The sequence below is a fragment of the Triturus cristatus genome, chromosome 3_1 (assembly GCF_964204655.1).
Source record: "Triturus cristatus chromosome 3_1, aTriCri1.1, whole genome shotgun sequence".
Taxonomy (NCBI): Eukaryota; Metazoa; Chordata; class Amphibia; order Caudata; family Salamandridae; genus Triturus; species Triturus cristatus.
The window spans coordinates 113,227,646-114,188,870 of record NC_140583.1 but is presented as its reverse complement, the minus strand read 5'-3'; the positions used below and the strand labels follow the sequence as shown (position 1 = coordinate 114,188,870).

At 46.7% G+C, this 961,225-nt stretch overlaps 2 protein-coding genes, 2 long non-coding RNA genes and 1 pseudogene across 12 annotated transcripts; 1 reads left to right on the top strand and 4 right to left on the bottom strand.

Annotated features, from left to right (window-relative positions):
• Positions 1-42,916: 42,916 nt before the first annotated feature.
• CAPRIN1 (cell cycle associated protein 1) lies at positions 42,917-588,630 on the bottom strand. Of its 9 annotated transcripts, none has more exons than XM_085643522.1 (18): positions 588,284-588,472; positions 574,482-574,673; positions 482,550-482,612; positions 406,025-406,111; positions 385,084-385,322; positions 368,482-368,564; positions 367,546-367,707; positions 298,266-298,318; positions 298,099-298,188; positions 271,638-271,796; positions 271,439-271,547; positions 237,501-237,562; positions 210,934-211,083; positions 210,588-210,738; positions 195,368-195,562; positions 157,461-157,561; positions 135,381-135,444; positions 42,917-44,001 (listed from the first exon to the last, which is right to left on the bottom strand). In XM_085643522.1, the coding sequence occupies exons 2-18, from the start codon at positions 574,671-574,673 to the stop codon at positions 43,937-43,939; spliced, it is 2,025 nt and encodes a 674-aa protein (XP_085499648.1). In that variant the 5' UTR covers positions 588,284-588,472; the 3' UTR covers positions 42,917-43,936. The 9 variants fall into 9 exon arrangements, with proteins under 9 accessions (XP_085499648.1, XP_085499651.1, XP_085499649.1 ...); XM_085643525.1 differs by having other exon boundaries at positions 195,368-195,559; XM_085643523.1 differs by having other exon boundaries at positions 588,171-588,434.
• Positions 410,952-411,858, bottom strand: LOC146859804 (uncharacterized). The gene is made up of 3 exons (XR_014979054.1): positions 411,801-411,858; positions 411,320-411,386; positions 410,952-411,127 (listed from the first exon to the last, which is right to left on the bottom strand). It is a non-coding gene; the product is annotated as an uncharacterized LOC146859804 (long non-coding RNA).
• Positions 588,631-732,970: 144,340 nt separating the features above from the next.
• Positions 732,971-784,097, bottom strand: LOC146859801 (uncharacterized). Its single transcript, XR_014979053.1, has 5 exons — positions 783,734-784,097; positions 783,245-783,326; positions 782,977-783,165; positions 741,082-741,301; positions 732,971-736,735 (listed from the first exon to the last, which is right to left on the bottom strand). It is a non-coding gene; the product is annotated as an uncharacterized LOC146859801 (long non-coding RNA).
• LOC146859802 (endogenous retrovirus group PABLB member 1 Env polyprotein-like) lies at positions 769,434-771,204 on the bottom strand (annotated as a pseudogene).
• Positions 784,098-788,416: 4,319 nt separating the features above from the next.
• Positions 788,417-808,101, top strand: LOC146859800 (cytochrome P450 26A1-like). The gene is made up of 5 exons (XM_085646114.1): positions 788,417-788,448; positions 790,212-790,521; positions 791,071-791,217; positions 791,569-791,703; positions 807,895-808,101. Exons 1-5 carry the CDS (start codon positions 788,417-788,419, stop codon positions 808,099-808,101), a joined length of 831 nt encoding a protein of 276 aa, XP_085502240.1.
• The last annotated feature ends 153,124 nt before the right edge of the window (positions 808,102-961,225 follow it).

Sequence of the window (961,225 nt, the reverse complement as noted above, 5' to 3'; positions counted from 1 at the left end):
ATCGCACACACGCGAAGACTAGAACGCTACACTACATATCTCCCCCCTTTACAGTCATACCAAAATACACATAAACCATCGACTAGGGATTACTTGCTGTTCGCTGTGTTCCCTTCACCCATCTCGAAGTCCTTGTACTTCACCGGCCTTACAACAGCACTCCCCATGCGGGTTCGCCTCACAGGAGTCATAGACGGGCGCACCTCTATATCTTGGGTGTCCCTGGCTCCCATTCCTTCACTACTCCAGGGAACATCCCCTCCAGGCGAGCTGATAGTGATTCCCGACTGTTCCTCCACTCTCGGATCTCTCCTTTCCTCTACTTCATCTTCTCCTCTTCCTCGGATTACCCCCGGACCCATCTCTCCAGATTGTTCTCTTCTCTTGGTGTCTGTGGGGTTTCCGTTTGTCCGTTATCTTTCGCATTCCACCCCAATATCTTGTTGCATTTGGACATCCTGTCTTGGGACCAGACTTTCCCATAATTTAATAAAGATGCTCGGTTGTAGACTTCTTCTACTTGCTTGGGCGCACTAAACTTGCTGTCACCCTTTCTCCTTAACTGGGCTAGTTTTACTCGCACCCATTTACCTCTCTCCAACTCAGCTTCCTTGACATTCATCTTCCTGTTGTATTTTCTGAGCTTTTTCCAGATTATGTTGAACAACCACAGGAGACCACTTGCTTGTTATTGTGCGCTCCTTCCAGACAATATTGTCTCTCGTGAACGGGTCTCGGCCTCTGAGAATTTGGAAAGGACTGTATCCTGTGCTTGTCGGGGTGATTCTATACGCCCGCCACATGCACATGAGTTCTTTCTCCCAATCCTTTCCTGATCCTATCGCGGATTGTATCGAGCCCATGATGACCCTGTTAAACCTTTCGGCTAGGCCGTTCCCCGCTGGATGGTATATGGAGGTATGTTTGACTTTGATCCCATTCCTCCCCATGAACGCGTTCCATTTATCAGATATGAACTGAGGCCTGTTGTCGCTTAGAAGGGAGCGGGGAATCCCTTCTCGGAGGAATACAGTGGTCAGAAATGTTAATATTTTGTCAGTGTCCATGTCTTCCTGTATGTCCACTTCCGGCCACTTTGAGTACCGGTCCACCATTACAGCCACATATTTCTAGACTCCTTGGTTATCCAATATCGGTCCCAGAATATCAATCGACAAATCTTCCCACGGGTTATTAGGGTTGTCTATTCTTCCCAAGGGAGGACGCATCTTGCTTTGCGACTTGTCCGCTCTCTGGCATTGTTCACACTCCCGCACGTGCCTCTCTACCTGGTTGTCCATCGCTGGCCACCAATACATCTGCTTCGTCCTGAGCTTTGTTTTCACAATGCCTAGGTGTCCTTCATGTATTATGGCTAGTAGATGCAGCACCAACGTGTGGGGCGGAACCACTTTTTCGCTTCTTCGCAGGAATATCCCACGGTCTCCTACCGATAACTCCTCCGTTACTTCGAAGAACTTTCTGAGCGAGGTCCCCATGTGTCTCTTTTCGGGCCAACCCTCCAGGGTGTACTTTTTAACCTCCTTTATGTCCGTGTCCGCCTTGTACGCTTCCTTCCACTACTGTTCGCTTATTACCCCTTCATGGTCCTCTGTGAACGCCACTCTGAGGCCATCCTCCTCCGCATCCCCCGGAGGTTCCTCCATGGCTGCGACACGACTGAGGTAATCGGCTACTTTGTTTCGGGCCCCTGGGATGTGTTCTACATCGTACCTGTAGTCCAGTAATTTCAAGGTCATTTTTGCTATGCGCGGGGTCGCATGGGCATGTCCTGATGATGTGAGGACTTTGAATTAATCAAAGAGAGGGAGTGAAGAGGTACTGGGATAGAACCTACCTCCTATCTGATATGTAATAAACAAAAGTGATTCTACCCTATCTAGAAGTGCAAGAAAGTGATTTTTAAGTATTAATTTTTAATTTATAATTTACGTAATGGTAAGTAAGGCGAATTGGAGTGAAACATGAAATGTCACGGAAAGCACTATGTGTTTTTAAAATACCCCTCACACACTATGAATCCCATAGTGTCATGCTTCATCATGGGGGTCTTCCCGTCCCTCTACGGGGTGGGGCGTGCTACTACCTACGAATACGTGGGAGCACTGTTGTTATGATGATTAGGCTTATGTGTAGTGCAAGGGATGTGAGTGTTAGAATTATGTGTGAGATATAAAGATTAAAAGGACCCTGGCTAGTAGAAAAAACAATTTTATTCTGTTCTCTAGCTGGGAGCATTAAAAATGGGGAAGAAAGTAGGAGATATCACAAGTTAGTGGCTACCTACTGGGTCAACATGTTTCGTAAGCAGTCCCCACTGCTTTACTCATCAGGACCAATAAATAATCCCTTTAACACTGAAGGGAGTTAATATCCAGGTTTATATGCCTATTATTCTGATTTGCCAGACCTTTATAAAAAGTTTTTTTAAGATCTGCGCACAAGGGTACACTGACCCCAGTGAAAATAAGACCAATATGGTATCTGTAAAAAAGGGGAGAAAGCAACAATAATACAAGGTTGTTTCATCGCTGTAGGATATAAACACATCACCATACTTCAAGTTCATCTGGATAAGAATTCAATTAGTATTGTTTTCGTGATATATTTTTCTAAATATATATTTTTCATTCTATATCAGAGTGGGTAAGGTAAATTTTACTCATCACCCAAATTTTTTAGAAAAAACGAAAGAAAAAGGTAGTTAGACACAAAGGACAGACTATACATAACATTGCGACAAACACAAACATATAGGTATTATGCTGTATGGATTCACTGGCTGTATATATATATATATAATACGCGTGATGGCCCACAGTCATTCGCTATATGTAAATATCGTAATATACATACTTTAGTTAGGCGTAATGTTCAGGCTTCATGAGCACACACTGGAGGGGAGGGCGCCTGGTTTAAGTCACTGCAGAATGGTAAATATCGTGTTAGTTAAGGAAAGAGGCGGCCGCCCGAGAAAGGCGAGCCTTCCGACACCCTGACCTAGTTTAAAGACTTGGCCGAGTCTCAACTTACAGTAAGTAGGATCATTCCTCGCTTTCGTATGCCTCCGTGCTTCTCCGTCGATGTAAACACTGGAGTGTGCATCGGTGTTTTTATTGGCAGGGAGCAAGCGAGAAAAGAGACGCGCAACTAGAGCGTGAAGGGCTTTCAAAATGGCCGCCCGAAATGGGCTTATCGAGAAAACAATGCTTTACTTCCTGGTTATGGAACGTGTAGAAATAAAAGTTATGAAAAACTTCATGATGCGGATCAAATAATTAGTACATATGATACATCAATTAAAGCGGAATTAGAATATGCAAAAAAAGGAGAAAAAATGATTATGCACCATGTTGTCACTACAACGTGAAAAAACCCAAAGATTACCGCCAAAATCAGAAATGGAAGAGTAGTTCATGTGTCACTTCCTAATATGAAGGTTTTTAGTTTCCAGGCAGTATCGGTTAATGTTCATTTTATCTTTGCGCTGGGTTACTTCTTCAAATGGGGAGTGAGGCAGTTGTTGACACATCGCAGACGTTATGACAGCAAGCCACGGAGAGCAACCCGATCGTGGGCGGGTCATAAAGCATCAGACGCTAAAATTGTGGAGTAATTGGTCTATGAAGAGAAGTAAAAATGTATATTTACTCATTGCTTGGCTAGAGGAAACCCGTTAATAGGGTCAATAAATCGATAATTAAATAGTCCCCCAGATATTATCTTTCTTGATTGATGAACCACTCATGTATCTGCGAAAAAATCCCTTATGTATCTGCAAAAAGTCATATGGGGGTATGAAAAAATAAAAATAAAATAATATAAAATAGAATTCAGTCATTGGAAATTCCAAATTTAAGGAAGTGTTCATGCATGAGTTCTCTAATTGTAGTTACAACTGACTCCATGGAATATCGTCATTGAGACCTATGATATTGGTCTTAAGGCGATGTACCCATCTTTGCTCTTTTTCAAAAAGGTACTTGTCATTCTGTACTTGTTCAATGACTGTCCATGATATTTCCTCTGGTGTGTGAGCAAAGTCAATAAAGTGTGCTGTCATTTTCGTTGCTCCTTTTTTGCACTTGATGTTGCTTTTATGTTCGCCAATTCTTATTTTTACACATCGCGTGGTCATCCCTATATATTCCAGTTGACATGGACATTTGATCAGATACACAACGTTGTTGCTGTTACAAGTGGTGAATTTTCTCTGCTCCCATTTGGTGCCGTCAAGAAAGGTAATGCTTGTACTCTTGCTGGTAAGAGTGCAGACCTTGCATCTTCCACACGGATGGTGTCCTTGGATTTTGGCCATAGATGTCGATAGGCCTGTAGATTCATTATTGCTTGGTCTTGTGTGGACCAACATGTCACGAATGCTTTTGCCTCTTCTGTGTGCAAAAATGGGTTTAGGGAGGTTGAGTCCTCCACTGTTCAGAATACGCCAATGTTTGTTCACAATTTTGGTGATTTTATTAGAATTGGTGTTACATGTAGTAATGCAGATCTTCTTTGGGTTTTGGTGTAGTGGGTTCCAGAAGGCTTTCTCTGCAGTTATTGCGTGCTCTTTTATATGCTTTCTCAATAATTCGTTTGGGGTACTGTCTTTTAGCTAATTTAGCTTTAAGGTCTTCCGATTGGCTTCTGAAATCTTCAACTTCAGTGCAATTGCGTCGTAGGCGCAAAAATTGTCCATAGGGAAGGTTATCTCGCAGGTGTTTAGGATGGAAACTCTGATATAATAAAAGGCAGTTTTTTGCTGTGGTTTTAAAGTGAGTAGTAGTCACGAGTCTCCCATCTTTTGGTGATATGTTCAGATCAAGAAAGGTCAACTCCTTGTTAGATATTGTACTGGTGAAGTTCAGAAATTCATCTTGGTAGTTGAGCCAGGTCATAAAACGATTGGCGGTGATCTCATCGCCGTCCCAGATGATCAATATGTCATCAATGTATCTTTTCCAGATACTGATGTGGCCCTGGAAGGGATTATTGGGATGTAGAATCCTCGTTGTTTCTAGATGATGCACATAGAGACCAGCTATACTAGGAGCAAAGGTGCTCCCCATGCTGGTCCCGTGCTTCTGAAGGTAGATGGTATCCTCGTATTTAAAGAAATTCTCTCTTAATGCTAGGCTGCAGCATTCCATGATGATGTTTCTAGGTGTTTGATACACCCAGTCAGTGTTGAATAGAACTTCCTCAATTATGTTTAAAGTCTCTGTATGTGGTAAACTGGTATACATTCTTTCAGCGTCACAACTTATTAGCAGTTGATGTTTAGGGTCAAAAGGAAGGTCTTCTAATAGTACAAGGACGTCTTTGGTGTCTCGCAGGTACGTTGATGTTTTTTGAACCATAGGTCTTAAAAATGTATCTGCGAATTTCGAAACTGGTTCTAAAATAGAACCTATACCAGATACGATAGGATGACCTGGAGGGTCTTTTAGTTTTTTATGTATTTTTGGGAGAGTGTATAGATAAGGTGTTCTAGGTGAGTCTTGGATAAGGAAGTCTTCTTTTTTCGTTATCCATCCATGTGCAAGTGCCTCTTCTACCATGCTCATAATCTTAATTTTCACCTTTTCTGTTGGATCATTATCCAGAATTTTGTAATTTCTAGGATCTTGGAGTAGACGTTTGCATTCATTGTCATATTGTTCTTTCGATTGTATGACAATGGCCCCTCCTTTGTCAGCAGGTTTTATCACCAAGTTCCGATTGCCATTGAGTTCTCGTATTGCTTGTTTTTCATTTGTCGTTATATTCTGAAAGACATGATTGGTGGTTGGATGGAGGTTCTCCAAATCATTCATCACAGCCTTCTCAAAAGTAAGCAGTTCTATGGGAAGGGTGATATCCGGTGGGATAAAGGAGGATTTGGGTTTCAAACCGGTGTCTCCCTCTGGTGTTTCTCTTGGTTCTTTGTCTTTAAAAAAGACTTGTAGTTTCAGTCTCCTCATGAATTCTTGTATTTCCTTACATAGCAAGAAACCATCCATATTTGCTGTGGGCACGAAACCTAGTCCTTTTTCCAGGACTGAAACCTGTGCAGCTGTTAGTGGTTCGTCAGTAAGATTAACTACTAGATTCATTTCTTGCTTGTCGATGCCTTCGTCATGCTCCTGGTTGATACTTTCGCCTGTTCTTCTTCTCTCGGTGTCCAATGGACGTTGTTGCCCCTCCGATTCCTTCCTCTGTTTCTTCCTTGGCGTGTTCCTAAAAAAGGAGTTTGGTCAAAATAGGAGTATTCTTGAGGCGGATACTGCCATGGTGGATATGTCCCTTGAGGATGTGGGAATGGGGGTGGTCCGAAGAATTGTGGAGGATACATAGTTGGTCCTTGAAAATTTCCCCATCCTCTTGGTCTTTGTTGATTGGGGCGTCTGTAGTTGTTCCTCATACTGGGATATCTGGGACTTCTCTCATAGTTAGACCCCGAGCTGTTGGAACCGGTATCAGATGAATCATCATCTGTAATCACTTCCTGTTGAGGTTTGTAGTCCTCTTTGATATATGGATATATCCTCTCATGACTGAATTTACTGGTATCTTTTTTCAGTTTGTTGTATTTACTCTGTTTGAGAGTAGCTTCGAAGTCATTCAGCGTTTTGTTGAGTTCCTCTAGATGTTTCCTCAGGCTGCTTGGAGACTCATAACTCTTTAATCGTATTTCTATAGTTTGAATTTCTGTTTTCAATTCTAATGCCAGTCTGCTAGCTGTTTTTATAATTAGAACAATCCAATCTCTAGTGCAATGCCACGATATCTGTGACCAGTCTTTCTTGAACCTCATATCATGTTGGAAGATGTATGGTTCGTTGCGAACGATCAAGCCCTGTGGTGCAGCATTTGCTTTCAGATATTCTGACATGAGTAGACCATGGAGGGCCGTTCTTATTTGGGTGCGTCTTAATTCCTCTAGCTCGTCCCAGTCATTATTGCCAAGTGAGGGTTCTGTAGTGTTTAATCCTTCAAAGGTGCCTAGTGATGACAGGATGTTCTCTATTTCTTCGTCAGTGAATGTCAAGCCTGCATTTTCTGCCATTGTGTATTCTAAAGTAACCGAATGGTATTATAGAGGTGTGGCTGAATATCTGATCTAACTACCAAGTTGTACTCAGAGGAGTATCTAAAGAGATATTGACCAGATAATGGTCAGATATAGGGGAAAACTCCCACAGCTGTACGCTGTCTAAAGACAAAGAATTAATCAAAGAGAGGTAGTGAAGAGGTACTGGAATAGAACCTACCTCTTATCTGATATGTAATAAACAAAAGTGATTCTACCCTATCTAGAAGTGCAAGAAAGTGATTTTTAAGTATTAATTTTTAATTTATAATTTACGTAATGGTAAGTAAGGTGAATTGGAGTGATCCATGAAATGTCACGGAAAGCACTATGTGTTTTTAAAATACCCCTCACACACTATGATTCCCATAGTGTCATGCTTCATCATGGGGGTCTTCCCGTCCCTCTACGGGGCGGGGCGTGCAACTACCTACGAATACGTGGGAGCACTGTTGTTATGATGATTAGGCTTATGTGTAGTGCAAGGGATGTGAGTGTTAGAATTATGTGTGAGATATAAAGATTAAAAGGACCCTGGCTAGTAGAAAAAACAATTTTATTCTGTTCTCTAGCTGGGAGCATTAAAAATGGGGAAGAAAGTAGGAGATATCACAAGTTAGTGGCTACCTACTGGGTCAACATGTTTCGTAAGCAGTCCCCACTGCTTTACTCATCAGGACCAATAAATAATCCCTTTAACACTGAAGGGAGTTAATATCCAGGTTTATATGCCTATTATTCTGATTTGCCAGACCTTTATAAAAAGTTTTTTTAAGATCTGCGCACAAGGGTACACTGACCCCAGTGAAAATAAGACCAATATGGTATCTGTAAAAAAGGGGAGAAAGCAACAATAATACAAGGTTGTTTCATCGCTGTAGGATATAAACACATCACCATACTTCAAGTTCATCTGGATAAGAATTCAATTAGTATTGTTTTCGTGATATATTTTTCTAAATATATATTTTTCATTCTATATCAGAGTGGGTAAGGTAAATTTTACTCATCACCCAAATTTTTTAGAAAAAACGAAAGAAAAAGGTAGTTAGACACAAAGGACAGACTATACATAACATTGCGACAAACACAAACATATAGGTATTATGCTGTATGGATTCACTGGCTGTATATATATATATAATACGCGTGATGGCCCATAGTCATTCGCTATATGTAAATATCATAATATACATACTTTAGTTAGGCGTAATGTTCAGGCTTCATGAGCACACACTGGAGGGGAGGGCGCCTGGTTTAAGTCACTGCAGAATGGTAAATATCGTGTTAGTTAAGGAAAGAGGCGGCCGCCCGAGAAAGGCGAGCCTTCCGACACCCTGACCTAGTTTAAAGACTTGGCCGAGTCTCAACTTACAGTAAGTAGGATCATTCCTTGCTTTCGTATGCCTCCGTGCTGGTCCGTCGATGTAAACACTGGAGTGTGCATCGGTGTTTTTATTGGCAGGGAGCAAGCGAGAAAAGAGACGCGCAACTAGAGCGTGAAGGGCTTCAAAATGGCCGCCCGAAATGGGCTTATCGAGAAAACAATGCTTTACTTCCTGGTTATGGAACGTGTAGAAATAAAAGTTATGAAAAACTTCATGATGCGGATCAAATAATTAGTACATATGATACATCAATTAAAGCGGAATTAGAATATGCAAAAAAAGGAGAAAAAATGATTATGCACCATGTTGTCACTACAACGTGAAAAAACCCAAAGATTACCGCCAAAATCAGAAATGGAAGAGTAGTTCATGTGTCACTTCCTAATATGAAGGTTTTTAGTTTCCAGGCAGTATTGGTTAATGTTCATTTTATCTTTGCGCTGGGTTACTTCTTCAAATGGGGAGTGAGGCAGTTGTTGACACATCGCAGACGTTATGACAGCAAGCCACGGAGAGCAACCCGATCGTGGGCGGATCATAAAGCATCAGACGCTAAAATTGCGGAGTAATTGGTCTATGAAGAGAAGTAAAAATGTATATTTACTCATTGCTTGGCTAGAGGAAACCCTTTTTCGCTTCTTCGCAGGAATATCCCGCGGTCTCCTACCGATAACTCCTCCGTTACTTCGAAGAACTTTCTGAGCGAGGTCCCCATGTGTCTCTTTTCGGGCCAACCCTCCAGGGTGTACTTTTTAACCTCCTTTATGTCCGTGTCCGCCTTGTGCGCTTCCTTCCACTCCTGTTCGCTTATTACCCCTTCATGGTCCTCTGTGAACGCCACTCTGAGGCCATCCTCCTCCGCATCCCCCGGAGGTTCCTCCATGGCTGCGACACGACTGAGGTAGTCGGCTACTTTGTTTCGGGCCCCTGGGATGTGTTCTACATCGTACCTGTAGTCCAGTAATTTCAAGGTCATTTTTGCTATGCGCGGGGTCGCATGGGCATGTCCTGATGATGTGAGGACTTTGACCAGAGGTTTGTGGTCGGTCCTGATCCTGAATCTTGTGTCCCATAAGAATTGTCGGAACTTCTCCATTGTCCATACTGCTGCCAACATTTCCTTTTCTATCACGCTGTACTTTTGTTCTGTGGCCGATAAGGCTCTGGATGCGAAGCTGAGGGTGTTTAGTTCCCCTTCCTTAGTTTCTTGCATCATGACCGCACCTAGACCTCTTTCGCTCGCATCCGTCGTCAACACTGACTTGGCTAGTTGATCATAACCATTCAAGGGGACCGCTGTGCTGATGTCCGTCTTGATCTTCTGGAACTCTCCTTGAGTTTCTTCAGTCCATTTGAAGATTGTTTTATCCCTTAGGAGTTGACGTAGGTGGTGCGTCTTGGTAGCAAAGTGGGGCACGAATTTGCTCTAGAATTCGGCCATGCCTAGGAATGATCTGACTTCTTCCTTGGTCTTCGGGGATGGCGCATCCCATATGGCCTTGATGTTGGATTGTTTGGGTGTGATACCCTGGTCGCTGATCTCATGCCCCAGGTACGTAACTGTCTTCATCCCAAACCGACATTTGTCCCACTCTGCTGTGAGCCCATTGCGTTCCAATACATGTAAGACCGTTGACAGCTTGGCATCATGGTCTGCTTTGCTCCTCCCCATTACCAAGATGTCATCTTGAAAGTATTGGACTCCCTCTACTTCTTTGAAGAGTCTGTGCATGAGTTTCTGGAATACCGCCACTGCGGAAGCTAGCCCGAACGGCATCCTGCGAAATTGGTAGCATCCGAACGGGGTTATGAACGACGTCAGTTTTCTGCTTGTGTGGTGTAGGGCTATCTGGTGGTATGCTGATGTGAGGTCAATGGTCGAGAACCATTTCACTCCTTTGGTCATGGCCAGCATCTCATCTATTCTTGGTAGAGGGAATTTTTCTACTATTTTGTTCTTGTTCAATTCTCTCAAGTCCACCCTTAGACGCACCTTGCCATTCGGTTTCATCGCTACCACCAAAGGGGCCAACCATCCTGCGCTGGAGATCGGTTCTATGATGCCATTTTCCTCTAGTCTGCGTAACTCCAGTTGTACTTTTTCTCTAATTGCCATCGGAATGTTCCTTACTTTGTGACACACCGGTTTTGCTTCCGCTCGGAGTTCTATCTTGTACGTGAACTTCGTTAACTTCCCGACCTTGCCCTCGAACACTGTGGGGAACTCTTCCTTCAGTTCACCTGTTACTGGTCGTTGTTCTTCACTTGTCATCAAGACTTGCGTGATGGCTCCCGGGTTCAGTTGTATTCCTAGGTCTCCCTGGTCGACCCATCCTAGCACCGAAGGGCCTTTCTCTGCTACATACAGCTTGCATGTCGCGGTCCGTTCTTTGAACTCGAACTTCAAACTTCCGAACCCCACCATGGGGATAGGGTCTCCCGTAAATGTGACTGGGCGGATATCCGAAGGTTCCAGGTGCTTCCCTAGGTGGTCTTTGAAGTGTTCCTCCCATACCGTCTTTTGTATTATGGTGTACGGAGATCCAGAATCCACTACCATCTTTATCGGTATTCCTCCTATTACCAAATCACACTGGGGTTTCTTGGGACGGTTGCTGTCTATTCCCAGTATGTGTTCCTCGATGCACAACACTCCATCGTCTTCTTCTTCCTCTTCATCGTCCCCTTCCGTTTCCTGCGTCACAAACTTGACTGCTGTTCTCTTTTGTTTCCTGCGGCACACTTTCTCATAATGTCCTATTATACCACAAAACATGCATTTCGCTCGGAACGCAGGACACCTTTTGTCATAGGCTGGATGAGACAGACTGCCACACCGGTAGCACGTGTTTTTGCCATCATTGCTCAGTTTCTTTGCCGGTGCCGTCTTGGGCATCCATTTTGCCTGGTTTCTCGTGTCTCCCATCGATCCTTTGTTCTTTTCCAGTGGTTCCACTTCGGTGACTTTGTTCACCATGGGTCTGGCCGTTGTTTCTCTTTTCGCCGCTTCCGCGCATCTCTTTGACAACTCCGCCTTCTTCACCATAGCTATCACTTCCTTCAATGTTGCCTCACCATTTACCCACAGCTTGTCCTGGATCGTCGCATTTGTTGTGTGCATTACAATCTGATCCTTTATAAATTCGTTGTGCAGCACTCCAAATTTACACGTGGCCGCTAACTTTCTCAGCGCGGCCACATACTCTTCTACCGACTCTCCCACTGCTTGTTTCCTTTGTTGAAAGTTGTATCAGTCTATGGACGTGCACACTGCGGGTCTATAGTGCTTGTTCAGGTCGTCGATGGCGTGTTGGAACACGTCAACATCTGCCGCTTGACGTGGCGTCGGGACTATGTTCTGGAACACTCTGATGCCTTCTGGGCCTAGATTGGGAAGTAATATCCTCTTCTTTCTCTTACTTGGAAAAGCTTCTCCGTTTTCGTCTTCTAGGGCTTCCAGATAGTTCATAAAGTATTCTCTCCAATCTTCCCTTTTCATCGACGGGTCTCCTGGTTTCGGCAGGAATGGAATGGGTGTCGTGAGTGAGGACGGTTGGGCACACATGTCTACTCTTCCTCCCTGTGCCCCTTCTTCACCCCTTGGGCTACCTGGCGCACTTTGCCTTGTTGTGTGTGGGGGACTCTGTTGCCCCTCTGCTCCACCTCATTGTCTATGCCCTACTTGCTCCGCCAGGGCCTTCGGCTGTCCGTCTGCTTTTGTCGAACAGGGGCACAGGCCTCAGCCCAACCCTGTCGCTGTCTTGGCCTACTGTTTTACTTTATTTGGGCTTTGTCCTTCTAATGCTGTGGCTCTGTCCATTATCCCTAGCTTGGGCTGAGGGTGTGTGTGTCCACTGTACTTCCGCCCTGGTCAGTGCGTTATCTGTTGTATACTTTGTTCCGTGTGCACTGTGCTTTGTGCCTTTTGTATTCCTGCCTTCCCCTCTGCCTCGCTCTCCTTACTGTATGTGCCTGCTTGGTGGTTAGTGCTTCTTCGGATACTGGTTTGCTGCCCACGTGGGTACTTGTTTCAGCCTGGTAGTCGATCTGTGCTCCAAGTCCCAGTCTCGTCGCCAGTTGTAATGTTCTAAATCCCCGCCAGGGGTAATGACTCCAGCACAGGCAATTGCATGTATATACTGTATTTATTTACTTACATTACAATACATTAAGGAGAGCGCCGGGAGACGTCCGATCGGCACCGCGGCTCCGCGCTCTCTGCCGGAATCTAAGATGGCCGCCGCGTCCTATGTCATCGCGCACACGCGAAGACTAGAACGCTACACTACACAGACTTCTATGATTCAGTAATAATGAATTGCGAACCACTTATTTCATTCAATTTGCTTAAGAAGCTGTAAAAAAAACAGGTGCTCTTAATATTTCGGATCTTCTTAAGTTTATTACCTAGAAACGCTGGAATTTATAACTACAGTCACGTTAAAGAGCCAGAAAATCTATCCATTTAAGCAGAGAGGATAGTAGCAACAGATAATCGTAAATGTAATAGAATTTGTAAGTAATATTTTTCAATTATATTAAGGAGAGGGACAGCCCTGTCAAGTTTCCTGGGTACATGTGGGTTGTGGTGCCTCAGGCCAGGTTTTTAATTTTTTTATCTGAAACTTGTAATCTTGTTTATGCCACTTTATAACAGGACTACAAATCCCAGATTTCAAAGAAAAAAACCTTGCTTGGGCCAGCACAGCACTCATGAACCTGGGAAACTTGGCAGCTCTGCAAAGAGGCAAGGATTGTGCATTTGCTTTCTTGCTTTAATTGAATAGAAGCCATGTCACACCCATTCTAAGCAAATATGCATTTATGTAACTTTAAATTATAACAATATTCAACCATTGCAGATGTTTTCTACCAAACATCCCAGATTTCAGTACAGCCATTATGGAGCTGTTGAATTTGTGATGACCAAGTCCCAGATCATATACTCTTTACTGCACTTAAAATGTCAAAGAATGGACTTTGACAATGTAGGGGTACAGTGCTCATGCAACTGTACCCTCACCTGGGGGCTAGTGCACCCTGCTAGAGGGGTGACTTACCTAGGCCCTAGGCAGTGGGTTGCGGCATGGCACACAGGGATGTGTGCCAAGTTGACTCTACACTTTTTTCTGCACCAAACCCGTAGCCTGCAATGGCAGTGTGTGGGTGTTAAGGTGTAGGGCACCTAAGGGTCACACAATAAGTGCTGCAGCCCTTAAAGGCATCCCCTGGTCACAGTGCCTTTGGAAACAATGGTACCTTTTACAAGGGGATTCCTGTGGTCAGAGCTGTGCCAATTGTGGGTACAGGTAAAGTGTTGGTAAAGAACACAGGCCTTGGGAACCTGATTGGCACGGACCCAGGGCACATTAAGTCAAGTTGCCTCAAATGCCAGGCAAAAAGTGGATGGTACCTGTGCAAAAAGGGGCACTTTTCTACCCCGATGATTTGTGCAACCAGAGAGAATGGAAGCCTGTGCTTTGCTGTCTCCAACCCAGCAAAGCAGCTGCGCGTGATGCTTTGGCCGGCTGGCTAAATTGTCATGCGCACTGATAACAGTACATACCACTTCCCGTGGGAGCCTGCTATCCCCTTGGCCCCACACCCAAGACTCTGAGAAACAAAATAAAACAATAATAAGCCCGGGTTTATTGTAGTTTTTTAAAATTTATTTTTTTCCTGCTGGCAGTGGGGGCGACGCTGCTCTGCCATAGCAGAGAAGCCGCCCTGTTCCTAATGCATCATCTATTCCTCCAGAAACTGAATAAGTGAAAGCCAATCAGTTGGCAATATTACCAAACGTTAATTACTCTGTCCAGAATCTGTGCTATCCTAGAACAAAATAAAATAGTTGTTGCACCCCACATTTTGCAAATCTAATATGAGATGATTGGGCTACATACATGTAGGCAGCCACCAGATCTAAAGAACCAGCAAAAAGGATAGTTGCCTTGAAATAACTTTGCAACTAGGAAAATGTTACACTGTAAGCATTTGTTGGTTGTACATAGTGCTGTAGATTCACATACTGTGCATACTCCTGCTATATAGTGTTGTGTCTGGATGTGTGCAAGTTATTTTTCTTCAAAGAAGTCTTTCAAGTCACGAGGTAGTTTGACTCCTCTTCTTGTTGGTAATGTGCATGGACAGACACAATTTCGAGATTGTTTTCACGCACGACGGGTAAGGATGAAGATGGAGGGAAGCGATGTATAGAGAGAGATATCCATGCCAAAGAGAGAGAGAAAATACTAGGAAAGAGTGTTAACTACAACAGCCACAGACATCCAGAAAGGAAGGTGACCATCATTGGCTTGTTGGCGGGCCAGCATATCCACAAAATAGGGTTTTGTGAAGGCGTGTGGTGTGGACCATGTAGCTGCTTTGCAGATGTCAGCTATGGGAATGTTCCCAGGAAAGCCATAGAGGCCTCCTTTTTCTGCATAGAGTGGGCTCTCGACCACGTAGGGCAGAACCTTTGTAGCCGCACCTCAACAGGTGTTGTGTGATTGGGGGGAAGAAGAGGTAAGTAAGAGCCTAGTGGAGCCACCTTTGCCTCTACCGTTAGGTAACCCTGGTAGGACTCCCTATAATAGCTTCTAGGGGAGGGTTTCTGTGACTGTGGGTGCTGAAATGTCATGGAGAGGTGGTATTCGAGTCTCCATGATAGGGTGTGCGGTGAAAGGTCTCTGGATATTTCTTTATGTTTTCCAGCATCTAGTCAAACTGCGGCCCGAACAGGTGTTGGCCGTTGAACGGCATGGTGTACAGGTGTTGCTGGACATTCGCTTGAAGCTGGAAATACGGAACCAAGCATGTCTATGAAGGGGAATATTTGAGTTGACGGCCATGTCTGTGGCGTCAGCGACGTCTAGGGCACACCGAATGGTTGTGTTTGAGATAAGTTTGCCCTCCGATACTATCTTATGCCCTCTTATTTTGTGCTCATCTGGGAGATATTGGAGGAGCTCCTCCATTTCGTCTCAGTGGCATAGCCACAATGGGACAGCAAACCAATCAAATTGCAGATGCGCCAATTAGCTGACCGCTCAGCAACTGTTCTTCCTACTGTATCAATTTATTTACTCTCCTTATCCTGTGGAGGGGTGTCACCGGTGCCCTAATGTAAGAAACTGGCTCTATATATACTGCACCAAAGTAAGGTACAGTGTGTATAGAGTCCAAGAGTCTCCAGAGGTTTGGCAGAGGTTAAAGTTAGATAGAACCTTACTCTCTAAAGTGGTAGCTTGGTCGAGCAGTAAGGCAGTATCAGAGGACAGTGTAAAGCATTTGATGTGCACACTCAGTCAGCAAATGGTCTCACACACTCAAGAACTGAACTCTAGGCCAATTGTTTTGTATAAAATAATATACTGTTGTTTTATTTCTAGAACCAAGCAAGTCTGGTACAGGTAAGCATATAAATAGTTTGCAGTAGTAATTGACTTGTTTGAACACAGTTCAGAATTGCAGTATAACTGGTACTGGTTTTGATTACAGGTTTAAGAAAGCAGTTTTCAACACATTGCAGGTATAGTACATTAAATTGAATGGGATTTTTAAGTAAAATGTAGTTAATTACTTTTCAGATTACTTTTCTAACCACAGGACTGGATCCTAGATTCAGCCCTGGGACATTTCCTGAAAACAGGTGAGTAAATGCGTTTTGGTTAAAGGTATGATTTTTAAGGAATATTATTGTATTTCAAATGTTGACACTTAGAAACTTTTTCACATAGAATCACCAATATTATCCTATGGGAGGAAATTCACTTAGCAGGTAAGTTACTTTTGCGTTACTTTTGTAATCCATTGCTGGACTCCTAGATTCAGCACCGGGATATCTACTTAAAACAGGTAAGTAATTACATTTTTGTAGTATGTACGATTTTTAAAGAATATTCTTGTATTTGAAAAGTTGACACTTGGAAATGTTTTCTCATAGAATCACCAATGTTATCCGATGGGAGGAAATTCACTTAGCAGGGAAGTTATGTTATTGTTACTTTTTCTTACTCAGTGCTGGATCCTGGATTCAGCACTGGGACATTTCCTGAAAACAGTTGAAAGAAATCGTTTTTGTTAAACTTGCGATTTTTAAGGAATATTTGCAGTTTTCTAAAGTCGACACTTAGAAACTTTTTGAGAGAAAAAGTGTCAATGTTATCCTATGAGGAAAAATGAGTTATCGGTTTCAAGGTAAGTAATCGGTCTTTTGAGTTAGGGTTCTGGGGTTAGACTCAGGGGTCTCCCAGGGTCAGTGATGCACTGTTATTTCATTCCCAGTGGCACTAGGGCGGCCAGGTGCAGAGTGTTGAGGCCCAATGTTATCCTATGGTGGATAGGGGAGCTCCGGTTGGTGGCTGCTGGCAAGCAGGCCACAAGGTTGTGGGAGCATAGCTCCTAGGGTTAAGCTCAGGGCACGTGGGGTACCAAGTTAGCACCAAAGGGGCACCCTCAGCGGCACTAGGGCAGCCGGGTGCAGTGTGCAGTTTTGAGGTCGGTGCCCTGATGACTTCAATACAGATTCTGCGGGACAAAGAAACACTGCAGGCTCGGGAACGAAGATCTTCCAGGAGTGACCACCACTTCGAGGGGTACGTTGGGATGTAGAGGGATGGTCAGGCACTACTGGGTTGGGCACACAAGGCCGTGGGACGTCGGGTGCAGGGGTGCCTTTAGACGTCGGATTTTCTAACCCGCTCTGGGCACGGTAGGGGGGGTCTCCTGGATTGAGGCTGCAGGCATCGTCTGGAGGCTTGAGGCAGGTCAGGGGTCACCGGATCTTGGGTCAGTATCGCCGGGGGACCTCCTTGTGGTGTTTGTTCACTCAAACACAGGCCGGGCTCGGCGGGTGCAGAGTGTGCTGGATTTGAGGCCTTTGGCTGGCACCAGAAGCTGCAGTTTAAACACGTCCGGTATTCACGGAAGAAACAGCTTGGAGACTGAATGCAGGCAGGTCCTCCGGGGATTTTGAGGTTGCTGGCCGCTGGACACGCCGGGGTTTTGCAGGAGCAGTTTCGAGGGGAGACAGGTCTGTAAGGCTGGGGTCAAGTCAATGGGCGTCGTCCTCTTGTTAGCTCTGCACAGCTTCTCGTCCTTCTTCTTTTCTTGTGGTTGCTGGATCTGAGGAAGGAAGGTTCAGGGTGCCCCTAAATACTAAATTTAGGGGCGTTACAGGTAGGTAAAGGACAGGGACCAATTGGTCCCTTCCCCGGGTGCGTATGCTGGAGCGGGTAGTACACAATATTTTATTTACCCCCCCCCATTTCTGCATGTTTATATTAATCCGAATAATATATTAATTGTAATATTATTAATCTGTTTGAAGTGATATCTAACCAACTATATTAATGAAAGAATTACACGTGGGATTTGCATTTGCATGGCTAAACTAATTTGTATACTAATATATGTACGCATACTAATGGTAGAAAATTAGAATATTGCATGATATATGTTGCTTTTGTGATATAATTGTAAGTTGCACCAGATGACATCGTTGGGTGAATATGAACGCTTTGAATGTTGCTATCGTGCTAGGTAATCACATACACATAGGTGTATTAGTGAGGGTTTAACATTTTATTAGCCATTTCAATGTTTTAATTACGTTTTGTGTTTGTTTACTTAAGTTGACCGATTTGGGCCTTCGTAAAGATGCCAGACTCCGACATGACGGCCTAGTCACTGATCCACGAGGTTTCGGGTGAAGTGCGCCTGCGCCACAGCCAGCAACAAGTGGCCTCGTCTTGACCTCATGTGAGATGTACCCATCAAGGACGCACTGGGAGAATTGCCAAGTTTGTTAAACAAAAGACTGTCTTTAAAACCGCAAGATTGATGATCTAACAAAAAAGACTATGTGAGAACCTCACCGAACGACCTCAAACCCACCATTCAGGACTTCCTAAAACTGATTTTTGTTACATTTTGACATTAGTTTCATTATAAAAGTTGGTAGACAAGGCGAATTAGGACTCTCCCCTTCTCATTGAACCAGATCTTTTCCTGATTCCTGACGTTATGCTGACGGAGAGGACGGTGACACTGCTGGACAGCTGTTTTCCTAAATTTTTGACAGACTGAATTGCTGCCTGACTTTGATGAATTAAAGACTTTTCACGACTTGATTGACTTAGATTAGGTAAATATGATGTCCGGTGGTTTTTGGTTTATGACCTATTAAAATTGCAATTGATTAGATAAACAAAATTATTATTCTAACAAACAAATGTGTCGGCTGATTTATTTGGAGAAATTAGAATAAGATTAAATGTAGATTAAAGAATTGAGTCACCAAATATCCAATTTCAACTAACTGATCTATCGACTAAATGGAGGGAATATCTCGAGGTTCTGAGTTTAATAAAGGTACTTAATGTATGTTCAAGTAAATTAGGTTCTTTAGGTGAAAAGGTATTCCTTTCATGTCAGCGTTTGGAAAATGTATCTCTCCCGTGAGAACGGATCAATGAAGTGTGAGTGTTGGTGTTATGGGCCCCACCAATGAATGTATTTGAGTGAATATGCTAGTATGATATTTGGTCTGTGATGGAGGGAGGATTTAAAATTCCACGCTCCATCAGTTTTTCTGGTAGCAGAATGATGGTTGTTATTGATTTGGTTTGGTGATTATTGCTTGTACATTGCTTATCGATTATTGATTATTAAATTGGTATTGGTTTATGTATTAACACTCTATGTCGAGTCGCGTCAAGTTTTATGTTGTTTGCACGGCTTCTGGGATGTAGGAAGTCGGAAGTTTGTAACAGTTCCGTAGTAGAGCAGAGGTAAGCACTGTTCTCGGGAAAAGACGGAATTGTTGTTGCCCTGTAGGTACACAGGGAAAACGTGTAACGATTGAAGTTGCACGACGCATTGTCTGGGTTCGATCCGGTGACATCGTCGCGTGTTGCCATTAGAAATATCTTCTGTATGAAAGAAGTGTATGGTAGCGAAGGTCACCTGTGAAGTTTTGGTTTTAGGTACCAGGAATCCAAATGGCACTCCGATAACGCTTATCACTAGAAAGGTAATAGGTGCTCCCTAAGCTTGATAGAAGGGTAAAGTAGAGGGAAGTGCAACTTTATTAATGTATGTTATAATTCTGTAGTAGAACAGACTGTTCGCTGTTCTCGGGAAAGACAGGCTTCTGTGTGAATGTACTACATTTTCTATGTGAAAGTGCGTGAGTATGAAGGCATTCAGGTTAATTGTGAAACACTAGTTTTATTTCTCAGGAGCATTGGGTCTCCAACCAAGTGTCTTGATTCTGGAGAAACGGTTAGCTAATGCTTGTTAGAAGGGTAAGGTAGAGGGCTGTGCTACTTTATCAACGGAAGTAACAATTCCGTAGTAGGGCAGAGGTAAGCGCTGCTCTCGAGAAAGGTCTATTGATATTCCTTGGTTAGTGAAGCGGACAATGGTGGTGTTTTTGTGTTGTTACTAGCAGATTTGTAAATTTGAAACAAAACTTACCGAGTGAATTTTGTAAAGGAGGGGTAGACAGGAGCAGGAGCTGCGGCAGCGGCTGCTGACGTCAGAACGACCGCGCTGGGATTGGCCAGTCAGTTGGAAACGTAGAACGCTCCTGATTGGTGCGTTAGTGTACGCCGCGCTAGAATTGGAGAATTTCAGGTTGATGTAGACGCTCCTGCTTGTTGCGTTAGTGTGAGTCGCACTGGGATTGGAGAATTGCAAAGGTGACATAGACACTCCGGATTGGTGCGTTAGTGTGAGTCGCGCTACAATTGGTCAGAAAAGCGGTACGGTCGAGAGGAGAGACTAGTGATACACGAAAAGACAGAAAAGATGTATTACGATTCACCAGAAAAGGAGAAGAAGTCCTGGTCCGGTAGAATTAAAAAGTGGTTTAAGAAGGACAAACCGATTGTAACTAGGGAAGGACAATTACTTCCTCCACCGAAAACCCCTGCATCCTTTATGGTTGTGAAATATGGATATCACATCTGTATTTGGTTAGACAACTGGGTTAAGTACCCTAAGGATGACGGAGTTTTGGCTTTTCCAGAACATGGTTCATTTAATTTGGCAGTTTTGAGAAATTTAAGTGAGAAAAGGATGAATCTAGAACCGAGACCTAGACCAACACAATTTGAAGCTTTGACAGAATGGGAAGATGAGATGCATGACCGAGAAAGACAGAGACGTGGCAGAAGGTATAGGTACATGTTTGGTAGATCATACGGACATGAGAATCACGATGATCGAATGAGAAGGTGGCGGAATGCAAGTATGACTGAGGGTTTGTTTCCCGTAAGAACTGCAGAAGAAAATGGAGGAAGAAAATGCGCAGGAAAAAGACATAATGTGGAATCGAGAGGGTATGGAATGAATGAATCAGAGGATGATGTTCTTGATGACATGTTCTATAAAAATCCACCCCCATATCGGCCAGAAATATTAACACCAAGTGCACCAATGAAAGAAACTTTACGAATCATAAAATCGGAACCAGAGTTCCAAGATTTATGAAAAAACAATTCCATTAGAGAGGAAGTCAGAAAGTAGAATGAATGGTGAAAATTCAGCAGAACTAGCAAAGACAACCTTAGAATTAACACAGAAAATAAGAGAATTAACAAAAAATCTGGAAGCTGTAACAGTTCCAGTAACGATAGGTCCAGTAATGCCTATTTTCGATAAACATAAAGATAGCGAACATTGTTTAACGGTCCCTTATAAAAGCAATAAACAGGTTGAACAGCCAAAACAGAGTCAAAATAAAAATGCATGGAGACAGACAATAAGTATGATTGAACCAAATGTTTCTAATAACCCATTTATAGGGCAGAATTTTGCAGAAAGACGTATAACAACAATGGAGTCAATTTCAGAAACACAAAAGGATTCAGAACAAGGTAATGTAGAGAAGTCAGTAGGACCATCTACAGAGAAATTAAGTGAATGGTTGAGAAACTTGCAAAGAAAAGATAAAGAATCTCAGTCAATAGATGTGGACAAATTACGAATGGTACTGGAAGAGTTAATAGTAGGAACTATCCCTACGGAGAAGTTAAAAACTTACCAGGATGAGGAGTTGCTATTTCTGTGTAAAAGCATAACTTAGAGAGCAAAAAGTGTCCATGAAAGATTAGAAGAAGTAGCAAATGAAATGGGTATATATATTGAAAAGGTAAAAGCCCTACAGAAACCATATCGAATAGATTTCACTGAAAAGGACATATGAATACCACAGGACGAATGAGTCAGATTAAGGAAATAATTATCTTGTTGAGAAAATGGGGAGATGTGGAAAAATGGAAAAGTAGATGGTATCGAAAACAAGATGATGCCTTGGATAAAACTTTTTCAGCTTTCCATGTTAGAGAAAAGGAGAAAGTAGTAACAGAATATCCTATGAGAGAGATTCCAGGAGGAGGATATGTACATGTCCCATGGACTAGGCAAGATATTTTGTCATTCACAAATGACTTCCCTCGACTACGTGAAAAACCCGTCAAGTGGTATAGACAGGTAGACAGATTTGTGAAATTGTCCAAAGTATTATGGATTGATCTAAACAGCCTGTTTGACATAATAGTACCAACAGATCTATGGACAGAGTGCAAAATAATGATAGATTGGCCAACACAAGAATACCCAAGGGATCCAAAAACAGGGGCTCCAGACCCCGAGGTAATGAAGAAATATGAACAGGTTATTGCCTTTCTGAAGAATAAGGTTCCACCTAAAGAGACAGATTGGGTAAAAATTGATAGAACGCATCAGGAAAGCAAAGAGTCAGTACATGCATATTATGAGAGGCTGAGCTTGGCCTTTAAACAGTTTAGTGGAGATGAAAATCTGAGTGAAAAGGATCTAAGTCATTTTGTATACAGGTTTGTATATGGTCTTCGTGCAGAAATTAGTGAGATGATAAAACAACATACTGTAGACTGGCAGAATAAGAAAATAGACGAAGTATTGAGACTCGCTAAATATTTCAGTGATGAGATTGAAGCTAAACAGCGAAAATTGAAAGAAAAGGCTATGTGGGCACAAGTGAAGTTAGCAGAGACACAGGAAGCTCAATTAGCAGAACAAGCGAATAATACAGGATCAAGACAAAAATTCAGTCCTGGGAAAGGGAAAGGAAATATAGAAGAAGCTAAGAAGAAATTCCCGTGTCATAATTGCGGTAGAATAGGGCATTGGGAATCCGAATGTAAATTTCCCCCAAGTACTAAGGATGAAAATGCATCATTGAATCCACAGGTGCAGAATGAGGTGAGTGGTCAACCGCGCGACAGCAGCAGGTTGTTACCCAACAGAATCAGGTGCCAAAACCGCCTTTTCCACAGACCAAAAACTCCCAGAGGTATAGTAGTGAAACGGGATTCTACAACGGAGAACAGGTAAATAAACGGCCACGCGCTAGCGCTGTTTCGCAGTATTGGCTGCAACGCGATGAGAGTGATTCAGAAGTAAGTTATTGACATGGCCGAAGGGAGGAAGAAGAGTGCGTACTTGGCGCAACTCTAGAAGTAGACCAGTCAGGCCCATTTATAGATGGAAAGATTAATGATGAAAGCATTACTTTCCTAGTTGATACTGGTGCTACTCGATCAACTGTCAGATCAGCTGATGTGAAGAATCTTCCTCTCTCGGATGAAACGATCCAAGTAGTTGGTATATCCAATAGGCAGATTAAAACTTACCTTACAGACCTGGTGAAAGTTAGCATAGGGAAATTTTCTGAAATGCACCGCTTTATCGTGGGCGACACCAGTCCTGTGAATCTGTTAGGTAGAGATTTGCTGTGCAAAATGAACTGCACTATATTTTGTACCCCGGATGGGATAGCATTTAAAACCCCGGATGAAGATGTGCTGTATAAAATGACAATGACAAACAGGGAAAATGAGGTTATTGAAACCTATGCTGTATTTAACCCTGATGAATTACCTTAAGAATTGAAACAGTCTGTAAAAGCAGAAGTTTGGGATTTCACAGGAGAAGATGTGGTATTAATGAGAAATGTAGATCCAGTAAAAAAAACAGTAGAAGAAGGAGTAAGTTATCCAAATGTTCCTCAATATAAATTGACCCCTGAAATAATTGAAGGAGTGACTCCTGTGACTGAAAAAATGATAAAACAAGGTATTTTGAGAGAAATAATGAGTAGTCCATGTAATTCACCAATAATGGGACTGAAAAAGCCTAGTAGGAGGTTCAGGATAGTACAAGATCTGAGAAAGATAAACAAAATTGTTGTATCATGTTGTCCCATTGTACCAAATCCATCTGTGATTTTATATCAGATTCCCCATGATGCAGAATGGTATACAGTAATTGATCTATGCCATGCTTTCTTTTCCATCCCATTGCCCCATGACAGTCAGCAAATTTTTGCATTTCTTTTCGGCGAGCGTATTTTGGCTTGGTGCCGAATTCCACAGGGGTATACAGAAAGCCCCACAATATTTAATCAGCTATTGAAGAAGTCTTTGGAAAGTCTAGAAATGCCCGGAAATTCAGTATTAGTTCAGTACATCGACGACCTTCTTGTGGCGTCGAAAACCTGTGAGGCTTGTGAACTAGACACTATAGCCTTGCTGAACCATTTGGCAGATGGAGGACTTAAAGTGTCACCATCAAAATTACAATTTTGCAAGAAAGAAGTACAATATTTAGGACATCACATTGAAAAAGGACTGAGAAAAATAACGATAGATAGAATCAGGATCATAAAAAGAATGAGTGCACCCATGACCCAAATAGAGGTGAGAATGTTTCTGGGAATGGTTTGATATTGTCGTCAATGGATTAGCAATTTTTCGTTGATTGCAAAACCTTTGGTACGACTGACAAGAAGCGATGTGAAAGATCCCATTGATTTGAACAAAGAAGAATTGGCAGCATTTAAAATATTGAGAGATGGGTTGTGTGAAGCACCTGCATTATGTATGCCTGACTATGAGAAAGAGTTTGAGTTGTACTGCAGTGAGAGAAATGGATGTGCGCTCTCTGTGCTAATACAGAAGGATGGAAAACTGCGGAGACCAATTGCATATTTTTCATCAATGTTGGACCCAGTAGCTGTGGCCCTACCTGGGTGTTTGAAGGCAGTAGCTGCTACATGCCGAAGTTTGGAACAGAGTGAGGGAATTGTGATGGGATATCTTGTGAAAGTGTTTGTACCTCATGATGTGGCAATCCTTTTAATAAGGAGTCGTACTCAGTATATGACACATAGTCGGCTGACATAGTATGAGAAAGTTATACTAGGTGCCACGAATGTAAGTCTTGTGAGATGTTTAAATGTGAATCCTTCAACATTACTGCCTGATGCTGAGAATGTGGAAGTCAGAGATGAAGCAGATCATGATTGTCTGGATGTACTTGATTTTTGTACAAAACCTCGACGTGACATAAGAGATGAACCCTTATCAGAAAGTGATTTTGTTCTGTTTGTGGACGGGTCTTGTTTGAGAACAGATGATGGAGTGTTAAGTGCAGCATATGCGATATGTACGGTTGCAGCAGTAATGGAAGCATCATATCTGAAAGGAGTAAAATCGGCACAAGTAGATGAACTTGTTGCTTTGACTAGAGCATGCAAGATTGGAAAGAGTGTGAAAGTGACTGTGATAACTGACAGCCAGTACAGATTCGGAGTCGTACAAAAGACTGTCTTTAAAACCGCAAGATTGATGATCTAACAAAAAAGACTATGTGAGAACCTCACCGAACGACCTCAAACCCACCATTCAGGACTTCCTAAAACTGATTTTTGTTACATTTTGACATTAGTTTCATTATAAAAGTTGGTAGACAAGGCGAATTAGGACTCTCCCCTTCTCATTGAACCAGATCTTTTCCTGATTCCTGACGTTATGCTGACGGAGAGGACGGTGACACTGCTGGACAGCTGTTTTCCTAAATTTTTGACAGACTGAATTGCTGCCTGACTTTGATGAATTAAAGACTTTTCACGACTTGATTGACTTAGATTAGGTAAATATGATGTGACTTTGGTCAGATTTGGCTGCAGAGAGGATTTTTGACATCAAGTGAAACTCCCATTAAGAATGCTGAAGTGGTTGGAAAATTGCTTGAGGCGATACAGCTGCCTAGGCAATTGGCTGTTGTGAAGTGTGCTGCCCATAGTCAAAGTGGTGATTATATCGCCACTGGCAACAAATACGCTAATGACATGGCCCAATACCGTGCACGAAATCAGAATTCCATTAATCGGGCTAAGGAAAGAGAAGTGATTTCTTGCTCCTTGATGTTTACTAACATTGTGGGAACATGGGAAGAAGTGAGACAATTACAGGAAGAAGCAGGAAATGAAGCAGTGAGTAAAAGCAGGATGTGCACCAAGAGAGAAGGATCATGTGTGGGTCTATCGGGATGGAAGACCAGTAATGCCTGATAGCATGATGTCTGCCATGGCACGGATGTATCATGGTCAGGGACACATAGGGAGAGATGCTATGGTCAGGTCATTTAAACAAACCTGGTACAATGCAAAATTCAGACTTGTAGCAGAAAGTCTTTGTCAAAGATGCCTAATATGTCAGCAATACAATCCTGGAAGAAAGACGGTAGTGAGTCTAGGAACAATAGGTCGGGAAGGAGGGCCTTTTACCAGAATACAAGTGGATTTCATTGAGATGCCTCCCTGTAACAGACTGAGGTATGTTTTGGTTATGGTCTGTCTGTTTTCCAGATGGGTAGAGGCATTCCCAACAAGAAGAAATGATGGGATGACAGTGGCAAAATTACTATTGAGGGAATTTATCCCTAGATTTGGGTTCCCAGTGACAATTGAATCAGACCGAGGAGGACATTTCCATAATGAGATCATAAAATACACCTAACTCAGGGGACAGGGATACATATAGCAGCCCTCATGTAGTGCGGCATCCACAGCGCACGTCCGTGGGATGGGCCCAGACATAAGATAAGGCAGGGACCTTTGACACTCTGAGCCTGTGAGATCCGCTGACCATACTAGCAACAGCTGTACACGGTGGTCCAAGGGCACATGAATACTGTGAATCCGAATGTGCATATATTTGCAATATGTTTAATATAAATGCCAATAAAAAGAATTTTCAAAAAAAATAATGAGATCATAAAACTGATTTGTGAAGCATTGAATGTACAACAAAAACTACATTGTGCCTACCGACCAGAGGCTTCTGGTGTGGTGGAACAGATTAATGGTACTATCAAAAACAGGATAGGGAAAATGTGTTTAGCCACAGGTATGAAATGGCCTGATGTCTTGCCTCTGGTACTCATGACTATTAGATCAATTCCAGATAGAACTACAGGGTTAAGCCCTCATGAAATCATCATGGGACGAGCCATGCGGCACGTGTTTATACCAGTCAACAAGCTGATGACTATAACTGATGACATGGTGTTGGAATACTGTAAAAGCCTGGCTGACGCAGTTCATTCTGTGTTTCATCAGGTTGGAGCGGATGCCACCACCCTTGAAAAGAAGCCAGCCCATGATCTAAGCCCAGGGAACTGGGTGAGAGTAAAAGTACACAGAAGAAGAAACTGTTTGGTTCCAAGGTGGCGAAAACCAAGACAAGTCATCTTGACCACAACAACAGCTGTAAAGTGTGCTGGATTGAAAAACTGGATCCATGCAAGCAATACATTGAGAATTCCAAATCCAGTGGACAGCACGGAAAAAGAGTATTTTGATGAATCAGAATCCAGTACTGAGTCAGATGACGGACAGCCAAAAAAAAAAAAAAACCCTGAAAGGGGGGAAGCAGAACAAAGTCTAACATATGTTCCAAGACGTATTTCCCTGAGAAGAAGGTTACAGATTTCTGATACCAGTTCAGACTCAGAGACCGAACAAGGAGCGAAAAGATCAAGGGAAAAACAAGGGAAAACTAAAGAAAAAGACAGTGAAGAGACAATAAAATAGATTCATGAAGAGGAAGTGCCAGATGAGAGATTGAGAGAAATTCCATCTGAAACAACACATTTAGATGGACAGGTGCCAGATACAGAGAGAGAGGGAAAGATTATTGCGGAAGACCCCCGAGGAGGTGTAGGGAACTCCAACATCCAGTTAGAAACAGGGACAAGTAGTCAGCAGGAAGATTGCGTGTCGGAGATTCGAGGAGGGACAGAAGTAGGGAAAACTAAAGAAGTGGTGGAAAAAGAAACTGTTGAGAGTAAAAAGCAAGTTGAAACAGAGTCAGAGGAAAGCGAAGATGAAATACCTGAAGGTCGAGTTCTAAGAAAGAGAGCTTGGAGAACTGAAAAGAATGAAAAAGGAAGTAGATTGAAAAGAGCAGCAAAAGATGATGTTTGGCCGAATAAAATAAAAAGATTAAGATACCGACTGACAAGAGTAAATTCACCAAGGGCTGAATAGGTGAATGAAGTGACAAGTCAGGTGAAATCAAAAGACAAAGAAACCATTGAAATTAAAGAGAGCAAAAGAACCAGAAAACCTAACAAGAAGTATAAATCACCAGAATGGACGTATGGGGAACTGCCTGAAGTAAAAGAAGAGGCGGATAGCCAAGGAAATCCAGAGGTGGTTGTACCAGAAGTGGTTGAGGAAGACGAAGAATCGGAAATCCTGAGAGTTATCTTGTCCGATATTGGAGAAGAAGCAGATGTTCAGGACATTCTGTATACAGATCACGAAGGAAAAGTGAAAGATGATGAAATGCCAAACTGAATGAGATAAGAAAACAACTGATGGAAAGACAATAAAAATACAGAAAAAGACAAAAACTGGTAGAACCAATTAGGTGCTTAGAGCCTTGGGTTAGAAAACTAGTTGTGAAGTAGAAGAGGCTAAGTCAAAAGACACAGTCCATTTTAGCAAAGACGGCAAACATAGATAGCAGAAAAGGTAGATGTACATTTTTGAAGAGATGGTGTAGATAGCTTAGGTAGTAATTTAGCACGTAGTAAGAGAGAATCTTGGTCAGAAATTGTAGGTGATATTTTTGGAGCATTGATACCGGCAGTGGGAATATTTCTGAATGCAAACAGAATCAGAAGACTTTCAACAGTAGTGGATCGCTTGTCAACAAGCACCGCTGGAGGGTTTTTATTGGTAAACACTGAAATGGTTGCCATGCGTGCTATGGTAATGCAAAATTGACTTGCCCTTGATATATTATTGGCAAAAGAGGGTGGAGTCTGTGGAATGCTGAAAGTTCAACATTGTTGTACTTACATTCCTGACGAAAGTAAAGATTTGAAAATTTATATTAAAAATATTACAGAATTGCATGACAAAATTGCACCACTTGAGGTTGAAGGTGTTTGGGAAAAGATTGGAAGGAAAATATCAGCTATTAAAGATTTCTTAGTAAATTTAGGTAGTACGTTTTAGGTAAGATATTATTTCTATTAACATGTGTGATTTTCATAGTATTAATAATAAGATTAGGGTGTATCTGTCGCAAAAGGAATAAAAACCAGAAAAAGTTAAAAAGAGAAAAGTTAAGGAGAAAAGACATAAAACAAGAAAGAGAATTTGATGAGATAGAATTAGAGGAAGTTAAGGAGAGTATGTACAAATCAGCAAAAAGAGAAGAGACAGGGGAAACTGAATTATGAATAAAAACAAGAAATTCCGTAAAAGAGATACAAAGTTTTGATGGTGTGGTGATATAATCACCAAAGGGGGGATTGCTGGAGCGGGTACTACAAACTTTTGTATACCCCCCCCCCCATTTCTGCATGTTTATATTAATCCGAATAATATATTAATTGTAATATTATTAATCTGTTTGAAGCAATATCTAACCAACTATTTTATTGAAAGAATTACACATGGGATTTACATTTGCATGGCTAAACTAATTTGTATACTAATATATCTACGCATACTAATGGTAGAAAATTAGAATATTGCATGATGTATGTTGCTTTTGTGATGTAATTGTAAGTTGCACCAGATGACATCGTTGGGTGAATATGAACGCTTTGAATTTTGCTATCGTGCTAGATAATCACATACACATAGAGGTATTAGTGAGGGTTTAACATTTTATTAGCCATTTCAATGTTTTAATTACGTTTTGTGTTAGTTTACTTAGGTTGACCGATTTGGGCCTTCGTAAAGATGGCAGACTCCGATATGACGGCCTAGTCACTGTTCCACGAGGTTTCGGGTGAAGTGCGCCTGCGCCACAGCCAGCAACAAGTGGCCTCGTCTTGACCTCATGTGAGATGTACCCATCAAGGACGCACTGGGAGAATTTCCAAGTTTGTTAAACAAAAGACTGTCTTTAAAACCGCAAGAGTGATGATCTAACAAAAAAGACTATGTGAGAACCTCACCGAACGACCCCAAACCCACCAATCAGGACTGCCTAAAACTGATTTTAGTTACATTTTAACGTTAGTTTCATTATAAAAGTTGGTAGACAAAGCGAATTAGGACTCTCCCCTTCTCATTGAACCAGATCTTTTCCTGATTCCTGACGTTATGCTGACGGAGAGGACGGTGACACTGCTGGATAGCTGTTTCACTGAATCTTGACAGACTGAATTGCTGCCCGACTTTGATGAATTAAAGACTTTTCACGACTTGATTGACTTAGAGGACAACTAATAGCCAGATTAGGTAAATATGATGTCCGATGGTTTGGTTTATGACCTATTAAAATTGCGATTGATTAGATAAACAAAATTATTATTCTAACAAACAAATGTGTCAGGTGATTTATTTGGAAAAATTAGAATAAGATTAAATGTAGATAAAAGAATTGAGTCACCAAATATCCAATTTCAACTAACTGATCTATCGACTAAATGGAGGGATCTCAAGGTTCTGAGTTTAATAAAGGTACTTAATCTATGTTCAAGTAAATTAGGTTCTTTAGGTGAAAAGGTATTCCTTTCATGTCAGCGTTTGGAAAATGTATCTCTCCCGTGAGAACAGATCAATGAAGTGTGAGTGTTGGTGTTATTGGCCCCACCAATGAATGTATTTGAATGAATATGATATTTGGTCTGTGACGTAGGGAGGATTTAAAATTCCACGCTGCATCAATCCCCCTATTCTGCCACTCTCCAGTGGGAGGGGGCCAGGAGCCTGTCCCTGGTTGGCTGGGTCCCCCCATCCTCAAGATGGCGGGGACTCGAGGTTGTGCTTCACCTCGCCTCCCCCACCTTAGGGGTGGAGTTGGCAGAGGTGGGCACACCTCTCTTCCTCACTTTGTTTTTCCCGCTGGGTCTCCTGCCCAAAGTGGGGGGTAGAACCAGTGGGGACCAGTTGCTGAGTACAGCAAGTGGTCTGGAGAAGCTCACAAAGGCGGCATGCCTTTGAAGCTTCTCCTTCGTGAACCGTGCCTATCCTGGTGGAGGAGGCTTGGCATCTCGTCCCAGGATGTGCATTGTTTCAGGCCCCCGAGAGCAGCAAGCTCTCGACCCAGGGGTCCAGAAACATGTCTGATGGTGGCAGCCTGCGCAGCCACTCAGTCAGGTCACTGGGAGGTGGTTGAGTTTCAGGGGGCATCTCTAAGATGCCCTCTGTCGTTCATTTTACATTAAATTCCACACTGGCATCAGTGTGGGTTTAAAGTGCTGAGAAGTTTGATACCAAACTTCCCAGTCTTCAGTGCACCCATTATGGAGCAGTGGAGTTTGTAATGACAACCTCCCAGCACCATATACTCTTAATGGCAGCACTGCACTTACAGGGCCCAGGAATGGACCTGGGCAATGTAGGGGTACAGGGCTCATGCACCTGTACCCTCACCACTGGCATAGGGCACCCAGCTAGAGGGTTGACTGATGTATGCCAGGGCAGTGGTTTGTGGGCATGGCACACAGGGATGTGTGCCATGTCGTCTCTTTGTTTTGTTCTGCACCCAGACATTCAGCCTGCAAAAGCAGTGTGTGTGTGCCAGGGTACAGGGCCTCTAAGGGTGGCTCTGTCAGGGCACGATTTCCAGACAAAGGATACCAAACCTCAGGAGCGAAGAATATTCTCCACTCTCCCCTCAGGGCACGACCAGACTCGAAAAGAATCCCGACAACTGATCAACTGCCCCACGGGGAGGTAAGAGACAGTGTAGGACCACCAGGCTTAGAGGAGGAACGGTAGAGATGCAAGGATGTCAGGAGTGAGGTTTCCCTACGGAGAGAGAGAGAGGAAACAGCAGGTAAGTGAAGGGATATTTCAGGAAACACTTGTGTACCTTCCCCCCTCCCGCCAGTTATCTCTCTACTCCTATATTAGCTACCCTTCCCAGGATGTGTGCTCTCTCAGACTCACCAGGGCGTTGTGCTGCAAGTGGTGCCTTTGCATAAGCAGGAGACTGGATTGTACTCGAGGACGAAATATCCCCGACGTAAATGGCAGCAGATCTTGAGCGGGTGTACGCTCTATCCGGCGTAGTCACAGGTGGCACCAAGGTTCTCCTTGTGAGTCTTTCACGCCTCGGGAAGTGCACACCAGGCACTCGACCTTGACAGCGATTTAAATGTTTTCCACACAAGACGCACAGAAAGAAGGGTCCAGTAACGGCCTTGAAGGGAAAATGATGTCGTGTGCAGATAAGTCCTGCCCCCTCTGTGGTTCGTAGAAGGCGGGGGTTCTGAAATCCTAGAGCTGTCTTAAAGCGGCAAGACGGAGGCGGGAGGAAAACGCTGACTGAAATTGGTGGGCGAGACACCTGAATGAGAGCATGCACGCTCCCGGACTCCGGAGAACTCAAATAGGTCACTCGCTGGTCCGCGGGGCCGCGGAGGAACGATAAAGTATGCAAAGGCCTCAGGGACGGGAAAGGTCGCAATAATAATTAGCAGGCAATGGAGAAAACAGGCTCAAAGCAGGAAGGCAGCAACGCGCTACCTGACTAACTTCAACTGCAGGCAAAGTTCCGACACACAGCTGAGGGAGGCGTGGTCCATCCAAAGGAGGGATTGTCAAGCACCTGCATCACGTAGAGTGACGCTATATATCCGCCTCTCTAAACAGGTGATCTCTGCGAGCGCACACAACCTCCTCCCCCTTCCCACTGCCTTCTGGGTTATGTAGTGTTTCTGACTAACCAGGGACCTGGACCGGGTTCTAAGGTGTACCAGGGGCCTGGACCGGGTTCTAAGGTGTACCAGGGGCCAGGGGCCTGGACCGGGTTCTAAGGTGTAACAGTTCCCCCCCCTTAAAGATCTTCCCACTGGTCTGGGTTTGCCGGGGTTCAGTGCGTGGAATCGTCTAACCAGAGTAGGGGCATGTACATGTGCAGCAGGTTCCCACGTTCTGTCGTCAGGGCTATAGCCTACCCAATCGACTAAGTATTGTAGTTTTCCTTGCACCCGTCTAGAGTCTACAATACACCTGACTTCATACTCTTCTTCTCCGTTAATGAGAAGCGGAGGGGGTGGAGGTTCTGTACAAGAGGGCGTTAAATAAGGTTTAAGCAAAGAAGTGTGAAACACCGGGTGGATCTTCATTTCCCCAGGGAGGTCTAACTTCATGGCCACGGGATTGATTACTTGTTTCACCTCATAAGGCCCTATATATCTGGGTTGCAGCTTGCGTGGTCCCGGCATGCTCAGATTCTTTGTGGCTAACCAGACCTGATCGCCTTCTTGATACTCGGGAGCTGGTCTTCTATGTGTCTGCTTGTTTCTTCATTCTGTCTTTAGCTTCAGTGAGTTCATGTATTGCTTGTTTCCAAATCTGTGTTAGCAAAGCATGATGCTCTGCTACTGCAGGGAATTGCGCTACACAAGGGGGGAGAGACAAGGGCAAGAATCTTGGATGATAGCCATAGGGAAAGAAAAAGGGAGATATTTTAGAGGCAGAGTGATTTGTGTTATTGTAGGCAAATTCCGCCAACGGAAGTGCTTGTACCCAATCCCCTGTAACAGTACTTAACAGGCATCTTAGATACTGTTCCAGCATCTGATTGGTGCGTTCCGTTTGCCCATCTGTTTGCGGGTGATATGCAGAAGATAGGCGATGATCTAAGTGAAGAGCTGCACATATGCCCTGCCAGAATTTAGAAATGAATTGGGGGCCCCTGTCTGAAACAATGACCGAGGGCAGTCCATGCAAACGTACCACATGCACGATAAACGTCTCTATTAATTCTTTGTCTGAGGGGAGTTTCTTGAGTGGTATGAAATGTGCCATCTTTGTAAGCATATCTACTACAACGAGTACGGCAGTATAACCCTGGGATCGGGGTAAATCTGTAATAAAATCCATACTGATGGATGACCAAGGGCTTTGGGGAATAGGTAAGGGGTGTAACAACCCTGTGGGAGCACAACGGAGGGATTTCTGTTGAGCGCAAATGGGACTGGCCTTAACAAAGTCATGGATGAACAGAGACATGTTGGGCCACCAAAACCACCTTTTGCACAACTGTAATGTTTTATCACCCCCGGGGTGTCCCGCAAGAGGGAAAGTATGACACCACTGGATTATTTCCTTCTGTAACTCCGTAGAAGGAACATACAGCAATCCCTCATGATAAAATATTTTCGATTTTATTCAAAGGGTCTAGTAACCAGTCTTCTTCATTGAGGGCAGTGGAAGCATTCACAAATTTCTCAATAAAAGGGGTGACTGCTTCTTCTTTTGCTTCCCCAACTGCTACGATCTTGTTGGCGGGTATCAAAGGCACAGGCTCTTCTATGGTGTATTTAGATTCCTTACCTAGGCGAGATAAGGCATCTGCTCTGCCGTGTTTTGCTCCGGGTCTGAAATTTATGACAAAGTCGTACTCACAAAAGAAAGACACCCATTGCATCTGGCGAGGCGTGAGTGCTTTCGCTGATCTGAAAAACTGCAGGTTCTTGTGGTCTGAATATATGGTTATGACATGAGGAGAGCCCAATAACTAGTGCCTCCACTCCTGGAAGGCCAATTTAATCGCTAGAAGTTCTCTCTCCCCGATGGTATAGTTTTGTTCAGCGGGGGCAAGAGTTTTTGAGAAATAGGCTACGGGATGGAGTGTTCCCGTCAAAAGGTCTCTCTGCAATAGTACACCACCCACAGCATATTGAGAAGCATCAGCTTCGACGTAATAGGGTTGGGTTTCATCTGCGTGTCTCAATATCGGGGCTGACACGAATTTGTCTTTCAATGCCTGGAAAGAGCCTTCCGCTTTGTCGTCCCACTTGAACACCACTCCCTTCTTCAATAGTCTGGTAATGGGCATGATGAGATCTGAGAAATGATCTATGAAGCGCCTATAAAAATTGGCGAAGCCAAGGAAGGATTGCACGTCCTTGACGGACGAGGGACTGGCCCACTGTGTAATGGCCGAGATTTTAGCTGGATCCATATTAATGCCTTCAGGGGAAATCACGAATCCTAAGAAGTCTACTTTCTCTACGTGAAAAAGGCATTTCTCCAGTTTGGCAAAGAGATGGTTGTCGTGGAGTATCTGGAGGATCTTCTTCACGTGAGAGACGTGTTCTTGTATGTTCTGTGAATATACCAAGTTATCGTCTATGTAGACAATGACACACACATCAAGGTATTCTCGCAGGATTTCGTTGATAAAAAATTGAAACGCTGCTGGAGCGTTGCAGAGGCCAAACAGCATTACGCAGTACTCGTAGAGTCCAAACTTTGTGCGGAATGCCCTCTTCCATTCATCTCCCTCTTTCACTCGGATGAGATGATACGCGCCTCTCAGGTCAAGTTTAGTGAATATCTTAGCCTTTCGGACTTGGTCCAAAAGACTAGGAATTAAAGGGAGAGGATACTTGTTCTTTATAGTTACTTTGTTAAGGGCTCTGTAGTCCAGGCAGGCTCGCAAACCACCTTCCCGCTTAGGTATAAGGAAAAGCGGGGAAGAGACGGGGGAGGTCGAGTGGCGAATGAAACCCTTTTTTAACATATCCTCCAAATATTCCTGTAGATACTTGCTTTCAGGTTCGGTCGACGCATAGACTCGACTCAAGGGCAAGTCTGCGCCCGGGATTAAGTCAATGCGACAGTCAAATGGTCTATGAGGTGGCAGAGCCACCGCCTTGACCTCGTCAAACAACGCAGCATAGTCTTGATATTCTGCAGGTAAAGCGGTGGTATTGGAATCAGCGAGGGCACAAGTAACAGAGGTTGTGGTGGGTGTGGTATTCAGGTAGCAATGTTGTATGCAATAGGGAGACCTAAGCGTAACTCTCCGCGTTATCCAATCAATGTGAGGGTTGTTTCTGAAGCCAAGGCACTCCGACTATGGCACCGAAATTTGGAGCCGCTATTAAGTCAAACTGGACCATCTCAGTATGTCCGTTATCGCACACCATAACCATTGCTGGGGTTTGATAGGTGATTCTACCTGAAGACAGCTCAGTACCATCCACAGCCTTAACTGTCTCAGGATGGGTCTTGGGTATGAATTCTATTCCTAAGGTCTTAGCTAAAGTAATGTCCAGGAAGTTACCGGTAGCCCCGGAATCCAACATGAGCGACAGTGTGGTCTTATCGGTAGAGGATAAAAACAGCACCACCGATAAGGTTAAGTGCTTGGGCGTAGAAGAGGAGGTATTGGCTAGAAAGTTAGAGACCAAAGAGGTTAGCGGACATGAAGAACTGGTCTCCTGTTTCTCCAAGTCAACTAGTTTTCCGCCTGCACGGATGATCCTATCTTACCCACAACCGACCTAGCACTAGCCTTTGGTTTAACCAAACAGTCTTTGGCATAGTGTCCCCCTTTCCCACAGTACAAGCACAGATCAAGTCTTCTACGCTTCTCTCTTTCCTCTTTACCTATAGGTCCACGGATTCCCCCTATCTGCATAGGCTCTGCTCCCTCTTTCACCTCCTTCCTATCACTACGCGCCACCAGCAAGCGAGGAAAGTCACCTTTAGTACGTTCTCCCTTCCTCTCACTAAGTCTGTGTTCCACCTTGACTACTAGATCAATGAACGAAGGACAGTCTTCAGGTGGGTCCACGATTTGTGAGAGGATATCCTTCAAGTCGTCTCGGAGTCCTCTATAAAACAAGGAAGCCCGTTTTTCTTCGGGCCATTGAGTTTCGGCCACCAGCCGATGGAATGTAGTGATATAAGTCACCAGGTCTTTGGAGCCTTGTTTTCGCCCTAATAGCTCATTATCGCTTGCCTGCATATAGGCATGCCGAGCGAAAAGGCTTTTCATACGATCCTTGAAACGGGCCAAATCATACAGGATGGGGTCGTCATTTTCAATTAGCGGAACTGCCCATAAGGCAGCATTGCCAGATAAATATGATATGATGAACACCACTTTTGCAGCATCGTCCAGGAAAGATGCAGAGCGGCATAGAAACTGCAAATGGCATTGGTTCATGAACATGGCGTATTTCTGACTTTCTCCAGAGAACCTCTCGGGCATAGCCAGGGGAGTTTGAGGAAGAGTAAGGACCGTGACGTTCACCGGCGCCGGAGGAACCCCTGCGGAGGGGTCTGCCACAAGAGAAGGCATTTGAAACCGGGCCGGCTGAATATACGTCTTTTTTTGCTTAACTGAACTGTCTGGGGTACTGGTATTGGGCATTGTTTGGTCTTTTAGAGTGTTCAGTTCTAGGTGTAGACGTATATTCTCATTTTTTACGGATTGGAGCTCTTGTTGTAAGTTGTTGACTACAACTGCCAACTCAGACATAGTGACAACATGGTTAGGGTCAGCCATGGCCCCAGCCATAAATGTCTCATCCTTATCCATCTTCGCTCGAGGGTTTATGAAAAAACGTGGGCTTGACAATCTGTCAGGGCACGATTTCCAGACAAAGGATACCAAACCTCAGGAGCGAAGAATATTCTCCACTCTCCCCTCAGGGCACGACCAGACTCGAAAAGAATCCCGACAACTGATCAACTGCCCCACGGGGAGGTAAGAGACAGCGTAGGACCACCAGGCTTAGAGGAGGAACGGTAGAGATGCAAGGATGTCAGGAGTGAGGTTTCCCTACAGAGAGAGAGAGAGGAAACAGCAGGTAAGTGAAGGGATATTTCAGGAAACACTTGTGTACCTTCCCCCCCTCCCGCCAGTTATCTCTCTACTCCTATATTAGCTACCCTTCCCAGGATGTGTGCTCTCTCAGACTCACCAGGGTGTTGTGCTGCAAGTGGTGCCTTCGCATAAGCAGGAGACTGGATTGTACTCAAGGACGAATTATCCCCGACGTAAATGGCAGCAGATCTTGAGCGGGTGTACGCTCTATCCGGCGTAGTCACAGGTGGCACCAAGGTTCTCCTTGTGAGTCTTTCACGCCTTGGGAAGTGCACACCAGGCACTCGACCTTGACAGCGATTTAAATGTTTTCCACACAAGACGCACAGAAAGAAGGGTCCAGTAACGGCCTTGAAGGGAAAATGATGTCGTGTGCAGATAAGTCCGGCCCCCTCTGTGGTTCGTAGAAGGCGGGGGTTCTGAAATCCTAGAGCTGTCTTAAAGCGGCAAGACGGAGGCGGGAGGAAAAGGCTGACTGAAATTGGTGGGCGAGACACCTGAATGAGAGAATGCACGCTCCCGGACTCTGGAGAATTCAAATAGGTCACTCGCGGGGCCGCGGAGGAACGATAAAGTATGCAAAGGCCTCAGGGACGGGAAAGGTCGCAATAATAATTAGCAGGCAATGGAGAAAACAGGCTCAAAGCAGGAAGGCAGCAACGCGCTACCTGACAAACTTCAACTGCAGGCAAAGTTCCGACACACAGCTGAGGGAGGCGTGGTCCATCCAAAGGAGGGATTGTCAAGCACCTGCCTCACGTAGAGTGACGCTATATATCAGCCTCTCTAATCAGGTGATCTCTGCGAGCGCACACAACCTCCTCCCCCTTCCCACTGCCTTCTGGGTTATGTAGTGTTCTTACTAACCAGGGACCTGAACCGGGTTCTAAGGTGTACCAGGGGCCTGGACCGGGTTCTAAGGTGTACCAGGGGCCAGGGGCCTGGACCGGGTTCTAAGGTGTAACAGGCACAATTGGTGCTGCAGCCCTTAAGAGCCTTCTCTGGTCACAGTGCCCTGGGTACATGGGGTACAATTTCTCAGGGACCTACTTGAGGCCAGAGCTGTCAATTGGGTTTTGTTTTGGGGAAAGAACACAGGCCCTGGGGTCCTGATTGGCAGGGCCCCCAGAGCACATCAAGTTAAAGAGCATCAGTAGTCTGGCAACAAAAAAAAAAAGGAGGGGGGAGTTTACTTCAACAGAAACCCACTTTCTCACACCTGAGAGCTCGCCCGCTTGCAAGAGGTGTGTACTACCAGGGAGCCAGGGACTAGACTTCCTCAAATGTAGATTGGGTCAGTAGGGGACGCTTTGTACTTTGTATCCACCAGGGGAGTGATAATCCTGGATCTGACTGGGTCCTGAAAGATGTCAGGAACTGGACTTAGCATCCCTTAAACATAGGCAAATATTGCTTGGAGCAGTGGGTGGTGGAGTGGGTCTCAAAAAGGAAATCCTCTTCTATGGGATTGACATGCATATCGACCTTATGGTACAAGGCTGTCCTGGCTACCTGCAAAAGGTAAGATGTGGAGTCATGAAGACGGGATGGGTTGGCTGGATACAAGTCAGAATCAGTGTCCCCTGGAGGGTCTACATCTTATGAGTCCCAGGCATCACCATGTGGGGTGTATCTTGAGTATTCCCCCCTGATCCGGTCTTCCCCTGTATCTGAGTGCAGACATCCCTGAGGTGGATATGAGAGGGGGAAAAGCAAACAAAAGATGATGGACAGAGCGCTGAAACTTTTCAGACACTCACCCCCAGTCACAGATCTGGGATGAATCCATCATGGGTCTTAAGCTCACATCAGCCCAGTCTGCCAAATTAGGGTGAACAAAGCAAACACAAGGAACTGATGGATGGAGTGATGTACATTTTCAGAAACTCACCCCCAGTCACAGATCTGGGTTGAATCTATGATCGCTCTTTAGCTCACTTCGCCACCCAGTTCAGACCCAGCCATATGCAAATTAGTCTTGACCCTGTGCCTCATGGGAACAGTCCAGACCTAAAAGTTTCAGCGCTCTGTCCATCATCTCTTTGTGTTTGCTTTGTTCCCCTAAGTATGCAGGGTATTGCCAGACGTGGGTACCTTGCTCACTATACCCTTGTGTTAGTGAGTGCTGTCTAATAAATGGACATTTTATATATACACAGTGCATTTTCTTTTTACCTACACTACACAATCAGATCTGGTAAAACAAGCTGCTTAACACTCCTTCTGGAGAAGCCTGAATGCTGCTCTCCACAACTACCATTTAGAGAGCTTTATATGGTTGTCTAAGACCACTAAAACCACTGTAAGGGTTGTCTGGATTAGTGCAGGGTGCTTCACTTAAATAAGGGCGCACCATATACTAAGCTAGCCTCCTAGAGTAGCATATAGGGTTAATGTGCCGCCTGCAAAGTACAACATGTAGATCACAGATTTTGATTTTATGAAGATAGGTAAAAGGGTTACTACTTTTGACAGATGCTTTTGTTACTTCCACTTCATAAGTTGCAGTCTTAATATTGCACTATGAGCTATGAAACAGCATCAAGGAGCTGTATGCAAACTGCAAATCATGGGGTTAGATCCCTATTGTTTTTCTCAATCTGTTGTTATTCTAAATTTACAAAAAAGGGTTCCTTTAGGTAGTAATAACATCTTGTATGTATAGACAAACCCAATCACTGTGTTACGTTTTAAATCCTTTCTTTGTGGTTTTCTCGACCATCTTGACATTTACTGTCCTCAAGTATGGGCGAGATATGCCTGCTACACCATATAGCCCTCATTGTCTTTCCTGTACATTGATTTAAACTTGTATGATTTTGTGTGTTATGTAAAGCACTCCGACACCCAACACTGGGATGAGTAGCGCTGTAGAACAATTAAATAGAAAATTGTAGGACAGTGGGATCTGCTTTTATAGTTACCCCACTTTTTGCTTGGTGTCAGAATGTTTTGACTAGTCTGATGAGATACCTGCTAATCAGGAACCCAGCCACTGTGCTTCTGCTGTAAATGTACCATGGTAAGTACTTCTGTACATCCACAATTGGCTACTGGTGCACTCTTGTAAGTCTCTAGTATATGGTACTAAGGTTCCCAGGGCATAGGTACACCAGGGGTCTCTCATGGGCTGCAGCATGTATTGTGCCACCCACGAGGGACCATTCAAACTGTAACTACAGGCCTGCCATTGCAGCCTGAGTGAGGTGGTGCTTGCACCTCTCACGGCAGATATAGTTTTCTTATTGCTGAGGTCACTTCACTTAAAACCTATAAAGACACCTCTATGGCAGGCCTCTCAGTGCTGAAGGAAGGGTGCTTGGTTATACATGTGAGGGTGCCCCTGCATGAGTAGGGCACACCTACAAGCCCGTTCTCAATTCTCCAGGCTTTGTAAGTGGTGTCAGCCATTTTAATACATATAGCGGACTTCAGTCATTACGAGATGTCTATCTAGTGGCTGCCCCAAACCCGGTCATGTTTGATATCAAACATACTGGAATCACACCCAAACACCAATTACAGTGTTGGAAGTATGATACCATGTACTGGGGGAGGTCCTTTGGGGTACTCCCCTGTACTACCTGTAACAGCCTTTCAGGGTGTGACAGCAAGCTAGTGCTTCTGCCGACACATCACAATTCTGCCCTCCTGCTGCTGATCCAAGCTTGAGCAGAGGAGGATAGAACAATAGGTTTCCTGTCACAGGGAGGAGTGACCACTCCCAGATAGTGCTTAGTGTATTGGGCTGGTGTGGGGGGCGCGTGCCAGCGCCATTACACTGCTGTGAATGGCAGAGTTGGTGCTCTCCTAGCATACTCCAGTTTGAGCCAGTTCAGGGAGTCCTTGGATCCCGTACTGGCACAAAACTGGACAAAAGATATGTCTCTCTTGGTTCCCAGATTATGTGTGATCCACACTGTGCAACGTTGTATGCACATGTATGATAGAAACACTATGTAATGAACCATGAGGATTCATGGTGTCTATTGCATATATGGTATGTATTAATGCTCTTACTTAAGCACTGCGTCGTCTGCTCTTTCTTGGTATTAAGTGGTACTGTCATTGGCATATATATATTGTAGTATACCAGCAACGGAACCCTTCTCCGTCTGAGTGTTTTTGCATATGCAATCTAAGTGTGATCCGACCATTGGACTGTTGAAGTACTACAATGATTGTTGGTCCACACAGGCTTCTGTAGGGAGGTGACCAATGCGATAGAAGGAGACCCACTGTGGACTCTGTATACATAGCTATTACTGTCCCAGGTTCCTATGAGCATATATGGTTGTCCTTGTATCATAATACATACTGAACACATAGCAGACAAGGGGCAGGTGCTGCTGAACTGTGTCCTGGCTTTGGAAAATTACACTAGGACAAATTCAGCACTTTTCACTGGGTCCAAAATGGCTGCAAACGGGATCCCCCTCATTTCCTGCACTGTCTGTACCCATTAAAAAATCTTAACATCAGCTGCTCCCGCTACTGAACTGCGGCCGGACTGGTACTTGATCCCGAGCATCCACATGGAAATGGGTAAAGAGATTCCTTACACCCCAAACTGCACCATTTACTTCCCTTGCTCTAGGTGGTATCGTGAGGGTATTTGGGGGACTTTTGGATAATTGTTATTGGAAACCCAACAGCTCGGGCTTCAGCGCACTCTCCCGTTTGCAACTAGAGATTATACATGTAGAACACCAGCCATACCGTAGGGTCTCCTGCCCTGAATAAATAGGTCTGACACCTCTGTCTCAAAAACTGAGACTGTGTTTACAAGCACTGTAGTAGCGCAAGACCAGACGTGAAGGTAGCCGACAACTAATGAACCTCGCCCGCTAGGATAACAGGGGCCACAAATTTTAAAATCTTGTGGGATAACGCTATAAAAATGTTTGGGGATCGTATCTTATCCTTTAAGGCGCAAATATCTTTTAGCTTTGACTGTGTAATTGAATTTTTAGCAGTTCTTTCTAGTTACCGGTTACTAAATGTATTTTCCTTTTTGGAAGGTGTGACTGCAGTTAAATAAACCCAGTGGACTTTAAGTTGCATTTACTATACCTCTCCTAAGTCTGGCTATCTATAGAAGCTGAGACTGTAGATCCTACTACTCCTGATGAAGATTTGATTACTTAATGCTAATCCCTCAAGAGACTCCAGGCACATAGGGAGTAAGTTAGTTACCCAGCGGAAGTGGTCCTGGGTCGACTGCTGTGAATACCCCTGACCACCCACGGATTCTTCCTTCCCACCAACTACTCCAGGGTGGGCTTCAAAAAGAAGGATCCACCATGTTCATATTCAACAGAGGAAGCACAGTACTGGGGGCCATGTCTGCATGTCCGTCTTCTGCACACGCTTCAGGTCTCTCTCAAGGCTCTCGTGCTCCAACTCTGTTAAGGTCAGAGGGTTACATCACAAGCCAATCCTCCACCCATGTACAACTTCGGCAATCAACAACAAACCATAACTGCTGCAAGATATCGTTTTTATAAACAGGATTTTATTTGGCTTTTATACCCTTTGATCCATCATTCACTTCTTCTACAAGGGGCTGTATGATGCATGGACGTCAGGCATCATTGTTCAAGGAGAAATAAAAAGAATTGCACGCATTTAGATCCTAGTACAAATATGGCAGGTGTGGAGAAAAGGTACTTGTGAACAGAAAGGTGATTTCAGCGCTGTCAGTTTCCGTTACTACAGGGTAGCCTGGGATGTGAGTTTTTAGTGACAGAATATACAAACAAAAAGGTCAATATTGGTTTTCCTGTCCTTGCAGAAGTTGTCCTAGAAAGATTTATAAGTCCTCCAAAAACAGCTCGATGACGTTCACATTGTACTTGTAAGCGGATGACCACGTGATTCATCCATCACCAAGAGAATGCACCCAATCAGAGCAGTGTTTCTGCTTCCCTAAAAAAGCACATATTAACAGCAACCAGCAATTACATTGATCAGCCTTTATTACAAAAGCGTGTGCCTAGACTGGTGATGGAAGAACGAAATAAACACGTTGGGAAAGGCAAGGTCACTGGGTCTATGAAATGGGCACAGGCTGTTCCTGCAAGGTGCAAATGCGACACTTGGGGTTGTCTAGTTGAATAGGCTCGAATGCTAACTCAGCAACCATATTTCACAAGCCCTTTAAACATGTGATGGCCAATTATCAGCGCCCACAGAGAGTACAGGGCACACTTTCTGCATTGAAGGCCAAGTGCATTTTCAGTGCTTCCTTTCACATCAATTGTTGAGGCTTCCGATTACCCCTGGTGACCAGAATGAACACCACCCAGCTCGGGCTCAGAATGAATGGAGAGGATTTTATCATACAGAATAAAACAACATATCCTTCTGTTTCAGTAAGCAGTTCACAAAAGTAGTCTTAATCAGGGCAATGAGAACAGTCTTTATAATAAACTGTCTGATGGGGAAAGCAAAGGGTCCTTCTGCTGTGGTAGACATTGGCCAAAGTTTTCTTTTCATCTATTGCCATGAGGTCTTTAGTTCACTTGCTGAGCACTCATCAGAGGCATCCCTCGGTTGGGTCTTGGGGGGCCACCACGCCCTGCAAAATAAAACATATGCCTTAGATGAATTTCTTGTTATTGAAGAATAAGCCTGCATCTGTCTTTGGGGGCAATGTTTGTTGTGTACAATTCTTAATGCGTCTCACGTGTGCTAAATGAACCAGGCAGCACATCAAGGATACTTCCGACACAATTAAAGTTGTAGGCATAGTTCAAAACATTTTCATAAATACGTTTCACATTTATAAATGAATTACTATTTTTTTCTACAAATAAGTCATATGTATTATTGCTATTTATAAATATGTGTAGGTAAATGTAATATCAGATATAACAGGCAGGTACAACTGAACTGACAGAGGACTGAGGTATTGCAAACCAGAGAAAGTAGACATCTTTCAGCTTCTCTTTGTGCACATGGGTAGTCTTCCTCTGATACTTTGGCTGAACATGAACTGTCCGTGCTACTGTTTTGTAACAATGAAGGTGATGGAGCAGGTAAAGCAACATTCTGTATACCTCCTCTATTTTTGCATGAAATATTAATTACGTAATCATTCTAAATATTAACTTGTACTAATTGTGTGAAGTAGTATAAATAAACAACAATTGCACCTTAATAAACACGAGATACACATGGGACTAAAATGCTAATTGCATGGCAAATAATTAAATGATTAACTGTGGTACGCAAACTAACTTTAGGATGTGTTGAAATAGAGAATTGCATGATTCATGTTGCTTTTGTGATGGTTTGTGCTTCCAGTGCTGCAGAATGAAGAGTATTATTGCTTTAAATGTTCCTACAAGCTATGAAAATACTAATATATGTTGGAATTAGTGCGGGTTTAAACATAAGTATCTTCATTTCCATATCTTCATTTCCATATATTAATTACTGTTATGTGTGTTTTGCTTAAGTTGGCATTCGGGCCTACTAGTCCGCAGTACTTAAAATGGAGTGGCCACCGTCATGTGAGCGCGATGTCTACTGCGCAGACTCGGATGGCTCTGAAGATCTCTAAGCGACCTCCGACAAGAAACGAGATGTTCCTTGTCAAGAATAGGAACATGGAGGACTGCCAAAATAAGGACTAGTGTGAATGACCGAGGGGACAATGAAATGAAAGACCTGTACAAGAAAGCTTGTATGTTGTTACTTCGGAACTTTTGCCTGTGAAACTACCAAAAAGAATACAATTTAGAAATGTTCTGCCAGGTCTCATGGGAAACAGGCAAACCTGGGAAAATTCAAGAGACTTACAAAATTCAGAGGATTTAGCCAATCAGAACACTTTCTACCCCTAAATTGTTGCGCTTGTCCTAAAAGTAAGGAGGAAAAGAGTATAAAAGAAAGGGATTTAGAAGAGGGGGTGTCGGCTGCTGTTGGTGTGGTGGGTGATTTGCTGGGTTGTTGGTTCGATCGCCCAGTCATTTGGCCGATTTGTGGGGACTGAAGGAGATTTCCTGGATTTACCTGGGTTTTCTTTGATTATAAAAGGACGATTCCATCTGAAGGGATTTGATTTTTACTGTGGGTTGATGGGTTCTTCTGGAGGTGGTCGCCAATGTTCAAATTGAGGTAAATATAAACGTTATGTCAATTTATGTTAAAGATCAAAGATTGGAAATCGCTCAATAGAAATATGATTTGAACTGTAATTCTGAATATGCCAACACAGAATGAACTAATTAGATAAACTAAACTTTGATTAATAAGAAATGAGTTTGTGATTCTTTAATAAGGTATTGAAAGTTAACCGAAAGGTTCTGAAGTTTTAAATGTGTTTTAGCTGGTTCTAAATCACCATCAACCAGTTCAACTAATTGGTCCATTGACCAAGTGGTGGAGTGCCTTGATGTTAAAGTTAGGATTCTATAGGTACAGATGTATATAATGTAAAGGGATTTTTCCCGATAGGTAACAAGGAACCCCCCCCCCACCTGTCCAGCCCTCCTTTTCCTCCTGTGTGCAGACTAGAGTGAGACGGATGTCTGTTGGTGTTATGGGCCCCACCAATGAATGTATGTATGAATGAGCTAGTGTGGTGACGAGTCTGTGACATAGGGAGGATATGTAAATTTGCCCTTTTCCGCTGGAGCAAAGGAAACAGTGAAGTCACTTTTACTGAGATTTTGTTACTCTGGAAAGAAAGCTAGCTCCTCACATAGCTACAGTGATGATGAAAACACTAGCATTGTAGGAATAATCCAGTTTACATTAGGGTAAGGGCAGGGAACCAAGGTACAGTGGAACCTTCACTTTGGAATAACTGCATTGATGTAGCACAAAGGCCACCACAATCTCGGATGAAGGCTACTGATCAAGCTGCGCTTTTGGAAGTACATTTCCGTCCACAATGTCTGCACAAACAACATTGGAATGGATGGATGGATGGATGAATGACGTGCATTACTTTTGTAGGAGAGAATGAAAATTGATACAGTGTGCTTTAAAACTGTTCCTACGAAAATATTTGCAATGATAGTCATTCGTCACTGTTTCAGCCTGGAAGCGCAAGCGCACATGCTTGTAATGTGGACTAGCCAATGTGCTCCAATCACAAAGCAGGAACAGTAGAAGGTATACCTGTGTGCTGTAAATCCTGTAATAAGGTAGATGTGGGACTTCCAAGCAAGTTGGGCTGAGAAGGAATAGAACAGGACTTGGGTGTTAATGCCTGTTGGTTGGAGGAAGGGGTCCTCTCATGCGAGGAGGTTTGAGCAGAGTTATAAAAACTGGCATATGGACAAGGAGAAAACTAGAGACCAGACAGTTTTATATAGGTGTTATTCCTATTTCTCATATAAAAACCTGGAAAAAAAAAACCAAAAATGCTGCTGCATGATTCTCAGGACTCCTAAAAGTCTGTAATCCAAACATTTGCTGCACATGCCCACATGTGATTTGGAAAGGAATTTTCTGTCAATGAAAAGAAGACAACCCACAAGGTATAGCCCATGGCAGGCTCCCAGGCAAAGTTTGAGACAGTAAATGGAAAGTCACTCAGCCAGTTGCGAGAGAACAGGAACACAGAGGCCCGGCACAATATTCATCATTGGCTGCCTATTTTACTTCTAATGCTACCGGCAGTGTTACTACAGTTATGAGAGCGGACGGTACTACCACAAATAATGGCTACGAGACCCCAGTCGGTTCCTCGTACCGCGTAGGAACCTTATAGTAAGTAGTAGTAGTGTTAGCAACAGCATCAGGGATTTGGACTCAGCCCTAACTTTTGAGATCTCTTCCTCGGTGCTTTTGAATAGTAAGCTAAACACGGATTTATTTAATGTATTTTCTTTACGTTTCTTTACAACTTAAACTCTTTCTTCACCTAATGTTCCATCAGCTCTACCACCTCTGGTGTTTACAAACGTATCTTCAACTTTGTCTTTTTACTCCCAGGTCTGTCCCTTGCCTTCAGCCTCTCAGTTCTAGGCACAGCATTCTGTTACTCACAATGTCCTCTGTCTCTCACAGGGGTGAGCCTCGTCTCTGCTCCTGGACGGCCTGTTCCGTTCACAGATCCACCTCTGGAATTTGGCCTCTCTCGGTTACAGGCATCTCGATAGCCTTTGACTTCTTAAAGTTACCCCTTGGTTTCTCTCAGTGATAGACCTCTCCTAGGTCAGACCGAGGCAGAAAATAGACCCAGGCACCAAAATAAAAGTGCCCCCATTAGCCAATCAGATAGCAAAAAAGGGTCCCAAATATGTAAATAGGGCAGTTTCGAACTGTAAAGACATGTATGTGTGTTTCTGTTGTTTCAGGAAATGTTTGTGGTAATATCAAAAGTGAAAACCGGACCACAGAAAAAGGTCCCAAAAACCATCCGGCACGCTGACCTACCAGACCAGCCCCTCAGACACTGCCGGATTGCCCTATACCCCAGTCCGACCCGCACCTCTTCCATGGCTCGCAGAACATGGTCAGTGCAGTAAGCCAGAGTCAGGCCCTGGCCCACTTCTCCCTACATTGTTCCCTATTATATAAGCCTGGATTGTATGTATTACAGCACCTTTATCCAACGCTTAGCAAAAAAAAAGATACAGCAGTATAAAAAAACTTTCAGATCAATAGAAACCAACATATGATTATGAAATGCAATGACGTGGTCTTTCTAGCGTCTTCAATCATGAGCAGAGTTGGTGCAGATCAATATAAGCAAAGGGATGAATCTAAAATGTAATATTAAGAAGAGCTACAAAGCAGAAAGAGCGCAAACGACACTGAGCAGTATCAATGGTTCTGCACCCTGAATCCTCCATGTGCCCTTACTGTGTTGGAAAGCACTGGTGGTGCCCTGTGCCACAATGTTTGTTGCCCCCCCCCCGCGCACCCAATGACCACCTCTGCCATGGATTTTCTCACTAGCACCCTTTAGAAGTGCCCCTAAGTCTCCATAACTACCGTCTCTCAGATTCATTTAGTTTTATAGCACCACTCATACCAGTGTTAGGTGTCAGAGCACTTTACATCACACACACATTGCACTGTGACAATCATATGAGCGTAAATCAGTGTATAAGAAATGTTACAACAGACAGGACTACAAGGTCACATGTCCACGATACTGGTAGGCAAAATAGTTTAAGAGTCCTTATTCTGGAAAAGCACAAATTCAGGATATAAAACGTAACACCATTGTCATGGGTTCTTTCTTCAATAATTGTTTTCTACCCAAATGAACCCTTTTGGCAAGATTAGGATAGTGAAAGACTGAGGAAAAAAAAACATGTAGCTCTAAAATATGCAGATTGCATGTAGCTCTTTGATGACAGTTAATAGCTAAATGTCATATGTAAGGATTTGAGCTTATAAACTACAAGTAAGAAAAGGATCTCTCTTGCAGAAGCAGTAATTCACTGACCCATTTACATTATATGCACATTGTGATCTGCACGGTAATGTTATTAGCAGCAGGCATTTTAACCCTGGGCACTACTTGACAATGAGTCAAAACGTTCACTAGACAAACCGCCTGTCTCTTTCCAGGAAGACGATTAATCACTGGAGTTAGCTTAATATTTTAATTGATGCCAGGAACACGGCCGCAGGTGTTTTAAAAATGTTAAAAAACTCGCAAAAAATGACGCCCTCACCCCAAGTCGGTGCCACCAATCGCACCGCCCTAGAGCCGGCTCTGATGGAAAGCCAGCTCCAGCCTTCCTGGTGCTCCAGAGCAGGGTTGTCACTGGAGCGGCCGGCCTATGACGAGGTCTTGGGAGTTGAAAGTCTGCACTAGGCTATTGTGACCACTAAACCCGCACCTTCTACACCCTGTGTAGTGTCCTACCTGAAATCCTTAATTCCCAGCCACTACATACACATTGATTGGCCAGTCAATCAGGGTTCTGGGCTCGAGACAAAGACCACCTCTCTCCAGACTCAAGAAAACCTTGGTTCTTGGTATGTTACATCTGGAGACAGGAGGACACACTGTGGACCAAAGTCCACTACATCCTATGCTCCCCAGCTACAAACTCACATTGGCATCAGATTCTATTCCTTCCAGTTTGAAGATGCTAGTTTATGAAAATGACATCTTTCAATTATCCCAACTCGTGGCTTCTAACACCTACGCTATCCATGCTCTACATGGCACCATCAGTATCTAATATTGAGAAATGGCTGATTTTCATCAATATGCAGAGTCCCCTCCCCCAACTCCATCCTACGGTGTCGTTCCTGGGCAACATCCAGAGATTAATCACTGCCTTCATTGCAGTTTTTCACCGGATAGTGGCTTTCGCCCCTAATCCCGACCCAACTAAAACAGAGTTTTCCATCTTTTAGTCTGGACATTCCCTCCGCTGGTGTAAAAGCCTGGCTTAAGAACCTCTGCCCTAGTAATCTCAGTCAAAATCTTAGGCCTTCTTTGTAGGGGGAAGACTACACAAGACAAAGATTAAGAAAGAAAGTGTTAAAAGCTTGTTAACTGTGTTATCTTTTCTCAGAAGAAAAATCTGTCACTTAGACTGCAGACTCTATCTTCTCGTGCAAGTTTTTGTCCCCTTCTCAGTTAATTAAGACAATGTCTCTTTTACCAGGCTGTCCAAAACCAAATTAATTGGCCTTCAAGACAGTACTGTGTAATTAAAAAGGGATTTATAATGGTCACCTTTTACTGCATATCTTTCCAAGCATGTACCCTGATTGTTTCTGTTTTCCTTTAAAGTACCTTCTTCTTTCCCTACCATCTGTCTACTTTTTATTCTTGCAGATGTTATAAATATTGTTTTGATATTCTTCCTTTTTGTTACTCCCTATCTCTCCTACCCGCTTTCTTTTTCTTTTGATTTCTCTCTTCTTTCTTCTTCTCTTTCCTATTAAAATTTAAAAAGCTCTTTTCTCTTAGTATAGTTTTATCTCCCAGTTATGGGACTCATTTTGATAATATTAAAATGTAATACTGCTGTTTTTTTTCATTGTGAATTATTTATTCTGTAATGATGTTTTACTTAGTTTACAATTTGCAATAAAGCTCTTTAAACTAAAAATAAGAAAAAAACAAAACACTACTGTTTCTGCATTTTGCCTTGTAACAGAAATAAAGACAGGCTCACTCTAATGCCTCCTTCTTAAGGTCCGCATCGCCTTCAAGATGTACTGCAAACCAGAAACTTTCTACACAAACAGATATGTCTGCCTGATAAAAGAAGCAGTTATTTGCAACACACCTAATGTATGAATATACTCTCTCTTATCCGAACTCATCCCCAATTTTAACATCTTGCTAGAAGTTCGACTGTAGCTATTTTCAGACGCCTCCATTGCACACGTGGCTAGATGAGTCCTCTTAAAATATCTTTAATAAATAAAGGCATTAAGACCACACGCTCTCCTTGGGTACTTAAAGATTCTGCTTTTGCCCAAGGACAGAAGATATGAGAACCAGGACTTTTCTGGCCCATGCAGGGACAGCCAATGTCCTGAAACAGCACCTTCTTAGCCTTACATCGTGAACAATACGCAGAGGGAACAAGGTACCGATAAGGAAGCCCTGGTGCTTGTCAAAAATATGGTCCCGTGGAGTTGTGACGATGCAAAAAAAATTGGGGGGGGGGGGGGTCACTCCCCACTCTTTTTCTCTAAACACAACTGAACGCCACTCCCCCTTACATTAATGATGATGTCAAACATGCAGCGCATGGAGCCCTCCCCCGCGCCATTCTACCCTGATACTTTCTTGATATTCACGGATCCCCCCAACCACTTCAGAGCTCTATTTCTCTGGACTTCGGTGGACTCCAGGTGGGCTCTGAATAACTCCTTCAAGGTAGTGCGCGGCTGAATATGTTAGCACAATACTACTTCCATGCACAGACGGCTCACGTGAGATTACCTGTACATTCTTACCCAGACGTTTTGTCGCATTACCTCTGTCACAGACAGCAGCAGCACGCCGAGAATGACTAGACTCCGTGAGAGCCACAATGTACTGCATTGAATTTCTCTCCACGTGACAAAAGCGACTGGTGGGCGGTGCCCTTATAACAGAGCTGCCATTGGATGATCTGAATGGAGGCGTGGTTCTAATGAGCCATTCAGCTTTCCTACCTCCCCTTATCAAGGGTTCATGGCGGCTACTTCTCCTGTCCTTTGTGTGCTCCGGGCACTAATCCAACTAGACCAGATGGGCTGTTGCTTTCTAGCTAGGTCGGAATGAACTGCAATCCAGGTGGTTGCCGGTGGCTCACGCTTTTGCTAGCCACCCACACATGACTTTTGTTGTTTTAGTTCATGCAGTATGTGGTCTGTGGCTTGGAAACCATGTCTGATTTGCTTCTACAGACCAGTCCCAGGCACCATAGTGCCAGGTTAGGGCAGAAGAATATTACATACGGCTCCTGCAGGGTCAACGTTTGCTAATTAACATTGCCTAAGCTCTTCATCTGGGCTTCGGCACAGCTCTGTGCACCAACCCAAGATCTTGTTAACTTTTCCCTGAAGCCGGGCACGACTGAGGACTCTAGATAAAGACCTGTTGCTGGGTCTAACCTGGGATGGGTGTGTGTGAGAGACAGCAGTTTTGAACACTGATGCTGAACTATTAAGATGTGTTGTTTAGTGCTGAACCTTCTTGTTTAAAGACAACAGATACATGATTAAGGAGGAGAAAGAGGTGACCAGTTACCTCTATGCAGGCTGTCTGAAAAAGTGAGCCAAACTGGTGATAACCAAAGGAAGGACATTTTATGTTAGTGGTAGTACCACGCAAAATGTACTTTGGATTCCAGCCCAATATCAGCATGTGTTATCTCTGGGAACATCGTCAACACCCCCCCACCATCCCCCCACACTTTCCAAATGGTCTCTTCCCAATGTTTGTCTTTTTCCATGCCACCAACTGAAGTACGCCCGGTAGCACGTACACTAGAGTCTTGGGGTAACTAGGCCTCCAAATTCAACAAGAACCACCTTGGCAGAGTGGGTACCCTGGTTCATTCTGTGGATTTGGGTGCTTTTATTTTTGGGATTGGTAGTGTAGATTATCTGTCACCTGGACTCAAACCCAAGGAGCTGTGCAGCCTGTCAGGTCCAGCGACGCAACAAGACAAAGGGTCACAGCGAACAGGTGCATTGTAACGTCCTGTCTCATACATTTGCTCACCTGACACACAATTGTTAACCAGGGATGTCAAGTGTAGGGTTAAGAGAGCCCAAACGAAGCCAGATTTTCAGGGTGACCACGGAGTACTTACATGAGCCTCTTAGATTATAATTGTATGTAAAATGATCTGTTGATATCCAGAAAACCTGCATAGATGCGTCTCTCCTCGACCTACACTGGACACCTCTGTTATAAACAAAACAATAAAAAAGGCTTGAGGCCGAAGAGGCGCCAGCTTTAACCAAAGATGCCTGAATCTGTTTTCGGATGATAACACTGACCCTAAAGCTTTGCTTACATTATGGGCATTATACCACACCATGTAAGTGTTCTCGTAGTAGAGAATGGTTATGCTCTCGGTCCGAGATGGGCTAGAACGTCTGGTGTTTTTATGAGTGTTCATAATTTTGATTGTTCTGCTTTCCTAGGTGCCACTAAAAGACCTACTCTCAGGGCTTTAAGTGGATTGAAAAAACTGAGGGGTCTCCCAAAGGGGCGTGGCTGATGTAATTCGAGCATGGCTTAAAACAGTAAACTAAAAATCTGTGCTTAGGATTCAAGATGGCCGCCCGTGCCGCGTCGGAGATGCCGGTCTGTTTTTCAGCGGTTTACACCCGCTTTAGAGCATGAAAATTGGATGCTTCTGCTGCAGAACACCTGCTGGTCCCAGGACTGTCCCTCAATTTTTTGTTGGAACGTGTGGCTCTGTGAGACGATGTGGGACCTCTACTGTCAGTTTCCAGCCGCCATTTTAAATTTCTTGCCGACTGATTTTTTTTTTCTCCAATATCAGATACTTCTTCAGGTACTTATTTTTTAATTTATTCATCCTTAATCTCAAGGTTGACTAGGATTTTTTCTCAATACTTTAGGTCTTCTCCATTTGCATTGAAAGACTTATTTCATCTATATTTATTGTCTTTATTGGAGGAACTGTAATTACTGGATAGAATTTATTGGCTTTTTACCCTCAGTCTGACTTGTGCGTTTTTTCTGATAAATGGGCAGAAGTAAACTACTGTACTCAAACAAGAGACTTACTCCTGGATTACTTGTGTCGGAGTCTTCTTCCTATGAGCCCCCTGTGGATTGCTTGCATATTCCTGTTAATATGGCACAGTCTAGCTCTTCTAATGTAGTTTCTTCACCCATTGCTACATCCAAACTACAGTCGCCTTCTTCTGCAAAAAAAAAAAAGGCTCAAGCAGGAACCTCCTTCTCCACTGAAGACTGTCCTACCTGTATCTTCGGACAGTGTCTTGGCGGAAATAAGGGCTTTGAGACCATTTGTAGAGGAAACAAATACTTGTCTACAGGTTCTGGACACTAAATAGTTTTCTCTTGATTCCAGAATATCCGTAGTGGAACAACATGTTGGTGATATACAGGACGTCTCTGCAAGAATTCCATCTTTGGAGAAGGCTGTTCTGCTCTTGAGAAAATCTGCTGAGGACCGTGCAAACAGGAACAGACGCAATAACTTTAATTCATATGGTCTTTCTGAGGGCATTAAGGGAGGAGACCCTGTGTTCTTCACTTCATTTCTCCCAAAACTTCTAGACCTACTTGCATCAACGTATTTGATGATCCAAAGGGCGCACAGGCTGGGACCATGCCTATCTTCCTCATCTATGTATGCCTTTAAAGCCCCCTGGTGTGATCCTTTATTTTTATTTTTTTTTATTTACTGACTTTCTACAAGTTCTAAATGCAGCCAAGCTTAAGAAACAGCAATCTTGGTCTGGAGCTAGATTGTTTCTGTCCTAGGACATTTCCACAGAAACTGCCATGCAACAAAATAAATTACTTGAGCTTCGACCAGCCCTGCGTACCTTAGGTGCACATTATGGCTTATTCCATCCCTGCTTGTTCAATGTGACTTTCTAGAACCTTACGTTTACTTTTGAAGAACCGACGGACCTTCGGAAATTCATCCATTCACACAATACAACTTCCATGGAGACTGCTGGTCATTCCTTTACTACTTAACGTTTTATCTGACAATCATTGCTAATTTTCTACTAATCATTACTTTTACTTCCTTTGCAGGTTATCTGATGGATCACTCTTAGTAAACCATCTATTTTTCTTCTAATATTATTACGGACCATCTGATTTACTTCATACTTCAGTCTTCTGCTTGTGTGGCTTTCCGATGTGGTGTGTTTTCCTCCATTCGCCGTGCCGTCTTTAGTGTCTGTTGCCAGTCATTGTTCTTTTTGTATTCCTCAAAAGGTATGTATCGCAGTTGTCAGTTCCCTTTTGACATGTACTGTCCTCTCTCATTGTCTTTTTCTCCTTCTCTCTCTTTCCCACTCTCCTTTTCTGACTTGTTTCTTAATGTTTTCAATATATCTCTTCTTCTCAACCTTCCTTTCTCTACTAGTCTTTTTGTATTCCTTTACTGCTGTTGATCATGTTGCTTTATGTATAGTGTTATTTTCTTACATTCAGAGTTGTTTCCTGTAATTTAAAATGTTTTATTAACCCTCTAAAGAGGCAAATAATTATTTCACACTTAGCCTCCTAAAATCCAGATTTAGTTTTATTACAAAAAACTAATTTGATAGAGAATGAGGCTCTCAAGCTTAAACAAAATTGGGTTGGTTCAGTTCTAGTTTCCCCTACAAACACGAAGAATGGTGTAATTATTTTAGGTCATAAAAAATTGAAATGCTCTGTTATTTCTCAAGACGTAGACTCGGAGGGTAGATGGTTATTGGTTAAACTACTTATTAATATGTCTTTAACCGAATTTAATGTATATGGTCCGACTCAACCGGATTGTATTTTCTGGCCTACTATTACAAATAAGGGTTTCCAACACAAAGATTATTTTTTTTATACTTGGAGGTGATTGTAACCAGGTTATGGACCCCTTTATTGATCGCAAGTCCCAAGTGCACTTTCTTCTTCACAAAACTCATAAAAAATCCATAATACCCTCACACAGACACATCTTGTAGATGCCTGGAGACTATGTAACCCAGATCTAACAGAATTTTCCTTTTTCTCTCCCTCCCATAGTTCCCTGAGCCGATTAGACTACAATTTCCTTTCTAAGTTCTTGGCCCAAAATTTAATTTCTTCTACGATTGAACCCATTGTGATTTCAGATCATGCACCAGTAGTTGTTGATTCTGATCTGCTCAATTCTGAGCCCAAATCTTCTAATTGGAGATTTAACAACTTTCTTCTACAGGATTCAGTTTTTCCTTCCTCCTTCATTTACTAAACTGAAGAATTCTTTTCTTTAGATGAGAATCCTTCTACTTCCCCTGGATTAGTGTGGGATACTTTTAAGGCCACAGCTCGTGGCTTTATTATTGATTTTGTATCCGGGAAAAAGAAACAGTCCCTTAATCAACATAAAAACCTGTTAGCTATCATTAAACACTTAGAACACCAATTTTATACTGCGTCATTGGAGTCCACTTTGCAGAAGCTTGTCTGCACAAAGCTAGATTTTAACAAATTATCTACTGATAATGCCTCCTTTATAATCCTTCGAAGCAGTGCCCGTTATTATGGTGGACAAAACAGAGGTTTTGATAGCTAATTATCTCAAATCCATGAAGGAAAGGGTATTGATAGACTCCATCTAATCATCAGATAGAAAGCATCTCTTCAAAGATCAGGACATTGTAGATGAATTTACGAATTTCTATAAAAAATTATATACTCCAGAAATCCCCACATCTGTCCCTCTTATGGATACCTACCTTAGTAACATTCCCCCAACTTCTTCTGTAGATCTTGATTTCGCTTCCCTGGATTCTGATCTATTGATCCAGGAGATCTCTGGTTCCCTAAGGAAAAATAAATCCCCTGGTCCTAATGGATTTACAGTAGAATTCTACTTGCATTTTTCAAATCTTTTGCTCCCAAAAAAGTTTTAAGTTTTCCTATACTTTTGCACTACCGGCAAGGCGAGTGGTATTTTCCTAGTGACCACTATAAGCAGAGATCCTAAGCTTTGCAAGAATTATCACCCTATTTCCCTTGTGAATGTAGACTATCAAATGTTCGCTAAACTACTGGCATTATGTCTTGAACCTCTTTTACTAAATTTAATTGGTCCGGAGCAGTGTGGTTTTGTGAAGGGCAGATTAACTTCCGATAATTCTTGGTTATTTTTTTAACGTTTTAAATAAAGCCTCTACTCTTTCTCATTCTTTAACTGCGGTGTCTATTGATGCGGAGAAAGCTTTCGATATGGTAGACTGGTATTTTTTATTCAAAGCACTTCGTTGGCATGGCTTTGGTCCTAAATTAATTTCCCTTATCTCTTTACTTTACACAACACGTAGAGCTTCTGTTATAGTTAATGGACTTATTTCACAACTTTTTTCACTTCAACATAGTGTCCAGCAAGGTTGCCCCTATCTCCTCTTCTATACATCTTATCTCTTGAATCCTTCGTATCTCATATCTGCCATAATACTTCTATCTCTGGGTTTCTTTATGGTGATCATCACTTGAAGCTATCTGCTTATGCAGATGATATGTTACTTTTCATATCAAACCCAGAATCTTCTATCCCTACATTATTACAAGAATTCTCAGATTTTTCTGTAATTTCAGGCTATAAAATGAACTCTTACAAGACAGAAATTGTTCCCATTACCAAATTTTGCCTCAAGCAACATTTTGACTTGACAGGATTTCGTTGCAATAGCTCTACAATCAAATACTTCGGTATATGGTTTACTAATTCTATATTGGATTCGGTCAAAATAAATATGAAGGAGGGTCTTGATCGTATCTCCAAACTTCTTTCCTCATCTTGTGGTGAATTTTTTATGGTTTCAAATAACTGTTATTAACTTATACATACCTAACTATATACATGCCATTTATTGTAGTTTTTGGTAGACGGCATAACCCTCTATAAATCCAACTATATGTACATAGGAGCAGCAATGTTGACATGTTCTGATTTACAAATATATGTGGTGTAATATATAGTTATCCCCATATAAAAATGTATCTGCTTATATAAACAGGAGGCATAGCTCAAAGTACAATCGTTGTACTTGTATAATAGCAGCTCTTTTCCATACTGGGCGAAGTATATAGTAAGTCATGTCTGAGTATACTGTTGTGGTGTATTCTTGAGTTCTGAGTATAGTGGTCATGCTGCTTCAAGTATTGAAATGCTAATGGTCTTCTGGTTATGGAATGCTAAATGTTGTGGGAGTCAGGTGTTAAAAAGCTTTTGAGCTGAGAATGGCTAACCTCTGACTACAACTCAACACTTATTAATGGAGAAGCGCTCTTCCGACTAGCTTCTTTCCCCACCAAATGTCTGCCTTCAGTTTTTGTCAATATTCCCCTCACTTTCAAGAGTCATTTAAAGCGCCTGGAAATATGACAGAAGAAAGGTTTGTTCCTGGAAGCCTGGATTCCCACCATGCTGAAGTCATCCTGTGTTCCAATTCACTCTGACCAGTCAGTAGCTATTGGATTTAATGGAGTTATGTGTACTTTTAAATCACAGATCTCACTTAGGAGGCTGCCACAGCGTAAAGAGAACAATGGGTTCTTTGCCGCCTTTTCTGGGTACAATGTGAAGAGACACATTTTACGTTTCTTCCTGCTTTTTAGCACAAAGCTGGTGGTCCTAATATGAAGGGGAAGTATGTTGCAGTCTTCACGAGCCAGGTATGAGAAAGCGTGACTGGCAGCTCTGACTCTTTAGATGCGGGTAACAGTGGAGAGCAAGTGGTATGGAAACTAATGCAGTTGTTCAGGTAAGCAGAGCCTAAATTGTATAGGGCTTTGCAAGTACAAGTGAGTAATTTGCAGTCTGCACATTCGTGTATGGGGAGCCAGTGTAGGATTCTTAGCAGGGGGTGTCGGTAAGCGGAGGGAGGATTTGTGTGAGTAGTAGCTGATGTATTCTGTATGGTCTGGAGCACTTGGTGAGCTAGGTAAGTATTCATGCATAAAGGGCATTTCTGTAGTCTAGCTAGCTGGTGAAGAGTGCTTGGGTGATTGTACAGCAAGTGTACAAAGGAAGTGACCTGAGGATCTTGAGGTCAGACTTGCCACTGATAGATTGTTGGTGACCACGATTTCCTGGTTGCTGGCTTGGCTGAAAGGGCTTAGGGTGGGACCAAGTTCTGACGGCCACCAGACAGAGGACCATGGAGTTGCATCTTTACTGTAGAACACTACCTCCATCTTGTCAGAGTTGAGTTTGAGTCAGTTAGATTTCATCCATGTGGTGACTTCTGAAATGCAGTCAGTGGAATGTGCTTAGGTGTTGGTGCTGTCCTTGGATAGGAAGATAAGTTCTGTCCAATCGGCATATGAGATGATGTTGATTCCGAAGGTTTGCACAATGTTAGCGAAAAGTGCCATGTGGATGTTGAAGAGCAGGGGGCTCAGTAGAACAGCTTGGGGGCTTCAGATGTATAAGGTAGACTGACTTTCTGTGGGCGTTCTGTTAACTGATCAACTGAAGGGCTGTTGCACGAATTCCCGACTTGATTACTTCATTACCTTTTTCAACTATAGCGAGAACCAAAAAATAACTATTTTCCCATTGTTTTGCATAGCAGATTGGTGTTGGTTTGCTACTGTACCTCACCTGAAGTCTAATGTAAGACTACTCCTCTCCTACAAATTTCAATTGCCTTCTCAAAATCCAAAATACATTTGCCACCTTTAGTATAGGGTACCTGTACTGTAATTACAGCAGAGAAGAACAAGTTAATGAACCTACTGTACTGTCCTTTCTGGTACAGATTAGCTGCAGATTCCTCACCTTTTGAATATTCCTCAGGTATCAGAATGGATCTATAAGGTCTTCAGCAGTACTGCTGCGTGTCGGAAGGTGGGGCCTTGCAACTCCTCACCGACGCCATTCCGTTCCAAAAATGACGTGCAGGCCTATATAGGTGATACTCCTACACGCTGTCAGCTGCTTTCGACACTGTCCACACTCCCAGACGCGGAGCCTCAAAGCAAATCGGTAGACTGTATACAGATTACTAGAGTTGTGTTCTTATTAACGGAAAGAGTCTAATGACAGAACAGGGAGGAATCTGCAGCTAGATAGTCTCTATCAGAAAGAGTGTGTCCAAAGGCCCGTAACTTGTGCTGCTGATAGAAACTTCTAGCCACAGATTACCTATCCGGAGGAGAGTCTATAAATGGACTCAAACCAGAAAGTCCTGCATGATCTGAGCTCAAAATGCCCCTGTTGGTGAACCTGACGGTCCAGGCAATAGTGCTACATGAACGCGTGGAGGCATGCCCGTGAATCCGTCTGGCAAATGTCTAGGCGAGGCACTCCGCATGACAATGCAGGGGTGGCAGCTTTGACCCTGGTGAAATGGGCATGCAGCCCTTCTAGAGGCTGCTTTTTAGCCAATTGGTAGTAGATCTTAATTCAGAGTACGATCCAGTGGGAGATGGTTCTCTTACCTTTTTTTGCTGCAGAGAATCCATTAAAGAGATGATTGTCCACACAGTATTACCTGTGTTGAAACATAGAGATACTATGGGGTTCAAGTGATGGAGTTTCTCCTCGTCCTTAGACGAGTGAGTCTGAGCATAAAACTCTAGAAGGGAGATGGTTTGTCCGCCCTGGAACAGCGTCACAACTTTCGGCAGGAAGAATGCCAGAGTCTGCAGAACCAGGTTGTCCGGGAAGTAGGAAGTGTATAGTGGATGGACACAGAGTCTCTAGTTCATTCACATTCCGAATCCAGAGCGTTGAGAAACAGTCTTAATAGTAAGGAGCCATAGAGGACAGTGGGAAGCAGGTTGAACAGGGTGCACATCAGATAAGTGAGGACCAGATTGATATCTCATTGGCCAAAGCTACATGATTGTTTTTGTGGTGGGGTGAATATACCTGGCGGATTTGCACACTTTGCATTGTTTTAAATGGTGATTGTGTTTTTAACTTTGGTATTTAGAATTATCATTGAAAGTAAAGACCACACCACTATTTTTTACTTTTGGACTGACCTCGCGGTGTTTTTCCCGAGGTCAGCAGTCTAGATTTCCTCCCGACTGGCTGTGTACTGGCAGGTATTGTTTGTTATAGACCGCCAGGAACGGTGAGTCTATCTCAGCTGCGGGGACTAATAGACGTCATCTGCAATATGGCCCTTACCCATTCTAATCTGTTTATAATGGGCGATTTTAATTTATGGTGCAATGGAACTCTGGAGGCCTTATCCAGGCCTGTGAGAGTCTGTAATTGCGCCAGTGGATTAGTGAGGCTACCCATAAGGGAGGAAATATATTAGATTTAATCTTCTCTAAGGAACAGGCCTTAGGAGCAGTAGAGATCCTCCCAGTTGGCTGGTCTGATCATCATTTGGTCAAGTTTCAGTTACTTGACCAAAGAGGAGTACGGCCCGCCACTAGAGAGGCTAGGTTGTTTAGGAGTAGAGATTGGAAGGGACTCCTAAAAAAAAAAAAAAAAAAAAAAAGACCAGCTCCTCCTCTGTATTTTCTTTTGGGACCGTTTTTAATAACAAAAGAACAGTGGAAGATAACTATATGAATTTTTGCGATCAGATTGAGAGTCAACTTGCTCAAATCGCCCCTATAAAAAACAGTAAGAAGATAAGCAGGCCGTCTGCCTGCTGGTATAATGACCATCTCAAATCTCTGAAATTGATCTGCCGGCAGGCGGAGAGAAAATGGAGGAAGACTTATTCGGATGAGGCTAAGTCTTCTTGGAAGGCGGTACTTATGGAATATAGGAAGGAAATTGCCCTGGCCAAATCTGAATATTTTGCTAATACTATTTTAAATTCTAAACATAACTCTCGAACAATTTTTAAAATAGTAAAAGACATGACCACCCCTGAGTGCACACAGTCCAAAATTATGCCAACTCAGGCCTTATGTGATAGCCTAGCAACTTTTTTCATGGATAAAATAAGCAATATCATTGATGGACTAAAGACGAATGATCCTCCTATGAAAGATGGATCTATTGTGAAAAGTAATGAATCGAGGGAGCCGGGACAGGGAAAAAGGACAGAGATAGGCCTAACATCTGTTTTGAACCACTATGAGGCATTCTCGGAGGAGACTTTTAATAGAACTGCTGCAAGTGTGTCTTCAGGATCCCCTTTGGATCCTCTTCCACATAAAATCTGGATGGAGCTAGGTTCTGAACTTTTCCCCATTTAGCGTCAGACAGTTCTTTAGCCTCTGGATTAGTTCCAGTGCAGTGGATACCCCACTTTAGAAAAAAACGACTCTGGACCCGACCTGCGCCGCCAACTACAGACCAATCTCTATTCTTTCATACTTGATTAAAATCATTGAACGACTGGTCAGCGGAAGTCTGTCTCAGTTCCTGGAATTCAACCTCAGGCTGGATAATGTTCAGTTTGGTTTCCGACCTGGCCATGGAACTGAGACTGCTCTGGGGACCGTATTAGATGATCTTCGATTGCGGGCGGACAGGGGGCAATCGGGTATTCTCGTTTTGCTTGACCTGTCCGCCGCTTTCGATACGGTCAACCATGATATTTTGCTGACCAGGCTGGAAGAAGTTGGGGTGTCAGGGATGGCTCTAGAGTGGTTCCGTTCCTATCTTTCTGATAGGTGTCAGGCGGTCTCTCTCCCGCCATATCAATCTAAGTTCTCCAATATTCACCATGGCGTCCCACAGGGATCGGCAATAAGCCCTATTCTTTTTAATGTCTATATGCAACCCCTGATTGAAATTATAAAGGCTCATGGAGTGAAATTGGTGAACTACGCCAATGACACCCAAATCTTTTTTTCCCTAGAGGGAAATCAGTCAATTCCTTTGACAGCTTTCCATGATTGCATGCAAGATACTGCATGTTGGCGAAGAGCTAACTCACTTCAGTTTAACTCAGATAAGACTTAAGTTCTATACTGTACTACAGGGAGAGTTCCCCCTCCATTTCCTGGACATTTTTGCCCCCCTCCATCCACGCCTACTGTGGCTCCGGTCAAAGTTGTACGCAATTTGGGAGTTATGCTCGATGCTACTTTGACTTTGGAAACGCATGTAAACAAGGTGGTAGGGAACTGTTTTTCTCTGATTAGAGCTCTGAGGAATTTTCTCCCGGTACTACCAGTGACGGCCAGAGCACTGGTCATTGGCAGTATCATACTCAGTAGATTAGATTATTGTAACACCCTATTGTTGGAGGCCCCTAAATTTTTGTTTGAACGCCTTCAAAGAGTTCAAACTGTGGTGGCTAAACTGGCTCTGATGAAACCACGTCGTTCATTGGGCTCGTTGGCTCTTACAGAGCTCCATTGGCTGCCTTTACTGCAGAGGGTCCAGTTTAAGTCCCTATGCCTGGTCTTTAAGGCCTTACATGGCCTTGGACCTATACCTCTTCAAGAGACCTTTGCATGGTATATACCAACAAGGTATCTCCGTTCTGCCACTGCATGTTTGGTGAAAGTTCCGAAGATTCGGAGAGTCAGGTCAGGAGGTAGGGCCTTCAGCTATGCTGCAGCTAAGCTCTGGAATAGCTTTCCTTTGGAACTTAGACAGTCTCATGATCTTATACAATTCAGAAAGAAGATTAAAACTTGGCTGTTCCCTAGAACATGATGGCCCTGGAACTGTCCCGCTTGCTTTTTTCTCGTTTTTCCCCCAACCATCTGATGACCAGTCATGTAACACAGCGCCAAGGTACCCGTTGGGTGATAGTTGCGCTTTATAAAAACCGTATACAATACAATACAATACAATACATAACAAAGGGGGAAACATGTTGTAGCACTTTCAAAAACTGCATCACAACTAGGGACTTAAACAATGAGGGCTGATCTGGCAACTGTAAAAATTCTGAAAAATAACCCATAACTGCAGAAAGATAAGCCTTGCCGGACATGAAACAGAACAAATAACACAATTTCAGATAACCAGCAGTGGTGGGGGTCAACCTAGAGTGTGCTGCATCAAATTATGATTTTTTCCCAACAGGTATATACAATTCCCGTCAAGGGATGCCTGGCTGCAAAGATGACATTACTCACTTTCAGAGGAAGGTAAAAGGTGATCAGATGTCGTGGCTCAATTTCCAAGCATGAAAATGTTGTTGCGTAGGCCCTGACCTGTTGCTACGACAGCAGGTCCTCCTCCAGGGGAAGCCTGATCACAGGACATACGCTCAAGTCCAGGAGTTCTGGATACCAGAACCTGCGTGCCCAATCCGAAGCCACTGGGATGACTTGGGCCCGTCTGTCCTGATCTTCATGCGAACAAGGGGCAGGAGTGGTATGGGTGGAAAGGCACACAAACATCTCCAGCAGAATGAGCTTCCAAGCGAGAGACTCTTTGGAAACTGAAACGTGCACAATCGCTGACATTGCGCATTCTGTGCTGTGGCAAATAGAAAGATCCAAGGCTCTCCCCAATTGCAGAAGAGATCTTTTATCACCTCTGGGTGTAGCTGACGAACTAGTTACTTACCTTCGGGAATGCCTTATCTAGTAGAGGCGTAATCTAACCGCAGATTCCTTACCTTTGAATTTTCGACCCAGAAGATTTTTCTCAAGAGCAAAACCTGTGCGGGTAGGTGGTGTCGTTCGGCTCCGTGTGATTTCATCGGCATAGTCTGCACCCTAGTGACATCCGTGTCACCTAAATAGGCACCACCTGGGAGCGCTGACATCAGTTGCTTTTCACAACTTTAAAATGCCATGAGCGCATGAGCCATGAACTGCACTGACATTGGTGTGCTTTTGAAATACTAGGGCCCTGAAAAGGATCAGCCCTGACCCTAGACACCTGTCCGCAGTGCAGGGAGGAGGGGTGGACGGTAAGGTATCTGCGGCTACATCATGTTTCTACCAGATAAGGCGCTACAGAATGTCCATCTGATTGAGACATCTAGCCGCAGACTCTTTAACTTCCAATAGATACCCAAACATTGCCATCCCCTGAGGAGGGACTGCAGACAAGTTAAATTACAAAATCCTGCAGAGCAGAGTGCCAAAGAAGCCTTCCCTGCGGACTTGACTGTCAGGGCAGTAATGCTTGGTAAACGTGTGCAGGGATGCCCATGTTGCTGCCTGACAAAAGTCCCGGACAGGAACCCCACATTGCAAGACTGTGGTAGCAGCCTAGGCTCTGGTAGAGTGAGTCCTTAAGACTTCAGGAGGCTGCATTTTGGTCAGACCATAGCAAATTTTGATGCAGAGGACAACCCATCGCAAGATAGTCCTCTTCTGCATAGCACAACCTTTCTTCACTCTAAGGTACCCCACGAAGAGTTGGCTGCCCAACTGAAACTGTTCATTGCGGTCAAGGTAAAACGACAATATTCTTTTTGGGTCCATATGGTGGAGTCGCTTCTCTTCTATGGAGGGATGCAGAGCTGCACAGGAAGTGTGCAAGGTGACAGATTGTCAACATGTTACCACTTTCGGAAGAAAAGAGGCTCTAGTGCGAAGCACCAGTTTGTTAGGGAATATTGTGAGGTGAGAAGGCTTGAATGACAAAGCCTGCAATTCGCTCACCCTCCTGGCAGATGTGATTGCCACTAAAAAGGCTGTTTTGATGGCAAACAGCCGGAGGAGGCAGTCGCGCAGAGGTTAAAATGGCGCACACATCAAGAAGGTGAGAACCATATTTAGGACCCACTGAGGATTAATGAATGGGGAAGGGGGGAAAATACGTACAAGACCTTTGAGAAGGAATATGCTACTTACCAGGATGCATCTGTTCTTGGCATGTAGAGCTGCAGATCTACACACTTTTGCATAGAACGCCATCTGGTGTTGGGCCCGGATGTTTGCAGTTTGTTTTTCCTCTTAGAAAGTCTTTGGAAGTCACGAGGTCGGTGACTCCTCCTTTGGTTCGTATTGCGCATGGGCTTCGGCTCCATTCTCAGATTGTTTTTCGCCAGCAGGGAAAGATGGAGCGTAGTAATAATAGTAAAGAAACCCATGTGTGTTGTATCTAAATAAGATAGACTGGAACGGATACAGGTAGCTGGGGAGGCGGGTGGGCGTGTGTAGATCTGCAGCTCTACATGCCAAGAACAGATGCATACTGGTAAGTAGCATATTCCGTTCTAGACATATGAGCTGCAGATTACACACTTTTGCATAGACTATATAGCAGTACCCAACCCTAGCGGCGACCACCGGTATCCGTTGCAGTGGTTTGGAACGGTGTTTTTAGTACAGCCTGGCCCACACTAGCTTGTTGCTTGGTTTGCACATGTACACAGTAATGTTTTGTGAAAGTGTGCGGTGTTGACCATGTCGCTGCTTTGCAGATATCATCTAATGGTATGTTCCCTAGAAAAGCCATAGAAGCCCCTATCTTCCGTGTAGAGTGGGCTTTAGGGGGAACAGATAGCGTTCGTTTTGCTTTGTGGTAGCAAATCTGTATGCATTTTACAATCCACCTAGCTATCCCTGATTTAGAGATGGGGTTGCCTTTATGTGGTGGAGAGAAAGAGACAAATAGCTGTTTGGTCTTTCTGAAAGCTCGTGTTCTTTGGATATAGTAAAGTAAGGCCCTTTTCACATCTAGTGTGTGTAGAGCCCTTTCTGCAACAGTTTGAGGTTGTGAGAAAAAAAACAGTTAATTCTTCCGATTGGTTCAGATGGAAGGGGGAAATGACTTTGGGTAGGAATTTTGGGTTGGTGCGGAGTACAACCTTGTTCTGATGCATTTGGAGAAAAGGTTCCTGTATAGTGAGTGCTTGTATTTCACTGACCCTTCTAAGGGAAGTGATGGCCACCAGAAAAGCTGTTTTCCATGTGTTCACATTTATGCAAAGGTTCGAAAGGCGGCCCCATTAGCCTTGTGAGAACTATATTTAAGTTCGACACAGGTGAGGGTGGTACTCTGGGTGGAATTACTCTTTTGAGGCCTTCCATGAAGGCTTTGATGGCAGGCACCCTGAAAAGTGATAGGTGCTGTCTGTTCTGTAGGTAAGCAGCAATTGCTGCAAGGTGTAACCGAATGGATGCATAGGCTAGGTTACACCTTTGTAGATGGAGTGCTGTATGGATACATCTAGAGGGTTGATTGTGTTGTTACGGCAGTAAACAACAAATCTTTTCCACTTTGCGGCGTAGCATGCCCTAGTAGTAGGGCGTCTAGCTTCTCTGATAATGTTCATGCAATCAGGGGGAAGGTTAAGGTATACGAATTCTAGGATCTCAGGAGCCAGATCGCATGGTTGAGCTAAGCTGGGTCTGGGTTCGGGTGCCTGATCTCTCCATGGTTCTGGGTTAGGAGGCATGGTGAGAGGTGTAACTTTTGGTGTGGCACTACGGAGAGTTCCAGCAGCGTGGTGTACCACGGTTGTCTGGCCCATGTTGGAGCTACCAGGATGAGCATGAGGGAGTGCTGTTGTAGCTTTCGCACCACTAATGGAATTAGTGGGAGAGGTGGAAAAGCGTACGCAAATTTGCCGGACCAGTTCATCCATATCGCATTGCCTTTGGACAATGGGTGTGGGTATCTGGCGGCAAAGCTTGGGCATTTTTTGTTTTCGTGGGTGGCGAAGAGGTCTATCTGAGGATGCCCCCACTTCTGAAAAGAACGGGTGAAGAACCTGTGGGTGAAGTTCCCATTCGTGGATCTGATGCGTTTGTCTGCTGAGCAGATCCGCCATGGTGGTTTGGACTCCTGGGACATGTTGGGCCAGGAGAAAGATTTTTTGCGGAATTGGCCATCTCCATATGCTCTGTGCTATTTGAGAGAGCTGTGGAGAGTGCGTGCCCCCCTGTTTTTGAATGTAGTACATGGCAGTCATGTTGTCTGTGCGAATGAGGACTGCCTTGCCTGAAATCTGCGTTTGAAAGGATTTTAGAGCTAGAAAGATTGCCAGTAAGTCCAGATGGTTGATGTGGAGTAACTTTTGTTGCGAAGTCCATGTGCCCTGCACTGTGAGGTGTAACAGATGAGCTCCTCAGCCGGAGAGCGATGCGTCTGTTGTTAGAATTATTTGTGGAACCGGGTCCAGGAACGGTCGACCTTTGGAAAGATTTGTGGTGTTCCACCGCTGCAGAGAGCGATGGGTGAGACCGTCTACCAACACCAGATCTATCAGTTGCCCCTGGGCCTGGTTCCACTGGCGTGCTAAGCACTCCTGGAGTGGACGCATCTGGAGTCTTGCGTGAGGCACTATGAAAATGCAAGAGGCCATCATCCCTATCAGTTGCATAAACACTCTTGCTGGGAGAGTGTTGAAGTATGAATTTTTGACGCAAAGCCCGGATGCTTGCAATCCTGGCAGGATTTGGATAGGCTATGGCTTTTGAGGTGTCTATGGTGGTACCGAGGTATTGCTTTGTGTGGGATGGTATCAGCTGGGACTTTTGGTGGTTCACCGTGAAACCTAGCTGGTGCAGTAGTTGGATTGTAGTGGCGGTGTGGTGTACACATTGGTTGTAGGATGTGGCTTTTATTAGCCAGTCGTCCAAATATGGGAAGACGTGAATGTGCTGTCTTCTGAAGTGTGCCGCCACTACTGCTAGGCACTTGGTGAATACCCTTGGTGCTGTTGTGACCCCGAACGGGAGCACTTTGAACTGGTAGTGTTGCCCGTCCACTACAAATCTGAGGTACTTTCTGTGAGCATGGTGCACCGGAATGTGAAAGTATGCGTCTTTCAAGTCCAGTGTGGTGAGAAAGTCGTTCTGGGAGAGGAGCGGAAGAACCTGTTGAAGGGTTACCATGTGAAAATGGTCTGAATGTATGCAAGTGTTTAGAGGCCTGAGATCTAAAATAGGTCGTAGAGTCTCGTCTCTTTTTATCAGAAAGTACAGGGAGTAGACCCCTACATTTTGCTGATTGGTGGGGACTTGTTCTATGGCCTGTTTTTGCAGGAGGGGGATTACCTCCTGTTTTAGTAACGTAGCATGTTCTTGTGACATTGGGCGTTGCCTGGGTGGAATGTTTGGGGGGGGGGTAGATGTTAATTCTAGGCAATACCCTGAACGAATAATTTGGGTCACCCATTTGTCTGAGGTGATGGTCTCCCAGATGTGAAGGAAATTTTGTAGCCTGCCGCTGACCGGAGTGGGATGGTCTGAAGGGAGCAGGGGGAAGTCATTGGGTAGGCGGTGTGGCAGAGCGGGCGGTATTTGTTTTGCCTCTGCCTTTATTTTTATTGCCTCTATAGCCGCCTCTTTGATAACCCCTTGTGAAGGTGGACTGAGGAGGGGATTTGTAGGACGTGGAGGCGCTATCTGAGGAGTAGCCTCTGCCGGTGCCCCGAAAGGAAGAGCGGCGAAAGGAGCGCCTAGGAGGGTGTGACTGTAGGGCTCCCATTGATTTCGCGGTATCTGTGTCTTTCTTCATCTTCACGAGGGGCTCATCTACCTTTGGACCAAATAAATGTTGTTGATCAAATGGGTTGTGTAATATGGAGGCTTGTACCTCAGGTTTAAAGCCTGAAACTCTTAGCCAAGCGTGGCGACGGAGGAGGACACTAGTGTTGATGGCCCTGTCTGCCGCGTCTAGGGCACAGCGTATAGAGGTATTAGTTATGGTTTTTCCCTCTTGAATCAATTCATTAGCCCTATTTTTGTACTTTTCTGGGAGATGGTGCATGATGGTTTCTAGCTCATCATAATGCGCTCTGTCGTATCTGGCCAATAGCGCTTGAGTGTTGGCGATACGCCATATATTGGCAGCCTGTGACGCAGTGTGTTTTCCTGACGCGTCCAGGAGCTTGGACTCTTTGTCAGGTGGTGGTGCTTCGCCTGACGCCTGGGAATTTGATCTCTTCCTAACCGTGGATACCACTAGGGAATCCAGAGGTGCTGGTCCTTTAATGTAGGCAGGATCTGTGGGAGCGGCTTTATATTTTTTCTCTATGCGTGGGTTTAGGACCCTAGGCCTGACTGGGTCTTTAAAAACCTCCGGCGCATGTTTAATTACCCCTTTGAGCATAGGTAGTATAGCAGTAGACCTATGTGCAGTATCGAAGGTGTCTAGGAGGAAATCTTCCTCTACTGGGTCAGTATGTAGCTCTACCCCGTGATAATGTGCCGCCCTCTGGAGTAGGTGGTGAAAACCTAACGAGTCTTCTGGTGGGGATGGCCTGGATGGATAAAGGTCATCTTGTGGGACATCTGGGATGTCTGGATTGTTATAATCATCCCATGGGTCTGGGGATCCAGTAGGGGTGGGGTCTTGTGGCACATCTGCTGGGTCGTAGTATGGGTCCCCCTGATCATCATGGTCTGGAGCCGGGGTCGGAGAGCGATGAGGCAGGGGTGGAGAAGGTGGAGGGGGCGGAGGTGGAGAGGGTGGAGAAGGCACTCTGAAAGGGGAGGTAGCACAGTCCTTCCTCTTTGGAGGTGGAGGTGGAGCTGGTTTGTCCAAATGTCTCTTTTTTGAAGACATTGCCAAATGTCCATTTTTTGGATCCTTGGTAAGTGTCTTTTGCAAAGGATCCGGTGTGAATAGTTCTAGCGACACTGGTTGTTTGGTCGGCGCCGACGTTTTCGGGGCCGACGGCTTTTTAGGCTTGTCTGTGCCGTGCTTTTTTGGAACCTCCGATTTTTTGTTCGGTGCCGAGACAGGCTTCGGCACAGGAGTGTCGGTGCCGAGGGCCTTATGATGTTTGGTCGGCACCGAGAGGCCGGGTTTCGACACCGAGGGCTTTGGTGCGGAGCTCGGTGCGGAGGTAGAGGCCGATCTCTTCTTCGGTGCCGAAGGGTGTTTTTCGGCACCGCTGGCAGGCTGGCTCGAGCGCCGAGCCGCCGGAAGGCCATTAGGCTTCTTCACCGGGCCCGAAGGTGGGGTGATTGATCTTGCCTAGGCTCGGAGGCGAAGGCGTGACCGAAGCCTTTTTGGGTGTCGGCTCGGGTGTGGGAGGGGGTATAGTACTCACGACCCTCTGCGCCGGGATGATGTCCTCCATATCTGAGTCGTCGGCTTCGGAAGCACTGACGAGGTCGTCTTCTCCTTCGGTGTGCTGCTGTTCCGGAGCTTCGACGTCATCCCCGAAGATGTCGACTGGAGCGGAGGTCGAGGAGTGCGCCATGTTGCGTCTGGCCCTTCGATCTCGAATAGTCTTTTTCGATCTAAAAGACTTGCAGGCGGGACAGTCTCGAGCCTCGTGTTCAGGGGAGAGGCAGAGGTTGCACACCTCATGAAGATCGGTGTGGGGGAATTTGGACCCACATCGAGGGCACTTCTTGAAGGGAGTTCTTTCCATCAGCCGAAACCGGAGGCGGGATAGGCCCGAAGGCCGCCGTCGACGACAGGAATCGAGGTAGTGTCGAAGAGAAGGTGATTAAGAAGATTTATATCTGAAGAATACCGATGAACGAGGATTTTGCGTCGATCGCTGAACTAGAAAAGTTCGGAACCGGAGCGCAAAGTATTACATCCGAGCCCGATGGCGGTAAAAAACAATCTGAGGATGGAGCCGAAGCCCATGCGCAATACGAACCAAAGGAGGAGTCACCGACCTCATGACTTCCAAAGACTTTCCAAGAGGAAAAACAAACTGCAAACATCCGGGCCCAACACCAGATGGCGATCTATGCAAAAGTGTGTAATCTGCAGCTCATATGCCTCGAACATATATTTACAATTGGGGATTTAAATAATGAGGGTTAGTCTGGCAGCAATAAGAAGGCAGACAGAGCCGAAAGGTACCCCTTCTGAGTGCCCAGAGCAGAGCTCTGCTGGGCGAGGGTCAAAATAAAAAGCAAAACATCCGAAATGGAAGCAGAAAGATAATCAATAGCCTTTTCTGTACAATATAATACAAATCTGTTCCATCAGCAGACGTACAGGCTTGGTGGAAGGATGCCTGTCTCCCAAAATAACATTACAAACTTTGGGAGGAAGTTTGAATGCTAACAACTGTCGTCGGAGAAGGTGTAGGATTGACAGGTTTGTGTAGAGGAGCTTCCCCTGCTGCTGCAACAGAAGATAGTCCTGAGGGGGCAGCATGATCGGAGGATCGATGCTCAATTGGAGAAACTTGGGATACCAGACTCTCATTGTCCAGTTCGGAACCACAAGAATGACTTGAGCTCGGTTGCTCTAGATGTTTTTGAGAACTCTGGGCAGGAGTGGAATGGGCGGAAAGGCGTACAGGAGGCATGAGCTCGAAACGAAAAGCGTCTCAGAGCGAGAGCCACCATGGTAACTCCAGCACACAAAACTGCTGCTATTGCGCGTTCTCGACAGAGGCGAACAGATCTAACCAAGTCTCTACCCACTGCTGAAAGAGACGTTACGCCACCGCCAGAGGGAGACATCATTCGTGATTTGCTAGGCATCGACAGCTGAGTTTGTCCACTCTGGAATTCAGCGAACCTGCCAGGTGTTGAACCACCAGGGATTTATAATGATGTACCTGCCAAGTGCAGAAACGTAGAGCTTCTTGACAAAGGGTCCACAAACCCACTTCGCCCTTTTTGTTGCAGTACCACAGCGTTGGTATTGTCTGTGAACACTTGTATCAGCATTCTCAGGAAGGAAGGAAGGCTTTCAATGCTAAACTAATCGCTCGGAACTCCAGCACGTTGATGTGGAGTCTGGATTCTGCCGGAGACCAGAGTCCTCTGATCACCACCTCTCCCAGAAGGCTGCCCCATCCCAGGAGTGACTCATCTGTCACTACTGTGAGATCTGGTTGGGGAAGGGTAAAGGGACTGCATCTGACCCAATAGCAGGTTGTCAGCCACTACTGCAGGTCTTGTGCGGTTCCCCCTGAGATGGGAACCATGTCGGAGATGTTCTTTTGATGCTGTGCCCACTGACACTTCAGGTTCCATTACAGAGAGCCCTCATATACCATCTGGCATGTGTCACTAGCAGGATACAGGAGGCCATGAGGAGGTCAGTTTCGCCAAAATCCAGGGTAGAGTCTGAGGCATCGTTATCATAGAATGATTTCCCACATGGGAGAATAGGCCCGACACTGCACTGTGTTCAGAACAGCTCCAATAAAAGGGCGCATCTGAGAGGGCACCAGGTGTGACTCCGGCACGTTGATAGTGAACCCAGTGAATGCAGGTCTGCTGTAGTCTTGAGTTGGGAGATGACTGCCTCAGGCAAGCCCGCCTTCAACAGACAGTTGTCGAGATAGGGGAAGACTGGCAACCGTGATATGCGCAGATGAACTGCGACCACTGCGAGGGGCAATAGTACAGCCAACGGGGGGCACGGTGAACTGAAGATGCTCATGACCTACCGTAAACCGCACATAGTGCCGATGAGCAGGCAGGACAGGGATGTAAAAGTAGGTGCCTTGGAAGTCCAGCTCTACCACCCAGTTTCCTGGTTCCAGGGAATTCATGACCTGAGCTAGTGGGGGAATCAAACTGTTGAGGGCTCGTAGATCTAGGATAGGGCGAAGACCCATGTCCTTTTTCTGGACCATAAAGTAGCAGGACTAGTAACCAGAGGCAACTTCTTGCGCTGGAACCCTCTCTATGGCTCCCTTGGCCAAGAGAGTCTTGGCTTCCTCCTGAAGCAAAGTCAGATGATCTTCTGTCAGCCAGTCGTAAGATGGAGGCAAGTAGGTAGGATAGTCTAGAAGGAGAGTAGCCCCTTCGGACTATCTGGAGGACCCACCTGTCCGATGTGATGTTCTGCCAGCGGTGGAGCTGTTGCCTGATCCTGCCACCAACTGGTCTCCCATTATCTAGACTAGGAGGGTTTGGAGGGTAAGGTGGCGGAAGGGGGTAGGGATCTGACCGTATCCCTGGCTTCCCAAGGTTCGGAACAAGTCTCAGCCAGGCAGAGGTTGCTGAATTTGCATAGCCTTGTTGCTGGGGTACGGCTGGCATGGCTGACAGCACCTTCTGTGGCCACTGAGTGCCCCAAGCTGTTCACCGTAGACCCCGAGTCCACAAAGCACTCCGGCGCCATGTCTGCCTTGTCTCAGAAGAGACGAGGGCCATCAAAGGGCATGTCTTTGAGCGAGACTTAAACATCCCCTGAAAAGACAGATGTTCTCGACCAGGGGTGGTATCGAACAGCCACTGTTGATGTAATTGTTCAGCCCAGCAAGTCGGTAGTGTCGAGATCACAACGAAAGGTGAACTTTGCTGGATCGCTCTCTTCTAAAAACGCATAGGAGAGGACAGACCAGGCCTCCTCCAGGACCTGTGGCAGCACTTGTGCAACCCTTTCACACAGTGAGGGGAATAACGTCTCCATAAACATATGGTGTTTATCAACCGCAATTTGAGGCTGGTGAAAGACAACATTTCCCTACCCCAACTGTCCAGCCTCTGGGATTCCCTGTCCGGGGGAGCGGAAGGGAACACACCCAGGGAGGTGGAGGCTTGGACCACCATGGTCTCTGGGGTAGGGTGGGTAGTTACTATGTTACTATGTTACTGGGTACTTATAGAGCGCGCGGCTACTCCCAAGAGTGTCCCGGCGCTAAGGATAAAGAACCAGTGACAGAACCAAACAGGACGCCCGAGGCCGCTGAACTATTGTGCAAACAGCCAAGCTTTTAAACTGCGTCTGAAACTGAGGAGATCCTGCGCCTGACGCAAGGCTGGAGGCAAGTTATTCCAGAGCCGAGAGGCCACCACCTGAAATGACCGTCCACCCAACCGAGAGCGGGAGAACCTTGGGATCTGAGAGAGTAGCAGATTAGAAGACCTCAAACTTCTAGATGGAACATAGTGCTGGCACCTGTTTCTCAGATATATGCCCCAATATTGTGGAAGACCTTATAAGCCAGCACCCAGGCCTTAAAATGTACCCTCTTGCGTACTGAAAGCCAATGCAAGGACTTCAGGTGATGAGTCATGTGAGTCCTGAGGTCCACCATAAGTATGGCTCTAGCCGCTACATTTTGTACCACCTGAAGGCGGCTAATAATATAATCCAGAAGGCCGACGTAAAGAACGTTTACATAATCAAGACGTGACAGAATCAGAGCTTGTACTGCTGTTTTCCTGTGGGAAACTGGGAGTAACGTGAGGAAATTACGCAGCATTTTCAGTAGGCCAAAACATGTGCCAGCCACAGCCTGAACCTGGGATTTCATGGACATATCTGTGTCCAATTTTACCCCAAGATTCTTGACAGTTGTGGCTGAGGTAGCAGGGGGAGACATGTTCTGCAGCCACCAGTCACGCCACTCTTTCCCCGGATTGTGACCGAAGAAAATAATTTCTTATTTCTCCGAGTTGCATAGTAGTTGATTCTGTTTAAACCACTCAAATACTGCTGACAAGCAGAGGTTTATCTCGTTCCCATTAAGGGCCTAATCCTTACCACATGTGAACAACAATTGTGTATCGTCGGCGTAAGAAATGATTTTAGCGCCATAGTGTTCTGCCAATGGCGCCATAAACACATTAAACAAAGTGGGGCTTAAAATAGATCCCTGTGGGACACCTACATTCAGAGGCGGGATAGGGGCCGCAAAAGGGGGTGACCAAACTGTTTGCTGACGATTCTCAAGATAAGATCTGAACCACTGCAGGACCGTGCCCCCATTACCACATCCTTGGAGTCTACCCAAAAGGAGTTCATGGGGCACGGTATCAAAAGCTGCAGACAGGTCCAACAGTATCAAAACTGCCTTCCCTCCTTTATCAAGTGTGGCCTTAATGGATTCAGATATTTCCAAAAGGGCTGCTTCCGTGCTAAAATTAGGTTGGAAACCAGACTGGCTTGGATTTAAAACACAGTTGGTCTCAACAAACTCCGCAACAACCTTATGTACAAATTTCTCCAAGGCTTTGGAGAAAAAAGGCAGCAACGAAATCGGCCTATAGTTGCTGGCTACAGAAGGGTCGGCGGAGGATTTTTTCAAAAGCGTAAGAATTTTCCCATGCTTCCAACTATCGGGCATCACTCCTTCAGACAGAGAGAGGTTGAAAACCTTGTTGACGGCCGGGTTCATCACCTCTGCAACCAATGCGAGAATTTTCGCAGGGCAGGGGTCTGAGGGTGAGCCTGATTTCAGTGATCTCATTATCTTTAGTGAGTCGTCCAACGTGATTGGAGGAAAATGCAGAAGGGATCCACTGGCGTTGGGTAAAACAGGAGGGGGGTTATCAAGAATAGCTGCTGTGGCTGCGGTTACTTTCCCCAATTAAGCTTGTATGGTAGTGCTTTTTGTATAGAAATAGTGTGCAATGCTGGTCGTCCATTCATTCGTGGGAATAAAAAGATTTTTTGTTGCACATGGGGCAGAGAAATTTGACAATTTTAAATAGTTCCTTACTTTTATTGTCTGCTTTCTCTATTTTTAAGGTAGTGAGAAAGTTTGGGTTGCCCAGAGCAGGGCGGTGGGCAATTGTCCTATTCACAGAAGCCCCTGAGCTGGGGTTGGACCAGGTTCCCAGTAGGACATCCATTAAGGCCTTGTTAAAGGGCAGCAAGGGTTCCGAAGAGGAGACACCTGCTCCCCGACCTCTGTCAAGATATTATTCTTGACCGCCATGGACGGGAGCTGTAGGTCCAGGACCTCAGCTGCCCTTTGCCCCACCATAGCATACGATGCTCACTCCTGCATTGCCACGGTAGGAGGAGAAAGCAGGCCAGAATCTGGAGAGGTCCAGTCTGCAGGCCTCACCCAATTCGACATACCAGTCCCTTTCTTGAGAAAACTGGTCTTGTAAAGTGCCAGCAAACCCTCAAAAATGTCTTCCATTCCTAGCCTTTCAGAATAAGGCTGAGGAAATGACCTAGGACCTGTAGGTTCTTTCGGCGCCTGGATCCGAGTCGATCAGGCTCTGGGTCATCGGGAATCGGAATGGGTCTGGCACAGGCGTTGTCAGGAGTCTCTGTGTCGGGGGCTGGAGCAAGTCGCAAAGGCATGACCGGCGTCGGTCCAGATCAATTGCTGGATCCATGAGGAGGAAGGGGATGGGGATCATCAGCACCAGAGCCACAGCGTGGTACCGGATGGAGCCCCCTCTGACCACGTGGGTTCCAAGGGCGCATCGGTGAGGTCTAGCCATTCAAATGAGGCGCATGGCCTCATACAATTCTCGTAGATGGGTGGGGGCAGCTTCGGCTCCTGGAAAATCAGGGAGGGGTGTAGTTGACACAGGCACAGGTTACGAAGAACAAGGCCTAGAGTGCCGAGACTCCTCTGTCGTGTCAGCGGACAGAATAGGAGAAGTCGAAGCATGCTTTGACTTTTCCTACTTCAGCTGAAGAGGACTTGAGACTGCTGGAGTGGTGCCCAGACCAGACCTCAGAGGAGTCGTACGACACGCTGCTGACTGGGCTGCAAACAGCTTTAAGAAAAGCTCCCTCAAAGCCTTCAGAGCCATGGCTCGGAAATCAGAGCACGACTAAGTCGTGGTCCTGCTCTAGGCATCACAAGAGAGATGAGGTGCGGGTCCATATCCAACATAGCACGGTGACAGGCGCCGCATGGCTTGAAGCCAGAAGTCTTCCTAGACATGATGAAAAACCTATTGCACCAAAAAGGGGTCAGCAAAATGTTGAAAAATAGTGTCACAAATTGACAGAGGTAGCTCTCTTCGTGGATCAACGCTCGACTGTCAAGGAAAGAAAAGAACTGACGTCAGTGTGCTGGGTTGGTGCCTATATAGGTGACACAGATGTCACTACGGCCAGACACCCCCGTCACGTGGAGCCAAATGAGGCCACATACTGGCTCGCAGAGGTATTTCTCTAAGAAAAATCTTTCCGATCAAGTCATACGACTGGAAAATCTAAGGGTAACGAATCTGCAGCTAAATGTCTATCAGATATTCGTGATCCGCCAGATGTTGATAAGTGAGCTTGTCTGACCTGGCACTTAATGATCCTGCCATGGAGTTCCCCACCAAAAAAACTGACGTGATCCATCCATTTCCAGAGGCACAACGTTTTTAGTCACAGGGCCCACTACCCCACCCTGCCCTGTTTGTTGTAGTAAAACATGGTGGTGTCTGTGAGAACCTGTACTCAGGGGCGGCTTGTCCATTAGGGCGTAGGACCGCTACACCCCACTGCTTTCTTGCAGTGCGAGAAGCAGCAATATAAAATGGTACTTTAAATACAATTTTATGTTTCTGCTTCTGGCGCTGCGAGAATGCAGAAGGCAGGGTATGCCTGGTTGAGGACGGGTGGGAGGGTATGCTTGATTGGGGGTGGCCAGGTTAGGGAGGAGTGGCTTGCCCACTGTTGTGGGCCCTGTTTGTTCACCCCTTTGGGGCCGACCAAACCAGTCATACGCACTCTACATCTGCATGCAGCCTACATAGAGAAAATGGCCTCCCTACAGGCGCCTGGCTGGGCGCTGTCCCCACCAATCACAATGCTGCCATTGCAGCCTTGTGATTGGCTTAGAGGAGAGGAGGGAGGATGCCTGTGCCTGTTTCTGGAAAGCAGCAGAAAAACGCCAAACGTGGGAGCCGGATACGAGCGGAGGCGGTACAGGACCCGGTTAGGTACGCTATTAAAAACCTTTTTTAAACACTCACCCGCGCGACCCGCCCGCCTCACCAGTGAGTCATGTGAGCCGCGACTGCCTGTACTAGACTCCTCTTGATGGACAGAAGGAAGTCTTTCAACGCCAAGCAGATGGCTGTCACCTCCAGAAAGTTGATGTGGAGCCCGGAATCTGCTGAGAGCAGAGACCTCTGATCTTCACCTCTCACAGATGACCGCCACAACCCAAAAGCTACTCATTTGTTACCACGGTCAGCTCTGGGTGGGGAACAAAGAAGGGTTTGCACTGACACATCCCCGGCCCAGCAACCACCACCACAGATCTTTCGCAGTCTCCTCCAAAATCTGAATGTGATCGGAGAAAAGGTCCCCTTAATGTTGGGCCCACTAGCACATTCAGATCCCAATGCAGAGCTTGTATTTGCCACCTGGTTTGCTCAACCGGCATGATATAGGATGCCATCAGTGCCAGCAGCCTCCGAGATTACCACACTCAAATCCAGGGCAGAGGCAGCAAGATCTTCCTGGAGAAGAGGAGTGTCTGAAGAGGAGTGACACTTTGGTAAATTAACAGTGATTTCCAACAATGAGTGGGGTACCTGCAGTCTGAAGGTGGCTGACTATTGCCTGTGGCGATCCCGCCTTCAACAGTCAGTCGTCGAGGTAGGGGAGGACTGGGACCTCTTCCCTCTGAAGGTGAGCTGCCACCACCACCTACACATTCATGAACATCATAAAGGTGCTGGTGGGACTACACGGGAGCACAGCAAACTAAAAATGCTTCTCTCCCACCACGAACCACAGGTAGCACTCGTAGGCCAGCAGGATGTGAATATGGAAATAAACGTCCTGCAGGTTCAATGCTAACACCCTTTCTCCAGGGTCAAGGGCAGTCAAGAACTCTGCCAGGGTGAGCATCTTACATTTCTCCTTCCAGAGGAAGCAGTTGAGGGAGCAGGTCTAGAATAGGCCAAATACCTCATTTTATTGGCACCAGAAATGAGCGGGAACTACGCCCTACTTCTGGCACCGGCACCTCTCAATAGGCCCAATTGCCAAAAGGGCTTAAACTTCCTGCTGCAAAATGGAGAGATGCTCCTCTGTCAGTCGTTGAGGAGGCAGTGGAAGATCAGCAGGAAAGGACAAGGCATTCCCTTCATACAATATATGGGATCCACCTGTCCGACATGTTTGCTTGCCAGTCTGTTAAGAATCAAAGGATTCTGCCTCCGACCCGGTGACTGTGGTCATGCAAAGGGACGCTAAAGAGGTTTGGCAGGTGGGGCTGTTGGTAGGCTTGGCAGGACCCTGACCTTGACTGCTAGGGTGATAGGCCCAGAGAATGAGCGGTAGCCCTGCGTCTTAAAGTGCTCAAGAGCAGAATCAGCTTTTTCCACCGAACAGGTGAATCCCATAAAAGGGTGTAGGAAACTAGGTTTTTGTTGCAGTACCCTTCTCCACCCTTCTTGACACAACTTTGACTGAAGTGTAGTGGGTCCTTGCTAACCATGTTCCCAGTACCAGTGTTCTTCCCTATAATCTGTACAATTATTCCCCCAATAGGCACAATCTTTAGCAGCCTCTGTAAGTTCCTAGTAAATGGTGTCCTGGTACTGAGGTACTAATGAGGGTCCCCAAGGGCTGAAGCACAAATTGTGCCACCCTAAAGGACCCCTCACCAAGCACATGCAAGACTGCAGACAAAAGTGAAAATACAACATGTAGCACATCTCTGTGTGCCATGTCCCTAACACTTCATGTAATATTTATAAGTCACCCCTACAGCAGGCCTAACAGCCCTAAGACAGGGTGCTGAATATTACATATGATGTCAAACCTACATGAGCAGATATGCTCCTGTGCTGGTCAGTCCTAATAATGACAGTACAAGTGAGTAACAAAGACATTTTAGAACATGTGCTGGACACTGGTAAAAACGAGTTCCCCAGCTACATGATGGCTTCACTGAAAATATGGATGTTTGGTATTAAACATCTCGAATTGGTAAACCCACACTGATACCAGTGTTGGATTTACCAATACCTGCACCCAGAAGGCATCTTAGAGGTGCCTCCTGAAAACTTGCCAACCTCTGGTGTGCTTGCTGATTGGTTTTTGCGAGCCTGCCACCCAAGACGTTGATCTGACCTCATATGGGGAGAGCCTTTACTCTCAGGAGACCCAGAACAGAAGCCGGTCTGGGAGAGTATAACCACCACCTTCCACAGGATGACCTGCTGATTATCCTACTAGGGCTTGCGAGCTTCGAAGAAGCTGCTGCCTTTGGAATGCGAATCTGGCTCACAGGAGAGGAAGCTACCCCCCCCCCCCCGTCCAGAGCCCCCTTGGCACCTGGACAGGTAGGAAATTAGCTCCAGGCTAGTACCACCCCTAAGGTGGACTACTGTGATTTTTCATAAGTAGCCATTTTTGTGATAGCAGACTTAGGAATTCTGGGAGAGGGCTATGCAGACTGGACGTGGACACGCTTGATGCCCCGAAACCGATCCCAGGATGTTTGCTTTGTGGTCCACGGAGGTGGCTTGGCAGTTCGGGCATGACTGTTCCCATGGGGCACAGGGTCAAGGCTGATTTGCATATGGCTGGGTCCAAACTGGAATGGCGGTTCAAGCAAATTAACAAGGGATTAAACCCAGATCGGTGACTGGGGGCGAATGTTTGACAATGTTCAACATTCCTTCTATCAACATTTTTTGTTGCATTTTCACCCTGAGTGGGAAGGGTATGCCCAGATGTGGGTCTCATGCTCGCTACGCCACCGGTTTCAAGCTAGGTTGGCTGATGAGAGGTGATGCCCCAAAAATGGTCCTCGGATGCTTGTTTTCCAGCCCAGGGAGGACCTGGCCTGCAGTTCGGGCTGGACTGTTCCCATGGGGTATAGGATCAAGGCTGGTTTGCATATGGCTGGGTCCAAACTGGAATGGCTTTGCGAGTAAAATAACGATTGATTAAACCCAGATTTGTGACTGGGGTGAATGACAATGTTCAACATTCCGTCCATCATCTTTTTGTGGTGAAAGAAAAGCAGGCCCAGAGCAGGGAAATGACGTCTGGCAACTTGCCTATTGACTGGGGGAGGCCAGAGGAAAATTTGGCCCAGCTCTACAATAAGGTACCCGTCAAGTGCCTCATTAAAGGGAAGAGGCTCAGAAAAGATTTGCCTAGGTTGGAGAACCTCTGTTAATACATGTTTTTACCTCCGAGGTAGGGAGTTGCAGGTACTTTGGTCGCCCTATGCATTACCATCGCGTCGGAAGCAGACTCTTCAGTGGCCAGTCCAACAGGAGAAAAAAGCAGTCTATGGGGACGTATCGAGGCCACTAGAAAATCCTTGCACCAATTGTCATCTTTGCAGAACTGAGCGAACACATCACTCAAATTCATTATTAGAACACTCGCCAAAGAGGTGAATGCTGTCTAGACTGCAGGGACAGTGGCACCTCAAGCGGATTTAGTCAACAATGTCAGCCGATGTCGAATTGGCATCCAAAAAGGCAATGAGGGCCACTTCTTCAGGTGGTAAAGCCAGCCTTTATGTATTATGCCAACGACTGGTTTGGGTTGTGGCGCTTGCAGCAGAGTCGGAACAAGAGCCAGAGGCAAGGTAAGAGTGGAGGGTCCGTTTAGATGACACCAGTGGGTGCAGAAGTATAACCCACTGGTGTTATCCAAGGTAGAAGCCCTCTTGGCTCCTTGAGGCCTGAAGGCACATCAAGGGGAGTTGACAAGGATCCAAGGAGCTTTAGCAGGGTCGTGCAGAATGCTTCGATCTGACGTGGCGGGGAGGACAGCTCCAGAAACTCAGGTTGTGCCAGAGCCAGTTGCGGAATTGGCTCCGAAGTAAGCCATCATTAGGAGTGAGATTGAGATGGGTGGCGCCGCAACTGCCCCTGTTCTGATGAAGCGTGTGGCAAGAGAGAGCGGAATTCTACTTCAACGACTTGTGTTTTTTTTACTCTTTCCTGATGACTTGGAGTGTGTGGAAGACCAACCTCTGAAGCAGCTTCAATGACTCAGGAAACGGGGTCGGGAGCTAAGTTTGGATGCGGGACGAGACTTGGAATGATCCTGTTCCAGTCTTCTTATGCTTGGCGATAGTGTTTTGCTCCCTTTTCCCCGATAGTGCAATAAACATTCATAATAATAAGCACTCCATCGGACTATTGACAATTTTAAATTTCTATTGTCCTTTTCTAATTAATCTTGATTTTCACTTGGTCGCCAATTTAAAAATTCCTAGATTTCACACACTTGTGTGTTGTACTCAAAATACGCTTTTAGCTGCTTCGCCTTGACATGTTCTTCAATTTACTTTTGACATTATGTACAATTGAAAGTGGAAGCTACTCGTTTTATCAACTGAAGGTAAACAAGTGTATACGGATTAGGACTTCTAAGAGCTTGGAAAGGATATATCCTTGTAGTAAAGTGGCATAAGCTGATAGAGTGTCTTGAACTGCAGTCTCAAAATGTAAACTTGTAATAGGCTAGCTAGCCTAACAGTTTCACCTATCAAGCTGTTAGCTGTCTGCAAGGTCATTCCCTTGGGGATGTTAAAGACTAGTATGTTTGTGCTCAATTCCTGTTGCTTTAGGGAATTTCAACAGAACATCAGATGTGAATTGCACACCATTGTCAGTGATCAGAGTTTTACGAGGCTTTTCACATGAGAATTGCCAAAATGCAATTATTGTTTTGGGAATTGTGATCAACCATTTCTATACACTTAGATAGGTAATCCTCCAATACTATGGCATATTTATTTAAAAACTAGAGACAGGACCTAAAATGTCCATAGCTAGCTTATTCAATACAATCTCTGGTAACTCTTCCACAAGGGGGGGTACGTTCTGACAGTCAGATGTTTAGCTGCCCCTTTACACATTTCACATCCCTTAACCTTCTGTTCTACTTCAAAATTCCATTTCAGCCACCAATATGTCTCATGCTACCTCTTGTTATACAAATTAATCCCAAATACCCAAAACTAGGCGAATAAAAAAATGACACTAGCAAACATCTGTAAAACCCCTGTAAGGTTTCTCTCCTTAGGCCAACCATGAATTACAAAATGAAAAATGTATGCAATACATCATTAGATACTTCATTCAACCATTTATCTGAGAAAATGCAAGATTGATCAATGAAATCAATGGAGGCGATTAATAATGTTTCCTCAACAGGAACCTTGTTAATACATCCCTGTTGTTGGTCCTGATTAAAGGGGCAAATGAGGGTCATCTTGGTATTTTTAAGACCAAAGCGAGATTGCAAGTTGGTTTTTTGGTGACTGGGTTTCGACTTTTAAATTAGTAGTTTGTGAGTACGTGGAATATGGTAAAAGCCAACGATTCTGAGGTTGCCTGAGAAACCTTGGGAAGATCTCATAAAAAGGCCCACTCATGAGCGCACAGTGCCACTATGTGTCACTGTACTCATGAACATATACTCTAGGTGGCATGAAATAAAAATCACGAAGAATATAGAAACTGTTGGGAAATATCAGATTTTTTGTAGAGAGTGACTTCCAAACTCATTACTGACCGATAATTGATCCAATCAGAATCCAAGGAAATAGAAGCATTTTGGCAGAAGAGAGGATATCTCATAACAATCTATATTGTATCACCCTGAAGCAAAATGCTATGAGGAAGCCCACCACTTACCTCTTCACACTACTACAGGACGTATGCCTTTTGAGTTGCTCAGTGGCAGATTAATACTATGTTGTGCTCAGCATGGATGGGGAGCAAGGGTATTGGTGAAACTCCAACTGATATTAAGAGGAGGAGTCAAGAGGTTTAATGTAGATTAGCACATAATAAGTGGTATAATATATATAAGGGTACACAAAAAACTTGTGTCCAACTGGGTGATGTGGTTAGAGTCATAAGACCTATAAACAGGAATAACAAGTGGAGGTATTCTGAAGTACGTGTAAAAGTGCTTAGAAATGCTATAACCACCGAAGATTCTTCAACCAGGCACATGAATAAAGTAGTTTTGGTAACATCTGGGGAATCTTTTGACGAAAAGATAAGTAGTGAATGGTTAAGTAGTCACGTAGTAATAAAGTCAACAAGAAAGGCAGTACCTCCTGCATATTAACATTACATATAATGTTAGATTACATCACCCGCTTTTTTATTGTTTCATTCCTCATCTCAAATTATGGGTCATTTTACAACAATGTTTAGTTTATTTGGCACCGTTTTAACTTTAATACTTGCACATTTTCTGTTTACATTTCAAGAGGGAGGAGTGTAGTATTCCCCCTACATGAATATTACTGAGCATATGCACTCAGGTGGTCAGAAACAAACCCAGCTTGGGCAGAGTGTGTTCACATCCCCTCCCACAGGATGACCTGCAGATTAGCATTACAAGGCAGGGGAGCTTCAAAGAGCCCACCATCTTTGGTATGTGAATTTGGCTACTCTCACAGGAGATGAAGCTAGTCAGGTCAGTGTGCCCAACCACAAAATAGTACCACCTCTAAGGTGGTCTACCTAAAGTTAGCCATCTTGGTTATAGCAAACCTAGGAATTCGGGGATGGAGTTTTACCTATTTTCCACAGGAAGTGGTCATATTAGGGGTTGTAGTGACCCCAGGGGTAGGGATCCCATAGGCTACTACCCTACACTCCCCTAAATTCAGTATTTAAGGGAGCCCCTAGCAGAAAGGCAGATCCTGCTGATCTACGTAGAAGTAAGACAATGAAGGGCCACAAAAGCAAAGACTGACGAAGAAGCACCTGACCTGGACCCAGGCCTACCAGCTGGTCTGCTGTTCCCATTGAATATGTGCCAAAGACATCTCTTTCTGCAGCTGTCTGGCCTCCCAAAGCCTGGGAGGACTACCTGCCTTTAACAAAGACCCAGGACTCCCGTGGGCCAGCAGAGCTGCTCTCCTACAGGCACCTCAGGAAGCACAGTGAGGACTTCAGACCTTCCAAAATCGGCCGCTGCCAAGCATCACTGCACCAGAGGCACTCCCAGTCTGAGTTGAAGTGGACCAATCCCTCAAGAGAGAGAGTCCACCTTGGCTTCACCCCTCACGAACTCTCAGATGTCACCTGCAGACTGTGTGCGCAGGCCCCCTCAAACGAGAGTGTTCCTGGATGAAGAAACCAGATACCTCAAAGACTCTGCACCCGGCCCAAGAGGACCACCGGTATCCCCACGTTCCCTAGAATCGCAAGACTTGAACCCACTGGTTGCGTCAACCCGACTGGCCCCCCATTCAAAACCTGCAGTTTCTTTTCCCACAAACCGATTAACATTGACTAACAATGGGCACCCACCGCTGTATTCCCCCGGCCGCCCTAGTGCTGCTGGAGGTGACCTGCTGGCACTGCCTTGGATCTTGCCCCTTACCTTAAGTTCAGGAGATTGGTCTCACAGAACAAGTTACTTACCTTCGGTAACAATGTATCTGTAAGAGACATATATTAGATTCCTTACCTTACCTCAGACTGGATCCGGAAAGTTTTTCGTCAGCAGTACTCCTGCATGTCGAAAGGTGGCATCGGTCGACTTCGCGGGCGTCGTGGTCGCCTGGATGACGTCGCGGTAGCTACTTAGACATCGCCCTCGCGCGCTGTCAGTTTTGTACATGACTTTCCAGAAGCGTGGAGCCATGCAAGACACTGACCACTGGTGTACAAAACTAGGGCCCTGAAAGGGAGTCCTTCATCCTGGAAAACAGTTCGCAGAACGGGGAGGATGGGTGGGGCGGTAAGGAATCTATAACTAATCTTTGTCTCTTATAGATATATTGTTACCGAAGGTAAGTAACTTGCTCATCTGAAAGAGACAATTAGTTATAGATTCCTTACCTTAGAATAGATATCCCAGCAATACCAACCCTGGAGGTAGGTCTGCGAACCAAGTTCACACCAGAAAGTCCTGCAGAACAGAACGGCTAACGAAGCCGCCTCTCCGGACCTGGCTGTCTAGGTTGTAGTGTCTTGTCAACATGTGCAGCGATGCCCACGTAGCTGCCTGAAAGATGTCATAAAGGAGGACTCCACATCCCCAAGCAGTGGTAGCTGCGGTCGCCCAGATGGAATGGGCGCCTAACCCCACTGGAGGCTCCTTCTTCACCAAGGAATAACATGCTTAATGCACAAAAAGTCCCATCTAGAAATGGTCCGTTTGTGTACGGCACCCACGTAGCCAACAAAGAGCTGGTCATCCGCCCGGAATTGCTTTGTGCGATCCAAATAAATTAAAAGCGCACGTTTTGGATCCAGACGGTGGAGCCTCTATTCTTCTTTGGAAAGATGTGGAGGCGGAAAGAAGATGGGCAAAGTGATGGTCTGTCCAATGTGAAAAGAAGTAATCACTTTGGGAAGAAATGAAGGACGAGTTCGGAGGACAACCTTGTCTGGATGAACAGCCAGAAAAGGAAGTTTAGAAGAAAAAGTTTGGAGCTCACTCACCCTGCGCAGAGGTGATGGCCATAAGAAAGGCTTTTTTTTTTAATTCAGAAGCCTGAGGGGACAGTCATGTAGTGGCTCAAAGGGAGCGCACTTAAGATACATAAGAACCAAGTTCAAGTCCCACTGGGGCATTACGAAGGGAACAGGAGGAAAAAGATGAGTAATACCCTTAAAGAAGCGATTTACAACAGGGGACTTGAAAAGAGAAGGCTGATCAGGAAGCCTAAGAAAGGCTGAAATAGCCGAGAGGTAGCCCTTAAGAGTGCCCAGAGCAGAACCCTACTGGGCCAAAGAAAGGAGGTGCAGAAAGGGGATCCACAGCCTTTGCTGCTCACCATGCCACAAATGTGTTCCATCTGCAGACGTATACCGTCTCAGTGGAGAGACACCTGGTTGCCAAGATAACATCACAGACTTCGGGAGGAAGGTCGAAAGCTGTCAACTGTCACCGCTCAATCTCCACGCAAGGAGGTGGAGGCTAGACAGGTTCTGGTGGAGGACCATCCCCTGCAGCTGCAAAAGAAGATCCTCCCGAAAAGGCAGTTAGATCGGAGGATCGATGGCCATGTGTAACAGCTCAGGATACCAGACTCTTCGTGCCCAATCTAGAGCCACAAGGATGACTTGGGCCCGGTTGCGCTGGATCTGCTTCAGCACTCTTCACTCGCTGCTTCCGCCTTGAGTGATCGCTCCCCTCGCTGCTCCTCACAGCGTGGTATCGTATTGCTGCATTGTAACCAAGTTGTGATATCTGCATAGCTCCATTTTTAGTAAGCTTCGTAATTTCATAGCGCTATTATCCCACAGCGCTTACATTGCTTTGATTGCATTGTTGTGTGTGATTTCCCCCGGCGCCCTGCTCTGACCTCCCCTCCATTTTGATCCTGCTGTTGTTGTGTTCCCCTGAGCCCGCCACGCCTCCCAGCTGAGCCGCCCTCCCACAAGCACCCAAAAGCATTCCCCAAACCTCGCAGCGCTGTGATTCACTCGCTGCTTCCGCCTTGAGTGATCGCTCCCCTCGCTGCTCCTCACAGCGTGGTATCGTATTGCTGCATTGTAACCAAGTTGTGATATCTGCATAGCTCCATTTTTAGTAAGCTTCGTAATTTCATAGCGCTATTATCCCACAGCGCTTACATTGCTTTGATTGCATTGTTGTGTGTGATTTCCCCCGGCGCCCTGCTCTGACCTCCCCTCCATTTTGATCCTGCTGTTGTTGTGTTCCCCTGAGCCCGCCACGCCTCCCAGCTGAGCCGCCCTCCCACAAGCACCCAAAAGCATTCCCCAAACCTCGCAGCGCTGTGATTCACTCGCTGCTTCCGCCTTGAGTGATCGCTCCCCTCGCTGCTCCTCACAGCGTGGTATCGTATTGCTGCATTGTAACCAAGTTGTGATATCTGCATAGCTCCATTTTTAGTAAGCTTCGTAATTTCATAGCGCTATCATCCCACAGCGCTTACATTGCTTTGATTGCATTGTTGTGTGTGATTTCCCCCGGCGCCCTGCTCTGACCTCCCCTCCATTTTGATCCTGCTGTTGTTGTGTTCCCCTGAGCCCGCCACGCCTCCCAGCTGAGCCGCCCTCCCACAAGCACCCAAAAGCATTCCCCAAACCTCGCAGCGCTGTGATTCACTCGCTGCTTCCGCCTTGAGTGATCGCTCCCCTCGCTGCTCCTCACAGCGTGGTATCGTATTGCTGCATTGTAACCAAGTTGTGATATCTGCAGAGCTCCATTTTTAGTAAGCTTCGTAATTTCATAGCGCTATTATCCCACAGCGCTTACATTGCTTTGATTGCATTGTTGTGTGTGATTTCCCCCGGCGCCCTGCTCTGACCTCCCCTCCATTTTGATCCTGCTGTTGTTGTGTTCCCCTGAGCCCGCCACGCCTCCCAGCTGAGGCGCCCTCCCACAAGCACCCAAAAGCATTCCCCAAACCTCGCAGCGCTGTGATTCACTCGCTGCTTCCGCCTTGAGTGATCGCTCCCCTCGCTGCTCCTCACAGCGTGGTATCGTATTGCTGCATTGTAACCAAGTTGTGATATCTGCATAGCTCCATTTTTAGTAAGCTTCGTAATTTCATAGCGCTATTATCCCACAGCGCTTACATTGCTTTGATTGCATTGTTGTGTGTGATTTCCCCCGGCGCCCTGCTCTGACCTCCCCTCCATTTTGATCCTGCTGTTGTTGTGTTCCCCTGAGCCCGCCACGCCTCCCAGCTGAGCCGCCCTCGCCCCTCCCCCTCCGCTATCCATATATGACAGTAGTTCCCGCGTGCAGCGCCCACGCGCAGCGCCCGCGCCCAACCCGCGCCGAAGGTGCGCCAAAGGTAAGCCCGTCTACGCCCGTCCGCGCCTGGACCGCGCCCAGCGCCAGACCCCCTGCCCCTCGCGCTGCGCTGCCCTCCCGCATCACCTACGATGCCGCCACCCTCCTAGCCCTCAACCCCGGTCACGCCCCCAACTGCGTCCAAGCCGCTCCTGGACACACTCATGGACCTTTCTCCTGCTACTCCTGCAAATTCAGCGGCACCGACAACATCTCTGCTACGTCCACACCACAGATTCCCGACCCCAACCACCTACAATGCATCCTTCTCAACACCCGATCGGTCCATAGGCATGCCATTGACCTATGGAATCTACTAGACACCATTTCCCCGGACATCGCCTTCCTTACGGAAACATGGATGAATGCTTCCTCCGCACCAGACATCACCATTGCCATCCCTGAAGACTATAAGATCACCCGCAAAGACCGTACCAGCCACACAGGAGGAGGAATCGCCATCGTCCACAAGAAATCTATCCGCATCTCAACCAGCTCTGACGTCAATCTCGCCAACTCCGAACATCTTCACTTCCAGATCCACATCGACCCCAAAACAACACTCAGAGGCACTCTCCTCTACAGACCACCAGGACCCCGCGCAAAATTCAGTGAAGACATCACGGACTTCATCACCCCACACGTGCTCCCCTCCAAAGATTACATCCTTCTGGGAGACCTCAACTTTCACCTTGAAAAGACCAACGACCACAACACCTCCACCCTTGTGGACAACCTCGCCAACCTCGGACTTAAACAACTAGTCACTTCCCCCACCCACATCGCAGGTCACACACTCGACCCCATCTTCACATCCAGCAATCATATCTCCTTCTGCCACACTACGGATCTCCTCTGGACCGACCACAGCTGCGTTCACTTCATCTACAACAAGCCGAAACCCATCATCCACTCCCAACCTACCCTGCAAAGAAACTGGAACAAAATCACCACGGACCAAATCTCCGCATCGCTCCTTCGAAACTCCCCAGCCCTCTCTTCTAACGCCAACGAAGCCGCCGCCAACCTCACCCTATGGTTATCCAACACCGCCGACACCTTAGCTCCACTGAAAAAACGTCAAAGCAAACCTGGCAGCAAGAAAGCCTCATGGTTCAACGATGATCTCAAGAAGTCCAAGAAACTCTGCCGCTCCCTTGAAAAGGCCTGGAAAAAAGACCCAACCACCAGCACCAAGGACGCCTTCAAAAGCGCCACCCGCACCCACCACCAACTGATCCGAAAAGCCAAGAAAACAGCTTTCAAGGATCGACTTGACAACAACGCTCACAACAGCAAGGAACTTTTCAACATCGTCAAGGAATTTTCCAATCCCTCGGCCAACTCCAACGACATCACCCCCTCTCAAACCCTCTGCGACTCCATAGCCTCTTTTTTCCACAACAAGATTGCAGACATCCACAACAGCTTTGACAACCAACCCGGAAACCAACCCACCCTACCATCTGCTGACCACCTTCCCCCCGTGAACACCCTTAACGCTTGGAACCCAATCTCCACTGAGGACACCATCCGCCTGATGAATTCCATCCACTCAGGATCCCCCACAGACCCATGCCCTCACCACATCTTCAACAAAGCAGACTCCGTCATAGCACCGCACCTCCGAGACGTCATCAACTGCTCCTTCAACTCCGCTACCTTCCCAGAAGACTGGAAACACGCCGAACTCACTGCCCTTCTGAAAAAACCAACAGCGGACCCCACCGAACTCAAAAATTACCGCCCCATCTCGCTTCTTCCATTCCCGGCCAAAGTCATCGAGAAAGCCGTCAACAACCAGCTCGCCGCTTTCCTCGAAGCCAACAAATCCCTCGACTCCTCACAGTCCGGCTTCCGAGCCAAACACAGCACTGAGACCGCCCTCATCGCAGCAACAGACGACATTCGAACTCTACTGGACAACGGAGACACAGTCGCCCTCATCCTCCTCGACCTCTCTGCAGCATTCGATACAGTCTGCCACAGCACCCTTCTACAACGCCTCAATAACATCGGAATCCAAGGAAAAGCACTTGAATGGATCACCTCGTTCCTCACCGGAAGAACCCAGAGAGTCCGCCTTCCTCCATTCAAGTCCGAGGCCTCTGAAGTCATCTGCGGCGTCCCTCAAGGATCCTCACTCAGTCCCACCCTCTTCAACGTATACATGAGCCCCCTCGCGGCCATCGCACGCCGACACAACCTCAACATCATCTCCTACGCGGACGACACTCAACTAATCCTTTCTCTCACCAATGACCCTAGCACCGCCAAAACTAACCTACACGAAGGAATGAAAGAAGTTGCCGAATGGATGAAACAAAGCCGTCTGAAACTGAACTCAGACAAAACTGAAGTCCTCATCTTAGGTACATCCCCCTCTGCATGGGACGATTCCTGGTGGCCTGAAGCCCTCGGAAAAGCACCCATCCCGACAGACCACGCACGGAACCTAGGCGTCATCCTGGATTCTTCACTCTCAATGAACAGACAAGTCAGCGCCGTATCCTCTTCCTGCTTCAACATTCTTCGCATGCTCAGAAAAACATTTCGCTGGATCCCCCTCGAAACAAGGAAAACAGTTACCCACGCTCTAGTCACGAGCCGACTGGACTACGGAAACACCCTCTACGCGGGTACTACCGCAAAGCTCCAGAAGAAACTCCAACGAATCCAAAACGCATCAGCCAGGCTCATATTAGACATCCCTCGCAACGAACACATCTCTGATCACCTTAAAGACCTCCACTGGCTACCCGTCAATAAGAGGATCACCTTCCGACTGCTTACCCACGCACACAAATCACTCTACGACATCGGACCAGATTGCCTCAACTCTCGACTGTCCTTCTACACCCCCTCCCGCCAACTACGATCTTCCAGCCAAGCCCTCGCCACTATACCTCGCATCAACAAGACCACCATGGGAGGCAGATCCTTTGCATACCTGGCTGCTAAAACATGGAACTCACTCCCCGCCTACCTTCGCCTCACCCAGAACCACCTAGCGTTCAGAAAGCAGCTTAAAACGTGGATATTTGACAAATAATCCTCCTCCCCTTCCTAAGCGCCTTGAAACCCTCTGGGTACGTAGTGCGCTATACAAATTTTATGACTTGACTTGACTCTGGGCAGAAGTGGTTAGGCGGAGAGGCGTATAGACGACCGCAACTCCACTCGCGACGAAAAGCGTCACTTAGCGAGTGCCACCTTGGAAATTCCAACATGCAGAATTGCTAATATTGTGTGTTCTCTTCGGTGGCGATTAGATCTAATCAAGGCTCTCCCCACTGCCGAAAAGAGACCTTGCACCACCTACGAGTGAAGACACTATCATGCACCTGCAGCTGAGTTTGTCCGCTGTTCAGTGAACCTGCCTGGTGTTGAACAACCAGGGACATGCCCTGATATTCCAGCCATGTCCAAAGTCTGGAGGTGGCACACAGCCTGGGCGAGCCTGCCTTCAACAGCCAGTCGTCGAGATAGGGGAAGAGTGGAACCCCTGATTTGCGCAGATGAGTTGAGTCCACCGCCATCACTTTTGTGAACACCCAAGGGGCGCTGGTTAAGGTAAAAAGGGGGCACGGTGAACTGAAAGTGCTCATGGCCTACCGTGAACCACAGGTAACGCCGGTGGGCCGGCTGGAAGGGGATGTGAAAGTAAGCGTCCTGCAAGTCCAACGCTACAATCCACTCTCCAGGGTCGAGGGCAGACAGGACCTGAGCTAGCGTCAACATTTTGAACTTCTGCTAGGTTGACGTTCCTCAGATCCATGATAGGACACAGGCCTTTGTCCTTTCTGGGCACCAGGAAACAGTGGGAATAGCAACCACGATCTACTTCTGGGGCAGGAACTCGCTCGATGGCGCCCTTGGCCAAGAGAGCCATGAATTCCTGTTGGAGAAGGGCCAGAGGATCCTCCGACATGTGATGGTACTGAGGTGACATGGCGGGGGGAGGGGGAATGGGGGAGTATCGAAGGGGAGGGAGTAGCCCATTCGGACTATCTGCAAAACCCACCTGTCAGACGTGATGGTGCACCAGTGGGGGAGGTGATGGCGAATCCTACCGCCCACTGGCAATTGGTGGCCCTGGAAGGTCAAACTAGGAGGGGTTGGAGCCTGCTGCAGAGGGGGCAGTGGTGGACTGGCCCGCTCGCTGGCCCCAGAACCACGACAGTGGTTCCCACGTTCCCGGCTGCGCAGTGGCTCAACAGCTTGCGCTGGCCTGTGGTCTGGCCTGGGTGTAAAGTGGTGGGGCACCCCTTCCATAGCCACGAAAGGGGCGAAAAGCAGACTGCGCAGGGGGAGTGGTGGAGAGGCCCAAGGACTTGGCCATAGCCTGTGAGTCCTTGAAACACTAGTGTGTGGTCTGCCTTGTCGCTGAACAGGCGACGGCAATTAAAGGGCATATCCATAAGGGTAGCTTGGACATCTCTAAAAAAAGCCAGTCAACCTCAGCCAGGCGTAGCGTCGAAGAGCTACCATGTTGAAATCATCCTACCTCGCGAGTCGGCGGTGTCCAGTCTACAGCATATGGTAAACTTCGCTGCATCTCTCCCTTTGGCAACTGCACGGGAGAGCACGGCCCAGGCCTCCTCAGGACACTGGGGTAGCACCTGCACCACCATATCCCACACTGAGTGGGTATAACGGCCCAACAGACATTCTGTGTTTACTGACAGCAGTCCCAAATTGGAGGAAGAAAACATCTTCCCAAGATGGTCCAGCTTTTTGGATTCCCTATCAGGTGGTGCGTTAGGGAATGCGACTTCGGATGTGGAGGCTTGGACCACCAAGCTCTCAGGGGTGGGGTGTTGGGAGAGGAAAGTGGGGTCGCTCGGGGCAGAGCAGTGGCGTCGGAAGTTCATCTTATCCACAGAAGCCCCAGTGTTGGGACTGGACCAGGTGCCCAAAAGGATGTCGGTGAGGGCTTCATTGAACCGCAGCAAGGACTCCTAAGAGCTCGCTGCCGGCTGAAGCACCTCTGCCAAGGTCTGGTGAGGTATCCAGACCACTGGCTTTATCTCAGTTCCTCTCTCCAGTCCGGTTCATAACCCAACTGGTCAGTCAAAGGCTCTCCAGACCCCTCTCAGTCCTCCTCACCCATCTGTGGTTGCCAATCTAGCCGAAAAGAACCAGGTAAGAACAGGGGCACAAAAGTACCCGTCGGTGCCGGATTCGGCTTCGGTCCGGCTCCGTGTCCACATCAGGGTGGAGGCCAGGATCGCCGCCGGCTGTGGACAAAACCAGCGTCAGTGGTGGACGTGGTGCTGGTGGTATCGGCACTGGGGGAGGTGTAATCAGATCGCCCGGCGCCGATCCGGATCCAGGCCTGGATCCAAGGGGACCCTGCGGTGCCGGGGGCCACCGGCATCGAAGGCCAAGGGCCCTCATCCCAGTCTGCAGGGTCCGAAGACGCGCCGGCGGTGTCGGGCTGCCCAAAGATGGCATGCATCGCTTCGTAGAAGGTGCGAAGCTAGGCAGTGGTCGCTCCAGGCCCCGGGAAGGGAGGGAAACTCGTAGTCGACCCTTCAGCATCCACACGCGGAGCTGCGGGAGGGGTACCACCCGCATCCCTTGTCGCATCGGCCGATTGACGGGGAGAAGTCGAAGAGCAACGATGCTTCTTCGACGACTTCTTGTGCTTCGACTTACATGAGGAGTGCAAAGACTTTGATGAAGACTGGTGGTGGTGGCTCCGCGATCGGTCCCTCGACCTCCCACACGACCTGGACCTGAGTGGCACGGAACAGTCTGCTGGGCCTTGAGAAGCTTTCGGGACCGCTCCCGCAAAGACTTCGGATTCATGGTCCGGCAGTCGGAGCACGACTCGGGGTCATGGTCGCACTCCAGGCAAAACAGGCACACACAGTACAGATCCGTCACTGACATCAGCCAGCTACAGGAACCGCAAGTCTTGAAACCGGGCATCCCTGACGTGCACCAGGAGTCGAAGACTCAAACGACGTCGACAAAAAGTGACTGGAGGTACCGCTCTCTCCGGATCATCCCGGTGACCACGACAGCAACAACGAACGCACGTCTAACGACCCCACCTTTTGACGCACAGGGGTACTGCTAACGAAAAACTTTGTGGATCCAGTCTGAGGTAAAGAATCTATAACTAATTGTCTCTTTTAGATATTCACTGTACTATAACCTGAATGTTTACTTTATTTTCCTCCCATAGGATAACATTGCAGCTTCAGAAAGATGCACGGTCGACTTTTTAAACACAAAAGTATTTTGCTTGAAAAACGTACGTGCCAGATTGTATTGATTCTGGAGCTAAATATGCGTGTTATTTTTATAAATTGGCATAGATTTCCTTATTGAGTTGTGTGCCTAATTTATTGACTATAATGTGTATTTGCAGATGACGAACACTCCTCTCTGATAAGCTTAAGGGTGCTTGACGACACTAAACCCTAGAAGAGCACCTTGGGATTGCTAGAGCAAGCCCTGTTCACTTTTTTAGGAATACCTTGACTTTATTTTCATAGATTACCTCTTTTTGATATACTATATAAAAAACAGCTTACTACAACATAGTAAAGCAGTTTAGCACCTGGAGGTCACATATCAGCCAGAATGTTCCATCCATGTTGTTTGGGTATTAGAAAGTATACAGAATATACGTCTTGCCCTTGCTTGTGTTTTGGAACTGGTTCTATCACTCACTTTTGAAGCAATGTCTGTACTACTAGCAACAGACCCATTAGCCAGATATTAGCTCTTCACAGATGTGGTCTCATTTGTTTCCAGGGTTTGGGGGGGGGGAGATCATTGTTGTGAGGTGGGGGACCCTTACCTTGGGCTCCTCTGACTTAAACGCACCGGTTGCTCTGGTAGCCTCCTTTTGAGTAGGTGTTTCGAGTTAGTCCAACCTGGACGCAGATGTGTGTCTACAGATTTTGCCCTAGCTCCTACTGGCTACCAAAACTCTGACCTGCCACTCTGGGTTTGGAGTACCCCCATCACCCTTGCTATGCCTCAGGGTGGAAGTCTGAGACACTTAGTCAGACATGTATCTGAAGAAGGATGCTTGTGTTGGTTTCCGTTGACAGTGTCAGTCACGGTCGGACGCATTTCATGTTCGTATTTGAGATCATTTCTTTCTTCTTGTATTGTATTGTATATCGATTTGTAAAGCGCGATTGCTGCCCCATGGGCGTCCAAGCGCTGAGGATGTAGACAGAGTTGGGAGGTACGGCAGAAGTTTAGGACAGGTTGGACCTAGCAAACAGAAGGGTCTTTAATTGTTTGCGGAAAGATTGCAAGTTGGGGTTGCATCTGAGTTGAAGAGGGAGTGAGTTCCACAGTTTTGAGGCATTCAGAGTGAACATTCTGCCTCCAGTTCTAGCTCTATTAACTTTTGGAACCTCGGCCAAAAAGGCTTCGGGGGAGCGTAGATTCCTGCTTGGGTGATAGCGGGTGACTAGATTGTCATTTATTGCTGGACCTGTTTTCCAGAAGGCATGATGTGAAATACATAGTGCCTTAAAAGCCACTTGCTGCTTCACCGGCAGCCAGTGTAGACTTTTTAGTCCAGGTCTGGCTGACTGCATACGTGGAATGTTAAGCAGGGTACGGGCTGCGCAGTTCTGCACAACCTGTAACTTCCGTAGAGTCAGTTCTGGGGCTCCCACGTAGAGGGTGTTATTGAAATCCAACCTGTACTGCCACCTGTTTGGCCTCCATTGGTAAAAGAGGCAGAACTTTTCTGAGTGTTCTGAGCAGGCCGAAACATGTGGCAGATAATTTGGTGGCCTGGTAAGTAAATGTAAAATGTTTGTCTAACCAAATTCCCAGGCTCTTTACGTTCTCTTTGGGGATAGGGGGGGTACCCAGACATGAGGGCCATAAGGAGGTAAATGGTACTGGTGATGCTGGGCCCAAGAGCATGAGCTCAGTCTTGTCTCCATTGAGTTTTAAGGAGGAGGCTGTCATCCAACCTTTAACCTCCTCCAGACATTTCATCAAGCCTGATGAGTTTTGCCTGATGTCCTCCTGCGTCAATGAAACCACTAGCTGGGTATCGTCCGCATATGATATGATCTTAATACCATGCGGTTCGACGATCCCAGCGAGCGGTTTCATGTATATGTTGAACAACGCAGGGCTCAAGGAGGAACCCTGCGGAACCCCACAGCTCAGTGATTTGCTGACTGACACTGTGTCCCCGTCAAAGATCTGGAACGATCTGTCAGTCAAAAAAGAGTCAAACCACCTTAGTGCATTGCCTGTTACCCCGATGTCAAGGAGACGGTTCAGTAAGGTGGTATACCTGACCGTATCAAAGGCAGCACTTAGGTCAAGGAGGATCACTGCCACTGATCCTCCTTGATCCAGTATCCTCCGTGACTCTTCAGTGACTGCCAGCAGCGCAGTCTCGGTTCCGTGCCTGGGTCTGAAGCCTGTCTGAGTCCTATCTAGTAGTAGGTTGTTCTCTAGGAACTGAATCAGCTGGGTGTTTATGTATTTTTCCAGGATCTTACTTGCCCAGGGGAGCAATGAAATGGGGCGATAGTTGGCGTGGTCTTCTGGGTCAAGATTTGGTTTTTTTAACAGTGCCCGTACCATGGCTCTTTTCCAAACGGTGGGCATAATACAAGATGAGATCGAGGAATTTAATAGTTCGAGAATTACGGGAAAAGTGGTTAGACTTGTCCGCAACATAATCTCCGGTGGAGCTGGATCGCGTGGAGAGCCGGATTTGACTTGCCGAGCCAGCATGTTCAGGGTGTCGAGGTCTAGAGGTGGGAAATGTTCTAAAGTTGGTTGGCCTGGGAGGATGGGATTTGTCGGGGATGCTTCCTCCGCACCTCCAGAATTTGAGGTTGCTGTCGAGAAAGAGGAATAAATCCGAGAAACTTTATCGTGGAAAAATTCCGCTAGCTCATTGCACTGATCTTGCGTTTTTGGCAGAGATGTAGGTGTATTTAATCTGGTGCATTTTTTAACCAGGTGAAAAATTTCCCTAGGTTTGGACTTGGCTTCCATGATTTTGTCTGCAAAATAGGCAGCCTGGGCCTCCCTTACCCCGTCTCTATAGGCCTTGATTGCTTCCTTATATTGCAACTTTTTCTCCGGTAGGGAATCTAGACGCCATGCTCGCTCTCGTTTCCTACATAGGCGTTTTTGTTCCCTTAGGGTGTCTGAGAACCAGGGTGCTGATTTCTGCAGTCTTTTTGATGTGACTTTCCGACAGGGAAGAATAGTCTCCAGTGAGTTTGTAATCCAGCCCTCATAATCCTTGTTCGCCAAGTTAGGGTCTGTATGGAGGGATGGGCGGGTGGATTCTAAGTTCCTGCACCACACTTCCACAGGAAGTTTAGGCCAGTTCCTCATAGATTTTACTTGGGGGGCAGGCGTGGAGGGTTTGCTGGTGACCCAGGTCAGCGGGATTAAAAAGTGATCGGACCAGGGGAGGGAGATGGGATGATCCACCATCAACTGGCAACAGTTGCTAAAAATTGGGTCGAGTAAGTTGCCTTTTTCATGGGTAGGGGCTGTGACCCGCTGAATTAGCTGTAGGGCTGCCAGATCGTCAGTTAGTTCCCTAGCAATATGGTCTATGGAAGAATTAAAATGAAAATTGAGATCTCCCAGCATAGTATAATTAGCTAGAGCCATGGCTCGTTTAGCTATGATGTCGGGAAGAGATTTATGGAACAGTTTAGCCGGCTCTGGGGGACGGTATATTAGAGTGCCAGAGAAGGAGCTGTTAGCGGTAAATTCGATGCTAAAAGCTAGGCTCTCGCATTCAGGGATGGTTTCGGTCATAATGCGGCACTGGTACTGGTCTTTCAGAATAATAGCCAGACCTCCTCCTCTACCCTCTGTCCGGTCCAGTCTATGGATTTGAAAACCAGGGGGTAAGGCAGAGATGATGTGTGGCTCTGAATGGGGGGTGAGCCAGGTTTCTGTCAAAAAGACGGCGTCCGGCTTGCGCTCCTCAAGTAGTAGAGCAATTTGTGTACTATGTCTCGGGAGTGATCTACAATTTAATAAATACATATGGTATTCCTGCGTCGTGGGTAGTACTGTGGTGTTATAAAAGGAGTGTTTACATCCAAGGCAATGGGGGGGAAGGTTGGCTGGTGCATAGATGTGTGCGCAGTGGACAGCCGCCCTAGCCCCAATGTTGTAGATGTCTAATGAACTGTATGTCCTGACCTGTGATATATGGGGGCCAGGGATTGTGGCCCCTGGTCCCGGTTGGGCGCGGACGGGCGCAGACGGGCTTGCCTTTCGCGCGCCGCCGGCGTGCCCGCTGCGCGTTCGCCACGCCAGTGTTTTTGACCCCAGTGCCCCGGAAGTGGTGGGGGAGGGGGAGGAGTCAAGCCCGAGGTCCACCCTCCGTTCGATCGGCACTTGCCGCGACGGACCGGGGTGCAGGGCAGCTCCAGGTGACAACAGGTAAGTGAATTTAAAATATTTTTAAAATGCAGTTGTGAGCGAAAAACATACAACAATAGCGTCCTACGAACCGCAACTCAGTCGTACTAGCAGTACTCTTCTTGGACTACCTCCTTTGAGATAGTCCTCTGGTAGGTGTTTAGCCAGCTGGTCCATTCCATTTCCTGTCAATGGTAACTATTGTATCTGAAAAACCGGCCTACTGAATGTCTACACTTGCTAGCAGCTTCAATTTACCTACTTTCTTTTTCAGGAGTAAGGGCGTACCCAGAGCTTGCCGCAAAAACTGTTTTTATGACTGTATGGACTAGCATGCAATCTGGTGACAAAATGCGTGTAATGTACAAGGAATATTCTTGCACTGCCTTACAAGTCTTCGCCACTTTTGGAATGACGGCCCTGGTTTTCACAGGTGATTAGTGAAGTTTTCTGCTGAACACCCCAATCATCCTCTTAAGCGCCAATAAGAACTGCACAAAAGATTCCCTTTTAAAGAGTACCTTCAAGAAAGTGGTCTTACTCCACCAAATGCAATGTCACATGGCGGTGGTTAGCTGCCCTTTGGATGACTGTGTGATAAGTAGTAATGTTGGTGGGGAGGACTTTAATGTATAGGGCCCAAATGGGTCTTTCTCTAGTAACAACATTGTAGTCCTACCAAGGCTTACTTCAACACCTCGGGTGACAGTTTCCTTATAACAGTCTGGAAGATCCATTGTACATTTATAATCAGATTCTGGTTGAGCAGACTGATGGGGACAGACTGCGGGTGACTGAAGAGGTGGTTGCCTACTCTCTATGGACCTGTGTGCGTTTATAACAGGCAAGGCCTTAAACTCTTTCCACATAGCCTCTTCAAACATGAACCTTTCCTTTGATTGGGGTTACAGGTGTTGCAGCCACTGGGAGGAGCACTAAAACATGTTCTGTGACTGGGTCAATGTAAATCATCCTCTACTTATCAGGCTGCTCCTGCTGCACCTCGCATGGCATAGACCCACTCAGAATTGAGGTTGGTTTCAAAGACCACTTTATTGTAGACCTCTGTTCCTAGGCAGGCATGTCAGTATTTTTATGCCAAGATGAGGTCTTGATGCCGAGGCATGATAGGCTGGTGTTGAAGCTTCTCTGGAGCAGAGATGCATTTAAGGGAGAGATGTCTCAGAAACAGTGCAAGATTAACCATTGGGGTCTTTTCTGCACAGCTTGGGACTAGAAACATGTCTGATATGTGCGCAGGAGGAGAGGCTCTGTGAAAGGGGGAACTCCTGAGGAAAGATCTTCGGAAGGTGTGTATGGTAGAATCCTAGAAGTCTGTGTCCTGGGTGTGGCTTCAGTGAGAGCCTTGAGTTCTGAGTTGTCTAAGGAAAGATTGGAGATTCTTCGCTCCCTGGCTTTTTAAGATACCGAAGGGCCTCCATCTTCACAATCTGAGAAAGTCCCCCTGAAGTCTACGATGTGCTGGCCATAACAAAAGCTGCACAAAACATTTTCACTGGCCCTGGCCACAATATCTCATGGTCCAGTTAGATTCAATAGGGTCAACACAGTGTAATGTCTTGAAAGAAAGCCATTTCAGTGTCTGGATTTGAAAAATAGCAAAAACGTACAGAGCAACCCATAGCACTAACAAGTAAAAGTTACTTACTTTTGGTAATGCTCTTCCTGGTGGATACTCTAAGTACCCGCAGGCGCCAGACTGGATCAGGAAAACTTTCATAGCAGCGCTCTCATGCACTGCTAGATGGCACCATGTAGAATTTGTTCCACCAAGGAAGTGAAGAAAGAGGTTTACAGGAAGTATATAACGTGTTCTTCTGATGGATACTTCCAATCGCAGATTCCTCACCTTTAGAATAGATACTAAAGCAATACCTCTCAAAATAGAGGGTTAATGGGGCAGACCCAGGACCAAACATCTTGCAGGACCCTGCGGGTGAAATGTCCTTACTACTGGTCCTCGATATCAAGGCAGTAGTGTTTCATGAACATGTGCACCCTACCTTACGTTGCTCCGGTGCCAACACAGTTTTAGCCCTAGTGGAATGGACCCTCAGACCGTATGGGAGGTTGCCATCAGGCCAATGCGCAGAAGATCTTACTGCAGAGAACTATCCAACCACACAGTACAATTCTGAAAGCCTTTTCAATTTGTGCCTGAAAGAAGCAACAAAAATCTGTTTGGCCTCCTGATAGTCTTGGGCACTATTGATAAGGAATATGATACTTACCAGTATGCATCTGTTCTTGGCATGTAGAGCTGCAGATCAACACACTGTGCATAGATCGCCATCTGGTGTTGGGCCCGGATGTTTGCACTTGTTTTCGTCCTGGAAAGTCTTTGGAAGTCAAGAGATAGGTGACTCCTCCTTTGGATCATAGTGCGCATGGGCATCGGCTCCATCCTCAGATTGTTTTTCGCCAGTAGGGAAATGATGGAGCTTAGTAAGAAACAGGAAAGATGCCCATGTGTGGTGTATCTAAGTAAGATATTACTGGAACAGATAAAGGTAGCCGGGGAGGCGGGTGGGCGTGTGTAGATCTGCAGCTCTACATGCCAAGAACAGATGCATACTGGTAAGCAGCATATTCCGTTCGAGGCACATGAGCTGCAGATTACACTGTGCATAGATTGTAAAGCAGTATCCACTCCTAGCGGCGACCACCAGTATCTGTTGCAGTAGTTTGAAATAGTGTTTTGAATACAGCCTGGCCCACACTAGCCTGTTGTTTAGTTTGCACTTCAACACAATAGTGTTTTGTGAATGTGTGCGATGTAGCGCATGTAGCTGCTCTGCAGATATCATCTAAAGGAATGTTTCCTAAAAATGCCATTGAAGCCCCTATCTTTCGTGTAGAGTGGGCTTTAGGAGGAACAGATATTGTACGTTTTGCTTTATGGTAACAAATCTGTATGCATTTGACAATCTACCTAGCTATCCCAGATTTTGATATGGGATTGCCTTTGTATGGTGGTGAGAAAGACACGAATAGTTGTTTGGTCTTACGAAAGGGTTTTGTTCTCTCTATGTAGTATAGTAGTGTTCTTTTGACATCTTAGGTGTGAAGAGCTCTTTCTGCGACAGTTTGTGGCTGCGAGAAGAACACAGGCAGCTCTACAGATTGGTGAGGTGGAAGGGAGAAATGACTTTAGGGAGAAATTTAGGATTAGTTCAGAGAACAACTTTATTAAGATGCATTTGGAGAAAGGGTTCTTGAATGTTTAGTGCTTGTAGTTCACTAACTCTTCGTAGAGAAGTAATGGCTACAAGGAAAGCAGTTTTCCATGTTAAGAATTGTAGCTCACATTTATGTAGACGTTCAAATGGAGGCCCCATTAGTCTTGTGAGAACGATGTTTAAATTCCACACAGGGTAAGATGGTACTCTGGGGGGAATTATTCTCTTGAGTCCCTTCATAAAGGTCTTTATGGCAGGTACTCTGAAAAGTGAGAGATGCTGTCTGTTTTGTAGATATGCTGCTATGGCAGCAAGATGCAATCTGATAGAGGTATAGGCTAGGTTGCATCTTTGGAGGTGTAGTAAGTAGCCTATGATGTGTTGGATAGACACATCTAGGGGATTAGTGTCGTTGTTATGGCAGTATACTACAAATCTTTTGCACTTGGCTGCATAGCATGCTCTAGTGGTAGGCTGTCTAGCTTCTTTGATGACGTTCATACAGTCAGGAGGGAGGTTAAGGTAACCCAATTCTAAGATTTCAGGAGCCAGATCGCTAGGTTGAGCTGAGCTGGGTCTGGGTGTTGGATCTCTCCATGGTTCAGGGTTAAGAGACGTGGAGAGAGGTGTCGTTTTTGGTGCGTAACTACTGAGAGTTCCAGCAGTGTGGTGTACCATGGCTGTCTGGCCCAAGTTAGAGCAACTAGGACGAGCGTTAATGAGTGTTGCTGAAGTTTGCGCACCACTAGCGGAATGAGTGGGAGAGGCTGAAAAGCGTATGCAAATCTGCCGGACCAGTTCATCCATATCGCATTGCCTTTGGACAATGAGTAAGGATACCTGGCGGCGAAGTTTGGGCATTTGGCGTTTTCTTGGGTGGCGAAGAGGTCTATCTATGGTTGCCCCCAAATGTGAAAAAACGGTTGAAGAACTTGTGGATGAAGTTCCCACTTGAGGCTTTGTTGTGTTTGACGGCTCAAGAGATCGGCTATTGTGTTTTGGACTCATGGGACATGTTGGGCTAGGAGAAAAATGTTCTGAGGTATAGCCCACCTCCATATGCTCTGTGCAAGTTGAGAGAGCTGCAGATAGTTTGTCCCGCCTGGTTTTTGGATATAATACATGGCTGTCATGTCGGTGCGGACTAAGACAGTCTAGCCTGATATTTGTTTTTTAAATGCTTTTACGGCTAGGAATATGGCTAGTAACTCCAAGTGGTTGATGTGGATTAACTTTTTTGAGGTGTCCACCTGCCCTGCATGGTGTGATGTAGTAGGTGAGCTCCCCAGCCGGAGAGCGATGGGTCCGCTGTCATGACTATTTGAGGAACTGGCTCAAGGAACGGTCGCCTTTTGTTAAGGTTCTTGGTGTTCCACCACTGCAGAGAGTGATGGGAAGGACCGTCTACCAACACCAGATCTGTTAGCTGGCCTTCAGCCTGGTTTAATTGGCTTGCTAAGCACTCTTGGAGAGGACGCATCTGGAGTGGCACTATGAATATGCAAGAGGCCATCATCCCTATGAGTTGCATGAACACTCGAGCTGGAAGAGAGTGTTACGGTTGGAAACTGGTGAGAAGAGCTTGGATGCTCACTATCCTGGCAGGACTGGGCTAGGCGAGCGCTTTTGAGGTGTCTATTGTGGCACCGAGGTATTGTTGCGTGTGGAACGGTTGCAGCTGGAACTTGGAGTGATTTATTGTGAACCCCAGGTTGTGAAGTTGTTGAAAAGTGGCGTCAGTGTGTTGTACACACTGATTGTACGATTTGGCTTTTATAAGCCAGTCGTCTAGATATGGGAAGACATGTATGTGTTGTCTTCTTAGATGTGCTGCCACTACTGCTAGGCACTTGGTGAACACTCTTGGTGCTCTGGTGACTCCGAATGGGAGTACTTTGAATTGATAGTGCTGACCGTCCACTACGAATCTGAGATATTTTCTGTGAGCGCTGTGAATGGGAAAATAGGCATCCTTGAGGTCTAGAGTAGCAAGGAAGTCGCCCTGGGAAAGCAGAGGGAGGACCTGCAGAAGTGTGACCATGTGGAAGTGGTCTGAATGTATGCATCGGTTTAGGGGTCTGAGGTCTAAAATAGGCCTTTGAGATGCGTCCTTTTTTGGTATGAGGAAATAGAGGGAGTAGACTCCCTTGTTTTGTTGGTGCAGGGGAACTGGTTCTATTGCACTTTTTGTAGGAGGGAGATTACCTCCTGCTTTAACAGTAACAGATGTTCTTGTGACATTGGACAGTGTTTGGGTGGTATGTTTGGGGGGGTAGATGTTAGTTCGAGACAGTAGCCTGATTGAATGATTTCGTGGACCCACCTGTCTGAAGTGATGTTTACCCAGGCAGGGAGAAATTGGTGGAGTCTTCCCTCGACTGGAGTGGTATAGTCGGGGGGAAGTCATGGGGTAGGTGTGGAGGCAGAGCAGGAGTTGTTGTTTTTGCCTCTGCCTTTGCTGTTATTCCCCCTGTATCCACCCCTTTGGTATCCTCTAGTAAAGGTGGATTGTGCGGGAGCTTTGTATGAGGTGGAGGGGCTATCAGAGGAGTAGCCTCGATGGGTGCTTCTAAAGGATGAGCGACGAAAGGACCGTCTGGGAGCTTGCGATTGCAAGGCTCCCATAGATTTGGCGGTGTCTCTATCCTTCTTCATTTTTTCGAGGGATACGTCTACATTGGGTCCAAATAGGTGTTGCTCATCAAAAGGCTGATTGAGTATAGAACTCTACTTTGGGTTTAAAACCTGATATACGTAACCAGGCATGCTTGTGCAAAAGGACACTGGTGTTGATTGCCCTTGAGGCGGTATCTGCTGCATCTAGGGCACAGCGAATGGAGGAGTTAGTGATGGTCTTACCCTCTTGGATTAGTTCACTGGCCCTGTTTTTATATTTGTCAGGGAGGTGCTGCATTATGGGCTCAAGTTCGTCATAATGTGTCCTGTCATACCTGGCGAGGAGCGCTTGGGTGTTAGCAATGCGCCAAATATTTGCTGCCTGTGACGCTGTGCGTTTGCCAGAGGCGTCTAGGAGTTTTGATTCCTTGTCTGGTGGCGGTGCGTCACTTGACGTCTGGGAATTTGCCCTCTTCCTGGCATTAGAGACTACTAGGGAGTCTGGTGGTGCGGGGCCCTTAATGTATACTGGGTCAGTAGGGGCAGCTTTATATTTCTTTTCTATTCTTGGGTTGATGACCCGAGCCCTGACGGGGTCTTTAAAGATCTCTGGTGCGTGCTTAATGACCCCCTTAAGCATGGGCAGTGTTGAGGAGGACCTTTGTGTGGTATCAAAGGTGTCCATAAGAAAATCCTTCTCTACTGGGTCTGTATGCAGGGCCACCCCGTGGTATTGGGCAGCTCTTTGAAGGAGCTGGTTGAATCAGATATTGTCCTCTGGGGGAGAAGGCCTGGAGGGATAAATATCTTGTGGGGTGTAAGGGACATCTGGGACACTGTAATCATCCCAGGGGTCAGGGGAGCCAGTAGGAGTAGGGTCCCCAAGAGGTTGATCGTCTGCACCTCCCCCTGCATCATCTGAGGTGTTATCATCATCTTTTGGGGTAGGTGATGGTGTGGGAGAGTGGTGTGGTGGGGGAGAAGGAGGAGGAAGAAGAGAAGGAATCCTTAATGGAGAGGTGGCAAAGTCTCTCTTCTTTGGTGCCGGTGCAGGCATGTCCAGTGGTCTTTTTTTGATGCGGAGCATTAAATGACCTGTCTTAGGATCCTTCATTAGAGTCTTTGGGTAGGATCTGGTCGAAACAGTTAATCTGTGGGAGACAGATCCTTCGGAGCCGAGGGGTTCGGTGCCGTATGTTTTTTGGGTGTTGACGCGGTAGCAGTTCTAGGCTTGAAACAGTGTAGTTTTGAAGTGTCTTTTTCAGTTGGAACCGGTTGCTGTTTTTTCGGTTCCGAGGTCTTCGGCTTGGAAGTATCGGGGCCTTTCGGCGGGCGTTTTTTAGTCAGCTCCGAGGGTGTGGTCGGTGCCGAAGAACTGGTGCTAGCCTTCGACGCCGAGTGCTTCGATGTGGGAGCAGCGGCCGGCGTAGATGAGGTCGATTACGCCTTTTTCTTCAGTGCCGGATGTTGCTTTTCGGTACCGATGGTAGGCTGACTCGAGCCCGAGTCGCTTAAAGGTTTACTGGGCTTCTTTACCAGGCCCGAAGGCGGGGCATGGGAAGCAGTGTCTCAGCGTGCACCTGGGTCCGAAGGTGGAGGTGGTACTGAAGTCTTTTTTGACTGTGCCGAGGGGGTCGACGTCTGTACTCACGGCCCTTTGAGCTGGAGTGATGTCCTCGCCGTTGGAATCATCTGCTTCGGAGGCGCTGATGATGGCTTCCTCGACCCTGATCCGGAACATCTAGGCCCTCTTGAAAGATGTCGTCGGGGATCGAAGATGACGAGCGCAACATTGTCCTTCGAGCTAGTCAGTCCCGGGTGGTCTTTTTGGAGCGGAAGGAGGCACAAGCTGGACAGTCTCTGGCCTCGTGCTCCGGTGAGAGGCAGAGGTTGCACACCTCATGTAGGTCGGTGTGGAGAAACTTCGACCCACATCGAGGACACTTTTTAAATGGCGTCCTTTCCATGAGCCGGAGATGAGGCCCGGGTAGGCCCGAAGGCCTTTGTCGACGACTGGAAGCGAAGACTTCGAAGTTGAAGGGTCGCGTGTGGCTTGAAACGCAATCGAAAACAATTCCGTTGAGATGGGAAGGATTGCGCGTCAAAAGAGAAAACCGTTAACGGTTCCGAACTGGAAGGCAAGAACACATCCGAGCCCGATGGCGGGAAAAAACAATCTGAGGATGGAGCCGATACCCATGCACACTATGATCCAAAGGAGGAGTCACATACCTTGTGACTTCCAAAGACTTTCCAGGACAAAAACAAGTGCAAACATCCGGGCCCAAAACCAGATGGCGATCGATGCACAGTGTGTAATCTGCAGCTCATATGCCTCGAACAAAAGCATTTTGGGTTCTTCTGTGGTCCAACTTATAAATCCTCTCCTGTTTCAAGGGTGAGGCCAGGCAAAGAATGTTTCAAGACTGACCAATGTGGAAAGACAAGTTTAAGTTGTCGCAATGAGGATGTCAGAAAATACGTGTAACTGTGTATCGGCCCGAAGTACACAGGAGTTATCATGAGAATAAAGCATAGCCAAAAGATCTAGCAAGGGCTCCATCCTTTGTCAGAAGATGCCCTGTGCCGCTAGTGTTCTGTCATGTGCTGCCAACTGAGCTTGTGTGCCCTGTAGTTAAGGGATCCCTAAGGGAGGTACATAATCCGGGATATTCCCTGATGCTCCCACTAAATCGCAGAGGCAAAGAACCCATTCCCCTTTGCTTATTGCAGTGCCCAGACACCCTTCAAAATCCAACCAAAGTAGGGCTAAAACCGGTATCCCCGAACTCCGAAGAGGTGTAGTGACCAACACCATCCATTTTGTGAACATCAGAGGGGCATATGCTGAAGGGGAGCGTGGCAAACTGAAAATGCTCCTGGCCTACCTTGAACTGCAGATAATGTCTGTGGGACAGAACAGTTATATGAAAATACACACCCTGCAGGTGCAGGCTACCATCCAGTCGCTTGGGTCCAGGGCAGCCACAAAAAGCTACAACATGAACATTTTGATTGGTCTTTCCGCAGGAAGGCATTCAAAAGGCAAAGATACAAGATGAGCCAGAGCCCCCTCCACCCTACTTTTGATACATGGAAAAAGTGAGATTAAAGCTTGCACCTTCTGCATTAGAATAGACAGGTGCTTCTCTGAGAGCCGGTCAAGTGTGGGGGGTAGGTGCCGTAGGGTAGAAAGAAATGTTTGGGAATAACCATGCTGAACAAGAGGACTCATCTGTCAGATGTGATGGACCGCCACATTAGGAAAGTATTAAAGTCGGCCTCATGCAGGGTGGTTATGCACCACTAAAAGCAAGCTAAAGGGGCTTGGAGGTGGCTGCTGCAGGGGTGGAAGACTGAGGACTAATGCGCAGGACGCCCTGTGGGCAGTCTGCCACACTCAAGTCTTCAGCCACAAAAGCACTGAGATGACTGCAGTGGAGGCAAAGGAGAATGGCGTTGCCTGCACACCAGCTCCCTGTAGTAGCCTTGGCATATCCCTGGACTGGTGAGGAATTTATCTGGGAGGGGTCGGAAAACCTATAGAGCTTGCAGTGACCCTACTTTCCTTGAAGCATTCTAAGCTATGCTTAATTTGAACCAGTGGGTGGAATCAGCACTTATTTTGGGGGGCTGGCACTTTTCTTCATCAGAAATTACAGAGCGCAGAGGAAAAAGTGACAAAGAGAAAGATGGAAAAATTGCCATAAAGAGAAAGCAGGATTTTGAGAGAGTGAAATAAAGGGTCAGAGAGTGTCTAGTAGTGTATTAAAGAGTTATTAGATGGAGTCAAGGTAACGCAGCCTTGGCGTAGGGAGTACTGACATTTAATGGCACCGGCCGTGGCCTTCTATGCAGAGCTGTGGGACACCAGCAGTAATTATTTTACAAACTATGCACTGGTTCTAAGACTGAATCAGCCTTTTCACTGAATAAAAGTGAGCTATTAAAAAGAATATCCATAAGGTAGGCCATACCTTTCTAGTAAAATCTGTCAATACATCCACGTGAGAAAGTGCCATCTTTCTTGCATGGTATGCCCCCACTTTTTGCTGAATTGCTGAATGTACTTTGACTGAGTGTGCCATGGACTCCTGCCAATCAGGTGCCCAGGGCCAATGTTCCTTCCCTAAAAACCTAAAACCCAAATTGGCAAACCCTGGCCACATGTCAGCCCCTGGTAAATGGTACCCTAGGTACCCAGGGCCTTGTTACCAGGGAAGGCTTCGAAGGGCTGCAACACTCATTGTGCCACCCTTAGAGGCTCTGTACCCTAACACACACACACACACACACACACTGTCCTTGCAGGCTAAGTGTCTGGGTACAGGACAAAACAAAGGGTCGACATGGCACACATCCCTGTGTAAAAACAACAATTGATGGACAGAATGCAGAACAATGTCATACATTCACCCCAGTACAGAGATCTGGGCCTAAATCCATCGTTTTTTTGCTCACCATGCCATTCCAGTTTGAACCCAGCCATATGCAAATCAGTCTTGACCCTGTGCCCCATGGGAACAGTCCAGCCCGAACTGCCAAGCCAGGTCCTCCCTGGACTGGAAACAAGCATCCTAGGACCGGTTTCGGGCTTTCAGCCCTCGTCAGCCAGGATAGCTTGATTCCAGTGGCATGGAGAGCAAGGGACTCACGTCTGAGCATACCCTTCCCACTCGGGGTGACAATTGCAAAAACAACAATTGATGGACAGAATGCAGAACAATGTCATACATTCACCCCAGTACAGAGATCTGGGCCTAAATCCATCGTTTTTTTGCTCACCATGCCATTCCAGTTTGAACCCAGCCATATGCAAATCAGTCTTGACCCTGTGCCCCATGGGAACAGTCCAGCCCGAACTGCCAAGCCAGGTCCTCCCTGGACTGGAAACAAGCATCCTAGGACCGGTTTCGGGCTTTCAGCCCTCGTCAGCCAGGATAGCTTGATTCCAGTGGCATGGAGAGCAAGGGACTCACGTCTGAGCATACCCTTCCCACTCGGGGTGACAATTGCAAAAACAACAATTGATGGACAGAATGCAGAACAATGTCATACATTCACCCCAGTACAGAGATCTGGGCCTAAATCCATCGTTTTTTTGCTCACCATGCCATTCCAGTTTGAACCCAGCCATATGCAAATCAGTCTTGACCCTGTGCCCCATGGGAATAGTCCAGCCCGAACTGCCAAGCCAGGTCCTCCCTGGACTGGAAACAAGCATCCTAGGACCGGTTTCGGGCTTTCAGCCCTCGTCAGCCAGGATAGCTTGATTCCAGTGGCATGGAGAGCAAGGGACTCACGTCTGAGCATACCCTTCCCACTCGGGGTGACAATTGCAAAAACAACAATTGATGGACAGAATGCAGAACAATGTCATACATTCACCCCAGTACAGAGATCTGGGCCTAAATCCATCGTTTTTTTGCTCACCATGCCATTCCAGTTTGAACCCAGCCATATGCAAATCAGTCTTGACCCTGTGCCCCATGGGAACAGTCCAGCCCGAACTGCCAAGCCAGGTCCTCCCTGGACTGGAAACAAGCATCCTAGGACCGGTTTCGGGCTTTCAGCCCTCGTCAGCCAGGATAGCTTGATTCCAGTGGCATGGAGAGCAAGGGACTCACGTCTGAGCATACCCTTCCCACTCGGGGTGACAATTGCAAAAACAACAATTGATGGACAGAATGCAGAACAATGTCATACATTCACCCCAGTACAGAGATCTGGGCCTAAATCCATCGTTTTTTTGCTCACCATGCCATTCCAGTTTGAACCCAGCCATATGCAAATCAGTCTTGACCCTGTGCCCCATGGGAACAGTCCAGCCCGAACTGCCAAGCCAGGTCCTCCCTGGACTGGAAACAAGCATCCTAGGACCGGTTTCGGGCTTTCAGCCCTCGTCAGCCAGGATAGCTTGATTCCAGTGGCATGGAGAGCAAGGGACTCACGTCTGAGCATACCCTTCCCACTCGGGGTGACAATTGCAAAAACAACAATTGATGGACAGAATGCAGAACAATGTCATACATTCACCCCAGTACAGAGATCTGGGCCTAAATCCATCGTTTTTTTGCTCACCATGCCATTCCAGTTTGAACCCAGCCATATGCAAATCAGTCTTGACCCTGTGCCCCATGGGAATAGTCCAGCCCGAACTGCCAAGCCAGGTCCTCCCTGGACTGGAAACAAGCATCCTAGGACCGGTTTCGGGCTTTCAGCCCTCGTCAGCCAGGATAGCTTGATTCCAGTGGCATGGAGAGCAAGGGACTCACGTCTGAGCATACCCTTCCCACTCGGGGTGACAATTGCAAAAACAACAATTGATGGACAGAATGCAGAACAATGTCATACATTCACCCCAGTACAGAGATCTGGGCCTAAATCCATCGTTTTTTTGCTCACCATGCCATTCCAGTTTGAACCCAGCCATATGCAAATCAGTCTTGACCCTGTGCCAGACGTGGGACCCGTGCTCACTACGCCACTGGAGTCAAGCTATCCTGGCTGATGACGGCTGATAGCCAGAAACCGGTCCTAGGATGCTTGATTCCGGTCCAGGGAAGACATGGCTTGGCAGTTCGGGCTGGACTGTTCCCATGAGGCACACGGTCAAGACTGATTTGCATATGGCCATGTCTAAACTGGGGTGGTGTAGTGGGCAAAAGAACGATGGATTTAACCCAGATCTCTTGACTGGGGGAGAATGTATGCATGGTCAGCATTCCGTCCATCATTTGTTTGTTGTAACACATCCCTGTGTGCCATGCCCACCACCTACACTGCCCTGGAATACATCTGCCACCCCTCTAGCTGGGTGCCCTATGCCAGTGGTGTGGGCACAGGAGCAGGAGCCCTGTGCCCACACAGGTCCATTCCTGGGCACTGTAAGTGCAGTGCTGCCATTTAAGAGTACATGGTGCTGAGAGATCGTCAAACACGAACTCCAAAGCACCATAATGGCAACACTGAAGACTAAGAAGTTTGGTATCAAACTTCTCAGCACATTAAACCTGCACTGATACCAGTGTGGGATTTAATGTACCAAGCACCCCAGAGGGCATCTTAGAGATGCCCCCTGAAACATAACCTACAATCCACGTCTGGTCTGAGAGGCTGTCTAGGCTGCCACACAGCAGACATGTTGCTGGACCCCTGGTTAGGAGACCCCTGCTCTCCTGGGCCAGCAACAATGCACATCCTGGGCGAGGTGCTAAATCTCCTCCCCCAGGATGGGCAGGGGGAAGCTTCAAAGGCATACCGCCTCTGTGAGCTTCCCCAGGCCACTGCAACCCCCCACTCTGGCAGGAAGCTTGGCCGGAAACCCCAAATAAGGACAGGGGATGTGCCAGCCTGCCAACCCCACCCCTCAGGTGGGGGAGGCGAGGTGAAGCACATCTCCGGGCTCTCGCCATCTTGAAGATGGGGAGCCCTGCCCAATCAGGACTAGGCTACTGCCCCCCTCCCACAGGAGAGAGGCAGGATAGGGGGTGTACCCACCCCAGGACAGGGACCCATCGGTCCCTGCCCTTCACCTACCTGTAAACGCCCCTAAATCTAGTATTTAGGGGCACCCTGAACCTTCCTTCCCCAGATTCCGAAATCCAATGAAGAGCTAGAAGAAAGAAGACCTGCCCTGCAGCTGCTAAGAAGAGGAAGGCACCAACTGCTTTGGCCCTAGCCCTACCGGCCTATCGACACTCGAACCTGCTCATGCTCCAACCCGGCATCTCGTGGCTAGCAACCTCACAAACCCCGGAGGACCCGACTACCTTTTAGCTCCAAGCCCCTGGGACTCCCATGAGTAGAGGCTCTACTCAAAATCTACTTCTAATTCCTGGCATCTGCCCGGAACCGCAAACCATTCACACTCTGCACCCGCCAAGCCTGGCCTGTGCCGGAGTGAACAAAGACCACGAGGACGACCCCATGGCGACTGTGACCCCGAGTCCGGCGCCCAAGGACTTCCCTCGACGCTCCTGAAGAAGCCTGCAGCCTCAGAACCAGGTGCCCCCCCAACCGCGATCAACAGAGGGTAAGATTTCCCGACACCAAAAGGCACCTCTGCACCTGGCGCCCCGCGGCCCCCTGTGCCAAATCCCGGGGTACCTACCTATCCTCCAACTACCAAACTTACCTCTCGAAGTGGTGGTGGCACCTGAAGAACCTTCGTCCCCGAGCTTGCAGTCTTTTTCTAAACCGGAGCTTTCCCATTGAAATCAATTGAGCGCCCGAAGGTTCAAAAGCACCCTGCACCCAGCCCCTGCCGTTTGAGCGGGGCTTCTCCTTCCTCGTCCTCATTGAGCGCCATCTTGGGGGTAGCAGAGAGACACTTTAGGCACCATATTGGTGAGCACAATAGTGCTCAGGGATACGACGGACGCCTATTTTAGTCAGGGAAATACAAGCGCGCAGCGGGCGCGGCGATGGCGCGCCAGAGGCAAGCCCGTCTGCGCCCGTCCGCGCTCCGGACGTGCTCGGCGTGGTACATGCCGCCCGTTTAACCAGCGAGGCACGCCGCATTTTTACTAGAGAACAGCTCTTGGATATAGGTAATAGTATAGACACTACTATCGATCCTAAGGCTGTACACATCGGTACCACTGTGGGAAAAAGAGGTACTATAACACCCAGTAGCTTAATCTGCGGGCTGATTAATAGCAGGTCGTTAGTAAAACACCACACGGAAATTGCTCTGCTGATTGACAATATGAAGCTCGACGCCCTGTTTCTCACGGAAACCTGGATCAGAGCAGAGTCTATTGTAGAGATAGGCCTCGCCTGCCCTGAAGGTTTCAAAATTTTACATAACCCAAGGAAAGGAAAGGAGGCGGAGGGGTGGGAGTGATATTTAGGGAAGAATTTAAATTCACTCTCCTACAGGTGGACGAGGTTGACGGGATTGAACTGATGGGATTCTCGCTGCAGGAAGCCAAGGGAAATCTCTTTTCAGGTTTGATCTGTTACCGTCCTCCAGGGAGTACCACTATGTATCAGTCCTTCCTGGATACCATTGCCAACCTATCCCTAACACACTCTAATCTAATTATTCTGGGCGATTTCAACTTGTGGGAGAATGCAAATATGGGTAACTATTTGAGAGATTTGAAATGCACCTGTACTAACTTTAATCTCCAACAATTAGTTACCTCCCCGACCCATCAGGTAGGGCACATTCTCGACCTCTTGTTTGCAAATGAGCTGGAAGTTGAGATATTAAACATTGTACCTCAAAATTGGACAGATCATTACCTAATTCATTTTAAAATGTTGCTAGCTGGCCGACGGGACCAAGTTAAAACTTCTGCGACTTCCCGGAGGGATAGAAATTGGGCTAAATTGGCCAGGACCGGTGCCCTCCTGATACCACCTACAGGGAACCCCTTCCGTGCATTTAGCACAGTGGAGGAAAACTACACTACCTATAAGGAGTTCATTACGGATGTCCTGGATCAATTAATCCCACTGAGGAAAATAAAAACCAGAAACAAAATCTCTGCGCCCTGGAACAATGATGAACTGAAACAGTTACGCCTCTTGTGCAAGAAGGCTGAAAGGAAATGGAGGAAGGGGTACTTGGAGGAGGATAAGTTAGTGCTAAAGACGGCACAGACCAAGTATAAGATGCTCATCCTAGAAAGTAAAGCCAACTTCTACGCCAAAACTATTGTACAAGCAACAAATGGAACCAGAGAACTCTTTAAGATCGTCCGAGACCTCTCGGCTCCAACCTGCTTGGAAAATAAAGTGTCGGCTTCACATAAGTTATGTGATGAGATCGCTAACCACTTTGAGGAAAAAGTGGCAAAGATCGTTGGCTCCTTTAAGGATAAAGAAGCTGCCAATCAGGCCCATGGGTTAGAGGTAACTGAAGGTGTCCCGGGTCAGCAATGCACCTTGGATAGGTTTCCTACCGTTTCAGACCTTATCTTTAATTCTACGGTGCAAAGCATATCTTCGGGTTCACCACTCGACCCCCTGCCTCAGAAGGTGTGGAGATCATATGGCTGCCTGACCTTTCCCTGGCTACAGCAGATATGTAACCACTCTCTGGAAGAAAGTATAGTCCCAAAGGGCTGGAAGCAGGCGGTGGTGTCACCCTTGATTAAGAAACCCTCTTTGGACCCGACCAACACGGCCAACTTTCGGCCAATCTCCCTCCTTCCTTTTCCAATTAAAATTTTGGAAAGGGTTGTGAGCAGATCGCTTTCAGATTACTTGGAAGAACATCATTTGTTGGATAGGGACCAGTTTGGCTTCCGGCCCGGACATGGGACAGAGTCAGCCCTGACAACTATGATGGATAACCTACGGATGCGGGCCGACAACGGGAGCACCGTGGTTTTGGTGCTCCTGGAGATGTCGGCCGCATTCGACACAGTGAGTCATCCAATTCTGCTTGAGAGACTGGAGGGCATTGGGTTAAAGGGACGGGCACTGCAGTGGCTTCGATCCTATCTGACAGGGAGACAGCAGATGGTAACCTTGGGATCATTTATATCTAGAACATCTTCCATAGCCCACGGAGTACCGCAGGGCTCCAGTATCAGCCCCATTCTTTTCAACATTTATCTACAACCACTTTTTTCTATTATTAAAGCATTTGGGGTCGAACTGGTCAACTATGCGGATGACACGCAATTGGCTTTCTCCATGGAGGGTAAACAGGCTGTCCCCATGGAACGATTCCACGAGTGCATGCGTCTGACCACAAACTGGCTGCAGAGAAATTCCTTGCAGTTCAATGGAGGGAAGACCGAGGTACTGTATTATTCACCAGCAAGGTTGCTTCTACATTCACCGGTGGAGTTCAGGCTTGCCCCAGAGGAGGACTCGCTGACCCCGGCTAAGACAATACGCAATCTGGGGGTCCTTATAGATAATAACTTCCAAATGGAATCTCAGGCAGGCAAGACAGCCAGTGTGTGCTTTGGGCTACTGCTCCTGTTGCACCGGATGTTACCAATTCTACCGAAAGAGATGCGTTGCCTGGTTGTGAGCAGCACAGTGTTGAGTAGGATGGACTATTGTAACTCTCTGTATTTGGGGGCCCCTCAATACATCCTCCAGGGGCTGCAAAGAGTTCAATCGGCTGCGGCTAAATTAGTGCGACACCGCAGACGTGTCTCATCCTCTACTCAGGCTCTGAGAGAGCTTCACTGGCTGCCAATCAGAGAAAGGGTCCTTTTTAAATCCCTCTGTTTAATACCCAGACGCCCGAGTGGCCCTGGCAGTGCAACCTCTACACCTATCTACTTCCCCACTTGCCCTGAGTAAGTGACCAGGAGCCCAGCTCCCACAGCCACGTGGCCTGCTAGTTAGCAGCCACCAACCAAGGCCCCCCCTACCTCTCATAGGATAACATTGAGCCTAACTCTCTCTGCACCCGGCAGCCCCTATGCCGCTGAGGGTGAACCAACTGTACCTACCTGACCATGGGAGACGCCCGAGTCTATGCCCAGGACCTAAACTCTGCCAGTCGAGTACTTGCCTTTAAACCGATAACTCAATTTTCTCCATAGGGTAACATTGACTGTTTTTTCCTGAAATTTCTTCTAAGTGTGGAGTTTTCAAAACTTAAAATATTCACCAAAAATCAGCCGAGTAACGAAAACGAAAATACTCACCTGCTATGAGGTGAGCTCCCAGTGCTGGATCTTGGTGCCCAGCACTGACTCTGAAAAATACTTACAACTGTACTTACCAGTAACCCAATTTTCTCCCGTAGGAAATCATTGACTGTTTTTCAGTGAAACTTATTCTAAGTGTCAATTTCTGCAAACTTTAAATATTCTTTAAAAATCGTATAACTTCTGAAAACGTAATTACTTACCTGTTTTGATAAAGGTCCCAGTACTGAGTCTAGGCACCCAGTACTGGATTACAAAAGTAACAAGAACATACTATACCTGCAACTTGAATTTTCTGCCATAGGGAATCATTGACTGTTTTCTATGAAATATAGTCTGTCAACTTTTAAAATAGCAAAATTTTGTCTAAACATCATAACAGTAATTAAGTCGACTTTTATCACTGGATTCCACGTACTGACCCAGGACTGAATCTAGGATCCAGTCCTGGAATTCCAAAAGTAATCCTAAAAGGAATCTGTTGCAAATAACTTGAAACTTCCATTGAACTCAATGCATTATTGTGTTTAAAATTGTGTTGCCTATTGCAACCACTTGTAACTTTTTACAAAAGTCAATTGCATATTGCAAAAGTATTTATATAAAGCATCTCATTCTGAGAAAGTATATTTTAATACCTAATGTTGGTTCTAAAATAAAACGAGCATATATATTTTATATATAAACCATTGGCATAGAGTTCAGTTATTGAGAGTGTGAGACCATTTGCTGACTGAGTGTGTACAACAAATGCTTCACACTGTCCTCTGATACTGCCTTACTGCTCGACCAAGCTACCACTTTAGAGAGTAAGGTTATATCTAACTTTAGCATCTGCCAAACCTCTGGGGACTGTGGACTCTTGTACACCCTGTACCTATTTGGGAACAGTATATAGAGAGCCACTTTCTCAGAATCCACACATAGTGACTGAACACCACACTGGAGCCAACCGCTGATCCCAGACTATCAGTAGCACAAATCACGTATTTGGCATGCAACAGTGGCGTTTATATCTGGCTCTGAGACTTCTGGGGGAAGAACAAAGCCTATGCAGAGCCACGTAACGCTACCTAGTGGCACATGAGAGCACAGCTATCAAATGTTTCTGAATGCAGTCTGGCTCCTGGCGAATATTCAAAGGTTAAAAATTTGCAAATCGAAGTATCAATTACAAATGCCTTCTTTAAAATATATATAGTAAGTCTTTTGGAAAACCAACCATCAGACTTATTAATGCAAAGCCTGTCCATGTGCTGTTTATAAATGGCATAACTCTTGTTAGTAAATATAAACCCTGTGTACCATAAAAAATTGAATGTGAAAAAGCAGAGAATTAAAGTGCCGTCTAATTGGAAAGGAATATGCTACTTACCAGTAAGCATCTGTTCTTGGCATGTAGAGTTGCAGATCTACACACTATGCATAGATCGCCATCTGGTGTTGGTCCCAGATGTTTGCACTTGTTTTTGTCCTGGAAAGTCTTTTGAAGTCAAGAGATAGGTGACTCCTCCTTTGGATCATAGTGCGCATGGGCATCGGCTCCATCCTCAGATTGTTTTTCGCCAGCAGGGAAATGATGGAGCTTTGTAAGAAACAGGAAAGATGCCCATGTATGCTGTATCTAAATAAGATAATACTGGAACAGATAAAGGTAGCCAGGGAGGCGGGTGGGCGTGTGTAGATCTGCAGCTCTGCATGCCAAGAACAGATGCATACTGGTAAGTAGCATATTCCGTTCGAGGCATATGAGCTGCAGATTACACACTGTGTATAGATTGTATAGCAGTATCCCCTCCTAGCGGCAACGACCAGTATCTGCTGCAGTAGTTTGAAATAGTGTTTTGAGTACAGCCTGGCCCACACTATTTTGTTGTTTAGTTTGCACATCTACACAATAGTGTTTTGTGAATGTGTGCGGTGTAGACCATGTAGCTGCTCTGCAGATATCATCTAAGGGAATGTTCCCTAAAAATGCCATTGAAGCCCCTATCTTTCGTGTAGAGTGGGCTTTAGGAGTAACAGATAATGTACGTTTTGCTTTGTGGTAGCATATTTGACAATCCACCTAGCTATCCCCGATTGTGATATGGGGTTGCCCTTGTGTGGTAGTGAGGAAGACACGAAAAGTTGTTTGGTCTTACGAAAGGGTTGTGGTCTCTCGATGTAGTAAAGCAATGCTCTTTTGACATCTAAGGTATGAATAGCTTTTTCTGCAACTGTTTGTGGCTGTGAGAAGAATACGGCCAGCTCCACAGATTGATTGAAGTGGAAGGGAGAAATGACTTTAGGAAGGAACGAATAGTTTACCTGTCGGTGTAGTTTTGCAGCTTGAAGATCTTTCTGGATTCACTATGCTGTGCATTATTCCGCGATCTTGTGGTTGGGTCGCGGCGACGACCCACCATTTGGTGCACCTCCCGTGACGTCGTCGTGCTTCCTGCGGAAGTCCCACCTTTGGGGCGCCATCTTCGGTTTCTTTTTTTTTTTTAACCCTAGGCGATTGATTAATCCTTATTCTTCATTTTTCTGTACGTTTTCATTCCTTCCGATTTTCTCCATTTTACCCCCTCTTCCTCCAGCCTCATCTTCCTGGCGGAGGTGGGTGGGTTCGCTAGTGAATCCAGAAAGATCTTCAAGCTGCAAAACTACACCGACAGGTAAGAAACTATTCATTTTGCAGCGTGAATCTTTCTGGATTCACTATGCTGTGCATAGACTTTGTAGCGGTTTTCCTAAGTTTGTGGTGGCTGGGTGGTAGATGAGCGTTGGTCGTTGAAAATGTGTTGAAGCACCTTCTGTCCGACCTGTGCTTCCTTGTTCATCTGAATGTCCACGCAGTAGTGTTTTGTGAACGTGTGCACGGATGCCCAAGTTGCCGCTAGACATATGTCCTGAATGGGCGTGCTCGCCAGGAAGGCAATGGTGGCCCCCATCTTCCTTGTGGAGTGAGCCTGAGCTCCCTCCGCTAGCTCCTGTCCAGCTTGTTTGTGGCAGAATTGAATAGTGAGTGCAATCCATCTAGCGATGGTGCCCTTAGTCACAGGTCTACCCATGAAGCTAGTAGCAAAGGACACAAACAACTGCTTTGATTTCCCGAGTTCCTTTGTTCTCTCAATGTAGTGCATCACCGCTCTTCTAGCGTCGAAGGTGTGCAGGGCCCTTTCTGCGTTTGAAGTTGGGTTTTGGAAGAAACTCGGTATCTGGATACTCTGGTTATGTGGAACGCCGACACCACCTTGGGCATGAAGTGTGGGTCTTTTCTCAGGACTATCCTGTCCTTGTGAATCTGAATGTAGGGTTCCTGTAGCGTTAGCGCTTGAAGCTCGCTCACCCTGCGTAGTGAGGTTATGGCCACCAGAAAGGCCGTTTTCATCGTCAACATTTGCAGCGTGGCCTTGTGAATAGGTTCAAACGGTGCCTTCATGAGCTCCGTCAGTACCACGTTGAGGTTCCATGCCGGCGGCGGCAACCGTTTAGGAGGGGCAATTCTTTTGGCTCCTTCCACGAATCTCCTCACAACCTGCGAAGTGAAGAAACTTCCACCCTTCTCACCTCTGGTGCAGGCTACGATCGCTGCTAGGTGTACCCTTAGGGAGCTCGAGCAGAGGTTACTCTTTAGGTGTGTGAGGTACCTCAGTACGGTTGAGTCTCTAGTCATTCTGTTTTGCAGGCCCTTCTTCCTGCACCACACAGTAAATCTCTTCCATTTTGCGCTGTAGCATTTTCGTGTAGTTGGTTTCCTTGCCTCCCGCAGCACCCGCATAGTGCTAGGAGGGCAATTTAAGGTGAACGAACTCTAGGTCCTCAGGAGCCATGCCGACAGGTTGAGGCTCTCTGGTTCCGGATGTAGGACCTCTCCGTTTTGCATGGAGAGCAGGTCCCTTCTTCTGTCGAGCCTGTGGGGATTGCCCTGTGCCATTTCTTGAATTTGTGAGAACCATGTCTGCCTTGCCCACTGCGGAGCCACTAGGACCAGAGTCATGTTGCTGGTTCTGAACTTCTCGAGCACTCGTGCAACAGGGGTATCGGTGGAAAGGCGTAGGCAAATGTCCTCGACCAGCTTATCCATAGGGCATTTCCTTGGGATTGCTGATCTGGTTGCCTGGACGCGAAGCTTTGGCATTTTGCATTTTGGCGTGTTGCAAACCGGTCTATTGTGGGAGTTCCCCATCTCTGGAAAATCTTCTCCGTTTCCTGGCAATTGAGCTCCCACTCGTGTGATGCCGAGGTCTGCCTGCTTAGCCAGTCTGCCTCCACATTGTCCTTCCCTGGAAGGTGAATTGCCAGTAGATCTATCCTGAGAGGTATGGTCCATCTCCAAATCTCCTGTGCCAGAGGGGAGAGAGGGAACGACTGTGTCCCCCCCTGCTTGTTGATGTAGAACATTGCCGTGGTGTTGTCTGTTTGAACCAACACCCTCTGGTTGTACAGGTGCCTCTGGAATGCCTTCAGGGCTAGCAGGATGGTTTTCAATTCGAGGTAATTGATATGGCGTACCGCATCTGCTGGAGCCCACAGACCCCTCACTCTGAGGTTGTCCATGTGCGCTCCCCATCCCTTCTGCGATGCGTCCGTGGTAATGGTCATTGTTGGGTTTGGTGGTGTCAGGCTTCTCCCTGCTGTCATGTTGTCTCTGTTCCACCAAGTCCTCTCCTCCTGCACTGCGTGCGTAACAACCACTAGATCCTCCCAACTTCCGTTTGCTTGTGACCATTGCTGTTGTAGCCATTCCTGGAATGGTCTCATGTGCAGGCGTACATTCGGCACCAGCTGGATACACGGCGCCATCATCCCCATCATCTTGCTCACTGACCTCACTGTCAGAGCTCGCCGCTTCCGGTAGAGCCGCGTCTCCTTCAGTAGGGCATCTGTCCTCCTGTCGCTGGGCACCACTGTGCTGTTCAGGGAGTTGATCTTTGCCCCCAGGAAAATCTTCACCTGCTCCGGTTCCAGTGATGACTTCCCCCAGTGAATCGAGAACCCCAGGTTCGTCAGAGTGTCTGTTACGCGTTTTGCGTGTCTCTCGCACTTCTCGCGTGAGTTTGCCTTGACCAGCCAGTCGTCTAAGTAGGGGTAGACATGGATTCCCTGCCTTCGTAGCTGGGCCGCGACCGCCGACAGGCATTTTGTAAAGACCCTTGGCGCCGATTTTAATCCGAAGGCCAGGGTTGTGAACTGGTAGTGTTCCTGGTCGATGTTGAACCTTAGAAGGCCCTTGTGTCTTCTGTTTATTGGGATGTGCAGGTAGGCATCCTTGAGGTCCACGGTGACCATGAAGTCCCCGTCTCTTATTTGGGGCAGTACCTCCTGCAGCGAAGTCATTTTAAACTTCTGCGTTCTGATGAACTTGTTTAGGTAACGCAGGTCCAGGATGGGTCTGAGGTTTCCGTCTACTTTCGGGACCACGAAGTAGTTTGACTAGACCCCCTTGTTGCGTTCTCTAAACGGCACAGCCTCTATGGCTCTCTTTTCTAGAAGTTTCCGTGTTTCTTCTCTGAGTACGGCCAGTTCTTGAGCCGATCTCTGCTTTCCCTTTGGTCTTCTGTTTGGAGGTCTTTTCTCCAAATCCACGCAGTATCCGTACTGCATGACATTCAGTATCCACTTGTCTGTGGTTATACGCCGCCACTCCTGAAGGTAGAACCTCAGTCTTCCGCCTACTGGTGTTGTATGCTCGTAGGCTTTCGAATCTTCTCTCTCCCCTGTTACTGTACTGCGCCTCACCCTTGGGGGCATGTCGAGGGTAGGCGTCCTCTTGCGTGCTGAGTCACTTTGATGAGGGCTGGTCACCCCCTCTCCTCCTCTGGCCACGTCCGTTCCCTCTCCCGCGAAAGGACTGGCCCCGGGGTTGGTACTGCCAGTTTTGCTTCTGTTGACCTTGTTGTCCGTGACCCTCACCCTGCTGACCCTGCTGGAACGTCTGGTGCGACGCCCCCTGCTGGCCTCCTCCCCTACCGTAAGGTCTCCTTGAGGGATTGCCTCGCCTCATTCCCCTCAGCTGTAGGGCCCCCATGGACCTCGCTGTTTCGTTTTCTTTTTTCAGCTGGGTGAGTTTCTCGTCTACTGTTGCTCCGAACAGTGTCTCTCCGTTGAAGGGGGTGCTAAGGATGTTGTTCTGCACCTCTGGTTTGAATCCCGAGATTCTTACCCATGCATGCCTTCTCTCGGTGACCCCTATGGCCATTAGTCTTGCTGAAGTCTCTGCCCCGTCCAACGCTGTCTTTATACAAGAGTTGGCGATGTTTTTACCTTCGTCTACCAGGTGCGAGGCTCTCTGGCGGTATTCCTCGGGGAGGTGCTTTACTAGCTCCCCCATCTCGTCCCAGTGCTGGTACTGGTGCCTATTGAGAAGTGCATTGTTATTCGCCATGCGCCAGTGCATTGTGGCGTTCCTCTCGACCTTTCTTCCTGTGAGGTCTATCCTCCTGCTTTCTTTATCAGGTGGTGGCCCCGAAGTTGCTGGTACGTTGGCCCTTCTCCTGGCAGTGGAAGCTATGATGGAGTCGGCGGTGATGCTACCCTTGATGTAAGGGGGGTCCAGAGAAGAGTGCTTATACTTCTTCTCCGTCCTGGGCGTGATCGAACGGCAAGTCGCTGGTTCCTTGAAGGCTTCCCTCCCCTGATTCATCACACTTTGCAGCATGGGGAGGAATTGGCTCCTCGTCTGGATGGGGAGCAGTGTCTCGAGGAGGAAGTCGGCTTTCGGCCTCTCTTCGTCGAGTTTGACGCCGAGGGCTGTCGCTGCACTCCTGACCACCATGTTGTACACCCCGATGTCGTCGGGTGGCGAAGGCCTCGAAGGGTACGTGTCTACGGGCTCCTCCGGGTTTTCGGTGTCGAGATCCTGCCATTCGATGTCGTGACTGGTAGATGGCGCCGAGCTGTAGAACGACTGCTGGTCTTCTTCCTCGGCTTCGCCTTCATAATATGTCTCGTCTTCCTCTTCGAGATCTCTTGTCAGGCCCTCAGTGTCGAATTCGTCCTCAATTTCGACGACGTTCGTCAGTGGAGCCGTTGGAATCTTGAATTCCTTCATCTTGGCATCGAACTCCTTCTTCCTTTGAAGGATGTTATCCATTTCGGCCTCGAGCCGCCTCTTCTTTTTCTCCATCTCGGAGATGCTTTCGGCGGTGACCGCGGGTCTTTTCGACGGAACTTGCGTCGACGTCGACCGCTCTTTCTGCGTCGAGCGTCCCATCTCATGGGTCGACTTCGACGATCCTTGCCTCTCGTTGTCTTTCGGCACCAGGGAGTCCTTTTCGAAGGATCCGCTCGGCCTCTTGTCCATGGTTCCCCCCTTGGTCGTCGAACTTTTCGGCGCCGGGTCTCCCTTCGTGGACTTAGACTCTGATTTTCTCGAGTCACCCTCTGGTTTTCGAGGTATTTTCTGTTTTGAGCTCGACGATTCTCTTACCTCGTCTTCATTTTTCTTGTCGGTCTCTACGACCGTGAAGCTTTCGGGTCCCTCGGCGACGTTGTCCTCATCGTCCGTGGATAGGCCCAGATTGTAGAGCCACGGGGCCTTACCCTTGCCATCCATGCTGGCGTTGGCTCTTCTCTGCCGATCTCTCACTCGGAGCGTCTTCGGTGCGAAGGCTGAGCAGGCGTTGCAGTCCTTATTCTGATGGTCGACCGGTAGGCAGAGGTTGCAGACCGGATGCTGGTCCTTCTGCGCGAATTTGTGGTGGCAGTTAGGGCAGAACTTGAATGGCGTCTTGTCCATTGCGCTCAGGGCCTCTGAGTGCGCATTCTCCAAGGGCGTCAAAGAAAAGGGCGCAAAACTTCCTTTCTTCGCGCTCCTGATGTAATCTATTCCTTTTCCTGCGATATCTTCGTAGTAGTTATCGACGAAACTCGCTTTTCTTTCTTCTTCCTTCGATTGTAATTCTGGAGCTTCCCGATGACGATCCAGACCCAAAGGCGGAAAAAAGAATCTGAAGATGGCGCCCCAAAGGTGGGACTTCCGCAGGAAGCACGACGACGTCACGGGAGGTGCACCAAATGGTGGGTCGTCGCCGCGACCCAACCACAAGATCGCGGAATAATGCACAGCATAGTGAATCCAGAAAGATTCACGCTGCAAAATTTAGGATTAGTTCGGAGAACAACCTTATTATGATGCATCTGCAGAAAGGGTTCCTGAATGGTTAGTGCTTGTAGTTCGCTAACTCTTCGTAAAGTAGTAATGGCTACTAGGAAAGCAACTTTCCATGTTAAGAATTGTAGCTCACATTTATGTAGAGGTTCAAATGGAGGACCCATTAGTCTTGTGAGAACGAGGTTTAAATTCCACACAGGTGAAGGTAGAACTCTGGGGGGAATTATTCTTTTGGGGCCCTCCATAAAGGCTTTTATGGCAGGTACTCTGAAAAGTGATAGATGTTGTCTATTTTGTAGATATGCTGCTATGGCAGCAAGATGCAGTCTAATTGACGTGTAAGCTAAGTTGCATCTTTGGAGGTGTAGTAAATAGCCGAGGATGTGTTGGATAGACGCATCTAGGGGATCGGTATTGTTGTTATGACAATATATTACAAAACGTGACCGTCTAGCTTCTTTAATGACGTTCATACAGTCAGGGGAAAGGTTAGGGTAACCAAATTCTACGACCTCAGGAGCCAGATCGCAAGGTTGAGCTGAGCTGGGTCTGATCTCTCCATGGTTCTGGGTTAAGAGGCGTGGAGAGAGGTGTAACTTCTGATGCGGAACTACGGAGAGTTCCAGCAGTGTGGTGTACCTCACGTCTGGCCAAAGTTGGAGCAATCAGTATGAGAGTTAAGGAATGTTGCTGTAGTTTGGGCACCACTAGTGGAATGAGTGGAAGAGGCGGAAAAGCGTATGCAAATCTGCCTGACCAGTTCATCCAAATCGCAGCGCCTTTGGACAATGGGTGTGGATATCTGGCGGCGAAGGTTGGGCATTTGGCGTTTTCGTGGGTGGAGAAGAGGTCTATCTGTGGTTGCCCCCACATTTGAAAAAACAGTTGAAGAACTTGCGGATGAAGTTCCAACTCGTGGATCAGTTGTGTTTGACGGCTCAACAGATCGGCTATGGTGTTTTGGACTCCTGGGACGTGTTGGGCTAGGAGAAAAATGTTCTGATGTATAGCCCACCTCCATATGTTCTGTGCTAGCTGAGAGTGTGTCCGGCCTTGTTTTTGTATGTAGTACATGGCTGTCATGTTATCCGTGCAGACTAAGACAGTCTTGCCTGATGTTTGTTTTTGAAATGCTTTTAAGGCTGGAATATGGCTAGTAACTCCAGGTAGTAACTCCAGGTGGTTGATTTGGAGTAACTTTTGTTGAGGTGTCCACCTGCCCTGCATGGTGTGATGTAGTAGGGGAGCTCCCCAGCCGGAGAGCGATGCGTCCGTTGTCATAACTATTTGAGGAAGCGGCTCTAGCAACGGTCGTCCTCTGGAAAGGTTCTTGGTGTTCCACCACTGCAGAGAGCGATGAGTACGACCGTCTACCAGCACCAGATCTGTTAACTGACCTTGAGCCTGGTTCCATTGGCATGCTAAGCACTCTTGGAAAGGACGCATCTGGTGTCTTGCATGAGGCACTATGAATATGCAAGAGGTCATCATCCCCATGAGTTGCATGAACACTCGAGCTGGAAGAGTGTGTTGCAGTTGGAATATGGTGAGAAGAGCCTGCATGCTTGCTATCCTGGCGGGACTGGGATAGGCTAACGCTTTTGAGGTGTCTATTGTGGCACCGAGGTATTGTGTGTGGAATGGTTGCAGATGGGACTTGGTGTGGTTTACTGTAAACCCCAGGTCGTGGAGTAGTTGGATAGTGGCGTGAGTGTGTTGTACACTGGTTGTATGAGCTGGCTTTTATGAGCCAGTCGTCCAGATATGGGAAGACGTGAATGTGCTGTCTTCTTAGGTGTGCTGCGACCACCGCTAGGCACTTGGTAAACACTTGTGGTGCTGTTGTGACTCCAAATGGGAGTACTTTGAATTGATAGTGGTGACCGTCCACTACGAATCTGAGATACTTTCTGTGAGCGGCGTGAATGGGAATGTGGAAATAAGCGTCCTTGAGGTCTAGGTTAGCAAGGAAGTCGCCCTGTGAAAGCAGAGGAGGGACCTGTTGGAGTGGGATCATGTGGAAATGGTCTGAGTGTATGTATAGGTTTAGGGGTCTGAGGTCTAGAATAGGCCTTAGGAGAGCCGTCCTTCTTTGGTATGAGAAAATACAGTAAACTCCCTTGTTTTGTTGGTGCAGGGGAACTGGTTCTATTGCACATTTTTGTAGGAGGGAGATTACCTCCTGCTTTAGCAGTAACAAATGTTCTTGTGACATTGGACACTGTTTGGGTAGTATGTTTGGGTGGGTAGATGTTTGTTCGAGACAGTAACCTGATTGAATAATCTGTTGCACCCACCTGTCTGAGGTGATGTTGGTCCAGACAGGAAGGATTTGCTGGAGTCTTACCCCGACTGGAGTGGAATGGTCTGGGGGAAGTGGAGGGAAGTCATTGGGTGGGGATGGAGGCAGAGCGGGAGTTGTTGGTTTTGCCTCTGCCTTTGTTGTTGTTCCCCCTGTAACCACCTCTTTGGTAACCTCTAGTAAAGGTGGATTGGGTGGGAGCCTTGTAAGAAGTGGAGGGGCTATCCGAGGAGTAGCCTCTGGGGGTGCTCCTGAAGGATGAGCGACGAAAAGGAACGTCTGGGAGCTTGCGACTGCAAGGCTCCCATAGATTTAGCTGTCGGTATCCTTCATTTTTTCAAGGGATACGTCAACATTAGGGCCAAATAGGTGTTGCTCATCGAATGGTTGATTGAGAATGGAACTCTGGACTTCAGGTTTGAAACCTGAAATGCGTAGCTAGGCATGCCTATGCAGAAGGACATTGGTGTTTATTGCCCTTGAGGCGGTATCTGCTACATCTAAGGCACAACGGATGGAGGTGTTAGTAATGGTTTTACCTTCTTGTATGAGTTCATTGGCCCTATTTTTATACCGGTCTGTGAGGTGCTGCATTATGGACTCAAGCTCATCATAATGTGCCCGGTCATACCTAGCTAACAGGGCTTGAGTATTGGCAATGCGCCATGTTTGCCGCCTGTGACGCCGTTCGTTTGCCAGAGGCGTCCAGGAGTTTAGACTCCTTATCTGGTGGTGGTGCATCACCTGATTGGGAATTTTCTCTTTTTCTCGCATTGGAGACTACAAGGGAGTCTAGTGGTGCGGGGCCTTTAATGTTGGCTGGATTAGTAGGTTCGGCCTTATACTTTTTTCGATCCTAGGATTGATGACTCGAGCCCTGACCAGGTCTTTAAAGACCTTTGGTGCATGCTTAATGACCCCCTTAAGCATGGGTAAAATTTAGGTGGACTTTTGTGTGGTGTCAAAAGTGTCCATGAGAAAATCTTCCTCCACGGGGTCTGTGTGTAGGTCAACCCCGTGGTACTGGGTAGCACTGTGGAGGAGCTGATTAAAGCAGATAGTGTCCTCTGGGGGAGGAGGGGGAAAGGCCTGGAGGTATAGATGTCCTCTTGTGGGATGTACGGGACGTCTGGGATGCTATAATCATCCCAGGGGTCTGGGAAGCCAGTAGGACTAGGGTCCCCTAGTTGTTGATCGTCCGCACTCCCCCTGCACCATCCGAGGTGTCATCATCATCATCCTCAACTGGAGTAGGGGATCGTGTTGGAGAGGGATCCTTAATGGAGAGGTAGCAAAATCTCTCTTTTTAGGTGGTGGAGCCGGTGCAGGCGTATCTAGTGGTCGCTTCTTGAAGCTAAGCATCAAGTGGCCAGTCTTAGGATCCTTTACAAGAGTTTTTTGGGTAGGATCTGGGCAAAACAGTTATTCTGTGGGAGGCAGATCCTTCGGTGCTGATGGTGTTGGTTTCGTAGGCTTTTTCGGCGCAGACTCGGTAGCGGTTCTGGGTTTGGAACCGTGCGGTTTTGCAGTGTTTGGCCGATGGAACCCGTTTCCTCGAACTTTTTCGGCTTCGAAGCATGGGAGTCGGGCCCTTTGTTGGCAGTTTTTTGGTCGGCTCAGAGTGTGTTGTCGGTGTCGAGGAGCCGGTGCCAGTCTTCGACGCAGAGTGCTTGGATGTCGAAGCAGCGGTCGCCGTGGATGAGAAATAGGACGGCTTCTTTTTCGGTGCCTGTGGATGTTTTTTGGCACCGAGGGTAGGCTGACTCGAGCCCGAATCACCTGAAGGCTTAGTAGGCTTCTTTACCGGGCCCGGAGGCGGGGCATGGGAAGCAGTCTCTCGGTGTGCACCTGGGCCGAAGGTGAAGGTGTGACCGAAGCCTTTTTAGATGGTGTCGAGGGGGGGTTGGGGTAGGGGTCGACGTCTGTACTCACGACCCTCTGTGCTGGAGTGATGTCCTCGACGTCAGTCATCAGCTTCAGAGGCACTGACGAGGCCTTCTTCGACCCGCCCCTGCTCTGGCACATCGACGCCCTCTTGGAAGATGTCGTCGGAGATCGATGACAACGAGCGAGCCATGGTTCTTCTAGCTCGTTGGTCTCGAATCGTCTTCTTGGAGCGGAAAGAGGCGCAAGCTGGACAGTCTCTGGCCTCATGTTCCGGTGAGAGGCAGAGGTTGCACACCTCATGCAGATCGATGTGGGGAAACTTCGACACACAACGAGGACACTTTTTGAATGGCGTCCTTTCCATGAGCCAGATCATAAGGCCCAGGTAGGCCAGAAGGTCTTCGTCGTCGACCGGAATCGAAGACTTCGAAGTTTTTGAGAGTCGCGTGGATTGGGAAAATGTGATCGAGACAATATCGTTGAAAAGGGAAGGATTGCGCGTCAAAAGAAAAAAAACGGTAACGGTTCCGAACTGGAGCGTGAGAAACACATCCGAGCCCGATGGCGGAAAAAAACAATCTGAGGATGGAGCTGATGCCCATGCGCACTATGATCCAAAGGAGAAGTCACCTACGTGACTTCCAAGTTTGACTTTCCAGGACAAAAACAAGTGCAAACATCCGGGCCCAACACCAGATGGCGATCTATGCATAGTGTGTAATCTGCAGCTCATATGCCTCGAAGATGCATTTCACTTTAAAAGCAACAAACATTTCATCTATATGCTGCCAACATAAGCTTTTTCTCAGACTGGAATGGTAAAAAAGGCAGTTAAACCTGTAGGACAATAAGGGTCTCAGACAAAAGAAAAGATACTTTGATACTGTAACAAACTGGAAGATTCAATGAGAATAAAATGGAGTATATCCTGTACCCATGAGGAGCTTCTATTCTGTTGCTATCTTTGACACTAAGCAGGTTCTTTGTCAAGCACTCTAGGAGCCTTAAAATGTTTCAGAATCATATAGATTTAGGAGGTTACCTAAGGGTTAGTACTTAAGGAAATAGCAACAGAAAGCAAGAAATATTAGGTACATAAAGCCCGTGGAAAGGTGACAGACTAGCTCCCCTAATTTCAGGCACACAAAAACACGTTTGTGAAAACTAATACTGCATTACATGAAGAAACGTAAGCCAGGTTACACAGAATTCTCAGAGAATGGGAAAATGCAACTACTGCACGCATTCTTTAAAAATACACATCGAAATACCTGAAAAACTCCCATATATGGAGAAACACCAACTAGCTCTTGACTGATTAATTGGCATGTAGAGGTGATCAACCACATCACCATGGCTTAACTGTTGCAATTCAAGAGTGAATGCAATTAAGTGGTTGTCCTCACTTGGTTCATTGCTAGGCTTCCCCCAACACTACTTGCACCTCAGTTGAACCAGCAGTCACTAATCGCGGTCATCTAGTCTACATGAGCACGAGACAAGCAGCAGGCTTCTGCAACTTTAACTGACGGCATTTAAAGGTCCCATTGACCATAGGCAAGGTGAGTCCAACTAAAACTAAGGACCACATGAACCCCTTATTGGGATATCATCTTCGCTAACTCACCACCACCTTTTCTTTGCAGCCGTTGGCAGAACAAGGGTACTGCTAATTACTGTTTAACTGTCAGAGGTGCCGCTTACTTAACTAAAAAATAAAATGTTATTGTCACACCCGTATGGTACAACCCAGTGCAGCCACTTATCTATCTGTTTGTTAGAAATGTAATTTATTTTACTCCATTTATGGGCAACTCTGGAAGCTGCACTCTTCATCCAGTCTACTCTGGGAACTAGCCGCAGATTGGGTGGTCGTTTCGAGGGCAGACATGTCACCATCGCGGGGCAACTATGGAACTGCCAGAGGAAACCCCGATAAGGAACTACACTTGTGGTCTGGGCTTCAGTCACTTAGCAATCATGAGGAGGTGATGGCCATAATGGTCTACAAGGGGACTATCCAGAGACAGACTGTCAGACTCTAGAGCGAGGCATTGGTTAAAGCCCACAATAGATCATTACATCTAAATAAAATACTCTGCTGCTGGAGAGCTTGGCCAAAGCACAAGATTCTACTCATACTCTTGGCGGCTGGTATTTGGGAAATGTTGATGACACTAAGAAAACAAAGAGCTGGTGGGACAAGACCAGTGTGCAGACTGTATTCATAGCAGGTTTGGATCAATAATACATGTGTATGTAAAATCAGCCTTTGCTGTGTGCCTTGATATCATATGAGCCATTGTACTAAGCAGCAAGGTAACCCGTTGACGAACTCCCTTATAAATATACTGGGCTGCCGTTGTCACCTGGTGCAGATTCTACCGCTGCCCTGCAATAGTTGGCTAGGGCATGGCATAGGAGGAGGATTTGGCCATTCAATGCAGGCACAAAATAAGGGCTTCGCTAGTAACCATACTTTTAGAGGATGCATTGGCTGTAAAAGAGTCCATTTTGAATGGGCTGGCAGCAGTGCAAGCCCATTTCAAGCTAGGGTTAAAGGAGCACCTATGGGTAAGTTGAGGACCATCTAATTCGAGGGGAAGCACCTCATCGCAGCAGCGACCATGCTCAGTGGTTAAGGTCCTGGAGTACAAAGCACAGCTCTGGATCCAGTTTTTTAACTAAAAAGGGCTTTCTTAGCAAAGGCTGGTGCAAACCTATTTAAGTGCTGTAACTGGGATAAAGTATCTTTCACAGACTATCTCTGGATGTTGGGCACCATGGGGATTTTTATCTAGCCTTAAACCCCTCAAAAAGCAGAGAGGATTATAATTTACTAATTAAGACTCTTCTGAAGATCTGGTTGCGGACAAAAATGCTGCTGCAGTTCGCCCTTCAGTACCGATAAAGATGGTTAGCTATTCCAACCTTACCATCTATGGGAAGGTGATATAGCACGTGTTGCAGTTGAAATAAGTCGACCCTGATGATTTCAACAAGTGTCATCTCCATTTTAGGATGGAGTGAATCACCTCTGGTATGACGTACATCACGGGAGTAACATGCTGGCAAGACTGCTTCACCAAACTCTTGGCAGCTGCAGTGAGCCGCAATTCAGTTGAACAATTCAAAGGTATGAATTTAATTTCTCATGAAATCCACCTTAAGAGAATACTTCAGCATGGCCAGAACTTCTTTGAGTCAGCATTTATCATGGACATGGAAAAATTGGCCTTGACTGGACAGTGTTCCTTTGGCCTCTTGCATGAATGCTTTATTTCCTGGACAAAGATCCAAGTTTTTTGGATAGTTTCCAATCCTGGCAACACAGCAATAGACTTTCTTTAGTGGTTGGATCACAAAAGGACAGAACGGCAAAAACATATTTTGAATTGCATGGGGCAGATTTGTCAAGTAGATGACCGCATTTACGGCTGAGAACATGATGGGGGAAAAATTCCATGGGTGACAAGTGTTCCTGGGAGGAAACTACTCTACCACAATTGCTTTTATCTGCATTTGGGGTACCTTGCAATCAAATGTGTAAGCAAAAGATCGGGAATGATGACATTCTCTTTTATATGGAAAATGTTTCAACAGAGCAAAATTAATAACGCCAAGTTAATAATTTGAACAGAAATTGGAATTCTGACATCATTAACTGGATTGACTGAATTCAGTGCTGGCACCACTCTCCGGTTTTGTCCACTGTGGTGGCAGATTGGAGTTCCAGGTATTTCTGTAATGAGAGCAGTTGGCTAGAGGTGAGCTTTACTGTGATTAAAGGGAAGACATGGTCCTTAGATCAGCAAACTGATTTGTGACGGCTGAATTTCTTTTGGATTTTTTTTTAGAAAGAAGCCAGATCCTCTAGCTAAGGAGACCAGAATAAAGACTGCTCCTTGGCTGCTGGCCCGGACTGCAGTTTACTGGACATCACAAGTGAGTTTTCAGGCAGCTTTGGAACTTTCCTCTGATTTGCTTATCCTAATCCCTCGGGTCCCACATATTATGCATTATTCAATGGAATAACTTCCGCCTTTGGTTAATGATGAGGCAGACTGTTGACCTGGAGAGGTCTCAGTCTAGATGGGTTGTCAAAGGATTTGAAATAAATGTCCTTGTTCCTAAAGTATTCCTAACTACAAATAACTATGAAGAGGTATAGGCCTACTTGGCCAACTTGTAAATGCTATTTCCTGCAGAGTACCAAGGTCAGTGGATGCTAGCACATAGGCAATTTTAGATGGGCATAGTATCCTATGATTCATACTTTCAGAACATCTTAAAGGAAAAATATTGTATGTATGATGTTGACAAGGTCCTTGGGTTATTGGAGGAGTGACCCAATAATGGTGGCCTCACCAGAAAAGCCTTACCTGGAACACAGGGGATGTTTGCCTAGTTTCTTGTAAATGGGTCTCAATTATGAGGGCTTTAGATCCAACTGCCAAATCATTCACGCAAGGAGGCGTGTTGTGTTCCAAGTCTACAAGAGAAGGAAGTTGCATCTTACTTTTATTCATCTGTAGTGTTCAGAACACACCAAACCATCAGCTCAGTGTGTGAGGGGGGACAAGGACTCTACAATACAACTGAGATAGGATTGTATGGGCCTGATTTTCATTCTTTTGAGAAACCTTTTGCTCCCGTTTCAACCTCAGCCTTGGTAGGTGGGTCAGACTGCAGGTACAAGAAATATCTGCACTTTCTTTTGGTGCTCATCTATGGGGTGATGGCATTCAAAGCTTTCCTACAGGGTGTAACTAGAAGAAATATCTTTTGTGCAATATCATTAGTTGTAATCGTATGTATTTAGGAGTCAGCTATTGTTTCGTCGCGTCAGTTTTTCAAACTGATGTTATTGCAGCTCATAGCCTTTTATCACTGCATGCTCGCACATTGGGTGTCTGCATTTCAGGTACAGATACAAAGTAAAGGAATTCCCTTGCATTCTGATGTTCTGCTTGCGAATCTAGCCATCTGCTAAGAAGAATGTGGCGGTGAGGCACAGAAGATGCCCTACAATGAAGGACTGTACTGTTGGTTAATCTGGTGACCCGTTTTGTTTAACATTTAAAATTCTTGATGCTGACAGTTCTCTATAGGAAAACCTCAAACTCACTGAATATAACCCTGGTGTTCTTTTAATTAAGTTTTTGTTTTTAAATGAAGATGTCAGACGAAAAACAAGTTCCTTTGACTGACACTTTTTAGGATGCAACGTGATGTTCTACAGATTGTGGGCCATTACCAACTGAACTATTTAACTATATTAATTATTGAACTATGCTTATATTTGCACTATGTACATATTGTATCTTTGTGACAAGCTTTTTATCCTAATTTGTATCTCTTCTTAAACTATCAAGAGCCTGTATAGGAAGTATTTTAATCTGCAGTACCTTTTATTCTGATTATTGCCATGCAAGACCTATGTGCTTTTTTCTTTTATGGTACTGTAAAACCGAAATAAAGACTTTTGATGATGAACTGAACTATTTGATTGACATACTTGAGCGTTTTATTCAGTCAGCAATGTGGCTTTGCAGTACAAAGTTATCTTCCCTAAGAGATACACGTTACTCAGCCACATTTGATTAAAAAATAAATAAATGCAGAACACTCCAAGCTATTGCTTTATTTTGCTACAAATGTTACACTTATAAGAGGAAAATAAACCTGGAGAGAAACAGTAAACTTGGAGGAAGAAGCGTAAAATCATAGTTTAGATTCAGGAATGGGAAAGGTGATGTTACAATAGTGGTCTTTAAAATGAGTTATGTTAGAAATATCCAACGACTTCCCTGAACTTTTAAATTCACAAACATGCTTTCTGGTTATATGGAACTGATGCACAATAGCAGTAGAGCATCCTATGAGCACCATTATCTCTGCCTTTTCACAGGCTCAAGTACCTGAAATAAGAAGACAGAAAGGCAGAAGCAAACACAAGTAGACTAAAAAACAAAGCTTTGCAACAGGCTGCAGGTAACGCAACACATCTTTATTGAAACTCAGGAAGCAACATCAATATACAAATTTTGAAATAACGGGAGCTTTAAAAAGGCAGAAAAGGAAAGATACAGCTTTCAAAATGCTAGTAAATCTCATCTGCAAAAAAGTGTTTGTACTCCCAGGCGGGACAGCAGCGGCGGCAGCACTGAGATGGTATTAAAATGTCACATAATATAAATTAAAAGAATTTCAAGTTTTCAGGACTGCATCTTAATTTAGTAGAAAGGCAATTTCACAATCCTGAAAAATGTTTTCTGCTGAGCTTTTGGGTGAAAATTACTGGTCTCCTTAAAAAAAAATATGCAGGATTAGTCGATTTGAGAGCCAACTAGAAGGAAGAACTCCAACAGAAAAGTTCTGGGCAAACTGTCTTGGATGGATGCCTAGTTCATAGTCGTAAGTAACAAGTGTTCTTTACAATCCTTAACCCTCTAGGGCAGGTTAGAGTCTCCTGGTGAGCAGAATTAGGTACGCATCACTTGAGCATTACCTCGCGGTGCACCTCGAGGTCCAGCCTGTCCAGAACCACGTTTAAAATTTGGTTGATACCCATCCTACAGGGAAAAAACACAAAAAACAAATAGTCAAGTATACACAAGAAAAACACATTTGGCTACTTCAAGAGTGAAAAGATTAGTTATTGGAAAGGTATTTTTAATATGAAGTAGTCTTCACAAAGCAGGAGACTACTGAGCGACCGCTTGGAGCCCAGATTCAGACAACACAATCAATGTTTGACCTACCTCTATGACAGTCCAGAAACTAGACCAAAAGGCCAGGAACCCTTTAACTCCAAGGGAACAGCCTCTAAAGACTGTCTCAGACTTGGTTGTCTATTGCTTTTAATTATTAATCAAACGGTCAATTAGCTTCATAGACACTATTAATCTTCAGAAACCCAAAAAGAGCCGGTTGACAGATATATTTAATTAACTATTAGGAACTAGCCTCCAAATACTGACCTGAATTTATATAAAACCTGTCTGCAAAGAATAATAAGATGTTTGGAGTAATTTAAAAGTAAGCAGGAAAAAGAAAACGGATTAAAAGCATGCAACAGTTTTTAAACCAGAGGCCAATGATCTATAGTTAAGTACGGTAAAGGATGATGTAAACACGTTATTCATTCTAAAAGAAAAAGTAGACATTTTAATGTCAACATTATTTCCGTCAGTAGGTGGACTCAAGTAAGGCAGGACACACGGAAAAAGAGTGGAAGAAAAGGAAGCAGTGGAGGGAGTTCAACCATGTAACACAGTAAATGGTTAAACACTGCAGGAAAATGTGTGCGATAGTAACAAGTTAGATACGTTCTATTTCCACTTAATACAGCTACTGGAACAAAATGGCACATAAGCGGATGTATGGATTACAAAGGAAGCTGAAAATGCGAATTTTTCAACTGAACTATTGTAAAGTCCAGTCTGGAACCCAAGCTTTTGGCGAATGATAGTGTATAACAATACGTGTTTCCACTTCTGCCAAATGTTCCAAATAATTTTTCTCCATTTAAAAAAACAAAACTTTGGGACTATTTCCTATACTGCCCTACATTTTGTGAATTACCTCGAATGTCAACTGTGGTTTCAAAGCAATAGACTGTTCACATAATGGGAGGCAACCAAAGGAGAAAAATACTTCACAAGGTACCGGCCAATAAATCCTACAGACATTATATGGATCACGCCCTGTTCCAAACTGAGTGATATGTAAACAAATCTGGCACTAAATACATCAGGATCAAAACTCCGCACCCCAACACCACCATCTTTGGAGCTCATTATGAAACTGTTTTGAAAGTAGTTGCAATGAAGACAGAATATGTAGTATGTACAAAGGATCCTTCACCTTGCTTCAGTTATCACCTTAAGTATGGTTTCAAATGGAAGGCATTAGCATGAATAACTCGATTCTCAGCATTCCCACTTGTGCTATGCCACACAAGTGAAACAAAAGTGGTTGTCTACTGCTGCCACATCGAACAAATTACTTACTGTAGGTAACTCTCTTTCCAGTGGATATTCTAACTGCAGATGCCTCACATAGTGAATATTTCCCAGGCACACTTGATAGATGATGTCCTACACCTCTGCGCCAATATCGTTCCACTTCAAATGTGACATGCATAACAGCACATAAGTGCCACTCAAGCATGATTATGTGCGCAGATCTCTAGTCTAGGCCCCTTTTTAAGATTTTAAGAGCCACAGAACAGGGAGGGAGAAAGGTTTATGAGGAATCAGTGGATAGATTACATACCAGAAGAACAAGTTACTTACCTCCGGTAACGATATATCTGTGAGAAACATTAGTAGTGATAGGTTTTCGTCAGCAGTACCCCTGCGCATCGGTAGGTGGCGTCGTGCGGCTCTGTGTCCGTCGTTGGCTTCATGGTCGCCGAGATGACGCCGCGGGCGCTACTTAGACACCACCCACATGCGCGGACGTCAGTTCTTTACACGACTTTCTGCGCCAGGAACGCAGAGCCATGTAAGATACTGACCACTGGTGCATTAAAACTAGGGCCCTGAAAGGGATGACCTTAGCCCTAGAAATCAGTTCGAAGAATGGGAAGGATGGGTGGGGCGGTAAGGAATCTATCACTGCTAATGTTTCTTACAGATATATTGTTACCGAAGGTAAGTACCTTGCTCATCTGAAAGAAACTCATAGTGATAGATTACTTACCTTAGAATAGATACCCCAGCAATACCAATCCCGGTGGTGGGTCTGCGAACCAAGACCAGGAAGTCCAGGAGAACTACCAAAGAAGCCATCTCTCCGTACTTGGCTGTCCAGGCAATAATGCTTAGTAAAAGTGTGCAGCGAGGCCCACGTGGCTGCCTGACTGTTGTCTTGCAGGGGAACACCATGTCCCAATTCCGTAGTGGCTGCAGTTGCTCTAGTCGAATGAGCACGCAGCCCCACCGAAGGCTCTTTTTTAGCCAGGCTTTGATACACAAGATGACCCAGCGGGAGATAGTCCTCTTGTGTTTCGCCCGACCTTTCTTGGTGCCAACATAGCCAACAAAGAGTTGGTCATCTACCCGGAACTGTTGTGTGCATTTTGGATCCATACGGTGGAGCCTCTATTCCTCTCTGGAACGATGCGGCGGCAGAAAGAAGGTGGGCATGGTAATAGTCTGCCCAATGTGAGAGACCGTAACAACTTTTAGCAAAAAGGAAGGACTGGGCCTGAGCACAACCATGTCTTGACAGAAAGGAATATGCTACTTACCAGTATGCATCTGTTCTTGGCATGTAGAGCTGCAGTTCTACACACTTTTGCATAGATCGCCATCTGGTGTTGGGCCCGGATGTTTGCAGTTTGTTTTTCCTCTTGGAAAGTCTTTGGAAGTCACGAGGTCGGTGACTCCTCCCTTGGATCGTATTGCGCATGGGCTTCGGCTCCATCCTCACATTGTTTGGAGCGTAGTAATAACAGTGAAGAAACCCATGTGTGTTGTATCTAAATAAGATAGACTGGAACAGATACAGGTAGCCGGGGAGGCGGGTGGGCGTGTGTAGATCTGCAGCTCTACATGCCAAGAACAGATGCATACTGGTAAGTAACATATTCCGTTCGAGGCATATGAGCTGCAGATTACACACTTTTGCATAGACTATATAGCAGTTCCCAACCCTAGCGGCGACCACCGGTCTCTGTTGCAGTGGTTTGAAATAGTGTTTTTAGTACAGCCTGGCCCACACTAGCTTGTTGCTTGGTTTGCACATCTACACAGTAATGTTTAGTGAAAGTGTGCGGTGTTGACCATGTAGCTGCTTTGCAGATATCATCTAATGGGATGTTCCCTGGAAAAGCCATAGAAGCCCCTATCGTTCTTGTAGAGTGGGCTTTAGGGGGAACAGATAGCGTGCATTTTGCTTTGTGGTAGCAAATTTGTATGCATTTTACAATCCACCTAGCTATCCCTGATTTAGAGATGGGGTTGCCTTTATGTGGTGGAGAGAAGGAGACAAACAGTTGTTTTGTCTTTCTGAAAGGTTGTGTTCTCTGGATATAGTAAAGTAAGGCCCTTTTAACATCCAGTGTGTGTAGAGCCCTTTCTGCAACAGTTTGAGGTTGCGAGAAAAAATCGGTAATTCTACCGATTGGTTTAGATTAAAGGGTGAAATGACTTTGGGTAGGAATTTTGGGTTGGTACGGAGGACAACCTTGTTCGGGTGCATTTGGAGAAAAGGTTCTTGTATAGTAATTTAATTGTGGGTTTATATAGCGCTAGAATCGACTCCCGGAGGAGTATCTCCGCGCTTCGACCGCTGGGGAACCCGTCCTGGCTCACCCTGAGATGGTCCCTAATGGGTAACTCTAAGGTGCGACCAAGCATCCCCGGTGGTCTGGGGGGGCCCGTTGTGAAGATGAGGCAAGCTAATGCCCAGAGTTGCCGAGTGTGGTCCCTGACTGGTGTAGGCACCGAGGCGAGAATTATCGAGCCCGCTGACCCTGGTCCACGACCCTGCCGCGTCGGGAATCGAACCCTGGTCCCGGGCCATCCTCTGCTTACGGGTCTGCCACCTCTAACCAGTGAGCCACACCACTCCAGTAAGTGCTTGTATCTCACTGACCCTTCTAAGGGAAGTGATGGCTACAAGGAAAGCTGTTTTCCATGTGAGAAATTGCAGATCCCATTTATGCAAAGGTTCGAAAGGCGGTCCCATTAGCTATGTGAGAACTATATTTAAGTTCCACACAGGTGAGGGTGGTACTCTGGGGGGAATTATCCGTTTGAGGCCTTCCATGAAGGCTTTAATGGTAGGCACTCTGAAAAGTGATAGGTGCTGTCTGTTTTGTAGGTAAGCGGCAATTGCTGCGAGGTGTGGCCGAATGGATGTATATGCTAGGTCACACCTTTGTAGATGGAGTAAGTAGCATATGATGTGCTGTATAGATGCGTCTAGAGGGTTGATTGTGTTGTTATGGCAATAAACAACAAATCTTTTCCACTTGACAGTGTAGCAGGCTCTAGTGGTAGGGCGTCTAGCTTCTCTGATGATGTTCATACAGTCGGGGGGAAGGTTAAGGTATCCGAATTCTAGGATCTCAGGAGCCAGATCGCAAGATTGAGCTGAGCTGGGTCCGGGTGTCTGATCTCTCCATGGTTCTGGGTTAGGAGGCATGGTGAGAGGTGTAACTTTTGGTGTGGCACTACTGACAGTTCCAGCAGCGTGGTGTACCACGGTTGTCTGGCCCATGTTGGAGCTACTAGAATCAGTGTGAGGGAGTGCTGCTGTAGCTTTCGCACCACTAATGGAATTAGTGGGAGAGGTGGAAAGGCGTATGCAAATTTGCCTGACCAGTTCATCCATATCGCATTGCCTTTGGACAATGGGTGTGGGTATCTGGCGGCGAAGCTTGGGAATTTTTTGTTTTCGTGGGTGGCGAATAGGTCTATCTGTGGATGCCCCCACATCTGAAAGAACGGGTGAAGAACCTGCGGGTGAAGTTCCCACTCGTGGATCTGCTGCGTCTGTCTGCTGAGCAGATCTGCCATGGTGTTTTCGACTCCTGGGACATGTTGGGCTAGGAGAAAGATTTTGTGTGGAATTGCCCATCTCCATATGCTCTGTGCTAGTTGAGAGAGCTGTGGAGAGTGTGTGCCGCCTTGTTTTTGAATGTAGTACATGGCCGTCATGTTGTCTGTGCGAATAAGGACTGCCTTGCCTGAAATCTGTGTCTGAAAGAATTTTAGGGCTAGAAAGATTGTCAGTAACTCCAGATGGTTGATATGGAGTAACTTTTGTTGCAGCGTCCATGTGCCCTGCACTGTGAGGTGTAGTAGATGAGCTCCCCAGCCGGAGAGCGATGCGTCTGTTAGGATTATTTGTGGAACCGGGTCCAGGAACGGTCGACCTCTGGAAAGATTTGTGGTGTTCCACCACTGCAGAGAGCGATGGGTGCGACCGTCTACCAACACCAGATCCGTCAGTTGCCCCTGGGCCTGGTTCCATTGGCGCGCTAAGCACTCTTGGAGTGGACGCATCTGGAGTCTTGCATGAGGCACTATGAAAATGCAAGATGATGATGATGAATTGGCTTTTATAAAGCGCAACTTACACTCCATGGAGCATCTTGGCGCTAGAAACATCACGTGTCATAGGTGAGAAGGGAGGGAGAGTTGTCCGAAAACATAAAGGAAAGTGGAGAAGTACTTAATACAGAGAGGGTGAGTGATAATAAATTAAATTAACGCTAGACATAGTGTGTCAGTGGCCTTAAAAATCCATGATGATGGCCAAGAGGCCATCATCCCTATCAGTTGCATAAACACTCTTGCTGGGAGAGAGTGTTGAGGTATGAATCTTGGACGCAAAGCCTGAATGCTTGCAATCCTGGCATGATTGGGGTAGGCTATGGCTTTTGAGGTGTCTATGGTGGCACCGAGGTATTGCTTTGTGTGAGATGGTATTAGCTGGGACTTTTGGTGGTTCACTGTGAAGCCTAGCTGGTGAAGTAGTTGGATTGTAGTGGCGGTGTGATGTACACATTGGTTGTAGGACGTGGCTTTTATTAGCCAGTCGTCCAAATATGGGAAGACGTGAATGTGCTGTCTTCTGAGGTGTGCCGCCACTACGGCTAGGCACTTAGTGAATACCCTTGGTGCTGTTGTGACCCCGAATGGGAGCACTTTGAACTGGTAGTGTTGCCCGTCCACTACAAATCTGAGGTACTTTCTGTGAGCATGGTGTACCGGAATGTGAAAGTATGCGTCTTTCAAGTCCAGTGTGGTGAGAAAGTCGTTTTGGGAGAGGAGCGGCAGTACCTGCTGAAGTGTTACCATGTGAAAATGGTACAAATGTATGTATGCGTTTAGAGGCCGGAGATCTAAGATAGGTCGTAGAGTCTCGTCTCTTTTTGGTATCAGAAAATATAGGGAGTAGACCCCTAAATTTTGCTGATTGGCAGGGACTTGTTCTATCGCTTGTTTTTGTAGGAGGGAGATTATTTCCTGTTTTAGTAACGTGGAATGTTCTTGTGACATTGGGCGTTGCCTGGGTGGAATGTTGGGGGGGTAGATGTCAATTCTAGGCAGTACCCTGAACAAATAATTTGGGTCACCCATCTGTCTGATGTGATGGACTCCCAGACGTGAAGGAAATTTTGTAGCCTGCCCCCGACCGGAGTGGGATGGTCTGGAGGGAGCAGGGGGAAGTCATTGGGTAGGCGGTGTGGCAGAGCGGACGGTATTTGTTTTGCCTCTGCCTTTATTGTTATTGCCTCTATAGCCGCCTCTTTGATAACCCCTTGTGAAGGTGGATTGAGCAGGGGATTTGTAGGAAGTGGACGCGCTATCTGAGGAGTAGCCTCTGCCCGTGCCCCGAAAGGAAGAGCGGTGAAAGGAGCACCTAGGAGGGTGTGACTGCAGGGCTCCCATAGATTTCGCTGTGTCTGTGTCCTTCTTCATCTTCTCGAGGGCCTGATCTTTGACCGAATAGATGTTCTTGATCAAATGGATGATTTAATATGGAGGCTTGTACCTCAGGCTTAAAGCCTGAAACTCTCAGCCAAGCATGGCGACGGAGGAGGACGCTAGTGTTAATGGCCCTGGAGGCTGTGTCTGCTGCGTCTAAGGCACAGCGTATAGAGGTGTTAGTTATGGTCTTACCCTCTTGAATTAATTCATTGGCCCTATTTCTGTATTTTTCTGGGAGATGGTGCATGATGGTTTCTAGTTCATCATAATGCGCTCTGTCGTATCTGGCCAATAGCGCTTGAGTGTTGGCGATACGCCATATATTGGCTGCCTGTGACGCAGTGCGCTTTTCTGACGCGTCCAGTAGCTTTAACTCTTTGTCAGGTGGTGGTGCTTCGCCTGACGCCTGGGAGTTTGACCTCTTCCGTGCAGTGGATACCACTAGGGAATCCAGTGGCGCTGGCCCTTTGATGTAGGCAGGATCTGGGGGCAGCTTTATACTTGTTCTCTATGCGTGGGTTAATGACCCTAGCCCTGACTGGGTCTTTAAAAACCTCTGGCGCATGTTTTATTACCCCTTTCAGCATAGGTAGTATGGAAGTAGACCTATGTGCGGTATCAAAGGTGGCGAGGATGAAATCTTCCTCTACCGGGTCAGTGTGTAGCTCTACCCCGTGATAATGTGCCGCCCTCTGAAGTAGGTGGTGAAAACCTAATGAGTCTTCTGGTTGAGATGGCCTGGATGGATAAAGGTCATCTTGTGGGACATCCGGAATGTCTGGATTATTATAATTGTCCCATGGGTCTGGGGATCCAGTAGGGGTGGGGTCTTGTGGCACATCTGCTGGGTCGTAGTATGGGTCCCCCTGATCATCATGGTCTGGAGACTGGGTCGGAGAGCGATGAGGCAGGGGTGGAGAAGGCGGAGGGGGCGGAGGTGGAGAGGGTGGTAGAGGTGGGGAAGGCACTCTGAAAGGGGAGGTAGCACAGTCTTTCCTCTTTGGAGGTGGAGGCGGAGCTGGTTTGTCCAAATTTCTCCTTTTAGAAAAAAGTGCCAAATGTCCAGTTTTTGGATCCTTGGTAAGTGTCTTTTGCAAAGGTTCCGGTGTAAACAGTTCTTGAGACAATGGTTGTTCGGTCGGCGCCGAAGACTTCGGGGCCGATTGCTTTTTAGGCTTGTCCGTGCCGTGCTTTTTGGAACCTCCGATTTTTTGGTCGGCGCAGAGGCAGGCTTCGGCGCGGGAGTGTCGGTGCCGAGGGCCTTATGATGTTTGGTCGGTACCGAGAGGCTGGGTTTCGACACCGAGGGCTTTGGTGCGGAGGTCGGTGTCGAGGTAGAGGCCGGTCTCTTTTTCGGTGCCGAAGTGTGTTTATCGACACCGCTGGCAGGCTGGCTCGAGCCCGAGCCGCCGGAAGGCTTATTAGGCTTCTTAACCGGGCCCAAAGGTGGGGTGTTCGAAGCAGTGTCTTTGGTCTTGCCTAGGCCCGGAGGCGAAGGCGTGACCGTAGCCTTTTTGGGTGTCGGCGCGGGTGTGGGAGGGGGTATTTTACTCACGACCCTCTGCGCCGGGGTGATGTCCTCCACATCCGGGTCGTCGGCTTCGGAAGCACTGACAAGGTCCTCTTCGGTGTGCTGCTGTCCCGGAGCTTCGACGTCGTCCCCAAAGAGGTCGACTGGAACGGAGGTCGAGGAGTGCGCCATGTTTCGTCTGGCCCTTCGATCTCGAATAGTCTTTTTGGATCTGAAAGACTTGCAGGCGAGCCTCGTGTTCCGGGGAGAGGCGGAGATTGCACACCTCATGAAGATCGGTGTGGGGGAATTTGGACCCACATCGAGGGCACTTCTTGAATGGAGTTCTTTCCATCAGCCGGGACCGGAGCTTGGATAGGCCCGAAGGCCGCCGTCGACGCCTGGAATCGAAGGTGTGTCGAAGAGAAGGTGATTGAGGCGATCAGGATCTGAACAATACCGCAATGAACGAGGATTCCGCTTCGATCGTCGAACTGGAAAAGTTTGGAACCGGAGCGCGAAGTATTACATCCGAGCCCGATGGCGGAAAAAACCAATATGAGGATGGAGCCAAAGCCCATGCGCAATACGATCCAAGGGAGGAGTCACCGACCTCGTGACTACAAAGACTTTTCAAGAGGAAAAACAAACTGCAAACATCCGGGCCCAACACCAGATGGCAATCTATGCAAAAGTGTGTAATCTGCAGCTCATATGCCTCGAACAAAAGGCTTACAAGAAAGAGCCTGGAGCTCCCTCACTCGCCTAGCGGAGGTGATGGCAACCAGGAAGGCAGTCTTCAAGGTCAAGAGACGAAGAGGACAGTTGTGAAGGGGCTCGAAAGGAGCACACTTGAGATGAGAACCAGATTCAAGTCCCACTGTGGCATCACAAACTGAATAGGAGGGGAAAGGTGTGTAATGCCTTTGAGAAATCTATTTACAACAGGGGACTTGAAAAGAGAGGGCTGATCAGGGTTTGAGAAAGGCCGAAATGGCAGAAAGATAACCTGTGATAGTGCACAGAGCAGAGCCCTGCCGGGCTAAAGAAGGAACAAATGGACCTTGGAAAGAGGGGCAGAAAGGGGATCCAAAGCCTTTGCTGTGCACCATGCCACAAACTTGTTCCACCTGCAGGCGTGTACCACTTTAGTGGAGGGACGCCTGGCTGCCAGAATGACATCACAAACGTCAGGAGGCAAGTCGAAAGGAATCAACTGCCGCCTCTCAATCTCCATGCAAAGAGGTGGAGGCTGGACAAGTTATGGCGGAGGACAGTCCCCTGCTGCTGCGACAGAAGATCCTCCCGAAGAGGCAGTCTGATAGGAGGATCGTAGCTCAGGATACCATACTCTTCGAGCCCATTCCGGGGCCACAAGTAGGACTTGTGCCCGGTCGCGCCTGATCTTCTTCAGCACTCTGGGCAGAAGTGGTATGGGCGGAAAGGCATACAACTGACCGCAACTCCACTCGCGACAAAAAGCGTCGCCAAGCGAGTGCCGCCTTGGAATTCCAACGTGCAGAACTGATGATATTGCACGTTCTCTTCGGTAGCGAATATATATAATCATGGATCTCTCCACTGCTGAAAGAAACCTTGCACCACCTTAGAGTGAAGACGCCATTCGTGATCCATCATGCACCTGCGGCGTAGTTTGTCGGCCCTGGCGTTCAGAGAACCTGCCAGGCGTTGAACCACCAGGAAAACATCCTGATGTTCTAGCCATGTCCACATGCGCAGAGCCTCCTGAAAGAGGGTCCACGACCCCACCCCGCCTTGCTTGTTGCAGTACCACATGGCGGTGGTGTTGTTTGAACACCTGCACTACTCTCCCCTTGACAGAGGGAAGGAATGCCTTCAGTGCGAGTCAGATCACCCGAAGCTCCAGAAGGTTGATATGGAGCTTGGACTCTGCCAGAGACCAGAGGCCTCTGATCTCCGCCTCTATTATGTGGCTGCCCCATCCCAGGAGGAACGCATCAGTCACCGCTGTAAACTCCGGTAGGGGAAGGGAGAGGGATCTGCCGTCAACCTAATGCCGGTCTGTGAACCACCACTGCAACTGTCGTGCAGTGCCCTCCAAGATCTGGACGTGATCGGACAGGTTCCCCTGATGCTGCGCCCACTGGAACTTCAGGTCCCACGGCAGAGCCCGCATATGCCATCTGGCATGATCGAGCAGCAGGATGCAGGAGTCCATGAGGCCCAGCAGCCTCAGGGTCGCTCTGACCGATAAACCCAGGACAAGGGCTGAAAGATCGGAATCAGAGGCCGAATATCCCAGACTCGCTGTTCGGGAGGATAGACCTGAAACTGAGCAATGTCCAGAACCACTCCGATGAAGAGGAGTTTCTGAGAGGGAATCAGGTGCAACTTCGGCACGTTGATGGAGAACCCCAGCAAATGCAGGAGGTCGGCCGTAGTCTGGAGGTGGGAGACGACTGTCTGGGGCGAGCCTGCCTTCAACAACCAGTCGAGATAGGGGAAAACAAACCCCTGATCTGCGCAAATGAGTTGCGACCACCGCCATCACTTTCGTGAACATCCGAGGGGCGCTGGTAATGCCAAAAGGGAGTACGGTGACCTGAAAGTGCTGGTGGCCTACCGTGAACCGCAGTTAACGCCGGTTGGCCTGCAGGACTGGGATGTGAAAAAAGGCATCCTGCAAGTCTAGCACTACCATCCAGTCTTGTGGATCAAGAGCAGACAAGACCTGAGCCAAAGTGAGCATCTTGAACTTCTCTTTGCGGAGGAAGCGATTGATGTTCTGGAGGTCTAAGATAGGACGCAGTCCCATCTTTTTCTTGAGGTACCAGAAAGTAGTGGGAATAGCAACAATGACCTACTTCTGGCGTTGGAACGCGCTTGATGGCGCCCTGAGGGCTGCAACTTCCAGCTGAAGAAGCACTAAGTGATCCCCCGACATGCGGTGGTACCGAGGTGGCATGGCTGGAGGGGTAGTTTCGAAGTGGAGGGAGTAGTCTCTATGGACTATCTCTAAATCCCACCTGTCGATGTGATGGTGCGCCAGTGAGGGAGGTGATGGTGAAGCCTGCCGCCCACTGTTTTTTGATGGGCCTGAAAGTTTGGACTAGGAAGGTTTGGAGGCAGTGGTGGTCAGGGTGGAGGTGGACTGACCCGCCCGCTGGCCCCTTGGTCCGTCACAGCAGAACCAGCGTCCGCGCTTGGATTGTTGCTGCGCAGGCTTGTGGCTCTGTTGCAAACACTGCGGGGTGCCCCTTCCAGTGCCACGAAGGGAGCAAAAAGCAGAAGGCGGAGGAGGGCGGACTGCAGAGCGTCCCAAAGACTTGGCCGTAGCCCGTGAGTCCTTAAACCGCTCCAATGTGCTGTCTGCTTTGTCGCCGAAGAGGCGACGGCCACCAAAAGGCATGTCCATAAGTATCCTTTGGACATTCCCCAAAAACCCAGTTGTCCTCAACCAGACGTGGCGTCTGAACGCCACCATCGTTGCAATCGATCTGCCCAGTGAGTCGGCGGTGTCTAGGCCACAACGAATCATGAACTTCGCTGCGTCTCTCCCCTCTGCAACAGCCTGGGAGAGAGCTGTCTGGGCCTCCACCGGACACTGAGGCAGCACTTATGCCACCGTATCCCACAGTCTGTGGGAATAACGGCCCAAGAGGCATGCGGTGTTCACGGACCGCAGAGCAGAACTGCGGGACGAAAATATCTTCTTCCCGAACTGATCCAGTTTCTTGGATTCCCTATCCAGTGATTCGGGATGGAAGGCGGTCTGGGAAGCAGTGGCTTGGACAACCAAGCTCTCAGGGGTGGGGTGTTAGGAGAGGAAAATGGGGTCACCCGGAGCCGGGCGATGGCGCCGGGACACGTTTCTATCCACAGGAGCCCCTGTGGTGGGCCTGGATCAGGTGCCCAAAAGACGGCCATAGTAGGGAGCACGAGGTGTAGGGCCTCAGCCGCCCTATCCAACACTACAACATAACTAGCACCATCCTCTGTAGCCACGGTAGGAGGAGACAGCATGCCAAGGTCTGGTGAGGTAGCCAGACCATTGGCATCCCCCACAACTCCTCTGCCCAGTCCTGTTCATACTCTCAATCAGCTGCGAGAGGGTCCTCAGACACCTCCAAGTTTTCCCCTTCCTCCTCAGGCTGGTTTCTAGGCCTAAAATAAGGAGCAGGGACATGGGAGCTAGAAATCCCTGCGCAGCGTCGTGAACGGCATCGATCGACGCCGGGCCGACACCGCGTCCACTTCGGGGCTGAAACCGGAGTCGACGTCGTCCCGAGGAGCGAGCGACGTCAGAAGTGGTGCTGGTGTGTCGGTGGAGGTGTTATAAGGTCAACCAGCGTCGACCAAGATCCAGGCCTGGATTCAGGGGGGTCCTGCGTTGCTGAGGCCGAAGCTGACAGACGTCAGAGCCACCGGCGATGAAAGGCGAGAACCCCCAGTCGGGACCAGACGGCCCGAAAAGGCGAGCCATGGCCGACGGGAAGTGCTGTATTTGGGCCAGAGTCGCAGACACAGGAAGGGAGGGTAGGCCGGCGGCAACTGCACAGGCTCTGCCTGAGCTGCGGCGGTGTCACCACCCGCACCCTCAGCCGCATCGCACGACCAACGAGGAGAAGTCGGAGAACGATGACGCTTCTTTGACTTCTTGTGCATCACCTTATTTGAACCAGAGTGCGAAGACTTGGATCCCGAAGATCGATGGTGAGGACTCCGCGCACGGTCCCTCGACCTCCCACGGGACAGGGACCCCGAACGGCGCAGAACCGACTGCCGGGCCTCCAGCAGCTTTTTGGACCGCTCCGGCAAAGACTTCGGTGCCATGGCCCGGCAGTCGGGGCTTGACTTGGGATCATGGTCGCGCCCCAGGCAGAAAAGACGCACACGGTGCGGGTCCGTCACCTACATCATACGGTGACAGTCCTCGCAGAACTTAAAACCGGGCATCCTAACTGCACCAGGAGTCGAATTCTTGATGAAAAATAGAGACAAAAAGGCCTCAAAAAGTCAGTCACAAATTGACTGGGGGATTCCTGCTCTTCCCGGATCTGCGCTAGCTGGCGTGGAAAAAGAAAATCTGGCGTCAGCGCGTGAGGGTGGTGTCTAAGTAGCGCCCACGACGTCATCTCGGCGACCACGACGCTAACGTTGGACGCAGAGTCGCACAACGCCACCTACCGATGCGCAGGGGTACTGCGGACGAAAACTTTCCGGATCCAGTCTGATGCCTGGGGGTAATTCTAAGGTAAGGAATCATCACTATGTGTTTCTTTCGGATAGAGCGTTACTGCAGGCACGTAACTTACTCTGATGGATACTCCCAACTGCAGATTCCTCGCCTTATGAACAGACACCATACCTGTGCCTCCCCAGGTGGTGGGCCTTTGCGCACTGGCTCAAACCAAAAACAAAAAGTCCTGCAGAATCAAGCAGGCAAAATGTCCCTCTTGACACACCGGACTGTCAGAGGAGTGGACTCTTGTAGCTGCCTGGCGTACGTCCAGGACAGGTACTCCACATGGTAGTGTAGTGGTAACAGCTTTAGCTCAAGTGGAATTAGCCTGCAAGTCTCCTAGAGGCTGCTGCTTCAGTGCATAGCAGATCTTTGTACATAAAACAATCCCATTGGGAAATATTCTTTTGCTCGGAAAAACCTATGGGATCACGCACCCGATGCACCTATGTGATCATACACGTAATGTGCTATGGTGAGATCAGTATCAAAGCTTACTGCACTTTTGGAGTCTCTTCCTCCTTATAGAGAAGTGTGCCAAATAATAGTGGGAGTGAACACTTCCATAGAAGGGAAGCTTGTGTCCTTAAAACCAATTTATCTGGGAACAATGTAATATAAGGTGGGTCCACAGAGCCTGCAGCTCACTCACGCCTTGCTTATGTCATGGTGTGAAAGAAAGACCAGTTTCAAAGACAGGAATATTAATAGACCAGAGTGCAGCGGCTCAAAAGGAGTGCAAATCAAAAAAGTGAGAACTAAGTTAAAGTTCCACTGTGGCATCTAAAAGGGTGATGGAGGAAACAAATGTTACAAACGTTTAAAAAATCCCATCACAGTGGATGATTGAAATAAAGAGGCTTATCGGGCAACTGCAAAAACCCCGGTAGAGCAAATAAAGCCTTCAACAGTGCCCAACAAAACCTCACACAACTTGGACTGCAATGTGGCCAATTTGTCAGCTGCCACACCAGGTCACAAATTTATCCTAACAGCTGACATACATCGATTTTGCCGATAAGAGGACAACAATGACATCAGGCGAAAGGTTGAAAGAGGTCATTTGCCACATTTCAAGCTAACTGCATGGAGATGTAAACTGTGCAGGCCTGGGTACAGTAACCTGCTGCTGCGACAAAGTCCTGCAAAAGCAGTAGCTTGATTGGAGGACTAAGGCTCATGCCCAGGAGCTCTGGGTACCACATTGCCCAGGCCTAACTCACTACCACAAGGGTGACTTGGGACTTGTTGCTCCTGATCTTTAGCACTCTAGGGAGGCGAGGCACCAGCAGGAAGGCCTACAGGAGTCACAAACTCCACTCTAGATGGAATGCGCCTCTGAGACAAGAGCCACCATGGAAACTCGAACATACAAAAGTGCGGACATTGAATGTTCTCTGTAATGTCAAAAAGATAGAGCCAGGGTTCTCATTTATGAAAGTTGTTCTGTGTCACCTTGAGGTGCAAGTACCAATCGTGAGGTGCTAAGCATCGGTGACTAAATTAATCCGCCCTGGCGTTTCAAGATCCCGCCAGATTGTTCACCACCAGAGGAATTACCTAGCAGCCCAGCCAATCCCAGAGGCACAGCGCCTCCCGACACTGGTTCCAATACCCCACCCCATACTGCTTGTTGCAGTACCGCATGGGAGTGGTGTTGTCCATGAGCATCTGCACCAAACTTCCACTGATAGTGGGAAGGAATGCCTTTAGCACCCAAGGAATCACTCCAAACTACAACAAAATGTGGAGGTGAATATCCAACAGAGACCAGTGCTCTCTGATCTTCACCTCTCCCAGATTGTCTCTCCAACTCAGAAGCAATGCACTGCCAACTGAAAATGCCTCAGGCTCACTGAACTATAGGTAGTGCGTTCCAACCACTCAGAAGGTGGTGGAAGGTGTGCCTGGGTGGAGTGAAATTGGAGGGCGTAGGCCTGAAGTACAACTTGGAGAACCAACTTGTCTATAGTGATAACTTGCCATCCCCTGGAGGAAATACTGGATACTGGATCCAAAGTGCGGCTGTGTGCCAGCCAAGAGACAAAGCAATGATGTGGTTGTAAACACAGGAGGGTGGGGGACGGAGCCTCACGTTTTTGAGTCATGGGCATTATGTTTGTGAACTGTGGCCTCTGCCACCTGCTGGTCTGGTGGAGGGGCTAGGGCAATGGCAAAATTAAAAGCCCTGATTCCAAATTGCAGGAGGAATTGTCTTGTTTGGACACAAAACCCAAGGAACATGTTGTGACCATACTTCCTTTAAGCTGTTACAGGGCTGAATTTGCTTTGTTGCCACAAATGCAATAACCATCAAATGGCAGGTCTACTAAAGATGCTTGGACTTCCCCAGAGAAGCACGTAGACCCCATCCAAACATGGCATCGTAATGCCACACTTGTACCCATCACCCAACAGAGGCAGTCAGACATATGCAAGCCAAAGTGGAATCCAAATTTATCTGCATTGCAGCTTTCCTGGATTTGCGGAACTGCCGGTAAAGACGTCGGCCACCATGTCCCATAGGGCATGGGAGTAGGAGCCTAGAAAACAGCTTGCAATCACTGGGTGTTGAGCAAGACTCCTAGAGGTATAAATAAGCTTGCCAACAGTTTCTAATCATTGAATCGCAATAAAGTTGTGTTGTAGGGCAGGGGTACAGAAAAACTTAAGTAGAGGACGCATGCACAACCAATCTCTGGTGCAGGATGTTGTGTAGGAAAGGCTAGTTTGCCTGGTGCTGGACAAGGACAGGGAAAAACCTCCCTATTAGCTGGTGGTGCCAAACACTTTCAGCCAAGTGCCCAAAAGGGTATCCGTGAGGGCCTTATTACATTGCAATAGAGATTCTATAGGTGCTTAACCAGGCTGGAGTACCCCTGTCAGGACTGTAGTCTACAACTACATAGCTGGAGGTTGTAGGTCTAATACTTTTGCCACCCTTTGCATAATGAGGTATACATAAAGTTAAGGATTGTTATGGGGAAGTGTCCCCACCAGACTTATGGAATTAAGTTTAGCCATTGATAATTACCCCAGGCTACATCCCAGACCATCTTTATTTTGTGCACTATGCCACCTCAGTTTGGACCAAGCCATATGCAAATCAGTCCTTGACCCTGTTCCAATTAGAACAGTACAGCCCGAATTGCCAAACCAGGTCCTCCCTAAACCTAAAGACAAGCAACCCAGGACTGGTGTCACCCTGAACAGCTTGGTTCCAGTGAGAGTGTGCATGGAACCCACATACCTGGCTGATGAGCCATAAATACCCTATAAATGTGCCCAAAGTAAAGCCTTGACAGGATGCAAACAACATAACTTTGCCTTGAGAGGGTCAATCTGACGTGTGCCGCACCAAACCACAAATTGGTCTCAACATTAGGTTATACTGGGGGATACCAGACTGCCTAAATAACATCAACCAGCTCCAGTGGAAGGTCAAAGGTGCTAGGCTGTCGGCGCTCAATCTCCAGGCATGAAGGTGGAGATTGCAAAAACCTTGGTGCAGAACCCTGCACTGTTGCAAACTCTCATGGAGGGGCAGCCTGATTGGAGGACAGATGTGCAAGCCCAGGAGTTCAAAATACCATTCTCTCCATGCCCAATCCAGGGATGCTAGTATGACTTTGGCCCGATCAGTCCTGATCTTCAGAACACAGAGCGAGAGAGGTTTCAGAGGGAAGGCATAAAGGAGTACCAAGGTTCACTCTAGGCAGAACTTGTTTCCTAGCAAGAGACTTTTGGGAAACGCCAACATACAGAAGTGCTGCCATTGCACATTCTCGGCAGTGGCGAATACATAGAGCCATAGTTCTCTCCATGCGTGAAAGAGAACTTACGCCACCTGCTAAACTGTCACTCGTCATCTTCTACATGTTGATGGCCGCGTTTGTCTGCCCGGGAATTCAAAACTATCAGGTGGTTCAGCACTTGGAAGCTCTCATGGTGGTCAGCCCTTTTCAGAGGCACAGTGCTCCCCTGACAAAGCACAAGCTGGACAGAGTGGAGTTCTGTCTGTACGCACCTGTACCTGCCTCCCCTTGATGGAAGGAAGGAAGGCTTTAAACACCAAGTGGGTGGCCTGCAGCTCCAGAAGGTTCATATAGAGCTTGGCCTCCAAGCTCCATTTTTCCCAGACTGCTAACCCAGAAGGGACACACTTGTCACCACTGTCACTCTGGGTGCGGTAGGGAGAGGTAGTCTGCCAAGCCCCAACCAAGAACCATCACTGCAGATCTTTCACAGTTTCCTCTGAAATCTGGAGGTGGTCTTGATGTTGGGCCCACTGAGACTTAAATTCCAACAGCAGAGCCCACATTTGCCACCAAGCACTCTTGAAAAGCAGGATGCCGGAGAACATCTCAACCAGTAGCCTCAGAGTGGACCTCACTGAAACCCGGGACGGAGTCTTTGGGTTCACTGAATGTCCTGGACTCTCCTTTCCAAGGGAAAGCATGAAACTGAATGGTGATCAGAATAGCTCTGATGAAGAGGCTGTCCCAGGAGTCAAACGATGCGACTGGAACAATGACAAACAGCAAGCATGGCAGGAGTTTCGCTGTAGTCTGGAGGTGGTTGACTATTGCCTTGGGTGATTTTGCCTTCAACAGTTAAGTCGTCGAGGTCGGGGAAGACTAGGACCCCTGACCTCCAACGGTGTGCTGCTACCACTGCCATCACTTCTGTGAACACCTGAGGGGCGCTGGTGAGAACAAAGGGATCGCAGGGAACTGAAAATGCTTGTGGCCCACCAAAACCCGCAGTAGAGCAGATGGGTCTGCAGGACAAGTAACTAGAACAAGCATTGGCATAACCAATAGGTCTCGCCTTTGGGACCTTATAAGTATTAAATTATGCAGCACAATATCCTCGGTGCAACAACATCAACTGTTGCATGAGTAAACGCTTATAAGGTCCCAGAGGCGAGACCTATTACCAATGCTGGTTTGTTTTGGCTTCGGTCCTGACAGAATTATTATTATTTTTTTTTAAATTGCAGACCAGAAGTGTAGATCCCTTTCTGTTTTTTTTCCTGAATAACATCACATTGGCAGAAAAAGTTATTCATTTAGCATGTTTACGACTATCAACCTACAGGAGCTACACTAGTCTTCCTAGATGTGGTTCACACTCTAACCATTCTGGGTTGTAAGGAAAGCATTAAGTTTAGACAACCATGAAAGGGAGGAGGCATGACTGGATGTGGAGCAAGGTGGCGCCTTGTATAACGGAGGCAGGGCAACATCGGAAATAGTATTGGCTGCTGAGTGGCAAAATCTGCAATTTTACAAGAGACTCGATTTGGAAGAGGTCTTAACCTCTTCCCATCATACTCGATGCCCTTTCCCCTCCCCCACCACACAACATCACCCGACCACACTGGAATTGCAAACGTGGACTTCGTGGTTGAAGACTGACCTGGCATGGATCTGATAACTATGTCAGACTGCTATCTTAAGCACCATGGTGAAGCTTAGCTGGTACTGAAAACAGAGGCCGGCGGGTGAGCCAGGCACCCAATGGGGTCTACTGCTAGATGGCGTCTGGCACGTCATGAAGACCGGGGTTATTAGCAGCACACTTGGTGCCCAGACAGGGAAAGTTTGTGGCTAAAGAGGGACACAAAGAAGATAAGAGATTCCTTTGCTGACCGAAAGGCTCAGACACCATAGATCTCTATGTGATGGAAGCTTTTGGAGATAGGGGCACATTTGTAAAGGCTAATCATGGTAACTGCCCAATAGATGACAACAGTATTCCATTGTCATGTCCGAGAATTGTTGACATTTACTCCTGTGGATCAGACTACTTAGTTTATGGCTCTGAAGTGCCAGAACTGGCCTTAGTGGAGCTGGAGCCCACCCCCTGGGTGTTCTGGCAGCCATCCACAGAACCAGAGCAACAGAGCAACATTAGTGCACAAAATGCACTCCGTGAATATTGACTTCAGTCTTCCAGTTAGAGTTCTGAGGAAAATCTCGGAGAGTGTGTCGGCCAACAGAGCACAGTCTGAGGAAAGAGATCACTGAGGTGGAACATAAGAAGAAACTAGTGTCCCGCTCGACTGGCGCCACTCGTTTATTGGCAAAGCGCGCTGCTCAGGCAAGACATACAAAGGCATCCTGCAGATCCAACGGCAGCATCTAGTCTCTAAAGTTGAGGGCAGACATAACCTGGGCATTTTAATTGTTTCTTCAGGTGGAAGCGATTGATGACACATAGGTCTAAAATAGGACGAAGGCCTCTTTTGTCCTCTGGCACCAGAAAGTAGCAGGAACAACAACTATGATCTATTTCTGTAGAAGGCCCGCTCTCGATAATTGCTTTGGCCATAAGAGCTTGTACTCCCTGCCAAAAGACAGATAAAAGGTCCTCTGTCAGTTGCTCTGGAAATTGTGGTAGGTGCGATGGAGGCAATGAAAGGCAAGGTATACACGTGCCGGACACTCTGCAGGACGCTTCTGTCTGATGTGGGTTCCTGCAAACTCAGCAAGAATCATCAGATGCTGCCTACAACTGGGTGGCTGTGCTCCACCAAGGGAATGCTAATAGAGTTTGGCAGGTGGGGTCGCGGGGTTAGGGGAGAGGTGGATTGGGGGTTGGAAGGGGATTGAGTGGATCGCTGACCCTGGTTGCGGGGGTGATAGGTGTCACAGCCACAATACTTCCAGGCATCTTGCTGAGGCTGAATTGGCAGAAAAGTAAAAGGAACACTAGGACTGACGAGGTTGAGCAGTTGACCCACCCTGATGGTCAGGTTGGTGGAAGAAAATACCCTCTTCCCGAAGATCTCCACTCATTTCGGCTACTGGGGGGAGAGTTGTAAAGGTATTCAGGTTTGTCTGACTTGTAGACTCTGGCACCACAAACCTTTCAGTGAAGGGGTACTGTGATGAAAATGCAATGTTGCCCGGAGCGTGGTAGTGGCATCTTACAATCTGGTGTTTTTCCAGATGAGAGCAAGGTTTGGGCCATTCCCCCAAAAGAGTATCTGTAATTGACTCATTGAAGGGCAAGAGAGGCTTAGTAGAGGGGTGCTTTGGCTGGAGCACTTCCATTAAGACATTGGTTTTGATATTCAAGGTGGCAAACTGGAGGTCAAGAACTTCGGCTGCCCTATGCATTACCATGGTGTAAGTAGGGCTCTTCTCAGTGGAAGGACGGTGGTAGTGGTGGAAGTTGTGGTGGTGAGGGAGTCCCGGGTTCAAGGGGAAGCATCCAGGCCACCGACCTTTTGAAGGTCTTCATCCCAATTTTCCTGTTAGATGGTTACCCAATTTCAACCGCATCCTAATTGATTGAATCCGTGCATAATATGGAAGGCAACATATGAGTCATTCCTTGTGGAGGTGGCAAGTCAAGTGGAGGAGAGGCATGTTAATTAAAGTCAAAAGCGGCACCAGTTGAGGTGGTGGCAGTGCAAACTAAGAATCCAACATCATTCTCCTCTTACAGCATCGATGGAGTTGGCTTTGGCATTTGAATTCCAGGAACCAGTGTGGCACCGGATTTGTTACAGGAGCTAGAGAAGGACCAGTAGTTGATTTGGAGGGTCCAACTGATGCTGAAGGCCAAACTGCCAGCGGTACTCCAGATGTAGGACCTCTCGACAACTTGGGCATGTAGGCACACCACAGGGAGCAGATAGGGATCCTAAGAGTTAGAGCATGGCCTTTTGGAACTCTTTGATCTGCCTAAGTATCATAGATGGCCCTCAATCTCTGGTAGTGCCTTGACAAATAGTAGCGAGATCGGCTCCAGCGATCGATTGACTTTGAAAGCGAGATCGAGGCATCATAACGCCCTCTCGCCTTCCAAGGAGTATTGAGTGGCAGGAAGGGGCAGACTCCAGCTTAGATTTTATGTTCTTTTTTTCTTTGGCTTACCCAAAGACTTTGGGTGTGACGACTGACTTTGGAAACTCTTAATGAACTTCAGAAAAAATTAGAATGCCATATTATCCATTAAAGCCCCCTCCCCTGTCACTCATACAACCTCAAGCCTAAAGAAACATTCCGTTCCAGGTTAAAATCTCTGGTTGAAAGTGGGTCTTCTGATACTGTGGATGGCAAAACAATGTGAGGAATCTTTGTACTGGTGAATTGTGTTTTTCTAGGCTGGATCAGAAGGTATTTTGAAACTCACACTTCAACTTGCAAACTTACCCACCCAACAGCTGATGGCAAGAACGTGTGATCTACAGAAGCACATACTACAAAAACGTATTTGAAAAAAATTAACCTGAGAATCGGACATCAATTCGACTATCTTGGACCTTTTCTAAAACACCGAAGATATATTACACAGAATAACTACATAGATAAGAAACTTTTCACATGAGCAATGAAGCAGTTACACATGTTCCCAGCCCCAATCATATTTATGAACACCACCCCTTACCCGTTGATAGTTGTTGGAGTAGTCACGAGGAGCGTTAAATTGGGGCTGGGTGTAACCACTGTTTGGAGTGTTTGAAAATGTAGGACGATAATCATATCCACCTAAAAAATATATATACACATAGATTACCGAAACGCACACATCCAACACACGTGAAGCTAACACAGTTGCATTGCTAGCATGGAGGTGAAGTATGTCAACACATTACATTGAAATTCTCTATATGGTGATTTGCATCCAAGACAGTTAATTGACAGAGCAACTCAAACAGCGAGGTGAATCTGGGGGAAAAAAATTAGAGTTCAAGCACAAAATTTGTAACTGTTGAGAAGGACAAAGCAAACTCCTTTTAATATGGCCCATTCCTTCTCTAGTAATCATGCCACAAGATTCCAACTACATGCTTTATGCCTGCCAGCAGTTCAACAGCAAACTTCTGGATAGATTACATGTTATCACTAAGGGAAGGTCATTTCCATAGTGGCATCATAAGCCTTTTCCATTTTAGGATATGAAAATAGAGTTGATTATGCACTTTTGGTTAATAATTAACAGTTCAATGTTAACCAGTTCACAGGTTCTGAGTCCCGTTTGTTACAACAGTCTAGAATTCTGGGTTAACCATCATCCACAGTGAAAAGTGAATTCAGTTCACAAACCTGTAATGGAGTCAGCAAGTCTAAGCCGCATTGTTAATGAAGATCCGGCATAAGTGTAAACGATTCTATGGTAACGCTGAAATTAAAGCTTTTAAGATGAAATCCGTACATGCAATTGTGATACTGACCCAACTGTAAAGCATGTATGCCAACGTACAGACTTGTTCCAAGCTTGAACAGTTTTCCTGACCTCTAAGTGTTACTATGTGTTTTTTGACTATGTTATGTTAATAGAGTCTATATAGGTGTAAAGTTAGGTTGTGTTCAGATATTATGATTCATATTTTTTTTAAAACAATTGTAAGATTGTGTTTTTAAATAGGTGCAATGAAATCATGTGAGCAATAGGAGAGACTACTTATTAACTGTGTCCTGATGAAGGTGGCCGTATAAACTGTTTGTTACCACGAAACGCGTCAACGCTTTGTGTGTTGAGTTATACCCATGGAACTTTCGTGGTCCCACTTAACTATTGAATAGTGGACATCTATACGTTTGATTCTTGTTGGGATAACCACTTTATGGTGTTTTTAATGTCTCAAATCTCATTTGTCTCTCAGTTTTTAAACATTGTTTTTATTTGCTGTATAAAATTGTTTTATGCGTTTGTAATTCTGAATTTCATCTACCAATGAGTTCTTATATACGAGGATGAATTATCAAAAATAAAAAATATTTCATTATAAAAATAAGAATTTTTTTGCACTTATAATTTATAGGTTCTTTTTATGTATTTTTGCAATTGTTTTCTTGATTCATATATGTGTGTGATCAATGTGAAGTACTGAAGTGGCTGTATGAGTGAATTTTGTGGAATAATTTTCCTAAATCTGATCCAAGAAAATGTGTTTTGAGCATTACCTGCGGTACCCTGTCTCTTGGATAGTGGGGGTCACTTCCTTTTTTCTCTACAACTATCTATAGAATTCTGGGTTAACCATAATCCACAGTGAAAAGTGAATTCAGTTCACAAACCTGTAATGAAGTCAGCAAGTCTAAGCCGCATTGTTAATGAAGATCCGGCATAAATGTAAACGATTCTATGGTAACACTGAAATTCAAGCTTTTAAGATGAAATCTGGACAAGCAATTGTGATACTGATCCAACTGCAAAGCATGTATGCCAACGTATAGACTTGTTCTAAACTTGAACAGTTTTCCTGACCTCGAAGTGTTACAATGTGAGAGCAGCTATTGCCAACAATTAACAGTTTTCCCATGAGGAAAGGAAAATGCTACTTACCCACTAAGCATCTGTTCTTGGCATGTAGAGCTGTAGATTCACAGGCTTTGCATACTCCTGCCATCTAACGTTGGGTCCGGATGTTTGCAAGTTGTTTTTCTTCAAAGAAGTCTTTCCTGTCACAAGGTAGGTGACGCCTCCTTTCGGTGATAGTGTGCATGGGCATCAACTCCCGCAGAGGGTGAGAACGGAGTTAGTAAGCGTAGAATAGAGATGTCCATGCGTATGTATCCAAGTAAGATAATACTGCAACAGGTACAGGTACCCGGGGAGGCAGGTGGGCACATGTGAATCTATAGCTCTACATGCCAAGAACAGAGGCTTATTGGGTAAGTAGTATTTTCAGTTCGAGGCATGTGAGCTGTTGATCACATGCTATGCATATTCTATACAGCAGTAATCAGTCAAAGCGGTGGCTAACCTTTAGCTGTTGCAGTCGTTTGAAAAAGTGTACGAAGAACTTCCTGGCCTACTACATTAGCTTCTTGTCTGGCTAACGCATCTATACAATAGTGTTTTATAAATATGTGTGGTGTAGACCATGTTGCAGCTTTACAGATGTCAGCTATAGGGATGTTTCCTAAAAAAGCCATAGAAGCCCCTAGTTTGCGGGTGGAATGCGCTCTAGGTGGAAATGGTAAAGCCCTTTTTGCTTTTGCATAGCAAGTCTGAATACCAAACTATCCACCGTGCAATACCTGATTTTGAAATGGGATTGGCTTTCTGTGGTGGAACAAAAGCAGCAAAGTTGTTTAGTGTTATGAAAAGGTTTGGTCCATTTTATGTTATTTAACAGTGCTCGTTTTAGATCCAAAGCGTGTAGAGCTTGTTCTGCCACTGAATCTGGTTGAGGGAACAATACAGGTAACAGATTGGTTGATGTGAAAGGCAGATACCACTTGGGTAAGAATTTTGGGTTAGTGAGGAGAACCACTTTGTTTTGGTGGACTTGGAAAAATGGTTCTTGTATGGTTAATGCCTGAAGCTCACTCACTCTCCTGAGTGAAGTAATAGCAGTGAGGGAAGTAACTTTCCAATTGAGAAATTGTAGTTCGCATTTGTGCAATGGCTTAAAGGGTGGACCCATTAGTCTGGTAAGTACAATATTAAGGTTCCACACTGGGGCAGGTGGAGTCTTGATGGAATAACTCGAGTCCCTCCATAAAAGTTTTGATAACAGGTACTCTGAAAAGGGGTAGACGCTGTCTATTTTGCAGCGAGATGCAAGCGTATGGATGTGTATGCTACACCGGTTTGCTGTAAATGAAGCAAATAAATAATGTTCTGAACAAAAGCAACTTAAGGGTTGATGTGGTGGTTGTTACAATATATAACAAACCGCTTCCATTTTGCTGCATAGCAAGGTCGTGAGGAAGACCTTCTGGCCTCTTTAATGATATTCATACAGTCTGGTAGAAGATTCAGATAACCAAACTCTACGATTTCAGGTGCCATATCGCAAAGTTGAGATGTATGGGATCTGGATGTCATATGTCTGCATGGCTCTGCATGAGGAGACTGGATGTGAGATGTAGTTTTGGATGAGGAACTACTGAGAGTTCCAACAGGGTAGTGAACCAGGGTTGACGGGCACATGTAAGAGCTACCAGGATTAGCCTGAGGGATGTTTGCCTGAGCTTCCAAACCACTAGTGCAGTGGTTCCCAAACCTTTTCGACCCGCAGCTCCCTTGACCCATTGGCCATTGCCAGTGGTTCCCCACTATTACTTTTTTTTGGAGGGTAGGAGGATGCAAGCCCGGCCTTGGGAAATAATTGTGAAGAAGCTGATGAAGGTATTATAATCATATACGCACGGTGTTTCATATTACTAAGGCGGCACCTTTAATAAAATATTCAGTTTGTTTGCCGCAAGGGAAGTACGGGTTGTGTTACCTTTACCTCTTCCCTTGCCGTTATTGCCAAGAAATACTCCTCTAAAATAACCTCTTGAATAGGGCGATTGATTGTTGCCTTTGTATAAAGTAGAGGTGCGGTCTGTGAAGATCTTCTTTGAGCCCCCCCCCCTATAGAAGGAGTGGTGAAAGGAACCCTTATTGGATGTGGTCTGCAAAGCTACCATGGATTTTCCGACATCTGTGTCCTTCATTTTTTCCAGAGAAGTGTCTACCACAGGCCCAAATAGGTGTTCCTTATCAAAGGGTAGGTTTAAAATAGAGGCCTGGACTTCAGCTTTAAACCCTGAAATTCTGAGCCAGGCATGCCTTCTTAAAAGAACACTGGTGTTAACAGCGCGAGCAGGTGTGTCAGATGCATCAGAAGCGCACCTAATGGAAGTGTTAGAAATACGATTTCCTTCCTGAATTAAGTCATGCAGCTTACTTTTGTGTTCATCTGGCAAGAACTGGAGCAATTGTTCCAATTCGTCGAAGTGAGCCTGATCATATCTCGCTAAAAGAACCTGAGTGTTGGCAATACGCCAATGATTGGCTGCCTGAGCAGGTACTCTTTTGCCTGAGGCATCAAGGAGTTTGGATTCTTTGTCAGGAGGAGGGGCATCTCCCTTTGTTTGTGAATTTGCCCTTTTGCGAGCGTTAGAAACCACTAGGGAGTCTAAGAGAACTTGACCCTTGATGTAGACGGGTATGTAGGTGCAGGTTTATATTACCTATCTACCCTTGGGGTTAAAATTCTTGCACGCATCAGGTCCTTAAAAATATCGTCTGCGTATTTAAGCATACTCTTAAGCATGGGCAGTAACTCAGTTGCTCTTTGAGAAGAACTTGAAGTCTCAAAGAGAAAATCCTCTCCAAGAGCCTCTTTGTGAAGTTGAACTCCGTGATATTGAGCAGCCCTATTTATCAACTCTATGTACCCTACATCGTCGTCAGGCAGTGAGGGTTTTGAAGGGTATAGATCTTGGTCTTTATTAGAGCTAGGATCGGTATTGTAATCAGTCCATGGATCAGGAATTATGTCATCTGGGGCATTCCCATCATCCTGGAGGTTAGGAGACTGTGGTGGTGGTGAATTTGTAGGTGTAATTAGCAAATTTGGGTCAAGTGGAGGAGGAGGTGTAAGAGGAGGAGAAGGATTAGTACCCACATTTTTCTTTTTAAGGGGAATGCGGATAGCTTCTTCCATTTCTGGCTTGCGTTTAACTGTCAATTTTGAATGAATATGTCCAGTTTTGGGATTAATAACAAGTTCTTTTTGTTTCGGGTCCGTGTTGGAAGGCGGGACGTCAAAACCAAGCTCCTTGAATGGAGAAGGAGCTGTTTGGTCTCTCGGTGCCAGAATTTTCAGTGCCGAAGGTTTCGGTGCCGAGATGTTTGGGTGCGAAGATTTAGGTACGGTGTCGAAAGGATAGTCACGAGGAAGTTTTTGGATTTTGGCGCCGAAGGTTTCGTTTCGGTGCCCGAGCCGGAAGGCTTTGGTGTGGGTTTAGGTGCTGAGCCCGAAGGCGGGTTATTCGAAACGTGATCGCGGTGCAGACCTTGGCCCGAAGGCAGATGCGGAACTGGAGCATTTTTCTTGGGCATAGTTTGGGGCAGGGGAGTATCTTTACTTACGGGAAGCTGACCCTGTGGAACCCCTTCTTCCATGTCGGAATCGGCTTCGGACATGGAGATGTGTTCTTCCTCGGTTCCTTGTGCGTCAGACGTCATGGTCTGAATCTTCTCTGAAGCGATCCAGAGCGGAGCCGCTATGATGTTAATGTATTTCGGGATGTCAAGCCAGATGGGCACGGAGCGTCTTCTTGGATCGAAAAGATTGGCACATGTCGCAGTCCTGTTCGTCGTGTTCTGGGGACAGACACAAATTGCACACTTCGTGCAAGTCGGTGCGTGGATACTTGCACGGCACCCGGGACATAATTTAAATGGGGTCCATTCCATCGACTGCAAGCTGACCTGACGCGGCTAGGCCAAACGGCCTTCCATGGAGTTTCCGTTCGAAGATTTGTCAATATGATATGCGGAGAATGGGAAACACGATCGAATAACAATACCGTCGAGGGTAGTGGATTACGTACCAAGGGGAACCCGAGAAACGGTGTCAATTAGGAGCACTGCAATTCAAGTCTGAACGAGATGGCTGAAAAAAACAATCTAACAATGGAGTTTACAGCTCACAAGCCTCAAACACCTATTTCTTAGAATTCCTTTAGCAGCATTTCATTGAAACCTTATGTCAATCATAACACAAAAAGAATGTTCAGCAATAGTTCCAATCAGAACCTACCACAGAACCCAACAAACCGAAACCATGCTGCTCCAAAATCACAGCTGGGTAAAAAGTATTAAATATGCAATTGACTTCATAATATATGCTACGTTATCAGCAGCTGCACAGAAAGCGTAGGATTGTTTATTTGGGTTGGACATGTATCCAACTCAAAGGATGACGCCGCCACCTACTAGATGTCAAATTAATTAACAAAAATAAACTTGTGCTTAATTCCGGTGTAGGAAGCTGGCTATGTATATAGTATCACCACTAGGTGGCTATACTGTGAGTTCAGGGGTTCTCCAAAAGTGTACAGGATTCAATGTAAAACCCAAAGAACAAGTTACTTACCTTCGGTAACGATGTATCTGTAAGAAACATTAGTTAGTTAGATTCCTCACTTTAGAATATCCCAGGCGTCAGACTGGATCCGGAAGATTTTTCGTCAGCAATACCCCTTGCGCGTCGCTAGGCGTCGTCTGCGGCTCCGCGTCCGTCGTCGGCGTCGTGCGCCGGAATGACGTCGGAGTACTTGGACGCCGCCCTTGCGCGCCGACGTCAGTTCTTGTACATATCCTTCCGCGCCAGGAACGCAGAGCCATGCAAGAGACCGACACTGGTGCCCAAAAATTCTAGGGCCCTGAAAGGGATAGCCTTAACCCTAGATGTCAGTTCGCAGAACGGGGAGGATGGGTGGGTCGGTGAGGAATCTAACTAACGAAAAGTTTCTTACCTGTCGGTGTAGTTTTGCAGCTTGAAGATCTTTCTGGATTCACTATGCTGTGCATTATTCCGCGATCTTGTGGTTGGGTCCGGATTCGTAGTCTTTTCTTTGTTTTTTTTTTTTTTTTTTTGTAGCCCAGGTGGGCGTCGACGTCCACCATTTGGTGCACCTCCCGTGACGTCGTCGTGCTTCCTGCGGAAGTCCCACCTTTGGGGCGCCATCTTCGGGTTCTTTTTTCCCTGTTTTTTTTTTTTTTAACCCTAGGCGATTGATTAATCCTTTTGTCCATATTTCTGTACGTATCCACCTATTTGATCCTATCCATTTCACCCCCTCTTCCTCCAGCCTCATCTTCCTGGCGGAGGTGGGTGGGTTCGCTAGTGAATCCAGAAAGATCTTCAAGCTGCAAAACTACACCGACAGGTAAGAAACTTTTCGTTTTGCAGCGTGAATCTTTCTGGATTCACTATGCTGTGCATAGACTTTGTAGCGGTTTTCCTATTTTTGTGGTGGCTGGGTGGAAGATGATCGCTGGTCGTTGAAAATGTGTTGTAGCACCTTCTGTCCGACCTGTGCTTCCTTATTCATTTGAATGTCCACGCAGTAGTGCTTTGTGAACGTGTGCACAGATGCCCAAGTTGCTGCGAGACAAATGTCTTGGATGGGCGTGTTTGCCAGGAAGGCAACTGTGGCCCCCTTCTTCCTTGTGGAGTGAGCTTGTGGCCCCTCCGTTAGCTCCTGTCCAGCCTGTTTGTGACAGAATTGAATAGTGAGGGCAATCCACCTAGCGATGGTGCCCTTGGTCACTGGTCTACCCATGAAGCTAGTAGCAAAGGACACAAACAGCTGTTTCGACTTCCTGAGTTCCTTGGTTCTTTCAATGTAGTGCATCACCGCTCTTCTGGCATCGAGGGTGTGCAGGGCCTTTTCTGCGTTTGTAGTCGGGTTTTGGAAGAAACTCGGTATCTGGATACTCTGATTCATGTGGAACGCCGACACCACCTTGGGCATGAAGTGTGGGTCCGTCCTCAGGACTACCCTGTGCTTGTGAATTTGAATGTAGGGCTCATGTAGCGTTAGTGCTTGGAGCTCGCTCACTCTGCGTAGTGATGTTATGGCCACTAGAAAGGCAGTCTTCATCGTCAACATTTGTAGATTGGCCTTGTGAATGGGTTCAAACGGCGCCTTCATGAGCTCCGTCAGAACCACGTTTAAATTCCATGCCGGCGGCGGCAACCTTTTCGGGGGTGCCATTCTTTTGGCTCCCTCCATGAATCTCTTCACCACCTGCGAGCTGAAGAAACTTCCACCCTTCTCACCTCTGGTGTAGGCAACGATCGCTGCTAGGTGCACCCTTAGGGAGCTCGAGCAGAGGTTACTCTTTAGAAGGTGTGTGAGGTACCTCAGCACAGTTGAGTCTCTTGTCATTCTGTTGTGCAGGCCCTTCTTCCTGCACCACACCGTGAATCTCTTCCACTTTGCGCTGTAGCACTTTCTTGTAGTAGGTTTCCTTGCCTCCCGCAGCACTCGCATAGTGCTCTGAGGTAACCTTAGGTGTGCGAACTCTAGGTCTTCAGGAGCCATGCTGCTAGTTTGAGGGTCTCTGGCTCTGGGTGCAGGACCTCCCCGTTTTGCATTGAGAGCAGGTCTTTTCTTCTCTCGAACTTGTACGGATTGCCTTGCGCCATTTCTTGAATCTGTGAGAACCATGTCTGCCTCGCCCACTGTGGGGCCACCAGGATCAGAGTCATGTTGCTGGTTCTGCACTTGTCGAGCACTCTGTGCAACAGGGGTATCGGTGGAAAGGCGTATGCAAATGTCCTCGACCAGCTTATCCATAGGGCATTTCCCTTGGATTGCTGATCTGGTTGCCTGGACGCGAAGCTTTGGCATTTTGCATTGTGGCGTGTTGCAAAAAGGTCTATTGTGGGAGTCCCCCATCTCCGGAAGAGTTTCTCCGTTTCCTGGCCATTGAGCTCCCACTCGTGTGATGCTGAGGTCTGCCTGCTTAGCCAGTCTGCCTCCACATTGTCCTTCCCCAGTAGGTGAATTGCCAGCAGATCTATCCTGAGAGGTATGGCCCATCTCCAAATCTCCTGAGCTAGGGATGAGAGGGGAAACGACTGTGTCCCCCCTTGTTTGTTGATGTAGAACATCGCCGTGGTGTTGTCTGTCTGTACCAACACCCTCTGCCCGCACAGGTGTCTCTGGAATGCCTTCAGGGCTAGCAGTATCGTTTTCAACTCGAGGTAGTTGATGTGGCGGACCGCGTCTGCCGGAGCCCATAGACCCCTCACTCTGAGGTTGTCCATGTGCGCTCCCCATCCCATCTGCGATGCGTCCGTGGTAATGGTCACTGTTGGGCTTGGTGGTGTCAGGCTTCTCCCTGTTGTTATGTTGTCTCTGTTCCACCAAGTTATCTCCTCCTGCACTGCGTGCGTAACAACCACTAGATCCTCCCAACTTCCGTTTGCTTGTGACCATTGCTGCTGCAGCCATTCCTGGAATGGTCTCATGTGCAGGCGTACATTCGGCACCAGCTGGATACAGGACGCCATCATCCCCATCATCTTGCTCACCGCCCTCACTGTCAGAGCTCGCCCCTTCTGGTAGAGCTGCGTCTCCTTCAGTAGGGCATCTGTCCTCCTGTCGCTGGGCACTACTGTATTGTTGAGGGAGTTGATCTGTGCCCCCAGGAAAATCTTTACCTGTTCCGGTTCCAGCGATGATTTTCCCCAGTGGATGGAAAATCCCAGATTTGTGAGGGTGTCCGTTACGAGTTTTGCGTGCCTCTCGCACTTCTCGCGTGAGTTTGCCTTGACCAGCCAGTCGTCCAAGTATGGGTATACGTGTATGCCCTGCTTTCGTAGGTGTGCCGCTACCGCCGACAGGCATTTTGTAAAGACCCTTGGCGCTGATTTTAATCCGAAGGCCAGGGTTGTGAACTGGTAGTGTTCCTGTTCGATGTTGAATCTTAGAAGCCCCTTGTGCCTTCTGTTTATTGGGATGTGAAGGTAGGCATCCTTGAGGTCCACGGTGACCATGAAGTCCCCTTCTCTTATCTGTGGCAGTACCTCCTGCAGTGAAGTCATTTTGAACCTTTGCGTTCTTATGAACTTGTTTAGGTAACGGAGGTCCAGTATGGGCCTGAGGTCTCCGTCTACCTTCGGAACCACGAAGTAGTTTGAGTAGACCCCTTTGTTGCGTTCCCCGAACGGCACTGCCTCTATGGCTCCCTTTTGTAGGAGTTTCCGCGTTTCCTCTCTGAGTATTGCCAGTTCTTGGGCAGATCTCTGTCTTCCTTTCGGTTTCCTGTTTGGAGGTCTTTTCTCCAAGTCTACGCAGTATCCGTACTGCACGATGTGCCGTATCCACTTGTCTGTGGTTATGCGCCGCCACTCCTGAAGGTAGAACCTCAGCCTTCCGCCTACTGGTGACGTATGCTCGTAGGCTCTTGAATCTTCTCTTCCCCCTGATGACACTTTTCTGCGCCTCACCCTTGGGGACTTGACGAGGGTAGGCGTCTTCTTGCGTGCTGAGTCACTTCGAGGAGGGCTGATCGCCCCCTCTCCTCCTTTGGCCCCGTCCGTTCCCTCTCCCGCGAAAGGACTGGCCCCGAGGTTGATATTGCCAGCTTTGCTTCTGCTGACCTTGACCGTGACCTTCGCCCTGCTGACCTTGTTGGAACGCCTGGTGCGATGTCCCTTGTTGGCTTGCACCCCTACCGTAGGGTCTCCTCGAGGGATTACCTCGTCTCATTCCCCTCAGCTGTAGGGCCCCCATGGACCTCGCTGTCTCGTTTTCCTTCTTGAGCTGGGTGAGCTTTTCGTCCACCGTTGCTCCGAACAGTGTCTCTCCGTTGAAGGGGGTGCCAAGGATGTTGTTCTGCACTTCCGATTTGAATCCCGAGATTCTTAGCCATGCATGCCTCCTCTCTGTGACCCCTATGGCCATGAGTCTTGCTGAAGTCTCTGCCCCATCCAACGCTGTCTTTATACAGGAGTTGGCGATGTTCTTTCCTTCATCCACCAGGTGAGAGGCTCTCTGGCGGTATTCTTCGGGGAGGTGCTTTACAAGCTCCCCCATCTCATCCCAGTGTTGGTATTGGTGTCTATTGAGGAGTGCATTCGAATTCGCCATGCGCCAGTGCATTGCGGCGTTCCTCTCGACCTTTCTGCCTGTGAGGTCGATCCTCCTGCTCTCTTTATCCGGAGGTGGGCCCGAAGTTGCTGGAACGTTGGCCCTTCTCCTGGCCGTGGAGGCTATGATGGAGTCTGCTGTGACGCTACCCTTGATGTAAGGTGGGTCCAGGGAGGAGTGCTTATATTTCTTCTCCGTCCTGGGTGTGATTGACCTGCAGGTGGCAGGCTCCTTGAAGGCTTCTCTCCCCTGGTTCATCACGCTTTGTAGCATGGGGAGGAACTGACTCCTAGTCTGGATGGGGAGCAGTGTTTCGACGAGAAAATCGGCTTTCGGCCTCTCCTCGTCGAGTTTGACGCCGAAGGCCAGTGCTGCGCTCTTCACCACCATATTGTATACCCCGATGTCGTCGGGTGGCGAAGGCCTCGAGGGGTACGTGTCCACGGGCTCCTCCGGGTTTTCGGTGTCGAGATCGTGCCATTCGACGTCGTTGCTGGTAGATGCCGCCGATTCGAAGAACGACTGTTGGTCTTCTTCCTCGGCTTCTTCCTCATAATAGGGCTCCTCCTCTTCTTCGAGATCCCTTGTCAGCCCTTCGGCGTCGAACTCCTCTTCGACCTCGACGACGTCCGCCGATGAAACCGTTGGAATCTTGAATTCCTTCATCCTGGCGTCGAACTCCTTCTTCCTTTGAAGGATGTTCTCCATTTCGGCCTCGAGCCGCCTCTTCTTTTTCTCCATTTCGGAGATGCTTTCGGCGTCGACCGCGGGTCTTTTCGATGAAACTTGCGTCGACGTCGAACGTTCTTTCTGCGTCGGTCGTCCCGTTTCATGGGATGATTTCGACGACCCTTGCCTTTCGGCGTCTTTCTGCACCTGGGAGTCCTTTTGTAAGGATCCGCTGGGCCTTTTGTCCGAAGTTCCCCCCTTGGACGTCGAAGTTTTCGGCGCCGGGGCTCCCTTCGTGGACTTTGACTCAGTTTTTCTCGAGTCACCCTCGTGTTGTCGAGGTACTTTTTGTTTTGCGCTCGACGATTCTCTTACCTCGTCTTCTTTTTTCTTGTCGGTCTCTACGACCGTGAAGTTTTCGGCTGTCTCGGCGACGTTGTCCTCGTCGTCTGAGGAGAGGCCCAGAGCGTAGAGCGTCGGGGGCTTCCCCTTTCCGTCCATGTTGGCGTTGGCCCTTCTCTGCCGCTCTCTCACCCTGAGTGTCTTCGGCGCGAAGGCTGAGCAGGCGTTGCAGTCGATACTCTGGTGATCGACCGGTAGGCAGAGGTTGCAGACCGGATGCTGGTCTCTCTGCGCGAACTTGTGGTGGCAGTTTGGGCAGAACTTGAATGGCGTCTTGTCCATTTCGCTCAGGGTCTCTGAGCGTGCATTCTCCAGGGCTGTCGAAGAAAAAGGCTCGCTGGTCCTCTTTCTTAGCGCTCCTGATGAAATCTGTTCAATTCCTGATGTCTTCTCTTGATTCTATCGATGAAACTCGCTTTTCTTCTTTCTTCCTCCGAGTGAATTTCTGGAGCTTCCCGATGTCGATCCAGACCCAACGGCGGAAAAAAGAATCTGAAGATGGCGCCCCAAAGGTGGGACTTCCGCAGGAAGCACGACGACGTCACGGGAGGTGCACCAAATGGTGGACGTCGACGCCCACCTGGGCTACAAAAAAAAAAAAAAAAAAACAAAGAAAAGACTACGAATCCGGACCCAACCACAAGATCGCGGAATAATGCACAGCATAGTGAATCCAGAAAGATTCACGCTGCAAAACTAATGTTTCTTACAGATACATCGTTACCGAAGGTAAGTAACTTGTTCATCTGAAAGAAACACGTTAGTTAGATTCCTCACCTTAGAATAGATACCCAAGCAATACCAACCCCGGTGGTGGGTCTGCGAACCAAGATCACACCAGAAAGTCCTGGAGGACAGAACGGCCAAAGAAGCCATCCCTCCGGACTTGGCTGTCTAGGCAATAATGCCTGGCAAACGTGTGCAGTGAAGCCCACGTTGCCGCCTGACAGATGTCCTGCAAAGGGACTCCCCGTCCCAAAGCAGTAGTAGCCGCTGTGGCCCGAGTAGAATGGGCGCGCAGCCCAACAGGCGGTTCCTTTTTTGCCAAGGAATAACAGATTTTTATACACAAAACGACCCACCGGGAGATGGTCCGTTTGTGTACAGCTTTTCCCTTCTTTGCACACACGTAGCAAACGAAAAGCTGGTCGTCCACTCGGAACTGTTTAGTGCGGTCCAAATAAAAGTAGAGCGCACGTTTTGGGTCCAGACGGTGGAGCCGCTCTTCCTCTTTGGAAGGATGCGGAAATAAGGTGGGCAAGGTGACAGATTGCCCAAGATGAAAGGGGGTCACCACTTTCGGTAGAAAGGAAGGACGAGGCCGAAGGACAACCTTGTCCGGATGAACAGATAGAAAAGGAGGCTTGGACGATAGAGCCTGGAGCTCACTCACCCGTCTAGCCGAGGTGATGGCTACCAGAAAACAGTCTTAAGAGTTAGAAGACGAAGAGGACAATTGTGAAGAGGCTCAAAGGGAGCGCACATCAGGAATGTTAAGAGAAGATTCAAGTCCCACTGAGGCATTACGAAAGGGACAGGAGGGAACGTGTGAGTAATGCCTTTAAGAAAGCGTGACACTACAGGGGACTTAAAAAGAGAGGGCTGATTTGGAAGCCGTAAGAAGGCAGAGAGAGCAGCAAGATAACCTTTCAAGGTGCCCAGGGCAGAGCCCTGCCCGGCCAAAGAAAGAAGAACGAGGAGAACCTCAGAAAGAGGGGCGGAGAGGGGATCCACAGCCTTTGCTGTGCACCATGCCACAAATTTGTTCCACCGGCAGGCGTATACCGTCTTTGTGGAGGGACGCCTGGCTGCCAGAATGATATCACAGACTTCAGGAGGCAAGCCAAATGGCATCAACTGCCGCTGCTCAATCTCCACGCATGGAGGTGGAGGCTGGACAGGTTCGGGTGGAGGACCGTCCCCTGCTGCTGCGACAGAAGATCCTCCCGAAGGGGCAGACGTATCGGGAGGATGGGTCAACATACTGAGTAGCTCAGGATACCTGTACCTTCGTGCCCAATCCGGAGCCACCAAGATGAGTTGGGCCAGGTCGCGCTTGATCTTCTTCAGCACTCTGGGCAGAAGTGGTATAGGCGGAAAGGCGTACAACAGACCGCAACTCCACTCGCGACGAAAAGCGTCGCCAAGCGAGTGCTGCCTTGGAAATTCCAACGCGCAGAACTGCCGACATTGCGCGTTCTCGTCGGCTGCGAATAGATCTAACCAAGGCTCTCCCCACTGCTGAAAGAGACCTTGCGCCACCTCGGAGTTCAGACGCCATTCGTGATCCATCATGCACCGGCGGCTGAGTTCGTCTGCTCTGGCGTTCAGAGAGCCCGCCAGATGTTGAACCACCAGGGTGACGCCCTGGTGTTCCAGCCATGTCCAGAGGCGCAGAGCCTCCTGACAAAGGGTCCACGACCCCACCCACCCTGTTTGTTGCAATACCACATGGCGGTGGTGTTGTCCGTGAACACCTGCACGACACTTCCCCGGACAGAGGGAAGGAAGGCTTTCAGTGCAAGTCGGATCGCTCGCAGCTCCAACAAGTTGATGTGGAGGCGAGACTGCGCCGGAGACCAGAGGCCTCTGATCTCCGCCTCTCCCATATGGCCACCCCATCCCAGGAGGGACGCATCCGTCACTACGACATGCTCCGGTAGGGGTAGGGAGAGGCTCTTGCCCGTGACCCAATCGCGGTCCGTGAGCCACCACTGCAACTGCTGTGCAGTGCCCTCCGAGATCAAGACATGGTCGGACAGGTTGCCGTGATGCTGGGCCCACTGAAACTTCAGGTCCCACTGCAGAGCCCGCATGCGCCGCCTGGCGTGATGCACTAGTAGGATGCAGGAGGCCATCAGCCCCAGAAGCCGCAACACTAGCCTGACCGAAACCCAGGATAGAGGCCGAAAGATGGGAATCAGGGCCTGTATATCCCGGACCCGCTGCTCCGGTGGATGGACCCGGAACTGCGCCGAATCGAGAACCGCTCCGATGAAGAGGAGCTTCTGAGAGGGGCTCAGGTGTGACTTCGGCACGTAAATGGAAAACCCCAGCAAATGCAGGAGATCCGCCGTAGTCTGGAGGTGGGAGACGACTGCCTGGGGCGAGCCCGCCTTTAACAACCAGTCGTCGAGATAGGGGAAGACTGGAACCCCTGATCTGCGCAGATGAGCTGCGACCACCGCCATCACTTTCGTGAATACCCGAGGGGCACTGGTAAGGCCGAAGGGGAGCACGGTGAACTGAAAGTGCTCCTGACCCACCGTGAACCGCAGGTAACGCCGGTGGGCCGGCAGGACGGGGACGTGGAAATATGCGTCCTGCAAGTCCAACGCTACCATCAAGTCTCCAGGGTCTAGGGCAGCTAGAACCTGAGCCAAAGTCAACATTTTGAACCGTTTCTTCCGGAGGAAGGCATTGACGTTCCGGAGGTCCAAGATAGGGCGTAGGCCCCCTTTGCCCTTCTTGGGAACCAGAAAGTAGTGGGAATAACAACCACGACCTACTTCTGGGCTCGGAACGCGCTCGACGGCCCCCTTGGCCAAGAGGGCCGAAACTTCCTCGTGGAGAAGATTCAAATGATCCCCCGAGATACGGTGGTGCTGCGGTGGCATGGCTGGAGGGGTCGTCTCGAAGGGGAGGGAGTAGCCCCTTCGGACGATTTGCAGCACCCACCTGTCCGACGTGATGGAACGCCAGTGGAGTAGGTGATGGCGAACTCTGCCGCCCACTGGCGTGGAATGGGCCTGAAAGCTCGGACTAGGAAGGCTTGAGGCGGATGCTGCCGGGGTGGATGTGGACTGACCGCGTCGTCCTCCGGTACCGCCTCGGCGGAAACCACGTCCGCGATCGCGTGCAGGCTGGTTCTGCGGCCGGTGGCTAGGCGGACGTGAGGAGGTGCCCCTTCCTTGGCCACGAAAGGAGCGAAAAGCGGAAGTTTGTGGCCGCGGGGCCGAGAGGCCCAAGGACGTGGCCGTAGCCCGGGAGTCCTTGAAGCGAGCCAGCGCACTGTCCGCTTTCTCACCAAAAAGGCGAGCGCCATCAATAGGCATGTCCATGAGTGTGCTCTGGACATCCCCGGAAAAGGACGTGGACCGCAGCCAGGCGTGACGTCGAAGCGCCACCGTGGTAGAAATCGCCCTACCCAGCGAGTCCGTAGTGTCGAGTCCACATCGGATTGCATGGCGCGCTGCATCTCTCCCATCGGCCAGGGCCGAGGAAAGCCGCGCCTGGGCCTCCTCCGGGCACAGTGGCAGCACGTCCTCCACCGCATCCCACAGAGAGTGGGAATAACGATCCAAGAGACAGGCGGTGTTCAAAGACCGCAGGCCCAAACTGAGCGAAGAGAACAGCTTCTTACCAAACTGTTCCAGTCTCTTGGAATCCCGGTCCGGAGGAGCGGACGGGAAGGAGGATTGGGAGGTAGAGGCCTGGATAACCAGACTCTCGGGGGTGGGGTGTTGGGACAGAAAACTGGGGTCGCCCGGAGCAGGGCGGTGGCGCCTGGCAACGTTCCTATCCACAGGAGGGACTGTGGAGGGCTTGGACCAGGTGCCCTGCAGAACGTCAGTGAGGGCCTCATTGAATGGCAGCAGAGGCTCAGTGGAGCATGCGGCAGACTGAAGCACCTCAGTGAGGATGTTAGTCCTCACAGCCACGGCAGGCAGCTCAAGCCCAAGGGCTTCGGCCGCCTTGCGCAGCACCACAGAAAAAGCTGCACCCTCCTCCGAAGCCACAGTCGGAGGAGAGATGAATCCAGTGTCTGGAGAGGTATCCAACCCACTGGCCTCCCCCAGTTCATCTGCCCAGTCCTGTGCATGTTGGCTCTGAAGGGCCATAGGGTCATCAGACCCCTCCCAGTCGCCCCCGTCATCCGATTCCTGGTAAACAGGAGGAATGATCGGAGCCGGTCGATAGACAATATGTGTCTCTAGCGGCGTCGGATGCGTCAGGCGGCGCCGCATCGGCGTCGGGACCGGACAGGGGCTGAACCGGGGATCGACATCGGCCGGCGTCGGGGGTGGTATCGGTGTCGGTGGAGGAGGCGTAACGAGGTCGACCGGGGCCCAGGCTCGGGCCCCTCGGGGACCTGCGGCGTCTGGGCCGGAGCCTCCAACGGCGCCGGGGCCAGAGCCGCTGGCATGCGAGGTCGCCCAGTCGAATCAGTGGGGCCCGAAGGCGCGCCAGCGGGCGTCGACGGCGGGGCCAGGCTCCTCATGGCCGAGAGGAAGGCACTGACCTCCGCCGGCGTCGCGTCAGTCCCAGGGACCGTCGGGTATGGGGACTTGCGCGGCGCCTGCGGCTCCTGCGGAACCGCGGGGGTGGTACCACCCGGACCCTCGGCCGAGTCGCGCGACCGGCGAGGGGAGTCCGAAGAGCGGTGTCGCTTCTTGGACTTCTTGGAGTGCCTCGACTTACCCGAAGACTTCGAGCCAGACGAGTGACGATGTCGAGTGCGGCTCCGCGTGGCGAAGCTCGAGAAGCTTCCATGACCGCTCCCGCCTAGCTTTCGAGGTCTGGGCCATACAATCGGAGCACGACGCCGCGTCATGGTCGAGGCCCAAGCAGTACAGGCACCGGCGGTGATGATCGGTCACCGACATCAGTCGGTGACAGTCGTCGCAGGCCTTGAAACCAGGCATCCTACCGGCACCAGACTCGAGAATTGACCAAAAAGAGTCAAAAAACGTTAGTCAAAAATTGACTAAAGGGGTAGCTCTCCCGGATATGCGCTTACTGGCGCGGAAAAAAGAAGAACTGACGTCAGCATTTATTGCAGAACACTGACCAATAATGGACACATGACTCAAGGAGGAGATCCACATCAATTTTAGAAAAATATAATGTGTATTTTATTTTAAGACCAAGATCTTCCCAATAAGCTAAGTAAGTTTTTACATATAAATACTTCTTACTTTGGAATATCAGCACGTTGAAACCTTTCAGAACAGTTCAATGTTAACCTATGGGGAAAACAATATTGCGGTTCAACAGATAAGTAATACTAACGATTCCAGTCTTCGAGACCAAAGGTCAGCAAGGGCCAAGGGTCACGCGAGTACTGTGAGAAAGTGCCATCTTTTTTCCATGGTATGCCCCCACTTTTTGCTAAATTGCTGAATGTACTTTGACTGAGTGTGCCCTGGACTCCTGCCAATCAGCCTTGGTTTCTTCCCTAAAAACCACAAACCAAAATTAGCAAACTCTGGCCACATGTCAGTTACTGGTAAATGGTACCCAGGGCCTTGTGACCAGGAAAGGCCTCTAAGGGCTGCAGCACTTATTGTGCCACCCTTAGAGGCCCTGTACCATAACGCAAACACTGTCCTTGCAGGCTGTGTCTGGGTACAAGACAAAACAAAGTCGACATGGCACACATCTGTGTGCCATGCCTACAACCTACGCTGCCCTGGCATACATCAGCCACCCCTCTAGCTGGGTGCCCTATGCCAGTGGTGTGGGCACAGGAGCATGAGCCCTGTGCCACTACAGTACCCAGGTCCATTCCTGGGCACTGTAAGTGCAGTGCTGCCATTTAAGAGTATATGGTGCTGAGAGCTCGTTAAACACGAACTCCACTGCACCATAATGGCAACACTGAAGACAGAGAAGTTTGGTATCAAACTTCTCAGCACATTAAACCCGCACTGATGCCAGTGTGGGATTTAATGTACAAGGCACTACAGAGGGCATCTTAGAAATGCCCCCTGAAACCTAACCTACAATCCACGTCTGGTCTGGGAGGCTGCCACACAGAAGACATGTTGCTGGACCCCTGGGTAGGTGAGCCCCCGCTCTCCTGGGCCTGCAACAATGCACATCCTGGGCGAGGTGCTAGGCCTCCTCCCCCAGGATGAACAGGGGGAAGCTTCAAAGGCATGTCGCCTCTGTGAGCTTCCCCAGCCCACTTGCTGTACCCAGCAAACTGGCCCCGCCGGTTCTAACCCTCACTCTGGTGGGAAGACTGGCCGGAAACCCCAAATAAGGACAGGGGATGTGCCAGCCTGCCAACCCCACCCCTCAGATGGGGGAGGCGAGGTGAAGCACATCTCCGGGCACTCGCCATCTAGAAGATGGGAGGACCAGCCCAATCAGGACTAGGCGATTGCCCCCTCCCACAGGAGAGTGGCAGGATAGGGGGTGTACCCACCCCAGGGCAGGGACCCATTGGTCCCTGCCCTTTACCTACCTGTAATGCCCCTAAATCTAGTATTTAGGGGCACCCTTAACCTTCCTTACTTAGATTCCAGATTCCGAAAAGCAAAGAAGAACAAGAAGAAAGAAGACCTGCCGTGCAGCTGCTAAGAAGAGGAAGACACCAACTGCTTTGGCCCCAGCCCTACTGGCCTGTCGACCATCGAACCTGCTCCTGCTGAGTCCTGCCACCTCTTGTGGCCAGCAACCTCACAAACCCTGGAGGACCTGGCTACCTTGTGACTCTGAGCACCTGGGACTCCTTTGAGCAGTGGCTCTGCTCAAAACCAGCTTGTTAGAACAATATTAAGGTTCCACACTGGGGAAGGTGGTAACCTTGGAGGAATAATTCTTTTAAGACCCTCCATAAATGCTTTAATGGCTGGTACCTTAAAGAGGGACAGGTGTTGTCTATTTTGCAAGTAGGCAGCTAATGCCGCTAGGTGTAGACGTATAGAGGAATACGCTAAATTGCATCTTTGCAAGTGTAGTAAATAGCAAATGATGTTTTGGATGGAAGCATCCAGTGGTTGTATGTTATTGTTAGTGCAGTAAATGGCAAATCTTTTCCATTTTTCAGCATTGCATGCCCTAGTAGTAGGTCTTCTGGCTTCTTTTATGATATTCATACAGTCTGGAGGACGGTTGAGGTACCAGAACTCTAAGACTTCAGGAGCCAGATTGCCAAGTTCAGTGTTTGAGGATCTGGGTGTCTGATTTCTCCATGGTTCTGGGTTAATAGATCCGGGGAGAGATGTAGTTTTTGATGTGGAACTAGCGATAGTTCCAGAAGTGTGGTGAACCAGGGTTGACGTGCCCAAGTGGGAGCTACTAGGATGAGTGTTAGCGACTGTTGTTTCAGTTTTGCGTACCACAAATGGAATGAGTGGGAGAGGCGAAAAAGGCGTACGCAAATCTGCCTGACCAGTTCATCCATATTGCATTGCCCTTTGACCGTGGGTGTGGGAACCTGGCGGCGAAGGTTGGGCATTTTGCGTTTTCTTGTGTGGCGAACAGGTCTATGTCTGGTTGTCCCCACTTTTGGAAGAATGGGAGTAGGACTTTGGGGTGTAATTCCCATTCGTGTATTTGCTGTGTGTGGCGACTTAGGAGGTCAGCCACCTGGTTCTGAACCCCTGGGAGGTGTTCTGCTAGCAGGTAGATGTTTTGGGGAATAGCCCGTCTCCAGATTTGTTGTGCAAGTTGGGACAGTTGTAGAGAATGTGTCCCCCCTGCTTCTGTATGTAATACATTGTGGTCATGTTGTCCGTGCGGATGAGGACAGTTCTGTTTTTTAGATGCACTTGGAAGGATTTCAGTGCTAGGAACACCGCCAGAAGTTCTAGGTGATTGATATGGAGCTGTTTTTGTTGAGTGGTCCACCTGCCCTGAGTGGTGTGTTTAAAGAGGCGGGCTCCCCACCCTTTGAGAGATGCGTCGGTTGTCAGCACAACTTGTGGAAGAGGCTCTAAGAACGGCCGCCCTTTGGACAGGTTGATGGTGTTCCACCACTTCAGTCAACGAAGTGAGCGGCTGTCCACCAACACCAGATCGGTAAGTTGTCCGTGGGCCTGGTTCCACTGTTGGACTAGACATTCCTGTAAGGGACGCATTTGAAGGCGTGCGTGGGGTACTATGGAGATGCATGACGCCATCATGCCTAAGAGTTGCATGAACACTCTTGCTGGAAGAGAGTGTTGTGTTTGAAATATTTTGATGAGATTTTGTATGTTGGCTATCCTGGCTGTCCTGGGATAAGCTATGGCCTTGGATGTATCTATGGTGGCTCCCAGGTATTGATGTACGTGGGAGGGCTGTAGTTGAGATTTTGGATAGTTGATGGTAAATCCCAAGTTGTGTAGGGTTTGAATAGTGCGGTGAGTGTGGAGAACGCATCTGTCTAGAGTATTGACTTGTATGAGCCAATCGTCCAGATAGGGGAAGACATGGATTTGTTGTCTCCTGGGATATGCTGCCACAACTGCTAAGCATTTGGTGAACACCCTGGGTGCGGTTGTTACTCCGAATGGGAGAACTGTAAACTGATAGTGCTGACCGTCTACCACGAATCGTAGATACTTCCTGTGAGCGGGATGCACAGGGATGGGAAAATATGCGTCCTTGAGGTCTAATGTGGCAAGGAAGTCGCCTTGTTGAAGTAATGGAAGGACCTGTTGGAGAATGATCATGTGGAAATGATCCGATTGTATGTACTGGTTTAGTAGTCTGAGGTCTAGTATGGGTCTTAAGGTCTTGTCCTTTTTAGGAATGAGGAAGTATAGAGAATATACTCCTGTGCCCTGATGTTGTAATGGAACAGGTTCTATTGCGTGTTTTTGAAGCAAAGACCGAATTTCTTGTTTGAGGAGCGTGAGGTGGTGAGACGTCATGGGACGGTGCTTGGGTGGTATGTTTGGGGGGGTGTTTATGAGTTCGAGGCAGTAGCCAGACTGGATAATTTGTCTTACCCACCTGTCTGTTGTGATGGAATTCCAGACAGGTAGGAACTGTTGAAGTCTTCCCCCGACCGGAGTGGAATGGTCTGGGGGGAGTGGTGGCAAGTCACTGTTTAGTGGCTGGAGAGGTGCGGGTGTTGTTGTTGCCCCGTCCTCGGCCTTTAGTATTGTTTCCCCTGTAACCTCCTCTAAAATATCCTTTGTTAGGGGATGTTTGACCTGATGTTTTGAAGGTGGAAGAGGTGTCTGTTCCCACATTTTTGGAAGCCCCTCTATAAAAGGAGCGACGAAAGGAGCCTCTGGGTTGAGTAGACTGCAATGCTCCCATTGATTTGGCAGTCTCATTATCTTTCTTCATTTTTTCTAATGCAGTGTCTACTGCGGGTCCGAATAGTTGCTCCTGATTAAAGGGTTGAGCAAGAATGGTGGTTTGTACTTCCGGCTTACAGCCGAAAATGCGTAGCCTTGCGTGGCGTCTAAGCAATACGCTTGTGTTGACTGCCCTAGAGGTGGTGTCCGCTGCGTCTAATGCACATTTGATGGAGGCATTTGATATTAGTTTACCCTCTTGGATGAGGTCATTGGCCTGTAATTTGTATTGATCAGGCAGGTGTTGCAAAAGGTCCTCTAGTTGATCATATTGAGCCCTATCATAGCGAGCCAATAGGGCTTGTGTATTGGCAATACGCCAGTAGTTAGCCGCTTGTGCGGCAACCCGTTTGCCGGAAGCCTCCAAGAGTTTAGACTCTTTGTCTGGGGGCGGCGTGTCTCCGGTTGTTTGGGAGTTCGCCCGTTTTCTGGCATTTGACACGACTAGAGAGTCTAAGGGGAGTTGCGTTTTGATGTACGCAGGATCTTGTGGCGCCGGTCTGTATTTTTTTTCGATCCGGGGGTTGAGAACCCTGGCCCTAACAGGGTCTTTAAAAACCTCAGTGGCGTGCTTTATCACTCCCTTAATCATGGGTAGAATGTGAACTGTCTTTTGCGACTGCTCAAAGGTGTAGAGGAGAAAATCTTCCTCAGGTGTGTCGGTGTGCATAGTGACGCCATGAAACAGTGCCGCCCTGTTTATAAGCTGACCAAACCCTAAATGGTCATCAGGAGGGGAGGGTTTTGAGGGGTATGGAGTGGGATCAGGTATATGGTAAGCCCAGTCATCTACTGGTGCTGTGTCCAGGAGTGTAAAGGGATCAGTAGGATCAGTGGGATCATTAAAGAAATCTGGGTCTCCCCCTAAATCATCATCATCCTGTGGAGGTGGTGTGTGAGAAGGAAATGGTAGAGGTGGGGGTGGGAGGGATGGGATAGGAGGTAATGTAGGAGAGGAAGGACGTATGGGTGAAGTGACACAGTCCTTCTTTGGAGGAGCTGGAGGAGGTGTTGTGTCCAGCTTCCTTTTCTTGTACGGCACCGCTGTGACATGTCCGGTTTTGCGTTGGATCTGGCCGAAAAAGTTCCTCAGTGTCCGAAGGTGGCTTTGGCGCAGACTTTTTTGGTTCCGATCTGGATTTTGTAAGATCGGCAGGTTCTTTGTGGCCTTTTTTTGGCACAAAGGATGTTTTTGGTGCCGAAGAACTTTTCGGTTCCGGTGGATTTTGCGGTTCCGGTGGATTTTTTGGTGCCGAAGGAACTTTCGGTGCCGACAAGCCTTTCGGTGCCGGTGGAGACCTCGGCGCCGAAGAACGTTTTGGTGCCGGTGGAGACGTCTGTGCCGAGTGACGTTTTCGGAGCCGATGGAGATTTCGGCCTCGGAGCCTGCTTCGGTGCCGAAGGTATTATAGGCACAATAAAATGAGGTTTGCTCGAGCCCGAGCCACCTGCAGGCTTAGCCGGGGCCGGGGCTTCTGAAGATGATTTTGGATCGCGACTGGGCCCAGCTGGCAGAGTCTTGACCAATGTCTTTTTTGGTGGGATTGGGGTAGGGGAGCTGGTACTCACAGGCTGCCCCGGATCAGAATCGTCGGCCTCGGACACGATCTGGAGGTCTTCGGAGTCGTCGTCAGGGACATCCTGTGCAAAGATGTCTTCTGGTTCCAGAACCGGTTTGGCCATGATATGGCGTCGAGCTCTTCGGTCCCGGATAGTTCTCTTCGAACGGAATGCGGCGCAGGCTGGACAGCTGGATTCGTTGTGGTCTGGTGAGAGGCACAAATTACAGACCTCGTGGTGATCACTATGAGGAAACTTTGCTCCACATTGGGGGCATTTTTTAAAGGGTGTCCTTTCCATCAACCGCGTCCGGATCCGGTCCGATGGGATTTTGACGTCGAGTTATACATTTTTGAGAGTTGTTGTGATTGCTAGAAGTTTTCTGCTGGAGCGGAAAAAAGTTCATCCGAACCCAATGGCGGAAAAAAACAATCTGAGGATGGAGTGGATGCCCATGCGCACTGTTGTCCAAAGGAGGAGTCACCTATCTTGTGACCAAAGACTTCTTCCGAAGACAACAACAACCTGCAATCATCCGAGCCCAACACCAGATGGCGATCTTATCCTTAGGGTGTGATCTGCAGCTCATATGCCTCGAACAGTGCCCTCTTTCTGCATGGTTTCCACCACTTTTTGATAAACTGCTGATGTGCTTTGACTGAGTGTGTACTCGGATCCTGCCAATCAGGTACCCAGGGCCTATTTTCTGTCCCTAAAACTGCATTGAACACCAAACCCGATTGGCATCTCTGGCCACAGGTCAGTCCCTGGTAAATGGCCTGGTAAATGGTACCACAGTTACCCAGGGCACTGTGACCAGGAACGCCTCTAAGGGCTGCAAAACTTATTGTGCCACCCTTAGAGGTCCTGTATCTTTACACTCACATTGTTTTTGCAGACTGCGTGTTTTGGTACATAACAAAGTGAATAGTTGACATGGCACACATCCCTGTGTGTCATGCCTGCAACCCACTGCCCTGGCATAGATCAGCCACCCTTCTAGCTGGGCACACTATACCAGTGGTGAGGGTATAGGTGCATGAGCCCTGTACCCCTACAGTGTATAAGTCCATTCTTAGACATTGTAATTGCAGTGCTGCCATTAAGAGTATATGGTGCTGGTAGTTAGTCATTACAAACTCCACAGTACCATAATGGCTGCACTGAAAACAGAAAAGTTTGGTATCAAACTTCTCAGCACATTAAACCCACTGATGCCAGTGTGGGATTTAAGGAAAAATGCACACAGAAGGCATCTTAGAGATGCCCCCTGAAAAACGACCTACCACTAGTGTCAAGGCTGAGTGGCTGCTTTCAGCTGCCACCCCCAGACATGTTTCTGGACTCCTGGGTCGAGAGCCTGCTGCTCTCGGGGGCCTGAAACAATGCACATGCTGTGAGGAGGTGCCAAGCCTCCCCCCCAGGATTGGCAGGGTCCACGAAAGGGAAGCTACAATGGCTTGCCGCCTTTGTGAGCTTCCCCAGGCCTTTTGCCGCTTTCAGCAACTGGCCCCCACTGGTTCTGAGCCCCACTTTGGGTTGGAAAACCGCTGGGAAAACCATAAGAGGAAGGGAGGTGTTCCCACCTCTGCCAACTTGCTCCCTCAGGTGGGGAAGGCGAGGTAAAGTACAACTATCAGTCCGTGCCATCTTGCAGATGGGGGACCCAGCAAACCAGGGGGAGTCTTATGCCCCCCTCCCACTGGAACGTGGCATAATAGGGGGTGCACCCACCCCAGGAAAGGACCCATTGGTCCCAACCTTTTAACTACCTGTAACGTCCCATAATCTGGTATTTAGGGGCACCCCTGAAGCTTGCTTTAGCAGACAAGAAAACAGAAGAAATAAAGAAGAGGGACCGAACAGCCGTGCCGTAGCAAACAAGAGGAGGACGTCAATGATTTGGGCCCAGCCCTACCAGCCTGTCCCTATCTCGAACCTGCAGAAGGGAAACTTCGGTGTGTCCTGCATCCAGCAGCCACACGAAACCTCGAGGACCTGCCCTCAAAAGAAAAGACTGTCTTCCGTGAACACCAGATTTGTTCATCAACAGACTCCAGGTCCAGCAAAGTCCACGAGTCAGCACTACTCGGCACTCGACGCCCATGGCCAGAGTTCGAGTAGCCCAATACCAAGAGGTGGACTCCCTGGCGATCCTTAACCGAGCTCCGGCGACCCTTGACCTGTCTCAAGCCTCCAGCGGACGCCTGCAGCCTCAAACCAGATGGTCCTCCCAACCACGACCAGCAGCTGGTAAGAAGATCCGACTCTTAAAGGCACCCCTGCACCGACGCCCCACGGCATTGGGTGGCCCTACCAACGATGCCTAACATCCCAACTTACCTCTCCAAGTGGTGGTCGCACCCACCCAGAAGACCTGCGTACCCGAACCTGCAGTGTATTTGCAAACTGGAGACCTCCCATTGAAAGCTACAGGGCGCCCGATGCCAAAACAGCACTCTGCCGCCCCAGTGCCGCTGAAGGTGCACCTTTTCCGCTGGCTTGATACCCCATTTGCCCTGAGCAACCAAGTGGCCTGCTCGTAAGCAGCCATCAACCGGAGGCACCGTATTACCCGTTGGATAACATTCGGCCTCAGCACTCAGCACCCGGCTGCCCTAGTGCAGCTGAGGGTGTAACGAATAGTTTCTTACCTGTCGGTGTAGTTTTGCAGCTTGAAGATCTTTCTGGATTCACTATGCTGTGCATTATTCCGCGATCTTGTGGTTGGGTCCGGATTCGTAGTCTTTTTCTTTTTTTTTGTTTGTAGCCCAGGTGGGCGTCGACGTCCCACCATTTGGTGTACCTCTCGTGACGTCGGCGTGCTTCCTGCGGAAGTCCCACCTTGGGTGCGCCATCTTCGGGTTCTTTTTTCCCTTGTTTCTTTTGTCTTCTCTTTTTTTTTTTTTTTAACCCCAGGCGGTTTTAGTCTTGTTTATTCTCCAAGTCTCTTTTCAGTATTTTATTCTTCTCAACCTCACTTGTTATTCCACCTTGCTCTCCTGCCTCATCTTTCTGGCGGAGGTGGGTGGGTCCGCTAGTGAATCCAGAAAGATCTTCAAGCTGCAAAACTACACCGACAGGTAAGAAACTATTCGTTTTGCAGCGTGAATCTTTCTGGATTCACTATGCTGTGCATAGACTTTGTAGCGGTTTGCTATTTTTGTGGCGGCTGGGTGGAAGATGAGCGTTGGTCGTTGAATATATGTTGGAGCACCTTCTGTCCTACTTGTGCTTCCTTGTTCATCTGTATGTCCACGCAGTAGTGCTTAGTGAACGTGTGCACTGAAGCCCAGGTTGCCGCCAGGCATATGTCCTGGATGGGCGTGTTTGCCAGAAAGGCAATTGTTGCCCCCTTCTTCCTTGTGGAGTGTGCCTGTGCCCCCTCCGATAGTTCTTGTCCTGCCTGCCTGTGGCAGAATTGTATTGTTAGCGCGATCCATCGTGCGATGGTGCCCTTGGTCACTGGTCTACCCAGGAAACTGGTAGCGAATGACACGAAAAACTGTTTTGTTTTCCTATGTTCCTTAGTTCTCTCTATGTAGTGCATCACCGCCCTTCTGGCGTCGAGAGTGTGAAGTGCCCTCTCTGCGCCCGTTGTCGAGTTTTGGAAGAAACTTGGTATTTGAATGGTCTGATTCATATGGAAAGCGGACACCACCTTTGGCATGAAGTGTGGGTCCGTCCTCATGACGACTCTGTCCTTGTGGATCTGTATGTAGGGCTCCTGTAGTGTTAACGCCTGCAGTTCGCTTACCCTGCGTAGCGATGTTATTGCTACCAGGAAGGCTGTTTTCATGCTCAGCATTTGTAGTGAGGCTTTGAGTATGGGCTCAAAGGGCGCCTTCATGAGTTCAGTCAGGACTAAATTGAGGTTCCATGCCAGCGGCGGCATTCTTTTCGGTGGTGCTAATCTTTTTGCTCCCTCGAGGAATCTCATTACTACCCGAGAGGTAAAGAAACTTCCTCCCGTCTCCCCTCGTGTGTATGCTACAATCGCCGCTAGGTGTACCCTTAGTGACGACGAGCATAGATTTTGCACCAAATAGTAAACTTTTTCCATTTCTCTCCATAGCATTTCCGTGTCGTTGGCCTCCTAGCCTCACGCAGCACTCGCATAGTGCTTCGAGGTAGCTTAAGGTGTGCGAACTCTAGGTCCTCAGGAGCCAAGCCGCTAGACTGAGGCTCTCTGGCTCTGGGTGTAGAACCTCTCCGTTCTGCATGGAGAGTAAGTCTTTGATTTTTCTGAATTTGTGTGGAGGGCCCTCTGCCATCTCCACTATCTGAGAGTACCACGTTTGTCTTGCCCACCGTGGTGCTACTAGGATGAGCGTCATGTTGCTTGTCCTGCATTTGTTGAGTACCCTGTGCATCAGTGGTATTGGTGGAAAAGCGTAGGCAAATGTTTGTGACCAGCTTATCCATAGGGCATTCCCCTGGGATTGTTTTTCTGGTTGTCTGGATGCGAAGTTTTGGCATTTTGCATTCTGGCGTGTTGCAAATAGGTCTATTGTAGGTTTCCCCCACCTTCTGAATCGTTTTTGCGTTTCCCATCCATTGAGCTCCCACTCGTGGGATGCCGAAGTCTGCCTGCTGAGCCAGTCCGCTTCCACATTGTCCTTTCCTGGAAGGTGTATGGCCAGCAGGTCTATTTTCAGTGGGATTGCCCATCTCCAGATCTCCTGAGCCAGTTTGGATAGAGGGAACGATTGCGTTCCTCCCTGCTTGTTGATGTAGAACATCGTCGTAGTATTGTCTGTTTGTATCAACACTCTCTGGTTGTACAGCTGCCTCTGGAAAGCCTTCAGGGCTAGCAGTACGGTCTTCAATTCCAGGTAGTTGATGTGTTTGACCGAATCCGTTGGGAGTCCACAGACCTCTCACTCTGAGCTTGTTCATGTGTGCACCCCATCCCCTCTGGGATGCGTCTGTGGTGATGGTCACAGTTGGGTTTGGAGGTGTCAAGGGTTTCCCTGTTGTGATGTTTTCCCTGTTCCACCAGGTTATCTCTTCCTGCACTGCGTGCGTTACAACCACTAGATCCTCCCAACTTCCGTTTGCTTGTGACCATTGTTGTTGCAGCCATTCTTGGAATGGTCTCATGTGTAGGCGTACATTGGGGACTAGGTGTATGCATGACGCCATCATCCCCATGATCTTGCTCGCCGTTCTCACTGTCAGAGCTCGCCCCTTCTGGTAGAGACGTGTCTCCTTCAGCAGGGCTTCTGTTCTCCTGTTGCTTGGCATGACTGTGTTGTTTATGGTGTTGATCTGTGCCCCCAGGAAGATCTTCACCTGTTCTGGTTCCATTGATGATTTCCCCTAGTGAATCGAGAACCCTAGACTTGTTAGTGTATTTGTCACTATTTCTGCGTGTTCCTCGCACTTGTCGCGAGTACTTGCTTTGATGAGCCAGTCGTCCAGGTAAGGGTATACATGGATCCCTTCCCTCCGAAGGTATGCTGCTACCGCTGCCAGGCATTTTGTGAAACACCCTTGGCGCGGACTTGAGGCCGAATGCCAGGGTTGTGAATTGGTAGTGATCCTCGTTGATGGTGAACCTTACCAGGTTCTTGTGTCGACCGTTCATCGGGATGTGCAGGTAGGCATCTTTGAGATCCACCGTGGACATGAAGTCTCCTCCTCGTAACTGGGGCAGCACTTCTTGCAGCGATGTCATTTTGAATCTCTGAGTTTTTATGAATCTGTTTAGGAACCGTAGATCCAGGATGGGTCTTAGTGTTTCGTCCACCTTTGGGACCAGGAAGTAGTTTGAGTACACTCCCTTGTTCCTTTCTCTGTATGGCACCGGTTCTATGGCCTTCTTTTGGAGCAGTTGCAGAGTCTCCTTTTTGAGTTGAGCAAGGTCCTGCCCGGAGCGTTGCCTTCTTTTTGGTTTCTTGTCTGGAGGCCTTTTCTCTAGCTCTATACAGTACCCGTACTGTATGACGTTCAGAATCCATTTGTCTGATGTTATTTTTTGCCATTGTTGAAGGTAAAGTTTTAGTCTTCCGCCTACTGGTGTTGCATGCTCGTAGGCGTTTGGTTTGTGAACCCCCCTTACTGTGTTCACTATGCGCTTCACCCCCTGGGGTATCCTGAGGGTGAGCTTCTTTTCTCAATGGAAGTCACTTTGAGGAGGGTTGGTCTCCCCCTCTTCTTCTCTGTCCACGTCCGTTTCCCCTCCCGCGAAAGGACTGGCCCCGAGGTTGGTACTGCCAGTTCTGCTTCTGCTGGCCCTGCTGGCTGTGACCTTCACCCTGCTGTCCTGTCTGGTGTGACGTACCCGGCCGGTTTCCTCCCCTTCCGAAGGGTCTCCGGGCTGTGGTGCCTCTTCGCATCCCTCTGAATTGCAGGGCCCCCATGGACCTAGCCGTTTCATTCTCCTTCTTCAGCTGGGAGAGTTTTTCGTCCACCGTGGCACCGAACAGCGTCTCACCGTTGAATGGTGTGTTCAGCATGTTTTTCTGGACCTCCTGTTTGAAGTCAGAAATTCGGAGCCAGGCTTGCCTCCTCTCTGTGATACCAATAGCCATCAGCCTGCTAGATGTCTCTGCCCCATCCAATGCTGTCATAATACATGCGTTAGAAATGTTTTTGCCTTCCTCAACCAGATGGGAAGCGCTCTGTCTGTACTGCTCTGGGAGATGCTTAATTAGGTCTCCCATCTCGTCCCAGTGATGGTGCTGGTAAATGTAAATGTAAATTGATACTTGTATAGCGCACTACACACCCACAAGGGTCTCAAGGCGCTTGTACGAATACCGCTGTGGAACCCATACTGGCTTTCCCTGTGAGGTGTCCATTCCTGGGCACCCCCAAGGTGGAGGCCAGGCATCCTTAGCGTTGTGGGGGCCGTTGTGGAGATTAAGCAAGCTATTGCCCAGAGTTGCAGAGTGGGACTCCATGATTGGAATAGGCACCGAGGCGAGAATTGTCAGGTCTGTGGAATTTTGAGCCCAAGACCCGCCGAGGCGGGGAATTGAACCCTGGTCCCGGGCCAGACCTCTGCATCAGGGTCTGCCGCTCTAACCATTGAGCCACACTTCTCCGTCCATTGAGCCACACTTCTCCGTCCTGTGCCTGTTCAGAAGGGCATTAGAGTTGGCCATGCGCCAGTGCATGGCCGCATTTCTCTCCACCTTCCTCCCGGTGAGGTCCATTCTTCTGCTCTCCTTGTCGGGAGGCGGCCCTGAGGTAGCCGGCACATTGGCCCTCTTCCTGGCCGTGGAAGCAATGATGGAGTCAGCTGTGACTGATCCCTTGATATATGGAGGATCCTGTGAAGAGTGCTTTATCTTCTTTTCAGTTCTTGGAGTGATGGATCTGCAAGTTCCGGGCTCCTTGAATGCCTCCTTCCCTTGGTTCATCACGCTTTGGAGCATGGGGAGGAACTGGCTCCTAGTCTGGATGGGGAGCAGTGTTTCCAGTAGAAAGTCTGCTTTCTGCTTGTCCTCGTCCAATTTCACCCCAAAGGCCGCTGCTGCGCTCCTGACGACCATGTTGTATGCTCGGGACTTTCGGCGTCGAGGTCTTGCCATTCCATCTCCTGAGTCGTCGACGGCGCCGAGCCGTAGATTGACTGCTGCTCGTCTTCTTCTCCCTCATAGTAGGCTTCCTCCTCCTCCTCTTCAGGATCTCTCGACAGATCTTCGGTGTCGAAGTCCTCCTGTTCCTCAACCTCGACTACCTCGGTCGGCGGCCTTACTGGGATCTTGTACTGTCTCATTTTTTCGTCGAACTCCTTCTTCCTCAGAAGGATACTCTTCATCTTCGCCTCGAGCCTTCTCTTTTTCTTCTCCATTTCGGAGGCGGGATCGGCGTCGAGCGCTGGTCTCTTCGACGGAGCTTGCGTCGACGCGGCCTTTTCCTTCGTCGTCGGGCGGCTCACCTCGAGGCCCTGCTTCGACGAACCCTGCTTTTCTGCGGGCTTCGGCACCTGGGAGTCCTTATCGAAGGATCCGCCGGGCCTTTTGTCCTTGGATCCACTTGCGGTCGTCGAAATTTTCGGCACCGGTGTTCCTTTCGAGGACTTTGACTCTGTTTTTCGAGAGTCACTCTCAGGTTTTCGGGGCTTTCGTACTCGAAGAGTCTCCTACCTTGTCAGGCGTTTTCTTATCGGTCTCTGCAACCGTGAAGACGTTGGGTCCTTCAGCGATGTTGTCCTCATCGTCGGTGGTGAGGCCCAGCTCGTACAGCGACGGGGCCTTACCCTTGCCTTCCATGTTGAAGTTGGCTCTTCTCTGCCTTTCTCTCACTCGGAGCGTCTTCGGCGTGAATACGGCGCAGGCGTTGCAATCCTTGCTCACATGGTCGATCGGCAGGCAAGGGTTGCAGACTGGATGCTGATCCTTCTGCGCGTATTTGTGGTGGCAATTACGGCAGAATTTGAATGGTGTCTTGTCCATTGCGCTCAGAGTCTCTGAGTGCGCGTTTTCCAATGGGCGTCGAAGTTTCCGTGGCACTCCACCTTCTTCGTCGTCCCAGCTGTATGTTCTTCTTCTCTGTAGTCTTGTATACTTTCTCCTTCGATGAAACTCGCGTATTTATCTTTTCCTTCATTCAACACTGGAGCTTCTCGATGACGATCCAGACCCAACGGCGGAAAAAAGAATCTGAAGATGGCGCACCCAAGGTGGGACTTCCACTGGAAGCGCGCCGACGTCACGAGAGGTAGACCAAATGGTGGTATGTCGACGCCCATCTGGGCTACAAAAAAAAAAAAAAAGAAAGACTACGAATCCGGACCCAACCACAAGATCGCGGAATAATGCACAGCATAGTGAATCCAGAAAGATTCACGCTGCAAAACTAGAGTGCATCCTTAACCCCGGGGGACCCCTGAGTCTACCCCCAGAATTGCAACTCCCACAACCGAATACTTAACTGTGAACGGATAACCTATATTCCTCCATAGGATAACATTGACTGTTTTTCTGTGAAAAGTTTAGAGTTGGAAAATCTACAAAAGGCTCTAACACTAACAAAATAACCAAAAGGTTTTACTAACCAGTTTACAGGAAATGTCCCAGTGCAGTATCCAAGTACACTGCACTGTGTAAGAAAAGTAATCTGTAAAGTTATCTACTGACCTACTGAAAAGCCAATACAAAGTATATGTACAATATTTCAAAACATTGCATTACTAGTAGTTCTACTGTAATCAAACCAAAAGTATATATAAAACTGCAATAACAAACTGTTTACAAACTGTATTTATCTCCTACCTGTGCCAGGCTTGCTTAGTTCTAGGAAATAAAATAACTAAAAGAATATTTTTATACAAAACCAATTGGTCTGAAGTTCAGTCGGAGTGTGTGATATCATTGGCTGATTGAGTGTGTACAATAAATGCTTAACACTACCCTCTGATACAGCCTTACTGCTCGACCGCACTACCACAAATAGAGAGTAAGGTGCTATCTACTTTTACCTCTGCCTAACTTTGGGGTTCCACTGGACTCTGTGCACACTATACCTCACTTATAGTATATATAGTATATACAGAGCCAGCTTCCCTGGTGGCAACAGATTTCCACTTTAAAGGAATCTTGTAATGAGTGTCCTTATCTGGAAGTTTGAGTTTTTGAGGTAGTTTAGTGTGTATACGACCTGTACCAAGGTTAATATAGAGTTCTTTTTGAGTTCAATGCTTTTTTGGTGGGACAACTTCTGAATTCGGATTGGACGAGGCATGTTTTGTTTTCGGCGTCAGTGCAGACATGTGATGCTCTTTGGAAACAGAAGATTTTGGTTCCGAAGGCTGTTTCGCTATCAGTGTGGAAAGTGTTGGCTCCGAGCTGGATTTCTGCTTGGATCTGGATGGTTTTGGATCCGAAGAGGACTTTTGGTGCGTAGGTACAGAGCCAGAAAGCTTGACAGTGTGTTTCGGAGCAGAGCCTGGAGGCAGGGCGTCTGAAACATCGTCTTACTGCCAACCTTGGCCAGATGGCATAGTGTAAGAAAGTGGCTCTGTATATACTGTTCCCAAATCGGGACAGTGTGCACAGAGTCCACACTCCCCAGAGGTTTGGCAGAGGCTAAAGTTAGATATAACCTTACTCTCTAAAGTGGTAGCTTGGTCGAGCAGTAAGGCAGTATCAGAGGACAGTGTATAGCATTTGTTGTACACACTCAGTCAGCAAATGGTCTCACACACTCAAGAACTGAACTCTAGGCCAATGGTTTGTATATAAAAATATATAGTTGTTTTATTTTAGAACCAACAATAGGTATCAAAATATACTTTCTCAGAATGAGATAATTTAGATACTTTCAATAGGTAATAGACTTTTGAATACAGTAGTTATAGTTGTTGCAATGGGCAACACAATTTCAAACAATTATACATTGAGCTCAATGGGAATTTTTAAGTAAATGCAATTAGTTACTTTTTGGATTACTTTTCTTACCACAGGACTGGATCCTAGATTCAGTCCTGGGACAGTTCCTTGAAACAGGTGAGTAAAAACGTTTTGGTAACAGGTATGATTTTTAAGCAATATTATGGTATTTTAAAAGTTGACACTTAGAAACTTTTTCACATAGAATCACCAATGTTATCCTATGGGAGGAAATTCACTTAGCAGGTAAGTAAGGGTTATCGTTACTTTTTCTTACTCAGTGTTGGATCCTGGATCCAGTACTGGTGCATCTCCTGTAAACAGTTGGAAGAAATCGATTTTGTTATACAGGCGATTTTTAATGAATATTTGTAAGTTTCAGAAATCGACACTTAGAAGAATTTTTGGTAAAAAACAGGCAATGTTATCCTATGGAGGAAAAACAAGTTAGCGGTAAGTACAGTTGTAATTACTTTTCATGGTCAGTGCTGTGCACCAAGATCCAGCACTGGGATCTCTCTTGATAACAGGTGAGTAATTTCGTTTTCGTTATTCGGCTGATTTTAGGTGAATATTTTGAAGTTTCTAAACTCAACACTTCGAAGAATTTCCAAGTGAAACTAGTCAATGTTACCCTATGGAAGAAAAGTGAGTTATCGGCTTTTGGGTATGTACTCGACTGGCAGAGTAAAGGTTCTGGGCATAGACTTGGGGGTCTCCCAGGGTCAGGTAAGTACAGTAGTTACACCCTCAGCGGCACAGGGGCAGCCGGGTGCAGAGAGAGTTAGGCCCAATGTTATCCTAAGGCAGGCAGGGGGTCTTTGGTTGGTGGCTGTTGGCCATCAGGCCACACGGCTGTGGGAGCTGGGCTCCTGGTCACTTGCTCAGGGCAATTGGGGAAGTAGATTAGGATAGAGGTTGCACTCCCAGGGGCACTCGGGCGGCTGGGTGCAGGGTGCTTTTGAGCCGTCGGGCGCTCAATGGATTTCAATGGAGAAGCTTAGAGACGAACAAAGGCTGCAAGCTCGGGGACGAAGATTCTTCAGGTGCCACCACCACCACTTCGAGAGGTAAGTTGGGTAGTTGGAGGATAGGTAGGTACCCCGGGATTGGGCACAGGGGGCCGCAGGGCGCCTTTTGGTGTCGGGAAATCTTACCCTCTGTTGATCTTGGTTGGGGGGCACCTGGTTCTGAGGCTGCAGGCTTCTTCAGGAGTGTTGAGGGGGGTTCTTGGGTGCCGGACTCAGGGTCAGTCGCCGTGGGGTCATCCTCGTGGTCTTTGTTCACTCCGGCACAGGCCAGACTTGGCGGGTGCAGAGTGTGAAGGGTTCGCGGTTCTGGGCTGCTGCCAGGGATTAGAAGTAGATTTTGAGTAGAGCCTCTACTCATGGGAGTCCCAGGGGTTTAGAGTCAAAAGGTAGCCAGGTCCTCCGGGGTTTGTGAGGTTGCTGGCCATAAGAGATGCCGGGTTGGAGCAGGAGCAAGTTCGAGGGTCGACAGGCCGGTAGGGCTGGGGCCAAAGCAGTTGGTGTCTTCCTCTTCTTAGCAGCTGCAGGGCAGGTCTTCTTTCTCTTAGCTCTTCTTCGGATTTCGGAATCTGGGGAAGGAAGGTTCAGGGTGCCCCTAAATACTAGATTTAGGGGCGTTACAGGTGGTGAAGGGCAGGGACCAATGGGTCCCTGTCCTGGGGTGGGTACACCCCCTATCCTGCCTCTCTCCTGTGGGAGGGGGGCAGTAGCCTAGTCCTGATTGGGCAGGGCTTCCCATCTACAAGATGGCGAGAGCCCGGAGATGTGCTTCACCTCGCCTCCCCCACCTGAGGGGTGGGGTTGGCAGGCTGGCACATCCCCTGTCCTTATTTGGGGTTTCCGGCCAAGCTTCCCGCCAGAGTGGGGGGTTGCAGTGGCCTGGGGAAGCTCACAGAGGAGGCATGCCTTTGAAGCTTCCCCCTGCCAATCCTGGGGCCAAGCAGGGGCTCTCCCACCCAGGGGTCCAGCAACAAGTCTGCTGTGTGGCAGCCTAGGCAGCCTCAGAACAGACGTGGATTGTGGTTAGGTTTTAGGGGCATCTCTAAGATGCCCTCTGGGGTGCTTGGTACATTAAATCCCACACTGGCATCAGTGTGGGTTTAATGTGCTGAGAAGTTTGATACCAAACTTCTAAGTCTTCAGTGTTGCCATTATGGCGCTGTGGAGTTCGTGTTTGACGAGCTCTCAGCACCATGTACTCTTAAATGGCAGCAGCACTGCACTTACAGGGCCCAGGAATGGACCTGGGTACTGCAGGGGCACAGGGCTCCTGTGCCCACACCACTGGCATAGGGCACCCAACTAGAGGTGTGGCTGATGTATGCCATGGCAGTGTAGGTGGTGGGCATGGCACACAGGGATGTGTGCCATGCCGACTCTTTGTTTTGTCTTGTACCCAGACAATCAGCCTGTAAGGGCAGTGTGTGTTTAAGGGTACAGGGCCTCTTAAGGGTGGCACAATGAGTGCTGCAGCCCTTGGAGGCCTTCCCTGGTCACAAGGCCCTGGGTACCTAGGGTACCATTTACCAGGGGCTAACATGTGGCCAGGGTTTGCCAATTTGGGTTTTGTGTTTTAGGGAAGGAACATAGGCCCTGGGCACCTGATTGGCAGGAGTCCAGGGCACACTCAGTCAAAGTACATTCAGCAAAAAGTGGGGGCATACCATGCAAGTAAGATGGTTCTTTCTCACACTAAATATATCAAGATACTTACTATTTGTATAAATTGGTGTGGATCTCCTTTTTCAGTCATGTCTCATTTATTGAACACTGTGTGTATTTTCAGATATCTTGCACCCCTCCGTGCTTAGTCTAAGGCTGCTCAACCCCACTACCCCCTAACAGAGCACTCTTGGATTGCCATAGAATGTCCTGTCCACACATAAGGGAACCACTGGACTCTTTACACAGTATATCAGATTTTTTTTATATATCACGTAGAAGAAAGCCAGCTTTCTACAGTCCTGATGTAAACCAGGTTGGCTGCGGCAGCCTTATTTCTGTTGGACCTGCGGGGTAATAGGACTGACCTTGTCCGTTTCACAAAAATTGACCGAGCTGCTCTTCACCAAACTTCTTGATCTCTTGGTTTTTACAAGGAAATCATTTTCCTCCTCCATCACTTGGAGCTTAGCCCTGTGGTATTGTGCCACCCACTGTATAACTGCAAGGTAGGCATGGGTGGCATTTGGCTCTGCAGGCCTTGACCGGGTAGGGCTCAATGTTATCACTGCAACTGCTATGACAGCCCTACCAAGGGTCATACCACATACCCATATGTGACTGAGGTGGTGTGTGTGAAAGTTCTAGGGGTAGGAGATTGTGGTATGCGACTAATACCCTTGTCCCTGAGCAACCTATAGTTTAGAAAAGACTGCAGCTCCTTCAAAACCTGTTCATTAAAGGAGATCTTCCTCAATTTAGGAATGTGTAGTTAGTAATGTAGGGGCTAGCCCCTAAAGTACCAAGATTTTCTGTTCAGCTAATAGTGATTGAAAGCAGTAAATTTGCAAATGTAAATTGTTTGCTAGGGAAGGACCCTAAACGTGAATGAAAAACTGAACAAATTGTCACTTTAAAGATAAAGACAACAACTTGTAGAGAAATGTGTACTAAGTTCAGGTTCTGAAATATGAGAAACTAAAAGCGAGACTGATTTAAACAAGGCCCTTAGGTTAAGCGAAATATTGGGGTACACAATTACAATAGGGTGGTCTACTCTGAAGCACAGTATTCACCCTGGAAAATCAGCGAAGACTGGGAGGCACCTCCTAAAAAACTATCTTACTCAAAGTATTTTAAAACCCTGAACATGCTATTTTATCATACTGTAAAGAGTTTGGAGATTAGAAATCAAACTCTGGAGTGGACTTAATAACTATGAAGTGATGGATACATCAGAATGTAGGTAATCAACTGAACTTTTACCTCTGAAGCCGTTGGATGGTCCCCTGTAGCCATTGATTATACCACGTGGATTGCGCACACCACCACGAGAGACTCCTCGGCTGTTATAGTATGGCTGATTGTTGCGTGGGAAACCAGTGTTCTGTTGCTGAGGCTGCTGGTGGTTACCCGTCACCTGATGGGACTGGTCTGGTGAAGAATGGTATGCACCAACTACTGCAACAGAAAACAACTTACATTTCATTCCACAGGAAACAATGTGAGAATGTAGTTACATATTTTATCATTTCACTAAACCATTAGTTTCTTGTAAGGGGTTCTCTTGAAAGAGTGTTCCACATGTTGGTGCCTAGGGCTTTGTAAAATACACTCACTGTAACTAGTTATGACTTAATCTTTGTACAGGGTTTAATATTGCTAGCTTCCAGGGCTGTACTATAATGAAGATGGGGGACCTAAAAGAATGTCCACTTGGGGTTTCTTCTTATTACTTCTAAGTGCCCTGTTGGTGTGTTCATGTCATTTGCTTGTCACATCCACAAACACTATTTTAAAGTAATTTATCAAAGCAAAAGACGTTTGAGCATTCTTGATAACTTTTTTCTTCCATATTTGCTGTGAACCTGCTTTCCTGCATACATGCTCCCTCAACATCTGCAGATAGTCCAGTTCTGACTCATTAAAGTATTACCCTTTTGGCATCCTGTGAATTGAGGTTTTATTCAAAGCAGAAGTTATGCAAGTATACATTTGTAACGGATCAAATAATATTGGAGGACATTATGAATTTAAAGCCTTAGAATCACAGGGGCTGACTTCAGGCAGCACATCACCACCCTTGACTTGCAAATACACTTCATAATCCATAGACCCACCTACTGACTAATATCACACATGCTGTGGCAAAATCTGGCAAGCCTACATCTGTTTAGATGGCATTAACTGCAAGTGGTCGCTTTGCAATGTCAACAGCAGACTTGACTAATGGAGTCATATCAGTGCTGCCCATTTCTCCGCTTATATGTAATAAACAGACACTGCAAAAGTATGGGATTCATAAAACAACATACATTTACCATAACAGTTTAAAAAAAGGAAATAGTTACGGCAAGCAAGGCTCATGCATAATATTGGCATGTTTTTTAAAATTCAAAATTGGATCCGAGTGTTCACTTTGAAAAGTGGTCAAAGTTTGGTATGCCATCAATGATGTGGACCTCATATGGAGCATCTGCATGATTTGGTAACTGAGGAGACATGCGAACGATAAGTCATTAAAACTTCCGATGCATGTCATAGACATGGAGGCTTAAAGCTTCTGTCTGATTTAGGATTTTTGGTTGTTGGATGTGAATTTTAATGGCAGTTAGGACGGAATTTGTACAGAGTGTTTTAATGGATCTTGAAATATCCACCCTGGAAAGAAGCCATCCTGGTCAGCAGAAAGCAAAGTGGAAGCGCAGGACGAATTCTTCGCTGTGAAACGGATCAAAGGATCTGGAATATATAGTCACAGTGAAGGGAGAATCACTGGAGGCATACACTGGCAGGCAGCAACAGCCCGAAGAACTATGCGGATGGATCTGTAACTCAATAACCTGTGCTAGGCACTGGCAGTAAAGAAGGGCACCTGCGCATGGGTGATGCCAGGGCAGAGTCTATGAAGGTTAATATCCCCTGTGCCAGAACAAGCTAGAACCACAAAACAGCAGGTAAATTAATGAGAAAAAGCGCCCCATTCGGTGATGCGAGACAATGAAGCTCCGGTTCAAAAGACGTCATCCAAGATCAAAAGAAACAAGAAAGACGGACAGAAAATATCAAAAGCTAAAAGGGGCCCGCAGGACTTCGTGTACATACTTGAACTTAGTTTTTAGTTTCCCAATATGCAGCCTCAACAGTCAGCATATTTATATGTGTCATGCCATGCGTGGTCAATACCTTCACAAGTGTGTCTTCTCACCTGAGGATTTTGGCTACACTTATTATAGTCGACAGATTAATTCCTGCTTAAAATTTTGTTTTACTTCGATTTGTTGTTGGTATCCATTGTTCGTATGTAGAGTGATATACAATTACATTGCCTTTTCAGCCATGCTAAAATGTATATAAACCTAAAGGTATTTTATCTTCAAGCTACAAAGACACCTTCAATGTTCGATTTCACCCTCGTCACCATATGACCCATAAAATTATGGTCGGGTCAAAACTCCGTAGACATGAAGGAAAATAAAGACGTGGTGCATACTGATAAATACAGAGTGCAGAATTTGAACTAGTTGGCAATAAACAATTGAACGCTGCAATTCTATTTTTAAAGAATGTATTCTTTTTCTCTTTGGTCACATTTTGAGCTATGTATGTTTTTTTTTTTTTTTTTTTTTTTTTTTAATCACTGGCACAGTTTTTTCGCCTTTCATACCGAGCGGCACTGTGAGAAATGGGATTCCTATTCTGTCTCTGTTAACTGTTTACAAATCATTTAAAAATCCTAAATACTTTTCAGCTGATCGGTTACATGAATAGAATTCTTCCATTTTGCAATTCGCTGATTCGATTTTTGAAGTGATCCAAACGTGGAGTGCCAACACTGCGCTGTGTCCTGGGAACCATAGAAATGGTAGATCAGAACAACCCAGCAACGCTGATGAAACAAGACCTCTGACCTCTGGTGCCCTTTTACTGCTAGGCCAGAAAAGGCTCTTCCTCGACAATCGGCCGCATGATGGCCTTGGGAACGAGAAAGCACGACGAGCTGCTCCTGGACTCTGCCAGCGCAAGGATTCGTTTCAATAGCACTCTTGAGAGTATTTGTACTTCCTCTTCCATTCATTTTTTCCATAATCATTTTGATTTACACTCGAAGGGCGTAATTAGTTTCCCTTTACTGAATCAAGTGAATCCTTTGGGTTCATTAATTTCCAGACCAAGAATTCAACCAATTGCGTCTCACTTTTACTTTACAGGACGTTTTGACTCCTTCCTGTTGAGGAACCCCAACTCCCTTATTACCTGCACTCTTTTGGCCCTTCCATGGACACCATCAACACATGACTTTAGGATCCACTCCAGCCACCCCCCTTTTTCCACACTCGAGAGCACCCGTGCTCAATCCTCTGTCCAGCCGTCGTACTGGGGGTTTATGTGTGCCTGTGTGCCAGCCCTGCATCCAGTCATTCAGGGTAGGAGTGCCTCTCCCTTTCCCACAGTGCTCTGCGCTGTTCCCAGCATTGCAGACCTCATGGACTCGAGTCATTTATTTGTATCTGTAGACACACATCACTCCCTCATGTTTGTTGCACTGTATGATAACTTTTCAGAGGCGTAATTGTCAATAACTGCGTGATGGCGTAATGAAATGTTCGGTAGGGTGGGATGCGACTCGAGTAGTTTTCTTGCTGGACAATGAATAGGCCTCACTTGTCTGAGGGGACGTCCTCCCAGTGAGGAAGCAATAACCTGATTCTGTCCCCTACAAGTATTGTGTGTACGGGGGAATGGATGTCCAGTCACTGTTTGGAGGATGAGGCGCGCTTTCCAGAGGCAGCATCTCGACCCCTGCCTCTACAGCGGCCTTGTGTTTGAAACGGGTCCTGAGCAGAGGCCGAGCTCTCGGTGCGAGCCGGGTCGGGGCTTGAAGGTTCGCGTTCAAGGGACTAGGCCCAGCGAACAAAGGGGCTACACTGGCAGCACTTGGAGCACTGCTCACCCTCTGGCTGCTGATAGAGGAACGATGGCCCTGCTCGTTTCCCCTCCCACGCTATAGTGCTGACCTTTGATGTCACCGCTCTTTTTTTTTTTGATAAACAAGTTTTATTGTTTTAAACAGCACAATAACAAAAACAGTCTGGTATTCCGAATCAGTACTACACAGCACTACATTAGGAAGCACCCCCCGCTCCCCCCCGCCCCCAGAGTCCTCCCCCCAGCCCCTGAACCGCCCCATTAAGGTATGTTGCCTAGCCATTTCCCCCAAACCTTTCGGTATTTCTTGGGGCATCCTCGTGCCCGATAGAGAGTCCGTTCCTGCGCCGCGCACCAGTCCACCCCAGCGCCCCACTTGTCCACACTTGGCGGCAGCGGCTGCTTCCACGCCGCAGCAATGTCGCGCTTGGCCACCATCAAGGCCGTCATGAGAAACAGCTGCTCTGAGCGCGTGCCATCTAAGCCATCTGTGATGCCCAGCAGCGAGTGTCTCGGATCATGTGGCACCTCCCACCCCAGGACCTCCGTAAGTTCGGTCTCAATACCTCTCCAGAACCCCTCCAGGGCCGGGCAGGACCACACCATATGCAGGAAGTCTGCCGGGTCGGAACCACAGCGGGAGCAGGCCGCATCCCCGGAGAGGCCCGCACGGTGAAGGCGAGCCGGTGTGAGGTATGCCGCGTGGAGATAGTAAATTTGGATGAGTCGTAGCTTAGCGGAGGCCGTCACCAAGCGGGGGGCCATAAGGGCGTCCCGCCAGTCGGCCTCGTCCAGGGGACCCACCCATCCCTCCCAGCGCTCCTTAAGACCCGCGAGGGATGTAGGGGTGCAGTTAATGAGGGAGCGGTAGATCCTGGAAATGCCCCCCCTCCCCAGGTTGCCCAGCAGGACCTGAGCCTCCGGAGGGCTGTGATCCGGCAGCCGGACGTCCAATGGTGTGTAGGTGCGTATGGCGTGGCGCAGCTGGAGGTACCGGTAAAATTGGGAGGAGTGAAGGGAAAAACGCGCTTGCAGCTCCGAAAAGGAACACATCCGCCCTCCCCGCCAGACGTCCCCCAGCTGGGAAATGCCGATAAGATCCCATGATTTGAAGCCTTCCAGCTTTGTGACCTCCCGCAGCCACGTCCCGTGCCACAGGGGAGTGACCCGTGTCAACCGTCCCGTCCATCGGGTGAGGCGGAGCGCCGCTCTCCAGGACAGGAACACAGCCCTGGTGATGTCCGGGCAAGAAGCAGGGATGGGGGCGCCGTACAGGCGGTCTTGGATGTCGGAGAAGCCCAAGCCGTTAAGTTCCACCCTGTAGGCCGGATCGGACCAACCCCCTCCAAACCAGTCGTGAATGACCAGGAGGCGGGTGGCCATGTAGTAGAGGTAGAGATCAGACATGCCCAGGCCCCCGTCAAAGGTGGGAATGCGGCACGTCGACAGAGCCAGCCGTCGCCTCCCCTCGCCCCAGAGAAATCTCGTCACCATCCCGTCGAGCTCGCGGAACCACGGGCGCGGAAAGGAGAGGGGGGTGTTTTGCAAAACATACAGAAACCGGGGAAGGATCATCATTTTGTAGAGAGCGACCCTTCCCAGCGGGTTGAGGGGCAGCCGCTGCCACCGCGCCAGATCGACCTTGGCTCTCTTGACCAGGGGGGAGACGTTGAGCGCCCAACTTAGCTCCGGGAGGAGGGAGACCCAGATGCCCAGGTACTGAAATGATAAGCGACGCAGAGGGATGGTCTCCTGCCAGTCAAAGCATTCCCTGGAGGGGTGCAACGGCACCAGAACCGACTTCCGCGGGTTGAGGGAGAGACCCGACGCCTGGCCGAAGCGGCGCAGAATGGATAGTGCGCGTGGTCCGGAGCGCGCCGGGTCCCCCAGGTAGAGTAGGACATCGTCCGCATAGAGGGCGATTTTGTCGGCTGCCAGGCCGGGCCATTCCCACCCCCGAAGGAGGGGATCAGATCTAATCAAGGCAGCCAGAGGTTCCATCGCCAGAGCGAAGAGAAGGGGCGACAATGGGCAACCCTGCCTCGTCCCCCGGCCAATCCGGAAGGGCCTTGACAACGCACCATTGACCAGCACCCTGGCACGGGGCCGGGCATAGAGGACTCGCACCATCCCCATGAACCGGGGGCCGAAGCCCATGTGGGACAGGACGTCGAAGAGATAGGTCCACCCCACCGAATCGAAAGCCTTTTCGAAGTCAACGAGGAGTAGAGCGAGGTACGGGGTCAGTCGATGGTGATGGGCCAGAGCCACATGGAGACGGCGCAGACAGTGGCGCGTGCCCCGAGCGGGCATGAAGCCACATTGATCCGGGTGGACCAAGGTGGACAACATGGGCTTAAGTCGTTGGGCCAGGACCGCCGCGTAGAGTTTCACATCAGTGTTGATGAGTGAAATTGGGCGGTAGGCCGCTCTATCAGTGGGCGGCGGCGTGGATTTGGGCAAAACCACAATCGTGGCCAGGTCGGATTCCAAGGGGAAAGAACCCTTCTCCAGCGCCTCCGCATAGTGAGCTCTCAGCCGCGGGACCAGGGTGTCCCTGTAGGCCGCAAAGAATTCCTGGGGAAAACCGTCCGGTCCCGGCGTCTTCCCCGTTGACGTACGCCCGATAGCCTCCCCGATCTCCTCGACGGAGATGGGCGCCTCCAGGCCCTCCATTTCGTCCGGCCGAAGCCTGGCCAGGCAGGTGCTCCCGGCCGCGAGCAGGGCGTCCAGAGAAAGGTCCGGCGCACGCGCTCGGTAGAGCTGGGAATAGAATTGGGCAAATGCCTCTGACATCGCCACGGCGGAGGACTGGAGCACCCCCGAAGAGTCGGCAATCGCCGGAATGATGCGCGATGCCCTGGGGTAAGTGGCCAGGCGGTGCAACAGTGCGCCGTTCTTGTCACCCCAGCCGTACACCCTCGCCACCGAGGACTGCCAAAGAAGCTTGGCCGCCTCAAGGGACCGCTGACAAATCTCCTGACGAAGGAGCCGCAACTGTCGGTCCACCGCCGGGTCGTCATGCTCGGAGAGCGACCGCTCCAGCCGCAACGCCCGGGCCTCGCAAGCAGTGAGCTGCTGCAGCTGTGTCTGGCGGTGCCGCACCACCTGTGCCTTGGCCGCCCCCCTGATGGTTGCCTTGCAGGCCTCCCAAAGGGTGCCTGCCGACGAGACAGAACCCTCATTGGCACCATAGTAATGAGCGAGTTCAGTGCCAACCGCCTCGCGCACTGTCTTGTCCTGGAGGAACCAGGCGTTGAACCTCCACACCGGCCTGGCCATGTGAGGCGGGGGGCCCAGACCCAGGAGGACTGGTGAGTGGTCCGAGATGCCCCTGGGAAGGATGCGGACATCCTGGACGCTTCCGCACTCGGTGGGGGGGACAAAAATCATATCAATACGAGCGTGAGAGTGGTGAGCGGCTGAAGTGTGGGTGTATTGACGGTCGTGAGGATGCCAAAGCCTCCAGGCGTCGCAAAGGCCTTGGGCCTCCGCCCAACCCGCCAGCTGTCTCGCTCGCGCAGCGCGGGAGTCCGAAATCGGTCCCGACGAATCCAGCTGTGGGGCCAAGACCGCATTGAAGTCGCCCCCAAGCACGACAGCGCCCACGGGGAGAGATTCTAACAACGAGGCGGCGTGGGATAAGGCCTGCGACAGTCCCGAGGGAGGCACATAGAGTGAAAGGAAGCTGACCGGGCGACCCTCCAGCGTACCACAAATGGCAATCCCGATACCCAGGGGCGCGCGGGCCACCCTCTGAAGGACAAAGGGGAAGGAACGGCGCAGCAGGACCGCCACCCCGCGGGAGCCACGGGAGAACCCCGAGTGCCACACCCGGTCGTAGCCATAGCGCGCCAAGAAAGGACATTTTTCCCCGAGGAGATGGGTCTCTTGAAGGAGGAGGACGTCGGCCCCAACGCGCTGAGCATACTTAAGGACCGCCGTGCGCTTAAGCCTATCCAGCAGGCCGTTCACATTCCAGGACAGGACGTGCAGCTGTGCCCTAGGGGTTACGTCAGCCATGGATACAACGGGTGCATCGGGACACTGCAGGGACGGAGCCACCCCAGGGGCCTCGGGAGGACATCATGTCGCATTGACGCGCAGGGAGGAAAGGAGGATCGCCCAGGACCCGCGGGGAAGGCTGGGGGCAGGCAACAGGGAACCAGGGGTGCCCGGCCGGGAGCGAGCGGCAGTAGACCGTGGGCAGGAGCCAGCGCGGAGCGCTGCAATGACGCCCGTGGGAGGAAGCCAAGGGGCGCCAGGACGGGAGCGGGCAGCAACAGGCCGTGTGTGTGGGCAAGCGCGGGGCTTTGCAGTAACGCTTGCGGGAAGCTGCGATGCGGCGCACCCAGGGAAGACCAGACATGAACGAAAAGGACCACCCCCCCTCGGAGGAATATCCAACAAAACAGCCAACAAAACCCACCCCATAACCCCCAACCCCCCACCCTACACTTCGAGAACTGAAGCATCTGTCGCCCTAACTTCAACAACTATTACAAAAGCCCCAAGCGAACGCTCGGGTGTCAAGAGCGTGGTGGACCCCTCCAGAAGTACGGATGCAAGTGTTCCGGCCCAGACTACTATTCATGAGCGGAAGTCCGCTGAGTCCAGGGCCATGGCGGCGGCCCCAGCCGCGGGACCGGGCCACCAGAGCTGCTGCCAAGATAGAAGACCACCCCAAGTCAAATGACCGGGCTGCGGGAGAGATCAGAAAGGTCCACAGGCGCGATGAGGGGGGTCGGGGACGGGTCCGGCGGGCGCGGCGACCGGCTCCGGAGGCCCCCAGCCGCCTGAGAAGATGTCCCGGATGAGGCAGACGAGTCCCTCGGCATCCTGCCCGACCCGCTCATGGACCGATGCCCCGCCGACAACCCCCCCCTGGGCCGCCGGGACTGTGTGCGTCTTCCACGGCGTGGGCGAGGAGGCCTGGTTGTGTCCAGGTCCGTAGGCCTCCGGGCCGGGGACGCTCGCCCGGATTGGCGCAGGGGTCGCTCCTCAGTGAGCCAAGTCCAGGCCGCTCGAGGAGTATCGAAAAACAAGGTTTTATCCTGGAAGACCACACGGAGGCGGGCCGGGAATTGAAGTTGGTATCGAAGACCCAAGGAGCGCATCTTACGTTTCACCTCCAGGTATGATCGGCGTTGCTCTTGAACCTCCCGGGTGTAGTCGGGGAAAACCATGATGGTATGGTTATTAAAGGACAAAGGAGACTGTGCCCGCGCCTCCTTCAGGATAGCATCCCTGTCCCTGAAGTTGAGGATCCGCAGGATGAAGGGGCGCGGTGGGGCCCCCACCGGAGGCTTGGCGGCCAGCGACCGGTGCGCTCTTTCCACCACGAACCAGGTGGACAGGCTGGCCGCTGGCATCCAGGACTTAAACCATTTCTCAAGAAAGTCATCGGTGCGGCCAGATTCCACTCCCTCCGGAAAGCCCACCAGGCGGAGGTTGTTGCGGCGGGCCCGGTTTTCGGCATCCTCTGCCCGCCGATGCAGTTCCTTGGAGTGGGTCGTGAGCTCCCGGACCTGATCCTGGAGCTGCCGGATGTCGTCCTCCGCGGTCGAAATGCGGGACTCCGTCTCGGTGATGCGGGCCGTGGCATTGCGAAGATCCTGTCGGAGGAGCGCCACGTCCACCTTCACCTCCCCGACCATCCCCTCCAAGGACGTGCGGGAGGCGGTGATGGCCTGCAAAATGGCGGCAAGGTCCGTGCCGGGAGTCGGCGCCGCCTCCCCTCCAGCCCCCGGGGGCTCAGAGGTCGTGAAGCGATCAATCCTGGTCTGGTGGGGCGCGGCTGCCGACTTGGCACCCCTGTCCTTGCCCATGACTGCCCTCGGGGCGCGCGAGTCGGCACCCAGGCGCTGCGTGGTTCACCGTCTCAATGTCCCGACAGCCGGCCGGTGCGGATTCGAGGGGCAGGGGTGGTGTCTCAGATGCAGGGCCCGTGTCCAATCAAGCCCCCACAGCGGGCCCCCAGGCTCACTCCGGCGGCGCTCCCCCTCACGAGATTCAGCCAAACCCCCCCAAGGAGGGGGAAGGAAATAGGGGCCCTCTCCGCCCCGCAGAGGCCGACTCCCACAGGTGGCGACGGGGGAAGGGAGCGCAGGGATCCTCGTGTGGCGATGGGCCCCGCCGCCAACCACCTATGCCGGTACCTGTCGTGGGCCCTCCTCAAGGTCTCCGCCTGGGCGCAGTCTGTGCCAGTTCACGGCCGCCACAAGGAAGGAATCCAGGCCTGGCCCCACGAGGCCGCTCGCGCCAGTGCGCGCCTTTCTTCGCAGATCAGCGGTGTCTCTGGGTCCCCGCAGGTCTCAGGTGTCCCGCGGGCACCGCATGCACCCCTCCAGCCCGGGATCAGGATTCGGCAGCTCCAGGTGGGACCGGGACCTTCCTCCGCGGGTCCCGCACTGTAGGATCGGTCGCCGCCAGCCACACGGCCCGTGCCTCCCTTGGGCGCCGCGGCCTCGCGTAGTCCCCAGCGCCGGCCGCAGACACAGCCAGCTGCGTCCCCTGCGGCCGCTCAGCGACCGTCGGCAGAACTCGGGCCAGGGAGCAAAGAAACGGCCCAAAATGACACCGAGTGTAGTGCCCCAGTCCCGCAGCAGATAGGGACCTCTGGGGCGCTGCTAGGCCAGCGGAGCACGGATCAGTCCGGATGCGAGGGGTCGAGCATCGGGAGCCTCACGTAAGTGCGGCCATCTTGCGGTGCGCCACCTAGCGCTCCCCGATGTCACCGCTCTTGAAAAGGGGTGTGGGGGCTCTGCTCTTAACCACTGGGACGCCGAATACATAGTAAGCTTCTTCGATCTTCGGAAACGGCTGCCATTTAATCAGGATCTTGGAGCAGCCTTATGTGATGTCAAGAGTTATTCTAAAAAACAAAAAAGTAGCTGCGAGAAACAATACTACCAGGATAATCGAAAAATAACGGCCCGAGGGAGTCTTTACCCTGGTGAGGAGCACAAGATCAGGGGCGTAGGAGACACTAAAATTCTGGGGGGGACAGGGACAACCTTGTGCACTTTCCAGTGACCCTATACAAATCACCGCCCGTTAAACAAATACAATCGCATACTTTCGAAGTGAAATATTGAGAAAAGCAGGCATGTAGTCACAGTTTGCATGTATGCTTTATTGTTATTTACATTCATATAGTAATGAGACCAAATGTTTAAAAAAAACATATATATGAATCTTGCATCTTAATGCAAAAAGCAAACAAAGGCCGCTGACTTAGGGTGGGGGCGTCGTGTTTGCAAGTGCATTACGGTTTGAAAAGTACCTGCTGCAGCATTCCTGGTCTCCAGCAATTTTCAGGCAACAATAAAAATGTGAAGATAACTTTGGTGATTAATGTTCATTTTTTGAGAGAGATCGAAGGCTTGTCTAGTGAAAGTTTTAATTCAATAGGTCAGTGAGTTACTGCTTTTGTCTGAGATATTCATTTGGTATTAGAAGTTTATAAGTTAAAATCCTAACATTGAACAGTGAGCTATTAATAGTCATCAAAGAGCTGCATAAAAACTTCAATGTATAGATTAGAACGTTATGATTTTTCCCCAGTCTTTCCCTATCCTAATGTTGGAAAATGGGTTCATTAGGATAGAAATCAATTCTGATTATTGAAGAGAACCCCCCAACCATGGTGTTATGTTTTACATTCTGAGTTTGTGTTTCTCTAGTGTTGCAAAGCCGCCCTGGGCACTCCCCAACTTTTTGCTGACTGGTACTGGTGGTACCTGACTGACTGACCCTGGCCTCTGCCTAAACAGCCAGTGCTATTCTGAAAGAGGCACTTAAAAATACAGTGAAAACACCAACATACACTAGGGTGCACAATGGGTTAGGGTACCCCTACGATTGGCATGACCTCTCCTATATGGCCCTAGTACATAATAGGGCAGGGGGATTAGAACTACTTTTAAGTCCCTAGAATATAATAAGGCATGGCAGTTTAGAGGCCAGCAGCCCTTTCTGCGCTTGCGTGTGTGCACTGCTGAAGCCTGAGGTCAGTTTAAAAGTAGCCCTGTGTTATAGGGCTGCTTTTAAAATGCAAATTGTGCCCAAACTCTACTTTTGGGTTTGGGGAACTTACAAATTGATCAACTACAATGTTGGGGCAAAATTAAGTGGAAAAATGTTTTCCACTTAACTATGGCTGTATCATATTTGCCACATAATACGTAATCTGCTGCATAATCTAACGATTTCCTCCAAAACAATTTTGTAGCTCAAACGGATCCCAAATTACTAAAAGAAATGTGACTTGTGTTGCTGTGAAGTTTAGGGCCCTTTGCAAAGGTTAGTAAAGAAAACAATTCCTAAGAAAACAATTGGTCCCAGACACTCCTAATGACACTCAAATTAATACCTGTAGGAGAGTGTAGTATGCAATCAATTCATACAACCAAAAATGTATAATGTAAAGGCACATTCAACAGGGAAATCTCATAGATAAGAGGCCAACCAAAGACAATTAAATTGCAAACATCAATTTATTTCCCGCTGAATCATATTCATAAAATGCAAACTTAGGGGCTGACTACGATGGCAGGCGGACTTCAGTACCACCGCCATCGAACCGGGGAATGGGACCGCTGGCCTTCAAGGTGGAGGCCCCACTATAGGCATTACAATGCGACTGCCACTACAGTGTTCGCAGTGCCTATTTTTTACATTGCAGCAGGTGCTGCTGGCTGCATCATCCGCCGCAAAGTAAAAAAAAAAAGGAACATGTTAAATATATCGGTGCCTGCCACATGGTGCAGTGATATGTTGTGGGGCATCATAGATGCCCCCCAGGATCCATGTCTGAGGGCCAGGGGTAAAGGGGCCTGCTACGGGCCCCCAATGTCCCTTTCGCCAGCATTTCCATGGCAGGTGAACCCCCATTGATAAGCTGGAGGGTAAGGGACATCGTAATCCCTGCTGCGGTGCATGGTAGGCACCACCAGCATTGTAGGAGCCACGAGCCCCTCCACCACACCGGCGGCCTCAAGAAGCCCGTTGGGTGCGTGGTGGTTGGTCTTTCCGACCGCCGGGTAACCACCCGCCATTGTAATATGGCGGGCTGTGATGCAGTCACCAATGGCGGTGGGACCGCCACCGACGGGGTGACGTGGCGGTCCCACTGCCATTATAATCACCCCCTAAGTCTGGTGTGCATGCAAATCCTACATTGCCAACCCCTGGCAAGTTGCACTGCTAGTGCTGGAAAAAGGCCAATGGAGGTACCAATGGGTGAGGTGGACTGGCCTCAAGGGTCTTGTGACCTCAGTGACGGATTCACGGTCGATCTAGGTTGTGCTTCTTCATATGCCTGCCCGTAAGACTGGAAGTGAACTGCAGTATGGATTGTGGTGGCCAGGTCCACCTGCGGGTACTAAGACACCTGGGCTTCTAAGGTCTATCGGGCCTTCTAAGGTGTAGCATCGGAATAAGCTCGGTCAGGAGTGTGGTATGGTGAACTGGTCAGGAGTGTGGTATGGTGAACTGGTCATGAAGGTCTGAACATGGTTCTCCAGTTCCAAATTCAGCAGCTCTGGCCAGAGTGCCACATTCTCTCCCACACTGAACACCATACTGCCCCACTGAGAGAAACTCGCACTGCCTTCAGCACAACTCAATTGTGCTGCGACTAAATTCAAATTATGCACTAGACAACAGTAAAATGCTGCCTGAAAAAAAATGAATAACACCCTGGAAAAAGCAAACACTCATAGGGAATGCAAGAATAAGCAAAGCATGTGAACTGTAATCAGAAAAAAACATGGTTACCTTAACGGTTTTAAACTCATTATTCAGAAATCAGTAAGTGATTTTGCCTGAAAAGTTCAAGACATGGCTACAGGACCAGGAAGGGACCCCTTTCAATGTCCATTGCTTATATCCTTTCAAAATGTATGCAGTTTGGTTTAAAAAAGACCACATTCCCAAACACACAGCCGCATTTTATAAGCTAAAATAATTAAAAAGTTGAAAACGATCATATTAAACGTTTCCACTCTACCCATCAACCAGGTATTGCAGTCCCTTTAGGAATGGCGCACTTACCCACCCTGGGAAAACAATGTTGTTCAAAGAAAGAAGATAAAAAGAAAGTAGCGCTTTCACTGGCAAACTCTGTAAAGTGGCGCTAATGTGTGTGGGTGTAAATAACAGTCTGGCCTGTCTGCTGTCCACTCTGTATTGGTTAATTTAGGTACTTAACTATTTTTTGTCTCCATTCCGAGGTTTTTCTTTTCAATAGAAAACGGTCAGAAAATAAGGACATTTACAGCCAAAGTGTTCAGCCTTTTTTGGATCAATTTCACAGGGGAACAAATAAAGAAAAGGAGAGGCAAGAGAGAGTACCTTAAAAGCTGCCTCTTGAAATCAGCACGTAAGCAGGAGCGAGACAGAGACAGAAAGTGATGGAGGAATAAAGAGAGGAGGGCAGCCGCCAGAGGCAGATCAGGAGTAGTGGACATGGTCCTTGCCATGAAGGAAAAGAGACAGCGTTTATTTTTTCTCCGTTCTCTGCCCTTCCCAGAACGGCTGAGCCTTCCTGCAGCAGAACAAAAGGCAGAGGGCGGGTGGCCTCTGACTCCAGGCAGGTCAAGTGCAGGGCCATTAGGTAGCGCTTTCGTGTGCTAATGGCCCTGCGATAACAGAAGGGAGAGGGGAAATTCCTTTGTCCCCTCGCCCCCCCCACCCTTGTCCCCCCACTCCAAAATCTGGTGGGGGGGGGTATATCCCCCGCGTCCCCCACACTTCCTACGCCCATGCACAAGATACAGGCTAAATCATTATTTGAAGTAAAATAATTTGCCAACATTCACACTCACCGCTAGATGGCGGGGGAATGAAATGTTGGAAAAGAGGTTGCAAAGTTTAAGAGTGAGAAATCTGTATTTTGGGAACAAGCATTGCTCCAACATCCCATGAGCAGCACAGCTAGCATTAGTGGCCAGGGGATTACACATGGGGCACTCTGTAAAAGTAACAAGATGTGTCAGTGAACAAGAGCGTTTGTGTACATGCTGAGCCAATTTTTTATTGTGATAAATGTTAATTTTAAAACGTTGCCTTTGTATACCAATGTTTGTACTAACACTGCTTTTCTTTTGAGTCGATGGTGATACTTTCGAATATATTCGTAGCAAATTTACAAAACATTTTTATATTGATTTTATCCACGTTTTCAAGCATACATGTTCGAATGAGCCAGACATTTGCAATCATTTTTTAGTTAAATTGTACATACATCAAGAAAGGATGCGGAATCGTCAAAAGAAGAAAATAGAGATTAATAAAAGTGGAAAAAAGGAGAACAAAAAATGAACCTACCAATCACTTCTGAGGGTGGCAGGAGATATTCAAGGGGATGCTCACAAGATAGCTTTCCTCCACATGAGAGCGGTGAGAATGTTTTGTTTGATTTTGAAGTTGAGAATGTTTCTTTTAACGTCTCAAATCACCCGTCTTTTTACCGTGACCCTTCAACCTGAATCTAAATAGGATCTTTCTTCCAGTATTTCACAAGCCCCCAATCATGTAACACACAAATCCCTACCTGTTTGGAGCTGTTCTTGCTGAAGTTCCGACTGTTCTACTTGAAGAGGCTGGTTGGAGAATGTCTGGTTGTAATTGGCTTGGTACTGTGCTTGTGGTTTCAGATTTTCAGGCTCACTCGCAGGAGGAACAGGAGCATTCATATTGAATACCTATGAATCCCAAGCACATATATATTAATGTAAACTATGTGTGGGTCACTCTTGTGGTGACTTTTGCACACACAAAAAAGTAAACCGGGCAATCATAATACTCTAGGTTTCATTTTTAGTTTTATGGTTTACTACTCAATTTATAGAACTAACAGAAAAAAGCTAAGAAGTGTTCATGAAAGTCTGGCCACTTACTGTTTGCATGGACTGGAATGGGGCTGCATTCACATTGATGCCACTGCTGTGCAGTGGTTTGCTTGAACCAGCCTGGAACACCTGTGGCTGAGTTGCAGCAGGAAGCACGGAAGGCGTCGCCGTCTGGTCTGGACTTAAAGATAGTGCTGCCTAAAGAGAAATTCAAAAGGCAGGTGAGGAGGATAAAGGTGCAAAAAAATGAAGCCACATAAAAATGATTTCATTTAAATGTATGTGAATCAGAAGTCACTCAAAAGTACACAGACAAAAACTGATGTGCCCTGACATAAGAAATCTGAATAAACTAAGGAAACTACCAATACACCAGATGACGTTTAGGCAAAAAAAAAGTACTCTTCAAAATTCTCAACAGATCAAAAGGCATGGTTTCTTACCTGTAATCCTACTTCTGTCACAGGGGAATCTCCATTGAAAAAATTAGCACTGAATAGTACCCCCACGGACGGGGATCCTGGCGCACTTCTTTACAATATATCTTCTCAAGTGTAGATGTTTCCCTTTCTTCATTAAGGTCTGGAGAGACACTTAAGACAGTAATGTTTTGCAGTCTATAGGAAGGGTATATTGGCCAACTGCTTCAGATTGCATTTGAAAAAGGGTAATATAGACGTAAAAAGTAAGAAAATTAACTGGAGTTGCATTATTTAAATATGTAAATCTATTTCAAAACCCCTTTTTCAAAAGGAAAAAGATGGCGGGGATAATAGGCCCTTTAGGCATTAACTGTGTAGATATGCAAAGAGGCAGTGCCTTTAAGGGCTCACAGTCAAACAGTATCCCACCATGCCCAGTAGGTGCCAGTTGCATGTAGAGAAGGTGAAAGTTCATTAATCGGATCTGTCTCTTCAACCGGGAAGGAGGGCAGGTAGCCTATGATTTCAGCGGAGATTTCCTGGAGAGGGAACTAGGATTACAGGTAACAAAAAACTCCTCTCTCAGGGGATCTCCATTGATAATCAAGCACTGAAAAGAGTAGCAAGCCCATCCCTACAACTGCGATGGAAAAGAAGAGACGACCCCTAGACCAGATTCAGCAAACAGATTGCTCATAGGCCTGTCCTACTTGAGCATCTGTTCTAGCATACGAGTCCAAACAATAGTGTTTGGTAAAAGTGTCAACACATCTCCACATAGCTGCTTTACATACTACAGCGATGGGGATAGTTCTCATTAAAGCAGCTGTAGCCACTTTCCCTCTAGTGGAATGCTTTAGTTGTACCAGATAGAACCGTATTTGCTTTCTGGTAGCATAACAGGATGCAAGACACAATCCATCAGGATATAGATTGTTTAGATGTGGATAAACCAGTACGGACCGGGCCATAGTTTACAGACAATTGATAAGACTTGGGGATATCCTTTATTTGTTTTGATAACATTTTAAAGTTCGCCTGACAGCAAGAGAATGAAGTGTGGTTCCAGCTGGAGTGAAAGGGTGATGAAAGAAAGTAGGCAAAGAAATGTCTGATTAATACGGAAATCCAAAACAACTTTTGGCATGAATTTTGAACGATCCTCACAACCACCTTACTACTATGACACACTGTATATGGTTCGTGAAAACATAAAGCCTGAATCTCACTAACCTTATGTGCTGTTGTGATATCTACATATGATGTGATGGAAGCAGCTTTCCATGAAAGATGCTGCAACGAGGTTTTATGGATGAGTTCAAAAGCAGCCTGCATGAGACATGAAGGCAATAAGTTCAATTCTCAGAGAGAAGAGGGTCGACAGATTGGAGTTTTTAAAATTTTTTCTTTCAAACCCTCCAAGAAGTCTTTAATAACAGCAATTTTGAAGAAAAGAGGTTTGTGAAGAACATTTTCTATAAGCAGTAATGGCCGCCAAATTATCTTTAACCAAAGAGAATTGTAAGCATGTTTTGGCCAAATAAAGTAAATATGGAAAAATAGTTTCTTCTTGGCACTTCTTTGGATCAAAGTTCCTGCTAGAACACAAAATTCAAAATCTCTTCCATTTGAAAGAATAAGCTGTACGTGTTGATGGGCGCTTAGCCTCTTTGAAAATCTTCATGCATTCTACTGAATGGTTCAAATATATTGAACTAGCTCAGGAGCCATGCTGCCAAACAAAGAGGAGATTCGAATGAACCATCTGACCTGTGAATTTCACATGGTGGTCCGGTCTGCACAGAAACCTAATGCGTGGACACTCAGACAGTAGAAGGTGGTCAGCGAACCACCATTAGCTGTATAACAATTCCGCTCACAGGCGCATAGTGAGGACTTGCCAATGCCCGGCCGCGTGGCTCTTGGGGGAGAGTGGACTGTGACCTCCGACCGGACGGTGAGCATAGCAACAAAGCCAGCAACAAAGCCATGAGGTCCTGCATGAGACAGATGGGAGCAGACCGGCACGGGCATCAAGGGGAGGGTGAAAGGAGAATGAAGGTGGCCTAGCGCTGAAGAACTAGAAACCCATACAAGGAAATCAGAGATTAGTAACCGAGAGGTTAACAGCAATATAAAGTCACCCCCAACAGAAATAGGAGTCGAAGACCAGATCGGGAGGTGACTATAACCGCTATTAAATGACTCGAGCCCTGATGGTCACACCACAAACTTAGTCGATCCGGACGCCCAGGCAACACTTTGACCCCATACGAGCCGATTCTACGCCACCGAAGAAGACCCAACTGAAACGTGTGTGACTTGAGACTGTATAAAGAGGCCTGGGGGCAGAGATGCAGTGTGGGGGAGCCCAGATGCGACGTGCCTGACCTAAAAATGGCAGCCGCCGCCGTTTCTTATTGCAACATGTAGGCGCTGTGAAAGAATGGTCTCAACCAGTGGAACCCCAGACCACCGCCTGAAATGTCTTGGGCAACCGGTGAAACCAAAAGACTGGCTCAGAAACACTAAGAACCTTGACATCGAGAAGCTGACAGCTCGCTGCGAGAGCGTCCTTCACACCTTCCCCCTAATCCTTTTATGGTCTACGACCTCACAGAGCACTAAAATTAGACTATGACTAACATCTTGGATGATCTGGCCCTGTTGAAGCTCAAAAGGTCCCAAATCAAAGACAAATACCCCTGGTTCTGCGGACCCCTCCATAGCGAAAGGAGAGCTCTCCAACTGAAAGAAATAAACTGGAGACAGCACCCCTCAGCTTCCCTTCTCAAACTTCTACGCCAGGCCAGATATACCTACAAGAATATCCTCTTGTCCAAAAAGGAGTCCTTCAAATCAGAACTCGGAAATGCCAATAACAGGCCCCACAAACTCTTCAAAATAGTCAAACTTCAATCAAACAAACTAGCGAAGTCATCAAAAGAAACAACTAAATCCCTAATAACCTGCGATTAATTATTCTCCTTTTTCCCAACCAAAATCAACTCGCTATGTAACTAACTCTGCCACCGCAAACTGCCCTTCCCCTTCTATTGGAGCCCTACTCCCCTCTCGTCCCCTCCAAACAACACCCAAAAACCAGGGTCACTGGTCCAACTTCGAACTTTAGGACGACCAGTCCATCTCTAAAATTCTAGCCTCCTTCGAACCGAACACCCACTTCAACTACCCTCTACACTGCCAACTGCTTGACTGCGACCTCCCCACTTATCGTTCCGATTTGGATTACAATTAATGCTTCCCTTCTTTAAGGGTCAATACCAGACTCCCTAAAAACCCGGGCAAGTAATACCCATCCTAAAAAAACCCTCTCTGAACCCGGAAATTCCAGACAGCTTCAGACCTATTTCGAATATTCCTCTTCTTGCGAAAGTGCTGGAGAAATGTGTGCAGCTATAACTAAGCCATCACATCGCTGATTTCAATCAACTTGATAATTTCCAATCAGACTTCAGGCCTGGGCATAGCACTCAAACCACTATTCTTCACATCGTAGACGATGCTCTCCTAGCCCTTGACCAAGGCAAAACCTGTCTTTTGAGCCTCCTGGATCTCTCCTCAGCTTTCCACACAGTCAAACATAAGAAATTAAATGGTTACTGTGAGAAAGTGGCTCTGTATATACTGTTCCTTAATAGGTACAGGGTGTACAGAGTCCACAGACCCCCAGGGTTTAACAGAGGTTAAAGTTAGATATAACCTTACTCTCTAAAGTGGTAGCTTGGTCGAGCAGTAAGGCAGTATCAGAGGACAGTGTAAAGCATTTGTTGTACACAGTCAGCAAATGGTGCCACACACTCAATAACTGAACTCTAGGCCAATGGTTTATATATAAAAAATATATGCTTGTTTTATTTTAGAACCTACACTTGGATTTAAAATATACTTTCTCGACAGGAGAAGTTTCATATAAATACTTTTGTATATACAATAGACTTTAGTAAACAGTTACAAGTGGTTGCAGTAGGCAACTCTAGTTCTAAACACAACAATACATTGAGCTCAGTGGTAAATTCAAGTTATTTGCAACAGATTACTTTTTAGATTACTTTTGTAATTCCAGGACTGGATCCTAGATTCAGTCCTGGGTCAGTTCTCAGAATTAAGTGATGAAAGTCGACTTAAGTACTGTAATGATTTTTAACTAATATTTAGCTATTTTAAAAGTTGACACTTAGAAAATATTTCAAAGAAAACAGTCAATGATTCCCTATGGAAGAAAATTCAAGTTGCAGGTACAGTATGTTCTCGTTACTTTTGTAATCCAGTACTGGGTGCCTAGACTTAGTACTGGGACCTTTATCCAAAACAGATAAGTAATTATGTTTTCAGATATTATAAGATTTTTGAAGAATATTTAAAGATTACAGAAATCGACACTTAGAAGAAATTTCACAGAAAAACAGTCAATGGTTTCCTAAGGAAGAAAATTGGGTTAAGGGTAAGTACAGTTGTAAGTATTTTTCAGAGTCAGTGCTGGGCACCAAGATCCAGCACTCGGAGCTCACCTAAGAGCAGGTGAGTAATTTCGTTTTCGTTACTCGGCTGATTTTTGGTGAATATTTTAAGATTTGAAAAGTCCACACTTAAATTTCAGGAAAAAGCCATTCAATGTTACCCTATGAGGAAAATAGAGTTAGCGGTTTAAGGGTAAGTACTCGACTGGCAGAGTTGAGGTTCTGGGCATAGACTCAGGGGTCCCCCAGGGTCAGGTAGGTACAGTTGGTTCACCCTCAGCGACTCTAGGGCGGCCGGGTGCAGAGAGAGTTAGGCCCAATGTTATCCTATGAGGGATAGGGGGGCCTTGGTTGGTGGCTGCTGACTGGCAAGCCACGCGGCTGTGGGAGCTGGGCTCCTGGTCACCTACTCAGGGCAAGTGGGGAAGTAGGTAGGTGTAGAGTTTTCACTGCCAGGGCCACTTGGGCGGCTGGGTGCAGACTGCTTTTGAGCCTTCGGGCGCTCAATTGATTTCAATGGGAAGTCTCCGGTTTAGAAAAAAGCTGCAAGCTCGGGGACGAGGACTCTTCAGGTACTACCACCACTTTGAGAGGTAAGTTGGGTAGTTGGAGGTTAGGTAGGTACCCCGGGATTGGGCACAGGGGGCCGCAGGGTGCCGTGTGCATGGGTGCCTTTTGGTGTCGGGAAATCTTACCCTCTGTTGATCGCGGTAGGGGGGGCACCTTGTTCTGAGGCTGCAGGCTTCTTCAGGAGTGTCGAGGGAGGTCCTTGGGTGCCGGACTCGGGGTCACAGTCGCCGTGGGGTCGTCCTCGAGGGGTCTTTGTCCACTCCGGCACTGGCCAGGCTTGGCTGGTGCAGAGTGTGCTGGGTTTGCGGTTCCGGGTTGCTGCCAGGGATTAGAGGTAGGTTTTGAGTAGAGCCTCTACTCATGGGAGTCCCAGGGGTTTAGAGTCAAAAGGTAGCCAGGTCCTCCGGGGTTTGTGAGGTTGCTGGCCATAAGAGATGCCGGGTTGGAGCAGGAGCAAGTTCGAGGGTCGACAGGCCGGTAGGGCTGGGGCCAAAGCAGTTGGTGTCTTCCTCTTCTTAGCAGCTGCAGGGCAGGTCTTCTTTCTCCTAGCTCTTCTTCGGATTTCGGAATCTGGAATCTGGGGAAGGAAGGTTCAGGGTGCCCCTAAATACTAGATTTAGGGGCGTTACAGGTGGTGAAGGGCAGGGACCAATGGGTCCCTGTCCTGGGTTGGGTACACCCCCTATCCTGCCTCTCTCCTGTGGGAGGGGGGCAGTAGCCTAGTCCTGATTGGGCAGGGCTTCCCATCTACAAGATGGCGAGAGCCCGGAGATGTGCTTCACCTCGCCTCCCCCACCTGAGGGGTGGGGTTGGCAGGCTGGCACATCCCCTGTCCTTATTTGGGGTTTCCGGCCAAAGCTTCCTGCCAGAGTGGGGGGTTGCAGTGGCCTGGGGAAGCTCACAGAGGCGGCATGCCTTTGAAACTTCCCCCTGCCCATCCTGGGGGAGGAGATTTAGCACCTCGCCCAGGATGTGCATTGTTGCAGGCCCAGGAGAGCAGGGGCTCTCCTACCCAGGGGTCCAGCAACATGTCTGCTGGGTGGCAGCCTCAGGGCAGACGTGGATTGTAGGTTAGGTCTAAGGGGGCACCTCTAAGATGCCCTCTGGGGTTCTGGGTACATTAAATCCCACACTGGCATCAGTGTGGGTTTAATGTGCTGAGAAGTTTGATACCAAACTTCAGTCTTCAGTGTTGCCATTATGGTGCTGTGGAGTTCGTGTTTGACAAGCTCCCAGCACCATGTACTCTTAAATGGCACCACTGCACTTACAGGGCCCAGGAATGGACCTGGGTACTGTAGAGGCACAGAGCTCATGCTCCTGTGCCCACACCACTGGCATAGGGCACCCAGCTAGAGGGGTGGCTGATGTATGCCAGGGCAGTGTAGGTTGTGGGCATGGCACACAGGGATGTGTGCCATGTCGACTCTCTGTTTTGTCTTGCACCCAGACACTCAGCCTGCAAGAGCAGTGTGTGTGTTAGGGTACAGGGCCTCTAAGGGTGGCACAATGAGTGCTGCAGCCCTTAGAGGCCTTCCCTGGTCACAAGGCCCTGGGTACCTAGGGTACCATTTACCAGGGGCTGACATGTGGCCAGGGTTTGCCAATTTGGGTTGGAGGTTTTGGTTTAGTGAAGGAACATAGGCCCTGGGCACCTGACTGGAAAGAGCCCAGGGCACACTCAGTCAAAGTACATTCAGCAAAAAGTGGGGGCATACCATGCAAGAAAGATGGCACTTTCTCACAATAATGCACAGCATAGTGAATCCAGAAAGCTTCACGCTGCAAAATTTGTCTTACCCACTTGTCTGTGGCGATGGAAGTCCAGACAGGTAGGAACTGTGAAAGTCTCTCTCCGACCGGGGTGGAGTGGTCTGGAGGGAGTGGAGGGAAGTCGCTGCTTATTAGTGGGGGAGGTGTGAGTGCTGTTACCTTAGCCTCTCCCTTTGTTATTTCCCCTGTATCCGCCTCTAAAATATCCTCTGTTGGGGGATGTTTGCGTTGTGTTTTTGTAGGAAGAAGATGCGGTGTCTGCTCCGATGTTTTTGGATGCTCCTCTATAGAAGGAGCGACGAAAAGAACCACGTGTGGATGGAGACTCTAATGCTCCCATGGATTTAGCAGTCTCCATGTCCTTTAGCATTTTTTCTAGAGTGGTGTCTACAGTCAGTCCAAAAAGTTGTTCTTCATTGAACGGCTGATTGAGGATAGTTGTTTGTACATCCTGTTTGAAGCCAGAGATGCGTAACCAGACATGTCGTCTGAGTAACACGCTAGTGTTAATGGACCTAGAGGAGGTGTCAGCTGCGTCAAGGACACACTTGATTGATGCATTGGTTATTGATTTGCCCTGGTGAATTAAATAATTTGCCTTGGTCTTATATTGATCAGGTAAATGTTGCAATAGGGTTTCGCCAGTGATTAGCTGCTTGGGCAGCAGCTCTCTTGCCGGAAGCATCTAACAAGTTAGACTCTTAATCCGGAGGTGGCGCCTCACTGGAGGTTTGAGAGTTGGCCCGTTTCCTAGCATTAGTTACCACTAGTGAATCTAAAGTCAGTTGAACCTTGATGTAGGTGGGATCATTGGGAGCGGGTTTATATTTTTTGTCAATCCTGGGATTGAGAATTCTAGCCCCAACAGGGTCTTTGAATAGGTCTTAAGTATGTTTAATGACACCCTTTAACATTGACAGGGTTTGTACAGTCTTTTGTGACTGTTCAAAGGTGACTAGAAGAAAGTCCTCGTCTGCAGGGTCAGAATGCATCTGAACACCATGGTAGAGAGCAGCTCTATTTACAAGCTGACCAAAGCCAATATTGTCATCTGGGGGAGATGGCCTTGTTGGATATGCATGGGGATCAGGGAGGTCTGGAGGATCTACTGGGTCATCATAATCGTCCCAATCGTCCTGTGGTACGTCTGTCGTCATCAGGGTCAGTGAAAGTGTCACTGTTGCCTTCCCCATCCCCTAAATCATCATCATCCTGTGGTGGTGGTGAGTTTGGTGGAAGTATAGGAGAATGTGGAGGAGAGACAGTCTTAGGAGGAAGAACAGGAGAAGATGGTGGTATAGGTGAAGTGGCACATTCCTTTCTCTTCACAGGCACTACAGGAATGCCTGGTGTGTCCAGTTTCCTCGTCTTGTGTGGAACAGCAGCCAGATGTCCTGTTTTGGGGTCTAGGTGGAGAGTTTTTTTTTTCAGATCGATAGGATCCGGTCGAAAAAGTTCTTCCTCTTCGGTAACCGCTTTTGGTGCCGATTTCTTCGGGTCCGATCAAGGGTTGGATTTCTGCTCCGAGACCCTGGGAGGTGGTTTGGGGTCCTTCGGCTTGGCTGTGGAGGCGGATATCTTTTTTGGTTCCAAATGTTTTGGTTTCGGATCCAATGTCTTTTCTTTCGGCGTCGAGGTGCTCAGTGCTGATGTCTTTTAGGGAGTAGGCTGCACGCCCGGCTTCGGTGCCGATGGTACCTGCGGAACACTGAAATGCGGTTTGCTTGGTCTCGTGCTACCGGAAGGCTTGTCCCTTATCTTCGGAGCTGGGCCCGGGGGCGGGGCTTCTGAAGATTGGTTTCGGTCGCGACTGGGGCCAACAGGTGAAGTCTTGACCAGGGCCTTCTTTTTTTCGGGTGGAATTGCGGTAGGGGCAATTGTACTCACTCATCGACCAGGAGTGATGTGGTCGTCTGAGTTGTCTGCTTCGGACACGATTTCCAGGTCCTCAGAATCCTCCTCCGGGACATCGGGTCTTCATCGAAGATGTCCGCCGGTACCGGAGCTGCTCGCTGCGCCATGATGTGTCATCGGGCCCAGTGTTCACGGATGGCCTTTTTAGATCTAAAAGAGGCGCAGGCTTGGCAATTCTTCTCGTCGTGCTCTGGCGAGACACACAGGTTACAGACCTTGTGGTGGTCACTGTGGAAATTTAGCTCCACACTGGGGGCATTTTTTAAATGGAGTCCTTTCCATGAGCTGTAGGCCTGAACGGCGTCGATAGGCCCAGCGGCCCGGGTCGACGACAGGAATCGAGTAGTTGAGGTGCGCCTCGAAGATCACACGATCGAAAACAATACCGTTGAGTTTTAGATAGTTTGCACGTCGAAAAGGTTTGGAGAATATGGTGCCGAACCGGAGCGCAGAAGTTACATCCGAACCTGCTGGCGGAAAAAAATTATCTGAGGATGGAGTCGATGCCGATGCGCACTATCGTCCAAGGGAGGAGTCCCTTATCTCGTGACTACAATAGACTCTTCCAAGACAACAACAAGGTGCAAGCATTCGAGCCCAACACCAGATGGCGATCTATGCACAGTGTACAATCTGTAGCTCATTTGCCTCGAACACTGTATTTAGGGGGCGTTTTAGGGGTCTTGAGGTCAGTAGCCAGTGGGCTACTGACCTTAGGGTGACTACACCCTTAGTGTGCTCACCCCCCATGGGGGAGTGAGCACATTCCCTAATTCTGATTGGGGAGTGCCTGCTATCAGCAAGGTGGAGTTGGACACGCCTTCTGGGCTGGCTAGTTTTTCCCATCTGTCTTCCCGCCGAAAAGGAGGGGAGACAGGAAGGGGGGCTGCTCCTGCTAGCATGAGAGGCTGGGTGTCGCATTACAAAGGTTGCAAGGCCTTGGAAGCTCCCCTGCCACAGATGGCTCTTCCTGGCCTGGAGGAGGTGTGAACACCTCCGCTCAGGAAAGGCTTTGTTTCTGGGCTCAGGGAGCGAAGGCTCCCACCATAGGGGTCCAGAAACCTGTCTTGTGGTGGCAGGCTTATGTGTACCAGTCAGGCAGGGGGCATCTCTAAGATGCCCTCTGTGTACATTTTTTATTAAATCCCACACTGGCATTAGTGTGGGTTTAATGTGCTGAGAAGTTGGATACCAATCTTCTCAGTTTTCAGTGTAGCCACTGTGGTGCTATGGAGTTCATAATGACAAGCTCCCAGTACCATATACTCTTAATGGCAGCATTGCACTTACAATGCCTAAGAATGGACTTGGACATTGTAGGGGTACAGGGCTCATGCGCCTGTACCCTCACCACTGGTATAGGGCACCCAGCTAGAGGGGTGACTGATCTATGCCAGGGCAGTGGGTTATAGGCATGGCACACAGGGATGTGTGCCATGTCGACTTCACGGTGTTCTGCACCAAAACACTCAGCCCCTGGTAAATGGTAACACAGGTACCCAGGGACGGCCTCTGCAGCACCTATTGTGCCACCCTTAGAGGCCCTGTACCTTTACACACACACTGCCTTTGCGTGTTTTAGTGCAGAACAAAGTAAAGAGCACGCAAGCTATGTAACTGTGTACAAATAACCAAAACGCATTTACTTACCTGTTTACAGGAAAGGTCCCAGTGCAGTATCCAGGTATACTACACTGTGTAAGAAAAGTAATCTGCTAAGTAATTTACATGACATCCCATTGAAAAGTCATTATGAAGTATATGTACAATATTTCAAGGCATTGCATTTCCAGTAACCAAAGTATAAATACACAACAGCATTCAAACTGTATTGTTAGCGAAAAGTATAAATCACTTACCTGTGCCAGGCTTTCATGGTTCTATTTTTATACAACGCAAATTTTTACATAAAGCAAATTGGTCTAAGTTCAGTCTTTGAGTGTGTGCAATCATTTGCTGATTGAGCGTGTAAAATAGATACTTAACACTACCCTTTGATAAAGCCTTACTGCTCGCCCACACTACCACAAATAGAGAGTAAGGTGCCATCTACTTTTACCTCTGCCTACCTTTGGAGTTCCACTGGACTCTGCACACTATACCTCATTTTGGTATACTAAATACAGAGCCAGCTTCCTACAAATATACATTACATAATGCAAAGGAAAAACACTTCTAATAATAGAGGCTTACCTTATTCCTTATTGGAATAGAGGACGTAGGACTGCCTGTCCCACTTTTGCTTCACTATAATTGCCATATCCAGGCAATAATTATTTAATTTTTTTTGCGTTTTATGTAGCGTGAACTAGACCCGAGACAATCGGGTATCGGAGCGCTTTACATGAGCACCAGTTTCGTTACAGAAGGACACATTAATTTTTGTTAAGCACGGGGAGATTAAGTGATTTGTCCTGAATCACAGGATGTTGAGTGTCATTGCCGAGACTCAAACCCGGTTCCCCAGTTTTGAGGGCCATATCCTCAATAATGTCGCATGAAAGTATGAGCAATCAACCATGTAGCGCCACGGCAAATCTTGTCCAGTGGAACACCAGCGAAGAGAGCAGCAGAAGAGGAAACTGCTCTTGTAGAATGTGCCCAGGTCTTGGTTGTAAGCAGTTTACCCGCCTTAGTATGACAGAGTTTAATAGTAGCAGCGATCCATCGTTCTTTGTGACAGCAGAACCCAGTCTTTGAGGCCCATAAGATGCTTGCAGTTGATCTGTTCTGCGCAGCTGCTTTGTTCTTTGCAAGTATAACTTAAAGCATCGTTTGACATCCAAAGAGTGGAGAGATTTCTCCGCCTATGAGGAAGAATGCAAGAAAAAAGTGTGCAGAATAACGGGCTCATTAAGGTGAAACAGAGATGGAACCTTCGAGAGTTTGTTGTCAACATAACAATTCTCTGTGAAGCGTAGGTAAGGCTCTTTTATGGTGAAGACTTGAATTTCACTTACTCTCCTAGCAGAAGTAAGCGCGAGAAGCAGAGCCACTTTCCATGTGAGAAACTGGAGCTCAATTTTGTGAATTAACTAAAACAGTGGTTTCATTAATTTAGACAGGACTACATTAAGGCGCCATTCTTGTGGAGGAGGGCCTGAATAATCCCTTCAAGAACTGTTGATGATGCGAGAAGAGCAGAGAGAAGAGACGTTGCACGTGAGTCTATCAAGAGGGGGCCGCGAGGTGAACCCTTACTGAAGCATACGCCATCACCTGATTTTGCCAGAGATGAGAGAAGAGGGTGAATGTCACTCCGAAGGCACCAAGAACAAAAACGTTTCCCTTTTAGTCTGTACGTTCTAGTAGTAGACTCGGCTCTTGATTTGGACAATATGTCTCTACAGTCTTGAGGGATGATTAAATCTTTGAACTCAATAAACTTAGGTTCCAGGCATGCAATTGAAGAGAGGCTGGGTGTGGATGCAGGATCTGCCCTTTATCGTTAGAGTGGTTGACACTGGAAGGCGATAAGGTTTGGATTGTGACAAGCAGGAGTAGCTCCATGAACTAACGCTGGCGGGGCCACGTGGAGCAATGAGGATGAGCTGGCACGTCTCCCGTTTCATTTTCATTACTACTCTGGAAATGAGAGGGCATGGGGGAAAGTGTAAGCAATCCTGACCATCTTATCGAAAACGCATTCCCCCATGACCCTCTCGGAGGTTTCCTGCTGGTGAAGAACCGTCATTTTTGGTTCACCTGAGACGCACATGGGTCCAAGTTGGGTGTTCCCCACTTCCGGAAGATGGAATCTAGAACCAGCTGGTTAAGTTCCTACTCGTAATTGTTTGACATAACCTGCTCAAGGTGTCTGCCAGATTGTATTTAGGTCTCGCCTGAACCAGCGCGCATGCGTTGCCCAACGAGGCTTAAGTAAGGGCTTTTAAATTCTAAACACACGCTTGTACGTGTGCTTTCTTTTTTTATCACCCGCAATTGGCCTTTGCATGCGTCTTTCTAAGAAAGACAGCACGCAATTGGTCCAAAGAGGGTGATTGTCCCGCCTTTTGTTCCCTGGCCTAGGGTGCTCGTGTGAGAAAGTGGCTCTGTATATACTGTTCCCTAATAGGTACAGGGTGTACAGAGTCCACAGTCCCCCAGAGGCTGATAGAGGTCAAAGTTAGGTATGACCTTACCCTCAAAAAGTGGTAGCTTGGTCGAGCAGTAAGGCAGTACCAGAGGACAGTGTAAAGCATTTATTGTACACACTCAGTCAGCAAATGGTTTCACACACTCAATAACTGAACTCTAGGCCAATGATTTGTATATATAAAATATATGCTTGTTTTATTTTTAGAACCACAAAGGGGGTAAAAATATACTTTCTCAGAATGAGAGGTAGAATATAAATACTTTTGTTTCAAGCAATAAATTTGTGTAAACAGTCACAGTTGGTTGCAATAAACAATCCTATTTCCTAAACATACAATGCATTGAGCTCAATGGTAAATTCAGGTTATTTGTAATAAATTACTTTTTAGATTACTTTTGGAATTCCAGGTCTGGGTCCTAGAACCAGCCTGGGGTCAGTATTCAGAATCAAGTGATGAAAGTCGACTTAATAACTGTAATGATTTTTAAATAATATTTAGCTATTTCAAAAGTTAGCACTTAGAAAATATTTCACAGAAAACATTCAATGGATCTCTATGGCAAGAAATTCAAATTGCAGGTAGAGTACTTTATCGTTACTTTAGTAATCCAGGACTGGGTGCCTAGACCCAGGACTGGGGTCCTTATCAAAAGCAGGTAAGTAATTTCGTTTGCAGAAATGGTACGATTTTAAAAGAATATTTCAAATTTGCAAAAGTAGACACTTAGAAGAAATTTCACAGAAAAGCAGACAATGGTTTCCTATGGGAGAAAAATGAGTTGGAAGTAAGTATAGTTGTGAACACTTTTCAGAGTCAGGTCTGGGCACCAAGATCCAGCACTGGGAGCTCACCTAGGAGCAGGTGAGTAAATTCGTTTTTGTCACTTGGCTGATTTTTGGTGAATTTATGCAGTTTTGAAAAGTTCACACTTAGAAGATTTTTGAAGAAAAAGCCAGTCAATGTTACCCTATGAGGAAAATGAAGTTAGCGGTTTAAGGGTAAGTACTCGACTGGTAGTGTTGAAATTCCGGGCATGGACTCAGGGGTCCCCCAGTGTCAGGTAGGTACAGTTGGTTCACCCTCAGCGGTTTCAGGACGGCCGGGTGCAGAGAGAGTTGGGCCCAATGTTATCCTATGAGGGATAGGGGGGCCTTGGTTGGTGGCTGCTGTCTGGCAAGCCACGCGGCTGTGGGAGCTGGGCTCCTGGTCACTTACTCAGGGCAAGTGGGGAAGTAGGTTAGTGTAGAGAGGGCACTGCCAGGGCCACTCGGGCGGCTGGGTGCAGGGTGCTTTTGAGCCTTAGGGCGCTCAATGGAAATCAATGGGAATGTTCCGGTTTGGAAAGAGGCTGCAGGCTCGGGGACGAGGATGTTTCAGGTGCCACCACCACTTCGAGAGGTAAGTTGGGTAGTTGTAGGTTAGGTGGGTACCCCGGGATTGGGCACAGGGGGTCGCAGGGCGCCGGGTGCAGGGGTGCCTTTTGACGTCGGGAATCTTACCCTCTGGTTGATCGCGGCTGGGGTGGCACTTGGTTCTGAGGCTGCAGGCTTCTTCCGGGATGTCGAGGGGGGTCCTTGGGTGCCGGACTCTGGGTCACAGTCGCCGTGGGGTCGTCCTCTGGGTCTTTGTCCACTCCGGCACTGGCCAGGCTTGGCTGGTGCAGAGTGTGTTGGGTCCGCGGTCCCGGGCTGGTGCCAGGGATAGCAAGTAGGTTTCTTGAGTAGAGCCTCTACTCGTGGGAGTCCCAGGGGCTTAGAGCTAAAAGGTAGCCAGGTCCTCCGGGGTTGGTGAGGTTGCTGGCCACGTGGGATGCCGCGCTGGTGCAGGTTCGAGAGTCGACAGGCCGGTAGGGCTGGGGCCAAAGCAGTTGGTGTCTTCTCCTCTTTTTAGCAGCTGCATGGCAGGTCTTTGTTCTTCTTGCTCTTCTTGTCGTTTTTCTATCTGGAATCTGAGGAAGGAAGGTTCAGGGGGCCCCTAAATACTAGATTTAGGGGCGTTACAGGTAGGTGAAGGCCAGGGACCAATGGGTCCTTGTCCTGGGGTGGATACACCCCCTATCCTGCCTCTCTCCTGTGGGAGGGGGGCAGTAGCCTAATCCTGATAGGGTAGGGCCTCCCATCTTCAAGATGGCGAGAGCCCGGAGATGTGCTTCACCTCGCCTCCCCCACCTGAGGGGTGGGGTGGGCAGGCTGGCACATCCCCTGTCCTTGTATGGGGTTTCCGGCCAAGCTTCCCGCCAGAGTGGGGGGTTGCAGTGGCCTGGGGAAACTCCAACTGGCGGCATGCCTTTGAAGCTTCCCTTTGCTCATCCTGGGGGAGGAGATTTCTCACCTCACCCAGGATGTGCATTGTTGCAGGCCCGGGAGAGCAGGGGCTCTCCCACCCAGGGGTCCAGCAACGTGTCTGCTGTGTGGCAGCCTGGGCAGCCTCAGAGCAGACGTGGATTGCAAGTTAGCTGTAAGGGGGCATCTTCTAAGATGCCCTCTGGGGTGCTTAGTACATTAAATCCTACACTGGCATCAGTGTGGGTTCAATGTGCTGAGAAGTTTGATACCAAACTTCCCAGGCTTCAGTGTTGCCAATATGGTGCTGTGGAGCTCGTGTTTGACAAGCTCTCAGCACCATGTATTCTTAAATGACAGCACTGCACTTACAGTGCCCAGGAATGGACCCGGGTACTGTAGGGGCACAGGGCTCCTGCTCCTGTGCCCACACCATAGGCGTAATGCACCCAGCTAGAGGGGTGGCTGACTTATGCCTTGGCAGTGTAGGTGATGGGCATGGTACACAGTGATGTGTGCCATGTCGACTCTTTGTTTTGTCCTGCACCCAGACACTCAGCCTGCAAGGGCAGTGTGTGTGTGTGTGTAAGGGTACAGGGTCTCTGAGGGTGGCACAATGAGTGCTGCAGCCCTTAGAGGCCTTCCCTGGTCACAAGGCCCTGGGTACCTAGGGTACCATTTACTAGGGGCTGACATGTGGCTAGGGTTTGCCAATTTGGAGTTTGTGTGGTTTAAGGAAGGAACATAGGCCCTGGGCACCTGATTGGCAGGAACCCAGGGTACACTCAATCGAAGTACATTCAGCAATTTAGCAAAAAGTGGGGGCATACCATGCAAGAAAGATGGCACTTTCTCACAGCTCGGGAGCGAGCATTAATGCCACCTGTTTCCAATTATCGCGTTCGCATTAATTGGAAACAGATGGCGCGATGGCGGTCAGCGCTGGTTTTTCGCCTGAAGCGGCGGGCACAAGCGCGCACACCACTCCCAGGCTTGTATCTCCTTTCATCCTTCCTGTTCTCCCTCTTCTCTGCATCTTAGTCTCTGTCAGTCTCCCTTTCGCTTAGTCTATAATTTTCCTTCCTCTGATCTTTCTCTGACCCTTCTACATCCCTTCACACATCACAGTGTTTCTTCTTTCCTTTCGTTGCATCTCCCACTCCCTCCTCTTTCTCCTGGCCATAGCTACGTAGCGCTCTTTTCCTTCACTTTCCTTTCGCAGCTTTCTCATCACTCCTCGTCTGATTCTCTTTCATAGCTCACTCGTCCACCTCTTTTCGTTCTCCCCGTCTCTCCAACCCTTCCATGATTCATTCTTTCTTCTTGCCCACCTAGTCTCACTCTTCTCTTTCCTTGCATATCTCTGACTCTCTTTTACGTTTCCCTCTCACACATCGCTTCGTCAGTGGTAGTATGCGCTTTGTAAATACAATTACAATATTCAGCCGCTCTTTCCTTTGTATAAAATCACTTTGCTCGCTTTCGTCTCTCCCCTTCTTCATCATCTCCGCTACCATATTTCTTGCAAGCTTCATGTTCGCCCTTCCTCTTTATTATTATTGGTGTCCCTATTTCTTGTTCTCCCCTTTTTCCACCCTTGAGCTCACACGTTTTTTCCCTCCACTGTCCCTTCTCTACCCTTCTCACTTTCCATCTTCCCTCTTGCCCATCTTCATTTTTGCTTTTACATTATCCTCCTCTTGCTGTACTTTCACTCCTGCTGCTCATCTTTTTTTTGTTCTCTCTCGTCTACAGCTCTTCCTTTCATTCTGCCCCATATTTTACACATCGTCCCTCCTTTCTTATCTCTTGTTTCTCTCCCTCTATCTCTTTTTTCTCCCACTCGTTTTAGCCAGACTTTCCCTCATTTCAATTTTCACTTTCTTCTCCCCATTTTCTGCCTGAAGCCAAGGTTAACAGGACTGTGTGAATTCATGAAAACCAATGAAACAATAGTAGTAAGGACATGAAATAACTACAAGGAGTCTACTTGTTTGTCTACAGTCTGTGTCACCCAATGGGCGCTGCGCACGAGCCCTATTAAACCTCATTGTATCTTGAAAACGAAAGGACATCAAAGGAAAGCACATTCTTGTGTATGCACTCTTGCTCTTCGTCTTGGTTGGAAATGTATATTTCACAAAAGTCCACCTCATATTTGTAGACTGCTCTGTAAATAAACACACGCCTACCCTCAGATGCGCAGGTCCAACTAAAAGCATGAACTACGGAACCTCTTTTGCAATTTAAATTAGCTTTTAAGGGATAATAGCTAGAACATGGTCTAATTTGATTTCTATACGGTTGGCCCATTTTGGGGGATCGCCACAATGACATGTACTCATCCAGTACATATTATTATTGTTGTGAGGCTGCCTTTTGTATAGCGCTTACTGCCAGGGCCTCAGCGCTTTCCTAATCTGAGTGCCATATGTCCCGCCCTTTCATGTAGAATCCCCATTTAGAAAGCATTGGCATAGCCAATAGGTCTTGCCTTTGGGACCTTATAAGTGTTTAGCCATGCAACAGTTGATGTTGTTGCACCAAGGATATTGTGCTGGATAACTAAACATTTATAAGGTCCCGAAGGCGAGACCTATTGGCTATGCCAATGCTTTTTTAACCCGTCGGTGGGGCGCTTTAGGGATTGTCCACGAGGATAGCACGCTATACCGGGAGGGGGAGGAGGTGTTACAAGACTGTTGCCCCCGCTTTAATCCTATGCGGTTAGTATTATGGGGCAACGAGGAAGTGTGATATTAGACACATTTTAATTACGTTTTGAGGCTGGCAGCTCTGATTCACCGAGAAGGGCCCTTTTATTATGCTGGTGGTGACCCTTTGATGTTGGAGGGTGATGTCCTGTGTTTTCTGTAGCAGGGGGTCTTCCATGCTGTAATCTTATGGGTCTGCAGAGGGGCCGTGTCCCAGGAGTTGATAAAGAGTTCGGGGGTGTCAGATGCGCCGGGATGGCCTGCGGTCAGTGCTCCTTTACATAATTTGCCTTATGATACACGAAGGGCTACGTTATCATTCTTTTTGTCATTAGGGGATATCAGTGCACAGTATGTGACTATTCGGGACCTGTAGAGTGGACGGCGTCAAGTCTTCCAGTGACCTGTAGTTTGTGGCAGACAACTTTGCTGTCGGCAGATCTGTCTGGTTGAGACAGAGTGGTTATTTAACTCACTTTGTGTGTAGCCTGTGTGTCATTAGTTGCCAGCAGTGTTCTACAGTGTTCTACATACCTCACTACTCGTATGTCTGTCCATTTGTTATGAGAGCAGGTAATAGGCAAGTTTGTTGTCTAAAGGTGCAGCTTTGTGTCTAAAGGGATGATAGATCTTGCTGGGGTCAGTCAGTTGCCAGACTTTCATGTCCTGATTAACTTCCCATCTCTACCGGCCTTTCTGGGGCACTAGTCTGTTTGGCGATCGCCAGATTTCCTAGAGGATGTGGACTAACGGCCAGAGCTGCCGACTTTGGAGGTGGGGGAACAAGGTTCGAGTCTCGGCGGTGGCTGTAAGTCCTGTGATTCTGGGCAAATCGCGTAATCTCCCCGTGCATACCAAAAACGAATGTGTCCTTTTGCAATGGATCGAGTTCCCGCTATATAAAACTAAATAAAACAGGCACATAACGTGGCGAGAAGTGGTTGCCTCATTCTCAGTGGACCACGTTGAAACACATCCATAGGGATTCTAAAATATGGCTGAGCGCTTGCTTGGTAGTGTCAGTCTTTCACATTTAGAAGACAGGATATTTTTTGCAATTAGTGGGAACATAGTACCCACTGCTGTTTGATTGCAATTAGATGTACTTTTAAAAATAGGCCTTACAATTGTTGCTCTCAAGTGTAGTTACTGTAACCCCAGGTCCCGCCTCACGTCCTAAGATATGATGGCAGACTTATGAAGAATGTCTTTGAAAACAGCACCACTTGCAGCGCAATCAGTTGTTCGGTAAAAGTTTTAATCAACTCCGTTGTGTTTGGCATGTGGATGTAAAAGATTTCAGTTGTAATGCTCCCACTCTAAATTGGAAGCACAACTTCCTGTCCAGTGGCACAGTGATTAGAGTCCCAAAAATGCTTAAAAGTATAAGAAGACAAGAAATCAAAAAACTCCAGCGACAAAGTGGAACTACCAGCTTTTTGGATGTCATTGGACATTACACCTAACCAGTAGTGTTTTATCAGAGATTCCTTTGATGGAATATGGCCACCATGTGGTGATTCCCAAAAGTCTTTCATACCTTCATAATGCAGTGCTGTGTCTAAAAGCGGTTGACAGATTGGCTGCAGAGGAAAGCCTCATGCTCCTGATGTGTTTTTTTTCATTACATACCTCTGATGCAGACACCGAAGACAGATTCAGCTCCCGCGCTCATACAGCCAAAATGCGAGACCTATTGGCTATGCCAATGCTTGTTTATTCCTGCGAGATGCTCTGCCGTGATGGTTATGTGATGCTGTAGTGTCCATTCCAAGATGCTTTGAGCTTCTAAAGATAGGTTTGGCGATCTCGTTCCTCCCTGCTTTTGTAGATAATGCATGCAGGTGGTATTGTCTGTATGAATGAGGACTGAGGATGCTCTTATCCTTGGGAGCAACGACTGGAGGGCTAGAAAGATCGCTCTCAGTTCCAGAAAATTGGTACGAGTTTTGGATAAAGAGACTCCATTTGCCGCTTACTTGGAGGTCTTTGAGATGCGCTCCCCATTCTTCCAAAGATGTATCTGTAGTCAGAACAAACCCCGGAAGAGGAGAGAGGAATGACAGTCCCAGAGAGAATGCTGGTGGACTGCATCCAATGAAGTTTGGACGTCGAAGTTTTCGGCGCCGGGGCTCCCTTCGTGGACCTTGACTCTGTTTTCTTCGAGTCCCCCTCGTGTTTGAGGTGTTTTTTGATTTGCGCTCGACGATTCTCTTACCTCGTCTTCTTTTTTCTTGTCGGTCTCTACGACCGTGAAGTTTTCGGCTGTCTCGGCGACGTTGTCCTCGTCGTCCGTGTCGAGGCCCAGCTCGTAGAGTGTCGGGGGTTTCCCTTTGCCATCCATGTTGGCGTTGGCTCTTCTCTGCCTCTCTCTCACCCTGAGTGTCTTCGGCGCGAAGGCTGAGCAGGCGTTGCAGTCGATACTCTGGTGATCCACCGGTAGGCAGAGGTTGCAGACCGGATGCTGGTCTTTCTGCGCGAACTTGTGGCGGCAGTTTGGGCAGAACTTGAATGGCGTCTTGTCCATTTCGCTCAGGGTCTCTGAGCGTGCATTCTCCAAGGCTGTCGAAGAAAAAGCTCGCTGGTCCTCTTTCTTCGCGCTCCTGATGAAATATGTTCTATTCCTGATGTCTTCTATCGATGAAACTCGCTTTTCTTCCTTCTTCCTCCGAGTGAATTTCTGGAGCTTCCCGATGTCGATCCAGACCCAACGGCGGAAAAAAGAATCTGAAGATGGCGCCCCAAAGGTGGGACTTCCGCAGGAAGCACGACGACGTCACGGGAGGTGCACCAAATGGTGGACGTCGACGCCCACCTGGGCTACAAAAAAAAAAAAAAAAAAAAACAAAGAAAAGACTACGAATCCGGACCCAACCACAAGATCGCGGAATAATGCACAGCATAGTGAATCCAGAAAGATTCACGCTGCAAAACGTTGAATAATCCTGTCACTAGAAGCCATTGAATGTCCAACTGCTCCCGAAAAGGTCTCATCCTTAGACGTGTGCAAGGCACCATGAGAATGGCGGAAGACATCGTGCAGAGAAAGGATTTGAGGAGACGGACAGAGGTGTACTCTCTTTTGTAGAGATTGAGAGCCAGAGATAGGATGGTGTTCTGTCTTTCTGTTGATAAGAATGCCTCGTTTTGGAGGGTATCCAATGTTGCTCCAAGAAACGTGATCCAATGAGAAGGAGTTATAACGGATTTTTGAAGATGGACTGCCAGACCCAGAAAGCGGAAGAGCTGTAAGCAGAAGGAGATGGCTTCTAAGGCCTGATAAAGAGTAGGAGTTTTGACTAAACAATCGTTGTGACATGGGAACATCTGTAGGCCTTTTAAACGTAGGTATGCTGCCACAGGAGCAAGGCACTTGGTGAAAACCTGAGGAGCTGAACGAAGGCCAAAGGGAAGCACCTTGAATTGATAATGCGCACCTGCCACAGAGAAACGGAGAAATTTTCGATGTTTGGGATGAATAGGGATATTAGAAATAAGCGTCTTCCAAATCTAGGCTTGCCAGGAAATCCAAATGCTGTAAGTTCTCCTAAAGAGTTACCATGCGAAAGGATTTCTTCTGTATGTATTTGTTGAGTTTACTTAGGTCTAGAATGGGAAACCATTCTCCCAAATGTTTCTTCTTTACCAGGAAAAAACGGGAGTAGAAGCCTCTTCCTCTCTGAGAACGTGGTACATATTCTATTGCTCCCTTTTAAAGCATTAGCAATGCCTCCTTCTTAAGCAATTGAAGATGAGGTGGTATTGATTTTTGAGGCGGATGAGGAGGTGATGTTAAGGCAAACTCTAGGGTATGGACATATTTTATTATAGCCAGGACCCATTTTTGTGATTTTCTGCCATTGGTATTTGCAACGAGAAAGGGGAATTTTCCATCGTGAAGTAAACAAGAGAAGAGTGCAGGCTGTGAGACCTAGTCACTACTTTCTGACAATCTCTGGATTAAGGTTGTTGTTTCTGCCTAGGTTGTCTAGAGTAAGCAGCTTGTGGTGGCCCACGGTATTGCTGCTGATACTGTTAAGAAGGTCAAAAAAGGTGCAAGTCTGTGGCTGTATCTCTGGTAACCACCTCAAAAAAAGAATAAGTCCCTCTGCCACGTGCTCCACAAAAGTGGGTATTTCTATATTGAAGCGTTCCCAAAGCCTTAGCTGTATCTGTCCGTGTTGATGGTTTGTAAAGCGTCATCAAAATGTTTTGCCGAATAGTGTCTCATCATCAAATGGCATGTCCAAAACTTTGCTTTGCACCACAAGGTGGTACATTGTTGCCTTCAGCCAACCCGGACGCCTGAGGACAGCCGTTCCAGCGAGCTGACGAAAAGCCAAGGAAGCCACGTCCATAAAACGTCAATTTCTGATGCAGACCTTTCTCCTTCTAGCAGGATCTTTCTTGCTTCTAATCTGTTATCCTCCGGAACAAGATCAATGAAATGGGCGCTGTCAGACTACATCTGGCCATCGTATCTAGCTAAAATCGTTAGTGTTAGCAGCGCGAACTGTAATACCTGGGGTGGCTGTATATCTTTTACCAATGTTATTGAGGCGCCTTCCCTCCTTATCAGGCAGTGCAGTAATGGGCGCTAAGGAGTTTCTTGATCTCATTTGGACGGCTTGTGAGATAACGGAATCCGGCTTAGGATGTCCAACCAGACAAGCTGGAACATCATCAGGAGCTTTATAATTTTTGTCAATACTGGGCATACCGGGATAACTGTGGCGGGTGTCTTCATTACTTCATTACTTTGACACCTTCCTCCCAGATGTGATCTACAATGGGTATAGATCTGACAGCCTTTCTCAATAGATCCTTGAAATCAGAAAAAACAGTCAGATTGCTTGACTGTCAAAGACAACTGAAAACGTAAAGCTGCTCTTTCTATTAGTGCATGGAAGCCGCCAATATCTTCTGGTGGAGACTACAGTTTGAGGAGAAGGAGAAGCAGGTGCTGATATAACAATCCTCCCATTCATCACCTATTTGCCCATCTTTTTGAGGTTGACTATCCTCAATTTCTCCGTCATCAGACGTGTCTGGATGTTGTGGCAAAACAGTATCTCTCGCAGGGGAAGGCAAAGGCTCAGTGGTACGTGGAGAAGTGGCAGCCAGTGGTAGCGGTGGAGGTAAAGTTGCTGTAGGAAAACGTGTGCGGTAATCATGCAGCAAGTGTTGAAAGTCCTGAACCAGAGCCACAGGAAGATAGAGCATAGGCTCATTAACAGGCTCCATGTATTGATTTTTTGCATGAGGAGGGTGATATTCTTGCTGACAGTAAACTTCATATTCATCATCTTGAAATTTTTCATAAAAAGCTGAGAGGGACTGTGAGCAGGGCCAAACATCCCATTATCGTCAGATTCCTCTATAAAGGTTGAAGGTGGCAAAGGTGAAACTATTGGGGGATTTTGCAAAAATGCATCGTCTGTGTCGACAAGAATGTCAACAGATACACAGGTGAGTTGTAACGTTGACGGGCGCTTATGACCAGGCGTGGGATAGAGCGTCGACAGTAGTGGAGTCTGCGAGGACATGACAGGAACAGATGAAGAGCCATAAGTATTGTCGACTAGGCCGTCGACGGAACTACCATCGTCAACGAGGATGCTGAAGAGAAGGTTGCTGTCATCCGAGTCGAGGTAGTCGGCAGAGTTGAAGCCATCGTAGTAACTGAAAGTGTCAGCAGCAGGGTCAACGTATCCACTGCAGACAATGTAGATTTTTTCGAAGATGAGTAGGTTAAACATGCCCAGAAGGTGATTTTTGTGTCAACAGTGACCCAGATGTGAACGTCGTCGGCGACATAAGCCTTCTTGAGACTGTTATTTTCATAGAATGTTCTATGATTGTTTTTCCTTTTTATGGCTTTTCTCCTCCGTAGGAAATAAATGCTTTCCTGTTAGTGAGGTGCCTGCATCTTCCAGACGATACGTATTTGAAGTCTTTCTTGGATACCTCGGGAGATACAAGAGGTCTTTCTCTCCTTTTGTTTAAGCCTTTGAAACCAGACAAATAATCTACCCTCTCTATCTGAGGGTTTTGGTTGAAAAAGTCCTACAAATTTTGTAGTCTTACCTTATGTTGAGGGTTAAGGCAGTAGATACAGTTAATGTGGATCCTCAGCATGCAGCCTCTTACTGCATGATCCACACGGCCAGAAGAGACCTTTCTTTGAAGAATCATACATATTGAGAAGAAATCTGTAATTCTGAAGAGAAAGCTGAGCAAAGCTCAGGGAGACTCATGTGGTAGAAAATCTGAGGAACCTAGCCTCTCTTGGGATTGTAATAGAGGGTCCTGTTGTCTGATTGGCTGTTGCTTAAGTTTGCTTCTTTTTAATAAGGAAAATGGATAGGCTATTGCAGTGACTGTTCATTGCATTGTAGCCTATTGTAGTACAATCTGATTTACTGTGGGACTCCAAATACGACGACGGGGATGATTCAAGCATGTAAATCTACGAAAGATCCAATACTGGAGAACTAATTTTTATATACATTTTGATACAAATTTTAAAGCAAGTACTTTTTAAAATATGGAGTATCACAGGTAAGTAAAATGTTCACTTAAATGCATCATTATGTGTAATGCTTTCCTATGGGAGAAAAAGACATACAGCATACAGTTTCCGGGGGTCCCCTTTAGGACTGTGGCAGGAAGAAAATGTCTATAGTACCACCAGCAGTTAGTCTTTACCTGCCCTGGGTAGACCAGATACAGAGATACTGGTCGGATTGGTAGCCTTAAACGTTACACCAAATGAGATTAGATTTGGACCTAAAAACAGGCTGCAAAGAGTGACTTTGGGACAAGTCCGGGAGCTCCCAACAGGGGACTAGGTTCACAAGGGTCCTAAACGCAAGGCAGTGCAGTCAGTTCTCGGGAACCAGGGCCGCTTATTGCAGAAGTGTTAGGTAGGCTGGGCTGGTGTGTCGCAGGTCTCTATGGTTGACGGTTGAGGATGCAAAAATCAGGACAGCTGGGAGTAAGAAAGTGCTCCTTTTTTTGCATAGCTACCCCTCCCTTTTTGCCTAATGTTGACGTACTTTGACTGAGTGTGCCCTGGGTTCCTGCCCTACCCAGGGCCTATGTTCTTTCGCTAAACTGTTTAGTTTCAAAATCCAATTGGCAACTCTCTGGCCACATGCAAGTCCCTTGTAAAAGGTACCATAGGGACCAAGGGCATTGTGTAGGAAGCTGGCTCTATATATACCATACCAAAGTAAGGTATAGTGTGCAGAGAGTGAGTCCAGTGAAACCCCAAAAGGTAGGCAGATGTAAAAGTAGATAATACCTTACTATCTAATTGTGGTCGTGTGGGCGAGCATTAAGGCTTTATCAGAGGGTAGTTGTAGGAAGCTGGCTCTGTATATACACTATACCAAAATGAGTTATAGTGTGCGCAGAGTTCAGTGGAACCACAAAAGGTAGGCAGAGGTAAAAGTAGATAGCACCTTACTCTCTATTTGTGGTAGTGTGGGTGAGCAGTAAGGCTTTATCAGAGATCTTGCTCTCCAAACGGGGGAAAAAACTGAACTTGTAGGGCAAATACCAGCATAAGGTTTGATAGGATATAGAAGTAGCTGGCTCCTTAAAAAGCAGTGTATGTTAATGTTTACATTACATACAATCTGTGCTCTTTCTGGATATTTAGAGCCACAGAGGCAGAGTTGGCTGCCCACTTTGCATAACTTAATCGCTCGTACAATCAAAAATAAAAAAGAATTAAGTGGGCAGACTCCCAGTGGGCAAGTACGAGTGATTCTTTTTGGAGTGCCTTAGAATTTTTTCAAAAAGTATGCATGACCTATAACAATTGAAGGGAAGTGGTAAGCTTTTCTACTTTGATGCAGGAGTGACTATATTTTAGGAGGCTGGTCAACACCAGGTTTAACCATTTGAAGAAAAAACTAAATTTATCTTCCAAGTAGTCTATAAATTACCTTACACTGGACAATTCGACAGCCAGACTCTTCCCAAAAAAAAACTACACATAACCATACATCTAAGCGTAAGCATTGGTAATCTCATTTTCAAGATATTTTACAATCCAAGGTATAGTACCAGACCCTGGCGATAACTACATTGTTCCAACTGTTCTGAGCAGTCTTGTAGGATTACAAGGATTATACCGAAAGGTTTTGCTATTCAGCCCTCTAAAGGGTGACAAAGATTGGTAAGTTGCATCTTTCAATAGCACCTTACATATTCAATTTCCTTAGACGATTTACTGTCTCTAGACTAATTTCACTTCTGCCTTGTGGGAACCAGTGCTTTCAATCTGTACCAATGAATGGAGTCAGCGAAAAACAATTGTAACTTCAAAATAGTAATGCTTGGCTTGTACCTGTGTAGTCTCGGGTTGCAATGGAACTTGGTTAGGCTGCGGAAGTCTGGATTCGGCATGCACTGAAAATGAAGTAATTGGACATTTCAATTCCAAATTATAATACAAGTTTAATTAAAACATTTGATGATGATGTAACATCAAAAGGTCTTTGTGCAGTCAGTTCACACTGATTGTAGTGCTGCATTATCTTTGAACAAATAGTAAGCCAACTTACTATACAAGCTTTAAGGAACAAAATCTCTGCCTTGGTCAGAAAGGAAAACATGAATTGCCTGGAACATGCTCTTTTGAGTGTGCAGTGTAGTGTAGTATATGCACTTGCTGCCATCCAGCCTTGGGTTTAGTGTACTGCAGGGTTTGCAGTGCAGTTTATGCACTTGGATTTAGTGAAGGAAGCGCTGGCAATCCATGTAGTGGACCACAAAGAAGTACACTGTGTAGAGTCCAGGAGAACCTTATCGGTTCATAGGGGTTGGCTTTAATGATCTCAAGGTGCTATATTTTGTGGTAGTGTGATCAAGCAGATCAGGCCGGTCTCAGTGCTGTAGTTATCAGAGGGAAGTGCTGAGCATTTGTTGTACACACAGTCAATAAATGAGGAACTACTGGAACAGATACAGGTTCCGGGGAGGCGGGTGGGCGTGTACAATTCTGCAGCTCTACATGCCAAGAACAGATGCATACTGGTAAGTAGCATTTTCCGTTTGAGGCATACGAGCTGCAGATTGTACACTGTGCAGAGACTGTACAGCAGTGTCTCCCCTAGCGATGATCACCTGTATCTGTTGCAGTGGTTTGAAAAAGTGTTTTAAGAACAGCTTGGCCTACAGAAGCCTGTTGCTTAGCCTGCACGTCAACACAATAGTGTTTGGTGAAGGTGTGTGGTGTAGACCATGATGCTGCTTTACAGATGTCATTTAAGGGAATGTTCCTTAAGAATGCCATGGAAGCCCCTAGTTTGCATGTTGAGTGTGCCCTAGGGGGAATTGTTAATGTACATTTAGCCGTTTGGTAGCATATTTGAATGCATTTGACTATCCACCTAGTGATCTCAGCTTTGGAGATGGGGTTACCTTTATGAGGTGGTGAGAAGGATACAAACAGTTGTTTTGTCTTTCTAAAGGGCTTAATCTTGTCAATGTAATAACGTAGGGCCCTTTTGACGTCCAGTGTGTGAAGAGCTCTCTCTGCTAGAGTGTCCGGGTTTTGGAAAAACACTGGTAACTCCACTGATTGGTTAAGGTGAAAAGCAGAGATTACTTTTGGAAGGAATTTTGGATTTGTTCTAAGAACCACCTTGTTACGATGTATTTGTAAGAAAGGTTCTTGTATGGTTAAAGCCTGGATCTCACTTTCCCTCCTGAGAGAGGTAATTGCGTCATAGAAAGCTACTTTCCATGTGAGGAAATGCAGTTCACATTTGTGTAGAGGTTCAAATGGGGGACCTATGAGCCTGGTAAGAACAATGTTTAAATTCCACACTGGAGAGGGTGGCAGTCTGGGGGGGAATTATCCTTTTAAGCCCCTCCAAAAAGGCTTTAACCCCTTCAGCTCGGCGCGGATTTCCGCGCCACGCTGAAGATTCCGTGCGCGGGCGGGGCCATGACGGAACAGTTCCGTCATAAGCACAGCCCAACCGACGTGCATGACGGAACCGTTCCGTCAAGCGCGTCGAAGGGGTTAACTGGAGGTACTCTAAATAGTGACAAGTTTTGTCTGTTTTGTAAATAAGCGGCAAGTGCTGCTAGATGTAATTTTATGGATGAATATGCTAGATTACACCTTTGTAAGTGTAGCAGATCGCAAATGATGTCCTGGATTGAGGCATCCAGCGAATCGATTTTATTGTTATTGCAGTACATGACGAATCTTTTCCATTTTGCTGCATAGCAAGCTCTAGTAGGACGGCGTCTGGCTTCTTTAGTGATGTTCATACAGACCGGTGGGAGGTTAAGGTAACCGATCTCTAGGACTTCAGGAGCCAGATAGCTAGATTCAGTTGTTCTGGATCGGGGTGCCTTATCTCTCCATGGTTCTGCATTAGCAACGTTGGGGAGAGACGTAGTTTTTGGTGTGGAACTACTGAAAGTTCCAGGAGTGTTGTGAACCACGGTTGCCGTGCCCATGTGGGAGCTACTGGGATTATCTTGACAGACTTGTCTGAGCTTGCGTACTACTAGGGGAATCAGTGGGAGTGGCGGAAAAGCGTACGCAAATCTGCCTGACCAGTTCATCCATATTGCATTGTCTTTGGACAACGGGTGTGGAAACATGTCGGCGAAGGTTGGGTATTTTGCATTTGCTTGTGTGACAAACAGATCTATGTCTGGTTGACCCCACATTTGGAAAAATGGTTGAAGAGCTTGGGGATGAAGTTCCAATTCGTGTATCTGCTGGGTGTGTCAACTTAGCAGATACGCAATCTGATTGTGAACTCCTGGAAGGTGTTCTGCTAGAAGGTATACGTTTTGTGGAATGGCCCATCTCCATATGCTTTGCGCCTGTTGAGAGAGCTGCAAAGAATGTGTGCCTCCTTGTTTTTGTATGTAATACATAGCTGTCATATAGTCCATCTGGACTAGGACAGTCTTGTGGTGTAGATGTACTTGGAATGATTTTAATGCTAGAAATATTGCCTGTAATTCCAGGTGATTGATTTGGAGCACCTTTTGTTGAGTGGTCCACTTGCATTGAATTGTGTGATTTAGGAGATGGGCTCCCAAGCCGGTGAGTGATGCGTCTGCTGTTAGCACTATCTGTAAAACTGGCTCTAGGAACGACCTCCCTTTGGAAAGGTTTTGTGTGTCCCACAACTGCAGAGAGCGATGTGTGCGGCTGTCCACCAACACCAGATCTGTAAGTTGTCCTTGAGCCTGGTTCCACTGATGTGCTAGGCATTCTTGTAAGGGGCGCATCTTAAGTCTTGCATGAGGTATGATGAAAATGCAAGAGGCCATCATTCCTATGAGTTGCATGAATACCCTTGCTGGGAGGGAATGCTGTGGCTGAAATTTGATGATTAGGGTTTGTATCCTGGCGATCCTGGCTGGATTGGGATATGTCAGAACTTTGGAGGTGTTTAATGTGGCTCCTAGATACTGATGTATGTGGGAGGGCTGAAGATGTGACTTGGTGTAATTTACTGTGAATCCCAAGTTGTGTAGTAGCTGGATTTGATTTGGTTTGATGAGTGTGATAAACACACTGGTTGAATGACTTGGATTTATCAGTCAGTCGTCGAGGTATGGAAAGACATGGATTTGTTGTGTTCAAGTGTGCTGCTACTACTACTGCAAGGCTCTTTGTGAACACCCTGGGTGCGGTGGTCACCCTGAATGGAAGGACTTTGAACTGATAGTGTTGTCCGTCCACTATGAATCTTAGGTATTTCCTGTGAGTCGAGTGTATGGGAATGTGGAAGTAGGCGCCCTTGAGATCTAGTGTGGCAAGGAAGTCGCCTTGTTGAAGTAGTGGGAGGACCTGTTGAAGAGAGATCATGTGAAAATTATCTGACTGTATGTAGTGATTGAGAGGTCTGAGGTCGAGTATTGGCCTTAGGGTGACGTCCTTTTTGGGGATTAGGAAGTACAGTGAGTAAACCCCTGGTTCCTTGATGCTGTAAGGGAACTAGTTCTATTGCTTGCTTTTGAAGCAGTGAAAGAACATCCTGTTTTAAGAGCGTGAGATGTTCTGTGGACATTGTACGCTGTTTGGGTGGTATGGTGTGTGGGGTTGCTGTAAGTTCCAGTCAGTAACCATACTGGATAATTTGTTGTACCCACTTGTCTGTAGTGATGGAAGTCCAGAAAGGTAGGAACTTTGATAGTCTCCCTCCGATCGGGGTGGAATTTTCTGGAGGGAGTGGAGGGAAGTCACTGCTTATTAGAGGGGGAGGTGCGAGTGTTGTTGGTACCTCGGCCTCTACCTTTGTTGTTATTTCCCCTGTATCCGCCTCTAAAATATCCCCTGTTGGGGGATGTTTGGGTGGTGTTTTTGTAGGAAGAAGAGGCAGTGTCTGCTCCGATGTTTTTGGATGCTCCTCTATAGAAGGAGCGACAAAAGGAAGACCTAGAGGCGGTGTCAGCTGCGTCAAGGGCACACTTGATTGATGCATTAGTTATTAATTTGCCCTCCTGAATTAAATCATTGTCCTTGCGTGAGAAAGTGGCTCTGTATATACTGTTCCCTAATAGGTACAGGGTGTACAGAGTCCACAGTCCCCAAGGGTTTGACAGAGGCTAAAGTTAGATATAAACTTACTCTCTAAAGTGGTAGCTGGGTCGAGCAGTAAGGCAGTATCAGAGGACAGTGTATAGCATTTGTTGTACACACTCAGTCAGCAAATGGTCTCACTCAATAACTGAACTCTAGGCCAATGGTTTATATATAAAACAATATATGCTTGTCTTATTTTAGAACCAACACTTGGCATTAAAATATAATTTCTCAGAATGTGATGCTTTATATAAATACTTTTGCAATATGCAATTGACTTTTGTAAACAGTTACAAGTGGTTGCAATAGGCAACACTATTTTAAACAGAACAATGCTTTGAGCTCAATGGAATTTCAAGTTATTTGCAACAGATTACTTTTAGGATTACTTTTGGAATTCCAGGACTGGATCCTAGATTCAGTCCTGGGTCAGTACTTAGAATCAAGTGATGAAAGTCGACTTAATTACTGTGATGATTTTTAAACAATATTTAGCTATTTTAAAAGTTGACACTTAAAAAATATTTCAAAGAAAACAGTCCATGATTCCCTATGGAAGAAAATTCAAGTTGAAGGTACAGTATGTTCTCGTTACTTTTGTAATCCAGGACTGGGTACCTAGACTCAGTACTTGACCTTTATCCAAAACAGGTAAGTAATTACGTTTTCAGATATTATACGATTTTTAAAGAATATTTAAAGATTGCAGAAATTGACACTTAGAAGAAATTTTACAGAAAAACAGTCAATGATTTCCTATGGGAGAAAATTGGGTTACTGGTAAGTACAGTTGTAAGTATTTTTCAGAGTCAGTGCTGGGCACCAAGATCCAGCACTGGGAGCTCACCTAAGAGCAGGTGAGTATTTTCGTTTTCGTTACTCAGCTGATTTTTGGTGAATATTTTAAGATTTGAAAAGTCCACACTTAGAAGAAATTTCAGGAAAAAGCCAGTCAATGTTACCCTATGAATAAAGGAATATGCTACTTACCAGTATGCATCTGTTCTTGGCATGTAGAGCTGCAGATCTACACACTTTTGCATAGATCGCCATCTGGTGTTGGGCAGTTTGTTTTTCCTCTTGGAAAGTCTTTTGAAGTCACTAGGTCGGTGACTCCTCCTTTGGATGGTATTGCGCATGGGCTTCGGCTCCATCCTCAGATTATTTTTCGCCAGCAGGGAAAGATGGAGCGTAGTAATAACAGTGAAGAAACCCAAGTGTGTATCTAAATAAGATAAACATGAACAGATACAGGTAGCCGGGGAGGCGGGTGGGCGTGTGTAGATCTGCAGCTCTACATGCCAAGAACAGATGCATACTGGTAAGTAGCATATTCCGTTCGAGGCATATGAGCTGCAGATTACACACTTTTGCATAGACTATATAGCAGTTCCCAACCTTAGCGGCGACCACCGGTATCTGTTGCAGTGGTTTGAAATAATGTTTTGAGTACAGCCTGGCCCACACTAGCTTGTTGCTTAGTTTGCACATCTACACAATAGTGTTTAGTGAAAGTGTGCGGTGTTGACCATGTAGCTGCTTTGCAGATATCATCTAATGAGATGTTCCCTAAAAATGCCATGGAAGCCCCTATCTTTCGTGTAGAATGGGCTTTAGGGGGAACGGATAGCATTCGTTTTGCTTTGTGGTAGCAAATCTGAATGCATTTTACAATCCACCTAGCTATCCCTGATTTTGAGATGGGGTTGCCCTTGTGTGGTGGAGAGAAAGAGACAAACAGTTGTTTGGTCTTGCGGAAAGGTTGTGTTCTCTTGATGTAGTAGAGTAAGGCTCGTTTGACATCTAGTGTGTGCAGAGCCCTTTCTGCAACGGTCTGTGGTTGCGAGAAAAATACTGGTAGTTCTACAGATTGGTTTAGGTGAAAAGGGGAAATGACTTTAGGTAGGAATTTTGGGTTGGTACGGAGAACAACCTTGTTATGGTGCATCTGAAGAAAAGGTTTTTGTATGGTAAGTGCTTGTATCTCACTGACTCTTCTGAGGGAAGTGATGGCTACAAGGAAAGCTGTTTTCCATGTTAGGAATTGTAGTTCGCATTTGTGTAAAGGTTCGAAGGGAGGCCCCATTAGTCTTGTGAGAACAATATTTGAGTTCCACACAGGTGAGGGTGGTACTCTGGGGGGAATTATTCTTTTTAGGCCTTCCATGAAGGCTTTAATGGCAGGCACTCTAAAGAGTGAAAGATGTTGCCTGTTTTGTAAGTAAGCTGCAATTGCTGCGAGGTGTAGTCAAATGGACGTATAGGCTAGATTACACCTTTGTAGGTGGAGTACGTAGCCTATGATGTGTTGAATAGACACGTCCAGGGGATTGATGCTGTTGTTATGGCAATAAACAACAAATCGTTTCCACTTGGCAGCGTAACACGCTCTAGTGGTAGGTCGTCTAGCTTCTCTGATGACGTTCATACAGTCAGGGGGAAGATTTAGGTACCCAAACTCTAGGATTTCAGGAGCCAGATCGCAAGGTTGAGCTGAGCTGGGTCCGGGTGTCTGATCTCTCCATGGTTCTGGGTTAGGAGGCATGGTGAGAGGTGTAGTACTACAGAGAGTTGCAGCAGCGTGGTGTACCACGGTTGTCTGGCCCACGTTGGCGCTACTAGGATTAGTGTGAGGGAGTGTTGTTGTAGTTTGCGCACCACTAATGGAATGAGTGGGAGAGGCGGAAAAGCGTACGCAAATTTGCCTGACCAGTTCATCCATATCGCATTTCCTTTGGACAATGGGTGTGGGTATCTGGCGGCGAAGCTTGGGCATTTTGTGTTCTCGTGGGTGGCGAAGAGGTCTATCTGTGGATGCCCCCACATTTGAAAGAACGGATGAAGAACCTGTGGGTGAAGTTCCCACTCGTGTATTTGTTGTGTCTGTCTGTTGATCAGATCTGCCACGGTGTTTTGGACTCCTGGGACATGTTGAGCTAGGAGAAAGATTTTGTGGGGAATTGCCCATCTCCATATGCTCTGTGCTAATTGAGAGAGCTGTGGAGAGTGTGTGCCGCCTTGTTTTTGTATATAATACATGGCCGTCATGTTGTCTGTGCGAATGAGGACTGCCTTGCCTGAAATCTGTATTTGAAAAGATTTTAGGGCTAGAAAGATTGCTAGTCACTCCAGATGGTTGATATGGAGTAATTTTTGTTGAGGCGTCCATGTGCCCTGCACGGTGAGAGGTAATAGGTGAGCTCCCCAGCCAGAGAGCGATGTGTCCGTGGTTAGTATTATCTGGGGAACCAGGTCCAGGAATGGTCGACCTTTGGAAAGGTTTGTGGTGTTCCACCACTGCAGAGAGCGATGGGTGCGACCGTCTACCAACACCAGATCAGTCAGTTGACCTTGGGCCTGGTTCAACTGGTGCGCTAAGCACTCTTGAAGGGGACGGATCTGGAGTCTTGCGTGGGGCACTATGAAAATGCAAGAGGCCATCATCCCTATTAGTTGCATAAACACTCGTGCTGGAAGAGAGTGTTGAAGTATGAATTTTTGTCTCAAAGCCTGAATGCTTGCAATCCTGGCCGGATTGGGGTAGGCTATCGCTTTTGAGGTGTCTATGGTGGCACCGAGGTATTGTTTTATGTGGGATGGTTGTAGCTGTGACTTTTGGTGGTTCACCGTGAAGCCTAGTTGGTGCAGTAGTTCGATTGTGGTGGAGGTGTGTTGTTCACACTGATTGTATGAAGTGGCTTTTATCAGCCAATCGTCTAGGTATGGGAAGACGTGAATGTGCTGTCTTCTCAAGTGTGCCGCCACTACTGCCAGGCACTTGGTGAATACCCGTGGTGCTGTTGTGACTCCGAACAGGAGCTCTTTGAATTGGTAGTGTTGTCCGTCCACTACAAATCTGAGGTACTTTCTGTGAGCCTGGTGCACTGGAATGTGGAAGTATGCGTCTTTCAAGTCCAGAGTGGTGAGGAAGTCGTTTTGGGAGAGGAGCGGAAGTACCTGCTGAAGCGTTACCATATGAAAATGGTCTAAGTGTATGTATGTTTTTAGGGGCCGGAGATCTAGAATAGGTCGTAGAGTCTCGTCCCTTTTTGGTATGAGAAAATATAGGGAGTAGACCCCCATATTGTGTTGATTGACAGGAACGTGTTCTATTGCCTGTTTTTGTAGGAGGGAGATTACCTCCTGCTTTAGTAATTTTGAATGTTCTTGTGACATTGGGCGTTGCCTGGGTGGAATGTTTGGGGGGGTAGATGTTAGTTCTAGGCAGTAGCCTGACCAAATTATTTGGGTCACCCATTTGTCCGAGGTGATGGTCTCCCAGACATGAAGGAAATTTTGGAGTCTGCCCCCGACCGGAGTGGAATGATCTGGGGGGATCGGGGGAAAGTCATTGTGTAGTAGGTGTGGCAGAACGGGCGTTGTTTTTTTTGCCTCTGCCCTTGTTGTTGTTACCCCTGTAGCCGCCTCTTTGGTAACCTTTTGTAAAGGTGGTCTGAGTAGGGGATTTGTATGATGTGGACGCTGTGTCTGAGTAGTAACCTCTGGATGTACTCCGAAAGGAGGAGCGGCGAAAGGAGCGTGTGGGTGAGACTGTAAGGCCCCATTGGATTTTGCGGTATCCGTGTCTTTTTTCATTTTTTCTAAGGCCTCATCCACCTTTGGCCCAAATAGATGTTCCTGGTCAAAGGGATGGTTAAGGATGGAGGCTTGTACTTCTGGTTTAAAGCATGGCGACGGAGAAGGACGCTGGTGTTGATGGCCCTGGAGGCTGTGTCTGCTGCATCTAGGGCACAACGTATGGAGGTATTTGTGATTGTTTTACCCTCTTGAATTAACTTGTTGGCACTAGCTTTATATTTTTCAGGGAGATGGTGCATTATGCTTTCCAATTCGTCATAATGAGCCCTGTCATATCTGGCCAACAGTGCCTGAGTGTTTGCTATATGCCATATGTTGGGCGCCTGGAATGCTGTGCGTTTGCCTGATGCATCTAGTAGTTTTGATTCCTTGTCAGGTGGTGGTGCATCACCTGACGCTTGTGAATTTGCCCTTTTACGTGCCGTAGATACTACTAAAGAATCTAGTGCCGCTGGTCCTCTGATGTAAGAGGGATTTGAGGGACCAGGTTTGTATTTTTTTTCAATACGTGGGTTAATGACCCTGGCTCTAACTGGGTCCTTAAAAACTTCTGCCCCATGCTTTACCACCCCTTTGAGCATGGGCAGTATGGAGGTGGACCCATGTGAGGTATCAAATGTGTCTAGGAGGAAATCTTCCTCCACGGGGTCAGTATGCAAGTCCACCCCGTGATGATGTGCCGCCCTTTGTAGAAGATGGTTGAACCCTAATGAATCTTCTGGCGGAGATGGTCTAGAAGGGTAAATATCGTCTTGTGGGACTTTGGAGATATCTGGAATATTGTAATCGTCCCATGGATCTGGGGATCCTGTAGGGGTGGGGTCCTGTGGCACATCCCCTGTATCATGATATGGGTCCCCCTGAGCATCATCGTCTGGAGACGGGGTAGGAGAACAAAGAGGTGGGGAAGGAGGAAGAGGTGGAGGGGGAGGGGAAGGTATTCTGAATGGAGAGGTAGCAGAGTCCTTCCTCTTTGGAGGTGGAGGTGGAGCAGGCTTCTCCAAATGTCTCTCTTTGGTAGAGAGTGTCAAATGTCCAGTTTTTGGATTCTTGGTGAGAGCTTTTTGCAAGGGATCCGGTGTAAATAGCTCTGGTGAGGTAATTTGGTCCGTCTGCGCCGAAGGCGTTGGGGCCGATGTGTTTTTAGGTTTTTCTGTGCCGGTTTGTTGCTTAGAACCCGGCTTGGGACCCTCAGGTCTCTTGGTCGGCGCCAAGATGGGCTTCGGCTTGGAAGTGTCGGTGGCCTTGTGTGGTTTGGTCGGTACCGAAGATGGCGTCGGTAAAGACTTTCCAAGAGGAAAAACAAACTGCAAACATCCGGGCCCAACAACAGATGGCGATCTATGCAAAAGTGTGTAATCTGCAGCTCATATGCCTCGAACATAGAGTTATCGGTTTAAAGGTAAGTACTCGACTGGCAGAGTTGAGGTTCTGGGCATAGACTCAGGGGTCCCCCAGGGTCAGGTAGGTACAGTTGGTTCACCCTCAGCGACTCTAGGGCGGCCGGGTGCAGAGAGCGAGTTAGGCCCAATGTTATCCTATGAGGAATAGGGGGGGCTTGGTTGGCGGCTGTGGGAGCTGGGATCCTAGTCACTTACTCAGGGCAAGTGGGGAAGTAGGTAGGTGTAGAGGTTGCACTGCCAGGGCCACTCGGGCGGCGGGGTGCAGGGTGCTTTTGAGCCTTTGGACGCGCAATTGATTTCAATGGGAAATCTCTGGTTTAGAAAAAGACCAAGCTCGGGGACGAGGATTCTTCAGGTGCCACCACCACTTCGAGAGGTAAGTTGGGTAGTTGGAGGATAGGTAGGTACCTCGGGATTGGGCACAGGGGGCCGCGGGGCATCGCGCGCAGGAGTACCTTTTGGTGTTGGGAAATCTTACCCTCTGTTGATCACGGTAGGGGGGGCACCTTGTTCTGAGGCTGCAGGCTTCTTCAGGAGTGTCGAGGGAGGTCCTTGGGTGCCGCTGGGCACCGGGGTGCCTTTTGGTGTCGGGAAATCGGGGTCACAGTCGCCGTGGGGTCGTCCTTGTGGTCTTTGTTCACTCCGGCACTGGCCAGGCTTGGCTGGTGCAGAGTATGCTGGGTTCGCGGTTCCGGGCGGCTGCCAGGGATTAGAAGTAGGTTTTGAGTAGAGCCTCTACTTATGGGAGTTCCAGGGGCTTAGAGCCAAAAGGTAGCCAGGTCCTCCGGGGTTTGTGAGGTTGCTGGCCACAAGAGATGCCGGGTGGGAGCAGGAGCAGGTTCGAGGGTCAACAGGCCGGTAGGGCTGGGGCCAAAGCAGTTGGTGTCTTCCTCTTCTTAGCAGCTGCAGGGCAGGTCTTCTTTCTTCTTGCTCTTCTTTGTATTTCGGAATCTGGAATCTGGGGAAGGAAGGTTCAGGGTGCCCCTAAATACTAGATTTAGGGGCGTTACAGGTAGGTGACTGGCAGGGACCAATGGGTCCCTGTCCTGAGGTGGGTACACCCCCTATCCTGCCTCACTCCTGTGGGAGGGGGGCAGTAGCCTAGCCCTGATAGGGTAGGGCTCCCCATCTTCAAGATGGTGAGAGCCCGGGGATGTGCTTCACCTCGCCTGCCCCACCTGAGGGGTGGGCTTGGCAGGCTGGCACATCCCCTGTCCTTATTTGGGGTTTCCGGCCAAGCTTCCCACCAGAGTGGGGGGTTGCAGTGGCCTGGGGAAGCTCACAGAGGCGGCATGCTTTTGAAGCTTCCCCCTGCCCATCCTGGGGGAGGAGATTTAGCACCTCGCCCAGGATGTGCATTGTTGCAGGCCCAGGAGAGCAGGGGCTCTTCCACCCAGGGGGTCCAGCAACATGTGTGCTGTGTGGCAGCCTAAGAGCAGACGTGGATTGTAGGTTAGGTTTAAGGGGGCATCTCTAAGATGCCCTCTGGGATGCTTGGTACATTAAATCCCACACTGGCATCAGTGTGGGTTTAATGTGCTGAGAAGTTTGATACCAAACTTCTCTGTCTTCAGTGTTGCCATTATGGTGCTGTGGAGTTCGTGTTTGACTAGCTCTCAGCACCATGTACTCTTAAATGGCAGCACTGCACTTACTGTGCTCAGGAATGGACCTGGGTACTGTAGGGGCACAGGGCTCCTGCTCCTGTGCCCACACCATTGGCATAAGGCACCCAGCTAGAGGGGTGGCTGATGTATGCCATGGCAGTGTAGGTGATGGGCATGGCACACAGGGATGTGTGCCATGTCGACTTTGTTTTGTCTTGCACCCAGACACCCAGCCTGCAAAGGCAGTGTGTGTGTGTGTGTGTGTAAGGGTACAGGGCCTCTAAGGGTGGCACAAGGAGTGCTGCAGCCCTTAGAGGCCTTCCCTGGTCACAAGGCCCTGGGTAGCATTTACCAGGGGCTGACATGTGGCCAGGGTTTGCCAATTTGGGTTTTGTGTGTTTTAGGGAAGGAACATAGGCCCTGGGCTCCTGTTTGGCAGGAGTCCAGGGCACACTCAATCTAAGTACATTCAGCAAAAAGTGGAGGCATACCATGCAAGAAAGAAAGAAAGATGGCACTCACACAACCCCCCCCCCCCCAAACGAAAGTTGATGAGACTAACCTTGCCCTATGGAGTCTTCATTGTCTAAGTGGAAGAACCTGGAAAGTCCATCTGCATTGGCATGGGCAGTCCCTGGTCTGTGTTCCACTTCAAAGTCCATTCCCTGTAGGGGGATGGACCATCTTAGTAGTTTTGGATTTTCCCCTTTCATCTGCATTAGCCATCTGAGAGGTCTGTGGTCAGTTTGAACCAGGAAGTGAGTACCAAACAAGTATGGCCTCAACTTCTTCAGGGACCAAACCACAGCAAAGGCCTCCCCTCAATGGCACTCCAACGCTGCTCTCTGGGGAGTAGCCTCCTGCTTATGAAAGAAACAGGTTGGTCTTGGCCTTCATCATTGGTCTGGGATAGGACCGCTCCTATCCCTAGCTCAGAGGCATCAGTCTGCACTATGAACTGCTTGGCATAATCTGGTGCTTTTAGAATTGGTGTTGAGCACATTGCTTCTTTTCGGGTGTAAAAAGCCTTTTGGCAACCAACTGTCCAGTTAACCTTCTTGGGCATCTTCTTGGAGGTGAGTTCTGTGAGGGAGGTCACAATGGACCCATACCCCTTCACAAACCTCCTGTAGTACCCAGTCAAGCCAAGGAATGCCCTGACTTGGGTCTGGGTTGTTGGAGCTACCCAGTCCATGATGGCCTGGATCTTGGGTTGTAAGGGTTATACCTGGCCTCCACCTACAAGGTGGCCCAAGTACACCACAGAGCCCTGACCTATCTGGCATTTGGATGCCTTGATAGTGAGACCTGCATTTTGCAGAGCCTCTAAAACGTTTCCAAGGTGGATCAGGTGATCCTGCCAGGTGGAGACAGCAATATCATCAAGATAAGCTGCACTAAAGGACTCCAGCCCAGCCAGGACATGGTTCACCAGCCTCTGGAAAGTGGCAGGAGCATTCTTTAACCCAAAGGGCATCACAGTAAACTGATAATCAGGGGTGGAGAATGCGGTCTTTTCATTTGCTCCTGGGGCCATGCCAATCTGCCAGTACCCTGCAGTTAAGTCAAAGGTATTGAGGAATTGGGCACCCCTAATTTATCTATCAGCTCATCTGCTCTTGAGATAGGGTGAGCATCTGTCTTGGTGACAGAGTTGAGCCCTCTATAGTCCACACAGAACCTCATCTCTCTCTTTTCACCTTGTTGATGAGGTTTGGGGACCAGAACCACTGGGCTGGCCCAGGGGCTCTCAGAGGGTTCAATGACCCCTAACTCCAGCATCTTGCTGACCTCAGCTTTGATGCTTTCCTTAACTTGGTCTGACTGTCAATAGATTTTGTTTTTGACAGGTGCACTGTCACCAGTGTCCACATCATGGGTACACCAGGTTGTCAGACCAGTGGTCAGGGAAAAGAGGCTAGCATACTGTAGGAAGGTGGATATCTGACTATGGTTACCCCCAACTTTTTGCCTAGTGTCTAGCTGGTTTTTCGACTTAGTTGGCCTGAGATCCTGCCATTCAGGGTCTCAGGCTGTCTGCTCTCTCTGTAAAATGTACTCCATGTACCCTAGGTACATACACAATTGGTAAGGATCACCTTATTGGGCCCTGTACAGTGTACCCTAGGTACCCAGGGCATAGGTGTACCCTAGGCCTCCCAGGGGCTGCAGCATGTATTATGCCACCCCTGGTCTGGCCTTCCAATCAGACACAACTGGCTGATCACTCAGCTGGGGCAAGGTCGTGTAATCACCCCTTGCTTAGGTATAGTATGCCTATATCTACCCTTATATATAGACACATGTGTACCTATCAGTCACTCCTATGGCAGGCCTTAACAATCCTGGAGGCAGAGTGCTTGGTAACATGTGAGATGGTGCTCTAGCATGAGCTGAGCCTGTCTGCAGCTTTCGGAACCAAGTCCTTATAGCTGTTCTATGATATAGCCTACCATATACTCTTAAAGTGCCTTATAATCTTAAACGGTTATGGTAACTATGGTTTGGCTTTATCAAAACATGTCGTGTAAGGTGTCTAACACTTTGGAATAATACCCCCATACCATTTCTGGTGATGAGGATATTATCCCTCCCTTCTAGAGGGAGAGACATGTTAAAATCCTACTTTGCTGTTTAACTCTAACAAAGCCTCAGCATCACAAAATGGATGCTGCTGCCACAGACACAAGTCTGACCTCCTGCTGCTGGGAGTGATCCCAGCCAGGGAGGCCTGGACAATAGGTTTCCTGCTTGGGGAGGTGCTAGCACCTCCCCAGACAGCCTTTAGTGTATTGGGGCAGGGTGGGCTGAAAGGAATGAGACATGCCTGGGGCACACAAGGTGTTCCTTGCATAGTCCAGTTCAAACCGGCGCTGGGGCACTCCAGCCCCAGCTCTGGCACGAAGCTGGACAAAGGGAAGTGGGTGTAACCACCCCCTCCCAGGTCCCACCCATAAGGCGTGACCTAGCAGGTATCCCAGCCCCCCAGATTAGTATAAGAGTGGGAGTTGGGCCTCAAGACTTTAGATTATCCTGAACCTGCAAAACTGAACAGAAACTCTGGACCTTCGACATTCGACGAAAGAAGAAGACTGAAGAATCTCCCTTGTAGCCAAGGAGTGGCTACCCTGTGCAAACAGGCACCATCAAGAGACTACCCTTTGCTTTGCCCACGTTCTACGAGGAACCGACTGCAGAGCCTGACCAGAGCCTTGACTTCCAGACTTCTCCGACCCTGATCCACATCTACAGCAGAGCTGAGATCGGTGGAGGCGACGAGCGACGTGGGACCGGCTACCTGGAAAAAGTGGCTAGTAACTTAAAGCGCAGCTTCTGAGGTACCCTCGAAGTTGTGCACCGGGGATTGAGAAGCCCCAACCCCAAGCACCATCTGCACCGAAGATCAGCCCCCCACACTCCACGAGTCCTGCGTGGGGCCCTTCAGCATTTTTTTCTGCTTGCCGCGTCTGTCCGGTTGCTTGCCCGCTGGCTAGTGGCCTTTGTGACGACGCACCCTGAAATCTTCTGCGCTGGTTTGGCTCCTCCAGACTGGCTCCCGCTTCTCTGCAAAGAAGAAGCACCCCAGACCTTCCTGGTCTGCACCAGAAGCAAGTCCTTCGTTCTTCGTGGGTTCCGCTTGCCAAGGCTTGGTGAGTCCTAGTCCAACTTCGACGCCGCCGACAGCAAGAGCCTTCGTGGGACAGCTCGCCTCCTGGTCCTGGTCGTCCTCGACACTTCCTGGTCCTCCTGGCTGCAGCGACAAGCTTCACCTTCACCTGCAATCTTCACGACATCGCCTGGTTCCTTCCTGGTTCCACGTGGTCACTGGCTAGTGACCTTGACTCTGTCCCTTCTGCTTGCAGGTTTCCTCTCTTCTTGATCCCAGCCTTGGGATCCACCGGACACTCTTCACTGACTGCCTGTCAGCATCTTTCTTCAGGCATCCATAGGAGTCGACGACGAAAACGACGCATCTTCACCCCTATGCACCCGCAGCCTGTGGGCTAGGTAACTTGGGTACTCCGGTGCTCATCAGGATAGTGACTATCCTAGTGTCTAGTTTTCAAGTCTCAACTTCCTAGCTACTCCGGAAGTGTCCTAAATCTACCGTTTTCTAAACTGTACTATTGCTATTGACTTTTACGCATAACGCGTGAGTGTTTCCACTCTGCACACGAATCCCGTGGGCCTCCCACCTCCTAACTAACGCTAGTGTAGTGTAGCCCCAGCGATTCCCTAGGCCTAGGCCTATTCTCTTTCCGTGACAGTGGTTCTTATACCACTTACTTAGTATATGGTTTGCGTGGCCCCTAGGGCCTAACTGTATTACTTACCTGTGTGACTTAATGTATACTTAAATAAGACTGTGTTGTACTTACCTCTAATCTCATAAAGAGTGCTGAGGGTTTGACTATAACAAATACACTTTATTTTATATATATATCTGTTGTGGTGTCCTTTCATTTGGTATTCAAGGGATTATATATGGTATCACAGCTGGCTTCACATGCCATTCAGAGTTTAGCCTAAGACTGCTCTTGTCCATGCTACCACTAGGATAGCTGGTCTATAAGGTTGACTTTACAACCAATCACCATAAGGGTATTTGGACTGATATAAGGTGTACACTAGAACTAGTGACATCATACATCAGGCCAACTTCTCACACATACTGTTGCAAGACTTGCTTGCAGTCAGTCTGCTGTTGGGCAGAGAGGGTGTCTGAGAAAATCACACCATCTACTGACCCATCTTTTGGGCTGTAGGATAGGAGGTCAGAGAGAGGTTCACTCTCTACTTCCTGTTCCTCATCAGTCACCATCAGCATGGTGATGTCAGCCCTGTCATTGTAGAGCTTAAGGCGGTTCACATGGATGACCCTTTTGGGTGTCCAGCTAGTGCCCAGGTCAACTAAATAGGTGACCTCACTCTTTCTTTCTAGGATAGGGTAAGGGCCACTCCATTTATCTTGGAGAGCCCTTGGTGCCACTGGCTCCAAAACCCACACCTGTTGCCCAGGTTGAAATTCAACCAGTGCAGCATTTTGGTCATACCAGTGCTTCTGGAGCTCCTGGCTGGCCTCAAGGTTCTTGGATGCTTTTTCCATGTACTCAGCCATTCTGGACCTTAGGCCAAGCACATAGTCCACTATGTCTTGTTTGGGCTCTTGAAGGTCTTCTAAATTAGAGAACATTGGATCAAGGAGGTGTCCTTTGACATGTGTTGCTTGTAGAATTTTTTGAGGCATTTGGAAGGCCGCGAGATCCCTAGCTAATTCGACTGCATTTACTGCTCCCAAATGTGCCTAATCTTGGCAATCCCGAAAATGGCAGTGATGGCTTGGTGGTAATTCAATTGCAGGACTTCAGTTATTCTGATCTTGCTCATAACACGAAACTTGGATTGATGTCAGGAAATTTTTAATGTAAAATCCAATGCGTTTGTTTTTCCATGCACAGATCTATGCCTGGAAAACACCACATTAGGAAAAATAGGAGTAGAATTTGAGGGTGGAGTTCCCATTCATAGATCTGTTTGTGAGAAAGTGGCTCTGTATATACTGTTCCCAAATAGGTACAGTGTGTACAGCGTCCACAGTCCCCAGAAGTTTGGCAGAGGCTAAAGTTAGATATAACCTTACTCTCTAAAGTGGTAACTTGGTCGAGCAGTAAGGCAGTATCAGAGGACAGTGTAAAGCATTTGTTACACACACTCAGTCAGCAAATGGTCTCACACACTCAATAAGAACAATAGTTACTTACCTGTAATCTGTGGTTCTCCAGTATTGGTGTCTTTCATAGATTCACATGCCTGAATCATTACCCGTCGTCGAAGTGGGAGTCCCACGGTACATAAAAAAGCAATAATTATGCATATAATAACCAAAAAACCTTGGTAACACAAAACCAGGAAGTAAAGTAGCCCTAAGCTACAAGAAAAAACTTCCACACTTATGACTATCATAGTCATTATGTACAGTCCAAACTGCAGACAATCAGGCGACAGCACCCACCAGAATGTTCTCCTCAGAGGCTCAGGCTCTCAGATTTTCTCGCACAGGAGTGAACCAAAGTAGAACGGCCTAAATAGCCTCTGAGAGGAGGTGGGCGGGTTGCATGTGAATCTATGAAAGAGACCAATACTGGTGAACCACAGATTACAGGTAAGTAACTATTGTTCTTCTCCAGTATTTAGGGTGTCTTTCATAGATTCACATGCCTGAATCAGAGTAAGTAGCAGTACAGAACATAATGCTCATAAGACGCTCCTTTGTACCATAGTAAATACACATCACCATAATGTTATAATCATACATAAATACATCTGTGTTCAACATATGCAGAACAATTTCAAGACATAGAAACGGTGTGGAATAAGCGTCTTATAGAAAAGAGCATAGTGGAGGAGGGAGAACAGAGGCTCACCTTATTTGAAAAGATTGCGGAGAACAGCTTGTCCGACTGATGCATCTGCATCGCTTGAGGCCTCCAAACAGTAGTGCTTGGTAAAAGTGTGTCTGTTGGACCAGGTTGCCGCTCTACAGATCTGATGAAGAGGCACACCGGCAAAGAGAGCGGTAGCTGAAGAAATTGCTCTCGTATAGTGCTCTCTTGGGGTTGCCTACAAAGGTCTTCCCGCCTGTTCATGGCAGAAACAAATTGCAGCAGAAATCCAACGAGCTATGGTTGGTTTGGAGACAGAATGTCCTTGACATAATCTACCATAGGCCACAAACAGCTGGTCTGATTTACGTATTGTTGCTGTCCGTTGTAAATAGAACTTGAGACATCTTCTGATGTCAAGGGAATGCAAGGCCCTTTCCGCAGCTGTCAGCGGATTTGGGAAGAATGTCTTTAAAATTATTGGTTCATTAAGGTGGAAGTCCGCAGGAACTTTTGGCATGAAGCTGGGATTAGTGCGTAGCACTACTGATTTCGAGGTAAACTGAAGAAAAGGTGGATTAATAGTGAACGCTTGAAGGTCACAGACTCTTCTTGTTGATGTCAGAGCCAATAGCAAAGAAACTTTCCAAGAAAGGAAGGAGTAGTTTCTTTTCTGTAACTCCAGTTCTGTAGTAGGGGTATCTCTGTTATAGTCATAATCTAGTGAATGAATAGTCCCGCCCATGTGCGTGGACCCCGGAGCAATAAAAATAATCTCTAAAAGGTGACAAATCATGCAGACCTGCATACACCTTTAAGAGAGAATTTAATTTAAAGACAGATAATGCAGCCTATACCCACAGGCTACACTGTCCAGTACTTCAACTAGAATTCCACCAACATCCACAAACAGCACTGCCTGTCTAGTTTTCCTCCACATAGGAAAAAACCCTGCCTCTACCAGCAAAAGCCTCTGGAATGATAGAGAGGAAGGAGTGGACAGACAAGCCCCATAGGCTGCCATTATGTGGCTTGGAACAGGATACTGTGCCTTTAAGAAAACTTTCCAGTTTTCCAGAACTTTCCCCAGTATCCCAGAATGCCCAGCAGGTCCCATTTACTTTCAGTTCTTTTTGAGGGCGTAGCACGCCAGACCTGTAGCATTCTACATATGAATAAGTATCTCTCCACCGGGGAGGAGGGCGGGCGCTTATGACTATAACAGAGATACCCCTACTACAGAACTGGAGTTACAGAAAAGAAACTACTTCTTCTGTAGTAGGGGATCTCTGTGTATAGTCATAATCTAGTGAATAGAATGGCAAGCCCATCCCCACACAACAAAAGCGGTGGAGAACACACAAGACACTACCACTACTGTGCGAACAAATTTCGCAGCGAAGCCTGCCCAACCTGAGCATCTGCCCTGGCATCCGTGTCCAGACAGTAATGCGCAGCAAAGGTATGGACCGACTTCCAAGTGGCCGCCTTGCAGATTTCCGCAATCGGAACATTACGCAGCAAAGCCGTCGTGGCAGCTTTGCCCCTGGTGGAATGAGCCTTAGGTTTACCCCCTAAGGTCTTATTAGCCTTTTGATAACACAATTGTATGCAGGACACAATCCACCGAGAAATGGACTGCTTAGAGGTCGCAAGACCAGTCCTGACAGCCATAATTAACAAACAATTGGTCAGACCTACGAATATCCTTGGTCTTATCCAGATAAAATTTCAACACCCTCCGAACATCCAGGGAATGGAGAGACCTTTCCGCTGGCGAAGAGGGATTCTGAAAGAACGTAGGTAAAGTTATGGTCTGGTTGACATGAAAATCAGAGATAACCTTAGGAAGAAATTTAGGGTGAGTACGCATCACAACCTTAGCAGCATGAAATACAGTACAAGGTTCTTGACAACATAATGCCTGAAGTTCACTCACCCTGCGGGCCGATGTAATGGCCACTGGGAACGCCGCCTTCCAGGATAGGTGCTGCAATGAAGCCTTGTGAATGGGTTCAAAAGGTTCCTTCATAAGTCTGGACAGCACCACATTCAAGTCCCAGGAAGGCGAGGGAAGTCTGACGGGAGGAAACACTTTCTTCAAGCCTTCCAAAAAATCCTTGACCACAGGGATCTGAAAGAAGGAAGTCTGTGAAGGGCATTTCCTGTAAGCAGACAAAGCAGCCAGATGAACCTTAATGGAATGGAAATTAAGGCCAGACTGCGCCAGATGTAAAAGGTATGGAAGGATGACATCTTCCTTACATGTTGTCGGATCAAAGTTCTTGGACTTACACCAGATACAGAACCTCTTCCACTTGTAAGCATAGGATGTTCTAGTGGAAGGTCGCTTAGACTCCTTCAGAATGTCCATACAATCGTCTGGTAGATTCAGATGGCCATATTGCACTATTTCAGGAGCCATGCCGCCAAACTCAAAGATGAGAGGTTGGGGTGCACCATCCGCCCCCCGAACTTCGTGAGAAGGTCCGGCCTGCACGGCAACCGCATGTGAGGAAGGATAGACCGGTGAAGAAGGTCCGTGAACCACCACTGCCTGGGCCACTCCGGGGAGATCAGGATCATCCGCGCCCTGGACTGGGACAGCTTGATGAGCACCGCCGGAATCAGGGGAATGGGTGGAAAAGCGTACAGAAAGCTGTTCGACCAATCGATCCATATCGCATTCCCCAGCGTCCCCCGCTGGTAGTACCTGGATGCGAAGTCTCGGCATTTGCTGTTTTCGGCGGTGGCGAACAGATCTACGTCTGGAGTCCCCCACCTTGCGAAGACTTCTCCTAGTACTTCGTCGTTTATGACCCATTCGTGGTTTTCCTGAATCAGCCTGCTCAAGGCGTCCGCCTGAGCATTCTGAACTCCTGGCAGATGCGTGGCCGTAATCGTCAGTCCTCTGGCCAGCAGCCAGTGCCAGATCGCCTGCGCCTCCTGCGACAGAGTGCGCGATCTCGACCCCCCCTGCTTGTTGAGATAATACATCGTGGTTGTATTGTCCGTCTGTATCAGCAGCGAGTTGGTCTGGAAGGACGGAAGGAAGGCCTTCAGTGCCAGGAAGACAGATCTGAGTTCCAGGAAATTGATGTGGTACGTCGATTCCAAAGCAGACCACTTTCCCTGAATCTGCAAGTCCCCGGAATGCGCTCCCCAGCCCTGGAGAGACGCATCCGTCACGACACTCGTCGTGGGAATGTCCTTGTGGAAGGGAACCCCCTTGAGGAGGTTTTCCGCCGAACACCACCACTTCAGAGACTGAAGAGCATGCAGCGACAGACGTATCTTGTCGTCCCAAGAGCCTGTCCTCTGATCCCACTGATCCTCCAAACACTCCTGCAGTGGTCTCATGTGTAGCCGAGCGTGAGGCGTGAGGAAGATACAGGAGGCCATCGATCCCAGTAGAGAAGACACCTTCCTCACGGTCGTCAATGGAGCAGTCCTGAGGTCCTGAGCCTTCCGAAGGAGTGATAACCGTCTCTCCTCCGAAGGAGACACGCTTGCTGACCGCGTATCGATGGAGGCCCCCAGGTACTGTATGCACTGGACCGGAGTCGTGACCGACTTGGACATGTTGACGTGTAACCCCAGCTTGTGCAAGAGCTCGCACGTCCATCGGAAGTGTTCTTGCGCTTCCGCGAAGGATGATGCCTTGATCAGCCAGTCGTCCAGATACGGGTAGACAAACACCTTGTTCCTCCGCAGGTGTGCCGCCACCACCGCCATGCACTTCGAAAAGGTCCTGGGCGCAGATTTTAGCCCGAATGGCAGTACTGTGTATTGATAGTGATTGGCGCCGACTTGGAATCGCAGGAACTTCCTGTGCTTCCTCGCTATGGGCACATGGAAGTACGCATCCTGTAGATCTATGGCACAGAGCCAGTCTCCCCGTTGCAGCTGAGGGTAAATCTGGTGCAACGAAAGCATGCGGAACTTCTCTCTGCGAATCCATTTGTTTGCCTGCCGCAAATCCAGAATGGGCCTGAACTCGTTCTTGTCCTTCTTGCGAACGAGGAAGAACCGAGAGTACAGACCTCTTCCCCTTTGAGACAGAGGTACCTCTTCTACCGCCTTTTTTCTCAACAAGAGGTCTGCCTCCGCCTGGAGCTCTCTCAGCTGGAATCGAGAGCTGACCGGCGGAATCGTTGGAGGCAGGCTGGTAAACCGAAGACTGTATCCATTGCAAACAATATTCAGCACCCACTTGTCCGGAGTAATTTTTCTCCACTCTGCCGGAAAAAATTGAATGCTTCCCCCCACTGGAGTGGGTAACGGTTGAGGGGGAAGTAGCCGCTCAGGGCCGAGACCCGGCCGGGCCCTTGGTCGTGGTAGTAGCCTGCTGGCCTCCTCTACCCCTCTGGCGCTTCTGGAAGGGCTTGCGGAACTGCTGCTGTTGCTGCTGCGGTCCCGAGCCCTGCCCACGCCCTCTGCCCGAAGACCCGAACCTCCTCTGGAACGGGCGCTTCTTCTTTTCGGCCTTTTCCAACCCGACGGCCGTCAGGGTTTCCGCCTCCGCCTTCATGCGGGCCATCTCATCGTCCGCATGCTTCCCGAACAGGGTTTCCCCCGAGAAGGGCAGGTTGGCCACACTTTGCTGCGCTTCTGGCTTGAGGGACGTCAGGCGCAACCACGAATGACGCCGCTGGTGGACGCCATGACAGTAGGCGTGGGCGGCCAATAAGGACACATCCGCCGCTGCGCTGATCACTTGATTAGAAACCAGCATGCCTTCGCGCACCGTCTCCAAGAAGTCCTCCTTCTTGTCCCGTGGCAGTAGGTCCGCATATTGCTGCAGGGACTCCCACAGGGCCCGATCGTAACGGCCCAACAAATCCCCTGCACTCGCCGCCTTCATGGTGGTGGCGGCGGTCCCACACACCTTCCTGTCCGCAGAATCCAGCCAGCGGCTTTCTTTGTCAGGCGGAACCGTGGATGACGGGGCGGTCGCATGTTGTTTTCTTGCCGCCGTCACGATCACCGAATCCGGCTTCGGGTCCACTCTCAAAAAGGAAGGATCCGACTCCGGGGCCCTATACTTTTTCATGAGCCTGGAGGGAGCGGCCTTCGTCGTCGCGGGAGTGAGGAACAGCTCCAACGCGGGTTCCACCAGTCCTGGTACAAGAGGCAGTAGGGGACGAGACAGGTGTTTCTTATGAAGTGTCTCGAATATCACAGACGTCGTGGGTGTTGGAACCGTCACTGTGATACCCAACTTTGCAGCCCCTCGCAACAGCACCTCTTGGAAAGAGACCAAGTCGTCCACCGGAGACACCCTAGTCCCCGGGGAGTCCGACAGCGTCGGGGAAAGGTCCCTGTCCGAGGAGCGCGTGTGCGACCTGGACCTATACCTCCTACGGCGTCGTCTTGAGTCCGACGAGGACCGTCCACGGCTCCGTGACCTTCTCCTCCTGTGAGAGCGGGAGCGCGACCTCTTCGGCTTCGGCCTGTCCGCCGGTCTAGGCGACTGCGGGCATCGTGGCTTGGGGGTCCCCTGCGGCGGAGTCGGGTACCTTGGAAGGGAAACCGACCGCGGGGGAACCGGCGGCGGTCCCACAGGAGTGCGTGGAAGCGGCTGAGGTGGGGGTGGTGGAGGCAGCGTCCGCGGCGGAGGTGGCGGTGGCGGAGGTGGCGGTGGTGGAGGTGGCGGCGGTGGAGGTGGCGGCGACGGAGGCATCCGAGGAGGCGTATACACCACAGAGTACACCGATCCCGGTGACTCCCTCTTCCTCGATGTCGATCTTCTCCTCGACGTCGATCTTCTCCTCGACGTCGATCTTCTCCTCGACGTCGATCTTCTCCTCGACGTCGATCTTCGCCTCGACGTCGATCTTCGCCTCGACGGCGACCTCCGCCTCGACGGCGACCTCCGCCTCGACGGCGACCTCCGCCTCGACGGCGACCTCCGCCTCGACGGCGACCTCCGCCTCGACGGCGACCTCCGCCTCGACGGCGACCTCCGCCTCGACGGCGACCTCCGCCTCGACGGCGACCTCCCTCCGCCTCGACGGCGACCTCCCTCCGCCTCGACGGCGACCTCCCTCCGCCTCGACGGCGACCTCCCTCCGCCTCGACGGCGACCTCGACGGCGACCTCCGCCTCGACGGCGACCTCGACGGCGACCTCCGCCTCGACGGCGACCTTCGCCTCGACGGCGACCTTCGCCTCGACGGAGACCTCGAGCGTCTCGACGTCGATCTTTCTTCATCGACGGCGAACGGCGATCCCTCGACGGCGAATGCCGATGCCGGGTCCGATCTCGACGCCGACCGCTGGACGGGGCTGACGACGGTGTCGTCGCCGACGACGCCGGCCTATTCAGGTCCCTCGACGGCGATAGTCGACGCCGCTTGGGAGACGGCGAACAGACGGTGGTCATCCTCCTCGACGTCGCCGCCCTCGACGGGGAGTGGGAGCGCTTACTGGTCTTCCTGCCCCTGGGGAGCCCCCCAGGGGCCTCAGTATGGGCCAAATCAGCCCCTCCAGACCCACCTGATGCCTTCAGTCTTCTCTCCTCCAGAACTTGAAGCCTGATTTTCATTCTGTCCCTCAGGGTCCTGGCTGAGAACGAGTGGCAGATGGTACAGCTTTCAGGCACGTGGGACTGGGGAAGGCAACCTATGCACACCTCGTGTGGATCAGTTTTAGCCTTCTTTCGACCACATTCCGGGCACTTGTCGAACAAGCCAGGCATGTTGACAGTACCAGCTACTAACACTAGCAAAAAGTTACAAAAAATTGCCAAAATCTCCAATAAACCCTTGAAAAGGGGAGAGCTCAATGCTCCAGGGTCCTGCTAGCAGGAGCCGGAAAAAAGAAATGAAAGTAAATGGGACCTGCTGGGCATTCTGGGATACTGGGGAAAGTTCTGGAAAACTGGAAAGTTTTCTTAAAGGCACAGTATCCTGTTCCAAGCCACATATTGGCAGCCTATGGAGCTTGTCTGTCCACTCCTTCCTCTCTATCATTCCAGAGGCTTTTGCTGGTAGAGGCAGGGTTTTTTTCCTATGTGGAGGAAAACTAGACAGGCAGTGCTGTTTGTGGATCTTGGTGGAATTCTAGTTAAAGTACTGGACAGTGTAGCCTGTGGGTATAGGCTGCATTATCTGTCTTTAAATTAAATTCTCTCTTAAAGGTGTATGCAGGTCTGCATGATTTGTCACCTTTTAGAGATTATTTTTATTGCTCCGGGGTCCACGCACATGGGCGGGACTATTCATTCACTAGATTATGACTATACACAGAGATCCCCTACTACAGAACTTTAAATCCACTTTATGAATAGGTTTGAAGGGGTGCCGCATAAGTTGTGTAAGCACTACATTAAGATGCCATGATGGAGGTGGACGTCGAATAGGGGGAACCATCCGAAACAATCCCATGAAGAATTGCTGAATGACTATTTGAATAAAGAGAATTAGATCCATCCTGCCGAAACCTTGAAATCGCCGCCAAGAACACTTTCAAAGTAGAATGGGAGAGGCCCGATCTCGCCAAATGAAGAAAACTGTAAAATGTGTTCTGGTTTTGCATGAATCAGGTGTATATTGACAGATTGACACCACATGCAAAATCTCTTCCATTTTAGCTTGTATGTTTTAATAGTAGCAGCTGCTCGAGCATTAGCTAAAACTTCCTGACAGTCCGCAGGAATATTTAGGTGTGCGAATTAAAGGTGTTGAGGAGCCATGCCGCTAATCTCAAAGATGCTGGGTCCCGGTGACAGATTCATCCGTTCTGGATGGACAGAAGGTTCGGTATTGGTTAAAACTGAAGTGGATCGCACTCCGAGAGGAGAAGTTCGGTGAACCAGTATTGGCGAGGCCATGTGGAAGCAATGAGCATCATGCGGCAAGGATGTTCCTTGATCTTGTGGAGAACTCGTGGAACCAACGGAATCGGAGGAAAGGCGTAGGCATATATCTGCGACCAGTTCATCGAAAACGCATTCCCGCGTGAGTCGTTATGAGGAACCCAACTTGCAAAAGACTCTCGAAAGACTCTGTTTAAGGTTGGTTGATGTAGCTCCCACTCGTGATTGGCTATTGTTGACCTGCTGAGGGAATCCACTAGAACATTGGCGACTCCTGGAACATGAATGGCTGATCTTGTGACGAATCGCCCAGTCCCAAATCTCTTGAGCTTGTTGAGATAGTAGGGCTGACTTCGTCCCTCCCTGCTTGTTCAAGTAATGCATACTTGTAGTATTGTCCGTTCGAATTAGTACCGAAGCTCCCCGAATGATGGTTCGAAAAGACTTCTGAGCCAAGAAAATGGATCGCAACTCTAGAAGGTTGATATGCCACTTCTTTTGCTGGAAGTTCCATTTGCCGTTGACCATCATCCCTTGAAGGTGCGCCCCCCCATCCCTCGAGGGAAGCATCTGTGGTTATAGTGAAATCCGGCAGTTCGACCAGGAATGCACATCCTCCCTTACGTTCTTTATTTGATTCCACCAATGAAAGGCTTCTCGCATCAGAGGAGTGATGCGAACGATGTCGTCGAAAGACCCCGAAATCTATAACCATTGAAGGTTGAGTTCTTCTTGCAATGGTCTCCTTCTGTAACGGCAGTTGGGTATCAGAGGGATGCAGGAAGAAATCATCCCTAGGAAAGACTTGTACAAATGGACTGAAACGCACTCTTTTAATAGCAATAAGCGAGCTAGTTTGCAGATCTTGAGTTGTCTTTCTTTTGAGACGAAGGCCTGAGTCAGCCGAGTGTCCAGTGTGGCTCCCAGAAAGGTCTTTTTCTGTGATGGAGTCAGATGTGATTTTTCGAAATTTATGGAGAGACAAAGAGATTGGAACAGTAACAGACACTTCTGAACATGTGCGTTTGTGGTTTGAAAAGAATTCGCCTTGATAAGGCAGTCGTCCAAGTATGGAAAAATGTGAATTCCTTGCAGATGAAGGTGTGCGGTCACCGGTGCTAGGACCTTTGTAAATACACGGGGTGCTGATCGTAGACCAAACGGAAGGACTCTGAATTGAAAGTCTCTACCAGCCACTCTGAACCGTAAACATTTTCTGTGTCTGGGTAGGATTGGTACATGAAAATAAGCATCTTGGAGGTCGAGGGTGGCCATGTGATCCCCCGCCGAAAGCAATTGAAGGATTTCTTGAAGTGTTAACATTCGGAAAGATAACTTTTTCAGGTATTTGTTGAGGGAGCGAAGGTTGAGAAAGGGGCACCATTCTCCCGACTTTTTTAGAATCAGGAAAAATCTTGAATACAATCCTGTTCCTCTTTGTAAAGGAGGGACCTTTTCGATTGCGCCTTTTCGAATCATCAGCTTTATTTGGGAAAAAAGCTCCTAGAGATGAGCAGGAGGTGGTCCTTTGGGAGGAGAGTCTGGGGGAATCTTTATGAACTACAAATATTCTTTAAAAATCGTACCAACTCTGAAAACGTAATTGCTTACCTGTTTTAGATTGAGGTCCCTGTACTGAGCCTAGAAGCCCAATACTGGATTACAAAAGTAACAAGAACATACCATACCTGTAATTTTCTCCCATAGGGAATCACTGACTGGATTTCTATGAAATTTCTTCTAAGTGTCAACTTTTAAAATAGCAAAATATTGCCTAAAAATCACAACAGTAACTAAGTCGACTTTACTCACTTGTTTCCAAGAACTACCCCAGGACTGAATCTAGAATCCAGTCCTGGGGTTAGAAAAGTAATCCTGAAAGTAATCTATTGCAAATAACTTAAAACTTCCATTGAGCTCAATGTATTATTGTGTTTGAAATTGTGTTGCCTATTGCAACAATCTGTAACTATCTACAAAAGTCAATTCCATATTGCAAAAGTATTCAACTAAGGTCTCTCATCCTGAGAAAGTATATTTTAATACCTATTGTTGGTTCTAAAATAAAACCGACATTTATTTATATAAACCATTGGCCTAGAGTTCAGTTATTGAGTGTGTGAGACCATTTGCTGACTGAGTGTGCACAACAAATGCTTTACACTGTCCTCCTGATACTGCCTTACTGCTCAACTAATTTACCACTTTAGACAGTAAGGTTATATCTAACTTTAGCCTCTGCCAAACCTCTGGGGACTGTGGACTCTGTACACACTGTACCTATTTGGGGAACAGTATATACAGAGCCACTTTCTCTCAGAGTTGCCTCTGCAAACCATTGTTTCCTCTAAACCCTCCTCTAAAATGACCTCTTGATGAGGGCGATTGGTTGTTGCCCTTGTAAGAGGAGGGATTTTCTGTGGGAAATATTTTGGAGCCTCCCCTGTAAAAGGAGCGCCGAAAGGAGCCCCTATTCACAGTTAACTGCAAAGCCGCCATGGAATTTGCGACCTCAGTGTCTTTCTTCATCTTTTCCAGTAAGGTGTCAACTGCTGGACCACAGATGTGTTCCTTGTCAAATGGCTGGTTGAGAATAGAGGCCTATACCTCAGATTTGAACCCTGAAACTCTCAACCATGCAGGTCTGCATAGTAGTAAGCTGGTGTTTATCTCGCGCGCTACTGTGTCTAGGGCGTACTTGGAGGTATAGGTGATTAGTTTGCCCTCCTGGATAAGATAATTTGCCTTAGATTTATGGTCCTCAGGTAGAAATTGAATACTTTTTTTTAACTCATCGTAATGAGCCCCATCATATGTGGCCAACAAAGCCTGAGCATTGGCAATGCGCCAGTGATTAGCTGTTTGTGAGGTTACCCTTTTGCCAGAGGCATCAATTAACTTGGACTCCTTGTCAGGAGGAAGGGACTCACCTGTGGTCTGTGAGTTAGCTCTCCTACGAGCATTAGAAAGCACAAGAGAGTCTAAGGGCAGCTGACCCTTGATGCAGACCCGCTCAGTAGGAGCTGGTTTATATTTCTTTTCAACCCTGGGCGTGATGACTCTTGCCCTTACAGGTTCTTTGAAAACCTCATCTGCATTTTTAAGCATCCCCTTAAGCATTGGCAGTGTGTGGGTAGTTTTTTTTTTTTCTAGAGAAACTAAGGGTCTCAAACAAGAAGTCCTTCTCTAAAACCTCCTTATATAGTTCTACCCGATGGTAATGAGCAGCTCTGTTAAGAAGCTCAATGTAGCCTATATTGGCGTCAGGTGGTGATGGCCTGGACCGGAATAGGTCAGGGTCAGTATCTGTGTGTGGGTCAGCGTTATATTCCTCCCATGGGTTAACATCTTGTGTCCTATCCTCATCCCCAGCCCCTTCATCCTGTGGGCCAGGTGATGGTGGTGGTGGTGATGTATGAGTGGATGTGATAAGTAATTGAGGATTAGTAGGTGAAGGAGGTAGAACATAAAAGGTTTGTACCCACATTCCTTTTCTTCAGGGCCATGTGGTGCTCATCTTGTTCGTTAAGTTTCCTTTTTTTCAGGCAGTATGGCATGAATATGTCCAGTATCTGGGTTAATAACCAGTTTTTTCAGTTTCTGACCGGAAGGTGGAATTTCGGCCCGAGGCTCTTTTGGCAGAGTCTTTATATCTTTACTTGTTGGTTCCGGTGCCAAACGTTTTGGCTCCGAACTCTTCGGTATCAAAGATTTAGTCTTCAACAAAGATGGAACATGAACCAGGACATGCTTGGATTTCAGCGCCAAGGATTTCGGTTCAGCACCAGTATAGGGCCGACTCAGTCCAGAGCCAGAAGGCTTCTCTTTGTGGTTCAATGCTGGGCCCGCGGGCGGGGTGCTCAAAACTTTTCTAGGTGCGACCTTGGCCTGCAGGCAGAGGAAGGACCAGAGCCTTTTTTTGTCTTGTGTTGTTGGGGCAAGGGGGTTTCTGTACTCACGGTATGCTGACCTGGTGTAACTTGCTCCTCTTCTATGTCGGAGTCGGCTACAGACAGGAGATGTGTTCTTATTCCTCAGCTCCTTGAGCTTGTATGTCTTCTCGGTCGGAATCTTTGCCGAGGATGTCAGATAGGGAATCTCGTGCATCTTGGGACGTCGAGCCAGATTCTCACGAAGCGTCTTATATGATTTAAACGATCGGCATGCGTCGCAGTCTTTTTCGTCGTGTTCCGGGGACAAACAGAGGTTGCACACTTCGTGCAGGTCGGTGCCTGGAAACTTAGCGCAATACCCGGGACAGAGCTTGAATGGAGTCCGTTCCATCGACTGCTAGCGAGCCCGGCGCGGGAGGCTCAACGGCCCTCCATGAGTTTTCCGATCGAAGACCTTTGAGTTGAAACGATACGAGAAGAATGGGAAACACGATCTGCAACAGAAACCCAGCTCCCTACAGACACTTTTCGGATTTTTTTTTAATCTATGCATTATATAACCCAACATAATAATATTCATGTACCGGAGGTGGGGGGGGGGGGGGGGGGGGGGGGGGGGTGTGTGTGGGGAGGGTTGGGTAATAAGCAGCAAGACATTTGCTGAGATTTACATATAGTCCTGCAACTGTATCGAGGTCTTTAGCCTTGATTATAACTGATGGGATATCAAACAACATTCTGGCATTGTTGTGCATTTGTTCGAGTGTTATTCCTTAGATTTCTTCCTTTTGAGAGATTAAGCACCAGGCTACTGGAAAAATGATCACGAGGTCCATATTTCTGTTTTTATGATCTCTGACCACAGTCATATACAGCTCTGAGTCCTGAGGATTTATTGTTGGAGACCTTGCCCAACACACTTATGCATATGTCTGACTTTGCTGTTTTGGCATTCTCAAAACTCAGCCTCTTACCAAAATAGAAGCATGAACCGCCTAATTCTGACAGCAGACTGTTTAGGTTTTAGTTTTCACAAAGGCTAAAACTGTGCTTTTACGATAACTAAGCAAGCACATCTTAAAAACCCAGTGCACAACGAAGGAGCACTTTCCATTACATGGGCATAAAGAAAGCTATACTGCCTAATTCTAATATCAATACCTGTAAAATCTCTGTGTGCCAGTTGCATTTCAGGGCAGTGTTATCTGAGATTTCTTGACAATCTACTGTTTTGCTCCTCTTGACTGAAGTAAATAAAGAGAACAGGTGAGATAAAAGAATGGTCCAACAAAGGCTTCTTACGAATCCAATGGCCATGACTAACATCAAAATGTGTTAGAAAAGTACACTCTATGGCCTCCAGCTCAATAAGACTTAGACATATCGGTGCCCCATGACACAAGGAACCCAGCGACCACGGAATATAACGCAGGACTTGACCTGGTCCCCTGCGTCCTTCTGGAATTTGGGTATTTGAGTGTTCCACTCCTTGGAAGACCTTTGGGAGGGTAATCTGGGATCGCCCCTAGATCCTCTAAGTCCTGCATCCCCTTTTAGCAATCTCTGAAGCTGCCCATTATGGCAAGGATCTTGTTGTCAAAAGATGGTTATGCTACTGAGACTATTATATTTTATCATCAATCTACCGGTCAAGGTATTGGGTTCCTGGTATGGGCAGTTGGACACTTAGGGAATTGATATGCGATGGTGGTCACCACAGGGTTTCACTGGAAATCCTCCAGCACCCCCTGGATGAGAGGGGCTTAGGAGATTCCGATTTTGAGCTGTATTTGTTAGCGGCACAGCTGCAGAGGGTTACTCAGTGGCTTGACCAAGCCCATCAGGAGGAATGGGCTTAATGGGGATGTCAAGACATCAGGGACTCTAGCTGGCAAAGCTGCTCTGTCCGGTGGTAGAGAATCTCTAGCCGTACTACTGGCAGTTGCCTTGAAATGTTGGGGACTGTTTACAGAGGCCAAGATGAACCGGAGATACATACAGTGCTATAACTGCTGGTGTCCATGGGTACCACATGCCATAGGGAGAAACGTTTCTACAAGTCATTATTGGAAATGGTTCAGAAGCCACTGGTGGCACTTTGAGGTCGATGGGAGGTAATATGTGTGCAAGAGCTCACAGACTCAGTGGTGCGGGATCCTGGCATACCCCAAGTGGGTTTCCAGGAAGATGAGGCTGAAATACACCCAATTTAACTACGCCTGCATGACCTATTTGACACCCCACACACTTCAGGTCATTTATGGAGGGAAGCCGCAGGCCTGCCCGAGATGTGCATGCCTAGACACAGATTTCGGCCACATGATCTGGAGCTGCCCCATCTGTGACTGTTCTGGGAGACAGGGATACGTACCCACAATGGAATCCTGGGACGCACCCTTGCCTGCGTTTTGGAAACTTGTCTACTGGGGTTGTCTCCTAGAGACTGGACCCAGAAAGTGGGCTACAAGTTCTTAGATCTGGCCCTGGCCTAGTGATAAATAGCAATGGTGTGGAAGTCTGTGGTGGGTCCAGCACCTGTGACCTGGGTGAAATATTACGGTTTGGGTTAGAGCAGAGGGGAGAGCGCTAAATCAGGGAAGAGGTCCTAGGCACGCGGAGGGGCCCCTTCGTGAGTTATAGGTGCAAATACTAGAGTCTTGGGAACACCCAGTTGGGGATACAGAAAAAGACACAGAGGGGCAAGACAAACCAAGTGATGGAGTTGAAGGTGACTCCTCTGGGGGATACGGATAAGGATGGTAACATACACTAAGAGTTGGGTGACTATTTCTCTCGGTGGTGGCACAGTTCCTCCTCAGATTGCAGACCTGTTCAATGCCCATAGGCGCCACCCCCGGCCATTGTGGGAACTAACGTGGAGCACTGTGATTTATTTAACACTCTGGTGCTGTTCAATGATCTGTTACGGAGTGTATTTTAGGATTGTTATGTGGTCATTTAATATCCTCCTCTTACAAGAGAAGTTCCCTACAATGCAACTGCATAAGTAACACATTTTTGTATTAGCTTTGCATACCGATAGTAAGGCTTGTTCATCTGTTTCCAGTATACAGATATGTCTTCATTTTCATGTGGGTTGGAAAAGTCAATAGGTTTTGCCTTTGCGATTTGTTGGCTTCGCCAAAAGGTTTCAGCTATGCTCTACATCATCCCTGCAGCACGGCTAATAAACAAAATTAAAACCTATGTAGGCGGCTGCATCATTTTAAAGGTGCGTGCATCAAGAATAGAATGTGATGCAGGTGAGGGATAGGATCTAGGTGGGGAAAAAGCAGCCCCGGACATAATTGCAAAGAGCAGGCGAGAGCAATAGAGGTGCCCAGGTTGGGGAGACAAGGGGTAGGGACACGGAGAGCATGTGTAGTGAATAATACTGAGACAGCAACGTGTTGGAAGGGAATGGGCAAGAGCGCAACATGGAGTTAAAGTGCATGAGAGAATGGCTCTTAGGGCGAGTATGCAGAAAGTGACAGTTTTAATGTTATGAAAAGAAATGTGCCGGGAGATGTGTTAAACACATGCAAATCTTGTTCTGAAAAGCAGACACTTGTGGCAAGATAAAAGGAGCCAATCAGGAGAAATGGCAAAGAGGCTACACCCCACAGGAGTGACAGAATGGTTGGAAGAGCTAAAACAAAAATCCGGAAGAGAAATCGAGAGAATAAGTGCCAAAACAATAAGTCAATGTAAATAAATAGGTGGTGCTGCTTTAGAGATGTCCTCAATAAGTCTTTCACAACTAGATAGTGGTGCTGTCTGGCAGGTTTCGACCTATAATAGACTACATCAACCACAGATACCCACTAGTTGTCAGCATGGGTTTATCGTGTAAATGTTATCATTGTGTTATAAGCCTAATCCGCTCTAATCATAGAAGATCAAACTGCCCACATGCTACAATCAAACATCAATAGATCATTGTGAGCAAGGGAAATATCAAGGTATGTACATATTTGGGATCAAAAAGGTACACATTAAGGGCTTCAAGTACTTACCTGGAGGGCAGACCATTTGTGTTAAATCCATACTTTGTGAGGGGTTCATTGGTTGGGCAGACACAATAGCTGGGTCGATGTTCTGATTCTCAAACTCCAACATGGAATCCTGCAATGACATTGAAATGACAGGACCTGCATCAAGATCAAGTAGATACCAATTGTTAAAACGTTAATTGCAGTTAAACAAAAAACCCACCTGCATAAAGTTATAAGGACCCTGCATTTGTGCCATAAGGTCTTGTACTCGTTGCTTTCTTACTACTGGATCTGGCTGGACCACCGGACATAGTGTGAGAGTTTCAGGAATCGAAGGAGAAGTAGCTTGCGGCTGTTGTTGCTGAAGCGAGTTAATAACCTTGATGAGAGAAGGGACTATAAGTAGATGGACACGGACTCAAACATGTCAAATTCTCAGGAACTGTAAGAGATTTCTAGGCACTTATACAAGACTCTTAATCTTTGAAGTCAAACAAGTTACTTCCCAGTAATATGATGCTATAGATGCTATGGGACTGCAGGCGACTAAGTACTTTAAGACTAAAAAAAAAGTAAAGCTCTTTACAAACATAGGCGACAACCCCACTCCCAAGCTCTGCTACTTTAAATTTCCAAAGGCCTTTAAAAGTTTTAATAACAGGCAACATGATACCACCATTCCGTTTGAAAATATCAGCACCATAAGCCTCCCAACATTATGATAGAAGATTAAAAGCAGTTTCAAACTTTCCTGCCCTAAGGTCCCCAAATTTGCTTTGCACGTGATGACGTATAGAGTGAACATTCCAGAAATGTGACGCTCTGAAAAATGCAAAGCCAGAACCCCCGTGACCTCACGGTAATCCATCAAGTGCATTCCTGGGATGTGACCTGATCACTGGCCAGGATTACGTAGCTGAACACGAGTGGTCCACTCAAAGCTCGTCAGCATTGCGGAACGTTCTGCTATTCTCAATCTTGTTCAAAAGATGCATCTTGTATTCATGATTTAAAAAAAGTTAAATCGGTACTGCAGCTTTGGTATCTTTGATCATTTCAAAATGTTTTAACTACTACACTTAGTCAGGCTGGGAATCTCATTGGTAAATGCTAAACAGTGGAAATATACTGTTAGACCCGGCTTCCTGGGCACCAAAGCACTCAGGGATTACTGCGCTCCAATCGCATCAACTGGAGTGTTCCCCACTGGTGTCCTGAGGCCTTAGTACTAGTGGACCCAGAACTGGATAACCAAGTACTCCTCTCCATCAGTTGACTCTCTCAGGGTAGTGAGACAGTGCAGTTCAAGGAGGTGAGGTGGGGTTAGAGATTCAGAAAACAGTGCACACCGTACTACCAGTTGATAAAATCAATGTTCAGTCAGTGCTTTACTTTTTATAAAAGAAAAGTACTTTAATACACACAAGATAATTATACTACACATAAAACTAGGATAAACAGTGAAAACCAGATGTCTCTACAACCCTCTGGGCCAGAGTTCGGACCCCAAACAGTATTATAGCGCCTAGACGCCAAGCACTATAAAAACACAGTGCTTTCATTTGCTAGAGCATGGATACCAATCTTTGGATTGAAAGGTTATAGCTTCAGCACATGATGTGGAGTCACGATCTTGATCAGCCCCATAACCCCCACCCAAAGAAACAGAAGTGCCCTCCCATCCTGAGCGAGGACACTGCTCCAGTGGTGTCAGGGATCCGACCACAGGTGCCTGATGTCTTGGCACAGTTTACTGGAGTCCCACTACTCCAATAGCCCCATGGCAAGCTGTAGGAGGGTAGTGGCTCGACTGAGTGCCAGTTCACCCTGATACCCCCAGGGATCTCAAAAAGAAAGGTGGGGGCCAGTTTCACTGCTTGCACAGGCTCCCACAGGGGAGGAGTTTAGAGGGGATTTGATCTCACCTTCAAGGACTAGAATCAAGACACCCCCCCCCTCTCTGTCTCTCTTGATGTGCCACAAGCTTCCTTTCCACACCAACTCCCTTGCTCTGCTGTAAGCTTCCTTTCCACACCTTGAGCAGCTGTCTGCAATTTCCTTTTTCAAAAGTGCACGCTCCACAAGTCTCACAGAAACAGCTGGTCTTCTCCGATGCTGCTGGTGCCCTGGATTCTCATTGTACTCTTGGCAGCAGACTCCATCCGTCAGACAAACCGAATAGTTTACCTGTCGGTGTAGTTTTGCAGCTTGAAGATCTTTCTGGATTCAATATGCTGTGCATTATTCCGCGATCTGGTGGTTGGGTCCGGATTCGTAGTCTTTCTTTTTTTTTTTGTAGCCCGGGTGGGCGTCGACGTCCCACCATTTGGTGTACCTCTCGTGACGTCGGCGTGCTTCCTGCGGAAGTCCCACCTCTGGGGCGCCATCTTCGGGTTATTTTTTCCCTTCCTTTCTCTCTTTTTTTTTTTTTAACCCTAGGCGTTAATTAACTTCCTTATATATCCTTTGTTTTCTCTTGTTATTTCAGTCTTTGTCCTTCCACCCTTTTTCCTCCTGCCTCATCTTCCTGGCGGAGGTGGGTGGGTTCGCTAGTGAATCCAAAAAGATCTTCAAGCTGCAAAACTACACCGACAGGTAAGAAACTATTCGTTTTGCAGCGTGAATCTTTCTGGATTCACTATGCTGTGCATAGATTTTGTAGCGGTTTGTTATCTCTGTGGCGGCTGGGTGGAAGATGAGCGTTGTTCGTTGAATATATGTTGAAGCACCTTCTGTCCTACTTGTGCTTCCTTGTTCATCTGTATATTCACGCAGTAGTGCTTGGTGAACGTGTTCACTGAAGCCCATGTTGCCGCCAGGCAAATGTCTTGAATGGGTGTATTTGCCAGAAAGGCAATTGTGGCTCCCTTCTTCCTTGTGGAGTGGGACCGTGGCCCCTCGGACAGTTCTTGGCCCCCCTGTTTGTGGCAGAATTGTATTGTTAGCGCAATCCATCGTGCGATGGTGCTTTTTGTCACTAGTCTACCCAGGAAGCTCGTTGAACAAGTTACTTACCTTCGGTAACGATGTATCTGTAAGAAACATTAGTTAGTTAGATTCCTCACCTTAGAATATCCCCAGGCGTCAGACTGGATCCGGAAGATTTTTCGTCAGCAATACCCCTTGCGCGTCGCTAGGCGTCGTCTGCGGCTCCGCGTCCGTCGTCGTGCGCCGGAATAACATCGTCGGAGTACTTAGACGCCGCCCTCGCGCGCTGACGTCAGTTCATGTACATAGCTTTCCGCGCCAGGAACGCAGAGCCATGCAAGAGACCGACACTGGTGCCAAAAAATTCTAGGGCCCTGAAAGGGATAGCCTTAACCCTAGATGTCAGTTCGCAGAAAGGGGAGGATGGGTGGGTCGGTGAGGAATCTAACTAACTAATGTTTCTTACAGATACATCGTTACCGAAGGTAAGTAACTTGTTCATCTGAAAGAAACACGTTAGTTAGATTCCTCACCTTAGAATAGATACCCAAGCAATACCAACCCCGGTGGTGGGTCTGCGAACCAAGATCACACCAGAAAGTCCTGGAGGACAGAACGGCCAAAGAAGCCATCCCTCCGGACTTGGCTGTCTAGGCAATAGTGCCTGGCAAATGTGTGCAGCGAAGCCCACGTCGCCGCATGACAGATGTCCTGCAAAGGGACTCCCCGTCCCAAAGCAGTAGTAGCCGCTGTGGCCCGAGTAGAATGGGCTCGCAGCCCAACAGGAGGGTCCTTTTTCACCAAGGAATAACAGATTTTTATACACAAAACGACCCACCGGGAGATGGTCCGTTTGTGCACAGCTTTTCCCTTCTTTGCACCCACTTACCCAACGAAAAGCTGGTCGTCCACTCGGAACTGTTTTGTGCGGTCCAAATAAAAGGAGAGCGCACGTTTTGGGTCCAGACGGTGGAGCCGCTCTTCCTCTTTGGAAGGCTGCGGAGGCGGAAAGAAGGTGGGCAATGTGACAGATTGCCCAAGATGAAAGGGGGTCACCACTTTCGGTAGAAAGGAAGGACGAGGCCGAAGGACAACCTTGTCCGGATGAACAGATAGAAAAGGAGGCTTGGACGATAGAGCCTGGAGCTCACTCACCCGTCTAGCCGAGGTGATGGCTACCAGGAAAGCAGTCTTAAGAGTTAGAAGACGAAGAGGACAATTGTGAAGAGGCTCAAAGGGAGCGCACATCAGGAATGTTAAGACAAGATTCAAGTCCCACTGAGGCATTACGAAAGGGACAGGAGGGAACGTGTGAGTAATGCCTTTAAGAAAGCGTGACACTACAGGGGACTTGAAAAGAGAGGGCTGATCAGGAAGCCGTAAGAAGGCAGAGAGGGCAGCAAGATAACCTTTCAAGGTGCCCAGGGCAGAGCCCTGCCGGGCCAAAGAAAGAAGAAAGAGGAGAACCTCAGAAAGAGGGGCGGAAAGGGGATCCACAGCCTTTGCTGTGCACCATGCCACAAATATTTTCCACCGGCAGGCGTATACCGTCTTTGTGGAGGGACGCCTGGCTGCCAGAATGATATCACAGACTTCAGGAGGCAAGTCAAATGGCACCAACTGCCGCCGCTCCATCTCCACGCATGGAGGTGGAGGCTGGACAGGTTCGGGTGGAGGACCGTCCCCTGCTGCTGCGACAGAAGAGCCTCCCGAAGGGGCAGACGTATCGGAGGATCGGTCAACATACTGAGTAGCTCGGGATACCAGTACCTTCGTGCCCAATCCGGAGCCACCAAGATGACTTGGGCCCGGTTGCGCCTGATCTTCTTCAGCACTCTGGGCAGAAGTGGTATAGGCGGAAAGGCGTACAACAGACCGCAACTCCACTCGCGACGAAAAGCGTTGCCGAGCGAGTGCCGCCTTGGAAATTCCAACGCGCAGATCTGCTGACATTGCGCGTTCTCGTCGGTGGCGAATAGATCTAACCAAGGCTCTCCCCACTGCTGAAAGAGACCTTGCGCCAGCTCGGAGTTCAGACGCCATTCGTGATCCATCATGCACCGGCGGCTGAGTTCATCTGCTCTGGCGTTCAGAGAGCCCGCCAGATGTTGAACCACCAGGGTGACGCCCTGGTGTTCCAGCCATGTCCAGAGGCGCAGAGCCTCCTGACAAAGGGTCCACGACCCCACCCACCCGGTTTGTTGCAATACCACATGGCGGTGGTGTTGTCCGTGAACACCTGCATGACACTTCCCCGGACAGAGGGAAGGAAGGCTTTCAGTGCAAGTCGGATCGCTGTCAGCTCCAACAAGTTGATGTGGAAGCGAGACTCCGCCGGAGACCAGAGGCCTCTGATCTCCGCCTCTCCAATATGGCCACCCCATCCGAGGAGGGACGAATCCGTCACTACGACATGCTCCGGTAGGGGTAGGGAGAGGCTCTTGCCCGTGACCCAATCGCGGTCCGTGAGCCATCACTGCAACTGCTGTGCAGTGCCCTCCGAGATCAAGACATGGTCGGACAGGTTGCCGTGATGCTGGGCCCACTGAAACTTCAGGTCCCACTGCAGAGCCCGCATGCGCCGCCAGGCGTGATGCACTAGTAGGATGCAGGAGGCCATCAGCTCCAGAAGCCGCAACACTAGCCTGACCGAAACTCAGGATAGAGGCCGAAAGATGGGAATCAGGGCCTGTATATCCCGGACCCGCTGCTCCGGTGGATGGACCCGGAACTGCGCCGAATCGAGAACCGCTCCGATGAAGAGGAGCTTCTGAGAGGGGCTCAGGTGTGACTTCGGCACGTTGATGGAAAACCCCAGCAAATGCAGGAGATCCGCCGTAGTCTGGAGGTGGGAGACGACTGCCTGGGGCGAGCCCGCCTTCAACAACCAGTCGTCGAGATAGGGGAAGACTGGAACCCCTGATCTGCGCAGATGAGCTGCGACCACCGCCATCACTTTCGTGAACACCCGAGGGGCACTGGTAAGGCCGAAGGGGAGCACGGTGAACTGAAAGTGCTCCTGACCCACCGTGAACCGCAGCTAACGCCGGTGGGCCGGCAGGACGGGGATGTGGAAATATGCGTCCTGCAAGTCCAACGCTACCATCCAGTCTCCAGGGTCGAGGGCAGCCAGGACCTGAGCCAAAGTTAACATTTTGAACCGTTCCTTCCGGAGGAAGGCATTGACGTTCCGCAGGTCCAAGATAGGGCGTAGGCCCCCTTTGCCCTTCTTGGGAACCAGAAAGTAGTGGGAGTAACAACCACGACCTACTTCTGGGCTCGGAACGCGCTCGACGGCCCCCTTGGCCAAGAGGGCCGTAACTTCCTCGTGGAGAAGATTCAAATGATCCCCCGAGATACGGTGGTGCTGCGGTGGCATGGCTGGAGGGGTCGTCTCGAAGGGGAGGGAGTAGCCCCTTCGGACGATTTGCAGCACCCACCTGTCCGAAGTGATGGAACGCCAGTGGAGCAGGTGATGGCGAACTCTGCCGCCCACTGGCGTGGAATGGCCCTGAAAGCTCGGACTAGGAAGGCTTTGAGGGGGATGCTGCCGGGGTGGATGTGGACTGACCGCGTCGTCCTCCAGTACCGCCTCGGCGGAAACCACGTCCGCGACCGCGGGCAGGCTGGTTCTGCGGCCGGTGGCTAGGCGGACGTGAGGAGGTGCCCCTCCCTTGGCCACGAAAGGAGCGAAAAGCGTAAGTTTGTGGCCACGAGGCCGAGAGGCCCAAGGACGTGGCCGTAGCCCGGGAGTCCTTGAAGCGAGCCAGCGCACTGTCCGCTTTCTCACCAAAAATGCGAGCGCCATCAAAAGGCATGTCCATGAGGGTGCTCTGGACATCCCCTGAAAAAGACGTGGACCGCAGCCAGGCGTGACGTCGAAGCGCCACCGTGGTAGAAATCGCCCTACCTAGCGAGTCCGTAGTGTCTAGTCCACATCGGATTGCATGGCGCGCTGCATCTCTCCCATTGGCCAGGGCCGAGGAAAGCCGCGCCCGGGCATCCTCCGGGCACAGTGGCAGCACGTCCTCCACCGCATCCCACAGAGAGTGGGAATAACGGTCCAAGAGACAGGCGGTGTTCAAAGACCGCAGGCCCAAACTGAGCGAGGAGAACAGCTTCTTACCAAACTGTTCCAGTCTCTTGGAATCCCGGTCCGGAGGAGCGGACGGGAAGGAGGATTGGGAGGCAGAGGCCTGGATAACCAGACTCTCGGGGGTGGGGTGTTGGGACAGAAAACTGGAGCAGGGCGGTGGCGCCTGGCAACGTTCCTATCCACAGGAGGGACTGTGGAGGGCTTGGACCAGGTGCCCTGCAGAACGTCAGTGAGGGCCTCATTGAATGGCAGCAGAGGCTCAGTGGAGCATGCGGCAGACTGAAGCACCTCAGTGAGGATGTTAGTCCTCACAGCCACGGCAGGCAGCTCAAGCCCAAGGGCTTCGGCCACCTTGCGCAGCACCACAGAAAAAGCTGCACCCTCCTCCGAAGCCACAGTCGGAGGAGAGTTGAATCCAGTGTCCGGTGAGGTATTCAAACCACTGGCCTCCCCCAGTTCATCTGCCCAGTCCTGTGCAAGTTGGCCCTGAAAGGCCATAGGGTCGTCAGACCCCTCCCATTCGCCCCCGCCATCCGATTCCTGGTAAACAGGAGGAATGATCGGAGCCGGTCGATAGACAATATGTGTCTCTAGCGGCGTCGGGTGGCACCGCATCGGCGTCGGGACCGGACAGGGGCTGAACCGGGGATCGACGTCGACCGGAGCCGGCGTCGGGGGTGGTATCGGTGCCGGCGTCGGGGGTGGTATCGGTGACGGCGCCGGCGGAGGAGGCGTAATGAGGTCGACCGGCGTCGACGGGGACCCAGGCTCGGGGACCTGCGGCGTCGGGGCCGGAGCATCCAACGGCGCCGGGGCCGGAGCCGCCGGCACGCGAGGTCGCCCAGTCGAGTCCGCTAAGCCCGAAGGCGCGCCAGCAGGCGTTGACGGCGGGGCCAGGCTACTCATGGCCGAGAGGAAGGCACTGACCTCCGCCGGCGTCGCGTCAGTCCCACGGACCGTCGGGTATGGGGACTTGCGCGGCGGGCGAGGGAGTCCGAAGAGCGGTGTCGCCTCTTGGACTTCTTGGAGTGCGAAGACTTCGAGCCAGATGAGTGACGATGTCGAGTGCGGCTCCGCGACCGATCCTTGGACCTCCTCCTGGACCGGGATCGAGAGCAGCGCGGAGCCGACTGGCTAAGCTCGAGAAGCTTGCGGGACCGCTCCCGCCTAGCTTTCGAGGTCAGGGCCATACAATCGGAGCACGACGCCGCGTCGTGGTCGAGGCCCAAGCAGTACAGGCACCGGCGGTGATGATCGGTCACCGACATCAGGTGACAGTCGTCGCAGGCCTTGAAACCAGGCATCCTACCGGCACCAGAGTCGAGAAGTGACCAAAAAGAGTTGAAAAAGTTAGTCAAAAAGTCACTAAAGGGGTAGCTCTCCCGGATCGGCGCTTACTGGCGCGGAAAAAAGAAGAACCGACGTCAGCGCGCGAGGGCGGCGTCTAAGTACTCCGACGACGTCATTCCTGCGCACAACGCCGACGACGGACGCGGAGCCGCAGACGACGCCTAGCGACGCGCAAGGGGTATTGCTGACGAAAAATCTTCCGGATCCAGTCTGATGCCTGGGGATATTCTAAGGTGAGGAATCTAACTAACGTGTTTCTTTCAAATGCAAATGATACAAAAAACTGTTTGGTTTTCCTGTGTTCTTTTGTCCTCTCGATGTAGTGCATCACCGCCCTTCTAGCGTCTAGAGTGTGCAGTGCCCTTTCTGCGCTTGTTGCTGGGTCCTGAAAGAAACCTGGTATTTGAATTGTTTGATTTAAATGGAATGCTGACACCACCTTTGGCATGAAGTGTGGGTCCGTTCTCATTACGACCCTGTCCTTGTGTATCTGGATGTTGGGCTCTTGCTGCGTTAGCGCTTGCAACTCGCTTACTCTGCGCAGTGAGGTTATTGCCACCAGAAAGGCTGTCTTCGTTGTTAGCATTTGGAGGGAGGCCTTGTGAATGGGCTCAAAGCGCGCTTTCATAAGTTCGGTCAGGACAATGTTCAGGTTCCATGCCGGAGGCGGCATTCTCTTTGGTGGCGCTATTCTTTTTGCCCCTTCCAGGAATCTCTTTACTACCCGTGACGTAAAGAAGCTTCCTCCTGTCTCACCTCGTGTGTAAGCTACGATCGCTGCCAGGTGTACCCTCAGCGACGACTAGCAAAGTTTCTCCTTCAGAAGGTGTGTGAGGTATCTAGACACCGTTGATTCCCTTGTCATTTTATCTTGCAGTTTATTTTTGCTGCATCACATTGTAAACCTTTTCCACTTTTCCCCATAACATTTCCGTGTTGTTGGTCTCCTTGCCTCCCGCAGCACTCGCATAGTGCTTGGAGGTAGTTTAAGGTGTGCAAACTCTATGTCTTCAGGAGCCAAGCTGCCAGTCCGAGGCTCTCTGGCTCTGGGTGTAGAACCTCTCTGTTCTGCATGGAGAGCAAGTCCTTTCTTTTTGCGAATTTGTGAGGAGGTCCCTGTGCCATTTCCACTATTTGTGAGTACCATGTCTGTCTTGCCCACTGTGGTGCCACCAGGATCATTATCATGTTGCTGGTCTTGCACTTGTTGAGTACCCTGTGTATCAGTGGTATTGGTGGAAAGGCGTAAGCAAATGTCCTTGACCAACTTATCCATAGGGCATTCCCCTGGGATTGTTTTTCTGGTTGTCTGGATGCGAAGTGTCGGCATTTTGCATTCAGGCGTGTTACAAACAGGTCTATTGTCGGTGTACCCCACCTTTTGAATAGCCTTTGCGTTTCCTGTCCATTGAGCTCCCACTTGTGGGATGTCGAGGTCTGCCTGCTGAGCCAATCGGCTTCCACATTGTCTTTTCCTGGTAGGTGTATAGCCAGCAGGTCTATTTTGAGTGGGATGGCCCATCTCCAAATCTCTTGTGCCAGAGTTGAAAGGGGGAACGATTGTGTCCCTCCCTGCTTGTTGATGTAGAACATTGTGGTAGTATTGTCCGTCTGTATCAACACCTTTTGGTTGTATAGCTGCCTCTGGAAGGCCTTCAGGGCTAGCAGTACGGTCTTCAACTCCAGGTAGTTGATGTGTCTGACTGCATCTGCTGGAGTCCACAGACCCCTCACTCTGAGCTTGTTCATGTGCGCTCCCCATCCTATCTGGGATGCGTCTATGGTAATGGTCACAGTTGGGCTTGGTGGTGTCAAGGGCTTTCCCATCGTTATGTTCTCCCTGTTCCAACATGCTATCTCCTCTTGCACTGCGTGCGTAACAACCACTAGATCCTCCCAACTTCCGTTCGCTTGTGACCATTGTTGTTGCAGCCATTCCTGGAATGGTCTCATGTGAAGCCGTACATTGGGGACTAGGTGAATGCATGACGCCATCATGCCCATGATCTTGCTCGCTGTTCTCACTTTCAGAACTCGCCCCTTCTGGTAGAAACGAGTCTCCTTCAGCAGGGCTACCATTCTCCTGTCGCTGGGCATGACTGTTTTGTCTAAGGTGTTGATCTGCGCTCCCAGGAAGATCTTCACCTGCTCTGGTTGCATTGATGATTTCCCCCAGTGTATCGAGAACCCCAGGCTTGTTAGTGTTCTTGTCACCCGCTATGCGTACTCCTCGCACTTGTCACGAGTACTTGCTTTGATTAGCCAGTCGTCTAGGTAAGGTTACACATAAATCCCTTCCCTCCTTAGGTACGCTGCCACTGCTGCAAGGCATTTTGTGAAAACCCTTAGTGCGGACTTTAGACCGAATGCCAGGGTTGTGAATAGGTAATGGTCCTGGTTGATGTTGAACCTTAACAGGTTTTTGTGGCGCCTGTTCATCGGGATGTGCAGGTAGGCATCTTTGAGATCCACGGTGGACATGAAGTCTCCGCCTTGTATTTGGGGTAGCACTTCTTGTAGCGATGTCATTTTGAATTTTTGCGTCTTTATGAATTTGTTTAGGAATCGTAGATCCAGGATGGGTCTTAGTGTTTCGTCCACCTTTGGGACTAGGAAGTAGTTTGAATACACTCCCTTGTTCCTTTCTCTGCATGGCACTGGTTCTATGGCCTCCTTTTGGAGTAGTTGTTGCGCCTCTTCCCTGAGTTGAGCAAGCTCTTGACCAGAGCATTCTCTTCTCTTTGGTTTCCTGTTTGGAGGCCTTCTCTCCAACTCTATGCAGTATCCGTGCTGTATGACGTTGAGTATCCATTTGTCTGAGGTTATTTCTTGCCATCGTTGAAGGTAAAGCCCCAGTCTTCCGCCTACCGGTGTTGTATGCTCGTAGGCGCTTGTTTTGTGTACCCCCCTTACTGTGCTTATCTTGCGCTTCACCCCTCGGGGTATGCTGGGGGCGAGCGTCTCTTTGAGTGCAAAGTCACTTAGATGAGGGTTGGTCTCCCCCTCTTCTTCTTTGACCACGTCCGATTCCCCTCCCGCGAAAGGACTGGCCTCGAGGCTGGTACTGCCAGTTCTGCTTCTGCTGACCTTGTTGGCTGTGACTGTCACACTGCTGTCCTTGCTGGAATGCTTGGTGTGACGTACCCTGCTGGTTACCTCCCCTTACGTAGGGTCTCCGAGCTGGGGTGCCTCTTCTCATCCCTCTGAATTGCAGGGCCCCCATGGACCTTGCTGTCTCATTTTCCTTCTTCAGTTGGGAGAGCTTCTCGTCCACCGGTGCCCCGAACAACGTTTCGCCGTTGAAAGGGGTGTTTAGTATGTTGTTCTGGACCTCTTGTTTGAATCCAGAAATTCTGAGCCAGGCCTGCCTCCTTTCAGTGATCCCTATGGCCATTAGTCTGCTCAAAGTCTCAGCCCCGTCCAATGCAGTCTTAATGCATGAGTTGGCGATATTCTCCCCCTCCTCCACTAGATGGGAAGCCCTTTGTCAGTACTCTTCTGGGAGATGCTTGATTAGTTCCCCCCCATCTCATCCCAATGCTGGTACTGGTGCCTGTTCAGTAGCGCATTAGAGTTTGCCATGCGCAAGTGCATTGTGGCGTTTCTTTCAACCTTCCGTCTAGTGAGGTCCATCCTTCTGCTCTCCTTATCAGGAGGTGGTCCCGAGGTCGCCGGCACATTGGCTCTTCTGGCCGTGGAGGCAATGATGGAGTCGGCAGTGACCGATCCCTTGATGTAAGGAGGATCCTGCGAGGAGTGCTTGTACTTCTTTTCCGTTCTGGGCGTGATGGACCAGCATGCTGCTGGGTCCTTAAACGCCTCCTTCCCTTGGTTCATCACGCTTTGGAGCATGGGGAGGAACTGGCTCCTCGTCTGGATGGGGAGCAGAGTCTCGAGTAGGAAATCTGCTTTCGGCTTCTCCTCGTCCAATTTCACCCCAAAAGCTGCTGCAGCGCTCTTGACAACCATGTTGTATGCCCCGATGTCGTCTGGCGGCGAAGGCCTCGAAGGATAAGTCTCCACGGGCTCTTCGGTGTCGATGTCCTGCCATTCCAGCTCTTGAGTCGTCTATGGCGCCGAGCCGTAGAACGACTGCTGATCCTCTTCTTCATCTTCTCCCTCATAGTAGGGGCCTTCTTCCTCCTCTTACGGATCCTTCGACAGCTCTTCGGCATCGAATTCTTCCTGTTCCTCGATCTCGACGACCTCCATCGACGGGACCGTTGGGATTTTGAATTTCTTCATTTTTTCGTCGAACTCCTTCTTCCTCTGAATGATGCTCTCTATCTCCGCCTCGAGCCTTCTCTTTTTCTTCTCCATTTCAGAGACGTGTTCGGCGTCGACCGCAGGTCTCTTCGGCGGAGCTTGCGTCGACGCGGCCTTGTCTTTTGTCGCCGAGCGCCCCACCTTGTGGGCCTGCTTCGACGAACTCTGCCTTTCGGCAGCCTTCGGCACATGGGAGTCCTTCTCGAAGGATCCGCTGGGCCTTCTGTCCTTGGATCCACTCGCAGTCGTCGAAATTTTCGGCACCGGTGTTCCCTTTGAGGACTTTGACTCTGGTTTTCGAGAGTCACTTTCAGATTTTTGGGGCCCTTTCGGGGGTTTCGTACTCGACGTGTCTCTTACCTCGTCAGGTGTTTTCTAATCAGTCTCAGCAACCGTGAAGACATCAGGTCTTTCGGCGATGTTGTCGTCCTCGTCGGTGGAGAGGCCCAGATCGTACAGCGACGGGGCCTTACCCTTGCCTTCCATGTTGAAGTTGGCTCTCCTCTGTCTTTCTCTCACCCGGAGTGTCTTCGGCGTGAATGCGGAACAGGCGTTGCAGTCCTTGCTCTCGTGGTCGATCGGCAGGCAAAGGTTGCAGACTGGATGTTGGTACTTCTGTGCGTACTTGTGGTGGCAGTTATGGCAGAATTTAAATGGTGTCTTGTCCATTGCACTCAGAGTCCCTGAATGCGCATTTTCCTATGGGCGTCGAAGAATTTCGAGGATCCCCATCTTCTTCGGCGTCCCGGCTTTAATTCCTTCCACTCTGTAGTCTTCTGTAAATTCTCCTTCGATGAAACTCGCGTATTTTCCTTCTTCCTTCGTTTAAAACTCTGGAGCTTCTCGATGACGATCCAGACCCAACGGCGGAAAAAAGAATCTGAAGATGGCGCCCCAAAGGTGGGACTTCCGCAGGAAGCACGCAGACGTCACGAGAGGTACACCAAATGGTGGGACGTAGACGCCCACCTGGGCTACAAAAAACCCCCCAAAAAAACAAAATAAAGACTACGTATCCGGACCCAAACATCAGATCGCGGAATAATGAATCCAGAAAGATTCACGCTGCAAAACTTCCTTAAGTTCCAGACGCAGTAAGCAAGTGTCTTATCTCCAGCCTTCACACTGCGGGTCGCGGCTGGCTACCTTCGGAGGGACCTGGTTTGGCCGCCTCTTCAGTCCTAAAACTAATCTTGAACAACAGCTGACCACTCAGGCCAGACTTTTATCACCTCTGACTGAAAGGCTCATCCAACCAGAGGGTCTGCTACCTTTTCATTCTGAATACACCTCCAATCAAAAACCATTCATGGCATGTTCAATACATGGCCAAAGCATGCACAGATGACCTATAGTCTTCCCTGGTACCAGCCTATGCAATTCCCTAAAGAGGAATTTTAATTAACTCCAGACCAGGAGGCACTGATCAGTGGGGGAGGGTCCTCTTGGAGTTAGAGCAGCTAAATCCAGCTGTGAGTCTACCCCAGCCCACCAGGCCTCTCCAAGGAAATGGGGAGGGGCACGGGGGGAGCTGGGTTGTCCAGCAGAAAAGCTCACATTCCTCACACTGGCTCAACTCACCATTCTTTCCCAGGACACCCATGAGCTCTCAAACACACGTCAGGCAGACAAAGGCAACAGGACCACAGGCATGGCAGACTGCATAGACTTGGTCGGGAGGGTGGCTAGTAACAAACGTTCCCCCCTTGAAGGATGACTCTCATAAAATTAAATTAGAATCCCACGAATCTCTCAAGAACAAAACTGTTTCGTGGTTAAATAAACAGTGTGGTTTTCCAGTGCATATGGCACATCAGATTTCAACCACTAAAAGAGTCTCATGGATAGGGCATTCTCGCAAGAACACAAAGGGGGATTGCGTTATAATAAATGTTAGGGATCCTTCCTTAGTCAACAATATCCTATTAAAAGCTACTGCGCTCCCCCACACTGACCAGGGTATTACTGTCCGACCGTTGGGTTATTTTTATAGGCAACTGACAAATCCACCCGTTAGTGACCCAACGGAGGGTAGAGCATGTTCCCTTGATGAACAATTTTCTCATGGTGTCGTTATATCCAACCGATTTCAAGCGTTGATCAATTTAGACTCAAATGATTGACTTCACGATGATTGGGTTTCCTCTATATCCACTAGGGAAGTTTCAACTCCGATACCTGAGGCGGACCAGGGTCTAAGTGGAATTGAGTTAAGTATGAGTTCTGAGGGCACCCTACATGTTATGACAAGAGTGAGGAATGTTAATATTGATAATGTGGATAGCATAGCTGTGGTTCCATTACAGCCTGCAGGCACAAGTGTCCTTAGTTGGAATATAGCCGGCCTTAATAGTAAAATGCATGATCCCCTATGGAGGGACTGTTTATTAGGCCATGAAATCATTGGGCTACAAGAAACTTGGGACACTGAAAGCACCTTTTTGTTAGATGGGTGTTCTGCCTTTTGGTCACCTGCGGTGGTATCTTGCCGGGGGAGGGCTAAGGGCGGACTCCTCACTCTTATTTCATTGTCACTTGAGGGTAAATACAGTAAAGTGGAGTCAGGTTCGCCTCATTGTTTAGCAGTGGAAATTCAATCCAATTCAAAAGGGAATTGGCTTATTGTTAATTTTTACAATTCGTTCACTAAAAGTACACCAAATGAACATTTGCTCAGTCTATATGATTTCTTGCAAATGTATAATGAAAATAACAAGAATCCTTACTCGGTTATAGTGCTTGGTGATTTTAATGTTCATCATTGTTTTAGCAACTGTTTTGTATGGGACAGTTTAGGTCCTTCACACCAAGGAAATATACACTTCGAACACACACCACAGGGCTTGTATCTAGAAGAGCTTCTTGCTGGTAATGCTCTGGTTCACCCCGTTAACCACTTAAATGATATCCCAACGTATAAAGGAACTGGCTTGGGCTCCACCATAGACTACATTTTTGTTAGTACAACCCTAGCAGATAATGTAAATTGGTATAAGGTTAATTGGTCTACTTATAGTGATCATAATCCTGTTCAGATAATTTTGTCTGATGATCTTAGGAAAAAAGAATCTGACAATCCGACTGTCAGAATCACGGACATAAGGCCAACTGACCAAACACGTCGCCTGAAATGGTGTCAAGTGGTCCCAAAGGACTTTAATGAGAACTTGTTGGGAACGGTGGGGGAAGAAATGCATACGTGTTTGCAAGATGGGATCTTTGGTGAAGTGGTCCTGTCTGCCTATGGCAAAATTTGTTCACAGGTAAATAGTGACCTTAAAAAAGTTTGTAAGGCCAAACCCATGAATGGGGAGAAATGGTTTGATCACAGCTGCTCATTAGCCCAACGGAAGTTAATGAGAGCTCTGAAAGCTGTCCCACCAGACAGAGCAGAAATCGCTGTATTCAGGAAAGCCTATAAAAAGGCCCAGAATAAGCGTAAAAATGAAATTAGGGAAGAGGCTTGGAACGAACTTTTATCCCTTGATGTCATTAAAAATAGTGCCAAATTTTGGTCTATCGTAAACAAGCCTTTTTTTAACGGTAAAAGTAATAATGAGCTTGATTGCGGTATCCAAGAAGATAAGTGGTTTAGCCACTTCAAACAGGTGTATGATGGAGATGGTTCTAGGGTAACGCCTATTTTGAATTCTGAGAATTATACTCTATCCTTTACGGAATTAGAGGTTACACATGCCATCATGCAAATGACAAGCAATAAGGCCCCGGGACCTGATGGTGTCCCGGCTGACCTTTTTAAATCAGACATAAAAATTTGGTCTAAAATTCTTTTTAACGTTTTCGTTAACGCATGTCAACTGGGCCTACCGTCGACTTGGGCGAAATCTGTCATTGTACCGATTTTTAAAAAAGGTGATAGAGGCGACCCGAGCTGTTACCGTCCAATCTCCTTAATAGACGCATCTGTGAAAGTACTGGGGAGGGTCGTCCTTGTCCAATTGACTGATTGGCTAGAGGAAACAGGAACACTCTCCAGGATTCAGTACGGATTTAGAAAAGGGATGGGCACCACAGACCAATGCCTAAATTTACATCTTTTAATAGGCAAATACACGGTGGCCAAAAAGGGAACCTTGTTGGTAGCCTTTATGGATTTGTCATCGGCCTTTGACCGTGTAAATAGGTCAAAACTATGGTCCCTGCTCCTTTCCTGGAGTGGACAAAAACATCGTCTACTTCTTAGCTGATCTACACAGGGATTTATCGGCCACAGTACGGTATGATCAATCGGGCAATTGCACAAAAGACATACCCATATCAAATGGAGTTAGACAGGGGTGCATTTTGGCACCCCTGCTTTTCACTCTTTATATAAATGAATTAGAAAATGCCTTAATCACCTCAAGTAATGATATTCCCCGTGCAGGAAAGTGTTTAATCCCTGCACTTTTATATGCCGATGACGCCGCCTTACTTGCAAGAACGGGAGTGGGCCTTCAGTTACTGCTAGACTCATTTGAGGGCTTTATGAAGGCCCTGGATTTAACTGTCAATTTTGCTAAGTCGCACGTCATGGTTATTGGTCCAAAATCTGCTAAGTCCATAACGTTTAAATGTGGGGGTCACCAATTATCTAGGGTATCTTCATTTCCTTATCTAGGCGTTCTTTTTGACGACCAAGGTTCCTGGGTAACCCAAATTACAGCAAAAAAGATTGTTTTATCTAGAGCTACTGTGGGCGTTCTGGGGTTTGCCAGAAAGCTAGGTGCCAGACCAATGAGGGCCCTTATTCAAGTTTATAAAGCTAAATGCCTCTCTCTGGCATTGTATGGAGCTGAGATATGGGGCTACAAAAATGTTAAAAGTATTCAGATTATTGAGGATAGGTTTCTAAAAAACATCCTCTCAGTCCCGATCTCAACTGCTAATTATAATGTCCATCAGGAACTTGGAATCGGCTTTGTAGAAGATAGCATCGCTCTGGCCCCATTACTGAAATGGATTAGAACCTGGCTTAACCCAGACCTACAGTTAAATCATACAATCATGAAAGACTGTACATTGCTAAACTTTGGGTCCCGAATACCTTGGCTGAAATATATTCAGAACCTGGCCATAAAGCTAGGAAGGCCTGAATTATATCAGTCCCCAGAGGCCCTTGTAAAGGGTGACAATAAATGGTGTAAAGAAACATTTATGTACATATCTACCATGGATAGGGAAGGGAACGAGCTGGTTAAGAGCACCGTCAGGGCTCACCAACTCTGTAAAACTATACCATCCATGGAACCATACTTAGGCTATGTCACAAATGCAAATCATCGTTTCCTACTGACTAGATTTAGACTAAACCAATCACACAACTTGTTTGGAGACAGGAAAGGTTGGAAAAGGGCTGTGGATCTTGGCCCTTGTGCCTGTGACAATTTTTCCCCACAGGACATGACACATATATTCTTCTTCTGTGAGCACTTTATTGACATAAGGAAACGCTTTTTATTCCCTATATTAAGAAATAAAGGCTTTGTTCAGGTGAGACCTGCTCTTCTCTATCTTCAGATGTTAAATAATGTTTGGGAAACCTTTAACATTGCGAATTTTTTGTCCGTTGTAATTCGCTGTCTGAGGAAATGAACTGTATCCCTTTTAATGTTTTTAAACTGTATACATTGCTTTATTTTATTAATCTGTATCAATGTGTTTTAGCTGTAATGAATTCTGTATTTTTAAAGTTATTTATTGTAGTATGCTTTTATGGTTTGCACTTAAACCGAATAAAGACTTGACTGACTGGGTGGCTAGTAACTCACCCCTCCTGACTATAGATTTATAGCTGCCCCCACTGTCAGTCTACCACAGCCTGGGTAGAGAGGGCAGTAGCCACTCTCTGAAAAATAGGGGTGCACTAGGCATGCCCCTCGACCTCAGAGCCAAGCTCTAGGGTCTCAATCCATGTAAACTGGGAGACCCTCAGTGGACATGTATGATTGTCATGCTCACTGAGGGAGGGATCTAGAAACCATCCAGTAGCTTTTGAGTGACTTGCCTGGAGATTAGCATAAGGCAGGGGAAGCACTCTCTACAGAGACATGCAGGAGACTTCCTGTCCCAACATATACTCTCTTAATACTGATTCTGCTTTACACCCCGAGTAGGGTACCCACCTCGTTATGTGATCCGCACACTGGATCAAATAACAGTGAAGTGGCTCTGCACTCCAGTTTCCAATGCGCAGGTTTATTAAGCTAACAGTGCAATTCTACTAGAGTTTCATAAAGAATGAGGTGCAAGAGCTGCATAAAAATAAATTAAAGAAATTGAAGCTGGTCTGCAATCTAGCTCGTCCTTCCAGTTTGTTACAGGCGACCTTCTTCCACAGCTTTGAATCCTTCATAGATTCAAATGTTTGAATTAAGCAGCCAATGTATAGCCTGGTATGATATGCGATGGTCACTGCTTGGATTACAGATGCTCCCAATCACAATTCCTTCTTTTGGTAGTAGGACACCGTGAGGTAAGATCCATGACAGAATGTTAGTATATTAAACAACTTGATCTCCATATTTTCAGTAAAATATCCCACTTTCTAATGGGAGAGTAACATTCTAAAGAGCCACAATGCAAAGCATATCTTGTTCTTGGGATTCAACTCTTATTCAGACTGTGAGAAGTTGGCCTGGTATATGCTGTCCACTAGTTATAGTGGGCACCTTGTACCAGTCCAAACAACCCATATTGATGAATAGGTTTAAGACGACCTTTATTGAAAGCTATCCTAGTGGTAGCTATGGAGAGCAGCCTTCAGTCTAAGTCTTGAAGGAGTGTAAAGCAGCTTGGTTCACCAGATTATAATCTCTTGAATAACTAAATGAAAGGAGAACCACACATGGTATATATATATATATATATATATATATATATATATATTCTAAACACTCTCTACTAACCTCTTGATGAAGTTAGAGAACAGGGTACACAATAATACAGTTAAACAGTAAATAGCACAATATATAATGGGCTTCAGGTGGAGACCAGACCATATATTAAGAAAGTGATATAAGAACCATGACTTGACCAGACATAGTGCCTAGAGCATGTAGAATCGCTTAGACCCCAAGGAACCACCTAAGGTAGTGACACAAGGGACCCACAGGGGACGTGCGCAGCTTGAGAACACAGCCGTGAGCCCCGTACAATTCAATGGGCAAGTCGCGGTTGGAATTTTAAAGAATAAGGACACTTAGGAGAGGACTTTGAGCAAACCCTTTCAGACTTAAAGGGTTCTAGGGCCCACACCCACGGGAGCACCGGAGTACTCATGTTACCTCACCCAGGGAAGCCGGGTGTATAGGTGTCAAATGGTGTCAGGAATTGTCGATTTCATTGGCGATGTGCTGCAAAGTGCTGCTGCTGTGGAAAGGAGAAGTGTCCGGTGTGATCCAAACCTGGATCGAAGCTGTGAAGAACCTGAAAGCAGAAGGGACAGAGTCTGGGTCACTTGCCAGTGACCAGGGGGGGCACGACAGTCGAATACCCACCGATGTCGGGTGGTTCCGGTGCGAAGAGGTGAAGCTTGACTCCACAGTCACAGGGACCAGGAGGTGCCGACGACTACCACATTCCGAATGCGAGCTGTCCCACGAATGATGTTGGGGGGGGGGGGGGGGGGGGGGGGAGGAAGGGGGTGCTGAAGTTTACGGATTGGAGACCAACAAGCCTTAGCAACAGGAACCCACGCGATGAGAGAAAAATGGCGATGAAAGGTCAGGGCACGTCTGGAGCAACCAGGGAAGCCCGTTGAAAGTCAAAGTACCCTTCTCAGGGACCCAAAAGTCCACGGACAAGGGATCGCGAAGGGACCTCAAAAGGAATCACTAGATACCAGCCCACGGATCACTCGAGGATTGTAGGCCAGCAATCTTCGGTGGAATTACTGCTCGGGGTCTGGACTACAAGTAGCCCAAATCACAGCCTCAGGGATCGGCAAGAAGCATATGCTGCTGCAAATGGTCGCAGTGTCCAGGGGTTCGGGTTGCATCCCCAAGAGAGCTTTGGATCTCAAATTTGCCGAGAGCACGGATCTGCCTCAGGGAAGGTTGGAACCCCTACTCCTGTGTTGCAAAATCGTTGGTGACCTTCGGGAGCAGCGTCGATGCTAACCAGACAGATGTGTCTTTGTTGCCCTGCCTTGCAGAGGAGTAACTCCTTTACTCCAAGGGAGATTCTTCGGTCATCCAACGTCATGTAGATAGTAGAAGTTCTGGGATTCTGTAGCAGAGTTTCGTCCAGGTAAATCTAAAGTCTTGTAGTGAGGGGTTCCTACTTTATACCCAAGGAAGGGGTGGGCCAAACTCTGGGGACCCATCTATGGGAGGGTCATGACAGAGGGGTGGCTACACCCATGTCCTTTGTCCAGTTTCGCACCAGAGCAGGCGCGGAGTGCCCCTGCAACCGGTTTGAGCTGGACTATGTACAGGGACACCAAATGTGCCCCCAGTGCAGACATCAAAGCACTCTTGGAGTGCACCCTCCCAGCCCCAATACACTAAAGCCTGTCTGGGAGGTGGTTACACCTCCCTGTAACAGGAAACCTATTGATCAGGCAGCCCCTGCCAGAGTTTCGTCTAGCAGCAGGAGGTCAGTCTCGTGTCTGTAGCTGGCAGCATCCATTTTGTGATGCCAGGGTCTGTGAAGCTGGTACCGGGTGTAGCGGTGAAGTCATGGTTCTCCCTCTAGTAGGGTGGAATCATACCTCCCACACCAGTTACTGGTGTGGGGGTATGATTCCAAGGTGATTGACACCAAACACGACATGTTTCCATGCAGCCATTCCAAAGTTAGCATTTACTGCAAGGTTATAATGCACTTAAGAGTATATGGTTTGGCTGCATCACAAACAACCCCGGAATAAAGGTTTCGAAGGCTGCAAAGGGGCTCTGCTCATGCATGGGCACTCTCTCACATAAAACCCAGCACCCTGCTTTAAGGATTGATAAGGCCTGCCATAGGGGTGACTGATCGGTTTATATGTGCAGTAATAGGGAGAGATATAGGGAACCTATATCTCAGTAAGGGGTGCATACACCACCTTACACAGGCTACTGTAGCAGACCTGTTGTGTCATTTTAAATGGCTTCCCAGGGGTGGCACAATACATGCTGCAGCCCCTGGTAGGCCTCTGGGGTACCTATGCCCTGGGTACATAGTATACCATATACTAGGGACTTATAAGGGTACCTCAGAATCCAATCTGGAGTGTACCTAAAGTACATGCAATCAATTTAGAGAGGAAGCAGCGAGGCTGGGGCCCTGAATAGCAGGGTCCCAGCCAGACTAAAGTCGAAAAACAGAGAAACATCAGCAAAAAGTGGGGGTAACCACGAGAAGCAGATCCTACTCACCTACACAGACAATGAGTGAGGTTTATTGCCATTGCTGAAGAAAGTCAATAGTTAGCTACAACACCTGAAGTCTCCAGTCTCATGTCTTTACAATTTAAAATGCTGTTACACATCCAGCGAGTGAGGAAATCAGCAACTAATCTTGCAGAAATTACTGCTAAGAAGAGCAGGGTTCCATGACGTACTGAATGATTTGGGTATAGGTTCAAACATAAAGGCCCTTAGCAGTAGCATCAAGATCCTGATCAGCGTTCAACTCAAAGAAGGGAGGATAATTTGCTTTTCTGGGAAGGACAGGTACAGACATTTTATGAACTCATCTGCCAGGTGTCCCCAGGTATCTAGATGTCCTTAGGGGATGCCCAATGATTAAAGAATACTGAAAGCTTTACTGTGTTAGATGAGGCAAGTCAGGCAATGTGTTATGGGAAAACAGTTAGTTAGTAAAGCCTTTTCAATTTGTGCATTATGTTCTTTTTAAATAATTTGTCTTCCAGTGGGTTTAAAAATCCACAGTGGAAGTATACAGTAGAAAAGATTTTACATGAGTTAACTGATCATGTTGCATAATTTGGACATGTGAGCACACATTCAGGACAAACTGTATTGGGTTTCCATGACAATGTTTCAAAGTTCTATGTACTAATATTACCAAACCAATACAGAGGCTACCGGTATAACTTTGACAGTATTCCATAGTAATCTTGGATAGCACCTGGAGATCAAAGGAATAGACAAGAACATACTAATATGTATTGTGCCAAGATATAAGTAGTCACCTTTCCTAATGTACAAGGGCACATGGAACAAACTCCCATTCCTTTTTCCAAAATGTTGCCAACTAGTCTCCTATATTTATTTTCCATCAGGGGAAAATATAGCTGAGGTTCTCCCTCATACATCTGATTCATGGCAGCTTGTTTCCCCAGTATCCTTAGCGGGTCAACCCATTTTTTTCTGTGTTTTTTACATTTTAGTCCAGACATGTTTCACTGGTGAAATATTGATATTTGGCCGAGTGACACAGGGAACAGATTTGTTCAGATTCAAAGACAGGGTTCCTGTTGGCCTTTGCTGTTAGAACAGGGTGGTCCTGTCTGTTTAGATCATACCTAAGCATTTGACTCAAGGAAGAGGCACAACACCTGAAGATTGAATTTTTACGTGAAGAACTCTTACTTAGATGTATCAATAGAAATGTGTTTCCTGCAGATCTAGTGTCACCTGGTTCGGTTTCCGTTCTTTCCAGCAAGTTAGAGCATTTTCTGGGACTACTCTATAATTCAACACTGTCCTGAGACTGGTCTCCACAGAGCATCCAGTTCATCTTTAGAGATTATGAAACAATTTGAAATTGCGGACTTCACTTCTTGGTCCTTTAAGAATATTACAGAAGGAAAGACTTTCTCTGAACAATTTGGAATTATTGTAAATTCATAATAGAATTTGGTCCTCCGTAGTACCTTCACATTAGTATTTGCAGTAATAGTTTTCAGGGGCTTTTGGTAGCTTCACTCTTAATAGTAAACCAAGGGAATTATTGCTTATACAGATTTTGGAGCAGATTGGGACTATTAGTTCCTTCCATAGAAAAGTATTGCACTGTTAACCTCTTTGAAATGTTCTAGGCTCATATATTAACTCTGACATCAGGACGCTTTTTTTCTCCCTGACAAATACATAGTAATTTCAAGTTGTGCAGACAAAACAAATGACGGCAATATTGTAAATTGTACCTTGATCACCGGGAACAGTTTAATGCCTTCCCACTAAGAATTGTACAGGGGCAAGAGAAAGAGGACATGTACTGAACTTACATGTCCTCTTTGTAAATGAGAACTACATGATTTCAGCCAGGTTACATTTATCAGGTACTAAATTGTCAGTGAATACAGTTTTTATGTCCCCTTGTTACTAGGCATGGAATTTTTAAAGTAAATTAGGTGCAGTCTTTCATTTTGTCACCTCAGAACAAAGTTACAAGTCGTAACATTTTTTTTTTTTGTAGTTTCTTAAAATTATACTTTTAAAATTGAAAGATGTTTAATACCTCTGATCATCTTACTGTCCTATTTTCTCCTCTCATTCAAGGAGCTTTTGTTCTCTATTCTATGTTATGACAATTTTATTTCATTTTAATTTTGATTATGTTACAGGGATTTACGGTGTGCTTCTTCGGGACTTAGGGTCGTAGAGAGCTAAAGTCTAAAATACCACCATCACATACTTGTTACCTGCCCTGGGGCGGCTGGGTGCAGAGGTGCTGGTCGGGTTGGTAGCTGTGTGCGCTACATCGGTGGAAAGGAGGGGGTAACCTAAAAACAGAATGCAGAGGGGGACAAGGCTGGGGGCTCGTGTTAAAAGGTTACTGGGGACAAGGGGGCACAGCCAGTTGGTCGGTGCAAGGGTGCCGATTAGAAAGGTCATCTGGGCATTGTGAGTACTAGGGTTTTGCAGTTGTCAGTCTAGGCTGGATGAGGGTATAAAATCAGGACTGCTGGGTCACTCTGGAAGTGGGTCTGTGCGGTGCAGACGTCCCTCAACGTATGCGAAGTCTGAGTGTGTGTTAGACTCTTGGTATCTTTACTGCAAGGGGTCCACTATGCCGGGTATCAGTCCTGTATGGCTCTGGTAGGACCTGGTGTCCTCTAACTTGGCAGGGAGAGAGATCTGATTTGACCCGAGGTCGCCTTCCTGGGGGTCTGCTGTGTCATGCTGACCATGGAGTGGCAATTTGGTAGACCGGATGTTTCGGTGCCTGCGAACTACACGGGAGTAGCTCCTCTACTCCAAGGGAGATTGCTTGCCAATTTGTGAAGGGCTGGCAGTCTCCCGGGGTTCTTGGAAGCTTATAAGCTTCAGAACGAGTCACTGGCCACAATAGTCAAAACTGGGTGCAAGCGGGCAGGTTTTGGTGACAAAGTCCACATCAGTCTTCAATTCTCTTTTCTCGCGGCTCTTCTTTGTCATCGCTTCTTGATCCGCTGAATCCAACTTCCTGGTGTAAGGGGTGCCACCTAAATACGCAATTTAGGGGCATTACAGGGAGTGACAGGAAGTAGAAAATGAACTACTTAACTTAAGGGTGTTGGTAGGAAGATGGCTCTGTATATTACCAAAATGGGGTATTAGTGTGCACAGAGTCCAGTGGAACCCCAAAGGTAGGCAGAGGTAAAAGCAGATAGCACCTTACTCTCTATTTGAGGTAGTGTGGGCAAGCAGTAAGGCTTTATCAGAGGGTAGTTTTGAGCATTTGTTGTACCCACTCAGGTAAGAAATGATGTCACCCACTCAAAGACTGAACTCAGACCAATTTGTTTGCATTAAAAATACTATTTAGGTATTTTATTTCTAGAACCAAGCAAAGTGCAGGTAAGTTAAATAATACTTTGCTAAATCGTATACAGTGATTTACAGTTGAATGCAGGTTCAAATGCAGTTGGTTAAATTACAGGTAAGTCAACAGTTTTCAGTTACTTTACAGATTACTGTGCATGTTACTTTTAGATGACTTTTGATAATCAGTGGGATATGCCTAGATATCACACTAAGACATTTCCTAGACAAAAAAGTAATTCACTTTTAGTACATTTGCAGTTTTTCAAGTTTGCATAAAAACCAACTCCACACTTGGAAGAATTTTCAAAGAAGAGCAGTCAATGCAATCCTATGGGAGGAAATGAAGTTATCTGTTTACAGGTAAATACTTGTTTGTGGGAGTTGGTATTCTGAGGTTAAAACCAGGGTTCCCCCATGGTCGAGTATCCACTCTCAAAGCACACTCAGCAGCATTAGGGCCACCAGGTGCAGTGCTGAGGCCCAATGTAAGCCAATGGGGGATAGGGGGCTTCCGGTTGGTGGCTGCTCACGAGCAGGTTAGAAGGTTATGGGAGCAAAGCTCCGGGACTTAAGCTCTGGGCAAAGGGGGATCCAGTGTAGCCCACAAGGTGTACCCACAGCGGTACAGGGGCAGCCGGGTGCAGGGTGTTGTCAATTGGCGCCAAGCTAATAGTTGTCACTGGCTGGCACCCCTTCTGAGACACTCTCCTGCTCCTTGGGGCCATCAGCCACACCACAGGGAGTCAGGATGGAGGTCCGTCAAAAACAGGTCAGCACCACATGGGAGGCCACTATCAGTCAGTGGCAGCAAAAGCCTAAACATGAGAAGGCTCCACACAGAAGCTTGTGCAGATGCTGAAACTGGTACCTCACCATGTCCAACTTAAAATCAGACACAAACACTTTGAAACCGTACCGCTGACAACAAGACCTTGTTCTTGAAGGGCAAATGCGCTTGGGAAGTGAACAGCCCCAACTTCCCCAGGTGACTCTTGGAGGAGCTCTGCCTTCAAGATTTGCCTTTAAAAGTGAAGCCAGAGCAGGACCAGTCAAAGACCCAAAAATACCGTTGCAACTCCTGGATTTAGATATGTACATTTTACTTTCTTACTTGTAATCAAATGCAATTTGTGGAAATTTAAAAAAACTAAATTAAAACAGTTAGCTAGACATTTGCCCCGAGTGCTATCTAATGTGTTGTTCTGCGGCAGAATTTCTAACTCTTGATACATAGTAGGCTTATTCTTGACACTCAATATAAGGCCCGAAACCTTGGGTACAGTTTTCACGCAATAGATGAGAATTGTCCTTAAACACAAGATATACATTGTAATATGTACCTCAACTGTTTCTACCGTCCACTCATCCATCTGCTCCTTTTCACTACTGCTGCTGAACTGTGTTTCGGTCATGAATTGTCTATTTACAAACTGTAAAATAGGAATGAAAGATAAGTGAAAAGCAGCCACAATACAAACAATTAACATGTTCCAAGGATGACCCATACCTCTGTAGACTCTACTTCACTTTGTTCTGTGTATTCTTCCACTGCCTCAGGTTCTAAGTAAACAAAATAAAAATAAAAACACTGAATGTACTGCAATGTACTTAACTAGCCAAGACATCTCAAGTTGAACAACTGCGCTGGTGACTGTTTTGCTTGAATCCTGGGAGGCACCAATAAAAGTAAAATAGAACTTCATTGTGAGCACCTTTTATCAAAACACAAATCCTCAAGGCACCGACCAGCCTGAAATCTTATAGTGAGGCACTCTCCCACTGCAGAGACAACCTCTTCAGTGGTAACTGAGCCAACATAAAAAAGCAAAAATGGTTACTTACCCGTAGCAGTAGTGTTGTGCAAACTTGAAGAATTTCCTGGATTCATATGCTGTGCATTATTCCGCCATCTAGTGGTTGGGACAGAACTCTCCTTTTGTAGTCTTCTCATTTTGATGATGTTGGGCACCGGTTGCTGCCATCATTTGGTGCTTAATACATTCTTCTGATATCAGATGCCCGCCCTGGAAACCTCTGTATGTGGTCGCCAGCTTCAGATTCTTTTTCAAGCAATAGTTTATCTACTGTAGCTCACATAGGCTTCCCTTGGTCTTGTATGCTGTGCTGGTCCTGGTCTCCTCTTGTTTCCTGGGCAGAGAGATTGGTCGCATTTGAATCCAGAGAACTCAAGCTGCAAAACTACTCCTAGCGATAAGTAACTATTTCGTTTTGCAGGGTGAGTCTTTTCTGGATTGAAATGTGCATCTCAAGCGTGTTTTCGATTACTGCAGTAGGTGGGTTTGAAAAGTGATTGAGCTGACAAACCAGTGTTTTAGTACTCTATGTCCCACTAGTGATTCTCTGTTCAATTGGACGTCTATGCAGTACTACTTTGTGGATGTGAGGACTGATGACCATGAGGCTGCCATTCATATGCCATTTAACTGAACTTTTGCTAGGAAGGCCAAGGTTGCTCCCTTCTTTGTCGAATGTCCTTTTGCCTTTGTTTCCAGTTGCATTCCGGCCCTCGTGACATTTGGATAGTCTGGGCTATCCACCTTGGTATGGTGATCTTAGTGAATGGCACTCCTTTGTTTTTCCTCTGCAAAGGATACAATGAACTGTTTCCCCTTCCTGATTGGCTTGTTCACTCTAGGTAGTAGTACATTATTGTACTACGCACATCCAGTGTATACACGGCTCTTTCAGCTGGGGTTTTTTGGTTCCTGGAAGAAGCTAGGTATTTGGATTGCTTGCTTTATGTGAAAATGTGATATGACCTTCGGTCTGGGTTAGTTTTCATAACTACCCAATCCTTGTGTATTTGCATGTATGGTTACTGGGTAGTAAGCAATGCCATCCCAAATAGGAAGGCTGTTTTTGGTGTGAAATGTTAGTGCTGTCCAGTGGAGTGGCTCAAAGGAGTCCTTCATGGGTTGTATTAGCACAACCTTTAGGTTCCACATAGATGACGGTGCGCACCTTGGTGGGGCTATTCTCTTGGCCAACTGTAGGAACACTTTGACCCCTGGTGGAAACGTGTGCCTGTGTGGCCACTTGTGAAGCCCACTAGAGTTGCCAATTTTAGCACAGTGTAAGTCAGTTTAGTGTCTAGTATGTACAACACATGACTGTGCTGTCCTGTGCCCTGCTTTGGAAGAGGCTCGATTTCCGCCCCCACCTTATTCACTTCATCCACTTGGTTATGTTACGTTTCTTTGTAGAGGACCTTCTTGCCTTCCTTAGGATTTCCATGGCACTATCTTGGCAGCCCAAGTGTCTGAATTATAGGTCCTCAGGAGCTATGCTCCCAGACGCTGGTCCCGGTTGAGTGGAAAACACTTCAATCTTGCATGGATAGTAGGTTGTGCAACATTAATCTCTTCATGTTGTTCTGTGCCATTTCTATTAGCTCGTAAAACCATGTTCAGCTTGCCCCTTGGGGGGCACGGAGAATTAGGGACATCCGCAACTGTTTGCAGTTGTTTATCACTGGTGACAATAGGGTGATGGGGGTTGGAGGAGGGAAGCTTTTACAAATTTCCCTGACTGGTCTATAAACAGTGTATTCCTCATGAGTTGTGGTATTGGCGTCTGGAAGCGAAGAGTCAGCATTTTATGATGTTACAAACAGGTCTATCTCAGGTGGGCCCAACTCTGGAAAACCAGGTGTATTGCTGCTTTAGGGTCATCTGCCTTTGAATCACCCACTTCAACATTTCTTGCACTAGTTCTGATATACTGAAGGACTTCGTTCCCCCTTGCTTGCTGGTGTAGAACATCATTGTGTGGTCAGTCTGTAATTGTATCAATTTTCCTCATATTTACTTCTGAAATACTTTTAAGGCCAGGAACACTGCCTTTAGTTCCAGGACGTGTGTGCTGTATTGCTTCTTCTAGCTTACAGACTCCCTCTCTCCCCCCCCTCCCCAATGTTAAGCCTCCCTGTGTGTGCTCCCCATCCAGTGTGAGAGGAGTCCATCGTGGTTTTCATCGGAATTGGTGCTATCAAGGGTATTCCCACTGTTGTTATGTTCTCGGTTACACCATGCCATTTCTTCCTGTACTCTCTGCATGACAACCACTAGATCCTCCCAACTCCCCGTTGCCTGTGACCATTGGTTCTGGATCTATTCCTGGGTGGTCTCATGCGTAGCTTCCTATGAGATTAGAGGGATGCAGGAAGCTATCATGACCAGAATTTTCCCCCTGGCCTCACTGTCAGAGACTGACCCTTGCACTAGTAGTGAGCTTATTGCATGATCGCTATTACTCTTGTCACAGGGTAACGCTCTTGCTTATGTTGTATTGTTTCTTGCTCATAAGATGACAATTTCTCTTTCTAGTGTAGGTTATGATTTTTCTGTGTATATAGAGAAACACAGTATGTGGAGTGTTTCCAACACTGTTTCGATGCGGTCTGCGTACTTGGCCAAGGAGTTTGCCTTTACCAGCTTGTCGTATAGGTTGGGGTACATAATTAGTCCCTTTTTTTCATGTGTGCCGCTATGCATTTTGTGAACACTATAGGTTCTGATTTTGTTCCGAATGTAGTACTCTGAATTAGCAGAGTTTTGTTGATTATGAAGCATAGTAACTTAGTGTTTGCATTTAATTGGGATATGTAAGTAGGCTTCTCTCAGGTCTATAGTAGTCATGTAGTTTGCTTCTATGGAGATACGGAATAACTGCAACATTGTCATCTTGAATTCTTGCCTGTTTATGAACCTGTTTAAGAAGCAGAGGTCTAATATTGGTCTTGATGATTAGTTCAGTTTTGCAACCGAGGAAGTATGTTGAGTAGTTACCTTGGTTGACCGCCTTTGGGGGTACTCTTTCTCTTGCCCGTTTCTGCAACAGCTTTGATCTACAGTCGTAGATATGATGTTTCCACTTTGTGTCCTTTCTTTTGGTCCTCCACCTTAGGGGATGTTTTATTAGTTCAATGCAATATACATGCTGGATGATGTTGAATATCAATTTGCCCGATGTGATCTCCCTCTGGTCCTGCAGAAAGGCTCCTATTTCTCCCTCATAGGTGTGTGCGGTGGGGTGGGGGTGACTGGCTGTGAGTCCCTTGTTTGGGGGTTAGAGGGGGGGGGGGGCTGTTCCTCTGGAAGCATTTGCTGGATTTATTCTGGCCTCCTTCCACAAGAGAGATTGCCCTCTTCTGATACTGCTCTGGCAGGTGTTTCAGCAGTTCCCAATTCTGATGAGCATATCTATTGAGCAGGGCAGTGGAGTGCTGCATCATTGACTAATAGCTCCCCTTTCAAACTTGCCCCCTACCATTTCCATTCTCTTACTCCCCTAATCAGGGGGATGGCATTGGCATGTTATCTATTTTCCTTGAGTATCCACAATGATGAGTCTGCTGTTGCATTGTTAAATATATACATAAGCAGACACACATACAGGTCACTTGAGGAGTGCTTCCATTTCTTTTCTACTCTGGGTGTTACCGACTTGCCGGTCGCAGGTTCTTTAAAGGCATCTCTCTCCCCTAGCCAAAATGCTAGGGAGCATTGGTAGATCCTAGCAGTTGCTTTGTGAGGAGAGGAGTGTTCAAAGTAGGAAGCATGGCTTTTCTTCCTCTAGCTGGACCCCATATCGGTTGAATGCGGTCTTCACAGTCAATGTCATCCAACGACCAAGGCCTTGACGGATACTCCATCTTCTGGTGAGTCAGCATCAAGTTCTTGCCATTATTCTTCCATGTCTTCGGTTTTGTGAAACAGATCCTGGGAATCTGGGTTCTCTTTGTAGAATAGCTCCTGTTATTAGTCTTCTTGGGGTTCTGGGGTTAGTAGTCGTTCAAAGTCCACAGTGTCCCTCTCCCCCTGGGTCTTTGCCATCGAACATTTTGATGCAAAATGGAACTCCAAGGAAAGCATCAAAATCCTTTTCTTCTCTCAAGGATCACAACCATCTCTGCCTCGATCTGCCTCTTTTTTGCTTTACTGCAAGCACCCACTCATTGGCTTTGAATTCACACAGCGGCCTACTGTTCAGCATCATCGTATCGGCTGCTGGTGTTTCATTGGGCGTTTTCTTTGTCCTCTCGACCTTGGTCATCCTTCAACGCTGGTGCCTTTTCAAACAATCAACTTCCTCCGGGCGTCCTTGGTATGTGATCCAAGGGGTACTTTTGACTTCAACTTTTGTTTGGTCTGCAGACGTTTTGGTGTCTAGGCATCTTTTGTTGCTTTGGAATCAAATTTTCTCTGATTGCCTGTCCATAACTTTTTATTTTAGCATTACCTGTTTGAGCTTTCTTCTGTGCTTCTTGCGCTGTAACTCAACATCGATAGTTGCTATTTTTGAATCCATATCCTCTGTTTTGGCCCCTTCGGCAATGTTATCTTCTTCCTCGCTCAACCTGCCAAGGTCTTTTAATGAAAGACTTTTTTTCTATGCCTGCATGTGGTAATGTGACTGCCTCCGTTTCTCCCTGGTTCTTAGCATCTAAGGCTAGAAACCCCGCGCACACCTTGCATCCCTCAGTGTTGTAGTCTCTTGGTGGGCACAGGTAGCACCTGGTGACTTCCCCTCTGTGCAAACGTGATGGCACACTGGGCAGAACCTAAAGGGTGAGTTCTCCATCTACCCCCAGTGCAGGGTGCCCCTTTACTACGCATTCTCTGACCTTCCCCCTTCAGGTGCCCAAAGTGCCCTATCTACTTTGTTCATCGGTGGATCACTCAGTGAATCTTTTTCCTGTGGTGGTGTTTTAACTGAAACTTCACTTTTCCTACAACAACCCATCGCTTTCTTTCCTCTTTGCATTGAGAGAGCCTTTTGCAGTGCTTTTACACGCAATGATGGGAAAAAGAATCTGAAGACTGCGTCCACTTACAGGGGCTTCCGGGTGGGCATTGACGAAAGTAGAAGGATAGAGTAGGCACCAAATGGCGGCAACAGTTGCTGCCCATCAAAAAAATGTACAGCATGTGAATCCAGAAGAGATTAATGCTGCAAAACTACTATGTATACCGTGCCGTCTTCCTACATTACTTCCCACACCTAGGTTAAGGTCTTGCAATCTGCTACAATATAACTTATAATGTTTAAAAACTGCTAATATTCAAGTAGATGCAAAGGCAGGGCATGTGAATGGATGGTTCTACCTCAAACTACTTTGATTTTGCAACACTTTTCCTGTGTAGGAATTAGCAGCTGCTTCAAGGTACTCCTAAAAGAAGAGACTAAAATTAGCTGGAGTGTGCTGTAGGAAGCTGGCTCTGTATATACTACACCAAATTGAGGTATAGTGTGCACAGAGTCCAGTGGAACCCCAAAGGTAGGCAGAGGTAAAAGTAGATAGCACCTTACTCTTGATTTGTGGTAGTGTGGGGGTGTGCAGTAAGGCTTTATCAGAGGTTAGTGTTAAGCATTTGTTGTACACACTCAATCAGCACGTCACACACTCAAAGACTGAAATAAGACCAATTTGTTTGTATCAAAAATATTAAGTTTATTTATTTCTAGACCCACGCCAAGCCTGGTGCAGGTAAGTGAAATTATACTTTGCAAAATCGTAAGCAGTGATTTACAGTTAAACACAGGTTCAAATGTAGTTGGTTGAATTACAGGTAAGTCACCAGTCAAAATTACTTTTCAGTTACTTTACAAATTATTGTGCCTGTCACTTTTTACATTACTTTTGCTAATCAGTGTGATATGCCTAGAAATCACATTGAGGCAATTCCTAGACAAAAGCTAAGTAATTCAGTCTTTCAACATATCCAGTTTTTCAATGTTTCATACAAACCAACTCCACACTTAAAAGAATTTAAGGAGAAGGCGTCATTGCAATTCTATGGAAAAAAATGAAGTTAACGGTTTACAGGTAAGCACTTATTTGCGGGAGTTGTTATTCTGGGGTTACAAACAGGGCTCCTCCAGGGTCAAGGATGCACTCTCAAAGTACCCTTAGCGGCACTAGGGCGGCAGAGTGCTGAGGAACCAATGTTATCCAATGGGGGACAGGGTGCCTCAAGTTGGTAGCTTATCACGAACAGGCCACAAGGGTGTTAGGCTCAGGGCATAGGGGGATCAGAGTTGGCACACGAGGTGCACCTGCAGGGGCGCTGGGTGCAGGGTGCTGTTTTGGCATTGGGTGGCCTGTTTTCAACGGGAGTTGCAACATTTGGATTTTGGCTGAAGGCTCGGTCCCGGAAGGCTTCCGGGAGGAATCAACTGGGCAAGTAAGTTAGAGGGCTTGGGGACATAGATGCATTTCGTGTTCTCTTATCCAGGGCCCAGGACGGCTGAATGCATGGGTGTCTTTTGAGGTCGGATTTCACCTTACCAGGCCACTTATTGGTCGGGGGTGAGGGGGGTCTGTGCATAGGCTGCAGGCGACATCGGGGAGTCCTGGAGGGGTCCCTCTGCGATGGACTCAGGCTCTGGAGTAGTGGGAGATGTCGCTGGGACTGGTGGGCCACACGGATTCGGGCTGTAGGCATCGGGTGCAGTGGTGGTTCCAGGCGTCTGGTTTCTTTGTCCTCAGCAGACTCAGAGGCTGTCTTGGGATTCCTTTTGAACAGAGCTGCTGTTCACAGGAGATCCGGTCTTTGTTGAAAGCAGTCAGTCCTTCCAGGGGTTCTGGAGTTGCTGGCTGCAGGACAAGGCAACTTTTCACACATGATCTCTGGAAACTGCAGATGTCAATTCTCTGCAGTCTCCTCTGCTGGTCGTCATCTTTTGTCTTTTTTGTTCGTAAGTTGCGGGAACCTGTCTTGGTTCAGGCCTGCCCCCTAAATAGTGTATTCAGGGGATGTTTTAGGGGTCTCGAGGTCAGTAACCAATGAGCTACTGACCTTAGGGTGACTACACCCTTGATGTGCTTACCCAGCGTGGGGGTGTGAACACAATTCCTAATCCTAATTGGACAGTGCCTGCCATCTGATAGGGGGCACTGAAGAGTGGGCTTCACCTCGCCTCCCCCACCAGAGAGGTGTGGTTGGCAGAGGTGGGCACACCTTCAGGGCTGGCTAATTTTTCCCGCCTGTCTTCCCGCCGAAAAGGAGGGGAGACAGGAAGGGGGCCTGCTCCTGATAGCAGGAGAGGCTGTGGTCGTGTTACAAAGGCAGCAAGGCCTTTGAAGCTCCTCTGCCATAGATGGGTCTTCCTGGCCTAGGGGAGGTGCGACCACCTCAGTCCAGGAAAGGCTTTGTTTCTAGGCTCGGGAGCGAAGGCTCCCACCCCAGGAGTCCAGACACATGTCTTGTGGTGGCAGGCTGGTGTGTACCAGTCAGGGAACCCACCAGAGAGTGGTCGTTTTTCAGGGGGCATCTCCAAGATGTCTTCTAAGTGCATTTTTCATTAAATCCCACACTAGCATCAGTGTGGGTTTAATGTGCGGAGAAGTTTAATACCAAACTTCCCAGTTTTCAGCAAAGCCATTATGGTGATCTGGAGTTCGCATTGACAAACCTTCAGGATCATAAACTCTTAATGGCATTACTGCTCTTACAATGTCTAAGAATAGGTCTAGACACTGTAGGGTTAGAGGGCTCATGCACCTGTACCCTCACCACTGGTATAGTGCACTGTCACGGTGTGACCCCGGAACCAGGGACGACCGAGCTAACAGACTAGTGGTCTGTGCCCCGTTACCATTCCCCCTCTTCTTTCCCGACAGGATAAATGGGACCAGAGCCCAGAAACAAAACTAATCTTCCCCCTTAGACGCAATCCAACAGAGTCCAACATCCTCAGCTCCCAAGAAAAAGCGTCATGGAAAACAACAAGTTAAAAACGACCTCACAACGGAGCCTGGTTATGCAGGTCCTTCCCAAATAACATCTACATCGTATTTGGCAGGCAACACGAGTAAAATTAGCGTAATTGGCGAGAAGCCCCGGCAGGGAGAAGAAGCCAGTAATGCGCAGCTAGCGCCAAAACAATTGGAGAGCAGAACAACCGAAATACTTGAGGAGGATATAAACACAGGAAACAACATCGGGCCAAACCCCTTGAGTGTTACCATTATGGGAAACAAACGTAAATGTATGCTATCTCTTGGGGCCTTCCCCCTCGGTCCAAAAAGGTTATTAAAGACCGGATCGACGCAAACAACCAACGGTAAATCTGTGGAGAGGACGGACGGACAAGAGCAACAATCCGCTCTTAGGAGTGGTAATAAACTGGCAACTTCTGACGCTCTCCCCCAAAGACCAGCTTCTTTAAAACATCTTAACGTCTCTCAAGACTACTGAGAGGCGTTTGAATCCAAGCTGTCATTTGTGCCTGATTATCCAACAAAGGGGCACCAAGATATTCTAAATCGAGGCAATCTGCTAAAACTGTTTAAGGAAATAGCAGAGCTCAAAGAGATTACTACCCAAGATCTAGTATCCGTGGAATTCCAAACTGAGTGCCCACAATATGGACATTGAAGAATCTGCAACAATATGGGCTTCAAAGGACCTGGCTTACAAGATTTATTCCGCAAGAACTCAGTTTGGTGTATGGGGTATTATCTTGTTGCAGCACAAGCGTCCAAGATATCCCTACCCCCTACTAGAAAAATCTCACAACTCAAAAAAAGGTACAGGTGAGAAGGAAAGACAAATTACTTGCTTACGTGGAGCAAGAGGTCAAACGCCGACAATTACAACAACAGGACATAGCGTCACATCCCCAGAAGGCAAACAATGTATCAGTCAGCAATCAGCAGCTCAGTCGGACTGGTCATGGTTGCCTAGGATCCTGAATAATCAAAATTCCTAACATTGAGTATAACAACTCTAACCGTGTGCAAAGGCAGAAACAAAACCCTAAGAAAACAATGCCACAAAGTATTTCATTCTGTTCCTGGAATGTTCATGGTTTTCATGACATGGCTCTTGAGAATGACACACTCACCTTTTTTCAGCAACAAGATGTAATCCTGATCCAGGAATCATGGAAACTCTCTCCCTCGCCAATCGCAGGGTTCCAAGAACACCATATTTTGGCAGAAAGATTATCACCCTTCGGGCATCCACGAGGAGGACTGTCAACTTACGTAACCCAAAAATACAACTGGGTAACAGAAGAGCTGGACGTGGGTCTTTCATGGGCACAAGTGACTAAAATTACCAATCACTCATCAACAGGAAACAAGAATTGGCAACTATTGGTGTTTAACATCTATATCAACCCGGAGAGGAAAACCCAGAAGGAGAAACTTGTAAATGTATTATCTTTGATAAAAGTATTAGAGATCTTATGCACAATGCCCGATGTTTATTTCAGGAGATTTTAACAGCAATCTCCTAGGAGAAAAACAGGTAGTAAAAATCAATAAAGTAGTATGCGACCTGGGAGACTTAGGTTTACTAATACTGAATGGAAAAAGAAGGGGCGACATTCCGGCAGGCATCACTTACTTGAGCGGTAAAGTCCACTCAATAATTGATTTCACAATAATAAGCAGGGTCCTATCTTCAAGCATAGAATCATTCCAAATAGTCAAGCGTTTGGAAAGTGACCATTTCCCTCAAATAACTAAAATTAATATCTCTCTCACTGCACTGCAAACTCTGCCGTCCTTACTACAACATGCCGAGAAGTTCAATCTAAAGAAATTAAAATGGCGTGGGGGAGGCCTGGAAAGTATATTGGTCACTGTAAAACAACACATGTCCAATTCAAGCACCCAGTTCGACGAAGTATGTATAAAGAACTGGGAACATCTGATTCAGGTCCTCTTGCACAAATTCCCAGCAGCATCAGGGAATTCGGGATGGTTTAAGGCAAGGAAGGAGCCATGGTTCAATCTGGACCTAAGAGAAAAAAAGAGAAGTGTTGCACGGGAGGTCCGAGCAGCTGCTCATAGAAAAAAAATGGGAACCGGCATAAACAACTGCAAACTAAAAGAAGCAAGGAGTATGTACAGGAAGTCACTAAGGGTTGCAAAGAGAACGTACAAGGAAACCATTTGGATTAAGCTAGTGAGCGCAGGAAAACGGCCGAATAGCAGGGATTTTTGGGGAATCATTAATGACCTAAACAAAGGAGTAAGCCTTCAGCAAGAAGCAAGGGTAGGAGAGGATTCCTGGTCCCACCATGTGCAATCTCTGTATGGAAACACAGTTTCAAACAATACCAATAGGCAGCGGGGGAGAGAGTTGGAAAACGGGAAAAACACAAAAAACGAAATTCCGGCGTTTAAAGACAAAGAGTACCAGGAAGAAGTAAATGTGATCACGGAAACTCCTCTAACCTCTAAAAAACAACTGAGGGGTATAATAACAAGACCGAAGACAGAAGGAGCCGCAGGTCCAAACGGGCTGCCAAATATGCTCTTTAAAACCGATCCGGATTTCTGGGCAGAGTTCTTAACTCCCCTCTTCAACTATATATATTCTCAAAACAAAGTCCCCGCATCTTGGCTAGGGAATATCATCCACCCCATTTTCAAACAGGGAGACCGTCGCAACCCCGCTAATTACAGGCTGATATCCCTAATAGACGTTGAAGCCAAGCTCTATGCCTCCTGCATCCTAACTAAGCTACAAGATTGGATAGAAGAGACTAATATTATCCCTAAGTTTAAAACAGGGTTCAGGAAAGGAATGGGCACCATCACAAACCTGGCCTGTCTGTCACTTTTAATGGAAAAAGCACTAACTGAGGGTTCGAGACTATACGCTTGCTTTATTGATACAAGGTCAGCATTCGACCGGGTATGCAGAGAGCGCCTATGGGCAAAGTTGATAACCTGGGGATTCCCGAAACCCATGTTAAACGCCATAGCCACCCTGTATAACAACACATAGGTAAGAGTCAAGTTAGGCAACGGTGGCAGTATCACCTCAAGGATTCTGACGTATAAAGGTTTAAAGCAAGGCTGTGTGCTGGCCCCAAGCCTCTTTAACCTTTTTCTCTCGGACGTCAGTAAAGTTTTGGTTGCAGCAGAATGTCATCTGCCGAGATTGGCCAACGATCCAATCAATTTTTTACAATAAGCTGATGACATAGTAGTATGGAGCAAAACACCAATCGGTCTACAAAGAGCAATCAAACTAGCGGAATATTTAAAACAGGAAAAGCTGAAACTAAACAAAGGTAAAACAAAGGTTGTCCGACTCGTGGAATCAAGTAAACTCAACTTTAAATGGATGGCAAACGGAGAAACGGTAGAAGAACAACCATCATATAAATATCTGGGTATTTTAATAGAGCAAGGACTGAAACATAAGGAGCAAAAAGCAGTAATAAAAGCAAAAGCCCAGTCATTAATCTTTGCCTAACGGTTACTGAAATCCAAATTGGACTGTCGCAATTACATCCATCTATTGAAGGTCATGGCCACGCAAATATTGCCCACCTTGTCCTATGGGCTGGTTACCTGGCAAGGCAAGGAGGCTGATTTATTAGACACAAAACGTAAATATAAACTGGCCCTCAAAGAATACCGTAGGAAAATAATTGAGCATAAAAACGTTACCTGGAGGAGAAAATTAATAGAGCGCATGGCTCGGCCAGGGAAATTTTTAACACAGTGAAGACTTTCACAGATCCCTTGGCTCTTAAACAGTGTCTTCCAGTCTCTCAGGCCCTTTGCTCCCGCCTCTCTGACTTCTTTGAAGACAAGATCGCGAAGATCTATGACACCTTCCCCAAGAATAATGATCTAGGGAGTGATACGCCTTTACCTTACCGCATCGAGTCTTCTTCCACCTTTTCAGACTTTGAGGCAATCTCACTGGAACACTCACTGATGGAACTGTCTAGATGCCGCTCCGGCTCACCACTTGACCCTTGGCCAGCCAAGCAATATAAATTATTGGCCTCTTTTCTTAATCCCTTCCTCAACTACATCTGGAATGACTCGCTCAAAACCGGAATTTTCCTGGAGTCTTGGAAACATGCCCAACTGGTCCCGATTTTAAAGAAAGCTAATACAGATCCTAATGAGCCGGTGAACTATCGACCCATTTCTCTGCTCCCAGCCCCTGCCAAGGTCCTTGAAAAGCTAGCGCAGCAACAACTGGCAGGTTTTCTTGAATCCCACGGCCTACTTCATGAATCCCAACATGGTTTTAGAAAGTGCCATAGCACTGAGTCTGCCCTTATAGAAATGGCCGACTCTGTGCGGTGGAAACTGGATGGGGGTTCCAGAGCGGTGCTGGTGCTGGTGCAGCATTCGACACTGTCTCTCACCCCATCCTGATTGACCGTCTTCGGTCGAAGGGCATTCAGGGGAAGGCCCTGGAGTGGCTGACCTCTTTTTGTCTAATCGCACCCAAGCAGTCTATACTCACCCTTTTACCTCTGTTAGCCGTACCCTGAAATGGGGTGTCCCTCAAGGCTCGGCTTTGAGCCCACTATTGTTCAATGTCTATTTTTCTCCTCTGGCTGAACTCATTGTTAGGTCGGGCATCATAGCTACTTCCTATGCAGATGATATTCAGCTGCTTTTCTCCTATGAGAGTGCCACGCAGACTACTTTTGATCCTCTGAAGGATTGTCTGCGGGACATTTCAAAATGGATGGACCATAACTGCCTCCGCATGAATGCGGCGAAAACGGAGGTTCTCTTTTTCCATCAACCCTCCCCTCTTGATGCAACTCTCTAGTGGCCACAGGAACTTAGCCTTCCCCCTGTCCCTAAGGACTCTGTAAAAAATCTAGGGGTCAAGTGGGACTCAAATCTTTCTTTTAGCAACCAAATACAGACCGTTTCAGCCGCTTGTTTTTCCAAGATCAGGATGATTAGGAAATTCATCACCCATCTCCCTAGTGACACCAGGAAAACCATAGTCCAGGCATTGATTACATTTCACCTGGACTATGCGAACGGCCTGTATTTAGGGTTGCCCGCGGGCCTCCTACATCGCCTCCAGACAGTCCAGAATGCGGCTGTTCGTCTGGTCTGCGGGGTTTCCCTACGCACCCATATTTCGCCAAATCGCAGAGCATTACATTGGCTACCAATGCATCAAAGAGCTGCATTCAAAGCCATGACCTTAGCCCATCGAGCAACTGAGGGTAGGGGATCGGCCTACCTCTCTGTTAGTATCCGTCCTTACTGTAACTCTCGGAACCTCCGTTCCAACTCCCAACATCTGCTTTCCATACCAAGATTCAGGAAAGCACGTTCTGGAGGTAAAACCTTCCAGGTCTGTGCCACAACTCTCTGGAACGAACTCCCGATCGCAATTAGGATGATCCAGGAAGAATTACCCTACCGTAAGGCACTAAAAACTTTTCTCTGTTGTTAACCCCCCCAGGACTATCACTCTGCTTTCACTCAGAAGCGCCGGGACACCCCGTTGGGGTAGCTGCGCGCTATATAAAATACACAAAATAAAATAAATGCAGACTAAAATCTATAAAACAGTTTTTAATCTGCCAAAATCTGCCTACCCATCGCAGATACGGCTAGAATTTGGCCTGCAAAATCAAAACTTCCGGAGCATGAGCGGCTTTGTGAAGCTTTGTAATAAATTTCGTTCTGCAAATCAGGAGTCCTTGGACCATCTATGCTGGGAAGAAATTATGCACTAGATGGACAATAAAAGCTTGAGTGCCTGGGGAAAGCACCTGCAAAATTGCTTGATTGAACTCGATCTAGAATCATCTTGGGAAACAAGGATGGATAAAGCCGGTTTAAGTAGCTTAATTAACAAGGCAGCCAAATTCTTCATGGAAGATAAAAATTCATTGGCCAAACGTAGGCATGTGTGGACAGTTATAGCATCTTATAAATCACTAAAACCTCAAGCTTACCTATCCTCTCATTTCAGCGGGTTCCTAAAGAAATGCTATACGGACTATCGGATGGGCCATCACATGTCAAAAGACCTACTCCCCTCCTGGAAACAGAGCTACCAAACAGAAAATTGCCGTTTATGCGGTTACAAAACTGAATCTCTACCTCACATTTTTTGTGTATGCCCAGCAGTATTGGATTTGAGACGACGGTATTTAAAGCAAATTTTTAATGTCCTAAAAATTTGTACTTGTAGACAAGCAGTAACAAGTTGGCTGGGAGGATCCTCCATTATCCTGGCATGCAGGGGAATCAAATGTTTGGGGGCAGTAAGGATTCGCCTGAAGCAGCTTGAGCAGGAAGACCGTAACATCGGAACCCTTAGGAAAAAGTAACAAAGAAAACAAAACGTGTAAATAGATAACTCAGATTTTACAGAGAAATAATGCCCCATGCTTGAATCAAATTTTTACAATTTTATCAATCAAGTTTTATGGGTCTTTGGTGACAATGATTAGATGTTTCATGGTTGTTAACTTTTATATACTTTTATCTATACATGTGGTATTGTGATAATTTTAACAAATTATACAATAAAACTTTGATTATGATTATGAAACAAAACCCTGAATGTCAGGGTGCTGAGATGGTTCCTCTCCCCGCAGCCCTTTTCCTTCACTGTGAAACATAAAAAAGGGACCAGTAATGGGAGTGCGGACTTTCTCTCACGAGTATTTCCTCTCCCCCGACTGGGAGAATCCTAGGGGGGAGGAGTGTCACGATGTGACCCCGGAAGCTGGGACGACCGAGCTAACAACCGACTGGTGGTCTGCGCCCCCTGTTACCACTCCCCCTCTTCTTTCCCGACAGGATAAATGGGAGCAGAGCTCCTTTAAGAAAACCGAAGTGGATGAACCCGAAATAGAGACCTGCCCCTTTAACTGCGACGAGATCCACGCAAGGACCGCCTCCGTTCTACACATCAGCTCCCAAGCTCCAATAAGTAGTTGGAAGATCCAGGAAGAGAGGAAGGAGACTTCCAGACTCAAGGAGAAAGACGCAAGAGAGACCGACACGGAGACCAGAAACCCGAGGATCACAACAGCAGGATGAGCATCGCTGCGACGAAGAGGGGGTGGACGACCCGAACCTGCCAGGAGACCAACGTTTCCATGCTGCGCCCAGCCATGCTTCAGGAGAAGCGTAGCTCTCAAAGGTACAGAAAAGGATTGCGGGGCGGGTCGGACACGGGGAAAGACCGGCGAGTAGAGGAGTTTCTTATCTCACCCTCTATCCTCCCGCTCCTTGTTTCCCCTACTCCTTGAGCACCCTCACCTTGTATATAGCACCGAGAACCAAAACGGGTGGTCCCTCACTCATTTCCCCCTCATACAGCGTTACGCGATACTGATCCCTGTTCCTTTCTTCAAGAGACATTATTTTGCGACATAACTCTGGCTTCTCTTAGAAGGAGACGAACCCGGTCAATAAAACCTTCTTTATCCCATCATAGTCTCCACCTCAAACCTTCCCCACGCCCACATGCACCCAGCTAGAGGGGTGGCTGACCTATACCAGGGCAGTGGGTTGTAGGCATGGCACACACGGATGTGTGCCATGTCGACTATTCACTTTGTTCTGCACCAAAATAGGCAGCGTGAAATGGCAGTGAGTGTGTGTAAAGGTACTGGGCCTCAAAGGATGGCACAATAAGTGCTGCAGCCCTTAGAGGCCTTCCCTGGCCAAAGTGCCCTTGGTACCCATGGTACCTTTTACAAGGGGCTGACATGTGACCAGTGAGGTGCTAACTAGGGGTACACGGTCCAGTTTTGGGAAAGAACACAGGCCCTGGGAACCTGACTGGCAGGGACCTAGGGCACAGCACGTCAAGTCAAAGTGCATCAGTAGTCTGGCAAAAACAGAAACCCAGCTTCTTACAATTGCCCATAGACTGATGAAGGAAAGTTACAAAGAGGGCACCCAAGGAGTGTTTTCACTGTGGAACCTTCTACAGGATAGGCAAGTCCACTGATGAGCAAACACCCAAGAGAGATGAAAAACCTGTGACACTTTGGAAAAATAAAGCCTATTAGTAACTTATGTAAATAAAAAAAAAGAAAGAAAAAAAAAAATGATATGAGCTTGAAGTCTTGCATTTAGAACTGAAAGCAAAAAGGATGAGGGGTGGTCTTAAAGGTTACCCAAAAGCAGCTCATGTGAATTTGCACATTTACTCGAAATTGGTCAAGAACTGAGATAAACCCTCGGCAGACGGAATGCATAGAAGGAACGAGTTCAATAGAATTCCTAAGAAACAAGTCTTCTTATACCAGACTATTGATCTATTGGAACACTTTTTTTTAACTAATGCAAATGCAGCAGTGATATTTTAACATTGATCAAGATACATTTTTGTACATCCATAAATAAAGAATCAAAGTACACATTTTATAAACACAAGGGTCTATAATCATTGAAATATTCAATAGCAAACAGTCAATCTGCATTCTGACGAATATCGAAAATAGCATTACCACAATATGAAAACTGCCACATATAACCAGCAACCATCTGATGGAACCTGCTATTCGCAACCTGCTACCCTTCTTCCCAATTCTGCCAAATTTTCCTAAACCTCTGTTCAGATCCCACTCTTTGTGCATACAAATCCTTGTGATATTTGACCTTAAACATTTAGGTACACCACTGGGCAATAGTTGAAATTACTGCCAATTTTCAGTCTGTGAGCAACAGTAACCTAGCCACTAAAGTAGCTGTAAAGAAGAACTAGGTCAGGCCAGTGGAAACATTAGAGCACTTTAGAATGCCAAATAGGGCTCTAACCAGCTAGAGGGTGATTTGTTTGCCCCATCAAAGTTCCGATTACAGCAAACATTTTGGTCCAATAAGAAAACAACCTGGAACAGATAATCATATGTTGCCAGTCACCAACCTCAGACCCACATCTGAAACATGCCAAAGAAACCCTGCCGTACATCTTTTAAATCTTATCTGGCATATAGTAAATCATTCATTTACAGTAAAAAGCCATTCTTTTCAAACAGCTTTAATATTTCAGATTGTAGAAATGCCATTGAGCAAAAATATTTTACAACCTGTCGTGGAGGTGACCTTGCTCATTTGGTCAGAAAATACTGTCAGACCGAGGTTCGAGTGAAATTTTATACTAGTTTCCAACTTCTGCTAAGCTGGGGAATAAAAAACAGGCCAGACAAACTTTTACAGATGATGCATTTGTGTCAAACGAATAGCCAGAAAAAAATGTTTTATTTGGGTATAGCTAAAGAAAAGCGTACGGCTGAGAAAGGAGTTATTTCTAATTAATGTCGGCCTTGAAATGATTTATTTTTTTTAATAGCCAGTCATTAATCCGCCGGCAATCCAGGATAGGCCAGCGACGAAGTATAGACCGATCAAGTCATAAACCCAACCCAGGAAAATAAACAAGTTTTCTTTGAGGGTGCAGTGGAGGAAGTTTATAGTTTCTCAGATTAAATTAAAACGATTAACGAAAATTCAAGAGGTTTTATACCTCATTCTCTTTGGTAATCTGGGAATCTATAAGAAGGAAAATATCAATGCATTGAACAGGTTGTTCAAATAGTAATTATCGTCGCTAGTCAACCTTTTGAATGCACACGTCAGCCAATTTAAAAGAGCCACTTGATATAAGTTTTTAGACACGGGAGTGCCAAGCCACCCTTCATATGTTAATTGAACAGTCGGTAATTTTGTCAATGGTTTCTTTCTTGGTCAAACGAAGGCGCAAATTTCTATTTCAACACCTTCTAAAAGGATTGTTGAATTTTGATTAGTACATTAGTAAAAACAAACAGCAATAACATTCATATTTATGAACGAGACCTGCCCTATGATCATCAAGAGAATCTTCTGCCATTAAGAAACCATGTACTTTGTCGAGTGTGGAAGCATAATTAAGAGTGAATAAATCAAATTTTGGTATAACCTAATGCCTAAATATCGTATGGGGCATTCTGATTGATACGCTGCATGCATAGTAGCAGGAAGAATATTGGAAGTAAAATTGAATAATAGAGCTTCAGATTTTGACTGATTAATCTATCCGCCGATCGCAATGAATTCTGAAATGTTACCATCAGCACACAGAATATTCATTTTATCTGCAGCTGGATACAAGACCATTATCAGCAGCATATAATCTGTGCTTTGGTGTTCCAATAACGGGAGGGCCAATGCTTTGGTCTTGGTGAATGACGCAGGATAATGTTTCGATGAAAATAGCAAAGGGAAGACCTAAGGCACACTTGACAGGGGCCTCGTCTCAATCTCCCCAGCTGAAATATTATTGACAATTATCTTGGCCTTAGAGTCAGAATACAATGTTTTAAAAAACTGAGTAAAGCGAGGTGGAATACCGAACTTCTAAAGGATTGCAAATAAAACTTCCCATTCCACTACATCAAAAGCTTTTTTCCGAATCTAGCATTATCGCTGCAGCCTTGATATTCTGATTTGAACAAAAATCTATTGCTTGAGTCAAAAGGTTTGTGTTGGAGGACATATTGCCTCAGGGAGAAACATATATATATATATATATATATATATATATATAACACCGACTGGGCTGCTGAAGACAGCCTGTTAGCAATGATACTAGTGAACAGCTGCTAATCATCATTATGGAGCCTTGTGGTGGTATGAGTTGCCGTCAATTTTATTTTTTTAAGAAACTGACCACAACAGACTCAGTAAAAGTGCTGGATATAGGGCACCCAAATAGAATCAGATTTAAAAGGCGAACCAAAAAGCGAGCCCATTGCGTAGGAAGATTATACTAACCTGGTTTAGACCCCTTTGTGCCTCAGCTCTTTTCTGCATAACATCGGTCAACGAACCCCTGTGAGCCGTGAAGAAGCAGTTTGGTAGTCACTCTATTATCCCTGCATCGGCAAGTTAATAGGAGTGGTGGGCCTTAGAATGGATTCACTGCAACTGAAGGAGCTGGTTGCCAGATGCCGTACACTAGATACACCTGACTAGAGTAAGACCCTTCTGCCTAAAACATTACAGGAAACACCCTTTTGGGCTCTTTGGGTCCCCTACAGGTAGTACGTCTCTAGATACATTGAGACTAGTAGCTGTTGAAATCTACAAGGGGAGCGCGAAGGGGGTCATTCGATTTGTTTGTTGGGAATTGGACAGCGAGACAGCAAAGCACGAGGCCGGAAAGAGATATCAGCCCGAGGGTGTTCATTAGGTTCCCTTACGAGAGGATAGGGGGGGGGGGGGGGGGGGGGGGAGGGTGTTTTAGAAGCGGTGTGTGTAGCACAGAAGCGGCTTTCGGCCCTCTTGTGAAGCTTCAGCGTCCTCCCCCTTTCAGCCCCAATCTTGAAGAAGGTATCATAGTCGCTGCTTTCGGCACTCAATGAAATGACTGAAGCGAGTCTTCCAAGACTTTTCAACGAGAACGCGCATGTCCGGCAAAATTGTAAAGGGAAGCAAGAGTCTGACTCAGCCTGCATCCTTCCAAATGCACGGGGCACGGACCATTGGAGAAGAACAATTGTTACTTACCTGTAAACAGGTGGTTCTCCAGTATTGGTGTCTTTCATAGATTCACATGCTTGAATATTCCCCGTCGTCGGAGTGGGAGTCCCACGGTAAATAAAATAGCAATATATATATATATATAGAAAAATATATACATAAGTAATCATATAATTAGTGCATATAGGTGTAAAACACACAGTGTACCCATAAGAGAAAACTCCATAGGAATACAATGGAGAGAGACAAAAGACCTTTGTAGTCTATCTCTGTCATTATGTAAGTCCGAACTCCAGCCAATCAGGCGTCAGCCCCTCTCTAGAACCTTCTCCTCAGAGCTTCTCACCTCAGATTTTCGTAGCACAAGAGTGACTGTAAAGTGCATGAGGAGAAGAGAGCCTCTGAAGGGAGGAGGGAGGGTCGCATGTGAATCTATGAAAGACACCAATACTGGAGAACCACCTGTTTACAGGTAAGTAACAATTGTTCTTCTCCAGTATTAGGGTGTCTTTCATAGATTCACATGCTTGAATATAGAATAGCTAGCAGTAACAATCACCATTGTTTCCATGCCAAAATAGATTCAACATATATAGATAATCAATCTTCTTATGCATAAAAACAGTATTGAACAACTGTAACATTGTAAATGCATAATATATATGGAAACAATATGGAGGTGGGAGGAAGAGGCTCACCTTACTTAAAAAGATTGCGCAGCACTGCCTGTCCCACTGCAGCATCCTCCTCGCTTAAAGTTGCCAAGCAGTAGTGCTTAGTAAACGTGTGTCTGGTCGACCACGTAGCTGCTCTGCAGATGTGTTGCAAAGATACTCCAGCAAATAAGGCAGTAGATGATGATACTGCCCTAGTGGAGTGTGCCCTCACTGGAGACTGCAGAGGTTTATTTGCCCTTTGGTGGCAGAAGACAATAGCTGCCGAGATCCAGCGTGCAATCGTTGGTTTAGTAACCTGACGTCCCTTATGACAGCGTCCATATGCTATAAAAAGTTGATCTGATTTCCTGAAAGAAGCTGTCTTACTGATGTAGAACTTAAGACACCGCTTGACGTCCAAAGAATGTAGTCTTTGTTCTGCAGGTGTGTGAGGATTGGCAAAAAATGTCTTTAATATTACTGGCTCATTAATGTGAAAGTCAGTAGGCACCTTGGGTAGAAATGATGGATTGGTGCGTAACACTACAGCATCCGGTTTGAACTGCAGGAACGGAGGTTTGATGGTAAAAGCATGGATGTCACTGACACGACGAGAAGACGTTAGTGCCAGAAGTAGAGCTACTTTCCAAGTGAGATATTTTAGGTCGGCCTTGTGAATGGGCTCGAACGGAGGTCTCATCAATTGTGCTAACACAACGTTGAGGTGCCACAAAGGAGGAGGACGCCGAACTGGCGGAAATTTCCGGAATAGACCCTTAAAGAATTGGCGGATTATTCTAGAGGAACAAAGGGAACTTGATCCATCTTGCCGGAAACGTGAAATGGCTGCTAGAAAAACCCTTAGGGTTGCATGCGACAGTCCAGAACTGGCTAGGTGCAAGAAGAATGGTAGCAATTGTTCTGCCGTGGAATGTATCGGATGGACTCCGTTAGCAGCACACCAATGGCAGAAACGTTTCCATTTAAACTTGTACGTCCTGATTGTAGAAGGTGCTCTTGCCTGGGCCAAAATATCCCTACAATCCTGCGGGATGTCTAGGTGGGCGAACTCATGGTGTTCAGGTTCCAGGCTGATAAGCTCAGTGAGGAGGGATTTGGATGACAAATTCTCCCTTCGCTCATTGTGAGCAGATCCGTCCGATGTTGCAGGAGGATTGGTTGGCATTGGGACAGGAGGAGCAGTTCTGAGAACCACGCTTGCCGTGGCCAGCGCGGGGCTATTAGGATCAGGTGGCAAGGTTGTCTCCTCATCTTCCAAAGAACCCGAGGTATGAGGGGTATTGGAGGAAAGGCGTACGCAAATAGATTGCACCAGTTTATCAAAAGGGCATTCCCTTGAGATTCCTTGTGGGGATGCCAGCTTGCGTAATTTCGGCATTTCCGGTTCTCCGGCGTAGCAAAGAGATCCAGTTGCGGACGGCCCCATAGTTGGAATATCCTCTCTAGAGTGGGTTGGTGTAACTCCCACTCGTGGGTCGACGAGGAGGACCTGCTCAGGGAATCCGCTAGGACATTGGATACTCCTGGCAGGTGTACTGCCGTAAGCAAGATCTGATGACTGAGAGACCAGTCCCAAATTCTTTGAGCTAACCTGGAGAGACTTGGGGATTTTGTTCCGCCCTGTTTGTTGACATAGTGCATACAGGTTGTGTTGTCTGTCTGTATTAGCACTGACTCTCCTTGGAGCAAAGGCAGAAATGATTTTAGAGCCAGAAAAATCGCCATGAGCTCCAACTTGTTGATGTGCCAAGATCTTTGATGTGTGGACCATCTTCCCTTCACAGAGAGATCCTCCAAATGTGCGCCCCATCCTTCCAATGAGGCGTCTGTTGTGAGTGTTCTGTCCGGTGGCAACGACAGAAAGGACATGCCTTCCGTCAAGTTGGCTGGAATTGCCCACCATGCGAGTGCTGACTTTATCTGATCTGTGACACATATCATGTCGTGGAAAGATCCCGTTACCTGACGCCACTGAGCATCCAGAGCTTCCTGAATAGGACGTGTCCTCAGCCGGCAATGAGGGATCAAGGCAATGGATGATGACGCCATTCCCAGAAATGATTTTAATAGTCTCACAGAAACTGACTCTCTTGATCTGATCAGAGCCACCAGTCGCAGCATCTTTTTGAGACGCTCCTGGGAGAGGAATGCCTTTGCTGACACAGTCTCCAGAGTTGCGCCCAGGAAATCTCTTTGCTGGTACGGATGAAGTTGGGATTTTTCCACATTTACGGATAGGCCTAAAGAGCGAAGCACGTTCTGGCACAGAAGAGTGTGTTGTCGCAGGTGAGTGCTTGACTGAGATTTCAGGAGAAAATCGTCCAGGTATGGAAATATTTGTACTCCCTGGAGGCGCAAATACGCTATTACTGGAGCCAGTACCTTCGTGAACACTCGAGGGGCCGAGCGCAGGCCAAATGGTAACACTTTGAATTGGTAATCGTGTTGACCCACTCGAAAACGCAGGAACTTTCGATGCCGCTGTAAAATAGGGATATGAAAATAGGCATCCTGGAGATCTATCGTCGCCAGAAAATCTTCCTGCAAGAGTAAGCGCAAGATGTCTACCAGCGTCATCATACGGAAGGATTGGCTCTTTATATACTTGTTTAGTGCTCTTAGATCGAGGATGGGCCTCCACTCTCCGTTCTTCTTTGTGATCAAAAAGAACCGGGAATAAAAACCTTTTCCCTTCTGAGACACTGGTACCAGTTCTATAGCGCCTTTTTGCCTTAAAAGTCGTACTTGATGCAACAGTTCTTTCATGTGAGCTGGTGGCGGCCCGGAGGGTGGAGTGGGAGGAGGGAATTTGGTGAATTCTAAGGCGTGTCCCTTCTTCACAATGTCCAAAACCCAACGGTCCTTTGAGATGGAGGACCATTGGGAAAAGAACAGAGAGATTCGACCTCCAACCTTGTCCGTCCGGTAAGAGTCACTGTCTCTTTGATGCGGTTCCTCTGTATGAAGATTTTCCTCTATATGACTTGGAGGTTTGCTGCCGTGATGTTTGCTGTTGCTGTCCATAAGAGTAACGGTTGGACCCTTGATTGTAAGGTTTGTATTGTTTATTGTCTCTTCGAAAACTTGAGGAGGTGCCGCGTCCGCGTGCACCACGAAAATTACTCCGCTGAAATTGAAGGCTTCCTAGTGATCTAGCTGTTTCAGTGTCTTTCTTTATGGACTGTAGAGCTTCATCGACATGGCTCCCAAATAAAGACTCTCCGTCATATGCCATGTTTAGGATCATGGACTGAACCTCCTGACGAAAGGATGTAGATTTTAACCATCCTTGCCTACGCAGAACAGCCGCTCCGGCAAGCTGACGGAAACCCATGCAGGCGATGTCTACTGCACAATCGATTATTTCCGCCGATGCCGCTTCTCCCTCTTGGAGCAACTTCATTGCCTCCACTTTAGATGGCTCTGGTAACTCCTGAACCACATCCGAGATATCAGCCCAAACTTGTCTGTCATATCTTCCCAGGATGGCCAAGGCATTAGCTGCTCTAACCACCGTAGAGGCCATAGAAGAGAATTTACGCCCTATGGCATCCATCCGACGTCCGTCACGATCCGGAGGTGAGGTGATAGAAGATGCCAGATTTTTCGCCTTACGTTGCGCTGCCTGCGTAACGACCGACTCAGGTTTAGCCTGACCCGTGAGGCATGCTGGGGTTCCTATTGGTGCCTTATATTTCTTTTCTAATCGAGGCACCTGAGCTGGCAAGGTATTTGGTGTCTGCATTAACTTCTTGCCCTCTTCCCAAATAAACTCAACTATGGGAATAGCATGAGTCTGTTTGTAAGGTTGATTCTTGAAATCATAAAGGAAGCAATCTTCCTCCCTGCGCTCCGTTGTTAACTTAAAACGGTGTGATGCCCTTTCCATCAGTTGGTGAAAGTTGGCTATGTCCACTGGAGGTGAATCCCCTGTTACTATCTGTGAGGGGGATGGTGTTTGTGCCTGGTAATTGTCCCACTCCGCCATATCATCATCATTGTCATCTACATCCCCATCATCATCTGGGATTTCACCCTCTTCTGTGTCCTGAGGGCCTTCCTCTACAGGCTCATAATGAGGCAACAATCTTTCCGGAACCTGTCGTGGCGGTACAGGCGGCATCTGAGGAGCAGGATCTACAATAGGTACCGGTGGAACAACTGCTGGAATCACCGGGGTTGACGGAATCTCTGAACGTTGAGGGGATAGAGGGAACCGTTGGTTGTAGTCGTCCAACATGCGTTGGAGATTAGTAATGAGCGACAAAGGAAGGGTCGCCGTTCTATGCTTCGGAGGGGCCTGGTGTATATATACCGGATCCTCATCCTCACTACTGACATCCTGGCACTTAATAACTAAGTCGGATGGACTTTGTGCCGTTCCGAAAGACTCCGGTAACCCTTCGGACTCCTGATCCGAATCCGTAGCGAATAATGGTGAGGGAGGCTGTGCATCTCCCACAGGAATATTATGTTCCTGGCTATCCGGGCCCACAGTAGGAGGTAACGGTGTCCAAGAAACTCCAGCTAAAGATGAAACCGATGCTGAAGCTAGCTGAGGCTGTTGTTCCCTTCTTGTTTTCTGGGTAGACGCAACACCTCTTATTTGTACCCTTACGAATGTCTGTGGAGATGTACTCGTCGATGGAGCCGTCGTCGACGGAATGATGGTCGAAGGAATTATCGTCGACGAAGTCTGTGGTAACAAAATTGCCGTCGTCGGAATCGCCGTCGACGGAGCCGTCGTCGACGGGGCCACCGTCGACGGAGCCACCGTCGACGGAGCCACCGTCGACGGAGCCGCTGCCGACGGAGCCGTCGTCGAGGTCTTCGTAGATAAGGTTTTCGTCGACGGAACCACCGTCGACAGTGTCGTCGACGGGATCTTCTTTTTCTTCGCCGACGGAGCGGGCGTCGACGAGCTCGACGACGTCTTCGTCGACGGCACAGTCTTCGTCGACGGACCCTTTGCCTTCTTCGTCGACGTCGAAGTAATGGGCACAATAGAAGTCACCGCCCTCGAAGAACTGATGGTAATCGTCGACGAGGATAACGTCGACATAACGCTCGTCGACGACGAAGCAGCTGACGTCGTCGTCGGGGTCACCGTCGACGAGGTAGAAACAGCAGATCTCGTCGTCGGGAGCATCGTCGACGAGGCTGACAATTTTTTCCCAGATGAAGTAGACGCCTCAGCTGCCTGAGAACAGTGTCCCTTAGGCGACAAAGCAGTAGGTGAGACCACAGAGGTGGCAGTTGTCAGAGGCAAAGCCAGCTTCCTCTTCTTCAGGAAAGGAGATGGTAACTCCTGCACACTACTGCGCTTAGAGGCTGGTTGGGAACGACCAGAAAAGAGACTTTCCACATCAGAGAGTGGGTTATCCTTGTCCTTCAGTCTCTGTAGCCATATTAGCAGGCGGCCCTCTCTGTCCTTTAGAGTTTTTGTAGAAAAAGTTCTACAAAATTTACATTTTGCCACCTCATGGTCAGGATATAAACAGTAAATGCACTTACTGTGTGGGTCCTCAGAGAACAAACGCAGCTTTCCACATGAAGCACATGGTCTGAACAAAGATTTCTTACTAGAAGACATCCTTACTGACAAAAACTGAGCAGAGCTCAGGGAGACTCCCTGTCACACGACGTGCGGTAGAAAATCTGAGGTGAGAAGCTCTGAGGAGAAGGTTCTAGAGAGGGGCTGACGCCTGATTGGCTGGAGTTCGGACTTACATAATGACAGAGATAGACTACAAAGGTCTTTTGTCTCTCTCCATTGTATTCCTATGGAGTTTTCTCTTATGGGTACACTGTGTGTTTTACACCTATATGCACTAATTATATGATTACTTATGTATATATTTTTCTATATATATATATATATTGCTATTTTATTTACCGTGGGACTCCCACTCCGACGACGGGGAATATTCAAGCATGTGAATCTATGAAAGACACCCTAATACTGGAGAAGTACAGCAGACTAGCTCTCCAGGCAGGCCGCAGCAGAAGATGATCCATCAGGAGGTGATGGTATCAAATCACCAGTTGAGCCCTGGGGGAGGTTCCAGTGGATCAGAACAGTCTTTCTTCTCAGCAGAGCTGTCCCCTGTTCCGCCTATTCTTGGAAATTGAGGACAGGCTTCAGCCACAAGAAATATTCCAGTACTATCCTAATTTGGAAACCCCCCCGCCCCCCTCTACAATTTAGACAATCTACCTTCTTCTAAAGGAACACCAGCGTATCCCTTGTTTTTTGATCACGGGTCCTGGGGCATCGAGAACTTAGCTCATGGACTGATGGAATGCCACATTACGAATTTGGCATGTCCCTTCTAGCATCACAAATCCTCAGATATCATTTGGTAATTTCCTTGAGAAAAGCAGGATCAAGAGGGAGGACTCTCCAAACTGACCAGCGCACGTCCAGCCTGGGGGGGGGGGGGGGGGGGGGGGGGGGAAATCACCACCAGCTTCTTCAGCATCCCTAACTCATACACCACCAATTGAAGAGATGCTAAGCCAGACTCTAAGGATTCAAGAAATAATTATGACAGACTTAAAAAACATAAGCAGAATTGGTGGAACTCGAACTGAAGCTTGATGCGGAAAACCGATCTCGCCATTCAAATGTACAATTTGTAGGCATTACAGAGGCCTGTGAACATGAGTAGTTACCAAGATAATTTTCAGACCTCATCTACAAGCAAGTGTACCTCGAAATGGCAGAGTAAGGTATGGCTTTAACAATCACTCAGGAGCACAGTGTTCCTGCAGTCCAATCCACCCATGCCAAATACCCATGAACCATTTTGGTAAATTTCGGCAACTTCAGGACTAAAGAGTACATTCTGTCACACACCATCAAGCGTAAATCATATTCCACCTCAATTTGTTTTTCAGAATCTTCTCAGACATGTCAATAATAGTAGAACAGCGCTGCAGAGACTTTCTAGGACTGGTCAACAATTTCAAGAGACATGGGGTGCTTGTCAGCATTATTTAGCAGTCAAAGCAAAAAATTATGAGAATGGGTGCACATTATCTTCCTGGAAATCCTTCACCATATGAATATCCTCCAACTACTAGACTGAATCCCAACAGCTTTCCACCAGCAATAGCGGTCAAGTATTACCACACTACTCCCACCATGGCTCCATCCTATCAAAATGGATGCCATCAGATTGAATATGACACTATCTGCTGTGCTGGAGTCAGTACATTGCATGAAGATGGAAAAAGCAGCGAAATACACAGTAGGTATTACAACTAAGCCTTGTTGAGCAAGGGAAAGCACAAAGCACAGCACTTCACATCAGAAACCAGCCACACTTACTAGCAATCCATACTTCCAGTGACTAACGGGTGTCTCCAGCTGACACTGGTCAATCTCTACATGTGCTGGTAAAGCGCTTGAAAATTGGGTTGGAGGACCAGACCATTCAGATCTATTCTTTGGAGAGAAATATTCTACTCACCAGTGACACTTAAAAATCATTATTTGACCTAGTTGTGGTTGAAAGTGCCAAGAAATGTATTCGACACATGGTCTAAAAATAAATCACTGTCAGTTGAAGTAATGAATAGTGGGTGTGGTCTAAAAGGATTTGAGCAACACTCCCAGACATAGATGGGATCAAAGTCTTCAGAGTAAAGTGGACTTCTTGGAACTCCAGCACATTACTGTTGTTTTAAAGGTCTTGTGCCACAATTTCCTCTCCCAGACGAGTGCTTCAAGCACCTGTAACAATGGATACTAGCAACTGAAGGAATGAATGGACAACCCTCTGTGAGGTTTGAGCGATACGTCCGCCAGTGAAACAAAATGGATTATCGCCACATTAGCAGAGATGTGTTCTGATACTGGTGCTAGATCTTCTAATCCACAACTAACGAAGGGCCATCAGTTGCCATCAAAGATACAATCCCAACAGGATGCAAAAGGTCATGATGCCCAGCAGGTGGAGGATATTCAGAACAGGCATCTGGAAATAAAACTTCTGGATCATCTCAAATTTCGGCAATTTCGGAGGATGAAAAGATTACAGGTACATGGTGACCAAAAACACACCAATGAAGATTTGCCTTTTAGCTGGAATGATGTGGGTCTTTGAAGTAAAGAGACACTCCAACCATGGAGAAGAGCCATGGTGTGCTGTAGATGGTCTGACCAGAGCAAGGTAAACCGTCTTCAGCAGCTTGTCGCCCAAGCACAGAAAAACCATGGACTTTAACTCATGAGTGAAGCCAATTAACATGGCCTAGCAGCTTGAAAAAGACTTGCAGCTCAGTCACTAGACCAAACGAAAGTACTGTAAATGAAATTTCGATGTGCTAGAACAACATCTGAGGTAACATCTGTGAGCAGGAAGAATTGGCAGATGGATATAGGCATTTTTGAGATCTTGGGAAGCCACCGATCTTGTAGATTGAGGGCCAGAAGCATCAACATTTTGAACTGGTCTTGTTGAATTAGAAGGTTTAGGAGCATGGGGTCCAAATAGGCCTGTACCTCTAATCTGATATTGGGTGGGGAGGAGTTTTGGTAGGTGAAAGGGCACTTTGCAATATCTATAGAGGTAATTCCCCAAAACAGCATGACCATTAGATTCCTGCTAGCCTTCAGATGTGCAGGAGTCTCAAGCCCAGAGGCCGTGGTCAGACCCCAGACAGCATGCATATGTCAGTGAAGGTGGCAGGGGGATGGGGTGCTTGGGTACGATGCAGAAAACATAGCTGATACCAGCCTGCACCATTTTTTATAGTCTGGCGTTATTACATCCTTAGTGAACACGGAAGGCTTGGGTCTGTGCGCTATCTGGACTAGACCACTCTTAAATTTTGCTAACAAACACAGTGTCCAGATAGGCCATTTTTTAATTACTCATACGAGACTTCAGTGCTTTGTTCTAAAGCCTGTGTGTTTTTTATTTCACTTTTTATACTTTTTTCAAACAAGATTAAACTATTATTCTCAAGTCTTTGGTCGGGCCACACACATTTATCACAAACCTATTTACATATTCAAAACAATATATAGTATTGTAACACCACAAAATGCATAATAAAAATCCCAGTGCAATACTTAGAACATTAGATAAACAATACAGATAACCAGTCCGTAATTTTACAAATACACCTGGCGGACACTCAAATATAGTCCCAAAGGCTCCTGCCTTTTGTCCTGCATATGTGTAACGCTCAGGGAGAACTTGATTCAAAGGGTGTTATCTATAGGGGGACAAAAAGATATATAAATTCCCTCAAGGCACACCCAGCTATTAGTCCCATGAGCACAACCCAACGCGTTTCAAACCCTATACTGCTTGAGGGTTCTCCTCAGGACTCAGACTTGGTGAACTAAAGTTAAAGCTAAAGAATGTGTGTGTTTAGTACTTTCACTCACCCTCACCCAACCCCCTATGTATATTAAAAGAATTTTGTTTTGACCTACTTTATTTCTACTACTGAAGGGGCTGTTTCCTTGTTACACCATTTTACTCCAATGCTCACTGCTGTATTGAAATAAGACATTATTATACTCTAGAGCAGAGCACTTTTAGCCAGTAGTCATAGATAATTTAAAGGAGACATATAACATGTACCTTACTCTTTCTTTTTGTGTCTGGTGCCTGATTTCTTTTGAACGCTCTGTCTGCCGTAGGATCTCGTTCCTAAAAAGCAAGAAATTACACTTACGTCAGAGGCATGTAGATTCAAACGCTATCTTTTTGGCAGCTGTTCTCTTTCAGTTGCACTTGAGAGCTTATCCACGCATGTTTCTCTAAACACATTTTGAGCACAGAGGGGTCCCAGCATTTAGCAGCGCGCGGTTGGTTTGCAGTTGAAAACTTTCATAGTTGCTGCGTGCTACAGTCTCCAGTCACTTGCCTTTGAAATGGGTGTCATTCAGCGCACTGGTCCTTGCTCGTTCTGCTTCAACAGCCCGATTTCAGTTAAGACTGTTTTTGAAAATTGCCAAAGCATTTTCAAAAAGCCTGGAGTGGATTTCAAAGCAAGCAACTTGATACATTGCATTCTGGGTATCGTAGTTTGCAAAGTTGAAAATTCTATTCAGCGTCTTACAACCTTGCTAATTCGGACAATTCATTAAGCCCTCTTATTGCAGTGTCAAATTTCATAATCAGAAATGCTTCCCTTTGGGTGAGCAGTATGTCATAGTCACTTCTTAATTTTTATTTAATTGAACTTAGAACTGTCCATTTGAACTCATTCTCAGAGTGGTTGTTTGCAATGAAATGATTCACCATCGGTGCTGTTAAAACCTTATTCTTTAGTCTGGAACAATGTTGTATGATCATTTGTCACACTTCCAGACTGGTTTTGCCAATATACATCATTTCGCACAGGCAAAAGATCACATACTACATTTCAGGTCTTACAGTAGGTGAAAGCATTATGGCGCCAATGTCTTTGACAATCACTGAAAATGTTGGCTTCTATTGTAGTGTTGCACACAGAGCAACTACCGCATTTGTGGTGCCCTTGACTGGTTGCAGTTTGAGCATCGACCTCAATGTGTCGCGTCTTTGAGGGGGAGAAGAGGTACGCATCACTTGCAGGCCAATACTCCGATTATTTTTTAGTGCGAATAGCGGTCGGCCTACACCAGATATCGAACCTTCAATCAGATGGCAGTTCATGATTATTTTCTTGACAGGCTGAGTGTGGGGGCCAAAGGTGGTAACGCATACAATGCGATCCATTGGTGGTTTGATTTGTTTCGTAAGATGATGTTCTCGGGGTATGAACCAGGCTCGTTTCATCGACTGTTTAAGATGTTTTTTGGTGTATCCTGTCTCCATTAATTTCTTAGTCGGCGCATCTGTATGTAGTTCAAAATTCTCAAGTCTAGTGCAGTTGCGCAAAATGCGTAAATACTGGCCGAATGGCATATTATTCTTCAGATTCCTTGGGTGGTAGCTTCTGAAATGCAATGCATTGTTTTTGTCAGTTTGTTTGGTATGCAGCGTCATGATCAATCCACGGTTTGATGTTTTTACTTCAACGTCCAAGAATGGCATACTCATTTTGCTTAGTGACAAGCTGAATTTAATATCAGGACTGTGGTTGTTCAGCCAGACATGAAATTCTTTTAAAGATGTTTCTGTACCTTTCCATATACACCAGACGTCATCAACATATCTGTACCACTGTACAATCTGATCAGTGTATGAGTTACTATAGATAAATCAATGTTCATAATGGTCCATGTATAGTATCGCCATTTGTGGCGCAAAGGCACAGTCCATGGCTGACTCTTCCTTGTAGGAAGAAGTCTCCGTTGAACTGGAAAAAGTTTTTTCGCAAGGCCACAGAGGCCAGGCTCAAAATGAATTCCGTAGGAACTCGATGGGGTCTTGGGCGTTGTTCCAGATAGAATTCCATTGCTTCTAGAGCAAACTTTGAGCAATTTGGCTGTGCAATGATGACACAGCCATTGTAACTATGATGTGCACATTTGGATCAAAGGTAAATCCTTCGACTTTATTGATAAAGTCCCTTATGTCCCGAAGATAGGATGGGACTTCCAAGATGAATGGCTTCAGGAACACGTCCACATATTTTGACAGAGGCTCGAGAATCAAATCACACCCTGACACAATAGGTCGATTTTGGACGTTCTTATACACTTTCGGTAAGAAATACAATAAAGGTGTTTGTGGGTATTTGTTTGTTTAGATACTCTGCTTCCTTAGGTACCAAGATGCCTTCATCCGTGCGTTTTGTCACTAATCCTGAGATTTCATACTCCATCTCCTTCGTCGGATCCTGTACAATGCTTCTATACCATACTGGATTGTGTACATGATTTTTTCCTTCCGTCAAATAGGACTACTTTGCCAAGAGGACCACCACGCCACCTTTATTCGGTGGTCTTATAATGGCCTCTTTCTGGTTCTTTAAGGACATGATAGCTTTCTTATGTTCGAATGAGATGTTTTTCTTGATATAAACTCTTTTGGTTTCTAGAACCTTTAATGATGACAGTACTGCATGCTCAAAAGTGATAACACCCTTGGGGATGCTGTGAGTGGTGGGACAGAAAGACTACTTATTCCGTAATCCGGACCCCTCAGAAGTAGTGGTATCCTCTCTATCTCTAAAAAAAAAAAGACTCTCAATCGTATCTTTCTAAACAATTGCAAGACCTCCATCTTCACTTTAGTGAAATCTGGTTTTACCCCTGGGACAAAGGTTTAAGTCCCAATTCAAGTACCTCTGCTTGTTCCTTAGTTAAGGTGATATCTGACAGACTGATGGCTGATTTGCTTATGTCTTGTAGTACTGTCTGCGTGTCCTCATCTCAGTTCTCCCTGAGCGTTACACACAGGCAGGACAAAAGGCAGTAGCCTTTGGGACTATATTTGAGTGTCCGCCAGGTGTATTTGTAAAATTAAGGACTACTTATCTGTATTGTTTATCTAATGTTATAAGTATTACACTGATTTTTATAATACATTTTGTGGTGTTACGATACTATATATTGTTTTGAATGTGTAAATGTTTGTGAAACATTTGTGTGGCCAGACAAAAGAAAAAAGCTATAAAAAGAAGTGAAATAAACACACAGGCTTTAGAACAAAGCACTGAAGTCTCATATGAGTAATTAAAAAACGACCTAAGTTATTACATCCTTGGCACCATACAGCTGTAGTCGCATCTGCCAGCAGCTGTAAAGCTTTTAGAATCCAGCCGGAAGGATATTTAAGAGGTGAGAATTATGCAGCAAAAAGTACCCATCAGAATGATCAACTTCTCAAGAATGCTGCCACCAGACAGGTTCTGGGATTAAAATGGACACATCCATATCAACCGTTCATTCAATGGCCTATACTGAATCCCTCAAAACCCTTTTAATCTTGCACAGTGTAAATCACACCACTTGACCCATTTTTCTCCAATGCAATTTCAAACTCTGCACAGAAAGGAGAGGGTACCTTTACCAATCATCCCTCCTTCAAGTATCCATCATGCTGTGCAACACCGCACAAAAGAAAGTAAATGCCTTTATTGTATATGGTTAATTAAAACTATTACAAAATTCCTTTTTAAAAACTCAGATTCAATAAAATCAAACGAAAGAAATACAAAAAGATTTAAAATGTACAAACTTTTAAGGTTTAAATCATCTTGGTCTAATTACCCTTAGATGGCGTACTCCTGCATTCTCAGCTAGTAGTGAGAGCCATCTGTGTGCAAGCTTCTTCCAGCTTGTTGTCTACCAAGGTTAAAAATTTCACTCGCTTCATGTTTAAGGAATTTTTCTTTTGTGCGCCTCGAGTACCCCAGGCTGAAGTACATTTGTGGGCTAAGTGTTTTATAGCAGTTGATGGGCATCCATGCAGGTCTCCGTTTTGCAAAGGCAGCTTTGTCGTTTAGTAGCGAGAGGTCCTGATGGTCCTTCGTACTGCTTTTTTTTTTTTTTAAGTGGTGGGTGGTTGATGTATCCCAAAGATGGGTGAACCCTGTAGTGGTAAGGCTACTTTTTAGATAGTTATGCTGTAAATCCTTCAAAAGTAGATGGTTTAAGGAATTGAGTGGTGCAGCTCTAATTTTGAGCCATTAAGTTAGGCAAGGCCCTTGTCTTGCTAGATGTTGATTGGTGAGCCTAAATTCCAGTCTAATCTGCGCTGCAGAGGCATACGTTGGTATGCTAAAAAGAATCCTGTAAGCTCTGATGATAGTGCTGTCTACAGTTTGAGTCTCTTCCTCTCAGAGCTTTGCTTCCACACAAGATGGTCGGTAAATTTAATGCTTGAGCGACCTGAAGTAGAGGAGAGAACCTGGGGCCTGTCAGCCAAGTTTATAATTGTTTCAGACATGTTGCGAAGGCCAAACCTTTCCTTCTGATTGATTCAAGCAGACTGAACAACTGCCCACCATTATCGATGTTTATGCCTAATATATGTAGTTTGTGACATTCTGAATTTCTTTGTTCCGCAGATGCCAAGCACGGGATCCTTTTAAGTTTCTTTTTATAGACATGGTTTTAGTTTTGTCAAAATTTACTTCCATGAGTTTTCTATGGTGTAGCTCTGTGCGTTCAGGTGGTTCTGCAGCCCTACTAGCATGTGGGTAATCAGGACCATGTCTGCCGCATATAGGATACTAGACGAGGGCTTGCCGCCTATTCTTGGAGTGTGACCATTGCATAGATTTAAGGCTTGCATCAAATCTGCCACATACAATTTGAATAGTGTGGTGCAAACACACAACCCTGTTTGGGACCATTAGTTGTCGGAATACGCCTCGAAAGGTGTGTGCCATTGCCCAGTTTTACCTGGACCCAGGATCCAGTATGTAGTTCTATTTGCATGTCTAAAAGTGGTTTTGGGATGTTCCAGCCTGCCAGTTTTTTCCACAGCCCTGCCCGATCTATATTTTCAAATGTAAGTTAGAAATCTATGAAACAGAAATGCAATGCCTGTTCGGTTGACCTGGCCCTGTCGATAAGAAGTGACATTGTTTAGATGTTGGAAGTAGTTCTGCTTTTTTATGCAGAAACCGGTCTGGTTCGATGGAATAATTCCTTTATCATCGGCCCACTCTTGAAGCTCAGCTAGTAGGGTACCAGCAGAATATTTTGCTTCGATATCGAGCAAGGCGATAAGACGGTAATTTTTCGGAGAAGCTTTGTTGCCTGATTTATAGATTGGTGAAATGACAGAGCCCTTTCGTGAAGCTGGCCAGTTTGCCTGATTTGGTAGCAGATTGGATCTAACGTAGCTGCCCAAAAGGTTGCATCTTGTTTAAAGAGGTAAAGAATGATCAGAAACCACCCTAAAAATCATAATGAAAAAGAAAAACATAGCTTTCCCAAAATATTAAAAACCAAAAAACCAGATGAGATCCCCACATCAAATGGAACATAGGCACAGTGTTTATCTAGTTTCCCAGTGGGTTAGGTGAACAACTGCAAAAGAGGATTAGAAAATAAATGGAGAGATCAGATTCTGTCGAACAACTCTATACAAATATTCTAACTGTGGTCTTCATAGACACATCGACAACTCCATAAAAAACACCAATGCATATATGCCAAGCTCCTTTATGCATGGCTGCAACTAACACTCAATTCACACACATATGCACCTGAAGTTCCATGCAACACTCCTCTCCTACTTCCATCCCTCATGCACAGCAAGTGTTCTCAGCCATAGGACATCTTACAACTGACTATTTCTATCTTGCACCCGAAGAGCACCTAAGAAAAGCAGATAGGGGGGTAAAAAATCCAAGCACATTCATGTTTTTGTCAGGGTCGCAAAGCTACTTAATCGAGGAACAGCTTTAGCCCAAGCAGGAAATTATATAATTACAAATACAGTACAGCCATCTGACCTCAACTAACACACTGACAACACCTCAATTCTGACACTCAAAGCAACCAACCTCATCCAATAATGAGCACACATCTCAACGAACCAGATCAAGACTGTTGATGTAAATGCCCTAAAACCATTCCAGAAAAGTCACCCACAGACCTTCGAAAAATGCTGCAATGCCATTTTAACTGCAGTTTCGAGCTATGCAATAAACAGGCCAACACTCATTACTTAGCTTATGGACAAGGTTTAGTTGGGGGATGTAGGTAGCTGTTACATAGTACTCCAGACTCTTCAAGAGTCTTGGGAATTAGCCACTGAGAGTGGCAAGATGAAAACAAGTTACTTACCTGTAACTTTGGTTCTCCAGTATTGAAAACTTTTATAGATTCCCATGCTTGTATCATTCCCCGTCGTCGGAATGGGAGTCCCCTGTATACATAAAATAGCAATAAAAACCATTACCAAACAGAACCTAGGCCCAGGCCTATTCTTGTTTTGCAACCTATCCATCTCTTTTTGTAAAAGAGACCCAAAAAAATTACCAACCAATCAGATTAGCCTCACCCCTAGAACCCTATTGAGAGAAGATCAGAACCTCAGATTTTCGTAGTCGTTGTGTAACCAACCACTGAAGATGGATAAAGCTGAGCTTTCCCAGGGGAGGCGGGTGGGTCTCATGGGAATCTATGAAAGTTTCCAATACTGGAGAACCAAAGTTACAGGTAAGTAACTTATTTTCTTAATCCAGTATTGGAACTTTCGTAGATTCCCATGCTTGTATCAGGGTAGCTAGCAGTTATCAGCATATTCTTTGGAACCATGACCAATATCACACTAGGGACAAAGTCTAGGTATATACACCATAAAAAACCTTTGCAATGGTTTAGAACATAATTAGAAGGTTTAGAACCCATAAACACATGAGGTGCAAAAGAATGTGCAAGAGCTGATAAAACAGTAATATCGAAGGAGGGATGAAAGGGAAAGTTCACCACTACTGAAAGAGGTTCCTCAGGACTGCCTGGCCGACTGCTCTATCACTCTGCGTCACAGAATCCAGGCAGTAATGCCTTGTAATCGTAAGCGTACTGCTCCAAGTCCCTGCATGGCAGATCTCCCGGATAGGAACACTAGCAAAAGAGAGCTGTAGAAGAAGACATCGCCCTCTGGAAGGAGCCAGGACTCGACCTTCCAAGGGCTTGCCTGCTGCCTTGTGACAATATTGGATATCATCGGTGATACAATGCGCGATCCCCTGTTCTGTGGAAATATGGATTTTTCTGGTCAGTTATGTCCCCTATCTTGGACCCCAACGGTTCTATGTGCATGTTACAAGTACATGTATGTTCCCTCCAGTTCCAGTTATGAAGACGCAAATACATGTGCGTCCACCGTTAACATGTCCTCTGTCAGATCCGCCATGAATAGGCTGGATATTCCATTCCTAAGTATGAAAGGCCACCGGCTTTATATGGTTCACTTATGCCATTCTACAGTCCAGGCAAGTAGGCCCTGATTCTGTCATCAAACTCTTCTTGCCTTCTGCCTCTGAAAGCTCCAGTCTGAGCCTGCAACTGTGACCATGAATTTTGCCTCATTCTCTGCGCGGCTCACGAAGCCTGACATCAGCCTGCTGCCTGCCAAAAACTGTATTTCACCTTCGAAATTATCTGCTCCGTTCCCTGCCCGATGCATTCCTGTCTAGTAGTTTAAGTAAACATTCTTCCAGCTACCGAGCAAAGGCCCGGCTTCTCTGTCTTTATGAAAGTAATTCATAGCCCTATTGCTATGGAAGATTTCCGCCCTCGCATCTAGTGTAGACACTTAGACGCTTGTACACGCACTAATGGTCAGTATAGTCAGTATAGAATAAGATTCTACTCGAAGAGACCTCCCTTTGTGGATATCATAGTTCTTTAAACATAGGATGTTAGATATGATTTGGGATTAGGTTGACTTGACCCCCCAGACTTCTTGTCTCCACATGTAGAGCTAAATGTCAAGTCCCCTTCACCCCCTAGTTGCACGTCAATCACACGTCATGCTGCTGCGCGCGCATCTATGCCAAGTATAATCTTATAGATCCACCTATATATGACATCATAACCAATTATGTTCCTTTTTACTCCTCATTACGCCTATTTTCGGTTACGCATGTGAATCGTCATCTTCCTTATCAATTGTTACGCCTACCGCATTCGCTTCATTGTAATGTATGTTCTATAAAAGTCATTTCTTGTCAATAATGTATGTACTTCACTTCCTGAACCTTCGTGGTGACGGAACTTGGAGCAACCGATTATAATCGATCATTGGAATAAAGCCCATTCCGAACCTCTAATACCACGGATTCTGCCTCTTATTTACTGAGCTGTTTTATTATGTTTCTGTACCAAATTAAGTCCCGGTAATTAAATTATTTACCACATGAATGGCGCCCGAATAGGGACACTTTCTCATCTCACGCGCCGGCGGTGAGTTGCAGGCCCGGTCTCCTGCCACAGCTGGACGGACAATAACGCGTACCAGCAGGATTTCCTGTATCTCCCTCCGGTCAAGCGGGGGCGACTGAGGCTGCGATCAACACCCAGACGAGGCGGTGAGAAGTGCGAAGTATCCCGACCAGAGCCTAGCTGAGAGAGCAAGATCCGAGGTATACAGAGGCCCACCAGTTTCCGAAGTCCCAAGTCGAGTCCAGTCTCCGCAGTGTTCGAGTCGAGTCCAGTTCGGTTCAAGTTCAGTTCAGTTTCCGAGGCCTTCCGTTTTCGAGCTACCCGGTGAGTACCATTACTGGGGAGGCTTTCTGACGTGCACATAGTTTGTGCCGGTCAAGACGGGTTTGGGTACACAAATCCGGTCTGCACTGTTTCAGCAGTGTATCTGTACTGTTTAGCAGTATATCAAGTATATAATTCAGAATGATTCAGTTAATGTCGAGTATTATGTTTAGTGATTTAAGTTTTCCTTAGATCGTCATCATTATTGATTGTTCAAGTAAATGTTAAATGTTAAATGTTTTAAGTACGTTCTGCATATTGTGGTGTGAATGACTGTTCATTATCGTGTTTACTGTATTAAGTTTGTTTTAAATCAAGTATCAGATCAGTTCTCAATATGCCGCTCTTTTCAAAATTAAGACAGATCACAACAAGAAAAGGGGTACTCGAAGAAGCCGTTCCTATTCCTCCTAGGGACACTCCAGGGTACTTCATGTATCATAAACATGGCTTAGACGCTATATTATTTCTTGATTTATGGGTAGACTACACCAAGGAATTACCAGAAAGTCAGAGGTGGCCCGCAGCGGGGACCTGGGATGCAGAGTGCATCATGAAAGTCGAGGAAGAGTTATGGAAAAGGAAAGTCAGACAGTCACAGAAAGATGCCGTTGAGTTATGGCGTAAAGAATCTCATAGACGTACAGAAAAAGCACTCCGACAGGAAGAGAAGAATAAAGAGAGTTCAAATAAAGTTCGAGAAAATCTATTAATTGAAGAAGGTATCCGAGTGAAATCAGAACAAGTAGACAGACAAAGAAATGCCCTTATGAATGGTATGTATCCCCTTCTGGCCGAAGGATTACCTAAGGCTACTCCAGAGATACCAAAAGACTTGCCAACCCCATTGTTTCCAATAAAGGTACATCCTAAGGGGCATCCTAGAACCGCAGAAGATGTTTTTCTTTCCTCATATTTAGATGACGCAGCTCCCGAGTATGCTAATTCCGCCCCACATAGACCGCCTGCCAGGGAGGTTCAACGCCAAGATCCAGTACCCGTATCCCTACAGCAACAAGTTCCGGCAAGCACATCTGTTTCTACATCTGTTCCTACAGCTACTTCTATAGCTGTGTCCACACCTATAGTTGCTGTATCACGTTCAACGAATCCTTTCACACCCGATACCCCAGACGGGGCTACCGGAGGTGCTACCAATATTTTTTCTACGCCACCCAGAATAAATAAACTTACTTTTCAAGAGTCAGCACATTCACGTACACCCAAACTCATAAATGCCCGTACGCTTAAGGAACTTCTTGTAGATTGTAGATATGACCCTGTGCCCGGCAAAGAGGACGAAATGATCATGGCATCATTGCGTATCAGGCGAGCCGCAGTATATTTAGTGAAGTTACCAGGAATGACTGCGCATCTAGATAATATATATCATTTTGTTCAAACAGGGCGAGATTCTGAAAGTATTAACAGAGCTATGGAATACCAGAAAGTGGAGATACAGGGGGAACTGTTACGTTTCCTCATAAATTGTGTGATCAGAAATCAAGACCGACCGGGGGTAGACCCGGAAGCAATGCAAATTCTTACCAGATGGAGTCAGAATATATCAGAAGGAAGACATGATAAGCAGAATTGTATAATAGCCATGTGTCGAAAGATCCGTAAAGAAATAGAACGCCTACACGAAGAAAGATTAGCGGTAGACCAGTTCGAACAAAGCGAGGAAGAAGGATCAGGACTGCCCACAGGACAGTCAGACACCATAGCCTATGTAGGTAGAGGAAGAGCTTGTAATAGTAATAGATGTCTTATTGACCCGATACGTCCGATATGTCCAGATAATAACAGGAATTTCCAAATACCTATAATTAATATAAGGTCTAACGAGCATTCGTTCCAAGCCGCCGACAAATTACTCCGAGAACGAAGGGGTTATCATTTTCTCGATTCTTTATGGATGAACAAGATTTAGCTAGGTCAGCTGTCCATTGGGTGGACAGTCCCGGAAAATATAGTGATGATACAGTAGCACGCACATTTTTGAATCTCACCCCAGATGAACAGCGTTTAGCTGGGATTTATATGATTCAACAACTCCTTATACTATATCAGAGTCAGCATTAGGACCCTGGTCCCTTACCTGACATATTGACTGAATTGCTCATGAATAGATGGAGAGGTTCAGGTACTAAATTAATTAAAGAAATTCTAGAATCAAGAAAGCAGTATATTCTTTTTGTATGTTCAGAACATGTCTCACTACCCATTAAGGAAAGAACCACGTATTACATGGACAGACAGAATCCTTTACGAGAAGTACACCCAATAAAGGGCGAGGACAATGAGTTTAAACGCGTATTTGTATACACGCCCATATCGAAAATAGAATTGTTAGAAATGAAGAAAGTGGTACCCAGTCATGACAAAGATCCAGCGGGTTTTCACCGAGAAATTAAAGACATGTTACTCATGGGAGAGTATACCTATCCCGACATTATGACAATATTAAAGGTATTAATGCCTGCTGGCATTTATGAGAAACTCAGGGAAAAAGAGTGGGAGGTAGGAGACCAAAAGATAGAATGGTCAGTATTAGAAGCAGAAGAAAAGGCCCGAACTGCAGGAGCAGGACTCGGGGATAGAACTAAAGCACTCCCAGGTTTATTAGTACAGGTACTGCCACGTTTATTAACTACGAAAAAAGAAGATTGGGGTACAATTTCAGCCTGTAAACAGAAGCAAGATGAAGACACTAGTGATTACTATGCCCGATTTGAAAAATGTTTTGGTATAAATAGTGGCATAAAAGCAAGTAGCGAATCATACCCACATCTGTTTGTAACAAAATTAGTAGAAAATGCCCTGCCCCAAGTAAAGAATAGAGTATTAAAATTCGAGAGTACCTGGCAAGGTAACACTCCATCACAAATGTTACAAATGTTACAGTACCATCACAATAGAATTAGAGAGGAACAAGAACATGAACACAGACGCATGAAAGACACGAAAATGAAAATGCTAGTTTCTCAGACAGTTCCAGCTGAAGGACATAAAAAGGGTACGACACATTCCAGTGATTCAACAGGACCTGTAAAAGGGACATGCAACTATTGTAAAAAGCCAGGTCATTACGTACACGATTGTCCAGTTTTGAAACATAATATCGCCATAGGTAATACAAAAGAAAGACCACGGCCACCTAGACAGGATCAGAATGAACAAGGAGCCCCGCAGCACGCACAGTCCATGCCAGCTCCACCACAGTCTGTACAGTTTGTGCCAGCTGCACCAGCGCTGCCCGTTGCTGCCACACAAACCACGACACGACAACTGTACCAGACCGCACAGTACGACTATCCTGATTACCAACGATACGCATGAACCAGCCTAGAGAGGGAAGTTGACTTACCCCTTATCGAGATCCCTGTAGATCAAGAAGGACCTTATGTACATAGTGAATTATTAGGCCAAGACAGAAAATTTTTACTCGATACAGGGGCAAGTCGAACAACCATAAAACGTAGTGAAGTTCCAGGGGCACCCCTCTCAGGCTCTCAGAATATTTCCCTTGGTTTTTCAGGAAAACCTATTGTTAATGAAGTGTCACAACCTCTTCCACTTACGATAGGACCTTTGACCCGAACTACAGATTTATTGCTTACTAAATCATGTCCAGAAAATCTGTTAGGAATAAAAACACTGAAAGCTCTAGGAGCTATAATATGTTGTTCTCCGGAAGGAGTAAGATTGTTTTTACGTGATTTTAAAGGTCACTATGTGTCTAGAGACATGGATCCCCGACTGCAGACTTTACCTGCACATCTATGGGCACAAGGCCCTACTGATGTTGGTTGCATGAATATTACACCATATCGAGTCACACTAAAGGCAGGAGTGGTACTACCACGAATGCGACAATACAAGTTACCACCAGATGCTGTAGTGGCTTTACTACAAATCATTGACGAGCTCATTGCCCAAGGAGTAGTTGTGGAAACAGACTCCAATGTATGTAATTCACCGATAATTCCGATTCTTAAACGAACAGATCCAAAGGCCCCGCCAGTATATCGATTGGTTATTGATCTGCGCGAATTAAACAAATGCATTGTGCCACAATTTCCTGTGGTCCCAGATATCTCGTCATTACTGACAGCTATTGATTCCGAAGCAACATTCTTTACTGTAATTGATCTCAAGAATGCCTTTTTCAGCGTCCCAATAGATCCGGAAAGCCAATATTTGTTCGGATTTAGTTTAAATGGACGTAGCTTTAAATTCTCACGCGCACCTCAAGGATTTACAGAAAGCCCCAGCATCTATAGCCAAGCACTGAAACGAGAACTCGACAGTATCCACATGCCAGTTAACACTGCTCTGCTTCAATATGTCGATGATCTGCTGATCACCGCGAGAAGCGAACCCGAATGTGAGAAAGCATCACTGACAGTTTTACAATTTCTAGCCGAAAAGGGACACAAGGTGTCCCCTTCTAAGCTGCAATTCTGTGTCCAGCGAGTTGTTTATCTTGGACACTCGCTGTCCAAGGAGGGAAGGCAGCTTACACCCGACCGCATTCAGTTAATAGCTAACATGCCAATACCCAAGACACAAAAGGAGGTACGGGCTTTCATAGGCCTCACTTCATATTGTAGGCAGTGGATCCCTCAGTATGCATTTCTAGCAAAACCACTCATTCAGTTGACAACACAGGAGGCAGCCACATCGACTGTTCTCCCTTGGACTCAGGAACATACACAAGCTTTTGAAAGCCTAAAGAAAGCTTTATGTCAAGCACCTGTTTTAGCAACACCATGTTACAGTAAACAGTTTACACTTTTCGTTACAGAACGCGAAGGTACTGCCTTGTCAGTACTCACACAGGAACAAGCAGGAGCACACAAACCATGTGCTTTTTTTTCTAGTACATTAGATCCAGTAGCTCAGGCTTTGCCTGCATGCCTAAAATCAGTGGCAGCGACAGCTTTAGCAATCAGACAAAGCGATGCCATAGTGTTAGGACATCCATTGACAGTTCAAGTACCACATGCAGTAGAGGTTCTTGTAAATAGAACGCAAACACAACACTTGACTATAGCGCGACTTACAGGGTACGAACTTACATTGTTCCAGCCACATATAGAAATCAGACGCTGTAACACATTGAATCCTGCCACACTTTTGCCAGTAATCGGAACAGACCCACTAGCCCATGACTGTATTGAAGTTATTACTATAACGACGAAACCCAGACAAGACTTAACCGATGTCCCATTGTCAGATCCAGACCTGACATTGTATGTAGATGGTTCATGCATGAGAACAAATACAGGAGAGTTAGTGGCTGCTTACGCAGTCACAACAGATACTGAAGTCATTGAAACAAATCGTATAAATACTTTGTCAGCTCAAGCCGCAGAGCTCATCGCTCTGACACAAGCCTGTATTCAAGCCACAAATAAAAAAGTCAACATATACACTGATTCACGTTATGCATTCGGAGTTGTACATGACTTCGGCGTGCTGTGGCGAGAGAGAGGTTATTTAACTTCCCACGGTGCCCACATTCAGCACGGACCCCTCATTCATGCCTTATTAGATGCAATACATCTACCCACTGCAATATCAATTATGAAATGTAAGGCTCATACGAAAGTTACGGATATCATTTCTCAAGGCAATGATCTAGCCGACAGAACAGCTAAACAGACTGCTCAAACTCAAACCTCCGACATGACAAAGACAATAGTCCCGATGCCGACACATTGTATGACAGTTAAAGATCCTACTCTTGACGTAATTGACATACAGACACATGCTACACCAGACGAAATAAAGAAATGGACTGAATTAGGAGGGATCCAAACGGACCAAGGATGGATGATGAAGGAAAAGTCTGTGTGGTTCCTTCCTGATTCAATGGTCCAAGTTATAATTAACACTATACATAGTCCAGCACATCTAGGAGAAAAAGCTATGCTAGACAGCATTCAACACATTTGGTTCAATAAACATTTGCGAGCAGCAGCCAAACAAAAAGTTCGTACCTGTATGATCTGTTGCCAGTTCAACCCAGGAAAAAGCGTTCCCGTGGAACAGGGTGGATTCCATCCTCCTGATCACCCTTTTGAAGTACTCCAGATGGATTATATCCAGATGGAACGATGTCGAGGATTCAAATATGTTCTCGTAGTTGTCTGTGCTCTTTCCCGTTGGACGGAGGCATACCCGTTTTCAGATTACACTGCCCCGACTACTGCCAAACAGTTGGTTCGAGAATTCTTCCCACGATACGGTTTACCACGTGTTGTTCACTCAGATAACGGCCAGCCGTTCTCATCCGAATTAATGAAACGTTTCACTTTTGTTAGGTTATCAGTGGAAATTCCACTGTGTCCGACACCCCGAGGCAGCAGGTCTCGTAGAAAGACATAATCAGACCCTGAAAATTAGATTGTCCAAAATATGCAGGGAGAAAGGTGTCGACTGGGTAGTAGCACTACCAGTTGCACTCTTTTACACGAGAATGGTAGCACACTCTCGAACAGGGCTATCCCCGTATGAAGTGATCTTCGGCAGACCACCAAATATGTGGGGGACGCCTATACCACGCAAAATAACTGATATTGACTGTAATATGCTGACAGATTACTTGGCTTCCTTGATGTCTGCACTACAATCTTGTCGTTCACAGGTAGCTGCAGCCTTTCCCGACAACACTGAGGTGAAACCCCTTGACGTAGTTCCGGGGGACCTCGTTCTTGTGAGGAATTTCGACCGAAAGACTCAGCTGGAGCCCAGGTGGAAATCACCCAAATTGGTCCTGCTCACCACAAGGACAGCCGTGAAGATCGAAGGCAGAAAAGGATGGGTGCATTCAAGTCATATCAAGAAATTTCATGGACTTCCTTCGGATGTGAATAGCCCACCTCGTGTGTCTTCACCCATTGACTCAAAACTACCTTTGGCTGAGGCCAACAGTCAGGAACTTTATAAAATAAAACTCAGGCCTAGACCGTCGGACGATTTGATTGTTTAAGTCCTCTCCAAGGTGAAGCGGTTGAATCTGCCTCCGACATGTATCCCTTAGACCTGAATCATGGAACATCGCGAAAAATGTTGAAACGACAGGCGTACTGTAAATCACTGCGTAGCCATTGCATAATGACGTTATTAATTTTGTTTTTCTTAAGTCTTTTAATAATTACTGCAAGTATATTGTTGCACATATATTACCCTATTGCCAGAAATGTTTACAATGTTACTGCTGAACATTCTTTTAGTGAATTACCTCCGCTTGAGTTGTCTTATAGATTTGCGCTGCGCAATAACACTTTTATTAGTATGTTACATCATTCCCATCAGGTTAGCAATGCTACAAATTGTTGGATATGTGGCCGACTCCCTCCCTATCAGAATTTTAAAGGAATTTTACCTCTCTTTCCATACCCGTTCACACACAACGGCTCCTGTGGAGCATGGTTTAGTTTAATTAATTCTCTAGATTCGAATTCTGCAGTTTATCAAGATAACTGGGTATGGGGAAATTTGAACTTAGTTTTGCTTAAGGTCTGCTACCCTAACGAGGAGGGACTTCCCCAGAGAACAGGAACTGATCTAGAAAATGAAGTGTATGGATTAGGTAATTTCACGCTTAATCTTATGATCCTAAATGTCGAATCCGAAGCTACTCCAATTTTGCCCGCTATGTCAATATTTCCAGTAAAGGGTGAACTATGTGTAAGGAAAAATGGTTCCATACATATGGGCCATAGTAAATGCACGACTGTAGTAGAGTTTAGTGATCAAGGCAAGTCCACATTTAGAGCTTCCCGCCATTCCTATTTCATATGTGGTCAGACGGCATATGTACGTTTGCCTCTAGACTGGGATGGTACTTGCTATATTGGATTCCTTTTGCCACCTGTTTTTTTAGCTCCTCCTGATTATCACAGAAATATTCATTTAGTAAATAGTAGAGTAAGGAGAGATCTCCCGATAGTCGATTACACTGAAACAGCATGGGAAAAATACACAGATTTCAATAAAGGTCTCTTTCCCTATATAGGTACTGTTACTAATAGTAAGCTGATACGTAGATTAACTAGAACCCTTGAAGCAGTAGTGAATGAAACTATTTCCGCTTTAGGCAATTTAACAGAAGAGCAGTCTGCTATGCGGATTGTTGTGCTTCAAAATCGTCTTGTCCTTGACGTCATCCTGGCTGATAGGGGCGGAGCTTGTAGGGTCATCGGATCAAGCTGTTGCATTTTCATACCAGAAAATTCGCCATCTGTATATAAGGCCATAACTCGCCTTCATAAGATTGTAAGCCAGATACACCAGAACCCAGGTCCGGTTGGTTTTGGAGTGTATTATCTACCTTTGGATGGAAGGTCCTATCTTTCCTAGGTATTGGCCTTCTCATACTATTCAGTTGCTGTCTATGTCTACAATGTGGACCAGCGATCTGTGGTCTGTGTGCCACATCGTGTATTCCACCACCAAGATTTCATTCGTCACGGAAGAAGAAAGAAGAACAAATGATGTTATATGAACAGATCAATGGATTAATGAAGATTGATATCTCTTGACGGGCAAGTAGGGGACAAGGAGGGAATGTGGAAATATGGATTTTTCTGGTCAGTTATGTCCCCTATCTTGGACCCCAACGGTTCTATGTGCATGTTACAAGTACATGTATGTTCCCTCCAGTTCCAGTTATGAAGACGCAAATACATGTGCGTCCACCGTTAACATGTCCTCTGTCAGATCCGCCATGAATAGGCTGGATATTCCATTCCTAAGTATGAAAGGCCACCGGCTTTATATGGTTCACTTATGCCATTCTACAGTCCAGGCAAGTAGGCCCTGATTCTGTCATCAAACTCTTCTTGCCTTCTGCCTCTGAAAGCTCCAGTCTGAGCCTGCAACTGTGACCATGAATTTTGCCTCATTCTCTGCGCGGCTCACGAAGCCTGACATCAGCCTGCTGCCTGCCAAAAACTGTATTTCACCTTCGAAATTATCTGCTCCGTTCCCTGCCCGATGCATTCCTGTCTAGTAGTTTAAGTAAACATTCTTCCAGCTACCGAGCAAAGGCCCGGCTTCTCTGTCTTTATGAAAGTAATTCATAGCCCTATTGCTATGGAAGATTTCCGCCCTCGCATCTAGTGTAGACACTTAGACGCTTGTACACGCACTAATGGTCAGTATAGTCAGTATAGAATAAGATTCTACTCGAAGAGACCTCCCTTTGTGGATATCATAGTTCTTTAAACATAGGATGTTAGATATGATTTGGGATTAGGTTGACTTGACCCCCCAGACTTCTTGTCTCCACATGTAGAGCTAAATGTCAAGTCCCCTTCACCCCCTAGTTGCACGTCAATCACACGTCATGCTGCTGCGCGCGCATCTATGCCAAGTATAATCTTATAGATCCACCTATATATGACATCATAACCAATTATGTTCCTTTTTACTCCTCATTACGCCTATTTTCGGTTACGCATGTGAATCGTCATCTTCCTTATCAATTGTTACGCCTACCGCATTCGCTTCATTGTAATGTATGTTCTATAAAAGTCATTTCTTGTCAATAATGTATGTACTTCACTTCCTGAACCTTCGTGGTGACGGAACTTGGAGCAACCGATTATAATCGATCATTGGAATAAAGCCCATTCCGAACCTCTAATACCACGGATTCTGCCTCTTATTTACTGAGCTGTTTTATTATGTTTCTGTACCAAATTAAGTCCCGGTAATTAAATTATTTACCACAGTTCGGAAAAGGGGAAACGCTTTACAAGGATCCCTAAAAGACACAAATATTTGAGAAGACTTCCTGAAGTCTTTAGTTCCTTGAAGATAGAATTTTAAGCACCTCTGAATGTCCAGAGAGTGAAATGCTTTCTCTGCTGGTGTAGCCGGTTGAGGGAAATGAGTCTTAAGAATCACAGGGTTATTCAAATGAAAGCCCGAAGGAACTTTAGGAATGAATTTTAAGTTAGTACGTAGAACCAATGTTCCTGTTTTGAACTGCAGAAGAGTTCCTGAATGGTGAGAGCCTGCATCTCTCCCACACGCCTCGCAGAAGTCAAAGCTAGAAGAAACGCTAACTTCCTGGAGAGGAATTTTAATTCTGCTTTGTGAATAGACTCGAAAGAAGGCTTCATAAGCTGGGCAAGAACCAAGTTCAGATGCCAAAGAGGAGGAGGAGGAGGCTTGACCGGAGAGAAAACTCTGAAAAGTCCTCTGAGAAACTGTTTAACTATCCTTGCAGACCAGAAGGAAGGGCCTGAAAACGCGAGGCTGAAGCGAGAAATTGCAGCCAGGTGCACTTTGATGGAATAGTGAGCTAGTCCCGATTTTGCTAATGATAGAAAGTATGAAAGAACCTCATGTGGCTCCGAGTCAAAAGGATGGAGACCATTGTGTTGACACTAGATATCAAAACACTTCCATCTCAATCTGTAAGTCTTATTAGTACTTGGGGCTCTTGCCGGAGAAAGTATCGGTTTACATTCTGCTGAGAGATTCAGACACAGAAATTCTGGCTGCTCCGGAGCCATGCCGAGAGCCGAAGAGACTCAGGATCCGGATGCCAGACTTGGCAATGGGACATAGTCAGCAGCGAAAGAATCAGCTGAAAAGGCAGAGGAAGGTCTTGGGAGAGAAGGTGAAGTTCTGTGAACCAACACGGTCAGGGCCACGCAGGGCTTTCAGAATCATCCTGCACGGTTCTGCTCTGAGCTTCCTGAGAAGCCTGGGGATCAAAGGAATGGGAGGAAAAGCGTAAACAAATGCGCCTGACCAGGCCATCGAAAACACAATCCCAAAGGATACCGGATGGTGAATCCTGCTTGCATAGAACCGGTCTTTCTTGTTCTCCGGAGTGGCAAAGAGATCTATGGAAGGTGTGCCCCATCTGTGAAAAAACTCTGAAGAGTGCAGTCGACCAGTTCCCACTCGTGACTGACAGACTTCAGCCTGTTGAGTGTCCGTGTTGAGGACACCTGGAAGACGCTCCACCAAAGTGATATTTCTAGTTAAATTGATCACTCCCAGATCAATTGGGCTTCCTGCGACAACCGTTGCGATCTGGTGCCGCCTTCTTTGTTTATATAATTCATGGCTGTCGTGTTGTCCATTCTTATAAGAACTGTCGACCATTATATTCGTGGAAGAAAGGCTTGCAAGGCTAGGCGAATCGCTCTAAGCTCCAGGAGATTGATATGCAACAGACTATGTTGAGGCTAGCACCGGCCGCTTACATGAAGATCATATAACACCAATCCCCCGCCTTCGAGAGAGGCATCTGTAGTTATGACGTGTGGCGCCGGGGCTAGCTTGAAAGATCGACCTGGTCGTCGAAGGACCCATCGATCTGGCGCCATTGAAAGTCTAGCTCCTCTTGGAGTGGACGCATTCTTAATCTGTAGTGAGGAGTCAGGATTATGCAAGAGGAGATGGAACCCAGAAGGGACTTGTAGAGGTGAACTGAAAGTGACCTTTTTAACAATCAGGAAGCCATAGACATTAGCTTCTCTTGCCTCTCCAATGTCTGGAAAGCCTTATTTACGGAAGTGCTTAGAATGGCGCCCAGTAATCTGTCTGTCCTTGACGGACGGAGAAAAGACTTCTGTTCGTTGACTGTTTGGCCGAAATTGGCAAACCGGCATGTACACGTTAGGACGGCTTCCTGAAGCTTTTGTTTCCGCAGAAAGGCTGCTACCGGAGCCAACATGCTTGTGAAGAACCTTGGAGCAAAACACAGTCCAAAGGGAAGAACCCTGAATTGAAAAAGGCTCTTGGCTACTGTGAAGCGAAGAAACCTCCTGTGAGCTGGGTGAATGGGTACATGAAAGTAAGCTTCATCTAGATCTAGAGTGGCCATGAAATCCTTGAGTTGAGAAGACGCAGGATGTCTTGTAGAGAAACCATCCGAAAGGATTGTTTGATGAGATAGGTGTTTAGCTCCCTCAGATGTAGTATAGGGCGCCACTTTTCCAACGTCTTCCGGATCAGGAGAAACCGGGAGTAAGACCCCTTTCCTTTTTAAGAGATAGGGACTGGTTCTATAGCTCCCTTGAGGAGCATGGGATGGACCTCTAACCGTAGCAGACGGAGATGTTTCAATACCTTGACACGAGGGGCTTCGGATGGTGGTTGTTGAACAAACTCCAGGGTATGGCAGTTTTAAATGATGTTTAATACCCAATAGTCTGATGTTATTTGCTGTCAATTGTGGAGGAAATATGCAACTCTGCTTCCCACTGATGACACAGGAGGAGAGAGGGCAGTAGTCCGAGCCAGTAAGCCGCTATTGGCGCTTAGAGTTGCCTCTGCCCTGGTGACCTTGTCTCCCTCTGATGTTCGAGCGAGAGGAATTGTGACTGTGAACCGTACGAGGAGTACCGTTATTGTTGGTACTTCCCCCTATATGAAGAGTCACCTCTTCACCTCGCTCCTCTGAATGGAAAATTGCGGTACTGCAGAGTCCCTAAGGATTTTGCTGTTTCTGTATCCTTCTTAATGTCATGGAGCGCATCAACTATGTGTTTTCCACACAGCGCTTTTCCATCAAAGGGCTCATCTAAAACCCTATTCTGTACTTCCGGGCGGAACCAAGTGGCCCACAACCAGTCCTGTCTGCGAAGGCAGCCGCTCCGGCCAAGAACCGAAAAACAGTTGTTGCAATATCCATTATACAATCGACGACCTCTGCTGATGTCCACTCTCCTTCCTGGAGAATCTTTTCAGCTTCTTTGTTCCGGCAACTGATCGAGGTATGGGGACAAGTCGCACCACATCTGGCGAACGTATTTCCCAAATACAGCCAAAGAAATAGCTGCTCCGACCAACAGGCTGGACATAGAGGAAAAACTTTTGCCTACATTATCTAAACGCCTGCCCTCTTTATCTGGAGGAGTAATCAGGGGAGCTGAAGGATTCGTAGATTTCCTTTGAGCGGCCTGTGAAATGACAGAGACTGGTATTGGCTGACTGGTCCAACAGGCTGGGCTATCTTCCGGAGCCTTATATTTATTCTCTAGCCGAGGTACAACTGACTGGATTGACCGTGGTCTTACTGCCAAATATGGTCCACAATCGGAATGGACCGGACCGACCTTTGATACGGTTCTTTAAAATCATAAAGGAGGCACTGCGATTCCACCATGGTCCTGGGCAGGACGAATCTCTTGGCCCTCTCCCTTAAATTATGAAAAACCCCTATATCCACAGGGGGGAGGGGATCAACAGGTGCCAGAGCAGGAGAAGCTGCATCTGGAATGACAGTCATTCCACTCCACATATGGATCCTGGGTTGCGACCTTGCCTTGGTCTTCTTCAGAGGTGTCATCCTGAACGGGAAGCACAACTAGCGGTATATCCTGCGCTTCCAACAGTAGGCTCTACTGCAAATCAATATCTGTAAACACAGAGCATAGCTTCTAAGTCTGTTAATAAAGAGGAGGGAATTTGGACCATCTCCTAATGATAGTCTCGTTGGTATTGAGAGGGAGGACCATACTGCTCTCATACTCCCCTTCGGAATCAGTCTTCTGGCATTTGACATGTAGCTGAGAAGGTCTGTCCACATAACCAAAAGCTCCCTTCTCCTCATCAGATTCCTCTTCATCAAGAAGAAGTGCAGGAGGCAAAGGGGTCACCTCTGGCGTGATTTAATGGTTCTAGATCGAAATTAATTATTTTATTTATTTTTTCCACTGTCGACGATGGGACAGTCGACGACAAAGAAAGAACCATCGACACATAAATCACCTTCGTCAACGCTGCCGTCGACGCACCACTCGTCAACGATGTCATTGTCGTCGTCGTCTTCGTCGACGTAGATGTTGTTGGCATCGTTACAATCTTAGTCGACACCATCGTCGACTATACCAATACCACCGGCATTGAAGTCGTCGACAGAGCCCTGTGTTAGCACCGGTGACGAAGAAATAACAGTCGACGAGCTAGTCGATGGGGTGATAGAAAATGAAGACTGTACATTAGGCTTTCTCTTTGACAGACTCAATGACACCGTCGTCACTGAGAGGGTCTTTTTGAAGAGTTTACCTCAGAGGGTAACGATGTCTATTTTGAAGGTTTTAGAAGCCTCAGGAGACTACTTTGGAGGCACAGACTTTGATTTCCTCTCCAGACTCACTGCTTTAGATAGTCCTTCTCTCTCCTTTACACGTTAGTGAGGAGATTCGACAGGACTAAAGCCCTCAGACCTATCAGATCTATTTCAAGGCCTTACCAGGGCGTTTCTCAGAGGGTGAAGGAGAAGCTCTACCCCTCTTCATATACCTTCTGGAGGACGCAGAAGATGACTCACGGCTATCACTAGACACTGGCTCCCTCTGAAGTTAGGTCAGAAGACACCCCTCACGATTCCGCCAAGTCGTGTTAGAAAAAGTGCAGCATAACTCACCGCCTCCAGGCTCCTGTCTGGGTACAGACAATCAATACAGCCCTTGTTCAATATATATAATCTCTTCTTAGCACATGCCTTAAAAGGGCCTCCTTCTCTTTATGACATCCTGGAATTGTAGAAGCCAAAACTGTTGAAAAGTTGAAAAAACAATTTGTAGAAAGAAAACTGAGCAGAGCTCAGTGGAGACTCCCTTGCACAACATGCAGTAGAACATCTGAGGTTCTGAGTTTCTCTCAGGAGGGTTCTAGGGGGTGAGGCTAATCTGATTGGTTGGCCATTTTTTTTGGTCTCTTTTACAAAAAAAGAGATGGATAGGTTGCAAAAGAAGAATAGGCCTGGGCCTAAGTTCTGTTTGGTAATGGTTTTTATTGCTATTTTATGCATACCAGGGACTACCATTCTGACGACGGGGGAATGATACAAGCATGGGAATCTATGAAAGTTCCAATACTGGAGCAAGAAATTAATACCGCTTGGCCTTTTTGCACTTCCATTTTGACTTAAAGGAAGACTCGGACCTAGATTACAAAGCAATGGGCTAGAAGCCTGAAACAATTGCTACTCACATCGCCAAAAGAGTCACACAAATCACCTCCATTTCTAAAATCAGTATCTCTGGCCCATTTAAAAAACACATAGGTTTCCTTCAAACCCATTTTTTTTCTTTTTTTTTTTCCATTGAATAGATTTTAAACCATATGCACAGAAGCAGTCCGTATCCAATGAATAATCCTAAACTGCAGCTAAGGTGTTGGATTTGGGCATCAAGTGTTTTTGTAAAACCAACAAGCACTAAATACTCCAGCGACCAGAACAGTCTGGTGGATGAAATTATAAATGACGTTAGTAAACAGGTCATCAGGACAAAATGTTTTAGATGAAACCACCTTTAGGTAGTACTATTTTTTGATTTATTATTTCAACAAGCATTTTCTTTATGGAAACAATGAGCGATCAACACAAATGGCCATTCGTTGAATTTTCTCCGCTTTTCAAAAATATATAGGTTTCTGGGTTTACCCATTCACACCTGGTACTGCTGGACTTTCTAACATCACCTTTTGTGTGTTTGATATAATGCCGTAAGCGGTCAAGAGGATGCCCAAATGTGGGTCCTTTGCTTACTGCACCACTGTAACCAAGCTATCCTGAATGAAGAGGCCAAATGTTTGCGTTCAGGGAGGGCCTGGCCTGGCAGTTCAGACTGGACTGTTTCTACTGGAGCAGGGTCAAGACTTATTTGCATATGTCTGGCTCCAGACTGGGTTGCATGGAGGGCTGGAACACTAGCATGCGATTACCAGTGGTTAGACTACTTGCAAGCATTCCTTGCATCACCTTTTGTATGATATTACACCCATGACACCGTAGGTCTGTTTATTCTATTTGAGGCTTCAGACACCTTTTAAATGTAGAGAACACCACAGTTATTTAACACGGGATTATACTTACAGGTTAACATCAGCTGTTCAGACAAGCAAAGATTAGAGATAACCAATATCACCTAGCAGATTTAAGTTAGCTGAATCATGGTTAAGAGGCAGGAGTAGGGTTGAATCTCAGACTGCCAGTACACTTCTTTCCATAAGGAAGCCTATGGCACCACGAAATGCATCACTAGCCAAGACAAACTGGCTAAAGATAACAAATGTTTACCAATTACGATCAAACTTTTTTTTCTTACTTCAGGTCATCAAATGTCTTTTTTATATGAATAAATAACTGGTGCAGTGTAAACCAATTAGTTTGTCCTATAGTCTGGTGATGGATGAAGGTCTTAAAAGGTCTTCATGACAGAAAAGAATTAACATTTGTAAGAAAGAGCCCTCTTTTTGGCATGGTTGCCCCCACTTTTTGCCAAACTGCTGATGTACTTTGAGTGTGCCCTGGGTTCCTGCGCAAACAGGTACCCCGGGCCTATGTTCTTTCCCTTTACTGCATTAAAAACAAAACCTAATTGGCACTCTTCGGCCACAGGTCAGTCCCTTGTAATTGGTACCATAGGTACCAAGGGCACTGTGACCCGGGAAGGCCTCTAAGGGCTGCAGCACTTATTGTGCCACCCATAGAGGCCCTGTACCTTTATACACACACACTGCCCTTGCAGGCTGCGTGTGTTGGTGCATAACCAAGTGAAGTCGACATGGCACACATCATTGTGTGCCATGCCTACAACCAACTGCCCTGGCATAGGTCATCCACCCCTCTAGCTGGGTGCACTATACCAGTGATGAGGGTAAAGGTGTATGAGCTCTGTTCCCCTACAGTGTTTAAGCCAATTCTTAGACATTGTAAGTGCAAGTAATACCATTAAGAGTATATAGTGCTGGAGGTTTGTCATTACGAACTCCACAGTATCATAATGGCTTTACTGAAAGCTGGGAAGCACATTAAGCACATTAAGCCCACACTGTTGCCAGTGTGGGATTTAATGAAAAATGTACACAGAGGGTAACTTGGAGATGTCCCCTGAAAAACGACCCAACACTAGTTTCCTTGCTGAGTGGCTGCTCGCTAGCTGACACCACCAGACATGTTCCTGGACCCCTGGGTCAAGAGCCTGCTGCTCCTGGGTTTCTGAAAAAATGCACATCCCGGGACAAGTTGTCAGGCCTCCGCCCCCAGGATGGGCAGGGTCCACGAGGGGAAACGTCAAAGGCTTGCCGACTTTGTGAGCTACCCCAGCCATTTGCTGCTTCCAGCAACTGGCCCCCACCGGTTCTGACCCCTACTTTGGGCAGGAGAATCGGCAGGAAACCAAGTGAGGTGTGCCCATCTTTGCGAATCCCACCTCTCAGGTGGGGAAGCACAACTCAGTCCCCGCCATCTTGTTATGTTATCATATCTTGTAGAGCGCAACAGCTGCCCCAGCAAGGGGGCGTCCCGGTGCTAATGCAGGAAAGACAGACAACAAGAAGCCTGCCAACAAAAACTAGGAGACGGGGAAAAGATGGGTTTTAATGGCCTTTCTAAATGCCACATAGTCAAGGCCACAGATCTGCGCAGGGAGTGCGTTCCAGAGGATGGCGGCTTTATACCGAAAGGAGCGGACACCCAACCGAACTCTACAGGGTCGGGGAATCACGACCAGATGCAGGCCCTGTGAGCGGAGGCATCAGGAGGGGGCATAAGGTAGCAGGTGGTCAGCCAAAATGGGAGGTGAGGCCAGTTTCAAAACCTTAAAGGCGATACACAAGGCCTTGAATTCAATGCGTCTGGCTACTGGTAGCCAGAGCAGGCAGCGGATAACATTGGACACAGAGCAGAATTTGCGTAAACCTAGCAGTGCTCTAGCAGCTGCATTCTGTTCTTTGCAGCCTCAGGACCTCCGCTTTGTTGGATCGTAAATAGAGGGAGCAGGCATAGTCTAGTCTAGACCGAACCGTCGCCTGAATGATGACCTGACGGGTAGAGGCGTCAAAAAGGCCCAACAGGGGTCTAAGCCCCCGAAGGAGACCAAAACATGTACCGGCCATTTTTTTCGTTTGGACTTGATAATTTAAGGAAGAGTCCAGCCAAACCCCAAGATTTTTTACCACCTGTTTAGGGGAAGGGGGATTACCGAGACTGGTTGGCCACCAAAGATCACTCCACCGACCATGGTCCCTACCCACTAAAACACCTCAGTTTTGTTAGAATTCAGTTGGAGGCAGTTGTTGTTCATCCAATCGGCCACTGCCGCAAGGTCGCCCTGAAGCTTGATGGCGTCCTGCTCAGTGTTGTTAGAGAGTGCCACCACCAACTGAGTATCGTCCGCATAGGAGACCATGGTCAAGCCCCTACTGCCGGCAACTGCTGCTAGAGGCTGAACATAGATATTGAACAGTAAGGGACTAAGGGAGGAGCCCTGAGGCACCCCTTGTTTGACTTGATGTTCGCCAGAGGCAAACGGGGGGGGGGGGGGATCTGAGTCAATGACCGAGAATGACCTCATGAAGAAATGAGCCCAGCCACTCCAAAGCCAGACCTGGAATTCCAGCCTCTGGAAGGCGTCTCAGCATTATGTCATGCGAAACAGTGTCGAACGCGGCGCTCAGATCTAACAAAATCAGCACCGTCGTCCGACCCTCGTCAACATCTTGCAGATGGGGGACACAGTCAACCAGAGAGGCATATGCCCCCCTCCCATTGGAGGGTGGCATAATAGGGGTGTACCCACCCCAAAGAAGGTACCCATTGGTCCCAACCTTTCCTTACCTGTAATGCCCTAAATCTAGTATTTAGGGGCAACCCTGAACCTTGCCTACTCATACAGAAACAGACCAGAAGAAAAGATCAAGGACTAAAGAAGCCGTTCTGAACCTAAAAAGGAGCACGCCCACTGACTTGGCCCCAACCCTACCGGCCTGTCCTCACCTTCGAACCTGCTCCATCAAAATCCTGGTGTTCGTCACTCAGCAGCCTCGAGAACCCCGAGTACCTGCCCTGCCTTTTAAACTAAAGACTTTTTCTCTTGTGAGCACTGGATTTGCTCACCCACAGACTCTGGCCAAAACAGCGAGTCAGCACCACTCTGCACCCGTCGCCCCGGCCCGAGTTAGAGTGGCCCAACACCACGAGGTGGTCTCTCTGACCTGAGATCTGGCGATCACAACCTGCCTCGAATCTCCAAGAGACACCTGCAGTCTCTTTCTGGAGGATCCCTGACCGGAGCCAGTAAGAAAAACCAATGCCTAAAGACACCCATGCACCAGACTTCCCACTGCCTTGGGTGGCCCAACCAACTGTGTCCCATTATCCCAACTTACCTCTCCAACCTGCGTTCACCTCCAGAAGATCTTCATCCCCGAGCCTGCAGTCTCTGTTGCAACCGGAGATTCCCCATTGAAAACAGGGCACACAACGCCAAAACAGCACCCTGCACCCAGCAGCCCCTGCGGGTGTACTATGGGTGCTAATTTGGATCCTGCTTTGCCCTGAGTTTTCCACCAGGAGCTTTGCTCTCACAACCTTGTCGCCTGGTCGTGAGCAGCCACCAACCGGAGGCCCCCTGTCCCCCCAGTGGATAACATTGGGCCTCAGCACTCTGCACCCAAACGCCCTAGTGCCATGAGGGTGTTACAAGAGTGCTTCCTGTACCCTGGTTCTAACCCCAGAATACAAACTCCCACAAACAAATACTTACCTGCAAACCGTTAACTTAATTTCCTTCGATAGGAATACATTGACTGTTTTTCCTTGAAAATTGTTTTAAGTGTGGAGTTGGTTTTTATGAAACACTGAAAAACTGCAAATGTACAAAAACGCATAGTTCACCTGTCGGTATAGTTTTGCAACTTGAAGACTTTCTGGATTCACTATGCTGTGCATTATTCCGCCATCTAGTGGTTGGGTCTGGAATTGTAGTATTTCTTCTCTTTTTTTTTTTTCGGGGCCCAGGTGGGCGTCGACATACCACCATTTGGTGTCCTTCGTGACGTCGACGGGCTCCGGAAGCTCCCACCTTTGGTCGCCATCTTCGGATTTTTTGTTTTTTTGCTAGTTCTTCTCATTTAATCCTTGTAAAGTCTTTCACCTTTTGCCCCCCTTTATCCTCCTGTCATCTTTTTAGCGGAGGAGGGTGGGTTCGCTAGTGAATCCAGAAAGTCTTCAAGCTGCAAAACTACACCGACCGGTAAGAAACTTTACGTTTTGCAGCGTGAATCTTTCTGGATTCACTATGCTGTGCATCGACTTTGTAGCGGTTTGTCCTTATAGTGGTGGTTGGGTGGAAGAGGAGCATTGGTTACTGAAAATGTGTTGCAAGACCGTCTCCTTGCATATAGCCAGAGTCCTCTGTGCACATGGAATCACCGTGCTCTGTATGGTGTTGATCTCTGCTCCTAAGAATCAATCTCTTCAGTTGTTCTGGTTCTATGGACGTCTTCTCCCAATGGATCGAAAACCCCAGTTGGGCAAGCGTCTGTGTCACTATCTCTATGTGCCTCTTGCACCTGTGGTATGAGCTTGCTTTTACCAGCCAGTCGTCGAGGTATGGGTATACATGTATCCCCTCCTCCTTAAGTGTGTTGCTACAGCCGCCAGACATTTTGTGAAGACTCTTGGTGCTGATTTTAGTCTAAAAGCTAGCACTGTGAACTGGTAGTGATTTGCGTCTAGGGCTGACTTTAAACATGTATTAGCCATGTTCATCCCCTCTTCTACCAGATGGCTTGCCCTTCTCTGGTATTGTTCTGGTACGTGCTTGAGGAGTTCTCCCACTTCTTCCCAGTGCTGGTATGCGTGTCTGTTGATGAGTGCATTGGAGTTGGCGATGCGCCATTGTATAGCTGCAATCCTTTCCATCTTCCTACCTATCATGTCCATCCTCTTGCTTTCTTTGTCTGGTGGTGGGCCAGAGTTTGTGGGTATATTTGCTCTTTTCTGAGCCGTGGATGTAATGATGGAGTCGGCTGGAACTGACCCTCTGTTGTACATGGGGTCCTTCAAAGAATGTTTATTTCTCTCCCCGTGGAGTCACTGCTCTACACATGGCAGACTCTTTGAATGCCTCCTTCCTGTCCATGCTCCCAAGTGTTCTGGACCAGGGGAACTGGCTTTTAGTCTGGGAAGGCAACAAGGTCTCCAAGACGAAGCAAGACTGGGGTTTCTCTTCCTCTAACTGCACTCCATACGTGTTAGCAGCCCTTATGATGACTTGATTGTAGATCCCTATGTCGTCCGGCGGCGAAGGCCTCGACGGATACGATTCTACGCCCTCTTCTGGTGATTTGGCATCGAGATCTTCCCACGGCAAGTCGTGAGTCTCCAAAGAAGTCGACTCTTGGTAAGTCTCATCTTCTTCCACTTCGCCTGTCCCGTAGTACTGGTCATCTTCCTGTTCCACTCCAGGTTCAGGTGTGTTGGGCGCTTGGAAGTCCTCAACGCTTCCTTCTGTTTCGGGCGTAGTCTTCGACGGTATGCTGTAGAATTTTAGCTTTTCGTCGAAGTCTTTCTTGCGTTGCAAGATGTTAGCCATTTCGTCCTCGAGCCTCTTTCTTTTCTTTGCCGCGTGATCGGCTTCGAGGGCCTCGACCTTCCTCTTCGCGGTTGTCGACGTCAAAACCGGTCTCAGGCCTTCGCCTTTCGACGTCGAGGTCTCTTTTTCGTGGTTGTTCTTCGGCGCCTTTCCCTTGTCTTGGAATTTCGCCATCTGGGGGTCCTTCTCAGAGGATCCGACGGTCTGCTTGTCCCTGGATGCAGTAGTCGATGTCTAGTGCTTCGACTGCCCTGCTCCTTTCGAGGACTTTGGATCGCTTTTGCGAGTATCAGTGGAGTGTTTAGGGTTCGACGACAATAACCTCCTTTGACGTTTTCTTTTCGACCTAGACGTCTTCTGGTCCTTCTGCTACGTTGTCTTCCTCTCCACTGGAGAGTCCCAAATCTCGTAGCGATGGGGGCGTCCCCTGCCCCTGCATGTTGTAGTTTCTTCTTCTCTGTCTCTCCCTTACTCTGAGGGTCTTCGGGGTGAACGCTGCACAGGCGTTGCAGTCCTCGCTTCGATGGTCGAGCGGCAAGCAGAGATTGCAAACCGGGTGTTGGTTCTTTTGCGCGTACTTGTGGTGGCAGTTTGCGCAGAATTTGAACGGAGTCTTGTCCATCACCGCGCCCAGGGAGCCCCCTGAATGCACATTCACCTTCGAAAATCGTCGAATTCTTCGATGTTCTCTGAACTGTTGTCGAGCTTCTTCTTTGCTTGATCTCCGGTGTCTTCCCCGGTGATATATTCCAATATTCTTCTCTCTTTCATCGATTCTTCTCCCCAAAGTTCTTGGAGCTCCTTCCTGTTAATCCAGACCCAACGGCGGAAAAAAGAATCTGAAGATGGCGACCAAAGGTGGGAGCTTCCGGAGGAAGCGCGTCGACGTCACGAAGGACACCAAATGGTGGTATGTCGACGCTCAACTGGGCAACGAAAAAAGAATATACTACAATTCCAGACCCAACCACTAGATGGCGGAATAATGCACAGCATAGTGAATCCATAAAGATTCACGCTGCAAAACTGATTTACTTACCTTTTCTCTAGGAAATGTCCTACTGTGATATCTAGGCATACCACATTGAATAGAAAAAGTAACTTAAAAAGTAAAAGTAATCTGAAAAGTAACTGAAAAGTAATTTTGTAAACATTGACTTTCCTGTAATTCAATCAACTGATTTTGAACCAGCATTAAACTGTAAAACATTGCACAATATTTTGCAAGGCATTTATTTCACTTACCTGCACCAGGCTTGGCGGTGAAATAAAATAACTTAATATTTATATACAAACAAATTGGTCTGAGTGTGTGACATCATTTGCTGCCCGAGTGTGTACAACAAATGCTTAACACTACCCTCTGATAAAGCCTTATTGCTCGCCCACACTACCACAAATAGAGAGTAAGGTGCTATCTACTTTTACCTCTTCCTACCTCTGGGGTTCCACTGGGATGTGCACACTATACCTCATTGTGGTGTAGTATATGCAGTGCCAGCTTCCTACAGCATTCCAACCTATAAATGGGGTTTGGATTGTTAGCCAACGGATTGAGCCAACGCACAAGTTACCTCCTTGTGTACCAATATATCTGTAAGAGACATTAGTTAGTGATAGATTCCTTACCTTAGAATATCCCCAGGCATCAGACTGGATCTTGAAAGTTTTCGTCAGCAGTACCCCTGCGCGTCGGTAGGCGTCATCATACGGCTCCACGCATGTCGCTGGCACCGTAGTCGCCGAGATGACGTCGCTGGAGCTACTAAGAGGCACCCACGCGCACAGACGTCAGTTCTGTACATGACTTTCTGCGCCAGAAATGCAGAGCCATGCAAGATACTGACCACTGGTGCATTGAAACTAGGGCCCTGAAAGGGTTGACCTTAACCCTAGAAATCAGTTCACAGAACGAGGAGGATGGGTGGGACGGTAAGGAATGTATCACTAACTAATGTCTTACAGATATATCGTTACACAAGTAACTTGTGCATCTGAAAGAGACACGTTAGTGATAGATTCCTTACCTTAGAATAGATACCCCAGCAATACCAACCCCAGTGGTGAGTCTGCGAACAAAGATCACATCAAAAAGTCACGGAGAACAGAACAGCCAAAGAAGCCGTCTCTCCGGACTCGACTTTCATGGAAATAATGCTTAGTAAAAGTGTGCAGCGAGGTCCACGTTGCTGCCTGACAGATGTCTTGCAGGGGGACACCATGTCCCAATGCAGTAGTAGCTGCTATCGCCCTGGTAGACTGGGCGCGCAACTCCATCGGAGGTTCCTTTCTAGCCAGAAAATAACAGGCTTTGATACACAAGACGGCCCAGCGACAGATAGTCCTCTCGTGTACAGCCTGGCCTTTCTTGGTTCCCACGTACCCAACAGAGAGCTGGTCATCCACCCGGAACTGTTGTGCGATTTAAGTAAAATGAAAGCGCACGTTTTGGGTCCAGACAGTGGAGCCTCTCCCTCTCTGGAAGGGTGCGGAAAGAAAGTGGGCAAGGTGATAGTTTGTCCAATGTGAAAAGCAGTGACAACTTTTGGCAAGAAGGAAGGACGAGTGCGAAGCACAGCTTTGTCCGGATGAACAGACAGAAAAGGAGGCTTACAGAAAAGGAGGCTTACAGGAAAGACTGGAGCTCACTTGCGCGCCTAGCGGAGGTGATGGCAACCAGGAAAACATTCTTCAAAGTTAGTAAACTAAGAGGACAGTTGTGAAGCGGGTCAAAGGGAGCACACATCAAATAAGTAAGAACCAGATTCAAGTCCCACTGTGGCATCACAAACGGAATAGGAGGGAAAAGGCGAGTAATGCCTTTGAGAAAGAGCCTGAGAAAGGCTGAGATTGCAGAAAGGTTGCCCTTGATAGTGCCCAGAGCAGAGCCCTGCCGGGCCAGAGAAAGAAGGAACGAAAGGACCTCTGAAAGAGGGACAAAAAAAGGGATCCACAGCCTTTGCTGTGCACCATGCGACACATTTTTTCCACCTGCAGGCGTATACCGATTTAGTGAAGGGACGCTTGGCTGCCAGAATAACACCACAGAGTTCAGGAGGCAAGTCAAATGGAATCAACTGTCGCTGCTCAATCTCCACGCATGTAGGTGGAGGGTGGACCGGTTCGGGTGAAGGACTGTCCCCTGCTGCTGCGACAGAAGGATCCCCACGAAGAGGCAGTCGGATCAGGGGATCCATGCTCATACTGAGTAGCTCGGGATACCAAACTCTTCGAGCCCAGTCCGGGGCCACAAGAATGACTTGTGCCTGGTCGCACCTGATCTTCTTCAGCACTCTGGGTAGAAGTGGTATAGGCGGAAAGGCGTACAATAGACCGCAACCCCACTTGCGACGAAAAGTGTCGCAGAGCGAGTGCCGCCTTGGAAATTTAAACGCGAGGAACCACTGATACTGCACGTTTTCGGTGGCAAATAGATCTAACCAAGTCTCTACCCACTGTTGAACGAGACCTTGCACCACCTCTGAGTGAAGAAACCATTCGTGATCCATTATGCACCGACGGCTGAGTTTGCCCACCCTGGCGTTCAAGGAACCTGCCAGGTGTTGAACCATCAAGAAAATGCCCTGACGTTCCAGTCATGTCCAGAGGCGCAGAGCCTCCTGATACAGGGTCCACGACCCCACCCCGCCTTGTTTGTTACAATACCACATGGCGGTGGTGTTGTTTGTGAACACCTACACCACTTCCCCCTTGACGGAGGGAAGAAATGCCTTCAGTGCAAGAAGGATCGCCCGAAGCTCCAAAAGATGGATATGGAGCCGGGACTCCACCGGAGACCAGAAGCCTCTGATCTCCGCCTCTCCCATGTGGCCGCCCCATCCCAGGAGGGACACATCCGTCACCACTGTGTGCTCCGGTTGGGGAAGGGAGAGGGATCTGCCGCTGACCCAATGCTGATTCGTGAGCCACCACTGCAATTGTTGTGCAGTGCCCTCCGAGATCTGGACGTAGTCGGACAGGTTCCCCTGATACTGCGCCCACTGAAACTTCAGGTCCCACTGCAGAGCCTGCATATGCCATCTGGCATGGTTGGTAAGCAAGATGCAGGAGGCCATGAGGCCCAGCAGCCTCAAGGTCGTCCTGACCGAAACCCAGGCCAAGGGCTGAAAGAAAGATCGGATTCATAGTTCGAATGTCCCGGACTCGCTGTTCGGGAGGACAGACCCGAAACTGCGCCGTGTCCAGAACTGCTCCGATGAAGAGGAGCTTCTGAGAGGGAATCCGGTGCGACTTCGGCACGTTGATGGAGAACCCCAGCAAATGCAGGAGATCGGCCGTAGTCTAGAGATGGGAGACGACTGTTTGGGGCGAGCACACCTTCAACAACCAGTTGAGATAGGCGGAAGACAAACCCCCTGATCTGCGCAGATGAGCTGCGACCACCGCCATCATTTTATTGAACACCCGAGGGGTACTGGTAAGGCCAAAAGGGAGCACGGTGAACTGAAAGTGCTCGTGGCCTACCGTGAACCGCAGGTAAAGCCCAAGGTCCGGCAGGACAGGGATATGAAAATAAGCGTCCTGCAAATCCAACGCTACATCCAGTCTTGCGGGTCTAGGGCAGACAAGACCGGAGCAAGTGTGAGCATCTTGAACTTCTCCTTCCGGTGGAAGCAACTGACGTTCCGAAGGTATAAGATAGGACACCGGCCCTTGTCCTTCTTTGGAACCAGGAAGAAGTGGGAGCAACCACCATAACCTACTTCTGGCGTCGGAACGCGCTCTATGGCCCCCTTGGCCAAGAGGGCTGTAACTTCCTGCTGGAAAAGTGTTAAGTGATCCCCCGACATGTGGTGGTACTGTGGTGGCATGGCTGGATGGGTAGTCTCGAAGGTGAGGTAGTAGCCTCTTCGGACAAGCTGCAGAACCCACCTGTCCGATGTGATGGTGCGCCATTGGTGGAGGTGATGGCGAATCCTCCACCCACTGAAATCTGGTGGGCCTAAATCTCCGGACTAGGAAGGTTGAGGCAGTGGCTGCAGGGGGGGGGGTGGTGGGTTGACCTACACGCTGGCCGCGTGACCCGTCTCTGCGGGTCCCACGTCCGTGGCTGCGCTGAGAGTTGCTGCGCAGGCCTGTGGCTCTGAAACGAATGTGCCTGGGCGCCCAGCGGGGCCGGACGGTTTGAAGACCCGTGCCATAGCTGACACAAACTCCTGCAGCTGGGCCAGAGCGGCCGATGGACCTGAAAAAGGGGGGTAGACCATCGGCAAATGCGCACGCACCGCCGGAGCCGCAGTGGCGGTGCCACCTGCACCCTTAGCTGCAGCGTGACACCAGCAAGGGGAAGGCGACAACGCTTCTTCGACTTCTTGTGCTTCGCTTTACCTGACTCCCAGTGCAAAGACTTCGAATGATGGTGATGGCTCCGTGGCCCGTCCCTCGACCTCCCACGGGACCGGGACCTTGAAGGGCGCGGAACCGACTCCCGGGCCTCCAGCCACTTTAGAGACCGCTCCCGCAAAGTTTTCAGAGCAATGGCCCAGCAGTGGGGGGGCGAATGAGTCGTGGTCGTGCCCCAGGCAATAGAGACACTCACGGTGCGGGTCTGTCATCGACATCGTGCGGGGACAGGCCGTGCAGGACTTAAAACCGGGCATCCCTATGCACCTGTAGAATGAAATATGTCTTGAAAACAGAGACAAAAAGTCCCAAAAACTCAGTCAAAAAGTGACTGGGGGTACCGCTCTCCCGATCTGTGCTTGCTGGCGTGTAAAAAGAAAGAAGTTACGTCAGCGCGCGTGGGCACGTCCAAGTAGCTCCAGCGACGTAATCTCGGCGACTAAGACGCCAGCAACGTAATGTGAAGCTGTACGACGACGCCTAACAACGCGCAGGGGTACTGCTGACGGAAAACTTTCTGGATCCAGTCTGACGCCTGGTGATATTCGAAGGTAAGGATTCTATCACTAACGTGTCTCTTTCAGATTTAGCATATAAAAGCAAATACTCTTGCAGAAATATCCACAATACAAGAAAAACAGTATATGCAGAGGCTGAATAGACTTGTCTACATTAGATGGATACAATAGTCTTATTAAGCTTCAAATCACATCTTGGGTTCCAAATTGTTCCCTTCCCAGGATCTTTTTTCCACCAGTGGTAGAGAAGCTGGTCTTGCGGCTTCTGGCTGGTTGCACAGTTTGATCAGTTTACCATCTACCCGTTTGTCTGTCCTCCACCTCTGAAACAAATACCTACAACTCATTTTATTATGGTTTTCAGCATCTTCATCAGGTTAGATAACTCTGATAATTTGCACATTCTCATGGTAGATCGCAACGACATCTTGCCATGCTGCACAGCCTTATGCTGGTTTAGTACTGTGTTACACATTATCAACCAAGTCCACATAGTAATTCAATGGGAGACCTTTATCTGCTTTTTTGCAGGCCAAGGATCAGACCCACTCAAGCTCACCAGTGTACACATAGGTCCCTGAAAGGTTCCCCGTAAAGCAGTATTCAAAGAAAGCTTGTCTCAGTTAATAGTTTTGTTTTTCCCGGCATGCTTCCGATGCTCCAAAACCACCAATTTCTAAAGTTCTTATGGATTTCAGGACTAAACACTAATTTAAAAACACCAGTGCAATGTATGTATGTATACCACGACTAGTTTTAACCCACTGTCACATTGCTTGGTCATTTAGGGATGCCCTTTTATAAAACAAACTCTAGTGTGGACGCGAAACCTTTTCTAATTGCTCGTATTTTAATGGCTAAACAAGGACTTTATCCGTTCTGGAATTGAGCAAGGGCCTCCACAGAGAATTTCCACTGCGAAGTCCTTTTGTGCCTGGATGAACTGAAAGCATATGATCTAATCTAGGTCGTATTAACATTCAATCCAATCCAAAGGACAGCTGGCTTTTAAAGTAATACTACTAAAAACATTACCTGATACACACTCATGACACAAATTCTATGACCAGCCAGATATGGTAGTATAATAAAATATCCTGTTTTAAGTCCACCATAGTTAGACTGACAAGGGTTGTGGTCATAGAGCTTCCTATGAAAAATCACTATAAACAAAATAAGCTCAAATACATTTTCTGGATATTTGTTTGAAGGTCTATCAATATTTTCAGTTGTTTTTGGATGGTTGGTGCAACTTAATGGTATAGAGTGCAGATCTTCATGCAATAATTTCTACCTGTACAACAGAAATTTCCTCACTCAATCATAAACTGTTAAAACTAAGAACGAGTACTGCCCCTGAACCAAAGTGCACAAGCAGGCACAGCTTGGACAACCTGGAAAGCCAGGCCACTAACAATATATTCACAGCCTTTTCTGCAGATCGAATGTTAATCAAGGTAAAGATTGAGATGTACCACCAGTCATCTTGAGAACATTAACTGTTGATTACGCAGCAGTGAATTTTGGCGAAAGGCTTAAGTGATCAAATGAGCCAGAATTAAATTTAAAGTAGAATTACCTTTATTTAAATGCAGGGTTTCAAATCATACTTTATAACTGTAAATGTACTTGAACTACACAAGCACATGCACATTATCTACAAAATAAACGAACCAAGCGAACATTGCCAATACATTTGCAACTATTTAATCATTTATTTCAGCATAACTGTTTGAATCTGGGTAAAATGTACACTACATAAAGTCAATTGTGGATAACTAAAGAAAAATATATAAAAAAATGATTAAGTAATGCATTACAACAGCTAAAAAGAATACATTTATTTCTTTGTGTTGGGCCACTTGACAAAAAATGTACCAAAAATTGCAGAGTTTCTAAGTCTCCAAAGTGTGAGAGGGTATTTAAAAAACCTGGGAGCTAAGCAGAACAGGAAGGGAAATTAAACAGAAGACTATATTTGTACACCACAACGGCACAATTCAAAACAGGGTAGATACGTGCATATGGATCTTACATTTTCAAAGTAAAATGTTTGTGTAAGCAAAGATCAACAGAAAAGGTGCCAACAATATGTGTTTAATGAATGGCTACACATTGATCATTTGCTTGTGCTGTCAATTTTAGATTAATGCATCCTTTACCATAGCCTACAAAATGATAGTACTGTGCAGTTGGCAAATCATTCACCTCCCACCTTTTCAGTACAATGTGGGAAACTAATTTCAAAAGTTTTGGTCTTCCCAATTTATGGCCTCGCTCCATTTCAAGTCGCTCCCAATCGGTTTCTGTCCCGGTTTTCATATTACAGACCAGGTTACCATTTAATTTAAGACATTCTTCTAGGATCATCTATCACACGTCAAGGTCCCACCCAAAGCTCATTTCACATTCCACTTTACAACAGTCCTGTGTTCTACAAAGAAAATCTACACTTAACCGTATAGATTAGAGAAAGGCTGTGATATTAAAAGGTTTTGTTATTTTTCTTTCCATGCATGTGGGGTGTGTAAATGTGCACGAGAAAAGCCTGGAAGAAGTGAGCTGAGTCCCAGTTGCCTAAAATGAATCTTTCCACCATAATCAGGGTACGCATTTGTACTAGGACTGTACAATTATAATGTTCTAAATGCTGTAACATCACTACTTTGCCATAATTTGGATGTCATTGTATTCTAGTCGGACATTACTTAACATGTTTACAAGACCCCAATCAAATTTGCCATCATAGCATACGAGAGGTGTTTCAAGCTTCCTTTAGTGATTATGGCACCATTAATTTGCTTGAAACATTCGTTCAGTACAGTCAAGAACACAATCCGTTTGCAGATACAATCATTTTGAATGCAGTACAAGGTCTTAGATTGACTTTATCTGGGCCCTAATAAAACATTACACTCAAAGGCCTGTAAGCCTTACATAACACCATCAACAACCACGTAAATGCTAGTCGCAGACTAGTCGCATCCGAAGAATTAATGCAAATGTTATCCTTATAGATTAAAAGCTAAATATCGAGGCTATGAAGAGAAACAGTGTTTGTTTAAGATAAGCATATAAAGTAAACTAACACTAAGGAGGAAGAGTGTGCATGGAAAGAGAAATAGTATGTTTTAGGAGCAGAATACCAGGGTACAGAGTGCCACGAAATACAAAACCCCATTTCTGTGCTGGGTAAACAAAATCGACATACTTGAATAGTTAAAGGCAAGGACTGTGTTTAGCAAATCTAAACAAAGTTTTTGCTTGGGTCAACGCAGCACCTCGATGCACTACAACATTATTCTCATTGGAGGAGGAAAAGTTATACCAGCGTAATGCAACTGAACTCCAACATGTGTAGAACACAAAGATATTTTCAGATTGTGAATTAATCAGGAAATGTGTGCCTGCTCGACTGGCGGGATGCTCCAAGCACCATACAAATAGCATAACCAAAATGTTTTTAGCTACCCGGCTCCGCTGCTGTTGCTGCTGCTTCTTCTTCTTGTGGTTCTTCCTCAGGAACAGGGGTTGCCTCTTCTTCCTCACACAAACCATTCTGGTGACTGGTATTTGAACTGTCAAAGTAGCCACTCTGGAAAACTCTCTCAATTATTTCTTTAAGGGTTTTATCTGGAAAAGGACGTAAACATGCATTAGATTGACATATTTCAGTTTGTATCAAAAAAATTAAAAAGATTGGGAGGTATCAATTTTTATGTTATACAGCAAGGAGCCATCAAACCATTTATGCATGGCTAGTCTACCATCACTCTGAAAGGCCAAATGTTCATATATTCAAAGTGACATTTCCAGAACTCAAAAACAATTCTTCCAGAGGACCAACATTTTCTGTTCACTTTGAAATGGTGCATGATAAAGAATACAGTGAGCATTTAATGCACCAGTGACTTTGAAAACATACGAAGCCGTTAGTGAACTCCATATACAATGTAGGGGCACATTTTAGTCAGACAGACTCTAAAATGCTGACCTACTCCATAAAAAGTTCGCAGAACTGAATATCTAGAAGTAGGCAACAATAAGCCACAGACAATTACATGCTTTGTCTGACAGTAGTCAAATTACATTTTCTACGGCGTTATCTAAAAGTAGACTCCCATCATCTAGACTGCACCAACAAAACCATTTTAACAGACAGCAATCAAATACTGCTGAATTAGAAAATACTGGCAAAGGGCCGGGGTGAAGTGCTGAGTAAGCTACTGTTTGCAATTCCACTACTGCCAAATGCAGCACAGAACTGCAGAGAGAAATTCAGTTACTGTACAGCTGTGTCAAAGATAAATCAGCTGCCAATCCTAATTAAGTAAGCACAAATGAAAACAGTCAATGAATCAACCAAACATAGCCTTTTAAGAGTAGTGCCAAGCGGTTTACACTTACAAGTTGTTCCACAAACTGGCTTCTCTCTAGCTTCCAGAAGATCCCACAGATGAATAGTCGCTTGATCATACTGTTCATTTAACCTGAAAGTTAAAAAATAAATCAGCCAATGTTCCTATCAAAATAAATGCTCATCCAAGAATAACCTCAAGGGCAACAACGCAATTGAGTTAAACGATGAAGGTCATACCTTCCCACAAAAATAGAGAGGGGAGAAAAGATGCACAGCCAATGTAAGCGTCATTTATGAAGTAAAGGCCAACGACCACAATCAGCTACACAATACTCGATTAAAGTTTACACTTCAGTAATAGGAAACATCTGTGAGCCTAGAATCCCCATTTACAATTGCCCAACATGCAGAGAATTACACTGGGCACCAGATTCTACCTACACATTACGCTCACCCGCACATCAAGCATCGTTACACACACAGCATCGTAAGGCTCCCACCCGATTCAGTAACACCCATTACAGCCCTCTGAAAATACAAACCTTTCTAGCTTTCCCATCTGAAAGTTAGATTTTAATAAATGCACACATGGGGGTCGGGACGTGGGGTTATGCTTTGCTTTTACTACTGCAAAAAGAACAATTGATGGACAGAATGCAGAACAAGGTCATACATTCACCCCAGTACAGAGATCTGGGCCTAAATCCATCGTTTTTTTTACTCACCATGCCATTCCAGTTTGGACCCAGCCATATGCAAATCAGTCTGGACCCTGCACCCAATGGGAACACTCCAGCCCGAACTGCCAGGCAAGATCCTCCCTGGACTGGAAACAAGCATCCTAGGACCAGTTTCGGGTTTTCAGCTTTTATTACTGGCATAAAAATAGCAGCCTCACAGAACTGCACTTTTCTTTTTCTAAGGAGTTTTATATAGCGTGAACCTGACCCAAAGGTTTCGAGTATCAGAGCTCTTTACATGAGCACCAGTTTCGTTACACACGGACACATTCATTTTTGTTAGGCACGGGGAGATTATGTGATTTGCCCAGAATCACAAGATGTTCAGAGTCATTGTCGAGACCCGAACCCGGTTCCCCAGATTCGAGATCAACCGCCCTAGCAGTTAGGCCAACTCCTCTCTCCTATAATGAGCAGCAAAAAAAAAACTATAAGTCGGATGTTAAAATCTAACCAGCCACCATCAACTTGGTCCATATCCTATACCCTATGCTGCCAAAGTGGCCTATGCCTGATTCATCTGCTGATCGACATTGATTTAAGGAATGGTAGACTGGTTATGGCTACTAAATCCTTTCTAACCAAGTGAGAACCAACACACTCAATATGCATCTGATCAGACACTAGCTAGGTGAGAGAAATGGCTTGATAGAACCTGGAAGACCTAAACCTTTCAGCCCCCATCTAGGCTTAACGCTCCCAATATTCTATTTTGGTAATACCTAAAACCTCTAAGTCAAGGACTATCTGGGAAACAAATCTGAATGACACCACATTTAAGATGTGCAATTCAAAGTCAACAAATTCATGGGATGTGGGCTTTCCCCATCTACATTATTGCCCTCACATCGGAGGCTCTTCCTTAAGAATTTACTAAATACTATCCAATTTCACAGCATGTTTGTGTGATCATTTCAGAAATCTCAGCGGCAATGCTAAACCCCACAAATGTAAAATATGTGGTGCCAGAGACACTAACAAACACATTTCCATCAACAGAACAATTAAAGGATGTTTACAATCTAAAGGATGTTTACTAATGAAAATATCCCATTGGGAGTGGACCAGTAGTCCTTTAATTATGACAATTTAGGCTAATTATACCCTTGCCCACAGGACCAAAACAAAACTCCCTACAAACAAGATCATTACTTCCAAGTAGACATACAGCGAGCAATGTCCATGACTGATCAGCACAGAACGCAATAGATTATGAAATTCCTAGACCTTCCATCCTCTCATGAACTCCACCAGCCAGCATTGATAATTCATCCTGCTTGATCATGGAATGTAGTAGGCCCTTTAGAGTCATCAGAATCTTTAGAGATCAAGTAAGAACTGGGGAAGTTCTTGAAAGGATTATGTTACTTACTGTAAGAAAGTGGCTCTGTATATACTGGACCAAAGTAAGGTACAGTGTGCACAGAGTCCACAGTCCCCAGAGGTTTGGCAGAGGCTAAAGTTGGATATAACCTTACTCTCTAAAGTGGTAGTTTGGTCGAGCAGTAAGGCTGTATCAGGGGGCAGTGTAAAGCATTTGTTGTACACTCTCAGTCAGCAAATGGTCATACACACTCAAGAACTGAACTCTAGGCCAATTGTTTTATATCAAAAGATATAGTGGTTTTATTTCAGAACCAACAAGGTATCAAAATATACTTTCTCAGAATGAATTACTTTAGTTAAATACTTTTCAAATAGGCAATAGACTTTTTGATTACAATAGCTACAGTTGTTGCAAAAAAGCGATACCAAAGGAGATGATGGACAGAGCATTTGAGCCAATCAAACACTCACCCCCAGTCAACTGATCTGGGTTTAATCCATCACCGTTCTTTAGCCCACTCTGCCACCCCAGTTCAGACATGGCCATATGCAAATCAGTCTGACCCTGTGCCTCATGGGAACAGTCCAGCCCGAACTGCCAAGCCATGTCTTCTCTGGACCGGAAACAAACATCCTGGGACCGGTTTCGGGTTCATTTTTCTGTCCATCCACTGTTTTTGCATTGGTCACCCCGAGTGGGAAGAGTATGCCCGGACGTGGGTCCCGTGCTCTCCATGCCACTGGAATCAAGCTATCCTGGCTGAAGAGGGGTGAAACCCCGAAACCGGTCCTAGGATGCTTGTTTCCAGTCCAGGGAGGACCTGGCTTGGCAGTTCGGGCTAGACTGTTCCCATGAGGCACAGGGTCAAGACTGATTTGCATATGGCTGGGTTCAAACTGGAACGGCATGGTGAGCAAATAAACGATGGATTTAGGCCCAGATCTCTGTACTGGGGTGAATGTATGACATTGTTCTGCATTCTGTCCATCAACAGTTTTTACAGTTGTTGCAATAGGCAAAACAATTTCAAACAATGCAACATTGAGCTGAATGGGAATTTCTAGTTAAATGCAATTAATTACTTTGTAGATTACTTTTCTAACCACAGGACTGGATCCTAGATTCAGTCCTGGGACATGCACTGTAAACAGTTAAGTAAAAGCGTTTTGGTTACAATAGTGATTTCTAAGGAATATTATTGAATTTTAAAAGTTGACACTTAGAAACTTTTCTAGGTAAAATTACCAATGTTATCCTATGGAAGGAAATTCAGTTTGCAGGTAAAGTAGGTTTGCGTTACTTTTGTAATCCAGTGCTGGGCTCCTAGGTTCCGCACTGGGAAATTATCTAAAACAGGCAAGTAATTACGTTATCGTTGGCACGATTTTGAAAGAATATTTGTAAGTTTCAAAAATCGACACTTAGAAACTTTCAGCAAAAAGCAGGCAATGATATCCTATGGAAGGAAATTCAAGTTTACTAATAAGTACGGTTAAAATTATTTTTTAGGGTCAGTACTGGGCTAAAAGATGCAGCACTGAGGTCTCTCCTGATAACAGGTGAGTAAGTCGGAATTCGTTGTTCAGCTGATTTTAGATGAATATTTTAAAGTTCCAAAACTCCACACTTAAAAGAATTTCCAAGTGAAACCAGTCAATGTCAGCCTATTGAAGAAAAGTGAGTCATCGGATTTTAGGTAAGTACTCGACTGGCAGAGTTAAGGTTCTGGGCATAGAATCAGGGGTCTCCCAGGGTCAGGTAGGTACAGTTGTTACAACCTCAGCGGCACAGGAGCAGCCGGGTGCAGAGGTAGTTAGGCCCAATGTTATCCAATGAGAGGCAGGGGGCCTTCGGTTGGTGGCTGCTGGCAAGCAGGTCACGCGGCTGTGGGAGCTGGGCTCCTGGTCACTTGCTCAGGACAAATGGGGAAGTAGATTAGGACAAAGGTTGCACTGCCAGGGACACTCGGGCGGCTGGGTGCGGGGTGCTTTTGAGCCGTCTGGCCCTTAATGTTATTCAATGGAGCTCTTGGAAAGTGAACAAAGGCTGCAGGCTCGGGACGGAGGATCTTCTTGAGCGAACAACACTTCGAGGGGTAAGTTGGGATCTTGGAGGATAGGTAGGCACCCAGGAGTTGGGCACAGGGGGCCGTGGGGAGCGGGGTGCAGGGGTGTCTTTTGAGGTCAGGAAATCTTACCCCCTGCTGGTCGCGGTTGTAGGGGTCCCTTGTCCGGAGGCTGCAGGCGTCGTCAGGGTAGTCGAGAAGGGTCCTTGGGCACTGGATTCCAGGTCAGAATCGCCGGTGGGGACGTCCTCGGGGTCTTTGTTCACTCAGGCACAGGCTGGGCTCGGCGGGTGCAGAGTGGGTTGGATTCGCGGTTCCTGGCTGGCCCCAGGGGTATTGTTGTTTGAGCAGAACGACTGCTCATGGGAGTTCCAGTCTTGGTAGATTCACAAGGCAGTCAGGTCCTCCGGGGGTTTTAAGGTTGCTGACCACAGAAAGAGCCGAGGTTTTCTCAGGAGCAGGTTCCCCCAGCCTGTGGGGCTGGGGGAAAGTCAGTGGGTGTCATCCTCTTCTTAGCAGCTGCACAGCAGGTCTTCTTTCTTGATCTTCTTGCTTTTTTCGGTATCGGGAACTGAGGAAGGAAGGATCAGGGTGCCCCTAAATATTAAATTTAGGGGCGTTACAGGTCAGGGAAAGGCAGGGACCAAAAGGTCCCTGTCCTGGGGTGAGTCACCCCCTATCCTGCTCCTCTCCTGTGGGAGGGGGGCAGGAGCCTATCTTGATTAAGCAGGGTTCCCCATCCTCAAGATGGCCGGAGCCCGGAGTTGTGCTTCACCTTGCCTCTCCCACCTGAGGGGGAGAGTTGGCACAGGCTGGCACACCCCCTTTCCTCACGTAGGGTTTCCCGCCAGAGTGGGGGGGGGGGGGTCAGAACCGGTGGGGGCCAGTTGCTGAGTACAGCAAGTGGCCTGGAGATGCTCACAAAGGCGGCATGCCTTTGAAGCTTCCCCCTGCCCATCCTGGGGAAGGACACCTAGCACCTCGCCCAGGATGTGTATTGTTGCAGGCCCAGGAGAGCGGGGGCTCTCCACCCAGGGGTCCAGCAACATGCCTGCTGTGTGGCAGCCTAGGCAGCCTCTCAGACAAAACGTGGATTGTAGGTTAGGTTTCAGGGGGCATCTCTAAGATGCCCTCTGTAGTGCATTTTACATTAAATCCCACTCTGGCATCAGTGCGGGTTTAATGTGCTGAGAAGAAAACAAGTTACTTACCTGTAACTTGTGTTCCCCAGTATTGGTAACTTTCATAGATTCTCATGCTTTGTATCATTCCCTGTCGTCGGAATGGGAGCCTCGGTAACAAAAATATATATATATACATATATATCACCATAGAAACAAAAGAGAAAAATAGGCCTAGGCCTCATCTCATTTTGTAGTATATCACCCTCTTTGTGTAAAAGAGCCCAAACTTTTGCCAGGACCAATCAGCACAACCTCACCCTCTGGAACCTTCCTGAGAGAGCTCAGAGCCTCAGATTTTCGTAGCCGTTGTGTCAACAGCCACTACCTTAGTAAACCGACAGAGCTTTCCCAGGGGAGGTGGGTGGGCGCATGAGAATCTATGAAAGTTACCAATACTGGGGAACCAAAGTTACAGGTAAGTAACTTGTTTTCTTACCCCAGTATTGGAACTTTCATAGATTCTCATGCTTTGTATCAGAATAGCAAGCAGTAGATCACGACAAGCACATTTCGGTAAATACATGGCTTTACAAAATCATCTCAGTGTACATGATAAAACAAGCATTACTGAAAACAAATGTGCTTACCAGGATGGAGGGATTGTAGGGAAAGCTCACCTCTCATTGAAAAAGATTCCGGAGGACTGCTTGACCAACAGCAGCGTCAGCTCGTCCCACCGATTCCAGGCAGTAGTGCTTCGTGAAGGTGTGTACACTGCTCCACGTTGCTGCCCTGCAAATGTCCTTAATCGCCACTCCAGCAAAGAGCCACTGAAGACGCCATCGCTCTCGTAGAATGCGCCCGGGCCTTCTTATCCAAAGGTTTGCCCGCAGCCTGATGACAGTACTGAATTGCACTGGAGATCCAGCGGGAAACGCCACTCTTGGCAAGCGGCAACCCCTTCCGTGGTGCACTGTAGGCAATAAATAGTTGAGTAGACTTTCTGAAAGAGCGTGTGCGCTCCAGATAGAATTTCAGGCATCTTTGGACATCCAAAGAATGCAATGTTCGTTCCGCTTGAGTGGAAGGACGCGGAAAAAAGGAGTTCAAAATTAAGGGTTCATTCAAATGAAACTCCGAAGGCACCTTCGGGATGAATTTAGGGTTGGTTCTTAAAATCATGACATCCCTCTTGAACTGTAGAAAAGGCTTCACTATAGAGAGAGCCTGGAGTTCACTAACTCTCCTAGCCGAAGTCAATGCTAGGAGAAGGGCTAGTTTCCAAGATAGGAACTTCAAGTCCGCTTTGTGAATCGGCTCAAAAGGCGCTTTCATCAGTTGAGCCAGTACTAGGTTAGGCTGCCAGATAGGCGGAGGTGGCCGGACCGGAGGATACATCCGAAATAACCCCTTAAGGAACTGCTTAACAATCCTTGCGGACCATAGAGATGGCCCGATGTCTTCCGTCGAAAGCGGGATATGGCAGCCAGATGTACCTTGATCGAAGAGTGCGCCAGACCTGATTTAGCCAGAGACAGGATGTAAGGCAAAATCTGATGTGGCAGGGATTTGTAAGGATGGAGTTTATTCCTCTGGCACCAAAGGCAAAATCTCTTCCATTTTGCCCTGTAGGTCTTATTAGTGCTTGGTGCCCGCGCCTGAGATAGAACATCCCTGCATTCCTTAGACAGATTCAGATGGCGGAATTCTCTGTGCTCAGGAGCCACGCTGACAAGTGAAGTGACTCCGGATCCGGATGGAGGACTTGCCCCTGATTTCGCGATAATAGAGATGGAATTAGTGGCAAGCGAATCGGGGGATCCTGGGAGAGAAGTAGGAGTTCCGAGTACCAGAACTGCCGCGCCCATGCTGGAGCAATGAGGATCATCTTGCATGGTTCCGCCCTGACCTTCCTGAGAACTCGAGGAATGAGGGGAATCGGAGGAAAGGCGTAACAAAATGCGCCGAACCAAGCAATCGAAAGGGCATTCCCCAGAGACCCTCGCTGGGGAACCCTGCTTGCGTAAAACCGGCACTTGGCGTTCTCCGGGGTCGCAAAGAGGTCTATGGTCGGAGTACCCCATCTCTTGAACACTGCCTCCAGCGTGGCCTGATCCAACTCCCACTCGTGTGTCCCCTTCGTCTGCCGACTTAGAGCATCCGCTGTGATGTTGAGACACCCCGCTAGGTGCTCGGCTCGCAAAGTGATCCCGTGAGAGATCGCAAAATCCCAGATCACCTGAGCTTCTTTGGACAGCGTCCGCGATCTTGTTCCCCCTTGCTTGTTGATATAGTGCATGGCCGTCGTGTTGTCTGTCCGGACCAGCACTGCACGGTTCTGAAGTCTGGGAAGGAACGCCAGCAAGGCTAAGTGAATGGCCCTCAGCTCCAAAAGATTGATGTGGTGCAGTCTGTCTGCTGGACTCCAGTGACCGCTGACCTGAAGCTCCTGGAGGACAGCTCCCCACCCTTCTAGGGAAGCATCCGTGGTCACCACCATAGGAGAAGGAGGGATTCGGAACGTTAATCCTCCTGCGATGTTCTCCTTCACCCGCCACCATTCGCAGGCTGTGCGCATGGCAGGCGTTATCCACACTCTGTCGTTGAACGATCCTTCTGCCTGGCGCCACTGTTTGTCCAACTCCTCCTGTAGAGGACGCATATGAAGCCTGCAATGCGGTATCAAAGGTATGCAGGATGAGATTGATCCGAGCAAGGACTTGTACTGTCAAACCGACACATGTCTCTTGTGCAGCATTTGACGAGCGGAAGTGGTCAGTTTGCCCTGACGCTCCTCTGACGGACGAGCCGTGCATCGTCTCGTGTCCAGAATCGCCCCAAGGAACTTCCGTGACCTGGAGGGTATCAGTTCCGACTTGGACACATTGAGCTGAAGACCCAAATGGGCGAACAATCTTATGCAAGTTGACACAGCCTGAGACGTTGCCCTGAACGACGGAGCCTTGATGAGCCAGTCGTCCAAGTACGGGAACACTTCCAAGGACTGCTTCCTCAGAAAAGCAGCGACTGGTGCCAGCATCTTCGTGAAAATGCGGGGTGCCGACCGAAGGCCAAACGGGAGCACCTTGAACTGGAAATGGCTCTTGCCTACTGTGAAGCGTAGATATTGCCTGTGAGCTGGGTGGATCGGAACATGAAAGTAAGCATCCTCTAAATCCAGGGATGCCAAAAAATCTCCCGGATTGAGTAGTCGTAGAATATCCTGGAGAGTGACCATCCTGAAAGAGAGCTTGATGAGATAGGTGTTGAGCTCCCCGAGGTCTAGTATAGGACGCCATGTATCCTCCGTCTTCCGAACCAGGAAGAACCTGGAATAAAACCCTTTGCCCCTTTGTGAGAGCGGCACGGGCTCTATCGCCCCCTTGATGAAAAGCTGGTGGGCTTCGAGATTTAATAGTCGGAGATGTTTCGCTGCACGGGCGTCTGGAGCTCTTGTTGGAGGAAGATCTTGGAACTACAACGTATGGCCACTCTGAACTATATTCAAGACCCACCGGTCTGATGTTAAACGCACCCAGCTGTCCAGACAAAAAGATATCCTGCCCCCGACCGGTGCTTGTGGTAGGGGAGAACAGTAGCCAGAGCCAGGAGGCCGCTATTGCCTCTTGGCGTTGTCTCGTCCCTGACGATTCTGACGTCCTCTCTGGGACTGCCGAGAGAAAGACGCCGACTGTCCTTGGCGCTGGCTGGAATATTGACCTTTATAGGACTGTCCTGATTGCGTGGAATATTGTCATTGGTTTCCTCTGTAGTTAGAAAACCCCCGACCACGTGCCCCTCTGAATGGCACTTTGCGATAGTTCAAAGATCCTAAGGACTTAGCTGTGTCGGTGTCCTTTTTAATGCTTTGGAGGGCGTCGTCCACATGCTTACCAAAAAGCATCTCTCCGTCAAAGGGGAGGTCCAAGATCTTATTCTGGACCTCCTGGCGAAACCAGGTCGCTTTCAACCAGCCTTGACGGCGCAAGACGGCTGACCCTGCCAAAGCCCTGAAAGCAGTTGAAGCAATGTCCATCGCACAGTCGATGACTTCCGAAGAGCATCTTTCTCCCTCCATCAGCACCTGTCTGGCTTCCTCTTGACTAGAGTCTGGTAGCTGGTCCAGGAATGGCTCCATATCACACCACATCTGGCGGTCGTATCTACCCAGAATAGCCAGAGAATTAGCCGCACGCACCAACAAGCTGGCCATGGTGGAGAATCTTTTACCCACATTGTCCAGTCTTCTGCCTTCTTTATCTGGAGGCGTGGTTAATGGAGTGGACGGATTTTTTGACTTACTTTGTGCGGCTTGTGAAATAACGGAATCCGGCTTCGGTTGACCTAGAAGACACGCAGGACTGTCCCTCGTCGTCTTCGTCCGTATCTGCATCTTGTGCGTCTCCATCAGCAGGTTCCGTACCTGAAGGTGGGGGAACCACTAAGGGCACCACCGGTGAAATGGCACGAGGTATCTCTCTTGGTAGAGGTGGCAAGTCCATTGGCATGTCACGTGACACTACCAATGTAGAAGGACGCACTGGAGTGCGATCCGGCAACGTCGGAAAACGAGATTTATAGTCTTGCAGCATCTGTTGCAAATCCGACACTAAAGCCACTGGCAAAGCAATCAAGTCCTGCCTCAGAGAGCGGGGGTGTAATCCCTGTGTCAAGCTTTGGTGCCCCTCCTGCACCTCTGGACCATAAAACTCCTCCGTATCTGTGTCCTGCTGTTTGACATTCAGGTCTGAAGGGCTGTATGCGTCCCCAAACTGCCCATCCTCCTCATCCTCCTTCGAGTCCTCGAGAAGCATGGATGGTGGCAAAGGCGTGACCCGCCTAGGGGAAGTCATGTCCGGTTTAATCAATCTTTGGGTGGCAAATTCCGAATTTTGTCGTCGTCGGCGGTCCCGTCGACGGAGTCGATGGCAAAGGGATTATCAACGTCGACGAACTCGACGACGACATCGTCGACTGAAGGACAACTGTCGTCGACGGAGCTGAAATCATCGTCGACGATGAGGCCGTCGACAGTCCTGTAATCGTCGTCGACGGAGCAGTCGTCGACGGAGCAGTCGTCGACGGAGCAGTAGTCGCCGGAGCAGTCGTCGACGGAGCTTTCTTCTTCGTCGACGGAGTATGTTTCATCGTCGGCGGAGCACCCGTCGACGGTCTCGTCGACGAACTTGTAGTCATCAACATGGACGAACTCGTCGTCGTCGTGGTCTTAGTCGTCGACACCGCTGCCGAAGACGACGAAGTAGATATCGTCGACGGTCTCGTCGACGACCCCATGGAAACAGACTTAACTGAGGAGATCGTCGTCGACGTACCTGCTTTCGCCTGCGTCGACGGACGCGGTTTCTTTCCTGGAACTGACTGAGGAGTTTCTGTAGCACGTTTTTTTACAGGTTTCTCCTTCTGGGACGGAGGGGATGATGTTAGAAACCTCCTTCTTGTCCTTAGGGGCTATGTCCACAGTAGCCCGTCCCTGCCTCTCCTTTACACTGTCGTGAGGAGATTTTTTGGGACCAGCCTCCTCAGACCTGTCAGAGATCCCGTGAGGGGCTTTGAGAGGGACCTTGAGAGGGGGTTCCACAGAAGTGGAGGGAGATGACCTACCCCTCTTCTTCGATCTCCTGGAGGAGGTGCCAGAGATTGATTCCTCCTCATCCGAAGAGAGGACCTCCGTCCTGGTCTTTAGCTTCTGCAGCCACGTCAGCAAGCGCCCCTCTCTGTCTCTCAAGGTCTTGGTCGAGAAGGTCCGACAAATTTTACAGTCTGTGACCTTGTGTTCCGGGTACAGGCAGTAAATGCAGTTTTCATGTTTGTCTTCCACAAACAATCTCTTCTTCCCACAAGAGGCACAAGCTCTAAATAAAGCTTTCTTCTCCTTTTCTGACATTGTCACAAAAGATGGCAATAAAGATATCCAAAAGTTGAATTCTGAGAAAAACTGAGCAGAGCTCAGTGGAGACTCCCTAGCACAACGTGCGGTAGAAAAATCTGAGGCTCTGAGCTCTCTCAGGAAGGTTCCAGAGGGTGAGGCTGTGCTGATTGGTCCTGGCAAAAGTTTGGGCTCTTTTACACAAAGAGGGTGATATACTACAAAATGAGATGAGGCCTAGGCCTATTTTTCTCTTTTGTTTCTATGGTGATACATATGTATATATATATATATTTTTGTTACCGAGGCTCCCATTCCGACGACGGGGAATGATACAAAGCATGAGAATCTATGAAAGTTCCAATACTGGGGTAAGTTTGATATCAAACTTGTCATTCTTCAGTGTAGCCATTATGGTGCTGTGGAGTTCGTAATGACAACCTCCCAGAACCATATACTCTTAATGGCATCACTGCACTTACAGTGCCCAGGAAGGGCCCTGGGTACTGTAGGGGCACAGGGCTCATGCACCTGTGCCCATACCACTGGCATATGGCACCCAGCTAGAGGGGTGGCTGATGTATGCCAGGGCAGTGGGTTTGTGGGCATGTCACACAGGGATGTGTGCCATGTCGACTCTTTGTTTAGTTCTGCACCAGGACACTCAGCCTGCAAAGGCAGTGTGTGTGTGTCAGGGTACAGGGACCCTAAGGGTGGCACAATAAGTCACAATGTCCTGGGTACCTACGGTACCCTTTACCAGGGGCTGACTTGTGGCCAGAGATGCCAATTGGGTTTAGGCTTTAGTAAAGTTTTTAGGGCAGGAACACAGGCCCTGGGTACCTGATTGGCAGGGACCCAGGGCACACCAAGGAAAAGTGCATCAGGTATCAGGCACAAAGTGGGGGGGTTACTGCAACAGAAACCCACTTCCTTACACTTACCCAATAAACATCTGCTCTTGGCATGTACATCTGTAGATTCACATGCTTTCCATACTCCTGCCATCTAGTGTTGGGTCCGGATGTTTGCAAGTTGTTTTTCTTCGAGGACAGCTTTCCAGTCACAAGGTAAGGTGACTCCTTCATTCGGCGATAGTGCGCATGGGCATCAACTGCATTGTTAGATTGTTTTCCCACAAGAGAGTGAGAATGGAGTAAGTGAGTGTAGTAATAGTTGTCAATGTGTATATAATGCAAATAAAGAGAACTGCACAACTACAGGTGCCCGAGGACGTGGGTGGGCGCAAGTTAATTTACAGTTCTATATGCCAAGAACAGATGCTTACTTGATAAGTAACAATCCATTCGATGGGCATGGGTGCTGCAGACACACATGCTTTGCTTAGACTATATAGCAGCATTCTCCCAAAGCGGTGGCTAACCAGTAGAGGTTACAGTTGTCTGGAAAGTAAAATGGTATTTACCACAGTAAGAATCTGTTCTTGGCATATAGAGCTGTAGATTCATATGCTTTAGCATAGATCACCATCTGGTGTTGGGTCCAGATAATTGCACGTTATTTTTCTTCTAAAAAGTCTTTCCAGTCACGGGGTAGGTGACTCCTCCTTTTGGTGATAGTGCGCAGGGCACCGTCTCCGTTCCCAGAATTTTTCCCAAAAGGGTGATGAGGGAGTTAGTAAGAGTAGTAAAGAGATGTGTGAGAAAGTGCCATCTTTCTTGCATGGTATGCCCTCACTTTTATCTGAATTGCAGATGCACTTTGACTGAGTGTGCCCTGGGCTCCTGCCAATCAGGTACCCAGGGCCTATTTTCCGTCCCTAAACTTGTGTTGAAACCTAAACCCAATTGGCATCTCTGGCCACATGTCAGCCCCTGGTAAATGGTACACTAAGTACCCAGGGCCTTGTGACCAGAGAAGGCCCCTAAGGACTGCAGCACTTCTTGTGCCACCCTTAGAGGCCCTGTACCCTGACACACACACACTGCCCTTGCAGGCTGAGTGTCTGGGTGCAGAACAAAACAGAGAGTCGACATGGCACACATCCCTGTGTGCCATGCCCACAACACACACTGCCCTGGCATACATCAGCCACCCCCCTAGCTGGGTGCCCTATGCCAGAGGTGTGGGTACAGGTGCCCGAGCCCTGTGCCCCTACAGTACCCAGGTCCATTCCTGGGCACTAAGTGTAGTGAAGCCATTTAGAGTATATGGTGCTGGGAGGTCGTCAACACGAACTCCACAGCACCATGATGGCAACACTGAAGACTGAGAAGTTTGGTATCAAACTTCTCAGCACATTATACCCGCACTGATGCCTACCGGCCTATCAACGCTCGAGCCTGCTCCTGCTAAATCCCGGCATCTCCCGTGGCCAGCAACCTCACAAACCCCAGAGGACCTGGCTACCTAAGCATCTGGGACTCCCACGAGCAGTGGTACTGCTCAAAGCAAGTAACTGATTCCTGGCATCAGCCAGGAACCGCGAACACTGCGCACGCCAAGCCTGGCCAGCGCTGGAGTGGACAAAGACCACGAGGACGTCCCCTCGGCAATTGTGACCCCGAATCCAGCACCAAAAGACCCATTGACGCTCCTTACGATGCCTGCAGCCTCAGAACCAGGGACCCCCCCCCAACCGCGATCAACAGAGGGTAAGAATTCCCGACACCAAAAGGCACCCCTGCACCCGGTGCCCTGCGGCCCCCTGTGCCCAACTCCTGGGTACCTACCTATCCTCCAACTACCCAACTTACCTCTCGAAGTGGTGGTTGCACCTGAAGAATCTTCGTCCCCGAGCTTGCAGCCTTTGTGCGTTCTTGAGCTTCTCCATTGCAATCCATTGAGCGCCCGACGGCTCAAAAGCACCCTGCAACCAGCCACCCGAGTGGCCCTGGCAGCGCAACTTCTACTCTTATCTACTTCCCCATTTGCCCTGAGCAAGTGCCCAGGTGCCCAGCTCCCACAGCCACGTGGCCTCCTAGCCAGCAGCCACCAACCAAGGGCCCCTGCCTTCCATAGGATAACATTGGGCCTACCTCACTCTGCACCCGGCTGCCCCTGTGACGCTGAGGGTGTAACAACTGTACTTATCTGACCCTGGGATACCCCCGAGTCTATGCCCACAACCTTAACTCTGCCAGTCGAGTACTTACCCAAAAGCCGATAACTCACTTTTCTTCCATAGGGTAACATAGAAGAATTTCTAAAGGAAACCAGTCAAAGTGTGGAGTTTCTAAACTTTAAAACATTCACCAAAAATCAATCGAGTAACGAAATCGAAAATACTCACCTGCTATTAGGAGAGATCCCAGTGCTGGATCTTGGTGCCCAGCACTGACCCTGAAAAGTAATTACAACCATACCTACCGCTAACTCAATTTTCTTCCATAGGAAACCATTGACTGTTTTTCTGCGAAATTTCTTCTAAGTATCAATTTTTGCAAACTACAAACATTCTTTAAAAATCGTACCAACTGTGAAAACGTAATTACTTGCCAGTTTTAGATAGATGTCCCAGTACTGAGCCTAGGAGCCCAGCACTTGATTACAAAAGTAACGAGAACATACTTTACCTGCAACTTGAATTTCCTTCAATAGGATAACATTGCCGGGTTTTTGCTGAAAAAGATTCTAAGAGTCGATTTTGCAAACTTACAAATATTCGTTAAAAATCGCATGTATAACCAACACTGAGCTAGAAAAAGTAACAATAGCCCCACTTACGGGCTTGTTACAAATGTAAACCTTATACAAATGTCTTCAGTCAAGTAATACTCCATTTCTTGAGGAGGTGGAATATATAAGGATGGCACTCCAGTACTAAGGACACACGTCAAAGGCTGTATTGCAAGGGCCATCAGAGCCTGCTAGTGCAGATTCAAGGAAAAGAAGTTGGCTTAACCATGTGACAAAGCTTAATCAAAGAGGTACTACTAAGCTTTGAGGGGAGAATTCCTAGTTGCATAAGCAGATTATAGTCAACTCAGACAAGCTGGAAGGGCAGATGTAGACATGTCTAAATTATTTCACATGGGTGGGGTATTTGATCGGTTGGGCAAACCACAGTTCATGCAAAGCAGCAGAGAAGAAAATATGTAACCATGGGCGTAGCACAGTGCAAAACTGCGTAGCGGGCATGTTTTGCTTGCTCGCGGTCCTCAACGTCAAGTTAGTGACCGCAAGCGAGCAAAATGACATCCCAGGAGACTTTTTCCTCGTTCGCAATCAGTAACATCAAGTTGCCGATCGCGAGCGTGGAAAATAAACCTACCAGCGAGATTCTCAAAGCAGGGAGGTCAGGTTTCTCATTGCGAGTGGTTGCGTATCCTCGCGATGAGAAACTACCAGTCCGCGTTGAAAAAACTGCCGCTCGAGTACAAATCTACTCGAGCGGCAGAAACGACCGCTTGCACTGCGCAAGATGCCGTTTGCAATGATTGCACTGTGCGGACAAGCATCTGGCACTGTGCAATCAGTGCGAACAGTTTTCCCTACCGCAATACGCAGCTCGCGTAGTGCGAAGTGCACTTCGCGTAGCATAGCACTACTATGCAAACTACGCACAGGGTTAAAAATATGTTGTCATTGGAAAAGTGTACTTAAGACTAATATTTCCCAAAATATAAATGGAGGGATAGCAGAAAGTAAGATTATATATCCGGTTTTCATGCAAAACCAAGGCAGTAGAATTTTTACACTGTGGATGATCGATTAGACCATGCTAACACTGGGTGAAAGGTTAATGTTAAATGTTAGAAATTCCAATGGTGTTCAATAAATAGCAGTTGAATTGACCTGGCAGGGGACGTGCAGTACCCTTATTTAATATTGTTGCAGTAGGTGTTATGAATCCGTGGACAATATAAATTTTTTTTAGGGTAATCAAATAATCATGTTAGATCCCTGTGTAGGTGTGGTGCTCAATGCATGCTTTCATCTTCCAAAGGTATACTGTACCCCGCAGTAAACTACCTGTTCTTTGATACAGTACTCCACTACGCAACAAGAACTGCACAACCAGGAAGGAGAAGGAGAAGCAGCACATGGGAGGAAGGCATACATATAAGTCAGTGTTATCAGCATAGTAGTGTATGTGAGCCATAAACTGAAGAGGACTGCTTGTGTGATCAGAGATCGGAATGCTTGAAACTGGAACAAAACCAATGTACTGTTGATCTACAAACTATTGAGGTGATCTGCTGTGGAGGTAGAGTGTGTAGTGCAATGATGAGTGGCTGGTTAGTCTTGGAAGGAGATGGATAATGATGCAGCCCCCAGCCCACTGGAAGCAGAATAAAGCAAAGCTTGCTCAATTATCTCCAGACAACAGTTTAGGTTTACTGGCCTATAATTAACTGATCAAGGTTCCCATTCCGACAATGGGTAAGGATTAAAACAATCAACGGAGTTCTGAAACTAAATTGAAACCACACACCAATTAAGTCTGAAGGGAAGGACCACAGAACCCATCTGCATTCATTTGTTGCAGTGTAGAGATTAAGCACAGCTTAAAAGGCAGACCAGTTCAGTATTGATAACATACCTTCGATGTGGATCTCTTTCTGGCTCAACTAGCTTATAGAAATCATCCAGCAAAGATAGTTCCTCTTCGCTCAAAACAGGAACTCCACTTAATCCTTGCTTCAATTCTGTACGTACTTCATCATCCCCCAACTTATCCAAAATGAACTGCAGTTCCAGTACAGTTTTTAAGCGCTTTTGTTCCAGTTCTTCCCTCATAAGCTGATCTCTGCGTGCTGCTTTCTTGATAGATTTCTGTATCTGTTGCGATGGAAAAGAGCAAAAGAAAGTGGTCATTAACTTGCCTGCAACGAAGAACAGTGAAGTGTGCTATACATAACTAAGAAACTGAAATTAAAGTTTCAGCAAATGCTGCAACACATTTTATTGTTCTGTGGTACACTTTTGAGGACTACAAGTCTACGTATATATGCCATGCAAAGAAACCAAGGATCTAAATTCTCCATTACACTCGACAATGTATTATGTGTTTTAATTTCTTTCCACCACTTCTGTAATAACTACAATGAGTTTCGGCATAATAGAAAGAATAGAAGAGAACACAGTCAGAACTTGTAAGAAGCTGGTTTTCTGTTGCACTCTATTGATGCACTTTGACTTGATGTTCCCTGGGTCCATGCCAATCAAGTTCCCAGGACCTGTGTTCTCTCTCAAAACTGTACCTTGCAACCCCAATTGGCACATCTCTGGCCACATGTAAAAAGGTATCAAGGGCACTGTAGCCAGGGAAGAACTAGGCCTCAAAGGGCTGCATGATTGATCGTGCCACCCTTAGAGGAGAGATATAGATATATATGGAAAATGCTACTTACCAGTATGCATCTGTTCTTGGCATGTAGAGCTGCAGAATTATATACTTGTGCATAGATCGCCATCTGGTGTTGGGCTCGGATGTTTGCACTCCGTCTTTGTATTGGAAGAAGTTCTTTGTAGTCAAGAGATAGGGGACTCCTCCCTAGGACGATAGTGCGCATGGGCATCGACTCAATCTAGAGATTGTTTTTCGCTATGAAGGGTGATCGTGGAGTTTGTGAGAAACAGAAAAATGCCCATGTGTGCTGTATCTAAAAAAGTTAGCACAGCAACAGATAAAGGTACCCGGGGAGGCGGGTGGGTGTATAGAAGGAACGCGTTACTTACCTGTAACTGCGGTTATCCAGTATTGGTATCTTTCATAGATTCACATGCCTGAATCATTCCCCGTCGTCGGGAATGGGAGTCGCCGGTAAATAACAAAGTAATGTCCAGAAGACATAAGACAGCCATAGGCCTCAGAGGCCTTAGCTTAGTAAGCTATCCACGTCCTTATGTAAAAAGGACCAAATTTTGGCCAGAGCCAATCAGCTAACACCACCCTCTAGAACCTTCCTGGTAGGAGCTCTAGTCCCTCAGATTTTCGTGAGCACAGTGCTAAGCAGCTGTATACTGAGAGATCCGAGAGAGCCCTTCCAGGGGAGGCGGGTGGGTTGCATGTGAATCTATGAAAGATACCAATACTGGATAACCGCAGTTACAGGTAAGTAACGCGTTCCTTATCCAGTATTAGGGTATCTTTCATAGATTCACATGCCTGAATCAGAGTAGCAAGCAGTGAAAAAAGCACATTTCGAAAGATATGGATAACATACAGGTATTAGATAACCACATCTATCTGAGATAAATAACAGTACTACTGTAAAGCAATGAATAAGTAATGCATACATTATAGTGCGAAATGTGCATAAACTCAGGATGGTGGGATGAAAGAAAGGGCTCACCTCTATTTAAAAAGATGACGTAGTACCGCTTGGCCCACTGACGCATCCTTCATGATCTCCGCATCCAGGCAGTAATGCTTGGTGAAGGTATGCGGCGTCTTCCATGTGGCCGCTCTACAAATATCCACAATGGGCACCCCAGCAAAAAGAGCCATGGAAGTAGACATGGCCCTTGTGGAGTGGGCACGGACCGTTGTTCTCAACGGACGTCCTGCCTGTTGGTGACAGAAAGAAATGGCCGAAGAAATCCAGCGGGAAATGCTCTGTTTTGTGAGCGGAAGCCCTCTTCGAGGTCTGCTGTAGGCTATGAATAGCTGATTTGATTTACGAAAAGATTTCGTTCTCTCAATGTAAAATTTCAAGCAACGCTGAATGTCTAGTGAATGTAGAGTTCGTTCCGCCACGGTTTGTGGATTTGGGAAGAATGATTGTAAAACAATAGGTTCGTTGAGGTGGAAGTGAGATGGAACCTTGGGAATGAAAGCTGGATTTGTGCGGAGAAGGACTCTATCCTTTTTGAATTGCAGGAATGGGTCCTGGATAGAGAATGCTTGGAGCTCTCCCACTCGCCTTGCCGAGGTGAGAGCTAGTAGAAGTGCCACCTTCCAGGAAACAAATTTAAGGTCAGCTCTGTGGATGGGCTCAAACGGGTGCTTCATTAATTGAGCTAGAACTATGTTAAGGTGCCAGGCCGGTGGAACAGGCTTTACTGGAGGGAATGTGCGAAACAGTCCTTTCATGAATTGCTTTATGAGTCTATGAGACCATAAAGAGGGGCCGGAAGAAGATCTTCTGAAACGTGAGATTGCAGCTAGGTGAACTTTAATGGAGGCATGAGCAAGACCAGATTCTGCCAGATGTAAAAGGTAGGGTAAGACTTGTTCTGGGGTGGAAGAGAAAGGATGCAACTTATTCGTCTTACACCAGATACAGAATCTTTTCCACTTGAGTGAGTAGGTCTTGTTGGTACTATCTGCTCGAGCCCGAGCTAGAATTCGTCTGCAGTCTGGAGGAATGTCTAGGCCCCGAAACTCTCTGAACTCAGGAGCCAAGCTGATAACCTGAGAGAGGCTAGATCCGGATGTTGAATCTGCTGATCGCTGAGCGTCAGAAGAGATGGAAACGTTTTCAGCCTGATCGGAGGTTCCTGGGAGAGGAGGTGAAGTTCCGAGAACCAGTGTTGGCGTGGCCAAGCTGGGGCTATCAATATCAAAGTGCAAGGTTCCGCCTTCATCTTCCGTAATACCCTGGGGATCAGGGGAAATGGCGGAAAGGCGTATGCGAAGACGTTGCACCATGCTATCGAAAAGGCATTCCCCAGGGATCCTGGTTGGGGATGCCAGCTTGCAAAGTATTGGCATTTGGCGTTGCGTTGGGTGGCGAATAGGTCCAGCTGAGGTGTGCCCCATTGGGCGAAGATATTGTTGAGGACCTGCTGATCCAGCTCCCACTCGTGGCACGCTGCCTGTCTCCTGCTTAGATAATCTGCCAACACATTGTGGGTGCCTGGAACATAATCTGCTCGGAGAGAGATGTTGTGGCGGAGCAGCCAGTTCCAGATTTTCTGCGATTCGCGCGAAAGTGTCAGTGAACGAGTCCCTCCCTGCTTGTTCAGGTAGTGCATTGTCGTGGTGTTGTCTGTCCGGACAAGCACTACTGAGTTCTTTATCCTCGGGAGGAAAGCCACTAGAGCTAGGTAGACTGCTCGGAGCTCTAAAAGGTTGATATGAAGCATTTTCTCCGAAAGGGACCACTTTCCGCTTATCTGTAGCTCCTGAAGGAAAGCTCCCCAGCCTTCCAAGGAGGCGTCCGTGGTGATTATATGAGGAGTAGCAGGAAGCAAGAAAGGCAAGCCTTGCGAAAGGTTCTTGGGGCGAACCCACCATTGCAGAGCCTGTTTGATCGCCGGGGTTACTTGGATGACGTCGTCGAAAGACCCTGTACACTGGATCCACTGGTTCGACAGAGCCTCTTGTAGGGGTCGCATCCGTAAGCGGCAATGTGGGATTAATAGAATGCAGGAGGACATCATCCCGAGGAGGGATTTGAAGAGGCGCACCGAGAGTGTCTTTCTTGTCATTACCTGGAGTGCCAGAGATTGAAGTTTGTCCTGGCGTTCCTGTGACGGGAATGCTTTCCTGTGGATGGTGTCTAGTGTGGCTCCCAAAAATTGCATGCATTGGGATGGTTGCAGGACAGATTTGTCGTGGTTGAGAGTGAGCCCCAGTGACTCGAAGAGTGTCAGACAAGCGTTGGAAGATCTTATCACGCCTTCTTGTGATGGGGACTTGATAAGCCAGTCGTCTAAATACGGGAAGACTTGGTGGTGGGAACGGCGTAGGTACGCCGCCACTGGTGCTAGGCATTTGGTGAAAATGCGTGGCGCCGATTTGAGCCCAAAAGGCAGAACCCGAAACTGGTAATGCCTGCCCGCCACCATGAAACGCAGGAACTTCTTGTGGTTGCGGTGTATTGGGACATGAAAATAGGCGTCCTGAAGGTCCACCGACACCATGTAGTCGTTTGCGTTGAGTAAATGCAAAACCTCCTGTATGGTAATCATTCGAAACGACTGTTTTTTCAGAAATTTGTTGAGATTTCTGAGGTCCAATATGGGTCTCCATTTTTTCTCTTTCTTTCGGATGAGAAAGAAATGGGAGTAGAACCCTCTCCCTCGTTGGCTTAGGGGAACTTTCTCTATAGCTCCCTTTAGAAGCATAATCTTTATTTCTTGGAGTAATGGGCGCAGGTTTTTGTGAGCCCTTTGGCGGGGAGGAGTTTGAGGAGGAATTTGTATGAATTCCAGGGAATGGCCGAATTGTATTAATTGGAGGACCCATCGGTCCGTAGTTATCGTTTGCCAATTTTTGAGAAAATGGGAGATTTTTCCGCCAATCTTGTAGGATGGAGACAAGTTTGTGACCGGCTGCATCTGGAAGTCATTGCCGCCGCGCGGCACCCTTTTGTCTTCCTCCTCTGTTACGAAAGGAAGTTTTGTGGTAAGACGACTGTTGTCGCTGCTGAGATTGTGGACGGTACTGCTGGGAAGAGGAGAAAGAGGAACGCTGTTGAAAGTCTCCTCTGGAGGAAGTCTGACCTCTTCCTCTGGACCCACGAAAGGAAGGGTTCCGAGATTGCAGAGACCCCAGGGCTCTGGCAGTATCTGTATCTTTTTTGATACCTTGCAATGCCTCGTCAATAAGAGGACCGAATAGAAGCTGGCCATCATAAGGCATGTCCAGGACTTTTGTCTGGACCTCCGGCCTGAAAGAAGTTGCCTTGAGCCAACCCTGGCGCCGGAGAACAGCCGCACCAGCCAGCTGTCTAAAACCTGTGGAAGCAATATCCATTGCACAGTCTATCAGTTCCGTGGCAGATCGTTCACCCTCCAACAGAATCTTCCTTGCCTCTTCTTTTAAGTCAGAAGGCAAATCCGCTAGATATGGGGCAATGTCCGCCCACATTTGTCGGTTGTACCGTCCCAATAGTGCAGTAGCGTTGGAGGCACGCACTGTCAAGGCTGACATAGAGGAGAAACGTTTCCCTATGTTATCCATACGTCGCCCTTCTTTATCCGGCGGAGCTGTCAACAGCGCAGCTGGGTTGTTTGCCCTCCTCTGCGCAGCCTGAGTGATAACCGAGTCCGGCTTTGGATGGCCTGTAAGACAAACCGGAGCCGTGTCCGGAGCTTTATATTTCTTGTCCAGGCGTGGTAGAACCGGTGGCACTGATGAAGGGTTCTGCATTATCTTTATGCCCTGGTCCCAAATATAATCAATTATCGGAATTGCTCGGACGGACTTCTTGAAGGGTTCCTTAAAGTCATATAAGAAACAGTCTTGTTGATGCGAAGGCATCGGGATCTGGAAGCGCTGGGCCGCTCTTTCAATGATGTTGTGGAAACCGCCGATGTCGTCGGGCGGTGAGTCGGCTGTGGTAGGGACAGGCGAAACAGGAGCCGGAAGGATGTAATCGTCCCATTCATCTTGTTGGGATTGGACGTCCTGGAGTTCTCCTTCCTCAGGTTCCTCCTCCTCCTCCTCCTCCTCCTCGTCCGTGGTGGGCCGAGGCGGAGGTGCCGTCTTCTCCAAAAGCAGTGGAGGCGGTCGTGGCCGTGGAGTGGAAGGCCCCGCAGGCATCGGTGGAGGTGCCGGAGTCGGAAAACGCTGCTTATAGTCCGTTATTAAGAGCTGAAGGTCTGTGACCAAGGCTGCCGGTAGACACACCATGGAAGGTGGAGGCGGCATGTATTCTTGATGAGGAACCTCCTCATAGTCCTGGGGATTGTCTTCGAAATCCGAGACATCCTGGTACTTTACATGAAGCTGTGATGGACTAGTCGCCGCAGGAAAGAGACTAGCGTCATCCGAATCCTCCTCTTCAAAGAGGCGAGTGGGAGGCAAGGTTGAGACCTTACTGGGCGAAGTGAGGGCCGGAGTTAATGCCCGCTTGGTTATTTGTACATGCACAAATGTACCTTGGTCGTCCGTGTCCATACCCCTCAAGGGGCTTGATGGTATAGCTGTAACCGACGTTACAGGTATCAATGCAGTCGACGAGATCGTCGTCGGGGTCGTCGTCAACGACGAGGATGATGAAGACGGTCTCCTCGTCGACGATGACGTCGACGATGACGGCGTCGACGGTGATATTCTCGTCGACGGTGTCCTCGTCGACGGTGTCCTCGTCGTCGGTGTCCTCGTCGTCGGTGTCCTCGTCGTCGGTGTCCTCGTCGACGATGTTGTCGTCGACGACGATGATGTTGATGAAGCTCTCGTTGACGGTGTCGTCGTCGACCCTTCCGTCGGCAGCTTACTCGACGACGACTTTTTTATGGCTAACGTCGACGGAATTGTCTTGCCTGCCGTCGACGATGGAGTTGTCGTCGTCGAGGACATGGAATGGGATGTCATCGTCGATAGAGTCGTCGTCGACGATGTAACTGAAATCGCTGTTGAAGGAGACTTTCTCGTCGACGCTACTGTCGACATTGTCGTCGACGAGGTGGCAATAGGCTTTTTGAAGGTGTGGGGCATCACCTTAGGAGACAAGCTCCCTGGAACAGGCGAATCCTGGACCTCTGAAGACTTTTTCTGCGTCTTCTTTTGAGGTGGCTGCGACGAAGGGCCCGGCGATGCCACCCTTGGTCTTTTAGATGAGGAGTGAGACGCAACTGAGGAACTCTCACTCTCCTCAGAGGACACCACATCCTTGTCCTTTAGCCTTTGCAGCCAGATTAAAAGGCGCCCCTCTCGGTCTTTCAAGGTCTTAGAAGAGAAAGTCCGACATACCTTGCAGTCCTTAGAACTATGACTGGGATAGAGGCAATACAAGCAGTCCTTGTGTTGGTCGTCGATATGTAGCCTCTTCTTTCCGCAAGAGGCGCAGGGCCTGAATAAACCCTTCTTAGGTGTATCAGCCATGCTGAAAATCCAGAAAGTTGTGAAGAAATACTGTCAAATCCAAAGAAATGAGCAGAGCTCAGTGGAGACTCCCTTAGCACGACGTGCGGTAGAAAATCTGAGGGACTAGAGCTCCTACCAGGAAGGTTCTAGAGGGTGGTGTTAGCTGATTGGCTCTGGCCAAAATTTGGTCCTTTTTACATAAGGACGTGGATAGCTTACTAAGCTAAGGCCTCTGAGGCCTATGGCTGTCTTATGTCTTCTGGACATTACTTTGTTATTTACCGGCGACTCCCATTCCCGACGACGGGGAATGATTCAGGCATGTGAATCTATGAAAGATACCCTAATACTGGATAATTCTGCAGCTCTACATGCTAAAAACAGATGCCTACTGGTAAGTAGCATTTTCCGTTCAAGGCTTATGCGCTGCAAAATATATACTTGTGCATAGACTGTACAGCAGTACTCACCCTAGCGGTGGCCACCGGTAACTGTTGCAGTGGTTTGAAAAAGTGCCTTTAGTACAGCCTGGCCCACACTAGCCTGTTTAGCCTGCACATCTACACAATAGTAGTTTGTGAAAGTGTGCAGTGTAGAGCATGTTGCTGCCTTACAAATGTCATCTATGGGAATGTTCCCTAAGAATGCCATAGAAGCCCCTAGTTTGCGTGTGGAATGCGCTCTAGGGGGAATGGATAATGTATGCTTTGCTTTTTGGTAGCATATCTGGATGCATTTAAAGATCCACCTGGCAATTTCAGCTTTTGATATAGGATTGCCTTTGAGTGGTGGTGAGAAAGTTTAGACTTCCTGAAAGTTTTGTCCTTTCAATGTAATCTCTTTTGATCTCAAGCGTATGAGCAGCCTGTTCTGCTACGGAGTCTGGTTGAGGAAAAAAAGACTGGTAGTTCCACAGACTGGTTAAGGTGGAAAGGAGAAACTACTTTTGGTAAGAATTTAGCATGGCTTCTTCAGTTCCAATTCTCTTCTACTGGTCGTTTCTTGTCTGAGGAGGCAAGGTATGGGGGTTAAAAACTAGATTTAGGGGTGTTTCAGCCAAGTAAAGGTTGGGACCAATGGGTCACTTCCTTTGGGTGGGTACACCCCCTATTATGCAAACCTCCAGTGGGAGGGGGGCATATGCCTCTCTTTGGTTGGCTGGGTCCCCCCCATCTGCAAGATGGTGGGGACTGAGAGTTGTCCTACACATCGCCTCCCCTACCTGAGAGGTGGGGTTGGCAAAGGTGGGCACACCTCCCTTCCTCACTTCTTTTTCCCTCCGATTCTCCCACCCAAAGTGGGGTTCAGAACTCCTGGGGGCCAGTTGCTGAAGACAGCAAATGGCTGGGGTAGCTCACAAAGGCGGGAAGCCTTTGAAGCTTCCCCTTCGTGGATCCTGCCCATTCTGGGGGAGAAGGCTTGGCACCTCATCCCAGGATGTGCATTGTTTCAGACCACAGAGAACAGTAGGATCTCGACCCAGGGGTCCAGAAGCAGGTCTGCTGGTGGCAGCTGGCGAGCAGCCACTCAGCCAGGACACTAGTGTTAGGTCTTTTTTGAGGGGGCATCTCTTAGATGTCCTCTGAGTGCATTTTTCATTAAATTCCACATTGGCATCAGTGTGGGTTTAATGTGCTGAGAAGTTTGATATCAAGCTTCCCAGTTTTCAATAAAGCCATTATGGTGCTGTGGAGTTTGTAGTGACAAACTCCCAGCACCATATACTCTTAATGGCATTACTTGCACTAACAATGTCTAAGAATTGGCTTAGACACTGTAGAGGTAGAGGGCGCATGCACCTGTACCCTCACCACTGGTATAGTGCACCCAGCTAGAGGGGTGGCTTACCACTGCTAAGACAGTGGGTTGTAGGCATTGCACACAGATCTGTGCCATGACGACTCTTCACTTTGTTCTGCACCAAAAACACGAGAGAGAGAACGAGAACGAGAACGAGAGAGAGAGAGAACGAGAACGAGAACGAGAACGAGAACGAGAACGAGAACGAGAACGAGAACGAGAACGAGAACGAGAACGAGAACGAGAACGAGAACGAGAACGAGAGAGAGAGAGAGAGAGAGAGAGCGTGTGTATGTATGTATAAAGGTACAGGGCCTCTAAAAGTGTCAAAATAAGTGCTGCAGCCCTTAGAGGCCCTTCCTGGTTACAGTGTCCTTGGAACCCATTGCCCCTTTACAAGGGACAGGTATGTGGCAAGAGAGTTTCCAATTGGGGTTACAAGGTACAGTTTTGGGAAAGAACACAGGCCCTGGGTACCTGATTGGCAGGGACCCATGGCACATCAAGTCAAAGTGCATCAGTAGTCTGGCAAAAAGTGTGGGTGGGGGGGCGGGGGGGTTACTGCAACAGAAACCCAGCTTCCTACATGTACCATTTGCAGAATTTGTCTTTCTATTGACCACTGGCAAATGTGGTAAGCTAGTCTGGGCATTAAAAATGAAACTGGTCCCCTTCACTTCAAACTCTACTTGTTTAGGTAAGACAGTTGGGTTCATAAGAATTCTCCCCCCCCCCCCCCCCCCCACCCCAAAAAATCAGACCCTGGAAGGACTTCTGGGCTACAAATTTTGGTTTTGAGTTTAAGGTAGGTGACAATCGCTAGCCTCTTGGTCGGGCCATTGCCCTCTTATTTTCAGTTGTTCAATGTATGCCCCCATTCTATCGGTGAACCATATGTTACAATGGTTTGTCATAGAAGTAAATTGAAATGCCTTCCCCTTCATATTTTTTGTGCTTCACCGCTTTAGTTATTTCCTATCGTTTGGGATAACCACTAGATACTCCCATTAGCCTTTCGTTTGTGACAACTAACTATTGAACAATTATTGCGGGGATCTTGTGTAACCGTGTGTTTGGGGGACAAATGGATACACGAGATAATCAAACATCACAATTACAACACTGATTTAGTCGGAGACAGATACCGGTACTAAAGGGGAGCATGTCCATACAATGCTTTTACTCTTTGCAGAGTTGGGTATGCTTCTGCTTTTCAAAACCCACAAAAAATGTTTACGTTTTAGGAAGGATATTTCTTTTCCAATTTACCAAAACGCCCAATTGGTGAAAAGGGTAGACAATCTTCGTCAGGCTGTCTCACACTGTTATCTCAAACCTTTGTATCATGATGGACCTTAATTCCAGTATTGGTCTAGGAGGGTTAAATCTTGCTTTGGGATACGAAAAAATACACAGTACACCCCAGCGTAATGTTCTTCTTGGGGTACAATTTCTATTGCTACCATCAATAGTTCTTACATTTCTCCTAATAGCACCTCCTTTTGTTATTCCTTTAGGTTTTAAGTTTTGGACATCTTGTCGGAGGGGTTTATAAGAACTGTGTTCAATACTGGTGGTTTATTAAATTTTGCACCTATTTGTCAGTGGTTGTGATTTCCAATTGCTGTGGAAGTCGTTTATACTCTTAACCACTGGTGTTGAATGTGTGAAGGAATGTGGGGTCCGAGTAAGTCATTTGGTAGAATGAGAGGACGCTCCTCAAGAGTTCAGCCTCTTGATTTGCCTCTAGCACTGAAAATACTTGTGCTCTGTAGGAATCTGAATCTGTATAGGATATTGCCACTAGGTGATAATACTATGCACAGAGTCTAGGGGTTCTCGAAAAGTGTACAGGGAGGGCGTTCCATATCTTGGCAGCGAGGTGGGAGAATAATGAACGGCTGCCGGTGGTCGCTCGTTGGATGCGGGGGACGGTGGCGAGGGCAGCGGAGCAAAGCTGGCGGTCGGGGTGTAGAAGGTGAGTCGCTCGTTGAGGTAGGTTGGTCCGGTCTTGTGGAGTGCTTTGTAAGCATGGGTGAGGAGCTTGAAGGTGATCCTCTTGTTGAAGAAGAGCCAGTGCAAGTCTCTCATGTGGGGTGTGATGTGGCAGGGGATGTCGAGGATGAGGCATGCAGAGGTGTTCTGTATGCGTTGTAGTCGTTTATGGAGTTTGGCCGAGGTTCCCGCGTAGAGGGCGTTGCCGTAGTCCAGTCTACTGCTGAGGGCCTGGGTGACCGTCCTCCTAGTTACGGTGGGGATCCATCTGTAGATCTTGCGGAGCAGGAGGAGGGTGTTGAAGCAGGAGGAAGAGATGGCGTTGACTTGCTGGGTCATTGACAGCGATGAGTCCAGGATGAACCCCAGGAATGATCAATAATGGGCTCATGACTCAAAAAGGAGATCCAGACCAATTTTATAAAATTATACTTTGTACGCTATTTTAAGACCCAGGTCTCTGTAAAAAAGTAAGTACGTTTTTAATTAAAAATACTTTTCACTTTAAATAAATAAAATCTACACTTAGAAACTTTCATACTGTCCAATGTTATCCGGTGAGGAATACAATATTGCGGTTAAACAGGTACGAATCGAACTTACAATTCCAGTCTTTGAAGCCAGAAAAGTGAGCCAGGGCTGGAGGTGAGGTAAGTACTAAGACTGCCGCACCAGCGGCACAGGGGCGTCCGGTGTAGAGGTAAAAATCACAGTTGGGCCCAATTCTTTCCAATGAAGACAGGGGGGTGCATCGAGCCACACTGCTTGCAGGTGTAGATCTGTTGTAGGGGCAAAGCTTTGGGGATTAGGTTAAGCGTGTGGGGATGGCAGGGAGCCAAAGCTGCACCAAACGTACACCATCAGCGGCACAGGGACAGCCGGGTGCAGGGTACACATTCAACGTCGGATGCCCAATGCTTTTCAAAGAGGATCTTGTTGACGGTAAAAAGGCTGCAGGCGAGGCATCAAAGGTTGCAGGAGAATGACCAGCAACGCAGAAGTAAGTAGGGATGCAGGGGGTTGTAGGGGCACAGTCTGTTCAGCTCACCAAGACCCAGGGGCTTTGGGTGCAGGAGTGCCTTTGGATGTCAGTCTTCTTACCGGAGCCTCTGGATTCACACTGTAGGCGCCGATGTGTAGTGGACAGCAAACGCAGGACACTAGGTCAGGATCGCCGGGGAGACTTCACTGCACGGGTGAGCCACTCAGACTTGGTCCGCGGCCGTTGGGTGCAGAGTGGGCTGGGGACACGGATCCAGAGTCTTTGAAATCGGGTACTTCTAGAAAGGTCTGCTGTCCTCAGGAGAATGGAGTCTTTATTGAAGGAAACAATCCTCCCAGGGGTTTTGGAGGTTACTGCTGCAAGACAGGTCGAAGATGGAGACACACAGTTGGGGCTGGGGGCAAGTGTCTTCTGCTGCAGGGAGTCATCTCTCTCCTTAGGTTGTCGTAGATCCGAGGTCCAGGTCTGGGGAAGCCACCTATATACAAAATTTAGGAGGCGTTTTAAGAGTAGCAGGTAGGGCCATAAGGCTACTCGCCGGGGGAGACTACACCCTTTATCATGCCACCCACTTATGGGAGAGGGCAAAGACCTAGCCCCAACTGGAGGGGTCCCAACTTCTTCAAGATGGCCGGGGCTGAAAGTTGTGCTTCACCTTGCTTTCCCCCATCCCCCCACTTTAGGGGTGAGGTTGGCAAAAGTGGGCAACCAGTGTAAGGTAAACCAGGGGCAGCCATCTGCTGGTAGCAGGAGAGGCCGGGACGCATTACAAAGGTGGCATGCCTTTGATGCTTCGATCTTCAAGCACATCTGGGGGGGAGGGGGTGGGGGATTATCGGGGCATCTCACTTCTGCCCAAGATGTGCATCTTTTCTAGTCCCATACAGCAGAGACTCTCTACCAGGGGTCAGAAACTGGTCTGGTGGTGGCTGGCTGTCTACAGCTGGTCAGAAACCACACCAGGGTTGGAAGGGATTCAGGGGGCACCTCTCAGGTGCACTCTGGGTAAATTGTACAATAAATCCCACACTGGCCTCAGTGGGGATTTTATTTAAAGAAGTAGTTTGGTACCAAACACTCCGGTATTCAGTAAAGCCATCATGGTGCTGTGGAACTTGAGTTGTTGAGTTCTGAGCCCATGTGCTCTATGGCTTTACTGGCACTAGCAGGTAGTGTGAGCTGGCATATTAACCAGGCAGGGTGCCATGCAGATTGTCGTTTTCTCCCTCACCGGGGCATGCAGGCTCCATAGGCAGTGGCAATGTCCCAGTGAGAGGAGGAGGGGGCCCAAGGGACCATCTTCAGCTTTCAAGCCCTAGGTACCCAGGGTGCCATTTACTAGGGACTTACAGGAGGCAGAAGTACCAACTGTGGGGTTTGTTTTAGGAAAGGAGTACAGGGGACCTGGATGACAGGTCATTTGAAACCACATCATAACCAGGCAAACGTGGAGGGTAAACTATGCAAATGAGGCACTTTTTCACATGCTCCATTTGTACTGTTTTGCCAGACCAAAGTGTAGCCTTGTAGGATGTTCTTATGATGGCAATTAAAGTAGCTCTTCATTGGCCTCTGTGATGGCCCCTCTAAGGCAAGATCTAAACGTCTGTAAATCCCCCCCATTGCCTTAGCAGTTTTATTCAGCTTTTGCATACTTCCAAGCTGTTGTCCATCTTCTTTCTTTGGCCCCTTTATGGCTAGGAGACTACTATTGTTGCTGCATAGATTCCTCATAACGTACTTTTTTTTTTTTAATCACTATTAGCTCTATCGTCACTCTTTTTCTTCAAGGGAGTGTGTTGCTCCTTCGAACTCTATTAAACTAAAGTCGAGCAGGCTCCTTTTGGCAACTCATTACCAGTGAGCAATAAATTAAAACAGGTAGGAAGGGAAATTAACATGGCTATTTGATTCTTTTTGTTAAGGGCTTATGTTTTTTCCACAGTTTTCTCACTCAGGAGGTCGGAGGTTTAACAGGCAAATTGGATGCATTGACAGCAATAGTGGTCTTTTGAATTGGGGTACTGCAGGCTTATTGCCCTTTCTGTGTTGAGAACATTTGAACTCCTGCTAAATAACCAAGGTCTGCTCACCCTGGTGTTTGGCCAGAGCTTCCAAAAGTCCTCTTCAGAGAAATCCATCTTCTATGGAGTACACTCTTCCTCTGCTTAAAACTCAGAATAGCCAAATATTCTGCCCAGGGCGTTAGAAATACCTTCTGTCTATGAATCAAGAGTCTTTGGTTGAAAGAGCTAACAAGAGTAGCACTAGGACTTATGGCTCCTTGGTAGACAGACCATTCATGCTGTAAGTTCACTGTAAACGGCAAACTTCCTATGGCAATTTGGGCGGAACTTGAAAACTGTATGCTCTACGATGTTTAGTAATCTCAAGGACGCCTCCAATTACTATTAGCATTTTTCTACCAAGTCAAAGACATCCCTTCCAGCCCCCTCCAACCCACAATACAGTCAGCCCATCAACCCCCTCCCCCCCAAAAAAAATACTGAGATCTGAGGTTAGCTCCAGTTTTTGGTTACCGGTCTGAGTTTTGCACCTCAGAACTCAACGGGGGGAGGGGGAGGAAAACTGAAATGGTAGTCACGTACTGGGGCATTGTGAGATTATGGTTGAATTCATAACCAGTATCCACTAATTTAGTCACCCATCAAGCATAGAAAAAAGTTAACACTATAAAAAGGAAAATGCTACTTACCAGTATGCATCTGTTCTTGGCATGTAGAGCTGTAGATCCACACACTGTGCATAGACCGCCATCTGGTGTTGGGCCCGGATGTTTGCACTTTGTTGTTGTCCTGGAAAGTCTTTGGAAGTCACAGGACAGGTGGCTCCTCCTTTGGACAATAATGCGCATGGGCATCGACTCCATCGTCCGATTGTTTTTTCGCCAAGAAGGGAAATGGAGTTTTTTTTTTGTTTTTTTTTTAAACGTTTTTATAGGCATTTTCTAGAATTTAGTACATCCCATCAGTATTGGTGGCATTGACATAAAAAGATATATCACATACATGTTACTCCTTGAGATGAGGACGAATATCTGTGTGGTCTATAGCCTCTCGTACAGTCTCAGATTGGTGATAGTTCTAAGGAGCAAGTAGGGCGGCAGTATCAGCATTCATGCAAGGCTGCCTATGTTGTGTGTTGGGATGTGAGACGTGCTCTCTCTTAGCACTATATCGTAAGGGTTGTTACGTGCCAGTATTAACATGAACTTAAACAAACCCGGTAGACAGAACTGGGATACGCTATCTTGTATTGCGTCATTTGGTGGTAGCCGCCTGATTGTTGCAGTATGATATGGTGACTAGGTAGGCATGCGCAGGTGAGAGGGGGGGGGGGGGGTTTAGAAAAGAGTGTCAGGGTCGCCCTTGTGCGGAGTGCAGCTAGGGCCTGCACATGGCTGCCAGTTGTGACACGCCGGGCATCTGAGAGGTACCTTGAGCTGCCGCAGGGGTCATGTGTGCCATGGGAGAGCTGGTAGTTTGAGACTCCGGCGTCCCCAGAGTTTCCTGCGTAAAGGAATGGAGCATCATAGCCCATGGCATGGAAATTGGATGCTTGCGAGTTCCCTCAACCTCCTCTGTACGTAGGACTTCCTCTTCTGCTGTGCACCCCTTCTTGACAGCTCCCACCCATGCAGCTAAAGGGGGGGGCCCCCGGTGAAGAAGGGAAATTATGAAGTTTTGTAAGAAATAGAAATAGATGTCCATGTATGTTGTGTCTAAAAAAGATAATACTGGGACAGATAAAGGTAGCCGGGGAGGTGGGTGGGCGTGTGTGGATCTACATGCCAAGAACATATGCATACTGGTAAGTAGCATTTTCCGTTCAAGGCATATGAGCTGTGGATCACACACTGTGCATAGCTTGAATAGCAGTACTCTTCTTTAGCGGTGACCACCAGTATCTGTTGCAGTATTTTGAAATAGTGTTTTGAGGTCAGCTTGGCCCACACTAGCTTGTTTTGCCTGCACATCTACACAATAGTGTTTTGTAAATGTGTGCGGTGTAGACCATGTAGCTGCTTTGCAGAGGTCATCTAGGGGAATGTTCCCTAAGAAAGCCATTGAAGCCCCTATCTTGCGGGTAGAGTGGGCTTTAGGGGGAATAGATAGTGTACGTTTTGCTTTGTCATAGCAAATTTGTGTACATTTGACAATCCACCTTGCAATGCCAGATTTTGATATGGAATTGCCTTTATGTGGTGGGAAGGATACAAAAAGTGGTTTTGTTTTACGAGAGGGTTTTGTTCTGTCTATGTAGTAAAGGAGTGCTCTCTTTACGAGTATGAAGAGCTCTTTCTGCTATTGTTTGCGGTTGCAAGATCAACTCTGGAAACTCAACAGATTGGTTCAGATGGAAGGGAGAAATAACTTTAGGAGGGAATTTGGGATTTGTTCGGAGAACAACTTTGTTATGATGGAGTTGTAAAAATGGTTCTTGAATGGTTAGTGCCTGTAGCTCACTGACTCTTCTAAGAGATGTAATGGCCACAAGGAAAGCAACTTTCCATGTGAGGAATTGTAGTTCTCATTTATGCAGAGGTTCGAATGGAGGACCCATTAATCTTGAGGACGAGGTTTAGATTCCACGCTGGGCAATGAGGTACCCGGGAGGAATTATTCTTTTGAGGCCTTCCATGAATGCCTTAATGGCAGGCACCCTGAACAGTGACAGGTGCTTTCTACTTTGTAGGTAAGCTGCAATGGCAGCGAAATGTAACCTAATTGATGTGTATGCTAGATTACATCTCTGAAGATACAGTAGATAACATATGATGTGCTGAGTGGAGGCATCTAGAGGGTTGATGAGGTTATTGTTACAGTATATAACATATCTTTTCCACTTGGGGCGCCTAGTTTCCTTGATAACGTTCATGCAATCAGGGGGAAGATTGAGATAACTAAAAACTCTAGGACTTCAAGAGCCAGATCGCTAGGTTGAGCAGTGCTGGATCTGGGTGTCTGATCTCTCCATGGGTCTGTGTTAAGAGCTGTGGGGAGAGACACAATTTTTGGTACAGGACTACTGATAGTTCCAGCAATGTTGTGTACCAGGGTTGTCTGGCCCACGTTGGAGCAACTAGGATCAGTGTGAGCAACTGTTGTTGCAGCTTGCAAATCTGCCTGACCAATTCATCCATATCGCATTGCCTTTGGACAATGGGTGTGGATATCTGGCGGCGAAGCTTGGGCATTTTGTGTTTGAATGTGTGGCGAAGAGATCTATCTCTGGCTGCCCCCACATTTGGAAGAACGGTTGGAGAACCTGTGGATGAAGTTCCCACTCGTGAATCTGTTGTGTCTGACATGTGATTTTGAATTCCTGGGAGATGTTGAGCTAATAGGAAAATGTTCTGAGGAATGGCCCATCTCCATATGCTCTGTGCTAATTGAGAGAGATGGAGAGTCTCCCCCCCCCCCCCCCTTCCCCATTTTTGTAAATGGTACATTACTGTCATTGTCCGTGCAGACTAAGACAGCTTTGCCTAGTATGTGTTTCTGAAATGATTTTAGTGCTAGAAAAATTGCTAGCAAGTCTAAGTGGTTGATGTGGAGTAGCTTTTGCTGAGGTGTCCATGAGCCCTGAATGGTGTGATGAAGTAGATGAGCTCCCCAGCGGGTGAGTGATGCGTCTGCTGTTAGCACAGTCTGTGGAACTGGCTCTATGAACGGTCGCCCTTTGGAAAGGTTTTGGGTGTTCCACCACTGCAGAGAGCGATGTGTGCGGCCGTCCACCAACACCACATCTGTCAGCTGACCTTGAGCTTGGTTCCACTGACATGCTTAGCATTCTTGTAAAGGGCACATGTGGAGTCTTGCATGAGGTACTATGAATATGCAAGAGGCCATCATCCCTATGAGTTGCATGAACACTCAAGCTGGAAGTTAGTGCTGTGGTTGGAATCTTGCTATAAGAGCTTGCATGTGTACTATCCTGGTTGGACTGGGATATGCAAATCTTTTTGGCGGTGTCTATTGTGGCACCCAGATATTGTGGGATGTGGGATGGTTGGAGGTGAGACTTTGCGAGGTTGATGGTAAACCCCAAGTCGTGAAGTAGTTGTATTTTGGCGTGTGTGTGTGATTTACACACTGGATATGTGACTTGGCTTTTATGAGCCAGTCGTCCAAATATGGGAAGACATGAATCTGTTGTCTTCTTAAGTGGGCTGCCACCACTGCCAGGCATTTTGTGAAGACCCTGGCTGCTGTGGTGACTCCGAACGGAAGGACCTTGAACTGGAAATGCTGGCTGTCTACCACAAACCAAAGGTATTTCCTGTGAGCAGGGTGAATGGGAATGTGGAAGTAGAAGTCCTTGAGATCTAACGTGGCAAGGAAGTTGCCCTGTTTGAGTAACAGGAGGACCTGCTGAAGAGTGACCATATGGAAATGGTCTGTTTGTATGTAGGGGTTTAATGGTCTGAGGTCCAAGATGGGTCTCAGGGTTCCGTCCTTCTTTGGAATGAGGAAATACAGGGAATAAACCCCTGTGTTTTGGTGATGAAGGGGACCTGGTTCTATGGCATGTTTTTGTAGGAGGGACTTGAAGTGAGCTCCAGGCAATAACCGGATTGGATGATTTGTCTCACCCACCTGTCTGTGCCTGGGATGCTGTGTCTGCAGCATCGAGAGCACAACGAATGGAGGTATTTGTTATGACCTTACCTTCCTGGATGAGATCATTAACTCGTGTCTTGTACTGACCTGGAAGGTGTTGTAGTAGGGTCTCTAGCTCGTCGTAGTGTGCCCTATCATATCTTGCAAGCAAATCCTGTGTGTTGGCAATCCTACAAATTAGCTGTTTGGGACGCTGTTCTTTTACTCGACGCGTCCAGCAGTTTTGACTTTATCAGGAGGTGGGGCATCTCCTGTGGTTTGCGAATTGGCCCTTTTTCTGGCGTTGGAGACCACTAAGGAATCTAAGGGTATTTGCCATTTAATATAAACAGGGTCAGATGGGGCAGCTTTGTACTTTTTTCCCACCCTGGGGTTAATGACTCTGGCCCTTACAGGATCCTTAAACACTTCAGGAGCGTGTTTGATTACACCTTTTAACATGGGAAGAATGGCACTGGACCTTTGGGATGGTTCGAAAGTGCCCATGAGGAAATCTTCCTCTATAGGGTCTGTTTGTAGGTTTATCCTGTGATATTCTGCTGCCCTGTGTATAAATTGATTGAACACTATAGTGTACTCAGGAGGGGATGGCCTAGATGGATAGATGTCGTCCTGATGTTTGTCTGGGACATCTGGTGTGTCCCAGGCCAGGGTGGTTCCCCTTAAGGGTGATCATCTCCCATGTCGTCCGAGGCATCATCATCATCATCTGGAAGTGGAGAAGGTGGTGAGGGTGGTGAATATGGGATAGGAGAGTGGTGTGGAGGGGGAGGAGGAGAAGGAATCTTTAAGGGAGAAATAGCAAGGTCTCTCTTTTTCAAAGGAAGTGGAGCTGGTACAGGTTTGTCCATTTTCCGTTTCTTTGAAGGGCTAAGTATGAGTTGACCTGTTTTAGGGTCCTTTTGAAGTGTTTTTTAAGTTGGATCCGGTTGAAAAAGCTCCTCCACTGACGTGTGTTCTTTCAGTGCCGACTTTTTGGAGTCAGATTTGTGAGTCAGGGGTTTTGGAGCAGTTTTGTGCTCTTTAGGCATGGAATCGGGAATTTTCTTTGATTCCGATGGTGGTTTTGATAGGCTGTTTTTTCGGTTCTGATGGTCTTTTCGGATCCGGACGCCGTGCTCTGAAGGCTGAGAACCCAAGGGTTTTGGAGCCGGGTGTTTGCTCGGTGCCGAAGATTTTTTCAGAGCCGGGGCGTCAGTGCCAATAGATTTCGGCGCAGTAGGAGTCGATGCGGAGGTAGGCGTTGGCGCGGAGGAAGGTATTAGTTTCTTTTTCGGTGCCGGGGACGGGGTTTCAGCACCGACTGTAGGCTGGCTTGATCTCGAGTGGCCTGAAGGCTGGCTCGATCCCGAATGGCCTGAAGGCTTTTGCATTGGCTTCTTTGTCGAGTCCGAAGGCGGGGCGTGAGAAGTTTTGTCCCGGTGTGCACCTAGGCCCGAAAGATTGAACGAAGCCTTTTTGGGAAGTGGGGGTGGAGAGAGGGGGGGGGGTGGAGGGGGGGGGTCGACCTCAATACTTACGACCCGCTGCCCTGGAGTGAGATCTTCGACGGAGTCGTCGGCTTCGGAGCTGATGGTGCTGTGTTGGATCTGCTCCTGCACATTGATGCCTTCCTGGAAGATGTCGTCGGGAATGGATGCCGATGATCGAGCCATTGTTCTTCGAGCTCGACAGTCCCGGATCGTCTTTTTGGAGGGGAAAGAGGCAGAAGCTGGACAGTCTTTGGCCTCGTGGTCGGGTGAAAGGCAGAGGTTACACATCTCATGAAGGTCTGCGTGTGGAAACTTGGATCCACATTTAGGACACTTTTTAAAAGGAGTCCTTTCCATGAGCCAATGGCGCAGGTAGGCCCGTAGGCCTGCGTCGACGACCGGAATCGAAGATTTGAAAGTCTGGAGAGATGCGCGTCGAAGGGGGAACACGATCAAAACAATACCGAGGTATGGGGGAGGTTTTCGCGTCGAAAAGATGATCGGTAATGACACCAAACTGTAGCGCGATGAACACATCCGAGCCCGATGGCGGAAAAAAACCAAATCAGGCGATGGAGTCGATGCCCAAAGACTTTCCAGGACAACAACTAAGTGCAAACACACGGGCTCAACACCAGATGGCGATCTATGCACAGTGTGTGATCTACAGCTCATATGCCTCGAACAAACTTATTCCCCAATCCACAAAAGCATGTGAATTTGTAATACACTTCACGCTTTAAAATAAGTTTAAATAAGTACTTTGCTGAAAACATGTGATTCAGTTAAACAAGACACCAGGTTGATTATCAAATTCGTACTCCTTGCTTCAAAGCAGATACATATTTAGCCACAATTCAACTTACATCTTGGCTCAGTGACATAAAGTTGCGTTGTAGTTCACGAGCAAATTCCATGTTGCTCACCACTTCCTGGTGCTTCGACAGGGCATCCTGCAGATAACAAATAGTTGCAAACTAAGCCAGATATAACAATGGAAGAAAACACAGAATTAAGCCTACTACTGGATTACTGCAGGCCTTCGCGCACATACTTTAGAAAATGGGCATACATCACCATTACGTGTCCATTAATAGTTTGATGCATATGAAAGTCAAGTATAGTTAAACATTCCTCAAAGGAGTGACAGAGGTGGGAGTATTAAGAAGAATTTAAAAATCTTATTGAGCTGCTGCTTCACTCTCCAGTATCACAATGATAGGCTGCCCCTACTTTTGCACAACCCCCCTCCCCCCCACCCCCCAATATAATATATTTTATTTATTTTTTCAGATTTATGTAGCGCTGGCTAGACCCATAGGTATCAGAGCGCTTTACATGAGGTTTCACATTTTAAAAAAGTTACAGGTTACACATTGTTATAAACATTACATCCGTTACAAGTTACATCTGTTGGTTAATGGCGTGTAGAATGGAAGGGGGGCAATGTAAAAGCTAACAAGGAGGGAGATATGGCAGAGACGAAGGAAAGTCTGTCTTAAGTCTGGCTGGGTAGGTGAGGGCCGAAGGAGAAAGCCACAGCCCATCTCCTCTATAGCTAACAAGGTAGCTCCACCGGGCATCAGTCAGAATGCTAGGTCTCCACTGTAGGTGGCAAGAGTCAAAGATTTAGTGTCATGATGGGTGAGCCGGATTGGGGGGGAAATGCTCAGGGTTTGGTAGATGTCCACTCCAGGTGTTGACGAATTCATATCCACTATACAGCATGGCCATCGCCCACCGCTACTCATCTCACCTGCTAACCTGCAACTGGAGACTCACCCCTCGGGGTACGGCCTCATCAATTTGTTGGGCTTGAGTCAATACTGCACCAGGAGCCATCTTCGGGTCAGGTAGGCTAGGGCGTTCCCTACAGCCTTTTCTGCAGTGAAAGTCGGCTTCCAAAGGGGTTAAACCACCCCTAGTCCCCGCTGGTGTAGCCTCAACGGACCACAACATGGAGCCTAGGGAAGTGAATAAATGGCCTTATGAACAGAGAAAGGCCTTTCTTTTCATCAATGGGGTAACTCTGAAGGGACCAAAAAGTTGAGGGCATTAGAAAACGTAACATGAGGCCATCCTGGGGGGTTCGAATTCCTCACCAGCCGATTATGGTGTTTTGCGGGAGGAATGGGGGAAAATCCACGGAATGGTCGGGGGCAGCAGAGAGGAAAAGCACCTCACCCAGGTCTCAATGTGGGATCACATCGTTCTCGTCGTACGCCATCTTGAAGATAGAAGACTGGCAGATCGTCGGCATTTTAGGGATACGACTGCTGGCGAAAAATTGTTGGATCAAGAGACATCCTTAGGACCCGGTGCTCGGACGTCAGCACAGCAGGAGTAGGAGGCTGCTAGTTGTAAAAGTAAAGAAGCGGCAGCCAAATCATGAGAAAGGATGGGACAGAGGTCAAAAAGGTGGAGGGACCCGGGATTAGTGCTGCCGGTGACTGTGTAGAGGCAGGGCCCAGAACCATTCCCAGTGCTCTGGCGGCTGACACGTTGCAGAGACGAGGGAGGCACGTCTAACTAGTCAGCCAGAGTATGCGGTGGGGGGAGCGATTCTGGATCTGGAGCTCCGGAAGCGGCTCAGGAACCGGCTCAGGAACCGGGAGGCTTCCTACAGCGGTGGCAGCACAGGACCTGAAGGCTTCCTACAGCGGAAGCAAAGCGAGGTTGGCAATAGCAGGCGATACGTGATTGAGGGGCTCTTCGAGGTGGCCTGAAGACCAACGTTGACATTGGCAGTCCCACCAGTGGATTAGTGTTGCCGGAGGCTGTGCGGTGGCAGGGTCCAGATCGATATCCAGAGCTCCTGCATGGATGCATATGATGCAATGAAGCGGATTCGTGACTGGAGTGCAGTGTGACGTGGTGAGCCAGCGCAAACGCCTGCACTGGCAGGCATCTTACAGCAGCATCTTCCGTTGTAAATACAGATAGGCTACTAATTAAGTGCTGTATTTACCTGAAGGTGTAGTCGTTTGGTCTTGTACAGCAGGCAATAAGATTTATAGAAGAACACTAGCTCCTCAAGATCGCTTGGCATTCCCAACAGTGTATCCAGCTCATCAAAGGTGATGATGCTGGAAGTGGCCCTGTTGCGCCTTGACTGAACAGCAGTTTCTTGATACTAGTTTTCTGGAGTCTGCAAGAATGTAAACATGTGGAGCAGACGCAGGAAGCTTGCATTCATATAGTGTTCATCTAGGTAGTCTGGTAAAAGTGGTAACTCTGCTTCATTTTTCTGGTATGCAGCCTCCAAAATTTACATGGGGCACCTTCTTGCAGCGACAGTGTGAATGTGACAGTAGTCTTAACTGGTACCATCTTACTATTGGGTACCGTTAGAATCCTCCATCCGAGTCAGGAGGCCTAACTGTGGATCAGAATCTACATAGTAAATGACCTGCTCCATAATTAGGGCTCCCAGTTTTTTAGGTCTCGCCTAGGCAGCGCTTGCACGGTCTGTTCGGGACATGCTGAATTTAGGTATGGAGTTGAAGCTCTGCCCACTCTCCGCCCATATTTTTCATTGGCTTGTGTCATTGTCCTTTGTAAATGTTGGCTTCTGATTTGTTAATAGGCTTATTAGTCCCTCCCTAATAACTCTGTCTTCTGTTACCTCCCATGAAGACTGGCCATCTTACTGGTGTCCTTACTCAGACGCTTACATTAGCACTTTAGAGAACTATTTACTTAGTGTACACTGCACTCAAGGGACGCAAGCTTCAGTAATGGCTGCTGCTTCCGAACAGACTTTCTTGGTTTCCTACTCAGACGCATTCCAAGGGCGACTGTTCGTGCACTCCCATGTTTTGTTAAGTAGCAGGCTTGTTTTTTCATGGCAGCCGCTATGCACGAGCAGCAACGCGCACGCTGCTTCTGTTTATCCAAACTATTCCCCAATATCGCATTTCTTTATTGGGGGCGTGGCATGCTTGTATACGTCAGTCATCGGGTGTGGTGTTCAATTAAGAACGGATCAGAACGGCAACTCTCACAATATTTGGATTTGTTAAATGAAAGTCCGAGTCTAGAACAACAGTTTTATGGGGAATGATGGAATGTACGTATGTGCCAAGAATTTGTTACATGCTGGAATGGAATGGTATAATTTAGAGAGAACCTCTTACAACATGCAACTACTTTATGGAGGGCGCGGATCTGCAGCTCAGGGTCTGCAGCCACTGGGACGAGTACATCTGCCGCCGGTAGGCGAAAAAGCTTCTAGAGCTCTGTCCTGCTTCACAGCCTCCCGTGACACAGAAGGCATGTGCGCCTGTCAGGAAGGGGTGGGGCTGGCACTGTCACAGGGCGAGATGAGAGAAGCGTGCGTCACTTTTCTTCCCAAGGACAAGGCAAGGAGGAGGAGGAGGAGGAAGACCCAGAGACCACTGCTTCCCAGCCTAGTCACAAAAACGGAACCTAGGTCAGGTGCGACGGAGTGGAAGCAGATGGCCTAGATATCAGTGCAGCAGGTGCAGTAGTACCGAGGGTACAGGGGTACCAGTTTACTGTCCTTTGAATTTATTTACTTACATTACGCATTGTGGGAGATGTATTCCAGGTTCTCCTTAAACGAACTAATAGAGTAAACTTTACAGATGACAGTGGTGGTGTAGAAGGAAAATCTGGAAAGCAAAATAGTGTACTCCAATGACTTGGAGATATCTAGTAACCTTAACCATGGTACTGGGGTAAACCTACCAAGTGTTTTATGCTTATGTGTACCCTGATGCATTGGCCCATGTTTTTTGCTTTGTGTTCTAAGATCTGCAATATTGTTAATACCATTCTCAATAACGAGGACTAAAAGTACCAGAATGAAGAGAAAAGAAACTGGCCTGGGGTAGGAAAGGCGCGCGTGGACCTGGGAAGCATAGAAGCTATGCGAAAAATTAATTGCGCCCCAATTAGGACAGTGTTCTATACCAAATGTGATGTTAGACAACATACATTTGCCCGGTTGCTGCTAGGCCCCTTTACTCTAGGTCATCCGTCAGTAGTATTAAAAATCTGAGCAATAAGTTGTACATTTGGCCTCTTGATTAAATTGCTTTATCAGAGGCCCTCTGAGACTGCAATTCCCAGAAGGTATTGTGTGGTCTGAATGAAAGTGTAGCACTGTAAACGTGGTGCCCGGACGACGTGAGGTGACAACCCATACACTTCAAGGTTTGGAAAAGAAGAGGTGATTTAGAAACAAGCTCGTGGGAAAATTAATTTCAACCTTATTTACGTTGAGGTGAAGTACCATCTAAGCGAAAAAAAAGGCTAAAATAAAGTCAATTTTCACTCATTCATTGAGGTCTCTATAGGCTATGTGACTTTTGCCTTGTTTTCCTATAGTAGAGGGCTGGACCTCACGAAACGTGAGCTTGCCATGCAGGGGTTTTGCTTTAATTAGTAAGACAAAAAGGGTACAGAGTTCCTCAGGTCAGTTAAGAACAAATAGTGATTTCAGCAAAACGTTTCGTCTGTCATGAAAAAGGGGGGGGGGGGGGGGAGACCCTTTAGTTGGAACTAGGGCCCTCACACACCCAGCAAGCTAGGTGTCATGCTTCATCATTTGAGCCTGCCCCTCGTCAGGTCGGCGCTGCAATTCCTGACGGGCTCCCAATATTGGGGCTCTTTGGCGGGGATCTTCTGTTCCTGCCGAAGGGTGCTGTGGGGGTAAGGGGCCCTAGAATGTGTAGATGTGGTGTACGGATAAAATAGGTACTGTTAGTCCACAGGAAATGTGTTTAATAAAGTGGTAAACAGCCTAGTTAAAAAGAAAATGAGGTGGGGATAGCTACTAGTGATTATGATGCTAGTTGTGTATGCCCTACTCTCAGAAGGATCAACATGTTTCTTGCCCTTTAAGCCAGTAATTGGTCACGGCAATTCGTCAGGATCAGGAAAACATAAACTATCTACAACAAGGTATGTGTGTTTTACATACCCGAAAGGTGCTCAGGAGTCACCTATGGAAACATTGGAGACAGAAAACACATGACAAAACTGTAAAGATAAACAATACATACATAACAACTTCAGCTGAAATCGAGAGTCTCATAGGGTGAAGCTCTCAGGGTGAGTACTGGAAGGTCTCGAAGGACAGAATAAATCAAAAGACAGGACTGGGGGCGGAGACAGAGCGGAGGTTGTAAACTCACCTCTTGCGTTAGCAAGGCAATCTTGCAGCAGTCTCCGGCGGGTAAAAAAGGACTCCTAACGTGGGTCCTGAAGTAAAAAACCGGGAGGAGCAATTAGGAAACCAGGGATGGACGAAATTAAAAGTGACATGGTCAGCCCGGCAATCCATGCGGTAAGAGCAGTGTCGGAGGGTAATGACAGCCTTGAATATCAAAAGATGCTAACATGAGCGATTAGGTGTGCAGCCATGGTGACCATCATGCTCAGGGGCCAGGGTGTATCGCCGCCCAAAAGTAGTCAATGAGGTCAGTAACGGGTTGCCACGAGAGACTCAAGAGCAAAGTAGGGGGCGACCGCCATCGCCCCTGGTAGAGGATGGGTCAGAGCAGGACGTACTCGCTCAAGCTGCCAATGAAGTCATGGAGGCGTCACGAATCCCCCTTTGAAAATACTCAAACTCACCTTATGGAAGACGGCTTGGATGAACCCTGATGCACTCACCTGCGTCAAACGACGCGTGGGATGGAAGACCTACCCCTACCGCCGGACCTGGGATGGGTTCCGAACGGAGTCGGTGTTCGCCAGATAAGGATATCGGGAGGTGTGGAATGTGTCACATGACTAAGGTAATCACAAGCCCATTGGTCGGGGAGTGTAAAGCGGGTCAGCCATGTTGGAACAGGTAGAGAGAGCAACCATCCATATCCGGTATGACTCAGGAAGTGATACTCAGTGGGTTGGTGTGCTCACAGGGATTGGTTACCAGAGCGGTTGTATCAATCCCATTGGTTGGGGATAGAGGGGCGGCCATGTTAGAGCAGGTGGTGTGGGGAAACTATCGGCATCCGGTCTGAATCAGGAAATGATTCTTCGTGGGTTGATTTACTCACAGAGTTGGTTGCCATGGCGATATAATTAAAGACAGGCAACGGGTAGGTGGCCAGACTAAATGCCACGGGTAACACATGGGAATGTGGAAAAATAATAAAAATAATAAAAGCGGTAGTGATGGGGTTCGCGGGGGCCGTGATGAAGTATCAAAGTCCCACAAAATTGTACGGGGATGTAACCCGTGAATGGGGGTCTAAAAACAGAGCGGCAACCATCCGCATCGGGGACCGGCACATAAAAACACACAGAGGGAGGCACATAAAAAGAAATAGGATACCAATATAGTGTATCTATTTTTAAAGCAGTGGAAAAGAGATCTAGATGGTTCGTGATCTGTTAAAAAGGTGTATTTTCAGAGAACATCACTGCTAAGGATTAAGGATCCGCATCCAAGTTAACAGGTATGGCCAAGGTGGTCGTGGGTGTAACAAGGACACGTAGTGAATTCCGGAAGGGTCACAGGTCCTACCAAGGAGCATGTTTACCTAATGAGTGTGGACCATGGGATGTCGTCGTTAAGACCAGTCAGGTGTGAAGATATTCTAAGGACCCATCTTTGCTCAAGTTTAAACAATGCATTTTGGGACATCTGAGGGTGTGCTTCTAGGACCAACCAGTTGATGGAATCTGTCTGGTGTTGCATCGTTTTAAAATGGGTGTAGAGTTTGGTGGTCACTTTCTGACATCGAATGTTACTCTTATGTTCCATAATCCTGGTCTTTACCATGCGGGTTGTCATGCCTACGTATACCAAATCACACGGACACCTGATCATATATATGCAGTTCTTAGTGTTGCAATTCGTGTGTCTATTTAGTGTCCAGTGGAAGTTATTCGTAAAAGTTATGTCCTTGTAGGTGTTAGTCAGTTTGCACACTACACATGAACCGCATGGGAAATGGCCCTTTACCGGTGGAAGCTCCCATATCGTCCTTTGTGGACCAATGGTGTGCAGTCTAGGTCTAGTGTGGACAAGTAGATCTTTGATGTTTTGTGTGCGTCTGTAGGCAAATCTGGGTTTGGGTATGCTAAGATTCCCTTTATCTAGAATACCCCAGTTGTTCAAAATGATCTTTCTGATCCTGCTTGAATCAGATGTAAAAGACGTGACACAGGTCAGAACATCGGTATCGGGTTTGGTGTGTGTTACCAGTAGTGTCTCCCGTGGGTTGTTCCTGGCCCTTTTCATAGAATTACCGACACATCTAGGTGGATAACCCCTAGCCCGCAGATTTGATGCTAATAACTTGGCTTCTGAGTTATAGTCTGTTAGCTGAGTGCAATTACGTCTGATGCGTAGGAATTGCCCAACGGGCAGGTTGTCCCTCAATGCTTTGGGGTGGTGGCTATCATAACGTAAAAGACTATTGCGGTCAGTGGGTTTCTTGTACAGTGTGGTGGTTAGGGTGCCTTCAGAAAGAGTGATGTTCAGGTCCAGGAATGGTACCGAATGTTCTGATATAGTGTGGGAGAACTTCAGGAACTCATTCTGCTCATTAATCCACTGAATGAAATTCATACACTCAGTATGTGTGCCATGCCAAAAGACGAGTATATCGTCTATAAACCGTTTCCAAACAAAGATGGTGTCATGGAAAGGGTTAGATGTACCAGAGATCACATTCTTCTCAAAATCAGCCATATAGAGGCACGCTACACTGGGAGCAAAGGTACTACCCATAGATGTGCCTTGGCTCTGGTGGTATAGTTGTTTGTTAAATTCAAAAAAGTTTTCAGTGAGAGCCAAGGTAGCACAGTCAATGATAAAGGTGACTGGTGTGGGTGATGACCAGTCTAGTGCCCGTAGTGTTGACTCAATAACAGCCAGAGAGGCCCTCTGGGGGATGTTGGTGTAGAGGGCCTCCACATCCAAGGTCAGAAGATAGTTAATGGGACTAGTGTCTGGAAAGTCATCAATGATTTTGAGGACATCAGTGGTGTCCTTGATGAATGAGGGTATGTCACGTACCAATGGTTGCAAAAAGTGATCACAAAATTTTGACAGAGGTTCGAGGAGCGAGCCAATGCCGGATACAATCGGTCGTCCTGGGACCGGAGTCGTGCCCTTATGTATTTTCGGGAGGGTATAGAAAAAGGGGATCCTAGGTTCCCGAGTTATCAGGAAATCTGCCTCTTTGTGGGTAATCCAGCCATTGGCTTCTGCTTCATAGACCATAGTGCAGATGGTGGTCTTGAGACGAGGAGTTGGGTCAGACGCTATGGGAGTATAATATCTCTCATTTGTGAGTTGGCGTCTGCATTCAATCTCGTAGTCTGTTGTAGACTGGATTACGATCGCACCGCCCTTGTCCGCCTGTTTAATAGTAATCGTGGAGTCCTCAGAGAGGTTTTTCAAGAGCAGGGTTTCATGCCCAGTCAAATTATGGTAAGGCGCCTCCCTGTGGGGTGAATTTAGCTCTTTCAACACCGCTTTCTCAAATGTAAGAATCTCCACAGGAACCATGTTATTTTGTGGAGTGAATGTGGAGGGGTTTCTTAATCCAGAATCTATAACCTCGTTGTGAGGTTGGTCCTGAAAGAAGGCTTTGAGGCGTATCTTCCGAAAAAGACTGTGGATTTCGCAGTGATCCCTGAATCGGTCTACCCTTGGGGTGGGTACAAAACCAAGGCCTTTCTGTAGTAGTGATTTCTCAGGAGCAGTGAGGACCCTATGTGAGAGGTTCACTACTAGTTCCTCTTGTCCCTCGTTCTGCTCCTGGTGTCCATGCCGCTGGTCGGTGGTTCTTGCCAGTGGACCTGTTTCTGTGCGCCTCTTCTGTTGCGCCCTCTTCCTCTGCCCCAGCCTCTTCCTAAAAAAGGCTGGCTGTTACCATTGAAAAACTGGGGGGGGCAATGTTGGTATTGAGGAAACTGCCAGTATGGTAGTGGTGGGAGAGGACCTTGGAACATAGGGGGGCCCTGGAAGGGAGGGCCATTGTAGGGTCGATTATTCAGTTGATTTTTTCTCGAGTTATTACTCCCCCAGCTATTAGTGCTAGAATTACTATCACTGGAGTCTCTCCTATCTGAGGTCTCGTCAGAGGAGTAGCTCGTTTTATCAGAGGTGTAATCGGCCTTCAGGTATGGGTAGACCCTTTCCTTATCAAATTTCTGTATGTCTTTTTGAAAATTTTGTTATTTTCTGTTTCATCAGGTAGTCTTTATTGTCAGAAATCTCGGCGTTGATCTCGGCCAGCCTGGTTTTGTAGGCTGTTAGCTGTATAGTTGTTTTTAGGGCCCCTTCCGCAATTTGAACCCTCACGAGGATGGCGTCTGCCAATCTCTTTGCGGTATTAATGATCAAGACCAGCCAGTCCCTGGTGCATTTCCATGACACCAGGGACCACTCCTTCTTGAAAGTGGCATCCTCTAGAAACAGTCTAGGAAAGTTATTGACAATGAGGCCTGTGGGTGCGATGTTAGCCCGCAGGTACTCTGTCATAAGTGCCCCATGTAGGGTGATCTTAAGCCATTCCCTCTTCAGGTGTGTCAATGCTGTCCAGTCATCCGACTGTGAACTTGTTGCCGCGCTGCCATCGGCCCCTAATAATGATGGAGTCCTATCTAAAATGTCAGTTACAACATCATCGCCGAAACTCAAACCCTGATGGAAGTCCATGGTTGGTTAGTGAGGTCTCGCGAATGATGCGTAGTAGTAGAGGTGAAGGGAATTAAATAAAACCCACAGAAGTGGTATGGGCCAGCACTGAACACCAATAGTTGTGATCTGCTGGTAGCCTCAAAATCCCACGGGAGTAAGCCCGTGCAAATATGTCAACAAAAGGAGGGATAGATGGGTAAGTTTAACGAGGTCCAGTGTACATACCCAAGCGACTAGTAAGACAAAAAGGGTACAGAGTTCCTCAGGTCAGTTAAGAACAAATAGTGATTTCAGCAAAAAGTTTCGTCTGTCATGAAAAAGGGGGGGGGGGGGGGGGGGGGGAGAACCTTTAGTTGGAACTAGGGCCCTCACACACCCAGCAAGCTAGGTGTCATGCTTCATCATTTGAGCCTGCCCCTCGTCAGGTCGGCGCTGCAATTCCTGACGGGCTCCCAATATTGGGGCTCTTTGGCGGGGATCTTCTGTTCCTGCCGAAGGGTGCTGTGGGGGTAAGGGGCCCTAGAATGTGTAGATGTGGTGTACGGATAAAATAGGTACTGTTAGTCCACAGGAAATGTGTTTAATAAAGTGGTAAACAGCCTAGTTAAAAAGAAAATGAGGTGGGGATAGCTACTAGTGATTATGATGCTAGTTGTGTATGCCCTACTCTCAGAAGGATCAACATGTTTCTTGCCCTTTAAGCCAGTAATTGGTCACGGCAATTCGTCAGGATCAGGAAAACAAACTATCTACAACAAGGTATGTGTGTTTTACATACCCGAAAGGTGCTCAGGAGTCACCTATGGAAACATTGGAGACAGAAAACACATGACAAAACTGTAAAGATAAACAATACATACATGTTTATCTTTACAGTTTTGTCATGTGTTTTCTGTCTCCAATGTTTCCATAGGTGACTCCTTCTGAGAGTAGGGCATACACAACTAGCATCATAATCACTAGTAGCTATCCCCACCTCATTTTCTTTTTAACTAGGCTGTTTACCACTTTATTAAACACATTTCCTGTGGACTAACAGTACCTATTTTATCCGTACACCACATCTACACATTCTAGGGCCCCTTACCCCCACAGCACCCTTCGGCAGGAACAGAAGATCCCCGCCAAAGAGCCCCAATATTGGGAGCCCGTCAGGAATTGCAGCGCCGACCTGACGAGGGGCAGGCTCAAATGATGAAGCATGACACCTAGCTTGCTGGGTGTGTGAGGGCCCTAGTTCCAACTAAAGGGTCTCCCCCCCCCTTTTTCATGACAGACGAAACTTTTTGCTGAAATCACTATTTGTTCTTAACTGACCTGAGGAACTCTGTACCCTTTTTGTCTTACTAGTCGCTTGGGTATGTACACTGGACCTCGTTAAACTTACCCATCTATCCCTCCTTTTGTTGACAGTTTTGCTTTAATTGCCATATTTTTGTTATGGGGAAGGCTTGTTAATTCAGGAAGTCCCCCCCCCCCCCGCCAGTTTTTTTTGCGTATTTTTATTGAGAAGTACATGTCAGTTTATAAACAATATATTAAAAAAAGGAGAACAAACAGTAAATCAAATTACGGTCACAATAAAATTAATAAAAGATAATACAGATATCAAAAGTTACAAAATCTGAGATACTTATAAAACCTGGAAAGGAATAAATAGGAAAGGTGGACTAGAGAGGAGATGCTGTATATAGTATACACTATGCAGTGAACCATGTATTATAGATGGTTTGAGGATACTGGCGATATTATGCTACAAATATATTTCAAGTGGAAATATTCCTACTAACCCAACAATTTCCAATAGGTGAACAGTAAGTCCTAATTCAAATAACAGCTTTAATGGCTAAAGCATCAACAGTCCTAATGATAACAGCATAAAAATATATAATAATGGTAATGAATTAAACAGGAGATGAAAAAGGAAGTGATTCTCTTATTGTAGTTCCTAATTAGAAGGAAAAATCTGAAATATTACCAGAAATAGAATACGTATTCGCTAGAAAAGGATTCCAAATTTGGATGAAAGTTCCAACATTGTCCTGCAATCTATAAATGAGTTTTCAATATTTCAATATGTCATTCATCATGTGTAGGACATTGTGGTGTTCACCAATGTCTTACTATACAAATTGTTCCTACGGTGAGTGTAATAGCTATCAATCGTCTTGTATGGTTGGTTTGATTTGGGAGCTCAATAACATCATGTAATATAACAAATCTTTCTGTTAAAGGAATGGACACTTTCATAGCTTGGTGTAGAGAGGCAGTTATGGAAGACCAATATTCCTTCAAAATTGGACATCAGAATGAAATATGCAGTATATCACAATCCTCCTGTAGGCACCTCTAACAGATAGATTGGTGTAGTAAACCTGCTGTCTTGAGCTTTTGTGGTGACCAGTACCAGGTCTGAAGAATTTTGAAGAATAACAAAATGGTTACTTACCAGTAGGAGTAGTTCTGCAGCTTGAACAATGTTCTCGATTCACATGATGTGCATTATTCTGCCATCTAGTGGTTGGGTCCGTAATAGGCGTTTTTCTTAATGGTTTTGGGCATTGGCGACCACCATTTAGTGCCAGGTACGTCCCCTGTGTGAAGTCAACGGTGCCTTGGCGGTCGTTGTGTGTGGTAGCCATCTTTGGATTCTTATTTCTGTCTCTGTCTCTGTCTATAGTCTTTATATGGTTCTTATATTTCTACCCCACCTGTTTGTATTCCTCATAGAGGAGGTTGGGTGGGTCACATGTGAATCCAGAAAATTCTTCAAGCTGCAAAACTACTCTCGCTGGTACACAACTATTTCGTTTTGCAGCTTGAATACGTTTCTGGATTCACATGCTGTGCATTGGATTATGTAACTGTTTCTTTAATCTTAGGGAGGCTGTGGTGAGAGGAAGTTTATGTGAACAGGCGTTGAAGTACTTTCTGTCTAATTTGCACTTCCTTATTCATTTGTATGTCCACACAATAATGCTTGGTGAATGTGTGTGGTGATGCCCATGTAGCTGCTGCACCTAGTCTCTATGGGCACATTGGTCATAAAAGCTAGAGCAGCTCCTTTCTTTCCAGTGGAGTGAGCTGTTGGTCACACTGTTAATTCTTTGTTTGCGGTGGTATAGCATAGTTTTATGGTTTGGACTATCCATTGTGCGATTGTTGCGTTTGTGACTGACGCTCCTGTGATTGGAAGCGAATAGGTAAACAACTGTTTGGTCTTGCAGGATTTGTTCAGTTTTTGGTAGATAATACAGTAGTGCTCTCCTTAACTCCAGGGTATGGAGGCTTTTTTCTCCTTTTGTTGGTGGGTTTTTTAAGAAAATTGGAAGGAGAATAGTTTGATCTAAGTGATATTTGGATATCACCTTTGGTAGGAATTGTGGATTTGTATTTAAAATAACCTAGTCCTTGTGGATCTGCATGTATGGCTCCTGTATGGTTAACACCTGTAACTCACTTACTCTTCGTAAATAAGTAATGGCAATGAGAAAGTTCTGTTTTTAACGTGATGTGTTTGAGTTCTGCTTTATGAATGGGCTCAAAGGGTTTTGTCATTAGTTGCGCGACCACTGTATTTAGACTCCACATGGGGACTGCTTCTGTTCTAGGTAGTGCAATTCTTTTGGATCCTGCTAGGAATCTTTTTAGGACGGGTCTTTTGCAGAAACATTTGCATGTTTTTCCCCCTGTGAAGGCCATGATGGCAGCGAGGAGTAACTTTATGCCTGAGTAGTTGATAAGGATGTCTAAGAGAAGAGTTTGATATATGATCACCGTTTGATAGTTTGATTGTTGGCTGTGCACAAAGTGGTGTATCGCTTCTATTTAGCAACATAGCATTTTCTTGTAGTTTTTCTTGCCTCTTAAAACTTCCATTGTTCGTGGAGGTAGGTGGAGGTGACTGAATTCTACGTATTCAGCAGCTTAGTGTAGTTTCGCTGGTTCTGGGTGAAAGATTTTGCCCTGTTGAATTGTCACCATGTCCTTGTCTGCCCAGATCTGGATTATTTGTCCCTTGGGCATTTTGAGCAGTGTTGAGTACCATGTCTGTCTCGGGCATTGTGGGGCAATGCGAATCAGATTTGTTCCCAATTGTCTTGCTTTTTCTAGTTCTCTTTGGATTAGGGGTATTGGTGGAAAGGCGCATGCAAATATCCCTGGCTAATTTAGTGACCAAAGCAAAAACCAAAGGAAATGATGGACGGAGTGTTGAACATTGCAAGCACTCACCCCCAGTCAACTGATCTGGGTTTAATCCATCACCGTTCTTTTGCCCACTCTGCCACCCCAGTTCAGACATGGCCATATGCAAATCAGTCTGACCCTGTGCCTCATAGGAACAGTCCAGCCCGAACTGCCAAGCCATGTCTTCCCTGGACCGGAAACAAGCTTCCTGGGACCGGTTTCTAGCATTTCAGCCGTCTTCAGCCAGGCTTGCTTGAATCCACTGCCCCTGCATGTTGTAGTTTGCCCTTCTTTGTCTCTCTCTTTTACTCTGAGGGTCTTCAGGGTGAATGCCGCGCAGGCATTGCAGTCGTTGCTTCGATGGTCAGATTCCAAACTGGGTGTTGATCCTTCTGCACGTACTTGTGGTGGCAGCTGGCGCAGAATTTAAAAGGTGTTTAATTCATAACCGCGACAAGAGAGGCCCATGTGTGCGCATTCTCCGAAGGAACGTCAACGTTTTTCTCCTCTTTCGTCGTCCCCGCTATTTGACTCGTAGTCCGGTATGTTCTAAGGTGATTTTCCAATTTTCCTGTTTTCACATGGATTCTTCTCTCCAAGTTGTGGAGCTCCTTCACGGACGATCCAGATCCAACGGCGGGAAAAAAGAATCTGAAGATGGCGACCAAAGGTGGGAGCTTCTGGGGGAAGCGCGTCGACGTCACGAAGAGGCGCCAAATGCTGGTATGTCGACGCCCACCTGGGCCACGATAAAATAAAAAAAGAAATACAACAATTCCAGACCCAACGACTAGATGGCGGAATAATGCTCAGCATAGTGAATACAGAAAGATTCACATAGCAAAACTTCTGTTTATCTTTGGTAGGTTTGTAGGTGGTGTTTTTACAGTTCTATGCAGTATCCGTATCTTACCAAATTTAAAATCCATTTGTCTGTTGATTTTTATCCACTGTTGTTGGTATTAAGATATGTCCTCCCACTAGTGGTGTAGGAGTCAATTAGAGCCATTTCCTCTTACTCTTGAGGTCTGGCCTCTGCCTCCGTCAATTCCTTCGAAAGGACTGCTTGAGCTGTTGCTGCCAACTTTGGTATCCGGTTTGTTGGCTTGTCTGTTGGCCATTCCCCTGGCTTTGTTGTTGGTGTGACATTTGCTGACCCTGCACAAATGCTACTCTTCCTGTGAGTTTTCTGCTGCTACATCCACCTCTGTTGAAGGTTCCTCTTTGCTGCAGGGCTCCCATTGCTCTTGCAGTTCATTATTCTTTTTGATTTGTTGGAGTGATTCGTCCACCTCCTTACCAAATAGCACTTCCCCTGTGAATGTCCTGTTAATGATGGAAGTTTAAACGTACTGCTTAAATCCTGAAATTCTAGGCCAGGCATGCCTCAAGGGTGGTGCCCGTGCACATCTGCCTGCTGGCAGGGTCTGCTGCATCTAGTGCAGATTTAAGGCATGTGTTGGCGATGTTCTTGTGTTCCTGAATAATAGATTTACTTCTTTTCCTGTCTTCCTCTGGAAGATTGTTGAGTTCTTCGATCTGATCCAATTGCTGGTGTCCATATCGGTTTAGTATGGCATTAGAGTTTGCGATGCGCCACTGCATCGCTGCCTCCTTTTCCATCTTCCTGCCCACCATGTCCATCCGTTTGCTTTACTTTTCTGGGGGTGGTCCACTGTTAGAGATGATATTTGAATATCACTCGTTACTTGCATGCGTTTAGTACGCATGCCATTACAACGCGGTCGTTAGTACGACCGCGTTGTTAATTCGCATACCTTTACTACGCAATTCGGAACAACGAATTGCAGTAGGGGGCGCTGGATGTTGGAATAGTATAATTTACTATTCCAACTCCAGTCTATGCGGACACTGGGGAAGGTGTTGGATTTTAAATCCAACACCTTCTCCCCCCTAACGCAAGTCGCTGTTCCGACTTGCGTAGTGAAGGTATACGAACTAACAACGCGGTCGTACTAACATCCGCGTTGTAATGGCATGCGAAGAATCGCATGCAAAGTAAACGCTGTTTACCATGATATTTGCCCTTCTCCTGGCTGTGAATACGATGATCCAGTAAGGTACAGTGTTTCCTAGAATAGATCTTTAGCGTCCTTGGAGGAGGCTTTGTACTTTCTCAACCCTAGGTTTTACCCCCTTGCTTGATGCAGGTTTTTTAAAGCTTTCTTTGTCTTGGTCTAGAATGAATGGCAGCAATGGCAAGTTCTAAGTCCTGTTGTTGGCTGGGGCTAATGTTTCTAGAAGGAAACATGCGTCACCCTTCTGTTCGAGGGGGACTCTCAAAGTGTCTGCAGCCCTTTTCACCAGTTGTTTATAGAAGGCTATATCATCTGGTGGTGATGCCTTAGAGGGATAGCAGCAAATTTCCTCTTCAGGACTTTGTGTCGAGGTCATTCCATGTGTACTCGAAATTCTCCGAGGCATCCTCCTCTTCAGGAGCACCTGTGAATTCCTCAAGATCTTCCTCTCGAGGTTCGGGGGGCGATTCGAAAATCTCCTTTTCCTCCCCTTTGGCGTCTTCCACCCATTCAGCATCAACTTTGTCTGTTTCGGTGCTGGGACTTTTGGAATTTGAAAGTCTTTCAGCGAAGCGTTGAACTCTTTCGTCTTCTAGAGGAGTTGCCATTTCAGCTTCTAGTTGTGGTATTTTCTTTTTGACCGAGAGGGCTCTCTCGGCGTTGGAGGCAGGAGACTCTTATTTGCGCTTGCCTCTGCTTGCGACGACCTTGCGCTGACCTTCGGAGTTTCGTGGTCACCTCTCGTCTACGGCGCCTTGTGCGATTTTCCCTCGACGGTTCCTTTGGTAGTGTCCCGTGGGGCTCTTTTGACCCCCGCTGGCCTACGATCGCCTTTTTCTTCAGCATCGGGGCTGCCTTAGGCTGCGCTCTGCTGTCATGGCCCTTCAGTTCCGACGGATGTGTATGGTGTCTTACCTTATTGGACTTCTTCCCTGTATTGATCGTTTTCTTGGGGGCATGTGGTTTTTCCGAGTTTCTTTCTAGAATTTCAATGTCCAAAATTATGCAGAAGTTGCATAAAAACTCTGGCTAGTAATGTTTGATTGGGTCGAAATTGTAGTACTGTGGACTGAACAACATGAATCCTATCTACATTGGCAGAGGCTAGAGCTTTGAAAGTGTTGAGGGAAGCTCCCAGATAAGACTGCACTTGTGCAGGGCACAGATGAGAACTTTGTGCATGGATTGTGAAACCCAACTGATGAAGTAAGTGTACTGTTGCCTGAGGGTGTAGTATACAGTTCTGGTAAGTGCCCGCCTTGATAAGCCAGTCGTCTAGGTAAGGGAAGACATATATACATTGCCTCCTGAGAGGAGCGGCTACTACTGCAAGACATTTGGTGAACACTCTGGGGGCAGTGGCAATGCCAAATGGAAGTACCTTGAACTAATAATGTTTGCCTGCTATCACAAATGTGAGGTATGTGCAATGTGCCGGATGAATTGGAATGTTAAAGTAGGTCTTTTAGATCTAGAGTAGACAAAGTCGCCCTGCTGTAAAGGTGGAAGTACTTATTGAAGAGTCACCATGTGAAAGTGCTCTGACAGTATGTATTTGTTTAACTCCGAGGTCTACAATAGGTCTTAATGAGCCATCCTTTTTGGGAATCCGGCTGTAAAGAGAATAAACCCCGGACACTTGGTACTGAAGTGGGACTGGTTCTATAGCCCCTTTGAGTAATAGAGATTGCACATCTTGTTGAAGCAAGTGCTGGTGGTCTGGTGATAATTTGTGATATCGCGGTGGAATGTTTGGAGGATTGTTGGTAAGCTCCAGGCAATAATCATGTTGGATAATTCCAAGCACCTATTTGTCGGTAGTTATGGATTACCAAATGGGGAGAAAGTCTTGAAGTCTTCCTTCGACAGGTGTGGAATAGTTGGAGGGAAGTGTGGGGCAGTCATTGTTGATTTGGGGAAGGGGAATTGCGAGGTGTAGCGTTTTCATCTCTACCCCTGTGACTATTTGCTCTATAACCTCCTCTGAAAAATCCTTTTGTAAAAGTTGATTGGAAATTACCCTTGTAGGAGGAAGTGTGTTGGTCTGTCCCCGTGGACTTGGACCCTCCCATGTAAAAGAAGCGTCAAAAGGAATCTCTATTTGAGGGAGATTGAAGCGCTCATCAATTTAGCTACATCCGTGTCTTTTTTTTTTTTTTGAACGCTTGATCAAATTCGGGGCCAAAAATATGTTTGTCGAAAGGTATGTTGAGAATGGATTGTTGGACTGCAGGTTTGAACCCTGAAATTCGTAGCCAGACATGTCTTCGGCGTATGATGCTAGTATTCACTTCTCTAGCTGCAGTGTCAGCTGCATCTAGAGCGCACCTAATAAAAGTGTTGGAAATTAGTTTACCTTCTTGAACTAAATCCTGAGCTTTCGCCCTATGCTGATCTGGAAGAAACTGTAGTAATTGTTCCATTTTGTCCAAGGAGATCTTGGGTATTAGCAATATGCTAATGATTAGCTGCTAGTGCAGCTATACGTTTGCCAGAAGCCTCAATAAGCTTGGACTCTTTATCTGGGGGAGGAGCATCCCCAGATGCTTGAGAATTATCTCGCTTTCGAGCATTAGACACTACTAAAGATTAAAGTGGTAACTGACCTTTAATAAAAATAGGATCTGTTGGGGGAAGATTTGTATTTTTTAATCCAGTCTAGGAGTGAGGATTCTAGCATGTACAAGATCTTTAAAAATGTCTTGTGTGCCTCAACATACCCAGGCAGTGTGATCGTAGAGTGTCAAAGAGAGAGTCTTCCTTTAAGGATTCTCTTTGGAGCTCTACCCCATGGTATTGTGCGGCTCTAACAATAAGCTCTTGATCTGATAAATTGTCATTAGGTGGAGATGACCTGGCAGGGTAAAGATCTGGGCCTGTATCCTGTGAAGGATCAGCTGTATAATCTGTCCAGTGAAGGATCAGCTGTATAATCTGTCCAAGGATCTACTGGTAACTGTAATCATCATCACTATCACCTGCATCTGGGTGTGGTAGAGGAGACTGATGAGGTGTAATGTGTAAAGGATCAAGCTTTGGGGGAGAAGGAGGAAGAGGAGATGGTAGTGTATGGAAAGAAATAGTACCCACATTTTCTTCTTCAATGGAATTTTATAAGGGCTGTCATCAGGAAGCTTATGCTCAGAGGGCGCTTTAGTGTGAAAATGCCCTGTGTCAGGATGAATACAGAGATCTTTCTGTTTCAGATCCGACTCAAGTGGTACAGCACCTATGTTTGGATCCGGCTGCCTTACGGGCATTGGTTTATTTTTCGGCACCAAAGGTTTCGGAGCGGAGCTGGAATGTCCTTCAGGCACTTAAGATTTCAGATCCGAGGAATGTTTCTTCTGTTTCAGCGGTTACGGCTCTGAACCAATTTTATGCTTCGAACACAAAGGTTTCGGCTCGGAAGTGGGTTTTAGCCGACTCGATCCCTTGCCGGAAGGCTTATCAGAGTGTTTCGGTGCTGAGCCGGAAGGTAGAGCTTCAGAAAACTATTCTCGGTGCAGACCTTGGCCTAGAGGCAGAGGTGGCACCGAAGCATTAGATTTTTTGAGGGACGGTGGTGGGTGAAGGGGGTCTTCCGTACTCACGTTACCTTGTCCCTGCGGCACATCGGCGTCCTCGATGACAATCTACAACTCTGATTCAGAGGCAGACACAGCGGAGGCTTGTTCTTCTTCGGCCGCTGGGACCTCCTCTTGCCCGGAGTCTTCGCTAAAGAGATCCCGTGTGTCGTCTAACTGCTGCCACTGCATCTCTTGACATCAAGGCTGACTATCATGGAGAGTTTTCTTCGATCTGAAGAATTGGCATGTGTCGCAGTTTTGTTCTTTGTGCTCTGGAGACAAGCACAAGTTACACAGCTGATGCATGTCCATACGCGGATATTTCGCGTGGCACAGGGGGCAGAATTTGAATGAGTCGGCCCCATCAACCAGGAGCTTGACCTACATGGATAGGCCAGAAGGCCACCTGCAAATCTCCCAATCGAAATGGAGATTTTTTGATGAACTAGTTGAACCGCGGAGAAAGGGAAACTGGTTGGAAAACAATACCGTCTGAGGAACGATTCCGAAACAGAGTGCAGCAATACACGTCCGAACCCAATGGCAGAAAAAAAAAAAAACTAACAATGGAGTCTATGACCATGCGCACTACCATCTAAAGGGGGAGTCACCTTACCTCATGACTGGAAAGACTTCTTCGAAGAAAAACAACTTGCAAACATGCGGACCCAAGACTAGATGGCAGTAGTATGCAAAGCATGTGATCTACAGCTCACAAGGCTCGAACAATTGGTTTCTGGCTCAAACGTTGCAAATGTTATAAAAATGAGGACTCTAGGACTTACAGTGAAAACTCCTTCACAAAAGGTTGACTAGTCGCCTTTCTGTTGCAACAGTGTTAACGCGTAAAAATTGCAATACAAACACAAAATGTGTTCCATTATGCAGTATAATCTGTGTTTTATTGGTGCATAAATTAGTTAAACCTGCCGTATAGTTTGTTTTTTCGCCTGCTACACAATATCAGTGCCACTCGACCTAGGGTAGGTTAAGCAAGCCCACTTTTTGAATGTTTAACCTTCCACTGTCCACCACCCACAGGCCGCTTGTCCTTCCACTCCATCTTCCGTTGTTCTTATGAGTTCATTTACCACCATGGCAGAGAGGTTTTAACAGCAGTACCGTGGTGATTGAAAAAAGGTGGCAGAGCAACTTGTGGTGTGGAACTGTTAATTATTTGTGCTTTTTTTAATTGATAAATTTGGATTATCTTTGTATAAAGTGCTTTTAAAACCTCACTGTTGGTGGTCTTCCAACCTAGAAAAAGAATATCAAGCTATGCAGAGAGATTTTTTACATACATTACATTCCTTATAAATATTTCATAAGATGTAAAATGTTGGTGTCAATATCTAAGACCAAATTTATTATCCCAATGGGTTGATTTACAGTATTGATCTGATCACTGAGTGTTACAAACAGCAGCTGACATGCGTTCCACCCAGAGGCAGGTTGGCCAGGGAGCACTTTCAGGTTTTACGCAGTCACTGGTGGTAGGGAGGTATTATATGTGTATCAGTCAACAGGTTACTTTTCAGGTCAGCTGGTCATTAGTCATGTCTGGCGTGTGCCATGCCGCCTCACATGGTAGATGGCAGCAGTACCGGTCAGGTGCTTAGTGGACCCTGGTGTGCAGCATCATGACATTATCCAGTACCTACAGTTTTTAGTCCAGTGCTTTCAGACCTGCCAAAGCACACAATCTCATTGCTTTACATTTAGAGTCTCAGAAGAAGTCTGCATACCCAGCTGGTGAGTTTCTCTTACTGCAGGCACAACATGCTTTTCTGCGTGCCATGCGTGCTTTCACTTTCTGAGCAGCCATGGACAATGGCGGCTGCTTCTTTGAATAGGTCTCACTATTACAAGTTTGAGCTACTGGCATTGTATGACAACGCCTTTTATTTATGTGGCAAGTAGCAAAAATAGATCAAAGGCATTGTCATTTACAATGCCAATAGCTTAAACTCTCGCAAATGCGAGACCTATTGCATTGCTAATTTTTAAATGACCGTCTGCATGTATCCATATTTATTTTTTTGCCATCTTATTGGTATTTATCCATATTTATGTTGTGCTTTGAGAATAAATTGAGTCGTAAAATTGTATGTTTCTTCATTTATTTAACTCTTACATGTGCACCTATGTGGATGCCGGTCGCGTTTTAGCAAATTAAGCAGTCCCATACACACACTACACCCATAGGTACTTTATACTACAAATTTTTATTAATATATGCCTGTATTTAAGGAAATCTCATCCTGTTTTTTTAACTCCCCATGCTATCTATCTGCTTAGGTTTTGCCAGGAGTTAATGAAATACGGCATGGGGATTCACCTAAGAAATAATTTTCAGTATTCTTCCGCTTTTTAAATTAATACAGAAAGGTAACACATTGGTTTCCGTCTGTATTTATCTGGAAAATAAATCTGGAAAAAAGGAAAACCGGGAGCCATATTGATAAGGTGAAGGAATGTTACCGTAAGACATACATTATGGTGATACAATTTAGTACATAATTACAAACATATTTAGAATGGATATTAAGATCTAAGCAGTGGTAGTCACTTCTTAGAGACTAAACAAAGGCTGGGCATGACAGAGGACTTAGTTAAATTAGATGGATAACTATTGGATTAGGACAATGGCTAACATCAAGAACAAAGATTTGATTAACTATAAAATGGATTAATACTGCCCATTTTGAATGGTAGCACCCTGAATTGGTAGTGGTCTTTGTTGACAATAAGCCTTAGATATTTCTTGTGCTTCATAGGAAATGTGTAGGTAGGCGTCCTAGAGGTCTATGGTTGTCATGTAGTCCATTTCACGCAGACGCAGGATGGCCTCTTGCAGTGTGGTCATTTTTAATTGTTGCGTTTTAATAAACTGGTTTAGATAGCGGAGGTCCAGGATTGATCAAGACTTGTCCAATTTTGGGATGATTGAAGTATGTGACTAGCATTCTTGATTGATTTCTTCTATGGGCACTCTATCGCTTGCTTTTCTTTTTTCTTGCCACAGGCTGAGTCTTACCGCAGGCAGAGTCGCTCTTCTTCAAGGCATGATTTGTTTTTGGCCTGGCCTCCAGTGGGCTCTATGAGTTTTATAGAGCAACCGTGCTGGATAACGTGGAGATTCCATTTGTCGGAGGTGGCCTTTCTCCATTTGTGGAGGAAGGCCTGTATTCGCCCCCACCCGCTCCCCCAACTAGTGTTATGTGCTGGGGCGTAGGGTAGGTGGAGTCACTTGGACAAGCAGGTGCTGCACTGGCTGGAATTGCCACTGTTGACACTTGCAGCAAAGGTGTTCTGATAAGATGGATGCCTTGGTGTGACTGTAGAAGAATTCTCGACCTGTGTGTCATCTGATTTGGTTTGTTACCCTTCTGGGCTGACCCCAGAACTGGAGCCACCTCATGGCCTTGGCTGTGTCATTGTGCTTTATCTGCTGAAGAGTGTCGCTAACATCCGTTCCAAACAGGGTCTTCTGTGAAGGGGGTATTTATGATGATAGTCTAAACCGGATTTCAACATCCAAACTTCTGCAGCCAGGAGTGCATCCTCATGGATGTTCCTGCGACCATCTGCCTGCTGGCCGTGTCTGCCACCTCCAAGGCAGATTTTAAACAAGTTATGTTATTATTTATCCCTCTTCAAGCAGAAGAGAGGTTTTAAAAGGTCCGACTTCTTCCCAGTAATTGTGTGCTTAGATGTTAAGGAGTACATTTGAGTTTGCGATCCTCCACTGTGACGCAGCCCCTCTTTCGACCTTTCTGCCTACTATTTCCACTCTGGCTCTCCTTTTATGAAGATGTTTTGGGGGATGGAGTGGAAGGCCAATGGATGTTGGACACAATGAAGAGTCTTCCCATGAATTCCTCTTGATTTATGTGGAGACTTAAAGATGGTTTCCTCAATTTTTGGCGTGACTGCCTTGCATAATGCTGGTTGCCCAAAAGCTTCCCTCCCCTTATCCAAGATGCTTGGCAGCATGAGGAGGTATTGGTTCTTGCTCTGGGTTGGTAGTGTCTTTCTAGGAGGAAACAGGCGTGTCCTCTCCTCTTCCAGCTGTACCTTGTACCTGTCTGCTGCTCTTTATGACTGCATTGTACATGCAATGTCATCAGGAGGAGATGGCCACGATGGGTAGGAGTAAACTAGTTCCTCCTCGAAGTCTGCTTCAAGGTCCTACCACTGCTTGCATCCTGAAGATCCCTCGGTCCTTAGTGTTGTCCTTCTCATAGGGAACAAATTCTTGTTCCTCTTCTTGTGTCTCGGGAGCTGCGGGGGTAGGAGTATGGAAGGAGTTGAGCTCACCGTGTTCTTCTACCTACCTGTAGAAACTACTTTTTTGTAGTACTGCCACTATTTCTCCCTCAAGCGGCATTTGCTTCTTCTTGATTGAGGGTTTGTTCTTCAGTGTTGGTCTTCAATGACCTTTTCTTCAAGTAGGCACATACACCAATTCCTTGGTAATGATTCTTATGCACCATAACTTTTCTCACTGCCCTAAAAACTTCAGTTGCTGCTTGCAGATCTAAAACCAAAAAAAGAATCTGAAGATAGCTAACACACAGTCTACCAGGCAGCATGTCACACGTCATTGGAGGATGGACAAAAGGAAGACAAAAAAAAAGAATTCCAAAACAAACCACTAGATGGCGGAATAATACACAGAATATGAATCTAGAATAGGAGTCATTATGAACAAACACTGGCATAGCCAATAGGTCTCGCCTTTGGGACCTTCTAAGCCTTTAGCCATGCAGCACATTATCCTGGGTACTGTGCCACCAGGGATTGAAGAGCTATACAATTACTACACACTGGGTCATGCAGTCTGATTCAGGAATATATATTTGCATCAGGGAACGTTTATGGACACGAAGCAGCCAGGGCCAAATCACTTTTTTTTTTTTTTAAGTGCATTAGCGCGGTGTGCATCAGAATCCTTTTTTGATAATTATTTTTAGTCATGCTGGCCAAAATACAACCCTGTATGCCACGTTATCACAAGTCAAAACTGTGACTAGACAAATCACAGCCTTTACATCAAGTGCATTAACCACTAGTTATTGATGTCATTGTAATTACTGCCTAAAAAATATTGCGCTTACAAATATTTCTGCAAGCAAGCCATTCTGTTTTCACCTCCGCCTGTCATACAAAGACAGCCCATACCAGCTTGGCCCCAGGTGCGACGGCACAGGTCGCATCGACCTAACCGAAAGCTAGCACCGAATACTAAAGAGTTCTATTACCATTGTGCTGAAACATCTTACACTAGTTTTCATATCCAGTACCCAAGAAATTGATGTAACGAAATTTAGCTTTCCAACTTCTTTTCGCCAAAATACACCATAATGCGTCCAGATAATCGGTCATACTTTGGCAATACTGCCACTTACTGATTACCAATGCATGTACCTCATGCCAGACTGTACTGAACCATCAGAACCAAAGTGAAAGTTTGGCAGTCAGTTTTTGTTCGTGCGACGAATGGCCAAACCTCTCATTAAATCATTAAAGGAGTAGAGACTGATGACTACAGCACAACAGGAAATGGCAGGACATCCTACAGAATGCAATAGGTATCTAGAAAAGGACCGAAGGAAAGTGACCTGGAGAAAGGTAAAGTGCGACAGGGCAGTAAAGTGTCCCTTTTAAAAAGCGAAGCATGGCATAGTTTCGGGGAGACATTGCAATGGGCGGGAAGGGTGCAGGAGGCAGGTGGAGGAGCAGTCAGTAAGCTGGTAAGGTGTGCCTCTGCACCGCTTGAGGTTAACAGCTGCGTAGAAGGTGGCTCGAGGGCACATAGAAGTCACGGCAGACCATTTAATTACGGTTTTTAAAGTATTGCGACCCTATAAAAAGTAATGCGTAGTTCTTCCTCTGTTTTTTCCACTTTTAAACACTGTGCAATGTTGGGCTGATTACTTTTCATACATTCCCTCCCATTTAGTAGCTGCTAAAATGCGGATCGCTTAGAAATAAATGGAGACAAGCACGCAAAAAAAAAAAGTACGTTTTGAAACGTGAATCTTTTCTGGATTCACATACTATGCATAGATTTAGCAGCAGTTTGTTACTACTGGCGATTCGGTTGAAGATTAGCATGGATTTGAAACCCATGCTGCACAACCTTTTGTCCTACTGGAGCCTTCTTGTTCATCTGAATATCTTCACAATAGTGATTTGTAAACATGTGCACGGATGACCATGCTCCTGACATGCAAATGTCTTATAACACTGTATTTGCTAAAAAGGCAATGGTTGCCACCTTTTTTTCTTGTTGAATGCACTTTTGGGTCTTTTGTAATGTCTCTCCTGCATTCTTGTGGCACAACTGAAACGCTTGAGCAATTCATCTTGCAACTGTGCTTTTGGTAACTGGTCTACCTAGAAAACTATTAGCAAATGATACCAAGAGCTGTTTTCCTCTCAGCCTTTGTTCTTTCAATGTACTACATTACATACTCTGATATTAGACGTGCAGTAATGTCCTTTCTGCATGAGTTAATGGTTTTTGAAAGAAACTGGATATCTGTACGCTTTGGTTCATGTGGAACTGATAGATCACCTTTGGAATTAATTGCAGATCGGTTCCCATGGTAATAATGTCTAAAGGGAATTTAAAATAAGGTTTGAGTAAGGCGAGTGCTTGTAATTCACTAACTCTGCATAGCATGCTGAGGCCACTAAAAAGGCAGTCATTAGTGCGAACATTTGTAATGTAGCCTTGTGTAACCGTTCAATTGGAGCATTCATCAATTGTGTGAGCACAATAATTAAATTTCATGAGGGTGTGGTTATCTTGCGATTCTTTTGCTCCTTCTAGGAACCGCTTAATGACTGGTGGTGTGAAGAAACTCTTCAATGTGACCCCTAGTGTACGCCACTATTGCTGCTAAATGAACCTTCAAGGATGCACAAGTCAATTGTCAGTCAAGAAGATGTGTTTAATACCGCGGTACGATTTTATCTTTTGTGATATTTTTCAATAATCCTTCTTTTAGACACCATGGTGAGTATCTTTTCCATTCCTTTATAACATTTTCTAGTAGTCAGTCTTCTTGCTTCTCTTAAGATCGCCATTGTTTTTTCGGGTAAATGTAGGTGCCTCAATTCTAAGTCATCAGGAGCCATGCTGCCCCGCTTAAAGACTGTAGTTCTGGATGAAGCACCCCTCCTTCTTGCATCAATAACAGATCTGATCTGTTTGGCGATTTGTGAATTATTCCCAGAGTTAGTTCTATTCGTTCTGAGAACCGAGTTTTTTTTCCCCGCCCACTGTGGTGCAATTGGTATCGGTATCATGCTGCTGATTTTGCATTTGTTGATCACCTTGTGAAGTAGTAGTATCTGGGGGGAGATCTTACACATTTCCCCAACTAATTCATCCACAGTGCATTCCCCATTGAAATAATGTCTGCATGCAAAGTTTAGGCATTACACGTTCAGAGATGTTGAATACAGATCTCTGGTGTTCCGCATTTCTGAAAGATTTTTGTGAGTACCGTTTGGTTTAGTTCCGATTTGTGAGACTAGGAGACTTGTCTGCACAGTCAGTTTGCTTCAACATTGTCATTCCCTGGCAGGTGACCATTAACATCTCCATTTTCCTTTGAAGAACCCAATTCTACATCTCTTTTGCTAGTCTGCCGTCAGAGACTGTGTCCCACCCTGTTTATGTAAAACATTTCCTCTGACTGCTCCTCCGGAGGTTGAGGACTTAAGGGGCGGCTCGATGTTTGATGCTTTTCTCCCCTTGCTACGTTGTTGTGGAGCTCTTAGTAGGGATTCAATATTATTTTAAACTTTCGGCAAAGTCCTGTTTCTTTTACAAAAGTCTAACCTTTTCGGCCTCGAGCCTTCTTCTCATTCTCTCTATGTCTGATGCTTGTTTTCCGGTGTCAAGAACTTCTGGTTTTCTCCTAGTCGAAAAGTCTTATGAAAACGATGCTGTTGGCAAACTGTTTCTTCAATTTTGACTGCTCCCAGTTGTAGGAAAGTGCCCCTTTTTGCATGGATAGCCCCCACTTTTTTGCCTGATGTTAATGCTCCTTGACTAAGTGTGCCTTGGATTCCTGCTAACCAGGGTCTATGTTCTTTCCCTAAAACTGTACCTTCGTACCCCCAAATTGGCACCTCTGGCCACATTCAAGTCCCTTATAAAAGGGGTACTGTGGGTACCAAGGGCACTGTGAAGCCACTGAATTTTGTATTTAGGGGCAACCCGTACCTTGCTGCCTTAGACCAGCAAAAAGGACCGACTAGCTGTACCAAAGGGAGAGGAGGACACCAACTGCCTTGGCACCTGCCCTATATGCCTGTCCCAACCTCGACCTCCTCCAGCAGAATCCCGGCGTGTCCTGCAGCCATCAGCCCCCTAGAAACCAGAGGACCTGCTCTACCTTCCCTACCAAGACCCCCTCTTACGTGACCACCAGACTTGCTCAAAAATCAGTCTGGCTCCGTCCAAATCCGCAAGTCTGCACCACACTGCACCAAACACGCACGTGATCCCTGACCCAACTCAAGTCTCCTGAAGACGCCTGCTACCTCTATCTGGAGGGTCCCCCCCTACCACAATCGGAGCTGGTAAGGAAATCCAATGCCTAAAGACATCCCTGCACCCAACGCCCCACAGCCTTGGGTGGCCCAACCAACGGTGTCCAGGCATCCCCACTGCATCCCTAATTCTCTCCAACCAGTGGTTGCCTCCAGAAAGTCTCCGCGCCAGAGACTGTAATCTTTGTTCCGACCTGAGACCTTCCATTGGAAAAAGGGCACCAGACGCCAAACCAGCCCCCTGTTTTCAGTCGCCCCTTTGCCGCTGTGGGTGCACCTTGTGTGCTAACTTGGATCCCCCTTCGCCCTGAGGGTAACCCTTGGAGCTGTGCTCCCTCAACCCTGTGGACTGCCCGACATCAGCCACCAACCGATAGCCCCATAGGCTAACATTGGGCCTCAGCACTCTGCACCCAGCCGTCCAAGTGCAGCTGAGGTTGCTCTATAAGTGCATCCTTGACTATGGAGGAACGCTTGTTCTAACCCAAGAAAGAAAACAATTTACTTACCTGTAACTTTGGTTCTCCAGCATTGGAAACCTTCATAAATTGCCATGCTTGAATCATTCCCAGTCGTCGAGATGGGAGTCCCCCGGTATACATAAAATAGCAATAGAAACCATTACAAAAGCAGAAACAAGGCCTAGGCCCATTCTAGTTTTGTAACATATCCACCTTTTTGTAAAAGAGACCAAAAATAAAAAAAATATGAACCACCAATCAGATTAGCCTCACCCTGTAGAACCTTCCTGAGAGAACCTCAGATTTTCGTAGCCGTAGTGTAAAAGAATAACAAACTGCTGAAGCTTGAGCTTTTCCAGGGGAGGAGGGTGAGTCGCATGTAAATCTATGAAAGTTTCCAATACCGGAGAACCAAAGTTACAGGTAAGTAACTTCTTTTCTTACTCCAAAATTGGAACTTTCATAGATTCCCATGCTTGAATCAGAGTAGCTAGCAGTTATGAGCGCATTTTTTGAACTGTGATTCCTTATTCCATCAATATAAACATTAACCTCAAAGTCAACGGAAAATAAACACATTTATATACATAAGGAAACCAATGAAGAGACAACTAAATATACTTCAAAAATGTGCAATGAGGATAAGTAGAGAAAGCAGGAGGAGGGTAGAAAGGGAAAGCTCACCACTCAATGAAAGAGGTTCCTTAGGACTGCCTGGCCCACTGCAGTGTCACTCTGCGCTGGAGAACCTAGGCAGTAATGTTTTGTAAACGTATGGGTACTGCTTCAGGTTGCTGCCCTGCAGACCTCCCAGATAGGATAGCATAGACAGCTGTCGAAGAAGAGATCGCCCTAGTGGAACGAGCACGGACCCGACCCTCAAGGGGCCTGCCCACTGCTCTGTGACAATATTGAATAGCGCTGGTAATCCAACGAGCAATCCCCTGCTTGGCAAGTGGGGAAAACCTTAGGTGGGGGGGAGGGGGGCGCTGAAGATAAAAATAGTTGAGATGACTTCCTGAAGTCCTTTGTACGTTGGAAATAGAACTTTAAGCACCTCCGAATGTCCAGGGAGTGGAGTGCCTTTTCTGCCGGATTAGAAGGCTAAGGGAAAAAACTTGAGTATGAACTGCTCATTCAAATGAAAGTCCGAAGGCACTTTCAGCATGAACTTTGGGTTAGTACGGAGTATCACTGTCCCTTTTTTAAATTGGAGAAAAGGTTACTCAATAGTGAGAGCCTGCAATTCACTTAATCTCCTAGCCGAACTCAAGGCCAGCAGAAGTGCCATTTTCCAGGAGAGGAATTTCAAATCTGCGCGGTGAACCGGTTCAAAGGGATGCTTCATGAGCTGAGTGAGAACCAAGTCAAGGTGCCAAAGAGGAGGCGGCGGCTTGACTGGAGGGAAGACTCTGAAAAGGCCCTTGAGAAACTGCTTGATTTTCCTTGCTGACTAGGAGGGAAGGACCAGAAGTTGTGAGTCTGAAGCGAGAAATGGCGGCAAGATGAACTTTGACGGATGAGTGAGCCAGCCCAGATTTTGCTAATAAAAGAATGTAAGGAAGAACTTCATGTGGTTTAGAAGAAAGAGGATGGATACCCTAAATGCAGATACGCTTCCACTTTAACTGGTATGTCTTGTTCGTACGTGGGGCTCATGCTTGAGAAAGCACATCCCTACATTCTGCTGAAAGGGTCAAACCAAGAAACATATGGTGCTCAGGAAGCCGTGCCAACAACTGCAGGGATTGAGGATCCAGGTGCCAGACCTGGCCCTGGGACATTGTCAGCAGCGAAGGAATCGGCTGCAACGAAAGAGGGGGGCCAGGGAGAGGAGATGCAGCTCTGTGAACCAAAACTGTCACAGCCACGCAGGAGCTATCAAGATCATCTTGCATGGCTCCACCTTGAGCTAACTGAGAATCCTGGGAATCAGCAGAATGGGGGGAAAAGCGTAAACAAATGCGCCTGACCAGGCCATCGAAAGCGCATTCCTCAATGATCCTGGATGGTGAAGACTGCTTGCGTAAAATCGGCATTTCTTGTTCTCCGGAGTGGCAAAGAGGTCTATGGAGGGCCTGCTCCATAGGTGAAAAACCGGTTCCAGAGTGGACTGGTCCAGTTCCCATTCGTGGCTGACTGATTTCACTCTGCTCAGCATGTCCGCCGTCTCATTGAGAACGCCTGGAAGGTGCTCCACTCTGAGCGATATTCCTATTCCCAAATCCCCTGGGCTTCCTGCGACAAAAGACGAGACCTGGTGCCGCCTTCATTGTTTATGTAATGCATGGCCATAGTATTATCTGTACGTACTAGAACTGCACACTGCTGTATCCTTGGAAGAAAGGCCTGCAAGGCCAGACGAATCGCACTGAGCTCCTGAAGATTGATATGTAGATGACTATGTTGGGGTTAGCCAACGGCCGCTTAAACGACGGTCTTGCAAGACCACTCCCCAGCCCTCCAGCAAGGAGTTTGTAGTTATTATTTGAGGAGCTGGGGTGATCCTGAAAGATAGACCCTGAGAAATATTGTCCACGTTTGTCCACCATGATGCGGCGTCCCTCATGTCCACGGTGACGGAGACCTGGTCTTTAAAGGATCTGTCGACTTGGCGCCACTTCAAGTCTAGCTCCTCCTGGAGAGGGAGCAACCTGCAGTGAGGAACGAATAGTTTACCAGTCGGTGTAGTTTTGCAGCTTGAAGACTTTCTGGCTTCACTATGCTGTGTATTATTCCGCGGTCTAGTAGTTGGGTCCAGAATGGTAGTGTTTTTTCTCTCTCTTTTTTATAGATGGCCCAGGTGGGTGTCGACGTCCCACCATTTGGTGTCCTCCCGTGACGTCGGCGTGCTTCCTCTGGAAGCTTCCACCTTTGGGCGCCATCTTCGGATTCTTTTTTCTTGTGCTATTGTTGTTCATCCTCTTCTTTATCAAAGTCTTTTTCCATTTTTTTGGTTTTTTTTTTTAATCCCCCTTCCTCCCGTCTCATCTTTCTGGCAGAGGTGAGTGGGTTCGCTAGTGAATCCAGAAAGTCTTCCAGCTGAAAAACTACACTAACTGGTAAGAAACTATTCGTTTTGTAGCGTGAATCTTTCTGGATTCACTATGCTTTGTAGCGGTTTGCTAAGTTTGTAGCGGCTGGGTGGAAGAGGAGCGTTGGTTGTTGAATATATGCTGAATCCCTTTTTGTCCCGCTTGTGCTTCCTTGTTCCTCTGTATATCTACGTAGTAGTGCTTAGTGAACGTGTGCACGGAGGCCCATGTTGCCGCCAGGCAAATGTCTTGGATCGGTGTGTTTGCCAGGAAGGCTATTGTGGTTCCCTTTTTTCTGGTAGAGTGGGCTTGTGCCGCTCCTTGTAGTTCTTGGCCTGCCTGCTTGTGGCAGAATTGTATAGTCTCTGCGATCCATCGTACGATGGTGCCTTTTGTTACCGTTCTTCCCAAGAAATTGCTTGCGAAAGACACAAAGAATTGCTTTGTTTAACTACAATTTTTAGTTCTCTCAATGTAATGCATCACTGCCATTCTAGCGTCCAGAGTGTGCAGTGCCCTTTCTGCGCTTGTGGATGGTTTCTGGAAGAAACTTGGTAACTGCACGGTCTGGCTTAAGTGGAACCTTGACACCACCTTTGGCATAAAGTGTGGGTCTGTTCTACCACTCTGTCATTATGAATTTGAATGTAGGATTCTTGTAGCGTTAGCGCTTGAAGTTCGCTTACCCTGCGTAGCGAGGTGATTGCTACCAGAAAAGCTGTCTTTATGGTGAGCATATGTAGCGAGGCCTTGTGAATGGGTTCGAAGGGCGCCTTCATAAGTTGCATGAGAACCACATTGAGGTTCCATGCCGGTGGTGGTACACTTTTTTGGGGGGAGGGGGGTTATGTATGGCCCCTTCCAGGAATCTTTTACCATCTGGGATGTAAAGAAGTTTTTCCCCCGTTTCTACTCTTGTATAGACTACTATTGCTGCTAGGTGTACCCTTAGCGAGGTGTAGCTTAGGTTGCTCTTTAGCAAGTGTGTTAAATATCCTAGCACTGTTGATTCCCTAGTTCTGTAGCTTTTCCTTGAAGCACCATTGGGTGAACCTTTTTCATTTTGCTACGTAACACTTCCGTGTAGTAGGTCTTCTTGCCTCCCGCAGCACCGCCAGCGTGCTCTCTGGGAGTTTTAGGTGTGTGAAAGCTAAGTCTTCAGGAGCCAAGCTTCTAGGCTGAGGCTCTCTGGTTCTGGGTGGAGCACTTTTCCGTTTTCCATTGAGAGCAGGTCTCTTTTTTTTTGGGAACTTGTGTGGTGGCCCCTGCGCCATCTCCACTATCTGTGAGAACCAGGACTGCCTGGCCCACTGTGGTGCTACCAGTATCAGTATCATGTTGCTTGTTCTGCATTTGCTGAGCACCTTGTGTATCAGCAGTATCGGGGGAAAAACGTGGGCAAATGTCTTCGACCTGCTTATCCATAGTACATTTCCTTGGGATTGCTGCCCTGGCTGGATGTGAAGTCTTAGCATTTTGCATTTCGGTGTCTTGCAAACAGCTCTATTCGTGGGGTCCCCCACCTCTTGAATAGCTTTTGCGTTTCCTGTGTATTGAGCTCCCACTCGTGGGATGCTGATATCAGTCTGCTGAGTCTGTCTGCTTTCACATTTTCCTTCCCTGGTAGATGTATCGCCAGGAGTTCTATTTGTAGTGGGATGGCCCACATCCAAGTCTCCTGCGCTAGGCTTGATAGCCCCACAGATTGTGTACCTCCCTGCTTGATGTAGAACATTATTGTGGTGTTGTCGGTTTGTATCAACACTCTCTGCCCGTACAGTGGTCTCTGGAAAGCTTTTAGGGCAAGGAACACGGTCTTTAGCTCCAGGTAGTTGATGTGTCTTATCGCATCGGTTTGTGTCCACAAACCCCTCACTTTGAGCTGGTTTATGTGTGCTCCCCATCCCATTTGGGATGCGTCTGTTGTGATGGTCACTGTTGGAGTTGGTGGTGTAAATAGTTTCCCCTAGGTTACGTTCTTTTTGTTCCACCATGTGATCTCCTCTTGCACTGCTTGCGTTACAACCACTAGATCCTCCCAACTCCCTGTTGCCTGTGACTATTGCTGATGTAGCCATTTCTGCAATGGTCTCATGTGGAGTCGGATATTGGGGACTAGATGAATGCAGGACGCCATCATCCCCATGAGTTTGCTCACTGTCATCACAGTCGGAGGTTGATCCTTCCGGTATGGACGTGTATCCTTCAGCAGTGTGAAGGTTCTCTTCTCGCTGGGGAACACCCTGCCCTGAATGGTGTTGATCTGTGAGCCCAGGAAGATCTTCACCTGTTCTGGTTCTATCGAGGACTTTCCCCAGTGTATCGAAAATCCTAGTTCTCTCAGCGTGTGCGTGACTCGCTGAGCATGAATGAATGAAAATTTGTAATCGCGCAACTAAGCCCGAAGGCATCAAGGCGCCTAACCAAAGAAAGTTCATAAGAAGACTGATCAAAACTAAGGGTAGGCCCTAGCAAATAGCCACGTCTTAAGGGCCTTCCTGAAGGCTTGCATGGAGGGAAGAGATTTAATTTCCGCCGGCAGAGTGTTCCACAGCTTAGGGGCTAAAGATGAAAAAGCTCTGCCGCCCCACTTAGCTTTACGAACTCGGGGGACTGATAGCAAAGATTTGTTGGCCGAACGAAGATTTCTAGAAGGTGTATAAGGGGCCAACAAGTCCCTTAAGCCTCCAGACCTGTTAGTGGCCAGAGCCCCATAGATCAGACTCAAGGACTTAAAAGAAATCCTGGCCTCAATTGAGGGCCAATGCAAGGACCTTCTGGCAGCCTGAGCAGAGGCCCGTTTGGGCAAGTCCAATACAAACTTGCACGCAGCATTCTGCACCATTTGTAATCTTGTTAGCAGGCCCTTGTTAATGCCTAAGTAGAGGGCATGTAGTTTGCATTGGTTGTAGAGGGCATGTAGTTTGCATTGGTTGTAGAAATTCGACTTTACCAACCAGTCGTCTAGGTAGGGCTATACATTAATTCCCTGTCTTCGCAAGTGCGTCGCTACCGCAGCTAAGCATTTTGTGAAGACCCTTGGTGTGGATTTTAGTCCAAAGGCTAGGGCCGTGAACTGGTAGTGCGCTTTGTTGATGGCAAATCTCAGTAGATGTTTGCCACGCAGCTGATCCTCTCCCTCACCAGAGACCCCGACACCGCCAGAACCAGCCTCCACGAAGGGATGAAAGACGTCACCGAGTGGATGAAGAACAGCCGCCTGAAACTGAACTCAGACAAGACGGAAGTCCTCATCCTGGGACCATCACCCTCCGCCTGGGACGACTCCTGGTGGCCCCCAGCCCTGGGCACCGCCCCCAAGCCAACAGACCACGCACGCAACCTGGGCTTCATCCTGGACTCCTCCCTCTCGATGACCAGACAAGTCAACGCCGTCTCCTCTTCATGCTTTCACACCCTCCGCATGCTCCGCAAGATCTTCCGATGGATCCCGACCGAAACCAGGGAGACGGTCACCCAGGCCCTCGTCAACAGCCGACTGGACTACGGAAACACCCTCTACGCCGGAACCACCGACAAGCTACAGAAAAGACTCCAACGCATCCAGAATGCCTCCGCCCGATTCATCCTGGACATCCCCCGACGCAGCCACATCTCCGGCCACCTGAGGGACCTGCACTGGCTCCCCGTCAAGAGGATCACCTTCAGGCTCCTCACCCACAAGTCTCTTCACGACCTGGGCCCCAAGTACCTCAACGACCGCCTGACCTTCCACACGCCCACCCGCCAGCTACGGTCTGCTAGCCTCGCCCTCGCCGCCGTACCACGCATCCGAAGAGCCACCGCCGGAGGCAGATCCTTCTCCTACCTGGCGGCCAAGACATGGAACTCCCTCCCCATCCACCTTCGGCTGACCCCAGGACTACCTCGCCTTCAGGAGACAACTCAAGACCTGGCTGTTCGAGCAGTAGCGGACCCCTTCCCCCAAGCACCTTGAGACCCGTCCGGGTGAGTAGCGCGCTATACAAGTGTTTGATTGATTGTTTTCGGTTCATGGGAATGTGTAGGTAGGCATCCTTGAGGTCTGTAGTGGACATAAAATCCCCGTCCCTTATTTGTGGTATAACTTCTTGTAGGGACGTCATTTTGAATTTTGGAGTTTTTATGTATTGGTTTACGAACCGTAGGTCCAGGATGGGTCTTAACGTTTCGTCCACTTTTGGGACGAAATGAGGAAGTAGTTGGAGTACACTCCCTAATTTCTTTCCTTGGACGGCACTGTTTCTATTGCCTCCTTGTGGAGGAGTTCTTGTGCTTCCTGCAGGAGGAGCGCGAGCTCTTTTGCTGTGCGCGTGTTGTTGGTTGGCCTCCTGTTTGGTGGCTTTTTTTCCCAGTTCTATACAGTATCCGAACTGTATGATGTTCAGTATCCATTTGTCTGTTATTTTCTTCCACTCCTGGAAGAAGTGTCTTGGTCTGCCTCCTACCGGTGTTACATGTTCGCTGTTTTCTCCTTTGTGTGTGTCTAATTGTTTTGAGCCTTTTGTTGTGCTAACACCGTAGAGATGTGTGGGTGGGCACGTTCGATACAGCAGTCACTTTGAGGTGGGCTGCTGCACCCCCTCTTCTCGTTTGCCCACGTCCGTTCGGTCGCCCCCGAAAGGACTGGCCCCTAGGTTGGTTCTGCCAGTTTTGCTGCTGCTGACCTTGCTGCGCCTGGTTGTTACCCTGATAAGTCTGCTGGAAAGTCTGGTGCAACGTTCCCGGCTGGTTTCCTCCTCTGCCGTTCGGTCTCCTTGAGGGGGTGCCCCTTCTCATCCCTCTGAACTGCAGTGCTCCCATAGACCTCGCAGTTTCATTATCCTTTTTTAGCTGTGTCAGCTTCTCGTCCACTGGTGTGCCGAACAGTTGTTCCCCATTGAAGGCTGGGTTTAGAATATTGTTCTGGACCTCCGGTTTGAAACCTGAAACCCTTAGCCAGGCATGCCTCCTCTGTCACTCCAATCATCATGAGCCTGCTGGATGTGTCTGCCGCATCCAGGGCCGATTTCAGGCAGGTGTTGGACATGTTCTTGCCTTCCTCCACCAGGTGTGTTGCCCTCTGCTGGTATTGTTCTAGGCGATGTTTGAGCAGCTGTCCGACCTCTTCCCAGTGTTGGTACCCATGTCTGTTTATTAGAGCCCTGGAGTTCGCAATGCGCAAGTGAATTGCTGCGTTCCTCTCTATTTTCCTCCCTGTGAGGTCAATCCTCTTACTCTCCTTGTCTGGAGGTGGCCCTGAGTTTGTGGGAATGTTGGCCCTCTTTCTGGCTGTCACCGTTATAATGGAGTCAGTCAGTACGGATCCCTGGATATAGGCCGGATCCTTCGAGGAATGTTTATATTTCCTCTGTTCTCTGGGTGACCGACCTGCAGGTTGCTGGCTCCTTGAAAGCTTCCCTGCCCTGGTCCAGTACTCGTGGAAGCACGGGTAGGAATTAGCTCCTGGTTTGAGTGAGGAGCAGAGTCTCTAAGAGGAAGCAGGCTTTTGGTTTTTATTCCTCCAATTTAACCCCATATATTGCTGCAGCATTCTTGATGACCATGTTGTAGATGCCAATGTCGTCTGGCGGCGAAGGCCTCGACGGATATGATTCTACGGCTTCTTCTGGGCTTTCGGCGTCGAGGTCCTGCCAATCCAGGTCCTGCGCCTCCAAGGAAGTCGATTCCAAGTTTGTTAGTTGATCTTCCTCGCCTTCTCCCTCGTAATAATACAGGTCCTCTTCGTCCTGCTGCTCTGCTGGTTCTGGAGTTTTCGGCGGCGAACTCCTCTTCGACAACCGTCAAGGGCTTCAAAGGGATGGTGTATCTGCTCATCCGTTATTCGAAAACCTTTTTCCTCTGGAGGATACTGTCCATTTCGGCCTCAAGCCTTCTTTTCTTACTCTCCATTTCGGCCGCCTGTTCAGCATCGAGAGTTTCGGCGCTTCTCTTCGATGTTGTTGACGTCGAAGTCGCCTTCGGCGTCGAGCGTGCCTTTTCGGGGGCATGTTTCAACGACCTAGGCTTCTCTTAAGCTTTCGCCGGCTGGGAGTCCTTTTCGAAGGATCAGCTGGGCTGTTTGTCCGTGGACGCAGCTGTGGCTGTCGATTGCTTCGACGCCAGTGCTCCTTTTGAGGACTTTGGCTCTGTTTTACAGAGTCTGTCGGGGTTTTAGGGGTCAACAGGTCTCTTACCACCTTTGGCCTTGCATGGCGTAGTTCGCGCTCCTCTGTCTTTCCCTAACTGAGGGTCTTGGGGGGTGAATGCCGAGCAGGCGTTGCAATGCTTGCTTTCGTGGTCGATTGGCAGGCAGAGATTGCAGACCAGGTGCTGGTCCTTTTGTGCATATTTGTTGTGGCAGTTACGGCAAAATTTGGATGGACTTGTAGAGACACACTAAAAGAGACTGTCTTTAACAGCAGACGGGCAATGTCCATCAGCTTTTCTGGTCTCTCCAGGGTCGGAAAGGCTTTGAGGGACGTGTTTAGAATGGCTCCTAGGAATCGAGCTGTCCTGGATGGATAGAGATGTCTTTCCTGTGTTGAGAGTGAGACCGAGACTGTCGAAAAGGCGTGTGCACGCCACAACCGATTCCTCTGCCGTGTGCTTGGTAGGAGCCTTTATCAACCAGTCGTCCAAGTAAGGGAAAACCTGAAACTGTTTTCGCAGAAAAGTTGCCACAGGAGCTAATACCTTTGTAAAGATCCATGGAGCAGACCAGAGTCCAAAAGGCAGGACTTTGAACTGAAAGTGGCTCTTGGCTACTGTGAAGCGCAGAAACCTCCTGTTGGCTGGATGAATGGGTACATAAAAGTATGCGCCCTCTAGATCTAATGTGGCCATATAATCCCCCGAGTTGAGAAGACGAAGGATGTCCTGTAGACAAACCATCTGAAAAGATGGATTGATGAGATTGGTGTTGAGCTCCCTCAGATCTAAAATAGGGAGCCACTGTTCTAAAGTCTTCTGGACCAGGTAGAACCGGGAGTAGAAACCCTCTACCCGCTGAGGTAGAGGAACCAGCTCTATTGCTTGTTTGAGGAGCATTTGATGGGCTTCCAACCGTAGAAGACGGAGATGTTTTGACGTAGTGGCGCGAGGGGGTTGGAAGGTGGTGCATGGATAAATTCCAGAGAATGGCCGCACTAAATGATTTTTAGCACCCAACGGTCCAATGTTATCTGCTGCCAGTTGTGGAGGTAATTTGAAATTCTGCCTCCCACTGATGTTACAGGAGGAGAAGGACAGTAGTAAGAGCCAGCAAGCCGCTATTGACGCTTGGAAGAGTCCCTCCCCTGGCGCCCTCTTCTTCCTCTTGTTCGATCTAGAGAAAGAGGATTGATTTTGCCTCTGGTTGTAATTCGGCCGGTAAGATTGAGAGTTTGCTCCATATGAGGAAAACCGTTATTTCTGGTATCCTCTGGCTCCACGTAAGGGGACCTTGCGGTACTGCAGAGTCCCTAAGGATTTTGCGGTTTCCCTGTCTTTCTTAATGTCCTGGAGCGCATCATCAATGTGTTTCCCAAAGAGCACCTCCCCATCAAAGGGAAGATCCAAGATCTTGTTTTGGACCTCGGGAGAGAACGAATAGTTTACCTGTCGGTGTAGTTTTGCAGCTTGAAGATCTTTCTGGATTGACTATGCTGTGCATTATTCCGCGATCTGGTGGTTGGGTCCGGATTCGTAGTCTTTCTTTTTTTTTTTTTGTAGCCCAGGTGGGCGTCGACATCCCACCATTTGGTGCACCTTTCGTGATGTCGTCGTGCTTCCTACGGAAGTCCCAACTTTGGGGCGCCATCTTCGGGCTCTTTTTTCCTCTCTCTTTTTTTTTTTAACCCTAGGCGTTCTCTTAATTTTCCTTTTCCAATTTCCTTTAGTATTTCAATTATTCTGTTCTTCCTTGTCCTTCCACCTCTTTCTCCATCCTCATCTTCCTGGCGGAGGTGGGTGGGTTCGCTAGTGAATCTAGAAAGATCTTCAAGCTGCAAAACTACACCGACAGGTAAGAAACTTTGTTTTGCAGCGTGAATCTTTCTGGATTTACTATGCTGTGCATAAGACTTTGTAGCGGTTTGTTATCTTTGTGGCGGCTGGGTGGTAGATTAGTGTTGGCTGTTGAATATGTGTTGAAGCACCTTCTGTCCTACTTGTGCTTCCTTGTTCATCTGTATGTCCACGCAATAGTGCTTAGTGAACGTGTGCACTGAAGCCCATGTTGCCGCCAGGCATATGTCTTGAATGGGCGTATTTGCCATAAAGGCAATAGTTGCTCCCTTCTTCCTTGTGGAGTGGGCTCGTGGCCCATCCGATAGCTCCTGCCCTGCCTGTTTGTGGCAGAATTGTATGGTCAGTGCGATCCATTGTGCAATGGTGGCTTTTGTCACGGGTCTACCCAGGAATAGTTGCAAAGGAGACAAAGAGTTGCTTGGTCTTCCTGTGCTCTTTGGTCCTCTCAATGTAGTGCATCACTGCCCTTCTAGCGTCTAGAGTGTGCAGTGCCCTTTCTGCGCTTGTTGTGGGGTTTTGAAAGAAACTCGGTATCTGAATTGTCTGGTTCATATGGAATGCCGACACCACCTTAGGCATGAAGTGTGGGTCCGTTCTTAGAACCACCCTATCCTTGTGTATCTGGATTTAGGGCTCTTGCAGTGTCAGTGCTTGCAGCTCGCTCACTCTGCGCAGCGAGGTTATCGCTACCAGGAAGGCTGTTTTCATTGTCAGCATTTGCAGCGTGGCCTTGTAGATGGGCTCAAATGGCGCCTTCATAAGCTCGGTTAGGACCACGTTGAGGTTCCAGGCCAGCGGCAGCATCCTCTTTGGTGGCGCAATTCTTTTCGCCCCCTCCAGGAACCTCTTTACTACCTGTGACGTAAAGAGACTTCCTCCTCTCTCCCCTCATGTGTAAGCTACGATTGCCGCTAGGTGTACCCTTAGGGAGGATGAGCATAGATTAGTTTTTAGTAGGTGTGTGAGATATCTAAGCACCATTGACTCTGTTGTCATTTTATTCAGTAGTTTATTTCTGCTGCACCATATTGTGAACCTTTTCCATTTCTCCCCATAGCATTTTCGTGTTGTAGGTCTCCTTGCCTCCCGCAGCACTCGCATAGTGCTTGGAGGTAGGTTCAGGTGCGCAAACTCCAAGTCATCAGGAGCCATGCCGCCAGGCTGAGGCTCTCTGGCTCTGGATGCAGGATTTCTCCGTTCTGCATAGAGAGCAGGTCCTTTCTTGTTGTGAATTTGTGAGGAGTGCCTTGTGCCATTTCCACTATTTGAGAGAACCAGGTCTGCCTTGCCCACTGTGGTGCCACTAGGATCAGTGTCATGTTGCTGGTCCTGCACTTGTCGAGCACCCTGTGTAACAGCGGTATCGGTGGAAAAGCGTAGGCAAATGTCTTTGACCAACTTATCCATAGGGCATTCTCTTGCGATTGCTGTTCTGGTTGTCTGGATGCGAAGTTTTGGCATTTTGCATTCAGGCGTGTTGCAAACAGGTCTATTGTCGGTGTTCCCCACCTTTGGAATAGCCTCTGCGTTTCCTGTCCATTGAGCTCCCACTCGTGGGATGCCGAAGTCTGTCTGCTGAGCCAGTCTGCCTCCACATTGTCCTTCCCTGGTAGGTGTATGGCCAGCAGGTCTATCTTGAGTGGGATGGCCCATCTCCAAATCTCCTGTGCCAGAGTGGAAAGGGGGAACGATTGTGTCCCTCCCTGCTTGTTGATATAGAACATGGTAGTAGTATTGTCCGTCTGTATCAACACTTTCTGGTTGTATAGCTGCTTCTGGAAGGCCTTCAGGGCTAGCAGGACAGTCTTCAATTCCAGGTAATTGATGTGATGTGGCTGACCGCATCTGCCGGAGTCCACAGACCCCTCACCCTGAGTTTGTTCATGTGTGCTCCCCATCCTATTTGTGATGTGTCCGTGGTGATGGTCACAGTTGGGTTTGGTGGTATCAAGGTCTTTCCTGTAGTTAAGTTCTCCCTCTTCCACCATGCTATCTCCTCCTGCACTGCGTGCGTAACAACCACTAGATCCTCCCAACTCCCGCTTGCTTGTGACCATTGCTGTTGCAGCCATTCTTGGAATGGTCTCATGTGAAGCCGTACATTGGGGACTAGGTGGATGCAGGACACCATCATCCCCATGATCTTGCTCACTGTTCTCACTGTCAGAACTCGCCCCTTCTGGTAGAGACGCGTCTCGTTCAGCAGGGCTATTGTTCTTCTGTCGCTGGGCATGACCGTTCCGTCTATGGTGTTGATCTTCGCCCCCTAGGAAGATCTTCACCTGTTCTGGTTCCATCGATGTGTATCGAGAACCCCAGGTTTGTTAGTGTTCTTGTCACCCGTTCTGCGTGCTCCTCGCACTTGTCGCGAGTGCTTGCTTTGATTAGTCAGTCGTCTAGGTAAGGATACACATGAATCCCTTCCCTTCGAAGGTACGCTGCTACTGCTGCCAGGCATTTTGTGAAAACCCTTGAGGCGGACTTTAGACCGAATGCCAGGGTTGTAAACTGATAATGATCCTGGTTGATGTTGAATCTTTACAGGTTTTTGTGTCGTCTGTTCATTGGGATGTGCAGGTAGGCATCTTTGAGATCCACGGTGGACATGAAGTCTCCGCCTCGCATTTGGGGTAGCACTTCTTGTAGTGATGTCATCTTGAATTTTTGCGTCTTTATGAATTTGTTTAGGAATCGTAGATCGAGGATCTCTCTTTCTCTGCATGGCACTGGTTCTATGGCCCTCTTTTTCAGTAGTTGAAGTGTCTCCTCCCTGAGTTGAGCGAGCTCTTGACCCGAGCGCTGTCTTCTCTTTGGTTTCTTGTTTGGAGGCCTTTTCTCTAACTCTATGCAGTATCCGTGTTGTATGACGTTGAGAACACATTTGTCGGAGGTTATTTGTTGCCATTGTTGCAGGTAGAGGCCCAGTCTTCGCCTACCGGTGTTGCATGTTCGTAGGCGCTTGTTTTGTGTAACCCCCTTGGTGTTCTTACATTGCGCTTCACCCTTTGGGGTATTCTGGGGGTGAGCGTCCTTCTGCGTGTGTAGTCACTTAGATGAGGGTTGGTCTCCCCCTCTCCTCCTTTGGCCACGTCAGTTTCCCCTCCCGCGAAAGGACTGGCCTCGAGGCTGGTACTGCCAGTTCTGCTTCTGCTGTCCCTGCTGGCTGTGACGGTCACCCTGCTGCCCTTGCTGGAATGTCTGGTGCGACGTACCCTGCTGGCTTCCTCCCCTTCCGTAGGGTCTCCGATTTGGGGTGCATCTTCGCATCCCTCTGAATTGCAGGGCCCCCATGGATCTTGCAGTCTCATTTTCCTTTTTCAGTTGGGTGAGCTTCTCGTCCACAGTTTGCCCGAACAGCGTTTCACCGTTGAAAGGGGTGTTCAGTATGTTATTCTGGACTTCCTGCTTGAATCCAGAAACTCTGAGCCAAGCCTGTCTCCTTTCAGTGATCCCTATGGCCATCAGTCTGCTCGAAGTTTCCGCCCCGTCCAATGCAGTCTTGATGCATGAGTTGGCGATATTCTTCCCTTCCTCCACTAGATGGGAAGCCCTTTGACGGTACTCTTCTGGGAGATGCTTGACTAGTTCCCCCATCTCATCCCAGTGCTGGTACTGGTGTCTGTTCAGTAGCGCGTTGGAGTTTGCCATGCGCCAGTGCATTGCGGAGTTTCTTTCTACCTTCCTTCCAGTGAGGTCCATCCTTCTGCTCTCCTTATCAGGAGGTGGGCCTGAGGTCGCCGGCACATTGGCTCTTTTCCTGGCCGTGGAAGCAATGATGGAGTCGGCAGTGACCGATCCCCTTGATGTAAGGAGGATCCTGCGAGGAGTGCTTGTACTTCTTTTCCGTTCTGGGTTTGATGGACCGGCATGTTCCCGGGTCCTTAAATGCCTCCTTCCCTTGGTTCATCACGCTTTGGAGCATGGGGAGGAACTGGCTCCTCGTCTGGATGGGCAGCAGAGTTTCGAGTAGAAAGTCTGCTTTCGGCTTCTCCTCGTCCAATTTCACACCAAAGGCTGCTGCAGCACTCTTGACGACCATGTTGTAAGCCCCGATGTTGTCTGGCGGCGAAGGCCTCGAAGGATACGAGTCCACGGGCTCTTCGGGGTTTACGGTGTCGATGTCCTGCCATTCCAGCTCCTGAGTAGTCGGCGGCGCTGAGCCGTAGAACGACTGCTGATCCTCTTCATCATCTTCTCCCTCATAGTAGGGGCCTTCTTCCTCCACTTCAGGACCTCTCGACTGCTCTTCGGCGTCGAAATCTCCCTGTTCCTCGATCTCAACGGCATCCGTCGACGGGACCGTTGGGATTTTGAATTGTTTCATTCTTTCGTCGAACTCCTTCCTCTGAAGGATGCTCTCCATCTCCGCCTCGAGCCTTCTCTTTTTCTTTTCCATGCTTGAGATGTGCTCGGCGTCGACCGCAGGTCTCTTCGACGGAGCTTGCGTCGACGCGGCCTTGCCTTTCGTCGCCGTACGTCCAACCTCGTGGGTCTGTTTCGGCGAACTCTGTCTCTCGGCGGTCTTCGGCACCTGGGAGTCCTTCTAGAAGGATCCGCTCGGCCTTCTGTCCTTTGAACCACTGGCGGACGTCGAAATTTTCGGCGCCGGTGTTTCCTTGGAGGACTTGGACTCATTTTTTCGAGAGTCACCTTCCGATTTTCGGGGCCCTTTTGGTGGTTTTGTACTCGACGTGTCTCTTACCTAGTCAGGCGTTTTCTTATCGGTCTCTGCGACCGTGAAGACATCAGGTCCCTCGGCGATGTTGTCTTAATAGTCGGTGGAGAGGCCCAGATCGTTCAGTGACGGGGCCTTACCCTTGCCTTCCATGCTGAAGTTGGCTCTCCTCTGACGTTCTCTCACCCGGAGAGTCTTCGGCGCGAAAGCGGAACAGGCGTTGCAGTCCTTGCTCTTGTGCTCGAACGGCAGGCAAAGGATGAAGACTGGATGTTGGTCCTTCTGCGCGTACTTGTGGTGGCAGTTAGGGCAGAACTTAAATGGTGTCTTGTCCATTGCGCTCAGAGCCTCTGAGTGCACATTTTCCTATGTGCGTCGAAGAATTGAGGATCCCCTCCTTCGTCGTGCCGGCTGTAATACCTTCCTCTCTGTAGTCTTCTAAAAGTTCTCCTTCGATGAAACTTGCGTATTTTCCTTCTTCCTTCGTCTAAAACTCTGGAGCTGCTCGATGACGATCCAGAACCAACGGCGGAAAAAAGAATCTGAAGATGGCACCCCAAAGGTGGGACTTCCGCAGAAAGCACGACGACGCCACGAGAGGGACACCAAATGGTGGGACGTTGACGCCCACCTGGGCTACAAACAAAAAAAACAAAAAAAAAACAAAAGAAAGACTACGAATCCGGACCCAACCACCAGATCGCGGAATAATGCACAGCATAGTGAACCCAGAAAGATTCACGCTGCAAAACCATGTAGCCCGCAGCCAGCCTTGACGCCGAAGGACAACAGGGGCCACAGGGAGCGGAATGCAGTCGTTGCAATGTACACTACACAGTCAATGACTTCAGCAGACGTTACCTCTCCCTCCTGAAGAATCTTCTTCGCTTCTTTTTTCTCATCTTCCGGCAATTGGTCCAGATAGGGGGAAGGGTCGCACCACATCTGGCGATCATAGCGACCAATAGCGTTCACAGCTCTGACCAACAGGCTTCACATGGAGGAAAATCTCTTCCCCGCGTTATCGAGGCGTCTGCCCTCTTTATCTGGAGGTGTCATGAGGCGAGCAGAAGGATTTCTAGACATTATTTGAGCAGCCAGAGAGATCACAGAGTACGGTTTAGGCTGGCTGACCAAGCAGGCCGGGCTATCGTCTGGAGCCTTATATTTCTTCTCAAGGCAAGGCAGTACTGCAACTACCGTAGCTAGATTCCGCATTACTTTCAATCCCTCATCCCAAATGTGGCCAACAATAGTAATAGAGCGAACTGCTTTCTTGTAAGGCTCCTTGAAGTCATAAAAGGGAGCATTCAGACTGCACCATGAGCATGGGCGGTTTAAACCTCTAAGCGGCCCTCTCCATCAAATTATGGAAACCCCCTATGTCTGCGGGGGGAGAATCAAAAGGCTCTGGCGAAGGAGAAGCCGGATCAGGAGTGAGTCATCCCACTCAGCATCTGGATCTGGTATTGTGACGTTGCCCTGGTCCTCATCAGAGGTGTCATCCTGAATGAGAGGCACGATAGGTGGTGCATCCTGGGCCACGGGCATTGGCTGAGGTGGTGGCAACTGAGTAGCAGGTCGAGCAGGAGGAACAGCTGTAACGGGCACCACAACTGGAGTCTGTGACGCGAATCTCCTCAAAGCATAGACTGCGAGTCCGCCAGTACGGAGGAAGGCATCGAGACCCTCTCCTGTTGGTAGTCTTCGTGATAATCAGAGGAAGGATCATATTGCTGTTCCTCCACGTATACCCCATCAGAGTCCATGTCCTGACACATGACGTGTAATTAAGAAGAGCTAACCGCATAGCCAAATGGTCCATCATCCTCTTCAGATCCCTCTTCTTCGAGGAGTGCAGGAGGTAGAGGAGTCACCCTCCTGAGAACCGTCGACGAAGAAATGGACATCGTCGACTGAGCCGTCTTCGAGACAGTCATCACAGCCGTCGTCGACGTGGTAGCAGTCATCACCACTGTCGTCGACATCCTTGTCGACGACGATACAGCCACAACCGGCGTCAAAGTAGTCGACGCGGAACCCTCAAGCGTCAGCGCCGGAGACGCAGACACCACCGTCAGAGTTGAAGGAGAAGACTTGGACTGTATCCTTGATTTCGTCAACGGAGTCGTAGACAGCGTCGTAGACGAGTGGACTTTCTTCACAGATTTTACCTCAGAAGAAAGAGAAGAGGGCTTTTTGAAAGTTTTTGGAGGCCCTGGAGGAGAAGATGTAGGAACAGAGCTGGATTTCCTCCCAGATACCACTCCTGCTGATCGTCTTGACACACGCGCCAGAGGATCCGGTTATTTTCCACAGTATCTTGCCCTGAAAAAGCCCATGTTTGGGCGAAACGCGTTGGCTGGGTGTATCATATGAAGTGCAACAGAGAATAAAAGACCAGAAAACATTCATGTGCTAATGCTTTTTATTGGTGTATTGCTGTAATATCCAATTACATGTGTCTATTTATTGCCTCTCATCCAAACCAGTTTACATAGTTATATTTGCGATCTACAAGCAGCAGATCATTTGAGGTGGGCAATATCGCATACGGTTTGTGACTAGTCCTGGTGGTGCAGTCCTCTATGACCCGGCTGCTTTTAAATTCTTTTTCTTCAGAGCTCATTGGAGACTCCCTTGCACAACGTGGGGTAGAAAATCTGAGGTTCTCTCAGGAAGGTTCTACAGGGTGAGGCTAATCTGATTGGTTGTTCATTGCTTTTGGGTGTCTTTTACAAAAAGAGGTGGATATTTTACAAAACTAGAATGGGCCTAGGCCTGGTTTCTTCTTTTGTAATGGTCTCTATTGCTATTTTATGTATACCAGGGACTCCCATCTCGACCAGAAGGAATGATCCAAGCATGGGAATCTATGAAAGTTCCAATACTAGAGTAACTCAACCCTCAAGACAGTTTACTTACCTGCAAACCGATAACCACATTTTCGTCGAAGGATTGCATTGACTGTTTTCCTCTGAAAAACCTCAAAGTGTTGAGTTGTGTTTGTATGAAAACCCAAGTAACAGTAATACAAAAGTGTTTTACCTACCTTGTCTAAGAAATGTCCCAGCGTGATACCTAGGCATATCATGCAGAGTGGAAAAATTAATCTAAAAAGTAATCCCATAGTAATCCAAAATTTAAACAGTTTTTAGACATCGTATCAACCTGTAACAAAGTCAATTTTATTCAGCTTGCATAGCCTGATCATTCAGTCTGTGAAAGTACAGCTTTACTTACCTGTACCAAGTCCTGCTTGGTTCTAAAAATAAAATACAACAAAAGTATTTTCATGCAAACAATTAGTCTGTGTTCAGTCTTTGAGTGTGTGCGATCGTTTCTTGGCTAAGGGTGTGTAAAACAAATGCTTAGCACTACCTTCTGATAAATCCTTACTGCTCGGCCACACTACCACAAATTGAGAGTAAGGCATTATCTACTTTTACCTCCGTAAGCCTTTGAGGATCCACTGGAAAGAACACACTATATCTTACTCTAGTATAGTATATACAGAGCCAGCTTCCTACACGTTTCTGTATCGAGAGTCTTTTCCTTGACAATCTTTAGGAGGTCTTGAATTATGAGTGACTTTACCACTGCGGTGTCCTTTTCGAAGCATCCAAATGTAGTCTTCTTTCACTGGACCCACTGCGGCCGTCTAGTGCTTCAACCATAAGGTTCTCTGTTATGTTACAGGTTTTATATAGCGCACAGCTGCCCCAGCAAAGGGATGTCCCTGCGCTGACAGGCGGATGTTATGAGGCTAACAGAAAGCAGGCCTAACACTAAGGGAAAATGTGTTTTAATAGCCTTGCGGAATGCCAGATAGTTGTCAACTCAACGGATGTGCACAGGAAGAGAGTTACACAGTTTTGCAGTCAGGGAGCGGAAGGAGCGTCCTCCCACACGCACCTTCCTCACCTGAAGGACAACCACCAAATGCTGGCCCATAGATCGTAATAGGCAAGTAGGTGTACAGGGTAAAATCAAGTCCGCAATGATATCTGGGGAGGAGAAGTTCATGATTTTGAGGGCAATGCATAGGGACTTGTACTCGATGCGGCTAGCCACCGGCAGCCAATGTAGTCTGCTCTTAGAGTCAATTTTTCAGGAGTTAGGTTCTTTGAGGACGATGGTTCTCTTACTACTTGAAAAGTCTTCTTGTGTCTACACATCCATGACTTGGATGTCGGTCTCTGCCTTTCCTTCTGGTCCTTCGGCAACATTCTTCCCCTGGTCGCTTTAGAGGCCCTATTCTCGTAGAGACAGTAATGAATGTTGACCCTCCATGTTGCAGAGGGCTCTTCTCAGTCACCTTCAGAGTCTTTGTGGTGAACACTGCGCACGCGTTGTAGTCCTCACTTCAGTGGTCTACCGGCAGGCAGAGGTAGCAGACCGGCTGTTGATCCTTCTGGGCAAACTTGTGATGGGAATTTTTACAGAATTGGAACAGCATTTCCTACATCAACACATACAGGGAGCCCGCGGTCTGTGCATTTGCTGGATTCATGGAAGATGGACCTCCCGTCTTCCAACACGGTTCCCCGATAACTGAGGTTTACTCGTCTCCAGTCAACTTCTGATGGTTATTTTTCTGATTTTCAAAAAATCTCTTCTTATTGTTGGAGCTCCTTCAGCATACGTCCAGAACCAACTGCGGGAACAATATCTGAAGATGGCAAACAAAGGTGGAGCTTCCAGAGGAAGCATGACGTCACTAGGGAGACACCAAATGGAGGTACATCGATGCCCAACAATAAAAGTAGAAGGACAAAAAGTTTAGGAGAATTTCAGACCCAACCACTAGTAGAATAATGCACAGCATGTGAATCCAGAAAAGTCATGCTGCAAAACGAATATGCTACTTACCAGTATGCATCTGTTCTTGGCATGTAGGGCTGCTGACATTCATATCTGTGCATAGATCGCCGCCTAGTGTTGGGTCCGGATGATTGCATATTGTTGTCCTGGTTGAGTCTTCGAAGTATCACGAGATAGGTGGCTCCTCCCCTGGACTACAGTGCGCATGGGCATCCTCTCCATCCTCAGATTGTTTTTCGCCATTGTGGCAGTGATGGAGTAGATACAGTAAGTGATGACCATGCTATACAGTAATACTGAGTGCTGCAGCCGCTACAGGCGCCGGCGAGGAGGGTGGGCGATATGAATGTCAGCAGCCATACATGCCAAGAACAGATGCATACTGGTAAGTAGCATATTCGGTTCGAGGCATGTGGGCTGCTGAATTCATATCTGTGCATAGATTATATAGCAGTCCCTCCATTAGCGGCGGCTGCCCGTGTCAGCTGCAGCAGTCTGAAAAAGGGTCTTGAGAACAGCCTGTCCTACAGCTGCCTGCTGTTTTGAATGTACATCTACACAGTAGTGTTTAGTAAATGTATGTATAGTGGACCATGTGGCTGCTCTACATATTTCCTCTAAAGGAATGTTCCCTAGGAAAGCCATGGACGCCCCTAACTTTTGTATTGAGTGGGCTCTTGGGGGAATCGTTAATGTGCGTTTAGCTTTTTCATAGCAAATTTGAATACATTTAACGATCCATCTGGCTATCCCTGCTTTGGAAATGGCGTTGCCCTTGTGTTGTGGAGAAAAGGCAACGAACAGTTGTTTTGTTTTCCTAAAATCCTTTGTTCTGTCTATATAGTACATGAGGGCCCTCTTTACATCTAGTGTATGGAGCATTCTCTCTGCGACATTTTCTGGATTTGGAAAGAAAACAGGCAGTTCAATAGTCGGATTCATGTGGAACTGCGATATGACTTTAGGCATGAATGTGGGGTTGGTACGTAGTACAACTCTGTTTGCGTGAACCTGTATGAATGGCTCTTGGATGGTTAGTGCCTGGAGTTCACTAACTCTTCTCAACGAAGTGATTGCCACTAAGAAAGCTACTTTCCAGGTGAGGAATTGAATCTCACATGAATGTAGAGGTTCAAAAGGTGGACCCATCAATCTGGTGAGGACCACATTCAGGTTCCACACCGGTGCTGGTGGGTGTGTTGGAGGAATCACTCTTTTGAGTCCCTCCAAGAAGACTTTGATGGCAGGCACTCTGAATAAAGAGAGGTGCTGCCTGTTCTGAAGATAGGCTGCTATTGCGGTTAGATGTATACGGATGGAGCTGTATGCCAGATTGCATCAGTATAAGTGTAACAGGTAACAGATGATGTTCTGAATGGATGCATCCAGCGGATTAATGTCATTGTTTTTACAGTAAATGACAAATCTTTTCCATTTAGCCGCATAGCAGGCTCTGGTGGTGGGTCTCCTGGCCTCCTTGATGATGTTCATACATTCAGATCGCCAGGTTCAGCTGTTGCGGATCTGGGTGCTGAATTTCGCCATCGTTCTGTGTTAAAAGTTTGGGTGTTAGCCACAGTCGTCGAGGCGGTACCACGGAAAGTTCTAGTAACGTGGTGTACCATGGCTGGCGTGCCCACATTGGAGCAACCAGGATGAGTGTCATTGAGTGTTGCCTTAGTTTGCGTGCCACTAGCGGTATTAATGGCGCTGGGGGAAAAGCGTACGCAAATCTGCCTGACCAGTTCATCCATATCGCATTGCCCTGCGACTGTGGGTGCGGGAACCTGGCGGCAAAGCTGTGGCATTTTGCGTTTTCCCTTGTGGCGAATAGGTCTATCTCTGGATGACCCCACCGCTGGAAGTAAGGTTGGAGTACTGAGGGATGTAGCTCCCACTCGTGCATTTGGTGGCTGTGTCTGCTGAGCAGATCCGACATTTGGTTGTCCTTGCCCGGGAGGTGTTCTGCCATGAGGAACATGTTCCTTTGAATGGCCCACCTCCACATGCTCTGAGCCAGATGAGACAACTGTGGAGAGTGTGTTCCTCCCTGCATCTGTATGTAGTACATGGCAGTCATGTTGTCCGTCCGGATCAACACGACTTTGTTGCACAGTGTACTTTGAATACCTTCATTGCTAGAAAGATTGCCATCAGTTCCAGAAGGTTGATGTGCATCTTCTGTTGCTGTGTCGTCCATAGTCCCTGCACTGTGTAATTGAGTACATGAGCTCCCCATCCCTGGAGACACGTCCGCCGTCAGTATTATCTGTGGAACAGGCTCTTGGAACGGTCGGCCCTTGCAAAGGTTTCGTGGATTCCACCAATGTAGAGAGTTGTGTGCCCGACCGCTCACCAACACTAGGTCTTTCAACTGTCCTTGAGTCTGATTCCATTGACGTGCCAAGCACTCCTGAAGCGGGCGCATATGTAGTCTCGCGTGCAGGACTATGAAGATGCAGGAGGCTATCATGCCTATCAACTTCATGAACACTCGCGCTGGAAGGGAGTGTTGAGGTCTGAACTTTTTTATCAGCAGCTGCGTGCTGTTAATCCTTACTAAATTTGGCTGAGCTTTGGCCGCCAGAGTGTCTATGGTTGCGCCCAGGTACTGCCGTACGTGGGCGGGCTGAAGATGTGACTTTGGATAATTTAGTGAGCATCCCAGACTGTGAAGAAGGTGTATGGTGTGGGATACGTGGCTGGCACACTGCTGGGCTGACTTTGCCTGAACAAGCCAGTCATCCAGGTAAGGGAAGACGTGAATGTGCTATCTCCTTAAGTGTGCAGCCACTGTCGCTAGGCACTTGGTAAAGACTCTGGGCGCCGTTGTTACTCCGAAAGGGAGTACTTTGAACTGATAATGCTGATCCTGAAGAGTGAACCCGAGATATTTTCTGTGTGACGGGTGTATGGGTATGTGGAAATACGCATCCTTCAAATCCAGTGTTGCTAGGAAGTCTCCCTGACTGAGTAACGGCAGAACCTGCTGGAGGGTGAGCATATGAAAATGCTCTGACAGAAAGTATTGGTTGAGAGGTGTCAGGTCCAGTATAGGTCTGAGAGACCCGTCCTTTTTTGGGGATCAAGAAGTACAGAGAGTACACCCCTGACCCTCGTTGTTCTACGGGCACGAGCTCTATGGCTCCTTTTTGCAGCATACTTAGTACTTCCTGCTGCAATAATGTTAAGTGCTCTGCGGACATAGGACGGTGTCTTGGTGGTATGTTGGGTGGATTGGATGTTAATTCCAGACAATAACCGTACTGGACAATTTCTCTGACTCACCTGTCTGTGGTGATGGATCTCCAGACTGGCAGGAACTGTTGGAGTCTCCCCCCGACCGGTGTTATGTGGTCGGGGGGCAGTGACAAGACGTCACTGTTTGTTATTGGCGGCGGACCTGGTGTTGTTGTGTCCTCGCCCTCTACCTTTGGTGCTGGATCCACGATATCCACCCCTATTGTTCTTATTATAGGTACTCTGGGTACCTCCTTTATTGTACTGCTGCTGGGACCCCTGACCTCTAGCTGCTCCTCTATTCCCGGGGCGACGAAATGAGCCACTCCGAAACTGCGGCGACTGTAGAGCCCTCATAGATTTCGCAGTTTGTGTCCTTTTATTCTTTTCTAGTGTATTGTCGACCTCGGGACCAAATAAAAAGTCTGGGTTGACTGGTTGATTCAAGATATTATTTTGAAGTTCAGGTTTGAAACCTGATATTCTCAGCCATGCGTGCCTCCTCAACATCACACTAGTGTTGATTGCCCTTGCTGCAGTGTCAGCTGCATCTAGTGCGCATTTGATGGACGCATTTGTAATGAGTTGTCCCTCTCTGATGAGGAGCTCTGCTCCATCTTTGTATTCATCTGGTAGGTGTTCTAGCAGTGTTTCTAGGGTATCGTAATGTGACCAGTCGTATCTGGCCAGGAGAGCCTGAGTGTTGGCAATGCGCCAGATGTTTGCTGCTTGTGCTGCTATCCTTTTTCCTGATGTTTCCAGCACTTTGGACTCCTTGTCCGGAGGAGGAGCATCACCGGTAGTTTGCGAGTTAGCTCTCTTGAGAGCATTAGAAACTACCATGGAGTCCAAGGGTAATTGACCCTTAATGTACATTGGGTCTCCTGGGGCTGGTTTGTATTTTTTCTGTATTCTCGGGTTCAATACCCGTGCTCTGGTTGGCTCCTTAAAGATGTCTTTAGCATGTTTAATAGCCCCTTTTAACGTTGGTAAAGTCTTGACCGTTCTTTCTGACGTGGAGAACGTGTCCACCAAAAAATCCTCCTCCACAGAGTCAGAATGAAGTTCCACTCCATGATTGGCAGCCGCTCTTTCAATGAGGGCGTTGAAAGCAGCAGTATCTTCAGGGGGAGATGGTTTTATATTATAAAGATGAGTGTCAGGAGCATTTTGTGGGTCTCCTGGGTCAGTAGGGTCTCCCCATGCTTGATCCTGGTCTTGCTGTTGGTCATCAGGGTCATTATCCACAGGATAAGTGTTATCCTCAGTATAGCCCTCTCCTGTATCCGCCTCCGAGTGTGTGGGAGAGAAGGATGGTGGTTCCTGATCATATGTGTGGTAAGGTTCCACAAGCACAGGTGTCGAACCTGACGCATTTTCCTTTTTAGAGGAATTTTGTAGGAGTCCAAAGCCTTTTCTGGAACAATTCGCCGCTTGCGGAACAGCAGTCTACCAGTGTCGACGTCGATAAACTGGTCCCGTGAGTCTTCGACATCAGTTCGTTCTGTGGACACTGTTCTTGGTTGTTCGGTACTCTTCCTAAGTTCCAACATCTTCGGTGCCCCCGGTGGTGGCAATCCAAACTTGATCGGTGCCGAGTGAGCCTTGGCGGCTTTGTTCGGTTCGGGACCCGTTTTCGGTTCGAGAGTGTCCCGTTCCCTGATGCGCTTTAGGGACTCCGACACCTGTTACAAAGTGAATGCCGACGGTGCGTTTGATCCGACAGGCTCTTTGGAGACAGGCCTCGACACGGTCTCCGGTTTCTTTCCAGTTTTCGGGGCTTCAATCCGAAGTTTGGGATCGACGCCTTGTGGATCCGGTAGTTTGGCAGTCTCGGCACTCCTCGGTGTCGATGTAGTCGGATCGACCACCTTGACCTTGGTCGTTGGTGCCCCAACCTTCGGTGCCATAGGCCTCTGCGTCTTCTCGGGACCGAGGGCCTTCTTCTGTTTCTCGGTGCTGAAGTCCTGTCTTGGTTTCTCGGTACCGAAGTCCTTCTTTGTTCGTTCGGCTCCGATGTCCTTCTTTTGTGTCGACGGATTGGAGGGTTTCGATGCCTTCGATCCGACCTGAACCAGTTGCATTTTCGGTTTCGATTTGACCGGTGCTGGTTTTGGTTTCGATTTCACGGAATCGACTCCAGTCTTTTTCGATAATTCTGGCTCCTTTGAAATGTTCGAAGCCGGGCCTTCAGGCGGGGCTGTAGAACGATCTGACCGATCTTGGGTAAGGCCCGCAGGCGATCCCTCGACCTGAGCCTTATCAAGACTATCTCCCTCGGCCTCCGCATCGACGGATCGGCCTAGCTCCTCGCCTGAGCTATCTTCCTCGGCCCCAAGGGCCTCATCGTCGTCTCCTACCTAGTCGACGACTTCTTAGTCCTCGAAGATCTCCTCATCTTCGTCGTCATATTGGGATTCAACCTTTGACGCTGTTGACTTCTTCATCCTCGGTGCTGAAGATGTTAACCGGGTTAGGTGCGGATTGTTTGGCCTCCAATCTAGCCGCTAGTCTATTCCGAAGGGTCTTTTTTGCCCGGAACCGGGCGCAGGCCATACACCTGGTCTCATCATGATCCGGTGATAAACATTTGTTACACACCGGATGGACATTAACGTGTGGATATTTTGCGTGACAGAGGACATCTCTTGAAGGGAGTCCTCGATTCCATCTTCGAACGTCGAGCGATGGTCGGACCGAAACTCGGTCCGAGAAGGGTGAAGGAGTTCGAGAACAAGTAGAAATAATTTATCGATACCGAACGCAAACAATACCGACGATATCTAAAGGCTTTTGGCCTTAAATAAAGTTTTCCTAACTAGAGCTAAGATAAGCACATCCGAACCCAATGGTGGAAAAAAACAATCTGAGGATGGAGAGGATGCCCATGCGCACTGTAGTCCAGGGGAGGAGCCACCTATCTCGTGATACTTCGAAGACTCTTCCAGGACAACAATATGCAATCATCCGGACCCAACACTAGGCGGCGATCTATGCACAGATATGAATTCAGCAGCCCACATGCCTCGAACCTGGTTATTCGGATGTACAATTCTTACTGCAGATTCCCCAACCTTTGAGCAGAAACCAAAAAGAATACCATAAAAAAGGTGCAAAGTCTAAGCAGTGAATTTCATGGCAGGAAATCCTGCAGGACTGAGTGGCCAAAATGGCACACTGCAAACCCAGAGTCAAGGGAGCAATTCCTGATCAAGGTGTAGTCATATGCCTAAGTAGTAGTCTCACAGACGTCCAGTACCGAAACATCACTGACTAAACCCATATTGAGTCTTGAAAAAGGTGCAACATGGCTGGAGCTTCGGTGGTTCATTTTTATATACATCACTTTCCACATGCTGGAGGTCCCATTTTGTACTACTCTTTCCTTTTCAGCACCTGCAAACTCAAACGTTGGTCATCAACCTGGTCTGATCAAAATAAAAGGTAAGGCTTTCATGTCCAGCCAGAGAAGCTCTTCTGTATACAAGGGTGTGGTGGAGAGTAGAAAATGGGTAGCATGATGGACTGCCCCACATGGAAGGTTGTCCTCTTCAGCAAAAAGGACGTTCATATCTGAAGCACCAGCTTGCCTGAAAAGACAGTGGTATATCGTGTGTGGCTACATTGACAGCGTCTCCAGATAACCAACGCAGCACATGAAAGTAACTGCAATGAAGAAGACAATCCTAAGGGTCAGCAATCTAAAAGAACAGCTCTTTATCGGCTTGAATGATGTGGACATGTAGGTAAGAAACAAATTAATTCCAGTTTCAGTATTATAAAAAGCGTAGAAGGAAATACACATGCAAGCCATTTCAGAAAAGGAATCCCAACATGTGAATTTTACGAGCAGGATTGATGAAGCAACTAAGAAAGCCAACAGAGCTAACAATCAATATAGCCAAAATTACATCCACGGGTAGGTCAAATCAACAGTTTTAACTCCATCTCCACGCGCGTAGGCTGTGGATGTTCAGATGAAGGGCCCTACCCAATTTTTAGGACAGCAGGTCCTCCCAAAAAGTTTGAGTGGAGAACAGATTCAGCAGCTTAGAGAACCAGACCCTCCAAGAAGTAATCAGCCAGCAAGATAATCTGGACGCAGTGCTTACTGAAATCATTCAGCAGTAGGGACTGATACACATAGGAGGCCAAAGTGCCACATTAGACTACATAGGTCTCCGAAGGGAATCCAGAGGCTAACGTACCGCAGGACGTCAACTTCGGGTGGGATCAGGACCTGCAGGAACTCACAATGTGAAGAGAAAAGATCTGCTACCTGGTACTCCTGATGGTCTTTAGATGCACCATGGAGCATTTATCGTAAGACTTTGAAATATGCCTGCACGTTGGACACCACATACAAACATCATTTAGATGAGCTTCACACTCCTACAAGCGAGGCATCAATGGAAATACTAGCCTGTGGCTGAAGCAAAAAGAACAATTGATGGATGGAATGTTGAAACAATGTCAAACATTCACCCACAGGACAGAGATCTGGGCCTAAATCAATCAATTTTTGCTCAACATGCCTTTCCAGTTTAGAACCAGCCATATGAATATCAGTCTTGACACTGCTCCCCATGAGAACAGTTCAGCCTGAACTGCCAGGCCAGGTCCTCCCTGGACAGGAAAAAAAGCATCCTGGGACACATTTCGGGTTATCACCTCATATCAGCTAGGCTAGCTTGACTGATGTAGAGTACAGGACCTGGTCTGGCAATTCCGGCTTAACTGTTCCCATGGGGAGCAAGTTCAAGACTGATTTGCATATGGCTGAATCTAAACTGGAGCGGCGTTCAGTAAAACAAAGGATTAAACGTGTGTGTGGGAGGGGGGGGGGGGGGGAGAGAAAGCTTGATTGGTTCATGCAGCCTGTGGCCTAAGGTCCCAATAACACCCGTCCATTGACAAATTTTCATTTTTGCAGTACTGAACCCTGGGCTCCACCAACACTAGATCTTCCCACTTCTAATGGACAAGCCGAAACAGGCACTCCAGTGACAGGTGCAGGTCAGGATATGGAACTATGGCTACGCAGGAGACGATCATCCGGATTAATTTAATTCATTACCTGCTGAACTGGATAGGCTTTGCCTCTTACAGAATTGCTCTCAACAAGGGCTAAATTTGTTGAATACAGAGGTCACTCTTAGGCATTTATATGAATATGAATCTGAACCCGTGTAGGAGAGTCACTGGTACTATGCATTCCAGGAGGGTTTAAAAAAAAAAAAAAAAAAAAAAAAAAACTTTGCTCTCTTTAAAACCACTTACTAATTTCTGCACCAGCACAAGACGTTAGGAGTGTGCACCGCATATAATCTACAGCAGCACATGAAATAAATCCTTCTGTGTTGGCCTCCGGTCTTGGGGGTTAACACAACACAGAACTGTAGAATGAAGTAATTATTTTCTGGAATCAGTGAACACCATAAGTGCGATTACCCACTGCATCAGGCCCACTTAAAAACAGGAGAGAGCTATCTACTTTAGAGGTTCACATAGCCATCATCAAACCAACCTGCTAGCCCCAAGTGACTAGCTTATTCAGTGGCATCTAGGATTACAGCACCTGTGAACAATACTGTAACAACCGTCTGGTATATGCAGGTCAGCAATTACCTTCAGATCCAAAGAGCGGTTACTTTGTGATTACCTACTGTGTATGGTTTTATGAAATAGTCGTGGAACTCAGAACAGCGAAGTGGCCTCACACCAGAACGCTTAAGTGACTCTGGACAAGTACCATGCTTTATTTTTGTTCATGAACCGACTACGCGAGGTAAAGCAAAACATAGGCTGTTAGCAGAGAGCACTACAAAGAAAGTTTGGAAAAATAGCACTTCAGTAGGAATGACAGTAAAAACAGTTTGTTAAGTGTCCAAAACGACTAACGCATCAGATAAAGCAGGAAGCAAGCACAGGGCTCTCTTTAAAGGTACAGCATTTTTTGTAGAAACTCAAACTGTACAGACGTTGATTGGGTCATTCAAAGTGCATGTACAACAGTGATGAAAGTACAGTGAAATTTGACATTTGTTCAGAGTTTATTAAACTCTTGGTACTTCAGAAAAAGCTACATTTCAATGACTTGGTGGGGGGGGGGAATTTTAGATTAGGAGGACTGTTAAAAGCAAGAGTTACACTGAAGGCGTATGAATATTTGTTACATTTTATAGATCAGTCACAAGGTCTCTTAGGTCTAAGTCTAGCTGTGAAGGACAGTTCAATACAGGCACTCAAGAAATGTATACTTTTTTTTTAAACTCTATTCATAATTTGTAAGAGAGAGTCAATATAACAGTTAGGACAATCAGAAGGGTTACCTGTAATGGGAATGTATGTCAGATAACAGAACGCATGTTGATTACAATACAGTTTTACAATCAAGACATACATTTCGGCAGCATTGGGTATCAAAAGGAAGATGGTCAGAGAAGCGTATGAGCAAACAATGTACAGTAACATAATGGGGATAATACGGAAGTGCGGTCTAGTGCAGATATACATATCGTGGGTCCGTGTCGGTGCAGTGCAGATGTTCCATTACACCTGTTAAGTAGGAGCGGGTACTGCCCGCTGTGGGGATGGAATTGTCTCCGCCAAGGGACCCGTCTCTGAAGGCGAAGCCAATTTGTAAAGGGTGCCCAGATGTCCTTGGGGCAGGATGCAGTAGGCATGAGGTCCCAGTAGTTTGCGAGTTGCTCCTGACAATATGCCAAATCCTGTATCCAAGCTTTCACTCACGGACCCACCGGGGACCCCCAGTGAATAGCCAGACGGCGCCGGGCAAGTACTATTAGCATTGCGGTTAAGCGGCGGTGTTCTAGTCTATTTGGCGCCACATAGCCCAATAACATAACCACTGGAGAGCAATCGAGTGGCTGGCCAGTAACTGCCTGAATCGTGTCTGACACCCCCCCCCGCTCCCCCCCCCCCCCCCGCTCCCACTTCCAGCAACTTGAGGTGGCTCGGAGTATCAATTTAAATAGTTGTAGTGGAGTATGGTAGTATCGGTGGAGAATTAAAAGTGAATTAGCCTCAATTTATGATTTGGGGAAAGGGGTCTCATTTGCGCGCACCGATAGCTGATCTAGGAGGTCCAATCACCACTGTCTGAGCACCCCCAGATTTGCCCACGGCGTGTATGAGGGCGTGTAAGTATAAAGTCTGGTGACCAGTTTCTTCAATGATGGTGAAGTAAGCAGATTCTCTAATAAGTGCAATGTAGGGGGGACTGGAAAAGTGGTATACAATTGACTTGCAGGCAGCTTTGAGCTGATGGACTAACAACCGCTCCAAAAATGGTGCAGACCCACCCCTCCATGTGTTCGGTTGTCTTATCCAGGAAAGTATTGTTTGGATAAAGGTCTCCCATTGTTGTGTGTCCCATATCCTGTGCCCTAGCTATGGCGCCCTTATACTGCAGGAAAGGAAAATGTGGGTGCTGTGCAATCGATATGGTGGGTGCGTGGAGCAGGGGCACTTTGGCCAGTCGTTTTAAACCCTCCCAGGCACATCTCACAGTTTTGACAGTATTAATTTCGCTAGGAGTCCTGCGGTAGGGATGATATAAGGCCATATGTAATGGGATCGGATTCGCAATCTCTCTCTCGGTCGCAACATGGGGTTGAAAAGGAACAGGGTAGACCCAGTGGTGCAGGAATTGGGCCTGTGCGCTTATGGCGTACAATTCGAAATCTGGGGCACCCAATCCGCCCCTATTCAGTGGTCGCGTCAGTAGGTCCCAGCTCACCCTGGGTTGACCACCAGCCCAGACCATCAAGATCACCGCAGAGCATAGCTGTGTGAAGGCCTGTGTAAGGAGCAGAGGAATATTCACAAATAAATATAAAAATTTGGGGAGAACAATCATCTTTAGGATGGCTATTCTGCCAGCCAGCGACAGGGCAGACCAGAACCTCATTCGATCTGTGAACCCGTTGGGCAGTTTCCCAAAATTGAGGTTCCAGGGAAGTTGCATATCTCTACAAAGCCATATACCCAAATACTTTACTGATTCTTCTGCCCACATCAGTGGGAAGTCTAGGGCTTGATCTCATGGAGCATCCGTTAATGGCGGAATGGAAGATTTCCTCCAGGTAATGGCGATTCTAGATAGGCGTCCAAAGCGGAGCAACTCCTCAACAGTGGATTAAGGTTTATCAGGTCGTCTGACGTATAAGTTGATGTCGTTAGCATACAGAGATATCGAAAAGTTTCTTACCTGTCGGTGTAGTTTTGCAGCTTGAAGATCTTTCTGGATTCACTATGCTGTGCATTATTCCGCGATCTTGTGGTTGGGTCCGGATTCGTAGTCTTTTCTTTGTTTTTTTTTTTTTTTTTTTGTAGCCCAGGTGGGCGTCGACGTCCACCATTTGGTGCACCTCCCGTGACGTCGTCGTGCTTCCTGCGGAAGTCCCACCTTTGGGGCGCCATCTTCGGGTTCTTTTTTCCCTGTTTTCTTTTTTTTTTTTTTTTTTTTTTTTAACCCTAGGCGATTGATTAATCCTTTTGTCCATATTTCTGTACGTATCCACCTATTTGATCCTATCCATTTCACCCCCTCTTCCTCCAGCCTCATCTTCCTGGCGGAGGTGGGTGGGTTCGCTAGTGAATCCAGAAAGATCTTCAAGCTGCAAAACTACACCGACAGGTAAGAAACTTTTCGTTTTGCAGCGTGAATCTTTCTGGATTCACTATGCTGTGCATAGACTTTGTAGCGGTTTTCCTATTTTTGTGGTGGCTGGGTGGAAGATGATCGCTGGTCGTTGAAAATGTGTTGTAGCACCTTCTGTCCGACCTGTGCTTCCTTATTCATTTGAATGTCCACGCAGTAGTGCTTTGTGAACGTGTGCACAGATGCCCAAGTTGCTGCGAGACAAATGTCTTGGATGGGCGTGTTTGCCAGGAAGGCAACTGTGGCCCCCTTCTTCCTTGTGGAGTGAGCTTGTGGCCCCTCCGTTAGCTCCTGTCCAGCCTGTTTGTGACAGAATTGAATAGTGAGGGCAATCCACCTAGCGATGGTGCCCTTGGTCACTGGTCTACCCATGAAGCTAGTAGCAAAGGACACAAACAGCTGCTTCGACTTCCTGAGTTCCTTGGTTCTTTCAATGTAGTGCATCACCGCTCTTCTGGCATCGAGGGTGTGCAGGGCCTTTTCTGCGTTTGTAGTCGGGTTTTGGAAGAAACTCGGTATCTGGATACTCTGATTCATGTGGAACGCCGACACCACCTTGGGCATGAAGTGTGGGTCCGTCCTCAGGACTACCCTGTCCTTGTGAATTTGAATGTAGGGCTCCTGTAGCGTTAGTGCTTGGAGCTCGCTCACTCTGCGTAGTGATGTTATGGCCACTAGGAAGGCAGTCTTCATCGTCAACATTTGTAGATTGGCCTTGTGAATGGGTTCAAACGGCGCCTTCATGAGCTCCGTCAGAACCACGTTTAAATTCCATGCCGGCGGCGGCAACCTTTTCGGGGGTGCCATTCTTTTGGCTCCCTCCATGAATCTCTTCACCACCTGCGAGCTGAAGAAACTTCCACCCTTCTCACCTCTGGTGTAGGCAACGATCGCTGCTAGGTGCACCCTTAGGGAGCTGGAGCAGAGGTTACTCTTTAGAAGGTGTGTGAGGTACCTCAGCACAGTTGAGTCTCTTGTCATTCTGTTGTGCAGGCCCTTCTTCCTGCACCACACCGTGAATCTCTTCCACTTTGCGCTGTAGCACTTTCTTGTAGTAGGTTTCCTTGCCTCCCGCAGCACTCGCATAGTGCTCTGAGGTAACCTTAGGTGTGCGAACTCTAGGTCTTCAGGAGCCATGCTGCTAGGTTGAGGGTCTCTGGCTCTGGGTGCAGGACCTCCCCGTTTTGCATTGAGAGCAGGTCTTTTCTTCTCTCGAACTTGTACGGATTGCCTTGCGCCATTTCTTGAATCTGTGAGAACCATGTCTGCCTCGCCCACTGTGGGGCCACCAGGATCAGAGTCATGTTGCTGGTTCTGCACTTGTCGAGCACTCTGTGCAACAGGGGTATCGGTGGAAAGGCGTAGGCAAATGTCCTCGACCAGCTTATCCATAGGGCATTTCCCTTGGATTGCTGATCTGGTTGCCTGGACGCGAAGCTTTGGCATTTTGCATTGTGGCGTGTTGCAAAAAGGTCTATTGTGGGTGTCCCCCATCTCCGGAAGAGTTTCTCCGTTTCCTGGCCATTGAGCTCCCACTCGTGTGATGCTGAGGTCTGCCTGCTTAGCCAGTCTGCCTCCACATTGTCCTTCCCCGGTAGGTGAATTGCCAGCAGATCTATCCTGAGAGGTATGGCCCATCTCCAAATCTCCTGAGCTAGGGATGAGAGGGGAAACGACTGTGTCCCCCCTTGTTTGTTGATGTGGCGGACCGCGTCTGCCGGAGCCCATAGACCCCTCACTCTGAGGTTGTCCATGTGCGCTCCCCATCCCATCTGCGATGCGTCCGTGGTAATGGTCACTGTTGGGCTTGGTGGTGTCAGGCTTCTCCCTGTTGTTATGTTGTCTCTGTTCCACCAAGTTATCTCCTCCTGCACTGCGTGCGTAACAACCACTAGATCCTCCCAACTTCCGTTTGCTTGTGACCATTGCTGCTGCAGCCATTCCTGGAATGGTCTCATGTGCAGGCGTACATTCGGCACCAGCTGGATACAGGACGCCATCATCCCCATCATCTTGCTCACCGCCCTCACTGTCAGAGCTCGCCCCTTCTGGTAGAGCTGCGTCTCCTTCAGTAGGGCATCTGTCCTCCTGTCGCTGGGCACTACTGTATTGTTGAGGGAGTTGATCTGTGCCCCCAGGAAAATCTTTACCTGTTCCGGTTCCAGCGATGATTTTCCCCAGTGGATGGAAAATCCCAGATTTGTGAGGGTGTCCGTTACGCGTTTTGCGTGCCTCTCGCACTTCTCGCGTGAGTTTGCCTTGACCAGCCAGTCGTCCAAGTATGGGTATACGTGTATGCCCTGCTTTCGTAGGTGTGCCGCTACCGCCGACAGGCATTTTGTAAAGACCCTTGGCGCTGATTTTAATCCGAAGGCCAGGGTTGTGAACTGGTAGTGTTCCTGTTCGATGTTGAATCTTAGAAGGCCCTTGTGCCTTCTGTTTATTGGGATGTGAAGGTAGGCATCCTTGAGGTCCACGGTGACCATGAAGTCCCCTTCTCTTATCTGTGGCAGTACCTCCTGCAGTGAAGTCATTTTGAACCTTTGCGTTCTTATGAACTTGTTTAGGTAACGGAGGTCCAGTATGGGCCTGAGGTCTCCGTCTACCTTCGGAACCACGAAGTAGTTTGAGTAGACCCCTTTGTTGCGTTCCCCGAACGGCACTGCCTCTATGGCTCCCTTTTGTAGGAGTTTCCGCGTTTCCTCTCTGAGTATTGCCAGTTCTTGGGCAGATCTCTGTCTTCCTTTCGGTTTCCTGTTTGGAGGTCTTTTCTCCAAGTCTACGCAGTATCCGTACTGCACGATGTTCCGTATCCACTTGTCTGTGGTTATGCGCCGCCACTCCTGAAGGTAGAACCTCAGCCTTCCGCCTACTGGTGACGTATGCTCGTAGGCTCTTGAATCTTCTCTTCCCCCTGATGACACTTTTCTGCGCCTCACCCTTGGGGACTTGACGAGGGTAGGCGTCTTCTTGCGTGCTGAGTCACTTCGAGGAGGGCTGATCGCCCCCTCTCCTCCTTTGGCCACGTCCGTTCCCTCTCCCGCGAAAGGACTGGCCCCGAGGTTGATATTGCCAGCTTTGCTTCTGCTGACCTTGACCGTGGCCTTCGCCCTGCTGACCTTGTTGGAACGCCTGGTGCGATGTCCCTTGTTGGCTTGCACCCCTACCGTAGGGTCTCCTCGAGGGATTACCTCGTCTCATTCCCCTCAGCTGTAGGGCCCCCATGGACCTCGCTGTCTCGTTTTCCTTCTTGAGCTGGGTGAGCTTTTCGTCCACCGTTGCTCCGAACAGTGTCTCTCCGTTGAAGGGGGTGCCAAGGATGTTGTTCTGCACTTCCGGTTTGAATCCCGAGATTCTTAGCCATGCATGCCTCCTCTCTGTGACCCCTATGGCCATGAGTCTTGCTGAAGTCTCTGCCCCATCCAACGCCGTCTTTATACAGGAGTTGGCGATGTTCTTTCCTTCATCCACCAGGTGAGAGGCTCTCTGGCGGTATTCTTCGGGGAGGTGCTTTACAAGCTCCCCCATCTCATCCCAGTGTTGGTATTGGTGTCTATTGAGGAGTGCATTCGAATTCGCCATGCGCCAGTGCATTGCGGCGTTCCTCTCGACCTTTCTGCCTTTGAGGTCGATCCTCCTGCTCTCTTTATCCGGAGGTGGGCCCGAAGTTGCTGGAACGTTGGCCCTTCTCCTGGCCGTGGAGGCTATGATGGAGTCTGCTGTGACGCTACCCTTGATGTAAGGTGGGTCCAGGGAGGAGTGCTTATATTTCTTCTCCGTCCTGGGTGTGATTGACCTGCAGGTGGCAGGCTCCTTGAAGGCTTCTCTCCCCTGGTTCATCACGCTTTGTAGCATGGGGAGGAACTGACTCCTAGTCTGGATGGGGAGCAGTGTTTCGACGAGAAAATCGGCTTTCGGCCTCTCCTCGTCGAGTTTGACGCCGAAGGCCAGTGCTGCGCTCTTCACCACCATATTGTATACCCCGATGTCGTCGGGTGGCGAAGGCCTCGAGGGGTACGTGTCCACGGGCTCCTCCGGGTTTTCGGTGTCGAGATCGTGCCATTCGACGTCGTTGCTGGTAGATGCCGCCGATTCGAAGAACGACTGTTGGTCTTCTTCCTCGGCTTCTTCCTCATAATAGGGCTCCTCCTCTTCTTCGAGATCCCTTGTCAGCCCTTCGGCGTCGAACTCCTCTTCGACCTCGACGACGTCCGCCGATGAAACCGTTGGAATCTTGAATTCCTTCATCCTGGCGTCGAACTCCTTCTTCCTTTGAAGGATGTTCTCCATTTCGGCCTCGAGCCGCCTCTTCTTTTTCTCCATTTCGGAGATGCTTTCGGCGTCGACCGCGGGTCTTTTCGATGAAACTTGCGTCGACGTCGAACGTTCTTTCTGCGTCGATCGGCCCGTTTCATGGGATGATTTCGACGACCCTTGCCTTTCGGCGTCTTTCTGCACCTGGGAGTCCTTTTGTAAGGATCCGCTGGGCCTTTTGTCCGAAGTTCCCCCCTTGGACGTCGAAGTTTTCGGCGCCGGGGCTCCCTTCGTGGACTTTGACTCAGTTTTTCTCGAGTCACCCTCGTGTTGTCGAGGTACTTTTTGTTTTGCGCTCGACGATTCTCTTACCTCGTCTTCTTTTTTCTTGTCGGTCTCTACGACCGTGAAGTTTTCGGCTGTCTCGGCGACGTTGTCCTCGTCGTCTGAGGAGAGGCCCAGAGCGTAGAGCGTCGGGGGCTTCCCCTTGCCGTCCATGTTGGCGTTGGCCCTTCTCTGCCGCTCTCTCACCCTGAGTGTCTTCGGCGCGAAGGCTGAGCAGGCGTTGCAGTCGATACTCTGGTGATCGACCGGTAGGCAGAGGTTGCAGACCGGATGCTGGTCTCTCTGCGCGAACTTGTGGTGGCAGTTTGGGCAGAACTTGAATGGCGTCTTGTCCATTTCGCTCAGGGTCTCTGAGCGTGCATTCTCCAGGGCTGTCGAAGAAAAAGGCTCGCTGGTCCTCTTTCTTAGCGCTCCTGATGAAATCTGTTCAATTCCTGATGTCTTCTCTTGATTCTATCGATGAAACTCGCTTTTCTTCCTTCTTCCTCCGAGTGAATTTCTGGAGCTTCCCGATGTCGATCCAGACCCAACGGCGGAAAAAAGAATCTGAAGATGGCGCCCCAAAGGTGGGACTTCCGCAGGAAGCACGACGACGTCACGGGAGGTGCACCAAATGGTGGACGTCGACGCCCACCTGGGCTACAAAAAAAAAAAAAAAAAAACAAAGAAAAGACTACGAATCCGGACCCAACCACAAGATCGCGGAATAATGCACAGCATAGTGAATCCAGAAAGATTCACGCTGCAAAAGGTGAGATTACGGTCAGTGATGACCAAAGCCAGTGCTTGATGATGTGGACGGATCCAGGCTGCCAGTGGCTCCATTGCAATAGCAAATAGGAGGGGAGAAAGAGGGCATCCCTGTCACGTACCGCGGGATATTGGGAAAGCGTCAGAGTTGAGCCCATTCACAAGGAGGCGAGTAGGGGGCCTTGTGTAAAGCAGCATAATTAATTTAATAAAATTAGGGCTAAATTCTAGTCGGGGCAGTACAGTAAAGAGGTATGGCCATTCTAAGGAATCAAATGCCTTATAGTTGCGTCTAAAAAAACAGCAACGGTTGGGAGCTTGGGATGGATTTTCTGGAGGACTGAAAGGAATATGCTACTTACCAGCATGCATCTGTTCTTGGCATGTAGAGCTGCAGATCTACACACTATGCATAGATCACCATCTGGTATTGGGCCCGGATGTTTGCGCCTGTTTTTGTCCTGGAAAGTCTTTGGAAGTCACGAGGTATGCGACTTCTCCTTAGGATGCTAGTGGACATGGGCATCGGCTCCATCCTCAGATTGTTTTTCGCCAGCAGGGAAATTATGGAGCTTGGAAAGAAACAGGAAATATGCCCATGTATGGTGTATCTAAATAAGATCTTACTGGAACAGATCTGCACCTCTATATGCCAAGAACAGATGCATACTGGTAAGTAGCATATTCCGTTCGAGGAATAGGAGCTGATGGTTACATACTATGCATAGATTGTATAGCAGTACCCCTCCTTAGCGGTGACCACCAGTATCTGTTGCAGTAGTTTGAAATAGTGTTTGGAGTGCAGCCTGGCCCACACTAGCTTGTTGTTTTGTTTGCACATCTACACAATAGTGTTTTGTGAATGTGTGCGGTGTAGACCATGTAGCTGCTCTGCAGATGTCATCTAAGGGAATGTTCCCTAAAAATGTCATGGGAGCCCCTATCGTTAGTGTAGAGTGGGCTTTAGGAGGCACAGAAAGTAAGTTTTGCTTTGTGGTAGCAAATTTGTATAGATTTAATAATCCATCTAGCTATCCCCGATTTTGATATGGGGTTACCTTTGTATGGTGGTGAGAAAGACACAAAAAGTTGTTTTGTCTTACGAAAGGGTTGTGTTCTCTCGATGTAATATAGCAATGCTCTTAACATCTAAAGTATGAAGAGCTCTTTCTACGACCGTCTGTGGTTGCGAGAAAAATACGGGCAACTCTACAGACTGATTGAGGTGGAAGGGAGAAATGACTTTAGGAAGGAATTTGGGATTTGTTCGGAGAACAACCTTATTATGATGGATTTGCAGAAAAGGTTCCTGAATAGTTGGTGCTTGTAGCTCACCAACTAGCCGTAGTGAGGTATTGGCCACTAGGAAAGCAACGTTCCACGTTAGGAATTGAAGCTCACATTTATGTAGAGGTTCAAAGGGAGGACCCATGAGACGTGTGAGAACGATGTTCAAATTCCACACAGGTGAAGGTGGTTCTCTGGGAGGAATTATTCTTTTGAGGCCTTCCATAAAGGCTTTTGTAGCAGGTACTCTGAAAAGTGATAGATGCTGTCTATTTTGTAGATATGCCGCTATGGCAGCAAGATGTAGCCTAATAGACGTATAGGCTAAGTTGCATCTTTGGAGGTGTAGTAAGTAACCTATGATGTGTTGGATAGACACATCAAGGGGACTGATGTTATTATGGCAATACATCATAAAACGTTTCCACTTGGCTGCATAGCAGGCTCTAGTGGTGGGACGTCTAGCTTATTTAATGTTATGTTAGATTTATTTCCATAGCGCACGACTCACCCTGGGGCATCTCGGCACTGCCTAGAAACAGTATCCTGAGGATTGGAAGGACCAGAGCGAATCAAAGGAGACACTTAGAACAAAAGGGCTTTCAACTGTTTCCTAAGGATACAGTAGCTAGAAATTTTGCGGAGGGCCAAGCGGAAGCTTATTCCAATATCTTGGTGCAAGATATGAGAATGCTCTGCCCCCTGTACGAGTCAGGCGAATTCGGGGAACCTTGAGAAAGCCTAGTGTGCTAGATCTTAGGTTTCTGCAAGGTGAGTATTGTATGAGGTTTTTTTTGCAAGTAGAGGGGACCTCTGCCCTTCAGAGCGTTAAAAGTTAAGCAGCAGATTTTGAAAAAATATTTTTTTTTTACTGGAAGCCAGTGCAGTTCCCTGAGCAAAGGAGTCGAGGGAGAGCCTGCAGGACGATTTAGAATCATTCTGGCTGCAGTATTTTTTATTACTTGTAATTTAGCTAGCAAGGTCTCTCCCACTTCGACCAGCAGAGCATTTCCATAGTCCAAACGACTGACTACCATTGCCTGAACTAAAGTTCTACGATAGATGGTAGGCATATAGGGGAGAATTCTTCGAAGCAAACGTAGAAGGTAGTAACAGGAACTGGAAGTGGCAGCAATGTGGTCTTTCATGGTCATTGCCTGGTCCAACAGATTGTTTGGGAACAGGAGCTGTTCCCAGTTGAGGGCCAACAGTCATCCAACCAGATATCGGAGGCTTTCCCCATAAGCAGGACCTCAGTTTTGCTGGGATTCAGTTGAAGATAGTTTTCCGTCATCCAACTGGAAATTGCGAGCATGCCAATAGCGAAACGAGTTATCTGTATCTGGGTTTGAGCCAATGGTAAACATAAGCTGCGTGTCATCAGCGTATGAGATTATCTCAAATCCTAGTTCAACTATTTTTGCTCAATGATTTTCATACAGTCAAAGGGAAGGTTAAGGTAACCAAATTCTAAGACCTCAGGGGCCAGATCGCAAGGTTGAGCTGAGTCCAGGTGTCTGATCTCTCCATGGTTCTGGGTGAAGAGGTGTGGTGAGAGGTGTACTTTTTGGTGCGGAACTACAGACAGTTGCAGCAATGTGGTGTACCACGGTTGTCTGGCCCAAGTTGGAGCAACTAGAATGAGAGTCAGTGAATGTTGCTGTAGTTTGCGCACCACCAGTGGAATGAGTGGGAGAGGCGGAAAAGCGTATGCAAATCTGTCTGACCAGTTCATCCATATCGCATTGCCTTTGGACAATGGGTGTGGGTATCTGGCGGCAAAGCTTGGGCATTTGGCGTTTGTGGGTGGTGAAGAGGTCTATCTGTGGTTGCCCCCACATTTGAAAGAACGGTTGAAGAACCTGCGGATGAAGTTCCCACTCGTGAATCTTTTGCGTTTGACAACTTAACAGATCTGCAATGGTGTTTTGGACTCCTGGGACATGTTGGGCTAGGAGAAAAATATTTTGAGGTATAGCCCATCTTCATATGCTCTATGCTAGCTGGGAGAGCTGCAGAGAGTTCCCGCCTTGTTTTTGGATGTAGTACATGGCTGTCCTGTTGTCCGTGCGGACTAAGACAGCGCTGCCTGATATTTGCCTTTGGAATGCTTTTAAGGCTAGGAATATGGCTAGTAACTCCAGGTGGTTGATGTGGAGTAACTTTTGTTGAGGTGTCCACCTGCCCTGCATGGTGTGATGTAGTAGGTGAGCTCCCCAGCCAGAGAGCGATGCGTCCGCTGTCATGACTATCTGAGGAACTGGCTCTAGGAACGGTCACCCGTTGGAAAGGTTCTTGGTGTTCCACCACTGCAGAGAGCGATGAGTATGACCGTCTATCAACACCAGATCTGTTAGCGGACCGTGAGCCTGGTTCCATTGGCGTGCTAAGCACTCTTGTAGAGGACGCATCTGGAGTCTTGCGTGAGGCACAATAAATATGCAAGAGGCCATCATCCCTATTAGTTGCATGAACACTCGAGCTGGAAGAGTGTTGCGGCTGAAACTTGGTGAGGAGAGCCTGCATGCATGCTATCCTGGCTGGACTGGGATAGGCTAGCGCTGTTGAGGTGTCTATTGTGGCACCGAGGTATTGTATGTGGGACGGTTGCAGATGGGACTTGGTGTGGTTTACTCCAGGCGGTGAAGTAGTTGGATAGTGGCGTGAGTGTGTTGTACACACTGGTTGTATGAGCTGGCTTTTATGAGCCAGTCGTCGAGATATGGGAAGACATGAATGTGTTGACTTAAGTGGGCTGCCACAACTGCTAGGCACTTGGTGAATACCCGTGGTGCTGTTGTGACTCCGAATGGGAGTACTTTGAATTGATAGTGGTGCCCGTCCACAACAAATTTGAGATACTTCCTGTGAGCCGCGTGAATGGGAATATGAAAGTAGGCGTCATTCAGATCTAGGATATCAAGGAAGTCGCCCTGTGAAAGAAGCGGAAGGACCTGCTGAAGTGTGACCATGTGGAAATGGTCTGACTGAATGTATAGGTTTAGGGGTCTGAGGTCTAGAATAGGTCCCAGAGAGCCGTCCTTCTTTGGTATGAGAAAATACGGGGAGTAAACTCCTGTGTTTTGCTGGTGCAGGGGAACGATTTCTATTGCATCTTTTTGTAGTAGGGAGATTACCTCGTGCTTTAGCAGTGACAAATGTTCGTGTGACATTGGACGCTGCTTGGGTGGAATGTTTGGGGGTAGAGGTAAGTTCGAGACAGTAACCGGATTGAATTATTTGTTGCACCCACCTGTCTGATGTGACGGTGGTCCAGACAGGAAGGAACTGTTGTAGTCTTCCCCCGACTGGAGTGGAATGGTCTGGGGGAAGTGGAGGGAAGTCATTGGGTAGGGGTGGAGGCAGAGCGGGTGTTGTTGGCTTTGCCTCTGCCTTTGTTATTGTTGCCCCTGTAGCCTCCTCTCTGGTAACCTCTGGTGAAGGTGGACTGGGTGGGAGCTTTTTAAGAAGTGGAGGGACTATCTGAGGAGTAGCCTCTTGGGGTGCTTTTGTAGGATGAGCGACGAAAGGAACATCTGGGAGCTTGAGACTTCAAGGCTCCCATAGACTTTGCTGTGTCCGTATCCTTTTTCATTTTTTCAAGAGATAGGTCTACGTTAGGGCCAAATAGGTGTTCCTGATCAAATGGTTGGTTGAGGATGGAACTTTGGACTTCAGGTTTAAAACCTGAAATGCGCAACCATGCATGCCTAAGCAAAAGGACACTTGTGTTTAATGCCCTTGAAGGGGCATCTGCTACGTCTAGGGCACAACGGATGGAGGTGTTGGTGATAACCTTACCCTCTTGTATGGGTTCATTGGCCCTATTTTTGTATCTCTCTGGGAGGTGCTGCATTAGGGACTCAAGTTGATCATAATGTTCCCCATCATATCTAGCTAATAGCGCCTGAGTGTTGGCGATGCGCCAGATGTTTGCTGCCTGCGACACGTTTCTCTTGCCAGAGGCGTTCAAGAGTTTAGACTCCTTATCTGGTGGTGGGGCGTCACCTGATATCTGAGAATTGGCTCTCTTTCTAGCATTGGAGACTACAAGGGAGTCTAGTGGTGCGGGCCCTTAATGTAAGCTGGGTCAGTAGAGGCAGCCTTCTACTTTCTCGATCCTGGGGTTAATGACTCGAGACCCAACAGGCTCTTTGAAGACTTCTGGGGCATGCTTGATGACCCCTATAAGCATGGGTAGAATGGAGGTGGATTTTTGTGTGGTATCAAAAGTGTCCATAAGGAAATCCTCCTCCACTGGATCGGTGTGTAGTTCAACCCTGTGGTAGTGGGCAGCTCTATGGACAAGCTAGTTAAAGCCCATGGTGTCCGAGGGGGAGGTGGTACATTAGGGACATCTGGGGTGTTCTAGTCATCCCAGGGTTCTGGGGAAGCAGGTGGACTAGGGTCCCCTAGTGGCTGATCGTCCTCGCCCCCCCCCACCCTATGTCATCAGAGGTGGTATCGTCTTCATCTACTCGAGTAGGGGATGGTGTAGGTGAGCGGCGTGGTGGGGGAGGAAGAGGGGAAGGAGGAGAAGGGATCCTCAGAGGAGAGGTGGCAATGTCCCTCTCTTTAGGTGGTTGAGCCGGTGCAGGCATATCCAGTGGTCTTTTCTTGGAGCTAAGAGTCAAGTGACCAGTTTTAGGATCCTTTATAAGAGTTTTTTGAGCTGGATCTGGTTTAAACAGTTCTTCTGTAGGAGGCAGATCCCTCAGCGCAGACCATTTCGGTTCCGGAGGTTTTTTCGGTGCCGACTTAGTAGCGGTTCTGTGCTCTTTTGGTTTCGAACCATGGGTTTTTACAGTCTCTGTGACCGTTGGAACCGGTTTCTTTGGTTCTGAGGCATTTTACGGCTACGCAGCATGCGAGTCCTTTCGAGGTAGTTTTTTGCTCGGCTCAGTGTTTCGGTGTCGAGGAGCCGGTGCTGGTCTTCGATGCCGAGTGCTTAGATGTGGAAGCAGCGGTCGGAGTGGATGAGGAGGACGGCTTCTTTCTCGGTGCCGGTGAGTGTGTTTCGGCACAGAGGGTAGGCTGACTCGAGCCAGAGTCGCCTGAAGGCTTAGTAGGCTTCATTGCCGGGCCCGAGGGCGGGGCATTGGAAGCGGTCTCTCGGTGTACACCTGGGCCCGAAGGTGGAGGTGTGACCAAAGCCTTTTAGATGGTATAGAAAGGAGGGGGGGGGGGGGGGGGGGGGGGCGGGGGCTCAGGTCGACGTCTCTACTTACGACCCGCTGTGCCGGAGTGATGTCCTCGACGTCATCTGCTTCAGAGGCGCTGACGAGTCCTTCTTCGACCCGCTCCTGCTCGTCGACGCCCTCCTGGAAGATGTCGTCGGGGATGGATGCCGATGAGCAGGCCATGGTTCTTTGAGCCTGTCGGTCCCAAATGGTCTTCTTGGAGCGGAAAGAGGCACAAGCTAGACAGTCTCGGGCCTCGTGCTCCGGTGACAGGCAGAGGTTGCACACCTCATGCAGATCGGTGTGGGGAAACTTCGACCCACATTGAGGACACTTCTTGAACGGCGTCCTTTCCATGAGCCAGAAGAAAAGGCCCAGGTAGGCCCGAAGGCCTTCATCGACGACGAGAATTGAAGACTTCGAAGCTGTTGAGTCTCGCGTCGATTGGAAAACGCGAGACAATACCGTCGAAAAGGGTGAAGGATTGCACGTCGAAAGTGTCCATGACTTAACATTTGCTGTGAGTAACCAATAGTCCAAACGAGACCAGGCATGGTGGTAGGAGATTATGCAAGTACCTTCACTTAGGAGTGAATTAAGTGTACGCCAAGCATCTAGCAGCCCATGTTCCAGAATTATAGTGTTCAGTAGTTGCGTGACGTTAAGGTGTGGGTTGCAGGCGACGTTATCAAGTACTGCATTGTAGTCTTTCCCCCCTCCCAACCCCTAATCCCAAATATACAGTAGATAACATGCTAGTAACAATAAATTGCTTCTCTTAGAAATATTGTTACCGTGCCAACTCCAAGCGCCCTTCATGTCCTGTAAGAGTAACATAAACCAATGATTGCCATCTCTTAGTATGTGAACACTATCTCCCACCCCCACCCACTACAACCTCCCAACCAGGTCGAGAATGTGTGACGTCCCCCCACCCTTGAAGCCCCTCAAAAACCCATGTTAAATGCAAACTCATGAGAGATCTCCCTGTGGGGACTAGGAACAGCAGCAAACCTCTGTGGCCAGGCTAAGAAGATCACAAAAAAAGAAGAACAAACCTACGCATCTTGGGTGTAGGAAGAAAGTTAGCTTGATTGATATTGAGATCATGGACACATTGCTTAGCACGTTACATCAATTGACTGCTAATGCATTTAAGTATAGATAATAAACATTCAGTTTAGCCATCATAAAGCAGCAGAGAGATGGTATTCGTAGCAGTGAGTACAGCACAGTGGGAACATGCAAGTTTAATCATTATCACTTGGATCGGTGACGTGTCCTTATTTCGTGGAGAATTGTGCTGAGATGGACTTGAACAGATGTGTTTTGCGAACTTCAGTACTGATTTAGCATCTGTGAAGTAGTGCGCTTGTCCATCGTGCGTAATCTTCAATTTAGCTGGATAGAGCATCACATACGGAATCGAAGAGGACTGCAGGATACGTTTCGACGGAAGAAATTCTCTGCGTGCGGCTTGCACAGTGGGGGTGTAGTCTGGGGAAAAGGAGAAGGTATTACCCTGATAAGTGATGGGACTCTTCGCTCTAGCCTCCTTTAGTATTGCGTCTCTGTCTGCATAATTGATTAAGCACGCTATTATTGGTCGTGGTGGGGCACCAGGCACCGGTCTTGGTCCCAGCGATCGATGAACTCGCTCAACGGTCATATGGGTGAGAGGACCTAGCCAAACAGTTCTTGCAGGAGATTGGGGATATAAGTTTCCGTTTTCAAGATGGCCATCGACTCTGGCAAGCCAAGGAGTCTAAGGTTGTTTCGGCTCTGATGACTGACTTTCAGGACTCTCTCCATATTTAAGAGCTGCGATTTGGACTCAGAGTGATTCCTGTGTGTTCGAAAGTTTGTTTTCGAGGATGTCTTGGCAGGTTTCAGGAGTGTCAACTGTTTTTTTTAACTGCATCCAAACTGGATGTCAGAGTCAATCTTCCCATCTATAGTTTTTAAGCTTGATCGCATTTCGAGCAGTATAAAACGTTAAGTCTCTGCGCCAAATGGGCCTCCGACATCACAGCCCTGCCTCAGACACAAGAGGGTAAAGATGTAGCGGGTGAAGTGATCCCTGCGTGACCCCCTTAAGTTCGGGCCTCCCACATGGCCCAGTCGACCAGTGCCCTGGCACCGCCAGTAGCCTCCGGGAGGGTAGCAGCAGGCCGCGGAGTGAGGCAGGGAGGGTCCCCGCCGAGTCGCGCAGCACCTGAGTCTTCCCAGATGTCAGAAACACAGGAGGACCGGCACCACTTACGGCCCGCCGCATCACCACACCCCCCGCTGCAGACCCGCCCACTCACTGCCCCAAGTAAGAGGCCGGCAGGGCCCATGTCCGTGACCGCCAGTCCGCACCGTAGCCCCGCCGCCCGGAAGGCAAATGATGCCAGCCAGGGGCAGACCCAGTAGCGCAGGCCCGGCTCTCAACCAAACAGGAGACGTAGGTCTCCCCACCTACCTCAGGAGCGTGGCAGTCCGCTGTCTCGTCATCACCCAACGGGGCCAGCAGGCAAATCGGGTCAGCGTCCCGTACCAGTAGACTTCACCACACACGGATGGCATCAGGTTCAGGTCGCCGTCACACCCCCAGTCTCCAGGTGTCTCGGCGCCTCTTGTTCAGGCAGCTCCGATGAACGGCTGTCAGGTTCGCCTGTGGCACCTCTTAGGCAGGTCCCCGCAGTAGGGCTCGCCGCAGGATCTCGGTCATCTGAGCCACACAGCAGCCTGCGGTCTTTCATGTGAGTAGCGGCTCGGTCTCGAGAAGGCCCCCCAAGTACCAGGCCCGGTCTGCCGTCTCACCCCCAGCCTCCGGGTGTCTCGGCGAGCCCTTGGCAGGCAGCTCTGAGTACCAGCAGTCAGGACTGCCAGTGGCGCCATGTAGGCAGTCTCCCACCGCAGAGCCCACCGAAGTGCCTCGGCTGTCTGAGCTACGCAGCAGCCACAAGGCAGATGGCGGCCATTTTCAGCATTGACCCCGGTCTCAGCTCTGCTGCGGCAGTTAGACAACTTCCCAGCGTCAGAAGAAGTTAGAACTCCTTCCACACCATCATGACCCGATGCGCCAGCGATTTAAGAAGGTTAGAGTAGGTTTGAACAAGGGTATTTGTAGGATCTACAAGCCTGGCCTGCAGAGCCCCTTCAACAGGCAGCCATCTTGCAGTGCGTCGTAGCCACGCCACCCCACCCCCAGAAATATAATACTTGAAGAAATAAAATAATTGGGAAGGAAATCAGATTGATCCAATGCAGGTATGAAAAATACAGTAGAAACAAGAAAACATGAGGGCAATGAATATATCGCCAGCTAATGGCCCAATATGAAGCAATTTCAAAGCAATTTAAGTGATTATGGGTTCCAGAAAAACACCAATGGAAAGGATTACTGGGTAAAGGTGTAATGACTAAACATGGAAAAAATATAATTTAAGGAAAGCAAGGAAAAACCACGCAGACTCATCTCTATTAAGTAAAGGAAATGAGCAGGTCTATTTGCAGCAAACGATAGTCCATATCTAAATTAGCTTTTTTTAGCTAGTGACGACTGGAATAAAGTAGTCTTTCGGGTCAGGCACATACTATATGGACAGGAAAGCCCCATGTCCCATAGATATCCTAATAAAATATTAATTCAAACCATCGATTCACTTTTCACATACCAGCTGGTCTTGGTTTAGGCGTTCTCCTTTGTTCTTTCTTTCTTGGTAATCATCAAGCTTGCCCTAAAGACAAAAACACAACTTTACACAATTACTAAACCAATTAGTCAATAACACCAAATACATTTGAGGTTTTCTGCTCAGATATCCCACGGAACACTGAATCACTGTTCAGATTTGAACAAACATTTTGAACTAATGCTGCTCGTAGTTTATATATAAAAAATAAATTTAAAAAAGCACATCACATCATTGTCCTTGAAGGAATTGTAGCTTTCAGTTAACCACAGAATTATTTTTTTATTTTAAAAAGGTGGAATGTTGCTCAGGTAAACGTTACCAAAAAGTAGGAGGGGGCCCCTCACCCATTCAAGGTTACCAAAAGAATAGGCTTTGCAATAGAAGGGTTATTCGGAAGGTACCAGTTAATACTTACAATTACCATCTCCTGTGAGACCACAGAATTGAATCCCCTGCACACTTTGATCCTCTGACACTTGTAAGATGTACTTCACTATACTACATCAGACCACTAGACAGTATTGATTTTCAAAAACATTTCTTTAGTTTAGGTTCGTACGGTAAGCACAACTGATAAGGCACTGCATTAATTCACTTTTGCAGATTGGTTATATTCATGCAAGGGGAAAAGCCATTCCGCTCAGAGGTTAAAACACAAAGTTGAGCCAGTAAACATTTTAAGTGCAAACTCCCATTTAGTAAATCTCATGTTTAAAACAGATGCTCTGCTTCCCAAGTACCTGAAGATTCATATACGAACATCTGCAGCTGAATGATCTTAAGTGAGGCTGGTGAGGTGTAGCATTCAGAGAAAAATGGACCAATAGTCCATATCTTACCTTGCTAGCATCTGTAGTTTAGTCCGTTTGTACAACCAACACTGCAAAACCAATACAGCTGGGTGTATTGTGCTAAAGACCAAAAAGTCAGCATTGCCAATTTAAAACACGACAAATCTAATAAACGACTATATTGAAGGCCTCTGTTCATCATAGTCCTGTTAGTATGTGAAATGAAGGTCGGATATATGGAGGATGCTTTGGAAACTTGAACCCTCATACTATGCAATGCAAGTAGACACTGAGGCAGGAAAAGGTACCAAACCCCCAACAGCATTTGGAGAGATTTTCCACTTGGCTGAGATATGTTGTGGTTGTCGTAAGCTTAAGCCAATGGCTGTTAGAACTTAGGTTTTTTTTATATATATAAAAAAGCAATGGTTGAAGGGGTTGTAAGTATTCGGGAGCTGTAATAAATAGAACTGGTTTGTCAAATTTATATCTTGAAATTCCAAGTGCAGGAAATTTCGAATGTCCCATTTGAAAGTCACAGCATGCATTCAACCAAACAAAACATCCAACTTATTATTATTTTTTTTTAACAAATTTTAATAAATGTTTATCAGCATCGACAAAAGCCAACAACGCTGTATTGTGTCGCCCCTCCGATCATTGTATATACCCTGGTTATGTTCGAATGTAGTCACTGCCCTCAATCCCTATCCGTGTTTATTCTGCCTGCGTCAAACCTATATACAACGTGTTATCCCTATAAAGCACTTGGATACCCTAACTGGTCACGTTTGCGCTCTATAAAACCTTAAATAAATAAAAGTAATTGGTTGGGGAGAGGCATATAGCTCAGACGTGGCATCACAGTAGGATAAATCTTTTAGCCATGCTGTCTTTGTGGGGGGAAGCAGAAGTTCCCCAACCTAGTGAGATTTGTCTCTTGACAAGTAGTAACGCAATAGCAGTGAAGCGTCGTATTCCCAATGGCACTGGCTTAACATACCCCAATAAGGCCATTTGCGGGACCAGTGCAAGGGTCTGGCCAATCATTACAGTTAATTGTGGAATACACGTCACTCCCGAAAGATTTTACCACCCCACATGCCCAGGTCAGGTGAAAAAAAACAGCATGATCCACATAAGCACCGTCTGGCTGTCTCTGAATATGTACTGTGCCCCATATCGTATTGTTTCTTACCGGTCGGTGTAGTTTTGCAGCTTGAAGACTTTCTGGATTCACTATGCTGGGTATTATTCTGCCATCTTGTTGTTGGGTCGGGAATTGTACTATTTTCTCTTTTTTTTTTCGTGGCGCAGGTAGGCGGCGACGTCCCCACCATTTGGTGTCCTTCGTGACGTCGGCGCTTCCTGCGGAAGCTCCCACCTTTGGTCGCCATCTTACGATTCTTTTTTCTGGTCTTGTTTTAATCTGGTTTTCCCTGTGACTTTGTAAAGTCTTGTTCCTTTTAAGTCCCTTTCCTTCGGTCTCATCTTTCTGGCAGAGGAGGGTGGGTTCGCTAGTGAATCCAGAAAGTCTTCAAGCTGCAAAACTACACAGACAGGTAGGAAACTATACGTTTTGCAGCGTGAATCTTTCTGGATTCACTATGCTGTGCACAGACTTTGTAGCGGTTTGTCCTTACTGTGGTGGCTGGGTGGAAGATGAGCACTGGTTACTAAATATGTGTTGTAAGACCTTCTGTCCCACTTGCGCTTCTTTGTTCATCTGGATATCCACACAGTAGTGCTTAGTGAACGTATGCACTGAAGACCATGTTGCCGCTTGGCAAATGTCTTGGATAGGTGTGCTCGCTAGAAACTCAATTGTTGCTCCTTTCTTCCTTGTTGAGCGAGCTTGAGCTGCTCCTTGTAACTGTTGTCCTGCCTGCTTGTGGCAGAGCTGGATTGTCTGCGCAATCCATCGTGCAATAGTATTCTTGGTGACTGGTCGTCCCAGAAAACTGCTTGCAAAGGAGACCAAGAACTGTTTTGTTTTCCTGCACTCCTTCGTCTTCTCTATATAGTGCATTACAGCCCTTCTGGTGTCTAGTGTGTGTGTAGAGCCCTTTCTGTTCTTGTGGTCAGTTTTTGGAAAAAACTTGGTATTTGGATTGTTTGATTAATATGGAACCGAGACACCACCTTTGGCATGAAGTGTGGGTCCGTCCTTATTACAATCCTGTCCTTGTGTATTTGTAAGTAGGGCTCTTGGAGTGTCAGAGCTTGCAACTCACTTACTCTTCGTAGTGACGTGATAGCCACTAAGAAGGCAGTCTTTAGTGTGAGCATGCGCAGTGTAGCCTTGTAAATAGGTTCAAAGGGTGCCTTCTTCAATTTATTTAGCACTACGTGGAGGTTACATGCTGGTGCTGGCATCCTCTTTGGGGGTGGGGGGAAAAGGGGGGGGGGGTAGAGTTCTCCTCGCCCCTTCCAAGAATCTTTTTACCACTTGAGAGGTGAAGAAACATTTCCCTCTTTCTCCTCTTGTGTAGGCTACTACCGCAGCCAAGTGCACCCTAAGGGATGTGTAGCTTAATCCACTTTGTAGCAGGTGCATTAAGTACCTTAGTACTGTTGATTCCCTTGTGACCTTTCGTTGTAGTTTCTCCTTGATGCACCATTGGGAGAACCCTTTTCCATGTTGCTATGTAGCACTTTCTCGTGGTAGGCCTCCTTGCCTCCCTGAGTACTGCCATAGTACTTGCTGGTAGTTTTAGGTGCGCAAATTCTAGGTCTTCAGGAGCCATGCTGCTAGGCTGAGACCCTCTGGTTCTGGGTGAAGCACCCTTCCGTTCTGCATGGTTAACAGGTCCTTTCTTCGTGGGAACCTGTATGCTGGTTCTTGTGCCATTTCCACAATCTGTGAGAACTAGGATTGTCTGGCCCACTGAGGTGCTATCAGTATTAGTGTCATGTTGCTGATTCTGCATTTGCTGAGTACCCTGTGTATCAGTGGTATCGGGGAAAAAGCGTATGCAAATGTCTTTGACCAACTTATCCATAGCGCATTCCCTTGGGACCGATGGTCTGGTTGTCTGGATGCAAACTGTTGATATTTTGCATTCTGGTGTGTTGCAAATAGGTCTATTTGCGGAGTACCCCATTTCTGGAAAAGCTTCTCTATTTCCTGCTGGTTGAGCTACCATTCGTGTGATACAGACATCTGTCTGCTGAGTCGGTCTGCTTCCACATTGTCCTTCCCTGGGAGATGTATTGCTAGTAGGTCTATTTTTAGTGGGATGGCCCATCTCCATATTTCCTGTGCTAGCCCGGATAGTGCCACAGATAGTGTTCCTCCTTGTTTGTCGATGTAGAACATGGTGGCTGTGTTGTCATTTTGGGCCAACACCCTGTTACCGTACAGCTCTTTCTGAAATGCTTTTAATGCTAGGAACACAGTCTTTAGCTCCAGGTAGTTGATGTGTCTGACCGCATCTTGCTGCGACCATAGACCCCTCACCTTGAGCTTGCTCATCTGTGCGCCCCACCCCAGCTGGGAGGCGTCCGTTGTGATGGTCACTGTTGGAGCTGGTTGTGTGAATGGCTTCCCCTGTGATGTTTTTCTTTTTCCACCACGCTATTTCCTGATTCACTGCGTGTGTGACAACCACAAGATCTTCCCAACTCCCTGTGACCATTGCTGCTGGATCCATTCCTGGAATGGTTTCATGTGTAGTCGAATATTTGGGACTAGGTGGATGCATGATGCCATCATTCCCATCAGCTTGCTTGCCGTCCTCGCTGTCAGAACTTGCCCCTTGCGGTAATACTGCGTTTCCTTCAGTAATGCCAATGTTCTCTTCCTGCTGGGGAACATGGCCTTTATGGTGTTGATCTATGCCCCAAAGAATATCTTGATTTGTTCTGGTTCGGTTGACGATTTCTCCCAATGGATCGAGAAACACAGTCTTGTCAGGGTTAGTATGACCTGCTGGATTTGCAGTTTGCATTGGCTGTACGAACTTGCCTTTACTAGCCAGTCGTCGAGATAGGGGTATACGTGTATTCCTGGTCTTCGAAGGTGTGCTGCGACAGCTGCTAGGCATTTTGTAAAAACCCTTGGTGCGGATTTCAGGCTGAATGCCAGTACTGTGACCTGGTAGTGGCTTTGGTTGATCACAAACCTTAGCAGGCGCCTGTGTTTGTGGTTGATGGGGATGTGCAAGTATGCGTCCTTTAAATCTATAGTAGACATGAAGTCCCCTTGTTATATTTGTGGATTTACCTCTTGTAGGGAAGTCATCTTGAACCTTTGAGTTCTTCTGAATTTGTTCAGGAACCGTAAATCTAGGTTAGGTCTTAGTGTTTCGTCCTCCTTTGGCACCAGGAAATAAGTTGAGTAAATCCCTTTGTTCCTTTGGTTTTTTGGTACCACCTATATTGCCTCCTTGCTAAGCAGATCCTGCGCCTCTAGCTGCAAGAGCGAGAGCTCCTTTGCTGAATGTGTCTTGCTTCTTGGTTTTCTATTCGGAGGCTGTTTTTCTAACTGTACAGTATCCGTATTGTATGATGTTTTGCATCCATTTGTCCGATGTGACCTTCCTCCATTCCTGGATGAAATCTCCTATTCTTCCCTCTACCGGTGTTGAGTGTTCGAGGTACTGCTTGTCGTGGAACGATCGGCTGCAGTTCTTCCTTATGTCCTTCCGCCCTCCCCGAGGTGTTGCTAGGGTGGGGGCCTGTTCCATATTGGAGTCACTTGGTGGAGGGCTGCTGGCCTCCTCTTCGTTCTTGTCCTCTTCCGTTCCCACGCCCTCGAAAGGACTGTCCCCGGGGCTGGTACTGCTAGTTCTGCTGCTGCCCCTGCTGCTGCTGGCCTTGGTAGCTTTGCTGGGACATTTGGTGCAATGTGCTAGGCACGTTGCCGCCTCTACCACCCGGTCTTCTCGTGGGTGTGTCTCTTCTCATTCCTCTGAACTGCAACGCTCCCATGGACCTTGCTGTTTCGTTGTCCTTCTTGAGCTGCGTCAACTTGCCGTCCACTGGTGTGCCGAATAGTTGCTCTCCATTAAAGGGTGTATTTAAGATGTTACTTTGTACATCTGGCTTGAATCCCGAAATTCGGAGCCATGCATGTCTTCTCTCAGTCACTCCTATCATCATTCGCCTGCTCGATATTTCTGCAGCATCCAATAACAATTTCAGGCATGTGTTCGCCATGTTCTTTCATTCTTCTACCAGATGAGCTGCCCTTTGTTGGTACTGGTCTGGTAGATGCTTTAGGAGCTGCCCCACTCCATCCCAGTGTTGGTATGTGTGCCTGTTGATTAGGGCATTGGAATTTGCGAAGCGCAAATGTATTGCCGCATTTCTCAACACCTTTCTCCCCGTGAGATCCATCCTCCTGCTTTTCTTGTCTGGAGGTGGTCCGGCATTTGTGGGAACATAAGCCCTCTTCCTAGCCGTTTCTGCAATTATGGTGTCGGCTGGCACTGACCCTTGGATGTATGCAGGGTCCTTTGAAGAATATTTGTACTTCTCCGTCCTTGGTATCACAGCTTTGCATACAGCTGGCTCCTTAAACGGCCTCTCTTCCCTGGTCCAGCACACTAGAGAGCATGGGCAGGAACTACTGGCTCCTAGTCTGTTGAGGCAGTAGTTTCCAAGAGGAAACATGCCTTGGGCTTCTCCTCCTCCATAAGTCTGTGCAGCCTTCTGCACGACCAGGTTATAGATCCCTATGTTGTCGGGCGGCGAGGGCCTCGAAGGGTAAGTGTTTACACCTTCTTCCGGTGATTCTGCGTCAAGGTCTTGCCATTCCACGTCTTGTGCCTCTGAGGACGTCGAGTCCAGGCAGGATTGCAGATCTTCATCACCCTCTCCCTCGAAATAGAAGTAGTCTTCTTCCAGTTCCTCGACGGGTTCGTTTTTTTTTTGGGCGGTTCCGCGTCTTCATCGTTCTTTTCGACTTCGACCGCGGGATTCAGCGGGATGGTGTATTGGCTCATCTTCTCGTCGAAGTCCTTTTTCCACTGTAGGATGCTCACCATTTAGGCCTCGAGCCTCCTCTTCCTCTCCATCTCGGCAGCATGTTCGGCGTTGTGGGTTGGAGTGCTTCTCTTCGGGGATGTCGGCCCTTCTTACCTTGCCGCCGAGGTGTCCTTCTCAAGGGCAGCCTTCGACGTCTGAGGGTTTTTGCCGATTGAGAGTCCTTTTCGAAGGATCCGCTCGGTTGACTGTCCCTGGAGACTGTTGCATTAGTCGAGTGTTTCGGCAACAGAGCTCCTTTTGAGGACTTCGCTTCACCTCTACGAGTGTCGCTCTTAGCTTTTGCTTCACTCTTTCGAGTGTCGCTTGAATGTTTAGGGGGTCGACGACTCCCTTCCCTCCTTCAACGTCTTCTTATGGACCTCGACGACCGGGCAGTCCTCTGGTCCTTCGGCGATGTAGTCCTCTTCTCCACTGGAGAGGCTCAAGTCTCGTAGCGTTGGAGGTGGCCCCTGCATGTTGTGGTTCGCCCTTCTCTGCCTCTCCCTTACTCCAAGGGACTTGGGTGTAAACGCCAAGCAGGCGCTGCAGTCTTCGCTTCTGTGGTCGAGCGGCAGGTATAGGTTGCAGACTGGATGCTGATCCTGCTGGGCGTACTTGTGGTGGCAATTGGTGCAAAACTTGAATGGTGTTTTGTCCATCCCCACGCTCAAGGAGCCCCCTGCAAGTGCATTCTCCGAACGCCGAGGTTTTGCTCGTTAAAACTTCTCCCTCGTCGCTCCGTTATGTTATGTTATGTTAAATTGGATTTGTTGAGCGCTTAATACCGAAAAGGTCTCTAAGCGCTGTAGAGGAAGAGTAGCATAGAAACCCAGCAGTTCACTTGATCGCTAAATTAAGCCCCAGGCTTCCACAAACAGAATGGTTTTCAGTTGTTTCCTAAAAGGGAGGAGGCGATCTTCAGCTCGAAGTTGACTGGGAAGCTTGTTCCAGAGAGTGGGAATTACGGAGGAGAATGCTCTCCCTCCTTTGGAGACATAGTTGAAGCTGGGACAGTATAGCAGACTCCCTGTGGAGGACCTGAGTACACGTCCAGGTACGTATTTTGTGAGGCGCTGTTTGATGTAGGAGGGAGCTTGGCCATAGATGGCTTTATGGGCGATGCACAGGCCCTTGAATTTAGCCCTTTGTTTCACCGGAAGCCAGTGAAGGCGTTGGAGGAGAGTCGAGGCTGGAGTGTGTCTCGGTAATTTGAAAATGAGCCTGGCGGCATCATTCATTGCTATCTGCAGTCTTCTAACCAAGAAGTCAGGAAGGCCAATGTACAGGGAGTTGGCGTAATCGAGCCGGGCCAAGATAATGGCTGAAACAATGGTTCTCATGGTAGAAAATGAGAGAATGGGGGACAGTCTCCTTAGCAGTCGGAGAAGTCCCACACAGGTGCCAAAGACCGTGGGAACTTGGTTGGCCAGGGTGAGCTTGTCATCTATTTTGATGCCCAGGCTTTTGACTACCGGGATCGGGACAGGGGCTCACCCAGCTCCTGGGGCCAGTACCGGGAGTTCCACGGATTGTGGTCATCTGATAGTGCCAGGACTTCGGTTTTATCAGGGTTGATTTTCAATGAATTTGCCATCATCCAGTTAACCGTAAAGCTTAGAATCTCTTTTGCTCTGGCTTGTGCATGGGGGGAGTTCTCGATGTGGAGAATGAGCTGTGTGTCATCTGCATAATTAAAAATCTGGCAGTCCATATCCGATAAGGTCTTGATTAAAAGACTGAGGTATACGTTGAACAGAAGAGGTGAGAGTGCAGACCCTTGCGGGACTCCACAGGTAATAGGGCCTTTCTCTGAGACCCACTCGCCCATCTGGATTCTTTGGGTGCGATCTGTCAGAAAGGAGGCGACCCATTGTAGGGCAGGTCCCACCACTCCCAGTGAGCGTAATCTTTCCAGCAGAGTGACATGGTTGACCGTGTCGAAAGCTGCCGACAGGTCAAGAAGGATCAATACGCAAGGCTTCTTCTTGTCAGCATTTAATCTAATGTCGTCGAGAACCGATAGCATTACCAGTTCGGTGCTATGGTGTGCCCGAAAGCCTGCTTGCCTATCCCCCAGGAGATGGTGATCTTCAAAGAATCTAGAAAGATTCTGCCGCACGTGCTGTTCGAGTATTTTGGCGAGGAAGGGGAGTTGGGAAATGGGGCGGTAGTTCTTCATATTGGATATATCAGCGCCAGGTTTTTTTAGGAGGGGGGTAATTCTAGCTTCCTTGAAGCTGTTAGGAACCGTCCCTAAGCATAGGGAGGCGTTGAGAAGGGCCAGGATGTCATGCTCGATTTCTGGGAATGCAAGATTAAAAATCCTAGGCGGGCAGGGGTCGGCTGGAGACCCAGATTTGGTCTTTTTGGCCAGGTCTTGGAGGGCCTCTATTCCCAAGAGTGGGAAGGAGGAAAGGGGCTCGGCCATCCTGACCTGTGAGTCATCCACTACCTTGGGTAAAGGTGTGCAGGGGGAAGTGCCGATCTCCATCAGGATGTCCTGAATTTTCTTTGAAAAGTATGTGAGGAAGTTATTACATTGTTCCTTGCTGGGTGGGGTGGTCTGTGATTGTTTTTGACTTAGTTCCTTCAGGATTCTAAACGTTTCTTTTTGTTTATTTGGGGCAGACAGGATTCTGTTTTCATAGAAAATTGCCTTGCTACGTAGCAGTGCTTTTTTATATGAGGCTAGTTCTCTTCTGTAGTCTGCCAGTGCCTGAGGGTTATAGTGTTTCCGCCATAGTCGTTCATGCTGGCGTAGGACTCGTTTGGAAGTCCTAAGTTCTTCCGAGAACCTGATCTGTAGTCCGGTTTAGTTGAACTTGTTTCTTCGTCAATTTTCTCGATTTTGCTTGATTCCTCTTCCAAAACTCTGGAACTGTTCGGCAACGATCCAGACCCAACAACGGAAAAAAAGAATATGAAGATGGCAGCCAAAGGTGGGAGCTTCCGCAGGAAGCGTGCCGACGTCACAAAGGACACCAAATGGTGGGACATCGCCGCCCACCTGAGCCAAAAAAAAGAGAACATACTAAGATTCCGGACCCAACCACAAGATGGCGGAATAATGCATAGCATAGTGAATCCAGAAAGATTCACGCTGCAAAACTTGCTTTACGTGTAGGATGCTTTTAAAACTAATCACCAGCCACAGTTATTCAACAAATCGACAGAATATACTACTCCAATTATCCATACACTGTCTGAATACCGGGCATGGATTATTTTATGAATGGGACAGGGTAGAATGCCTCACAAGGCTAGAAAAGGTAGGACTGGCGTAGGCAAACGTCAGGACTTGGAACATGGTGATGGCGAGAAAGATGAATCGACAAATGATAGTGGGAGCTCACAAGCAAGTTGTTCCGATTACATATATAAACAAAGTTTTATTTTTTATTTGACAAACTTATTTTTTGTTGCTGTTCCCTTCCTCTGCCCATACTTGTATCAAATCTGCTTTTATATATCAATTTACAGTTGCTTGGCAGTGGTGAAAAAAGGCCCCAGTATAAAGGAGGACAAATGCATTGGGAAGAAGTTTGCCAAATAGACCAGAATCCTAGTGCTGGTGGCTGCCTACACACCATGTCTAAAAGCCTGCCCTCCCAGACGAGATATCACGCAGCGCACTGATGCGAGGCCCCACCATATTTCAGCAAAAACATGAAACAAGCTCAGTTACCTGGCAGTAGCACCAGCGGGCCGAAAATTGGTGCATCTTCTCTCCCTAGAGCACTGAAGAGTTAAATGGTGTGCGCTTCAAACAAATATGAAAGCACAAAAGCTAGCCAGTATAAGCATGTGCAGATCAGCTCAGAGTACAGGCATTATGAGCAACGATCCCTTGACTGTAACCCTCAAGTATTACTTTAATCATTTGCACAAACTTCTGAAATCTGCAATCCCCCCCCCCCCCCCCCCCCCCCCCCCCCCCCCCCAAAAAAACTAGTAATATATGCGTGCAGCACTGCAAACACCCTAGAGTGGGTCACCGCCAGTTTCCATAATCGAGTTTGGATGCATTTTGGAGGGAAAAAAAACATTAACTACGATTAGAAATGAATGCATCAAGTTTAGTTCGGGACGAAAAGGGTAAAAGGTAAAGCACAACTGACCCGTCTCTTTAATCTGAATTGATGTGTCACTTTAAAACGTTACCATTCCCCAGAACATTGTTTTTTTCTTAAAGTGCATTGGTCAAAATCTTTGGTTAAAAGTTATGTGGTTTGAATAGCGAAGTCGTATCTCGTCTTTCAATTTTTGTCGTAAATCTGGCTGAGAGGCAGGGAGGGAAAGGGGGGGGGGTCGATGGATCTGTACATTAATATGTGCACTGAAAGAAGAAAGGGAGAAGGTGAGGCACCCCTCGAGTATAATAGCTTACCTGCTGTCACACCGGTTCTAGTTTGTATTTTATGTACTTATGCGTTATGTTATTAGAGGGGAGATTTGAGGTCTTGGCAGCAGGGGTCCTGTTCATCACCCTGCCCTTCAATCTTCAAAAAGATATTGGTGGTGCAGCTTAGGTTGTTCTGAACTCTTGCCCATATAAAAGTAGTTAAAGTATAGCAGAAGTTTAATTTTAATTAGGACAATGCTCATACCGTACAACTAATCGCTTCTGGAGACTAAAAAGGTGTTATGTACCAACCGGCTCACTGTTGATCATTTCATTACAGTTATAAGAATGAGAGCTCAAGTGAGATCTGCAGGGTCTCAATCCTGGGCAATCCTCATTATACATAAACCTATCTTCCCCATCATGTGCATAACTGATCTAACTTACCAGCAGTGGAACTCGAGACCTACAAGGTACATCCGAGTCTCCGCAACAAACCTCTACGATTCAAGCCAACAGATTACACACAGTGAACTGCTGCAGATAAAATACCCGCTGGGAGTAGTGTATGATTAGGAACTAACATTTGATGAACACATGCCCATATGGGCATCTTCCCACACTGAACGTTAAGACCAGCTGACACACTTGGCCAATACAGCTTTTACTCCAGTTCAGGTTGAAGAAACTAGTGCTACACAGGTGGAGAACATCCAATACTTTACTCATTAACACCGTATGAAGCATGTTAAAAAAGGTACCGCTGTTTGCCCTTCTATACATTGTGTGGAATGGATGAGCCAGTTTCGCAAGGACGATAAGATTTACGTCAAGATTCCAAAAGGTATTTGATTTCAATGCATGGCGCTACTTCAACCTTACAGGTCCTGCGTCAACTGAATTATTGCTCGTGGCCCACGATAAGGGTGCGACATGAGATGCTTAGTAGCTCCGCTCACTCATTCTTGTTACGCTCCTTATAAATAAGGCTCTATTTACGCACCTGTGAGAGGTTGGATTTTAAACCACATGCTTCAGGCCACAACGTTAGTTTTGTAGGCCGTGCCTCTAAAGAGACCTAGGATGTCAGAAGACAACCCCCTGCCTCCCTCCCCCCAAAGAGTCGCTGCCCAAGTTCCCCTTTCCATCGTGCTACAAGTACTGCTCAAAGGTCACTTCACATTGCGTAGTTTAGTTTTTTGTCTCTTTAAAGTTTTCAAAATGAAGCATTTTACACACCAATAGCAATTCAGGAATAATCTTTCACTGAGTGAATCAACTTTGGACAATATCTTGAAGAAGCGATTATTACATTGTTAAACATAGTACTACACAAATCCCCAGTAACATTGCGTCAAAGCGAATATGTGCCATGCCCCGGGATGAAGGGGGTACGACGTACAACTTCCTAGTTAGGAGGAAGAAACTGCTTATAAAATTCTCCCCATCTCTTCGACTGTCACTCAACGAAACTCTGAGAAGCGAAACGTTTATCTAAAGTACACAAATCTAATTCAGTTACAGCACAAGTGACAGCTTTGATTTCCCTTCAGAACTTACCCAACTATTTATGTGGGTAAACACAAAGTAAGTGGGAAAATAGGCATGATGGAGCGCAGAGCAGGCGACTAGTAAAAGGCAGTCTCTTCGCACCAGTGGGGCTGGAACAACTTTGAGCGGGGTTGCTGCCAACACTTACATCATCCAACTCAGGGACTGTGAACAATCGAACCATCTCACAAAGAGGAGCAGTAAATGAGCTGCGCCAGTTCAGCAAGAGGGGGTAGAATGTGGTACGCAGCGGTAGTGCATTTAGGAGCACACTGTCACAGATTCATCACTAAAGCATGGAGTGCTAATGCGGTGTCCTTTAGGGACAGAGCATTCTTGATTGAAAAGACCACAAACTTGGACACTTTACTGATAAGACTATAGTGTGTGAACACGACAATGTGCAGCAATCGGGACTCATTCCTTTATACATTCTGACCCTCTTAAAGAGGTTTCTTTTCACACTTAAGAAATAGAAAAACGTGCTTAGTTTGCGCTTTAACTGCGAATATATTTGGAAATATTTGTACAGTCCATTACAGGCATTTGAAAAATTGTGTTAGAAAACAAATGCTACTCTAACTCCTTGTACTCCTGCAAGTTTCAATGATACAGAAGCAGTGGCTGGGTGAAGGTGCACACTCCAATTGGGTTAATAGCTGTCCATTAACAATACGAACATTTGTCTTTGGTGCTTCAGGAGGAAGGAGAGCCACCTAGTCTCCCACAAAACAGAAGATCCGAGGCTTCTCATTACACAATTTCTTGAATGAGCTCCAAGCACTCAATAGTACAATAACAAATGTGATTTCGGTAGTTAATGTCCAATGTCTTTTATTCAGACATAAGTTCTTATTCCTCTATTATTTCATCAGTACAAAATTCTTGGTCGACAGCAACTTCAAGCCAAGCCAACACGCGTTTCGTCCGTTTAGTTACAACTGGATTTCATTAGGGCTCATAACAATTGTCATTAGGTCCTATATTCTATTATCGAGGTAAGTCCGAATCCAAGGCAGTTACGACATGGCTACAAAGAGAAGGCTTCTGGCCATGCACACACAGCAAAGTGTGTAAAATCGCGACACACAAACGAGAAATTAACATCAGAAATGGCACCAAATGGAAAATCAAACAACATCTCACATGTAAAAGTAACTATGTAATTTACATGGTAGAGTGTCCATGCAAGTAGCGATACATCGTAAGCACAATCTTCGAAGTAAAGAAGAGAATTCTCGAACACATCAGAGCCACAAATCATAAATATCGCACAAATGCCATAGCAAAACACATGGAAACACATCATGATGGCAAATGGGAATCCTTAAAATACTGGGCTGAAGAAAAAATCCCACTAACAGAGAGAGGTGGAGATCGCAAGAAAATTCTACGACAAAGAGAATCAAAACATATACTCATTCAGAACCTTAAATCCGAGGGGTCTCAACCAAAATGAAGAACTTTATGTACACCTCTAAGAAACCATGCATGGACAGAAGTATTAATCATCTCTTAACAAATCAAATACTCACCGGAAAGTTGAGAAAACAATGAGATAAAATTAAGCAATACGAGCTGCGAATAATGAACCATTATTAAAAATGGATGAAAAAAGCTGAAAATCTACAAAAAATAAATAAATAAGCTCAGTAGAGAGCAATTAATATCAAAAGGACACAAAGCATAAATTGCCATATAAAGGACAAAATGAACATGTTTTAAATCACACAGAAAAGAGCAGACTTCTCAGTAATAAAACTTGTAGTCAGCAAGTTTTGTAAAGAACGAAACTACACCATCCACAATGCACTAAAAAGGAAACAGGAAGTAACTGTGTTAATTGAAATAAAAGATCCCCTTTTCCATGTGATAAACATCCCGTGATCAAGCCTTATGCGAAGGCGAAATGCGTTGGGCATGGCAAAACCTTGGAAATAAAACCGCAATAATTTCTGTGTACAAGTGAGCGCGTTTCCCATTCTTTGCCGCGAGGCATAACAGATTTTCATTTTCTACCGGAGTGGCCGTGCCGGATCGAACGCACGAGGGGGGGTGGGGGGTCTGTGTGTGTGTCCGTAATCCTCTGCTGATGAAGTCAGATATTACATCACGGATGACATATGTGTCTTTATGAAAAATAAATATTTGTAATATATGTATAGCTAAAGATTAATGGAAGAAGACATGGGTAAATAAGTGTCTAAATACAGTGATGTAATATCTGACGTCATCAGCAGAGGATTGCGGTCGCGTGAGTTATAGTTGCCTGCACTAACTATAACGGGGGAATTTCATTGGTTTTTTACGAGTGAAATGTCCAGCTAACTATAACATGTGTGAAACCTATGGTTTTTTAAGTGTATTTGCAAGGTTTTTTTAATGCTAATTCCTAACTATAACGTGTGTGAAACCTATGGTTTTTTCAGTGAATATATATATATATATATATATATATATATATATATATATATATATATATAGTATTCCGTAGAACAACTGCAATTGTGACTCCACCACCGTCACAGCATACACGGACCATAGAGGAGTGCTGAATTATTATATATGCGAAAATAAATTAAACAACACCTACCCCCGAAAAACGTTTTCACTCCCACTGTGGTCTGTAGTACTTTTTTCAACCTTTTCATATGTGGGAAGAGATGGGAGACGAGTCGGTGAACTGCTTCCCGGCCCAGTACATTCACAGAAAAATTGGGGGAAAAAAAAAACTCTCCTCCTTATCCAAACCTAGAAATAAAATAAGTTGGTATAACCAGAGAGGCTCTGATTAGGGCTCTGGTGCAAAGAGAATGCCGCCTTACACAATTTTATTTTTCACTTGAAGCGTTGATTTCTTAAGCATCCGGCCCCTTGCACAAGTAGATGGTTTATAAAAGACCATACCCCTACATCGACTGGAGACTGCAAGGACTTGTTTTGCACGCAGATCTAGAAGCCATCTCTGTTGAATTGGGTCTAGTTGTGGAGATCTCATTTGGTGTGAGGTGCCGAGGTCGGAAGTCACCAGTACTGTTTTCTAACCTCTGGTAACTTTTGCAGATCGAGGGTAGCCTTGCTCCTATTGTGTATTGAGCTGTGGCAACCTGCTTCCCCCCACTAGCACACAAAGGGACACACTTCTGGAAATGATAGACAATGGCTTAAACTGGTAATGGACAGGGCCCTAGCATTAAGCCACTGGCGTGCCTCATATCTAATAGGAGCATAGTTTAGTACACTGCCTCTTTCAATGAAGTTGCACAGAGCCATTTCACTAAAAAGGGGGTGGTCCGGATTCTAGGGAGAAGAGGATATGTAAAATGCATACTCAGAGAAAAGGCCAACTTTGCTAATCTGAGTACATTAAATAAAACAGAAAATAAATAAAAACTCCTGTGCAGTAGGAATATACGGCGACCAGCAGGATGTGATGCTATGGGGCAATTACTTTGTTTAAAAAGCACCTGCAGAGCAACATCCTTCACAGAAGGAGACACAAACCGACTGATGTTAAACTTCACCAGGAACAGACTGCACACACCTTAAAGTCAAAACAATGTTCGTTGGAGTTTGTGAGAACACCATGCCATCCTTACACCATGCCATCCTTACACAATCAGTGTATACTTCATACCAGGCCAGCCTAAAAAATGTACAAAGAAGCCTCTTGGCTGACAATTTATCTGACAACTATCGACGTACTAAACGCTAAGATATGTAGACATACGCTATATAGTTCGCATAGCACACCATACCCATCCTGAGGAGACCTCGAAGTGATGCTAAGCTGAACCAAGATTCCAACTGCAGCGAGATAAAAACTGAACTATCCAGTTCAGAAAATCACAGAGGAGTGTTGCGTTGTATGCAGTTAATTAATAACAGCAGCAGAACTGACAACTTGCCTGTATACACTGAATGTGGTCCGGTCTCTTCCTGTTTTACACGGATCCAATCCCATTAGCTACAGAAATTATGCACATCTTGACACCACATGGACAGAAACAGAAGTGCCCATTTGCAGGGCAAGTATAAGTGGAACTTCATCTTAGCTTTCTGTTCTTCGACCCATTTTCTTGAAACAAGTTTCTCTCAAATTGCATCACTACGCAAACATTCATGAAAAAGTCTCTCTCTACCGTTTGCTAGAGTTAGATTTCAATGTATTGGCGAGATTTGGACATAGTTGTGGATGCTATTGGTTGTAATCTTAAATGTACACACGCAGCCTAAACTTCAAATATACAGTAATTAAGAGGAAATTTTAACTGGATACCTGGGAAAAGGGGGTTGGGGAGGGGTGCAGTGCCTGTGTGCTGTATTCCAAGTTCCTTGTGGAGAAATAAGCTGGCCTCACACTATTCAATCAGACTATGGTCCCAAAAGCATTTCGCAGGTCCAGTGCTCTTACTCCTTTCGCATATGTACAAAGTTTGTGCCTTTTATATGCCATCAGGGTACTCCGCAGTCTAGAGAGGCTAGTTTGAAGCTCACACTGATCCAAAGTCAAGGTGGCAAGATAGCAAACAGCCTGGCCTGTGCTGGTGTGGGTATCGTTTACCTTTCAGTGTATTCCATGATGGGGAGCTGTTGTACAACGTCCACCCAGTTATGCGGTAAAAGCGCATTTCAATGTAGAGACTACTCTCAACTAAAACGGGCATCATCAGTCACACTGTACACATTATCATTGAAGGTAACGTTACAGAACTAAAATGAGTACATGCTAAATATGGCACATTAAGTAGAGAAAGGGCACATTTACACGTTATAAAAGGCATCCAAAAAGCACCACTGAACATGCACAGTCCTTCAACACATCCACAGTGATCAGAGTGGCCCCAGAGCAAGAGCAGTGCTGCAAGGCACCTGCCTCAAGTTAAAACATGCCGGACACAAACCCTAGCTGCAGATAGGCCAATCCGACATATGCATGGTTTCAAACCTGAACCGTGGGCATCAGCTCGGAGCGTTCTGCAGAAGGATTTAAATGGCCACAAATGTAAATGGTGTCTCACTGCTTTTTAGATCTCACTAACGGACAAGCTTTCCCAGTATTCTATGGACCATACAAGCACTTAGATTAGGCTTTGGGTCTGCCCGTTGCACATCATGGGTTTACTTTTTAGTCAACCTAATGCTTGCTTCTTGTTCTCAGCATGCCTTCCTTAGCTGCGCTGACCAACTATTGTTTAAGGGGCTTTAGGTCAGCCCCTTGCACTTGACTGGATGGCTCTCATGACCCCGATTCTTATTCATTGGATTACCTACTTGCTTTTCCTGCGTTTTTTCTTTAGAATGTTTAGATTAGATGCCTTGTGCTCTTCCACTGTACATATGAACTACTTTCTAATTTTATCCCCACGCCCCTTCCCTCCCCCGTAGGAAGCTGGCTCTGTAAATTCTATACCAAAATGCGGTATAGTGTGCACAGACTCCAGTGGAACCTCAAAGGTAGGCAGAGGTAAAAGTAGATAGCACCTTACTCTTTTTGTGTTAGTGTGGAAGAGCAGTAAGGTTTTATCAGAGGGTAGTTGTTGGAAAGTGGATTATTAGTAGGGGAAAATGTATATCTGCCACTGGCAACGAGGACACTAACACAGTATACGGCTCAGAATAGGTCTTAGAAAATTATTCCTTTGCTCAACCCTTGGTAGCTTGGCTGCGAGCAGGCACGCTTAACTACAAAGACAGGTATGTAAAGCATTTATAAACACCAATTCCGTAATTAAGACAATGCATGATAGAAAGCAAACACCAAATTATAAAAATCAGAAATATTTTTATCATTAAAATGACACCATAACAAAAATCTAATGTTGAGAACCAAAGATATGAATTTTCAATGAAATAGAAATTTCTAGCACATAGAAACCTATAGTGCCTTATCAGGACATCTGGTCGCAATAGACCAGGTCAAAGTTTCAGGCCAACCGTGATGGAGCCCTGCTCGGCTACCACTCGCGGAAGGTCTCAGTCACAGTTTTTACCTTCGGAGTTAGAAACTTTTCTGGAGCTTTTCTTCGCGGAGTCCCTTGATGCTCTTCACCAGGCCGGATTCGGTGAGGGTTCGCCGGGGTCAAACACTGGCTCAGTTAGCTGATACCGGGTGTACCGGTGCTGTCATGTCTCTTCCTCTAGAAGGGTAGGATTATTCTCCCACACCAGTTACTGGTGTGGGGCTATGATTCCAAGGTGTTTGACACCAAACACAACATGTTTCAGTGCAGCCATCCCAAAGTTAGCATTTACCGTTGGTTATAATGCACTTAAGTGTATATGGTTTGGCTGCATCACAAACAACCCCGGAATAAAGGTTCCGAAGGCTGCAGAGGGGGCTCTGCTCATACATGGGCACCCTCTCACATAAAACCCAGCACCCTGCCTTCAGGATTAGTAATGCCTGCCATAGGGGTGACTGATGGGAATCTTGGATTCTAATTTGACAACAAATTGTCTTGCAAGGCTCAAATAAATAAGATCACCTCTGCGTGCTTTGGTAAGCTTCGCATGATCTGTAAAATTCTCCCTTTTCTGCCCGTTGACGCATGCAGGACCATTATTCATGCCCTTATAACATCACACCTGGACTATGTGAACAGCCTGTATGTTGGAGCATCAGCCTATTTGGTCAAACGTCTGCAGATTGTACAAAATGCGGCAGCAAGGATGATACTTAACATCCCTTATCGTCACTCAATTTCTCCTCACTTGAAAAAGTTACACTGGCTGCCAGTGACTAGCCGCATACAGTTCAAATCCATGATCCTGGAATTTAGAGCAATGAAGGGTCAAGGGCCTGCTTATCTCAGAGCTAGACTTAAGCATGCCCAGGCCAATCGATCACTTAGATAGAATCATCTCTGCCTCTTACGTACTCCCCGATTTCGTCGCTCCAGAATGGGGGGGCAGAGCCTTCACAGTTATCATCGCTCAATCATGGAACAGCCTGCTATTGTCTCTTCGTATGACTGAATCTGAATGCCTATTTCAACGTAATGTAAAAACCTGGCTGTTTTCCAACCCGTAGCCGCTCAGAGACACTTACAATTGCCTACCGTCCGTAGCGCCGGGACACCCCCGTTGGGGGTAGCTGTTCGCTATATAAGCTTCTAAATAAATATCTGCAGTGATATGAAGAGATAGTGAACCTATATCTCAGTAAGGGGTGCTTACACCACCTTACACAGGCTGTAGTAGCATTCCTGTGGTGTCATTTTGGAAGGCTTCCCAGGGGTGGCATAATACATGCTGCAGCCCCTGGTAGGCCTCTGGAGTACCTATGCCCTGGGTACATAGTATACCATATACTAGGGACTTATAAGGGTACCCCAGAATCCAATCTGGAGTGTACCTAAAGTACTGGTAATCAATTTAAGGGAGAAAGCAGATAGTCTGGCTGGGATCCTGCTATTACGGACCCCAGCCTAAGTCAAAAACCAGCAAAACACCAGGAAGAAAGTGGGGGCGACCATGTAGTCAGATTCCACCTTCCTACAGGTAGGTCATGACAATCACAGGGGTACCACAACCCATAGTGTAACCTAGTGTATGTAGGAGTTCTTAATGTTTTCTAAGTGTGTTCAGTATAGCACTGGCCCCGAGTCTGGTTAGGCAGAGCCTAGGGTTAGTCAGAGTCAGTTACCACCAGTAAGCAAAAAGTTAGGGGGGGGGCACAGGATGTCTTTGCACCAGTCGTGTAAAGCATTGGTTGTACACACTCAGGCAGCAAATAATGTCACACACTCAAAAACGGAACTCAGACCAATTTGCCTAAAAATATTATTACGGTATTTATTTTTAGAACCAAGCCAGGCCTGGTGCAGGTAAGTGGAATAATACTTTGCAAAATACTATGCAATGTTTTAGAGTTGAATTCAGGTTCAAATGCAGTGGGTTTAATTAAAGGTAAGTCAATATGCCGAAGAGGGACGTGGCTTGGTAGGCATTGATGTGACGCATTGGAGCTCCGGAATACCAAGGCCACAGATTCGAGAACTGCCGGAGTGGACCTGAGGTGCTGGCCGGCAGGTGACAGGAGCAAAAAGCAGAGCACTACAAAGAGGGCCCTGCTGCCATTGTGATCTTGGAGCTGCCCCACCCCCCGGCCTCGCCTGGGAGGCAATTGGCTCTAGAGAACAACGTGTGCCTCCGGAAAAGGCAATCGAAGGCCACGAGGAAAACACTGTGCTGCTCACATCAGACAGACAAAGCGAGGTGAGCGGCTGACTGGAGAGAGAAGAGACGGGCCCTGGTGAGTGGTACTGGAACTGGTGGAGCCACCACAGGGAGGTGTATATTGCCCTAATATTGAGGAATACATGAAGGACAGTGGGCAAGGAGTATACAGGGAAGCGCTGGATGCTCCCCCCACCTGCCTGGAGAAAGGCCTAATAAGATCCGGCCTATCAGGAACACACACGTAAAGGACGTTAACAGGCAACAGTAAAGAGCCTTTATGGGAATGCTACATGGACAGAGGCGACTAGACAAATGGGGATAAGAGAGGAGACTATGCCCTGCAGAAAGATCTCCTTGAGACACGCCGGCAAGCTCGTATAGACAGCCAGTGTGGGCGGTGGACGGCCGGCAGTGAGACTGAAATTCCTGAACTTTCCCCTGCTCGCCTCCCGTCTACCTACTATTGACATGCTGGTGGCTATAAAATTCTATGGTGATTGCCTGCATAACTGAATAATAACAACCAGACCCCAGCCAAGAGTACCGTGCTTGCTGTAGGAGCTGGTGCTAGGCCCAACATTACAGAGATTACAGGAGATGGAGCCCACCTACTAGCAGTGAGTTGACAAAGTAATCCTGAGCAAAGGAACTTCCGAGCATTAAGGTGGACAACACAAAGGGGCACTCTGGAAAAGACGAGCGAAGACGGTGGTGCTGAGAACTAGTAAGTGGAGCCTGGAGGACTGCTGAGAACAGAAACTCACCTGCTGCTGGGAAATAAAAAGTTCCAGAAACATGGGCAAGCCTCGGATTAAACCAGGATGTGCACAAGAGGAAAGCAAGACGTAACAGGTTTCCATGGGCCAGGGAGCAGATGAGCATAGGACCTCAGACCAGGCATTTCATGTACACCTGGACAAGATTCTTGCCACTATAGCAGACACCAAAGTGACACTACAAGATATCGGAGCAGTGTCAGTGGGCCTGGGATTATTGCAGGTAGATCATAAACTGGTGGACAGAAAGAAGGAAGTCGAGCAGGGAATGTAAGTTATACAACTGGAGCTTAATGCTCTGTCGCGCAAGTTGGAAAAGCAGACGTGAAAGGTGATAACCCTGGAAAAACTCAGGACGCCGAAGGGCGCAACAATATACGTGCGGTGGGAATTCCAGAGGGCCTGGAAGGCGTGGACATGGTTTCATGTCCTTTAGGTTATAGTCATCAAGTACATACCGATTACATACATTGTGTCCCACCTACACAACATAACGGTCCTAAACACAGGTGACCTTGACCTAATAGCTTACTTCTGTCTCTTCGACAACCAGGCTGTTGTGTTTCGATTTAGATGCCCTTACATAGGTTTCCCTGAATCATGTCCTTATATAGGTACAATTTGCATCGCCCTTATTTAGGCATAGAATCCAAGTCCTTATTTAGGCATTAGCCTTACAATCCAAATACAGGCATGGTCACCTACATCCGTCCATCCCACATCACAAAGAGTTTTTAGAAACCAGACCCTTAAGCCGTCGGGACTTTCCAGCGCTAGGATTGATTTCTCCAAGAACTCATCTATTATGCATGAACTACTATTCCTTAGGGGTTTGTTCATCCATGACTTGTTCCTCTGCCCGACTTTACATCAATGCTAGCATTCCTAAACACCTTTCAGGTATAAATATTAACCCTGGGCGTAGTTCGCGTAGTAGCGCTACGCGTAGCTACGCAAAGTGCCCTTCGCACTAAGATAAGCATAGCACAACGCGAACTGCATAGTATGCGGTTAGTGATGATTGCACAGTGCGGACAAGCAACCGGCACTGTGCAATCATTGTAAACAGCATCTTGCACAGTGCAAGCGGTCATTTTCTGCCGCTCTAGTAGATTTTTACTCGAGCGGCAGCTTTCTCAACGCGGACTGGTAGTTTCTCATCGCGAGCGGCCGCGAGCATACGCGACCACTCGCAATGAGAAACCTGACCTCTCCGTGTTGAGAATCTCGCCGGGATGTGATTTTGCTCGCTCGCGGTCGCTAACTTGACGTTGAGGACCACGAGCGAGCAAAAAATGCGAACTACGCTACGCGATTTTGTACGGTGCTGCGGGCAATTTGCGTAGCACGAAGTAGCACAAACTTCGCGGACTTAGCGTAGTTGTCCGCCAAGCGTTAATAAATATACCTTTCCTTACCATGGCAAACTACGGCACTGACCAGACGCTGTCATCCCTGCTCGCAGAGAATCCAGCTTCCAGTGTTCTGACTCCCTTCGCGGCGTGTTGGAGTTTGAGACCCGGAAAGAGATTCCCACCTCTCTCATTCTAAAGTTATGGAGCTGACTAGAACCTAGAGGGACTCTTTGCATACAAAACTTCGTATATACCATACTATAGAAAACAGCACCTACTTTTACCTCGCACTACACTTAGGTTAGGTACACTGGGGTAGAACTATTTAGAAGCATCAGACGAGTACTCACTTGTTAGCCTTTGTCATTTATGTATGTATGTATGTATGTATGTATATATGAATATATGTTATAGCTAAAGGACAACGCTATTGCAGTATTTTTTCTTACTGCTTACGCTGTGCGTATTATATCTGGCTTACTCTCTAATGATTGTAACAGCTCATATCTCTTACACGAGAAACAAGACTGTTCAATGAATCCTTTTATTGAAACGCCCGTCTATCTATTTTCTGTGTAACTCTGGAAAAACTAAGCATGCACGATTGATGGAGTGAAAACTGTTCCTATTGTTTCCACGATTTTGAGATGCGTTTCGATTCTAAGGGAAACAAAGTTGTCATGTTTATGCGGTTGTCAGAAACTAATCCCTTCTTGTTCATTCGAGAAGTTTCTAGTGACCTCAGAGTTAGCTGGCACACAAAGAAGGAATATGCTACTTACCAGTATGCATCTGTTCTTGGCATGTAGAGCTGCAGATCTATACACTGTGCATAGATCGCCATCTGGTGTTGGGCCCGGATGTTTGCAGTTTGTTTTTCCTCTTGGAAAGTCTTTGGAAGTCACGAGGTTGGGGACTCCTCCTTTGGTTCGTATTGCGCATGGGCTTCGGCTCCATCCTCAGATTGTTTTTCGCCAGCAGGGAAAGATGGAGCGTAGTAGTAACAGTAAAGAAACCCATGTGTGTTGTATCTAAATAAGATAAACTAGAACGGATACAGGTAGCCGGGGAGGCGGGTGGGCGTGTATAGATCTACAGCTCTACATGCAAAGAACAGATGCATACTGGTAAGTAGCATATTCCGTTCGAGGCATATGAGCTGCAGATTATACACTGTGCATAGATTATATAGCAGTACCCAACCCTAGCGGCGACCACCGGCATCCGTTGCAGTTGTTTAGAACAGTGTTTTTAGTACAGCCTGGCCCACACTAGCTTGTTGCTTGGTTTGCACATGTACACAGTAATGTTTTGTGAAAGTGTGCGGTGTTGACCATGTCGCTGCTTTGCAGATATCATCTAATGGTATGTTCCCTAGAAAAGCCATAGAAGCCCCTATCTTCCGTGTAGAGTGGGCTTTAGGGGGGAACAGATAGCGTTCGTTTTGCTTTGTGGTAGCAAATCTGTATGCACTTTACAATCCACCTAGCTATCCCTGATTTAGAAATAGGGTTGCCTTTATGTGGTGGAGAGAAAGACAAATAGCTGTTTGGTTTTTCTGAAAGGTTGTGTTCTTTGGATGTAGTAAAGTAAGGCCCTTTTAACATCCAGTGTGTGTAAAGCCCTTTCCGCAACGGTTTGAGGTTGTGAGAAAAAGACTGGTAATTCTACCGACTGGTTTAGATGGAATGGAGAAATGACTTTGGGTAGGAATTTTGGGTTGGTGCGGAGTACAACCTTGTTCTGGTGCATTTGGAGAAAAGGTTCCTGTATAGTGAGTGCTTGTATTTCACTAACCCTTCTGAGGGAAGTGATAGCCACTAGAAAAGCTGTTTTCCATGTGAGAAATTGCTGCTCACATTTATGTAATGGTTCGAAAGGGGGTCCCATTAACCTTGTGAGAACTATATTCAAGTTCCAGACAGGTGAAGGTGGTACCCTGGGTGGAATTACTCTTTTGAGGCCTTCCATAAAGGCCTTGATAGCAGGCACCCTGAAAAGTGACAGGTGCTGCCCGTTCTGTAAATAAGCAGCAATTGCTGCAAGGTGCAACCAAATGGAAGTATATGCTAGGTTACACCTTTGTAGATGGAGCAAGTAACATATAATGTGCTGTATGGACACATTTAAAGGATTGATTGTGTTGTTGTGGCAGTAAACAACAAATCTTTTCCACTTTGCAGCATAGCATGCCCTAGTAGTAGGGCGTCTAGCTTCCCTGATAATATTCATGCAATCAGGGGGAAGGTTAAGGTATCCGAATTCTAGGACCTCAGGAGCCAGATCGCACGGTTGAGCGGAGATGGGTCCGGGTGCCTGATCTCTTCATGGTTCTGGGTTAGGAGGCATGGTGAGAGGTGCAGCTTTTGGTGTGGTACTACAGAGAGTTCCAGCAGTGTGGTGTACCACGATTGTCTGGCCCACGTTGGAGCTACTAGGATTAGTGTTAGGGAATGCTGTTGCAGCTTTCGCACCACTAATGGAATTAGTGGGAGAGGTGGAAAAGCGTATGCAAATTTGTTTGACCAGTACATCCATATCGCATTGCCTTTGGAAAAATGGGTGTGGGTATCTGGCGGCGAAGCTTGGGCATTTTTTGTTTTCGTGGGTGGCGAAGAGGTCTATCTGAGGATGCCCCCACATCTGAAAGAACGGGTGAAGAACCTGTGGGTGAAGTTCCCATTCGTGGATCTGCTGCGTTTGTCTGCTGAGCAGATCTGCCACGGTTTTTTGGACTCCTGGGACGTGTTGGGCCAGGAGAAAGATTTTTTGTGGAATTGCCCATCTCTATATGCTCTGTGCTAATTGAGAGAGCTGTGGAGTGTGTGTGCCCCCGTTTTTGAATGTAGTACATGGCAGTCATGTTGTCTGTGCGAATAAGGACTGCTTTGCCTGAAATCTGCGTCTGGAAGGATTTTAGGGCGAGGAAAATTGCCAGTAACTCCAGATGGTTGATGTGGAGTAACTTCTGTTGCGGCGTCCATGTGCCCTGTACTGCGAGATGTAACAGATGAGCTCCCCAGCCGGAGAGCGATGCGTCTGTTAGGATTATTTGTGGAACCGGGTCCAGGAACGATCGACCTCTGGAAAGGTTTGTGGTGTTCCACCACTGCAGAGAGCGATGGGTGCGACCGTCTACCAACACCAGATCTGTCAGTTGCCCCTGGGCCTGGTTCCACTGGCGCGCTAAGCACTCTTGGACTGGACGCATCTGGAGTCTTGCATGGGGCACTATGAAAATGCAAGAGGCCATCATCCCTATCAGTTGCATAAACACTCTTGCTGGGAGAGAGTGTTGAAATATGAATTTTTGACGCAGAGCCTGTATGTTTGCAATCCTGGCAGAATTGGGATAGGCTATGGCTTTTGAGGTGTCTATGGTAGCACCGAGGTATTGTTTTGTGTGTGATGATACCAGGTGGAACATTTGATGGTTCACTGTGAACCCTAGCTGGTGAAGCAGTTGGATTGTAGAGGCCGTGTGTTGCACACATTGTTCGTAGGACGTGGCTTTTATTAGCCAGTCATCCAAGTAGGGGAAGACGTGAATGTGCTGTCTTCTGAGGTGTGCAGCCACTACTGCTAGGCACTTGGTGAATACCCTTGGTGCTGTTGTTACCCTGAATGGGAGCACCTTGAACTGGTAGTGTTGCCCGTCCACCACAAATCTGAGGTACTTTCTGTGAGCCTGGTGTACTGGGATGTGAAAGTATGCGTCTTTCAAGTCCAGAGTGGTGAGGAAGTCGTTCTGGGAGAGGAGTGGAAGAACCTGTTGAAGGGTTACCATGTGAAAATGGTCTGAATGTATGCAAGTATTTAGAGGTCTGAGATCTAGTACAGGGAGTAGACCCCTACATTTTGTTGATTTATGGGAACCTGCTCTATGGCTTGTTTTTGCAGGAGGGACATCACCTCCTGTTTTAGTAACGTAGTATGTTCTTGACATAGGGCGTTGCCTGGGTGGAATGTTGGGGGGGGGGGGGGGGGGGGGGGGGTAGATGTTAATTCTAGGCAATACCCTGAACGAATAATTTGGGTCACCCATCTGTCTGAGGTGATGGTCTCCCAGACGTGAAGGAAATGTTGTATTCTGCCCCCGACCGGAGTGGAATAGTCTGGAGGGAGCGGGGGAAAGTCATTGGGTAGGAGGTGTGGCAGAGCGGGCGGTATTTGTCTTGCCTCTGCCTTTATTATTGCCTCTGTATCCACCTCTTTGATAACCCTCTGTGAAGGTAGATTGAGGAGGGGATTTGTAGGACGTGGAAGCACTATCCGAGGAGTAGCCTCTGCCTGTGCCCCGAAAGGAAGAGCGGCGAAAAGAGCGCCTAGGAGTGTGTGACTGTAGGGCTCCCATGGATTTCGCCGTGTCAGTATCTTTTTTCATCTTCGAGGGCTTCATCAACTTTTGAGCCAAATAGATGATCTTGGTCAAATGGGTGGTTCAATATAGAGGCTTGTACCTCAGGTTTAAACCCTGAAACTCTGAGCCAGGCATGGCGACGGAGAAGGACACTGGTGTTTATGGCCCTGGAGGCTGTAGCTGCTGCATCTAGGGCACAGCGTATAGAGGCATTAGTTGTTCTTCCCTCTTGGATCAATTCATTAGCCCTATTGCTGTATTTTTCAGGGAGATGGTGCATGATGGTCTCTAACTCATCATAATGCGCCCTTTCGTATCTGGCCAACAGCGCTTGCGTGTTGGCGATACGCCATATGTTGGCGTTTGTGACGCAGTGCGCTTCCCCGACGCGTCTAGGAGCTTGGACTCTGTCAGGTGGTGGTGCTTCGCCTGACGCCTGAGAATTTGAGCGCTTTCTAGCTGTAGATATCACTAGGGAATCCAATGGTGCAGGACCTTTAATGTATGAAGGGTCTGTGGGGGCGGCTTTGTATTTTCTCTCTATACGGGGGTTGAGGACCCTGGCCCTGACTGGGTCTTTAAATACCTCCGGTGCATGTTTAATTACTCCCTTTAACATAGGTAGGATGGCAGTAGACCTATGTGCATTGTCGAAGGTGTCTAGGAGAAAAATCTTCCTCCACTGGGTCAGTATGTAACTCCACCCTGTGGTAGTGTGCCGCCCTTTGTAATAGGTGGTGAACGGAATATGCTACTTACCAGTATGCATCTGTTCTTGGCATGTAGAGCTGTAGATCTATACACGCCCACCCGCCTCCCCGGCTACCTGTATCCGTTCCAGTCTGATCTTATTTAGATACAATACACATGGGTTTCTTTACTGTTACTACTACGCTCCATCTTTCCCTGCTGGCGAAAAACAATCTGAGGATGAAGCCGAAGCCCATGCGCAATACGAACCAAAGGAGGAGTCACCGACCTCGTGACTTCCAAAGACTTTCCAAGAGGAAAAACAAACTGCAAACATCCGGGCCCAACACCAGATGGCGATCCATGCACAGTGTATAATCTGCAGCTCATATGCCTCGAACATTAAGTTTAATGTACTCGATAGGAGCATACTGACCTTAGTCCTATGCAAAAACTATAGTGTATATTATTCCAATGCGCAGAGCCTATAAGGGAAATAGGAACTACACTACAAGGCTCTCGGTATCCTAACTTAATCCCTGTACCCGACGTACATAAACATGTCCCCAGGCGCGGTAGATTTATTCTGTATATAGGTCACCACTTTTTTAATCCTTGGCCAACAGCTAGCTGTGCATGATCAAGTTTGTTTAGAAAAGGATTAGCAGTGGATAAGTCAATGTTTTCAAAACACATTAATTCTAGAAAAACCCCGAAGTGACCACTTTAGTATCAAAGACCCTCACTCTCCCTTACAAAGGCAGAGGAGAATTCCTTAAAGGCTGGACCAAGGCTCTGCAGGCTGATCCTTTGACAGGCAGAGATCTGACATCCCTTACTGAGTGCCATCCTCATCACAGAGCAGGGGTCCTTCGTTCAGAACCATCAGGTGAGGGATTAGCACTTCCCCCGGGAATTCTTGTCTCCATTAGGACCTATCCTAGCACTTACACATATATGCTTCACCTACACATCTAGGCTAGGCAAAGTTAGGTAGGCTACGCATCGTAGGAGGACATAAATGCTTTTGTTTTACATACTGTTTTTATTCATCTTATTAGCACTATGGTAGAAATGTATCTACTGCTTACGATATCAGTACTAGCGATTATATTGGTCTGCGCCTGTCTTGATTGTCGCAGCTACCATGTTTCATACTTGACTGACGCTTGACTAATGAATAATTATTGAAACCGTCCCAATCACCATTCTATGTATTCTGAGAAAAGAGAGCACGAGCGACTGAGCAAAAGATACCGTATTGTTTCCACGATACCCGAGGCATCAGGGTTTTCATGTTCAGTGGTTGCCAGAAACTACCCACCACTCTGTATACTACAGGGGGGTGGTACTGGCACCGTACAGCTAGCTGGTGGAACTGCTGACTCATCCTGTGGGGGTGTCCAGAGTCTGTCTGCACACCAAGTCCTCAGTTAGGGCCATCCAAAACACGCAGGTCCGGGGGGGGGGGGGGGGGGGGGGGGGGGGCGTCCTAAGAACTACACATGGCGCCGCCTACGTTGGTTTGGTACTTATAGTAACAGTAAAACCTGAGTAGTTCAGCTGTGCTTTCTCAGACAATCCTACTTGCATTTTCCAGAAACGTGGGAAGGTTAATCCCCTTCAGCTGAGCAGGCGCACCCTGTATATTGGCTGAATGTTTTAAACAAGTTAGCAAGGACTAAAAGTTCCATATTTTGCTAAACCCTACCTCCTAAACCTTTACTTTCTTATCCTTTCAAATTGACTAAACCTGCGAGTAGCAGTGGATGTGCGGAAGGAGACAAATTTGTCAACACTCTTAAGATTACAGAAAACTGCCGACAGGCATGAACTCTGAAATTATTAGAACATGGATTACCTGCAACAGGGGGCCATGTTACCTTCGCCATCGAGGAACACGAGGTGTTCGGATCAGAGGTATTCTATTGCTGGGTAAAATTCCCACCTGCAGATCCACATACACTTATTCCACTTCAAGCAGTAGCAGAAATGTTGACACAACAAACGGAGAAAGACAGCTAAAGGAAAAATCAGAACACAGAGCAATAGACTCAGATACAGGGGACTCGGCCAGAACTCCCGGACGCACCACCACACACTGCAGATAACATTTAACCAAGCCTCGGGGGATGAGTGTTTGAGAGCCGAAATGGGCATGAACGAAGATGGTGACTTGCCTGATTGAATTTAAATTCTGGCGCTTGCAGGTAGGCTGGATATCAGTGGATAAAGACTGTTAGTGGACACCGACTGCAGCACATGGGATGTGAGAGAGGGGGCACCCGCCACATGATGGGTTGCAGCCCCGGTCAGGGATCATTGAGGCCAGCTGCAAAGGAGCTATGAGTAGTTACCTCCTAGCACGCACCAGACTAGATAGCCCTCTCTGGTTTTTTAGAGCGGACCGTCTTGTTGTAATGTTTTTTAGGTTTCAAAGGCTTGGGTGGACAGCCATTGAGAAGCTGCCCTGGGGTGAGGGAGTTACTTGGTTGGACGTTCCCAGGTTCTGGTCCCAAACATGGTCTGAAATAGTAATGGGGGGAAAGGCAAGATGGCGTCTGCTCGGCCGGGTGTGTGAGCTGACTGCTCCCAGGTGCTCACCACCACCACTCATTAATACATGGCACCCTGAATGAAACAGAGGAAGGGAAGGAACTCGGAACTTACTGGACGGCTCCTCGTTTGTATGAACCCCCGTGGCATGCGGATCTTGGCGGCGGCAGCGGCTTCTGTGGGGCTGCAGCGACTTCACGGCTGCTGGTGGGGTCCTGCTTGGACCCGGCATCTGTGTTGCTCCGCTGCACTCGCGGGCTACAGCGGCCGGAGAGTTGAGGACTCGTCAGCTCCAACCATGCCTCCCAAAACCGCAAAGGGGAAGACCCGCCCTCCGGTGGCAACGGGGGTACTGGAACTGGGGGACTGAAGGCTGAGATCTATGTTGAGAGTGCTGCGAATAGAGGCAAAACTGCCAGAAAGGAATCCACCATGAGGAAGGAGGGAAAGACTGGAGTACCCAGGTAAGCGCACTGTCCCGTTATTGTTCTCAGCCTCTGCTGGCAAAGACAAGGGGAAAGACATTCAGCCGCCACAGGGCGCCTCAACTGCTTCCACATTGGGATGCCGGGACTCTAATTGCACTGTTGAAGTTGGTGGAAACGGGCAAGAAGACACCCCATATGATGGGGTTTCACAGCACTGTAGGGCCCCCATTGATATTAGGGGCGGCCCAAGTGACTGATCTAGGTCAAGAGCCTAATATCAACCCTCAGGATTTCCCTGCCACATTGCAGGATTTAAATGAGGATACTCTTGCGCAAAACGGCATGGCCCCAGAAAGTGATATTTCTAGTTTGAAATCTTCACTGAAGGAGATAGAATCAGGAGATTATTTCTACTCACTTTCCGACCATTCAAACTCCTCTAGTGATTATCTTGACTCTATACTTATGGCCTCAGCCATGGCTGCTGCGCAGGAGAATGGTGGCAGTGATCTCAGCAGTACGCATTTGGAGGATACTGGTGATATATCTGATGGGAGCCCTCTGACAGTTAAAAAAATAAGATTGGTTCTAGAGCTGGTGTTATGCAAATAGGCAGTGGTCAGGGTAACAATGCCTTACAGTGGGATTATTCATGCTCGACTGATTTAAGCAGGGATAATGTGGGCAACCCAGGGACCGCTGTGGAAACTCCACTACATACTCCGGATGAGGTAGCAGTAACTTTGATCTACCAGACTAGGATGACACATAGGGAGGAGGAACGGGTCAAAAATCAGAGTAGAAGGGCTCATATAAAAAACTGCAGAACTGCCATGCTAGCTGAACGATCGGTGTTTATCAGGTGGGGATGCCCCCGTAAATGGGGTAAAGTATGGGGGCATGGAATAAATTCAGAGAAAACATATGCGATCCACCACCGGCGCAGGAGGCTGAAACCTCAGACACAGACTGATGATAGAGATTATGGGGCGGGCATATGGGGCGTTGATATCAGAGATGGAAAATTGCATAGAAGTGATTTCGAGGGGCTGGATGAAATGCCATGTGCTGTACTGCGCTGTGCTATGGAAAAACTGTATACTCAAATATTATTCTGTACTGTTTAAAGAAAATAAAAACGTATTTAAAAAAAAATTAAAAACTTAAAACAAAACTTCAGAACTCTGTGCGACTGATATCTAAAACTTGTACAGAGTTTACAGCGAGGTTTAAGGAAGCAGAAGCCCGATTCTCATCTCTTGAAGATGAACTCGTAGCACAGAAGGCCTTGACCGAGTCGTTGCGGTCCCTAAAAGACGACACGCAATGGAAACTCGCGGATATAAAAAATCGTTCTCGCAGGAACAATCTCAGAGTTATGCAAATCCCTGAGGGGGTTGAAGGGCAGGGTCCTAGAAAATTCATCATCGATTTGTTCACCGAAGCATTCCCTGAACGAAAAAACTGGGACTGGCAGAGGGAGATAGAAAGAGCGCATAGTTTCCCCTTTGCTCTTCGCCCTAGATTTGGTCAAACCACAGATAAACCCAGAGTTATGTTGATTTCTCTTAACAGCTTTCTGGCTCGGGAAGAGGTGTACAGGTTGGCTCGTCCTGATAAAAAAAAGGCAGGGAAGGGGCTGGAGTTTTGTGTTAGGCCTGACTTTTGTCATACAACGTTGGAATGCCGTTGGCACTTGCGCCAGCTGATAGTACTGTTTCAGGCTAAAGGGGCTGAAGTCTTCTTGCTTAACCCTGCTAAGCTCAAAGTGATTTTTAAGGAACAAACACGATTTTTTACCTCTGAAATTTCAGCGAAGGAGTTGTTACAATCTCTGTAAACACTGGGATGGCCCTTTGTATTCAGTGGAAAAATTCCTACTTAGGGTATAAACATGTATAATGACTATCCGAGTGGCAATTCTGTTTTCTTGTTGTCTCTGCTCCTTTTTTTTCCCCCCCCCTTTCTCTTTTCTCCTTCTTTGGTTTTCTTTTTGTATACTTTTTTGGGTATACGCATTATCTCAACCCATTTGAGATATGGGTTATATGTGTTATACTGATGAGCTTGTTCTTACAGTACGTTTTTGTTTGCTATGATAGTGACTGAGTCATGGGGTGAGGGGTTTGTGGTGGTGGTGATTATTCGGGTGGTGGGAGCTTGTCATCACAGGACTATTGGTCTTGTGGAAGGGTAGGGGTAGCGGGGGTGGGGTGTGGTGGAGCTCAGGGGTGTAGGGGGCTCAGGAGGGTGTGGGGGGTATAGTTGGGGTAAAATAAGAAAAATAATCCACAGCATCAGTAAGTTTGAGTTTTATAGATCCAATGTCTTTTCATAGAGAATTGAGTATCGGTTTGCCCCCCTACCTATGCAATACCTAGATTTGGGTTTCGAATTGGTTCCTTAAATGTATGTGGCCTAAACAATTACAATAAAAGACAAAGGGTTGCTGCTGAACTTCGGGTGATCCAGCCCGGTGTGGTTTGCTTACAAGAAACACATGTACCGTGGGGGGAGGCGGAAAATGCTTTTGGAAACGGGCTTCGTGCTTTTAGCCGCCTCACAGCAATCTATAATGACCCGAAGGGGGAGGGGTGGCAGTTCTAGCTAAACCTGCCATCTAAACTTCAGGACGGGTTTTAGCAGACAAACTAGGAAGCTGGGTGATTGTGGAATGCTCGGTTGGGGAAACTAAGTGCACGCTATGCATTGTTTATGGCTCTTTATTTGATGAGGTTATGATTTTTGGAGCAATTAAATGTGGAGCTAGCACTCTGGCTCACCCCTCTTTTGTATGGGGATTTTAACATCAATTTGATTAATAAAGAACTTCAACACAGTATACAAAAATATAAAGGAAACCCAGGGTCTTCAAGGCATTATATCATTTATTGTTAGATCACGGTTTGGTGGATGTCCGGGATACTCTGGGCACGCCTGATCCTGGGTTTACGTTCTATTCCCACCCTCATTAGAAGCTAGTACGCTTGGACTATTTTTTGTCCCCTAAAATACGTGTATTCCCAAGAATTACCTCTGATCACGCACCGGTAGTTCTGGATAACCCCGCATTGGGATCCGGTGTAGTCCCAAGAAATGTTACTTTTGATCAGAAACTTCTTCTTGATAAGATCTTTATAGACCATATGAAGAGGTGGATTAAGGACTTTCTTCAACACAGCCGGCATTCTACATCTGTGGGGGTATTGTGCGACTCTTTTACAGCCTGTTTCAGAGGAGAGGTTCTGAGTTATGGATTGTACCAACAAAAAAAAATCTAAACTCGTAGTACAGGAATATATATATATATATATATATATATATATATATATATATATATATATATATATATATATATATATATTCACTGAAAAAACCATAGGTTTCACACACGTTATAGTTAGGAATTAGCATTTAAAAAACCTTGCAAATTCACTTAAAAAACCATAGGTTTCACACATGTTATAGTTAGGTGGATATTTCACTCGTAAAAAACCAATGAAATTCCCCCATTATAGTTACTTCAGATAAGTATAACTCACGCGACCGCAATCCACTGCTCATGCCGTCACATATTACATCACTCATGACATGGTCAGTGGCATCACTCATGACATCACTGATGACATCATCCTTGTGATAGAGTGGCGGTCGCGCGAGTTATAGTTATCTGAACTAACTATAACGGGGGAATTTCATTGGTTTTTTACGAGTGACATATCCACCTAACTAGAACATGTATGAAACCTATGGTTTTTTAAGTGAATTTGCAAGGTTTTTTAAATGCCAAGTTATGTATGTATTATTTTTTATATATTTATTTTACAATAAACTAAGTATTACATTTTTTTTTTCTTTTTGTTTTTTTTTATTTTCTGCCTTCGGGGTCCTTCAGGGACCCCCTGACAAAGGCTAGGGGGTCAGGAACTCTCTACCCTGCCTCCTTTTCACGTTCGCCACCTTCTTTTCACTCTCGCACTGAAAACAAACAAAATGGCGGCCGACACTTCCTGATTTCGACCGATTCGAACGTTGACTAACATGTAACCACCAATCAGAATTACGCTCGCGCACGTTAGGGTGCTCGCACGGTGCGTGGCTATAGATAAGTCTATGCTTTTAAATGCTATTTTCTCACGAACTACTGAACAGATTGACACCAGACCTGCAAAAGGCACTTCCCTGACCTGAGGACTACCTCGCTGCCAAATTTCAAGTAATTCTGTTCAGCCGTTCGGGCTGTACCTTCGACTAAAGGTCCTATGGAAAAATGCAAAGGGAAAATGAGTTTTGGGACCCCCCCTTTTTTCCTCGGCCCCCGCTTGACGAATCACCCCGAGACTTTCAGGGTAGGAGCTGAGCGGAGCGCCACATTAGTTTTGAAACTTTCGCGAGGATTCGTCAACCGGCGCCAAAGTTATTCAAAATAGAATTTTCAGATTTCCTATGGAAACACGGTCCTAACTATAACTATCTACTGGCGACCGCAAGTAGATAATCTATATATACACATATACACACACACACATACATACATACACACACACACACACACACACATACACACAGAAAAAAAAAAACATAGGTTTCAGGAGCGTTCCAGTTAGCTGGACTTTTCACTCGTAAACAACCATTGAAATTCCCCTGTTATAGTTAGTTCAGCTAACTATAACTCGCACGCCCGCAATGCACTGCTGATGACGTCACATATTACTTCACTCATGACATGGTCAGTGACATCACTCATGACATCACCGATGATATCACTGATGACATCATCCAGTGAATGTGTGTTTTTCTGAAAATTACATATGTTTTATATATGTATATCTCAAGGTCGATTGAAGAATAAATGGGTATATAAGTGTCTAAATGGATGATTTGTTTTTGAAAAATTGATTGTATAACTGACTGATTAAGTGTATCTTAGTGAATACATGGCTTAGTGAGAAATGTTTAAATACGTAAATATCTGTATCAGTCTCTCACTTTGTGTATAAGTGGCTGCATGGGTTGGTGAGTAGCTACATGAGTGTCTATATAGGTTATTAGTTGGTTTTTTGAGTATCAGTAGTAGTGTCTGTATGGTTCCGTGGGGGGTATTACGTAGTGCATAGGGGCATGAATGAGTGACTCACTGTTTGTATGTGTTGAAGACAGCATGTGTGCAGGACTGTATGGGTGGATGAGTTTGTGCATGGGTGTGTTAGTGAGTAAATGACTGTCTCAATAGTGTCTTTATGAGTAACTACATACGTTTTAAACTAGTATATGTGACTATTGGTGTATATAAGTGAGTATATGTGAGAGTGAGAGATTGAAGGAGTTCCTGTATGAATAAGTATGTGTTCCTATAAGTGATTGTTTAAAAGACTAAGTATGTGTAAGTTTCCGTAGAAGCAAGTGTGGTGGTGTGTGTATAACTGTATATGCAAATAAATGGATGTTTGATTCTTTATTAGCATGAGTGACTATGTGTGTGAGTAACTATGGATGAGTGGCGTTGTGTAACAGGATGTATAGGTGTATGAGTACATGTGTGAGTGACTGTATAGGACGGTTGGTGAATGAGTGTATGTGGATCTTAGAATTACTGAATAGGTTGTTGTAACTGGTATTGGTATGTCCACTGTTTTGAAAATTTTAGTTTCTATTTTTTTTTTTTTTCCCCCCAAGACCTTTATTGCAGATTGACACATTACACAGCTTCCAGCCTACAACCCCTCGGGCCGGCCGCGGAGAATGTACACTGCCTTCAGTCGTAAATCACACAGCCCTGTGCCGTCAACCCGGGGGTACGGCGGCGGTGGTAGAGGGTACAAGCGTCTCACTGTGCACAGATGGATAATGGAGGACTCGCTTTCCTCATTTTAAACCATAAAACATAAGCATAATGCCAAAGTGTCGCAAAGGTGCCTAACAGTCAAACTCCCCGCCCCCCCACCCCCCTCCTCCCCCCAACGCTAACAAAACAAGGTCATCACGTTCAGCACCATAGATTGCCTCTGTACCGGTGGTGCGACCTCCGTAGCACACTCTTGAGCACCCGGGGCCACCTTACGGTGGGGTTAACAGATCTCCTGCGCCCTCCTGCCCGACGGGAGGAGGCTCGCAGATGCCCCCCCTGAAATCATTCCAATTGGACCACACTTCAATCCACTTCCGGGGGCACCCTCTCGCTATATACACAGTCTTTTCCTGCAGCATACACCAGTCCATGTCGCTGTGCCAATCCGACAGTTTGGGCGGGAGAGGACTGCCCCATAGCCTGGCAATGTTCCTCTTTGCCACCATTTGTCCGAGCGTCACCCAGAGCCTCCCTTTCGGTGACAGGTCCGTAGGTTCCCATATATTGAGGAGGCACCTCTTGGCCTCCGGGCGAATTCCCACCTCCCATACCTCCTCCATACAATGCACCACCCTTCTCCAGTACCGCGGAATCTTAGGGCAATCCCACAACACGTGAAAGAAGGTACCCGTTCCACCACATCCCCTCCTACAGCGCACGGAGTCCGCCCTCCCCATCATGTGCAGCCTAGTGCAGGAGATATACACTCTATGCAAGATCTTAAGTTGGATAAATCGTAGCCGGGCTGATATCGCGACCTCGCGGGGGGAAGCCAGAGCGTATAGCCACTCTTCGTCGTCTATCTCCAACCCATCAGCGGCCCATTTCTCTCTAAGGGGTAGGAGCATGTCAGGGGGGTTGTTGATCAGCTTTTTGTAAATGAGTGATATGGCGTGTTCCGTGAGGTGCCCATCCAGTAACCTATCTTCTAGCGGGGAGGTTTGCGGTAACTTGGTCTCCGGTGGGATATTAGCCTGCAGGGAGTGTCGCACCTGTAAGTATCGAAAGTATTCGGTGGGCGCCAGCTCATATGTGTCTCGCATTTGGGTGAACGTACGAATCCCCGTAGGACCCAGGATATCCTTGATTTGGGAGATACCGATCAGGTCCCAGTTGCGGAACCCCTTGGTACGTCCCAGGTTGCCTAATTTGTCGGAGTCCCAAAGTGGCGTGGACTCCTGCCCATCCGAGCTTCCTCTGGGCAATGTGCCATATCTGTACCGAGTGAAGTGTGGGTCCGGTGAGGCGGCGTATGCCCCGTCTGGAGTAGAGTGCTAGCTCATAGTTTCCCCCGGGAAGCAACCATCTGTCCATGCCATAGGCGGGATCATTCCCATCTCCGTATGTACCCTGGTTTATCGCGGATAGGTGGGCTGCCCAGTAGTATTTTCGGATGTCAGGGAGGGCTATACCGCCGTCGTACCACCCCAATGTGAGTTTGGTCAAGGAGATTCGGGGTGACCAGGCCCAAAGGAGGTCGCGCAGCGCGGCCTCGATCGACACAAAGTAGCCGTTGGGGACTAGGTCTGGATAGTTCTGTAGTGCATATAGAAACCGTGGTAGCGCTAGCATCTTAAATAGGGCCGCCCAGCCCAGGAGAGACAGTGGCAGGTGCTGCCAGGACTTAGCCTCTCTCTGGAGCCGCACCAATGGCGGCTTGAGGTTGCGCTCGTATGACAGAGCCTTGTTAGTGGTGATGTACACTCCCAGGTACGTAAACCCGTCTTCTGCCACATTGATAGGGCAGGTGTCCGGGAGCCGCGGAGGTTCTCCCCGCAAGACATAAAGGTGCGATTTGGCCCAGTTGACCCGGAAGCCCGAGTTACGACCGAAACTCGCAAGTATGTGGAGCGCCACAATTATCGACCTGCGCGGCTCACTCAGGTACAGGAGTATGTCATCGGCATAGAGGGAGATTCTATCCTCCCACCCCTCCGCCCAAGATATACCTTTTAGGTCGACAGCCTGCCTTATCCAGGCCACGAGTGGTTCGAGGGAGAGGGCGAAAAGGAGGGGAGAGAGGGGGCAGGCCTGCCTGGTCCCTCTTTCAAGCGTGAAAACAGCGGACAGCTTGTTGTTCACCAGCACTCGTGCCAGGGGCTTAGCATATAGTAAACGCACCCACGCTATAAAGTGAGGTCCGAAGCCCAGTTTGCGCAGGACGGCGAACATATACGCCCATTCTAAGGTGTCGAAGGCCATGGTGGCGTCCAAGGAAACCACCACTGCGTCCTCCTGTAATCTGTGGCGTTGCCCCAGCACGCCGTTTAGCCTTCTAATGTTGAGGGCCGTGTTACGGTGTGGCATGAACCCCGACTGGTCCGGGTGGACCAACGAGGGAAGCACCGATCGGAGCCTATTGGCCAGCGTCTTCGCCAGTATTTTGGGCTCCGCGTTCAGGAGCGAAATTGGCCTGTATGACGCACAGGAATCTCTGGGTTTCCCTTCTTTCGGTATTGCCACTATGGTCACCATACGCTGGTCACGGGGCAACACCCCTCTCTTCCTACTATGCTCGAACATGTGTTTCAGATGCTTGCTAATGGCGTCCGGCTGGAGCTTGTAGAGCTCAATTGGGAGGCCGTTGGGACCGAGCGCCTTACCAGGGCGCAATTCCCCTATTGCCTGCTGAAGTTCAGCCTCAGTGTGTGGGCTGTCCATAGCCTCCCGATCTTGATCCGTTAGGGAAGGCATGCTAATGTCCCTTAGGAGGTCCATGGAGTCCTCCTCCGGCCGGTCCGACCCACGCCGGTAGACCTGCTTGTAGTGTCTCGCGAACTGTTCCACTATTTCCCGAGGCTCAGTTACTACAATCCCGCCCTCGGTACGTATTTCTGGCACCACCTTACTGGCTTGTTTTTTTTTTCGGCAGCCAGGCAATAAGTTTCCCAGCTTTGTCGCCCTGGTCGTATATTCTACCTAGCTTGTGGCGGGCCACAGTCTGGGCCTCTTGGGTAACCATTTCTTTATATTCCGCCGCCTTCAGCTGCAGCTTGTGCCTGACCTCCCTGTCCCCTGCCTCCGGTGCCTCCCTCTCCAGGACCTCCAATTCCGCCTCTAGTGTGGCGACCTGCCCGCACCGCTCCCGCCGTCTGGCCGATATGGCCGAAAGCGTCTCTCCCCTAATCACGGGCTTAAATGCCTCCCACAAGGTGACGGGGGATTTTACCGAGCCAAGATTGTCTTCGAAGTAGCGAGAGATTGAGTGGGATATATGTTTTTTGGTGTCCTCGTGTTTCAAGTGCCATGCGTTTATTGGTGCTATGCAACCCTCCCGTTTATTCCCAAATGTGATGTGCGTGTGGACTGGCGAGTGGTCCGAAATGCCTATAGGCAGAAGCGCCGCCTCCAGTACTGTCATGTCTTGTTGCAGCAGAGTAAGGATATAGTCTAATCACGAGAAGGAGTGGTGCGACCCCGAAAAGGTAAATTGGCTGTCCGTTGGGTGGAGCAGGCGCAATACGTCCGTGAGCCCAAAGGCCTCAAGAAAGTCCGCCAACCACTCCTGCCCCTGGGGCAGGTCTCTGGGGGGCCGCCTATCCCGGGTGCCTGACACAACTGCGTTGAAATCCCCTCCCAGGCCCTCCCAGGTTTGTCAGGCCCTCTATTGAGGGCCTGACAAACATTCCCCAGCATGTGCGTTTCTTGCAGTAGCACTACATCCGGCTGGTGCCGCTTAAGGAATTGCAGGACTATGCTGCGCTTCAGTCTATCCCCTAGTCCGTTGACATTCCAGCTGAGGACCTTCAAACTTTTTTCCCATCTCCTAGCCATAACTGTAGCTCGTGAGGGTGCCTCGTCCCACCACCCAGGTAATACGGCTTACTATGTGACAACCTATTCCGTGTGACCATAGAATTTCCCAAACTCCCCACCCCTCCCTGGTTCCCACCCCGCACATGCTTGTAGGGCTGAGAGTCAAAGGACTAGCAACCCCTGTGTGCCACTCACTCCCCCCCCCCCCGTCTGTCCCCAACATCCCTGCCCCCCCGTGCCACAACAAACCCCCCCTCCCTGCCCCCTGCTCCGTGGGTTTTGAACTACCCACCACCCCAATTAGCAGAGCGCCTGTCGCCCAACCCTGCCCCGGTGGAGCCCACCGAGGTACCCTACGTGGGAAGTTCGTGGGCCAGCCCCCTCCTGACCGCCCGTCCGTGGTGCCCAGTTCGTTCAGCCCTCAGGCCAGCAGTGCATCATCTAACAGTGAGCCTGGCTCAAAGGATTTGGGCAGGCCCTCACCCTGCCCCCCGGAGCAGTAAGATTAACAGTCAAGAACTTTCATACGTTACTGTCCGACGGCTTCTTGTCAAGCTCCAGTGGCCTCATCGCGCTGCCTTATCGCGCTGCGTCGTCTCTGGGTGAGTCCCAGCGGGGACTGTTCGATCGTGAACGCCAGGACCTCTGGCTCTGCTCACCACCTTCCATGCGCCCTGCCGTTGATCCCGGGGAGGGGTGCCCCGAGCCACGCCAGTGTGCACCGTCCCGCCGGGGGGCCTCTGCCGTTGCGGCCGCGTCCAGCCACCCCTGCACTGCCGCCGGCGAGGTGAAGAAGAGGGATTTACCGTCGGCGATGATCTTCAGTTTGGCGGGAAAGAACATCATGTACCGAAGCCCACGCTCTCGCAGTGCCGCCTTGACCCCTTGAAAGGAGCGCCTTTCCTGTTGGACCTGGAGCGTGAAGTCCGGGAAGAAGCGAACCGTGGCCCCCTCGTAGTGTAGGTCGCCGTGTTGTCTAGCCGCCTGGAGAATTGCGTCGCGGTAGTTCAGCACTTTAGCAATAATTGTTCGTGGTAGGGCCCTTGGTTTGGGTTTAGGGATCGGGCCCCTATGACTTCGCTCGATCGTGAAGAGCTTGGAGAGCCTTTTGGGTTTCAGGTGGCGGAGAATCAAGTCCTCCAGAAAGAGCTCCACACTGTCCCCTTCGAGTCCCTCTGTCACACCCACCACGCGTATGTTGCTCCTCCTGGCCCTACCTTCCTGGTCTTCGAGCCGTAGGGCCATCAGCCGTTGTTGGTGCACAAGCTCATTGACCCTGCCCTCGAGCCGTTTTTCGGATTCCTGCAGGGCTTTTATGTCCATTTCGTTGGTTTTGGACCGGTCCGTGGTTTTCCCCAAGTCGGCCCGGAGCAGGTTCACCTCTATAGTGATTTTGTCCATTTTCGTCTCCAGGTTCGTCCCAAGGGTTTGGATCGCAGCCATTATAGACGTCAGGGAGGGTTCCGCCTGCCCCGCGGCCTCCTTCGCGGCCCCTCCGGCCCTAGTTTCTATTTTTGAATGTGTGTATCAAAGGTTATATTAGGGGGAGAGAAGGTCTGCCACTATCAAAAGGATGATGTCATCAGTGTTGTCATTAGTGATGTCATTTGAGAGGTCATCAGTGATGTCATGAGTGATATCACTGACCATGTCATGAGTGATGTAATATGTGACATCAACAGCAGTGCATTGCGGGCGAGTTATAGTTAGCTGAACTAACTATAACGGGGGAATTTCAATGGTTTTGTACGAGTGAAAAGTCCAGCTAACTATAACGCCCCTGAAACCTATGTTTTTTTCAGTGAATTTCTAAGCTTTTTAAATGCTAATTTCTAACTACGCCTACAGAGATAGTACATGTGAAGAGAGAAGAAAAAACGCACAGAAAGAAAAAAAAGAAATGCAGAAAGAAGCAACAGAAGTCCTCAAAGACAAAGAAAAGTGCAGGAAGAAGGATAACGTGCAGAAAGAACAAACAGAAGAGCAGAAAGAAGCCTTGTTGCAAAATCATCCTGTATCCTCAACTTTTTCAGATGGGTACTGGTGGTAACTGAGTCTGACTAACCAGTCCTAGAGCCAGTGCTATGTTAAAAGACACTCAGAATACAGTGAAAACACCTACATACACTAGGGAACACTATGTGTTGGGGTCCCCCTGTGATTAGCATGACCTCCTCTGTAAGCCCCTAGTATATAATAGGACAGGGGATTAAAACTACCTCTTAAAACCCGCCACAGGGCGTGTTTGCACACATCACCTCAGGCCCCGTCCCCTCTATTCCCCACTGTGTAAACACGCCCTGTGGCCGTTTAAGTTGGGAGATTAAGTCCCCTTGAATCCTGAGGGTCCCTAGGGTCAAACTAGCCCACTAGGTACCTCCAGTAAGCGCCACAGAGCTGCATGCATAGAGGTGTAAAAAGGGGCGTGGCCTCAGAACACCTGTCTGGAACGCAGCTCCCTGGCGCATACTGGAGATACCTATTGGGCTAGTTGGCCCTCACGGACCCTCAGTATTGAAGGGGAATTAATTCCCCAACTCACAACTGGCCAGGGGGCGCGTTTGCAGAGTGCTGCAAGGAGGGGGCGTGGCCTCCGGAGCGATACCAGTCTTATATTTATTTTTTTAAGAAGGAGGGCTGTGTGGCCCCCCTTCTTTTTCTAATTTATTGGCCCTGGGGACCCGATCCCCCAGGGCCTGCACCCTAATTTTTTTTGTTGAAAAAAATTCATTTGGCCCTCCCAAGGCCTTAATCGGCCCCAGGGACCCCAAGCCCCGGGGCCAGCCTTTGTTTTTTATTATTTAAAAAAATATATATATTTATAGAAACACCTAGGACATGCTGGACAAACCGTATGTACCTATCACCATGACGATTTGCATGATATTCATTAAAAGGCGACTATGCATACAATGAATCCACGTGGAATGTATTTACACCGCTAGTGAAGATCTGACGTGTCTGACGCCCTACCGTGCCTAATCCCGGCGCCCCCGCCGGTGGGTACTCTCCAAGTAGACACCCTTGTCGTTTATTTATACAAACATGGGTAGCTATTGACGGGCACATTTAATACACACGCACACCAAGCCATTCAAAGGGGATTCGACAAAAATTCAACCAACTATGCAAGAAACCCCCCTCACGGTTAATAAAACACACATCCACCGCCGGATGTGTAATACTTTTTATTTTACTCTGGCAAGTAGACAAACCTCACTTGAGAGTCACAGCATGCTCCTGGCGGAGCCCAATGCTGTGTTACACCCACCAGTGCACGCCGAGTGCCACACACCTCTGTGTTGTATTCCACCAGCTAGTAAGTATGCTATGACTCTCTAGCCCATGTGCACTGTAACACCACCCCGTGAATATGTCACGCCACACCTGCCTTCGCACGGGTTATATTGCCCTATCTAACGTGCCTTCCTCGATGCCTATGTTATAACGCACAGCGCTATGCCATACATATTACAATCTGGGATCCATATCTTTGTCACAGTGCATATGCAACGTTTCACACCCCAGCCCATATTTTATATTACAACTTTAGAGACTAGTTCAGTTACACAACACTGCCCTGTGCATATTACACTCCATGGCGCATATCGCATAGCACGCGCTTGTGCCTGTGCTATCTTGCGCTCTCCAATGAATCTTTCATTGCGCACAATGTATTGCATATTATATTTCACGCCCCGGTTCATCTTATATCACACTTTTTGGTGCATAGATTATACCATATACTAGATCTACTTTTCATTTTCAATCGTGCTCTCAGGACTATGTTCTATATAACACTGAGTCCACCTACCCTTTTCACAGGGATTACATTTTGTGATGGGGGGGTGGAGGGTCAGGGGGTATTTCTGCCAAGTGAGCCCGGAGTCACAGTCTCAAACGTCCTCTTCTTCCTGAATAAAAGTGAGATTATGCTGCATACTTGTTCATATTTTAAGTAGTTCGCACAGACACACATTTTAAAAACAATAAAGTTCCTAATACCCACCTTCTCTGAACACTTAGCTTGCTTCCCCATCCACCTCCTCCCTATCCTCTTTTGTCTGAATCCATGGACTAGCCTCCTCCCTCCTGCCATGCATGGTCTGATGTGCTGCCACTGCCCTCCATTTAGCATGATGTACCAGTCCACTCCTCCTGCCCTCCATTGCCAAATTCTATAGCTCATCATTGACCTCCTGCTTAGCCTCTGTGCTTAGCTTGCTGCCCCTAATCTCCTTCCTCCTGTCCTCCATGGTCCATTTTACTGCCACACCCTTCTGCCCTCCCTGGTCTGTTGTGCTGCAACTGCTCCTCCTGCCTGCCCCGCGCGGTCTGTTGTGAGGCCCCTTCCCCTGAACTCTCTTCTCAGTGCCCAGGTCCTGACCCTCCCTTCTATCCTCCATGGTCCTTTGTGCATGCCCCTGCACCCTCCTTCTTGCCCATCATAGCCATTGTGCTGCCACTAACCCTCCCTCTTGCCATGCATGGTCTTCTGTGCTGCCATGGCCCCTCCCACCTTCCCTGTGTGGTCAGCTAGATGCCCCTGACCCTCTCCCTCCTTCCCTCCATGGTCTGCGTGTATGCCATCATAGTCTCATTGTTGCTCTCCAAGGTGTGCCTTGTTTCTAGTGCCCATCCTGCCTGACCTCCATAGTCATCTTGCTGCTCCTGCCCTGCCCCCTTGCTCCCAGTCCTCTGTTTCCATGTGCAGACCCCTATTCCCTCCCTCCTGGCTTGTCTGTTCCATTGTAATGCCCTTGATCCATCCCTCCTGCCATTTATGGTTGTTATGCTGCAGCTTTCTCTCCTGTCTGTCCATTATGGTCAGCTAGCTACCATTGCCTCTTTCCCATCTGTTCTCTGTTGTCCATGTGCATGGTTCTGTCCCCACCCTATTGCTTTCTATGGATTGTTGTGCTGCACTCCCGTCCCGCATGCCCTGTGTGGTGTATTGTGCTGCTGCAAACCCTGATGCCTGCCCTGTAGGGTCGGTTTGGTGCACCTCTCCAGGTCCCTCCTGTCCTCTGTTATCAGAGTCCATGTCCCTACCCCAATTCCTACTGCCTACCATGATCCAATGTACCATACTTGCGAACATTTTGAACTTGGTAAGAGGGAGATTTTGAAAAACTGGGGTATTGATTTTCCCCTTTGAGTTACATTGAAAAAGAGGAGATTGTAGACAGGAGACAGATCAAATAAAGCCCATTTGAGCTTAAAAAACATTGGACGTTTCCTGGCTGAAACGGGTCTGTTGGCATGTATGGTTGTACTACCACTGCCTCTTCCTTCTGCCCACAATGGTCTATTATATTGCCACAGCCTCTCTTGCCAGTCCTGTATTGTTGGTTTGTTGCCCCTGCCCCCCTTTCCACTGCCCTCCATAGTCTGTTGTGCTGCCACTGCCCTTCCTGCCTGCCCAGTGTGGTCAAATTGTTGCCTCTGCACTCTCCTACCTGCCTTCAATTTTCAGAGTCCGTGCCCCTGGCCTCTGCCTCTCAACAGTATCCCAATGAACAACTAGATTGCTAACATTCTATATTTATAACAAAAGCGTGGAACACCTGATATCATCTTGATGTAATCAAAACTGTAATACCTAGAGTATTTGCTTTAGAAATTACATATATGAGAGGGTCTTATTTGCATCAAAATTATGGTTAGTGCTCTAAAAAACTGAAATGAGGACATATTTTCTGAGTTTTCAAATAGCGACAAAGAACTTTTAAATTATTTGTAATCTTTATGTTTTTTTATCCAGTTGACCACTTGATTAAATGTTGCACCTAGGGGAGAGGATGTGGTGTTACTTCCAGAGCTGCAGACTGTGCAACTGGGGAACCAGGTTGGAGTTTCAGCTTCAGCTCCACATTCTGTGATTCTGGTCAAATCACTTAATCTCCCCATATCTACAACCAAAATGAATTTGATCTTGTGTGATGTGACCAATGCTCATGTAAAGCACTCCAATACCTGACAAGTCTGCACTATATAAAACTGCAAATACATAAAAAAATTAGTGTTTTGCACACTTCTGTCATTGGGCTACATCTGGGTGATATTTGTGCTGCATTTGGGCTCTTTTGTCTCTGGTGGCCATCTTGGGAGATTTATTTGTTATGAAGTTTCCTCATTTCCTCATTTACTGCAGTCTCCTCAGTGGGAATACTTTCAGTTGTTTACTTTGATTCCATCAAGAAGGCATTCAGATGTGTCACACATTTACCATAAATTCAGAATGTTAGCACTCTAGTTGCTTATTAGATCACTATAGTAAAGCTACTGCTCACCAGGGAAGTCAACATAATAAGTATCAACTCATTCACAGATGAGTTGATACTTAACTGAAAACATAAAGAATAAATTGTTGTATCTAAAATTGTAATCCTTTGTTTAATATTGATTATTCAATTGATGCCTAAATGCTGTGGTTTTTGATTTATTTTGATTGAAATTAATTGTTTCCCTATGGAACCATTGTTTGTATTATGTTGATGAGGCCCAGGTTCCTTGGGTTATAGGGTTACCCCTGTTTCTCTAAATTTTTTTTTCCCCACCAGGGAAGTCTGCTGCTGGTATTGAAAGTGCATGTTTCAGTCTGCATGTCAGAATTTTTTTATGAAATAGAAGAGGATTTGAGAAGTCACTCAAAATGTGCCCTAATTTTTCCTTTCTGCAGCACTAAATCATACTTTCTATGGCAAAATGAAACCCCTCATTTTGTTCCTTTGTAAATTAAATGTTTTAAGAGTTACCACTTTATTCCAATCAAGATGGCTTCAGGTGTGCAATACGTTTGTCATAAGTAGGACTGTTAGCGCTCTAGTTGTTCTTTAGAACACTCTGGGAAGCTGCAGTAGAACACAAAGGAATCAACTGACAGTCTCTGCCCTTGTTGGATGTACATGTTTTACTGAGAATGTCAGACTTCATTCTCACATGACTGTGAAAGATAATGTGAATTTACAGAAAATATGCTCTCAGTTTAGCTTATAGATCACCTTCCAAACCTCTGTGGGAAAAGCATGAGAAAATAGTTCTCTCTCAAACATGATTCATGATATCCCAGCAGAAGGCTTTTTCACATGGTAAAATCACCTTAGAACACACCACAATTCCTAAAATGAGTATGGTACCATCAACAAAATGATTTATAATGTAACTAAAGTCTTAAAACCTTCTATTAACTGCAATGCTTTTTAATGAGGTGCTATCATGTAGATTGGTCCCAAGATGGCTGCCAACACTTCTTGGATGATGTACTAACAGCCAATCAGATCTCACGATGAGATGTGTGGTTAGGCTCCGCCCAGATATATCTATCTTTTTAACTCTAATTTTCTCAGGAACTACTTAACGGATTTACACCATTTAAGCAAAAGGCACGAGTCTGAACTGAGGACTACCTCTTTGCCAAATTTGGTGTAATTCCGTTCAGCAGTTCGGGCTGTAGCTGCGTCAACAGGTCCTATGGGAAAATGCATGGGGAAGACGCGTTTTGGGACCCCCCCCTTTTTTCTCGGCCCCCGCTTGACGAATCACCGTGATATTTTCAGGATAGGAGCGGACCGGAGCTGGCCAAAAATTTGGAAAATTTCGCGAAGATTCGTCAATTGGTGCCAACGTTATTTCAAATAGAATGTTGCGGATTTCCTATGGAATCTAGGTCCTAACTATAACTACCTACTGGCAGTTGCCAGTAGATAGTTATAGTTAGGACCTAGTTTCCATAGGAAAAGCGTTTTTTTGTTTTCCCAATAACTGTGGCGCCGATTGACGAATCTTCGCGAAATTTTCAAAACTCGTGGGGCGCTCCGGCCAGCTCCTATCGTGAACATTTTGGGGTGATTCAGCAAGCGGGGGCCAAGAAAAAAGTGGAGTACAGCTAGAATTGCTGAACGGAATTACACCAAATTTGGGTAAAAGGTAGCCCTTGGTACAGAAAGAGACTTTTTTTAAATGGATAAATCAGTTTAGTAGTTGCTGAGAAAATCAAAAAAATAAAAATATCGATATATAGAGGCACGGTGGATCCACGCACCCGGTCGATCATGAGCTGCATTCTAATTGGCTGTCAACACTTCAAACCAGGAAGTGTTGGCAGCCATCTTGTGCTTCGGTAGAACCGAGGCACAAGAAGAGAGAAAAAGAAACGCGCAGATCAAGAAAAGGGGGCAGGGTGGAAACACCCTGACCCCAAGGCCTACTCAGGGGGTCCCACAAGGACCCCCAAAAGCATTTTATTTATTTTTTTAATATAGGATCAGCCAAATTTGCACTGGCTGTGCAAATCCGGCCGAGAAAAAAAAAAATTACATTGAAGGCCCCGGGTGGGCTCTTAGCATAGCACTGGTTCTAGGCCTGGTTAGTCAGTCAGTCACCACCAGTACCCGTCTGAAAAAGTTATGGGCACAGGATGATTTTGCAACAAGGCCTCTTTCTGCCCCACTGTTGGTTTCTTCTGCACGTCTTGCTTCTTCTTGCACTTTTCTTCGTCTTTGTGGACTTCTGTTGCTTCTTTCTGCATTTCTTTTGCTTCTGTGTATTTTTTCTTCTTTCTTCACATGTCCTACCTCTGTAGGCATAGTTAGGAACTAGCATTTGAAAAACCTTAGAAAATCACTGAAAAAACCATAGGTTTCAGGGGCTTAATAGTTAGTTGGACATTTCACTCGTACAGAACCAGAGAAATTCCCGCGTTATATTTAGTTCAGCTAACTATAACTCGCGCCCCCGCAATGCACTGCTGACGACATCACATATTACATCACTCATGACATGGTCAGTGACATCACTGATGACATCATCCATGTGATAATTTGATGCATCTTCTCACACCCTAATAGAACCTTTGATACACCCACTCTAAATTACAGACCATTCTGAAAACTATAGACATTCCAACACCAAAAACGACATACACACTCACTGATTCTTAGGTTTACGCACACATCCACTCACTCACCTGTACAGTCACTCATACTTATGGTCACTGAGTACAGGACTATCATATACACTCATATACCTTTATAGACACTCCCACACCTCCACTGATCCATAGAGGTACTCACACACCTAGTCAGTCATGCAAATAATTAATCACACTGCCATTTACTCACCTATACAGTTATACACACACAACTCAATTACTCATACAAATACTAGCACATTCTTAGGCTCTTATACAATCACTGATACAAGCACACACTCATCCATACAGCCACTCTCAGACACTCACTTATAGCCATTTATGTACTCCAACACACATATATACTGCTTTTCACATATGTAGTTACTCACACTACCACTGAATGTGAGAAAGTGCCCTCTTTCTTGCATGGTATGCCCCCACTTTTTGCTGAATTGCGTATGTACTTTGAGTGTGCCCCGGGCTCCTGCCGATCAGGTACCCAGGGCCTGTGTTTCTTCACTAAAACTGCATTGAAGCCTAAACCCAATTGGCATCTCTGGCCACGTCAGCCCCTGGTAAATGGTACCATAGGTACCCAGGGCACTGTGACTAGAGAAGGTCCCTAAGGGCTGAAGAACTTATTGTGCCACCCTTAGAGGCCCTGTACCCTGACACACACAGACACACACACACTGCCTTTGCAGGCTGAGTGTCTGGGTGCAGAACAAAACAAAGAGACGACATGGCACCCATCCCGGTGTGCTATGCCCACAAACCACTGCCCTGGCATACATCAGTCACCCCTCAAGCTGGGTGCCCTATGCCAGTGGTGAGGGTACAGGTGCATGAGCCCTGTACCCCTACAGTGCCCAGGTCCATTCCTGGGCCCTGTAAGTGCAGTGTTGCCATTAAGAGTATATGGTGCTGGGAGGTCGTCATTACGAACTCCACAGCAGCATGATGGCTGCACTGATGACTGGGAAGTTTGGTATCAAACTTCTCAGCACATTAAATCCACACTGATGCCAGTGTGGGATTTAATGTAAAATGCACAACAGAGGGCATCTCAGAGATGCCCCCTGAAAATAACCCACGACCAGCGTCCTGACTGAGAGGCTGCCACACAGTAGACCTGTTGCTGGACCCCTGGGTCGAGAGCCATTAGCTCTGGTAGGCCTGCAACAATGCACTTCCTGGGACGAGGTGCTAGGCCTCCTTCCCCAGAATGGGCAGGGGAAGCTTCAAAGTCATGCCGCCTTTGTGAGCTTCCCCAGACCACTTGCTGTACTCAGCAACTGGCCCCCACCGGTTCTGACCCCCACTCTGGCATGAAGATCGACAGGAAAACCAAAGTGAGGAAAGGGGGTGTGCCAGCCTCTGCCAACCCCACCCATCAGGTGGGGGAGGCGAGGTGAGGTGAAGCACAACTCCGGGCTCTCGCCATCTTGAGAATGGGGAGCCCTACCCAATCAGGACTAGGCTCCTCCCCCCCGCCACTGGAGTGTGGCAGGATAGGGGGTGTACCCACCCCAGGGAAGGGACCTATTGGTCCCTGACCTTTACCTACCTGTAACGCCCCTAAATTTTGTATTTAGGGGCACCCTGAACCTTTCTTCCTCAGATCCCGAAACTACAAAGAAGAACAAAAAGAAAGAAGACCTGCCATGCAACTGCTAACAAGAGGACGACACCAACTGACTTGGCCCCAGTCCTACCGGCCTGGCGACCCTCGAACCGGCTTCTGCTAATCCCCGGCGTCTCCAGTGGTCAGCAGCCTCAAAAACCCCGGAGGACCCGACTGCCTTGCTCATCTAAAAAGACTGGGACTCCCACGAGCAGTGGTTCTGCTCAAACAGCAACAACCCCTGGTGCCAGCCAGGAACTGCGAATCCAGCACACACTGCACCCGCCGAGCCCGGCCTGAGTGAACAAAGACCACAAGGACGCCTCCTCCTCCTCCCCCCTCCCCCCCCCCTCCTGACGACTGTGACCAAGAATCCAGCACCTAAGGACCCTCCTCAACGTTCCTGACGATGCCTGCAGCCTCAACACCAGGGACCCCTCCAACCGCGATCAGCAGAGGGTAAGATTTACCGACACCAAAAGACACCCCTGCACTCGGCGCCCCATGGCCCCCTGTGCCAAACTTCTGGGTGTCTACCAAACCTACAGCTTCCCAACTTACCTCTGTAAGTGGTGGTCGCACCTGAAGAATCTCCGTCCCGAGCCTGCAGCCTTTGTTCGTCTTGCAGCTTACTCATTGAAACCCATTGGGCACCCGACGGCCCAAAAGCATACTGCACCCAGCCGCCCGAGCACCACTGAAAGTGCAGCATCTGTTCTATCCTACTTCCCCACTTGCCCGGTGTAAGTGACCAGGAACTCCGCAGCCGCGTTGCCTGCCTGCTAGCAGCCACCAACCAGTGGCTCCCTGCCCACCATAGGCTAACATTGGGCCTACTCACTCTGCACCCGGCTGCCCCTGTGCCGCTGAGGGAGTAACAACTGTACCAACCTGAACCTGGGAAACCCCGGAGTCTTGCCCCAAGACCTTAACTCTGCCAGTCGAGTACTTACCTGAAAGCTGATAACTTGCATTTTCTCCATTGGGTAACATGGACTGGTTTTCACTTGGAAATTCTTCCAATTGTTGAGTTTAGAAACTTTAAAATAATCACTAAAAATCATCCGATCAACTAAAACAAAATTACTCATTTGTTACCAGGAGAGATCCTAATGCTGGACGTAAGTGCCCAGCAATGATCAGAAAAAGTAATTACAACTGTGATTTTCCGATAACCAAACTTTCCTCCATAGGATAACATTGCCTGGTTTTTGCGAGATATTTTAAGTGACGATTTTTGCAAATTACAAATATTCCTTAAAAATCGCCTGTATAACAAAAACGATTTCCTTCAACTGTTTTCAGGAAATGCACCAGGGCAGATTTCAAGATCCAGCCCTGAGTAAGAAAAACGTACGCAAAGTAAATGTTATTGCAGTTTGCTTAAAATTCCCATTGAGCTCAATGTTATTGTGTTAGGATTGTGTTGCATATTGCAACTCCTGTATCTATTGTATTCCAAAGTCTACTGCTCATTGAAAGCATACAATTGTAGCATCTCATTCTGAGAAAGTATTTTTATACCAACCTGTGGTTCTAAAATAAACTATATATTTTTAATATACAGAACAATTGGCCTAGAGTTCAGATCTTGAGTGTGTGAGACCATTTGCTGACTGAGTGTGTACATCAAATACTTTACACTGTCCTCTGATATTGCCTTACTGCTCGACCAAGCTACCACTTTAGAGAGTAAGGTTCTATCTAACTTTAACCTCTGGCGACTGTTGGACTCTGTACACACTGTACCTTACTTTGGTACAGTATGTACAGTCACTTTCTTACACTGAGATATACATTCACTCACTAACACACCCATACACACATTCACCCACCCATACAGTCCGTCACAGAGGCACTCTTGAAACCATGCACCCAATGATTCACTCACTCACACCTCTATGCACAGTCACACACACCCCACCCACACAAACATTCAGGCACCCATACAGATACTCAGACAACCAATCAATAACCCATATAGACACTCATGCAGCTGTTCATAAACCCATGCAGCCGCTTACACACCAACATACAGACGGATACAGACATTCACACAGTTTAGTCACTAACCCATGCATTCAGTAAGATACATTTAATCACTCACTTATAGTCCGTCACACACGTACTAAATCATCCATTCAGACACTTATACACCCACTCATTCTTCAGCCTTTCCCTACATATATTAAACATATTTAAACTTTAACAGAAACACACAGTCACTGGATGAGGTCATCAGTGTTGTCATTTGAGATTATCAGTGATGTCACTTACAATGTCATGAGTGATGTAATATGTGATGTTATCAGCAGTGCATTGCGGGGGCGCAAGTTATAGTTAGATGAACTAACTATAACGGGGGAATTTCTCTAGTTTTGTACGAGTGAACTGTCCAAATAACTAGAACACCCCTGAAACCTATGTTTTTTTCCGTGAATATAGATATATCGAACTTAAGATCGCCAAGGAAAAGCTATCACAGGGGATTCAGCTTAAGCTCAATATTACTGAATCACTAACGTGGATGGCCAGATATAAGGCAAAGATTAACTCATCCTGGAGCATGGAAATAGCAGCTAAATAGATGGTGCATAAAAGGGATTGTTACGAGTATGGGGAGGCTATAGGACAGTGTTTAGCTCAAAGGCTACGCGCTAAGGAGGCTGCTTATCGAATAACTGGCATGAAGAATGCTCTTGGTGATATGGTATTTGATCCCCAAGAGATCCTCCAGATTTTTAATAAATTCTACGAAGATCTATACTCTGGAAAGGAACAGAGGCAGCATGATAGAAACCTGTACCTTCAGCATTTAGTGGAGCAGGTCGATCCGGAGCAGGCTGAGCTTCTGGACTGCCCTATTACTATGGATGAGCTAGAGCTAGCTATAAATGGTATGACAACTGGCAAGGAAGCAGGCCCAGATAAGCTCCCGGCGGAGGTGTACATGGCCTTCTTTCAGGTTCTTAAAATAGATATGCTAGCCGTCTTTTAAGCAGCTCAAATGGGACTGGCTCCACAATCGTGGGATGTGGCCAATATTGTCATTTTCAGGAAAAAGGATAAACCATCAGATTTGCCAGGGTCGTAAATTGCGATGGTAAAATTTATGCTAAAATATTGGCAAATAGGCTGGCTAAAATCATCTCTTCCTTGGTCTACCCCAAACAACATGTATTCATCCCTGGCAGGGGGACGGTGAGCCATATTAGAAGAATTGTCACTTTATTTGAGGTGGCTCAGGTTGAATCTCGGGACTGATTTTACTTGATGCCAAGAAGGCTTTCAATAATGTGGCCTGGGACTTCTTATGGGGGTTCATGCAGTGGATGGGGTTTGGTCAGGGTTCATCCAGGCAATATATTGTTCACCAAAGGACAGGATATGCTCTATGGGTTTTCTATCTGATCCTATAAAGATCTCTAAACGCACACAACAGGGGTGCCCCTGTTCCCCCATGCTGTTTGCGCTTTATATAAATCCTTTTTTAACCATCCTGGATAAAAGCACACGGATAGAACCTTTGTGTTCGGGAAGATAGTTTGTGCATTCTGGCATATGCCGATGATATAGCCATTGTAACTTCGGATCCTGCTACGGCTTTGCCAGAGACTGAGCAGCTGGCCCATGAGTTTGGAGAAGTCTCAGGATACAAGTTAAATATATCAAAAACTCAGATCTTGTGTACAAACCATATTATGGCTAACGATCCTAGAGTGGTCAAGGAGGTTACGTATTTGGGAATCAAGATCTGAGTGTGTTTGAGAGAATTGGGGCGACATAAGTAGTGTTAAACAATCACTAGAAAGATGGGGCTGTTTATACTTGTCCTTGGTTGGTAGAGCTCATGTCCCGAAAATTAATATTGCTTCCCAAGGTCCTCTATTTTTTTTTTTTATATAAGTACCTCTGAAGGTTTCCTGTGGTTAATTACAGCATCTACACGCAATGCGAAATGTTTATGGGCACCGAGGAAACCACGGAGAGCTTTCCGTTTTATGACCCTTCCAAGAGAGAGGGGCGGTGAGTCGGTTACCAATTTCACACTGTATTATTACGCGTGTCTTATCTAATATGCGGATATTATTGACAGGAGAAGAAGTGAGTAACCCTGCGGAGGTCCCTTCAATTTATCAGATGGAACTGGGTGGCAAGGTCAAGAACTGCTTGTTCAAGAAATTGGATGGGAGCTATTATAAAAGAACATGCTTTAAAATTTTGGGGGCCGTCTTTAAGGTCTGAACCAGGGTTCATAAAGATTTACAAATCGCAGATATAAACTTTTATAAACCTACTTTGGCCACAGGTATCCTCCAGTTGATTTTCTGGGATTATGTTGCAAATAGCTGGAGACGCAAGGGCATTACAAAAATAGGGGATTTTTATGAAGCAGAGGGGGTTGTATTGGTCTTTTTCAGATTTAGCCGATAAATATGGTCTTCCTAAGAACCAGTTCTTTACATTTTTACAGATTCATGATTTCTTACGCAAGCACCCTACCCTGATGATACCGTATAAATTAATTGAGGCCATTCCAATCCTCCTAGCTCTGAGATTGGATGATTTGGACAAGCATAACCGTAATTGGGCACTTAAATTAGGAGAGCCTACTGTCTCTTTAGAGACGGCGATTGCTAATGTGGGGGAAATTTGTTTTTCAGCGAATTTAAAAGCCCAGTGTTATAAAACTATATTTGATCTCTACCACACCCAGGCTAAGATGTTGAAATGGGGGCGGGGATATGAGGATAAATGTTTTCGGTGTGGTAGAGACAATGCTGACATTCTTCATATTTTTTATGCTTGTATTACATTGGCACCTTTAATAGAATGTATTGAGAAATTTGACAGCGGTAACTGGGGTTGCAACCAAAATTTCTGCCTCCATGATGCTACTTGGAATTGGTGAAGATATGGAGCAAGGGAGACCTATGTATAAATTCCGGTATTTGCTCTTTATCGCTACTGCAGTAGCACGGTTATGTTTAGCATCCTCTGCTTGGAAACACTGGACCGGAAAGATGGGAAGACTTAGAGGGGCCGGTGACTGAGATGGAAATCAAGGCTGCAATTAAAGAAATGGCAAAAGGGAAGGCACCGGGTCCAAACGGCATTCCGGTGAAATTCTATTTGATGTATGCACAGACATTGGCACCAAAACTGGAGGCAAGGTGCACCAAAACTGGAGGCAATGTACTCCAAAACCTGGAGAGAGGGGAATTGCCCTCCTCAACTAGAGATGCGCTTGAGGTCCCACTTCCTACGGTCAAGACAGCAACCCAAAGAACGTCTGATTATAGACCTTTATCGATGCTAAATGTTGATTTTAAAATTCTGAGGAAAATCTTAGCGGTTAGACTCTTGCCATTTATTATCAGTTTGATCCATAAGGACCAAAATGGGTTTGTACCAACTTGATCCACATTGGGGAATTTTCAAAGGGTTTTTCACGTCATGAACCACCCAGATAGGAATTATTACCCAGAAGTCCTTATTATGTTGGTAGATTTAGAGAAGGCGTTCGGTGAGGTGGGATTTTCTAGAAGCCTCCATGGAAAAGATAGGGCAGGGAGAATGGTGGATTAGGTGGGTGAAAATATTGTACACATCCTACTGCAAGGGTCAAATCAAATGGAGTGGTGTCGGAAGCGCATTAGATAGAGGTACTAAACCGGGATGTCCACTGTCACCGTTGCGGTTGAAATAGAACCACTTGCCGTCGCCTTTAGGCAACGCCCACTATCTGGGAATACGCCTAGGGAATGCTTTACATGTAATATTTCTTTATGCGGATGATTTACTATTATACCTGAGAGATGGTGGTCAGGGAGCAGAGCAGGCACTAGCCGTTATGGAACTTACGCGAGCTTGGCGGGACTTAAGCCAAGACACTTGCCTTCCCATTCATTATTGGGTGTACGTCCCCAGTGGACCTTCCTATGGGTCTGACTTGGCCCCATGCTCATTCAGATACCTAGGCATTAAAATATTTTATACACTGGCAAACCTGAGGGAGGGCAACCTGAACCTGGTTTTGAGGTCCCTAAAAACCTGTGTGCAGTTTTGGCGTTTACTTAAGCTACCTTTGATGGCTCGCATAGCTCTTTCAAAAGTGATTATGCTTCCCAGGTTACTATACTACTTGCAGGGGACAGTTACGCCAACGTGGTTCGCAGACCTAAATCAAACACTTCGCAAACTGATATGGGACGGAGGGCAGAACAGACTATCTCTGAAGATATTACAACCAGCACCAGAGGGAGGACTAGGTGCACCAGACTTCAAACTATACTACTTGGCAGTCCAACTCCAGTACTACTTGGCAGTCCAACTCCAGTACTACTTGGCAGTCCTACTCCAGGCAGTCCTAGCCCAATTGGTGGATGGTATAAATTTAGAATTACTGGAAGAGGAGGGGTGGAAAAACAGCCAAAGTTGGTTAGTGGCTAAGATGCTGCAGCCAGCGGCGCAGGTTCACAAATCTAATGTGCTTCTACAGGCGACCCTATATTATTGGAAGAGATGCCGCCATCGTACGAAGGCGGACCACCCCTATGCCACGGAGATACCACTAATGGGGATCCCATATTGAGACCCTATCACCCTATACACGAGACGTCAGCTCGCAGATTGGTCAACAGATAGAATAACCACTGTAGGAGACCGCTTACTTATGGGGGCATTAATACCCATATAGGACCTTATGACACAAACTGATCTCCCACATAGGCAATTTCTGACATATTCTCGGACCAATGCAGTTTGGGGACTTATGCCAGAATATCTCAAAGGAATCACAAACGCATGGGGTACTTCAGACAATTTTAACCATAGGGGCGGCCAGGCACTTGATTAAATGGCTGTACAGGTCGCTATTAGACACGGTCAAGAAACCATTGGACCGTACTCCTAAGAAATGGGATGAGATTGGGAGAACGTTGACTGACAAGGAATGTAAGAGTATTAAAAGGCCGCAGAGAGGTATCCAGAAATTCTCACTTTAAAGCAATACAGTTTAATTACGTGCACATGGTATACCAGACACCGACTGAACATAATAGGGGGCGACGTGACACAGGGTTGACAGATGCGGAGTGAAGGATGTGGGGTTTGCTCACATGACCTGGGAGTGCACAAATCTGAGATAATTCTGGGAGAAGGTATTGGATATGATAAAGAAAATACTGGCAAGCACCCTGTCTAACTCAATAGAAGGTAGCCTATTAGGCTTGTTTTCCAGACCAAAAGCCCCAAAAGTAGGCAACAAACTCATTGACCTAGCATTGATCCTGGCAATGAGACAAATAGCCCAGCACGGGAAATCACGCACGGTCCTGCATATAGAGACTTGGGAGAATAGTGGTGACACTTGGGTCAAGGCAGAACAGAGAGCGTTACTACAGGAAGATGCAAGGGGGATCCGAAAGCGCCCACTGGCAGAGCTATGGACAGAGATACTGAGGGAGTGGGAGACAAGACATGAACCTGATGCAGAAGACGGAGAAGGTGAGGTATTAGATCAACTAGAGTAATACTGGGTCAACAGGATCAAATGACGAGCAGGACAGAACTGATAATAGGGAGTAAACCATAACGGAGTTGATGCCCTCTTGCGCTGGATTGGCCTCCCCTCACAAGCGCCCCCCATGCGCCCCTAAAGATACCCTAACACATACTTTCAAACTGGACCAGACCATATCCCCCGAGATACATATATAGGACGAAACATGGTGAGACGACACTGAGAGGCACCACAAAAATGGTTAATAGCATTTACTAGATGTGATACGTTTCATGTAATTAAATACATATCTATGCAGACTTTTACGAGTAACTCCCTTGAGTAAACATGAATAAGTACAGACTCCCGGTGTACATGAATTTGTCTTTTAGCCACACTGTTGTTTATGGTGAATAATTGACCCATGTGAAAACGTAATTAATATAATGCATTTGTCATTGGAAACACTATATACACCATGTGACTGTCTGTACTCGTAAACAAAGTTGTTCTTGTTAAAGTACTGAAAAAAATGCTAATATATATTTAAAAAAGTAAATGTCGAAATAATTTTTCATTTAAGTTTGATTACTTTGTATGTTACTTTTAAGATTACTTTTTCTACTCTGTGTGATATGTCTAGATATCACACTGGGATATTTCCTAGAGAAAGGGTATGTAAAAATCAGTTTTTGTACATATGCAGTTTTTCAGGGTTTCATTACAAACCAACTCCACACTTGGAAGAATTCTCATGGAAAACAGTCAGAGCGATAATATGGGAGGAAATTGAGTTATCGGTTTGCAGGCGAGTACAAGTTTGTGAGAGTTGGTATTCCAGGGTTAGAACAAGGGTGCTCCCATGGTTGAGGATGCACACTCAAAGCACCTTCAGCGGCACTAGGGCGGCCGGGTGCAGAGTGTTGAGGCCCAATGTTATCCAATGGGGTATTGGGGGCCCTCCGGTTGGTGGCTGCTCACGAGCAGGCCACAAGATTGTGGGAGCAAACCTCCTGGTGTTCGGCTCAGGGCAAAGGGGGATCCGAGTTAGCACACCAGCACTAACCCTTTTACAAAACAATCCATCCAAGAATTCTCTTACGCAGCCTCTCCGTTCCCTCCAACACATTTCACACGATAAATTTATTGACCTGGTCTAAGCAAGAAGGCTTGCTGGCAGCCCTTCTGAACAGTGTCCACCGCAAACGTTTGAGACAAATCTACTAACAACCTCTGCTGCCACTCCAGTGAGAAGAATCATCAATGATTCCTTAACTACCGGAATATTTCCACAAGAACAAAAAAATGTTACATACAAGCCCTCTTCTGAAGAAAGCAAACTTGGATCTGCTTCAACCTGACAACTACAGACCCATTACAAATGGACCTTTCCTGGGAAACCGGATAGAAAGAGCAGCGTTCACCCAGATGTCACAATTCATTGAAGAGAATGGCATTCTTTCTGACTTCCAAATAGGATTCGGTCTGGGAAGTGACACAGAATCTGCCCTCCCTGCCATCTGAGATGACCTAAAGAACACAGTTGACAGCAACGAGGTTGCTGTGCTACTCCTCTTGGACCTCTACGCTGCCTTTGACATGGTTGACTATGACACTCTGATACAAAGACTCTACGTAGCCGGCATAGAGGGGACTGCTCTAGACTAGATTGCGTCCTACCTTCGAAACCGAACTAAAGTCATCCATACCCCACCTTTTTCGTCCAAACCATAATCCACAAAAGCAGGGTCCCTCAAGTATCTATTATCTCCCCATGCTTTTCAACATTTACATGAAGTCATTACTGGTACTGATCAATCAATTTCACCTTGCATGCTACAACTATGCAGATGACACACAAATAGTCCTTTAACTGGAATGCCCCAAATACATTGGAAAATCACCAATTTTCAGTTGTCTCAGAGCCGTGGATGAATGGATGACTTGGAGCCATCTCAAATTGAAGGCTTCCAAAACGGAAATACTCATGGGTGGCGATTGGAAACATTATGACCCACTTGCCGCCTGGCCGGATGAACTGAGATCACCGCCTAAAGTATCGAAGGAAGTAAGAAACCTTGGAATGACCATTGATTCCAAGCTATTGATGAATGCCCAAGTGGACAAATGAGCAAGATCAAGCTTTATTACTATAAAACTCTGTGACTAATCTTCCCCCATTTCCACACAAGGTCGAGGCTACCATCTCCCTTGTTCTGCTTAAACTCGATTACGCCAATAGCCTAAACCACGGATCACCTTTAACGACCATGAAAAAACGACAACGGATTCAGAACTCGGCTGCCAGACTACTCTTGCATATTAAACCATGAGACCACATCTTACCTGCCTAGAAAGCCCTGCATTAGTTACCGGGTACCAGAAGATCCACATTCAAGCTGCTTTGTATCACCCACAAAGCGATACATGGAATGGGACCGCTCTTCATCAGGAATATAATCACCAAACACATTCAACAAAGGAATCTCTGCTCTAGAGTGGCACCGCGCCTCAAAATCCCAAGATACAAGTAAAAAAAACATGGGTGGCACATCTTTCTCTGTTCATGCAGCCAAACTATGGAACTCTTTACCCCCTGCCCCTCCACCCCCCCAAATATATGATCCACTGACAACCACCTTATCTTCAGAGAACTACTCAAGAATTGGCTCTTCCCATCATAAGCACCATACACAAACAGAAATATACAGCATATCCCTCTGTATCGAAGCAGGTCTTTGTACTATAGAAATATACCTATATACGTGTATTGCTTTGTATATGTAGAATAATAATTTTTGGGAAATAGATTTTTAGTACAACCCTTGAAAACCAGAGTTTATCTAATGCATCTTTAAACTACATATACTTCCTTCCTTTATGAATCTATATACCTTCCATGTACTTGGATCTATATATTTATTACTTTTCTCCTAAAAAAAGCATATTCAATGCATCACCCTATTCCTCTATCAATATCTTTAATCTACATATACTTACCTCCTTTATGCATCTATATACTATCCATGTACTTACGGATCTATAGATTTATTACTTTCTTCTAATTCAGCATATCCAATGCACCAACCTATTTCTCACCCTGTAACTCTCTCAATCTATCTTCTACCTCAACTCTGACTAATCTCAATCTTCTTTCTACTACTCTTTCCAAAGCACTACCCCATTTCTGACCCTATACCTCTATCAATATATCCTCTACTTCCACTCTTTCATCTCAAATAGACTATGATTCCCAAAATAAACCTTTCTAGACTGTCCCCTACTCTACCCCTCCTTGCATCAACTGACACCTTTTTTTACTATACAGATCCCCCAAAACAAGCCTTTCTAAACTCTTCCCTCTGATTCTTCCCCTCCACATCCCAAGCCTCCTCCTATGACCTCCAAAACAAACAAAACAAAAAAAAAGTCTAAATCCTTCCCTCTATACCTCCACTACCCGTTACAATCAAAAGGACAGACTAACATGTCCACTTCTCAAATTCATATTTCACTATAACTCACCACTAATCCTTTATGGCTTCCGGAGTAGCATGCTACTTGCCAAAAAAGCGCTTCAACACCCCATCAGGGTTAACAAGCGCTATATAAATGCAAACCTTTTTCCCTCTATCCTTCCGCTATCGTTTGAATCCAAATAACTGATAAACCTATCCACCACTCAAATTACTTTCATACTTTACTATACTAATTCAACACTAATCCTTTATTTATGGGTTCTGGAGAGTGCTACTTGCCAAAAAAAGCTTTTTGATGACTCGTCAGGGGTAGTAAGTGCTATATAAATGCAATTACAATACGATACAAGGTGCACCCGCAGTGATGGCAGGGTGCAGTTTTGCCTTAGAGTGCCCTGTTTTCAATGGGAGTTGCCGGTTTTGGATTTTGGGTGCAGGCTCGGTCTAGGAAGACTTCTGGTAGGAACCAACAGCTGCCAGGTAAGTTGGAGGGCTCTGGGGCCTAGGTGCACCTCGGTTTCTCTTCTCCAGTGCACAGGCCGGCTAGATGCAGAGGGGTCTGAGTCCTGATTTCACCTAACCGGGACACTCACGGTGTGTGTGTGTGGGGGGAGATTCTCCACGAAGAGGCTGCAGGCAACGGCGGGCTGCCCTGGAGGGGTCAACCCACGGTGTACTCTGACCTGGGGGACCTCACTGTGACCAGTGAGTCACTCGAACTCGGGCCGTAGGCAAAAGGTGCAGTGGTGGTTCCAGGTGTCGGGTTCCTTTGTCCACAGCAGGCTCAGAGTCTGTTTTTGGAGTTTCTTTTGAACAGAGCTGCTGTTCACAGGAGCTGTGGCCTTTTTTGAAGGCAGTCAATCTTCCCAGGGTTCTGAAGGTCGCTGGCTGAAGGACAAGGCATTTTTTGGCACAGGATCTCTGGAAACTGCAGACAGCCCGTTAGGGCTGGGGCCAAGTCAGTTCTTCTCTGCAGTCTCTTCTGCTGGGCGTCTTCTTTCGCCCTTCTTGGGTTGCGGAAATCTCTTCTTGGTATAGGGTTGCCACCTAAATACTGTATTTAGGGGGCGTTTTAGGGATCTTGAGGTCAGTAGTCAATGGGCTACTGACCTTAGGATGACTATACCCTTTATGTGCTCACCCCACGTGTGGGAGTGAGCACACTCCCTAATCCTGATTGGAGAGTGCACTGAAGAGTGGGCTTCACCTTGCCTTCCCCACCTGAGGGGTGGGGTTGGCAGAGGTGGCCACACCTTCTAGGCTGTGCTAATTTTTTCCGCCTGTCTTCCCGCGGAAAAAGAGGGGAGACAGGAAGGGGGGCCTGCTACTGATAGCAGGAGAGGCTGGTGGTAGCATTACCAAGGCTGCAAGGCCTTAGCAGCTCCCCTGCCACAGTTGGCTCTTCCTGGCCTTGGGGAGGTGTGATCACCTCGGCCCAGGAAAGGCTTTGTTTGTGGGCTCAGGTAGGGAAGGCTCCCACCGCAGGGAACAGAAAGAAGTCTTGTGGTTGCAGGCTCATGTGTACCAGTCAGGGAACCCATCAGAGGCTGGTCGTTTTTCAGGGAGCATCCCTAAGATGCCTTCTGAGTGCATTTTACATTAAATCCCACACTGGTATCAATGTGGGTTTAATGTGCCGAGAAGTTTGATACCAAACTTCCCAGTTTTCAGTAAAGCCATTATGGTGGTGGGGAGTTTGTAATGATAAACTCCCAGCACCATATACACTTAATGGCAATACTGCACTTACAATGTCTAATTGTTCTAGACATTGTAGGGGTACAGGGCTCATGCACCTGTACCCTCAACACTGGTATAGGGCATCCAGTTAGCGGGTGGCTGACCTATGCCAGGACAGTGGGTTGTAGGTATGGCACACAGGGATGTGTGCGATGTCGACTCTTCACTTTGATCTGCACCAAACATGCAAAGGGGGGGGGTGGAGTGTGTGTAGAAAGAAAAAAAAAAAATATATATATATATATATATATATATATATATATATATATATATATATATATATATATATATATATATATATATATAAATAAATAAATAAATAAATGGTACAGGGCCTCTAAGGGTGGCACAATAAGTGCTGCAGCCCTTCAAGGCCTTCCCTGGCCACAGTGCCCTTTTTTCCCATGGTACTTTTTATAAGGGTATGACATGTGGCCAGAGAGGTGCCAATTGGAAGTACAGTTTTAGGAAACAACAAAGGCCCTGGGAACCCGATTGACAGGGACCCAGGGCAATCAAGCCAAAGTGCATCAGTAGTCTGGCAAAAAGTGGAGGGTTACTGCAACAGAAACCTAGCTTCCTACACACCACCCTCCGCTCCCGTCCCCCCCCCCCCCCCAGTCCTCAAACTGCTTTTCAAGTCCTTTGACTTTACTAAAATTGTGAATATTATACCTAAAGGGGTTAGCATGGTTTACAATGATGTTGATCCATCGCATGCCATTACAACGACTGCGTTGTTACATCGTATACCATTACAACGCAAGTCGTTACAACGACTTGCTGTAGGTGGCAGAAGGTGTTGGATTTTAAATCCAACATCTTCCCTACTGTTGCACAAACTGGAGTTGGAATAGTAGTCCAAAATCCAGTACCCCCCTACAGCAAGTTGTTGTAATGGAATACGGCATAACAATGTGGCCGTTGTAATGACCGCATTGTAATGGCATGCGTTGTAAACGTATCCGTTGAAACTTGGCCTATTCTTACAAAGGCTTTCACCCAGCTTCTTTCATCCATTGGTCTGTTATTGTGTAATTAATACCATATTCAAGATATTTGCACACTGCCAATAGGGACAGTAAGAAATGTGGCAGAAAGGGTAATTTTGTTCACATGTGTAGAGCGCGAAACAAAAAGGGTGGTCATCAGTGTCTGATGGGAAAGGGGGAGAGGACAATGATAGACCCATTGTAGGACACTCAATTGAGTGAGTAAAAAAAAAAAGGCAAGAAAAGAAGATTGAAAGTGCCTTATGATTGAGAGAGGGGGGAAAAAGTGGACATGATGGTGTCATATACATTATTTGAGTGGATTTGTTTGAAGGGTGAGGCCAAACAGATATCAGTAGGTATAAAGCAAGTCCAATAGATGCAATTCGATATAGGTAGTTAGACATAAGGAAAATTACTGGTGGGGCACATGTGGTACCTTAAGAAGGCATCTCCATCAGTCTGGGTACAACAGTGATATACAGGTCAATCTTAAGATCTCTTCAAGTAATCAAAGGAATGCAACAACATCAAAAGTTTTAGTACATTGAAGGGGATCAGTAGACCAAACAGTTATGAAGAAGGGTTCACAACCATGAAGACAAACTAACCAACAGTCTAAAAGGAGTTGGAACCCATTTTGAAAGAAACCACTCAGAAAGAACATAGTACCTGTTCAAATGCCCGATTGGTTTTAACAATTAGTAATCACCAAAACGAAGGATGGAAAAAGAATACTAGCATACGAATCAAAATATGTTGGACAGCTTCCCTTACAAAACAGATAAAATGGTGTTACCGTATCAGAAATAATCCTCAAGGCGGGACTTCAGAAGTGCTCCACAAGTTTCATCATAAATCCTAAGCTTGGACTTCCTTCATAACCACCAAAAAGGTCTTACAATACACACAACTGCCATTCAGTCTTTCATCCACAGCAACCGTGTTCAAACGTATTTTAGAAAGTGGGAACTTTTTTTTTTTTTTTCAGATGACATTCTGATGCTTGGGAGGACAACTGATTATCTAAAACTATTTCTAAATGTGGTTATGTTAAATTGTGAAAAAGCAGGAACGACGTTCTGAAAACACAAGTGCAAATTCACAGAAGTGGTGGAGTATTTAAAGTACACCAGATCAGCGGAATAGGAGGGGAGGGGGATCCCTCTCAAAGCGGGCTTTTATCTCTCAATGGTGCGGGCAAGACAGTTGCCTCTGCATCCTGATCTTTGTTGAGCTCCAAAAGAAACTGTGTGGTCATTGAGGTGGAAGCATACGAGGTTTCATGGGGAAACATATTTCAGGACAAATTTGATGTATGTAGAGTAAACTTAAACACCAAAAATTAGTTACAAAATATGAGGAAATGGAAGTTCTGATTTTCAGACCCAACAACTCCCCCAGGGACACCACCTTGTGGCCCACTGAACTAGGAACCACACAGACTGGGTTAAAAACTTGGGCATCATCCTGGACACTAAACGCTCTACGAGACTCCAAATCAACGCCACCACATCAGCCTGATGCTCAGAAAAATCTTCAAATGGCTCCCCCTGCACACAGGCCTTGATCACTAGCAGGTTAGACAACAGCAATGAGGACTAAGGACCAAGGACTAACTGCCCACCTTACACACAAGCTCCAGACTATCTAAAACGCCACTGCAAGACTTATTCTCAACCTATCCCGCTGCACACATATCTCGCCTCACCTTGGCGGAACTCCACTGGCTACCCACCCAGAAGCACTGCCACTTCAAGATACTCACCATCACCAATGAAGCGCTACATCAGAATTAACCCACCTACCTCAGCCGCCAACTGCACTTCCAGGTAACCCGCAACCTCCGATCGGCTTCGCACAGATTCCCTGCATCCGCAGAAGCAGGGCAGAAAGACGCTAATTCTCCTACATAGGAGCGAAGACCCGGAATGCCCTCCCCCAGGACATCAAAACAGCCACCATGCTCACAACATTCCTGTTACCAATGGTTCATATCCTTAGTTGTATGCGTAGATTCTGTAGTGCCATACAACAATCAACTGCTGTAGGAAAGATCCCTTTTTTGATATGGTCACCCCCAGTTTTTGCCCGGTATTCAATGCAACTTGGACTAGAAGTGCACTGGGTTCCTGCAAACCAGGTCCACAATCCAGATCTCTTTTCCAAAACTGTAGAATTCTTTCCACAATTGGCAATACCTTCAGATCCCCTTGTAAGTCCCTAGTCCCCCTAAAACCTAGGACAAGGAGGCTAAAGAGGGTCTCTAAGGGCTGCAGCATGTTGTGTGCCACCCTAAGGAACCATCCCCGCCCCCAAAAGTATCTCCCTGGTCCCCCAGAACACTATAGTTTGAAGTAGACATGTTTTGCATTGGATGAGGTGAAGGTTGTGGGTGGCCAAGATGATTAAATGGGGAAGAACACTAGAACAGGTTTGAGAAAGCACGTCTGAGCAATGGGGAATGGTTAGAGCAATAGCACCTCAGCCCAATTTTTTCACCTATAACAAATATCTGGATATTCATTTTCCACCTACTCTCCGCTGTTGGTTGCTGAGCAAGCTGTAGCTCTACTACTTTCATAGACTTACACCAAAGAGGCATATAGAGCTCAGTCCTGGAGTACACCTCACATGCTGCGAATGCCCAACCTTATCTTTCTCGTCCATTGTGGGTCCAATACACAAACTGCCATCTAGGCCGCACGTTCCAGGCACTCAAAGTCAGAAGATGGGATCTACAGAAGGCATGAGGATATCAAAAGCAGACTGCTCTTGAAGCCACTTCCACGTTTGCAACCTCTAATTTTCCATTGAAAATTGTAGATAGGACCCATTCAGGATGAAAGTAATTTGGTTTAGATGCTCATCCTTCTGTCAATTCCACAGCATGTGAGGCTCTTAAAGACTACAGAATTGCTCCAACACATTTCCAAATATTTCCCACAGCAGATGTGGAAATAACCTGTGATCACCAGGCAGAAGCAAAGTTTTGATGAGGCCATTTCCTAACATGTTGAAACGTTGATCGCTAACTGTAAATCTTGCTTCCAAGAGGTTACATATCCAGAGATTACATTACACAAGTTAAAAATGAACAAATGCAGCTTGCAAGACGACAGCACAAAACAGGTGGGATGGCTCAGATAACACATTTTTTCATTTGATATGGGCAGGCGAATAAACAGGGCTGCAAGGAAGGTGAACACATGCACCACATTAGAACCGCGCAGAATGTACTGTTACCAATTGAATTAGTTTACCTACCATTATCAATCTCACATCCTAAAGTTTGAGCAATAGCATTGGATTATAAACATGGCAAAGCAACGCACAGGATAGTCCTCTTTGGGGTAGGAATAGTCAGAGCTACAGCATAGCAACATTTCGTTGAAGTGTTTGAAGTATAAGAAGCAGCTCAGAGATGGTCAGTGGCAAGACAAAGCTAACAAAAATGAATAAGTGCCACCTATGGTCACTGCCCATGTTGCGATTAAGGAATAGGCCTGGATACAATGTAAGTAATAGGCAGTTCTACCACTCGTCCCAATCTGTGCTTTGCAAAAGAGGTTCACTGCACACTACACCCAAGCAGAAAAAGCGTCACCTTTAACTCTAAAGAGACCCATGAATAAAGTCTGCCTGTGGCTACCACCCTCCAATCATATCCAGCTACTCTCCGAAAATTAGGTTACGGAACCTGATGGGTTTACATGTTTCTTGTATTTATTTCCCTTAAAACTTTATTTCTTGAAACAATACACTTAAAATTCCATTGCATCGATCAATAATTTATGGCTGTAAACGTGGTACTGTAGCATTTGTATTCCTCTGCTGTTTTAATTCTTTATTTGTATTCATCTCGTGTATATTTAGCACTTTATATGAAGATATCTGATTAACGATCATTTGTTTAAATTTGAAAAATGTAATAAAGAATTGATTTTTAAAAAAACACGGAAGCTAAATCGGACTCGCACCATAGTCGTATTCAAGTAGGCCTGTTAAAAATCACTCTAATACAACCAGAAACGAAGCAAATAAGATAACCCAAGTACACCAAAACAAGGAACAGACCTGCTTCTCACTTGAAATCGGAGCCTTTGCTAGTAGTGGACCAAAGAGGTTTTCCCAACACTTCTTGTGGCCAAATCTCCCCTGTACATTTTATAACAAAAAAGAAATCGCACAAGCAGACAGCTTGATAGTGTAACAAAGAACTTCAAGAGCACCAGAGTTCAGAAGTGTCCTAGATCCACAAACCACCAGCTACAGCATTAGTCCTGAATAGGAGGTCTCTTAATCGGGGTGCAGGAATTCTCATCTAAAAGTTCCCTCAGAGTCCAGGCACAAACTGCACTGCTGAATTTGAGTTATTTGAGTTACAACCGTTGCACAGTATACCTGCCCCTCATCATAATCAATAGAAAAATATGCTTAAAAAACATTCATACGTATTATGCCAAGTCAATGATAATGTATTGTTCCTAGGTTATCTCGCCTCCCTGCTTCCACTACACCTACGTCTTCTGGTCCATACTTATTCACCACATTTGAACGACCATAGTTTCCCTAATGTCTACTCCATCACCCTCTGCAGACTTTCCCCTTCACAAAACTGAATTACCAATAGCTTGTTTTCCTCACTTCATATCGGTGACTTCACAAGGTTAGCCATTTCATCCCCTCCCCCAACCGAATCGCTTTCAATCTATTATTACCGGTACATTGTTTTGCACTCCTCATTTAAACATGCCCACTTGAGCTCCAATATGAATTCAAAGTAAACCTCCCCTTTATCCGGGCAAGCTTACTCTCCCCTCCACTTCGCTGCTAAACATCTTATTGCCTTTCCTTGTTCCTGGAAATTCTCATAATGTAGTCTCGGTGCCCCAGTATAATCACTCTGAAAAACATACCTTACTTACTCATACCTCCAATTTTGCTACTCTTGGCCTCTTTCAAACCCGCAAAACGTCACTACCTACCCTGCTTAATTCAGAAACCCCTTTCCAAATCACCTTTTCTACGAAATTACAAAAAAAACTACTTACTATGCATGTCAACTCCTCTACTGTATCCTCCTAAATGCAAGCTTAGTTAACAAGAAACTGTTTGGACAGCTAAACTCTAATCTCAGATTAAATCCAGACTTGCTATTCAATGAAATGTTGCTAAGTGATCTGACATAAGGTCATATATCCGACCGTTAATTACGGCTCTGCATATCTTCGCCTAACCTATACTTCCTCCGTTTCTTACTTTATATACCACTAGCCATATAACCATGCATGGTGTACAGCTCTCCATAACTAAATGCCTGCTTACAAACCTCAATTACGATCATTCGGTCAATCGACTGATAAAAACGAAAAGGTCTAGAAAGTACAGCACATGCTCGGTTTAGGCAAGACCTGAAAACGAGAGCAACATATGCTATTCACAGCTCTGGACCACTCTAACTCAAAATGACATTTTTACACAAACTAGGGCTCTTTGATCTATATAATCACACTTTACTTTAAACAAAAAAAAATTGTAATCTCTCATAAGCAGCAACTTCATTTTCAGGACTTATGGAACCGTAGCCGTATTAAAAAAAAATACACACATTAAAACGTCCCATCTTAAAATATGGATAGCATTAAACCTGGATTATTCCCAAGCTGATTGTTCACTCCGAAATACAATTTAGGGTGTTCACAACTGACTGGGGAGCAGACCGGCATTGGGAAGGTTTCACAACTTATAACTTTGTTTTTATTTAACTTGATTTCTGGGCAAATGCCCCAAGAAGATGGATTTTTAGAATAGAAATTTAGATTTTGTGCAGCTTTACTCTACAAAGGGATTAGAGAGTGTATGTAATCTAGATCTTGCCTTTTTCCTTCCATGATGGCAGTGAGCGCTTTGTTCCTCTCTTGTGTAAGAGGAGGAAAGTTTCCAATTCGATTTGCCTCGCTGCAGTTTGCAAGCATGAATGGCATTTTCAGCAGTCTACTGTTGAACTGTGAGATAATTGCAGGAGTCCACCCAGTACTGAAGAGTTTACTTTAGGAAATGCCTTCTTTAAGTGTATTCCTGAAAATGATTTGTCTTTTCTATCAGACACAACAACTTTAGTGCAAAACTAATATGCTATAAAACTCGGCCTGTAGCCCCTGGTTTAGACCAATGTTTAGATGCCAACAAAATCAACTGTCTGTGGTTATCTTCAACCAGCCCCTCATAACTTCAGAACGGAGTAGGATCCTGTGACCTAACATAAGCCACATACCTTGCAGCTTCTACATGTGTTGGACAGCTCGGTCGCACGAATCCCTGACAGCCAACATCCCGCTATTCTTCACTATGAACCAGCAGTGACAACTTGGGATTTAACATGTGTGGGGAGATTAAGGTAAGCAGAAGTCCCCAGGCTGACGTAACAGTATTTGACTATTTTGTATCTCTGAGAGGTGTCAAAATGGCTGGCTCTGCTACACTGTCATTATTGTTAGTGTCCACTCAGCTCACTGGACTAGTATCCTCTGGAAAGTTCTAGTCCTGCCAAAAATTAGCTCACCATTGTTTGTAAACGAGGGAGATTTTCGTGGCCTGATAAAAATGCTAGGACATAAAATACTCAAAGGTGGAAAAAAAACAAAAGTGTAGCAGGTAATCTGAACTGGGACTGCCCCCACTGACAATTAAATTTAATGATCATGTAGGGGTTTGAACTCTTTACTCAATCCAAATGACAAAGTAATGATTTAGAAATCGGCAGTGCCTCTTAGAAAGGTAAAGAGTCTGGAACCTTTGAAAGAGTGTTACCTAATCACTTTCTTCCTTGTGCTGCGAAGGACCACAGTAACTTTATGAATGCAAACATGAAGTATTATGTTATTATTATTACTGTTATTTGTGGAGCGCACAGCTACCTCCAACGGAGGTGTCCCGGCGGTAGCAGCATGACCAGAGGTGTAGTTAGGGCGCTAGAAAGTGCCAAGTCCGGTCGAACAGCCATGTTTTCAGGGTTTTCCTGAAAACACGTTCTGATGAGGACTTCCGCAGATGTTCCGGTATAGAGTTCCATAACATGGTTGTTCTTACCGAGAAGGCCCTGCCACCAATCCTAGATTTCTTAAAGTGAGGAATTACCAGTAGCTCCTGAAGATTTGAACGAAGTGCCCTAATTTGGTGGCATTTCTGGAGTCTTTTCTTAAGGTACATTGGACCCGAGATGCTCTATAGGCCAGGGTTAGTGCCTTAAACTCTATCCGCCTTTTTACCGGTAGCCAATGTAGGCTCTGGAGATGCGGAGTAATGTGATGGCGAAAAGGGACATTCCTAACGAGTCTTGCTGCCGCATTTTGTATGATCTGCAACTTTCTGATAAGATACTCCGGCAGACCAAGATACAGACTGTTTGCATAGTCCAGCTGAGAGATGACCAATGCATGGACTACTGACTTTCTACAGTTAATCGGCATTAGCTTCCAAAAACATGCGGAGGAGACCTGGCCTATCTGGGATTTGCCTGACAGGTTGGCATCGAATTTAAATCCCAGATTTCTGGCTGAAGTTGCCGGCACCGGGGGAGGGTTCAGTTCAGAAGGCCACCAAAGTTCTGACCTAGGGGGGGGATGGTTGGTTAAAAAAGAGTATCTCCGTTTTATCTGCATTTAATTTCATACAGTTATCAGTCATCCAAGAAGCCACTTTCAGTAGACCTCTCTTGAAGTTAATGAATGCCGCCTCTGAGTGTTCCCTAAAGGAAAACACAAGCTGAGTATCATCAGCGTAGGAGATAACCTTTACCCCTAGTTGTTCAATTATAGGGGCCAGAGGGGCCAAATAAACATTAAAAAGGGAGGGACTCAGGGCTGAGCCTTGCGGAACTCCAGAGATCAAAGGGCTAGAAGAGGACACATAGGGGCGGAGGAGCACTCTCTGGGATCGTCCCTCCAAAAAGGAGCGGTACCATTTCAAGGTGGTTCCGATAACTCCCAGTGAGGAGAGTCTTTCTAAAAGGATCTGGTGCGACACCGTATCAAATGCTGCAGATAAATCCAGCAGCACTAGCATCGCACAGTTACCTTGGTCCACCGTCTCCCTTACTGTCTCTGCCACTTCTAGCAAGGCCGTCTCGGTACTGCAGCCCGATCTGAAACCAGATTGTGAATCATGAAGAAGTTATAGGGACTCCAAGAATTCGGCCAGCTGTATTTAAACTTCCTTCTCCAGTACTTTAGCTGGCACTGGAAGAAGAGAGATCGGCCTGAAATTCTTTAAATCTGCTGGGTCTACATCTTCTTTCTTCAGGATTGGCTGGACAAACGCAGTTTTCCACTTAGTAGGATGAGTGCCTATTTTCAAATATTCCATATAGAGTTAAAGTAAGGGGTTCAGCCAAGGGGCAAGGATTTAAAAAAAACTTAGGAGGACAGGGGTCGGCTGGGGAACCCGACTTAACTTTGCACAGCTCCAACAGAGAGATACCTGGGCTCAAAGGACAGAACTCCGACCAGCACTCCACATGCTGAACTGTCGGAGAAGTCTCAACCGATGGCCGCGGAGTAGTTGTTTTAAGGAAAGTGGCATAAATGGTTTGAATTTTTGTCTGAAAAAAAGTAGCAAGATCTTCACATAAGCTCACTGAAGGAGCAATCGTACTTTTTAAGACTTGTGGTTTTAAAAAGCCCTTCACAATCTTGAAAACTTCTCTGGATAAATTGTCAGAAGCCTTTATTTGATATGCGAAGTATTCCTTCGGGGCATTTCATTTTAATTTGTGGAATCTTTTTAGTGCCGTTCTGTATGTGCCTTTAGCCTCGGCGTCATACTTTTTCCGCCATAGCGCTCTATACGTTTGCAGAGGCTTTTCTCCTGACGGAGTTTTAACGAAAACCAGGGAACTGTAGGTTTCTTTCTAGCCGATTTCACAGTGTTCAAGGGGGCTACTTTATCTAGAGCTGTAGTAATCCAATTATCAAAGGCCGATATATCTTGATCGGGATCTCCCGTGGGTAGAGGGAGCGTTTTCTGTAGTTCTAAACCCATGGACTCAGGTAGAACCTTCCTCCAATTTCTTCTGGCTTCAGACTCTAAACTAGGCTGACTGATCTTTATCAGACCTGTTAGAGTAAAGGGGACCAGTAGGTGGTCCGTCCAGGTCAATGGTAGGGGGTCCATTGCCTTGAGGGTGAGATCATTCGAAAAGATCAAATCTAGTATGTGACTAGCTACATGAGTAGGGCCAGACACCCTCTGAGTCAAGTTTAATCCTATAAGAGTATCGGCCAGTTGTAGGGCCGAAGGGCAGTTCACTTTGTCCATATGGACATTGAAGTCCCCAAGAATTAGAAAGTTAGAATATGTTCAAAGTTATCATTCGCTAAGCAAGTTTAGTAAGTTGTGCTATACATTTCTGAAGTGTGTAGTTAATAATTTGAGCTATGACTGTACGACTCTTAGGGGATGGGTGAGAGGGAGCTGTAGAAGATAGTTTCTTTAAAAAGGAAGATAACCACCAAAGACAGGACTGCTACTGCAGCTGAAATTCTAAATGCAGCCTTTGCGATATGAAAAAAAGAACCTTTAGGATAACCAGGCCCTTATTCAAACAGCCAGGTCTTGAGGGCGAACTTGAAATCCGGAAGTGAGGTGATGGCCTAGAGTTGCGTGTGGAGGCCGTTCCAGGTTTGTGCTGCGATGTGAGAAAGGGCGTACTCCACCTCTGCTTCGGTAGAAGGGAGAAGTATGGGCAAGTGAGATGGCGGTAAAGCATAGTCTTCGATGTTTGGTGGAAGTTCAGGCAGTGGTTAATGTAGGCGGGTCCTTGGTTGTGTCGAGACTTGTGTGCATGGGTCAGCAGCTTGAACTGGCATCTCTTCTTTATGTGGAGTCAGTGGAGTTGCCTGAGGTGGGGTGTGATGTGGGTTCATCAGGGAAGGGCATGGATGAGCCTGGCTGCGGCATTGTGTGTGGTCTAAAATCTCTCTAGGTGTCCAGCGATTCCTACAGAGGGCGTTGCCATAGTCCAGTTAGGCTGGTTATGAGGGCCAGTGCCACGGTGTGTCTTGTGTGTAAGGGTAGTCACTTGAGCTAACGTAGCATGCACTGAGTGAGGTAGCAGGGGTTGGAGACTGCGCTGATCTGCGATTTTATGGTGAGCTTGTCATCAATGAGGATACTGAGGTTTCTGGAATGGTCGGAGGGAGAGGGCGCAGATCTCAAGTCTCATGGCCACCAAGTGTTATTCCATGCATTGCTGCTGTTGACGAAGATCAGTCTGGTCTGTGTTCAGCTGAAGGAAGTTGTTCTTCATCCAGTCGCCGACGCTGGTCATGCATCTGTGGTGGTTGGTTCTTGTGGTGGTAGGATCATCAGTGAGTGGAAGGACGAGTTGGGCGTCGTCTATGTATTAAATTATGTTGAGACCGTGGGGTCGGATTATGTTAGCTAGCAGGGTCATAAATGCGTTGAAGAGCGTGGGACTGACGGATGAGCCCTGGGGAACACCACAGGTGATCCTCTTGGGTTTGAAGGTGAGAGCTGGATCCTCTTGGTCCAAAAAAGTTATAGCACTTTATAATTTGACTTGCATTTATTTATTTGTGGGTTTATATAGCGCTAGAATCGACTCCAGCTGGAGTATCTCTGCGCTTTCTGGAGCCGGTAGAAACAGAGGAATAATAGGAGCTAGATCTCGTTTCTGAACAACACAGTCTTCAGGAGTTTCCTGAAAGTGAGATGTTCTTTGCACTGTCTCAGATGAAGAGGAAGTCTGTTCCATAGGGTAGGGCCTACGATAGATAGCGCTTTACTACCGTGTCTAGATTTCTTTGCACGGGGAGTCACCAGAAGAAGACAGTTACTGGACCTAAGTGAACGACTTGGAACATAAGGAACAAATTTGTTCTGAAGATAAATAGGCCCTTGTCCATTTAAACATTTATGGATCAAGCAGCATATCTTGAACTTAGATCTCTGGCGAATGGAAAGCCAGTGCAGTTTCTCCAGAAGAGGTTTGGACGCAGTTCTTGGAGGAACATTAAGGACAAGACGAGCCGCGGTGTTTTTAATGACCTGAAGCTTGGCCAGCACATTTTCGTTGGCAGAAAGCAACAGGCCATTGCAGTAGTCAATACGACTCAGAACCAATGTCTGGACCAGAGTTCTTCTAAAAGAGTCCGGTAGTAAGGGAAAGACTCTGCGTACATAAAGCTGCTTGGATGTCACTCACACCACATGCATAGCAATCCCTTACTTTTTCTTTATGAGGGGTTCCCAGTTGAGGAACCAATATTCAGATCGGACTATTCTTTGTTAAACTTCTCCCCAAGTGTCCCTCGTGAGCTAGGTTAAGCATTTGCTCTTTCGCTCTAGAGAGTGGAACGAGTTTCGCAGCTATGAAAACCAAATCCTCACTAATATTCAATTCAATACAAAAACCTCCACTTTTCTCCTTTACCATGGTGAACACATCTTCAGACATGGCTCTTTCCTACTCCTCTTTGATGAAGGCTGAAACAGCTAATGCCAATACAGATACCTCTTAGTCCAGGTTTACATTGTTTAGGTTTATAGGCATCCTTGGAAGTAAATCAGTTGCTTTATTCCTCTCCCATTGAACATAACCCATTTTATACTAGAGACCCATTCTAGGAGTGTTTTTTCAAAATCGTACGCGGAAAACACGGAGACCAAAGGCTTATCATCAGTTCTCGATCAAATGGTAATTCCCCCAAAGGTAAAACATGTAATGACTGGCTGCACAATAGCGAGCGAAGGCCTCTTTTTCAATCTAGTAGTTCTTTTCACTGTCACAAAGGGTTCCAGAAGCAAGCGCTTTGATCTTTTCAGAACCCTCACACATTTGAGAAAGTGGCACCGAGCCCTTTGTTGTTTGCATCAGTGGCAAGAAAAGTTATATTTCTGGTATCCAATTTACCCATGCTAGAAGCATTGATAATGGAATCTTATATTTTCAAATGACAACATTTGATCTGAATTCCACTCAAACTATACTTTTGCATAATAGGTCTTTCTCATAGGCTGCACTAAGTCCATACATTCTTTACAAACTTGGACATATATTCTGCTAACCCAAAAAAAAAGATTCAACTTCCTCCTTTTTTAGAGGGAGAAGGGGCATCATTTGCAGCTCAATGAGGCTTATTTTAGGTTTAATATCTTGAAGGTTTAATATCTTAACAGGAAATGGTATGCACCAAGTAATCGGAGGCAACTCCAATCTGGCACTGGTTTATCTTTATAGTAAGACCAGCATCACAGTCTAAGAACATAACATCACGCTCCTGCGAGCCATATATCAAAATGTCATCTACGAAACACATGACCTTACTTAGACCTTTTAGAATGTGCTGCAGTATCCTCTGGAATGCTGTGGTGGCCGAAGCCAATCTAAACCGCATTCTTAAGAACATGTATGTGCCAAAAGGGGTGGTGAATGAGGTCAAAAGGTTGTGATTCCGGGTGCAGTGCTACCTGGTAGTATACACTAACACACTTAGCCTCATGGATTAGGTTGAACATCTCATTTATCCTCCGCAGTGGAGCCTGTCCATCTAGTTCCTGGCATTTAGATCTCTTAAAAATCGATGCACAAATTAATGCCCTCACTCCTATTCTGGTGTGCAAGAATGGTGGGGGTAAGGGTGGGGGCGGACCATTCTGCACACTCAAACTTTTTATTATCCCAAGTTTAATACGTTTGTCGTGGATCTCTCTTTATTAAAGGAACTGATCTTGTTTTGTGTACCACAGGCCTTGCAGATTTATTTTTGTTTCATTTTATGCACAACTCCCTTGAATAAACAGATCTGGTCAGAAAACACTTCTGGGTATTTATCATAAATGTCCTTTCGTGCCATGGACTTGTCCACCAATAACACCTGTTCATGATTGTTAGGGTCCAATTTGATTCATAGGTCCTTTTAATTGTGCCATCCCAATAAATTAGGTTCTCCTTTAGTGACATACTTTACCCACAGTGTGTCTGTCTTTGAAAGGGATTTGCATTATAACCATCCCCTGAATGGGATGCTTATTGTATGCCCCCAGGCCCACTATCTGGAGGTTCCAGGACATAACCTTTATTTCCCATTTTGTCATGAAAAGTCTTAACATCACTAAAAGTGTACGGGGGAAATGAATCTGCAAATAGAGATTCTTATCCCATCTAACAACACCTCACACATGGGATACAACACTGACTTCTGATTCATCTCCACTGATTTGGAAAATATACTGCTCTTTATTAGAACACTTCTCTTGTTCGGAATCTTCCACCATATGTACCTTACTTCGCCCTTCTTTGCACACTTTATCAAAATGTCTCCTTCCATTACATTTCCTACAGAGGGCACCTCTTGCTGTACATTAATGATTATTAGCCAGGTTATTATATCCACACCTATAACACTTAGTTTGCGGTCTCTTAACATTGGTTTGTTGAATTAAATTATCTACCTTTATACTTCACAATTAGTTTTCAATGCATCACCTGGCAATTTCAGCTCTTTCACAGATACAGCTATGCGTTTAATACTCTTAGCAACGTCGACTGCCTCAGTTAACAAGTGGTTAAGAGATTAATTTTTCTTATACATTTAGGTCATTAGTGCATCTCATCAGTTGATTCCCTGATCAAGGAGACTGACGGTTTCAAGTTTGCATTTAGCCGACAACCCCTTCAACACAGCCATATAGGTTGCTACTTTCGCACTTTTCTCTTGCACTCTATTAAAGAATTTATATCTTTCTTAAACAACATTTGTGGATTATTTAAAGAACACTCTAGCTAATCTAATGTAGTCTAGAAAGCATCTTACTTCTCATTTTCATAAGCCCAACCTGAATCTTGTTCTAGAACAGACTTCATGTATCTCAAACACACGATGTCCCAATCACAGAGGCAACCATAGGGAAGCGCTGAAATAACAGTGAATCACTGGGAGTACAGAACAGGTTACTCGACGCCTGCAGGACATACGTGCCTTCGATTAAACTAGCAAAAACAAGAAGATGATGGACATAGTGCTGAAACCTTTCAACCACTCACCCCAGTCAAGAGATCTGGGTTGAATTAGTCATTCTTTAGCTCACTATGCCACCCTAGTTTGGACCCAGCCATATGCAAATCAGTCTTGACCCTGCTCCTCAAATAGTTTAAATTTCTCCGTCCATCTTGTTGCGTTTGGGATCTTCTGTGATTAAGTTAGTACGGGACTCAAGGCACACCTGGCTGAGTCTTTCTGAGGGAGGTACAGGAACACACAAGAAGGGCATGTATCTGTGTATTCTTCGGTGCCGTCAGGAAATGTCTGACAAGAGTACTTCATCCGCCACACTGGGCCTGGTTGCAGATGGCACATATCGTAACATGCATGGAGGAGGGCACGTCTTTAAATATGCTCAGCACTGTCAGGAGACTCCTGACAGAAATACCCAGTCTTTCCACAGCCACACAGGAACAGGATATAGAGATCCTATGTGGAACTCTGTGCAGCCAAGCAGGAACTGGAAGCAGCCATCAGGTCCTCTTTGATGATCACAAAGCTTGTGGCAGACGGCAAACTCCACGCTGTCTCGCACAGACCACTCATATGGACGATCGATGACCTGAAAAGGGTCAGCTAGCACGGTCCAGAACTAGACGCTGAGGTCAGACGGTGCTTCACAGAACGATCACTTCACACAGCAGCGCTCACAAAGACAAAAAAGTAGGACGGTGTGCAAGATGAATGAATAGGGGTGGAGAGGTTTGCTGTCCCCTACACAATGTATCCTATTCTCGCTGCCATTTATTGAAGATAAAACGTATCGCTTGATTTAATAGCCTTTATTAATTATGCTGAACAACATCACCAGCTTGCCTCTACAACGCTCCTCCTGGCAAGGACTGGTATTACTCACATAACATTCTAACATCAACTCCCTGTCCAAAATTCAATTTAGAATCTACCAAAGGGAAAATGGTGGGTGTTATGAAGATAGAAGGGGAAAAAGGGGAAAACATGAGTAAAAAGGAAAGTACCAATGCAGGATTACAACACAAATGCCACATTAAATACAATGGAAGTGCATTATTAATGCCCTCTCGCCCCCAGAAGCCGGGCTGCTACTGTTATCCTCACCCAGATACACTTCCGACTGCTGCTGAAAAAACAGGAAGAAAGTCATGCCACCAGTGTCAGCAGGTGCCGCTATCACAATCTGCAGTGGATTAATTTTTCCAAAGATGGATACAGTGTCTAAACAATGATGCCGCCAGACACTGAGTGGGCTGGTGAGTAGTGTGTTTGGTAAACATATGCCAGAACCTGTGTGCCCCCGCTACCCCACCCAACTAACCGACTCCTATTCCTACTTCCCCTTGTGGGAAGTAAGTTGCATATTGTTGTAGCCAACGCTGGTTTTCCTCCAAGAACTGTCATTTCTCCATCTCAGTCGGCAGTGTATATGTTGTACTATGCTAGTTTATCCAGCATGCAACTATGGTGCTCTCCTGTATATGCGCCAATAAGTCATGTCATTAAAATTCTCACATCGGGTAAAAATCCATCAGTAAAAGCAAAAAAACATATTTACAATTTAAATATTCATATCCATTTAAAGTAGAGCAAGACAAGAACAAAATCTAATCTAAAAATGTAATTTGTTCTCAAAGAAATCACTGAACCTGATAAACACTGGTTAAGACATGCAGTTCAAATTAAAATGTGTATTCTCATACCAAACTGATTCTAAATATGGAAGTGCTGTATAGTCGTCCTGCCTGATGGAGAGAGCCAGCAGTTCCAGTCAAGCTTACTGTACTTCACATGCACCCTGTGGTCCAAAACGCAGGGGATAAGATGGGCATGGGTTGGGGACCCAGGGAAAGCAGCAGCTATAAAGTGTTGCGGATCAACTGATCTAAGGTTATAGGCAACACAGTGAGCATCTGCAAGCAATTAGGGATCCTGAAGAAGGAGGCGAGACTCCAAACTTTAACTAGTGTTTGGTGCCTACGGCAAACACAACCAGATCTCACGTGTGCGCAAGCGATCCATCGGTTAGGGCAAGGGGTGTATAACAGCAGCCTGAGTGCTTAGAGAAAGATTCTCAAAAGTAAATGAACATGTCTTTATTGCTGCGCTACTGCCGCACTGTGTACTTGTATGGAGTTAATTCATGCCCGGCCACTGCTCTGTCAAAACTTGCTTCATGTGTGGCGAGAAGCGCTACACTAAGTAGTTTCGAGATGGTGTCATATGCGACTGTGTTGTGATGTGTATTGTTGGAAATTCCAAAAATAAAGTTTTTAAAAAAAAATAAAAAATGTACAAACTGGATCTACCCAATCTTTGGGAATCCTCATTAGACAAAGCAGAGGCTCAAGGCTCACAATTGGAGAAAGAGATCTCCACTTAGGAACAATTGCTACAGTACTAATTTAATACCAATATTCAGCCATCAACAAGTAAAGTGTTTATTTTCTTGTCTTAGAAATCAACAAAAACAGGATGTTAGCTGGTTAAGACCAAACATAGGTGGAAAAGCAAAACATCTTCGATATCAGTCTTCTCACCCTGTAAAAACAGTAACACGTACACAAGCATTCGCACACCTCATCTAGTCCGTCACCTGCCATCCCACACATGTAATCCTATAACCACATATGCGGCAGTCCAAAATATTCCACGCCTACTTTGAGTAAGCGGAATTAATTCATTATTTTCTATTTTGTTCCAGTGACGTGAAGAGATTAAATGTCAGGATACAAGAGCCTCGCACACTTAGGTTGCTTGCTTCGTGAATGGGCTTGGCTCCACTCTAGGAGGGTAGTGCAATGAACAGCAGGCCCCTTGTGTGGGCAATTTAATGGAGTGTTTTTGTTTTGCTTTTTATACCCAGTTTGAGTGCAGTGAAGATAGTCAAATAATTTGTGGATCAGAGAACTAATGTTCAATTAGTCCTTGTGCTTAAGAACACTACATGATTTAATCAATTAGCTATACGTTTTCTAAAAACAATTTTAACACATATTGTTGCCATAGACTACTTCTTACTGCGATCACTTTCATTTTATAAAGATACTGGGAGAAGGAAAAGACCGTTTAAATTTTCCGGTTGAAAAATCAGCTGTAATTATGCTCTGGCCTGCCTTTAATCCAAGCTGTTTGAACTCAAACATAATATATTATAGTTGAGCAGCTATGTAATTTCTTTATTACTGGCGACAAGAAACAACACAAGTAATAAGGCAATCAGAAGACTGCTTTTATGAAAGTGATGTCAGGCATCGAAATGTACGATTGACATATACAAACACACATCAAAATCACCCAAAAAAAAAGTTAAAGTGCAATACTGGTTATGAAAGACACCCACAACATTAAAAAAACACATTGAAATTCGCCAGTTCTCATCAATGTAAGAAATTGGTTTGGATTATTGGAGGGGAGGGGGTGGCGGGTAGGGGGGGGGAGGGAACGGCGAGTGCCAAATAAGGGATAATCATAACCGCAGTCAGGATAAACTGTTAAAGTCACTAAATTAATCTGAGCTCACACTTGGTAGCTATGTGAGAATAGGGAGGATTCATTTAGAGCAATGTGTAACGTAACTTATGGAGTACCAAAGCAGTTATAAAGTCAACATGTCAAACAATATAATTCCCGAACTTAATTATAAAAACAGGAGTAGAATTTAATGAACAAAAAGAATAAAGCTTCTATAATAGTCAATGGTTGAAGATGATCGGTACCTAGGCAGAATTTGAAGCGACAGAGCATGGGTCGAATACACCAACCAGGTTCACCATGGTCAAAGATTTTACCTGCCGACTTAGCCCTTAAGTTGCAATATAATATAGTAGTACACTTCCATAGCCCTCTCAGAACAGGAACTTGCAGAATCAAAGGATTGCAAGCAGAGGTCACTAGTCATATTCGTACTTCCAGTAAAAAGCCTCTTTGCAGCCTGTTGTCAACCTGTAGCCTCAAGGGAGGTTCGCCCTAATGACCCTTGGAGTCGGCTTCTTTGTTCTGGGAAAAAGAGGGCACAAGCCCAGTCCTTCATGGCTCCTCTCAAGAGATAGCAAGTCCAATCCTCTTCTGATCTTCAATAGGTGCAGAAAGTGTTCTGATGTAAGTGCCTGAAGGTGCTTCATATATATGCCTGGAACAAGATAGAGTGTGGGGAGACTCCTGGGCATACCACAACCAATGAGGTTAAGAGTTCCCAGGGTCAACATTACCCATGTTTTCAGTAGTGCTTATTTGCCCCACTACATCCATCCTTAAAGGCCTACTGATTTTTATTAACTTCTTGCATAATAAATCAAGCCTGCTTCTTTGGTTTTAATTTTGCATAAAACATCAGTCCTATCATCCAACATAACAATCCCAAATGAACCAAACAGGGCTATAATCTTCATTGTTGGTTTATCAACAACTCAGTCATACATCAGTTGCATGGCATTACAGTCAGAAAAACAAAACAATCCCTTTTAAAGGGTCCAACATGGATTTAACAGTTCAAATATTTTATCTTAGCGGTTTATCAAAGGGCTTAATCAATACCAAAACACATTACTTATTACAGTAGTCTGGGATCAAGAAAAATTAAGAAAAGAGAAACTGTATACAGTATGACAGTCCACACTTAAAGACCTTATAGTTTTACCAAATAGTATTTTACAATGAATTGGTGAAACCTAATGCTTGCCATATTTTTTCCTAATACACTTACCAGACCTATGGCACCGGACAAACTTTCCTAAAAACCGATTGGAGACTGCAGCCTTAATAGTTAGCTTGGCACTACTACCTCAAGCCAAAAGAATTGGGTATAAGCTTCGACACAAGGTAACCTTCAAGCTTACATTCAGAAAATTAGAGACAAAATTACAGCAGACACAAAAATACTACTCCTTAAATAGGTTAACAAGATGTAAGTGCAAATATCCCACCTTCAGGGTTTGTTACAAGGGGGTGAACAACCCCATGCCTTCTATAGGCTATTACAAAGTACACTAATCCATCCTTAAATGCTGTAAACTCTTCCATATGGTTTTCAAAGTCAGAGCTCCTGGTTTTGGTGTAAATTAGCATAACACAATGTTTAAACCTATGGCATCTGACATAACTTTCGATAACCATATCAAGCCTATAGTATAGGCCATCACTGGGTTGCTACCAAAACCACCTCAGGCCCTATTCTGCAAAGGATTTACGACAAGGCAACTATTGTATACAGTCACATTTACAAACGAACAAAATCAAAGTTGGCAAATCAAGAAACTCTTGTTAAGACGTTACAGGAAGAATTAAACATGGTGCAAGTCTTCTACCTGGGTGTTGTAACGGGGAGTAACCAACACTAAACACCCTTGCCTACTACGGTAATGAGAGAAATTTCCTGTAACAAAATACCTCACTACATGCCTTAAAACAGTATTACCAACCCACCCTTAAAGGTCTTTGAGCCGGAACACAAGCTTTTCACAAGAAAAGAAGCTTACAGCATTTGTTACTGTTCATAATAAACCGATCAGCTCTGTAGCTTTGTTCAATAACGTGTCACCATAAGCTTCCCTAAAAGACAAACATGCAATACATGTACTCTGTCAGAGGAAGCGCACTTCTACCTCATCAAAATCTGCACATACGAGTATCAACATTTAGGTGGAGCAAAAAAAAAAAAAAAAGGCCATCTCGGAACACATCCTCAAAGTTCTTTTTTGAGTGTTAGCATTAGGAACAATAGCTGCACTGCCAAACCAGACTTAAGAATAGTAAAATCCTAAAACTCAAAGGTGTATTGCCGTCACCGCACAAGATACCATTTATTGCTTTCAAGAATATTGAGAACTCCTTCTTACCAGTCAGGTAGCAGCTAAAATATTAAGAAGCCTGCAGAACACTCTGCGAATAGGTCAGGGTCATCAGTACAATTTTTGTTATATATGAACTCCTCATGCTGGGCACCCAATTTTGTTTTAAGAGTGAACATCACACCCAGCTACGCAAGTTGTGATAAAAGATTTACTTCACAGAAATCTGATTGATTGCCCTCAGGGCAAGGTGGAAATCTATACCAAACCTGCACCTTTATCTAGGAAGCCAAAGCAAGGGATCCAACACCAAAGGAAATTCTATTAACTTCACTTTGGCATTAAGCCAGAAATGGTTGCTGCTGCTACTAGCTTGTAAAGAACTTCATTCAAATAGTGCATAATACGAGTGTGCTAAGTTTCAACTGACTAGTAACGTAGTTAAGCCACTAATGTGAATGAGGGAATTTTATGTTTATGGTGGGAATTTACACAATGTCAAGCAAACCCCAGTTAGCAATTGGCAAAAACCTTTATTCATACAGATTTTGATTTCCTTTCTTTTGCATGGAGTACGTCCACTCAGTCCCTCTTGGCGTTCCTTTCACATCAAAGGCTGTTTAAAGTCTCTTGTGCGTCAGTGAAGTGCTGGATCCTCTCTTAAGACCCATTTAATTTCCACACCGCACTCATGCGCCTGAATGACTTATGCCCTTTACGGGATTCTTCATCTCCGTCTGGCCTCACCACCTGGTTGATGACTTGCACACAATGGCATCCCTCCACCTATTTTTTTTTTGTTCCCCTTCATGATTTCGAGTCACTTATCGAAGTTCCTCTCGTCAATGATTTCCCCTGCAGAACAGGATCAAATTCCACTGCAGTAATCACATTAACAACTGAGTTTTCATGATGGTGAACCCGTTCAACAGTCTAGTTAGGAATGTTGATAAAGAGTGCAGAACAAAAATGATACCTACACTGAAAATAATAAAAAGGTTAGACGATCATTTATATTCCACTATGCAAACGGTTTAATTACTAAGCAAATTATCTTAAACAAAGACACATTCTACATCTGTAAATGAATATGTTGAAACAGGACATCATGCTAGTATTTGGTAGAGCTGAGCTTTGATTATAAAAAAAATAATAATAAATTTAATTAAAAGCTGTACTGCGACATTACCTGATCAGTCTACTTGTATCAAAATTTGCCACGTGCAAGGATTTATTAGAACATAAGCAGACCCCATCAATGTCACTCCTCGCCAGCTGACTAAGAATGTTGTCACGCAAGAACAGGCAGCTTAGATCGCTAGGTAATAAAAGAATTGACCAGACTAGAAAGAATTGGAAGACGATCAGGGGTAGTCATGAGAAGCAGGAGAAGAGAAGGAGCATAGCATGCGATCTACATTAGAACCATTACGAGGTGATCCTTAACAAAACTAGGAATACTTAAAAGGCATAATAAAAAAGAAGTGTAGCAAAGGTAGCATGGGATATGCAAGTGCACAATAGAAAATCCGTTTTAGGAACAACTGTCCCGTCAGCAAGATGCAACACCGACTGTCCATCGAGATCGGCAATACCTTCCCTAACTCTGCCAGATGATTTTTTCCTGAGGTCAACATCCTGAGAATTCTTCCTTTCCAACCTCATTTTATAATTCTTGCACATTACAACTCCTCCCACACCTGTCCAATTTCACATTATTCGTTACTTCGACCATCTATAAAGACTGAGAATTTAGGGGAGTTCACCAAATTACACTTCCAATCATTTGACAGCTACAACATCATTTACCCATCTGGACTATTTCTTATAGAATTCGTGCAGTTCCACATATTCGACTTAAATCCCTTCACCACTGGATTCCTGTTCACTAGGTCTAGTTCTTTATTAACAAGCCAGTCTGGTGACAGCAAGTCCACCCTTTGGGGGATTGACAGAGAGATACTTAACGTTTTTTTAGTGACGCAGTAAGCATAGTATTTTTTTTTCTTTTTTATTATTGAGTGGCTACACAAAAGAAAACAATTACATAATACACTCCAATAAGTCCTATGTGGTAAAATAAAATCTTGGTGCAATATCGATAAAGTGCTAGACAGATTGGGCCCAAACAGATAATGGATGCATAAATACAATGATAAAATACTAGTGCCATGGGCCAACAGTGCTAACTGTTGCAGGATTGAGAATAAAATACAAAATCGTAAAAGTGCTATAGGCATGGTGCCAAAAAACAAACAAAAACGCTAGAAGTGGAAACCAAGAATATAGTAACAGCATCAACATTGATTGAAAACTACATCAATAAAGTGCAATAGGCATAAAGTGCTAACAATGCCAGATCAGGCATTAACATTATTTTTTTTTTTTTAAAGCCAGTAGTAAGGTGCCATTTTTCAAAGAGATTGAATTTCCTTCAGTTCACCAACTGCTTCCAAAATAGGTTAAATGTGGAACACTTTCAGAATATAAATATTCATGACTATTTAATCTATATTGTTAACAAATCCTGACCAGATGACTACAAATCTACGACGTGACCCAATTCGTTTGGCATATGCTTCTTCTCACATATGTCTTGGCCATGTTCGCTTGCCATTGCTGAATCAACAGTGACTTTTCGGATTTCCAATTTTGTAAAATTAGACACCTGGCCACTGCTATCGCTAATGAGCAAAAGTATTGTTGATATTTTGACAAATGTTGAACCTCAATTGAACAACCAAAAAGTTAGTTTGATAGTGGGCATAATATAATTTGTAGCAGCTTGGTTAATCCTATGAAACGCATCTACCCAAAATTGATGTAAGACGAAGCAATAGAAAAAAAAAACATGATTCCATGACTATCTTGGAGTCCCCACATCAAAAACAAAACTCAGCGGAGGTCGGAAAGATCTTATTCAATCTTTTAGGTGTAAACTAAGTTAGCCATCTTAATTAATATGCCATTCTTTTATAATTGGCAGCTCTGAGCGCTTTATGGTCTGCTACGCATAGAAGCTGCCATTCTTTTTTGCTAACACTACAGCCAGTTTGTTTTAATAATTTAGGAAAGAAGCTGTCAAGCCCTTTCTGTTTTCCCAGCTCAGATAGGCAATCATACCAATTACCGACTCCTAAGCCTTGAACATTGAGGTGGTTTAAGATGTTTAAAACTGCATCATCAGTAACCACAATTTGTTTTTAAACAACTAGAAATTTGATTAAAACTATATGCCAAGGTAGGATAACTATCACCCAACGGCTGGAATAAGATCTCACTAGTGATCAAATTGGAACTACTATAATAAAAAAATGTTTTTTTAAATTAGCCAGACATTCAAAGCCCGCCTCCTTCCATAATTGCAAAGTCCCCCGAGAAAGCTTGAAGCCGAACTCCTGACACTCACTAATTCTCGAATATAAACGATACCTAAGAATTCTAATTTTTTTTTTTTCTTTTAAATAAACAAGTTGAATATGACAAGCTAAATCAGATAAAGTCTTATATCTCGACTTCTTGGGAAATTTCAGGGAGCGAAGAAAGACTGGTAATTGAATTGCACTCTCTTCCATCATAATTTTTAACAAAAAATGTTCCAGTTTAGATGCTACCAATGCAGGGGTGTGGAATTTAATAAAAATATCTACTTGTCCATGGGGCAGGTTGGTTCATAAATCTATTTGTCCTGTAACAAAATCCACTTGTCCCTTTGGTGCCATGTAGAGCAGCGACAAATTATGGCAGCAATCTCATTATATCAGAGCTTTGATATAGCATCTCCGATTATGCAAGGTCACATACCAGAGTAGTGTTTGAATACTTGCAATCTCTTATGTGGACACGTTTCCGCAGATCTACATACTGGGGCTGAAGGTAATGGTAAGCAATAGTTCCAGGGTTAGAATGCCCTTTTGAATCTGCAAACCTACTAACTTACATGTTTTAAGGGTTTTCATCAACTCTTCTCTAATGTTTTCCCATACTGAAAAATGTTGGAAACTTACTCCTAAAATTAAGGAGGGCGAACAATTCTTTTAGCATCTTGACCAAATCCACAGGCAGGCCATACTTGGTCAATATAAAAAACAAGGCCTGCCAGTCAACTAGGTCAAATGCCTTCTCTGCATCAAGCATTAAAATCGCGGCTTTGACCTTGTTGACTGACAAGTAATCAACTGCATGTGTCAAGAAATGTGTATTAGAGCACATGGATCTATGACGAATAAAACCTGTGTTCCGTATGGACCACCTGCTGTGCAACCGGAGTCAACATTGTTGCCCATATTTTCATAAAAATGTTATAGTCTATATTTAGAAGACTTAAGGATCTATATGAACCAGTAACTGTAGGATCCTTATCTTTCTTAAGAAAAGCCCATAACACTTCTTGAACTTAACAGTGACGAGGAATCCCATTAACCTGATCAATTCATTTAGCTCATGAGATATTCGGCCCAGCGTAGTATAAAGCCCTTAGATATTTCACAACATTTCTTGCAAAACAAGGTCATGTCTTCCAAAATAGACTGTACAGTTATGTGAAACCCGTTCTTCTGGAACACCGGCATTCATGATTTTTTTCTTTTTAAATCCGCTACTACAATTTATCAGAGCTCTAGTGGTAGCTTCAGACAAATATAACTACAACTCTTCCTACGTTAAGCTTAGCACATAAATGAACTTGCTGTTTACTCCTAAACCAACAACGCACCTTACCCATAGGCTCACATGGACTAGATCAGGCTTCTCCAATGAGTAGCTTGTGAACTACTGGTAGCTCTCCTATGCCCAGCCTACTAAATTAGAAGATTCTGCTTGGCTGAATATATGCAGACCAAAGTTCAGGTTGTGTTCGAGACAATGTATGCATTTTCAAAACTCAAACAGATGTTCAAAAGCTAACATCCGAGGGATTATCTGTGGCGTTTGGGATACTTCTTACTAATATTATTACCTTCATGTCAGGGGAATTGCAACTATAGCTGTTATGCATTACCCAGGCAGAGGCCTCCCAAGTTGACAAACGCCTGTTTACATTACTGTTGGCAGCCCTGTCTGATGTACAGAGATGATCACAGGGGCATATGGTGGTCACTGTGTAATTCTGTCTGATGTGGCCACTGTTACAACAGTCATAATATTAATAGCTGGGGGTGAGCTGAACATCAGCACCTCTTATTACAGCAAAAGTTGGATACTCCTGGACTAGACAGAACATTGTAACAATCCAATTTAGAACAGCGGAAGGGATTAAAGTGAATTGGAAGACGCTGTGGGATGGTAAAGAGGGGAGAAAAGTACAACTCGGTAATTACAATTCGCAATTCTCTAGGGACCCTCAAAAGAAGCCTTACCGTACCCACTGGCAGCATTTGCTTTAAAAACAACTTATCAAGACCTCAAGAGCTTCAAAAGCTGCCCAAGGATTGTCGAGGCACTAAGAGGTTTAAGGACTTTATGGACTGATAACTCACCATTCAGCTAAAAAGGCAGATTTTTCCTGAAACCAGCAAATTTACATATGTTTTATTCACATATGTATGCTGCAGAAGTTTATACAATTAAACCAAGATAATATATCCAAGCAAAGCCATGGCAGGGTTGTCAAGAGATGAGTAAAGTAAGGGACAGAATTAACTGAAGAGGGACGCTGGAGAGCGAAGAGATATTAAACGAGTGCAAGCATGGTTGGTGCATATTTACTAATAAGACGCATAACAATCAAGATGGCCGTTTGAGAAATAAGAGGACATAGTGCTAACTGCCCAGTGCTTTATTGTGAAACGCACCACAAGAAAAGCCAAATTACAAGTGGGAGAGTTGGAATGAGGACCATGCAGGAGGGAGGTTGACAGTGAGCTGGAGACAGGACGTGAGGAGGTATGGTAAATTGGAAGTGGAGGGGTGAAGATTAAGGGAAGAGCTGCATGAGGGACAGAGTAATGCAGACTAGATATATGCAGGAGAACGAGTGAAAGAAGCAATGAAGAGCAGCAGACTAATAAGTTGCCTATGCACGAGGGATATAGAGTGAAGGGAGCATGAGAAGTGATTAAGAGCGCACAAGTGGGGAGACGAGTTGGCTTAACGACTAGGGCGCTCGACCTCGGACCTGGGTTCGAGTCTCGCGAATGACGCCGAACATCCTGTGCAAATCACTTAATCTCCCCGTGCTTAACAAAAAAAAAAAAAAAGGAATGCGTGTCCTCATGTAACGTAACTGGTGCTATGTAAAGCGCTCTGATACCCGATTGGATTCGGGTCAAGTTCGCGCTACATAAAACTCTGCAAAAAAAAAAAAAAAAAAAAAAAATACAAAAGTAGGAGGGCTCAGAATGAAATTAAATGAACTTGTAACGGGCAAACAATTGCCCATAGGCGTCATGGCACTGGTACCAGTTAGTCTTGGGTAGAAACAGAGGCAGAAAAAAGGTACAGGCGCCGAGCACTTTATTAAAGAGTAAAAAGCCATGTTTTAAGGCCTTAAAAAAAAAAAAAAAGGAATGTGAGGTTGATGACTAGAGATGGAATAAGTAAGAATTCCAGAGCCTGGATGCAGCTACCCAGAATCTCTCCAACATCAGATGGGGAGGAAAAGGGCCCATTCGAGGCAGCAGACTAATGTTTAAGAAATGCACAGGAGGATAGGTCAGGCTGACTAAGACGCCCAGGCACCACAATAAACATGCACTTAACATAAGCTTTATGCTCACAACGCTATTAGGAATCTTCAGCTTCACGTACATAACAGGCTAGGTTTCCTAAAATAATATATTAAGGATTAACCAAGTTCAGCCTTTTGGCTGTATCGATGAGAACGGCCTCTGGAGAGTATTCTTCAGGAGCTTTTAAAGCCAAGTCAGTGTACTTTCTTTGGCTTCAATTTATCCCAGTGTAAAGGTTAATAAACGTACCCCTCGGTACTAGCCCACTCAGCGCTCATGCAAGAGTTACTGAGTGCATTTTAGGGTAACCTCGGCTTAACATGCAAGTAGCCAGAGCATACAAGTTTTTTTGCTTCCAAAGGAGAGAATGTTCTTACAAGACATTGGTTCCTAGTGATATACAGACTATGGATCCAAGTTCTACAGACTCTTGGTAAGCAATTTCAAAATAAACACTTGCCATGAAACAGCCATTGTTAACTATTTTAATGGAATAAAGCCGTCCCTGGATTTCTGAAACTGTAGTGAAAAAGTGCAAGGAAGTACAACAACTACCTTTTTCTTTTCAAGGTTGCGTAGCTTCTTGTCTATGACTCCCAGAATCTGCTTCATGGCCTCTGTCTGGACGCCGACTGTGCCACAGGGCAGCTGCCCCAGCACAGGCTGCTGAGCCAGAGATGAACAGCATGCTGCAGCCTCACCAGACCCCGGCACAGCGGCCTTTGTGCTGCCTGTGACAGATGGCATCTAAAAAGAGGGGGGAAAAAGACATTATACGAAGGTAGATCTATCAGCATGAGGATTACTTTTCAGGCCCAAGTAAATAAATGCCACTTCTCCACATTCCCCCTCCCCCAAATGTGGTTAACGGAATACAACAGAACACAAACTACACACTTTTCCCAGTATATCAGATTAAGCATACCAGGTTACTATGAGATTCTTTGAAAGTGAGACTACATAAAAGCCTTGGTTTCATTTAATTGGTCCAATAAAGAGCCAATTCAATTAAAAAGAACACAATATTGATACAGCAGCACAAATACACAAGGCAGATAAATATACAAAACTAGATCCATGTATCTCCAAGCATATTGCACTTCAAATACATATAGTGAATCAATGTGCAGTACAAATATCACCAACATCAAGCTTTGCTTTGTCAAACTTGTATGAGATATGACATTTGAAGAGGCCTTCATGTCACACACACACTTTTCCCAAAATTAGCTTAACACTACAAGTCAGTTGGTAGGTCACATGCCTCAACTACTCCAACTATGAACGCATCTCAAAATATTAACAGAAGATGGGAAAATTGAATCAACCTTAAAAATAAAAAAGTACAAAAGTCTCAAGGACCACTTTTAAGAAACCGGTAGAGTGAACAAAAATAAGTGAGCACTACCTGCAACCTAAGATAGAAAACAGCATTAGGAATATTCATAAGCTTCAATAAACATCAAGCATAACCTGTGCCTAACACCACTCAAAGGAAGCCAAAAACAGCAAGCTACCTACATTCGGTAATTTTCTGGGGGATACTCCATCTAACTGCAGATTCCTTCCCTTCAAACTATTTCCCAAGCACCAGACTGAATTCAGAAACTTTGTTGCAGTGCTCCTGCACAACATTAGATTGAGCTGTGCAGCTCTCGTTGCTTTGGCTTCATTTAGCCATTGAAGTGAGAACAGAGCCACATAAGCACCACACCTGCACATAGACTTTAGTGCTCAAATCTGTCCACCACAGACAAGGAGTACAAGGCAATTGTCTGTACCAGTCTACAGATCTTGAATTTGGGATCTCTTCCGATAGTTAAGAGACCATTCCACAGAACAGGTAGGTAGGAGGGTAGTAAAGAATCTAATGAGCATCCACAGAAAGAGCATTATCAAAAGGTAGCTTGCTCCTCTGATGGATACTTCCAACTACAGTTGACCTACTTTTAGGATAGATACCAAAGCAGTACCTACTGAAGGTGTAGGGTCTGTAGAGTTGGCTCAGACCATTATATCTAGCAGGACCAAACAGAAAACACCCTTCCCATCGGACCTGGCTGTCAAGGGAGTAGCACTTCCTAAACGTGTGTGCACAGACACCCATGTCGCAGCCTGGCATGCGTCATGGATAGACACTCCAAAATCCAATGCAGTGGTGGCAGCCATAGCTTTGGTGGAATGGGGTCTTAGACCTCCAGGGGCTGCTTTTTTGAGAATGCATAGGTCTGTCCGCCTCAATATAGTCCTTTTGTACATAGCCTTCCCATTCACCCCAGAGAACCGCACAAAAAGCAGATATCCTCACTCAACTGTACTTGGTGCAATTGATGTAAAAGTTTAAAGCTCTCTTGGAGATCCAACAGATGGAAGCTTCTTCTCAGTTAGAGGCATGAGGAGGAGCAGACAATGCCAGGAGAGTCAGACTGTCCAACACGGAAAGAAGTTACCACTTTTGGCAAGAAGGCCGTCTGAGTGCCCAGTACCAATCTGCGTGGTATTTAATAAACCGTATCACCATTAAAACAAGGGCAGTTGGTCCAGCAAATTTACTTTTAATAATTACCAAAGCTAGGCCTTGCTGGGCCAAAGACCACACAATCTGTTTGGTTTGATCACGGGCTGCGCCCCAGATCCAGCATAGATGACACTATAGATGGACAGCTGTCAGCAAGGATGACATACTCAACTTTAGGTAGATCAAAGGCAGTCAACTAACTGTCTGCGCTCAATATCTGCACATGAAGGTGCACGTTGCGTATTATCCAGTGCAGAACCCTGTGCTGGTGCTGTGACAGAAGATCCTTTTGAAGTCGAAGCCTGATCAGAAGACAGATGCTAATACTCAGAAGTTCAAGGAACGACATTATCCTGGCCCAATCCTGACCCACTAAGATGACTGAGTTCTTAAGATCAACAAGTGAACCTGAGTCTGAAAAGCATACCAAAGACCAGTGTTTAACTTCAGCCATAGTACATCTCCCAGTGACAATTTTTGTAGCAACTCAAAACTTTGAAACTGTGTGTGTGACTTCAGCATAAAGATCAAACCGACCCCCCCCCACCCCCACACCCAAGGCTACAAAATGCCCTCTGCCACTTCAGGATGCAGATGACATTTATGATCTGCAAGTCATTGCCTGCTGGGCTCTTCCACCCTAGCGTTCAAAGATACCACCAGGCGGTAAGCATCAAAGACATGAATGGACATTCCTGCCTCACGTCGCATAGAGCCTAGAGTGACGGGGCCTAGGACCTTAGTTCGCCCCGCTTGTTGCAGTACCACATGGCAATAGTATGAGAACTTGCACCAGCATACCTGGGTGGACTATAGGAAGACATTCAGTGCCAGGTTAAAGGCCTGCAAAAGACTGATATAAAGCTGTGTCTCTACCTATGATACCCACATCTGCCAGATCACTATTCCAATCCAGCAATAACACAGTCATTACTATCAGCTCTGCGTGGAGAAGGGAGAGCGAGCTTCCACTAGTCCAACTGTAGTTGAGCAAACACCACTCCATAATTCAATTACAATTCCTCTGAAATCTGGATGGCATCCCCAAAAAAATAAACTCATGGTCCTAGGTCGACTGAGACTTCAGACTCCCACATATGTCCCCTTGTGTAACTGACAAGCAGGAGGCGAAGAGGCCAAAAAGCATCAAAGCTACTCTCTTTAAGATCTAGGAATAAGACTAACATCAGATCTTGGCCAAAATGTATTAAACTTGTTGTACTGGTGAGAAAAAAAAACCTCTGCCAACATGTCCAAGACAGCAACTATAAAAAAGTCTCCAAAAAAAAATAAAAATAAAAAAATAAAAATAGTCAGGTATAACTTTGGCTCACTGATCGAGAACCCCCCAACAATGTGAGGAGGTTCATCATTGGATATAAGTGGCCCTCAACGGACTCTGGCGAGTATGCCTTTGACAGCCAGTCATCAGGGAGAGGGAAAACTAGTATCGCCAACCTCCAAAGAGGAGGGCTGTCATCACTTTTGTTACTGCCAGAGGGGCACTAGTGAGGCCGAAGGGGGGCACAGCAAACTGAAAATGCTGGTGGCCAATTTTGAGCCTCAGGTAATGTCCAGGAGGCTGCATGGTGGGTATATGAAAATACTTGTCCTGCAGGTGGAAAGCCACCATCCAGTCACTCTGATACAGGACAGATAGAATCAGGGTCAGAGTTAGCATTTTGAATGTGTCCTTCCACAGGAAGGCATTCAGAGCACAAAGATTTAAGACAGCCCAAACCCCTTCATTCTTCTTTAGCACAAAGAAATAGCAAGAATACCAACCCAACCCCCATTCAGAGTCTGATTCCCTCAAAAAGCATCTCTGGAAAGTAGTGAGGAAGTAAATCATCCAACTCAGTTTATCCATGGTGGCAAGCTGTGCTCCGAATCTGAGCCAGACAATAGAGCCTCCGAGTACGCCTCCTTGGGGAGGAGGCAAAGGATCACAACCAGGTGGTAGAAGAGCGGGTGTGCCGCAGCTGGTTAAGAGCACGACCTTTGTCAGGGTTGAGAAAGCTAGCTCGGGGTCAAACAGCAGAGTCGCCACGGGAACCACCCTCTGCACCTGTGGTGTTGATGCAGAGAAGGTTCCAGTACAGGTTTTGGAGCCAGAGTGAGAGTCTGTACCAGAGTCAGGTCGGAGACTGGTTCCAGGGGCTCAGTCTACACCGAGGATGGGATTGGTGAACTGGATTGGCGGCCCCTGTGAATCCTTGAGTACCACATGGAGCTAGAGAAGTGCCAAATGTGTGTAGCATGGCCTCCAAAAAATGTCTCGTCCTGCTGTGGCGGTGACAATGGCCTAAGGCATTGGGACCAACAGAAGAACCAGCTCCTCAATTTGGGTCCAGTAGAGAGACTAAGAGGCACCACGAAGCCCTTGCGACCTCTTTAGGTAGAGACTGGCAGGATAGGGAAAACCCCGCTTCGCCTTAGGTTTCCCCTTAGACTAATAGGCCACATCAACCACTCCTCACAAGAATAGCCGCTGGAGTGGGCCCACACCCTCGAGTTGGTCTGATAGCAGGGCTTGCGCAATGTGTGCGACTTCTTTCTGTGTTCAGCAACATTAAACTTCACGGTCCTGGATCACTGTCAGGTGCACTAAATGCATGACTTGGAGTATTGCCCCAAACACCAAATGTACACCTCGTGCGGCGCATATTTTAAAGATGAGTAATCTCTGGTTAGTAGTATCCATCAGAATCAAAGTAATCTTCCTACACTCGCAAATATGAAAAAAACATCAAGAAATTTTTTTTTGACTATACACAACAAATCTCTTCACTTACTATATAAAATCAATAACATTGGCTGAGAACGACTAACACGGTGCAAAAAGTCCTTCGTCAGATGATGCCAAAGTAAATAAAAGTATCACTATCAAAGGAGAGAGAACTAGGTAGCTAGTCTGTATCCCCGGGGTTTATATGTGAGGTCAAAAAGGACTAGCCCATTTGTGAATTTACATAGACTCAAGACTGTAAGGCAGGGTACAAACCATTTTGTTTGTTCAAGAAGCCGATGATGAAGCATGCCACCAACTAGGGTGGTGGGTGAGGGCTTCATGAACAAACAAAATGGTTTGTACCCTGCCTTACAGTCTTGAGTCTATGTAAATTCACAAATAGGCTAGTCCTTTTTGATCTCACAAAGTAAATAAAAGCCCTTCAATAACTAGGAAGGAAGCAGACAAATCATGAAATCAGATATAAAATGTATTCTAACATGTCAGGATTAACTGACAAGTCTGTAGAAATGTTTCTATTAAATTCAGACAATCCAGTTCATCCTTCTGTAACAAACAAGAAATGTAAAGATATAACCCTTAGCAGCAACAGAAGAGACATACTTATAGCCATGCCTTATTTCCCAAATTCCACAACAGCAAAACAGTGAAAGAACTGAAAAGCAGGTATGCTTCCGCATTTCTTTTAATGAGGATACAAAAAGAATATAAAACTAGGCATACGAAACAACTTTGGGGTTATAAAAAAAAAAAAAAGTTACAAGATAGCTCAGACTAAAAAGCATATAGATAATGAAGAGAACCCCTTCAGTGATACTGACTAGGGTACAGCAATAGTTAAAATATAGGATGGCTATTATTTTACAGGCACACAAGATCACTCATTTAACATTGTTTCCACAAAAAATTAAGTAGGAAGGCCTCCAACAGATTACCTGTGTGTAACAAATCCATGAAAATTAAAAACGCAATGACCCAAACACCACAATGATTTAACAACTGAAGGTGAAAAAATACATCAAAAACATGGAGGACAAACTCAAGAAGGTCTCATACATAAAATAAAAAACCAAACACTGTCTATCCTACTGTATGAAAAAAATAAATCTCCAAGAAGGACTTTTACATTCAACTACACAAGTGTAAACATAAAAAGGAGATAGATTTATACCCCACCCACCTCAACTTACATACACAAATATATAGTAATACAAATAGAAAAGCCTGGAAGACTTCTAAAGACAAGATGCAGGTCATACCACTTTCGCCCAAAAAAAAAAAAAAAAAAAAAAAACACTCTGGAATCACTGTCCAACTACACTGGGCCACTATTCAGTCGTACTATATTCACTGTCTAGCCCGTGCCTTAATGGAACTAGAACTCTGAAAGACAATCGAATTAATGCACTACCTAGAGATCAAATACACAGACTACAGTCGATAGCCGAAGTCACACCACCTGTGCATAGAAAGAAAACTGAATTTGAAAGACACCTTTGGCAAAACTCAGATGCTGAAAAAATACAAATGAAGCAATGTACGGCCACCTTCTTAATAAACCTTTCCTTGTCAAAGATAAGCAGGTAAGCTCAATCGTAGGTGGTAAATTAGATAGGACGCCAAAGCGTAGAGGCGACAAATTATATACTACTCCCACTTTTGTGTGCACTGCGTCGTCTCCATGCGATCAAATGATTTCCAGCCATCATTTAGCCCTTCTGAAGTTACGCACACCAGATATCCTAATCGGCATTCGCTACAGAAGGCTTCCGGTAAAGTACAGTAAGCGCTGCACGAGACTACTCTAGTATGGTCGATTCCGCTTAAGACCTTACAACGACAAAGTAAACTGAATATTCTACTGTTACAATAGCCCTTCAACTGAAGGATGGAGGAAATGGTGCCTGACGCTACCTTCAAATGACGCAGGAGAGCTTGAGCGCATTCGCTATCACGCGCTAGTAAACATCATAACACATCTTCCTCTCTTGAATGCTTAAACGACATTACAAGTCCTACGCAATATAGAGTATAACTGTACAATGTTAATCACAAACAAAATCATGACAACGTTTTGGTGTGTTGATAGTTCTGCCAAACCTGCCCTTAGCTCTATGAGGGTCACATACACATTCTGTGTCTGAGTGGTTATCATTACGAGTTCTACCAACCCTTCCACTGTGGCACTGACCGTCAGATGTAACTTCAGAGTCAGAATGTGAATCGCCTCCGCAACTCCGATTGAGCATCGGTGTGCGAGGACTCACATCCACAAACTGGTCCGACGTGTGACAATCAGAGGAGTGCCCGATGTGTGATCTTGTGCCAACCCGTTACTTGACATAGGTAGATGGTCTTTCGTGGCTTCACCATAATCAACCCACAAGTCTTTGCTTATTCTATCACTATGAAATCGATTTGTTTGTTTGGCTTCATGATGACATCTGGCTAACCTATTCATATGCCAGACTTTGCCATCATTGAGTCTTGCAGCATTGTTGTAAAGTTTGCAGATTCAAAGGGGGGCGGTGAATCGGCTTTCTCCCTTCCTGACTTTCCTTTCAAGGTGAACTTTCACAAGATCACCAATTTTAAATGAGTGTTCCTTCACTCCATGTTTTGAGTCATACCAATCTTTATAACACCTTTGAGCCTTGACAATGTTTTTTCTTATAGTTTCTGGTGACCATTCCAATTGTTTTGAAGCTGGCATCCAACCCAAGTCTTTGCTTAAGGGTTGTCTGCTTCTCATGAGGACAAAAAGGTGCTGCACCGGTACTGGCACATGGGGAAAACCTGAAGGCCCAAATAAGTTTGAATATTTCTTCTTCTTCCCAATTGAGGTTGGCATTCCTCGATAATTGTATGTGTCCTTCCAAGACACGATTGAAACGTTCGATGAGACCATTGCCCTCCGGATGGTAGAGTGAGGTGGTGTGGTGGGTGATGCAGTTCCTTTCAAGAAAGGATTTCAACGCTACGGAGGTGAATTGGGGACCATTATCGGTGAGCACACATTTGGGTAAACCTTCGCTCACGAACAGCTGGTCCAGAAAGAAAATGACTGTAGAGCTGTCAACGCCGGAGACAATTTCTATATCGGGCCACTTTGAGAAATGGTCCATGGCCACCAGCAAGTACTTGGTTTCACCATCATATCCTTCAATGGGTCCGGCAAGGTCTAATCCTATTCTTTCCCATGCCATCGCGGGGGGTGTGATGGGAAAGAGGGGAACCCTGGACGTCTTGAGGGTCTTGTCTGAATCACCGCATTATACACAGTTTCTTATCAAGACCTCAGTCTGTTTGTCAATGCCAGGCCACCAATAGTTGGTTCAGACTCTTTGCTTAGTTTTTGAGATGCCCAGGTGACCTATGTGACACAAATTGAGAATTATGATCCTCAGAGTGATGGGGGCAATGGCTTTCCCCATTCTGTACAGCACACCATTCTCCAAGCTCAGTTCATCTTTTATTTCCCAAAACGCTTTGGCATTCTCATTGACGTGACGTTTCTCAGGCCAAGAGGAGTTGACATACTTGCAAATGTTCTGAAGTGTTGAATCCCTAGCCATATGTCGTTCCCACTCCTCCGCCGATATTCCTTCACAGTCAGAGTTGAATAGTAGTGCAACTTTTTCAGCCTCAACGTGGTCGTCTTGACTTTCAGTGTGTGGTAGAGGCAGCCTGCTTAAGAAATCAGCTACTTTGTTCTTAACACCAGGCCAGTATTCTGCTGAGTAGTTGTAATCCAATAACTTGATCGACATTTTACTTAATCGTGGGGAAGCGTTTTGCAAACCAGAAGCAGACAGAATCTTGATTAATGGTTTGTGATCCGTGCGAAGGTGTACGTTATATCCCCACACGTAGGCTCTTAAGTAATTGAACGCCCAGGTACAGGCCAGCATCTCGCGTTCAATCACGGAATACTTTTCTTCAGCAGGGGTGAGCGATCTGGATGCAAAGGCTACAACCCATTCATTGTGCTCATTGTCCTTCTGCGCAAGTACGGCGCCCCGTCCTTTGTTGCTTGCGTCAGTCAAAAAAAATTTGCCCTTCGAGTCAAAACCTTTGAGAAACGGTGCATTACTGATTTCTTTTTCTTGATGGCGTCAAAGGTGCTCAGGCAATCTGGGGACCACTCAAATTTGGTTCTATTTTTAAGTAGTTGTCTTAGATTGTACGTCTTTTCTGAAAAATTCCTAATGAATCTGGAGTAATACTCAGTTAAGCCAAGGAAGGCTCTCACATCTTCCTTGCTAGAAGGAAAGGGAGCATTGAGGATGGCATCCACTAGGCCTTGTTTGGGTTTAATACCTTCTTGGCTAATCGTGTGGCCTAAGTATGTCACTTTGTTTTGGGATAGTTTAAATTTGTCTAACTCAACTGTTAGCCCATGCGGCGAGAATCATGTTCCGATTGGGTGCTACCCATGACCAAGATATCGTCTTGGAAAAACCTCACACCGTCAACGCCCTCAAAGATAGAAGTCATCCTTTGGAAAAGCGCTGCAGCCGAATCCAAACCAAACGGTACCCTGGTGAAGCGGTAGCATCCAAAAGGTGTAATAAATGTGGTGTAATTCTTGCTATCCACATGTAGGGGTATCTGGTGATACGCAGATTTTAAATCTATGATAGAGAACACAACCATATCATTGGTGGCATTGAACATTTCACAGATGCGAGGCAAGGGGTATTGGTCAACTATAATGTTCTTATTGAGGTCTAGGCAAAGTCTGAGTTTCCCATTGGGGCGTTTAACGACAACCAAGGGAGAAACCCACTCAGCAGATTCCACTCTTTCAATTATACCATCATGGACCTATCTGTTCAATTCCCGTTGGACGTCGCCTCTGACAGAAACAGGAAGATGTCTTACTTTGTGCATGCATGGGACTGCCGAGTCTTTTAGTTCAATTTTGTGTTGAAAACTGTTTAGGAAAGTCATTGTGCACACTGTTTGTACAACTCATCAACGGACAAAAAAGGGTCAGCACTATTGGGGTTGAGGATGATGCCAAGGTCAGCTTGATCGCTCCATCCCAAAACCGAAGGTCCTCTTTTGGCAACAAAGAGTTTGCAGAGTGCTTTCCTGTCCTTGAATTCAAACTCAAGTTCACGGGTCCCTAAGAACTCTATGTTGTCACCTGCATAACTCCTGGCAACAACATTAGATTTTTCAAGAGTAGTTCCAATTCTGTCTATAAACTATCGTTTCCAAACGTTGTCATTAATAATTGTGAAAGGGGATCCGGAATCAGCCATTATATTCATCGATACACCACCCAATTTTATTTCACACATGGGTTTTCTCCTCTTGGAGGGAGTAAGTTCAAGTGTGTCGTACTCTATGGAAAATACATAACTGATGTCATCAGAATCAGAATAATCAGAATTCTCTGACTTTGAGTCGTTCTCCTCTTGTATGTGTTTCACAGGTTTGCTGAGTCTAGACGACCTTTTATTGCATGCCTTCGCGATGACCTGTTAACCCACAGGACGTGCACTTTTGATGTCTAGCCGGACATTTAATGAAGTCTGCCAAGTGGGAAGGAGACCCACAGCGATAACACTTGCGTTCCGTGTGCAACTTCTCATCCTTGGATATATGTATGTGATGGTCACTTTTCTTGCGAAGATCACGAGTAAACCCTTTAGATTTTACTTTGCCAGCATTGGAAGATTTGATTGCTTTTACTATGTTCGTCCAGGACTGCTTTGGCACATCGACCTGTAAGCTCTGCTTTCTTAACTAAAGCGACTACTTCCTTCAGAGGAGATTCACCATTTACCCAAAGTTTGTCTTGAATGTTTGGGTTGCTAGCGTGCATAACTATTTGATCACGTATAAACTCTTCTTGTAGTTGACCAAATCTGCATGTTAAGGCTAGGTTGTTCAAAGCCGAGACATATTCATCAATGCTCTCATCTTTTCCTGGTTTCCTTCTTGAGAATTTATAACAGTCCACAGCGACACACTATAGGGGAAAAATGAGCATCTAAATCATCTAACGCTTGCTGGAAAACATCATCCCCTTCTCTAACTTTTTTCTCCATGCCATTGTAAGTTTTTATGCCACCAGGACCCAAACAATACAAAAGTACTTTTTTTTTTTCCTTCGCAGAAGTGAAATCCTCATCCTCCACCGTCTCTATGTAATTACAAAAATCCTCTTTCCATTCTTTCCACGACATACACGGTGCCCCTTTGAGGGGAAGAAAGGCTTGAGGTTGAGCTAGGTTCAAGGAACTTAACGCACACATGATGTACACTGATGGACATAAGAATTACACACGCAAATATTGAAGATAAGATCCTTTGTGCGCGTGTCACAGAAGAATTTAATTACGACCTGAAGGCGTGACAGGTAACAAATAAATGACTGCAGAAGTGCTTTAAAGTTATTGTAATGTTGGCGTATCACTTCTAATTATGCTGCACATATTGAAAGTTGCCACTGAAACTGTGCAAAAGTTAGTTTATGTACGTTGAAATGGTGTGCACATCACCGTAAATGTGCCGGGATGGAAATCAAACACATGAGACTCAAAGCAGTTCGCTTAAAATGGTGCCTGACGCTACCTTCAAATGACGCAGGAGGCAAGCGTAGAGGCATGCGAAGGCTCCCTAACAGGACGGAACAGCTGCGCCCGGAGATGAGGGTTAACAAGGCAGTTCACGCTGAAAAGCTGTCATGTAGAAGGCGGGGCACGCAGCGTCAATCTGAAGGGGCGGATTAGTTCGAGGCGCGGGGTGAGAGAAAGGACAGCTCCTACCTACCTTGAGCCAGCAGAAAAACCACGGAACAGGCTGAGGCACCTCTGGCAGGAGGATACAACCGGTGAGTCATCCGTGATGAAAGCAGGTCAGGATACTGTTGAAGCTGGATCCAGTAGGGTAGATTCTTGAAATTCAATGCGGTGAAATCAGAATACACCGAAGCATCCGCGGCGGGGCTGTTCGTTGTGAGCGAGTTCGCTCGTCGCCACTTGTAGGAACGAAGCTGAAACGTTTCGTAAGTAGAAGCTTTATTCAAAACAGCCCCACACAGGTGCGGGAAGAAAGTCTTTTCGTCAGCTAAAGATCGTTGACAGTTGGGGACAGAGAACACCAGGGCATGTGGAATGTTGTGGCAACCAATGGGAGGGAAGGAGAACTGTGATGCTCTCGCGCAGGAGAGCTTGAGCGCATTCGCTATCACGCGCTAGTAAACATCATAACAAAGGAGCAGCTGGGAACGCTGTAGATCTCAAATTACAGTAAGTATCCACCGTACAATAATGAATGTGCTAATAAAGCGGATTTATATCGACTCAGACCAGTAAAACATCTTGGTATACATAAACACTAGAACTTTCTACTAACTTCCACTGTAAGGGAATTCTTAAAAGCACTTGTTTTGGGAATGGAAGATGCAATGCTTGGTCAGGGTTTTTTTTTTTTTATTACAATAATACAAGTCAAACAACACTCAGAGTATGCTTGAAAGAGAAAATTGGGTGGGGGGGGGGTCGCGTTTCCTGTGTTGAACTAAAGAGGATTTAAAAAAAGTCTTCGTCAATTGGTACTCACTTCCATCAGAGCTGCACTAGGAAGGGAGCAGTCAGACAAAAAACAAGTTTCACTTTCAGTTCGCCACTAAATTGGAAATAAAACTGAATTTCTAGACTAGGCTGCCAAAAGTGGATTGGTGAACTAGGATCTCTTGCTTTTGCATCCAGTGTAGTGAACAGACGTTTCAAAGTTTTCACATCATATGTGGCCTGAAGCATGCGAGCCAAGTGCCTCTCTAAAATAACACTGTGCTAAAATCAGAAAAGCTGACGCTAACCTAACTCCGATTACTACGATAGGGTCCATACTCAAACGGGCCTTCGGAAAATGAAGAGGACATCCGGATTAATAACTTGCCCGTACCGATGGAGGAAACTTATTACTTTATAGTATTACTACAGAACGTATATACTGCATGCTCACCATTTGACAAATTAGAGGTGTGACGCCCACACTAATACCAGGCGTAGAGTTGACAGGCAGCGTGCACTGCGAACCCCGGGGGGAGGGGAGCCGTTCCATGTACTAGACGAGAAGACAAACTGCATATAATGTTAAGACAACGAGACAATGTGCTTTCTGCCTTCGAGATTAAAATCAATGCGGCGTTTTTCAGAGGCTGCAAGGTGTATTTGAAGTTAGAGACGCTTCTAGACAACAGATGCGCTACAAAACATAGTAAACATTATAAACGAGATATTGCGTCACGACTCTGCGGATCTACCGTAGCACTGGACTACAAACTCTAAGCATTAGTAGCAAATGGCATACACTTCTACGCAATTTGCTGCACAATGCTCGGTTTGTGCAATGTTATCGAAACTACCTGCAAGGCTTTAAAGTATTGAAACAGATCTGCAACAGTTTGAAAGGCAAACTCCCAACTGCATGTAGCGCCTATACAGAAAAGAAGCAGCCTTTTGAATTGAACTATTCATCTCCTACACATGCACCGAGTGCTGACAAGCTAAAAAGAAACACGCCCCTTCCACTTTGCACAGTAGATAGGGTGGAATGGCTGTCACGTCATACCACTTGCCATAAACAAAACATTCAGGGCAGAAAAAACAAGGCCTGTGCACCGCAAAGATTCAAGTAGAAAATCATCTACATGTCACAGACCCCCTGAAAAACGGACTCAGTGGACGACGTCACACTGCACCCTGTCTGCATACATTGAACTCGGGCTGTGAAGTCACATCGTGGCTACTGTCACCTTCAACAACCCAAGAGCGCAGCGCAAACCCCTCAGCGCATACCCAGCCTGCACACAGACCAGGGACGCGTATGACGCCATACCCAGCAACGCTGGCAGACCATAAACAAAAGACAAGGCCCGTGACGTCACATCAGCCGGACTGCACAGGGACAGGGACCCGAGGTCAGGTCCTCCTGCAGGGACACAGGGACGTACCGAGAGGGGGCTGGGCCGCCTGCAGCACTGATCCGCCCCAGACAACAGAAAGTGAACCGAACACCCGTTCCCCACACCAGCACAAAAGCTGCGCACGCCCCGGAACCCCGTACCTTGGTGCGAGTAGGGTGCGGATCCAGGGGGAAGGAGGGGGGTCTGTCTAATGGTGTCTTTGTGTTGGGGGGGGGAAGGGGGTAACTAATTGGACGAGACGCAGCCGCTCCGCCCCGCTGCTGCCGCACCGAGCGAATGAGAGCGACAGACAGGAACTAGGGGGATTTACAGATCCAATGGGGCCTCCCGGTAGGGCTGCCCAGTGCGACTGCCAGAGTTGGGAGACGGCGTCAGGCACGGGCTGTAGATCATGGGTCCACCGCGGCGCCGAGGCGCAGTGCCTTGAAGTGCAGTGGAGGTGGAGAAAAAAACCTCACCGCACGAGGTCAGTCTAACTGCGATCGCTATTTGTAGGGGTCTTTCAGGCGACATATGCGAAGACCTACACGGCCCAGCGGAGGCAGGCGGCCATGAAACACAACGGTCTGCCACACTTTGAGGACCCCAAACGTGAGACGAAATCGGCCATGAAAAGAAGAGGAGGTGCTGAGGGTATAGAAAGGGAAGAGGGGCAACAGGTGTTCTTTCCGGGGGCACTCTATTAATGCGGCAACTGAGTGGAATCCATTTTGGATGGGTATATTTACTTTTCCTTCTACTCCAGCTGCACTCGTTATCCCGATCGAACGTGGACGTTTGCAGGGAAAAAAGCTGATAGTGCGGCCACTTTATAACTGTTGGCGTGCCACTTTCTTTAGATGATTCTTTATTCATCATTCATAGTTCAAAATAATTTAGGGCGTTATCTGATACACGTAAAAAAAATGCAATGCCTTAAAACTGAAATTAATCGAACCTCTTCATGATCAATGTACACACCTATTAACTTTGTTAAATATTCCTATATATTATATTTCAAGAAAACAGCTACCCTGTTGTTTTATGTTATGACCACTACATGCACATAGCTGCCAAGGTTTCAGATAGCTATGTGTGACATTAAAATAATTTCAGTGCAATTATGAGTGACATTTCAACTACTATGAGTGACATTTTCTTGCGAGCAAAATCAAGCAATGTAGACGAGGGAAACATAAATATCAGAATTTACACCCATTTGAGCAACAAGAAACTCCAAGAAGGTTTTGAAACTGCTGCAAAGCACCAGAAATGGTCTCTCTGTCCACGTGGGACTCCGCCCATCAGGAAGGATATGCGAGGGCCCAACATGAACATGCAGCCACGGGTCGTATAGGGCGTGCTACCGGGGTGGTGACGTAGGGCGGGAGAGGGGCAGGGTGGGGGTTGTAAAATGCGGCATACGGCCGATTTCAGGTAAGTAAAAAAAATAAAATAAAACAAAATTTCGTTGCGCGCGCTGCATTGCCAAATGCGTAATGTAAATGCTACTAGTGGGCCTGCAGCCCTTATTGTACCACCCACACAAGTAGCCCTAAAAAGAGACCTCAGGCCTGCCACTGCAGTGCCTGCGCGCAGTTTGTTAACTGCCTTGCTGTCCTGACAAGTGCACCCACTTGCCAGGCCTTACCCTTCCCCTTTAATGCACATCAGACACCCCTATAGTAGGCCCAAGGTACCCCTCTGGGCAGGGTGCAGTGTATGTGACAGGTAGGACATGTACTGAGGTGTGTACAATGTCCTGACAGTGAAATACTGCCAAATTTGTTTTTCACTGTTGCAAGGCTATCTTGCTCATGGGACAGAATGGTGAATGCTGTGTCACGTTTCCAGTGTATTTTCCCATAGGCATAAGGTGAAGAGATGGAGTTTAGTGTGCCTGAACTCAGAATTTAATAACACATCTTTTTGAGAAGATGGTTTTTAAATTGTGTGTTTAGAAACCATGCTTTTAGAAGTGGCTGGTTTCTTATCCTAACCATCCTGCATGCCTCTGCCTGATTGTGTATTAACTGTCTGGGTTTGGATGTGACAGGGTCTGGGAAGTGTCCTGACACCAGGAAGGAGTAGGTGAGACAACAACAGGCTGGCCTGCATTTGGTGTAGTAGCCCCTTTGATGCGAAGAGGGCTGTGCTGCTGCCACAAAAGAATGGCTCCACCTCCTGCGGAGTGTCTGAGGCCCAGAACCTGACTATCAAAGAAAGAAGGTGTGCACTGGCAGGAAGACACCCAGGTTTGGACCGGGCTCAGAGCCCCCTGAACACAAAGAATTCAAAGGCATTTAAGGGTATAAATGTGAGAGCTGAACCCCCTGAACTCAAGACTGAACTCAAGCCTGAAAAAGGATAGAAACTACTTTGTGATCAAGAGGAACCTCTGCCAAGGAAGAACAGCTGAATAGAAGGACTGCCCTTGCTGTGTGTTCTGGGGCTGGCCTGCAGTTTGCTGATTTGATTAAGGAGAGGACAAGGGACGTTGCTGTGTGCTGTGTCCCCCTGCTTGAAAGGACTTTGCTGTGTCCTGAATTAACTTGTCTCCAAGGGCCCAGAGGAGCTGGCTCCCTGTTGTGGAAACTCAGGAACATAAAAGTTTCCAGCTGTGTCTCAGTGACGCTGTGTGCGTGTGCTGTTTGCAGCCTGAGACCTTCATGAGAATTGCCCTGTGACCGCGTGGCCCGGAGCAGTCTTGCGCTCTGTTTCGATCGACAGCGTGACCGGAAGTGCTGTGATTGTTATCGCCATCGGCCCAGACCGTCGTCCCAATGGGGAGCCGTGAGAAATCACCGCCGGCGGCCCAAGCCTGCCTTTGCCAAGGAGAGACCTGTGAACCTTCACCATCGTGGGTCCGAGGTCCTTTGCACAAGATCAACAGAGTCGCGCCGGGAGCCGATCAGCTGCGATGCCGTCGCCTTGTAGCTCGACTCTCACTGTGACGAGCAGCCGCCGCTAACCTGATCCCGCACAGCGTGACGCCCAAGCCGCGAGGAGAGGTGAGAGAGACTGCACCCTCCCAGGTAACGCTCAGCGAGCGTGCGTGTGTCGCCGCCTAGGGCAGAGTGCGTGCTGCAAGAGACCACTCTCGGCCTTTCCCATCTTTGCAGCGCGAGCCTCCGCTCAAGTCAGTATCGTGGCCCGTACTCGCTGAGGAGTGGGAGTACCGGGGTCAGATTTTGGAGCTGCACTTTGTTTCCTTCGTAACAGTATTGGGGGCATATTTTGGCAGTCGCTGACAGCAAGTCAGCTAAGAGTGGAATAGAAATCTTCATTAGCACCGCGATCGGTGCCGAACTGCATTATTACTTGCTTTTACGATCTACATTAGTACATGCAATATGGACTGGATTATTACTTGTTTTACGATACACATTAGTACTTGCATTAAGGACTGTCTTATTTCTACATTACAAACTACATAGCATTGCATTAGGACTGCATTAATCCTCTCATTAATACCGCAAGAACCCACAAGTGATTGTTGGCCTAATAACCGGCCCAGTGAAGTATTACGAATACGCATATGCTGGATATTTTTATCGTTTGGTCTCATCGTATTTATTCTTGATAAGGATACAGCTATTTTCCTAAATAAGTTTGGTGTCCATTTGTGGTGTTATCACTGTATTACTGGGAGTGTAGTTGCAAATACTTAACACATTGCCTTGGAGATAAACCGGACTGCTCGTGCAAAGCTACCGGAGGGTGAGCTGGGGTTATCTAAGAGGGGGTCACCCCCTTTCCCTGACGAGAAGCAAGAGTTCCTATTTGGACTAAGGTACATACAGCAGCCAACTAGAGACCCCCAGTTCTAACATTGGTGGCAGCAGTGGGATTTGAACTTGTATTTGCAACTGACTCACAGTGATTGGTGTACATCACTAGTTTTAGCGTAGACCAGGACGCAACCACATATTGTGTTTGTTAGACCTGGCATCTTTGGCGTGGTTTCCCCTGACTTTTTGCCTCTACCTCCTGTATTTTTGACGCTGTGCAGGATTTCGTTTTTGCTGGTTGAGATGCTTTGGGCACTTTGCCACTGCTGATCAGTGTCAAAGTGCAAGTGCTCCCTAGGTAAATTGTTATGTTGATTGGTTATCCATGATTGGTATATTTGTTTCACCTGTTAGCCCCTAGTAAAGTGCACTGAGTGTGCCAGGGCTGGTGATTCAAATGCTACCAGTGGGTCTGCAGCACTGATTGTGCCACCCACAGGAGTAGCCCTAAAATGGTGTCACAGGCCTGCCACTGCAGTGCCTGGGTGCAGTTGCTAACTGCCATGCTGACCTGACCAGTGTTCACACTGGCCAGGGCTAACCCTTCCCTTTCTGTACACATTGGACACCCCTATGGAAGGCCCTAGGTACCCCCCTGGGCAGGGTGCAGTGTATGTGAAATGTAGAGAATGTATTGGTGTAGGTGACATGCTCTGGTAGCGAATTACAGCCATTTTCGTTTTTCACTATTGAAAGTCTATCTTGCCCATAGGCTATAATGGGGAATGCTAAGTATAATGTTTACCTGCATATCTTCCCATAGGAGCAAGATAGAAAATTAAAGTCTGGTATCCCTGAACTCAGAATTTGATAACACATCTTTTAGGAAAGATGGTTTTTAAATCCTGTGTGTGAAAACAGCACTTTTAGAAAGTGGCTGTTTCCTTTTCCTTTCTGTGTGCCTTGGCCTGTTTGTGAATTGACTGTCTGGTTTGTGAGTGACAGGGACAGGGGTGGCTCCCAGAGGCTGAATGAGTCAGCCCAGGGCTGAATAGGGAAATTCCCCTGTAGATGGGTGGGAGGAGTAGCACCTGGGCCTGAATATGGTTGTGCCTGCCTTCCACAATGCGGGCTCCACCCCCTGCTGGGCAGCTGATGACCCTGCCCCTCTCTTTCAAAGGAAAGAAGAAACCAAGTAAACAGAGTGCTCCAGGACTGGCCAGAACTGGTTCTGACTAGGCCAAGGCCCCTCTGCCTTCAAAGGACAAAGGATTTTGGGGTATAAGTATTGGGACCCAGAATACAGAACATTAGATCATCCTGGAATCAAGAAGGAACCTCTGCCAAGGAGAAAGCTGGAAGACTGAAGAAGAAGGACTGACCTGCTCTAAGGCTGACCTGCAGTTGCTTTGCTGCCAAGGAGAGGGGAAGGACTTTGCTGTGTGCTGTATCCCCTGGCTTGAAGGAATCTCCAAGGGCCTGAGTAGAGCTGGCCTCCTGTTAAGAAGTCCCAGGAACAAAAGGACTTCACCCCCAGCTTCCCCCTGAATTCTGCTGTGTGAGTTCTGCCCTTCCTAGAGTGCTTGATCCAATTGTGGGTCCTCTGGAAGTGGTGCCTGCCGTTGGGAAGCTGACTAAGAGAAAAGAAGTAAAAGATCTGCAACTTTTTCACGCACCGCCGGCTTAGCTAGAAAATTTCCGGCACCGCAAAGATCGTCACAGCGCCTGTCGCCGCTGCAACGTCAACGCCGCGTTCATCTTCGGAGCGCATCGCCCCCGGAGCGGGAAGATTCCCCTCGCTGCGAGTATCGTCGCAGAGCCTGCCGCCGCTGAGTCAGATCGTCGCACCGCTCATTAGCGGGCCGCATTTCGTCGCTGCGAACATCGTCGCAGAGCCATCGAAGATCGTCGCACCGCTCATTAGCGGGCCGTATTTCATCCCTGTGAACATCTTCGCAGAAACATCGAAGATCGTCGCATCGTGCCTTTGCAAGTAAATTTCTACCGGAGAAGCTACACCATGGAATCCATACAAGTAACGCCTCACTCCCCATACAGGCCGGATTTGTCGCACACGCCCGCTGCATGCAGCTGGGTTGTCGCATCGCCTCCCCAGGGTCTCAGGACTGACGCTGTTGCTTGTTTTTTGATGCCTGAGCGCCGCTAGGAACTTTAATCGCATCACCAGGTACTGTTGGCTAAAATCGACGCTAATGTGGATTATTTTGTCGCTAAGCTAAGAACTCTTTTGAAACCATATTCTTGAACTGTGTATGTTGGATTTTTGTCGTTTTGGTCTTGTGTAGTTTATATAAAAGTACTTTATTTATCTACACTGGTGTGGAGTCCATTTGTGGTGTTTTCACTGTGTTACTGTGAGTGTTGGTACAAATACTTTACACATTGCCTTTGATAAGCCTGTCTGCTCGTGCCAAGCTACCAAGGGGGTGAGCAGGGGTTATCTAAAGAGTGTATCCCCCTTACCCTGACTAGGAGTAAGGGTCCCTATTTGGACAGTGGTACCTACCTCTGCCAACTGGAGACCCCCAGATCTAACAGTGTTTTTGATTGTTGGTTCTATTTTTGAGCGACTTTAAGCCACACGTTATGTCTCAAAGGAGTCAAGTAGGCAGTGAGGCTGTAGCATTGGAATTCAACATTGAGGCATTGCTTACCTACAAAGTTGATCAATTGAGGCAATTCTGCAGAGCTTTGGGATGTCCCATGAAAAGTAGCGCCAAGAAGGAGGAGCTGCAAATGGCTTTAAGGGCCTGGTTGGAAGTCAAAGAGGCTCAGGAGACAGGTGATGCTGAGGTGAATGAGGATGACCTAGAGAATGGGTTTGGTCCACAGGATTTGCCAGTAGTAGGACCAGCCTCAGGGGCTGGGAGTAACCATTCAGGGAGGAGCTTTTCCCCAGAGGAGCAAAGGAAAACCAAAGGGTCAGAGAGCATGAGTTAGAGGTTTTAAAACTTAAGGCACAAGCAGAGGAGAAGAAGCTGCTCATTGAAGTTGAAAAGCAAGCAGAGGAGTGCAAGAACGTTCTTGCCTTGGAAGAGAAGAGGATTCTCTTAGCTCATGAGTTAAGCATGACATAACTGGACAGTAAGGCTAAACAGGTGGAGTCCAGTTCGAATGGTGGCAGCGCACAGCCAGTGCCAGCGGGTAAGGTGTACATTCCCAAAGACTTAGAGCGAGATTACCAAAGGGGTGATGATATTTATGCGTGGTTCACGGCATAGGAGATCGCACTGAGGATGAATGATGTGCCTGAGAAGCATTGGGGGCGGGCCTATGAAAACACTCTGAGGCTTCTAGGAAGGATATTCTACCACCTTTATAGAGGGCGGGAACCCTGACCTACGCCAACATGAAGGAGGCTTTATGCCTCAGGTATGGGCTCACTCTTGAACAGAACTGCCAGAAATTCAGGAACTTCAAGAAACTGGAATCCAGTACTTGGGTGGAGTTTGTGAATGCATAATCGCGTGCACTGGATAGCTGGATGAAGGGCAGCAAGGTAACTGATTTTAAGGGCTTATGCAATTTAATTAGTTGGGAGCACTTGAGTATTCTGTGTGTTCCAGAGCTGCGCCAGCATCTTCTAGACAGTAAGCTGACTGATCCCGGTAAGCTTGCTAAGGAGGCATACCGCTGGACCAGCACCAGGGTCCACAAGGGTATTGGGGATACCACTGGCCAAAGGTGTACAGGGTCCCCAGCAGAGGGTGAGGGAGGACAAGGGTAACCACAAGGAGTTCTCTAAAGGGCCCCAAAGTAGTTCCCAGGTAAAGGAATCCCAGTCCCCCAAGGCTAAGAGGTCCTGGCCCCCTAAGGGCAAGCAGGACCACAGAGATCCTCCTACTTCTTATTTTTGTTAAGAGGTGGGTCACATTCCCCCTAAACGCTCCAAGAAACCACCTGCACCCACTGGTGCTCCAACACCGGGTTTAATGAGTGTAGCATTGGGGGAGGAATTGAGTCCTTGGGATGGGAAGGAGCAAGCAGTTATGACCCTGGTCTCATTAGGAGATCAAGAGATGGTCCAAGAAGCCTCTCTGCCTGAGAACACTAAGAAGTACAGGCAGTGGGTGACCATCAATGGAAGGAGGGTGGCGGCTCTGAGAGACACAGGAGCCAGTGTGACATCTGTCAGGTGTCCGTGAGTGTCTGAGGAGCACGTAATTCCCTCACCCTGTAATTGCCGCAGATAACTCTGTGCGCCCAAGGTGGCGCTAGTTCCCTTTGAGTGAGAGGGGGTCGCAGGTTCCTTGAAGGTCGTTGTAAGTCCGTCCATGCCTGTAGACTGTCTTCTAGGGAATGACCTGCAGAGTTCCCCCTGGAAGGGGCATTTGGAGATGTTGGGTCTGCCTGAGTGGGCTTGTGTGACCACTCGGTCTATGGCAGCCAGTAAGGGTGTTCAAGAGGACCTGGGGCCTAGAACAGTGGACCAGGTGCCTGCCTTAAAAAGAGGAGGCAGGGGGCGTGGGAAACCGGACCCCTAAAGTTCGAACGGTCCAGGAGGAGGCAAACCTTGAGGAGGATACCCTGGAGCCTACGGGAGAGCAAGTAGCTGAACTGGGTGACCTACCTGAGGTGACCCAATGGCAGCAGGAGGGAGGGCCCTCCAGGGAGGAATTCTGTGAGGAGCAGAAAAAGTACCCCTCTCTTGTAGGTTTGCGGCAACAGGCAGCAAACCAGGCAGCAGGTGATCATTCCGGGTCACATTTGATTTACTGGGAGAATGCTCTCCTATATAGTGAGCCTAAGGTTGCTGAGCCTGGGTCAGCCCGTGTGCTGGTGGTACCCCAGAGTTTTAGAGCCTTCCTACTAGGGTTAGCTCATGATGTACCTTTAGCAGGACATTTAGCAAGATTTTGAGAGGCTTGTCACCCACTTCTACTGGCCTCAAATGCGCACCAGTTCTGCTAATCATTACAGGACCTGTCAGACTTGCCAGGCAAGTGGTAGGAGTGGGAGGAAGCGCAAGGCTCCTCTCCAACCTTTCCCTGTAGTCAGCACCCCCTTTGAGAGGGTGGGCATTGAGATTGTGGGGCCTCTGGGTCCCAAGACAGCAATGGGCAACAGGTTCATCCTGGTCTTGGTGGACCATGCCATCTGGTACCTGGAAGCCATCCCTCTCCGGACGGTAACAGCCCCACGTGGTGGATGGGGATTTTCTTCCACCTGGGGTTCCCCAGAGAGGTGGTGTCAGACCGGGGTACTAATTCCATATCTAGGTATATGAAATCTCTGTGGAAGGAGTGCGGTGTCACCTATAAGTTCACCACGCCTTACCACCCCCAAGGTAACAGGCTGGTTAAGAGATTTAACCGGACCCTGAAGGGCATGATTATGGGTCTTGAGGAACCCATGAGGCATAAGTGAGATGTCCTCTTACCATGCCTGCTGTTTGCTTACAGAGAGGTTCCACAGAAGTCCTTAGGGTTCAATCCCTTTGAGCTACTGTATGGTCACCCTGTAGGAGGACCCTTGAGTTTGGTGAAGGAGGGCTGGGGGAAGGCTCCTAGTAAACCTCCCCAGGATGTATATAGCTGCATGCTGGCCTTCAGGAATCAAACTAGGTGTTTCAAGCAACTCGCTCAGGAGAATCTGGAAGCCAGCCAGGAAGAAATGAAACAGTGGTACAACCGGAATGCCACTCTGGTCGAGCTTCAACCTGGGCAAAAAGTGTGGGTGATGGCACCAGTGGAACCCTGCGCGCTCGAGCATAAATGGACTGGGCCTTATGAGTTGGTGGAACGCAGGAGGGAAGTGACCTGCCTGGTTGACTTACAGTCTCCTAGGAACCCTCGGAGGGTCCTCCATGTTGTTAAATGGTAGCGGCAGTTTCAGTCGATAACCTTTCAAGTATTGCCCGGCGGTAATCGCCTCTTATACCATTCGATGATTAACCAACAAAAGAGGCAGGCGCCGGAGACTGGAAGGCAGGAAACAAAGTTTTATTCCGTCGGAGCAGAACACATCAGATCGGACAGCAAGGTATCGTCTCGAGGTGCTCTAACCACATCTCTGAGGCCTGGCCTCTTATACACAGGTTTATTGCTTTATTACATGTTACACATTCTTGTTGAGACTTTGATGTACGGAAAGACATCCTTGGAATCCCCACTCCAAGCTCGTTCCCACACATATCTACAGTGGAAGTCCCCACCCCACCCACAGTAGGAGATGGCTATCACACAGCTGGACATTCCGCCAATTCCCGGGTGTGTGTGCGACTGGTCGGGTCTCAGGGGGTGGGGGGCCTTGATCTACTGTAATCTCTTTGATGTGGGGTGTTTCCCTTACAGTAGGGGCAATAAACTGCATCCGCAGGGCTAGGTGATGGCCTGGGATCGGTTCGGACAATCGGGCGCAGAGGAAGGGGGTTATCAAAAGGATGTATGACCATGTATGGGATGAAAGGAGGTGTTGGTCAGGCGCGGGATGTGGTTCCATGGTAGGGTCGCGCAGAAGGAGAGAGTTTATGGCCCATGTATGAGAGAGCGGGGGTGGTCAGCGCGCGGGGGGATGTTCGCAGCGCCAGAGGGACGCGCTGGCGATCAGCAATGAGGTCATGGTGCCTAAAATGGCCGTCGCGCGTTTTCTGCGTGTGGCGCTTGGGGAGAGACAAGATGGCGCAGATAATGTTTAGTTACGAACAAAATTTCCACAGTCCTCCCTTTTAACATATCTCGCCAGCTTGTTTAGTTCGGATCTATCCCCATAATACCACGAACTTCTACCTCTTATAAAGCTTTCATATATTCTGCTTCAAAGTTCAGAGTCTTAGGGCGGACAGGAATAATCTGACACAATTGTACATAATTACATGTAGTTGATGTGATAGACGAGGAGGTAGCGCATACAAAATTACATCAGCTGCGTCATATGTCAGACCCGGAAATAGGAGGAGGGAAGCTCGCTTGAACACAAACATGATACCGTAAAGTAAAAAAAAATGTTCTGGCAAAACAAGGAATATTACGTACATTACTTAAGGCCTAGACTTCGTGTGGATCAAACTAGACAGCATAGTCATGTGCACGGCTGGTGTTATACAAGTGTCATTATACAAAGTTAATGTTTCTTAACTGTCAGTGTACAGTTGGAAGTGACCGATGTAATATCATGAAAACTCGATTGGAAGATAGTCAATACGAAAGCGGTTGGGAGAGGAATTCAACTCAACATGAGTTACAGCCAGGGAAGGGAGTTCTTCTTTCCAGTGTCCTATTATAGCGAGCCATCACTGGTAAGCTCTCATTGTTCTTCTTCTTTCGTTGGCACTGATGAGCACCGGCGGTGGAGCTAAGGTCCAGCTCAAATCCAAGTTTTCACGTAGCAGGGTGTGACCATTCGTTGCTCTCGGATCACAGTCCTGTTCCTTAACTCATCTTATCATAGGTACCTTGAGACGGGGTACCCGCATTTCGTTCTTCTTTTGTCAAGTCAAATTCAAAATCCCATATGAAAGAGGGGGGGGGGGAATAGGGGCGTGCTTTGGGAGGCCGAGGGAAGAGGGGGTGGAGTGGGATCGGATCAAAAAGCGGACCAAGGAGAGCAGAATCTTTTAGCACTGAGCCCATCAATCGGGCTCGACGGGCTGGGACTTCAGGCACGAGCTGATCAGTGAGCAGGGGGCTTCGGGATAGCCCTTCTTTCTATCGCTTTCCATGCTGAGAATGGTGCCTCGTCCCGCATCTTTTTGCTCCGTGGCTCCTCCTTGGTCGAGGCCATAGATGTTCCATGATCCGCAGCCAGACTGTGCGTCACGTCCGACCCCTCTCCTCCGATGACCGCATGTTATCTTTGAATGAGTACAAGAAACAAAATCTTAGAGAACTGGTAGGGAAGACGTTTACACACTTCATTCTCTCTCCCAACCCCAAGTAGTGGGGGAAACGTTTATCGGTCACTCTATGGTGGATGTCTATTAACTCTTATGCCGGTGTACGCTACTAACTCATTAATCATTGCTGTGGTGCAGGTTTTCGAGTGTTCCTGCAAATTTCCATCACCAGGTCTGCTAGGTGTTGATTCCTGTATCTTATAAACGTAGCAAGAAGTCTGACATCTATCAACTTCCTGGTCTATCAAAATTCGAACCGGCTTCTCCGGCAGAGACTCGTCTTTCTAACGCAAGCCCTGCTGATTCATATTTTTCTCCAGGGACTGCTAAGTTTATGAAAAAGTGCGAGGTGCTACTGTCATGGGCTCACAAATATCTGTTTCGGGGAGGAACACGCGCTAAACATTTTTCTTGCTGGAGACAATAGTTAACCTTTATCAGTTCTAGGCGATGTATCTTTAAAAACAAGGTCATCAGCTGTATTGCTTAAAATATAACTAGGACTATTCTGGAGGGACGGGGTGTTTAGGCGCTCTATTTCTGTGCAATGGGCAGGGCGATTCTGAATGATGGAGGTGGAGTCGTTAGAGCCCTAAAACAACAAAAACCACTGACATATAGTTCCCGTTATAAGGGTCAGATTGGGAGACATCAGTCATCTTACCTGTCCTTTCTTTCTCAGCCAATTAAGTTCCATCATTTACAGAAAGGAGAGGTAGTAGTGTGGCAAAATACGGTCGCTTTGCTTCTGTCAATTTGTTCGAACACTGTCGTGTTTAGGCCAATTATACATATACCGAGGAGGTACAGTGTTGTCATCTAATCAAAGGAGGGCAAGGGAGCCTTCAGCGAGGGAGAGAGAGAGAGAGAGAGAGAGAGAGAGAGAGAGAGAGAGAGAGAGAGAGAGAGAGAGATAGAGAGAGACAGAGAGACGTGCGCATCAAGTAGGCTATTGGGTACACGTACGACATAAAACGAGAGAGAGAGAGAGAGAGAGACAAACGTGTACGATAATAGGCCACTTGGTGTACACACAACATAGAGCAGCACGGGTCAGTTTTTCGTACAAAAACACAAGCTGGGGGAAAACATAAATTCAACGTTCACGTACACACAAATAACGGATAGGGTGTAACAGTACATACATCAAGCACAGCATGTTTCTGGTGTAAGTCACCCTCCAATTTACTAGCTTCCGGGAGAGGGAGAGTCGTTTCTTCAAACGAGGAGTTACCATATTCGGGCTTATTTTCCCATCCCCTTGATCGATAGACAAGTATTTCAGTCATACAAAGACGTTCTCTCCAGCGACCCAGGCATATGCAATACATACACATTCATACCGTTCAATCAGGGCACATACGCACAGTCATACCATACAGTTTTTCACGTTCCCAGTGATGGTCTGCATTCCACGCACCATCTCACAGCGCATGTCTATGTCTTTCCCTACATGGAGCACGGTGCGGTCTATGTCCACTCCATTCTTCAGTCGGAACTCCGATGTAACCTACAGAGAAGAAAAGAAAGGGGGGGGCGGGGCAGCATTCAAAGCACATCAGCGCGCATAAACACGAAAAAGTTCTACTTACCACGTACCAGACTAGCTGCAGGAACGTACAATACCACAGATCTTGACTATCCTTTTCGCATTTTTCTTTCTGTGTACTATATCCTTCTTTTCTACTCTACCAAAATTTCTTCATTTTTATTTTTCCCTAAATTCGAGTTCCCTCTTCGTGCATTTGTTTCTCAATTAGCCGTATATTATTGGACAAAATACCATACCTTACATGGATACAAATTTTCATCAATCCAAAATTCAGGCAAAGGGTCTGCATTATCTGTCTTCTATTGTTTGGGAAAGACGGCCGTTATTTAAAACCTTACCAACCTAGATGATTGTTATGACGCTGATTCCATAATTCTTTCGAAAACCCTTTATTGTGAAAATGTCAGTATACAAATACGGGCCTACAACCGTATAGGCCGGCCACGGTGCAAGAGGCGTCGAGAATCATGAGCAATACTACCTTAATGCGAAAATAAAAATAATCAATAATGAGAAGACCAGCATCAATAAGGTTGTCCGCATGTCCATTCAGTACCCTCCCTGTCCCCCGCCCGCCATGTGCAAGAAGACCGTATACATATCCCTTAACATCAATGCCAAGTAACCTGGAACGCCATAAGGAGTTGTAGGCCCCTCCTACATCGGCGCCATTTTGGGGCGAGGTCGGGTGGGTCCAGTGTACAGTCTAGATGTTTCCACTAGCTAACGGTCGGACCAGAATCCCTTTCGGCAGTCCAAAAATTTCCATTAATGCCAACAGAAAGAACAGACAGCATGAATCGTGACTCGAAGGTGGGGAAAGCAAAGTTGTTTCCTACCGGATCATGCTGAGGTTCCACCAGAACTGCTTCGGGTTGGTAGATTACAGTGTCTCCTGGTAATTCAAACAGAAACTGGCGTCAGCATGAGGGCACCACCATCTTGCAGCGACGCCGTGGTCCTTTCGGAGAGTGGGACAGCAGGCGTGTCTCTCCTCCGATACCCTGAATCAGTCTCTCTCACGGCACCAAACGGGGACAAGGTGGCTGCCGCCCGGGGCAAAGGCAAGTTAATGTGGAATGATCGAGCGATAGTGGCGGTTGCCCCCACCGGAAGTCCGCGGTAGTCGAGGGCCAATGACTCCCGTAGAATCTGCAAAGCTGAGAGGACGTCTTCCAGGGTGGGGCCCACGCCCGAGCAGGCAAGTTTCCGAGTTCCGAGGTAGCCCAGAGCCATCTTAGTGGACCAGGCCCGAATCCGAAGAGCCGGCCGCCATTTTTGAGACTCCCGTGGCAGCAGCAGTTCTCCACCACGGCCACCAGAGTGGGTCCCCCGACCAACCAACTGCGGGGGCCCACTTCTTGGGTGGAACGTCAAGGGAAAACTTGGTGCAGAAAGGAACTTCCGCCCAGGTGGTCGTCCGGCAGGTGAAACGTTTAATGGCTGCCCTGCTGCAGCTGGCTGGTGAGTGAAGCGTCAAGGGGTGCCCTACTGCAACTGGTGAGCCTCCACCTGGAGAGGCGGGGGAGGCCCGTTCGCGTCGCCTCCCCCCCCAGGGCACCCCACGCCGTCTTTCGGTGCTGTATTGTAGGACGGCCAGGCCGGCACTACAGCTTGCTGGACACCACCTCGATGCCGTCCGGGTATCGGCGCATCGTGTTGCCTCCGGCCTCTTCGCACAACGGACCGTCACTGATGCCGTCTCACAGGCGGATGGATTTTGTAGGCCCTTTTTATAGCCCAAAGCCGACTAAGAGACAGCAATGTTGCCACTTCGAAGAAGGAGGGGCGGGGACTGTGTTACGCGGACGGTGAATGCTTTGGGGGTGGATGTTGCAGCAGGCTGCCATGTAAATAGTTGTGTTTTAACGTGTTTTACCCTGTTGAAGTGTTGCATATACCTACAAGTTATTAAAGCGTTTTTAATCATACTATTTTGTTGGAGTGTGGCATATATATGTTGGGAGGGAGCGTATGGAGGGGGCATATAGGCGATCGGAGGACCTAATAGTAATTCGTCATTCACTCGTTGCTTGGAAGGTAACTCAGGGTAGAGCGTAGAGGGGGTCCTAACAGGGCACTGGCCTGACGTTTCAGATTCTTGTTTTTGTTTAGCTTCCTTTCTCTCCTTTATTTCTTCCTCTAACTTTCTAGCGACAAGGTGAGCTCCCTTTCGTAGTTCTTTTTCTGCCTTTACTTCTTCTCTCTTTTTCTGTTGCGTTGTTTCTTTGCGCCACATGCCGAAACTGTCGAGCATAGTGGGCGTCGTTTTATTGCTACGTAGAGCTATTTCTAGCGTTTCTATTTTATGGTCATCAAAGGATCCCATCAGTGGCCACTGACTTTCGGAGTCCTTCTTTGTATATTTATGCCATAGTTTGCTATAAGCTACAGCGACTAGTCCATATTTAGTAAACATGTCCTTATTAGGGGTGCCTTCCAGTGGAGCCGGATGGTTCATCTCTAATAAGCGGTCCGGGCAGAACCAACTACCAATCAGTGGGGAGAAGATAGGCATGACGGGTTACAACGGGGACAAAAGTCTGCACTACCTATCTTTTCACTGCTTGCAAAGACTAGACAGAATATCTCTATTCCACGTTATTTGTAAGCAGAGAATACCTCCAAAGAACCAATATCGAACAACCAGTGTTCGGACAATCAATCAATCAATGGTGAGAAAGAGATAGGCACGACGGGTTACAACGGGGGACAAAAGTCCGCGTTACCTACCCTTCACTATCTGCAAAGACTAGACAGAATATTTCTATTCTACGTTATTTGCAAACAGAGAATATCTCAAAAAGCACTATTCGTCAAAAACAATCAATGTTTGGACAATCAATCAGTGGGGAGAATAATAGGCACGACGGGTTACAAAGGGGGACAAAAGTCCGCGTTACCTACCCTTCACTATCTGCAAAGGGAGAGAGAGTATTTCTACTCTTCCCCGTTTGTAGGCAGCGAATATCTCAAAAAGAACAATCAAATAAGCAATACTAGTATTTTCAATCAATCAATCAATCGTTTCGCAATTTGTCGCGTTACACGACCTTACCCGGACCGCATGGACAGTTTCTCGTCTTCCGCCTCCAGCGCCCGATCGTCCTCTACTCTCCGTATTTGCCACGGCACTCCTGATGGTTCCCAGTCAGGACCGTAGATCACTCGAGAGAGGTCTGCTCGGAACCAGTGAAGTTCGGATGATTGGCTGCCAGACGAGGGTCTATCGGGCAGGAGCTCTTCCCGATCGTTGCAGTCGTTCACTCTGTCGTTGGGACCTCTCTCATTGGATCCACGTGTCGCTGATGGGCCCCACGTTTGGGACGCCAATTGTTAAATGGTAGCGGCAGTTTCAGTCGATAACCTTTCAAGTATTGCCCGGCGGTAATCGCCTCTTATACCATTCGATGATTAACCAACAAAAGAGGCAGGCGGCGGAGACTGGAAGGCAGGAAACAAAGTTTTATTCCGTCGGAGCAGAACACATCAGATCGGACAGCAAGGTATCGTCTCGAGGTGCTCTAACCACATCTCTGAGGCCTGGCCTCTTATACACAGGTTTATTGCTTTATTACATGTTACACATTCTTGTTGAGACTTTGATGTACGGAAAGACATCCTTGGAATCCCCACTACAAGCTCGTTCCCACACATATCTACAGTGGAAGTCCCCACCCCACCCACAGTAGAGAGATGGCTATCACACAGCTGGACATTCCGCCAATTCCCGGGGGTGTGTGCGACTGGTCGGGTCTCAGGGGGTGGGGGGCCTTGATCTACTGTAATCCCTTTGATGTGGGGTGTTTCCCTTACAGTAGGGGCAATAAACTGCATCCGCAGGGCTAGGTGATGGCCTGGGATCGGTTCGGACAATCGGGCGCAGAGGAAGGGGGTTATCAAAAGGATGTATGACCATGTATGGGATGAAAGGAGGTGTTGGTCAGGCGCGGGATGTGGTTCCATGGCAGGGTCGCGCAGAAGGAGAGAGTTTATGGCCCATGTATGAGAGAGCGGGGGTGGTCAGCGCGCGGGGGGATGTTCGCAGCGCCAGAGGGACGCGCTGGCGATCGGCAATGAGGTCATGGTGCCTAAAATGGCCGTCGCGCGTTTTCTGCGTGTGGCGCTTGGGGAGAGACAAGATGGCGCAGATAATGTTCAGTTATGAACTAAATTTCCACAATGTGAACCTCCTCAAATCCCACTTTGAGAGGTCTGATGTGACCATGCTCTTGGCCACAGATGATGGGACGGAAGAGGAGAGTGAACCTCTTCCTGACCTCTAGTCAGCCAGAGTAAAGAATGGGTCAGCGGATGTCCCTGATCCCAGAACAGCGGAGGAACTGTCGCTAGGTGTTGGGTCAGTTTGCCTCCCTGTTCCCCCTGACCCCAGGAGTTACCCATTGGTGCGTCCATGATGTGGACACTGGAGATAGCCTGCCTGTAAAACAAACATTTTACAGAGTAGCTGATAAGGTCAGGGCCAGCATCAAAGAGTAGGTTTCCAAGATGCTGGCGCTAGAGGTAATTGACCCATCCAGCAGCCCCTGGGCTAGCCCAGTGGTCCTTGTACCAAAAGCTGCTGCGCCTGGTACCACACCAGAACTCTGGTTCTGTGTGGATTACCGTGGGCTCAATGCGATTACCATGACTGACGCTCACCCCATTCCCAGAGCTGATGAGCTCGTGAATCGGCTGGGAGCTGCCCGGTATCTCAGTACATTTGACGTGACGTCTGGGTACTGGCAGATTGCCTTGACCAAGGGGGCCAAAAAGTGGTCAGCTCTCTCAACGCCAGAGGGGCACTTCCAAATCAGGGTTATGCCCTTTGGGTTGAAGAACACCCCTGCCACCTTCTAGAGCAGAGCTTTCCAAAGTATGTGTCGCGACACGTTACTGTGTCGCCTGACCTTCGTGGGTGTGTCGCGCAACAGGAGCCTTGGCCCTCGCAGTGAGGGCTTGAAGGCAGGGGCGCAACGGAATTGAGCTCAAAGAGCTGTCTGTGTGTGCGCGCGCCCAGGCTGAGACAGCTTCCCACACACACAGACAGCTTTGAGATTATCGCAGCCGCACCCGGGTACTTCACAGGTCTTTACAAGACCATTAACGAGGCTTTGTTTTTTTTTTTCACCCCTCCATCTCCACATGGCGAAAGGGACAAATCCTTTGTTTGTCACCGGTAACCTTTGCCGACTGTCCTGCTGTGTGGATATTTCCTTTTCTATGCAGTGCAGGAGAAAAGAAGTTTGTTTATTCCTGTCACCTTTCCCGACCCCTGCAGCAGTTTATCACACCAGGCTGTGACACAGTTTGACTAATAAAGTAGGTAGGAGAATTTGTCACTATTTGTTTTTCGATTTAAAATGTGCACAGGACCAGCAGGACACATACTTTGTGCGTGCTTCATTTAAACAATTTTTTTATCATTATCATGACCGATGCAGGATAAAATAAGACAACACAACATGCCCAGATAACGCTGGTGATTAATGATCCTGCTGGAGGGCAATCGTTTGTCTGTCCGTAGTTTTTAAATGCAGATCAACTGTATTTTATGTGGAAGCTCAGTGGGTTACTGCCTTTGTCACAGAGATCCTTGTGCTACTTGCAGTTCAGAAGTTACAATCCTAACATAGGACAGTGACCAATGAACTGTCACCAAAGAGCTGCATACAAACATGAATGGTGTAGTTAGAACTTCGCTTATTTTTGTTTTGTGATATAGTTAGAACTTCCTCAGTCTTTCATTATTCTAATGTTGCTGAAATGAGTATGTTTGGGCAGATATACATTTTTATCAGTAAAGCTGACCCCCATGTAATACTCTTTAAATCCTAAAGTTGTTTCCCCACACCAAACCCTCTTAAAATATATTGCCCACCAGTATGTATGACGTGATTCATACACCTTGTAATCCTCATTGGCTTATGTGACATTCCCTGTAGACTGATTTACATACTTGTATGACTCATTGTCTCTGTATAATGTGTGCGTGGTGTAAAGTACTGACACACACTACACTGACATGAGTAGCGCTGTACAACAAATGAAATGCATATGAGAGAGGGGCTACGTAAAGATGAGGGGCACTGTTGGAGGGTGGCAGCGAGGGAATCTGAGGAGGAGGTGGTGGTGGGAGGGGCTATGGAGCAATGAGGGGCACTGTTGGAGGGCGGCAGTGAGGGAATCCGAGGAAGAGGTCATGGGGTGGAGGGGGGGAGCTAGGGAGAGACGAGGAGCACTGGTGGAGGGTGGTAGAGAGGGAGTCTGAGGAGGAGGTCATGAGGGGGAGGGGCTACAGAGAGATGAGGGGCACTGGTGGAGGGTGACAGTGAGGGAATCCGAGGAGGAGGTCACGAGGGGGAGGGGCTATGGGGAGATCAGGGGCACTTGTGGAGTGTGGCAGTGAGGGAATCCGAGGAAGAGGTCAATAGGGGGGCAACTATCAATTATTTAACAAATCCTCTCAATTATCTCACAGCTTTAATGACTGCCGCTGAAAACAAAAACTAAAAATCAATATTAGTCACTGCCAGTAGCACAAGAAACCAAACATGAAAGTTATATGTTTGTTTAGCAGGTCTATCGTAAGTACATTTGAGCTCATTACAATATTTAACAAATTAGATTTTGCTTCGGGGTTGTGCAAAAAAATTATGCAACCCCGATGCAAAATCAGGGCCTTAACATGTATTTATTTTTTTAAATCCTGCCACAAAGAAACTGGCAACAAGGAGAAATGCGGCAGTAAATCTGTTCTACTCAACTGGTTGCAAAGTCTGTATTTTAAAATATCATGGGGTTAAGGCACCTGTGGCAGAGATCTTTGTGTGCTCAGTAAAGCTCAGGGAATAATATTAATGGTAAAATAACTATTTGCTGGAGAGGTTTGTGTTTTGTCTAGTCCCAGTTTTGGATCAAAGTAGCATTGAGGGTTAATAGGTCTCCTGGAAAGCACACTATGTAACGCGCAGATGACAGATTTTTATTGTATGTAAATGGGCAAGTGAGTTAGCGCTTTGAACACAGAGATCCTTTTGTTACTTGCAGTTCATACATTGTAATTCTTCTAATATAGCACAGTGAGCCAAGAAGGACATGTGGCTCCTACACCTTGTAACTCTCCCCATCTTATGTAACATTCCCTTGATTTACACACATCATTTATTGTCAATGTATAATGTGTATGTATAAAGCACTCTGACACTACAATGGGATTAGTAGCACTATAGCGCTGTAAAAGAAACAAAACAAAATAGTGGCATTTAAATTGTTTGTGTAAATACTGGGACAGACTAACAAATCTGACATTCCTACACACATGCATATCTCTTATATAAAAGGACTGAACAAAGTCAAAAGCATGCCTGCCTCTTGTGTGATGTGATGTGATAAGCTATGTGCCTTTGTTTCTCCTCCATTTCATTTAGATGTGAGGCTCCTGATAGCTCCCAGCCTGGATACTCCAAGAAAAGGAGACCTGATGGCCCCTTAACTTCGACCTTTGTTATAGGCCCAGCTGGAATCTGATAAGCCCCTTCCCCGTCTGTACATTGCTGCTTGGAACAAAAGCAAACAATGTGCAGGCACTGTTGAATGTGTCCCGGTGTCTAAAAATTGCACCAAGACAAGTTTACCATATTTCTGTGGGGCCCAATCTCATAGCAGGGTAGACTGCGATCACCCTGTGAAAAGAGTGGATAGACTCAGTCTACCCTCAACTTGTGCCCGGTCTACTACATAGTGCCAAGAGATGCATGTGCATCTCTTGACGCTATGTAGCAGCTATTGCTCATTTTAGTAATGATGAAGTTCACCTGTGTGCCCTAATACTGAAAAGCGAGGGCAAGAGATCTTTGCAGTGTAAGTTAGTAGATAGGTACATAGTACATTTCCTTTACAACGAACCATGAAGCGGTGTTTAGGAAATTATTAATATGCTAGTTAAAACAGATGCATTTAGAAAACTGAGGCCCAAGCTCCTTACTAGCAGGAAGGCCATTTATTTTCTTGATCTGTGCGTAAGTGGATGAGCTCAAAGGGGTAAGTACACATCACTTATCATTTTGCTGGCTCGGTGAGTGAGGTGAATAATAAAGCCGATCTACAAAGAAAACGAATCAACAGGGTTGGGGCGGGCGGGAGGAGATGGAGTGAGTGAAAACACCAGCACTCGTGTGGAGTGCTCAAAGACAAAGAAAATAGTAGCTCCTATAACGGGAGTAGTGGAAGGACGCAAGCACTTGGTCCATGTTCAGGGGGAGGGTCAAACACAGGAAGAAGCATGACGCTTTTATGCTATGGACTAACGGGAACGACGGATATGAGAGCACGATGGAGCAAACAAGTGGTAAGGCAATGGGCGGGCTGAAGCCCACAGATTGAAAACATGCTGTTCGAGACAGCATATGCGCAGCCTAGATGGGACCTAAAAAAAAAAGGACAGAATATGACAAACAAGGCCAACATGCTTAAAGTTGATTATTATATAATAGCTCACCAGCAACTTAATATTTGGCCCAATACAGGAAATAGGTTTTCTTTTGATAACGTGGCGAAACAAAAACTCCACAACCCAACCGACAGTTGATCTAATGTACTGCCTTGTTTTTTTTAACTGGGAATTATTCTAATTTGATTCACATGTTTCTTTTTAGTATTTAAGAAGGAAGAAACGTTTGCCAAAACCAACACTCCATATGCTGTGGGGTGCCCTTTTTGTGCTGTAAATCACTGGGGCATGTGTCGATGTGTGCATGATTATATTCTTGTTTCAGGCACAAACCTAACCTTACTCCCTGTTTTGCCAGTCACTGTCTTTGTTAAAAACAGATTCACAATTGCTTTATTAAACCTTCTTGCTTTCTCCAATTTGATTGAAAATGCACCATTTGCCCACTATTTTTAAACCCCCCCGAACACCTCTGTGGTGATTCCGGCTCACTCGCTACGCTCGCTCGCATTACCGTGTCACTAAAGCAGGAATGTCAAAACAGTGTGTCACCAGCATGAAAAGTTTGGAAACCTGTGTTCTAGAGACTGGTTAACCAGGTGCTGTGTGGGCTGGAGGAATTCAGCGCCGCCTACCTGGATGACATTGCTGTGTTCAGCTCCAGTTGGGAGGAACATTTGCAACACCTCTGTGAAGTGTTGAAGGCCCTGTAGAGGGCAGGTCTCACTATCAAGGCAAGTAAGTGCCAGATAGGGCAGGGTTCTGTGGTGTACTTAGAACACCAGGTAGGGAGCAGCCAGGTGGCACCCCTATAGGCAAAAATTGAAACCATTCTGGCTTGGGAACCCTCCAAGAACCAAACAGAGGTAAGAGCCTTTTTAGGACACACAGGGTATTACAGACGGCTTGTGAAGTGGTATGGCACCATTGTTGCCCCCTTGACAGAACTGACTTCAAAGAAACAGCCCAAGAAGGTGATCTGGACTGATGCCTGCCAGACCACTTTTGATGCCCTGAAAACTGCCATGTTCTCGGCGCCCATGCTCAAGGCGCCTGATTTCTCCGAAGAGTTTGTGGTGCAAAAATATGCTTCAGACCTTGGTGTGGGAGCAGTACTCTCACAAATGAACGACGAGGGTTTGGACCAACCGATAGCTTTCATTAGCAGGAGGCTACTTCCCAGGGAATAGAGTTGGAGTGCAATTGAAAGAGAGGCTTTTGCTGTGGTCTGGGCACTGAAGAAGCTGAGGCCCTACTTGTTTGGGACTCACTTCCTGGTACAGACAGACCACAGGCCCCTTAAATGGTTGATCCAGATGAGGGGTGAGAACCCAAAACTATTGAGGTGGTCCATCTCCCTACAGGTAATGGACTTTACGGTGGAACACTGCCCTGGAACAGAACATGCCAATGCTGATGGTCTGCCTTTCCCATCTTTGCGGCGCGAGCCTCCGCTCAAGTCAGTATCGCAGCCCATACTTGCTGAGGAGTGGCAGTACCGGGGTCGGATTATGGAGCTGCACTTTGTTTTATTCGTAACAGTATTGGGGGCATATTTTGGCAGTCGCTGACCACGATTCAGCTAAGAGTGGCATAGAGCTCTTCATTAGCACGACGATCGGTGCCGAACTCCATTATTACTTGCTTTTACGATCCGCATTAGTACTTGCAATACGGACTGCATTATTACTTATTTTTGGGTCCGCATTAGTACTTGCATTAAGGACTGTCTTATTTATACATTACGAACTGCATTACGAACTGCATAGCATTGCATTAGGACTGCATTAGACCATCGTGAACTGCTCATTAATACCGCAAGAACCTACAAGTGATTGTTGGCCTAATAACCGGCCCAGTGAAATATTACGAATACGCATATGCTGGATATTTTTATCGTTTGGTCTCATCGTATTTCTTCTTGATAAAGATACCGCTATTTTCCTAAATTAGTGTGGTGTCCATTTGTGGTGTTATCACTGGGTTACTGATAGTGTGGTTGCAATTACTTTTCACAATGCGTTGGAGATAAGCCAGGCTGCTCGTGCCAAGCTACCGAAGGGTGAGCAGGGGTTATCTAAGAAGGTGTCCTCCCCTTTTCCTGACTAGAAGCAAGGGTCCCTATTTGGACTAAGGTACCTACCTCAGCCAACTAGAGACCCCCAGTTCTAACACCAGTCATTGTGCTCCCTCTTTAAATTGGTTATGGTGAGTACCTTGGTACATTCCTATTTGGCTACCGGGACACCCCTGTAAGTCCCTAGTATATGGTACTGAAGTACCTAGGGCATGGGTACTCCAGGCATCCGCTATAGGCTGCAGCATGTATCCTGCCACTCATGAGGGACCCTCCAAACTCTGACTACGGGCCTGCCATTGCAGCCTGTGTGAGTTGGTGCTTGCACCTCTCACTAAAGATATGTTTCCTTATATCTTACATCTCTGCGCTTGAAACGTATAAGTCACCCCTCTAACAGGCCTTTCGGACCCAAAGGCGGTTCACAGTTTGAGGGTGGCTCTGCATGAGTAGACCACCCTTACAAACCCAAGAGTCCATTCTCCAGACTTTTTAAGTGAATCAGTCATTACGATAGAGAGGCCATGCGTCATTACACGATGACCATCTCTAAACTGGCTGGAACGAACCTGGGCATGTTTGGTATCAAACATGGAGAAATCATACCCCAACACAGTATCCGGTATTGGAGGTATGATTCCATCCATGGCATGGAACCCCCTGGGAAGCCCTCCATGCTCCCGGGACCGATCTTACAGAGCCTGACAGCAACCTAGGGCTGAGGCCGTCAACAGAGATGATTCTGCCCTTCTGCTGCTGGGCCAAGCCCAAACAGGGTGTCAGAACTCAGCTAACACACGTTGAAGGGAGTATGTCACTCAATGTAATCACTCACCAAGCCTTACGTAGGCTGAGAAATGGTGTAGCCAGAGTTAGATGCAGAAGTTGGAGAAATCCCAAGATGGCCACCAGAAGGACAGGGCAAAGCACTGTTTAGCATTTTAGTGTTTTAAATTATTGCAAGCCAGTGTTAGAACTTTAGCAGCTGAGGGGTTTGGAATCCTTGCACTTCATCTGAGGTACTTGGAAATAAAGGAAGTTCTGTTTATTTTTGGTGCTCTAGTTAGCTAAGGTAGCGTTTGTCAAATTCTGTTTGTCGTATTAGTGTTGTGACGCCATTTTGGAATTAGGCATTTGAGGTTTTAAGGTCCTGTGCGAATTTACTTGAGCATATTTAATTTTGGGCACACTTCTTATAGGCATTGTTTCCTCAGAGTGTTTTGATGTGTGTACTCTTTCCGCATATGTCGTAGAGTCAGTGCCCTTTTGTTAGTACATTGCGAGAAGGGAGCAGCATGCGCATGAGAGGAACTCTACTCTTTCTGGTGTCTCTTTAATGCGCATGCTTCTAACGCTCTAAACTTGAATACAAATACTGGAGCGTCTTTGGATACTGCTAGCATTATCGGAGTGCATATGCCGAATTCTCCTTCTGACTTGTAGCGCATTAGCATTATTGGAGCGCGCATGTTGGATTGATTCTCCCTCTGGCTTATTGCGCATTGATAAAATTCCTCAGTGAATTCACAGAAAAGGTAAAGAAACAAATTTACATCTAGTTACATCGCGTTTCCCTTCAGTACTGTTCATATTGTTCCTTGGAGGGATTTCCTATAGAACTGTGAACTATTTAAGCATACATTTCTTCGTTATTGAGCATTACCTCATTCTTTCCTGTCAGGTTTTATTGATAGGTTAGATGGTCTTTCTTGTGAGGAATACTTTCTCATTTACACAATAGTTCTTAAGGTGTATGGTGCAAACTAATATTAACATACTTACCTGTCAGCATTGTACCTGCTGACCTCCTTCCTCATTACCATTCACCAAGAAGAGTTTGCTGAAAAGAAAAAGAGAGAACATACATTATTGAAGAATAGTTTATCTTCACACAGCAGAAACTAAATTCAATGCAAAGAGGGGCAATAGCTACAAACATTTTGGGTAAGAGTTTAAAGAGGATAAGTAGTAGTAGATTCAGTTTTGCTGTAATCGTAACATTGAATCAAGACTGTGATATAATAAAGTTTTCACTTACAGTTAAACTCATTCAGAAGATTACACTATTCATGAAGTGGAGCCAGAAGGAAGAGTAGATGTCTCTTCTTTGTCCCCTACCCCTTTCCCCCTTTTAATTTCTTCAGCCATTTGTAGTTTACAGGTTCTGGCTGGGAAATTGAATAGGGGAGTTGGGATCTAGCGTCAGTCTGTTCCTGTGCAATATCAATGGTATTGATCTGACAAAGTGAAGTGCCATGTTGTTTTTTGCACCTAAGCAGAATGGCAGAAGGACTAGACCTTAAAAGATTAGGAGAGATGTTAGAAGGGATACAAAAAGAAATAATGGCGGTCAGGGAAGAGAATAAAATTTTTAGGCAGGATTTAGTAAATTCTAGAAGCGAGACTTCAGAATTAGCAATTAAAATGAATAGTCTAGTCACTGAGTCTAAATTTAAGTTTCCTACATCCTCAGAAGAATTTGTTAGTGACCCTACTAATCCCCAAACTAAAGTTACCACACAAGTAATCCATTCCTTATCACCAGTAATTCCTTAGGCACCACCAGAAAGATTTACTGGAGACCCCTAAAAGGCAGAGATATTTTGGACACAATGTACTTTACATTGTGCTGGCAAGCAGTCTTCCCCGACGCACAATCACGAGTAGCGTTCATACTATCTTATCTCAGTGGTGACGCAGCTGCTTGGTCTATGCCTTTAGTTACTAGGAATGATCCTATGCCCTATGACCTAGATGTATTCATGAAAGAATTTCACAGAATGTTTGATAGACGCAGAGTTTCGCAAGCTACGGACAACGAGTTGCTTGAACTCAGGCAAGGGAATCGAGAATTAATAGCTTATTTGGCTCAATTTAACAAACTGGTGGTGGAGACAAACTGGCCGTAGGACAAACGAACAGCAGTATTTTATTAAGGATTAAGAGAAGAGTTGAAAGATGCTCTTGCTCAAATGCCCAATCGGCCTACAGAAATTTCAGCTCTTATAGATTTAGTGTTGGAGATAGACTTCCGCCAGAATGAGCGAAAAGGAGAGGAGAGAAGAGATTTTCGCCCTAGCATTCCACGTTACGATTGTGCTAAATCCGAAGTGCCCAGAATGGTTGAAGGTCAGCATGGTGCTGAGCCTATGCAGATTGGAACGATTTGAGGTCTACTATCAAAGGAGGAAAAGGTAAAACAAAGATTAAACAAGCAGTATATATTGTGGAGTTGGAGGTCATTTTGTCCCAAACTGTCTAAAAATGCCAAAGGAAAACTGGCAGCACCACCAGTAGGCGGAGTTGGACTGGTGGATGCAAATTTGGATTAAACTCCTAAGGACCACACATTGGCGAATACTTTGCAACCCTCCTCGCCTCATTTGATTATGCACATGACATCAAGGTTCAGAGAAATTTGCTTGAAAGGAATCACAGTAATGGTTGATTCAGGAGCCACAAGCAATTTTTGTGATTTAAGATGCGCAGAGAAAATTGGTGTAAAGGCTCTTAAGAAAGACAAGAGTGAAGCAGTCAGGGCAGTGGATGGCACCAATTTATCTTCGGGACCAATAGTGAGTCACATAGAGCCAGTGGAGTTGGAGTCTGTAGATGGTCATTGTGAGAAATTACAGTTCAACTTGATAGATGCTCCGCAATTTTAATTGATTTTTTGGATTGCCATGGCTCACTAAGCATAATCTCACAACCAATTGGAGTTCTAGAACAATCACCATGGATTCGAAGTTTTGCAAGGAGAATTGTTATCAACACTCAAAGGAGGATTGAAGGTTAACCCCAGCCACTCATCTTTGTGAAAGTGGAGCGACTGTATGCATCATACACACTGTAGAGCTGCCAACTGAATATGTGGAGTACAAAGATGTATTTTGTGAGAAGGAAGCAGAAAGACTTCCACCTCACAGGACATACGATTGCAAAATTGAGCTGGAGCCAGGAGCCAATTTGCCCTGTAGTCGCATCTATGCTTTGACAGAGAAAGAAAACCGGCACCTAAAGGATTATATACAGAAATATCTGGAAAATTGATTTATCCAGCCCTCCCAATTCCCTGTCTCTTCACCACTTTTTTTTATCCCCAAGAAGGAGGGCGAGTTGAGAATGTGTATCGATTACAGAGCGATAAACTGAATCACAGTAAAGAATCGATACTCCTTGTCATTAATATCAGTCCTTCTGGATCAAGTCAAAGGTTCAAAAATATATACTAAATTGGATCTTCGAGGGGCCTATCACCTTGTTCGAATCCAGGAAGGAGACAAATGGAAGACAGCCTTCACGACTAAATTTGGGCTGTTCGAATACCAAGTTATGCCCTATGGCCTCTGCAATGCTCCGGCTGCCTTCCAACACTTCATCAATGATGTCCTGAAGGAGTATATAGACCAGTGTGCCATTGTGTATATAGATGACATCTTGATCTTCTCGGATAGTGAGGAAGTACATGAAGGGAATGTGAAGGGAGTCTTACAGAAATTAAGAGAAAAAAGTCTCTTTGTGAAACTGGAAAAGTGCGCTTTTGGAGTAACTTCAGTAGAGTTTCTGGGCTTTGTTGTATCTCCTGAAGGAATAACTATGGACAAACTCAAGGTCGATGCAGTCGTAGACTGGAAAACACCACAGACAGTCAAGGAGGTGCAAAGCTTCATCGGGTTTGCAAATTTCCATAGGAGATTTATTCAAGAATTCTCTAAGAAACTGGTTCCCATCACAAGATTACTTAGGAAAGGAGTCCCTTTTGAATGGTCCAAGGAGGCAGAGGAAGCATTTGTACTCCTGAAAAAGGCTTTCACTACTACACCCATTCTGTTGCATCCTGACCCATCAGAACCGTTCTACGTGGAAACAGATGCCTCAAATTTAGCTTAGGGAGGAGTATTATCACAGAGACATAGGAGGACAGGCCAACTCCACCCTGTTGCCTTTCGATACTGACACCAGCAGAGGTTAATTATAGCATAACCGAAAAAAAATTGCTAGCCATTAAAGATGCTTTCAAAGAATGGAGGCATTATTTACTTGGGGCAAAACATATGGTCACCGTCTACACAGACCATCGAAACATCAAATTTTATAAATCTGCACGAACACTAACCCCACGTCAACTCCGGTGGTCTTTGTACTTTGCTGATTACGATTTCATAATCACTTACTGCCTAGGAGCAAATAATGGTAAGGCAGATGCCTTATGAAGAATCGGCACTGCAGAAATCCCAGAAAAAATAGAAGACCAAAAAATCATAGAAGAAGGAAAAGTTATCAGGGCTGTCCTCAAGAGTGCCCTAGAAGAGACGGTGCAAAAGGACATGAATGAAAGAGAAATGAAAGTGTCGCAGCCTGGAATCCTCGGAGTCGTACGTTGCTTTTATGGTCCACCTCTCGACACCACCACGGTCTGGTTTATGTTCACAGACTCCATGGAGTGGTCAAGCGGGGGAAGGGAAGGATGGGGACAGCGGGGAGGGAGACCTGTGAACAAGAGTACAAACACTCAGATATAAGGAACTCACATAAACAATCTATATACCATGTCAACACTTATACCGGGAAGGCACCTATGGCATATGAGGTATACCTGCAAAGGAAGAAAAGACTTCTGCTTGTTTCGCCAGCAGTCTGAATTAGCAGTTTTCAATCGTATCTAAAAACAAGAATCACATTTTGTTTAGCAAGAGCGGTCCCACCCCTAACGTCTCATGACCCCCTCAAAGACGTATCAACACCTACCCCAGGAGGCTGGGAGCTGGACTGTACAGGGGTGCAGGGCTGACAGAGACGCACGTTCCCCTGTAGTTAAATAACAGGGGGATGAGGGATTACTTCATAAATCATAACATTCACTGGGCACTGCTATGTCACACCACACGCCACTCCGGGCGTTAATTCACAATTGAAATGATAAATGTCAACACACCAAGGTCTGATACTTCTCACACCTTTAAGACTTCAGCACTTTTGTGTCTTTAGTTTGCCAGCAATCACAAGTTCCTATGCCAGCAAATCACAAGTTCCTACGTTGTACAGATTAACGCGTTCTCGTGTTGGTCAATCACAGTAGTTGCTCTTGGAGGGTTTACCCTTCCCTGTATTTGTAGTACATAACCCAATAGAATGTTGGTTGCATGTGACACGCGGGGCAGACGCCACTGCGCGGTGTCCTATTCTTATCCGGGGAAGGATTCCCCAGCCGGGGCTTCCCAGAAGTAAACAAGAGACAATTCCTCCCGCAAGAATCCTGACATGGATTCCGCCAACGGGAGAGTTTATGCGTCACCAGGAATATTGCCGCTTCCACTGTGAAGCACTGCCACACTAGAACATGAAAGACAACGAGATATGGTGCTACCGTACCCTTACCGGACCTTCGGCAGCGAGTGCTCCTCAGCGTCTGGAGTAACCGGCACCTACACGAAGTGTTCAGCCCCGGAAATACCTTTCCTCTCGCGTCGCGCTGACGTCATCGACGCGCCTCGGCAGGGGCTCATGGGAATTGTAGTCCTGAAGCTTGTCGCGCCGTGAATCTCCTGCTTTGCCTCCTCAGTGTCTTCCGATGTGGCTCCTGACATGAAAGAATGGGCAACCCAGATGCCCACCCGGGAAATTCGAGACAATTTGCCCTTTCAAGAAGGAGCACTTTTCCTACCCACAGTCAAATTGCAGAAGAAGGCCATGATCATGTATTGGCCGGACATAAAGGAATCCAAAAGACTGTAGAATTGATCAAACGAAGATTTTGGTGGCCCGAATATGACTAGTGATATTAATCAGTATGTGGCTCCAAAGGTATTGTTACAACCATTGCCCAATCCACCCCATCCTTGGCATACAGTAACTTTAGATCTATTAGTTGACTTGCCTTTAAGCCAGGGTTACAATATTATATTGGTTTCTGTGGATGCATGCATGAAAATGGCTCATTTTGGTCCATTAAAAAGAGTACCCTCAGCTAAAGAGTTAGCACATACCTTTAGTCAAAATATTGTACGAATACATGGAATTCCGAAGGTTTTAGTTTCTGATGGAGGGTCATAGTTTTTTTTTTTAAACAGATTTTATTCGTCAAGTAGCACATATGAGGCAGAGCTCTGCACCCCAGAATAGTCTGCAGAAGAAACGTATAGCATCATGACTTTGACTGTTTACATGAGCAAGTAAGAAGAAATGAAGAGCAATACAAATGAAAAACCAACAAAATAACCTTAACCCCACAACCCACCCCCCATCGCACTAACTTCCACCCCAGAGCAGCACATTAATAGAAAAAAGCAGCTTCTGTGAAAAGTATAATCCGTCATTTCACATGTGAGAATGTCTTGCGTCAACAAAATAGAGAGTTAAGCCGGGTCGAGGGACCCTGCCGTAGAGACAAGTTCTAACTCCAAGCCTCGATAGTCCGCCCATCGCTTTCAGATTTTAAAATGTTTGAGCAGGCACTCTCTGGCCATAAAAATGGGAATCTCCAGGCCCATGCAGAAGTCCAGATCGTTCTTCCATGCGGACACTGAGGGCGCTACCGGTGCCTTCCAAGCCCTAGCAATATCTCTTTTAGCAAGAGTAAATCCCAACAGCAGAAGGTGGCGTTTGTATATGTTGCCCCTAACCCCGTCCATAACGTGTAGGAGTACAAGCTTCAGCGAGCAGGGAAGGTCCCGACCCAACACCCCTGAGAGACAGGCCATAACTCCCCTCCAGAAACGTGCCAAAGCAGAGCAGTGCCAGACTGTATGTAGCAGGGTACCCTCCTCCCGCTCACATCGGAGACACACAGGGAAGGCCACCAAGCCTGCCCTCCACAGCCTAACCCTGGTAAAGTATACCCGATGAAGGTACTTGAACTGAATAAGGCGTAAACTCACGGCTATGGCAGCCCTCTGTGGGGAGGCCAAGGCCTCCGTCCAGTCCTCCTCCTCCAGTGGGCCCACATCACCTTCCCAGGCCTCTCTGAGTTTCTGCACCGTGGGGGAGCTATACGTAACCAGGGATTGGTAAAAGTTTGAGATTTTGTGGTCATGGAGATCTCCCGTGTACACCTTCATATGGAAATCTTTCTGTAGATTTTGAAAGGACTTCAGGACCGACCCCCCCATTATATCACCCAGGGTAGAAATACCAATACTATCCCAGCCATGAAACCCATGTAAAGTAGCCAATTGTGGCAGTCGCCCATTGTGCCAGAGGGGAGTCTCCCGCGTCAACCTATTCCCCCAGCCCATCCCCGTAGAGCCTGCCCGAACAGAGGAAGCCCAGGAGCTGAGACCCGCCGCATCCCCAAGAACCCAGAGAGTGGGCTTTCGAGGGTTCATGTATAAACCAGATGACTCCCCGAAAACCTGCCTGATGCGAAGCAGCCTCGGCGCCGTTCTGTCTAAGTTGGTGAGAAAGAATAGCAAATCGTCGGCGTACAAAGAAATACGGTCTGACAGTCCGTGCGCCCATTCAAAGCCCGTCACTTGTGCGTCGATCTGCACCCAGGCAGCCAAGGTTCCATACCTAATACGAACAAGTAGGGAGACAAGGGGCAACCCTGCCTGGTGCCTCGGCCAATGGCAAATGAGGAGGTATAGAGACAGCTACACGCACTGACACGGTGAGGTCGGTATAGAGCAATTTCAGGTAGGACAGGAAGCGAGGTCCAATATTCGGCCTACGTAAGAGCTCAAATAAATATACCCAGCTGAGGGAGTCGAATGCCCTATCCATGTCTGCCAGTAACAACGCTGCTCGTTCTTCCGACCCATGACCAGCCGCAAGAGCAACGTGCGCTCAACGAATATTATGATGAGTCGCCCGCTGGGGCATAAAACCGTCCTGGTCGGGATGTACCAGGGAGGTGATATGAGACCGAGGGCGGTTGGCCAAAGCCTTGGCCAGAATCTTGGCCTCCATGTTCAGTTGTGCTGGTCAGGAGGTCTACCAGGCTTGTGGAACACTACCACTTCCGCGTGTCTCCAATCCCAAGGCAGACATCCCCGCTCCCTGGCCTCCTCCACTAACCCGCGGTAATGGGGCCCTAGCTGCAAAAAATATTGTTTAAAATATTCACATGGAAAGCCATTTGGCCCTGGGGCCTTACCAGTATGCAGGTCACCCAAGGCAGCACCCAGCTCCTCCTCTGTGTGGGGAAGATCTATCTCTGCACTCAGCTCGTCAGATAGGGCCTTAGACGGGAGGTCATCCAGGAAACGGCCTATCACATCTTCGTGCAAACACTCTCTGGGGGCATCTAACTGGGCATAATACGTAGCGAAGCTCTCAGCGATAGTATAGGAATCCGTAAGGGACACCCCATCTGGGCCCACAATACCAGGGATGGCTTGAGGGTACAGTATCCCCTGACACAGCCTGTGGAGCAGCTTGCTAGACTTATCTCCCCACTGGTAGACCCTTCTATGGGTCGCTAACCAAGCCTGGCGGGCCTCGTCCATCAGGAGGTCTGCATAGCCCTGTTGTACCTGCAGAAATTGTCGACGGACCTGGCTGCCCCCACCATCCCTACTGCGGCTCTCCAGCTCGATAATCTTGGCCTCAGATTGTACAAGAGACTCCCTATGCGCTCTGTGGGCTGCCGCACAGAAGGAAATGTCCACACCTGGTATTGTGGGCTTCATTGCTTCCCACAGAGGATCAGCCCCATCCACCGAACCTATGTTAAGTGTCAGGTATTGATCAATAGCACCCTCCAAATGCTCCCTGTAGTCAATTTTCTGCAGGTTCCATGCCGAAAGGTGCCACCGAAAGGGTTGTCACGCCCGACCTGCCTGTAAAGTGAGGGCCACTGGCGAGTGGTCTGATCGCCCCCCTAGAAGGATATCCACCTCCACCACCCTGCCTACCGCCACCCTTGGGACAAATAAATACTCAAGGCGGGAATAGGAATTGTGAACTGCCGAGAGGTACGTGTATCCCTGAGCTGTCTCGTGTAGTCGATGCCAAGGGTCCACCCAATCGAGCCCCATCAACAGAGAGAGCAGTTTGTTGGATTGGCTGACATCCATAGACCCCCCAGGCCTCTAGCGATCTCCAACCACATCCATTACGCCATTCCAATCCCCCCCAACTACGGACAGACTATCTGGTATATCCGCCCACAGGGTCATGAGTCTCTCTACCAGACCCCAGGAGAGTGGTGGGGGGTGTAGACACACCCCTGTACAATAGTCTCTTCACCCACAGTACCCTGGACAAACAAATACCTGCCCTGAGTGTCCGCCCATGTCTTGACATATGTGTAGGGAACCCGGCGATGAATCAAGATAGCAACCCCCCGAGACCCTCTTACGTACCCCGAGTGGAACACCTGGACGTAGCCAAAGCGCTGAAAGCAGAGTGCCTTCGTCCGCATTAGGTGCGTTTCTTGTACCAAGAGAATGTCTGCATGAGCCCGTTTAGCCTGCTTGAGTATAGCCCCACATTTAATTTTGTCCAGCACCCCCCTTGCGTTCCAGCTTACGATCCAAAGAGTCCCAGAGGGATCCCATTGGCTACTTGACGGAGCTGCCATGAGATGCCCTGATGCAAATCATTGGTGCATGGAAAAGTGCCCGGTGTGTGCCTGTTAACTCTAGGTTAGTGTAGAACAATGCGATCAGAGGACAAAAACCACAACATCCCAACAACCCACCCCCCCATACATCAAGAATAATGTAGTACCTGTCACAGTGGGTGTGGCCGGCAGACCCCAACAGGAGGTCCCTCCCCTCACCCATCAATGGATCCCCTACTTACAGCCCATTGTCAGCTGGCCCTCTCCCTGTCAGAAAAGGTCCAACAGAGATTCTGGCCCTCATACGTGCTTCTCCGGTCAAGGCGAGGGCATCAAGGACCCATGAGATTGCGGCCAACTACATCAGTTAGGCCAACGATGTGTGTTGCTGAGGGGCTTACCCAGCACGACTGAGATCGACGTCTGGACCTGTAGCGTCTATTCCCCTTTGACTTCAATTTGGGCTGCTTCCGAGCCGCCTCACTGGGCAAAGGGTCAGATTCCCTCCGGGGCGGCGTGTGAGGATGAAGTTGCACCATCTCGTCTGTCCAATGAAAGACCTCCTCCAGCGAGTCAAAGAAGTGGGTCTGGGACTGATACACCACCCACAACCTGGCCGGGAAAGCATAGGGAAGCTTGAGATCTCGAAGATGAGCTTTGGCCTCTAAGAATGATTGCCTCCGTTGCTGGACCAGCTTCGTATAGTCGGGAAATATCAGGATGCGGGCATTATCAAACAGCGTTGGTTCCTTGGCCCTAGCCTGTTTCAGGATAACATCACGATCATGATAATTCAGCAGTTTTGCAATGAGCGGCCTAGGGCGGGCCCCAGGCAGAGGCTTCTGCATCAGGGCCTGGTGGGCGCATTCCACCATGAAACATCGGGACAGGGACTACAGGGGGAGCCATCTCTCCAGCCACTGAGTAAGGAACCGCTCCATGTCTCACCCCCTCACAACCCTCCAGAAAACCAACAACGCGGAGATCGGTGCACTGTGCCCTACCCTCTGCATCCTCCTCTCATGACACCAGTCCTCATTGGGTAATCTCCAGCGAGGTCACTCGCTTCTGCAGGGTGATGACCACATCCTCCTCCCCAGATATTCTCGTCTCAGTCTCTGTGATAAGCGCCACCGCGTTTGAGCAGGTCTTGCCGCAGTAGCATGACGTCGGAGCCGACCACTCCAATTTTAGCATCTAGGGCATCTCTAGATTGCGTGATAGCAGCCATGAGGGCGGCATTGTCCGGCATGTCTCCATGAGCCCCCCACAGACACCGTCGCAAAGGCTCCAGGGCCTGTAAATTTGTCCAGCGTGCTTTGTTTGGCCGAGCCCCCTCCTGCTTTGTCCCTCGTCATGGCAGACGTCGAGCCCCCCGGCTCCCAGGATATCCTCACACCAGCACCGTGTAAGTCTGCCAGGAGACCACGAGTCTCTCAATGCGTTGAAGAGGGGGAGTAAGCGAGCACCCCTATGTCCGTAACCCACCTCAACACCAGAGTCCAGGGATTATTCGAGCCGAATGAAGGCAGCAGGAATATGAGGTCGCAGCCCGAGCAGCTCGATCTGACCGCCGAACACAGGACCGTCAGCAATGGGGGAGGGAGGGGTCAGGGAGCCCAGCTCAACTTTTGCAGCAACCGCCAGTATGGCCCACCACTGGGGCGGGTCCGTGCCCCGCTGGGGGCCGCTGCGCCAATCCCCTGGACCGCCACACACCCTCAAGCAGTGCTCTTGCTGCCACTGCCAGCAGGTAAACTGGGATGGGGGCCCACAGGCTCTGTCCCGCCCCCTCGATGACCTGCACCCAGTGGCACAATGTCTCCACAGCGGCCAAGGTTTACCGCCAGTCACACAGTGATGGACTTGTGCGGCCCGATAGGCCACCAACGCGAATGTGCAGCGCTGTAGAGGCGAGGGTGAACAGAGGGCCTTCTGTCGCCGCTCCAGCCCAGGTCCACCACCGATGTTCCTTTGAAGAGCTCGCGCAGCCCGACTGGCCTCTGATGTGAGTTCACTGTGCAGTGCGGGGGAGAGTGGGCAGAGGGCCTCCCACCAGGCGCCGGGGAGCAAGAATGGCCGTAAGCACCGCTCCAGCCCAGGGACGAAGAAGCACCCACCGGCTGCCAGTCACAGCCGCACACCCGCATGGCACCACCCACAACCCGATACGGCCGCCGACAAACAGGCCTCACCTCTTTGGGAGAGAGGAGGGAAGGAGACGACCACTCGCCTGGGGGCAGATGTTGGACCTCGGATGCTCCCCTCCGCTCCGAGATCCCCATGCCGCGAGGGTATCCCACGAGCCCTCCGACTTCAACTCCACTCCCCGCTGGGGACCTCTGGCGTGGTCCCTCCAGCCCCCATGCCAGGCGATAAAGATCCGCCGTCACAGGCCGCACTTCAGGCCGTCGCCGTCACATCACTCGAGTCAGCGATCCAGGGTCAACACGGGGTTTGAAGCACAGACCCCGCTCATGCATCACCCGGGACACGGTTAAAGCACAAAAGCAGACTGGAGAGGCAGGATAATGTCAGGATATTAGCCAAGGCTGGACGGAGCTCGCCTAGCACACGTCCGCCATCACGGCTTGCTAGGCCACGCCCCAGGGGTCACAGTTTTTATCACATTTCTGGAAGGCATTCACCAAAAAACCTAAACATAGAAATCAGATACACCACAAGTTACCACCCGGAAACTGATGGCCAAACAGAGAGAGCTAACCAAGATCTTGAACAATATCTGAGATTGAATTTAAATCAGGAAGAGGTTTGGCCAGATTATCTTTGGGCAGCTGAGTTTGCACACAATAACGCTAAGAATTCTTTCACAGGTTATTCTCCATTTTGCTTATATTCAGGCAGAAATCCCAATCTTTCGGTAAATATACAAGAAGCAGAAGTTCCAGCAGTTGCACATCTAGTTAAACATTTAACTAACATACACAGGTCAGCAGTAGAGAATTTAGTGAAAGCTAAAAAGAATTACAAATTTCATGCAGACAAAAAGAGGCGTAAAAACTCGATTTTCGGGAAGGAGACAGGGTTTGGTTAAGCTAAAAAAATATGAGACTAAAAGGGAATAGAAAATGCCAACCAAGATTTATAGGGCCCTATGAATTTGAGAACAATTAAGTACAGTGACTTACAAGTTAAAAATACCTGAAACGTTAAAGATACATCCAACCTTTCACGTTTCCTTGTTAAAAAAGGTTACGGAAGGCTTGAGAACCATTTTACCCCCACAGCCAATTCAAACTAAAGAGGGAAAAGAATTTCAGATAAAACAAATATTAGATTCCAAAGAGAAGAAAGGACTTTTATACTACTTGATTGATTGGCAGGGTTATGGCCCAGAAGAGAGGTCTTGGGAATTAGCCTCAGACATTCATGGTCCCCAGTTGGTCAAATCTTTTCATAAGAGGTTTCCAGACAAACCTGGTTTGGGAAAGCCATCCTTGCAGAGGGGTATTGTCAGAACTCCGCTAACACGCATTAAAGGAAGTATGTCACTCAATGTAATCACTCACCAAGCCTTACGTAGGGTGAGAAATGGTGTAGCCAGAGTTAGATGCAGAAGTTGGGGAATCCCCAAGATGGCCGCCAGAAGGTGTTTTATATTATTGGAAGCCAGTGTTAGAACTTTGGCAGCTGAGGGGTTTGGAATCCTTGCACTTCACCTGAGGTACTTAGAGGTAAAGGAAGTTCTGTATTTTTTCGGTGCGCTAGTCAGCTAAGGTAGAGTTTGTCGAATTCTGTTTGTCGTATTAGTGTTGCAATGCGATTTTAGTATTAGGCATTTGAGGTTTTAAGGTCCTGTGCAAATTTACTTGAGCATATTTAATTTTGGGCACACTTCTTATAGGCATTGTTTCCTCAGAGTGTTTTGATGTGTGCACTCTTTCCGCATATGTCGTAGAGTCAGTGCCCGTGTGTTATTACATTGTGAGAAGGGTTGAGCGTGCGCATGAGGGAACCGCTACTCTTTCTGGTGTCTCTTTAATGCACATGTGTAAGAATATGTGTCTATATATACTGCACCAAAGTGAGGTACAGTGTGTATAGAGTCCAAGAGACTCCAGAGGTTTTGGCAGAGGTTAAAGTTAGATAGAACCTTACTCTCTAAAGTGGTAGCTTGGTCGAACAGTAAGGCAGTATCAGAGGACAGTGTAAAGCATTTGATGTACACAATCAGTCAGCAAATGGTCTCACACACTAAAGAACTGAACTCTAGGCCAATTGTTTTGTATAAAAAGATATACTGTTGTTTTATTTGTAGAACCAAGCAAGCCTGGTACAGGTAAGCATATAAGTACTTTGCAGTAGTAATTGACTTGTTTGAACACAGTTTAGAATTGCCGTATAACTGGTACTGGTTTTGATTACAGGTTTAAGAAAGCAGTTTGCAACACATTGCAGGTACAGTACATTCAATTGAATGGGCTTTTTAAGTAAAATGCAGTTAATTACTTTTCAGATTACTTTTCTAACTACAGGGCTGGATCCTATATTCAGACCCGGGACATTTCCTGAAAACAGGTGAGTTAAGGAAAATTATTGTTTTTCAAAAGTTGACACAGAAACATTTTCACGTAGAATCACCAATGTTATCCTATGGGAAGGAATTCACTTACCAAGTAAGTTAGGTTATTGTTACTTTTTCTTACTCAGTGCTGGATCCTGGATTCAGCACTGGAACATTTCCTGAAAACAGTTGAGAAAATGCGTTTTGGTTAATTGGCTGATATTTAGGGAATATTTGCAGTTTTCAAAAGTCGACACTTAAAAATTTTGAGAGAAAAAGTGTCAATGTTATCCAATGAGGAAAAATGAATTATGGGTTTCAAGGTAATTAATCAGTCTTTGGAGTTAGGGTTCTGGGGTTAGACTCAGGGGTCTCCCAGGGTCAGTAATGCACTGTTGTTGCACCTTCAGAGTGTTGAGGCCCAATGTTATCTTATGGGGGATAGGGGGACTCCAGTTGGTGGCTGCTGGCTAGCAGGCCACAGGGTTGTGGGAGCAAAGCTCCTAGGATTAAGCTCAGGGCAAGTTGGGGACCAAGTTAGCACCAAAGGGGCATCCTCAGCGGCGCTAGGGCAGCTGGGTGCAGGGTGCAGTTTTGAGGTCAGGTGCCCCGTTGAATTCAATGGAGATTCTCCGGGACAAAGAAACACTGCAGGCTCGGGAACGAAGATCTTCCAGGAGTGACCACGACTTCGAGGAGTAAATTGGGATGTAGAGGGATGGTTAGGCACCACTGGGTTGGGCACACAAGGCAGTGAGGCGATAGGTGCAGGGGTGCCTTTGGACGTCGGACTTTCTTACCCGCTCTGGTCGCGGTAGGGGGGGGTCTCCTGGAGAGAGGCAGTAGGCGTCGTCTGGAGGCCTGAGGCAGGTCAGGGGTCGCCGGATCTCGGGTCAGGATCGCCGGGGGGACCTCCACGTGGTGTTTGTTCACTCAAACACAGGTAGGGCTCGGCGGGTGCCGAGTGTGCTGGATTCGCTGTTTCTTGCTGGCACCAGAAGCTGCAGTTCAAACATGTCCGGTGTTCACGGGAGATGCAGCTTGGAAAGTGAATGCAGGCAGGTCCTCCGGGGTTTTTGAGGTTGCTGGCCGCTGGACACGCCGGGGTTTTGCAGGAGCAGGTTCGAGGGTAGACAGGCCTGTAGGGCTGGGGCCAAGTCAGTGGGCGTTGTCCTCTTGTTAGCTCTGCACGGCTTCTCGTCCTTCTTCTTTTCTTGTGGTTGCTGGATCTGAGGAAGAAAGGTTCAGGGTGCCCCTAAATACTAAATTTAGGGGTGTTACAGGTAGGTAAAGGGCAGGGACCAATGGGTCCCTTCACTGGGGTGGGTACACCCCCTATTCTGCCACTCTCCAGTGGGAGGGGGGCAGGAGCCTGTTCCTGGTTGGCTGGGTCCCCCCATCCTCAAGATGGCGTTGACTCGAGGTTGTGCTTCACCTCGCCTCCCCCACCTTAGGGGTGGAGTTGGTAGAGGTGGGCACACGACTCTTCCTCACTTTGGTTTTTCCCGCCGGGTCTCGCGCCCAAAGGGGGGGCAGAACCAGTGGGGACCAGTTGCTGAGTACAGCAATTGGTCTGGAGAGGCTCACAAAAGCGGCATGCCTTTGAAGCTTCTCCTTCGTAAACCCTGCCCATCCTGGAGGAGGAGGCTTGGCACCTCGTCCCAGGATGTGCATTGTTTCAGGCTCCCAAGAGCAGCAAGCTCTCGACCCAGAGGTCCAGAAACATGTCTGGTGGTGGCAGCCTGCACAGCCACTCAGTCAGGTCACTGGTAGTTGGTCGTTTTTCAGGGGGCATCTCTAAGATGCCCTCTGTGGTGCATTTTACATTAAATCCCACACTGGCATCAGTGTGGGTTTAATGTGCTGAGAAGTTTGATACCAAACTTCCCAGTCTTCAGTGCAGCCATTATGGTGCTGTGGAGTTCGTAATGACAACCTCCCAGCACCATATACTCTTAATGGCAGCACTGCACTTACAGGGCCCAGGAATGGACCTGGGTACTGTAGGGGTACAGGGCTCATGCACCTGTACCCTCATCACTGGCATAGGGCACCCGGCTAGAGGGGTGACTGATGTATGCCAGGGCAGTGGTTTGTGGGCATGGCACACAGGGATGTGTGCCATGTCGTCTCTTTGTTTTGTTCTGCACCCAGACACTCAGCCTTTCGGTGTGTGTGTGTCAGGGTACAGGGCCTCTAAGGGTGGCACAATAAGTGCTGCAGTCCTTAGGGCCCTTCTCTAGTCACAGTGCCCTGGGTACCTATGGTACCATTTACCAGGGGGTGACATGTGGCCAGAGATGCCAATTGGGTTTAGGCTTCAATGCAGTTTTAGGGAAGAAACACAGGCCCTGGGAACCTGATTGGCAGGAGCCCAGGGCACACTCAGTCAAAGCACATCAGCAATTCAGCAAAAAGTGGGGGCATACCATGCAAGAAAGAGGGCACTTTCTCAAACAACCCCCCCTCCCCCAAAACGAAAGATGATGAGACTAACCTTGTCTAAGTGGAAGAACCTGGAAAGTCCATCTGCATTGGCATGGGCAGTCCCAGGTCCCTGTCGGGAGATGGACCACCTCAACAGTTTAGGATTTTCTCCTTTCATTTGCATTAGCCATCTGAGAGGTCTGTGTTCAGTTTGAACTAGGAAGTGAGTACCAAACAAGTATGGCCTCAACTTCTTCAGGGACCAAACCACAGCAAAGGCCTCCCTCTCAATGGCACACCAACGCTGCTCCCTGGGGAGAAGCCTTCTGCTTATAAAAGCAACAGGTTGGTCTTGGACTTCATCATTGGTCTGGGATAGGACCGCTCTTATCCCTAGCTCAGAGCCATCAGTCTGCACTATGAAATGCTTGGCATAATCTGGAGCTTTTAGAATTGGTGCTGAGCACATTGCTTCTTTCAGAGTGTCAAAAGCCTTTTGGCAACTAACTGTCCAGTTAACCTTCTTGGGCATTTTCTTGGAGGTGAGTTCTGTGAGGGGAGTCACAATGGACCCATATCCCTTCACAAACCTCCTGTAGTACCCAGTCAAGCCAAGGAATGCCCTTACTTGGGTCTGGGTTGTTGGAGCAGCCCAGTCAAGGATGGCCTGGATCTTGGGCTGTAAGGGTTGTAACTGGCCTCCACCAACAAGGTGGCCCAAGTACACCACAGTGCCCTGCCCTATCTGGCATTTGGATGCCTTGATAGTTAGGCCTGCAGTTTGCAGGGCTTTTAAAACCTTCCCAAGGTGGATCAGGTGATCCTGCCAGGTGGAATTAAAGACAGCAATATCATCAAGATAAGCTGCAATAAAGGACTCCAACCCACCAAGGACTTGATTCACCAACCTCTGGAAGGTGGCAGGGGCATTCTTTAAACCAAAGGGCATAACAGTGAACTGATAGTACCCATCAGGTGTGGAGAATGCTATTTTCTCTTTTGCTCCTGGGGCCATGCCAATTTGCCAGTACCCTGCAGTTAAGTCAAAGGTACTGAGAAATGTGGCTGCCCCAAATATGTCTATCAACTCATCTGCTCTTGGAGTAGGGTGAGCATCTGTCTTGGTGACAGAGTTGAGTCATCTATAGTCCACACAGAACCTCATTTCTCTCTTTCCACCCTGTGCATGAGGTTTGGGGGCCAGAACCACTGGGCTGGCCCAGGGGTTCTCAGAGGGTTCAATAACCCCTAACTCCAGCATCTTGCTGACTTCAGCTCTGATGCCTTCCTTGACTTGGTCTGACTGTCGATAGATCTTGTTTTTGACAGGTGTACTGTCACCAGTGTCCACCTCATGGGTACACCAGTTTGTCAGAACATGGGTCAGGGAAAAGAGCTTAGCATACTGTTGCAAGACGTGCTCGCAGTCAGTCTGATGTTGGGCAGAGAGGGTGTCTGAAAAGACAACTCCATCTACTAACCCATCTTATGAGCTGTAGGAGAGGAAATCAGGGAGAGGTTCACTCTCTGCTTCCTGTTCCTCATCAGTCACCATCAGCATGGTGATGCCAGCATAGTGATGCCATTGTAGAGCTTGAGGCGGTTCACATGGATAACCTTTTTGGGTGTCAAGCTTGTGCCCAGGTCAACCAAGTAGGTGACCTCACTCTTTTTCTCTAGGACAGGGTAAGGACCACTCCATCTATCTTGGAGTGCCCTTGGTGCCACTGGCTCCAAAACCCACACCTGTTGCCCAGGTTGAAATTCAACCAGTGCAGCTTTTTGGTCATACCAGTGCTTCTGAAGCTCCTGGCTGGCCTCAAGATTCTTGGATGCCTTTTCCATGTACTCAGCCATTCTGGACCTTAGGCCGAGCACATAGTCCACAATATCTTGTTTGCGTTCTTGGAGAGGCCTCTCCCAGCCCTCCTTTACAAGACAAAGTAGTCCCCTCACAGGGTGGCCAAACAGAAGTTAAAAGGGTGAGAAACCTACTCCCTTCTGTGGCACTTCTCTGTAAGCGAAAAGCAGACATGGTAAGAGGACATCCCACCTCCTTTTGAGTTTCTCAGGGAGCCCCATAATCATGCCTTTCAATGTCCTGTTAAATCTCTCAACAAGGCCATTGGTTTGTGGATGATAGGGTGTAGTAAACTTGTACTGCATTCTACATTCCTTCCACATGTGTTTCAGGTAAGCAGACATAAAGTTCGAACCTCTGTCTGAAACCACCTCCTTAGGAAACCCTACCCTGGTAAAGACACCAATGAGGGTCTTGGCTACTGCAGGAGCTGTAGTAGTCCTAAGTGGAACTGTCTCAGGGTACATAGTAGCATGATCCACTACCACTAGAATGAATTTGTTCCCTGAGGCTGTGGGAGGCTCAAGTGGACCCACTATGTCCACACCTACCCTTTCAAAGGGAACCCCCATCACAGACAGTGGTATCAGGGGGGCCTTTGGGTGGCCACCTGTCTTGCCACTGGCTTGACAGGTAACACAGGAGCTGACAAACTCCTTCACCTTTTGGGGCATCAGGGTCCAGTAAAAGTGGGTAACTAGCCTTTCCCAAGTTTTGGTTTGACCCAGATGTCCAGCTAGGGGGATGTCATGAGCCAAAGTTAGGAGGAACTCCCTTTACTTCGGTGGCACTACCACTCTCCTGGTGGCCCCAGGATTGGGGTCTCTTGCCTCAGCGTACAGTAATCCCTCTTCCCAATAAACTCTGTGGGTGCCACTGACATCTCCCTTTGCTTCTGAAACAGCTTGCTGTCTCAGGCTTTCAAGAGTGGGATAGTCCTGCTGACCCTGGCACAGCTCTTCCCTAGAGGGTCCACCTGGGCCCAAGAGTTCAACCTTGTAAGCGTCAAGCTCCATAGGCTCAGGTCCCTCTGGGGTGTCCAATGCCTCTTGCTGAGGAGAGGGGTCCTGATCTTGTTGCTGAACAGAAGCTGGTTCCTCAGTCTTCTTACCTTTTCTCTTGGTAGGTTGGGCCATTTTACACACACCAATTCAGGGATATCCAGCATTGCTGCATGGGTTTTTAGTTCAACCTCAGCCCAGGCGGAGGTTTCCAGGTCATTGCCAAGCAGACATGCAGCTGGTTGCTTTGGAGAGACTACTACCTGTTTCAGGCCAGTAACCTTTCCCCCCCCCCCAAGTCTAATGTCACCATAGCCATTGCATGATTAGTGGTAACACTGTCAGCATTGGTGACTGGGTATGTATGCCCAATCAAATATTGCTCAGGGGAAACCAGTGTGTCTTTCACCATAGTGACACTGGCACCTGTATCCCTCAGAGCCTCTATCCTAGTTCCATTGATCCAAGGGTACTGTAAGTATTTCTTTAAGTTGGGTGGCCACACAGCTACAGTGGCAAACTCAACTTCCCCCTCTGAAACTAGAACTGCTTCAGTGTGCATCCTGATTTGCTCTGGGCACACTGTTGATCCCATCTGTAGACTTGTTCCCCCAGGAGTAGCTGTACTTGTTGAACTAAGGGCCTTGTTGTGAGGTAAAGATTTGTCTACAGTTAAGTGTCCCAACTTCTTACAGTTGTTACACCAGGCCTTTGAAGGATCAACGTTCTTCCCCCTATAGGGCTTTGGCACATAGAGAGTAGGTTTTTGGGGCCCTGTGGAAGACTCAGACTTTTTATCTTGGGGATTCTCACCACGTTTCCCCTGGGGAGGTTTTGTAACCACCTTCTTCTGGTCACCCCCAGTGGTTGTCCTTGTCACCCTAGTCTTGACCCAGTGGTCTGCCTTCTTTCCCAATACTTGGGGAGAAATTTGACCTAGGTCTACCAAATGCTGATGTAACTTTTCATTTGTGCAATTACTTAATATATGTTCCTTCATAAACAAATTGTAAAGTCCAGTAAAGTCATGTACATTGTGTCCAGTTAACCAACCATCCAGTGTCTTTACTGAGTAGTCTACAAAATCAATCCAGGACTGGTTCTGAGTTTTGTGAGCCCCCCTGAATCTAATTCTTTACTCCTCAGTGGTGAGTCCAAATCCCTCAATCAGAGTTTTCTTCATGAGATCATACGACCCTGCATCTGGCCCAGAGAGGGTCAGAAGCCTGTCTCTGCAGTTACCAGAGAACAGTTCCCACAGGAGTGCCCCCCAGAGAATTTTCTTCACCTTCCTGATTTCACAAGCCCTCTCAAAGGCTGTGAACCATTTTGTGATGTCATCACCCTCCACAAATTTAGGGCCAATCTCTTTGGGGATTTTAGGATCAGAAGATTCCCCCCTGTCCTTGTTTTTAGTATTGCTGCCACCATTGATGGGTGCTAAACCCATCTCCTTTCTTTCTTTTTCTAGAGCCAGGAGTCTGGACTCTAGATCCAATCTTTTGGCCAGCCTTGCTAAAATGCTGTCCTCTTCATTGAGGCTGTCCTCAATGCTCTCACTGGTACCTGTACCACCTGTGTGGTCTCTAGGTCCCCAGGGGTTGAATCTTGGAGTTAAGGGTCTGGGGACCCTTTCCTCCCTAGGGAATATTGGGGGTGGGCTACCAGCCCTGTCCCCCTCATCCCTGTCCTCATCTGACTGGTCATCACCATTCTCAGGTGGGTGGGCCTGGGCATACTCAGCCAGGAGCTCCAGGAGCCCTTGTTTGGTTGGATGCAGGCACATGGGTATCTTTTTTATTTTACATAAGGACCTTACCTCCTTGAAAGACAAGTGAAGGTAAGGGGTGAGGCCGAGCTCCTCAACCATGTCCTGTATGATATCTTGGTTACCTTCACTAATAGCTGGGTTCCGTTTTTGAGACATTCTAACAAAAGTTCTAATCGTTCTACCCTTGACTATAGTGACTTTTATTTTCTAAAATTCTAAAAGGACTTAAGCAAGGCCCTAACAAGACTTCTAGTAGTTTGGAAAAAATGCCAATTTGTAAAAATAAGAATTCTAAAGGCAATTTAAGATTTCCGTCGTGTGATCAGATGGTAACCAAGTGGTCCAACAAATGCAAGTTTGTATACCACCGCTGATCCACCAATGTAAGAAACTGGCTCTATATATACTGCACCAAAGTGAGTTACAGTGTGCATAGAATCCAAGAGTGTCCAGAGGTTTGGCAGAGGTTAAAGTTAGATAGAACCTTACTCTCTAAAGTGGTTGCTTGGTCGAGCAGTAAGGCAGTATCAGAGGACAGTGTAAAGCATTTGCTGTACAAACTCAGTCAGCAGGTCTCACACACTCAAGAACTGAACTCTAAGCCAATTGTTATGTATAAAAAAATATAATGTTGTTTTATTTCTAGAACCAATCAAGCCTGGTACAGGTAAGCATATAAGTACTTTGCAGTAGTAATTGACTTGTTTGAACACAGTTTAGAATTGCAGTATAACTGGTACTGGTTTTGATTACAGGTTTAAGAAAGCAGTTTGCAACACATTGCTGGTATAATACATTCAATTGAATGGGCTTTTTAAGTAAAATGCAGTTAATTACTTTTCAGATTACTTTTCTAACCACAGGACTGGATCCTAGATTCAGCCCTGGGACATTTCCTGAAAACAGGTGAGTCAATGCGTTTTGGTTAAAGGTAGGATTTTTAAGGAATATTACTGTATTTCAAAAGTTGACACTTAAAAAAAAAATGGCAATGTTATCCTATGAGGAAAAATTAGTTATCGGTTTCAAAAATTAGTTATCGGTTTCAAGGTAAGTAATCGGTCTTTGGAGTTAGGGTTCTGGGGTTAGAGTCAGGGGTCTCCCAGGGTAAGTGATGCACTGTTGTTGCACCTTCAGCAGCATTCGCGCGGCCGTGTGCCGAGTGTTGAGGCCCAATGTTATCCTATGGGGGATAGGGGGACTCTGGTTGGTGGCTGCTGGCAAGCAGGCCACAGGGTTGTGGGAGCAAAGCTCCTAGGATTTATCTCAGGGCAAGTTGGGGACCAAGTTAGCACCAAAGGGGCACCCTCAGTGGTGCTAGGACAGCCGGGTGCAGGGTGCAGTTTTGAGGTCGGGTGCCCTGTTGAATTCAATGGAGATTCTCCGGGACAAAGAAACACTGCAGGCTCGGGGACGAAGATCTTCCAGGAGTGACCACCACTTCGAGGGGTAAGTTGGGATGTAGAGGGATGGTTAGGCACCACTGGGTTGGGCACACAAGGCAGTGGGGCGACGGGTGCAGGGGTGCCGTGGGACGTCGGATTTTCTTACCCGCTCTGGTCGCGGTAGGGGGGGAGTCTCCTGGAGTGAGGCTGCAGGCGTCATCTGGAGGCTTGAGGCAGGTCAGGGGTCACCGGATCTCGGGTCAGGATCGCCTGGGGGACCTCCTCGTGGTGTTTTTTCACTTAAACACAGGCCGGGCTCGGCGGGTGCAGAGTGTGCTGGATTTGTGGTTTCTGGCTGGCACCAGAAGCTGCAGTTCAAACACGACCGGTGTTCACGGGAGAAGCAGCTGGGAAAGTAAATGCAGGCAGGTCCTCCGGGGTTTTTGAGGTTGATGGCCGCTGGACACGCCGGGGTTTTGCAGGAGCAGGTTCGAGGGTAGACAGGCCTGTAGGTCTGGGGCCAAGGAAGTGGGCGTCGTCCTCTTGTTAGCTGTGCACGGCTTCTCGTCCTTCTTCTTTTCTTGTGGTTGCTGGAACTGAGGAAGGAAGGTTCAGGGTGCCCCTAAATACTAAATTAAGGGGTGTTACAGGCAGGTAAAGGGCAGGGACCATTGGGTCCCTTCCCTGGGGTGGGTACACCCCCTATTCTGCTACTCTCCAGTGGGAGGGGGGCAGGAGTCTGTTCCAGGTTGGCTGGGTCCACCATCATCAATATGGCGGGGACTCGAGGTTGTGCTTCACCTCGTCTCCCCTACCTTAGGGGTGGAGTTGGCAGAGGTGGGAACACATCTCTTCCTCACTTTGTTTTTCCCGCCGGGTCTCCTCCCCAAAGGGGGGGCAGAACCAGTGGGGACCAGTTACTGAGTACAGCAAGTGGTCTGGAGAGGCTCACAAAGGCGGCATGCCTTTGAAGAATCTTCTTCGTGAACCCTGCCCATCCTGGGGGAGGAGGCTTGGCACCTCGTCCCAGGATGTGTATTGTTTCAGGCACCCGAGGCAGCAAGCTCTCGACCCAGGGGTCCAGAAACATGTCTGGTGGTGGCAGCCTGCGCAGCCACTCAGTCAGGTCACTGGTAGTTGGTCGTTTTTCAGGGGGCATCTCTAATATGCCCTCTGTGGTGCATTTTACATTACATACCACACTGGCATCACTGTGGGTTTAATATGCTGAGAAGTTTGATACTAAACTTCCCAGTCTGCAGTGCAGCCATTATGGTGCTGTGGAGTTCATAATGACAACCTCCCAGCACCATATACTCTTAATGGCAGCACTGCACTTACAGGGCCCAGGAATGGACCTGGGCACTATAGGGGTACAGGGCTCATGCACCTGTACCCTCACCACTGGCATAGGGCACCCGGCTAGGGGGGCGACTGATGTATGCCAGGGCAGTGGTTTGTGGGCATGGCACCCAGGGATGTGTGCCATGTCGTCTCTTTGTTTTATTCTGCACCCAGACACTCAGCCTGCAAAGGCAGTGTGTGTGTGTGTCAGGGTACAGAGCCTCTAAGGGTGGCACAAAAAGCGCTGCAGTCCTTAGGGCCCTTCTCTAGTCACAGTGCCCTGGGTACCTATGGTACCATTTACCAGGGGGTGACATGTGGCCAGAGATGCCAATTGGGTTTAGGCTGCAATGCAGTTTTAGGGAAGGAACACAGGCCCTGGGTACCTGATTGGCAGGAGCCCAGGGCACACTCAGTCAAAGCACATGAGCAATTCAGCAAAAAGTGGGGACATACCATGCAAGAAAGAGGGCCCTTTCTCACAGCATGCTTCTAACGCTCTAAACTTGAAAAGAAATACTAGAGCGTCTGAGGCTGCTAGCATTATCGGAGTGCACATGTCGGATTGATTCTCCTTCTGACTTGTAGCATATTAGCATTATCGGAGCGCTCATGTCAGATTGATACTTCTTCTGGCTTGTTGAGCATTGATAAAATTCCTCCGTGAATTCACAGATAAGGTAAAGAAACAAATTTACATCTAGTTACATTGCGTTTCCCTTCATTACTGTTCATATAGTTCCTTGGAGGGATTTGCTATAGAACTGTGAGCATACATTTCTTCGTTATTGAGCATTAACTAATTCTTTCCTGTCAGGTTTTATTGTTAGGTTAGACGGTTTTTCTTGTGAGGAATGCTTTCTCATTTACACAATAGTTCTTAGGGTGTATGGTGCAAACTAATATTAATATACTTACCTTTCAGCATTGTACCCGCTGAGCTCCTTCCTCATTAACATTCACCAAGAAGAGTTTGCTGAAAAGAAAAAGAGAGAACATACATTATTGAAGAATAGTTTATCTTCACACAGCAGAACTCAATTCAATATGAAGATGGGCAATAGCTACAAACATTTTGGGTGTGTTTAAAGAGGAAAAGTAGTAGTAGATTAAGTTTTGCTGTAATCTTAACATTGAATTTAGACTATGATATAATAAGGTTTTCCCTTACAGTTAAACTCACTCAGAAGAATACACTATTCATGGAGTGGAGCCAGAAGAAGGCATAGCTGTCCCCTACCCCTTTCCCCCTTTTAGTTTCTTCAGCCATATGTAGTTTAAAGCTACTGGCTGGGAAATTCTATAGGGGAGTTCGGATCTAGCGTCAGTCTGCTCCTGTGCAATATCAATATGGTATTGATCTGACAAAGTGAAGTGCCCACGTTGTTTTTTGCACCAGAATGTCAGAAGGACTAGACCTTAAAAGATTAGGAGAGATATTAGAAGGGATACAAAAAGAAATAATGGCGGTCAGGGAAGAGAATAAAGATTTGAGGAAGGATTAGTAAATTCTAGAAGAGAGACTTCAGAATTAGCAATTAGAATGAATAGTCTAGTCACTGAATCTAAATTTAAGTTTCCTACATCCTCAGAAGAATTTGTTAGTGACCCTACTAATCCCCAGACTAAAGTTACCACACATGTAATCCATTCCATATCTCCAGTAATTCCTTTGGCACCACCAGAAAGATTTTCTGGAGACCCCCAAAGGGCACAGATATATTGGACACAATCAGGCCCATGCATCAAAAGAAAAACCGGTCGCAAACGGGCAGATTCTCAGAATCTGCCCCTTTGCGACTGGTATTTTTGCATTTGGGATGCAGCATCCCAAATGCAAAAATTGCAATTTAAGTAATCTCTAAATTGCGATTACTTAAATTGCGATTGCATTTAAGGAATCTCAAATTGAGATTCCCTAAATGTAATGCATTAAAGTAAAAAAATTAGCGATTTCGCTAATAGGGTGCGCAAATTACCATGAAGTTGAACTTCATGGTAATTTGCAAAACCTTTGAAAAAAGCACTTTTGTGTCATTTTCAAAGTTTCATGTTGCACACACACATGCCATTAGGGCATGTGTGTAAGCAACATATGTGCACAGGTCAATTCCAGGGGTGCAACAGGGGTCCTTTTGACACCCTTGCACCCTGAAATTACATGCGCAATTTGCGAGTAGCTATTGGTACTCGCAAATTGCGCTTGCAATTTCCCATTCTTTCCTATGGGCCTGCAGGCCCATAGGAATGAATGGGAAGCCATTCCTTATTTGTGACTCGCAATTTGCGAGTCGCAAATAAGGAATGTGTAGGAATCGCTATTATTATAGCGATTCCTACATGTATAGGATTTTACGAGTCCTTAATTGCGAATACTTAATATTCGCAATTAAGGACTCGCAAAATCCTAGCTTGATGCATGTGCCAAATAGTACTTTACATGTTATGTGCCAGGCAGCAGTCTTCCCGACGCACAATCACGAGTAGCGTTCATACTATCTTATCTCAGTGGTGAAGCAGCTGCTTTGTCTATGCCTTTGGTTACTAGGAATGATCCCATGCTTTATGACCTAGATGAATTCAAGAGAGAATTTCACAGAATATTTGATAGACGAAGAGTTTCGCAAGCTATGGACAACAAGTTGCTTGAACTCAGGCAAGGGAATCGAGAATTAATAGCTTATTTGGATCAATTTAACACTGGGGAAGATAGGACAATATGTTTTCTGTCACAGGGAGGTGTGACCACCTCCTAGACAGCATTTAATGCATTAAGCCTGGGAGGGGGCGCTTGCTAGCTCCACATAGTCTGCTAGAAGGTCATATTTGGATCCCTCCTTGCATACTCCAGTTCAACCGAGCTCAGGTAGTCGTTGGCTCCCGTCTGAGAGCGAAACTGGACAAAGGGCATGGGAGTATCCTCCCCTCTGTCCTGCCCCTCCTCTAGGAGGGACCCCTGAAACATCTCAACCCTCTCCTAAGGGTACTTAAGGGCTTACCTATGGATTGGACCCTAGATTTGTTGTGGGATGCAATTCAGCTTCAACTCCTTTTCATCTTTGACCGTCTGGACATCCTGGCCGAGTCATGCGGACTGTGCTGGACTGATCGCATCGTCCTTTGCTTTGGGACCGAGACTACAACTGAGTAGACTCTGTCTGCTCCAGACCTCGACATCCTGCAAACCTGCTGCACCATCAGTGTCCTTGCTCCATACAGGTTCCGTCCTGGGTCTGTGGAAATCTAAAGACATGCAAAGGAATCTCCCTTGTAGCGAAGGAGTCACTCCCCTCAAGCCGCAGGCCCCGCAACACAGTTGACCGGCCTGCCGAACCTGGTCTCCAATGGATTCCAATAGGCTCAGTAATACAGGAGGTGGTTCTGCATTCTCTCGTCCTTAGTTGTCATCTCTTAGAGTTGAGGCCAGCATCCCTCGTTGAGCGCCCTGCATCCGAACCCCTATGCACCGCATTGCTGCATCACTTCATGACACGGTAACCGCATCAGTTACCATGACCGACTCATGCAACCAGAGTTGGACGCATCGAAAGGTTCTGTCGAAGAGTCTGTCCCCTCTATAACTGATGTGTACCGATGCGGTAAGTGGGTCGGACATATGTTGTCTTCAGCATCACGGTGGCCTAGGTAGAGCAACCGATTCAGTGTACCCGTACTTGAAGCCTCTTTTGCAACTGATCTGTCTTCATTGAACTCGAGTGGCCTTCGTCTGCCGTGCCTCCAGGACGTCTCGGAGTGGCATAGACTCTGTTCCCTCTGCTTTCAGGTACTTTTTAACACAAACTCGTGCCCGGGTTCCAACAGACTCTATCATCCTTCTGCAACAGCGGTCTCATCCTGAAGTCTCCAATTGTGCTTGACAGTGGTTGTAGGTATCCTGAGTACATGGGTATCCATGGGTGAGGTGGCTCCTCAACCTTCTGTCTTCCGCGTGTGGGTCTGGGTTTCTTTACCACCTTGTTATGATAGTCCCCCACTGGTCACATCACCCACCAAAATAGCAAAAGACCAGGGTAGTCGGAGAGAGAAGTTTCTTTTTCCTGAGAGGTGGCATCTTCTGCCCAGCCTGTTAGAGACCACGGCCGAGTGAGCCCCTAACAACTGTGAAAACATGGTATATATAGTCCACAGTGTTACAGTGTAAAAATGCATGGGCACATTTCCAACTTGTTAGAACCTCCTACATGAGTCCTTGGGCACAGGCAAGAGGAAAGGAATGTGCAGACATCATCATGTCTATGTGAGGAATGTACAGAATTGGCATGACCTCGTCTTTCAGTGAAGAACAAGAACAAAGGGCACCCTACTCACTAGGAACCGGGTTAAGTCAATTGTAACAGAAACAGTGGTTCCAGTGGAAAATAAGACAAAACAATAATGATAGTTGTATGCACAATCACAATCAACAAATGGGTTATGGTGATGTCAGAGAGAAAGAAGACCTCGCAGACTTTTGCTGGTATAGACATTAATTCTTTCATAGAAATTACAAGATTCAGATTTATATACACAGAAATAAGAAAACAATGATACTTTAAATTAAATTTAAAGTGAACCACTTCAACAGCTCTGATTATTGTACACAGCAGATGGTATTATTATAAAGTCACTTATGGTCGCCTTTAAAATTGTGGGAACCAAGTTGTACACGTCACATTTTTTAGTTTCACAGTTTGTTTTATGGTTCCATTTCACTTGGGGACAAAAAAGTATCATTGTTTTCTTTTTTCTGTGTATATAAATCTGAATCTCGTAATTTCTATAAAAGAATTAATGTCTATACAAGCAAAAGTCTGCAAGGTCTTCTTTCTCTCTGACATCACCATAACCCATTTTTTGATTGCGATTGTGCATACAACTATCATTATTGTTTAGTCTTATTTTCCACAGGAAACACTATTTCTGTTACACTCGTCCTTGAGTGAGGCGCCTGAAATCTTGTGTCACGTGATTACAAAACAGCAACTTAGCTGTTTATAGAATTACAACTTGTAGGTTGATAGTGCAAAGGAAATGGCATAAAGTAATACAATGTACATGACGAATTACAACTTGTAGGTTGATAGTGCAAAGGAAATGGCGTAAAGTAATACAATGTACATGATGCTTATTTTAAGGCAGCAAGATTGCAGCTATGCGAAAACATAAAACACAATTTTGAATTCCCACAGATCTTCCTCTTGAGCATTGCTAAAGGCTGCGAACAAGTAGAAGCAGAACAGAAGACATCGTTATAGGAGAAACTACACTTTAGATGATAGGGAAGAAGCTCTGGGAGATATATAAAAGACACAGGACACATACTCAAGATATTGGGAGACATTGGCTGGGAACCAGGAATGATTATGGTGACACTGGACGTAGTGTCACTATATACGAGTATTAGAAATGAACTGGGTCTCAAGGCATTGAGTCACTTTCTAGCCAAAACATCGTCCAGCCTATGGGAGCACACACAAAGGCTGTTAGCAATGACCGAAATAATCTTGCAAAACAATTTCTTTTTATTTAAGGATGACTGGTTCAGGCAAACACAAGGAGTGGCCCTGGACTCCAGATTTTCGCCTGCTTATGCGAACCTCTTTATGGGGTGGCTTGAGGAGGTGGTGATCTGGGGCCCAGGTGGCTGTCACTGTATGGAACATATACTATACTGGGGTCGTTAAATTGATGACTGTTTTATGATCTGGATAGGCCCACAGTCAGAGTTACAAAAATTCTCTGAATACTTAAATGACAATGCTGCTAATATTCGTTTCACGACAAACTGTAGCTCAACTGAAGTGGTGTTTCTTGACTTAACGCTGTATATTAAGGATGCACAAATATACAGTAAAATGTACCGCAAGCTAACATCTTGGAACTCCATCCTGCATGCGGAAAGCTCGCATCCTCGTCATCAAATTAGAGCCATCCCCGGAGGGGAGATAATTAGAGCTAGGAGGGACTGTAGTGAAGACACACATTTCATGTCTTGTATATAAGATATGGAGAGAAGATTTACCCAGAGGGGTTATTCAAGACATGACGTACTTAAGGCCAAAGAGAAAGCAGTGGGGACTAAACGTGCCAATACTGTCAGGATTTAGTCTAGGCGCCTGCCTGGACTACGACTCCCATGCTTCCGGGGGTTTTTAACTACATTTCCCAGCAGCCCCGGGCGCCGGAAGGATATAGCGAGGGAAAACCGGCAGGGGAGTGTTCGTGATTCAGCTTGGCGGGAGACGCTGAGGTTTGTTCCTGGGTGTTCCGGAGACTGCGTGAGACGCGTCGCGACCGGAGGAGAGGGACAGGCTCCCGAGTCAGAATCGAGGAGTCGTCGTGTTATACGAGACCAGTAGAGGTTTTGGAGAAGGAGCGGAAGCTCGGGCAGGTACCAGGGAAGTCGGCGGACTGCCGGTGATTAAACGGTTGGGACGGGGGTCCTTGCTATTTGGATTATCAGGAGAGCTGCAAGGGGCGGAGTGCTGGGGGACAGCCTCCTCATTGCCGTTCCGAAGGTTCTTGATACTATTGGGGCGGATTTTGGAATATACCACGGACGGCGGCAGTTAAAGCCTACGCCCTCCAGGGTTGAAGGAATATGGAGTAAGGAAACGTGCTTATTAGATACATTGGAGGATATGACGCAATATGCTCCGAAAGTAGCGAGACTTTATCTATGACATATTTGTGACACAAAACAAGATTGTATATAGAGTGGTGTGTTGAAGGGAACAAACCAGGAGGTGACCCAGGATAAGACGTTCCCCGAGTATTTCCACAGTCAGGGGGGGTACGTGAATCACATTGGTTGCATAGTAATCAGGAGGAGGGCAAGGAGCGCTACAGCCTTTAACCAATGCTCTTATGTTCTGTAGGGGAAGGAAGGCACCACGAAGGGGACACTGTGATAAAGCCGTCAGGCAGAGATAGCTCAGGTGATTGTCATTGCAGTAGCGAGAATGAATGAGAGTAGGACACTAACTATTTAGTAACCTGTGTGTTTTGTTTTTCAGCTTCCCTTCCCTGCTGCCCCTTCCTTTCCCTCCCTGGGTTTTTTCCCCGTATTGGGGTTTTTCCCTCGCCATATCAGTCGCATTCCCTGTACGTATTCAACCATCAGGGTGTGTGGCCGGTCCGGAGGTGGAGCTTATCACTGCGTATGGATCCTGCAGATTGAAACCTGACAAATACGCTTAAAGTGAATTATACCACAAAACGATCGCATACACAGATAAGATTGGTAACGGACTACACACACCTGAGTCATGTTTTGCGCAAGAGTCTATGCAAACACTGGAATATTCCAAGGGCGGACAAAAGTCTAGAGGGATGTATCACCACAACACCACAAGTCACATATCGGAGAGGCAGGAAACTAGGGTCCATGCTTAGCCCTAACTATCATACATTAGCGAAAAAGGAACAATGGCTAACATAGCTGTCCAAAGGGTTCAACAAATGTGGGATTTGTGGAATGTGCAGATGGGCACAGGATAAAACCAGAGAATTCAGCATTATTGCAAAAGATTCATATACAATACTTACCAATATTAACTGCAATACGAAATTTGTTGTCTATCTCATTTGTTGCAAGCGTAACAAAATTTATGTAGGCAGCACAATAAGACCCCTTAAAATACGGAGCAGTGAACATTGGAGAGCTATAAAACAAAATGATGTGCAATATCCGATTGCAAAACATGTAAACAGTTGATAGAAACAAGGAAGTAATACAACTTTTACTTTCTTGGGTATTGAACATATTGCATAAGATCCGAGGGGTGGCAACCGTGAACTTAAACTGTGCAGGCATGAAGCTAAATGGATAATGCGCCTGAAGGCGGTTGAAGACAGATTAAATTTCGATCAAGAATTGAATATATTTTTTGGGCAACAGATAACTTTCATTACTGCAAGAATTCATGGGCTATTCCTGAAGTTTAGACAGTTAGAACCGACTTCACGGCATAGGGGTAGGAATAGAGTGGAAGGCAGAATAACTGGTAAGGAATGTCACAATTCTAGATCATCAATTCATGAAAGAAGAGCTATGTGGCATTATTTACTAATAGAGGTGGAAAAATGGATAAGAAAAAATAGATTGTATCAGTTAATTTTTGGCAATACTATAATTTAGTGGTAATACGATTATAAGATAATATTCCTTTGTTAGTTTGGGGTCAATTTTTAAATGATTTCTTTTTTTTAAGTGGATGCTTCTATATTATAACAAATAAAAAAACTATATTCCCTTGGATCCAACTCTCGATCAATACAATACAATCAACCACACACTATGTAAAATTTAATACCCAAACTGCAATTATAAACCACACCATAAGTTAAAAAAGCACATAGATTTATTCCATATACATCATGAACAGTTATCAATACACATGTTTAAAAAGACAGCAAGAACTGTCTCTAATTCATAAAAACAATGTTAATAAAAAATCAAAATAAACAGAGATAAAAACCAAGTGACAAATTAAAAATCATCAGTAAAGCATTAATTCGACTGAATCTATATCGCAGTCATTTCATGTGAAATCTTTTTTTTTTACGCAATAGTTCCTCGAATTTAATATCACTAAGGTGTCGACGAGTTTCGGTGTGCATGCTAATATAGCACCACCTTCATCAAGGCTTCTCGTAATAATTGTCTCTTTTCGAAGAGTAGCACATAAACATGTGTGCCTATGTCAAACAAATATAAAACACATTACATGTATTAGATGTTATATGTATATGTATGTATGTTGTCTCACCCTATCTATCATAATTATAAATCACATAGTATTATTATTGTCTAATGCAAAACATTTTATTACAACATCAAAAATACATCAGAAAAACTAATTACATTATAAAATATTTATAAAATATTTATAATTACAGTTGGGTTTAGCACACCACTCATTCCATCCTTCAAATTTAAATATTTTTTGCGTCCAAAAGAGATGTGAAACACAGAACTATTATGTGTATCATATTGAAATATCTCACACGTCAGGGTCTCACTACTCTGTTCTGATAGAGAGTCCTCCGGATGCCTCAATCTATTTAATGTCAATATTTACATTACATATCATTGAAAGGATTACAGGTAGCGAAAGAGGTGGGGATATCAATGTTAAGAGAAAAAATCGAGACCAGTGGTATATATCCATACTTCAACAACACAAAAATAATCAGAGGTCTTATAGAGAAGAGATATATCTCTAAAACAGGTGTCTACTGCAACAGTGTATAGTTAGAAATGAAAAGGAAAAGGTTTTCTAGAAGGAGAAGTTAACCTTCATCGTCTCTGGATACCCATCAATCGTCAATGTGATCATTATCATCATTTGGGTTATCCAAACAACCTCCAGTTGTCCTCTTGATCATAGAGGAATGCCAGGTTAATTATGACCTCTTTTTAGATCATTCATAGAGAGAACAGAAGTGGAGAACGTAATCTGCTCTTTTGTGAAGTCAACACTGGGGTTGCGGGAACATACCTCTCCTAGGATCACCAGGGATAGATATAGAGATGGGAAGCAGGGACCCCTACTTGGTTACCTGCTCGTAAGGTGTTCAGGTGTTGGGGAGGTCATCCGCTATGTCCGTGCAGTCTAGCGGATCACCATAGGAGAGCGCTCCTGCGCTGCGTGCTGGAAACCAGTAATGGCGACTCTGTGCCGTCGCACGAGTTGCCCAAAGCAAGGTGAAAGCGCCACTGTGCTCCTTGAAAGAAAACAAAGTAATGGCGACTCCGTGCCGTCGCACGAGTTGCCCAAAGCAAGGTGAAGGCGCCACTGCGCTCTTTGAAAGGAAACAAAGTAATGGCGGTTCCGTGCCGTCGCACGAACAGCCTAAGCAAATAGAAAGCGCTCCTGCGCTGCGGGGAAGGGGCAAGGCACTATTGGAAGGAAAATGAAGTAATGGCAGTTTCGTGCCGTCGCACGTACTGCCTGTGCAAGGTAAAGCGCCACTGCGCTGTGCCAAGGTAAAGCGCCACTGCGCTGTGCAAAGGTAAAGCGCCACTGCGCTGTGCAAAGGTAAAGCGCCACTGTGCTACTTGAGAACAAGGTGATGGCGGTTCCGTGCCATCACACGAACTGCCTAGGCAAGGGAAGCGCTCCTGCGCTGCTGAAAACTGGCGAGGCAATGGTGACTCCGTGCATTTGCACGAGTCGAAGGGAGGAGTCTTTAGGCGCCCTTGCGCGATCCGGACCGATTGTCCGGTTGCTGATAGAGCCTTTGCTACGCTCCTGCGTACCGGCGAAGCTCTGTGGCTGAATCCGAAGCGCCGTGTCTAAGGATCCCTGCCGTGATAAGCAGTTGCCGCCGGAAGTGACGGCCGGCTGGCCGGTGGCGTCAGCTACGCGCCGTTGGAAGACTAGACCGTAACCTGTCAGGAGGAGTCACGTCGCGAGAGAAGACTGCCCTGCTTCCGCGCTGCTGGCGAGAGGCGCCAGGGAACATGACAGCACCCACCCCTAAAGCAGACCAACCCGTCGGTCACAGAGGGACAACAGGACGAGGTTTCTGTGGGTGTCGGGCATGAAAGGCTCTGACTAAGGAAGGGGCATTGCGTACGTGAGAAAGGGGTTCCCAGGACCGTTCTTCCGGGCCGTACCCTTTCCAATCCACTTGGTAAAAGAGTTTCCCCTAGTCCTACGGGAATCAAGAATGGCCCGGACCTCGTATTCCACGTGGTCATCCACGGGAACCGGAGGAGGGGGCACCGCCTTAGAGCTGTCAGGATGGGCAGGACGCAGGAGGGAAACGTGAAAGACGGGGTGGATTTTCAAGTGAGAAGGTAGGGAGAGTCTCATGGATACAGGGTTGATGACACAGGCTTCCATTCGTAAAAGCGAGCAGACTTCCCTCCAGAATCTGGACACGAATTGGGTACCTCTGTCTGTTATCAACACTGACGGAATACCATGTAGCCGTACCACGTTCTGCATGAACAGGGCTGCTAATTCCGCTGCTGATGGCAGATGTGTTAAGGGAACGAAATGCGCCATTTTCGTCAGGTGGTCGACGATAGTGAGAATGGTAGTGTTTCCTGTGGAGGTCTTGGGGAGGTCTACCACGAAGTCCATTGAGACAGTGTGCCATGGACAAGGGGGAACCGGAATGGGGTGTAACAACCCCACTGTGGGTTCTGAGGGCGTTTTTCCTTGAGTACAGATAGCACAGCGGGCGATGTAGGCTTGTGTGTCACGATTGAGGGTTGGCCACCAAAAATGTCTCTGCAGTAGTTCCCTGGTTTTCTGGTATCCTGGATGATCGGCTAGGGGGTGGTCGTGGCACATGACCAGTGCTTGTTGTTGATAAGAGGGCAATGGTAAATAATATCGCCCGTCCTTGAACAGGTATCCGTTGTTTTCTGTGAGTCCTTGGATGTCTCCGGCCCATACGTCCCTGGTTTTGTGTTGTAACTCCTGGTGGAGTTGCGTCAAGAAATCGGAGGACGTCACTGCTCCCTGGAAGCATCGGACGGGAATAACGGGTACTGGTTCTGTGGGAGGCGTCTGGTCTTCATTTTCCTCTAAGCGTGACAAGGCGTCGGCTTTGGCGTTCTCCTTTCCGGGTCTGTATGTGATCTGGAAGTCGTAGTCGTTAAAAAAGAGTGTCCAGCGTAATTGTCTTGCCGTCAATGCTCTGGCTGAACGAAGGAACTTTAGATTCCTGTGATCGTGAAGATGGTCACCGTATGTTTAGCGTCTTTGAGGTAGTGTCGCCAGTCCTCAAATGCTGCTTTGATGGCCAAGAGTTCCTTATCTCCAATGGAGTAGTTGCATTCAGCGGGTTGTAACTTCCTGGAGTAATATACTACTGGGTGAAGCATTTTGGTCTTATTGTCTGTCTGAGACAATACTCCCCCTAGGGCGTTCTGCGAGGCATCGGCCTCCACGATGAAGGGGCGTGTAGGGTCAGGATGTTTCAGGATTGGCGCCGAGGTGAATCTGGTTTTCAATTCTTGGAATGCGTGTTCTGCTTTGGTGTTCCATGCGAAATGCACCCCTTTGCGCAGGAGACAGGTGATGGGGGTGAAAATCCGGGAAAAACCCTCGATGAAGCGGCGATAATAATTCGCGAACCCTAGGAACCTCTGGACTTGTTTCACGGAGTTCGGGGATGGCCACGTCAAAATGGCGTTGACTTTTCTGGAATCCATTTGAACCCCTCTTGGTGTTAGAATGTGTCCCAAGAATTCCACCGTTGTGGTGTGGAACACGCTCTTCTCTAGTTTCACGTACAGCCCGTTTTGTTGCAATCGTTGGAGAACGGCTCGTACATGTTGGATATGTTCCTCAATGTTCGCGGAGTAGAGTAGTATATCATCGATATATACGATGCAGAAGCGGTCGATGAAGTCCCGCAACCCCTCATCGATGAAGTACTGAAATGCGGCTGGGGCATTGCAGAGTCCGAAGGGCATGACGCGGTACTCGAATTACCCGTACCGTGTCCGGAAGGCGGTTTTCCATTCATCGCCCTCCCGGACTCTGACTAGATGGTAGGCCCCTCGCAAATCTAGCTTGGTATATATGGCCGCGTCTTTCACTTGGTCCAGTAAGTCAGGAATTAAAGGTAGCGGATACCTGTTCTTAATGGTTATGGCGTTCATCGCCCTAAAGTCAATGCATGTGCGTAGATCACCCTCCTTCTTTGCCACAAAGAAGAGAGGGGAGGAGACCGGTGATTTAGAGTGCCGGATGAACCCGTTCTGAAGGTATTGTGTGAGGTAGGTGCGGAGATGGTCGTTCTCTTTCTCCGTGAGAGAGTAAACCCTACTACAAGGGAGCGTGGATCCCGGGATCAGGTCAATTCTACAGTCGAAGTGGCGATGTGGAGGCAGGGTATTGGCTCCTTGTTCGTCGAAAACCCGGGCTAGGTCCTGGTATTCGTGGGGTATAGCTTCCTGTGTGACCAAGCCCATGCCGTCTCTGGGTAGGGTACAGGCTTGGACCTCTCTAATCACGGTTTTCCCCTCTGTGGGGTAGCAGGATTGGGCGCAAAAACTAGAGTCCAATATCGTTTTGCCAGTAGTCCAATTAATCAGGGGGTTATGCTATACCAGCCAGGGGATGCCTAATATCAGCCTAAACTGAGGAGCATCGATGATATCGAAGGCGATGGTCTCGGTATGCTGATTTTCCATCACCATCCGTAGGTCTTCGGTTTGGTATCGGATAGGTCCTGAGGTTAAGTCCGTACCGTCTACTGCCTTCACTATTTCAGGTCTCTTTTTGGCTCTTTTCGGTATGCCCAGACCCGTCATGTAACGGGCATCGATGAAGTTCCCGGTTGCTCCGGAGTCAATTAAGGCTATGACACGCCAGGAGGATCCTGTAGAAGACTGTAAGAGCACCGGCACGCCCATATGGTGGTGGTTGGCGCAGGTGTTCGAGGTCTGCTTCTTCTCGGTTTGTAGTCCCAATAGACAGACCCCATTGTCTACTGGGAGGTCCCGTTTCCCGTTCTTTCTTCTTTGGTGATTGATAGAGCAGAAGGGGTCCTCTCCTTGAACTGGCGTGGCTTAGCCGGACAATCACGCACAAAATGACCGTTCTTGCCACAATACAGGCATAGGTTCTGTTTCCGTCTCTTTTCTTTTTCTTCTTTAGGCAAGGGAGCACGAACACCTCCGATCTGCATGGGCTCGGGCGTTTCGCAGGATTTTGGGGTGTCCCTGTATACCGGGAGTCGGGTCTCGCCTCCTTTGGATCTTTCGGTTTTCCGCTCTTGTAGACGATATTTTTTCTGAGAGATGAGGTCCTTTAGCTCCTCCCGGAGGCCCCTATAGAACACCGATACTTGTTTTGCTTCTGGCCAGTGAGCCTCCACTACCAACCGATTGAAGGTGGTAATGTAGTGCAATAAGTCAGTGTTGCCCTGTTTTAAATTAAGCAGTTCGTTATCCGCGGCTTGCACGAACGTATGGCGGGCGAACATTCGTCTCATGGTCTCCTTAAACACTGGGAAGTTGTATAGCAAAGGCTCGTCGTTCTCTACCAAGGGAATGGACCACTGAGCGGCGTCACCTCCTAAATAGGAGAGAACAAAGGCGACCTTTGAGGCATCATCCGGAAATGCAGTCGCTCTGGCCATGAAGTGGAGGTGGCACTGGTTGAGGAATATGCTGTACTTCGTACTATCGCCGTAAAAACGTTCTGGTGCGGCCAACTGTGCCATGGGTTGGGCTAGAACTTGCACAGGGGAAGGAGTAGTCGAGGGAGTGGATGCCGGACCCCACGGGTTAAACAAGGGGGGTCTCAATGTTCCTATTGGTCGAGGTTGTTGTACCGGGGGCGCACCCCAGGTTCCTGCGTGCCCTGCCCCCATCTGTCCTTGTAAAGCAGTGACATCGTTTCTCAGGCTCCGATTCTCAGCTTGGATGCTGGTTAACATTGCTGCTATGTCCTGCAACGTGACTGCGGGGCTCTCCATGTCGTCCGGGTAGGATGATAAGCTTGGGCTTCGGATTCTGTCAGATCCCCACAATTCTTACCTCGTGTTTATGGAGGGATCCCACAGGGACGACACGGGCAACCCCCGCCTGTGCCCTTCTGTTGCTGGAAGGAGCGAATATACTAGCCAGGGCAAGGAGGGTACCGGGGGAGGTTGCCAGGAAAGGAGGTGAGAGCGGGATAGTGGTTGGCGTGATGGGGCACCCTTCGTGGCTCCGAGGTGTGTGGAAGACCTGCTGGGGCGTGATCAGGACGCTCAATAGAATTCGCAGCTATCTGTCACTTCAAGCTCGCAAGCAGATTGCAGTCGCCCTTGTTGGCTCCAGGTTGGATTATTGCAACTCTCTTTACATGGAAGCCAACAAGGGCCTTATACATCGACTGCAAATCGTGCAGAATGCTGCTGCACGTTTTGTCCTGGATCTCTCCAGGTCTTCTTCTGCTACTGCTGCGAGGAGAGACCTTCATTGGTTGCCTATTCAGCACAGAATTAACTTTAAAATTCTGTGTCTGACATACAGAGCAATGGAGGATGAATCTAAAGGCGCCATCAGCTCCTTGCTTACTCGTTACTGCCCTTCAAGAAGTCTGCGTTCTTCAGGGCTGCTTCAACTTGTTGTCCCTCGTTTTAAGCTCGCCAGATGGGGAGCCAGGGCTTTCTCAGTTGTTGCGCCACAACTTTGGAACAGCCTGCCGATAGAGCTGAAGACTCTGCCTTCTTTAGCTCTGTTTAAAAAGGCCCTAAAAACCTGGTGCTTCTCTAGAGCTTACACAGGTTGAGCTGCAGGAGCTTTGTTATGAGCTGGATTTGGAATTAGGCGCCTTGACGCCCATTGGGCTATGTTTGCGCATGACAAGATCCCTTTTATTATTATTTTATTATTATTAAGTCCACGCTACCTAAAGGCAAGAGAGGAGACAGGGTTAACTAAAGCACTGGGGTAGCGGGAACATACCTCTCCTAGGATCACCAGGGATAGATATAGAGATGGGAAGCAGGGACCCCTACTTGGTTACCTGCTCGTAAGGTGTTCAGGTGTTGGGGAGGTCATCCGCTATGTCCGTGCAGTCTAGCGGATCACCATAGGAGAGCGCTCCTGCGCTGCGTGCTGGAATCCAGTAATGGCGACTCTGTGCCGTCGCACGAGTTGCCCAAAGCAAGGTGAAAGCGCCACTGTGCTCCTTGAAAGAAAACAAAGTAATGGCGACTCCGTGCCGTCGCACGAGTTGCCCAAAGCAAGGTGAAGGCGCCACTGCGCTCTTTGAAAGGAAACAAAGTAATGGCGGTTCCGTGCCGTCGCACGAACAGCCTAAGCAAATAGAAAGCGCTCCTGCGCTGCGGGGAAGGGGCAAGGCACTATTGGAAGGAAAATGAAGTAATGGCAGTTTCGTGCCGTCGCACGTACTGCCTGTGCAAGGTAAAGCGCCACTGCGCTGTGCCAAGGTAAAGCGCCACTGCGCTGTGCAAAGGTAAAGCGCCACTGCGCTGTGCGAAGGTAAAGCGCCACTGCGCTACTTGAGAACAAGGTGATGGCGGTTCCGTGCCATCACACGAACTGCCTAGGCAAGGGAAGCGCTCCTGCGCTGCTGAAAACTGGCGAGGCAATGGTGACTCCGTGCATTTGCACGAGTCGAAGGGAGGAGTCTTTAGGCGCCCTTGCGCGATCCGGACCGATTGTCCGGTTGCTGATAGAGCCTTTGCTACGCTCCTGCGTACCGGCGAAGCTCTGTGGCTGAATCCGAAGCGCCGTGTCTAAGGATCCCTGCCGTGATAAGCAGTTGCCGCCGGAAGTGACGGCCGGCTGGCCGGTGGCGTCAGCTACGCGCCGTTGGAAGACTAGACCGTAACCTGTCAGGAGGAGTCACGTCGCGAGAGAAGACTGCCCTGCTTCCGCGCTGCTGGCGAGAGGCGCCAGGGAACATGACAGCACCCACCCCTAAAGCAGACAAACCCGTCGGTCACAGAGGGACAACAGGACGAGGTTTCTGTGGGTGTCGGGCATGAAAGGCTCTGACTAAGGAAGGGGCATTGCGTACGTGAGAAAGGGGTTCCCAGGACCGTTCTTCCGGGCCGTACCCTTTCCAATCCACTTGGTAAAAGAGTTTCCCCTAGTCCTACGGGAATCAAGAATGGCCCGGACCTCGTATTCCACGTGGTCATCCACGGGAACCGGAGGAGGGGGCACCGCCTTAGAGCTGTCAGGATGGGCAGGACGCAGGAGGGAAACGTGAAAGATGGGGTGGATTTTCAAGTGAGAAGGTAGGGAGAGTCTCATGGATACAGGGTTGATGACACAGGCTTCCATTCGTAAAAGCGAGCAGACTTCCCTCCAGAATCTGGACACGAATTGGGTACCTCTGTCTGTTATCAACACTGACGGAATACCATGTAGCCGTACCACGTTCTGCATGAACAGGGCTGCTAATTCCGCTGCTGATGGCAGATGTGTTAAGGGAACGAAATGCGCCATTTTCGTCAGGTGGTCGACGATAGTGAGAATGGTAGTGTTTCCTGTGGAGGTCTTGGGGAGGTCTACCACGAAGTCCATTGAGACAGTGTGCCATGGACAAGGGGGAACCGGAATGGGGTGTAACAACCCCACTGTGGGTTCTGAGGGCGTTTTTCCTTGAGTACAGATAGCACAGCGGGCGATGTAGGCTTGTGTGTCACGATTGAGGGTTGGCCACCAAAAATGTCTCTGCAGTAGTTCCCTGGTTTTCTGGTATCCTGGATGATCGGCTAGGGGGTGGTCGTGGCACATGACCAGTGCTTGTTGTTGATAAGAGGGCAATGGTAAATAATATCGCCCGTCCTTGAACAGGTATCCGTTGTTTTCTGTGAGTCCTTGGATGTCTCCGGCCCATACGTCCCTGGTTTTGTGTTGTAACTCCTGGTGGAGTTGCGTCAAGAAATCGGAGGACGTCACTGCTCCCTGGAAGCATCGGACGGGAATAACGGGTACTGGTTCTGTGGGAGGCGTCTGGTCTTCATTTTCCTCTAAGCGTGACAAGGCGTCGGCTTTGGCGTTCTCCTTTCCGGGTCTGTATGTGATCTGGAAGTCGTAGTCGTTAAAAAAGAGTGTCCAGCGTAATTGTCTTGCCGTCAATGCTCTGGCTGAACGAAGGAACTTTAGATTCCTGTGATCGTGAAGATGGTCACCGTATGTTTAGCGTCTTTGAGGTAGTGTCGCCAGTCCTCAAATGCTGCTTTGATGGCCAAGAGTTCCTTATCTCCAATGGAGTAGTTGCATTCAGCGGGTTGTAACTTCCTGGAGTAATATACTACTGGGTGAAGCATTTTGGTCTTATTGTCTGTCTGAGACAATACTCCCCCTAGGGCGTTCTGCGAGGCATCGGCCTCCACGATGAAGGGGCGTGTAGGGTCAGGATGTTTCAGGATTGGCGCCGAGGTGAATCTGGTTTTCAATTCTTGGAATACGTGTTCTGCTTTGGTGTTCCATGCGAAATGCACCCCTTTGCGCAGGAGACAGGTGATGGGGGTGAAAATCCGGGAAAAACCCTCGATGAAGCGGCGATAATAATTCGCGAACCCTAGGAACCTCTGGACTTGTTTCACGGAGTTCGGGGATGGCCACGTCAAAATGGCGTTGACTTTTCTGGAATCCATTTGAACCCCTCTTGGTGTTAGAATGTGTCCCAAGAATTCCACCGTTGTGGTGTGGAACACGCTCTTCTCTAGTTTCACGTACAGCCCGTTTTGTTGCAATCGTTGGAGAACGGCTCGTACATGTTGGATATGTTCCTCAATGTTCGCGGAGTAGAGTAGTATATCATCGATATATACGATGCAGAAGCGGTCGATGAAGTCCCGCAACCCCTCATCGATGAAGTACTGAAATGCGGCTGGGGCATTGCAGAGTCCGAAGGGCATGACGCGGTACTCGAATAACCCGTACCGTGTCCGGAAGGCGGTTTTCCATTCATCGCCCTCCCGGACTCTGACTAGATGGTAGGCCCCTCGCAAATCTAGCTTGGTATATATGGCCGCGTCTTTCACTTGGTCCAGTAAGTCAGGAATTAAAGGTAGCGGATACCTGTTCTTAATGGTTATGGCGTTCATCGCCCTAAAGTCAATGCATGTGCGTAGATCACCCTCCTTCTTTGCCACAAAGAAGAGAGGGGAGGAGACCGGTGATTTAGAGTGCCGGATGAACCCGTTCTGAAGGTATTGTGTGAGGTAGGTGCGGAGATGGTCGTTCTCTTTCTCCGTGAGAGAGTAAACCCTACTACAAGGGAGCGTGGATCCCGGGATCAGGTCAATTCTACAGTCGAAGTGGCGATGTGGAGGCAGGGTATTGGCTCCTTGTTCGTCGAAAACCCGGGCTAGGTCCTGGTATTCGTGGGGTATAGCTTCCTGTGTGACCAAGCCCATGCCGTCTCTGGGTAGGGTACAGGCTTGGACCTCTCTAATCACGGTTTTCCCCTCTGTGGGGTAGCAGGATTGGGCGCAAAAACTAGAGTCCAATATCGTTTTGCCAGTAGTCCAATTAATCAGGGGGTTATGCTATACCAGCCAGGGGAGGCCTAATATCAGCCTAAACTGAGGAGCATCGATGATATCGAAGGCGATGGTCTCGGTATGCTGATTTTCCATCACCATCCGTAGGTCTTCGGTTTGGTATCGGATAGGTCCTGAGGTTAAGTCCGTACCGTCTACTGCCTTCACTATTTCAGGTCTCTTTTTGGCTCTTTTCGGTATGCCCAGACCCGTCATGTAACGGGCATCGATGAAGTTCCCGGTTGCTCCGGAGTCAATTAAGGCTATGACACGCCAGGAGGATCCTGTAGAAGACTGTAAGAGCACCGGCACGCCCATATGGTGGTGGTTGGCGCAGGTGTTCGAGGTCTGCTTCTTCTCGGTTTGTAGTCCCAATAGACAGACCCCATTGTCTACTGGGAGGTCCCGTTTCCCGTTCTTTCTTCTTTGGTGATTGATAGAGCAGAAGGGGTCCTCTCCTTGAACTGGCGTGGCTTAGCCGGACAATCACGCACAAAATGACCGTTCTTGCCACAATACAGGCATAGGTTCTGTTTCCGTCTCTTTTCTTTTTCTTCTTTAGGCAAGGGAGCACGAACACCTCCGATCTGCATGGGCTCGGGCGTTTCGCAGGATTTTGGGGTGTCCCTGTATACCGGGAGTCGGGTCTCGCCTCCTTTGGATCTTTCGGTTTTCCGCTCTTGTAGACGATAGTTTTTCTGAGAGATGAGGTCCTTTAGCTCCTCCCGGAGGCCCCTATAGAACACCGATACTTGTTTTGCTTCTGGCCAGTGAGCCTCCACTACCAACCGATTGAAGGTGGTAATGTAGTGCAATAAGTCAGTGTTGCCCTGTTTTAAATTAAGCAGTTCGTTATCCGCGGCTTGCACGAACGTATGGCGGGCGAACATTCGTCTCATGGTCTCCTTAAACACTGGGAAGTTGTATAGCAAAGGCTCGTCGTTCTCTACCAAGGGAATGGACCACTGAGCGGCGTCACCTCCTAAATAGGAGAGAACAAAGGCGACCTTTGAGGCATCATCCGGAAATGCAGTCGCTCTGGCCATGAAGTGGAGGTGGCACTGGTTGAGGAATATGCTGTACTTCGTACTATCGCCGTAAAAACGTTCTGGTGCGGCCAACTGTGCCATGGGTTGGGCTAGAACTTGCACAGGGGAAGGAGTAGTCGAGGGAGTGGATGCCGGACCCCACGGGTTAAACAAGGGGGGTCTCAATGTTCCTATTGGTCGAGGTTGTTGTACCGGGGGCGCACCCCAGGTTCCTGCGTGCCCTGCCCCCATCTGTCCTTGTAAAGCAGTGACATCGTTTCTCAGGCTCCGATTCTCAGCTTGGATGCTGGTTAACATTGCTGCTATGTCCTGCAACGTGACTGCGGGGCTCTCCATGTCGTCCGGGTAGGATGATAAGCTTGGGCTTCGGATTCTGTCAGATCCCCACAATTCTTACCTCGTGTTTATGGAGGGATCCCACAGGGACGACACGGGCAACCCCCGCCTGTGCCCTTCTGTTGCTGGAAGGAGCGAATATACTAGCCAGGGCAAGGAGGGTACCGGGGGAGGTTGCCAGGAAAGGAGGTGAGAGCGGGATAGTGGTTGGCGTGATGGGGCACCCTTCGTGGCTCCGAGGTGTGTGGAAGTCCACGCTACCTAAAGGCAAGAGAGGAGACAGGGTTAACTAAAGCACTGGGGTAGCGGGAACATACCTCTCCTAGGATCACCAGGGATAGATATAGAGATGGGAAGCAGGGACCCCTACTTGGTTACCTGCTCGTAAGGTGTTCAGGTGTTGGGGAGGTCATCCGCTATGTCCGTGCAGTCTAGCGGATCACCATAGGAGAGCGCTCCTGCGCTGCGTGCTGGAAACCAGTAATGGCCGTCGCACGAGTTGCCCAAAGCAAGGTGAAAGCGCCACTGTGCTCCTTGAAAGAAAACAAAGTAATGGCAACTCCGTGCCGTCGCACGAGTTGCCCAAAGCAAGGTGAAGGCGCCACTGCGCTCTTTGAAGGGAAACAAAGTAATGGCGGTTCCGTGCCGTCGCACGAACAGCCTAAGCAAATAGAAAGCGCTCCTGCGCTGCGGGGAAGGGGCAAGGCACTATTGGAAGGAAAATGAAGTAATGGCAGTTCCGTGCCGTCGCACGTACTGCCTGTGCAAGGTAAAGCGCCACTGCGCTGTGCCAAGGTAAAGCGCCACTGCGCTGTGCAAAGGTAAAGCGCCACTGCGCTGTGCAAAGGTAAAGCGCCACTGCGCTACTTGAGAACAAGGTGATGGCGGTTCCGTGCCATCACACGAACTGCCTAGGCAAGGGAAGCGCTCCTGCGCTGCTGAAAACTGGCGAGGCAATGGTGACTCCGTGCATTTGCACGAGTCGAAGGGAGGAGTCTTTAGGCGCCCTTGCGCGGTCCGGACCGATTGTCCGGTTGCTGATAGAGCCTTCGCTACGCTCCTGCGTACCGGCGAAGCTCTGTGGTTGAATCCGAAGCGCCGTGTCTAAGGATCCCTGCCGTGATAAGCAGTTGCCGCCGGAAGTGATGGCCGGCTGGCCGGTGGCGTCAGCTACGCGCCGTTGGAAGACTAGACCGTAACCTGTCAGGACGAGTCACATCGCGAGAGAAGACTGCCCTGCTTCCGGGCTGCTGGCGAGAGGCGCCAGGGAACATGACACCCTTATTGGTGCGATTGCAGTAGCTGAATACAGTTTTTTTCACAATCGATTTGGTCCTGAAGAAAGCCGAGGACAGTTTGTCCAGCAGGCTGAAACATGTCGCACGTGATTCCACACACTTGATGTAAAGTGCTTCTCTCTTGCGAATCCTGTTTTATTCACTCATTTTGTTTGCACTGCACTTCTTTATCCTAGATATTTACTCTAGATGTTGACTTCACAAAAGAGCAGATTACGTTCTCCGCTTCTGTTCTTCTTTCTTTCCTCCCTGTTCTCTCTATGAATGATCCAAAAAGAGGTCATAATTAACCTGGCATTCCTCTATGATTAAGAGGACAACTGGAGGTTGTTTGGATAACCCAAATGATGATAATGATCACATTGACGATTGATGGGTATCCAGAGACGATGAAGGTTAACTTCTCCTTCTAGAAAACCTTTTCCTTTTCATTTCTAACTATACACTGTTGCAGTAGACACCTGTTTTAGAGATATATCTCTTCTCTATAAGACCTCGGATAATTTTTGTGTTGTTGATTCATTGGATAGGGGAATTAATCCGGCATGGTCTCTAAATTCCCTTAGACCCCCCTTTTGTGTGAAATATCCATACTTGACACAATTAGGACTGGCTTGAACTCTAAGGAGGACTGGTTGAAACTGATAGGCTAGTCAGAATTTTCTATTTTCTATATCTATATTTACCATTATTGGTGGACTTTTTATGAGGTAGATATCTCCGTGGGTTACTTAATTAAATTGTTTTTGCAGGCTTGTTATCATTATAGTCATTTAGGAATTAACCTATATGATTCGTCGGTGTTAATATACTTATTAACCTATGACAACACAGCATTGCCACTACATAGTGATTGCCTTCCCCTCTCTTAATATACTGTGCCAAAAAGAAGGGGTGTATAACTTTACATGGTGATATCCGACACGCATTAAATCTGTGGATGTCGTACCGGCCGGCATACCATGTGTTCGCAGCGAGAAAGACTCACATGTATATTGAGGCTTTGGCTTAAATATGGTGCTTGCAGTATTATATTCACACTAGAACGGAGGAGACATTATTATTCTGAAAGTCTAGTTTATCTCCTTTGGAATTTATTTTCAAGTTAAATAACAATAGCACAAAAAGGCCAAAAAAGGAGAATAAAAAATGTTTTTTTTAAAAGAATTAAATATATGAGGATAGCTTGACGTTGCTTGTAGTATTTCATCCAACTCCATTAGAAATGGGCTGCATCATGAAGAGACTTGTTTAACATAGGGGGCCGTAATGATGAGGTCACAGGTCAGGCGCCATTAACCTACAGGTGAAGCACATTACACATTCAAGCGGGTAGTTAAACTTCGCTCTGTTTTGGCTTTAGAACTTTCTGATTGTGGAGCGGCGTCGGATGTTTACAATTTATGAGGAGTTACCCGTATCTAAGGTAAGCACATAGGGGCTGGTAGTTTAGAATTCCGGGTATTACGATATAGTCATTTTCGTCACTTTCGGTGAATTCCCGCTTCTATCTGTTTGTCTCCTATTAACTTACAGCGAGACACGAGCATCCCAGTTTCACTAGGAACACATCCCTTAAGTATTTTTAGTGAGCAAATTTAAAAAAGAAGTACACAAGAGGATTATTAATACATGCTTATTAAGGTATGTTAAATCAATTTAAAAGTACCGCTTTTTTGTGCAAGGATCCGATTTTTTAAAAACAATTTATATACAGGACTCAGTTTGTAGCGTTTTGAAGCCCGTTTGGGCCCCGGTTTTTAATGATATATATTTTCTCTAGATTCAATAAGGAACCTGTTCACTTCACCAATTTGATGTGAGCTTTTGATGTTGTTGAACACGGGATTCCCCATTCACAAGTGGTGAAGTTATTGTGGAATTCGCACTTCGATTTATCAGGTGCGGTCATCATGTTATTCTATCCACAACAAGGGTAGTGTATAGAGACTTGGAATCTAATTGGCTTTATGTGGTTGTTGTTCCTATTTAGATGTCATATACCTATAAGAGCCTCAAAGGGAGAAACGATTTTTGACGGACAACATTCTCTGCTTCCTTAGATTCGCTTCCTAAGGTAGGCAGTGAGAGATATATATCTTGCTTTTTTACTTGTAGCAATTAGATCTGCACCATCATAATATGTCGAGGCCACAGAGGCTATATTATTATGATTTTTGAAAAATATATCTATCCTGGCAACACTAGCAGCATATATATAGCCTTTGTAATGTAAATATTGACATTAAATAGATTGAGGCAGCCGGAGGACTCTCTATCAGAACAGAGTAGTGAGACCCTGACGTGTGAGATATTTCAATATAATACAAATAATAGTTCTGCGTTTCAGATCTCTTTTGGACGCAAAAATTATTTAAATTTGAAGGATAGAATGAGTGGTGTGATACATGGTCTCTTGCTAAACCCAACTGTAATTATAAATATTTTATACATATTTTATAATGTCATTAGTTTTTCTGATGTATTTTTGATGTTATAATAAAATGTTTTGCAATAGGCAATAATAATACTATGTGATTTATAATTACGATAGATATACATACATATACATATAAGATCTAATACATGTAATGTGTTTTATATTTGTTTGACATAGGCACACGTGTTTATGTGCTACTCTTCGAAAAGAGACAGTTATTACGAGAAGTCCTGATGAAGGTGGTGCTAAATTAGCATGCACAACGAAACGCGTTGACGCCTTTGTGATATTAAATTCGAGGAACTATTGCGTCAAAAAATAATTTTCAAATGAAATGACAGCTATATAGATTCAGTCGAATTAATGCTTTACTGATGATTTTTAATTTGTCACTTGTTTTTTGTCTCTGTTTATTTTGATTTTTTATTAACATTGTTTTTATGAATTAGGGACAGTTCTTGCTGTCTTTTTAAACATATGTATTGATAACTGTTCATGATGTATATGGAATAAATCTATGTGCTTTTTTAACTTATGGTGCGGTTTATAATTGCAGTTTGGGTATTCATTTTTACATAGTGTGTGGTTGATTGTATTGTATTGATCGAGAGTTGGATCCAAGGGAATATAGTTTTTTTATTTGTTACAAAATTTTGGCACCCTGTCCCTTGGATAGTTGTGGTCTCCCTTTACTTCAAATTAGAGGCTTCTATATTAACCACTCTTAAGAATTGCAACAGAATAGGTTCTGTTTCAAAATGTCAAGATGGCATGTTATATTTCCTTAGCTGGATGTTGTAGTCCTGCCTTAATGTTTAGCCCGGAAACAAATTAACACATTATTATGCCTGCATCCGTGTTTTAAATATTTTATTAAAGATAATACTCGTTCGATAGTTTGAGGTGAGTGTATAATTATTTCCCTTCATTTAGTTGAGGCTTCTTTAGTAATCACGCTTAAAAATAGAAATAGAATGGTTTCCGCTTTACTATTTCAAGATGGCGCGCGATGTTTCCTTAGCTGGACGCTTTTGTCCTGCTTTAATGTTTAGCCAGGAAACGCAATAACAAGAAGCATTGCGGTCGAGCCCGGGACCTGTATTCTATGTCAGGACCGGAGGCTCCGATTATGCTTCTCATTCTTTGCTTTATTCTACACAGCAGCCAATAAAAAAACACCTTTTTTATTACAAACTACAAATCCCATGAATCCAATGTGTCATGATACCATAGAGACTATAACCATATAAGGTCCCGTCGAGGCAGACACCTCCTCTTTCTTTGCTGCTCCACAGCCAGTTAGGTGCCTCTCCCTTACTGCTTTCTTATGTGGGTGGTGTATGGGTTGGATGCGCACTGTATACGATACATAGCTTATATCTGTAGCGCGCTTACTGTGATAATTATATGCTGTATTCGCGCTTGCTGTGATAATTATATGCTGTATTGTTGAGATTTTCGCTCCGCTAGAGCGTTTGGCTATTTATTCCCTGACGCGCTGGTTTTTTCAACGTTATTCCCCTTCTTACCCCGCTGCTCGTGAGAGCGCTCGCGTCGGTGCTGCTTCGCTGGGAGCGCTTCGGCCTCCCCGGCCAGGCGCTCTGCGCCCGCGGCCTGATTCTGTGTGGAGCGGGAGTACCTGGGGCCTGAGGACGGCGCGTCTCTACTCGCGCACGTCCTCTTTCTCACTTCACGGGCGGCCATCTCCGCGCATGCGCGGCGGCCATTTTCCGATCGCGGTCCGATCGGAGTGATTGTCGGAGCGGGAAACGCTCGTTTTTCGAATTTCAAAGCCCGTATTTTGTGCCCCGACTGACGCCCAGGAACAATTAAACATCGGGCTATACAATTGTTGCATAGGCTCTGCCGAGAGAGGTAGCAGGCCCTCCCTCCACTGTTCTAATTAAGTTTTGGTGGCATTTTTGTGCCTGGCCTGCTTGGGGTTTGTTCCTCTCCCCCTGATATACTCCTCCCATCGCACCATAGCTGTGCTATAAGGCATACGGGTTACCATCACCATGGCTGAATACACTTATGAGGAGGAGTATTATAAGTCGGAACCTGCGAGTTCCTTTGAGCAAGAGCTCGTTGAAGCCTTGGATGCTGGGGTGCAGCATTCTGTCAGCTCAGCGCTGGTAAGGGCGATTGCGCCCCTGAAACGGCATTTAAATGATTACGCACGATAGCAGGGATGGCTTCCGGCTGCAAGTACCCACCCCAAGCCAACTAGTAAGAAGGCTTCTAACCCCCACGCTGAGGACTTAGCGCGGCTTTCCATAGCCCTTGCGAATGATCACACTTATTTGGCGCGCTCGGACCAGAATGAGTCTTCTCATGAAGACAAAGGGGATTCCGCGACAGACGTGGAATCCGATCTAGAGGAATGCGCGCAGCCTGCTAAAAAGACCAGGAAGGAGCATCATACTGAGCCCATGGCACCGCCTAGACACCTGACTTTCGACCCGTCAGACATCAGCCACCCCAATTCTACGGCATGGACCCCCTTGCAGGAAGTGGCGGATTACCTTCAGTCAAACCTCAGGCGCCCTTTTGAAAAGGACGTAAGAGCCCGCCTTAGGTCTGAGTGCCCCAGGCCTGACCTGGCAGCCCGTGTGGCGGAAACTCCAGAGGTGGACCCGACCATGATGACCTATCTTAAGAAATATTCTAAAGATCCGAAAAAAGGCATTGACTGCGCTTGGCGCTCATGTCAAGATAAACTTCTAGATTTGTCGGGTCCATTGGCAAAAATTCTGGAGTTGGGCCTCCAAGCGAAGGACTCAGGGTCCCCGATCGATCCCGATGAACTCATTGGTTGGGCGCAGCGTGCGGTGTGCTTGTTGGGCAATGCCAACTGCGCCATGTCGAGTGAAAGGCGCAGATCGATCCTCCTCAAGCTCGACCCGAAATTGGCGGAATTGTCTTCCTCGGAGGCGGGTCCAGTAGCCCAGGGTCTCCTTTTCGGACAACCCTTTCTGAAAGAGCTCACTAAATTCGTGGCTACTTTCAGTGGCCTGGATAAAGCGCAGGAGTCGCTGCGACGAGCCTTCCGTCCGGTTTTCGCCAGGGCCGGACGAAATCGCGGGCGGTCGTCCGGCCGAGGTCATCCCCAAGGCGCCCAGCGTGGTCAACACCACAACAGAGGAGGCTACCAAGAGAATTCTACCCCTCCAGACGAGCACGGAACCGTTTCTGCAGAGGCAGGTTCGGTGGCAACCAAGGAAACCACCAGGAGTCAGGATCTGCAGGTGAGACTTATCCTTTGTTCGGAGGTACAGTTGGGGGGTCGCATTCAATTTTTTCTGCAGGCCTGGCAAACGCTCTCGCAGGATCCCTGGATCCTGGAAACAGTTCAAGGTTACAAACTGGAGATGTACAACACTCCCGTCCAGCATTCCCCTCCCCATCCCATCCTTTTTTCCCAACTCGATCAGAGTTTTATCGCAGGAGAAATACACTCTCTTTTACAGAAAGGGGCGATTGTCGAGTCTCGACCTCACTCCCACGGTTTCCTCAGCAACGTGTTCTTGGTCGAGAAAAAAGGGGGCGGGAACAGGTTGGTGCTGAACCTCAAAGAGTTCAATGGATGGATCGTGTATCGCCATTTCAAAATGGAAGGCGTTCATCTTCTGCGCGATCTGCTGCAGGAGGGCGATTGGATGGTCCGTCTGGACCTGAAAGACGCTTACCTAGCCATACCCATTTACGCCCCTCACCGCCGGTTTCTTCAATTTCTGTGGCAAGGCGTCTGTTACGAGTACACTGTTCTTCCTTTCGGACTTTCGTCAGCACCATGGTGCTTCACGAAACTCCTTCGTCCAGTCATGGAGTCACTGCGTTCGCGCGGAGTGAGGCTGATCGTCTATCTGGACGACGTCATTATCATGGCGCAATGTCCGCGTCTAGTGATGACTCATCTGGAGTGGTCCATTCTTCTCCTCCAAAATCTGGGTTTCATTGTGAATTCTCAGAAATCAGTTCTGGTACCCACGCAATCTATAGAGTTTCTGGGCTTTCAGGTGGATTCTCATACCTGCCAGCTTCTCCTTCCCGCCCCCAAGATCAAAACGATCAAGAGAGAATTGAGATCGATCATGAACAAGCAGATTGTGTCCTTACGGTCCATAGCCCGGGTTGTGGGCTTGTTGGCCTCCTCGATTCAGGCCATATTTCCGGGACCCCTTCACTACCGAGCTCTCCAAAGATTAAAGATTCAACATCTCCGCAAAGGCCTCAGCTATACCGATCAGATCCCTCTTTCAGAGGAAGCGAGGTGGGAAATGTTGTGGTGGCTCGACCACATGGAATCATGGAATGGCAGGGCCATTTTCGGGTTCAATCCAGAGGTAGTGATAGAGTCGGACGCCAGCAGTTGGGGCTGGGGAGCCCGCTGCGGTCCGATCTCGACGGGGGGTCGTTGGTCGCCGGAAGAACTCTCCCTTCACATCAATTGTCTGGAGTTGCTGGCGGGCGCGTTCGCAATTCGTAGCCTCTCTCCACAGACGATGAACTGCTGCATTCTTCTAAGAATGGACAACATATCGGCAGTCCGGTACGTGAACAAGCTCGGGGGTACTCGATCTCGCATCCTAGCGGAGATTGCCAAGGATTTTTGGCATTATTGCCTTCAGTACAATCTGTCAGTAGTAGCGGAGTACCTTCCGGGCCGGAAGCACGAGGTGGCCGACTGGCATTCCCGGTATCTCCGGGATTACAGCGATTGGCGCTTGCATCCTCGAGTCTTTCGGATGCTGAACCTCCTATGGGGTCCCTGTCAGTTGGACCTGTTCGCGTCACGGCTGAACAAGCAACTTCAGGATTTCTACAGCTGGCGTCCGGATCCGGAGGCACTAGCCTCGGATGCCTTTCTTCAGACCTGGCCACCAGTCCTTTGTTATGCCTTCCCGCCGTTTGTCATGATCCCCAGGGTCCTGGCCCAAGCCAGACGCCAGCGGACGGAGATGGTGCTGATAACACCCTTGTGGAGAGCTCAGGCTTGGTTTCCGATTGTTCTGGAAATGTCCTGTGCAACACCAGTTCTCCTGCCTCAGAGATGGAACCTCTTGCTAGATCCTCTCAAGGCTCCTCATCCGTTAGTGATCTCAGGCCAACTACCTCTAGTGGCGTGGCGAGTTTCAGGGACAGATGGAAGGTCCCAGGCCTTTCGGCAGACGCTTCCAACTTCATCCAGCAGGCATGGTCAGATAATACCCATAAGCGGTATTCATCAGCATGGAAAAGATGGTGTAGCTGGTGTGTTCAACGGGACGTCGATCCCACTACAGCTAATGTCTCCATGGTCATGAATTTCCTTGCTTCTCTGGCGTCATCTGGTTTTGCATATAGGACAGTAAACAATTTTAGATCTGCTATTTCCGCTGGGCATGCTCCTTTGGAGGGTAAGCCAATCGGGGAACATCCTCTGGTGTGTAAACTGCTTAGGGGTATCTGGATGGTCAAGCCCCCGTGTTCAAAATACTCTTTTTTGTGGGATGTGACGTGGTCCTCCGTTTTTTGGAATCTTGGCCACAGAATGAGCTCCTGTCACGGAAACAACTTTCCGCCAAACTGGCGATGCTATTATGTTTGGTCTCGTACAAGAGAGTTTCTGATATCAGAGCTTTAGATCTAGCGGGGCGTAAGTTCGCCCCAGAAGGGGTGACTTTCTCTATCTCCAGACGTACCAAAACCAATTCCACTTCAGTGACTTATCCGGCTTTTCCGGATAATCCCAAATTATGTGTGGTGCTATGTGTCAAAGCGTACGAGGTGAGTACAGCTAGCTTCCGTTCTGATATGCAGGGTCCGCTGTTCATTGCATTGCAAAAGCCTTTTCGCCCAGTGTCATCAGCTACTTTGGCGCGTTGGGTGCGTTGGCTCATGAATGAAGCAGGCATTAATGTGTCTCAGTTTGGTGCACATTCTGTGCGGGGCGCCATGGCGTCTAAGTCTTTTTCCTTGGGGGTGACCCTATCCGACATCATGAACACTGCGGATTGGTCTCATGAGTCTACTTTTAAATCATTTTATTATAAACCTATAGTGGATATCGCATCAGTGGTGGTGGCTGGGCTTTAAACAAGCATAATCGGAGCCTCCGGTCCTGACATAGAATTTTAAATTTGCGAACATTCGTGACAAGAATTTTCAATTCTATTAAGGACAACGGAGGCGAGGATTATCCCACCCGGAGTTTGTGTCTCTTGTGATGTATATAAATCAGTTAATGATGATTTTGGATTGCATTGTATTGCCTTCTTTATCCTCTATGTTCCCCCCCCCCCGTTTTATGTCTGAACAGTTATACCTGTCAAATTAGAACATGGTTTGGGAGATTACCGTTATTACGGAACCTTTATCTTTGTTTCAGATTCCAGTGGCAAGTGAGGATCGCTTGCGGTCCAAGGAGTTCGTTGGGCATGGTTGCCCCTTCTAGATGTGGAGCTCGCTCACCTGTTGTGATCATGTGGGGTTCATCCCGCGGAGCCGCAGTTCAAGTGTTACTTCCGGATGTTTGAGCTTGCAGAGACAATGGTTCAGGATCGCAGTTCAAGAAGGACTATTTGGTTTCAAGTTACGGCCTTAACAGTTAATGGTCACGCAAAGAAAGAGGAGGTGTCTGCCTCGACGGGACCTTATATGGTTATAGTCTCTATGGTATCATGACACATTGGATTCATGGGATTTGTAGTTTGTAATAAAAAAGGTGTTTTTTTATTGGCTGCTGTGTAGAATAAAGCAAAGAATGAGAAGCATAATCCTCGCCTCCGTTGTCCTTAATAGAATTGAAAATTCTTGTCACGAATGTTCGCAAATTTTTAATTCAGGCCGAGGACACGCTACACGCTGGGAGCTGGATAAATTCATGGTATGAGGCAAATAGCATATGCACTATCTGTCAATCTACAGTGTATTAGGATCTGTTTGTAGCGAAACATAGCAAAGTTAATTGTTTTAATCTCTTTAAAACCCGGTAGGCACTACGAACCGGGATTGTGAGGAAAGGACTAGCGTCTCCATAAAACTGTGGATATATTTGAGAAGAAGGATGCGTAGGAGTACCTAATACGGTGCTTTTACTTGTGGGTGAGTCCTTTTAAAAATAGAATCCCCAAATTTGAAAATTAGAACCCTTAACAGAACAGGATTTATAAAGTTGAGGATTAGCTTCAAATACTATCATTTTTTGTTTATCTAGATACCACAGTTGGAAATTCAGACCCTACTAATATAAAATATACAGATCGATTTACGATACATAACAGGCTGGATCAATCCTCTATATTCGTACACGAAAATAGGAGGTAAGCGATAATTAAGCATAAGCATTTGATATTGCAATTTTGGTTTGAAAGTTACTCAGGTTGGATACTGATAGTATGCGTATATTTTTGCGCTCTCTAGATATAATAGGATCCCGTGTGATTAGCACCCAAAGTGTAGAAGGTATTGTCTGCATTATTGTTTTATTTGCATGTTGGGTTGTCTCAGGTGGACTATTACACTTGCAAATACAAGGGTGCACTAGTTGTGAAATCTTGAGTGAATAGGTTTATCAATACATGTTTGGTGGCAAAGCAATGAGACAGATGTTGGCCTGGCTATGATGGGTAGCCATTATTATTATTTGTGATATGTTAAGAAAAATGTAAAACGAATGCTATGATCTAATAAGCTTGGAGTAATATTTTGAAAGAAGGTTATTTCATCAACTGTTAGCATCTTAAAGAATTTTTTCTTTAAATAATGATAGGTGGTGGTTTATAATGTCATAATTGATCATTTATACATCTCTGTTCGTGTCTTTGCACTGGATGCATGGAGTGATGAATATGGAGTTTAAATCCTTATCTATATAGCACAACACAGTTATTTTTGGTATATGGTAGCCCTGAGGAAGTCGTAAGGGACACACTCCAGCTGCGACGAAACACGTTGGCGCAAGGCTATAAAGAAATAAAAGAACAAAATGAAGAACAAGAATTAGAGCATCATTTTTTTGCTCACAAGATAACTACGAACTGCAGTTTTGATTGTGTTATGCGCGTGCCTTGAATTTGGTCTATTGATGTTTTAATCTTTTGATTGATAATTGGGAGGAGCAGGGTGAAGCTCCCCCTGAAGAACACCACACAAATTATGTCTATTAGATACCAAGTGGTGTACTCCATGTACTGCACCAGAAAACTCGTACACCCACAACAGTAGGAGCTCTGGGAGGTGACCCTGAAAATATGACGGCCTGTCAGTGAGAACACTTTCATCAATCATCATCAAACCAGGTACCTCATCTTGCTGCATTAACATCTTATTGGTATTTTTGATAGAAATGTGGAGTGGGCAACAGGCAGAAAAACATAAGGAGCAGCACGTAGGCAAACATTGCATACATAAACAGCAGGCTTATATTAAACCACCTATAACTGCAGCAATTAAGAGCAATTTCCAACCCCATGTTAACAGAATGTCCCAGAATCAACCCAACTATATCCAGGCACCCTGGTCTTGGCGAATCTCATCTGAAATCCGGTGTAGGCTTTCTATGGCAGCATAAACATCTGGAGCATTGTTAGGTATATATATATATATATATATACAACATGACCCTACATACTCCACCCGATCTGCAAGTATAATGTCTAAATCCATTCTGTTCTGAAGGGTCATTAGACGGTCGGCCTGAATTTCTGCTGCGATGTTAGCTAAGGCCCTTGTTGTCTTATTAATCACTGCGTCTACCACCCTTGTTAACTTGCGGACCTGGACACTATTTATCATTGGCCCCCAGAGTGGTACCAAACCCTTCATTGCATCAAGAAACTGCTGGAGGGTGGTGTAGGAGAGTAGGATCTGCCTCTTATGTTGCCCCCACTTTTTTCTGATGTTAACACTGGTTTCTGGCTATAGTCTGTCTGGGATCCTGCTAATCAGGGCCCCAGCCTCTCTGTTCTCTCTAAACAACATGGAGTGCATATTAGGTGCACTAGTGATTGGATACTGTGGTACCTTATGAGCCCCTAGTGTATGGTACCTTAGGTACCAAGGGCATAGGTACTTCACAGGCCTACCAGGGGCTGAAGCATGTATTATGCCACCCCTGGGAAGGAGACTAAATCTGACACCACAGGCCTGCTACTGCAGCCTGGGTGAGGTAGTGTTAGCACTCCTCACTGAGATATAGGTTCCCTAAATCTCTCCCTGCACACACATATAAACCTATCAGTCACCCCTAAGGAAGGCCCTATCAATCCTGAGGGCAGGGTGCTTGGTTTCCATGTGAGGGGGTGCCTTTGCCTGAGCAGGGCCCCTCTGCAGCTCTCCGAGTCCATTCTCTGATGCTGTTTGTGAATGCGGTCAAACCATATACTCTTAAGTGCATTATAACCTTGCGGTAAATGCTAACTTTGGGATGGCTGCATCAAAACATGTCGTGTTTGGTGTCAAACGCTTTGGAATCATCCCCCACACCAGTAACTGGTGTGGGAGTATGATCCCACCCTTCTAGAGGGATAGACATGTACCCACTGTGGAAACACGGTAGAATCCTGAAGAGCCCTGGCATCACAAAATGGATGCCAACAGTCACAGACACTGGGATGCCCTCCTGCTGCTGACCGAAACTCGCAGTGGAGGAGGCCCAACAATAGGTATCCTGTCACAGGGAGGTGTGACCACCTCCCAGACAGGGTTTAGTGTATTGGGGCTGGGTGGGTGCACTCCTAGAGTGCTTTGAAGTCCTGCACTGGGGGAGCAGTAGGCTTCTCTGTGCATACACCAGTTCAAACCAGCTCAGGGGCTACCTGCCCCTGCTTTGGCACGAAACTGGACAAAGGGAAGTGGGTGTAGCCACCCACTCCCCTGACCCTCCCATAGGTGGGGCCATAGAGCTAGTCCCTCCCTTCCTTCTAGTATAAGTTAGGGAACCCTTGCCATTGCAAACTAGATATCGCTGGACGACGCTCTGAAGAAGAATCCTGGACCTTCGACGTTCCACTACCTCTGGAAGATGGAAGAATCTCCCTTGGAGTCAAGGAGTGACTCCCCTGCTTGGCAGGCACAAAATCTTGCACTCAACGGTCGCAAACTTTCCCACTCCCGCCGGAGTCTGTAGTCACTGCAGCCCAGGAAGAGGATTTCCTGACTTCTCCAAGGCCATCGTGAGTCTCCAGCGATGCTGAGGCAAGTGGACCCCACGAGTGACGAGGAACCGCAATACCTGGGTACCGTGCACTACCGAGTGCAACCCCTTCATGACGTTCTATGAACTTGGGTATTGGACCACGTGTGGTCCAAGCCTCCAGCAGGATTCCCTCCGAAGATCAGAGGCCTACCTCGTCCAGATTGACCGTGGGCTTCTGGTGACTGAATCCTCCCAGGCGTCTTTGCGATCCCTTTCTGGTTGGCTTGTGGATCCCCTGAAGACTATTCTACAGTTCCAAAGGGCTCCCCTGGTTGCTCCAGGCCTGCCCTGACTTACCCTCGCTGAGTGAGTCCCTCAGACCTTGCTGGTCTGCACCGCTGACTTTTTATCCTTTCCACGAGACTTGCTGTTACCAAGGCTTGTTGGCTCCAATCTGGTCACAGACACCACAGTAAGCTGCAGACTTCGTGGGACACGCCAAATCCAGCTCCTGGTTGTCGTCGACGCCTCCTGGAGTTCGTGGCTGAAGAGTCAAAACACCCATGGATCACCTGAAATCACCCGACTACTGTGGGCATCCAGCTTCCTTGCCCCGGATCACTGCCAAGTGACTTTGAACACTGTCCCCTCTGCTTTCAGGTCTTCCTTCTTCTGAATCCAGCCTTGGATTCCACCGGGCACTTCTCCTGTCTTCACAAGAAGCAAGTCTTCTTTGCCTCCCACTGAAAACAACGCCTCGACCCGACACCAAAAAACACCTATGCACCCGGCTTCCCTGGGTGAGGTAACTCCAGCACTAAGGTGCTCCTGTGGGTGTTGGTTAGAACTACTTACCCTGTAAGTGACTTGCTTGTAGACTCTCCCGAAGTATCCTTAAACTCTTAATTTCCAATGGCGACTTGCTCCATTGAAGTCAATAGGGATCCGCGGCTGTGTTCTCACACTGCATGCGTCTCCCATGGGTCCTTTACTTACCTGCCTTGGGTGGTTTAGTGAGGCACCCGGCGCTTCTGAAGGCCCTAGGCCTTGTCCCCTCGCAAGTCGTTATTCCTAAGTCTCTTTTTTAGTATATGGTCTGGTACGCCCCTAGGGCCCCAGCCATATTTATGCTTAACTTGTTGTGAAATGTTGATTTGTGCATATGTTCCTGACTTCTAATCTCATAAAGAGATTAGCAGAGAGTTGTTAGTAATAAATACATATATATTTGATATATATACCTGTGTGGTGTCCTTTCATTTAGTAATTCAAGAGATTATAAGGTAAAACAAGCTGCTTTACATTCCTCTAAAGACTTAGCCTGAAGGCTGCTCTCCACAGCTACCACTAGGATAGCTTTCTTGAAAGGTTGTCTTAAACCTATCTACCAAAAGAGTCGAATTGTACTGGTGCAAGGTGTCCACTTTAACTAGTTAACAGCATATACCAGGCCAACTTCTCACAGGTGATTTCTGTCTGATCAACTTCTTTCTGTCGTACTACTCTTTTATAACAGGAAAAGTTTACTCCTCTCTTCTGTAACAAATACTTTTTATGATAATTAGGGGGCGCAATATAAGTTAGGGGAAGGAGGAATGCTATGTACCAAACACCTGACCACCCTTTAGGAAGCCACACATAAGCTTTATCCCCAAATACAAAGTAGGTATTGGGTGAAGAGATGAAGGGTGGTGTTATAGTGGTGTTAAGAGGTTTGATCTGCTTACATTTACTAGTCCCCAAATATCTTTATCCCTTCATTGCCACACAAAGAGGAGCTTGAAGTGAAAATACATTTAGCGGGCTCACCCTATCCTTTGTTATGTTTCTTTTCTTAAACACCGTCATGTTGTATCTGTAAATTTCCTGTTCCTCTAAGATAGTCCCATTTAATATTGTGCCATTCCAACAAAGGGTAGGATTGAGGCCAGCAGTGGTACTATTGGAGGGGTGTACTTGTCAGGTGGGATCGAAAAGGTGAAGAAATGAGCATATCAAATAAATAGCACCTTTGTCCCCCCTAGAATAGGCTGCAATGTTATTAGTAACATAGAAGTCCCAAAGCATTTCCCACTATCTGGTACAAGATCCTTGCTGAGAGAATAGATGAGGGATTAAGGGGACACCATGCTGTGCTGAATGGGGAAGCAATTCACACGCCCAACAAACAGTAATGTTAGACCCTAGCTGACTAAAGTCTGAATGAACGTATTATTCCCTAATAGACTCTATGGGCAGCTTTATGAGGAGGAAGAGTGAAATGATACTGCTCTTGTGGGGTTGGGGTAGGCTTAGAGTATGTACAGGAAACTTTTCTTCTATAAACCAAGAAACACCAAAAATCACTATGACCACAATTAGCAATATGAAGACAAGGGTACATTTTTCCTTCTCTGACTACATCCGTCTAGGAGGGGCAGGTAATAGCACCTGAGCTTCAGCATTCTGGGCCCTATCAAATTGGTGGAGTTCCATTGTTCATTGAATTACTCAGTATTTCACAGTGTCCTTTTTGTTTTCTAAGTGCGCTGAACCAGTTAGTCCATTAAAGTTGGCGCTCTTGAGCCCCGCGGTGGAGTTCTCTCAGTCTTGGGCTCTTCTGAATCCCTCGTAGATACAGTTGATGTACTCCAGGTTATATGCTTTCCCTAACTATTGTTCAAAGCCCTTGTATTTTTCAGGGCTTCGAGTTTTAGCGTGATGTACCTGGAACTGTCTGATCTGGAAATTGCAATAACTCATCGTCGATGTTCAAAGGGACGTGATTTTGAATTTCAGCCAGTTCCCTGTTTTCAGCCTCTTTTTTTGTTATTCCATCACTGAAAGGGACATACTCTGGTACATGCTCGTACTCAACGTCAGCCCTCCTTTACCCCCTGATCGTAGGGCAATTGCAAGGAAACTCTTTTATGTTGCCCTCCTTTACCCCCTGATCGTAGGGCAATTGCAAGGAAACTCTTTTACAGTGGGAGGCTATAATCCAATTTCTTTTTCCTTCCACCTGAACAGCGGTCTGTGTCACACGAAGAACCTGAAAGGGCCCTTTCCATCTGGGCTAGAGGCTGCTTTTCCGCTGGAAATTCTTTGTGTCAGGATCCAGTCACCGGGTTTGATGCAGTGGCCTGGACCATCAGGTGTTTTTGGAACACTGGCCCTAACCTATTTGTGGAGCAAAGGCAAAGTCTTGGTCAATTGTTCATAATAATCAACGAACAATGGATACTACAATTCAGACATTTTTCATTGGTCTTGGAACACCCCAGACATTAGCTGGGCGGCCCATTATCACCTCATAAGGTGAGAGGCCTATGCGTGTGTGTGGGGTGGTACGTATTGACAACAACGCTAGGGGTAAGGGCTCTGGCCATTTCAGTCCAGTACTGGCACACATCTTTGCTCACTTATTTTTCAATGTTTCATTGTACCTTTCAACAAGCCCTGCTGACTGGGGGTGATTGGCTGCATGACATTTCTGTTTGATGGCCAGACCAGTACACACTATCTCCATCACTTCAGATGCAAAATGACTTCCATTGTCACTTCAAACCAAACAGGGCATCCCATATATTGGGAAATACTCTTTTAATAACATTTTAGCTGTGGTGTGTGTTGTGTTATTTTTGGTCAGATAAGCTTCAATCCATTTACTAAATCTACATACTACACCAAAGACATACTTCAAATTGTTACATCTTTCCATCGCTATATAATACATCTGTAGGATTTCAAAGGGAATGAAGGGGGGTGCAATGTGACCTGTTGGGGCAGGGGTGCCTCGCCCTACATTGTGCTGGGCACAAACCATGCATCTTTGCACTAGGGATGTAGCTGCCTTAGAAATGTTGTCATTTCTCCATACATGTTGTAATACCTTTCGTATACCTTGGACGCTAATGTGAGCGGGACCATGAGCCATGGTCACAACAATAGGAACATAAGCATTTGGAAGCAACCATCTCTGTCTATCTGATAGATCTACCCAACAACCTTCATCATCTACTCACCCAATTTGCTTCCACAATTCCTTTTCCTCCTGGGAAACTTCTGTCTGTATATCTCTTACTGCATCTAGTGTGTCTTCACAAACCCCAGCCTCTGGTACCCATCTGGCATCACCAGCCATGTACATATGGCCACCATGATCTCTAGCTGTGTGTTTGGCTACTTCATCAGCAAAAGCATTACCACGGCCAACATCATCTACTACTTTCTTGTGTGCGCTACATTTAACAATGGCTATTTTCTCAGTAAGAGTAACTGCATCTAACAATTCTAATACTAATTTGCCATGTATAATCTTTGAACCATGAGATGTTACAAATCCTCTATCTGCCCATAGTCTTCCAAAAGTGTGAGCCACTCCAAATGCATATTGGGAACCGGTGTAAACATTTACTTGATGTCCTTCACTCAATTGGCAGGTCCTAATCAAGGCAAAGAGGTCCGCAGCCTGTGCAGAATTTTGAGATATATTTTTAGTCTCTACTACTTCCTACAGGGTGGTACTTGCATAGGCAGCTGTCGTGGAACCATCAGGTAATTTAAAACATGAACTATGTACAAACAGCATTACCTCTGGGTCAGATAGGGGAATATCCGTCAAGTCTACCCGTCCCTTCGTTTCTTCCTCTGTTCTAAACAAACAGTCGTGATCCACACTGTCCACCTCATCCGAGGGGACGGGTATTAATGTACCAGGGTACAGAACATTACATATTTTCAGGACAATATTGGGACTCATAAGATTCAATTCATAACCTGTTAATCGTGCAGCAGTAAGGTGTTGTGTTTGTGTTTTATTCAGGAGTACATCCACTGCATGTGGGACCATGGCAGTCAACATTTTGCCAAATACCAAGCCTTGACTGTTTTATTGCTGCTGCTGCTGAAGCAACGCTGCGCAAGCAACTTGGCAAAGCTCTAGCTAGAGGATCCAGAGTTGAGAAAAAATAAGCGCAAGGCCTGTTTTTCCCTCCGTAATCCTGGGTCAACATTCCCAACGTGCATTTCTCTTGCTCATGCACAGACAGAGTGAAGTCTTTATTGTAATCAGGCGTGCCCAAAACAGGTGCATCACATACAGATTGTTTCAATTCTACAAATGCTGTTTGACATTCCTCTGTCCATGGGACTGGGTCTTGAAAATCTTTTCGGGTGAGAGCAATCAAAGGTTTAGCTAACAATCACTCTACACAGGAATCCCAGCCAAACACCTACGACGACTACAACGCATCCAAAACGCCTCCGCCCGACTGATCGTCAACGTCCCCCCCCCGCAGCCACATCACCCCCCACCTGAGAGACCTACACTGGCTCCCCGTCGACAAGAGGATCACCTTCAAGCTCCTCACCCATGCACACAAAGCACTCCACAACGCCGGACCAGCCTACCTGAACAGCTGACTCAGCTTTCACACCCCCACCCGCCAGCTCCGCTCTGCCAGCCTCGCCCTCGCTGCCGTCCCCCGCATCCAATGAACGACCTCCGGCGGCAGATCCTTCTCCTACCTCGCCGCCAAGACCTGGAACACCCTCCCTACCCACCTACGGCGGACCCAAGACCTATTCGCCTTCAGAAGACTCCTCAAGACCTGGCTCTTTGACCAGTAGCGGCACCCCCCTCCCCTCAGCGCCTTGAGACCCTCACGGGTAAGTAGCGCGCTTTACAAGTACTCTGATTGATTGATTGATTGATTGATTGATGAGAAGTTAGGGATCCATTGCCTTCAAAGGGATGTTCAACACAAGAACCCTCTAATTTCAGATTGTGTAGCTGGGCGTTTCATATTGTAAATAACTGTAATCTTTGAGAATGCAGCCGTTTACTCTCCTTAGACAGGAGGTGACCTAAATTGGTGACTTCCTGGCAACAATATTGCAGTTTAGACAGTGATACTTTATGGCCTCTAGAAGAGAGGAACGCCAACAAGGCTACTGCGTCCTGTTTGCATTACTCAAGTGTATCAGATGCTATGAGCAAATCATCAATATATTGGACTAAAGCACTTGAGGCAGGGGGTGTAAATTTATCTAACTGTTTCTTTAAAGCTTGACTGTAGATACTAGGGCTTTCAGTATATCCCTGAGGAACCCATCTAAATGTAAAACTCTCGCCAGCTTGGGTAAATGAGAAAAGGTACTGGCTTTCTTGAGCTATAGGAATGCTAAAAAATGCATTTTTGAGAAAAACAACAGAAAAATATTTAGCCGATGGAGGAATCATAGTAAATATAGCATTCATATCTGGAACTATAGGGAACTGCGGTATTACAATATTGTTCACTGCGTGTAACTCAACTACTAATCTATAGGTATCAGGTGCTTTATTGGAGCTCTTTTTTACTACAGGATAGGACTTATACAAGGGCTTCCTGTTATTTCAGTGACAATAGCAGCGTGGACAAGGGCTGATTCTACCTGTTTAAGTCCCTCTTCTTCCTTTGATATTTTGTACTGTGGAATACGAGTTAACCTAGCATTAGGTTTAACTTGAATGCAGATGGGGTTAATATTCATGTGTCCTACGTCATTGTCGCCCTTAGCCCAAAGTGAATTATCCAGGGCGGCAAATTCAGGAGGCTAGTCAGACATTGTGACAAAATAATTAGGGGTAACATGTTGTTTCTCCATTGTAATATATACACCATCAGGGGAGCAATATATGGTGGCATGTAATCTTTTCCACATATTTAGTCCTATCAAATCCTCCCTCCAGCCAGATGTGAGCATGAAAGGAGAGTTGATAGTAATAGGACCAATAGTAATATCCATGGGTTTAGAGACAGGTCTCACTACAGGGAATCCAGAGAATCCTACTGAAACAATCTTGTGCCCGGAAAAAGGAGCCCTGGGAACTGCGTCATGTTTAACAGAAGTGCGTGCGGCACCTGTATCAACAAGGACCTGCTGTTCCTTTCCATCCAGGAGTACCCATACAGATGGACCATTCTGGTCCACTGATATTGTGACGGTAGTTCCCCTCAGTCCATGGCTGTCTCAGTAATCATAATCATCCTGGGTGAAATCATCATCGTAATATTGACATCGCTGACCTTTATTGAAAATATTTGCTTGGGATCCAGGCCTTTGTCCCTGTCCATTGTTTTGAAAACCCCCTTGCCCTCTTCCATTGTGTTCCAACCTATTATTTCCTTCACTTAACAGGGGGCATTAAGCGCAACAGTGGCCTCCTTTTTGCAGTAGGCACACTGGTTAGGGGACAGAGATGCTCTGTTTTTTTGTCCAATCTGTACCTGACCCCTACCTCTACCTCTACCCTGGAGGCCACCCCGTCCTGTGGACTGGCAGACTTGCTGAACCAATGCCTTTGTTTTTAAATCCTTCAGTTTCTTACTTTCCTTGACCTCTTCATCTTTCCTCCACATTTCATAATATTGCGCCATTAGTAATATTCCCCCAGGCTTTTTAGACTGCCAAGCACTTTCGCCTTTTATCAATTTTGCTCTGATACTTTCATCTAAATTACTGACAAATCGATCAGCAAAGAGTCGCTGACCTGCCTCAGTGGACATATCTTGACCACTGAAGTCAGTAAAAATCGTCTCAAAACGAGTAAAGAAATCGGACACTTCTTCATCATTTTTCTGCACACAAGTAGCAAGTTTGTCCCAATTTATTGAATGGGGAGGAATTTGCTGTTGCAACTTAGTAATTATCTTAGCAGGCAAGGCTTGAATCAGCTCATGAGGAGCATCACCAGGTTTGCGGTTACGATCATGTCCTTCAAGCACATCCCAATCAGCGCCAAAATGTTGGGCATCATTAATCTGCCCAATACTGTTCCACATATTGTCAGGCAACATGATGGAAAAGAACTTGTCCACATCAGCCAATTTCATAATTGTGACGGATGTGGTCAATTTCAATTCTTTATAAAATCCAGTAGGATTTTCCTAGGATCAGGCAAATTTCTTTTAATGGCACAGAGTTAATCTTTCTTCCAAGGGGAGTAAACAAACTGTCTCCTGATGGGTGTTGTTTCCTCACCAGTAGCATTGCGTACGGCAGGTATGGGTGCTATTTCCATCATGGGAAATGCAAAGTCCTGTTTGTCTGTGTGGGTAGGGGCAAGCATTTCAGCTGCACCAGGTTTTCTCAGCCTTGTTATTATAGGGCTACCAATATCATGGGAAGGGCACATTCGACAAGGGGTGATGGGGACCATCTGTCTACTTTCTCTATTTTTTTTTTTTTTTTTTTTTTAATAAAATTTTTATTTTGCAAAATCCAAAAAAAAAGGATGGTACAGAGAAAAGATATTCAAGGCGCCCATCCCTCCCCCCTCCCCCCACTCTGTGTATCTACTGAATCAAAGGCACTGAAGAAAAGGGAAAACATAATTAAATGGCGTTTATAAAAGTCGGGAAAAGAAGAAAGGAAGAAGTGAAATAAAAAATAAAAAAGAAGGTAATGAAAGGTAGTCCAGACATCAGAAAGGAGAGAAGCAAGAAAAAAGTGTGACAGCATAGGAAAAAAGGAACAAGCATGGAAAGAAAAGAAAAGAAAAACAGGCCGGGTCAGCCCGGCTGTTCTAACCACGATGTCAGTTTTCCCCACACATCCAGGCCCTTCTTCCGGCTTTTGCGCCCTTTCCTAGCGTAAACTGCTTTTTCTAGGTGGTATGTAGCGACTAGTCTGGCCAGCCACTGAGAAAATGGTGGAGGATCAGTATCTAACCATGCGGAAGCAACACAGATCCTCCAGACTGCCATTGCAATGAAGGTTAGGCCCACGCTTTTGATCCTGATGTTTTCAGATTGAGTCCCCAGCAGGATGACTGTTGGGGTTAGTACAGTAGTCTGGGAGGTGACTTCCCCTAGAAATTCCTGTATTTTACGAAGGGTTGAGACAAGTTTAGGACAGGTTGCAAAAATGTGGATTGAGTCGACACCAAACTCAGAACACCGGGGGCATAAAGTCCCTTTGCCAGCTCCCCACTTAGCAATCTTGTTGGGGGTAATGTACAGAAAAAAAATAGTTTTAAAGTGTTGTGCCTGTAGTTTGGCTGAAAGCAAAATATTTTGGGATAATACTAATGAGTTAAAAAATATACTAGATGAAGAATCGAGTTTGGTGTGCCATTTATCTGCTATCTTTTGTAGGTCGTCTGGGGTTTGTCTATTTAGTATATTGTACAAAAGACCTATCCGAGGGGCCGTGGCGTCGCGTAATTTGTTGAGAAGATCTACTTCCGTGAATCCTGCCTTACCCCCAGCCTTTCTGCAGAGGAAGTTAGAGATAGAAAAATATTTGAAAACATCTTGATTTTTCAGACTGTATTTAAGTTGCAGGTTTGCGAATGATTTGACTCCCTCGCTGGAAATGAGATCCCCCAGTTTCGTGATACCTGCCCTGTGCCAGTCTAAGAAGTAGGACCTGCTAAAAATGGCGGGAAGATTACAATTTGTCATAATGGGAGAGTAATAGTTGAATCTTCCCAGCCCAAATATTCTGCGGATATTACGAAAAACCTTGTATGAGTTCATAAGGGTCTTGAATCTCACACGTTTGTAATATCCGAAAGAGGTCTCTCGGAGGAGGCAGCCCCAGTGGTCTTCACCGAGTAAAAGTTTAAATGGTGAAGAGAGACCAAATGTGGCTTCTGGGGGGGGTTCTCTCACCAGCTCAGAACTATATTGCATCACTGCAGCCCAGTAGTAGAGCATAATGTTAGGGAAGGCCCACCCACCCCGCTCTCTAGGAAGAGATAGCTGCTTTAGAGCCCTCCTTGGTTGTGAATAGGCCCAAATAAATTGCGTAAAGATTTGCTGAAATTTCTGTAGATTAGCTTTGCTAAATTCCAGAGGTACGGTACGGAAAAAGTAAAGAAGTTTAGGGAAGTATGTCATCTTAATGACGTTGCATCTTCCAACGAGGGTCAAATGGAGGTTATCAATCTTTTTAAGGGCCTTCTTGGTTTCTACAGCGAGAGTAGTTAAGTTATCTGCTACGATTTCATCAATACTAGCAGATATAGAAACCCCCAAGTATTTAGCTTTTGGCACCACCCTTGCGTCAGTCCAGGTAATTTCTTTATTTATAATTATTTGGGTTTTATTTTTGTTCAAGGCATAGCCCGAGATTTTCCCAAATTTTTGTGCCTCTAGCTCTAATGCAATTATGGTGTTTTCAGGATCAGGGGATGTTATGGCCAGGTCATCTGCGTAAGCCAAAATTTTGGTGTTAATGCCCTGGGTGCTGATTGCTAAGATGGCGGGATTCCTTTCAATTTGTTTAATGAATGGGTCTAGGTATAAGGCAAATAACAGCGGGGAACAGGGACAGCCCTGTCTTGTTCCCCGGGAGATGTTAAATTGATCAGTAAGTCGCCCATTAATGGAGACACATGCCTTTGGTTGTAGATATAATGCCTGTACCGCCTGAGTGAGTCTCGTCCCAAAACCCATCCTGCCCATGACAGCCCACAGAAACCGCCAGGAGACCCGATCAAATGCTTTTTCCGCGTCTAGTAGTGTTAAAGACATCGGGTCTCCTGCTGCCTGCGCTGCGTCAAACAGGGTAATGGCTCTCCTGACATGTTCTGTGGTGCCTTTTTTAGGAATAAAACCATGTTGCCACTCAGAAACTAAGGACTCGATAACAGACGAGATTCTGGATGCCAATATTTTAGAGAAGGCTTTAGAGTCACAATTAATAAGGGTGATGGGTCTGTAAGAACTCATCTCCAGTGGGGGCTTATCCTTTTTGAGGAATATAGAGATTCTAGCATTGGACCAAGAAGCAGGAGGGGAAGCCCCATTAAAGATAGACCTAACTACATCGGTGAATATAGTTTTGATTTGAGGGGCGAAGATCTTGTAGAACTCTACAGGAATACCATCCATTCCTGCAGCTTTCCCATCTGGTAAACTAGATAAAGCTTCCAAGATTTCGTCCCAGGTTGGAGTAAGTTCTAGTAGTTCAGTGTTATCAGGGGTGAGCTGTCTAAGATCTATCTCGCTTAGGTAGCTGGCTATCTCGCTTTCGAGTGGGCCAGCCACACTACAGTTCTCCTCAGTGTATAAGTCGGAGTAGAATTCCTGAAATCCCTTCAGTATTTCGTTAGGATCATTGGTCTCGTTCCCTGTGGTTAGTTTAATTGTGTGTATCTCAATGCTTGTAGATTGTTGCCTGGATTGGACGGCTAGATGATGCCCGATGCGATCACTGCACTCGTAATTTTTTTCCCGCTGTGCTGCCCACTTAGCTGCAGTTTTTTCCGCAAATACTGCCCCTATATCTGCTTTAGCGAGGACTACTTCTTTTTGGGCATTTTCGGTATCTTGTCCTGACTTAACCAATAGGACCAAGCTTGTTTCTGCTCTTCTTAATTTCTCCTGTAAATCATTAATTACCAGCTTCTCCTTCCTATTTCTCCTTGCTGAGAAACTCAAAGTTTCGCCCCGGACCCCCGCCTTTAGTGTGTCCCAGACAGTCATTATGGAAGCGGTTCCGACGTTTATTTCCAGAAATTCTTGGATCCAACCTTGCATATGAGCCCTATAGTCAAGATTTTGTAGCAGGGCTTTCTCGAAGCTCCATCTAGGTGCCTCCTTCCACTTCCCTAATCCCTTAATATTTACTATAAGGGGGTTATGATCTGACATAAATCGAGGTGCAATGTCTATGGTACAGTTGCTAAGGAGTGAAGATGAAACAAAGAAGTAGTCTAATCTAACAAAAGTGCTATGTGGGGCCGAAAAGAAGGTATAGCCAGGTTGTGTGGGATTTAAACTGGCCCAGACATCACTCAATCCGTGGGTCTGAGCAAGGTTCATTAGTGCTTGATATACTCGGGGTTTTCTGCCTTTATATCTCCATTTATTATCAAATTTCCAGTCAGAGGGCAGATGTATGTTGAGGTCACCACATAGGATGACAGGAGTAGGCCAGTGGGCCAGCTCCCCTGAGACCATGTTAATAATCCCTGGGTCATCTACATTGCTGCCATACAGTGAGCAGAGGGTAAAAGGAAGGTTAAAGGTAAGGTGGCATTCAGCTATCACCCATCGGCCCAGCGGATCTGATTTAACCCGGGGATTGCTAAGAGAAAGTCTTCTATCCGCCAAAATGCCTACCCCTTTTGTCTTGACACCCTGTGTAGTAGCCCCAATAACTTTAAACCCTAATGTATCTAACAAGTGCTTCTGTGAACACTCTATGTGGGTCTCTTGAAGGCAGATTAAATTGCCCCCTAATGAACGTAAGCCTTGAGCAACATTTTGCCTTTTAAAAGTATCATTCAAACCGCAAATGTTAGCAGAGACAAGCCTGAGTGAATCTATCCTAGCCATCTAAATGTTAAGAATAAAACATTCTCTTTGCCCAATATCTTCCCAAGTGAGTACAAAAATATGTATGTGCCAAAAAGTGCCCTTGATTCTTCTGTGCCTTTTCTAGTGCCCCTCCCCCCCCCACCCTGCCCACCCCCCCCCCCCACCCTGCCCACCCCCCCCCCCCCCTTCATCTGAGCAATCAGGAATAACCTGAATGATGATAGTCAGTCATGAGGCCCGGCTGTCAGCCACGCCATAAGAAAAACCAAATTAAGCTTTTTCAATCGGCTAGTAGCCCCCTTGCTCTCCTTTGAAAAATAAAACAAACAGCGATGCAAATAATCAGAAAGAAAAAGAAAAAAGAAACCCAGGAGGGTTGCCCATTATGTCAGGTTTGAAGATTCACATAATGCTGCCGTGATATGACCATAAACCAGGTTTGCATATTTATAGAGAGTAAGAATAAGAGTAGAGAGAGAATAACAGGGGCAGAAGAAGATTAACTTTTCATCTAAGATTCTTCCTAGATTTTAGCTCGTTCAGGTATTCTCCAGCTTTAACTTCAGAAAGGAAAACTTTGGTCCCCCCATTAACAATTACTTTAAGTCTAGCCGGGTTCATTAAATATACTTCGGCCCCTAGCTGCTGAAACGGAGAGATCAGTTGTCTCAGACGCCATCTTCGCTCTACTGTCTGATGGCAGAAGTCAGGTTTAGCGAAGAATGTTATACCATTGGCCCCTTTCTTGGAGTTGGGGCGAGCCTGGTCGTATATTAACTGTCTAAGAAGAAAATTGCCAAAGTAAACCAGGAATACCCTTGGCTGTCCTCCAGTGGTGTTGCCGCGGCCGTGTTGCTGTCTCTGATTGAAGGGAAAGCGGTGCGCCCTCTGGACCTCGCGATCCCAATCCCAGCCCTGTTGGTCAGGGAAAGAGTCCTGCAAAAGTTTCACAATGAAGCGTCTCGGGTCGTCCCCTTCCTTCCCTTCCGGAATGCCAAGCAGACGAAGGTTATTCCTGCGCTGGCGATTTTCCTGGTCCTCCATCTTAGCCATTAGGTCTACCAGGCAGGCACTGTTGGATTCGCTCTGTTGTTTAATTGCCACGGCTTCGGTTTCCAAGTGCTCGGTACGTGCCTCCACCATGGAGACGCGGTCACTGATGTCAGTGCAGGTTTTATTCAGCCTTCTTATTCCTCCCTGAAGTTTCTTAGAAGCACTTTTGGCCGCGCGGTTATCGGCCCGGACCTCCTCCTGAAACTCTTTGATGGAAGCTAGGATAGAGGCGAGGGATGGCTCAGCTGGGTCTGCCGGCAGGTTTTTGGTAGATCCCCACTGTGTAGTATTGGGGTCATCATCGTCCAGAGGGTAAGACATTTGGGAGTCTGAGTAGTCCCATTTCAGCTGGCTACGCCGCTTGTTCTTACTTCTAGGTTTCTTTGGTCGCTGAACCGTGCCAGTGTCCTGGATTGAGGCTTCGCTGTCCCCTTCACTTGTGTTGGACCCATCCTCGCCTGAGGAGGTGGGTGTGCTATCGGAGACAGAATAGAAATGCTCAGGTCCTACTTCTGGGGTCCAGGGAGCTTGTGCGCCGAGAGGAGCCTCTAAGTGCTGAATAAAGTTGGCTATACCCGACATCTGTGTTTCAGGCGCTTTGAGAAGGGTATCGATCTTTGAGTCGCTGCCAGGTTCCTGCGCAAGAAGAGGCAGAGTTGGTAGAGCTTGTTGCATGGACGCCCCTTTTAGGGGGTTAATAGAGGGTACACAGAGAGAGATGCCCAAGTTTGCAGCCTGGTCTGGTAGTGCCACAGAGGTACCATTGGTACCATTGGTGCTAATGTCGCTGTCAGTGCTTAGAATTTCCTTAAGTCCGTTTTCTGCCAAGGCAGTCTCTTGGTTAGCCGCTAAGCAGGCCTCTTGCTGTGAGCTAGATGCAGATGCTGGTGTAGTCAGCATAGTTAGTGAGACCGTTGTGATGCTCTCAGTGACACTCTCGGTGGGGCTTACAAGAGACTTGGAAGTACCGCCTGAGGACTGGGCTCTGGCTCCCAAAAACAATTTTGCAAATGGGGGCTGCATAGGTGTTAAATCTTTTGCAACTTGGGAGTTTTTAGCGTCTTTAGGCAGCCCGCCCCCCCCCCCCCAGCTCTGCCCAGCAGTATTTTGCTGCCACTAACCTCTTGCTTGGGTTTAAAAGTTGCTTCTGCAGATGCTGTATTCCTGCGATCTCTGGCCTCGAGAGTGGAAGCTGTCTTCGTTTTACCACCCTTCTTGGCTCCCCGGGTGCTCATGTTGAAATTATGAGACTTGCTGAAAGCAGGAGCCAAAGGTGCAGTAAGTAATGAGGTCCAGGTCAAGGCCGCGCTAAAGCACCGCTCTAGCAGAGGCAGGGCCGGAGGCAGGAAATCCGATGTACAAATAAATAACCAAAAGGAGGCCTTAATTCTTCCTTCCTTAGGAATACCGCGTCCATATAATTGCTGCGGAGATTCGTAGCTTCTTGATGACAGCCTCAGCGTTCTCAGCGTTCTCTGTGTTCTGCGAACTGGCATCGCATCGCGGGGACGCAGGGCGGCTAGCCGATCATCTACGCGTCCAGCGTGAGCAGCCGAACAGCGCGAGCACTCACACTGACTTCATCTTGCTCCACCCACGTTTCATCCCAATGTATGTCTACTTTCTCTAATTAAATAGTGAATTCTATTCCTACCTTTGACTATCAGTGATGCATGAAGAGAAATCTCAGGAGTTGATATCATTTTGGAACTGGAGTCGCACCACAGCTTGTTCACCCATGGCGGTATTATCTCATCAGAAGAATTCTGATGCAACCGCTGAAGTGCTCCCAAAAGAAATTCCAAAATCATATTTTGCCCATACTGGGCAAACTGCCCAATTGTTTCCTGCATTTCAGGAAAGGATACTACATCATCCTTCATCCAATTTTCATACATTGTTCTCACTACATCTCTTTCTGGTTGCCCTTTGGACCCAAGATGTCGTTCCGTTTCTGTGATATTGGTGTCTGAGACAGGGGAAGTGCCAATAGGAGGGGCAGGGACGTTGGCATTCACTGTAGTGGGAGCATAGGGTGGTGGTAGAGCAGTCGGTCTACTGTCAAGCAAACATTCCAAAACCACATCCTCCTGAGACTGTAACTTTAAGTTTTTTAAGTCTTGGGTGGGATAACATTTATTAATTTTCAAAGTAGTTTCTCTATCTTGCTCATCTCAAGCGGACATGGTCTTTGTAAGGTCTAATTCTCTAGCCTTGTCAGTAACACTTTTCTAATTTGTCTTATTTCTATCATTCTGTTCCCGTATAAGCGTTGTCTTGTCTCCCGGTCCCATTTATTAAAAGTATCAAACATGGCCTGCCTGGCTTTTTTCTGAAACAAACATTGCTGCAAATATTCAAATTTTTGAGGATCAAAGGAACCATTCTTAGGCCATTGTAAATTTTCATTGACTTTCGTCCATTTATGCCAAATATGAGAGAACAAAACAGCCTCATACCCAAATTTTGTCATCAGTCCCATGCAGGACTATTTTCACCCGGCGTTGTTTGTCTCCGTTCCAAGAAGGACTGAGAACAACAACATCCAAAACATTTACTGAATTTGCTAAATCTTGGCATCATGTAATTCTATACAAATAGTCTTCAACCAAAATCAAACAAACAAGCAAATCATTAATAAGCCTCGAGGACTTACAAGTTTCAAAGAGTGCAGACCTGTTTTGAATGTGGCTTCTCACCAATAAGCCACACCCAATCCCTGCACTCCCACCTGGGAGGCAAATATACCACTGCACCTTTGAATAATATACACTTTTAAGCATGTCTTACCACCCCTGGCACAGCAAGACTTTAACATAAAACAAACAGCACCTTTTGAAAATGGGTTTTATTTAACAAAATTCAAAGACGCTATCACTTTTAGAATAAGGCTTGGGGTTTATGACATAATGCTCTCTAAACAAAGGCTATCTCAGATACCAAATGCATAAGATTCAAATATATGTAGCAAATTTATAATCTAAAGGCATGAATCAATAACTGAGCAAACTATAATACTGATTAACAAGCAATAACTGATATGTGATAAGATACACTGGACGTGCTGCAAGAGATCAGAAATATATATATATATATATATATATATATATATATATATATATACACATATATATGTATATATATATGTGTATATATATATATATATATATATATATATATATATATATATATATATATATATATATATTCACAGTAGAGGATCACTCTGGATGTGCACCTCCCACACCACAAAGCAAACACCTCAAATGATCAAAGAACCACACAACTAAATACATCACCTAGTGCATACTCTGCCCACTTCTGACTGGGGGAATCACAGCCGGGGATCAGAGCTCAGCAGGCCAGGGTTAAATCCGAGATAGACACGTATGCCCTCGCTCGGAATCCAAACTCCCAGTTTCTCAGCCTGAAACTCTCAGCTTTAAACACACTAGAAGATTCGTGAAAGACCTCCCCCCGCCGCCAGAGGAATTTTACCAGAACTGGCCAAGTTCCAAGCAAGCATCTCCATGGCAGTAAGCAGCTCTCAAGTCTCTTCCTCCATTCGCACTTCTTCCAGCCTCTGTCTTGACGAAGCTCTCACAAAGCCTTCCAGAGTACATTTAAACAAATCAATCGCTCAGGAAAACAGTAAGACCTTGAATGTGAATAACCCAAACAACTTGCAAGCACTGCTGTGCACGTAGCAGCAAGGCAGAGTCAGACATGAGGCCCTGTCAAAGGCAATAGTCAGCACCTATAATTCTCATCCACACAACTTACAAGCACCACTGTGCACACAGAAAAGTTTGAAGCAATGTAAAGTCAGAAAGCAGGATGACATGAGGCCATGTCAAAGAAAGACAGCAAGATTACAGGATAGAAGAGAAGCAGATATATGCAGGACCATCCTACATTAAGGCTAGGGTAAAATAACACACTAAAATCAGTTAAAATGGTGGCAGTCGGAGGTCATCATAGGGTGCCAGACAGCAAGAGTGGCTCTTTCACTACAAGACCCAAACAAACTTAGTTACTTATAAACATACTCTAGTCGGAACAATCTCACCTGATAAGATTGATCGGTGTTCTCTGTCCGACCCCCCACAATCAAGACGAATGCGTCACCTCATCACTAACACTTAGGCACATACATTATTTTATAGACAAGTAAGTTCTACTGAACTTACAGATTGCTTGTTAAGGGCCTAGCACACCCCTTCTCCAATCTTAGGTAGTTTAGTTTCCACTAGGTTAGATAGGTGCAACACCACACTAAACCTAGTATGTCTTTAGTAGAAGAAGCCAGTGGTTCTCTGCCTTCTAGATACAATGGCTTCACTTTTAAGGAACTGAGAGCCATGTGTTCCACTAGGAAACTAAATACAGGGAAAGGCCCTAGCACTCAATGCCTCTTAGAGGTGTTACTGCAGTGTGACCTACAGAAAGATTGTGGGTCAGAGGAGCAGATCCAAGTGGGTGGGCAAGGGACAGAAGAAGGGTCAGGTGGGAACCCCCTCTGTGACCTAGATTCTGACCCTAACCAGTAAGAGTCTAATGACTACCCCCTGGAGAACTCAGATCCCTCAGAGGATAGTGCAGATGGCACAGAGGGTGTCCCTAGAAGTAGGCCCTGCTTTAGTCTCCCTGGAAGGGTTCAGGTCAGACAAATGAGGATTAGTTCCCCCTCTACAGAATCCATTGCCTCTGAAACTTTTGTAGGAACAACCACCTCCAACACGAAGAATGACTCCATAGATGGGGAATCCCAAAGGATCCGCCTAGAGAAACTGAGACTCAGGCTCAGGAAGGATCAGTTGGCCCTTGATAAGGAGGCTTTAGAAGTACAGAAGGCTAGGAAAAATTGGGACTAGACTCCCATGGTGGCAGCCCGAGTGTCCCTAGGATCATGGAACCCTCCTTTGACACTAGGAACCTGAGCAGGACAGTCCCTCCTTACCAAGAGGGGGATGACATCCATAAATGGATCACTGCCTTAAAGAGGGCCTTATAAAGTACAGAAGGTCCCTCAAGGGCAGTGAGCAGCTATCCTGTAGCTCTCCTTTGCTAGCAAAGGAAGGTACAAGCTCTGCTCTGTTAGAGAAGAGAATGCTGACAATTACACTGTCTTGAAGACTGCTCTCATAGATGGGGTTGGCTTAACCACTGAACAATACAGGATTAAGTTCAGAGATACCCAGACAGCAGGTTCTCGTGAATGGGTTGATTTTGTAGATGATGCTATAAAGGCTCTGGAGGGTTGACTTCATAACATAACATGTGTATTTGTAAAGTGCACGTTCACCCCAGCAACGGGGCATCTTGGCGCTGAATAACAGATTTATATTGTTACCCAACTCAATGGTACTCATTTTATCGACCACAAATGGATGAAAGGCTGAGTGGACCCGCCGGGATTTGAACCTGTGACCATGAGGTCGAACACAGGCCCCTGCAGTGGGTGCATTAGTCCACTGAGCCACCAGGCCCATGTCACCTTCATGGAAGCAAGGTACAGGACTATGAGGGATTGTATAATTTGATTATGAGGGAGCACATCCTTACTAACTGTCAAAATCAACTTTGTATCAGTAGCTGGCGGAGTCTGATATGACCTCGCCCCAAGAATGGGTCCACACCAGGGTTAAGCAGAAAAACACTGGTGGAGGTGACCAGGAGACGCAGGATTCTGTAAATCTCAAGATAAGGGTGAGGACAAAAATAAAGACAAGAAAGAGTCTTCTCAAGGCCCCCCAAAATCTGCATCTGAGGGTGAGTCCCAAACCCCCAAGAAAGGTGAAAAGAAACCTTGGTGCTTCATTTGTAAGGTAAAGACCCATTGGACAAGGGATGCTGATTGTCCAAAGGCCAAGGAAACTCCCCCCTAAGGCACCTGCTCCCCCCTGGCACCAGTACAAGTGGTTCTACAGCAACCGAGGGATTAGTGGGGTTAACCTTGGGTTCTTAGATGGGTTCTGACTTAGTCAGAACCACAGTTCAGGCTGTTCTAGTATGTGATGGTGGCATAGACCTTGCCACCCTACTGGTAAGTCCCACTAATTTGGGCAAGTACAGACAACAGCCTTTCATCAATGGAAAAGAAGTCATGGTTTATAGGGATACAGGGTCCAGTGTCACTTTGGTGACAGATAAACTTGTGTCCCCTCAACAGATCATACTAGGACAGATGCACCAAGTCACCAACACTAGCAATGTCAGGACTTACCATTCCTTGACAGTTGCGAACCTCAGCTGGGGAGGGGTAACTAGCCCTAAGAGGGTTGTGGTATCTCCAGACCTACCTGTAGATTGTCTGCTGAGTAATGATCTAGAAACCTCAGCCTGGGCTGAAGTAAAGTTCAGGACTCATGCAGAGATTATGGTCATCTCTGCCAGTGCCCTTGCTGTCACCAGGGCTCAGGCCAAACAGCTCAGCACTGAAAAGGCACTGGGTCCTGGAAAAATGGACCAGGTGCCTCCCAAGAGAAGGAGCAAGAACGGTAAGGCTTTATCCTCCTCACAAGCGCCTAGTGAATATCAGCCTCCCGAGGGAGATGATCTCAGCCCTTGTGAAGGTACTGTCCCAGAGGAACGTGGGCATGCCCAGACATATTTCTTGGAGGTAGGGGGCCTTTCAGGGCAGACTCGAGTTTGGAACAGCAGACATGCCCCTCTCTTGAACCCCTCAGGCAGCAAGCTGATGCGGAGGAAGCAGGGAATATCAGTGGGTCCCATAGAATCTATTTGGAAGATGGGCTTCTGTTCTCTGAAGGTAGAGACACCAAGTTTGGTGCCACCAGGAGGTTGGTGATACCCCAGAGGTTTCCTCCTCTCCCTAGCACATGATAGTCCTCTTTCAGGACACTTCGGGAAAAGCAAGACTTGGGACAGGCTTGTCCCTTACTTTCACTGGCCCCATATGTCTGAGAACACTGAGGGGTTTTATTGCTCCTGTGTCACCCGAGAAGTCAGTGGTAAGTCAGGTGGCACTACAAAGGCCCCCTTAATTCCATTTCCAGGGGTAGGGATTGACATTGTCGGTCCATTGAACCCTCCAACAGCCTCTGGCACAGTTACATCTTAGTGGTGGGGGACCATGCCACTAGGTACCAAGAAGCTATTCCCCTTAGAACCACTACAGTTCCTGTAGTGGCCAGGGCCCTCCTTGGAAACTTTTCCAAGGTGGGCTTTTCAAAGGAGGTCTTAACAGACAGAGGTACAAACTTCATGTCTAGTAACATCACTGCCATGTGGAAAGAATGTGGAATAAACTACAAGTTTACCACACCCTATCATCCACAGTGTACTGGGCTTGTTGAAAGGTTTAACAAGACCCAAAGGGTGTGATCATGGGCCTCCCAGAAAAGCTTAGCCAAAAATGGGATGTCCTACTACCCTGCCTTCTCTTTGCCAACAGAGAGGCCCATCAGAAGGGGGCTACAGCCCTTGTGAACGTCCGTTTGGGCATCCAGTTAGAGGTACCTTTTGTCTGGTGAAGGAGGGATGGGAGTTACCTTTCAAACCTCTCAAACAGGACATAGTGAACTATGTACTTGGTCTGTGGTCCCGCATGGCTAAGTACATGAAGAAGGCAAGCAAAAACATAGATGCCAGCCAAGGACTTCACAAAGCTTGGCATGATCAAAAGGCTGTCCTGACTGTTTTCCAGCCAGGTCAAAAGGTGTGGGTATTGGAGCCTGTGGCCCCAGCAGCTCTGCAGGACAAATGAAGTAGACCCCACACCATACTTAAACAAATGGGTGAGGTCACCTACTTGGTAGATCTTGGCACTCCCAGAAGTCCCCACAGGGTACTTCATGTGAACAGGCTTAAACCTTTTGTTGACACGGCTGACATGGGCTTGCTTGTGGAAACTGATGAGGGACAGGAGGAAGAATGTGACCCTCTCACTGATCTCTTCTCTCAGAACCCTGATGCTGGTATCAGTTGATGGAGTGGCCTTGGCAGGCAGCTTCACTGATTAGCAGTAGATTGATTGCAGGAAGGTCCTCAATCAATACAGGCATATGTTTTCTCTGACACACAGGCAGCCTGACCATGTCAGAGATTGCATCAGGACAGTAGTCCAAAAGATGCTGGAGTTGGGAGTGATTGAACCCTCAGATAGCCCTTGGGCTAGCCCAGTAGTCCTAGTACCTAAACCACACATTGAGGGTGGAAACAGAGAGATGAGGTTTTGTGTAGATTACAGGGGACTCAATGCAGTCACTAGGACTGATGCTCACCCAATTCCTAATGGCACATGAGCTTATTGATAATTTGGCCTCTGCCAAGTTTCTACGTACATTTTACCTATCTGCTGTCTATTGGCAAATCAGACCAGCTGAAGATGCCAAACCAAAAACTGCATTTTCAACCCCTAGTGGGCATTATCAATTTATTGTGATGCCCTTTGGTTTGAAGAATGCACCTGACACATTCCAAAGCAAGGTGAACAAAGTTCTCACAGGTCTGGAAGCCTATAGTGCAGCATATCTAGATGATATAGCTGTCTTTAGCTCCACCTGGGAGGATCACCTGGTCCACCTGAAGAATATTTTATTGGTTCTGCCGAAAGCTGGCCTCACTATCAAGGTTACTAAGTGCCAGATAGGGCAGAGTAAGATTGTGTACTTGGGCCACCTGGTAGGTGTAGGCCAGGTCCAACCACTACAGAGTAAAATCCAGACCATAATGGAACGGGTTGCTCCAACTACCCAGACTCAGGTCAGAGCTTTCTTGGGCCTGACTGGGTATTATAGGAGATTTGTAAAAGGATATGGGTCTATAGTGACTCTCTTGAATGATCTCACCTCTAAGAAAATGCCCAAGAAAGTTCAGTGGACAGTTAGCTGTCAGAGGGCATTTGATGACCGCAGGCAGGCCATTTGCACTGCTCCTATTCTGCAAAGTCCTGACTACTCTAAAACATTAATTGTCCAAACAGAGGCATCAGAGTTAGGGGTAGGGGCTGTGTTGTCACAACTTAATACAGAAGGCCAGGATCAACCAGTAGCTTTTATCAACAGAAGGTTGACCCCCAGAGAGAAACGTTGGTCAGCTATAGAGCTGGAGGCCTTTGCCGTGGTTTGGGTACTGAAGAAGTTGAGGCCATATTTGTTTGGCACTCACTCCATTGTTCAGACAGACCATAAGCCCCTCTTATGGCTTAAACAGATGAAGGGTGAAAACCCCAAACTTTCGAGGTAGTCCATTTCCCTACAGGGGATGGACTATACAGTGGAACTTAGACCTGGAGTAACCATGCCAATGCAGATGGACTCTCCAGATATTTCCACTTAGAAAATGAAGACTCAACTGGACAAGGTTAGTCTCAAATCCTTATGTTTGGGGGGGTTGTGTAGGAAAGTAGGATCTGCTTTTATGGTTACCACCACTTTGTGCCTGGTGCTAAGCTGTTACTGACTAGTCTGACTGGGATCCTGCTAATCAGGAACCCAGTCTATCTACTTTCTCCCTTAAATTGGTATGTTCAATACTTAGGTACATCCCAGATTGGACACTGGGGTACCCTTATCAGTTCTTATTATCTCTTACTAAGGTACCCAGGGCATAGGTACCCCAGAGGTCCCTCATGGGCTGAAGCATGCATTATTCCATCCATGGGAGACCATTCAAAATGGAACTGCAAGCCTGACATTGCAGCCTGTGTAAGTTGGAGCTAGCACCACTTACTAAAGATATAGGTTTCCTATATCTAGGGTCACTACACTTAAAACCTATACGCCACCCCTATAGCAGGCCTTATCAATCCTGAAGGCAGGTTGTTTGGTTCTAAATGAGAGGATCCCTCTGCATGAGCAGGACACCCCTACAGCCTACGGAACCCATTCTCCAGGGTTTTCAGTGAAGCAGCCATATACTATATAGAGGAGCACCGCTATAAGATTGCATTCTGGTGAAACAAGCTGCTTTACACTCCTTCTGGACTAAGCCTGAAGGCTGCTCTCCACAGCTACCACTTAGAGAGCGTCCAAGGTTATCTAAATCACCAAAAGGGTTGTTTGGACTGGTGCTAGGTGCCCACTTAGATTAGTGGACATCATATACCAGGCCATCTTCTCACAAACCTGGGTGCAGGTACATTGACACACATATCAGAGATGAAGTTTCTAAACTTAGATCATATGTAAGGGAAAGTATGCAATTTATCAATGATATTGAGGACACTCTGTTAGAAATGGGGTCTTTAGTTGGCAGTAGTAGGTACCTTTGTTCAAATAGGGACCCTTGCTTCTAGTCAGGATAAGGGAGATACACACTTTAGATAACCCTTGCTCACCCCCTTGGTAGCTTGGCACGAGCAGACAGGCTTATCCCAAAGGCAATGTGTAAATCATTTGTACCAACACTCACAGTAACACAGTGAAAACACTACAAAAGGACACCACACCAGTTAAAAAAATATAGTATCTCTATCTAAACTAAACAAGACCAAAACAACAAAAATCAAACATACACAGTTAAAAATATGACTTTCAAAAGGTTTCAAGAACTTGTACCATAGAAAACTATGGATGCGTGCTTTTTGCCAAAGTACCTGTAGATGCGCCAAAGTTCCAAAAGCCAAACAGCAGCAGAGTCAGAAAACAAAGAAGAAGGGTTGTGCAGAATCCAGTCTGTATGGGGTGTGATGTGTCGATTCTTCATGATGGTTCCAGGCTGATGGTGATGCGTCGGACGAACTTGCCACACAGGTACGATGCGTGTAAATCCAAGGGTGTGTCTACGATTGATGTGGCGGTGTTAAGCAGTGTTAAGCGGTGCTGCGTCGGTCCTCTTCAGCCGCAACCCCTCAATGCATCAATTCTTGCAGTGGCAACAGGCGGTGCGGCGGTTTCCGCAGCAGCGCGGCGATACGTGGAACTTCTTCTCACGCTGTGGAAATGTGTGTGGGGAAAACAGCCAAAAGAAGAGTGATGCGTCAATTTCTGTAGTTCTTTGTGTCTCTTCTTTCTTCCAGCAACCAAAGAGAAGCAACAACCTCCAGAGGCCCCAAACTGGTACAGGCACCTCTTGGCAGGTCAGAACTCACAGCAGCAGAGCTCAAGGGAGCTGGGGGTGAAGTCTTTGTGTCCCTGAGGCTTCAGGCCCTTGGAGATCTCCTTCAAGAAGGAGACACAGCACATATCAAAGTCCTTCTCCTTTCCTTGATAGAACACACGGCAAGGGCAGTACTGCTCCTTAGTCTCTCCAGCTATTCTCCTTGGCAGAGGTTACTCTTGAATTCCAGGAATGATCTAAAGTCTGGGGTTTTGGGTTTAATACTTATACCCCAAAATGTATTTGTTCTCTTTGTGCAGGGGGCTCTGAGTCCAGTTCAAACCAGTTCTGCCTTCACTGGTGCAGCACGACCACAGGAGGGGGAGACAGCATTGTGCAAGGGAGACAGGCTCCATTCAGGTGCAAGGTAAGTCTCCTCCCACCACTCTATATGCAGCCAGGGTCTATTCATCTCAGGGCTGAGTCATCCAGGAAGGGCCAGGAACACCTAACCCCCCGCCCCAGAGGCTGTCTACAGGGAATGCACATCCTCGGTCTCTGTCATACTGAAACAGACAGCCAATCCACAAACAGGCAGAGGCATACAGGATGGTTGAACAACAAATTAGGCACTTCTAAAAGTGCTATTTTCAAACACACAATTTAAAAACCATCTTTACTAAAATATGTGTTATTAAATCCTGAGTTCAGGGATACCAAACTCAATTTTTCTATCTTATCACTATGAGAAGATATGCTTGTAAAATGTTATAAAGCATTCCCCTTTCAGTCCTATGGGGCAAGATAGCCTTTCAATAGTGAGAAACAAAATTGGTAGTATTTCACTATCAGGACATGCTATACACACCAGTACATGTCCTACCTTTCATATACACTGCACCCTGTCCAGGGGGTACCTCGGGCCTACCATATGGGTGTCCTATGTGCAAGAAAAGGGAATGGTAAGGCCTGGCAAGTGGAAGCACTTACCAAGTCGACATAGCAGTTAACAAACTGTGCGCAGGCAGGCCTGAGACATCTTTTCAGGGCTACTGATGTGGGTGGCACAACCAGTAATTCAGGCCCTTTAGTAGCATTTGATTTACCAGCCGTAGCACAATCAGTGCACTTTGCTTGGGACCTACTGATAAAAGAAAATATGCCAATCAGGTAGAACTAATCACAATACCAATTTACACAGGAAGCACTTGCACTTTACACTGATCAGCAGTGGCAAAGTGCCCAAATCATCTAAGCCAGCAAAAACGAAATCCAGCACTGCATCAAAAAGGCAGGGGGTAGAAGTGAAAAGTCAGGGGAAACCACGCCAGGGATGCCAGGTCTAACACACACACCATTTGAGCACAATCTGGATATTTTAGTGACTCTAGATGTGGAGTCACTTTACACTAATATACCACAGAATGAAGCGATTGAGGTGATCCGCCAGGTACTTGCATCCACAGACAAAGATGTTGGCGCATGGAGATTTGTTACCCCACTCATGGACAAGGCACTCAAACAGAACTATTTCATGTTAAGGAATGGTTCTTTCTTCTGAAGAAGGAAGTAGCCATGGGCGCCTGCTTCGTGCCGAATGTAGCAAATCTCTTTGTGGGCAAATTTGAGCAGGATACCATATATCACCCAAATAATCCATTCAAAGAAAATATCAGGGAATAGAAGGGATATATTGATGACATATGTATGATTTGGCACGGTAATGAAAATGACCTGAACAGATTTATATATCAGATCAACTCACAAGGTGAGGATTTGAAATTCACAGCTAAATACAGTCATACAGAAGTGAGTTATTTAGACCTTCTGGTCAGACACAATGGGGGATTTTTATACACCACGCTGTTTAACCCCTTCACCGTGGGGGTAATTCCCCAGTGGCGCTATGGGGGGCGTTACAGCGGCGCTGTGCTCGTGACGAGTCCAGCTCGTCGTGAGGCACAGTGGAGCTGTGCTCATGACGAGCTGGGCTCGTCATGACTCCGCCCACTGATTGATTCTCCCGCACAGGAGGGGAATCAATTACGCGTAGTAGTGGCGCGACCGTTTTGACAAGCCCAGATCGTCATGAGCACAGCTCCACTGGGCCTCATGACGAGCTGGGCTCGTCATGAGCATGCAAGTGGTTAAAAAACCGACAGACACCAATGCATTACTGAAATATAACAGCCATCACCGCATATCACTTAGAAATAATCTGCCTTATGGCCAATTTTTGCGTCTAAGGAGATCATGTAAATTGAAAGAAGATTTCTTTAGAGAGGCTGAGTTACTTATGAATAAACTACTAGCGAAGGGTATCCCACGAAAATAGTCAAAAGAGCAATGAAAAAGACTTAGGGGCTCATAATGATGGCGGGCGGACATCAGTCCGCCCCCCATCGTAGCGGTCCTGGGACCGCCTGCCAGACATGCGGCGGTCCCACCACTGCAATTAGGATGCGCCGGCCAACATTGTGGGCGGTGCTGCTGGCTGCAGCACAGTCCACAATGTTAAAGGTGCGTGCACCGCATTTCCCTGCACCAGGTGGCAGGCACCACGCAGTGCCTGCCACTTGGTGCATGGAAATGCAGGGGGGTACCATGGGTACACACCAGTGCAGCGACACCAACCCCACAAGGGGGACCCGCGGTGGGCCCCTAAACCAAATCCCCGCCAGCCTTTCCATGGCGGCCATGCCCCATGGAAAGGCCTTTCCAATACCCACATCCTAATATGGCGGATGGTGCCTGCTAGGCACCGCCACCATATTAGTGGCCCTGCTCCGTCTGCCAGCCAATCGGTGCGATTGCCTCCTGCGGAAAAGCTGTGGACAGACTTTGCGCTCGCTGCGATGCCCACGGCTTTCCTAATTTGGTGGTGGGTAATGAGCTTGATGATGGCGGAAGGACCGCCACCACCGTCCTTCCGCCATCATAATGACCCCCTTGGTTCTGTCCCAGAGAAGCATTCCTTACACCTAAATCGAGATAAGCCAGTTAGAAAATAGTAATGGTCAGCAATCACCCTCCAGCAACGATATTCAGAAAATCATTTGCAATAATTGGCCATTAGTAAATCAGGTGTGGAAAGAGCTACCACTGTTTGCATTTAAACACAATAGAAGTATTAGGGATCATGTGGTCAGAGCATATAGAGATCTCCGAAGAATGACAATATTCGGGCGCAATGGGGTCTACCAACATTAGTTGAATTATATAAAGATAATAATGCCTCGGCATGAATACAGTGTACAATAGGATGAAGGGATAGTTCAATTATCCCTTCCTAAAAATCTTATTCTTTGTGAAAAAAATCTATACTACATTTAAATCAAAAGTCAAAAGCAATCCAACAAAGTGTATATACTGATTTGTGTAAAGCAGATTTTTTTTGTGTTTATTATACACTTTACATAGTATGTATAATTATCTATTCGTCTTTTTTAGTATGTCTTTTTTGATATACATATATACAAACATTTATATCACAAACACTTTATGTATAATATTTACATCTTACACCTTTCTCCTTGCCCTACTAATCAATAAGGATGCTCCCAATAATATTTCACACAAGCATTCCTTTATACCAAAGATCACTCTTCTAAAGAAACTCAGAGGTCTATTACTTCAACCTCAACCTTATTGAGTATTCATTACTTATTTGACCATATTTTAAATTCATACGAGTGTCTTCAATTTAACTGTCGACGCGTTTCAGCCTTAATATTCTCAGGCCTCTTCAGGACTAGGGCAGTTGAATGTGTAATTTTTCAAAATTCAACCTAAAAATCAAATACACCTTTTAATCCATATATACAATATATCTACTCTTATTTACATATATACACACATAGGAACATCAGACTCAAAAAGTCTCAAAAGGATTCTATTCCATTATAATTTCTGAAGTGGCGAACAACAAAGAAATAACTAACAAAACACACCCAAATGTGTATTTAAAAACCTCTTTAATCGTGCTATACATCGCAAGGAAAGTGAAGTGTATCTAGAAAAGCCTCTACCAACACCAATTGTTCTTAATCTCTTATCAAAAAACTTGGCTCCATAAAACTCAAAAAATGCCAATAATATATACCAATTCTCAGCGGTTTCTATCGGACTGTATGGATTCCTCTTTCTTTTGTCCTATATCTAGAAGTGCTAAAAACCGCAAACCAAAAGCACTATATTAGCCATAATATTTATCACTCAGGATTGGTCAATCTCCTCACTTACTAGTGCAGGACGGTATATTTCTACCACCGCAGCATCTTTACAACTTTTCTTTCCGGAGTTCTTTAGGGCCAATTCTCATTAACTTCACTCTCCACTTTACCCCTACAGCGGAAACATAGAGTAATTAGTCTAAATGTTTACTTTCGTTTTTAGTATATATATTCTTCGTGACTAATCCGTCGCAATTCATACCTTCTGTTTGTAAAATCTCCAATAAGTGTCTCATTTCGTCCTCAATACCACTCTCTCCACTTGTATAACGGGCAAATTCATTTTGACATCACCACTAGGCGGGAAAAATCAAAAAAGGAATCAAATCTAAATATTTTCCTCTCGTATTCAAATACCTTCCTTCTGACCTACTATACAGCGTATCGTACCTTCTTTATCTGTACTATTCGGACTCGTCTCACTCCGTCGTTAAACCGCGTACTCTACACAAGAGAAATCACATGACGCGGAAGGATGTCTAAATACGGAAGCGGGAGCCCTCGACACTAAAGAGGGACTTGCTTTTTGTAATGAAAAATGAGGAAAGACTAAAGAAAGGACTACAAAAGCAAGAGAGACTAGGACAGACTCCCGGTTTCTTTATGGCCAATTACTCTATCCGAAAACCATATTCATAATTACTAAATATTTCCACAGGTGGTTACAAAGGAATTTCTATAGGGCCCATTGCTCTAACAAAAAACCGCGCTCACGATTACTATATATCTCCCACAAGTAATTGCAAACAAGTGAATATATTAAAAACAATTAATTACAGCGTATCGTACCTTCAGTATCTCTACTATCCGGGCTCGTCTCATTCCGTCGTTAAACTGCGGACTCTACACAAGAGAAATCATGTGAAGAGGAATGACGTCTAAATATGGAAGCGGGAGCCCTCGTTACTAAAGAAGGACCTGGTTTTTGTAATGAAAAACGAGGAAAGACTAAAGGAATTTCTATAGGGCCCATTGCTCTAACAAAAAAACAGGCTCACGATTACCATATATCTCCCACAAGTAATTGCAAACAAGTGAATATATTAAAAACACTCAACCTAATACATAGAAAACCAGTGCATGTGATTCAAACACCTTATAACCCACTATTGTGTCGCCACTCCTTACAATTTTACCATCTATTGTACTTTTATATAAACAATTGACTGGTATATAGAATGATCTCATTCTGTATATATACATATCACATAGCACCCAATCTGATCTGGCGGTAAACGTATTATTACAGAAGTGCCCAAATTTCATCTTTATCATTGAGGCCCATTGTAGCAGTATGGTATTTTTCAATTAATCTGGCCTCTAATCTGTTAAGCTTGATTTGCAATTCTTCTCTTCGCACATTTCCGATCACACACAGAACCGACCACTTTATGTCGTTTTCAGAATGGTTATAATTTTGAAAATGATGGACTAAAGGAGCCCCCTGGACTTTACATTTAATCCTTGATTTATGTGGTAAAATGCGTTTTTTTACGACTTGTGTCGTTTGGCCTATGTAATATTTATTGCATGGGCATTTAACGCAATATACTGCGTTCTTAGAATTGCAGTTGGAAAACACTTTTTGATAATGTATCTGACAACTAATATTCAACTGTTTAGAATCTTCTGTTAAACTACATGCCAAACAATTTTGACATCGAAAATGGCCCACCACTGGTGGTAGACTTAGTAGGTTTCTCAGATCTGTTTTTGATGACTCAATATGTCTGGCTGCTCTCACAAGTTGTTGTCAAATATTTTTTCCTTTTTTAAAAGCAAAAAGTGGTGTAGAAATTCAATTAATTTCCAATTATTTTGGATAATTTTCTTAACTCTGTTAGCTTTTGGATCGTATGTGAGTACACATGTCACAGGAATATTCTTATTGTGTTGTGTAGGGATCAATAAAGTTTCTCTAGGTGTGTACCATGCTCTTTTAAGTGCACCTTTCACCAATTACTTTGGGTATCCACGGGCTATCAGTTTGTTCTTAAGTTTCTCAGCATTAGAGAAGTAGTCATCTTTGTTGGTACAGTTCCTCCTCACACGAAGGAACTGCCCATATGGCAAATTTTCTTCCAACGTACGCGGGTGACTACTAGCAAAATGTAAAAGGGTGTTCCGGTCCGTAGGTGTTGTGTATAAACTAACCCCTAACTGGTCTTTTTCCTGTTGGATAAATACATCTAGAACATTTATCTTTGTATGATCCCTAGACATGGTAAAGTTAAATTCTACAGTTCTTGAATTTAACCAATTATGGAAGTCAGTAAATTGTATTTCTTCTCCATCCCAAATCATAAATATGTTGTCTATATAGCGACACCAAAACCCCACCTGAGTTTTAAATGGGTTGGTGTCGCTATATATCCATTTCTTTTCGAATTCTGCCATAACCAGATTTGCTATTTCTGGTGAGAAACTACAGCCCATTGCTAATCCTGAAACTTGTAAGTACAGACTTTCCTTAAAATTAAAAAAGTTGTGCTTTAAACCCAGGGTAGCTATTGATATTATAAACTCAGTAGGGACTTGATGAGGGCGATCTCATTGATCTAATGTATATTTCATTACTGCTAATGACTCATCTTGGGGTATGTTAGTGTACAGTGATTCGATATTGAACGATACCAAGAATTGTTTTTCCATATCGTAAGGTAACCCTTCAACCTATAATTATCAAGCCGGCAGATAAAGGGGGAGGATTTGTCCTTTGGGACACAAATAAATACGACCAGGAGGTTATACGGCAGTTGTCTAATCCCTTACATTACAGATTACTAGAGACCAACCCGACACCTGAACTGAAATCAGAGATCTTAGAGATTACCAAAGAAGGGCTAGAAGAAGTTTGGCTATGCCAAAATGAATTTGATTTTCTTAACAGTGATAAAACCAAAGTACCTAATATATATGTTTTACCAAAGGTACATAAGTCTATGACTAATCCACCAGACCGGCCTATAGTGTCTGCATGTGGGTCAATTTTAGAGCCACTAGCAAAATGCATCGACACCTTTTTAATTCCCTTGGTAAAAGACACACAGTCTTATGTTAGAGACACAATGGATTTGATATCGAAGGTTGAAGGGTTACCTTACGATATGGAAAAACAATTCTTGGTATCGTTCGATATAGAATAACTGTACACTAACATACCCCAAGATGAGGCATTAGCAGTAATGAAATATACATTAGATCAACGAGATCGTCCTCATCAAGTCCCTACTGAGTTTATAATATTATTAGATACCCTGAGTTTAAAGAACAACTTTTTTAATTTTAAGGAAAGTCTGTACTTACAAGTGTCAGGAGTAGCAATGGGCTGCAGTTTCTCACCAGAAATAGCAAATCTGGTTATGGCAGAATTCGAAAAGAAATGGATATATAGCGACACCAACCCATTTAAAACTCAGGTGGGGTTTTGGTGTCGCTATATAGATGACATATTTATGATTTGGGATGGAGAAGTAATACAATTGACTGACTTCCATAATTGGTTAAATTCAAGAACTGTAGAGTTTAACTTGACCATTTCTAGGGATCGTACAAAGATACATTTTCTAGATGTATTTATCCAACAGGAAAAAGACCAGTTAGGGGCTAGTTTATATACAAAAACTACGGACCGGAACACCCTTTTACATATTGCTTGTAGTCACCCGTGTACGTTGAAAGAAAATTTGCCATATGGGCAGTTCCTTCGCGTGAGGAGGAACTGTACCAACAAAGATGACTACTTCTCTAATGCTGAGAAACTTAAGAACAAACTGATAGCCCGTGGATAACCAAAGAAATTGGTGAAAGGTGCACTTAAAAGAGCATGGTACACACCTATTAAAGATCAATCCAGACAAGACCGAGGTATTGGTGATTCCTTCTACCGCCTCACCCTGGAGTGACCTCTATTGGCCAGCTGAGTTGGGCCCTGCTCCAAAACCAAGCATGAACGTAAAGAGTTTGGACATCAAACTGGATTGCGACTTGTCAATGGCCAGTCAAATTTCATCTGTGGTGGGGAGCTGTACAAACATCATCCGACAGCTACGAAAGTTAACCCCGGTCCTCTCCCAGTCAATGATGCGCTCAATTGTAGCAGCAACTGTCATCTCAAGGATAGACTACGGAAACGCTCTCTACCTTGGCCTACCCAAAACTCTTACTAACAGGCTGCAGGTCGTGATGAATGATGCTGCACGACTAATTTTTAGACTCCAGACTCTCAGCTTTTGGTCTGCCCCCGTTACAAACTTGTAACTAAGGGAGGAAGAGCCTTCTCTGTATTAGTCCCTCAGCTATGGAACACACTGCCTGAGGTGATGCGCAGGGAGGGGAATCTTCTGCGATTTAGAAGGACGCTAAAAACATTGCTGTTTAAAAGAACCCTGGGAGTAAATTAGATCAAAAAGTGCCTCTCATTCTGTGTTTGCCGAGTTTGTTGTCTGTCACCATCGATTTCCGCGCGCCTAGAGACCTGTAGGTGATTGGGCGCGATATAAATCCAAAATAACAATAACAATAACACCTAGAAAAACTTTGTTGATCCCTAAACAACATGATAAGAATATTCCTTTGACATGTGTACTCACATACGATCCAAAAGCTAACAGAGTTAAGAAAATTATCCAAATAAATTGGAAATTAATTAAACCCATAGGAATTTCTAAACCGCTTTTTGCTTTTAAAAAAGGAAAAAATATTCGACAACAACTTGTGAGAGCAGCCAGACATATTGAGTCATCAAAAAAAGATCTGAGAAACCTACTAAGTCTACCACCAGTGGTGGGCCATTTTCGATGTCAAAATTGTTTGGCATGTAGTTTAACAGAAGATTCTAAACAGTTGAATATTAATGGTCAGATACATTATCAAAAAGTGTTTTCCAACTGCAATTCTGAGAACGCAGTATATTGCGTTAAATGCCCATGCAATAAATATTACATAGGCCAAACGACACAAGTCGTAAAAAAACGCATTTTACAACATAAATCAAGGATTAAATGTAAAGACCCGTGGGCTCCTTTAGTCCATCATTTTCAAAATTATAACCATTCTGAAAACGACATAAAGTGGTCGGTTCTGTGTGTGATCGGAAATGTGCGAAGAGAAGAACTGCAAATCAAATTTAACAGATTAGAGGCCAGATTAATTGAAAAATACCATACCGCTACAATGGGCCTCAATGATAAAGATGACATTTGGGCACTTCTGCAATAATACGTTTACCACCAGATCAGAATGGATGCAATGTGATATGTATATATACAGAATGAGATAATTCTGTATACACCAGTCAATTGTTTATATAAAAGTACAATAGATGGTGAGATTGTAAGGAGTGGCGACACAATAGTGGGTTATAAGGTGTTTGAATCACATACACTGGTTTTCTATGTATTAGGTTGAGTGTTTTTAATATATTCACTTGTTTGCAATTACTTGTGGGAGATATATGGTAATCGTGAGCCCGGTTTTTTGTTAGAGCAATGGGCCCTATAGAAATTCCTTTAGTCTTTCCTCGTTTTTCATTACAAAAACCAGGTCCCTCTTTAGTGTCGAGGGCTCCCGCTTCCATATTTAGACGTCATTCCTCTTCACATGATTTCTCTTGTGTAGAGTACGCAGTTTAACGACGGAGTGAGACGAGTCCGGATAGTAGAGTTACTGAAGGTACGATACGCTGTATAGTAGGTCAGAAGGAAGATATTTGAATACGAGAGGAAAATATTTAGATTTGTTTCCTTTTTTGATTTTTCCTGCCTAGTGGTGATGTCAAAATGAATTTGCCCATTATACAAGTGGAGAGAGCGGTATTGAGGACGAATTGAGACACTGATTGGAGATTTTACAAACAGAAGGTAGGAACTGCGATGCATTAGTCACGAAGAATATATATACTAAAAACGAAAAGAAACAGTTAGACTAATTACTCTATGTTTCCGCTGTAGGGGTAAAGTGGAGAGTGAAGTTAATGCGAATTGGCCCTAAAGAACTCCGGAAAGAAAAGTTGTAAAGATGCTGTGGTGGTAGAAATATACTGCCCTACACTAGTAAGTGAGTAGATTGACCAATCCTTGTGGGGTCACTGAGTGATAAATATTATGGCTAATATAGTACTTTTGGTTTGCGGTTTTTAGCACTTCAAGATACAGGACAAAAGAAAGAGGAATCCATACAGTCCGATAGAAACCGCTGAGAATTGGTATATATTATTGGCATTTTTTGAGTTTTGTGGAGCCAAGTTTTTTGATAAGAGATTAAGAACGAGTGTTGTTGGTAGAGGCTTTTCTAGATACACTTCACTTTCCTTGCGATGTATAGCATGATTAAAGAGGTTTTTAAATACACATTTGGGTGTGTTTTGTTAATTATTTCTTTGTTGTTCGCCACTCCAGAAATTATAATGGAACAGAATCCTTTTGAGACTTTTTGAGTCTGATGTTCCTATGTGTGTATATATGTAAATAAGAGTAGATATATTGTATATATTAATTAAAAGGTGTATTTGATTTTTAGGTTGAATTTTGAAAAATTACACATTCAACTGCCCTAGTCCTGAAGAGGCCTGAGAATATTGAGGCTGAAACGCGTCGACAGTTAAATTGAAGACACTCGTATGAATTTAAAATATGGTCAAATAAGTAATGAATACTCAATAAGGTTGAGGTTGAAGTAATAGACCTCTGAGTTTCTTTAGAAGAGTGATCTTTGGTATGAAGGAATGCTTTTGTGAAATATTCTTGGGAGCATCCTTATTGATTAGTAGGGCAAGGAGAAAGGTGTAAGATGTAAATATTATACATAAAGTGTTTGTGATATAAATGTTTGTATATATGTATATCAAAAAAGATATACTAAAAAGGACGAATAGATAATTATACAAACTATGTAAAGTGTATAATAAACACGAAAAAAATCGGCTTTACACAAATCAGTATATACTCTTTGTTGGAGTGCTTTTGACTTTTGATTTAAATGTAGTGTAGATTTTTTCACAAAGAATAAGATTTTTAGGAAGGGATAATTGAACTATCCCTTCATCCTATGTACATTGTATTCATCTCGAGGCATTATTATTTTTATATAATTCTGTTTATTTACCCAGATGCCAGAGGGTTATGTGAGTTAATCCCCTTTTATTGAAGAGGTACCAACATTAGTTGAACATCACAGATGTGGTGGCTGCGTAGCTTAAGCATTCACCAATAACACCAAAACTTTGGACACTAATGACAAAAAGTTTATTATGAAATCAATTTCAAACTGTAATACTAAAAATGTAATTTATGTGATAAAATGTCCTTGTATGAAGTTATATGTGGAACAGATATCACAGATGGTTAAGCAACATATATATCCAAACATCGTAGCAGAATCAGATGCAAGGTAGAAGGGGCACCCCTCCTCTGGCATTATCAAGAACTGCAACACATGGAGAATGACTTGTATTGGCAGGTGGTGGAAATAGTCACGATGGACAACAGAGGAGGAACCATCAGCGACATACTGAACCACAGAGAATGTAAATGGATGGATTTACTCAAGAGTACACATACTGGGCTGAACGATGTAGATGAACTGAGACGACTTTCCATTCTCCCTGTACAATACCAGTAACCATTTTAAAGACTGCATTCGGATAAGTACAATTATCTTGTGTGTCATCACTTAAAAGACGTATCTTACAGTATTCAGATGATAATATAGACTAAAGAATGCAATTGTTTTGGTGTGAGTACGGTTGCGTTTTCTCTCTATGTTAGGAATACAATTGATATGCAGAACCGGTTAGGTGTACAATTTTATGGTGGATGTTTGTAACACTAATATACCCACTTGGCATTGGGGGTTGAGCTCACCAGAACGTTGAGATTTTGGAGACAATTCACATTAGGAACTGGGATAGATTTAATCCATCACCCCACCTTCAGTATCATGTAGTCATGAGCTGATAGGAAGTGTTCCTGGGCTTTAGAACTCTGATACATACTTAGACGGCAGTGCTAGACTGCCCCAATATGGCGTCCGAGGTTAGCATTCTAGCCGCGGAGGACACGAGATAAATGGATACATGTCTACTTCCTGCTTATTCCGGACAGACCACTCGTCACTTACGGTCAATGCAGATGGATAGATGCACATCACGCTCCTTGCCACTTGGTAAGTGGATTGGTAGCCTCAAAGTAATATTTAGCGTATGCATTAATAATTTATGGTTGGTACATTGAAGTGTGAAATATGTGATTGCAGATCTATATCAAAGACGCCGGCTTGGAGTCCGCAAGCTAGGACCTGACTATATGGTTAATTAAAGAAATGACCCAGCACACAGAGATACTCATGAGTCTCCTGGTGCAGAAGACTGCACATTCTTTTATTGAGTTAGTCTCATGAATAAGGTTTGTAATATTGTTAGATCTGGGGGTCTCTAGTTGGTACCTTTGACCAAATAGGGACCCTTGCTTCTAAGTCAGGGAAAGGGGATTACACTCCTGGATAACCCCTGCTCACCCCCTTGGTAGTTTGGCACGAGCAGAAAGGCTTATCTCAGAGGCAGTGTGTTAAGCATTTGTGAACACATACAGTAATACAGAGAAAACACCACAGATGGACACCACACAGATTTTATAAAAATAAGTATTCTTTATATAGACTTAACACAAGACCACAAACTACAAAAATCCACAATACTGTACTCAATATAGACTTAAAGATGGTAGAAGTAACTTAGTTCAAGTTGATGATAACTGCGACACGTTTCTCACAAATGTACCTGGATGCGTAATGCAAAACAATAAAAAAAGGTTCGCAGGGAGGATGATGCGTCGGTTCCTTGCTTCGGGGGAGACGCCCTTGATGCGACAATGTGAAGATGATGTGTGCACGCCTGGCAGGCGTGCAGCGAACTCTGTTACTTTGGTGCCGGGACAGGCCCTGCGATACGCTTCTCCGATGATGCGACGGCGACCTCTGTGGTGGCGACACGCTTCTCCGGTGATGCGTCGGTAAACAGCTTTGACGAAGGCACGCTTCTCTGGTGATGCGGCGGCGACCTCTGTGGGGGTGACACGCTTCTCCGGCGATGCGACGGTAACAGCTGCGACTGTGACATGCTTCTTCTTGTTGAGTCGCGCTTCCAGCTTCCTGCGACACACAGGCTTTTGCAGATAGAATCCCCAGCAAGGGAATTCAGAGGGGAGCTGGTGGTGAAGTCTTGTGTCCCTGAGATTTCAGCAGGAGGCAAGCACAAGTTCAATCCCTTGGAGAAATATTCTGCAAGATGATGAAAGTTCTTTAAAAGTTCCTTCTCCTCTCCTTGGCAATGAAGACACCACTACAGGCCAACCAAGCAACACAGCACACTGGCAGGGGGGCAGACAACTCCTACAGCTTCCTTGATTTTTCTCCTTGGCAGATGTTTGTCTTGTTGTTCCAGAAGTGATCTAAAGTCCTGGGGTCTGGGCCCCAATATTTATACTGCAAAATCCTTTGTCCTCTGAAGGCAGAGGGTCTTGTACCTAGTTCAAACATTCTGCCAGTGTACACCTTCTTCCTTTGTCAGTGTGGGCCAGGGTCCTCAGACACATAACAGGATGTGGAGCCAGCATTGTGGAAGGCAGGCACAGCCCTATTCAGACCCAGGTGCTACTCCTCCCACCACTCTACATGCAGATAGGCCTATTCAGCCCTGTGTTGACTCATCCTATCTCCTGGTGCCTCCCAGCCCCTGTCACGCACACAACCAGACATGCTATACACAACCTAGCAGAGGCAGGCTGGATGGTTAGGTAAGAAAATACTTACTTTCTAAAAGTGGTATTTTCAAACACAGAATGTTAAAACCAACTTCACTAAAATATGTATTTTATCATTCTGAGTTCAGGCATACTAAACTCGAATTTCCACTGTGGTCCCTGGGTCAGTTAGGATTATATGATGTTATTATCAAACTGCTCATTCTGGCCTATGGGGACTGGTAGCCTTGCAATAGTGAAAAACGAAAATGGCTGTAATTCACTATCAGGACATGTCACACACAGAAGGGCATGTCCTACCTTATACTTACAATGCACCCTGCCCTTGGGCCTACCTTAGGGGAGTCTGATATGAAGAAAAGGGAAGTGTTAGGGACTGGTAAGTGGGTGCACTTACCCAGTCAGTATGGCAGCACTAGACTGCACACAGGCCCTGCAATAGCAGGCCTGAGACACACTTTACAGGCTGCTTCTGTGGGTGGCACAACCAGTGCTGCAAGCCCACCAGCAGCATTTGATTTACAGGCCCTGGGCACACATGGTGCACTATACTAAGGTCTGACAAGTAAATCAAATAAGCCAATCATGGAGTCACCAATCAATACATCAATTTAACATAGGGAATACTTGCACTGTGGCACTGAATAGCAGTGGCACAGTGCCCAAAGCATCTAAACCAGCAAAACATATTAAAAACAGAGGAGGCAATCAGTAAAAAATGGAAGGGAGACTCACGCCAATGGTACCAGGTCTAACACGTTTCCCCTCCAGCTGAAATGTGGGGAAAACTACCCTTCCCCTTGGGAGTTCTCTTCAATAAGGCGGAAACATCTGTACAGACCATTAGCATTGGCGTGTTCTGTACCAGGGCGGTGTTCCAGTGTAAAGTCGATCCCCCGTAGGTAAATGGACCACCTCAGCAACTTTGGGTTCTCACCCCTCATCGGCATTAACCATCTGAGGGGCCTGTGGTCTGTCTGAACCCAGAAGTGAGTCCCAAACAGGTATGGTCTCAACTTCTTCAGTGCCCAGACTGCAGCAAATACCTCACGCTCAATTGCACTCCACCTCTGTTCCCGTGGAAGTAACCTCCTACTGATGAAGGTTACTGTTAGACCTGGCACCATTGGCGTGGGTCTCCCTTCCATTTTTCGCTGTTATCTCCTCTGTTTTTGCTGGTATAAGATGCTCTGGGTGCTGTGCCACTGCCATTCAGTGCCACAGCGCGAATGCTCCCTGTGTAAATATGACATGTGAATTGGTATGTCCATGATTGGCTTATTTGGTTTACCTGTTAGTCCCTAGTAGCGTGGCCTGTGTGTGCCCAGGGCTGGTAAACCAAATGTCGCTGGTGGGCCTGCAGCACTGGTTTGCGCCACCCACAAAAGTAGCTTGTAATGTGTGTCTCAGACCTGCCACTGCAGAGTCTGCGTGCAGTCCAGAACTGACATCTTGGCTGTGAAGTGCACCCACTTCCCAGCCCCTGAACCTTACCTTGGCATCGTGTGAGTCACCCCTATGGTAGGGTGCATTGTATGTGTAAGGAAGGACATGCTCTGATGTGTGTAGCATGTCCTGGTAGTGAATTACACCCAATTTCATTTTTCACTACTGTAAGGCTACCTGTTCTCCATAGGGCAGAATGTGCAGTTTGACTATTACATTCTATAGTCCTAACTGACCCAAAGAACGTGGTAGAAAAACAAATGTAGTATGCCTGAGCTCAGAATATCAAAATACATCTTTTAGTAAAGTTTATTTTTATATTCTGTGTTTGAAAATACCACTTTTAGAAAGTAGGTATTTTCTTGCCTAAGCCTTCCAGTGTGCTCTGCTGTTATGTGTATTGGCTGTCTGGTTTTGGAGGGACAGGGCAGGCTGAGTCAGACCGGGGTTGAATAGTGAGATCTGCATCGGAGTATGGGGAGGGGTAGCTCCTTGACCTGAATAGGGCTGTGCCTGGCAAGGTGAATGCTGGCTCCACCTCCCACTGTGCATCTGATGGCAGACCCCCTCTTTCTGAAAGGAAGGATGCAGCCTGGTAAACAAAGTGCTCCAGGGCTGGGCAGAACTGGTTCTGGCTGGGTTCAGTGACTTGTAGCTTCTGAGAACAAAGACTTTTGGGGTATAAATATCTGTGCTGAAACCCCTACAATTTGTATTGCTCCTGGACAACAAGAGGAACCTCTGTCCGTGTAACTGAAGGAATCTGCAGGAGGTGACTGTCCTTGTGCTTGTGTGCTGTTTCTTGGATTGGCCTGCAGTGGTTACTACTGGACTTGGAAGAAGAGGAAGAGAACTTTTTATTTCAACTTGCTAAAGCAATCACCCAAGGGCTAGAAGAGAGCTAGCCTCCTGCTGGAGTCTCAGGCACATCAGACTCCACCACAAGCCTCCTGTTTCCTCCCAGCGAGGATTTCTATCTGCAGGTGAGGCTCCTATGAGTTCCAGGGCCTCTAGTTCTACTACAGAGAAGAGAGTGCTGAAAATCGCCGCTGACGCCCGTTTGCGAGCCGCCGCAGCTGAAAGCGCACGGAAAATCATCACGCTGCTGCTGCTGAGGGCTCGCTACCGGAAATCATCGCATCGCACGTTTGCGGCCTGCCAAAAGCTCTCTAACCCGAAGGTCATTGCATCGCACGGTTGCGGGCTGCCAACTGCTCGCTAACCCAAAGATTATCACATTGCATATTTGCGGGCATCCAAGTGCTCGCTAACCAAAGATCATCGCATCGAGTACATCGCTTTACGACATCGCAGCGCGGATGCCGGGCGTCCGCCATTTTTATCGCACCGCACCCGGATCTTAGCTCCCTCGCGGAGCGCCATTTCTTCTCATCGCAACAGGGTCGCACACACAACAGGATCGGCGCATCATCCTCCCTTGCGGCAAGGATTTCAACGCATCGCCGGCTTAGCGTGGAGAAGTTTGATGCTTTGTCCCACACGCTTCTGCAGATCAGCACATCATCCTCCCTTGCGGCAAGGATTCAATGCATCACTGGCCTCGCGTGAGGAAAATCGTCACTACAGCTCCTTTGCGACATTTTGGTTGTTTTGCTACAGAATCCAAGTACTTTGTAAGTAAAAGGGTCACAGAGACCACTGCTTTGAATTGAACTCCTCTTTGCACACTTTGAACTATTTTTGCAGCATTTCAAGAGTAACCCTATTTTTCTAGTATTGTGGCTTTTTACCGTTATTGGTCTCTACATATAAAGATACTTATTTTATATAACTACTTGTGTGGTGTCCCTTTGTAGTGTTCTTCACTGTGTTACTGTGTATGGTCATAAATGCTTCACACGCTGCCTCTGAGATAAGCCTAACTGCTCGTGCTACGTTACCACAGGGTTGAGCAGGGGTTGGTTCAGTGACTAAATATCAAGGGACACAATATAGAATTCACAAAATATCTACACCAAAATATAGAAGTACAGAATATCGACTCCCTATCTACAAACAGGTAAGTACTAAAATATCGATTCCAAAATAAAGAATGTTAAAATATAGTTAGCCAAAATATCGAATTTTTTAAATGTATTAAAAATAATATAAAATTAATTAAATATTAAAAACAAAATTAAATAAAACATACATAATCTAATATAAAAAAGCCTAAAATGTAAACATAATAAAAAAAAATGTAAAAAAAGTAGAGATTTTGTTGGATAGTGAGAGCGTAAAAATTACTATTCCCACTCCAGTAATTACAACAGTAGGGAAAACGTTGGATAGCGTAGGGGTAAAAATTACTATTCCCACTCCAAAGAGTGCAACAGTAGGGAATGCGTTGGATAGCGGGAAGGTAAAAATTACTATTCCCACTTGAGTGAGTGCAACAGTAGGGAAAGCGTTGGATAGCGTAGGGGTAAAAATTACTATTCCCACTCCAGTGAGTGCAATAGTAGGGAAAACGTTGGATAGCGTAGGGGTAAACATTACTATTCCCAGTCCAAAGAGTGCAACAGTAGGGAAAGCATTGAATAGCGGGAGAGTAAAAATTACTATTCCCACTCCAGAGAGTGCAACAGTAGGGAAATCGTTGGATAGCAGGAAGGGAAAAATTACTATTCCCACGCCAGTGACTTCAACAGTAGGGAAAGCATTGGATAGCGTAGGGGTAAAAATTACTATTCCCACTCCAGAGAGTGCAACAGTATGGAAAGCATTGTATAACAGGAAGAGAAAGATTACGATTCCCACTCCAATGAGTGCAACAGTAGAGAAAGCGTTGGATAGCGTAGGGATAAAAATTACTATTCCTACTCCAGTAGGTGCAACAGTAGGAAAACGTTGGATAGCGTAGGAGTAAAAATTACTATTCCCACTCCAAAGTGTGCAACAGTAGGCAAAGCGTTGGATAGCGAAGGGGTAAACATTACTATTCCCACTCCAGACGGTGCAACAGTAGGGAAAACGTTGGATAGTGTAGGTGGAAAAATTACTATTCCCACTCCAAAGAGTGTAGGGAAAGCTTTGTATAGCGGGAGGGTAAAAATTACTATTCCCACTCGAATGAGTGCAACAGTAGGGAAAGCGTTGGATAGCGGGAGAGTAAAAATTATTATTCCCACTCCAGTGAGTGCAACAGTAGGGAAAGCGTTGGATAGCGGTAGGGTAAAAGTTACTATTCCCACTCCAGAGAGTGCAACAGTAGGGAAAGCATTGGATAGCGGGAAGGTAAAAATTACTATTCTCACTCCAGTGAGTGCAACAGTAGGGAAAGTGATGGATAGCGGGAGGGTAAAAATTACTATTCCCACTCCAGTGACTGCAACAGTAGGGAAAGAGTTGGATAGCGGGAGAGTAAAAAATACTATTCCCACTCCAGAGAGTGCAACAGGAGGGAAAGCGTTGGATAGTGTAGGGGGAAAAATTACTATTCCCACTCCAAAGAGTGTAACAGTAGGGAAAGCGTTGGATAGCGGGAGGGTAAAAATTACTATTCCCACTCCAGTGAGTGCAACAGTAGGAAAAGCGTTGGATAGCGGGAGAGTAAAAATTATTATTCCCACTCCAGTGAGTGCAACAGTAGGAAAAGCGTTGGATAGCGGGAGGGTAAAAGTTACTATTCCCACTCCAGAGAGTGCAACAGTAGGAAAAGCATTGGATAGCGGGAAGGTAAAAATTACTATTCTCACTCCAGTGAGTGCAACAGTAAGGAAAGTGTTGGATAACGGGAGGGTAAAAATTACTATTCCCACTCCAGTGACTGCAACAGTAGGGAAAGAGTTGCATAGCGGGAGAGTAAAAAATACTATTCCCACTCCTGAGAGTGCAATAGTAGGGAAAAAGTTGGATAGCGTAGGGGTAAAAATTACTATTCCCACTCCAAAGAGTGCAATAGTAGGAAAAGCATTGGATAGTGGGAGGGTAAAAATTACTATTCCCACTCCAGAGAGTGCAACAGTAGGGAAAGTGTTGGATAGTGTAGGTGGAAAAATTACTATTCCCACTCCAAAGACTGTAAAAGTAGGAAAAGCGTTGGATAGCGGGAGGGTAAAAATTACTATTCCCACTCCACACAGTGCAACAGTAGGGAAAGCATTGGATAGCTGGAAGTTAAAAATTACTATTCTCACTCCAGTGAGTGTAACAGTAGGGAAAGTGTTGGATAGCAGGAGGGTAAAAATTACTATTCCCACTCCAGTGACTGCAAAAGTAGGGAAAGAGTTGGATCGAGGGAGGGTAAAAAAACTATTCCCACTCCTGATAGTGCAACAGTAGGGAAAGTAATGCTTTAACTTTAAAATAAGATTACATTAATTATCAATACCAATAAAAAGTTAATTAAAATTAATTAAAATTATAAAAAATTAATTACCATTGGTAAAAAAATAATTACCAATTAATAAAAAGTAATTACAATTAATAATTAATTATCAATTGATTATCAATACACATAAATAAAAAAAAATATTTACTTTATTACAATTAATTTACTTCCCACCCATTTCCCCTATAAACCCACAACCCACTCACAATACTAAAAAATACAATTAACATTATCAATTAATCAATTAATAAAAATTATTTAGCAATTAATAAAAATTAATTAGCAATTCATACAAATTAATTACCCATTAACACAAATTAATTAATAATTAATTATTAATTATCAATTAATTATCAATACACATAAATTAAATAATTAATATTTACTTTATTACAATAAAATTACTTCCCACCCAATTCCCCTATAAACCCACAACCCACTCCCAATAATAAAAAATACAATTAACATTATAATCAATGAATCAATTAATAAAAATTATTTAGCAATTAATAAGCAATTCATACAAATTAATTACCCTTTAAGACAAATGAATTACCAATTAATAATTACATTTCAATTAATTATCAATACACATAAATAAATAAATAAATATTTACTTTATTACAATTAAATTACTTCCCACCCAATTCCCCTATAATTAGGGGTGGGCGACAATTTCCGTTCCGCTCCCGGAAATTGCGACAATTCGACATTTCCGCGTTCCGACCGGAACGCGGAAATGCCGAATTGTCGCAATTTCCGGGAGGGAACGGAAATTGTTGCCTGGCCAAGCACTTGCAGATATAAATAAAGCAGGTGCCCGAGTTGAAGCTCAAATTCAGTAACGCATTCATCGGCACAATACATTCGGGAGCTAGGTCGAGGCTGGGCAGGTGTGCTGTTCTCCCCATATCGACCGTCAAAAACTAGCTGTGGTGACGGTCCTTACCTGTCGCGCAATCCCCGTGTAGTTCCTGACACCAGCTGCTCTGATCGGTCTCTGGCCCGCGGCGTCACTGGCCCACGGGCGGCATGTGAACTGCATGGAAGCCCCGCCCCACACACCAGCGGTGGGCAACATCTTCCGCCCTTTCCCCCACTACGATGGACAGCTGACTCGAGGGACCCGCAACCTGTAGCGGGCGGCAGCGGCAGGCCGGAAGCACCAATTTCCGCGATCACGGAAATATCGCGTGATCGCGGAAATTGCTTGCATTCTCGCGAGAATTGGCGGAAGTGCCTTCCGCCAATTCCGCCCACCCCCCACAACCCGCTGCTAATAATCAAAATTACAATTAACATAATTATCAATTAATCAATTAATATAAATTAATTATCAATTAATAAAAATGAATGACCAATTAATAATTAATTGTCAATCAATTAATTATCATAACATATAAATATAATTAATATTTAATTTACCATAATTAAATTACTTCCCACCCTATTCCCCTATAAACCCACAACCCGCTACGGAAATAAATTACGCAAAAATTAAATTACATAACATTCATTAGTTTAAAAAAATTAAACATACATTACAAAAATAATACATAATTTTAACACATATACTACCATACATAACACAATTTTTTTTTCGATATTATGGGAATTCTATATTATTACATTCTATATTATGGAAATCGATATTTCGTACCCCAATTTCGATATTCTGACCTATCTATATTTTGATTTTCGATATTCTGTCCATTCTATATTTTGGATTCGATATTCTGTTCATTCTATATTTTGGAATCGATATTTAGGTCGCTCACCGCAGGGGTTATCAAAGGGTGTAGTCCGTTTACTCTGACTTAGGAAGAAGGGTCCCTACTTGGACAGTGGCCAGCCATTGCCAACTAGAGACCCCCATTTCTAACAGTTACAGGTTGGTCTAGGCCCTCCTCATTAATCGGTGGTAGAACAGCCCCCACACCATGCTCTGAAGCTTCTGTTTGGACAATTAATTCCTTTGAGAAGTTGGGCGCCTGAAGCACGGGTGCTGTGCACATGGCAGTCTTCAGGGTGTCAAAAGCCTTCTGACAGGTGTCAGTCCAATTCACTTTCTTGGGCTGCTTCCTGTAAGTCAGCTCAGTCAAGGGTGCAACAATGTTGCCATACCCCTTGACCAACCTCCTGTAGTACCCCATGAGTCCTAAAAAGGCTCTCACCTGTGTCTGAGTCATAGGGGGTTCCCATGCCAGGATGGCATCAATCTTGGGTTGTAGGGGCGCCACCTGGCTGCTCCCTGGTGCCCCAAGTACACCATGGAACCCTGCCCGATCTGGCACTTACTCACCTTGATCGTGAGGCCTGACTTTCGCAGTGTCATCAACACTTTCCAGAGGTTGCGCAGATGTTCTTCCCAACTGGTGCTGAACACTGCGATGTCATCCAGGTAGGTGGCGCTGAAATCCTCCAGTCCAGCCAACACCTGGTTGGCCAACCTCTGAAAGGTGGCAGGGGCATTCTTCATCCCAAAGGGCATAACCCGTAATTTGTAGTGCTGCCCATCTGGTGTGGAGAATGCTGACCTCTCTTTGGCCCCATCAGTCAAGGCGATCTGCCAGTACACAGACGTCAAATCAAATGTGCTGACGTACCGTGTAGCCCCTAATCGATCAATGAGCTCATCGGCTCTGGGGATGGGGTGCGCGTCAGTCCTGGGGACTGAATTGAGTCCTTGGTAGTCCACACAGAACCTGAGTTCAGGCGCAGCAGCCTTTGGGACCAAAACCACTGGGCTGGCCCAAGGACCGTAAGAGGACTCAATCACCCCTAAGGCAAACATCTTGGAGACCTCCTCCTTGATGTGAGCTCTGACTCTGTCAGTCACTCTGTAAGCCTTGTGATTCACAGGAGGACTGTCCCCAGTGTCCACATCATGGATGCACCACTCAGGGGTCAGTGTGACAGAGAGGTTGACACCATCCACTGACCCATCTTGGTCTGTTGCAGACAGGAGGTCAGGAAGAGGCACAGTCTCCTCCTCCATTCCATCATCTGTCGCTCGGAGCATGCCCACTTCGGACCTTTCTAAGTGGGGCTTCAGGCGGTTAACAAACATGACCCGCAAAGGGTTTGTAGGAGATCGCAAGTTCACCAGGTAGGTGACATCACTCTTACGCTCCACCACCTCAAATGGTCCGGTCCACCTGTCCTGGAGCGCACAAGGCTCTACAGGGGCCATGACCCAAACTTTCTGTCCAGGTTGAAGCTCAATCAGAGTGGCATTCTGATCGTACCACCGCTTAATCTCCTCCTGGCTGGCTTCCAGATTCGCCTGAGCGAGTTGTCTGAATCGCCTAGTCTGGTTCCCGAAGGCCAGCATGTAACTGTAAACATCCTGGGGAGGTTTCCAGGTTGCACCCAGCCTTCCTTTACCAGACTCAAAGGTCCTCTTACCGGGTGTCCATACAACAGTTCAAAGGGACTGATCCCTAGGGACTTCTGTGGCACCTCATGGTAAGCAAAAAGAAGGCTTGGCAAGAGGACGTCCCACTTACGCCTCATAGGTTCTTTAAGACGCATAATCATGCCTTTAAGGGTCCGGTTGAATCTCTCAACCAGCCCATTACCGTGGGGGGGGGTAAGGAGTGGTGAACTTGTACGTAACACCACACTCCTGCCACAGGGACTTCATATAATTAGATATGAAGTTTGAACCACGGTCTGACACTACCTCCCTGGGGAACCCCACACGGGAGAAAATCCCCATCAGTGCACGTCCCACCACGGGGGCCGTCAGTGTCCTAAGCGGGATGGCTACCGGGTAGCATGGTCCACCAAGACCAGGATAAACCTGTTGCCCATGGCTGTCTTGGGATCCAGTGGCCCCACAATGTCAATACCCACCCGTTCACAGGGGGTACTGACTACAGGGAAAGGTTGGGGAGGGGCCTATTGCTTCCTTCCACTTTTCCCACTTGCCTGGCAAGTTTGACAAGCCCTACAATGAGTGTCTGAACTCTTCCTCATCTGGGGACAATACAAGTGGGTGTCAAGCCTTTCAAAGGTCTTATCCTGCCTCAGATGTCCAGCTAAAGGAACATCATGAGCCAAACCCAGTAGGAAGGCTCTGAAGCACTGGGGTACCACCAGCACACGGGCTGACCCAGGCTGAGCAACCTTAGGCTCGCTATACAGGAGGTCGTTCTCCCAGTAGATCCAATGTGATCCCGACTGATCACCTGCTGCCTGGTTTGTGGCCTGTTGCCGCAAACCCATAAGAGAAGTGCCTCTCCTCTGCACAAAATTCCTCCCTGGAGGGTCCTCCTTCTTGCTGCCAATGGGTCAGCTCAGGCAGGTCCCCCAGTTCAGCGACTTGCTCCCCTGTAGGTTCTGGGCATCCCCCTCAAGGTCTGCCTCCTCCTGGACCGTGGGAACAATGGGGGCTGGTTTCCTGTGCACCCTACCTCTTCTCTTTAAGGCAGGTACCTGGGCCATACTTTCAGGCTCCAGGATCTCTTGAACACCCCTACTGGCTGCCATAGACTGAGTGCTCACACACGCCCACTCAGGCAGACCCAACATCTCCAAATGAGACCTCCTCTCCACCTTAGCCCAAGGGGAGTTCTCCAAATCATTGCCCAACAGACAGTCCACAGGCATGGCTGGCCTCACAACAGCTTGAAGAGTATCGGAGACCCCCCCCCACTCAAAGGGAACTTGAACTACCTCACACTGTAGTTGTTTGTGGCAACTACAGGGAAGAAGGCATGTAGAATAACCTGCTCTTTGGACACCAGCCGGCAATTGACAGCTGTCACACTAGCCCCAGTGTCTCTTAGAGCTTCCACCCTATGGCGGTTGATGATCACCCACTGCCTGTATTTCTTAGTGTTGTCAGGCAGCTGGGTCTTAGGGACCATCTCAAATTCTCCTAAAGAGACAAGGGACTTTTCTGCAGGACCCCACCCACCTTGGGCACCTATCTCCTCCCCTCCCAGGTCTCCACTCGCCATCTGACGGGGTGGTGCACGTAGTGGTGCTTTGGAATCCTTCATGGGACACTGGGCATCATACCAAGGGAGGCCCACTTGACCACACGAAAAGCACTTGTAGGGGTCCCTCTGAACAGGTTTACCTGTCAGGGCCTCTTGCTTCTTCTCAGGGGGAGGGTGGGAACCTTGGTTCCCTTGGAAATTACTTCGGGGCACTTTCTGGAACTCCCTCTGTTTACCATTGTCCCCCCCACTCCTCTGCTGGGGACCCTGCCCACCTTTGGTGGTGTCTCCCACATGACCCTTGTGGGCCCTGGTACTGACCCAGCGGTCTGCCTCCTCAGCAAGCTTCCTAGGGTTAGTTATCTTGCTATCAATAAGGTGCTGGCGTAGCTCTGGAAAACAACTAACAGACAAGTCCTCCTATGCAAACAAATCATAGAGCGCTTCAAAAGTATCCACTTTGCTACCCTTCACCCAACGATCCATAGCTCTGAAAAAGAAAGATGCATATTCTACCCAAGTGATTGTCTCCAGCTTCTTACAATTCCTGAACCGCCGTCTATAGAGTTCTGGGGTCAAACCATACCTTGTAATTAGGGCTTCCTTCATGTGGTTATAAGACATCCTATTCTCACTGGGTAGGTCTAGCAAAGTATCCCTCCCTTCACTCACCAAGCGCTCCCCAATCCTTCTCAGGGACCCGGTGGGCCAACATTGCTATCTCATTGGCTGCAAACCACTGCCCAATATCTTCATGCTTATGGAAATCTTTGATGACATCCTTGGGGATATATACCATGCTTTCTGAAGGCACAGATGGTGCGCTGCCACCAGAGGGATTAATCTCTAATCCCTTTGCCTTGATTTCTAATTCCCTCAACATTCTCTCATGCTCCATTCTCTTTTTCTCACTCTCTAAGGACAACCTGTTATTCTCTAGTTCCCTCTGACCCTCCATCTTGAGCTTAGCCATCTCCATTCTGTTCACCCTAGCTCTCTTCCGGTCTTCCAGCTCTCTGGGGGACAGGTCTTTGGAAGAGATGCGACTGCCAGCTGGAAACACTGGCTTATCCACCCCCCATCTGCATCTGTAGAAATCTGAAATAATTACTGTTAGCATAAGCTGAAGCCATCTTAGTTATGGCATCCATTTTGCTGGCTTTGTAATTCTCCCATCCTCTGCTGCTCGTCTTTTTCCCTGCCTGTGCTGTCTATTTTAGTTGACTTCTTGACTCAGCTAAAAGCATTATGCATGCTAAAGAGTTTGTAGCTGCCAGAACACCTGGTCTCAGACTCAACTGTGAATCTCTTAGTGCTGCCATAAGCACTCCTGCTCCCCCTCCCACTTTGCTGACTAATTGATTTCCCATCTGCCCATGTTTGTCGGTAACTATTCCTGTGTAGGCCTGTATCTTCTATTTGTATCAACATGCTTACCAGTGCAGAAAAAGCTGTATATAAGGCCTGTGTTCTGTGACTTCAATGTACTACATCAGGCAGCACTTGAGAGTGCTGTGTGGATGTAGTCCCACTCATGAGTGATTAATAATCTCTATTTTGTTGGTCTAAGGACCCATGGACAGAGAAGGGTGACCCCTGCACTGGTGTGCTCATTGAAAAGCACATTTGCATAGCTGGCGCCTGATACGTGGGGCCTCATCGGAGACGCGGCCGTCCAAAGGAGTTGTCTTGACCGAATAGTGGAATATTGCTGAGACGTCCTGCATGAGGAGACCCTTCTCTTTGTAGCCAAAGTGATTTCTCCGGATTTCTCAATTTGACCCTCCAGGTGTTCGCCGGTCCCGACTGAGGTATCCTTTGGCGTTATTTTTGCAGTGACCATTAGGTCGACCAAGAGCTTGGCAGTTGGAGACTTTGGTTTGGTAAGGTCGCTGAAGTGGCACTCTTGATTTGCTTGGCCAAGATTCTGGTTTTGTTTGTTTGATTTATCCTTTGCAAAAGATAAAGGCAGGTAATGTGGAGATTTTTCTCTACTTTTGAATATTTTGGAGACGTAATATTTTACAAAAACTTGGTAGCATGCCTGTTCCTAGCACACTCCGTAGGTTGTGTTGGTGTCTTGGTGGTACTAAAATGGATTTATAAAGAAGTCAGCCGGCTCCCCCAGAGGGGACACCTAATAGGCATATGTACATTAAATACGGTATTTCTTCCATAATGTATAGTACACTGTGGAACAAATATACGAAAAAGGATCCTAAACTACGATGGACAGTGAATGGGTTATTTGATTTTTAAAAGATTCAGTATGTAGAGCAGTGTTTGTTTAAGCATAAGAGTCGACAAGATATGTTTGATTGTGTACTAATGTGGGAGAAAGAAGTGCAAGAAAGAGTGAGGAAAGAAGAAGCTGTAGCAGAAAAAGAACAGCGAAAAATGATATATCAAAAAGCGTTAAAATTAAAAAATAAAGAGATGAAATCAATAAAAGAAACAGAGGAAAGGGAGCATCGTTTAGAGGTAACTGGCCAGTACCCTGTTAGGTGCCCCATTTATCCCATACTTAATAAACCTCAGGATGATTCCATCTTGTTAGATCGACTTCCGCCCCGTATAAATTTCCCTCTGCCCCAGAGGATGAAGAACATTTTTCTTCTGATGATAAAGACTTAGATAAAGCAAGATGGGCGGCAGACTCGTTCTACTTTGACTGTTGATGAAAAAGCCACTATCAGATCTGCTGCTCGCAAAGAAGCTCGTGGGATTACTTCTGCCTCAGATCTTGTAGCAATGGTTCAGCAGTGGAAGGATTTAGAGCAGTTGTATTTTGCAGAGAAGTTTACCTGGGAGGTAATACTTGGTTTTAGAAACGTTTCTAAAAACTTAGAGCCCACTGATATCAATTCTGATTATAAACAATTAAGTGATGGAACATTTCTTTTTTCAAATATACCTGATTTAATTAGGCGAGTAGTTAAATTAAGACATAATACACTACGTTTAAAAGCGGAGCAAAAATCAGCTAGTAAAGTTAAAACTGCACAAACAGTTCAGACCCCAGTGTAAAAAGAAGACGTTTTGGGGACAAATATTGAACCTAGTGATACTGTGGTTACTGTAAAACCGATGCATGAAGCTGTGCCTTTGTATTGTTCCTCCGATGGATGCGGGAACAAGTACTGATAAAGATTAAGATGATGCAACGGGATATTTTGTCTATAATTGGGTCTATACTCCTTAGAGTAGAGCAGATGTTATGGCTCTTAAAGCTGCTTTGCCCGATCCGCAGAAAAATCCGGCAGCTTTCTATGAAGAAGTGGAAGGAGCCATTAGCTTCTGCACTATGACCTTGCCAGATATTGATATGTTTTTTTGGACTTATTTTGTCCGCTGATATGTGGAGAACAATTCGGAAAATAGATGATAATGTAGCATATGGTAATACTTGGATGCATTTAGAAGAAATAGATGCAGCTAGAGAGCCTGCGCAGAAACCACAACAGGAGATATTAGATCTTCCCAAAGCTATTGTAACTAAGTAAAAAGCTATCATACCCCCTAAGAAAATAGATTGGACAACGTTAGTGTCTTGTAAACAGAAAGCAGATGAGTCCGTTTCTGATTTCTTTACACGATTTGAAGAGACATTTCATGACTTTAGTGGGCAGTCATTGACAAATGACACGGGTAATCATCTGTTCGTTGACAAATTTGTCTCTAACATGTTGCCAGAAATAGCTAGTCGCCTAAAGGCCAGCGAGAGTTCATGGACTACGTCTTCCCCAGTTTCCCTTTTGACTATGGCCCAGTAATACGAGCTTCAGGAATTGGAAGCAAAAGGCAAAGAGGATAAGAGGGTAAAGGAGTTTAAAACGAAAGTTATGTTGGCTCAAGTATATGGTCCACCATTCAGAGGTGGTGGTAGAGGCGGATGTGCAGTACATACCCCTGGTATACCCCTTTCTCTCGATCAACTTTGTCTTCTGATCAGTGTGCTTATTGTAAAGAGATTGGACATTGGCGTTTGGAGTGCCCCCTTTTGCGAGGTCAGCAGTATCAACGGGGTAGAGGAAGTATGAGAGGACGCCCAGGGAATTCAGGAAATAGGGGAGGAATAGGAAATAGTGCCAGGTTTTAGGCAGTTGAGCACTGGCCAAATTATTCTAATACTTTTGACAGACTGCATCAATATCAAATGTCAGATTATTCGGCTGATTGTCTTCGGGATTCTGATTAAGCATAGGAATATCTAGGATGGGGTAAGGAACTGGTTGAGGTCCCAGTAGATTCAGAAAGGTCTCTATGTTGACGCAACAGTCTTGGGTTCTACTGATCGGTTTCTGGATGATAAAGGTGCTACTCATAGTGCTCTATCTGAAAAATTGGTTCCTAGGGCTCCCCTGTCTGGGGCAATGATAACATCGATAGGCTTCAATTGGACACCTACATCTAGCCCACTGTCCCAGCCACTTGCATTTAGTCTTGATAAATTCACTGCAACATGTCAATTTTTGCTTCCCCCTACCACGCCAGATAACATTGTGGGTATCGATATGCTCCAAAATTTTCGTGCTACAATACGTTGTTCCCCAGAAGGTGTGCGTGTTATTTTAAATGATAACTATCCAATGGTTTAGAGGTCTTGTCTCATTAAAGAAGATATTGCTTTGGCATCGTTACCTAGTACTTTATGGGCTACATCAGATACTGGTGTGGGACAAATGGTTAATCCACCAGTGCATATTCAAGTGAAGGAAGGTGCTTCAGTTCCTCGATTGCTCCAATATAAAATATCTTGGGAAGGCGAACAAGCATTGACGCACATTGTTCAGGATTTGATCACGGTGGGGGTTGTGGAAGAAGTCCCTTATAACATTTGTAATAGCCCTCTTCTTCCTATTTTGAAAAGAGACACTGATACTAAAATTTACAGATTAATTATTGGTTTACGAGAAGTTAATAAAATTGTAGTGCCCCAATACCTGGTAGTCTCTGACATCACAACACTCCTTACTATGGTTCCTCCTACTGCCACAACATTTAGTGTCATTGATTTAAAGAATGCATTTTTTTCAATACCTATTCACCCTGATAGCCGTTATTTATTCGGCTTCACTTTGAATAATAGATCATACAGATTGTGTGAAGCTCCACAAGGGTATACAGAGAGTCCTAGCATTTATAGTCAGGCATTGAGAAGGCAGCTTGATTCTTTTCCTGTTCTGACAGGGGTGGCTCTTATTCAATCTGTGAACGACATCTTGCTGGCTGCCGATACCCCTGAACAGTGTAAAAAAGGAACACTATCATTATTGTCATTTCTTGCCTCTCATCGTCACAAAGTCTCTCGGAAGAAATTGCAATTTTGTAGACAGCAGGTTAACTATTTAGGTCACCTCCTGTCTAAGGAGGGACGTGCATTCACACCAGACCGCATTCAGACCATTTTAGACGCATGTATGTCATTACATCGCATACTAATACCACGCGTGCCATTACAACGCGGGTATTACTACTTGATGTCAATGACATCGCATGCCATTACATCGAAAACTTTTACCACGAGAATGCCTTTACCACGCGTGCCATTACAACGCAAAGGCATGTGTGGTAAAGCTATACTCGTGGTAAAAGTATGCAAGGTGACAACCCTACACCTACACAACACACTACTCCCACCCCTACACTACCCCTAACCCTAAAACACTACTACACTACCCACACTACTCCCACCCCTACACTACCCTAAAAGAATACTACACTACAACACTACCCCCACCCCTACACTACCCTAAAACACTACTACACCACAACACTACCCACACTACTCCCACCCCTACACTACCCTAAACCCTAAAACACTACTACACTATAACACTACCCACACTACTCCCACCCCTACACTACCCTAAACCCTAAAACACTACTACACTACCCACACTACTTCCACCCCTACACTACCCTAAACTCTAAAACACTACTACACTAGCCAACCTAGAACCCCCCTACACTACCCTAAAACACTACTACACTACCCACACTACTCCCACCCCTACACTACACTACCCTACCCTAAACCCCTACCCCCACCCCAAGCACAATCAGCCTTACCTCTTTCCTCGTGGTTTCAGCGTCGCCGTCTCTGCTCCCGGTTCCTGCGTCGTCAGAGGTCCACGTCGTTGTGAGGAAACAGCCTCAGTTTCCTCACAACTACGTGGATAGCCATTACATCGCATGCGTTGTAAAAGCGCATGCGATGTAATGGTATGCGTGGTTTTTACCACGCGTTGTAACATCGCATGCTTTGTAACGCGTGCGAGGTAATTGCAACGCATGGTAAAAACCGCGTTGAAATGGCTGTTCCCCATTTTAGACACACCTGTGCCCCGTACTGAGAAGGACGTCCGTGAATTGATTGGCCTTACTTCTTTCTGTAGGCAGTGGATCCCTAGCTTTTCATACATTATTAAACCCTTGTTGGCCCTTTTGACTAAAGACACTCTGATGCCTCTTCCATGGACTACTGAATGCCAGAATGCCTTCCAACAGCTACGTCAAGAGCTTTGTTCTGCACCAGTATTAGGAACTCCAGACTACACTAAGACTTTCACACTCTATGTACACGAGAGGGAAGGTTGTGCCCTCTCGGTTTTAACACAGACTGCCTGAAGTTTCCTGATGGTACTACATCTGGTGCTTAAGCAATTACAACACTTCAGACAGTAGTTGAGACGGCTCGCATTCCACAGAAGTCAGCTCAAGCAGCAGAGTTGATAGCACTGACAAGAGTATGTGAGCTTAGTACAGATTTGCTTGTTAACATTTACACTGATAACCGATACACCTTTGGAGTGGCTCATGATTTTTGGGCAACTCTGGAAAGAAAGAGGCTTTCTTACTTCACATGGGACACAAATAGTGCATGGGGAATTAGTACATAATCTCCTTACTGCCTTGACCTATCCTAAGAAAGTAGCAATTGTTAAATGGAGTGCACACAAGAAAGTGACCGATAAAATAGGAGCAGGCAATGCCTTTGCGGATTACACAGCTCGGGAGACCGCAATACAGTGAAGTACCACATCTATGTATGTAGTCAAATCACAGGCTGAACGTTGGGATGATACCAGGCAAGAGGTGCTGGACATGCAACAATCTGCCTCTGTTGATGAATTAAACCAGTGGTCCAAGGAGGGAGCATTGGATGATGAGGGCTGTTGGAGGAATAAAGAAATGACCAAATGGAAGTTACCTACAGCCTATTTACACCCTATGATTCATATGGCACATAGGCCGGCACATGTTGGAGCATATTAAATAGCAAAGCAAATTATGCAAGTTTGGGATCATCCAGAGATTGTGGGTACGGCTAAGAAAATAGTCCAGTCCTGTCTGATCTGTCTCCAGTATAATCCTGGAAAAGGAACACAAACTCCAACAGGAGGGTTTGCAATACCTACTGCACCTTTTGAGGTCCTGCAAATGGATTACATCCAGCTTGAGCGCTGTAGCAACCTGAAGTATGTCTTGGTCGTGGTTTGTGCCGTTAGTAAATGGGTGGAGGCATACGCTACAAAAGATAATACAGCTCTTACTACAGCAAAGATGCTCCTAAAGGAGTTCTTTCCCCGATTCGGCATTTGCCGAGTTTTGTGGAGTGACAACAGACCCCATTTCATTGGGCAAGTTGTTGAGTATCTCATGAAAGGGTTGGGAATTAAGCAGAAGTTTCATGCTGCTTTTCGCCCACAATCAGCAGGACTAGTGGAACGTTACAATTCTACCCTGAAATACAGGCTTCCACATCTTTGAAATGGCCTGATACACTGCCTTTAGCATTGCTATTCATTAGCTCAATACCACAAACACGATCTGGCCTTACACCGTATGAGTTGGTCTTCGGAAGGCCAATGAATACTTGGGGTATTCCTAAGCTACGCCCTATACATGATGTACCCTATGTACTGATGATTGACTATTTGTCTCAGTTGACTGACAGTTTGTCTTCTATTTATCAACAGGTTCCGGAGACTCTTCCAGACAGGTCGCAAGGTGAGGGCCACTGCTTCCCCCTGGTGACTTTGTAGTCGTAAAGTCATTCCAGAGGACCAGCTCCCTAGCACCCAGATGGCGAGGCCCTGAGCAGGTGCTGCTGGCTACCAGGACTGCAGTTGGAGTGACGAACCGGAAGAACTGGGTCTATGCGACACACTGTCGTAAAGTGTTGCAAGACCTAGTGAGCCCAGCTGCGTTGGCAGATCACCGCGATATCCTGGTCACTGAGAAAGGACAAGCCACGTCAACTGAAGGATCTAAGGAAGTCTTCCCGGACCACACGATTCCTGGTACATCTCAATATCAGCTGCGACCCAGGAAGAATGGCACTTCGTTGCTGAGAAAGACTGTTTGAGCCACTGTCCTGGGTGGTTAAAGACTGACTACAAAGGGGGGTAGTCTATTAGTGACAACTCGTCTCAACGTTACTGAAGAAACCAACGCCTGCCCCGACCTTAGGGCACCATATGTTTTGTTGTTTGTTGATTAAATAAATATGCATAAGGAGAAGAAACCAACTGCTGCAAGAGTTTGTAGCAAAAGAACAATGAGTGCTACTGGACTTACCTTGACTGTTGTTACTGTTGCTATAATAACATGGATTGTAGAGGAAGTAGCTCCTGTCCGAAATCTACTGACTGATACTACTCCTGTCCCCATTGAACATCATTACTTTACTCTTCCTTATCATGAGCAGAAGCACAAAATAGCCACTGAAATCCACCAGCATTCAGGGACTTTGACTGGATGGCTATGGAACATGTTTACTGTATGGGGTTGGAAACTATCGTCAGCCCTATGTATTAATTTTTGCTATTCTTTTTACTTGTCGCCTATGGATTCAATGTGGCCCAATGCTCTGTTCCCTATGTATTTCTACTTGTACCTCATGTATACCAAATAAACAAAATGTCACAAATGTAAATGCTCGCTTGGCAATGGACCAAGAAATTACTGAATTAATGCAGATAGATGTGCACGATATTTTCCGTACTCCCTCAAAAGCATAGGAAGATGTCTTCAGCATATGGTTAAAGGGTCGTCTGTGGAAATCTGAAATAATTACTATTAGCATAAGCTGAAGCCATCTTAGTTATGGCATCCATTTTGTTGGCTTTGTAATTCTCCCATCCTCTGCTGCTCGTCTTTTTCCCTGCATGTGCTGTCTATTTTAGTTGACTTCCTGACTCAGCTAAATGCAATATGCATGCTAAAGAGTTTGTAGCTGCCAGAACATCTAGTCTCAGACTCAACTGTCAATCTCTTAGTGCTGCCATAAGTGATTTCCCATCTGCCCATGTTTGTCGGTAACTATTCCTGTGTAGGCCTGTATCTTCTCTTTGTATCCACATTCTTACCAGTGCAGAAAAAGCTGTATATAAGGCCTGTGTTCTGTGACTTCAATGTACTTCCTCAGGCAGCACTTCAGAGTGCTGTGTGGACGTAGTCTCACTCATAAGTGATTAATAAACTTGTTATTTGAATTCCAGCTTCAGTGCCAATCTGTATTTTGTTGGTCTAATGACCCGTGGATAGAGAAGGGTGACTCCTGTACCAGTGTGCTCACTGAAAAGCACATTTCCACACATCCCCAACTGGCTCCACCACCAGTTCACCACCAGGGGCATTTCTTGCTTCTACCCAGGCCCGAAACGCCTTTTGGTAGTCATCCTTTTTGGAAATGCCTTGGGTAGCAACTTTACATTTTCTGCAGAGATTCTTGAGCTGTTTCAAATTGTAGGTTTCCAACCTGTCTTCCTCAAAATCTAGATCCATAGATGCAACAGATGGTGGTCGGCTCATGACAGTAAGAATTGGCAGTTCTCAGGGAAAATAACAGTCCAAGGAAAAAAACAATTCTACCAAAAAGTATGTGGTCGCGTTTGGTCTGCACTCCCTAGTAGTGTACATCAATTACTGTATATGAGTCACAAATGCAAGTCCAAATCCTCACCGCTGCCCACCAATGTTAGAACTGGGGGTCTCTAGTTGGCAGAGGTAGGTACCTTTGACAAAATAGGGACTCTGGCTTCTAAGTCAGGGAAAGGGGATTAAACTCCTGGATAACCCCTGCTCACCCCCTTGATAGATTGGCACGAGCAGACAGGCTTATCTCAGAGGCAGTGTGTTAAGCATTTGTGAACACATACAGTAATACAGTGAAAACACTACAGATGGACACCATACAGGTTTTATAAAAATAAGTATTCTTTATAGAGACTTAACACAAGACCACAAATGACAAAAATCCAGAAGTAACTTAGTTGATGATAAATGCGACACGTTTCCCACAAAAGTACCTGGATGCGTAACGCAAAAACAAACAAACGGTTCGCAGGGAGGATTATGCGTCGGTTCCTTGCTTCAGGGGAGACGATGCGTCGCGCCTCAATCCTTGCGCAGAGTAGGGGATGCGTTTTGGTCCTTACCGGAGAGGAGGTGATGCATTGATTCTCGTACTGCGTTCCGGTTACGATGCGGCAAGGATGGCGCCGCGATGCGGCAATCCGGTGTGATGCGATAAGATGGCGCCCTTGATGCGACAATGAGAAGACGATGCGTGCATGCCCAGCGGCCATTCGGCGAACTCTGTAACTTTGGAGCCGCGACAGGCCCTGCGACACACTTCTCCGATGATGCGACGGCGACCTCAGCGGTGGAGACTCGCTTCTCCGGTGATGCGTGGGTAAACAGCTTTGACGAAGCCACGCTTCTCCGGCGATGCGACGGCAACAGCTGCGACTGCGACACACTTCTTCTTTTTGAGCCGCGCTTCCAGCTCCCAGTGACACGCAGGCTTTTGCGGATAGAATCTCCAGCAAGGGAATTCAGAGGGGAGCTGGTGGTGAAGACTTTTGTCCCTGAGACTTCAGCAGGAGGCAAGCACAAGTTCAATCCCTTGGAGAAATATTCTGCAAGATGATGAAAGTTCTTTAAAAGTTCCTTCTCCTCTCCTTGGCAATGAAGACACCACTGCAGGCCAACCCAGCAACACAGCACACTGGCAGGGGGGCAGTCCAACTTCTACAGCTTCCTTGATTCTTCTCCTTGAGAGAGATTCTTCTTGTTGTTCCAGAAGTGATCTAAAGTCCTGGGGTCTGGGACCCAATATTTATACTGCAAAATCATTTGTCCTCTGAAGGCAGAGGGTCCTGTACCTAGTTCAAACCAGTTCAGGGTGCATTCTGCCAGTGCACGCCTTCTTCCTTTGTCAGTGTGGGCCAGGGTCCTCAGACACACCACAGGAGGTGGAGCCAGCATTGTGGAAGGCAGGCACAGCCCTATTCAGACCAAGGTGCTACTCCTCCCACCACTCTACATGCAGATAGGTCTATTCAGCCCTGTGCTGACTCACCCTGTCTCCTGGCACCTCCCAGCCCCTGTCACTCACAAAACCAGACATATAATACACAAGCTAGCAGAGGCAGAGTGGATGGTTAGGTAAGAAAATACCTACTTTCTAAAAGTGGTATTTTCAAACACAGAATGTTAAAACCAACTTCACTAAAAGATTTACTTTTATCATTCTGAGATTAGGAATACTAAACTCGAATTTCTACCATGTTCCATGGGTCAGTTAGAATTATAAGATGTTATAATCAAACTGCCTTGCAATAGTGAAAAACTAAAATGGCTGTAATTCACAATCAGGACATGCCACACACACCAGGGCATGTCCTACCTTATACTTACAATGCACCCTGCCCTTGGGCCTACCTTAGGGGTGTCTGATGTGAAGAAAAGGGAAGGTTTAGGGACTGGTTAGTGGGTGCACTTACCCAGTCAGCACGGCAGTACTAGACTGCACACAGGCCCTGCATGGAGTCACTTATCAATACATCAATTTAACATAGGGAGCACTTGCACTGTGGCACTGAATCGCAGTGGCACAGTGCCCAAAGCATCTAAACCAGCAAAACATATCAAAAACAGAGGAGGCAATCAGTAAAAAATGGGAGGGAGACTCACGCCAATGGTACCAGGTTTAACAAATATGCTAACAACATTGATACATGAGGGGCACAGGATGCTTAGATAACTATGTCATTGGCACTCCCCTCGCATGGTGTGATTCATGTAGCCTGGAACATGAATGAATGTTAACGTTGCATGAGCACAGAGAACCTGCTTAGGGTAACATAAACAAGTCATACTTGACAAATTACAGAATGAAGTAGTCCGACTATGCCGTATGGAAAACATCTGAATGGGTAATGGTGAATATTGACTAAACGCATGATGGGCACATAATTACTTGCAAGACGACGATACGCGCACCTCATAAAGGATTAGTAGTTGACATTATCGCCCTGAGTCAGTGTGCATGCCATGATTAACATCAGTGACATTACTTTTTTTATGTTCAAACATTGATACACTATATGCTTGACTTTTGCAGAACATACTCATAGGCAGATTGCTTCATGCTTTTTTGTTGGTGAGATTGTAATCACGATTTAAGAGTGGTGGTTGGCTCGGATGAGTTTAAACCACACATATTGGACTGTGGATGATGACCACTCAGTTTCGGTAAGTCAGAGTAGCGTGAAGCCATTTCTTGATTTTAAATACCTTAAACATTTATTGTATATATATTGATGACTGGCTTTGGTTTCTGTCCTCCCAATTTTTGCAGGGAATAAGTCAGACGATAATTGTCCTGGAAGACCCCGAGACTAACAGGGATTGAAACGTCGATATTTGCTTCACTTGGTTGCTTCAATTATTAATTAGGTGACATGCTGTGATGTGATAAGCGCATGTTGTTTGTTAGCTATACATAGAACCAGTGAACTTTTTTTTTGTGTCTTATGTGTATATATTGTAAATGTTCTTCACACTAGACCACTGCATCACCTACACTTATGTTATTAACTATATTATCACCTGCATATGAAATGAAATTTGTTTTGATAAAGGATACAGAAAAATAACCATAGAAACTATTGTCAGCATTGTTTGACCAATTTATTTCACCTTCTTTTTGGATTAAAAAACACCAAAGTGTGTAGGTACCACTTGGAATTTATGAGTTAATGCATTGAATGAGAGTTTCCCCAAATGGAGGGTAAAGAGTTGCTCATTATTTTGAAAAGAGTCCCACGGTGGACGCTGTTTGCATGTAAACACCTACGTAAGTGAGCATCATATACCAAGCCAGCCTCTCACACAGCAGCACTGGAGGGGTAAGAGCTTCAAACTGCTTACAGTGGCTGCCCTTACTTCCCAGGCAGCTTCCTCTGTTAATGGTGCTCTATGCTGGCTTCCGCTGCAGGCAGTCCCACCGTGGCTGTCTTGATGGCTGAAGTAATGGTGCACCGCTTTCCTCCAGTCGCCAGCCAGGGTGGGGGTGTGGTAAACCACCACTAGGAGCACTGCAGTTGCTTTAGGAGGAGGATGCAGTTGCTTGCTGGATGCTTAGGGCCCTGCAGGGTACTGAAGACACAGAGGGAATCCTTCTGTGTTGGTGGCTCTTTGCAGCCTCCTTTTTACAGGCCACAGAAGGCAGGGCTTGGTCTTTTTTCTCTGTACCCATATTTATGCAGCAGTAACCGGGGTTGGGTGCGGCAGAGTGAGTGTTAAGTGGCGCTGTGAGGCGGCCATTACACATTTACTGACACTGCGGATCGTTCCACTGGTTCAAGCTCGTGTGTTTGTGTTATCCTGAGGTGAGGTTGCGGAGGTAGCCCTGCGGCTACTCTTCACTGACTTGTGGCGGCTTCCCTAATGCCACAGGTTGCCTCACTGCTGGCGTGCAGTCTACATTATCTCCTTTTGATCAGGACGTCCATGTTTGTGTTGAGAGACATTTCTGGTGGCGCTGCAGTTATTCTTTTTGCCTGCGGAAGTCCTCTCAACACTGCGAGCTATGCTGCAGGGACGTGCGCAGCACCTCTCCATCCTGCTGACATCAAGATTAGGTAACTGCGGCTCAGCAGGCTCGTGCCTTATGCCATCTCAGTTCTGCTTCCTGCAAGTGGTGCCATTCGTGCAGGTTGCGGCAAAGCTGTTCAGCGTTTTTCTCAACTTCGAACGGGGTAGTCCCTAGCTGTGCCGCATAGCTGTCCTTCTTTGACAGGTTGCGCTTTGCATGAACAGACCAGGTGGCGAAAATCTGCAGGATCCCTTAGACTCGACACTGTTGGGTTCTCTGGGTGGCCATCTTGGTGGCAGTCGCTGGGTGTGCCTTCTGCTCAGGCTACTCATTCCCCCTTGAGGAACACCGAAACAGCTGCCAGCATACAAGCAGAGCAGACCCTCTCGTCGCCATTGCAGAGTTTTGGGCCCGAGGCCCACATGCTACTAAAATGATGGATAGGCACACAGTAAGTATGCTTGGTTAACTGGCTACGAGCACGTGCATTCGGGCCATTTTATAAACAGGCCCACGTCACTTGTGATGCCTGTGTTTGATGGGTGTGGGGTGTGAGTGAGGCCAGCCCCCAAGGGAGCGGCTGGTATAACTAATGCCTGCTGAGAACTTAGACCGTGTCCAGCAGGACACTACAATGTTTAGGGGTGTGGGGAATTTGCAGAATGTGCGATACAGTCATTTGGCGCTATATTTTAGCAAGGAGTGCGTGAGGATGTATTTTGTGCCAACAGAAGTGTAAAATATAAGTGCTGGAAACAGCAGGTACTCATGTGCTGGTCATTCACATTATTCCCATGGGCCCAGGTAAAAGTTTAGTAACAAGTGACATAAATATGTGACATGGCATAATGACATAGCTTTGGGAATTTTCTGTAACAGGCATAACGTGAAATTAATGAAATTACACAGGATTATACCATCAGAACGTCAATTGTACCCAGGCCTATTTTTCAGGTGGAATGATTGTGTCAATTTCTTATGTTTTCTCTGAGTATACACCCAAATTACAAGAATGCAGATAATATTGCCTTTTTATTAGCGATCAGGGAGTGTTGCAGAGGCAAAAATATATTTTAGCCTGGGTGCAAAATCCCTTGTACCATAACTAGGTATTTGGGTCCAAAACTAGGGTGATCAGATGTCCTGGTTATTGAGACTGTACTAATTTTCAATCATGTGACCTGGACTCTCAAGAGACTGGTCGGATGCATGAATGTTCCGGTTTTGACCATAGTTGGTGCTTGGAAGCAGTCTTGTGATTGTTAGCCAATATTTAGCCAGGTGATGAGATGCCGGTGGGCCTCAGTTTGTCCCAAAGGCTACAAATTGCCTCCTAATCTTCAAATCTAGGACTATCCACCTGCTTTTATTGGCATGCTGCAGGCAACATCTAGGGCTGGGTCACCTTGGTCTCTGATCACCTATGGTCCTCCAAGGTGCAAGCTTTGCAGTGATGAGTGTGCTGTCAAAGCTGTGGTAGTGGACCTGCCTGTATCTACTACCAGTGCTGCGAAATACCCACTTCACCCACAGGAGTGCCATACTGACCATGAGTGACCTCCTCATCATATAGCCTTATTCGGTCCATCGCCACCTAGTCTAATCACTGGTGGCCCTTACAGTAAGTTGCCAGAAGCAGGCAGCATTGACACAGTGGAAATATACAGATGGTGTCTGCATGTCCGTGCACCTGTGGTATAGTAGGAACACACAGAAAAAGTTCCATCACTGTCAGGCTGCACTCTACAGTGATGAAGAACGGTAGCAGCACGCCCAGTGCCTTTAAGCTGTACTGCTTAAATGTATTGTATTTGTGAGGTGATAGGTTCTGCCTATCAAATCTGACCTGGGTAGGCCTCATACTGTTAGTGTACACTCATAGGTAAAGACAGTGTGGTTTACTCTCTTGTCTGCAGCGGACCTCTCTCATACACCTATGGCTAAGAGTGCCTTAGAGTGTAGTTTTGTTTCCCTATGGCCTACAAAGACCAGTGAAGTATTGAACAGAGGTGGAATCTGTATGCCAAACCCAAATATGAGAGTTCCAAGGAGATCACTGTACAGCTTATGGGTCATCCAGGATTGTCATATTTCTGTGGCTCAGCTCAGGATCAGAGCCCTCGTCTTTTGTCACGCTGCTGTACCAAGTTAATTACATTTCTTTCCAGAAGCAGGAACAAAGGTCTCCCCACAAAAATGGAAATAAAAGCAGTGCTTTGCTCAGCTCCTGAGGAGGAAAGGGATGGAGATGATGGATCTGCATCGGTCAATCAGCTGTTACACTGTACCAGGAAATGGCCAGCCCAAGCCCCCTGAACAAAGAAGAGAGCTCAGAACTCTTGAGCCAACACAGGAGTGGGCTCCCTTTGAAGATTTGGTCGAGAAGGCCCTGGCAGTGATGTCTGCAAAGGGTGGAGCTGAGGCCCCAGAGGAGATGTAACCGGTGACGCCATTTTTAAAGGTCCCAGTAGGTTATGCGGGAGGGTTGGGACAGGGGCGGAGAGGTGATATTACACCCCAGGATAGGTCAGAGTTGCCTTGCATCTGGAACTGTGGTTCGTCCTCATGCTAAGCCATAGCATAAGTTGTTGATGTGCTGTCAGATCGTATGTATTGTTGATGAGTTTCACTTTTCTGTGGAATGAGGAATAGGTGAGACTGGTAGGGGGTTGATGTAGAGTATGATTGCTTTGAAAAGTGTTCTGCTTCTGTTGGTGGCTTTGCTTTGGCTGTTGTGATATGCTGTCTGTGGGTTACGAAGAGGGAGTTCGGGATCATAAGGTAATCAAGAGTTCTGTTTTTCTCCCACATTCTTTCCTGTCCGCAGGTGGATCACTTATGGATGCTATGAGTCCATCATGCCGGGCTTCATCCTTGTACTGGACCTGCCAGCATTAGGCCACTTTCAAAACATTACATGAACTACGTCCCATCTAAAAAAAAAAAAGACAAGCCGATGCATTATCCACACTCCACTATCTAGATTTATCCCGGACACTTCGATAATTGCATAAGAAAAATAGGATATCGAACTCTTGACCATTATTTTTCCTACGGGCACCTCCATATTTTGGACTTAGCTGGAATTGTACCACCCATGTCTTAAAAGCAAGAGTCTGACCCACGCAATTTTTCAACATATATATTGACCTTACCTTGATGGCTTCCTGATGAAGGCATTATGCCGAAACACACATAGAACATCACAGCCCTTTCGAATTATGTCTTATGGTTATAATAAGCATATCATTTGGCATAATTAATAATTGTTGATATTGTGCTTAATTTTATATTCTCAAATATCTAAACATTTTTTGTATTTTTCTATTTTCATATTATATTGACATTGAGAATGAAGAGGAATGAAAGCTTGAATGGATGAGTGTGAGTAAGTCTGATGAATGTTTCTACTATTCCTTAAGTTTGAATACAATTCTATATCATTGTTTATTGATTAAATATATTTTCCTATTTTTGTTACAATAAGAATAATTAGTTGTGCTATGTTTTGTACCCATAATTGTCCTGGATAATCAGTTGTGTTGTGCTTTGTGCCCACATTTTGTTTGTATAATCATTTGCCCAAGATTTACTTTGAAACTTATTGTTATTATCCCTGCTCTTGGCAAACTACCTTGTTGCGGGGGACCCCTCCTTTTTCAAAATAATGGTGAATCGTTTAGTGTCAGCAAGATCTTCAATCTACCAGCATTCTGAAGACTTTGGCTTGCATGTGCATGTTTTAATTGGGGCATAGATGTTCACATAGTATTTCAAACACTTGTTGAAGTTATTTAGAAGGGTGTAGGCATTAGATGTGGAAATGATAAGGGTGAGAGCTAAGTTCAAGCATTATAATATTGATGTGTGAGATGTGAAGTTAGGTTTAGTTGATTCTCCAAACGGAAAAGAGATAAGCAGTCAGTGACGTCTTCTTTTTCTTTATTAGATTCTCCTATTTTTAGAGCAAGGTAAGTATTACCAACACCTAACCAATGCTTCAAACTGCAGTACATCAAAGTTATAGCGTGGAATAAGGGCCTGATTTAGATTTTGGTGGATTGGGTCCCGATGTTGCTTTTTTGAGGCCTTCACAACCGCGGTTGTGAAGGCCTCAAAAAAGCAACATCGGGACCCAATCCACCAAAATCTAAATCAGGCCCTTATTCCACACTATAACTTTGATGTACTGCAGTTTGAAGCCAATTATGATGTGCATTTCTGCCGAGGCAACTGTGGCTGGAACAGCTCCTAAATCGAGTTAGCGAAATGGAACAAAAAGAGGTGAAAATCAAAAAAATGTCGGGGTCACACTTCTGTTTCCATCTTGAACCTCATTGTACAGGTCCTCCCTGTACTGTTACTACAGGAACATGATGCTCAATCACCCCATTTTCGCTGGACTCTGTGGCTGTACATTCAACAGTTTGTGTATGTTGTTGGTGTGCAATGTATTATGTTACAAAAGAAGTGCATTACACATGGCATACATGCACATATTGACAGATTCACAACATATATGTGTAATGAGATAAGAATGAGTAGTACTTACTTGTCTCCACACGCCCCTGGCCTTACTCCATCAGGTCTCTGCCTCCAGCACAATGGGAACATCTAAATTGTCTTGGCACTATCCCGCCTGCCTGACAGCGACACAGAGTACTGTCAGCCAGATGAGAAGACCGCCGGTGTGACACAACACAGTCTGTTGATGTCACATCAAAATGCAGTGGCCGGAGTGCCGTCAGCTAGACGGAGTACTTGGAACCGCAACCTCGGCGGGTTGACAGTAGTCCCACCTAGATCTATATTGGGCCCTAAGCCTCTCTTTTCTTACAATCCTGACTGCTTCTTCTGTTTCTCTTTCCAAGTGCTAGAGATTTGGCGGCAGCAGGATGGACCCTCAAGAGAATAAAGGGTAGGTATCAGTGGGAGAAAAACAAAAAGAGATTTAAAAAACCTCTTCTTCCGGACATCTCTGCTCATGTATCTGGCTTTTATCAAGTCTTCTTTTACAGACTGTCTAGCCCTTTTTTAATCTTTGTCTCAATCTATACTTTCCTTTTACTCGGCATCTTGCTTATGTCTCTAAATATTTCTGCCTTACATTCTTAATTTCTTTCTAACTAAGGGGCATATTAACAAGGGCCGGCGATAAATATCGCAAAGCCCGCTTGCATATTTATCGCCTGCTATCTCTGGAATTTTTTGCCCTGTTAGCACGTTATTAACAACGCGCATCGCCGAGGCGATAAAAATTCCAGAGATAGTGTGGATATCGCCGTTTTCCATAGTGGAAAACGGCGATATACTAGATGATAGGGCCTGTGGTCTTAGCCACAGAATCCACCCCCATGTTAAGTATGCCTTAGTCAGGAATTTAACAGACGTTAAATTCCTGCGTTAAGGCATACTTAACGCTATTTTAAAAAAAACGCTACCCTTCCTTGTTACGATCGTGATATTTTCCCTGGTTGGTTTCACAGCCACGCCTACTTTGCATCTCATTAGCGATGCAAAGTTAGGCGTGCTGGAAAAGGGCGCTAAGTCAGCAAGAAACGCGATAAGGTGATGAAATTATCACTGCTTTTCGCGCAAAAATGGACTCAAAAACGGCGATAATTTCATATCGGCGCCTTGTTAATATGCCCCTAATTATTTTCTCCTTTTCCCCGCTTTTTAAAATTCGTGGCACTTATTATGGCCCGCATGAGATGTTTTTTTCAGTTAAGAATTGTTAGTGTTACATTATTACAACCCACTTTTTGCACCCATTGTACCTTTCTCCTGGCTGACACACATGGGGTTTGTATCAAAAGAAAATAGTGCCCACATGTTGCATGTCATTCCAATGGGTACATGAATGAATTGTTTACTCTAACCTGTTTAAAATCAATTTTATTCTACCAATGTTGATATCAATCCAATGAATCTCAAATGTGCCATATACTTGTAAATATTTTGTATGACCACTGCTGTTCATTGTGTTGTGTCAACTTTCTAGTTCTGATATGTGCCCACGCATACTTCTGTCTCGCTTCAAGGCAATGATAACATTTGATATTGAAAATATTTTGATGGCACCACGTATGAGTATTAAACGCAATCAAACTATGTATCATATCCTTCTGTAGGGCTGAAACATGCATGAAAAGTAAAAATATTCTCGAAAAATTTCTAAATATCACTTAGTTATCACAATAATTTACATTAAGTTATTACAAGACAGCTAACTGTGAATTCTTTCATGCATTTATTTTTGTCTCTTTAGAACAGCGTATAAAAGGACATCAAAAATCTATTTCATCATTGCTGAGTGCCGTCGGACCCTACCTCTCATCATTATTTTTGCAGTTCATTTTTCTAAATACCCATATACTATTATTTGTCCATTCATTAAATATTATTTGACACATTCCAGCCATTTTAACTCATTTTTTCATTCAAAATGTTTCACTTTCCATTAACACATATTGTAGCCATTTCTCCCCTCATCTTTTTCATTGAAAGTATGTTTTCACCTCCTTTAGTATGCATGAAATACAAGTAGCCTATTATTATGTCAATCTACCAACCCCATGGCTACAGTGATACTGCATGTTTGGATTTCAGTGGGCTCCATTATTTATTTGATGCACTGAAATATGTGCGTGTAATCTGTGACACCATCAGCAACTGTGTTCTTTCTTATCCTGCTCCTCTTTGCTTTGCATGTAGGGACGCGTAGTCGCAGTGATAGGGACTTCTGATAATCTTAATGATGTTACGATTTGGTATAATCACAACTCAATAGTTGTCGTTTTCTGAATCGTAATGATAAATAAAAACTCTAGTTAGCATACCTTGAGGATTTCTATCAGACTTAACAGTGCACATTACTACAACCAAATTCCAATTTGTCAACTCACAATGTATGTTCAAAACATCTTTCCCACTCATTAGAAAGTTTATTAAAAGTTACAAACCTTCCATATGACTGTTGAGAAACTCATGTCAGCCAAGGCGCGCAATACTATTTTCTTACGTACAATGTTCATGTAATAGCTCTTCGGTGTTGGCCATTTTTTAAAATAAAACCACTAAAATTAGCACAAGTAATTTATTACGATAGCCCAAAACTCATGGGGATTGCCCTTTTCGGTATGCTTGTACATCCCTACCTCATTCCATCAGAGTTCCTTTTGTAGGGAACTAGCAGGCAAAGGGAGAAGAGAAAAAACCTGAAAAAAACCCCAATAAAAACAAAAGCATTTCTCCTGCTTACTCCCTCATCACCCACCTGTGTTGCAAAGACCCTCCCTGGGACTATGGTGGGACCAGGACACGAACAGGTGGTACCTCGGTGCTTGTTTCTTCATCCGGAGTAAGCTTGTCTGGGTGACTCTCCTTCCAATGTTCCTCCTTGCTTTCGGGCTTTTACGTTCTTTCATCTGGTGACTGTACTGGCATTCTTCTTTTTTATTCCTGCTGTTCACCCTTGTCGCACTCTCTTTGTGTTCCTGTAAGAAATTGGGTTACTGGTTTAGTGGATAAAAACCCTACACGAGTAACTACCACAATTCTTGCCAGGGCGAAACACAAGCAAACGCCATATGCTCAACACTCTGATGGGTTGGCACAAAAGCAGTCAGGCTTACCTCAGAGGCAGTGTGTAAAGTATTACACAGCATACTCCTCCTCGTGCAAATACACCGCATTCGAAGAGCAAGTCTGGAGGAAGCTCTTTTTCTTACACCACTACCAAATCCTGGAGTGACTTTCACACCACATCAAGACCTCCACATCCCTTCACGAATTTCGCAAGAAACTGAAGACCTGGCTTTTCGACTAGGAGCCTGATCGGCCTACTCATCTACTTAAGTTCCAGGATACCCCTCGGGTAATAAGCGCTCTTTTCAAATCTCCATAACATAACATAATAAAGTGGAAACACGCAGAAGAAAAATCCCACACCAATTTGCAAAAGTAAAGTTTAATGAATAGTTTGATACCAAAACGACAAAAATCCAATCAGTAGAACCAGAGATATGCAAATTTAAACATTTAGGTAAAACTAGTGCCTAGAAGCACAAAGCACCTACTACGATTATATGGTCATGCCATACCGGCAGAGTCCGAGGTTCAGACAAATGCGATGGAGTGCGGGCCGTTTACCGGGACCAAGTTAGACCCCCTGTGCAAAGTTTGTTAACGCCTAGTTTGCAGAGTGTGTGAGATCCAGCGTTGAGGATGCGTTGCACAGTAGCAGTTCCGGTGAGCTGCAATGCGAGGTCCTGCGTCGAAGATACTTTGTGGAATGGCCATTCCGAGGAGCTGCGGGGTCCTGTGTCCGGGATGCATCATGAAGTAGTGGTTATGATGTGTAGCTGCAAGTAGATGCATCGCACTGAGAAAGTCTCATCTGTGACCACTTCCAGGGGTCCAGGACTGGGGTGCCACCACTTGGGGGGCAGAGTTCATAGCAGGTAGAGTCCAGGCAGAGTCCAGGCACAGGGGTCAAGGTGGTTGGAGCCTTTTCTATCCCAGAGGCTTTGATCAGGCGGCCAGCCAACAAGACCTTGGAGTCACCCTAGTGGTCCTGGGTTCAAGGTGCAGGTCCAGTCTTTCTCAGAGCGGCAGCAGGGTAGCAGAGTAGCAGTCCTTGTAGCAGAGCAGAACATCAGTCCTTCTTCAGAGTCTGCCACAATTCCAGAACTGTACTGAAGACTTGGGTCGGTAAGGTAGTGCCACTCAGGAACGAGATCATTTCTCCCTTTGATGTTACGGTCAGTTATGTCGCACTGTCTATGGCAGTTGTGCAGTGGCTATACTGAAATATAGTGTTGTTTCTCACAGACAGGCTTCTGGTATTTAGTAATACTGAGCCAGGTAACTTGTCCTGAAGAGACCCTCTCACTTAGAAGGGGTCAAACCGTCGACACACATCTCTGTTGGTTCTCTGATGGTTGTTGATCCCCACTGTGCGAGGTTACATGCTCAGGCATATTTGTAAAACATGGCATACGCACCAAGGATGATTTATGATGCATTTCTGTATATATTGTAATGCTTACACACACACTCAAGCACTGTGCAGTCTGCACTTCTTCTAAATTCGCACAGTTTTGGGCATCTGTATTTGAGGAGAATACACTACAGCAGCAGAAACCTCTCCAGCCTCATTGTCTGTTTGCAACCCAAATGAGAACCTTCCAATAGTTTGCTTCAATAATACATTTGATGTGGGTTTCCTCTGATTTACACAAAGAGGATTCTAGTAGATTCCAAAGAGTCCCATGGTGGACCCTGTTCATATAACATATCCTGACCCTAGTCCCCTTGGGCATAGAGGGTTGTGTAGGAAAGTGACACTTTTTGCATGGTTGCCCCCACCCCTCTTTTTGCCTGATGTTGATGCTCCTTGACTAAGTGTGACCTGGCATCCTGCTAACCAGGTACCCAGGCCCTATGTTCGTTCCCTAATACTGGACTTTTGCAACCACAATTGGCACCTCTCTGGCCACATTTAAGTCCCTTGCAAAATGTACCATGGGTACGAAGGGCACTGTGACCAGGGAAGGCCTCTAAGGACTGCAGCACCTATTGTGCCACCCTTAGAGAGCCTGTACCATAACACACACACACACACACACTGCCCTTGCAGGCTGCGTATTTTGGTGCAGAGAAAAGTGAAGAGTCGACATGGCACACATACCTGTGTGCCATGCCAACAACCCACTGCCTATGGTATGGGTAAGACACCTCTCTAGCTCGATGCACTAAACCACTAGTGAGGGTACAGGTGTATGAGCCCTGTACCCCTACAGTGTCTAAGTCCTTTCTTAGATATTGTAAATGCAGTAAAGGTATGAAGAGCATATGGTTGTGTAGTTTGTCATTACGAACTCCACAGGACCATAATGGATGTACTGAATTCTGAGAAGTTTGGTATCAAACATCTCAGCCCATTAAACCCACACTGATGCCTGCGTGAGATTTAATGCCAAATGCACTAAGAGGGCATCTTAGAGATGCCCCCTAAAAACAACCTAGCTCTAGTGTGCTGGCAGAGTGGTTGCTTGCCAGCTGCCACCCTTAAACATATTTCTGGACCCCTGGGTCGAGGAGCCTTCCGCTCTCGCGGTCCTGAAACAATGCATATACTGGGCAGAGGTGCCAAGCCTCCTCCATCAGGATGGGCAGGATCCTCGATTGGGAAGCGTCAAAGGCTTGCAACCTTTGTGAGCTGACCCAGCCATTTGCTGCTCTCAGCAACTGACCCCCACCGGTTCTATCCCCCCACTTTGGGAGGGAGAATCGGCAGAAAAACCAAGATAAGAGGAGAGGTGTTCCCACCTTTGCCAACTCCACCACTGAGGTGGGGGAGGCAAGGCACAACTCTCTGTCTTCGCCATCTTGAAGGGGGGGGACCCAGCCTACCAGAGAAGCTTATGCCCCCTCCCACTGGAGGGTTACATAATAGGGGGTGTACCCACCCCAAGGAAGTGACCCAATTTTCCCAATCTGTACCTACCTGGCACTCCTCTAAATTTAGTATTTAGGGGCAACCCCGAACCTTGTCTCCACAGACCAGCAAGAAGAAGAAGGACCGTAGAGCGTGCTGAAGGAAGAAGAGGAGGAGGAGGACACCAACTGCCTTGGCCTCAGCCTGGGGAATTAGTCCGAAGACGGCTTCTTCGGACTAATTCCCCAGCAACATACCAACGCGGCAGATTGACTCTCCCGACCCTGATCAATTCCAGGTTCCAAAATGTAATACCCTGAAGAAGGGCGGAATCAATGATACATTTATACTATGAATGCAATAGAATGAAACCATTCTAATCAACAAAACTAAGAAAAGAAACTAACAATATGAAATAAAGCGAAAAAACTATTGAAAATATTTGTATGAAACTTTATTGAAAGATAACTAAAGGAGTGCAAAGTTGGGGATGTTACTCCCAAGGGAAATAACGCACATCTGATCATTATTTTTACCCTCGTGCTCGGAAGGGTTACCAACTCTGCACCCATCATCCTGATAAACTTCGAATAAATTTGATTAGAAGTATACACCAAGGAGTGCGAAGTTTCCCCATTCCAATTGGATCCACACCCCGCACCAGAAAGGCCAGATCGGGAGGCCACTCCTTCTCCTTCCTCACAGCTAGAGCCTGGAAAGCCCTTCCGCTTCACCTCAGACAGACAACATCGCTCCCCATCTTTGCGAGAAACCACAAATCCTTGGTCTTCGACAGACCCCCTCTTAGATGGACTGAAACCTGCACCCCGCCCCCCAGCGCCTTGAGACCCTTACGGGTGAGTAGTCGCACTTAAACACCTGATTGATTGACTTGCTCAAGAACCAGTCACTGGCTCCGGCCGAATCTGCGAGTCTGCCCCACTCTGCAACATGCCCACGGCCTGAGTTCGAGTGGCTCATCACCACAAGGAGGTCCCCCCAGCAATCTTGAGCCCTGGTGATTCCTGACCTACCTCAAGCCTCCCAACGATGCCTGCAGCCTCTATCTGGCGTGTCCCCCCGACCGCGACCAGAGCTGGTAAGGAAACCTGACGCCTCAATACACCCCAAGCACCGGATGCTCCACGGCCTTGGGTGGCCCAACCAACGGTGTCCAGGCAACCCCCAGCATCCCAATTTACCTCTCCAAACAGTGGTCGCCTCCAGGAAGCCTCCCAACCTGAGCCTGCAGTGATTCTTCCGACTGGAGATCTTACATTGAACCCAACAGGGCAGCCGACGCTAAACCAGCACCATGCACCCGTCCACCGCTGTGGGTGCACCTTGTGTGCTAACCTGGATCTCCCTTGCTCCCTCAACCCTGTGGTTGCCTGAGAGTAGCCGCCAACCTACGGCGACCTAGCCCTATAGGCTAACACTGGGCCTCAGTACTCTGCACCCGCCCGACCTAGCGCCGATGAGGATGTTTTTTGAGTGCATCCTTGACCCTCGGGGAACCCTTGGTCTAATCACAGAAACTCAACCCCAAAGATCGATTGCTTACATGCAAACAGATAACCTAATTTTTCTCCATAGGATTTCATTGACTGTTTTCCTCTGAAAAAGTTCAAAGTGTGGAGTTGAGATTGTATGGAAACCTAAGCAACTGTGTTTTTATGAAAAACTGTTTTACTTACCTTTGTCTAGGAAATGTCCCAGTGTGATATATAGGCATATCACACGGAGTAGAAAAAGGAATCTAAAAAATACTATAAAGAGTAATCTGAAAAGTAATCATAACAAAATTAGAAGTATCTATTGTTTTTAAATATTCTACACACCTGTAACAAAGTCATTTTCACCCAGCTTGCTTGTTTTGATCAACCTGCCTTGAAAAGTACAATTTTACTCACCTGTACAAAATCCTGCTTGGTTCTAAAAATAAATTACAACTATAGAAATGCTTTTGATACAAACAATTGGCCTGAGTTCAGTCTTTGAGTGTGTGACATCATTTCTTGCCTGAGTGTGTACAATAAATGCTTAACACTACCCTCTAATAAAGCCTTACTGCTCGCCCACACTACCACAAATACCCCAAATAGAGAGTAGGGTATTATCTACCTGTAAGCATTTATGGATCTACTGGACTCTGTGCACACTATACCCAACTTTGGTATATACAGAGCCAGCTTCCTATAGGTTGTCCTTGTGAAACTATCCATATAATTCAGGCCCATGAATAGCATTTCATTTAAAGGCCCTCGATACATGTAGTACCACTTCACTAGGGACTTACAAGTACATTTTATGTGGCTGTTGGGTGTAAGCCAATTTCACCATGTTTAAAGGAGAGAGCACAAGCCTTTGGTACTGTGAGCAGTGGTCAAGTGTGCAGAGTCCTAAAGCCAACAAAAATAAATTCAGCAAAAACAGGAAAAGTAAGGCAACATGTTTGGGAAGGTTGAGGATCTGGCCTTTTAAGTATGTTGCTTGTCTGACTTGCTGTACCACATTCAGTGTGTCAATAAGGTTGAGGAGTGTGTCTCATGTTTTTTGTGCTAGTGCTTACTGGGAGGTTCAAGTTCCCAAGAAGGTTGTGTGGTCATGTTGGAAGGACTAGGTAACGGGGATATCTAAGAATTCATCGGTAAAGTTCTATTGCTGCTGGAAGGCTTATAGATGGGGTGGGATGTGGCATTCTGGGTTTAGAGAGTGAGAAGTGGAATGTCATCAGCTTCATGGAGTTGAGTGTTACTTTCTTGCCTACGGTTCCGGTCTAGTTGAACCTTTGGATGAGAATGAGAGCTCCTCCTTCCTTATGAGTGATGTTCACACAATGGAGGCTGTAGCCTATGGAAACAAGCATTTACAATGCAATAGTCTCAGCATTGTTAAAGTTAGAGCTATTGGCATTGCTCATGACATTTTTGTTTTTAAAACATTTAAAGAAATGGCATTGTTATTTACAATGTCAATAGCTTAATCACTCTCAAATGCGAGACATATTGCATTTGCACCCACACAGAGCCACACACACAGAGACTCCCGCACGCACACAGAGCCACCCACACACACACAGCCATCTGCGCTCCCTCAGCCGGCTTGTGAGTGTAACGTCCCATGTGCTTGTGCTGGCTTCACTAGGATAAGCTAGTCCCCATTGTTTGGTTTGCTGCGCGTGTTAATGACAGCTTTGCGGTAATTGTTCATTGTATGTAAGACAGCAAGCCAATCTGAGCTGTCAGTCTAAGGAACAGGGCCTGGATGCTCGCGTTGGCCCCTATACTATGGACATCTTATCGTGTAACTATATAGCAAGCTGCTTCCGTGCGCATTCGCATCATCGTCTTTATGAAGTCTGCAAAGGGAGATGTTGAATTTGTTTATGCAACTGAATGAAAGGCTGCAGTGGGTTCAGAGCTCGTATATAAAGAGGTGTACATATTTTCTATTAGCTGTGTTGTGGGGCTTTTTCTGCGTCTGTCCAGCGATAAACTGATCGCCGCACTCCCATGTCAATTCCTTGTAATGCTAGGAGTCTCCTTCACGTGCTCTTTGAAATGACGCGGTGAAACGCCCGCCATGTTGTTTTACTGAAGGATGGGGTGTAATATCTAAAACCACGAGGCCAGCCAAGCAGTGTGGCTAGAAACCTCCTTGTGACGCCAGCTCGGGTGCTTGAGCGGCACAACTTTTGGCAGTTTTTCACTCGGAAGACTTTTGGAGATATGTGACCGGGTCGCCTCTGTTCAAATCACTGTCGCTATGTAACCCACGCCCCCTTTTTACTGTCCTGTACTGTATGGGGGAGAGAGGGGAGCTGCACGTAGCGGACTTTCCTGCATACCACGCTTCTGCCATTTCTAATCTCTATAAACCAATTTACTGTATCCTGCAAGCGTTTCAACGTTGGTGATTGCCAGGAAGTACGTAGCACATCGGGGGCTTGATGGCAAGCAGTGTGTGCCAGTGGTATTTAGCCGGCAGATAGACCCATAATTAAAGCATGAGTTATTTAACTCTAATGGTGTTTTTAGTGCTTTGTGTAGTTTTCCTAGTGACTGTTGTCTGTGTGAGTGATATCATGATTATTGTGCAGTTATCACTCGAATTCCCAATACCCATTTGCAGTAGCCTTCACGACAGCACTATCATTCGAGCTTTCTCATTATTTTTTATCATTTTCTTCACTTCTCTTCTTTCTCACTCACTGTACATTTGGCTTTCACGTTTTAAATTTTCCCCTTAAAAAAATGCTTTCCCCTTTTTTTGTCTCCTTACCGATCCTTAATACCCTCGGCATTAACACTTCCGCATTTCGAACAACTAACAACATGGCGCTCGTTCATTCCTTTCATACTTGCATTCATTCATGCTCCAGCCTTCCAAGAATTTTTTGAGTCCGTCTTCTTTGACGACACTTCTTTACCAAGCGCGTCTTCCGAGGCATCACCAAATCTGATGCAGACCCGGTCCTTACCGCACACAAACCCGGCAGGTATGAATTTTTTTCACGATGACTATTTTCATATGCACGGTTGCATACCGGCAGTAATTTAGCGATTTACTCTTGGGTGTTTCGTATATACGCTGCTCACGAATTATCACACAGGGTATGTTTCCATTCCTGGTTAAATTCACTTCGTGGCACAACCGGTACCACTTTCTGAAACAAACGGCCTCATATCCGACACCAACGGCTTCACTGGTAATGGTAAATTTAAAGAGTTCTTTCCATATGTGCCTTACAGCATGTTATATATTTTTTCGGCACCCCTTGCACTGTACACTTTATAGCGTTTTTTATAACGACACGCCACACACGCTCCACAGCGCGTTATATGTCTTCTGGCACCTTCGGCTTCACACATTCATTGTGTCTCTCTAACGGCATGTAGAGGGCTCACCTTCTTGATCTTATTTGTGACCTTTTGGACTCGAGATTGAACAGAATTCAACATCGATGGGATTACCTACCAGAATAGTTGCACAATAAGACCAATGTTTTTTGATCATCTTGATACATTTCTTTTGTTGGTATATTTCGCACGCTTTAGTACCACCAGGCACCATTTGTACTAACCTATTTAGGCATTTACATACAATGTTTTTTGTTTGACATGGTCCCTCATTGTGACACCTAGCTTTATTTTCGTTGTTTAGATTCCCCTGATGAAGGGTCCAGTGTGCCTGAAATGCATTGGGATCACGCTTAAAAGCGGTGATCACGCTTAAAAGCTACTCAACAGCTTTTGGATGACGTTTTTTCTTCATTCACCCTATGGAATACCAATAAAGTTTTGTTCCAAACTTTGAAACAAGGCAGTATCAAATTTATTGTTTTAACTTTTTCAACATTCCATATTCGCCAAATGCGAAGATCCAACGTAGCGCCCGGAGGGACGTTGTCTAATGGCAGACAACGCATGATGGATTCTTCATTATACACACTCCTTGGGTTCAGAGAGTGATACCTCTGTGGCACACGACAACTGTTCAACTCTTGGGTACACTTCGGTTAGTGCACGTCCAAGTTTTCAGTGAAGCCTGGGCAGTCATCAGTGAAATGATGAGCGAGGGGGCGGAGGGACGGAAAGGCTCTCTCATGGATGGGCTTCACCAGACGGCGAGCCATCCGCAGAAAGGCGGGACCGTCCAAGTTGGAGGGACCGTGTTTAGACCGAGGAGCACCGAGAGCAGGGGGAGTGGTGGACGGGGATGACGCCATGAACACCACCGCCTTTCTCCGAGGTCAAGCAGAAATGCCTCGGAGAAACGCAGTGGCATTTTCGGATTGGGGGGCGTGTTTTCCTTTCTCTCCTCTTCCCATTGGTTGGAATGTTTACATTCCAGAGGAGAGAAAGAAAGTAAAAAACACGCCCCTGAATCCGAAAAAGACGGGGCTTAAACGGACGGACGCCCCTCTCCTCCAATGGCTGGCCTCTGTTTAGGAAGCCAGCCAATGGAGAAGAGGGGCGGGTTCAAGCTCCGTACCAAAAAACATTAAATCTCACGAGCGAGACTGCGCAAGCGCAGCCTTCGCTAGCCGAGACCTAAAAAGGTTGTTTAGGATGTGCAAGGATGTGGAGGTGAACCATGTTTCTGTGATGAAGACTGTTTGTGGTAGGTGATGATGTCTGTAATTTAGCAATATCTGGGAAGTTAAGTACTGCGTTAATGAGCATGAGTTAGAATGTGTGTTCTGTAGTTTCATAGTGTGGGCTAGTTAGTGGGTCGTGTTCGAGATTGAGTCTATGTGTTATTTGAATTCTATGTGTTTTGTGAATGCTATGTGAGTGTTTGAGTCGTATACATTGGCATCTCCAACCAACTCATACAAAGACTCCTAACCATCCAGAACATCTCCACAAGACTCATCCTAGACATCCACCGAAGCATGCACATCACTCCATATATCACTGAACTCCACTAGCTACTCATCCAGAAATGCTGCAAATACAAGCTTCTCATCCACGCATACAAAGCTCTCTATAACGTAGGATCATCTTACCTTAGCGACTGACTCCTACTCTATGGGACACAGTTGGAAAGCCGGGTAACATGGCGGCTGGCTAATTAGCGGGCCATTGCTACTCACCACTCCAGAGTAATCAGATCCTCTGAGCCGTGCTGAGGAAAACTTCTTGGGTCCCCGCACGACTTGACTCTCCCGTGAGTACCACAGGTTTCCACCAAGGGGAAGGGGGGGAGGGGGTTAGAAAACCTCCAGAAATCTTCTGAAACTGCACTGCTACAGCACTCACGCACCGCGGGCAGTGTGCCACCAGGTCGCAGGCAACTGTGTCAGCGCAAGCCAATACAAGTGCCTATCCCCAAGGCTCCTCATCTTTACCACCCTATGTGCCCTAAAAGGACACCTTTGTCAGGCGGGAAGGACAAAGGACAGGGAAAATCTCTGCAGTATGCCAGTAGGGCATCCAAAAAAGTGGACAGGATTGGAGCAATGCTGCCCGCAGAGGGGAAGCCACAAGATATTTCACGATACTCTCTAAGGAATTCTCGTGTAGAATTTGGTACCGGGCTATCCAAGGTGGAGGGTTCTGGTGGGTCTCCCCCAACAATTTTACCTGTACCCACTGCACAGCCCCGAACTAATGTAGCGACCCCGCTTGTGAAGGATCCTCTCCCTGAGCGTGTATATAGAAAAAAGAGTGGAGGGAAGTTGGTGCACACAATAGATCCCTTGTGTAGGAAAGCCCAAATTACTCCTTTGCGAACATTTTTTAAGGTGCAAGGAAAGGAGGAAAATACACTTCCTAGTGAGACTAGTGAGGCTAGAGGGTCTCCACTTATCTAACCATTTTCAAGCTCTGGTGGAAGATGCAATACTCCTCGAAACCACAGCTGAAACAGATATAGGGGTAACTGTACCAGCAACAGAGGAAGACACCAACAGCGCAGGATATGGGAGACCTACTGCGCACACACTTTCAGAAGAGATCAGAACTAGGTTTACACTATCTGAGGCAAACCAAGCTGTCAGGAATCAGGTCACTGCGACATGCAGAAGACTTTATAAGAGACCTAGAATCTTTGTAAAACCTTCCTTGTGCAACCTGTGGTTGAATGTCTAGAAGAGTTGTACGTTTTAAGATGGCCGCTTGGTTTTCCATTTACGCGGCATTGGGTCTATGGGAGTCTAAGTTATCGCGAGACTTTAGGTGCCGAGTCGCGAGTCGGCGCGCGAATCTGCGCACTTCAATTTGTATGAGGAGACGAGTGGTTGTTCTGAGAGAATCTCGTAAGTTCGCTGCCGTGGGAAGTAATTCTCCCATGTCAGGCTTCTAGAGTTATCCTGCAGTGTTACGTCCAGTCAGTCGGACGTTTTGGCTTCCATAGTTGCCACTTCAGGAAGGGTGTCGGAGTTACCTTCTATGTGGTAAGATACGGCTGTATCCAGTTGTTGGACTTCAGCTCTTCATCCTCGACCCTTTCAGAGTTCCTTCAGCTCAGAAGAATACTGAGAAGTCTTCGGTGAGGACACCATTTCCAGCATCACAAGTAAGACTGTTCCGGTATCAGGATTGCCGTTCATCATTTGACTGTGACTACAATGAAAAGTTGAACCCCAGTGTCCTAGCGCTTTTCCTGTTCTCTCCTACCTATTTTTCCTTCCTTGTTCCCTTTTGCGCGCATCAAAAGAACCAGTAGCAGTGAACATCTCCTTCATTACTCTTTATGAGGAACTGAGCTGTCTGCAGGGATAAAGTCAATTTGCCTTCAACTGACTAACTGCTCACCAAGTCATATTCTACAATAGCCTACTGGCATATAGCAGGTGGGAATTGTGAGGTAAAATTAGTCATTGATGTGGGGAGGGAAAGGCAATGTGTTAACCCCAGATATCTTCCCTTGTGTGTATTAGGAGTCTTCAGTCCCAATACAAACTGAGGCTACTGAGTGAAAGAAGAGAAGCAAGACTCCATCAGAACCTGGTAGGGTAAAGAAAAGGGTTTAGAACAAGTCCTACAGTGAACGGAAATATATATTTATGTTTAAGTGTTACCAAGGTGTTATCTCCTGTGTGCATTAGGTGAACTCCAATTCCAGCCAATAGAATAACCAAACGAAGACTTGGCAGGCAGGCGGAGGAAGTCCAGGAGTAGTCGGAGTGTCTCTTCTCTGTCCAATTCCCCTTTCCCCCTTCCTGGAACAGCTGCCTGAGTTGCAGTGGGTTCTGGGGAGTGGGCGTTGGGAACTCTCATCGTTCTGTCTCCGTGAAGAAGTTGGGAACTTGACACAAGCAAAAATGTATGACGTCTGTGAGAGTTTAGAAAACAAGCTCAAGGGCCTCTCAGAAAGAATAGGGAGTCTAGAGGTAGCATTGGAGACAGTGCGAAAGGAAACAGCAGGGAACAGCAGAGAAATCTTGAATCTCAAGGCTAGTGAAAAACTACTTCAGGAAAAGTTAGAGGTACTAGAAAACCACTCCAGGAGAAACAACTTAAGAATCCTTAATATCCCTGAGGGAAGAGAAGGGGGGAACCTAAAAGAGTTTGTAATAATTTTGATAAAAGAAGTTATACCAACTGCCAGGACACTACATTTACATCAGGACATGCAACGAGTGCTTAGGGATCCATTCAGGAAGAACCCCAACATAGTTAAGTACAGGAAGGTCCTGGTAAATTTCAGTACCTATCTGACAAAAGAAATGACGGAGGCACTAAAGACATGTACATTTACTAAAGAGGAGTGGTCCTACTGCATTCGCTCAGACATAGCTAGGGAGACACAAAATTGACAGTGGAAACTTGGCAAACATATACAGGAGCTCAGATCATTAGGTGCCACACCCAACTGAAATTCCCTGCCACTTTAAGGATAATGTGGAATAACAAGATGTTCAACATAAAAGACCCAGCTGAAGTTTTGAACTTTCTCAATAAAATGAAAGCGTAAGGTTAGGCTCGGGAGCATAGCAAGGTAATGACTTATATTAATTCGGAGAGGTGAGGACAAAGGGCATGATGGAAGCCCAGTTTGGTTAAAGGGAGGGTTCCTCGGGGAGGGGAGGGTTAAACATGATCACACTAATGTAAATATCACATTGGGTGGGGAGCAGCGAGAACAAAAATAAATAAATAAGGTCTTTATGTGTGGCAACTACGTCGAGACTGAGGGGCTCAAAGAAAGAGTGGGCCCCTCAAACTAGCCAACTCTAATAATACCCGTAGTCTGAGGGTACTAAGTTGGAACGTAAATGGGTTAAGGGTGCCGGCCAGAAGAAGGAGAATTCTTTTTTTAAAACAATCAAATAGCGATATATTTATGCTTCAAGAGATGCATCTTCGGCAGGCAGAGCGGGAAGAAATTATCAAGGGCCAGAGATGAATCAACCAGTTTGCATGTACAAATCTAAACTGTAACGTGAAGGGAGTGCAATCTTAATAAAAAATACAGCTCATACCAAATTAATAGAGGTCATTGCAGACCTCAAGGGGAGATGGCTGATAGCCATTGTAAACATCAAATATTCTCCGATTACTTATTATGAACCAAATGTAGATTATCCATTTCCCGGCAGGATCTTTTTCAATTACTCCTAGATAATGAGAACATTATTATAATGGCTGGTGATTTGAACGCACTACTTAATCCTGTTCTAGATAAATCCTCTCCTCGGCCAACGGGTAATACACCAAAAATGAGTAATGCTATACAGAATTTAATTAAGAATATGGGGTTGAGGGATCCCTAGAGACACAAGGAGGGCAGCAACAAAAGTTACACATACCACAACAAGAAATATGGTCATGCTTCCCGCATAGATCATTTTTTGATCGATATCAGGTTAAGCAATAAGGTTGCTACAAATACTCACCAACCAGAGCACCTATCAGACAAGTCTGCAGTAAGACTTCAGTTAACTCTAGTTTGTGATACACCTACTCCTAAGTGGACTCTAGATAGATCTCTATTAGAAGATCAGAAGATAATAATGAGCCTGAAACAAGACAACCTAGAGTTCTTTGATGTAAATAAGACTTCTGCCCATCCGGGTATAATTTGGGACAGGTCTAAGGCTTTCTTGTGTGGGAGATTGATAGGCTATGCTGCACACAGGGAAAGGGAAGCTAACCAAAAAATAACGGAGCAAGAGAGGGTAATAGCCGCCGGGCACATAGACCTAAACAAAGCGGTTGGCCCTGGAGAGGTTATTAGAATCCAGAAACAAATAATTGAAGCCAAAACATAACTCACAGAACACTTAGACGAGGTTTTACAACAAAAATGGAATGCTAGCCAACTTGCACATTATGATTATGGGGAAGGCTGTGAAAAGTTATTGGCTTGAAAGGCAAGAGGGGCTCTGATAATAAACACAATTAATGTTGTAGAAGTGGAAGAAACAGGGGAAAGGTGCCAGAATAATGAAGAGATTGGGAGGGCCTTCACTTCCTTGTTTCAGAACCTGTACAGGGAAAATTATCTTGCGACGGACTCCCAGATTAATAGTTGGCTTAGACTTGACTCATTTCCAAAACTCGCACAAGATAAAGAGCAATATATTAATAAGGAAATAAGCTCTGAGGAAGTTCTTTAAGCTATTAAGCATTTAAAGAGGGGGAAGGCACCAGGCCCAGATGGTATCCCATCTGAGATATATAATGCCCAAGCGGAGGAAATAGCCCCAGAATTGACCTCCCTATTTATTCTTATGCATGTGAACAAAGCCCCTATACCTGATACGTGGAATGACGCCACAATCACCTTAATCCTAAAACCAAATAAAAACTTTAAAAAATGCAATAGTATGGGGCGATTTCATTTCTTAACAAAGATTACAAGTTGTTCACAAATATTCTGGCCAAAATATTGGGTGGAGTCTTGGTCAATACCTCCCAAAAGGGGTTCATCATGAATAGACATCTACATGAGCTTGTACATGATCTGGTCTGTGCAATGGAGCTGCCACTGTCAAACAACTCCCCTTAGCTATTATGATGGTAGACGCTGTTAAGGCATTTGACAGGGTGAGCTGGCCCTATCTATATGAAGTTCTAAGACTTAACGGGGTAGGCAACAACTTCCAATACGTAATTCAAAATATATACAGATCTCCAAAGGTAAGGATTCTGGTCAATGGCGCTCTTACACCTGTAATAGAAATAGGTAGAGGCACCCTAGCTCCATTATTGTTCAACTTACACATCAAACCCCTAGCCAGGAGAATCAGGCAGGAACAGCGAATATCACCATTCCAGTACCAAGAATGGACTAAAAAAGAGGCCCTCTATGCAGACGACCTAATGATTTACACACAAGACCTCATAGGTGCCTACCCATCATCGGCAGAATTAACCTTATCATAATGACACTCCTCCCAAAATGTACGTTTTTGTTTAATGCGTTACCTCAGCATTTTGAGACTAAGTGGATGAGGAAGGTACAGGGTGAGTGGAACAGCTTTATTTGGGCCAGCAAGGGCATCAGAATAGCCTGGAAAAAGCTGTGCAAAAAAAACAACTGATGGTGAGTGGCCTTTCCAGACTTCCAAAGTCTGTTGGGCTTTCCGATTATTGTTTTTTAGAGCACTGTTAACAAATAACTTCCAATTGGGGCGGCCTCGTTTTGGCGCTCTTACTAAAGACATGGCAAAGCAGAGTAGTCACTTTCTCTTTAAATTCGGTCACTCCAAATATTTCAAAAAGGTGTGACTTAGGGTCTTGATCGTGGCATGTAAGCTGTGGATACATGTCAGGAGAATCCTTGAAATCTCCTATTATTGTCAATTGGCTCCAATTTGGAAGCTCCCTGGAACTCCGTCATGCTTATTGTATTCACTGGCTACCACACTAATCAAGGCTGGGATAGAAAAATGGGGGCAGCTGTTGGGGTAAGTGAATGCCATCTGATGGTACCTCCTCGTTCAAGAAACAAACAATATGCTTACAAGGTTTAAGTATCTGCAACTAACAAGTTGAGCTTGTGACCAACCAGGTGTAGGCTTCTCCATGGAGTGGGTGGAAAACATCTGCGAAACCAATGCACAAAGGAAAGAAGTCTCAACCTGGTATTGGATGCTGATCCATGCAGAAGACGGCCCTAACACTCTGCTAGAAGAAAGATGGAAGGAAGTTCTACCTGCAGCTGATATACCATCTCTGTGGCAAGAATCAATGGCTACTCTTTGGTCTTTTGTTAGATATGCTCCGTTATAAAAGAACCATCTGTTTACTTCCCATAGGGTGTACTGGTCCCCTTTGAAACTGTCCAAAATAGGAGAGAAAATTAAGCGCTGCCCGTAGTGCAATGAGGAAAAAGCAGATGATGTTCATATGTTCTGGCAATGCCCCACAATTCAAACCTCCTGGCAGGACGCAAGTAATGATTTTGACTATCCTGGTGGAAAGAAGAATAGAGGTAAGCCTACCACTGATCAGATTTGGTGCTTTAGAAGAGGATGATTTTATGATAAGAGATAGGAAGCAGTAAGAACAACTCTTATTCACTTTAATAATCATAGCGCGCAGGGACATTTGTATTAAGTGGGTCTCATGTATACTACCCTCCTGTGCAGAGTGGTTAAAATCAGCTAAACTCATTGGTAGACTAGACTGCTTAAGTGGGTCACCAAAAAGAGTCAAGGCCTGGAAGCCACTAGCTGCATTTACGTCTGAATTAACCACATAACAGCGACATAAAGGTCCAAGGATTAAGACACTGGCTTCCAGAGAGAGCTTGGGACAGTGATACCATTACCTCTCACAATGGAGCAGGAAGGTACATCAGGAGAAAAGCTGGCCAACAGCTTGTGGGCTTGGGGCACCAGAACCGTATAACACCTGATCATATACTTTTGCAAGTTGTCACATATGAGGACCAAAAAAAAAACCAACAAAAACTCTATGAACCTTCCAGACAGCTATGCTCCACCTCTCTCTCCCGCGCACGAAATCTCTGCATATGAAGAAGGAAGATAGGAGGACGCACGTTGTCCTTCATCGCCCTCAAAAGCTGGAATTAACTCCCTGTGCACATCAGGACTGCCACTCCACTCCTCAAGTTCTGCAAGAAGCTGGAGACCTGGCTGTTCAACTAGGAGCACCGCCAGACCTACGCTCCTACTCCAACACCTGGGTACACTCACGGGTGATAAGCTGCGTTATACAAATCTACATAACATAACAGTTAGGTCTTGGTGTGAATTTGGGGGATGATATATCTTACATTGTAAGTTTCTGTGAAATGGGTGTTACGGCCCAAGGCTCTTTCTGGCTCTAACACACCCAAACAAGTTATGCCCTTGTCTTGTGTGTATGCCCTTTGCTAGGGGCACCAGCCAAAGGAACACTCTGAAGTGTTGACGGCGTTAGTGAGAAGGCAGGTAGTGATATCACTTCCTGTGCATATGGATGATGGGAAATTAAGTGATGTCACTTTCTACGGAGATGAATGGTGGGGAATCATGTCCCCTTGTCTGATTCTTCTTTTAAAGATGATTTTGGCAGGTAACCAGTGATGTCATTTCCTTTACAGATGGATGATGGCAAATTAAGTCCTCTTGCCTGGCTTTCAAGATGGTTTGGGGGGATACAAGTTATGTCACTTCCTTTGTAAACAGATGATCGGAAATGCAGTGATGTAACTTTCTGTAGGAGTATATGATATTTAATGCAGTGATCTTGCCTGGCTGCTACTTTTAAAGACAGTTTTGATTGGAAACCTGTCCTGTCACGACCCGTGCAGGTGGATGATGGGAAATGCAGTGATGTCATTCCTGTGGATATGAATGATGTAGATGACTTTCTTTAACTTGTCCTCTGTCCTCTGTTGTTCAGACAGTAACTTTACAAGCACCTTACTATCAGGACACGTGGAAGTCCGTGAAACTTTTAAGAGTTTGCTTACATCCACATAGTATTTATAATTATATAGGACCCAGAGGGTTTCATCATGCCATCCCTGTTTATCTTTTGATTCCCAGATATGCAGAGACAATGACTCTCTTTAGTAATAGAATATCACCAATTGCCTATGAGAAATTGCCTACAGGTTGCTTTAATTTACCGTAAAAGCGGACTCCATGTAGTATCAATTCTGATATTTTACTTTTAGCACTATACACATGTTATGCACGGTCTGTTCTGTAATCTTGCTTTCTGATCTTTGCAGCCCCACTTTCATTCATGACACTACTATGCGAGAATTTGCAAATGCCTAGCTGTATCATTTTTAAGTTCCTTTTTCGTTCTGCTCAGAAAGTGCTGCCACCCCGCCCCCGTAATCTGACTTGTGGTTTCTATCACGTGTACTCTCATTTGAGGCAACTTATGAAAGAAACTTCTAGATGTACTCCACTCGTAGATGTTAGCTTTATCTCCCTTGAAATAGAGGTGACATGCTGCGCTTTATGCAGCAATATTGCACTTAGCTGAATAAACATATGCACACCATATATACTCGTAGAAGCAGTCCATCCCATCTCCGACACCCATATATTAAAAAATACATCAAAAGAATACACAGAAATGTAAACTCGCAGAAGCTTGTAGTATTTGATGCTTATGTATATTTAAAAATGACAAAACATCCAAACTAATTCCCAGTGGTGGCTGGCACAGATGGCCGGTCGGGGTGGCAGAGGCGAGGGAGGATACACAGGAGAAGTGGGTGTAAATTAAAAGAAAAAGAAAACTTACCTTGTTGCCGCTTCCTCGCCGCATCTCTCCTCGTAGTCCCTCGATTGAGCTGGAACAGGCAGCACATCCAGGATCCCAGGCAGCCAATCACAATGCTGCAATGCAGCGTTGTGGTTGGTCTGAGTGCCATGGTTCGCTGCTCAGACGCCGACTGGGAGCCTGGGTATCTACTCCACGTAGGCTGTAATGGAGAACATGCGAACGTGCGCATGACTGTTTGGCCGTCCGAGACGGCCCCCTGCTCCTGTCGTGAGAACAGCCCAGCCCTGCAAAGTTGCCAGACATCAGGACAAAATAAAAGGATAATAACACAAGATATTTTCATTTTATTTTTCCTTAACTTTACTGCTGAAAAGTAGTGGGGCGATGCTCCTCTGCCTTAGCGGATGAGCCGCCACTGCTAAATGCTAATGAGTTATTAATAGGGAGTGAAATAAGGTATAATGTAAATGAACAACTACTCATAACTACTTGAAGAAAAAAGTGATGGCTGCCACAACTGGCAAGGTAGTTGCGAGCAGGAAAATAAAGCAGTAGTCCCCATTTTCAGGAATAAAAGTCCCTGTGTATCCAGTCATTTGGATTTATTGCATTTCTGAAAATCACCCCGAATTGCAGGTTTATTTCAGAAATACACAAATATTTTAAGAGCACTTTCATCAACAGGATCCCCATTGTGGTGACAGTGCTCCCATGGGGTGATCTGCAATGATCTGCCTGACTGGCAGGGGCTCAGATCCCAATTGAGGTGTCACTAGCATAGGGAACAGTCTGAGATTTCCAGAATGAGAGGGTGCTCATTGTTTGTTCCCAGACCCAATAGAGGGCTAGATGAAACTATCCAAGAATATGCTGCTTTGTACTAGATGTAAAGTGAGCCACTGGTTGGCCAGTATGGGGTGTCTGATGTTCAGCTACTTTGTGAGACTGTAACAGGGGTGCACATGCAGCAGGAGTGTTGCTATCTCTCTTCTTTTTCCATTCTTTATTACCCTTTCAGCGTACACATCCCTTTTGAACCGGTTTGGCTTATTAAGCAACTAGTTCTGTGCTTGTACCGCCTAATGGAGAGTTGTGTGCTGTCAGTTGTTCATTGTCAGAGAATATATTCTAAGAGCCTTGTTTCCTGCAAAACAGGGAGAAATCAACATTAGTATTTTATTAACTTGTATCTATGTATTTGCAGTTTTATATAGTACAGATTAGAGCCAGATGGGTACCAGACACTTTACATCGGATCAGTTGCAACACAGAAGCAATTAAGGTGTGTTATATTACAGTTACAAAGGATTTAATCTAGTTCAGTGATTCTTAATTTGTGGTCTAGGCACCCACAGGGGTCTACAAATCCAAATCAGGGGGTCCATGACTGCTAAGATAATTAAATAATATTATTTAAGTATGTATAAACAAAGAAGCAAATGTAAAATTGAAACATTTAAAATGTTCCATAAATGTGAAGGAATTTGGAATAGCAGGCTAAAGATGTATTTGATGTCCTCAGATTCATTCATTAGAGGAGTGCAAATGCATCAATCAGAATAAAGTATGGATAATGGGTGGCCTCAGTTGAATGTTAAAAAGCCCCAATCAAAAGCCCCAATCCTTCTCATTACAATGAACATTAAGATTTTTATATTTGTTTGTTAATTAAAAAAAATATTTCATCATTTGTGTATTTGGTTGATGAATGCCTATTACTGTATTTTAGTGTATGGTTTTGAGGTTCACATCATCAAAATTGCTTGCGCATGGGTCCCCTGCTTCCAGTAATGTTTATTGGCGCCCTGAGACCAATAGTGATTTACTCCCTGGATACTAGTAATGCTTAAGTAGGAGGCCACAGGAAATGTTAAGAACCACTGATCTAGATGGACATTTCAAGATCTTATTTCTTGGCTAAAACGTGGGTCGAAAAACTGTAGGTTACAGGTGTTTACCGTGGAGTTGGTACCAACTCTGTCAGTCTCACCTGCAACCTAAGAGTTCAGGATAGAGGGTGATTCAGGCCAGGTCAGGTAGAGGCACATGCCCCACGCCTTTGTAGATCTAGGCTGTCTTGTGACATGTTTTCTTAATAAGTCCCCATGCCTTCCTTAATAACTGTTGGCAAATGTATGGACCAAACAATTAAATGGTTACAATCACTCGCGTACAAAAATCCAATACTATTCCCTTGCATGCAGTACTGCTGCTAAAAAAAGACTCACAGTTTTGATGACCCACAGTGTAAACTAACTCAAAAGTGGAAGTTACCTTTCTGAATCAGGACCCTTGAGTTTATTGGATTTTGTTTTGCTAAATTTCAATTGAAAAAAAATATCGGTGGCGGTATTTGTATTTGTATGAATTAAAAGAGTGCGACCAAGTTATTGACATAGAATGTTAGTAATGGGAGGTTCTCTTATGTCATGTTAACTGAACGATCGGATGTTTGAAGTGATTTATAGCAAACACGGACCACCACATTAGGTGGTATACAAATGATGGGAAGGGGGTTCGAAGTGGTTCAAGGTAAAGAAACCTTTGAACGATTATAACGGAACAGCAAGATGCCGATGGCTTACGGTAAGAGTGGTTTTCTAAAATGGTATATGGGTGGAAGATGGTAGAGTTGGAGCCTGGAAAGGGCTTTATTTTACCACATGATCAATAGGGTGATAAATGATAGGGGTAGAGAGACTGAGAATCAGACTGTTTTCATACACATAAGTGTTGATCAAGTTGAATGTTTTCATGGATTTAAGTGTTGATAAACTTGAAGCATATAGGATTTCAGGTGGTGGAGATGGAATCATATTTGTGCAGAGATTTCTAAATGTGCAAGGAACTTGCAGAAATAATTATCTGTGCAGGCTCCATTGTATTTTATCACTAATTTGGAGAGGGTAGGTAAAATGCTGGCTGGTTGTCTGAGCGCTGTGGTCAGTACATCACACCCAGGAAACGTGGAGAATTGCAGTCATGTTTCCAAGCAAGTAATCCCAGGAGCGGCCCATGCAGGTAAGAGCAGTGGGGCGGGGTAGGGGGAGGGGGTACGACAGATGATGACGAGGGAAAATTAAATAAATAATTGATTTTCCCTCATCGTTGTCTGAAGAATTCAACCTCCCGCCCACCGCTCTTACCTACACGGGCCGCTCCTGGGTAATCTTCCCACTACCACATCCTATGAAGAGGTAAAGAAAGCCACCTCAGAGCACTTAGTCCTAGTTGAAGAAATATATCTAGTGTAGTAAAGAGGCAGGAGGTGTAACTCAGGAGAGAGTCTTCAAGCCTTTTATAATAGGAGTAGTTTGGGAAATAAATTGTTACAAACTGGTGGCAAGTCAGTCAAAGGTATTAGGGATACAATAATTTGAGGGATAGTTCATTTAGGCCTTGCCCATCCAAACCTGATGAAGCAACAAACTTAGAGCCTGAAGACAGGGTACTACATCACAAATGTGGCGCATTACCTGTCCGTCAGAACCCTCAGTCTGCCTAATCAGTCAAGAGTAGGACAGACTATCAGTTTTCTGACAGCTGTACCCTTGCTGGCTCCGCCTTCCACAAACTGACTCTGACAGCCTATATGAAAGTAGGATCTGCTTTTATGATTACCCCCACTTTTTACCTGGTGGTAAGCTGTTATTGACGAGTCTGACTGAGATCCTCCTAATCAGGACCCCAGTCTATCTGCTTTCTCCTTTAAATTGTTAAGTTCAGTACTTAGGTGCATCCCAGATTGGATACTGGGGTACCCTTATCAGTCCCTAGTATATTGTACTTTGTTGGTGCTCCCCCTGGACACCGAACCCTCACCACTCGACATCCAACGTGGGACAGCTCGTGCATGGCTTCTGGTCTTCCTCAGCATTGCTTGTCCTCATAGCTGCGGAGTCAAGGTCCTCGACAACTCTTCTGCAACTCCCAACGTTGGTGGGTATTCATCTTCCAGATCTTCTAATCACTCCTGAGTGACAGACTCTGTCCCCTCAGCTTGCAGGAACCTCTCAACTAGAATCCACCTTTGGATTCTATCGGACACTTTCTCCTTCTTCAGCAGCGGCACTCTCCTGAAGTTCACCATTGGGTTCGACAGCAGTTTCCAACACCACTTCACACCTATGCACCCGGCTTCCCTGGTGTAGGTAACGTGGGTACTAGGGTATCCACGGGTGGGGTGGCTCTCCAACCTTTTGTGTTCCATAGGGTTTCTTCAAGGTCCACTGGGAAGGGTCCTTAATCTTTAAAATTCCAACCGCGACTTACACGTTGATTCGTACGGAGCACGCTGTTGTATTCCCACACTGCACACGCTCTCAGGGGGGTTCCTACTCACACACCATGGGTGGTTCCATGGGTCCCCAGCACTTCTACATCCTCTCGATGTTGTCTTGACCCGAGTCGTGGTTCTTATACCACCTTCTAAGTAAATGGTTTGGTCCCCCCCCTTGGGTCCACTGTGTATTTCGTGCTATTTACTTGATTTCTATGTAAAGTATTGTGTGCATTGTGCATATCTCTTGGTAGGAGATATTTGTATTTGTTAGAGAGTATTGTATAATAAATGCATATTATATATATATATATATATATATATATATATATATATATATATATATATATATATATATATATATATATATACACACCTTGGGTGGTTCTTTTTCACTTAATCTATACATAAAAGATTGCATTCTGGTAAAATAAGCTGCTTTACACTCCTTTTGGACTGAGACTGAAGGCTGCTCTCCACATCTACTTCTTAGAGAGATTTCAAAGGTTATCTAAGACCTCTTAAATTACCATAAGGGTTGTCTGGACTGGTGCAAGTTGCCCACTTACATTAGTGGACATCATATACAAGGCCAGCCTCTCACACAGCCCAATTGAGTATGGTGCATCAGAATAAGGGCATCAGAACACTCAGTATCTGAAATCTCTCCTACATATAATTCTTTCAGTTCACCAGACATGCATAGTCCAACCAGGGTCATGAAACTGTTATCCTTATAACCGGTCTGTAGTCTGCCTATATTGTCCACTTTATTTTATCTTCATCTTTCCCAATTACCCTTTCATTCCACCTGACAGTTTTTTAAAAATATTCCTAAAACCCACCAGGTGATGTCTCGTAGCAGCAGCCAGGAAGTGGAACATGATTCTAGTCTCTTTATGTTTCAACCCTTTCACCCTATTATTTTCATAAATCTCTGAAGACTTCTTTTTACCAGGTCATTCTAACCCGTGTTCCCTTTATTAATCATCCTCATAAGGTTTATGCTGCATCCCTAAGAAACTTCAGTGTACAAATGGTTTAGAAATAATAAATAAAATAATATAACAGATAGATCTCAGGACATTCCCAGATATACCATATTGATCTTAGGTGGAATATCCACAAATGTGCCCATGACCCTCTCTATGGCCTACAAACAGAAATCAATTAGAAACTGGTGGGAAAAAAAAGAGATGCAAGAACTGTGAAAATTACTTCCTGAACTTTTTTAGAAAATCCAGGCATTACTACTTTTAGTAAAGCTTAGGATAATTACTAACCTTTCCTAGTAGGATGACAGAGACCTAATTGCATTCACAAAGAAAGAATAGCACTAGTGCAAAAGGAAATTAAAATGATGCTTCAAATTGATTTAATAGTATGGTCGAAGAATGAATGCAATTCACCAATAGTATTGGTGCCAAAGACTGGTAGCAAAATTAGGTTTTGTATTGACTCAGGAAGGCATTAGTAGTACCACAAATACAGTATGCAGCTGTATAGCTGTATGGCATTGTGGTATACAGTGAAGATTGCTTCTACCATCTTTGACATTCAGATAAACTCTTTAAATCGTTGACTCAAGTCGACCTCCATGCTAATACATGAAAGACAATTGTGGCAGCAGGGCTAGTGAAACATTTGGGATACCCGTTAGGAAATTGGCATATCCAACTTCAGATGGAAAAAACAAAGACTATCCAAAAAATAACATTTGCTGACATTAAACAGCTTTATATTATTCTTTCCTTAGTTTAATCGACTACTAATGAGCGTGTGAGATATGGAATTTAATTGTGTTAAGGTAAGAAAATGCTCGATTATTCTTAAGGAGTCAAGAAAAAATGGGTGAATTAATTGTGTATATGAGGAGAGCGATAAGGTATTGTCCAGGATGAATCTCAAAAAATGTACTTCAGGTGAGAAGGTTGAAGAGAAACCATCATGGTTTAACTCATTGAAGGTTAGGACGAATTTGCCTTTGTGTTTCACTTTTATTATAGTCACACTTACCAAAGTACATGGCTTTGTATTTTTGCATAGTTTATCAAAATCTTTTTGTTAATACAACAGTAATCCATCAATCCTGTAAGAAGACTTTGCAGGCTCACAGGTGTTTGGCTGATTAATATCATATCATCTGGATAAAAGAGGGCTGGTATGTAGGTGTTGAAAACGTTTAGAATGATGGCATTAACCTTCAGGACTACTGACAATAGGTTAGATGTTGTAATTTAAATGAACTTCCTCGTTCTTCTTTTCAAGTGGTGGGTACCTTGTTAGTGTAGCCTTTCTCATTTCCAAGATGGTTGTATGGCCTAGTTTTGGTCGTAGGCAATTCCCATCAGGATTTCTTGGTTTATTAATTTTGTACAGGAGAAGAGATCTAGGAAAAGTCCTGAACATGCTTACTATATCTATCAACTAATAATATAACAGAGGATTTCCTCTATCCATTTTGAGGAGAATAAATCAGGACAGTTGCAATGCTCTACTAGCAGGTTAAAGCATCACTGAGGCAGTAATTTGAGGTGACTACGTCTAACAAGACACGAGATACAGGAAACAAGTTCAATCTAGTTTCCCAATTTATCTACTCTTACTTTATGCCCCACTGTCTCCCTCTGCCTAACATATCCTACAGTTTTTTTCTCCAAAGGTCAATGTGTTCAGATATGTTCTTTGTAAAGACCCCTAGATGTACTTGTTAGGAGGTAAATAGCCCTGATGCTCACAGGTCTTGTACGTGCTGTGTAAAATAAATAAGCCAAATAAAAATAAGATGCTATTCATCACAACCCCCAGGGCATGAGTTGAAACCCCTTTGAATGAGTGAAATTATCTTTCATCTATATTTGGAAGGCTCTAAAACCTTGGCCAGCTACAGAATAACACATATAGCAATATGTCTATATGGCAGAGGAATTGTGTTTTGCTCCGGATCATACGAACCAGCCATTAAGGTTGATTTCTTCAGGCCTCCTGCCTTTGTAATTCTTGGGGAACCTGAGTTGGACTGTTCTCCCTCTTCACACAGGACCTTTCCCCTGTCTTGAGTGTCTGGCACATCTCCTGGACCCAGGGACATCTTCAGCAGCACCCACAGGACCCAAAGCAGAGTTACCTTCCTTGCTGCACCATCCAGGTCCCAAAGCCTCCTTTGGCCAATTGCACAGCACCTGGATCAGTCGACATTAGTAGCCTCCTTCTTCTGGAGATCACAATCCTGGAGGGCCACTTCACAGAGAATACAGGGGAATCATCCAAGGTTCATCCCAGCAGGTCTATCCCTCTACCGTCCCACTGACACTAGAGAAAAAAGTGCCAGTCCCCAGGTGCCTACTGAAATCAGAACTTCTTGATTCCACCTCTGCAGAAGTCAGGGGTCTTATCTCTTCCAGCTCAGCATTTTTCTGGTGTTGCTTACCCCAGAACCAGAGATTTCTCAAAGTCTCTTCCATATGTTTTTTTTTTTAAGTGTGGGTGGAAAGTTTCACAAACTTGGCACCTTTGTCCAATTTTAGATTGGCACATTACACTCCACCTCTGCACCAACCCTCCTATACAGCATTTTGGGAATTTCAGAGATGGTATTGTTAAGTAATCTACTGAAAGATTTTCTCTGAGAGCCCAAGCCCTGTCCCAACTGCTACATCTGCCTGGTCTCTTCCCTGTAAAGGTTTGAAGGTCTGTCCCTTAAATGACTGGCTACAGAGATCTGGCTATCCTCCTCTGTTTCTGTGGGGTTCAGCCTGCCCAGACAAGGTGCACTGTTGGAAGAAATGACAGCATGCAGATTCTGCCCCCAGCCTCTCCTCTCCCAGGAGCCGGCCTAATTACTGTCTGATGACCGTACTGTGGAGCATGGGCAGCACTGAGAGAAGATGCTGATGCCACACGTCTATTTGTTTTCTCATGATCAGTGCCAGTAGAACCCAAAGCAGGCAGAAGACCATAAGTACACCACCTGCATGCCATTGTAGGACTCCTGAAAATTACAGGAATGAAGTAAGAAGGTGCTTAGGATTCGTATGCCTCTTCTATTGATTGTGCTGACTGTGACCCACTGCACCAGGCACCCTGTCGGCTTCCCTCTGCAAGCCGCCTACAGGGGGAAGCATGATTCCCTTTGAAATGGAGACCGGGGTGCTGCCTCCAGTGAAAAGGCAAAGCTGCAGCGTAAAACTTCCAGTCTGCCTTTCACAGATGCACGGTTTCCAGTGCAGGTGCAGCATCACATCTGCAGTGGAGACAGCACATTTCCTGTATTGCCGCACGCTGTCCTGTTCTGTGCCCAAGAGTGCTCTGCGGCACAAAGTGGGACAGTGTGCCATAGCCGTTATATGGCCCTAGGTGCCTTCTGGTCCTTAATTGCTACAAGTGCCACACGTGGAACTGGAGAACAAGGTTCAGTTCCCATCCTTGGCTCAACATCCTGTGATCTTGGGTAACTCACTCAATCTTCCCATGCTAAAACTGTGTCATGCAATCTGGTGCTCATGTAAAGTGCTATAATGCCCTTGGTCCAAGTTCACACTACATAAAACAATCCTCAGCGTTGCACCTGTTCACAATGTTGAGGACCAACACTGCATGTGGTATTCTCGTAGCTCTTATAATGAGGGCCTACAACACAATGCCGGCATTAGCTTAAATGTACTAGCCCATCGTCAACAGCTCAATCTAAGTAAGAATTATAGAAAGGTGTCTGTCAGGCAGCCCTGAGCTCACCTTGGAATGATCTGGGCCTCGTGAACTCTGATGGTTCTGTCTTCAGCCCGGCAACACGATGGCACTCACAAGGCAACTCCTTGTAGACGAAGGCAAGCTTCAGCGTATAGACCAGCCGGAAGCCTTTCATGCCCTAGAGCATACTGATGCATTGCTTGAAAAGAGTGATCGATATATCCACTGAGGCTAACAATGGAGTCCCTCACGGGCCTGCACCTGCAGCACGTGCTGCCCCTGTTCAAAGCAGAGGGATTTAACGACCTGTTGCAGGTGCAAAGCTGAACCAGGGCATTGTTTTATTTATCATGCTGCTTCTACTAGGTGAGAGGTGTTGGCAGGAGTGGTCCTTTGTCATTGTATATACACGCCATGAAGGATCTCTGGTAAATGAAGACAGACTCTTCTTGGGTGCAGGTAAGTGAAGTTTAATCCTTTGAGACAGTGCGGACACCCGACCAGCTCAGCCAGGAAACCCGCCCGCTTCCAGGTTGAAGAACTGGGCCTTTAAGGGCCTGGCGGCGCAGAGTACGCCTGAAATCTCCGAGTTCACCTGCCTTGTTGTACAGAGACACGGAATACTCTGTTAGCGTAGAAAACCAAATTTATTAGCTGCAGCTACGCACAGTTATCCTAGAAGTACATCAGTGGTAGGTTCTCAGGAGACTGCCACTTTACTCCGTGGCTCACAGTCTTTTATAACCATATACACCCAAAGGAAAAAAAAAACACTCCCCATGCACCAAATATTAGCCAATAGGAAAACATTCAAAACAAGGCACCATGTAACCAGGACGTCCCCCTTGAGTCGTGTTCTTGCCTAACCCCAGAAGTCAATCAATGACAGCACCTAATGGCAGGACGTGTTTGTGTGCTTCAAAGGACAACTTGCAAAATAGGATAATGCAGGGAAAGAATACCGAAGGCCAACAGATAGTTGGGACAAGGATTAGTCAGTCTAGACAAAGATTAGTCAGTTCGGCTAGTTCCTGGAATTGGCTCCACAACAAGGAAGGGGGGGTTATTTGACCCGTAGCAGTACAAAGGGCAGAAACACTTAGTTTGCCGAGCTGCCTGAGTGAGGGCAACACAAAATGGCGACGGAATACAAAATGGAGTTGAAATTAAATTACCTCAGACCCTCCTTTTGCCATTACGCAGGCAAAACACACAGACTCACGTTAATCTGAGTCAATGTCAATAGCCATGAGGTCGTCAAGCTGTTGCTGCAACATCATTTTCATATTTTCTGCTTTCTGTGAGACAGGCCTTGGAACACACATGATGGCACAAAGGCCGCAGATAGCAGGACCACATTGTAGACAGAGGCAACATGAGAAGAGAATGGCCAAAATCATTCCAATGAAAGTCAGTACTTTCCCTCCCCATGTGGACAGTAATCCCCAAAACCATCCTGTCAAAGACCAATCTCCTTCGTCCTGGTGAATGGACTCAGCGATCAGATGCAATTTAGAGATGGCCTGGTATACTGTAGGGGCGTTGTCAGGTATGTAAATGCAACAGCTGGATCCAACCAATTTACATACTCCACCACGGTCCGCAAGAATGATATCTAAAACCATCCTGTTTTGTAATGTCATAAGGCAGTCCGGCTGAAGCTCGGCTGTGAGGTTACTCAGTGCCCCTACGGTTTCATCTATCGTTGCCACAACAACTCAAGTGAGGTGCCTTATGTTTCTGCTATTGGCCATAGGGCCCCAAAATGGGAGGAATCCTTTGAAAAAGTCGCCTCCCTCTTGTCCTGCTGTATCTTCTGAATTAATGACGCCCCTACTGTACCTATTTCTGTGATGTCCCGAAGGGGCAGTATATGTCGGAGGAAGGAGAAAAGCCACGTAACATGACCCTAGTTGGTAACCATGTATAGGCCCTGTCATGGCAAACGAAATACGTTCCCTGAGATGGCACCAACGGTGGAGAAGTCTGAGATGCATAGGTATATGAATGTGCACAAGAGCTCGTTCCCAATTGGGCCTTAGTATTCTGACCATTTCCTTGGAGACACAGGTGGCCTCGGTGGGGTACAGTCCATATGGGCGGGGATCTCTTTTGTCTGGCCCTATCTGTAAGGCTAGTAACGTAACGGGTCACGTTCCAGCCAATGTATGCCCGTCGTTCGTCGGCGGGGAACTTAATAATTTTACTATAATATTTGGTCATAGCCAATATTCCCTTTACCAGAGGGTCATGACTAACGTCAACCCCACCCCCATATGGACCAACAGGGTGCCGGGGTTGGTTCTCGTAAGCATTAGAGAACATAGACACATAAGCCCAAGCAGAACCCTCCAGGGAAAAATGTAAAACTAAATATGGCATCCCTTTATCCGTAGTATGGGGCAAGAGTCCACAAACCCAACAATCGGTGGTATTGACCACCAATTGATGCTGGTGCAACAATTGAATGAATGAATTATTGAAATATTCCATTCTCCTACTTTGCTCATGTTCTGGTAGTGTACGTAACTGGTGCGGGGAGGCAGTGGTGCGAAAAGACACGGGATGGGAGGTAGATGTAGGTGTCTGCTGCATAATATAAGTAACCCAACCCACACAAGCTAATATAATACATAAAAAGATTAAAATACATAACGTTATACCACATCTATTATACAATAATTTGCAATATTTCTTCTTCATTTCATCCTTATCATTTTTCCTTAATATAGTAGAATGCATCCTCTAAATGTTGCTCGTGGCAGTCTTCCTTTTTCACTCAGCTGTGATGATCAGTCGTCCTATGACACTGCAAGTCCTGCAGGCCTATTGCCACTACTCAGGTCACAAACTAAGACTCTTACCACGACCCTGCAACCTAATTGGATGGTCAGTATCACTGAAAAGCGTAATCAAAAGGAAAATTCTCAATTGTTTCTAGCCACTCTAGGCCTCAAATTGTATCTTGTTTTATTCAGTACAGTCTGGTCCTGAAAAAGGGTCTCCGGATTAGTCGTGTTCATCCTGAGATATGGTGGTACAGCGTCCTGCAGAACGTCATCATCCTCTTTCTCAGATCGAGTCCAATCTAGGTGTGCATTGCTAAAAGGTATGAATCGGGGGACCCTTTCACCTTCAAAATCGCCAATACCTTCACGGACCCACTGGTCATAAGGCAACGGCAAGGATACTTTCTTACAATGCACACCATGGATCCAAGTTTTCTTTGCGACCACCTTCACAGCTGTGCGTGTTGTCAATAATACTTGACGAGGCTCTTTCCAGTGAGGTTCCAAGTTCTTTGATCTTTGATCTTTAAAAATTCTTCACACACACCCAATCTCCGGGTTGTATGGTATGACCAGGATCAGTAGAAGCCTGAGGCAAAGCGTCTTGTACCTGTTGATGAAGGACACGCAATTTAGTGGTGAGGTCATGCAAATAATCGGTCAACATTGGATGCTCTATCTCGGAATACTTCTTTGGCCTTGGGACTACCCAGACATTTGCTGGGCGTCCAAACACAACCTCGTAGAGACTGAGTCCCATACCGGAATGAACAGTTGTTCGAGTAGACAAAAGAGCCAAGGGTAAAGCATCGGGCCAGGCAAGACCCGTGCTGGCCTGTATCTTCGCAAGCTTGAGCTTAAGAGTACCATTATAGCATTCCACCAAACCTGCTGACTGAGGGTGATTTGCTGCATGAAATTTCTGTCTGATACCAAGACCTGCAAACACTTTCTGCATTATCTGACCCACTAATTCACTTCCATTGTCACTCCAGACAATTCGAGGCAAGCCGAACCTCGGGAAAAACTCCTTTAAAAGGACTTTAGCCATAGACAGAGCAGTATTATCCTTTATGGGGTAGGCCTCTATCCATCTAGAAAAGGCACACACCACCACAAGGACATACTTCAGATTATTACATCGCTCCATGTGAATGTAATCTATTTGCAACACCTCAAAAAGGTACGTTGGAGGGGCAAAATAGCCTGCTGGGGTTGGTGTTCCCTTCCCTGGATTGTGCATCAAGCAAACAATACAGTGCTTAACCAGATTATCTGCGCATTTAGGGATCCCCACATTCTGCCATACAGGGGCCAGAAGTTTGAAATCCCTTTAGCACTTAAGTGGGCTGGACCATGTGCCATAGTAACTACTGGAAGTACATAGGCGTCTGGTAACAGCCAGCGCTGATGTTCCGACAATTCTGTCCAACACCCTGTCGCGTCCAACATTCCTGTACCCTCTCTCCACTTACTCAGTTCTTTCTCTGTAGCCTCTACCTGGATCATTTTTACACTTTCTATTGTGTCCTCACACATCACTCCTTGTCTGACCCATCTAGCAGGGCCCACAACATACATGTGACTTGTAACGTCTCTGGCTGTCTCTTTCGCTGTCTGGTCTGCAAAAGCATTTCCTCGACCAACATCATCAGTGATCCTCTTATGCGCACTACACTTAACAATTGCTATCTGAGTGGGCAAGGTAAGTGATTCGAGAAGGTCATTTACCAACTGACCATGCTGTATCTTAGTGCCGTGGGAGGTGAGAAATCCTCTTTCCCTCCACAGGCGACCAAAACTGTGGGCCACTCCAAACGCATACTGGCTATCAGTGAACACATTCACTCTCTTTCCTTCAGCCAACACACAAGCTCTAGTCAGAGCTATCAATTCAGCTGCCTGGGCTGAATTGTGCCTATTGCGTGCTGTTTCCACAATTGTGTACAAAGTAGTGACTGCATAGGCCGAAGTTGTCTCACCATTGAGGAGCTTGAAACAAGAACCATCCACCCATAGGATCCCATCCGGGTCCAGGAGTGGAGTGTCCTTTAGATCCACTCTACCTTTTGTCTCCTCCTCTGTGCGGAGGAAACAATCATGCTGCGCCCGAGTACCTGTTTCTACTGGGATCGGTAACAGTGTGGCTGGGTTTAGGGTATTGCATCGTTTAATATGTACATGGCTGGCCAAGAGCGTCAGCTCGTACCCTGACAAGCGGGCGCTCGTAAGGTGCGGAGTCTTTGTTCTATTTAGGAGAGTATCTACTGCATGCGGCACCATGACAATAAGAGTATTATTCAGTACCAATCCAGCAGACTGGCGAATGGAAACTGCTGCTGCTGCTGTGGCTTTCAGACAACTGGGTAACGCCTTGGCCACTGGGTCTAGTATTGCCGAAAAAATAGGCACATGGGCGCTGCTTGTCTCCAAATGGTTGCGTTAAAACTGACAATGCGCAATCTTCTCTATCATGAACGTAGAGTGTGAAAGGCTTACTGTAATCAGGAGTACCTAACACAGGAGCAGAGCACAAGGAAGTACGTAAATCAGTAAAACTTTTCTGACATTCCGCAGTCCAAGGGAGAGGTTGGGGTGTATCTTTGAGAGTGAGTGCCAACAGAGGTTTCGCTATCAAAGAAAAATTTGGAATCCACTGTCTACAATAAGAGGTAATGCCCAAAAAGGCACGCACCTCCCTTTGTGTACATGGTACAGACATTTGAGCAATTGCTTGGATACGTTCTGGGGTCAATCGCCGTCCCTCCTTCGACAAGAGATGACCTAGATAGGTAACCTCTTGGCGACAATATTGCAATTTAGAGGGTGAAACCTTGTGATGAAGGTCAGACAAGTGACGTAACAGTGAAATAGTAACCGGTTTACAAGTGTCCTCAGAATCAGCCGCAACCAACAGGTCATCTACGTATTGAATAAGGGTGGCACCTGGGGGCAAAGAGAAAGCATCAAGCTGCGTTTTCAAAGCTTGACTGTAAATGGAGGGACTCTCGCAATAGCCTTGAGGAGCACGCTTGAACCGGAAACTCCGGCCTCCTAAAGAGAAGCTGAAAATATCCCTACTTTCCTCAGCAATAGGAATGCTGAAGAAAGCATTCTTAAGGTCGATAACAGAAAACTAAGCAGGTATCATTGTCAATAGGGCAGTGATATCTGGGACGACAGGAAATTGGGGTACAACAATCTTGTTGAACTCCCAGAGGGCAATCACAAAACGATAAACAGGTGGCTGGGAAGAGTCAGTGCGTTTAAGAACAGGTAAAACAGGACTATTGCATACATTTCCCCTTGTTTCTTCAATCACGCCTTTCTGAACCAAATCATAAATAATAGCCAATAGAGCTCTTTCACCATCACTGGAAATCTTGTACTGGGGAATGCGGGGTAACTTAACATTGGATTTGAGGGTGACGATGTAGGGCGGAATCCGCAGAAGACCAACATCATTGGGACCTGTAGCCAAGAGGGTTGCAGGAAGGGAGCGCAATTCAGGGGGGGAGTTGGTCTTTAGACAAATATGCCGGGGAAATCAATTTCTTACCTAAAGTGAGGTGTACACCAGAAGGGGAACAATGCAATGTCGCGTACAGTCTTTTTAACAAGTCCAAACCTAACAAAGTTTCACCACAACCAGTTGTCAAAATAAGCGGAGCCTCCAAATCATAAGGACCTATTGAGATGGGTAGAGGACAAGAAACTGGGTTATGAACTGGGGCGCCAGAAAATCCTACAGAAACATTTGTTAAGCCAGACAAAGGTGCCCCAGGGAGTTTAGAGTGGATGATAGAACTTTTTGTTGCACCAGTGTCCAATAGAAATGGCTCTGAAACACCTAGTGCAACGACTTTAACATAAGGCCTATTTTGGTCCACTGGAACTGATATGACTCCCTCACTTAGTCTATGGCTGTCCTAGCTAGAATGAAAACCCCGACTCTCATCCTCAGTATAATAATCATCATTGTAATAATGGGCAGACTGAGCTTTCTGCTGATCAAAATAATTCATGGAGTTCTGAGGGGGAAAGGAACGCTGGTCTTGAGATGATGTACCTCGCCCCCTACCCCTGGGTGTGGACTGGTAGCCACCTCGGCCTCGCGGCCCATGCATGCCACCAGCACGCTGCAACAAAACCGAGCAACTATTTTTGAAGTGACCTTCCTCCTTACAATAAGCGCATTGATTTGGGCCCAGTGGGGGCCGAGGAACAAAGGGCTCAGGTTTTTGCAACAGCTTCTGGAATTGGGAAGGCGGCTGGAACTGACGCTGAGCAGGGCGAGGGGGATAAGCCTGTTGCAAAAGAACTTTTGTTTTTAATTCCTTAGTCTTTTTATCAAGTTTGTCCTTTTCCTCTTTATCCCTATTTTCAGAATACTGAGCAGTAGCCAATATCTGGGCAGAAGAGGTAACGGCCCACGCACTTTCGGAATCCTTCAGTTTATTGGAAAGTTCAGGGAGCAAATTGAACACAAATGTATCTACAAATAATCGTTGGCCACCTTCCGTGCTCATATCCTGACCACTGTGATCAAGAAACGTCTCCTCAAATCGAGTAAAAAAGTCGGAAACGCTTTCATCTTTCTTTTGCTTACAAGCAGCTAACTTATCCCAATTAACTCGCAGAGCGGGCATCATAGTTTTCATCAAGACAATAATCCTAGCGGGAAGGTCTGCAATCAAAGCATCAGGTTTAGCACCACCCACTTGGAGTCCATCTGCGGCAAGTATAACAGCCCAATCACCCCCCAATTCTTGGGCATGGTCCTCTTTCCAAATTCTAGCCCACAATGGTTGTGGACCACATTTCCCATCAGCATGTCTATATCGGCTAAATTCATAATGCATGCATAAACAGTCTGGGACAGTTCTTTGTAATAACCAGCAGGATGTTTACGGGGGTCTGGTAAGGATTGTTTAAGGGCCAGAACCTCAGATCTTTTCCAAGGAACATGTACCCATACACGTTGAAAGTGAGCGGGTATACCAGGATTAGCGCCCTGGGGTGCAACCGCTTCTCTCCACACCGGAGGAACCTCTCTCATATGATAGTGTTTTAGTTTCCTTTTAACAGAAGGATCTAGTTCAGGCAGAGACCGGTAAGTGAACATTGTTCTAAAGGTGACAAGTGTCCTTACAGCATCCTCAACCTCAGCACCCACAATTATCCCTTTGTCAAAGTCAGCCTGAACATCTAGCAGACCCTGGGGGCTGATCTTAAACCCATATCCTCCCACTCTTGACCAAGAATGACACACATGGTATCAAAAACATGTCGTTGTGTGGGCGCATCCCATTGCTGAAAAGTGTCCATGATATCTTGTATAACATACTGGGGGCCATCCATGATCTACTTACGGGCGAGGAGATCTAACGCATCACGTTCTAGGGGACCTGGGAGCTGACTACGGGTCTGCCTATTAGGAAGAACAGGAGTCATGTTTAACGACCCAAAGAAAGGGGACAAAAGGCCAGAAACAGTGTCAACCATCCGTTTACGAATTGAGGGGGAATTCGACATAAGAACAGGGGACAAGGTATTAGGCGGGGGTGACAGGTATAAAGGGGGTCGAAGGCAAAGGAGTCTGAGGCAAAGGAGGTGGCGGGTTTGGCATTACCAGAAGGGGCTGTGGTGGAGGTGCAAGGACCGGTTGGGGAACAACAGGTAGTTGAGCGAGCGGCAATAGTAGGGGTGCATTGGCACCCTGTGCATATGGCGGGGGTAATTTCAACAGGTGGGACATTAAAGGATCCTTTTCGGGGTCAACATCCTTGTCTGGAGGGAAAGTGGGCAACACCGGATAACACTTATCTACTGCCATACAATGTTGTCTATCTAAAACCTCAATTGTATAATCATTCTCATTGTCTTTAAACTGCTGGGCAGCCTGTATAACAGTCATGCCCTTTTCCTTCCTATCTTTTTTTGCTCGTTTTATTTCTTTCTGTTTGGCTTCCTTGCGCCAAAGGCGAAAAGAGTCAAACATAGCCGGCCAGGCTTTTCTTTTAAACAATGTAGCTTCCAAATTATCTAATATATCAGCCTCAAAACTACCATTTTGTGGCCACCGCAAAACGCCATCTTTTCTCGTATAGCAGACACATACTTCATTAAAGGTGATGGGGCTCACACCATGTTTAGAGCTCATAGGTGGGAGTTCCAGCCGGAGGAATTGGACAAAAGTCCTCCAGTCGGGAATCCCTATCATCACAACAACAACAACACCACCACCACTTTCTAAACTTACTGAAACCAGGCATCGTTATTTCACTGGCCTCTTTACAAACATCAAGGAGTTAATCAACCAACACAGCACAAATGTACTCACCCCTCGGCTTCGGCTTTTGCAAGAGCCGAATCAAAAAACAAAGAAGTGGGAGCTACCCACTATTACTTAACCAAATGTTCTCTCACGCCAACAGAGGTCCGTCTAACGTCTCGCAATACCAGTCATCACCAAAGGGTGCCAAGTCAGGGCAACGGTCAGGGCAGCAGTCAAAGCAGCCAATGGAAAGGAGAAGCCACGCTGCAAAGACCTTCGGTCCACTTGCGACATGCAGGGGTCGATCACGTGGTGCGCTTCCTCTGGAATTTCCTTGCTGGGCTCCTCACGACCCTCGGGCTCGACCGCTACCTCTGAAGCCGCCCCACGTTGGGCACCAGTAGAAGAACCGGGGCTTTAAGGGCCTGGCGGCGCAGGGCACACCTGAAATCTCCGAGTTCACCTGCCTTGTTGTACAGAGCCACGGAATACTCCGTTAGCGTAGAAAACCAAATTTATTAGCTGCAGCTATGCACAGTTATCCTAGAAGTACATCAGTGGTAGGTTCTCAGGAGACTGCCACTTTACTCCGTGGCTCACAGTCTTTTATAACCATATACACCCAAATGAAAAAAAAAAACCACTTCCCATGCACCAAATATTAGCCAATAGGAAAACATCCAAAACAAGGCACCATGTAACCAGGACGTCCCCCTGGAGTCGTGTTCTTGCCCAACCCCATAAGTCAATCAATGACAGCACCTATAGGTCAATCAGTAATGGCAGGACGTGTTTGTGTGCTTCAAAGGACGACTTGCAAAATAGGATAATGCAGGGAAAGAATACCGAAGGCCAACAGATAGTTGGGACAAGGATTAGTCAGTCTAGACAAAGATTAGTCAGTTCGGCTAGTTCCTGGAATTGGCTTCACAACAAGGAAGGGGGGTTTATTTGACCCGTAGCAGTACAAAGGGCAGAAACACTTCGTTTGCCGAGCTGCCTGAGTGAGGGCAACACAAAATGGCGACGGAATACAAAATGGAGTCGAAATTAAATTACCTCAAGCCGCCCATGCCACGAGCCCGGCAGCCAGAGGCAAGCTGTCCTAAAGCCACAATTAAAACACAACAATCTCATTCAGGGGTGTAGATTCAGGGGGGTGTTGGAGGTGTTACACCCCCTAATAAATGGGTTTTATGATAAATAGTTGGGTGCCGGGCCTATCAGTCGGGTCATGATGAGGTGTCCGATGGATTTCACAAGGAATTTTACACACACAGACAAAAAAACACATACAAAATCTGAAGCTCACCCGCTCACCCCCCTACCTCCCCAGTGTTATGGAACCAAGCTACAACCACCCCTAATCTCATTATTTGAGGTATTTTTTCACGCTCTATGCGTCAGTGAAGTATTGCTATCAGCCCATAAGCAGTGGGTGCTCACATCTGAATACTATTTCTGCCCTCTTCCCCAGTGGACTCTTTATCTCCAGTTTGCTTGGCAGAAAAAATGCAGCAAATCGCACATTTTTTTTTCTATTCACAAATGTGCCAAGTTGTTCCTTGACGTGACTCTCGGCCATTTCGGACTATTCAGTATTTGTGGCGATCTTCGGCCAAGAACTAGAAACTTCTCTCCTGGTATAGGAGGGCCGTGACCATTGAAACAGCATCGAAATACAACTACTTAGGGATTTGGTTTTCAGAGACCTCCAAACCCTCGATCCATTTAGGCTTTGCTAAATAAGTAATCCACAGCCTGTACATCTGGGCTCGCCTGCCTCAACAAGAAATTAACAAGCATTTACAATGCAATAGTCTCGGCATTGTTAAAGTTAGAGCTATTGGCATTGCTCATGACATTATTTTTGTTTATCAGGGCTCTAAAAATCTTTTAATTTCTACCAGACCTGCAGGTCTAGAAGCCTACAAAATCTACTGGACCTAACCAAAATGCACTTGACCTCTGTCTGTGAAAGCAAGCAATTGTGACAAGTTAACAAGATTTAAAGGCATTTTTACTTCTCATTTACTTTGTGAGCAATAAAGATGCCTTTAAATCTTGCTCTCTTGTCACATTTGCTCTGCTTTCAGAGACAGAGGTCAGAAGCCAGCGAGATATTTTTAGGTCCTACTCGCCCTTTCTGGCGAGTAGGACCTAAAAATATCTCGCTCTAATTAAATCTGGCTCGCAAATGCGAGCGGGCGAGTGGATTTTTCGAGCCCTGTTTATGTTTTTAAAACATTTAAAGAAGCGGCATTGTTATTTACAATATCAATAGCTTAGATCGCTCTCAAATGCAAGACCTATTGCATTTGCACCCACACACAGAGCCACACACAAAGCCACCCACACACACAGAGCCACCCACACAGAGCCACTCACATAGAGCAACCCACACACAAATAGAGCCACCCACAGAGCCACCTACACGCACACACACAGTAGCCCACTGACATATTTACATTATGTACACTTTGTGATCTGCATGGTACATGTTCTTTGCTGCAGGCACATTAACCCTATGTGCTACCTTTCCAGGAGTCAAAACTTCCACTAGACAAAACTCCGATCTCTCTCTAGGAAGAACATTAAACACCAGAGTCATCATGACATTTTTATTGTTGCTGAAAATTGCTGGATGCCAGGAAGTAGGCAGCAAGCGCTTTTAAAACCTTAATTTACTTGCAAACATAATGTCTCCACCCAAAGTCAGCGCCCGGTCACACCAGTTTCACTGCCCTAGAGCTAGCCCTTCTCAAGGGTCCTGTGACAGAGTCACTGTTGTTCTTGGCTGTGCTGCTTCACAGGCCTGCTAGCAAGACTGGAGGTGAACTTCAGTATGGATTGTGGTGGACAAACCTTGAAGGTTAACCCAGACTTGCCAGTGCTAGGGTCCACCTGCTGGTACTAAAACACCAGCGCTTCTAAGGTCTTGCGAAGCCGTCTAAGGTCTAGCATGGGATTGTGCTCGCCCAGGAGAATCGTCTGGTGGACTGGTTATTAAGGCTGAACCTTGTTCCCCAGTTCCAAATTCAGAAGCTCTGGCCATAATGCAACATCGTCTCCCCCACTGAACACCATACTGTCCCACTGAGAAAAACTCACACTGCCTTCCAACTACAACCCAATTGCTGCCGGCTATAAACACCTGGATGAGGCTCAATTTAAATGACGCAATAGACAAGAGCAATATGCGGCCTGCAAAAAAAAGTAACATCATCCTGGAATAAGCAAACGCTCATAGGGGAATGCAAAATTTAGCAAACCATGTGAAATGCAAGCAGGAACAGCGTTGTTTCCTTAACGCTTTTACACTCACTATTCAGAAATCAGTGAGTGCTTTTGCCTGAAAGGGGCCTTGAATGGTCCCATTTCAATGTCCATTGCTGATATCCTTACAAAACGTTATCAGTATGGTAAAAAGACCACATCCCTGGACGCAGAGCCGTAGTACACATTTTGTTTTCCAATCCACACTTTGCAGTACCTCCAGGATTGGTGCACTAGTTGCAAGTCCCGGGAAAACAAAGACAAGAAATAAAAAATTGCGCTTCACTGGCAAACTCTGTAAAAGTGGCACTAATTTGTTTGGGTGTGAATAAAATCAATCTGGCCAGTTTGCTACCACTGTCTTACTTGATTTAGTTATTTTTCATATTTTTAACCTTTTATTCCAGATGCTGCACCTTAGAATTAAAATACGACATTTCCAGCAAAAATGATTTTCTTTTTTTGGATCCATTTCACAGGGGAGCAAATAAAAGAAAGTAGAGGAAAGAGAAGAACCCCATCTTGAAGTCAAGGTTTTCAGTAAGAGAAGAACTGCTAGACAGAAAGAGAGGGAAGAATGAAAGAGTGGGGGGGGGAGGGCAGCTGAAGCGGCAGAGCAGAAGCGGACACTGTATTTTCTTCTCCAAGTAAGAAGGAAAAGACAGAGTCCTGTTTCTACTCTGCCGCCCGTGAACCACGGATTTTAAGGTCAGGATTCGTGGCATAGCTTTGATTTGTATGAACAAAACACATGGCAAATTATCATACCTTTAGAGGGCTGGCAACTTAAGACCCGAGGCCTCAGTCTCCAGCACTTTAATTGAAGTTTCATCAGGTCGCCGACAAGACAGTTTAAGTTTTGTTTACATTGGAATCTTGTAATTTTTTATAAAAGAAGAAAGCACCACTGAGAAATTCAGTGGGACAGGCTTTATTTACGGACGTGTTTTAAGTATAGTTGTATTTTGTAAGATTCTGAGTGGTTGTAACATTGTGTGGGAGACACGGCTGCTCTCTTTCTATGACTTTATCACGGCGAGGAGCATGTCCGAGCTACACAGGTGAATTCAAGCATTCTTTCTAAATAGGTGACATTAAATGCTCATCGGTGGAATAAAGTGTCACTCAACGCCACTCATCACCTATTGAAATGTCACACATGCCCGTACGAAAATTATGAAGTTGTCACACATGGGCAACCTGAAAACCTGGCAGCTGTGAAAGATTCTCCAGAGAGTGCCAATCCCCGGGCGTGGGCACCAATGACTCGCACACCAAGGACCCCAAGCAGACGCCCCACCAGCGCCATGGGGCCCAGAAGACCTTAGCCCTTGGCAACAAGCTCCCCTCCCCCTGCTATCAGGCGCCAGACCCAGGCAGTTCAGGCCACCACCTCCATTACAAGAAAGTGAAAATGCTCCCCACTGCCAACGCCGAGCGCCAGGAAACGCTGAGCTTTAAGATCAGCCTTGCAGCAAGGAAGAGGCGACCCGGCGTCCCGCTCCGTTCGCGCACAAAATGGCCGAACCTTCCGAGGTTAAAAAAAACCCCAAAAACACGCCCACCACGTGTAAAAGGGCAGGGAGTAAAAAAAAAAAAAGAGAGAAGAGGAAAGACGCGAAAAAACACGCCCCCGAATCCGAAAAAGACGGGGCTTCTTTCGAGAGACAAAGCTCTTCTCCAATGGCTGACCAGCATTTAAGAGGCCAGCCAATGGAGAAGAGGGGCAGGTTCAAGCCCCACTACTACAAAACGCTAAATCTCGCAAGTGAGACTGCGCAAGCGCAGCCTTCGCTAGCCGAGACCTAAAAAGCGCCTCTGTTGCTCCATTCCTGAAAGTTATAAAATTCTGTCTCCTCTCAGCCCTAACACTACGGCAACAGGCTTTTCCTGGAGCCTACGCTCGGAGTCTAGAACAAGAGCAGTTTTATGGTCTGAAGAAAGCATTTTAACAGCCCAGGCATCCTTGTAGGCCTGCCAAACCTGTGAGGCGGACATCCTGAAATACTATATAGGTATACTTAAATTGCAAGCAACTCACTTAAGCCCTGGGAATCCATGGCATTGTTAACTACAGAAGGCAATTACAGCTTTCAAAATCATAACACATGCATTAACATCAGACACCATCTCTTTCCCGACCTGGAAGAAGGTAATTAACCATCAGCTGCGCTCAGCCTCATTTCAGCAGGACATCGCTTTCCTAAAGTCCTCAGACATTCTAGTCCCTCCGAATATCTCTTAACTGGCAGGGAAAAACAGCCTTACCTCTCAGAAGCCATCAATAGCCGAGTATGTAGAGACATTATGTGTAACGTTGACAGGAATCCCGGAATCCAGGCGGTGCACAAAGGGGTCCACCTCTTGACATCCCCAAATCTGACCTAGTATGTACAGAGTATTGAGGCGATCAAGCAAATGATGGGACTAGGGTAGGAACAGTGGGGAACGGGGCACCTGCGAACAGAAAACTCAAAATTATTATAGTTCTATAATACGGTCTACTCTCAGTAAGTCTCACTAATGAGACTAGTACCTGATAACTAGAACCAAGTAGTCGGTGTGTTCCTCTCTACCATCCAGTACGGATTCTGCTCTACTCTGGAAAAATCAAATACCTACAACGACAAAGTATAGGCAATTTTATATTCTCCATTTTAATTTTTTCCCAGTCTGGTGATATTAACCAAGCATAAATCATAGGTACCCTTCTTACATTCCCATCAAAAAGGTAGAAAAGAAAACATGAAAGAAGTAGAAATCCTCTTCTACTAATTAGATGAACTGAATGTCAATAATCAGCTGTTTGAACATTTGATCCATAGATGCACAAAAGTTCAAGCATTTAAATGCCCTTAGTCAAAAAGAAACCAATATGAATTCTTGATTCCAGTTTCCATGATCCACTGTAAACAAATGCTCTCCCATAGAATTTGGAATGAGATAAAAACTAATACCACCGTTAGTGCAAAGAAAAAGTCAAGTCTTTGGCTCTGAACCCTATTAAAGCCACTCGAAATTGTACCTCATGAAATGCGGGTCACAGAGAAAGGAGGGTTCCAGACTCCAATCCAGTAATGTTTGTAACTCGAGCTCGAGCCACAACAGGAATCCAGGACGCCTCTGAGAACTCCTCGTGTCACCAATTCCAGAACTACACCCAGTACTCGGAACACGCTTACTCAGCGTGCACGGCGAGACCACAGTCCGCTATTTCAGCTCCTCGCATTTGTTCCAAACGGCTCTCTCTGATAGAGCCTGCAGACCGCCGTCTGCGGAAGCAGAATGACGCCGGAGATTCGGAAGCCTCAAATCCGACGACTCACTTCCCTGAACAAGGAAGTCCAAAACATACAAGGACACGAACTCACCAAGCAATGCAGCCGTACTTCTCCTTACTCCGAAAATATTCAAGAATTACGCACACCGCTAGCGTGCGCCACCTGCCTAAAGTACTCCTAAGCCACACCCCGATGGAAGCCTTCTGGGAGTTGTAGTGTATAACCAAGAACTCCCGTTTTTATGGACCGTAATGTAGGCGCATAATTTCAGTGCCTGACATTATGCACATGCGACTCCTTGGTCTACCAATAGCGGACTTCAATCCAGCACGGGTCAGACTTGGAAAGGAGGGGGCATGCTGACTATGTAATTTCAAGCGGGAATCATGGCAAAATCTGAGGCTGCCCCTCTCTTGATGCCAGGAGAAGGTCCTTACTGACATGGGCGTAGGAAGTGTGGGGGATGCGGGGGATATATCCCCCCCAGATTTTGGAGTGGGGGGACACGGGGACAAGGGTGGGGGGGACGAGGGGACAAAGGAATTTCCCCTCTCCCTTCTGTTATCGCAGGGCCATTAGCACGCGAAAGCGCTACCTAATGGCCCTGCACTTGACCTGCCTGGAGTCAGAGGCCACCCGCCCTCTGCCTTTTGTTATGCTGCAGGAAGGCTCAGCCCTTCTGGGAAGGGCAGAGAACGGAGAAAAGAAAAAATAAACGCTGTCTCTTTTCCTTCATGGCAAGGACCGTGTCCACTACTCCTGATCTGCCTCTGGCGGCTGCCCTTCTCTCTTTATTCCTCCATCTCTTTCTGTCTCTGTCTCGCTCCTGCTTACGTGCTGATTTCAAGAGGCAGCTCTTAAGGTACTCTCTCTTGCCTCTCCTTTTCTTTATTTGTTCCCCTGTGAAATTGATCCAAAAAAGGCTGAACACTTTGGCTGTAAATGTCCTCATTTTCTGACCGTTTTCTATTGAAAAGAAAAACCTCGGAATGGAGAGAAAAAATAGTTAAATACCTAAGTAAAGCAATACAGAGTGGGCAGCAGACAGGCCAGACTGTTATTTACACCCACACACATTAGCGCCACTTTACAGAGTTTGCCAGTGAAAGCGCTACTTTCTTTTTATCTTCTTTCTTTGAACAACATTGTTTTCCCAGGGTGGGTAAGTGCGCCATTCCTAAAGGGACTGCAATACCTGGTTGATGGGTAGAGTGGAAACGTTTAATATGATCGTTTTCAACTTTTTAATTATTTTAGCTTATAAAATGCGGCTCTGTGTTTGGGGATGTGGTCTTTTTTAAACCAAACTGCATACATTTTGAAAGGATATAAGCAATGGACATTAAAAGGGGTCCCTTCCTGGTCCTGTAGCCATGTCTTGAACTTTTCAGGCAAAATCACTTACTGATTTCTGAATAATGAGTTTAAAATCGTTAAGGTAACCATGTTTTTTTCTGATTACAGTTCACATACTTTGCTTATTCTTGCATTCCCTATGAGTGTTTGCTTTTTCCAGGGTGTTATTCATTTTTTTTCAGGCAGCATTTTACTGTTGTCTAGTGCATAATTTGAATTTAGTCGCAGCACAATTGAGTTGTGCTGAAGGCAGTGCGAGTTTCTCTCAGTGGGGCAGTATGGTGTTCGGTGTGGGAGAGAATTTGGCACTCTGGCCAGAACTGCTGAATTTGGAACTGGAGAACCATGTTCAGAACTTCATGACCAGTTCACCATACCACACTCCTGACAGACCTTATTCCTATGCTACACCTTAGAAGGCCTGTTAGACCTTAGAAGCCCAGGTGTCTTAGCACCCGCAGGTGGACCTGTCCACCACAATCCATACTGCAGTTCACTTCCAGTCTTACGGGCAGGCATATGAAGAAGCACATCCTAGATCGACAGTGAATCTGTCACTGAGGTCACAAGACCCTTGAGGCCAGTCCACCTCACCCATTGGTACCCCCATTGGCCTTTTTCCAGTGCAACTTGCCAGGGGTTGGCAATGTAGGATTTGCATGCACACCAAACTTAGGGGGTGATTATAATAGCAGTGGGACCGCCACGTCACCCCGTTGGTGGCGGTCCCACCGCCATTGGTGACTGCATCACAGCCCGCCATATTACAATGGAAAGACCAACCACCACGCACCAGACGGGCTTCTTGGGCCCGCCGGTGTGGTGGAGGGCCTCGTGGTTCCTACAATGCTGGTGGTGCCTACCATGCACCGCAGCAGGGATTACGATGTCCCTTACCTGCCAGCTTATCAATGGCGGTTCACCTGCCATGGAAATGCTGGCAAAAGGGACATTGGGGGCCCGTAGCAGGCCCCTTTACCCCTGGCCCTCAGACATGGGTCCTGGGGGGCATCTATGATGCCCCACAACATATCACTGCACCATGTGGCAGGCACCGATATATTTAACAGGTTCCTTTTTTTTTTACTTTGCGGCGGATGATGCAGCCAGCAGCACCTGCTGCAATGTAAAAGATAGGCACTGCGAACACCGTAGTGGCAGTCGCATTGTAATGCCTATCGTGGGGCCTCCACCTTGAAGGCCAGCGGTCCCATTCCCCGATTCGATGGCGGTGGTACTGAAGTCCGCCTGCCATCGTAGTCAGCCCCTAAGTTTGCATTTTATGAATATGATTCAGCGGGAAATAAATTGATGTTTGCAATTTAATTGGCTTTGGTTGGCCTCTTATCTATGAGATTTCCCTGTTGAATGTGCCCTTACATTATACATTTTCGGTTGTATGAATTGTTTGCATACTACACTCTCCTACAGGTATTAATTTGAGTGTCATCAGGAGTGTCTGGGACCAATTGTTTTCTTAGGAATTGTTTTCTTTACTAACCTTTGCAAAGGGCCCTAAACTTCACAGCAACACAAGTCACATTTCTTTTAGTAATTTGGGATCCGTTTGAGCTACAAAATAGTTTTGGAGGAAATCGTTAGATTATGCAGCAGATGATGTATTATGTGGCAAATATGATACAGCCATAGTTAAGTGGAAAACATTTTTCCACCTAATTTTGCCCCAACATTGTAGTTGATCAATTTGTAAGTTCCCCAAACCCAAAAGTCGAGTTTGGGCACAATTTGCATTTTAAAAGCAGCCCTATAACACAGGGCTACTTTTAAACTGACCTCAGGCTTCAGCAGTGCACACATGCAAGCGCAGAAAGGGCTGCTGGCCTCTAAACTGCCATGCCCTATTATATTCTAGGGACTTAAAAGTAGTTCTAATCCCCCAGCCCTATTATGTACTAGGGCCTTATAGGAGAGGTCATGCCAATCATAGGGGTACCCTAACCCATAGTGCACCCTAGTGTATGTAGGTGTTTTCACTGTATTTTTAAGTGCCTCTTTCAGAATAGCACTGTCTGTTTAGACAGAGGCCAGGGTCAGTCAGTCAGGTACCACCAGTACCAGTCAGCAAAAAGTTGGGGAGTGCCCAGGGCGGCTTTGCAACACTAGAGAAACACAAACTCAGAATGTAAAACATAACACCATGGTTGGGGGGTTCTCTTCAATAATCAGAATTGATTTCTATCCTAATGAACCCATTTTCCAACATTAGGATAGGGAAAGACTGGGGAAAAATCATAATGTTCTAATCTATACATTGAAGTTTTTATGCAGCTCTTTGATGACGGTTAATAGCTCACTGTTCAATGTTAGGATTTTAACTTATAAACTTTAAATACCAAAAGAATATCTCAGACAAAAGCAGTAACTCACTGACCTATTGAATTAAAACTTTCACTAGACAAGCCTTCGATCTCTCTCAAAAAAAGAACATTAATCACCAAAGTTATCTTCACATTTTTATTGTTGCCTGAAAATTGCTGGAGACCAGGAATGCAGCAGCAGGTACTTTTCAAACCCTAATGCACTTGCAAACACGACGCCCCCACCCTAAGTCAGCGGCCTTTGTTTGCTTTGTGCATTAAGATGCAAGATTCATATATATGTTTTTTTAAAAACATTTGGTCTCATTACTATATGAATGTAAATAATAATAAAGCATACATGCAAACTGTGACTACATGCCTGCTTTTCTCAATATTTCACTTCGAAAGTATGCAATTGTATTTGTTTAACGGGCAGTGATTTGTATAGGGTCACTGGAAAGTGCACAAGGTTGTCCCTGTCCCCCCCAGAATTTTAGTGTCTCCTACGCCCCTGCTTACTGAAATCAATTTTCTTGATGTAGGGGGCCCGCACTTGTCAGGAGAACTCTCGATAATCTTCTCCTAATTGGACACAAGATCTTTATTAAGTTGTGGCAAATTTTGTGAAAGAGCTTAGAGCTCACCACCGACCTGACTACTGCATTCTGAAACTCAGAAAAGTCTAATCACATGGCAAGTGGTCTTCAGGCGATACTGAACACCTCTTTTTAGGTTGAGCCTGGGCAGCGCATGCGCTGCCCTGTGAGGCATGCTGCATTCAGGTAGGGACTTGAAGCTCCATCCACTCTCCGCCCATAGTTGTTATTGGCTGTAACTACACTATTTGGCTGTAACTACATTATTTTCTTTGGAGTTGGATGATGTGTGATGATATAAATTCCATTTAAAAATAAAAGACCTGAACTTGAAGTGAACATTTCTACGACCTTTTTCTACTTCTCTGGACTACAGAATTGGACTGTTAAATCTTGAATTTATATGGGACGCTCCTTCTTGAACATTGTAAATTTGTGACTTGTGTCAATGTCCTTCGTAAATGCTGGCTTCTGATTCGTTAATAGGCTTGCTAGTCCCTCCTTAGTACTGCCTTTTCTTCATTTGTAACCTCCCATCAGGACTGGCCCTTTTACTTCTGTTGTTACACAGTATGTCTTATTTAGTCTGTAAGCACAATTTTCTTTAATGAGTTTCTCCTACTGCAGGCACTACATTCTTTCCTGCAACATGCAGCGCGCCATGCGCACTTTCACTTTCCAAGCAGCCCCGTACAATGGCAGCTGCTTCTTTGAAATAAAATAGGTCTCGCATACGCAAGCGTTTGAACTGTTGGCATTGTTAATGACAATGCCTTTTATTTATGTGTTAATTATCAAAACAGATACATGAAAGGTATTGTCATTTACAATTCCAATACCTTAAACTCTTGCAAATGCAAGAGCTATTGCATTGCAAATGCTTGTTTCCTTTTACTCGCTAGACCGAGGCCACTATCCAGCACCACTGCACTTTAATCAGTCTGGCCACTGGGGTTACAGCTCCATTTGCAGGTAATGACAAGATTATTTTCTTGCACACACACAAAAAGCACTTTTTTCTCAACTGTTTTAACAGGCTGAAACTATGGAGAAAAAAACTATTGGGCCACAGCAGCTACTGCCCACAGCAATTCTTTGTTCAATATATTTGCACATGTTTTGCAGACAAGAAATGTATGGTCGTAAGTTAGCTATTTTAGACTGCCATCTGCATTAATCCTGTCGTTAAGGTAATGTCAATTACCTACTCAGCATTAGGCGTACTGTAGTTTCAGGAGATCCCCTTTTACCATATCCATCCTGTCTGGGGTAAACCTCTGGAAAAGAATAACTGTGTTTTTGTGTTTTTTATTTTAATACTAAATACACATTCATATTAACACTGCATTGTGTTTTAGCGTATGGTCTTTTTATGATATGGTCTATTTATTATGTACCGAACGATTCTAATGATTTTAATTAATCAACTCAGACCATTCAGTGAGCAGAAAGTTGCATTTTAGGGCTCATAGTTTTGCTTTTAATACTGTAATTATGATTTCAGAATCGGCAAAGTAGAAAGAGATGACGGCTAGTGACTCAGAATTGACTAAAGGTGTCATACATGACATGGAGCCTCTTATTATCTATGTTTTCATATTTTACAAAGTGCTCTAGTCCTTTTTAGGTCGAGGGACCGTCCGGTCTGCCGAAGGCAGAACCGGAAGTCCGGAGATCTTATGTTTCTTAGAGTGGCTATTTAGCCCGCCTCTCTTTTTGCCTCTCCTCCATTGGATGGCTTCCTAAACGGAGGCCAGCCATTGGAGGAGAGAGCCTTCCCTCCAAATAGGCTCCGTCTTTTTCAGATTCGGGGGCGTGTTCCGTGCTCTTCTTTCCACTTTTTAGCCACGCCCTTTTTTAGGCGTGTTTTTCTCTCCTCCAGCCAATGGCAAGAGGAGAGAAAAAGAAACACGCCCCCGAATCTGAAACCGCCGCTGCGTTTCTCCGAGGCATTTCTGCTTCGCCTCGGAGAAAGGCGGCGGTGTTCATGGCGTCCTCTCACGGGAGGCGCTCCAGCACTACATCCCGGTGATCGAGGAGGAGGTGCGCGGCTCCCTAGCGCAGTGGCTGTCCGGCGGGGCCTGCGTGCTTGTCTACCCCGAGGTGAAGCGCCTCATGTTCCGCATCGCCAGGAGGATCCTGCTGGCCTTCGAGCCGCACCAGACCGAGAACGAGCAGCAGCTGGTGCACACCTTCGAGGAGATGATCCACAATCTCTTCTCGCTGCCCATCGACGTGCCCTTCAGCGGCCTCTACCGAGTAACGAGGACTCCTGGCAGTGCGGACTGGCGGTGTGAAACGGGTGCACCAGAGTGGGCTGGCCGGTGGTGTTGGGTCGAAGTCAATCACACGTTAAAAGTTCATTTCGGACGGCTCTTGCCCAACTCGTGAGTGACCTTTCCCCAGCCCTAACTGTACTTTGAGTTTACACCTTATCGTAAAATATTTTCCTAGACAGCCCGTCTTTTCTAATGGGCACTACCTAAATTGGAGAGGCACTTGTGTGGCATTCAAAGTCAGGGCCCTAGTGTATATATAAGGCGCTCACTATGACCTGCTTGTAGCTCGTGTACGTAGGGGGTGGTCCCGGCTGCCATGGCGCCGCAGCAGGCTCTTTATCGACTGAGCTATCCCACTGCTGGAAGTGGTGGAATGCGACCTGCGCCTCAAGAGTGAAGCGCGGGTAGCCTCGGGCTTCCCTCACAGTACTCTCCTGAGCCGGCCATGGGTGGTGCGTGGGGATGGTTGAGAACTCGCTGTGTTATTAAAATCCCATATATATCTAAGTAAAACTTGTCTTCTCTTCAGGGTCTAAAGGCTCGTAATGTGATCCATGCCAAAATCGAAGAGAACATAAAGGCGAAGATGGCCAAAAACTCGAACTGCCAGTACAAGGACGCCCTGCAGCTGCTGATCGAGCACACGCAGAGGAACAGCGAGCAGCTGAACATGCAGGTAAGGTACCAAGAGGCGAGGGCGCGCGCACAGGGCGCTCTGCAGCAGGACGCACCGGGGTGACCAGTGCATGCATTATTCGGGAGCAAAGTCCATGTAGCCACATCCAGGCGTAGCTACTGGGAAGCAGCATTTGCCGTTATTTACATATGTTCACTTTATTGCTAAGTGCGCGTAGTTGTCCCTGGGCGCCTGCATGGTTTTCCTGCTGTCCTTGCTTCTCTAGTCCCCCGGTACACAGCACGACCCTCTGTAGTGGGAACATGTCGCTAAAGTCAGACACCTTCTGAGTGTGCTTCGGTTCAGTGGCCCTTGGGCGCTTACCAATTCCCTTCTGGTTTCCACAAATAGGAACTGAAGGAATCCGCCACTGAGCTCCTATTTGGAGGCCACGAGACCACGGCTAGCGCCGCCACCTCCCTCATGACCTTCCGGGCGCTTCATTCGGAGGTTCTACACAAAGTTTGCAAGGAACTGCAGATCAAGGTATGCAGGGACATTTTGTGTAGTGTTACGAGGCTACGTCACAATATTGTGTTTGTTCACTCTTATGGTGCGGGTGGGGTAGGGGCACACATTTATGCCTCACTGTAGTCGGTGTTAAGCACACTTTTACAGAAACCGTACAGAATAATGCATCGGCGCCTGCTAAATAAATATGTCTCAAGCAGACCCTTACTAGCTTTGTATACCATTGTTAAATGGTAGCGGCAGTTTCAGTCGATAACCCTTCAAGTATTGCCCGGCGGAAATCGCCTCTCATACCATTCGATAATTTACCAATGAAAGAGGCAGGCGCCGGAGACTGGAAGGCAGGAAACAAAGTTTTTATTCCGTCGGAGCAGAACACATCAGATCAGACAGCAAGGTATCGTCACGAGGTGCTCTAACTGCATCTCTGAGGCCTGGCCTCTTATACACAGGTTTATGACTTTATTGCAGGGTTATCATACATGGCACATTCTTGAGATTGTTTTGGAACATGAAAGAACATCCTCGGAATCCCCACTTCGAGCTCGCTCCCACACATATCTACAGTGGAAGTCCCCACCCCATCCACAGTAGGAGATGGCTATCACACAGCTGGACATTCCGCCAATTCCCGGGGGTATGTGCGACCGGCCGGGTCTCAGGGGGTAGGGGCTTTGATCTACTGTAATCCCTTTGATGTGGGGTGTTTCCCTTACAGTAGGGGTAATAAACTGCATCCGCAGGGCTAGGTGATGGCCTGGGATCGGTTCGGACAATGGGGCGCAGAGGAAGGGGGTTATCAAAAGAGATGCATGACCATGTATGGGATGTCGGTCAGGCGTGGGATGTGGTTCTATGGCAGGGTCGCGCAGAAGGAGAGGGTTTATGGCCCGTGTATGAGAGAGCGGGGGTGGCCGGCGCGTGGGGGATGCTTGCAGCGCCAGGGGGACGCGCTGGCGATCGGCAATGAGCAGGGAGAGACCAGGGTGCCTAAAATGGCTGCCGTGCGCTTTCCTGTGTGTCGCGCTGGGGAGAGACAAGATGGCGCAGATAATGTTCAGTTCGCAAGCTAAATTTCCACAGTCCTCCCTTTTAACATGTCTCGCCAGCTTGTCTAGTTTGGATCTACCCCCATAATACTACGAACTTCCATCTCATACAGAGCTTTCATTCGTTCCGCTTCAAAGTTCAAAGTCTTAGGGCAGATGCAGTTCATAAAAAGCGAGCATAAAGGTGGCAGACACTGAATCCCCAAGCAGCATCCACATAGTATCACAATTGGTATTAGGATAAATGAGAACAGCCTCCATCCCCAATTTCTAATAGTGTCCCAAAACCAACTCCCCAGTGACCATTCTTCTTGCTCCTGATGAACCTCTGCGGAAAGTCTGTGGAGGTGTTCAATTGCTTTGTAGACTGAGGGTGAGTTATCCGGTACGTAGGTACAACAGCTGGACCCAATGATGCAACATGCTCCTCCACGATCAGCCAGAACCACATCTAGAACGGGGCGGTTCTGAAGGGCCACTAGGCGGACGGCCTGGAGCTCGGCGGTGTTGTTGGCGAGGGCGCCAGCCGTAATGTTCAACGCCGTTTCGACTGCCTGGGTTAAGTGGCGGATGGCACGGCTGTTTGCCATTGGACCCCAAAGTGGAACAAGACCTTTTACTGCGTCCATGAACTGTGCTCCGGTGGAGTCGGCTTGCACAATGTCTTTGGTACGTTTCTGTCGGTGATGGTTTGTTGGATCCACATATGTCGGAGGAAGGACAAAGGCGATGTAGCAGGTGCCTCCCCAACCTTTCGGAAGCCAGGTGTAGGCCTTAGTACCACAGACGAAGTACATATTCGGGGAGGCAACAAAGGAGGGTGGATCAACTGAGTCCAATGTTCGGGTGATGAGGCAGGAGCTGTGGCCCACCAGCTGCGCCCCCAGGCCTTCGAGGCACACAAATCCAGTGATGTTGATGACGGACAGGGCCACTGTTAGGGTGGCGGCCGTCCGTTTCCGGAGGTAAGAGAAGGTGGGTCTGGCTGGGTTGTTGAACACTTGCATTTCAACTCGTTCTTTGGCAGGGATGTCCATATGAAAGGAAGTGTTTGATATCAGAGGGCAGAAGGGGGCAGAAGTTCTTCCAGTTTTGTTCAGCCAGAACCCATGGTAGAAGTGTGACATGGTTCTGCCGGAAGTGGCATTGTCCTTGTAGCTTTCTTGCAGGAGGATTAGCCAGGCGAGGCAGGAACCATGGACAGAAAAAGGTGAAGGGATGAAAGGGATAGAGTGTCCAGTAGCATGTGGTAGCAATCCACAGATCCAGCAATTAGTGACGTTGGCGGCAAGATTGTGTTGGTGGAGCAGCTGCACAAAAGAGTTATTCCAGAACTCCTTACGCCTTTCTCGGAGTTGGGGTGAAAGTGAGATCAGATGGTGTTCTTTCATGGTGGTAGGTTGAACGGTGGTCAGCAATGTCTTATGAGCGGGTGTGCTCTCCTCCATGATCCAGAAGGTGACCATGAGGAGAAGGCAAAAGAGAAGGGTAATGAAAAGTGTAATAGTCTTTGAGCTGTGCATTCTGTCAGTCTTTGGGTTTCTGTAGTGGATCTTCGGACATCCGGTTGCTTCCATCATCTTCATGTCGGGCGCTTCCATCACCTTCAAGAGACTCAGTAGCGGGCAGAACCACAGACTTTGTTTAGTTTCTCTCCTGGTGGCCTTTGAGGTGACTAGGCTACCGCTCTGAGATTTTCCACTTAGTTTGTGGTCTGCTTAGCCGAAGTTCTCTCCTTTCGTCGCAAGTTATACCCTTCCTTGGATGGCACGGTGGGATCGGGATGTTTCACTAGCTCAAGTGTCTCCGTATCTGGGCGGCGGTTCAGGGATGGTCGGTCTCTGTCCAGAAGTTCTTCTTGGGCGGTGATGTTGTCCGAGGTCGTCAGGGTCGGTGATACCTTCTTGCAGTGGTGTGCATGCAGCCAATTGCGTTTCCCCTCCACTCGAAGAGCTGTTCGGGTGGTGATTAGGACTTGCAGGGGGCCCGTCCACCGGGGCTCCAGACTCTTGGTGCGCTGGAAGTTACGCACTAAGACAAAGTCGCCGGGTTGGATGTCGTGCCCGGGGCCCCTGGAAACATCGGGAATAGCTTGCAGCACCTGCTGATGGATAACAGACAACGTTTTAGTTAGGTTATACAAATAGTCAGACATGAGGACGTCCGGGACGTCGTGGATGGAAGTTGGTTTTGGTGCAGTCCAAAGGTTCATGGGCCGCCCAAAAACGACCTCGTAGGGGGTTAAGTGGTGTTTAGTGGGGGTGGAACGCATTGATAGCAATGCTAGCGGGAGAGCGTCTGGCCATTTCAGTCCTGTGGTGGCAACTATTTTTGCTATCTTAAGCTTCAATGTGGCATTATGTCGCTCAACCAGGCCTGCAGATTGGGGATGGAAGACCGCGTGGAATTTCTGTTTCACACCCAGCCCCTTAAGGATGAGTTGGATAACCTCGGCTACAAAGTGGGGGCCATTATCGCTCCACAAAATTCGACAAAGGCCGTATCGGGGGAAGAATTCTTTCAGTAGTACTTTTGCAGTTGTCATAGCGGTGTTGTCGTGGGTTGGGTAGGCCTCCACCCACTTGCTGAAGGCAAACACAACGACAAGTACGTACTTAAAACCTTGGCACCTTTCTAACTGGACATAGTCCATTTGTAGGACTTCAAAGGGGTGATTGGGAACCCCAAACCCTCCCCGGGGTACAGCAGTTCCTTTCCCAGGGTTGTGTTGGAGGCATACTAGGCATTGTTGGACCAGACGTTTGGCTGAGTCTGGGATTTTGTCGTTGTGCCAGACTTTGGAGATGAGTTCGTTCATGGGGGCAGACCCTATGTGTGCGGGGGAGTGTGCCATGGTCAGCATGGGGATCAAGTATGAGTCAGGTAGCAACCATTTGTTCGAGTCTTTAGTTCGCCAGCAACCGTCATCGTCCTTCAATCCCACCCGGGCCCATTCAGTTAATTTGTGTGGTGTGCTGGCTAGTTGGATATCCCTAATTGTTTCCCTAGCATCCTTCCATTTCTCAGTTTGTGACCTGGTCACGTACATACGGGTCGTGGACCTATTCTCGGCTGTGGTTCGGGCAGTAATGTCAGCTAGTGCATTTCCCTGTCCTATAATGTCTGTCACCTTCTTGTGCGCCTGGCATTTGATCACGGCCAGCCGTGTGGGGAGGAGGACTGCTTCGGTCAGGGCAGAGACTAGATCTCCATGCAGGATGGGTGTGCCGTGGGAAGTCAAGAATCCCCTCTCTTTCCATAAGAGCCCAAAGTGGTGAACTACCCCGAAGGCGTACTGACTGTCTGTGTAAATGTTTGCGGTTGTCCCTGCTGCCAGGATGCATGCTCGTGTGAGGGCAATTAGTTCCGCCACCTGTGCGGATCGCTGTGTGATGCGGGCTGTCTCAACAACTGTTCGGGCTGTGGTGACTGCATAGGCAGCTGAGGTGGTGCCATCGGGGAGCTTGATACATGAGCCATCCACCCACAGTTCTCCGTCAGGGTCCGGGAAGGCAGTATCCCGGAGGTCAACCCTACTCTTGGTCTGTTCGTCGGTGAGGGTCACGCAGTCATGTATAGGGGACGCATTGGGGTCAGCGTCAGGGAGAGGTAGTAGAGTTGCTGGATTCAGAGTGGTGCATCGCTTCAATGTGATGTGGGGTGCAAGCAGAGTTAGTTCGTAACCAGTCAGTCGTGCGCTAGTCAGGTGTTGGGTCTTGGTTTGGTTTAGGAGGGTGTCAACCGCATGGGGTACCAATACTGTGAGTGGGTTCGAGAGCACGATCCCCTCACTTTGCCGGATAGAGACAGCAGCGGCGGCTACTGCTCGAAGGCAGGCGGGCAAAGCTCTGGCTACAGGGTCAAGAGTGGCAGAGAAGTAGGCACAAGGGCGTTGTTTAGGGCCTATGGACTGGGTTAGAACAGACAACGCACATCTCTCCCTTTCGTGGGTGTAGAGGGAGAAAGGTTTAGTGTAGTCTGGGGTTCCTAGGACTGGGGCCGAGCAGAGGGCGTCTCGTAATTCTTTGAAGGAGGATTGGCATTCGGATGTCCAGGGGAGGGGGAAGGGGACATCTTTAGCCAGCAGGGAAAGCAGAGGTTTTACGATAAGACTGAAGTTTGGCAACCATTGTCGACAAAAGGAGGTGAGGCCTACTAGGGACCTTACTTGCTTCTGAGTTTTGGGAACAGGGGTTTCTAGGATGGTCTGAATTCGGTCAGGGGTAAGTTTTCTCCCGTCTTTGGATAGTAGGTGGCCTAGATATGTTACTTGGGGTTGGCAGAATTGCAATTTCTTCCTGGAGACCTTGTGACCGTTCTCCGCAAGGAAGTGGAGGAGGTGAATGGTGGCTGTGACGGCAAGTGGAGTGGTGTCGGCCGCCAAAAGAATGTCATCGACGTACTGTATTAACACCACTCCATCGGGTAGTTGGACTGCATCTAGTTGCCTCTTGAGGGCTTGGCTATAAATGCTGGGACTCTCAGTGTAGCCTTGGGGTGCCCTACAGAATCTGTACGAACGGGCTTTTAAGGTGAAGCCGAACAGGTAGCGGCTGTCTGGGTGGATGGGGATGGAAAAGAATGCGTTCTTGAGATCAATAACGGTAAAAGTGGTGGCAGTGGACGGAATCAGGGTGAGGATGGTGGTGATGTCTGAGACCACGGGGTACTGAGGTATGACTACTTTGTTAACTTCTCGCAAGTCGACAATAAAGCGGTATGCTTTCTCATCTCCCTCGCCTTGCTTTTTTACAATGGGTAGGATAGGGCTGTTGCAAACATTACTGACTACTTCTTCTACCACTCCTGCATCGACTAGGGACTCGATGATTTCCACCAATGCCTTCTCGCTTTCGGGCGATATCCGATACTGTGGGAGTTTTGGGAGCACTGTATCCGGTCGGACGGTTATGTGTACTGGGTCGATCACCATGCGCCCTACATCTGAGTCGGTTTTAGCCCATAGATGTGAAGGTAACGTGTCGAGTGGGGACAGGTCAGCATCGGTTATAGAGAGCATACGCCGTGTGTGACGTGGTCTGAATGGATCGGGGTTATCGTGCAGGATGACTCGAACTCCGTCTGGGGAGCATCTGATGGTAGCCCGAAAATGTTTTAGCAAATCAAGTCCCATAATAGCATCGGGGGTGTTGGAGGAGAGTAGAAAGGTCGTGTCAGTGACGTTATCTTATAAGTCAAAGGAGATTGGTGCTGATAAGGGGTTAGTGGAGGGCGTTCCATCGAAGCCTATTGAGGTTACATGTGAGCCAGACAAGGGTGCCCTAGGAATCAGTCGTTTAGATAACGCACTACGTGTCGCCCCAGTATCTACCAGGAATGGAGACTTGGTGCCCAAGACCTTCGCAGTGACGTAAGGACCTTGCTGGTCAACACGGAGTTCGACTGGATCCCTCCCTTGTCCCTGGCGGTCCTATGCGAAGTCATGGGTGCTTTCGTAGTCGGACTGCTGACACTGGTTTTGTCGGGGGCGATCAAAAGTGTTTGGTCTGCCTGGCCTGTCGTTGATGGCGTTGTTCGTGTTCCCTCGTCCCTGTCCTCTATTTCTGGGGTCATATGCTGTGTCTCTGGGGTCCCTATTTTTGTTCAATTCCAGAAGGACCGGGCACTGGGATTTCCAGTGTCCGAACCCTCTACAGAACGCACATTGGTTCCCATCTAAGTCTCTCCGTCCGTTGTAGGGTGCAGGTGTGTGGTCTCTAGGGGGTAGCTTTCTAGGGGCGGTTGGTTGGTAATTCCCTTTCGGGGGTTCCCTTCCTATGGTCACCCCTTGCAACTGTGCTATCATTACCCTCTCCTTCAGTTCCTTTTTCTTTCTCTCGGACGCCCTATCGTTCTCATTCTTTTGGTTTTCGTAGTATTGGGCCATCTGGAGGATTGCTGCAGGTTTAGAGGCTGCCCAACTACTCTCGCTGGTCTGTAGCTTCTGGGAGACTTCTTGTGACAGACCCTTCACATAATTCTGGACAAAGAGGTGATGTCCGGTTGCAGTGGTCATGTCCTGGCCACTAGAATCGGAAAACACAGTCTTGAATCGAGAGAAGTATTCAGACACATCCTCCTGGGGTTTCTGGCGACAAGCCATCACTATCGACCAGTCTACCTTCCTTTCTGGGATTAGAGTCTTCAATTTCTGTACAATCTTGTCTGGGAGCTCCAATATGGCTTTCGAGGGTTTCTGTCCCGGTTCTCGCTGTTTATCTATGGTATCGAGCTGTACCCAGGTATATCCGAACGGTTCAGCGTGGTCAACTTTCCGGATTTGCTTCCACACATCAGCCGGCAGACATAATCCGAAGAACAAATCGATATCTGCTAAAGTCATTATTGTTGAGCCTAAGGCTGTACCTAGTTCGGTGTAGAAGGCAGTCGGGTTCTTTCTTAAGTCGGGTAGAGTTTTTCGAAAGGTCAAAATATCTTGTCGGTCCCATGGCTGGTAGACCCAATTATATACAACCCTTCCCTTCGCATCTTGGTGGTTGATGTCGTCATGAGTTCCCTGACCTCGTGGGGGGACCCAATAGGGGGCAGCCTCTTTGATGGGCATCATGGTATCAGTCCTTCCTTTCTGGGGCTTAGTTGCTACGGGGGTCTCTGCTTTAGTGGCCTGTCTGTGTTCTTTAAGGTGTCGATAGACCTCGAGTGTACGAGTGAAGAGGTTCGTCACATCGCCCTCTCCTTCTTCCCCAATGTCTACCTTCCTATATAGGGCCGCTAAGCCTTCGTGACCTTTATCGTGGTACCTATCCTCATATGTATTCAGGGCGTGATAACAGAGTCGCACGACAAAGTGTTGTCTGCGGCTGTCGGCATATGAGTTATACACGTCTGTTATATACTCCTCACTTTCCTTTCGCTCCACCAGTGTCCATACTATCTTGTCGATTCCTGCTCGTTCCTCCCTTGTTAGTCGATTCATTCTGGTGGGATCTTTCTTTCTCATCTCAGGGTCATCCAACGTTATTGCCGACGTTGTGTTCAGTACAAGAGGCTCGGCCGGCGCGGAGGCCGTGAGGACCGAGGCCCCTGTACTGCTTTCGCTTGTGTTTAGGGGTTGTGGGTGTTGCACTACCGATTGGGAGGGTGCGTATGGAGGGGGCATGTAAATGATCGGGGGACCTAATAGTAATTCATCATTCGTCCGTTGCTTAGAGGACAACTCAGGGTAGAGCATAGAGGGGGTCCTAACAGCGTACTGGCCTGATGTTTTTCGGGCTCCTGTCTTAGTTTTGTTTCCCTTCTCTCCTTTATCTCTTCCTCTAACTTTCTAGCGGCAAGGTGAGCTGCCTTTCGTAATTCCTTTTCTGCTTTTACCTCTTCCCTCTTTTTCCGTTGCGTTGCTTCTTTGCGCCACATGCCGATACTGTCAAGCATAGTAGGCGTCGTTTTATTGCTACGCAGAGCTATTTCTAGCATTTCTATCTTATGGTCGTCGAAGGATCCCATCAGTGGCCACTGACTCTCGGGGTCCTTCCTTGTATATTTATGCAGTGTTAGAAGTGGGGGGGAACGGAAGGGCACGGCGTGCCCCTACTTTTAAATATTATGCTAGTCCGTTCCCCTACTTCTTGATTTAAAAAAAGCGTCCCGGGACTGCCCTAATTCAGGCCCGGTTCTAGTAAGGGCTTGAAGGCAGGCGCGAAATGCCATGGGGCTCAAAGTGCTTCAAAGCCCGGGCGCGCACACACAGACAGTTTCAGAGATTATCGCAGCCGTACCTGAGTACTTCACAGGTCTTTAAAAGACCATTTACATGTTAACAAGGCTTTGTTTATTTTTTCACCCCTTCATCTCCAACAGGGGCATGGCGAAAGGCGACAAATCCTTTCTTTGGCCGCGGTAACCTTTGCCTACTGTCCTGCTGCGTGGATATTCTTTTTCTATGCAGCGCAGGAGAAAAGAAGTTTGTTTATTTTGATTCACCTTTCCCAACCCCTGCAGCTGCTCATCACTTCAGGCTGCGACACTAAGATTGACTAATGGAGTAGGTAGGAGAATGTGTCACTGTTTGTTTTTCTTTTTAAATTCTGCACAGGCGCAGCAGGACATGTACTTTGTGTGTGGTTCATTTAATCCGTTTTTATCGTTATCATGGCTGATGCAGAACAACAATAGGACAATAAAAAAATGCCCAGATAACGCTGGGTATTAATGATCCTGCTGGAGAGCAATCATTTCTCTGTTAGTAGTTAAGTGCAGATGAACTGTATTTTATGTGGAAGCTCAGTGGGTTACTGTCATTGTGACAGAGATCCTTGTGTTACGTGCAGTTCAGAAGTTACAATCCTAACATAGGACAGTGACCAATGAACTGTCATCAAAGAGCTGCATGCAAACCTGAATGATATAGTTAGAACTTCGCGTTTTTTGTTTTGTGATTTAGTTAGAACTTCCCCAGTCTTTCATTATTCTAATGTTGCTAAAATGAGTATCTTTGGGCAGATATACATTTTTATCAGTAAAGCCAACCCCTAACCACTGGAGTACTCTTTAAATCCTGAGTTTGTGCTTCTCCAGACCAAACCCTCTTAAAATAACTGCCCACCAGTATGGATGACATGTGATTCATACACCTTGTAATCCTCATTGGCTTATGTGACATTCCCTGTAGGCTGATTTACATACTTGTATGATTCGTTGTCTCTGTATAATGTGTGCGTGGTGAAAAGTACTGACACACACTACACTTATATGAGTAGCGCTACACAACAAATGAAATGCATATGAGAGAGGGGCTACATAAAGATGAGGGGCACTGTTGGAGGGTGGCAGTGAGGGAATCCGAGGAGGAGGTAGTGGGAGTGGCTATGGAGCGATGAGGGGCACTGTTGGAGGGTGGCAGTGAGGGAATCCGAGGAAGAGGTCATGGGGGGGAGGGGGGAGCTAGGGAGAGATGAGGGGCACTGCTGGAGGATGGTAGTGAGGGATTCTGAGGAGAAGGTCATGAGGGGAGGGGCTACAGCGAAATGAGGGGCACTGGTGGAGGGTGGCAGTGAGGGAATCCGAGGAGGAGGTCATGAGGGGGAGGGGCTATGGGGAGATGAGGAGCACTTGTGGCCTATGGCAGTGATTATTGGTGTTGCGCCAAAAAAGACTTTCGCATCAGCGCTAAAGCCGGCCTTGTCATGGCCTAAAGCCGGCCTTGTCATGGCCTTTCTGTTTTGGTTATTTAATTAGCAGTCGGGTCATAAGGGCTACTGTGGAACATACTTTAAAGTATGTGCTAATTATATTTACTGCTATATTCAATGTTTTAAGTTTGAAGGTGATTTTACTAATGTTTTTACCGGGAAAAATGAAAGTGGAGCCCGATGGTGCCTGATATGGGGCTGGGGCCCAAGGTCAGCTGTGAGATAAGGTGCACTGGAGAGGAGTAGTGGATAATCAAGCCTGTAAGGGAGTGCGTTGCGGAGTCTGAGGTCAGGTGGAGGTAGCAATGAAGAGGGATCCTCCATGAAGGCTCGAACAGAGGGAGCCCAAGTAGTGTCACTTGCCTGATACTACCACCTCAGAAACCTCCTCTTCCCATCAAAGGAAAATTACATAGAAAAAACAGTTTTTGAGAGTGATAATATTTAGAAAGAGATTTGGAAAAGAGTGCGATTTACTGGGCCTTGTAAGACTAAGAAGAGATAAAGGAGGGCCCGGAGGATTTGCAGTCTGGGTGTTGCTACTCCCAAGATAATTTTGAAAAAAAAACTATAGGGTCAAATACTGCATTTTATTTTCAACACCCCATTTTTACACAAATTCTCTCAAAAGTCATTACTGTGCCAGGACAACATCCCCAGGAGTTGACCACATTTGTTTTCAAGATGCACAATATGTTCCTCCCATAAGTAAATATTTACCTCCACTTTGCCAAGGCCTGTGTTTTGTCCTGCTTGCTCACATGTTATCTCACTCAGGCTCACTACCCCCATTATTCATTCTCATTTACTTTCCCTTTTACTCAAAATTGCTCACTTGCACTCACTCTTCAACATTCGGTATCAAATTCTCACTCACTCAGTCTCACCACTTTTTCCTACTCTGATTACCTCATTCTAACTTACAGTTTCACTTACTCTACGTGACTCCTTCTCACTCACTTTCTCTCACTTTCATCGACATACACTCTTTCACTCATGCTCAGTTACATTCAGGCACTCAATCATTCACACCCACATTTACTTACTCGCACTCATTCTTCTTTGCAGGACACTTGAATACATATGTGCTATACTATGTTTGAGCAGCTAGCTGGCTGACATGAATAAGAATTATTTATTTATTTATCTCACTTGTAAAGCGCACTTTCACCTAACAGGCATCCTGGTGCTGACAATCAAGAGTGCACAATTTGTGGATAAGAAGGAGCCCTTGTGGGTTTCCGTGAGTCAGATCAGATTCTCTTGAAGAGTTCCTTTGTCTCTGAGCCCTGCTTAACACATGTGTACAGGAGGAGCCCTATATTCATGTCCTCAATGTTTGAGACAAAAAATACTCATTGATTTCTGAACAAGAGTAAAAGCGTTAAGGTAACATGTCGTTCCTGCTTATATTTTGCATGCTTTACATAATCCTGCATTCCCTATGAGTATTTGCTTTTCCCAGAATGTTCTTACTTTTTTTCAGGCACTGCCTAATTTGAAATGAGTCCCATCCAGGTGCTTATAATGGGGCAGAATTGGGTTGTAGGTGAAGACAGTGCGAGTTTCACTCAGTGGGGCAGAAGGGTGCTCGGTGGGGATAGGATGAGGCATTATGGCCAGAGCTACCAAATTTGGAACTGGGGAACCTGGTTCAGCCTTCATGCCTTGTCCATCAGACCACTCCTGAGGGAGCACCCATGATAGACTTTAGAAGGCCCCACTAGACCGTAGAAGCCCTGGTCTCTTAGCACCAGCAGGTGAACCCTACCGGCGGCCAGTTGGGTAAACTTGAAGCCCTGTCCACCACAATTCATACCCAGGTTCACCACCAGTCTTGCGGGCAGGTCTACAAAGCAGCACACCCTAGAGCAGCAGTGGCTTTGTCACGCAGTAGTTTTCCTGCAATAATAAAAGTCTCCCACACAACCCCCACGGTTTTTGACGCATTCATAGATTTACAAGGACTTGTAATCCTGGGAATGCGGCAAAATCTTGCGCTGCCCCAGAGGAGGCATAACTAGGAGAAATATCTATTTCTCCTTGCTTTTTCCTCTTTCAAACTGTGCTTTATTCTGCAGCCCACATAGAAGGATGAAAAAGCCTCTCAAGATTGTTTAAAAACAATCTTGCATGCAAAGGCGGCACCCTTGCACCATGGGGCAAGTGTGCCTGCGTTGAAGCTAGGCTGTCGAAATGGCGCCAGTGCAGGAGGAAAAGACCGGAATGCACCATATTGGATAAATACGGCACATTCCCACCCTTTCCCTGTGACGCAGGGCAGCGCAGCAAAGTAACTTGCTGTGCTGCCCTGCGCCACCATTCCCATAAATATGTCCCTAAGCTCACAAATAGTAAATTGACCACACTAATTATGTGTGTAAGAGCATGTATTGATAAACACAATGAGCCACTGACCTTTTTCTTGGAACTTGTTGAGTTGCCAAGCACAGCAGCAGATCTAATCTTAGATGCCTTACTTGCATGCTTAGAGACACGGTTTTACTGATGAGTATTTAAAAAGTCATTTGGTTCAGCTTGTAACAGATGGTGCTTCCAATATGATAGGTAGGAAATCTGGTGTGGCAACTCTTCTGAAACTGAAATATCCACAGTTGAGTGTATGGCACTGTGCTAACCACAAGCTGGAGCTTGCTGTGGGTGATGTTTGTAAAGAAGTCGCAGGCATTAATCAGCTCAAATTTTTTGGGGATAAACTATATACCACCTACCATGCCTCTCCGAAAAATCAGAGAGAGCTTGGGGAATGTGCTCTGGAGGTAGAAGTAAGACTTCTGTCAATTGGAAAGGTGCTAGATGTACGTTGGGTGTCCTCAAGTGAAAGATCTGTGAGAGCTGTTTGGAATAACTACAAAGGACTTATTAAACATTTCATGGAATCTTCCGAAGACTCAACGAAGAGTGACATTGAGCAGAGGAAATATGCTGGTTTAAACCGTTTATTAACCTCCCTGGTGTTTGTTGAAAATATGGGCATTTTATATGATGCTCTCACAGAATTGGGTGACCTATCCAGAAGGCTGCAGCGGCGTGATATGACCATATATGAGGCCGATCGTTCAATACAGATGCAGATTTTAGTGTTTGAATCAATGGCTGATGCACCTGGGCCCTTTGTTTGCTACAACTGCATTAGATGCTGCTGAACGGATGCAGTTTGCTGGTGTAGGACTGCAACAGAACAAAGGCTGTGTTAGCATCAATAGGGCACAGTTCTTTAGGAGCTTAGCAAATAACCTGAGAAAAAGGATGACAATGTCTAATGCATCAAATGTTTCTAGATGCACAACCACAAACAATGATGAAATAGAATACAAAGAGTTAGTACATAGAATGAAACTCCTACAACCAGTTTATTGGCCAGATCCAGTAGACATCTTATACGGTGAGGGAGAATTACAAAACCTTTGTAGCAGGTTGCATGTATTTGATACCAGGCAGTACATCCTTGGTTTCAGAGAGTACAAACAAAATAAAAATTGCATCTCTGAAAGCCTGAAACCATTAATGCACATTATAAACACCTTTTGTACCTCAACTGCTGAATGTGAACGGGGCTTTAGTGTAATGAATGATGTGCTCACACCACTGCGGAACAGAATATCAATCAATCGTCTGTCTTCTACAATGTTCATAAATATCGTGGGGCCACCTGTCATAGAATTTAAACCTGAATTTTATGTTCAGAAATGGTTAGAAAAAGGGAGGAGAAGTGCAGATGAAAGAAACTGCATGGCTCGGAGACAAATGGCTTATGATTCCACTTATAAGCGTATTTGGAATATTCTGTGATTGGAAACATGTCCCACATTGTAAATGAATTAAATATAAACAACTTATATATTAAACCTCAAATAAACATGTTTATTGATTCTTTGAATTAAATAACGTTATAAGCTGTAACTGGTCAGTGAAATGCCAAACGTTCAAAAATTGGTATGTTTTGCTATTTCTAGCCACACCTCTGACTCCGCCCACTAATCCAATCCTTGGGTTATTCCCGCCCCCTGAGTCTCCGCCCACAGTTCCCCTACTTTTTTTTCCCCACTTCGACCACTGTATTTATGCCATAGCTTGCTATAAGCTACGGCGACTAGTCCATATTTAGTGAACATGTCCTTATTAGGGGTGCCTTCCAGTGGAGCCGGATGGTCCACCTCTAATAAGCGGTCCGGGCAGAACCAACTACCAATCAGTGGGGAGAAGATAGGCATGACGGGTTTCAACGGGGACAAAAGTCAGCACTAACTATCTTTTCACTGCTTGCAAAGACTAGACAGAATATCTCTATTCCTCGTTATTTGTAAGCAGAGAATACCGCCAAAGAACCAATATCGAACAACTAGTGTTCGGACAATCAATCAATCAATCAATCAATGGGGAGATAAAGATAGGCACGACGGGTTTCAACGGGGACAAAAGTCTGCGTTACCTACCCTTCACTATTTGCAAAGACTAGACAGAATATTTCTATTCTACGTTATTTGCAAACAGAGAATATCTCAAAGAGCACTATTCTTCAAAACAATCAATGTTCGGACAATCAATCAGTGGGGAGATAAAGATAGGCATGACGGGTTACAACGGGGACAAAAGTCTGCGTTACCTACCCTTCACTATCTGCAAAGGGAGAGAGAGAGAGAATTTCTACTCCTCCCCGTTTGTAGACAGCGAATATCTCAAAGAGAACAATCAATGAGCAATACTAGTATTTCAGATAATCAATCAATTATTTCGCAATTTGTCGTGTTTCACGACCTTACCCGGACCACGTGGACAGTTTCTCGTCTTCCGCCTCCAGCGCCCGATCGTCCTCTACTTTCCGTATTTGCCGCGGCACTCCTGATGGTTCCCAGTCAGGACCGTAGATCACTCGAGAGAGGTCTGCTCGGAACCAGTGAAGTTCGGATGATCGGCTGCCAGACGAGGGTCTATTGGGCAGGAGCTCTCCCGATCGTTGCAGTCGTTCACTCTGTCGTCGGGACCTCTCCCACTGGATCCATGTGTCGCTGATGGGCCCCACGTTTGGGACGCCAATTGTTAAATGGTAGCGGCAGTTTCAGTCGATAACCCTTCAAGTATTGCCCGGCGGAAATCGCCTCTCATACCATTCGATAATTTACCAATGAAAGAGGCAGGCACCGGAGACTGGAAGGCAGGAAACAAAGTTTTTATTCCGTCGGAGCAGAACACATCAGATCAGACAGCAAGGTATCGTCACGAGGTGCTCTAACTGCATCTCTGAGGCCTGGCCTCTTATACACAGGTTTATGACTTTATTGCAGGGTTATCATACATGGCACATTCTTGAGATTGTTTTGGAACATGAAAGAACATCCTCGGAATCCCCACTTCGAGCTCGCTCCCACACATATCTACAGTGGAAGTCCCCACCCCATCCACAGTAGGAGATGGCTATCACACAGCTGGACATTCCGCCAATTCCCGGGGGTGTGTGCGACCGGCCGGGTCTCAGGGGGTAGGGGCTTTGATCTACTGTAATCCCTTTGATGTGGGGTGTTTCCCTTACAGTAGGGGTAATAAACTGCATCCGCAGGGCTAGGTGATGGCCTGGGATCGGTTCGGACAATGGGGCGCAGAGGAAGGGGGTTATCAAAAGAGATGCATGACCATGTATGGGATGTCGGTCAGGCGTGGGATGTGGTTCTATGGCAGGGTCGCGCAGAAGGAGAGGGTTTATGGCCCGTGTATGAGAGAGCGGGGGTGGCCGGCGCGTGGGGGATGCTTGCAGCGCCAGGGGGACGCGCTGGCGATCGGCAATGAGCAGGGAGAGACCAGGGTGCCTAAAATGGCTGCCGTGCGCTTTCCTGTGTGTCGCGCTGGGGAGAGACAAGATGGCGCAGATAATGTTCAGTTCGCAAGCTAAATTTCCACACCATAGGCCTTGTTTTCGCCAAGCCACCCCTCGCAGCACGTATAGCCTGTTTGACGGGCCGACATAGTCACCCCTCGCTGTTTTTTCGCAGGATTTACTGTGCAGTGGCGGCCAGGAGAGCAGACCCCTCACATTGGAGGCCCTGGAGCAACTCAAGTACACGGGCTGCGTCATCAAGGAAAACCCTGCGGCTCAGACCCCCTGTCCTAGGGGCGTTCAGGGTGGCCCTCAAGACGTTCGAGCTGAATGTAAGTTGCGTTTTTCCATATTTGCACTCGCTGTCATGGCAGGCTCCTAGTGCTGGAGCAGAGTTTTCGGTTGAAAATTTATCGAGTTTTAAGCTCCAGTTTTGTCTATATGTTATGATTAAAATTACTAATTTGTAATCACTAAATAATAGTTTGTTTTGTTAAAAGTCTAAATTAATCAACATTACTAATACGAGAAACTACACGTGGGATGCATATATGTTGCTTAATAATAATGTACAATTTACTTAAATGAGTATCGCAAAAGTGCTATTTGTTTCGAGTTTACGCTTTTAAAATAACGTGTGCTAATGCTTCTTTGTGTTGCAGACGGCTAGGTAATTACATACACATAAGGGTATTAGTGGGTATTAACACTGTTTAATCGTTATGATGTGGTAACGTTGTTTTGTGTTTCTTTTAATTAAGATGGTCCGTTTTGGCCTAAACAAAGATGGCTGCTATTTACAGCCTGCACTCGAGTGATTGAATTTTGACGAGAGGCCTTGCTGAACATGGTTGAAAGTCACCTGACCACAGCCTTTGCCTGAATTAAAAGATTCCGTGAGGACAGCAGCTCTGGGCATGAATCCAATTGTCCTTGGAGAAGGAATAAGCCACAATGAACAATGATAGATCTGCGGTGGCTCTGCTATGGTACCGAGGAAGAGCAATCATAAAAGTATCCTTGCAAACTCGAGTTTCCTTCTTCTGTGTTTTTATTTTTGTGATTTTTCCTGAGCGGAGGTTTTCTGAATGTTGCAACATCCTTTCCTGCTCGCTCTGCTCAGCGGCTCAACGGATATTCAAAGTTTGTTTGTAACTTTTATTTTGTTATTTTCATTGGCAGCTCGAGAGACTTTACTGAGAGACCTGTCCTGACCCATTTAGCTAGAATAGGTAACTATGAGAATAATGATTTTGCTATTGATTGACTTTCATTTGAACTATTTTAGATAAACAACCATTTGTTTGAATTTCAGTGTCGGGTGGTTATTTCTTTGTCATTTATTGAGTTACAAATGTATTTCCTATGTTTAAAATCATGACTCAGGACAATGTCTTTATGGTCGCATTGACCTCGTTTAGATGCAGATTGGTTTAGGTTTCTCTCCTATATTCGGTGTGGATAGAGTAATAGTATGAATTTCAGTGTGATGGGCCCTAGCGTATGATGAGTGTATGTGCGTGTGACTGTGGATTTACTCTGTCCGTGGAAGTAGGGAGATTTTATATGCGCTGATCTGCAGCAGTTTCCTGGTAGCAGTATGATGGTTTGATTATTGTCTTGATCTGATTAGATTGCTTGTACATAGGCTTTTGATTCCTTGATTTATTGATTGATGTTGGTATATCTACTAATACTATATGTTAAAGTCGTCGTGTTGAGGTTTATGTAGTGCTTCTGGAACTTGGGAGCTGGTGACGGTTCCGTAGTAGGGCAGAGGGAAGTGAGTGCTGCTCTCGGGAAAGACGGGATTGTTGGAATTACCTGTACGTATGCAGGAAAAACGTGTGACAATTGAAGTTGCGCGTCACATTGTCTGGGTTTGGAATCAGTGACATCGTCGTGTGTTACTATTAGAGATATATTTTCGGTATAAAAGGAGTGTATATGGTAGCGAAGGTTATCTGTGAAACTCTGGTCTTAAGTCCCAGGGATCCGTAAGGTTCGCCGTTAAAGCTTATCTCTGGAGAAGTAATAGGTATTCTCTGAGCTTGTCTGAAGGACTAGGCAGAGGTAAGCGCTGCTTGGTTAACATGTGTTATAATTCTGTAGTGGGACAGACTGTTCGCTGTTCTTGGGAAAGGCAGGATTCTGTGTGCATGTGCTATATTTTCTGGTGTGAAAGTGCGTGAATGTATGAGCATTTAGTTGATTGTAAGACTCTTTGGAGCAGTCCTAGAGGAAACAGTTAATGGATGCATGTTAGAAGGGCAGAGTAGAGGGATGTGCTACTGTGTCAACGAAAGTAATAATTCCGTGGTAGAGCAGAGGTAAGCGCTGTTCTAGAGAGAAGCGGGATTTTTGTGAGAAAGGAATTTCTTTATTATTCTGTGGTTAGTGGAGCAGACAATGGAGATGTTTATATGTTGTAACTAATAGATTTTGTGGAATCTGAAATGAAGTCTACTGAGAAGGCTTTGTAAAGGAGGGGTAGACGAGTGACAGGAGACAGAGCAGAAGTGACTGCAGCGACTGCTGACGTCATACAGACCGCGCTCTGATTGGGTAGTGGATCGGAAGAGTGCTCGCGCTGGGATTGGTGCGTTAGTGTGAGCCGCGCAGGGATTGGACAGAAGATCGTACAGTTGCGGAAGGGACTAGAGAATATTGGTAAACGTTAAAATGTATTACCAACCTGAGGAAAAGAAGAAGAAATCCTTGTTCGGTAAAATTAAAAGGTGGTTCGACAAGGATAAAAACATAATAACTAGAGAGGGTGAATTGCTACCTCCAACGAGAACTTCTGCATCCTTCATGGTTGCGAAATATGGGTATCATACCTGTATTTGCTTAGATAACTGGGCTAAGTACACTAAGGAAGACGGTGTTTTAGCGTTCCCGGAACATGGTTCATTTAATCTGGCCGTGTTGAGAAATTTACGGGAAAAGATGATGTGTCTAGAGCCTAGACCAAGGCCGACACAGTTCGAGGCGTTGGTGGAATGGGAAGATGAGGTGCATGAGCGAGAAAAGCAGAGGAGTGGAGGCAACTATAGGTACATGTTCGGGAGGAAATATGATCGTGAAACTCATCATGATCGAATGAGGAGATGGCGAGATGCTAGTATGTCAGAGGGATTATATCCTATGAGGACAGTTGACGAGAGGGAAGAGAGGAAGGGTACAGAAAAGGTGCCTAATGCAGAAGTGAGAAGGTATGGGGCTAATGATTATGAGGATGAGGTTTTGGATGACATGATTTACAAGAGACCACCTCCATATAGACCAGAACCAGAAGAGAGCACGCCAGTTGCTACTCCAGTAAGAGATACTTTGCGAATTGTGAAAACTGAAGTTGTGACACCTGATTTGAAAAGTGGTAGCTCTTTCATGGAAAGGGAGAGAGAGAGAGAGCGAGAGAGAGAGAATCGAGTCAGTGATGAGAAAACAAGAGAATTAGCCAGAACCACATCTGAACTGACTGAGAAAATAAGAGAGCTGACGAAAAATCTTGAAGCTGTTACAGTACCTGTAACCATAGGTCCGGTTGTGCCTATTTTTGATAAGCAAAGAATGGGTGAAAATGGTTTGACAGTTCCTTATGTTGGAAATGGTTTGGTTGGTACTTGTTCTTTGGAGGAATCAGAAATGAGGACGGGAGGAAATAATTTGAGACAGTCGAGACATGACACATGTAGTGGAGGATTAGATGTGCAGCCTAATTCAGGATTGGATACTGGTTGTTTGGGAGGAACGATTTTGGAACCACAGAGGATGACAGAACAAGTGGGTGTAGTGAAAAAGTCTACTGAAATAACGGCTGAAGATTTGAATGATTGGTTGAAAGTTCTTCAAAAGAAGGATAAAGATTCACAGGCAATTGATGTAGCCAGGTTGCGCATAGAATTGGAAGAGCTTATTGCAGGAACAATTCCTACAGATATACTGAAAAACCATCATAAAGGACAGTTGTTATTTATGTGTAATAGCATTACCTGGAGGGCTAAGAGTACACATGACAGGTTGAGAGCAATAGCGAGTGAACAAGGAGTTGACATGGATAAGGTGAAAGCTTTGCAGAAGCCTTACAGGGTGGATTTCTCCGACAAAGATATTGAGAATCTAAATGGTGCTGGCAGAACAGGACAGATTAAGGAAATGATTGCCTTATTGCGAAAATGGGGTGATGTGGAAAAGTGGAAGGATAGGTGGTATAAGAAAAGGGAAGATTCAGTGGACAGGACTTACTCAGCTTTTCCCATGAGAGAAAAAGAGAAAACAGTGGATGCTTATCCTATGAGAGAGATTCCTGGAGGAGGATATGTACATGTCCCATGGACTAGACAGGATATTTTGTCATTTACGAATGATTTCCCTCGACTGAGAGAAAAGCCCGTCAAGTGGTATAGGCAGGTAGACAGGTTTGTGAAATTGTCAAAAGTGCTGTGGATTGACCTGAATAGTCTGTTTGATATAATTGTTCCAGCAGACTTGTGGGCAGAGTGTAAAATAGTTGTAGATTGGCCTGCTAAGGAGTATCCAAGAGATCCAAAAACAGGAGCACCAGATCCAGAGGTTATGAAGAAATACGATCAGGTAATTGTGTTCCTGAAAAATAAGGTACCCCCGAAAGAGACAGACTGGGTTAAGATAGATCGAACACATCAGGAAGCGAAAGAATCAGTTCATGCTTTTTACGAAAGGCTGATACTGGCTTTTAAACAGTTCAGTGGAGATGAACACCTGGGTGACAAGGATTTGAGTCATTTTGTATACAGATTTGTATATGGCCTGAGACCTGAAATCAGTGAAAGAATACGTGAGCACAGTTGATTGGCAGAGTAAAAAGATTGATGAAATCTTGAGACATGCAAAGTACTTCAGTGATGAGATTGAAGCAAAACAGAGAAAGCTGAAAGAAAAGGCAATGTGGGCACAGGTGAAAGTTGCTGAGAGACAAGAAGCACAGTTGGTGGAACAGGCGAATAATCCAGGAAACAGACCCAGATATGCGGGGAAAGGAAAGGGGAATTTAGAGGAGGCAAAGAAAAAGTTCCCTTGTCACAACTGTGGACAATTGGGGCATTGGAGATCCGAGTGTACCAATCCACCATTAGTGAGTAATGAGAATAAAACCTTAAATCAACAGGTGCAGAACGAGGGGTGTAATCATCATCAGCAACAGCAGAAGGTTGTCAGACAGCAGAGTCAAGAGCCAAAACCGCCCTTGCCGCAGAATAGAGGGTCCCAAAAGTATAACCAGGACTCGGGATTCTACAATGATGAGCAGGTAAACAAACCGAGACGTTCTAACCCGGTACAGCAGTACTGGTTAAAGAATGAGGGGAGTGAGTCTGAAGGGGATTATTGACGGTGCCGAAGAGAGGAGAAAGAGTGCATACTTGGTGCAACTCTAGAAATAGACCAGGCAGGACCATTTGTGGATGGAAAAATAAATGGGGAGAGTGTTACTTTTTTGGTAGACACGAGCGACGAGATCAACTGTCAGGTCAGCAGATATTAGAAATCTTCCTCTCTCGGACGAAGCAATCCAAGTAGTTGGTGTGGCCAATACACAGATTAAGACTCGTCTTACCGAACCAGTAAGGGTAAGAATAGGGAAATTCTCAGACATGCACAGATTTGTAGTCTGTGACACTAGTCCAGTGAACTTGTTAGGTAGGGACCTATTGTGCAAGATGAATTGTACAATTTTCTGTACTCCGGATGGAATAGCTTTTGAGACACCAGATGAGGATGTTTTGTACCGGATGACTCTAGATAATAGAGAGAGTGAGATTGTTGGTACATATGCAGTGTTTAACCCAGATGATTTGCCTCAGGAGTTGAGACACACAGTGAAAACAGCAGTTTGGGATTTTACTGGAGAAGATGTGGGATTGATGAATAATGTAGATCCAGTGAAGATTTCAGTGAAAGAGGGGATTGTTTATCCTAATATCCCACAGTACAGATTGACAATAGAGATAATTGAGGGAATTACTCCTATAATTGACAAAATGATTCAACAGGGTGTTTTGAGAGAGTTACTAAGCAGCCCGTGTAATTCACCGATAATGGGGTTGAAGAAACCTAATGGAAAATTCAGGATTGTACAAGATTTGAGTAAAGTTAACAAAATTGTGGTGGCATGTTGTCCCATTGTGCCAAATCCTTCAGTGATTTTGTATCAGATTCCTCATGATGCTGAGTGGTACACGGTAATTGATTTGTGTCATGCTTTCTTTTCAATTCCATTGCATCATGACAGCCAGCCGATTTTTGCATTTCGGTTTAGCCAGCGTATTTTAGCATGGTGTCGTATCCCACAGGGGTATACAGAGAGTCCATCGATATTCAATCAGTTATTGAAGAAATCATTGGAGAGTTTGATCATGCCTGAAAGCTCAGTACTAGTGCAGTACATCGATGACCTACTGGTGGCATCGAAGACGCGTGAAGCTTGTGAAGTAGATACCATAGCTTTACTGAATCATCTGGCAGATGGAGGGTTAAAGGTATCTCCAGCCAAATTGCAATTTTGCAAGAAAGAGGTGCATTATCTTGGACACAATATTGAAAAAGGTCTGAGAAAAGTGACCGATGACAGGATCAACATTATCAGAGGAATGAGAGCCCCAATGACCCAGAGAGAGGTGAGGATGTTTCTGGGGATGGTGGGTTATTGTCATCAGTGGATAAGTAATTTCTCCCTGATAGCAAAACCACTGATTAAATTGACTAAAAGTGAGGTGAGAGACCCATTGCAACTGAATGGAGAACAAATGGCAGCATTTGAAGAGTTAAAGAGCAGAATGTGTGAAGCCCCTGCTTTGGGAATGCCAGACTATGAGAAAGAGTTTGAGTTGTACTGCAGTTAGAGAAATGGTTGTGCACTTTCAGTGTTGATTCAGAAACATGGACAATTGAGGAGGCCGATTGCGTACTTCTCATCGACACTTGATCCCGTAGCTGTGGGTTTGCCAGGTTGCCTAAAAGCAGTAGCTGCTACATGCAGAAGCCTGGAACAGAGTGAGGGCATAATAATGGGATATCCTGTAAGGGTATTCGTACCTCATGATGTGGCAATTCTTTTGACAAGAAGCAGGACTCAGTACATGTCACATAGTCGGTTGACTAAATATGAGAAAATTATTCTGGGAGCATCAAATGTGACTCTTGAGAGATGTGTGAATGTGAATCCAGCAACGTTGTTACCAGATGCTGAGAATGTGAATGTGGGAGATGATGTTGATCATGATTGTTTGGATGTGCTTGATTACTGCACAAAACCTAGACCAGACATAAGAGATTTGCCGTTGCCTGAGAGTGATCATGTGCTGTTTGTGGATGGATCATGCCTGAGAACTGATGATGGTGTGCTGAGTGCAGCATATGCAGTGTGCAAGGTTTCAGAAGTTATGGAAGCTTCGCCTTTGAAAGGAGTAAGATCTGCTCAAGTGGCTGAATTGGTGGCATTGACAAAAGCTTGCAAAATTGGGAAAAATCTGAGAGTGGCTGTGATGACTGATAGTCAGTACGGATTTGGAGTCGTTCATGATTTTGGCCAGCTTTGGCTACAGAGAGGTTTCTTGACGTCGAGTGGAACTCCAATAAAGAATGCTGAAGTGATTGGAAAGTTGCTTGAGGCGATACAGCTGCCTAAAGAATTAGCAGTTGTGAAGTGTGCTGCTCATGGACAAGGAGATGATTTTGTTACTCTTGGTAATCGTTTTGCCAATGACATAGCACAGTATTGTGCAAAGAACAATCATTCGATTAATAGGGCACGAGAGAGGGAAATGTCTTTTTGTTCTGTGATGTTTACTAATGTCCTAGAAACGTGGGATGAAGTGAAACAGTTGCAGGATGAGGCAGGAGATGAGGAAATGAGAGATTGGATTAAGGCAGGTTGTGCCCCAAGAGAGACAGATCATGTTTGGATCTATAGAGATGGTAGACCAGTCATGCCCAATTCCATGCTGTCGACAATGGCAAGAATGTATCATGGCCAGGGACATCTGGGGAGGGATGCAATGATTAGGTCATTCAAGCAAACCTGGTACAATGCAAAGTTCAGGTTGATTGCAGAGAGCATCTGTCAGAGATGTTTGATTTGTCAGCAGTTCAATACTGGAAAGAAAACAGTGGTGAGTCTAGGAACAATAGGCAGAGAAGGAGGTCCTTTTACCAGAATGCAAATAGATTTCATTGAAATGCCTCAAGTAAACAAATTGAGGTATGTTCTAGTGGTAGTCTGTTTGTTCTCAAGATGGGTGGAGGCCTATCCGACTAGGAGAAATGATGGAATAACAGATGCAAAGTTACTGTTAAGAGAGTTGATTCCTAGGTACGGGTTCCCAGTGACAATTGAGTCTGACAGAGGTGGACACTTCTACAATGAGCTCATGGGTTTAATTTGTGAAGCATTGAGCATACAGCAGAAGCTACATTGTGCATACAGACCAGAGGCTTCTGGCGTCGTTGAACAGATGAATGGCACAATAAAAAACCGAATTGGTAAGATGTGTTTAGCCACTGGAATGAAATGGCCTGATGTCTTGCCTTTAGTGCTGATGACTATTAGGTCTACTCTGGATAGAACAACAGGTTTGAGTCCGCACAAGATATTAATGGGACATGCGATGAGACATGCATTTGTGCCTGTCAACAAGTTGATGACAATAACTGATGACATGATTTTGGATTTCTGTAAAGGCCTGGCTGACGCAGTTCATTCTGTGTTTCACCAGGTTGGAGAAGACGCTACCACACTTGAGAAGAAGCAAGCCCATGATCTGAGTCCAGGAGACTGGGTGAGGATTAAAGTACACAGAAGAAGAAATTGCTTGGTTCCAAGGTGGGGAAGGCCAAGACAAGTTATTCTGACTACGACAACTGCAGTAAAGTGTGCCGGTGTGAAAAACTGGGTGCATGCTAGTCATACTCTGAGAGTTCCAAATCTAAAAGATGGGACTGGTAAAGAGTATTTTGAAGAGTCAGATTCTAGTGATGATGCAGAAACTGAACCAGTGAGAAAGAGAAAGAATCCTGAAAGGGCTGAAGGAGAAAGAGAGTCAGGTGATTCTTTTTTCTTTCCAAGAGAGGCTTCAAGAGAAACATTGAGAGTCTCAGAGGAGAGATCGGAGTCTGTAAGAGTGCCTGAAGTTCCAACGAGCAGTGGTGAAGAAAGAGGTGAAAGGAGCAGTTCCACAGAGACTACTCCTGAATCAGATGAGGAGGTTGAAAATCCACTTGAGATTACACCTGAAGAAGCAGGGTCAGAAGAAGATAGAGAGGGACAGGTTGCGGAAGACCCCCGAGGAGGTGTAGGGAACATTCCTGATAAGTTAGGTGAAGGGACAAGTAGACAGCAAGAAGATTGCGTGTCGGAGACCCGAGGAGGGACAGAAATAGGTAAATCTCAATCAGTGGTGGAAAAGACTGTGGAGCGAAAGAAAACTGCTGAAGAACAAGAGGTAAATGAGACAGAATCAGATGAGAGTGAAAATGAGAAATCAGAGGGTCGAGTTCTGAGAAAGAGAACTTGGATCGGAGAAAGAAATAATAAAGAGGTGAGACCAAAGAGGGTTGTAAGAGGAGATCTTTGGCCTAACAGGATAAAGAGACTGAGGTACAGACTGACACAAGCAAATTCATCGAAAGCTGAACAGGTGAACGAGGTGTCGAGTCAGAATCAAGCAAAAGGTAAAAAACAAAAGATCACAAAAGAACCAGAGGAGATCAAGAGAATAAGAAAACCTAACCAGAAGTATAGGTCACCGGAATGGACGTACGTGGCACTGTCTGAAGGTGAAGAGGCAGAAAGTCAAGGAAATCCAGAGGGGACTGTACGAGAAGTGGTTGAGGAGAAAACTGTAGGGATCCTGAAAGTTATCTTGACTGACATTGGAGAAGAGTCGGATGCTCAGGATGTTGTTGAAGATCTGATACAATTTGATGTTGCTAAAGAAGAAGTGAAAAGTGATGACAATCCAAATTGAGTGAACTAAAGGAGTCACTTGGAAAAAAGTGAAAAGAAGAAAATCTGAAATTAGCTGTTTGAAATAAACTAGTGTTCTAGAAATTCAGTAGTGGAGTAGAAGAGGCTAAGTCAAAAGACACTGCTAAAGTAGTAAAATGGCTAACACAGAAAATAATCAAAGTAGATGTGCCTTCTTAAAAAGATGGTGTAGAATGTGCTGCTGCTGTACTGGATTATTAATGCTATTATGGGGTGTACTAGCTTTACTAGTTACTTTTAGAGTTACAATAGACACTTTTGGAATACATACTGAGAATGTGACTAATGTAGAGAAGAGTTCACAGAAAGTAGTTCCAACTAGAAGTAGTAATATTTACATACATAAAGATAGGTCAATTAATGATTTTTCTAGCAATGTTTTTTCAAAGTTGTTGTACGAATACGTAAAGACAATGGAAGTTAGGGATTGCTACGTTTGTATGCAATTACCTGCATCCGTTTCTGAAGGTGTTACTTATCACCATTTACCAGCTACGTATGGAATTTCATGTAGTGTACTAAGTAGTGTTTTTTATTTGTTAGGGAAAATAGATTATGAGATGTCTAACAAAGATAATATTTTTGGGCAATTGCCTATGAATAAAAAGCTGAATCCAGCTAAAGAAGTTAACATTTTTGGTGAGATTTTTATTGAGAAGGAAGAATTAACATTAGATTACATTTTTAGAAACAATTTAACTTGCAGTTTGAAAGAAGAGGAGAAGGCTTTCCTAAACATGGTAGAGGAAAGGAGAATGAACATGCATGAAAAGGCAGGGAAATATAAAGTGAGTGAGACAATTTGGGATATTGAGATGGGAAAGGAATTGAGGAAGGGAGCTAGTCCAACTTTAGCTTTAGATGCACCAGAGAAGGGTAAACTATGTATTACCAGAAAGAAATCCCAATATGATAGGTATTTTGTTGGGACTAGTGAGTGTCATGATACATACTTCATTGCAACAGGATGGGGTTTTAAAGGTGGAGAAGATCCAGTTTTCCCAGGAGTGTGTGGTAAATTTAAATTACCTAGACTTAATTTATGCGGTAAAATTCAATAAGAATAACTCAGTAAAAATAAGAGGCAGAATCCGTGGTATTTGAGGTTATAAAAGGGAATTTATTCCTTACAAAGGAATTATGGTTCGAACCAGGCAATCGGGTTCCGTCACCACGAAGGTTCAGGAAGGAATCAGCAATACATTATTGACAGGTTATCATATTTATAGTAAAATGCATTACAGTAAAGACATATGCAGAAGGCGTTACAGCTGAGAAGAGAGATAAGAATACACATACGTAATGAAAAAGGTGTTACAATAGGCGTGCATAAAGGCGTATACTAGAAACGTCATAATGATGATGACACAAGTGGGTGGATCCATAAGAGAATCCTGCAAAGTCAGCAGAAATACATAGCAAAGATGCGCGCGCAGCCGCATGACGTGTGATTGACGTGTAACTAGAGGGTGAAGGGGACTTGACATTTAGCCCTACATGAGGAGACAGAAGTCTGGGATGTCAGGACAACCTAATCCCAAATCGTATCTAATATCTTGTGTTTAAGGAACTATTTTATCTGGAAGGAAAGGTCTTTTCGGACAGAGCCTATTCTATACTGACTGCTAGTGCGTGTACAAGCGTCTAAGTGTCTACACGAGATGCGAGGGGGCATGGGCCTACCATGACAACAGAAGTCATGAATTACTTGCACGGAGACAGTAAGGCCGGGCCCTTTGCTCTGCAGCTGGAGGGATGTTTACCTAAGCTACTAGACAGGAATGCATTTCTCGAGGAGCGGAGCAGATAACTTGAAGGCTGAATACAGTTTTGGCAGGCAACAGGCCGGGCTAGGCACCGTTAGCCGCGCAGGAAGTAAGACAAAGTTCATGGATACAGATACAGGTCCAGGCTGGAGCATTCAGAGGCAGAAGCAGAAAAAGCTCGATGGCAGAATTCAGGGCCTACCTTGCCAGAGCTGGAAAACGTGAAAAGTATACCATATAAAGACGGTGGCAAGGCATACTTAGGAACGGAATATCTGACCCATTCATGGCAGATCTGAAAGAGGACATATTAACGTTGGACACAATTGTATTTGCGTCTTCATAGCTTGAAGTGGAGGGAACATACATGTACTTGTAGCATGTACATGGAGCCGTTGGGGTCTAGATAGGGGACACAATTGATCATAAAAATTCATATTTCCTCATTCCCTCCTTGTCCCCTACGGACCCTTCATGAAATATCGATCTTCAGGAATCCATCAATCTGTTCATGTAACATCATTTGCTCTTCTTTCTTCTTCCGTGATTTTGAATGAAAACTTGAACGTGGAATACACGATGTGGCACACAGGCCGCAAATCGCTGGTCCACATTGTAGACACAGGCAACAACTGAATACTATGAGAAGGCCAATACCTAGGAAGGATAGGACTTTCCATCCCCAGGCTGACAACACGCTCCAGAACCAACCGGACCATGTCCAGGTGCCTGGATTCTGATGTATCTGGTTTGCAATCTTGTGAAGACGAGTTATGGCTTTATATACGGATGGCGCGTTTTCTGGAATGAAAACACAGCAACTTGATCCGATGACCCTACAGGCTCCGCCCCTATCTGCTAGGATGACGTCAAGGACAAGACGATTTTGGAGAACAACAATCCGCATTGCAGACTGCTCCTCTGTTAAGTTGCCTAGGGCAGAGGTAGTTTCATTCACTACTGCTTCAAGGGTTCTGGTTAATCTACGTATCAGTTTACTGTTTGAGACAACACCTATGTAAGGAAAGAGACCTTTATTGAAGTCTGTATATTGTTCCCATGCTGTTTCAGTGTAGTCAACAATCGGTATATCTCTCTGGGGTCTATGGTGTACTAGATTGGTATTTCTATGATAATCAGGAGGGGCTAGGAAAACTGGTGGCAGAAGGAATGCAATGTAACAGGTACCATCCCAATCTAGAGGTAGGCGTATATATGCGGTATGACCACATATGAAGTAGGAATGACGGGAAGCTCTAAATGTAGACTTGCCTTTATCACTGAATTTGATCACAGTAGTACATTTACTATGACCCAGGTGTACTGAACCATTCTTTCTTACACAGAATTCACATTTGACTGGTAATACTGACATAGCAGGCAAGACTAGTGCAGCTTCAGATTCAACATTCAGAATCATGAGGTTAAGTGTAAAATTACCTAATCCATATACTTCATTTTCTAGATCAGTTCCTGTTCTTTTGGGAAGTCCCTCCTTGTTAGGATAACAGGCTTTAAGCAAAATTAAGTTCAGGTTTCCCCATACCCAGTTGCTCTGGTAAACTACAGTGTTTGAATCTAAAGAGTTAATCAAACTAAACCATGCTCCACAGGAACCATTGTGGGTGAACGGGTACGGAAAGAGAGGCAGAACTCCTTTGTATTTCTGATAGGGAGGAAGTCGGCCACATATCCAACAATTTGTAACATTGCTGGTCTGATGGAAATGGTGTAACATACTAATGAATGTGTTGTTGCGCAGCGCAAATCTATAGGACAACTCATGTGGAGGTAGTTCACTAAAAGAATGTTCGGCAGTAACATTGTAAGCAGAATGAGCACGCTTGAAAATAGGATAGTACATGTGCAACAGTATACTTGCAGCAATAATAAAAAGACTTAGAAAAAACATAATCAACAATGTCACTATACAGTGACTATGAAGTGATTTACAGTATGCATGTTTCTTGAGCTGTTTCTGTCTATTTCTCTCTCTAATTCGGTCTAGAGGATACATGTCAGAGACTTAATTCAACCGATTCACCTTGGAGAGGACTTAAACAATCGAATTGTCTGACTTACTAGACCTTAGTTTCAGTTTATAGTCTTGAGATTCGGTCTTTTCAACCAGGGGGAGTTTTGAATCAGTCTGTGGAAGGGGGCAGGGCTGAGAGTTCAAATCAGATGGTAGTCCATGAAATTTCTTGATATGGCTCGAGTGTAACCAACCCTTGCGACCCTCGACCTTCACTGCTGTCCTCGTGGTTAGAAGTACCAGCTTTGGCGTTTGCCAGCGCGGCTCCAACGGGCTCCTCCTGTCGAAGTTTCTTATGAAGACCAAGTCTCCAGGAACCACTTCATGGGGCTTCACCTCGGTGTTGTCGGGAAAGGCTGCAGCTACCTGTGAACGGCAAGATTGTAGTGCAGACATCAAGGAAGCAAGGTAATCTGTCAGCATATTACAATCAACATCAGTGATTTTACGAGGTATAGGCGTCCCCCACATATTTGGTGGCCTAACGAAGACCACCTCGTACGGGGATAGCCCTGTGCGAGAATGTGCTACCATTCTCATGTAAAAGAGTGCAACTGGTAAGGCTACTATCCAGTCGACACCTTTCTCTCTACAGATTTTAGAAAGTCGTATTTTCAGGGTCTGATTATGACGTTCCACGAGACCTGCTGCCTCGGGATGTCGGACACAGTGGAATTTCCATTGATAGCCTAACAAGAGTGAAATGTGTTTCATTAGCTCGGATGAGAACGGCTGGCCATTATCTGAGTACACGATACGGGGCAAACCATACCGTGGGAAGAATTCACGAACTAACTGTTTGGCAGTAGTCGGGGCAGTGTAATCTGAGACGGGATATGCCTCTGTCCAACGGGAAAGAGCGCATACAACTACGAGGACATATTTGAATCCTCGACATCGTTCCATCTGGATATAATCCATCTGGAGGATTTCAAAAGGATGATCGGGAGGTTGAAATCCACCCTGCTCTACAGGTACGCCTTTACCTGGATTGAACTGACAACAAATCATACAAGTTCGGACTTTCTGTTTGGCTGCAGCTCGTAAGTGTTTGTTGAACCAAATGTGTTGAATACTGTCTAACATAGCTTTTTCTCCTAGATGTGCTGGACTATGTATTGTGTTAATGATAACTTGAACCATTGAGTCGGGGAGAAACCATATAGATTTTCCCTTCGTCATCCATCCCTGATCTGTTTGGATCCCTCCTAATTCAGTCCATTTCTTTATTTCCTCTGGTGTAGCATGTGTCTGTATGTCAATTACATCAAGGGCGGGATCCCTAACTGTCATGCAGTGTGTCGGCGTCGGAACTATTGTCTTTGTCAAGTCAGTTGCATAATTCCTATTCTGTGCTGTTTGCTTAGCTGTTCGGTCTGCTAGGTCGTTACCCTGGGAAATAATATCGGTGACTTTTGTATGGGCCTTACACTTCATGATAGATATTGAAGTAGGTAGATGAATTGCATCTAACAGAGCTTGAATGAGGGGACCGTGTTGAATGTTGGCACCGTGAGAAGTCAAATAACCTCTCTCTCGCCAAAGGACTCCGAAGTCGTGTCCAACTCCGAATGCATAACGTGAATCTGTGTATATGTTAACTTTTCTATTTTTGGCTTGAATACAGGCTTGTGTCAGAGCAATGAGTTCTGCTGCTTGAGCTGATAATGTGTCAATACAATTTGTTTCTATGACTTCGGTGTCTGTCGTGACTGCATAAGCGGCCACTAACTCTCCTGTACTTGTTCTCATACATGAACCATCCACATAAAGTGTCAGGTCTGGGTCTGGTAATGGGACATCTGTCAAGTCTTGTCTGGGTTTCGTCGTAATAGTAATGACTTCGATGCAATCATGTGCCAGTGGGTCTGTTCCACTTAATGGCAAAAGTGTGGCAGGATTTAATGTACTACAACGTCTGATTTCTATGTGTGGCTGAAACAATGTTAGTTCGTAACCTGTCAGTCGTGCTATAGTCAAGTGTTGTGTATGTGTTCGGTTCAAGAGAACCTCTACTGCATGTGGTACTTGTACTGTCAATTGATGTCCTAATACTATGGAATCGCTTTGTCTGATCGCTAGAGCTGTTGCTGCAACTGATTTCAGGCACGCAGGAAGAGCCTGAGCTACGGGATCTAATGTGCTAGAAAAGTAAGCACATGGCTTGTGTGATCCTGCTTGTTCCTGAGTGAGTACTGACAAAGCAGTACCTTCACGTTCTGTAACAAAGAGTGTAAAAGGCTTACTGTAACATGGTGTCGCTAAAACAGGTGCTTGGCATAAAGCTTTCTTTAAGTCTTCAAAAACTTGTGTATGTTCTGGAGTCCAAGGGAGGACAGTCGATGTCGCTGCCTCCTGGGTTGTCAACTGAATGAGTGGTTTTGCTAGAAATGCATATTGGGGAATCCACTGCCTACAGTACGAAGTGAGGCCTATGAAGGCCCGTACCTCCTTTTGTGTCTTGGGTGGTGGCATGTTTACAATTAACTGGACGCGGTCAGGTGTGAGCTGTCTCCCCCCCCTTGGACAGCAAGTGCCCTAGGTACACAACTTGCTGGGCACAGAATTGCAGCTTCGAAGGGGACACCTTGTGCCCTTTGTCGGCCAGAAAATGTAAAACCGTCAGTGATGCTTTTTCAGATTCGGGTTCGCTTCGGGCGGTGATCAGTAGATCATCGACATACTGAAGCAGTGCAGTGTTGACTGGCATGTGGATACTGTCAAGTTGTCTTTTCAGTGCTTGGCTGTAGATGCTAGGACTTTCTGTAAATCCTTGAGGTGAGCGTGCGAATTTAAAGCTTCGTCCATTTAAACTAAATCCGAACAAATATTGGCTTTCCGGATCGATTGGGACGCTAAAGAAGGCGTTCTTGAGGTCAATTACAGTAAAGAACGTTGCTTCTGAATCAATAGCTGTCAGTAATGAAGAGATATCTGGGACCACGGGATATTGTGGTACAATGCATTTATTCAATTCGCGCAGATCAATAACTAATCGATATACTGGGGGTGCTTTTGGATCAGTACGTTTAAGAATCGGAATGATCGGAGAATTACATACATTGGAGTCGGTTTCTACAACCACTCCTTGTGCAATGAGCTCGTCAACGATTTGCAGTAAAGCCACTATAGCATCTGGAGGTAACTTGTATTGTCGCATTCGTGGTAATACCACTCCTGCTTTGAGTGTGACTCGATATGGTGTGATGTGCATACAACCTACATCAGTGGGGCCTTTTGCCCATAAATGTGCAGGTAGATTCTGTAACCGGTGATCCATGTCTCTTGACACGTAGTGACCTTTAAAGTCACGCAAAAATAGTCGTACTCCGTCCGGAGAACAACATATTATAGCTCCTAGAGCTTTCAATGTTTTTATACCTAACAAGTTTTCTGGGCATGATTTTGTAAGCAATAGATCTGTAGTCCGTGTCAATGGACCAACTGTAAATGCAAGCGGTTGTGATACTTCGTTAATAGTAGGCTTTCCTGAAAAACCAAGGGAAATATTTTGTGAGCCTGAGAGGGGTGCCCCTGGGACTTCGTTGTGACTTATAGTTGTTCTGCTTGCCCCTGTATCAAGTAAAAACTTTCTGTCTTTCCCTAATACTTGACTCTGTACATAAGGACCCTCTTGATCTACAGGAACCTCAATAAGGGGTAAGCCAACTTCCCTCTCTAGGCTATTTCATGTGTAGCGCTGATAATCTGGATAGTCATTTTGTGCATACTGGTACATCTGTTGCGTCGTTAACAGGTGGTGTGCGTGGCTGCGCACCATTAGCATATTCGGGGGCTGTATCATCTAAATAGGAAGAAAGGAAAATGTCCTTTGCGGTCTTGGGATGCACTTTAATCGGGAGTAATGGAGGTGGCAGATCTTTTGGTACCTCCAGGGTGGCCTTAGGCAAACCCTCGGCCAGAAGAGGATACATACCATTCATAAGAGTGTTTCGTTGTCTGTCTACTTGTTCTGTTTTTACTCGGATACCTTCGTCAATTAATATGTTTTCTTGGGCTCTTTCTGAATCTTCCCTACTTTTCTCTTCTTTTCTGAGCGCTTTCTCTGTGCGTCTATGCGATTCTTTACGCCATAGTTCAATGGCATCTTTCTGTGACTGTCTGGCTTTCTTTTTCCATAATACTTCTTCTACTCTCATGATGCAATCTGCATCCCATGTTCCAGTAGCGGGCCATCTCTGACTCTCTGCTAAATCCTTGGTGTAGTCCACCCATAGATCAAGATATAATACGGCATCTAGGCCATGTTTATAGTACATAAAGTACCCTGGAGTGTCCCTAGGTGAAATGGGAACAGCTTCCTCGAGTATCCCTTTTCTAGTTTTTATCTGTCTTAATTTTGAAAATAACGGCATCTTAAACCTTGCTACTTGATTCTTACTCGGACTTGAACACAATTAATACAATAAACACAATAATGAATTTCGAACAATCACTCATACCACGACATTTAAAACATATCACAAACTTTTTAGAAACGAACAATAATAATTAGAATAAAACTAGTTAACGGCATAATACTAAATATACTGTATGTACTGCTAAACAGTACAGATACACTGCTAAAACAGTGCAGACCAGGTCTGTGTACCCAAACCCGTCTTGACCGGCACAAACTAATGTGCACGTCTAGATGCGTCCCCAGCAACGGTACTCACCGGGAAGCACGGAACGGAAGGCCTCGGAAGTCTGGACTGGACTAAACCAAACTGGACTGGACTCGACTCGTGACTTAGATATTTCGGAAACTTCGGAATCTGGTGGGCCTCTATATACCTCGGATCTTGCTCTCTCAGCTAGGCTCTGGTCGGGATTCTCCGCACTCCTCACCGCCTCGTCTGGGTGTTGATCGCAGCCTCAGTCGCCCCCGTTGGCCTGAGGGAGATACAGGAAATCCTGCGGGTACGCGTAATTGTCCGTCCGGCTGTGGCAGGAGACCGGGTCTGCAACGCACCTCCGGCGCGTGGGGTGTGAGAGGTGTCCCTGTTCGGGCGCCAATTATGTGGTAAATTTAAATTACCTAGACTTAATTTATGCGGTAAAATTCAATAAGAATAACTCAGTAAAAATAAGAGGCAGAATCCGTGGTATTTGAGGTTATAAAAGGGAATTTATTCCTTACAAACGAATTATGGTTCGAACCAGGCAATCGGGTTCCGTCACCACGAAGGTTCAGGAAGGAATCAGCAATACATAATTGACAGGTTATCATATTTATAGTAAAATGCATTACAGTAAAGACATATGCAGAAGGCGTTACAGCTGAGAAGAGAGATAAGAATACACATACGTAATGAAAAAGGCGTTACAATAGGCGTGCATAAAGGCGTATACTAGAAACGTCATTATGATGATGACACAAGTGGGTGGATCCATAAGAGAATCCTGCAAAGTCAGCAGAAATACATAGCAAAGATGCGCGCGCAGCCGCATGACGTGTGATTGACGTGTAACTAGAGGGTGAAGGGGACTTGACATTTAGCCCTACATGAGGAGACAGAAGTCTGGGATGTCAGGACAACCTAATCCCAAATCGTATCTAATATCTTGTGTTTAAGGAACTATTTTATCTGGAAGGAAAGGTCTTTTCGGACAGGGCCTATTCTATACTGACTGCTAGTGCGTGTACAAGCGTCTAAGTGTCTACACGAGATGCGAGGGGGCATGGGCCTACCATGACAACAGAAGTCATGAATTACTTGCACGGAGACAGTAAGGCCGGGCCCTTTGCTCTGCAGCTGGAGGGATGTTTACCTAAGCTACTAGACAGGAATGCATTTCTCGAGGAGCGGAGCAGATAACTTGAAGGCTGAATACAGTTTTGGCAGGCAACAGGCCGGGCTAGGCACCGTTAGCCGCGCAGGAAGTAAGACAAAGTTCATGGATACAGATACAGGTCCAGGCTGGAGCATTCAGAGGCAGAAGCAGGAAAAGCTCGATGGCAGAATTCAGGGCCTACCTTGCCAGAGCTGGAAAACGTGAAAAGTATACCATATAAAGACGGTGGCAAGGCATACTTAGGAACGGAATATCTGACCCATTCATGGCAGATCTGAAAGAGGACATATTAACGTTGGACACAATTGTATTTGCGTCTTCATAGCTTGAAGTGGAGGGAACATACATGTACTTGTAGCATGTACATGGAGCCGTTGGGGTCTAGATAGGGGACACAATTGATCATAAAAATTCATATTTCCTCAAGTGTATTATGTTTGTGGGAACAAGGCTTATTACAAGTTGCCTGACCATTGGTATGGCACGTGTTATGTGGGCCTGGTCTTTCCAAAGATTTTTCATATAGATAGGATAGAAGATGTAGAACACATTAATTTACTAACACGTTTTAAGAGAGAAACTTGGTCAGAAATCGTGGGTGATATTTTTGGAGCTTTAATTCCAGCAGTGGGAATTTCTTTAAATGCATATGGAATTCGGAAACTGTCAACAGTGGTGGATCGCTTATCGACAAGTACCGCTGGAGGGTTTATTTTGGTAAATACGGAGATGATTGCCGTACGTGCCTTGTCTATGCAAAATCGACTTGCCCTTGATATTCTATTGGCAAAGGAGGGTGGAGTTTGTGGAATGCTGAAAGTTCAACATTGTTGCACTTACATTCCTGATGAAAGCAAAGACCTAAAGGTCTATATCAAAAATATTACTGATTTGCATGAAGAATTAGTACCACTGGAAGCTGAAAGTATTTGGACTAAAATAGCTAATAAGATAGTTGCTGTTAAGAGTTTTATTGCTAAGATAGGTAGTACCATTATTGGCAAAATATTGTTTCCATTGACATGTGTAATTGTTGCTTTATTGATACTAAGATTGGGGTGTTTGTGTTGTAAAAACAGGGGAGGGAAAAAGAGAATAATTAGAGGAAATACTGAAAAGAAACGAGAGAGGTCAAAGAGAGATCCACAAGAAATAGAATTAGAAGAATTGAGGGAGAGTGTTTACTTGGAGTCGAAGAGGGATGATGTGAGAGAGTCTGGTGTTTAATGTTGTGTCATAAAAGAAAAGACATTTTCAATTTCTCCTAAAAATTGGGACAACATTTTTTTTTTGGGTTGGTGTGACGGGGCAGGGGCGGCAGAGACGACAAACAAGAGAATGCAGGGTGGTCGAGCACTTTATTCTCAACCGGGTACAGGGCTTCTCCCAATAATGTTCGGTACAAGGATGGTCTGTCTCCGGCTCTTCAGTCTTTGGACTGTCTGGTTGACACTCAGGGCGACACGCTCCTATTCGCTCTTCAGGTCCGCTGCTGTTGACTCCCCGGTCTGGTTCCCTCCATGTCTTCCCTCCGTCGTATAGGACAAAAGAGACGAAAGTACTGGTTAGGTCGGGGATCTCGTGCGCCGGGACACAAGTAGGGCCGGGAGTGAGGGAAACCAAGTGCTTGTAGTGCTCTCACTCTCTCGTGACTGTGAGGGGAGGTGCACGTGTGAGGGGGATACTAGGGCAGGGTACTGGATGCGGTCTTGGTGTTACGGGTCTGGGTTTATCAATGGTGGTGAGGTGGCTTTCCCCAACCAACCCGCTACCCTTCCACGTACCTGCTCGAGCCACGCTCCTCCCCTGGGAACGTGGCCGGGCGCTTCGTGGTAACGTTGGCCTCCTGGCTTGTCGGTGTCGTCTTCGTCCGGTCTCCCTTCCTCCGTACTGCTTCCTCCGCTTCTCCCCTCTCGAATCGTCCTCCTTCTCCGCACTGAATCTCCTTCCGCCTCCTGGGAAACGCCGTCCGTCGTCTTCCGGAATCCTACCGCTTTTGTGTATCCTAGCAACGTGACGTCATCGGTGGGAGTGGTCTCGTCAGTCTGAAAGGCGAAGTTAAAGGAGCCCTGTCCACTTTCCACGGGCCAGTCCTGCGTATAATAGGGATATGTCTCCTCCAGTGGTCCTGTCACTTCGGGTTGCTGCAGGGGGAGAGAAGGGGTCAACGAGGCATCTGGTGTGCAACATTTCTGATTATAGGAGGGCGGTCCTACAGTATCGAACGCCCTGTCACACTCCTCCCTCCCTGGATTCTCCCGTTCGGGGAGAGGGAAGACCCTCGAGAGAAAATCAGCGTTACCATTATCCCTGCCCTTCCTATGTCTGATGGTGAAGGCGTACGGCTGCAAGGTGAGGAACCATCGTAGGATTCTGGGGTTTTGGCTCCTATTTTTATACATCCATTGCAGGGGCGCGTGGTCAGTATATAGGATAAATGGTTTACCTTCCAGGTAATATTGAAGCTTCTCTATGGCCCATTTTATGGCCAGGCACTCTCTCTCAATAGTTGGGTACTTGGCCTCCCTCGGGAACAGTTTTCGGCTTACAAATAGAATGGGGTGTTCTAGCCCATCCCCCCCCTCCTGAGACAACACCGCTCCTATGCCCATGTCCGAGGCGTCGGTGGCTAAGATAAAGGGCTTGGAGAAGTTCGGGGATAACAACACCGGCTGGTTTGTGATGGTATCTTTCAAATCTGAGAAAGCGCGTAGGGCACTAGGACTGGGCTGTAGGAATTCCCTTTGGTTACTCCCCTTGCGTAGCAGGTCTGTAAGAGGGGCAGCAGTGTCTGCAAAGTTGGGGATGAACCTCCGATAGTACCCGATAAGGCCTAGGAACGCCCTCAGATCTCTTTTATTGCCAGGAAAGGGGGTAGCCTGTATAGCTCGGACTTTGGAGGTTTGTGGGGTGATAGAGCCCTCACCTAACACAAAGCCGAGGTAATTGACCTTCGTAAACGCCGCTCTGGACTTCTTGGCGTTTATGTGCAGTCCAGCTTCTTGCAGGGCGGTGAGGATCGTTTTTAGATGCCCCAAATGTTCTTCCCAAGTGTCGCTGTATATGACGATGTCGTCCAAGTAAGCTGAGCTGAATGACGGGAAGGGTTGTAGGATCGCATTCATAAGCCTTTGAAAAGTGGCTGGGGCCCCATGAAGGCCAAACGGTAGCACGGTGAACTCGAATAATCCTTCGTCCGTGATGAAGGCCGTTTTCTTCCTATCGGTTTCCCTGAGGGGCACCTGCCAATATCCCTTTGTCAGGTCTAGCGTTGTGATAAAGGCGGCTTCTCCGAGTCTTTCAATCAACTCGTCTACGCGCGGTATGGGGTAGGCGTCGAACGTAGAGATGGCATTTAGGGCTCGAAAGTCCATGCAGAAACGCCGAGAACCGTCGGGTTTAGGCACCATGACAATCGACGAGGCACAGTCACTATTCGAGGGCCGAATCACCCCAAGGTTCAACATCTCTCTGACCTCCTTTTTGATGGCCTCTCTCCGAGCGGCTGGTATGCGGTACGGTTTCAGCTTTACCTTCTGTCCCGTCGGGGTCTCAATGTGATGTTCCACTAACGATGTTCTCCCGGGTCTATTTGAAAAGATCTCTTGAAAGGGACGGAGAACATCGCGTAACTGTTGCTGGCGGACTCGTGGAAGTTCTTCACTTATGACCAGTTCGTTCAGGGTGGAGGGTTCCTTTTGGGGTTGAGGTAGGAGCAAGTGGGCACTTGTTGGGGGGGGCCCTATCCACTTCTTCAATAAGTTTATATGGTATGTTTGGGTTTTTGATGGTGAAAGACGTAATCGGTAGGTGGTATCTCCGATCGTACCAACCACTTCGTAAGGTCCCTTCCACTCATTCCGTTCTTTGCTGGCGCAGGCCGGGAGCATGATCAAAGCCCAATCGCCGACCGCTAAGGTCCGGAGTTTTTTTCCTTTGTCATAGCATCGTTTTTGCTTCTGTCTTTGCATCTCCAAATTGGTATAGGCCAAGCTCCTTAGTTTACCTATTTTGGACCGGAGTTGTTGTGTGTAGTCAAGGAGGGCCCTTTGTTCTTGTTCGCCTTCCATCTCCCACGCATCCTTGGTCATTTCCAGCAGGGATCTCGGATGTCTGCCATAAAGGAGTTCGAAGGCTGAACATCCCAGACTGCTCTGTTTCTGAGCTCTCAAGACGTAGAGGGCTAATGGGAGGAGGCGATCCCACTCGGGTCCTTCAGCCGACAGCATCTTCTTTAGGGTGGTTTTCAGAGACTGGTTATACCTCTCGACGAGACCGTCCGTCTGCGGGTGGTACACCGACGTCCGCAGATGTTTTATATCCAAGGTTTTACAGACCTCCTGCATCAATTTTGAAGTGAACGGGGTACCTTGGTCTGTTAAAATCTCCTTCGGAAATCCGACCCTGGAGCATAGCTCAATCAACCTTTCGGCTATGTTAGCTGTTGTGGGGGCTCTTAGGGGAAAAGCCTCGATAAATCTGGTGGCGTAATCAACAAGCACCAGCGCATACATGTTGCCTTTAGATGAACGGGGTAGCGGTCCGATTAAATCCATGCCAATTCTATCGAAGGGTCGTCCTACGATTGGTAATGGAACCAGCGGTGCTGCTGGGGGGCGATGTAGGTTCCTTCTCTGGCATATTTCACACTTCGTGCAATAGTCCTTCACCTGTTTATAAATCCCGGGCCAGTAAAAATACCGTAGTATACTGTCTGTGGTTTTCTCGGTCCCACTGTGTCCGGCTGTGAGATGGGTGTGGGCGAAGAAGAGAACCTGGTCTCGGAAAGAGAGAGGCACCACTAACTGAGGGTCCCCTCCCTCCACCCCCTCCCGGTATAGGAGATCCTTGGTTATGAGGAATCTAGGATATCTCGGTGTGTCTAGGCTCTGTGACATATGTGCACTTTCCCAAGCATTTAATAAAGTGGAGTCATTGGCTTGTGCAAAACGAAAACTGCGGTCCGTGACCCATGGCTCGGGAGAGATAAGGGTTGTTACTATCCTAGGAGCTGTTGTAGTGGTTACTGATCTATGAAAGAGGGCCAAGAACTCCGGATTATCCACCCCCAAAATCACTTCCTCCGGCAGGGAGTCAACCACCCCAACCCTTACTGTGCCCGGGTTTTTTTCATGGGGTTTTATTGTGACCTGAGCAAGTGGGTAAGGCTTAACGTCCCCATGGACGCATTTTATGTGTACCAGAACGTCCCGGACATATTGGTTTGGACGTATCAGTTTTTTCTGGACCACCGACTGTCGGCATCCCGAATCTAAGAGGGCTTTTACAGTTTTACCGTTCAGAGACACACTCACATAAAACGAGGGACCTGTTTCAGCCGCATACATTATGGTCTTAGGGAGATACCCAACCTCCATGGGCTCCTCAGTCGCTCGTTTCTTGGGACACAGGCGGGCTATGTGGCCCCACTCTCCACATTCGAAGCACTGGGGGCCTCGGAGTGGTGTTCCCTCAACTCTTAGGGGCCTAGGTTTCGGGTTGTCTGGTACTGGTTTCTTTCTCTCGGTCTTGACGGGAGTCTGTATCTTTGTCCCCTTCTCGTAGTCCCACCCTGTGACCTTAGGTTGTGCACGAGCATAATTCGCAGCCATTTCAATGGCTTGCTCCAAGGACAACCCCTGGTGTTGTTTGAGCCACCTCTGAGAGGCGTACGGCAAGGCCTCCATGAACTGTTCTAAGTATATCTTGGTCATTACTTCCTCCGTCGTGCTGGTGGCCGGTCGTAGCCACTTGTCCGCAGCGAACTTCAATCGGAAGAACAAAGTTTTGGGGTTCTCGCCTGGTATACCCCTGTCTTTCCTGAAGCGGAGTCTGTATGCCTCTCCATCGAGCCCTAAATGGTCCAAGATGACCTTTTTTATGGTTGGGTAGGGCGTGGTGCCCATGGGGTTGGCCACCTGATATGCAAATTGCGCCTCCCCTGACAGGAGCGGCGCCAAAAAGAAGGGCCACTTGTCCTCCGGCCATCCCATCGCTCTGGCAGCCCTCTCAAAGTTCATCAAGAACATGTCCGGGTCCTCCCCCGGCGTATATTTCTGTAAGGCCAGTCCTGAGGGGTGAGGAGCGGGAAGGGGTCGCGCCTCCGGGGTTGTTTGTACTATTGCGACCGGAGGACTTTTCTGCAGACTCTCCATGTGGGCCGCGATAGTATTTTGGAAAAGGTCCCGGTCGGCTTGGGCTGACGTCATCTGCCTCTGTACTGCCCATTCTAACTTTTCCTGTCCTTTTACGAGATGCTGGATGAGGGCGTCCATCTTGTCGTACAGATGGACTGGATCCCACTTCTGACACCAGTGTGACGGGGCAGGGGCGGCAGAGACGACAAACAAGAGAATGCAGGGTGGTCGAGCACTTTATTCTCAACCGGGTACAGGGCTTCTCCCAATAATGTTCGGTACAAGGATGGTCTGTCTCCGGCTCTTCAGTCTTTGGACTGTCTGGTTGACACTCAGGGCGACACGCTCCTATTCGCTCTTCAGGTCCGCTGCTGTTGACTCCCCGGTCTGGTTCCCTCCGTGTCTTCCCTCCGTCGTATAGGACAAAAGAGACGAAAGTACTGGTTAGGTCGGGGATCTCGTGCGCCGGGACACAAGTAGGGCCGGGAGTGAGGGAAACCAAGTGCTTGTAGTGCTCTCACTCTCTCGTGACTGTGAGGGGAGGTGCACGTGTGAGGGGGATACTAGGGCAGGGTACTGGATGCGGTCTCGGTGTTACGGGTCTGGGTTTATCAATGGTGGTGAGGTGGCTTTCCCCAACCAACCCGCTACCCTTCCACGTACCTGCTCGAGCCACGCTCCTCCCCTGGGAACGTGGCCGGGCGCTTCGTGGTAATGTTGGCCTCCTGGCTTGTCGGTGTCGTCTTCGTCCGGTCTCCCTTCCTCCGTACTGCTTCCTCCGCTTCTCCCCTCTCGAATCGTCCTCCTTCTCCGCACTGAATCTCCTTCCGCCTCCTGGGAAACGCCGTCCGTCGTCTTCCGGAATCATACCGCTTTTGTGTATCCTAGCAACGTGACGTCATCGGTGGGAGTGGTCTCGTCAGTCTGAAAGGCGAAGTTAAAGGAGCCCTGTCCACTTTCCACGGGCCAGTCCTGCGTATAATAGGGATATGTCTCCTCCAGTGGTCCTGTCACTTCGGGTTGCTGCAGGGGGAGAGAAGGGGTCAACGAGGCATCTGGTGTGCAACATTTCTGATTATAGGAGGGCGGTCCTACAGTATCGAACGCCCTGTCACAGTTGGTTTTTGTGGTGATAATATATCACCAAATGGGGGATTGCTGGAGCAGAGTTTTCTGTTGAAAATTTATTGAGTTTTAAGCTCCAGTTTTGTCTATATGTTATGATTAAAATTACTAATTTGTAATCACTAAATAATAGTTTGTTTTGTTAAAAGTCTAAATTAATCAACATTACTAATAAGAGAAACTACACGTGGGATGCATATATGTTGCTTAATAATAATGTGCAATTTACTTAAATGAGTATCGCAAAAGTGCTATTTGTTTCGAGTTTACGCTTTTAAAATAACGTGTGCTAATGCTTCTTTGTGTTGCAGACGGCTAGGTAATTACATACACATAAGGGTATTAGTGGGAATTAACACTGTTTAATCATTATGATGTGGTAACGTTGTTTTGTGTTTCTTTTAATTAAGATGGTCCGTTTTGGCCTAAACAAAGATGGCTGCTATTTACAGCCTGCACTCGAGTGATTGAATTTTGACGAGAGGCCTTGCTGAACATGGTTGAAAGTCACCTGACCACAGCCTCTGCCTGAATTAAAAGTTTCCGTGAGGACAGCAGCTCTGGGCATGAATCCAATTGTCCTTGGAGAAGGAGTAAGCCACAATGAACAATGATAGATCTGCGGTGGCTCTGCTATGGTACCGAGGAAAAGCAATCATAAAAGTATTGCTTGCAAACTCGAGTTTCCTTCTTCTGTGTTTTTATTTTTGTGATTTTTCCTGAGCGGAGGTTTTCTGAATGTTGCAACATCCTTTCCTGCTCGCTCTGCTCAGCGGCTCAACGGATATTCAAAGTTTGTTTGTAACTTTTATTTTGTCATTTTTGTTATAAATATGCTAGACTAGAGAGGGTCCGTGTTCATTGCGTTCATTGCATTTATCGTGTTCTTTGCGGTCATTGCGTTTGGACTTCTTCCTGAACCTATGCTGAGGACGGCAGCTCGAGAGACTTTACTGAGAGACCTGTCCTGACCCATTTAGCTAGAATAGGTAACTATGAGAATAATGATTTTGCTATTGATTGACTTTCATTTGAACTATTTTAGATAAACAACCATTTGTTTGAATTCCAGTGTCGGGTGGTTATTTCTTTGTCATTTATTGAGTTACAAATGTATTTCCTATGTTTAAAATCATGACTCAGGACAATGTCTTTATGGTCGCATTGACCTTGTTTAGATGCAGATTGGTTTAGGTTTCTCTCCTATATTCGGTGTGGATAGAGTAATAGTATGAATATCAGTGTGATGGGCCCTAGCGTATGATGAGTGTATGTGCGTGTGACTGTGGATTTACCCTGTCCGTGGAAGTAGGGAGATTTTATATGCGCTGATCTGCAGCACTAGCAGGGGTGTTCAAAAGCAATAGTGCACCCCCAGCACAGAATAAACGCGTTTTAGTACAAGCACGTGAATGGGCGTCTTTGTAGCAGCTGCAAGGTTCTTTTTAGTACTTGCCTTCCAATTGTATGTGTGTAAGGTTAACCCAGCACGTGGGATGAGTCACAAAGCCTCCACACGTGCACATCAGCGTGCGCAGTCCAAAACATGCACAATGGCCCGTGCACTTCCAATTCTTGGGGCTTATGCACAGGCCCCTTCTGCCGCCGGTACGTCACTGTTTCCCACTTTAAAAGTGACGCGCAAGGGGCTTGTAAATAATCCCACTTGTATTTTAAAAATACAAGCTGTCGTGGACACTCTTAAAAATGCCTGCAGGAGCAAGCTACACTTTCTGTAGCACCCACCTTGAGAATACCGCTACGGGCGCAGTGCTGCATGCCATGACGTTCTTTTACCAACCCGATGTCTGCTGGGAGTTGTAGTCCTGGTTCACTTCAGTCGATGCAGTCTAATGTACACACCTGAACATAATGATTTGGAAAGGAGCCCCAGGACTGGTATCACATATGCAAAAAAAAAGCTAATGCCAATAGAAATGACAATGCCATTTATTTAGGGATACAAAAATAATAAAAAAAATAATGAGCAATACCAATAGCTCTACCTATAATATTGCCGAGACCATTGCATTGTAAATGCTTGTTAAGAAACTGTTCCTTTTTCATACCAAACTGAAGGTAAGCTTGGCTCACATATTATTGAAAATTAACTCATTTAATTATATCATCAAAACCAGCACTTACAATGCCAAGCATTTTGGTTTTTGTGTCATGAAACCTGTTATGCTTCACTAACACACAACACAGGTGCAACATTGTACAAACGCGCTTTGGTGAACACAAGTCTGTGTTCCACAATTGAGCAACATGAAGTTAAGAGGCGCCTTTGACGAGTTGACGAGGTCAGAAAAGAAAGCGCTGTCTATGCTGTTCAGATAAATGGAGGGAGGATTTCAAGATGAAACAAGAATCTTCAGTTGTGTAAAAAAAAATACAAATCAAGGCTTGCCGCCATATACAAACTCCTGAACTTAGTGTTGATTTTTGTGGTTTCCCATAAGCAGCTGCGGCCTTTTCGGTCGAAGTTATTTGTGCTAATTCAGCTACCTGTTAGATAGCAATGCTGAAGTGAAGCACTCGTGCCAACCTCTTGGCAAAGCTATTGAATGCGCCCACTTCGGACTCTGTGCGGTCCCAGCGTCTGTGCAGTACCTGTTCAAGACGCTGAGGCCGGGGCGCCTTTTTGATGAGCACCCCTCGCTGGAATTGTTTGTTACTAGTAAGCTATGTAGTACCGCCATTTTAGTCCATAAGATGGCAGCAACCTCTCAAGTTTGCTGTGAGGCGTAGTCTTCTATCTACAGAGGCTGCACCATGATTTTATTGTAAGTGAGAGCAGTCCTAGTTAAAGCAAGAGACGAAGAGAGAATCGAGCAAACCTCTTTTCACAAACATTCACTTCTCCCAAGAGCAAGCCACCGTCTCAAGCAGAATGTGTTCTCTGTTTTCTTCTTTCCGCCCCGAAGTTATTTCCTACTCGAGTTACTATTGCAGTCACTGCTTAATTTGAGCCGGTGGTTGCTGGTGGTGTCCAACTGCCCTCATCTTTGGGAATCGGCTCATATTTTTCTCACCCAGAGAAAGGGAGAAAAATCCGCCTAAGGGGGAACGAAGGAGGAAGAGAAAGACGGATTAAACAGTAGCAAAGAGAGAAGGTAGGGATGGGAAAGAAACTAGACGAGTGAGATAAAGAGGCAGGGAGTGTTTGGTGGTGAAAGAAAGAGGCTTGAGACCTGGCTTTCGGCGCCCAACAGGGTGGGCCGCGTGCATCTGAGCCAAATGCTGAGCCCTGGCAATTTTGTCTTTTACAAATTAGGCACAGCCTGCAGTTGTGTTGATTTTGTTTATTGGGCGCAAACAGCCAAACTTAATTTCTTTTTCTGCACAGATTAGTACTGGAATTGGAAGAAATGTATTCAGGGAACACATAAATTGGGAGTCCAGCAGATGTGGCAGCAGAAAGAGAATGGGGTCATGACAGCGGCGTCATAAAAGGCAGTCTGACAGTCAGCATATATGTTTTTTTAAACTCTGTTGCAAAGAAATTGACAACAAGGACAGACATGACTGTACATCTAAGCTGGTTTACCTAATTGATAACAAGGAGGCTGTGTTTTAAAATATCTCTTGTGGTTAAGGCACCGGCTGCAGAGATCTTTGTGTGCCCAGCAGTTTTCAGGGGATAATAATAAGGGCAAGATCGCGCTGGTGGTTAATTCGATTTCTAAGTAGATCGGTATTTATCCAGATACAGGTTTGACTCATAAAGTAGAATTGAGAGTTAATGCGCCTGCTGCAAAGCATATTGTGCAGCATGCTGAGCGCTGATTTATTTTATGTAGATAGGGAAGTGGTTACTACTTTTGACTCAGATATCCTTCTGTTACTTGCAGTTCATAAGTCACAATATTTCTAATATAGCACAGTGATCTGCTTGCACAGTGCCAGGCATAGGTTTAGAACCTTATTATTTTTAATCTCAATCTACCTTTACTCAAAGGGTTCCTTTGGTTAGCAATAACGTCTTATTAGTTTAGACAACCCCTACCACTGCATTGCATTTTAATTCCTCACTTTATGTTTCTCCTGACCATACACTCTTCACATATGCTTATCAGTATAGACAGGTTGTCACTTCTCCACCTTGTAACCCCCTTTATCTTATTATATATTTCTTATGCATTAATTTACACATACATATGATTTTTTGCCTCTGTTTAATGTGTGTGTCTGATGCAGTAGCGGCCGGCACGGATAGGGGGTGGTGAGCCGGGTAAGCAGATCTTAAAAAAATGAAAAAAACGTACCTTACCGCCACGTCTCCCCGTTGTCTCTCCTCACGCCGGGAATGGAACAGGAAGCAGGCAGGCTCCCCTGACCACTCGCAACGCTGCAATGCAGTATTGTGATTGGTCTGAGTGCCGTGGTTCAGGGTTCAGTCAGGGACTGGGGCGTGGTCATATGCTCCACGCAGGTTGTAATGCAGCCTGCATGGAGAAGATGCAAAGTGCACATGAGTGTTTGGCCGGCCCAATAGGGCCAGACAAACGATCATTGCACAGTTAGGAGAGTGCTAACACTCCTCCCCTGCCCTGCTTTGTGAGCAGAGTAGTCCCACCCCATCACGCAAAGCTGCCGCAGCAGGGAAACATAAAGTAATAATAACATTATATTATTATATTTTATTTTTCCTTTCTTTCACTGCTTCACAGCAGTGGGGCGTGGGTGAAGGAAACCACGGGTACGGCGCAGCGTCAATGCGTCTGTTCAAAGAAAATTTGGAGGAAGGGCTGGTCCCCGATCCACTGCGACGGTCAGGGGGGGAGGTAGTACTGTAGTATGGAAGAAAGTACAGATGCTGGAGTCAATCCAGGGGCAGGGTAAGAGCCGAGATCAATGCCGGGCCGCCACGTTTGTGTGCGGTGTCAGCCGGTGTCTCTGGAGACCCGATCCTGCTCTCCGCGCTATCTAACACTCCGTTGGTGGCCGTTAGACACAGCCCCTTCTCCAAATTGTCTTTGAACAGACGCCTTGACGCTGCGCCGTACCCGTGGTTTCCATCACCCACGCCGGGGCTCCGGTCACTTTGGGGAAGTTGTTCCCAGACCTGACCTCGCATAGACGCCGTCCACGCTGCGCCCTATCTGCAATTTTCACTACGCCTACTGGTAACCTGATTCATCCCTGGACTCACCAGACTGCCGCTCGCAGCTTACTCCTCTTGACCTGCAGCACCTTTAAATTTTGGCAATTTGGTCCTGATGATGGTCCTGATTTAATAGGACCGAAACGCCGTCGACCTACCTACCAGCGCAACTCACGGTGCCCCTTCAGCTTTGGTTCTTTGAATCTAAAAACGTGTTCTATCATTGTAAATAATCATTCTTGTTGAACCATTGATCCCTGTACATAATTTTTGTCACTTTGTCACTTTGCGCCTTCTGCTGTTTCTTTCTCACTTGTCACTTGCGCCGTCACCTTTATGTCACAAGTACAACGTGCACCAAGTTCCGTTTTGGGTTGTGTTAGACCTGGCATCTTTGGCGTGGTTACCCCTGTCTTTTTGCCTCTACCACCTGTATTTTTGATGCTATGCTGGATTTCGTTTTTGCTGGTTTAGATGCTTTGGGCACTTTGCCACTGCTGATCAGTGTCAAAGTGCAAGTGCTCCCTTGGTAAATTGTTGTATTGATTGGTTATCCATGATTGGTATATTTGTTTCACCTGTTAGCCCCTAGTAAAGTGCACTGCGTGTGCCAGGGCTGGTGATTCAAATGCTACTAGTGGGCTGCAGCACTGATTGTGCCTCCCACAAGAGTAGCGCTAAAATGATGTCTTAGGCCTGCTTGCAGTGCCTATGTGCAGTCCAGGACTGCCATGTCGACCTGGCCAGTGCACCCACTGACCAGGCCTTATCCTTCCCTTTCTGTACATGTCAGGCATCCCTATGGTGGCCCTAGGTACCCCCCTGGGCTGGGTGCAGTGTATCTGAAAGGTAGGGCATGTACTGAGGTGTGTAGCATGCCCTGGTAGTGAATTACAGCCATTTTCGTTTTTCACTGCTGAGAGGCTATCTTGCCCATAGGATAGAATGGGGAAGGCTGTTTACATGCCTATCTTCCCATAAGGGCAAGATAGAAAATCCAAGTTTGGTATCTCTGTGTTCAGAATTTAATTATACATCTTTTTAGCAAGATGGTTTTTAAATTCACTGTGTGAGAATAGCACTTTTTAGAAAGTAGCTATTCTCCTGTTTAACCTTCCTGTGTGCCTGTGTGCTGGTTGGCTGACTGGTGTCATGTGATGGGCTAGGTGGCTCCAGGAGCCTGGGTGAGTCAGCAGCAGGGTGAATAGGGAGATCTGCTTTAGATGGGTGGGAGGAGTAGTCCCTGGGTTTGAATAGGGCTGCCCCTGCCAGCACAAAGCTGGCTCCACCCCCTGCTGGCCAGGCTGAGGACTCTGCCTCCGCTGGCACAAAGAAGGCTCCACCTCCTGCTGAGCGTCTAACGACCCTGCCCCTCACTCTGAAAGGAACCAGGTGCTCCAGAGCAGAGCACACCCAGGAACCGGTTTGAGCAGGGGAATCCCCCCACTGAAACACAGAGAGACAAAGACTTGGAGGGGTATAAGAAGTGGACCCCAGACACCTAAACTTTAGATCACTTTGGAACTAAGAAGAAACCTCTGCCAAGGAGAAAGCTGAAAAGGACTGAAGAGGAGAAGACTGCCTGCTTGCTGTTTTGCTTTGCTGCCAAGGAGAGGGGAAGGACTTTGCTGTGTCCCCTTCTTTTGATTCTGATCTCCAAGGGCCTGAGAAGAGCTGGCTCCCTGTTAAGAAGTCCCAGGAACAAAAGGACTTTACCACCAGCTCCCCTGGAACTCTGCTGAAGGAGTTCTGACCTGCCTTGGAGTGCTTGCCCAGTCTTGGGGCCTCAGGAGGTCGTTTTGCTGTATTTGGGAGCTGGGAAGCAGAAGCGTGAGAAAAGAGTAACTGGTACCCAACGCATCATCCGATTGCGTGTCGCAAGAACGAGAGTGCGAGGAAAATTTCATCGCGGCACCATCGCAACACGCAGGATCCCCGCATCGCCGAGTGCGTCGAGCATCGACCCGGTGCGACAAGATTCCTGACGCTGCGAGGGTCGTCGCAGAACCAGTTTGCGGGCCGCACCACTGCCGGTGCGTGAAAGTATCCAGTCGCTGCGTGCGGCGACGCAGATTCCCGTTCCGTGGCGCATCGAGAGTTGCGGCGCCGGAAGACAACGCTGCGCCACGCATCGCACCACATCGAAGAGTGTCGCATCGAACCTGTGCGTGAAGCTTCCCCCTAAGAAACCTACGCAACGAAAGCCAAAGTCATCGCATCCTCCCCCTACAGATCGGAGCCGGCGCATCCACCTCTGCTGCGTGAAGCAGGGCTGCTGCAAAGCCTCCACAGGATCTCAGGAGTATCGCATCGCCTTTGCCATCTTCCTTGTTATAGCTTTTGGGAACCTTATCGCAACTACAGGTACTGTTGGGCACGAAAGTGTCGCATTTTGTGCATTGAGAGTCGCATTGTGCAGGACACTGATTTTGACATCCTGGAGTACTTTCTGCAAACTCTTGAACTATTTTTAAAGTAACCTTTTTAATTGTATGTTGGTTTTTCTGTAGTATTTGGTCTTGTGAAGTTTTTAGTAAAGATACCTTATTTTTCTAAAACTGGTGTGGAGTAAATCTGTGGTGTTTTCACTGTGTTACTGTGAGTGTTGGTACAAATACTTTACACATTGCCTTTGATAGCCGAGACTGCTCAGGCCAAGCTACCTAGAGGGTGAGCAGGGGTTATCTTAACAGTGCATCCCCCTTTCCCTGACTAGAAGCAAGGGTCCGTACTTGGACAGTGGTACCTACCCTGCCAACTAGAGACCCCCAGATCTAACATTGGTGGCAGCGGTGGGATTGAACTTGTATTTGTACTTGACCCACAGTAATTGGTGTACATCACTAGAAGTGCAGACCAATACACAACCACATACTGTATTATTTTTGATACTATTTTTGAGTAACTCTTCAAAAGCATCATGTCTCAGGTGGCAACAAGTGAGAGTGTAGAATTGGAGTTTTCCATTGCAGATTTGTATTCATACAAAGTTGAAGATCTCAAGCAATTCTGCAGAGACCGTGGTTGCTCTTTTAAAAACGGAGCTAGAAAGGATGTGCTACAAAGAGTCCTGAAGGCCTGGTGGGAGGCCCAAGAGGAAAGTGATGCAAATGAAGAGGATGGTTTTGTTCCCCAAGATCTGCCAGTAGGCAGAACAGTCTCAAGGGTTGGCAGCTCCCATTCCAGTAGGGGGCTCACTCCAGAGGAGTTGGAGGAGAATCAAAGGGTGAGAAACCATGAATTGGAAATTATGAAAATGAAGATGAAGCAATCAGAAGTAGACAAGGCGGCGGAGGAGAGCAAGAATGCCCGTGCCTTGGAGGAGAAGAAATTGCTTCTGGCTCATGAAGTGAGCATGAGAGAACTGGACATCAAGGCCAAGCAGGGGGAGTCTGGTTCAAATGGTGGCAGCGCACAGCCAGTGCAGGGGGGTAAAGTATATATCCCCAAGGATTTAGTGCAGAATTACAATAGGAGTGAAGATATCTATGCCTGGTTTACATCGTATGAAATAGCATTGAGAATGAATGGTGTGCCTGAACAGCATTGGGGGCGGGCCTGTGGAAACATTTTGAGGCTTCTGGGAGGAGTGCTCTAGAGCCCTTAGAATTAGCAGGTACCATGACCTATCCCAATATGAAGGAGGCCCTATGTCTCAGGTATGGACTTACTCCAGAGCAGTATAGACTGCAGTTTAGGAACTCCAAGAAGAAAGAGTCTGAGACTTGGATGGAGTGTGTGAATCTGTACTCGCGGGCACTGGAAGGTTGGATGAAGGGCAGCAAGGTAACTGATTATAAGGGGTTGTTACATTTAATTAGTTGGGAGCACTTGAGTAGTCTATGTGTTCCAGAGCTGCACCAGCATCTTTTAGACAGCAAGCTGACGGACCCCATTGAGCTTGCTAAGGAGGCGGACCGCTGGACCAGTACCAGGGTCCACAGAGGAATTATGGGTACCATTGCCAAAGGTGGGCAGGGTCCCCAGCAGAAGAGTGGGGGGGACAAGAGTAACCAAAAGGAGTTCTCACAAGGGCCCCAAAACAGTTCCCAGGGTAACCAGTCCCAGCCCCCCAAGTCAAAACCCAAACCAACCTGGCCCCCTAAGGGCAGGTCGGATAACAAGGGTCCCATTAGGTGTTATCACTGTCAGGAATTGGGTCACAAAGCTCCTGTGTGTCCCAAGAAATCCCAGGCACCCTCTGGTGTTCCAACCCCGGGTATAGCTAGTGTAGCTTTTGGTGGGGATTTAATTTCTAGCGATTTGGAGGGATTAGCAGTTATGTCCCTTGTCACTTTAGGAGACACAGAGATGGTCCAGGAAACCCCTGTCCCTGATAACACTAAGAAGTACAGGCAGTGGGTGACCATCAATGGGAGGAGGGTGGAGGCTCTCAGGGACACTGGAGCCAGTGTGACTACGGTCAGGTGTCAGTGGGGCCCTGAGGAGCTGATCATTCCAGACGTACTTCACCCAGTAGTGTCAGCTGACAACTCTGTGCGCCTTTGCAAGGTGGCACATGTTCCCTTTGAGTGGGGGGGGGTCTCAGGTCCTCTCAGAGTTGTTGTGAGTCCATCCATGCCAGTAGACTGTCTGCTAGGTAATGACCTGGAGAGTTCCCCGTGGAAGGAGGTGGAACGCCAGGCTCATTTGGAGATGTTGGGTTTGCCTGAGTGGGTCTGTGTGACCACTCGGTCCATGGCAGCCAGACAGGGTTGTGAAGCAGACCTGGAGCCTGTAACAGTGGCCCAGGTCCCTGCCAGAAAGAGGAAGGGCAAGGGGCGTGGTGCGTCCACCCCCGCTGTTCCCACGGTCCAGGAAGGAGCAGAACCTGAAGGGGATGCCCTGGAGCCTACAGGGGAACAGGTAGCTGAGCTGGGAGACATACCTGAGCTGACCCATTGGCAGCAAGAGGGTGGTCCCTCCAGAGAGGAGTTCTGCCGTGCGCAGAAGACATGCCCTACTCTTGAAGGTCTGCGGCACCAGGCTGCAGACCAGGCAGCAGGTGCTGATCCGAAGAACTTCTTTCTCTACTGGGAGAATGACTTGTTGTACAGTGAGCCTAGGTTTGCTGAGCCCAGTGGATCACGTACCCTGGTGGTACCCGCAGGGTTCAGAGACTTCCTACTGGGTCTGGCTCACGACGTGCCTCTTGCAGGACATCTCAGGCAGGACAAGACCCGACAAAGGCTTGCCACCCACTTTTACTGGCCCGGGATGAAGACGGACGTCGCTTTCTTTTGTAAATCATGCCAGACTTGCCAGGCAAGCGGCAAGGCTGGAGGAAAATGCAAAGGCCCTCTCCAGCCTTTTCCTGTAGTGAGCACCCCTTTCGAGCGGGTGGGGATAGATATTGTGGGGCCACTGGACCCCAGGACAGCCTTAGGCACCAGGTTCATCCTGGTCCTGGTGGATCATGCCACCCGGTACCCGGAGGCTATCCCTCTCAGGACAACCACAGCCCCGGTGGTGGGCCGTGCGTTGATGGGGATCTTTTTCCGTGTGGGTTTCCCCAAAGAGGTGGTATCTGACCGGGGTACCAACTTCATCTCCAGGTATATGAAGTCTCTGTGAGAGGAGTGTGGGGTAACTTATAAGTTCACCACTCCTTACCACCCTCAAGGAAATGGGTTGGTTGAAAGGTTCAACCGGACCCTGAAGGGCATGATTATGGGGCTGACAGAGCCCATGAGACGGAAGTGGGACGTCTTTTTGCCATGCCTATTATTTGCCTACAGGGAGGTACCACAAAAGTCTCTAGGGTTCAGTCCCTTTGAGCTTTTGTACGGGCACCCTGTTAGAGGACCTCTCAGTCTGGTGAAGGAGGGTTGGGAGAAATCCCCTGGGAAAACCCCCCAGGATGTGTTCAGCTATGTGCTGGCCATCCCCAACCAGACGCAGCGCTTCCGGGCCCTCGCTCAGGTGAACCTGGAAGCCAGCCAGGATGAGATGAAGAGGTGGTATGACCAGCATACCACTCTGGCGGAATTTCAACCTGGGCAGATGGTGTGGGTGATGGCGCCAGTGGAGCCTTGCGCGCTCCAAGACAAGTGGACTGGGCCATATGAGGTGGTGGAGCGCAAGAGTGAAGTGACCTACCTGGTCAACTTGCGGTCTCCCAGGAACCCCATGAGGGTCCTACATGTGAACCGCCTCAAACCCCATTTTGAGAGGTCTGAAATAACCATGCTACTTGCTACAGATGCAGGGATGGAGGAGGATAGCGATCCTCTTCCTGACCTCCTGGAAGCTAAGGAGCAAGATGGGTCAGTGGATGGAGTGGTCCTCTCGCCCACCCTGACCCCAGAACAGCAGAGGGACTGTCGCTATGTGCTGGGTCAGTTTGCATCTCTGTTCTCCCTGACCCCCGGTATCACCAACTGGTGTGTCCATGACGTGGACACGGGAGATAGCATGCCTGTGAAACAGAAGTTTTACCGGGTGGCTGACAAGGTCAGGGCCAGCATCAAGAAGGAGGTTTCTAAGATGTTGGAGCTAGGGGTGATTGTGCCCTCCAGCAGCCCCTGGGCTAGCCCAGTGGTACTTGTACCGAAAGCTGCTGCGCCAGGTGACACTCCAGAACTTAGGTTTTGTGTGGACTACCGTGGGCTCAATGCGGTCACGAAGACTGACGCACACCCCATCCACAGAGCTGATGAGCTCGTGGATCGGTTGGGAGCTGACAACTACCTCAGTACGTTTGATTTAACTTCTGGGTACTGGCAGATTGCCTTAACTGATGGGGCCAAGGAGAGGTCTGCGTTTTCAACGCCAGAGGGGCACTTCCAGTTCCGTGTCATGCCCTTTGGGTTGAAGAACGCCCTTGCCACATTCCAGAGACTGGTCAACCAGGTATTGTCCGGGCTGGAGCAATTCAGCGCCGCATATCTGGATGACATTGCTGTGTTCAGCTCCACTTGGGAAGAACACTTGCAACACCTCTGCGCAGTGTTGAAGGCTCTGCACAGTGCAGGCCTCACTATCAAGGCCAGTAAGTGCCAGATAGGGCAGGGTTCGGTGGTGTATTTGGGACACCAGGTAGGAAGCGGCCAGGTGGCGCCCCTACAAGCCAAGATAGATACCATCCGGGCCTGGGAACCCCCCAAGACCCAGACAGCGGTGAGAGCCTTCTTAGGACTTACCGGGTACTATCACCGTTTTTTCAAGGGGTATGGCACCATTGTTGCTCCCTTGACAGAACTAACTTCCAAGAAGTTACCGAAGAAAGTGATTTGGACCAGTGCCTGCTAAGAAGCTTTTGATGCCCTGAAGGAGGCCATGTGTACAGCACCTGTACTCAAGGCGCCTGACTTCTCCAAGGAATTCATAGTGCAGACAGACGCTTCTGAGCATGGAGTGGGAGCGGTGCTCTCACAACTAAATGATGAGGACTTGGACCAACCTGTAGCTTTCATTAGTAGGAGGCTACTTCCCAGGGAACAGAGGTGGAGTGTGATCGAAAGGGAAGCTTTTGCTGTGGTCTGGGCGCTGAAGAAGCTGAGACCCTACTTGTTTGGGACTCACTTCCGGGTTCAGACGGACCACAGGCCCTTCAGATGGTTGATGCAGATGAGGGGTGAGAATCCTAAGCTGTTGAGGTGGTCCATTTCCCTACAGGGGATGGACTTTACGGTGGAACACCGCCCCGGTACAGAACACGCCAACACTGATGGTCTGTCCAGGTTTTTCCGCCTTAGCGATGAGAACTCCCAAGAGGGTGGGTAGTTCTCCCCACTTTCAGCTGGAGGGGACACGTGTTAGACCTGGCATCTTTGGCGTGGTTACCCCTGACTTTTTGCCTCTACCTCCTGTATTTTTGATGCTATGCTGGATTTCGTTTTTGCTGGTTTAGATGCTTTGGGCACTTTGCCACTGCTGATCAGTGTCAAAGTGCAAGTACTCCCTTGGTAAATTGTTGTATTGATTGGTTATCCATGATTGGTATATTTGTTTCACCTGTTAGCCCCTAGTAAAGTGCACTGCGTGTGCCAGGGCTGGTGATTCAAATGCTACTAGTGGGCTGCAGCACTGATTGTGCCACCCACAGGAGTAGCGCTAAAATGATGTCTTAGGCCTGCTTGCAGTGCCTATGTGCAGTCCAGGACTGCCATGTCGACCTGGCCAGTGCACCCACTGACCAGGCCTTATCCTTCCCTTTCTGTACATGTCAGGCATCCCTATGGTGGCCCTAGGTACCCTCCTGGGGTGGGTGCAGTGTATCTGAAAGGTAGGGCATGTACTGAGGTGTGTAGCATGCCCTGGTAGTGAATTACAGCCATTTTCGTTTTTCACTGCTGAGAGGCTATCTTGCCCATAGGATAGAATGGGGAAGGCTGTTTACATGCCTATCTTCCCATAAGGGCAAGATAGAAAATCCAAGTTTGGTATCTCTGTGTTCAGAATTTAATTATACATCTTTTTAGCAAGATGGTTTTTAAATTCACTGTGTGAGAATAGAACTTTTTAGAAAGTAGCTATTCTCCTGTTTAACCTTCCTGTGTGCCTGTGTGCTGGTTGGCTGACTGGTGTCATGTAATGGGCTAGGTGGCTCCAGGAGCCTGGATGAGTCAGCAGCAGGGTGAATAGGGAGATCTGCTTTAGATGGGTGGGAGGAGTAGTCCCTGGGTTTGAATAGGGCTGCCCCTGCCAGCACAAAGCTGGCTCCACCCCCTGCTGGCCAGGCTGAGGACTCTGCCTCTGCTGGCACAAAGAAGGCTCCACCTCCTGCTGAGCGTCTAACGACCCTGCCCCTCACTCTGAAAGGAACCAGGTGCTCCAGAGCAGAGCACACCCAGGAACCGGTTTGAGCAGGGGAATCCCCCCACTGAAACACAGAGAGACAAAGACTTGGAGGGGTATAAGAAGAGGACCCCAGACACCTAAACTTTAGATCACTTTGGAACTAAGAAGAAACCTCTGCCAAGGAGAAAGCTGAAAAGGACTGAAGAGGAGAAGACTGCCTGCTTGCTGTTTTGCTTTGCTGCCAAGGAGAGGGGAAGGACTTTGCTGTGTCCCCTTCTTTTGATTCTGATCTCCAAGGGCCTGAGAAGAGCTGGCTCCCTGTTAAGAAGTCCCAGGAACAAAAGGACTTCACCACCAGCTCCCCTGGAACTCTGCTGAGAGAGTTCTGACCTGCCTTGGAGTGCTTGCCCAGTCTTGGGGACTCAGGAGGTCGTTTTGCTGTGTTTGGAAGCTGGGAAGCAGAAGCGTGAGAAAAGAGTAACTGGTACCCAATGCATCATCCGATTGCGTGTCGCAAGAACGAGAGTGCGAGGAAAATTTCATCGCGGCACCATCGCAACACGCAGGGTCCCCGCATCACCGAGTGCGTCGAGCATCGTCCCGGTGCGAGAAGATTCCTGACGCTGCGAGGGTCGTCGCAGAACCAGTTTGCGGGCCGCACCACTGCCGGTGCGTGAAAGTATCCAGTCGCTGCGTGCGTCGACGCAGAGTCCCGTTCCGTGGCGCATCGAGAGTTGCGGCGCCGGAAGACAACGCTGCGCCATGCATCGCACCACATCGAAGAGTGTCGCATCGAACCTGTGCGTGAAGCTTCCCCCTAAGAAACCTACGCAATGAAAGCCAAAGTCATCGCATCCTCCCCCTACAGATCGGAGCCGGCGCATCCACCTCTGCTGCGTGAAGCAGGGCTGCTGCAAAGCCTCCACAGGATCTCAGGAGTATCGCATCACCTTTGCCATCTTCCTTGTTATAGCTTTTGGGAACCTTATCGCAACTACAGGTACTGTTGGGCACGAAAGTGTCGCATTTTGTGCATTGAGAGTCGTATTGTGCAGGACACTGATTTTGACATCCTGGAGTACTTTCTGCAAACTCTTGAACTATTTTTAAAGTAACCTTTTTAATTGTATGTTGGTTTTTCTGTAGTATTTGGTCTTGTGAAGTTTTTAGTAAAGATACCTTATTTTTCTAAAACTGGTGTAGAGTAAATCTGTGGTGTTTTCACTGTGTTACTGTGAGTGGTGGTACAAATACTTTACACATTGCCTTTGATAGCCTAGACTGCTCAGGCCAAGCTACTTAGAGGGTGAGCAGGGTTTATCTTAACAGTGTATCCCCCTTTCCCTGACTAGAAGCAAGGGTCCCTACTTGGACAGTGGTACCTACCCTGCCAACTAGAGACCCCCAGATCTAACAGGTTGCTTTTGCAATTTATGCTCACAGTGCTGATATAACTGTTCTGTATAAACTGCGATTTCAAATATATAAGATTCCATGAGCACTTTTGAACAAACTACCAGGAGTCTCCCTCTTTCCTTTTTGTAATGTCGTGTACATACATATGTATCTGCCTTCCTCATTAAATCCGGGAGAGACATTGTCGCTAACTTATGCTTTATTGACAGCACTTTCATTGTGACTGCGGGATATTCAGTAAGCTGTTATTATTATTGGTGTTCTCCAACTTGAATGACAGCAGTTGGGTTCGGAAATACTTTTTCTTGCCCCTGGTACACTCTCTTGGGTATAAACAACAAATGTTAGAAATATGAAAACGGCTGACCAATTTAAAAAGTGTTTACTGCTCAAAAGCAGTGTCTTCATAACGCACGGCGCTGTAGCCTGACTTGAGGCAGAAGAGACATCACGTTTCTAATTTGCACTCTAAAGCTTTTTAAAGATGTAACAACGCCCTCTGCAGCTGGCCCTGCATTTTTTACGATATACCAAGCTTTCTTAGGCAAGGCCTTTTCTCTGCAAACATTTTACATTCAGCCCAGTCTACCCTGCATGCAGCCCTGCGAGGGCATTGGATTGAGTGATGTTTTTTTAATGGAGGGTCCAGTGACTCTGGTCGCTGCAAGGGAGGGAGGGGCTGGGTAGAGTTCCTATGGGGGTTGTGATGGCACTTCTGCCTTTTTTGGGGTTGCTTGCTGCGACTAGGTATATCAAAGTGTGCCCTTGTTTCAGTATGTCTATGCGGCCCTCTTGCTAGGGCCTCCCTTGTTTTCCCCAGGTCACGATTGCTGCCTCTTATTAAGTTACCATTACTGGATGGGAGATTGTTGCAACCAATTAAGCGCCGATGCCAGAGACATTTTAAGGCATGGACAAAGCGGGCTGTAGCCCAGGGCTCCAGTATTTCAGGTGGCCCCCTGAAAGAACCAGCTTTGTTCTGTGGAGTCTTGCTTGCCCTGATTGCTTTGAATGATTCTTAAACAGATTGTTTTAAATACCATTTTTTTTTGCTTTATTTTCACTGTGGGTGATATGTGTGTCTATTACATTTTGTAGAGAAATTTGTATTTGTTTCATGCAACATCCATGAAATAGTTTCTTGTGGATCAAATAATGACCTCGCATATGGGAAATGGGAGTGTGTCACAGAGATTATTTGCAATGAAATTAGCGAACATCTGCTGTGTTACAATATTGAAAATACACAGCACTGTCCTTGAATATTACATGTAACACATTTAGAATCTGGAGAAGTGAGCCTGTGCGCTGTCAGTGACTTGGCCAAGGAGGGCATGAAAGAGGTGAATTAGGATGTCCCTGGTGCCGCCATCTGCGAATATGATGTCCCCAATTACCACGTGTGCTGGCATGTCTAGGGGCCCATGGAAAAGACATTTTATGTACAAAGTTCAGCAAAAAAGCAAATTATAGCAAAGCTTCAGAATGTTTAAACTCTGCATAAGTGTTCTGAGGTTAAATGAAATGCTACAGGCACTGTACATCAGTTCTCTATGTATTACAAGTGTGCTCACATCACATTCCCTCAATGTGAAATATTACCTTAGGGAAAGAGCATCATGATGCAGAAACGAACCCTGCATCTACAGATGTACTTCATCCACACATCTCTTAGTAAGAATATATACCATAACATTGCATGCGTTTACAACGCATGCGATTACAACGTGGCCATTACAGAGACTGCCTTGTTACATAGCAGTACATTACAACTCAAGTCGTTACAGTGACTTGCTCTAGATGGCGCGCTGGACTTAGGAATAGTATAATTTACTATTCCAACTCCAGTGAGTGCAACAGTAGGGAAGGTGTTGGAATAGTAAATTATACTATTCCTTAGTTTAGAGCGCCATCTAGAGCAAGTCGTTGTAATGACTTGCATTGTAATGTACTGCGATGTAACAACGTGGTCGTTGTAACGACCACGTTGTAAAGGTCACACGATGTAATGACCTCTTTGTTAAGGTTGTTTCCCCTTAGGAAATAAAGGTTAATGAATTCTGCATTGCCCAAAATTCACAGAATTCAGAGTTGGTTAAACCCACAAAGCATTTTTCAAATGTGAGCTTGAGGTTTGTGGGTGTGTAACATGGGGAGTGAGCAGTCTGCCATTTATTTTAATATGTGCTACACTACTCTAACATGTGAGAGACATTGGTAGTATTCAGAAGTACCATACACTATTGTTTGCACTAACTTCTTCTTTCGTAGACTGCCTAATGTCAAAAAAGCAAATTTTCTTGCTTCATATCATCAAGAATGGTACAACCAGATGAGCAGCGTGACAAGGCCTAAATTATAATCAAATGCATGTTTTAAAAAAAAGTATTTATCATTCAGATGAGAGGTAATAATTTCCATCTGCTATGTTATTTACCAGAAAACTCATAAGAAATAAGTTGAATTAACTTGGGCACTCCTGCAGGGAGTAACAGAATGTAAATAATGTTAGCCCAGCACAGTGTCTTAGAATCCTGAAGTCAAGTGGGTGGTAATGATGGAACACAACACTGCCTGGCTTCCTTAAATTTGAAATACACTCCAGCTATTTTTCTCAGCAGTTGGCATTAATGATGACAATCAGTTCTGTAGAGCTGCTGAGACAGTTTCAAGTTATTGTCCATCAATTTAAATTCTAATTCAGGCCCTACATAGTTGTTCTTTGTTCTTCATTGATAGGCAGTTCTAGAGACAACAGGACCGCTCCGTTCTGATTGCTGTCTCAGTTAAATAATCTGCTCTTGACAATGTTACAAATGGCATAGTGTTATATGTTAAGAGTGTTTCCCACTTCCTCATTAGAGCTTTGAGCAAGACAATATACAGGCATTTCATTAAAGTTTGGAGGTTTTCAATCAAAATGTACCCGATTTTTGGCCAGTGGGGCAAAGTGGAAGTTGGTGGGCTGGGTGGATAGAGGGACCCCTTAAGTTTTGTTACGCCACTGCTGCAGGGTCCGCGTTCTGGTTGGCCGCCGGCCCCAACAGCCTGGACCTCTCAACCCTTGATGCTTAATCATCACCCTATGGAGCTGTTCCATGGTGTCAGCCATGTTCATGATATAAAATGTAGAACAGAGAAGACCAAAAAGTAGCGATTCAGGGAAACCCGTGTCTGATGTCTGGGTGACTGGGCCAATTCCCCAACAAACTCCAATTTAAACATCCCTCCTGGGGGTGGCTTCCACTCTGTATTAGAGGAACCTGACCCTTTCCAAGAATTCAGCAGTTTGTGCCTTCAGTGAAGTAACTTCAAGTAAAAGCTCGGTGACACAGGTTTTAGTGTTTTACATCCTGCCACCTAGTTTCAGCTGGTCCGCTCGCACCAGTGAGATGCCCAGATCCATTGAATCAATCTTTGCCTCGAGGGCCACCTTCGAGTCCATGACTGCTTTCAACACTGTGCCCAAGGTGGTGCTATCTGTAGGACCCGCTGCCACATCCCGCTGAGGATCCAGCTTATACAAAGAGTGAGCTGGTGAGGCCGAAGTGTGCCATCCTTATGTCCTTTAGGCCTCCCTATCGCAACATTCAGTAGGAGCTGTGCTCCTAGGAGAGTGCAGCCACTTACACCACAAATGGAGGTAGCAGCTCCAGGGGTGATACCCCACCTGGACACTCCAGTGCCTGGAGAGTGCAGCCGGGGGTAATTAACTACACTACTCTATCTGGGCAACAGCAATTTGGGCATGAGCACATCACTCATCTCATCAAGGCCTCAGATAGGGTGGATAAGCCATAGTTAGATGTTTGGTCTGATGACTGGGCTCCAGCCGCCCTCAAGCGTGCACTTCAGGGTAAGTCACTTACTGCTCCCATTGTTATACACGGGTGATGAGACCTTGCTGTGCTTGTTCCCAGTGACACCAGGGACCACAGTGTTTATGTCTGCCACCACTGTGACGGTGGACTGTTGCTCAACGGTGGCTGCTCCATATGGGTGAAATAGTATCGCCCCCCTTGCCTGCAGGTGCAACCAAAGTGAAAAATAAAATGATAATAAACTGGGTTTATTGCCATTTTAGTTTTACCTCTGGCAGCCCGAGCCACGAGGGCAGGGCCGGGCTATTGCTACATATTGGCAGCAGAGAAGAGTGGTGACAGCAGTTTAAAGTGTGCATGTCACTTTGGCTGGCTGTTTTGCGATGGTCAGCCTGACATTCGCACTTTAAACCTCTCCAACCTGAGCTATCTAAGACAGCTGGGTGGCGAGCAGCCACAGGTCCCCAGTGCCTGAAGGAATGTCAAGGCAGCCTGCTCCAGCCAATCCTGGTGCTGGTCTCATGCTGCTTAATATTATCAGCTGCATGAGAAAAGCTGGAACTGCTGAAGATAACACTGTGGACAAGGATGCGTGGGTAAGTAAACATTTATATTTTTATTATTCTTTACTTTTTTGACCCACTGACAGACACTGTCAGAAACTTGCACTGCTTTCAGCCTTAAGTCCAGAGATCTCTGTTGTGGCTCGTTATAAGCACTGTTTGTAACAAGCCAAGATTGAGAGCTCTGGTACTGAGACTAAAGGCATTGCAGGTGTCTCTCAATGAGTGTTTGCTCGCCTCACCATTTACTATTGTTGCCAGCCGCTACTGCTGTCGCTGTTCGCACCCACACCTACAGATCAGCTGGAAAGGGGTAAGCAAAAGTAGGGGAAAGCAATCTACACCCTCATCAGAGGCTAGTCCCGCTCAGGATGTGCAAATGGGAAGGTGTCCGCTACCACACAGGTACTGTCCAGGGGTTCCCTTTGGCAGTCTCAATCCACAGGGCACCGGGTATTCTAGACAGTTCATATCCACCCTGTTGTTATGGGCAGTGCTCTACGTGCTGTCTCTCATGTCAGCACTCCGAGGCAGTTCTCTGATGCAGGCAGTCATCTCTCCTCTATGGTACCCTGCGTTGTAGCCTCCATGCAGGAGCCACACTTCCTGTGGCCAGCGAAGCTCCCCAACAGCTACTTCAACGTGACTCCAGGTCCGGTCACTATAAAATCAGGAGGCAGGCCCCATCTTAAAGAGTGAGTGCTGTGCTTGGTCTCGGTGCAGAGAATGAATATCGAATCGCAAATATCGAGTTGCACAACTATCGAGTTGCAAACATCATGGGTCAGAAATATCGACAGCAAGAATATCGTGGTCAAGAATATCGACTTAAGGTAAGTAATATTGATTTTAAAAATATCATAGTGTTCAATATCGTTTGCAAAAATATGGTTGTTAAAAATATGGTTTGTTTATTAATGTTATGTATTTTAGTATATATTTTATCTGTATCTGTTGTATGTTTTTTGTATAAGAATTTTTTGTAATTTTCAAAATATGTGTTTCATTTTTAGCAGTTATTAAAAAAAATTCATTTTAATTTTTCGTTTTTAGTTCTGTAGTGGGTTGTGGGCTTATAGGGGAATAGCGTGGTAAGTAATTTAATTATATTAACTATATTGACTATTTTTTACTTATTAAGATTTGTTTCATAGTGATGTTACAGTGTCAAATGTGTCAAGTAATTTAGTAATTAATAATTGGTTGTTAATTAATTTAAATGAACTATTCGGTAATTATTTATGGTAATTGTGTAATTGATTTTTAGGTATGTGTTGTGGTGTTTATACGTGTTAAGGGTGGGAAGTCGTTTATTTTTAATTGATGAATTAATAATTGAATGTTAATTCATTTTAATTAATTAATTGGAAATTAATTATGGTAATTGTGTAATTAATTTTAGGTGTGTGTTGTGGTGTTGATAGGTGTTAAGGGTGGGAAGAAATTTATTTTTAATTGGCGAATTAATAATTGGATGTTAATTAATTTTAATTAATGAATTGGTAATTCATTATGGTAATTGTGGAATTAATTTTAGGTGTGTGTTTTGGTGTTTATAGGAGTAAAGGGTGGTATTTAATTGGTATATAAATAATTAATAAATAATTGTTAATGGTCATTTGATATATATTTTGGGTAATTGTTTATTTTTAGGTCTGTTGTTTTTAGTTTTAAAGGGGTAAAGGGTGGGTATTAAATACATTTTAATTACTTTATTATTTTTTTGATAAACAAATTTATTGTGTTTTGCAGCATAAAGGACAATATCAAGAAAGATATACAACAGTGCATTGAACATGGCATCAGTACCTGCAATCAGGAAGGTATCGACAAACGAATGTAAACACCCCCCCTTAATTACTTTATTATTAGTTGTTAATAGTAATAGTTTTTAATTTATAAATGAGTTTTAATTGTGTTTTATTATTTTAGAGTTTAATTTAGGTGTGTGTTGTGGATATCATAGTGTTAAAGTGTGTGTAGTTAATTAATGTTTTTTTTTTTTTTTTAATTATTAATATTTTTTAAATTGATTATTAATTAAATTTATTTAGGGGGAAAATTAATTAAAAATGTTGAAGTGTTTTGTTATTGGTGTGGTGTTATGACGTAGGAAATATAATAAATACATTTATGTATTCATTCATTTATTGGTTTGTAAATATTTTCTAGTTTAAAAGCAGTTTTTTAAAATAAATGTATTCTCTTATTTTATATTATATAGTGTGTGTAGTTTTTTATATGTAATTAATATTATAATATTTTTTCTTTTTATGTTGATTTTTCATTTCTAAATATTATTTATTTATTTTAATGATTTTTAAAATAATTTTTAATATTTTTTATTTTAGTATTTTAACTGAGTGTGAATAGTGATTTTTGTCTCTTCGCTATCCAACACTTTCCCTAATGTTTCACTCACTGGAGAAAAAAATAGTTATTTTTACCTCTCCTCTATGCAGCACTTTCCCTACTGTTGCACTCACTGGAGTGGTAGTAGTAATTTTTACCCAGCACCAACCCCATGGAGGAAAATCTGCACCTGGTTTTCTCCGTTTGTGGGTACGGTATTAGACCCAACAAGCAATCCCTCATCATGTCCTCGATGTTAATTTTGGATGCCCGTCTTAAATTCGTCAACACTTACTCCCAAGAAATTTGCACGGTACTACAATGACATTCCTGATTTGATAGATTTCCCCTGAAAACTCAGCTTTATGAACACACATCCCTTCTCCCTACTGGGATCTTATACCCACAAACGAAAAAAGTTGGCCTCCAAAAGACCCACTTGCTCTTCCCAATCTGATCTGTCTTGAACTTGCAGATTCTGGAACCCATTCTGTCCTACTACACCCAGGAGTGCAAAACTAACTCCAAGGAGTCTGTTTGACAGAGGACACTTTTATTGTGGCAAAAGTATCTCAGACATGGAAGCCGAACCTAGAACAGTGTGTGGTGTGGTTAATATTAGATTAGAAAATTCAGGATGTGATAGATAGCAAAGTGTTGTTGGAGGGGAGAAATGTAACATGGACAGTAAACTCAGCACTCAGGTTTTTTTTAGTTTATGTCTACTTACAATTATAAGCAAAAAGTATTTTTGGTATTCACAGAAGGCACTTACGCATTTCAGTATTCACAGAAGTTAGGACTCCTAATTTTAGGACTCCTAAATGCCTTCTGTGAATACCGAAAGTCTTAAAGTTAGGATTTTTCTCAGTTTAGGAGTAGTAAAGTTAGAAGTCCTAACTTTACTATTCCTAAACTGAGAAAAATCCTAACTTTAAGACTTTCGGTATTCACAGAAGGCATTTAGGAGTCCTAAGGTTAGGACACCTAACTTTACTACTCCTAAACTGAGAAAAATCCTAACTTTAAGACTTTCTGTATTCACAGAAGGCATTTAGGAGTCCTAAAGTTAGGACTCCTAACTTCTGTGAATACCGAAATGAGTAAGTGCCTTCTGTGAATACCAAAATGGTAGTAAGTTTAGGATTTTGTCTTAAGTTAGTTCTGTGAATCGGGCCCATAGTCAAGACGAGCCCCGCTGCCGTGTGCCACAGATATATGAGTGTAATGTCTAGACCTGGGATTATGGCATCTCCAGAGATCCAACAGACCCAGAACCCTCGCAAATGAGAACTGTGGGCGAGGCCCCTTTGCTCCCGAGGGGAGAGTTTTCCTATCTATTTCCAGTCCGAGTGTATCATTCATATCCCCCACCAGAAACAACAGACCCGGCGGGAAATCAAGTAGAAGCTGACTGAGATCCGGAAACATAATTTCATGCAATCGCGAGGGAATGTACACTGAACATATATTTACCACCTGCCCCTCCCAAGTTCCCAACAGAACCGCATATCGACCGAGTTGGTCGCACCATGTACGCTGTATCACCAGAGGGATCGCATTTTTAATGAGTATGGCCGTGTCCCTGGATCCCGATGTGAAACCAGCGTGGACGGATGTATGACGTTACAACGCACACTTTTACAACGCATGCACTTACAACGCATTTTTTACAACGCATAATCCATTACAACGCATGACTTTACAACGCAGGACACTACAACGCATTTTTAAAAAATACCTTTACAACGCATTACCATTACAACGCATACTACCTTTACAACGCATACCATTACAACGCATAATATTAAATTACATTTAAGGTAAGTATTAGATAGTATAGGGGTAAAAATTACTATTCTAACTCCAGGGGGTGCAACAGTAAGGTAAGTGTTGGATAGTGTAGGGGTAAAAATTACTATTCTAACTCCAGGGGGTGCAACAGTAGGGTAAGTGTTGGATAGTGTAGGGGTAAAAATTACTATTCTAACTCCAGGGGGTGCAACAGTAGGGTAAGTGTTGGATAGTGTAGGGGTAAAAATTACTAATCTAACTCCAGGGGGTGCAACAGTAGGGTAAGTGTTGGATAGTGTAGGGGTAAAAATTACTATTCTAACTCCAGGGGGTGCATCAGTAGGGTAAGTGTTGGATAGTATAGGGGTAAAAATTACTATTCTAACTCCAGGGGGTGCATCAGTAGGGTAAGTGTTGGATAGTATAGGGGTAAAAATTACTATTCTAACTCCAGGGGGTGCATCAGTAGGGTAAGTGTTGGATAGTATAGGGGTAAAAATTACTATTCTAACTCCAGGGGGTGCATCAGTAGGGTAAGTGTTGGATAGTATAGGGGTAAAAATTACTATTCTAACTCCAGGGGGTGCATCAGTAGGGTAAGTGTTGGATAGTATAGGGGTAAAAATTACTATTCTAACTCCAGGGGGTGCATCAGTAGGGTAAGTGTTGGATAGTATAGGGGTAAAAATTACTATTCTAACTCCAGGGGGTGCATCAGTAGGGTAAGTGTTGGATAGTGTAGGGGTAAAAATTACTATTCTAACTCCAGGGGGTGCATCAGTAGGGTAAGTGTTGGATAGTGTAGGGGTAAAAATTACTATTCTAACTCCAGGGGGTGCATCAGTAGGGTAAGTGTTGGATAGTATAGTGTAATATTATGCGTTGTAATGGTATGCATTGTAATGGTAGTATGCGTTGTAATGGAATGCGTTGTAAAGGTAGTTTTTAAAAATGCGTTGTAGTGTCATGCGTTGTAATGTCATGCGTTGTAATGGATTATGCGTTGTAAAAAATGCGTTGTAATGGTAGTGCGTTGTAAAAGTTGCGTTGTAAAGGTTGTTCCCCAGCGTGGACCTGCAGTGTGTATCCATATCTATTGAGGGCCAAGTAGTTGTTCCCCCTGAGGTGCGTCTCCTGAAGTAGGACAATGTCTGGGGAGTGTCTGTGCTAATACTGTAAAACCATGGTGTGTGTGATTCTGTCCAGGAGAGGAATGTCAGCTTTTTGTAAGGTCGTGTGGCCATGTGTTCAGCCTACGCCAAACCCCGTCCAAGCACCCCCCTTAGGCGCAGCAAGACCAAGCTCGTCTAAGGATGTCATCTGACACACAGATTGAAGCATTATATCTGAAGCAAAAACCAAACAGAAAACCACACAAAGTATGCAAGAACCCATAACAGTAACCCCCCACTCTGCAACCCTGCTTTGTAGGTCTAAAACTGCCCATATCCCAAATAGCACACCGCCTGTCGCCCCAATGAACAAGAAACTAAAGTAGGGCTGTCTAGCACCACCACACAATAGCGCCCCTCCTGGGCCCTCAACCCCACCCCTCAACACATCGTAGAGCCGGAACATACAAAACAGAGTGCCCCAAACGACTACCTCGCTGGAATAGGAGATCTGATATTGCACAACAAATACTGTACCTTAAGTCCTATAAAGTTATACAGCAGTCCACAGCAATGAGTCTCTTTCCTCACTTCCCCAGAGATCGTGCTTCACTCCCAGGGCTTCCAGACCGGGAACTCCTGGATTTGGATGCTGAACTTCCACCTTCACTGCGTCGAGGCGGAGACTCCAGAGTCATAAAGCGACTTCCGCGCCAGTCCCCCTCAGTGCAACGGTTGAGCGACCGATGGGAGCTCCCATCCAGCCACTGTTGAACCTCAGCAGGCGATGTAAAGAACAGGGTTTGATCATTGTCCAGGACTTTGAGCTTGGTGGGGAATAGCATCATGTATTTTATCCCCTTCTCTTGCAGGGCTCGTTTCACCCCAGCGCCTCTCCTGCTGTACTCTCAACGTGAAATCCGGAAAGAACCGAACTGTTGAATTCTCAAAGGGGATGTCTCTACTCATTCTAGCTGCCTGCAAGATGGCATCCCAGTCTCTGAAATTAAGAACACGCACAATAATCATACGAGGAGGAGCCCCAGGCTCCGGCTTGGGAATCGGGGCCCTGTGTGCTCTCTTCACGGTAAAGAGAGTAGACAGTCTCTTAGGCTTAAGGTGGTTCAAGATAAGATCCTCGATGAAGAGATCCATACTGGGGACTTCCTCTCCCTCAGGCACTCCCACCACCCTAATGTTGTTGTGATGGGCCCTCCCTTCCTGGTCGTCCAGCCTCAAGGCCATCAGCTTGTGTCGGTGCACCAGTTTAATGCGCTCCGCCAGCTTGTGCGTCGCAGATTGGATCTCCCCTACGTTCTCCTCAGTCGCCGTGACCCTCTCCAAGGGTTTCCTCATATCCACCCTCATTAAGTTCATCTCAATAGTAACTTTATCGATTTTGGTCTCCAAAGTCATTCCCAAGGCTTGAATCGCTGACATGATTGAGCCAAGGGACGGCTCCTCACCGGCCTATTTCTCCCCAGTCGCCCCCTCTTCGGGCATCAGTTGGCACGGTACAGCATACTTGTCCATTTTATTCATCTGCACAGCAGCGGGGGACCCCTTTGGTTTCATCATAACCAAGTGCCCGCTGAATGGGGACACAGAGCCCACTGTCCTCCAGACAAGCCAACGGCGGGCCATCCCCGGGACTTATCTCTGGGTGCCGGGGTCCATGGGCGCACACTTCAGGCACGATCTCTCCCTGTGTTGCCTGCTCCAATACGTGTCGTACCATTTGCTTGCAGCACACATGGATCCAGAATGGGGCTGAGCAAAAGGACAAGTAGAGGAGGGCGCCGCTCCCAATGCCTTATGGACGGTCACAGCTCAGGACTGGGCCGCCCAGCTGTCCCTGCAGCCCAGCTGTTCCACCCAGTCGCTGATCTCTCCACGTCACCGACGAGTGAGGAGGCCAGTAGCCAAAGATGGTCCTCCCGGCCTGGCCTCACCTCCATACACTGCACGGCGTAGTCTTGAGGGCACTGCCAGGCACGTCACGGGATAGCACTCTGCAGGAGCTCAGCCACTAGTAGCACTTGTGTTGTGGGTCTCAGGGAGCCGCGCCCCAGATGCAAGCCTGTAAGGTGCCAGTCCCAGCCGCAATTCACCTGGGGGCAATCAGTCAGCCGAGTCCTGAACCCAGGCTCAGTGTCAGCAGTGAATAGGGCGAGGGGACCGTAGAGGCAGCCGCGCCTACCGCTATTCATGCAGGGTGGGACCTACCCCCGACCACCGCAATACAGCTACTTAACATGGGCACACCAGCGCAATGTAGGGACCACCAGCGGGCTCACTCAGATCAATTGCAGGCCCTGGGTATCTCAGCGCCGGTGGCCCACAGGCAACTTGGCTCCCGGGGTGCTCCTTACCGGCACACAAAGCTGTGTCAGCCACAGGCCCCAAGCAGCGGATATTGCGTGGCAGAGATCCCGGGCCTCACACGCCAGGGACAGGCAGTGCTCTGAAGCGACTCTGCACCCTCGCCATCCAGAGCTCTGTGGTGATCACAGGACAGACCCCTCGCCACAAGACATGGGCCACAGCACCAACTGAGGCCGGAGACACTTCTGCTGCCTCGGAACGTCGCCGGGAGCACAGTGCTGGCCTTCTTCACTGTCCAGCTTTTGGATCAAAGACAGATATTGTGGGCGATTGCGGGGGCCAGAGCGGAGCGAAGACGATACACTGCCATCTTGGCCGACACCAGACCACACCCCTTAGAGCTATTGTAGCACCCTGTTTGTGACAGGACAGGCTAAATTAGGTTTTACAGAGTCACAAAACTGAAGGGGTATTTGCACCCCTCTGCAGCAGGCACGGTAACCTAACAAACTATCTGGCTCCTGCAAACAAAACATCAATTTCTAGAGTAGATACAATATCTCCCCAGACTATATTTCACAAGAGGCCAGTGTAAGCTGGAGCAGTGTCAGTGGTACCTAACGTGATAACTCTGCCCCAGTAAAATAGGCTAATCAAAGCACCATACCATATTGCAATCTGGAGTTTCCTGATTGGACATTGTTTCTGAATGACTGGTAGGTGTAGGTAGTTACAACCACTTATGTATCAGGAATAACAAATTCCATGAAAGCTGCTGGTTTAAGAACAACATGGTTAAATGTCCTGTACATTCGTGGAATCTTTTCTCATAGTAGTTTCTTATTTACATACTGTAGAAAAGTAGGATCTACTTTTATGGTTACCCCCACTTTTTGCCACGTGCCCAGCTGTTTTTGCATAGTCTGACTGGGATCCTGCTAATCAGGACCCCGGTCTCTCTGCTTTCTCCACTAAATTGCTATGCTCAGTACCTAGGTACATCCCAGATTGGATATGGAGTTACCCTTATCAATCCCTAGTATATGGTACTAAGGTATCCAGGGCATAGGTACTCCAGAGATCCCGCATGGGCTAAAGGATATATTATGCCAGCCATGGGAGACCATTCAAAACTGTGATTACAGGCTTGCCATTGCAGCCTGTGTAAACTAGTGCTAGCACCACTTACAAAAGATATAGGTTTCCTATATCTAGGGTCACTGCACTTAAAACCTATAAGTCACCCCTATAGCAGGCCTTTGCAATCCTGGATGCAGGTTGTTTGGTTCTAAGTGTGAGGGTGCCCCTGCATGAGAAGGACACCCCTACAGCATATGGAGTCCATTCTCCTGGTTTGTAAGTGAAGCAGTCATATACCACATAGAGGAGCACCACATAAGTGCACGATGACCATCTCAAAATTGGCTGCAACAAAGCCTATCATATTTTGTATCAAACATGTTGGAATCATACCCCGACACCATAAATGGTGTGGAAGGTATGATTCCAAGCAGGGATCATACCCTCACACCATAAACGGTGTGGAAGGTCTGATTCCAAGCACTGGAAGAGCCCTCCGTTAAGTTCTCAGTGTTCCTGGTACCAGTCATCTAGACCTGAACAGCACAACATGGCTGCTGCCGACCAGAGATCACAGACCTGATTCTGCCCTCCTGCTACTGAGTCAAGCTGGAGCAGGGGAAGACAGAACAATAGCTATCCTGTCACAGAGAGGTGTGACCACCTCCAAGACAGAATTTAGTGTATTGGGGCCAGGTGGGTGCACTTGCCAGCGCCACTCAGTCTGCATGCAGGGCACATTTGGTGCCTCCTTGTGTAGTTCAGTTCAAACCAGCCCTGGGTGCATTGGCTCCCACTCTGGCGCAAAACTGGACAAAGGACATGGGAGTAACTGCCCCCCTGTCCAAACCTTCCCCTTGGAGGGTCCCCTGAATCATCCCAACCCTTTCCTTAGGTTACTTAAGGGCTTACCTGGGTGTAGGTCCCTAGATTAATCTCCAGCAGCAACATTTTCCTGAAGTCTTCCATTGGGTTCAACGGTGGTTTCCGACATAACTTCATACATATGCACCCGGCTTCCCTGGTGTAGGTAACGTGGGTACTAGGGTATCCACGGGTGGGGTGGCTCTCCAACCTTTTGTCTTCCACAGGGTTTCTTCAGGGTCCATTGGGAAGGGTCCTTAATCTTTAAAATTGAAACCGCGACTTACACGTTGATTTGTACAGAGAACGCGGTTGTGTGCCTACACTTCCCACGATCTCCGTGGGGTTCGTAGTCCTTCACCTTGGGTGGTTTCTTGGGTCCCCGACACTTCTACGTCCTCTGGACATTGTCTTGACACGAGTCGTGGTTCTTCTACCACTTTTTTAGTATATGGTTTGGTGAACCCCTGGGGTCCCCTGTGTATTCTGTGCTATTTCCGTGATTTCTCTGCAAAGTATTGTGTACATTGTGTATATGTCTGGGTAGGAAAAATCTGTATGTGTTAGTGAGTGTTATATAATAAATACACATTGTGTAGTTCTTTTTCACTTAATATATACCTATAAGATTGCATTCTGGTAAAATAAGCTGCTTTACACCTTCTGGACTAAGCCTGAAGGCTGCTCTCCACAGCTACCACTTAGAGAGCTTCCTAAGGTTGTCTAAGACCTCCTAAATCACCATAAGGGTAGTGTGGACTGGTGCAGGGTGCCACTTACATAAGTGTACATCATATACCAGGCCAGCCTCTCACACATACCATATGTGAAAGGTGAGAATGGAATTCAGCGAATGCCCATTGAATTTTTGGCCTCTCAGCTGTGACAGTGAACTAGTGTTGGTACCAACTTTCCTTTCAGCTCCTCATACACACCACTGTGACGTCCCATAGTGGTCCATCATATCCCCTCTGTTAAAACTGATATCCTTGGCATGGTTTCTCCTGTCTTAGTTTGTCTTCTGACTGCTTGTTTTGCTGACCTCATTGTTGCTGGCTTTAGGACTCTGGGCACCTTACTACTGCTGACCAGTGCCAAAGCGCATGTGCTCACTCCTTAAAACATGGTAACATTGCATTATCCACAATTGGCATATTTAATTTACTTATAAATCCCTAGTAAAGTGTACTACTTGTACCAAGGGCCTGTAAATTAAATGCTACTGGTGGGCCTGAAGTACTGATCGTGCCACCATGTTGACCTTGCCAGTTAACCCTCTTGCCTGGCAAAAACCTTCCTCTTTAATACATATATGTCACCCCTAAGGAAGGCCCTGGACTGTCCAAGGGCCGGGTGCAGTGTATTTCAAAAGTGGGACGTGTACTTTTAAAATGTACATGTCCAGGTAGAAAAAAACTCTTAAATTCACTTTTTACTACTGCAAGGCCTAACTCTCCCATAGGTTAACAGTGGGATTACTTTATTGCATATTATAAGTGTCATTTCTAATTGGGAAGAGATGGGACCAGTTTGGTGTCTCTGGAATCACAATTTAAAATCTTAACTTATGGTGAAGTTAGATTTTAAATTGTAATTCTAAAAATGACACTTTTAGAAAGTTGGAGTTTTCTTACCTTAGTCATTTGGTACCTTCTGTCTGTCTCTGAATACACATCTGGGGTGGGTGACAGCTGGGCTTTGTTCATTCCCTCTAGATAGCCACACACAAAGAGAGCTTAGGTATAACTGATGGGCCATCCACATCCTGATGGGCCATACTGGGCAGGTTGGGAGGGAGGGGCTGACACACCTGAATGGGCTGTGTCCTGTGCCCACACAAAGGGCTGCATACCCCTATTTAATGAGTCTGGAGCCAGGGCAGGAAGGCAGTTAATCTGTGCTCTCTTTTAAGTCTCCCCCACCCTCAACCCCCACCCCCTCCACCCTGCAGCTATGGCCCTGCTTCAGGGGTGGTGGATTTGATTCTGCCATCCAAACATCCATCCATTCTGAAAGCTTATTCTCGACATTGGCAGACATTTGAAAAATGGTATGGAGATAGGTTTTCTCTAGTGTCTTAGCGGAACCAATCAGTAGCTTTGATTTTCGTGTGGGGTTAGCAGTCTCTACTCTGAGTCCAATGGGTAGCTGTGAGAGCATTGAGCCCACTGCTGGAAGATATAACGTCTTTGGTAGCTAGGTTGTTAAGACACATGTGCCTTAAAAGACCAATGATTCATTTTCTGTCTCCAGGTTGGGACTTATCTTTGGTGTTTTAAGCCATCTATGGTCCTCCTTTTGAGCCCTTGAAGAAGATTAATTGAAGTTTTTCAGGGTTGGGAATTGAGGTAGTGTTTGAGGTAAGAACCCTTTCTGGAAGTTTTTCTAGGCGTGGTGGTACTATGGCTCAGTCTACATTTTTTTTCCAACAGTTCTTCTTAATTCATTTTTCCTGGAAAGTTGTTCTTCTGGTGTTAGCTCCACGTCCACACACCACAGAGGACTAGCAATTACATATTTTAGATGTTAAAAAGTCCTAATAGTTTATTTGTCAAAAACAGAGGCATTCGGGAAGGTGGATGTCTAGTTTAACACTTTTGGTCCTGTTGAAAATGGTTTTATATCTTCTAATACTACTCTGAGCAGGTGGATTAAGCAGACAATTTTGGTATCTTAGGAGTCTCAGGGTATAACTCTAGAGGATCAAGTGGAAAGGGGATTCAAAAGGGGAATAGGTATATTTTAAGGGGGCATCAATTGAAGACATTTGTAATGTGGCCACTTGGTTGTGTCCCTGTTGGAAATGGATCTTTTTGCAGGGTTCTCCCAAACTTTTTTGCTTCTACCTCCTATTTTTTCCTGACCTGTGTTTGTTAGCTATAGGACTCTGGGCACTTTACCACTACTGTTAAGTGCTAAAGTGCATATGCTCCCTGTGTAAATTGATATTGTGATTGGTTCTCCCTGATTGGCATATTTGTTTTAACAGTAGGTCCCTAATAAAGTGCACTGAGTGTGCCAGGGTGGGTAAATCAAATGCTACTAGTGGGCTTGCAGCACTGATTGTGCCACCCACATGATTAGCCCTGAAAATAGGTCTCGGGCCTGCAACCGCAGTGCCTGTGCGCAGTTTGTTAACCGCAATGTCGACTTGGCAAGTGCACCCACTTGCCAGGCCCTACCCTTCCATTTTCTTACACATAGGACACTCCTATGGTAGGCCCAAGGTACCCCCCAGAGGTGTATGTGAAAGGTAGGACATGTACTGGTGTGTGTAACATGTCCCGATAGTGAAATACTGCCAATTTCGTTTTTCACTATTGAAAGGCTATCTAGCCCATAGGCTGAATGGGGAATGCTTTGTAACATTCTACAATCATATCTTCCGATAGGGATAAGATGGAAAAATTGAGTTTGGTATCCCTGAACTCCGGATTTAATAACACATCTTTTAGTAAAGATGGTTTTTAAATTATATGTTTGAAATTAGCACTTTTAGAAAGTGGATATTTTCTTGTACAACCTTCCTGTGTGCCTCTACCTGTTTGTAGATTGACTGTCTGGCTTTGGAATGACAGGGGCTGGAGAGGCGCAGTGGCTCCAGGAGTCTGGATGAGTCAGCACTAGACTGAATAGGCTTGATCTGCATTTGGAGTGGTGGGAGGAGTAACACCTGTACCTGAATAGGGCTGTGCCTGCCTTCCACAATGCTGGCTCCGCCCTCCTGTGGTGTATCTGGAGCCAAGGTTCACACTGACAAAGGATGTTGTTGTGCACATGCAGAGTGCCCCCCAGAACTAGTTTGAACTGGGCTCAGAGCCCCTTGCACAAAGAGAACAAATACATTATGGGGTATAAGTATCAGATCCAAAACCCCAGACTTTAGATCATTCCAGGAATTCAAGAGGAACCTTTACCAAGGAGAAGAGCTGGAGAGACTGAGGAGAAGTACTGCCCTTGTTGTGTGTCTTGGGTTGGCCTGCAGTTGCTGTTTCTGCCAAGGAAAGGAGAAGGACTTTGCTGTGTGCTGTGTCACCTGCTTGATGGAGATCTCCAAAGGCCTGAAGTGTGCTGGCCTCCTGTTCTGAAGTCTCAGGGACACAAAATACTTCCTGCAAATCTGCTGGTGCTGCTGGACTCTGTAATCTGTGAGTCCTTCCCTTAACTAAGGTGCCTCCTTTCAGTTACAGGGCCTCAGAGGTGGGTTTTGCAGCTAATCTCTGCAAGAACCGGCGCAAAGCCGTGCAAAGTATCTCGGAACCAACGCCGGACGGCATGGAGCCTCGCCGAGTCTCGCCAGGCAGCTCGAAGTCTCACCACGCAGCACCGACGCCCGACGGCGCGAAGCCTCGCAAAGCGACGCGCCACCTCCGGTGTGCCACGCATCGTACCTGTGTACCAAGTTTTTCCACGCATCAACCGCTGAGCAGAACCGCCTTGGATTTCGACGCCTCCCTTGCCCCTACAGTCTGGATTCGACTCATCACTTCTCCTGTGTGCAGCAGAACTGTCGCCTCGCCTCCCCAAGGACTCAGGAACTGACGCATTGCTGTGTTTTCCAACGCTTCCTTTCTCTGCGGATGTTTGGCCTTATGTATTTTGACACATCTTCATGTACTTTGTGTAAAAGTCATGCATCCATAGTTTTCTATGGTACAAGTTCTTGAAACCTTTTGAAAATCATATTTTTAACCGTGTATGTTGGATGTTTGTCATTTTGGTGTTGAGAAGTTTAGATAAAGATATTTATTTTTCTTAACTTGTGTGGTGCCATTTGTGGTGTTTTCACTGTTACTGTGAGTGTTGGTACAAATACTTTATGCATTGCCTTTGGGATAAGCCTGTCTGCTCGTGCCAAGCTACCATGGGGGTGAGCAGGGGTTATCTAAAGTGTGTATCCCCCTTACCCTGACTAGAAGCAAGGGTCCCTATTTGGACAAAGGTTCCTACCTCTGCCAACTAGAGAACCCCCATTTCGAACAGCCCCGTTAACACAATTATGAACCATTATAAATTTCAATTGGTTGAGTATACATCTACTTCTTTTGCCATTTTAATTCTTGGTTCTGTATCAAACATTTAATATGTGAAGTAACATATTCATTTTGGAATTCTAAGTATATTTGATGTCATTAACAAATTGTGTTTGTTTTTTCCCATTCACTGGTCAGTCACACTTTCTTCATGTAGTCATACAGCACAAGTTTATCAACTCATTAAATTATGACAGTGGTGAGGGAGCAGACCAGGAGTTAATTTCCGGTTATTTGCCAATAAGCTTCATGACTCCAATTCCAAGTCTTTCATCGCCACTGTCACAGTTTCCCACTGTATGGCAGGACTGAAGGCTTCGGATTATACTCCTCTTTCTATTTCTGCAAAAAACACAGCAGCCTATAATATACAAAGAAAATATAAACTACACTTCCCATGAGCATTATGCTCATCCCTCATAGTGTCCCACCAATCAGGTACCACCAGTACCTATAAATCACCCTGAGTCCATAGTCCATGCTCTTACTTTGCTGCTGTCCCTGCTGCTTGTTTTTCTGTCCAGCGCTAATATCATTGTACATCATTGTTTATGGTTTATATTGCTTTTTGTACTAGATTGTATTGTTATCAGAGTTTTACTGGATTGTATTGTTATCAGGGTTCGCAACCCCTTTTGCCTTATTTAGCCAGCCAAGAGCGGGGAGGTGCGCGAGGGTAGCGATGATGTAGTCCTCTTTCTATTGCCATCATGTGCTCAGCACATTTCACCCGCCTTGCGCTTGATCTTCTGCGTGCTCAAGCTGGATGCGACCTACGTCTTTCCAAGATGCTCCTCTCCCCATAATTACACCCAATGGTGCTGGAAAACACTCAGCAGGGACCTTTCTTAGGGAGAAATACTACCAGGTGGCTCCCTCTAATTTGCTGGCTCTGGCTATCGTTTTGCCACATTTTCACCTGGCTGTCCCCCCACCCTTATTGGCTCCTTGTCCTCCTAGTGACTAACTCCTTTGGAGTTCTTAGAGAGGTGCACTTCATCAACATGGCCCATTACTTCGCCCAAGAGGATGAATACCTAGATGTTACATATGAACACCAGGTGGAGGAACGTCTCATAGAAGCACTTGATAATCATGTACGGACTCTGCAAACAGGGCATTGATGAAAGCCCTTAACCCCATTACCAAACTACTAGTGAAATATGCCAGGAGGGAACTGGGCACCAATGTTACAGGGAATCTAACCCACTTGGAGATGAATCCTTCAGAACTTGGTCCTCCTCGCAAACAGGTGCCGGATTAGCCTCACTCTGAAGTTCTTGAGCAAATGACCTCCTCGGTTCTATTAGACCATGAATATGGCGCTTCATCGAGTCCAGGCCCTGTGGGGCTTTATCAAGAGGTATGCCTCGGAATGGAAGATTCTTCTCCAAATTCATCTGCCTCGGAGCAGTCTCAGGATGAATTGCACATCTCTGGCAAGAGAAAACCAAACCCCTTCATACCGTTGAAGACCTGGCTGGGCTTCCCCCAAGAATCTCCACTTTAATCCTGATAATATTATTTATCTTTGCTCATCCTTGTAGGTACCATGTCCTGAGGTAGCTAATTACTTGCAATCCTGATTCCGTAAGGGTTTTAAGAGGGAAATGCACAACACTTTGAGGTCTGAATGTTCTAGACCCTCTCTTCCTGGCAAAATGGCTGATAAACCAGATCTCGACACAAATATAGCCACTTTTCTAAAGAAGTATGCCATGGATCCCATGAAAAGAATAGATAGGGCCTGGCGGGGATGTCAGGATGGGGTCAAAAGCTTTTCTTTGGGGTCTAGACTGGAGGATATTATTACTCCTGCAGACAGGTCATTTGATGTAAAATGTTTCTTCACAAACCTATTGTGGATGTGGCTTCGACTGTGGTGCCTCAGCTTTAAACAAGCATAATTCAAAGCCTCAGGTCCTGACAGAATAAAAAACTTTTACTAGCTATTGCGTCAAGAATTTTTAATTAAGGACTCGGAGGCGAGGATTATCCCATCTGATCTTTATTTGATATTTATGATATTGTTGCTGATGATGATGATGATGTAATGTTGTTTATTACCTACCCTTTGTATTGTTTCCTGCAGTTACGACGAAGTGTTATGGTTAATTTTTTCTCCTTTGACAATCACAGATTCCAAGCCGGCGTGATCCTTCTGTGGGTCCTGGTTGTTGACCACGGCACTTCTGAATTCGAAGCTGATGTTCCCGCTTCTTAAAGGTCGATGTTCCCTTCGCTGTTGACCACTGGTTCGTTTTGGTCTTGGTTTGGCACGTGGATGACAGGTCGTTTTCAAGTTATCTGGAGGTTCTAGATTTGCAAAGAAAGAGGATGGACGATGGACTCATAGGTGCTGATGGTACCTGATTGGTGGGACACTATGAGGCACAGGCATAATGATCATGGCAAGTGTAGTTTATGTTTTCTAGGTATGTGTAGGAAAGTAGGCTCTGCTTCTATGGTTACCCCCACTTTTTGCCTGGTGCTAAGCTGTATTTGACTAGTCTGACTTGGAACCTGCTAATCAGGGCCCCACTCTATCTGCTTTCTCAACAAAACTGTTGTGTGTTGAGTACTTAGGTACATCCCAGATTGGATACTGGGGTAACCTTATAAGCCCCAAGTATATGATACCCATGTAGCCAGGGCATAGGTACCCCAGACGTCTCTCAAAAGCTGAAGCATGTATTATTCCACCCATGATAGACAGTTCAAAATGGATCTACAGGGCTGCCATTGCAGACTGTGTAAGTTGGTGCTGGCACCACTTACTGAAGATATAGGTTTCCTATATCTAGGGTCACTGCACTTAAAACCTATAAGTCACCCCTATAGCAGGCCTTTGCAATCCTTAAGGCAGGGTGTTTGGTTCTAAGTGAGAGGGTGCCCCTGCACGAGCAGGACACCCCTGCAGCCTATGAGTCTATTCTCCCGGGTTGTAAGTGAAGCAGCTATGTACCAAATAGAAGGGCACTGCGTAATTACATGATGACCATCTCGAAATCGGCTGCAACTAATCCTATCATGTTTGGTATGAAACATGTTGGAATCATACCCCCACACCGTAAACCGTTTTGGGGCATGATTCCAAGCACTGGAAGAGCCCTCCTTTAGGCTCTCAGTGTTCCTGGTACCGGTCTTCTTGACCCGGACAGCACAAAATGGTTTCTGCCAACCAGAGACACAATTCTGCCCTCCTGCTGCTGAGCCAAGCTTGAGCAGAGGAAAGTAGGACAATAGGCATCCTGTCACAGGGAGGTTTGACCACCTCCCAGACCGGATTTAGTGTATTGGGATGGGGTGGGGGCTCTTGCGAGTGCCACTCAGTCTGTATGAAGGGCACATTTGGTGCCCCTGTTTGAACCAGTTCTGAGACTCGTTGGCTCCCGCTCTGTCGCGGAACTGGACAAAGGACATGGGAGTAACCTCCCCCCTGGCTAGACCCTCCACTGGGAGGGTCCCTTGAATGTTCCCAACCCTTTCCCTAGGGTACTTAAGGTTTACCTGGGTATAGGTACCTAGATTTGTCATAGGATAAGATTCAGATCAGACACCACTGATCTTCTACCGTCTGGGCACTGTGGACTTAGCTGGACTTCGTTTGGGCCTGACTGCATCTCCCTTCCAGTCTGCTCCATCATCTGTGCCTGTGCATCATACAGGAACCTTCCAAACTCTGTGAAGCATCAAAGACACTTGCAGAAATCTCACTTGGAGTGAAGGAGTCACTCCCCTGCATTTGCAGGCATCAAAACTAAGTCGACCATTCTGCAGATCCTGAGCTCCTCCGGACTCCGTGGGCTTTGCAACACAGGTGGTGGTTTTCTACAGCTCCTGAGGACTGTTCTACCCTCTTACCAAGTTTGAGGCCACTTTCCCTCGTGGGGGTTGCAATAACTGAACCCCTGTGCACCTCGTCCAGCTTGCAGTTACAAAGGCTTGTTGGTTTCTGTTAGAAATGGGATTTCTGGTTGGCTAGGGCTTGCGCCAAAGTCAGGCAGAAACCACCACTCTAGTCAGGGCTGGGGAGTTACACGCCAAAGATAACCCCTGCTCACCCACTTGGTAGCTTGGCACGAGCAGTCAGGCTTATCCCTGAGGCAAGGTGTAAAGCGTTTGCGCGCGCACCCAGCAACAACACCCAAGGCCCACCACAAAGGAAACTCCACACAAGGTATTCTATAAAAATAGCCTTTGTATTATACCAAACACATTAGATAAAAACACACACTTTACAATGTGCCAACAGGCACGGGCAGAATTTACAAGGGATTATATGTACAGGGGACAGGGCCACATGGACCACTGTCAGGAATTAGCACTTTTTAGAAATAACACTTAGAACATAGGAATAAAACTGTAGTACAAAAACATATATAGCACACAACCAGTAACTACTGGTATCAGGTAAGTACCACCTACGCAACCCTAACCACCTTAGGAAAATGTCACGCAGGGAACTAGGACCTCACTAGCACCACCTGTACTAGGAGTAAACAAACAACCACCTAAGTATCACAATACCTGTAGGGGTAATAGCACGTTACACATGATGCATCACATTCAGAGGTGCAGGGAAACACAATTGCGCAAGAACTCATATAAGCCACCACCTGTGGCAGTCCCTAGGCCAACTGGCCTGGTAGAGGCTAGGACGCTCTGTCCCAGTCAAGCTGCGCCAGCTGCGCAAGCAAAAAGCGTAAAAGGTCCCAACCTAAACGTTGCAGCTGCCCACTAAATGCTGGGCAGCTGGAGGAACGAGCGTGGGCACCACTGTGCCCTTCTAAGCAAATCAGCCGCTCTCGTGGCGCCTCTCCTGGGCTCTCCTCGCAAAATGCCCCCTAGAGCCTTCGTAGCTCAAGATCAATGTGCCCCCTGTCGTTGGAGCCTGTCAGGGCTCTAAGAAAAAGAACAATGCGGGCCTCGCTGGAGCCTCTCGGGGCTCGGGAACACCAGGAATGCGCCCCCTCGCTGGAGCCTCAACCGGCTCTGAAATATACAATGGGGGCCAACGTTGGAGCCTCGGGGCTCAAGAAACAATGCCCCCAACGTTTAGAGTCCCACTCGGGGGCTCTCTCACAACACTGGCTGTCCCCACTCACCGGGCTCTTCGTCGTCGGAGCGTACTCACGCGCTCACCCAGCACGCACATGGAGTCCCCCCCCAGCCCTTCCGCACTCACCGGGCTGTTGCTCGGGGGACTCCCGTGTCGCCTCTTCTCTCTCTGCTCCGGGAAGCGCGGGGTAGGCTCCCGTCCGCTTCCATCAGCCAGCGCACAGCTTCGAGGTCCCGCCCACCACCAGGCGTGACTTCTTTCCGCTTCCGGGTCGCCGCAGGCAGCGCGGCGGCCCTGGCTTCTTGGCGGCAGTACGGGGTAGGCTCCCGCAACTACCACACATAAGCGGGGTGGGCACCCGCCAACGAAAGGATCAAATAAGCGGGGTGGGCACCCGCCAACGAGCACACAATGCGGGGTGGGCTCCCGCTCGATCTGACCCCCGAGGGGGGGGGAATCCCTACGCCGGGGATTCCCTCGTTTGTGACGGGGCGACACAGGAGCGCGCTGGAAGCGCCAGGGCATCAAAATGAAGCGCTCCTAGCACTATACAGCAAATCACAGCGCTCCCAGGCGCTACAAGCAAAAGGTTCCGCAATAAAGTCTTCAAAAGGCAGGGGGTAAAGACTGGGCCCAGGGGCCAGCTCACAGGGCCCTCCAGCAGGGAGGCAGTCCCCAGTGGCGGTCTCTCCAGGCGCCCAGCAGCAGCAGGCCCCCCTCAAGTTGGATCCGGGAAGAACAGTTTCTGTGGGGACACAGCCGCATTTTTATACAGTGAAAACCATTTGTCTGAAGGTGCAGGGAAGGGGCGAACCAGTTACAACAGGTTCCTGAGCACTTTGTTTTGCTCAGCCCCTCTCCCTATTCACTGGCAGGGCTAGGGTCATCAGTCGCACCACAGGGGCCGGAGCCAGCATTGTGTAAGGAAAGCCCTGCCCTATTCAGGTCCAAGGTGCACTCCTCCCCAGCCATCAGCATGCTAATCTCACACTCACCACTGGGGCAAACCCAACCAGACTCTGGGGATTTCCCTAGCCCGTCACATGACCTCAACCAGCCAATCGTCAGATAAGGCACACATTTCACACTGCACACAGAAGTGCCCACTTCTAGAAGTGGCACTTCCACACTAGGTACATGCACGCCGCACACATCATCGCGCAGCATTCAATCACACGGGTCCGCACATACCAAACTCGAGCCTGCACACCCCACGCATCAGGAACTACCAGGACACATACATTCCCCCATGCATTCCTATGGGAGGGCAGGCCAACCTCACTACACGCACGCACTTTACCTTGGGACACAGTGGTAAAGTGCGCAGAAGTCAAAAATCACTACACCAAGTCACCAATAAAAAGCAAAAAAGTTTCGGGGTGAACCTGCCAGAAGGGCCAAGTCCAACACAACCCCCTTCCAGCCAAAACGCGGGGTAGACCAGTCACCACCGTGACGGTCTTCCCTGCTTTGGGCGATAAAACACGGACGTAGGCCCGCAACGGCAGGGACACTCTCCGGTTTTACGCCACTCTGAACCCACGTGGTTCCCTCTGGAAAAACCCGGCGGACCAACTGGGCTACCCCACTGGTACTCCTCAGCTGTCCGCGGCCAGGACCAGGCCCTAGGCCATCCAGTCGCCACTGATCCCTGCCTAACCACAGAGTGGGAGGTAGTAACCCCTGGCACATAGTGACCATTTTCCACTCTTCCTCTCATCAGGGCGGTTCTAAACATCCACTGATCTTCCAGCCCAGGGTCCGTACCCTCAAGCCGACCAACAGTCACGGGTGAGGCTCTCCTCCCCCTACCTCTTCTTCTAGGGTTCCGTCCTCTCTTCCTCTGAGAGGCACCCTCAGAAATCAACTTTCCCACCAGCTCAGGACCTCTCCCTGAGAACTGGTCTCCCAACCTAGGGTTTAACCCCTCAGGTTGCACCGGGGTCAGAGGTGATCTCTCCCACCCTCTGCACCCCCTTCCAGAGTCCTGCTCCCTACCAACTGGGGCGGTACCTCTGGAAGAAGAACCGGTCAGGACACTTGTTACAGTAGTCCTACCCTGCAGGTCAGGCTGATCCTGAACCTGGCCTCCCAATCTCTGGTCTAGAACCTTCGGTGGAATAATTGCCTGGCACTCCAGGACTTCGGGGGACTTACACACCATCCCCCCGAGAGTAACATATTCCTCATATGTTACGTGACAGTCTGCCTGGCGCAGATCTCCCATCCCCTGTCCACCTGACAGTGCGCGAAGATCCCCCAGGACAGACGTGTGGTCACCATGGTCACCTCTAGGAGACTCAGCCCTCCCGGCTGGTCCCTGACCCACTGGCTCCTCCACCGGGGAACACAGCCCCATGCCACTCCTCTCGCTGGACTTCTGTACCCTCCCTACTGGAGCGGTACTGCCAGACATCAGAACCACTGGAGCTCTATTTACAGACGCTCCCGGTCCTCCATACACTAGGTGATCCTCCTCAAATGGACTCACAGGACAGCCTAGGCCCCCAACCTGGTGTTCCCTGAAGAAACCATCCAGGTTCTGAGACTGGGTTTCGGGACTCTGGGGACTCGAAGTCACCCACTCACTCCTACTCCACGGAGACAGGACGTGAGCCCCAACACCCCTCTCACTACTCTGGGACCTAGCTGGGCTACTCTGAGCCTCTTCCTCAATACTGGACTGGAAGCTACTTGAGTCACTACTGTGAGAAGTACTCTCCCATTCCTCATCATAACTTGGGGCCCATTCCCATCGGTCTGCTTCCGTTGCAAGTTTCCATGGATCAGTGCACCCCCACGCTAACAGGTGTTGGCGCAACTCGGGATAAAAACTACTGAATAGCTGCTCTTTGATAACCAGAGCATACATTCCGTCAAAATCCCGTTTCGTGTTTACCCTTAACCAATCATCCAGTGCATCCTCACATTCACCCACAAACGTGTCCCAAGACTGGTGAGACAGCTTCATACTGCCCCTGAATTTTAACCTATTCTCCTCTTCTTTGGAAACAGGTACCAGACTGGGTGAACTGGGAATGGGACGCCCTGCACTGGACTCTATTTCGCTGCCACCACTGGACTCTACCCTCCCTGGGGAATCCAGAAAACCAGAACTGCGCTCAGGGGACAACTTACCCTCCACAGCTAATTTCTCCCTGGCGAAGGCCCTTTCAGCCTCCGCTATCCTCTCCTCCGTTAAGACCCTCTCGGTCTCAAACTTTTTCTCCTCCACATTCAGCTTCGCCATCTCCTTGGCATGCTCTAACCTGAGCTTCTCCATGGCCAGCTGATGCTCCCTTTCTTCCCTCCTATCTATCCACTCCTCTGGGGACAGGGAAAGGGATGGGGTGCTGCTCCTGACACTGGACCCAGCAAGGGACTCCCTATCTATGGGGTCTTCTCTCTCTACTGGCGTCCCTGTCAGGTCACATTCTTCCTCCTCTTCAGATTCCTCAGGGCTCCCCTCAGACCCACCACCCTCTCGGCGTGCGGCCCTGGCCCTATCTTCCTCACTGCGCTCACGTTCCCATTCATCCTTCTGCCAATGGATCAAGTTTTCCCTGAGTTTTGACTGGGAGTCTGACACACTCACTGCTTTGTCTCTCTCCTCACAAAACTCAACCAACTCCTCCATACTGTATCTAAACAGACCACAGAAATTAAAAGCAGACTCCATATTGGCAGGACGCTCAGAGACACGTGCAACACAAGGGACCTAGGTATCTGAGCTGAACAGGAGTACACAATTCACAAAGGTTCAGCAAGCTCTCTATCCCAGAGAACTCACACTCACTTGCCTAGTGCCACACACCACTCATCCACACACAACCCTCCCCTCGGACTGGTAAGGCAGTTTCTACCACCCCTGATTCCTCAACCTGACCACAAGTGACACAGGTACCAAACTCTGGGCGCAGGGCGGGGAACAAATGTACTGGACACTAGTGCTGCCACCACTGGATCCCACCCTCTGGTGAATCCAGAAAACACAATGCACTTAGGGGGATGATCTACCCTCCCGAGCTAGGGACACCTAACTCACAGTGCACAAAAAACACATTTCCACAGAAATGACAAAAACAAACTTAGCACAATAATCCCTATACCATGTGACTATCTAAATGCAGAGTTTTGAGGTGCAGCCAGCTGCTACTGCGGTACAGCGCAAACGCAAGTCCAAATCCCACCGCTGATCACCAATGTTAGAAATGGGATTTCTGGTTGGCTAGGGCTTGCGCCAAAGTCAGGCAGAAACCACCACTCTAGTCAGGGCTGGGGAGTTACACGCCAAAGATAACCCCTGCTCACCCACTTGGTAGCTTGGCACGAGCAGTCAGGCTTATCCCTGAGGCAAGGTGTAAAGCGTTTGTGCGCGTACCCAGCAACAACACCCAAGGCCCACCACAAAGGAAACTCCACACAAGGTATTCTATAAAAATAGCCTTTGTATTATACCAAACACATTAGATAAAAACACACACTTTACAATGTGCCAACAGGCACGGGCAGAATTTACAAGGGATTATATGTACAGGGGACAGGGCCACATGGACCACTGTCAGGAATTAGCACTTTTTAGAAATAACACTTAGAACATAGGAATAAAACTGTAGTACAAAAACATATATAGCACACAACCAGTAACTACTGGTATCAGGTAAGTACCATTAAAGATGGTATCTGGGGGGATCTGCAAATCCAGATCGTAATGCCCTCACACACCTGTTAGGGTGTCATGCTTCATCATTGGGCGCTCCTCGTCGGACCGGCGCTGCAATGTCCGACGGGCCTGGTGGCATCTTTATCGGAGATCTTTTGATCTGGGAACGCCGTATGGTGAGTGAGGTGTGTGGGGCTATAGGAGAAACATTGTTTGGTGAAGGTGTAGATTGTGATTATTAAAAAAGGCCCCTAACCTTTTTGGTTCACTTTATTAAATGTTCAAGGATGGGACTTTGTTAAATACAGTGAGGCTACGTGTGATAATTAAAGGTATTCAAGTAGCCATTGGTGGACTAAGTCAGGTCAACATGTTTCGTGTCAGGTGCTCCAAAGTAAAGCGACACTTCTTCAGGACCAGAATGATATGACCGCTTAGTTAACAGTCACGGGAGGTGAGCTCCCTTTCTGAGAGATAGAATCCTCAATTTGGTGTTCTCATTAAGGCATTCTTCCTGTATAGATAAGGCCAAAGAAGAAAAGAAAGGGATATGGATACCATCAGAACTCATGAGTGTGACCTATTCAGCTGAGACAAAAGACAGTATATCATCCAGACAAAAGACAGTATATCATCCAGACTGGGCCAAACAAGGCCGGTATCTATTAATAACAAAGGGATAATAAAAGAACTAACGCTAAGAGAACATTAAAAAACATGGTATGAAAGGGTTCACAGCATGATATGGCTAAAGTGACGCAAATGCAGTGGGACCACCAAACAATTAGGGGAGGTAACGTTGTCAAGGAGAAGGAATTAATCTTACCTCCTCAAGGTAGGATGTAGAGCCTCAGAGATGAGGGAAGACGACCCGACCAATTGAGCGGGTGTACTACATGACAGGGAGTAAAGGAGACATCAAGCCTACAACATGACACTGTCAGCGGAGAAATTGCCGAATAAAACATATATGTATATACTGATACAGGAGGGAAAACTGTTAAATAGTTCGTTTCTAGTATGTATCAACATTAAACATTGAACAAAAATTATTTGAACAAAAACTTTATCAACAAGTGCTCCCATCAGGACATACTGATGTGTCGATTCTATAGGGTTACTTTGGAGATAACGTGCGTGATTGCAATACTTGTTCACCACAAGACAAGTCACGGAATCCCAAATACCCATAGTGCCACGTTCGTGCTTGCGGGAGCGTGAGTGGGAAAACCGAAGCGGAGGTATCTCAAGGTCCAGTGAGGGAGGGGTAATGTGCCGTGAGTGTAATGCGGGTCCCGCTGGGGATCGACTATGCGTGTCGTGCCGACGGGGTGAGATTACTAACCGTCCTGTTGATATAGACGGTCAGCGTATTCGAAATGCGAGAGGGGGGTGGGCGTGATACCGGGGGAGTAATAGCAGACTCGCCGGGGACGGACTAAAAGTGAAGGCACTGGTGTGCCGTGCCGGGGAAATAGTAAAGGTCTCATTGTGCTCGCAATATCCGAAGCCCGTAAATTAATGTGGGAACAGTGGATCTTGACGGGCTCACGTGATATTAGCAAGGAGAATGCACCGGCAGATGTAAGGTCTCAGGATATGAGGCCGTGAACTTAAAGAGAAGTAGCGGGCCGACATGCTGCGGCTAAGGCTGCATGCAACTAGTGTCTCGGGGAGTGAAAGTGCGTGGGGGAGTCAGACTTACCCTGAAAAAGACGTGGGCTCGTCTTAGAACCTACTCGTCTCCATCTCACCTTGGTGTTACCGTAGGCGGTAGGGTCCAGGTTATGAAGTTTCACTCGGCGATCTAAATCTCGTGAGACTAGGCCGCCATTTTGTCACAAGACGAGATGCCTGACCCTGAATGATATGTAAGGTTTTGATCACAGAGTTTGTTAACAAGCGGAAACTACTGCTAAAGGGCAGTTAGAGCAACATATTCTTTTGTGCACAGGGGTCCAGAGGGTCCTAATATAACCATGATAAATAGTTTGTGGACACCAAAGGTCTCCTCCCAATGGTTGTGTGGATTAAAAATTATAATCAGAGCAAATGTTCAAATGCACATCGTCGTGGAGTAGGAATTCACCGTTTTGCTGTGGTATTAACTTCTGTCCAAGGGATATCGTCGTTAAGACCTTGTTTGTGTGTAGAAAGGCGGAAAATCCACCTTTGTTCAGTTTCGAAGAGTTTGTGACTGGACCAAGCAGGGTTATTTTCAAGTACTGTCCAGTGCAATTCGTTCGTTCCATGTTGGTTGGCAATGAAGTGGGTACTCATTTTTGTGGTGGTTCTCCCGCATCGTATATTACTCCGATGCTCCATGATCCTTGTTTTTACTGGACGTGTGGTCATGCCTATGTAGCGAAGGTTGCACGGGCACGTGATCATGTAGACACAGTTTCTAGAGTTGCAATTCGTGTGGTTTTTTTGGGTCCAAATTTTGCCTGCCTCTAGGGTGAGTTCTTTTGTTGCCTTAGTCAAGTTACATACTCCGCAATCTCCACATGGGTAGTGGCCCCTAACTGGTGTTGAACAAGGGAGGTGCGATCGTCATCATGGACACACCAGATTACGATCAGGAATGCCTACGACAACTCTCCCAAGTCAAGTACTATACTAAGATTGATGGAGATCCGACAGGAAGGCTGATGACCAAGATCAAGTCCATCGTAGAATCAGCCGAAACACAAGGCTGGATTACCAGGAATGAAGCCCAATTTCTGGTGAACACTCAACCCAGAACTCCTGCCTTCTACACCTTACCCAAAATTCATAAGGGAGTTAATCCACCCCCCCGGTCGCCCTATAGTCTCGGGCATAGGGTCACTACTGGAACCCCTCAGCAAATTTTGTGACCATTTCCTCCGTCCATTGGTCCAACGGATACCCTCATATCTGAAAGACAGCAGGGACGTCCTCAATCTACTGGCCGATACTACCATGAGTGGAGAGATCGATCTCATGATGACACTGGATGTAGAAGCTCTCTACACGAATATTCCCCAAATGGAGACACTGAGGGTTATCGAAGAGCTCCTTCTGAAAGAAGAGTGGACATCACACACCCCTGTCTCTTTTATAATGGAATGTGCCACCATCGCCATGTGTGAGAACTACTTCATATTCAAAGACCAATATTTCCACCAGACCCAAGGAACTTCTATGGGCAGCACCTTTGCGCCGAGCCTGGCATGCCTCTACGTCGCAGAATTTGAACGCCTCAATGTTGAAAAGACCAACACCTATTCCAACAACATCATTCTTTGGAGGCGTTATATTGACGACATCCTGATCATGTGGAAAGGGGATCTAGAAACTTGTGACAACTTCTTCACTTGGGTGAATTCTTTGGACCCCTACTTGAAATTCACCAGATCCGTTTCTCCTACCGAAATACATTTCCTGGACTTGACAATCACATTACACAATGGCACCCTATCGACCCACACTTACAGAAAACAAACGGACCGGAATAGTCTGTTACAGTATGAAAGTCACCACCCAAAGACCCTCAGGGATAATCTCCCCTTTGGCCAGTTCCTACGCCTCCGCAGGAACTGTGATAAGACCAGTGACTATAAAAAGGAGGCTTCCATCCTAAGTAATCATCTGAAGGCACGCAACTATCCCACCACCATCATCAATAAATCTAACAAAAGAGCTCTCAACAACAACCGAGAGGCATTGTTAGAACCAAGAATGAAGAAGACGGATGACATCATAACCTGTGTTACCACTTACACACCAGAATCCAACAAAATACAAAGAATCATCACGAAAAACTGGAAGATTCTGACCACAGGTACTTTATCTTTACCGAAACCAAGGTTTGCTAATAAACGTACAAGTAACCTCAGAGACATCTTGGTACACACACGCCCAAAAACCACTAAAACAACAGCTCAAGGTACCCTTTGGAGTTCAACACCAGTTAGGGGCCACTACCCATGTGGAGATTGCGGAGTATGTAACTTGACTAAGGCAACAAAAGAACTCACCCTAGAGGCAGGCAAAATTTGGACCCAAAAAAACCACACGAATTGCAACTCTAGAAACTGTGTCTACATGATCACGTGCCCGTGCAACCTTCGCTACATAGGCATGACCACACGTCCAGTAAAAACAAGGATCATGGAGCATCGGAGTAATATACGATGCGGGAGAACCACCACAAAAATGAGTACCCACTTCATTGCCAACCAACATGGAACGAACAAATTGCACTGGACAGTACTTGAAAATAACCCTGCTTGGTTCAGTCACAAACTCTTCGAAACTGAACAAAGGTGGATTTTCCGCCTTTCTACACACAAACAAGGTCTTAACGACGATATCCCTTGGACAGAAGTTAATACCACAGCAAAACGGTGAATTCCTACTCCACGACGATGTGCATTTGAACATTTGCTCTGATTATAATTTTTAATCCACACAACCATTGGGAGGAGACCTTTGGTGTCCACAAACTATTTATCATGGTTATATTAGGACCCTCTGGACCCCTGTGCACAAAAGAATATGTTGCTCTAACTGCCCTTTAGCAGTAGTTTCCGCTTGTTAACAAACTCTGTGATCAAAACCTTACATATCATTCAGGGTCAGGCATCTCGTCTTGTGACAAAATGGCGGCCTAGTCTCACGAGATTTAGATCGCCGAGTGAAACTTCATAACCTGGACCCTACCGCCTACGGTAACACCAAGGTGAGATGGAGACGAGTAGGTTCTAAAACGAGCCCACGTCTTTTTCAGGGTAAGTCTGACTCCCCCACGGACTTTCACTCCCCGAGACACTAGTTGCATGCAGCCTTAGCCGCAGCATGTCGGCCCGCTACTTCTCTTTAAGTTCACGGCCTCATATCCTGAGACCTTACATCTGCCGGTGCATTCTCCTTGCTAATATAACGTGAGCCCGTCAAGATCCACTGTTCCCACATTAATTTACGGGCTTCGGATATTGCGAGCACAATTAGACCTTTACTATTTCCCCGGCACGGCACACCAGTGCCTTCACTTTTAGTCCGTCCCCGGCGAGTCTGCTATTACTCCCCCGGTATCACGCCCACCCCCCTCTCGCATTTCGAATACGCTGACCGTCTATATCAACAGGACGGTTAGTAATCTCACCCCGTCGGCACGACACGCATAGTCGATCCCCAGCGGGACCCGCATTACACTCACGGCACATTACCCCTCCCTCACTGGACCTTGAGATACCTCCGCTTCGGTTTTCCCACTCACGCTCCCGCAAGCACGAACGTGGCACTATGGGTATTTGGGATTCCGTGACTTGTCTTGTGGTGAACAAGTATTGCAATCACGCACGTTATCTCCAAAGTAACCCTCTAGAATCGACACATCAGTATGTCCTGATGGGAGCACTTGTTGATAAAGTTTTTGTTCAAATAATTTTTGTTCAATGTTTAATGTTGATACATACTAGAAACGAACTATTTAACAGTTTTCCCTCCTGTATCAGTATATACATATATGTTTTATTCGGCAATTTCTCCGCTGACAGTGTCATGTTGTAGGCTTGATGTCTCCTTTACTCCCTGTCATGTAGTACACCCGCTCAATTGGTCGGGTCGTCTTCCCTCATCTCTGAGGCTCTACATCCTACCTTGAGGAGGTAAGATTAATTCCTTCTCCTTGACAACGTTACCTCCCCTAATTGTTTGGTGGTCCCACTGCATTTGCGTCACTTTAGCCATATCATGCTGTGAACCCTTTCATACCATGTTTTTTAATGTTCTCTTAGCGTTAGTTCTTTTATTATCCCTTTGTTATTAATAGATACCGGCCTTGTTTGGCCCAGTCTGGATGATATACTGTCTTTTGTCTGGATGATATACTGTCTTTTGTCTCAGCTGAATAGGTCACACTCATGAGTTCTGATGGTATCCATATCCCTTTCTTTTCTTCTTTGGCCTTATCTATACAGGAAGAATGCCTTAATGAGAACCCCAAATTGAGGATTCTATCTCTCAGAAAGGGAGCTCACCTCCCGTGACTGTTAACTAAGCGGTCATATCATTCTGGTCCTGAAGAAGTGTCGCTTTACTTTGGAGCACCTGACACGAAACATGTTGACCTGACTTAGTCCACCAATGGCTACTTGAATACCTTTAATTATCACACGTAGCCTCACTGTTTTTAACAAAGTCCCATACTTGAACATTTAATAAAGTGAACCAAAAAGGTTAGGGGCCTTTTTTAATAATCACAATCTACACCTTCACCAAACAATGTTTCTCCTATAGCCCCACACACCTCACTCACCATACGGCGTTCCCAGATCAAAAGATCTCCGATAAAGATGCCACCAGGCCCGTCGGACATTGCAGCGCCGGTCCGACGAGGAGCGCCCAATGATGAAGCATGACACCCTAACAGGTGTGTGAGGGCATTACGATCTGGATTTGCAGATCCCCCCAGATACCATCTTTAATAGTGTAGTAAGTCATTGTAACTCTCTACCTAGGCCCATAGAGAGGAACTGTTTCCCCTTTTTGATATTAATATACTTGCCTTGGAGCATGGAAACAGGACCTCGTTAAATAACCAGCTCTGATGTCCCCCCTTTGATTATACATCAGGTAAGTACCACCTACGCAACCCTAACCACCTTAGGAAAATGTCACGCAGGGAACTAGGACCTCACTAGCACCACCTGTACTAGGAGTAAACAAACAACCACCTAAGTATCACAATACCTGTAGGGGTAATAGCACGTTACACATGATGCATCACATTCAGAGGTGTAGGGAAGGAAAACACATGATGCATAAAAACATTCAGCGGTGTAGAACAAGGCACATGATGCATAAACACACATTCAGAGGTGCAGGGTAACACAATTGCGCAAGAACTCATATAAGCCACCACCTGTGGCAGTCCCTAGGCCAACTGGCCTGGTAGAGGCTAGGACGCTCTGTCCCAGTCAAGCTGCGCCAGCTGCGCAAGCAAAAAGCGTAAAAGGTCCCAACCTAAAAGTTGCAGCTGCCCACTAAATGCTGGGCAGCTGGAGGAACGAGCGTGGGCACCACTGTGCCCTTCTAAGCAAATCAGCCGCTCTCGTGGCGCCTCTCCTGGGCTCTCCTCGCAAAATGCCCCCTAGAGCCTTTGTGGCTCAAGATAAATGTGCCCCCTGTCGTTGGAGCCTGTCAGGGCTCTAAGAAAAAGAACAATGCGGGCCTCGCTGGAGCCTCTCGGGGCTCGGGAACACCAAGAATGCGCCCCCTCGCTGGAGCCTCAACCGGCTCTGAAATATACAATGGGGGCCAACGTTGGAGCCTCGGGGCTCAAGAAACAATGCCCCCAACGTTTAGAGTCCCACTCGGGGGCTCTCTCACAACACCGGCTGTGCCCACTCACCGGGCTCTTCGTCGTCGGAGCGTACTCACGCGCTCACCCAGCACGCACACGGAGTCCCCCCCCAGCCCTTCCGCACTCACCGGGCTGTTGCTCGGGTACTCCCGTGTCGCCTCTTCTCTCTCTGCTCCAGGAAGCGCGGGGTAGGCTCCCGTCCGCTTCCATCAGCCAGCGCACAGCTTCGAGGTCCCGCCCACCACCAGGCGTGACTTCTTTCCGCTTCCGGGTCGCCGCAGGCAGCGCGGCGGCCCTGGCTTCTTGGCGGCAGTACGGGGTAGGCTCCCGCAACTACCACACATAAGCGGGGTGGGCACCCGCCAACGAAAGGATCAAATAAGCGGGGTGGGCACCCGCCAACGAGCACACAATGCGGGGTGGGCTCCCGCTCGATCTGACCCCCGAGGGGGGGGAATCCCTACGCCGGGGATTCCCTCGTTTGTGACGGGGCGACACAGGAGCGCGCTGGAAGCGCCAGGGCATCAAAATGAAGCGCTCCTAGCACTATACAGCAAATCACAGCGCTCCCAGGCGCTACAAGCAAAAGGTTCCGCAATAAAGTCTTCAAAAGGCAGGGGGGTAAAGACTGGGCCCAGGGGCCAGCTCACAGGGCCCTCCAGCAGGGAGGCAGTCCCCAGTGGCGGTCTCTCCTGGCGCCCAGCAGCAGCAGGCCCCCCTCAAGTTGGATCCGGGAAGAACAGTTTCTGTGGGGACACAGCCCCATTTTTATACAGTGAAAACCATTTGTCTGAAGGTGCAGGGATGGGGCGAACCAGTTACAACAGGTTCCTGAGCGCTTTGTTTTGCTCAGCCCCTCCCCCTATTCACTGGCAGGGCTAGGGTCATCAGTCGCACCACAGGGGCCGGAGCCAGCATTGTGTAAGGAAAGCCCTGCCCTATTCAGGTCCAAGGTGCACTCCTCCCCAGCCATCAGCATGCTAATCTCACACTCACCACTGGGGCAAACCCAACCAGACTCTGGGGATTTCCCTAGCCCGTCACATGACCTCAACCAGCCAATCGTCAGACAAGGCACACATTTCACACTGCACACAGAAGTGCCCACTTCTAGAAGTGGCACTTCCACACTAGGTACATGCACGCCGCACACATCATCGCGCAGCATTCAATCACACGAGTCCGCACATACCAAACTCGAGCCTGCACACCCCACGCATCAGGAACTACCAGGACACATACATTCCCCCATGCATTCCTATGGGAGGGCAGGCCAACCTCACTACACGCACGCACTTTACCCTGGGACACAGTGGTAAAGTGCGCAGAAGTCAAAAATCACTACACCAAGTCACCAATAAAAAGCAAAAAAGTTTCGGGGTGAACCTGCCAGAAGGGCCAAGTCCAACAGTTTCTTTCCAAAAAGATCTTTGGGCTCCAATTAGCCCAACCTCGAGCATCTTCTGTGACCAGAATCTTTAGCCACACCGCATTGTGGCCTGCATCTTTTGGTGAGCTGCTAGAGGTCTTGTTGCGACTCCAGTGCCTCCGGCCTGTGGGTCCACTTGAGGATCACACTTGTTTCTGCTGGGCTCCCCTGTTTGCTCGAGGCCTACCCTGACTCCCCTCCCTTTGGTGAGTCCCCTGGACCTTGCTGGTTCAGAATTTGCTCCTTCTTTGATTCCTGCGGGGCTTGCCTTTGCCAAGGCATGTTGGTGCTCCTGCCATACACCGACCCCTCTGCACTCGACATCCTTCGTGGGAGAGCTCATTTGCTGCTCCTAGTCCTCCTCTGCGTCGCCTGGTCCTCACAGCTGCATAGTCAATGTCTCGTCATCCATCCTGCAACACCCGACATTGGATGGCATTCGTCTTCCAAGTCTCCTGGTCACCTCTGAGTGACATAGAATCTGTTCCCTCTGCTTGCAGGTACCTCTCATCAAGAGTCTTTCCTTGGATTTCACCGGACACTTTCTCCTTCCTCCACAGCGGCACTTTCCTGAAGTCCTCCATTGGGTTTGACAGCGATTTTAGGCCCCACTTCACACGTATGCACCCGGCTTCCCTGGTCTAGGTAACATGGGGGGTACTAGGATATCCACAGGTAGGGTGGCTCTCCAACCTTCTGTCTTCCACAGGGTTACTTCAGGGTCCACTGCGAAGGGTCCTTAATCTTTATGAATCCAATTGCGACTTACACGTAGAGTTGTAAGGAGCCTGTGGTCGTGTTTCCACACAGCACACGCTCTCCGTGGGGCTCCTACTTACTCTTGTTAGGTGGTTCCTTGGGTCCTCAGCAGTTCTACGTACTCTCGACATTGTCTTGACTCCAGTCGTGGTTCTTATACCACTTTCTCAGTATATGGTTTGGTCCCCCCCTGGGGCTACTGTGTATTTCGTGCTATTTACTGTGTTTCTTGGTGTGTATTGTGCATATCTCCAGGTAGGAGATATTTCTATGTGTTAGAGAGTGTTATATAATAAATACATATTTTTATAACTACTTTGTGTGGTGGATTTCCACATAGGGCCAGATGTATGACCATTCAGTTTAGCAAGTTGCAAATTGCATAGAATTGCGACTCGCAATTTGCGACTCGCTAAACTGAATGTACAACAGTGTCTAAGACACTGTTTGCGATTCCCAATGGGGTCGCAAATTGTATGCCTCATCAATATTCATGAGGCAAGTGCAATTTGCGACCCCATTGGGAATGGCTAGCACTCACAGGGATGGTGGCCTGCTGGATTCAGCAGACCACCATGTCTGTGACTGCTACTCCAATTAAGCAGTTTTTTTTAATGCAGACTGTTTTCCTTAAAGTCATAGTAAGGAAGACAAGGGTTCAAACCTGTGGTAGCATCGGAGGTCAAAGCCGGTGTGACCACTTCTGCTTATCTCCTGGGATCTTGGTGCATCAATTTGGAAAGACTTTAGGGAGATGCATTTAGCGGCAGTGTGAGGATCTCGGGGCAAGTGACAGTGTGAGGCACCTTGGGCATTTGGGCAACAGGGGAAGCTGGTCCATAGGGGCGCTGGGGCAGCGCCCCACAAAAGAATTGGGCAACAGGAATGTAAGCAGATGAATTGACAGCTTACAATTCGTCTGTTTACATTTCCGGGCCCGCCTGTGCGCTTCACTAGTGAAAGTGCGCATGTCACGCACAGCGCACGCAGGCAGAGACGAGCAGGAGTTCAGAAGGTGGTCTGCGCATGTGAGAGAGGAGCATTGCCCCTCACTCACATTCAAAAACCATTTGGTATGCTGCGCATGTCCTGTGTAGTGCAGGAGTTTGAAGATAGGCGCCTGCTCGGGCAGTGAAGCGTTTTGCGCAAAGTCGCCCCATGCCCTATCAAATGCCAGGACAGAGTAATCAAGGTTCAGCCGCCCGGCCCCCCAGTCTCCTAATTGGCAAAAGAAAAGAGCGGGGAGAAGTTACTTCCACCGCATTGCAGAGGAGACGTGATGCGACGCGGGACCGGAGGAGATGCCTGGTAAGTTCTTTTATTCATTAAATTAACCCCACCTCCCCGAGCGTACACCCCCAGTCATGCCGGCCGCGCCTGTTAATGTGCATGCACACCCCTAGGAGCCTAACCCTTTCATGAGCGTAACGCAGGTCCGTGGGTGCCCTCTTCCTAGGGGCCATTCAACCTACGGGCAATGTTCCTCTGCGCGATACCAGAATCGTAGGTTCCTCGTCTCACCAGGTTTGCAGAGGGCACTGCTACAGTCCTGACCTAAAGAGACCTACAGGCACCAGTTGCAGTAAGATTTATATAGCGCCGCGAACTCGACCCGAAGATATTGGAGCGCTTTACATAAGCACCAGTTACGTTAAGCAAGGACACATTTTTTCCCTTGGAGAAACCATCCCTCGGGCCCCTACATGTTTCGTGGCGAGCCGTTCCCTTTCCCTGTGCGGTTTCTCATTAACACTTGTCATAGTCTATATGCTAATCCATGCTTAAAATGTCATGTCACGGACTGGCGCTGGAAATCATTCAGTAACTGTTTAACTGTAATCTTATTTTGGAAACACCTTTTGTTGGGAGAATTACGTGGTGCTTGTATTATTCAGCGGTGGTTTGCAATTGCTTTACAGTCGCCAGGTCCGCTTCCCTGATGCCGGCAGTGGCTGGTGGTTACTACTTGTCTTTCTCATAAGAGGGGAAGGTGAGGGAATAGCGTGGCTCGTCAGCACTATGTCTTGGTTATTTTAGTAAGGTGTGATTGGTTGTCTGGTTGAAAATGAAAAACTCTTATTCGCATGTTCGCACCATGCTTGCGGGAGGCTGCTAGGTAGAACTCGCCGCCTTGAATTGACATCTCATAAAGTATGTGTATGGCACAGACTTGGGCAGCCTCGAGCTTCGTGTGATTGAGAGATTGTTACTGCAGTATTTTATTTGTGTATTCGTTTTTAACATGTACCCTGGCAGCCCCACCCAACCCCTTGCACGCGAGTTGTATGTAGTGGCACGGGTTAGATGAAGGGGATAAGCTGAACTTACTGGCTGATACAAGGCGTCATTTTTTTATTGCTTCATTAATTAAATGTACTGCATGCAGGTGCAGCCCGTGCCATTAAAACAAAGAAAAATAAATTAGATGGACTATGACTGCCAGATGAGTGTAAAACATATCTATGTGTTTTAGGGGACATGCTGCTCTCCTGGGGAGGGGGGCAGTGGGTGGGATCACAGCGTTCATGGCATGTTCAGAACTGCTCACATGCCATTTAACACTATCTGGATTGTTGTTGTTGAGAACAATAAGCAGCGATTGCTCTAGCCAATATCTGTTTCGCTCGAAGTTTGCATAGAATCAGGATGCTGAACCGTAACCAGTTAAGCAATGAAAGGTTAACAACTTTGACGGTTACAAAATGTAAATAGGAAGGCAAAACATTACTATTAGATGACCCGAGACACAATGCGTTTCTAAAATGTTTTATGACCCTGCAGGACACGCTAGCAGTTCTCCCCCGGTGGCTGTCAGTAAGCTCAAAGCGCAGATATCAGCGAGGAGATGCTGTTCAACTGATAGAGCACAGGTTGTCTGAGGAGTTATGAGGCAAACTCATATAGCTTCATCACAAGGCTGATATAAATGCAATGAATTAAGGCCTTTGTGCAGATGGGGAACTGACCCTTTATAAATATCAGAATCTGTGCCTCTATACATATCAGGCAGGGGTGTAACGCAGGCACCTGCAAATGGGCTGTGCAGCTTGATTTGCTGCTAACAGTGATAGAAGACAATGTCTGTATAACTTGTAAGTTATACAGGTACGGTAATATATAAGTTGTTGAACAGTTTTATTTCAGAAAGATGTGGAGCATTTTTATGTGTTTCAGTATTTTAAGTCTACCCTTTCACAATTGCCTTATAAAACTTCTTGCTTTCTCAAATTTGCTCACTCACTGCACTGACTCGCCACAGGGCAATCATCCTGAACTTTTACGCCCTACCACTTTCAAATGTCACCAGCCGCCACTGTTGGGCAAGCATAGTAAAAACAACAATCACTTCTCTGCAAAACTTTTGTCTCTGTTGTTTGATGGTCACGTGGCCCAAATTCACGTTGTATGACGTCATATGGGCACCGCGCCGCTTTGAAGCTGCAATTCACGACTCGAGAGACGCTGTCGGTGCGTGATATTGCCCGCTCGTGCCATCCTCAGGGACGGTGGGCGGGGATCTGCGCCCAGCCTATAGCTTTGTTTGGCGAATACAGGAAGCAGTTCACATGGCTACGCAGCCTCTGGTTCCTGCGCCGCTCCGAGCGGTATTATTGGAAAGGCCTATTGCTGATTAGGGACGCTTCCCCGAGGACAGCGGGGCCTTTGAAGAGTGACTCATTTCCCGTCGCTGCTCTGTTCTAATGAGATAATGTTTCTCTCACCGCGGACACACGCCCTTCAGCTCCCCTCGCCGAGGTCAGAAACTCCTGCCTTGGCCCGGGCGCCGAATTCCAGTGCAAAAAAACAACAAAAGGAAAGGGTGATTCACGCAGCACATAACTAAAACAATTTTCAATATAAATATTGTAAAGTAGCACGTACGGGTCATGGTGAGGAAATCACAATAAATAAAGCTCATCTAAATACTGTTGCTAACATTTTGGTGATGAAAAAGAAACTGTTTTCGTGTAACACTATGTACTTTGATGTTGCCATCTCTAAGCAAAGTAAATATCAGTACTTGTAGAGCGCTGCTAATCAACCCGGGGATATCCAGGCGCTGGTGAGCCGTGTTGGTCGAAGAGTCAGGTCTTGGCTCCCTCATAACAGAACATAACATAACAACTGTTACAGAAACATAATTCCATGGGGCCCCATTTACCTACACAGGATGGATGAAAGGCTCAGGTGGCCCTACCAGGACTGGAACAGTTAATTTCGACAGCCGTTTCTTAAAAAAAAAAAACGAGGAGATCTTACAGTGGAAAAGCAGAAAATGTTTATTTGCACATTGAATTACACTTGAGTGAATGATGTTTGAGAAAGCAAAATATAGAAGGCAAACATATGTTTGCCCTAAAAAGAGTGAACCTCACTCCTCGTGAATGAGAGTTGCATATCTGTTCCCATTAGAAAATGTGGTTCTAAGCCAAAACGGTGTTTAAAAAAATATCATGCTACCATAACACTGTGGCAAAATATGGAGGCCCAAGAGATCGAGAAGGTAAGTGCTTATTAGTAAATATAGACTTACTATTCTTAACTCACCTGGAAGGTAAGTTAGTAGAGAACTTACCCATATATTCTTAGCTTGTCGAAATTTAGGTCTTCGATAGTTTTTTTTGTTTTTTTAAATTTCAATAAGATTTTTATTGAGATTTTGGTCATATAAAAAACAAAACAGAAACACACAAAGCTAAACAATTAGGCATACAGAAACATGTAACATGCACAAAGTCTGTGAATTCTACAATCTACGGTATCTTCCGCTTCCCTCTGTTTCTTTATAGTTTGCCTTTCCCCTCTATTCTAGTGAGGGGTCACTGGTGTGAAGGAGAGAGACAGGGGCCTGAGCTGCGGTAAGTGTATAGGAGCATATAGAGAGGGAGAGAACTTGCTCGCTTTTGTTCGAAAAGGTAGGAGGCAGGTGTCGATCTCGCCTTTTTCATGGAGGTTCATACGGGCCTAGGTACTTGTCCATAGATGTCCACATCCCTCTGTTGGGCTGTCTCCACGGTGAATCTCGTAGGGACATCGCGTCTGCACCTCTAAGGTATGTTACCCAGTTGAGCCACCCTTTGAACGATGCATTGGATGTGTCCTTCCACTTATTTAGAATCATTTTAACCCCGGCAGTTAATAAAAGGTCGAGTAGGTCGCTATCTCTTTTTGATAGTGGTTCTGTCGTGATAGGGGTAGTTACTAAGGGTGGGCGTAGTTCGCGAAGTAGCACTTCGCGAAGCTACGCAAAGTGAAGTTCGCACTACGCGAGCTACGCTTAGCACTTCGCGAACTGCGAAGTAACATGTTCGCACTGTGCAAGATGTTGTTTTCAATGATTGCACAGTGCGGACAAGCAACCGGCACTGTGCAATCATTGAAAATGGCATCTTGCACAGTGCGAGCTGTAGTTTTCTGCTGCTCGAGTAGATTTTTACTCGAGCTGCAGCTTTCTCAATGCGAACTGGTAGTTTCTCATCGCGAGCGGTCGCGAGCATACGTGACCCCTCGCAATGAGAAACCTGACCTTCTCGCGTTGGGAATCTCGCCGGGGAGGTTTATTTTCCATGCTCGCGATCGCGAACAAGGAAAAAGTCTCGCCAGGATGTCATTTTGCTTGCTCGCGGTCGCCAACTTGACGTTGAGGACCGCGAGCAAGCAAAAAATGACCGCAGCACTACGCAACACTACGCTACGCGTGTTCGCACTGTGCTACGTGCAGTTCGCGTAGTGCGAAGTAGCGCGAACTTCGCAAACTACGCGAGCGTAGCGTAGTGCTTCGCCCAGGCCTAGTAGTTACCAGGGTTGCAAACTCTGGTTTAAGGAAACACCCTAACATGTCTGTTAGAAAGGCAAAAATGTTTCCCCAGTAGGTTTTAACTTTAGAGCAGTGAAAGATGAGGTGTGCCAGATCCCCTCTTTCGCTATTACAGTTCCAGCATAGGTCATTTGTGTTTATGCCTAATTTCGCCAGGCGAGCTGGGGTCCAGTGTAGTTTGTGTAAGATCCAGAATTTTGTCTGAGCTAGTACCGGGGTAACTTTACTGTGTGTGGGGGAGGACCATAGTATTTGACTTTCCTTTTCGCATAGAGTGTTACCCCGCTGTGACTCCCTGTAAGTTTGTGTTTTAACGTTGAGTCTCGAAGTGTTTGGTCGCAGTAGTCTATAGATGTGTGACACTTGGTGGCCCGTTTTGTTAAGGCTGGACATGTACTGGAAGATTGAGGGCATTGCATTAGACAGTCTCTCTCTGGTCAGTGCCGCTTTTATCTTTAGGAAGTTATATAATTCAATATCAGTTAGGGTGTGTTTGTTTCTAAACTAGCTGAAAGTGATGGGTCTCCCTTCATCCTCGAGCTGGATGGGAAAGGATATTCCTGCTTCCACCCATGTCTTCATATAGAGTGTTCTGCCCTTGTATTTTATTTTATTATTTGACCATAACGATTCCCATCTCGAGTTTGTTATTCTATGTTCTAACTTCTGATCAACCTTCAGTAGGGCGTTTCTGGTGTTTGTAAGTATAGTGTTCATTAGAGTGTTGTGGCTGTTGGTTGTTAGATGTGCTAGTGGCTCTAGGTCAGTGGTTCCCAAACTTATGACTCCTGAGGACCCCCATTGAGTCACCACTGGAAGCTGGGGACCCCCAAGCAATTTGTATGATTTAAATTTCAAACTTTAAAACAGTAATTCGAAAAAAAAAAACACACGTGCACACAAAACAAATACTCAAATTACTAAGGATTTTAGGGACCTATTTACAAGCCCCTATCAACATGGGAACGTCACTTTTTGTGACGATCCAGTGGCAATAGGGGCTTCGCCTTATTTACAAGGCAATGTTAAGCCACTTAACATGGCTTAACATTGCTTTGTAAATAAGGGCCCCTTTCACGCAATGCTTAGTGTGAAAGGGGTGGGCAGTGGGTGTTGCGGTGGGCGTTCCACCGCAACACCCATTGATTTTGACTCCGCCCCCTATTTACAAGAGCAGCGTAAATAGGAGGGAGAGCCAAAATTAAGACCAGGGAAAACCAGGTCTTAACTTGGCTAAATGCCTTATTTCTCCTCGTTTTTGCTTTTTTCCATGTTTTCTGCCTTGTGCAGCACACATGGAAAAAGCAAAATGCGTTGTATTGTTTATGTTCAGGAAGGTGACCCTTCCTGCACATAAACAATCTTTTTAAAAAAAATGCATTTTGTAATTTCCATGTGTGCTGCATTAAGCAGCACACATAGAAGTGACAAAACTGCATTTCAAGATTGTTTATGTGCAGGAAGGTCCCCCTTCCTGCACATAAACAATCTTCCCCTGCACGCAGACACCCTTGCACTATGGTGTAAGGGTGCCTGCATTGCAGCTACACTGCTAAGTTTAGCTCCAGCACGGGAGGAAACGCAGGGTTGTACCAAATTCTTGTAAATATGGTGCAGTGCTGCGTTTCTGAAGTGGCGGAGAATGTCGTTAAGCCAAGGAGGCTAACGGCATGCTCCGCCACTTCTGTTGTAAATATCCTCCTTAGTATTTTATATTGATAGAATTTGCAAAAAACAAAATATTTTAATGGAAAGGTTAGTGCTGCATCTCTGTGACTAACTAACTTTTAAATGGTTGGTTTTATTTCGCAGTAGGAGGCTCATGCTCCTGCCAGGGCCAGACTGGAAACTCAAAGCAGCCCTGGCAAATGTTTTCAGACCAGTCCCCATACGGTGCACACCAAGTGCAGTGAGTGAGCCTGACTACTACCAAGGGGGCTTTGGGAGGCTCTCCCCCTAAGAAATTTAGGAAACAATGGTGCAGTCTAAAACACATTTATCATTTGTATATTGAATTGTATTAGCTTTTAACGAATAGTAAATGAAGTCCTTACTATGCACCAGGATACGACCATCTTTGTTGGGGTTCCGCAATGGTTCCCTTATAAACACCCTCCAACAGTGCCTCTCATCTCCATTGCCCCGGTTGTCACATGTATTTCATTTGTTTTATAGCATCTCTCGTACCATTGTAGGATGTCAGAGCACTTTACATCACCCACATATAGAGACAATAAATCATACCTATCAATCAATGTAAATAAAATGTTACATAAGGCAAAGGGGACTACAAGGTGTAGGATTCACATGTCATTCATACAGGTAGGCATTTTTAAATAGTGCTTGGTCTGGAGAAGCACAAACTTAGGATTCAGAACATAACACATTGGTTAGCATTGAATTTAACAATAAAAATGTATTTCCACCCAAATAAACCTTTTTAGCAGCATCAGGATAATGAAAGACTGTGAAAAAACATAAGATGCTAACTTGTCCCATGCAGTTTGCAAGCAGCTCTTTGATGAAAGTTTACAGGTCACTGTGCTAGATTACGGTTGCCACTTATGAACTGCACAGTAACAAAAGAATCTCCGTGACAAAAGCAGTAACCAACTCACCTATGCACATAAAATACTGTTTTTTAAAATGCATGGTACACGTTCTTTGCAGTAGGCATTTTAAACCTCTGTGCTACATTAGATAACTCAAAGCTGTCACGGAACAAACTCTCATCTCTCTCCAGCAGGTACATTAATCACTGGTATTATCTTGACACATTTATTGTGGCTTGAAAACTGCTAATTATAGAAGGAACTTTGCACTGCTGCCTGCGGACCCCCTGGGAAAGTGTCACGGACCCCTGGGGGTCCGCGGACCACAGTTTGGGAAACACTGCTCTAGGTTATTTAGCATGGCTCTTTCTACTTTCAGCCAAGCCGGCGTGTACTCCTGGTCCGATAGGATCCAGTAGCTACCTGGTTTTGCCAGGAAGGCCATTTGAAAAGTCTTGAAGTCTGCCAGGTTTAAGCCCCCCAGAGTTTTCGCTAATCTTAGTTTTTTAAGACTCATCCTTGGTTTTTTGTCTCGCCAGATAAAGTTATTTAACATTTTGTCTATTTTGCGGTGGAAGTCGACAGTGAGGGTTAGAGAGAGCATATTAGTAAGGTAGTTGATCATAGGTGTGACCATCATTTTGATTGTTTCAATCCTCCCCCACCATGTGATGAATTTCGGTGACCATCCCTCAAGCAGCTTCTTTATCTTGTTCAAAAGCATTTTCTCATTGTATTCTAGCGTGTTTTTAAGATCTTTGTCAAAATAGACGCTAAGGTATTTGATGAACCCGGTTTGCCAAGTGAGGCCCAAGTCTCCCATTATGTCTCTAGTGGTATGTAAGTTGAGAGGTTTACATTCCGACTTATCTCTGTTGAGTTTATAGCCGGAGTAGGTCGAATATCTATTAATGGAGTCCATAAGGGCCATGATGGAGGTACTAGGGCTTTCAGTGACGACAAGAATGTCATCAGCATACGCTGCTAGTTTCGTTGTAGTATAATTGATGGCAAAACCCTTCATCCAATTGTTGGACTCAATGTCCTTGATTAGTGTTCTAGGGCAAGTAGGAATAGTAAGGGGGATAGTGGGCATCCTTGTCTTGTACCTCTATGGAGTCCAAAAGGTTCGGAGATGGCCCCGTTGACCACTATGCGGGCCGTAGGTTTGTCATATAGTGCCATAACTTTCCTTATGAAAGCACTACCTAGGTTGAAACTCCGCATGCAATGTTCTAGAAAATGCCATGATACCCTGTCGAAAGCCTTCTCTGCATCGAGTGCGATAGCCACTACTGGGTTGGCTTGCTTGGCTGCTCTGTCTATAATGTGGCATAAGAGTCTGGTTTTGTCATGTAACATGCGTGATTTGAGGAAGCCCACTTGTGTGTTCCTTATAAGGTATGGAAGTATACTATTAAGCCTCACTGCCAGGATTTTTGCATATATCTTGCAGTCCACGTTAATCAGGGATATAGGCCTATCATTTTGTGGGAACTGAGTGTTTTTGCCCTCCTTGGGTATAACTATAATATTCGCTTCGGACATTGTTTGTGAGATCGTCCCTGTGCAATGGTTGAAAATGTCTTTCAACATTGGCTGTAGTAGCGTGATACATGTTTTATAAAAGGTGGCTGTATAACCATCTGGTCCGGGAGCCTTATTAGCTTTAAGAGACTTAACCTCCATTTCGATTTCGGTTGTGCTAATCTCTTTCTCCAAACTGAGTGCGTCTTCCGGTGTTATTCTTGGGAGGTTTAAGCTGTTAAGGTATTCGAAGCTGCCCTTTTCATCTAATGTTTGGTCCTTATTATAGAGCTCCTGGTAGAAACCACTAAATGTGCGTAGGATTTCTTTATGCTGTGTGTGTGTGATGTTATGGGAGTCTGTGATCGCAGAGATGGTGTGTTGTCTTTGTTTGTGTTTTAGGTAGGATGCCAGGATTTTTCCTGCTTTGTTGGCTTCGCACAGGTTTATTGCCTTGTATTTGTTTACCCACAGACCTGCTCTCTCGCTTAGAATTCTATTGAATTCGTATTTCTTCCTTGCAAGTTCTGTGAGGACCCCTACGTTCTTTGTGTCTGAAATGTGTGATGATTCTAGTTTTTGAATATCTAGCTCTAGTTGCTCTAATTGGGCCTTGGCATTCTTGTTCATCCTGCCTTTGATGTCCATGATCGTTCCCCTAATTGTGGCTTTCAGGGCGTCCCAAGTGATTTTGGGGTCCGAATGGCCTGCTCTATTTATGTTCTATTACTTTGTTCTTTTAGAACATCGCTGTTGAATCTCCATCTACGAGGGTGTTCTTCGTTATGGTGGCCATTTAGTGGTAGGCTGATACAGGAATGGTCTGAGATTGTTCTCGTGGCTATGTCCGTATTCTCTATTAGGTGGGTGTGTGAGCCAGAGATCAGTATGTAGTCAATTCTGCTATATGAGTTGATTGGGTTTGAGTAGAAGGTGTAATCTCTCGTGTCCGGGTGTTGAAGTCTCCAGGTGTCTTTCAAATTGTACTTGGTACATACATTTTCGAGTACTTTATGTCCCCCCGGAGGTAGTGTGTGGCAATGTGATTGTCTGTCTAAGGTGTAGTCTAGTGCCATATTGAAGTCGCCTGCCAGCACTGTCAGCTCATTTTGTGGGAGCGCTTCCATCCTCTCTGACACGTTATCCCAGAAGGTGGTATCATCCGTGTTAAGACCATATATGTTGAGTACATGAAATTTTTCATCTCCCCTTTTCAGATGTGTCAATAGGATTCTTCCCTCCAGGTCGCATTTGTGATCTTCTATGCTTATCTTGGAGTTCCTATTTATCAAGGTGATCACTCCTCGTTTTTTTCCTACGGCCTGAGACAGCAAAGCTCCAGTTCCATTTCCCCTGGGATGGTACTTCTATAGTGCTTATCCCATCGCGCCCCCAGTTACTTGCATCTTATTTGTTCTATTTGCATCCTAATTGGACTGCAGGCCTGTACCATAACATTGTCTATAAAAAAGGATATACTTGTTCTAGTGCTCGCTTCTAGTCATTAGAAAGACTTGACTGCGAAGGTTGTTTCGGAGGTGTGTTCCTTCCGGGTACAAAACAGCTCCCTGAAGCCGTTACTTTTTTCCTTTTTTGTAGTCAGCATTCGTAGTCTTTCCTGAAGGTCGATCCCAGACGTTGGGTTCCTGAGGTAGCAGAGTGATTAGAAATAATAATAATCTGATTGAGGTAGATAGTGAGGATGAGGTAGATGGTTGTTCGTATATTATTGCCAGCGGTTATAAGGTGAAAGTAGCTTTACACGTTCTCTCCTAATTCTGGTGAGGCTCTTCTCTTGTTCGCGTTTGCTTGTGATAGCTCCATTTCTTGTGTAGTCGTCCCTCGTAAGTAGTTGGATAGATCGTTGGGGTCTTCGAAGATGTGCATTCTGCCCCAATCTATGATTTTGAATTTCGTGGGGCCTATGACAGAGAAGAGGATGTTTTCCTTCCTCAGTTTTTCTCTTTGTGCAAGAAACCGTTTTCTTATGTCCACTGTGTGTTTTGAGTAGTCTTGGGTGAGAATTATTTTTTGACAATTCCACAGCAAGTTCTGTTTTTTCCTGGACAATGCAAATATGGCTTCCTTATGCTGGAGTCTCAATGGTTTGCATATTATGGGTCGCGGCGCAGCCATATTCGCTGATCTATAGGCCGGGACTCTGTAGGCTTTAAAGACAGAATCTCACAAGGGGTTTAAAATGGTGCAGTAAGTAATGGCGCCTCTGCGTATGAACGTCAGTATCAGGCAAAATTTAACACGGTGCTACAAGTGGGGGGATAACCCTAAACCCCCAAAGTCGACCGAAGTCTATTGCAGAGATTTACAGATGACCTGTGCACACGTATATGATATCAGCAGTAAAAATTACTGTATGTAATGTAACAAGAGATCAAATAAAACAAATATCACATGGCGTGTTTTCTTTCTTTGTGGTTTAATCGGTGATCAAATGCCCAGCCAACACGTGTTTCGTCAGGGTGTGAACCCCACGACTTCTTCAGGGCTAATGGACAAAACGGGCAGGAAAAATAAATCACTCCACTGGTTGTAATTCCGTCCCGGCTGTGGAAGTGAGAGTCACAACCCAGGAGGGGCAACGAGTAAAATGCGGTAAGTACCAGTCAGAGCACGTGAGGAACAGTGCGCGGTGGGTCGAGCGAGTACGCCAGAGATTCCCAAAGTGTATCAGTAACCACAGCTGGGACGGAATTACAACCGGTGGAGTGATTTATTTTTCCTGCCCGTTTTGTCTATTAGCCCTGAAGAAGTCATGGGGTTCACACCCTGACGAAACACGTGTTGGCTCGGCATTTGATCACCGATTAAACCACAAAAAAAGAAAACACGCCATGTGATCTTTGTTTTATTTGATCTCTTGTTACATTACATACAGTAATTTATTCTGCTGATATCATATACGTGTGCACAGGTCATCTGTAAATCTCTGTAGGCTTTGTCTAGCTCCAGAGGCATATCGAACTTCAGGTTGGTGAGTTTAGGGATCATATCCTGTAGGAAGGCCATGCATGAACCGTTTTTCTCCTCTTCTCCTTCGGCGACTCCTAGGATTCTGATGTTCCCTCTTCTATTGCGGTCATCGAGCTCAGCTGTTTGTTTTAGGAGTATTGCTGTTGCTTTTGAGAGTTCTTGTAGTGCCTTGTCGGCTTTTTGTTCGTTATCTTCCACATTGCTTACCCTCTGTTCTACTTCCGCTAGTCTGTTATTTGCTGCGTGTATGCCTGCTCTAACTGCAGCCAATTCCAGCTGTATAGCATCCGTGGTTTGCTTGGTCGATTTCGCTAGATCATGTACATCTGCCATTTTTTTTACAATCATGTCCAGCGTGCTGTTATTGTCTGGTCTTTGTTTGATAGGGGATTCCAGATTTTCACTCTTATTCTTTTTGGCTTGCTGCGTGAGCTTCCCATCGTTACCAGCCATCGCTGCTCGTCCCCTCTTCTCCTGCTGTAGGGTGAGTCTTCCTCTTACCTTCCGCTCTATGATTGATTCTCTTATGGGACTTCTTTGTTATTAACTGACTTTAGATTCCTCAATTATAATCTCTGCCTTAGAGTCGCAGGCCGGTGTTGTGCTATGATTGGCGAATATGTCCAGATGGCCTATGCATGTAGGCTGGTCTGTGCATGTATGCTAGTTATGGGTCTTGCTGTGCTGCTCTGGGCTGAATAGCGTATTTTGTTTCGGCTGAGCCTGCTATTCCACGTTATGTGTCCCGCTGAGTTTGGCGCTCCCCAGAACCCCCATGGGCGTCTCTTGATTCTTCCCCTACTTGGAGTTACTAGCGTTGTATTTCTCTGGCTGAAAGCTTTCTTGCAAGGTCAATTCATGCCTTGGTGTTGGGCATTTGAGGTTCTTACGAGGCTACAATGGGGTTTGTGTGAATACGTGAAGTTGGTCTTTCCTCTAGCTTGCTTAGTCATCGGCCCTCATCGTCCTGCAATTATTCTTATTGTGTTTGTTCCCTTGTGAGTGGCGTCTTTTGGTGCTGAGGTGTATTGTCCTTCGTTCTGGGTCTCTCTTGGACCCTCTTGGACTGCGTACCCATTCCAGTTGTTACAATGGGTTTTTTAGTTGGTGGTGTGAAAACTCCGCATATCACTGTAATCTTGCGCGAATAAAAATGCGGAGCGGACAGTGCTAGGCGGCGGCCACAGGATGCGCCTTTATTTCTTTGTTTTTCCTTTTAAGTTATCTTGTTGTTTCCCAGAGATACATACCTGTGCAAGGCTTGGGTTCGTTAGGTTGGAGCCTCTGCTCCGAGGTAGTATTATGTCGCCCCTCCTCACGTTATGCTGGTCGTGCGCGTTGGCCCTTGCTTATCGTTGTTGTTGTAGTGCGATCCCAAGATGGCGGTGCCCAGCCAGTAGTATCAGTTTCGGCTTCACACAAGGAGAGTTGGGCGTTAGGCGTGCCTCTATTCTTCCACTAGCCTTCGGGATGCGATAATGTCTCAGTTTGTGCTACAAGACACCCTTATGCGTAAGGCTTCTCCCCCTCTCCCCCGCCGTCTGAGCAAGACTTTGCGCTGTTCTCCGTGCCTGTCACATGTTATTGTCTCCCCAAAATGGCGGCCCCCATCAACCAGTGTCAGTTTCGGTTTCTCGCCAGATATTTTTATCGGACCTCTGTTATTTCTCTGAGTCAGCGCTGTCAATTTCGTGATATCGTACGGAAGTTCCCCAGCACTGACCTTAATTGAGAGTGTATGAGTTGATTGCTGGGCTCACCGTGTGCGTGGCTGGGTATGGGTTTTTGCATCTGGGTAGTTCAGCTTGCGGCCACCATCTTGGGTCTTCCTCCCTTCTCTGATCAGGGTCTTTTTGTTGGAAAACGAGGCAGCATCTGTGAGGCCTGCACAAATAACATGACTACATTTGTCCTTCACTGGGAACCAAACACCCAATTGTAGCGCATGACTCTCAGAGGGTAGCGTTGCAGAGCAGTCTGAGGCTTACTCAAGGGAGGTGGTGTGGGCTAGTAATTGCCATTTGCAGGTGCACAAAAATAACACTCAATAATTGATTGTCCAGTCTGTACTTTGCTTTATAAAAGTCAGAGTACATGTATTAAACACACACACTACTCAATACTATGCACCAATTTACAAATATACATAAGCTGTTGGAATTACTTTGTGACATTGCATAACATCTCCACCCCTCCCGCATCGGGGGGGTGGGGTCTAGTACCACCACTCCCATGTATGCACATCAACTTGCCCCCAATGCAGATAGTTGAACATAACCTGGAGCGAGGGCCCTGCGCACTGGCACCATCCCAGTGGCGACACACCCCATTACCTCAAGAAGCATTAAAAAGTGGTAAACCTGCCTTGGTGACACATGACCCTGACTGAGCATCTCCTACTGACCATAAAGTATGCACCTCTATATCTTAAGGGCTAGCAGTCTGGGGTCTTCACCTAAGCGCAGCAGCAAGAATCCATGTTTACGCACACTTTAGAATGACAGTACTCATCACCTTGGTTGATCATTTGAATGCATTGCAATTACAACCCCTAAAGGCATCACAGATGAAATCACAGGATTGCGCATATACAGCCAGACACCCTAGCAGGACTGTCTGGTAACATAACCCCACTTGGCTTATGACATCTCCTTACACATGTGACTTACAGTCCATTCAAAAGAAGTACTCCTGGCAGTGCGCCTCTTCACTTTAAAAGGAATCACAAGTAACAGCATGGGATTACGTAAATACAGCCAGACCACCTAGCAGGAAGGTCCAGCAACATAGCTCCATTTAGCTTAACATCACCTCACACAGGTACTTCACTTTACACTTGTCCACCAAATAAGAAATAACCAATAGTAAATGCATTTTGGTGCAATTACACCACTTCACCTCCAGGGGATGCACTTCTTCACACATCCCCAACTCAGCCCTTCACTTCATGATGCACCTCTCCACACACCCTCAGCTGTAGAACAAAAGTTCCAGCCTAGAATGTGTTTAAATGCTAGCTGAACCCTTGAGTAGTTTCCTTTAGGTCCCCATGACACTGAGGGTGGGACTTTTCTTCGTGCTGGGGGGGGGAAGACTACGCTTCTCCAGCAGCTCCCCCAGCACTGTCAGGACACAAATTCCAGTAAAAGGATACCAAACCTCGGGGGCGAAGATATTTCTCCTCTCTCCCCTCAGGGCACGACCAGATTCAAAAACAATCTCGACCTCTGACCTGCTGCCCCACTGGGAGGTATGATACAGCGTAGGACCACCAGACTTCAAGGAAGGGACGGCTGGGTTGTAGTGTGTGTCAGGTAAGCGTGTTCCAGGCAGAGTTGTCAGGAGAGATATTCCCTACAGAGAGAGAGAGAAGGTAAGGGACATGGTAAGTAAAGCACCCCTTCTATTCCTCCCCACCCGCCCACCTATTCCTGCTATATCCACTCCCCTTCTACTCCCCTTCCCAGGAGGTGTGTTCTTACGGACTCACCAGTTAGGTAATTAGGAAGAGGCGTCTTAGTAATGTAGCAGGTGGTTGGAAAGCAGTTCTTAGTAGAGGAGAACACTTTGAGATGTGACCTGATGTTCCAATGTTCGGGGTCTCCAATTTGTTCACCTGGAGAGACGCTAAACTTCAACACTTGCTAAGTTCAGCCGAGAGGTAAGAATTACACAGTAGAACACACAGAGATGGATCTGGGTTAGCAGTGACGTGAAAGTCCGATTCGGCGGTGAGTGGACAGCGGGATGTGTCCGACTCTCACAGCGATGATGTCGAAGGCAGGGGTAGGGTCTACGGCTTGGTTGAAGTGAGGCGGCCAATGGGAAAGAGGCAAAACACGGACCGGAATCAGAGGAAGAATGAAGGCGTTCTCCGCTGCACGAAAACGCCTATCCGTTGGTACGAATCTGCTGCTAGAGCGGGGGACCAAAATAGGCAGGCAAGGATCCAGGTTCAACTAGGTACGGACTGTGCGGGTCCGAGCGGGAAAGCAGCACACGCGCTGCAGACGAAGAGCTCCAAGGCAGGTAAGGGTTCCGATGCAACTGGCTACGGGCTGTACAGGTCGGAAGGGTTTGGCAGCAAACGCGCTGCAGACGAAGAGTTCCACGGCAGGCAAAAGGTTCGATGCACAGCTGTGAGGAGGCGTGGTCCATCCAAAACGGAGGGATTGTCAAGCTTCGAGGTGAGGGAGAGAGACGCTTATCTCTCCGCCTCTAATGTCAGGTGATCACCGCAAGCACACACCCCCTCCTACCCTTCCCACAGGATTCTAGGAAATGTAGTGCATGTAGTGCATCTAAGTAACCAGTGTTCCTAGCGCGGGGTCTATCGTGTAACAGTTCTCCCCCGCAAAGACCTCCCCACTGGTCTGGGTTTGCTAGGATTCAGGGCGTGGAATTTTCTCACCAGAGAAGGGGCATGTACTTGAGCAGCTGGTTCCCATGTTCTATCATCAGGGCTATAACCCACCCAATCGACTAAATATTGTAGTTTTCCTTGCACCCGTCTAGAGTCTACAATGCGCCTGACTTCAAACTCCTCTTCTCCGTCAATGAGTAGTGGAGGGGGTGGGGGTTCCGAACAAGAGGGTGTTACATACGGTTTCAATAGAGAAGTATGGAACACCGGGTGAATCTTCATTTCCTCGGGGAGGTTTAACTTCATGGCCACAGGATTGATTACTTGTTTCACCCTATAAGGCCCTGCATATCTGGGTTGTAATTTGCGAGGTCCCGGCAGTCGCAAGTGTTTGGTGGCTAACCAAACTTGGTCGCCTTCTTGATACTCGGGAGCGGGTCTTCTCAGTGTGTCTGCATGTTTTTTCATCCTATCTTTAGCCTCAGTGAGTGCATGTATCGCTTGTTCCCATATCTGTGTGAGCAAGGCATGATGTTCAGCAACGGCAGGGAATTGTGCTACAGAAGGGGGCAGAGACAAGGGTAAAAATGTAGGATGATAGCCATAGGAAAAAAAAAAGGGAGACACCTTGGTAGCCGAGTGATCAGTGTTATTGTAGGCAAATTCCGCCAACGGCAGAGCCTGTATCCAATCTCCCGTAACAGTACTCAACAAACACCTTAAAAACTGTTCCAGGGTCTGATTTGTGCGTTCTGTTTGCCCATCTGATTGCGGGTGATATGCAGAGGATAGGCGATGGTCTAAATGAAGAGCGTTGCAGATTCCCTGCCAAAATTTTGAAATGAATTGGGGGCCTCTGTCGGAAACAATAACTGAAGGCAGTCCATGCAAACGTACCACATTCATGATAAATACCTCTATGAGTTCTTTGGCTGAGGGGAGTTTTTTGAGTGGTACGAAATGTGCCATCTTGGTTAGCATGTCTTCTACCATGAGTATGGCTGTATACCCTTGCGATCGAGGTAGATCTGTTATAAAATCCATACTAATGGATGACCAGGGTCTTGAGGGAACTGGTAGAGGGTGCAACAACCCAGCGGGAGCACATCGAAGAGCTTTCTGTCGACAAGCCTTCACGTACTCCTGGATGCACAACGACATATTGGGCCACCAAAACCACCTTTTGCACAATTGTAAGGTCTTTTCACCCCCAGGATGTCCCACAAGAGGTAGAGCATGACACCACTGGATGATTTCCTTCTGTAACTCCCTAGAAGGAATATACAACAAACCTCCATGATAGAATAGAGTGTGTTTGATTGTGTTCGAGGGGTCTTGTAACCATTCGTCTTGACTAAGGGCAGTGTAGGCGGTTACTAATCTTTCGATAAAAGGGGTAACAGATTCCTCCTTTGTTTCCCCCGTTGCCACAATCTTGTGAGTTGGTATCAAAGGCACCGGCTCTTCCATGATGTGTCTTGCTTCCTTGCCTAGTCGGGACAAGGCATCTGCTCTGCCGTGGTGTGCCCCGGGCCTGAACGTTATGACGAAATCATAATCACAAAAGAAAGCCACCCATCGCATCTGGCGAGGTGTGAGCGCCTTAGCTGATCTAAAAAACTGCAGGTTCTTGTGATCTGAATATATCGTGATGACATGTGGAGATCCCAATAAATAGTGTCTCCACTCTTGGAATGCCAATTTAATCGCGAGGAGTTCTCTCTCTCCGATTGTGTAATTTTGTTCTGCGGGAGCATGGGTTTTTGAAAAATAAGCAACAGGATGAAGTGTTCCTGTCCCAAGGTCTCTCTGCAGAAGTACCCCACCCACCGCATACTGAGAAGCATCAGCTTCCAGGTAATAGGGCTGTGTTTCGTCTGCATGTAGCAAAATCGGAGCTGACACAAATTTGCTTTTTAAAAATTGGAACGAGTCTTCTGCTTTGTCGTCCCAGTGGAATACCACCCCCTTTTTTAATAGCCTGGTGATGGGCGTGATGAGATCAGAGAAGCGGTCTATGAAACGCCTGTAGAAATTGGCGAAGCCAAGGAAAGATTGTATGTCCTTGATGGAGGTGGGACTGGCCCAATGTGTGATGGCCGACACTTTCTTCTGGTCCATAGTAATGCCCTCAGGGGAGATCACAAACCCTAAAAAATCAACCTTTTCTACGTGAAAAAGACATTTCTCCAGTTTAGCAAAAAGATGGTTGTCCATGAGTATCTGGAGAATCTTCTTCACGTGGGAGACGTGTTCTTGCATGTTCTGGGAATACACTAAAATATCGTCTATGTAGACGATGACGCACACATCAAGGTATTCTCTCAGAATTTCATTGATGAAAAATTGAAACGCTGCTGGAGCATTACATAGGCCAAACGGCATCACGCAGTACTCATAGAGACCAAACTTTGTGCGGAAAGCCGTCTTCCATTCATCTCCCTCTTTCACTCGAATGAGATGATACGCACCTCGCAGATCAAGTTTAGTGAACACCTTAGCTTTACGGACTTGGTATAGAAGTCCCGGAATGAGAGGGAGAGGATACTTGTTCTTTATAGTGACCTTGTTCAATGCTCTGTAGTCCAGGCAGGCACGTAAACCCCCTTCCCTCTTGGGTATAAAAAAAAGAGGGGAAGAGACTGGCGAGGTCGAGTGCAGGATAAAACCCTTTTTTAACATTTCCTCAAGGTATTCCTGTAGGTACTTGCTTTCGGGTTCAGTCAAGGCATAGATTCTACTCACTGGTAAGACTGCGCCAGGGATTAAGTCAATCCGACAGTCAAACGATCTATGAGGAGGAAGAGCCACCGCCTTTATCTCGTCAAAGACCGCAGCATATTCTTGATATTCTGTCGGTAAGACGGTGCTAAGGGACTCCGCGAGGGCACAGGTAACAGAGGTAGTGGTAGGTGTGGCGTTTAGGTAGCAGTTTTGCAAACAATAGGGAGATCGGAGAGTCACCCTCCGTGTCACCCAATCAATATACGGATTATGTTTCTGAAGCCATGGCACTCCTATGATTGCCCCAAAATTCGGCGCGGCTATCAAATCAAACTGGATTGTTTCGGTATGTCCGTTATCACATACCATTACCATGGCAGGGGTTTGGTAGGTGATTCTACCTGACGACAGCTCGGTACCATCTACTGCCCTCACTGTCTCAGGCTGAGTCTTTGGTATGAATCGTATTCCTAAAGTTTTGGCTAAAGTTAGGTCGAGGAAGTTACCCGTAGCCCTAGAGTCTAACATGAGCGACAGGTTGGTTTTATCGGTATTGGATAGAAACAATATAACCGATAAGGTTAAGTGCTTGGGTGTCATAGAGGAAGTATTCGCCAGATATTTCGAGACCACTATGGTTGAAGGAATTGAAGAACGGGTATCCTGTTTCTCCAAGTCAACTAGTTTTCCGCCTGTACTGATAATGCTGTCTTACCCCCAACAGGTCTACCACCAGTCTTTGGCCTAACTGAGCAATCTCGGGCATAATGACCCCCTTTCCCACAGTATAAGCACAGATCAAGTTTTCTACGCTTCTCTTTCTCCTCTTTACTGAGAGGACCTCGAATTCCCCCTATCTGCATAGGTTCTGTTCCGTCTTTTTGCTCCTTTCTCTCACTACGCGTCACCAATAAGCGAGGAAAAGCACCCTTCGTACGTTCTCCCTTCCGCTCATTAAGCCGGTGTTCCATCTTGACCACCAGATCGATGAACGAAGGACAATCTTCTGGTGGATCCACTATTTGTGAGAGTATATCCTTCAAGTCATCACGCAGTCCTCTATAGAACAAAGAAGTGCGTTTTTCTTCGGGCCATTGCGTCTCCGCCACCAGCCGATTGAAGGTGGTGATGTAAGTTACCAGGTCAGTGGAGCCTTGTTTCAGCCCTAGTAACTCCTTATCGCTAGCCTGCATGTAGGCGTGCCGAGCAAAAAGGTTTTTCATGCGTTCCTTAAATCGGGCCAGATCATACAGTATGGGGTCATCATTTTCTATTAAAGGAACCGCCCATAAGGCAGCATTGCCAGATAAATAAGAGATGATGAACGCTACTTTTGCAGCGTCGTCAGGGAAGGAGGCTGCGCGACACAAAAACTGCAAATGACATTGATTCATGAACACTGCGTATTTCAGACTGTCCAGAAAACCTCTCAGGCATCGCCAGAGGGGTTTGAGGAGGAGTAAGCACCGTAACGTTCACCGGTGCGGGCTGAACCCCTACGGGGGCATCTGCGGAGAAGGCATTTGAAAACGGGCCGGTTGTATATACGTCTTTTTTGTTTTAACAGACCCATCTGAAGAACTGACATTGGACTTGTTTTGAGTCTTGATAGTGTTTAACTCCAAGTGTAGTAGGATGTTCTCATCCTTCACCGCTTGAAGCTCGTGTTGTAGGTTGTGAACTACTTCTGCTAACTGCGACATTGTGACTACCTGGTGGGGGTCTGCCATAGCTTCTGCTCCGAATATTACATCCTTATTCATCTTCGCCCGGGGGTTGGGAAAGACGTGGGCTTGACAATCTGTCAGGACACGAATTCCAGTAAAAGGATACCAAACATCGGGGTCGAAGATATTTCTCCTCTCTCCCCTCAGGGCACGACCAGATTCGAAAACAATCTCGACCTCTGACCTGCTGCCCCACTGGGAGGTAGGAGACAGCGTAGGACCACCAGACTTTAAGGAAGGGACGGCTGGGTTGTACGGTGTGTCAGGTAAGCGTGTTCCAGGCAGAGTTGTCAGGAGAGATATTCCCTACAGAGAGAGAGAGAGGGTAAGGGACATGGTAAGTAAAGCACCCCTTCTATTCCTCCCCACCCGCCCACCTATTCCTGCTATATCCACTCCCCTTCTACTCCCCTTCCCAGGAGGTGTGTTCTTACGGACTCACCAGTTAGGTAATTAGGAAGAGGCGTCTTAGTAATGTAGCAGGTGGTTGGAAAGCAGTTCTTAGTAGAGGAGAACACTTTGAGATGTGACCTGATGTTCCAATGTTCGGGGTCTCCAATTTGTTCACCTGGAGAGACGCTAAACTTCAACACTTGCTGAGTTCAGCCGAGAGGTAAGAATTACACAGTAGAACACACAGAGATGGATCCGGGTTAGCAGTGACGTGAAAGTCCGATTCGGCGGTGAGTGGAAGCGGGATGTGTCCGACTCTCACAGCGATGATGTCGAAGGCAGGGGTAGGGTCTACGGCTTGGTTGAAGTGAGGCGGCCAATGGGAAAGAGGCAAAACACGGACCGGAATCAGAGGAAGAATGAAGGCGTTCTCCGCTGCACGAAAACGCCTATCCGTTGGTACGAATCTGCTGCTAGAGCGGGGGACCAAAATAGGCAGGCAAGGATCCAGGTTCAACTAGGTACGGACTGTGCAGGTCCGAGCGGGAAAGCAGCACACGCGCTGCAGACGAAGAGCTCCAAGGCAGGTAAGGGTTCCGATGAAACTGGCTACGGGCTGTACAGGTCGGAAGGGTTTGGCAGCAAACGCGCTGCAGACGAAGAGTTCCACGGCAGGCAAAAGGTTCGATGCACAGCTGTGAGGAGGCGTGGTCCATCCAAAACGGAGGGATTGTCAAGCTTCGAGGTGAGGGAGAGCGACGCTTATATCTCCGCCTCTAATGTCAGGTGATCACCGCAAGCACACACCCCCTCCTACCCTTCCCACAGGATTCTAGGAAATGTAGTGCATGTAGTGCATCTAAGTAACCAGTGTTCCTAGCGCGGGGTCTATCGTGTAACAAGCACCTTTTCACAAGTGAGGGTGCCCCCCTCCTCTGGGGGCCACAAAGCACCAAAAAGGCAGATTTCTTCGTGTTGGGGGAGGGGGGGGGGAAATACGACGCTTCTCCAGCAGCTCCCCCCAGCACCTTGTCACAAGTGAGGATGACCCCCCTCCTCTGGGGGCCACAAAACACCAAAACGGCAGATTTTCAAATGCCTGGTGAGGCATTATGGGGCGCTTCATGCTCCTCTTTACCAGCCCCAGCCACTGGGAACACTCTCCTCTGCCCTCTGGGTCTCTGAGAGGGTAGATTCAGCAGTGTGCTGTCTTCACTGGCTCCCTGTGCCAGCCTTTCGCCTGGCTCTCCTCTGGGCCTCTCTTCTCCCTGCGCAGAGGCTCCTGCTTCTGTGCACCAGACCTGGGCTCTTCTTCTGGTGCTGATAGGGTCCTGGGGGCAGTCAGGGGGTCTCTCCTTCCAACTGCCCATTGCGCCAGGCTCCAGCACCTTCAGCTTCAGCAGACCACATCCCAGAGAGAGCTTCTCTTCCTGTGCAAGCACTTGTTAAAAGTTGAGTAGGGGGCTGGCAGGAAGTCCCTGTTGGTCCTATCAAACAGCGACACATCACTTTCCTGCCCCTGCTCCCTCCTTCTTGTCCAGCCTCTGGGTTTGTTCAAAATGGCGTTGTCCAGTGTCTCTGGCCACATGGCCTCTGAAACCCAACTCCTTCCCTCCTTGGTGCAGCCTGGTGCCTGGCACCTGGTGATGGATGAGCCTGTAGCCCCACCCATCCTCTCTTCATGGAGAGGAGGCCCTCGCTTGTGGAAGAAAGGTTATCAATCCATCCAGCTGAGGTCAGCCCTCAGCCTGGGTCTGGTCATGGCTGGCTCAGAGAAATATGACAGTTCTGGATGACCCAAAAGCAGTACAAATATGACTTTGGACTCTGCAGAATACTTCTTTTCACACTTGCTACATTGGACTTAAGTGCGTGTCTGGAATCTGTAGGCCTAATGGAAGTTAATCTAGCCCCTGGCTCCACATTCCCATAGGGGAATAATGAAGTGAAAAAACCGTAAGACACACTGACTTTCCCTGGCATGTTTCTTTCCAGTGTATAAAGCCTATTCCATGTCACCACTCAATACTGCATAAGTCCTGCCAAACCATTCACTTTATAGCTGCTCCTGGACTGCGCACGCTAGGAATCTCCCCTGCGCAGCCCGTACACTTGTGCACACGCATGTACACATGTGTCTGTATGTAACCAGCCCGGTGTCTCTTACTCCAGCTGCTGCGCAGTGGCCTGGTCAAGCCAGGGGAACACCAGTAAAATCCCCATGCAGTCTCTTACATCCTGAGTTCACTGTGGGTGAGTCTCAACTTATGAGGCTCCCCCACAGTTAAAGCTCAACAATCAGGTGCTCAAAAAGCGAAAAATCCGGGTGGCCCATAGTGTCAGAACCACCTTCTAACACACGCTGCGCCCAGCTGATTCCTATAGGGAAGAAGTAGCCACTCTACATGGGTACACTTCCCGTTATCAGCGATAACTAGTTATAAGGGGTTCTGACCAGACCCCCCTTACTGACCAGTTATCCGCTTAGACCACCTACTCCTCCCATCCATGAAATCTCCACCCATGACAGGGATCCCAGACTACCCTACGAACCCTCCGGGCTCTAGGTTAGATACCTCTAGGTCACTCATGGTCTACATGGACTCAGCCTAACTAAGCTCACCTTTGCCCTTGGGCATGCAACACTATGCCTACCACTTCTTTGGACAAGGGGCCAGTGCCTCAGCACCGATGCGGTCTTTTGGGATAGGTCTAAATTCCACCCCCTGGGTCACTAGCTGGTCTCCCTTCCAGAGTTTGTTCCAACCAGTACCCTCTCTCCCTTTGGTCCTTGCACCCCAAAGATGCAACCTCTCTGGACCCTCACCCTGCCGCTGAGGTCATTCTGCTGCCACCACCCTTTCGGGATGACTGGCTTCCCTAAAGAAAGCACCGCCACTTGTGCTTCCCCACACAGAAAAGCACCCTTTGGCCACTGGCCTGGCTTAATGATAGGACCTCAGACCGGCCTCACCACCACACTGGCAGTGCCAGGAAGGAACACTGAGGGTCCCTCATCAGACATCCTACAGCTCATTCCCCCGTCAGTAGCTCCACACGGAAACTACCCCGGGAACCTAGACCCCTTCCTTGCTCTCCGCTGTGAGAACAGGGCCTATGTACCCTTCCCTCCGAGAGGTGCGCTCTCCTCCCGGAGAACCCTTTGAGAGCATGTGGGTCCCGAGTTAGCTAGACCCAGGCCCACCTCTCATGGCTCTCCCTGGTCTCCCTGCAGCGCCTTGGGAGACCGCACAGGGACCTACATGGTCCCCGGATGGCCTGCACCACCCCTTATGAACAGTAGGGTCCCTTCACTTAAGATAGGCCCCACCTGCCTTCAGGGGGGTACTACCACTCTCAGCCAGGGACCCTAAAGATCCCGGCTAGGCCTGCACCACGCCTTCACAGAACACAGGGTCCCTTCACTTAAGATAGGCCCCACCTGTGTTCAGGGTGGTACTACCTAACAGAAGTCCACCTCCTGCCTCGAGCTAGGGGAACATCCCCATGCTCCTGGTCCTTGGGTCCAAGTCCCACAGGACCTACCTGACCGGCTAGGCATCGCCCCGGCCACCACTTCAGGTTTCCTCCACCAGCTCCTGGTCCTGCGGTTCAAGTCCCACCGGACCTACCGGACTGGTCACCGGCCACCCAACCCGACACCTCAGGGTCCACTGCTAACCCTTTCCCTGGAAACTAGGGAGCACATCGCCCCCACTCAGATCTCCACTGGGTCAGTTACCTAGCCCACCTAGGGTACTAAGGGGCTACCACTACACACCATCACTCAAGAAGTACCCTCCTTGGGGGCCACCCACTACCAGGACCCACCCCTGGGTTGCTCGCCTCCCCACCAGTTAACCTGCGGGACCTGCCCGACACTCAACTCTACCACACCCTCCTCCCACCGTGGGAAAAGTTTCTTGGGGTCCCCCACCATGGGAACCCCTGGGGCGCTACTACCCAGGGTAAAGAAACCTCCTGCCCCACCCTTCCAGTGGTTTTGGCCTGCGCCATTAGCAAGAAACTTCCAGTGGGGGAAGGATATCTGGGGCCCCTCCTGTGGAAACCCTCCCTGCCCTTTAAAAGCGTGGGAACCTCCCAGGACCCCTACTTCTCCTGACCCCCTTGAAGGTCAATCCACCCCTACACCCCCTCCTGTGATGTAGGTATCAGTTGCTGTCCCTATCTCTTGAGGAGACACCCTCCTCATGCAGGTGTAGAGTATGTAGTGTTAGGGTTCAAAGGTGTACAATATGGCTTAGAACATTTGTATGCAATCATTTCCTGGAAAGCACCATCCCGCTAGCACATTATAATCAACATAGCGCGGTCATATCAATACAGCTTACATTTAAACCATAATAACTTCACATGACACATATGGGCGCGGGGCTTTCCTTTCCCATACCTTTAGTTCACATAATCAAAACTTTGAACCTTTCTCAGAGCCTTGCGCTCTTCCATTTGCTCATTACTGCATAGGTAATGAGTGGCAAAATTGGACTCATCAAATGCTATAAATGCGCACCAGAATGGGATACTATGTTTCCCGCTGCTAGACACCAATGTTGGAAAACGAGGCAGCATCTGTGAGGCCTGCACAAAAACCATGACTACATTTGTCCTTCACTGGGAACCAAACACCCAATTGTAGCGCATGACTCTCAGAGGGTTGCGTTGCAGAGCAGTCTGAGGCTTACTCAAGGGAGGTGGTGTGGGCTAGTAATTGCCATTTGCAGGTGCACAAAAATAACACTCAATAATTGATTGTCCAGTCTGTACTTTGCTTTATAAAAGTAAGAGTACATTTATTAAACACACACACTACTCAATACTATGCACCAATTTACAAATATACATAAGCTGTTGGAATTACTTTGTGACATCGCATAACATCTTCACCCCTCCCACACAAGGGGGGGGGTGGGGTCTAGTACCACCACTCCCATGTATGCACATCAACTTGCCCCCAATGCAGTTAGTTGAACATAACCTGGAGCGAGGGCCCTGCACACTGGCACCATCCCTGTGGCGACCCACCCCATTACCTCAACAAGCATTAAAAAGGGGTAAACCTGCCTTTGTGACACATCACCCTGACTGAGCATCTCCTACTGACCATAAAGTATGCACCTCTATATCTTAAGGGCTAGCAGTCTGGGGTCTTCACCTAAGCGCAGCAGCAAGAATCCATGTTTACGCACACTTTAGAATGACAGTACTCATCACCTTGGTTGATCATTTGAATGCATTGCAATTACAGCCCCTAAAGGCATCACAGATGAAATCACAGGATTGCGCATATACAGCCAGACATCCTAGCAGGACTGGATGACCCAAAAGCAGTACAAATATGACTTTGGACTCTGCAGAATACTTCTTTTCACATTTGCTACATTGGACTTAAGTGCGTGTCTGGAATCTGTAGGCCTAATGGAAGTTAATCTAGCCCTTGGCTCCACATTCCCATAGGGGAATAATGAAGTGCAAAAACAGTAAGACACACTGACTTTCCCTGGCAAGTTTCTTTCCGGTGTATAAAGCCTATTCCATTGATTTGAAAAAAAAAAGGAAAGAACCAACGATAAAAATTAAACGCTATGCAAGAAAGAGCAAATATCAAATTCGTATACCATATTATCAAAATCTGTGAATCCTATTTCTAGAAAAATGATAATCTTAACATGATCAAGTTTTATATTAATTTTTTATTATTTTTTTACTGATTGTCTTTCCATAATTAACATACATGTGTACATATTTACAAAGAAAATCAAGTTGACAAATACATCTGTCAATATCATTAATCAAAACCAAATGTGCATATTATCTACACCCAACAATGATTTTAGGCAGTTTATGGATTCACAGATTTTGATAATATGGTATACGAATTTTATATTTGCTCTTTCTTGCATAGCATTTAATTTTTATCATTGGTTCTTTCCTTTTTTTCAAATCAGTGTTTTCCTTGGTAGGTTCTTATCCTTTTTCCAGGGGCCCCGTTAGTTTTCAAAATTAAAGCCTATTCCATGTCACCACCCAATACTGCATAAGTCCTGCCACACCATTCACTTTGTAGCTGCTCCTGAACTGCGCACGCTAGGAATCTCTCCTGCACAGCCCGTACACGTGTGCACACGCATGTACACATGTGTCTGCATGTAACCAGCCCGGTGTCTCTTACTCCAGCTGCTGCGCAGTGGCCTGGTCAAGCCTGGGGAATACCAGTAAAATCCACATGCAGTCTCTTACATCCTGAGTTCACTGTGGGTGAGTCCCAACTTATGAGGCTCCTCCACAGTAAAAGCTCAACAATCAGGTGCTCAAAAAACGAAAAATCCGGCCGGCCCATAGTGTCAGAACCACCTTCTAACACTTTTCCTGTTGGATTTCCTCCTCCCTCGTTGTTTGCTCGATTTAATTAAGCGGCGCAGCACTCTCTCTACTCGTTCCAACGTCCTCTGGTCCCACCGCCTTTCTGCTTCTCTCAGCACATGTATGTTCTTTTGTGATGTTCGCTCCCAGGATCAACGGAGCTCTGGAGTCAGGCGCCTGCACCCATTGCCGTCCAAGCCACGCCCCCATGGTCTTCGATATTTCTATCACAATATTATGGTACCACAATATTTTCAAAATATTTAGGTGAAATAATGAGAACTGATAACTTTAAGTTGGGATGATACAGTGATGAAGTGTGTAACAAAAAGCACAGCTCACGAGGTCCTGCTATGCTAAGATTTTAGATACAAACTTAGGGCCTTAATTCAGTTTGGAGGATCTGAGGCACCACGTAAAGCGCCCGTGCTCCCTCAATACACATGATTCTTCTTCTGTTTTGGTTCAAATTCAGATTTGCACCAGTGAAGCCTCTGCTGGCTTCTCAAGTGTAAACCTCTGACCTGGCTGTCCCTCGGCCAAGAGATGGCAAAGTCATAGTGTCGGTTCTCCTATCTGGGGCAGGGCGACCTTCACTCCCTTTACATGTCGCATCCACCATGTGAGGCATAGAGGATGCTGGCAGGGAAAATACAGAATGGCCTCAATGCCAACAAAGAAAGCATCCTGTGAGCTGAGTCTGGGGAACTGCTCTTCACTCGCGCAGATTTGTCGTTGCGCTGCTGCCCCCAGCACCTCTCTAGTTGCAGGTAGGTGTTTGAGGCCCTCCTCCACCCGCAGGCTCCTGCCTGCGCCTTATCTCTGGTGGTCCAGTGGGAGAGCCTTGCTCTTCTGCTGGTGCGCTCTGCCTGCCTTCTGTAATTTTCTGCCTTGCCTATCTGCTTTTGTCTGTCCCCTGTTTTTGCGCCCCATTTGTGCACTTTCTGCCTTTTTCTTACAGTTTGTCTATTTGTTCTCTTCTGCCTTTCTGTCTGTCTCGTTGATGCTTTTTTTCACTTTCCTGTTTGCCGTTTTCACTCGCTTTCCCGCCGCTGCAGCTTCCACAGCCCCTCCCCCCTTCCTGTTCCCACCTCCAAGCTGCTCTCCCTCCCCGAACCCTACCTAATGCCGGCCGCGCTGCTGGCACACCAAAGGCAAGCCCATCCGCGACCCCCCACTGGTAGGACTCAGCAACCCTTCACGCACTCAACACTGGAAGAAACAACAACTGTCAGCTGTTGACACCGAACACCACCAAAGGCCAGTTCTCCTGCTGACACTGCCACCTTCACTCACCTCCGGACCTCTACAGCTACCAACAACCCACCGGACATCAACAAAACAAAACCCCTGAGCTGCATCTTCCTCAACGTACGCTCCCTACACAGACATGCAGTGGAAATCTGGGACCTCCTCACCACCCTATTGCCCGACGTCGCCTTCCTCACAGAGACCTGGACCAATGCCACCTCCGCACCCTACATCACAACTGCCATCCCTGACGGGTACAAGATCCAGAGGTAGGGCCGCCTCCACCACCCTGGATGTGGACTCACATTCGTACACAAAAACTCCCTCCAACTCACTAAAGCCAGCACGAACGACTCCTCATCTCCTATGGAACACCTCCATTTCCAGATCCAGATCAACCCCAGAACGACTCTACGCAGCACCCTCGCCTATAGACCTCCCGGACCACGCACCACGTACACCACTACTATCGCAGACCTCATCGTGCTCCACGCCCTCGCATCCACAGACTGCATACCTCTTGGAGACCTGAATTTCCACCTTGACAACCTCAGCCAACCAGCCTCCACTCCCCTCCTGGACAAGCTCGACAACATCAGACTGAAACAGCTCATCACCACCCCCACCCATAAGGCAGGACACTCCCTCGACCCCATCTTTGCAGGAGGAAACAAACATTTGCTTCAACAACACGTCACGCAACCCCTCTGGACGGACCACCACTGCGTTCACTTCTCCTTATCGAAACATACCACACACAAGCCTACACCACGCCCCAGAGAAGATCGTCAACAAACAGCTCACGGACTTCATAGAATCCAACTCGATCCTCGACACTTCCCAACCCGAATTCCGCAGTAACCACAGCACCAAAACAGCCCTCCTAGCCGCCACGGACGACATCCGCACCCTCCTTAACCAAGGCTACATGGCTGCCCTCATCCTACTAGAGCTCTCAGCAGCCTTCAACACCATTTCTGACCGCACACTAACAGCCAAACTCCATGACGCCGGCATACAGAGAACTTCCTAGACTGTATCCGCTTCTTCCTCATCGACGGAAATCAAAGAATCAGACTCCCACCCTTCTTTTCCGAATACACAGAGATCAGCTGCTGAGTACCCCAAAGATCCTCACTCAGCCCCACGCTCTTCAACATCTACATGGCCCCCCTCGCCACCATCGTCAGAAAACATGGACTCAGCATAGCATCCTACGCCGATGACACTCAGCTCACCCTCTCCCTCACCAATTAACCCGAAATCACCAGACACAGCTTCCAGAAAGGAATGAAAGACGTCGCATCCTGGATGAGCAGCAGCTGCTTAAAGCTCAACTCAGAGAAAACGGAAGTCCTCATCCTCGGATACACCCCCTCTGCATGGGAGAACACCTGGTGGCTCACCAACCTCGGCAACCCTCCCACACCCACTGACCATGCCAGCAACCTCGGCATCATACTCGACTTCTCCCTCACCATGAACCAACAGGTCAATGCTGTATCTTCCATGTGCTTCAATACCCTCCGCATCCTCTGCAAGGATCCCCCTGAATCCAGAAAGACCGTCACTCACACACTCATAACCAGCAGACTGGACTACGGAAACGCCCTCTATGCTGGAATCAACAAATCTTTACTCCTCAAACTCAAGAACATCCAGAACGCTGCAGCCAGACTTGTCCTCGGCATGCCACGACAAGACCACATTACCCAGCACCTACGAGAACTCCCCTGGCTCCCTGTCAAAAAGAGAGTGACCTTCAAGCAACTTACTCACACCTACAAATCCCTCCATAACACCGTACCCCAATACCTCAATGAAAGAATCTCCTTCCATGCACCCAAGAGAAGCCTCCGCTCAGCCGACCTTGCCCTGGCCGAAATACCACTCATCCGCAGAGCCAAAGCGGGAGGAAGAGCCTTCTCTACATCGCAGTCAAGACCTGGAACAAATTCCCCCTCAGCATCAACAAACCCATACACTGCAAGCATTCCAGAAGAGCCTCAAGACCTGGCTCTTCGGATGAGGCGGAGCTGCTCGAGCCCCTCCTTCCTCCCCAGCGCCTTAAGACCCTCACAGGTGAGTAGTGCACTTCACAAATCCCTGATTGATTGATTGATTGAGACAGAGAAAATATGCTTTCACTGTGGGCGCTAATGTTTTTAATACAAATAAAATGTCAGCAAATGTTGTTAAGATATGCGGTACACCTCGTCCTTCTACAACCTGACAATGCTAGTCCTTGTCCAGAGTCACAACAGGTGGCTTCCATTCTTCTTGGCCCAGCTCCCTGCAGTCCCCTTCTTCTGGCTAGCGTCTTCTCCACACAGTGGCACCTCTACTGTCCCTCCTAAGGAATTAGCAAGCTCTTTCTTCCATGGCAGATTGAAAAAATGGGCAGCCGGGACGCATGGATATTTAAGCCAGAAGAAGTGACTGAGCATGGAAAGTGAAACTTAGCCTGTCCACACTGGCTGGTTTGGTGATTTAGTCTGCTTTGGTCATCAGATAGTTTCCAGAAACAGTGAGGAAGATTCAGGAAACTGAGAAGCTTTGTATGCTCTGCTCAGGGAGACTAGATGTGGTATCTTGTCTCTTATGAGATATTCCTGTGCCCCTTGACAAAGAAATAGGGAGCTCATTGGGTTATCCATTTGCTAGTTACCCCTATGAATCCTGTTCAACAGATCTACCGGGGACCTCCACTGCAGTGACATACCAAGGAAGGATCGCTTACTCTGGAACTTATTCTAATTCATCAACCCATGAGGCAATGTAGGACCTAGATCCATAGTCAATGTAATCGCCTTACAGAGCAGCAGGCGTCTTACCTCATTGATTTATCAGTATGAGCTCTGTAGTGAGAAAAAGATTTTAATCCGTACTGGGGAGTAGATCCCTTCCAGATCATACATTAGTTTGCCCTTAAATCACTGTTTTACCTGAAGACTTACTTTTCCTTTTGCCCATAGAAACGTAAGTAACACGGCTACTCCTCAGCGGCCTCCCCATCAGGATCCTCACTTAGGGACCCACAGCATGTGTACAGAAATACAAATAAGACTATGAGGCTAAGGGTTGCACTCTTGGGCTACATATGCAGACACACAATAATCGCCTTCAGTTCACTCATCACTGGGCACCTCAGGGATTCCCAGAGAACCCTCTAGAAGGAGGAAAAGACACCAGGACGTATCCCAGGATGTGACTTCATGACATGGCCTCAAACATCTGAAACTTGCATCGGGAAAAAATCTTGCTGAGACGTTGCAGCCAAAATCAAGACTAACATAGGACACTCAGCAACACTATTTTCTCAAGTGAAATGATGGGAAGATTGACGCTTACATATTCAATGTTAAATAATATTTGATCCTAAGTGAATAACTCTATTGGATTTATTAATCTAGAATTGTATTCACAGGATAGTTGAGACTCAACTGATCGTAGTAGTTGGTACATCTTTCCTCCATCCATTGCTTCACAGACATGACCAACTAAATACATCATAGCAGTCCACATGGCTCAGGCCAAAAGGAACTTACTTATCATAGTACATCATTAGTACACATTAGACACAACCCTGGGTCTATGATATGCACAACACTGCTTCAAGCCATATAGTTGTCTAACCAGTTATCACGACGATTAATCAAGTGGGGGGAGAAGGAAGAGGTTGAGATCCATTCAGCTTCCTTGAAGTAATGCTCAATATCAAATGGGGAATGGATCACTATACCCGAGTAACCAGGGATTGCAAAGTGTTCAAATAAAAACCCTCATTCACGTGTCTAGGTCGGTGGCGGTATATCTTGATTCTCCGCCAAGATTAAAAACGTGACAGCATCATCATAGGGCTTATTCTTGTATGCTTACCTCCATCCGCAGGATGAACCACTGGTTATTGCAGTAGTGATCAGAAACAAGTGGATTTCTGGTGCTCTGGAGAAGTGAATTAAAAAGGTCTCATATGTCCTATACAAATTTTCTTTAATTGGTCTGAAACAGAGGTGAGTAAAAACAGTGTGGTGCGTGTGTAGATGGATTAGTAGTCTAACGCACTAATAGTGTCCAAGGTAGGTCGACATGTTTCAGCCCTTGTGGTCGCCCTTATGGGTCGGTGGGGGCTTTCTTCAGGACCTCGAAAGTGTGATGGTAGCTCTGTCAATTCGTATAGCTACCTAAGTAAACGTTTTGTGGTTCACTCTTCTTGGGAAAGGTCATATGGTACCTGTTGAGTTTGAGAGAGGAAAATCATAAGGGTTCACACTAGGCATTCGTCTTTTATACCTGTCGATTTTCTAGTGATGGTGCGTGCTGTCTTTAAAAAAGGTATACATATGTTTGTGATGCACTGTGGAATTTTTTTTTAAAAACAACTAGAAGATGGCAATTCTTTATCATGGGTGGGAAGGGGAGGAGGAAAGGGTTAAGTATTAGGCCAACTTGGGCTGATTCTGTCTCTGTAACACATAGTGATGTGGCATCAAGAGGTCTGGTCACAAAATAAATGTAATTAATGTGGTATTTCAAGCACTTGAGGGCACAAGGCTATTGGGCATACAGTGATAAGAGTTGCGAAACTGCGCAAGCAACACATACAATTTCAAGGTGTATTATGTTCGCAATGGCAGGAACCAGAACAAGAAAGAACAAATATCTGATTGATATACATCGCGGTTAAATAACGCGGTAGATCATGGCATAGTAACTCTACTGGGTGGCGCGTGATGGAGGCAGTGTGATAGGTATAACGCGTAATGCGCAATTGTTGAAATATACTAGTGGTGTTGGAATTTGTGGTTCGCCATGTTCATAACCGGATTCAAAACTCTGCGCGCTTTAAGTGTTACACTGTGTCTATTTTTAAGCGAATTGGTAAATAGTGTAAATAGTAAACTTTCAGTCTTATTGTGGCATACCTTATAGCCCGATGTAGAGGGCTACAACAGGGTAGCTGGTAAGCATTACGGACCTGCTAGGGAGAGAAATTCAATGTTTTAGGACTATTAAAAGCATACGATACATGTTCGTAGTGTCTCTTTGCGTTTTCCTATCTGCTCCTGCTGTGGTACCTGCGGCCGTTGTTGTATGCGACTTATGCTTACTCTTCCTACGCTGCCCTGGATGAGGCGGGCTCGTAGGTGTTTCGGTATTGAAGACCATTGGTGTATATGCATAGAAAAAAGACTGTAGTTTCCATGTTCCTTGACATGCAGCGGAATTAATAAAAAAGAATTGCTTAAAGGTTCCCGATTGGAAGTATAAAAGCAGATTTGATTTTGGCAATAAAGAATAAATGAATTAGATTTTAATTTTGAAAGGAAGATTCTCTCTAGTACGTGGGTGTTTGTAGTACGTCTTCTGATTGCCAAATTCCATGGATCGGTTTTGGGGGTATTTTCTGGCATTGTATTTAGGCATAACGATGGTTTCACTTCTAGAACTACTTTTCAGCATTTTCGTATAGTGTTCAAAAAATGTTCTGTGTGTTGTTTTAACTTTGTTGCCTGTAGCTCAGGGCAAGCCATGGGATAATGTCATTAAGCCCATTGGTGTTAGTTTTGAGGCGATGCACCCATCTTTGCTCTTTTTCGAACAGTATGCGTTCTGCATTTTCATTTTTGGTCTGTAAAGTTTCTAGTATCACCCATTTAAGGTCCTCAGTTGTGGGTTTGGACTCATTTTGGTGGTCGCCCTCTTGCATTTCACATTGCTCCTATGTTCACATATTCTTTGTTTTACTTTGCGACATGTCATTCCTATATATCGTAGGTTCCTGGCCCTTTTCTGGCATTTATTGATGGTCCTCTCTGGGTAGTCGCGCTTCCTTAACTTGTCACAGAGATCTTTTACCTGGTTCTTATACTCACATAGATCGCTATAATTGCATCTCAGTCGGAGGAATTGGCTACATGGGAGGTTGTCCCTGAGAGGGCAAGGATGAAAGTTGTTATAGGATAAGAGGCTGTTTTTGGATGTGGGTTTAAAGAAGGTCCTTGTTTTTATTATGTCGTTTTCAATGTAAATAGTTATATCCAGGAAATCCAGTTGTTTTTTGTCTGAAGTGTTAGGTGAACTTAAGACATTGGCCTCTTGTGTTGATCCAGCTGTGGAAGTCTTGTAGATTGTCTTTGTTGCCTTCCCAGATTACAATTATATCGTCAATATAACGCTTCCAGAAGCGTATTTTTGACAGGAAGGGATTGGTCACATTGTGTACAAAGGTAGTCTCAAAATTACTCACGTGTAGCCCTGCCACACTTGGAGCAAATGTACTGCCCATTGAAGTACCGTGGCATTGGAGGTATAGGGTCTTATTGTACTCAAAATAGTTCTCAGTGAGTGCTAATTTACATCATTCTAGAACGAAGTGTCTCGGGGTTTTGAAGTCCCATTGTTCGTTGAAGAGTATTGTTTCCAAAGAATCCAGAGTTTCTTGTTGCGGTAAGCTTGTGTATAAGCTTTCGACGTCGAAACTCACGAGGAGCATTGTCTCCTCTGAGTAAGTCTGTTCCTTGAGATAGTTAAGTAGATCTCTGGTATCCTTAAGATATGTAGGTGTTTTCTGTACTAGAGGTCTCAGGTATTGGTCTGCAAACTGTGAAAGTGGTTCCAAGATGGAACCTATACCTGAGACAATCGGGTGTCCTGGAGGCGAACGACGTTCTTTGTGAGTCTTGGGTAGTGAGTAAAAATAAGGTAGTCTAGGTGTTGTGGTCCTTAGAAATGCTGCCTCATTTCTGGATATCCAGTCATTGAGTTCTGCTTCATTGACCATCAGTTCAATAGTTCTGTGTAATCTTTCTGTGGCGTCTGTTTTGATTGTTTTGTAGAATTTCTCATCCCTTAGTAGGTCTAGGCATTGTTGGTTGTATCCCTCTTTTGTTAGTAGAACAATGCCGCCCCCTTTATCTGCTGGCTTGAACACATAGGGGCATAAGTATCAACATCACCATTTGTGATTCTCAAATAGCGATTTTTAAGGAATCGCTATTTGGGAATTGCAAAACGGGATGTATTTACAAAATTGCAAACTTTTTGCGATTTCTTAAAATTCCTTAATTGCGATTAGCAAATTGCGAAATCGCAATTAAGGAATACCTGCCCATTCATTCCTATGGGCCAGGAGACCCATAGGAATGTATGGGAAGTAATTCTCAAATTGCGAATCGCAATTTGCTAATCGCAATTTGAGAATAATTTCAAAGGTGCAAGGGTGTCAAGATGACACCCTGATACTCCCCTGAAATTAGCATGTGTGGTCATATGGCGCACATACATGCCCTAAGGGCATGTATGTGCGTCACGTGGCACTTTGTAAAATTACAAAACGTGCATTTTTAAAAGAAATCGCAAATTAACACCAACTAGTAGTTGGTGGTAATATGCGATTTCTTAAGGATTAATCGCAATCCTTTGGTGAGTGTTACATTTCATTTAAGAAATCGCAATTTGCGATTTCTTAAATGCTTACGCAAACTTAAGAAATCGCAAAATTAGCGATTCCTTAAATTTGCGTTGGGAATTTGCCTAATACATCCCGTTTTGCGAATTTTTAATCGCAAACGCTGTATTTTGCGAATCGCAGCGTTTGCGACTAAAAATTCGCTTGATACATATGCCCCTAAGTCTCTATCTTTTCGCAGTTCATCAAGTGCTTGTTGTTCTGATCTTGAGATGTTCATGAATGGCTTCTTGGTGTGACCTAATTTCATACAGAGGCCCCCTTTTTTAGGGAGAGGCCAGAACACCCAAAGGACCAGAAGAAAAGGAGTAACCTGGACAGATCAGGAACGTCAGGTCCACACCAGGAGCATGACCGGGGCCAGACCAGGAACGAGCACGACAAGCTCATAGTCATTGATTTCGGTCATTGAGAATCCCAGCACTGCAAGGGTGCCCAGATTCAGAAAGGTGCTCCTCCTGTCGGTCACTCTACCCAAGATTGTCGCCTAGCGGAATCGAGGGCGAGTCTCCTTTTCACCCCGCGCCTAGATACCCTACTATTGTACACCTGCTTCCAGATCATTGTTAGTTTTTGTTCTATACTTCAAACAAACTGTACAAAAGTATTATGGTGCAAAGAAGTTCAGCTGCTTTTACAGCTGAAGCCATTTTTTAGCTGTCTAGCTTCTACCTTCAAGGCGGGCAGGGGTTAATATTTTGTTGTAGAGCACATGCTTCTATTATCACTTCAAGGGCTAAAACTGGATGCTTGAATGTGTTTTTCTTTCCTTTGGAGGTGCAGTAATTGCTTCAAGATTAGACAGGAAGCAGTACTAGCACTATTGGCCTAATGGAGCCAGCTTTATCGAAAAACAACACATCAGAGCCTGTCCTCACAGGAAGGGCCTTGCAAGTTATCACGGGCGCTCTCTGCCAATTGGCTGCTGGACCTTTCCTGAACGATGGCAGTGGCCGGGAGAGGCCTGTGGGCTGGTGTTCCTAATGTGTTATGTCATGCTGGCTCCTTGTTTAATGCTGACTGCTAACCAAAGGCCGCTTTAAAGTGTCTCCATGTCCTCTATGCCTGGGATTTTAACAATTGGTCTATCAACTCTTCTGTGGCTGGTAGTAGTAGTTCAGACTAATGCCTCTATTTGTTTAGAAGTTTTGTAAAGCAAAAGACTTAAAGCCTTGTGGGTACCCCAGGGCACTGGAGGAGAAGACGTCCTCAGTGGCATAGCCAGAGATCAACTAAATGTGGTGTGAAGCACCTGTGTTCGCTCTTGTCTATGCCAGACATCAGATGAGGGCTTGCTCAAGGAGTTCAAACTACAGGTGTTTCTGAAAATGAGGTGGTTAGGCTCTCATCTGGTCCGGGACCCATGTAGTTTGAAGATGTTTTGCTAGATATTCATAGATCGTAGGTTTCTAGCTGGAGTGTAATCTGGGACTAGGCTTTAAAGGCAGTTGTGTCTTCTATTCTAGCAGGCCTTGTGAATAGTGCAAAGGATTCTGAATTCTACTGTGAGGCAATGAAGGGATTTCAAGCTTTCCTTTGCATAATAGTGTGTAAGCAAGATTGTGCAGTCTTTTCATCTGCCAGTGAGCTTCTTGGGAGCCCAGTATAAACCACATAACAGTCGTCCAGACTTCCTATTACTCGGGTTCTTGTCAGTGTCATTCGATGATTGGTTTGCATTAGTCACAGGTCTTCCTGAGCATGGAAAAGTTAATTTCACTAACTACCGAAACATGTTAACATGTGAAACGTATAAAAAATCTAATGATTCTTCTCAGATATGTTACGTTCTGACATTTAGATGGCGGAGATCCTAGTGTCTTGGGCCAATAAAAAAAAAGCTAGTCGTGGTGAGGTCCTCATATTTTTTAACACTTTATTTATTGATTTTGTTCTGCACAAGTGAGATAAATTACGCTTTCGAAATTAATAGAAAAGAAAACTCATTGCAAAATACCATACATGAATTTCATGACTGCTCTCATTTCCTTGTCACAGTCATTGCATTACAGAGTTGTGTCCCTGCGGTTACCCCTCCCCCTATCTTAGTGTTTACTCCACCTGGGTCTTTTCTGTGAGGCATGTCCGAGGTCTCTGGCCTGACCGTGTGGAGGCCTGCCATACATAGGAGCTTAGGTGAGCGAGTTGTCAGATAATCTACATCCCACCACTCCGATCCCTTTTCATGTAAGTCTTGAATGCATTCAAGTCTGCGTCAAATTTCGCCTGTTTGTCATGTATTATGGATGAGAGTTTTTCCATAGCATAAATTAACCAGGTCTTACTCCACCACATATGTATAGGCGGTGTAGTGAGTTGTTTTCAAACTTTATCTAATGCCGGTCTAGCTGCTATCAGAAGCTGCAAGATCAGTTACCCATGGGAGTCGTTAGTGGGAAAATGGAGTCACCACCGGGTGGGCTAGCAGCAACGCCAGACTGGCCGTACCGGACATTGGGCGTTTGCCTGGGAGGCTGGAAGGGTGGGGGCTGGTGTTCCCGGGGGCTGATTTATTGCTGCAATGGGGAGACGGGGGGGGGGACTGTTTTTTGAAAATTGTTACGGAAATTAATAACACCTGCTGCCGAGCTCATTGTATCTCCAGCAGTTTTCAGGCAACAACAAAAATGTCAAGATAACTCTAGTGATTATTGCTGCTGCTAGAGAGAGATCAGAGTTTGTTTAATGGCAGTTTTAACTCATCTAAAGTAGTGCAGAGGTTTAATATGCCTTCTGCAAAGAACGTGTACCATGCAGATCACAAGACTGTATTTTATGTGGACAGCTTAGTGGGTTACTTCTTTTGTCATAGAGATCCTTTTGTTACTTGCGGTTCATAAGTTATAATCCAAATATAGCACAGTGAGCTATGAACTACCATCAAAGAGCTGCATGCACACTGCATGATACACGTTAAAATTATATTTTCTCACAGTCTTTCAATATCCTAATGTTGCTAAAACAAGGGTTTGTTTGGGATGAAATAAATTATTATTAGCAAAACAAACCTTAATCACTGTGTTGCATTTTAAATCCTGACTTTGTGCTTCTCCAGATCAGCACTGTTAAAAAATACCTACCAGTATGGATGACATTTGAATCTTACACCCGTGCAGTCTACTTTGTATTATGTAACATTTACTATACACTGATTTACACACGTATGATTAATTGTCTCTGTATGTGTGATATAAATTGCTCCAACAACCAACATTGGTATGATAGGCTTTATTAAACAAATGAAATAAACGAGTGAGAGGGGCTATGGAGAGACGAGGAGCACTGTTGGAGAGTGATAGTTAGGAAATCTGTGAAGGAGGAGGTCATTGGTGGGGGCGCCCAAAAATATTGTCCCACCGGGCACCACGAACGATAAAGCCGGCAGCTTATTGGGTAGAGGATGCTCACATCCCTCAAAATGTTTTTTCGCTGTGTTCTCAGCTTCTAAACAATGCTTAACATGAATGTGCGCACTTACGTTATATTTAAATTAATGTTTCATGCTTGACATTTTATTTTTTGGGATCTCTGTAAGAATGTCTGTGAGTATGACTGGATATCCTGGGCACTGTAAGGCCACCATTTACTATGGTTAAAAAAAATATTGCATTTGTCTATATAATGAAAAATGTGTTATAGAATACATGACTTTTGTCATTAGTTCCCAAATTTTCTTGGGGGGGGGGTGGGAACCCCCCTCAGAACCCCATTGTGGTGGTCAGGCTCACTCGCTGAGCTCACTCACAGCGCACCATACAGGGGCTGGCCTGACATCATTTTCCAGGGCTGCTTTGGGCTTCCAGTCCGGCCTTGCCCAGCAGTATTACAAGGGGATAGAGAGGGAGCTGTGTGCCATTGATGTGGCAAATATGTGTCAAGATCCCCCCAGTACGTCTAAATGTTCGTGCTGGTCCACCACATGTGTACAAAGGTGCCCCTCTTGCCACAAATCTTCCAGCAAAGCTCTAAGCATCCTATTATGGTTATGTGTAGAGTCGAGTGGAAGCGAGATACCAATGTGTCAGCAATTCAAATGCATTCTCTTTATATGTTATGCAAATTGAGGCATTGGCGGCTCCAAACCAACTACTGACCCAAATCTCCTCCGGAATCTCTTTCCCTATGTCTCGCTCCGATTGTGTGATATATTTGTGCTTATGGGTCAGATATAAGTCAAATAGTAGCGCTGGAGCCAGGTGATGCCTTTGTGTAATATTCTGTTCACAAGTAAGCCTTCAGCAGGTGTTTTTTCCCTCCCTGCTAAAGGGGTCAGGTCCTCCTTTAAATGGTATCTGTTTATAGCCATTAGACAAAGGACATTTACTTTTATCCAATAGAACACATGGTCTAAATATGTTGTGAAGTTTAGGTGGCTCTGTGTTGTTGTATAACCAGGTGTGGATGTGGCTGTCATCCTCAGCTTACATCTGGAATTGTGCCTGATGCTTTAGGCTGGGTGCCACTGGAAGCATGCTACACCTAATGCAGGAGTGGCAGCGATGACATTGCGGCACACCGAAGGCACCTCTTTGTATTAAGCAGTCCTCTGTTTCGATGCACACCAGCAGCCTTCTGTTATCGAGGAAGGGGCGAATGCGCTGCAAGGCTGTGCCAGATCCACAACCAGTTCAAAAGGTCTTGTGGCCCATGGTATAAGAAACTGCAGAGAGAGGGAGAAGAATCAACCCGGCTAGCTTCCCCTCATCAAGAGAAGATCTGATCTAATGATAGCAAAGGCGGGTTCTGTTCGCTGAAAGAGACTGAAGCTCTATTGTATGTGATGTAAGAGATGCTTGGACTCCATGTAGACTTGTAGGGGATTCGTTTTTTATGTCTCCAGGATTTGGTTGATATAAGGGAGGTTGAATGCAGATATTTTCCACGGTTTTATGGATTAATATTAGATTTTTTTCAGGAAGAAATTTTGTTTCTGGTGTGAGTTGTCCTTGAACAGATTACCTAGAACAGGAATACCTAACCTTGTGTGTTATGTCAGATGCAAGTGGATAGAAAAGTTCATCCTTGGGGCTGGGGACAACATTCATCAACTAAGCTTTGGTTTTGTGGCAAGCATTGGCAAACAATACACTTCCATCTGTCTGGAGGCCAGAATTGAGGGTAGGAAACTTACATGCACAAATTGATTTGTGCTTGTTTGTCATTAGGTCCAGATGTTAGAAGTTCTAGACTTAAAGATTTACCAGTGGTTCTTTCAGCATTGTTGAGAAGCACAAGAGACTGTTCTTTAAGTTTCAGGGTTTGTAGTACTTGCTATAGAGTAAAACATGTTATGGCATTCTGATGGCCCCTATTCTATTTCTTATGATGTTTCTTTTCCTCTTCAGATGATGCCTTATGTCAAATGTGGTGTAATTTCCAGCATAATACTAATAGTAATTGTTGGGACAGAAATGTCCCATGCATGGTGATAAATGCCCACTCCTGCCCTGAGTGCCCCAACTGTATTGATATCTGGATATCTAATGCTGATTAGGTCTCGCGAGCCAAAGGCTCGAAGAGACATTTTATATGTGGGATTTTCAAAGTGCTACCCACAGTTTTGGCTGGCCTAAACCTTGAGTGCATGATCACATGCACGTGCACAGCTGCTCCCACTCCCCTCCCTTCTAGCTTTCTTTCACTTTAGCCGCTCTGCTCCTCTGCTCCTTCCAGTCCCCCCTCCCTTCTCACCCAGCCCTTTGATGCTCTGCTCGATTCGCTGCTCTAGGAGTGACCTATAGAAAGGGGCCATCTGTTTGTAATTAAAGTCGCCACGCACACTTGTTAATATTGCTCTACTCTCACTCCCCTGCCTCTCTCGCCCTCGTTTTCTGAAGCCAGGGTGCATTTCATTTGGAAATAAATTCCCTTTATTGAAAGAGAAAGCACGTGGAAATTGAACCCTTACAAAACACGCTTATGCCGAGTTTCGTTCAAATCCAATAAGTGCTTTAAGATGTGCAAACAGAGGCTGCTGCAGGGAGCCGGCATTAGATGCCACCTGGAGCATATGCCAGAGATTGTCTCCATCACTACAGCAGCTGGGCTGAAATTATAAACAGAGCTGCTTTTCATCATGCTTGTTTTAATGCCTACATTTCTGCTGTCACCGACACCCCAGGAAAAGTACTAACTGCAGAAACTAATGGTACCCATTACCTGCTATCCATGCTCGCGGCGACGGGGAACAGCATCGCGGCACAACAGTAAGCAAAAAATGATATCCCGAGTGTTTGTGAGCGGCAGCGCGGGACGCTTTAATAACCAACTGCTATTTTATTCTTCAATAACAAACCACGATTTCTACATAAAAGTAAGCCATTTGGCGCGGAGAGCGCTCACCCGGCGCCGCCACAGGAGAAGAGTTCAGTGGGACACTGGCCAAACCATTCCAATGCGCCTACAATTCACGCGGAGGACGCACGAACGTCACTGCCAGAGCTCTTATAGTGGAAGTGTCTGTGAATAATTACTCTCCACGTAAAACGTGGAACTTCAATTCGTCCCAGGCTCGAAGCCGGGGGTCTGTGGTTCACACACCTGTTGTAAACTACTGGCCTAAACAGTGCACATTTCAAGTCATAGGGGGCACAGGCAAAAGTCCCTGGCGGGGTCTCATTGTGACATCCTGATCCTGCCACCCATGCTGGCTCACCTGGAGTGTTTTCCTGCACTGGAGATTCAGGTCAAGAGGTCACGGGACCGGAATATCTAGTTACCACCGCCACCATATCTTGGTTGTCCTTATTCTTGCTTCGATTTTCTTGCAGAACGATATTTCTGTAGTCGACATGCTGACATCCAGCCTATCACATCCTCTGACACATGATGTACATGATTTTGTACGTTTCTCAGGTGACAGTACTAGATTTGTTTGAATCATATAGACAGTGACTGTCTCTCCTCTACGTCCCTGTCTCTCCTCTGCTTCCCTCTCTCTCCTCTGCTTCCCTGTCTCTCCTCTGCTTCTCTGTCTCCTCTACTTCCCTGTCTCTCATGTGCTTCCATGTTTCTCCTCTGCTTTCCTGTCTCTCCTCTGCTTTCCTGCCTCCTCAGCTTCTCTGTCTGTTCTGCTTCTCTGTCTCCTCTGCTTCCCTGTCTCTCCTCTGCTTCCCTGTCTCTCCTCTGCTGCCCTGTTTCTCCTTCTCTGTCTCATCTGCTTCCATGTCATCCCTGCTTCCCTGTCTCTTCTGCTTCTATGTCTCCTCTGTTTCCTGTGTCTCCTCTGTTTCCTGTGTCTCCTCTGCTTCCCTGTCTCCTCTGCTTCCCTGTCTCCTCTGCTTCCCTGTCTCCTCTGCTTCCTTGTCTCCTCTGCTTCCCTGTCTCCTCTGCTTCCCTGTCTCCTCTGCTTCCCTGTCTCCTCTGCTTCTCTGTCTCCTCTGCTTCTCTGTCTCCTCTGCTTCCGTCTCTCCTCTACTTCCCTGTCTCTCCTCTACTTCCATCTCTCCTCTCATTCCCTGTCTCTCCTCTGCTTCTCTGTCTCCTCTGCTTCCCTGTCTCTCCTCTGCTTCCCTGTCTCTCCTTCTCTGTCTCATCTGCTTCCATGTCATCCCTGCTTCCCTGTCACTTCTGCTTCTATGTCTCCTCTGTTTCCTGTGTCTCCTCTGCTTCCCTGTCTTCTCTGCTTCCCTGTCTCCTCTGCTTCTCTGTCTCCTCTGCTTCCGTCTCTCCTCTACTTCCCTGTCTCTCCTCTACTTCCGTCTCTCCTCTCATTCCCTGTCTCTCCTCTGCTTCTCTGTCTCCTCTGCTTCCCTGTCTCTCCTCTGCTTCCCTGTCTCTCCTCTGCTTCCCTGTCTCTCCTCTGCTCCTGTCTCCTCTGCTTCCCTGTCTCTCATGTGCTTCCATGTTTCTCCTCTGCTTTCCTGTCTCTCCTGTGCTTTCCTGCCTCCTCAACTTCTCTGTCCTCTGCTTCTCTGTCTCCTCTGCTTCCCTGTCTCCTCTGCTTCCCTGTCTCCTCTGCTTCCCTGTCTCTCCTCTGCTTCTCTGTCTCTCCTCTGCTTCTCTGTCTCTCCTTCTCTGTCTCCTCTGCTTCCCTTTCATCCCTGCTTCCCTGTCTCTTCTGCTTCCCTGTCTCCCCTGTTTCCTGTGTCTCCTCTGCTTCCCTGTTTCCTCTGCTTCCCTGTCTCCTCTGCCTCTCTGTTTCCTCTGCTTCCCTGTCACTCCTCTATGTCCCTGTCTCTCCCCTGCTTCCCTGTCTCTCCTCTGCTTTCTTGTCTCTCCTCTGCTTTCTTGTCTCTCCTCTGCTTCTCTATCTCCTCTGCTTCCCTGTCTCTCATGTGCTTCCATGTTTCTCCTCTGTTTTCCTGTCTCTCCTCTACTTTCCTGCCTCCTCAGCTTCTGTCTCCTCTGCTTCTCTGTCTCCTCTGCTTCCCTGTCTCTCCTCTGCTTCTCTGTCTCTCCTCTGCTGCCCTGTTTCTCCTCCTCTGTCTCATCTGCTTCCATGTCATCCCTGCTTCCCTGTCTCTTCTGCTTCTATGTCTCCTCTGTTTCCTGTGTCTCCTCTGTTTCCTGTGTCTCCTCTGCTTCCCTGTCTCCTCTGCTTCCCTGTCTCCTCTGCTTCCCTGTCTCCTCTGCTTCCCTGTCTCCTCTGCTTCCCTGTCTCCTCTGCTTCCCTGTCTCCTCTGCTTCTCTGTCTCCTCTGCTTCTCTGTCTCCTCTGCTTCCGTCTCTCCTCTACTTCCCTGTCTCTCCTCTACTTCCATCTCTCCTCTCATTCCCTGTCTCTCCTCTGCTTCCCTGTCTCTCCTTCTCTGTCTCATCTGCTTCCATGTCATCCCTGCTTCCCTGTCACTTCTGCTTCTATGTCTCCTCTGTTTCCTGTGTCTCCTCTGCTTCCCTGTCTCCTCTGCTTCCCTGTCTCCTCTGCTTCTCTGTCTCCTCTGCTTCCGTCTCTCCTCTACTTCCCTGTCTCTCCTCTACTTCCGTCTCTCCTCTCATTCCCTGTCTCTCCTCTGCTTCTCTGTCTCCTCTGCTTCCCTGTCTCTCCTCTGCTTCCCTGTCTCTCCTCTGCTTCCCTGTCTCTCCTCTGCTCCTGTCTCCTCTGCTTCCATGTCTCTCATGTGCTTCCATGTTTCTCCTCTGCTTTCCTGTCTCTCCTGTGCTTTCCTGCCTCCTCAACTTCTCTGTCCTCTGCTTCTCTGTCTCCTCTGCTTCCCTGTCTCCTCTGCTTCCCTGTCTCTCCTCTGCTTCTCTGTCTCTCCTCTGCTTCTCTGTCTCTCCTTCTCTGTCTCCTCTGCTTCCCTTTCATCCCTGCTTCCCTGTCTCCCCTGTTTCCTGTGTCTCCTCTGCTTCCCTGTTTCCTCTGCTTCCCTGTCTCCTCTGCCTCTCTGTTTCCTCTGCTTCCCTGTCACTCCTCTATGTCCCTGTCTCTCCCCTGCTTCCCTGTCTCTCCTCTGCTTTCTTGTCTCTCCTCTGCTTTCTTGTCTCTCCTCTGCTTCTCTATCTCCTCTGCTTCCCTGTCTCTCATGTGCTTCCATGTTTCTCCTCTGTTTTCCTGTTTCTCCTCTACTTTCCTGCCTCCTCAGCTTCTGTCTCCTCTGCTTCTCTGTCTCCTCTGCTTCTCTGTCTCTCCTCTGCTTCTCTGTCTCTCCTCTGCTGCCCTGTTTCTCCTCCTCTGTCTCATCTGCTTCCATGTCATCCCTGCTTCCCTGTCTCTTCTGCTTCTCTGTCTCCTCTGTTTCCTGTGTCTCCTCTGCTTCCCTGTCCCCTCTGCTTCCCTGTCTCCTCTGCTTCTCTGTCTCCTCTGCTTCCTTCTCTCCTCTGCTGCCCTGTCTCTCCTCTGCTTCTGTCTCCTCTGCTTCCCTGTCTCGCATGTGCTTCCATGTTTCTCCTCTGCTTCCGTCTCTCCTCTCATTTCCTGTCTCCTCTGCTTCTCTCTCTCCTCTGCTTCCGTCTCTCCTCTGCTGCCCTGTCTCTCCTCTGCTTCTGTCTCCTCTGCTTCCCTGTCTCGCATGTGCTACCATGTTTCTCCTCTGCTTCCCTCTCTCCTCTCATTCCCTGTCTCTCCTCTGCTTCTCTGTCTCCTCTGCTTCCCTGTCTCTCTTCTGCTGCCCTGTCTCTCCTCTGCTCCTGTCTCCTCTGCTTCCCTGTCTCGCATGTGCTTCCATGTTTCTCCTCTGCTTTCCTGTCTCTCTTCTGCTTTCCTGCCTCCTCAGTTTCTGTGTCCTCTGCCACTCAGTCTCCTCTGCTTCCCTGCCTCGCCACTGCTTCTCTGTCTCTCCTCTGCTGCCCTGTCTCTCCTTCTCTGTCTCCTCTGCTTCCCTGTCATCCCTGCTTCCCTCTTAGGGGGTAGCACAGAGAGGACTACTGTAGACTCTGAGCTTAATAATTGTCGCTAGCAATGGTAAAATTACATTGTAGGTCAAGGAGAGGATGTGGCTAGAGCGGCCGAGTTTGAAGTTCGAGAACCAACCAGGTTCGAGTCTCGGCGTCAGCTTAAGCACCCTGTGATTCTGGGCAAATCACTTAATATCCCCTTTACCTAACAAAATGAATGTGTCCATCCGTAATGCAATTTATGCTCAAGTAAAGCGCTCTGATACTTTATGGTCGAGTTTGCGCTATATACAAGTCCAACAAAAACAAGCATTTACAATGCAATAGGTCTCGCATTTGCGAGAGTTTATGCTATTGGCATTGGAAATGACAATGCCTTTTATTTATTTGTTTAAAAAACCAACACATTAATAAAAGGCAATGTGATCTTCAATGCCAATAGCTCAAACTCTAGTAAATGCGAGACCTATTGCATTGCAAATGCTTGTTTTTGTTGTCATGGGCGAACAGGGATCGTGTGCGGCATGACATAGGCCTGTCTCACAGATTGTGGTCTTTTTGAATTCCGCAAGTGCTCCCAAAGCAGAGTTAATGCAGTGTGTGTATATTATAGGCGTTTGCTGGATGTATATGTGCCTGTGAATGGTACAATACATGAGGGATGTAGTGCTGTCCAGTGTGCGTATGCTATATGCATGTGCTGGGTGTATGTGTGCCCTGTGAAAGGCACAAAACATGGAAGACTCTAGGCTCCATTTTAGGAGACCCTGGGCTGACAGAATGAACATGCGGAGAGGGAGTAGAGGAATCCCAAGACAGATTTGTGTATTGCTGCATTCCTGTAAGCTGAGTGGGACACACTGGAGGAAGGGATAGCCAGGCTCTTCAGTACACTTCAAAGGGTGCTCTTTGAGCCAAAGGCTGCTTTAAAGTGTCTCCATGTCCTCTATGCCTGGGATTTTAACAATTGGTCTATCAACTCTTCTGTGGCATGTATTGGTAGATCGGACCAATGCCTCTATATTTGTTTAGAAGTTTTGTAAAGCAAAATATTTAACAGCCTTGTGGGTACCCCAGAGTACTGAAGGAGGAGAAGACGTCCTCAGCAGCATAGCCAGAGATCAACTGACTGTGCTGGGAAGCAGCGGTATTCGCTCTTGTCGATGCCAAATATCAGAAGAAGGCTTGCTCAAGGAGTGAAAACTTCAGGTGTTTCTGAACATTAGGTGCTCAGGCTCTCATCTGGTCCTGGACCCATGTAGTTTGAAGATTTGTTTGACATCCTAGTCTCTTGCCAGCCTCTGCTGTTGGGCTATCACATTTGGAGTCGCTTCTGCTGAGCCAGACTACATTCTAGAGACAGGACAGGGCAGAAAAAGGCACTTCAATAGGAAGCAGACCCCAACAAAAACTCCAAAGGCCCGAACTCTAAATCACAATTGGCGTCTGAAAATGGACTCTAAGAAGGGGAGCCTGATCCACACACAAATGTCAACTGGCAAGCAGCCATTCAGGTTGTCTGAGAAGGATAAGCTCTGCAAGACTTCGACCTGTGACCAGGAAGGGGGGCCAAGGCCTCAGAAGCTGGGTGAGGGGACATCACCCAGGGAATTCAAGACCTACTGCCCTTGGAGCCTGGAGCCCCAGCGCCTGCCTGCTTACCAAGAACAGAATGCCCTGTGATGGAGAGGAATGCGCTGGAGGGAGTGAGGTCCAGTGTGGGATCCTGGTGATTAGATCCCCGTAGTGAGCACAGAGGAGACGGCTGCTGCACTGATTGGGTTAATGGCTGTGTGCATGGAAATTCGGCGACTCCCTTATGCGAAAGGAGGGCTGCCATGAAGTGAGTCATACCCATTGCTGCATTAATCAGGTTGTTGCCTGTGTGCAGTTACCCAGCAGGCATCCTCGTATGCCAGGTGGGGTTGCTGTGTAGATTGCTGCTGTGCCGATCAGGCCATAGTTTGTTCGCAGGACTAAGTTGGTATTCCCAAATACCAGGAGGGGCCGCCGTGAAAATTGCTGCTGTGTTGATCAGTCGATGTAGCCTGTGCACAGAGAATGAATGGTGACTCCTTGTGCCAGGAGGGCCACTGGGACAAGGCAAGGAGTGTTGTCTTGTCAAGACCGTCATTTGAGGAAGGAGACCACTGTGATGACCCAAGCGGGCTGAAGCCATAACTGAGGACGAGCACCAGGAGCTTCGCACTTACGCTACCAGTGGGGAGTTACTCAAAAAATGTACCAGCATCGAGGAAGCATCGAGAACCCCCACGGCCATTCTTGCCAAAGGACCGCATCTGAGGAACTCAAGGGCACCCAACCACTGCCTTCATGGACTGCACATGAGAAAGACTTACTGGATGTAGTGGCTGCAGCTTCGGCGCTTACGAATGGCGAGCTCAGAGACTCCAGCCACTGGGATCCTGCTGGTGTGGGTAAGACTGATTGATGGGCCTGATGGCCCCGGGAGAATTTGCATGCCACATAAATAGAACTTCGACACTGTAACAATTTAGATTTTACTATAAAGTGGGAGTGGGACTCCTGAGACTTGGACTACTATTAGGGTTTAACCTGATGGTTGTCGATAGTGAATAGGTAATAATCATTACCTCTCGGAGAGGGGAGAGGGACTCAGGCACCTGCCTATGAAACACTAGAGCCCTGACCTCAGGTGACTGTGTGCATGTGAATGTCGCAAATTACTTTGTGTTTGCATATAAATACCCTTTTTTTATGTAAAGTAATTTTTTGACTGGACATTTGCTGCTTCTGACCCTATTATGAGTTGTGAGCCTGTGTTCAGACCCCTGTATCTACTCCCTCCCCCCACGAGAAGCCTTGTACTGTTCAACCCGCACTACCTCTGAGAGTCAAGTGCTGAAGGGATCCATAGTAGGTTGGGCCCCGGGACATCAGGGGTAAAAGGCCTAAACATCCAAGGTTAGGCCCAGTAGTTTCTGCTTGCCCTGTGGTACTAATTTTATATTCCTTCTAACACCTCACTTCTGACATTTTTAATCTCTGCAAATAATCGATGTCGTTATTTAAACATTCTTTTTTATTCTCAACTTGTTGGTCATTGCGATACATAATCACATTTACGTATATTGCAGCAATTGCAGCCCAGTATACACACATTGCACTTAAGATACTATAGCATATAGTTTACTGATGTTACAAGGGTCTTCACTGCATCAAGGGTTCGTCAAGTGAGGGAATTGCAGGGGGTTCACACAAGCGCCCACGATATTCATTCCAGTTTGACCAAACTGCCACCCATTTCCGAGGAATCGATGTCGTTATTAACCAATATTTGGTACTTTACTTTTAGATTGGGCCTTAGCTAAATAATATTTGAGGCTTGATTTGATCTAGTTTACTCTTTGTCGGGCCTGGTAGTGACACCACGTGGCTCTAATCCACCTGGTCGTGTCTTGGGGCTTAATATTTAGTAGAGGTTGAAGTGATTGATGGAGCATTTTTTTGCCCTAAGACCCTCCTAAACTCATGATATCCGTTGAAACATCAACATTTTCTTAGGGGTTGCCAATCACATCGATAAGGAACAATCCATACATTTGACCCGTATACTTGTATTAGGATTAAGAGAGGCCCTTAACTGTCCATATGTGCATCATCTTGTAGATACCACTGCACCATCACTTGGCACTGCGTCGTCTTCATGGTTTTTATTCCTAAACTAACCAAGGAGAATACAATTGCTTTGCATTTAGGAAGGTCTCTATGAATTCCCTTATGCCAAAGAAACTGGAGTCCACACAGGTTGGCATTTATAGTATAAAAGGGACAAGAGGCGAGGCTCACTGAAGCATTGATGTATATTGTGCATCTTGTAAAGGACAGCGCTACTTTTATAGTGCAGACTATCAAGTCTAAGTTCACACACTGTGAGAGACCTGTAGAGTTGCACCCAGCGCCAACTGTGCACCCAGGTGTGCACTCACAACCAACAAATGTAGCTGTGCTCCAAGATGTGAAGCTCTAAATGAGTGAGGCTGCTCCAAGGAGTGACACTCACACACAGCGCGTCCGACTGTGCTTCATCGAGAGACTCCCGCCCAAGCGGGGACAGTGGACTGGTTCCGCTTTGCTCTCTCGCTGTCACTGGTGTCCCCAGTAGCAGAGCTTAATTTGTAAAATAAGTTCCGGAGTCCAATTTTTATAAGAAGCCTGCTGTTGCGGCTGCCTAGGCCGGGTCGCTGAAAGCCAAGGCTGTCCAGTGTTTATTTCACCTCATGCCGCTTTTACGCATTAATATAGATTATTTGCCGCTATATCACACTCTCTCAGGTTCCTTTTCGTCCCTGCCTTCTCACTTGCAACTGTTTCTTTATCTTTATCTCCCCACTACTGCTTTTCTCTCTCTTGATCTGGATCAAAGTCTGATGATAAAAAATAAGTCCCAGTCCCCAAATAAAAGAGTGCCGGGGCCCACCGCCTGCAACCACCAGCTCAAGTTAACCACTACCGCTAACCCAGATACTTAACTCACCTCACGTAAAACTATCACGTTTGTACTTGTTTGCCTCTGTTGTCTGACGTTCTCTGTTACCCCAGCTCGATGTGTCGACCTCTGGTTCCTGCTGTTTTTTTCTCTCTGCTTTCTTGCTATATGTCTCCCTGATCCAGGAGCTCTTTTCTGCCTGGACCCTGCAGTGTCTGCCTATTTCAGGACCCACGACTTCCAAGCATCTGAAAATGGATACCCTGACACAAAAAGCTTCATGCAATAGATTTCTTGCTATCTTCTCCATCTTATCTCCATACCTCAGTTTCCAGCATATGATTCGTCACCAACCCACAGCCTTTTATACATGTGCATGTGGCATAAGTCAATAAAACCATAAATTAGGGGGTACAATTAAAATATATACATATACAGAGTTGAGAATTCATCCTGAGTATCTTTCTGGCCTCTCTTCCTGGTTGATAATGCTGGTATGCGCTACTTCGATCTACTACGTTCCCACCCCAGTCAACACGGTGTTTCCACCCTCCCGCTGCTACAAAAAACATAAAGTGCAGCGCAGTCCCAAGAGTGTAGCTATCACAAGAGCATTGCAACTCATTGTTGAAGTCTAGTCATGGGAAATTCTCTTCGCAGCCAAAAGTCCAAAATCCCTTCTATACATCTGCGTAGGTTATTGCACATGGGTGGGGTTTGTAAAGTACAACCCTACACCTGAGGGCTTCTAGGTGCTGTAGAATCAGTGCCCGAGTTAAGATCGATCACTGCAAGAGATCTTAATGTTGTTAACTCCCAGTTGGAAAACTTTCCTGAATCTCCACAAGTTCACCTCTGTTCACAACATGACCTCTGCAATAGAGAAGGGCCTGCACCCTTAGGCATCTTTCCATAACACAGGTGGACTTTATTATCAAAAGGAAATGGACTGACTTTTTAACAAGTTCCCAGGACTCGGGATCCTTAAGCCGTATACAGCACCGCACCCTTCATTTGAGCCACTTCTTAATTTTTAAGTATATTGAAGAAGATAGAGGCACAAGTGTCCTGAAAATTACTTGCCAGATACTGAAGCCATGGATTACCCTTCTTCAGGCCCAGGGACAAAATATCCTGAATGATATCCTGTGTAAGAAGAGTCTTTCATTCATCCAGATGGAGTGCCATGGTAGGGGAAGAGCTAATAGAATGGATTCTTCAATTTCAGGAATATTTAACTCCTGATGGATTTAGTTACTTGCAAAGGAGAACCAGTTACTCCCTGGAGAAATGTTACTTCATGGTTTGAGCCTTTAGTAGTTGCAATATGTCAACAGAGCTATCAATGCGATGTTTGTTTGGGATGGGCTTACACACTAGATGTGAGAAGACGGCTTGAGATACACAGGTGCCAGAAGGCTAGCAAGAATTAAAACTGAAGAGTTAAAGGCAGCAGGCCTGCGACATGGAAGCGCGGTGTGCTGTGTGATGGTGCCAATTCTGTGCTACCACAGGAAGGCTGCTATAATATTTGCAACTGTGATCTCCTCACCACAAAGCCTCATTGCTGTCAATTACATCCTGTGTCTCATCTTCAAAAGAGCAGTTGACGTTTCATCATAAACACCCTACCGGTTGTATCCACCACCTGCCTCGTCTTCCGTGGCTCTGGACTTTAGCTTTCTCTTTCATCCCTCTCCCCAGCAGCCCCTTTCTCCTCTGCTTGGGAAGAATAGGGATGAGTTACAGGATGAAAACAATCTTCTTCAGGGTCGTCCGGGGGCATTGGGGGGGGGGGAGGAGGGCTTGATGCTATCTGCCCCTCAATTTAATGCAGAAATTGCCAGCAATATCTACTTGAACACAATTTTGTGCAATGTCATTTTTCCTTCCTTTCAAACTTTATATTTGGGGTAGCAGTATGCACCACAACCTACACCTGGAGAGGTTGTTTATCAAAATATCTTGGTTTTTATTTCAACCTAGAAAAATATTGAGTCCAGGATATCCACTATCGCTATATCTGTAAGGTAAGTATAAAGGTAAGTATAGATTTACTAATCTTAAGTCCACCTCTACAAACCTTGACGATATGTGTAGCAAAGGTGCGTAAATAGTCAAGATAAGCTAAGAATCACCTTGCATATAATTACCTTGAGCATATGGTGGTAGGGGAAACGACCTTTACAAGGCAACTTTTACAACGCAATGCTATTACAACGCATTTTTTACAACGCAAAAGCTTTTACAACGCATGTATTTACAACGCATGCTTTTATATGGTAAGTACTGTTACAACGCATATACCATTACAACGCATTTTTATTAATTTTTTTAATTATTTAATATTTTAGTATTTATATTAAATACTATATTTTAAAAATAAGAAAGAGTAATTTTTAAGTACAAATAAATAAATAAATAAGAAAAATAATAATAGATGAGTATTATTTTAAAAGATTAATACTAAAGTATTTTTAAAATATGAAAGAGTAATTTTTAAGTGTAAATAAATAAATTAAAAAATATATAATATATGAGTAGTATTATAAAAGATTAATACTTAATTATTTTTAAAATATGAAAGAGTAATTTATGAGTATAAATAAATAAAAAAATAAAGAATAATAAATGAGTAGTAAAGATTAATACTTAATTATTTTTAAAATATGAAAGAGTAAGTTATGAGTATAAATAAATAAATAAAGAATAATAAATGAGTAGTATTATAAAAGATTAATACTTGAGTATTTTTAAAATATGAAAGAGTTATTTTTCAATATAAATAAATAAATAAAAAAAATAATAATATATTAGTAGTATTATAAAAGATTAATACTTAAGTATTTTAAAAATATGAAAGAGTAATTTATGAGTATAAATAAAAAAAAATAAAGAATAATAAATGTGTAGTATTATAAAAGATTAATACTTGAGTATTTTTAACTTTCTTATTTTAAATGTAAATAATAATATTAATTAAAGTAAAAAAGAATGAGTACTTTTGGAGTATTTAAATTGTATATAAGAAAATGTTAAATATTAGAGAATAAATAACTTATAAAAAAAAAATTCTAATGAGACAAGACATTAATACATAAAAGATTATAATAAAAAAAAATATATTAAAATATAAAAAAAACATATTTTTTAATTTTTTTTTAATAATTTAAAAAATATTTAAAATATTAATATAGTTATTTAAAAATAATTTAACTTTAGATTATACCAAAACAAAAAAGAAATAAGAAACTAGAACTTACTTTAAAAAAATTCCCACGCTTTTGTATTGAAGTCTATGTGATAAATTGTCCTTCATTTATTTTGGCAGCTTAAGAAGATACAACCCGCGGAACAAGAAAGGAAGGAGTGAAAAGAGAAGAAAAAGCAAGTTTGAAAGGGAAAAGAAATTAGACTCGAGGTAAGGAACACATTTAGTAAATTTAAATATTAAAATATATATTTAACATGTGTAAATAACAAATTAATAAAAAATAACAGTAAACAATTAAGGTGTATTAAATATTTCTTTATTTAAAAAAACATAGAAAAAACATTTTTGTTTTATTCATTTTTATAACATAATGTACATATTTTTAAAAAAATATACATTATTTATTAATATTTATAAACATATATTTATTGAAATACTAAATAAAATAGTCCTTTTTTAACATTGATGCACGCGATGACGTCATGAGAGCATCGGAGGAGGAAGCAGCAGGAAGCTGATCTGCGTCCAGGTAGGAAACTTTTTCACATTTATTTATAGTTATAAAGTTAAAAAAAGATACACATATAGTAAATAAAGAATAAGGAGAGGTTGCGGAATAACTAATTGATGTTTAGAATGTAAAATAGCATGTCCACGTTCATGTTATTAGTGTATGTCTATGTCGGGTCGCGAAAATTTATTTGTTGAAAAAAAAAAAAATTCACTGTAACAGTAATTAAAGGTACAATTAAAAATATTAATTTCAAAACTTCGGTGAGAATACCAATGATTTATATATTCATTTAAAAAAAAAAATTTTTGCGTATTAATAATTTTTGGAAAAAATGCTTGTTATTTATTTGGTGTTTATGCAGCAATGTGCATTTCTGAAAATGGATTGACTTTGGAAAATTTGAATAGGTAGAGTTTTTTTGGATATTTTGGGTGGTAGTTAGTTAGGAAGTTTTCGAAAAATTATTATCATTACATTGATCTTTGGAAAGTTGGAAAAATATTATGGAAAAGTTGTTTTGGAGACATTGGTTGTTTGGAAAAAAATGAAGATTTGAAGAAAAAAAAAATATTAGGAGACCCGACTCGTAATTTTGAAAAAATGTTTGTAAAATAATTGTATGCCAATTGTAATTAAAGGGTATTTAAATTTGAAACAAAGCAGGAAAGTAAGTAGATAACTATTTTTAAAAAGAAAGAATGTTAGCAAGATTTTCCAGGTAGTCTAGAGCCACACACAACGAAAATTGTTGTAATATAGCCAATAGTCTCTCAGACATTTCCTTTGTTTTGACAGTAACTCGTGGGTTTAGACTACCTGCAAGTGTTTGGGCAAGTCTCATTTCTTGAAAACTTTGCTCCTTCTTCAAAGTTTCCAAGAAAGAGTAGAAATTAGGATGAGGTTTGCCAATTGTATGGTTGAAGGAGTTATGCCATCCCTCTATGGCATTATTTGTTTTTGCTTCTCCCTCTAAACAGCTCGTGTAACAGTTCCACCACTCCACATGGAATCGTGGCTTCCTCCTGCGACCCGATCTGCTTAGGTGCCCAATCCATGTGTCCTCGAAATAATTTAGTATGGGTGCCAATTTCTCTTCATTACTTGTAAAAAAAACAGATTCTGTAATTGCAGTGTAGTACTCGTCCACACTATCGGGAGGAACAAAACAAAGTGCTGTTAATTTTTTTAATTCAAACTGTAGTTTGCTATCTCGACAGTATTCTGCAACTAGGGATGTTTTTTGTAATTTACGCCAAAATGCCTGGGAAAAATGGAAAAAACATCCCTGAATTTGGGTATCCGTGTACGTTTTAGTGATCACATTGATCATGCTCAATTCAAAATCTATTATTATTTTCCTAGGACTTTGAGAAGTTTTACTTTTAATAACTGATAAAAGTTCAGAGTATGTTGCAGAAGTCTTATCAGGTAGCAAACTATAGACTAAGGGGATTACATTATTGTTAATTTTTGCATGTATAGTGTAAATTTGAGTGAAAGGATGGGGTGTACTTTTAAACGTCCCATCCATCATCCAAATTTCACTATTTTCTAACTTTGCTAGGTTACGTGGGGTACTAAAAATAAGAATTCGTTTCTGAGGGTTTTGGTTATCATGCAGAAGGAAAGGTTCATCAGAAAAAGAAATAGAAAGATCATGTGGAATTCTAATATCAGAAAAAGTATGTGGTGTAGATAATTGGATGTTACTTGCCTGCTTTTGTCTTTGAATAATTCTTCTCAAATTAGGAATTATAGGCATGTTACTAGCAACATGACTGGGGACATGCTGTGCAACCTCTCTTAAAATGGATCCTGTAGAATCATTGGAGGTGCTTGCAATAGCTTTCATTTCATTAACAGTTTCTCTTATTTCTACCTCCATTGCAGAGGCAGAGTGGTTATGTTCTGTTGTTTTTACAACTAAATTATCAAGTGTAACCGCTCTGCCACTGCAATGGGTAGTGTAGTATTGCACACACCTCCAATGATTTCTAGGAAAACTTATTCTTTCCTTACTATATATGTATCCTGCATGGTTTAATACATTTTTCCCTTTCCTTGATTTTATATATTTAGCTGCTTCAAGAGTAGACATTATCTGTGAAGAGAAGAGAAGAAAAAAAAATTAGGATGTAACAGTAAATACACTAGCTCTAATGTTACCCCTACACCATCTAACACTTTCCCTACTGTTGCACCTTCCTGGAGTTAGAATAGTAAATTTTACCCCTACACCATCCAACACTTTCCCTACTGCTGCACCTTCCTGGAGTTAGAATAGTAAATTATACCCCTACACCATCCAACACTTTCCCTACTGCTGCACCTTCCTGGAGATAGAATAGTAAATTATACCCCTACACCATCCAACACTTTCCCTACTGCTGCACCTTCCTGGAGTTAGAATAGTAAATTTTACCCCTACACCATCCAACACTTTCCCTACTGCTGCTCCTTCCTGGAGTTTGAATAGAAAATCTTACCCCTACACCATCCAACACTTTCCCTACTGTTGCACCTTCCTGGATTTAGAATAGTTAATTTTACCCCTACACCACCCAACACTTTCCCTACTGTTGCACCTTCCTGGAGTTAGAATAGTAAATTATACCCCTACACCATCCAACACTTTCCCTACTGCTGCACCTTCCTGGAGTTAGAATAGTAAATTATACACCTACACCATCCAACACTTTCCCTACTGTTGCACCTTCCTGGAGTTAGAATAGTACATTATACCCCTACACCATCCAACACTTTCCCTACTGCTGCACCTTCCTGGAGTTAGAATAGTAAATTTTACCCCTACACCATCCAACACTTTCCCTACTGCTGCACCTTCCTGGAGTTAGAATAGTAAATTTTACCCCTACACCATCCAAAACTTTCCCTACTGTTGCACCTTCCTGGAGTTAGAATAGTAAATCTTACCCCTACACCATCCAACACTTTCCCTACTGTTGCACCTTCCTGGAGTTAGAATAGTAAATTATACCCCTACACCATCCAACACTTTCCCTACTGTTGCACCATCCTTGAGTTAGAATAGTAATAGTTATTCCAACTACAACTCATATTTTAAGCATTGTGGGGTTTTATTTAAAAAAAAAAAAAAAATTGACTATTATATTGTTGGATTTATAACAGTGTTGATTTAAAATACCTTTTGTTTTTGGTGTTTCTTTCTTGGTGTGGCTTCTGCTGTGGTTTTGGCCTGCTGGCTTGAGTTTTGAGTTATTTGTTTTTCAGTTTTTTCCCACAAAGTTGCAAACAATTGTCTGTGAAAATGATATTATAAAAAAAAAAACATGAAAAACGTTGACAACGTTGGTGACAAATGCAAATTTTGAAAAATTGTTTGTAATGATGACATTTTATATAAGTATAACAACATAACATATCATACTTTCCCTGCTGCTGCACCACACTTGAGTTAAATACATAATTTGTACCCCTAAACATAATACACTTTCAATAATGCTGCACCATAATGATCTTAGAGTAGTAATGGATACCCCTACACCATCCCTCACTTTCCCTACTGCTGCACCTTCATGAATTTGAATAGTAATTGTTACCCCTGCACCAACCCACACTTACTCTAATGCTGCACCTTCCTGGAGTTAGAATAGTAAATGTTACCCCTACACCATCCAACACTTTCCCTACTGCTGCACCTTCAAGGAGTTAGAATAGTAAATCTTACCCCTACACCATCCAACACTTTCCCTACTGCTGCACCTTCCTGGAGTTAGAATAGTAATTATTACTCCAACACCATCCCACACTTTCCCTACTGCTGTATCTTCTTTGAGTTAGAATAGTAATATTTATTCAGACTACAACTTATATTTTCTGCATTGTGGGATTTAATTTAAATTAATAAATAAAAGGTTTCACTATCATATTGTTGGATTTATAACAGTGTTGATTTAAAATACCTTTTGTTTTTGGTGTTTCTTTCTTTGTGTGGCTTCTGCTGTGGTTTTGGCCTGCTGGCTGGAGTTTTGAGTTATTTGTTTTTCAGTTTTTTCCCACAAAGTTGCAAACAATTGTCTGTGAAAATGATATTATAAAAAAATAATAAATTAAAAGCTTTGACAACGTTGGTGACAAATGCAAATTTTGAAAAAATGTTTGTGATGATGATATTTTATTTAAGTATAACTACATAAAATATCATACTTTCCCTGGTGCTGCACCACACTTGAGTTAAATTTTAAAATTTGTACCCCTAAACATAATTAGGGCTCCCGGTTTTATGGTATTTATTTTTTTAACATTTCCGTCTGTATTTATCCATATTTATTTTTTGGTCAATTTTTCTGTATTTATCCACATTTATTTGTGTTGCAAGCAAAAGAAGACGCTACAGCTAGTATTTTTCCACATTTATTTAATTAGACAATACACACTTGAACTCGGTTTTTATAGGTATATATATATATATATATATATATCAAATTAAATAAACATAATACATTCACTTGAAAACGTTGCCATTGTAGGACAAGAACATGTGTATTTCAAGAGACTTTGATGACATTGAGGCTCTTTCTGGTTGTTTTTTGCCTTTATGCCGTCTGGTCTCCGGACATTAGTACAAACTGTTCAGAGTACAGACTGAGGGAGTCCCTAAGTCCTAGTTATCCATATGGTCTGTACAGCTTAACCCCGGTTAGGACTTCTGATCTACAACTTTATCAACTGTTAACACCCTTCACTTCATAGCAAAAGTAGTCCAGAGAACAGCGTGCAAGTGGCCTCTTGCTGCTTGTACCCGTTACATGAGCCGGCATGTCACTTTAAGTGATTTGCCCAGAATCACGGGATGGGTAAGTAAACACCAAGACTCAAATTGTACTTTAATTCCTCCCTATTCTTCATGTTTATCATGTTCATCTTGAATGGTTACGTTTTGCTTGGGGAGGGTTTTTTTCTCAATGAAAATAACGTTTTTGTTTTACATTGTTGTGCATTTTTGCCTGTTTTGTATAGTATGCACCAGAGGCATTTAAGCGCTTGACATGAGCGCGAGTCTGATTACACAAGATCACTCTAATTTCTACAGGCACCGGTAAATCAAGTTATTTGCCCAGGATCACAGGATGGTGAGCAGACGCCGAGATTTGGGCCTGGTTGCTCACTTCAAGATAAATAAAAGTGCTGCCTGTGAAGGCCCAGTCTAAGGGGCTTAACCAAATGAGAGAGCCCTACTTGCCTATGCCTTTAAGCTGTCCCTTATTGGCAACAGTTTGAAGTTATTAAGAACTCCAGTAGAAAAACGACACTGTGTAGAACTCCAAGCCAGACTTTCTTTTTTTTGTGGTGATGCTAGAGAGGTGTTGCAGATAAACCCTACTGCTTAAACAATTTTTGAGTGGGTTGGGACAGCACCCTGCGTTATGAATGTTGGCACAGTCACTCGAGGCAGGGCCGGCTTTAGTGCTGGTGGCGCCCTGTGCGACAATGTTTGTTGGCGCCCCCCAATGACCACCTCCACCAAAGATTCTCTCATTAGCACCCTTTAACAGTGACGAAGTCTCCATAACCACACTCTCTCAGATGCATTGAATTAGTTATATAGTGCCACTCATACCAGTGTAGGGTGTCCGAGCACTTTGCATCACACACACATTGCACAGAGACAATCAATCATACGTGTGTAAATCAGTGTATAGGAAATGTTACATAAGACAAAGGACTAAAAGTGTAGGAGTCACATGTCATCCATACTGGTAGGCAGTATAGTTTAAGAGTGCTTGGTGTGGAGAAGCACAAACGCAGAGTCGAAAAAGAAACAGCCTAGTTGGGAGTTCTCTTTAATACTAAGAATCGATTTCTAGCCAAACTAACCCTTTTTGCAACATTAATCAACGTTCTAATAATGTATACTTTGCAGTGTGTATGCAGTTCTGAGATGAAAGTTAATAGTTCACTATTCTATATTAGGACTTTAAGTTATAAATTGCAAGTAACAAAAGGATGCCTCTTTTGAAAGCAGTAACCTGCTGATCTGTTTACATCATACGCACTCTGTAATCTACTTGGTACACATTCTTTGCAGTAGGCATATTAACCCTCTGCACTAACTTCACCTAAGTCAAAACCTCAACTATGCAAACTGCTGATCTCTCTGCAGGACGATAATTAATCACAGGAGTTATTGTGACATTTATGTGAGGCCTGGTAATTGCCGAGGGAAAGAAACGCTGCAGCAGGTGCTTCAAAAGCATAATAAACTTTCAAGCACGGCGCCCCCAGGAAGCCAGCACCCGGTGCGGTGGCACCTGGTCGCACCGCCCTAAAGCCGGCCCTGACTCGGTGATAATGACCTTTGCCCTCCTGGTATCGCTCCGTGCCCCCTGCACTCGACTTTGCGAATTGTCCAGGTTGAAAGTTTCCTTAGTGTCAAGTTTCCTTAGTGTCCTTTACTTTACTACGACATCACTGTGCCAGACACTTGATGGCCAATGCCCACGCTGTGATTTTAGAGTGTCATGGGGCCCCCTCCCCACTAACCCATGGTGCTTCCTCCTTTTCCTTTCTAGCGATCTGCACAGGCACCGAGTCCAGAGAAAGAGCCAGCTAATTCCAGCCTAAACAGCCGAGAGTGCATTCAAAAAGGCTGATAAGCGCTCCTGGCCTGCTGCTGTCAGGGCGGTAGAGGCTCCCTGGAAACAAATCAGTCTCACTCAGCAGAGGAGTGCTTAGGGTGATTTAGACGGAAGAATAGTGTGCAGGGGAATCTGACACCGGTTTAAAATTTCTTCCTGCAGCCCCTGTGCACCTCAGACACGGATTGACACATCGCCGGTTTTTCAGTATTTTTCCGTGTCTATTTATAAATACAGACAAAGGAAAAAATGTTTTCCGCCTGTATTTATGTGTATAAATCCGTTTAAATGGAAAACCGGGAGCCCTTTCAATAATGCTGTACCATCATGATCTTAGAGTAGTAATGGATACCCCTACACCATCCCTCACTTTCCCCACTCCTGCACCTTCATGGAGTTAGAACAGTAATTGTTACCCCTGCACCAACCCACACTTAGGTGCCGATCACGATCCTGCAAAAACCGGGTACGAACCGTCGGACGGAGCATAATCTCCGCCCGACGCGTACCCGGTCGTCAATTTTTACAAACAAGGAATTACGATTCGCACGGGTACACCATTACCGTACGATTCGTAAAAAAGCCCGACCGAACAAAAAACACCTACCAATGCGATCCGGGAAAGCGCCGACCTGACGTCGGGACGCACGCAGCCAGCCATTCACGACCCAGGAATCACGATTCGCACCGACGTCACCCCGCACGGTGAATATTTTGCGGCTGCAATCAGGACGACGCGAACAAGGACCACCAGTACGCGACGGACAGACGACGCCGCGAACAAGGAGGACCAGTACGCGACGGACAGACATGGACCCGAACCTACGAGTCATCCCTGCCCTCATAGCAGTACACCTCCTCTACAGGTTACGACGCAGACGCCGCAGAAGGTCAGAATAACTAAGGGAGGGGGGAAAGTGGGGTGGGGTGGGGGTGGCACGACCAGGGCAGGCCACAAAACAACCACATAAGTCACACACCACACATGGGCTGGACATACCCGACTCCCATGCCCTGGTCACCACGAGGGGGTGGGGGCGTGTCCTGATAAGCCAGCGACCGCCACAACGGAAGTCCGTCACCACGCGAACCGGCAACACAACCAGACAGGTCCGACTCGTACCCACGCTCTTCAGGCGTGGGTACGAGTCGGACCACGCCCACACACGTCACCCCAACAATGGCGGGACGGATCGCACCCACGTGGCAAAGGCCTGGGTACGGGCCGCACAAACATCACATAGCGTGGGGACGGATATGTATGGACCCTACCCCCACCCCGTATGCAAGGAGCGTACCCCCCACCCCAACAGTGAAAGTACGACCCGTACCCCCACCCGCGTATGCATGGAGCGTACCCCCACCCCAACAGTGTATGTTCGACCCGTACCCTCACCCGCGTATGCATGCAGCGTACCCCCATGCCAACAGTGTAAGTACGACTCGAACCCCCACACACGAATGCAAGGAGCGTACCCCCCAGCCCAACAGTGTAAGTACGACCCGTACCCCCACCCGCGGACGTACGGAGCGTACCCCCACCCCAACAGTGTAAGTCCGACCCGTACCCTCACCCGCGTATGCATGGAGCGTACCCCCCATGCCAACAGTGTAAGTACGACTCGAACCCCCACCCACGAATGCAAGGAGCGTACCCCCCAGCCCAACAGTGTAAGTACGACCCGTACCCCCACCCGCGTATGCAAGGAGCGTACCCCCCATGCCAACAGTGTCAGTACGACCCGTACCCCCACCCGCGGACGTACGGAGCGTACCCCCACCCCAACAGTGTAAGTCCGACCCGTACCCTCACCCGCAAATGCAAGGAGCGTACCCCCCAGCCCAACAGTGTCAGTACGACCCGTACCCCCACCCGCGGACGTACGGAGCGTACCCCCACCCCAACAATGTAAGTCCGACCCGTACCCTCACCCGCGTATGCATGGAGCGTACCCCCCATGCCAACAGTGTAAGTACGACTCGAACCCCCACCCACGAATGCAAGGAGCGTACCCCCCAGCCCAACAGTGTAAGTACGACCCGTACCCCCACCCGCGTATGCAAGGAGCGTACCCCCCATGCCAACAGTGTCAGTACGACCCGTACCCCCACCCGCGGACGTACGGAGCGTACCCCCACCCCAACAGTGTAAGTCCGACCCGTACCCTCACCCGCAAATGCAAGGAGCGTACCCCCCAGCCCAACAGTGTCAGTACGACCCGTACCCCCACCCGCGGACGTACGGAGCGTACCCCCACCCCAACAATGTAAGTCCGACCCGTACCCTCACCCGCGTATGCATGGAGCGTACCCCCCATGCCAACAGTGTAAGTACAACTAGAACCCCCACCCACGAATGCAAGGAGCGTACCCCCCAGCCCAACAGTGTAAGTACGACCCGTACCCCCACCCGCGAATGCAAGGAGCGTACCCCCCAGCCCAACAGTGTAAGTACGACCCGTACCCCCACCCGCAAATGCAAGGAGCGTACCCCCCAGCCCAACAGTGCAAGTACGACCCGTACCCCCACCCGCGTATGCAAGGAGCGTACCCCCCATGCCAACAGTGCAAGTACGACCCGTACCCCCACCCGCGTATGCAAGGAGCGTACCCCCCATGCCAACAGTGTAAGAACGACCCGTACCCACACCCGCGGACGTACGGAGCGTACCCCCACCACACCAGTGTCAGTAGACTCGTACCCTCACCTCGAATGCATTGTGCGTACCCCCACCGTGTATGTGCCAAGCGCACATATCCAGAAATCGGAGGTGTGTGTGCAGAGTCCACCCAGCAGTGCCCTGACACAGGAGGGGTGGGTGCGGAGTCCTCCCAGCAGTGCCCTGAGACAGGAGGGGTGGGTGCCTATCACTCCCAGCAGTGCCCTGAGACAGGAGGGGTGGGTGTGGAGTCCTCCCAGCAGTGCCCTGACACAGGAGGGGTGGGTGCAGAGTCCTCCCAGCAGTGCCCTGAGACAGGAGGGGTGGGTGTGGAGTCCTCCCAGCAGTGCCCTGAGACAGGAGGGGTGGGTGCCCATCACTCCCAGCAGTGCCCTGAGACAGGAGGGGTGTAACACATGTGTGTGAGGCCAGAATTATCCACACGCATACTGGCTACAAGGGAACATGTCCCCATGAACTCATGTCAACAGACTCCACACACAAGTACAGTGATCACCAAGGATGCCACGATTGTCGCAGGTGGAGACATGGCCCTGCATGCATGGCCAAAGTAGAAGGGCTCCGTCACACACACAGCTCATGTAGACACAGCTCTGCGCTAAACATTGGGAACACCCTGCAGGGAAGAAAGCTGGGTACACAGAGGAAGGAATACACCCTGGGACAAGTGCACCATGCAGTAACTGCTTACATGAACAAAGAAAGTTAGCCAACACCTTGTGATGGCACACAGATCACAGGGTCCCACCAATGAGCAGTACACTACTACATATCCCACACACCCAAACCCTTACACACCACCCAAAACCATGTAGCAGCCCCACCAACACCAATACCAGCATAGCAGTAGTGTGATAATGAAAACAAAATTAAGCTTTATTCAGCATGAGCACAATGTCCGTGGATCGCAGGCAGTTCAATCTTCACAAAGCCCATAGGGCAGTCAATGATTCTCAGCTGGATGGGGGACACAGTGGGATGCGTGTCCCCTACCTTGCCTGCACAGTCAAATGGCATCGTCTTCCACACTGGTGAGGGCATCAGGGGGGGGGGAAGCAACAGGCACCGCAGGGACATTAGGGCAAAGGGGCGGCGTTGTGGGTGCAGGGATGGAGGACTCCACCACAGGGGGTGGGTCAGTGCCAAAGGCGGAGGCCAGGATGGCACTACACACCTTTGCAAGGTCCTCCAGGGAGTCCCCTGCACCCGAAGGGACCTCAGGCCCCAAGGAGGGGGGGGGGTCAGAGGGATGGGTCGCAGCGCCACCGGGGGAGGGTGGAGACAGGGGGGGAGACTCAACCACCCTGACCGGGGACCTCCTTGACCGCTTGCGTGGTGGTGTAACTGTGGGGCTCAGGGACAGAGCGGCCATGAAGGAGTCCTTGGGGGAGATGTGGCCAGGAGAGCTGAGGGGAGGGGATTTGGAGGGAGTGGACTGGGTGGAATGCGGACTCCCACTATGGCTGCGTGTCACACGTTTGCCCCCCGACCCAGTGGGTGTGCCTACCTCACCCTGTGTGTGCGTGTCAGGAGGAGTGCGGTGGACCTTCCCTGCTGGTGTGGTGCCCGTGTCCGTTGATGTGGGTGCATGCCGACGTCTGGGTGTACGTGTGACAGGCATGGGAGTGGGAAGTGTGGATGGGGCAGGGGTAGGTGGGGGGAGGTCGCGCTGCAGGAGACCCACTGCTGCAGTCAGTGTGGAGTCGATGGACCTCAGCAAGTTGCGTTGGTCAGCCTGCGATGAATGAATGCCCTCCAAGAAAGCCTCGATGTTGGTGAGGGTTTTGCCGTGGGCATGGAGGACATTAAGGATCGCAGCCTGACCAACCTGCAGTTGCCGCTGGATGTCCACAGACTCTGCATTGGCGGCAGCAGTGGAGACAGGGGCAGGGGGTGCGGTGCCTGGCAGGAAGGAGACATGCTGTGACCGGGCACGCTGGGAAGGGACACGAGCAAGTGGGAGGCGGCTGGTGGAAACTGAGGGGGCGGTGCGAGGTGTTGTTCCGCTGTCAGCTGCTGGTGCAGCCTCCGCCCACTCGGAGACATCGTCCCCGGACCTGTCAGCTTCGTAGTCTGATGTGCCAGTCGACAGGTCCTCGGCCACACTCTCCTCCGCCTCTGTCCCACTCGATGTGCCAGACCCGATGTCACGGCTGGCACTGGTGCTCGGTCCCTCCGCCTGGTCTGTGTCCATGTCTCCCTCTGTGTCCCCCGACGATGCTGTGGGCAGGGTGGAGAGACAGAAATTATTCAGACACCTGTACACATCTGTCACATGAGTCCAATCTACATAGGTAACATTGCATGGCCTGAAAAGGAAGATCCCTAACATCTACTGAACAGGGTACCGATGTAGGGCATGAAACACACAGTTGGTTGAGCCACCATGCCACTGAAATACCATGGAGAGCATGAGACAATAGCTAAACACAGGAAAAGGAGTCTGACATAGCACCCAGGCCCTGGGGACAATCCAGCACTGCATCTGCACCACACAGCGTTGGCGAAAATACCGATGACCAGGGACCATTACCATGAACTTGAGACACATGCTGCATAGGTAATGCTGAAAACATGCACAACATGACTCTGTCACTGCACATTGCGTGTGTGTCCAGGCACATCACACACTGCCCAGACCCAGCAAGTGGTAATCAGGATTTAACACATAGGCATTGCCCGCCCCAACAAGACCCTACACGAGGCAAATTGTTGAGACACAGGTGGCACCAACATCTCATAGTCTGGGTGATACACACAGGGGCAGGCAAAAAGCAAGATTGGACGCCAAACAGCCAAGGTGCGCCTGTACAAATAATGAGGTACCAGTGCCCATCCTCAGATGAGTATAACAAGACACACAGGCACTGGCAACTGTGAGTATGAAGAAGGACAATCAGGTCAGGCTGCACAGTGGACACCTGTACAAATTAGCACGTCTATATACATGGTGACAGGGGACAATGGCACAGAGCACAACTTACGCTGTAGACACTGACAGTGGCCACGTTTATGATGACACATACACCACTGAGGAAAAGGTGCCCCAGGGGACAGTAGTGGGCACGCAACTACATGCTACTGAATGGTAATGACTGCAACACACGTCACCATCCCTGCACTATGTGTATCGCACACTCATGCACATCATGTCACAGGCCACTACATAGGACATGCGCGCTGTAAGGCATGACACATGAGAGAACAACTCCCATGTCTGGAGTCAGCATCAGTGCCAACTGACATGGAACCCACATGCAGTGAACTTGACAGTGCACAGGCAAGGTCCCACAACCTGTTACACACCACCCCCACACATGATGCTACAGACATTGTTCCCGTGGACAAAGCGCCAGCCTACATTACCCTGTGAAGGAGTGACTACACACAGACCAGGGAACACATTGCAAGGAGGGGAAGGGTGGCAGGGGCACAGCGCTATACTGGGGCAAACAGGATCTGCACAGCACCTTTAAACCCTGCCAGTGGATTCATGCTACTGTGCCCTTACAAATGCCGGTGACACACAACAAACACACATGTACCTACCCCCTTCCGGCTGCTGCATCGCCTGTAAGCGCCTCTCCAGGTCTGGAAAGACCACCGGCAGCACACGCCTGTGGAGGTGGCTCAGACGGCGGCGGCCGCGGTTCTTGTGGCTCTCAGGTGAGTCCCCCAGCAGGAGCCGTGCAATCCTCCGCGTCCAGCGCCGGATATCCTGCCAGCGTTTCCTCACCTGGGGCAGGCTCCGCCTCCGACCATCCACACCCCTCACGGCACTGACGGCGGTCAGCCAGATCTGCTCCTTGGCAGTGGCGCCTACCTGTGAGGAGGAACAAGTGACACCACATCAATACACCAGCCACATGTCACAGAGAGACATATGGGTACAAATTAGCTGGTTACAACAAGGCATGTCATGCAGCCAACGCATTGCACCTTTGTCATAGGGACATCATCCCCTGGTGAGGGAAAAAGCACTACGTGCCACAGTGGGTACACAGGTGGAATGATGACAATGTCACAATCAATGATCAAGGCTCACACTGTGCATCACACCCACCCCTCCTGTCTCAGGGCACTGCTGGGAGGACTCTGCACCCACCCCTCCTGTGTCAGGGCACTGCTGGGAGGACTCCACACCCACCCCTCCTGTCTCAGGGCACTGCTGGGAGTGATAGGCACCCACCCCTCCTGTGTCAGGGCACTGCTGGGAGGACTCTGCACCCACCCCTCCTGTGTCAGGGCACTGCTGGGAGGACTCCACACCCACCCCTCCTGTCTCAGGGCACTGCTGGGAGTGATAGGCACCCACCCCTCCTGTGTCAGGGCACTGCTGGGAGGACTCTGCACCCACCCCTCCTGTGTCAGGGCACTGCTGGGAGGACTCCACACCCACCCCTCCTGTCTCAGGGCACTGCTGGGAGTGATGGGCACCCACCCCTCCTGTGTCAGGGCACTGCTGGGAGGACTCTGCACCCACCCCTCCTGTGTCAGGGCACTGCTGGGAGGACTCCACACCCACCCCTCCTGTCTCAGGGCACTGCTGGGAGTGATGGGCACCCACCCCTCCTGTCTCAGGGCACTGCTGGGAGGACTCCACACCCACCCCTCCTGTCTCAGGGCAATGCTGTGAGTGATAGGCCCCCACCCCTCCTGTCTCAGGGCACTGCTGGGAGACATCAGGCACCCCCCCCCTGGGACCCCCCCGACAGTACATGGCATGTGTGTTACACCTGGACGCAATGGCAGAAGTCACAGTCACCACATAGGGACAGTCTGTGGCAGTGGCCTATGCACTCACCTGATAACCTGGTCGCCCATACAGCATGGAGTACTGTGGGAGGATCACATCCAGCAGAGCCATGTTCTCCTCCAGGGTGAATGGCTGTGTCCTCTCCACAGCCCTTGACATGGTTCCAGGGAATCAGTAGCAGCAGCTGGGTCGACGAATGCAAAGATGTGCAGGCAAGTGCTCCCTCATGGGACCTGGCTGCCTTATATGTGCCCTTCTGCCCAGTCTCATGCACAGGAGTACAGAGAGATTGGTCACTCACATTTGCATCCTATGTTTCCACCAATCCCTTCAAACCTAGCAGTCTGTGGGTTCTCTATCGGTTTCATTCTCCTGCATGATGTCAGCCCCACAAACACATTGCAACAAAGTAGACAAATCCCAACTGACTTCTGCTGTGCACCTTCCAGAACAATTTCGAATTTTGAACTTGGTCTCCATGACAACCAGCATGCATGTAGGCCTTAATACTTGTCCCCTATGTAATTTGGAGCATCACACACAGGTACGGTGCGTGTGGGGGCCCTAGGGCACCCCAAATGCATGGCAACGGCCCGTACATGCATGCCTACGCTCTCCATCACTTTTGGTCTGCACGCGTATGCGTACTCGTAGTGATAGTGAGCGTAGATGTGAGTGTACGGTCCGTACCACTACGGGTACGCATACGCGTGCAGACCCATAGTGATAGTGAGCGTAGATGTGAGTGTACGGTCCGTACCACTACGGGTACGCATACGCGTGCAGACCCATAGTGATAGTGAGCGTAGATGCGAGTGTACGGTCCGTACCACTACGGGTACGCATACGCGTGCAGACCCATAGTGATAGAGAGCGTAGATGCGAGTGTACGGCCCTATCACTATGGGTCTGCACGCGTATGCGTACCCGTAGTGGTACGGACCGTACACTCACATCTACGCTCACTATCACTATGGGTCTGCACGCGTATGCGTACCCGTAGTGGTACGGACCGTACACTCACATCTACGCTCTCTATCACTATGGGTCTGCACGCGTATGCGTACACGTAGTGGTACGGACCGTACACTCACATCTACGCTCACTATCACTATGGGTCTGCACGCGTATGCGTACCCGTAGTGGTACGGACCGTACACTCACATCTACGCTCTCTATCACTATGGGTCTGCACGCGTATGCGTACCCGTAGTGGTACGGACCGTACACTCACATCTACGCTCACTATCACTATGGGTCTGCACGCGTATGCGTACCCGTAGTGGTACGGACCGTACACTCACATCTACGCTCTCTATCACTACGAGTACGCATACGCGTGCAGACCCATAGTGATGGAGAGCGTAGATGCGAGTGTACGGTCCGTACCACTACGAGTACGCATACGCGTGCAGACCCATAGTGATGGCGAGCGTAGATGCGAGTGTACGGTCCGTACCACTACGGGTACGCATACGCGTGCAGACCCATAGTGATAGGGCCGTACACTCGCATCTACGCTCTCTATCACTATGGGTCTGCACGCGTATGCGTACTCGTAGTGGTACGGACCGTACACTCGCATCTACGCTCGCCATCACGATGGGTACACATACGGCAGCACTCCCACAGTGATTTGGGAACATGCACAGGCCCTCTCAGCAGCAGTACGGCGGATTTTACACATCACTGTGGTGATAGGTGACACACATGTAGGAATAGGGCGGACATACTTGTCCATGGATGGACATACTTGTGTCGCACGTACTGGGGTGTAGGTACACGGGGCTATGACACGTCCTGGGGTGGGGGTGTGGCTCGCACGTACTGGGGTGTAGGTACACGGGGGGTACGACACGTACAGGGGTGGGGGGGTGTACATGGACGGTGGTACGACACGTACTGGGGTGGGGGGGTGTACATTGACGGTGGTACGACACGTACTGGGGTGGGGGGGTGTACATTGACGGTGGTACGGCACGTACTGGGGTGGGGGGGTGTACATTGACGGTGGTACGACACGTACTGGGGTGGGGGTACGACTGGTACGTACTGGGGTGTGGGTAGACGGGGCTATGACACGTCCTGGGGTGGGGGTGTGGCTCGCACGTACTGGGGTGTAGGTACACGGGGGTACGACACGTACTGGGGTGGGGGTACGACTGGAACGTACTTGGGTGTGGGTAGACGGGGCTATGACACGTCCTGGGGTGGGGGTGTGGCTCGCACGTACTGGGGTGTAGGTACACGGGGGGTACGACACGTACAGGGGTGGGGGGGTGTACATGGACGGTGGTACGACACGTACTGGGGTGGGGGGGTGTACATTGACGGTGGTACGACACGTACTGGGGTGGGGAGGGTGTACATTGACGGTGGTACGGCACGTACTGGGGTGGGGGGGTGTACATTGACGGTGGTACGACACGTACTGGGGTGGGGGTACGACTGGTACGTACTGGGGTGTGGGTAGACGGGGCTATGACACGTCCTGGGGTGGGGGTGTGGCTCGCACGTACTGGGGTGTAGGTACACGGGGGGTACGACACGTACTGGGGTGGGGGTACGACTGGAACGTACTGGGGTGTGGGTAGACGGGGCTATGACACGTCCTGGGGTGGGGGTGTGGCTCGCACGTACTGGGGTGTAGGTACACGGGGGGTACGACACGTACAGGGGTGGGGGGGTGTACATGGACGGTGGTACGACACGTACTGGGGTGGGGGGGTGTACATTGACGGTGGTACGACACGTACTGGGGTGGGGGGGTGTACATTGACGGTGGTACGGCACGTACTGGGGTGGGGGGGTGTACATTGACGGTGGTACGACACGTACTGGGGTGGGGGTACGACTGGTACGTACTGGGGTGTGGGTAGACGGGGCTATGACACGTCCTGGGGTGGGGGTGTGGCTCGCACGTACTGGGGTGTAGGTACACGGGGGGTACGACACGTACTGGGGTGGGGGTACGACTGGAACGTACTGGGGTGTGGGTAGACGGGGCTATGACACGTCCTGGGGTGGGGGTGTGGCTCGCACGTACTGGGGTGTAGGTACACGGGGGGTACGACACGTACAGGGGTGGGGGGGTGTACATGGACGGTGGTACGACACGTACTGGGGTGGGGGGGTGTACATTGACGGTGGTACGACACGTACTGGGGTGGGGGTACGACTGGAACGTACTGGGGTGTGGGTAGACGGGGCTATGACACGTCCTGGGGTGGGGGTTCGACTGGAACGTACTGGGGTGTACCTAGACGGGTGGGGGTATACATATACGGGGGGTACGTGTCGGATGTACGGGGGCTGGGGGGAGTGTTGGGCGCGTATGCGGGCACATGTCTCCATGGTTGCTGTAGGAGTTCGGTGCGGACGGTGTTTTTTCCATACGGTTGTAACCTCGGACGCACGGGATGGATCGTGATTCCTAGGTC

Coding starts and splice junctions, on each gene's coding strand:
- LOC146859800 (XM_085646114.1), top strand. CDS start 788,417: ATGCGCTGCCCTGTGAGGCATGCTGCATTCAG. Junction 791,218..791,568: donor GCGAGCAGCTGAACATGCAG/GTAAGGTACCAA, acceptor TTCCACAAATAG/GAACTGAAGGAATCCGCCAC. Junction 791,704..807,894: donor GCAAGGAACTGCAGATCAAG/GTATGCAGGGAC, acceptor GTTTTTTCGCAG/GATTTACTGTGCAGTGGCGG.
- CAPRIN1 (XM_085643522.1), bottom strand. CDS start 574,673: ATGCCATCTGTCACAGGCAGCACAAAGGCCGCTGTGCCGGGGTCTGGT. Junction 271,548..271,637: donor GTCCTTATAACTTTATGCAG/GTGGGTTTTTTG, acceptor ATGTCATTGCAG/GATTCCATGTTGGAGTTTGA. Junction 211,084..237,500: donor TGCAACCCGAGACTACACAG/GTACAAGCCAAG, acceptor ATTTCTCTTTAG/GCAGCACTATCTTTAAGTCC.